The sequence below is a fragment of the Podarcis filfolensis genome (genome assembly GCF_964270895.1).
Source record: "Podarcis filfolensis genome assembly, chromosome: 13".
Taxonomy (NCBI): Eukaryota; Metazoa; Chordata; class Lepidosauria; order Squamata; family Lacertidae; genus Podarcis; species Podarcis filfolensis.
Window position 1 is genome coordinate 30,512,009 of NC_139615.1, and position 1,121,956 is coordinate 31,633,964.

The window sequence follows — 1,121,956 nt, forward strand, 5'->3', positions numbered from 1 at the left end:
AATTATCCTGATGACCTTCATCTGGACAAGTTACAGAGATTATCATGGCACAACAGAAGGAGAAAGTAGTAGCATGTATATATACCTCATCTAATTTGGGGCAGGCCTGTATTCTCCTGAGCTACAGCATTATTGCCTATCTAGACAATGGTCTGGGGGCTGGAACTGCATTTTACCAAATGACTAAACCCAAGGGTTGACATACGTCTAGGGGGGCTCTTCACTAAACCCACACGCCCCAGCCCTGACTCCTCTCAATTTTAGTCAGTTTATCCCCACTCCCCACCTTCTAAAAAACCTAAGAGGGGTCATCACCAAAAAAGTAAAGAGGGTCACCAGACTCTCTAATACGCAATACAGTGGTACCTCGAGTTACAGACACTTCAGTTTACAGGCTCTGCTAATCCAGAAATAGTACCTCAGGTTAAGAACTTTGCTTCAGGATGAGAACAGAAATCGTGCTCCGGTGGCACGACGGCAGTGGGAAGCCCCATTAGCTAAAGTGGTACCTCAGGTTAAGAACAGTTTCAGGTTAAGAACGGACCTCCAGAATGAATTAAGTTCTTAACCCGAGGTACCACTGTAATAATTCAAGCATCAAACATGGGTGGATCTGAATAGACCAAGAATGGGGAAGCTAAGCCCCGTCCCCACATGTTAGACTACAACTCCCATCATGCCTGAACATTGGCCATGCTGGCTACGGCTGATGGGAGCTGAACAGCAAATGGAAGGCCACAGGTTCCCCGTTGCTGGGATAAGACAGCATGAATAAACAAGGCCATGCACAGCTGGAGACCACTGGGCCGCCCTCCTTAGAGGCACAGAGACACAACTGGAGAGGTTCTGGTAAGGGGGGGCTATGAGGGCCTTTGAATTAGAGGTAGGGGGTCTCAAACCATATCACTCTCACGTAGCCTTCTGGAACAGTAGCTCAGGAGTCATCACAAAAAGTTGGCTGCAGGTCAGGGACTTGGGTCACATTCTGGACTCGTGAAACACTGTTTGCTTCACTCGAGAGCCAGGGCAGGGCAGTCTGGGCTTTTAACTCCCTTCTTTTAAAAGCCTTCTGATGCTCCCCACCTGGGCCTTCTTTTGTAGCATGTGAGGGCTGTGAGAAGCCGAGTGTGCTTTGAGGAGTGTGCAAGGCTTCAAAGTGAAGTGGCAGGAAAGCTGCGGTTTAAATGAGCTCAGGAGTAAATTACTTGAGGCGACTTTTCCATCCAGATTCGATCTCAAGGCCTGTACTTGCCTACCCCTTTATTAAAGTCTACAGTCAGAGGCAGCTCTTGGGGGTGGGATTGGGACAGTTCCTCTTCTAACTGCTTATTTCCTTGGCCGCTGGGAACCTGCCTAGGACAATAAGAGTTCTTCCATCACTACCTGGGTTGAACCAGAAGCACTTGCCAAAGGTGTTTTGTTTTTTTTTAAAAAAAGCCAATGTCATTCTCTTAGAAAGTACTACTTTAATCACCTTTGATGCTCCATAATAGACCGCTCTGCCCTAATGGGCCAGGAGCATAACCTCATCTCGGATAACCTATCTATTAAACAGATGCTTCTATCCATCCATCACTGTCTGGCCCTATGTCCACGCTGCTTGGGCAAATTCACTGGCTTGGCATTGGTCGGCAGCCAGGGGGCAGTGTTGGCAAAGAAAGCTGGCAGCTCCGGCTGCAATGAATCTCTTTGTCTGGGCAATTCTTTTGTGTGTTGTGTTAGGGCTTCATCTCTCAAAAAAGGAAAGGTTAGGCGCTCTTTGTTTGTACACAGCCTGACCTCTGGAACTTGTAACCCCCTATCTTTTAGGGGGTAAGGGGAGGACACTTCGCATGTGCTCAGCGGTACTCTGTTCTTTACTGCTTCACACATTGCATGACTGAGCCCTAACACAAATTAAGTTCTGGGTGAATCTAAATTGCCCCACCTGGAATTATTCTCTTTCTCTGCCTTCCCCCATTACGAGCAAAACTTTGCACATGCTCAGAGGTATTCTCTTCTTTATTTCTCCACACATTACCGAGCCGAGCCCTGACACAACTTAATCTCAATCAAGACACCTGAAATTCTTCTCTGTCTTCCTCCAAAACACCTCCACTATCCTCAATGCTGCTAATTAAGAAGTTGATCATTTTAACAAGCAAGGAGCTGGAGTTCAATACTACTTGAAAGCCGCTCCTTTGATCCTTGAACAGCTGCTGCACAAATCTCAGTTTCATTAAAGCAAGTTCCCCTTTATAAGGGCCAGGAATCATTATGATTAATATTGTTTATTAAAGTATATGCTGCCCTTCATCAAAAAATCTCAGGGTGGTTCACAGAATAAAATACAAGATAAAACACAAGTAAATAATCAAGACAACAAAACAAAAGGTTGCGGCAAAAGAAAGGAATTTGTTCACGTCCAGACATACTTTCATATGCATTATATTGGGGCTGAATCCCAACAAGAAAAAATAGCTATGGCGGCCATATCTCAAGCTAAACACTGATTCTTTTTGGGCTTATTAATCTGTTTGGGTCCACCTCATTACCAATTTTCACCTCAATTTTGCCTTCTGAACCAATTAATGTAAAAAATTGGGAACTCTCCTTTGACCAAATGCTGTACACAAAGGTAGTGTAATGGGGTCACTCTTCAGCATGTAAGGTTGGGCATTTGAATTCAGAACGCCCTCTGAATTCTGCATGTGGCCAAAGGCACTCTCTTCTTAACTGTAACCCCTCACCCATGGTTGAGAAAGGCAGCTCTTCAGGGTAGGGAGGTGGTTGGAGTCTTGACTCATATCAGCCCCAGCCAGCTTGGGCAATGGACAGGGATAACAGGAGTTGTAGTCCAGTGGCATCCGGAAGCTGGCAGGTTCCCAATCCCTGCTACGGGGAAGGAGACAAACGGAAAGGAGAGGGCAAGTATCCTTCCAGTTTAGCAGGTATACAAGAACATGACTACAATTGCAAAGATCCAGAGGGCTGGCAACCCCTGTTGCAGCAAAATCATAGGCTCAACAGTGGAAAGGTGCCTTAAAGGATGGGGAAATCTGCAAGGAAATCTGCTGCTACTGCATCCCTGAGAAGTGACCCTCCAGCTTCTGCGTGAAAATTCCTATCCAAGAGTCTGACAGCACATTAAAGGTGAACAGATTTTATGGTGATATAAGCCATTTGCTGATCGGCTGAGTCCTCTCTGGTAGGAAGGGCTTAGGACCAAAGTACCAGAAGGAGCACCTACTCGCACACCAACCTGCCTAAGGTGCAGCCTCAACAAAAGGAGGGAGAAACTTCTTCTCTAAGCGATGGCTTCCCAGTGGCGACATTCCTTCCCTAGAGAGACCCACCTGCAGCCAACACCTGTACTCTTTCAGTCCCGGGCAAAGACATTATTTGAATTCTCTCAGGCATTAAAAAGGGTTTTTTTAAAAAATGTGCATTTTTTTCCTGTTTGCTATAGTTTTATGTAGGCATCATTTTGCTTTCCTGAATTGTCCTAGGCATAGCAGCCAACTCCTCGAAGCCTAAGTGCCTTTGCCCCCCCCCATAAAATATTTGAGGGAGTCGTCCCTTCCCCCATGTTGATAGGAACTGCCATTCAAAAGGTTGCGTGCACTTTGTCTTGTGATCAGTTATGTGAGGTGGGGCTTACCTACCCCCCCTCCAATATTTTATTCAAGTTGGAAGAGGAAGGGAGAGAGAGAGAGAAGGGAGGGAAAACTCACATTTGTGTGTGTCTGTGGAGTACAGAAGTTTAAGAGTCTCCCCTCAGCTTTTTCCCGCGTCCCTCACACTAGGCCTAGGACTGTGCCCGTTCGGACAAGGCCGGGGCTTGTTAGGCGCCAATTCTGTGTGTGTGCGCGCGCGCCTGCGCGCGTGTCTGCGATCTGGGCGGGATCCCTCCGGATCCCTCCTCTCCCCTCTCCCCAGCGCTGCTCGGCGCTAATTGTACGGCTGGGATTAGCAGGAGGGAGCTGACAGTCGGGAGAGAGGGAGGGAGGGAGGCAGGGAGACAGCAAGGGAGGCTCGGGCAGCTGCCTCGCCTCGCCTTGCGCCTGCAGCCCCGGCCGGGATGCCGCGCAGCAGCGCCCTGCCTGAGCCGCGCGGCGGTGGCGGCGGGGGAGCCGGAGGAAGAAGAGGAGGAGGGGGAGACGCCTAGGCGCCCCGCGCCCGCTCCGCCGCCACCTTCACACGCGCACCCTCCCCGCGGGGGCGGCGGGGGGCGCCCATGGTGCCGCCGCCATGCCGGTGATGAAAGGCTTGCTGGCGCCGCAGAACACCTTCCTGGACAACATCGCCAACAGGTTCGATGGGACACGTAAGTGGCCTCGGGGACGCCGCGGGGGGAAGAGTCTCGTGGACACGAATCCACGCCCGGTCCGTGGGACTGAACGGGGTATGTTGGGAGGGGGTCGATCCAGCCTCTCCTCCACCCTGTCTCCTCACCAGCAGCCCCCTCTCCTCTCTTCTCCTCTCCTTCTCCTCCACCTAAAAGTTCTTCTCCCCCGAGGATGGAGGTGCCCTGACGCCCCAGGGACATAGCTGTCAACTTTTCCCTTTTCTTGCGAGGAATCCTATTCGGAATAAGGGAACTTCCCTTAAAAAAAGGGAAACGTTGACAGCTATGCCCAGGGATGGGCGCTTGACTCTTGGGGCGTCTGAGAAAGGGGTCGCCTTGGGCGCTCGCTCGCCCTTCTGCCTTGTTTCTCTTTCTGCCCCGCGGTCCTAAATCCGGGGCGGAGGGGGGGATGCAGAGTCAGTATTATCTGCCCCTAACGAAACCCACCCCACTCCTTCCCTGCCTGCCTCTCTCTCCCCACCCCCTGCCCCAAGCCCGCTTTGTGTTGGGTCTCCCCCCCCTTACTTTGCATCTCCAGAGTTAACAAAGAGAGACGCTCTTTGTCTCTGCACAGACAGCACCCACCGGAGATCGAGAAGATCGGGATGGGTGGGTTGATCTCTCTCGTTTCCCGATTGCCCAGGGACTGAGACCCTCCCCCCCCCCACTCTATTATTTAAGGGGAATACACTGTTTGGGTCTCTTCTGCTGCTGCCCACCCTCTCCCCATCTTCTGATGTTTAGCTGCGCCACCAACTCCGGTCTTGTTTAGCCCTCTCAGGCTTCCTTGGGAGAGTTAGCAGACTTTCCTTTGTGCACGTGTGAAAGGAGACCGGGTGCGGGGGAACAGCTTCACCAAGGGTGTCTGTAGGCTAGGCAGCCGGGAGGGAAGAGTCGTCTGCCCGCAAGTGCTCAGTCTCGGGCATGCCTTACTGGGCTCCGCAACATGCCGTGGGGATACCTAGAGAAGAGTTCCTCTGAGCATGTGCGAAAGGGTTTTCTCTCCCTTTCTCACCCTTAGGGAGACTCCTCGCGCGTCTGGGATTAGAAGTTTTCTTCGCCCCTCTTTTTTCTCCCTCCTTCATTGTCTCCCTTGAAATCTGCGTTTAGATTGGAAGCTCCTCGCGGCAGGCACCTGTCTTGCTTGCTTTTGCGGGGGGGGGGGGCCGACGACGACACTATTTATATTGATGGTGAGACCACAATAGCGAGGAGGAAGTCAGGGCTGTACATAAGGGAGCGTGAGTTGCATGCATTGCTACTTTTCGGAAACTTTTTCGACACGGTGCCTCTCTATGCGTGTGGCTAGGAAAACCTTTCCCTTCCCGATCTCCTAGACGCAAAGTGAAGCGAGGGCTGTGGAATTTGGGGTGCTTTTAAGGGCATCCGACAAGGGGAGTAGGCAGTTCTCTTGCGCGAAGCCCACTGAGCAATAGCTGCGCGATCCCTCGGCATCCTTGGGCACATCCCGATTTCGACTTGAGCACATTTATTCGTTTATTACATTTGAGCCCCATCATTCTTCCAAAGAGCTGAGGGTGATGCAAATGGCCTTTCCATAGTATCTTCACAACAACCCTGTGAGTTAGGTTGAGCTGAACGTGTCCGTGTAACTGGCCCGGGGTCACCCCGTGAGCATCGTGTCTGCAGTGGTGCAGAAGGACTTCGGAGTAGAAGTCGGGGGGGGGGGTCCCATTCAGCGCAATGAGCGGAAGGACCACACTCTTTAGACTGGATTACCATTCAAAGTGAGGGGCATCGCGACGCCTTTAAGTCTAGAGTTTTAAATTAACTACCTAACTGCATCACTGTTTGCTCCAGGACTCACCCAGACCCAGTCAGAAGCTCTTTGGGATGCCAGGAGAACTAAGCCTATGGAGCCATAAGAAGGAGCAACCCTGAGCATGTGCAAAGAGCCTTTCCCCCTTTACCAAACAACCACAGTGTGCCCACCCTCCTGTGTGCGAGGAAGGAGCCCCAGCGTTTCTCGTTTTAGAAATGAAGCTAGGCTCGGTCAGGAGGAAGGCGTGCTTGCTACAGCAAGCAGTGACTCTCTGCCCACGTGCAGAGTTCTTTTTCACCTTCACCCGTGAGAAAAAAAAATCCACGCACACAGCTAGTTAAAAGGGAGAAAAGGCTGGGGGGCATCTGTCGAGGATTCTTTAGCTGTGATTCCCTGCATTACAGGGGGCTGGACTAAATGATCCTTGGGTTCTCCTCCAGCTCTACGATTCTACGGCACTCTCCAGGTGAGACCGAAAAGGGAAGAGCGAGCGAGCCACAGAGGATGGGGAAGTCCTCCTTTCTCAATCCCAGAAAAATGCTTGCGGGTTGAAGGAGGCTGCGCGCGCTGGGCGCAATCTGAAATGCATTCTACCCGCGCTCAAAGTGCCCTATCTGACTGTCGGTTCCTGATTTATTGTATTATAGAATTGTAGGGTTAGAAGGGACACCCGCTCCCACCGGGGTTATGTAGTCCAGCTTAGACATTCAGCCTGGTTTCCGGGGCTGGAGACGCAGTGGTGCGATCAGGGCAGGACTGGTTAAGGCAGACGTCCAGAGCCCCACTCAGCAGAATGAGGCGGGGGTGGCCCCCAAACGCAGCACGGCTTGGATTACCGTCTAAAGAGGGGCAGTTGGATAAGACCATTAAGCCCGGAATCTAAAATTACCTAACTGCACTACGGCTGGGGTGTCGGTGCCAATTAAACTCGGCTCGATCTCCCTCCCTCTCTTAGACACACACGCCACACTCGCTTTCACTCTCACTCTCACTACCTGCTTAGCCCTGCGGGAGGGAAAAGGATACATGGGTGGGGACGGAAGGTGTAGTAATCGTATGTGTGTGTATTTAAAAAAACAACAACCCACAAACAACAACTAAAATGCCATATTGTGGCTCGAGGATTTTCTCTTTAAGAGGATTCCGGTCGTGGGGGGTGGGGGGTGGGGGAGGAGGAGGATTTAAATGCTTCCAGAAAGATCAATGAAAACTAATTTAGCATTTTCCTTTGGGGATGTCCGGGAGAAGCTTTCGTAATGAGCGCTCCCCGCCCCCCCCCCCGCGCCAGCAGCGCTCCCCTTATTCCTAGGGGAGCCACAGCGAGCTGGCGCACAATACCTGAGAACAGAAGTTTTTGCTGAACGCTTGAGGAAGGGGGAAGGAGAAGAGGGGAACGCCCTTTCCTTGTACGCCCATTTCTATCCATGTTCCCGGTGATATAAAACAGGATTAAACCCAATATCGTTCTCCTGAGGCTGGGGACACGCGCTTCTCTGAGATTTAAGCGAGTCTCCAATATCAGCCAATTCCCCCCCTCCCCCCAGTTTTGTTTACCATCTAGTCCGATGAAGCGTTCTGGAGAACTGGAAAGCTTGCAAACCATTTTGTAACATTTTGGCTGGCCTATTTCTTTTTTCTTTTTAAGCCCTGTTGTGGATTTAGCAATCTCGTTTGCGAGCCCCTTAGTTATCCGGGTTGTTGTTGTTTTAAGCGCGCCACGCGTCAAGGAATTCCGCGTTGCTCTCGGTAGGCAGGACGCTAGATCAGCACTTCGGACAGCTCCTGAACTCCTCCTTGGAAGCTTAGACCGCGGCTGCTTCTGACGCCCTTGTGGCGCAAGGAAAAAGAGCCAAATCAGTGGCAGTCCAGCTCTCCTTACTAGGTAGGCGCTTACTGGAAGAGGCTGGTTATATTGGAGGCAGGGAATCCGCTTCAAAACTGTGAAGAGACAAGGCTCACGCTTCTTTTGAAATTGCACCCCCTTTCTGTCTTGAAGCCCCTTATGCCCAAATCTCAGAATTGTGGGCTTTTTGTGGTGATTGCTCAGCTGTGAGAGAAAGCACTCTGCAAGTTCTCAGAGGCACCTATCTATCTTACATGACAAGTCCTCTTGGCTAACGTCACGCCAAGGACAAAAAGCATTTATCAAGAGCACCCCTGAGCATGTACAGGATGTAATCAAGTCACAGCAGCCAGTACCCCACACATCTATGCTTGGGCGGGGAGGAGTGTGGTATTTTGGAAGCAAGCATGTTGTGGGAGCCAGGACTCTTGGGTTCCTTCCTCTTCCAGGAGGGGTCTGGCGTCTGAGAACCAGTGGTAGTGCAATGGTGTTGAGCTAGGACCTGAGAGACCAGGGTTTGATTCCTGGGTTTGATTCCTTGGGTGACCTTGGCCAGTCGTTACCTCTCAGCCTAACCTACTTTACAGGGTTGTTGTGGGGGTTAAGTGAGGGGAAAACAATGTAAATCACTTTTGAGCTTCCTGAAGAAAAAGGTGGACTATAAATGAGATAAATACATAAAATAAAATAAATATTGGCATAGCACAAGGGGAGCTGGGAAGCAGGACTCCCAGTTTGTGTCACCAGCTTGTGCAAGCTGTGCTGCTCAGTGGTTACAGCAGAAGATGCAGGAAGTCACTCCGGAGTTCCCTCTTCAGATGTAATCGGGGAACCCTCTCATGGATCACACTTGGCTGCAGCATGTTCCACGAGGCTTTTAACTGGGAGATTAACATCAAATCTACAGAGCCACAATTCCCCATCGCTTGCAAAGCTCATTCATCCTTTGGCTCAATTGCTTTGGATTTTCAATTCACATCCTTCCTTACCTCCCACATGAATGGCTGAAGGTGGATTATCCCCATCGCAGCAACCTCATGTCCTCACATCCATCCCTGTGTGTTTTGGAGGCAGACTGGCTTGCCTGCATCTCTAAGCCCCATTCTGAACAGGGCTCTGTCTTTCTGAGGGAGTTCCTTCGATGGTAGCAAGCAGGCATGTGAGTTCTAGTGCAAAGGAGGCGAGGGAAATGCTATACAGGAAGATACCTAGGTTGGTGTGAGTGTAGGCAAGCTTCTGAGTTCCACAGAACTGTTCGTCACTCTGAACGGGAAAGGCAGCAGAATCCACAGGAGTATGCACCAAAAACTCTTTGAAGGAAGTGTGGTGTACAAGTGTAAAAAGTAAATTCAGCTGACGGTAAAGAACATTTCATTGTGGGTGGACCCCTAGCATCTAAAATGAAGAGAGAAAATGAGTGGATGTTATGCGTAAGAATGGAAGTGTGATGTGCTGGTATGTATGAGTGCTTGTATGCGGGTGTGTGTCTGTGTATTGGCCTTGCACTAGCGTGCGGCCCCCAAAAGAAAACCCACAAAGGAACGCAGACCTTGGGCTGAAAAAGAGTTATCTTACTCTGTTCTAAGCCCACCCAACCTATTTCTCCAGCCTCCTTCTCCCTGTTTTTCTCAATCCTTAATCTGCAGCCTGCTGTTAACTGGACCACAAGCACATGCAAACTCATATGCACAATCCTTCATTTCATTAGCACTTTTCAGCAACCTCAACGGCAGGGGTAGGCAACCTAAGGCCCGTGGGCCAGATGCAGCCCAATCGCCTTCTCAATCCAGCCCGCGGACTGTCCAGGAATCAGCATGTTTTTACATGAGTAGAATGTGTCCTTTTATTTAAAATGCATCTCTGGGTTATTTGTGGGGCATAGGAATTCGTTCACCCCCCCAATATAGTCCACATGGTCTGAGGGCCGGTGGACCGGCCCACTGCTGAAAAAGGTTGCTGACCCCTGCTCAACAGGGTCAAAACCCCACACTTTGGTGAAATCCTGAGCTGTGACTGCTTATAGGCCTGCTGCCAATAAAATGTACAATACAAGCAAAAAAAAGGGAAGAAAATTAATGACTAATGAGGCACCATTAATGGAACTTTCTAGCCTTAATTTAGCAGTGCCTAGTCTACATCTTTGCTTTCAAATTAACTGGCAAAGGAGTAGCGCCGATTACATTACTGATAGTATTTTGCATGCATATCTTAGATTTTTGTGGTGTCTTGCAGACACTCTGATTTTTTTTATTTTTAGGTTTGCTGTTGTTTCTGTTTAATTTATTTGTTGTTTTGAAAAGCAAAGCAAAAGCAAAAAAAGATATGCACATTTAGTCGGACCTTTGCTGCTGGTCTCCCACAACCTTGCAGTATGGAATAGATTACTTTAGTGCAGAGTTGGGGAAACTGCTGCCTTCAGATATGGCCAAACTCAAACACCCATCATCCCTGACCATTGCCTATACTGGCTGGGGCTGATGGGAGTTGGAGATCAACAAACTCCAAAGCACCATAGGTTTCCTGCCGCTGCTGTAGAGTGTGGAAGGGCTTGATTTTATGAAGTTTTAATATCTCATGCATTTCCTCTCCTCACTACCCAGCAAGACTGCATTTGGCTCCTCTTGCTTTTGCCCTTCCCAGTCCCTTAGTAAAATCAGAGCTTCCTAGTAAAATCTGAGCTGAAAAGGCAGCCTGCATAAGTATTTGAATAGATCTGCACTGATAAAACAACTTTTGGACTGCTCCCAAATCATACTTCCAGGCTGGTGGGAGGCTCTTCTCCTGAGCTTCTCTTCTGCTGATGCTCCATCTAAAAGTTCATTTGTGTCCTCTCAGGGTGGGCAGCTTACAGGATGTGGTTCCAGCCAGCCGGCCAGCCTGAGGGAGAGCTGCTCAGAACCGCGGAGAGTGCACATTTTAATACACAGCCCTTCTAAGCAGCCCCCTAATCCTGCATCCTAGAAGCCAAAAACTGGACTTAGCTACAGATGCAAACTATTTTTCACACACACATACACACATACACAAGCCCCTCCCAAGTTAATCCAAGCAGTGACCTGAGGTGACCGAGAGTTAAACAATTGGGTTGGGGTAGGGGGATGAGAAAGCTCCCAAGCCAGCCGGGGTGGCGGGTGGGGGAGGCCACAAACTGAAGTCCTGGTCAACTGGGCCTTTATCCCCTTGTCTCCAAAGGCAATTCTGGTTCATAATGAAAAAGAGATCAAGGCTCGACGATGCCTGTAAGTCACACTCACCCACCCCAGCCTTCGGCTGTAAAGCTTGGATGTTCAGTAAGGAGGACAAAGCACTCTGTGTATGTGCAGAGGCACATCAATCCTTATTTCGATAGGCCACGGCTAGGCTGGTGTTGGGGGCTGAAAGCCCTGAGCAGCTTGGGTCCAGGTCACCTTGAGGACTGCCTGAGCCCTTATATCCCAACTTGATTAGGGTTTCTCAAACTTGGGTCCCCAGCTGTTGTTGGACTACAATTCCCATCGTCCCTAACTAGCAGGACTAGTGGTCAAGAATGATGGGAATTGTAGTCCAAAAACGTCTGGTCACCCAAGCTTAGGAAACCCTGTATTAGATCATCTGGAGGAGCACTGTTAGCTGTTCGCCGTCATACAGAGGCCTGACTGGCTTCAGCTGGAAGTTGGGCATTTTGTTTTACTGGTCCCATGCTGTGGAATGGTGTTCCAGCGCCCTCGCTTTTGACAGACCTATTCCGTTGTTAAAGTTTTTCAAGGCAAGCCAGTCACTTTCACAACTATTTTGCATTGTTATTTGGATACCTTATGTTTTACTATAGTTGCACCTAATTTTATACACTGCTTTTTTCATATGTTATATGAGTTGGCAGTATATAAATATATTTTTAATATATATTTTTTAAAATCATGTCCTAAAGCTGAATACCCGTATAGAAAATGGGACAGAGAGCTGTGTCCTGATCAAATTAAGCCCTGGTGTGATAGTAGCAGGACTGAATTTCTCCCATTAAAGCCATTACAGCATTAAGCATTTGTGTGCCACTGGTTCCAGACATTCTCCAGCTCTGAGCTGCTTCAAGGCATTTTAATGTCTGAGGCAGAAAATTAAAGTCTCCCCCCAACACACACACCACAAAATCTACAGGCAAGATCTTCTGCAGAAACTTCATTGAAATAAACTGTGCAGGACTGCCTACCATGTCCTTGTTTGGCTCCTGTTCATTCCAGTGCCGCTTGTGCAAGAATACTTTCTGGTGGATTAATCAACCACAGGTCATATATACCTGTTTCCTACTCTGTTGCCCTGAATTGTGTCCCATATCCACCCCTTGAGGATGCCACCTCATCTCGATTCAGATCACCTGGAGAGATTTGCTTCAGAGGCAATTTTCGCAGCATGGCCAGGATTGATCTGGAGGGAAGGGGACATTGGGACCTTATGCATCAGGGTTGGATTTCATAGCTCTTCCACGGTTCTTGGCCCTCTCTGAGGACACAGAGTTGGGCGCCATTTGAGGGGTAACACTTTGACCTTGCTGGATGGAAATCCGTAGCCCAAATGTCCAATTTGGCACCTTCTCCGCCGAGGGCCATCTGTCTGCCTTGGGGCCGTGCCAAGGAGCAAGGTGGCAACATCCTGATCAACACTCTGCAAAGCATCTAATCAAACAGGCAGGGAGAGCCGGTCGGAAGGCAGAATGTGCCGCCGCCTCAGTATCCTCCACCGGCAACCCCTTGCGCAAGGATCAGGAAAGCCATGCGGCAAAGGAAGCAAAAATAGATTGTGCCATGCAGGGGCTGATAAGCCTTCCTTTTTCAAGAGCACCCCAGGAAACACAGGCCTGTGGCAGTCTCAGGAAAATGTTACAGTTCTGGCAGCAGTGCAAAAAAATCCAAGGGTGTGGGTGACATCCCTCCACCCAGTTTTTATCTTTTACTAGGGATGCTTTTTATGGTCTCTCTTGCCCATCCTCAGCTGACTCAGCCGTGGCCCCCTCCCACAATTTGTCTCCCTCCACCTCACCCTCTTTATCCCCCAACTCTCCTGCGGTTCTCTCTTGGACATGGCTGTGTGTGTGTGTGTGTTCTGTGCATCTGCAATCATACCATATGGTTTGGTTTTGCTTCTTCAAAAAAGCAAGTTTCTAGCCCCTTTTGATGCCCAATAAACTATGCATCAAAACAAGTGAGCAGTGCCTGGTGAGTTCTTAGAAACGGAGAGGGTTGCAGCTGAGCAAAACTCCCATTTTCTGTAGGGAAGGTGCAGAAGGTTATTTGTATAATCTCCTGTTCCAGATGCAAACTATACGTTATTTAAAATAGATGCACATTTGCCTGACTAAGCGCGGCAGCTTCCCCTTTGGCAAATTTTGCCTCGCAGCCTTAACATTTAACCCTCATGTTCAGGGAGGGGGGGGGAGGGAAAGGATCTCTGCCAGAACTCCCCCCACCCCACATGTAATAACACGAGTTCACTCATTATCCCGATTTCTCTTCAAGGCTTTTGACAGGGATCAAGTCAGCTTAGGGCAGATCTCTTCCCACCATCAGCACCTCAGGGGACAGGTGTGTCTTTGGTCCTAGCGGTTGCTGAGTCTCTGGGAAGCAAAGTGCATCGTCAGCCTTCAGATCCAGAGTGATTTGTGTTAGGAGGAGGGGTGGGGAGGGAGCACGCACAGTGTCTGGTTTTCGAGATGGAACAGGGGATCGTCATGAAGGAGAACTTAAGGGTAGCTCTACCATGAGGTCCCCACCGTCACCAACAAATTGCATAATTCCCCAGGAGGGAATCTGCCAGGGGTGCAAGAGAACTTCCCATGCAATTGTGTTCCGTGGGTCAAATTTGCTACCCCTGAATAGTGTTGGAAGTCTTATTCTCTGCTCCACCTTTGCCTGTTTGTAGCACCACAGCTGCTAGAAATCAAAGTGACATTGCAACATCTCTGGTGAAATTTGCAACAGCGATGAAGATTGTTTCTAACAGGGCGAATGGCCGTTGCAATAAAACCATAGCCCTTCCTCTGTTGCAGCCTCCGTTTCAATTTTTTCGCTTGTAAGCTCTTTGCAGCACGGTGCTGTCCTCTTATATTTTGCAGTGTCCACCCTGCATACTGAGGACACTACGTCTAGGAATGGCAGCTTGGTGGCCTTTAGCAAAGACACCCCAACATTGTTTAGCAAAGATGGGATACCCAGGCAGTGGGTGGGGGTGGGGTATGCATGGCAATTGCAGTATTCCGATCAGAGCGCGGCAAATGCCGTTTTAATTTCCCACAATGCCTCTGGTGCAACACCCTCCCAAGGCATTGTGGGAAATTACAACAGCAGCCAATGGGCAGTGCTGAGAGTGCCTTTTAAAAAGAGGATCTAGGGTGGGTTTCAGCAGTGGGCCCCACAGGATGCTGGGGGTCCTGGCGGCTGCCCAAGGGTCCTGCATGCTGGTGCCAGGCCTGGAGCACAACACCACGAACAAGCAGAGATACCGAAGGCCCAAGGTAAACAAAGGAGATGTAGCCAGCGTTCAGAAGGTCCTCAGAGACAGAAGTGAGCGCACACACAAGCAAACCTCCCTAGACAAGGAGTTCCTTCCACTTGGTCGGTGGCATAACAACAACAGCCCTGATTCTCACCTTTGCAACAGGGAAACACAAAGCAGGAGAGTTTTTTGCCTTCTGCCTCTGATCTTCCTATGGAAAGAGGCCCACAGTGAAACTGCAGGGTTGGGCATCACGTCTAGCAATTTGGCACCTTGTCTAGTGTTGCAATGGGCTTTGACGGGTGTTCACAGGTTAGCTTGTACCTGTGTACAAGTTCTCTACCTTCATGAGGAAGGAGGCTTGTTTGCAAGTTGTGCTGAACACAGGCACAAACTGCCTGCGCACTTGTGCAGGTGTTTGTGGGAAAGTGGGATGTATAGCTCTGCTATTGGGTACACAGGCAGGACATGCATTGAACATCGAACACTGTATGTGACTAACTGTATGAGCATATAGCTCAGCTTTTTGTGTACCCATATACAGTGGTACCTCGGGTTACGAACTTACCGGTAATTTGTTCCGGAGGTCCGTTCTTAACCTGAAACCGTTCTTAACCTGAGGAACACTTTCACTAATGGGGTCTCCCGTTGCTGCCAAGCCTCATCCTGGGCAAAGTTTGCAACCCAAGGTACTACTTCTGGGTTAGCAGAGTTTGTAACCCGAAGCATTTGTAACCGGAGGTACCACTGTACTCAGTTTGTACGCCGAATGCAATGTGTGAACACACCTAAAGTCTGAAGGCAGTGCTTATTTTATTTTTAGAAAGAGAAGTCATGTATGGGAGCCCTGACATGTGCCCTGGAGAGATGTTCAGCTCTTTAATGTTAACATTGTGGGAAGCGGGTTGCAGTGGCTCAAAGGCGCTTTTCTCAATTATGTAATATTACTTCATATTGACTTGAGGACAGGCAATCATTCTTAAATAGGTTGACAGCGGTTTGAGAGAGGCTTCACTCTGTATGTGTGTACCAGGAATGGGGAAAATGTGGCCCTCCATATATTGTCAGGCTGTAATTCCCATCAGCCCCAACCAACATGGCCAACAGCCAGAGATGATAGGAGTTGTAATCCAAAACAACACCTGGAGGATCACAAGTTCTCCACCCCTAGTGCGTGCATGCGTGGGTACACACACACACACACACACACACACACACACACACACTTCTTTGATGGAACTGTCTCTTCTGGTCAGTCAGACAGGTCTTTCAGGCTTTGAAAAAGTACCAAAACCTGACAAACCTAAAGCAGGGTTTCCCAAACTTGGGTCTCCAGCTGTTTTTGGACTACAGTTCCCATCATCCCTGACCACTGGTCCTGCTAGCTAGGGATGATGGGAGTTGTAGTCCAAGAACAGCTGGAAACCCAAGTTTGGGAAGCCCACCTAAAGGCAAAAGTGGGAGAAGCATAGATTCCATAAACAGCAATCTCAAAGTTACCTTCAACCACCAGGGAATAAAAAGCCTATTGTCTGCCTCCAGCTTCTGCTACTTCAAAGAAGAGGCTTGGCCAATGATGGGGTGCTCAAGGGGCTTACTCAAAGGAAGAGAGCTTGGCTGCAGAATCAACCACATCTGCATGAAATCTTTGTCCTGGTTATACCACTGAAGGAGGCATTCCGTAAATCGGGCTTGCCCGTTCAGGCCAGCCTTCACCCAGCTGGTGTCTTCCAGTTGGACTAAATCTCCCATTGGCTCCAGCCAACATGACTGCCTGGTTGATGGGAGCTGTAGCCCACCAGCTGGAGGGCACCAGCTTGGCGAAGTCTGGAGGAGAGGGCTGTCAAGGGTTACTAGCCGTGATGGCTATGTTCTGCTTCCACAGCCAAAAGGCAGCAATGCTTCTGAAAACCAGTTGCTGGGAACCAACGGAGAGGACAGTCCTCTTGTGTTCGAATCCTGCTTGCATATGGTTGACTGCTGTGGGAAAAGGATGCTGGGATAGATGAGCCATTGGCCTGACCCAGCAGGCTCTTCTTAAGTCCTTAAGGCCGATTTAGGCTGTAAAATCAGCACCCAAATTCCTTCTCCCCTGCCCATCCGCCAATGCTGGCATGACAACTCAGGGTCTCTCTTCTCCACCCACTCACAGATAGCAACTTCCTGCTGGCCAACGCTCAGGTGCACCGCGGCTTCCCCATCGTCTACTGCTCTGACGGATTCTGCGACCTTACTGGCTTCGCCCGGACAGAAGTCATGCAGAAGAACTGCAGCTGCCGCTTCCTCTACGGCAGCGAGACCTGCGAAGCCGTCCTGCAGCGCATCGAGAAAGTGCTGGAGGGGAAGCAGGAGTACCAGGCCGAAGTCTGCTTTTACAAGAAGAGTGGTGAGTTTGGCGGAGCCCCCTGGGAGGACTCCCTTCCCCTCCCGGCATTGCAGGCTGTTTGTATGCTGCTGGGCCTAATTCAAGGTGCTAATTCATATTAGCAGCTTGGGAGCTAGTCATTTGCTGGAGCACCTCTAGCCATGTGAGCCAGGTTGGATCTGGTGTTTGGCCAGCAACTCGGGTGTGGAAAGCTTCCTTGCAGTCCTGTGGATGAATGGAAATGACTCCACAGGGACATGGAGCAGGATGTAGGGACCTCCCTGCTTTTCACCCTCCTGGAGTGTTTTTGCCTGGCTGCAATGTGTGCCCTGGGGCTCTGATTGTACCTCTTCCTTGCCTGGTTAGAGGATAGAGAGGGTTGTATGAGTGTGAAGAAACTAGAAAACCTGCTGTGCAAAGGGAAAAAGTACTTTTACTGCTCTGCTTAGTGAGCAGGAAGTTTAGTGAGCAGGAAGAGTCTGTGGCAGTGAGCAGTGCAGAATCAGAGGCTGGAGAGGAGCAGGGTCAAGAGGCAGCAATGAGTCAGGCTGGTGAAGAAACCAGGGGGGTCTCCTCCTGCTGCAACCAGTTCCACTCCCTCCTGGTCTCCCAAGATCAGAAGAGGTATGAAGAGGGAGGAGCAGAGACAGGCTTGTTGGCCTAGTCTCAGATTGCTTGGAAAGGACCCAGGGGAGGAAGAATCTTAGGGCACTGTGGGTATGCTTTATTGCTTTATTGGGGCAAGGTCTACTTGGAAGAGTTGCCGTGCTCACTAGGCCTGGCCTCCTGAGCTGCTTGTTTCTTTGAATACAGTGGTACCTTGGTTCTCAAATGCCTTGGTACTCAGACGCCTTGGTTCTCAAAAACTGGGTTCTTGACTGTGTGGAACCCAGTTTAGCTACTGATTGTGTGACTGCAGAAATGGATCAAAGCCCCCCATCCAAACAATAACTATCATCAGTGCAAATAAGAAAAACAATTAATTTTAATTTTTGTCATCTACAATACTGTCTTATTTATTTTATAGTACAGTACATTGATTATTAGGAGGGATGCGGGTGGCGCTGTGGTCTAAACCACAGAGCCTAGGGCTTGCAGATCAGAAGGTTGGCGGTTCGAATCCCTGCGATGGGATGAGCTCCTGTTGCTCAGTCCCTGCTCCTGCCAACCTAGCAGTTCGAAAGCACGTCAAAGTGCAAGTAGATAAATAGGTACCGCTCCGGCGGGAAGGTAAACAGCATTTCCGTGCGCTGCTCTGGTTCGCCAGAAGCGGCTTAGTCATGCTGGCCACATGATCCGGAAGCTGTACGCTGGCTCTCTCGGCCAATAAAGTAAGATGAGCGTGGCAACCCCACAGTCGTCCGCAACTGGACCTAACGGTCAGGGGTCCCTTTACCTTTACATTGATTGTTGCTTTCATTTTATGTATCAATGGTCTCGTTAGATAGTAGAATTCATGTTAAATTGCTGTTTTAGAGGTTGTTTTTAAAAGTCTGGAACGGATTAATCCGTTTTGCATTACTTTCTATGGGAAAGTGTGCCTTGGTTTTGGAACACTTTGGTTTTGGAATGCACTTCCGCAATGGATTAAGTTTGAGAACCAAGGTACCACTGTAAAGAGCAAAGTGCACTGACGCTGTGTGAGGCATTGCTGACCTGTTCCTGACAACTGCTCCTGATATCAGCTCTCTGGCCCTGCCCATCACTGGCCCATGGAACATTGTCCAAAAGGAAACATGGCCCCTGGTGTGAAAAATGCCCCCTGCCCTAGAGGCACAGGCTGCTTGGACACTGTCGGGATTTTGCTTTGTGGTTAGGACACTTCACATCCTGAACCACTGGTGACTCTGCTGAGGTTGCATCAGTGCTGGCTCCTTTTTTGATAGTGCTTGGTTGACGGCAATTGTTTTTTTTTTTTTTTTTGCTGTGGCCATAATGTATTGGGCCAGCTGTGGTCAGGCTTAAAAGAGTGTGAAATCTAAAAAAGCCAGAGTTGAGCTAAGCACAATTTAAGCTCAGGGTCTGAGGGTTGCTGGGCATCACTTGGTGGGGAAGAGTGCTTCATTCAGATCCTTCTCCCTGGCTTCCCATAGGCAGCTGATTGGTCCCTGTGAGAACAGGCTACTGGACTAGCTGGGTTTTTCTTAAGTTGTTAATTTATTTGTAGAATAGGCTGGTTTGTGTCATTTATACACATTGTAGAATTTGGGTTTCTTTGGTACAGATTGATGAAGTGCTGTTGGTGCACAGCGGACAATGCTGGGGTCCTGGGTTCTCTGGAGAGCCCAAGGGAAATAATGTGTCCAGAGAGACACTCGCTTCCTCAGTGAGGGGTGGGTGTCTCATAGCTCCAGGGTTCCATTGGCATTTTTCCCCTGGACATGGTTTAAGATGCTGGGCTGTTGTTGTTTTACGGCAACAAACACCTTAACACAGGTCCTGTTTCAGCGACCAAAGAGAAATGGGAAGGTTCTGCCCTGCTGCCAAAGCCTCATTTACTGGGGTTGTATGCCTGCTGTGGCAGCGGCTTCTGGTTTCCAGCGAGATCTTGTGGAACTCTCATGAGATCTTGCTGGAAGCCACTGCCACGCCTTCAATGTCAGTGCCAGAAGGGGGTTGAAGAGGCACATGTGGCAGCTCCAGGGAAGTGGCTTCTGGGTAGATGTGGCAAGAGCCTCACAAGATCTCATGAGAGCTCTGTGAGATCTTTCCAGGACCCAGAACCCACCACCATAGCTTCTTCTCTGGTGGTGCTGGCAGCAGGCGATTTGTTTGGGAGTTAGATCTTCCACTGTTGTGGATCATGCCACCAAAGCAGACTGTTTCATATCGCCTATTAAAACAGCTTGAGCTTGGCAAACTTCTGAAACTACCTCCACATTTAGCTCTTCCAAATCTTTCAGGTGCGAAGAGTGTGGTGCTTGTTCTAGATGCTACATTTGGAGTGCGTGGGGATATGGAGAGACGGAGAGTTGTTTTTTTATGGCAGCCCTTTTCTCTCTCTAAACCTGGGTTCTGTGAGGTTGTCAGCTGCCCGCCACCAGATAATAAATAACAGCTTTCTCAGCTGCTGAAGGCTAGCGGCTAGGCCATCACGTAACCTATCGCTTGCAGTGTTATGGCTAGACGTCAAATACCAATGGACAAATGGCAGCATACAAGAACCATACTTACATTCTAGAAAAGATGTGAGTCAAACTCACAAGGAAATATTAATATTATTATTACGTTTTACCTATATTTACTTAAGCAAATAAGGCTTAGCTGCCGCTGCATTTTAAAAAACAACAATGATCCTCCTAAAATAGCCCAAACAGAAGAAAAGAGAGGTCATTCTCAAGCAGCTGCCAAAGGATATATTTATAAAAATTAATCATCCAGCACATTTCAACAAATGTCCTCATCAGAGGAATATCAAAAAGTAAAACTAATGTAAGAACCATATCTCCAGGCTAGGAAAGATCTGAATAGTGCTGATGAAATGGGTATTATTAGTAGTTTCTTGTTTTATCCCTCTTGCGCTCTCATGGTTTCTTGTACAAATGCTATTCTAATCTGCTAGAATGGTGTTGCTGTTTGTACGCTGATCGTACAGCTTTTTGGCTATTGATATTTACTGTCGCTTCTTGGAAGCATTTGTTCAGATGTGTTGTGGCGCTCACTGATTCTCTTTCAACATCAGCTTGAGACTTGAGTGTTAACTTTTTAAAGCTGCTACTGCACCATATAGTCCATGGGTAGGCAAACTAAGGCCTGGGGGCTGAATCCGGCCCAATCACCTTCTCAATCCGGACTTCGGACAGTCCGGGAATCAGCATGTTTTTACATGAGTAGAATGTGTCCTTTTATTTAAAATGCATCTCTGGGTTATTTGTGGGGCCCACCTGGTGTTTTTACATGAGTAGAATGTGTGCTTTTATTTAAAATGCATCTCTGGGTTATTTGTGGGGCATAGGAATGCGTTCATTATTTTTTTCAAAATATAGTCCGGCCCCCCACAAGGTCTGAGGGACAGTGGACCAGCCGCCTGCTGAAAAAATTTGTTGACCCCTGATAGTCCCTCTCAAGCCCAGGCACCAGATGTGCAATTGCTACACCTTCCTCCTCAACCTCGTTTGGGTCAGATCATAGCAGCTGTGATCAAGCCAGTACAAGGGCATTTCTATAGGGTTGGTGTCCTTTTTTGTTTTAGAAAGCACATTTGAGCATGTGCAAATTATCTTCCTGTGCCCACTGCCAAGAAGGAAACAATTTATTCCCCCTTCCCCCCAAAAAACTTGCACAGAGTGCCTTTGAGCATGTGCAGGCTGCTTTTTCCTTGTAAGAAGAATCATCCCAAACGTAGAGCCATTCTAAGCTGATCATGGGCAGTTTAAGCATGAAGGCACGTTTGAAGGAAACCACCAGGAAGAAATTAATAGAATCATAGAATTGTAGAGCTGGAAGGGTCCCTGCAATGCGGGAATCTGCAGCTGTCCCATACAGGGATCGAACCTGCAACCTTGGCGTTCTCAGCACCACACTCTAACCAACTGAGCTATCCAGGCGAAATTCTATGGGGTTGGTTCTGGTTGAAGCTGCTGAAGCTTCAGATACCCCTGAGGAAGCAAGGGACGTGTTTGTGGGGATTGCAGAGATGAGCATGGCAGGGACTGCTGTCGTTCCTCCTCGGTGCAGATGGTGATGCTGCTCTGTCCCTTTTCTCCCTGGTGCAGGAACAGCCTTCTGGTGCCTGCTGGACATCGTACCTATCAAGAACGAGAAAGGCGAGGTGGTCCTTTTTCTCTTCTCCTTCAAGGACATCACCGAGAGCCATGGAAAGAGCCAGTCGAGTGAAAAGAAGGAGGGTGAGGCCTCGGTGGGGGAGGCAGGCTGGGCTCCAGAAACAGGGTCGCGAGACCCAGGATAGAGCAGATGAGTGGGGTGGCAGTGCTCCTTGGCAGAAGAACACACCGAGCGAGGGGTATGCCTTAAGAGAGCAGCCGTTGGCTCCAAGCTGGTTTGGGCATCTCCTTCCCCATTCTGCAAGGCTTCGTCTGGGATGTGTGCATGCATATATCCCTCTCAAAGGGAAAGGCATAGTATATGCTGGCATCAAGGCACAAGGGTGGCACTGTGGGTTAAACCACTGAGCCTAGGACTTGCCGATCAGAAGGTCGGCGGTTCGAATCCCCGTGACAGGGTGAGCTCCCGTTGCTCGGTCCCTGCTCCTGCCAACCTAGCAGTTTGAAAGCATGTCAAAGTGCAAGTAGATAAATAGGTACCACTCTGACGGGAAGGTAAATGGCGTTTCCGTGCACTGCTCTGGTTCGCCAGAAGTGGCTTAGTCATGCTGGCCACATGACCCGGAAGCTGTACGCCGGCTCCCTCGGCCAATAAAGCGAGATGAGCACCACAACCCCAGAGTCGGCCACGACTGGACCTAATGGTCAGGGGTCCCTTTACCTTTATGCCTGCACAGGAGATGCTCACCCCCTTTCAGCAAGAACCTGCGGCCTTCCCAGTATTGTTGGAACTCCAGCTGCCAGCAGTCTAGCTGCACGGTCCTTGGTGATGGGTGATGTGAGCTGCAGTCTCCGTCCTCGTTCCAGGTTCTGCCTCCGCTTTGAGAGGCAACTGTCACTGGGAATCGCAAGTGGGGAAAGAGTTGCTGTTCCGGTCAGGGTCCCCCAAGCATCCGATGGCTGGCCGTTGCTCAAACTGCTGCCGGAAAGAATTCCCATGAATGGGAGTAGGAACAGTGGCGTAGCGTGGGGGGTGCAGGGGGGGCCGGCCGCACCGGGCGCAACATCTGGGGTTAGGGCAAATCCACGGGTTAGGGGGCGCAAATCCATGGGTTAGGGGGCGCAAATTACTTGCCTTGCCCCGGGTGCTGACAACCCACGCTACGCCACTGAGTAGGAAGACCCTTTTGGAATGCTGCTTGAGGTTCCTGTGAGGTTTTCCTTCATCACTATTGGACTGAGAGCAAGCTGTAGAAGCGTTTGTTTGGATTAGCTGAGGAAGACTCCATGGGGTTAGAAGAGCAGCTGTTCTTAGATTAAGGTCATCACTATCCTTACATCCAGAGATGTTCCATCACTACAGAACAGGGCGGGTAATTCTTTGACCAAAATAGCTTCGGGAAAGATTTTTTTTAAAAAAATATTATCATTCTATTCAGACCATTTCGGTACCGCTTAATATGAAAACGTATTTCCAAACAATGTGCAGAAACAACAACAAATTTAGAAAAAGGGCACGATAAAACCATCCATACTGATATCAGTTCTTTCTTCTTGTAAACGCAGCTCCCTGCACAACAACTTTTGACCTCCACTCATTCATCCTGGCTCTCAGCCAGGGCCCAAGCAAACTCACAGATCACATGCACCCCCCCAAAAATAAAAGAATCTCACAGTGAAGAGGGTGTTCCTGGAACGTTCTCTATCACTCTAGGCTAGCTTTTAAGGTTGATGGAGCTTCTTCAGGTTGCCCATAGCTGCATCCTATTCAGGTGCATCCACACACCTGGTTCCAGGCTACTGAAGGTTTAGTTTGTTGAGTTTGGGGGGCAAAGGATGACAAACAGGACACCCCTCCATTCACAGGCCTTTGTCTGGCCTCTCCACACCTCTCCTCTTCCACCTGCTATACTGTGTCATCATGACAGGGCTCTGTGTCCCAAAAGAATGAGCTGGAGGTGATATCACATGCTGGCTCACTGCTTGTTGCATCTAGCATGCTGCAGGGTATTCAGAGTGACATAATCCGACTTTCTGTCATTAACAGCCTATTGGACGGAATCAGCCCACAAGGTTCCATCTAGCTCTTTTCCTATGGTTAGATACCTGCAGCCAACCTAGCACTTTGCTTTCGAAACTGCCTTGCTTATGAGTACCCTATAGCTGACAGGTTTGTCAACACTCCACAGAATCGCATCCATGGCTAGCAGAGTTTGCCCCAAAGAGGCAACTAACTGCCACTTTTGGTTCCCCCCCAACCACACATATGATTCTGAGGTCAGCATTTCAGCTTGGAGCCTGAGAAGCAGGAACAGGAAGGAAAGCCAAGGGGGATGGATACAGCATGGCAATGTCAGAATCCACATAAAACAAGGTGTTCCCTCTCTAAGATGGGAATTTTGAGCCTGACCTGTCCCCCTCTTTTTCTTCTTCCAGAAAAGCACCGCTGTAAGAAGGCAGGGAGCTCCCATCTGCGGGCAGCCAGGAAGCAAGGCCGCACAGCCTTGCACCACCTCGCCAGCCAATTCAGCAAGAAGGAACGGACAGAGATGAAGATCAACAGCGTAAAGATGATTTGCTTGTTTTGCCTTTTAAGGAGGGGGTGGTGGTGACTGGTTAATCCTTGCGGCCCTAACTATGCAACTGTCTGCATACTGACAGGCGTACACCTCTGTCCCTGCTCCCCACAAACACCTTATTCTGAGAGGCCATTGTTCCGTTCTGAACAAGGGACCTCTTAAGGATGGGTGTGCACAGAAAAGACTGAGACCACAACGCTATACGTTTAAAGCACTATGTTGCTTCCCCCAGAGAATTATGGGAGCTGTACTTTGCTAAGGGTGCTGAGAGTTTCTTAGGAGACCCCCCCCCATTCTCCTCACAGGGCAACCATTCCTAGAGTTCCCTGGGAAGACGGACTGACTGCTAAACTACTCTGGAAATTGTAACTCTGGGAAGGGAATAGCTTTCCCCCTCTCCATGTTCTCCTCACAACAACCCTGTGAGGTAGGTTAGGCTGAGAGGCAGTGCCTGGCCCAAGGTCATCCAGTGAGCTTCACAGCTGAGTGGGAACTTGAACTCTGGTCTCCCAGACCCTAGCCTGACACTCTAACCTCTACACCATGGTGTACTCTATAGTGCAAGGCTGCCCCTCCAGGCAATGGTGCAGTTGCGTTGAGAAAGCATTGCACAATAGCCACTGTTATTATTGCGTTGATTGCAATAGTGCACTCTCACGAAAAACACCATTCTGGAGGGGCCCTTAGAAGCTTAAAAAAAATATCCTGTGGATTAACTGGTGGTGTTGTGGGGTCATTCACGTGCTCTCTCGTAGCAGAGCGAAAAACCCCAGAGATGTGCAGCCCACAGATATGATTTTGGGCAGCCGCCAGTGGCTTGCAGTGTTAATAGCATTAAGCCCATCACTTTGAAGGCCATTAATGCCTTTGCTGAGGGTCACCCTGCGAGGCAGCCCTGCGATTTCTCCCAGCAGTGAGTGCAACCCAACAGGCGCGTGTCCTCAAGACTCAGAGCAGCCAAGAGCAGCCCAGGCAGAGCAAAACGAGGCAAGGACTGCACACCGCCTGATTTGGGGCCTTGTGGAGTTTTGTTAGAGATTCCAACTAAACATCAGGAAGAACTTTCTGGCAGTAAGAGCTGTTCCACAGCAGAACAGACTCCCACGATTAGGGGTGCACTCTCCTTCCTTGGAGGTTTTTAAGCAGAGGTTGTATGGCCACCTGCCATGGATACTTTAGCTGAAATCCCTGCATTGCAGGGGGTTGGACTAGATTATGGTTACCAGATTTTTTTCAGTGAATCCGGGGACACTTTTTTTTTTGAAGCTGAGTAGCAACAGGGAGTCGGTAGTGGGGATGGTGAGGCAAAAGACCCTGGGCCCAAGCACACATGCATATTGTATAAAGGTGCAAAGCCCTTCTTTCACATCCTGTGAAACATAAATGTGCACAGTTTTTTAAAAACTGGGCAACGGTGTGTCACCTGCCCATGATTCTCAAGCCTTCCCTGATCTCCTGCCCCCTTCCCCCTTTGTATTGACAGATCAGGGGAGGCTCGGGAGTCGCGGGTGGGCGGCCGTTGCCTAGGAGGGGTGCAAGGCGTGTGGTTTCTCTGCCAGGCAAGGTGCAAAGCCCTTCTTTTGCACCCTGTGAAACATAAATGTGCAGAGTTTTTAAAAAACTGGGCAACGGCAGCCTGTCCGTGACTCCTGAGCCTCCCCAATCAGCCAAAACAAAGGGGGAAGGGGGCAGGAGAACGGGGAAGGCTTGGGAGTCATGGGTGGGCAGTGTGCCGTTGCCCAGTTTTTAAAAAACTCTGTGCATTTATGTTTCACATTTTTGCCTATGTCACTGGCCACTGCTGCCATCCAAGCTATTTCTGTACCATAGCAGTTGGGTAATCTGTGGCCCTCCAAAAATTGTTGGACTCCCAACTTCCGCCCCCTCACCTAGCAACCCCTGGAAGGCCACAGTTTCCCCACCCCTGAGACGAAGAGAAAGAGCTCTAGGCATGCTCAGAGATGCTCTGTTCTGCAGTGTAAAACCACAAGGTCTAGGACAAAGTCTCGTTAAGATGAAGGGTAACAGGTGGAACCCGATCTTGAGACTCAACATAGATTCCTTGTTTCATAGCAGGGAGAGAGTGAGTGTGAACCCACATCTCTTGGGTCACTTACTTGGTGGACCGAGGACTAAGGCTAGGGTCTGATGTCTTTATTGCCGGGTTGCAAAAGGCAAAGAGAGAATTGGCTTGTTTTATTACTGCTGCTTTTGGTGCTGCCTAATCCATTGTTACACTGGGGTGCAGTAAGGCAGTAGTTGCTGTGCATTCTACGTAAGGTTTTGCAAACACCTTACATGGAAAGCACATTCTTACCACCAGTTCATCCCGCAACAGAACTACAGTTCCCAGTACTGGGGGGGGACACTATATTTTAAATGTACGGCATCTGCTCAGTATTAGTCTATTTCAAGACTTTTTCTTTTGTTGCATAAGCAGCGCAGGCAATGGTCTTCTGCTTTGGGGAGAGAAGCCAGTTTGATTTGTGGCTTGTTCTGATTTTGAAACCAGTTGTTGGGTTTTTAAGCTCGTTCCTAGATTATTTATGTGAGAGCTGTTTGCTTGATTTTGCTGCAGGACTTGGTGAAGTTTGTTACCTGTGTATATTGGGGGTGGTGTAGGGTGGGGGGGTTGGCAGTAGCTGCAAAAGCCAACCCTATTGAGAGCCCACCCCTTACCAGCCAAGACCTCTGTTCTTTTCCTCTGATGCTCTATATGCCTTGACAGCTGTTCCCCATGCCCCCTCCTGCCAATGACCCAACGCCAGTGCAGATTAAAGGGCTTTGCTCTGTTTGAGGGAAGGAGGGTGGTAGTGGTTGGGGGCTGGCGGTCTGCAGGGGAGACAGTGTTGAACAGCAGCCACAGCAGCTGCTCTTGCAAACCATACAATCCAAATACAGGCTGGGTCAAAACAAACCCCTTCCCTGCCACGAGCAAATCCAGAGACTTTACTTAACACAAAGCTGATAATGGTTGCCAGGCCTTGCAGGAGTCTGGCTTCCTATTCCTCATCCACACTTGGGATGGAGTGTGTGTGTGTCCATCCTAAGGAGCTTTTTTGTGTGTGTTAGGGGGAATATGCCTACAAACAAAGTGATCCCAAAAGGATCACAGAGGATTATCCCAATGGGTAAAGACAGTGCAAAGTACTGTATAGGGGAAAGGCACAAATCCCCCTGCCTTCTGATTTCCAGAACTGGCTACTATTTGGAAAGCAAAGCAGTAAGAGAAGACAGAATCTTGCACAATACAGTCGTACCTTGGAAGTCAAACGGAATCCGTTCCGGAAGAAAGTTCAACTTCCAAAATGTTCAGAAACCCAACTGAGGCTTCTCATTGGCTGCAGGAAGCTCCTGCAGCCAATCAGAAGCTGCGGAAGCACTGTCAGACATTCAGCTTCCAAATAACATTTGCTAACTGGAATACTCACTTCCGGGTTTGCAGTGTTCGGGAGCCAAAACGTTCTAGTACCCAGATGTCTGGAATCCAAGGTATGACTGTAGCTTGCAATCTGCACTACTGGCATTCTTTTGGCGTTCCTCAAGGCTTCTCCGTGTCTCTCTGACGCAGGCATGGATCAGTGGTGGGTCCTGACCCACAAGCCCCAACTGAGGGTGGGAACCCATCATCACTTTCGTCTTTTGCCTCAAGGTTGCAGGGTTGTTGTTGTTGTTTTAAGAGGAGGAAGATTGTTGGGAGGGAACACACAGAGGAGGAGGAGAAAGATGTATATGGTTGTGAATTTGGTGCTGGTGATAATATGGATCCCCTATTCCAAGTTGGGATTAAAGGTAGGCCCCGAGTTTCCAAACCACATACATAAATTCCGCCTCACTTCCCACAGCTATTTAGCTGATCAGAATTTCCAGGATAACTAAATGAAGCCTCCACGTGCAGAGGCAGTGTATCAGCCATCGTCCAACCTGCAGGGCTCACGGCCTCAATGAGTTGCACTGATTCTGGAGCCCATGCCCACTACTAGCACGCAGCCCCCAAAGGGATGCCTGCAAGGGGAATCTGAAACCTTGGGTGACCAAGGTCTTGTCATCCCCCGCCCCCCGTGGTGCCAAGGTCTATGGTGCTGGGTGCTCAAAAGGGGTTTCTTGTTTCCTGTGCCCTCCAGAACGTCTTTGAGAACAAGCCCTCCGTGCCAGAGTACAAAGTGGCCTCGGTGCAGAAATCGCGCTTCATCCTCCTCCACTACAGCATCTTTAAGGCCCTGTGGGACTGGCTCATCCTCCTGGCCACTTTCTATGTGGCTGTGACCGTTCCGTACAACGTCTGCTTCACCGACACGGAGGATAGCTTGGCGGCCGCCCGCAGCACCATCGTCAGCGACATCGTTGTCGAGATGCTCTTCATCGTTGGTGAGGACTGCAAAGCTGTGCTTTACCCGGGTGCCATTGGGTTGGGGCTGCTGCTGGTGGGCAATAGGGGCTATCTAGCTCGGGTGAAACCTACACAGGGATGTGAAGTGGGTGTCAAACAACACTGCAGTGGAGGTGCCCTTCATTGCAGTCTCTGTTAGCAACACTGCCTAAGGCAGTGCATACACACCATACATTTAACACACCCACCCTGAATCCTGGGAACTGTAGTTTGCTACAGGTGCTGGGCATTGTAGCTCTGTGAGAGGTAAACTACAGTTCCCAGGATTCTCGGGGGGGGGGGAGGTTTCAAATGTAAGATGTGTGCGCAGTCTAGGGCTATACAATAAACGCAATCTTTTCACCATTGACGGTATTGAGGCTTTAACATCCATCCTGATTAAGAGTTCTGTTGAACGCAAAAGCTTGCCTGCTGTTTTCTGACATTTTGGTTGGTCTAAGAAAGGGACTCTGGGAATTTTCTACATGACAGTTTTTGGTTTATTATGATTACAATTATTATCCATAGGTTATATATATTTCTGTCTGAGCCATTTTACCCACACGGCAACACTGTGAGGTAGGTTAGGCCTAGAGACAGTGTCTAGCCCAAGGTCACTTAGTGAACCTCATGGCTGAGTGAGGATTTGAACTGTGGTCTCCCAGGTTTTATCCCAGTGCACTAACCACTGCACCACACTTCCACTTGTTCTGTGCCTAGAAAACATGAGTCTGAGCAGTTTTCCACTTGACCTGCACTTTCTAGGCATGTGTCCGAGTGGTTTTCCCCTTGCCTCACTTTTGTCCCCCGGGGAAAACTCACTCTTTAAGTGCTAAATTCCGAATTGCTCTAATTGAGCGTCAAAAAGCGGTTTTCCCTTGGGGAAAGCATCAGAACAAGTGTGGATAAGTCCCGGGCCTCAACTCTTTGCCATGCATGCTAGCACAACGTACCTCTTCCTCCATTTAACTGATTTGGAGGGTTTCACTCTGAGAAAAGCTTATTAATTTGGCATGCAGAGAATGCCCAGATTATGACGTCATTGACGCTGCTGTGAAATAAAGTGCTGGTGCTTTGTCCCTGCTCCCCTAAACTACCACAGGTGTCAAAGTTCATGTAACAAATATGATGCAGAATAAAGAAAATGCTTAATTTTCAACGACCCTCAATTGTTATTAAATTATGGCATGTTTCCTCTTCCGTTTACAACAATTACAAGGCAATTACTGTCATGTCTGTTCAGAAGTGATTCCCCACTGGATTAAATGGAGCTCACTCCATTTATAGCCAGGATTGGGAACATGTGGCCTTCCAGATATTGCTGGACTACAATTCCTATTATTACTCCTATAACTATAACTATTACTACTACTACTACTACTACTAGTAGTAGTAGTAGTATTACTATTATTTCTATACCACCCTTCATCCGAAGTTGACAAGGCAATTTACAATATAAACACAAAAATACATACCACCAGCAGCAGCTGAATCAGCTGAACAAATCCTCTTGCCTACTAATATCCTTTTTGCAACTTCCAAGTTGTCAAAGAACAGCCCTGACCATTGGTTATTCTGGATGGGGATTCTGAGAACATCCAAAGGAGTTCCCTGGGGTGTGGGGGTTGCAGTAGACTTGCCTTCGAGGTGTTAGATGAGATGCCACATAACTACATGGGTTTAATGAGGGGATAGGTAAGGAACAGCAGCCTCCTTACAGCTTTTCATTGGCTCCATATCAGCAGCATAACACAGTAGAATACATTCAGCTATACTGGATACTGGTGGGCAGGCAAGGAGAAAATTGGGACCGTGCCACTCTTAGATTTCTACTAATCACACCTGGTACATGCCTGGCTTCCCCCAGTGAATTCTGGGAATCATAGTTCGTGGCGCTACTGCAAACACTGTGTTAGAGAATCTCAGGCACCTTCACAAATCTGCAAGTTTCCAAAGTGACCTGATGGGGAGAGATAGAGGGTGACTCAAAATGGATTTCGATGTGCAGCAGAATTGATATTTCGATGTGTCCTCAGGTATTATTAATTGTGATTAATAGATGGTGGGGAAGTGCCAGCCCTCCAGAGGTTGCTGAACTACAATTCCCATCATCCCTTGGCCATTGACCATGGTGGCTGAGGCTGATGGGAGTTGTAGTTCATCAGAATCTAGAGGGTTCCCCACACCTGTACTAGATGCTAGGGAGACGAAACTCTGGAGGACTATCTTCAGCTTGCTGCCCTGCTTGTGAACTTCCTTTGGAGGCAGAGCCTGGGGTTATATGGCCCTTTCGCTTGATGCAGGACAGGTGTGGGGAACCTTTTGCCTGCCAGATGTTCCTGAACTACAACTCCCACCAGCCAATGGCCAGGGATGATGGGAGTTGTAGTTCAGGAACATCTGGCAGGCAAAAGGTTCCCTACACCTGAACTAGGAAGAGATCTAGGTATGCCTTTGTGTTGTTGTTGTTGTTAAGGTATGACGTTGTGCTTGCATGCTTGGTTTGATATAAGGCTTCCACATGTCTCTCTTCATGTGGAAGACGTGGCCTTGTCACTGCCTGGGTTGGGGGACGTGACCAGGAGCACACATTTGGTTTGTGAACTTACTGCCCCTTTTTTTCTGATAGACATTATTCTGAACTTCCGCACCACGTACGTCAGCCAGTCGGGCCAGGTGGTCTATGACACCCGTTCAATCTGCCTCCACTATGTGGCGACTTGGTTCTTTGTGGACTTGATTGCAGCCTTGCCCTTTGACCTCCTCTATGCCTTCAACGTCCCTGTGGTGAGTCTGCCTTTCAATCTGCCCCTCTGAATCAGCAAGAGGTGAATGCTGAGAAGGGCCTCGGGCCTTTTCGGCTAGAATTGCTGAGCAGCCTCTTTCTAAAAAGAGAGGTCTGCCTGGAGGTGCTGCCCTCTGAACTGCCTGATCTGAAGCAGGTCCCTTCTGCTCTTGCAAGGAGGAATGTGCTCATTACAAGAAGTGATTTGCACATGATGAAGCACCACAGAAATGATAAGCAGCTTCGAGAAATGCCCCACGCAACATCACCCATAATGGGTGCAAGGTGACTTGGCCACCGAGTGGTGACAGAAGATAATTTTGCACGTCCTCAGGGGCACAGTTATTACAATAACAATGGTAAAAACATAATTTTTATAGCACTTTATTATCTCAACAGATCTCACAGTGAGTTTATAGGGTAGGTCAGTATTATTTTCATAAGTATTACCTGCAAAAATAAATAGCGGCAATATAGAGTGCTCCTTTTCAGGGCTCCAACCAGTCAGTCATGCCTTCTGAAAGATATGCCATTCCTTTTCCCTTCACCACTGACTTTCTACACACACACACACACACACACACACACACACACACGTGTTAGTAGCTGATTTCAGAGGGGCTCCAAATTTTGTTTTTAAATCAACTAAATCAGGGGTGTAGAAGAGCCCATAGCACTCCACATGTTGCACTTTAGTTCCCATCATTCCTGACCACTGGCCTTGCAGGCTGGGGCTGATGGGAGTTGGAGTCCAGCACCACCTTGAGCGCTACAGGCTCTCCATCTCTGAACTAAATGAAGCCTGTTCTCTCTGCCCTGCTGCAAGGTTTCTCCTGTAGCTAATCCCACACCCTGCCTCTGCTGCTTCTTGCTATTGGATGCACCTTTATTTCTTAGCCTCGGTTTCCCGGGGGGCTCATTAAGCAGCTTGACGAAGTGTCTCGTGCTAACATGATACCTTCGACTAATGAGGAAGCTTATGCAGTTGCTAGCCAGCCATTGCTTTCTCCTGGCAGCGTGCTGAGCAAATGGAGGTCACTAGGTTTGAACTCCTTGCTTCCTAATTTAATCTTGTCAGATTCCACCTGCTTTTCAAAGTAACAGCAACTTCACCTCAGTCCTGCAACAGTGGGAGTTTGAACCAAGACCTCCAGAGACCTGGCAAACGGCAACTCCTCCATTCTCAGAACTGTAATGACCAGCTTCTGAAATAAGAACTAACTGCAGAACCCAAGGCTGTGTGCACACGATACCTTTAAAGCACATTTGAATCACATTCTTTCCCTCAAAGAATTCTGGGCACCTTAGTCTACCCTCACAGAGTTACAATTCCCAGAAACCCTTAACAAACTACAGTGCCCAGAATTCTTTGAGGGATCGAATATGCTTTGAATGTGCTTTAAAGTCATAGTATGTGTACACAGCCTTAGCCTGCTGTGAAGTCACAAAATCTAAATTCTGGAAGTACAATGGGGGCTGGCTGTGGCTACTCAGTTGTGATGGGGATCCACTCTGCATGTGCACAGAGGAACTTTGTCTTGGTACAACCATTCTTCATGTGGTTTAAGCTCTCGGAAATTTGCACAATTTGGGGGTGAGATGAGGTGAAGGGCATCTTTCTCAGGCCCCTCCTGTAAGCCCCAGTTACCTTAATCTTTGTTCTCAAGCTCCAATCACAGCCATAGCTCAATGGCAGAATAAGATTTCAGATTTAATGCCCACTACCAGCACCTCTTAATTTAAAGGACTAAGAAGAATAAGACTAGGGAAAGACGCTTGTTGTGGGTGTTGGGAAAGAATCCATCTGCGGACTATGATTTATTTGCTTATTCCACTTATAGCCCCCCAAGGAAAAATACCTTTCTTCCCTACCCATTTATCCTCATCTCAGCCCTATGATGTAAGCCAGGCTGAGTTGTAGCAATTGGCCCATGATCACGCATTCAGCTTCAGGTCTAAATGCATGGTATGTTAATGCTGTGATGAGCAATCACATTGCAGGCTTTCTAAAATAAAATATCGGGTACGGGGAGTGGGATAGTCAATGTCACTGCAGTACAAGAGCCAGTTGAATTCTTTCTTCCCCACCTAGCCATAATCATCCGGGGGGTGGGGGGTGGGCGAGGAGGAAGTACTGCAGAAATCAGTATTGGCACCAATGGGAGTCCTCCCCTCCTAATACTAATTTCCATTGGAGTGGTGTGATGCTTGCCAAGATCATAGCTGGGGAGGAAAGACTTAAACCTCCCTCCCCTGTGTGCTGTGCTGTTGATGACTACCCCCACCTCCAGCCACTTGCCTTGCCTGTCTGTCTGTCTGTCTGTCTATCTATCTATCTATCTATCTATCTATCTATCTATCTATCTATCTAACCATGTTGTTACTATGAAGTACAATTAAGCCCTGAGAGGGGATCTGAACCTAGGTCTCTGCAGTTCTAGTCTGACACTGTTACCCACACTTGCCCACACAAGAATTGCCCAATGCAGGAATAATCTGATAAACAGTGGAAAATTGGGTTCCACTCAGGGTCACAGATGATTTGTTTTGGTGTTCTTAGGTGGGTGGATCAATCGTCACTTTCTGCTACTCCCCTTTCCACACCCACTGCTTCCTCAATGCTCTCGGGTTCCCCCCCCCCCCCCAGCCATGCTCGTAATTATTTGTGGTGCACTCCTAAACGGAGTGTGGCTTTTTATATTCCTTTCGATCCCTCATATTTGCAACACACACACACACATACACACACACACTGCCCCAGAAAACTGCATGTTAAAAATTGCATGCTGAAATTTTGCAGTTGCCTGAGTGTGTGCATTTGCACACTTCTTGGATGGGATTTAAAAACGAAAAGAAAAAGACAAGGTTCCTGTGAAGCTGAGTGCATGCCCTGTTAGTACATAGTTGGCCTAATAGGATAAACAAATTAGAAGGCAAAGACAAACACAAAAGGGAGCACCTGGTATAATCAGCAGGAAAGATCAAACTTGCTCCTTTTATTACAAATCCAGATTCCTTCCAGTTGTGGACTACTCCATTGGATAAGTTACCATTCTTGCTTAATAGTCTAACAGACAAAAAGCAAGGTTTTATTTAGTTAGTAGCTAAGTTTATATCCCACCCTTGCTCCCAAAGGAGCCCTGTGTGGCAAACATAGCAGTGGCCAAACAATACAATTAAAAATAAAATATATTTTAAACAATTAAATACATCTAAAAGCACGTAAAACCATCTCAAACTAATTATTTCAAGGGTGTCATGGACAGTATCTTTCAGTCATCAAATGCCTGGGTACACAGGGATGTTTTTTAATTCCTCCTGAAAGTTAATAGTGAGGGAAGGAGATGCACCTCACCAGGGAGAGCATTCTGTTAACAGGGAGCCACCACAGAGAAGGCCCCGTCACAAGTCAATGCCAACCGGGGAGCATGTAATGTCCATGACCCACTCTGATTTATTTTTCTCCCTTCTCCTTCCCCAGACCTATCTAGTGCACCTGCTGAAGACAGTGCGCCTCCTGCGCCTGCTCCGTCTCCTCCAAAAGTTGGACCGCTATTCTCAGTACAGTGCTATGGTCCTGACTTTGCTCATGTCCATGTTCGCCCTCCTGGCCCATTGGATGGCCTGCATCTGGTATGTCATTGGCCGGCAGGAGAGCAACGATCCAGTGACCTGGGACATTGGTGAGCTTATGGAACGACTGGGCAGCCCTCCTCATGGAAACCCTGAGTGTGTGGCTCCGAGTGGCGCTACATGCGTCTCCTTGTGGGAACCCATAGCAAGGTTGCTGTGCATCCTGGGAAAGGAGTGGGCACTGAGCAACAGGGCTTAAACAAACACACTTTCTTTTCTACTCCTTGGGCAACCTTTCAAGAAGAAGAAAATAACATAGATCTGCATGTTTACAGCATGGTTCAGTTTGACCCAGCAGAAAGCTGATGTTGGAAGGGACAGAAGGGCTAGTGTCTGTAACACCACCAACACCTCCTCTTCCCCCAATCTCTGGAGCAGTTTTCTAACTTTTAAGCAAATGTTTACATTTTCAAACATGAATGTGTAAGCCGGGGGAATGGAGCCTATGGCCCTCCATGTTTTGTTGGACTCCAACTCCCTTCATCCCTGACTACTGGCTATGCTGACTGGGTCTGATGGGAGTTGGAGTCCAACAAAACATGGAGGGCCACATATTCCTCATCCGTGCTTTGCAGACTGGTGAGGGCAATGCTGGCTTCTGGGATTCCCCTTCTGTGGGAGCTTTTTCTGAGAAACTCTCTGGAGTGAGGAGGAAGGCCCTGGTATCTGCCTCATCTGCTCCTTTCTCTGATAGCCGGATGTAGTCTGACCCGCTGCAACAGGATTAACTCTTCACTGTGCCCTGCAGGCTGGCTCCACGAACTGGGCAAGCGGATCGAGGCCCCGTACATCAACAGCTCTGTGGGAGGACCCTCCATCCGCAGCGCCTACATCGCTTCCCTCTACTTCACCCTCAGCAGCCTGACCAGCGTGGGCTTTGGCAACGTGTGCGCCAACACGGACGCCGAGAAAATCTTCTCCATCTGCACCATGCTCATTGGCGGTAAGTCCATCACAGGCAGGGCTGCATATCTCTCGTAACAACAAGCACACTGTGGGGGGCGGGAAGCATAGGGTTTTGGCGCTGGTGTCTAGCATCCAGATAAACCTGGTTTCCATTTTGCCAGAAAGGAAGTTTCTAGTCCTTATCGTTCGCAAATGTGGGCAGGGCCTAGCAAAGTCTTGAAAGACAAGGTTGAGATGGGGGACTGCTAGACAGGATATTTTCACATGCTAAAAGTAGGGCAGATGTTTGGTGCAGAGTGCTTTGCCCCTCCTAAAGATAAGCAGAAGTAGAATAAATTATGCAACAGCAACAACAACAAGCCCACTGTCACCCACTACCATGCCCACTACTATGCAATGCAACATTTGGGCTACCTGGGCTCATAATTTAATCGGGTGGGACTTTGAGTGGTGCTGTTAGTTGACCAGAGTCCAGGGATGAATGTGAGGGTGTGATCTTCACCTTGTGGCCTTTGGTATGCATGTGGTGCCTTTTTGAAGTGGTTTGAGAGGTGAGCTTTGATAGTTAAGACTTGGGGCTTATCCACACTTAGCTTTCCTCTACTCTTTCCAGGCATGGTCCATGCTTCAAAGCTCTGTTTCTGAGTACACTTTTTTCTCTCTCTCCAGAGCTTTCCCTGCAAAAACCTGCTTTTTAAAGCTGGATTTGGAGCAACTGCCAATCCACAGAAAGCCCAAATTGCCAATTGTTCCAATTGAGCACTAAAAAGCAGGTTTTCATGGGGAAACATCTTGGGGGTGAGGTGGGAGACCATGCTTGAACACAGAGCTTTAAAGCACAGACTTGTGTCTGGAAAGAGCGGGGCAAAAGTTAAGCATGGATAAGCCATCAGTCTGCCGGCAACTCATTATATGTCTCTGGTCTGTTGATCTCTCTCTTTCATCCTCAGTTCCTCCCATCTGTAAAATGGACATAAAAGAAACAAGTGTAATTCAGAAAATGAGAGGTGCAGGGGGCACATGCCTGTCACTCAGCTGATGTCAGCTGGTCAGCAGGTGGGCGTGGTTTGGGGGGCAAATGGCCTTTTGGGCCAAATTAGGGTCCCAAGATTGGCCCACAGGTGGGAGGTTCTCCACCCCTGGTTTAGAGGTCACAAAGCAAACTGTGTGGCATGCTAAGTTGTCCTCTGGCAGAGCAGCTGGGATGGCTGCTGCCCCATAGTTTTCTGACTGAGACAGCTGCTTTGCCATGCCTAGGAACACAGGAAGGCTGCCTTGCACTGAGCCAGACCAATAATCTATTTAGCCCATTGATGCCTAGACTGACTGAAAGCTGCTCTCCAGGATTAGAAGGCAGGGAGCATCTCCTAGCCCTACCTGGAGATGCTGAGGATTGAACCTAAGATGCTCCAGCACTGAGCTACAGCCCTTCCCCTCATGCCTAATGATAGGGCTGGCCCTGATACCAGACCTGAAAAGGAATTAAGTCCTGGGAATAATCTACGGCCGTCCTATTCCAAGTGCTGCTTGGGTGATCATGAGAAGGAGGTGGAAGTCAGAGAGGCATCCCCAGAAGGAAGCGCTGTAGTCATAAAGTGACTTTCGTTATGGTCCCATGGACTGGATAAATGCATGTTCAGGTCACATCAAAGGCAAAAATATTTTAGATAACCTAAATGGCTGTGCTTTAGAACTTGAGACGAGGAGATTACTCTCCTTTGAGAGTAAAGCAGGAAGAGTGAGAAATAGAGGGGGTGGGTGGTTTATTACTTTTGTCCAATTTTAATTTTTTGTTTCTAAATTTATCGTAATGCTCTCATAGGGCAGTCCAGGGCGGGGGAATTCCAGGCTCAGAAATAATTGGCCCATATTAGCTTTATTAGCAGTGATAAAACCTCCAGGCTCAGAAGCAGTCTACTTCTGGAATACTAGCCATTCTGGATAAGCAACAGATGAAAAACTGCTGCTTTCATGCCCTGCTTTTTTTATATATAAAAAAATTAGTTTAGTTTAGTTTAGTTTAGTTTAGTTTAGTTTAGTTTAGTTTAGTTTAGTTGTTTAGTTTAGTTTAGTTTAGTTTATTACATTACATTACATTACATTACATTACATTACATTACATTTATATCCTGCCTTTTTCTCTGGAGAACTCAAAATGGCACACATGCTTCTCCCCGTCTCTGTTTTATTCCCACAACAACCCTGTTAGGTAGGTTAGGCTGAGAGACAGTGACTTGCCCAAAGTCACCAGTGAGCATCATGGCTGAGCTGGGATTCGAACCCTGATTTCTCAAGTTTCTGAGCACAATTCAAAGTGTTGTTGCTAACCTTTAAAGCCCTATATGGCCTTGTATACCTGAAGTAGCGTCTCCACCCCCTTCGTTCAGCCTGATGTCCAGCTCTGATGGTCTTCTGGCAGTTCCCTCACTTGTGACAGTTCCCTTACAGGGAACGAGGCAGAGGGACTTCCGGATAGTGGCACCCACCGTGTGGAACGCCCTCCCATTAGATGTCAAAGAGATAAACAATTATATGACTTTCTGAAGAAATCTGAAGGCAGCTCCGTATAGGGAAGTTTTTAATGTTTAATGTTTTACCGTATTGGCCTGAATATAAGCCACACTTTTTTTTCTAAATTCTGACACTGAAAAGTTAAAGTGCGGTTTAATTTCGCGACCTTACAAAAATTGGCTTTTACGATATTGCCGCTGAAACAGACATATGGTAAAATGGAACGAGTGTGAGTGCCTGCAAAAATTTAAGGGAGCAGTTTATATTCTGGTATTGTCTTTTTTTGTTCTTTTTTCGCCTTGAATTTTAAAGGTGTGGCTTATATTCGGATGTGGCTTATATTCAGGCCAATACAGTATTATGTTTTTATTTGATGTTGGAAGCTGCCCAGAGTGGCTGAGGCAACCCAGTCAGATAGGTGGGGTATGAATATTATTATTATTATTATTATTATTATTATTATTATTATTCCTTGTCCAGCACCCTAACCACTACTCCACACTGACTTGTGTTCCATCTGTTGGGAATAGGATGCCAATCTAGATAGGCCTAAGAGGGCTCTTCTTCTCTCATGCCCCTTTCCTCCTCTCTGTCCCAGCTTTGATGCATGCCGTGGTCTTTGGCAACGTGACAGCTATCATCCAGCGCATGTACTCGCGACGCTCCCTCTATCATACCCGCATGAAGGATCTCAAGGACTTCATCCGTGTCCACCGCCTGCCCCAGCAGCTTAAGCAGCGCATGCTGGAGTACTTTCAGACCACGTGGTCTGTCAACAACGGCATTGATGCCAATGAGGTAAGGGCAGCTCGCTCTGTCAGTTTTAGGCTGGATTCCTATGCCCCCTTATTATAGAATAAGCACAACTGAACTGAATGAAACTGACTTCTGACCAGATGTTCATAGGACTGAATACTATTAACCCCCTTCTAAGGGTCACGATGATTTGGGAGATTCCCCCCAAAATCTGACTTTTTGCATTAAGGAAAGTGATGGAGAAATATACTAGGAAAGTGTGAGATAAGGAATATTTGAGATGAGGTCGTCTAACCTCGCAACAAATAAAACAGAATGGATAATTAGCCAATATTGTCTAAATTTTCTGCAAACTTTGTGAATGCAAATCAGGAAGGATGCTCAATGGAACAGGTCATCTGGACACGGCCTTAGGGTCTGGGGGCTGAAGAGCATTCCTACATAAAGGAGGATACAGTAAAATGAAACAGGTTATGAGAGGAGCCTGGGGGTCAGACCCCGGCCCATTTGTGGGTTGTGGTGGCACAGTGGACTCCAGTTGCACCAAACCCTGTGCTGACACTCCCTGCTCCTCCTTTCCCTTCAGCTCCTGCGGGACTTCCCAGATGAACTACGAGCGGACATTGCCATGCACTTGAACAAGGACATTTTGCAGCTGCCGCTCTTTGAGAGTGCCAGCCGCGGCTGCCTGCGCGCCCTTTCCCTGCACATCAAGACATCCTTCTGCGCCCCCGGGGAATATCTCCTCCGCCAGGGAGACGCCCTGCAAGCAAATTACTTTGTCTGCTCAGGCTCCCTTGAAGTCCTTAAGGACAACATTGTACTGGCCATTTTAGGTAAGACTCTGGGAGAGCCACACAGTGCAATCTGTGTCTCTTTGGGGATGCGGGGGTGGTCTCTGTATCAGGGCCAGGCTGGGGCCACAAATAGGCTCTGTGTTGGGACTAGGGCAAAAATCAGTCTTGTTTGCATTTTAATGAGAAACTATCTGATCTGTGCTTCTCAAACTAATACATGAAATCTGCACTTCTCCAAATTTTGCGATGCAGTTCTCTGGTCAAGCAGTTTGCAAAACAATGTGTATGTTAGGGGGAAATGTGCACAGAAATGCATATATTGGTGAAACTAACTACAAAAATTCATTATGCTAGAGGGACTTGTTTGCAAGAATGTCTGCATTAGACAAAACTGCATACAAAAATACATTTATTATAAGAAATTTGTACTAAAATGCTGATTGATTTTCTTGAGGATTTCTGTTAAATTTGCAAATTGCTGAGGAAATGTGGAAAACTGAATTTAAGATATGAAAACTGAGAAACTGAGGGCAGATCCACACCAGGAAGTACAGTAGTACCTCGGTTTAAGAACAGTTCAGTTTACAAACTCCGCAAAACCGGTAGTGTCCCGGTTTGCGAACTTTACCTCAGTCTAAGAATGGAATCCGAACAGTGGATGAGCACCGGCAGCGGGAGGCTTCATTAGGGAAAGTGTGCCTCAGTTTTAGAATGATTTTGGTTTAAGAACGGACTTCTGGAATGGAATAAGTTCGTAAACCGAGGTACCATTGTACATTAACAGATATTTAAAGTGCATGGCTTCCCCCAAAGAATCGTGGGAAGTGTAGTTTCACCCTCAAAGAGATGCAATTCCCAGCAAACTCCAGCTCCCATGATTCTTTGGGGGAGGCCACATGCATTAAATGTGCTTGAAGTGTATAGCATGGATCTGCCCCGAGATAAAACAAAATTGACAAATTAATCCATTCCTGATCATTAGCAGTGCTGGCCAGGGCTGATGGAGTGTTGGAGACAAACAACACCTGGAGGTCCACAAGTTCCCCGCTGTATATTAATCCTGCTCTGGAATACGCCATTGGCATAAAGCAGGCAACAGCTCTTGGTTTCATGACAGGGAAATCCAGGTTCCTGCTGTCCAGTCCAGAGACATGTTGCTGACACAAGGAACACCCTTTGTGAGCCTAGAAAAGGCTCTGAGACCTCAAAGCATGCACAGCTCACTAGGCTAGTCCCAGCCTCAACCCCGGCCCATGGGACTCCCAGTTTGAGCCCCTCCGTCAGAAGATGGGGGAGAGATGAGGGAACACACAAGTGGCCTCCCTGCTTCCAACCCCGTTCAGGCACTCCCCAAATCCTGACTCATCTTCCTTAGGTAAAGGGGACCTCATTGGGGCTGACCTGCCCAATAAAGACCAAGTAATCAAGACCAATGCAGACGTCAAGGCGCTGACCTACTGCGACCTCCAGTACATCAGCCTGCGCGGGCTCTTCGAGGTGCTGGAGCTGTACCCCGAATATTCTGCCAAGTTCATGGCCGACATCCACCAGGACCTCACCTTCAACTTGCGGGAGGGCAGCGAGATTGAGGTAGGGGTGTTTGTGTGCTGCAGGTGACCCTCATCCCCGCTTATCCTGCCCCCTTTCTACCTGTACTTCTAGCCATTTGACCACACAGGGCCAGTTCCCACCAAGACCAGACCCTTCCCCTTCCCCAGGAATCATTCACATCCCCTGCTAAAGACACCACATCCAACATCATTACTCCCAGACCATGAGAATCCATGTTTCCAGCGCTTCCAACTCCATCAGCACCCTTCCACCATTTGCATCTTGCCGCTTTCCCTGCGCAGGCAGAGAGAGAGAGAGAGACTAGGGCCACATTTATCGTGTGGCTTGTCCTGGGTGAAAAGCTCTTTTTAAAAAAATTAATTGCCAGCATGGGAAGGAGGCCCCATCTGGATTAAGAGCATAGCAGGAAGCAAAGGGTTAAATCTGCCCTAGCCCCTGCCATCATACAATAGGAGTGTGTGTGCTGTCAGTCTGTGAAAGAAACAGCAGTCAAGGGCAAATGATGTGAAAAGCGTCCCATCCAGTCTGACCTATTTCCTCCACCTGCTCCCCAGATCCAGCTAGCCTTCATAGGAACATAGGAAACTGCCTTATACTAAGCCAGACCAACAATCCATTGAGCTCAGTGTTGCCTACACTGACTGGCAGCAACTCTGCAGGGTTTCAGACAGGGTCCTCCACCAGCCCTACCTGGAGGGGCCACAGATCAAACTTGGGAACTGAGCAAAGCAGGGGCTCAACCATTGACCTGTGGCTTTTCAGATAGAGACAGGCAACTGTTTCTGTGGCGTTTTAAGCATCTGTTCCCAGAATCTCTGCACACTCATGCCTTTTGCACTGCTGTTGCCCCTCGTCAAACGTATCTTGCATGTTTCTGGAGTGCTATACACAGCAGACGATGGCATCCTCATTTCTGCAAAACGGGGGGGGGGAGCCTCTTCTGGGTGTGTTTTCAGAGGGGAGAGTGCCTGAGGCATTTGTGGGGCTGTCTCCCTGGGAAACTCTTATTTACGGATGTTCAGGTGGAGGAGGGGTTATGGCAGGGCCTGCACAGCTTGACTGCCCCTCTCTCCCATCCCCACTTGAATGCAGCCTTGCACCATACCTTGCCAGGTCCTCAACATGGCTGCAGGCCCAGGCAGGCAAAGAGTTCAGGAGGTTAACAGTGACCCTAGGGGGCCACCATACGTGACTGGTGGCAGGCCAGCGCTACCATGCAAGGAAGTGGTCTTCTTTATTCAGTTGTTAGACTGTGACTTTTAATTTCAGGGTCATGGGTTCAAGCCCTGCATTTGGCATCACACACTGTTCCACCTGCATTGCAGGGGGTTAAATTAGATGACCCTCATGGTACCTTCCAACTCTACCATTCTATGATTCTATAAGGCACTGTGGTGGTGAGAGATAAAAGCAGGAATTGGGGTTTGAATGGTTCAGCAGGATTTTTTAAAGCAGGGATGGTCAACCTGTGTCTCCTCAGATATTCTTGAACTCCAGCTTTAATCAGCCCCAGCCAGCAAGGCCAATGGTCAGTGTTGATGGGGTTTTTAATCGAACAACATCTGGAGGGCCACAGATTACCCAGGCCTGTTTTAAAGTGTTACCTGCAGCAGTGTGTGTGTTTGTGAGTCCTTCTTTTGGGCAGCAAAATGCCACGTGTTGGCATTGGCTGGCTTCATAAGTCTAGGTTAAACAATTAGCAACCTATACAGTGATAGCAATCCCAAACAAGGCTTTCCCCAAGTGGGGCTGATGTATTCAGTGATTCCATTTAAGCTCATGAATTGGTATACAGACACAGAATTCAACATTCTATGAACAACAGCCTGCTTCTTTTCAAATGGCAAATTTCAGCCTGTTGTTGCTGCAAAGAGAAGCTTGAAAGTGTGTGAACAATGGTAAAATCTCAGAAACTGGGGGGGGAGAGGTGGGACTTCAGAGCCCTGAATAGCTACATACTTGGCCATAATAGAAGCAGAATAAAAGCTGCAAAGTCATCGAATAGATGCCAATATAAGCACAACTGAAGCAGGTGGTAGAATTTTACCGGCAAGGTTTATTGCACACAGCCCAAAGCCAAATCTAACTGTCCCTCTCATTGGAGCACCTCATGCCGCTAGAACAGAGCTCAAAACTCCGTTATTTGCAGGACGCTTTTAAAGTATGGCATGCTGAGGTCTGAAAAGACTCCTTTGCAGAAGGAGAATGGTCCAGTCATTCAATAGGAATCATGCTCATTGAACACTGCAGAAGAGAACAAGAGCCCTCGTGGATCAAAGCAAATGCCTAGCCAGTCCTGCATCCCATTTCCCACAGTGGCCAATCAGATGCCTCCGGGACAAGCAGGGCAAGAGCGCCATAGCTGTCTCCTGCCCTTGTTCCCTAGCAACTGGCATTTGGAGGCACGGCGCCTCTGATCCCGGAGGTAGCATAAAGCCAGCATGAGGGGTACAATATAAATTCATTTGGTTTGTACTAAGTCACCCTTCCTGAATTAATATGCTCACTCCTCTGAAATTTGCACTTGCCTAAAGTTTGCGCTGCAGTCCTCCAGCCAAAGAACGCATAGCAAAATGGGCCTGTTAGAGAAAAGTGCACACACAAATGCACACTGGTGAAAAAATGTACCGAAGTGTGTCCTATTATGGAGAAAGTGCTTGCAAAAATGCAGTGCACACCCACCCCACCCTTGGGTGTTAAGAAGACTTTTGCCTCTTCTTAAATGCAGGGAGGTTCGACAAGTTGGATCGTTCCTTCTGCTGACTCCTTGTTATCAAGCTTGCAGAAAATAGCAGCAGTTATTTTTGCCAAGCTTTCTCCCCACAGATTAAAAAAAAACAGGTTGAGGGTTTTCAAAAACTGCCTTCATTTTTAATGAAGGAAACAATATATTTTCTGCTCTCGATATCTCTTATACGTATCGATATCTCGATATAAGATTCCCCATCCCTGGCCTCTCCCAAATGTGCTTCTCCTGAGGCGTCATCAAAGCTCAAGAGTCCTATACGAAACAGTGATATCTTGGATGTGTTTGTATTGGCAGTGAGGTCAAGAAAGGCGAGTGAGGACAGTGGAGCCATGAGGCAGAATATGACCGCTACCTCAAGCAGTAGATACTGGAGGCAGTGGGAACTTCAGTGAGGGGTTGAAGGCCAAAACTGGACACATGGCTGGCCCTGAATCCCTGCCTGCCAACCTTCTGCCCTCAGTGTAGAAGTATGCTTCATCTGCCAGCCCAGTTGACCTCTATATATGAAGGTGGGGTCCCTTGCCTCAGGCAGCAAAATGTCTTAGACAGATCCTGGGAGCTTCCCCACCACCACCAAATATTGGTCGCTAACTGAAACCCACCACCAACAGTCTAAAACTTGAAAGACCTATGAGTCCTGGTGTGCATGAATTGAAGTTGCCATTTAAGCCACAGCTTCCCTTCCCTCTCTTCTGCCTGAGGGCCAAAGCAGACATCTTTTCTTTGCCTGAAAAATAGCTCTCTCGGTGTATGTGTATATAAACTGATTTGGACCAGGGCTGGGCAGCTGGGTGGGGGGATTTGTGGGAATTAGACTCTAGTTCCCATTTGCAGAGTGTGTGGAAAACAGCCCTGGGTGATTAGACCCTTTAATTAGTTCTCTTTCTTTCCCTCCTATAAAAACTATGCAAGACGCTCCCTTTTAAAGTTTAAAAGAACATGCTGTATAACTTAGTGTGCTTTGCAGTTGCAGATCAAATGTACAGTGCAGGTGGGTGTTTCTTAAGTAGCTAAAACATCTTACATAGATTAAACTGTTACAGACTAGCTAACATTTACAGACTCAGAAGCAGACAGCAGCACAACAAAGATGCTGCTCTGTTAAGACTGTTCAGCTAACTGCCATAACTGAACCAACTGCCATAACTGCCACAGAGCCTATGACAGTTCTACAGCTCTTGCATTTAACCCTTTACATATGCAATTTGGATGCTAGCATCCCATAGAATTAAACCCCTCTTTTCCACTGTTCCCCAATGGAAACCACTCATCACTCCAAAGTTGCTGTTAGCTACAAGCAGTGGGGGGGGGGGAGGCAGGTGCAGTACAAGTTCCTGTCTCTCGCTCCCCCTCCTCCCCGTGGTTAATAATATCTTCAGTGAGGGAGTGGAGAGGATTTAAATAAGTAAACAGTGCCGAAGAATAGGTTGACCACCCTCCCCTCTGTACCATGGCTCTGATCCCACTTGCCCACCTGTTTACTAAGCCACAAGTCCAATGCAGGTTTATTTTTAAGAGCTGTTAAACATGAACAACTGCTGACTGCATCGCTCAGTCACTCATTTTAGGCTGAGGCCACATCGCCTCCCCTTACTTTCCGTTTCCTCTGCTGTTAGACTTCACACCTCCCAGGAAGCAACGCTTCAACTCTTGTCATATATGGACATTGCTGTAACTAAGAACAGAATGTAGCATCCCCCATAAGGTGTTTTTAAGCAAGAGAAAATACGCCTAGAGGCAACAGCGGCTGGTGCCCATTGTACCCGTTGCAAGCAGAACCAACTCGTTTCAGTTTTGCCCCCATCCTCTCCTCCAGTACAGTTCACCCTTGGCTCAACGCACCAGGTCACTTCCTCCCTGCTGCATTTCTCCTCCTGTTTGTGTCCTCCTCCGTCTACAGTTTCCCCTCGGCTGAACTTACCCACCTACCCACCCTGCTGATTGTGATGGTGGTTTTTGTCCACTAGGACCAAGACCGTGACCAGCCAGTAAACGCCCGTAGGCTCTCCAACAGCCGTCGGATGGTAACATGCTTTGGGCACTACCGGCCTGGGCTACATTCGAACCAGTGACCTAGAGGTGAAAGGTCGTGTGCCCACCCCGCCTCCCGATACAATCCTGCCCTCCCTCGCCCACCGCCACACCTCATTGCTCCCATCTGTCATCACAATGCCCACCCCCATTTCCCTGAACTTTCTCCCCCTATCCCTGCCTGCCCTCTTGACACTTTGCTGTAGCACATGGAAGTTTGTCCATCCCTAGAATGGTGTGGGTGAGTGAGTGCAAATAGATAGAAAGGGCGCTTCATGAGCAGAGGAGGAAAATATAGATAGAATGAAGACGGGTAGAATGGGAATAAGAGGAGAGGTGGACTCTAATCCGCCTTGTGTGTATTCAGTAGAGCACGGGGGTTCTCTGCATATGTTGTAATGGACACACACAAGGAGGGAGGCAGAGCCTTCCATCGCAAACTTCATTCTGCCCAAGTCTGTCAAATAGCTACTTGCCATGATGGCTGGAGGTTGTGCCCTGTCTCCAGGGACTATGGACACAGCAAATACCAGTTGCTGGCACCCACAGGAGAGGAGTGCGCTCTAGCTCCTGCTCAAAACAATGCATGGTTGTCAGTTTGTGCCAAGATGGTGCAGGAGATGCTTCCTAGAGAGGTCAGAACCAAGGTGAAATAGCATCTGTCTCTTCAGCTTTTGGTTGGGTGGTCGTCAGTCTGGCAACCAAGAATGGTCAGCTTTGAGGCAACAACCCTGATAGACTCTGAAAGAGCTACCCAGTCTTTCTTGTTTCATGGTGTTGTTGTTGCTGTTTTCCTTTCTAGGGACTTCTCCGATTCTCCAGGTCCCCACGTTTATCCCAGGTAACTTTTTTGTTGCAGGAACAGAAGGGCACGGGGGTGGGAAAAACTGCATTGATTATAGCCAACATGAAATGGACTGGGTGGGTGGGATCTCAGGAAACAAAAAATAAAAATAAAATAAAAATCTTAAGTTTGTTCGTAAGTTGCTTGCAAAAACTTTAGTTTGTACTCTCCTAAATTATTTCCCCTACACCTGAAAGCCTGAGGGCTAAGAGCATTTTCACCCTGGCTTGTGGTGCAAATATGAACTAGTTTGAAATGCTTATTTGCATGACAAATTGATACCCTCCACCTAAACAATGATCAGATGGTCACACATCTAAGTTTCTTAAATGTGATTTAAGCCTCACCTATAATAAAGCTGCCTTTCCATCTTCTGAATCTTCTTCCTTCCTTCCCTCTTGTTTAGCCTCACCTTGAAAGTGGTGCTGCCCCCGAGAAGCCCCTGCCCTCCATCCAGGAGTATGGCGAGGACTCTGAGGACTTCTTCCAGCCCTCGCCAGCCACCATCACCCGCCGCAAACTCCTCTTGCCCAACCTCAACAGCCCCGTGAGGCGCGGCTCCTTCAGCAGCCTGCTGGGAGATGACCTGCGCCAGTTCTCCGCCCTGCGGCGAAATTGTCGCTCCCCAGCCCACTGCAACCGAGGCCGTAGCCCCTCTCCGCAGTGTCGCCGGGAGGTGCAGCTCTCCGATGAGGGCAGCAATGGCCGGAAACCTGGCAAGCTCCTCATTCCCTCCCTCATGAACTACGGAACCCCAGACCTCAGCCCCAGGTAAGCGTCCTCACTGCATTCCTGAATGGCCATAGCAGACAAATGGATTTGGCTCGTGGGGTATGATCCGCTGGGAAGTTCTCCTTCGAAAGCCTCAATAAAATGAATAGGATACATTCAAGAAGGAAGCAGTGGTTTTCTGTAGCTTCTTTCCTTTTAACTTAGATTTAGGTTGGAGAACTTCCTAGCACTGGGGTGTAGGGTGGGTGTCAGGGAGCTGTCAACAAGCCAGGACATCCACAGGGCAGGCGCACACACAGAAGGCATGGAATGTGATTAGCTTTTTATTAGCAGAAAAACAACAACACAGCAATATCCTTGGTTCGTCTCAACTCAACGAAGGCTTTGCTGAAACTAAGCTCTAGCCATGCCACTCCCCTCTAGCCTCTCACTCTGGATCGCTCCCAAGCAGGGGGTGAGCTCCTCCTGTGGGCCTGTCTGGCACTCCTCAAGCAGGGAGTCAGAGTGGGAGAAGAGTCAGCAGGACTGGGGCTGTCTGCATGCATGCTGCGACTCTCAGCTTCTAATCCTGTCCCGGAAGGCCCTCCTTCTCCTGACCCCCCCCCCCCTTGATCTCTCAAGTCTCCTGCTTCTATCAGCTCCCAGCTTATCCTTTCCGCTGACTGCTCCTCAGTGCCTCACCACCAGGCTCCAGGCTCTAAGGTGTCATCTTCCGAGCCCTCCCTGGAGAGTTCTTGGGAGTCAGGCACCTCCCACTCCTCCTCATCCATCCGGCCCCTGACAGTGGGGGATCTGTTTTCCATCCAGTGCTCCATTTCCTCGGAGGGATAGGCTGCCCCTGAATATGGAGGTTCTAAATTCGATATTCAATTGCCACTGCTTGACCCTGTCTTACCACTTTTTGACTCCACCCCGCTGCATAAACTAATCTGTCTCCCACCTCCCTAGAGTCGTGGATGGAATTGAAGATGACGGTGGCGCATCAGAGACACAAACCTTTAGTTTCAATGTGGATCAGCCCACGCAGAGCTCGGCGCAGGAGCCTCCAGTGTCAGGTAGCGATGGCAACGGAGGAGATGGCTCCTTCCACCTGCCTTAGAGAGCAAGAAGCCACTTAGCCGTCAACCATTCAATGCTCATTAAAGAAATGTCTCGCACACTATTGAGCAAGCAGATTCAGCCTTCTGTTGAGCATCAAGGCTCATTAGTGAGCCATCAAGTTAAGACTGGCCATCTCTTCAGTTGACCCGCCATGATTGTATTTCTCTTAAAATAGTTAACATGTGACAGCTCACTCAGAGAATGTTGGGAACCATGAGATGTTGCAGAATGGCTGGGTCTAAGGCCCCTCCAGTTTTGTGGCTGGATTTCCTAACAGGCCAAAGTGGGGAGGGTAAAAAGAGCCAGGGGGAGAGGAAGCCCACATGATACTCTCTGGTTGTTAATGGACTCCAACTCCCATTATCCCCAGTTGTGGACAATGGTGCCTGAGGATGATGGGAGCTGTAGTTCAACGACATCAGGAAGGCCCCATGTTAGCTGCCGCTGAACTAACTGCTTCTGTGGGGGCTTCATTTCTATATGGCTAGATCTTGACCCCCATCTTGTGACTAGAGGAAGTAAAATGAATTATAATAAATAAACTTGTGCAATTGACATAGGTTGCAGCAGTCAGCTTTTCTCGGGGCAGAATTAGGCTGGATTCCCCCCTCCCCGAAGTGATAAAGCTAGGTTTGGACTATACCACTTTTGACTGCTGGTGGTGACTCACATGGCTGAATGGGGCTTCTTTGCTCCCACAGGTCCCTCTGCAGGCAGGAAACTGTATGGCAGGGGAAAGGGATAGGCCAGGAGCCTTCTCTGCAACATCCACTTATTTATGAATGGCTTCTGCCCACATTGTAATATGTAATATCCTATGCACCCCCGAAATCTATATCTGACATTGTATAGTCCAAATGCAGGCTTACCACTTTGGTGAGAAGTAGTCCTTTGTTCTAGCAGTAGTGAAGCTTCATTATTTAAATATAACTATTTTAGAACAAAATATACACAGTTCAGGTTTTAGGGCGACAGTGGGGAACCTCAGGTCCAGGGGTCTGATGTGGCCCTCAGTACCTCTCTCTGTGGCCCTCACTCCTCAGTGGCCTTGCTTTACACCCTCCTTGAATATTTTTGCCCAGCTGGAATGTGTCCTTGGATAATGCCTCTTGCCTGCCTGGATAGAGAGGAGGCTGTGGAGAAACTAGCCTGTTTCAAAAAGCTAACATTTATATTCATTATTCTGCCCAGTTTTGCCTCTGGCCCCACCCACCACCCTTGGGCTACCAAAGGTCACCCTCCCCTTTTAGGGGTTTTCTCCAACGTGATGACCCCTTGCTCATACAAGCACAGTGTCGGAGGATTGGGCAGAAGGCAAATTGCTGCAAGTATTTTCTCTAACCCTCTCATCTCCCCCTCCTACCCCTTGAATTTCCTTGCAGGGACGGAGCAAGCCAACCCTGTGTCAACTGCAGAAGCTGATGAGGTAAAGCAGAACATCCGAAGGCTGAATCAAGAGGTAGGAAACAGAAGGGCTTTATTTGATTTGATTTGTGAGTCACTAGGACGCAGTCCTGGCATCAGTTTTCCCTGCCGGGGCTGTGTCCTAGAAAATACAAAGTCAAGTTTAAAATGCTTCTGAGCATGGGCAAAGTGCATTTGCCTTACCACCAAGTAAGCACAGCATGCCCTCATACATCAAGGACTAGGGGAAACTCTAGATCAGGAGGTGATGTTTGCAGATGTCTCTTTCACCCTGAAAACTAAGTGGGGTGGGGAGATGCATAGCTGCAGATCACCACTAGCTGCAAATACCAGGTTAGTTTAGTTTAGTTTGTTTGTTTGGCTCGACTGCATTTATTCCTGCCCCCACGCCCCACCCATGGGGGAAGGAAAGGGATGAGGGGGTTGATTTTTCTGTGCATCCGTGGTGTTGGCGTTTCTGACTCAGGGTGTCAGGGTTTAAAATTAGCACCGGGTTGGTGACAATTTCATAGCAACAAAGCCAGCCTTCTCTTTCTTCTTCTCCTCTCTCTCCCCCCACCCTCACCCCACAAAACAAGTTGCCTGTGTGTTCTGCTCCTCATTCTTCATAGGAGCCCGTCTCAGGCAGAGCTTTTTCACACACACACACACACACACACACACACACACACTCCCCGCCCCAATGTCCTGGCTCCTCCCCTTTTCCCAGCTGCTACATAAAAGCCTCAAAGACGTTGAAACAGATCGGATCAGAAATAAGAGGCCCACAGCCAGTAGCCGTGTCTTTCTGTGTGGACACATGGAGGGATCAGGCCTTTGTAGAGGGCATTCTCAGCACCAAATGGATTATAGTCATTGCAGCAGAATGAACTTCAGATTGACAAATAGTGTGGGACAGGGGCAGCATGGGGATGATGTCGCTGTGTGTGTGGACCACCTCAGAAAGCTGCTTGCATTGATGCACATTATCACACAGTGCATACATGCTCATCATGAGGATGTAGTGGTTAGTGTTCACATACCAGGGTTCACATACCCACTTAGCCATAAAGCTCACTGGGTGACCTTGGGCCAGTCACTTTCTCACAGCTTAAGTTGCCTCACAGCGTTTGTGTGGGGATAAAATGAGGACAATGTATGATGACTTGGAGGAAAGGTGGGATATAAATCAAATAAATAAGCAGGCATGACACTCTCAACGTGCTCTATATAAACGCTAGGTATTGATTCTTTTTCTGGTTTCCCCAGATCAACAACCTGAACCGGGAAGTCTCCCAACTCAGTCGAGAGCTGCAGCATCTGATGAGCCTCCTTCAGAGTCAGCTTGCCATCCAGCCTTCCTACGCCCCTGCCACGAGCTGCCCTCACAACTGTGGCCAGCCCTCGCCTTCCCCGCCTCCCACCAGCAGGCTGCCTTCGTCCCAGAGCATGCCACCCCTTGGCCTCCCGGCCTCCTCGAGCGCAGACTTTTCAGCCTTCACCAACTCCCTGCCTTCTTCTGCCTCATGCATAGAGCACTTGGGACCTGGGGAGCAGAGGGGTTCCACTTCCTGTGGCCCCACGAGCCCCACATACCAATACCACTCCCTATGGGCGGACACGGGACACGGAAGCCACCACTGTGGCCAGGCAGCCAAGGGGACTTCTTCCCGCTCGAGCTCGCCCACGCCGTGCCCCCTTAGCTCTCTCTCCCCAAGGAACTCTTTCTCCACTTGTTCGGGGCAGGGCTGCCCACCACCAGCACGCTTCCACTTCCGGTCAAGCTCAGAGACCTTTCACTGATGCCAAGTAGCCTCCTGTCACCTAACCTTCTTCCTGATGGTTGCTGAGGGCTCAGGACTCTGCAGAAAAGCCGAGCAAGCTGGGCCCCAAGATTTGGCTTGTTGGTTGTTTATTTTTTTCTTTTGTAACCAGTAGATATATTTTTTAAAATTTTTCCATGCGGGAGGCAACTGTTCCCATGAGAGCTGAAATGAAGCGAAATTTTGGATTCCAGATTTAAGCGAACATTTGGGTTTTCGACGTTGTTTTTAAAAGGCATTTTTTAAAGAAAAAAACACAGGCAGTTGAATCGTGAATCTTGCTGGCGCATTTTGAAGGCAGCGGCTGTGTTTGCATACCGTGCTTTGCATTGTCCCAAGAAGCTGAACACATTATGATTCAGCACTTAATCCATAGCTTCCAGCTACATGCAAACTTGGAAATTCTGGCCAATGGCTTTGAAGCAAGCCAGTATATCAAACCAGCTTCAAATCATGGCTTCAAGTCCAGCTTGCTTTGAAGCTATGAACCAGGGATGGGGAAGATGTGGCTGGACTATAACTCCCATCATCCCCAAGCACTGGCTGTGCTATCTGGGGCTGATGGGAGTTAGTGTTGTTGGACTCCAACAGGGTCACAGGTTTGGCCCCTGTCAGCATGGGATGATGGGAACTGTAGTCCAAAACATCTGGAAGGCAGCAGGCTGGGGAAGTCTGTCTAAATCTAACAGCATCAAATGGCATGTTGCAATATATTGTTGCACACCACCTTAATCTCCAAGCAGTGCGAGATTCCAGTGATTCTAGGTGCGCACCCAGAGTTCGTGTTTCCTTTTGGGAATGAGGCACAGCAGAGACTGTGGTGTCATAACTCTTAATGACCCATCACCCAGGCAATGATTACCTGATCACAGGAAACTAGCCTGGCTTATATTTTAACACTTGCTGGTCCAAGGGTTAGAATGGCTCTGGCACCCAGTTTAGCTTTCCAAGCTTTGATTAAATTCTAACACTTACTGGATCTAGGAATGCAGAGGAGTCTGGCACCTGCAAACTCATAACACTAAATATGCAGATGCACAAGGCTGATTCAAATTTTGGTGCTACAGAGGGAAAGTAGGCAGGTACCTTTCCTCCTGTGAGTTAATATGAGCACAATCTATCAGGAAGTTCATATGTGCAAGCCTCATTGAAATGAATGGGAGCTGTGCAAGAGCAATAGTTCTGAATAACACCCTAGCTTGGTGGCAGAGCACTTGCTTGAATGCAAAAGGTCCCCGCTTCAATTTCTGGCATCTCCAGGTAGGTCCAGGAAAGGCTCCTGGAGACCTGCTGCTGGCCAGTGTAGACAATACTGGACTAATGGTCTGATTTGGGATAAGGCAGCTTCCTATAATCCTGTTTCAGTTAAGCTTGCACAGGAGAATTTCCATTAGTAGTTATCCTACAGGTTGGCTCTGCCCATCTCCCACTCTGCCACATTTAATGAGGCTCAGATTCCATTATTTGTAGCAGACACCCCATGACAGAGTTCTTTCTGGAGCAGAATATATGTGCATATTTCTTCAAGCTGGAGCATGTTAGGAGCAAGCGACTAGGGAATTTTTCTTCAAATTTATTTCATCTTTACTTTTTTCTTTCCTCCCCCTAAAACCTTCAGAATCAGTATACACACTGTACTTTTAATGCACACTGGAAGCACATTTCCCCCCCTGAGAATTCCCCCTCCAAACTTATCCCTCTCAGAGTTGCAATTCCTAGCAATCCTTAACAAACTACAGTGTGTACACAGCCTTTTCTCTGATCACTGATTGCTTTTCAATCCTGCCGCAGGGCCAACCCCCCTCTACTAAATTATTGTTTTATTTCTTTTACTATTTATGGTGAAAAGGGGTGCAGGAGGGGGATATGTTATCCTTCCGTGAAATGTCTGACAAATTAAATAATTTGTTTTTCTACTCTGTTCTAGCAGTTCCTGATGGCTGGGGGTGGGGGTAATCTAAAAAAAAAAAAAAAGAGGAGAGAGACCTCTGGGTAAAAGCTGCAGCATTTGTCCTCTTTTTTCCAATCTAAAGAACGTAGATTGACTGACTTTCTCTAATTAACCAATCTCTTTCTTGTCCTCCCTGGAGGCTAATATATCCTGACAGCTTGAACCATTTCCGGCTGCAAAACCTGGTTCTTTATTTCTAAGCCCAAAGGTGTCAAAGCTCAATCAGTGCCTACAAAAAGGATACTCCAATACAGAACTTTAAAGCATGCAGGGACTGTGGCTGGGAAGAGTTATAAGCATGGATCAGTCCTGCTGTGTTTTTCCACAGACGGCCTTTGATCCGAAAGGGCAACTTAAGCCAGATTCATCTGACTGTTAAGCTGAGGTGTGTACACTTGAAACAGCCATTGCACTTGTGCGGATGACAGCGCATGAACAGGAGTTAGAAGAGGGGTTTGGTGGTGGTGGGAAACCAAACAGGTAATGTGCATCGGGTGAAGACACCCTCTGATGCGTAGCACAGCATGCAAATGCAACATGAAACGCAACCTGAGTGAGAGATGACCTATAGCCTCAGTCTGCATGCATGTGCTATGACAGCACACACATTGGATCAGACTGATAACCCATTCCATTCAACTGCTTGCAACAGGGCTCTGTTGAGACTAATTTTTGTTCAATTGTGTCCCAATGGTTGATTATAATTCATCACTGCTTACTTTTCAGAAGCGCTTTGTCAGGGAACTGTCATCTGAGACGAAGGAGGTGAAAGGGCTCATGGAGGGTGAGAGAGACCACTCAGCGGAGGAGGGGACCAGCAGGGGGAGAAGTGGAGTTACAAGGGAAAGTGAGTCGGAGGGAGAGCTCAGAGATACTTCAAGCGGGAACAGTGGAGAGGTTTCAGGACCTCCCGTAGGCACACCCACTCCTCGGCGGAAACTGTCACGCCGAGAGTCCAGAAGACGCGTTTCCGTCAAGGAGCTTTTATGCTGGAAGAAGTTCCGTAAACGCCCACTGTCCGATTCAACGAGCGATTGATGGAGCCATGCTTAAGGAGCTCCATCACAGACAGAGGTTTGGGAACTTAGCCAAACTCTGAGGGATCAGGATTTTACGCACAAGCAGCTCACCATCCCATCACAGCAATCGGACAGTCCCTGAAAGCAGCTTGTGCAGAGAGGCATCATGAGCAACCCAGCTGGAGCCGGAGGAGCAGCAGGAGCTGGAGAAGGTCCAACTCTGGAAGACAGGTACAGAGTTTTGGAACTCCAGCTAGCAATGCAAACGGCGAGGCTAGAAGAAAGGAGGGCGCAGGATGCAGAAAGGGCAAAAGGCGCTACACTAGCAAGAAAGATGCCAGGAATGGTGCAGAAGTTTGGGGGGGACCCCAGGAACTACCAAGCCTTTAGGACAGAGATGCAGTATGCTCTTGAACTGCAGTTTAACGACTTTCCCGATGAGGCATCGCGAGTGGCGTTTGTGATTGGCCATCTCGAAGGGGGGGCGAGAGACTGGGTCCGGCCCCTGATGGCAGGGAATAGTGACATGCTGAAGGATGCGAGGAAGTTTTTTCGCGCCATGGATTTGATGTTTTCCAGCGAGATTGAACAGGGACTGGTGCGCAGACAATTGATGGCTTGCAAACAGGGGAGCCGATCGGTTCGTGAGTACTGGACTGAGTTTACAATGTTGATACATAAATTGGGGTGGGACCTATCGGCGGAACCCATTCAAATGCTCTTGGAAGAGGGGCTTTCTTCGGCGGTGAAAGACGAACTTTCCCGGGCGCCCAGGGCGGAGTCTATGGACCAGCTGACCAAATCAGCGCTGACCATTGGAGCGCGCCAGGAGGCAAGAGCCTTGGAGAAGCGGGAGGGGAAAGGAGAGCGTTGGAGGGATTTCCGCATTCCAGAGATTCCAGAACCCAGTTTCCCGCCCGGAGAGCCGATGGAAGTTGGAACAGCGCGCGCGCGCGCAGTTTCAAATCCCAGTGAAGGGAGGAAGAAGGAGGGAAAGAGCGCCAAGAAATGTTACCTCTGCCAGCAGCCAGGTCACTTTGCCAGAGTCTGCCCACAAAGAAAGGAATGGCAAGGGATGGCGGGAGCTGTTGGGGGGAAGGAGGAGGAAGTCCAGGAGCCAGTAAAAGCCAGCGCCTGTCTGCCGCTGTCAGGGCACTGCAGACAGGCCAAGGAGCAGTAAAAGTGCCCACTCCGGAACCTCCAAGACCAGCTCTAGTAATAGAGGTGCTGCTAGAGCTGGCAAACGGATACCCACTAAAGACCAAGGCGCTGTTGGACTCAGGCAGCTCCTGTAATTTTATGAGCAAGGAGTTTGCAGCTGAACACCAGATACAGTCACTCCCTTTAAGCAACCCCCTGCAGGTCACCACGATCGATGGGAGGGAGCTGTTGGGGGGAGAAGTTAGCCTACAGACCGTCCCAATGGTTATGAGGGTGGCAAGGCACACTGAAAGGATAGCGTTCAATGTAGCCACCCTGGGAGGGGCGCCAGTCATTTTGGGAATGAGCTGGCTAGCGTTGCATGACCCGCTAGTGGGCTGGCATCAGAGAGTGGTCTCCTTTGGGTCAGCACATTGCCTGGAACACTGCAAAGAGGGAAAGGTGCCAGAAGGGGCAAAAGCCTCCCTAGCAGGGATGGAAGTGGCGGACAAAGGGAAGGTGCCCAAACAATACGCTGACCTGAGCAAGGTCTTCAGCGAAAGGGAAGCAGATAAACTACCACCGCATAGAGACTTTGACTGCCAAATTAACCTGGTCCCTGGGGCCCAGCTCCCCGTGGGCAAGCTGTACGCCATGTCAGACAGGGAAATGCAGGAGTTGAGGGAGTTTATTGACAAAAACCTGAAGAGAGGTTTCATCAGAGAGTCCAGAGCGGTGGGGGGCAGCCCAGTGTTTTTTGTGGACAAAAAAAACACGGATAAACCGAGATTGATCGTGGACTACCGGCGGCTAAATGCCGTGTCAGAACCAGTGACTTTCCCCATGCCCAGGATTGATGACATTTTGACCAGGGTGAGGAAGGGAAAGATATTCACGAAACTGGACCTGAGAGGAGCGTACAACCTGATACGAATAAAGAAGGGGGATGAATGGAAGACAACGATGTTCACCCCCCTAGGGGCTTTCGAATATCTCGTTATGCCCTTTGGATTACAAGCAGGCTCCGCCTGTTTTCAATCGCTCATGAACCATGTACTGGGACCTTTGCTCTACAAGAATTGCGTGGCCTTTCTCGATGACGTGCTGATATATTCAGAGAATGAGGAGCAGCATGTAAAGGATGTCAGGGAAGTGCTGAGCCAGCTGCAAGCAAACCAGTTGTGGGTGAAATTGGAGAAGTGTCAGTTCCACGCCAAGGAGGTGGAATTCCTGGGGTACCGCCTATCAGACAAGGGATTAGCCATGGATCCAGGCAAGGTACAGGCGGTGCTGGAATGGAAGACACCGAAAACGAAAAAAGATGTGCAAAGGTTCTTAGGGTTTGGGAACTTTTACCGTAAATTCATCAAGAACTTTGCCCACTTAACGGCTCCCATCACGGACTGTCTGAGCAGCAAGAAGAAATTCGTTTGGACGGCGGAGGCGGAGCACGCTTTTGAGGAATTGAAAAAGGCATTCGCTTCGGAAGAACAGCTCCTGCATGTGGATTTACAAAAACCCATGAGAGTGGAAACTGATGCTTCAGACCGCGCGGTGGGGGCGGTGCTGCTTCAGCCAGGGAGCAATAAGTCGGAATGGAGACCGTGTGCCTTCTTTTCGCGTAAGCTGAACAAATCCGAGAGGAACTACACGGTATATGACCGAGAACTACTCGCCATTCACGAAGCGTTCCGGAGATGGAGACACTTACTAATTGGTGCACAGCATAAGGTACAAGTATGTACGGACCACAAGAATTTGGAGTATTGGAGAACGGCACGAGTGCTCAACCAACGACAAGTGAGATGGGCCCAGGAGTTCTCCAAATTCCATTTTGAAATCTGCTATGTGCCAGGTCCAGAAAACATCAGAGCGGACGCTCTCTCTCGCAAACCTGAATATTTGGAGGGGGAGGGAGCGCCAGAAGAGAGACATATTATCCCAGAGGACCACTGGGTGTGTGGTGCGGCCTGGGTGGGGCAAAGAGAACTGGTAGAGGGAACGGTAAATGATGAGTACGCCCAGGATAAGCTCAGAGGTTTAAGGGGAGAGGGAGAAGACCCCGGAGGTTTTGAAGAAAGAAACGGGGCATTGTATTACAAAGGGGCGCTATATATACCCGAAGGGGAATTGAGGGGGAGAGTACTCAAACAGCTGCACGACAATCCCACAGCGGGGCATTTTGGGCAACACAAGACCATGTGGTTGGTGACCAGGGAGTTTTGGTGGCCCAAGGTGAGGGAGGATGTACGGGAGTATGTGAGAAGGTGTGACCAATGCCAGAGAGCCAAAGGAGAAAGGCGGGCACCAGCAGGGTATTTAGAACCGTTACCCACACCAGAACGACCGTGGGAGGCGGTGTCGATAGATTTTATGACTGATCTGCCCAAATCCCAGGGGAAAACCGCCATACTAGTCGTAGTAGACCAGTTAACTAAGATGGGTCACTTTGTAGCTTGCTCACATGCAGTCACGGCGGAAGAGACAGCAAAATTGTTTGTAGAACATATTTTTAGGCTGCATGGCGCCCCCTTGAGGCTGGTTTCCGACAGAGGGAAACAGTTCACGTCCAGATTCTGGAGGAAGCTTATGAGCTTGTTGCACGTAGAGGTCAACTTTTCGACTGCCAGGCACCCTGAGACCAATGGGCAGGCGGAGAGGGCAAACGGTATCCTTCAACAATACCTGAGGTGTTATGTCAATGACAGAGGAAACGATTGGGTCGAAAAGTTGGCACTAGCGGAATTTGCTTACAATAATGCAGAGAATGTGTCCACCGGGATGAGCCCCTTTTTGGCTAATTATGGGTGCCACCCCAGGGCGTTTCCAGGGGAAGGAGGAGAGAGATGGAGTGTTCCGGCCGCTGAACTTTTTGTAGAAGAAATGGAAGCGATCCATCGTCAACTCCAACACAACTTAGAAAGGGCCAAAGAAGAATATAAGAGGCAGGCAGACAAGAGCAGAAGGGAAGGTGAAACAATTAGGGTGGGGAGTCGGGTCTGGCTATCAACCCAAGGGTTGCCGTTCAAGGGTAGTTGCAAGAAATTGAGACCCAAAAGATTGGGACCATTTGAGGTCATCCAACAGGTCAACCCAGTGGCTTTCAGACTCCGGTTACCGAACCACATGAAACTGCACCCAGTATTCCACAGGTCATTACTGTCACCATACAGGGGGGAAGGTGAAGGGGTATCCACACGGGGGCCAGCCATAGAAGAAAGGGAAAGCCGCAACTATGTGGCGGAAATCATCGACTCCAGGTGGAAGGGAAATCAGGTGGAGTATTTGGTCGCGTGGGAAGGGGAACCGGAGTCGGAAAACACCTGGGTGAAGGCAGAGGAGGTCCATGACGAGGTCTTGATCGAAACGTTCCACCAAAGGTTCCCCAGGAAACCTCAACCAGTAGCGAGGTTCCGGAGGGAGTACTTTGGCACCACCGACGATGAGGAGGAAGTGGAGGGATTCAGGGAATCGGAGTTGGAAGAGGGTACAGACTCCGAGGAGGAGGAGTACTTGGAAACCGGGAACAGCAAAAGGTGGAGGGAAGTGTTCGAAACTTCGGAAGATGAGGGAGGTTCCTTCAGGGGTTTTGCTCCCTCGCCTCCCGCAGAGGAGGGGAGGGAAGGGGGTGAAGGGGGCCCTAGAGGGGAGGTGGATGTCAGGGAACTGTCATCTGAGACGAAGGAGGTGAAAGGGCTCATGGAGGGTGAGAGAGACCACTCAGCGGAGGAGGGGACCAGCAGGGGGAGAAGTGGAGTTACAAGGGAAAGTGAGTCGGAGGGAGAGCTCAGAGATACTTCAAGCGGGAACAGTGGAGAGGTTTCAGGACCTCCCGTAGGCACACCCACTCCTCGGCGGAAACTGTCACGCCGAGAGTCCAGAAGACGCGTTTCCGTCAAGGAGCTTTTATGCTGGAAGAAGTTCCGTAAACGCCCACTGTCCGATTCAACGAGCGATTGATGGAGCCATGCTTAAGGAGCTCCATCACAGACAGAGGTTTGGGAACTTAGCCAAACTCTGAGGGATCAGGATTTTACGCACAAGCAGCTCACCATCCCATCACACGCTTGATGCAAATTACCATGAATTAACTCAATGCAACCAATCATTTTTAAAAAAACAATAATAAAAACACAATAAAATTTTAAAACCACCTTTTAAAAAAATTGATAGGCTGACTTAAGCTATCAGAAGTGATGCAATCTAGTCTCTAAGAGAGCTATGAGTCAGGAAGGTTGTGGTTTAATCCTTACCTTCTGCCTACTCTGAACTCTCTAGATGGTCTTCAGCAGGGCCGTCTTTAGGATATGTGCTGCTGGGGGGCAGGTCAAAATTGTTGAGCTTTGAGAGACACCACGGGGGGGGGGGAGATGCATCCTGGTGAACTGGTTGGACATCCCTAAGGTAGATAGTTAAGAGCTTAGGCGGCTTCAGCAACGGACGCCTGGCACCCCCCATAATTCTGCACCCAGGTGCCCCACACCCCTGGGTGAAGACGGCCATGGTCCAGCTCATGCTTAGCACCCTCTCCCTAATCTGCAACATGGGACTGATAAAACTGATCTTCCTTAAGCATAGGTCCCCAATATTTGGGGGCCCTTGGGCACATTTGCAAACTGGAGAAACTGGTGGACACCACATATACACCACGATCAAGCACAGCCTATTCTATCAGCCACAAGAATACTTCTTTCAAACCTTATTTCAGCTTGTGGACAGTTGGAAGAATGGAGGCCTATGGCATTTGGGAAAGCCTCTGTGGGTGTCCATGGGCAGCTTGTTGGTGACCTCTTAAGGCTATTGCGAGGATTGCAACAATAGAATGCATGTTCTGAACACTCAGGAAATACCGTATAGTGCTTCAAGGTACAGCCAAATAGCAAAAGCTTAACAATGTGACAGGCTATTTTTTATGAAATCCTTGAAGGCCTTCAGTACAAGGTAAAAACCCTGATCCTCCAGGATTCTTAAATGCACACAGAGCTTGCTTGAGTAGGACAGGCTCCTGCTGCAAAATTCATTCTCTTGTAAATGATAATTTTGTGTAGGGGGTGGAGAAGTGAATAGTGCTTCAGCCTCACCCCATAATGCTTTGCAGCAGTATTGGCTCACCCAGTCAGCTGCCAGTCTGATATAGAGAAGAAGTGATGTACATTGATGTATGAGCCAAGGTTTGGCATGAAAAAGCTCCCCACCCACAATTGGCACTGGCCAACTGGATTCTTCATTCACTCACACAAATACACACTCTTGAACTGCTTGGGATTGTGCCACAGGGAAGCAGCGGGTGGAAGCTGAGGAAGTCTTTCTTTACTTTAGCAAAACAGGGAATCAATTTTAAAAAACACCTTTGGCACACAAATCAATAGAAGCCCAACAGAGTGGTGTCAACAAACTGAAAGTCCCACTCTCTCTAGCATCACAAAGCTGAAAGTCTGGATGTATTTATTTAAAAATCATAACCACTTTTCACACTGTAGGTCTCAAAGTGGCTTACAAACAATAAAAGATAACGGTGCCATCTTCTCCCTCCTCTTGCAGAATCCCACTCTTGGAGAGTCTTCTCAGAAGTAAGCCCCATTAGGCCCAGTGGGACTTACTCCCAGGTAAGTGCACATGGCACACCCTCCAACATTTCTCTGATGAAAATAGGGGTATCCTATTCAATAATAATAAATTTTATTATTTATACCCCACCCATCTGACTGGGTTGCCCCAGCCACTCTGGGCAGCTTCCAATATATATAAAAACATTAAACATTTAAAAACTTCCCTATACAGGGCTGCCTTCAGAGGTCTTCTAAAGGTTGTGTAGTTACTTATCTCTTTGGCTTGGGGGTTGCATAACTCCATACCCTCCAACATTTCTCCGATGAAAATAGGGACATCCTAAGGAAAAGCAGGACATTCTGGGATCAAATCAGAAATCAAATCAGGGCAGCTTCTGTAAATTTGGGACTATCCCTGGAAAATAAGGACACTTGGAGGGTCTGATGTGGTATTCTTCAGAATAAAACTTCAAGGACATAGCTACACAAAACCTCCACATTGTTCCACCCAATCTCTTCTCAGTTCCTCAAAACAATCTGTTCTGCTGCAGTATCTCAGTTCAACTTGCATTTATCTGGAAGATAAGCCCCTGGATTCCAATGGGACTCATTTCCAAGTGGGTTTGCTTAACGGCGTAATGTACCTTTTGAGTTCAGCATGTTTAAACCAATTGCCATCCTCAGAAAAGTCTTCACATCACTGTTGTTCTATGGAGCAAATGTCAACTGCTATGTTACATAGAATGTAAGGCCTGGCCTGCTCTGGACCAATAAATTAGTCTGGCCTCCATTTCTGTGAACCAATCCAAAATGCCTTCACATGAAGCCTTATGTGCTGTGCTAAGACCTCCAGCTAGCTGGCAGTATGAAACTGGGCGCTGATTTTCAGAAAGAGGAACTGAAATGTGCTTTGGAATACATAACTGGTCATTGCAAATGTTCTAACATGGGAAATGACAGTGACGGTGCGCATGTGATGTCCTGCCTGCTAAATCCTAGATGTCAGGGAGTAAGTTTTCTGTGATCATTTCCTAGCAAAGGAAATAACCCTCTGTCCGCTTTTCAGTAAGTGTGTGTGCTCTCACTGAAGATGGTGTATTCTGCATATGCACAGAGCCACTTCTTTTCCAGGACACTGAAAAGAGATTCCACCTCTCTGACCTGCAGACTGATGATCTGAAGGGTGGCAGGCTATTCTTTTGCAGACTCTTGTGCATGGCAGACTCTTAGCTGATTTTGTCTCAGTTCTGAGGGTTTATATATGACATCACACAGGGATATCACAAGATATAAATCCTGGCTTCAACTATTTTGAAGGAGGAACTACCAGCATCTGCTAAACAGAAACTCCCAACATCTCTGCAATCATCCCTCTTTCTTCCTTGTTTGAGTAGGTACCATTGTAACCCTGCCTAGCTGAGCATCTTGGATTGCAGGTTTGTTGCTACGGCAACTGTTGCCACTGCTTTGGTGGTCACTACTGCGTTGCATAGAGACTGGGTCGGAAGTGAGGGTGGGGTGGCAGGGCAAATGTCCCACTGCAGCCTTCCTTCCCCATGTCCCTCATGCCAGGCCCCTTGATTACCTCTTCCCTGGGATTCGGTCCTGTTGTCATGATAGGGCCCATGTCTCCTAGCAACCAGCAGCACAGCTGCCTCCACCTTGACAACGCTGCCCTGCTTTATTTCCTAATAAGACCTGAAGGGGCATTTCATCACCTACCCCAGAGAATGGACTTTGCGCAGTTAGGTGACGACAACAGCTTGCTATGACCCAACCCACCAGCAGTTTTCCAAAGGGATGATAAACTGGATGTAAACACACGTTTGTTTGTTTGTTTGTTTGTTTGTTTGTTTGCAAAAACCAGCTCCTTCTTTCCTTAGAAAAGAGAGAAAGGTCCAAAGTTATATTTACATCTTTTTTAAAAACAACAACCTGGAAAAGAACAAAAACTATATGAAATAGGTTGTACCATACACATAAGTTAATTATCTTGCATTAATTTATAATATTTACTCTCCTTGTGTGTCTGTATGCTTTTGGTTTTTTTTTTGAATCAAGAGGAAATCATGCCTCTGATTATGTGCAATGGACCTTTCACCTCCCAGCAGGTAGTCACTATATCCTTGGAAAGGGGCGGGGCGGGGGGGGGAGAGAGAGAGCTTCTAGATCAGAAGGTAGGGCAAGCTGGCTAAAGCCTCAGCACCTCCTAGTTTGGATATAATAGAGAGGGAAATGTGTTTGCCTGTCTGCCTTTCCTTGGCCTGAAGCGTCCTCTACTGGTCGGTTACAACCTAGCACCCATGAGGGCTCTGTAAACGCTTACTAATAATCCTTTTTCGTGGGTGATGTAAACCCAAGTGAGCACTGCCCTCCCCCATTAATCTATTTTTTGATAACCTGCTTCATTGGCAGTATATTAGGAACAAGGCAAGCACAAGTCATTTCACTGCTGAGGCAAAAGGACTAGATGACGCTCTGTTGAGTTGTACAGAAGTTGAGCAGTGTGATAGCTGACGCTTAACTCGGTCACTTCCACACCATATATTTAAAAGCACATGCGTTCCCCACCGCAGAACCCTGGAAAATGTTGGTTACCTCTCACAAAGCTACAATTCCCAGATCCCTGAACAAACTGGAGTTCCCAGGATTCTTTGAGGGAAGCCATGTGCTTTCTATGTATGGTGTGGGTATGGCCAGCAGACAGCATCCTCCACACCTGAGAACAGCAGTCTAGTTTAAAGGGCGAGGGTTGTCCTGAAAATGTTGGTTCACTTGTGTATGTACGAAAGGAATGCACTGAAAGTACTCACCAGCCTGGGAAGAAAGGGAGACATGCATAGCACTGTCACTTTCTGCTTCCATTTGAATAGGAAAGAACCCACCATAGGCTTTCCAGGCACTTGCAACATACAAACGGAAGGAAGGGGGAAAGATTAGTTGTGCCCTGTGCCGTAGGATCTCAGCACACAGAAAAGAACAAGAGTATCCCTGCTGGTGGAGGAGACTCTTGAGAGTCCCATGGACTGCAAGAAGATCAAACCTATCCATTCTTAAGGAAATCAGCCCTGAGTGCTCACTGGAAGGACAGATTGTGAAGCTAAGGCTCCAATACTTTGGCCACCTCATGAGAAGAGAAGACTCCCTGGAAAAGACCCTGATGCTGGGAAAGATGGAGGGCACAAGGAGAAGGGGACGACAGAGGACGAGATGGTTGGATAGTGTTCTCGAAGCTACCAGCATGAGTTTGACCAAACTGCAGGAGGCAGTGGAAGACAGGAGTGCCTGGCGTGCTCTGGTCCATGGGGTCACGAAGAGTCGGACATGACTAAACGACTAAACAACAACAATCCCTGCTGGATGAGGTCCATGGCCCATCTAGTCCAGCATCCTGTTCTCACAGTGGTCAACCAGATGCCTGTGGGAAACCAGAAAACAGAACTTCTCAAGAGCCCTCTCCTCTCCCATTGTTTCCAGCAACTGGTATTCAGAAGCATCCCTGTCTTCAGCTGTGGAGGGCAGAAGCATAGCCATCATGGCTAGAAAGCCACCGATAGCCCTCTCCTCCACGAATTTGTCCAATCCTTTTTTAAAAGCCACCCGAATAGGCATCCATCACTGCCTCCTAGGGGAGCAAGTTTACACTAAGGGAGCCAGAATTTTTAAAGAAAATAACATTTTGATTAATTATAGAAACAATTTACCCAAGTAAAATAACAAAAACCAACACCAGGGTATGTGTGCGTGAAATTAAAAGTGACGTCTTCAAAGAATCTGAGGATATCTTCAAATAAGCATGGCGTTTGCAGCCCGCTCCTGTGCAAGTTTACTCCTTCTATGCATGACCCTCAGAGACTTTAGCTATTGTTACTACTGCTGAATTTCTGGTTCTATCACTAACCCCTTGGGAAGTCGAGGTGATTTTTAAAAATCCGTTTCAGCATGTTAACTTTTGTATGTTTAAAAATAGGCTTGTGTTTTTAAATGGACTTTACTGTTTTTATCTTTCGCAAACCCCTTTGACATAGCTTTTTTTCTTGTTCTTTAAACAATCCAGCGGCTTGTAACTTTTATGAAACAAATAAACCCCGAGCTAACTAACGGAGAGAAACAAGGAAAGAGAAAAGCCCCTTTGGAAGATATCACCCCACCCGTTTATCCTCCCTCCCTGTGGCCTGAAACGCAGTTACGGCGGGATAGAAGGCGGGGCTGCAGCTGCTGTTTTTTCTTTTGGTTCTTTTCCCTCTCGATTGGTGGAAGGAGCAGCCTGTCACAAGGAGAGCGGAAGTAGAAAGGCAAAAAAACCCCGCCCCCGCTGCCAGGAGGAGCCTTTAGCGGAAGCGGAAGAAGCTGGAAAGGAGCCGAGGGCGGAAGTGGCGCCGTTTGAGATTTTTGGAGTGGTGGGTAAAGGGGGATACCGAGCAGCGGGAGGACTGGTGGCGGCGGCGGCGGCGGTCCCGCAGGCGGGAGCGGGTGAGTGATGGGGGTCGGGTCCGGAGGAGGCCGGCCTGGGCTGGCCTTGGGGAAGCACAAGCTGTCCTGCTTGCGGAGAAGGAGCCCCGCGGCTTCGCCTCCCTCGCAGATGGGCGTTGCTGGCCATAGCGGGGCTGCCTCGGCCGTGGCGAGCAAGGATGGAGCCTCCATGGCCAGGGGCAGTGCACCTCTCTCGAGCACCTGTTGTCTTCGAGCCCCGCCTGCGGGCTTCCTGGAGGCATGCCGGGTGCCGCTCTTGGAAACAGGATGCTGGACTAGGAGGACCGCTCTGGCCGACCCGGCAGGGTTGTTGTTTGCTCCGCCCTGCACTGCGCTTTGTAGAAACGCCATAAGCAGAAACAGTTCTCCTTGCGAGCCTGTGAGGCTTGCAGTCTAAGAGCGGGAGTAGTCACAATTCGCATGCAAGGCTCCCAGAGGATTGGGTGTTCACGAAAAATACTGAATGTGCGCGTTTGGACAGAGGAGCTCTTTACTGGTGCGCTGCTCACTGGAGATGCCAGTTAATTTCCTCTTAAGGGGATGAGTGCACGTTTATCAGCTTTGTCGGGCAGAAGTTCAACAGGTGTGACATTTCCTGTATAAGATATCCTATCCCTAAAGCTATGACATTCTAACCTAGGGTGTGGATTCTAAGAGAGAGGGTTCTCAGACCCTTTCTGTCCTACTGTATCCTGATATGCTTTGGACTATGAGTATACATATTCTATCTGTGATCATAGTTGCTGTAAATAAAGGCTGCATTTAAAACAATCAGCCTGAAGGATTGTAATAAAAATGGGCCTTTTTTCAGGGAGCCATCTTGGGAGTCAATAATTTGTGAATTTTGTATGTCATCTGAACTTAACGGATACAGTACTTTCCTCATCAGACAAAACCAACATGATAATAAACAACAGTTTTATTACGGCAAATCCCTTTTCTTACTACCGTTATATTGCATGGATTGACATTCTCTGAAAGACTTCTCCAAAGTTTGTGTAGTGATTAAGAAAGTGGACTGTGACTCAAATTTTGACTCTTAGATGAGTCCATTTGGTGTTTGGCAGTACATATAAGGATCATAACACTGGTCTGCCTCTTGAAGCCTGTAAAAATGCTGGTGCATTATATGTGAATGAAAGTTCGTATTATTGTTACTAAAGGGAACAGGCTCCTCCTTTGTGCAACAATTTCCCTATTATCTTTCTTGCCCCACCTTTTGCCATTTGGCTTCTCCCCACTCCCACCATTTTATCTCAATCCCTGGTCATCACTGCAACCCTGCCCCACCCCTACCCCTTGCTTGCCTCTCTATTGCAGATTCTCTTAAGCCTGTATGCAGGAACAATGTTGCCTGAACATTCTGCATTGCTTGAATGTAAAAGCCTTACTTGTAAAAGTTATGTTTGCTGCCCCGAAACTTAAGGCACCCTTCCTCTTTCCTGTGCCTGCCCTTCTTTATTGGGCGTTGAGAACATTTGGCCCTCCAGATGTTACAGAACTACAACTCCCATCACCCCAGCAAGTATGGCCAATGGCCACAGAGGATGGAAGTTGTAGTTCAGCAGTATCTTTCTCCCCTGTGCTCTAAATCCTTGTTAAATGTTAGTTGTGCCACAGTTCAGGAAGGTGATGTATAGTGTAATTGCTTTGACCGTTTTCCTGAATATATGGATATGTCTCTTTAAAGGTCTACCGTTCTACATGGCCAGATGGGTGGGGTAGCTAGCTCCCAGCATTCTGTTACACTCCAGCATGCCAAGAAGCAAACTATGCAGATGGGAGCATGCTTAATTCTTCTCTTGTTTAAGTGAATTTTGCACTCTTGAGTGCAATTCTTCTCTTGTTTAAGTGAATGGTGGGCATTCAGTTTCATGGAAATAAAGTGCTGTGTTTAAGGACACCGTCATAGCGATGAAACACAGGAAACTGCTTTATATCTTTGGTCAGTATTGTCTATGCTAACTGGTAGTAGGTCTCTGGGGTTTCAGCTAGGGAAGCCTTCCCAGCCCTAGCTGGAGATGCCAGGGATTGAATCTGCGGCCTTCTGAATGCAGAGCAGATGCTACATTTGGCTTTCCAAAACAAAACCTGTGCTCCACCCCTGCTGCAGGTCGCCAGTCCGTCACCGATAGGGATTTTGTAGGGGAGGGATGGGGAAACCATTGGACTCCAATTCCCATCAGCCCCAGCTAGCATGGTTGAGGGTCAAGGATCACAGGAGAAGTGTCCTATTTCGGATGCAACGTTGAGATTCTTTTAATTCACAAGCCCTCCTTCCATGAACATCATATTGGTGGGCCCTGTGCTAGTATTATAGCAAGGCACCAGAGGCTTTTCTCTGGCAAAGGTTTAGGGCAAAATGAAGTGGAGTACATATGTGATTCATATTGAAGTTAGATCATATCCACCAGACCTCAGTGCCTTAAGAAGACTCTTGTATGTCTGTAAGATGCTACATGGTTTCTCACAATCCATATCCAGGCTGAGGAAGGTCTGGTTGTTGTGCTGTTGGTTGTGACCTGAGAAGTTGCCAGTAACAATTTCTGTTTATATTTATTCAGGGTTAGCCTGTGCAGTATTTAGTAAAAACACACACACACCACAGTCAAACACTAAATAAGAGTGTGTGCAGTCAGTACACGTAGTAACCTGATAGACCCATCTTATTGCTTTAAACATTCAGCCAAGAAAAGAAGTATTTAGCTTCAATAGCTTAACTCAATAAATGTCGGGTTGGTTGTTCCCGGATATATCAGGGACTACTGATTAACAGTAACTCATTTCTTTCACTTTTGAGTTACTGCTCAGTGTACTCAGTATAAATTGTAAAATGCTGAGTGCCTTGTCTAAAGGTCAGCTGGTTTGAATATTTAGCATCCTTAGGCAGAAAAAGTTTGAGGTGTCACCGATCCCTGCCCCCCACAATCCAAGCAAAGAATTCTCACTGCGGTCAGCTAAAGACAACCAACCATGCCCTGCACCCCCCACCCAAACCTCTCTCACTGCCTAAGAAAAACAAAAAATGAATAGAAAAAGAACATACCCAAGTGATGCTGACACAAAAGCTCCACGCATACACTAACTAAAAGAATATAAGTTTAACCACCCCACCTCCTCTCCCACTTTCTCCTCCAACAACCTTATACTGCATTCAATACTTAATGCCTCACATCCAGTGTCACTGCTCTGTAAAAAAGACACTATGACCTGAAAAAAGAGATAGCACACCTACTTTTGTAACCAAAGAAAGTGCTTAATAAAAATTATGTTTAAAAAGAAAGAAAGTTCGAGGCACAGAGAAGTGTAGTGTGGAAAGCTAATGTAACTTTTTACCTAAGTAAAAAAGTAAGATGAGTTCCACAGTCTCTTTTGCTCTGCGCATACTGAGCCTTGATGCCTAAATGTAGTACAGTGGTACCTTGGGTTACAGAAGCTTCAGGTTACAGACTCTGCTAACCCAGAAATAGTACCTCGGGTTAAGAACTTAGCTTCAGGATGAGAACAGAAATTGCGCGGCGGTGGTGGCGTGGTGGTGGCAGCGGGAGGCCCCATTAGCTAAAGTGGTGCTTCAGGTTAAGAACAGTTTCAGGTTAAGAACGGACCTCCAGAACGAATTAAGTTTTTAACCCAAGGTACCACTGTATATGGGTACACAAATAGCTGAGCTATATGCTCATACAGTTAGTCACATACATATTACACATCTATTCAACATAGAGATACCTTGTTATAATCCTTACTACAGCCCCGCAAATTGGATCAGTATTGTCCCCCTGTCGGTGGGCACGAAGAATAAACTTTTCCTAAGGCCACCCAGTGAGTTATGGAAGATAATAATAGTAGTAGTAGCAGTAGTAGTAATAATAATAATATTTTTCTTTATATCCCACACATCCTGGTTTAAAAACCGGGCTCAGGGTGGCTAACAGCAAATATAAAACATTGATTAAAATGTGACTTTAAAACAGCATAAAATACAACATAAAATGCAGCATCAATATCAATAAAATTCAAAAATTCAGGGGTCATGGGGGGGGACCCCGTCGGTAGACATCAAATGATCACCAGGGTTAACTGGCCAAGTTGGTCCTACTAGGGCCAGCAAGGAGACCAGAGAAGAATTTAAATGTGGGGTCCCAGAAAGGGTTTCTTCATAGAAGAGGAAAGGAGAAAAGCGAATAGAGGATTAGGATAATTCCAATTGAAGGCCAGGCAGAATAGCTTTGTCTTACAGGCCCTGCGGAAGGAGATCATGTCCTGCAGGGCCCTAGTCTCGTGGGACAGAGCATTCCACCAGGTCGGAGCCATCACTGAAAAAGCCCTGGCCCTGGCGGAGGATAGTCTGGCTTCCTTAGATGTGAGATCGAGACGTCCTAATTTATAGCTTGATATTTTATCCACTGGGCTGGAACATCCCTCAACCCAGCCAATCACGTTAGAAGTTTTAATGCTGCAGACTAATGCTGTTGTAATGGTAAAACAGTGGCGAACAATACAGTGCATGCGCTTATTAGAAGGACTAAGAAGCCACTTCAGGTAAGATGCTCTGTACATTGGAACGACAGAGGAGCAGTTCACCTGAAACCACCCAGGAGAGCTTGTGGCAAGAATGAAGCTTCCAGTTCCACATTTGAGCTGCTGGATCAGGGGCAGAACACCTGTGCCAGCTGGGACTGACAGGATGTGGAGTTCAAGAATACCCGGAGGGCCACGGGTTTCCCCACCTCTGTGCTAGCTCAAAAGCCGGTTTCACACCACTGAAATGTCTCTTTCTTTCAGTTGGAGATTTGTGTTCCTCGCCAACAGTCCCATCTCCTTCTCATCAGAGCCTGTGCCCTTGGAACAGGCCATGGCAGGCCGCAGTGGAGCTGCACGGCCAAACGGGCCAGCTGCAGGGAACAAGATCTGTCAGTTCAAATTGGTTCTTCTGGGCGAGTCAGCTGTTGGGAAGTCCAGCCTGGTCTTGCGCTTTGTGAAAGGACAGTTCCATGAGTACCAGGAGAGCACAATTGGAGGTGAGTATTGGTGGACTCCAGCTGTGGGTTAAGTTACAGAAGAGTCTTGGGCCTTTGCAGGACCCCCCTCCCCCCCCCCCCGCTTGCAAACTTTTTGTGATTAGGGAGCTCTTTCCACACTGATATGGTGCAAAGAATTCTCAGTGAGCCTAACAAGGCGCCCATTCCATTTCAAAGTGAAGCACTAGCCAGGCCTGTTTGTCGGCCCTGTTTTTCCCACCTAGGACATTATGTATTCCCTACATATCTCAACAGTCACTTACAGCTGTAAACTATTATAATGACTAAACAGATTTATAGACCTACATTGTACAAAACGGAATAAAGCACAAGCTCCAAGACTAATAAAATCACTTTGGCGAGCTCTAAAACAATAAAACCATTTATACTCTGAAACAACAATACGATTTAATCAGATGTATAATTAATCTTCCTTAAATGACAGGGAAAGCCTTCCTAAACAAAAATGTTTTCATTAGCTGCTTGTCTGGTTTCAGCTGGTAATTTGTTCCAGAGAGCTGGGGCTGCAACACTAAAAGCCTGGTTTAAACTACCGGGGGAAGTTGGCAGCAGAGAGCAAGCTTTCGCTAAAGTAGCTCGTCTGCCATTGCTAATTCTCACTGCTCTTCTGACAGTGTTCTCCTACCCAGCAATATTTTCAAACAGAGGCAACTTGGCAGAAGGATGTAGTTGTCTGTAGGGGGCAACGGGGGTTAATCTGTTTCAACAGTTCCTTCTAGACTTTTTTTTAGAGCCACGATGCCACTTCTGGCTGAAACTTGCAGACGAAACGGCAAAAGGAAGAGAAGGCTGCGCATTTGTCTATCCTTGCAAAAATGTCAGTTTGGAAGAAGCGTCTTCTCTGCCCTGAGCAGATTAGCCAGCCTGACGCCTGAAGTTCTTGCTTCACCTCTTACAATGCCCCTCTGTCAAGATCGACCTTGGCAGTTCTGGCGCAATTTTTGCAAAGTGGGGACTTCTGGCTTGGTTGGAGTCAGTGATGTCAAGTCCTATTTGGTTTCATCTAAATAGAGCAGTGGCTGCTTAGGAGCTGGTTTGCCCACAGCCTGCCAGGTACATGTTGTATATACGCTGTGGGGCATAGGACTCAGTGTGGACTGACCTGACCTCTGCCTTGTGTGTGTGGGGGGGGTGCTTTGTTGACCCACTCCACTTCATGCTGCAGAAGGTATGGACAGGTGGAGCCTACTTGCATACAGATAGAAGACCTGGTTCACCTTAACGTTCTTTAGTTTATATTCTGTTTTGCAGGCTTGGGATGGGTAAGAACAAACAGGAGTATGCAGGTGCCACAACAAAATTCTCTGCTAGGTAACCCACACTTGGCTTTACCCCAGCTGTCAAATGCCATTCCGAAAACAGAAAGCTTTGCACTTCTTCCAGAAAGCATTTTGGGTTCTGAACCTGGCATCTAGAAGAAGAGGGTAGTTGCACAAATGTGAGGGCAGTTGTCCTGTGCCCTTCCTGGTTGAACTTAGCGTGCATCCCTTGGTGCAGATCATAACAGCCCGAAGCTTAACTCCAGCACAAAAGCCAAAGGGATGTGTGAACTGATCTTCTGTCCAAGCTCTGCATAAAAGGAGGGCTTCTATTTAACAAATCCCCCCCCCCCCGGCTTCAAATGGCTAACATTGCTCTTTTTGCAGCCAAGTCCCATAGTATCTTAATACTGCAGCAGGGCTAATCTGTGGCCCTTCAGATGTTTGGTTTGGACTACAACAATGCTTCACAAATAATCCAGAGACGCATTTTAAATAAGAGGAAACATTCTACTCATGTAAAAACACGCTGATTCCTGGACTGTCCGCAGGCCAGATTTAAAAGGCAATTGGGCTGGATCTGGCCCCCGGGCCTTAGTTTGCCTACCCATGGGTTAGCATGTCAGACTAGGACCTGAGTTCAAATCCCCACTCAACCATGATGCCCACCGAGTGGCCTTCGGCTAGTCGCTCACTCTTAAGCCTAACCCATCTCATGGGGTTATCGCGATGATAAAATGAGGAGGAGGAGAACTATTTACACTACTTTGAGCTCTTTGGGTGAAAGTTGGGGTAATAAAAGTTTTCTATAATTACAAAAAATACAACAGAATTTAAATTAAATAGCCATAAACAACAATATCTCCAAGTATACAATAAAGAGACAAAAACATAATACCAATCATAGCAAAAATTAATCATCTCCAATATTACAAGTAAAACTTGTACTTGAATGTGCAAGTAAAACAACAGTATCTCGGAAATGTATCGGAACATGTGCAGAGTTCAATCCAAGATTTTTTGCACCTTCCTGTAACTAATCTAATGTTTTTTTCCCAGCGGCTTTCCTCACACAGACCATTTGCCTAGATGACACAACGGTCAAGTTTGAGATTTGGGATACAGCTGGGCAGGAGCGCTACCACAGTCTGGCACCCATGTATTACCGGGGTGCCCAAGCGGCCATTGTTGTCTATGACATCACCAACATGGTGAGGATTTTTGACTCTGTCTTGTCAGGTTAGACCCAAGAGGGCCTCTTCTCTTGTTCCGATAATCTTGAATGCCTGAAGTCCTGGACGTGTAGGAATCCATCTGATGAATGCCTTATGGCCCAGGGTATGACTTTCAAGGAGAACCAAGCCCCTTGGGCTTGCTTTAAGACTAAAAATGCTTGGTTTTCCTTGGTGGTATGAAAACAGGCTGGGCTCTTTACACCTTAGTTGCAATTGGAATTTACTGTTGGGTCTAGTAAGTGAGGTTGTAAATCTATTGTCTGGGCTCCACCACTTTGGATGGCATCGTCTCCATGATGCAACATTCTTCCATAAAAAATAATAATCTCTGCATCTGGAAAAGTAGCATGTTGGGGAAAGGGGGAAGCTAGAAGCTTTCGCCTGCAGCCTTTAGTAGTACAACGGACTCTACTACTGCCTTCTGTTGGAACACTTCCGTGCTTACTGTTCTTGTGTCAATTTCATTTCATTTCCATATACTAAGGCATGTGACGATAGCCCCAAAATACACAATTCTGTGAGCTCCTGAACCTTAGCCAAATCCTAACATTTTAAAATCTTGGTATTTAAATTGGACGTTGAGGAATTTTGAAGTCTGGTCTTAATACAGCAGTTTAATGTCCCCATGCAATGTTTGTTAAACATAAACCTGTCCAATGCACTCATTTACATGTAAAATCCAGCAGCACCCATAACTCTGAATGTTAGAAAAATGTCATTTTTGCTAGCAATTTTTCCTCTGCCGCTGTCAATCTTTGCCCAGCCTTGGATATGCAAAACTAAGATGGAAGTGACAGGCCAGTGAACATGTTTTCTGCTTGTTAGGAAGAGTGTGTTTGCATTCCAGTTAGAAAGAACTGGTATTCTTCTTGCACTGAACTGACTGCTGAGCTGACTTCCCTCTTTCCTTGCCTGTTTCCCTCTTGTAGGACACCTTTGTACGAGCCAAGAACTGGGTGAAGGAACTGCAGCGGCAAGCCAGCTCTAACATAGTCATTGCCCTGGCAGGGAACAAGGCTGACTTGGCCAGCAAGCGAGCTGTTGATTTCCAGGTGAGTGGCGTTCATTGCCTTGGGAAGTAAACCTCCTTGTCGTCCTGTGACTGCAGGAAGCTGCTGTCATGAACTTGCTAACATGGCTAGGCAAACAGCTTTCCTCTCCTACTCATCTAATATATATGTAACTAGTGGGAAGTGCTTGGCAGGGCATGGGAATTTAAAGAAATCAATAAATATTGTGATTTTTAAATTGATAGTTTAATTAGTGAATTTCAGGGCTTCACGCACACACACACACCAACCCAGGGATTCAACATGACCTGGCCCTGAATCAACTTGAGGGGGGGCAAAGTCATGCCAAAGTCACATTTCTGTCCACCGTCTTGATTCAAAATGGCGGAACTCACACCTCATGAACCCCCATGCTGATACCTGATACTTGTTTATTAAGTAAGTTAAATTCCTGTTTTTTTCCGCTAAAGTGGCTAATGACACTTGTAAAACACAACAGATACCCCCCAAAACAACCAGCCCCACTCAAACAAGAACCAGCATCATATGTTCTTCCCACAGGGCAGATGGTATCATATTAGACAGTCATTCAGTCAAGTTCCATAGTGTGTTACAGTAGAGGCAACAATTGGAAAAACCAAAATGTGAACTGAAGACAGTAGATAGATAGATAATACTTTATTTGGCTATAAGCCCACAAGGTAAAACCAATCAAACTGAAGACAGTGCTATCATCAGTATAAAACAGGGCAGAGTAGTAGTTAATTCTCAAAGACCAACTGAAACAGCCAGGTTTACTTGACTGCATAAAGCAGAGAGGGGGCTGTTATAATCTCCTTTGGAAGGGGGATCCAGAAGTATTGGGGCGGCGACAGAAAAGATCCTGGTAGAGAGTAGTAGTTCTCCAATACAGTGGTACCTCAGGTTACAGACGCTTCAGGTTACAGACTCCACTAACCCAGAAATAGTACCTCGGGTTAAGAACTTTGCTTCAGGATGAGAACAGAAATTGCGCCACAGCGGCAGCGGGAGGCCCCATTAGCTAAAGTGGTGCTTCAGTTTAAGAACAGTTTCATGTTAAGAACGGACCTCCAGAACCAATTAAGTTCTTAACCCGAGGTACCACTGTATTATGGGGTTCTGGAGAAAGGGCCTCATGAGTAGATCTTAAGCGTGTGTGTGGCGGTGGGGAGGCACTCGCTTCTTGGAGGCATCAGTGGCTGCCCCACAGCTGTCATGCCAGGTTCAGTTACCATTGAGTCATGCCGTCCTGGGAGACTGGAGTGTCTCCACTGTGCCACCCCCCGGGATGATGCTGGCAGTGGCCAAGGCTGTCATCATTCCTCCATTAGCGAATTCTGTTTTTCAAGCACAGCTGGGACACCCAACGAACATGACGCCCCTTGCTAGGCCTGCTCCAATCATAGCTCTTTTCTCACGCTGAGCAGTCTTCCACAAGCCTCTTGTCCGCACTAGTTTGGAATCCACGTCATCTTTTCCGTCCTGGGAGCGAAACGCAATGTGGTGGCCAGAACTAAGTGAGGGTGCAAGGTGCTGACAGCAGTATTGAACTGAACTGGAAAGCCTGGAGACTGCTATGCAGCTGTGGTGGCTACCCATTCACCGATGAGTTTAGCTGTCTTCTCTTTACCATCTCTCTGTTTATAGGTGTTTGGTGAACAGAGGTTGAAGGCAGTGTTTATACTGGTTATAAAGGGTAGCACTTCTGACATGTCCCTTCCTTTCTGTTACTGAGTTGTGGTTCTAGGAAGCACCAGATCAGGCCACCAAAAGGTTGGCTGAGTGCATGTCTCTGCACAGATTCTGATTTGGCTCGACACATTCCCTTGCAGGAAGCCCAGTCCTATGCAGATGACAACAGCTTGCTGTTTATGGAGACATCCGCAAAGACGGCAATGAATGTGAATGAGACCTTCATGGCGATAGGTTAGTAAAGTGGTGGGGAGACGCAGGGTGGCGAGTCACCCTCCACACTGACATATATTGGGGACAAAGTGATGTTAAATAAATAAACAGACACACACATACACATCACAATCTTGGGTTCCTGAACAGCTTGGGGTGCAGTTCGCTGCAGAATTGGCCAGTTCAGACTTGAGGAAACTTGCAGGACTAGATCCAGGAAAGGCCATGTGGGGATTCATTCATTCATTCGGTTTCTATCCCACCTTTTTCTCCAAGGAGCTCAAGGTGGTGTGCATGATTCTTCCCCCACCCCCGGTCATTTAATCCTCACAACAAGCCTGTGAGGTAGGTTAGGCTGAGAGGCAGTGACTGGCCCAAGGTCACCCAGTGAGCTTTATGTCCAAGGTGGTATTTGACCTCTCTGTTGCCAAAAGTGCTGGGTAGGAGAAATGCAGGCTCTGGAAGATCGGGTGGAATGAGGTCCCAAGGGAGGGGAGCTGAAATAAGGGCCTACAGAGTGAGTAGTGTGTTGAGAAATGAGGGTGGGGGGGAGACAAGAGAAAGAAGTAGGGTAGAGAGGCCAGAGAGGTGGGCAGGAGGAGGTGGTTAAGCAAGGCAGCTGGGGGCAAGGGGTGTGTGGAGCAGAAAGGCACGAGAGTCTAGAGACAGAGAAGCTGAATATACCCATCTTGACTGACCAGCTGAATATTGCGGTGCCAGTCACCCCTTTGAAAGCAGCAGGAAATTGAGAGGATGCTAGCTTCCAGGAGCTGGGACGGACATGATCTTAATCCCCTGCTCCCGCCACAGGGTGAATCTTACAAACCAGTTCACTTGGATGTGCCTCTTCCTTTTCCCCTCCTCAGCCAAGAAGCTCCCCAAAAACGAACCGCAGTGCCCAACGGGAACAGCAGGCAGGAACCGAGGTGTCGACCTCCAGGAGAGTAGCCAACCCAGCAAGGGACCGTGTTGCAACTGAAGGGGCCATACTGCCTGCCCCTCTGGGCGACCCCAACTGGAATGCGCCTGAACCAATCGCACTTACGGAAGAACAGCTGCCAGGATCCCTCTTCTTCCCACCTCTTCCCAATCCCCCCCTTTTTTGCTGCTGTGTCTCCTCCCCTCTCTTTCCCTCTGGTTGCAGAATGGAGGGAGCAAGAACCACCTGCCCCCTCTTCTGTACAAATGATGAATTCATCTTTTTTAAAAAAAGTCTTAGTCACCTTTTTTTAATAAAAAGAGCAAAAACACACAAAGGAACTATGGCACACCTCTTCGACCACTCTTAATGGGTAGGTGATGTGCATTTCCAGAGCTTTGGCCTCTCCTATCTCTGCCTTTCCTTTTCCTTTTCTTTTTCTGAAGGGTTCTTACAGCCTCGTATTTGCTCGCAGCCGCTTGGAAGGAAGGCCTGCCTTACTTCAACCAGAAGTGACTTTTGGAACACCTGCTTGGTGATTCTAAGCCACTTCCACCGGTAGGGCTTAACCCTAAAGAAAATGTGGTTGCCGTAGGCCGGGGAAGGCGCTGAGAGTTGTATGCTGGCAGAACGACAACTCCCAGGGTTCCTTGGCCAGGAGCCTGGTTTAGATACGGTACAGACTTGCTCTTATAAAAAGCAAGTACTGTAACGAAACACACAGGTAACCACTAAATGAAACGGTAGCAGTAATGCTACATTGAGGAAGAACTTCTGGCCTTTAAGCCTTGTTTTGACCAAATCACAATTATGAGTATTGCCAGGGGTTGCGGGGGCGGGGGGAAGGGATCTGATTTTCTTCTGTATTTTGTATTCTTGTTTTCAACATATAACCAATCAGTATCTCTTTAATCACATATACCAACTAGCCTTGCACCCACCTAAGTTTGCATTGGGCTTTGGGTATACCAACTCTGCATTAATATTTTTTTTTCCTATTTACATTTTGGATATAATGCACTAATTCAGCCTGTTGAAGAAAAATTGTATTAAAATTATCACTTCTTTTGAGCAACGTGATGCCATTGTTAATAACCCTATAGTATGATGTTGGTGGGTGTATAGATGCAGGGGGGTGGGGAGGATGGACGTGATGTGGGGAGGGGGGCAATAATATGTATTCACATGCAGATGAAATATTGGTAATTCCACTAAATAAAACTGCAGAAGGGAGACCACAGATTTTGTTTCTGATCTAGTGCCTGAGGCAATTTTGTCTTAACTCATATTGGTATTTAAGGGGAGGAGTCTGTCAGTCTCTTCAATGCAAAGCTCCAGTTGTGTATGATTTGAAAAATAAATTTTTTATAAATCAGATACTGACCAGAAAAGCAGCTTCTGTCTTTGTATAAATCAGCCACGTTAATGTCTGAAATCTCCACTAAACTTATCTGGAAGTAAGATAACTCTTTACTCTGAAAATTTGGAGGACATTTTACAATTTGCTTGGATGAATTCACATCATTACACTCTCAATTGTTGGGCTTACACTGCTAATATTCTTAGATTTTCAAGTATTGTAGTTCTTGATCCTTGGATCACAAATATTCTTCCAAGAATGATTCTGTATCTGGAAAAGGAAACAAGGGACTACTGTGTGGGTGGGCGAAACATGGCTTGTTGCCTGCAGGTGCCCTTGAGTTGTGGACTGAGCTGCTGTGACATCATGGAATGTTTGTGCGCATCCAAATTGTCCAGGAGAAAGCTTCTGTAAAGAAAACAGTAGTGCCATTTCTGTAAGGGAAGTAAAAGGTCCATTTGCCTGGTAAAGAATCTTTACATAATGCTGAGTGAAGTTTTTGATGTTAGGAATGGAATCCTCCTCCCCTTGGAATTGGTTGCATCAAGTGTTTGCGGGGGGAGAGGGTGTTTCAAAGAAAGAAAAATATTGTTTACAAATTAAAATAGATCTGCGACTTATCAGTCAGGTCTCCAAAACTAGTTTTTGATGGTACAACAGAATTCAAATATAGATGTACAGTATAGACTGTTTCCAGAACTAAACACCCAGGTTGGTTAATATGACCTTGCATTGGGAAGGCAGGCCTACCTCCAGTATGTAATAGGTCAAAAACATGGGGTGGCGTTCACACCCTATTAAATCTTATGCTCCATTGAGGTCAGTAAAAGAGCATATGCTCTGAAGGCTCAGCAGCCTTGATCTCTTATTAAAATGATCTCTGGTACTATGGCTGCAAAAGACCTGAAACTTCTTCATTTGCCTTCCTGAATAGTGTTGCCACCTGCCCCCAAATCTTGATCAGTTTCCAGAACTAAGAGCCAAAATCTCAGCTAAACTGTTATGTCTCATTTTTACTCCCTTTTTTTCTCTAGGAAAGCCAGTAGATCCAGGAAGTCAGTTTCCACAAAGAAGTCCTTATGTGTTTGTAGTTTTGCAGTCCTGTATCTAGTCTGACTGAAGGCATTCTTTCATTCACTGTATATTTGTACTTTTAAGAGCCAGGTAGGAGTGGTTCAATATATGTGTATTTGTAAAGGTGAGAGGCATTCTTCGAAGGCTTCACTTCTGGGCAGCATTGTACAAAAGAATCAACGTTTGGTTCTTTTCATGAGAAGCAGCATTTGGCATGTATTCTGAGGCATTTTGTCCTTTGCAGGTAACTTTTTTTTAAAAAAAGGAATTCTAGGTCACTCAACACAAGTTCAGAGCCATCCCAAAATGCAAGAGGGTTGTCACTTTCTGCAAGCATCTTTTCCTGTGACTTTCTTAGATTTTATAAGTTTTATTGTAACAAAACACGCATTCATTTAATTCAAGACAGTAATAATGATGATCCCATTAATTAAACAAACCTGGTTCTTGGAACGCCCAACTCCCATCAGCCCCAAGCTATTATTGCCTGTTTGAGTGAGACGGGAGCTGCAGTCAACCTGTGGAGGCTCCGAGCCCTGCCACATAAAAGTACCCCATTTCAACAATTTTTTCACCTGATCATTTCAAAGCTATTAGCAGTCCTCTTAAACTTATCCTTCTGAGAGGAAAACCCCTTTCCTTCAACCTGTAATATACAAAGCATCGCGATACGTATTTTACATATTACATACATATTTTAATTTAAACAAAATTATGTTGCGTGTTTTCATTCCCATATTTCTACACGAGTAAACAGCATTCATCTTTTCTTTTTTTCAGTCTTTGTTTTCAGTAGGAACAGAGGTCACGTTTCCCCTTTTCCCACCGCACCTTGATTCTCCTTTTCAAGTAGCCCGATACCTGCGGAACTACATCTCCCAGCATGCAACTGGTGGCAGGGGGGTGCTGCTGCGTAGCAGCCTCCAGCCAATAGCCACACCAGAACCCCTATCCTGCACATGCGCAGTGGCGCCCACGCGCCCACGCCGCCTCGGAGGGGTCCCGGGCATCATGGCGGAGCCGGAGGTCTCATCGCAAGCTAGCCGGGCCCCGCAGGCTAGCGCTCCCTCCGTCTCCACAGTGTCTGCGGCGACGGCTCCGCCGGTAGTGGGAGGAGGCGGAGCCGGAGGAAGCAGCAGCGATCCGGTTCGCCCGGGGTTGAGCCAGCAGCAGCGCGCGAGCCAGCGTAAGGCGCATGCGCGGAGCTTCCCGCGGGCAAAGAAGCTGGAAAAGCTAGGGGTGTTCTCAGCCTGCAAGGTACGGGGGCCCGGAGGGATCAAAAGACTGGGAATTCCTCCCGGCTACGTGGTCCAGCCATAGCTGCATCCTTTCTCTAGACCAGAAAAGATGTTGCAGACATAGAAGCTGTATCTGTTTGTCCGGGATGTTCGTTTACGTTTTTAATAGCCCATACCCCGGAATTCTATGGGCAAACGGCAACAGTTGGAAATAAAATGTTTTTGGATGTAAGGAGCTGCCTAACAAACCATATGGTCCACATTGTCTGCTCTGATTTTCTGGTAATGGGCCTCCGTGGTTTAAGGCAAGGTCTTTTGGATGATGCCTGCCTGAAATCTATTGCCTGTTGATGCCAGGGAGTGAACCTGGAATCTTCTGTTTATTATATTTTGCTCAGCTATAGCCCCATTTTAAAAATAACAATACAGTAATTATTATAATATGCATGTTTAAAAAACAATCATGAAATGAATCTTGAAATATGTAGTATCTCTAGCTCAGTTGGTAGAGTGTGATACTTTTAATCTCAGGGTTATGAGTTTGAGCCCCACGTTGAGCAAAAGATTCCTGCATTGCAAGGGGTTGAATTAAATGATTCTTGTTTTCCCTTCCAACTCTTCTAAAGCCTTGTATCTGCCCCACCTGAAAGAGCAGTACTGAGCTTTATGGCAGGAAGCATGCCGTTGGTCATAGCTGTTAATTCTAATCATGAAATGCATCTCCACAAAAAGTGAAGCTATTGCAGCACTTCCAATTGTGGTCAGTGCTATTCTAAATCATGAGTGGCCCCACTGAAGTTAATGGGCATGACTGACTAAGAGTCATTAATTTCAGTAGGTCTACTCTTGAGTAGGAATAGCATTGGATGCAACCCATTATGCCTGATCTAGTACTAAATATGTGGATGAATCAAAGGAAATCAGTATCTGGAGCTTGGTAATTGTGAGTGATGAAATAGAACTTGGCTTTTTCAGCTTCCCACTTCTGGTAGTTGTGCATCTCTGCTCAAGGATTCCTGTGTCCCTTTTCTGCAGTCAGGCAGATGAAGTCATTCCCACTGTATCTTTGCAAACCTCCTTTTGCAGTCATTTGCAGCAGCATAGTGATATGTGTGGGAAGCGACTGTGCATTCCGTAACAGGCACCACATAGCATGGCTCTGTTCTGCCTTAAAACAATGAGGGAACCGATTAAGTTGCATAAACATTTTTGCATCCCCCCCTCCCCATTTTTAGTGGCTGTGATTTTATGGGAAGCAAAAATGGACACAGAAAGAGGGAGGAAACACATTCCCATTGCCTTGTCCACCTGAGCCAACTCTCCTCTGTGCTGCGGCAGTTCAGCACACTGAAGCGGCAAGTGTCTGCTCAGACGCTCATCCAAGTATATAGGTCCTGCCTGTCTGCACTGTGTTGCTGTCTGTGGGGTGCATGCTGCACCTGCCAAAGCACATTCTGGCACAACTGGAGTCTGATAGGGGCTTCAGAGAGATGCCATTGCATCTCTGTTTACTCACACTGGTCTCAATAAATAGTCAAATCTGACTAGCTCTATGATACGTCATCATGTCTGCAGCAATAAATTTCTGATTGGATAGGATCTCGCAGTGAAGGGAAAAGAGGTACTGGTAGCTCTGTACGTTAAATAAAAAATTTTTAAAATGGTGCAGAAGCAGATCAGTAGAACAATGGGTGTAAACAGCCAGGAAAAATGAAGCCAAAAGGGGGTGAAGTTTGGTGTGTTTCCCCCGAAACCCAATCCAGGGTACATTTCACATCCCTTGAAAGCACCTTTTCTTTTTGCCTTAAACATGCCTGAGTGAAAATTCAGCATGGCTCTGCTTTTATTAAAGCAGCTTTTTACCTGTAACATATTAGTTATGGTGTTCATGGATGTGAGCGTTGTCCCAGTTTTTTCTACACATAGCAGCCTTGCTCTCTCTCTCTTTTTCTCCCCACTCCTCCAGGCTAATGACTCTTGCAAATGCAATGGGTGGAAGAACCCAAACCCTCCCACAGCCCCCCGTATGGACCTGCAGCAGACGGTCACCAACCTCAGCGAGCCCTGCCGTAGCTGTGGGCACACGCTAGGTAACTCAGCAAGCCTCTCTCTCTCTCAGGCTGTTTTATTCTCAGCCCAGGTGAAGGCACTTTGGAGTCGGGAAGTGGACTTCCCCATCAAGTCTGCCACCAGCAGAATTGATGCTGTACTGTGAAAAATGCCCTTCTGCTCTGCCATATATAAAGCATCCTTTATTAGTTGCTTCAGACATCTGGTGGAAACATGTTTTTGCCCAGGCTTTCCCTGACCCATAAGATTGGATCCTGTTACTTCTGAATGCCTTATTTTGGCTGTTCCTACTTTTATTTGTTTATTAGTATTTATTTTGACAGTTTATATACAGTACTGCTTAGTTATGATTGTCTCTAAGCAGTGTACGGAAAACCTTCTCTTTAAAAAAGCGGCAGAGACCGTGTCCCTGCTCGCTTTGCCCACCAATCCCACTTACTTTCCCCAAGGTGTGCAAAATCCCCACTCCTCCACCATCACCCCACTATCCTTATGATGAACTGCTACGTGACAGCACCCTTACATTTGTATTATATGTGAAGGTAAAAAAAGAAAGAGCTCCGATTCTTTGGGTGCCAAATTCCATATTGGATATCAGACTTTATTTGGTGGTTATTTAAAAAAAAAATAAAAACAGTTTGTTTCATTTTTATCTCAGTCTGTCTCCATCAAACTCAGGCCAGTGGACGTGGTTCCCCCTATCATTTTATATTCACGACAACCCTATGAAGTACAATGGTACCTCGGGTTACATACTTAATTCGTTGCGGAGGTCCATTCTTAACCTGAAACTGTTCTTAACCTGAAGCAGCACTTTAGCTAATGGGGCCTCACACTGCTGCCGTGCCACTGGAGCCCAATTTCTGTTCTCATCCTGGAGCAAAGTTCTTAACCTGAAGCACTATTTCTGGGTTAGCGGAGTCTGTAACCTGAAGCGTATGTAACCTGAGGTACCACTGTAGGTTAGGATGAGAGGCAGTGACTGACTCAAAAGTCATCCAGTGTGTTTTGTGACTGAACTCACTGCCCTCTGTCCTACTTTAATACTCTGACCACTATACTGTACAACAGGGGTGGACAATGAGTGGTGTTCAAATGTTTGTGTGTATAATCTTTTATGACAGCTATACCCTGTACTTTAGCCAAAAGAAGTCTCTCACAGAGATCATTGCTATTATGGTCCTGGCACCAAAAACTTCTAGGGTGGCCAGGTGCGGTCTTCCAGGCCTTGAGACTCTCCCTTAGGTCACAGCCCTCACCAGTCCTGCTCTACACCCTCCTTGCCTGCTTTGCTTCTCTGAAATGTGATCTTGAATTCTTGAATTCCCTGAGTGGAAGTGTGTGTGTGTATGTTGAAATCTCTGGTTGCTGGCATGTATTGTACTGTACAAAGGTAAGAGTTGCATCCATTGCTTAGATTTCATTTGCCTTTAGTCACACCCACCGCTGGCACATGGCCCCCAGAGTGTTGCCTGCAACGGAATGTGGCCCTCAGGCTGGAGAAGTTTCTAAAACAGAGTTTCCTGAAGTTGGGTCTCCAGCTATTTTTGGACTACAGTTCCCATCATCCCTGACCACTGGTCCTGCTAGCTAGGGATGATGGGAGTTGTAGTCAAAAAAACCCCAGCTGGAGACCCAAGCTTGGGAAACCCTGTTCTAAAAAGACATGACACGTGAAGAAAAGGAAATGGGGGTAGGAGGAGGCCAAAAGGAGTTGTAGTCCAGCAACAGCTGGAGGGCCACAGGTCCCCCTTCCGTCCTGGACAGAATCTTGCACACAGCAGAGCTATATAATGTAGATAAGTCCCACCAGTTGCTAGATAAAGAGAGTGTCTGGATGGTGGCGGGGTGGGAGGTGGATGGATGATGAGCCTTTGTTGTGCTCCATCCCATTTGGGTTAGACCATGACCTGATTTCTCTCACCTGCCCTCAGCTGACCATGTGTCTCACCTGGAGAATGTCTCTGAGGAAGAGATCAATCGGCTTCTGGGGATGGTAGTAGATGTGGAGAACCTTTTCATGTCAGTGCACAAGGAAGAGGACACAGACACCAAGCAAGTTTATTTCTACCTGTTTAAGGTGAGCTCAAAGAGGAATAGTGCATTGCAAAATGTCCATAGTGGTGGTTGGGGGTTTTCTGGTGGGGCGGGTGGTGGGGAGAGCAGAAACCCAGCTGACTACAAGGAAGTTCTCAAGATCTTTTTTTCACATCAGTGCTTTGGTTGTTGGTTTTTTAACTGTATTTTTTTATTTGTTTTCAAGAAATACACACAGAAACAAACACTGTACATATAAGCTTGGAGTAAGTTGATGTTTTATGGATCTGTTGTTGATTTTATCCTTATATTACGACTTGCTGTATTTTTATGAAAATGTAGATTATAAATTTGTAAATGAAATAATAGCAAGAGTGCTCCTAGAATACATAAAGTATAGAAAGGAGACTGCAGCCACCGCCCTTGCAGTGTGTCCATGCAGTTCTGCAGATCAGCTCGGGCGAGTGCTGCTTTTGTTCCAGAGGGTGTGGACTTGCGAAGATGGTTGCATGAGCTTTGTGTCTTGATACCATTTTACATTTGCTCAAGATCCTATGCCTTCCACTCCCCTGCCCCCAACTTTGTTGTTGCTTTGTTTTCCTTGTCATATTAATTCCCATATTTCCTTGTTTGCTCAATTGTGACAAAAGTTGGTTCTGAAATACTAATGCAGAAATAACTGGAGACCAGTGTGGAAAAGTGTGGGAGCATAGGAAGATGTCTTGTGTTGAGCTGGTCCCTGGAGTTTAGCATTGCCTATACCAAGGCTGGGGAGCCTATGGCTTGCCAGTTGGTGTTGGGCTACCATCCGGTCATCTCTGACCATTGGACATGCTAGTTGGGGCTGCTAGGAGTTGGAGCCCAGCAGCACCTGGAGAGCACAGGTTCCCCAGCACTGGCTGGCAGCAGCTCTCTAGTCTTTCCTGGGCCTACCAGGAGATGCCAGGGTTTGAACTTGCGATGCGCTGGCATGGACTTGTTGTGCACCTTAGATGGAAGCCATTCTAAATAGATTGTGGGCATCCCACATACCTTGGAACATCTTAGACAGAACTAGTAAAACCATCTCAAGGAGCTCATGAGCAGGATTTGAAATAGGAGCGACAGAAGGAATAGAAGAATATAGTATCAATGTGTTGGTATAAGAGAGAAAAGGTATTGTACAGCAGGGGGGAGGAATTAAAACATCACGGAAAATGGAGTGGGAAGTCGAGAAAATATAAATTTATTAGGTATTGAAGTATATTTCAAACTTTTGAAAATTCAATAAAAAATTATTACACAAAAAAAACTACAAGGAAATAATGGGTGATTCCCCCCCTTTTTTTTCTTGAAATTGAAACAATTTCTTTCCCCCCTCTCCACAGCTCCTAAGGAAATGCATCCTCCAGATGAGCCGCCCAGTTGTTGAGGGCTCACTTGGAAGCCCCCCTTTCGAAAAACCAAACATTGAACAGGTAAAAAGATGCCTTGAGAGATGTAAAATGCCAGGGTGCTTCTAAAACACATATTTGGCTCCCTGTGCCTAGAAAAGAAAAGGCTGTATTCCCCTCGCAGAGCTACAATTCTCAGAGTAGTTTAATTAATCCCTCTTCACTGGGAACTGTGGGAATGGTTGCTCTGTGAGGGAACTAAGAGGCCTCCTAACAACTTTATAAATCATAATAATTGGGGGGTAGGGCTCGGATGGCAACCAAGTATGCCGGAGACCCCACAGAAGTGTAAGGCTGCTATAGCTCACCTGGCCTTCTGTTCTCCCTCTCAGGGTGTCTTAAACTTTGTGCAGTACAAGTTCAGCCACCTGCCCCCTAAGGAGCGACAGACCATGTTTGAGTTGTCGAAGATGTTCCTTCTGTGCCTAAACTATTGGAAGCTGGAAACGCCGTCTCAGTTCCGCCAGCGCTCACAAAATGACGATGTGGCAACATACAAGGTTAACTACACCAGGTGAGCTGGGGGAAGCAAAGAAAGCGGAGCCCAAGTCTTAACTTGTGTTGGGAAGTTTTTAATGTTTGATGTTTTATTATGTTTTTATATGTGCTGGAAGCCACCCAGAATGGCTGGGGAAACCCAGCTAGGTGGACGAGGTATAAATAAAATAAAATAAACAACTATTATTATTATTAATATTAATATTATTATTAGCAGCAGCAACAACAACAACAGGGCTAATCTCCAATGACTCATTTGCATTGTCAAGTGTGGTTTGGTGACTTACTGATAAAGATGAACGCCTCTGGGCAATTGCATTTCCATATTTCCTGAATAACTACAGCAAAACAACAACTCCTCAGTGCTGCTCAGATGGGAGCCAGAGGTGAAGGGAGGGAGTTGATCCTGCAGCAAGCAGAGTCACTTTTCATTCACCAGTGGAAGAAGTCATAGCGACTGCCCAAACTCTGCTGCCCTAATCATGAACGCTGTAGGAGAGTACAGTTGTACCTCGGCTCCCGAACACCTTGGGAGTCAAATGTTTCGGCTCTTGAACGATTGAAACCCGGAAGTGAGTGTTCTGGTTTTCGAACGTTGTTTTGGAAGCCGGACATCCAACGGGACTTCCACAGCTTCTGATTGGCTGCAGGATTCTGTTCGACTTCTGAGGTACAACTGTATATGGGATGTTCTGACCTCAGCAAATTTTCTTCTCACTCTTGCCACCTACCCCCATTGGCTGATTTTTAAAGAGGGCGTCTGAGATGGCCTGTACTCGTTCTCTACCCAAGACGGTGCTGGATTGGTCCCCTAGTCCACACAGGCAGAGAGGAATGGAGGACTGCATTGATTCAGTTGTATGTCAGGATTCTGCCCATTCACCTGGAGGCATGTGCTCTTGGGGAGGTAGAGGAGGTTTTTGAGGAAACCCAAGTTTGGAAAGAAAATGTTGGGAAACACTGCCGTGACCTAATAATCCCATTTTCCCCTGTTGCGCTAATAAGTCCTCGCTGCCTGTGATACCTCTCTGGCCTTCCCTCACCCTAGGTGGCTGTGCTATTGCCACGTCCCCCAAAGCTGCGACAGCCTCCCACGCTACGAAACCACCCAGGTGTTTGGGCGCAACCTTCTCAAGTCCACTTTCACGGTGACTCGCCGGCAGCTGCTGGAGAAGTTCCGCGTGGAGAAGGACAAGCTGGTACCAGAGAAACGGACCCTCATCCTCACCCACTTCCCCAAGTAAGGCCAGTTCCATGAAGCTACAGGAAAGGGGGCCGTGCAGCTGCAGCAGGTTGTGGTACCATTGTTGGTACCCAATTTAAAATAGGCCCGTTGAAATTAATAGATTTAGTTGGCTACAACACTTTGGGTGCAAAATGGCAGCTCTGAGGAGTCTGAAGGCATATTTCCCTCACAGAGTTACAATTCCCAGAGTTCCTTGGGAAGAGGGGTTGATGGTTAAACTGCTCTGAGAATCGTAGCTCTGTTTAAAGTGGTGTGACACTGACGGGGTGCTAACTATAAGGGGCTCTGGGTGCCCGAGCACCCACAAAATTGTTGTGAGTGCTCAGCACCCACACTGCAGGACCCCCAACACAACATTTGGTGCCTTGGAAAGCACCGGAAGTCATGTCCGAGGTCTCATAACCTGACCTCTGGTGCCACCAGAAGTCAGGTTCCAAGGCCAGGGGGTGCACATGATGTCATGTCGCAGCATGACATCATGGGCACCCATAACCTGGGGTCCAAGTCAGCTCCCCTGGGCACTAATATAAATGTACACCACAGATGAGGCCTAAATCTGGTGTAGGGTTGGCCAGTCCCAATTTCTCATTCACTTTCATGATACTTTGGCTCCAGCTCATCCATGGGATTATTCTTTGGTGACTTGGTGTCCTCTTTTGACACCAAGTCAAAAGATGTGAGAATGGAGGCTTGAGGGAGACTCACTCACAGCTACATAAGGTTGAGCATCGTCTCCATTTTTAAAAGGTGGGGGTTTTAACCCAGCTGGGATTTGTGGGACGCAGGTGGCGCTGTGGGTTAAACCACTGAGCCTAGGGCTTGCCAATCAGAAGGTCGGCGACTCGAATTCCCGCGACGGGGTGAGCTCCGGTTGCGCGATCCCTGCTCCTGCCAACCTAGCAGTTCGAAAGCACGTCAAAGTGCAATTAGATAAATAGGTACTGCTCCGGTGGGAAGGTAAACGGCCTTTCCGTGTGCTGCTCTGGTTCGCCAGAAGTGGCTTAGACATGCTGGCCACATGACCTGGAAGCTGTACACCAGCTCCCTCAGCCAGTAAAGTGAGATGAGCACCACAACCCCAGAGTCAGTCACGACTGGACCTACTGGTCAGGGGTCCCTTTACCTTTACCTGAAGCTTAAAGACTCCGCCCCCACTGCATTGACACTGGGGTTCATGAGACTCCTATATATGTTTTGCCCTGCTGATTTCCCTCCATTTCTCTCTACCCAGGTTTCTATCAATGCTCGAGGAAGAAATCTATGGGGAGAGCTCACCAATCTGGGAGGCCGACTTTACTATGCCAGCGTCAGAAGGAACCCCACTCGTTCCCCGGCCAGGTATGTATCTCTTGGAACCCTTTTTTAGCAGCCGCCTTCCTCATGCAAATCTGTGACACAGCCTTACACTGGTCAGCTCTGACTTGCAGGAGCTCCCCAAAGTGTCAGGCAGGGGTCTTGCGCAGTCTTGCTACCCAAGGTTGTTTTAAATGGTGGTTTGTACGTGGGGCCTGCTGCAATCAAAAAGGGGGGAAAAACCTGTAGGTCTGCTCTGACTAGGGCTGGTATTGGCTACAACCCATAAATTCCTAATCAACTTTCTACTGATTGGGCTGTGTGGATTGGGCTCTCTGTTCCCTATTCATTTTGTCTCAAGATCCTGAACATCCACATTACAGCAGTCCAATAAGCGTTTATAAATGACCATTGTGGGTTTAGCTTTCTTTAAAGATCCAGTCATACTCCTAGCACTGTAGGAGTTCCTGAAGCACTCAAAGCTGATGGTCCTTAGACAGGCACCCGAAGGTACCATGACTGGAGATGGTTGCAATTCAGCACTTGTGGGTGGGTGCTTTCTAAACCTCAGTAAAAAGGGGTAACCCATGCATGCCACCCTGAGCCCCTTAAAATGGGATAAAAATAAAGGTATTACAGTATAAGTTGGCTGCTTGTTGTGGCTATATGTTATGTACCTGAGGCAGGTATGGGTGGGTCAGACAATTCCTCCTTCATTTTCTGTTGCAGCTGCTTCGTCTCTTAATAGGGCTGTGTGTTCTTGTTTTTTCCCCATGCAGCAATCAGCACCGTTCCTGCAGCCAGCACTCCTCTCTTCAGCAAATCTCTGAGCTGCAGTTCCTCCTTGGCTTCCATTAACCTGGATGGCAGCTCATTGGATTCTGTGCCAGGTAAAGCCTGTAGTGTAGACGTGTCTGGAGAATGTCCAAGCCAAACATCTTCAGCGAAGGGCTTAATAATAAGCCCTTGCTAGGAGACATCTGTTTTTCCCTTTGCAAAAGTGTTTCTTGAACAACCAGCCAAGAGTTTTGCAAACTCAGAAGGTTTTGTACTGAATTAAAAGCCGTTGGTTCATCCCTAGCCTCCTTGAGCCTGGGGGCACAGCTGGAAATCCAAGAAACATGAAAATAAATCCTGCTAGATCAGGAAAACGACCCATCTAGTCTAGCATTCTGTTCTCACAGTGGCCAACTAATAATAATAAGAAGAATAAGAATTTATTATTTATACCCCGCCCATCTGGCTGAGTTTCCCCAGCCACTCTGGGCGGCTCCCAATCAAGTGTTAAAAACAATACAGCGTTAAATATTAAAAACTTCCCTGAACAGGGCTGCCTTCAGATGTCTTTTAAAGATAGGATAGCTGGTTATTTCCTTCACATCTGAAGGGAGGGTGTTCCACAGGGTGGGCGCCACTACTGAGAAGGCCCTCTGCCTGGTTCCCTGTAACCTCACTTCTTGCAATGAGGGAACCGCCAGAAGGCCCTCGGCGCTGGAGCTCAGTGTCCGGGCTGAACGATGGGGGTGGAGACACTCCTTCAGGTATACAGGACCAAGATGCCTTTGCGAAGCCTGCATGGACAAATTGAGTGCAACAGCACTCCACACTTGAAGATTCCCAGTAACCAGCATTCAGAAGCATACTGCCTCCAGCTAGTTGTGAAATACCCATTTTGCAGAAGAAAAACTGGGGATGCTCAGAAGCCACCTACCCACTCTCCAGTGAGAGGCAAACCACCAACACGCTCCAAATAAATAAAACACAGACAAAAGAAAACAGGCAACAGATAAGACCCCCAACCAAAAAACCCTCCTTTTTATAAATATAGATAAAGAAACATTGGGAAGGGGGCCTTGGTAGGCAGCATCTAAGGGAGCTGTGGTGCCCATGAGGGCCAGGTTTTGGAACCCAGCTCCACAAGTATTGTTTTACTCGCAATCCATTCATAAGCTATATTTAACCGCGTCTTAAATTTGACACTGCAGCTCAAAGCCACCTGTCACGTAGGAGTAAAACTCAGAATCAGATTTATGCATATGGTGTTTGTTAAAAAAGAGTGAGAAGTTAACGTTTCTGGGAGTTACATCAATCACTTCAGCCTACTATAATTTTTTTGGCATAGGCGTAGATAGAGCCTGAGGCCTCATACCTTTTCCCTGTTGCACAGGTGAGAAGAGGAAGCTTCCAGAGAGCTTGACGCTGGAGGATGCGAAGCGGATTCGCGTGCTGGGTGACATCCCAATGGAGCTCGTAAACGAAGTGATGTTGACTATCACAGATCCAGCAGCCATGCTGGGACCTGAGGTATGGCAAGCAGGAGGGGCATAAAGGAGTGGATATTCACCAACTTTTGGGGAATCAATTTTTAGTCTGAGGGACACGGTCTTTTGGGGGGCAACATTTCAGGTTTCATAGGCCGCTGCTGGCCAGGGCCAAAGGCAAAAGTGAGCAGATCAGTGAATGTAAATTTTACCTTTGTGAGCAGGCTAGTTTTTTGCCTGCACTCAACTCACTCCTCTTTATCCTCCATGCCAGAAAGCTAAGGGGCATTCATTGACACATTCCAGCCAGACAAAAGACATCTGAGAAGGGTGCAGGCCCCTCAGCAAGGGGTGTGGCCTGGGGAGAGTCTGTGTGGCTAATAGAAAGGCTTAGTAAGGCACATTTGGCACAGAATACAGCAAAACAATCTCAGCAGTTGTCACGCTAATTGTATGGTTCAGTTCCAGCCCGTTGCGTGAACCCAAGCAGATCTTCAGCCCCAAGTGCTCATGGAACTTTAGGGAGAGACTTCCTGGGTTGAGACACATGAAATAACATTATCTTCAACTAGTGTTTTTTTGGTTAAAAACAACAAGGAGAGGTTCTGCTCCTCGTACACCAGCATGGTGTAGTGGTTAAGAGCGGTGGACTCGTAATCTGGTGAACCGGGTTCGATTCCCCCCTCTTCCACATGCAGCTGCTGGGTGACCTTGGGCTAGTCACACTTCACTGAAGTCTCTCAGCCTCACTCACCTCACAGAGTGTTTGTTGTGGGGGAGGAAGGGAAAGGAGATTGTTATCCGCTTTGAGACTCCTTAAGGGGAGTGAAAGGCGGAATATCAAGTCCAAACTCTTCTTCTTCATCATCGTCATCATCATCATACGTGGAGGAAAGTACCTAAACCTAAGAATGATAATACACACACAAAGGAAAGAGTGTAGTATAATGAAACAGAAAAAACATATCAAGCATTCCTTGGCTAATTAAAGCTTGGTGTTGGCTTCGATTTGCATTCCAGTCCACATACACTTCCCAAAGATTCAAGGAAAACAATTTTCTCTGACCTTATCTTCCTTTAATTAGTTTGTGACGCCTTCCAAGTTGTTTTTTTCCAGGTAGGCAAAGCCATGAGTCAGGTCACAAGTTAATCCCCTCATCCACAGATCACATACAGGTTTCAATTTTTTTAAAATTTAATATAATGGTCCATATCCTTCAGACCTTGCATGTTAGCATTAACGAGTTCTGCCAGTGTTCTGTTTTTCCTTCGCTCCCAGACCAGCCTGCTCTCCGCCAATGCAGCCCGGGATGAGACAGCCCGCCTAGAGGAGCGCCGCGGCATCATTGAATTCCATGTCATCGGCAACTCGCTCTCGCAGAAATCCAACAAGAAGATTCTCATGTGGCTGGTTGGGCTGCAGAATGTATTTTCACACCAGCTGCCTCGAATGCCCAAGGAGTACATTACCCGTCTGGTTTTTGATCCGTAAGTTGAGCAACGGCCCTGGTTCGTCAATGGTTGCGGGTAGGAACAGGTGTGTCATAAGACAGGTGCTGTATTAACACCACAACACTAAACCCCCCCTCCAACCCTGAGTCTTTAGAATTGGGAAAACTTAAAAATCAGTGCAGATTTATCAAGTAAAGACTCGAAGAATATGAACGTAGGGACTTGTTTCCAGAACTTTCAACAAAAGGTTTGCCGCCAAATTAGGATGTGAGCTGAGCCTCTGTTCAACAGCTTAGTTCAGTGGTTTTCAACCAGTGTGCCATGGCCCCCTGGGGTGCCTTGAATGATGGTCAGGGGTGTCGCGAGCAACACTGGCCTCTGTGCCTCTTTCCTTCCCTCCCTCCTCTGATGCCCTCTTGCATCTCCCAAAGGCTTGCACAGCAGTTCGTTGCAGCAGCCCTGGCTACAAGCTCCCCAGATGAACAGTGCCTCTGGGGCTGGCCAGGGGGTGCTTCCCAGGCCCCTGTGGGGCAGTGTGAGGAGGCCTCTCTCCTTGGGGCAGGGTGGGCAGCTCAGACCAGGGAAGCACCCCCCAGACCAGGGGCGGCAGCTGCGGCTACCCAGAGGACTCCTGGGGGGGAGGGGAAAGGATGCTGAGGGAACCCTCCACAAGGGAGGGGTGAAGGACTACCAGCTCTGCAGGCAAGGGGTGCCAGAACAGGGCTGATGAGCCCCACTGTTCGGTGCCGCAGAAAGAATGTACAGTGGTACCTCTGGTTGCAAACGGGATCCGTTCTGGAGGCCCATTCGCAACCTGAACAGAACGCAACCTGCGGGTCGCGATTCGCCGCTTCTGCACATGTGCGTGGTGTCATTTTGTGTGTCTGCTTGTGCGGGAGCGGCGAAACCCGGAAGTAACCCATTCCATTACTTCCGGGTCGCCGCAGGACGCAACCTGAAGCAAACGTAACATGAGGTATGACTAGTTGGTCAAGGGAGCCGTGGACTCAAAAAGGCTGAAAACCTCTTGCTTAGTCTCTTCTTTCCCCCTCGCTGTACTGTGCAATATCGTTTGTAAGTACAGTGGTACCTTGGGTTACATACGCTTCAGGTTACATACGCTTCAGGTTACAGACTCCGCTACCCCAGAAATAGTATCTCGGGTTAAGAACTTTGCTTCAGTAACTCTTTTTGTAACTCTTTACTTTTGTAACTCTTTTTGAAACTCTAATAAATATCATTTAAAAAAAAAAAAGAACTTTGCTTCAGGATGAGAACAGAAATCGTGCGGCGGCACAGCAGCAGCAGTGGGAGGCCCCATTAGCTAAAGTGGTGCTTCAGGTTAAGAACAGTTTCAGGTTAAGAACGGACCTCCAGAACGAATTAAGTACGTAACCAGAGGTACCACTGTAAGTTGGCCGGACACAGTTCCGTCGCAGCATTCTGTGGTTGACACTTCCCGCTGAAACGCCACCTGATTGACAGAAGAAAACCATGCTTAAACAGAAAAAATAATTCACAATTCCTTTCTTTTAGTGTTCAGCACAATATATAGCCCAACGCCCAACACTGCTGTTTCCATCTTGACAAAAAGGCTATTTTTAGGTGTTAGAGCAGGGATGAGGACTCACCATGGCCCCAAGTGGTCAGGAGCAGTAGGGAGTTGCTGAGAGCATCTCGATGGCCACTGGTTCCCCATCCCTATGTTAGAATGCTTGCGAACATTTTGCAGCAGCTCACTTTTCCTGGGTTGTAGGCAGAGGTGGCCTGCAGGTTTGTTGTGCCATACTGCCAGCGGTGCCTCTCCTGTCTATTCTGATAAAAGGACAGAGGGTTTATCCGCGTTCAGGCTTAACCTTGTGTAACAATCATTCCTGCCTCCCTGGATAATTTCAGTTTGTTCAGGTGAAACAGGGAGAACAAAATAAGATCCCTCAAATTTCTAGGATTCTACAAGAGAAGCTCGGACTGTTAAAAGTGTGGGGGGGGGATTGTTTGCAGATTACAGGCAGTCACTGTTTGTTTGTTTGTTTGATTTATATGCCACCTTTTTCCTCCAAGGAGCTCAAGGTGGTGTCCATTCTTCTCCCCCTCCTCATCTAGTCCCCACAACAACCTTGTGAGGTAGGTTAGGCAGAGAGGCAGTGACTGGCCCAAGGTGAGCTTCATGGCCAAGTGGGGGTTTTGAACCCTGGTCTCCCACGTCCTAGTCTAATGCTCTGGCCACTATGCAACACTGCTGTATATCCCTTTATTCAATTCAGTCCAGGAAAGGTATAGAGTGGGATGAGAGAATAATGATGCTCAGCATTCACCTCATAGGAATATAGGAAGCTGTCTTATACGGTGCTGAATCAGTCTGTAGGCCCATTTTGCCCAGAATTAGCTATGCTGGCTGGCAGCAGCTCTCCCAATATTTCAGACAAGAAATCTTTCCTAGCCCTAGCTGGTGATGCTTGGGTTTGAGCCTGGGGCCTTCTGCACGCAGAACAGATGCCGTGCCTCTGAGCTTACGGCTCCTCTGCAGTCCAGACACTTCCATTCATTGCTCTGCTTTTCTTCACAGCAAACACAAGACTCTGGCACTGATCAAAGATGGCCGGGTGATCGGCGGCATCTGCTTCCGAATGTTCCCTACCCAGGGGTTCACAGAGATTGTCTTCTGTGCTGTGACGTCCAATGAGCAAGTCAAGGTAGGGTTGCTGGAGGTGGATTGTGTTACGATGTGGGGTGGGTGTGTTTGTGTTATGTGTATGTGTGATTCTACCTGGCCAGGAAGGGCAGTAGCCCAGGGCAAGGGGTGGAATTGAGCTCTGCGGTAGCATTTGAGTTCCTGCAGTCGATCGTAAACAAGTGCAAAGCATCCAGAAAAGTGAGGGCAAATTTAGAAATCATTCACCATCCCCGCCCCCTCTAACTATATTGCTGTCGGTGTTAATAAAGAAGTTGCTCTGTGAATGGAGGGCATATTGGGCAGGAATATGGGGAAAGGGATAGGCCAGAAATGGGTTCCTTCAAATTATTAGTATTATTATTACTATTTATTTATTTATTTATTTATTTATATAGCTTTTAGAAGACATCTGAAGACGGCCCCATCTAGGGAAGCTTTTTAATGTTTTATTATGTTTTTATATGTGCTGGAAGCCACTCAGAGTGGCTGGGGCAAACCTAGTTAGATGGGCGGGGTACAAATAATGAAGTTATTATGATGATAATTTCATTCCAGAGGACTCCTGAATTATCCAAAAAAATGGTTGGGGTGTGTGTGTGTTTAAATGTCCCGCTCAAGTAAACCACACTGCACTTATATGCAGGTTGCGTCTACATACCCGTACAACTGGGACCTGCAGCTTACTGTGTGGCATTCTGCTGTTCAGGATTCCACTCCTTATCCCTTCCTGGTTTTCTTTCCCCAATAGAAAGCATTACTCAGATTATTGCTCAGAAGTATTGCTTTTAGCATGCTCAGTCCACACTGAACTGTTTCCTATCCCGTTCAAGTTTGATAGGTATGTATCTGTCTACCTATTATACTGATACCTCACTTTAGATTCTTAATGCCAGAAGAATAGTAATTTAATTTCCTCAGAATTTTAAAATTTCCCCCTCAGAATTAATTAAAAATCAATGGTAATTTAATGTGCCCATGCTTATGGCATTCACTGTTCCATATTTATTACCTCAGAATTGGCCATTACTTACCCCAGAATCAATTTTAAATGGAACTCATTTAATTTTGCCATGCTTAATGATATTCTGTGTCTTCCTGCATGAATCCTCAAGTCATCAGATTCTTTCCCCCCCAGCGGTTTGCCACTCTCATGATTTCCTCATTCCCTCTTATGTCTCTTTGTAGGGTTATGGGACCCACCTGATGAATCACCTGAAAGAATACCACATCAAGCACAGCATCCTGTACTTCCTCACCTATGCTGATGAATATGCCATTGGCTATTTCAAGAAGCAGGTACTACAGCATCACTGATGAAGGTTTATTTAGAGCCAGCTTTTGCCTTCATGGTTCCATAAAGAACTCAGAAGTGCCTCTCCAGTGGTCTCTGTGACAGGACTTGCAGTGAATTTATAATGGTTATTGAAATCTTGTTCATTCTGTTGTTGAACTGAGGCACTGTCAAGCAATTCCTATGAGGTATATTGTCACATGATACTGCTTTGAAACTCAATTTTGTTTGCCAATTGAACTTATTACCGCCTGTAGTTTGATATAATAGGTTGGACCCAGACTTAATCAGTTGTATTTGGTTCATGTTAAAATCAGTGGGACTTAAGTAGTGGCTAATTTGCCCCATTGGTTTCGGTAGGGCAAAAGTATTGTGCAGCTAACTCAGGCCCTATCTGTACTATACATTTAGAGCAGTCACGACTTCCTGGGAACTGTAGTTTGTAAAAGGTGAGAGTTGTTAGAAGACCCCTGAACCCCCTCACAGAGCTACAATTTCTGGAGTTTCTTGAGAAGAGGGATTGAACGTTACAACAGTCTGGGAATGGTAGCTTTGTGAGAGGAATAGGGAGTATCCTAACAAATCTAAACATCCTTAACAAACTACAGTTCCCAGGATTCTTAGGGGGCAGCCATGACAGTTTAAAAGTGGTGTAATACTGCTTTAAATGCATAGTGCAGATGGGGCCTTAGCCTGGTTCCAAGCTGTGGTTATGTTGGCTGCATTGACCGTCTTTTCTGTTAGCTGCTTTTTGGTTTCCTTTTGAGAGAGAGAAGTGGGTGGTTAATATTAAGTGAAATGAGAAAACTGCCACCTGCACCTTTTCATGGCTTGCCTGTGGGATTGGGAAGCTCTTCACAGTTCTGTGCAGAAAGAAGGATCACAGTTGCTCCCCAGAGGATTTTCAACCTAGAACAGAAAGGTGCAAGTCAGGGCTGGCGATTGGGAAGACCCAGTAATTTTTTTGCTTAAAAAAATATTTATGAGGTGCCAGTACTCGTGGTGTTAAAGTGCTGTGGGTACCAACACAAAATGGCTGCCAAGGGCAACAAAAAAAGAGATGCTGATACTCCATACCAGTGAGTTTTTCCACATAAAAGAGCCCGTGTATGTGGGGAGACGAGGCATTCGCTTTGGGGCAGGAGAAGTCCGCAGAGCTTTCAAAAGCAAGTCTTTGAGTCTGCAAATCTCATACATATAGATGTGAGCTTTGATGTGCTCAACATGTACCAGACTAGGTATGCCTTATCGGTTCTCAATGCCAAAGACAGTGTACATTTAAAAAGTGCATGTGTGAGAGACGTTTTCAGTGGCGCAATGCAGAAGGTGGCTGTTTTGCACAGAGCTAATTGAGCATGCTGGAGCCTTGGCTTTTGAGTCAGCATTCCCTCCTCTTCCATCCTCGTAAGGACTAGATACTTCCATTGTGTTGGGGAGGGAAAGAGGGAGCTAGGGTCAAAGCTTTCAGGCGAGAGAAGGGCACCATCTCTGTGCATGAATAGGTTCGTGCTTCTCTTTGCTAAGGTGGTACAGTGGTACCTCGGGTTAAGTACTTAATTCGTTCTGGAGGTCCGTTCTTAACCTGAAACTGTTCTTAACCTGAAGCACCACTTTAGCTAATGGGGCCTCCCGCTGCCGCAGGAGCACGATTTCTGTTCTCATCCTGAAACAAAGTTCTTAACCCGAGGTACTATTTCTGGGTTAGCGAAGTCTGTAACCTGAAGCGTATTTAACCTAAGGTACCATTGTATTATTATTATTATTATTATTATTATTATTATTATTATTATTATTAATTTATTTGTTCTGAAAAATGAATGGGCCTTTTATGTGTGGCCTCCAGGGCTTCTCCAAAGACATCAAAGTCCCCAAGAGCCGATACCTTGGCTATATCAAGGACTATGAGGGAGCCACCTTGATGGAGTGTGAACTGAATCCCCGGATCCCTTACACAGAGCTCTCTCATATCATCAAGAAGCAGAAGGAGGTGAGGAGGTAGAAAAGGAGGGAGGTGAAATGTGCAATTGTGCCCAGAATTCAGTATTCAGAAGGTTACCAGTGGCTGCTTCAAGGAGGGGCTGTAGCTCAGTGGTAGAGCATCTGCCGATGATCTCAAGCTCAGTCCCCAGCATCCCCAGGTGTAGGACTGGGAAGTACCTCTTCTGGAGCCACTACCTGCCAGTGTAGACAGTTCTGAGCTCTATGGACCAATGCTCTCACGCTGTAGATGGCAGTTTCCTGTGTATCCCATCCTGAAGTAGAAATTATTCTGAAACAAAAAACATCACATGCTGTATTTGTGTCGAATTCGGAATGTCGGCAACCCAGAGAAACATGCCTTTTTGATTCTGGCCTGTCGCCCGCCCTCTGCTCTGCAAATACACAAGTTTAACCAGCCCTTCGTTGGGTGATCCATTATGGCCTTTCCCCTGGAGCTGGTCCTGCAGGGGGTGTGCTGTGGGGATGGCAGTCCAAGGTGCATCACCTGCTCTCTTCTCCCTACAGATCATCAAGAAGTTGATAGAGAGGAAGCAGGCCCAGATCCGCAAAGTCTACCCTGGCCTCACTTGCTTCAAGGAAGGTGTTCGGCATATCCCTATCGAAAGCATACCAGGCATCCGTGAGTGCAGCTGGGTGGTAGCTGGGTAGTCTCTGGCAGAGTGAGCATGGCTTGTGGCGTGAATAGTGCTGTGATGGGAGCAACTTCTTCCATGATCTCTGGCAGCTTCCCCCCAATTTGTGGCCTTCCAGGTATTTTGGACCCCAGCTCCCATCAAGGCCTAGCCAATGTCTCCAGTTGTCAAGGATGATGGGAGTTGTAGTCCAGCAACAACCACCAGGTTGGGGAAGGTTGAACCTGGGCGTACCTTTTTCTCACCTTGCACCCCTTCACTGCTTTCAGGCATCAAGGATTGCCGCCACGGCAAGCTTGTTGAAAGGGTTCAGCATAACAAGATGCCCTTGTTATGTTTTTGTAAGAGGATTAGACCCGTGTTTCCTGAACTTGGCTCTCCAGCCGTTTTTGGACTACAACTCCCATCATCCCTAGCTAGCAGGACCAGTGGTCAGGGATGATAGGAACTGTAGTCCAAAAACAGCTGGAGACCCAGGTTTGGGAAACACAATGGATTAGACAAATCCATGGTGGACAAGGCTGCCGATGGCTAGTAGCCACAACGGCTATGTTCTGTGCCACTGTCAGAAGCAGCATTCCTCTGAATGTTGGGAATTGCAGGTGGGCAGGGTGCTGTTGCACTCATGCCCTGCTTGTGGGGTTCCCACAGACATCTGGCTGGCCACTGTGAGAGCAGGACGTTGGACTAGATAGGTCATTGGCCTCATCCAGCAAGGCCCTTTGTACATCCTTGTGAAGGCATGGTGGCAGGTGTCTAGCAGAAGAGGCCAATAATTCTTCTCCCCATTGCCTCCACCATTATGGTGCCAATACTCCTCTGTTCTAAAGAGGTACCTCTTTCAGCGGCCTCTCTCCTCCAGAGAAGACCAACCAAGGAGTGTGTGATATGTCATGGGGGCAGCTGGAGGTAGAGGGCCTTTTGTGATCCCCAGCAGATCCCTAATTTGGGGTCACATTGGCCGTGTTTTGCTTTTTTTAGCTGTGTTTTGTTCTCTTCAGAGTCTGGTCAACAGCCAGGTATAAAACTAGAGAGAATGTTCTCCCCAGGTGACACTGCGGACTCTGGTGCCTTCAGCAAAGGACATCTATTGGGAAGGCGACCTCACCCAGCACTCACTCATCTGGGGTTAGGATAGGAGGAATGCCTGTGTTGTAAGATAAAAGACACAGGGAAATATGAAGCCCCACCCTTAACATATTTTTCCGTGTATAACACACCCTCATGTATAAGAGGACCCCTATTTTTCGAACCCCAAATTAAGAAATCAATGTTGCAGGGGGGAGATCGCCCTGAGTTGTTGAGGTTTTTGGAGGGAGGTCACCCTTCTGTTGTTGGGGAGGTCACTGCGACCAATCGCCCATACACCTTGCTGCACCCGCCAATTGCATGCCACAGCCCCTGCAAGCCTCACTGCAGCCACAGATCGCACACCCATTCTCTGCAGCTGCACCCAATCGCCCGCATGCCCGCAACCCCCTCTCTGCATTCACTATCCATATACAAGAGGGCCCCCAATTTTTGCCCAATTTTTTTAAAAAGCAAAATACATTATCTTCTACGTGTACAAATGTGGTGTTTTTACAAATTGACTCCAGCACTGTGGGGACTGCTGCTTGCTTGCTTGCTTGTTTCTGAGCTGGTCCTGGGTCATTTGTTACTTTTGCAGTGATATGGGGACTCTCCTTCTTTTCCAGGAGAGACGGGATGGAAGCCCTTGGGGAAGGAGAAAGGGTAAGTAGTGTGGCAATTTTCTTGTTCTCCCCCTCGCAATACTTCCTCTCTCTTGCAGCAGCAACAAGATCTTGGTCCTACCTTAAGAGAGTCATTCAAATCTCTCTTATTAGCTGATGTTGTAGACTGTGAATTTCTCTTGCAGGAAGGAGCTCAGGGATCCTGACCAGCTGTATACAACCTTGAAAAACCTCCTAGCGCAAATCAAGGTGACTTGTCTGAATGACAGTTTGGTGGGGTGGGGCGGTGCAGGGAGTTGGTGGTGCAAGCAAGATTTCTCCAGCTGATGTAGTGGAGAAATAGTTGCATGTTACAGTCCTAGTTTCTCGGTATTGCCCAACCCACACATAACTGGGGAAAGATATCCTTACCCAGCCCAGCTTCAGAATATGTTGGCATTTTTGGTTTGTGTGTAACAGGGGTGACAAACTGAATCTGGTTCAGAGAACTGAATCCCTAATTCCCCTGCCCACCAGCAGGCTAGCTTTGAAAAGGTGGGTGGGAGTGTTCACCTGTCAATCACCTGACATCAGGTGATTGACACACCTTCCCAAAGTTCGAAAGGCATCGCTGTAAGTGTGCATCAGCTGGTCGGTAGTTACAGCAACTGCCTTTGAAGATACACTTGGAGCACACCTTCAGAGGAGCTCACTGCAGCAGCCTGCAGAAGAAAGAATCGTGCATTCAAAGGAAGCAGTTTGGATCAAAACCACTTCTTCCGTGGGCTGGGGAAGGACCAAATTGGACTCGATAATTAGGCTCCTGTGCTGGAGGTTTTCTCCAGCTCATGGTGTGAATGGAGGCAGATTGAGGGTGGTGTAAGGGTCTTTTGTTTTACACTCATACAAGTTATGCAAGATGCACTAAATTTTTTTAAAAAGCTGTTTTGTTGTAAATGCAAACTGAAAACTTTTTTCAGGCTCCAGCCCATTTATTGTTTTTCCTAGCTGTTTCTCTGTTCTCAAAAGATCAACCTTGTTTAGCTCACACACGCAAATTTTCACAACAACAACAGCACTTTATGAACTAGAGACCATTTCCAAAATAGATTAAAGACCGTTAAAAAAAAAAAAAAGATCTAAACAGGGAGAATAAAGCTATTCCATTTATTAAAACCGAGGTTCATAATGTGTGCATGCTTTTGAGTTACACAGAACTCTTCCTCTGGCTGGATGTTTAAAAGGGTAAAAGGGGATAAGAGGTTTTTTAAAATGTTTCTGACTGAGGCCTGCCCTCTGCCAACATCACAGTTTCTCTTTTTAATCTTCTTTTAACTTCTAGCCAGAGAACTGTGTTACTTGAAAAGCTTTCACACCATGTTGTGGATCTCAGTTAGTTCTAATAAATGTATTTAATCTCCCTGTTTTGGAAAGGTGGCATTACTGTTCTAGCTAACTGGCTCTTTTTCTCCCTTCTGGCCAGACTCATCCCAGCGCCTGGCCGTTCATGGAACCGGTCAAGAAATCTGAGGCTCCTGACTACTATGAGATCATCCGTTTCCCCATTGGTAGGTAGTTTGACTTGGCCCTTGGTTAGAGGGTTGATCAAAGTAAGGTGGAGTCAGTATGGCTGTTGTGAAAATATTTCAGATGGCAGAATTGATGGAGATTAGTTCCTGGATCATAATTGTGCCACAGGGGTGAGGGGTGTGGATTTCAAATTCCTGAGACTTGGCGCTTTTCTGTTCAATACATTAAAAGAGTTCCTAATTCTGCTAAGGGCAGAAATGAGCTTAGAAAGGTAAATTCAGTGTGATCTTGACATTTTTTGCTGCATTCGCTCGTGTATCTGTGGTTAGGAAGAGGTGGAGACTGTTGTTCATTACATTGCCCCATGTGTAATCCTCCTAGGGATAGATTTCTCCCCCCCAAAAAATCTTCAAAGAGTTTCCTTCTTACAGGAATACAAATTCTCATTTGATGATAGAAAGGCATAAGCACACTACATAACGTTTTTATTGCTGTAAATATTTGCACTATACATTTTAAGCATTATCATACCACTTGAAACAGTTATGGCTTCACCCCCAATGCATCCTGGGAACTGTAGTTAGTAAGGGCTCTAAGAGTTAGTAGGATACCTCTATTCCCCTCATAGAGCTTACCGCTCTCAGAGTGGTTTAACAATCAACTCCTCTTCCCAGAGAACTCTGGGAACTGTAGTTCTCTGAGGGGAATGGAGTCCCGTAACAACTCCCTTAGCTAATTACAGTTCCCAGGACGCCTTGGGGGAAGCTGTTTATAGTTGTATGATACAGCATGTTTGAGAACCAAGGTACCACTGTACCACAAAAAAACAACCCTCAGTGGCAATTATATATAAAAGCAAAATGGTTCCAGTGATAAATGACAAAGCAGTGTTAATGATAACACAAACATCCTGGTGTACTGCTAAGCTAATTGTGATAAAAACCCACTATCTTGATATCAAGCCACGTGCAACAGAATGTGATTAGCAGTTTCCAGCTAGAATCTTTTTTCTTTTTTAAAAATTCTGCTTTGCACTGGTGACGCTTCCTGCACAAGTGACCTTCTCCCCTCCAACCCCCTTGCCTCCTCCCCTGCCTCATCAGACCTCAAGACGATGACGGAGCGGCTCAAGAACCGCTACTACGTCACCAAGAAGCTGTTCATCGCCGACTTGCAGCGCATAATCACCAACTGCCGCGAGTACAACCCCCCCGAGAGCGATTATTGCAAGTGCGCCAACACCCTGGAGAAGTTCTTCTACTTCAAGCTCAAGGAAGGGGGCCTCATCGACAAGTAGCAGCATCTGGGCTTATTCCCCCCCCCCACCTCCGTCCTTCCATCTTGTGGGGACTCTCTTCCGGCTTGTGGCGAACAGCTGGCCGCTTCTCTGCTGCCTTTTGCCGCGTCTCACGCACAAACCGCACCTGGGGTTGGCTGGATAAAAGAGCTTTTCCTTTTACGTGAGGGGGCGTGGGATGCGCACGGGTGCCATCTCTGTTGCATGCTTCTCCTTGCCCCTGAACAGACTGGGATCTGCCATCGGCCCTCTCGAATTTCCGAGCCTTATCACTCCATCCGTTGGGTCTTCCTTCTTAGCAGAGAGCCGTGTGGGAGTAGTCTGGGAGATCACCCCAGAAAAAGATTCTGAAACCTTGCATTATGCATCCGAAACATGTAATGAGGGATGTGAGAAGCCCTCTTCCCCGCCCCCCTTTTTCCTTATATGTCTGTGGGTTTTCTTGTGCTTCCATGTGTTGGGAGAGTTTTTCACCTGCTTGCACTTCATCCTTGCTTTAAGATTCAGCCATTTCTTCTTGACATATGAATGTAGAAAAGGAGCACTTGAGGGGTAGAAGAGGACCAGGAGAGTTGGGGAGACTTTATTACAGACTTCAGCAATAAAGAGGTTTCTTTCCCCACCCCTCTCTTCAAAAGCCATTGATGGGACCATGAAAAACAGAAGCCCTTCTTTTTGTTTTTGGCTAACTCACAACTTCCCACTATCTTGTTTGAATGCTGTTGGCCTGTCCTGTAGAGCTGTGTTTCCCAAACGTGGGTCTCCAGATGTTTTGAAACTACAATTCCCATCATCCCTGACCACTGGTCCTGCCAGCTAGGGATGATGGGAGTTGTAGTCCAAAAACAGCTGGAGACCCACGTTTGGGAAAAGCCCTGCTGTAGAGGAAAGGACCCCTTTTGAACCTTAGGCTAAATTGTGACTGCATTCCACCAGGCAGCTCATTCCGTTTTCACGACTTTCCCCTAAAAGTTCCACTTTATATCTGAATTTTCACCTGACTTAAAAGCCACTTCCAGAACTCTAGTGCAAGTTTAGTGCTCATTTATGTGTAATTTGCTTTGCGGGGGGAAGGGTCTGTTTGCAAATAATGTAGAAATGAGTGCTAAACTTGCCCTATACTTTCCTCTGTGGTTCCAGAAGTGGATATTACATTGTGTGAAAGTGCAAATACAATGTGGAAAGTAAACTTTTAGGAAAACGTTGTGAAAATTGAATGACCTGCCAGGTGAATGCAGCCAGTATATAGCTGCAGGAGGTGGGCAAACAAGAAAAGGGTATGGGGGGGGGGGAATAACCCCCTTGCTCAGTTGCCAGATTTTACCCTCTCAACGCTTACCAAAAGCCTGATACTGGATTGGAACTTTACACCCCACCGCTTGGTGGTGTTAGTAGTAGTAAATTCTCCACATACCACATACCAGACCAGAATTAGCTGTGACCCCTCCCCACTGCTGGACACCCCTGCTTGGCTGTCTGATCACTCTATCCACAACGTGTGACCCATTCCTGATTATTTTCTGTCCTGCACTTACATCCCCACACCTATTTGATCCGCTGCATCTGAGTTTAGTCTTCATCTCTGCACTTACAACTTTTGCACACAGACACTCTCCCTCCCACTCTGTCAAGAGTAGCCAAGCTTTGGTGGGGCAAAATAATCAGGAACACAACTCTGACTCGGTATCAGTGGTGTCAATGATTCCGTCCCTCTCACTGGAGCTCCACCCACCCACCTGCCTGTCTTCAACACACACTTTCCTATGCATTTATCTGTGAGTGTCTGCCATATTTGCTGTTTCTCATGCCTTGGTTTAAAGGAGGTACAGAGAGGGTCTTTGTTTTCTTCTTCTTCTGAAATTGAGGCAGCCAGTTTTGCTGTTAACCAGATACTTTAAAATGATCATGGTGTTCTGATGACTTGCGGTAAGTTGCCAAGTTGGCACAGCCGCTCTCCTCAGGCACCCTATAAATTTTGTGATGCTTAATATCTGTGCCACCATGTGGTGCAACAAAATTATAGCCCAGTTGTTTTTCTCTTGGCCATGAGAGTACAATTGTGAGGACATCAAACGCCCTAAGCCAGGCATGGGGAACCAGGGCCCTCAAGACTTTATTGGACTCCATTTCCCATCAGCCCTAGTCAGCAAAGCCCAAAGGCCAGGGGGCGATGTGAGTTGTAGTTAAACAGCATCTGGAAGCCCCACTCACCCACCCCATATGAAGAATCGCAGGCCTTTGTTGAAATAATTTCTGGGGTCTGGTGGTGAGAAAAACAAATGTGTAACACCCTTTCTCAACCTTGGGTCCCTAGATATTGATGGACTGCAACTCCCATCATTCCTAGCCAGCATGACCAGTGGTCAGGGATAATGAGAGCATCTGGGGACCCAAAGTTGAGAGAGGCTGCCATAGATAATAGTGGCATTTTATTGGTGGCCTGTATATTTAATACAGGAATTGTAAGCTGCCCACCCACACTCACTTTTTCCCTTCCAGCACATGTGTGGGGAACATTTAGCCCCCTCCCATCACCCCCCTCCATTGACTATACTTGCTAGGGCTGATGGGAGTTGTAGTTCAGCAACATCTGAAGGTTCCCCACATTTCAGTAGGTATGGGGTAATGGGAAAGGAGGGTTGGAAAGTTGGGGTGGATGGACAACTAGATTGTGTTCAGTTATCCAGCCTGCTTCAGGGTGATTTGCCCAGGTGGAATATACTCTGTTTTAAGTGCTTGCTGCCAGTGTCATCATTTTGTTGGGGCTGTGTGCGTCTGGTTAACACTTTCCCTGGGGTATTCAGTGTAAAACGTAACCCCCTCAGCTGCAAATTTGAATAAGAAAAAAAGGTTGCTTTGTGAAGTAAGTCAAAGATCTTCCACTTCATCCCAGTCTTTTCCTCCAACCTTGTGCATGCTCATCACCCTTCCTCCTCTCAATTACAGAGGAGTTTTTTGTCCTTTAAGCCTCTGAGGAACCTTATAAAAGGGGCATGGAGAGGGGGGGGGGAAGCATTTGAGTGACGATCCACTTGCCTTCTCTTAAGTGACTGTTGCCTTATGTCCACCACATTTGTGTGCTTAACCTGTACAATTGCAGGGCCTGACTCTACCACTCTGGGCCTTTCAATAATGTTGCCATTCCATTTTTTAAATACATAAAAGGAAAAATAATAATATGTCTGAAATATAAAAGGTGTGTTGCTTTCTTTTTTGACCAACTATTGTAGGTTTTGTTGGGAACTTCACACTTAATAGCGAAGTGATTGCATATGTTTCAGTAGCTCTGGCTTTTTGTACAGCAGGCTTGGTTAAATACCCACATTATTTAATAAGCCAGGGTTTGTTCTTTCTTTTCTAGGTCATCTGCTCATAATTTGTATCCCTAGATCTCAGGGCGGTTCACAACATAAATTACAATGCTAAGGAGAGTCTGCCTGGTCTTTTCCTAGTGTTGACTATAAAATCGCCTGTCATAGCTAGGGCCAATTTGCATATGTAGTTTGCTAAAGGAGAACAGATAGCTTTTTAAAATATTGCTCAAAGAAACAAAACAATTCTGGCACTGATATGTTTCATATTTACATAATGCTGGGGGGACGGGACACACACGTTCTCTATTCTATACTTAATACAATAATGTTAGTGTTTTCACACAGCTACTCAAGATGAGGAAACCTACAGAGGACATGGCTTGTGAGCATTTAGGGCAAATAAATCCATCTTCCACACCATGCATTTGGGATTGGTTCATATCCTGAAATAGCCAGTGTCACAGAACTTGGATTAAATGGCAGTAAACATGCAGAGGACAGTACTAGACTTCAAGTAAAGCCAAGTCTAGCAGTATATAGTACCTGGGGGGGGGAGCTTTAAAACTATTTATGCATACATGCATACACTGAATAAGTGAACACAGAAAGTATTTATTATATCCAAAGTAAAGCTTGATTCTGACACCTGTGTAGATAGCACACATTTGCTTATTTTGTATTGTTCTGTCACTTAGAATATATAGAAATTTGACCTTTGCTGTGACCTGAACATGCATTTACATAGTCTATATATGATGGTGACTGAAAACACGTATTGCTACAACACTTCTTGGGGTGCCTCCCTGATTTCTGTTTCCTCTTTGTGATCACAGCATTTTGCATACAGTTACGATAGCAAGTTCCCAGGCCTAAATTCCTTTTCAAATCCGGTATCTTGGCCAGCCCTATCATTAGACAGATGGGGAAGGTCTGTACCTCAGTGGCATGCTTTGCATGCAGACAGACCTTGGTTCAGTCCCCAGCAGAGTGAGACTCCTGCCAGCAATCCTTGAAGGCTGCTGCTCGTCAGTGTAAATCAGACTTCACCAATTGGGTGCCCTGCAGATGTTAAGACTACAGCTCCAACAATACTTGTCGGGCACCCGGTTGGTTAAAGCTGGCATAGGCAATATTGAGCTAGATAGATCAATAGTCTGACTCAATATTGGGCAGTTTCCCATCTTCCTAAGATAGGTCCCTACCCCTAAACATCCTGAAATCTAAATTTATACAATAGGGTAGGCATGAAGGAAGGGAAATCAAAAAGCCATACCAGATCTGACTGGTGCAAAGTCTGAGTTCATGCCCACATCCCTATACAGAGAGTGTGGGGAGAGTTACGCTGCAGAGTTCCACATTGCTCATGCTGATTCCGTTTTTCAGAGGGATGGAGAACTTCTCTCTCTGGTTCTTTCCACTTCCTCTGTGATCAGCATCCAGTGACTGCATTCCAAGAGCATTTACTCATATGTTTTCTGATGGAAAATTGCCACAAACAAATACTAGGGAAGCCCAAAATGAGGAACACAATGTGGGGAGCAATATAAAAAGGGGGGGGGAGCAACTCTGACCAGTTGCAAAGTACATTTGCTATCTAAATCTCTAGTCGTTAATCACAGAATTGTACAGCTGGAAGGAACCACAAGGGTCATCATCTAGTCCAGCCCGCTGCAATGAAGGAATCTTTTGCCCAAAGTGGAGCTTGAACACACAGCCTTGAGATTAAGAGTCTCATGCGCTACTGACTGAGCTATCCCACAGGCCCAGTTTCAGTTTTTACTAAAGTTGCTAGTCATTTTTTCTAACCCTGGAACTGTGTGTGTGTGTGTGATAGCAATTGCTCCAGTGGTGAGAGAAACGTAGTCTGCAAATGTTCAGAGGCACCTCCTCCTTTATCCCTCGCGTTCAGAACTGGAGCTCACGTCCTGCCCTCTCACATAAAAGGAGCCCGAGCTGCCCTTTCCACAGAGAGCTGAAGAACTCTGTGTCGTTCGAACGTCGGCACTTTCGGTTACACAGGTCTGCCTACGGCTTGATGTCTAGGGGCGTGGCGTGGCTCCCGATTGGCTCATAAGAGGGACGCCCAGAAGCTGCTCGGCCGGCGATTGGCTAAAGCGCGCGGGAGAGGACGGTTCTTTGGAACGTTGGCTCCGTTTTCGCTTCCCAGCGGGGGCCTTGCGATGGCGCTACCCCGGTTGTTGTTTCTTTGGGCGACGGTGGCGGCAGTTGCTGCTGCATTCCGGCCCCCGTGGGACTCGATTGCCCGTTTGCAGCCGGGGACGGACGATGCACGGCAGGCGGTGGCGGTGCGGGAGCTGCTGGAGCGGCTGCTGGGCCCTAGGGCTGCCTCCGCCTTCTCGGTGTCGGTCAACCGGTCTTTGGCCGGGCCCGGCGGGCTTGACACCTACCGGCTGAGCTCGAGGGCTCCGGGCGTTGTAAACGTAGCTGGATCCAGCGGCGTGGCCGCCGCCTCGGGAATCTACCAGTACCTAAAGGACTACTGCGGTTGCCATGTCTCCTGGTCTGGGAAGCAGCTCCGACTGCCGGATAGCCTGCCGCCGGTACCCACTGAGATCATCGTCACCAGCCCCAACAGGTGATTCGATGGCGAAGGAGGAGAGCAAAGGATTTTGTGTTCCCTGTTTGCACGTGGGAAGTTTTGTTTTTGTTTTTTTTTTAAAAAAGGCTCTGAGCATGTCCAAAAAACAGAGCTCTGTTCCAATTAAATTTGCCTCTGGTCTTATTGGACTTGAAACTTTGAGCCTTTGAACAGCTTCAGGTAAAAATGAAATCCAACAGGTGCAGCTTTCCTTGATGCAGTGACCGGGAAAGATGTACTTGTTGAATTTCTGACTGTTAAGTAGTTGTTTAAGGCACAGAGTGTCTTGTCATCCACAACATGGCAGTCCTAGTTCCAGCTTTGATTGAAATGAGGAAGGGGAAAGAAGTACCTCTGAGCATGCAGAGAGTGACTTCTACCTCCGCTTGTATATCTTTGCTACATAAATTTGTTGTTGTTGTTTAGTCGTTTAGTCATGTCCGACTCTTCGTGACCCCATGGACCAGAGCACGCCAGGCACTCCTGTATTACACTGCCTCCCGCAGTTTGGTCAAACTGGTAACTTCGACAACACTGTCCAACCATCTCGTCCTCTGTCGTCCCCTTCTCCTTGTGCCCTCCATCTTTCCCAACATCAGGGTCTTTTCCAGGGAGTCTTCACTTCTCATGAGGTGGCCAAAGTATTGGAGCCTCAGCTTCAGGATCTGTCCTTCCAGTGAGCACTCAGGGCTGATTTCCTTAAAAATAGATAGGTTTTATCTTCTTGCAGTCCATGGGACTCTCAAGAGTCTCCTCCAGCACCATAATTCAAAAGCATCAATTCTTCGGTGATCAGTCTTCTTTATGGTACAGCTTTCACTTCCATACATCACTACTGGGAACACCATAGCTTTTACTATACGGACATTTGTTGGCAAGGTGGTGTCTCTACTTTCTAAGATGCTGTCTAGGTTTGTCATTGCTTTTCAAGGTCTGCTTCACAGGGGCATTGGAGTTTCAGGTTCTGCTTTTTCAAACAAACTGCATGTGCTAGGGGGATTTTCTTTAAAGAAATAGAAATATGGCATAGCTGCCTTGTACTTCACCAGACCATCGGTCTTTCTAGCTCAGCATTGTCTACATAGATTGGCTGCAGCTTTCCAGGCTTTCAGATGAGACATCCCCAGGCCTACCTGGGGATGCAGAGAGGTTGGTACCTGGGAGCATTTACATCCAAAGCAGAATGCTCTTCTAAGCTACCACTGAGCTGCAACTTCATTTTGTACACCTTGCCCCATCTGCGAAACCTCTTTTTCAAGGCAGTGTTTACAGATGGCAAATACTGCCACGTAGATATAAAATCAATCTGTTAGAGAACCTACATTTTTTAAAGGGGGGAGGAACACACAGCCCTTTTTTCTATTCCCAGCTGTTTCCATTATGAAAGAGAACCTTGCTTGCCACTTGCAGAAAATACTTGGGAGGTGCTGATTAAACATTTTAGAAAGAAAAGCATGTGGCCCAGTTCTCCTTGGGGCCATACCCAGGCTGTGTGTGTTTGTTTTGCTCTGACATAAGAAAGAAAAGAAGTCCTTCCCCAGGAAAGTGCTCTCTTCCTTCTTATCCTAGCTCAATTTCCATAATTTTCCTCCTTAGTCTCTATCCACAACGGGGCAGGAAGAAATCCTAAATATGTGTACACAGTAGTTATGTTTGCTTGTTCTTCTTTGTTCTCTCGTTTTCCTTCCTGTCTTGTCTTCCCATTGCATGCACTCGCCTAAATTTTAATAATAGCAATTACGGTATAAAGCACTAAATGACAAAAGTGCTTCACAGACATGATCTTAGTAATTACGACAAACCAGTAAGGTAGGTCGGGATTAGCATCCCCTGAGAGCAGGTATGGAGAGCTCTGGTCTCTCAAATGTCGTTGAACTATGACTCTCATTATCCTTTGGCCATGCTTGCTAAGGGCTGCTGTAGTTCATCTGGAGGGCCACACCTACCTTCTAGAAAAATGCTGGAGCTATGAAAGAGTGGCTTGACTAAGCTTCTTATTGGGTTTCTGGAGGAAGTGAGTTTTTTAATAAAAAAACAACCTGATGACTTTCTGTTCACTTTTCTCAGCCACCACCCTACACTAGGTCTTGATAGAAGAGTTCACACGACACCCCTCAGGTGTTGAAAGCACATGTCGGGGAGTCATAGCATGGTACCACCTGGTTCCGTCCGAGTGATGTACACACTGGTTAACTGTGTGAAGGGGTTGTCGCCGGTGCATTTGTTGTGTTTGGGGGGTGGATAGCCATCACAACTGCACGGACCCCTTGTGTGTCCTTTCAGTATCATGTCCTTAAAATCTGCAGTTCTCTGCGTGTTACTAGACTACAGATCCCATCATCCCTGACCAATGACCATGCTGGCTGAGGCTGTTGGGAGTTGGGTGTGCAACATCTGGATTTATTAGGTTGTAAATTCACTGGGATCTCTCTCTCTCTCTCTCTCTTGCTCTCTTGCTTAATGCTGCTGTCTCCAGTGCAATGCACACTGATGTCTCTAAACATTAGCGAGGAAAGAACAGTCATAAGTCACGCTCAAGCCACGAGTTTCCAAAGAGAAGATAACGATCACCTTTCTGGTTTCTAATGGAGTGGCTATTAAAACATAACTACAGGGAACATGGAAAACTGCCCTTTACTGAGTCAGACCATTGGTCCATGTAGGTCAGTGTTGTCTGCCCTGGCTGGCAGAGTTTCAGACAAGGAACATTCTCAGCCCTCTCTGAAGATGCTGGGGACTGAGCCTGGGGACATTCTACACGCAGAGCAGCTACAGCTCTTCTACATTCTCATAAACTGCTCAGAAATTTTTCAATGCCTTGACCAGGCATAAGCAAAGTCAGCCCTCCAGATGTTTTGGAACTACAACTCCCATCACCCCTAGCTAACAGGACCATTGGTCAGGGATGATGGGAATTCTAGTCTCAAAACATCTGGAGGGCTGACTTTGCCTATGCCTGGCCTTGACCATACCTAATCCAGAGACAACCTTGGGGTATGTACACCCTAAGTCTGGATCATGTTTTGTAAAGAAGGCAGCAGCATCAGTTCTGTTTGTAGCGTGTTAGCTTAGTCTTAGCTGTGGATGTTTCTAAATCAGCAAATCTAAAATTAGAGAGGGGAGGAAACCCCCCCCCCCCATTTGTAGGGCATCCTGTGTCCATTACCTCGCCTGCTTTGAATAGCAGTGGTAAGCAAATTCTGACGGCCATTGAAGGAAAAAGTATTGAGTAGGCCACGGAGGGCTGCCAAGTGGATTTGGGGAGGGGGCTGCTTTTGCCCTTCCCTTTCTACACCGCTCGACTGGGTCCAGCAGTTCCATCTGTGCAGTTGTGCTCCTTTGCGTGTTGGATGTCACGTCAGTCGGGGTCCGTCGGTCCCGCTCTTTTAAAGATCAGCTCAATTAATCTTGACACTCTTTTGTGGGCGGAAGGGGGAGGAATGACCCAGGGCCTCGTTAGAGGAGCTGTCCCTTGGCTTGTAGGCGGACAAAGGTCCTGGCGAGGACAGAGAGAGGTTGGCAGGGTGAAGAGAGTCTTTGCGTGACTGGATTGTTTGTGCCGCTTGAAAAGGAAGAGCCCGCCCCCGGGCCCTAGGGAAACCCAATTGGTGGGGGGACGACGACTCTAGAATAGCTTCAACCTGGGGACTTGGCTCTTGAGCCAAGGCAGCTAATCTCAAGCACTTGGGGACCGATCATAGCTGCGTTGTTTACATAACACACACCGCACTGTGAACTACAACTGCGTAGTTAGCATCGCTCTAGCACTCCTACCACCCAGTTTCTCATCCCACGCCAAACGAAAGTAAATTCGGAACAGAGTCCTTATGCGGTGGTACCTTTGTGTGTTGCAGCAGCGGCGTGCTTGCTAGTGCAACTGACCTGTGCAAGGCCTTGGACCACTAAGGGTAGACAAATGTGTCCCTTTCAGCTTGCTTACTTTTTTTTTTTCTTTCCCCAAACTTGAGCCCAGGCAGCTCACCCCCATTTCTGGATCAGTGTGCAATTTTTTTTCCTTTTAAATCTCTGCCTGGAAATTCCTGTCACATTTCTGAGGTACCTTTCTCCTAACATGTTTGCCTATTTGTGTGCGATGTGCACGTTTTTGCAAGCACTTTCCCCTCATGTAATATGCAATTTTCAATAATACATTACTTTTTTTGGGGGGGGGCACTCTTTTTGGTTGGAAAACACAAAATGTGGGGAAGTGCAGGTTTCAAAGGATTGTTGGTTCTCAGGAAGTGATAATTAGGAACGTCAGCATTAAAATGCAAACTGAGCAAATTTACTTCCCTCCCCTGTCAGGTGTGGGTAAAAGAGGGAGTACCATAACACTAAGCGCAACCTTACCTACAGCTCCTCCTCACAGGCCTTGTACTATTGCAATTGCCAACCATGGCTATTTGGGAGACAAAACTACAACATAGAATAACCAAAGTACAAACAAAAGCTGCTAAAAGGCGGGGGTATAAAAAAGCATTCTGCAACCTGTATAAATTATGCAACTTTGCTGTTTGTTTGTTTGTTTGTTTGTTTGTTTGTTTGTTTGTTTTCCTAGATTTTTAAAAATAATATTTATTAGTAGCACTATTCAGCTTCTGCCAATTTACTTTCCCTGACTACTGGCAATCTGCCTTAAGATATTCCTCCCAGTTTCTGATATTTTATTTTAGCAAGTGCTGCCCAGTGAGACTTACCTTGACTTTGAGTCCATTGTACCGCTTCCTTTCTTGATCCCTCCTTTGTGTACCTACTTGTGTGCATATTGTTATTCTCCTGCCTTCTCCCTCACTCCAGAACAGGATTTTCTGGCCCCAGTACATTATATGGCCCTCTGACTCATAAAAGAGGACACAGGTTTATATCTGCGTTGTATTATATGCAAATATGTGTCATTGTTTGAAGGCAGGGTGGACGGCCCAAAAAGTAAATTGGTGGCCACATGTGTAATAAAATGTTTGACAGAATGCAAAGTGACAATGCTTTCCCCATAATTGTAGTTCCATACTAGAAAAGAATGAATCTACTAAGTTCTGCCTGCTGCACAGCTGTTAAAGGCAAAATAACTGTGCTTTTCCCCAGTGCAGGCAATAACCAGAGCCTGGGACGCATTGCTGCACCTACTTACCTGGGGGTAAGCCCCATAAAACATAAAGAGGCTTACTTGTAGAAAAATGGCTTCTAAGGAGTCCCTGATCTCAGACAAGCCCAGGACAAGAAAGGCGAACAAATGGATAGATAATAAACAACTTGCAGGTGCTTAAGAGTTCCGTTGTTCTTTCTTCCCAGATTCCGCTTCTACCAAAATGTCTGCACCCAGAGCTACTCCTACGTGTGGTGGAACTGGGACCGCTGGGAACAGGAGATCGACTGGATGGCGCTCCACGGCATCAACATGGCGCTGGCATTCACCGGGCAGGAAGCCGTCTGGCAGCGGGTGGAGTATCTCGTTTAAACAGAAAAACGATTGAACCGTGATAATATTTTAGACCGGAAGAATGCCTGCCAAAGCAGCTGATGGCAACTGAAGTTCAACATCCCCCTTCTCTTGTTTCCAGATATATTTGTCCCTGGGCCTCAACCAGTCAGAAATTGACGAGTATTTCACTGGACCGGCATTTCTGGCTTGGAACCGGATGGGGAACCTGCAGACCTGGGCGGGGCCACTGCCCCTCTCATGGCAACTGAAGCAGCTCTACTTGCAGGTACCTGGGCCTGATTGTTGTGGTGGCGGTGGCGCTAGGCTTATGCTTATCGTGGAGGGTAAGGCTACTAGCCATGGTGGGCTGAGTGCTACCTCCACCATTTGTGGGAATCTCAGGTGGGGAGAGTACTATGGCACACAGCTCCTGCTCTTTCAGGCTTCCTGTAGGCATCTGGTTGGCCACTGTGAGAACAGGTTGCTGGACTACAAGGGAGTTGGACTACATCAGGGGTAGGCAACCTAAGGCCGGTGGCCCGGATGCGGCCCAATCGCCTTCTCAATCCGGCCTACGGACGGTCCGGGAATCAGCGTGTTTTTACATGAGGAGAATGTGTCCTTTTAATAATAATAACAATAATTTATTATTTATACCCTGCCCATCTGGCTGAGTTTCCCCAGCCACTCTGGGCGGCTCCCAATCGAGTGTTAAAAACAATACAGCATTAAATATTAAAAACTTCCCTAAACAGGGCTGCCTTCAGATGTCTTTTAAAGATAAGATAGCTGCTTATTTCCTTCACATCTGAAGGGAGGGCGTTCCACAGGGCGGGCGCCACTACCGAGAAGGCCCTCTGTCTGGTTCTCTGTAACCTCACTTCTCTCAATGAGGGAATCGCCAGAAGGCCCTCGGTGTTGGATCTCAGTGTCTGGGCTGAACGATGGGGTAGAGACGCTCCTTCAGGTATACAGGACCGAGGCCATTTAGGGCTTTAAAGATCAGCACCAACACTTTGAATTGTGCTTGGAAACGTACTGGGAGCCAAGGAAGATCTCTCAGGTCTTTTATTTAAAATACATCTCTGGGTTATTTGTGGGGCATAGGAATTTGTTCCTTTCCCCCCAAAAAATATAGTCTGGCCCACCACATGGTCTGAGGGACAGTGGACCGGCCCACGGTTGAAAAAGGTTGCTGACCCCTGGATTACATGATCCTCAGGGTCCCTTCCAGCTTTATGATTCTGTTATAAGAAAAAAAAAACTGCTCCTTTTCCCTTATGGGATATTCCAGAGCCACTATAGCAGGCTTCCTAAAACTCGGCCCTCCAGATGTTTTGAGACTACAATTCCCATCATCCCTGACCACTGGTCCTGCTAGCCAGGGATCATGGGAGTTGTAGGCCAGAGACATCTGGAGGGCCGAGTTTGAGGAAGCTTGCCGTATAGAGTCCTTAAGTGGGTTCCCTGTTAGTAGGAGAAAATAACAGAGGCCAACCAGAGTATATTGAGAAGCAAAGCGGCTAGTAAGCCTAATCTTTATTAAAGGAACTGTTGCAACAGGGTCCCCACCCACCACATGCAGGAGGGAGGAGAACCCTGAACAATGGAGCTCAAGCCCTTATATAGACTTTTGAAATTGCCCATCCTGTAGCCCAAGACCACCCCCCCAAAAAAAACACACATCATACATACATCACAGAAGGATATCTGATAATGGTCACTGATTGCATTACCTGGAAAGTCTGGCCATTCTTTTGTGATGGTAATACTTTAGTTTCTGAATCCAGGCCACAGGCTCACTCTATCCATGCACAAATACACCCTTAAGACAGGATTTGCAAGCAAAAAGACAATAGGAAGGCTTTCCCCAGTTGCCTCCCTTACTGCAGAGGAATATTTGAGGTCAATGGGAGAATCAAAATGGCTTCAGGATTGCTCTCCCATACTATTTATTTCAGACACATGGTTCATCTATTTAGATATGTATGCATTTATGAATATTTTTTTCTATATTTTAGACCTTAAAATTATTATAACAGTTCTATGATTTTATGACTCCATGGACCTTTTCTTATTTTCCAGTAGGGTTTTTCTTATATTCTTACGTTCAGTTTCCTTTTCTAGTTCTTACCTTTGGAGCTTGTTTTTTACCTTCAGTGTTCTTCCATCAGTATTTGTAGATAGAGCCACTGCTGTCTCAGTCCAAGGCGGCAGAAGTATGATGTAATGTGCTAATAAAGAGCCAAACTTGACCCGAGGGCAGCCATGTTTGTTTAATCACCTGTCTGCCTCATTCACTTATAAAGCAGGGTATGTGGGGTCTAAAATCTATATATTATTTTGTCTGTGGGGCTATCAACCATTTCAGAAGAGGAATTGGGGTCAGGGTGGTGGTCGAGTCTGAGTTTCAGAAAACTATAAGGGGAAAGGTTTAAACTAGGAATGAGGGACTATGGCCCTCCAGATGTTGTTGGACGGTAATACCCATCAGCCCGGCTAATATAGCAGTTGGTCAAATATGATGAGAATTGTAGTCCAATAGCATTTGGAGGGCCACAGGTTCCCAATTCCTGGTTTAAACACACACACACACACACACACACACACACATATATACACACACCCTTCTCTAGTGCCCGAGCTAATTTGTGGCACCCATAGCTTCACTTGGGTAAAAAGAAAACTCAGGTAACCAAATCATCAATCTTATTTTATAGAGCCATCGTCATTATTGTATAGTTGTATAACACTTTTTAGCCCAAAGGCCGGTTGCCTTTTCATTAATACAATTCCAATATTTTTGAATTTTGAATCACCTGATAATAATTTTTTTTTAAAAAAACCCTTATTTGTTTATACTTGTTCATAGATATACAAAAATCATACCCATTGCAAAGTATCTTTTTATAATATACTAAGATGAAACAGCTACCTAGAAAAGACCAAAGTCCGAAAGAAGATAAGACGAGAAAAGGAGAGACCTAAAGAAAGAGAAAGCGAGAGAGAGGGGAAAGAAATGAAAAAAACCAGCAAATATTCAATCTTTGGCACCACTTGTAGCTGAGCCAACAGAATCGACAGAGACCTACCTAAAATGTGGGCAGTCTTCTGGGGCTAGTGGGTGGGAATATCAGGGCACAGTATGGATCCTTCCCCAGGCCTTGTTGCACTGCTCCATCCTGCCCTCATTGCCTTCCCAGTACAGGATCCTGGAGAGAATGCGGAGCCTGGGGATGTTGACAGTGCTGCCTGCCTTCTCAGGATACGTTCCTCGCGGCATCTTAAGGTAAAGGTCGTCGGTCATGCTTCACAAGCAGGAATGGAATGCAGGCAGCTAAGGGACATAGGAAATCACATTACAGTGGTACCTCGGGTTACAGACGCTTCAGGTTACAGACGCTTCAGGTTACAGACTCCGCTAACCCAGAAGTAGTACCTCGGGTTAAGAACTTTGCTTCAGGATGAGAACAGAAATCACATGGCAGCAGGAGGCCCCATTAGCTAAAGTGGTGCTTCAGGTTAAGAACAGTTTCAGGTTAAGAACGGACCTCCAGAATGAATTAAGTTCTTAACCCGAGGTACCACTGCACCATGCCGCTGCGCGATTTCTGTTCTCATCCTGAAGCAAAGTTCTTAACCCGAGGTACTATTTCTGGGTTAGTGGAGTCTGTAACCTGAAGCGTCTGTAACCTGAGGTACCACTGTATACCAAATCAAACCATCATCTAGCTGCAGGGACACACAGGCCACATGAGGCCCTCCAGCCCTTCTAGTTTGACCCACCAGGATGTATCTTCTGGGTCTTGCCCATCTGACACTCAGAATCCAAAGTGTGGCCTCTCTCCAGTGGCGGGGGAAGGGAGGGTGCCGTGGTGGCGGCTCAGCCCAGGTGTCACCACTGAAGGGGGTGACAAAATGCCGGGCGGTACTCACCACGGGGCCTGCACCGCGCCTGAGCCACACGTCTCTCCTGGGAGTGACGCGGTGACTTGGGCGCCTGCAGGCTCCACGCTGCCCCAAACGGTCCACCCGCTGCCTCCCTCCCCCCCAGCTGTAGGGCGGCTGAGTGGGAGGAGGCAGGCAGACTCCTCGGAGGCCCCGCGGAGTGTCCTGCCCTGTTTGGCCACGCCCCACGGGTGACTGGCCACGCCCCTGGGCACAGGGCATGCGTGCCACCCCAGGCACCCAATCAGCTTGAACCGCCACTGCCTCTTACATGGGAAGTGGAAGAGGCTGTGGCCCAGAGACATTTCAGAGGCCTCTGAGCCTGTGCAAGTGTGTACAGTGGTACCTCGGGTTAAGTACTTAATTCGTTCTGGAGGTCCGTTCTTAACCTGAAACTGTTCTTCACCTGAGGTACCACTTTAGCTAATGGGGCCTCCCACTGCCGCTGCACGATTTCTGTTCTCATCCTGAGGTAAAGTTCTTAACCTGAGGTACTATTTCTGGGTTAGCGGGGTCTGTAACCTGAAGCATCTGTAACCCGAGGTACCACTGTATTGCTCCTTGCTTCTTCAGCCAGTTCTCTCACATCCGTGATCAGAATGCATGGAGGGTACGGCTGATTGCAAAATCATTATGAAAGAGATGGAGGAGGGTTTGCAGTTGTGGTGGGTGGGTAGAGGAAAGAAAGTTGGGACACAGGAAGCCTCTTTACACAGATTCAGGCCGTTGATCCATCGAACTGATCGGCAGCAGCTCTCCACAATTTCAGACATGGGACATTCCCAGCATTGCAGTGGAACCTCAGTTTTCGAACTTAATCCATTCCAGAAGACCGTTTGGCTTCCGAAAAGTTCGAAAACCTAGGATCGATGGGCTAGTGGCAAAGTCAATGGGGGGGGGGAATGAAAAATGCAGCTCGGAAGCGGTTTGAAAACTGTTTGAAAATGGAAGCATTCACTTCCGGGTTGTCGGCGTTCGGGTTCTGAATCATTTGGCTTCCAAAGCGTTTGACAACCGAGGTTCCACTGTTTTGGGAGATGCTGGGAACTTCTGCATGCAAAGCAGAAGCTCTGCCGTTCAGCTACAGCCCTTCCCAAATACAGCAATGATTTTGGCACAGCCCTGAAGGATGAGGCGCGTTTCCTCCCTTCCCTTCCCATCTTTTTAAATGTGTGATGCTTTACTGTGTTTGATGTTTTAATTTGCTGGAAGCCGCCCTGGGGGCTGGGGCAATCCTGGCAGATGAGCGGCATATAATTTTCTTATCATTATCATCATCATTTATATCCCCTTCAAAGCAGAGAGAGCTATTGTGTTCCCCTTTGGATGTCAGTGGACTCCAACTCCCAGCATGCTCACTGATCAAGGATGATGGGAGTTGTAGTCCAGCTGTGTCGGAATGGCACCCCGATGTTGGCTACCCCTGCTTTAGAGTTTCTTCTTTTAGTCTTGCCTCTGAGCTCTCTGGAGGAAACTGTTTAGCTGTACAGCGTTTATCACACAATCAATGTGAAACAGCGGTTGATGCCACAATTCCTTCCTCGATTTCTTTCCCGTGCTTTCAGGGTTTTCCCCCGGGCCAACGCCACACGAATGGGGAGCTGGAGTCACTTTGACTGCACCTACTCCTGCTCCTACCTCCTATCGCCTGAAGACCCCATGTTCCAGGTCATCGGGACCCTCTTCCTGAAAGAACTGACCAGGCAGTTTGGTACGGATCACTTGTACAGCGCCGACACCTTCAACGAGATGCGCCCGCTCTCATCGGATCCCGCCTACCTGTCCCAGGTCAGCGCAGCTGTCTTCCGCTCCATGACGGGAGGTAGGATGTGACAGGTTCTCTTGGTTCCCCTCCGTACATGCAAAAATTTCTCTTCCAGTCACCTCATCTTTTATGACATTTATATACTATGCTTATCCTGCACGGAACTCAGGGTGGGTGGTGTATGGGGTTCTCCTCCTCCCCTTTTCACCCTCACACCAACCCTGTGAGGTAGGTTAGGCTAAGGGTGACTTGCCTAAAGTCACCCAGAGAGCTTCATGGCTGAGTGGAGATTTGAACCCTGGTCTCCCATGTCCAACTCTCTAACTGTGACGCACTTTAGCCCACGTTTGGGTAGCTGCATAACTTGGAGGGGGCATCGTAGGTTGAAGGAGCCTTTCTCTCTTGCAGAGAATTTCACATTGTGGCTAAGCCCCCTCTCCCCTTTTGAGACTTTGCTAGGCACTCACTATACATTTTCTAAGCCTCAAGTCTAGGCTTCAAATTCAAAAATCTATTATTATTTTTAAAAACTTGGGAACTGCATTGTTCCAAACTCCATGTTTGTGCCATCCACTGTTGATACCATCCTGATCATACCATGGCTAGCTTATCTCCCATTTTTTATGTTTAGGAACAAGATGTTGGCTGCATTTATTTGTTTTCTTTATAACCACATTTGTATATCATCCTTCTTTCAAGCTGCTCAGAGCGGCATGCCTAGCATTTTCCTGTTAGTGTGCTGTATATCCTTCTAGCAACCCTCTGAGGTAGACTAGGCCGAGAGAAGGTGACTTACCATTGGCCACCAAATTTCATGGCTTGAGCCCTGGTCTTCTCAGCCAAGCCCTTCTACAGCAGCACTGTAGCCTCTCAGATTATGTTTATGGGATGTATTAGATAAGGCATAGCTTTCCACTGCAGGATTACTGTCTGTTGTTCTGCAGAGAATTTGGCACCAAAGAGCTAGCCATATTTTGCAGGCATTTTGCAGCAGGAAGCCAGGATGGTGACCTATATAATTTTAATTGAAGTCGATGTCCTCAATGAATGAATGAAAGGAGTCCAGGGTGGAAGTACATTAGAGGTTCCATAAGCAGAAGCAACTGTCAGCACCTCTGCCGTGCGCTAATTGGAATGTCTTTCTCCACAGCTGACCCCCGTGCCATATGGCTGATGCAAGGCTGGCTTTTCCAACACCAGCCCGACTTCTGGCAGCCGGCTCAAGTCCGTGCCCTCCTCCAGGGCGTACCCCTTGGCAGGATGGTGGTGCTGGACCTCTTTGCCGAATCCAAGCCCGTCTACCCCTGGACTGAGTCCTTCTACGGGCAGCCGTTTATCTGGTGCATGCTGCACAACTTCGGCGGCAACCATGGCCTTTTTGGCACGGCGGAGAGCGTCAACCGGGGCCCCTTTGCCGCCCGGGGCTTCCCCAACTCCACCATGGTGGGTGTTGGCCTGACCCCCGAAGGCATCGAGCAGAACGACGTGATGTACGAGCTCATGACCGACCTGGGCTGGCGCAAGGAGCCCCTGGACCTCCGGCAGTGGGTGTCCGATTACGCCACGCAGCGCTATGGAGCCAGCAACGCCCAGGCGGCTGCGGCATGGCAGCTGCTTCTCCAGAGCGCCTACAATTGCTCTGGGCCGTACACCAACCACAACCGCAGCCCGCTGGTGCACCGCCCTTCCTTCCGGATGACCACGGAGCTCTGGTACAACGAGAGCGACGTCTACGAGGCCTGGCGGCTGCTGCAAAGCTCTGTCGACGTGCTCGGCACCAGCAGCACCTTCTGCTACGACCTGGTTGACGTGACCCGCCAGGCCATGCAGCAGCTGGTGAGCCGGTATTACTTGGAAATCAAGCAGGCTTTCCAGAGCCGCATGCTCTCCCGTCTGCTGACAGCGGGCGGCATTCTGGTCTACGACCTCCTCCCGGAGCTAGACAGCCTCCTGTCGAGCGACAGGCGGTTCCTGCTCGGGCGGTGGCTGGAAGCCGCCCGCTTGTCGGCCACCAGCGACCAGGAGGCGGTCCTCTACGACCTGAACGCCCGCAACCAGGTGACGCTCTGGGGGCCCAACGGCAACATCTTGGACTACGCCAACAAGCAGTTCGGAGGGCTGGTGTTGGACTATTATGGGGTGCGCTGGAGCCTGTTTGTGTCCACCCTGGTGGAGTGCCTCAACACCGGGACCCCTTTCCACCAGAGCCACTTCAACCAAGCCGTCTTCCAAGTGGAGAGGGGCTTTATCTACAACGGGAAGCGGTACCCGACCAAGGCCATGGGCAACACGCTGGACATTGCCAGGAAGATATTTCTCAAGTATTACCCTTCCGCAGTGCAGCACAACTGCTCGAGGGCTGCGTGAGAAGAGACTCACTATTGGCAGGCCCCCGTCTCTGCTTGCCGTCAGTCCCAACCACTGCACTCGTCCCGTGTTGGGTGTTCTGAGGCAGATCTGACTACTGAACAGCTTCTTCTTAAATGCACATTTTCCCAGTGTTCGAGTGGCACAGGAGCTGGTGGTGGTGGGAATGGGAATGATTTCTGGTCAGAAAGAGAGGTGACAGAGTTTATAAAGCCTGTCTGGAAGCCTGTAACCCTGTCTCCAGATGGGTGCAGAGGCTAGTTGTGGTTGAGGGATCATTGTCAGGGACTCAGCACATGGTTCTCGGGGGCACTTCTCCTTGTTTTTCACGTGTTCCAGAGCTGGCTCAAATTGAGCTCTAAAAAGGTTAGCGGTGTGGTGGTGATGGACTCTGCTGCCTTAATACGGAGACGGAAGACTTTGCAACGCAGCTCCCTGCCAAAAGACCACCCGCATCGCAGCCCTCTTCCCTCCACACAGGCAAGGGGTGGCTAACCTGTGGCTTGTAGGCCCCTCAGGGTTTTTTTGTGTAGCCTCTGCAACTCCAACATTTATCATTTTAAAAATAATAATTTCATTTAAAAATCTGAGATGCCATAAGAATGGGGGGGGTGGGCTTTCCAAAGCTCCCCATTTAAAAATGAAACAAAACAAATAACCTTTAAAATAATTATTATATTCTTTTTTACTAACTGCTCTCATAGGTATTCCAAAGTGATAGTCTGATGACAAAATGTTTTAAGGCCCCTCCGAGGTCCCCTGCCCCAATTTTTCTTATTATTCCCCCCCCCCAAAAAAGATAATAATTAAGTACTCTATTTTAATATATATACTGATCACTCGTATGGGTCCCCTGCTGCTGTGACTCTGTGTTGCCAAAAAGGGTTTTGTGGTCCCATTAAGACTTCCCAATGGGTCCATTTAAAATAATAATCAAATATCAAAAACTGGTCGCACCCACCTTGACATGAGGCCCCTGAAGTGGTTAGCCACCCCTGCTGGATTGTATTCAGCTGTGGTCCGTGTTTTCTCTTGCTCACCCCCAAGCAGAAGCGCTAGAAGAAGAGTTTGGATTTGATATCCCGCTTTATCACTACCCTAAGGAGTCTCAAAGCGGCTAACAATCTCCTTTCCTTTCCTCCCCCACAACAAACACTCTGTGAGGTGAGTGAGGCTGAGAGACTTCAGAGAAGTATGACTGGCCCAAGGTCACCCAGCAGCTGCATGTGGAGGAGCGGGGAATCGAACCCAGTTCACCAGATTACGAGTCCACTGTTCTTAACCACTACACCACCTACAGAAGAGATTGCTGCAGCTGCCTTCCGCAAGCAAGCATTTGAAGCATTGATGAGACCAGATGAAGTGACAGGGAACCTGGTAGCCCTCCAGACATAGCTGGGACTCCCAACTCCCAGCACCCCTGACTATTCCTGAAGAGCCACAGGTTCCTTGCAATTGGGCTAGAGGATCGTTAGGGATCTTCCCACCAAAAGAGCTAGGCTTTGGCTGCATTCAGACAGCACCGTTTAGTCCATTTTCCTGTTTAGTCCAATTTCCGCGTTGCCAAGGGATAATCTCATAAGAGGCAAAATACACTTGTGGAAATACATTGTGGCCTCGTGGCAATTTAGTGCTCATTTCCATTGTTAATTGTTTCCAGGAAAATTCTGGCTTGCAGCCCCATTAACCAGGAGACTTGTGGGAGTGTGTTGTGTTGCAATTTCAGGTGAAGGAATTTGGGGCGGCATCTTTAGCATACAGGTCTTTCCTGTTGTTTGAAATTTAGGTTGGCATGGCAGCACTATCTATCGATCGAAGAGCCGCAGCAGATGGTATTGGTGTATAAAAGGAACATTAGAAATCCCTAGTAAACAGAAGCCCTAGTAAAATTAATGCAATAAACCCCACCTCAAAGTGCATCCATTGTTTCTCACCCTCCCCACAGGGATAAATACTGAAACGGGAAGGCACTACACTGATTGCAGTTTGGTTTAGCCTTTTGAATTTATTAGGTGCCTTTTTCTACATATAAAAAAGACACAAGGCATCTTTGACAACCAATCCCTTGCTCATTGGGGTTCATTTAACAGCCCAAACCAGGTGATTGGGCGCCTTCTGCCAGAAACACTTGGGTAGGGAGAGAAAAGGTTGATTTATCCTTGGGAAAAGGGAACAGGCCTCATCAGTAACATTGTCATTTTGGAATTATGGGGATGTGGTGAGCATGAAGTCAGGTTTGAGGAATAGCATCGAAGGGTTGCCTTGCTTCTTCCTCAGCAACTTACGGGTTGTAGGGTTATAAAGCCCAGGTGACAATGAAAGAGGGAAGGTGAGCTCCTTCTGGTGAGCTATGTAGAAGGAAGGCCAAGCCGGCCAGGGCAGATTTTCTAAGGAGTATTCACCCCTTCGGGGTTCTTTGCCTCCTGTACTAACGCAGTGAAACTGTAGGACCAACAACAAACACGCCTTGTCTGCATTACAGTTGTACCCCAACATGGAAGCTGAGGCGGCCATATATGTGGCTCCCACGTCATCTCCCTTCCAGGCACCAACCAGTCCCAGACCTGCTTAGCTTCAGCAAGGCGGTAGCCTCACATGCCTTAAGACCAGTGCTACTTTTCTAGAAAAAGAGGTGCCGGAACTCACCCTGAACACCTCTCTTGTTCTCTTAGAATGGCAATGGCGCCCACCTGAGAGGTGCCACCTGAGTTCTGCCTGAAAAAAGCCCTGCTTCAGACCATTGCCTTTTCCCTCAGGAGAGATCCCTTCCTCCGCCTGTCTTAACTTTGCTCAGTGCCTTTACTGTCCCTGAGTGACTCAGGGGTAAGTTTACATGCGTATGTGTATATATATTTTGTTCACAAAGATGTCTGATCTCCGAATAATTATTTCTGGTTTAATACCTGTATAAACACATGCCCCCTTGTGCCAAAAGAGAGGCCGTCATGAGGGGTCGGTGTATTTTATTACGCTTTATTAAAAAGACAACCTGAGTTCCGGATAAATCGTGCTGATTAGCTGTTTTGGGGTTTGGGGCTTTGCAAATAAAACGTTTTAAGTGCGTTGTAAAGTGCAATTATACAAATGTGACACTAGATGGCAATGGTGAGCTATGGCAAATTCAATATATATATATTTTTCAAAACAGTTTTTTAAAGCATCTTCATGATGTTTTTTATATTTGTCTAGATTCCACCCAAGTTACACTCTTCACTGGCACTGTTCCACCCCATCAACCACTTAATTGCAACTGGGGTGTATTTAACTAAGTCAGTAGTTGCATTGATGCAAGGATCACTGCTTGTACCACAGATCTTTCCCTCTCCCCCCTGTGTGCCCCCCTAAATCTAGGGGTTCCCACGATCCTCTGGAGCAGACTTCGGGAGCACATGGCGGAGACGGGAAATCCTGTAGTGCTAGCAATAATCCTTGCACTGATGGGCCGACTTAATTGAATGCTGCTTCTTGCGATGTTGAAAAGCTGGTATCGCCCAGCCCTATTGAGTGATGTGGAATTGCACCCAGTACAATCACCCTATGGACAACTTGGCATTGCTTAAGTTCAAAGAACTGCATTGCACCATAATCTCTTAGTTTGCAGACATCTCTGGGAATTTCTGTATAATAAATAAATATAAACCTCACAATCAAGAGTTAAAGCATCAGGCATTGAGGGGGGTCTTGAAAGGAAACTCTCCCACCCACAGTCAGAGAGGCAGTGACTTAAACTACTCCATTTATCCTTTATTCATTTCTACTGTTTTCCCGCATACAATACTTGTACAGTGGTACCTTGGGTTACATACGCTTCAGGTTACAGACTCCGCTATCCCAGAAATAGTGCTTCAGGTTAAGAACTTTGCTTCAGGATGAGAACAGAAATCGTGCTCTGGCAGCGCGGCGGCAGCAGGAGGCCCCATTAGCTAAAGTGGTGCTTCAGGTTAAGAACAGTTTCAGGTTAAGAATGGACCTCGGGAACGAATTAAGTACTTAACCCGAGGTACCACTGTAATCCATGTTGTGTTTTGCGAAAATTAATCAAAGCAAATCCAGGCAGGTTTTGACTTGGGGACACTGTTTTTTTAAAAAAATCTCTGTAAATTTCCCATTCCTTTTGGAATTTTAGGTTAGACTGTCTCCTAATCGCATCCGTCATTTTTGCCAGTTCGAGATACAGTGGTACCTCGGGTTAAGTACTTAATTCGTTCCGTAGGTCTGTTCTTCACCTGAAACTGTTCTTAACCTGAAGCACCACTTCAGCTAATGGGGTCTCCTGTTGCCACTGCACTGCCGCAGCACGATTTCTGTTCTCATCCTGAAGCAAAGTTCTTAACCCGAGGTACTATTTCTGGGTTAGCGGAGTCTGTAACCTGAAGCGTCTGTAACCTGAAGCATATGTAACCCGAGGTACCACTGTATTCAAATAATTTATCCTGCCGTTCCTTTTTTCACTTTTCCAATTTCTAGCTATTAATATTCTTGCTGCCGTTGTAGCATATATAGAGAATATGCGCCCTTTGTTTACAGGGCAGCAGGTGGGGTGGTCTGTGATGGGGAGGGTCGTGGCTGTGACGCCAGCCTACGCAAAGCGGCTTGGCAAGAGCCCTTCAAGTGTTGTATCTTTAAAAAGTAAAAATAAAATAAAAATGCATTAGCATTGCTCTGAGATTAGATGTGAAGTGCCATCGAAGGCCTTAGAAACGAAGGGAAGCTTTTAAGAAGTATTGAGGGGGCTACAGAATCACCAGGGATGGGGGGCAGCAGTGGTACAGCACGTACTTGCAAACGCAGGGAATGCCAGCGGTAACAGGCAGCGATTCCTTTGCTCTTTCGCTCCCCTCCCTCTCTAGCTGCAGAACTACATAAAAAGAGTGGGGGGAAAGGTGTTTGCTCCATACTTCGCAGACTTTGCATCCTGAAACACAAAACAGGAGAAAGAGGTATGGATTCTCTGTCTCCTTTTTTTCTTTTTGCAAGGATCCCATCATTGAGAGTTATCAGTTAGCACAACAGGAATCCTAATGGCAAAGCAGAGCAGAGCAGAAATGATATTTTTTTGGGGGGTGGGTCCTCAAGCAAGGTCACCTCCAATTGATTTTGTTTGCAATAAATTCAAATTCATACTTAATGCATTGGGAGGGGGTGTTGGAAGCTACTGAAACATGTAAGGAAAATAGGGAGGATGAACTATTGCTTTGGTAAATGTGTGCTTCTCTCTAAAAGTTGCCCTAAAATGTTACCAGCAAGGCTCCAAATTTATTTATTTTTAAAAGCAAGCAACAACTTCCATCTATGGAAATGATCGTTGTGATTTCATTTAAATTGCTAAAACTCCTGATTAGATTACGATGCTGCCATCAGTGTACACAATACTTTACTGTGTACTAGAGGCTAGGTCAAAATTGCTTAAAATCTAAAATTCAACACAAGGGAGACCAAGGAAAGGGGCAGAGATGGAGGCAGGAGTAAGCAGGGAGGCAATTGTTTAAGCTTGGACGTATTTAGACTTAATTAGAGTTGATTGAGGATTGCCCCTTCCCCCATATTTGTTCTTAGTTTAGAACCTGGGACTGCAGGCTGATTCTTATTTAACAAGACCTGCGCTGAGGCTGTTGTTATTAAATGGGGGAGAGAAAGAAATGCACTCTTCACATGCAGATTAACTAATTATTAAGACCCCACATGCTTCAAGTGCAAGACCTGGCGTTAAGAAATGTAAAAGAATAGATATTGGACTAACAATCTTGCCTGGAAATTATGCCATAGTCTTGTGCTGTTCTCAGTATTTGTGTGTTAGAGTGGGGGAGGTACACTGCACATGCTCAGAGACATTAAGATTTACTTGGCACTTTTAAATGACTGAATGCGTTCTGCGGGTCAGCTCCAGCTCAGATTTAAAAGCTTGGCTGCCTCTTCACCTTTGCCACAAACCCAACTGTGAGCTGGTCCAGGGACCTTTCTGTTGCCAGTTCCAACTTGTGATGTGGCATCTTCTACTCCTCCTGCCTCTCTGGCTGTGACTTGCCATCTTTTCTTTCCCAGCTACTCCTTCCCAAAGGCAGCTGTTGCGAGAAGAGGGATGCACTTGCTTCTGCTATTCACCTTCCTTAGTCTCTTGTGTCTGCCGGTGCAGGGATGGGTCCTTAAGAAACCCACCCAGAATGAGCAGTGGAAGATGCTGGACCGTTTGCAGAACAGAGAGCTGGTAAGAGGACTCTTGTTGGGGAATGGGAAGCAAAGTTTTATTTAGAATTCGCTCTGCAACACCCGGAGAGTTAACAAAAAAGAGTGCCTTTGAAAAAAATGGGCAGAGCACAACATAACCCCAGCCCACTCCGGAAAACAAGCTTTTTTTCTTAAAAGCCTCTAATTATTTACAATTTAATACATTGTTGGCATCTGTCTGTCTTGGGAGACAATTTAATACATTTAATGCATAAAAAGCTTGTAAGTTGCTGTGGGTTGCCTTGGATATGATGAAAGTGCTTAACAAATTTAATAAATAATAAGAAGAAAACACCAAAAGCTACCACTTGTAAGCAGAAAGGCCAACGTTTGTATTTTCTTCAACATTCCCTGTTGAAGCAACAAACCAAACCCAATATGTGGTGATGCACCACTTGACAAAAAGTGGCCTGAGGTCCACAAAAGCTTAAATTTGATAGGATTACGTGACCCAACTGAGTTTTCCTCAGAGTTAACCCACTGAAATTAAAGGTAAAGGTAAAGGGACCCCTGACCATTAGGTCCAGTCATGGCCGACTCTCGGGTTCCGGCACTCATCTCGCTTTATTGGCCGAGGGAGCCGGCGTACAGCTTCTGGGTCGTGTGGCCAGCGTGACTAAGCTGCTTCTGACAAACCAGAGCAACGCATGGAAATGCCGTTTACCTTCCTGCCAGAGTGGTACCTATTTATCTACTTGCACTTTGACGTGCTTTCGAACTGCTAGGTTGGCAGGAGCAGGGACCAAGCAATGGGAGCTCACTCCGTCGCAGGGATTCAAACCACCGACCTTCTGATCGGCAAGTCCTAGGTTCTGTGGTTTAACCCACAGCACCACCCGCATCCCACACTGAAATTAATGGACCTAAATTAGTCCTGCCCAATTAATTTCAGTGGATCTGCTTTGAGTCCAACCAATATACAATCAGTAGCCTTTAAGCAGAGAGGTGGTGAGCCACTGCATGTGGTTTTGTGGGCCAGGCCACAGATTTGCCACCCCTGTTTTAAGGTGCCGCAATACTTCTCATTCACTTTGCTGCAAAAGATTCACGTGGCTGTCCTTCTGGAAACACAGTCTCAAGCAGTCCTTTTCTTTCTAGGAGAAAAAGGTGCAAGAACACTGCCCTGTCCCTCCTGCTTCTGTGCACAAGCAGGAAGTGCAGGGCAGCTCTGTGGACGGGCAGAGCTGAAGCGCGGAGAAGCTTATTCCCTGCCTGTCAGCTCTGCGAGCTGCCCTGTCCCTTCTGCTTGCTTGCAAAAGCTGGAGAAACAGGGCGCCTTGAAGAGCTGAGGAAGGGAAGACTTATTTCCATGTCTCAACTGTTAGCCTGGGAGGCTGAAGAGCCTAATTAAAGCCCTGCTGCACCTCTGGCTCATGAGAAGACCCTCTCCAGTGCCCATAGAGGGTGTCCTCTTTGTGCTCCAGGGAGAGTCTTCTCGTGAGCCAGAGGCATGGTGTGGGGAGAGGTGCTGGAACGCACCAGTACCTTCCAGATGGGGAAAAAAACCCTGGCCTCAAGAGATAAAGGCAGGCGCCCTTAACTTACAGCCCCACTGGTTAAAAAATGGCAGAATAAAAATTATCCCTTAATATGTCATCTGATTAATTTACCATTAAAAAAACAAAAAAGGTTAAAGGAGGCCAGCCCGATTCTCTGCCAAATGCAGCCCACTGAGGAGTCACAAGCTGACAAAATCCACTACCGGATTTGACAAAAGCAGATTAGTTCATTCCTTGTTGGGCTGTTGTACAAGCCACCAATCAATGTCTCCATCACAGTTTGAACAGCCCTAGATTAAGATCTGCACGTCTTACCCCAAATAGTGCCCAGAAGGGTGGGGGTGAGCAGGTCATATCCACAGTGAAGACACTGGCTGCTACATCTGTAGTGATGGAGCATTTGCGGTTTGCTGTGCTTGTGCGCGCACACACACACACACACACACACCCCTGTGCATGCACTCACAGGGCCCATTTTTACCACAAAGTTCCATTAGGTAATTGACTCTCAAACGTAAGAGTGCCACTCTCCTTTCGCTATCTTGTTTTTCCCTTTTGCCCTTCCTCTGATCTCTCAAGAGATACTCAAGTTAAAAGTCAAGAGCTTTCTGAGCTTGGCATCCTGTCTGTCAAGACTCCACTTCCCCAGAGGCCTTCTTAATGCTTGCCGGTTGACTTTGAGGACTTTAAACAGTGCCTAGCCAACAAGAAGGCTTTGTTTCTTCAAAGTGAGGAATAAGTGACATGCCCCAGCGATGACATCTAGTTCAAGGACAGGCATAACAGAATTGTATTAGCATTGGAAGGAACCAACGGGTTCTGGGCTAGGAATCTCCCCCGCCTGAAACCCTGGAGAGTGGCTGCCAGTCAGAGTAGACAACACTAGACTGGATGGACTTAATACAGTGGTATCTCGGGTTACATACACTTCAGATTACATATGCTTCAGGTTACAGACTCCGCTAACCCAGAAATAGTGCTTCAGGTTAAGAACTTTGCTTCAGGATGAGAACAGAAATCGTGCTCTGGCGGCGCAGCAGCAGGAGGAGGCCCCATTAGCTAAAGTGGTGCTTCAGGTTAAGAACAGTTTCAGGTTAAGAGGACTGGAAAAAGTTCAAGGATTATCTACAGAAATATAGTAAATTGTTTGAATGTTAAAATGATGTGGGATGTAAAGGTAACACGGCATTTGGGAAATGTTTAAAAGAGGTATGAAAAGAAAGGATCTAAAAAAGAGGGGAAATTAGAGACATAACAAGTGGGAGTATACAATTATAAATGAGATGTGAAAGAGGGTTAGAATTTGCTGAATTTGACGGAATAAAGAGGAACACAAAAAAGGGAGATGTGAGGAGGTCAGGAAAGAGGGATATAGAACCTTGAAATTTAAAAGTGGATTCTTTTTCTTTTTTTGTTTTTTATTAAGTGTGTATTTTTTGTCTTTTGTGTTGATATGTTTCTGTTTGATTTTTATGTGTTGTAAAATCCTAATAAACATTTATTAAAAAAAAAATAGTTTCAGGTTAAGAACGGACCTCTGGAATGAATTAAGTACTCAACCCGAGGTACCGCTGTATAAGGCAGGTTGCTATATTCCCTGATCATTTATCCGGTACTCCCACAGTTGCAAGAGGAAATACAAACTGGAGTGAGATTGTGAAGGGAACAAATCTAGGTTCCAGTCAGGGGTGACCAATAAATTTACATTATTCATCTGTTATTGTCCCCCCCCCCCCCGCAGTTTCTCAGCGCCCTGCAGTCGTACCTCAGCACCAAGGGTATCCAAGTGGAGAGAACTGCTCCGCCATTTGTCCTTCTCTTAAAGGATCACAACGCTGGGACACATGGGGAGCTGGAAGGGCAAGAGCTGGTGATCATGGAGCCCGAGGTGGATGGGTGGATGAATAAATAGGCATGAACAGCAGGTGAGCATCTCAACACAGAACTACAACCAACAGTCCTGTTGCCCCACAGGCTTGCTAGGGTAGTAATCAGGTTGCTCCCATCACTTTCTGTTTTTAATAGCTAGCAACGTTTCCACACTTCTGTCTTACCATTTGCTAAGTTCAACACTGTGCACCGTCTATTGGCTGAAGCATGGCACGAATTCAAAATTCAGATCCTGAGTGTTAGATGCAAATTTGCAGATCCAACAGCACATAACATTTTAGCTTTTTAAGAAATTTGCTTAACTTTGGAGGCAATGGTATAAAAGACTGTTAATTCATCCAATCCATATTGACCTGCCTTAGCTTTTAAGACCAATGTCAGAGGCCTTGCTCTCCAGCCTATTGCTACATGAGATCAGACAGGGCCTTCTCAGTGGTGGTGTCAATCCTTTGGAATTCTCTCCACTGGGGATCGCCGCCCGCCCTGCTTTTAGGTGTCTGTTTAAAAAGACCTATTCTGCCCAGCTTGCAAACACTTCTTTTATCCACCAGACCACTTCCTGAATCATCTGAAAACCATACAATTAATCAACTAAGATTTGTTTAATTGGGTTAGAGTTGTAAGATTTAATACATTAAAATATCATAAAGTCGTCCTTTTGGGGGTGATGCTGGGAGATTGGCAGTGATAAATGGGGGGATGTATATTATATATTTATACAAAAACAAAAACAACCCTAGAGGTTTCATTTTCACCCTCTGAACGCAGCACCAGTAGGGAGGAATGTGTGCATGTTGTCTGGGAGGAAGCAAAGTGTTACTCAAGAGGAATCAGAAGGAAATGTTTCAAAATTGATGAATGACTGTTACAGATAGATAAAAGAGGATTTACTCTGCTCAGCTATTCCGAGGACAGGTTATAACAATTTATAAAAGCCTTAGCAGAAATTGGTAATTGAACAGGTGATGTGTAGGGAAAAGGGATGAAGGTATTTTGAAATGATAGTTGGAAGAGTTATTTTATTGGGAGAAGCAAAAGAGGGAGGAAAATAGAGGGGGCACCTGTGGTGGGTGGGAAGTTAGCTTTTAAATTTGTATTGAATTTGTATTAATTTGGTGATAATTTGTTAAAAATTATGGAAAACCAATTTTAAAAACTGGCAAAAAATAGCAGTTCTTAGTGTGCAACATAGGGTTGAAGTGGGAGAAGCAGAAAGGTTTGGGAGTTCATTGTAGACCATCCTGTGATCCTCGGATGAAGGGCAGTATAGAGATTTACTACTACAGTGGTACCTTGGGTTACAGACGCTTCAGGTTACATACGCTTCAGGTTACAGACTCTGCTAACCCAGAAATAGGACCTCGGGTTAAGAACTTTGCTTCAGGATGAGAACAGAAATTGTGCTCCGGCGGCACAGCGGCAGCAGGAGGCCCCATTAGCTAAAGTGGTGCTTCAGGTTAAGAACAGTTTCAGGTTAAGAACAGACCTCCAGAATGAATTAAGTACTTAACCCGAGGTACCACTGTACTTATAATAATGCAGCCCACTAAAATCAAGTACAAATGATTCTGGTTCCCATCCTTTCTCTTCTCTGCTAACTGTAAGTTATACATTTTAATGCTAATTAAATGCTAATACTTTGTCATTTCTTCTTATCCATTCAGGTGAAATACTGTCTTTAAACAGCTGGTCATCCCCTGAACACCTCTGATTTGCTGCTTTTGATGTTGCATTCTTCTTATATTTGCCAGAGAATTGCTTTTTGATGGTTAGATAAATTTCTTCATATGTATTGGCACATCCTCAGTAGATTTTGCCTAAGCTAAATTTGAGGTCGTGTGGTGTAGTGATCAGTGGTGTAGTGGCACATTAAAAATGGAGAGACACAGGTTCAAATTCCAGCTCAAGCTCAGCCATGAAGCTCACTTGGTCACCTTGGGCCAATGACTCTTCTTTGTAGCCTTAACCTATCTCACAGGTTTACTGTGCCAATAAACAAGAGACAAGGTTTGAACACCATATGCTTGAGCTTTTTGCAGGAAAGGCAAGATATAAATGTTAAACAAACTGCCTTCTTTGTCACCAGTACTAAACACCATGTACCTTTGGCTGAGAGGGGCTTGCCCTTCCCACTTTGTTTGATCCATCTAGCTCAGTATTTTCAACACTGACTTATAGAAGGCTCTCCATCATTTCAGACAGTGGACATTCTCACTCCTACCAGGAGATGCCAGGGGATTGAACCTGGAATCTTCTGTATGCAATACTGTTCCACTGAACTATGGCCCTTCCCCTGAGGGGAGGGGACTGGCACAGTATGATCACATAAGTAGTTTTGCTGGGTTCAAGAAAGTTTGGAAAATATGCCTTGTGAAAAGTTATGCAGTGGTAGTTTGCACATTAATAGTGGCTATAAAATGCATTCTATCTAGTCTCAGAGGTAATGTTTTCTTTATTTCACATATCATATGGGTTTGATTTTTCTGGCATTTTGTGAATGAGCCCCCACAGGACAAACACAGGCATCACAATCAACACACTTTTTTCTTTGGGAGAAAGAGGAAATTATTTTCCCCAAATGTTGCAGAGTGGGGGCAGAGGGTTAAATCTGCTGACATGCTTTACATCTGGATCCAAAGAGTGAGGGAATAGGTGGGCATTATTAGGGACGGATGCTCAGGGGTGAGAATAAAACTTTCTACATATGGTATGTTTGGAAGCATTCCCAGTAGTATATGGACACCAAGCATTTCAGGGCCAGTATTAGGAGGACCTGTACTATTTAAGTTGTTCATAAATGAGCCTGAATTATAAGTGAGCAGTGAGATGGGCAGGTCTTCTGAACAAGCAACTTGTTCAAGGTAGTAAGAATAAAAAGGGATTGTGCGGAGCACCAAAAATATCATGCCAACATATCCTCCAACATTTCTCCAATAAAAATTGGGGCACCCCATTGCCAAACTGGGTGAATGTGCATTAAAATGGCAAATGCAATTCAGTTGTTATGTACTGAGTTGAATAGGATCCAAACTGCAGCAGTCTGATTGGTCCTAGAACAATAGGATCCAAAAGGCAGCAGTCTGATTGGTCCTAGAACAACAGGATTCAGAATGCAGCAGTCTGATTGGTCCTAGAACAATGCAGCAGTATGATTGGTTGGCAGGAACCACCCAATCATGCTCCAGATAGAAGTGAATCCACAACCTGATTGGCTTACAGTAGAATTCCGGAATTAGCCAATCATGTGCAGCCCATTGTGTAAATAATGTATATAAAGCAGATACTTTGAGGGGACTTGGGTTCATTCCTCCTCACCACTATGAGCTGAATAAAGAGCATGAAATCACTTTGCAACTCTGAGTATATTTCATCAGTGTAAGTGTGCAATGATGTAACATGAGGCAAAACATGGTAAGTTCGCACAAAACAGCCTATAGAATCTGAACTGTTGGTGACCAAGCAGGAAAGAAAGTTGTGGTGGACTGAACATATAGACTTATTGTGCAGCAGTTGGAAAAAAACAAACCCTGAATTTCATATGAGGGATCTTTAAGAAAGTGTCTGAAAATACAACTGCCAATATGATGTAGTTATGCAAATTATGTAACATGAGGCCTCGTTTGGAATACTTTGGGTAATACACATCAAAGAGGATATAGAATTTGGGGGGAGGAAAGGCAACCAAAATAATCCTGGGGCTCCAACAACTCCCTTTTGAGGAAAGGTTACAACATTGGGGGCCTTTTAGTTTGGGAGAGGAAACGCGGCTAATAAGTGGTAACAAGAGAGACATACACAATTATGCATGGTTTGGGGAAAGTGGACAGGGATAAGTTTCTCACTCCTTTATCGCAATATCAGACCATATGAAGCTGAACGTGGGAAGAGGGAGGACAAAAGGAAAACAATTCTGCACGCAGTGCATTGTTTAAAAACTGGAACTGGCCTTCACAAACGCGCCTCGCATTCTTCCCCCCTCAGAAACGAGGAAGCACGGAATCGAACAGTGGGAGCACGACGACGACGACCCTCTTCCTCTGTGGCTCCTCCCACATGTAAACCAGCTCCTCCCATTCTCCCTAAGCCCCTCCCTCTCCGGTTAGCTCCGCCCCCAGCACAGCCTTCTTCAAGAATCCCGGGCTCGCTGCCTTTAGCCACTTTTAAACGTTTTCGGGTTACAGAAATGAAACCCAGTCTCGCCTAAACCTACCTATTCCTTTTAAAATATAGTGGTGTTATTTTTTGCGGTTTTAATTATTATTATTTTTATTTATTTATTTATTTATCCCCCTGTCAGTGAGGCGGCACTTCCGGTTGGGGGAGGAAACGCTTCCGGATCACACGGCGCCTCAGCTGGGGCTTCCCAGCAGGTGGGTGAGAGAGACCCCGGACCCTCGCCGTTCCTTCTTCCCTGCTTGCCAGCGAGGGGAGACGAGGGGGGGGGGATATGGGGCGGGGCCGGCCTGCGGTTCGGGGAGCCGTGGGGCGGGGTGGGAGTGCCAGGGGCAGCGCTTGGGTAATGGAGGGAGCGAGCAAACCCGGGGGAAGGAAATAACCGCCGCACACTCTCCTTTTGCAGAGGTGGCAGCAGCCTCTTTCTAACTGACAGGTCGCCCGCTGATTATGTCCCCACCTCACAGAACAGAGGCTTATTGTGTTTGGTATTTTTGAAAATATGTTTCTTACGTTTCCGAAGCATAGATGCTGGTGGGCTGAGGAAAAGAACAGGATCTTTGAAATTGGGGTGTTTCAGCCAAGTGAAAATATGGAGGTCAGAGGGAGTGAAAGGCGAGAGGGGGGGGATCTGGGAGGTAACCGGGGGTAACGGAGAGGCAGAGTCCACGAAGCAGCTAGAGATTGGGCGCTGTGGCATAAGAGTCGGAAGGGACCACAAGGATCATCCAGTCCAACCCCTTGCAATGCAGGAATCTTTTTGCTCAAATATGGGGCTGGAATAATCCCATGAACCCTTGAGATGAAGTGTCTACCAGCTGAGCCACTGGTTGGGCAGGGTGATAACTGGTCCAAATCTCCAGGCTGCCATAAAGGTTTCTTAGGGATTTGAGGCCAATCGCTGTATTTCAGCCCAACTTATCTAGTAGAGTTGTTTTCAGAATGAAATAGGCAAGGAGGAGAACTGCCTATGCCATCTTGAGGCCCCTGGAAGAAAGGTGGGCCAATAAACATATGGGGTTTTATCCAATGCTAGTCCGACTCTCAGATTTGAGAGGCTACCTGAGTGGTTTTTTGGGGGTGGGGCAGCTGTTCTGGTCATTTAATGTTGACCAGAGCTAACCCACTGAGATTAATGAATCTAAGTCTGCAGATTTGCTAGAATAGAAAATCAGTAACATCAAATTCTTCTACATGTCTACTAGGAAATAAGTCCTACTATATTCACTTCATCTTGCTCCTGGGTAAGTGTTCATAGGATTGCTGCCTGAGTTATATAAATTAAAATGGACAGGGTAGGTGATATCTATGTATCTACCTATACTGTATCTTGTTTATTTGGGAGCAGGAAGCAGTTTGAGAAGAGAGACACCTAGGTAGTAAAGATGCTATGCATGATCTCCTCAAAGAACTGTCTGAAATGTTAATGCCTTATTGCAAAGTACCGTAACTTGGAAATTAGTAAACAACATAACAGTGACATTATATATACTGTACTAAAATACTAAGGAGTTCAGTTCTTACTGTATGTGAATAGTTTATTTTGGCATGTCTATTGAAACCTTTATTACTATTATGTTTAGATCTCAGTCCAAGTGGAATTAAATAGGAGTAAGCCCTTTTAACTTAGTTGTGTTGCAGTGAGGGTATTCAGGAAGAACAGCAGGGTATAAATGTTTTATGTGAGTAAATAAAACCACTGGACCTTACTTCCAAATAAACAAACATGGGATTGGGCTGCACATCAAAAGTTTTAAGTAATAAATGCAAAACTAATTTTCATTTTTGTCTTGGGGAACTGTATGGAGCCTTCCTTGCTCGGGCTGTTGAAAAAATATGTGATATAGTCAACACATTAGTACTGCAACACTGCTGCTGTGAAGAGGAGGCAGAAGTGATTACTTGTTAAGACACCTTCCCCTCCCACTTCTCTGTCTTTCACCACTTTCTTCCCAGCCAGCTGAGAGTTAATACGCACAGAGGAATTGAGAAAGAAATGCTGGCTGTTACTCATTTCCACATGCTGTATTGCCTATTAACTAAATGTAAACGTTGAAGTTAAAAACCAAGCAAAAAAAGTAGGACAGGGGAGAAGGAAATTAAAACAGGGATTGACATTTCTTTGGCAGTAGTGAAGGTTATTGTATATGCATGCTTATCCAACCTTTCCTCTTCATAAACTCAGAGCAGGACTGCAGCCTCACAACAACCCTGTGAGGTAAGTTAGGCTGTGAGAGACTGTGTGACTTGCCCAATGCTAGTGATTTCAGTTTGGGGGCCCCAATTCCACCCTGCTAATGGGAAAGTACTTCTGGGGTACAGGATCTGATTTTTTATTTTGGGATGGTGACTCTGGTAGGATTGTTGCATAAATTCTCCCTATATATAACATGCTGCCTCCCACTTACCTTTGCCTCTCTTCTCTTTTGTACCCTCCTTCTCTGCCTGTGTTTGCTGGACAGCATGTCGGTTTTCCGCTCAGGCCTGCTGGTTCTGACATCGCCACTGTCAGCACTTTCCTTGCGTCTGGTACCCATTCTCGCCTCAGCTGCCCGGCTGGTACAAGACACGCTCTATATTCACCTGCAGCCAGGGCTCAGCTTGACCGGCTCCACACAGCCCCGTTCCACATATGTCCCTGCTACATCTGAGGTGTACACCCTTATCAGCAAGTTATATGCCAACGCCGACATCCATCGCCACCTCAATGTCCGGGTGCTGCTCACCAACATCCTCAACCAGGGAGCTGCTCCTCCGGCACTTGGATCTGTGCAGAACCTCTCCCAACCTCCTGAAGTGGTGCTTACTGACTTTGAAACCAGAGATGGAGGGCAATCCAACCCAGTCAAGCAGCGGCTGGAGCGTTACGCTACCAGCTGCTACAGCTGTCGCCCCAATCTCATCTCTGTTTTGTTGTACCCTGAGTATGAGCTAGAAGTCAGCGATGAGGAGCTGTCCGCACAGCATGAGACCAACGCAACTGAGGAGCCACTGCAGAGCTATAGTGATGTCGTCGTAGGGGGCACTTTCGATAGACTTCACAACGGTCACAAAATCCTTCTGAGCGTGAGCTGCATGTTGGCAGAAAATCGGCTTGTGGTGGGCGTCTCGGACAGAGATCTCCTGGAAAGTGGGTCCCTTTGAACCATGTATGCCCTTTCTCCAAGGTCCCATAAAGCTATTGATGGCTACCAGCCATGATGGCTATGCTCTTTCTCCATGGCTGGAGGTGGTAATGCTACTGAAACTGTAGAAGGGCAGAGCACTCTTGTCATGATTGCAAGTTTCCCACATGTATCTGGTTGGACATTATGAGAAAAGGATGCTGGACTAGATAGGCTAGTGGGCTGATCCAGCAGGCTCTTCGTAGGTTCTTATGTAATGCCATTTAAACAAACCAAGAGCACTGAATGAGTGAATGCTGTGCTAGAATCAGGGCTGGAAAACCCCAGAATTGGGTGAGAGAGTGAGCAGGATAATTCCCTTGTTGCCTAGACATTTATTTTGGTGCTTAAGAACTTAAAACAATATCTAGCCCTGACTGGAGCTATTTCTTACCAGTTAGTTACATTTCCAGGCCTTGAAAAAAGAATTCAGATTATCTAAACATTAGCAACAAATGTTTAAGAATTGGTCTAACAGGATGAAGAAATATTCCAAATCCTTAAATACTACCCAGAGACTTTCATATGCCTGGGATATTTTTGACCCTACAACATCTTTTCTGTTTTGATATGAGCTGGATAATTTTGGTTTTCTCTCTTCTTGAGGATCAGAAATTTAATCCTTCTGTTTTTTCAGAGGCTAGGATGTGAATTTGGAAATGAGGCTGTTGAGCCACAAGATAAAGGCCCAGTTCACACACAGCATTAAACCAAGACATGGATAAATGTGAACATGCAGGTAGTGGTACTCACAGGAAAAATCACAGCTGCTAAGCTCTTCCTCTGGTCCTGCTGTGCTCCCCAGAGCTAGTTTGGTTTAGCGGTACATCTAAACTCAAGCTTAACCACAAGAAGTAAACCAAGAACACGGATAGGCTTGTTTTTAAACATAGGACTTGAATATCCTACACACATGATTGCCCGGGCATACAAAATTTACAGCTGATATCTAGGAATTTGAAATATTTTTTTCAGACTTGTTAAAACTAATGTCTTAAAAAGTGATGTTAGATCCTCAGGTTTGTTGCTGTTTTTTACCCACACTTGCTATGGTTTATAAAGGTGAATGGATAAAGTCCAGTGATGCTTAAAAATATGTTTGGCACTCTGCCAAACATAATTTATCAGGGTGATTTTTCTAAAGCTTCTAATAGCTTTGCATAATTTGTTTTGCTGATGTTTGCAACTGTTGAGTGTCCCTGTGCCCAAAAGCTCCAGGTTTGCTTTGGTTGGAAAAGCAAGCAGATCTGAATAGGATTTTGGTAGAACGGGGTAGAAGCCTTTTGCGGAAACCACAGCGCAAACAGCTCAGCCTCCCTGTCTCTGCTGCACAGGACAGGAACTGTAGGTAGGAAGTCGCCTTATAGCAAGTGGAGCTATTTGTTTGTCTACTCTAGACCAACATTATCTATTAGGAATGACACCAACTCCCCAGGGTCTCAAGCTGAGGCCTTTCACGTCACCTGCTGCCTGATCTTTCTTTAACTAAAGATGCTAAGGATTGAACCTAGGATCTTCTGCATTGCCATACATGTGCTCTGTCACTGAGCTGTAGGAAGAACCACCTGAAATCCTGCATGTCCCCTTTCTCTGGCCACACACAAACTGGAAAAGACAGAATGTGCAAAGAGGATTCTGCCAAAGCCCCTGTCAAGATCTTGCACTTTAGTTCTCATTTGTTTGTCCCAAGCCCTGCACACATATAGGCAACAAGACAGGAAAAGCTAAAGCAAGCACTGGAGAACTGTAAGTGGGAGCTATAACAGAGCTCGCTTATACTTCTTTGGATTCATCACAGATGCACCTATGTTACTCTGATGTGATAAATTATTGGGTAAGATGAGGCTTTTAATTGCTAGCTCAGCAAAACACACAACCCCTCAAACTTGTATATTTTTAACCAGCCTGGGATTTTGTTTTTCCTATAAGCTTTGGGTGCCTCTTACACACAGCAGGAGACACAGTGAGGTGGCAGGTCTTATCAGGCTCAAAATACATCTGTCTGTGATGGACAGTTTGCCCTTTTCTGTAAGCCGCTTGGTGTGATAGCATCCTTGTGCCTGACAGATACTATGTTGGATGTTGGCAGCTAGATTAACTGGTGTGTGTGAGGCATCTCTACAGCACATGTGGGAGAACTTACTGGGCTCTTTGCACATTCCTAAAAATGTCATCTTTCCCCCTTCCTTCTTTCGCCACCTGCAGCCAAGATGCTGAAAGAGCTGATCTTGCCCTTTGAGCAGCGTGTGGCTCAGCTCAGTGAATTCCTGGTGGACATCAAGCCCTCCCTGCGGTATGAAATCTCCCCCCTGTTTGACTACTTTGGCCCGTCCATCACTGACAGCAAACTGAAGTGCATCATAGTCAGCGAAGAGACCCTCAAGGGTGGTCTTGCTGTCAACAGGAGGAGGGTGGAAAATGTAAGTGTGCTGGGAGCCCCAGCCTTGTAAACAAATCGGATCATCAATAAGTTTGGTGGTGCATGAAATAAACAGAGGCTTTTCTGCCATGGACAGGCTGAACCTCCATATATTTACAGTATCTCATCTCTTTTTAAATCCATTCTTGCTAGCATCCTGCGATGGTGAGCGCCATCTGCTAAATTCTGACCTCCATGCCTAACACTTAGTCTCTCGGTCAGCCCAGTGTTCTGGCACTGCTTGTGTTTATTTTCCTTTGAGTCACAATGATTTTTGCTCAGAGAAGATTGCTCTTGGGGCATATGAATGGTCCAGCTGGGTCAGGCAAACAAACAATGTGGCTTGGCTTCCTGTTTATCAACAGTGGCCATATATATGCCTCAGCATATCAGCTCGGAAATATTGCTAGTTTGGAATTTAATCCCCTTAATCAAAGTGGCTAGACTGTAGGAAGCGTTTGGCCTTCTTTCTTCATTGTGCAGCCTGGTTCACATTCTTGAGAAAAATCTCAAACTGCTCCGTATAAGGGCCTCTTTCGGCTCTGTGCTTGTAGCAATCTGAACTGAGAACACAGATATCCCAGCCAGAGTTGGACTAGATGTCCTTTTAGACTTTTTCAACCCTGGTTTGATAAATCCAACAGAGGGCATAAAGCAACATCCATCCCTATGTTGTTAATTTACTGCAACTGGTAGTTGGCTGTATATTGCCTCTGAAAATGGAAGTTCTGTTTCTAACGATGAGGGTTTAGTAGCCACCAATCGGCTGCTCTTGCATTTACTTAATTCTCTTAAGAACCCCTGTGTTTTAGCGGGCACTGCACCATCCTGGGCAATGAATTCCATAAGGTCAAAGATGTATTGGGCGAAGAAGTATTTTTCATTCTGTATGTAAAAGAGCTTAAGGTCTCTAAAGTTGCACAACTATACAGATCTCAGGCTTTGGGGGAGTGTTGATTTTTTTAAAAAAAATAGTCTCCTGTCCTAGTTTGTTGTCTTAGACATTTCAAAATATTAAACATAATTTAGCTACCCATTTCTCACCACTGGGGCAGAGAAACCAGTCCCCAGTCACCGGGGAGAGGCAGTATAGTGTGGTGGTGGGAGTGTCAAGACTGGGACTGATGGGACCTGGGCTCTAATCCTTACTCCATCATGAAATACAGTTGGGTAACCCTCAGCTTAACCTACTGTTGTCATAAATGTGGGATGTAAATAGCTAAGCAGTGGGTCAAAGGAGGGATTCTCGCACCTTTTCAAAACCTGCTTATAGATGAACTTCAGATTCACATCCTTGTTAGTCGCTGGGAATGATGGAGCCAGGAAGTTAACTAGCAATCCGCTAATGTGCAGCACAAGCCTGATCTTGTTTGAGTAGATTTAGGTGCAGGCTGTGTTTCAAGGAGCAGCAGAACCCACATTGTAGCTGGTTGCCAAACTGTGGCAGAGAGAAGGCCCTCTGGTTTCCTTTCTCATTGTTGCTCCTCCTTCCTCTCTGACCCATGCTCTGTTGCAGGGTCTCGCTGAGCTGGCTGTCCACATCATCAAACTGGCTCTTGACCCCCTGCATGGCAGGAATGAGGAAGAGAAGATCAGCTCTTCCAGCCTGCGGTACAGGCTGCTTGGGACTCTATTACACCCCCCACATGTGAGTAATATCCTGTGGCAATGAACTGGATAGGTTATGGGTTGGCTAGATGGGGTTGTTGTCGGATCTCCAGGAGGAGGCTTACTTGCAAGAATAACAAGGTGGAGGGAGAAAAGATGACACATATAGGGTAAGGAGCAAATTCTGATTTTCAGCCAGGAAGGCTGCTTTTTGTCTGGCCTGCTAAGTGGGCAGAGACTGGAGGTGAGTTAGTTTAACATCCCTCCTTCCCCATCTTATGAACTCTAGCCACTGTTTCTTCCTCTCTGTCTTTCCCTTTCCACCTTTCCTCCTCTGTGTGCTGCTTGAGAGGGATTAGAGGACTCAAGGATGGGGAGCATACATGCAAGATCAGGGGCCTCATGTGTCATCAAGTGTGGTCAGGGGCGTAGGAAGGGGGGGAGCGGTGGGGGCGGCGCCGCACTGGGTGTCATTACGGAGGGGGGGTGACATTCGGCGCGCTGGCCGCCCGCGACTCCCAAGTCTACCCCGAGCCGTCAGGGTAAGGGGAGCTGTGCTGCTTTGCCGGTGGCATTCCCCCCTTCCCCCTTTGTTTCGACAGCTTGGGGGAGGCTTGGGAGTCACGGGCAGGTGGCTCGCTGAATGTCCGCCATGGGCGGCTCGCTCTGTGCCCGTGAGCAGCTCGCTCTGCCCTTGGCTGCAGGATGCATGTGCTGCTCCAGGCATATGCTCTGCTACTGAGTGTGGTACTTGAGTAAACACAGACAGCGACAGGCAAACTCCCCAGAGAAAGAGGATGCTGCCCACAGAAGAGAGTGCAGAACTTGGAATGTCCGTCTGAGTCAACATGAGCAGAAGTTTGCCTGGTGACAGGCCTTTCAGTATTACAGCGGTGCTGTAGGATGAGCCCACAGAACAATGGCTGCCGTCTCTCTGCTGTAACGTCTTAGAGCGGCTCAGAGTGAGCAGCAACAGTTATAACAACAAAACCAGGATGTGCATAATTGTGTCTGTATCCCAAAACAACTCTCTCTCCTTCACCACCCCCAGAAAGATCCAGGTGTCCCTTGCCACCCATACGTTATTGGACTGACAGGCGGGTCCGGTAGTGGCAAGAGTTCCATTGCACAACATCTGGTTCGCCTCGGTGCTTTCCATTTGGATATGGACAGTCTTGGACACAACATCTACCATCCAGGAGGTCCTGTATATGCACAGGTGGTAGAAGCATTTGGAACAGGTATTTCAGACTTCCTGGAAACATTTTTTAAAGTCAGGAAGACTAGTAAATTAAGTTGCATAGGTAGTGCTTCAGGAATTACAGCTAAACAATGTTTGGTTATCTCTCCCTCTTGGTCCCCTAGCCCACAGCCTGGCTGCTTTTTGTCTCTAGAAACTATGTATGCCCCCATCCCAATTCCGGACCTAGTTTTCCCTTTTCTATTTCTCTTCTTTTTGTTTTAAACAAAAGTTGCATTGTTCATCAACATGCTATTGCTGACAGTTTCCCCCGAACAGTTAGAAAGTTTGTGAACATGCAAACTATGGTTTGATGTGAATGATTTTCTGTAGCGCTCCTTTCCTACTGCTTCTGTGCTGCAGACAAAACAAGACAGAGTCTGGCTTGTTACGTTGTCTGAACCAGGGCTCATGGTTTGTTCCCACAAAAAAACTACGAGCAGAAAGCCAGCAGCAAACCTTGGAGTTTGGATAATACAAGTTGGGCTCTGACTTGTTATGTTTGCGGCGCAGCAGGAGTGGGAGAGGATCACAGGAATTTCTAGCTCACATGAAACCATGGTTTGTTTTAAACTATGGTTTCATGTTACATGCAGACTGAACCATTGTAGGTAAAATGCTAATAATTGTATAGCAGTGTTTCTAAAATGGTGGGCTAGGGAAAAGAAAGGAATGGTGGGAGGAAGCTGCTATAAGAGGAAGCGTTTGAGTGTGAAAGGACCTAGGAAGAGGGATGAAAGGTTGGGGTGGGGAATAAGGGCCAATGAAAAGAGAACAGGAGAATAAATTACAGAAGATGAGTAAAAATACTTTGAGATGCCAGGGGATGGGGGGCAGGAAGGGGAAAATATAAAATAGAAATATTTTCTATTTATTACCTCTGGGTTAGCAAATTCTGCCTGAAATATGGAGGCTGTCACAGTACCTCCTGATCAAATGCCTGCATTTAGCTCTAGGAAAGCTGAGCTATGGAACCCCTTGCCACCAGAAAAATGCTGAGACATTTCCAAAGAGAGTTTAGATACCAATAAAAATAATGTCCGTAATTGCCAGCTGATTAGGCCAAACTCTGCTTCCATTGTCACCATGTTGTGACTGAATTCACTCTTGCACCACTTTTTTGTTACTTGCGGGCCTCAGTAATTTTTCAGTCCTGTAAAGTGGGGCCGTGGGTAGAAAGTTTGAGATCCCCTGCTGTATGGAACCAAGCACAAGTAACACTGTTCCTTCTTTGCAGATATTTTGAAAGAAGATGGAACCATCAACAGACAAATCCTGGGGGCCAAAGTGTTTAGAGACCAGGTAAAAAGCCTTCTGGGTTTGGGATCAATGTTTAACTTCAGCCACCACACCCCTCCCTCTCCCAATTGGCCATCATTTGTTTTGTTCCCCTTTGTGCTTCTGACGCTAGCTTGCCTCTTCAGTCCACAAAACTAACAGAACCCTTTCACCTCTGTTCTCAGAATGTTTTCCTCTTTTGTGGGTGAAAGGTACTCATTGGGGAGTAGTGCATGCTGGAACAATTTCTCACTGTACAGTATGCACAGTTTGACCCTTAGACTGGGCACTTCAGTGCTAGAAATAGTGCAAGTGCATGCTGGGGTACCTCTTCTCTTTTACCATGTATCCCACTGATCTGTTAGCCAAAGGTGCTCTGCTCTGGGATTTTTGCACTGATGTATGTTTTTCTCTAGCCCCCTACCCACCCATGTCCTATCTCGGGCTGTTACCACACACCCAACCCAGATTTTGCCTCAGGATCCTTACTTGCAGCCTCTTTTGTTCCCTCTGCCCAGGAGCAGTTGACGCGGCTCAACAATATCATGTGGCCAGTGATGGCTCGAATAGCGAAAGAAAAGATAGACGAGGCAGCTGCACAGGGTGAGGAGGGATTTGGGTTCTTGGCAGGAGTTGTGGGTGGAGATTCGGGAATAAATGGGTGCATGAAGGGGCTGCTAGCTTGGCTTTTTCAAATAGGTGTTGGTAATCTACAAGAGCTATTTCCAATCATTTAACATGGAGCCTAGCCACCAAAGCAGCTTTTCCTGGCATATCTTTTAAAATACTGTCCTCCAGTCACTTTGGAAATGGCTTAAAACATGGGTAGGCAAACTAAGGCCCGGGGGCCGGATCCAGCCCAATCGCCTTCTAAATCCAGCCTGCAGACAATCAGTGTGTTTTTACATGAGTAGAATGTGTGCTTTTATTTAAAATGCATCTCTGGGTTATTTGTGGGGCATAGGAATTCGTTCATTCCCCCCCCAATATAGTCCGGCCCCCCACAAGGTCTGAGGGACAGTGGACCGGCCCCCTGCTGAAAAAGTTTGCTGACCCCTGGCTTAAAATAATAATTGTCAGGGACCGTGCTGGGGAGGGCTGCACTGAGGAGGAATGGTGGGAGGCCCCCCCTCCTGACCCTGAATCTTACCAGGAACAGGAGGACAGTATAGATTTGGAACAGTGGTTTGCCGAGGGACATAGTTCAGAAGGCAGAAGCTGGGAAATACTGGATGGGGAACAGCTAGGAGAAGAAACACTGGGAGAGAGAGGGTTAACAGATTCACAGTCTTTGGAAAGCATTCACCCCCCCCTTCCCCAAAGTTAACGGAGAGCTCAGAAAGTGGCAGAACAAAACACAGAGGGTACAAGATCAGATTACAAGATTTAGAAGTGACATAGATTAATAGGGACAGAAGGGGGTGGGATCCTTAATTGGGAGCAGTGCCATTCTGGGAGATGCGTTCTTTGTTCTCTCGCTGTGGTTATTGGAGTTTCTAACTGGTAAGAAGACTCCTTTTCCTTTGTTCTGCTTATCTATTGCCACGGGGAAGGAAGCCAATTCCCTGAAGCTTGACAATGATAGCACAAATATAGGATGGTACCTCACACCCAGTCAGGGCATTGGCTCATCTAATTCAGTACAGTGGTACCTTGGGTTAAGTACTTAATTTGTTACGCAGGTCCGTTTTTAACCTGAAACTATTCTTAACCTGAAGCACCACTTTAGCTAATGGGGCCTCCTGCTGCCGCCACGCTCACGCCGCCGGAGCACGATTTCTGTTCTTATCCTGAAGCAAAGTTCTTAACCTGAAGCACTATTTCTGGGTTAGCGAAGTCTGTAACCTGAAGCGTATGTAACCCGAGGTACCACTGTACTGCCTACAGTGATTGGCAAGCTGTTATCCTGGTGGGGTTTCAGACAAGGGTATTGTACAGCCCTATCTGGAAATGCCTGGGATTGAACCAGGGACATTTTGCATGAAAAGCACATTCTCTACCATTGAGCCTTTCCCACATAAGGTGGGGCAAACCCGAGTCCTGCGTCCCTTCTGTCATTGTAAGGAATTCTTTTCCTGCCTGTCCTTGGAAGTTTCTCAAAGCTGCCCCTGTCTTTTCTGCAGGAAATGCTGTGTGTGTGCTGGATGCAGCCATGTTGCTGGAGGCAGGCTGGGCAGACTTGGTGCACGAGGTCTGGACGGTTATCATCCCAGAGGATGAGGTACGTACTGTTTTTCTCTGTGTCATTTCTGCAGCTGAAGCAAAACGATTCCACTTCTCTCTCTCTCAACAATTTAGTACATGGCATTTTTAATGCTGGACCAAAAGCGTATCAGACACGCACTGATTTTTGAGTGATTTATTATTATTATTTTGGTTGGACAAACTTGCTGGAGTATGCAGGAACCCAGCTAGGCAAAGGCTGTCTAAAACTCAAAAGCTCATTGTTTGTTGACTTTGGTTGTAAATCGCTTTGAGACTTACAAATGTAATAAACCTGAACCTCAAAGCTTATACAATCCATGAGGGCTGCATCAAATATTGTGGCTTTCTTATGCGGAAAGCACTTCTGTGCAGGGAAAACATGGAAACTGCCTTTAGATTATAGGTTGGGGAACCTTTTATTTATTTATTTTACAACATGCACTTTGCTGTGTGCACATGGCAGTGAAATAGATGAGTGTATGCAAAAGTGCTTTCCATATGTAGAATGTTTACTCTGAATAGTAGTAGTAGTAGTAGTAATAATAATAATAATAATAATAATAATAATAATAATAATAGTACCCTGCCTATCTGCCACTCTGGGCAGCTTCCAACATATATAAAAACATAATAAAACATTAAAAAGCTTCCCTATCCAAGGCTGCTTTCAGTTGTCTTCTAAAGGTTATACAGTATAGTTAATCATCTCCTTGACATCTGATGGGAACGCATTCCACAGGGTGGGTGCCACTACCGAGAAGGCCCTCTGCCTGGCTCCCTGTAGAAAGATATGCTTCTAACCAGTTTCTGTCTTCTCTCTGTTTCAGGCCCTAAGACGCATCGTAGCCAGAGACAGGCTCAGTGAGGAATCTGCCAGGTTGCGTCTGCAAAGCCAAATGTCCAACAGCCAGCGCGTGAAACAGTCACACGTGGTTCTCTCCACATTGTGGGAGCCAGCAGTTACCTGTGAGCTGGTAAGAGTCTGCTGCTGCCGCTACTCGAGAGACCACCCCGCAGCTTCCCTTATAAGCATCCCTTTTCTGAGCCCCTTCCCTGTCAACCTTATCAAATAATCAATCACCTGTCCTTTCTTCACAGGTAGAAAAGGCTTGGGCCCTGCTCCAGAAACGCCTCAAAGAGGAGTAGAGCTTTGAATCGAGATGGAATCACTTCTTCACTCTGCTCCTTCGGTGCTGCCGGTCTGGAAAAGTCTACGGCAGGTGGGCCCCACCCCGACGAGGGGCCACAGATGAGGGTGGAGGTGGGGGGAAAGGGGAGTTCAAAATGCTTGATGGTGAGAGGACAGAGCTGACCTCCCTCTGCTTCCCCCCCAGTTGCAAAAAGGCTGAGGGAGAGGCATGAACAAGTGAGGGGTGAGGGGGTGCCTGATGGAGTAAGAAGGAGCAGCTTTTAGCATCCAATGGGTTTTGCATTGATGGGTTTCATGATTCTGATGGAGACCAACCTTTCAGCAGCACGACTGACTAATGACGACACTCAGAGGTCACAGGGGTGGGGAGGGGCTGCTCTGCTTTAGCCCACCACTGCTCTGTTCTGTGTGCCCTGTGCATAAGCTACACATAAAGACGACATCTCTCGACAGCTCCGTCTCTGCGTGGTTGTGCCTGACACCTTAACACCTGGTGGGGATATCTCTTTGTCTGTTCCACAGCGGTTGGCGAACAAGTTCTTCTCTTTCTGCAGTCATCAAAGCATTTGTGGCAGAGCGGGGAAAGCTAAAGATGCGTTTTCTTAATCTGAGCTTGCGCCAGATTCTAGGGCCCCAGTAAATTCCTTTGACAACCCTCCCATGTATGTAAAGCTTTTGAAAACAAAAGACTTGCCATCCTGTGTTTGTCATAATTATAACTTCAGTCGCTTTAACCTTTTCCTCAATAACTCAGTATTTAATGTTTTTAAAAACCCTCTAAAAATGAGTGTTGTCTCGTGAGCTCTTGCCTTTACCCTGAAGACTAGTTATTTGAAGCCAATTGAAGATAATTTCTACATTTCCCGACAGCCAATTCCTGCTTTTCTCTCCATGTGTGCACACCTTTGAGATAGCCCTTCTTCACTATGTGGGTCCTTAGTCTTCCTCTTTCTTACTAGAATTCAGAAGTGATGGAGGATATACCACCACCACCTCCATCAGGCCAGCGGCCCTGGCAGCCTTTGGCCTTTCTGTGTAGCATGTCCACTTGTTTGAGGCTATTTGCCGGGCAGGCATGTTTTGTCTGCATAGCTGCTGTCCGCTTGTGCCACACTGTAGAAACGATGGCTTGGTGGTAGAATATTTGCTTTGTCTGCAAAAGATCCCATGTTCAATCCCCAGCATCTTGGACAGCCGCTGCCAACCAGTGTAGACAATACTGAACCAGATGAGCCCGATGGTCTGACTGGGTTTGATGTAACTTCATATGTGGTGAAGTTGCTATCAGTTGGTTTCGGGGGCTCTGGTCTGTTGTGGTATCTGACTATGTCGACTCCAGGCATTGGCATAAAAGACATGGAACTTCTGATTTCCAGTGGGTGTAAAATAGTGGATGCATCAAACATGGTGGGCTTAATTTTCCAAGGCATTCTTCAGCTCGTCTTAGTTCACCCAATGTCTTGGCACAGGCATTTGGGAATCATTATGATAGGGGAGAAGTGAAGTGTAGTCAGGCCCTTGTAGAAGGTGTTGAATTAAACTGCTTTTTCCAATATTATATATTTTCCTCTTTAATAATAATAATAGTTTATTATTTATATGCCACCCATCTGACTGGGTTGCCCCAGCCACTCTGGGCGGCTCTCAACAAAAAACAGTAAAAGCACAATAAAGGTAAAGGACCCCTGACAATTAAGTCCAGTTGCAGACGACTCTGGGGTTGCGGCTCTCATCTCGCTTTACTGGCTGAGGGAGCCGACGTTTGTCCGCAGACAATTTTTCTGGGTCATGTGGCCAGCATGACTAAGCCGCTTCTGGCAAAACCAGAGCAGCACACAGAAACACTGTTTACCTTCCCACCAGAGTGGTACCTATTTATCTACTTGCACTTTGACATGCTTTTGAACTGCTAAGTTGGCAGGAGCTGGGACCGAGCAACGGGAGCTCACCCTGTTGCAGGGATTCCAACTGCCGACCTTCCGATTGGCAAGCCCAGAGGCTCAGCGGTTTACATCACAGCACCACCTGCATCCCAAAAAAGCACAATACACCACCAAAAAACTTAAAACGTCCCTGAGCAGGGCTGCCTTCATATGTGTCTTAAAAATCACATAGCTGTTTATCTGTTTTACATCTGCTGGCAGGATGTTCCACAGGGTCGGCACAACTACTGAAAATAGCCTCTGCCTGGTTCCCTGTAACTTCACCTCTCGCAATGAGGGAACCACCAGAAGGCCCTCGGAACTGGATCTTCAAGCAAGCCATCTCTGCCCCATGATCCTTCTGACTTTGTTGATGGTGGAGCATTGCCTCCCATAGTTCTCTCTCTGGCCACCCCATAGCAGCTGCAGTGAGCAAGGGGTGGGGTCATTTGTGGCCCTTTCTGGCATCACCAGACCAGTTTGGAAAGCCTGCCAATGTCCTTCGCATTTTGCCTGTCTGTGGCTGTCATGATGGCAATGGCTGACCGCTCAAAGAAATGGTGCCCAGCAGCTGTTAGGACTAGGCACCCCGCCCAGAAGTGCCCTCCGTTGGGAGATTAGTATCCTAGCACCTGAAGGCGAAGTACAATGCAGCTGCCAGACACGCTAAACTAGTCTCCCCACCCTGCTGCTCCTTAACAGAGGATACCAAGAGAACTTAATGACCATCCAGTGTGTTACCTTAAGAAACGAGCCTCGGCACTTCTGCCCCTTTTTGTTTCCCATTACAAGATTTGCAGAACACACACCCGTCTTTTGTTTTATAACAACTGCTTTCAGATCCTATGTGGTGTGGGTTTTCAAATGCAGTCCTACTGCTTTTGGCAGCTATTTTGCCCAAGTCCCTCTGGGCTGCATGCCCATCTTTTGCCTTTAACAGCTGCATGAGTTTTCTCAGGGAGAAACGTCCTGCTGAAGTTTTGCCTGTCATGCACATTTTAAGGGTACGGGAGCCTTGGCTGATGTAAAGGTGAATAATGCCACCTGGCTCCTATATAACATGCTTGAGGGCAAGAAACAATTATAAAATAAATTTCTAGAGGAGTAACCATGTGCACCTGCAGTGCACATGCAGCAAACAGTGATTTGGTGTCAGATTTATTGTGCCAAAAGCTTTCATGGGGTAGAGTCCACTTTATCCAATGCCTCTGGATCCACAAAAGCTTGTGCTACAATAAAATCCGTTTGTTTCAAAGGAACCGCAAGACACTGTTGCATGAAAGCCAAAGACACTCCAGTTATGCAAAATATTCCCTCAGAACAGTAGGGGAATTGACAGGGCTTAATTAAAGCTGAAGATCAACCTTGGAATCTGAAAGCTATAAACCTCTGGTGATGCGGAAGTTGGATCTGAGTCCGGCAGCAGCATTGTGGCAGGTACTCCACATGTGCTCAGAAGCACTTTCCCCCCAAATATTGTAGGGCTGCCATTGCCAGCTCCAATTTAGCTCAGCCTTTAAGGGTTCCAAAGCTGAACCAAAAATAATACACACCATCTGCTTTGTGTGTATATATTAGGACTAATTTCTTCTTTGTTAAATATACACATAACATTTTGTTAATAAAGACAAAGCAGGGGCTTAAGGCAAACAGACCAGGCTCTTTCTACCCTCTTTCCATGTTCAGTCTCAGAGTGCCAAGCACAAATTGTTTCATGCCTGTTTTAATCCAAAGCAGTTCCAGCAAAGGCACATTCCCATAGCTCAGTGATAGAGCATCTGCCTTGCGTGAAAACGTCCCAGGTTCTCTCCTTGATCTCTCCAAGCAGAGCTGGGTGAAGCCACTGTCTGAAATCCTGGAAAGCCGCCGCCTGTCAAGTGTGCTGAGCTGGCGCAAGAGACGGGGGTGCCAACAGGTCTCCTTGCCAAGGGCGCGAGGCAACCCAGGTGCGCTTCTGCGTAGAGGGGCTCCCCTGCAAACGCAACAAGGCTGGCTTACACCACATTTTGACGCGGTTACACATGACCGTCTAAAAAGCGGGAAGCGGGGGCACCCACAAGGCCACCAAGTCCAGAGTCCGGCATTACCTAACTCTGCCCCCTGCCCCGCCGCCCCCAACCTCGGGCGCGCACGAGGAAGGCGGGGAAGGGGCTGGCCCTTCCGCAGACGCGCACAGGCAGACGCGCGCCCACCCTCCCCGGCGATGACGCACTTGGACGCACTTTTTAGGCGAGCCGCCGGTCCGTCCCGAGCACTCGGTTCTCTCTTGGTCAGCGTGAAACAATGGCAGGAAGAAGCAGTCGCCTCGCCGTCCGGGGTTTGGTGGAGAGGGGCTCCCGCCCACGATGCTCGAAAGGAGCCGGGTAAGAGAGGGGGCTGATCCGAGAAGGGAGGTTTTGGAGATCAGGGGATCCGGCTTCTGTCCCACCGTTTCTGCCTTCTCCCCCAAATGCTTGCGCCTGCCGTCGGGGCGATCAGCCTTGCCCAAAGGCGCAAACTTCCTGCCCGGAGAGCTTTTGGGCTGCTGAGCGCCCGTCATAGAGACAACTTCTGAATTACAGAATCATAGGAAGGGACCCAACTCCCTCAATGCAGGAATCTTTTGCCCAAAGTGCAAGATTAAGCGTCTCATGCTCTACTGACTGAGCTATTTGAATAGTAGTTTTAATGTTAATAGCAATATTCGAGTATATGTCTGTGGTTTCTTTAAAAAGGCGGATACTCTGCCTTTTCCTATCAAGAAGCTGCAGGTGGCTAACCATGGAATTTAACCATTTAAAATATCAATTACAGCACACACAAAATAAAATAGAAGTTAAACTCTAAAAGCAGCAGCTGAAGTATATAAACGGCATGGAATCCTGCCGAAATTAGGCTGCAAACCTTAACAGACCTAATTGGAAATAAGCTGAACTGAACTCACTTGGGGTTTACTTCTGTGTATATAGGTTCTATGCATAGGTTTCAGCTGCTAAGGTCCCATTTAAGTGAATGGACCTTACCATAACATTTTAGCAGAGATGTTTAAAATCATTCCAACTATTATTAATGAATAATAATTAAGGTGAATTATGTAGTATCAATAAAAATAATGCATTCTCCTTGATAGTGTTTATTATTAGTGATTAATTAATTAAATTAGGGTTTAATCCTTCCAAAATATAACATCCTGAACTCCCATGGATTTCAGTGAGGGAGTAACATTATAGTCAGTCACAACTGTCCCATTAAGAACAATAGGTTGTGCAGCCAGTTTAATTCAGAAGTAGCAAGTCCAATTGAGTTTCATGTGACTTAACACCTAGATATGTAGGATATGTAGGGCTATAGTATGCTGTCCCGCTGCTGGATGCAAACTCCCCTGCCCTGCCCCTGCCGCCATACCTTTTGCTACAAGTGCTGCTTCCCCTCCTGCCCTGCTGCTTCTGCTGCTGGCGGAGAAGTGGTGCCAACACATCGGCCCCAATTTTGGTCATTTTTGGCCAAAATCAGTGCTTCTTTGCCAGTGGAGGAGTGGGGCAGGCAAGGTGTGCCTTAGGAGCTTGTGCTGCCTGAGGCAGCCGTCTCTGGCTACCTAATGGCAGAGCCGGCTCCGTAGCTAAGCATGCCTGGGATTGCAGCCTTAATATGTTTCACTTGGGATGGCCTGTGCCCATATTAGAACATGCCTTACTAATTAATAACAAAAGATCAGCATGAGAAAAAACTGGATGTAACTAGTTTGACCATTTCCCACCTTCCCCTTCTAGGTACTTCTAAGAAAGTGCTGATTTCTCAATAGTGGTAGCTTCCCATTTCCCCCTCTGGCTGAGAAATGGACACTCCCTTCTCCTTATAGATTCCCTTATTTGGTGCTTGCTTTCCTCTTTCCGTACAGATTGCATTTGCCACCTTGCAGGCGCTTCAGCTCCAAAGGGGTTCTTGCCCCTTGCATCCTGAAGACCTGCTCCTCCCTGGCTTCATGGTCAGCCACCAAACAGCAGAGCCGGCCCTTCCTGAGTCTGGCAGCCCCCCTGCTTGGTGCCAAGCGGATGGAATATGCAGAAGTCCGTCAGCTCCCGTGAGTATGCCAAAAGAATGAGAGAAACGCCCACCCAGCTTAGTTCTTACTGAGAGTTGTAAAACTTTATCCAAGCTAAATTGCCAACATGGGTTTGCATGATGGAAGCGACCCCCCTTTAAAAAAAAATAAATTTAAATTTCATGCTATAGAACAGGGATGTCTAACTTCCAAGAGACTGCGATCTACTCCCATTATAAAAAAAATTTGGAGGTGATCTACCCATTTGTTTGACTAAAGTTGTTGAGGTTTTTTGGGTGGAGAGGAAGACCCAAAGTTGTCGAGCTTTTTTGGGGGGAAGGGGTGGTTGGTTGCTCAGGATCTACCAGCGGTGCCTGTTGGACAGCCCTGCTATAGAAGCCAGAAAACAACAACCAGTGATCTCTCCAATTATAAGAACAAACAGCTTGCATATAGACAACAGGCATGTCAGAGAACTCATCCCCCTGGCATCATAAAATCATACAGAAAAGAACCTAAAGGACATCTAGTCTAACCCGCCCACTCATCCCCCCTCCGAGTGCAGGTTCTTCAGTGCTGGATGCTACTACAGTTCATTACCATAGCTCAGTAGGAGAACATCTGCTTTGCATGCAGAAGGTCCCAGGTTCAGTCCCCAGCATCTTCTGGTAGAGCTGGGAATGTGTCCTGCCTGAAATCTTGGACAGTCGCTGTCAATCAGTGTCTGCAATGCTGAGCTAGATGAGCAAATTGTCTGACTTGGCATAAGGTCGCTTCCCTGACAGATAACCATCCAGATTCTATTTAAATATTTCTGGCAAAGGTGAGCCCAGCAGCAGCTTGTTCCACTGTCACACAGCTTTTACTGTTACGAAGTTTCGCATAACATTTAGCCAAAATCTGCCTCCCTGTCATTTTCACCCATTGTTCCTAGCACTCTGCAGCAACACCTTTCTATTTGATGGGAGTTGTGCATTTTGTTGTGTTTTTTTACATGACTGGGGCACGACAATCGGACTTGTAGTTCAGCAGAGAGGATTGCATCCAATGTTACTCCTTTGCAGAGCGGGACCCATTGAAATAGCTCTTCCCTGAGAACAACTTAGCTGACACTACTGCCTCAGGCCTCTGCTTGCTGCACTCTGCACATGACTCAGAAACACCCTCTTATTTTTTAGTTCACACATGCCAGAGATCAGAAACTGGCTCTGTGGTGATGCTTAGCTCAAGAAGAGCAGTTCCCATATATATATTAGGTGTGTGGGGGGTGTGAAAGAAAGAAAGAAAGAAAGAAAGAAAGAAAGAAAGAAAGAAAGAAAGCCGTGTTCCTTATACAGCCTTTGTGCTTTGCCACTTCCTACCACTCCAGGCCGATCATTCTCACTCATTGCCTTTTCACCTCCTTCTTCTGCAGGTATTCCATTGAGCAGATCTACAATACGGTGGCAGATGTGGGCAGCTACAAGTTGTTTGTGCCCTGGTGCACCGGCTCCCGCGTCATTTCCCATCACAACGGGTTCCTGCAGGCTGAACTGGAAGTGGGATTCCCTCCTGTGGTAGAGCGCTACTCCTCCGACATATCCTTGGTGCCTCACCATCAGATCCGGGTAAGGAAGCATTGGAGGATGGGGCTTATGCTTTGGGTGTTTCCTTGGATGACCTTGCTGGCGAGGTTTTGTGCGCTCTTGTTTTGTCGCAGGTCACTTTATAAACCAAGGGATTGAATTATATCCCCTCGCAGAAGCCACACTCACTCACCTGGAAGATTTTATCCCAGGATCCCAGCCATTTGTGAGCTGGCAGTGCTAGCCAGGGATGGGGGGAGCCTTTAGCCATCCAGTTCTGCTGAACCACAACTACCATTCTCCCTGACCATTAGCAGAAATCTGAGAAATGCTTACAATCTTCATTTCTTTGGGCTAAGGGCTCCTCTGTGTCAAGTGGGGTTGTTTGAGTTGTCAAGGCTACCTGCGCTGAACTCTGAAAACTGTCAATCCAAGTAAACACACTGAGTTATTCTTTCTTAGTAACTTGCGGTCCAGGATTATGATTTCCGGAATTTGCCGGGTGAGAGCTATTGCCATCAAACCAGTTTTCATCTGGTTTCAGTTTTATGATGTAGCAGCTCCTTGACTCACTTCCCCTCTCTGGCACATGCTTCCTTCACATGGTGATAAATAACACCCAGGGAGAGATGATGTCAGTGGACACTGGAAACTTCAAAAAGTTAATTCACCAGAGCAAAGAGTCCTGTTGCTCCCAACACAGGGCTCCCAACTCGCTGGTGTGAGGGCCTGCAATGTTGAAACTCTAGATGTGCAGATTTCTGTTATCTCCACCTTTGTGACCTGGGATTGCAAAAGAGTGTTTCAAGGAGAGGCAGACAGACCTAGCTGGGTTTGTGTTCTCATCAGAGGAGAGAGCCCTAGAGATGTATAGTGTTATTGTAATTTTATTTACAGATATATTGGTTGGTTATAAAGAAAGCAAGGAACATATACACTCGTAGAGAGCAGCAGATCCACTGTCCACATTTCCAGAAAGGGGGAGAGATGGGCACCCATTGTGCTGTGCTTTCATCTCACAAGACTGCTTTCTCAGCTTCTGACTCTGGCTATGTACACACCATACACTTAAAGCCCAAAGTGTGTGGCTTCCAGGAAAGAATCATGGCAACTACAATTTGGTAAGGGTGCTGGGAATGGTAGCACAGTACGCAAATTCCCAGGACTCATGGTGGTGCAGAATGTGATTTAATTGTATGGTGTACATGTGGCCAGAGGTTCATTACAAACTGAAAAGCTGTGTTGTTTTTAAAAATGTATACACACCCACTCCCACCAAGCATGGGCACTGGCAGGGTGGGAAAATGTGCCCCTCCAGATGGACTCCAACTCCCATCAGCCATAGCCAGTATGTTCAATGAATGGGGCTGATGGGAGTTGTGGTCCAACAGCATCAGGATGACTATAGTTTCCACATTTTTTATGTTAAGGTGAGAGGCTACCATGCTACCTCCAGAATATAATTTATCTTTCTCTATCACTACCTGGAACAGATCCATCTGCAGAAACACAGTTTCTCATTTGACCACATTCTTGTGCTACTGAATTCTGGACCCAGTATCAAATTCTGTGCTCAGGTTGAATCGTAGTAAACTGCATATAACTCTGGTTGTTTGTTATAATATTTCAAATTAGTGTAATTACTGCATACTAAAGCCATGGATGAGGCTCATGCACTGCACTTTGGTTGTGCTGACCCCTGTGATTTCCCCAAATGTGCGAAACTCAGCCGCAGAGTTTGTCCCAATTCCTATCTGTCCTAGGGTAAATTAAAACTTGCAACAGCGGGTTTGTTGAACTCATGGCAGTGCGTTTTGGGGTATTTGAACTGATTTCAAAACTGTTAACACTAACCCTGTTCTGTTTTCTCTACCCTTCAGGTTGTGAGTAATGACGGACGGTTGTTTCAGCATCTGGAAACACTGTGGCAGTTTGAACCAGGACGTCCAGGGCAGCCAGACAGCAGCTGCACGCTCAAGTTTTACGTAAGTGCCCTTCGTATGCCAGCTCCTGGCGAGGGTGGGTGTGACTTGCAAGGCCAATAGGATGTGTGCTAAGAGCTGCATGTTGGCAAAATCCCGTTTCATCATAGGTTCAAAGATTACGCTGGAGGATTTATTGCAGCTTTGTCAATATGGGTCATTAATTGATTAGGTACTTCCACAGTTGCCTTTTTTTTAAACAAGTATTGATTGCCTTTCATAAGCAGAGGTGTGTCAACTACGAGTCTTATTCAGCTACTTGTGCAACTTTCAGTATTTGGGCCTACACATTCACCCACGTATCTTCACAGCCACAAGAAGTAGAAACCTGGTTAAAAACAACAACTCCTCCTCTTGATGTTCTCATTAATTTAAATTCTGCATGCAGAAATGCAAAATGCAGCCCTAAATTTGCAAAATCAAATTTCACTCATTTGCCACATAAATTGTATCCAATGCCCAAGAGTGATGCTGCATTGAGGGAAATTAAAATAGCAGACCTAGCTGCCTGTTGGAACACTAGGCCAATTTCCCTCCTCCCAAGTAGACCCCAAGGCAGGTATTGGGCCCTGACAGCTGCCCAAGGTTGCCAGATGTGGCATAGGAATACCGCCATACCCTGGAAGTGTTCCAGAAAAAACGGGGCACCCCATTGTTTCTCGCAAGAGAACGGCAGCCATTTTGAGTGCCACAATCTTGCACGATTTCACTCCACAATTCCACCCTCAAGCGCTTTTTGTGGGGGGCATGATTTGGGGCACTCTCCCCCCAAAAGCACTTTTTTCAGCAGAAAATAATGGCGTGGAATTGTGCAAGATCACGGCGTCCAAAATGGCCACCATTCTCTCACAGGGAAAAATGGGAGCATGGCATCCCTAAAGATTGTGTGCCGGATTTTGCTATCAAGGTGTTGGAGGTTATGTAGTACTCCTCTTCTCCCCTCTCTTCTCCCAATGTATCAGTGTATTAATTGTTTTTATCTTCCTCCCAGGTCTCCTTTGAATTCAAGTCAGTTCTGCATTCCCAACTGGCTAACCTCTTCTTTGATGAGGTAGCCAAGCGGATGGTGTCAGCCTTTGAGCAACGGTTAAAGAAACTGTACAGTCCACAGGCTGCAGTCCAACCACACAAGGCAGTTTGCCGCACGTGATGAATAGCCTCATATGTACTGAAGTATGGGGCATCTTTCCTGGTCTACAGAAGAACATTCCTCTTTACCATCATGCCTGGATCTCTTACTTTTTAAGGACATTGCTTTGTGTATTTAATTTATATATATATATTATAACACTATACCATGATTCTCATACCTCAAGAGCAGTTGTATACAACAAAGCTGCCAACATAAATATATATAGTTTAGCAATGCATATTCAGTGACAAGATAATATGGAAGGACATTGCTTTATTTATGCCTATTTAACTTGCAAAACCCTTGGAATACATTATTTCATTAATGATATTATTTTATTCAGAGTTTTATCCTAATTTATTTTATATTTAATTCTGGTGGTCTTGAGTCCTTACCTCAAAGGACACTTCTGTCAATGATTGACAAATGCAAATGTACAGAATTTTGTTAAGATAATATATATTTATTTAAGGGCAATTCTAAAAAAAAAAAATCCCACTGGTTGTTTTTTTTTTAAACAGTGGTGCTTTATTTATTTTATTTTAAATGCCAATAAAACTTGAATACTTACAATACTTCCCAAGCCCTAATTCTTCTTTTACTTTCTGAAAACCTTTTAGTACAATCCACTGGAACGTTTTTTCATCCTAAGCCTTCCTGATACAACACAGGTTCTCCAGGGTTCTGTGAGGAACAGTTCTAGGATAGGTCAAAAGCTCCTGGGAAAAGCGAGCTTCTAGGAAGCGGGCCAAGGAGCAGCAGGGACGTGAGTTTTGCTTCCTGCATTAGCACACAGTGGGAACATGCTGGAATGTGTGAGCTGACCAGGAAGCTGAGTAACCGTACAAAAATCTCGATGACAGAAGAGCTCTTGCCCTTTTCCTGTTTTCTTCCTCAGCCTTGATGCCCTTTGACTATCCTGTAAACACATGCAAATTTGTTACTGCATTAAGAACTGGAAAAGAATACTGAGAATAAGAGAAGCACTTATAATTTCTAATAAGTTGAAGAAAGTCAAGTTCCATTGGAATCCCTTGCTCCAGGGGTGGGGAATTTAATAAGCAGTAAGACCTATAACTCCCATCAGGCCCAGTCAAGCGTGACAATGGCCAGAGAGGATGGGAGTTATAGTTCAGCAACAGCTGAAGGGGTGAAGGTTCCCTACATCTGCCTTACTCCTAGAACTGTGAGAATATAAAGATGTCTGCAAACAGGGCTTGACGGCTGGCAACATTAACCTCGCTGTGTGGGAATCCCTTGAGGACAACCACAGTGCCTGCAGAGAGGCGGTCAGGTCATGCATCCATAGCAGTGAGCATAGAGGAATGACCGCTGGTAGGAACACAGAAGAAACATGGTGTATTTGCAGCAGCACACCTGACACCTTCATCTGCCCCAGCTACAACAAAACAAGTCTCCCATATCAGTCTCTACAGCTATAGCAGGCATTGTAACCTTCCAACAGTTTGACTTCACTCCTAAAGGTGCACTCATTCTCCTGAGACAGGCAGGTGCCAACGAGATGTCACTAAGCAGTTAAAACAAGTAGCTAGGACTGACTGCCAGAAAGCAGCCTGGCATGATGAAATCTGACTTTCCTCTTCTGCACTCTGCCCCATCACAGGTCTTTGTACCTGATGTGGCTGGAACACTGAATTGCTGACAGGGTTGGCTTCTTAATCAACAGAGATGACGCCCAAGAAGTTGGCATTCCGCCAAGTGGCAGAACTGTTCTAAGGATATCAAAGGCTGTGCCTTTGGACAGCAAGCCCTGTGGACTTTGATGCCAGCAAACCTCATATGCTCATGCAAGCAAATTTAGCTATGGAACAAACCTAGCTATTCCCTCTATTTCTCAAATCTAGTGGTGAGTGCCAAGCATGATATAACTAAAATAGCACCACCCAAGAAGAGGGAGGTCATTGCATGCCTGGGTGGGGGTGGAATCTCAAAGGTATTCAGAATTACGGAAAAAAATAATTTCTATTTTCAAAAAAAGTTTAATTAAGAATAAAGAAATAGGGGTGGAGGGACAGAAAGTGGCAAATTCCCAGCCATTGAAACATACCTGCACATACATGTACCGCATGCTTGATTCGTTCAGTCGGTTTCTGTATATGAAACCCTGTATATGAAGATCTCTCCTTCAGCACAACTGTGGGTGGGAATGGAGATCAGCTTTCTGCACAAAATCTTCTTTGTGGGTGCCATCACAGTATGGAGGGTTCTTGGTGTATTTGCAGCCACAAAGCCAGGCCTCTTTTGCCTCCTCCAGTTTGAATCTCAGGGGAGAGATTTCCGGGGCACATCTATTATGGGACCCGTCACAGAATGGCTGTCGTAGCAAAACAAAAGTAAGAGTTTTTAAAAAACACAAAACAACCCCCTCGCTCACACCCATCACACTGCCAATGGAGTTTCCATTACAGTTTTGGTGTTGATCCATCAGAGTCCTAGCAGATCAGTTGGGACTGTGTAAATAAAACCAGCACCACTTTCTGAGTGGTACTTTGGTTGGGCTGAGGCAATGATTTCTGAAACCTCTCTGTTCTTGGAAACCATGTTCCCATAGACACAAGAACTGCAGCATTTTATTTATTTATTTCACAAGATTTTTATACAGAGGGAAATCTGGAAGGACTACAGGTGGTTTACCTGCTTTTGGCTGTGACCGCAGGCACACCATGCATAACGCTTCCCTGCTGCTAGGTCCACTGGAAAGGGTTGTTTGGCTGCGATCACTGGCCGGACTGAAGATGCTGAAGCAGTTGAACAGATCCTTATCTGCAATGTGATCAGGGTGGGGTGGGAGTGGTGGCAAGAATGAAGATTATTAAAGGGAAAGGGCAGCAGGCTTAGTGAACAGGCTTACTGCAGTCAGCAGCTGGCCACCAGCAAACATCCCTGAAGCCTCATTTCCCAGGGCACAGGTGGAATTAAAGGCATTGTGAGGAGCTTCCTGGTTGCAGCCCAAGAACCCTATCTTGGCATGCAGAAGATGACAGAAGCAGGAAGAAGCTCAAGCTCTTCCTGTATCTGAACCCAAATCGACTCCACGAGGTGGAGATGCACAAGTTTCATTTCTGCACACAACATGCTGCAGAAAGCAGGACACACAGTTGTCTCGTTTTGCTACAGCTCTTATAATGACCAGCTAGGAAGGTAATGGTTCAGTAAGCCTAATGGAAGAGTCGCCACCAGGTGGCAGTTCAGAGAAGGCCAAAGGCTACTGGTCATTTAGCAGAGCAGATGGGTTAATCCCAAGTGCATTTCGGTCATCTGGTTTTTGCTATATACAAGTCCACCTTCTGGCACACACAGGTTTCGAATGATCAACGTATTTGAATTTCCCGGGTCAAAATGACTAATGGAAATGTGATCAGGGTGGGAGTGGTGATGAGTTTTGGCTTGTCCTATGGCTCACTTCCTTGAGTTGTAAGAATTATTTGATCAGCAGTTTGGCCTCTCTGCTCTTGATGTGCCATTGTGGGCACTTCTGTGGTTGAAGGGTGAACACGAGAAGAGCCCTGCTGGAACAAGCCAAAGGCCCCTCTAGTCCAGGATTCTGCTCTCACAGGGGCCAGCCAGATGCCTATGGGAAGCCCAGAAGCAGCACAACAGTACAACACGTATTCACAGGCATGTTGCCTTTGCCATTGCCTGTAGAAGATACCCATCATGGTTAATAGCTGCTGGCCTGGCTTGTAGCAAGGAGAGAACTCATCGGTTTGCGGGTTTCCGCTGCCCCCAACTCTATTATACAAATAATGTTATCTATACTCATATAAGTAGTTTAATATTAGTCAAGGCTTTTGTTTTATTTCATAAAATGTATACACCGCTTGATTGCAGAAAAAATAAAACCCTCAAAGCTGATGATAAAAAGACAGTATTTTTTTAAATTACAACTCTACTTCAAAACATACAAAAGTTAAAATACTAAAATAGATTAAAATTAGTTTAACTTTCTAAGCAAAGAATACAGTGAAAGCGCCTGCTTGATCTCAACAGGAGGCAGGGAGCTCCAAAGTGTAGGTGCCGCCACAGTACAGTCATACCTCGGGTTGAATATGCTTCATGTTGAGCACGTTCGAGTTGCGCTCCGTGGCAACCCTGAAGTAATGGAGCAGGTTACTTCCAGGTTTCGCCGCTCGCGCATGCGGAGACACTCAAAATGACGTTACGCGCATGCGCAGAAGCGGCGAAAAGCGACGCATGCATGTGCAGACGTGCCGTCGCTAGTTACGTTTGCTTCTGGACGCAAATGGGGCTCCGGAACGGATCCCATTCGCATCCCGAGGTACCACGGTAAACGACTTTATTCTTACAAATGCAGAATGGGTCGAGCCAGCACATGTGGGGTGAGGTTTTTGCCCAAAGAATAATAGAAACTGTAGACTGATAAGGGACAGGCAATTCCAGGATTCCCTGGTGAGGGGAAATCTTTGCCGCAAATACGCACATAAACTTGATTCGTCCCGTCCCCCCCTCTAAACTCAGTTGCGTCCATCATCAGGAGTACTAAAGGAGCGTGTTCTGCCTTCCCAATGCGAGCAGAGAGACTCAACCCGTGTCTCAACTGATGCACGTGCGAATTCGGGAGCAGAAGTCGCTCGAGCTACGGGCTCAATCGACCCCACGCCCAGAGGTGAAGGTGCCGCTGGCTTCTGCGGGGCTTTGACCCCGAGCAAGTGTGACTCGGGCTGCAGCCTCCACGGAATCGCCCTTGGGTGCAAAAGCAACGCGCGTGCAAACGACGCCCAGACTCCACAGGCTCGGCGCGCTTGTGAAGCCGCCTGCCGACTCCCGCGGCGGCGGCGCTCACCTGGGGAGAGGCGAGCCGGAGGAAGAAGGAGCCAGCCGCGCTCGAGAAGGCAGCGCCGGCTCCGCGCAGCGCAGGCATCGCTCGCGGCTGAGAGGCGCCAGCGGAACTCCGCCCCCGTGGAAGGGGTCACCTTCTCTCGCGGTCCCCCGCGCCAAGGCACCAGCCCCACCGGAAGCCGCAGGTGTTTCTGTTTCCGCCCCGCCGGCAGCCCCTGAACCGGCGACGAAAGGTTCCTAGCTGGCTCTTGCGGGAGCTCGAAGCCCGGGGGTGGAGAGAGGCGGGTGACCTTTTGCCCTGGGGCTGCGCTTTGGAGAGAGAGAGACAGAGAGACTCAAACCGCCGCCGAGCTCGTCGACCGTTGTATTTGCTCAGTCTCCTTCCTTGCAGGGAGGAGCGCCGGTTGCTAAAAAATAAAAATAAGAAGCAACGAATGGCCATATTTGGTGGGATGTTAGCATCCAAATGCATACGTAAAAGGGTGAATTGCAAGAGCTGTGGAACTCTATGACGTCAGACGCTCTGTGGCAGTTATGGCAGTTGGTTCAGTTATGGCAGTGAGCAGTTACGTTGTGTTGTGCAGGCACGGTCGCCAGGAATGGGGGGGGATGCCAAGCACACACCCCCAATTCCAAATGAGAGGGCTGGCCCCCCAAATTTCTGCACCCACAGGGGGTCCACACACACGTCAGCATGCTCTGCGGTGTGCACGTTGATGTCAGCACAATGACTTCATGCAGCCCTGAGCCCCCTGCATCATGGAGGCAAGGCGGCGCATGTGTGTGCTGCCATCTGCCTCAGAGTTAGTCTGGAGTCCTATTAACAACTTAAGTCCCACCCACCTGCATTTTATATTGTATAATTGTATATTGTATAATCTGCAAGTGCAAGTACACAAAGTAAATGTTAAATGTCATTTAAACTTTAAAAAAGAGTTGTCTTGCATAGTTTAGGTCCAGTCGTGGCCAACTCTGGGGTTGCGGCGCTCATCTCGCTTTACTGGCCGAGGGAGCCAGCGTACAGCTTCCGGGTCATGTGGCCAGCATGACTAAGCCGCTTCTGGAGAACCAGAGCAGCGCACGGAAACGCCGTTTACCTTCCCGCCGGAGCGGTACCTATTTATCTACTTGCACTTTGATGTGCTTTCAAACTGCTAGGTTGGCAGGAGCAGGGACCGAACAATGGGAGCTCACCCCGTCGCGGGGATTCAAACTGCCGACCTTCTGATCGGCAAGCCCTAGAGTCTGTGGTTTAACCCACAGCGCCACCCGCGTCCCTCCAGGAGGGGTAAGAGAACTAATTAAAGGGTCAAACAACCCAGGGCTGTCTTCCGCAAATGGGAACTAGAATTTAATTTCCACATATTTAGCATCTATAGGCAGCAAAGCCCTTCGCAGAACAAATGGGGCTGCTGGCTTGACGTGGGGCCTCATGGTTTAAAAACAAGCAGGGAACACTTCTCTGCCTTGTGGGGCTGCATGCTGTTTAGTGGGTGGAAGCAGGAGCAAAACTGAGGAGCCTTGAGGGAGAAGGTTTACCAGAAGCAAATTTCTTAGGACTTGATGGATTTTGCAAGAATTGGATACCAGAAATTAGGGGGAAAGCAAAACCCCTTTCCAACACAAAAGCCCTAGCTATGCCACTGTGCCACAGGCAGCAGAATCCAAGGAATGCCTCCATGGGTGCCTCTCTCCCAGTGAGAATAAGAAGAAGCTGCAGTGGCTTCTGGCGAGATCTTGTGAGACCCTCACAAGATCTCATGGAGGCCTCCAGGGGCCTTTGCATGATTTTGAGGGGCTTTTGTGAGTTCTCACCAGAAGCCGCAGTTACGTGACCCTGATAAGCAGGGCTTTGGCGGGAGCAACAAGGGGGGAGCAAAAGGCACACCGGATGGCACCTTCCCATTTTGCCACAGGTTGCAAAAAGGGATGGGCCGTCCCAGCCAAACAAGAGGCATTGTCACAGTTTGAGAGTACATCCCAGCCAGGCAAAAGCACTCCAGGGAGGTTTGGGACAAGGCTAGCGGGGAGAGAGAGCTGAGGGCCACAAAGAGACACCTGGAGGTCCGCATTTGTTCTCTGGGCCTAAAGTTCCTCAACCTGGCTGAAAAAGGCTTCTGGATGGTTTTACATTTTTTACAAAATGTAAGGGCCCTTCTTCAGGATAAATACAAGTTTATCAAAATAAGAATGGGGCGGGAAGGCAGTGTTGGTAATCAGTCTTCCTTCAGAGCTCCTTGCTGCAGTTTCCACACTTTGCAGTGCATTTTCCCCATCTAGTGGCGTAGCGTGGGTTGTCAGCACCCGGGGCAAGGCAAGTAATTTGCGCCCCCTAACCCGTGGATTTGCGCCCCCTAACCCGTGGATTTGCGCCCCCTAACCCGTGGATTTGCGCCCCCTAACCCTAACCCCCAGATGTTGCGCCCGGTGCGCCCGGCCCCCCCTGCACCCCCCACGCTACGCCACTGTCCCCATCTTATTGCAAAAAAGTCTGCTTTTTGACAATAGCAAGTTTGTTGTGCAGAGCTCCAATAAACTTTAATTGTGTGACCTGGATTTGCTCAAATACAGTTGTGATACAAAGATATTTTATTCTGCCTTTTACAGGACAGGAATGAAAGGAGGGGAGTTAGCAAAAGTGGAAGCAAAGGGTAAGTAAGCAGCACGTGGGCATTTGAGATTTCCCTGTTGCTGTTAATCCCATTCCAACCCCTGTGAATTTTCTCATAGGAAAAAGTAAATGTTTTACGTTTAAACTCATGCTTTCCCCAAGTGAGAAGTGTCTCTTTGTTAAAACGCCATAAAAGAAACCTAGCGCATCTGGCCTGCCCCCCTCACTCAGTACAGATTTCTTTTATATATACTGTAATAGAAAAAGTACACACACCTGCTTGTTTTACTATGCTGCTTTCCCCCACAGCTAAATATTAATAGGAATGTTCCAAATTCAAATGTTGGCCAACATTTCAAATTCAGTTTAACATCCATCCCTGATGTTTTGCGGAGAGGGGATTTGCCCCCAACTAATTTGCAAATCTGCCACCTGTTCTTTGTGCCTCTTTGGCATCTGCATATTCATGATTTTGTAACTTCTGTAACTGCATCACATACACTGCAATCTCAGCCGCAGTAAAGCATATTTTTGAAGTGTGGCTGTCAACATCAGTTCTGGCGTAGTCTGAAGTTACCAAAACCCAAAGGCAGAAATAAAAACTTTATGGGAAAATGTGCTAATTAAAATTCAGAATTTTTTTTTTAGGCTCATAGTTATTTGCAATTTAGAAAGCTCTCCTTTGTCATCATATCCAGCCAAACCATGCCTAGAACATGCATGTGCTCTGACTTAGATTGGCTTTTTCAAACCCCATTGGCTTGGAATACCATTGCACCTGTTTAGGTAAACCAGCTCAAATCCTGTGCAGACACATCAAACATTATTCCCAGGGAAAGGCACTTCTGGGATTTTTTGCTGCAGGTGCCCAAATAACTTGACCAGTCTTGACTTGCAGGGAATTTGCTGTTCTGCCTCAGGCAGCAAAATCTCTAGCTGTCTGCCCAACAAACAGCTTGGTCATGTACTGCTTTTGTGATATTTCCAGCAAAATCCTATGATTTCTCCATAGCATTCCACATTGAATAGTTACGTTCTCTCACTAACAACATCTAATGGAGATTAGGGCTGTATACACATTACTGTATTGGCTTGAAACACAGCTAGGTTGTTTTTTTAATACTTCAATTCAGATTGAAGCTGGTTTCACAAGAAAAGACAGGATACAGATATGGATTGTGGTGAACGTGGTATGTATATATATTGCTTCCCAAACTTACAGTGGGAGCGCATTGGATGCAGAGTAAACGGGTGAGTGTACACAGCCTAGAAATATCTGATCTCACACTCTTCAGAGCTGAGCAACAGAACCCAAGCAAGGGAACTGAGATGGAGCCAGCATGAGGAGGAAAAGCCACACAACCCCACAGAAAGTGGATGTTCAGACAGGAGACCTGTGTCGTCTTGCATTCTCTTCTTACTGGGCTGTTATATGATGTCATATTGCATATGTCATTTACCTTTATTTTACCTATATTACGTAAGATTTCTGCTGCCCTTTTGGACTCTACACTTAGCCTGGGTTCAAGGTCCAAAGACATTACTTCTGCTTGAATGAGATGAAGCAGTGCTCTCAGCCTCCCTTACAAATCCAGAGGGTGTGTGTTATGTACTGAGTTGAATAGGATCCAAACTGCAGCAGTCTGATTGGTCCTAGAACAATAGGATTCAGAATGCAGCAGTCTGATTGGTCCTAGAACAATGCAGCAGTATGACTGGTTGGCAGGAACCACCCAATCATGCTCCAGATAGAAGTGAATCCACAACCTGATTGGCTTACAGTAGAATTCCAGAATTAGCCAATCATGTGCAGCCCATTGTTTAAATAATGTATATAAAGCAGATACTTTGAGGGGACATTCATTCATTCCTCCTCACCACTATGAGCTGAATAAAGAGCATGAAATCACTTTGCGACTCTGAATATATTTCAGTGTGTTTTCTCTTACATTTTATTTGGCTGACTGAGGGTAAGCAGGGAAGGAGATTGACAGAAAAAGGAGCCATCTGCACTCTTACTTTCCACACAATTCATAGGTGTAGCAAATTTCTCCCAATCACCATCTGATTCAAATCATGCTCCTCTGAGGGACCCCTTCACACATACCTGGTGCTACATGGAAGCCCATTGGAGCATTTTTACATGTTTGTGCAGTGTATGAATACTACAACAATGTACGTGGTGGAGAAGCATGAGCAAAATTAAAGGGAAGAGGCTATCATATGACAGGATGTGTGTGTGTGTTAAAAAGCAGGGGCAGGTTTTTAGTTGTTTTCTCACATCCTAATTACATTTTCTGGAGGGAATGATCAAATTGTTACAGGAGTGGGATCTCCCGATTCCCCCACTCTGGAGTCTCTGTTGCAAATGCAACGATGCATGGAAGATGCCTGTCTGAAGAAATGCAGTTAGCACATCTGGGGAGATTGGGCAACCTGCTGTAATTCCAGTGTGCATGGAATTCCATTCCCCATTTCATCAGACAGGCATCTTCCATGCATTTCTGTATGTTGCTTCTGTGTTACATGCCAGTAATCACCTTCACCATAGTGTGGGGGGGGCAGCCTCTCCTGAAGAGACCCACCACATGCCAGGGCATTGGGTGCATAATCGTTTGTGGGCTATGTGCTGTTGGTGGGTGGGGTTGAAGCCAGCAGTGGGCAGGGCAGAGCCTTTCCATCTCCCTCCCTGCCCAGAGGCTGCCAGAGGGTGGACAGACCAGTCTTAGAATCATAGAATTGTAGAGTTGGAAGGGACCATGAGGATCATCTAGTCCAACCCCCTGCCTTCATCTGCCCAAGCTGCAACAAAACATGTCCCTCCTGCGGTGGTCTCTACAGCCACAGCAGGTGCCACAACCTCACCCACAAACTCCTCCATTGTCTCCCAAGACAGATGGATGACAACATCTTTCTTTCTTTCTTTCTTTCTTTCTTTCTTTCTTTCTTTCTTTCTTCCTTCCTTCCTTCCTTCCTTCCTTCCTTCCTCCCTCCCTCCCTCCCTCCCTCCCTTCCCTCCCTCCCTCCCTTCTTTTCTCTCTTTCTGCAGCAAGCAAACACCTATATTGTATTTTACTAGACCACAGAAGGCAGAAGGGACAACCCTTAAAGGTATATTGAAAAAGAATCTTTTATTTTAAAAAGTGATCCAAAAGTCATCTACCATTTCCAGTTGGCAAGGCTGGAAATTATTTATTTGTAGAAGAATTTATATCCTGCCCTCCCAGAAGACCTCCCCCACCTCCTTCTATCAGGGCAGTGTGACACCACATAAATACAACAGAATACAATCAATAAAAGTACAGCATCATCGGAATGAATAAACAGACAACAGCGTTATAGAAGCAGCATAGAAGCAATTTAAATAGGAACTCCCAATTGTTAAAAGGGTTTTGCCTGGCCCTGAAAGATAACTTAGTAGGAAGCTCAGAAGAACCTCCTGCTTCAGGTAGCATCTTGCCTGATGAAGCATTCTGGAGAACGTGTTACTATTTTGTGACATTTTAGTATGGGCCTTATAAAAGCATTTACCAACTGCAGATTTTGGCAGTTTATGGACCAAGAACACAGCTATTTTTGCTTCCTATGTCTCCTGGGAGAGTATTCCATAGCTGGGGAGAAAAGGCCGTCTCCTGGAAGTGGACTCAATGTCTACATAGCAAGAAGCACATCACAACTATACAGAATAGAAACAAGGATGACCGATACCCCAAAACTATAACATCTCTTTATTTCTTAATGATTTTTCCCCCTTCCTTCTTTGGTTAGCAATGGGTACAGCCTTTAATTTTAAACTTCACAGACGTGTACATAGTTTTAAAGTTGTAAATGCGCCTTTCCACCTGGAAGATTGTATCTGCTTGCAGACAAGAAATACAAGTGGGTTATTTAAAAAAGGACTGCTTATATGGTGGACCTTTTAAAAAATATAAACTAAATTTATAGTTCCCTTGTGAAAAGCCTTGCCAGCTCAAAATGCACTGGAATAACTTTTGGTCATTATTTATTCATTTATTTATTTAGAAACATCACTTCTGCTTTCCACGGCTCAACGCAAGAAAAGGCAACCTGTGGCTCCCCAGATGTTGCCAAGCTCCAAGAGCCCCAGTCACAACACCTGGAGGCCCACAGATATCCCACCCCTGCTTTAGCACACTGCCCTCTACTGAGGGACTCCAGAAATGCTCGTTCCCATTACAGTATTCCCTTTCTTCTCTAAGCGCACATTCTGCTGACATTTTCTCACATGGGCCATTCTGGCCTAGCTGGCGAAACCCAACACCTTGCATTAAAATGGGGGGTGGCTGCCGTGTCCCCTCCAGATGTTGTTTGTCTCCAACTCCCATCTTCCCCAGCAACGTGGCCAACAGTCAGGAAATGATGGGAGTTGTGTTCCAAGAACATTTGAAGGACACCCAGTGTGGGGAGAGGGGAAGGAGAAAATTTCCCACCCATGATATCACTCTATGCTTAGTTAAATTTGAAGGGGGACAGCCCCAATTGTTTTAGTTTCTTAAAGTCTTTGATATTAATTATTATTATTTATTATAATAAAGAACAGTGAAGCAGCATGGAAAAAATATATCTTAGCTACATTACCTTAATTGCCAAAATATATATATACATCTTTTCCTCTTTAATTAAAAATAACAACTACCAAGGAAGGGAGGGGTGTTAGGCACAGGCAAGGTACTAAAACGAGACATTAGCATCAAAAGATGGGTATAAAGAAATATACCCCAGTGCAACCAAATGTGGAGATTACTCCTTTTCCTCCTCCAATTTTTATTGTTGTCCTCTTCCTGCCAAGGAAGAGACTCCAGTGCTCTTGCCCCAGTGCTTTTTCAAAGCACCACAACTAGTCTGCCTTACGTACAGATTTTTCGCGCTGACCTTAATGCCTGTGTTAGAATCATGGAGTCGCGGAATTGTAGAGTTGGAAGGGACCCTGAGGGTCATCTAGTCCAACTCCTTGCAAAGCAGGAATTTCAATTAAATCATACATGACAGATAGCCACCCAGCCTCTGCTTTAAAAACCCCAATAGTTAGGATTTCAAGTCAGTTTCATTCCTGGGACACTGTTCCTGAACTCCCAAGTTTGTTGGACAGGAGCTTTGGCTGGAAAAGGTGCAGTAAGGACAATCCAAACGACTGATCGGCTGCAGGAGCACCTTCCCTCTGAGGAAAGGCTGAAGCATTTTTGATTCTTAAAAAAATGGATGAATTTCACAGCCAAACGTAACAAACTGCCAAACTTCATGAAATGTTGGAGATCTGTGATGAGATGGACTGAGAGCCACCAACTTGGATGACTTTAAAGGAGGACTAGGGAAACTTATGGAAGATGAGGCTATCAGTGACTACCACGATGGCTGTGTTTTCCAACCACTGTCAGAATGCCTTCATAACTCTTGATAGAAAGTCATGTCCCAAACCGGTAAGTTTTGTAGGAGGAAACATTGTGGCTGAAACAGACAGGATGGAGGTGATAGCTGCCATTTTTAAAAGAGAGCAGGCGCATTTGGATGATTCCAGAAATAAGTGCTTCCTCCCATACCCCACAAGCCTCTTGCACCTACACATTCTCTCTCTACTGTCTAAATTTCAGCTTGAGATCTATTCCGATCCAAACGTTTGGTGAAGCCAGTAAGCTTTTTCTCAGTCAGATTTCCAGGTCTAACCACACTTCCAAGATGGGTGATTTCCCCAGATAAAAAGGGTCTGGCCAGCATGACCCTGCAACTTCAATAGGTTATGCAAGATGAGAAAACTGGAAAGTATTTTTTCACAACCAGGGCTGAGAGCAGATGGACTTTAAAATGAGGAGTCAACATGGTGTTTCCCCCCACAAAGTGGGCTGCCCAACTCCTCCACACCCCTGTTCTAATTCTTTTGGCAGACCCATTGAACAACAAATTAAACTCTGATTGAATAACTCACCTTGCGCTTCCCTCTATGTTTCAGGTGAGCTCTCTGCCTCTCCTCAGTTCATCTGATCTACCATCTGCTTAGTGACTTAAAGAAAAATGCCCTAATTTTTTAAAAACTGCCACAACTATTTGTCAGATCATAGATGTGTGGAATATACACTCTAAGTACACCCTTCACCATCTCTTAGGTTGGGTATATGCTCCTATGAGCTCATAGGAGCATCCTACGACAAGTAGCACCAGTAAGCAAGCTGCTACATTTGCACAGGGTTGTGTGCATCATTCAGGCATTGCCGTTTGACCTAAACATGCTATTGCCAGTTCTTTTCTTTGGGACTCGGGAGGGAGGCTGCATGATTTGTGGTGGCCTAATGGACAGAACTGGCATACTTAAGTGCATGTCCTCCTTCCCCACAAAATTTCCTGCATTGACACCTCTTTAGATAAATCTTTTGCCCGCCAGGACAAGCTCACTACTACTTGAACCGCAGCATCCCAAACTGAATGCCAGCTGCCCAAACCATCTTTCCACTCACTAGTTCCTTTCAGATGTAATCCAGAGCATAGATTAATGTTTTTTTAGGGCATTATTCCAGATGACCAGATGAATGGCAGCCCACCTAAGACTTGATAAAATCCCTCCTTCCAGGTGAGTCTTTGAAACCACAAAGCATGCCTGGTGGGTTGGACTGGGCACATAGCATTCCTTAAGTCAAAGAGACCAGACAGGGCTGGGACTGGATTTTGAGGACAAATATATCCCCACAAAACCACTAGGGGGCAGCAAGGAGATAGTGGGGGGTGAGATTTCAGAACGCAACCCCTGAAAGTGTAATGGGGTGAATGTGGGATTCTCATGCTTGTGATGATGTGTGAACCCCAAATCCACCTACCCATGAAATGGGTCAGTCTCCAGCCAGTCTGCTGGCATGCATTTTCCAAGCATGTGCCTGCCAGTTAACACAAATGCAGGGGTAGGTGGGGGAGGCATATTCAGGGTAGGGTGGACAAGCAGGAGAGGGCTGCTTAAGCCTTCTCATGCCTGCCACCATCCATTCATATGTTATGCTACACACCCCACCAATTTTCTCTGCAGTCGGGCTTCTTCTGGCTTCAGAGCCCAACTGGGAGAAAAGCACTAAAAAGAAAGAGAAAAAAGCTCATGTTTCTGCTTGGTTGTTTTTGCATATGCCCCCTCACTCAGTGTTAGGAGTAGAACCAGGGGTTGGGAACCATGTTTTTTTCTTGTACTGTTGTGTATTTGTGCCATCACTAAAGAGGTACAGGTCTCTCTCCCCCAACCGTTATGCACGAAGCCTTGTGCTGCCTTCCTGCCCAGCCAATGCCCTGGCCCTTCCCTCCTCTGCTTACAGAGTCCCCTTTCTTCTCCAAACCATTCCCAGTTGTGAACTTGCCCCATCACATCTGCCTATTTTCACCTGTGTGCTTCTTCAACTTGCCTTCTTTTAGGGGAAGTTCCATGTGGCCACTTCAGGAACCCACCTCAGGGTACTTCCCTCCTGTCTCCCCCCTGCTTATCGAATCAAATTTAGTTGGGAGTCCATGGGTATGTGGGTAACAATTGTGCAAATCCAGCATTTATTGGCAGGAAACCTTAAAAAGTCAAACCTGCAATTCCAGGGAGAGGAAAGTTAGTATGGCTGGGAAGAATATACCACCGCAAACCAGTGAGAAGGGCAAAAGTCCACTGGCGTGGCTGGATGAGGAACTCTGCAGGTGCTGGCTGAGCATCTGCTTCCCAATCCAGCTGCCTGGTGGCACCACAGATTCCCAACAGGAGACTGAGGACAACACCAACCAGTTGTTTACAGGAATGGGGGCGGCAAGGGGCTGGATGTGGTCCTTCCCCGACTTCCAACTCTGAATCAAACAGTTGATCTGTGCAATTGCTTTCTTAAAAAACAGACAATTTAAAACAAAACAAAAAACACCAGCGATCCAAGGCCACAGTTGGGCAGTTGGACAAGAGCCAAGAAGATCCACACCAGAATGACAGTGAAGGACAAAACTGATCTGGAATGTGGCAGAAGTGCTGGCCTGGATGCCTTTCAAAGAGGAGTCTGCTGTCCAAGCAGTAAGTGCATAATGTTGATGGGTATTTCTGTCTGTGAACGCTCTGCTGAAAGGGTGGGGGAAATGTCAAGTGTCATTCCATTCTCTAGCTGCTCCTTAATTAGTGCCAAAGCTGCCATGATGAGAAGCTGCCTGGTTTCCATGTGGAAAAGCTGCTGCTCTTGTCAGTTTCCAGTAGTTTTCTATTGAACGAATTAAAAAAAACCCACACACACCAAACCCCTACAGCACATTCACACACACACAAAATGTGGAGCCAGGTACATCTGTTTACGTGAAACAAAACAAACCAAAGGATGAAATCTTGAAAAGATGCTGTGATTTTTCTCCCCGCCCCCCCTTTACTTCAAGCATCCAACTCATCTGTGGGGCAGGTATTTTTCAAAAAGGGGCAAAAGAAAAAGAAGAAACAAAAGCAAAAAACACACAAGGGAGGGGGAGATGAATCTGAACAGCAGTGGCCATTCCTGTGGTCATCATCACATGCCCAGCACCATTTGAAAATAGTGCAAATTGGAAGAGGTGGCTGGGATGTGCCCACAATGACATGGAGGCAAGTCTGGGTGGGATTCCTCAGGATATCTGACTTGGATCCCCATTTCCCCTCATCACAACATCCTTTAAAAAGGATGCTTAAAGGAGAATGGAGCTGACTCCCTGGAGATGGGAGAGGGCTCACACTGGTGGGAAGACCAATGCTCTTGTCAGCTAGGACCTGATTTAGCTTAGAGCTTTTGACTGGGCTGGAAGATGTTCTTCACCAGAACGGAGCTGCTTTGGAGGTGGAAGGAACAGCTCCTGCCCTTAGATGAAGTCTCCACCCTGCCTCTTTGCTGTTGGCTTTTGGGTGGCTGGTCTGATGGAGTAGAAAAAGGTCCTTTTCTGGAGGGGCTGGAAAGCACCTTGATGGTGAGCGGTGATTGTTTGCAATGGCCTTGTTAACTGCAGGACACCTAACAAAGCCTCCTGAAGGTATGGAAGAGAAGGGTCATACTCAAGCATGAAAGCGAGGGGCTGTTTCCTTCAGGTCAGTGTTTAAGACCCCTGGCTGTGGGAGATTTGGGAGAACCGAGCGGCTTTTTCTCCCAGCAGAAACGCTAAGAAAGGCTCATCTGTGTGCACTTCTGAAGACCTCCAGGCTCTCTGCAGGATTCCTGTGTGGGGTTTCCAAGTAACGCCTTCCAAATCTCACCCTCTTGTGCATCAGAGACCTCAAAAGCTCCACCCTGTTGCCGCAGCTGGACCTTTTCGCTGCCTTGCGCCTTGCTGGATTCCTTATCCCTGGTTTGGAAAATGCCCTGCTCTGCAAAGACAGCACTCCTTCCAGGACCAGGTGGCCACAGTCCGATTAGCTGATCCTACCCTCGAGGGGGGTGTCTTCAGGTATCTGATCAGCAGACCGCTTCACCGTTTCTCCTTGGGAGTGCAACTTCTTGTGAAATAAGTGCGGCATCGCAGACACAGCTGACAAGGGAGCTGGGTGTTGTTCGCTCAACCTGCCTCCTTTGGAAGGGTTCAGTACGACGGGCTCAGAACCGAGGAACGTAGACTCCTGGCGCACCTTTGCTTGGCACTGCTCTGCCCATGGCAGGAAGACTCCCTCTGAAGTCTTGCATGTGGTTGCTCTACGTCTCGGGATCCGTGGCTCAGGCACAGATTGCTTTCCTATAGCAGAGAGCAGCCTGGTATCGCCCAAGTTAACCTTTGTCCTGAACTGGGGCACCTCCCTTTTCGCTCATGCCCTAAACATGAAGATAAAGGAAGAAGCACAGGACAGTCTAAACCGGTTGCGTGTCAAAGAGCAATAAAAGAAAAATAAAAATATAGGAAATTGCAGCATCCACCACAATAATAGCCCTGCAAGCCTGAAGGCCATTCACCTGCCCACTTCAATTTCCTATAAAATCTTCACATTTCTTTACTCCTTTCTTCTCCATCTAGTGCTCCCTGAGGTCTCTGTGTCTTAGTTCATTGCCTACTCTAACCCTCCTTCCTTCAACCACCTTCCCTGCTCAGCTCCATGCTGCTGGCATCCTTGTCTCAGACAGACTCTCCCACTAGCACTTCCAGCCTTCATCTCCCCTTCACCCAGACCCCTTATCACCTCTCATTTCCTTCTGAAAGAATCCAACCTGTCCCGAGATTATGTAGATTTCCTCCCCACTTAGTCAAAATTATCTCCTGCTCTCCTCAAAGCAGCCGTGTGCTTTGTGATTGTTCCACAGCTAACCCTTTCCCCCCTAGCTGGGGGAAAACCTGTGAACATTCCGTGACATCACAGCAGCTAAGCTGTTGACAGGCGATGGCCTGATACCCACCATTCCTTTCTGGCTGCTGTTGTCACCTTGCAGGTTGAGGAAAGGGTTGGTTTGTGCGGTGAGGACAGGTGGGATAGTTACCCCTGCTGCAGCTGACATCAGGCTGTTCCCACTGGTGCTGAGTGATGGGGAAGCCATCAAGGAACTGGCTGCATTAAGCTGCTGAGGGGAAATGGAGGCCAGGAGGTTGCTGTTGGCAACTGAAGCTGCAGGGGCATTGGAGTGGAGGAGGGATGTGGAGGTAGCCGGCCCGAGGCCAGTCATGGACAGCTGGGAGGAGCTGGCCATCTGGAGCCGCTGCAGCTCCCTCTTCTGCTGAATCTGTTGAATCATCTGGAATACCAAAGCCTGCTGCTCCTGGGAAGACAAAATTGCAAAGGTCAGCTGCAGAAGGATCTTGGCAGCTCTCCCTCCATGCCAACAGGAGAGAAGAACTAGGGGAAGGAGTGCTCCCATAACTTAGGTCTGCCACCCCAGTCATGGGCTGGAACAGGAAGGAAAGCTCTGCCTGAATCAGGATCCTACGCTATGGGATTTCATCTGTTTCTTGAGGTGCCCCCCCACAGGGATCTCCACCCCGTAGTTCAAGAGCCACTGCTCTGCCTACTGTCTCTACACCGCTCATAATGTTATGAACCTCTCTCATAATTCCTCCACACCCCAATCTTTGTCCCCCCAGATGATCCAAGCTTTTTTCATCCTTTCCTGGAACTTCCACCCCAGCCTTTCCCCTACCACCCAAGTGTAGGAAGCCAAGGCACCTCATCAGCTGCTTAGCCCCCTTGCCTGCTACAACTGTGGGCAGGAGTTGCCAACCAGAGCAGAGGTACTTACTGGGTTGAGTGGCTGCGAAGTCAGGAGCTGCTGCAGCTGCTGGAGCTGGAGCTCGTGCTGGCTGAGGAGCTGCTGCTGCTGCTCAGTCAGGTGGTTTGTGCTGGCCATGCTGGAGAAAGGGAAGAGGGACAAAGCGTCGAGGGGGGTGGGGTTAGAGAGCTATCTCCATAAAGAGTGGGGCCACGCCCCAAAACATTGGCGCTCAAGACAGAAAAGCCAACTGACACCTCTGGTTCTAACTTCACCCCAAGTAACACCTGCAGTTTCCTGCTTAAACGTCCCCAAAACAAACAAGAGCTGAGGCAGCAGGAGTGCTGTTTGGGTCAAAGAGGGCTTGAGAAGAATTTAATGGTTCACTGTGTTCCCTGGGTCAGATTTGCCTGCCACCTTCCAATGGCACTGAAAATTGGCTGCGTTAGGAGGCATGCCAGGCATGCTCCCTCACCTGGCCTCATGTACGGGAGGGCAACGTGCGACGTGGCTCTTATAAAACGTCATTGCGCTCCCCTCGGGCTTCCCATAGAGGCACTTGGTTGGTCACTATAAGAACAGGATGCAGGAGCAGCTAGGCCTTTCGTCTGATCCAGGAGAGCACTCATTTCCCCACCGCCTTATGGCAAGAGACCAGGCCTTGTTGATGCAAACTGGCGGTCCAGAGAAGGCATGAGTCTTGATCCCCTGCTGTCATGCTTCCCTTATTGTGTCTCCTTCCCCCACCTTTGGTCACTTATATGTCTTAAAGGTTAGAAACTCTCTTCCCTTTTACTTGCACCAAGGTATAATTCCTGCAGTCACAGAACTGCAAGGTGCAGGTAGCCCTAGTTTGGATCTTTCCAAACTGCAGGTTGGACTACACTTCAAGGCGGCGGGGGGGGGGGGAATGTTTTTCACACATTCCCTGTTGGGCAACCTTCCAAGGGCCACATGGCAATAGTAGGCAGGGTCAGGGTCAAAAGTGGGCAGGGCAATGGGCTTATGCTTTATGTTTGTACAGTAGGCAAGTTCATACACATCCCCCACTCTATCCTCCATCCAGACCAGAGTTCAAGGAGACATCCCAACCAGGCAAAAGTACTCTAGGTGTGAAGCAGGATCACTGAGGGGCGTGGCTTGAGGAGAGTTCCGAGGGCCAGACAGAGAGGCCTGGAGGGCTGCATCTGGCCCCAGGCCTGATGTTCCCTACTCCTGCTTTATGGTGAGCACACATCTCTGCATCTCCTGCTTCCATCACTGATGCCTTTTCATCATTTTGTGCCTTGCCTGGATGATATAGCTCAGGGGTATGCACAAACCTTGCAAAACACACATGTGATTAAATCTGGGAGGCCAACCAGGAACAGCAGGTGTGGGTGAAAGCCAAATGCCCGGGAGCCTGGCAGAGTAGGTGGGGACAGCCACCTCCCCTGAAGCTTTCACCAATAAAATGCTTTTCTGGAACGTGTGGCAGAACTCTGGCCAAGTAGAGCCCCTTTAGGCACTGCAAACCCACCTTCATCTGTTCCTCCCTCCTTCCTGAGTCTTACCTGCTTTGGCTGCTGGAGAGCTGCAGGTTTGGGGGCCCACTGCTTTGCACCAAGAGGGGATTCTGGGCCTGGGTGGCCACTGCTCCATTCAGACCTCCCAGGATGCCGTTGATGGGTACCTGCTGCCCTCCCGCCAGGCTCCCAAGTAGACCATCCACCAGGCTATGATTGGCAGGGGCGCCTCCCCCATGGACTGTCCCCATTGCCCTGGCCAAGCCATTCACTGGTGGCGGCTGTTGCACCCCAGTCGTCATCGGGAGGGAGGCAGGGCTCTGCTGCAGCAAGGGCAGCGGGGGAGGCGTGCTGTGGAAGGAGAGGGAGGAGCTGCTTCTGCTGGGGCAGCCGGAGTGAGGATCCTGCAAGGAGGGAGGAAAAAGGAGGGAAAATCATTCTGGTGTGCAAGGGATCCTATCCAGGGGCTGCCTGTGACTGAATCCAGCACATCCCACCAAAGGGAAAGGCATCTGCCAGGTCCAAACTGCTGGCAACAGGGATGGCATTTTGATGCCCAAGCTAATGAGTTTTTGTGTGTGTGTGTGTGTGTGTGTGTGTGTAAGTAACCCTTGTGGGAGGTCTCCTGTGCCAGCCCCTGCTGAAATGAATGGATGCCATGCAAGGGTGCTGCCATACTCATACACAGCTCCCACTGATTTCATGGCACTGGTGCTGCAGGAGATATTCCCCATTGGCTGGTCTGCCTGCCACTCAACCACACTCCATGGCACTCCTAATCTGCCATGGAGGAGCCGCTTCTGGCTGGGGGGGTGAAAGTTCCAATAAGGAACAGTGGGGAGAACGGAAAGAGATGCTCCGTACCTCAGAGGAAGTAGAGAGCGAGTTTTCAATGCCAAAGCTGTTCTTGCAAGGAGGGCTCTTGCTGATACTCAACGAGTCGCTGTTGCACGCTAGAGGGAAAAAGAGAAAATCAGGAAGCCTCTCCAGAGAACATCTCCACAGCTGTAGAGCACCTTGTGTCTCCGACTTAGCCCAGCTTAGCCCACCCTATCCAAGGTGACGGCTAAGAGCTTCTGGATCACACTGAATGCCTTGGGTCTGTGCCTCTTTCTTTTGAGATATATATGTTGTTGGCATCTGACTGTCTCAAGATACAATGGAGTGCGCCTCTGGGGATGAAGTCAAGGGCTGCATTAGCTGCACCAAAGTGACCTCTCTGGGTACAAGCCTGAGCAGTGTTTATGGAGGTCCTGGGCTGCCCAGACAAGACTCTTGTCTTGGCCTCACTTATGTGGTCCAAAGGACAGCAGAGCAATACGTTTGGCACCAGCTTGGCTGCAGGAGTTGCCAGAAGGAGGCATACAAGGCACCATCCAACCATCTTAGGGACTTCACCACAGATTTGTGTAGGGTTTACTCCTTAGCCCTTTCTTCTCTCAGAGATAACTTCCAAGGCAGAGGTGGTTTTCCTTCTCCTAGATGGGCTACCTTCCCAGGTTGATGAGCCTCATCTGCCCCTCACTTCCCACTACAGCATGTGCAGAAACCACCATATATGCTGATTTCTGACTCTCCTTGTTTGCAAAGTGGCTGAGGAACCAAAAAAGGCCAAACCATAAAGTTTTGTTTTGTTGAGGAGGAGCTGAAAACCCTCTTAGTTAAGATTAAGGAAAAGGAAGTTGAGGGACATAAAAGCACGGTATCCCATAAATGGGATGCCATGATTGGAAAATGTCCTTGTCAGGAATTAAGAAACAGTCAGGCAGGGCTTAGAGGAGAGTTCATCTCCATACCATTGGAGGCCAGGATGTACTGAGCCTGGCCTGCAGGGCCGTTGCTGGTGGTGACCACCGGAAAGGGGACAGAGAGCTGGACGTTGAGAAGCTGCAGGCGCTCCTTCTTAGCCGCCAAAGTCATGATCTGCTCCTGGAGGCGCTGGTTCTCTTTCTGCAGCGAATGAAGGGCCTTGAGCATTTCTACAACTGCAGAAAACGTGGGTGGGAAGGGGGCCGGGGGGAGGAGAGGCAACGAAGAAGGGCCGGGAGTGGAGAGGGGTGGGGAGGGAACAACAGTGACACAGTTAGAGCATACACGAAAGGGAGGAGGCAGTAAAATAAGGAGCACAATCAATGAAGTCAACAGGCTGCCCATAATTCTCTGCCCTCTGATTTGCACAGAAAGGAGCCCTCATTCATTCGCCTATTATATTTTCACCCCACCCTTCTTTGAAGAAGTGCTGGGTAGCACACATAGGACTGCCCCTGTCCCCCTTTGCAACAGCCCTGTGAAGTAGGCTGGGAAATAAGTAAGTGGCCCAAGGTCATAAAACATTCTTGGCTTGGGGGATGCGTTGGAACACAGGTCTCCATGGTTTGAACCCAAAGCTCTAACCATCAGAGCACACCTGCAACTTGGGGCCCTGTGCTCCCTGATGGTCAGGAATGAGGTCCAAAGGTCTGAGAGGTGTGAGGTTCGATCTTCCAACATCCGCATGAACCAACAGAAGTGGTTCGTTCATTTTATTTTTTTAAGAAATGAACCTCTTCTCTGCACATCTGCTTTGCTTGTTGACATATGGCATCAGAATGCCACCTCCCCACCCCTAAGCAAGCCTTAGCAGGGGAAGTTTTCTGCAGAATGGAGATAGCCTGATGGGAGAAGTATACATGAGTGAGGTTTGCCCCCATCCTTAGCCCCTGAGCAAAGGCAAACAGTTCCACAAGGTCTCCTGCGACTCACTGTTAACACCGGCTTCTCCATTGCCCTGTTTCTCCAGGAGCTGCTCAATGTTTGGTGTAGCCTGGGGAACGTTTTCCAGCTGCCCGCTGCTCGTTGATACTGTCTGGTCAAAGAGAGTGGGGAGGCTGCTGATGGGGGACCTGCAGAGGGAACAGAGTGGTGGGAAAAGTGTTGTCAGAAGGGGAAGGACAGTCAACACACCTCCTAAAACAAGCTATTAAGTCCATTTGTCTCATGTTAAGAACTCCACATCAGCTGGAAGGCTGCGAGATGTAAAAAAGTTCAATTCTGTATGTATTATGAAGATTCCATATGTTTTTGTTTTTTTGGCATCACCAGCCACAGGGAGACACCTTGTCAAAACCCCTGCCCTGCCATTTCTCTGCACCTGAAATTTCACCAGGCGCTGCATATTCAAGGGTATCTTCTCAGAAAAGCTACTCTCTCCACATGCAATGAGGATTTGTGAAAGGAAACATGTTAGTTACCCTGTCATGCCCCCATTGGTTTTGTCTTCCCTATTAGTCTGTTGTGTGGTGCAACCCTATCTCTGGATGATGATGATATTATTATTATTATTATTATTATTATTATTATTATTATTATTATTATTATTTATCCTTGCTAGTTAAGCAGTGCATTGTTTCCTTCTCTCCCCCGCCCCCAATGCAGTATTTCAGGCAAATAAACTTACATGGAGGAAAGACTTTCTTGTGGTGATGACCCTCGGCAGACAAAATTACAGTCTTCCAAATCTGCTTCTGGAAGTGGAAATATAGAGAGTGGCTTAAAAAAAATTATTTACTGACAACCACGCCAACACTACCCTAAACGCTTGATACGGCAGAAGACCTGACCAGACATGATGCAGCACTACTGTTTGTTCAAACCCAGATTATGTATTAAAACCTGCTGCTTAAAAGCCTAAAAACTTTTGCCCTTTTCTCCAAGGACACTCCACATCCAATATCAAAGAGGGCATCTGGGAGGGCATATTCTAGGGAAGTAAGCTTCAAGTAGGGATTGAAGTTTAGCTCTCCCTATGCCCCTATTTGCTCTTTAATAAAGGGCCCCAGTTTTAAAAGAGAAGACCACAGTTTATAGAAGCAGGTCTATCGTTGTGTCTAAATCGACCTGCAAAATCCCTGGGTGATTTGGTACATTAACACAATTTTGCTCAAGTGAATTCAACCGTGATATTATTTATTATAATCACAGATCAATTTGGAGTTTCTCAAAACACAGCTTCCATTTATTTCTGCATACCCACAACTGTCCTACACTCAATAGTTACGCAGTTAACATTTTACACTACACAGTATTACACCTTCTGTGGATTCAAAACAAAGCCTCTTAAACCTTCCTGTTAAAACTGAAAACGCTCAGTGCAGCCATAACAACATAACCACTTCCTGTCTCAAGGAATGGTGTTACTCCCACATGCCACCAGATGGCAGGCTAGTGCAGTCACTGTGTCAAAATAACATGGTCTCTCTCTTTCACTGCGCATGCGCACGTATTTTCCCAAGGGTTCCAGGTCATATTTCTGAAGCTTGCCTGCTGTATTTATACACCAAACAGCTTGATCTTTGTAAATGGCATGTTTTCATTTTTCTTTTTTTAAGGAGTAAATGTGAAACTTTTTCCCCTAGCTTACCCATCACACTTCCCCTCATGTGTGGAAACCTTATCAGCTCTAAAGACTTTGGAACTAAGCAGCAGGGGGAAGAAGGGAAGGAGATGACCTTGTAGACAAGTGTGGCCTTGACTTTCAGAAGGACATTCTATAATGAGATCATTTCAAACTTTCCGGTTTGTGTACCTGTCCGGTTGCTTTCAGATTGGTTCAAGAGAGGATTGACCGACAGCCCAGAAGTGAGGGGGCTTCCAAAAATATGCGAGGAAGGGAGACTGAACGTAGATCCCGCCAGTGAGAACACCTGCAGAGGTGAGGACAACAAAGGAAGAAGGGAAAAGAAAAACAGCCATTTCATTTTAAGAGTCGTCTTTTCCAAACTTCTGATCAGAGCTTAGGCTGGTACTGAATGGATGAGCGGAACAGACAGGCAGCAGACAGATGATGTCTGGGCCTCTGTCTTAAAAAGAAGCTTCAAAGCATTTCAGTCTCATGTGGCTGTAGGGACACTTCATTAAAATGAAACCATTTTATTTCTGCAGGAAACACAGGTGAAATTGGTGCTGGTGGTGGGATACCTGGAGGCATGTAAATTAGCCAGAGACTAGAATAATAGGACGAGGGTGGCGCTGTGGTCTAAACCACTGAGCCTAGGGCTTGCTGATCAGAAGGTCGGCGGTTCGAATCCCCAAGACGGGGTGAGCTCCTGTTGTTCGGTCCCAGCTCCTGCCCACCTAGCAGTTCCAAAGCACATCAAAGTGCAAGTAGATAAATAGGTAGCGCTCCGGTGGGAAGGTAACCGGCGTTTCCATGTGCTGCTCTGGTTCACCACATGCCCGGAAGCTGTACACTGGCTGCCTCGGCCAATAAAGCGAGATGAGCGCCGCAACCCCAGAGTCATCTGCGACTGGACCTAACGGTCAGGGCTACCTTTACCTTTAGAACAATGGGGAGAGCTTCGGCTTTGGATGTTGAATCATCAGGATGGAATTATGAGAGGGCTTTCTGGATTGCTGCTTCAGTTCACCACCATCAAAGAATAATAGCATTTGTTTTGCTTTTACTCGGGAGACAGCAGTGGTTTCGGAGTCCAGTTAATGAATGTACAAGTTGCAAATCAAAATGACTGCCTACATTTACCGTGAGGGCTGCAGACCAAGAAGAACGGCACCCTTGACATTTCTCACGCAGCCTAGCATGGCAAAGTGCACCCAGCCACTGAATACCGCTATTCACCAGCAGGTTTTCTGTATTGCATATTCCAAGTTGGCCCACTAAAAAGCAGCAAAATCGGCAAGCAGCAGGAGCAGCGTGCCTGAACAATGAGGACTTGGGAGTTACCCAGACCCTGAGAAGCAGCCACGCTTGTTTGCTTCACATTTTACAAATCATGCTCCACAGAGGTCAGTCAAGCCCTAGGCTGTTTCTGTTTGTTTGATGCCTTTTAACTTCTTTACCCTTTTACACACATCAATCTTAACCAGCCTGGTGCTCTCCAGTGTTGTTTTGACCACAAGTCCCATCAGCCCCAGCCAGCACAGTTGTCCTTTAGAACGTGCCCCATGCACCCCCTCAGTGCACAGAAATGACTTAAGAGCACTGATGCTTGAAGTGCTTACCTGGGTTGTGGAGACGGAGGAAGAAGAGGCGGTTGGGATGGCGCTAGCGAAGGGAGAGCGGGTGAGCTGGGGAAGCGACGAAGTGCCTTGATGAGCCAGGAGGCTGGAGGAGAGAGGAGTGCTACACACTGTCCGGAGCACCCCGCCTCCGTGCGAAATCGGATCTTTGTTGCTTGTGTAGATCCCTGCAGGAAGAAATGAAAGCAAGACTTGAAAAGAGATGGCCAGGCACCAAGGAAAAGGATGTCTATAGCTGCTTGTTTCGAATTCCCACGTTGCCTCTGCTCCTCTCTCTCAGGATGGTTTGACAACCTTTCCTTTCCTTCTACATCCTCCCAAAACAATCCCTTTAGGGCACGCCAGTATTGTTCCCATTTTAGAGAACTGGACCAACTGTGGCTGAGGGTTTTTCCAGTGCACAGCATAGCACACAGCACAACAAATGCACCTGTTACTTGCCTGATATGTGAGATCCAGATAAGGCATTCTCTCAGCCAATAAACTGCCAGGGCCGTGGTGCAAAGATCCCTCCGGAGCGCCCCCCCCTTTCCCAGAGTTGACCTTTTTTTTTAGGGCTGGAGGAGGCAGGCAGCGGCTGGAGGGCAGCTCCTCCGACGGGGCTCAGCTGGTTGCTTCGTGCTGTGGTGGCCACGGCAGGCAGCACACCGAGAGAGCGGGCCTGCGCTGAGTGAGTGAGGGCACGTGCGCCGCTCCCACCGAGCGCCGGCTCGGTTTTTTCCCTTTTAGCCTTCTGGTGCCCTGCAGAATTCGGCGCCTGCAGGATAAAAGGGAAAAAACCAAGCCGATGCTCGGTGGGAGCGGCGCATGCGCCCTCACTCAGCACACTCGTTCGGTGTTCCCTGGACTCTCACGTGGCGCACTCCAGAACCTTGCGCCACTAGCCTCAATGGGTAAACTGCAAAGTTTTGATTCTGGATATGACATTGTTTTTCCCAGCTATTCAGACCAATGTGGTCTGGAGTGCTTTCTGGAATGGACAGAAACCCTCTGGACGGTATTCATGAGGTTACTAATAACTGAATTATACAATTCCTGCCTTCAATGCCCAGTTCGTTTGGTGACTCTAAGGGCAAACAAAGACAGGTTTAAGGTTTGTAGAGCAATGAGACTGATCTGGAAACGCCCTCATTGCATCTAACCCAAATGGAACCATTTCTCTCCAGAATCAATCTCAGAACAAAACAGTTCCCAGAAGCACGCTGTATACAGCATGGCTGGCCTCCTCTGACATCACCAACAGCCTTTCCTCCACCCCCAGAATAGTTTTGCATAAACACCAGGAAGAGTTTTCTAACAGTTGACTAAAAATAATATTATAAGAGCTGTTTGACAGTGGAACAGACTCATAGAATTGTAGAGTTGGAAGAGACCCCAAGGGTCATCTAGCCCAACCCCCTTGCAATGCAGGAATCTCAACTAAAGCGCCTGTGACAGATGGCCATCCAACCTCTGCTTAAAAACCTCCAAGGAAGGAGAGTTCACAACCTCCTGAGGAGGACCACTCCACTGTCAAACAGCTCTTGCTGTCAGAATGCTCTTCCTGATGTTCAGTCAGAATCTCCTTTCTTGTAAATGGAAATTCTAGGATTCTAGATTCTAGGATTCTACAGTTCCACCACCATTACCCTTTAAAAACAAAAACAAAACAGTGGATAACATTTCTGTAGTGCTGGGGTTTGTGTGTGTGTGTGGGGGGGGTGTTAGAAAAAGAACTACATTCTGCATGAACCATGGCCAGAGAGCCATAAATGACAACCTAGCCTAGAGCTGATTCACTGCTATGCATGTCTGCCAATTCAGTTGTGGTGCTGAGAGAAAGCCAGGCTCATACTGCGGCTGAAGAATTCACTGCAAGCTCTGTTTTCTTCCCCACCAGACCCCATACATAAATCTTCACTGTAATACTAGCTCAGTCTGCCAAAAGGGGACTTCCTTGCAGGTTGGGTGGGAAGCTGAAACTGAGTAGCCTCAAGTCAAAATGAGGGATAATTCTTAGTCAATTTCACACCCTCCCAACCCAGCAGCCAGTCTTTAAATTTTGCTTTTTTTGTGTGAGTTCCTGGGGTGGAGTCAGGGATTGGCTTCTCAGGTCTTGTGCCTTGAGATGCAGGCTACAATCTGAAACATACTTACCAGGTGTAAGCCCCACAGAACACATAGGGACTTATTTCTGAGTAAATAAACATAGGATTACATTGCATGATAGTTTCAGCCCTGGTGCCCCCGGATAGCTCAATTGGTAGAGTATGAGATTCTTAATCCCCAGGTTGTGGGTTCGAGCCCCATGTTGGGCAAAAAAATCCTACATTGCAGAGGGTTGGACTAGATGATCCCCATAGTCCCTTCTAACTCTACACTTCTATTATTCTTTTTGCAAACCAGGAGGTTGGCATGCACATCATTCAACCCAACAATATACAGCCAAAGCACACTTTGAACTATTGGGCTGCATCCTGGCCTACTTTACAGGGCTGCTGTAAGGACTACAGGATAGTGTATGTGATGTGTTGGAAAACCTGAATATTCAAAAACTCTATTAAAAAACTATTTAAGTTGTACTATTATTGTAATACAGAAGTCTGGACAAAAGGTGAGCTCTGATGGGACCCAGGCAAAAACTGTTATATTTGGAAACATTACCAAAAATGTTATTCAGATGCTGACAGCTTTTAGTGCTTTTCAAAATTAAGTTTTGCCAGCTTAATTTTAACTAAAGTTGTCAACCGTTGCATGCGCTTGAGAACACAGATCAAGGGAAAGGAGGAATCTATGTGCCCGTTTACAATCCCTAAACTATAGTTAGTATCATGTCTGCAATCCTGGAGGCTTGAGAGATAGTCACTTGCTTGAAGAGAGTTCTAAATTTGACCTGCCCCTCTCTTAGTTCCTTAGTAATAAATTACACATTGTCCATGCTAGAAACATAAGTGTCTAAAAACATGTTTGACATTGGTGCATGCTTCAGAGATCTCCCAAGTGTTAGCACATTCCACCTAGGGACATCCTTGCAGCATGTCCCTCACAACTTTGAGCCACATGAGGCTGAAGCAGCCTGTAGCAATAGCCTTGGGTGGGAGGGCAAAATCTAGGAAACCCTTAGGAACCTTCTCTTTCCACTTATTGCCTACCAAACCCTCTTGCCTTCAATATTTGCAGATTTAATATTGTTCTAGCTATTTGATCCAGCCCACCACAGCCCAGCCACCTTACTGAACTGAGAGGAGAACACACCTGCTTCTCGATTCCATATTGGCAGATGAGAAAACTACATTTACATTCCACCCACCTGGATGACTCTTGCCTAGGTAAGCAACCAGCACAAGAAGCAGAAAATGGGGACCGGGAGGGGATGAGAGAGAGAATGGGAGAGAAAGGAATTTAGCAAATGGGTAGGTATCTGCTGGTATCTTCACTTCCATTTAAGATGATGCCACCGGCACTCTAAGGGACACTCTTTAGACCAGAGCTTTCCAAACAGTGTGTCGCAATATGTTAGTGTGCCGGCTAGAGTGTGTAGATGTGTCACGTGAACTCTCCTCCCGGGGCTGGTAAGGGGTTAGCTTAACCTCCGGTTTGCTAGTAAAACTGAATTACTATGTCGCAAGATGATGCGTGTCTAAAAAGTGTGCCACCAACATGAAAAGTTCTGAAAGCTCTGGTTTAGACACTCGCACCTGCTAAGTGCAGACTTGCAACATCTCTGCCGGCCACCGAAAATGTAATGTGTGAACGCAACAACAACAACAAAAAGCACGTTTGCAAGCACGCCAATCGCAAGAAGTTCATCAGGGAGCTGGCTGCAGCTGTGTGAGGAAAAATTCGCCCTTAGTAGGCCTGGATTACGGGTTGACAGGCAGACCCACCTCACGCAAAAAGGCTGTTTCCTTTGAACTCAAGGGAGCGAGGGAAACAGGGGAGGAAAATCCGTATGGCCTGAGGTTACGATTATGGGTAGGCGTGTGTGGCTTGCAGCAGCTCCTCCCTGAGAAATAATTGCATCCTGGTTTCTCTTTCTCTTCCACTCCGCCGGCCCCTCCCCTGCCCCAAAGCAATGAGAGCAAAAGGCCGTCACCAGGGAATGACACAGAGCTCAGCTACGCCTCCTATGCCTCCCCTTCCACCCTCTCATCTGTCCATGTGACCTGAATAGCAAGCCGGCACAGAGAAGAGAGCATGCCAAATCAGCTGTGCCCAGGTCAGGCCTCGCACTTCCTTCCCCTTTAACCCTTTTTTGCTGATGCTGCCCCTTCTTTGCCATTAGTGTCACTGCCAGGAAGGTGTTGCTGGTGGGATTTTTAAAGGTTTTTTTTTACGGTGCCTCGCTTCCCGGCAGTCTCAAACACACAGACAATGGGTGTGTTGACGAAGCACTTTTGGGAACGTCCTTCAGCGTGTAATGGGATCGCTACTTGGCAGGGAAATGAAGTGCAGGTGTTGCGATTCCACTCCGCCGCAATGCCGGGATGCTTGGAAGCCGGGCTGCTCTGCCACGAGGATGTGGCTTGGGATGTGGGCACCACAGTCATGTGCATTAGCCCTAGTTTGTGTGCAGCGTTCATCACAGGGTGGGGAGGTTGTAGAATCGGGATTGGGACATGGAGAAAAATAAGTTCGTGGCCCTAGAGCAGCCTTTCTCAATCATCCCTAGCTAGCAGGACCAGCGGTCAGGGATGATGGGAGTTGTAGTCCAATGACATCTGGGGCACCAAAGCTGAGAAAGGTCACCCTAGAGTGACCATGGGCAAGTGAGGCCAAGGCTCCCGCACCTTTAATTCTTGCTTAGAAGAATTTCAGCAGGGGATTTCAGCAGCTGCAAAATGCATGCCGAACAACATCTGCTGAAATCCCCTCTCCTGCATAAGTATCGGTGCCCAACCAGTTAAGAGTGGGGGGGGGGGAAGGAGGCCAGCAGTAGGTGGCGCCAGAGTCAATGGCAGGCAAAGCCAATGAATTAAGAGTTTTGCTCCAATCTTCCTCCTTGCTGCAAGACTATGGAGACAAGAGGAAGCTGCTGCAAGCAGGAATCACCCCCCCAGTGGATGTAAGTAAGAACGCAGACAGATGAGAGCTGGCTGAGACAGGTGGGGCTATGCCCCATTTGCCCTGGTGGTTCAGTTTCCACTGATGACTATTAAAGGTGTAAGAGCCCTGTTTTATTTTTCACCAACCTACACCCTCCCCAGCTGCTATTTGGCATGGGAAAGATGCTGCCACTGGTGCCAGTGACAGCCTCCCTTCCATGTCAAGCAGCAGCTTTGGGGGGGGACTTTTTGTGGGTTTCACAGCACAGGGGAGTGTTGAAAAAAAACCACCCTCACAAGTATGGGGAACCTTTGCCTCCCCCAAATGTTGCTGAAGTACAATTCTATCATTCCTGGCCATTGGCCACACTTGCTGATTTGTAGTTGTAGTTCAGCAATATCCAGAAGGCCAAGTCTTCTCCACACCTGGAATAAAGGAAGAGGCAAAGGCTGACATGATGAATAGGCCTAGATACAAGGAGTCCGCAATACAAGTGAGCAACAACCGGCACAGCTACTGCCTGAAAGCACAACTGGAGTAACACTAAAGGACTTGGGGAAGAATAAGCATATTCTCTGGGGCAAAGAAAAACAAACCCCTCATTTTACAAGGACATACCCGACTCTAGGCCATGTTTCTATACACATTTCCACCATTGCACAAGTGCTGCAAAACAGATTCCGTTTCTGTTAACTGAGAAGAGGGTTCAAGGAACAGCACAGAGCTCAGAAGGACCACCCTCCCAGCTCCTGGAAGTCCTGCTTGTGGTTCAGCAGCCTTCTGGCTTTTGAGACTAGCAGTGCAAACATCTTTTCTGCTGCAAGCACCTGGCTCAGGAAGTTGAGATGCGCTGTGGTTTGCTGGCTTGTTGCACTCGCAGAAGAAATCACACTGACACACATCACGGGTGCCTTGCCACAAACAGCGCAGGAAGCGGCTCTGAGATTTCACCAGGTAAGAACATAAGAAAAGCCTTACTGGATCAAACAGAAGGGCCAGCTAGCCCAGCAACTTGTTCTTATAAAAGCCAACCAGACCTAAGTACGACAAGCACTATTCCTCAGTTCTGATTCCCAGCAACAGGTCTACAGAGGCATACTGCCTTCAACAGTAGATGCAGAACACATCTATCACAGTTGGCCTTCATGAATGTGTCTTTTAAAGCAGTGTTTCCCAAACTTGGGTCTCCAGCTGTTTTCGGACTATAATTCCCATCATCCCTGACCACTGGTCCTGCCACCTAGGGATGATGGGAGTTGTAGTCCCAAAACAGCTGGAGACCCAAGTTTGGGAAACACTGTTTTAAAGCCTGAGATATCGCAAGGTAAGGAGAGCCCTTCTGGATTAGACCAAAGGTCAGTCTAGTCTAGTATCCTGTTCTCTCAGTATTACTATCCACATTGCGAACCTTATCCTCACAGCTACTAAGGACTTGGATGGCGACTGGAAACTTAGGGTTGGTAGCACCTTTGCTACCCTCAAAACACATACATTTCCCCAGCACTGCGGTGAATACCGATGGCAATGGGGTAATGAGAAGTTCTGCAACTTTTTATCACAGCTTCTCTGGCACAGGTTATATTTGGACTTCGTCGACTGCCTACTGGCTAGCATGCATGTCATCTCCAACACACACACACGCATACAGATTTGCCTATAAAAGCAGACAGCTCATCTGACACATGATGGCAGAGACGAGACCGAGGATGTTCAACTTGCTTGTGTGTTTGCTTGCATTTTACAGAGTTGCAAGGTCAGGTTCGCCCTGTGGGTAAAGAACCCACTGTGACCACTTCATATTTCTCTAGATAGGTAAAGGTAAAGGTGACCCCTGACCATTAGGGGGTTGTCTTGCATAGTTTAGGTCCAATCGTGGCCGACTCTGGGGTTGCGGCGCTCATCTCGCTTTATTGGCCAAGGGAGATGGCATACAGCTTCCACGTCATGTGGCCAGCATGACTAAGCCGCTTCTGGCGAACCAGAGCAGTGCACGGAAACGCCGTTTACCTTCCCGCCGGAGCGGTACCTATTTATCTACTTGTACTTTGACATGCTTTAGAACTGCTAGGTTGGCAGGAGCAGGGACCGAGCAACGGGAGCTCACCCCGTCGCGGGGATTCGAACCACCGACCTTCTGATCGGCAAGTCCTAGGCTCTGTGGTTTAACCCACAGCGCCACCCACGTCCCTTATTTCTCTAGACAGATAGACATAAATACCTGCCTTCACTCTTGGGTTCTTTTGTTTTGTTTTTTCAAGCTGAGAGCCTCAGAACTCTGCACCAGAAGCCAAAACCAATAGGATATGCAGCATCTTAGAGGCTGTGGTATCTACCTGATCCCAGAAGCGGAGATTCCATACTGAGGCTTGGAAGGGTGGCTGCATGGCTGAAAGACCGAGAGGACCCTCCGATGCTGGAGCTGACCAGGGACCCCCCAGAGAAGGGCGAAGACGATGTAGCTGTGGATCCAACCAGCTGGGCGCCCAGGACTTCCTTGTTCTTGCTCCCTTTGGGCCTCCCTGGCCCATGTTTGCTTTTCTTGCTGGCCTTGTGCTTTTTTTCCTTCAGGACTTCTCCTTCCTCAGCGTTGAGGGACGGCATCCGTTTGTGGCTGCCGCCACTGCTGCCGCCACTCCCGCCAGAGGTGCCCCCAATAGAGTTGGAGACCTTGTAGTCCACGGGGGAAGCGTCGTGCCCCCTCTGCTGGCTGACGGCCGAAGTGGAGAAGCGCATGATGGAGCCGAAACCCGAGAAGATCACCTTTTGCTCAAAGACGTCGCTTTTCTGCCCTTCGTACAATGGGGAGCAATGAGCGGAAGACGAGGAGGAAGAGACAGGCTTGCGGTATTTCTCTTCCTCTGGCTGCTGCTGCTGCTGCTGCTCCAGCTTTGGGAAGGTTACGAAGTCCTGGGAGAAGGGCAAGGAGCTGCATGAGGTACCTGGAAGGGGATCAAGGGAAATTTTGAAACCTTAAGCAAGCAGAGATGAGGCATCAGAGCTATAGCTTTCACAGATCTAAGTCTAAGTGTTCATTTGTTTGCTTGCAAAATGCCTAAAGGTGCAGAAGGCACCGCTGGAGAAAGCCTCACTGCTCACAGTTGAAAAAAACTAGATGCTCTTCTCACTTGCTGGATGGTTGACGAAGACTGCAATCGAAAAGGCAAAACCCACCAGGTGGACAACGTGGTTCCTTCTGGATGGTGTTTGGCTACAATTCCTATCATCCCTGACCACTGGCGGTGTGGGCTGGGGTCTTATGACACTTGAAGTCCAAAAAACATCTGGAGATCCCCTCACACACACATGCATCAACTGAAAAGAAGACTTAGCATGTCTAATTGCATGCACTTACATTCATATGGCTAGTTACTATCAGGCTGCATCCAACTAAGTTCTATTCATAACAGACTCACTGATATTAATGGATTGAAGCCCACTGTCATGGCTGACCCTACTGGCTCCCAGTTCCTTCCCATGCTTCACCTGCAGGTGGAAATGTCCCACTGGAAGAGGATGTGCCAAAACCCGTCGAGCTTTTCCCACTTCCCGACTTCTTGGCCTTGTGGCTTGTGCCATGGCTTGAGGACTTCTTGCCTTTCACTTCCGACCGAATGACCTCTGCGGTTTCTTTACTGCTCTCGTGGTGGTTGGTGGAAGTCTGCTGAAGTGGACACATGACATTAGGAGAGAGAGATTTGAGACATTGAGCTGACATTGTCTTGAATACATCACACCTAATACATGTGAATTTGGGACATTTTTGGAACGTGCTACTGCTGTCAGGAATCTTTGGAGCTCAAACCCTAAAATTCTTGTTAAGAACATCAGGCCAGTCAGTGGTCCGTCTTGTTCAGTGGCCCATCTATTCCAGGGTCCCGCTTCCACGGAGGCCAAACAGATGCCTATGGGAAACCTCTGAGCATAACCTGAGTGCAACAGCGCTCTCCCCTCCAGAGGTTTCCAGAAACTGAAACATTGCTGCCAACCAACATAACCATCAGGGTTGGTAGCCAATGATAAGACTTATCCTCAATGAATTATTATTATTATTATTTAAAGCCATCCAAGTTGGTTGCCATTACTGACATAGTTCAATTATGCTATTGGCCAAAATTGTGGATAAATTTAGGGAAAGTTGCTATTTCTTAGGTCTAATAACTCGTAACACCAGACTTTTTCAGAATAATACAATAAAATACGGTATCATTAGGAAGATAATTTAATGATAAGCATTCAACCATCAGAGTTGGTACAAGGAGTACACAGCTCACTTCCAGAAATATGAGGTACCCAATTATTTATTTTTATTTCTGAAACATAAGTTTTCTGATATACAGTGGTACCTCGGGTTACATACGCTTCAGGTTACATACGCTTCAGGTTACAGACTCTGTTAACCCAGAAATAGTGCTTCAGGTTAAGAATTTTGATTCAGGATGAGAACAGAAATCGTGCTCCGGCAGCGCGTCAGCAGCAGGAGGCCCCATTAGCTAAAGTGGTGCTTCAGGTTAAGAACAGTTTCAGGTTAAGAACAGACCTCTGGAACGAACTAAGTACTAAACCTGAGGTACCACTGTACCAGACTTGCACAAAACAGCAAGTTGTTTTTTTAAAAAAGTATGCCACACCCAGCCTCTCTAGCAGTCCAGCAAGCAGTGCCTCACCTACAGAAGCAGAGGATGTGGGCATAGATGATACCCAGCAAAAGGTCACCACACACATGAAAAACCCACTTCCTGTCTACACAATGTGCTTCAATATGTCCACACTTGGGTAACACGCAATCTTCTGTTAGATTTCCTGCCCCCCCCTTACTGCATTACCTACAAATTGGGAAAATACGAATTAAATGTGGGCAGGGAGTAAAGGCTGCCACTCCAATGAGAATGAGATTGTGCAGGCAAAGCAAAAAGCACACACATACATGGGCTGCGTTTAATCCATTTGGAACTCCATGTGCACACAGCCTTCATTTGAGAGCAGCGAGTCATTGTAAGGGCCTAAGGGGGAAAGCAAAAGTTGAAGAGCTTTCAAAGTAAGGACTAGAAACTTGATGTGTGTGCTTTTTTTTAAAAAAAGTTGCAGCAATTATTAGCCAGACTGTGAGGTGGTCCCCTGTGGGCAATCAAGAATTCTTCCAGATGACTTCCCTGAAAAAAGTAGTGTGCAGTGCAAAAACTTTTGATACACAGTTTAAAAAAACCAAAATCTCCATTTCCCCTGCGGTGTGTAATCAAGCTATCACCGTACAACAGCTGGGAGGTTAAAATGCATTCCAGATGTGCCAGAAGTACGTGGAAAAGAGAGGGGTGAAAATCTAAAGCGGGAGGCCTGTGCCTTCTCCAGGCCAGCAACTCCTGGGATGTTAAAAAATTAAACCCTTCTGATTTACGAACTTGGGGCGGGGGGGGGGGTGATCTTTGACAACCACATCTGCCAATTGGAGGGGAAGCAGAAAAGAGATGGGGCAATGCAAGGGCAGCAGTCAACTATGCTAAACCCTCTAAGGAACCGCAAATATGACCCATATCCCAAGCAGGTTCAGCCGGCACACTGACCTCACTAACCACACCTCTGAAAGAGAAGCCCAAAGAATTTCCTTCCTCCCATCAACTCCTCTCCCTGCAAAAGTATTTTGGAATCCATGCACAACACATACAAAGTCATACGTAGGTGGGAAATAACCCAGAATCCACATCAAAGGCCTTCTTTTTAATCCGTCAGGCCAAAAGGTGATGGAGTGAATAATAATGTAATGCTGGGCAAAAACCTGACTCAGAAAATGAATCCTGAGTGGAAAATTCATTAAAATTTCAAACAGCAAGCAGTTAAGTAGAGGAACCCAGATGTTTTAGGGGACTGCTGATGAGAAGTTAAGATTTTTCAATTTAAGCTCAAGCAAAGGCACCCAATGTATGAGACCAACTTGTCGCTATCCTATACAAATAGTGCCTGTCTCCTTAGGTGGGAGTCGAGTTCTGCTCATCTCTAGAGACAGAGACTTTGGCCATTCATCCTTCATGGGAAGTTCTCCAACTTCCCTTGTTGGAACAAGGACCTTCCATGTCCTGATTGGCTCCCAGCCTTACATTCTGACTGGATGCCAGTGGGAGTTCTATATAAACCCTTCCTAATGCAGGTCATCCCCTAGTCTGTCTGCAAGCCAGGACTTCCTCACTCACACCTGACCCATTTTTTTCTCTGCCCTCTCTAGTTCTTTCTTTTGCTCCCTTGGCCTGTTGGGTGATGGCCAGCAACTGGAATAACTTATTCACACCATACGCTTAAAGCATATCCAATGCACATTAAAAGCACAGGGCTCTCCCCTATCAAAGAATCCTAGGAATTGTAGTTTAAGGGTGCTGGGAACTGTAGCTCTATGAGGGGAAACTACAGGTCCCAGGATTCTCTGGAGAAAGTCATGTGCTCCAAATGTCTGTGAATGTGCTTTAAATGTAGAGTGTGGATCTGTTCTTCAGTGGAGGCACGAAAACCCTGATCACCCTCAGTTCCTTGACTTTGCTTCAACCGTTTAGAAGCATCACCCTTCTTCTCTCCTCGCGAATCTCTTCCAATCTCCCAAGACACATTCTCAGCAATATTCAGAGAGCAATCAAACAATCAACGAGAGCTTAGACACAAAGACAAGCAGAGCACCCACAGCCACGAGCTACCACCTGGAGAGAGAGTATACCTGATTCACAGCCACCTTCAGCCAGCACTCCCGTCCCTTGTACTTGGAGGCAGGATCTGCCCCATAAAGCAGAGGAACATCTCCCAGATTCTGGCTTGTGAGATGAGCTGCTACAAGGAATGACAGAGACTGGAGGAAGAAGCAAGGAAGCTGGATGCTGGTGGAGTGGGGAGGAGAGAATTAAAAAAACAACAACCAGCGGCAGCTGAATTGTGCGCCTCGGATTAGACTAGCACTACTCTGACAGCAGGAGGAGGGGGAAAGAACAATAAACAATCAAAACCCAGTTGAGGGTTCTTCTCCTGCAAACAAGACAAAGGGGATACAGTGAAACTGCGAGCGAAATGCAAGAAGCTGCTGGGAAGAGAGCAATAGTCTGTCAGAGGGGACTTCTGTCTGTCTTGTCAGAGCAAACAGACCTAAGCCAAAAATAAAGGAATAAAATGGGGGGGGGGTTCCTGTGTCCAGAATGGTGCACAGATTTGAGTAGTTCACTGCCTATGCTGTACAACTTCAGACTTTGTGTTGGTCAGATGTCTGAATCTTTCCATAGGTCCTCCTCACATAGAGAACTAGGATGTCAGGGAGAAGTGTTACATTGGATGCAGGTGAGAGCTCACATCATCAGATTCTTCTCCATTAAATACTGTGACTGCTGCTGCTGCTAGTAATCTAACACACACAAAAGCAGCATGTCAGGGAGAGGTAGGTAATGTTGTGCCAGATCAGCTTTCACCAACCTAGTGGCCTGAGGATGTTTTGTGCTGCAACCCTCATCAGCTCCAAAGCTGATCTGCAGGTTGGTGAAAGCTGATCTAGGCTGTGCTAGACAGACCAAACTGCCTGGCCCAGTTGTAAGGGCAGCTTCAGATGATGAAGTAGGAACGGCTCCTGCCTGCAGGCTTCCAAACTAAAAGGGAAGCAAAGGGGAGGGAAAGTCTCTTCCTGCCCAGGGACCACAAAAGCTCCTGGCCATTAATTTGACCCAGCAGGAGTCTTGCGGACGGAGATGGGTCCCAATTTTGGGGTGGCCAAGGCAGAAAATCCAAAGGGCACACCACCCCAAAATGTATAAATAACAAACTTAATAATGGGACAACTGGCCGCCAAAATGTGCAGCTGCAGTCGCTGCAGCAGCTGCCTTGCTCGGCCAACAGGCCCATCAGGATACGGCAGAGGAGGGAAAGGGAGGCAGGTTGGTTCCACCATCAGCTCTGCTGAGAAACCTGCTCCGTCAGGTTCCTTCATTAGGTTGCAGAAGAGGAGAGAAGAGAAGAGGAACAGGGCCACTCCATCTGCTCTGTGGAGAGACCAGCAACTTTTGGCTCCCCTCTCCTCAAGTTGTTTCCTTCCCAGCAGGCCATTATACAAACTATGTAATTAAGAATTAGTGCCTGGGTTTGCTATATTCCTCCTCCATCCCAAACCGTTTTCCCTTTGGTAGCTTATTTTTTAAACCATAAACCCGAGGACAGAGGATATCTTATTACTGATCTTTCCAAGATGCTCGGGGTGCCTTTCTTTTTAAGCTAAAGGGCAGGGTAAATATTATTTAACTTTAAATAAATAAATGATAGCAGAGCAAGATCTGCCTATGAAACAAGGAACACAGAGCAGACATGTATCCTGTTGCAGAGGTATTCCATGGCTGAACAGTGTGTCAGTATAGGTGTTGTGAAGAGGAAGAAGGTATGGTTGGTAAAACACCTTGCAAATTAAAAGCCTTTTCTAAATTATTATTACTATACTGGTCCAAATATAAGCCCCCCCCAATATATAGACACACATACCCAGGAGAGCTCTTAAATCACGACCTCTCTACCTACAAGAGGATTATTATAGGCAACACTCAAGTTTTATACAAGCCAGATTTGGGGGGGGGGGGAGTGTGGCCTATATTCCAACCAATACGATACTATTCATAAAAAAGGTTGTCACTTAAAAAGGTAAAGGTAAAGGACTCCTGACAGTTAGGTCCAGTCGCAGACAACTCTGGGGTTGCGGCGCTCATCTCGCTTTACAGGCTGAGGGAGCCGGCGTTTGTCCACAGACAGTTTTTCCGGGTCATGTGACCAGCATGACTAAGCTGCTTCTGGCGCAATGGAACACCAAAACCAGAGTAGCGCACGGAAGGGCCATTTACCTTCCCGCCGGAGCGGTACCTATTTATCTACTTGCACTTTTGGCGTGCTTTCGAACTGCTAGGTTGGCAGGAGCAGGAACCGAGCAACGGGAGCTCACCCCGTTGCGGGGATTCAAACCGCCGACCTTCTGATCGGCAAGCCCAAGAGGCTCAGTGGTTTAGACCACAGCACCACCCCCGCCCCTACAAGGTTGTCACCTACTGAGTGTGAAATGAGATGCATTATTCAGCAGCATTTGCAAATACACAGAAAACCCCATACAAGCTACTGGTAGAAAACATGCCATCGCTGATGAGTGCATACAGGCAACTAAAATATACAAAGCAATATACAGATTGTACAGAAATGCATTAGACCAATTCCTTCCTGGAAGATAGCTAAGTCTATCCATAGCCAGGAACTATAATAGTGAAACTGAACCTCCATGGCATGAGGAATGATATCAGATTATCAGGTGTTGGGAACACACAACAGGATGTCTCAACTGTGCTCTGTTTGTGTGCTTCCAGAGGCACCCAGTTGGTTGCTGCAGTAAACAACATGCTGGACTAAAAATACTCCTTGTCTAATCCAGCAAGCCAATTCTTATATTTGCAAATGGAAGGTCAAAAAAGGGTGAAAATTGAGCTAGGGAAACAGTTCTAGAAGTTCTTTTCCAGTGTAAGGAAGATGCCCAGAGATGTGTGAAACAATAATGAAGATAAGAGCACCACTGTGCATGTGTAGAGTATTTTCCCTCTCGTGACTAACCCACAAATATCCGAGAATGGGGAACAGAGCTTTCAAGTTAGGGGAATATGACTTCCAGGCAGGCTCAAACAGCGAGCCCCTCTCAAGTCGGGAAATTAAAGCCCTCCTTAAAATTTCTTTCTCAGACTTGCTTTATATCCAAAAGGATTTAGGTCAGCTGCAATCTCTGGTGACACTAGGAAACCCAGTGGGAACTCCGCCTATGGCATGAGAGCATCCAATTAAAATACTTCTTCCTCCGTCACAGCCTCCTGACCTGGATTATGGAGGCTGGGGAGGGATCATAAACCAAGAGGGGCAAACGGCAGAGAGAGAGAGAGAGAGAGAGAGAGAGAGAGAGAGAGAGAGAGAGAGAGAAAGTTTTCAATTTGGAGAGCCAGATGTTGAGGGTCTCCATCTGTGGCAATGTATTGAATGCCTGTCAACAAGTAATCAGAATGTCTGCAGCTGCCAGGGTGGGGTGGGCGTCCAGAGTGGGGTAGAGGAGTGAAAGGATGCAGATTTAGGCAGCAGAACAAGGCATCAAAGTGGACTGCACCACTTCAGGAAGGTGTGGGGGGGATATCCCATTTTCGAAAGCTCCTATGTGCTTAAAAACTCCCTGCAAATAGAAAATCAACATGGTAGGCAAAAAACTTTGCTCCTCAATCATGTGCCGATTTTCCATTTGCAGGGAGAATCATAGAATCAGGTTTACCTTATTATGTTTTTAATATGGGCTTTGTGTCATTCATAAACGCTAATTCTCATCTGTAATCTCATTCTGCCGCATGCGTAGACCGAAACCTCAATTCAACTACATTGCAGAGAGAGAGAATGCAGGGTATGGATTCCCCCAAGTGTAAAAGAGGCTATCTTGCCTTGTTGTTATCAGCAATAAGAGAAAAGGAGGCAGCGCCTGTGGATGCAAAACCTATTGGTCCTGCTGAAGGAAGGAAAATTCAGTATTTCCCTTTAGCATTTATAGATTCCAAGCGGTTTATTGATTAATGGATTAATTCAGGGATGGCTGTTTTCTCCTCCAAGGGTCTCTCTCTTCTCTGAATAGTGGTCCGGGGGCAAAAGCTATATTTACTGCAGAACTTGACCCTCCTCACTGTGGATCCTTGTTATTTCAAAGATACAGGATTCCTCTCAAAAGTTATTCAAAACTGCAAAAGAAGTTCAGTGCCATGCAGCAACCGTGAAGCTAAAAAAGGGCTTCACGGCTATGAAACACTTAATGTAATAAACCTTAATCTTGCCTCCTTCCTTTCTAAACAACCCCAAACACTTTTCTCGTATGTAGGAGATGCTGCAACCCCAGCAATCGTTTTTGTCATCCTGTTTCTTTTTAATCTTTTCCAGCACTAGGATACCCTTTCTAAGATGCGACAAGAAAACGAGTGAGGAACAGAAGCAAATCTGCGAAAAATAATAACATAATACTGTAATAATAAAAATAGTAATGTGATGGGAAATCTCCCTCTCCCACCAGATTGGTTTGCTTAAAAAGTAAAAGCTTGAACTAATTTTTTGCTTAATAGGCTTTGAAATCACCTACTTATTTGCATATTGGCACAGAATACAAATTTGGCTGCCTTAGCAACGGTACCACCAACTCTCTTTTTCCCAGCCAATCAAAAGGAGACAACCAGCATTGTTGGCACTGGGCTGTGGAAGCCAAGGGCTGCATGCTTGCCCTTTCTCCAGCATTGAGTTTAGCAGGGAGAAGGCTTATTCCTGTACATCTTGGAAGGATCCATAGGTGCAGGTGCCAAAGCTGAATCCATTTCTCTCCTTCACTTTTGAGAGGCTGATGGATGAGATCAGGGTGTTTTGGGGTTTTTTCAGACAAGAAGGCAGGTTGTATTTCCAACTACATGCCTTGAGATCACAAACCTTGCTGTGTTTATTGGCAAGCTTTCAAGGTATTGCTTTTGCCACAGACGCGTCAATCTGCATTCATCGGAGCACAGTATCATTCCTTATTCACAAGATCATTAAAACCATTCATGCCAAGACTGGTCAGATCAGCCCTCATTCAAACACAGGTTTTTTTTTTGTTTTGTGGTATTTTTTGCCAGACAGGACAACAAAACAATAGGATGTTGCATACTTAGCTGGCAGTCACTAAAGCATAGGGCTGTGTGTGTGTGTGTGTGTGTGTGTGTGTGTGGTGAGGTTCTGCTTTCACAAACGGCTACTTACCTCCTTAGATCAGATAAGCAGCATTGGGCCCAAGCCAATTTGGTATATGAGGTGGTAAATCTAAAAGGCACCTACCTCTCTTACCATTTAACACAAGGCATAATCCACCAGGAAGTTCTTATGCATAAGCAGAAGGTGTGTCTCCACCCCCATCATTCAGGCCGGATGCTGAGGTCCAGCTCTGAGGGCCTTCTGGCGGTTCCCTCACTGCGAGAAGTGAGGTTACAGGGAACCAGGCAGAGGGCCTTCTTGGTAGTGGCCCTCTGGAACGCCCTCCCATCAGATGTCAAGGAAATACCGTAATCAACTCTCTGACTTTTAGAAGACATCTGAAGGCAGCCCCATTTAGGGAAGTTTTTAATGTTTGATGTTTTATCATGTTTTTAATATTCTGTTGGGAACCGCCCAGAGTGGCTGGGGAAACCCAGCCAGATGGACGGGGTAGAAATAACAAATTGTTGTTGTTATTGTTAAGCTGCAGTGAAATGAACTATTGCACTCTTGCACAGCTCCTTCTGCATTGCAGGGGGTTGAACTAGATGACCCTTGGGGTCCCATCCAATTCTATGATTCTATGACAATTTCAATGGGACTTGTGCAGAACTGCCTGATGGACCATGCCCCATGTTTATTTACATGGATGTGTTTGTGGAGAGGGGTAATTTCCCAAAAATGGATCAGGCTGCCTCATCTCTGATGAGACTCTTTTCCTTCTCCCTCATTGTCTACATGCAATAAAAGTCTGATGGGGCTTCCCTCTCCCTCTTTTTTTTATTATTTAAAGGAAACAGAGGGTTAATTGTCTACAACCCAAGCTAAACAGCCAGGTTTTAAGTTTCACTGAGACCTTGAGAATAATCTTCTTAGCATGTCAGCTCCAGACAGCTCCGTGAACCAGGCGACTCCATGGGTGATGAAAGAGAGAGTCTAATTGCACTAGTATAAGCCAAGAGAACACATGGGAGGGGGAGAGAGGGAGGGAGGGAGAGAAAAGGGGAGAAAACCATGAAGAAGAAGCAGCGACAATCTTTCCTGAACACCCTCATCAAAACGCTCCATTCCAGAAATGGTGACCCCATAATTCCTTGCAGGGACTGAGAAAAAAAAAGGAAGACAATGAACTCAATAATAATTTGTTGTCCAGGTATTAATGGCCGGGAGGTAACTCCTTAGAGATCAGAGATATCAGGGCAGTGATTCATCGGGGGGGGGGGGGGGGAATCCCATGTATCATGGCGGTGCCTGGCCTGATGAACCACCTTAAAGGAAGTGGGAGGGAAGCCCTAGAGGGAAAGGTACCACTGTGTGAGGGAGGGGCAGGGGTTGTTTATGTGTAATGAAGACACCTTCCCCTAAGTAATGTTGGTTGTTGCCACAGCCTCTCTCTCAGTGACCATGATGGTTTGCCTTTACAGACTGCTTACTAGTAAAAGACCTCGAAGCAGTTCACAATACTGAATTAAAAAAAGGCATTTGAAAATATATAAACACAATAAGTACAATAAAAACGATCTCAAATTATTTATATAGTAACAGAACAAATGCACAAACAACATCCACATATAGAAACAGTTATCACTATAAACAAAACCAGAGAGCATTGCAAAGCAGCATAACGCAACACACGTTTATTCACCCAAGCACCCAACCTCACTCACAACCATTGCAATCATACCAGCCACTCGGACACAAAACCACTTACACTCAATGTTACGACCCGAAAAGGATCGCTGCCAAGCATACACAGGCAAGAGACTCTACCCATCTCTGAAGCATTAATGGAGTCATGCCTCACACGCAATGGACTATCTAATTCTCCTCTCTCACCTGAGAGGAGCCCAGTTCTAAACCAGAGCATGCTCTCACCCTGTGGAGTTTAAATTATTTTCATTCACTTGTGATGGGAGAGTTTGCATCTCAGGGATAGTATGGGAGGGATCTGTTGTTCAAGCACAACAACTTAGAGGCATCAGTGTGAACAATGGACAGTTTATTGAAGCTTGTTGCACACAGCACAGCAGGGATGTGTTGCAAACGGAAGTCCATAAAGTATCTGTCCACATGGTTTGTTTCCCCCGCAACCAAATCAGTCAAAAGGTTAGCCAACAAGGCAACTAAATTCGCTGGCAACTGAATTGCTGGCAGTAGCCCACAACTCTCCCAGTCTGCTGACATTTCATTCCAGCGGTAGGCCAGGTATCCTGTCACACAGGATAAACTCTGAAACAAAATACTGAACTTGCATTTTAATGGTATTAACAATGCGCCCAGCACAGAGGATTCACAGGACTCCCCACCCCCAAATACTTGCTGAACACTGACATCATCGTCAATGTGGACATCTTTGAGTCCATTCCAACTCTATGATTCTATGATTCCATTCTCAAATCAGAACAAGACCTTGTCTGTACATATCTGAAAACTTGCAGCTTTCCCATGGAATCTGAAGGGCATCATTGTGATCTGGACAGTCTTGGCATTCTGGGAAGTTGTATCAACTCACTGGATAGTTTAAATCTTGGACAGGTGGATTCCCAGTTTGTTTTGTGCCCGTAGTAGAACTTATTCCATCCACCCCACTCTACTTCTTGGGCCAGGGCACAAAACAGAAGGAAATTGGGCCAACCCAGGCTTATCACTACAGCATGTGCCACGGAAATACAATTCATAAGGTGGACTTATATGCCTATTTCTTACTTAGCAGCCCATGTACAAAAGGGCTCTTTGTCCTTATGGATACAGTGAGTCAGTAGGATTTCGTCTTGGACACATCCCTGAATGGTACATATGAAAATTTAATCCAGTTAACACCTCTGCTGTTTGTCCTTGAACTATCATCTTATTTACAAGAGATAATGGGAACAGTCCATGTATGTAGGCATAGTTGCATCGTATATGCCCAACCGGTACATAACCATAGGAAGCTGATGGAGCGCCAGTGGGAACACCTGCTTTGGGCTGAGTAGTGAAGTCCACTACCCAGCTGGGCCTTTCTTCACTGGGATGGAGGATATTCTCTTGTTGTTGCTGCTACTGCCTCATTGGTCCAGGAAATAGGTGAAGCTCCTCAATCTCTGCCACGTCTTAATAGCCTGAGTGGCATTTAGCAATGGGCAATGGGACTCCCGTGCCTCAGGAGAGGTGGGCTTTCACTCCCAAGTTCCTGGTAATACTCTTCTAGATTCTACAAAAGGATAGGATGTGACTTGAGCAGATATGAATATCTCCAGGAAGACAGCAACAGAGCCAAGAGTCTCTGGGGTATTACACAGAACCTCAATGCTCGGGAGGTAGCAGGAGGAGTTCAGCTATCAGCTCAGTAGTATGTATCAAATATTTGACCTACAAGAGTCTTTTAGGCCTAATAATTTCATATCTGCTGTGTCTTTTGTAACCTGCTTGTACACTGTCTAGAGACTACAGTGTTAAACCAATATATAAATTGTCGCTGCCTGGGGAACACTGGGTCTCTCTGTTGTGGTTGGTAAATTTCTGCATGAGTGCCTATCTGATGTATGAAACTTGCCACAAACGTGGTGATAGCCGTGGGCTTAGATCAAAGGGGACTGGACAAAATTCACAGTGGACAGGTCTGTCAATGGCTATTAGTCATAATGGCTAAACTTCAGCCACTCCACTGAATACCAGCTGCTGAGGGACAAGCGGGGGGTGGGGATGCAGGGGGAGAGGGCATTTGTGTCTGCTCCCACTATGATGTCCATGTTCCACCAATGTAATCAGAATGAATCCAGATTATTTTTCTCCAGGTAAGGACACCACCCAGACACGAAGGCAGCTTAAGTATTATTTAATTTCTTCAGGTAACTGAGTCGTTTTTCTGTTTTTGAGCCCTTAGTTACAGCACTGGAGCTCTGGCTGCTTCATTTTCTTTTATTGTCCTATCTGTGGGCAATTTCCACTTGTCCTGTGCATAGAAAGCATGGGTCTGATCAGTTTTCCACTTGTCCTGTGCTTTTCTAGACACAGGTCCAGGTGGTTTTGCCTTTGCTCTGCATTTTTCTTCTGCCCATTTCAAAATATGGCAACCCTTGCCACTGTTATGACCTTAAGGCAGAGATCTCAGTAGCGCTCTGCCCCTATTGCCCCGTCAGAGTTACCACTGCTGGATGAGTGAAGGCTGCAAATTTGCCCAAAGGGCTGCCGCTCTCTCCTAGCCCTGCTGCTGCTGCCTGGATGGTAAAATCGGGCATTTGCTGGGGACTCAAGACCAGCACAGGGCCCACTACCCTAAAACGGTATCATGCCCACTTTGGACAGAGTTCTCAGGAAGACTGGACGCAACCTAAGTGTGTTCTCAGCTTGCAATTCTCACCTCATCCACGATGGGGGCGGAGGGCACGGAAGCTGCCGTACCCAACCACATTCTCACTCCCAAAGCTATTCTTCCTCCTCCCCAAACTGTAAACACCCATAGCTATTGCAGCCCCACTCTCCAGAGATGTTCATGAACCTGATGGTAAACTGAGACTCCTCAAACTGCACAGTGGTACCTTGGTTTACGAACTTAATCAGTTCTGGAAGTCCATTCCTAAACCAAAGCGTTCTTAAACCAAGACGTGCTTTCCCATAACAGCGGCAGACTCAGTTTACAAATGGAACACACTCAACGGGAAGCGAAACATGTTCTGCTTCCAAGGCAAAGTTCACAAACCAAAACACCTACTTCTGGGTTTGCAGAGTTCTTAATCCAAGCTGTTCATAAACTAAGATGTTCTTAAACCAAGGTACCACTGTATTTGAAAGTGCGGTCCGCTAATTCAGATGTTCAAAGTATCCTTCATAGGACGACAACTCCCCTCACCAAGGGCTCATCAGGTCGTGTGTGGATGCAGCTACTTGGAAGCAAATGTTTCAATTCCTATATCGCCGGGTTAGGGGAGGAAATGTGCCACCTGCAGTCTGACAATTTCTTGGTGGGAAGCTGCAGCTGAATTCACGGGTGGCTTTGGCCACATGTTACCTGCACATGAATGTATCCCAAGGGATACTCAGTGCGCATCATGTGGATATAGCAACAGCTGTAAAATAAGAGCTGTGGCTGAGCAAGTGGGTGAGCTGCTTACCTCTGTATGTGCACATTCATTATTGAGCCTTTGTTTCCAGGCCTATTAAACACTGGAGTCTTTGCTCCTTAAATTTCCAAGCATGCAAAGAGATCCAAGATGTGGTTTGAGTTCGATGCCAGAAAGGCATGAATGTCTCCATAAAGCAGTGATAGTTGCAATAAGCAATTCTGAGGTTTAAAAAAACTGCAGGTGGAGGGGGGCAGCTCTCCCCAATGATGAAAGTGCGCCTGTTCCCTAAACACAGTCTGTTATCTTCCCCTCCCTCTAAGCAATCCAGCTAATATCTCCAAACAGGACATTGTAACATATGAGTAAACATTCGAACAATTGTTTCCACCTGTATTTTTCATGTTTCTGGACTTTAATTTGTTAACAATGTTATGTCTAACCTGGATATGGCGGGGGGGAGGGCAGAAATGTAAAAGAACAACAACAACGCTGATTCATTATTATATTGCACTCATTACTGCTTATTGGTAGCAAAAATAAATCATTTAGTCCTCATCCTGAATTGAAAGGGAGTCTAAGCATGTTGTAAGCATATTCCTGCTTATTCACAGTCGCCCCCGAACAGCTTTATCTCCACCCTCCCCTGCCTCTGGTGCTTTACCCCCATTGTTAATATGTAGATTGTAAGCTTCTTGGGGCAGGTATTTTGTTATATTTCCCCATGTTATTGTGTGCCATGTACATGGATGGCACAGGAGAAACACCACAACTCCTAAACTACCGTACTTTTCCGTGTATAAGACTGTGTTTTTTTACTCTAAAACAAGGTTCAAAATTGGGGCTCGTCTTATACACATATAGTATCTCCCCCCCCCCATTTTCTTAAATTGGAGTTCCCCCAAATAGGGGCGTCTTATAGACAGGAACATACGCTAAATTAAAAGCCTAGTTTGTGTGTTTGAGCAAGCGCTCACACAATCACTACACACTTATTTTAAACTATCCTCAGATCTTTGGATTTGAGAGGTATTGTCTTACATGCACTATGCTGCTTTACCCTAGATGTGCTCATTTTGAACCCTTGACAGGCCCCAAAGAGAAATTTCACTAATGCTGTGTAATCCTGACCTGTCTCAAACAGCCCCCCAGCCCCGCCCTGCCACCCTCCCCCTGGGTCTCCCACATATCTCTGTGGCCTCACCCTTGTCCTGACCTGGAGAGATATCCTGCTGTTTGCAGTTCCAGCTCTGGGCCTCCTAACAGGTTGTCTTACACAGCTACATAATTTTCTTAATGGCCAATTTTAACTCCTTCCAGGATTCTTGGAGCCACGCAGGTGGCAGAGTGGGAAAAGTTCCATGTGAAGATTCTCAGCCCATTCTGTGCTCCACAATGTCTAAGGGACGGACATTTTGGAGGCTTACAAGCAGCAGAGAGAGACGTGGGAGGGGGGATTATTAACTCTCTCTCTTCATCGAGAATATTCCCAGTAAGGCAGGTTAAGACTGAAAGTGTGCATTTCACTAATGGAAGTCATTGACACTGGATGCTATGAGACACATAACATAAATGAGTTCTTGTTCTGCTGTTAAAATTCAGTTTGTGATTAGCTGGTTAGTATTTCTGAACAAGGAATATGCTTTGAATTTAGGAAAGGGTTGAGAGTGCAGAAATATTGGCTCTGACCACTGATATGTCCCACAGTCAGGATGGCCAATTATCAGAGATGTTAGGATGAGGTCATCCACAAAGGTAAAGGTAAAGGACCCCTGGACAGTTAAGTCCAGTCAAAGACAACTATGGGGTTGTGGCACTCATCTAACTTTCAGGCCGACGGAGCCGGCATTTGTCCACAGACAGCTTTCCGGGTCATGTGGCCAGCATGAATAAACAGCTTCTGGAGCAACAGGACACCATGATGGAAACCAGAGCGCATGGAAATGCTGTTTATCTTCCTGACGCAGCAGTACCTATTTATCTACTTGCACTTGCATGCTTTCGAACTGCTATGTTGGCAGGAGCTGGGACTGAGCAATGGGAGCTCACTCCGTCACAGGGATTTGAACCGCCGACCTTCCAATCGGCAAGCCCAAGAGGCTCAGTGTTTTAGACCACAGCGCCACCAACATCCCAGGCAGTCCACAACATCTAGAGGGCACCACATTGGCTACCCATGGTATACCATGTGGTTTCTAATCTCTTGCCCCCAGTGTTCACACATTACAAAACTCTGCAGTGAGCCCCATTGGTTCTAACCACAAAATGACATTGGAAACTCTATTTACATGCCTTCACTAAAAAAAATTTTTCACAGATTATCCATGACAGATATTTACCTCTGACATGAAGACGTTACCAAGCACTTAGTCTATCTGATCCACATTAACAATATGGTGTTGGGGGCTTACACACATTGAGCTCCTCATCCAATCCATGTGGCTGCTCACAATCTCTATTAAGCATCTCCACACATGTTTAAATTCATTCACATGAAATAGACATCGCTTCAAGGTGGAGAGGCGAAAGGGGGTGACCAGGCCCCTTCTGGACAAACCTTTGGAGAACAACAGTTGAACTAAACTAATCCCACAAGAATATAAATCCACATTCAGGCTAGGCTAGATCCAATTAAAACAATCTAGTTTAATTAAGCAGGATAGGATTGCAGGGCAGACGACAGTTTCCCCAGGAATTACTCATTAGCAGAGGGGTTTCTGATGGTTAAACAAATGATGTTTTCAAGAAGTGAAAGCAAGCTCTACTAAGGGTCCCGTTATATGCTCCACACCCAGCACCTACATGGATGAGGCCTGGAGCAAACTAATGAGAACCATACTTCAAGGTCCTGCTGCAGATTTAGGCATTATTTTGTTCCCAAGGTCTTTAAGGGAGGAAGCTGATTTCCTAGCCTGCTGGTGCCCCCAAACATTGAGCCCCTAAGCAACATTATAAGGAGCATAGGTCCAAGAGCTGGCAAGGTTCAGAGTGGGTAACCAGCTGGCACTTCCTGCCGCTATTTTATTAAATTTGATTACCACTTTATACATGTAGATCTCAGGGCGGTTCACAACATAAAACCACAATATAGAAAACACAAAATACACACTAAAAACAAAACTAAAGACAACCCAATAATCCCCTCCAATAATGCATGAGTAGACATACATAAGATTATTATTATTAAATTTATACCCTACCCTTCTTCCTGAGGGAGTTCAGATTGCACAGCTAATCACTTTGTTTCATATCAGCTGCATTTTTGTGGTATCTGAACATCAAACCACATCCTACAATCTCACAAAATCCGGCAACATCATCTCAATACATGACTTAAAATATGCACGCTCTCAAACAGCCTACCATGCCCATCCTACAGTGCAATCTGGAACAAAGTAAGTCAAAATGTTTATCTTAAGGATGGAACTAGATCAAGTGGTTTGAAAGAGGGATAACTGCTTCTGCAGCAAATACACGCATCCTGTTTTTAGCTCCGGTAAACAGGTCTTGCAGGAGTTTGTATTGTTTCAAAACCCTGCAAAACCTGCTTGGCCAGAGGTAACAGTGGGACAAAAGAAGTATGTGTGCAATGACTACAGAAACAGATTCCTCTCTCTTGGACCACTTTCAGCTCTTTAAAAAAACCACTGCCCATCTCCAGCCTCAAAGCCCAATTATTAGGCATTACGCATGTGAACAAAAACCTATGTGTGAACACATATGGGGCTTTTTATTGAACCAAGCAATTGGCAGCATTGAAGCAATCATAGCACAAACAGAACTGCCTGAAATTCAAGCCAAGAGATTGATTTTTCCATAGAAAATCTGCTGCCAGAGGCTTGGAAAACAGAGCTGGAAATGGAATTCCTCCGGCAGGCTTTCACTTCCCTACTTAGCCTAATGGGCTAACCCTGATGCAGATTAAGTAATGTGAGATTTGGCCCTAGAAAATGTAGCCCAGTCATTTCACCTGGTTTACAATCAGTCTTGAGAGACAGAGAGAGAGCAAAGCAAAGCTCTGTGATTAGATTATTAATGCTACGGAAGGCCTGAAGTGAAACATGTTCTTCAGGAACGAGCTGTGACATGCTTCTGAAATCACTCAAGGGTTTAGCTTAGCGATTATGTCATCAGCAGCAGACAGCTGCAATATGAGCTTCTCAGGGCTCAGAGCTTGCTTGTGGTGGGGAAGTGAAGGGAAGAGCATTGGGGGAATGTGTGCAATTAGGACCTGAAACAAATTGGAGTGGGTGCAGCAAGGAAGGACTTGTACATCTATCTTTCTTCTCTTGCTTGATCTATTTTTTCCACTCTCAAGGGAGGGCTGTGTATAAAACACAGGTCCTGCATTCAGGTAAACTATTATTATTATTATTATTATTATTATTATTATTATTATTATTATTATTTATTAAATTTATACACCACCCTTCACCCAAAGATCATAGGACAGTTTAATCTTGTTTGTACACCCAGAAAAACTGAATTCTGCAACCTGAAAAGTGAGGTTAAAATTTACCGCAGTTGTGTTTCTCTCTCTCTCTCTCTCTCTCTCTCTCTCTCTCTCTCTCTCTCTCCCCCCCCCCCATACTATAATGTTTTGTATTTCTCATGGCTACATGGGGATGCAGAGAACAGGTGTGTCTATTAAAACCTTTCTTATTCTCCCTTCTGGCTTCTGAGAGTCTAACATTTATATCAACACACTTATCTTCACAATCATGAGGTCTCAAAACACGAAAACAACTCGTACGCTTTTTCAAGAGGCTGAATATTAGACACCGATACCAATATCACAGTACTTGCCAAAACAAACAACAAACAAACAAACAAATATTGGTGCTCCATTGCAAACACCTCACATGGGGTTTTCATTACCTTTTCAGTGACAATGGGAGTGGAGGACAGTGTGAGACTTGTGGGTGATTCCGAATGCTTCTTGTGCTTCTGTTTAGGCCTTTCCTTGTCCTTCCGACTCTATAAAAGGAAGATCAAAAGACAATGTATTCCACCCTTCCAGCAGCAAGTGAGAAAGGAAGCTGTAAGGGGAAGGCATCAAGCGAGGATGACAGTCTAGATTGTATATCTCAGAAGCCATTTCTTTCCCCACCATCCACAGCAACTCTGGCTCATCACCAAAAACATCTGCCTGGAGTAACCGCTCCTCCAGGTGCAGACAACATCTGGCATGCAGATCCATGACAAAAATCCATATCAGGTTCAGATTAAGATTATACATATACACACATGCATATACATCATACAAGGCCCTCCAGCTATTCCCTGGGAATTCCTTCTTCTCCTGGATCAGCTTCATCAGAGGACACCTGAATTTTGCCTCTCATTAAAAATAGAGATATCACTAAATCCCAAGAAAAGGTTATCCAAGATTTTTCACTGCCCAGAAAAGCTGGCCACTACATCCTGAAAACAGCTAATTAAATGATTTTGAAAAGATTTGCTTAATTTTTGTCATGGCTTATACATTTCTTGGGAGGAGTAAGGAGGTCCTCAAACACCATCCAGTGAATCACTGGGAACCCTGCTTACTAACTGTTATTCACGCTTCTTTTTCCTGCTTCAGGGACTAGAAACTTGATTTCATTTCTTGAAATGAATAAAACAGCATTACAAAATCTGCGCCCAATATCAAAACCCCTCTTTCTGCAGTGTCGTTTTCATTAGTTATAGAACATGCCAGGTCCCCTGGAAGAACCACTTGTCCATATGATTCTTTACGAGGGCAGCTTCTCCCTAACATTTCAAAGGCTTAGTTTGCATTCATGGGGCGCACTGCATAAATCTGCAAGCACCTGCTACCTCGGGGTTCAAGAAGAGGTTGTGGGTTCCCCCCCCTTAATGTGTGTGACATTTAGTTCCAGACACATCTTTTAGAAGACATCTGAAGGCAGCCCTGTTTAGGGAAGCTTTTAATGTTTGACGGACTATTGCATTTTAATAATATTGTTGGAAGCCGCCCAAAGTTGAAACCCAGCCAGATGGGTGGTGTATAAATAATAAATTATTATTATTATTATTATTATTATTATTATTATTATTAATTCTCTCTCTTGTGGCTTAACGGGGATAGCCATGGCTAAAGGACAGCTATCGCATGTGAAAGGTCCAGGTTCCTATAACAGACCTGATTCGTTCACAACTTTTATGTAGATTGGGAGAAAGAAAATGTAGCTGAGTGATAGAGCACATCCTTTGCATGTAAGTTCACGCCCTGGCCTCTCCAGTTAAAAAAAGATCAGGTAGAAGGAGATGGTGGGAAAGTCCTGTACCTGAAGCCCTGGACAGATGCTGCCACTCAGATATTACTGAGCTAGATGAGTAAATTGCTTCAGCGGCTGAACTGGGAGAGAAAAAGGAGTTGGAAAAGAATGGAAGGAAGTGGGATAGTTAGGCATGTCTGCCGGAAAAGAGGTAGGATGGCATCTAATCCCACATCAGAAGACTGGGTATTAGTCTGCTTGCTGTGTACATCCTGCTTTTCGTCTTACCCTGCTAAGTAGTCTTACAAAGCATCTGTTACTCAACCCACACTGTCTCTGCAGGTGTTAGCACCTGTGTCATAAACCTGTGGCGCTTCTGCTGTTCTTCGCCTTGATAAACTAGCATGCTGTGTTTGAACTCCAACACTGTATTAAACTGATTATAACCCACCTTGACTACAGTATTTTCTTTAAAAAATGAGGTATAAAATTCGATAATCGCTAAATAAATAAGCAATCAAGCTTTGCACAGGAATTAGGTGTGTTTCCTAATTGCAATCTATGCTAGAAGGACATAAAGCGATTGTGGCTAAATTTAGGTTGCCTTCAGAGTGTCACTGTTTTGCGGGAATGATTCAAATCCATACTGGGAAATGTAGGCCTGTGCAGTTAAAGAGGAATGGGACAGCTGCAAGAGGAATTGGGGGCTGCATAAAATGAGGTTGGGGCCATGGTTTGCCCACCTGTGCTACAAGCAAAACCCACATGTGTTGTGAAGAACACCTTTTCTTTGTAAAGCAAACTTCTAGCTCTTGATCAGGACTTTTTGTATGCTGCAATTCTGGAAGATCACAGAAGAGAAATGCAGGTTGCGTAGTGGGTATAGAAATTCAGTTTCCTGAGAATCTCAAGTTTCATTTTTAAAATCCAGCTGTCTAGGTCTTTATGGATTTTAAGATATACACGGAAATATGTGGGTAATGGCTGAGGAAATATTTGCAACCAGAGATAGCTGAAAAAGATTTGCAAGAGTGGAGACTGGTGCATCAATGACCTCACCCCTCCTGTTCCTAGCAAAAGCAAAAGCAAACCATGAAAATGTCCTCCATTTGCATGATTTATACATGTTGCAAAAGTCAACTTTTCTTGGCACAGAATTTGGATTTCCTGACAGCAGGTCCCCATCCCCCTTCAGAGTGGAGTACATTCAGCCCTGCTTGTGGCTCCAGGGACAGCCTTGACAAAGTGTGTGGCTAACGCCTGGCAAAATCTCTGCGACCAAAAGCCAGGCAGAGGCCTGAGAAGCATTCCAATGGTCAGGCAGCTCTTTCCCCTCTTTGCGCTCATGGTAAGCAGAATAAATTATGCAAATCAATGAATCACCAGTTGGATCACATTTCTCCAGCGCTGAAAGCATCCTCACTGAATTCCAATTTGTTTCCAGGTATAATTCAAAGCACTGGTCTCATAAGAGGAGCCCTGAGGGATGATACCAATTGCCCATGTAGTCCAGCATCTTGTTCTTGCAGCGGCCAACTAGATGCATTTGGGAAACATATTGCCTCTAATAGCGCAGGTAGCCATTATCCTTTATGAACTTGTCTACGCCAGTGGTTCCCAATTAGCTAAATACCCAGGACCCCTTATTTTTCAAAAGCCAAGCCACGGATCCCCTACTTTTGAAAGTTTTGAAAACTCTATGGTAGTTACCTCTGCATTTATTTATTTACTTTTGAATAAAATGTGGGGTAGCTCCTAACAAGCAAAGGATTTTAGGTATACTGTACTAAAAAAAACAGACTAGGTCTGAGCGTTATCTGGTTTTCAACATCGTGATATATCAGCAGCTAAGCACCACAATATTCTGATATATCACAATGTCTGAAATTGCAGATCAGGCGTGGGGATGAGGGAAGTAGCAGTCAAGGAGATTGTGTGGTGCCTGCAGATCAGGCGTGGAGATGAGGGAAGGGGCAGTTGTGGAGATCAGATGGTTGGGGGGAGGAGAGGAAGCAGAGTCACCTCCGCTGCATGGTTTGAGTGGGAGGGGATGGGGGTGCATCAAGCCGCAGTCAAGGGGGCAGCCAGCAGAGGTAGCCAGTGAAGACGCACTGTCTGCTGTGGCTGCTGCTGCTGCTGCTTTCCTACTGAGAAAAGCTGCTCCACCTCAGCGCCAGGGGAAGGTAGTATCACGGTAAGGCAGCTCAGAGCAGCCACGTTATCAGCTCGCAGGATATCGGCAGTGCCTTCAAATCAGCTGCCCCGCTCTCCTCGCACAAGGAGCAATATATTGCTGAATACTGCCAGGTCAAAATCGTTGTTGCGGTGTGATTTCAAAACCGATTTGGGCCAATATATTGAAAAACCACACAGCGCTAAAATCTGTGATATTGCCATGCAAAAAATAACAAAACAAAAAAAATAGTTGGGAGGTGGGAGGCAGTGGACTCCCTGGGTGCGTTCTGTGGGTCCCCAGGAGTCCCGGGACTCCTAATTGGGAACCACGGGTCTACACCATTCAAGTTGGTGGCCATATTTACATCTTGTGGTAGCAAATGCCATAGTTTATCTATGCACCGTGTAAAGCAGTACAGTCGTACTTGGAAGTCGAACGGAATCCATTCCAGAAGTCCGTTCGAATTCCAAAACGTTCAGAAACCAAAGCACGGCTTCTGATTGGCTTCAGGAAGCTACAGGAAGCAATCAGAACTGAATACAGTATTTGAAGTGCAGTCACACCATAGATTTGTATAATGGCATTATGATATTAGCAGTTTTATTTTCAGTCCCCTTCATAATGATCTCCAACACAGATTTCACCTTTTTCACCATTATCCCCTAGGAAATTGGTCCCTTCTAGGGGATCAAAAGCCTCTTCCTCAGAGGGAGTCCTTCCTTCCCAGAGAGCCTCACTCCTATTTTGTGTTCATTGCAAACAGCAGTGTTTCCATTCTGCTACAGTTCAGTTTCTACGGAAACCTATGTGATTTGTCTCATTATTCAATATGGCTGTAATCAATTTAAATGGAACGGAAAAGTAAAAAACTATGCAGAAAATAATGTTGATTACTTACGGTATATAACATTTACAGACCTAAAATACAATCATAGTGAATGCCACTCATATTCACTTGTGTTATTTCCGTTCCTGACCTCCGACGAACATGCACACTGTGGCAAATTTTTGCTCCCATTTCCATATCTGAAGGAATAATCCAACATCCATTCCCTGGCTACCACTGCCATGTTCCCAAAGGCTTCATACACCAACCCCCTGCCTCTCTCAACTTCTACATTTCATCTACCTTACCCTTGAGGAACAAATGTTTTCCCCAAGGACCAAGAGCATATTGCATGGAGAAAACATTCATGACTTCTACCCAGTTGCAAGATAGTCATACATGTAAGATTCAGTACAATACTCTGCATACCCAGCACACCACAGCTGGCTTTCTACCTGCCTGCTCTATATTTATTGAATTAATTTACTTTGAGCTTGAGATCTGTTAGGTAAAAAAGTGGGGGGCTAGTCTGCTCTGGCCTCTTCACCCGATTCCAAATTCATTTGTCCCTGGAGTGCTCCTCTTGTTTATATGCAGCCCCCACGTCACTAGTATGCCTTAGATTGAATGCATTGTTTTACTTATTATTTAAAGTCCAGTCAGAAAGTGGTATATAAAAGTCTTAAATAATAGGTAACTACATACACATGGGACGCGGGTGGCGCTGTGGTCTAAACCACTGACCCTAGGGCTTGCTAATCAGAAGATCGGTGGTTCGAAGCCCTGCGACGGGGTGAGCTCCCGTTGCTCAGTCCCAGCTCTTGCCAACCTAGCAGTTCAAAAGTACGTCAAAGTGCAAGTAGATAAATAGGTACCGCTCCGGCAGGAAGGCAAACGGAGTTTCCATGCGCTGCTCTGGTTTCGCCAGAAGCGGCTTAGTCATGCTGGCCACATGACGCGGAAAAACTGTCTGCGGACAAACATTGGCTCCCTTGGCCAGTAAAGTGAGATGAGCGCTGCAACCCCAGAGTCGTACGCCACTGGACTTAACTGTCAGGGGTCCTTTACCTTTACATACACATTCACTTATTATTTATATAAGTCACAGTACTGTACTTTTTTGGGCCCAGAAATTTCCTTAAAATTTAGTGATTTCCTTAAAATAGAAGCTTTGGGGTACAATCTTATCTACATTTACCTACGAATAAGTCTAACTGAATTCAGCAGGATTTGCTTCTTAAAAGACATACACGGGATTCCATTGTCAGTTCCTTTTCTATAAGCAGGTACAGGAATAGCAGTTTCATGTGAACAAAGAAACACCAGATCAACTCCTCAAACCAAGAAATTTTGCATTAAAAGAACAGAGAAAAATATTACTTTTTAAAAAATCAATCTGTGAAAAAATTAAAACGAGCAAACTTTAGATTAGAAGTTTATAAAAGAGATTAACAAATCTGGTTTCCAGTATTTCCAGCTGACATATATGCAGCCCAATGCTATTATGCATGTTAGCTCAGAAAAAAGTCTCACCGAGTTCAATAGAGCTTCCATTAAAGTGTGTACAGTTTTGCAGCCTTAAATCAATTTTGCAATCGTAATAGAAATAAATAATTTAAGGCTTACTTGGCTTATTTGCAATTTGTGTGTAGATTTCCAGTTTTATAAATTGTGCCTTTTTAAAAAAAAAAAAGTCTCAGTTTTCACTTTAGCTTTTACTTTGTTTGCCTTTTTTAAAAAACTTAAGGTATCCCCCACCCCCAAAAAGACTACACAGCATTCTGGGTTTCAAGTCATCTGAACAGATCCAGTTCAGAAGATTCACTTTACCGCATATTGGTTGCCATAAGAAGAAATGTAACACCTGGAGGGTTGACCTTTCACAGACTAAAAAAAATGGTGGTGGATATTTCTGAAGAACACAATAACTGTTGTGTGTAAATATAGATCTTTCAGGCTGATGTGACATCATAGTGGGGATATGGGTTGGTTTTTTTGTAAAAGCTTCTTTTGCAAAACTGTGCATAAATCTGCATTGCTCGTCGCTTGCCCCACACCTCTCTTCCCGTCCCACATACTACCTCTGGGGCAATTTTACAATTCTGTACAAAATACCCAAAGAGCATGCAAAACGAGCATTTAATAATAATAATAATTAGAAGCCAGTTGAGAAACCCTGAGTTTGCATTATCTTCCTTGTTGGCACACAAAAGCAGTCCTGCACACACTGACCCTGGGATGTCAGTGGCAGTGTCTTGACTCTTAACTCAAAATGCACTCAGTCATTCTCTTATGCCAACTGATTCCCCCACACCTCCCCTCTGACTCTTAATACCCACCCCCCTTTTCCTCAGATCTCCCTCTTCCCCAGCCCCCAGCCCCGCCACACGCACACTGACACACAACTTTTAAATGCCTGCCCACTTTTGCTAATGTCTGCCTTGCCAAAGTGTTAGAAACCCCACTGTCACTGGCGAGGGGATTAAAGTCGGACTGGAGGGGGGGTTTGCGCTGACTTTTTTATGATAGATCCCCTGGAAATAAAAGGCCACCCCTACCTTCCCGACTCTCCAGACTCCTTTCCTCTGGGAATGCCTGGGTTTGTCAATCGCCTTGGGGTTGCCAAGTTCATTTCATTGCCCAAAGTTCACCAACAGGAAGAAAGTCTCTCTTTCCAAGCCTGCGTTGGGAGTTTCGAGCAGCTGGAGGTGGGGGGCGGGGGTGGCATTTCGGCAGGCACAGGAAAAGCCCGATAGTTAATGAGGAGGAGCGGGGAAGAGTGGAAAGGGGGGGGGGGTGAAAAAAAGAAAAGAAAGGGAGGAGGAGGAGGAGGAGAGGAATGGGGAGGGGGAAAACTCTCGCCTTGCAAGCAAGGGAAGGCGGTGCCCACGTTGCACATACTAACTTGTAGATCTCCAACGTCAGGGCGAGTGAAATAGGATCCCTTCAGATGCCAGAAAGGGCCTTGCCCACAAGATCCTCCCTAGATTTCACCCCTCACCGCCCACCCCCGGTCTGGGCACTGCAGTGAGAGCAAAACGGGGGGGAAGGGGGAGCGATAAAGTCTTGTCTGCCCCGCCTGGCAGGAGACGTTCCTTATTCTGAGCAATGAAGCACACGGGTCAAGGGTAAAGCTCTGCCTTCTCTTCTTACCGAGCCTCAGCCTCGGAATGTGAGCGAATCATAAGAGACGAGAGCACCTCTGAGCATGTGCATGGTTTCGGCCGGGATTCGGCGTTAGAACGTTGCCCTGGAACGCCCGCAGGAATGAGATGAATGACAGGGTCTCTGGGCATGTGCAATATATATCCCTCCCCGCCTTCACTCACACATGCTGCCTGTGTTTAGAATCGGTTTGCAGACCAAGGACAGAAAACTTGCGCCGCACGTTTAAGGAAACTTTCCCCCCTTTAGACATACAAAATAGGCTAGACCAGATACTGCTCCTGAGCAGGTGGAAAGTGTCTTTCCCTTAGCACAATTAATACGTGCATCCACCTCCCATGCTTCTGGAAACAGAGTGGAAGGTTTCCGGGCCAGACAAAGAGGCGAGCTCAGCCCTGAAACGTGGAGTAATTCTGAAGAAGCGTGTCTCTAACCATGTAAAGAACAAGGTAGCATTGAAGGAACACAACTTGGCTTCCAATTTGGAGGGCACTTCCTTTGCAAATTAAGCAACTGGCAGCAAGGATGCACTTCAGTTCAAAGTACCGAATGTTGCTGATATTCACTGTGTTTTTATCCTTACTGATATTTTGGTAGCTTGGGTTTTGCTGTATTTAAGGCTATAAAGTTAAGTATTTTATTCTGGTTGCACTCAGACTTGGGATCGTTTTTCGATGAAGGGCACTTTAGAAATACTGTATTTGGAATAGATGCATTTTGCCTCAGGCTAATCTCTTTCACAGGGTGTATCCGCAAGCACATCTTAATAACACTTCTGGCATTATAATGCTTCAGGTGAAAAGGTTGGGGGGGGAGAGTTAAAGAATGCAAGGGTGTGATCTTTGCTTAGTTTTTGCTTAGGTAGGGAATGTGTGTTTGGCAGTAATATTTCAGATTGCTCATATGGTCATTAAATGCTCCTCCATGCAAAGAAACCCACAAAAACTTCCTGCACATACTCTCATTTGGACAGAACAAAGTAGGGAAAAGTTCAGGCTCGATCTCTTTTCCCTGACATAATGTTCTATGTGAAGAGTGTGTGTGTGTGTGTGAAGTGTATATATATATATATATATGTGTGTGTGTGTGTGTGTGCAATTGCTTGAGTCCTCAGCTACTGTTGTACTGCTCACACTCTGGTTTAAATGAGGTTTACCAGCTCTGTCAAACTAGGGTGGGGTATAAAAATATCTTCCTGGGGTGTGTGCTCAGCATACAAGGAGGAAAACCACATTACTGAAACTTTAAACTTTTTAACTATTTTAGTTTAGTCTGATGCTGCAGGACTGATATAGGAGAAAAAATGAAGCGAAGAGAGAAACAGAACTTTTACCAACCTTTTTCAAAAAATGGGCCTATTTCTGTTGGTTCTTTCGGGTTACAGACAAAACTCTTTGTTCTTTTCCAGATTAAAGCACTCACTTGAAAGCTCCCGTATTTTCACACTGACAGAAGCTGGTCCAGCTAATTATAATATTGCCAGGTACTGCCAAATGGCACAAAGGCATTGGAGAGGCAGATTTTAAATACGTACATGATTTGCTCAGCCAAGTGAGATATTGATTTAGTTTCCCCCAATTTTGGCATTTTCCGTTCATTTGTGTGTTTGTACTGTAACAGCTCCCATGAATGTTGAGATACAGAATAAAATTGGGCATATAAATTCAGGGCAGAATTCTATGTTTCAAAATGGGCTTGTTCTTTCCACATGTAAAACACATTCACTGGAAACAGCAAAAACAAATACTTGCAGGAAAAGCCTATGTGACGAAGATACCAACAAATTTAAAACTACACGACTTTGAAACAAGGTTGTGGAGACCTGCTAATTAGCTGAACTATCCTAAACCACAGAGCCCAGGGCTTACCAATCAGAAGGTCGGCGGTTCAAATCCCCGTGACGGGGTGAGCTCCCGTTGCTCAGTCCCTGCTCCTGCCAACCTAGCAGTTCGAAAGCATGTCAAAATGCAAGCAGATAAATAGGTACCGCTCCAGCGGGAAGGTAAATGGCGTTTCCGTGCGCTGCTCTGGTTTGCCAGAAGCGCCTTAGTCATGCTGACCACATGACCCGGAAGCTGTACGCTGGCTCCCTCAGCTAATAAAGCAAGATGAGCGCCGCAACCCCAGAGTCATCTGCGACTGGACCTAACGGTCAGGGGTCCCTTTACCTTTATCCTAACTTGGGAGGAACAGATCAGAGAGCCCACCGCCATATCTGAAGTCCTGCAAGCTTGCGTCATCCAGGATGGAAGTTGGGGGGAATTCTCCCCCCAATGACCAGTCCTAATCTCCCCTTCTCTGGCAGACAGAAATAAATCTACACACTATCCTTCCCTTTTCCCAGCCATGTTAATTATATTGGACACAAAGCAACAGACTTCACCTCCATGCTTCCTAGAAATGTTTGGCTGTTGGAAAGAGAGCACAGGACTAGACGGACCACGATCTGATCCCAGGACGGTGATTTCTATGTTCTTGTGAGCATGAGGAACCTACAGCCTTCCAGAGTGTTGCTGGACTCCCAACTTCCATCAGCCCCTCTCAGCATGGCTAATGAGTCAGGCATGATAAGGGATGTAGACCACCGTCATTTACAGGGCCACCAGTTAACCCATTCCAGCCATATAAACCCCCCTCTCTACAGCAAGGACGGGAAACCTTTGAGCTCATGCCCTGATGTTCCTGGACTGCAACTCCCATCATCCCCTGGCATTGACCCCTGGCATTGACCATGCTGGCTAGGGCTGATGGCTTTCCCCAACCTGGCACCCTCCAGATGTTTTAGACTACAACTCCCAACACTTAGAAGTTGTAGCCCACTGGCTGGAGTTGATGGAAATTATAGTCCAAAACATCTGGAGCGCCCTGGGATGGCAAAGGCTTGTCTTTAAGCATGAGTCTGCATAAGCAACCAGCAGACTAATTTGTGTAAGGTTCTCAAACTCTGCAATTCTATAATTCTAAACAAAAGCAGGGGTGGAGATGGTGGAATTTTCAAGTTGTGTGACAGCTGAAGTGACAAGCAGAAGCTATGCCCTACATGTAGATTGGTGATTATTGGGGTGGGGGCACCTTTTGTTATGCAAAGCAACCAGCAGGACTGAGTTTGAGGCAGAAAAAAACAGCACAAACTCTTTCTCCTCCTATTTTCCCACTGAAAATCCTCTCCAACCCTGCTGCTTTTAGATGGGTATGGTGGTAGATGGCACCAGAACCTGCCCAGACAATGTGCTCCAGTGTGTCCACAGTTGGATTTACTTCCCTTTTCCAGATTTTCCCTGGATTGGGAAAAAACCAGTTTACTGTTGAAAAACTGCAGGCTGCCCACTGGATACAGAGAATGCCATGTGAACAATGCCTTGGGAAAAAAATCAGCTCGGAATCTTTATCAAACTCCTGTGTGGATGAAGCCTAAGATAATGGAAGGCAGGCAAAGTTATTATCAATATTTGTTCAATTAGCAGTGATTAGACTTGCTTGAAAGCAAGATGCTGATGACCTGTTCACGGTTAAGCTCTCCTCTTCCCTCCTCCAACAGTCTGCAGCTGCTTCAGCTGGATTGGGGAAGCTGTCCCTCTCTAACCAAGTCTGTTTCTAGGTTTCATGCACACTAGCTTTGGCTCCTGGGAGAGTACACATAATTTGTGGCTATAATTTATCCTCTAGGAAAAAGGATTTTCCAGGCCTTTGTGGGGGATGTAGGGAAGGATATGTGGTTGGCTACTTCCCCAATTTCTTTTATTTTATTCTGTAGGCCTGCAGTTTGCCTAGCTTCATTATAGATCCCAGGACAGGCACCTTTACTACACCTTGCCAACAGTTTCCTTGATCATCTGTTTATCGGAGCATGATTGCCAGTACTATATAGATTAACAGAAAGAAATGATCTTGCTTCTCCCTCCCCCTTCTTCTTTTCCGAGTCTGTGCAAATATAGAACCTTTCTCTTCCATAGCCTGCCTGGTGTCAGCTGCTCTCCAAATCACCTGCCAATCATCCTGGTTTCCTCTCCCCCCTGCCTTTTTGGCTCATACTCTGTTCCATTACCACCATTTACCTTGTGCTGATCTCTCTCCTGCCTCTCTTTCTCTTTTCCTGTTTCCACCATTTTCCTTGGCAGCAGCTGCCTTTGGGAGTGAATTGAAGCCAACCTACCTTTAAGCTGTGTTAAAGGCCTAGTACATATACAGTGATACCTCTGATTACAAACTTAATTCGTTCCGGAGGTCCGTTCTTAACCAGAAACCATTCTTAAACTGAGGTACCACTTTAGCTAATGGGGCCTCCTGCTGCTGCCGTGCCGCCACCGCACGATTTCTGTTCTCATCCTGAGGTAAAGTTCTTAACCTGAGGTACTACTTCTGGGTTAGCGGAGTCTGTAACCCGAGGTGTTTGTAACCTGAGGTACCACTATACTAGGAAATTGGACGGAATGTCTGTCTGACTGACAGCCAGTACAGTTGCAACTGATCAAGGCAGCAGGGCTAAAAACAAACCAGTGCCTCTCAGTTTTGCATAACTAATAACTGTGTGGAACTCTGAGCTTTTGGTCACATAAAACATGACTTGACAAGGGTGAGCTATTTCTCTCCCCGCCCTCCCCGCCCCCGCAAATCCAGTTGCAAATGGCACTGAAACAGATTCTGCTACAGTTCCAGGCAAGTGTTAATTTCTCCAAAGTGAGATGCTAGGGTTCAAGTTGGGCTAATAAACCATATCCTCTTACTTGGAAATCCTTCGCTTCAATCCCAGATTAGAGAGTTGGGGTGCGATGGGGCTGGGGAGAAGAGATGCTTTTATTAAGGCACTCTGCATATGCTCTTCTCTAATATTACAAATTCTTGTGTTTTTCTTCTGGCACTGAAAACAGGTTTCAAGTTTGTTCTAGCTGTATGATCTGACCACATCGTATTTGCTAGAGAGGATAAGATATGTGTAGGGCACTATACAATAGTATAGGTGAATTGTACAGTATGTTTCTTTCTACACAGTGTTGCTGTATAGCAGGAGTGGCAACAACTGATTGAAGTATGGAGAACAGCTAGAAAATGGTTTATCTGCAGCAGTGGATACAAGAGCAGAAGCCTTAAGTATTCCCTTTACAAGCCTGAAAAATTTTATCTAGAGATGAAAATTAAACCCTGGTGACAGACCTCTCAGATAAGGTTAGGGCAATTTTTGCAGGATGCCCTCTTTTTTTCTTTTCACCCACCCTTTACGGTACAAGCCAAAGAATATTTATTCAGAAATACTGTAAGTCCAAATAATGTTTCCTGAGAAATAGGTCCCACTGGACTTCTATGGAGATTACTCCCCACCCAGTTAAGTGTGTTCAGGATTTCACTGTCTGTCTTCTAATAGTTAAATCCTTTACAGATTTCAAATAGGAAGAAGAGAATTGTGACGTAGGGTTTTTCATACTAGCAATTTTCTCTGGTATTGGAAGCTCATTTGTTCATCCCAAACTGTGGCATTCCCATGGTGCCCCATGTGCTGGAAAGACTTCCACTACAATTGCTGCAAAATAATTTTAGGGGCGATCTTACAGTTGCACGACTGCCTCACCTGGGATAATAAAGGAATGTTTGCTGGTGCTGTTGATGACTGTGTGTAATCCCTCCTCTCCCCTCCACCACTATTTTGTTCTGAAAGAGTGAAACTGACAACACTACCCACTATTCACCACAGTAGACAAACTGACCCATGACACTGGCATCCATTTCATCAGGATTCTCCAGTCTTGCACTAAGGCAGCAGTGGCGGGAGTGGGAGGGAAAGCCTTATCATTTTCACCATGTGTACATCAGCACTGGCATGCAGTGATTAACAAGTGCTGGTGAAATCGACAGTGCTTCTCCCTATCTCTGTGCAGTGATTAGAGAAGCCTGGGTAAAACCAAGAAAACTTGACAGTTTCCCTGGGGGTTCTGAAGGCTAGAGAAGGGAGGGTATCTTGTTAATTTCATCTATGTCCAGAAAAACAAGGAAGAGACTTGTGGCACCTGAAAAGATTCTGGGCTGTTTTGGCTGCAAAAGAGCAACACAGTTATTATCCTGCTGTAAATCTATGTCTGGATACGAGTTTGTGATGCTGGAGCACCAAGGGAGAAGCTCCATGTTGAAAACAGCTTGCTGCGTCATCTTTTTATGTTGTCCTGCCCTCAAGATATTTCTCTCTCACACTCTCTGGGGTGCTTTTAGTAGTGTTACACCAAACCCTTACAACAGGCATAGGCAAACTCCGGCCCCCCAGATGTTTGGGACTACAATTCCCATCATCCCTAGCTAACAGAACCAGTGGTCAGGGATGATGGGAATTGTAGTCCCAAATATCTGGAGGGCCAGAGTTCACCTATGCCTGCCCTACAACCTTAGACCTACAATCTTCAAGGGGTTGGGTTGGGGCCCACTCACTGGGTTGCGGCTTAACCTAAGGTGGGTCACAACAGAAGCACAACCACCACACAAATATATGCTAAAAACAATAATTAAGAAATGGGGCCCCAATCGCATCTGTGGGCTAGTGGTGGGTCCTTTGTCTGAAAAGCCTTAGACTGTGGAGAATATAGTGCTACTTTATTCCTTGTAGGTGTTGGGCTGTTTTTGCCTGCAGAATTCAGCCAGCCCCTCAGCCTCATCTTTAATAAAGGGGTCTCTGACCTTTTGGGGCCCATGGGCACATTTGTGAGAGGCTTCTTACCAGCCTAATTTCAGAATGGAGACTGGCGTGAGAGAGAGGACCCTGTGGGCACCAGGGAAGGCTTCTGCTTTTGCATGTTTGTCTTTTATCTGATCTATAGGGTTCCTTCTTTCCTCATCTCGGACCTTCTTACGGCACTGCAGAATCCCAACCCTCCTCTTTTTGCTCCATTCCCAGCTCAGGCCTCGAGGTGCTGCAGATCCACACATGGGGGCTGGATAGCTGTGTGGCCCTTACTTCTTAACTGTCACCATTATGCAATCAGATCCTGGAGTTCCAGGGAGGCTGCTTCACTGTTTGAGTGCAAGTGTTAATATAGGCAAATACAGCTGTGTTTTTTGAAAGGGGGGGGGGAACAAAAGAGAGAGAGGCCTAGTGCCGGTGGAGATGGAGAGAGCTAACTGTCCTTCCAAAGGACTGCTTTCCTCTTTGCAAAGGAACTGGATAGTGTGCAATTGCCATTGAACATTGCTTGTGTTAGGATAGCATTAATGGGGCGCGCGGTTTCAGTGGTTTTTTGGTAAGTGTGTTGTTGTTGTCATCTGGAAGTAACTTCAGCAAGAACTTTAAATTGTCCAGATGCTGAATTCTGGGGCCAGGAATAATTTTGGAACACAAGAACAAAGAATTATAGAATACACAGGCACTGGATATGCCTTTGTGTTTGATCTGATCTGCTTGTAATTAGAAAGACTGAAGGTTAAAAGACATATTATAGACATATTAATATCTTTTTGCTGTTCACTCCCAGGCCAGGTTGCACAGCGATTAACATTTTATTTTCTTCCTTTCTTACCTTCTTTGGTTTCTCGTGGTGGGAAACATGCTTCTCTTGAGTAGGTGACACCGACCGGCTCCTTCTTCCCGCAATGAAAGAGGCACCTCCGGAATGGCGCGACGTCTTCTGGAGGCAAATGGGAAGTTGGGGCAGGTGATGGATGAGGATGGAGGGGTGGAAAAGGAACAGAAAAGAAAAGAAAATAAGAGCAAATAGGAAGAATGGTCCCCCTTGCTGGATCTTGGCTTGATGGTTTAGAATAACCTCTTTCATCTCAGATGTCTCCACTGATATTATTTTTGCACAGCAGGTTGCAAGACCCAGGTTCCTCAAAAGGCATCAGAGCTCATTTTCAGCCAGTGGGGCTATGAACTCATTTTAGGGCACTTCCAGACAGACTGTTTAGTGAACATTTGTCCTGATATGTTTGTAGGGAGATCAGACAGTACTGGCTATTTTATGAACCTTCCTTCTGATTTGTTTGTAGGGTGGCTGGACGATGCTGCCTCAAAGCAAGTGTTACCCCACACTTTCCACTGCATTTTCCCTGTCACTTTCCTGACTGCATAAAGTCTGATCCTGTGAGGAAGCAGGTTTATTGCAAAAGAGCTCCAAATCAGCTAATTAGAGGTACCAGTCAGCTACTCTGAAGATCAGGGAAGTGGTCCTCCAGGTGAGGATGCTTAACCCTTCCCCTTCCATGTTCTTTCTTTCCCCAAGGGAAAGCACACACCCAGGGCCCCTCCAGAGTGTGTTTTATTGTGGGTGTATTCTGCAACACGTTTGTGACATAATGATAGTGTATTAGTGGTGGGTTAATTACACTTTATTAGTTGTTTTGCTGTGCTTCCCCAAAGCTACCACATTTACCGCAATCTGGAGGAGTTGTTCCACAACCAAAGAAGGACAAAAAACCCCAAAACGTTTGTGGTCATGGTTATAGGATTCCAGCAGGAAGTTACAGGAAATGTGTTGATTGGAAATGAAGCAGTATGGCTGCCCCAAAACTTCTGCAGGCACAAGCAGTATTGAAAGCAGGATCTCATATAACCGCCATGACAGCATCACGAGCACAAATCATCAGGAATGTGTAATAAAAAGGACGCCTGGAGGGGCCCTGAAACGGCTGTTAGCTCCTAATGCTGTTCTTTTTTTCCATCTGATGAGGTGAATAGGAGCACAATTTATATTGGGGGTGGGGAGGAATGGGATGGAAGAATTAAGAACACTCTCTCCAAGAGTGCCGTTCCCCTATCCTGATCTTCAAAGCAATTGCCTGGGGCTGCTAATTACTACCAAATTAAAATGAGGCGTTCTAATTACATCACGTCTAGTTTGGCCCTCAGTTCCCTGGTCTAAACTTATGGATCAGAGGCAGATCTACTAAGAGGGAAAACAAGGTGGCAGATTTTGAGTAGCAGAGTGAGACAGATATGACCCCTGATATGTGGTCCACTGGCAATTCTCCTGAATAAGCTTAATTGAAACTGATGGGAGCTACACCCCCTCTCCAGCCTCTGTATATTTTTCAACCAGATGAGTGCTAGAGAACTTCCTGGCAGATTTAGTGGAAGGTGTGGGTGCCATTTGGATTTTCTGCCTAAGCTTCCAAACAGTGTTAAAGCCAGCATCCATAGACAGTAGTCCAAGGTGCCTTCTGCCAGGACTCAACAATTTGTGCAAGTTAACCTGCTGGCAAGGAAAGCCTTTTCCTTAGCCCCAGTGAAATGGCGTCTCTCTGCACAAACTTGGGACTGCACTTCCTTTTGCTATCACTTCTCAGATTCCATCTCCCTGGCTTGGAAACTTAATCTATTGCCGGGGCTGAGCCCAGACTCCAGGTGTGCCCTGGGAGCGGCTTCTGCGTACCTACCTCACTGGGCTGTCAAAAAGACAAAGAAGATAAGCGATTGCAAAAGCAAATTTGCTCACTGCTATATAAACAGTTATTAATACTAAAGGTGAAAAAATGGAAATGAAATTGTGTTGTTGTCTCCTGCCAGCCACAAGAAAAGCTCTCAAGGTTGGCAAACAGCCAAACCTTTGCTTCAGGTAATCAGCAAAGCAGTGCACATCACCATGATTAACAAAAAGCAGGGTGTGGAGTTCTCTAGTTTGGCTTTGGGGAAGGGGCTGGTGTTATTAATCACTGAAGGTGGCAGTGCTGATAAATGCTCATGACTTTCTGATAGCTCTAGTTCCTGTCAGCTTGCCTTGGGCCCTTCCCTTCCCACCTTCCATTTGGGGCATCCAATGAACCAGGGTCATCTCAGCATTTGACATTCCTGGGTGCTGCTGTGGGTGCCGCCTCACTATCAAATACATATTTGCATAAATAGGCTGTAGCCTCTTTCTTTAAAACACACACACAGACAGCACCTCCTGTAAAATGTCAACATTTGTCACATCTCTTTGGGATCAGAAGCAACTCACTGATTCAAGCATTCAACACATAGATCTGCCCATTCACTGAAATTATTCTGGTTGATTCAGCCCATACAAATCCATTTGGACACTATCAGGCGGAGGGTCTTTTCTGTGGTGGGACCCAGCCTTTGGAATCAACTCCTCCTAGACATCAGACAAGCACTGACCCTGACTGGTTTTAGGAGCTTCTGAAAGACTCATTATTTTCTTAGGCATTTGAGTTGCACGCCATCTCAATCTCCAAGCGATGCAAGATTCCAGGGGCTCCAGGTGGCTTACCCAGTGTCCGCGTTTCCGGCACAGAGCCTTTGCCTTCTTCATGGCTTTCTTAATGGGTCATCACCTTTGTTTTGTTTTGTTTTCCTAATGGCTCATTATCCCAGGCAATTTCCTGGTCTGGAAACTGGCCTGGCTTATACTGTAAAATTTGCCTTGATTAAATTCTGACACTTACTGAGTCCAGGAATTTAGACTTGTCTAGCACCCACAAACTCATGACAGTATTATCTTATGTGGACATAGTATATTTCCTGGTTTCATTGTGCTCATTTTACCACAATTGTTGCAAATTGCCCTGGGATTTCTAATGTAGGGTAGAATAGAAATGTTTTAATGAATAAACATAAAATAAAGATTATTAGTGGGGGGGGGGACACTGCAAAGCTCGGGTAGTACCACAGGCAATGAACTCACCATGACCACCTCTAAAATGCTAAGAAGGTATCAAGATGAAGGGATCTTAATTAACCTGGTATGGGGAGATCCTAGTAGTTCATTCAGTCAATTCTTCCAGCTTCCTCTAGAAACACAGGCTGTCTTGATCTGTGCTAGGCTTTGCCTTAGGGATTAACTAGGGCCAAACTGCACATGATTAGGGCAGCCATGATTTTTTACTTACAGATCTGCCCCATTCCATTAGAAAGCCAGAGCTGGACCACCCCACAATGGGAGGAACCATGTGCTTTAAATGTATGGTTGATGCACGCTTAAGGCAAGAGGCAAACAAGAAGGATGCAGAGTGGTGGTGATTCACATAGATGAATATGGCTGGAACGGGAATGTAAATGCATCCCGATCTACCAGAGGTGAATCAGGTTTTGCAGTCTCCATGCAACTTATGCTGCCCAAAACCTGTTGGACAAAATACATGTGTGTGTACTATCACTGGAAGCAAAGCCTTTATATTATTTTAAAAAACTATTGTTTACCCTCGCTACATAGGGTTGAAGCGATTTAGGGCTTTATAGGTCAGTCAAAACCATTTACTGTCAACTAATAGTCCAGCACCTGCAACCTTTCCTTTAAAACCAGGTGCCATTGGCCATGGTTTCTGCTGTAGCCACAACCCCATCACTCTCCTTTGTTGGAATAGGGGGTGTCTCTCTTCTTCATTGTTTCATTTGCTATTTTGGGTGCACCTGAAAACCACTGGACCCAGCTAGTCCAGTGCTGCTTACTTGGGTGGTGACTTTCCACACTGAAGTCAGTGTATGTTTAGAACGGTATACAGCATTCTTCCCCAGCACCACTGACTGACAAATCTTCCATCCTCTAGGTGCCAGGGATTGTACCAGGGGTATTTTATAAACAAAGTGTGTTCTTTACCATGCTTTTGGATTTGGAATAAAACTATCTATTTTTTTTTTTGTTGCTGCTCAATCCTAGCACCTGCTCTGTGCTTTTGGGTTTTGATGATGACGAGGGACTCACCATTTTATTGAAGTGGTACTTGCAGTAGCCACAGTATTTCACATTGTCGACTTCCAAGACTTCTTCTTCACACAGGAGCCCAGCCATCTGAGCACTGAAACGAAGAAACAAGGTGGTTGTGTGAGCCGAGCCCAGGGCAGCACAGATTGTGGCAGAGGGACCAGAGCAGCCAGGTTCCCCCCTCTTTCTGTACCCAGCACAGAAGCTTATTGCTCTCCTGCTCTATTGTTAGCTTCTCAGAATGGGCAAATAAAACCATTAGGATAAATGATCTACTCTGGGGGTGAGGAACCTCGGGCTCAAGGGCCAAACCCCTCTATCTGGTCCTTGGGACTCTCTTCAGGCCTTAGGCCTCTGCAGCCACATCCCCTACTTCAAGGAGGGTATAAAGTAGGGATGGTGAGAAGTGTGGCCTGGGGAGAAGTAAGTCCCAAGAGCCAGACAGAGAGGGCTGGGGGCCGCATTTGGCCCCCAGGCCTGAGGTTCCCTACTTCTGGTCTGTATGGTTTGAGTTCATGTGTGGATGGTGATCTTGACAAACCTTTGGATAAATGGCACATCCAAAGCTCAGTTCTTTGAAGTGTTATGATTGCTGGGGTGAGGGAACACATACCGGTATTTATTTTTGTGCATTATCTATTTCTTTAGGGGGGAAAAACATAAAGACATCAACAATATGTCCATGTGGCTCTCGTAAAATAGTATGTGAAAAATGTTTAAAATGGATTGAAGAGGGAAGATAAGGCAGGAAGGAAGGCAACTGAGAAGGTTCAAAGTTTCAGCAGGAAGCAACCAAAGAATCTGTGAAGTCCCTCATCGTAACTCACTCATGCAGGCTTATCTCATGACTATGAATCCAAAACTGACTTGACAAAATTGGTGGGTTTAGAAACACGGACCAGGGAGGAAGGAAGTGACCATTAAACAGACACAATCATGGACTCACCAGGTGACATGGAAGGCTTGCCGACAGCCGTGACGGTTGCAAGTCATGCAAGCTCCAGAGGCTGCTTTGCTCTCCCTGCCCTGCTCCTCACAGATGTAGCAAGTCTGCAAGAATAGGAGGCACAACATAGACGGTGTGCATTACACACTGTGGTGAGCATACTGTGAGAGCCAAAATAATAATAATAATGTATCTTATTGTTCTTGGGGTGACAACAACTTGTCAGCAGATAAATGTAAAAAGTATAGGAGAGCATAGGAGATGGGGAAATCAAAATAGGACAGTCTGTGGAAGAGGCAGAAACGGGATGCTGAGGGAAAGCATTGTACGTGCATGCCTCTTTTACCTTGCTGAACCGGTCGTGGGGTACATACTGGAGGACGATTGGCTCCATGGTGAGAACATTAGCAAACTGCACCTCGGGGATGTACAGAGCGCAGACGACATGGGCCCAGCCTAAGTGAAGGACAAGACAACAACAGTATAGGTGGAAAGGCCCAGAGAGGCTTGAATCAGGCAAACACAGAGTAATTGGCTTCTGTCTCCAGTGGGAGGCAGCAGTGGGGTGAGACTGGGAGAGACCTTTAGGAGACTCAGTTTTCACTGTGGAAATAAACTTGTATACCTCAGACCCCTGGTGAAGGCTAACCTCACAATGCCCTTTGATACAAACAAATCCTTCCATGTTGAAAGCTATGTCTGAGGGAAGGGTTCTGGCCTTAACCTCTCCCTGACATGCAAGTTTTCTATGTGTAGAAAATAAAAAAGGGTGGTTAGTGGTATACAAAGGAGCATTCAGTCCTGCAAGTCCCCACGTGTGGTCACAAGTTGCATAGCCCAGACACAGGCTTATCACCTCAGTGAAAATTAGGCCAGCATCCATAGCATTCCCAAGACCACTAAATGACCACATTTCCTTTCCCACACCCCCTTAATCATCTTTCCCTCGCTAGTAGCTCTAATATAACCATTATGGTTTGTGTGTGTGTGTGTGTAAGGCTGCAATTTTGTGGCGAGAAATTATGTTCTTATGTTTAAGAACGTAAGAATAGCCCTGCTGAATCAGGCAAGTGGCCCAGCTATTCCAGCATCATGTTCTCACTGTGGCAAGCCAAATGCCTATGGGAAGCTCACAAGAAGGAGCTGAGCGCAACAGCACTCTCCGACAATTGGAGACAGAAGAAAAACATTATGGTTAGAAACCATTGCTAGCTTTCTCCCGTATAAATTTGTCTAATCTTGTTTTAAAGCGATCCAAGTTGGTAGCCATCACTACCCCATCTTGTGGCTGGAAGGGGTTGGGGGCCTACTGAGGCCTGGGCCTGAGAAGAGGCCTATCATCCCCATCTTGGCTCTCACTTCACTTCACTGGGCACCGCACCAAGGCAGGATACGTGCAGCCATAGTTCCTTGAAAACGGCCTCCCTCCCCACACCATACAAGGGTCCGTGGTAACCTGGAGCCAGCCCTGACTGGTTTGTGTCAGCATTTGGGTCGAAAACCTTAAAGGCTGCGGCCTGCAGGGCTACCATGAACCAGCTGACTGGTCCTGCTATGTGAGAAAGCAGATATTCCATGAGGGACAGGGGAAGAGGAGTCTGTTTTTAAAAGCCTGGATTATATGCACATATTAAACCAGAAGGCAACACTGAAAACTTGGATGCATTTGTTCCTGGGATCCGAAGGGTTTTTAAACACACATGCAAGCAGGGTAATGCATGTATGGCACAAGGCCTATCATGTATTCAGTCACAGTAAATTAGCTGTGCAGTCCCATTCACTGAAACACCACACCAGGGCTGGAGAACCTGTGGTCCTCCAAGTACTAGTGTGGTCAATTGTCAGGAATGATGGGAGTTCCAGGTTCCTTATCCCTCAGTCTCTCTGCCCCCGCACTCAGTCTAGGACAGTGTTTCTCAACCTTGGATCTCCAGATGTTGTTGGACTACAGCTCCCATCATCTGGTCCTGCTAGCTAGGGGTGATGGGAGTTGTAGTTCAACAACATCTGGGGACCCAAGGTTGAAAAAGGCTGTTCTAGGAGAAACCTGCTTGAGGTCCATGTTTTGGAGCTTCACCAGGGAACTTACATATGCACTAGCCATTAACCCAAAGTTACCCAAAAGTAGATGAGCATGCCCTCCTCAACTGAGTTCCTGTATAAATTCTGGGCTGTCCCTGCCACCTTACAATGGGATGCTCACCTCCATTATCAGTCCGTTTCAACGCTCCATCCTTGTGGGGACACAGCTCACACCTCTGAAAATTAAAGAGAAAGGTTAGGACTTCTAAATAATAATAATAATAATACTTAAACATGTATCAAACACTCCAGATATTAGGCTACATACTAGGCTACATACACACCATGCATTTAAAGCACACACACCCAGAAAAAGAATTCTGGGAACTGAAGTTTACCTGTCACAGAGCTATGATTTCAAGCACCCCTAACAAATGACAGTTCCCAGGATTCTCTGCAGAGGTGCGTGCTTTAAATGTATGGTGTTTACGTCGTTGTTACCCTTACAATAACCCTGTCGGGTAAGATAATATGACTGTCTCCCATATTGCAGTTGTTGTTGGGGGTGGGGGAAGAATGGCTTGTCTAAGGCTACCTGGTGAGATCACGGAAGAGCCTAGATTTGAACTGAAGGCATTCTTGTTCGTAGATTGATTGACTGATTGATTTTGGCCATTACATAGGTATTTTCACTTGCATCAACCATGGCAATATGATGAACAATACACGCAGTGCTGAGAAAACACACACGCGTGTGTGCGCGCGCGCGCGCACACACACACACACACACACACACACACACACACAGCTATAGAACAAGTGGAACGAATTTAAAAAATTTGGATGAAATAACTATTATCCATGCCTTTTTTTTTTTACACCTCTAGCTCAACTTTTCCTGAAAGTTCCCATTGCCATATCACTGAGCAAATGGGTTATCTCTAATGGAATAATTTATCATTAACTGACAACAACAGTAATGAAGTCATATAAACCATCTCCAATTTTGTATCTGACGAAGTGTGCATGCACACGAAAGCTCATACCAAGAACTAACTTAGTTGGTCTTTAAGGTGCTACTGGAAAGAAAAAAATTTTTTTTGTTCCAATTTTGTAAGCACTGTACACATATTTTTTTCCAAAAATGCCCCTGCCCACAGGAACATAACGTGACAGACATGATGCAAAAGGAAAAAAGGAAGAGTGGGCGATGGATTGGGTCAGGCTCTTACCCTTGGCATGATTTTTAATCTTAAAAAAGTCAGAAATCATTTGAGATGATGGCAATGGGCCCACGTGCGATATGCTGATGCAGTGCATGCTGCGGCCTATATTGCAAAGGCTAAATCTCTGCATGTGGTATGTAAACTCTGGGACAAGGTGGGTGAGGTCGGACTTTGGTTCCCTTTCGTTTCTATGGTTCTAGAACATCTAGTTTTGCCAGAGAGATAGCTCCTGCTCCACACTATCCCACTGAACTGGACTACTGGCAAATCCTGCTGCCACAGCTGCTGTTCTCAACACAAACCTCTCTTGCCTGGCAACTGGGGAGTTAGAAAAAAATCGAACCTTAGCAGGGCAGATTTGGAACATAAGGCCACCAGTTGCTGACCTTCTATTCTATAATGTAACAACACGGGACGCTTTCTAACACAACTAGGGAATGAATTTTATCTTTTCCAGTGCAAGCTTAACATGATCCATATCTCCTGGACTATTGTGTGTATCCTGTAGCTTTCTCTTTTTTTAATTTGAAAAGTTTTTATTATTAAAATAATTCAGCATTAATACACACATATTACGAATATAGAAGCATACAAACATATATTTCATACAATCCTTAGAGATGTTCAAAGCTTTCTCACTTCCTGAATGTTCTGGTACAACTCTTGGTCCAAAAAAAGTATCAAAACATGAGAAAACACATTTAAAATATGTCTTTAAATATGCATTTATATGAGAATCTTCATACATTATTTTTTAAAAACCGTAGCAAAGCAGGTTTACGGTTGAACATGTGCAGAAGCGACATGGATGGGAAATAGCCTGCATTAAAGATGGTGGTTGGTTCAGTTCCAAAGGTGGCTTCTCTGGAGATGTCTTTGTAGCAGCTTTTCAACAGACTCCATTTCCTGCATCACAGACTTTCCTGTCCAGAAGTTGCACTACACCCCTAATTTCAGATAACTCCTTGCGCTCCATAGTGTCAAGGTGGTATATTAACCTCTGGTTTATTCAAGTGGCTAAGCCTTAATGAAAGGGGACGGGCTTTGCTCAAGTTAAAATGTGGGGCAGGGCTCATTGAGCTATTATTCCTGGGGGGCTCTCCCCTATGCTTTGGACTTGATCCTGGTTGCAAGGTGTCCTTCTGAAATTGCACATGCGAACATATGCATAGTATCACACTTTGTTGTTGTTTAGTCGTTTAGTCGTGTCCGACTCTTCGTGACCCCATGGACCAGAGCACACCAGGCACTCCTGTCTTCCACTGCCTCCCGCAGTTTGGTCAAACTCATGCTGGTAGCTTCGAGAACACTATCCAACCATCTCGTCCTCTGTCGTCCCCTTCTCCTTGTGCCCTCCATCTTTCCCAACATCAGGGTCTTTTCCAGGGAGTCTTCTCTTCTCATGAGGTGGCCTCAGCTTCTCTTCTCATGAGGTGGCCTCAGCTTCACGCTTCATCAGCCCTGAATCTACTTGTACTTGTCCTCCGCTCTTCCTCAGTAGCATGTTGAACGCCTTCCGACTTGAGGGGCTCATCTTCCAGCGTCATAACTTTTATATGCCTGTTGTCTTTGTCCATGGAGTTTTCTTGGCAGGGATACTGGAGTGGCTTGCCGGTTCCTCCTCCAGGTGGATCACGTTTGGTCAAAACTCTCCACTATGACCTGTTCATCTTGGGTGCCCTGTTCGGCATAGTTCATAACTTCTCTGAGTTATTCAAGCCCCTTCATCACGGCAAGGCAGTGATCCATGAAGGGGTAGTATCACACACCCACACCCAAAAAAACTACCCCACACAAGCTGGTTTGGACAGGGGAGGGTAATTGCCACCAGCCACTGCAAGCAGCGGAGGAAAGTAACGGTGATGGGGGTGGGGAGGAAGAGGCAAGTGTCTCAGAAAGATCTTTGGTAGGCTGCCTTTTGAGGGATGGAGGTCTAGGGATTCAGGCCTGCTACTGCAAAGGATGCACTTGGAACTCAGAGAGACAGAAGAAGAGCAGGCAGGGGGCCTTAACATTGGGAAATTTGCACTTGAAAAGGTCCCTCCATCCCTTTTGGATCAAAGCGCCTCTCCCACCACACTATTAGCAAAGCTCTGATCATTAGCAGGAAGGGTTAAACAGCTCTGCCAGCCAGCCGGCCCACCCACCCCTTGGAAGGCTTTAATATCCTTGCTGTAACATGACTGTTAAAGCCTTCACATGATTCCCTCCCCCCCCCCACTTCCCTCCCTCCCTTTCCCATGAGTTGCCCTCCAGCCAGTCCGTCTCAAAGGGCCAGCCAGACAATTCCTTTACAAAGCAAACAGAGCTTTAGCACTTCCTTCATCTAATGGAGCACAGCATCCCCGAGGGGGCTTTGGGAATGCAAGGAAGAATGAGAATGAGTGTGTCATTCCTAAAATGAGGAGCAGCTGGGACTCAGCCCATCTGGACATTTGGAAGCTGTTTAGTCTCAGATATTTGGGATCCAGCTGTGGTTATGCAGGGGCAAGCACTCTGCACATGCCCAGAGGCATTCGTGCACGTATTAACAGCTCTATATATTACATTGGCCAGGAATACAGGTGCTGGTAAGACTGAGCCCTAGCACAAATTGAGCTTCGGGTTCAGTTTGAATTAGTGCTTGGCCCCAGAAACTATTTCCAACACATAGCTCTGGAAGAAATGAATATGTATTCATTTGTGTGTCCATAACCAGATTATGGCTGGGGACTTGTGGAACATGCAATTGCTGCGCCTCTAGGATTTTCGGGGGGGGGGGTTATATCCAAGCAGCTGTGGGGCTAGCACTACCTGTACTGTCTGCAACCCACCCCTTCCCTGGCAAAACCTGCAGAAATCTTTGTGGAAACAGATCTTCACAAGTTCAGCTTACATCTCCAATGCTCTCACCTTCAAAGGTGGCCAGGTGTAACTTCCTACTTTAAAAAGCTCGGAATGGGTACCAAAGCACAGAATTCCAGAATCCCAGGACCTTATATCAGTTGAGAATGGTGTGCTTGTTTTTAAAAACATTACTTTCCACACAAAGAATCCACACAGAATTGTCCCAAATCAAAGTAATCCAGCACCTTAAAAATTGAAAAATTGAAAATTGAAAATCAACATAAAGAGATGTATGTATCTAGGGTTGTCATACGTCTGCAATTTCCCAGACATACTCGGAATACTGCTGTCAGAAGCTGTGTCTAGCTGGAAATTGGCAAAATGTCCGGGGAAATCCAGACATATGACAACCCATGTGGGCAGTGCCATTTCTGGTGATTTTACTTTTAAAAAGCTCAGAAACGTACATTTTTACAACTTTGGCAAAATAATCATCATTATCATCATCATCATCACTTTCTGAAATGGCAACCCTAGTATTGCTATATGGAAGTATGCTAAGTCTCAGATTATAAAAGGGCACACAAGGGTGTGTACAGGAACACATGCAAATCATGGTTCACTATTTTTCTCTCCTAAAGCTCAAGCCTGGCTTTCTCCTGCTTTCACAAAGCATTTGACAAATGTATTGGCCAGCAAACTGAATGGCGATTCAGTACCATTTTGCTGTTTTGCCATGCTTCAGGAAGTCTGGCTGCCGTATTAAAAATTTTTAAGTGCCAGACAAGAAATTCCCTTTTACTGAGTCAGACCACTATAGTCTATATTGACTACAGTGGTGCCTCGCAAGATGAAAATAATCCGTTCCGCGAGTCTTTTCGTCTTGCGAAGCAACCCTATTAGCGGCTTAGCGGATTAGCGCTATTAGCGGTTTAGCGGCTTAGCGGCTATTAAAGGCTTAGCGGCTTAGCGGCTAAAAGGCTATTAGCAGCTTAGCGGCTTAGAAAAAGGGGGGGGAGCGAAAAAAATCGCAATACTCGCAAGACGTTTTCGTCTTGCGAAGCAAGCCCATAGGGAAATTCGTCTTGCGAAGCGCATCGAAAAATGGAAAACCCTTTCGTCTAGCGGGTTTTTCGTCTTGCGAGGCATTCGCCTTGCGGGGCACCACTGTATTCAGACAGGAATTTTCTCTGGCCCAATCTCAATATTCTGGGGACTGAACCCAGGATCTTCTTCATCAGCGATGCAGAACCTGTGGCCATCTATATGTTGTTGGGTTCCAGCATCCATAAGTCACAGCCTGCATGGATGATGGATAGGACGGATGGGAGTTGTAGTCCAAAAACTACAGGTTCCTGATCTAAATGCAAAAACTTTCTATCTTGTGTATGTCTACTCAGAAGTTAAATTTAATGGGCCTAACTGCATATCCCATCATACGTACTGAGGAGATAGTCCAAATGATTCAGGAGAGATGTATGAATAAATATGCATTGGACTGTGCTGAAGGTCTTTTAATTCTGATTCACCCACAGTGCTGACCAGCTTGGCTGTGAATCCTGGAAGACCTGCTCCCTGCCTTGCATACCTTTTCCCACCTGGCCTGGGAGGGTGGGACCATTTTGGCTGTCTTAGTGCAGACTCAGGTCATCAAACCTTAGCTTCCACAGCTACCACTTGCCATGAACCACAATAGGCAGCAACAGTAGCAGCAGATATGTTCTGTGCTTATGATAACATCTTATTCTCTTGCTAATTATGCTGCTTTAAATGTGCATTTTATATTTACTACCTTTAGTAATGTTTTCTTTTGAACTGTTTTAGGTAATTTTTATGGTTGTTAACTTTGCTGTGTTAAATGTGCATTTTGTAGTTGACCTTTATAATGTTTTCTTTTGAAATCTTTAAGGTAATATTTTAGTTTCTTGTTAGTTATGTTGCTTTGAAGGTATACTTTATATTTGACATTTTCTTCAGTAATGCTTATTCAGGGTTGTTTTATTTATTTGATGTTTAAATATGTTATAAACCACTTTGAGATTTTTCCCTTAAAAATATAAAGTGGTATAGAAATGAAAATAATAGTAGTAATAATAATAATAATAATAATAATAATAATAATGGGTCTTGAACTTTGTTTTATAGCCATGGTTTTAGACAAGAGTCCCAACTGTGCCATTTATTAAACAGGCAAAGGTAAAAGGGTAAAGGACCCCTGGACGGTTAAGTCCAGTCAAAGGCAAATATGGGGTTGCAGTGCTCATCTCGCTTTCAGGCCAAGGGAGCCGGTGTTTGTCCACAGACAGCTTTCCGGGTCATGTGGCCAGCATGACTAAACCACTTCTGGCGCAATGGAAGACCATGACAGAAACCAGAGCGCATGGAAATGACATTTACCTTCCTGCCACAGCAGTACCTATTTATGTACTTGCACTGGCATGCTTTCAAACTGCTAGGTTGGCAGGAGCTGGGGCAGAGCAATGGGAGCTCACCCCGTTGCATGGATTCGAACCACCAACCTTCCAATCAGCAAGCCCAAGAGGCTCAGTGGTTTAGACCACAGCGCCACCAATGTCCCTAAATGACATTATATTCAATCCCCCTCTTTAAAAGCAGTGGGCAAGCAGAATCCCTTTTTTAAATGTTGAAAAATTGCTTTGAGGGGCAAGGAATATTGACATCACCCATTTTCAGCCATTCAACACAGCGCTGCAAATACACAGAACTGATTTCCCGCAACCTCAGTCTAGGAAAGAATATGATACATCTAAAAAGAACATGTGGTTAGTGAACTTGTACAAAAGGCTTGGTGCTTAAATTATGTACTTCTGTACTCACTCAAAGACATGAAAGCTTCTCAGGGTTTTTTTTTTTTTTTGTTTTTAAGTATACACACACAGAGAGAGTGAGAGAGCACTTTGATAATGAATCAAGCTTTGCAAGAACATCGGAAGTGATTACACATAATGTCAGCTTTTTTACACAAATCTATATACATCAGATCTAGCATGTGCAAACACTGTTAAAAACTGTCTCCATAAGCTAGGCCAGGGGTCAGCAAACTTTTTCAGCAGGGGGCCGGTCCACTGTCCCTCAGACCTTGTGGGGGGCCGGACTATATGGGGGGGGGGAATGAACAAATTCCTATGCCCCACAAATGACCCAGAGATGCATTTTAAATAAAAGCACACATTCTACTCATGTAAAAACACCAGGCAGGCCCCACAAATAACCCAGAAATGCATTTTAAATAAAAGCGCACATTCTACTCATATAAAAACATGGTGATTCCTGGACTGTCCGCGGGCTGGATTTAGAAGGCGATTGGGCAGAATCCTGCCCCTGGGATTTAGTTTGCCTACCCATGAATGGAATGCAGTAAGTCTGAGGCACCAAATAATAGCTACATAGGTTAATGAAGCAAAAAAAAAAAAAAAAAAGACCTCGCACAACTGCAGGAACAGGCTCTCAAGAGGACATCAGATTGCTCTTGCATTAGGATTACCTGAGCCACACACTCTGTTCCTCCACCCAATGTATGTTTAATCAAAATCCCTCCAGGGCACCTTATCATTTAACTAATGCTTCATCCCAAAAAAAACAAAATCTCATCAACAATGGTGTGTGGATCACGTTACTTAGTCATGTGACAAGCAGCAGATGGAACCAATTTTTATTTACTCAGAAGAAATCTGAGCCACAGGATGCCTTGTCTGTGTGCATCTGTTCCTTCCAAGCTCAGTTGCTGCACCTCGCAAGGCTCCGCTGAACTGGGGGAAATGGGTAGTCGCCCCAGCAAGTATAACAAACAGAGCGGTCTTATTTTCACCCTTCCAAACAGAAGCAGCAGTTATGCCCGCTCTGCCACAATAGCTCAGGGCTCATCTCATCCACACTGCTGCTTGTCTCGTGTCTAGAAAACACGAGTCTGCGGGGAATTATTTCGCTTACACTGTGTTTTTGAGAAAGGAGTCTGAGCAGTTTTGCCCCACTGCTTTCCCCTGGAAGACCCACTCTCTGGCGCTAAATAAGAGCAGACATCAACCTGGAGAAAACCCAACTGACATTTGCTCCCATTCAGGGGGTTTTCCCATTGGGAGCCTTTCTGACAGGCTTGGGGGGAAACAGCGTCTCAAATTCCTGGCAGAGGGCATCAAACTTCAAGGTGGCTGCTGAGGTTGCCATTTCAGGGTGCACAGACAGTGTCGTTATATAGTTTAGTCACTAGGTGGAACTGGACTTAGTTGTAGCCAGGTGGAGTCAGGTGTTTCTTATCAAAGAATCATAGAGTTGGAAGGGACCACGAGGGTCATCTACTCCAACCTCCTTGCAATGCAGGGATCTTTTGCCCAGTTTGGGGCACGAAGCCACAACCCTGAGATTAAGAGCCTCCTGCTCTATCGACTAAACTATCCCTTCTTGGTGTTATAAGGATTTGGAGAACTGGAACCCAAATAACCTTGATTTGTAACTGGGTTGGTTGCCCTTGTGGGCTGTTCTGTTTTTCTTTAAGGGAGACAATAAAGTTCTTATCTAGCTTCCTGACTTTGATGTCTTCTGACCCCAGTGTCCTTCAACCTTAGGTCCCCAGGTGTGAATAGACCAGGCATCCCCAAACTCAGCCCTCCATATGTTTTGGGACTACAATTCCCATCACCCCTGACCATTGGTCCTCTTAGCTATGGATGATGGGAGTTGTAGGCCAAAAACATCTGGAGGGCCGAGTTTGGGGATGCCTGGAATAGACTAAAACTCCCATCATCCCCTGCTAGCGTGGTCAATGGCTTAGGCAGCAGTGGCTGCCCACCAAAACTGATGGGGTAGAGCAGGCATAGGCAACCCCCGGCCCTCCAGATGTTTGGGACTACAATCCCCATCATCCCTAGCTAACAGGACCAGTGGTCAGGGGTGATGGGAGTTGTAGTCCCAAACATCTGGATGGCCGGAGTTTGCCTATGCCTGGGGTAGTGTGTAGGGACCCTAAACAGCAGATGGATCCAGCGCTCTGGTCAGGTAAAGCCACCATCTTCCCAGCTCTCCTCCCTAAGAGGACAACACTAAGATTAAGGAGAATTAAGCTGACAGGTAGTGCCACCCCCCAGGGGGGGCTGGTTGTAAGGCAGGCAAGCAGGGGGCAGGCTGAGGAGAGAATGAAGCTGGTGGGGCAGCCCCTCCCCCATTGGCCCTAATGAACCAGTCTCTGCTAGGTCTGCTCAGCCTCCTATGACAGTGAATACAGCTGCCACCCGATTTTAAAAATATCCTGTGCTACTCCTGTGCCTTTAATATTCATTTCATTTGGGGAAATTGAAGCTTTTCACAGCATGGAGAGATGCATTTACATGCTATCTACTCATGTATGCAGATCAAAGCCACAAGAGCAAAAGCCAATGGAAAAAGTTGGCAACTCTAAGGGTGGGAGGGACATTATTGGGGATGTGCAAAATTAAATGACCAAAGGAAAAAAAGGAAAGACTATTTGTCCCCTTTTAAAAACACAGCTATGATGTAGTGAAATAAGCAGAATGGAAGGTGAGAGGTGGGAGGGGCCCTGAATTTTGGTCTCACACAGGGCACCGCTGAAATTTTAAACACCCCCTAGCACATACAAAGTCATTGTTGTTGTTGTTTTTTAGAATAATAGCCACTCAATGTATAGAGCTAGAGAGTGAAATATAGGTGCTCCTGCAATAAAGGGAGTCACATGAGGTAAAAAATAAATAAATACAGACAGGGAGTGCTACTTCTGTGCCCACCTCAGATAGTGACCCTAGAACCAGGTCTGCATAGGTGTGAAGAAACTGGCAAATTATGTAGGCACCAGTGCTAACCATTTAGTTGCCTAGTGCTCACTGGCCTCAACCTCCACCTTCAGAGGCAATCTACCTCAACATTCCAGATGACAACCTAAGCAGGCTGCTGCCTTTATGTTCTGTTTCTGTGAGCTTCACAGACACACCTGGCTGATCACTGTCGGTAACAGGATGCTGGGTTAAATGGAACTTGGGCCTGACCCAGCACAGGGCAATTCTCCTGACATACTCACCACCCTGGCGGCTCTTTCTTGGGATTCACATTTTCGACAAAACCACGGTCCAGTGGGAACCTGAACAATTCCATAGCACGCTGTGAGGGAAGAGGAAAATACAAAGAGTGAAATGTGCGGGTATGTACTGTGTGTATGTTTAGAAGCTCCTATTCCAGCTGCAAATCTGGGCTGGTCCCCTCCAACACAACCCTCCCCCCCTTATTCAGTCTCTTAAGAGGCTCGGCTGGACTTCTCAAATCTCATGCTGTATGCCTGCACAACTTGTGATGCACTGAGCCAAACACATCCAGCCAGTCACAGAAGACAGCTCAATAAAACTTCTGGTTTTTTGTGGCCTGCCCACACCACAAAACAGGAGGCTTTCAAGCAGTTGGCAGGCCACAACTTGAGCTAGTGGCTCCATTCAGCTTGGTGGGTTCATAAGTTGTGCAGGCCTACCAGGCTGCAAATCTGCCAACTCTCCCTGTTTTGGAAGGAGCACTCTGCAAAGCTAAGCTCCACAAAGTACGTAGTTGCCTGCCTTTTCCTTTGTTATGAGTAGTGTTTCCAAAAAGTTATTGTCAATTACGGCAAATTGAGAGCAGACCTGAGCTTGCTAGTTCAAAGCAGTGTCCCCTTCCCCTCAAAAAAGAACCATATAAATTCTACCCCTCAGCGAGTCCTCGGTTTGTTGACAACCTTCATCTTAAAAAGGCAGCTCAGCTCTAAGGTCCTACAACCAGACTTTAGATTTGAGCTCTATAGCTGTAGCAAGGCAGGGTTAGCAGTACACTGCCCCATTGGGAGCACCGATTTGCCTGCCTAAGTTTTAACACCTTCCATCTGAAGAATAAAATCTGCTTCTTTTAGGGACGTTTCTGTCAGTTAAGTGATCCTGTGGGGGGAAACTCTTTGAACCTGGCACAGTGCTTAAAAAGGTAAGAGGTAACTTAAGGAAAAGTATTCATTTGAAGAAGGTGCTCATGGATAAAAGTATCCGAACTTAAAAGCAGCTGCTCCCACTCAGCTTTAATTTACTGAACTTAACCGTTGAGAAACAATTTTGACAACGGGTTTTAGAACACAGTTTCCCAAACTTGGGTCGCTCCAAGTTTTCTGGACTACAACTCCCATCATCCCTAGATAGCAAGGTCAGTGGTCAGGGATGATGGGAACTGTAGTCCCAAAACAACTGGAGACCCAAGTTTGGGAAACCCTGTTTTAGAAGTATTTTTTGGTTAGGAAGGAATTTGCTAGTTATCTCCTTGAAGCCCTACCTGGAAACATGATGACCCTTGACCAGGCAGGGAGGGCGGTAGCTTAGGGGTAGATCATTTGTTCAAGCAATGGCATCTCCAGGTGCGGCTAAATGGGAGGTGCCAAGGATTTGCTTAGAAATGTGGAAGAATACTTCAGTCTCCAATTCTGTGCACCCTTTCCTGATTTTGGCAAGGCTTACTTCTGAGGAGGCAGGCGTAGGGTGGCACAATGAATGTGTTACACTGCCTCGAGACTTGGGACCAAGCAGAGCTGGGTCCTACAACACCGATCATCCCTGACCACGGGCCACATTTGTAGGGTGCTTCCAGATTATTACTGCTTTCATGCAGGATTCAATAACAGGCCAGCAAATTCAGATTGTGCAGATTCCTGCATTGCAGGGGGCTGGACCAGAGGATCCTTTGCGGTCCCTTTCAACCCTAAAATTCTATAAATCAGAGTTGCTTGCGAAATATCACATAACAAACCTGCTTCCCCAAGAGAGCAGAGTTTTCGACTGACAGTGGAAATGCGTTGGAAAGTGTGGAGTAACGCTTGCTCCAACCTTCCCGCAAACACATCGAAATGAATGCTCAATAAATAGTCAATGTCATCTAATCTCCCTGTAGAAAAATCAGGATGTGTGCTCAATAGAGAGGTAGTTGGGAATCACCTGTAGCCCAAAACATCTGGAGGGCACCAGGTTGGGGAAGGCTGCTACACACATGTACCTGGAAGTTTGTGTGTAATTCCTACTGCATAGACATGCCTAGGATTGAACTGTAAGGCGTTGTGGTTCCTGAAGCAGACAAGCCAAAGACATCATTCCTACCAATAAACATGGGTTGCAAACTCTCTATAAACATGAGCATTCAGGCACGCTTTCAAGGCAGTTTGCCATGAGATCTTACAAAACTAAAAGCGGAATACAGAAAATACAATCCAAATGAAAACACACAAAGCTGCTGCAGCAGCAGCTCACCCCTCTCACCCACCCACCCCCAAAAAGTCAAAATGCCAGGAGAATAAAGGAACACCCTGGTCTCATTCTGAAAGTACAACGCTGTTGGCGCCAAGCAAGCCTTCCTGGGGAGGGAATTCCACAGGCAGGGCACCAACACGAAGAAGGCTCCCACCACCACCACCCTCCACCTCTTCTCACTGCTTCTTGCTCTGCAGGATGGAGGGTGGGGAGGTGTGTGTGTGTGTAATGCAGCCTGCTGTGCAAAGGTATGTGTTATAGCCCTGTATACCTGAAGGAGCGTCTCCACCCCCATCGTTCAGCCTGGACACTGAAATCCAGCGCTGAGGGTCTTCTGGCGGTTCCCTCATTGCGAGAAGTGAGGTTACAGGGAACCAGACAGAGGGCCTTCTTGGCAGTGGCGCCCACCCTGTGGAACACCCTCCCTTCAGATGTGAAGGAAATAAGCAGCTATCCTATCTTAAAAGACATCTGAAGGCAGCCCTGTTCAGGGAAGTTTTTAATATTTAATGCTGTACTGTTTTTAACACTTGATTGGGAGCCACCCAGAGTGGCTGGGGAAACTCAGCCAGATGGGTGGGGTATAAATAATAAATTATTATTATTATTATTATTATTATTATTATTATTATTATTATTGCTCCGCCCACCATTGGCCCTCGTAAGGCTGCCTATGGTGGAATGTGGCCCCCAGGCTGAGTAAGTTTCCCCACCCTAGAGCTAGAGGTTATGAGGACTGTTTTATTGTGTTCTTTGGAACTGCTACACAGAATCCTGTGGTGGGAACAGTATCTTGAGTTTGAGCAGCAGGAAGGGTTTAAAATGAAATCTATAAACTCTGAATACTAGACGCTGGAAACAAAACACGAAGGGGAGAAACTTGGAGCTGTGCTCCATACCTGTGAGCTTCCCAAAAGTTGGTCACAGAATGCAGGTCTATCTAGATGGATTTTTTTGGTGTAATTCAGCAAACAAAGCAGTGAGGAAAGGGGGCTGGGGGCTAGAGCATAAATCACTCTCTCCTTGTGATTTGCAACACTTTGGCAGACCTGGTGTTGTTGGACAGCAGCCTACAACAACCCAGGCCAGATGTAAATGTACAGGTTTCTTCCATGCCTCTATCTATGGCTCAAAACTTAACTTGAGCCAAAAGAAGGTTGTTGTGGGTTTTAAAAATAAATAAATAAGATGACGTATTGAAATCAGGAGGGAAAGGGCAACTCCCCAAAAAGAGCCCAGGAGTCCAGACAAGTATGGAAAACAGAGAGCTATATATAAGAGCTCTGGCAGATGAAACGGTCTTCGGTCCCACTTTAGCAGGAGAGGCAAGAATAATCCAGCGCCGCTGAGAAATTGTATTAAAATCCCTTCCTGTTTATATTCCTTCCTGTTTCAAGGAAGAGATGAAAGGAATATGTTACGAAGGCAAGGAAAAGAACAAAGGAGAGGGGCAGGAAAGAAAGCATACGAACTTATAAATGAGGGAAAATGCAATTGATAAAAATACATCAACATTGCAAATGAATATCTATCTGTCTATCTATCATCTATCATCTATCTATATATTTGCATTGCTATTTTAAAACTTTGCTTATCAAAAACAAAAGGTCTTTGTGGAATTTACAGCTTTATGTAACATGAGAGATGTTCAGGGCAGTCTGGGCATCTTGGTTTCTGTTCTGAAAGCTAATCTTCAGGTGACTGGATAAATACTGAATGGCACCAGCTGCAGTTACACAACAGGGAGAAGAAAACACTCTGTGCATGCCCAGTCGGTCTTTTCTATTTGAGTACAGCTTCAAGTCACCCAGAGATTAGCACTGACATTCAGGAGAACTATTTCATGTAAGTATTAGTAGGAGAGAGAGGGAGGCAGAGAAAGAGAATTTGTCCACAAGCTTGAAAGCTCCTCTTTTGGATATATTTAAGACTAAGGGTGCAATCCTATACATACTTTGCATGGGAGTCAGTCCAAATGGATTCAGATGGGCTTACTTATGAACAGACGCTTACAGAATTGCACTGTAAGTTACCACAAAAAAAGGCTGTTTATTTTAAGAACATGTGATGCGGTGACTCTTTTTATTCCCCATAATAATTATAGCACTGCTGCCAGAGATTTGCTCTTTCATTTCTTTTTCAGAAGAAGGGTTTGTGACTTTGGTAATTGGCATGCATACTTAGAGCACAAGTACACTTCGCTGTTTATATGAATAGTCATTCAGAGTGCAGAACCAGCAAAGCTGGCCAAGAGATATTGGTCCACGTGATCTGAAACATGTGAGAGAGTGTGTTTGTGGGTCTGTCCCTGGCTGCCCTCCCTAAATTGCGCTCTGGCTTAAATTAAGCGAGTATTCCCAGCAGTCACGATGAAGGGCTCAATGTCCTGCTGAGTACTTTGGCCCTTTCCTGAAGCAAAGCAAAATACTGTAGCCAAATTCACTCAATATAAGCACATTTGCTTGACTCACACCATGGCTGCAGAGATTAGAACGCAATTTCTGACAATGCAGAATGATTGCACAGGATGCGCCTTAGCAACATGTTGAAATAAAGCCAAATAAGTCAAATAACGTTTTGCAAGTGCCACCACTATGAATGGGGGGGGGGGGTGAGGAAACTTGATTTGATTCACATTTAAAGGCAAACCTACCTAATTTGCTCTTTCTAAAACAGTATACAAACTGAAATGCAGCAAACCTTCGAAAGTCACACTTCTCCCATTTTTGTAGTACAGGTCTCCAGCCATGTAATGTGTACAAAAACTGGGGTAAAGTATGCATAAAAATGCATATAATAGTGAAAGCAAGCATACAAGAATGCATTATATCTGGGGGAAACTGCTTTGCAAAAATGTGTAGCTTCAGCAAAATGGCATACAAAAATGTGTATATGGTGAGAAATTTGCACCAAAATGCTGATGAATGTTCATGAGGACTTTTAAAAATTATTCCTAAATTGATGCGGCAATGTGGAGAACTGAAGACTGGCATAATTAGATTCTGGAACTGACAGACTTCCTATCTTTTGCCACCTCCCTCTCTGTTTACTGAAACTAAGAATGCTACATGGAAGCAATCCTCCAGCGACTGTACCTTTTTGGTTACTAGGGCAGAGAACTGAGCATCTCATTATTCATCTACATACACAGAACTTGTGCCAGAGAACTTAAGAAGCTGGCTTCTCACTCAGGCAGAATTTCCTTTAAGATCCATGGCGCTGATGTTTCTAAAGCCCAGGCCCTCTCTTTCTCCTTCCTTTCCCACAAATGCTTCAGTCCTATGAAGCATGCTTAACCGTGTTCCTAAAGTTCAAATTAATTGAACACCTTAGCTTTCCCCTCCAGTTTTCCAAACAAAGTAATAGGTTTGTTAGGTGGTCTTCTGAACCACAGAGAACTCTTTTTCAACCTGGTGGACATCTGTGTGATATCCTGCTCGCCTGTTAATCTGGGAGCAGCGAAGTGGATCCATTTTTGTCCCATTTAAGAGATAGGCAGCATAAGCACTCAGCATCAAGAGACAGCTTCAAACTGGCAGTACATTAAAATGAATACAGAAGGACCCACTTATAAATGTTCTTACAACGTGCTCTGCAGAGTTGTTTTATTTCTTTTAGAAAGCTCATAGGATCAAATGCATCAGTGCAGTGTTGCAAATCATGGTGCTATACCACTGCAGAAATTAAAGACTATCTATGGATAAACTTTTTTAGTATAAACTTTTTTTTTAGTGGGACGCGGGTGGCATTGTGGGTTAAACCACAGAGCCTAGGACTTGCCAATCAGAAGGTCGCCGGTTCGAATCCCCGCGACGGGATGAGCTCCCGTTGTTCGGTCCCAGCTCCTGCCAACCTAGCAGTTCAAAAGCACATCAAAGTGCAAGTAGATAAATAGGTACCACTCCAGCGGGAAGGTAAACGCTGTTTCCGTTCGCTGCTCTGGTTCGCCAGAAGTGGCTTAGTCATGCTGGCCACATGTACGCCGGCTCCCTCAGCCAATAAAGCGAGATGAGTGCCGCAACCCCAGAGTCGGCCACGACTGGACCTAATGGTCAGGGGTCCCTTTACCTTTATGGATGAACTTTACAGCACACTCCTATGTCTGTATGCATTGAGTGTAGTGGGCCCAAGCTTGTGGAACTCCTTCCCACCTTGAACTTAGACAGACACCCTCCTTGCTGAACTTTAGGTGCATCGCTAAGACTTTCATCAAGCATTTTAAGGTGATGCTTGGGTTTTATGATACATTTTAATTCTGTTATTGCTCCATGTTCTGTGGATATTTTTTTTATGTACACTGCTGAAATGCAAAGAATAAAGTAGTATGTACTGTACTGGCCCGAATATAAGCCACACTTTCCCTCCAAATTCTGACCGTGAAAAGTTAAAGTGTGGCTTATATTCACAACCCTACAATATCACTGCTGAAACAGCTGTCCTAGGTCCGTAGCCCTGCCTTGTCTTCCAAGGCCAGAATGGAGAGCGCCCCCCTCCAGCCCAGGATGCCACCACGAGGGCTGTTGGGGGTGCGGTACAATAGCGCCCATCCCAACTGTGGCTCCCAAGCCTCCCCTATGCCGGCTGAGAGAAGGGGAAAGGGGGGAAGGCCGCTGGCAAAGTGTCGTAGCCTCCCCCCCCCCCCGACAAAGCAGCCCAGAAGATTTTTTTCCTTTCCCCACTACATTTTAAAGGTGTGGCTTATATTCGGGTGCGTCTTATATTCGGGCCAATACAGTAAATATATTAAATAAAATAAAAAATAAAGTAAGATCCACTGTGTTCAGTGGGACTTACACCCTGGTACGTATGCCTAGGATTGTAGCCCAAGCATACGAGTTTGAAGAGCGCAATAAATGAAAACAATACAGTGGTGCCTTGGTTCTCAAATGCCTTGGTACTCAAACAACTTGGAACCCAAACACTGCAAACCGGAAGTAGGTGTTCCGGTTTGCAAACATTTTTTGGAAACCGAGCGCCCTCCGTTTTGATTGCTACGCTTCCGATTTGAGTGCCACACTGAGTTCTGTCTGTTTTTGCTATTTATTTTGCGTTTTTGTTTTTGCGACTCTTTTTTGTTTTGTTTTTGTGACTGTGTGGAAGAACCCATTACAGCTACTGCTTGATTGATTGTGTGACTGCAGTACATCGTTTATTGCTTTCATTTTATGGATCGATGGTCTCATTAGATAGTGAAATTCATGTTAAATTGCTGTTTTAGGGGTTGTTTTTAAAAGTCTGGAACAGATTAATCCATTTTGCATTACTTTCTATGGGAAAGCGCGCCTTGGTTTTGGAACGCTTTGGTTTTGGAACGGACTTCTGGAACAGATTAGGTTTGAGCCCCAAGGTACCACTGTAAATGTATTGGAGAGGAGGTAGTGTGATGGAGTAGCAATGCAGAGGACTGTCTTGCCCTGAATAATGCAACTGAGGACCAACCGCTTGCCCCTGCTCTGTGACAGACCTGACAATAAGCTTCTCTTTTCACCAACTCAAAACAGTGCCCGTAGGTAGTTCAGTATTCCTGGACACTCCAGCTCTGACTTCGGTTAAGTGACAACAATCCTGTCTGCAACTCATCATACCCTCCCATGTTTCACAAATGGAAACAGGGACATACTTGTAATTCCCCTTGCTCATAACAAGGATCACTGCTCAAGGTTCTGCCACCACCATCATTACAAATCGCTGAAGGCCAGTCTGCTGTTTCCGTTTATTCTGCCACAGCCTGTCCTGTGCTGGTTTTAAGAGGAGGGATATATGTTCCTTTAAAGAAATACTAGAACAGGAAAAAAGGAACATGTGCTCCCTTTGCTCGTTGATCTCCTCAGCCGCAGGCAGCATAGCGAATGGTCAGGGGTGATGGGAAATGTAGTTCAGCAACATTTGCAGGGCCACAGGTTGCCTGCCCCGGGTTAGAATGTTGGACCAGGACTTGAGAGACTTGTGCTCAAATCCCTTACTCAGTCATGAAGCTCACTGGGTGACCTTGGGCCAGTCATCATCTCTCAGCCTGACCTGCCTCACAGGGTTGTTGCGAGGATAAAACAGGGTGGAAAGAACCGTGTGCATCGCCTTGAGCTCATTGGAGGAAAGGTGAGGATGAAATCTATCTACCTGGATGGATGGATGCAGGAATGGGCAGAGGGCAAATTCAGGTCTACTGGGAGATCCCTACATGATTTGCAATAGGGTCAGCAAGGATTTCTGGGTCTAATTATTTAACAATACAGCAGCAGCAACAACAATGCTTTTTAAAAAATCTAAATTAGGCTACTGAAATGAAGAAAGGTTAGCAGAAAGCTAGGAGCGGATTTATGTGTAAAAGCTCAGTCCTGGTACTTTAAAAAACCCCTCCTGGACTGAACAGGTGCTTTGGGTACGCTGCCTCTTACTTCTAATGGTATGTCATTCTGTCTACCCCGAATCTCTATTTTCTGCCTGATTCTGGTTGGTAAGCCTCAGGACTGAGAAATAAAATATACCCTTCAAGTTTGAAGCCTGGCAGCTCCCGCCTTTAAATGTTCATGCATATTCATTAACATGACTGTGTACTAAGGGCAAGATGTATACAGCACTGTTGCTATACTACTCCCAGACATTTAAGCTGTCAAAACCCCAGGGCGATAGCTGAGCATTGATGGACGATGTCTCAGAGTCTGGCATCTCATGTGAACAACATTGCAACAAGGCATCCCAAAAGGCAAAGCATGGGGCTGCAATTTATCTGGAACAAAAACCAGAAAGCTGCGTCTGGCCCTGATAAATGGGGATATTTAGGCTGCAACCTTGGACACAAATACCTGGAGTAAGTTCACTGAAAACAACGAGACTTGCCTATGCGCAAACATATCCCATCCATCCTTCCAAGAGCCTTCCCAGTTTCTCCTCCTAAGCGATGTGCCTGGGGTCACCTAGACTGAACTTCAACATGCGTGGTTTGGAAAAGTGGATAGCGATAAATTTCTCCCTCTCCGGGGGGCACATCCAATGAAAATTTAGGACAGACAAAATAAAGAACTTCATCACACAACACACAGTTAAACTATGGAGTTCGCTCCCTCCAGAAGTCATGATGGCCACCAACATGGAAGGTTTCGAAAGAAGATTAGACAAATTCATAGAGGAGAAGGCCATCAATGGCTTATAGCTTCCCTACAAGGATAAACATCTGGTTGTCCACTGTAAGAACAGAATGTTGGACTAGATGGGCTTTGGCCGAATCCAGCAGTGCTTATCTTATTATTACCAAATAATTGGTACCTGGGTCTCCCTGGTCCTTGTCCAACACTCTAACCATGACATCACATATGTGGAGCATATGAGAAATATGTTAGCCCTGAAAGCCCGATCCATCGGTTTCATTAGCAGATTTATCAACTAAAGCTTTACCTGATTAATCTATAGGGGCCATTTTTTTTTCACCTACAGACTCTTATTGGTTATGGCATGTTTTCTATAATAGGAAGAGGAAAAAGGACGTACTAAAGAAAGCTTTTCTAACAATGAATATTAGCTTTTGTAGACTTAATTGTAAGTTACCTTACACTTCAATCAGTATGTCAGAAACTTAACAAGACACCTATACTGAGTGCTTGGCAAAATACAAATGTATTGAAATATCTTTCCTCCATTCACTGGCTAAAAGGCAGATGATTAATAAGCCAAAAATTCTTTTATCAGCTAACAAGTCATGCCCACCCATTCATTGTAGACAAAGCACTTATTTCTTCGGCAAATATTTTGAGGGGAGGGGGAGGGAGGAGCTGGTTTCTGACCTTAAACAACCTTCCTTAACAATCCAAAGGAAATATCTCATCAAGGTTCTCCCTGCTGGAAGTCCCGCTCAGCCTCACGCTCCAGCTTTTGCAATCTTAGCAGGCAATGCCCAGATTATCAAGGCTGTTTTCTCAGTGCTAAGGACTAGCGGCTTCTCAGGTGAAAAAACTACCGGATTCTTCACACAGCACCCAAATCCTGCACTTACGAAACAAGCACGGTTCCAACTGAGTCATACACAACAAATGTGGCCGACTGCCCATTTTAAAGGACTAATATGAGATTGTAGGGAGCACTAATAGGTTTGGTGCCGGCTTCTGTCAAAAAGCCAATTGTCTAATTTGCCCATAATGGCTTAAATGCTGTTTATACGGGTAAGGAAGAAAGGAAGATTTCCAGATACATGGAATTTCCGGTCTCATAACAGGAAACCACGAATCTTGCCCAGAAAATAGGGACATGTGTACATGTCTAATTTGACAATTTAATCAGGGGCTTTCATAAAAGATGCCACAAATAAAAGAGGTAGGCAGGGGCAGCAAAATGGCAACAGTGAGGAACATACTCTCAGTGAGGCCTTATACTCTCTCCATTCCAGCTCAATATTGTCCACACTGGCAGGCTGCAACTCTCTGGAGTTAAGATGGGAATTTTTCCCAGCCTGATCTGGAGAGGCCAAGGGTTTAACCTGGGAGCCAAGGCATGCTGAGCTGGTGCTCTACGGCCGCTGAGCTACCGCCCTTCCTGCTTGCTTGTGACAAATGAGGAAAGGAATACGGTTTGAAACCTGACATCAGCCCATGCATTTGCTTATCGAGCATAATCACGGCACATAGTTTCTTAGTGCCAGCAGGCAGATGTGCTTGCTTTTCCCATGACCCCCTGTGTTCGCATGACTTTCCACTTGGCTTAATCTTTGCCTGTTCTCAGCTCCACATCCCTTGGCCTCCTGTTCCCATGTCCTGTTTACTGTCTGTACCTGTTTGCTATCTTTTATGCAAGAAGATTCCCTTGTGTATTTAAGGTTCTGCTTTTCGATCTACGTTTAATTTTTGTAAAGGTCAAGTGTTTGTTTCTTATGTTTAATTCTTATGTATATATGCTCGTACGTTTCTGTTTGGCAACAACCTGTATTGGGCTGCCTGATTAATAAATTTTAAATTTATGCATGAAACAGAACACCAGTTTATCAGGGAATGAGGGTAATGTAACAATAAAAAGGGGGGGGGAGAGAGAGAGCCTGACTTGCTTGTGAAGTGCAGCTGTGTTTCTTATTATGCACTTTTAGTCCTTTCTTGTGACTTTTTACATCAGAAATGAAATGTGTCAATCAAAACGGGCTAAACGTATTCATTATTGGAATGCACATTTGGGTGATGTGACAAATGAATATTCACATGCTGCCCTCTCCAAGAATCATGTTTTTCAGCCTGGAATTTTATACACACTTACCTGGGAGAAAGTTACAGTAAACTCAAATAAGATTTTCTTCCAAGTAGATGTGCATAGGATTACATTGAAAGACTCTGAAATTATTAGGTTGTGAAGAATGTTAGTCCTGCTCTGAGTAGACCCATGGAAAATAATGAATGTGACTAACTTGGGCCTTTTAATTTCAATGGAATAAGTCTTAGCTCCAGATAAAACTAAATATATAAAAAATTATGCCAGAGGCATGCACAATATCATGTGTGACATGCTATGGGGAGAGGAAAGTACAAGAGTGGTGTTCTCTTTTCTTTAACATTTAGTTGTCACACATACCCTCAAACATTTCTCCAATGAAAATAGTGATGTCCTTAATATAATATTATACCCCACACATCTAACTGGGCTGCCCCAGCCACTCAGGGCAGCTTCCAGCATATATAAAAACATAATAAGTAATTAAACATTAAAAGCTTCCCTATACAGGGCTGCCTTCAGGTGTCTTCTAAAGGTTGTATAGTTACTAATTTCTCTGGCTCGGGGGGGGGGGGTCACAAAATTCCATACCCTCCAACATTTCTGATATAAATAGGGACATCCTAAGGAAAAGCAGGACATTCCGGGATCAAATCAGAAACTGGGACGGCTTCTGTAAATCCAGGACTGTCCCTGGAAAATAGGTGACACTTGGAGGGTCTGGTCACATACTTTGTGGACAGCCTCAGTCAGTGCATCACATTCCCAAAATCCACTTGTAGCTGGCAAATTTACCCTATCCCAGCCTCCAGCCCATGGAAGATGGCGCAAACAGAGTTGGCAAAGTAGGCCATGGAGCCTTATACTGTCGCTGCTGGAAAAGAGGCACCTGTTCTTTTACATTATTATTTATGTAGTTGAGAGTATTTATAACCTGCCTGTTAACTGAAGCCTTTGAGGCACCTAACACTGTATTAGAAACACCATAAAATAGACTAGAGTTATAGAGCAAAGGCATACATATTTCTGTTCTCCCTTAGTTCTCAGGTGCTCTGGCTGCCACGCTCAACCTCCTGGCCTGGAAGAAGCTGCTAAATTAGCCAGGCATTAAGTCCCTCACAGGCCAGGCCTTCCTCACTGGGCTGCTGCAACTGTCTCTTATAGCCTTCAAGTTCTGCCCCAGTTCTGGTTTAACAAGCCCCTGACTTCTTTCCCATCTTTGTCCTGTCTCTGTGTGGATAGTATCATTATACATTTTTGTCACTAGGTGGAGTGGAGTGTTTCAGACAGCTGCTCTGTTTTTCTTCCACAAACACAACAAAGTTGTTGTTTAGCTTCTTGACTGCTGTGTCCTCTATGCTTTCCATGACACTACGGACCACTTTACACAATACAGTGGTACCTCGGGTTACATACGCTTCAGGTTACAGACTCTGCTAACCCAGAAATAGTACCTCGGGTTAAGAACTTTGCTTCAGGATGAGAACAGAAATTGTGCTCCGGCGGCGCGGCGGCAGCGGGAGGCCCCATTAGCTAAAGTGGTGCTTCAGGTTAAGTACAGTTTCAGGTTAAGAAAGGACCTCCGGAACGAATTAAGTACTTAACCCGAGGTACCACTGTACTAGGAAAACATTTCATATGCTACCAAATACATAGAAACATGAAAAATTTGGGAGGTGGGGCAGTCCAGAGAGATTATGGAAGGCTAAGCGAAGGACAAAGGCCCATTGTCCCCTAGATTCAAACTTATATTGCACTAAAAACAGTGTTGCGTATGAGCATTTGTGGTGGTTGCTGTCTTATATAACTCATAAGATCTATAATGCTACCCTTTATTAAAAAATGAGGGGATTTGTGCTACATATATGGATTATATTGTTTCACCAACAGTACCTCAGTGTAGCACACCAAAGAGATGGCCTGAGCTATGGGTGCTCCCGAGACCCAACCTAGACATAATACAAGCAACTAGTGTGGTGTAGTGGTTAGAGTGTTAGACTTGAGAGATCTGAGTTCCAGTCCACACACAGCCACAAAGCTCACTGGGTGATCTTCGGCCAATCACCACCATCTCACAGCCTAACCAACCTCACAAGGTTGTTGTGGAGATGAAGTGGGGGAACCCTGAGCTCCTTGGGGAGCTCAGGGATATAAATGCAATTAATAGCACTGATAACATAAACAAACAAACTACATTTGCTGTTTACATGTCTCACATCTAAGCCTCTCTTTATTTATATAAAAAAGCCATCCCCATTTCAAATTTTAATGGGACAGACCTATGAATAAACAAGTGTGGCAATCCCCATCAGATCTACTTTGGTCCTGAGGAATAATCGTGTGCAGTCTTGTACATGGAAGGAAACACAAAGGGGTCACACATAGGAAGGCTGGCTCCAGGTTTAAGGGAAGCCCAGGGAAAGTGGTCTCTAGTGGGCTCCCCTCTTCTGTCAGTGGGCCCTGGTGGTTTAACCTGGTGCTCTGGATAGCTGGGTTAAGCCTTCATTTTAATCTCCAATGATACCCCAGAGCAGGGGAAATGTATATGGTGGCTAGACTTGGAGTGCTAGGCTAGAAAAAAATAGTTGCGTCCCGGGACAGGCATTGTCGGTGGGTCCTGCCAGAGTCCTGCTGGAGCCCCAGCAGCTGCCCAAGGACACAGAGGTAAACACACACTTGACATCTGAAGTCGCTCTCACCGCTGCAAACAGGCTTTTCCTTTCCCTGATGTTCACCAACTCTGCGAAATGAGATGACCTAATGAACAATTAGAGCGGAGGCTTGACAAGCAAAAAAAAAAGGGGGGGGGGAAATAAATGCTAGTTGAACCTTTTGATGTGAGGAAGCAAATTTTTGAAGTGCCTTAACCCTGTTCCTTCCCCTACATGCAAAATCCCCCCAAAACTATTTGCATAAGGCAGAGCATCTATCTTCCAGCCTTACTAGGAAATCCCCTAAACGCTCCAAGAAAGGAATATTGTGTGCTGTCTTAATTGTTCACTGTAACAGCATCATGGGGAGTTTATCATAGCAAAAGCAAACAAACCATTCCACAGCTGTTCAGAAGTTATTGTGATATCTGAAAGGTGCACCTTGCTTTTCGCATGAGCTATATCTTCGTCCATGTCTAGTGGAAGACAGTTGGTGCAATTTCTTGACGATTTTTTGAAAGTTGTGATATCATAGTAGTAGTAGTAGCAATTGGTAACTATAGAGTTAAATATTGTCTCCAGTTATTATGGGTTGGAGGAGCAAAGACTCCACCCTTTAGCTTGTTCTTGTGTTTACATTAATTTTCCTTTGTACAGTAGTTGTGTATTAGGCTTCCTCAAACTCTGCCCTCCAGATGTTCTGAGACTACAATCCCCATCATCCCTGACCACTGGTCCTACTAGCTAGGGATGATGGGAGTTGTAGGCCAAAAACATCTGGAGGCCAGAGTTTGAGGAAGCCTGTATTAGCCTGTACATCAATAAAAAGCTTCTTGTTCTGGGCATACAAAGTAAGCAAGCCTGCCTTATATTAAACAAAAATGTAACAACTATTAATATTTTGTAAAACTTGCTTCATATTCAGTGACCAAACTGTGAACTTCATGGTCAGGTGAAGCTCTGAGTTCTAGTCCCCAAAGTTTAATCATTGTACTATACATTGTCTTTTTCTTCCTCCTCCTCCTAAAATCTAGTTCTATTTTTATTTACCTTATGAGAGTAACTATGGGCATTTTTTAACCATGCATTGGTTACAATTTGGCTAGATGAAATAGTTCTGGAGACCAAAAGCAGGCCACAGCAGTGGCGTAGCGTGGGGGGTGCAGGGGGGCCGGCTGCACCAGGCACAACATCTGGGGGGCGCGCTCACACTCGCAGCTCTCTGCCCCTACCTGGCTCACTCAGGGTTAGGGGGCGCAAATTACTTGCCCCGGGTGCTGACAACCCACGCTACGCCACTGGGCCACAGACCATTAACTGGCTATTCCTAAACCAGGCAATGTATTTCCTATTGCCTAGCAAAGTATTCCTGTCAGTGAGTAGGATTCTGCCCCACCTTACTCCCTTCCTATGGAGAGGGCATGGACAGGGATTATTATTATTAATAATAATTAATTAATTAATATGCTGCCCATCTGATTGGGTTGCCTCAGCCATTCTGGGCAGCTTCCGACAAATTATAAACCACAATAAAACATCAAAAATTAAAAAACTTCCCTATAAAAACATCCCTTCCAATGTCTTCTAAAAGTCAGATTGTTGTTTATTTCCTTGACATGCATTCAAGACAATGCATTTCTGACTCCCTGTGCACAGCAGCATAATGCTTACATCGGCGTCCGTCCCTTGACCAGACCAGAATATGCACAGAACGTATTTACAGATTGCAGCCTAGTTGCTTTTTTGGTCTGGTGCAACATCATGTCTAGGATTTAGCAAACAGTTGTATCAACTGTTAAGTCTTCCTGAAAGGGTCCTTGTTGACAGAGCTGCTGTCACAGATTTCTCAGGAAAAGAAAGACAAAGGGCAAGGTACCTAGCCTTTGGGGAAACTGGGCTCAGGTGCTGTGCCCTTCCCAACAACTTTCGAGGTAGGAACACAGGAAGCTGCCTAATGGCAAATCAGACCATTGGTCCATCAAGCTCAATGCTATCTACCTTGATTGGTAGCTGTTCTCCAGCATCTCAGGTAGGAATCCATCCCAGTCTTAGAGATGCCTGGGACTGAATTGGTCCACTCAAAGCATTTGGTCCACTCAGCTTTGTATTTAACCATTTGCTTGGTAGCCATGGGTGATCAGGAAATCAAACCAGGCGAATGAATGAAATTCCATGAAGGCAAGTGCATAGGCTGGCAGAGAAGGAAAGGGTCAATCCATCCCTCCTCTGTCAGCCACCATGGCAGAAGGCAGGGGTTAGATTGTTTGATTTAGTAGCCCCCCCCCTTTGTAGACTTTGATGGAGGGGGCTTCCTTCCTCTGTAACCAACATGGGAATGCAGGTTACTAGCGGCCAACTGAATTTTGTTGCAAGCTACTAACTTTGTGGGCTTATTTACAAGGCAGGCTCTATCCCTGAGCTACAATCCTTTGCTGATTTGGCTAACTTTTCTTGCAACCCTTCACCAGTTTCCCTTTTGCAAGTGCCTTTCCTCACTTGCTTATGTGCATGAATTTTTTTTAATGGGCAAGTGATTCTAGAGGCAGAATCAAAGCTAGCGAACGAATGGGGTTTCATTTTAAGGCTAAATGTCAAATGGAGTCCCAGAAACTATCTTCAAAACCAAGACTCAGCTTGGAAACATGTTAAATTGTCGCATAGAATTTAAATGCTTAGGCAAGATTAAAAAATAAAAAATAAAATATTAATTATATATTAATTAATTACCTAGATAGATAGATAGATAGATAGATAAACAAAACATAATTATTTCCTACTTTTCTGTCATTCAAAGCCACTAGAAATAAAACCAGCTATGTAAAATTTATATAAAAGCAAAACACACTGGGTGACATCTGGTGTTATTAATATGGTGTCTAAGTTACTTAAGTTCATTGATTTCAATGGGTCTGCTCCGAATTAGCTACCACTCATTGGAACAGGATAAAACATGAAACACACCAAGCTCAGTATGTCATGGTAAAGAAGCTCAACTTCCATCAAAGCTCAAAATCCTGTCTACAAACACATGAATTTTTAATGTGCGAAGACAGCGCTTGTAAGCATGGACAGAGTGCCTTTCCTCCGCACTACGGAATAACCACAGGCAGCTTTCATGCATCTCGGATTAGGGATCAGAGACAGGGGACCTGTGGGGTAAGCCTAAGTGCTGTGTCTTAGCGGTAGAGCATCCGAAGGTTCCAGGTTCAATTCCTGGCATCTTCCCAGTACAGGTGGCAAAGACTAGCTGCCCATACAGTGTTGACAGTACAATGTTGACAACACTTTCTAGATGGACCAATGGCTTGACTCAGAATAAGGGAGCTTGTGATGTTCCCACAACGGTTGGTGGTTCTTTTACTTTCATTTATTTTAGAAAGCAAAGCCCTGTTGGAAAAGATAACGCCAGGCTCAGCACCAGCCCTAGATCTGGGGGCTGGGTGCAGCTGAGGTGATTCCTCCTTGCCCTTCTGTTTCCAGTGTTAATGATCTACTAAGAGACAGAATAGTAGCCCGGAGGCACACAAACCACACACACTGTTTTCCTTGCTCAAATGTGTTATTTTGCAGAGAAGGGATGTCCCCCAAATTCTGCTCCATCTCTCTCTGGTATACATTATTCCCCCTTCCCTAGCTTACCTTGAAACTGCAGGCTAGAGCACCCCTTCTACACACACACACACATACACAACCAAAAAAAAAAGTGACAGCAGGGTGGCTAATAATAGCACCCCTGCTAATCCGGAAGGAAGCTGAGGGAGACCGTCAGAGGTCACGGCCATACGATTCTTCTGAAGCTACGTCAAATAATATAATAATACAAATACAAACATGCACACAACAAGCCGCCCACCCCCGTCTAACCTTTCTGTCTCTGCTGCTGTTTTAGATCTCCCTCTTTCTCTCTCACACACACAGACATCCCTTTATAGGCCGGTGCAATTAAAAACGCATAAATAAAAAAAAACAAAACAAAGCGATAAACACACACACACACACACATCAGTGAGAGGAGGGGAAGCCTAAGATCTGCCCCCCTCCCGGCACTAGCAGAATTAAAAGAAACCTGCCCTCCCAGCGATACAGACACAGCTCCGACACCCCCCCTTTCTTCCTAAGGTTGCGCTTCTGCATCCCCCTCCCCAAGAAGGCCCTGTCAAGAATACCGTTATACAGAACAATAGAAATCACACTACTTACTATGAATAACAACGACGCACACTTAAAATCCTCCCACCCGTTTTTCTTTTCTTTTTTGCAACTCCATGCCTAAACCTCTTTTATTATTATTATTATTATTATTATCGTTGTTATTATTTGCTCAAAGCTTTGCAAAGGCTTGAGATGAATGGAGGGGAAATTACACCACATCTCTCTCTCTCTGTTGACTCCATCGCCAGAGCTATAGATATATACGCGCACATAGATTTATATAGATATATGCATCTAGCCTGGCAAAGCCCCGAAGAGTTAAGATGCAAAGTGGGGCTTGGCTGGGGAGGGAGGGAGGGAAGGAAAGAGAGGCGTAGGGAGGGAAGGAGGGATGGAAAAGGTGTCAATACGGAGGGATTGGTTGGGGGGGGGTCTTACCTTGATGCACCGCCACGTTACAGCCATGCCCATCACAGTACACCAGGGGGTTTTCAGCCCAGCCCCGCTCATCGGAACAAACGCAGCAGCCACCCACCATCTCCTTCATTCTTCCATAAGTTTCTTCTGAGCTGGTTTCCTCCTACTACCCTCCTGTTTGTTGTCGTTGGGGGTGATGGTGATGTTGTTGTTTCCAAACACGCAGTCACTCCTCGTCCTTTTCTTCCTTCTTTTATAATCTCCGGGTTTGTTTCTCTCTCTCCTCTGCCCCCCCCACCTCCCCTCCCCAGCCCTCTCTCTCTCTCTCCGATCCGCCTTTCAGAGACAACAATCTTGCTAGGACGGCGGAGGGAAAAAAAGAAGGGGACTCCGGAGCCTTCCCGCAGGACAAAAATGCCACATTGTTATTTGCAAACGGGAGATCGGCGGCATTGCTTGAGCTGAAGCAGACGCGGTTGCTAGTCATACACACAAACACACACACTCACTCACACACACGCATGCACACACGCTAGACTCACGCACACACGCACAAAACGTCGCCTTGGCGGCACACAGCCCACAACCCAGCAATCATGGCTCCACGCGCTTGCAAAATCTTAGGTTCAGGAACAGCTGCCTCACTTGGGAGGGAGGTATTTTTCTGCTTCCTTCCTCCCCACCCCCGCCAGCAGCTCCCTTTTGCAATTATTGAAGTGTTCGGGGTCCCCCACCCACCGCCGCCTTTTCTTCCTTTCCTTTCTCTTCATCCAGGGGAACGGATCTGGCATCTGAAGTGCACGAGCAACATTTCCACCCTCCCTTCTTTTTCCCCCTTTTCTTTTTTTCCTTTTGGTCGTTCAATATGGAGCGATCAAGCAAGCAAAGGACCAAAAGGGGAAAAAAGGAGGAATATCTCCCACCACCCCCTTAAATCCTATTATCTGTAACGTTGCCTTCTTTTGACAGATAAGGGTTCCGCCAGCGCCACCCTTCGGCCAGTGAGGAGAAGTGGACCCCCCAACAACAAGAGGAGCGTGTGGATTTTGAAACCTATCGCTATATATACTGAAACTTGTCCTCCAGACATCCTTTTATTAGTGTGCGTTCACTGATGATTCAAGCTCATTCTGATATTGGGGCGGTTATACATAAGCCAGCTTTCAGGATTGTTTGTGCCCGCAAAAATTGAGAGGCGGACATACAAATGCGTCGTTTCCAAGCTGTGCCTATCCGTACTGAAATTCTGTAACTTTTTAATACTGCAAATGTTCTTCTGGTTTATAGGTTTTGTTATGCTATAGCGCAAATGCCAGGCGGCAATAATGCAATAATTTTGGAGACACGTTGCAGTACAGCTAATGAAATGGAACATTGTGTGGACGGCCCAGTATAAACTTAATGCACTATTACCATGTCAGTGACATGTCGCAGAATACACCCACCCCCCAAAAAAACCCCATGAAAAAACACAGTCAAGAGAGACCCTAAGAGGTATAAAAAGTTACAGGATTTCAGGAGGTGGTTGTGGGTTGTGCGCTGATTTGAAACACAACTGTATTTTCCACCTGAAACTTCTGCAGGCACTAAAGCAGCACTGAATGCAGGATCACGAGCACAACTCATCCTGAAAGCACAATAAAAAGGACACCTGGAGATTCCGTGAATCTATTTTACGCTCTTCAAAGCAGAGTTGGAGGTAGCCTTGCTGACTCATTAGGAAAAGGGAAAAACCCCAAAGCAAGTTTGGTAACGCCTTTAGGTCCAACCAACCAAACGGTCACAATGGAAAACCTAATAATTTTCTTACAGCACTGTAACTTTTGGTTTATGTTTGAAAAGGACCTGATCACGCTCCTCAGATACCAGAAGTGCTGACAGAAGAGGGCAAGGCCTTGTTCTCAGAGAGCAAGAGTTAGATCTCCAAGGCTTAAGGGACAGGAGGGTAGTTTTCAGAAGAACAACGGGAGAAACTTGCTATTCAAGCAAAAATGCCAGCAAGCAGAGATCAGCGTGGCCTGAGCTGGATATGAATGCCCTCATAGCTTTGTTCTGGCCTTGAAGAACTGATCTCCCTCTATCTTTTCCCTCCACTCCATTGCCTTTGTGTTTCTTGTCTTTTAAGTTCATAAGACTGATGGCAGGGCCTTTCTCTCTCTCTCTCTCTTTCCCCCTCCCTATTCTTGATCCATGTTGGAGACAATACTTGTCCAAAAAGCAAAGTAAAAATGCAGTAAATAAAATAAATGGCAAATAGTGTCTGAACGGTAAGTACAGGTTGACACACTGGAACCACTTACCTAGGCTATGAACAGATTAGCAGCTTAAAATACAGCAGGGTCGTTCCCCCAACCTACTGCATTTCAACTCATGTTTGCACATTGCTGTATGCGCCAGAGAGGGGCAAAGAATGTCTTCACTTGAAGCGCATCACCTGTTTCCTTTCTCCATGCCTAAAACTCTCCCAGCACCTATTCATTAACCTGCACATGAGCTGCCCCCCCACTGTCTGAAATATACACGCTTAGCTTAACTGCGAAATGAATGTGGCTTAAGTATTTCTTTTAGATTATTAGTAATTTTTAGTGTATTTCTAATCCCGCCTTTGCCCCCCAAGTTGGGATTCAAGGGATACAACACTTAAAACCTTGTAAAGTACAAAGTAATAAAAACAAAAACAATAATTAGAATGCAGCAGAACACATTTGAAACCAACAGTTCAAATGCAGTTTGCTCTGACCGCAGCCCAGCGATCAGTATTGTCTGCGCTTTAATTTTCAAAAGCCTGTCTGAAAAGGAAGGTCTTAGATTTCCAGTAGAGGGTTAACAAAGAGGGAGCCTACCTAACCTCTCTTGGGAGGCAATTCCACAACATGGGAGCAGCCACAGAAAATATTCTCTCCTGTCACCACCAATTGTGCTTCTGGAGTCAATGGGGCCAAGAGAATCTTAGCACCTGGGCAATGCGTCAGGTAGCCTGGGCCCAAACCAGATACGGCTTTATAGGTCACAAGCTATTGAAGCTCATTTGAGGGAAAACACAGCAAACAGCAGCCTTTCTCAAGAAGCTACAGGATAGCTCTGCATCGTGGGTAATGTTATGCGTACACAGATTCAAAAGCCAGCAGTGGGAGCACACTGGAGCCAAAGTAAACAGTAATGTGCACACAGCCTTAATTATACCGAGTGTAGGCCCACAATGAAATTAATGGGCCTTAGTTAGTCATGTCTATTAATTTCAATGGGTTTATTAGGAGTATGACTAACCTTGGATACCACCCAGTGATTCTCTCTTTGGGGACAGGCCCAAGCAATTCTCGTGCTTGTGGTTCAAAATGCAAATGGCGCGCCTCTAGCTCTGAAGAATGAACCTGGGGGCAGAATCCACCACAAAGCTCCCTTGAGCAAACGCCATCACTGAAGCAAAGAGGACCAGTGCAGGGGAACTACCCTTAACACTCTGAGACCTGCTGAGCACCAATGGCTCAGCAATCCAATGGCCCTTCCAATCCATCACCTTGTTTCCGACACTGGCCAATCAGATACCTGGGGTGGGGTAGGTATACCGCCTCTGAATGTGGAAACTCCATTCAACTACTTGCATGGCTGTTGCCAAATGATAGATTCAACCATTTGTCTAATGGCCTTGGAAATACATCTAAATGCATGGCCATCACCACCTTGTGGGGCAGAAAATGCCATAAATTAACTCCACCAGTCGGTGGGTGCCTCGGTGCCGGGGCTGGTGGTGTTTACCACTCTGCTGACTTAATGTAAAGGTAGAGCTTTTGACTTACATGCAGAAGATATTAGATGGTGGGGATGTCTCTTACCCAAGAGCTTGGACAGCTCTTGTCAATTGGAGCAGGCCAGTAGCCTTTTTGGCTCACGGGACCCCCATTATCTCAAAGCTGCAGCACCAGTACAAAGAAGGAAAATGAGAGCCGATATATGGTCAGCTGTTCCTGAGACTTATGCATCATAACGAGCAGCCCAGTACATTTGTATTTACAATTCAGGACACATTCCTGCACCGCACTGGCATTGCAGGGGGTTGGACTAGATGTCCCTTGGGGTCCCTTCCAACTCTACAATTCTATGATTCTATACATCCACACTATGCATTGATAGTGCTATGATGCCGCTTTAAACAGCCATGGCTATCCCCCCAAATAATTATGGGAACTGTAGTTTGTTAAGGGTGCTATCAGTTGTGAGGAGATCCCTATTCCCTTCACTGAGTTGCAGCTCCCACTGTTCCCTGTGAAAGGGGACTGACCGTTAAACCCTTCTGAGGGAGACACTGCCGGTCCCTCCAGTACATACCTGAACTAAAATAATAACAGACTTGCTGGGGGTTGAAATATTTTTTTCCCTATCGATCTGGGGGGAGGGGGAATTGTCTTTCGTGTACGTCTCAAAGTGGCTAGTAAAATCATACTACTTCAACAAAACAGCAGTTAAGCAACTGAAACTGAAGAAATAAAAAATGCGAGCCAGTGTAATTAAAAGGGAGGACTAGATACCGCTTTAAAAAAAAAAATCAAAAGCTATCAAGTAGCCCAAGAGAACAGGCCGACTTTGCAAGGCACCTAAAAGATACAGGAGAACATGTCTAAGAAGTGTGATCTATAATTCAGGCCTTGTCAATGAAAAGGCCCTATTTGGTTGTCACCTGCCTAACTCCTGAAAAGTGAGTACACCTGTCAAACAGCCTTTTAAAAGATTCAGTTGACAGGGAAGTTCATGTGGGAGAACTTGTGCAAGTACCACATTTCTCTTTTTCCCTCCCTCCCTCCCTCCCTCTGGAGGAACAGGCTGAGTTAACAACCTGTCAAGCAGATGGAAGAAACCAACCACCCAACGGGAAGGATGTCAGCAAATAATTCTAGTTGCTCGGCCAGTGCTATTTTTCTAGAAAAAGTGGTGCTGGAACTCACCATGTTGTCTTATAATGGCAGTCGCACCCAAATGAGTTCTAGCAAGTTCCATCTGGGGGTGGGGGAAAGCCCTGGGCTTGGACCCTAGTTCAGAGTCAATTAACTGTTTACATTTGAATTGACTGGTTCAATTAAAATACATTTGCATGTGACTAGTTCTGAATAAAAAGTGTTACTTGATTGGGGGGGGGTGTTGATGTGTGCATGTGTCACAGTAGACACTGCCTTAACGAGGATTTCCCTCCACTGTGACCAAGAAAAGGAAATGCCTTCTCAAACCTGAGAGTCCCATTTTCAGGTGTACTTCAATGAAAATCAATGTGCAAAAATTATTTAGTTATTTAAGAGCCAGTGTGGTGTAGTGGTTAAGAGCGGTAGACTTGTAATCTGGGGAACCGGGTTCGCGTCTCCGCTCCTCCACATGCAGCTGCTGAGTGACCTTGGGCCAGTCACACTTCTCTGAAGTCTCTCAGCCTCACTCACCTCACAGAGTGTTTGTTGTGGGGGAGGAAAGGAAAGGAGAATGTTAGCCGCTTTGAGACTCCTTCGGGTAGTGATAAAGCGGATATCAAATCTAAACTCTTAGTTCCCCGTTAATTTGGAACACCTTTTTGATCAACCAAAAAGTCGCTTGTTAGGGGAACCTACAGGCTTCCAGATGTTCTTTAGCTCCCACCAGCATGCTCAATGGTCAAGAATGTTGTAGGGGAGATGTAATTCAACATCTGGAGGGCCACAGGTTCCTCTTCCCTGCTACAAAACTGGAAGATCCCTGCTGTAGAGGCTGGTACTATTGGCAGAGGTGACTTGGCCAAGCCAAGAGGGCACCGCAGAGAGCTCTGCAACAATGACAAACAGCAGAAAACATGCAGCGGGTGTGTGTGTGTGTGCCAAATTTTGACATCACTGCCGAAATTTTAAAGCCCAAGGTACATCACTGGCTATTGCTGAGTTTTAGGGCTGACATTTGATGTGGCATTTGATCCTCATGTCTCAGTTCCCCACATCACCAACACTCTTCATCAGTGTTTCCCAAGCTTCTGATAGTTCAAGTTCATATTCTCCCCCCTCCCCCCAAAAAAATTAAAATCGAAAGATGACAGGGGTAGGGAACCCACACTGTTCCTTGTTTATGGATGGGTTCCTAATTTGTAGCACTGCTTAGGCTACCCCTGCTTACTTGAGAGTTAACCCCATTGAATTCAACAGGACTTACTTCTTAATAGTCATGGCTAGGGTTATGCTGTAAATAAGGGAATAAGGAGCAGGAGGTTAGCAGATCTGTCTGTGTGTGGACAGATTCCCTCAAAAAGCATTTACAGTGGTACCTCAGGTTACATACGCTTCAGGTTACATACGCTTCAGGTTAAACACTCCGCTAACCCAGAAATAGTGCTTCAGGTTAAGAACTTTGCTTCAGGATGAGAACAGAAATCGGGCTCCGGCAGCGCGGGAGCAGCAGGAGGCCCCATTAGCTAAAGTGGTGCTTCAGGTTAAGAACAGTTTCAGGTTAAGTACGGACCTCCAGAACGAATTAAGTACTTAACCTGAGGTACCACTGAACACTGATGTGAAAGTTCTGTCGGCAGCATTACGTTCACAATAGACCAATTCACACACACACACACACACACACACACACACACATCATCATCATCATTCGGTATCACAGGCATCAAGGGATCAATGTGAGCTAGGCCAACGTTGCGGTGGAAACTGCGGAATGTGGACTCCAAAGCCCTAGTGTTTCATTCCTATTGTGCGGCAATATCAATGAGACCCATTCCTACTCTTTCGGTAAGCTTCTGCCATGCGACAGTAGCATCCTTCTTAGGTGAGCCGCAAAGGCTGTCTGCGGCACAGACAACCAGCCTCCCCACCCCTTTACCCCACAACCCTGTCTTCTTAAGGCTCCTTCTGTGCTCACATCACAGAGGAGAACCCTTCTCCGACGGCCCAATAATCACTAGTTTAGGACCTTTTATCCTGCACCTGTTCAAGCGTCACATCAAGGGAAGAGAAGCCAGAAGTTGCCTGCTGGGACCCTGTCTCCTTTTTATTACATTCCTTTGAAAGTTGCAAGGGCAGACAATATGCTCGCCACATTGGTGGAAGCTCACTCAGCCTTGCTGCATTCTGGGGAGGGGGGGAACAGAGGGGGGGCGGGGAGAAAGGAAACTTTCAATTTTATCCTCCGTATTCTGTTGCCAAGTTTTAAAAGGCGGGCGTGTATCCAGTATCCTCTGTGCACGTGCGTGTGTCTTTGTCTTTATATATAGCAAATTATACATATCTATATATCTCTATATATTGACTTTTAAAAGTTGTATGCAGCTGCTGCACAAAAAGTGGGGGGGGGGGAGGGAAAGCCAGGATTCAGGAGAAGTGTTTTTTTTCTACTTGGCTGCATGAAAAGACACTTGGACTTGAACTGCAAGGCTGAGCTTGCTTTTAAAGGATTAAGTTCCCATTTACATAACTCGCCCCTGTGGTGAGGGAAGGACAGAAAAGAGGGGAAAGTATGTGGCGGGCAGGGAAGCGGGCAGGGGGAGTAAAGGAGATGACAACAGGAGAAAAAGTGCTTCGGGAAAAGCTTGAGGCCCGTGGATATACTCAGGGCTGCATTAAACGTCTGCATCAAGGGACTCTCAGTTCTGCGCTAACGAAAGATGGATTCTGCAATCTGTATATATCATGCACATTTGTGTGTTGCTTCCCCCCTCCTGCCTATAATCTTTCCCTGCAATTTATTTATTTATTTTATTTACCTCTGCAGTCTTATACTCCGCCCCCACTTACCTGGGAATCAGCTCTGTTTAACTCAAGGATACATTTTTGAGTTGACATCATGGGACTGCTCCATACGTTATCTGATCAGATTTTCTGCAGGCTGTAATGGAAAAGTGGAAACAGAGGCAGATTTAATGTAGTGAGATCGGTTCCGGCGTACCGGAGGCCAAGCCTAGGGGGCACTGCAAGGTGCTACAACTATGACATAGTGAACTGAGCAGAACAGAAGTCGAAGAGCAAGGTGGGGACCCCAAATTCTGGCCTCATACAGGGCGCCACTGAAATTTGAAAACAAAACAAAACAAAACAAAGTCTGCCCCTGTTGTGGGCATTCCTGTGCATACACTTAGAATGTAAAAAGTTGTGTGTTTTATTTTAATAACAGTCGCTCAATGGAATGCAATACTTTTGTATTGTGAGGAGTCAGCGGCGTACAACAATGGTTCCTCTCCTGCCCAGACCTTCTGTTTTGGGGTCTGGGACCCATTAATTAGCTGATGGCATCTCTTACCTTGTGCTCAGGCACCTGCTGATAAGAGCTACCTTATCTATTGCTTAGTCAAGAGCAGCTCTTGCCAGGTGTGCAAGGTCAGTTATATAGTTCCTGAGAAAGTGTACGTCTGCAAGATATAAAAAGGGCTTGGAGATTCCGCCACACGAATCTCGGCATTGTTGGAGACGGTGGAAAGTGCTTCGTACTGGCCATTGCAGCTGCTGTTCAGAGGTGTTCCCAGTGACTGAAAGGATGTAACCTGCCTGTCCTTTTTCTTTTGCTTTGCTTTTTGTTCCTTGTAAATAAAGTCTGTTTATCCAGGAACAGGCCCAGCACATTCTTTGCCTTGCCCAAGTTCAAAAAGAACCTCTGCCCTTGGCAGAACACTGGTTGAAGGGCTGGGCTCGGTACTAGACAGACCTTGGACTGCTAGAAATCTTATTCAGCAACTTCTAACGTTTTAGCAGCAATTGCCCACAAATCTCCAGGCATGACACCACAGCCATAGGGACTAGAATCTTGATAAGAAAGAAAAGAAAGGAAGCTGTGAACCTCAGGAAAAGGAATTGTGTACTTCCATAGTGTGACATAAGACACAACTTTAAAGGTAAAGGGACCCCTGACCATTAGGTCCAGTCACGGACGACTCTGGGGTTGCGGCGCTCATCTCGTTTTATTGGCCGAGGGAGCCGGGGTACAACTTCCGGGTCATGTGGCCAGCATGACTAAGCCGCTTCTGGCGAACCAGAGCAGCACACGGAAATGTCGTTTACCTTCCCGCCAGAGCGGTACCTATTTATCTACTTGCACTTCGACATGCTTTCGAACTGCTAGGTTGGCAGGAGCAGGGACTGAGCAATGGGAGCTCACCCCGTCGCGGGGTTTCAAACCACCGACCTTCTGATCGGCAAGTCCTAGGCTCTGTGTTTTAACCCACAGCGCCACCCACGTCCCAAGACACAACTTTGGGTATATCCTATTCAGTGCACTGTGTGATTCTGTGTTTTCAAAAGCTTCCAGCAAGAAGAAAAAAGGTGACTTTCTCTTGTTCTATCAGGCATCAAAAATTAGGTGCCACCCAACATTGGGTGGGACAGGTATGTGGAACACAGTCATCATGGATAAGAAGTCAACTTTTGCACCAGAACTCTTTACACACAGTGACAGGTGTGGATCTGCAATAGCAAGTATGCAAAAGTTTGATGGGGGGGTATCCAATAATGGGACAATCAATGCAAAAAGCTCATATATAGGGCTGATTCACTACCCACTGCAAAATCAACATTATGAGGATCTCAGGTAACTTCTTTCTCCCACATACCTTCCTTCCTTTTTTTATTGAAAAGAAAAGGCATGTTTCTATCCCTCAAGGCTCCAGTAAGACTTAGTTTTCAGATAACACTTTATATGTTTGCTTGCACAACAGTAGGAAACCATGCTATAGTTTTATTTCTCCCAAAGCGAAATCCAAACAAATGTGAAAGAAAAGGAAGGAAGTCAAATTCTCGCCCCCTCATAGTGATGAAGAGTTGGAACAGGTTAGCATACAGAAAGAAGGCAAATGTCACATTTTAAGTGTGGCGAACACACATTCTTCTGACAAACATGTGCTCAAACCACATCCACTACACTTAAAATGTGATGCTTGGCTTTCACACTATAAGTTCACTCTGTGTTTACTGACACATTAATAAATCATAATTTCAATATTAACGCCTTTACAGATTGCAAAACCCCATTTTGAAGGTACCATTTTGAAGATCTCCCTGGAAAAGTCCCACTTGCAATGTACTTCTACAAAAGACAATGTCAATCATCCCATCCCCCTCCTCCAACTCTCTGTCACACTGCAGTGTGACCAAGTAGCAGAACACAGGACATGGGATGTGCAGAAAGGTGGTGGTTTTGATGCTCAGCCTTTGATGTCACTTTTTCATCACATTGGGAATACAGTGGTACCTCAGGTTAAGTAATTAATTCGTTCCGGAGGTCCGTTCTTAACCTGAAACTGTTCTTAACCTGAAGCACCACTTTAGCTAATGGGGCCTCCCGCTGCTGCCACGCCGCCGGAGCACAATTTCTGTTCTCATCCTGAAGCAAAGTTCTTAACCTGAAGCACTATTTCTGGGTTAGCAGAGTCTGTAACCTGAAGCGTATGTAACCCGAGGTACCACTGTATTGTTTAATACAGTAACGAATCAGATCAGCAGTGGCTTAAATAGAAACCTCTCCATTTTCAAAACAAATGAAAACAGTAAGCTGCCTTATATTGAGTCACAACATTGCTCCGTCTAATTCAGCATTTTCTACACTGACTGAGGCACCAACTCTTCCATCTCTAACAGGAGATGCCAGGCACTGAGCAGAGGACTCTTAAATTGGCAACCCAGAAAGATACTAAATTCTGTGAGACTTAAGCATAAATTCTATTGAATTTGTGGGGAATGACTTCTGAGTAAACATGCATAAGATCATGCCATTTCACTTTTGTTCAACTGCAGCACTGATGGGACATGTATACAAATGCATGTGAAACAGGCCTAACTGCCACTTTTCCGAAAGAAAAGCAGCTTCGTGAGGGAGTCATTTTGAGCAGAGAAGCAGCATAAGGAGGTGTTGCTTAACCCTTCCCCTGAGACGCTACTCTGCCCAAGTTGCTTCTGCTCCCACTGGAGTCCCCAAGGCAGGCAGACAAGATGTGCCTGGATACTATGGGGGGAAAGCAGCTTGGTAGGGTGAAAATGGAGGAGAAAATATCTGGTTGATGAAATTTTTTAGCACCCCATCCCCACCCTCCGTTTCCCTGCCCAAAACAGACCCCTTCTGAGTCTGTGTTAGTTTGGAAAAGTTGCCATAGGGACTGAGCTACACACATTTGCATGTGATGTGAATTATGACCTCAATTCTTTGGTTCCATCAGATCTGGCAGAGGGAAGTCAAACTAGGTGCTTCTGTGCACAGCAGTGGATCCTTTTCAAAGCCTCCCATTCCACAGACTACTTCACGCCAGTCCCACCAATTCAACAAGGCCAAACGATGAATCACTGATTCTGCTTTTGGTTGATGAATCATACCATTAACCTGTTAAAGCTTGCAGCGCTTAAAAAATTTATCCGATCATCATCATGTACATAAGAGTTGTACAAGCTGGGTCTAAAACAGATCTTTTTTTATTAAAAAAAATAAAAATGCAATTAAAATTTATAAATCGATTGCCTACATAATTCAAAAACAAACAGCATATCAAAAACCCAGCTAAACCACACTATGTATCACTAAGAACACAGAAATATTACCACCAGAAAAGATGGTGGAGATCTGCATAAAAATTGGGTGTGCTGTTTTATATCCGTAGATGCAAATTTACAAAATATGAGTATAATTTAAATAGAAATATAATACATCTCACAGGGGATGGTTGTAACCAGATGTCCTCTGCTGATCAGATGCTGCTGGCTGTGGATAGGGAACTTTAAGGAACTTGCAGGTCTCCCTTCTTAGGCTATTTAAACCAGACATGAGTTGGGACAGCACTTCAGCTACAACAGAACTTCAAATAAAGGACTGTTTTTCCCCCTGACAATAGCAGAACTCCGAAACTGCATTGCAGACAGAGAGAAAATGGGTGGGTTGGTAGGACTAGGATAATTACAGAGAAGTATGGTTCATAACATCACAGATAATTCAAATCTTTCTAAATCAGAATCAACATTCCAATAACTTGTTTTATTTTATTTTTGCCACTTCTGCATTATTTAGGTGAACCTCTAAAATTAAAATTTGGAACAACTCAGCAAGGGATTTGGAACAACTTAGCACCTTCAAATCTGGAACCACATGGGTGTCGCTGTGGTCTAAACCACTGAGCCTCTTGGGTTTGCCGATCAGAAGGTCAGCAGTTCGAATCCCTGCGATGGGGTGAGGTCCCGTTGCTCGGTCCCTGCTCCTGCCAACCTAGCAGTTCGAAAGCACGCCAAAAAGTACAAGTAGATAAATAGGTACCACTCCAGCGGGAAGGTAAATGGTGTTTCTGTGCACTACTCTGGTTTCACCAGAAGCAGCTTAGTCATGCTGGCCACATGACCCAGAAAAACCATCTGCGGACAAACACTGGCTCCCTCGGCCTGTAAAGCAAAATGAGTGCCACAACCCCAGAGTCTGCAACTGGACTTAACTGTCAGGGGTCCTTTACCTTTACCTTTTAGATGCAAGTTTTAAAATGATTGCTATAAAGGAAACATCTCCTATAAAGGAAGCATCTCATCACAGTAGGAAGGCCTGTGATCAGGTGACCTTCTCTGGGCCTAGTCTCTAGGTGCCATGAATATGTAACTTCTGCGTCTCTGCTCTCCCCTCTTCTAGGTACCTACCTTTAAATCAGACTTGCTCCAAGCAGCCTTTCAAATTGAGGACTGTAAAACAGGCAACACTGGTCACTTTAATGAATAGGTCCTTAGTGGGCACTTTGTCTAGGGAGCAGGCCCCAGTGAGAAACAACCACCAAGTCTTCTCCCTGAGCACTACATTCCCGGCACTTGGATATATTTGCCCAATAAATTCTATTCAGTCTATGAGGGGAAAGATTACTGTGGTGGCTGGTGGAGCAGAATGCAGGGAGCCCAAACAACAGGTAGAGCCAGAGGCAATGAGAGGCAGGACCAGCATTGGTTACACCTTTAAAGCACATCCAAAGCATGTTCTTTCCCTCAAATAATTCTGGGCACTGTAGTTTACCCCTCACAGAGTGATACTTCCCAGCAACCCTTCACAAACTACTGTTCCCAGAATTCTCTGAGGGGTGAAATGTGCTTTGAATGTGCTTTGAAGGTATCTAGTGTGTATGGTGGCCTAATTCTAGCTTTGCTCCCACCTTTGTTCCCTGTTGTGTTCTACAACAGCAAAGCAGCCCAAGCCTGTAAGAAAGGAGGCTCCAATTGCCCTAACAGACCAGCCTCACTGGTGAGACATTCCTTCTCCCTCTCCCTCCACTGATGTGGCAATTGTGCAGGTTGGTGGGTGATGAGCATGAGCAGGAAGGCATAGGAGTTTTGGTGGTGCAGGATGAGGGCAAAGTGAAAACCAGCCTCACTTCTCAGCTCCTTTCTGTTTCCTCGAATCCACCCAGCTCTTGCAAGTTCTCAGCGAGTAAAAAAGAAACAGGAAAAGATCGGTGGCTTAGAGGTTTTGTGTGCATATGTGTATATATGTGTGTGTGTTCAAAGAGTCTGAAGTCTCAGAAAGAGCATCCTGTCTCAGAGTGTGGTTGCAGAGGTGGGCAGGACGACGAAGAGGGGATGTGGTCAAGCCGTGGCGTGGTTGAGAGCTACCTCTTGAAGAGGAAGCATTGATGAAATGAAACTTCATCAAAGAGCTTCTGATTTGCCAGACTCCCAAGGTTTAACTTAAAAAAAAAAAAATGCTAGCTAGATGCCCGTCGGCATCAATGCAAGAGGAAGGCATGGTAAAGACTCAGTGGCAGAGCATTAATCCAGATTTAATCTCTAGGTAGAGTTGGGAATAACTCCTGTCTAAAATCCTGGTTTGTTGTTGTGGAATCAATATAGACAAGAGGTTTAATGCCTCTCTCAAGGCAAATCTAAAAAAATGTAGTCTAAACACCGACAACTGGGAAACACTGGCCTGCAAGTGCTCCAATTGGACAACAGCCTTTACCAAAGGTGTAATGGGCTTTGAAGACGCTCAAACTCAGGACAAAAGGGAGAAATGTGCTAAGAGGAAGGCACGCTTGGCAAACCCTCACCGTGATCAATTCCCGCCCGGAGTATGTCCCCACTGTGGAAGGACGTGTGGATCCAGAATTGGCCTCCACAGTCATTTATGGATTCACTGTTAAAACCGTGTTTATGGAAGACAATCTTACTCGGCTACGAGTGATCGCCAAAGAAGAAGAGATGTTGGACTGGCTCCCTCAATATAAGCTCCTAAGGTCTGCATATTGCAGGGGACCCCCTTGACACACTGTGCATGCATCCCTCTTTCGCCAAATGAGATTCCCAAAGAGTAGATCAGTCTCCATGCACCACCTACAACATGGTCCCCCAGCAAAGAATTTCACTTTTCTCCGTAGGAATACATTGCAACCATCAAAAGCTGGGCTTTCCACTGGAATAGTACCTAAGTCTGCCACCTGCCTGGCAGCCCGTGGGCTTAGGAGGAAAAGGATGTGTCCCTTCTCACCTGTGCATTGCAGCCAGTTTAGTTGATTCTCAGAGAACTCAGCGGGAACCCTGGAAGACAGAACCAGTCCCCAAGCGCAGAGCCCCACCCCTTCATCTGCATAGCTCCACTCCAGATTCCTCAAAATGATACTGAAAAGCAAGTATTATTTGTCCTATAATGATAGTCTGTGCAAAAACAATGCATTTTGGTAGACGACAACCTTCCGGACTATTTTTCTTTAATGCTTTGAACATTTTTATTACGAACAAAAATGGTCAAACAAACATCACATCACAACAAAGCATGTCCCATCAAGAAATATACAATAAATAATGCGCGTTTTAATCTGTTTTGAGTTAATTGCCTATTTTAACTTTTTTAAATAGTTGCTTTAAACTGTTTTTTTTATTAATTTGTAAGCTTATTTGGGGTTTCTTACAAATTTTATGAAGCAAATAAATATCACAGACCTTCATTTCTTTTGAAGAAGAGTAGGCTATTAAGGTTGCAATCCTATCCCTTCTTGCCTTTGGGAGTTCTTTTGGGTAGCCATGTATACAGACTGGTAAACAACTGTTTGACTTTTAGAAGACATCTGAATGCAGTTCAGGGAAGTTTTTAAGGGCTGATGTTTTATTATGCTTTTAATACTTTGTTGGGAGCCGCCCAGAGCAGCTAAGGCAACCCAGTCAGATGGGTGGCACATAAATAATAAAAATGTTGTTGTCGTTGTCGTTATACGATTGTACTGCAAATTACAACAATTTCAAAGTGTTCACATACAATCATCCCAGCGATCATCACAACAGCCCTGTACGGTAGACCAATACTGCTATCCACCATACGCCAGATCCTGCAGATGGAGAACTGGGGTGGAGAGAGGAGTAGACAGTAGCTCTCCTGAGGCTACCTGGTGCCAGTTCCTGTTTGGGATTTGAAATCCAGAGGTCCTGGAAGCCAAAAATAGGTTGCTAGTTGAGTTGTTAAAGCCCAGGAACTCCATGGTAGCAGAAATGCTACTCATTTCATGCATTGGACCAGCTAGATAGGTAGAGCTGTGGGGTCTCAGCACATGGATGAGATGGTGGTGGTTGGGAAGAAGGTTTTAGAATTGTTAGGCACTGGGGAACACCTTGGAACATGGTGAGTCTTGTTCCTCTCGAACTGCTTTGGAGCCGGAGGTACAGTACTTAATATCAAGAAGGTTGTAAATCACCCTTTTGTGAAACTGATTTCTGGGGGGAGGCCAGCCAGAGGTGGGGAACACCCAGTTCAAGACAGCTCACCTTTAAGGAATGTGGTTACAAATGTTCTAGGTGACCTAAATGGGGTTAAGGTTGAGCTTGGAAAGGAGCAAAAGGGAAACAGATGCAATGTATTTGTTAATAATCTTGGTAGGCCAGCTGAGCGCTTGGTGCTAAACGAGGACGTAGATAGAGATGTTGATCAATAGGATGCAGTTATCCATGGAGAGAAGGTCTATAGTGAGGACTGGGAAGGGCATTTGGGGAGAATGTTGCTCTAGATGTCAAAGAGAATCCAAAGAAGAAAACTTAAGAGTCCTTTCCAGGGGTGCGCCACCCGTGAGCGTGTCCTGGGGGGCAGCACAGTGATCCCCCTCGGGGATGACACCCGGGGCGGACCACACCCACCTTGCTCCACCTCTGGCACCGTCAGGCCTGATCCATTCACCAGTTCCATGGTGATACAGACAGCTGAATGCCATCATATAACATCAGTGAGACCAGTTTAGGGTCCAGCAGATCCAGGGCTGGTTTAGTCCTGCCCCCTTCCCACCCTCGAAATGCCCAATTTCAGGACCTTCCACTGGTCTCTATTGGCAGGGATACCACTAGTGGAACTGCTGGCCACATGTTCAGAGGACAGAAGGGGTAAGTGGGCAATAGAGTAAGGGAAGAGTCTCTGTTCAATCCAAACATCCCATAGCATGTAAAGCATGCTTAGATTGCTCTGTCCATCTTGAATGGTGTTCAGAACTAGGAATAAATAACAATAGGATGATTGGGAATCGTGACCACCATGTTATCAAATCACATCAGGACTGTTTTATGTTGTATCCATCACAATATAAGATTTTATTTTTGTTAAAGGGAACTACATATCCACATTAAGTTGAAGAAAATGAAAATGAACTTTACACGGATCCAAACAAAACTATATATAAAAGCATAAAGCAAGTTAACATTCTAAATTCTGCTGGTGACACACAGCATTCTTCTTTAAAGATTGCCCCATCTACTACCAAACTCAATCTATGCATAAGTGGGAATTTGCCCAGAAAGTCCAGAACAGTCACATCTGATTTCAAAAGAGGAAACTTGCTTTAAAATTAAATGGAAGCTGAAAATATGAGTCGGCAAGACTCTCCAGGGTGCTTGGAATTAGTTAAAATGATGGTCACAGAAGCTAAAATAGCATGACATTCACATATTAAGACAGGCACAAATAAGTTCAAGAGGATGTCAGTATGGCTAATGAGCAGAGTCAAGATGAAAGGCTAGAAGTCTTCCTTTAAAAATAGAAGGTTGCCCCAAATGAAAGAACAAAAAAGGCACGAATTCTGGTAAGCAATGAAGCGGGCAAGTTGGAATATGTCATCAAATTATGCGATACAGGGAAAGCCCAAGCAGACCACAATGAAATCTAAAAGGATCTCTCTAAACTGGATGAATGAGCAACAAAATATCAAATGAAGAACCAGATAAATAAGTGTAAAGTGATGCACACTGGGGCAAATAATTCTGGGTTGGATTCAGTTCACATTGAAAACTTGCTCATCATGACCCCACTTATTACAATGGGACTAAGTTCATCTAACTTTCCCTGGATCCAGCAAATGTGCTGATAGGGTCTGAACTGGCAGTGGGAACCCAAGAAAAGGATCTTGGGGTCAGGTGGGTTGATGGATAACTAAATGAAAACATCAACTCAGTGTGCAGTACAGTAAAGGTAAATGCCATTCCAGGGGTTGTTATTTAAAAAGGGAAGGAAATTAAAGCTATCTGCATTGCAAACCCTATTCCCGGCTTACAGCTCACAGGGAAGATGGATTGACTGTTAAAGCACTCTGGGAATTGTAGTTTTGTGAAGGGGGAGAGAAGTCTCCTAACAGCTCTCAGCTCCCTTTAAAATACCACAGTTCCCAGCACAGGCGCCAGCTCCAGGAGGCCGAGGCACTTTGGGCCCCCTTATGTTTTTTTAGGGGGCAGGCCCCATCAATGTTCAGAGGGTGTTCGGCCCCACCCCGACTCCTTGTGACGTCACATGATGGCAGGACATCGCGCAACGTCGAATGTGCAACGTCAGGATGTTGTGTCAGGCCCCCTCCAACATCATGAGAAGCTGACGCCTCTGGTTCCCAGAATTCTTTGGGGGAAGCCATGTCAGTTTAAGGGGGGGGATCATAGAGCTTTCAATGTGTGGTGAAAATGTGGCCCTCCCAGTTAACAGAGGGAAACATAAACAAAGCAACCTTTGGACCGCCATGTTTTGGAATCCGCCATACTGCAGATTCTGAAGTGGACAATTGCTCCAATCCAGGTCACGATCCGTCTGGTTTGGGTGAAGTGACACATGTGCTTCTGGCCTCCCAAGATCTCGACGCTGCTCCACACAAATTCGAATCTGTTGCTTGAGGTACCCAACCCAGCTCTGCCTTAATTGTAGGGCTGCCCCTGCCCCCCACCCCCCCTCGCCAAAACAGGGCCTTCTCTTAGGTTCGCAAGGTTCCCAGCTATTACAATTACACCATCTCTGTTAAAAAAGAACCGACAGGAAAAAGGGGACCGGGGAGGGGGGGAGTAGCCATTTCACTTGCTGCTGTTCCTCCTCACCCCATGACTCACCAGAAATTTAGCAGTTAGTTAGAGCATGTTACTTCCACTTGTACAGTCATGTGTGACTAATTTCTGACTAATAGGTTTTTCTGTCTCCCAGGAGACGCTAAGTTTCCAGAGCTTTCAGGTTACCCATTTCGCACTGACTGAGCAGCTGTGACAGAAGGGGAGAGTCCCTGAAAATGGCTGTGGTGAGGGGTGAGAGAGGGGCTGTTTCTCTGATTCGTAGGTTCCCTCATGCCATCCCCCCCGCCCATGAGCCGTTATTTCTGTTTCAGCCATGATAGTTTAAGCTCTCATGGGAAGTTGTAGTCCCAAATCTCCGGATGGGCACCAGGTCGAGGAAGCCCTGAACACTCCTCAAATCTTTTATCCTTAGCGTTCATAGGGCGAGAGGCATGAAAGCAGAACAGAGATTTCTGAATTTTAAAGCTAAGCAGTTGCGGGCAAATCAGTCAATGAAAAATGCATTTGTTAAACAAGACAGCTATGACAAAGAAGGGCGATTCGTCACCAACGGAAACAAAAATCCAATACACAACATAATCTTTTTAAAAAAAATTAAAACAATTGCTGTTCTCCTTGGAGTGCTCCATCAGTGGTGGAGCCAGAGATGAGGTGTGCTAAGTGGTGTCAGGGCCACAGTGGATCGATGGGGTACTAAATCCCCTGCTCCCCCAAATTCCTTATAAATAGGTTTGGAGCTGCATCAAAACTTGAGCTGAGGACTCCGTTCCCTCCAATGGGGCATTGGATGTGGCAGCTGCATCTTCACAGAGTTCACAGAAATCAATGGAACAAGTTCATCATGCCTTACCTGAAGTGCCATTGATTGTCCCCCTGTTATTTGGGGAGGGATTTGTAAGAAAATGGCATATGTGGTAGAGGTGCCTCTGGGTAAAAAACCTGAACAAAATCAGAAGGATGGGTTGGGTGGGGGTTGAGGAATTACCGTATTCTGATGGAAGTTTTTTTTTAGGCCTCTGTTTTTGCTTCTCGTTTAATTGATGACAACTGATAAGGATCCTTCCAGATCCCTCTGAAATGCACTGTATAATAAAGTTTTAAAAAAATGAGAACCCTGTGAAAGTTTTTCTCCATTTGGAAGCTACAACTATCAGTCACAAAACTACACCACCCACCCCTGATGTTTTCCTTACATGGATAGCGTGCAGAGAAATTTATTAATTTATGCCTCTGTCTTTGTGTCCCTCTAATTTCTTCCCAAAACTCTAGGAAGAGCTTGATTGTGTTCAGGCTACTTTGGAGCACATCCACTTTGCTTCTGGCAAGCCCTGAATTTAAATTGTTCTCATGAGTTTTATTATTATATATATTTATTATGAGCTACATTGGGCTCCCTTTGGGGAGAATTTAGAAATAATCAGTTGATCGGTATTTTTATTCGGTGGGGAGATATTTTTAAGACCTCATTTATGTGCATTCAAATTTTTGTGTACATGGAAAGATGGGTAATTATGAAAACAGGGCCGTTTTATTTCATTCACAGGTTCTCACTTTGTACATCACGTTTGTTTCCAAAATATGAGCGCAAAGGGAAAGAACGTATGAATATTAGCCACTGGCATCAGGCCAGTGGTCCAGCTACTTACATTATTGTCTAAGCTGGCTGGCAGTGGCTCTGTGGGGTTTAAGACAGGGGTCTCTCCCAGCCTTGACCGAGATGTGCCAGAAATCGAACCTGAGTCTTTTGCACGCAAAACAAATACTTCAGTATCTGAAGAAGTGTGCATGCACACGAAAGCTCATACCAAGAACTAACTTAGTTGGTCTTTAAGGTGCTACTGGAAGAAAACAAATACTCTACTACTGAGCTACAACTCTTCTGTCTAATGTGCATTGGCTGGGAAAGGCCCTTACAGCTGCTACATTGAAGAGTAAACAGCCTAGACCTAGACAGATCAGTCATCTGGCTTGATACCAAATGGCTTTCTAAATGAGTCCCCCTCATTCCACCACATTACAAGGTTGTGGGAGTAGGCTGTGGTTAGTCAGTGTCAAGGGAAGTCACTCGGCACACATTGGATGATTTTCCTATTGCTTTGCTGTGTTCTCCTAAAGCTGACCACAAATACAGAAGCGCCTCTGAGGAGGAGCTCAGAGAGCCAAAACTCTGAAATTGTTGGCATCCGTCTGCCTCATGAGACAAGGGGGGTGAAGTCAAACTGCTGTTTTAGCAGCACCAAAGTGACCTCCCCTGGGTGTCACCCCGCTCTCGGCCTCGCTGATGTGGTCCAAAGGAAAGGACAGCAATACATTTGGCACCAGCTTGGCTGCAGGAGTTGCCGGAAGCAAGCACACAAGGCGCCGTCCAAACATCTTAGGGACTCCACTCTGGATTTTTGTAGGGTTTACTTCTTAGCATAGGTGCCAACTCCCTGGGGTCCTGGGTGCCCGAGCATCCACAAAATTACCCATGAAGGCGCTGGGCACCCACAAATTTCTCCTGGTATGCCCCACGGAGGACATTAAGGTCCACAAATAACAACACTTTGGAGGTTCCAAGCCGCAAGGTGGTTAGATTGGTCTCAACTAGGGCCAGAGCCTTTTCAGTACTGGCCCTGACTTGGTGAAACGCTCTGTCACAAGAGACTAGGGCCCTGCGGGACTTGACATCTTTCCGCAGGGCCTGCAAGACAGAGCTGTTCCGCCTGGCCTTTGGTTTGGACTCAGTCTGACCCTTATGTTTCCCTCCCCTTATGGTCTTGATTTATCAGCTACTTTAAAATGAGGATGCATTTTAAATTGCATTTTAACCTGTATTTTAAATTGGGTTTTTTCCTTTTCTTTCCCCCCTTCCCCCCCATTAAGTTTTTACTGTGGATTTTATTGGTGTTAGCCACCCTGAGCCCAGTTCTGGCTGGAGAGGGTGGGGTATAAATAAAAATTATTATTATTATTATTATTATTATTATTATTATTATTATTATTATGGCACCCACAGCCCCGGGCACCCACAGGCCAAGCTGGCACTCCTGCTTCTTAGCTTTTTCTTCTCTCAAAGATGTCTCAAAAGGCAGTGGAGGTTTAGGGTGAGAGTTTTCCTTCTCCTATAAATGAGCTACCTTCCCAAGCTGACGAGACCCATCTGAAATTAAACCCTTGATATTAAGTACCAACTGGGTTTGTTGTTTAGTCGTGTCCGACTCATCGTGACCCCATGGACCAGAGCACGCCAGGCACTCCTGTCTTCCACTGCCTCCCGCAATTTGGTCAAACTCATGCTGGTAGCTTCAAGAACACTGTCCAACCATCTCATCCTCTGTCGTCCCCTTCTCCTTGTGCCCTCCATCTTTCCCAAAATCAGGGTCTTTTCCATGGAGTCTTCTCTTCTCATGAGGTGGCCAAAGTATTGGAGCCTCAGCTTCAGGATCTGTCCTTCCAGTGAGCACTCAGGGCTGATTTCCTTAAGAATGGATAGGTTTAATCTTCTTGCAGTCCATGGGACTCTCAAGAGTCTCCTCCAGCACCATAATTCAAAAGCATCAATTCTTTGGTGATCAGCCTTCTTTATGGTCCAGCTCTCAATTCCATACATCACTACTGGGAAAACCATAGCTTTTACTATACGGACCTTTGTTGGCAAGGTGATGTCTCTGCTTTTTAAGATGCTTTCTAGGTTTGTCATTGCTTTTCTCCCAAGAAGCAGGCGTCTTTTAATTTCATGGCTGCTGTCACCATCTGCAGTGATCATGGAGCCCAAGAAAGTAAAATCTCTCACTGACTCCATTTCTTCCCCTTCTATTTGCCAGGGTAGGGACCATCAACTGGAGCATAAGTAGTGAGAGAACAAGCATTAAGTGGCTTTCAGAGCAGTGGGTAGCTAACCTGTGGTCCTCCCAGGAGTTGCTGGACTACAACTCCCATCATCTGTGACCACTGGCCATGCTGATGGGGTTGATGGGAGTCCAAAACCGTCCATAAGGCCACCAGTTAGCGACCTCTACTTCCAACAAGAGGGAGAGGCTTTCTCTTAAAACGAACTAAGTAGTGTATGCTGAGAAAGGCAGAAGATTTTGTGGTGGGAACGTGACCCCTACTGGCCAGATCTGAGAGCTACAGGTCTTCACAGACTGCTGTCTTTGATTCCTTCAACATTGTCCCCAATTGTCTTTCAGGCTGCAAGCCTATTTCAGGGATAAGCTGTGAGGGTACCCTCCATATTTTATGGACAACAAACTCCATCAGTCTCAGCCACGATGGCCTACAGGCAAGGATGATAGGAGTTATAGTCCAAAACTTTAGGAGGTTAACATGTTGGAAGTGTCATGCAAAAAGCAAAAATGAAATGGGGGTGGGGGTGGGAAGCAGACAGCGATGATAATCTGAAACCAAAATAGTTACAGTCAGTGCTTTTTTCTTTTTTTAAAAAATGTTTACTCATTTTTCTACTCATATCGAAATACCGCCCCTCAATGAGGCCAAACTTAGATTCACAAAATGTTTGTGTATGTGTACCCCTGCGTCCCCCCAGAAAGCACTGGTTACAGTGAACAATTAATAGGACAGGATTGGTGGAAGCATTGATAAGCCAAATAACACATGTAGAGGAGTAACATTTCAATTCATGCCACAGGTGACGGAATTGAATTGCCTGCTAACTTGCAACTCAGCAGTTGTTCACACTGGAGTTTCCCTTTGTTTAAGGATATTCACCTTCAAGCTAGTTTCAAGAGCATCTTGGTAGGCTGAAATTCTCTCCTACCAGCTTTTGTGTGGCGCCATTTCCCATGTCCTTCTTGTGTCCATTTACTCTTCTGCCTAAAAGAGTGACCTGCTTGTTGTTGCTAAGTAGCTGTGGGGGCCGCTGTCTGTAAGTAGAGGCCTACAAGCAGGAAATGTAGGCCTACAAGGACCAGAATGGATTGACATGTACGCCCCAGCCCTGATTTAATGGGCTAGCCTCTTCTTCTGCAATATCATTGCCCATGCACCCTCGAATGAAGGCACAATAGGTTGTTGGGCATAAGATCACAACAATGTGATAATAATAATAATAAATTTTATTTATACCCCGCCCTCCCCAGCCAAGACCAGGCTCAGGGCGGCTAACAACCAATAATAAAAACAAGTTGATTAAAATACAACTTAAAAAACAAGATTAAAATACAACATTAAAACATTAAAATGCAGCCTCTTCACAGGAGGAGAAAGGAAAAAAGAAAGAGGAGGAGGGAATCAAATTGATTCTAAGCCAAAGGCTAGGTGGAACAACTCTGTCTTACAGGCCCTGCGGAAAGAAATCAGATCCTGCAGGGCCCTGGTCTCATGAGGCAGAGCGTTCCACCAGGCCGGAGCCAGTGTTGAAAAGGCCCTGGCTCTGGTTGAGGCTAATCTGACATCCTTAGGGTCAGGGACCTCTAGGGTGTTGCTATTTATGGACCTTAAGGTCCTCCGTGGGGCATATACTCCGTATATACTCTGTGGGGTATACGAGATCTGCAACAAGGTACTACTAACTAAAACATGTCATTCTAGTGGTGCAACGATAAAAAATCATCTTCTGAGGCCCTTCTTTGTGTGCCTCCTCCTTGAGAGGTCTGGAGGGTGGCAACACAAGAACAGGCCACTCTGCAGTGGCTCCTCGTCTGCGGAATGCTGTCCCCAAGGAAGTTTGCCTGGCGCCTTCATTATACACCTTTGGGTACCAGGCAAAAACATTCCTTTTTAACCAGGCCTTTGGTTGATCTGATTGACATCTTTTAAAAGGTGGCTCTTTTTTGAGGGGTGGGGTGTGTTACTGGGTGGTTGTTTTTATTTTGATTATATATATTGTGAGTTTTTATGTTGATCTTTTCTGTGAACTGCCCTGAGACCTCCAGGTATAGGGTGGTATATAAATTCAATTTCAAAAAAAGAGCACATTTGAAAAGCTAAGCAGTTTCAAAATTGGATGGAGGACGCAAGTTGAGATACCTGCATTGCAGGCAGTTGGACTAAATGACCCTCAGGATCCCAGTTCTATGATTCCGTGAACCCTACGGTGAAAGGGCCAGGAGGGGTTCTTGCCCCTGACCAGCCAGTGTGGTGTAATGGCCAGGGTGTTGACCTAGGACCTGGGAGACCGTGGTTCAAATTCCCACTCAGCCATAGGAGCCAACTCCTAGGGGCCAAGGTCCCTTCGACTCCCCCAATTAAAATATTTGAGGGGCCTGCCCCCCAAAAAAAGTTGATGGGCATTGCCATTCAAATGGTGAATGTGCACTGCGTCTTGTGATCGATTACGTGAGGCGGTGCTTACCTGCCCCCCTCCCCAATATTTTATTCAAGTTGGCATCCTTGCACTCAGCCATATATAGCTCAATGGGTAAGCAAGGGCTAGGTACAATCTCTCAGCCTAGCCTACCTCACAGGTCTGTTGTGGGGATTCAGTGAGGAATGGGGGACCATGTACACCACCACCTTTGAGCTCCTTGCAGAAAAATGTGGGGTATAAATGCAATCGACCAACAAATCAATCATCAACTGATCAGCCCAGTTGTTTTAAAAAGTTGAGGACTCTTGAATGGAGCAGCTCTCCCGCTGGTGTCTAGGGGGATAAATGTATCAGGAGTCAAGCAGGATTTTTATTTAAAGCAGATTTTCCAGCTGTGCAAACTCCCTACACTAAAAGGGGGGCGGGAAGGCAAACAAACAAAAAGTGTGCTTTGCTCCTTGGCTACACCCTGAATCTGCACTGGCTTCTCCATGGGAATCAATAGTTCTAAAGCACTATACAGTGATGACTCACTTCTGAGTCTGCCTAAGCTCAGTAACTACCGTAAGAGGCACTAAACCAGGAGTAATTTAAAGGTATAGCAGGGTTTTGAGCTCTAAGGCCAACTCTAAGGCAAGTTTTTGCTCTATAACCAACCCTTAGCACTTATTTTTATCCTCTTTTCCGTTTTACTTCTTAACTCCTTTTAGCGCTTCGTTTTGTTGTTTTAATTTATTGTTTTATCTCATTGCTTTATTGTTCTAACTCCCCTAAACTGCAAGGCTGCACGAAGCTGGGCTGGGCTGAGCACTTTGCTAGGCAGTACCAAACGCAAGGTCGAGCCAAAGTTTACAAGATACCAGTTATAAATTAAGGAAGAGAAACATCTTGATTATCAAAGGTATTTACAAAGATGCGATGCAGAGATGAAGGCAAAGAAGAGGAAGTTGTGGCCCAAGAAAAGAAGTTGTTTTAAAATGCTTTGGGCAGTTTGCTTTAAGCGTGAAAACTGAACACTGTCTGCCCTCCTGCGATTGGTGTACATGCTGTTCCCATTAAGTGCATCCCAAACACATATGCTTATCATGTCTAATTCCCCCCATTTTTCAAGCTGTGCATTATCCAGCTGCACAACTCCCACCCCCACTACACACTTTGTGTCCCACTACACACTAAACACACACACACACCTTGGGTCCGAAGGTTATTTTTCTGTCCTGTTTCCCCTTAAAACAGCCTTTAATGAGAGGGAGGTCAGGAGAGCATTTATTCACCCTCCAGATGCCCTCGAGTGATCACCCAGGCAGCAAAGGCAAACCATCTCTTCTCTCTGCCTGTGCCACGTGCAAGTTGCAACAAAGGAACTTGATTCAGCCAAGTTAAATGTGCCGCCCCCGCCTCAGTCACAGAGTATCAGCAGGATGGAGCAGGAGAATAAGCTGTGTTCTCAATATCAAGGTGCAATTACCCAAAAGATTCTTCCGTGGCTCCCATAAAAGGCAACTAGCACAAGGCCTGTGCCAAGCGAAGGGAGAGGAGGGCTTGCAAGCAGGCAGCTGGAAGGGCTTTGATAGCAGTCCCTGTGTTGTCAGGTACGTGGAAGTGACATAGCACTATGAGGAACCCTCACAATCATAGAATTTGTAGAGTAGGAAGGGACCCTGAGGATCATCTAGTCCAACCCCCTGAAATGTAGGAATCTTTTGCCCAACAGGTGCTATTCCACAAAATATTTGCCTCTGATGCTCATGGGTAGCTCACGGCATATTGGTTGCATGGTGGACCACAACAGCTTACTCCATGGGTACGCAAACTAAGGCCCGGGGGCCAGATCCGGCCCAATCGCCTTCTAAATCCAGCCCGCAGACGGTCCGGGAATCAGCGTGTTTTTACATCAGAAGAATGTGTCCTTTTATTTAAAATGCACCTCTGGGTTATTCTTGGGGCATAGGAATTTGTTCATATTTTTTTTCAAAATACAGTGGTACTGCAGGTTACATACGCTTCAGGTTACATACGCTTCAGGTTACAGGCTCCGCTAACCCAGAAATAGTACCTCGGGTTAAGAACTTTGCTTCAGGATGAGAACAGAAATCACATGGCGGCGGCGCGGCAGCAGCGGGAGGCCCCATTAGCTAAAGTGGTACCTCAGGATAAGAACAGTTTCAGGTTAAGAACGGACCTCCAGAACGAATTAAGTTCTTAACCAGAGGTACCACTGTATAGTCCGGCCCCCCATAAGGTCTGAGGGACAGTGGACCCCTGCTGAAAAAGTTTGCTGACCCCTGGCATTACGCATATGATGTTTTCCTCCAAATTATTGCCTTCCTACACTTTCCCCTCCCTCAGTCCAGATTTTCTCATACCGAACACCCTCCAAATGTCCCTATTTTCCAGGGACATCCCTGATTTAGAAAAGCTGTCCCAGTTTCTGATTTGATCCTGTCGCAGGAAACCCCCCCCCCCAATCATTCAGTTTGTACAAACTTGACACACTCACACACTCCATACGCTATGCTTCTGTTATAAATTCATAGAAAATCAACCATACATCGGATCTGCACCGTTCCACTTTTATTTTACTCTATGAAGGAAGGACTACAAAATAGGGAAGGTTTGATACAGGGCAGCCACAATCCCTTGAGCATACCAGCACATACACAGGAGCCCTGCCCAGTTGCTATGCCAACCCTGATGGTCCTAGACAGAAGACCATCAAGGTCACAAAGAACTTGCATATAGGAATGGATTCAGCACAGACTGGAACAAAGGACAATGAGCAGATCTTCCCCTGGGGGCAATAAACTGCCAGCTCCCCTTTGTCCTCTGGAAATGACTCATGGGGAGGGGGAAAGGAGGAACCAGCCAGGTGACAAGATACTCAGGTTACCTCTACAACTCCTCCCTCAACCCCTCCTTTTTGTGATGTGTCAATGATGTAGTTGTGATGTTGTTCTAGGGGGTGTAGTTTGGGGGATTAGTAACTAATAAAAGTTGGGGTCTTCTTTTGTTCTGGGCTTCCATTTTGTTTCACCTGGTGGCAGGTGGGAGTCGCGACAGTCTTCAATAAACACCAAGCCTACTGGCTGCTGTTTTGCTCTGGTATTCCTGGCTGGTGTCCTTGTTTTTTTGTCCAAGGGAGCCCTCGGATTTCTCCGTTAACAATCCCAGAATGGGGGCCTGGCCAGGCCGGGTTGTCCTCTTATATACCTGCTGGGATTGACAAGGCATCTGACCCTCACCTTAATCTCATAGCTCTCCTGTAGCTGCCTCTGACTGATTATCATTTAACTCTCACGGGAAATAATTAGCATCACACATCATGTGCACAGAAGTTGCCGAACCAATTAACCAACTAGAAGGATTACTGTTAATAGCATCAGTTTTCCTATACTGTAACTTGATATTGCTGAATATGGGCAGGCCTATGAACGCACTGATTTGGAGGAGAAGGGGAAGAAGAGCTTGCTATCCACATTACATAACAATACAGAAGAGTTCTGGAGGTCTGGGTGACCTTGGGCCAGAAACCCAATCTCATTTACCCCATCCATGTTATTGCTCCTCCTAGCCATGAACTCAAGACGGTGGGTGCACCTCCACTGTAGCCAAAAGGAGGGCACTGATAAATATTACTTACTATGCTTGGGGGAACTTTTTTATGTCGTTTTTGGTCGTCCTTTTTTATACCTGCTGGTGGGATTGACAAAGCTGCCTCTGATTGGTTGACAAGGCATTCTGGGATTGACAAAACTGCCTCTGATTGGTTGACAAGGCATTCTGGGATTGACAAGGCATCTGACCCTCCCCTTCATCTCATAGCTCACCAATTAAGCAATTAACCAACTCTAGGCCAAACTGATCAACCAACTAGAAGGATTACTGTTAATCTCTTTTCCTTAGGGTGTCCCTATTTTCAACGGAGAAATGTTGGGGGGTATGGAGTTATCCGACTCCCAAGACGTCTGAAGGCAATCCTGTACAGTGAAGGGTTTTTTTCAACATTTAATGTTTTATTGTGTTTTTATATATGTTGGATGCCGCCCAGAGTGGCTGGGGCAACCCAGTCAGATGTGTGAGGTATAAAGAATAAAATTATCATTATGGAAGGGGGCGTCCCTATTTTCCTCAGAGAAATGTTGGGGGGCATGCTAGGTATATTTCAAAAAGGAAAGGGTATGAAAAAATCTGGATTGGGAGAAAGAAGGTAAAGTGTGGGAACGCACTGATTTGGAGGAGAAGGGGAAGAAGAGCTTGCTATCCACATTACATAACAATACAGAGGAGTTCTGGAGGTCTGGGTGACCTTGGGCCAGAAACCCAATCTCATCTACCCCATCCATGTTCTTGCTCCTCCTAACCATGAACTCAAGATGGTGGGTGCACCTCAATTGTAGCCAAAAGGAGGGCGCTGAGAAATATTACTATGCTTGGGGGAACTTGTGTTTCTTGTTCCTGATCAGAAGGATGCAGCCGATGAGGCCTGGCTGCAATATCCACACAGAACATATACAGAAAATTTAAAACACATGGGTTCCCCCTAAATAATCCTGGGAAATGGTAGTCTACGGAGCTGCAATTTCCAGGACTCTTAACAATCTACAGTTCCCAAGATTATTTCAGGGAAGCTATTTGTCCCTGCCTCTGCCCTGCTTCCTCTCCATTTTTCCTTTCTCCTCTCTACTGAGGTCCTCCATAGAGAAATGTTTGGGGCGGGGAGAAACTGGGACAAGAGCTAGAATGATTCAACTGAGAATGCTAAATAAACCATGGAATATATACTGGCACTTGATGTGTGTGTGTGTTTGTGTGTAACGCACTTGGAGGGAATAGCTGGCTGGCACCTTAAACAGAAGCAGCAGAATGCACTGCGACATTTTGTTGCAGGTCCCATTTGCGATTTACCACAGATGAAGTCCCTACTTTGAAGCATTTGCCCTATAGAAATCCTCCTCCTCCTTTTGGGCTCACAACTGTAAAAGCGTGAGGCAAAAGGAGCTGGAAGGAAAGAGGAAACTTTGCACAGTCTGGAAGAGAGTGAAAGAAGTTAAGAGTGGTAAAGGAATTAAAAACAAACAAACCTGAGAATAGGTGTGCGGGGAGAAGAAGGGCAGGCCTGTGTGCAGGGAGAAGAAGAAAAGTCAAATCAAGAGGGAAATACGAGAGAGAGAAATTGGTTTTTTAATTTATGAAAGTGAGATTGGGAAGAGGTCAGCCGAATATTGAGAGGGAGAGAGTTTGCCGTGTAAGGGGCCATGAGAGAGAAAGCATGGAGAGGAAAAACAGCACAAGGGAATGCAGGCTTAATGAGAAGATTAGTATTTGATGAACCGAGGAACCGAGGACAGGAACAGGGAGAAAACAAGAAGCAATGAAGGGAGATAAGGAGGAGTGAGATCATGACAAGACTGAAAGGTTAAAAGAAGACGTTTGAATGTGATATGGAACAATAGAGGAAGCTGGTAATGGGAAACAGAGGTGAAACACTCGGAAAGAAAGAAAGAAAGAAAGAAAGAAAGAAAGAAAGAAAGAAAGAAAGAAAGAAAGACCTAAATGAGTAGAAGGGTTGAAAACAGAGATAATAGGTTTAAAGTGAGAAATTGAAAACTAGACAAAAAACTGCAGTACACAAGAGAAAATGACGGTCTGTATTAAAATTTTAGTAGATTTTTTTTTTAAAAGGATGAATACAAATTCTGGAAATGTTATATGGCAAAAATGTGAGCAAACAAACAGGGTGGGGAACAAATCACTGGTATGACCCAAATGCTTTGGCCACTTCCAACCCATACGTATAAAACGCTACAATGCCACTTGAATAGTGTTATAAGAATTTTAAGGTCTTAGATATATAATAAATGTTCATAAATGTACCAAGCAAACATGTTGTTAGACTATTCCTCTCACAGAGCTACAGTTCTCCGAGTGGCTTAACAGTCAATCCTGGAGGAGCATCTCCACCCCCATCGTTCAGCCCAGACACGGAGCTCCAGCTCTGAGGTCCTTCTGGCAGTTCCCTCACTGCGAGAAGTGAGGTTACAGGGAAACAGGCAGAGGGCCTTCTCGGTAGTGGCACCCGCCCTGTGGAACGTCCTCCCATTCAATGTCAAGGAAATAAACCACTATCTGCTTTTTAGAAGACACCTGAAGGCAGCCCTGTATAGGGAAGTATTAAATGTTTTATTGCGTTCTTATATTTTACCGCCCAGAGTGGGTCAGGTGAACAGCATTTAAATAATAAAATTATTATTATCACTTATCCCTCTTCTGAGGGAAATCTGGAAAAACGGTAGCTCTGTGAGGGCAATGGCCTAACGACTCTCAGCAACCTTAGCGCAGTGCAGCCCTCCCAGGATTCTTTAGGTGAAGCCATCAATGTCAAAAGTGGTATTGCAGTGCTTAAAATATAATTTTGTGAATATGGCCTGTGCCCTGGATGTACAGTGGTACCTCGGGTTACATACACTTCAGGTTACAGACTCCGCTAACCCAGAAATATTACCTCAGGTTAAGAACTTTGCTTCAGGATGAGAACAGAAATCGTGCTCCGGCAGCGGGAGGCCCCATTAGCTAAAGTGGTGCTTCAGGTTAAGAACAGTTTCAGGTTAAGAACAGACCTCCGGAACGGATTAAGTACTTAACCTGAGGTACCACTGTTCTTTCTTTTATCTGTCCTGAATCTTCCAGCTTCACTGGGCATCCACGAGTTTTAGGGTTAGGAGCGAGAAAGAAACACTTCTCCGCTATTCTCCTTCTCCAATGCCATGCATGGCTTTATAAACTTCTGTCGCATCGCCTCTTACTCCCCTCCGATGTCTTTGCCTGCCTCCCTCATTCCCCTTTCCAACGTCTTCATTCTCTCCCTCCCAGGCACTCGGCTCTTCTCTCTTCCTTCTTGCTCTCTTCCTTTCTTTTGGCCGCAGTCCCTTCCAGCAACCCAGAATCCTCCAATCCTGGCCTTTCTCCCTTCCTGCAAGTGGAGCTCTTCTTCACCTCCTCTGTCATCTGCTTGGCACCTTCTGCTGGTGTATTTAAACGCCTAATTAAAAACTCTACACTCTCGGTTTTTTCTCTCTTTAACAAGCAGGCGTCTTTTTTCTCCCTCTCTTATGTGTCTTTTACTTGTAACTCTGAAAGCGAGGTCTCTTGTTTCTTAGTGTATGTATGGTGGGGTGGGGTACCTTTTTTTTTTTAATTCTGAGGGCCACATTCCTTTCTCAGGCAAGCTCCTGAGGGGCCACTGGTGGGTGGAGCCAGGGGCAAAAGTGGGTGGAGCAACCAATATTCCTTTACTTTTCCACAGTGGGCTAGTTTCCATACATACTTGCATATATGCCTACACACACACACACACACACACACACACACACACACACACACACACACAATGATGTGAAGCAAAAACCTACTGAGTTGGACCCATGGCATATTCTGTGTTTCTCACACTGCACTCTTATATGTACTTTCCTGGTAAATAAACACTGCTGGACTCCAAAGGGCTTACATCCGAGGATAATTTGTGTAAGATTATGGTGTGGGTTAAACCACAGAGCCTAGGACTTGCCGACCAGAAGGTCGGCGGTTTGAATCCCCGCAACGGGGTGAGCTCCCGTTGCTTTGTCCCAGCTCCTGCCAACCTAGCAGTTCAAAAGCACGTCAAAGTGCAAGTAGATAAATAGGTACCGATCCGGCGGGAAGGTAAACGGCGTTTCCGTGCGCTGCTCTGGTTCGCCAGAAGCGGCTTAGTCATGCTGGTCACATGACCCAGAAGCTGTACGCCAGCTCCCTCGGCCAATAAAGCGAGATGAGCGCCGCAACCCCAGAGTCGGTCACGACTGGACCTAATGGTCAGGGGTCCCTTTACCTATGCTGGAATCCCAGTCTAACATTGGTGTGTTTTTAAAGAGTCCTTTCATACATGGTTTTTATCATCATTTAATTAATTCATTACTGTCCTGAGAGCACCCCCACCACAATCACGAGGCAGAATATGCTTTCAAAATTTAACATTATCATTTGTTTGTTCCTTCATTCAAAACTGTATTTGTATGCCGCTTTTCCACACACACACACACACACACACACACACACAAACACACAAAATTGCTCAGTGCACTTCACAACAAAGGAAATACGAATGTATTTCAAAATCAAGCAGCACAAAAACGTAATAGTAATAATAGTAATAATTTTTTTATTATTTGTACCCCACCCATTTGACTGGATTGAGAGATTAAAAACATAACAAAACATCAAACATTAAAAACTTGCCTATATAGGGCTGCCTTCAGGTATCTTCTAAAAGTTGTATAGTTACTTATCTCCTTGGTATCTGATGGGAGGGCGTTCCACAGGATGGGCACCACTACCGAGAAGGCCTGGTTCTCTGTAACTTCACTTCTTGCAGTGAGGGAACCGCGATGTCTTCTAAAAGCTGTATAGTTATTTATCTCCTTGACGTCTGATGGGAGGGCGTTCCATATAATAAAACAATGACACAGAAGGAAATATAACAGCATACGAAAGCAACAGAAATTCAGTGCTATAGATATAACAAGGTTGCATCAACAACATCCAATCATAAAGAAAATAACAAGGGAGCTTGACAGTTTCACCCTGGTCCTAGAAAAACCTCTCCTGTGATGTTGCTTACAGTTCCTCTCCCACAGCAACTTTTTATGGGGCTTCCAAAGATAGGCAATGGGGTAGCTGGGAATACCGTATTTTTTGCTCTATAAGACTCACTTTTTCCCTCCTAAAAGGTAAGGGGAAATGTGTGTGCGTCTTATGGAGCGAATGCAGGCTGCGCAGCTATCACAGAAGCCAGAACAGCAAGAGGGATTGCTGCTTTCACTGCGCAGCGATCCCTCTTGCTGTTCTGGCTTCTGAGATTCAGAATAAATTTTTTTCTTGTTTTCCTCCTCCAAAAACTTGGTGCGTCTTATAGAGTGAAAAATACGGTACCTCTTCCACGATGTTGTTGAAAAGGATGGCCACTACTCTTAGCAGCAACTTGTTACGGACTGAAACAATGCAGCCAGGGAGCGCATGACATCAGTCGAGCCTGGACCAGCTTGTTTGTTAACAGCTAAGAAGAAAATAAAGCTGTGTTACATCAATCAGGCCATTGGTTCATCCAGCACAAGTCCCACACTGCTGTTTCAGGAGGCATGGAGCCTGCAGGCACCTGAGCCACTGCGTCACTCCCAGGAGAGACATGTGGCTCAGGTGCACTGCAGACCCCAAGGTAAGTGCTGCAGGGATGTAGGAAGGTGGTGGGGTGTGTGTGCAGGCGTTGTATATGTGATATAACGTTGTGCCACCAGATGGCAATGTGCAGTCCCATTTTTCTCTACCAGTTTTCCCTGTTTAAATGTACACTTTAAACTCAAATGCTTCTTTGATGTGTCTAGATGCAGCCTAAGTTCATCTAACTCAGACAAAGGCTTTTTTCCCCAGCTCTGCCTGAAGATGTATCTGCATCTCTCTCCACCCATCCTTTCTGAGATCCCTTAAAATGTTGGAAAATGACCACCATGTTTCCTCTCCCCACCCTTCCTCTTTAATCTCTCTTTTTAATATCATCACCATCACATTTATATCCTGTTTTTCCTCTGTGGAGTTGAGAGTCATTTATATGTTCTCAGTCCACTTCCCATCGAGGTCCAAACCTGCTCATCTTCAGAGATGGACCACAATTCATGGTTTCAGGGCCAGAACAAGACATTTTGGCACCTGAGGTGAACCACAAAATAGCACACACACATGCCAGGGAAGAAGATCTATATCAGGGACAATCCAATCCAAATAACATTACTGTACTAGCCACTGGCCATGAGAAATCTGAATCAAAAATGAATACAAGCAAAAGGGATGTTGTGCCACAAATAATAGTCCCTATTGAGACCTCTGCGTTTCCCTTACAGTTCAGTGCTATATTGTTCAGGGTCTTCTTTCTGATCTTTTTGGCTGCCAAAGCAAAAAAGTGACTTTGTGAGTCACTGATACGTTTACATTGCTAAGAAGCCATAGGACCTTCTCTGCCAGGGAGAGACATCTTTCCTGTATGGATGGATGGTAGGGCGAGAAATTGCCTGGGTCCAATGTATAGCGGGCAATATAGTAAATAGTGCAAGATGTCTTCCACGTGCGTTGCCCACATATACAGAATCTGTGTTTGTATGGTACCCTGTGGTATTGTCTGTCTAGGATGGGGAAGAGAGTAGCTTGAAAACGCCGCTCTGTAAAAGTGAATCTTAGTGACGCTGGCTGGAGATTCGGCCGTTAACTGGTTCTAAAATGAACCGTTTTTAGTAGGGGGAACAGGGGAGAGCATTTAGATGATTTGGTTGCTTTCAGATCACGTAGTGATTCTGTCCAGTGACACCAATCCCTTAATGATAATTTGTCTGTGTATATAATCTCCTCTAGCTCGTGGAAATAATAAGAGTTCAAGTTACGTTGGATGTTAGATTGACACCATCGGTTGTTCTCCAATTCCGCATAGCCCCAGGCTGGCAAGCGCTCGCATGGCATGGAGGACAGTCTTTTCAGGTAATTAAATCAGCTGTACAGTCAGCTGTACCAGAGAGAATAAAGATCTACATTGGGAAGCCCGTCCTCTTCGCAGTTTTGACTTCTGGATCCTTGAGTCACCTAGTAGCTCTCTGTTGAATCCTTCCCAGCTTGTCCCACAGTATACTTGGAACTGTGCTGTGCAGCGTCAATCGCATAACTCCGAAGAGATGTCTCCTTCCCAAAGCCCAGCAGCTGATAACCAGGTACTGTGCTGTGCAGAGTCGATCTGAAACATTTCCAATGGGCACGTGTATATATTGGTGAAAATCTCGCTTCCTTATCCTGCCTTTCCCAAACCCCACCTCCTGCTCTGTATAGTTTCTCCTCCCTCCCTTCACTTCCCCAAACTCCATAAAGTCTCCCATCGCACATCTGAGCTCAGCTAAGCTGGCCTCGAGTGCTCTAGGGGTCAAAGGGTCGCTGTGGAGGCAGTGGGGGTCAGTGTATAGCCATCCCCGGGTCAATAGGCAACAGATCACACTCCGATTCCAAATCGGGACTTAAAGAAGACAGAGAAATGGGGGAATCCATTCAAGCTAATAACAACCTTGTCAATCAAAACAGGCATGAGAAATACTGAGGGAGGAAAGAAAGAAAGAAAGAGGAGGAAGCCATACCCTAAGCAAAGTGGGACAAGATGAGATTCTGCCCAGAAATACACCCATTCTCTTCCCACCACCATTTCAAAACTTTAAAGAGAATTCTCAACAATATCTTGCAATATTCTCCCCCCGCCATTTTATTTTAAAAGGTACATTCTAAACGGGAAGGAGATGTAATGCTTAGAAACAATTAAATCTCTAAATCAAAACTGGACTTTAATTGTACCGATTGTAATTCTTCTGCACAAATTTATTTCAGGGGCTGATTTAAAATACGGTATATCCGCCCTCAAAGAGATAAGGGAGGCTTTGCATTTTACAACATTAGTCTTTAAAAATGTGTTGGCACCTGGAGGATAGTTTCAATTCTGCAGATGCCAAACAGTACACTTTCTTTTTGTTTCTGTTTTTTTTAAAAAAACCACAACTATAAAATCAAAAGAAAGTAAACAAGGACGTACAGATCTGCCTTATATGGGAATGCTGCATTATGATGCATAGGAAACAAGAATCACTTCCCCCCCCCCAAAAAAAATATTCTCCCTTTGGCTGACTTCTGTTAAAACATAAAAAGCTCATCAGTTCAACAATGATAGCAATGTCCTGAATTCTGGAAAACCAATTTACTAAATGTCGCACTATTTGTTTGCATTCTAAAGTGCTTGATGCATTTAGACTGCCATTCTCAGAGCACTTATTAAGAAAAGTCCTGTTAAATCCATTGGAAGTTAACTTCTATTAAGGCATGTTTATTTCTCCATTTAGAACATATTTTAATAAAACATTTGTTACCTTTTCAGATGCACACAAGCACCTAAAAAGAAACCAAGGCACAAAGCCTCAGTTAACTGGAGGGGATACAGCAACAAAGTACATTCTGAATATAAGAAATTGGGAGTGGTGGATGGGAGAGAATACCGTTGTGATGAAAGGAATATTCCCTTATGACAATTGAACATATGGTTTAGAAAACTTCTAAACTGTCTTCCCACCCAACCAGATGTAGGCAGTCAAGAATCCTGGACGAAGATGGAAGGGCGTTTTCACAAGTGATGCAAACATCTGGGGCAGCAAGTTCCATTTGTTCATCAAATTAAGAAGCAAGGTCTGTGTGAAAGCACTTGCAGAGACACATCTGTGTACGGATCTAAATTTTCATGATGGAAATAATAAAAAGGCACCATCCATCTGGAAGTTCTCCTGCAAAAGCTCAACTGAAATGAATGGGAGTTGTGTGCAGGAGTGTGCCTGCTCCGGAGAACTCTCTAGCAGACTGGGCCCAAGGTTCAATAAGAAAATTAACAGGGTGTCGGGGGGGAGGAATACATTTTCATCTGGACTGTCTCAGTATGCAAAGTTGAGGAACACTACCTCTGAAGTGAATGTATTTTCTAGTCTATATAAGTTTTTCATTTTACGTACAGACATGGGAAATATGAAAACAAAGAACCCCAAGGCGATCTAACGTGTCTCTTGTGAATGCAACCCAGGTAGTGGAGAGCGATCAGGACACTTTTAGGATTCTGTTGTAATTCAAGTTATGGAACAAAGATAACTTGTTAAAATCAAATTGATGATCTCAATGGAATAAAATGCCTTAGACGTTTCACCCGAACCTTTGCATTCTCATCTGTCTGAGTTTATACACAGAAACCTCAAAATACAATTTTCGCCTGAAAAAAAAGAGTTGCAAAGAAAAAGGTCTGTTTTTATCATTCTTCATAATCTGCAAGCCTTCTCTTGCAAAAATAAATGTTTCTTTCTATAAGAAGCTGAGGCAAAGCTTTTTTTTTTTTAAGCAGAGAAACAAATCACTGTGTAATATGGAAAATGTCAAAAGGAGGCAGAAAAATGGTACAATTTTTCCCCCTGTCTTGAAGACTGATGCATGAATGTTTTTCCTTGGGAATGTACAAACTCATTCTTTTTAAAGGCGGGTTGCTATCATTCGGGGAGGGGAAGGCAGAATAAAGCTATTTCTGTTGGGAACTAGAGGAAAATACAGAAATGAATGAAGATAAAAATAAAATACTATTGGGAAAAATGGGGGGGAACCCCACAGAATTTAATGAACATGGCTGGATTTTATATATATGCTAGAAGTATTTATGTTAGTTATGGAATTGGATTTGGTTATGGAAAGAAGCTGAGCTACATGGACACAATTAAGTCCCCCCCCCCTTTTTATTCCCTTCCGGGGAGCTATACAGAAAAGTTTATCGAGTATACAGCCAATTGTTTATGAAATGGAAGAAAGGTGGTGGTGGTAGCTCACCAATATGCTATTTTGTCCCTAGCATGTACACTTGGAGTGCCTGAGGTTTCGTATGGGGTAGCCATCTCCATGCATCACACAGTTACTACTGGAAGCTTTTCCTCTTCCTGCCAAACGTTTTTGCACAACAAATCTAACGGATCCACCTTCTGGAATCCCTTTTCCAGGTGCAGACTGCATTCAGCAACATCTGGACAAATAATGAGGCCATTAAACCTGATTTTATATATTTCAAGTTGATGTCAGCATTCAACCCATTTTGGATAGACACCGCAAGACATCCATTTAACCCATAAGGAGGGCTGAATGCTGATATTCACATTTTAATACTGACCGAATTTTGTGATTGTGGATTTTGCAATGTAGCTTCCTCTCTCAGTGGGTGGGGCCGAGGGGGACACCCGCAACACATTTAGGAGACTGTCAATGTCCACAGTGGTGTGTGAAACCTTTGGCTTCACCACTTAATCATCACCCCCACCTCAGACGAAGCCTGAATATGTGTGAACTGCTATTCATCTCATAACTCCTGCCTCTCTCTTCCTCCCTTCCCCACTATCAAACTGCAGATTGTAAGCTCCTTGGGGCAGGGCTCTCACCCAAATCTCCAGCTTTTTTGAGGGGTGGGTGCTTTATATTACTTTGCAAGGTGCCATGTAAATTGATGGCTCTATAACAGCAATTCACCAGCCACCAGCCGTCTCAAGTCTTTGGACAATTCACCCATATTGTCTTGGCATATTAATATCATCCAGACTCATTACATGTTTGGATACTCACTGTAGCAAACACATTACAATTCTAGTAATGAATTGTGTTGTGGGGTGCAACAGCCCAGAGAAGAGAGCTCTCATTTGGTTGAGCTAAGATAAAAATAAAAAGGTTTTGCAGAGCAACCTTACACACATATTCTCTGAGGAGCAAATCTCATTCACACACATGAAGCAATTATATCTGAAACTCTTGCTCCTATATTAAGCATTCAGAGAACACAGTGCCAGAGTGTCTTGATTGCCAAACTCATTTATGATTAATGTTGTTGTTGTTAAGTTTTTCTTGCCACCCTTCATAGGAAGATAGCAGTGGTTTACAACATAAAAACACACATACGTAACATTGTAACAAAAGCAAAAGTCTCAAGGCCACAATCCTTTACTCACCTGGGAATGAATATCCTTGAACTCAATAGTACAGGATTGCATTGTGGATCCTGAAAAGGACTGCAATTCATTCTGAAAGTGCCTGCAGAACTGAATTTGATACTAAAAAGGACACTTGGCAAAGCTTTCAAACTACCATAGAGAGAAGGAGGGGGTGCATTTCAAAGCTTTCTCTAAAAAAGGTTTTTATGTTAATTTTTAAAGCTTGGGCAAGTGTTTCCATTTCAGCTGAAGTTACCTTTCCCCCCTGTATGCGGGAGGCGGGTGGTGCTGTGGTCTAAACCACTGAGCCTCTTGGGCTTGCCGATCAGAAGGTCGGCAGTTCGAATCCCTGTGACGGGGTGAGCTCTTGTTGCTCTGTCCCAGCTCCTGCCAACCTAGCAGTTCGAAAACACACCAGTGCAAATAGATAAATAGGCACCACTGCGACGGGAAGGTAAACGCCGTTTCCATGCGCTCTGGCACTAGTCACAGTCCTCTGTGTGCCAGTAGCGGTTTAGTCATGCTGGCCACATGACCCAGAAAGCTGTCTGTGGACAAACACCAGCTCCCTTGGTCTGAAAGCGAGATGAGCGCTGCAACCCCATAATCACCTTTGACTGGACTTAACCATCCGGGGTCCTTTACCTTTCCCCCCACCCCATGCACTTTAAGTCTCACCGCTTTGGCACAGTCTCCTTTGAACTGAAATGACATAGCTCAATGGAGCTTTCATGTAGGGGCTGAAGAGCCAGATGCGTATTTTCCTCCCAGCAATTCCCTTTTCCTTCTCTTCAAGCAAAATGCATGACTTCCTAACACCAGACTTCGATATCCATGCAAAGCTTCCATTGGATCTAATGGCACCAAATTCCGTGTTAATTGTTTACAGAGCTACAGCCTAAATCTTCAAGGTTTCATAACAAGAAAGTGCCCTCCTAGGAGAAGGAAACCTCAGGCTCCGGGTGGGGAGAGACTGAACGCAGCCCTCCAGGCCTCTCTGTCTGCATTTGCCTAGCTAGAATGCCTCTTGCTTGCCTTATCGGAAGTGTAGAAACTTTCTCACTTTTGCAAGGGTGCAATGGAGTCTACCACACGGGGGTAAGCATCACACCCATTGCTCCACCCACTTTTCCTTACAGCCCTGCCCACCAGGGGCATGTAGCTCCTAAAAGGCTGCCAAGCTTGAATGCCTTTAAAAAATAAATAAAAAACAAACAATAAAATCATAAGAAAGTAAACAAGGACATACAGATCTGCCTTATGTGGGGATGTTGCATTCTGACACATAGGAAACGAGAATCCGTTTCCCAAAAAAAGTTAATTCTCCTTTTCGCCTGCCTTCTGTTTTAAACATACAAAACCCAACAGGTTTCCAATGGAGGAAAGTGACCCTAGAACTGACAAAAAATAAATAAATCCCGACCCTGTTCTAAAAGCAGAATTAACTAACCAAGGGATTGTTTCCTGGCTTCCTTCTGATCTGAGGTTGTCAACCTGTGACTGAGCCATACCTCTTCAGACAACGATCATGTCAGAGATAAGGCTATGCTGTATTTCCCCCCAATGTGAAGTTTTCCATGGGAAAGGGGTTTCATTTGTTTTGGGGGAGGTCTGGTACGGAAGAGCATTTGGGTGTTATGAGCCACCCACCCTCACCCTCTGAAAATAGTCCAGATACAGGTTTTCCCAACTTCCTATGATTCCCATAATTATTAATTTTATTTCCAGAGTGCCCTTGCGTCCTGCAGAAACCAAGTCCGAGTCATTGGGAATTCCCAGAAAGGTCTAAAAAATTTATCTGGGTGTTTTTGATGAACCTGGGGATGAGGTTCCCTGGAAAGCATTGTCACTGCAAACCACACTGGTTTAACCTACCTGCTCTGGGCAAGTTCCAGACAAGGAGCAGCTGTTCCTTTGGAATATCTTATCAGAGAATAGTTTAGAAAAACGCCCTGCATTTGGCCATTTTAATTAACGCAAGAGAATGTAGACACAGTTTGAAGGGATGAAATTGGGGAGGGGGGGGACACGGAGGATGCAATGTTATTTTTTATAATACTGAAATTGACCACATGTGTACTTTGTGCAGAACTCTGAACTGGAGGGTATTAAAAATAGCACAGTCGTCTTTGGCAAGATGCAGCTGCTTGCCTCAAGGTGAACTCTTTCAAAAAGGGAGATACATTTCACACGCATCTGAAACTTCCCTCATGTTGAAACTTCCCAAATCCAGCCCCAACAGCATTTTGAAGCTGAGTCTGACATCCAGCCACATCATGATGGATAAAACTGTCCAGCAACTTCTTATTTATTTTTAAGTTCAAAACTTCTGGGACTTTCTCTCTACCTCATCCCTTATCCCTTTGACAGGAGGCATGCTTTTATAATATCCTGCAATTGGGAATCGTTTATATAAAGTTCATGGATATGAAACTTTTTGCATACCCATTCATGTGATGAAGAATGAGAAGGGAGATCCTGATCTATTGAGAGATCTCTGGGAGATTTGAAGTAGATTGGAGATATTATTAATGGCTGGATGGATGGCACAGCCATCCCACCTTTTTCTCGAAGGAGATCAAGTTGGCATACATGGTTCTCTCCCTTCTCATCTGATCCCCACAACAACCCTGTGAGGTAGGTTAGGCTGAGAGGCAGTGACAGGCTGAAGGTCACCCAGTGAGATATATAACTGAGTGCAGGGATGCCAACTTGAATAAGATATTGGGGTTGGGGGCAGGTAAGCACCGCTTCACATAATCTTTTTTTTTTATTTTTAGTTTTATTTATTTATTAACATTCTCATGTTACATCGGTAAACATCATCATATTACATCACAAGGCTTATTCTAATATAATTTTCAGCATGTATACAAAGTTAATACAGTGGTACCTCAGGTTACATACGCTTCAGGTTACATACGCTTCAGGTTACACACTCTGCTAACCCAGAAATAGTGTTTCAGGTTAAGAACTTTGCTTCAGGATAAGAACAGAAATCGGGCTCTGGCGGTGCAGCAGCAGCAGGAGGCCCCTTTAGCTAAAGTGGTGCTTCAGGTTAAGAACAGTTTCAGGTGAAGAACAGACCTCCGGAACAAATTAAATACTTAACCTGAGGTACCACTGTATACCTAAAGAAACAAGGACAAAAAACTATTCCAAAATCATATATGTACCAACACACTGGACTCCCTGTCTATCCCGTTGTATATTCCTTTTTTACAAATGAATTATTATTGTATATTTATTTACATTTTATCTAATACATTCCTATATCAGTATGTACCAGTCTGCTGACAGCAAATCCCAGGAACGTGCTGCCCTCTTGTGCCACCGTCACTGCACTTCCACCTTGTTCCCAAAGCAGTCAGTCACTCCCCCTTTGTTCCTGATGTAGATCTTCATTCCCCTCCACCCCCGTTCTTGATGTAGGACTTCACTCGCCCCTTCTTCCCTGGCGGGTGGGTGAGGCACTGTTTCGTGGTTCGCCTCAGGTGCCGCAATGTCTTGAGTCAGCCCTGCCTATCTCAAATCAACTCCATATGTCGGGAACCCAGAAGCTCAGGGACAGAGACAGGGATTTGGGGAGATGTGTGCAAATGGCAGCACAGTACCAATTGGCCTGGAAAACTGGGGACAATCTGGGGAAGGGGGAAGGCCGGGGAGGCAGCTGTCATGTGCATATGCCTCAGTCCCACCATACAAGTTGCACCACGACCCTTTCACGCCCATCAATTAACTTGCAGGGCAGGAGTGTATTGATTGCCTCCCCTACCACAACAATCCTGTGAAGTTGGCAGCTATTGTTCTTATTTTACAGATGGAGGCAATGAGGCTTACAATAGTCCCCTGCTCCCGTAAAGGCAGAAATCTACTTGACGACCCACGTTTACCACAAATCTTAAAATCCCACTGCTTTTCAACATGTAGCATTCTTCATGTTCAAGATTTTGTTCATCCTGATACAAACCCTGCAAAAAGAAGCGCCTCTGTTACACCCATTTAACAGACCAGAAGACTGACGCCAGGAGACTCAAACACCATCATTTACTTATTTATTATTGTTCCGTTTATATACTGCTTTTAAGACCAGCTTAGGCTTCTGAGCCGTTTATGAAGTATAAAAACCAGTCACACAGAAGTTAAAATATAAACATTCTTAATTAAAATACACACCCAACAAATCCACAGTGTTTTAGACCCCATTTCTCAAATCCAAAGTTATTGGAGCAGTCTATGTTGAGAGGTGCCTTAGCTGAGCACAAGAAAACCAGGTGGTGAGCTAGAGGTGAGGCACAATGGCTTAAAAAAGCTAAAACAATCTTTGGTTGCATAAAGTGAAGTGCAGTACCTAGATTACAAGAAGTAATCTAGCTCCATTTTGTTCTGTGCTGGTCAGGCTGCCTCTGGAGTGCCAAGTCGAGATCTCAGTGCCACATTTTAAGAAGCACACAGACAAAAGGGAATATTGAGGGTGTGGGGGGGCCTGGAAAACAGGTCCTCTGGGTCATGGCTGAAAGAGCTGGGAATGTTTAGCCTGATGAAGAAAAAGTTAAAGGGAGACATGGTCATGGCCCTTCACACATCTTTAGTGTAGCCACAGAGAAAGTAGAATAATAAAATCGTAAGAGTTGGAAGGGACCATGAGGATCGTCTATTCCAGTGGTTTTCAACCAGGGTGCTGTAGCACCCTGGGGTGCCTTGAATGATGGCCAGGGGTGCTGCAGGCAACACTGGCCTCTGTCCCTCTTTCCTTCCTTCCCTCCCTGCTCTGATTCCCTCTGACATTTCTGCCTCCCAAAGATTTGCACAGCTGTTTATTGCAGCAGCCCTGGCTACAAGCTCCCCAGGTGAATGGTGCCTCTGGAAGGCACCTCTCTTTGGGGTGGGGGCAGCTCAAAGACCAGGGATGGCAGCGGCTGCCCGGAGGACTCCCAAGGAGAAGGGAGGAGGCTGAGGGAACACTTCACAAGGGTGGGTGTTCGAAAAAGAGTAAGAGGCTGCCAGCTCTGCAGGCAAGGGCTGACATAACTGGGCTCCTGAGCCCCACAGGAGTGCCACAGAAAGAATGCACCGTATTTTTCGCTCTATAAGACGCACCAGCGCACAAGACGCACCTAGTTTTTGGAGGAGGAAAACAAGAAAAAAAATATTCTGAATCTCAGAAGCCAGAACAGCAAGAGGGTTCGCTGCGCAGTGAAAGCAGCAATCCCTCTTGCTGTTCTGGCTTCTGTAATAGCTGCGCAGCCTGCATTCGCTCCATAAGACGCACACACATTTCCCCTTACTTTTTAGGAGGGAAAAAGTGAGTCTTACAGAGCAAAAAATACGGTAGTTGGTTAAGGGAGCCATGGACTCAAAAAAGTTGAAAACCTCTGATCTAGTCTGAACCCTTGTAATGCACGAACATGCAGCTGTCCATGATGGGGATCGAACCTGCGACCTTGGTGTTATCAGCACCACACTCTCATCAACAGTGCAGACTTGCTTTCTGCTGCTCCAGGGGGCAATGGGTAGAAATGACAGGGAAGCTTTAGAGCAGGGGTCAGCAAACTTTTTCAGCACCACTGTCCCTCAGACCTTGTGGGAGACCAGACTATATTTTGAAGGGAAAAAATGAACGAATTCCTACGGCCCACAAATAACCCAGAGATGCATTTTAAATAAAAGGACACATTCTATGCATGTAAAAACACACTATTCCCGGACGGTCCACGGGCCGGATTTAGAAGGCGATTGGGCCGGATCTGGCCCCTGGGCCTTAGTTTGCCTACCCATGGTTTAGACTAAGCAGCAAGAGAAGCTTTCTAATGGCAAGAGATGTTCAACAGTGGAACTGCCTGCCTCAGGGGGTGGTGGACTTTTCATTCATTGGAAAGTGCAGGTCAGTAGGGCATCTGACAAGAGATTTGGTAGCTGCATCCTCCACTGAGCGAGGAGCAGGGTGGGGCAGGAATGATTCTGCGACTGCTCACAGGAGTGTTTCCCCACCTCGATTCATGCACATATTTTGCTTTTCCTGTTTGATTTCCACCACTCCTTCAAGATCTAGTATAACAGGGAACTGAGAGACAGGACCTATGAACTATGCTGCCCCTGGGTTCAAATCATACCTCTGCAAAGACACTGGATGGTTTTGACAAGTCAGTGATTAACCTCAGCATGTTCCATCTGTAATAAGGGTACAATAACACTGATTTACATTATGGGGTGCTTTCAAGGATGAGCAAGATAATGTTATAGTGGACACATAAAGCGCTTTATAAATGCTAAATACTACTGTGGTTGTAGAAGTATCATTGGAATCAACAGGGTGAATAACCCATCTAAACTTTGCAGGTTTCTCAGTTGTATAGCTCATTCAAGTCATACCGAGACCTGAAAACCACCACCATTCAGAATTTGGACTAATCTCTTGAGCTGCTGTGGTTAATGGACAATTTAAAGGGACACAGCACTTGTGCTGTTTTGGGTGCGATTCTTAATCCCAAATTCTGCATGCAAATTTGCCCCCACCCTTGCCCACCCACCAAGACTTTTGCAAGAAATGAGTGCATTTTAAAAGAACAAAGTTGTCACTCTCCGTATATTTTTTGGAATGCATGAAGAACAAACACGACGGCATAAGGAACTCTTTTTACACTGTTGCAAACATATGCAAGTCAGCCATTTCCGTATGAAACACAGCAAAACTGAAATACAGGTGCATTGATTGACTCTCTTTATCAAGGAACTTAATGAATTAATTGCAGTGAGTATGGCTTCATTTGCAGCTCCCATCCCAAAACCAGGTGAGCAGCCACACAATCCTACGTCCAGTCAAAATCGATGAGCCTCACTCCCATGTCAGCAGCTTTAGGACTGGATCAAGGTTTAAAGGACACTGTAAAAACCCACCTTCCAGGTGAGCTCTCCGTTAAGGTAAACGTGAGCCTCTGGCATCAATGCTTTGGCTGTTCCCAAGTGCTCGCAGAAGGAGGGGGCTAAAATTTGACCCCAAGATAGACTGCAGGAAACTTTTGACAGGCCGGCAAAGAATCCTGTGGAATCCTCAGTTAGCAGCCTTGGGAATGGTTTTTAAAAAAATTGGTTTCCTTTAGCAACGGCCAAACGTGACAGGTCTATAAGGGAATGACACTCTCCTGGGGTAGATCTGGATTAGCACTGAAGAGTATGACAGCGAAGTAATAAACTCACACAAAACATCTCCTGCGGCACCCGAGGGCCATTTCATAAACTCTGCACAGGGGGCAAAGACAGGCTTCACACAAGAGGACTGCACTCAGAGGCAGACAATCACAGCTCCCAGCAGAGGAGACCGGTATCATGCAGCCTTCACCGTATTCTCACACTTACATGTTTTGAAGTACACACTTGAAGCAAACTTACAGGGAATCCGTCAACTCCCACCAAACAAAAGTAGCAGCAGCAATTCTTGGACCCTGAATTGGTCCCGACTGGCTTATTGCTACAGTCAAAATGGATGTGACAGATCTGTGTGTTCCAGCCCACATCTGTTCTGAACACAAAGAACGGGGTGGCAGTCCAGTTTTATGAGTAAATGTCTGCCCAGAGGAGAGGAGCTGAATGTTACCTTCTTGTGTGCATTGCTCGAAGCTGCTCCCCACCCCAGGATAACCTCTTGTATTGGAGCCCAGCTGCATGCAGAAAAGGGGAATCTGAGCATCGCTGCCTGTGCATCCCCCGCTGTTTCATTATGTTTAATATCCACCTGCTTTCTCTGTGCATGGGGCATAGTTGGGTTTTGACACACAGACCTGCTCCCATCACGTCCAGTTCGATCCCTTCATAGGTAGCAGTCATTGCTCTCCGTGCACAGAAAAGGAGGCTGTCCTGAATTGTGCGTTGGCAGAAGCTCCCCAGGGTGAGAGCGGCTCTATTAAACACATACCAAGCATGCAGGTTGAAATCAAGGACGGCTACAAGTGCTTCAGTTGTTGTGGGGCAAAACCTTGTGCTCAGACGTGCATTTGAAAGTGTGCACAATTAAGAGAGCCGGGGGAAGGCCGCATTTCTCTACCTGCCCATCTCCAAAAGTACAAATTACAAGGGTTTTCTCTCTTTTTTTAAAAGGAAAACAATCCCTTGGAGTGTACAGCACACCACAGAGGAAGCTCTCCTGCACAAAATGCGCTGAAATAAGATGGCACTGCAAAAGCATGCACATTTCAGGAAGGCTTGTACAGCAGACCTTCCCAGAGGATTCTGCCCACCGTGAGCAAACCAGCATCCCTCCACCCTTGTTTTACTTTGATTAGGCTGCCTGCAATTTGAGCATTCAGTGGGAATAAACAAACAAACAAAAGCCCAATCAGGGATCCTCCTCTTCACATCTGCAAAAAGGAGTGGGGAATCTTATTTTAAGATGCCCATCCAAACCTCTGTGTCGTGCAACAAGTAGAACCCAAATGGATGAAACAGTCAAACATGAACACATACAAATACGCAAACACACACAGAGAGAATTTTCTCTTCTGGTAGAATTAGAGGCGGATTTTTATTTAGGGGAACGTGGTCATTTTCTTAACCAATTAAATATTTCTGAAATCTTTATCTTTGTTAATGGCATAAAGGCCTCTCCCATTTATTTCCGTTGGGTTAAAAAAAAAGCGATAGAAACAAAAGTCAGAGGTTTTGGGTCACTGACATAATTGATGAGAAATACATGCAAATAAGGTCACATGCCCCTTACTTCAAATCTCTCCCTTATTGTTTTGCGCAACTCATAAAGTTGTCAGCTATCAGAGACTCCTCCAGTGGTTTGGTATAATCCTAATCCAGTGTTTCAAATTTTAAAGATTGTGTTCCTAGCCACTGCCATCCCTGCCCTAAACACACAATTTGCTTGGAAGCTAATAGTGCAAATCAATAAATATGTACTAAGAAGCAAATCTCATTGACTCCGGCGAGCCCCACTCTCAGGTGAGTGGGGACAGCCCAGGCCTTGTTGACTGAAAAGAAATTCCTGCAAGTAAACATACATAGTACGTATTGTATCCTTAAGGAGAAAATATTTCCAAGGGAAGGACAATCTACAGGATGACTAATTTTAATAAGTGTTTCAGTTTGCGGTGATTGGAACTGCTGCGTTTTTCGGTTTGTGAATCCTTGAGAAAAAGAGATTCAGATTTTTATTTTTGCAAAACATATAGCAAGGGCAACATTAATAGCCGCATTCAAAATAGCAACATGCTTTTTTTTAATCACATAGCTCACTTTATCCTGAAGGTTGGTGAATTCCGTTTATTGTTAATTTTTTTTTACAACAACAAAGCACTGTTGAATTCAGATCCAATCTGGGGATGTTAAGTCCCCATATCAAATCTGCATTGCTGGGCTGGGTCCCCATATCAAATCTGCATTGCTGGGCTGGGTGGGTGGGGGGCAGATCCCATTACAAAGGGAAACAACAACATGGGTAACAATAGCAGAGAAAAGGGGTCAGATACTGAAGTGAATAAAAGATATAGAGGAAGGAGTGGTTGGATAATCATGATGTACAAAGGTAGGCAGCGTGGAATAGATATGAGAGACAAGGAGAGACAGCAAAGACAAAACCGATGAAGTATGATGAAGGGACAAAATCTGGGGATTTCTGCACCTAAAGACAATTTTACATAGGGAAACCACCCCCCCCCAAAGGTGACACTTTTCCTCTGAGTCCATTTTACCAAATCAGGAGTAAAAAAAGGGAAGGGTACAGTCCAGAAGAAGTTCTCCTGCGCAAACACCACCGCCCCCAATTTTAATAAATGGAGCTTGTGCAGGAGAACTTCCCACTGGATTGTGCCTTCACAGAGGTAGAAATCAATGACTTAAGATCAACTTCCGAAACAAAAACTTTTTTTTTTTTTGGCAATACATGCAAAGAAATCATTTCCCTCAGAGGATGTTTTAAAGAAAGGTGGAATTAAATGAAAGAACGTACATTAGTGGAAAGGGAAAGCATGCATATAAATTTAGCAGCAGCAACAACAACAAAAGGATGCTGCCTTCCCACCGGAAATCGTCAGGCTAACTTGAAGAGAAACAGTGCAGGTAAACAATGGGCTGAAAGGTGTTTAGCTGTGTACTGGATTGTGGCCCCTGGCTCCTTTCCAGAGAAGTCAAGGAGAAGCAGAGGGTTACATCATACCCACCGCAGAACACAAGAGCAACTGCAACACCCATTTCCTCATAGAGGCAAGTGAGGAATTACCCATGTGCTACAAAAGGGTTGGGATGTGCAGCTCCTTGTTCTTTGCTCAACAGCCTTCTTCACACTTGGTACGGAAAACACACACTTGGAAACCTATTCTGGCACACCAATTACGTTGGCCGCCCTGTCATCTACGGACGAAGGGTGGCATACAAATTTAATAAAATTAATGGTACCTATACATCTACACATCCTGCCCTGCATTGGACAAAACTGTTGCTTAAGTATCCTGACGGTTATGATACCCTGAGCATAAAAAATATATATATTTACTTGAAAGCAAATTCCATGGAAATCAGTAAAAGTCCACCTCCAAGAATTGACAAAGGAAGAGATTCAACTTCAAAAGACCAGATTGCAAACTAGCTTTCTTCAGGCACAATTTTATACAGAAGCGAATATAGCTGGTTATTTTATATAAAAACAGGATCAATAATCATTTCTGACCCCACAGAATGGAAGGAACTACGATTCTTTGATCTCGGTTAATTCCGACAACCTGTAGGCTTAACAGAGGCAAATGCGAATCATATGCAAAAACTGTATATCAATGGCACTTGACACCTTACAGACTGAACAGGATTTATAAGACATATACACATCAAAGTGGAGAGCATTCATAGACAATGCTGAACTTTCTACATGTCTGGTGGGAAACTCCCTATGTTTTTTCCTTTTTCTTTTTTAATGGGCCGGAAAGAGATTTTATGGAATATTTAGAAGAGAAATAGAATCAAACCTGCCCTTTCAATTCCAATGCAATTGTGGCTTGGATATTTTAATAGTTAAGACCAAGGCTTTGTTTGTGAATCTTTTGTACAGCAACTTGTTTACTGGCAAAATACAGGAAATCACCTAAGATGCTTAATGGTTGCAAATGCAATGGGTTGTTGAATCAATTGAGAAGTCCAGAACATACCACAGAGAGCTGAATTTGAAAACATTTGGTCAGTCTTTATGTAGCAGTGTAGGCATGAAAAGTGTGGAGGTATCTTTTGTACCTAACCACCAATTTTAATTTTAATTTTTTTTGGGGGGGTCGGGGTGGCGGAAATGGCAGTTGTGAAAAGATACAATTCCATGTAAGAACAAAAACCTTTCTTACTTCAAAGAAAATAAGCTGGTTTTTCACTCTGGTTATTTTGTTTGTCAAATCTCTTTACATACTGTTTTGAGCTAGAAAATGCAACCCACAGATTTTTACATAAAACCCACAGAATCAGCGCCCTTAGTTCTTGCACAGCTCCCATTCACTTCAAATGACATTGGAACTGGACAACTTCCTGCTGTATTGCGACACATATATTGTTATAAGTAAGTAACAAAACGGTTGCCTCCCCAATACTCTCCTATTTCTTAAAAAAAAAAAGGTGAGGACTGAAGAAGAGCTCATTAAAAAACACAATTCATTCAGAAGGTTGGCGAAAGGAAGAAAACATATCTGGGAAAGGTACAAAGAGACAAAAGATTCATGGGGGGGAAACAGTAATGAAAGATGCTTAAATAATAATAATTATGTTATAGAGGGTGTAATTATTGCAGAGCAAAAAAATTGATCTGGTTTTTTAAAGAGCAAGCCATTCTTGTGCAAACTGATGGGTGCCTGTCATTCTTAAGCTTAGCGGGGGGGTTTTTAAATAAAATTCTAAAGGCTATCACCCTCTCCCCACTCCAAAAAGCATTCCCAAAGACAGAAAGCTATCAAAGAACATTGTATTTGCCTCCCAATACAGCAGCTTTTTAAAAAAGCCTATGACAATATATAATCCTAGCTAGAGATTTGGTAAGTGGGGGAGGGGGGCCTTCAAATGTAATACAGTTGGCAAGTATTAAAACATTAAAAACATTTGAAGGAAATGTCTGATACTGCAGATTTTATTTTTTATTTTAATGTAAAAGCAGTACTTTGAAAAGATTGCAGAGATTGTGTAGAGAGCAACGGCAGGGAAATGGCTGTATGGGCTACATACGTAGGCACATACATAAAAATCTTTTCACAACCTCCGCCTCTCAATTCACACGTATATACGAAGCTCCTCTTACTTCTTTGGACAGTGTCAGATCGACTCTTAAATGAAAGGGGTTTTTTTATATGAGGGTTTTACGTGGGGGTGGGGGTGTGTGTTCGATGTTGGGGGTTTTATGACATCACCAGGTTAAAGTACCCAATCAGCTCGCGCTCTGGAGAAAATTATTTCGTGGGGTGTTTCCTATAATATACTGTACTTCCAAGTCTGTCTTGAAGAAAGAAGCCAAAGGGGGGTGGGGGAAAGGTGGACATGACAAGGATTTTGGTGTGCAACCTGGGTGCTTTTAAAAACCTCTTTTACGGGTTGTGATTTTTTTTAATGTGTGTGCTACTGTCTCTCTTTTTCTTTGGCTGCGGACTTCGTTGGTTTTAAAGATCTATCTGCAAATTCAAAGGAGAGCTTTTTTTAAAAAAAAAAAAAGAGGCATGCTGAGAGGGGGGAGATTCCTTGTTTCTTCCCTCCCTCCCCTCCCCACCAAACACACACCGCTGGACTAAGATAGGAAAGGTACCAGGAGGAGGAGGGAAAGGACCATGGCAAGACCACAATCTTCTCCTTTGCAACCCTCTCTGGATTTCTAGAGTGGAGCAAGAAAGAAAGGCAGCGAGAAAAGGCGGCTCTGGAGCCTCAAGGGATGCCTTCGAAAGGAAAATTCATCACTCAACGGCGGCGGGTTGATTTTGGGGGGTAGGAGGGAGCATGAGGAGGGGTTGGGAGAGGAACCCCTCTTTCTAGCTCCCCCCTCGCTGGTGGCTGCGAAGCCCCCCCTTTTTACGAATAAGCAGATAAACAAACATGTTCCTGACCTGCGGGATGGCTCCTGCCGCCGCCACCGTGGATTACAATGGAGATTTCCAAGCTGGCTACCAGGAAATCGACGGCATCACTTTGGGCTACTTGCAGATCAACGGCACGCGGATGTTCGCCCTGACGCAGGTCTTCAGCGACCTGTTTAAGGACATCCCGAGGGCCACCGTGAGCAAGAAGATGGAAAGCCTCAAGATCCAGAGCCGCCGCTGCGACCTGAAGGAGCTGCGCACCCTCAAAGCCATCCAGTCCGTGCCAACGCGCGCCGTCAAGTGCTCGCTCATCTCCAAGGCGGACCTGGAGGCCCTCTGCACCTCTTGCAAGGCCCTGGCCCCCAGGAAGAGGAAGAGGAAGAGGAAAAGCAAGAGGAGGGAAGCCGGGGACCTGTTCAACCGGCCCCGGTTACTTCCCGCGTACAGCGCAGCCGACGGCACCTTTCGCGCCAACGTGGGTGCCGGCTGCGCCAAACGGGACGCGCTCTTAGGGGCCCCGTTTGCCAGAGGCTACGAGAAAGCCGCGCCGCTGCCGAAGAGCTACAGCCGCAGCGGCCGAGAGCAGCTCCTGGCCGGCGTGCTGAGCGCTTACCCCGGCGACTTGCAGCTCCTCCACTCGGCCGTCAGGGCGCACGGCACCGGCCAAGCGCCCGGCGAGGCGGAGGCCGGGCGCACCAAGCGCTCGGCTTGCGGGTGCCTCGGCAAGGAGAAGGGTCGCTCGGCATCCTTCGCGGGCCCCAAGAGGCAAGGCACGTCGGCCGGCTACTCCAGCGACTCGGATTCCAGCGGCGCGTCAAGCCCGGCCAGCTCCAGCGACTCCTCGGAAGAGGACGACGAAGAAGACGACGACGACGAAGAGTCATCTTGCAGCAGCGAAGAAGGCAGCTCCTCCGGGTCGGAAAGCAGCTCCCTGTGTAGCGGGGACTCGGTGCAGAGTACCCGCTACAGGCAGGCGGCGCTTCCTCGGATCCCACCCCAAGCGGCCTCTCCTCAAGCCCTCTCCGGCGTAGCCAAAGCCTTGCGCCCTGACCCGAACTTACTCTTCTGGGCCAGGACGCTGCGCGCCTCCACTTTGGAAAGTTTCAAGCCGGCTCCTACCACCGCGCCAAAGGTGCCCCCGCGTGAGGACCCGGAACCCCGAATAAAGCAGGAGGCGAGGAGCTCTCCCGTCTTCCCTGCCCGTCCCAGCAGCCCCAGCGAGGGCCCGCAGCCAAAGCGAGGCTTTCGGGAAGCTTCGGAGTTGCGCGCCCCGGAGCGCGAAGACTTCTCCAAGGACGCCGACTTCCTTTGCTCCAGTGAGGACCTCCACGTTGGCGAGCCGGACAAGGCTGAGGAATCAGCTCTGCACCAGGACTCCAAGGAAGGGTCGGGGAGGGAAGTTCAATTCGACAGGCTTATCAGGCAGTCCAAGCTGTGGTGCTACGCCAAAGGCTTCAATGTGGACGGGAAAGGTTTGCGCAGGGCCGAGCAGGCCAAAGGGAGTTCCTCCGCCTCCAGAGCCGGCCTCCTCAGCCTGGCCAAAAGCGGCAGCGACTTAGAAAGGAACGCTAAACGCAGGCGTGCCGAGCAGGAAAGGCAGGCCAAAGGGAGGCCCCCAAAGATTTCGAGGAAGACGACCAAAAAGGGGGCCACGCCGCCTTGCAAACGCTTGCTCCACACCAGCCCGGCTCCCGCCAGGAATCCGTTTTCTTTGATGGGTACCTTTCCCTGTACGCCCGCTTTGGTCGTCGGCTCTGATGGGGATCTGTGTCCTGCGTCCTCTCTGTGCGTAAAAGACTCGTGCGCCCTCTCCAAAACGCACCCGCTTTGGACCTGGCAGCTGGGGGGCAATGCCATCCCCGTGCCCCCCAGCCTGAAATTCCGGGGATACCGTTTAGAGGACTTCTAGATGGAGGATATAAGCTGGTTTACGTGCAACAGGTTGACTTTTTTTTTTTTTTGGATGGGGGACGAAGCGAATTGAATATGTAGCCAAAAAAAGAGAGATGGAGAATCTGATATTGCAATCTGAAAAAAAATCTTTACTCGGCTGTAACATTTTTTGTTTCAGTGGCCTTTAATTCCAAATAAGTGTGTTGGTGACAGCAGCTTGTGATCTTTAAACACAGTTTCTTAGAAGTAGGTTCTACTGAAATCAGTGGAACTTATTTTCAAGTAAATGTGTTAAATAGGGTAGGAAGAGATCCGACTTTCCAATCATGATTACTTTTTTTTTTTTAACCCTCAAGGATGCCTTGACAAATGGAATTTCTGGCATTCCTTTACTTTAAAAAGAACAAAAGCTTTGTTTTAAAGAGCTTTCTCATTCCTCACTTTCTTCAAAAGATCCCACAACTTCTGAAATGTTGAAATTTGAACCTTGGTTGGAAGTAGGCCTCAAGTGTGGAGTAACTGATGATTTAAAATGAGGAGAGAAAAAAACCACTCACACAAAAAACACAGCAGTACTGAAAGAGTGTAAAAGAGATTGGAGAACAAAATTTGGTGTTGTGTAATTAAAAAAAAAAGATATTTATGGTAGCAATACTTTGGCTTAATATGCACAACATTTTAATATGGGGAGGGCAGGAAAGGTCTGTTAGGGGGAAAAAGACACAAAGGAAGTTTGGGGCATAGCTGACCTCCCCCTTCCTTTTAATCTGGAGTGGTTTGCTCCATGCAGAGAAATTTAAAAGAGTTGTGGGTGTGTTGTGAGGAATGAGAAAGTTTCAAGGCAGCCTCCCCTCCCCCTCCCCAGTGAAAGACCCTTCTCTTCTCCCCCTCCCTCATTTGCCAAGTTAAAAGTATACTCCCCTCCCCTCCCCCACCTTTCTTCCTTAATTTGGAAGAGAAATGGCATGGCCTTTCAACCACCGCACATTAAACTCATCAAAGCATCACTCCTCCCCCCCCCCCAGCCTCCATCCGTTTCCTGATTAAAACTAAAGCAAGACAAAAGTGACTGTTTTATCCCCAACAGCAGAATTTTGCAAGGGGATTTTTTTTTTAGTAGAATGGAATTTTTCCCCCTTCTTTTTGCCTAAATTTGGGATTGTTTGTGTGTGCGTGTTGAATGGTGCAAAAAGTGATTTTAAGCAAAATTAAGTATATTCTACTGTCTACTGAAAAGGTGCAGAAGTGGGTGAGGCAACTTCATTTGGGAAAAAGAAAAAAAGATAAATAAATCCCTGATCTTGCTTGAACCAAAAGAAAGAAAGGGAGAGAAAAGGGTTACTTGAAACAGTTGTGTTTTTTAAAAAGGAGGTTGTTGTTTGTTGCCTAATAGAACCCTGACTTTTAAGTAGCCTTCGGTAACATTCTGTTTATTTAAAAATTTGCTGGAAAAAGAAATTGGATCCAGGGGCAAATTTGCAATGAAATGCAGATGGACAATTTGATCTCCAAAGTGGAATGCAGAAAAAAGAGATTCCCCCCCCCCCAACCACACTGTCAGAGGAAACTACACCCCCTCCCTCCCCGATACAAACAAATGTTCTTTCCTTTTATTATTCCTCTTTGTCTTCAGAGGTTTCCCTGCCTGCCTGAAATCAAAACCAAACCTCAAGCTATAGATTTCCTCCGTTTCAAAATTGGATCTCAGGGCACAAGCCAGAACTGTTACTCTGGAGTTGCTGTACAATCAGTGGAGGTCACAGAACGGTTTTTTAATCAGTGCAAAGAAAGGGTCGTTCTCTATAAGGTGAATATTTCTGGAATTATTGGGAATTAAACCCAAAGGTCGAAACATGTTTATCTGGAAGTAAGCCCCCGTTATAGACTTGTTTTTACTGCCTAGTGACTGTGCTCCAGGTAATTGTCATATTTTGGACAGTCTTTGTTCCCACCTTCCTTCTATTAAAACAACGTTTTCTCCTCCTCACCACCCCAAGAATCTTACCTGGGGAAAAGAAAACAAAATAAATAATGGATTAAAATTGCAGATTTCAACTTAGGGGAAATTCTGGCTTCTTGAGTTTCACGGATTTTTGGAAGTGGCAGTGAATCAAAGTGAACTTGGAATGGAGAAAATAAGATGCTTTTAAAAGGTTGCAATTCTGGACACAGTTGCAAGGGAATAACCCCATGTTGCAATTTCTGGTACTCACTTCTGATTAAACATGTTTAAAATAGCGAAACCTTTTTTTATTCTTCCCCTGGCCAAAATATTCCGCCTTCTGCAGGCAGCAGTCTTGACACTCTTTTTGAGAGGAATAAGGGTGGAATTCCAGTGGAACTCAGTAAATATGCTTAGTGTAGTTCTGTTGGTTTATTTTTTTCCCTTTGCCAACCTGCATTTTTGTTGGAGAGAAAGGGGAATTTGTATTGTTCAAATCAATTTTGAAAGGAAATGAGGAGTAGCTTTCCCATGCCCCTAAAGGGGAAAAATGGGTTTAAATTAGTTTGTATGAATTCTCTTGGGTAGAATACATTCATTTGGGCTACCTTGATGAAGGAGGATTTCCACCTTAATTGCCCCCAGATTTTTTTTCCCCAACAACAAAAAGAATGAAACCAGATTATTCCTGGGAACACAACATAACTTGGGTGCTTTGTATGTGGAGGACTAAATTAACATGGTTGTGACTGAAAACTCCCCCTTTTCAGTAACCAGCTTTTAATATTTGTTGCCTAGATCGTAAGTTGTTTTTGCTGATATCAGAAGGAAAAAAAGAGGGTTGTGGGCTTTTTATTTTTATTTTATTTTCCTGTCAACTTGTATAGCCTGGTCTTTTTGGCTGTTCTGGTGACTTGGGAAAACTGGAGGAATATGACGGGGGTGGGGTGGGGAGATTTTTCTTCTTGCTGCTGTCTTAATTTTCTTCAAAAACCGCCTTACAACCCTTCTCAGCCCTGTCTTATTGTGTTCAAAATTTGAGCCCAACTTTGCATAAAAGAAGGGAGGGGTCCTGGTGTTTGCCAGGCAGACAGCCCTGTTCATTTAACTGCACACCTTATTTTCGGAGGAATGTGGAATTCAGTGGAGGCCAAATATTGACATGTCCTCTCCCTGCTCCTCCCCCCCCTTTCAATTTCTACCTTTAACTTCATTGGGAGTTTTGTAATAGTGAGCCGGACAAGAGAGAAACAGAAAGAAAGAGTGATAGGAAGGAAGGAAGGAAGGAAGGAAAGAAAGAAATTCAGTATGAAACATGACATAGAAGCGATTTCTTAAAATGGGGGTGGGGGGGAGCAGCTTCGAAAGACACAACAATCAGTGAAAGCAGTTTGTGGAATGAGGTTTCCAGAGCATATTGACCAGTATGCAGAAGGCTGCGGAATTTGGGGGTGTTACATTCAGAGAGGGAAAATGCATGTCTTACACCACAGGAGAGCCCTATGCACACATACATAAATTGTGTAATTTATCTGCAGGCACTACAGTGTGCATGCATACACAGCCTTCTCCTCAGGATCAGGGCTTAAACACTGCTCCCCTCTCCCTTTCCTTTATATAAATATAAGAAATACTCTTAACTGTTAACAAGCACGAGAAAGCAGCAAATAGAAGATTTGCTCTCTCTTCTTTTGGTCTGGCACAAACAGGAGATTGCAGTTAGCAGGGACATTTTACATATCTCGTTATATAAGGAAAGAATAACCTCTTCTCTGGTTCATCTGCCCCACTTGCTACTCAGGAATCACAGGCACCATCCACCAGGAGTTCCTCTTTCACAAACCCCTTTGAATGGGAGGTGCATGAGAGCCCATCTTGTGCATCACCCGATCATCTCTAGAGGGGTCATGCAGGAGAACTTCCAGGCGGATTCTGCCCCATCTCATTTGTGTGTTTGTGTGTATAATTTGCATGTAATTTCAGTTTCATTGTTCTTTAAAATGTACATGCAGCTATGCATAGATATGTGTTCCTTTTTCAAGGCTTGGTGTGGTGGTATTCAACTCGCCAGCCCCACCTTTTTTTTTACATGTTGGAAAGAGCACGTACTTATCACATGAATGCCTATGTTGTCAGCTTGTGCGTACGAAACACACGTGGTTTATGTACGTGTATGCTAACGTGCAGGAGGAAATTACGAGTACACAATGTGCGCATATACCTATCCTGAATTGTATTGTTCAAGAAAGTATTAGCAGCTGCCAGGTTTGGAAGCACCTCAGAGACTAAGGCTGCAGTGCTAAGCATCTTTGCTTGTGAAACAAGTCCCACTGAATTTACTTCTCTGGAAGCACGTTGCAGGGGTGCAGTCCTGCTTCTTTGGTGGCAAAAATCCCATGGATTGTAGGATGATGGTGATAAATTATATATTAACTTCATTATCCCACTGTTCCTCCTTAGGGTAGCAAACAACATCCTTTTCCCCACCCTGAAAAAAGGTTCTATAAAAAAACAGTTTAAAACATCTAAAAACAGTTGCCATTAATTTTTTTTTTTAAACAGCTTCAACTGAAAAGGTTATTTCATCCAGTGATCCGAGGGTTACCAGGAGTAGTATTCTGTAGAGCAAGGTTGCAATCTCCTTTCTCTAAATACAGAACCTCACATTTCCTCTGATGATCAGATGGAACATGTGTATACATGTACTGGTATATAGACCCATTCATTTCTGTGCAGGAAGCATTTGTGCAAAGTAAATTGTGCTCTGGTCTGTTTCCTCCATTGAAATTGATGAGAACACACCTTTGTCTCTTTGAGTGTGTTTCACAGATGGGAAGTTGCTGGATTTTTGTAAGCTGCAATGTACCAGTTTCAGGTGCATTCACAGACAATTTTTTTCATACATGACACTAAATGTGCACGTCATTCCTGCAGCTGTGATGCAAATATACATTCCATATTTGCTAGCCTGTACGTACATTTAAAAAGTGACTTTTTAAAAAAATGAAGCATGGAGAACATTCACACATATGTCCAAAGAGTGTAAGAAAGATCCAAGTGTGCTTTTAAAGTTGCATGTATTGTTCTTTTATTTTCTTTTTAATTATTATTTTAAAGTTATCTTCTGCTAAGCAACAGCCCTGGCTATTTTGAGTGCATGTAAACATGGGAACTTCTTAGTTTTCACCTGAGCGATGGCCCTTTCAAAAGTGGCCGTTACAGTCAGATTATTTGGCAAATGTGTATTGTCCTATCCCTGTGAAAATATGAGGTTTTTAAAGATGTAACCTAATTGATCTGCCAATTGCCCCCTTTGCCAGGGAGACACACACGTCCCCAAATGTTTGGCATGGTTTTGAGGTGTCGGACGTTATGAAATCCAGACAGTAGTGGCACCCACTCCAGTAGTAGTAATAACCATCATAATAAGAGCTTAAATAACTTGGCAATTTGCTCACCTTTGCTAGCAGTGCCATCTTTCACCAGAACCGGCCAGCTCAGTCTGCCTACTACTGGCAGGGATGACCTCTGAGCTTTTTCCTAGAAATGCAAAAATATTTACAGTTTGTGTAGTGGTAGCTGATGACATTTTGGACACTGTCCGCAATGGTCCTTGGAGCCTCTCTTTCTTCCCCCTGCCCCTGTTGGCATATGTCAATGTTATCAGTGCAAGATAGGCTGTGAAAGTGGGGCATTTTAAAATCAGTTGCACATTCTAGCCCAGGAGTTCCCAGACTTTGGTCCACAGGCTCCATTCATTTGGTCTGATATTTAAAAAATTGTATTTGTCTTTCTTTCGTTTCTTCTATTGCATTTTATTGCATTATAGTTTTAATAGTACGGAATAAAAGAAGCAATAGAAGTACAATTAAAAACCATACAGCATCTGGCACAGTGAATTCCCAGTTGCTACAACAGGCAGAAAAACCACAAAGTGGTCTGCCAAAAGCCTCAGCAATTTTCAGGTGGCCCATGGAGGCGAAAAGGTTTGGGATCCACTGTTGTAACCAACGGTAGGTTTCACAATTGCATTGCCGAACTAAAAATGCATGAAATGCTTCGTGCTGTGTACAAACACTTTATTCTTGTGCAAGAAATTTAAAACAAAAAACGATTTAAGCCTTACTTGTAGAAGCCGATATCATCTCTGCAGCACTGTTGCACTTTCATCACAGGGTTCTATTTATGCGTTATGTGTGTGTGTTTTTGCTAAGGCAGATACTTGTAGAAAACAACAGTAGTTGTAAGAAATTCCGCCTGCTTATTTTGCTTAAACTGAGTCTAGATTAAAGTTAGCCAATTGAGGCAGCAGTCCTGAAGCTTTTGTCCTCAGCGCATTTATGTAACTGGGAGTAAATCCTACTGAGATTTACTTCTTTGACTTTAAATCACGCCCTTGTAAGTTGGTTCCACTGAAATGGATGAGATCACACAGTGCAATCCTGTGCATGTCTCTGCTCAGACGGAAGCCCCATTGAGTGCAGCTGGGCTTACTTCCAAGAAAGTGGTGTCTGCAGCCTATTAACAGATGGGGAGAAAGCATATGGATGAGTGTGTAAAATAGACATACATTCTGGAATTGCATTCCATGAAATGCCTAAATATTCTCTCTCGTATCCCTTAAACAAGTTCTCAACAACATGGAATTATTCTGTGTGTAGAATATAACAATCCCTCTTCTCCCCATCTGTAAATGCCCTTTTTACATCCTTCTAAAATTCCTTGGCAACTTGCTGTATCTTTCCGAAAGATTTTTGGTAGTGTTTTGCAATGCTATAAACAGACACAAATAACTTAAGATCTTAAAATATTTGATAGAAGCTAAAGATGGGCAAATTGAACACATCAAAAATTTCCAGTGGGGGAAATATAGAGAAGCAGTCATTGGTGTGTTTTTTTTCCCTGGGGCTTTAAAGCTAATATCCTCTTATGTGAGTTCCATAAGAATTTTCCCCCTAGATTGTGTCCTTAAAGCACCATGAACATATAGGAAGAAAAGCAAACAGTGGGTGTATGTTTGCCTGCTAGCAAGTTTCAATGTATTCAATGGGGCTTAGTCCAGGTTACTGTAGTATTGCAATATTGCATCCAATGGTATTCATAGTCAGAGTAGAACCACTGAAATGAATGAGTACCAGTAACTTTGCTCCTTTAATTATAGTGTTGCAATATTGTATCCAATGTTAGTCATAGAGGAGACCCATTGAAATGAATGGGTATGACTAACTTAGGTCCTTGAATGGGTCTAGTCTGAGTAAAATTTTAGTTGATGCAACACTTTGGCTATGGGTGGTGTTTTTTCCCATGCACAGGGGAGTAAACCCACTTGAACTCAGAAAGAAATTGAGTAAACATGCCTGAGAATTGTGTTAGTTTTTTCTACAGCTCCCAAAGTAAACTCATATTTTAGCAACATAATATAATAATTGTTCACAACAGAGTGGTGGCAGCTTTCAAATTAGTTCAAAAAGGGAGATCGGAAGATCCACTTTTTACAAGGGAGAGAGCAAGCAGGCCTCCTTAGATTATTTGGGGGAAGAAATGGACAAAAATAAGTAAGATACTTTTTTAAAAAAATCAGCAACAACCTTTTGTACAGTGCAACTGCTTTTTGAAAAGGCTGAAAAAAAATTAAAAACCTCTCACAAACAGAACTATAGTGTGTTTCCCTACCTGCCAGACTCAGGTGCTCTCAGTTCAGATAGTTATATAGACTGTGTTATGTTATTACTATTTTTAGTGGAGTTGTATGGAGGGGGAATACAAAGTAGAGGTGAGTTTCTCAGGTTCCCTTCCCCAGTTTTATCCCCCCCTTTTTTTCCTTACCTTGCATAATTAGCTTTGAAATGTAAAGCAGAATGAGCCTCTGTTTTCAGGTAAATCAGTTGAACTGTGCAAGAGAGAAAGATATACTTGGGCAGACTTGAGGGAAGGCTGAAGGGGGCGGGGAGAGAGATGGTTGAAAGAAAGGGAAGAGGAAACATGCAGTCACCACATTGACCATCACTTTCAGGTTTTAAAGAAGTGCTTCTCTATTTTTCAAGAAGGAAAAATAAGGAAAAACACACAAGTAAGGTGCTAGTAATCTTTGAATGTCTTTATTAATTAAAGTTTCTTAGCGCTGAACCAGAGAAGAGGAATTTCCTTAGGAAAAGACCCCAAACATATTTATTACTTTCTTCCTCCAAAGAATTGGAAATGGGAGATGGAGAGAGAGTGAAAAATGAGCTTTTCCCAGTGAATAATGTATATGATTTGCAGTGCAATCCAAAGTGGAAATCAGGTAAACATGTACAGTATAGGATTGTAGCCTTGGTTACATGTAGCTACAATTACATCCTCAGATGAATTTCCTTAAAATTCTGCATTTCCTATCACCATTTTTAGTCTTTTTTTTAAAGCATCCTTTCCATTTTTGGAACACACCTTGGAAAATGAAACACACGGAGGGAAGGGGAGAGAGAGTTCAGTTTTCCATCTCCTTCCAACACCCTTCCCAAAATATACTTGACTTGAGAAGAGGGCAGGAGAGAAAGGGGGAGGCAGCGATATGTACCTTTATTTATTTTAAGTTGTTGTATGTACTGTATATAAGGGAAAAAACTGTAATCCCCAGTGTGCAATATGGATCCTTGACTGAGGAATAAAAAGACATTTTAAATAAAACAAGTGTGTGTGTATTTTGCTGTTGTTTTTAACAGAAGCTTTCCCCCCTTCACAAATTACGTAGCTTGAGAAGTCATCCTGTTTATGGGTGTTTGGCTGTCTTGTTCTGCTTTCTGCAGAAGATAATGAAGTAGCAAAAGCTATATATGTTTTATTGGCTGGGAATAGTTTGATGGGTTTAAGCTAATGCGAGCTTTCCGATTTTGTGTGTATTCCACGACTGTAGGCTTCTAGCTCTTCAGTAGGCAGGCGAAAATTCTTTGAAAGCTTGCACACTCCTTCCCCACAAGGTATCATTCCCCCTCCATTCTAGCTCCTTTTCTTCACAATCTTAGTAGTAGCTGAACAGTTCCAGTGCTACAAAGATTCATGTTTTTAAACCAACTTTTGGCGCCCTTTTCCTTCTGCGCAGACCTCAAGAGCTGTGAGTAGCAAAATTCCACACAGTAAAATGTGCATATCTTACTTTCCTGCAATGAAGTAACCCAAATTCTGAGCCAAAGAAAGCTGAATTCTTCCAACCTGTGACAACTAAGAGGGCTCAGGGTTATTCCTGCAAGGAAATATAACACCAGCAATCAAAGCCAATGGCTACCTGAGATTGGTACAGGTGGTAAAAGGACTCTGCTTTAACACCATGTCATTGTGAAGAACCAAACATTGTCTCTTTCACCAACACTACAGCTCTGCCATTGGAGTCTTGTCACAAGTGAGGTAAAATTGCAATCTTACACCAAGCCCCACTGGAATTTGCCTCTGAGGGAATCTGGCCACTTATTTATTAAATTCCCCTACCACCCATTCAACAAAACCGCTGGGTAGGTTCACTAAACAATGTAAAAGGGCACCCAGACACATAACATAGTAATGTAGCCAAGATGGCAAAACATTGGCTAAGACCACATTAAAAACCAGCATAAAACAGTGTAGAATCAAAATAATACAGCCAAAAAACTAGCATGGGGGAATGCTATTGGTGCCAATAGCTAAATGTGGCGCTAACAACTAAAGCTGTGTACTTTACATCTTTCAAAGAATTCTGGGCACTGGTCTGTTAAGGGTTGTTGAGAATTATATCCCTGTGAGGAGAAAACTACAGTTCCCAGAATTCTTTGCATCAAAGTGTGTTCTTTGCATGTGTGTATTGTGCACACACAGCCAAAAACCATGTTAAGTGGCCAATCACTCTCTCTGGTCATTCTAATTCACCTACCAGGGTGGGTTGTTAGGGTAAAATATGCACCCTCCCCACCCCACCGAGCTCCTTGGAGAAAGGATGAGACAAAACAAATTATAAACTGCATATTTACTCAGAAGTTAATCGCGCTAAGTTCAGTTCTATTTACTCCCAGGCAAGTGTGCTCAGGATTGGAAACTTAATATGGTAAGTAAATAAAAAAAAGGAGAACCACTTTTGAATCAAATGTGCATTCTAACAAATGTAGGTTTTTGATTTGCTTTGAAGAGCTGGAGAATGCCGTGAAAAGTACCAATTTAAGCATCTTTGGTGGAGATTGATGTTGGATTCCTTCAATTCATGGTCCTTTGACCCTGACTGTCAAAACGATGGGGCAGTTTTTACCCAAGGGTTGAGAGCTACAGATGGAGAGCATACAGCTATAGGTGGGTGTGAGGGACTTAGGCTAAGTCAATTATTGTGGGAGTGATCTAGCCGCGCATTCCCTGATTGATTGTGCCTGCCCTTTTTATGACACAGCGTTGCAGTGGACAAATGAAACATTTAAACGGAAATCAATAGACATTTCCGCCTAATTTTCAACCCAAGTCTCTAGGAGATCTTTTGCACCGTACCCAAGTTTTTCCCGCCAAAACTGGGAAAGCCCAGCCAGATGGGCAGGGTATAAATAATAAATTATTATTATTATTATTATTATTATTATTATTATTATTATTATTATTAAACAACCTCATATGACCACCTTCCAGACATGTTTCACATTCAGATCCACTGGAGGAAGAGGAAGAGGATCAAAGACGAGATCTGGCATTATCATGATCCAGTGGGGGCAAATATCAAACCCAAATCTTAGATCTGAAGAAAATTAAAGTGTTGTGTTGGTGGTTGTTTTGGGTTTTTTGGTTGTTTTTTCCCCTATATCTAATTTTTATTTATTTTATTTTAAACAGCATATATTTCATGTGTCTGCTAATGTGGGGACAGAAACTGGGATATTCAGCATTATCGCTAGGGAAAGGGAACTAAAGCTCTGTGTCAACCCTGAGTCAAGAGTAGGCTCTTTTGAGATTAATGCTGCCTCTGCCCCCCGAAGTGTGTTTAGTAATGCAGTGAACGTCAGGAAGAAACATTTGAAACTGCTGGAGTAGGAAAGGGTTTCGTGGGCAATGCTGGAATCAGTGGACAAGCAGGATCTAGAAAACACTGGCTCCTCCTACAAAGCAAGGGGTGAGATGACCGCCTTTAGCTGGCAGGTAAGTTCTCCTGCACAAGTCCCAAGGGCACAATGGCACACTGTACTTCTGGGAGGCTACTTATCATTGCTGGCTTCATAAGAAAAGCCCTGCTGGATGATGCCAAAGGCCCTTTTAGTCTAGCATCCTGTTCTCACAGCAGCCAACTAGGTATCATACATAAAGAGTTGGAAGGGACCCTGGGGATCATCTAGTGCAGACTTCCTCGACCTCGGCCCTCCAAATGTTTTTGGCCTACAACTCCCATGATCCCTAGCTAGCAAGGGATGATGGGAATTGTAGTCTCAAAACATCTAGAGGGCTGAGTTTGAGGAAGCCTGATCTAGTCCAACCCCCTGCAATGCAGGAATATGCAGCTGTCCCATTCGGGGATCGAACCTGCAAACTATGGGAAGCCCAAGGCAGGAGCTGAGCACCGCAGCACTCTCCTCACTTGTGATTCCTAGCAGCTGGGATTCAGAGACATACTCCCTCTGACGACGACGGAGGTTTGATCGCAGTCACTTTGGCTAGTCATAATAAATCAACATGCATCCTGCAATATATTGTGTTGTTAAAGGCTGGTGCAGTATAAAATAAGGATTAATAGGGATTAATAGGCTGCCAGTTGCAAAGTCTACGGATCGGGTCACGAGCTCCCTAGTCGGCCTTAGGGGCAGCTACAAGTTCTGCAGCATCATGCACTGAAGTCTGGCAGAAGCTGGTGCTTGCTTTTCACAATAGCAAGCACAGGAAGACAGAATTTGGGGAGGGGGCAGAGAAGCATGAAGAGAGGAGGGCCTGAGGATCCTCCCCCCCCCCCCCGACTCCTCCTTTCCAAATGGCTCTCAAAGGTGGGAAAATGGATTAAAAGCTCCTGTTCCTTTCATTTACAAATCTCCTCCCACGAAGCATCTTGCAGCAATTTCACAATGAAACACAAACCGATGTAAAATAATTGCATATATAAAAACAGCTAAAAGTAGGGGCGTTTCTACAATTTCCAAATCCAATTTTTAAAATCCCCGCTCTGAAGGGATGTTGAAAGCTGCAAAGGAAATTCTAGAGGTGCATCTGCCATCACCCTCCTTAGGAAATTCCCCCTTCTGTGTAGCTACCAAAGATATAGAAGCCTTGTCCTCACTTTTCCTTCTGTGGGGAACCCTTGGCCCTCCCGGTGTTGCTGAACTACAACTCCCAACAAGCATGTCTGTTGGCAATGCTTGCTAGGGGTGGTGGGAGTTGTAGTTCAGCAACACCGGGAGGGCCAAGGGTTCTCCACAGTTGCTTTAAGTCTTAAAAGGTTTGGGCCATGGGCATAGCCAGGGGGTGGAGGGGCAGCTGCCCCCCCCCCAAATCAAGTAAATAAATAAAAATACTTCACTAAAAGTAGAAATAATCAGACTATTTGAAATGGTTCGACAGGTTTTTCTGAGCCCTTGGGGTCAAAAGAAAGTAATCTAAAACAGCAATTTAAAAGTTGTTGAGACTTTTCATTCCGAATCTGCTAGACAGAGCCAGACAAAGCAGGATGACAGGTGGGTATCTTCCCCCCCCCCAACATAAATCCTGGCTACGCCCATTATTTGGGCCCCCAGTTATTTGAAAGACCACCTCCATCCAATATCAGTCTGCATATAACTAGTGTGATATTGGCAGGAGGAGCCCTACTTACCTGCTTGCCTCAGAGAATAATTTGGTTGGCCAGCATGAGGGGAAAGGGCCTTGTCTGCAGTTGCCCCGCATCTCTGGGACAATTTATCAGCTTCGCTCCAATGGGACAAGTAGCTCAGTGGTAGAGCATCTGCAAAAGGTCCAGGGTCCAATTTCCTGACAACTCCAGGTAGGGCTGGGCATGTCCTTTGTCAGAAGTGCTGGAGAGCTGCTGCCAGTCTGTGTAGACAGTACTGAGCTAGATGGGCCAATGCTCTGACTCAGCATAAGGCAGCTTCCTAAGAGGCTTAATCATTCCAGGTGTTAGGAAAGCCCTGAAGACCGCCCTCCCCTTTTGTCTAATTTTTTAAAAGTTGTGTTCTATTTTATTTTATTTTATTGGCAGGGGGGTGGTAGCAATAAACTATACTCTGGTATTTGTGAGGCTGAATATTTATGGTTTATACATGTAGTGTGGTATATTTTAATCATATGTTGCCTCAGGACGGTTTTTCCTCTTAATAGTGACATTAAAACTGATCTGCTTTACAGGGCTGTTGTAAGGGCAACTGAGATACTTAAAGGAAACACTTTGAATGCTTGAACTATACTATAGAAGTATTAAGTTTAATTTAACTTTAAAGAGAAATCTGTTCTTTTCAAAGAAGCAACACTATTTATCCTAATAGTCCAAGCATGCAAATATTAAACCATCCTTTGCAAGAAACCACACACAGTTCAATGAAAAAATATACATTGGAGTATTTTGCTCGGTTTTGAAACTTTCCTTTGCAACCAAGCCTTCGAAGGGAATTTGTGTTGTTCAAATCAAACCAACTGAATTTGGGCTTAAAAAAAAAAGCACTCCAAATCGGAGTCTCTTATGCCCTCAATTACGTTCTGCTTTGAAACATATTGAAAAATAGGAACAGAAGAGTGAGATAGGATCAGATGTTAACCCCCTCTGCACCAACCCTTCGAACCTAACCATAAACTATGTTAAATATTATACAAAAGAGATGTTTCCAATTTCATACACCCCGCCCCCCCGGAAAAAAAACAACTGACGAGAGAGGATTCTTTCTTGAAATGCAAGTTTTCCTCTCCTCTTCAATCAAACCCGAATAAAAACTTGGAGTAGTGGTCTTTAAATAAGTATACACTATATATCTAAAGCACATTATCCCACTCTCACGCCCCCATTAAAATAATCCCAGGAACTGTTAAGGGTGCTGGAAATTGTTGCTCTCTGCGGGGTAAAATTCTGGCGAAATCAGTTCCTTTCCTCTTCTGTATTTTATAGATCTGATTACTAATAATAAATTGGCTAGATGTATAGGAAGAGGATCAATAAGGAATTAAATTTTGTATGGGCAGCAGCTCCCCTGTTTAATAACTTTCCAGAGCTAAGGCGTCATATCCCTGAATCCTCTTTTCTCTGTGTGTGTGCGCTTGCGCTTGTGTTATTTCATTTAATAAACGTCAGGGGAATAACTGGGGTTGGGGATATATATATATATATGCGCGGCGGGATGAAGTACGGAAGAGAAGTCTGGGAAAAGGAAAGATGAGGCGAGGGTGTGTGTGTGGCTGCGGATTCCTTGATTTTAATGTGGTGTCAAAGTGTCAATGATAAATTAGATAAAAGCAAGTTAAAACAGCAAGCCTTGGTTGGAGGGGGAAGGCGAGGCTACAGCTCCTTAATCTGGGATCTGGAGGGGTGGGTGGGTGGGTGGAGTTGAAGCCTGGAAGGGGGTTGAAGGATTAGCCCTCCTTAAAAGTCTTCATGTATTATGTTTACATATAGTCAGCCGAGAAGAATGGACCAGGGTTTCTGGCAGGGGTTGGGGGCGGGGGGAGAGGAGGGCTTGGGGTATGTTTTTTTAAACTCTAGTTTATCAGTCTCTGAAGAGCCTGAAAGGAAGGTTCTTTTCCCTGGAAAATTTCTTTTCTTTTCTGGGAGATAAGGGAGAGGAGGACACCCACCAAACCTTAAACGCCCCCCCTCTAACCACAACAATCGGCCTGGAATGTTAACTCCGGCCTGCCAAGGTGACACTATGAATCTCACTGTGCTATTAACATCTGCATGTTAATGGCTCAGTGGATGCAGTTCAGGCCAATCTTGGGGAATTTACCTTAAATGAGGCCATATGGAAATAAAGGGGAAAACTTGGTTAACTTAAACGCTTTTTTTTTTTTAAATGGCCCTCCAGCAAATCTGCCGAACAGCAAGGAGAAAAGCAGGTTGGAATCCTTTGAAGAAGGACTCTAGAGAAATTTGGGATGCATTTTATCAAGTTATAGGGAACAAGAAAATAGAATGCGTCACTTTGAAAACGAGAGAGAGTGTGTGTTTTCCTTTCATTTACTCCCACCTCACTTTGTCTTTCCTTTTTTTGTGTATCATTTCCATTGTTCCCTTTTTTCTCTTTTAAATTTCTTTTTAATTGTTTTTTAAAAATCAGTTTACCGACTACAGCATACAAACATTAATCATTGTCCTAACTCAGAACCAATTTCAGTTTGAGTTACAGAAATGAGTATACAGGCCCTCACATCAAAGGCCTAATTGAAAGTAAAATATTCAAGGAAACGGTCAAATCAACCACCGCAACTAAAATCCTTTTTTTAAAAAAAAAAATCTGACCAGCAACCACACTCTTCAATTCCCAAATTGGGGTTTGGGAAAGCCTATTACAGTATTATCAGATAGAAACAAGAAGTAAATCACAGTCTGTGATTTACATACAACTGCTGATGAGGCAGCCATATGAAACCAGTAACACAGATCCATACACATTAAGTACACAATTAACAGCCCAGTATGCTTGTTTACTCAAAAGTAGGTCCCACAGATCTCAGCAGTGCTTTCTCACAAGTAAGGGTTCACAGGATTGCAGCCACAACCGATAAACATAGCGTAAAATATTTATTTACATACCCCAGGCACTAAAACTAACTCTGGCCTCAGCAACCTGATCATCACCCCCCTAGTTTCATAATCTCATAAATATTTTACCCTCTTCCAAAGAACAAAAAGATACTGTCTGCCTTTTATAGAAAACACTCCTTTTGAAAGGAAATGCTGGTGAACCCCCCCCTCAAGCCTTTTCCTTGCCTTCTTTCTTTTTCTCTCTTGTTGCAATTCAGCCCTATCCCCCGTCCTAACTCCTGCGATCACATTTATAGCTCAATCCTAACCATGTTAGCTCAGGAGCTAGTCCCGCTGCTTTCAATAAACTTAATTCTAAGACACTGTGCTTAAGGGTTATTTCCACACCACCCTTTCTTGATGTCATTGACACTATTTGCGCACTCGCTTCTTATGAAGAATCTAAAAGATGTCCTTCTGACTCCTGGAATAGCTCGGTCAATAAGAGCATAAGATTCTTAATTTCAGGTTTGCAGTTTCAAGCCCCACGTTGGGTAGGGTTGCAACACGTCTGGAATTTCCCGGACATAGCTGGGATTCGGCTGTCGGAAACAGTGCCCAGGTGGAAAGCGGTTGAACGTCCGGGAAAATCTGGACGACGTATGACAACCCATGTCTGAAGTGTAGATTTTGGCGAATTTCCTTAAAAATAGCTCAAAAAACTTTTTCTTTTTTTGAAAAAAAAAAAAAGCTGAACAACTTTGGCCAAAAGAATCTCAACAACTTTTGTGTCCGGATTTTCGCTTTTTTAAATATGGCAACCCTAATTTTGGGCAAAAAGATTCCTGCATTGGAGGGGGTTAGACTAAATGACACTTTTGGGCCTTTCCCACTCTGTGATTCCCATTTGTGCTCACCCCTCCTGTTATCCTCTGCCTTTTCTTTTTAAGTGCTGGGTTACTGCAAATGTTGAAATCTTCCACTGTAATTGCAATGCAAGCCTTTCAGGCATGAAGTAACTAGCACAATTGTCTGGCCTGGTGTGTAGAGGAATAATCGGTGGCATGGATGGGTGTTGGTTAGCACAAGGGGACTAGATATTATGCAATTGCCACAGAACAAGAAGAAGGTGTCAGTAAAGACTAACACACACTCAAAATGTCTTTGTGGGTGTTTAGGGAAGTTTTTAATGTCTGATGTTTTATTGTATTTTTACTATTTTGTTGGAAGCCGCCCAGAGTGGCTGGGGTATACAGTGGTACCTCGGATTAAGTACTTAATTCGTTCCGGAGGTCCGTTCTTAACCTGAAACTGTTCTTAACCTGAAGCACCACTTTAGCTAATGGGGCCTCCCGCTGCTGCCGCGCCGCCGGAGCATGTTTTCTGTTCTCATCCTCAAGCAAAGTTCTTAACCTGAAGCACTATTTCTGGGTTAGCGGAGTCTGTAACCTGAAGCGTATGTAACCTGAAGCGTATATAACCCAAGGTACCACTGTAAATAAATAAATTGTTGTTGTTGTTCGTTTGTTTGTTTGTTTTGCAGTCATCCAGAAGCATCCTAAAGAAGATGCTTTGCTTTCAGCAGCTTGTGTCTTAGGAAGGAACACAGGAAGCTGCCTTATATAAACTATCGGTCCAACTACCTCAGTATTATCGGTGCTAAGGATGTGGATACCTGTGGTTTTCCAGGTGCTGTTGCACTCCAACTCCCAGCAGTCCCAGCCAGCATGGCCAATGGTCAGGGATGATGGAAGTTGTAGTCTACCAACCTTGGGAGGGGCTGCAGGATTCCTGTCCCTGCTATCCACACTTACTTGGGGGTTAGGGAAGCCATGTGTCCTGCTTTGTAGATGACATGAAGGGCTATCAGAAGACAGTCCTCTATTTGAAGGTACCCCTCTATTTGAAGGGTTGTTCAGAACATGTCTGGCTGAAAGATAAATAACTCTAAGAAGGGAAAGCACCAGGGGCCTGGAAGCTGCCCATCTATAGCTAGCAGCAGCTGGCTGGTAGCACTGTTCCCCAGTATGGTGAGCTATGTTGTGTTTCTATTTAAATTATACTACCAATATCTAAATTTGAACCTATATGCGTAAATTAGTATATGCAAACTTTCTGCAAAGCTGTGTCCCTATTTTTTGGGTAGTGCATACCATAAGTTGTCGCCCTCCGGGGCGTAAGGATCTTTCTATGCATAGAAAATTGCCATAAATTTTCCAATGAAAAACAATAGCTCTAACAGAATTTCAGCTGTTGTTTTTTTTAATAGAGAATTTATTTCGGTTTTCTGTGCACAAAAAGAAAACATGAAAGTGTTATGACGATAAATGAAAAGGGGAAAAAATACATTTGTATATGGGTTGAGCAAAAGTGCCCAAGTTTCAGAGGATAGTAATGAAAATGAAGGTTGTTTTCATGTAAATAAGGCAGATTCACATCATGAGCCATTAAGTATAGTTCCGGATTTGCCAGGATTGTGGGGAAGGTTGTCTTGAAAATGTTGGTTTTACTGACTATGCATCCCCTCCGACATTTCTCCTGTGAAAAGAGGGATGTCTTATTCCATCCCCTCCAACGTATCTCTGATGAAAATAGGGACGTCCTATGTAATATCATATAGAATGTGTCTGGAGGTTCTAGTGCTTGCCTGAATCTAAAGTTACATATAATTTTCTTTGGAATTGCACTAAAGTCCAGGTCAGATATCACAGCCAAACTATGGTATGACTGCAAGGAACATGCTGTGGGTGTGCATGCTCTGCTCCCTAGTTCCTAGCAACTGCAGCGGCTGCGTCAGGCAAATTAAAATGAAAAGGCTTTACGCCAGTAGTAAAGCCTTTCTGGGTGACCTTGGGCCAGTCACTGTGTCTTAGCCTACCTCACAGGGTTGTTGTTGTGGGGATTCAATGAGGAGGGGGAGAGACATGTACATCAGTTTGAGCTCCTGGGGCAGGGGGGAAGATTCAATATAAATATAATAAATAAAAAATAAATCATGAAATTTAGGAAAACCTCTCTAGAAATGCAGAATGCTGACTCTTTGAACTCTTTGCTTATGGGTGATTTTAAATTATTTTTTAATTTTTATTTTTTTTAGAAACGCCTGTTTTTAACTGTTTATTAATTCTTTTTTATTTTTATAAATCGTTTAGGCAGTTTTATTTTTGATTCTGATTACAAGCAGTGTTAGAATGCTGTTAAATAAATAACTAAATAACTAAATATTCATTTAATCAAAACACACACACACACAAAAGCAGCTATATTCCAAAAGGAGTAGTACTATCTATCCAATGAGCTGTTTTCCCATTTAGTGCCAAACTGAACTGCCAGAATCATTTATAAGACTAATTCTTTGGGTAGTTTGTCTGCATTTGTACTATTGAAAGTACTCAGCAACATTAGTTTGGGGCAACAAATAATAGATTCAGTAGCAAAGAGGATAATTTCTGCCAAAATGAAATTCCAGAAATCTTAAAACTATGTACAGTCCTACCATAAATGATAATACAGTATGTATCAGTTTCATCGCAATCTTTCAAACAAATAGGTGATATGGAGAACTCTTTAGATATTTGTAATGGAGTGTGTACTATCTACACAGTAATTTTAATGAGCTTTCCCTACTAAAGTTTTTAAAAGGTCTGGATTCCCTAATCTTTTTCAAATCATTAGTTTGTATTGATATGCCAGCATCCTGTTCCCATATTTCTTTTGTGGGGTTCCACAGATCCAAAGACTACATTAAGTAATTTAGAATATAATTAGGAAAATTTCCTCCTCTTTTTCATTGAGTACAGTAAACTTTCAAATTTTGTCAGAGATCTAAGGGCTTGTATTTTCACTTGTCCTTTTGTAATAAAGCTGTGAATTTGGTTAAAATAAATCTAATTTGTGTTGGTGTCTGTCATTTTCATTTGAGAAATAAATGTAGGGTAATTATTAGCAGCAGAGGCTCGTGGGAGTATAGAGACCTTTAGATTCCCAAATTCAAAGTAGACATCAGACTCACCTTGGCAAAAATTTGGATTATGTAATACTGGGATAAGTGGGGAAGTAACAGGTGTTAATTTATGTTGCCAAAGTTTCTAGGTTAGAACTGTACAGTTAGTAAATGGATTTGTATTTATTTCAATACTTTTAAGAGAAAGAGCTAGCAGTGGGAGGTATGTAGAAAGCTTAGATTCAGTATCTACCCAATGTTTACTGTAATCTCGTCTTATTCTATAGACTTGTTTCACCTGGAAAACAAACAAATAATAATAATATAAATTGGGTATACCCCATCCACCTGATGTTGTCCTGTGGAACAAAAAATATTTACTTAATCTAGTTTCCTCCCTTTGGAAGTCAAAATTCATTATCACCATTTGAATTTTTTCCAGTAATTTGTCAGAAATATAAATAGGTGGAACCTGAAATAAAAATAAAAAGCATGATGAAACTTCATTTGGATTGTGGCTATTGTTCATAAAATTGAAGGTATTTAGATTTCCACATTTTAAGCATGTGTGTAATCTCCATATAATCTGCTTATAATTAATATGAAAAGGTTTATTTAGGGTTTTTTATATGTCAACCCCAACATAATGAATTAATTTGGCACAAATTGAAATTCTGAACATTTAATGAATTAATGCCTTTTAGGATCAAACTGTATAAAGAGGGGTTTAGATCTGGAGTAACTGACAATTGGTCAGCAAAGTTTTAAATCCCAGTATGCATGAAACCAGTCTGAAATTAAAACATCCAACACAAGCAAACTGGTTCAATAAAAATTAGGAAACAAACTGAAGATGTATCTAATAGAAACATATACTAAACAAGAAGTTTTGGAAATACCAGAGATATTGGAAAGCCTCTATGTATTTGAATCAATTAATGCTAAAGGAAATTGCCGCTCTAAAGTGGCAACATATTAAAAAGAAAAACTACTAAAAATTGAATCTGGAACATTTGGGGGCAAATATGGATACAGTACTTTTGATACTAAGGAAATTCAAACCACCACCACCACTACCACTAATCTGTATATACGCTGTATATATGCTGTGTGTGTGTGTGTGTGTGTGTGTGTGTGTGTGTGTATATATATATATATATATATATATATATATATATGTTAGTAAAAATCACTCATACATTTTTTTACAAGTTAACATTTGCCAGTGTTGTATAAAGAACAAAACAGCACCCTTCATTTGAAATTTATTGAAGATAAATAATAAAAAACATAAGAACATAATAAAAAAATGAAAGCTAACAAAATGCCAGGCCCAAGCAGGTTTCCTTCAAATTTCTACAAGAAATGTAAAGACCTACTTCTATCATTCTGTTCGATAAAATTTGGCTCAGTGAATAAAATACAAGACACTTGGCAATCATATTGAATAATTTTATTTACTAAACCAGGCAAATATATTACTGATGCAAATTCATACAGACCAATTAACTCATTAAATCAGTATTAAAAAAAAAATTATGGCTGATTGTTCAAATCCATCTAAAACCAAGTACAACCACCTCTGATCATGCCACTCTTGGTTCACTGTCAGACAGGAAAGCGGTCTCTGAGAAATATCCTTCCATCACTTGCCCCTGAAGATCAGGCATTGAAGGTGGACAAATACAGTGGTACCTTGGTTCTCAAACTTAATCCGTTCCAGAAGTCTGTTCCAAAACCAAAGTGTTCCAAAACCAAGGTGCGCTTTCCTATAGAAAGTAATGCAAAATGGATTAATTTGTTCCAGACTTTTAAAAACAACCTCTAAAACAGCAATTTAACATGAATTTTACTATCTAACGAGACCACTGATCCATAAAATGAAAGCAATGAACAATGTACTGCAGTCACACAATCAATCAATCAGTAGTTGAACTGGGTTCCACACATTCACAAAAACAAAACAAAAAAGAGCCGCAAAAAACAAAAATGCAAAATAAATAGCAAAAACAGACAGACCTCAGTGTAACACTGAAAACAGAAGTGTGGCACTCAAAACAGCATGTTCAGCTTCCGAAAAAAGTTCGCAAACCAGAACATTTACTTCTGGGTTTGCAGTGTTTGGGTTCCAAGTTGTTTGAGTACCAAAGCTTTTGAGAACCAAGGTACCACTGCATCAGACCTATTTCGCAGTCTTAAATCTTATAAGGGATAGCAAACGCCATAGTAAGCCTGTAGCCATTTTTAAACTAGATGCGTTGAAAACTTTTGATTTTTTTTTAACCGGTCTTTTCTAAATGCAGGAGGCATAGCTAGCTGTCAGGGAACTGCCATCGGAACTAGAGGAGGAGGCGAGGCTCCACAGCGATGCTGGAGAGGGGCCAAGCAGGGAGAGAGGCAGGTCTCCGGCTGGGGAAGAAAATCAGCGCAACACCAGGGATAGAGGGGGGCCGATGGGGGAAGCAGAGAGGAGGCTCCAGGACTCTTCGCAGGAGACCAGCGAGGAGAGCACAGGTCCTCCGCTGCCCACACCCACCCTGCGCAGAAGACTTCCGCGCAGGGAAAGTAGGCGGCGACTTGGCGTCAAAGAACTTCTTTGCTGGAAGAGGTTCAAGAAACGCCCACTGACGGATTCTGCTAGCGACTGAACAGCCACGGAGTGGATGGCTGTCCAGACAGAAACGGTTTAACCAGGCAACCTAGCCCAGAGAGGCGGTAACTTACGCACAAGCAACCCCTAAAGCCATTACACTAGCATAAGATTAAATGCCTTCGGAAATGACACTATTGAAAGGAGCTGAACAAGGATGTCCTCTTTCACTGCTACTTTTTGTACTCATCACGCAACCGCTGGTGAAAGAGGACTTGGATATTAAAGGTTATGAAATTGGGAACATGCAACATAAAAATAAGTTTGTTTGCAGAAGAGTTGGACTTACTTCTGCATAGACATACCTAGGATTGCACCATTAGATACCTTCGTCTATGGCAGGGGTAGGCAACCTAAGGTCCGGGGGCCGGATGAGGCCCAATCACCATCTCAATCTGGCCTGCGGACAGTCCGGGAATCAGCGTGTTTTTACATGAGTAGAATGTGTCCTTTTATTTAAAATGCATCTCTGGGTTATTTGTGGGGCATAGGAATTTGTTCCTCCCCCCCCCCCAAATATAGTCTGGCCCACCACATGGTCTGAGGGACGGTGGACTGGCCCACAGCTGAAAAAGGTTGCTGACCCCTGGTCTACGGCATCCTTCCTCCTAAGAAGGGGCCAATTGTTATTTATATATCTACATCTATTTATCAAGAAACAGAAGTGTTGGCCTGCAGTTTAGCCTCTGCAAACCTCTGCAAAAAGCTTGTCCATTATTGTAATATTCCATGCTGTGGACAAACATTCTTTGCAATTCAGGAACTATATTGAGACAGAAGACGAACCTCTGGGAGAGCTACAAGCTCTCCAGCTCCTAATATTCCAGTTTAGGTGGCCTCTCCCTAGGGTTGCCATATTTTCACAAAGTTGTTGAGCTTCCTTTCACACAAAAAATGATTTTTTAAAAAGCTTTTTAAAAGTAAAATAGTCCAAAACAACACTGCTGATATGGTTTGTCATACATCCAGATTTTCCTAGACATCTTTTTTTTTTTTTTGCCTGTTTTTGCCCAGACATGTTTTCTGACAGCAGTATTCTATGCATGTCCGGAAATTTGGGGTATATGGCAACAAAATCACCTCAAAGATCATCTTGCCCTGAGGGAAGGCGAAAACTACGCTATGTACACACCATACATTTAAAGCAAACAACTCTCTCTCCCCCCCACCCAATCTTTGAAATATTAGTTTGTTAAGGGCGCTGGGAATTGTAGCTCTTTGAAGGGCAATCTACAGTTCCCAGGGTTTTTCGGGGACATGCTTCAAATGTTATATCCACAGCCTAAAACAGGGCAAGGTTTCCTCCCCCCACCCCCCAAGGGCTATGGTGGGAGGGTGAAAAATGTTCTGTGGAAGGGGACATGCCAGAGATGACTGAACGTGTGGCCCAACATTTGGAGGGCACCACGTTGGCTATCTCTGGTGTACTGGATCGCAGCAGCCTGAAGGTGCAGATAATGGTCTGCAGCAGATGTTAAGAACCAGTTTAGGGGCCAGACAGGAACGAACACATGGCGAAAACAATCAGAACCATTACACAGATTACAGGAGGCAGTTTAAAATATTAGATTCTATTTTTTTTTTTTTAAGATATTTTTATTAAACAATTTTTTATATAACAGAAACAAGACGTACATAAACAAACATTCAACAATAATAAAACAAAAAAACACGTACCACTTCATAACCCAATTTCTAAACCTTTCTTCCTCGACCTCCTCTTACTTCCCGTTTCTGTATTCCAAATTCTTACAGTTTTTCAGCGAAATCTTACCTTATTTTATTATAAATTTATGCTAATCACCCTTATTCTCTTTGTCATAATCATTACTAATAGTAACCATTTATTTTAGTCCAACATCATTCTAACTGTCTCCAATTTTATAATATTTCTTTAAATAGTCCTTAAACTTTTTCCATTCTTCTTCCGCCGCTTCTCTTCCCTGGTCTCGGATTCTGCTCGTCATCTCTGCCAGGCTCATATAGTCCATCACCTTCATCTGCCATTCTTCCAGTGTGGGTAGATCCTGTGTCTTCCAGTACTTTGCGATGAGTATTCTAGCTGCTGTTGTAGCATACATAAAGAAGGTTGTATCTGTCTTTAGCACCCCCTGGCCGACAATACCCAAGAGAAAGGCCTCTGGTTTCTTGGGGAAAGTATATTTAAATACCTTTTTCAGTTCATTATAAATCATTTCCCAGAATGCCTTAATCTTCGGGCATGTCCACCAGAGGTGAAAGAATGTGCCTTCCTTTTCCTTACATTTCCAACATTTATTATCAGGCAAATGATAGATCTTTGCAAGTTTGACTGGGGTTATGTACCACCTATAAATCATTTTCATTATGTTTTCTCTTAAGGCGTTACACGCCGTAAACTTCAACCCAGTGGTCCACAACTTTTCCCAGTCAACAAACATGATGTTATGACCAATGTCCTGAGCCCATGTAATCATAGTTGATTTAACCGTTTCATCTTGTGTGTTCCATTTCAGCAGCAAATTATACATTTTTGACAAGTTCTTAGTGCTGGATTCTAACAGTTCAGTCTCTAGTTTTGACTTTTCCACCTGGAAACCTATTTTTCTGTCTAATTTAAACACTTCATTTATTTGATGGTAATGTAACCAATCTCTCACCTTCTCTTTTAGTTTTTCGAAACTCTGCAATCTCAGTTTATCCCCTTCCTTTTCCAAGATTTCCCAATATCTTGGCCATTTCGACTCCATATTTAGCTTTTTAACTGCCTTAGCTTCCATTGGTGATAACCATCTTGGAGTCTTATTTTCCAACAAGTCCTTATATCTAACCCAGACATTCAGCAGTGCTTTTCTGACAATATGGTTTTTGAAACTTTTATGCGCTTTAACCTTGTCATACCACAAATATGCATGCCACCCAAAAATGTTATTAAATCCTTCCAAATCCAAAATGTCTGTGTTTTCAAGAAGCAGCCATTCTTTAAGCCAGCAGAAAGCTGCCGCTTCATAGTACAATTTAAAGTCTGGCAGGGCAAACCCCCCTCTTTCCTTAAAATATTAGATTCTAATCAGGGATACTCAAGAAGCAGAAGATTCCGGAAGCAGAAATATTTAATTTGATGTGGTCACTACTTCCCTCCTTTTCTCCGTTATCAGATTTCCTTTCCTTTCTTTTCTAAGCGTGATTATTTTCCAGTGACCCCCATATTTTGAACTCCTGTTCCCTTAAAAAAAAAGGAGGGGGGTGGGAGAGTAAAAAAGCAATTTTCTAAAAAGAAAGTTGTATTTTGAATTTAAATCATCATCATCATCATCATGCTGTCCTTCATCCAGAGATCTAGGGGCTGTTTGCAATAATTAGAACAGTCACATTACAGTGGTACCTCCGGTTAAGTACTTAATTCGTTCCAGAGGTCTGTTCTTAACCTGAAACTGTTCTTAACCTGAAGCACCACTTTAGCTAATGGGGCCTCCTGCTGGCGCCGTGCCGCTAGAGCACTATTTCTGTTCTCATCCTGAAGCAAAGTTCTTAACCCGAGGTAATATTTCTGGGTTAATGGAGTCTGTAACCTGAAGTGTATGTAACCTGAAGCGTATGTAACCCGAGGTACCACTGTACTCAAAAGAAGTTTAAAACAACCGCAATCCTTGGCATGTTTACTCAGAACAAAATTCCCCTGAATTTAGTGGGGCTTATTCCCAGTGAGGTACTGTAGGTAGAGGACTGCAGCCTAAAGAAGGGAAAAGACTACAAACAATGGGCCAGGGAGTGACCAGAAGACTTAAAATACCAACACCTACAGGCTAAAAGTCCTGGAAGAGAGTGACAGGGTCATGTTTGTGTGATGCCTAATAGGCCTACAGAAATTCCTTGCCTGCAAAAGTTGCCTGCATTTTCTGGCTGACCACGGAAGAGGAGAAGCCCCATAGAAATGCAGACTTTCAGTCTCCTGGAAGACTAGTTTTTATTTTTATTTTTCTAAAGTCTTCTTTCAAATGGACCACTCCATTCCTCCTCCACTAGCCCTCTGCATTTCCATGCAGGTGACGAAAGGTGTTTTTGCTCCTTCATGGCTAGCACAGAAACCCAATGGGCTGCTAAACAGAAAGGTTTGCGTGATCCATCTCTTCTCCAGGAGCCCTCTCACTCGTCTGCGTGGAATTCCTGCTCGCCTCTGGCAACCATGTGAGTGCTGAAACACAAGGCTAGCCTAAAATGATAGCAAATGTGGCAACGGGTGAATTTCTGTGGAAAAAGGAATCACTATGGTGGGCTAGAGAGCTGGTTGTGTGGTCAGGCTAGCTTCTTTTGTACTCTTCAGATCACTATATGGGGCAAAGCTCCTGCCAGTCATGCAGGAAGCCCTAGGTTTGGGTGATAGCATCTCCAAATAGAAGGTTCTCAGGTATCAGGTATCAGGTCCAGGAATGACCCTGGAATCAGACCCTCCAAATGTCCCTATTTTCCACAGTTCCAGATTTACAGACGCTGTCCTGGTTTCTAATTTGATCCGGGAATGTCCCGCTTTTCCTTAGGATGTCCCTATTTTCATCGGAGAAATGTTGGAGGGTATGGAGTCCTGCTGTATGCGCCACCTACTCTTAGATCTCCTTTCCCCTTCACGCCAAATCTTTTTAATATCCTGCAGCTTAGACTGCAGTATGGACTTTCTATAGCCAGCTGAATTCAAACACAGTAATTTAGGTAAATTTGAAGTAATAACTTCTACTCAGGTTTTCAAATCATTTAAATATATATGTATATTTTCCAGTTCCTGTTCTTTTGCAGCAGATTCTTGTAAAAGGTAGCCTAGACTTGAGCCATACCCACAAATTTCACAAGGTCATGTGCCTGCATCTTGCAGGGTGTTAAATGCTGGAGAATTTTCTCCTGTCTCTGTACAGAGAAGTGATGCATGCAGGCACGCCAAGCAGATGGTTTTTAAGGCAGCCTTAAGGAACTGGTCCTTATTTGAATAAGCTTCCCACACCTTAGCAACACCCTACGAAGACTGAATCTTCGCCTCAGAAATATTAATGTTTGGAATACGCAAACTGCCCGCACGGCTGCTTGCAACCCATGCAAACCTTTATTTTCTCTAGAAAATTTACAGCTCTGTGTTCCTTAACCCCTTCATTTACTAACTAGCACAGACATGCATTGTTAGGTTTGACTGCAAAATCTCCCACACTTGAAAGATTTGGGGCACAAACCTATGCTGCAACATTGCACAAAATGTGCACATGCTAATTTTTATATAGAGATACACTTTAGGCTGTTTAATCAAAGGGGGGGGGGAAGGGCAGGAGATCCTGGGGCTCAGTCTCTCCTGCCTCCCCTAGCAACACCTTGAATGAGGGTAACTCACAGCCTAAAATACCTATTTAAGGACAGACAGCAGCTAATTTCTCAAGTTAGGAGATACTGGGGCTCAGTCATGATCAGGAAGATGCCCTTCTTATCATGGAAGCCTTTTCCTCTCTTCCCAAAGGTGTGGGAGAGAAGCATAGCTCCTGAATGGCAAAGGAAAGCACTCTTAGGGCATGCTATTTTAGGAGGTGAAACATAATTTTTGCAAATTTCTTCAACGAGGGGTCTTAAAAATATACTTTTGACCTGTGATGAATTCAAATCTGTTATTATTTTGTGACTGGACAACATTTAGCTTTGAATATGTTTGATGAAGAAGCAGAAAAACTGCTTTCAGAAAACCAAATAATTTTAATTTTACCTTCTGAAAATGTCAGGTAATGCTGAATAATAAAAATAAGAATAAAGAATAGTACTTGGCAATAATTTTTAGCAATTTCTATGCAATTTTACACACTTTACTTACCAAGCAAAACTAAAGTATACAGTATTAATTAACCAAATTATTTTTTGAATTCCCAAGTCATATTATAACTTTTTAGCAAAGTTGAAAAATTCAACATGCCCTACTACCTGTTTCCTGTGTGGAATGTTTCAGGGATGGACTCTGGTACTGAAAGCAGGTTCTGTGGCTCAGGCCCATTGGCGAGACTACAGTATATTTTAAAGAAGCTATGAATGCAACAGAATAAAAAGAAAAGCAAGCGTGAGACATTTATTAGGCTGGGGAGATTTTGAAAGGCAAATATTTTACAGCTTTACAGCCCTGTAGGAGTCTTAAATTTCATTTGTATTATTGAAACATATAAAAGAGTCGGATTCTAGAGAGTGGTAGTTTTTCTTTGGAAAGCATGGGAGGGGCTGATTTACCAAGCAGTGTGGTTTTCCCTAGCTAGTGATACTTTGCATAGATGGATAGTTTGTCTAGATAGATAGATGGTTCACACAGGTATCTATAATGGGTTTCTGTCCTGCTCTGGGTGCATGCAAGTGTCCAAGTAACACAGAGCTATTTGGGAATAAATGATAGCTAATTCACAGCTCTAAGAGAGGAAGCAACACAACTTCTTCACATGCAGTACATTTGTTCTTGCAGTGAATGACAGCTGCACATCTAACAGAAAAATAGTATTTTCTTGTCAGATGAAGACTTCTGTCCATAGCTAGTGAAATAGTGAAGTGCCTGAATAGAGGGATGGGGAACTGGTGGCTTGTGGGATGTTGTTGGACTACTATTCCCATCATTCCTGACCATTAGCCCTTGCTGGCTAATGGGACTTGTAGTCCAACAACATCTGGAGGGCACCAATCTCAACATGTGGCCCCCCAGCCCAATTTGAAATCATATCAGACCCTCCTTTGCAAACGTGCTAGTTTGTCAAGGGTGCTAAGAGTTCTTAAAGGTAAAGGTAAAGGGACCCCTGATCATTAGATCCAGTCGTGACCGACTCTGGGGTTGCGGCGCTCATCTCACTATATTGGCCGAGGGAGCCGGCGTACAGCTTCCGGGTCATGTGGCCAGCATGACTAAGCCGCTTCTGGCGAACCAGAGCAGCGCACGGAAAAGCCGTTTACCTTCCCGCCGCAGCGGTACCTATTTATCTACTTGCACTTTGACATGCTTTCGAACTGCTAGGTTGGCAGGAGCAGGGACCGAGCAACGGGAGCTCACCCCATCGCGGGGATTCAAACCACCAACCTTCTGATCGGCAAGCCCTAGGCTCTGTGGTTTAACCCACAGCGCCACTTAAGAGTTCTTAGGGGCCCCCTATTTCCCTCGCAGAGCTACAATTCTCAAGAATGGTTTAACAAACAACCCCTCTTTATAGGGAACTCTTCATAGGGAAGCGCCTCTTGATAATCCATGAATCATGGTAGGCCGCAATCCAGAAATAAAACAAGTGCACTGAATAAACTAAAATTATGTTTCAGTCAAGCACATGCTTAGATTTCTCCCTCTGAAATTAAAGGAAAGGTAAAAAAAGAAAAAAGTGATTAACTCTGACTAGTTTATGCCAGTTTACTTGTAGGTTTTCCGCCAGGGAAGGATGAGTAGGTACATAAATATGCCGGCTGGTGCTAATTCAGATACCACCCCCAAAATGTCTTATACCTTTCTCATTTCAGGGGGGGGCAAGGAGCCCCCCACAGTTCAGCTACACACAATATTCTGGGTGCTGCTGAAGTGTCCAGCGCAGGGTTGGCTCTGGGTTTGAGGGGCGTTGGGCAGAAAGCCTCCTCTGGCAGCACTGGCAGGCAGCAGCGCTCTGAGCAGTAATGGGCAGCTGGGCAGCTAGCCATCATTTAGATTTCCTACAATGCCCTGCAGTGAGGCTACCTTGGGGCACTGTGGGAAATTATGCTTGTTAGACACAGCCACCCAGTACTGTTTGGAGTACTGAGGTGGGTTTTCTTTTTTAATTATTTTAGTTTTAGGGTTTTGATATTATTATTATATTTTTAAGGCCAAGTATCAGCAGAGGCGTCTTCCTGGGAGGTGTGCTCTGGTGGCTGCCTCAGGAAGCCAGGAGCTGGCAGTGTCCCTGGTTCAATGGCACATACAGATCACACTAGTTTGTTCTGACTATGAATCTAGGATGCGGAACTGGTGGCTCCCATTAATCTATACCGGCTGGAGCTGGTGATGACTGGATCCAATGATACCTAGAGGGTGACAGGCTCCCCATCCTTGACCAACAGTTGTGACACAGGAGAGATCAGCGATCTGATCTCCCAATATCTTTATTTTTATCGTATTTCACAATTATATTTCTATTCCCATTTCTCCCAAGGAGCTTGTGGTAGCTACAAGGTTCTCCATTTTACCCTTACAACACCCCTGTGAGGTAGGTTAGGGTGAGAGATAGTGGCTGGCACAAGATCACCCAGTGAGCTTTCTGGCTGAGAAGGGATTTGAACTTCGGCCACCCAGGTCCTAACCCAAACACTATGCCATGCTGGCTCTTACTGGGGGAAACTTTTAACTGGGGTGCAGAGCTATCGAGGGGCTGGTTGTTCAGCCCTTCCCTTGACCACTGTCCCCTGAAGTTGCAAGCAGTCTGCTGGGAGAAAAGTGTAGATGTTCTGGTTTCCCCTTCATAAGCAAGCATGGTAGCACAGGTAGTGCTGTCCATTGGCCTAGGGACACTGGATTTTGCATAGACCAAGTCAGATAATTGGTCCCTCTCTCTATACAGTGGTACCTCAGGTTACATATGCTTCAGGTTACATACACTTCAGGTTACAGACTCCGCTAACCCAGTAGTGCTTCAGGTTAAGAACTTTGCTTCAGGATAAGAACAGAAATTGTGCTCTGGCGGCGCGGCGGCAGCAGGAGGCCCCATTAGCTAAAGTGGTGCTTCAGGTTAAGAACAGTTTTAGGTTAAGAATGGACCTCCAGAATGAATTAAGTACTTAACCCGAGGTACCACTGTATATGACACTGACTGGTAGCAACTGTCTTGGGCTTCAGACAGGCCACTTTCCTAGCCTTACTGATAGATGCCCAAAGATCTGCCACTGAGCTAAGATCTTCCTCCAAACCTACATCTCCCTGACCCCACCTTCCCAAATCTCCCTAACAATTTATGCAAACACCTCCTTCTTTTCTTACAAATCCTTTTCAGTGGAAAATGCTGCCTCCCCCATTCCCTAAATCACACTCAATCTTCCAGAAAGCCTCTTATGCATAACAGAAAGCAGGATGGATCTGCATACCAACAGGTAGATCTTAGTAGCTGATTGGTTTCACAGCAGTCAGCCTGCAGCTGTTTCAAGTTAACTTCTGAACATCCACAGAGTACAAATTAGAGTATAATTAAAAGGTCCTTTCACCTCAAAACCCATCAGGGGATCCTCAGTGAGGGACAAATTCCCCAAGTCACATAGCTTATGAGCTTAAGGAGAGGCTATTAACTGAATTCAGGATGAGACTCTTCTGTCCATTTCCTGAGAAGCTTGGCTCCCTCTGTGGGTAAGTTGACAGCAGGAGAGGAAACCAGGATAAAATTTGGGTTTTAAAGTATTCAAAGTTCTCCTTTGTTTCACCAGGTACCATACAGACAGTCCTAGTTCTTAAGCCTAACTGGTTGTGGCCTACTGCCTGTACCCAACTGAAACTGGGAAGAGAGTAAAAGGGCCTTTTATTGAGAGTAAAGGAAACTCCCATTTTCTGAAGAGATCTTTGTGGAGCCCTAGCAAAAGGATTCCTGCGTCCAGCATTTCACCTCTTGATGTATATGCTAATTACTTATTTTGAGGATTTGTATCCTACTTTTCCAGCTGAAAAGGGTCCCTGAGTAGCTTACATGAAATCAAAATTAAGACAGGCCCAGCCTGCAGGCTTTTACAAACGCAGAATCTGAAGGAAGGCCTCTGCGCACAATGATCATGCTTTGGGTGTTAAAATCAGCAGGGGAGACCCTCCTTGCACCTTCACTGACTGTGCTTTTGCTCAACTGTTCAATATACTTCACGAAGGCCTTTGGTCAAGGGATTATCTTCCCTTCGCTTATGCTGCTGTGCACTGTTATTCTGGTACTGTATTGGCTGTTTCTTGTAATTTTTTTGTTATTTTAATTTCTACCTTACACTTATTTTAATTGTTAGATTTTTGTGTGACTCGACCTGGGCCCAAGGAAAAGGAAAAAGGAACAATAAAATCTCACGCTTACAAAGAAATCCAACCACGTCTGCTCAGAAGTAAGTCCTGTTGAATTAGTTGGGGATACCTACTTCCACATAAATGGGGTTAGGATTGCAACCTTAGAAATCAGTTTTCAAAGTTAAATGAATTATTTCATTTATCTCTATGGATATGTTACAAGAGGGGGTCTTCATCCCCTCCTTTGTTTTGTTTTTTTGAAAAAAGAAATTGGCACAAAGTTCAAAACCTGTGTTATCTGTGACAGGCCAACCCAATGCCCCTGGAAAATGCATTAGCAGGACATGACAGAGAGAGCCATCCATTGCTCTATGTCCACAACATTAAGGTTGGAAAATCATCTCTAGCAGACTCTTACACCAGCGAAGGGCTTATAATTTAAAGGGGGGGGGGGCGCTCAGACACAGAGCTTTAAAGAAAGTCTGTGCCTGGAAAGAGTGGAGGAAAATTTGTGGATAACCGCTGAGTGAGATTCCGCCAGAAAATATTTATTCTTTACCTATTTGGCAGCAGTAATTCATATATATAACTGACAGAGGATTCATTTACATTTTTAAAAAAGACGAGGGGCTCAAACCTGCCTGGAAACCATACTGTCTGATCTTGTGCCCTAATTTCAGATGCATGGCAGTATCTCTGAAGGTACTGTGCCAGCACTCAGAGGCACACTCACATTCAAGGAAAAACCCATGCATCTAAGAGAAAATCCGGGACAATGAAGGCAGGTTTAAAGCTTGAGCCCTAGTAAATTCTGGTTCAAATTAAGATTTCAGAAGAGACAAAAAAAGTTTCTCTTAAAAACCCTGCAAAATCCAACCCGGAACTTTGTATTTGGGCAGTTTAGTGCCATCTTGTGATCACCAGTCTCAATTGCAACCAGGAAAATAAAGAAGGTGATTATTTTATCCTGAGCTTTTGCGGAGAGAGCCTTTGAGTTTCTCCTCTTTCTGGGTTTAGAGACTATGAGGGTTGGATGGAAAGCCATGGGGGTCTGTAAATATTTTATTTATTAGAAGTCTATATCCTAATTTTATAGAGTTGGCGGTATTAGATGTTCTTTATAATTTAATCACTTATGGACTTAAAGGTATAAGTGCTCTATAAAACCAGCCTGTACTATACTGGTATGTCTGCATTTATTGGTGGCGCTGTGGGTAAAACCTCAGTGCCTAGGACTTGCCGATCGTATGGTCGGCGGTTCGAATCCCCGCGGCGGGGTGAGCTCCCGTCTTTCGGTCCCAGCTCCTGCCCACCTAGCAGTTCGAAAGCACCCTTAAGTGCAAGTAGATAAATAGGTACCGCTTTATAGCGGGAAGGTAAACGGCGTTCCGTGTGCTGCGCTGGTGCTGGCTCGCCAGAGCAGCTTCGTCACGCTGGCCACGTGACCCGGAAGTGTCTGCGGACAGCGCTGGCTCCCGGCCTCTTAAGTGAGATGAGCGCACAACCCTAGAGTCTGACAAGACTGGCCCGTACGGGCAGGGGTACCTTTACCTTTTAATGTTCTATACAAGATGATGGCTGCATTCCTAGCCACACTTGTCCGAGAGTAAGTCTCGCTGAGCTCTGTGGTATTTACTTCTGATTAGGTAGGCACAGCATTACACTGTTTATTGAAATGGCCTTTCAAAATGGCACAACTCTCATAAGAGTATTAAAAATTCAGTATTTATTTGTTATTTTACAGATTTATAAAGTGCATCAAAGCCAGAATCTATGAAAGGGTTGTGCAGTAAAGTAAAATATGATAAACTACAAAAGTTAACAGACCCTAAAAGGATTACTACAATGTACAATTAGTAGTAAATTGGCAATAAATTGGCTGCGTAACAATTCAGGGAATACCTTCTTAAACCAAAATGTATTCCCCACCTGACTAAGCATTGAGGTACTTAGGCCATATGCAATGGGATTTTAAATTTTAAATTTTTGCTGTGTGTATGGGATGTTATGTGCTGGTAACTCAACCTGAGCTTTTAGACAGAGTGGGCTATCAGACTAAGTACCGTTAACTACATCAGGGGTCTTCATCTTGTTTTGTACCTGGGAGCACACTTGGAAATCTAAAGAACTGTCACAGGCACCACAAAATACCATTTTCACAGAAGAAAATCTGACGATGCTCAGAACCTTCCTCCGAAACAGTCAAAACACCAAGACCTGAAGCAAATAAAGGACAGAGGGAGTCAGCAGACAGCACCTCTAAAAAAACAGGCACCCTCCCTACCAGAGAAAAAACAAGCCACAAGAATGGCTGCAGCTCAGTGGTACAGCATTGGCTTAGCATGCAGAAGGTCTCAACTTCAATCCCCAGCATCTTCAGAAGGACTGGGAAAGACTCCCTTCCTGAAACCCTGGGGAGCATCTACTGGTCAGTGTAGACCTGTGTTTCCCAAACTTGGGTCGCCAGCTGTTTTTTGGACCACAGCTCCCATCATCCCTAGCTAGCAGGACCAGTGGTCAGGGATGATGGGAATTGTAGTCCAGAAACAGCTGCAGACCCAAGTTTGGGAAACAGTGGGACTAATACTAAGCTAGAGGGATCAACAAGCTAACTTAGTATAAAGCAACTCCTTATGCTCCTAAAAAGCTCATATAAAATAAAAAATAGGGGTGGGCAAGGGGCCTTGGCGTGTGCCAGGAGGTGTCTGAGGTTTCATGATGCCAATGAATGCTTTATTGGGGACCCCAGAACTAAACTAACAGTGTTGCATCCACATCACGGTAGGCTGGTTGTGTAACTTGTGAATCCAGAAATGCCTCCAGCCACATAGTTTTGACATGCTGAGAACTTCTATCTGGAATTGACCCTGTCTGGCTACACACCTGACTTGGTTATACAAGACCAGCGTGGCTGGTGCAGACATGGAAAGTATGAGAAGGCTGATGTGTTCAACTCTCTGAAGGAGGGCAGGATAAAGCAGCAGTGTGGAGGAGCACAGCTATAGCAGGAACAAGAATGTAATATAATCATCATCATCATCATCATCATCATCATCATCATCATAATCATAATTTTATTTAAACCCTGCCCATCTGGCTGAGTTTCCTCAGCCACTCTGGGCAGCTCCCAGTTGAGTGTTAAAAACAATACAGCATTAAATATTAAAAACTTCCCTAAACAGGGCTGCCTTCAGATGTCTTTTAAAAATAGGATAGCTGCTTATTTCCTTGACATCTAATGGGAGGGCGTTCCACAGGGCGGGTGCCACTACTGAGAAGGCCCTCTGTTTCCCTGTAACCTCACTTCTCGCCAGAAGGCCCTTGGCGCTGGACCTCAGTGTGTGGGTAGAACGATGGGGGTGGAGAGGCTCCTTCAGGTATACAGGACCGAGGCCACTTAGGGCTTTAAAGGTCAGCACCAACACTTTGAATTGTGCTCACAGCAATGTGTAATTTGCTGGAGTGTTTTTTTTTTTACCTGTGATGTAAGCTTGAGGGGCAGGGCAGGTAGCTTGCATATGTTCCCTTGCTAGGTAGGCTGGGCTCACAAAACGAATGGGCTAGGGTCACCCAGATAGCTTCCTGTCTGATCAGGGATGTGAACTCATGTTTCCCCAGCCAAGTCTAACATGCCATATCACTACACTACCCTCTGCCAACTCATCTATGTTTCGATTTTCCTTTTGGGGTCTGGCTATGGACTCTTTAGGGATGTGACTTGGGCGGGACAGGAGGCTGTCATGATGAACTCCCAGACTTCCAACATGTACCACTACACCACAGGAGGGGAACCCAGGTCATAGGTCAGAAAGCAAACTGCCTTTAGAGCAGAGAACACTAGATGCCCATCTTGGTGGGCTGTGATGAGAAGGGAGAGATGCTTGGCAAGGCTCAACCTCACACCCCAGGATCAAAGAATTGGAGAACTGCAGAGCTCGTAGGAACCTCAAGGGTCATCTAGTCCAACCCCCTGCAATGCAGTTCCTGCTGCCAAGTCTCGAAACCCTTCTTTTATCTCTGGAGTAGCACAGGCTGGCAACAGCTTTCCAGGATCTCAGCTGGTGGCTTTTCTCATCACCTGTTACCACTTTTAATTAGGGAGGTCGAGGGAATGAACCTGGGACATTCTACATGCAAAGCATGTGTTTTGCTAATGAGCCAGGGGCCGTCCCCTTGTTTGCATGTTCTTTGGAGCCCTGCTGCTACTGCCCCCTATCTTCACCCAAATAAGGCCAGATTAGGGACTTAAAGTGGGGGGGGGTGCTATTGATGTATGGGGCCAACTCAAACAAGCCCAGTCTGGCAATCAGGTACCAACATTTATTTGGGGGGTGGGGGGAAAGGTAAGATGAAATTTTAAAATTTCTGAATGAACTGAGATAAATAAGAGGTGAGAACCGTAAAGGGCTAACTTAAATGCTGTTATTCTAGACCCAAAATGAACCACACAATGTACATTGGCAGGAAAAAGATTTTATAGACCTCCTAAGAATGCTGCACACCTGATCTCTCTTTCTCCCTCTCTTTCCTTGCACCAGCGTGATAAAGGCTTACAAACATTAGTTAAGACAACCAATTTACCCATTGGACTCTGCAACGACCTATAACAATTGATTAACTGTCTGATAAAACACCCATCTCTCTTTACTGAAGCCTTTATAAAGATTTTATACATGGAAACTTAATGTACTCATTTAGTCTGGGGCATTTCACGACCAAGGAAGGCGTAAGATTAAGCACTGCACTTCAACGTTAGCAGGATTTTGCTGGTTCAAATGGTTTTGGATGCAGAGAAAGATTCCCCTCCGCCTCAACTGATCTATTCTGGCAAATTTTGCAAGCAGGGATTTTCGAGGGACATATATCAAGCAAAATAGCTGAACCACCACAGTACATTGTTGTTGTTGTTTAAAAAGGTCATGCCATAGCTTAAGACTGACTGGAAACCATGTTTTCTAATGTTGAAGATTGGCCTCAGGACCCACCAGAGTTGGTGGTGGGAACTGAGGTGCTTGCTGTTACCAGAGTGGTGAGTAGAAAGCAGTTTGCATATGTATGTTCAGAGGGAGTTTGAGTCCTAGGAATCAAGACCCTGTCTGGTCTACATGAAAATAGGTTCAGGAGTGAGCCAGCAGTGAATCACACTGTGCAAGTTGGAGTTAACTCTTTACTAGCAAGAACACGATCTGCACAGGAGTGTCAGGCCTAATGAGCACGGCTACTCATCTCCAGTAGGTCTTGCCTCTATGAAACAGTTGCTGAGTCCTCACCTCCCCACAGCTGTCTTAAGTCCCCTGCTCTCCAGAGTTTTTCTCAAAGCAAATCAGAGACTGCATCTGCAAGTCACCAATCTATCCTCTGCCCGCTTCAGCCCTCTTCTGGTTCTGGGAGACGAGCAGGGAGGGGAGCTTATTGCAGCAGGAGGGGGAGATGCGCGCGACTCTTCACCAGCCTGACCCATGCCTCTTGGCATTTCCCTTCCCACTCACCAGCTTCAGCTTCTGCCTCTGATTCTGAACTTCTCTCTGCCACAGACTCTCCTACTCACTGAGCCCTATTACCTCTTCAGCTTCTGACATCTCCTCCTCCCAGTCTTCTCCCTTTGACCACTCATCACTGTCCCGCCATCACCCCTGGGGCTCTGAACCTTCTTTCCCTGGTGGTTCCTCCCACCATTCCTCTGCATCCAACCAGCCCATGACATCAGCAACCCTGGAGAGAATGACTGCTAAACCCAGGTGGGGAATGCCTGAGGAAACACAGCTGTGCCCAGTCAGGCTAAGATAGGGCTGGAAGCACAGAGCATGTGATCCCTGCACCTGAAGCTGACTCAGATTGGAACCTGCCTTAATAGCAGTGACCTATTTAAGGAGAAGAGAGGCAAGCCCCAAGCTTTGGCACAACTCTCCAGGAGAGGCGTGAGGAGGCGTATTGTGAAAACCAAGGTGGTGACGTAGGACATCGAAGTGCAGAGGAGGATGGAACAACCTGTGCTGGCTTAAGGAAGCGAGGCACACCGAGGGACCACCACGCACTAAGAATCAGCAAGGGCCAAGGGGGACAAAGCAGCCAGATCCAGGACAGGTGCTGGGGCAGTTGTGGTGGGGGGGGGAGAGCTGGAATTTTCTGGGACTTGGCTCTGCACCACCCCCATCTCAACCCTGCATCAAACTGTAACTGTGACAATAGGCCTGAACAGTGCGACCATCATCCTTAATAAAGTTCAGGCATTAGCCACTTACCTGTGGGTGCAAGCCAGTTTGTATGTATACCCTAATTAAATATTTTGCTACTGCATGGTTATCTAGTGGGGGCAGATATACTGTGGGGTAGGGGCAGGGAGGATCGCTGCCCCAGCATGGAAAGGAGAGCTGATAGGGGAGTCCTATCATCTGATGTGGGTGGTGCTGTGGTCTAAACCACTGAGCCTCTCGGGCTTGTCACCAACTTAAGACATTTTTTTTTTTAAAGGGGGGGGGGATTAGATGAATTCACAGAGGATAAAGTCATCCATGGCTGCCGGTCAGGATATCTATATACTGCCTCCAGTATCAGCAGTGTGTCTCCAAATACCAGATGTTGGGGAAAAGAAGCAATGCCTTGGCCCATATTGTGATTATTTATGTGGTACTATGGCTGCAAAAGGGACGTGGGGGGCGCTGTGGTCTAAACCACTGAGCCTCTTGGGCTTGCTGATTAGAAGGTCGGCAGTTCGAATCCCCGCGATGGGGTGAGCTCCCTTTTCTCTGTCCCAGCTCCTGCCAACCTAGCAGTTCGAAAGCACACCAGTGCAAATAGATAAATTGGTACCACTGTGCCGGGAAGGTAAGCGGCGTTTCCGTGCGCTCTGGTTTCCATTAAGGTGTTCTGTTGTGCCAGAAGCAGTTTAGTCATGCTGGCCATATGACCCAGAAAGCTGTCTGTGGACAAACGCCAGCTCCCTCGGCCTGAAAGCAAGATGAGCGCCGCAACCCCATAGTTGCCTTTGACTGGGCGTAACCTTCCAGGGGTCCTTTATCTTTTAACCTTTTTTTAACCTATCACCTGAATCTAATACATTGGTGTTAATTAATTTCATGGGCAGAGTGATAAGCATCAGCCTCACAATGCAAAGTAATTCCCCCCATTTTTGGAGAGGAATTATGCTGGCAGCTTTTCAACACTAGTAAGTCCAAATAAGGGCATACTTTCACTTGTGCAACATAAACAAATGTTTTGTTGTTGTTTGAAGTGACTTCTGTTGATATGGTGGCTGTGTCTTGTTCTACAGACACCCCCCCCCAGTTGCACAGGGTTGGACTAGATGACCCTTGCGATCCCTTCCAACTCTACAATTCTATGGTTTTTTGGCAAGTTGGTCCCTGCACAACACAGCTCACCTAATCAGTCTTCCCCACTATGGTAAGATGTATTTATATTTAAATTACATCATTCATTTCTGTGTTTGCACATGGACATATAAATTAGCATATGCAAATATTTTGCAAATCTCCACTCTTTTTTTGACAGTGCCTTAGTAGCCATCCTAGTTCTGCTATTAGCATAGCTAGCTTTCAGTGGACGCAGGAGACTTCATCGGACAGAACAGAAACCCAGCTGGTTTTTCATTGCACACAAAGGAGGATGTTTATATACTGGTACATTTAGTCAGTTCTGATAGAGAATTTCGCACTCTAACACCAATGGAATAGCTACACATGTCTGCAGGCCTTTCACAGCCATGATTTAAATTAGTTTTCTTTGTAATTTCCCCTTTTCAAAATGTCCATACAACAAGTTGGCAGTACCAATGCTGGCCACTAAGCGGCAATATATGACTGAAAGTGAAAAAAATTTGAAATTGAGTGACAGATTGAAGTACTAATCAAGGTGGTTCTGAATACACCATGTTCAGGTTTGAATTTTTCCTTATCCTTTGCTCGAAAGTTGAAATCTTTCAACACTCCTACAATCATCTCATTTGTTTCTAAGAAACAGCAGTTTATAACAAAGACAAGTCAGTATTTGTGCACTGGAGAAAAACTTTTTAAAAAACATTTTTTATTAAAGATTTCTTGGTTTACAAAAGTATGTGCAATGTCTCTTTTTTCAAGTGACAATCATCTACAGATCACTTTCATTTGTTGAGACATTAGTGTTACATTAGGTTGAAAAGGGGGAAAGAGGTGGAGGGGGCCATGGTGAGTGGAGTTGGGGTTGGGTAGCAATGTTTCTTTTCTACTTAATGTATGTGTGGGGTTTTGTGTCGGCGTCGCTTGTGCGGGTTCTCTTTACTATTTGCTTGTATTCCTTTGGTGGTGAGAGAGGTTGGGGTTGGCCTAGGGCAGGCTTCCTCAAACTCGGCCCTCCAGATGTTTTGAGACTACAGTTCCCATCATCCCTGATCACTGGTCCTGCTAGCTAGGGATAATGGGAGTTGTAGGCCAAAAACATCTGGAGGGCCAAGTTTGAGGAAGCCTGGCCTAGGGTGTGATTGTTTGTGATTGGCTGTGGTGAACTTTGTTTTCGTGTGTGAGTGAGGTGTGTGTGTGTTTTTGAATCAGATACTGATTCGTATACTGTTGGCGGATTCTTGATGTTGTCGTATTGGGCTGTGTATGTGAATAAAGGGGAGCCATACCGGGGTGAAGGCGTCTTCTTCAATTTGTCCCCGTGTCAGTTTCAGTTTGTTGGTTAGTTTTTCTAATAAGGCTGTTTCCCATACTATTAGATACCATTGGTCCAATGCTTACTCCTGACAGGTCTTTCCAGTGTCTGGCTATGATGTTTCTGGCTGCTGAGAGTTGGTGGGTTATGAGCTCTTTATGATGTGAGTGGGCAGTATTCTCTTGGAAGGTGCTTAGTACTGCCAGTTCTCGGGTGTCTTCTAATACTTAGTTATTTTGCATATTTCTTGTATGATTGTTGTCCAGAATAGTTGGTTTTTGGGGCATTCCCACCACATGTGGAGGTATGTGCCTGTGGAGAAAAACTATTGATGAGCAAAAACCTGCTGATAATTATATGTTGGAGATGAAATATTCTTATCCCACTTTTTTCTCTCCATATTCCCAGGTAGTCAGACAGGTTAGAATCCTAACTGAATGACAATAACAACAAAGTTTGGCATCTTGATTGAACTCTGCGCATAATCTGCTAAGAAGAAAGCCTACCTGAATATCTGAAACAGGTAGGAACTTTGGAAAATGAATTTATGCATCAACAAGCATATTAAAAATAATTGCATAAATGCTAATTGCACATTTTGTCCTGATTCTGATAGCTATAGAGTTGGGTGGGATAAAAGCCATGCAGAACACTCAAGCCCCACCCTCTGCTTATTTCAAGTCCTGCTTTGTCTGGCTTCTGAAAATTCAGCACATACTGCCTATGTATCTTTTCAGTCATGAGGGCTAGAATCACCTTTTTTAAATAAAAAAGCTGAAATTCTCAGAAGGCTGAATTCTGCGTCAGCAAGTGGAAGCTGTGTGTGTGTGTGTGTGTGTGTGAGAGAGAGAGAGAGAGAGAGAGAGAGAGATGGTAGATGAATGGAATGCAAACAGTCCTTGTAGAGGTGCTCATTTAAGATTGATTAAGCTGGAATAAAAAACGTTTGATCTTAAACAATTCCAGCCTGCACAGCAGCTCATCCCTCTCTATATGAAAGAGGAGCCTGTGGCCATCAAAAGGGGAATAACTGGAATAATTTTAATTGCTGCAGTTAAATGATTTTTAAATGGTTATAGTATTTCTCATCTTTTTCTGTTTGCTGTTCTAGTGCTTTATGGCTGCTTTATTGTACTTACTGATGTCCTAAAAAATTGTATAATGGTTTTAGTTTTAACCTATGCTGGGAACTGTAGTTTGTTAAGGGTGCTGAGAATTTCAACTTGGTGAGGGGCAAACTACAGTTCCTGGGATTTTTGGAAAGGGGGAGGATAAGCCATGTGCTTTGACTGCATTGTGGTGTATTCAGTGACAGCTAGGTCTTTGGCTTTCCTTTCCGCCTGTTTCGTTACTGAAAACACGAGGCTGGGAGAGATGGGGCGGGTCTTTGCCCGCTCTTCAATGCCCAAGGCGACCTGGTTCCTGGTAATGAACCCATCCCTCTGTCCCTTTAGAGACCATACTTTTCTGCCTTCGGAGGGAGAGAATAAACACTTCTCAGAGAGGGACCTCCCTGCTGTCTCTGGCTGATTCATTAATAGAAAGATGACTTGACCTCTTTCCACATGAGATTTGGAGTTGATTCGCACGTGCATGTATATGGCGTTTGAAATGTCATCACTCAGTGACCCACTGCTGAGTGTGTGAACCGTTTCTAGTTAAGTCAGGCAACATGAAATCGCTGCCTTCAGTGTTTGGCCTGAAAGGTCCCCTTGCTCTACATGCTGCTTAAATTTCTGACATTTGTGCGGAATATTTTTTGGGGGGTGGGAAGCAAAGGTGCAAGGCTTCCTCAGTCCTCAAACTGAAATAGATGTTGTCGGACAAGAAAGGACACCATGGTGCTCTTGTATGAGACTCAATGTCAGACAGCATGGTCCACAAGAGAGGAACATGCTGATGCAGATTCTGGGGCTAGACAGTGGCTGAGCTAGGCCTCAAGCTTATTTACTTGTTTAGCCACCTTTCTTCTGAGAAGTGCAAGGCGGTGCACATGGGTCATTGCCAAATGAAATGGCTAACAAGGCACTTGCTGCAAAGTCTAGAGAAGATGCTTTTTTCTGGAGCAGTTGTTTGAGTCAGAAACAACCAACCATTATTGCACAGCTAGGCCTCCCCTGCCCATCTTTTTCAGAAACACTGGTTCTGTATGGCTAGGGATACAAGAACATAGAATCTCAGTTGTCTCCCTGTCCAAAAGGCAAGAACATTGTCCTAATAAGAGACCTTTCCTCTGTCGACCAGCACCAGCCTCCGCTAACCTGGTGCCCTCCAGATGTTCTGGACCAGAATTCCCGTTATCCCCAGCCTGACCAACACCCCACTTGGCTGACCAATACAATCCATAACACAGGGAGCCCATGGGTAGAGATCACATGTGCCGCAGAACTTGCATTCAAAATTAACAGCTTTGGTTGACTCTTGCAAGTAAGTCAAGCTGCATATTAGTCAAGTTGTTTTATTACGGTCAATGATCAGTAGGACTACATATGAAGGCAAACACATTCATGCTGTCAAGGTCCCTAGCAAATCTGATTTGGAAGAGGGGAATTCCTGCCTCTGGCATGGTGATCAGACCCCAAGTGAAAACAAAACATATCCAAGAGAGGGTTTAACCTTCATGGCTTTTGCAAAGAATTCTGGTTAGTTTGGTGAGGGTGTTGACAATTTTCTCTTGGAAATGCCTAGTCCCACTTTTAGAGCTCGTTAAGGAGATGAACTTACAATTAAAACAGATTAATGGAGATATCCCAACAGATAGCCATTCCACGTGTCACCTGGCTTCCTAAGACAGATCTAAATGTTGAAAAGTGGATGGATCAGAAGCAGTCTTGTAGTGGCACTTGGAAAGTCCTGTGACAATTTTCTGTTTCTGAATGGCTAAAGTCTGCCAGCTGAGATGGCACTGCCCTCTGCCTGAAGAATAGGCAGTTATCAACTTTATGTACAAATACACACATTCTTGCCAATTTCCATATAAGACATACCCCCAAATGCAAAAGAGTAAAGTTTTTGTTTTTGTTTTAAAAAGGAGGGGGAAACCAAGCACATGAATGCCTTCCTAAAACAAAAGCCCAAACTTCACAATGTAATAATAATAACAATAATAATAATAATAGAATTGTACTTATTATTATTATTATTAAGTTTGTTGTACTGATGAAGCCAGTGACAGAGATGAAATATGCATTTATAAGAAATAAAACCACAGAGGGGCAGGTGGCTGGCTGATTATTCAACAGCGCTCCCAGCAGCACAGGCAGAAGGAATTGAGACACTCGGCAAAACCGTAGCCCCAGATGGTACCCGCTAGATTGGTTAATCAGCCATGATCTTTTTCTAGCAAACACACGTGGGGTTGAAGAAATGCTGCTCTCTAGCCTCTCTCCTCTCGCTGCAGAGAAAGGAAGAAAGAGCATTAATGGGCTTTTTGTATAATACAAAATAAAATAACAGCCTTGTCCCCATCGCCCCCCCACTCCAAAGTGCACCAGCCATAATTTATATTTAATGCAGCATGTCCCCCAAGGGCTGACACAGCACCAGTAGAGCAATGCCTTGTCTTGCTGGAGGTGTGTGTGTGTGTGTGCGCGTGCGTGCACACACACACACACACACACACACACACACTCTTGTTTGCTACTGCAAACAGCTATGGTGAAGGGGTTTTTTTTTGGCGCTTGCCTGAATGAAAGCAATTCATTCCACTGATTCAGGACCAAGCTGAACATTAACAGTTTTATATTTAAACCCAGGTCAGTCGCAGGTCACATGGAAAGCAAGGAAATCGAGAGATGTTTCATTTTTAGGCACACAGTTTTTACCTTCTCCTTCAAGTGGTTTCTTAGCTAAGCTTTGACATAGGACACGGGCTCAGCTGGGAGAAAAGCACTTCAGGGTGGGAGGTTATACAAGGGAACAAGCAGCAGGCATGGGGAAAGTTCACTTCCCTCCCATCTGCATGCCCCTTTTGCTCTAAGATCAACCTCCATCTCCCTGCTTTATTCATACTCAGATTCAGAATTTAATGAACACATCTGCTTCTATCAAACCTACTCTTTCTCCTAGTCTATCCCTTTTTAGTAGCATCTTCAGAGTTGTACGTAAAGGCTGTGCACATACCATACACTTAAAGAACATCGCTCCCTCCACCAAAGAATGCTGGGAATCATGGTTTACCCCTCACAGCTACAGTTCCCAGCATGCTTAGCAAACTACAGTACCCAGGATTCTTGGGGGGAGGAAGTTATGTGCTTCAAATGCATGGTGCGCCTGCAACCAATAGCAACAGACCTGCACGCAGGAGAGCTCTAGTAAGGTTACATACGCATCATACATTTAAAGCACATGTAAAACATAGGGCTTTCCCCTAATAATCTTGGGAACCGCACTTTGTTAAGGGTCCTTGCAACTGTAGCTCTGAGGGTAAAACTACAGTTCCCAGGATGCTTTGGGGGAAGACACATGCTTTAAATGTATGGTGTTGATGTGACACAAGTCTTTTTGTTCTCGCTGTGCATATGCTCCAGTGCTCCCAGATACAACGCCCTTTATAGAAACTCAAGACATTTTGAAGCAAATATATATTCAGGAGCTTTAAAAGCTTGCAAGTTTTAAAATTCAAAAACATGTCATTCTTAAAGTTTGACCAATGCAAGAACCAGCTTCGTAAAGTAGCAAAGCGCATTTCTCTCACTTCACATCTGTGATGACTCTCCCCAGCCCAGCCCAACTCCATAATGCCAGGCATCTCTACTCCTCAAAGCATTGAATAGGGTCTTATACAGCCGCAGGCTATCAACCCATCTAGTTTCTTGCTTGCATTGTTATGATTAGACACTGCACTGGAATCCATTGGATGAGGGGAGGTCTAGATCAGGGGTCAGCAAACGATTTTTCAGCAGGGGACCGGTCCACTGTCCCTCAGACCTTGTTTGGGGCCAGACTTTATTTTGAAAAAAATAATGAACAAATTCCTATGCCCCACTAATAACCCAAAGATGCATTTTAAATAAAAGCACACATTCTATTCATGTAAAAACATGCTAATTCCCAGACTGTCCGCGGGCTGGATTTAGAAGGCGATTGGGCCGGATCTAGCCCCCGGGCCTTAGTTTGCCTACCCATGGTTTAGATGATAAATAAATAAATAAATAAATAAATAAATAAGCAAGCAAGTTTAATACAGTGGTACCTCAGGTTACATACGCTTCAGGTTACAGACTCCGCTAACCCAGAAATAGTGCTTCAGGTTAAGAACTTTGCTTCAGGATGAGAACAGAAATCATGCTCCGGCGGCGCGGCAGCAGCAGGAGGCCCCATTAGCTAAAGTGGTGCTTCAGGTTAAGAACAGTTTCAGATTAAGAACGGACCTCCGGAACGAATGAAGTACTTAAGCCGAGGTACCACTGTACACTGAAAGCAATAAAAACCACCTACTATTAAGAGGAACACTGCCCTTTGTTGACCAAGGTTGCTCAAGGTAAAGGTGACACCCCCCATCGTGACATGCCTGCCTTCTGTGTGACATACCAGAGAACTTGGTAAGAGCAGATCTTTGAGTGAGTGAGTAAGGCGAGAGAGCAAGAGGTAGCGAGAATTAGAGAGTGGGGTGGGCTGTGAAAACAGTGGACTTGTAAGCTTGGCAAATATTGGGGCAGTGTTGGAAGCCGCCCAGAGTTGCTGCTCGCCCCCTGCCCCACATACCAGCATGTAATGCATGCTACCCTATGAACAGATCTCAGAAAAAGACATCCCCACTAAGGTCTGTTTCCACTGTCCAGTATCCAAAGTTGCGGTTCCAAATGTAAGAACAAGCCCATTGCTCACTCCTGCCCACTCCTACTGAAGTACAGCTGCATGAAAGATGTTAATTTATTATCAGTCCCATTTCCAAATCCTCAAAAAGGCTGGGAGTTAGTGAGTGTTAGATAGCAAGTTGAAGACAGAGTGGGGAAGTTAGGGAGTCATTTTATTTGTTAGAGTACCATTTGTTGGGGAATTGTAACATTAGTTAGGGATGCGTAGCTGTGCAGAAAATCATGACATCTTTTAATATGTAAGGAGGACTTCTTAGCAGTCCTTGTATTCTGATTCTATGAAGATTTAGAACCCTAGGAAACAATCCCTCCCCAGTCATGGTTGGATTGTTTCAAAATGATTAACATCAGGGCCAGTTTAAATGCTTCAGGTGAAATGCTTGCCCCCTCTTTTGTTGGTATAATTATTACAACAAGTTTTGGAGGGCGTTTTGACAATATGTGCTTTGAGTCCAGCTCTCCACGAGATGCGCGTGATAGCAAATTCATGTCAAGTTTGGTGGTGTTGGACGTCCCAAGTTAACAGCAGCATGAAGGCACTACAACCCTGGTTTCTCTCCTATTCCCCATTCTGTCCTTGGTTGAAAAGGTTATGCAACCTCCTCAAGAAGTGCCAAGTTCATCCTCTGGTATGTGAGAAGAAACCAGAAACCAGAGTCATTTTTGCGAGGCCTGATGAACACGACCGGTTCTAATAATTTAGGTGAGGAAACATCCTATGTGGAGGCAAGGGAATGATTGTGAGGCCACTGAGAATCTGACTAATTGGGTAAGTAGGAGGCACATCCCTGATTTGAGAAGGCCTTGGAGACATCCCTGTTGAGGAACAGAGATGATAATTATTTCGCTTTACTACTGACCTTTCCCAACAGGGTCGCTCGGTTCATCTATTATTTTGCTAGTGAAGGAACCAACGAAAAAACTACCAATTAAAAGTTTTCCAGAACCTTGAAACCTGGAGGAAAGGTACCACCTCCAACTTTCCCACTGCTTTTAAAGTGAAAGCCTTGTAGTGTCAATGTAGTTCAGCAGTTAGATTAGAAGGTACCACTGTGCCACCCACAGACACACATGTGCCCAAGGGGTCCCACCCCACTGAAATTAGGCTTGAAACAAGCATTCTCTTGTAGCCAACAGATGGCTATGGGAAGCATACAGACAGGACCTGACAGAGTCATAGCACTCTCCCCATCTATGGTTTCCAGCAACTGGTATTCAGAACTTTACTGCCCCCAGTGATGGAGCCAGAACATAGCATCAGGGGTAGTAGCCATTGATAGCTTTATTCATTGAGGTAAATAAACAATAATTAAAGGTGAAAGGAGAAGTGAGTATTCCCCCCTCTCACACACTGCCATGAACTGGCAGGACACCGAGGAAGGAGAAGAGGATCCTGGCAAGGGGTGTAGCCACCAATGGGACACACCAGGACAAGCTGAAGATGGGGAACGGGAGGTTGAGGATTTAGAAGGTACTCAAGGGACACCAGTGGATGTTGAAGGGGCACCCGACAGTTCACAGAAGCCTGGGAAGGCGGACACATCACCAGAACCAAAGGTGCCCCCGTCTCCACAAACAGCATGGGCTCTGAGGCATCAGGAATAATGGGAAGAGCCTGAGGCAGGCAAGAGACCACAGCCCAGCTTACTAGTTGCTTAGGTGAAGATCCTGGGACTCATCCTGTAGGAGGTTTGTGGCCACCAAACTTGATTAAGCACAGGGCAGGTGAAGATCACATGCTTTGTTAAGTGGAGAGGAGACACAGCTACCCAGCTGGAGCAAGCTCAGGTGCATCAATAATATTGGGAGGAAGAAAGGAGAAGGCAGACACACTGTTTCTGATCAACTTTCACTGTAGGTGGACCATGGCTTGGCTGCTTCAGGAACTCCAATGGGCTGCGATTTCTAAACTGAACTTAGGATTCCAGCCCTGGATCATCTTCTGAGGTGGGAACTTGGCCCTATGGTTTGACTTTGAACCTTTCTCATTGAATTGGACCTGCACCTGTATTTGTCCATTGGGCTGTCTGACTGCTCTCTTAACGGTGTGCACTTAACTTAGACTTAACTTAGAGTATTTCCCTGCCTTCTGCCTTCATATCTGAATAACAACAACAACAACAAAATCCATTTACTGAGAAGTTTCTCCATTTACTGAAAGCCTTGCTGGCTACTGCTTGGTCTCAGTACTGGGAGAGAGTGGAAAAACTTCTGCAGACCCAGAAGAAACACCCCACCCCAACACCCACAGAATGAAAATGTACCTGATAGGTCAAGATGATTGAAATGGAAGGCACAATGCACCTGATTGGCAGGCTGCTCTTCAGAACCGCAGCACATCCCCTAAGTTACTTAATGGGCCCTGAGGGACTCCTCTCATTGGCTAGTGCTACTGATCAGGGAACTGAAGGGCACAAAAGGATAAATGGAAAAGCGGGGAGTCCTCTAGCCCTGCTTAACCCTTTCCTACCTATAAGTGAGAGTAGCTTCTTCTTCGCTGTTGTCTTCTTCAAATAGGAACTGCTCTCCCTAGTAATGTTTTATGATTGGCAGTGCTGTTCAGCCAACACCCTTTAAACCTCTGGCAACCCTTAAAAACCCTTTAAAAAACCCAGCAGCGCTTACCAGACTGGCATGAATGGTGGTTCTCAATCTTCCTCATCACTGGAGGACAGTGTACAAACAACAAGGGGGGTAGATCAGTACCCCAAAGTGCCTGGCTGTTCTTCAGACGGGTACCCCAAAGTGCTTTCTCAAGCGCCAACTCTCCACAGGTCTCTAAGGTCAACGCAAAGACCCATGGGATTGCTGGCTGTCTTCCTGCTCTTTTGCACCATTTTTGCAGCTCTCCTGCTCTTTGGGGGCCATTCTTGCCCTTTTTTGCAGTTTAAATTGATTTATTTAACTATTTCACGGCGCGGTGTGTAAGTGGGGAGATGCCTATATGTGAGAGGGTAGGTGGTTGAAGGATGATTTTTGGCTGAGGGCTGGAAGTGCCCTATTTGCCCAAATGGATCAGCCTCCACTATTCGACACAATATGGGTGCCTTTCCCAAAGCAACTTGGAGATGCTGAGCAGAGAGTGTTTGGGAGCTGGGTGAGGTATTCAGAACCTGTGTAGAGAGAAGCTGGAGTTAAGACTTCGTTGTTCCTTTCCAGTGATCTGTCCATGGTCCTGCAAGCCTTGTGGCTGGCTGGTCTTCATTAGACACCCTACCAGGATCCCTTTTCTGGGAGTTATTACTGTGTCTGAAGCCTCTGTGACCCTCCCCCCCCCAGGCAAAGCTCACTACCCTTTCATTGATCCTGCTTCTCTCCAGGACCCCAGACTGTTGACTGCACCCCCTAACTCACTGGCCATGTTTGAGCTTTGCTTCCTCCACCCAGCGGTACACAATGTGTATCTATGTGTGTGTGTGTTGTGTAATGTATTTTGCTTTTACTACTCAATTGGAAGAACACAGAGATGTAAAGGGCACTCAAGTTCACATTTGACTGTTGAAATTTTTACTTAGCACCCCTTACCTACATACAGTGGTCCCTCGGTGTTCAACCGTAATCTGTTCCGGAAGACCGTTCGAGTTCTGAAACATTTGAAAACCAAAAACTCAATAGCCGACAGCTAGGCCTCAGGATCTTGCACTCAGTGGAAGCTGTGTGGCATGTTCGACTTCTGAGGCATGTTTGAAAACCGAAGCATTAACTTCCAGGTTTACGGTGTTCAAAAACCAAAATGTTCATCAATGGAGATGTTCGAAAACCGAGATACCACTGTATTTATTTTGCTTTGAAAAATAATCAGGTATGCAACCCCACTCCATCCACTCCGTATGCGATTGGGATATGGCCGTCTTTAAACAAACGCGTCTATCACTGTAATGTCTAGTTAGGCTCTGGTTCAATGGAATCATACCTAAAATAAATAAAATAAAATAAAATAAAATAAAATAAAATAAAAAACTATGCATTGCCTACATACTTTCATTCCTGCGTTTGCAGACTTTAAGGACTAGAATATTGGTGTTTGTTTTTTAAAGAGGACACTCCATGTTTCCCTTAAGGGCACTGCCACACTTATTTGATGTGGTCACATAATTGCAGCATATACAAATCCTTGGACATGCCTAATTCACTGTCAAGATGCAGATGGAGAAGAACTGGCAACACGTGAGCAATGCAACATATGGCTATAGATCAGGAGGCAGCGTTCCATTTCACAGTGCCACCTTTACTTTTGTCAGACAACTTCTAGACCACAGATTCAAGTTCTGATGAGAGAATACAAAAGGAAAATACACCTTTAAAAAAAACACCTCAGGCCTGATTCAAAGGTCCAATTCCTGCCACCCTGACACCAGATCAAATAGGAAGGACCTTGCAATGCTTCTCCAGTGGGCGTCAGCTTAGTTGCATCTCCAGAGGAAAGATGATTCATATCCAGAGCACTTGTTTTCAGGGCTAAATTCTCCCATAGCACATATATAGGGCCAGCGCTACCATTGGGCAAAATGAGGCAGCTGTCCTCCCCTGTGCCTCCTAAGCTGGCCTACCCCCCTGAGCTATAGTAAAACACACTGTCCCATCACCAGCCTGGTACAGGAAGATTCCGCTACCAGTCTGGTTGACTTTTGTACATGGAATGGGAGAGAACCATCTTGTTCTTTGCCTCAGGCTGCAAAATGTGTTTGGCCAACCCTGAAAGTTAAAGAGGAGCTCTCTACCAGGTGTAGGGAACCTTTGTCCCACCAGATATTGCTGAACTCCATCAGCCACAGTAAGCATGGCCAATGGCTACAGATGAGGGGAGCTGTACTTCAGCAATACCTATAGGGCCTCGGGTCCCCCATACCTGGTCTAAGAAATAATGCCGCAACACAGGTAACCCACTGGCAGGGCTTGGGGAGAAAAGATGTATATTTCAAAACCATAGCCCTCCAACATCAATATTTCAAGCACTTGCTCTCCACAGCAGTGAATAAATATTTGAAACGAAAAGACCTGCAGCCAACGATTTAGCTGATTTGTTCCAATCCGTACGAAATGTGGGCTCCCTACTCCTTTGGCCTCCCTGCTTGTTCGGCTCCCTGGCGCAGAAGTCTTGGTCTCCAGAGCTCCCTCTCTTCTCCTCTCAATTTCTCTTAGCATACAGCCCTTCCTCTCTCTTTAAGTGAGGTTTGCGTACGCCGTCCTTCTTTCTCCTTGTAACTTCCTTTCCCAACACTACATAAGAAGAGCCCTGCTGGGTCAGAACCAGAGGCTGATCTAGGCTGCTCCCAGACAAGTGTTTACTATAGGATTGGTGCTCCTCATGCATGTAAGTTTTTTGCCGCATCTGCACAAGATCATTGCCTCCTTGATCATTGAAAAAAATCTCCATGCCCTTATTTAATTCTGCTGTCTGTCTATCATCCATTGCATTTATAGCCCATCTTTTTCTTCAAGGATCTCAAGGTGGTGTACATGATTCTCCCTCCCTCTCATTTAATCCCCACAATGACCATCTGATGTAGAGTAGGCTGAGATGATGATAATAATTTATTACTTATACCCCACCCATCTGGCTGGGCCTCCCCAGCCACTCTGGGTGGCTCCCAACAGAATATTAAAAACACAATAAAACATCAGACATTAAAAACTTCCCTAGAGGCAGTGACAGTCACCCAATGAGTTTCATGGCTGAGTGGGGATTGAACCCTAGTCCCCCAGATCCTAGCCTAACTGCACTACACCTAGTTCACAATGGCACACTATATTGCATATCCTATATTGTGATATCTCAGCAACCTGTTTGCAGATTAAGCCCCTGTATCACATCTAGTCTAGCAAAAGGTTTCCAACTGTGGCCATGTATATGCTCCAGGAAGTCAGGAAACATGACCTGAAGGCAAAGTTTGTGCTTCACACCCAGCAGCTGGTATTCAGAGGTGGACAGCCTCTGACTGTGAAGATTCCCCTTAGCTTTCTTCTCTTCTGACATGAAAATAAAATTTAAAAAGAGCCTAGCACAAAAGCCCCTGTACCCAACTGCCTTCAATTTGTCAGGTTTCTTACCCAGCAGCCCTTCTCTCATGTCTGCAATTTTCAGATCAGCAACTGTTATGAGATTTGGCAGGATTCAGGTCTCCTACAAATTTAATCCAGTTCTACCCTGAAATATTAGACTTTAGAGATGCTCAATACAAAAGCTGCAGGATCTATTTCTCTGTACTAGGGCAAGCTTCACCCACTTTGGAGGGGGTAGTGTGTTTGCAAATTTCATCCATTTCTGCCAAAAGGGGGGGGACGTCAAAAGTGCCCCCCCACATTTCCCAGAAATGAATTGGGGCGTGGAAAAGGTAAAGCAGCTTTGAATGGACCCTTGAGTTAAACTTGGCAGTCTACAAAGTGATTTGGATTTGGAGGGCTATTTTCCAAAGCACCCAATGGAGGTCTGAATTGAATCTTCTGGTCAGTGCGGACCCTTAATTCCTATTTGCCAACATGAGATTTCCGGGTGCTTGAGATCCCTACCCTCAACAACTCATTCCCTTCCATCTCTGCATTATTATTCTATCCACTTTTCTCCAGAAGGGAAGGCGGAGCTCCTGTTCCATTTCTTCCTTGTTCTGTCCTTTTTCTACCAACAAGCTCATCCCAGCAGTCATCCTACGCATGCAGCAAGAAAATCCAGCTGCTTTGAACAAGATTCACTTTCTTCCTGGAGTTTTAAGAGGATTTTCTCATTAGAACGTGCAGCTTTGCTGATTATGGAGAGGCGGCTGAAGACTTAAATCCTTGGCTGACCATCCAGACCCCAGGTCTGTCCGTCTGGGACCGAAGCATGTTACGAATTCTCTACGAGTGGATTTAGGTGCTCCTAGTTTGACCTTTTTTTGCCATGTGGCTTAACACACACCCCTGCTATTGAAATCCACCCTTTCCACTCAAGACTTGCACAAAGATGCGTTTCCCTTTTCTTGCAAACTCCCAAGCCGCAAACAGGGGGGAAAAAACTGTTAAGGTGCTGAGAACCTCTCATCTAACCGTTTGCTGTCATCACGTTGTATAAGATAGCGGTTAAGAAAAAGGAGCTCAAATTAATTTAACAGGCAAATTGAATTTCAACTCATGAACACAGTAGCTGCTGAGATCTGAATATCCCACAAGGCTGAAGCATTTGAATTCTAACCACCAACGCTCCACCATCTCCCCATCATGACATTTTGTCATATCTTCAGCACAACGATTGAGCTCCCTTTTCGACTCCAGTGGGGTTTTATTTGGGGTGTGTGTCTTTGGACAATGCACCACTTTCTTTAACCTGGAAGAGTTGGAGTGCACAAACTCAGAATCTGCTGACACTGCATTTGACCATCCTGGGTGCTCGGTGCAAAAGCAAGGACGGTGGTCCCTTCCCCCCATTTTAGGGTCCTGGCATGTAGCCACCTTCGCCTACTTCTGGAATGGATCCTGTTGAACCTAGCCAAATTTGGGAGCTGATGTAGTGTGGTGGGAACTCCCACACAAACAATCCTTGGCTGGCTCTGATCTAGGCCCATATCAGTGGTACCATCTTCTTCAGATGATAGTTTGCTTCAAAATGTGGTAAGCCAGCCCTGATGCATTTGGTGGGGGCTCCTCACTGCACAGAGTGGGCCCTGGACATCTGCCCCAAAGTATTTCCCTGACAGTAGCATAAACCGTCTATCTAGTCCACCTTCATTTTTCCAACAGTGGCTACCCAGGTGCCTTCAGAAGCTCAAAATAGGACATGAGGACCACAGACCTCCTCTGTTCCCACCATCTGACACTCAGAGGTATATTGCCTCTCTTCATGACGGTTCTATTTAACTGCAGATAGATTCGTCTATCATGAAATTTGTTATTTTAAAAAGTTATCTATGGCATCTCTAGGGGATTTTAATATATTTCTTTAGCAAACCTTGATCTGCATGGCACCGTCTTCATTCTATATTTGCTGTCATTATGTTGTCCCTTTTTGCAGTATCTAGGAGTGCAGAATCTGCAGGTTCTCTCTCCTTCCGCCTTGCCTTCTACCTTAGTGGCCATTCCAACGAAGCATTTCTTTCTTCAGAACAATGTTCTTTTTTTCTTTTTCTGGGGCAGAAAGAGATTGAGTTAAAATAGCCATTGCCTCTGCCATTTAATTAATTTAATCTGTGGGCTTGCAAGGGAAGAGATCCTGATAAGATTACGAGTGAAGGAAAGAAAGAATGTGATCAGTATTTCTCCCATAAATGCCATCTTAACAATGAGCTCTCTGCAGCAGCAAGATATCAGAGAGCACATTTTGGGTCACCCTGTAAATAAATAATTTCTTACGGTCCAGCAGTCATTCCTTTATTATTATTATTATTAGAATCAAAAAGCATGTTATAAAAGATACTAAGATGTGGAAATTAAGACTCTGAAAGCTAGCTGAAAAAGCAGTAATATATGCAGACCATCATTTTTGCTTGTTGCCATAGTAAAGGCTGGTTATCAGGGTTAACTCCACACCACAAACTTTTTAATGACTAAAAATGTTGATGCAGATGTGATCCATGGGATCTTTGGTATAATACTTGGCCTTTATCTAGCGCTTTATGACTTTTCAAAGTACTTCACATACATTGGCTTGTATCCAATGCTAGTCCTACTTAGAGCACACCTGCTGACATAAATAAACCTAAGTTAGTCGTGTCCATTAACTTCAGTAGATCTACTTTGAGTAAGACTAGCACTGGATAAAATCCACTGCCTTAGCAACAATTGCAGGTAGGTCAGTGTTATTGTCCCCATGTTGCAGATGGAGGGAAGGAAAACTATGGTTTGCCACAGAGTAAGTTCACAGCAAAGGCAACATTTGAACTGAAGATGTCAAGGTTCTCACAGCCCAGTTACTATGTTACACAGGCTCCTTTGCATATGATTGGGTTACCAATCTCACGCAGCTCATAGCACACAGCACACCCAGCACCCTTCTCTGTAGCCGTTTCAGTAGCTCTGCAGTGGTATCTGTTGGAGTTACAACTTGGGTGGAAATAGTTCTGATTCCTCGGCACTCAGTGGGGATCCTTTGTTCTGACTTAGGCTGCTTCCAGACCGGAGAGAATTTTGTGGCTGAGATTCAGTCGCATATTGGAAAATTCAGGTTACACAATGTGGAACTGTTGCTCTTGCACAACTAGCTTGCTTCCACACACCAAAAAAGCGTTGGGGGGAACACTTATTGTAATAAGAAAAGTGATAGGAAAATGTGCTGGAATAACAATGGCTTGTTTCAATGCTTTATAACCTCCCCGCTAACAAATCAGAATGCTCAATAAGTAGTGGGCATCATATAACCTCCCCACAAACCTTGTGCAAGCAAATAATTATGATTGCTCAAAAGTAGGTACTCTGGAAGATCTTAGGCTGATTCCACAGTAGCTGCCCTAAGAATGGAATAATTTGTTCATATAGTTTTTGGAGAGAATTCACACGACAACATCATAGCCAGCCAACTGGATCCCAGTTTCCTCGTGTTATCTTCCTGTCTTCTTTTGTAACTGATCCGCAGTAATTTTCAAAATGTAAAACACAGTTGTATTGCTGACATGTCTAGTGTGGACTGGCAAAATGCCCCTGAAAATTCCCCGGGCTACTGCTGCTATAAGTAATAGTTTCCTCCTTGTTTCTTTTCTTTCAAAATGGCTTTTGCTTCTTAGGTTTCTACCCCTTTAAGTAGCTTCTTCCTGTTCACCAGCATTCCAGAACTGGTCCTTAATTAGTCAGTTCCTGTTCATTGTTTGTGTTTTGGAGCAGGGTGGTGATGGTTGGTAATTATCAATTTCCTCTTCACAGCCAGAGAAATTGCTCATTATTTTATTAAGACAGCATTACTACACACGACGCAGTCCTAAGAGAAGTGAAGCTCACTCAAATGAAAGACATGAACCAAGCACATTTCTAATCCCCTGAACAGAATACAGGAAAAAAAAAACCACTCGGCAGATTTATGCATTTGCACCAGAAAATTAACTTGTGTGTGTGTATTTTTATACTGCATTCTCGCTTTCCCTCTCTCACCTTTTGATGTTCTTCCATTAGAGCACTCGGCTAGTTTCACAAAAAAATGTCCGTCCTCCCTTCTATTTCTTGGCAACACAAAATTGCTAGCAATTCTGCCCAGCATGACATCTTAAAATAAAAGCAAGCATCACTCTGCTTCTATCTTCTCTATCTCTTCTCCCTCTGATACTCGCACACATCTCTGTGTGTCTTCAGAAGCCCCTCTTTTTGCCCCCCCCCTTCATTTTTCCTCCTTGACCATACAAAGTCCACCTATGCGGGTAGATGGGAGGAAAACGGGGAAAGATGACTGTTCCCACTCTTCTCCTCCGCTGTGTCCTCCTCTCTATCCATGCACGCGCATTGACAGGGACACTGTTCTTGCCAACGGAGCAACAGAAGTGAGGGCTGCAGGGCAGGGGGGAGAGAAATTGGACAACCCATCAAGAGCAGAATGAGGCAATTTCCTTCTCTATTTGATATGGGAATTCAGGTATAGATCTCGGCACAATAACAAAATTGTTCATCTCCCTCCCTGACCTGCAATTTTTTTTCACAGACTCCCTCACCAAACATCTTTTCAGTTTTTATTAATGTACAGGTTGCTTATTCGTGAACATTCCAAACAGACAGAGCAAAATGCAAATCATAAACGTATGCTTAAATCAGATGCAGGAATCCCCTTTTTTTTGTTAAGGGGGCAATTTATCAGGGGCTGCATGCCAAAGGCAAGTGGGGCTGGAGTTACCCGCTTTTCCAGGGGCATCTGCTGGGGTGGGGTGTTGCCACAGAGGTGGTATCCCGGCAACAGCATCACCACTGTAGACCTCAATGGTGCAGGAGCAGGGCAGGGTGGTGGCAAGGTCAGGGTGATGCTGGGTACATTGGCAGAACTAATGCTGCACTACAACCAGTACACATGTACCACCCCTCCCTTGTCCTTGCCTTGGGTTTATTGCTGTCAATGGCAGTGATGCTGGCTGGTGCCAGGAGACCAGGTCTGTGGTACCACCTCTCCCTGCTCTTTTCTTTTTGCTGTCACTCCCTTTTAGCTCTTCCTCTCCTCCTTTCCAACCCAGAGGCCTGCAGGGGCAAGGGATAGATCCTTCATGCCAGAGGTTTGAGCTGATCATTTGCAGAGAGCTTTTGAAGTCTGTCTCTCTTAGGTTCAACTCAGACAGTACGCCAAGCCACAGTTTAGAAACCAAGCCAAGGTGATCTTCCAAATATACAGGCAAAACCAAAGTTTAGGACAGGGCTCAGGAATCTGAGACCCAAAGCCCACTTGCAGCCCTCAGCCTAACTTCATGGGGGGGGGGAACAAAAAAAGGAAGAAGCAGAGAATGAAAAGCGGTGTCAGAGAGAGACAGAGAGAGAGAGAGAGAGAGAGAGAGAGAGAGAGAGAGAGCTGCTCCACCCACTTCTGGTTTTAGCTCATCCACTTTTGGCCGAGATCATCATTATGCATAGCTGTCAACTTTTCCCTTTTTTAAAGGGAAATTCCCGTATTCCGAATAGGATTCCTCGCAAGAAAAGGGAAAGGTTGACAGCTATGCCATTATGATTTACCAATAAAAATATAGTGCAAGCCATAACTTTAAAAAACCACATATTTCCAAGTATAAAAATAGAGAAATACAGGATCCACAACAAAGGAAAGAACACAAATATAACCCCAAGTATGAGGTCAAGAGGTTATTGAGATGCAGTCAAGTAGAAGAAAAGAGAAAGTCCATCTACAATGGGAAGAAAGAAAAATCTTTCAATATGCAGATATTCTGCCTGTTTCTAATGTATAAGATGGTTCATACAATGTACTGGGATACAAAAATAAAGTTCTACCAAATAGTGTGGTTATGGGGTGTTAGGGCACTCCCCCAGTACAGCTGTAGATCATGCCTAGCCATGGTTAGCTCAAACATGGTTTACAAGCCCACTTTTGGTTCTGGTTTCCTGTTAGCAAACCACAGCTTATCATTCCACACATCACACAAAATCACAGTTAAGCTTTCTTAATCACATGTTGGTGCAGTGCCTGAACTGGGCTTTATTATCTACAGGTTGTTGCCAGCTCCATCACTACAGAAAGGGAATCAGAGCTCCCCCCTCCCCGCCGTGTTGTTTTTTGGGTCAGCAGGTGTAACACAGCTTTCATTCCGGCTGCTACCACCAAAATGGATGACAGCCTGACTACTAGTGGTCTAAAGTTGAAAAACAAGATAAACACAGCAAATCCCCTAGAAGGGAAGGAGAGGATCATTTTATTTATTTATTAAATGTACCCGCAGGTCTCAGGGCGGTTGCAGCCTAGAATCACAATATAAAAACATGATTCAGAACCTGCTGGTTCACCATACACCGGATACCTGCCTGGGCTTCTAGTGAGTAAAGATAACAGCCAGGAGGCTCTGGGTGGGCGGGTTTAGACACCCTATCCTGGAATCTCTTATCTGTCCATTCCTGACTGGGCTTGAAGGGGGAAGAGGGCTTGAAAGCACTAGGCTGTTTCCCCGCTAACTTGCATTGAATTTACTGTGAAATGCCCACCTTCTCCAGAAATGACCACAAATAGCCCTTCCTTCTGATTCCATCCTTGTGGGCAGGGCCTTTGCTACTGGACCTGTTCCTCCTTGATTCAGGAAGTGGGGAAGAGAATTCTAGGCCTTTCTTTGCATCCTTGTGGGATGGTAGGGGGCTTGTTTGGGGCCTTTGAGTTTGCCCTTTTGCTCCTTTCCAGAGATATTCTCTCTCACACACACATCTACGTCTATACAGGCAAGCAGGAGGTGTTACAATTCAAGGAAGACATGTGGCTGTGAGGGGGAGGGCTTTTTCAATGATAGCACCCCAGCTGAGGAATGCTCAGCCCAGAAATGTCCACTTTGCTGTCTTAGGACCTGCTTATCACCTCAGCCATCCATCTTAGACTTAATTTTAACCCCACTGTTTTGTTTTTAAAGGCATTGCTGCTTTTTCAAAGTCTTTGTATTTTGAAATCATTCTGGTTTATTTTATTTGCACTTTAACTTGTTTTTGTATCATGTTACGAATAATTTAGTTTGAAGCCAGAGAGGTATAAAGATTTCTACAAAGATAAATAAATAGCTTCCAAGTATGAATGCATGCAGGAAAACACACACAAGCAGAGGGTTCTGGGTGGGTGGGGGTGGAGTATATTCAGTAATCAATCTATATGACAATCTGTATGTGATCTCCATAGTATTCCTACACAGTATTCCTTACACAAGTTGAAATGTTGCAGGGTTGAAGAAGCCCTATGAGGGCTGGGGTGGGAATTTAAATTTTGCAGTACAGTAACTCAATGTAAATCGGCCTCTTTTTCGTCCGTTCTTTTTGACTGCAGGTCTCTTGTATACTTGTATTCGTGTCTTGTTGAACACAACGGCTCTTGTTCTCAAGTGGAGAGCAAAGACCACTTCTTTTTATTTTCTGCACATTTCTTTATTCCCATTTAGGGCAGGCTGGTTCGGGGTATATATGCATGCCTGGCACGGAGGTGACCTTTTATCCAGGGCTGTGCAGCTGTGAGCAGCTGCTCTTTTAGGCTGGAGGTGAACAGAAGATTCCCCCAGCTGCAGCTGCAAAATTGGGGGTGGGAAGGGGGGGTGACGGAACCCAGAGCATTGAAGAGACCTTCATCGGGGTTCAGAGAAGGGACAACTCTGGGAAGGAGGATTGTGGTGGAGGACAGGTGCTAGCAATAGGCTGTGTGGCTCATCCAAGGTTGTAACCACACAGTAGCTATTTGTGAAGAGAGTGGCTCTTCCAAGTCTCTTCCTCAAATTGCATGTATTTCTTGCTTTTTTGAAGTCTCTTGCAGCAGAATCTTACGCATGTCTTAGCAATAGGTGAGTTCATAGGATTGGACCCTAAACCCATTAAGGCTGCAGTCCTTGCAGTGATTTATCTGAGAATAGGACCCATTGAATTCAACTTACTTCTGAGTTGACCTGTACAGGCTTGCAGTATAACTTACAAAGACATAAGACAAAGCTATTTTCAGTAGCGGGATGACAAATTGCTATAATTTTAGATAGAAACAACAATTCATCTCACCATTGTTGCAGTAACACCATAGAGAGGAAGGCTTGGGACCAGGAGACCTGCATGGCCTTCTCAGTCTGCTATTGAGGTGGTAATGTTGATGGGCAGCTTCAAGTTTCCTGCTGCTGTCCATTTTAAAGTCCCTTCTCTTTAAACTGGGCTTAGACTGAATATGGGATGTGGGTGGCGCTGTGGTCTAAACCACTGAGCCTCTTGGGCTTGCCGATCAGAAGGTTGGCGGTTCGGATCCCCGTGACGGGGTGAGCTCCCATTTCTCTGTCCCATCTCCTGCCAACCTAGCAGTTTGGAAGCACGCCAGTGCAAGTAGATAAATAGGCACCGCTGCAGCAGAAAGGTAAACAGTGTTTCCATGCGCTCTGATTTCCATCACGGTGTCCCGTTGCACCAGAAGTGGTTTTGTCATGCTGGCCACATGACCCGGAAAGCTGTCTGTGGACAAATGCTGGCTCCCTCGGCCTGAAAGCGAGATGAGCGCCGCAACCCCATAGTGGCTTTTGACTGGACTTAACCATCCAGGGTTCCTTTACCTTTACCTTTCCTCTAACAGACTTTCTAATAAGGAATTGCCTTCCTCTATAATGCAGGATACGTGACTATCCAAAGGATTGGGGTAGTATTATGGCAGGCACCTTCATTTTAATTTTCCCCAATGCCTCCAGGGCATGTGGGAAATTTAAAATGCCTCGTACGTGGATCACCATTTTCGGTGAGCATCACTGCAGAAGGCCAGAGAGTGGCGGTGTCATCATCTACTGGCATAGGAGGGGGCCCACAGGAAGGCTCCTAAATAAATAATATGGTTCATGTGTGGATACAGGTGTTTAGAGAGACTCTGGCTGTAATGAATGCGAAAAAGCCTGCAGCAAGGCAATGGTGGGGAGAGGATTATGCCTGAGAATTTCTGCCCACATTTTAAAGCAAACTGACCAGATTTGCATTTCCTGGACTAATATGTGAATTGGAATGCAGGTGTTATTTTTCACAGCTTCTCCAAATTTTGTAATTTTAGTTTATGCTGGGGGGGGGGGGAAGAAACTCCAAAGTGCATATAATGTTAATGGGCATACAAAAAGGGGTGGGGTGGGGTTGTGGTAACATGCATGTACAAATGCATATTTTGTGAAATTATGCTAAAAATAATGCAAATTTTATTGGTTTTTAATGATAAAACTGGGATGTGATGAACTTAAGAATGAACATATTTGAGACAAAAGGCAGGGGTCAACAATTTGGTAAGTGTGCAGGGATCACACTAGACAGCCAAAACTTGTGCAAGCAGCAATGGATTTTTCTTTTTCTTTTACAAGGACAACCATATGAATCTTATGCAGCTCATCTGGCCTTTAGATCTGAACCTTTGTTTTAAATGCTGGACTGGTGTTTTAATATATTCTGCGCGAAGAGCCTTCATGTAAACAGATCCAGAATTGGAAGGTTTAAATAAAAATAAAACAAGGAAATTCACAGCCCTCTTCTGACTAAACTGTAATTGTGCTGGAGAGTTGGAGAACTCTGACCTGTGTTATTGCCCTTATGGCTGGTGTGTGTGATTGTGTGTGTGTGTATCTATCTGTGGTGTGTCCATATTTAGAATGCCGCATGCTGTTCTTGTCTTTCTAAAAAAAATACTGCAGAACTAGAGAAGGGACAGAAGAAAAGCTTCTAAAGTCATCGGGGAGAATGGAGAAAGAAAAGCCTTTTAAAAACTGGTGCTTTTTCAGTTAGGGGGAAAAGAAGGAAAGTTTGTGATCGAAGCATGTTGCTAGGAGAGAGTGGATAGGGAGGAATTATTTTCTCTTTTTTTTAGCACGTCAGAAATAACATTTGGGGTTATCCAATAAAACACTAGTAGGAGGTAAACGGAAGGCAGTTCACCTTATTGACTTGTCGGATTCATTGCTACAAGATGTAGTGATGACTACTAGCAAAGCAACTCTTACCTTCAGTGTTTACCATCCTCCGCCACTTATAACAGAGCTTACTGAACTGAAACCAGTTCCTTCAGGATAGGGGGGTTCTGGGCACTGGCAGAGGAAGGGGTGGGTGGTGAGTGCGGCCCGCCACAGGTGTCATCCCTAAGGGGGGGTGACATCACCGCCCTGCCCCCTGGGACTCTCGCCATGGGTGCTGCCCCCCCGGGACGCTAGTCCCACCCCTGCGGGCAGCTAGCCCCACCCCTGGGTGTACAGCATGTGCACTGCTCCGGGTGCCGCAACAGCTAGCTCCGCCTCTGATTCTGGGGATAATTTTCCTAGCATCCTGCATTCCCTGTGACACTAACCATAGGTATGGAAAGCGTCAAGCACCTCTGGCAACCACACAACCACAGATGCCTTTTAAAATCCATATACTGCCCTGTATCCACAAGTTCTCAGCTTTCAGTTCTTACTCAGTAGCCTTGGGCAAAGCTTTATCTAGTAAACAGAGTGAACTCCCGTGTGTGTGAATTCATCATTCAGTAACTGCAACAGCAACGGATGCAAGAAGAAACCAAATAGCAAACATCCTAGCCCAGACAAAGCTCCCCTGTTGCCAAAATTGGCCTATCAATGAATAGATGCAGCTCATAAGCTATATACCATGCTTGATGAACCTCAGATTTGTCTGTATGTCTGAGATTGCAGAAATATGAGGATTGCCAAGCACCCAGCAGGCCACAAACCTCAAGTGCAATGATGTTCTGTGAAAACTGTTCACATAGTCACCTGCTCACAGGAGTATCTGCATGCCAGATGCTGAGCGATGCATTTGTGAATCAGCTGTTGCAATGAATGAATGATCAGGCAGCGCTGAGAATAGGGCTTGAATGGAAATGTGAAGAATTTTGGCAGCTTGTAGTGTAGAGCTTTATGCAACCGCTTGGCCACCCACCAGGCCTTCAGCTCAACTGCCTTCACCTGTCTTGACAGTGGCAATGCATGCTTCCAAAGACAGGCTGAGCTGTGCTTTGGTAAGTGGGTATCCCAGAGAATTTTGCACCCAAACTCCACAGATCCACCCAGTGCACCTCAGTTTGGTTGTGGGCTGCAGTTCGTAAAGGAACCCAAGCATTCATCATTTTGAGTTTTTGCTGGGTACACTGGAGATAGGGCTGGGTGGGCAAAAGTTGTTTGGGCAACATCAAAGTTCCAGCTCCTATGCCGCACCAGAGGACACTGCTGCCAGGCTACATCTCTCTGTCTAAATTTCTGAGACTTGTACTGCTTGGCAGGAGGCAGCTATGAAAGAGAATTGCTAATTCAGTGCAGTTGTTTGGGGGCGATTCCCCTGAGGCCTTCTTGCTTTACTACGCTGTGTGCATATCCTTTACCTTCCAGAGATGCTGAAAAACTAGGTCAGTGGAGGGAGAGAGAGAGAGAGAGAGAATAGAATATTCACGGAGAAGGATATATGAATCGTGCAGGCAGCATGACACTCAAAACGCAGCACAGGTCTGGTACCTGCTAGCAGTTGGAAATCTAAAGGAGGTCATTTTAGTCCATGCTCATGCCAGCACTCATTTCTACTTAATAGATGCTCATGTGCTTTAGCATGTGTTTTAGGGCTGCAATGCTAAGACACAGTGACACTTTATTAAACAGAAATGAGCCTTCACGTGAGCATAGCCTAAACTAACCTCTCTTGGATTTGCAGACATTGGCTGGTAACTGGCCTGGGCTGTGTCTGGACGAACACACTTCCGCTTGTCCCGTGCCTAATAAGCAGTTTTTGCTTGCCCCATGCTTTCTAGGCATGAGTCCGAGTGGTTTTGCCTTTGCTCCGCAACTTTCCCACTCTTTAGTGCTCAATCGGAACAAATGGTAATCTCCTGAAAACCCAATTGTTGTTTGTTCCAGTTCAGCTTTAATGTAGCAGGGCAAATTTCTCTGTGACATAAAATGTTTGCCCCTTCCCTAGGGCATATTTCAGCAGTAGCAGATGGCACGGTAGGGTGCTGCCTCTCACCTGACACCTGAGCTGCTCTTACTTCTCAGGAAGGAAAGGGGGAGGTGGTAGGTGGTGGGTGGTGGGGAAGCCACTGTGGTGCAAATGCGCCAGCAGGAGCCCCAGGGTGGATGTGCTGGTGCGTTTGCACCATGCTAACTTCCCTGTCACTTCATCCCTCCTTCCTAGGAAGCACCAGAGACTTAGCAGTTAGGGGATCAGGTGAGCGCTGCTGCTGCACCATGCTATCCACTGCTGTATTTCAGGAGTAACAGCTTTGCTTCCATAAAGTTCTCGTGCTACATACAAAAATATGAATTCCACACCAGAAAGAGCATGTGTGTTCTGTGCAGTCATGGAAGGAGATTCCAGGGTTCTTCATTGTTGTACTCAGTGATGGAAAAGCTGTGGCTCTCCTAACGTTGGATTCCCATCAGCCCCAGCCAGCATGGCCAGTGGTTAGGGATCATGGGAATTTTAGTCCAGCAATATCTGTAGGGCTACAGGTTCTCCACCCCTGCTCTGTCTCTCTCCTTTTTGAATGGGACAGAAGCTCCCTGGAAAGGCACTGTGGGGAATGTAATCTTGTTGCTGTCCACATGAACAGAGTTCATGAGGAGATGTATCACGTGGCCCTAAGATACTCCAGTCAGTCCTTCAGGGGGCATGAGAAAAAATTGAAAAGGCGTTAAATCTGCTGATATAGAGAGCAATTCCCCAAAGTTGATTATTGTATCTCACCCCTTGACTTGCAACACTTCAGTCTGATTTTAGTGAATGAAAGTGGTTCATTGAAGTGAAGATAAAATGAGATAAGGAAGAAGAAGAAGGGTTTGGATTTGATATCCTGCTTTATCGCTACCCGAAGGAGTCTCAAAGCAGCTAACATTCTCCTTTCCTTTCCCTCCCCCACAACAAACACTCTGTGAGGTGAGTGAGGCTGAAAGACTTCAAAGAAGTGTGACTAGCCCAAGGTCACCCAGCAGCTGCATGTGGAGGAGTGGAGACACGAATCCAGTTCACCAGATTATGAGTCTACCGCACTTAACCACTACACCACACTGGATATGGAACAAATATAAGGTGTGGGGGGGGGGGAGGGAGGATTTAAGCTACATTGTGCAAGACTTGAGTGGGAAAGTAACTTACTGACATACTAACCTGTGGAAGGCTAGGTTATGCTGCTACTCAGAAGTTAGGTATGATGAGGAAAAAAGGAGGGGAACCTGGAACCCAGTTTGGCTGCCATTTTGTTACTGAACTGAAGTACAGATAAAGAACAAGGGTTCTAAGTTTGTGGCACCAAATTGTACTAAACTACCCGGGCTGGCAAGCCAACAAAGGTCTGTATAGTAAAAGCTATGGTTTTCCCAGTAGTGATGTATGGAAGTGAAAGCTGGACCATAAAGAAGGCTGATCGCTGAAGAATTGATGCTTTTGAATCATGGTGCTGGAGGAGACTCTTGAGAGTCCCATGGACTGCAAGAAGATCAAACCTATCCATTCTTAAGGAAATCAGCCCTGAGTACTCACTGGAAGGACAGATTGTGAAGCTGAGGCTCCAATACTTTGGCCACCTCATGAGAAGAGAAGACTGCCTGGAAAAGACCCTGATGTTGGGAAAGATGGAGGGCACAAGGAGAAGGGGACAGAGGACGAGATGGTTAGATAGTGTTCTCGAAGCTACCAGCATGCGTTTGACCAAACTGTGGGAGGCAGTGGAAGACAGAAGTGCCTGGCGTGCTCTGGTCCATGGGGTCACGAAGAGTCGGACACGACTAAACAACTAAACAACAACAACACCAGGGCTGGCAATTAGGCAGCTGCCTCGGGAGCTAATTTTGGGTATCAAGAAAGGGCAGCAACTTGTTAGTTATTTAATTTATATTTATTGTGTTTTTTATTGCCAGGGAAGGAGAGTGATGCTTGTGATTTCCCCCCTCCTTTTTTTTTGGCCTCAGGCTCCAAATGACTTGACTTGCGCGTGAAGGCACCCCAGGCAGCAAAACATTTGGGGCTGTCCTTGTAATCTATTTACATGCGAGGTTGGGGTGGGATTTCAGGTGGGTTTAAACTCTGGTAACTCCTTGTTCAAATTAAATCCCTCACTGCACCACTTTTGCAGTCAGGTTGCGGGGGGGAAAAAGAACAAGCCAAGAAAATTCTATGTGGATGCATTTTCACAGTACGTGTTCTTTGGTTTGAGAGGACAGGAGGTGGGAGGGGTTTGCTTCCCTTCTGGAATTTGAGTTTGGGGGACATTGCTCTCTTACCTGGCTTGAAGGCAGGGCGGAGCTGGAAGAGCAGCTGGAAATGAGGAGGAAAGGTGTCCCAACAGGGCAGGTAGGCCCAAACCATCCCATCTGTTATTGCTCTCTCCGAAAAGGACAGCGGGGGACCGTTTGCTACAGCCTTCTACCTTCTGTTGTGCCCATCATTTTGCCCGAGCTGTGGGATGACATGTAGTTAGAGGGAAAAGGCAAGAAAGGTAGGGAAAAAATGCCAGAGTCCTTGCCTCCATCTTTCATCTTGATCTTCTTATAGCTGGTTTCCACAGCAACCGTATACCTGTATGTGTATGTCTTCCTCCATCCCCCACCACAGCCCCACGTCTCACCTGATTCATTTTCCTGATTCTTCAGAGGCCATGATTGTGTGTGTGTGTGTGTGTGTGTGTGTGTGTGTGTGTGTATTGCCCAATCCCTAACCCTGTGATGTTGAGTCCCAAGATCTGCAAAAGGTAAATGAGATGTGAATAAGGGGTGTGTTGCTGTGTGCCAATGGAGGTTTGGGCAAGGATTAGAAATTTGTCACAACATACAGTTCTTGGTGGCCTTCCCATGATTTTTCCTCTTTCATTTCCTCACATTCCCTTACACACTATTTCTTCCTTTTGTTTCCTTTCACTGTACATGGTTTCTTTCCTCCCTTTCCCTGTTTTCATCTCCTTCCAACACTTAATTTCTACCATTTGGAGATGGTGGAGCTCAGTCCTGCCTGGCAGCCATGCTATCTTGTGATACTTACTCAGTGTGTGTGTGTGTGTGTGTGTGAGAGAGAGAGAGAGAGAGAGAGAGAGAGAGAGAGAGAGAGAGAGAGAACAAACAAGCAGAGGCAGGCAAGCAAGTAAACAAACAAACAAACAAACAGGGGGAGGTACGTGGCACCTGCTTACTAGAGGCATATTCCTTCTTTACGATTGCATTACTTGGCTGCGTTTGTTTCAAGCCTTAAAAAGGAGTTGTTGTTATTATATGTTTATTTATATACTGCCTTACCCCCAGACCGGGATTCTAGTCTGCTTACAAAAATTAAAACAGCGTGCACAAAATATAGAAAGCTAAACACATATAAAAGATAATGGTTAAAAAGTAATTAAACTACATTATGAGTGGAACCTGTGCCCCTCAGCCTCCAGCTTCCTTCTCACTTGGTGTGTGTTTGAGCTTTCACAGCATGGTTTCCAGTTTACTGTATCCTCTCCAGAGTTCATAAAGGAGGCAATTAGGTTTATTTTGGGACCAGGAATGGGAATGTAAGAACTGCTGTCCTCCATCAATGTGTAAGCAACCCCAAATAATAGCCTTTGTGATCCCAGTGTTTACATTCTCCCCCAGGAAGCCTTCCTTTCTGCTTCAAAGGAGTCAAACTACTTAAATAGTTTTGTTCAGTTCCCACTCTAGTTCAGCTTCAACTGCATATGTTCCGGTTTTCTTCCACTTCCATCCTATAAAAAGTCAGCAACTGGATTGGCACACATAATGAACCCGTTCAGTTTCGGTCCACATGAGAGAATTTAAATATAAGACACAGTATTCTAAATCAATTCACAGTTGCTGACCCCTTTGTACAGCCCCAGATCAAAGCGACTTCATGTGCTTCCTTGGTATCAACCCCCCAAATATTTTTTGTGAAATTACACTCCTGCAACCTTCAGGCTCTTAAGGTCAAGCGGCTTCTCTGAGCTCAGATACAGCCAGTGACATTAAATAAGAAATACTGGTTACTCTTGGGTCTTGAGCCTTTAAGCACACCCATTTAGGACTGGTTCCCCTCTGCTATTTTGAGGCTTCTTCTTACACACTTCTCATCTACAGTTCACTGTGGGATTCTGAGATTGATCCCAAATCAAGCCTACCATACTTCCTAAAATAGTATGAAGTTCTTAGCCTTCAAATGATGAAAGGGGTGGGTGGGTTGCCAACTATCCAGGTTATAATCCACTTGCTCTTTTAACGGCTCTGTTTCAGGCCTGAAATTGTCTGATGATGGATGCGTTAAGAAAGATTTTAAATAAGCAAAGTAGGGATCTTTTAAAAAACAAACAGTACTCAAGATGTAGAAACTTGGCGCAGGGCTAATCGAAGCTCATCCCTTCCCTTTCTATCCTCCATCTTCCCATGATAGTTCTACGTTTTCTTCAGAAAAGGGCCAGGAAAAAAGGAATCACTTTTTTTAATCCAGTGGATGGGAATTGACCAAGAGCTTTGAGTTGTTCTCAGGCACAAACTGTTGGGAAAATCTGGTGAGAACTGGAACTGTGAAGAGGAGCAGCTGAGGGCAGGCACAGATGTTCAAAGAAGCATTGACAGTTGTTATAAGGAATGATGAGTGACTTGCACTAGTTGTTTTCTTGCTACTGATGTAACAGGCGAAGGGGGACACACACAGATCTCCCCTGTGGCGACCTGTGCAAGATCCAAATGCATATGGAATTCACAGAGATCAATGTGGGAGAGAGATGTGCAAGTTCCCCTTTTGCACATTTATCCCAGAAGCAAGAACAGAGCAAGCAAGCACATGTTCCTTCTGTCCCGACAAGAGACAACCAAGGCCTGCGTGCATCCACTGTGGGGTTGCCAAATGTGCTGAGTTGCCATGGCTGCAAGAGAGCCACCTCAACTGCATCTGAAATTTGCCTGGGAAGTGTATCTTCACCTTTAACATAGGAGTGATTTGGAGCGGAATAGTCTCCCATTCATATAACCAGCTCAGTCTGGCTCCACCATTGCAGCTGACTCCAATCCTCTCCATATGATACATGTCTCGGCCAGTTTCTCTGTTGCTGAGATCTGGCGCTTTTAACTCCTCTACTGAGAGAACAACAAAGAGAAGTTCTGCTGGAATTCCTCCATTATGTACCTCAGGTGCGCTTCAGTCCAGAATAGGCATATGGAAGCAGGCAGCCCAGGCATAAGGAGACAGTTCGGACCAACTTTCTTCAGGGAAAGAGTCCTTTTGTGGCTCAGAGGGCAGAGACTGTGTGGAAGGAGCTTTTGTTCCCTTGGATGATTTCAAAACACGAATGTTTGTTCAAAAGTAGTTGCTGAGCAGTGGGTGCCAGCTTATACCAAAACAGGATAGTTCTCCACTATGATTTTAACAAGGAGAAGTGTTGTGCAGCACTTGTCCAGAGAATATCTAGGGAGCTTTCCTGAGGTCACTTTGCTAACAAATAGGGAAGGGCAATGGAGAGTTAACTTGGAATAAGTTAGTGCTGAAAGTATTGTGAGAGGATGTTCTATGCGAGTAAATGTGCGGCGTGTGGCTACAAGTACTGGCATAAACTCCCCACCCCCTATAATAATGTGCACAAATTGCAGCATGTAATTTATTCCCATATCAACCTTGTGAAGTAGGTTACACTGAGAGAGAGAGAACGAACGAACATGTGCATGAGTGAAAAAATTGCCCAAGGCCACCCTGTAAACTTTATGGCTAAGCAGGAATTCAAATGTTGGTTTTCCCCATCAGAATTCAGCACTTTGATCTACTGCATAGTATAAGCCGTCTTCAGGCATTCTACTTGTGTGTAAAAGCAACGTGGCATTGGGGACATGCACACTCATTGTGTGTGCATGCCATACATTTAAAGCATGTTTGAAGCACGTGGCTTGCCCAAGGAAACCCGGGAACTGTAGTTGATCCCTCACAAAGTGACAATTCCCCAGCTTTTAACTTATTGTGTGTATGCAGCCTAAGCTTTGCTGCTACTCTGTCTTGCAGGGTGAGCGTCTGAAGCAGATAGCCTCCTGTACTCTAAGGGCATATCCATACTTCCTCTTGCCTCGCTGCTTTCCCAAGGAAAACCACTCTTTAGCTCTCAATCGGAGCAAAGGGCAATTTCTCTAGATCGACATTTGCTCCAGTTTAGCACTAAAGAGCGGGTTTTTCCTGGGAAAGGAGCGGGGCAAGGGGGAAACTGCTTAGGACAAGCAGAAGTGTGGACGAGCCTTAAATCGTGCATGAAACCCCCATGAATACAAGAGGTTCCCTGCCCTTGAGAAACGATCCCCACGCCCAACTTTGGGCTCACTATAATCTCTTATTTGTGGAATCTGGAGTTTTTTTCACCCCTTTTTGCCTGCTAGTGGTGTTACCACATTTTGGAAGTTGGTTTTCATCAGAATCTCATTTTCTAATTCATGAAGGGGAATGGCGGAGCTTAGCTCACTTATTCACACTCTTGTGCTCCTTTCACAAGCAAGCAGAGTGTCTGAAGAGGGCTATTGACATTTGGTAAAAACAAAAGTTGACTTGGTCACATCTTTTCCCTCAGTTACTGAGGGACCAGTTTTCTTAGGTTGTTTCCAGGCGACCTGTTTATGGTGCATTCGTCCTGATTTGTTTGCGAGGAGGTTATATGGTGCATCAAGCAAATGTTACCCCGCATTCTCCAGTGAACTAGGACTTGGTGGGGTTGCAATCCCCACTCAGCCATGAAGCTCACTCAGGTGACCTTGGGCCAATCGCTGCCTCTCGGCCTAACCTACATCACAGGGTTGTTGTGAGGATAAAATGGAATGGGGTAGGGAGGGAACTCTTTACACCATCTTGAGTGAAAGATGGGATATACTTATAATAATAAAAAAATATAAAATTTCCACATAACTTGTCTCAATGCAGAAAACCTGCTTTTTGAGAACTCCAAATTGCCGGTAGCTGTAATTGCGGAATCCATGAATTTGCCAGTACATGACAGAGTCTCTTTCTTAATAGGTTTTATTGGACTTGCTGGTTCTGTAACTGGATTTGTAATGGCTTTTAGTAAAATACAATAAATGATTGATTGAGTCCCTTCTAAAAATAATAAAAGTCTGTTGGAAGTACCTCAAGTCTGAAGACAAGGAAATTATGACACTATCTGTGGTAGTCAGGAAAGGGCAAAGACATGGGTCTGCAACTATCCCTTGCCCACCTATAATGAGGTCCAGCTGTGAGGGCCGTCTGGCAGTTCCTTCACTGCGAAAAGTGAGGTTACAGGGAACCAGGCAAAGGGCCTTCTCGGTTGTGGCGTTCGCCCTGTGGAACGCCCTCCCATCAGATGCCAAGGAAATAAACAGCTGCAGTGGTACCTCGGTTCTCGAATGTAATCCGTTCTGGAAGTCCGTTCGAGTTCCGAAATGTTCAAAAACCAAAAACTGAAAGCAAAAGCCTCAAAACGGAAGCCTCAGTACAGAAAACTCAAAACAAAAGCTGCATTTCCTGTTTGACTTCTGAGGTGTGTTCGAAAGCTGAGGAGTTTACTTCCGGGTTTTTGGCATTCGAGTTCCGAAACGTTCGACTACAGAGGCATTCGAAAACTGAGGTACCACTGTATCTGACTTTTAGAAGACATCCGAAGGCAGCCCTGTTTAGGGAAGTTTTTAATGTTTGATGTTTTATCACATTTTTAATATTCTGTTGGGAACCACCCAGAGTGGTTGGGGAAACCCAGCCAGATGGGCGGGGTATAAATAATAAATTATTATTATTATTATCCCTGATATTTTTTTTCAACAACGTTCAGGATCCTCTACCAAAAATACATTTTCAAACCATTCCTGAACACACCAACACAGCCTGCCCTCTGTGTAGAGTCACCAAGGCGAGAAATAGATATAGATATAAAACCTGCTGGTTTGCACATGATCTTTGCCAGAAGGCCAAGAAACAGTATTTCTGTTTGAAGGGGTATGCAGACACCCAGGAGTCCTCAGCTGCTCTAGGCGCCTAACTGAGAGGAGAAAAAGAGGAAAGGGGGGGGGACACCCTTCCAGCATGTGGCACCTCTAGAAACTGAGCTCTCCTTCAGTGGCTAAAAATAATTACCTGCGTTCTGCCCTTCCATGTCTGATGATTGGCAAAGCACTTTGCAAACCATTAATGAGCCTGCCCGACTCCCTTGTGAGAGGAATAATTATTCTCCATCTTGCAGGCTAGAGGCGAAAGAAGGGGGGAAACGTGATTTCCATAAAGGGCAGGGGATATGAATGTGAACCCAGAAGTCCAGAATTTCTCTTGCAGCCTCCGCTCTACCTAATAGTTCCCATTATTCCGATTTTCATTCTTTAAAGGACTGAAAGGAGGGAGAATTTGCCATCTTCAATGGAAGTTGGAAGAAAACAAAGGCAGCCATGTTTATCCATTAAGAAAAAAAGCCTCCACAATACATAATTGGACAGTACCATTATTAGGAACCGACCAGAATGTAAAAAAAAGAAAAAGAAAATAGTGAGCTTTTGAGTTCTACAGAACTCTTTTGCATGCTAAATTTTAAAACAGTTCAAGAGTGAAGGGGTGGGGGAATCACAAGTCTATGCTCTGGTAACCTCTAGGTTAGATCACTGCAGTACATTATACGTAGAGCTGCTTCTGAAGATGGTTTGGGAACTTCAGCTGGTGCAGAATTAGGCAGCCAGGTTGCTCTTTGGGGCAAGACAGTTTGAGAATATTACACCAATCCTGACCCAACTGCACTGGCTGCTCATTAGTTTCTGTGCCCAATTCAAAGTGCTGGTTTTGACCTATAAAGTCTTGAACAGCTCAGGACCACCATACCTCAAGTACCTCCTCTTTCCATATAAACCAACCCAGACTCTGATCATCATCTGAGGCCCTTCTTCATGTGCCTCCTCCCTGAGGTCCGGAGGGTGGCAGTGCCTTTTCTGCAGCAATTCCCTGTTTGTGGAATGCTCTCTTCAGGGAGGTTCATTATACATCTTTAGGTGTCAGGCGAAAATGTTCCTCTTCAACCAGGCTTTGGGCTTATTAATGTACTATGACCATTTAAATATGTTCATGGGAGGGGGGTATTTTTTTGTTTTGCTTTTGTTTAACTATTTATGTGGTGCTTTTATCCTGTATGTTGTGAACTGCCCTGAGATCTTCGGATGAAGGGCCATATATACATTTCAATGATGATGATGTTGCATTTTGAAGGCTTGAGGGCTGCATTGGGAGACCTTCTGAATCAGACCAAAAGCCCATCTAGTCTAGCGTTCTGTTCTCTGTGTGGCCAACCTGTTGCCTCTGGAAAGCCCAGAAGCAGGACATAGGTACAACAGCCCACCTGTGACCCCCACCAAATGGTATATAATGGATATAGTACATAGTCATTGTGACTAGTAACTGCTGATGATAGCTTTATCCGCCATGCATTTGTTAGTCTGAAGAAGGGAGATTGCAGATTTAGGCCCTGTCTACACAATACAGTCGTACCTTGGAAGTCAGTTTGACTTCCAAAACATTCAAAAACCAAATCGCGTCTTCTGATTGGCTACAGGAAGCCCTGTCGGATGTTCAGGTTCCAAAAGAACGTTCACAAACCAGAACAGTCACTTCTGGGTTGGTGGCGTTCAGGAGCCAAGACGTTTGAGTTCCAAGGCGTTTGGAATCCAAGGTACGGTTGTATGTTTAAAGCAGTATCCCACTTCAGGCAGCAATGGTTTCCCCCAATGGGAAGTTTGCCTGGGAAGTGTAGTTTGTCAAGGGTGCCGAGAGGAGACCCTTATTCTCCTCACAAAACTACAATTCCCAGAGTTTACTGGGAAATAAGTATTGATTGTTAAACATTTCTGGAAACTGTAGTTCTGTGAGGGGAATAAGGATCTCCTCTTGGCACCCTTGACATAGTTCAGTTCCCCAGATTATTTGAAGGAAGCCATGGCTGTTCAAAGTAGTATGATTTAAATGTATAAGGCAGATGAGTCCTGAATTACAGTGGTACCTCGGGTTACATACGCTTCAGGTTACATATGCTTCAGGTTACAGACTCCACTAACCCAGAAATAATACCTCAGGTTAAGAACTTTGCTTCAGGATAAGAACAGAAGCAGGAGGCCCCATTAGCTAAAGTGGTGCTTCAGGTTAAGAGCAGTTTCAGGTTAAGAATGGACCTCCGGAACAAATTAGGTACTTAACCCGAGGTACCACTGTAGTCTGTTCTAGGTGCTTGTAGATATCAGGTCACGCCAGCTTTTGTCCTTTTTCCTTAAAAAGGGAAATCGTACACTTAAAGTATGCCTGACAACTACTGATAGGCCTTTTCCTGAAAATCTCAGGGGGGGAAATGGTCTAAACAGGTTATTCGCATTGCTGGGAGCTGCTTTTTAGGTTGGAAAGGGTTACTTTCTAAAGCGTTGGCATAGATCTAGCCTCCTGTGATTTTTAAGCCCAGTGATTTCTGTCTTATTCTCAGTACCCTTTGAAATAAATGAAGGTGCTGTCAGCATATTTCCCTTCACAATAATCTTCTTTTCTTTAGGCTAAACATACGTGGGTCCTTCAGCCTGATGTCGTCAGTGGCCAGCTATCACAGGCTGCTGGGCTTCCTAAGCAGAGGAGATAGGCCCCCTAGTCTCTCTGGTCAGACTGACTCCTCCTAACAGTTTATTATTCCAGGGGTAGAGTCATAGGGACATGGGAAGCTGACTTTTACCAAGTCACAACATCAGTCCATCTTGCTCAGTATTTCCTACGCAGTTTTCTGGGGACATTCCCAGCTGAACCTGGCGATATTGGGGACTGAACCTGGATCTCTTGTAGGCAAAGCAGATGCTTCAGCTTTGATCTATGGCCCTCAGGAAATTACCAGGAAGGGAATGCAGTAGCCCTCAGACTGGAAACAATTCCACACTCCTAGTGCAGTGGTTAGTGTGTTAGACACTCTCTCTCTCTCTCTCTCTCTCTCTCTCTCTCTCTCTCTCTCTGTGTGTGTGTGTGTGTGTGAGAGAGAGAGAGAGAGAGAGAGAGAGAGAGCGCCCTAAAAAAAGTAACTGAATGATCTTGGGCCAATTGCTCACCCTGACCTACCTTTCAAAGGAATGCTGTACTCACCTGGTCAGCCTGGATAGCTTAGTCAGTTAGAGTGTGTTGCTGGTAACGCTAAGGCTGCAGGTTCTATCCCCGTATGGGATAGCTGCTTTATAGATAGATTGATTGATTGATTGATTGACTGAATTTATATACCACCCTATACCCGGGGGTCTCAGGGCAGTTCACAGAATAAAATCAAGATATAAAACCACAAAATACACAGTGAAAATAAAAACAACAACCCAATAGCCCCCATGGTCCTGCAGTGCAGGGGGTTGGACTAGATGTTCCTCGGGAACCTTCCAACTCTACAATTCTATGATTCTATGACTCTCAGTGGCCATATTTCTATTTCTCAACACATAATTGGGATCAAGGAGGAAGTCTTCTGGGCTGACTTAAGGACACAACACTTCTCTTTTTTGAGGGGAGGGGATATTAAGCATCCATACTTCATATTTCCCACCCTTCTCCTCTGTCCCTCTTTTAAGCTCTCACCATACATTATGCATTAGCCATCCTTTGCCCACGCAATGCTAAGCGGAGGCGGGGGGCGGGGAGGGAACTTGGCCACCGTATGATAAAAGATAATGCCATCTCTTTAACGCTAGCATGCCGGGCCATCGGTGGGAAGCTGATAAATTCGTGGCACATTCCGACCTGCTCCCTGGGGCCTGTCCATCAAAATCCACCAAAAGGAAAAGAGAGCTTTTGATAATAGCCCTGAGAGAAGCATCAGGGAAATGCCAACAAAACAAGGAGCAGAAGGGAGGATTTCGGTGGTTCTAATTGCGGAGGGGGCTAGGAAAGAAAACCAAACAAACCTCGGAATTATAGACTCTTGGAAGATGTAGCTGAAGCTCATCTAATCCAGCATGCTGTCATGCAGTGCCCTCTTCCATAGCCAAGTTCCACAGTGTACAGTATTTCACAAGAACACGCCCTAACTCACTCCTGCACCTCAGAGCGGTACATGCTTAGAATTTGTATGTGCTCATTTCAAAAATCTGAAGCCAGTTATAAATATTCCTGCTTGGGGTTAGTAATGAACTGGTTGAGGGCCGATAAACTGGAGCTCAATCCTGAGAAGACAGAGATGCTGTTTTTATTGATTGGCCTGACTGGAGAGGAGATGCTCAATCTGTCCTCCTACAGGATTATATTCGCCATCTGGGGGGGCGGGATCTTCATTGATCTAGCTTTGCCATTGGATGCCCAAACTGCAGTCGCTCCTATGCATTTATCCATTCTTTGGTGAACTCCAGACTAGACTAGTCTGCTACTTGCTGTATGTGGGGCTGCCTTTGGAGACGGTCTGCAAAGCGTAGTCCAGGGTTTCCCAAACTGTTTTGGGACTACAGCTCCCATCATCCCTAGCTAGGAAGACCAGTTGTCATGGATGATGGGAACTGTAGTCCATAAGCAGCTGGAGAACCAAGACTGGGAAACGCTGGTTTAGTCTAAACTGCTGCAGCTGCTAACTGGGACCTGCTGTTGTGTACATATCTTAATGGTTTACCAACAGCTTTATTGGCTGCTTCTCACCACAGTTCAAAGTGCTGGTGCTTACCCTTAATGGTTTGAAGACTTAAAGACTTCAGCTGAATCCAGGCAGGTGGCCTCTGTGAAGAGAGCTTTTGGGTCTGCCCTCCCCATGGATGATTGCCTACCATCATCTCTGGCCTCTTTTCCATGCCAAGTGAAGATATTTTCATTTCCCTCAACCTTTAAAAACTTCTAGTTCATCATTGGGTTGTTGTTTTTTAAAATGTGACTGGTCTATTTATTATTATTATTATTCATCTTTCATTTTAAGATTGTTATTTTAACTTAGCCACTTTCTTCGCCACTCTGGGAGCACTTGTGCTGAAGGATGGGATAAAAATAGGCCAAATGAACAAATATTTCCCCTGAATTTCCTGTTCTTTCTATTGATTGGAGGCATAGGTTTTCTCACATTTACTGACACCTAGGTAGTCTGCAGTTTCATTTAAGCACAGGCCAAAGTTTTAGAGACCCATGGCAAGAATGCTATTTTGATGTATGATACACGTGTGTGTGTGTGTGTGTGTGTGTGTGTGTGTGTGTGTATCCCCTAATACAATTCTGATTTTTAAAGCTAAACTCTTACATTATTTTCTTCTGATGAGTTTGGTCGTCATTAGGTAATGTATTTTAGTAGAATTTTTTTTGTCTACTGGGGTTTTTTTTATATTAACGGCTACAGTTGCATTTTATTCTATTTTATTTGTAAGCTGCCTTACAAATTATGCTAAATTATAATATAATCATTATAATGTCTACCTGGGGCTGAGATTACAAGGATCATCACGAGGCAGAGTTCTTAACGTCTCCCTTCAAAGGAATGTTTAAAATGGGAAATGCCCTCACTTACACACACACACACACACACACACACACACACACACACAAAACACCTTCACCATAGCTTTTCTCTGTTTCTGTGATCGGCCGCCAGATCTGTTTGGAGCTTTAGATGCCTCTGAATATGCCGTGTTCACTGGGGAACAGCCTGCCCTCAATAGGGACAGAGGCTTGCGTGCTACGGCTGAGGTCATGGAGACCTCCATAAGAACCGTGCTGCCTGTAATGGCCCAGAGCTTCGCTTATTCCCTCCCTTCTCGGTATCTGGGACTATGGAATAAGGAGGTAGCACACTTCAATTCATTTTCTTTTTGCCTACAGGGCTAATAACGGAGCGGTGGGTAAAGGAGGCAAAAAAGCTGGGGAGGGAGAGGGAGAGGGAGAGGGAGAGAAAGAATCAGCATCCTTTCAATGCAGCTCCATCTACGTGAGTTTTCCAGCTCACTTGTTCCCAGTGGAAATTAGCTATGGACAAGCTGAAAGATGGACTGTTGGTTTCTCTGCACGTTCCAGATGGAAAGGGATGAGCAACAAAGCAACCCACTCCCACCTTTGGAGAGAGTGCACAACAAGAAACCTAACAAAGCAGCTCTTTCAGCCTTCCCCGATAGTCCTGATTCCCAACATCTGCCAACAAATGCATTATTTAGCAGTCATTGCAGCTTCTGCTGGGGTCCAGGGGCCAAGCGGTTGGGTCAATTGATCATATCCCAGAGGGCCAAGGTTTCATGTCTGTGGGCCAACAAATCCAGGCTCGAAATGAGGCCATGGGCGATGGCAGACTGGTTGCCCGAGCCACATGTACCCAAACAGACACATGAGATTAACAAACCCTTAATGCTTGTTTAACTCCGGTTCTCAGCAAGGACCCGTTCACACAACAGCTGGCTATATGTCACCAGAGGAAAACAGAAATGTGCAAGGAATTGTGCAGTGCCGTCTTATACACATTTACTCAGAAACAAGCCCCTTTGACCCACACCCAGGTACGTGTGCACAGGATTGCAGCTTTAGCTGATTAACAGCATGAGCCGTAACCCAGTCAGTTTCTCAATTGCATTAGAATGAATTTTGTTACGGCTGAGCAGTAGTTCCATAGGAAAAAACACACATGCTTTATTCCTTTTGTTTTTGGTACTGAACCAGACCTTTCACAGCAAATGCCATCCCTCCTGTGTTAAGAGGAGGAGGAAAGCACTCTTCCAAGTTGGGGCCTGCTTTGATTTAAAATAATTAATTTTCTGAAAATCTGCTGCCTGGTTATGGCTGCAGGCATTTTAAAAAACCAAGAGTGTGTGTATTTGTGCGTGCGCACACACACTCTTATAACCAGTAAAGGTGGTGGGATCATGGCTTGGCTACAGAGCACATGTTTTGAATGCAGAAGGTTGCAGGTTTGATTCCTGATGTCCACAGGTAAGGCTGGAAAAACTCTTCTGCCTGGGACCTTGGAGAAGCACTGCAAGTCAGTGTTACAGCAGGGTGGAATCATTTTGCTAAGCTTTTTATTTTGCATTTTGTGGAATGCACCTCCCCCCCCCCCAAAAAAAAAATCAAATGAATATTGGGAAGAGAAATTGTAGACTTTTCAATGGCAGGTCTTACTTTTAATAAACATGAAATGGCTGAAGTGGTCAAGGGCATCCCTCCTTTCTTCTTCTTAAGGTAAAAGGTTTGCTACTGCTCCAAGAAAAAGAATAAATCCAATTGGCGTGAAGCTTTTTTGGGAACCAACACATCAAACCGTAGCATCCTGTAACAAAGTACAGAATATGTATGCATTTTGGATAATGTCATGTGAACACAGATTAAGAACCCAGAACTGAGTGCACAGTAAACAGGAGTGTGAATGCAGCAAAGTATTTTTATGAGTTGGTGGGTGCAAGACACCCTAAATTCCAGATCGAGGTGGTGTTAGAATTTTAATCTCTGTGTTAAAACTTTGTGTCAGATTCGCACATTAGAACCTAATCAGGACCTATGTGTATTAAGATGTGTGTCAGACACCTCTTTAATCCTAGGAGGCTTGACAAGTACTAAAAGCTAATTAAGTCAGGATAATTTCCTTTTGATGGGACGCGGGTGGCACTGTGGGTTAAACAACAGAGCCTAGGACTTGCCGATCAGAAGGTTGGCGGTTCGAATCCCCGCGACGAGGTGAGCTCCCGTTGCTCCTGCCAACCTAGCAGTTTGAAAGCACGTCAAAGTGCAAGTAGATAAATAGGTACCACTCCGGTGGGAAGGTAAACGGTGTTTCTGTGCGCTGCTCTGGTCTACCAGAAGTGGCTTAGTCATGCTGGTCACATGACCCAGAAGCTGTCTGCGGACAAACGCCAGCTCCCTTGGCCAATAAAGCGAGATGAGCGCCGCAACCCCAGAGTCGGTCACAACTGGACCTATGGTCAGGGGTCTCTCTACCTTTACCTAATTTCCTTTTGAGGTGATAGCCTGGGCGAGCCATTAAGACAACACAAAGGATCAAGGGCAAATCTCTTTTGCAGATGAGTGCTCTCGATGCCAGTGTTATAGGTTAGTGTTCAGGGATTGCAGTTAGGAGTTATGCAATGGAGTTAGCAAGCAGTGGGCTGGAGAGAGAGTCAGAGAGTAACATTTGAGAGTAATGGTTGGGGTCTGTTTAAGTCCAAGGCTGCTGTGGCTATGGGAGAAGCCAGAACCACTTGGTGTGTTAATGCTGAGAACCCCTCCATTGTAGGTTCAGGTTGTATATATGTATAAGCAAACCATCTATCATAAAGACACCGCCGTCTCCATTGTGCCTCATTTTCCAAAAGGAAATAACAAGTCCTGGGTAAGCATGCTCGGAGATTTGGGTGGTGTGTAACAGTATTGTACTTGACCACTGAACTTTGCCCTTTCCTCAATAGTCAGCAAATGCTCAAAGAGCACTGCTGACGGTGGCATGCCGAAATTGAGTGTTTAGCAGGTGTCTATATGACTGGCTTGCCACAGGTCAATTGCCAACATGTCCAGACTTCTCAGTCTCTGTAATGACACATTTTGCAGACATTCCCAGGCAAAATCTTGGCTGCGTTAGCAATCCTCCGAAACATTTTCCCGCAGTTGCAAATGCCAGACGCTGCCACTTGCCATCCCAGAATAGATACGCTGTCGCGATGAGTAAAGTAATTGTGCATGGCTCAGTGAGGCTGGGGCGCGAGCTGGTAAAAGACGTTTTTGTTGTCGTCGTTGTTCAAGTGTGTTTCTCAAGATTAGGGGAGTCCAGTTATGTTCTTCACGCCACATCCATTAACTCGCTTGTTGTATGGCTATTTTAAATGTGTGGCTTTAATTAATATTGTAATTTATTTATTTTTTAAAAATTGGTGCTGAAACCCGGGGACCGATAATTGTGTAATTTATGTTTCGTCTTGTGAGGCACTTTCCAAGAGGAGGGGCTTTATAAGTCTTTGCAAGGTGAGGAATAAACTAATAATAATAATAATAATAATAATAATAATAGTTCTTTTCTTTTGGTTACCACATGCCCCATGTTTGTTGAAAACAGGAAGCTCTGCTCATTACAGAGGAGTTGCACATTGCTGCAGGAAATGGCTGTAGCATCTTTCATTCCCTCCTCCATAATGCCCAGCTTATTTACCTGCTGCTTCCTCTACCGCATCATTTGGTGTTGTTGGTTGTGGCTGAGAAGTAGGTGTTATATATGGGGTGAGCTTGATGCAGACAAGTTGTTGTTTTTGGAGGCAGCCTTCCCCCCCTTTTTAATGTGTGATTCCACTCCAAGAGAGGTTAAAGTGAAGGGAAGCCCAAGAGCTCTTCAACTGCTCTTCTTGCTCTTCAACTGTTTAGGAGCATAGGCTGGCCATTTAGGCCAGTATTGTCTGCTCGGACCGGCAGCAGCTCTCCAGACTCTGGGTGCGAGAGAGGCCCGTTCTAACTGGAGATGCCAGAGTTTGAGTCTGGGATCAACTGTGCCAAACTGTGCCCCCTGTCATCAAGGTGTTGCCCTCCCTACTCATGGGTTTTACAACAGAGCAGCCTGCTCCATTTCTCTGCAGGTTGCGAGGAAGATGGATGTTCTCAGGGCTTATCCATGATAACCTTTTGCCCTGTTCTTTCCAGGCACAGGTCTGTGCTTTAAAGCTTGATGTCCAAGCGCTCTTTTTTCCTGTCCCTGAGCTCTCCCTGCGAAAATCCGCTTTTTAAAGCTGAAGCACAACAAATAGCAATTTGGATGTTCTTTGGATTGCCATTTGCTCCGATTCGGTGGTAAAGTACAGATTTTCACGGGGAAAGCTCCGGAGCAAAAGAAGAGTGCTCAGACAGGAAGCTTTAAAGTTTGGACCGTGCCTGAAAGCACAGAGGAATGTTAAGTGAGGATAAAACCCCCCTCACTAGCAAACAGAACAAACTGGGGCAGCCCCACCTGATCTTCTCTTATGGGGATAAAAAGTTGGGAAATGTGCACCCCTGCATATAAAGATTGTGTCAACTGTTTCAAACGTCAGGTGCACCCTCCTGAATAATAGCCCCTGTGGTAGGCTTAGCAGCAGCTGATGCTGTTAGCTTTCGTTGATGCAGATACCTTTTCTCAAGGGATATGCGAATCTTTGTCAATTTTAATTTCCCTCGGTTTCTCATTTATCCATTCTTGAGTTTTCTTGTATTTCCATATCAGTTTGTGATTTTTTTAAAAAGTCCATATGAATATTCACCAGCATTTTAGTGCCAATTTCTCCTAATGTACGAACCTTGGTATGCAATTGTTCCTAATACACACATTTTTCCAATGCATTTCCCCCCATGTGTATGTATATGTAACAATGTATATCTGTGCATTGTTTTCATTAATATAAGCATTTTTGTGTGCACTTTAACCTAGTAAATACATCTTGTACATATTCACTTGGATGGAGAACTGCATTGCTAAATTTGGAGAAGGCTGAGTTTGGTTCGCATATTGTTTTGGGAAATGTAAATTACTTAGGTTCATATATATATATATATATATATATATATATATATATATATATATATGAGGTAGTCAAGGACAAGGTGGGGAGGCGGGGGAGATAGCCAGCTGAATTGGAAGCTGAATTGGAGCCGAAGCCAGTTCTTCCAATCTTGCAGCTTGTTACAAAACTGCTTGGAAACAGCTTTGCTTGGTAAACCAACATTAAGTCACCATTTCGGACATTAACAGGAAAATGCAGTTTAAGCAACTCTGACCAGAATCAGATGCTGAAGCTGGAACATGAAAGGAAGAGATGACGGAAGGGGAGAACGTGTGGGCCCTACAGTCATTTCTGGCTTGTTAAAATGATAGTTTAGCAAGCTAGGATTGCTGCATCTGAAAGGGCCTATTGAGTTTTCAGCCTCTGTAGCGTGTAGTGAAACGTACCCTTGTGACATCATCACTCTGCATCTTTCCCAACACCATGCATCATTGGCTGCTGCTGGTAGGGAAAAGCACAGCGTGATGGCCTCAGATGACAATTTAATCACACCTTGTGGAAGTGGAGAACCTTACCTGACCCAGGGATCCTGATTTTGGCAGCGACACCATGTTTCTCAGAACTCCTTGCTCAGCCTGTGGAACTATGTGTGAAAGCCAGCACTGTTCACTGCAGTGATATTTCAAGCCTGAATCAAAAACAAAAGGGCTCGCTGGGAGCTCAAGGCAATTTGTTCCCCGGGCTTGTGTACACTGCAAATGTAAACAGGCGTCCAGACCTGCTTAGCTGTAATGGCTCCAGAGTAAGTAAACTTGGGACTTGCAGCCCTGTAAGGGGCTGGGATCTCTTTACCGCCTGAAGCAATTTGTAGCGTCGTCACAAAACTAAATGGGGGTGGCAATGCAGAAGTATGGCTGTGTGCACACTATAACTTTAAAACACGTTAAAATGGCATTTTTCCCTTCAAAGAATTCTGGGCAGTACGGTTACTGGGAATTGTAGCTTTGTGAGCGGTAAATTATAGTGCCCAGGATTCTTTGGGGGAAATAATGTGCTTTATTTTTATTTAGTTAGTTAGTTTATATCTCCCCTTTTTCTCCAAGGAGCTCAAGTTGGCATATATGGTTCTCCTTTTCTCCCTTTAATCCCTACAACAACCTTGGGAGGTAGGGTAGGCTGAGAGGCAGTGCTGGCCCAAGGTCACTCAGTGAGCTTCATGGGGATTTGAACCCAGGTCTCCCAGGTCTTTGTCCAACCACTTCACCGCTCTCTCTCGCTCTCTCTTGCTCTCTCTCTCTCTCTCTCTCTGTGTGTGTGTGTGTGTAGCCTATGACACTTCAAAATCCAGATTAGATGTGCAGAGCAGCCACATCCAATGCAAATAGGGACCTTTCTTTTGGAGAAGCAAAACAGAATAGCCCCCACTATTCGGGTTGCTGTCCTTTTCCTAGGAGACTCTGAGTTATCTCTGTGACAAGCAGGAACTGAGCATAAATAGCTGTTCCCCAGTATAGAGGAAATAGAGCAATTTCCCTTTTGCATTCCTCCCTATCATGCAGCGGTTAAGGGAGCCATGTCAGAAAACAGTATCTGAAATCGGAGTCTTCAGGGCGATGAGGGTAGATGCATTTACTTATGAGATTTGGAGTGTTGTTTACTGGTGTGATAGTTTCATTGACTGGATGGTTGGGAGAAGCATGACCGTGGTGTGTATGCGAGTGAAATTGTCCCATTTCAAATGAATAATGTGCTGCACGTTTTCCTGATGTTGTAGTTACACCACCACAAATATGTGGGTTTCTAGCCCACCATTACATCAATCAAATCCCTGCTTAGCTTCCACCATGCTGCAGCATGAGGTGCTCCCCATTTTCAGAGGTCACTTCCAGACTGTCACTATTTCGGGGTAGGATTCTGTCATGTGACAAAGACACATGAGAGCAGAAGCAGCAAAGCAGGCTGGGAAGTGCTGGGACTGCACAGTCATTTGGGCCTACTAAAGTTATTCGGGCCTAACTGCTAACTGTTGAGTCACTCTGACTGAAAAAACTTAGTAGCCAGTTTCTCTTTTGTGCTCTCTGTAAGATGTCAGTGAGAGTCTGTCTGCTTCAGCTATGAACAGAGTCTGTATGTAATCTCAGTCAAACTGTTTGGAACCATGTTGTTTATGAAGAAGTTTATTTTAACTCAGTAAAGCTTTTATTCTTTAAAACTCTGCATTATTAATTTACGCTGTGCGTCAGATTCAGTCGCATGCTGGCAGATTCAGGTATCACAGTTACAGTGGATTGGGAGCTCTTGCTCAACAAGCCTTCTCCCCCTGCCCCCGCCCCAAAATGGACTTTTTGCTATGAAGTAAAATGATGGGAAAATGTGCTAGAAAGTACAGAATGACACAGCATCGTCTGAGCTCCCTGCAAACAAGTGAGAGCAATGGCTTCTTAAACAGATGCCGTTGTATAATCTCCTTGCAAACCAATCCAGATGGACGTTCTATAAAGAGGTTGGCTGGAAGCACCCTCCGATTGTGTGGATCAGCCACACTGGTCAGCAAAATGTTTTGATCTGTCTGTGAATAAGGCTCACCTTTCGCTGCCCAACCACATATATGCAAGTCAGGGGATGGGTGGGTTAAAAGGTGCATGAAAGGTGTCTTATCTGAAGCAGCAGAAGAAGAAATTGTATGTGTTGGGAGCGGGTAAAAGCAAGTTGGGAGTGACTCATGTTTTTTTAAAAGAGGCTATATATTTATAAAGTCTTCCCACACAAGCTTCCCACACGCATCTGTCCCTTGGTTATACTGTCATCCCTGTAATCGCACCCTGACAACAGTGTTGTGGACACAGGCGTGTTAATCTGCCTTGTCTTCTGTGCAAACATGCAACTAGCCCTTACAGGTTATGCAGGGCTAGCCATTAAAAACAGCCACTTATAACTCTCTTCTCATCTCTTTCCATAACTCTATCCTAAGGATCTAGCCAAAGCAACAAAAGCTCCTGTACTCTTGGGAAGCTTTTGCAGATTTTTCAAAGGGCCTTGACTCATGCAGAAGAAACCTCAGAAGGTTTTCAGAATCTTCCTTCCCACCTTTCTTTCTGCATTACAGTCAGATCTTGGGTATACTTTGAACTAAAGAAATATCAAATCTGAAGCCTCCCATCAAGTTTCGCAGCTTGTATGTACTATGCAAATTGAGCAAATCTGCATGTATTTGCTTGTTTTGCATACTTTTCTTTTCCTAATTTCTGTTGAGCCTTCAGAAGAGTAAAGGGATGTGCAGGACCCTACTGGAAATATAAAAACAAAAAACAAAATTGAAAGGGCTTGGTGTTTTTGTTTTGTTTTGTTTGCTTTTATTATCGTGTGGTTAAGGGTGATCCTTTTTTTTTAGGTCTCCACTTCTCTGTGAAATGAGTATTTGGTACCAACCACAAGAGATTCTTTCTTTGCTTTCCGAATGTATCCCTCGGTTCAGAAACCACCAGCAACCCTGGCCTTATGAATCTCAGCACTCTGAACCTCAGAGGTAGTGCTACGACATGGGGAGCAGTGCACCATGCAGCAGTTTTACGTGAGGGAATGTGTGGCGTAGCAGTGACAGCACTGTTGCATGCTGGGGTGGCGCAAAATGAGAGGGCAGTGAGATCAGGGGAGACGGCCACATATTCACACACCCCTCTTTATCCTCCATCCAGGCAGCCGAGGAGTACAATCAGAGTTCAGGGACAAATTCCAGCTGGGGATAAACACTTGGGCCGTGAAGCAGGGCCAGTAAGGGGTGTGGCCTGGTCGGTTAGGGCTCCAAAGGCCCAAAACAGAAGCCTAGAAGGCCAAATTTGGCCCCTGGGCCAAAGACTCCCCACCCCTGTAGCCAGAAGGGAGAATATCCTACTTGGTGCCAACAGGGAAGTCTCGGCTAGAAGAGGGATGTGATCTTGGTGGAATGGAGGAGGCTGATTGAATTGGCCGATTCTTCTGGTGTCTAAAATATGCCTCCTTTTTGCGAATGTTTCCTTGCTGAGGACCTGGAACAAACCTTTTGGAAGTAATCCCTTTCTCTGGGCCCCTCTTTCTTTCTTTCTTTCTTTCTCTCTCGCTCGCTCGCTCTCTTTCTGTGTGTGCCAGCCAGGTCTAGACAGCCAGGATGTAAAAAGATCAATGGTCATCTTTTCAATTATTCATTGATTTATTTCCTTTTCACTTTGCTTGTTCTTAAAACAAGTGTGTTTGTGTGAGGGAGGGTGGGCGGGGGGAGAGAAGCAATGGGAGTTTCAAGCACCTCCACCCAGAGACACACCTGCTTTCTAGTGATGGAGAAGCTTCCTCCAGGGAAGACCTCCCCACACCAATCAGCCTCCTCCCTACCCCCCTCTCTCTAATTCATTCTCGCCGTGTGCTTTTCCCAGAGGTGGATACCTGATCTCCTTGGAAGCCCCAAGAAGAGCAAACGCCGTACGTACCTGTCTCAACGCGCTCCTAAAATTACAGGCACCAAATGCCGGGAGGGGAAAAAGAAGACAAAGGCACCCCAGTTTTCCAGGCCTGCTTTCCGCTCACCGGGACTTCAAAGCAGAGCCCAGCGCCAGTCTGCGTTACCTTGACTGTCCCTTTCGTGAGGTGAGTAACCAGTTTTGCTTAGTAGTGCATGGCTTGGAGCGGCAAAGAGGTGCAAAGAGGTATAATTCATGTGAAAATGAGTGGCGGTGGCAAGAGGCACCTGTGCTGTGTTTCCATATCTTACCTTGAGAAAAATGCTGTGGAGCCGGGCTGTCACTTCTCCCAGATCTGTTTGAACTTTGCAGTTCAGAAACGACGACCTGCCCTTTTAAAATAAAGGGCTTGGTGGATAGGTGGAGCTAATGTGTTGTCGCTGTTCTTTGAAATAGGCATTTGAGAACTTTCTCTTTGGATTTCTTTCTGGTGCTGCATAGTCGCTAAGAGACTGAGAGATGAATCAGGCAGCCCCTGGTTCGTATGTTGCCTAGGCGGTCTTGGGGTGCCCAATATTATTTCAGCCTCCCCACACCCCATCTGCAGTATGGGAATAATAATACTCACCTGTCTTATTGGGTTGTTTATTGCAACAAAGGTAATGCATGAACAATCTCTGAACACTCAAAAGCACAATAGAAGATTGTGTTTCATAATCATTTAGGGTTGTTGTTCTTCTTATTATGCTTGTTCCCCTCCAAAAGGTTAAAGGCAGGTAATAATGGATTTAAAAAGCAAATGTAAACTATCCCATTAAAAGCCAATCCCACATAAACATTAAAAATCATAGTAGATGAAAAAACACTATTATTACTTCATTGGAGTTATACCCAGACCCCAAACATCAGCCTATGGGGTGAGCTTCAAAAAAGAAAAGAAAAGGGGAAAAAAGAATGTTTTTTGGGGGGGGGGAGTTTTATTACTTCAGGACAGTCACGAAGAAAGCCTCTCCATGTGTCCTGGGCTGTCTTGAAAGTCGTGCATAGCTGCTGTTGCTAAGAGGATGTTTGATCTTAGTGGGATGGGACATAAGCAGGGCTGTACTTACTCTGTGCTAAAGGACAGAGAGAAAAGGGAAAAATATCAGCAAGAACATTCTCCTGCAAGAAAAGCTGAATTCTGTGTATCATGCATTTTCTTCTTCTACTAATCAAAGGAAGGAGCTGTACTGAGCACAGAACCCCCGGTCCCTTTGCAATCGAGAATCCTGTTCAGCTCCACTTGCCTTTGGCTTCTGCACTGTTATCTCCATGCTTCCCAACCAACCTATGTGGCTTAAAGACCCTAGAGCCTTGTTAAGGATCCTAAATTCACACAGCCCTACTTAGAAGATGCACAGGCTCTGGCCTTGGCGAGCCCCCAATGGAACATTCACTATGAATGCCTCTCTGCACACCCTTGTTGAATAAACAAGGGCATTCCTACAAGAGCATTTGATCTTGTTCAAGGTGATGGCATATGGAAGAGTCAACAGCGTCTCATGTTGCATGGCTCACGCATTTGACTCAAGACCCCTTGGCTGTCTATGGCACTCTACAAAGCTGGTGCTGCAAAATCAAGGGATCCACTGAGCTCCTGGCAGGCCAGCCTTATTGCCCTTTAGATCAGCCTTGTAATGAAGCCCACAGAAGTTAATAACATGCAGAAAAGTTTGCTTGCCTGTTGAGGGGCTAATAGCCTGCGATTCCATGCTGGCCACAGAGGGGGAAGCTCCCCCTCCTTGGCCGGCAATGAAACTCAAGCTGCTGGATTCTTAGACTAGTAAGAAAATGAAATAAAGGAAAAGAAGGACTCCTACCCAGTGGGTTGGTTAAGGAAGGACAGATTGCTCCACCTACTCTCTGCCATTCCCTTCTGTTGTGGCTAGCATGGAACCGAGTGGAAAGGCAGAGGAGATGGGCAATGCTCTGTCTCTTTTCTGCCAGAGTTCATGATCACAGCCTCAGGCTATTAGCCAAGTTGTTAAATCAGCCTTGTATTTCGATGCCATGCCAAGACTGCCTTGCTTCTCCCCAGCTTTTAATTAACAATAGTGCACCTTTTATGTCTCTTTATGGCTGCTGCTTTTAGTCTTGCGCTGCTATTTTATTACTGTTCGTGGTTTCATTGTTTTATGAATTTTGTTCTAAGCTGCCTTGAAAATTAGTTTATAAAGGGAAAGGTGGAGTATAAACATTTGCTATTCAAAATAAATAACAAATACCTGGCTGGCATGCTGCATACAAATGGCAGGCCATAGGTTTAACAGCAGTGGGCTGTACGTTTGCAGGCCTTGCATAATGTTTTCTGGGTTAAACTGGGAACTGTAGTTTAAGGGTGCTGGGAATTTCAGTTACATGAGGGGCATACTAGAGTTTCCAGGTTTCTTTGGGCAAAGTCATGTCTGTGACGTGTACACAGCCTAAAAAGAGGGCATTTCTTGTAAGGATTGTCAAGACTTTGATAAACCTCTCCTTCTTCATCTATTTTGAGATTGACATGGAGTAACGAACAAAATGATTGGTTTCTGACTTGGGTTTAGTTCCCTGCTGATCCATCAGCCCAGTAAATGCCTTCTAACACTGCAATCTTATGTAAGTCTACCTGGAAGTATGACCAGTTAATTCCAATGGTATCTAGCAGGCCATCTTCTTCCTCTCTCAGCCTTCATTCTCCCCCCTCTAAAATTATTAGGAGCGGTGCTCTACCTTTCAGGGTTGCTATGGAGGAATGATGGCATTGCATTTTATGCGCACGAAAATGTCGCATAAACAAACCTCTGCATGGGGTGAACCTGTTTGTATGTTTTGTAGAACCAGGTTACTAGAGTGAGGTCAGTGGCAAGTTGCAGACACAGAAAGCCTGCTTATATTCACTTTAAGCCCGGGATTAATTATCCCACATAATGTTGCCAAAAGAAAACGAGCTTCCCTCCAGCCGGGAACACAGTATGATAGTGCCTTCTGTTCATTTAACAATCTCCTCCAGTCAGTAGGGTGCAAACAAAGTGCTGTCTTCTGCAGCACTTCAGTATGCTCCCCACCAATTGCCTCACATGATGCAATCCAATAGGCACCCATATTCATAGGCATGAAGCGACCAAGGAATTGCACATAAAAGAGTACTTCTAAAATAAATGCCTTGTTGCAGATAACCTATGTGAACTGTCTGCCTGCTGTTTGTGATGGACTCCCTTGTTTTAGAGAATCTTCAGCTAGATCCTATAATCCTTTGGTTCTTTTCACCCTCCTTAACTCACTACAAATGTCTGTATTTGCAGGTTTCGGGCAAGCTTGAGGACTAGAAGCGTTTCTTGAAATAAAAATTCAGAGATACTCTTGCAAACCGGGTTGGGGGTTGGGGTGGAGAGTGACCAGCTTCCAGGCTAGAAAACTAGATCCAAACTTGCTGCTGCCTTGCTGATAATTACCGTGTTTTTCGGCCCATAGGGCGCACCGGCCCATAGGACGCACCTAGTTTTTTGGGGGGGAAATAAAGAAAAAAAAAATTATTTCCCCCCCTGGCGTGGGGCTGGGGCGGGGGAAGCCCGAGCTTCCCCCGACCCCAGCCCCCAGAACAGGCAGCTCTCCACAAGCCGTGGGAGAGCTGCACGAGGCCCGAAGCCTGGGGGGCGCTGAGCTCAGCGCGCCCCCAGGCTTCGGGGTGCAGGCAGCTCTCTACAAGCCATGGGAGAGCTGTGCGACTTCGCGCAGCTATCCCATGGCTTGCAGATAGCTTCCTGAAGCCTGGAGAGCGAGAGGGGTCGGTGTGCACCGACCCCTCTCGCTCTCCAGGCTTCAGCGAAAGCCTGTATTCGCCCCATAGGACGCACACACATTCCCCCTTCATTTTTGGAGGGGGAAAAGTGCGTCCGATAGGGTGAAAAATACGGTGTGTGAAAAGAACGCTGAGCTGCCAAACAATGGACTGAGAGTGGCTAAGGCATGATTGACAGCTGCCACGCTATCTGGGGGAAATGATTGCAACAAAGAAACTGCATTGAGCTTATTCTTCCATCTCCTTCTCCTACCCCCATCACCCCTTCCAATTTTCTTTTCTGATGAAATTGTCCCTTCCAGTGAAATCAATACCAATTTCCATCTGGAGATGGGGGTGGGGGCGCTGTGAGTGACGGCTGCAGATCGTAGAGCTTCCGCTGATTTCTCTTCTGTCCTCTCTGTTTCAAATGCATCTTTCAAGTAACATTTTACGTCGTTGTCTTCTCAACAGCCCTGCAGGGTAGGGCTTGGAACAGGACAATGCCTAGGCTCCTATCTCCAGGCAGCTGTGGATGTGATTTGCACAGACTGCTCTATTTCCACTGCAGCCAACATCAGGGTTGTCCTGAGGAGTAAGCAAGCAAACATATGCATTTCAAAGCACTCTGAACACAGATTAACTGGAGTCCATTGGCCTTCTGAGTCCCATATCTTTACCTGCTGACCAGTGGCATACATTTGTGGGCAGAGAATAAAGTGGCCAGGGATTGGGAGGCCACTGGACTCGAGTCGTGCCATAGCCTTTGGCAAGTTGCTGCCCGCCCACCCCCAATACTCCTGTCAAATAGGAATATATATGTGTTTTCACAGCACATACCTGTGAACAACTTTACTACATGTAGGTTCATGGTTGCAGCAGTTCTAGAGTTACCTTGTCTATACGTTACCTGTGGAACCCAGCTTATGCAGAGAGAAGGAGAAAGAGAGAGAGACAGAGAGAGAGAGAGAGAGAGAGAGAGAGAGAAGGGGGAAGCCACGGATTTGCCTTTGCATTGCGGCCACACAGGTTCGGCTGCCTCCACCGGACTTGGCAGCATATGCCAGTAATTATGCACCGCCCTTGTATTCTTATTACCACCGTGATATCCTCCTGGCGTTTTTGCTAGACACCCATCTCTGAATAAAAGGTAGGGGCCTTTAAGAGGGGGAGAAGGAGAGAGAGAGAGTATGTGTCTCCCCCCAGCACATTAATCTATCATGAGCTAATGTGTTTTGCCCATTCTGTTCCTTTGTACTATCGCCAAGGCGTGCGCGCACACACACACTCACCCGCACACACACTCACCCGCACTCTCTTGTTGCACTTCTGCCACCGAGCTCTGATGGTTGGCTGGGCCTGAGCGAGTCCGCGAGAGACAGAGAGAGAGAGAAAGAAAGAGAGAGGCAGAGTGACTGACAGACAAGGCAGACGGAGGCAGAGGAACAAAGCCGAGACAACAATGGGAAATACACCGTCTCAAGGCATGTCAATGTTCATCCATTCTTAAGTAGCAGGTATTTTTTTTTATTGGTGTTTTGTTTTTTTTCTCAACCCTCCCTTTCTCTTTCCCAAACCCCGCCGGTACCTTAACGATGCTCCTGACGCTCTGGTTGTGCCCTTATAGCCGGAGGTGTCGGCGTTTTGCTTGGAATCGAAACACAGGGAATGGACGTGGTTGTGGTGTTGTTATCTTTTTTTTTGTAAAGGGAAAAAGGGGTGTGTGGCGGGGTGACAGAAGCTCCCCCCTGCCCCTTGTGGTTGGGGAGGCAAGGTAGGATTCTGACTATCAAATCTGCCACTTAAGTGGGTGGTAGGGTGTGTGTGCTGGGGGAGAGATCTTAATATATAAACACTGAGCAGCTGTGCGGCCAGTGCTTTCTTTGGGTCTGTATATTTCCCCACCCCATTGTTGTCAAGGCTGCTGAGCTCCGGGGAGATTAACTAGCTACCGAATCTGCTGCCCTAGAAATATTGCTGAAAATAGAGGGGGGAGGGGGGACAGGCAGCACATATTGATAGGTAGAAGAGCCCCTTTGTTACCTCCCCCCCCCGCCACCTGGCATGAAAAGGTACATAAAGATTTGCCTGCTGATTTCAGTTTGTCAATGGTTGCACTGCTGTTTTCCCCCCTCCCCACACACAAACCACCCCTTTTTATTATTATTATTTTTTTCTCCCCTGCTGGAGATTAAGGTTATTGCTGATTGCTTTGTTAACTCAGGAAGGCAGTAGGGACTGGGGGGAGAGAAAGTAACTGAGAGAAAGAAAGAGTAAAGATGTGAAGAGGAGAGACGATTGATGGGGGTTTTCTTCTTCTTCTTCGTCTTCTTCTCAGTAGCTTGAGTGTGATCGCAGAGTGGGAGACCCTTTGGATTTCAGGTTGCATCGCCAACTTGGGGATTCTTTGCTTCCTTCCCTGAGCATCGGTGCAGGACCAAAATAAAGAAAAGAAAGCCACATCAGGGATATGAGAGGGGAGAACAGAAAAGAATGCATTGATTTCTTTCTTTCTCTCTCTCACCTTTGTGATGCAGAACATAGGATGCTTGTGTGGGGACATGCATGATGGATGGTTAAGAAGCACGTTTCCCGGGAGATGTTGTGCACGCAAATGTACGTGTTGGAGGTATCTTAGATATGTGCAATTCTTTTTTAAAAAAAATTACCTAGCAAGGTTCTTTCTCTCTCTTCACCCTCTCCCCACTTGGCCAGCTACCGTGTGCCAGCCTCTTTCAAGGGAAGAGCTTGTGATCGAGTTGGGTGTCCACTTGAGGTTCACAAGAGGGTCTGGAAGAGAAGAGTCTTATGGTGCGAGACCGGTCTCTGATGGGAGGAGTAAGGAAACAGAGAGATGGTTGATGTTGGGGTTACGGCTGGCTTAGCCACGGAGGCAACCACATAATGGCCTGGGGTTGCCAGAATTCCAGGGGCATCTTACTTTAGGTATGCAGATGTCTTGAAGAGGGAGCCTCTGCCTTGACTTTTGCAAGAAGTGCACAAGAGCAGCTTAACAGCTCCCTCGAGGGGTGAAACCCCCACCCCTCCTGCATTTCACTGGGACACACAGGGCAGGAATCTTCTTATCTTCACCTGCCTCCCTCCTGGCATCGATGCAGTTTTAAAAAGAAGGGAGTGAAATTAAATATGAATACGAGGCAAATAGGATAACGCTCAAGTTTTAGATCATTAAATGTTCTATTGCCATTCCACTTGCCGTATGATAAGACATTATCATGAATAACAACAATAATTTAATTCATTAGTTACTTCGTTTGAAGTGTCTCTAGGCAATTTCACAATACAACAAAACATAAAGACGATTGCATTTACAAAAAACAATTTAAAATAATTTCATATATAAAAGTGATTTCAAATCCAATACAGGTACTGATAAGACAATACAGATAAGACATGTGTAGGTGCATGCATTTTAATTCATTTGCAGCAGCAAAAAGAAACCTTGGGGGAAGTGGGAATTCTAAAAGGCAAGAGAGATTTGCTTAAGGGTTTGGAGAAGCAGCAGTCCTTTGTGTTTCTTTCATACATTATCCTTGACAGAGCAACAGAAGGATTTCCCCCCCTAGGTATGTGTGATCTGGCCTCTAAGGCGGGAGTTGCCCAGTTCCAAAAAGTTCTCTGTTTTGCCCCTGTCCTCACCAGCCCCTTTACTCCAGGCCTGGCCTTGATCTGCTGGCAGTAGGGGAGATTTGAAAATCAAAATGTATGTGCTGATAATAAAGCTAGCGACAAAGGTGAATAAATCTGAAGTTTGTGGGATTCTCAGTGTTTGGTGGTGGGTAAAGAAAGACATTTCTAAGCAAAAAAAGGCCTTTTACGTTCGTAGAAGTGCTGCGACGTTGTTGAATCAAAAAATAAAATAGATGCCGTGCTTAGTACACAAGCAACCGCTTGGCTCTTATAATACAATAGAGAGGTTTGGAACTTTTCCCTTTGTTTAGAATCAGGCTGCTGAGGAGGACAGAGTGACACAGGGCAAGGAAGGAAGAGTTTCAAAGGGCGTGTGAGTCAGGGAGGAGTTGGGAAGCTTAAAGGAGTTGGCAGGGCAGAGACTCACCAGAGGCTCACCAGAGAAAGACACAGCATTTTAAAAATATAGAACCATGGAATGGTAAGAGTTGGAAGGTAACCCCAAGGGTCGTCTCTTCCAACCCTCTGCAAGGCAGGAATCTCAATCCTAGCATCCATGGCAGATGGCCACCCAACCTCTGCTTAAAAACCTCCAAGGGAAGGAGAGTCCACCACCTTCCAAGGGAGCCCATTCCACCATGGAACGGCTCCTCTCATCAGAAAGGTCTTCCTGATGTTTAGTCAGAATCTCCTTTCTTGTAACGAAGCCATGGGTCCAGGTCCTATCCTCCGGAGCAGGAGAAAACAAGATATGCTCCTTCCTTCACCACTGGAACAAAAAGAAAAAAACCACTTCACTCTGCATGTATATAATCCGTGAAACTCTTTGCTACAGTGTGTTTTGATGGCCATCATAGAATAATAATAGAATAAGCCACTTTTCAAATCAAGGCACAGGAGGAATAGTCTCCCTAGTATTTACAAACCATGATAGCCAGCAGTGGAGCCTTTTGCTCTGGGGCCAAGTTACTTCTTTCAGCCAGAATCTAGGGACTGGGGTTGATAATTACTTGTATATATAAATAGACAGTTCCCAAAACCACATCTCTTTGTCATGCTTTAGGGAGAGGAAAACGGGAGTACTGAAAGGGATAGGGAAACAGATCTAGGGAAACAAGGCCAGTTCTTGAGTTGGAAGAGTGGTATGATGTGTGTTGCCCATGTCCATCTCAAGAACTCACTTTCGGATGGGGCTAAATGGAGCATGTAGTGCTCTGGATGACCGTAGCCTCGGAAAATCACGCCCCGTTAGGCTGCCCAGCAACACAGCAAGGCACAGCCTTCCTGGTCAAGCACTCTCAGTGTTGGAATGGAAGATTGTCATACCACCTCAAAAAAAGACTGGAGCCAGCAGCACTGGAGGGGAAGTGAGGTAAATTAGCAGTAAAAGTTGGTAGTGGGGCCCAGCAAGGAGGGAGGAGCTGAAACAGGCTGAGGAGCTCTGATGGCAGGAGTGTGTGGGGTTAGGTGGGGAAGGGTGAAAGAAGCAAGCGGGTGGGTTGAGGGGAAGGCAAGAGGGACGGCACTCCCTATTCCTTCTCAAACGCCCCATCACAGCTGTTGAATTTCATGCACAGTTACTGGGAAAATAATAATGCTTGGTATTTATGATTCCTTCCATTTCCAATGTTCTCAGACCGCGAGTGCCGTTGTTTATGTAGCCGAAACAGCACCACCCATACACAGGAGGGGGTGGGGGGTATTAGCAGACTCAGGAGATTCCCAAAGGCTTGCAAAAGTACAGAATACGTTTAGTGGGGAAAGGAACTTTAGGGGGACTCCCCCTGCAAAACGGCTCAATGATGACTGAGTATGCTCAGTGGGCATGAAAGACTGCGGGTGAGGAGGAGATGGGAAAATGGGAGCAGGGAGTGCGTTTGAGTGGCTGGAACCCTGTGGAGCAGCAATCCATACCACTACATTTTGTTGCAAGTCCCACTTGCACTTGCTTCTCTCTCCCCGCACCCCGCTGGAGAGGTATATTTCCTATTTCCTTAGCACTCAAAGCTTTATCTCAGTATTCCTTAACAATAACCCCGTGTAGCTGACCCATATTACAGAAGGGGCAGGGACTGGGGCTCAGCGTGAGTGGTTTGCCAAAGACCGCATACTGCAGGCGTGGGGAAAGTTTGGCCCTCCCGATGTTGTCGAACGACAACTCCCATCAGCCCCAGCAAGCATGGCCAGTACTGTAATGGCAACAACCTGAGGGCTAAAGGTTTCCCACACCTGAACTGTTGAGTTCGGTCTTGAAGTGAGATTCGAACCAGGAGCACTCGGTTCATAGCCACTCAGTGAAACACCAGCTCTGCTGCCATCAATTTCTGGACTGCTTGTGACGTTTGTTATGGCACCTAGCTGAATGTTGAACTAGATCAGTTTGAGTCTTAAATACATTAACCCCCCCCCCCCAAGTCTGAAGTCTTTATTTTCATGGCAAATAGGGGCACGTAGGAAGTAGGGGGTGGAAGGCTAGGGAGATGGAGTAGTAGCAGAGGGCTGCTGGCCCATGCCTTTGAATTGATGGATTATTTTTGTCCTGTGTGCTGGGGCCTGAGGGCTGGAGATTGACTTGGAGATGGTCAGGGAGGACAGCCTGCAGTTGCCTAGCAACTGCTAGAAAGGGGGGGAAGCAGTGGAGGTGTTGAAAAGGGTACAGAGAAAAGAGTCGGCATTGCTGACACAGGTCTAAGGAATCAAAACTGGGATGGGCTGCAGAGCCAAGTCCTAATGTGTAGCCCATCCACCAGCAACTAAGCTTTGGGGTCTCTTTCTTACTCCGAAACAGACCCATATTGCAACACGCACTTCTGCTTCCTTTCCACACTACGCTGTTCTGCCTTTGGGGAAGGATCATATCTCTTTGGCAGAAGGGCCCAGGTTCAACCCCTGACATCTCCAGGTAGAGCTGGGAAAGACCACTAGTCTCTAGATGGGCCAGTGGTCTGACTCAAGTATAAGGTAGCTTCCTATGTATTAAGGACTCTTCAGAAGCTGCTCTAGAGCTATTAACAGCTTACTAGTTCATCACCTCTCGAATCTGCTTGGCTTCCATTCAGAGTGCATTAAGATGAATTGGACAGCACGCAGATGTGCCCTGTGTAGCTATTTCTCTTAAAACATCAGCATATTGAACTATTCAGCCCATTAAACTTACTTAAGTTGCAAGGTATACACTGGGTAAAATAATAGCAGTCCTTTCAGGGGTCCTCGGCAGTGACCCTGCTACTTAGCCATTCAGATCACTGCTCTTTGTTATCCTCCTGGTTCCCAGATTGACATTCTTCTAGGATATCCAGTATGTCATAATGACCAGCCTAGCCTTTCCTCTGTGGTCATTTAGCCCAAGACTTGGGCAGATGGTAGAGCTGGATCTTCTGACAGATCTCTGGTTGGTTTGCAGTAGATCAGCAAGGATGTCTGACTCCAAATCGCTAAACAGTAGCAGTAACAAAATGACTCCCTTTCCACTCTGAATTATATTGCTGAAATGTAGAAAGCTTGGGCTGAGTGGAAGGACTATGAGTTCTGATACTCAAGACAGGTTCCTAGGCTCTGAATATTTTAATTCTAACTGTATCACTTGGCTCAGGTTGGTGACCCTTGGGGTTCAAGTAAAAGAACAACAACCAAGAAGATCCTGCAGGACTGAAGTCTGTCCACCCTTGCTTCAGTCCATAGGTCTGGCCACTTGGTCACGCAATACTGGACATTTCCAGATGAGCATTCGTCCTGTTTTATTTGCAGGCAGATAAGACATTGATGGCTATTTATAACGAGCATTTGCTCTGATCTGTTTTCAGGGAGGCTAGATGACCTTGTGTCAAAGCAGATGTTAATCCACACCTTCCTGTGCAATTTCCCCTCACTGTAAAAAGTCAAATATTGGGATGTTGGGAAGCAAGTTTTTTGTGCAAGAGCTCCAACCCACTGTAATTGTGCTTGAGTCCTACCAAAAATAGCAGTAGTCTGGAAGTGCCCACTGATACTCCTCCAGGCTCATGGGGATGCTGAGGATGGATTCCCTGCCAACACACATGCCCTAAACTTCAGGGTTCTTCTGCAAATGCCTGCCGTGCCCCCACCCTCATGGCATCCCTCTTTTCCTTCTGCAATTTCTCATGTTTCGAACTGGTCCACTTGGCATCTCATCATGTCCTGGTTCATACTGCTTTTCTGAAGGGGCTCCCCTCCTCCCGTTGTGATACTGAATATTCACAAAAACAGCTTGAACGTCTGCAGCCCCGCTGGAAAAATCCACTTGTTTTGCTTGCCTGTGTCTGTGTAAAAAGCCAAATGTGCGAGATGCAGGGGAACTGATCTATGTGCTTATTTTCCATCAATGTCCTCTTTGTGGCTGCATCTTCTTCTTCTTCAGTGCTCCAAAGAAGGAGTGTTGCTCAGTGCTCCAGCGGCCGCAGTCTTCTCACTGAGAAAGCATCCAGCTCTAGCCAGCTGCCCTGTAGCCGAGCGTAGACTGTGCAGAGCTAACAGCGGTACCAGGCGTCGGACCAAACCTTTGCTGTAGCAAAGAGGCCCGTTGTAACCATGCGAGGAGGAGGGCTGCCAAAAGGGGCTGAAAAAAAGAGAAGTCCTCTAAATAAAAATGAAACAAGCTGGGATTTAATTATAGGAATTGATTCTTCTCTTTGCTGTACATTGATTTGTACTGGGCAGTCATTGCTAGAGACAGCGCAGCTGCCTTCTGCCCTCTGTGGTAAGCTGGCCTCCCAATGTACGCACACAACAGACACACACTCCTCTCATTCTGCCAGCGTGCCGTTGGGAAGGGGAGGGGAGGGTGGCTGCATCTGAATATTCTTGGCATGAGGAGGGAATCAGGCTGCCTATGTCATGTGGGTGTGGAGGGAAAGAATTTGTTTCCTTTAGGGAACGAAGCAGCATAGTGGCTATTTTTACATCCTGAGCTATGACACTTCTCCAGATTCCACCACCATCTGAGGTACCAGGGAAGGGATCCTTCAGTGGCAGGGCCTGTCCTGCCCCAGGGGGATACCCAACACAATGTATATGTGATGATGGCCCAAGGAAAGGGGAGATGAGAAGCTCCAAGGTTCCAGGCACACAGGAAGGCAGAGAAAAGTTGGATCAGCACCTTGGAGAGGGACCTAGGTGTGTGTCCTGTGAGCGCAGTTCACAGTCCTGCACTATGGCACAGCATACAAGTTGCCCTGGAGCAACTAGGAGATCTTCATAGCCTGGGCTAGGTATTGCTTGGTGAGGGGCCTTACGCTCTGGATGCTGCACATCCCTACTTAAAAGGGCTACTGCCTTCCTCTACAGCTGTTGGCTTCTCTTAAGCGAGGGGTTTTCCAACATATGACCCTCCAGATGTTGTTGGACTGTTGCTTCCAGCAGCCCCAGCCAGCACAACCAATGTTTAGGGAAGAAAAGAGATAGAATCATAGAATCATAGAATTGTAGAATGGCATGGGACCCTGAGGATTATCCAGTCCAAGCCCCTACAATGCCAGAAAATGTAGCTGTCCCATACGGAGATCGAACATGCAACCTTGGCATTATCAGCATCCATCCAACTGAGTTATTGCAGTCACAATATCTGCAGCAGGCGTATCTCGTCCCGTGTTGCCATTTGTGGCAAAACAGGAAGTGCGTCCCTGCCTGCTGTGCTGCCTCCAGTACTGCTACTGCGCCATCTGCCTTTGCCACCGGTGCCAGTGCCAATTTCCCGTGATATTTCACGAGATCTTGCCAGTAATTGGCATTGGTGCTGGTGCCTCTTCTCCACCAGTGGTGGAGCCTACAGGGCAGGTGGGACATTTGTGGGGATGTCGCCTCAGAGGTTTCTGCTGCCTGAGGTAGCAGCTTCACCCCACTTTATGGGGTGATCTAGATGGCCGCAGGTCAGCCCCCCATGTTTTAGGCCCTGGGGTTTCAAACTGTGAGGGTATCTTCTTGGGGTTCTCTGAGGAGTCTGTGGGCCAATCTTCAGAGCCAGGTGGCTGAGGTGACCCATCAGACTTTAGGGGAGGAGATATGGGCTGCCATTGATTGAACCTGTGGCCTTCTGAATACAAAACTAAAGCTTTTTCACTGCGCTATGCCTCTTCCCCCGCAATATAACACCAGCCATATATTTCATCCCCTGGATTTAGGTCTTTGGCTAAAACCCCACCACAAACTCAGCAGGTAGTCTCAGGAAAGCTACCTTCCTCAGCTTCAGCCCATCATCTCTGATACAGGCATAATGATACTGACCAAGCTTAATAGTTGTGATGAATTCTACAATTGTGTCTGGGAAGCGCTTTGGACGCTTAATATTCATCATTGTTCCTCAGGCCTCCAGAAGACAGAGAGGGGCTTTGTTCTATTTCTTGCCATTAAGATGCTTTGTAATATATCAATAAGTCATAGAAACAAACAAACAAGATGCTATTTCACAGAATAGAAGAGAGTAGGAGGCAGAGCATGACCAAAAATAACACAAAAAGGTGTTGAAACAATGAAAGGTTTATTTCATTATTATTATATTATAATATAATATTTATTATCTCGGTAAGGATACAGGCTGGGACTGGGTAGGTAGGGTTTGTTTTAGATTAGGGATTCTTCTAATCTAACACCTTACTTTCTCTTCTGTTCAGAAACTGGAGTTGGGCCACCCATACCTAACACTTGTCAACTCTGCTCTCTTTCTGCTTTGCTCTGGTTACCTGGGCAAGGCTGATTCATTTGCTTAGTCTTCCCACCTCTGTATTGTAACTACTATTCTCCAGTGAACTCAGACTTGTTCTTTCTGGCATGAGGTGGAAAGTTGCAAGCCAAGATTCTCTGCAAGTGCAGAAAAAAAGCACAGAATATGTAATTCAATTAAGATAATTCAGCATCCTGGGAATCTCCCTTTTCATTCCTTGACTGAATTGTCAGCAGGTGGGGGAGGGGACCCTATGGGCACCCAGGAAGACATCTGCGGGTGCCACGGGCGCCACATTGGAGACCCCATTCTGTATTACTTCACTCACTTCAAATATGGTAAGCTGATGAGGCCCCTCCTGCTCATTCTTCTGACTGAGGCCCTTAGCTTCTGTCCCAAATTCTTTTCCTGATGGTACTATCCTGCCATTTTCAGTGGGAAATCTTTTCTTTTCTCATTGAAGTAAACAGAACTAAAAAAAAGTGCTTAATGTTGGATAGAGATATGAAGGCCCTAGAATGGAAAAATGGAGTGGCGGTGGGGAATATGTTGCCTCCTATTCTTCTCTTCTTTTTTTGAGGCCATCGCATCTCTAATGTTGAATGGCGCATGTGGAGTTTGTACCCCTTAAGGTTGTGAGGGTAGTTGAAAAGATGCAAACAGCACCCGGTGAAATCACAATGGCTGGATTGGAGAGGCTTTTAGTGCCCTGCATTGCTCTTCTGATGAAAGCAGCATAAATTGTGTAAAATAAGCAAAACGAATTGTGCAAAATAACCAACTATATGTGCATCTGGTTTGTTTGGCATCATTTATACAGGCTGCAGAATTCCGTTTTGGTGCCAGCTTGGTGCAGTGTACACAGAACCCTGTTTATTACTGAGATCTCCCTCTTGATTATGCCATCTAAGTTCAGGGTTCTAACAACAAGGACATAGGGACCTAAATGAATAATTGGTTTCCAAGTTCCATAGTAAACTGCTTGGAGGATTTTGGCAACCAAGCAGAACATAAATCTTGTCAAATAAATAAATAAATAAATAGCAAGTTTTAAAAAATTGCTTCCTGATTTAAACAGTGGTACATTCCATGTTGATTGTCATATCATATTTGTTGCTATTTTTATTTTTTAAAGTGTTAATTATGCAGGCTAACACAAGCTCTGGGGCTCAGCACTGCATGCAGAAAGAGTCCCAGGTTTTCTCCCTGGCCTCTGCAGCTAAAAGGACCTTGGGAAATATCTATGCCTGAGACCATGTGGAGTCATTGCTAATTGGAGTAGACAGTAGTGGACTGAACATCCAAATGGTCTGACTCAGAATAAGACAGCATCAAAAATAATAATACTGTTGTAGAGTTGGAAGGGACCCCGAGGGTCATCTAGTCCAACCCCCTGCAATGCAGGAACCACGCTTATTCGTTATATGGCTTTTAAGATTGTAAGAAGAGCCCTGTTTCATCAGACCAAAGGTGTGTCTTGTCCAGCATCCTGTGCTCACAGGGCCCATGGGAAGCTTGCCCAAAGCAGGACCTGAGTGCAGCAACACTCTCCCTACTTGGGATTCTCCCAGCAGCTGCTATTCAGAGACATACAGCCCCCAACAGTGGAGGTGGAACGTAGCACCTATCCACCATGAATTTATCCAATTCTCTTTCAATTCCAAAATTTCACTATGTGATATGTGAATAAGTCCTTTCTCTTGTCTGGCCTGAATCTTCCAACATTGGAAGAGTCACTGGCCTGAATCTTCCAACATTCTTCCATGAATCTTCATTGGGGCAAGGGGAACCTCTTTTAAAGGACCTGCCACTATGTTGGTCCCGGGTATGTAGGCTTGGCCTTCTCTGAGCCAAAGCTGATGGAAAAGGAGCTCCTTCAAGTTTCTGTCCAGAGACAGCAAATACTGTTTTCTTTCAGGGTGTGGAACTACTGTGTCTTTCATTTTCCCCGCCCTCTTTTTCTATCAACATTTTAGACTGTAAGTATCATGGGGCAGAGACCTCTTATGCATCTCATTCTGTAAAGTGCCACATTCACTGATATGAATGGACAAATGAGTAAGAGAAAGCTTGTCTAGGGATGTTGCAGACTGCAGTTTCCTACAGTCTCCCCAACTTGCTGCAGAGCTGTGTGGTGCAGAATTTAGAGAACCCCAAGCTATTACTGATTCACCCAGGGAGAGGCTATTTTGGGATTGAGAACATTCTTGCAAAACGAAAAATGAAGTTTGGAGAGGTTGCTCCCATTGTGTTTCTCTGATATAGATTGAAGGTGCATAATATTGATGTAATGTATGTTTCCCCCTGATGTTTCTTAACCATCCAGCTGTACACAAAAGCAGAATGGACTTTTCACAATGTTTCGGTGGATAATAAAGTGTGTGGTGGACGTCATAATCTATCCAGTCATCCTTAGTCTGGCTCCATATGTTGCAATATTATTATTATTATCATTATTAATGCTTATATAGTACTTTCTGAGTTTTTTACTTGCTTCACACACCTATTCCCTTACTAATCCCTAGAACAGCCCCTCAAGGTAGTGAGCCAGCAAGCTGTAGTGCCTAAAGTCATAAAATCATAGAGTTGGAAGGAACCTCAGAGATCATCTAGGCCAACCCCTACCAATGCAATGAATTCACAGCTACAGTATCCCTGCTAGATGGGTGTCAGACCTCTGCTTAAAAACCCACTAGTGATGGAGATCTTGCCAATGTCCGAGGCAGCCTGCTCCACTGCTGAACATCTTGCAGACTCAGGAAATTCTTCCAAATGTTTAGGGGCCATGTCAGACTGGGAATGAGGAGATGTGGGTTTAAATGCCTACTCAGCCATGAAGCTGGCAAAGGTGATCCTGAGCCTGCCACCATCTCTTGGCTTAACCTGCCACACAGAGCTGTTGTGAGGATAAGATGGGGGTAGGACTGGTAATGGGGAGGTGAACCAAATGTGGGAAAGGTCCTGAGACAGGCAGAGACTTAACATGCAACTGCAGAAATCTCAGCGGGGAGATGGACTGCATTAACATGATCACCATAAGATATGAAGTAGGAATTAATTAAAGTATAAGGCTGTACCTTTATATATATGGCATGATACATCTTCTCTTTTGCCTATATATTTTGTTTTGGGGAGCAAAGTATCCTGAACTTAGGAGGTGACTCTGGTTTGTTTCAATTAAGCTCGTGCAAGACAAGTTCCTGGTAGTGAACCAGTGCTGTGGTGTGTGTTAATTATTGTTGATGGGGTGGCGTGTGCCATTAGGACACCAAAATGTCTTAGGCCGACCCCAGGTACATTGGAGAAGCCTGACCACAGTGGGTAGTAATGCCCAGTTCATTCTCAACAAAGTGATCTGTAGGGTTTTGCTTTCCACAGCTCATGTATAAGTCAGGAGACACTTTCCTGTAGTGGCCAAATTTTAAAGACCAAGTCCATGCTTGTAAGGCACAAACAGGAAAGGACGGGTTAATGGACCTGGAATGATCCAAGGACCCATTGTACCAGGGCAATCAAGTCCTTTTGCACCTTAATGAGTTATTACTTGAAACAGACAAAGCTCTGAAAGAAACCTTTGCATGTGTAAATTAAGTTTCCTTTGAAGTTTTGAAGCATACTGTTTTTTTCCAGCATGGGCCTCTCCAGGCAAAACAGCTTCCTCTTGCTAGTTTGAGGCACTCAGTGGAGTAGTATTTTGTTTGCGCTTTCTTTCTCTTGTAGATTAGCACCACCATCCATGCTAATGAACATAATAAAATATTCTCAATAGCCATTTTAAGGGCCATACACACATCCCCTTTTAAAATGGACTCCATCGGTATATATTAAATGCAGGATCACGTCATAGAGTCTTATATAGCTCTGCTCCGCACAGAAGCCAGGGGCTGACTTTGTTTTCTTTGCTGCTCATGACTGGCACTTGGCATGAGAGTTGGCAGTGAACAAGAGTGCTCTGTAGGAAGCTGCTAACCCAGCAAGGCCCAGAGCTTCCATTAGCTCCTCCTCTTCCTGATCATCTGCTGGGTCATTATTTACTAGATCTTCTTCTTGCTCCAGAGAAGACCACTGGCAACAGAACCTTCCTGGCAGCTAAAGAGGAACCCCTGACAGCAACACTGGGGTTCTTACCAGCCCTGTTGACACCTTTGCGCTTGAGACTTTGTGGTGGAGGCAGCAGTGAAGGAAGAGAACCGGATCAAGGCAGGGCTTAGGAAATGGTCAGAGGGATTATCAGGGGGCCAAGGTGACACTGACTCTTCAGGCTACCTTGGGACTAATAGGGGTTCTTGCACTTCCTCAGATCCTGCGATCATTATCCTTGCCTGTGTGCTGCCTCTGAGGGAAGTCCAGAGGGTAGTGATGAGAGAATGGGCCTCCTTTGTCGTGGCCCCCTGTTTATCTCCCCAGGGAGGCTCACTTGGTGCCAACCATGCCATTGTTTTAGCCCCATGCAAATATACTTTTGTTTTCTCAGGCAGCACCGATGATATAATATTGCATTAAGAAATCTGGTTTTGATATGTTTATGTAATTTCATAATCACATTTTTTTTTAATTTGGCTGTACATTTCTTTGGGATTAAAAAGAAAATTAGTGGAAAGCAATATGTGAGTTTAATAAATTGAAAGTGAAATCAGTTGTACTCGGCTTTTTTGCAGGGTCCCCTACTTCTTAATCACAGGGGATCTCTCTGAGATATGGGTTGGGTAGGATCCTGACATTTGGTGACCCATGCGAGAAGCAGGAGTAACTTTCCTTATTAAATCCCAGGACTGGCTTTCTAAGCACGATTGGGATCAGAGTGGGATCAGCAGGGCAGACCCACAGAAGGGCTGGTGCAAAAGCAAAGTGCATTATAAACTAAGGGAGCTTTGAAGTCTGTGTGAATCTGCTGTTGGATTGGTTCAAGGACAGTGGCAGACAAAACACACACACACAGGTATCTGAGAGGGGAGCTGTTAGGCCAAAATACGAGAAGGAAGACTGAGTATTACTGAGGGCTTATCTGTCAGTAGAGTTGTGGCTGTGCATTTGGCAAATCAAATAATGATGCAGCATTTTTAAAGCACAGACGTTCAATAGTTGCACTAATTACAGAAACATTTTAAATTCCACCCTTCCCCCAAGGAGGTTGGGGGAAGCAGTCATTCCCAACCCCAACCCCCAATCTAATCCTCACAAGAGCCCTGTGAGGAATATTTATAAGCATTTATAACTAACCCATGATCTCCTAGTGAGCTTCTTGTCTAAGTGAGGATTTGAAGCTGGGTTTCCCGGGTGGCGCTGTGGTCTAAACCACAGAGCCTAGGGCTTGCCAATCAGAAGGTCAGCGGTTCGAATCCCCACAACAGGGTGAGCTCCCGTTGTTCAGTCCCAGCTCCTACCAACCTAGCAGTTCAAAAGCACTTCAAAGTCCAAGTAGATAAATAGGTACCGCTCTGGCAGGAAGGTAAACGGTGTTTCCATGCACTGCTCTGGTTTCACCAGAAGCGGCTTAATCATGCTGGCCACATGACCTGTCTGCGGACAAACGTCAGCTCAGAGTCATTCACAACTGGACTTAACTGTCAGGGGTCCTTTACCTTTACCTTTTCCCTGGTCTTAGCTAGACACTGTACCTTACTATGCCCTTGCTGTTGATGACTGCTGGCACTCCTGTCTGGAAACATTTGCAATTATAGCTGGTAATTTCAGTGTGCTACTAGGTCCTGTCTGCTGCAGGGCACAAGTAGCCCTTATTGGTGCCCTTGCTAGCAAGTGTTGCCCCATAATGAAATGTTTTGAAAATGTATAAGATGCTATTTGCGCTATTACTACCAGTGTATAAAGTCCTCAACAATGTGGAACCAGTTTACTTGAAGGATTCCCTTACGCCATGGCTGCTTCAGTCTTTGGAACTGACACTTTTACAAATTTCACATAATGTTTATTGTGAATGTGCAAGGAATCTGTTATTCTGGGTTGCACTGCATGCACCCTCTACCCATTAATATTAGGCAGGTGTTTTAACTGTATGGTTTTTGGTGCCTGCTAAAACTTTTTTTTTGTATTTAGCCAAGCCTGCCCAGACATGTCTTTTTATTTTATTATGTGTATTAATTTTTTTAAAAAAAATACTGATTTATAGGCCAACTTGTCTTAAACATTTGGTTTTATCTGTATTTTTCAGTACATATGTTTTATTTTGTCTTATGTAAACTTCTTAGAGGGTTTTTTGATGGATATGCAGTATATAAACTACAGGGCCCAGAATTCTTTGAGGGAAAGAATGTGCTTCCAATAAACTTCAAAGGTATAGTGTGTACGCAACCACCAAGTAATAGGGAGTCAGTTGACCCTTGTGCAAACCATTGTGCCAAGACGTTTTGGCACTTGAGGCGAACCAGAAAATGCCCCCCCCACCTCCCACCAGGGAATAATGGTTGGCTGAGGATCTACATCAGGAACAAGGAGGGATATAAAGATCTACATGGGGAACAGGGGTGTAAGGAGACCAGCAGCACCTCTTGTTTTCCAAGAGACCACTGTAGAAGCAGCATAGGGTGGAGCTGCCGAGGAGGCGGCAAATCTGGCCTCCAAGGAGTGAGCCACAGCCATGGCTGCCACCATTGCAGCAGCAGCAACAGAAACAGCAGGTGATGCATTCTTTGGAGGTGGAATCTGCTGCCCCTGTGGATCCTGCTGCCCATTCACTTTTGCCTCATGGGTGAGCCAGCACTGGTGCAAACTCTTTCTGGAAGTATAGGTAAGCAAGATCAGGGAGGATCCAGTGGGCCACCTTGAAGAAATGAGAGAGGGACCATGCATGGATTTGGGAGGAAACAGTTTCCCCTTTTCCTCACGTTCTGCAGCCTTGAAAAACTCACATCACTTAAGAGGCACTTTGCCGCAGAAGCTATTGCAGGACCTTTCTGCCCTTGTTGACCCTTGCAGTTGTGATAAATTACAAACCATTTGAAATTTTATCTGCTTGCATGAAATCTGGGGAGTACTTAAAACTTCAGATTGCCTTTTTAACCACATGCACTTTAGATTCCCTCTCCCAGGTTTATGATCAGCTTACAGAGGGCGCAGTTCAGATAGCCAGTTCAATCATTACATTTTTGGCATCCCTTTGTTCCAGAATTCCCTCCTCCTGAAGCCGCTTTTCCTCAAATAAAAGGGTTGTTTGGGTTTGCTTACATATGTTTATGTGTAATGGATAGACTAATAGGTTCTTCCGAAGGTTGACTGTCTGAGGGCTTCCCCAGATGGCCTTAGTGCCTTTGGGTTTTTTTAGTGGGTGTTTTCTGCAACATGTCATTGACATAATAGTAGTGCATTAGTGATGGATTTATTCTGGATTGTCCACACATAGTTCTCTGATGCTTCCCCTGTGTTACTGCATGAACACCATCTGAGAGGGCAACCTTGTGATATAGCTTAAAAACAAACTTGTAGCATTTGCAGTCTAAAAAGTTAAAAGATTTCAGAAGGATGTTATGGGGCATGCACTGATTGTCAATGAAGCAGTATGCCCTCACCCAAACCTTTGCAGGTGCTAATAGTGTTAAAAGCAGGATAACCAGCCCAATAGCATCACGAGCACAGTAAAAAATAAGGTCTGCAGGGGCCCTTTGTCAATGGGCTAGATTCCTGACCCACTCTTCTCATCTTTCTAGTCCTAGCCAGCACCTCTCAGATGAGAAATAATGTGCCTTATTGCTTTTCTGCCTTTCAGTCCTCTACAGCATCACGTTCTCAAGAGGCCTCATAATTAAGCGCTTGCTCCCAAACGACTTCTGATGCCTGACACTGTTTAAGCTCCTTGCTGTTGTGCCCCAAAAGGGGGGGGGGACAAACAAAGAAGGAAGCATTTCTATGGTTTATGCCAGGGCTGCGTAGATTCTGCAGTCTCAGAAAATTTCACAGAACTTGGCAGAAATCCAGCAGAAAATGGTGGTGGTTTTGCAAGCAGCCCAGGTTTTCTTTAGGGCCAGCAGGCCCTGCTATCCCTTCGTCAGGCTGAGGATTTTTCTCACAACTTAGGAGCATCTCCTGGAACTGTAGTTTCATAAGGGGATTTTAAGCTAAACTACATTTTCCATGGGAAATCAGTGACTAGCTCTCCCAACGTTTTTCTTTTTATGTTGAAGCGCCTTTGGAAGGATCTGAAATTGTTTGGAGCAGTAGTGCTTGATTTGGCGCATTAACACGGTATATAATAGCGCAGGCAGGGAGCGGGGAAGCACTTTTTTCAGAGCAGGAGGAATTATGTCATTTGTCATAGCACCAGGATAATTGGAGTGAATGAGGAGATAACGAGGCTCCCAAGTTTTAGTATTGTTTGTGGCACAATTGTGTAGAAAAATAGGAGAATGGGGGAAATAATGGAGCAGAGATTGGAATACTTTTACCCCCCTTTGATGAGGCTTCTAGCAGTTCAATGAGAAACACTTCTTTTGCAGTATTGCTCAGATTTCTAATTAAAAGTTAAATGTTACCTTTTGGTGGTTCAGGTTTTGTTTTGTTTTGTGTTTGGTTAGAGCTCAGTGGGCGTGCGTGTTTTCTTCAAAGCAGAGGCTGAAGTTGGAGGGAGGGAAGACGGGTGGGTTACTACGTCCATTGACTGGCAAGGTATCCTTTGCTGAAGAGGCTCGCTGATCTTTCAGACAAGTCTAAACTTAATTCTCTCCTCTTAGGCAAAGATCACAAGATAACCTGGCTGGTAGCCAGATTCTGCGCCCAGATTTGTAGGCACAGATCATCCTCTAGAATAAAATAGCTTACTAGGGAAATGCTGAAGTCGCCCTTTGGGGCGCCTTGGGTCAATTTTTTTTTATGGTAGCCCAAATCTCAGTTGTACGGGTGTATGTATATATATCAATTTTAACTCATGAGCTATTGCTGCAATCTGCTCCGATTGTATATTTTATCTTTATGAACGCTGTTTTCATTGTGTTGTGTTATGTGAGCTGGACTTTGACCGTAATAAATTATCTAGATCTAGACTGCCAAGGTAGAAAGACTTCTCCCTACTCCCGCGTTCAACTTTTGGGGCTGTGGGAGGGCCAAATGGGGAGCCACACCTGGCTCAGACCTACCCCTCTCCAGGGACCAAAACAGCACATGGTTGTCCCACAGGCATTGTGGCAGGTCTGCCTCAGCAGAGCCAGATGCTGGGCAGGAAGGCAGCAAAGACCCCTCCTATTGCTGTGTGCATGCTAATGGGGGCCATTGCATGCCCATTTGAATGACACACACAAAGTGTTGAGTGACCATAACATTGGGGCTCCCCTACCAACCTAATCCTCGCCCAGCCATTTGCTGAGCTGCCTCCACCAGGGAGCTGGCTAATAATTGGGGCCATCCCAGTGTTGACCATTCCATTGGTCCCTGCCATCAACCTGGCCATGTAGGCAGCAGCAGCTCCCCCCCTCGTTAAGCTGGAGTTTGTGCCATTGTGTGCCACACCCAACACCCCTTATGAGGTCCCCCCACCATTTCTGTGTTGGGATTCTGTCCAGTGTTGAACCTGTGCAGTCAGAAGTAAGCACCACTCAATGCAACAGAGTTCACTTGCAGGTAACTATGCAGAGGTAACTAAGCATAGGATTCCCTTGGGGACAGTGGCTATGGGGAGATGTCATTATAAGCTCCTGCAGTTCAACAGTTGCCACTAAACCATTGCCTGCATTTTCCTGATCTATTTGCTCCGCAGAGCCTGGAGTTAGTCCCACGAAGAAAATACCTGCACACAAAAGATCGGGAAGAATTTGGAGCTCTCTCCCTCAGTGGCTCATTTGAAGTAAAAAAAATATAAAAAATCAAAATGTTGACAGGTCCACTCACAGATCTCTGGAATAACATGCAATTTGACTCTTGAGCTGTTATTAACATTAATATTAATAAAACACATCACAGCACCCTGACAAAAATTACAATTTCCATTATTTTTTGGAGGAAAGCCATGGCAGTTGATCAGTTTCCAGCAGGTTTAGATTAAAGCATAGATATACAGGCAAGTCAGGAATGGTCTACTGAAGTTTTCTTTATTTGTTTTAAGATATTTATAAACCACCCTTCGCAGTGTTTATTCCAGGGTAGTTTACCATGTAATTACAAGTAGAACAACAACAATATATACAATAAACCAATTTAAAGTGATCAGTAACATAATAAGTGCAGTATAGAAATAAAATAAGCAAAGCATAATAATTAAGTAAAGCAGCGTTATATATGCTTAAATTAGAATTGATGGATTATTCTTATTTTTTTGTGAGCTGATGTTTCTTTTTTCCTGTTATATTTGCAATAAATATATTTCTATTCCACTTCTTTTCTGAAGAGCTCAAGGTGGCATAGACACCTCTCCTGTGAGGTAGTTTAGACAGTGAGACAGTGACTGGCCAAAAGCCTTCATTATTATTTTTTTAAACAGAGCAATGCAAAACATTCAATTATACTGTTTTAAAATATAACATCCTGACAATACTATTTTATACTACAAACCAATGACAATGAGAATAGAAAATAGCCTAAAATGAATAAATAAATAGAATTAAAATAGCCTGATGCCAAAAGGCGTGTCTCCTTGGGGATGGGACCTGTACCTGGAGTTCCACAGATGAGAAATCCCTTTCCTTTGGTTGAGAACCTTAACTGGATTGGGACAGGATGGTACACAGGAAGTACCAGTAACTGGATCTTGAACGTGTGGGTTCAAATCTGGAAGAGCCAGGGTCACCTGGAAAGGGCGATGCAATAAGACCGAACACAAGCTAGGTTTGTGGAGAGCAGCAGGGAGAGCAGAGTTGGACCAAGCTAGAGCAAACAATATGCTGATCACAGTGACAAAGGCCAAGACCAAAAAGCTGCAAGGCAGGTCAGGCGAGGGTCAAGCATCAACCCAGGACTACTTACGACAAGGGGCCAATGTGCAGCGTGAGCAGCTGAGTCTTGCTGCTGACTAAAAATTATGACACTTCACGCTGACTGGCTCTAATATGGAGAGATTTATATATCTCTGTTGATAATATCAACCTTTGTGCAACCCGCAGGGCAGTTTGAACAAGGCAAACAGGTAAAAATCCATAAAACAACACAATATTCTAAAAAACACATATCACAGAAGAACAATTGCTCAATAGAAGCAGTAACTATCGGGTTTCTCTTCCTCCTCCAAAAGCCCTTTGAAAAATATTTCCTCTGTAAAAGGACTGTTTCCCCTTTTTGTCCAGAGGCAGTTCAAGTGTGCTGTGGAATCTGGTACACTGCACCTCACCCTTTCTGCTTCCTTGCCTAGGTTGACATTTACACCTTGAGCACTGACCTGATCTGAAAGCTGACTTAGGATGATGTGGCAGGCAGGTAGTCGCTTGGCTGAGGAAGAGAGGCTTGTGCTTGTCTCCAGATGGGTTGGCAGCCCTATGTAATAGCTGGAAAACCAACATGCACCCATGCATGCATGCGGGCTCACAAAGCCATTATCTGCCAGCTGCAGCCACCGCCACTGTGTGGCATACTTCGCATGCGTGCATCTTTATGTTACACTACAAATACTGCCCCTCTTTAGGGGTTAGTGTACCACAGAATCTAAAAACTGTCCTGGGAGCCGAATATGGTCCTCAAGACCTTTCTATCTGGCCCTTGGGACTGTACAGCTTCTTTCCAGACCATTCCCTTCACCAGCCCTGTTTTGCACCTTTTGTGAATGTTTCTGCCTGACCGGAATGTGCCCTTGATCTCTGATAATGCTTGCTTGCTTGCCTACATGGGAGGTTTGAGTAAATTAACACTTGATGCTCCACCTCCTTTTGCTTCTGGCTCCTCCCACTACTGGCATGTGGCCCTAAAAGGTTGCCTATCAGAGAATGTGGCCCCTGGACTGAAATCTCTCTCTCCCACCCCCCACTCCTGAGGTACATGCATGTGCTGTGGCGAGTCATGCTTGAAGATAAAATGGCCTGCCTAGATTCCCCACCCCCCCCCCGGTTTTGCATTCTCCAATTCTAATAAAAGGTAAAGGTAAAGGGACCCCTGACCATTAGGTCCAGTCGTGACCGACTCTGGGGTTGCGGCGCTCATCTCACTTTATTGGCCGAGGGAGCCGGCGTACAGCTTCCGGGTCATGTGGCCAGCAGGACTGAGCTGCTTCTGGTGAACCAGAGCAGCGCACGGAAACGCCATTTACCTTCCCGCCAGAGCGGTACCTATTTATCTACTTGCACTTTGACGTGCTTTTGAACTGTTAGGTTGGCAGGAGCAGGGACCGAGCAATGGGAGCTCACCCCGTCGCAGGGATTCGAACCACTGACCTTCTGATCAGCAAGCCCTAGGCTCTGTGGTTTAACCCACAGCGCCACCTGCGTCCCTAATAACTTGTGCCCAAATACAGGATGGGTGAATAGGATCTACAGGCTTTTGTAGATTGCAAGTTAAACGTGACTCAGCAGTGTGGTCTGGTGGCTAAAAGGGCTAATGTAATCCTAGGTTGCATCAACAGAAGAATAGTATCCAGTTATAATGCTACCATATAGCTTGGGTCAGATCTCTGTGTTCATTCCTGGGCACAGCAGTTTAGGAATGATATTGACAAACTGGGACATGTCCAGTGGAGGGCAGGCAAGGCTGGTGAAGCACCATCTTCTGCGATGGGAGGTTGGAGGAGCTGGATACGCTTAGCCTGGGGAAAGCTAAGATTATGAGACAATGTGATAAGCCGTCTTCAAATATTTGAAAGGCTTTTCACATAGGTGATGGAGCAAATCTGTTTTCTTTTGCTCCTTAGGGCAGGACCTGAGTCAGTGGGTTGAAATTACAAAACAAAAGGATTAAGGCTAAATATTAGGAAGAACTTCATGACTACCTGTCTTGGAAGGCGGTGAACTTTCTTTTGTTGGAGTCTTTTAAGCAGAGGCTAGATGACCACCTATCAAGGTTGCTATAGCAGTAGAGTCCCTCAACAACAGGGTTATGTAGTCGCTGACCTATGATATCCTTTCCAGTTTTATGAGTGTCCCATTGATTTCAGTAAGAACGAACTGCACCTAACTGTTCAATCCTAACCATGAATTCAGTGAACCTTTGAATTCAGAGGGGCTTACTCCTATGTAACTGGGGTTAGCACTGCAGCTTTAGTATGGCTCCAACACATAGTATTTTCTGGATGCCTGTTGGCTGTAAAAAAGAAAAGCAGAGGGGGGCCGCAGCAGCCACCCGAGCCTTGGGCGGGCTCCGAGTTAAAGGCAGGGCTGGCGGGCAGAGACAGGGAGGGGAGCTCGGGGAGGCCGGCGGCGAAGCTCGGGTCGGGGAAGCTGCGGCAGGTGAGGGGGCGCCGGGCGGGGCGTGGGGGAGGGGGCGGCCATCGTGGGCTGGGGGAGGGGCGGCGGCGCGGGACAAAAAAAAAAAAAAGAAAAAAAAAAGAAAAGCAGAGTTACCAGCAGTATCTCCTCATTCATCTTCTCTAATATTTTCCTGTTCATGAAGAAGATAACAATTTTTGTAACAAACCAGAAAGGGAAGATGAGGGAAGTCACGGGGGGGGGGGGGGGGGAGGAAATGAGAAATGTAAAATTGGATAATTGCTTTTTATAATTTGTTATAATATATATATATATATATATATATATATATATATATTCTTGTTCATGTACTGCTTCCCATTACAACTTTGAGATTGTGCCACTGGAATTGCATAATAAGGCTTCCATGTAACAAGCAAAGAAATGGACTGCCTCTATCTTGGCACTCTCCTTGGGGAGGTTTAGTAGACTTCCTCAGTGCTCACCTTTAGTGGGCATGGAAAACATTTAAGCAGACTTTTTGGGGTGTTTGCTAATTTTCTGCTATTTTTCCTTCTCTTCTGTCTTCTGCTGTTTTTATTGCTGTACATTTATTTCCCCCTCTTATTTTGTGTTATTTTGTTCTATCTGAGGATATTATAAACCACCGTAAAGTGAACATTTTGTTGTGTGGATACTTTTCAGCACAAATAAATTAGAAGCTGTACTGTTGGATGTTCATATGCCCTGGTGTCTGCTGCTATTCATAGCTGCTGGAAATCCATGTTCGTAGAACTATAAAGATGACCCTTTCTAAGAATTCCAGCCTCTTGTCATCAAAGTTGTCTATACAATCAGACATAGAACAGACTATGCAACCGTAGGCTTCTGTGTGCACAGTACATAATACAAAATACTTATGGAACAATAGCTTCAGATGACTTGGGCAAGTGAGCCAAGCTACACAGCTACCATGTAAAGTTAAAACACACACTCAAACACATATATACCTCACTGTCACTAATCAGTCTAAACATATATATAAAAAAATGTCCAGTAGCACCTTAGAGACCAACTAAGTTTGTTCTTGGTATAAGCTTTTGTGTGCATGCACACTTCTTCAGATACACTGAAACAGAAGTCACCAGACCCTTATATATAGTGGGAGGGTGGGGTGGGGTTTTCTCAGGAGGGTAGTAGGAGATGGGTGATTGACTCAATGGGTATGGAAAACATACCGCAACCCTCCCTCCCACTATATATAAGGGTCTGGTGACTTCTGTTTCAGTGTATCTGAAGAAGTGTGCATGCACACAAAAGCTTATACCAAGAACAAACTTAGTTGGTCTCTAAGGTGCTACTGGACAATTTTTTAAATATTAAAATATTATTATTATTTTATATATTTTGACTGTGTCAGACCAACACGGCTACCTACCTGAATCTAGAACCACTAATCAATCTGTTCTGGGACAAATATCTTTCCTGGCCACTAGTATAATAATGGCTTAAATCAGGGGTTGGTATTCTTTGGGGACACGTGGGCATGTTTGCAAACTGGAGAAACTATTACTGCTCCACACGCACATGGCAACGAAGTAAGTACAAACTGCAACCTGTTCCGTGGGCTGCAACATAATGCTTCTTTCACCCCGTGTCAAAAGTTGTATACTGTATCTGTTTATGCTCAAAAGGAGGATATATGCTGTGACCTCCTCGTGACTGTCATAAGGGCCTTATAATGTTAAAATATTCTGAGCCTGTTTAGCAGTGGTTGCTAGGTGAAAAGTTCCTGGCAGAGAGGGAAAGAGGCAGGGCTTGGGTCAGGCAAATTTCACTCTGATTGGCTAGAAAATTAATCAGACAATTAATGGTCAGTTGGAGATCAACAGTCCAAGAGAGAGTGTGTCAGTGAGAGATTCAGCCGGTCAGTCAATCAGTCAGTAAGGAGTTGGTTGGTGAAAGGAGGTGTGGAAGTACGGTAATTTGCTTGAGGGACAAGCCAGCAGCAGTGACTCTTAAGTCTGTGACAACTGCCTGCTAGCACCTCAGGTCCCCAGTAATAGGTGTCAGATCTCCCTTTTGTATATAAAGTCCCCTTAATAAACCATTTTAAAGATAACCCTGCCTCATCATACATCCAAACTTAACCACATTACTAGGCAGCCATGAAGCCTGAAGGAACTGACAGCAGTGAAGAAATTTAAAACACACAAACATTAATCTCAGGGTTGTATGTTTAAGCCCCTGTTGGACAAAAATATTCCTGCATTGCAGAACTTGGACTAGATGGTCTTTCGGTCCCTTCCAACTCTACAATTCTATGGGCAATTGTGATATAGATAAGTGAGGCTGCGTACCTGGGTCCCCTGTCATTGCTGTGGCAGAGGTAGGAGCTCTGCACCCTAATTTCAGCATGGGCAGAGGAGGGAGGGACCCCGTGGGCACCAGGGAAAGCCTCCCTGGGCAGCCCTGTGCCCACAGGCACCATGTTGGTGACCCCTGGCCTAGATCTTCATTTTGAGCAAAACCCCACTACCTCCATCCCAAGGAAATGTTATTTGATGCAGCAACTTGCTCCCTAGCGTCCTGTTCCCTTATAACAGGGGTTGGGGACTTCTGGCCTGCAGGTCCAATCCAGGGGCTCCAGTTTGCCCTGAGACACCATTTCATTTCCCCCACCTGTCAATCATCTGACATCGTTCTGCAGATGATGTCAGTTGATGGGCAGGGGAGTGAGGTTCAATTCTTTGTTGGCTGCACGAGCCAGTTTCTGTCCTGTGAAGCCAAGGCAGAAGGATTTACCCAGTCACCCACTGATGGATGGATGTTTGTTAAATCCTACAGCCTTGGGGCATTAAATCCTGCTCAGTTCTGCAAGATTCCCAATGCAAATCCTTTCTGAATCAACCCCTGCTGAAACAACAGGGCTTTCCCCTCCATTTTAGAGAGCTGTTTTTCTCTGGGACTTCAAAGCAGCAAAACACCTGATGTCATTGTGAAGTCAGGTGATTGACAGGTAGGCAGTCCCTGTAAGATTTCAGTCATGAGGTCAATCGTGATAAGGATTTGGTCTGTGGAGCAAAGGAATGCTCCCGATCCCTGGCTTACAGCATTGTTTTGTGCCCCAGAGGTAAAAAGGGCACACAAGGTCTTATCTGTATATGTTTAGGAGGGCTGCTTGGCCTTAAAAAAAAAAAATTTTTTTTTTAATTCTCTTTTCTCTTTGGAAAATAGAAAAACATTTTCTCTCCTGTTCCCCACCCGTCACTGTCACCACCTCCTGTCACACCTTCCACCCTACTTTTGTCCCCGTTCCTTCCAGCAAGTGGGGCGGGGAAGTATGGTGCGATGATTCTGTGGCTTGCAGCATTTAGCTTCCAACCCTCTCTTAATGTTGCTCTTGCCTTTTCCCCCTTTGCATGTAGCATTTTCCTCATGAATACTCCCTGATTAAAAGCATCAGCTTCTCCTTTCTGGTGTTCTTGACAATGTTCACTCATCTAACTGCCTATTCATCGAGGGAAGATAAGGCATGCGGGGAGATGAAGCCTTCTCCTTTTCTGACTCCCCCACCCCACTCCGCCTTCCTCACAGTTTCCTCCCTCCTTTCATTCATGCTTTTCCGTTCCTTCTTTCTTTAACAAGCTGGGTGCAAGCATGCGGCAGTTCCCTCCCCTGACATGTGTTCGATGCTGTAGCCCCAAGTGCAGCACTTTAGGAAAAGGAAGGAAATGTTTCTCCTATGGCATCTCCCCACACTGGTCACATCCAGACTATACATTTTTAAGCTGTATGTGACCCTCCATGGGACAGCTTGAGGGCGGGCAGGCTATAAATGCATACTGTAAAATAAATAAATAAACAATACCACTGTGATAAATAAATAAATTCAACCCAGGCTCAGGAGCCAGGGATACCTGCCCACAGTCCCAGCTAGGCCTTTCCAGCATGCATAACCAGTTTGTTCACCAGCCGTTTGCTGTTCCCACAGGGGTGTTTTCAGCTATTGAATTTTGTTCTTTTATTTGCGTGAAAACAGAATTACGGTTCTGCGCTGCATTGTTCACCACACAAGGGGACTGCTTCCTGCCACGAAGTTGAGGCAGAGTGAAGGCTCCAAGGTCACCCAGGCCCCTGTTCCCTCACTGCGTACAAGGGGTGTAAACAATGCAACAACACTTTCCTGTCCTAACCATCTTCCTCCACCTCCATACACCCTGCTGTCCCCAATGCTGGAAATACGATCAGTCTTGTCAAGAAAAGAGGGAGGCAGCTAGTCCCTGCTGCACTAAATGACTTGATAATGGGGACTTAAACAACCACCTGTCAGTTGGCGCTCCCCCCCCTTCCCGCACGGCTGCCATTACCGTTGGCAAGGGCAGAATCGGAGATGAATAAAACGATCCCTTTCCCTCGTTATTTTGGGCGAATGCTGTCATGATGCACATGTTTGTTTAGCTGATTGGCTTTATGTTAATGAACCAGACTCAGTTCTCTCTGCCTCTTTCAGTCAGAGGGCTGTGGAAGAGGGAAGAGGCGAGCCGTTTTATAGATCGCAGAGCATGGAAAAATACTGTGCGGTTTGCCTTCTATTATTGGAATCAAGTGATCTCCAGAGAGGAGAAGGGGTTGTGAAACTTGAATGTGCAAAGCTACAGGATCAGAGGCCCCAGCAGCTATGCGCTTTCCAGAGGAGGAGAAAGCAAAGACTTCTCTTGGTTGAATTCGAGTGCTCAAATTTGTTTTGTGTGCAAGCTTTTGAGTGACACAGAATTCTCCAGGCGCAGGAATTCAAAGCAAAACCCCAAAAGCATTTGTTTAAAAATGGCATTCATCTCTGGGATGGTGTTGCCTGAGAACGAACGAAGCAGAGTTTTCTCTAGGACACCAGGAGAGTTGGGTTGTTTAAAAAGACTATGAATCAGTTAATACGTTATCAAGCTGCAGGCAGAGAGTTCTGATTTTCCTGAGGGAGGATTAAGATTCCCTTCACTCAGAAAACTTCTGCATCAGGAAGGAAGTTAGGCTCCACCCTTTTCTTGATGTGCTAGTTTTCTATGTGCAGAGTTATCCACACACAAAACCACCGCTGGAGAACATTCAAATATGCAAAACTAAATAACATGCCTGAAGTGATACACAATTCAGGAAAAGCTGTACCACCTGATTCTGCTGAATGTACAAGTTGGCTCTATTTGTGATAAATATGCTTTAATAAAACCTTAAGGAGGCAGTTCCTCCCCACCCCAGTGACAACTGAACTTGCTTAGAGGCCGCAGACTGATAAATGCCTTGGGGCACTCTCGATAGAACTGATGGACAGAACACCCTGAAAACAGACTTGGCTGGCTGACACTCCACACAGCAATTCTTTTAAATAAACTTTATTTAAACACTAAAACCAGTAATTACTGGAGCAGAATACCAAAGTATGTTTCACATCATACATAGGGCATTCAACAAAAGGGTCCCGTTTCTGTTTCAAGCTCCGCTTGTTGGCTATATTAATAATCCCGTATGACAAAACTAGTGATTCCATGGCTATTGCTACTAACTAATTCTACTAGTAATCTTCCCTGGCAACTTAATTTATGTATTTCAGATATTTGGATACTGCTTAAAATTCAGAATTATTTCTAAGACGTGTTTTATAAAAAAAGAAAAATCAAGTTTCTTGTTGGCATCTGAAAGTAATGATCCTGCACCCTCCCCCCGATTCTCTCCAGCACAAGTCCATTAATGTTTCTGTACAGGGCTTGGGGCACATTGGGAAACCAGCCAGGAACAAGCAGAGCAGCCGGAGCTCCGTCAAGGTGGGTTGGCTGCATTCCATGCTACAGCATTGCCTTATCCTACTGTGCCACTCTCCCATTCCCTTTCCAACTGGGGCGAAAAGGTGTGCAGTATGCAGAGTTGTAGAAGCTCTCCACATTTGCCTGGGCTGTTGTTGTGGTCAAGCATCTGGCCCAAAGGTTCTGTGTGTGGTAGACACAGAGCACGGATGAGCAGCTGGGAGTGGGCTGGACTGGGATACAGTTCAGTCCATGGTAGCAACTGCTCTTGTGCCATTCCTCTGACAACACAGCTGATGCCATCCTCTACTCAGGCCAATCAGGACTCCCAATTGTGCCCCGCTAGGCCTTGTTTGATGTGGGTGTGCTCTTGTGCCCCTAATCTGCTCCTCTTCAAATGTAGCTACCCTATTTCTTGGAACATTTAAAATACAAGAGGCCACCTTATACCAAGTCTGTCTAGCTCTAGATTGATTGATAGCGTTGCTTCCGGCAGGAGTCATTTCCATGCCAGGAATTGAACCTGGGACCTTGTGCATGCAATGCAGATGCTCTGCTAGGAAGCCATGGAACCCTTTTTGGAAAGTGTGGGTTTCCTCCTGCTACCTTAGAAATTTACTCAGAATCATAGAGTTGGAAGGGGTCATGAGGGTCATCTAGTCCAACCCCCTGCAATGCAGGAATATGCAGCTGTCCCACACGGGGATTGAAGCTGCAACCTTGGTGTTGTTATCAGCACCAAACTCCAACCAACTGAGCTATCCGAGGTTGTTTGCCTCCCTGGGGTAAGGACATAAGAAGAGCCCTGCTGGATCAAGCTAAAAGGTTGATGTAATCCAGATTCCTGTTATGACAGTAGCCAGCAAGATGGCTAGGGGAAGCATGCAAGCAGGACAAGAGCTCAGCAACACCCCCACCCCCACACACTTACTTGCTGTTGAAGTAAGAACAACCAAACCTATTTGGTTCAAGGCAGAGCCTGTGTCTCATGCCTGGGTAGGAAGAGCTTTAAATTCCATTTTCTTTCCCTTTTGGGTGCATGCCATGGATCTTTGGACAAGCTCTCCATTAACATTACGAAAATGAAGTCGAATTTGAGCTCTGACATCTGTTTTATTGGTGACTTTTGGGTCATGAACAAATGAGTTCTCCCTGGCGCAAATATACTTGAGACATTCTATGATAGTCATTTTTCCAGCACCATTTGGTCTAACCAAGATAAAGGATTCAAGAACGTGATCACTTGCTTGTCTTTGTCCTCTGCTCCAAAGCTCCTCACACTGAGGATGCTCATTTTATCAGTCCTAGACATTTTTAAAAGCATATTCCTTTTTCTATAAGCACTGTCTAGTATTGTTCGTAAACATTGCAGCCTGATGAGGCGGGCCTCAACTTCCGGTTCTTTTAGATGATTCTCTGCCCCTCTCCTTTTTAGAGCTTCTTCTAGTTTGACAAGCTTTTCAAGATGGTTTCCAGCTCCAGAACAACGCTATTGTCCTTTTGCAGCCATAGTACCACATAAATAATCACAATATGGGCCAAAGCATTGCTTCTTTCCCCCAACATCTGGTATTCGGAGACATAACTGCATCTGATACTGGAAGCAATATATATATACCCTGACTGGCAGCCATGGATGACTTTATCCTCTGTGAATTCATCTACTCCCCCTTTTAAAAAAAAATTAAAATGTCTAAGCCGGTGGCTGTCACTACATCTTGTGGTCGTGAATTCCATCGATCTGCTGTGCAAAGAAGCACTCTGCTACCATCTAGTGGTGTCTGCTGGGCCAGGTAAAGATGTCCTTCCCCAAGGTCAACAGGTGATGGACTTTGCTGCTCTCGGTACCCCCTCAAACCTCAAAATTTGTATACCTTCCAAATGAATGTTTTCCGATACCTGTGCCTCATAAATCCTGTACCTGGTGAATGGGCTGCTGTTGTTCATCTTCCAAAAACGAATGTCCAACCATGAGAATAGTCCTCTCCCATCTCCTGTGACATCCTGTCGTGAAGGCTGCTGTGGTGCAGCCATGGGCTTGCACACATTCTTATGCTAGGTAGGAAGCAAGGGGGGGCGGGGCGAGCCTTGTGGCTAGTGCGTGGGCTTGTGCAACAGCTTTTGGCATTGCTTGAACCAGACACAGCTGCAAGACATGCGCTGACACGAGCTGGCCAACTGCCTCTGATGCTCCCCACCACCTGCCACCTGCCGTATGGGAGGCAAGCAGCTCCCCACTGCTGGCTTCTCCCCACTGCTTGCTTTGATCACTCACGGCCTGCCCATCTCAACTCTGCATGCGTACCAGCTATATTCCAGGACATATTGAGGGGTATGAAAATGATGGCTGCAGATTGTCCCACGGGTTGTCCATGGTCATCTGCAGGATTTCCCCCCAGTTTGGGTGGGGAGTAAAATGCTGAAAAGAGGAGGGGAGCCGGCTAACGTCTCACCAAAAATGAGAAGGATAGTGCCCGTACATTTTGCCTTATATCTCATATGCCACAAATGCTAGAAACTTAATAAAAAATTTTAAAAGGTGGGGATGTGGGGATTGTGACTCCTCAGAGGTGGGACAGTAGCCCTGCCCTGTGGACACCCATGGACTGAATCAAGAATAGCAGGTAGATCGGGCAGACTAAGGTCAGAACTCGGGAAATAGAAACTGGCAACAGTGTGAGCATGGGAAGGTGAGGAGAGTTTGGAAAGCAATGGCACCATCAGGCGGGACTTTGGGGCAGAAGTCTCAGACCCAGTTCAGCTGAGTGAATAGGAGGGCCCCCAAATGCACAAGGACTGGCTTGCCATCTAAAGATGGTGGTGGCGGGGGGAGAGACCCATTAAGTACAGGAGGCAGTGGAAGACACAAGTGCCTGGCGTGCTCTGGTCCATGGGGTCACGAAGAGTCGGACACGGCTAAACAACAACAAATAAAATTAGCTAATTGTCCCACTCCCTGAAAATAATTTAGAAGGAACATTCAATAAAGAGGATGTCTGGAAGTGACCTGAGTTTGATGGGGATTTCTTCCCCAGAGAAAGTCCAGCACAAGCCACATTTCAGAGACAGGAGGAACAGCTTGTTTGCTTAGGCAAGCTTCTAGTGGTGTGCAGCAGCCATGTTTACTTGAGACCGAAGTCCTGCTGAGTTTAATGGGACTTCTTCCCACATAAAGGCTTGCCGTTGCGGCCCTGGCCTGACAACGTGCTGCTGTTTTACTTTGTTCACCTGTATTGTTTTGACTTTGTGCTGCGCTAATGAGTCCATGTTGAGTCGCTTGCCGCTGTGATTTTTTTTTTTTAATTAAAGAGAGCTGGGCTTACTAAATAATGGAATGAGATGGTGGTCCTTGCTAGCATGGGCTACCCAGTGCTTGGCATGCCCCAGAAGCCTTCGTAATCAAGTTGGGGAGAGCGCTGGGGCTGTTTTCTTCCTTGGCTCTGTCTTTGGCACTTGCATCTCTCCCGCTGTTTACTCCTCCTGGCTTCTGGCGCCTTAGGATATCTGTATGCGCCTCCATCCTCCACCCGCACTCATCCATTTGAGGCCTGTCATTGCTGCTGACCCATTCGGTTAAGAATCCTTTCCTTTCATGCTTCCGGGCTTTGCTTTCCTGACTGCCCCCCCCCCTTGAAACGAGGGAGGAAAGAAGGGGAAAGAAGAAGAAGAAGAGACGAAAGAGAGGGATGAGTTCATGCTGGCTCATTTGTGTGAGTGTGAAAAGGCCAACGGCAGCACTGGGCTATACCAAAGAGCCCCGACACAGTCATAAAAACAGAGAGCAGGAGAGGGAGGGAGAGAGAGAGAGAGAGAGAGAGAGAGAGAGAGAGAGAGAGAGAGAGCGAGCTTAGGAGCACAACAAGTCGCCTTGGCATTGCCTCAGGATTTGAGGGGGAATCTGTCTCATTTTGGAAAAATTAATGATTCCAACATAATTTGAAGAGCATTCATTATATGGCTCATTAAAAAGACATTGCGCAGGCCAAGTGGACTGGTGTCTGCCGGCTCAAAGGCGTCGTTGAGGGCCTTTCCTGAGGTCTGTACTAGGAAGCGTGGCAGAGGGGTAGGAACGGTTGCAGAATTTGTGGACAAGATGTGCCTTTTCCCCTTCTCCGGGCCCACTAGGGGCCACTTAGCCCTGACGCTCACCAGAATGAGATGATAAAGGTTTTTTCCCCTCCTGGGTGGTACCAGTTCAGGCTGCAGATAGCGGGCAAAGAGAAGAGCAGCAGTCAGACAAAAGGCAAAGGGATGAAAATTCAAAGTGTTGGTGCTGACCTTTAAAGCTCTAAACGGCCTCAGTCCTGTATACCTGAAGGAGCGTCTCCACCCCCATTGTTCAGCCCGGACACTGAGATCCAGTGCCGAGGGTCTTCTGGCTGTTCCCTCATTGTGAGAAGTGAGGTTACAGGGACCCAGGCAGAGGGCCTTCTCTATAGTGGCGCCCACCCTGTGGAACGCCCTCCCATCAGATGTGAAGGAAATAAGCAACTATCCTACTTTTAAAAGACATCTGAAGGCAGCCCTGTTTAGGGAAGTTTTTAATATTTAATGCTCTATTATTTTTAATATTTGATTGGGAGCAGCCCAGAGTGGCTGGGGAAACTCAGCCAGATGGGTGGGTTTTAAATAAATTATTATTATTATTATTATTATTATTATTATTATTATTATTATTATATCTGAGGCAGAATAGCAAATGGCAGCCACACCTGCCCCCAAGTCATGGTGTCTACTACCCAACAAAGCTGGGCAAATTATTTGAATATCCATCCTGGTGGTAAAAATACAATGAAAATAAATGTAGTAACTAGAAACTTTCTGTCGTTTCATGGCACCTCTAAAATTGGCTGTCTTGGGCAGCTTGTTTGCTGTGCCTAATGGTAGGGCCGGCCCTGGAGATGGAGAAGGATTCAGATCTGTGTGGCATTCTCCAATACAAGCTCCATTCAGCTACATGGGAGCTGCGCAAACCCCATGCAATGGGACTTCCACAGGGCAACTTTCTGTCGACTGCAGCCCATGCCAGTTAAAATGCCAAGTGCCATTTCAGGTTTTTGCCTCAGGGACTGAAACATATTGGGCCTACCCTGTTTGTGAACATATATTTTCCTGCAGTTTGATTTCCCTGGTTCAATGCAGTTCTCTTGCTTCTCCATTGCCATTGCTCTTGCAGTGGGTGCCATTGCAGTGCAGTTGTTATAATAATACACAGATAATACACAGGGCATCATAGATGCCATGGGACATAATCCCACCCTTCATCAATTTCTAATCAGTTTTTGGCATTGCTTTTTGTTTTTGCACATTATTCCCAGGATAAGTCTCTCCACCACAATAAATATCAGATAATATAATGATGAATAGGAGCAAGGTTACCAACTCTTCTTCAGCCACGTCCTGCCATTTCTTTCTCCAGATTTTGTTTTTCAGTGGATGTGTGTGCCTCCCCCATGAAGGTCTGTGAGACAGGCTCTCCCCCTGCACCATCAAACTGGACTAATACATACCGGTACTTCCTGCTGGTGCCACTCCTCCAAAACCAGGGCAAGCATGAGCAAAGTGCTGAGAAGGATTTTGCTCTCATTGCTTAAGAAATTGAAATCTATGGCCGAGTAGAGAGGCATTTTCTGTATAAAAAGAAAAGGAGAGAAAGGAAAAGACAAAGCAAAAACCCTCCCAATCAAGAAACACAGTCTGAAATCTCAGACGAAGTTTCTGAAATGCAAAAGCCCCAATCCTTGTGCATTTTGAGCAAATTGGATGCAACTTATCCATGCTGGGTAGACGAGTGGCTGATTTATTTATTTAAAACATTTCTCTATCTTGTGTTTTTGCCTCAACATGAGGTGCCCAAGGCAGCTCACACAACATGATCATCATTAATACAAAATGCAACTTAAGCTACAATCCTGTTCATACATTATATAGGGTGTTATGCATGCTTTCTCTTCAAGTGAATTCATATGACGGGTAGATGAGGTCTCAGCTGCACAGCATTTTGCAGCACACTCAGACACCCTGTAAGCAAAGGAAAGAAAAAAAAATGTTTAAAGGGGTGATTTGGGGCTGGAGATCCTGGGCAAAAGACCCTGAGTTTGGGGTTCATGCTTTATCCTCTAACAACACCCCAGTTCCTTCCTTACCTTATATTTTTAACTAGCTTGCTTTAAAAGTCTTTGATAAAGTGAATGAAATTAGCCACCCCCGCCTTCCTACTTTTGCATTCCCTTTTCTGAATGTTTCCTCCTCCCTTTCTTGCTTTAGTTAGCACACAGGAATGAGAGAGGGTGTGGGGAGGGATGAAGAAGGGAAATCAACAAAAAGAGCATTTGGGGATTTTTCAATCCTTTCTCATCCACTGCACTGCGTGTAAAAAGCTGGTAAAGGACACTCAAGGACGACGCTATTGAGAATCTCTCCCTTCTTCCCTCTTTGCAAAGGAGAAAAAAATCTGACAACCTCCCGGTTGATTCTTGATACTGCCTTGCAGGTCTCCTACCAATTTTCCTTACTGAACCATCGGACCTTAGTTTTAGAAGAGAATATGATGCACCACCTATTTCTTTCAGCTCTCCCTTCCTATATGCATGATCCTCCCTGTTCAGTATCACTGTTCTCTGTGCCCTTGAAAAATCTCCAGATTCCTCAGCTCTTTTAGGATGCTTCTTCAATATCTTAAAATGCTTTAGATTTGTAAGGCAGGAGGTGGTGTCTGAACTCAAGACTGCTTGCAGGATTCAACCCCAAGTGAAGCAAGTGCACAGGTATAATCAGGCATGGACTGCTGGATAGTAGCAATGGTGCTGGATGGGAAACTTAGAGCCATTGTGGTATAGTGGTTAGAGTGTCGGACTAAGACTGGGGAGACCCGGGTTCAAATCCCCACTCAACCTTGATGAATGAAGTGAAAGAGGGGACATGATTATGCTGCCCTGAATTCTTTGGAAGAAAGGCAGGATGCAAATATAATTAATAATACACATTTCAAAACATTTTGGGATTGTACCCTCAGAGTGCCACCAGGAAGTTCTCAGGCTGTGGTCAACATGTGAATCTGGCCACCTGATGTAGAAGGAAGCCCTAGTTCATCACTTGAGGGATGTTGGGAAGAAATCACAGACTGCAGTTACTCAGTGCTGAGTAGAAGGCACACTATACAGTGGTACCTCTAGATATGAACTGGATCCGTTCCGGAGCCCCGTTCGCATCTAGAGGTAAACGTAACTAGTGACGGTGCGTCTGCACACGCGTGCATCGCTTTTCGCCACTTCTGCGCATGCGCGTGACATCATTTTGAGCGCCTGCGCATGCGCAAGCGGCGAAACCCGGAAGTAACACACTCCGTTACTTCCGGGTTGCTGAGGAGCGCAACTTGAACACGCTCAACTCGAAGCATATTTAACCCGAGGTATGACTGTATGTGCTCACACATACTGTTATTTTCTGTATATAAAACCTGTTCCCAGACTGTGGCCTGTGGACCACAGGTGGTCCACAAGCTTCATACAGGTGGTCCACGGAATGTCTGCATTAAATATCCACATTGATTTTTAATTGAGTTTTTGTAGTTTCTTTTATTTCTTGTGTTACAGTTTGAATTACATGGCATTCAAATCGCAACACAGTAAAATAAAATATAAGAAACAAAAGAAGCAATAAAAACACAGTCGCACAGCATCTAGCATCGCACTTGCTCCAACAGGCAGAAAACATGATGAAGCAGTTCACCAATTTTCAAGTGGTCTACGGGAAAAGTGAGTTTTGCAACCGCTGGCATATAACATCGCATCTGTTACTTTTAAAGAAGTAGGTGGTGTGATATGAGTTAAAGGAGGATAAGTGGGGCTGCAAGACACCTGCAAAAGAATCCCTCCCACCCCATACTGCTTACACCATTGGCAATTTCAGACCTGAAAACACTGCCCTTCAGTTCCAGGATGTATGCTTGGGCTTGTGGTTATCCAATAGCGAGTGACACACACTCTGTATGTTCAGAGGCACTTCTCTGGTGTTTCATTGTTGTTGAGCTGAGCAATGGGCTCATGTTCCAAGTGGTTTTAATCTGCATACTGTACTTTTTTAAAAAATGAGATTTAACAGGGCTGAAGCCAACGTGGGCCTTCCTCTCTGTGCTTAGATGCATGGTGATTATTGCAGTTGCTTGGGATAAATGAGACTTTTTATTAAATGTGTGGCATGCAATTATATCTGTATTTTTAACAAAAAAGGAAAGAAAAGAAAACGCCAAACAACATTAATCCTAAACTGTGTGTATGTGATTTTCATCAGAACCATGGCACACAGGAAGGGGAAATTTAACCCTTCCCTCCCAGACCACAACCCCAATGAAGATAGCCAGTCCTCCCCTCACCCTATTCTGCAATTAGCCAGGAATTAGGAAGCTCCCATTGGCTTTCCCCCCTTGTGTCTAACTGCAGGCAAGGTGAGCTGGGTGGTATTGTCGGGATTACGGTTTGGGAAATGGGGGGTTAAACTTCTCCTCCCTGTGCGCTGCAGGATTAGATCAACAAAGAGAGATGCAGCTTCATGCTACATATTTAATGTACCATGTAGTTTGGTTGTTACATGTTTTATGGCTCAGCCTTGGCATATTTTGTGGCTCAAATGGTCCTGGATTTTCAGATTTAGAAATCTAGATTACATGGTGTTTATTTGCTTGGTTTCTAATCCTATTATACAGGACAAAACAGCCATCACTTTGCATTGATAATTTCCTCTTTCCTGCAGCTGCCATTATATACAGTGGTACCTCGGGTTACAAATGCTTCGGGTTACAAACGCTTTGGGTTACAAACTCTGCAAACCCAGAAGTAGTACCTCGGGTTACAAACCAGGAACAGAACGGAAATCACGCTCCGGCAGCGGGAGGCCCCATTTGCGAAAGCGCGCCTCAGGTTAAGAACGGTTTCGGGTTAAGAACAGACCTCCGGAATGAATTAAGTTCGTAACCCAAGGTACCACTGTAGTCCCAACAACCAATAGCATGCATGCTAGCTGGCCTAGATAGTCAGATCCTTGAAAAGGCAGAGACTTCAATACTTCCTGTTTCCTACTAAACATGCTCACTTGCTGCCTGTACCAGCAAATAGAGTATTGTCCCAAAGACATACGGGGCAGCGTGTCTCCACTGTCCTCACCCAAAGGGGCCTAGTTCCAATGCAGTCCTGATTTGACACTTCTAGTAATGCAGCTTGCCAGGCATACAGGTAGGATTTGTACCATCGGGAGGAAATGGTTTAGTGATACACCTCGGGCTTCATCATGGCTAAGAACAGCATTCAGTTTGTCCCAGGAGGCATTGTATTCCTTAACTCCATGGCTATGTACATGCTATATCTTTGAAGCATGTTTTCTTCTCAAAGAATTTGGGGCACTGTAGTTTACCCTAGTGCCCTGAATTCACTGATAAAGGAATAAATGTGCTTTGAATGTGCATTAAAAGAATAGTGTGTACACAGCCTTAGTCTTTGTCGTGCTTCTCCCATTCAAGTGGTGACTTACAAAAGGGAGCAGGGATGCTGTGTAGCACTCTTGTCTTCCCCTCTCTCTTGCCTTATCTGTTTGTCTTCAGGGTACTCTTGCTTTGAGCAGCAGGTGCTACTGACCCAGTGTCTTGGGTCCAAGGCGAGTGGCATCCCAGACCTATTTGTCTTTTCCCAAACACTTGAGTTTTTGTGATGCTACTGCTGAATGCACAATACTCTTATGTTTAACAGGGACCAGAAAGCGGTTGCATAGATAAATGCCATGTAAATAATTCATCGTAAATGACAATCATTAAAACAAATGAACAAAGGCATGTTTTGTGAAAGATTATCCTGGCTAATTTTTGTTTTCTCACGGGTGCTCTTTTCGTTACACCGCTGCTGCAGTTTATTTCTTTGCAGTTCACCTTGCTTGGAACAATTTTCTCTCATCCTTCTCCAGATTCAACATAGTCGCTCTTATTGTTTTTCAATCTATTTTCTTCTCTCTCTCTCTCTCTCTCTCTCTCTCTCTCTCTCTCTCTCAGAATGTCATAGCAAGGGAAGATTCAGCATTCAGCATTAGTTGGAGAAACCTAGTGAGTTGGATGGTGATACTTAAAAATTGCTTCTCTTGGGGGTGTGGTGTTCAGCAGGTCCAAAGTGTACATACGAAGAGCCCTGCTGGTTCAGACCAACAGCCTATCTAGTTTAGTATCCTGCTTCCCATAATAGCCAAGCAGATGCCAACAGGATGCCCTCAAACAGGCCATGAAGTTCTCCGATGAGTGGTATTCCCAGGCATGTTGTGACCTCTGTTTCTGGAGGTAGCATATAGTTTCTTGTGGGTTTTGCTTTTATCTTCTAAACACGTTCTTCCATGATCCTCAACACAGCCACAACCTGAAGTGACCTGTGTTGGCCTGGGGGTGCTACCACCATTTATTCCCTGAAATAACTCGCTTAAAATAAATAAGTGAATCTTGTGTGTTAAAATAAATAAGTAAATCCTGTGTGGCAGTGCATTCTGGTAGTCCCAGATGCTATCAATAGTGGAAAAAACCCAAAAAAACTCAACCAACCATAGTTCCGTATCAGGTAGATTGTTGGCCCTGATTTTTCTCTCTCAAGTTTCCTATGACCCAGTGAATGGTCTGGGAAAATACGATGCTGTGATGCTACTGAAGCTGAGCAGGCTTGGCTAATGGGAGACTTGTGTAAGTCTGTGTAAGAGTGGAAAATAAGTGTCGTTATTTTTTAAAAAATTCTTGGTTTGCTGTGTGGTTTATTTACTCAGGCTGCATTGCGGAGTCCTAATTGCATTTGCCCAGCCTGCTACACCTGAGGTTCACATAAGGATTAGGAAGCCATATCCCTACCACAATGCCTCAAAACATCATACTGAAATAAGGAAACCCTGGTTTGATGGGTGTGGAGAGCAACTGAATCGTCAGGGCTAGGTCTGATCTGGCATGGAAGACTTTACAGAGGGTGAGCAGCCAATCAAGAATTTAGATCTAAGAGATTCTGAAGCCAACAGAGAAGCTCAACATTGGTCAGGCCTTTCAGATTGGGTGTTTGGTTGAGGTTTTTGGCTGTGAGATGAAGCTGAAGAACTCCAGGCTTTAATTCCACAATGCCCGCCGCCAGCCCCGCAAGACTTCCTTCCCTGGTTCTTTTGTTGTTTGGGTTATTGCATTATGTAGATCACAGTGGCGCTGGTGCTGTACAGAAGCCCAGTCAAGAAGGCCTCCACCCTCACTCGCCACCTTTGCAAAACTTGCAAGCTCGTGCGTCAGAAGCCAGAGAATGGCACTTGAGTGGAAGCCAGGGGACAAGAAATGGGACAAAAAGGGTCAAAACAATGACAGGCCTTGATGGATGGAGGACAGTAGAGGCGCCTGTTGCTTTCCTGGAATTGGGCATGGCTCCCTCTCTTGCCAACCCTTGCGGAATGAGACTCTTGTGAAAGCTTAAACGTTTGTGTCATCTCTCCCTCCTCTTCCCACTCTGTCTCTCTCACCCCAGGCCTTGGAGACCTTGAATTAAAAAGCACAATGAGAGAGGAAGGAGAAGAGAAAACAGTCTCATTCCCTGGCAGGACAAAGGATCAAAGAGGCATCTTAGGGTTGCTTTCTCCAGGCGTTTGGCACCAGTTGCCGTCAGCTGCCTTCCAAACCAAAAGGCTCTTTTAAAGCTTTGGGAATCCATTGAGAAGGTGGCGGTAAAGCAAAGGGAGGCTGCAGAAGGAATAGGCCTATCTCTCTCTCTCTCTCTCTCTCTCTCTCTCTCTCTCTCTCTCTCTCTCGGCTTCTCTAGACGTCCTTTGCTCATGATGATATCAGGCTGGTTACACATGATCTCGCGTTCAGTACTCTTTGTGCCTGCAAAAGTTTGGCGGCGGACATCCTGCTTCGTTTCGAATTGGCGCATGTCCCATAGCTTCCTGCTGAAATTCTGTACCTTTTTATGCTGCAAATGTTCCCATGTGTGTGTGTGTGTGTGTGTGCGCATGCGGGTGCGTTGCCCTGCTTTTGTTGCGCTGCAGTGCGTTGCGCTGCAGTGCGAAAGAGCCCCTTCCAGACAAGCATAATGCAGTAACATTGGGGAAGCATCGCAGAACAACTAATAAAGCAGAATGGTGATGTGTGGATGCATCAGTAGAAATCTACTGCTAATGCACTGTTATTGTGTCAGTGGCGTGTTGCAGGATACACCCACAAAAAACACGCCAACCAGTTTGGATAAGGCTTTTCCCTTCTCTCTCTTTGCATGCCACACTTTGCCAACATCCCATGGTTTTCATGGGCCTAGCGCCTTCCGGGCTGTACATGTGAAAGATCATAGGTCCTATGAAATGCCACGAGACATCCCTGGAGGTAGTGGAGCCATAAGGGCAGAACTTTGGTGCAGAAGGTTCAGAGTTCAGCAGAATGAGCAGGAGGAAACCCAAACGCAGCAAAGCTGGCTTACTACATTTAAAATAAGTGAAATTAGAAATAAGTGAAATAATGATTTCTAATTCCCGCGTGAGACCGTAATTTCCTGACTGCACCATTGCCTGGAGGAGGCTAGCCTCTCCATAATGTCCCACACTGTAGATCAAATGTGGGGCTCCCATCAGCCCCAGCAAGCATGGACAGTAGCCAGGGAGGATGGGAACTGAGTTCAGCAACATTTGGAGGGCCAAAGGTTCCCAACACTTATTGTGGATCTTGGAGGGGGGGCAGGTGGGGAATGTGCTTAGTGATGGCTTACTTGTTGCATTGATTTCAGCAGAATCAAAGCGCAACTAACTTAGTCTGGATTTGACACATCAGCACTGGCTCTCTTGACTGTATTTTTATTATGGCTCAAGTGTGGAAGGTGAGGCTTTCAAGGTCAAGGGGATCAGCATAAAGCTGCCTTTTTTATTGCAGTAGGTTTCCGGATATGTCAGCGGTTCTGACATTTGCACAGCTGCAGCTCAAGAATTTTTAATACATAACAGATGAGATTGGATACATCCTGGATTGAAATGCCACTTAGGAGATGCATGTAACTAGAAATGTAAAATTTCTGTGAATTTTGAAACCTTGCGGTGTGGTTTTGCGTGGAGTTTGTCAGTGAGAGTGCCAGACACAGACCTTTTGAAGGAAATGTACTCAGTAATTAACTTTCTAATCAAAACTAATCTTATTTTACTACTTTAACACCATAAAATGCATCATTTATAACCTATCATGTAAAATTTTGCTGTTTGGATTTTTAAAAAAAAAATTACAGGAAACCCCCCTCCCCCCAATTTTTTATTTCTTTCTTTTGCGGGATCTGTAGCACCACCTAAGATAATAAGCTCCAGAATGAGTTTATGACTACTAGTAGGTATTGTTCAGTAGCATCTTCAGTAACTGAAGTTGGAAAGGAATGGTCTTCCTGATCATAAAGGCTGATGACCCCGTTGAGGGTGTGAGTGTCTTCTTCCTGTGGAGCATTCCTCAAGGCCAATTATTATTATTATTATTATTATTATTATTATTATTATTATTTATTACTTTTACCCCTCCCATCTGGCCGGGCCTCCCCAGCCGCTCTGGATGGCTTCCAACAGGATATTAAAAACACAATAAAGCATCAAACATTAAAAACTTCCCTAAACAGGGTTGCCTTCAGATGTCTTCTAAAAGACAGATAGTTGTTTAGACAAACTTGCCCTGTGACAACCTGCCCACAATTTATATATATATATATATATATATATATATATATATATATATATATACACACACACACACACACACATAACACATATATTACATATTTACATATTTTGTCTTTTTTATGTACTGCAGTCACATCTCTATCTAGCCTAAGATTACAGTAGACATGACTTTGCAACCAGCAGTGCTAGAAACTTGCCCTTTATTCTTTAAGGGAAACTGAGCTATTTCAGAAAGCGTAATTCTGCAACCAATACCACATTCTTCCCTTTTCCTGCTCTCCCAAGGAGTTGTGGCATACGCTCCAGATTCCAGATTGCTGGACTCACTTGTGGGAGGTTTGGTGAGACTCTGTTGCCTTTCACTCTCTTTTAACTTCATATAATCCTGTGAAATGATGACCTTCCTAGGTGGTAGGAAGATCAGGCTCAAGGGAACCATTTACCTTCCATAGCATGTTGTAGACTGGTTCAGCCAAAGACCTATGTCATATGCAAACGGCATCCCTAGCATCTCAGCTGGCCAAAATGGACTTAGGGGCTGGTTCCTCGTTTCAAAGATACAGCCCACTGAGGCAGCCCTTCTGATGGTTTGTGGAGTCTTCCAGTGCTTGGAAGTTGGATCAGATTCCAGGCTTTTCCTTCCGGAGGGAAGGAAGTGCAGGAGCTGTAGGATTAAATAGTGGCTTGCTGATAGTGAAGATGCCAACTGCTCTCTGGTGGTCTGCAGGCTCTAATGCAGCCTGACTATGCATGAAAACGCCCTTGGGCCTCTTTGCCACTTTGGGTAAGGCTGTGTGTGCAGGTATGTGCCTCTATGTGGATGAGGGCAACTCTGTGCTTGTGGTGTTTCGTCTGCGCTCGGTTAAGTTTCCTGTGGCTCATTTGCGCACAATACTGTTGGTGGAAATGGCCTCGGGGGGTCAGTGGAATTAAGTGTGTGCATGCTGTTCTCAAGGGTCATGGGTGTTGGGGGTTTCCCGTTTGTATGGGAAATGACATGGGGAGTTGGAGAAGGTCGCAGGTGTGTTTTCTGTTCTCACTGTTATTGCATACGGTTAATTCTGTTCAAAGCATTATGTGTTCCAATATATCCCCGTGCCCCATAAGAAAGAATCCTACAAGAAAAGTAGGATTCTGCAACCTGTTCTCTATGTTTAGTTTAATGACTGATTTTATTAATTTAATGAGACTCTTTATACGTTTCCTTCCTGCTGTATAGCACACATTTTCCTACTGTACAATTTGTCCTTCTGCAGCCTCCCCCCTCTTTTCCCCTATTTATTCCACTACTGTTGCTGGTCATGGGAAAAGGCAGAGAGCATGAGATCTTCTGCAGATACCATTCTGACATCTGAGATTTCTCCAGCTGCTGCCCATGTATTTTCAAAAAAATTATAATCATGAGGGCTAGAAGCTCATTTTATAAAAATAAAATAAAGCTAGACTAGGATGCTTGGAAAGCTAAATTCTGCATCTAAGCTCACGTTCTATGTCTTCTATATTTCCTTGTGGAACTGCGTTGCCCACTTGTTCTCAAATGTATTGTGGAGTCATGAGGACTAGACACTTGTTTGTGGGTGTTTAAATGAAAGATTCTCAGGATGCTTAACTGCAGGACAATGAGTTGCGAATTTACTTAATTCAACCTTTAATCCAAGGCTCTTTTGCTCAATTACACCTCCCCTGCTGTGGCCAAAAGGATTCCAGTTTTGCCAGCTTCTCTGCTATCTATTTTATTTATTTAGTTCCCATCTTTTCTCCAAGGAGCTCAAGGTGGTGTACATTGTTCTTCCTTTCTGCATTTAATCCTAAAAACAACCCTGTGAGGTGGGTTAGACCGAGAGGCAGTGATAGGCCCAAGGTCACTCGGTGCGTTTCATAGCTGAGCAGGGATTTGAACTCTGGTCATCTTGGTCCTAATTCAACACCCATACCACTACAGCAGCTTGGGGGTGAAGGCAGGAGAATGGGCTGCTGAAAGAAAGAGGCAAGGGATACAGCAGCTATAATTCCACACGCACCACTTCAAGGTGGGGGTATCAAGAATCAGGCTTCCATCCATTGGTGTGATGATCCACCTAACTTGCCAACTTCAGCTGCATCTTTGACAATTTCTGAAATGAATGTTGTAGCAGTGGGGGGTCCAGGAAGCTGCCAGTTCACACATTGTGTGAGTGGATGGTGCTTTAGAGTGGGGAGGTGCCCTAGTGCAATGTGCAAGCTGACTCAGATGCTTCCTGAGCCAGCGCCATATGCTTCCTCCCATTTTCCCCCTCTCCACGTGACATCTGATGTTGGCATTCTCCATGAATTCCCAATTTTCCAGGCACCGCCTTTCTGAGGCTGAAGCATTGTGTGGCTGGGGGAGGGGAAACGTCTTGCTTTCCACGAGGAGCCCCCTACCTGCCACTCAGGTGTTTGGAAGAGAGGGTGGGGTGCGTGGCACCTGCTCCAGCCTGGTAAGTGTGTGAACCTGGTAAGTGTACGAACCAAGCCTGCGTGGGTTTTGTTTTCGTTTCCTGTGGTTGTTGCAGGTGGCAGGCAATCGATCTCTAGCCTGGTGAGTGAAGTCCCAAGACTGCAACTTGGGGCGATGCAATAAACAAAACAAAAATAATGACGGCCTCCTCTCTCGTTTCCCATCTTTCATTGTGTTTGTGTTTTAAGTTTTTAAACAAAAAAATCTTTCCTGATGTTGTTTTGTTTAAAAAACGAACAAACCCCACACCACTGTTTTCCCCAATATATTTGCCTCCAGCACCCACCGTTCATCCTCCCCCACCCACTGCCCCCAATCCCTTTCTGAATTTGTTTGTTCCTGAATTTCCTCCTTTCCTGTCCTTAACCAGGCGTCGGGCGAATTGCAGGAGGGAAGAAACCTGGACTCTGTTCCCTTTGTTTAAAGTCACCAGGTTAGTATCCGGGGTGGTTGTATTAACTGGTGGGATCCTCTCCCTTCCATCCGTCACCGTTTTAACTGTTCCTCCGAAACCACACCACCAACCCACCCAGTCACCATTCTTCCATTGCAACCACCTCATGTAGCACTTGGACCCCTTTCCTTATTTTGCGCGCATATATATGCTTTTTAAAGTGTAATTGGAATCTTAGTCACCATGATGCCTTTCAGGCTTGGGAGGAAACCTCTGTTGCTTGTTTTGTGGATTTTTGCTAAGGCGAACAGTGAATCGTTTGTCAGTGCCTGCTGATTTAGAAAGGGTCACTAAAGCCTCACTTCCATGCTGTTCCTGCCCAGTGAGGGATCAGGACTGTTGTCACCTGATGATGAGCAAGCTGATGTTGGTCTCTGCTCCTGCTGTCTATGCTGCTCAGGCATCGACAAACCCGTCAATTTCAGTTTCTGCCAGTTTCGTGTGCCCTTCTACCAGTCTTAAATTCAGTTTGCCCCTTTGTGATTGTAAAAAAAAAAGTAAAGTGGGGGAAACGTATGGATGAAAAGCTGTATGCATTTTCACAATACATGTATTTCGTCTTACAATTTTGCCTAGTGTGAGTATTTTTTGCAAGCAGTTTCCCCCAAGCAGAATGTAGTTTTTGCATGTTACTTTCACAGGCGTACGCATTTTTTGTACATGTTCTTTGGCTGGACAACTTTCATTGCAAAATCCAGAGAAGTGAGACAGAGAGTTGTGTTTCGATTTGTGTATTGGTTTTGGAAGTGCCAATTCAGGAAGTTTGCATTAAACGGCAAATGGAGCAAATTTGTTTCCCCACCCCTGTCTATGCTCTGTTGACCTCCTTGGCTTGGTTTGTCCCTGCTTACAGCAGTCCTTACAGTGACTAGTGTTTTGCTGGCAGTCTTTTCTCTAGCTTTGTGGGGCGGCTTGGGGCTTGGGCAAGGCGCCATCATCTCATTGCTATAGTATAGCCCTTTTGCTGGCCCTACACATTGGGCCCACTCCACAACTCCTTTTTTCCTTGCTCTCGTCACTGCTCACCATTTCCTTATTGCTGTGCCAAACTCCAGTGGTGGAGCCCGTAATCCCAGAATTGTAGAGTTGGAAGGGACACTGTGGATCATCTAGTCCAACCTCCTGTAATGCAGGAATATCCAGCCGTCCCAGGGATTGAACCTGCGACCTTGGTGTTAACAGCACCATGCTCTAACCAATGGAGCTATATCTGGGCATTCTTCATTTTGGAGAGTGCAAGTGAACAGGCTTGTGCAGTGGCCTGGCTGAAGCTTATATCCCTAACTACGGACTCTAACGGCCTTTATGCTGAAGGGGTTCCATTTTTAGCCTGATGACTGTGGCTTTATTGTAAGCGATGGCTTTAAAAACCAAACAAGCCCAACACTAATAAAAATCTAATAATAGGAATGCAAAATGCACTCTAGCCTTCGCAGCAGCAAACCCTGCTGCGTCTGTCACAATAATAGATTTTATTTCCATGGCAAGCGCTGGCTTTGAATGTTCTGGGTGAGCTGCATTTTGAAGTGAGACAGCTGCCAAGAAATGCTTAAGCCTATTTAAATTAGCAGAGAGCAGCGGGGTATGTGTGTGCGGAGAGAAAAGAGTGTAAAAAAGGAAACATATCAAGAGAGAGTAGAAACTTGTACTGCCATTATTTATTTATCATTTATGTCAGCCTTGCTAATAGGCCCCGGAAAGTTACTAGCTGCAAAAATTTGTTTACTAATCCTGCTGCCTCACACATACCTATGACGTTCAGTGCAATGCTGTGCCTTGGAACTAAGGGCCTAATGACATCTTATACCAGGGGTAGAGAATCTATGGCCTGTCATATATGGTTTGGACTCCAACTCCCATCAGCCTTAGGTAGCATTGTTTTAAAATGGATTTATTTATTTATTTATAAACCATACTTTCATTGGGACCTGAAGCAAAGTATGGCAATGAAAACACTGAACAGGTTAGTAAGAGTTGATTGGCAAAGGATATCACGTTTGAAAGGCGTCTCTGAATACTGTTTTTAGAAGATGTCTACAGATGAGCAGGGATATAGATCCTGCCAAATTTCTACTGGCAAGGGCAGGACCTGCCACATTAAGGCTCAGACTGAACTTCAGGGGCATGTGGGACACCAAAAGTGTCCCTGTCAGGAGACCTCAGTGGTTGAGGGGCGCAAAAAAGGGAATCAGGTGGTTCAGATGGCTAATGGGAGTTGTAGTCCAGCAATATCTGAAGGGCCACAGGTTCTCCAAAGCCATCTTATATTAAGCACAAGAGCCTGCTTAAAGCTGCTGCTTTAATGGCGAAGGAAAAGCAACCCCATGAGATATGCAGCTGCCCTTTCCCAGACAAAAACCCTCTTTGTTGCTAGATGCCCCTGAAGTATCTGGGAGCAAATAGTTGTTGCGAGCTGCGGGCAGCCATTTTAGTCCATACTGTATTCACTGTATATTCGTGCAGCTTTAGACTGTAATCCGAACCGGCTTTACACTGAAATAAATGGCACTTACATCTGAGAAAGCATGCATAGGATCAGTGCCAGATTTACCGTACGTATAAGCTAAACAAGCTACAGCTTAGGGTCCCATTCTCTTGGGGGCCCGCAAAAAATGTAAAGGGAAAAAAACCCTGGATGTACATTTCCAAAATATAATATAAAAAACAAATAAAATAAAACCTACATTGTCAGTGTTTTGTGTTGTGTAGGCTCCTATGATGTAAATAATGGGCCCCGCCTGCTAGCTTGCTCCCTAAAATATCACATATTTTGTGATGTGCAAATGGCTTTAGATACCTATGAGGTCCATAAATTACCATATAGCATATATTCAACACAAAAACAGCGACAATTTGTTGTTGACAAAGGACAGCTAGACATATAAAGGGCGCCATTACCTTCAGTAGCTTAGGGCCTTATCAGACCTAAATCCAGCCCTGCATAGGATGCACCACAGGGGCTAGTTCTTTCCTAGTTAACCAAGGTCCTCCTTCCTCCTCTCATTTTTCCTCACTGTGGTGGCCAGAGGTTGTTGTTGTTTAGTCGTTTAGTCATGTCCGACTCTTCGTGACCCCATGGACCAGAGCACGCCAGGCACTTCTGTCTTCCACTGCCTCCTGCAGTTTGGTCAACCTCATGCTGGTAGCTTCAAGAACACTATCCAACCATCTTGTCCTCTGTCGTCCCCTTCTCCTTGTGCCCTCCATCTTTCCCAACATCAGGGTCTTTTCCAGGGACAGATAGGTAGCCGTGTTGGTCTGCCATAGTCAAAACAAAAAAATTTTTTTCCTTCCAGTAGCACCTTAAAGACCAACTAAGTTAGTTCTTGGTATGAGCTTTCGTGTGCATGCACACTTCTTCAGATAATTGCAACTCATTACCAAACTTAAAACCATGGAGAGACCTGGTCTGAACAAAGACATTGGATTCTTATCTCATTATACATGACAAAGCCATTTTTCACCTTCTCAGCCCTTGCTTTTTCCTGTAAGACCTATTGCAGTCGTTAAGAGTCGTCAACAGGCTCATCACAGCTATCTGCCAACCACCCATTCCCACCACCCTTCTGAGTAATACCCCTCCCCACCTTCTCACTATATAGAAGGATCTGGCAACTTCTGTTTCAGTGTATCTGAAGAAGTGTGCATGCACACGAAAGCTCATACCAAGAACTAACTTAGTTGGTCTTTAAGGTGCTACTGGAAGAAAATTTTTTTTTTGTTTTTCCAGGGAGTCATCTCTTCTCATGAGGAGTCATTGGTTATAGGCCATCTGGAATTTGAGCCATGGGGTTATGCGGGGGAAGCAGGGCTATTATTTTGTTAGGGAGAGCAGCCTGTGTGGCAAAAGGGTTGATCCTCCAACGCTGTAAAAATGAGACGGTGGTCACATTCTCCCAATATACATTCAAAACATTCTTATGTCACGGTGTCCTCCAAAAAATCCTGGGAGCTATAGTTTGATACAGGTGCTGAGAGTTGTCAGGAGACTGCCCCAGAGCTACAGTTCCTAGCACCATTAACAACCAACAGTTCCCTGAATCCTTTGGGTGAAGCCATGATTGTTAAAGTGGTATAAGAGTGCTTAAATGTATGCTGTGGATTAACATAGATGTTAAGAGACTGAGCTGTGAATCGGGAAGCTGTGAATCTTGCCTCTGCCATGAACTTACTAGGTAACCTTAAAGCAAGCCACCCTCTCTCTCAGCCCTGTCTCCAAATATGGGGGATCATGTCACTTGTCTGATCTTACAGGGTTAATGCAAGAATTATAACAAGGTAATTGATAGGAAGGATTTGGAACGCTTTTAAATTGCTATATAAATGATAAGTATTGTTTATATATAGACCAATTCATTTTGGACTTGACAGCATGAGGTTTGCTAATATAAAAGGCGAAACAAGGTTGAGGAATTCAAAAAGGTCTGGTTGTGCAGTCTCGACCTTCACGTGTAACATGCTATTATAATACATTTTATTTTGGTACTGCTTGGGAGGAGGGAAGGGTGAATTATTTATGTTAAAGGGGGATAGTTAATGTATGATGAAACTTTACATTTCTTGTTGGTTTGATTTGGGTATCTGGAAGATATTATCCAGTGAATTATAAATGGGGGGGGGGAACCTGGGTTACAATAGAACACTCCCAATTGGCAAAGTGCTTTGGAATGTTTTTGCACTTTTGTGTAATGCCAACAACCCCATAAGGTAGGTGAGTCTTATTCCCATTCTGCAGATGGGAAACCGAAACTGAATCCCACTTCTGGATGCAGCCCCGCTTTCTGCGTAGCGCAGGGGAGGGGAACCTGTGAGCAGTTGGACATTGTTGGATTGCGACTCCCCATATCCTTGCAGCTGATGGGAATTGGCACCCAACAACATCTGGCTGGTCAAGAGGTCCACACTTCTGATGAGGGATTGCATTTGCTAGATTGTGATCAGTGAGCCCATGGCAGAACTGGGAATTTGGCAAAGGACCACACTCAAATCTGTCCACTAGCCCATGGACTTTATATTGGCCAAAGATCTGGATTTTGTCCCAAGTGGCCCCTCAGCTTTGTTGCACCAGGGTCTAGGGCCTCAGGTCCTGTTTCAGCATTTTATTAAGTCCTTCTCTCAGCTCTACCTACCTCTGTTGGGATAAGATTATTGTTGAAGTTTCTAAAGTGGCTCACAGCTAATTGCAACCATTCTCACCCATAACAATAAAACCAGTCAACAAAAGCAATAAAAAAAGATTAACACACAACAACATCTGTGTGCGAGGTTGTGGTGCTGGGGAGGACTTTAGGGAACACCACAACAGAAGCTGTTGCATACTACAGTGGTACCTTGGGTTACAGACGCTTCAGGTTACAGACTCCGCTAATCCAGAAGTAGTACCTCGGGTTAAGAACTTTGCTTCAGGATGAGAACAGAAATTGCACGGCGGCAGCAGGAGGCTCCATTAGCTAAAGTGGTACCTCAGGTTAAGAACAGTTTCAGGTTAAGAACAGACCTCCAGAACGAATTACGTTCTTAACTTGAGGCACCACTGTATTTTGCATACATATGAGCTTGTATTGATTTGTCACAAGTTGCCCTTAATATATTTCATGACTACTTGAACCTCCTCAGGTGTGTGTGTCTGTGTCTGTGTGACATGCACACCTCTTCCAACCAAGGATAACATCTCATGCGTCAGATGACATCTACCGTAGTCCACAAAAGCTTATGCCATAATAAAACAATTAGTTTTTAAGGTGCCACAAGATGTTTTGTTTTTGCAGCTATGGGCCAATATAACCCCTCCTTCCCTACAGACCCTCAAAGATGTTAAGATCAGCAGAGAGGGTTTTGTTGGTGGTTCTGTCACCAGCAAAAGCTCAGTAGTAGTAGCAGTGGCCCGGGAGGGGGCATTCTCTCAGGCACCTCTTAGGTTGTGGAATTCTGTTCCCACAGAGGTCCATCTGGTGCCTTCATTATACAGTCGTACCTTGGAAGTCGAATGGAATTCATTCCGGATGTCCGTTTGACTTCCAAAATGTTTGGAAACCAAGGCACAGCTTCTGATTGGCTGTAGGAAGCTCCTGCAGCCAACCAGAAGCTGTGGAAGCCCTGTCGGATGTTTGGGTTCCGAATAATATTTACAAACTGGAACACTCACTTCCGGGTTTGCAGCGTTCGGGTTCAAACGTCCAAGTTCCAAAGTGTTCGGGATCCAAGGTACGACTGTATAGTTTCTGTCATACGATAAAGACTCACCTCTTTAACCTGGCCTTTGACACTTGAGATACATGTTTTTGGGGTAGGGGGAACACCTCCCCATTCCTGTGACTTGTTTAAATCGTTTTTCAACATTGAATTTTAAATTGATGTAACCCGCCCTGGACCTGATGTTGAGGGGCAGGATTAAATTATCCTCAACATCCTCATCATTATCATTATCATTATTTAACAACAACAACGCCACTCTATAATTTAGGCCCATTTTGGATCAAGCAGAACCTTAGACAATTTGGAGCTGAATTATGGCTGTATCTGACTCGTAAAAGCCAGTGTTTCAGCACCATTCGCCATTTCAGAGTTTTGTTAGTTTCCAAAATGATTTATTGATTTAGTCAGCAAAGAGCTGCTTCACACACCCATGTGTATGACTCGGTGACAAATCACACAAGGCCTTGAAGTGGATCGTATCAAATGCCCGCACTGAAAAGTGTTGCAAGGAACTGTGTTGGCTGTTTTCATACATATAAGTCACTTAAGGTTTGCAGTCATTTAGTGGCAAATCTGCCTGTGTGAAAATGCTTATCGAATTGTGGAAAGGTTGCATATTCCTGGAAAGGGCAAAAAGAGAAAAACCCTCCCTTGCCTTTCCAAAATCCTATGACCCTACCCTGCTTGTATGATAAAAGCATTCTTCTGTATTCATACGTTGCCCAGGCCCTGTGGAAGCATGTCTGTTGTGGGAATGTCACAGGTTCCCCATCCTTCAAGCCTGCAATATGTATATTGGTGCTTAGAAACTGCAAATCTCTCCCCAGCCAGTTGAGAGTGACTTAGAGTGCTGTCTGAGAAGCGGGTGCAGCGGTTGTCACTAGCATGTGCTGAAAAACGCATGCAACAGCTCCACCAATGGCCAGGAACAAAACATGCCTCTGGTTCCTGTTGCCTTGCTGTACCCCTACCAGCAACACCTTTGACCGAGCGTTGGGAATGACCTGTTGGTTTTACAGAGGCTGCAGTGCAGAAGGGAACCCTTTTCACTGATCGCCCTAGAACTTCTGATCATCCGGTGATGCTGGTTTGAGACAAGTTCAGTGTGGACCAAGGGAAGTACTCCTTCAAGTGATGCATGATTAACCCACAGAATTAATTGCTACAAGTTGTAATGATGGCCAGAGGCATAGACAGCTGCGAACCTCCCATCCTACCTGACTTGGGAACTTTCCTCATCCGCACACCCCCTCGCTCCGCTCTTGAGGATGTTGCTCACGTTTTGCTCGGTGTACCCTTTTTGAGGAATGAGTTGAGTAATTGGCTGGAAATGAATGAAAGCCGCCAACAGCTGATTGCCCCTTATTAACAGCGCTGTAAAATTCCAAGGAGGAAAGCTGCATTGGCAGATATTGGAGACTGGCAGAGGCACAGATGCAGGCACAAGCTTCCTACCGCAAGATCTCCCTCTATTTGTTTTTCAGGCTTGTTTTGTTTTATCATGAGGGTTCAGTCCACCAGTGTTGTGAAGATACTCTATATTTTTCAATATTTGACTGTAAAACAGTGCCAGATCTACAGATTTTTCGATGGGGGCTAAAGCCTGCACTACTACTCCACTCTCCCGCAGGTTTGTGTTCTCCACCTCCATTTCTGGAGCCAAGGAGCCCTGCCCAGTCTCTCTGGATTTCATAAGGGGAAACGAGAGGCATTCTGGGTTGCCAACCCACCAAGCCCTGTATTCCTCTCCTTACAAGCTGGGCTCATTCACCACGAAAAGCTTGAACCCTGTGGCTACCAGAATCAGGCCTCTGCACATTCAAGGCTACGGAGAAATGACTAGCCCGCAACCCACGTATTAGACTCTCCCAATGCTCAGATCTGGGCTTTGAGTGGCAGGAGAGACACCTCACTGTCCTGGCTCCAATGCACCAGGGGTTTTGCCTATGCACTGGCACCGCTTTGCTTGGTGTCCTTGCAGGAATGGCTCTTCTGTCCTGGCCAGCCTCTGGACGCCGACGGCTGGCTCCATCAACGAGTTCCCAGCTAGCAAGCTGTGGCTGTTGCAGGTTCAAGTCTGTCCTCACCACTTAGCACAAACATCGCACTCAGGAGCAGTGCTTGGAGAGTGGGGCAGCAATGGGACATGAAGGGCAAGTCATGCTTTTTCGGATATAGGTTAATCAAACAGCGGATTATATGGGTGGACCTCCTCCTAAGATCCAGGTCAAGGCGGTCACAATTCTCCTAGGCAAGGCTGAACCTTCCCCCTGGCGTAATAGATTGCTATGTTTACAGATTCCTCCTCCCATAGGGGTACAGTCAAACATTTGACCCCCCCTCCACCTGCTAGTGTGAAATGGTGTAGCCCAGCAGTGGCAAACTTTGGGCTTTCAAATTTCAGTGGCACCCTGTGTGATGCCAAAATTCGATGCCTCCCCGCTTCTCGCCTTTTGTTCTAAGTCATTGTTGTGGCACCCTTTTGGCATGCCGCCCAGTACAGGGAACTCTCCTAAATCCGCCTTTAAGCCCAGGAACAATTTTAACACATGACCTGTAGTTTTTTGTAGACGAGGCCTCGGTCTGCATTCCCCAGCTGTAAAATGGGAACAATAGCAGCCTATTTCGCTGGATTGCTGTGAGGCTGAATGCAGTGGAAGACTGGAAAGAACCTTTGCAAATGTCCACAGAAGTCCTGCTTCAATGAGAAACTGAATGGGGGGGGGGAGTTAGGCAAGTTAGCTGAGATCTGTGCAGATGGAGGTTGGGGGAATGAGGTTTGGCCTTCCAGGCTGCTTAGGGATTCTTTTTCAACCTTCCCCACTTAGCACCTCCTTAGAGAGGCCAGGCCATCAGGGCTCCCACTTGCAGCGTAATTGCCCTCCCACAGCAGGAAGCACAGAGAGGAGTAATTCACAGCCTCAACGGCTTTTTAATAACTCTGTGCTTCAAGTCAATTTCCATTTTGCCTTTTAATTAAAATTACCATTTTCCCTAACAACAAGAAGCAAAAAAACAAAACAACCCAGGGGAAAAAACAACAAAAAATTCCAACAAATGCTCTTCTGTCTTATTTCTGATCTTGTTTTAGTTCTTGCGTTCCAGCATTCTAGAAATAAATTTCTCCCTGTACAAAGATGTTGTGTGCTCCCAACCCCCCCTTTTTTTGGCCTATGTGGACCCCCACCCCCAAGACATGCATGCAACTTTTTCAATCTGATTCCAGGGTAATTTCAAAGTGCCCTAAATAGCTTGGGGCCAGATTACCCAAATAATCATCGTCACCCACTTAGAATAATAGAATTGTAAAGTTGGAAGGGATCAAGTTGCAGGAATCTTTTACCCAATGTGGGGCTTGAACTCACGACCCTAAGATTAAGATTCCCATAGACTTGCCCAACCACAGATACCATCTTCTGAAGACTTTTTCTGGGTGTACCCACCAAAGTAGGATTTGCAGGTGGCTGATGGAGAGAGGGCCTTCTCAGTAGTGGCACCCCAGTTGTGGAATGACCTCCCCAGAGTGGCTTACCTGGTGCCTGTATGTTATTGTCTTTTTGGAAATAGGCAAAGGCTTTATTACAAAATTTCCTAGGCTTCTTCAGTCTGTGAGCCCTCCACACACTTAGAATCTGCATTCCAGGATTCCCGTGCAGAGTCATATTGAATTTATCCAGGGTGCTCCACAGCTTGTGGAGCCAGTGTGGTGTAGTGGCTTAGAGCGATAGACTTGCAATCTGGGGAACCGGGTTCGCGTCCCCGCTCCTCCACATGCAGCTGCTGGGTGACCTTGGGCTAGTCACACTTCTTTGAAGTCTGTCAGCCCCACTCACCTCACATAGTGTTTGTTGTGGGGGAGTAAGGGAAAGGAGAATGTTAGCCGCTTTGAGACTCCTTCAGGTAGTGATAAAGCGAGATATCAAATCCAAACTCTCTCTCTCTCTCTCCAAACACACCTCTCCCAGGTCTCTTTAAAATATTTCATTTATTTACAAATATACAAGTAGAGCAGATGCAAAGGCAATCGTAAGAGCCCTAGTAGATCAGACCCAAGGCCTACCTAGTCTAGCATCCTGTTTCCCATACAGGTGAATGAACCCAGTGCCTACGAGAAGATCCCACAAGCAGGAAGTAATAACACTCTCCAAATGCATGCTGCCTCTGGGTCCTGGAGTAGTCATTGATAGTAGCCCTGATCTCCATGGATTTTTCTAAATCGCCTTTTAAAGCTGTCTAAGTTACTGGCTGTCAATATAATTTGTGAAAGCAATCCCATCATTTAACTATGTGCTATAGTATATAGATATATAGATATGATATACATATGGTATATGGTAGATATATGATCTATATGGTGTGTGTGTGTGTGTGTGTGTGAGAGAGAGAGAGAGAGAGAGAGAGAGAGAGAGAGAGATATGCAGGTGGCACTGTGGTTTAAACCACTGAGCTTCTTGGGCTTGCCGATTGGAAGGTCGGCAGTTCGAATCCCCACGGCGGAGTGAGCTCCCTTTGCTCTGTCCCAGCTCCTGCCAACCTAGCAGTTCGAAAGCATGCCAGTGAAAGTAGATAAATAGGTACTGTTGCGGTGGGAAGGTAAATGACGTTTCCGTGCACTCTGGCATACGTCGCAGTGTCCCGTTGCGCCAGAAGTGGTTTCGTCATGCTGGCCACATGACCTGGAAAGCTGTCTGTGGAAAGATGCAAGCTCCCTAGGCCTGAAAGCGAGATGAGCGCCGCAACCCCATAGTCACCTTTGATTGGACTTAACTGTCCAGGGGTCCTTTACCTTTACAGATAATTACAGCATGGCACCAGCCATTAGTTGGGTGTGGAGGAGTAATGCCTTCTGTGCCATTTTTGCATTTGAAATCACACATCCTTCCTCTGAAACAGCAGTTTGATTAGCTGGATAGAATGAGTGGGAATGCAGTTGCTTATATTAGGCCTGTCCTTCCCACCAGCAGGATTAATAGCAGCTTCTGGAAGACGGGTGGCGGGTTTTTTTTTGATTTGGGTAATGTTGGAGGGGTGAGGTTAAATACCCACTTCCCCAGTACTACTGTCCTAATTCAGACTGCTGTCCCCGCTGTTTGCTTTATTAAGTGTGTTTATTTTAGGGACAAGGATTTGTTTTAAAGGAAAATCCACTAATGGATTTCCTATGCCATGGATGTTTTTTGGCTGTTGTTCTAACTTCCTTATATTCCATCGATGCCAAAACAGGCTTCTAAAGTATAAAAACCAGTTGCACAACATTAAAATATATTAATTAAAATAAACAATAAAGCAACCCCGCTAATTAAAACACACAATGCAACTAAAAACACACGTCGCTGGAGTCAATTAAATGGTCCCACCAGCAGAAGCCCAAGCAAGGACGTAAATTAGTACAACCGGACTTTTCACCACTGCTTTTCATGCCGCCTGCAAATTGGCGTTTTTGTGTGGGGGTGGGGTGGATAACCCCAAAAATAGTGCAAAAAAGTAGAGGAAAGATTGTTCCACCAGGTGAGCAGAAATGCTTTCATTAATGGCTCAATCTCCTAAGGCAGGCTTCCTCAAACTCGGCCCTCCAGATGTTTTTGGCCTACAACTCCCATGATCCCTAGTTAGCAGGACCAGTGGTCAGGGATGGTGGGAATTGTAGTCTCAAAACATCTGGAGGGCCGAGTTTGAGGAAGTCTGCCTTAGGGCTACATTTCATTTCTCCCATTGGGTTGTATCTATTGCTAGTTCTACTCTAAGTAGAACTCAGTTGGATACAACCTGTAAATGCCAGTATTCTGCATCTTATGCTGTTTGGTACGTCTAACTGCGGGGATGAGTCCATAGGTTGGACTCCAGCTCCCATCAGCTGCAGCCCAGCATGCCCAATGGCCGGGGATGATGGGAGTTTTAGTCCAGGAACACCTGAAGGGCCACAGGAACCTCACCTTGATCTACCGGCTGCAGCTTCCCTAGTGGAGGCATACACACACACACACACACACACACACACACACACTCATACACACACCCCTCCATTAAGCTGCCTTCAAGCTTTCAAACTGGAATGCTGGTGATCCATAGGAAAGGCATCGCCCCCTCACCTTCCTCTTTGCCTTTGAGAAGGCTGTCATCAAGGTAGAGCAGGGTTATGGCAACCCATTCTGCAAGAGATCCTTGGCGGAGTGTAGAGGGCTTGAGCCCAGGGCTTCCATACCTCTGGGCAGAGATCCATGCTGCATTTTTCCTTCCCAGCCCATGGAAAACGAAGACATTTGTTTCCAGTGGCAGCTGCACTGCCTCCCAAGTGACAGTGCGGCTGAGTGTTGCTGTAGCCAGGGAAAGAATAAATGCTTTCTGAGTTTCTGACAGTGGTCCCCCTGTCGGTTCTGGAGTGGGGGAGCTCACTCTTATGCTTTCTGACATCGTCACAGCTCCTAACCCGGGGCATCCGAAATGCTGGTTTGTGCATGAGTTTGGGGGTTTGTCAAACCGGAATGGAGCAGATCTGCTTGCTCTGTGCTGTGTTGTCTTTTTAAAATGGGAACAAGACTTCAAGAGGGAAAGGGAGGCTCTCTCTTTCGAAGCATCTTTTGACAAGTTACTCTATGCGCCTTCGAGGTTGGCAAACCCATTCTGCATTATGATGGCTTGGAGCAGTTGTACGTATTTATGTACGCATATTCATTAGCTCAGGGGGCGCCAACCTTTTGGGGCTTGTGGGGGACATTTGCAAAGAGTAGGAAATGTCATGGGAACCAAACACTTACATACACGCACATCCCACCCTGTACTGCTGGATGGTAAAGAATTCTTCTTTCGCTGGACCTTTCTTCCAACAGGCTTCTTCTGGTTTCTTGCCTCCTTCACTGCTTGCGTTCCAACCTGTCATACTATTTTTTATCAGTCCTCCTTACGTAGGTGGGTAGGTGGTGTAACAGCTAGTAACCAGCAGCCATCTAGCTAAATCTCTTACTGTGTCCATTATTGAAGCATCTTGTAAGTTGTCAAGCTAGACAAAACTCATGGGAAAGACCACCTCGCTTAATTTGCATGGCCATAGAACCATAGAATTGTAGAGTTGGAAGGGACCCTGAGGTTCATCTAGTCCAGGGGTCAGCAAACTTTTCCAGCAGGGGGCCAGTCCACTGTCCCTGAGACCTTGTGCCCCACAAATAACCCAGAGATGCATTTTAAATAAAAGGACACATTCTACTCATGTAAAAACACCCTGATTTCCGGACCATCCGCGGGCCAAATTTAGAAGGTGATTGGGCCGGATCCGGCCCCCGGGCCTTAGTTTGCCTACCCATGATCTAGTCCAACCCCCTGCAATGCAGGAATATGCAGCTTTTCCCATATGGGGATCAAACCTGCAACTTTGGTGTTGCCAGCACGCTCTAACCAACTGAGCTCCTCAGAGTTTAAATTTCACGTCCAAAAGACTCCTAATTCAGAATGCATATTTGCTTATTTTGCCTGGCTGTGCTTGGCTTGCACATTTGGTTCTAAACCCAAGAAGAGCTTGAGGGGTGGCTGAACCACCAGGGTATATGAGGAGACACCTGTAGGGTGAACAGCGCGACTCACAAGGTATTTGTGGGGGTGGGAGAGACCATTTTGTTCCTTACAAACACTTCTGCGATTCCCTTGAGAGTTGCAAACAAAACGGTGCTGGTGAAGTGTCCCCCCTCCCCAAAAAAGGGAGAAGTGATGTTGGATGCGAAGGTGAAGCGAGGCAGCCCCCCTCCCTTTCCTTTCCATCTCCCGAGGTGTCTGCAATTTGAACACTGACAGGTGCAGGGATGATGAGCTTCCAATCTGTCAGTGCCGTTGATATACCTATAATTACTGTCTGATGTGCCGGAATTAGAATGAGAACAGAGTTGTCTGGTGCCGACAGGGGTGTCCTTGGCTGTCTTGCAGAGGGGACAGAAGAGCATTGGGGCCTTGCGTGGAAATGGTGGCCTCTGTGGATGCTGCCGACCTCTTACCACCATTAAGGAAAGGTGCAGGGCAAATCTGTCGACACTTAGCCCGTGTGAGCTGCCCTGCTGCCCCCAGGAGGTGCTGTGTAGTGACTTGGGGGCCCGTTTTCAGGACTGCCTTGGTGCATTGCTAAAGTGTGGGATTCTGAGTGCCTATCTGGGGCCATGCACCAAGCATGACCTCTTCAAAAAGAAATTCAAAAGTCAGGAGGCTGCTATAAAGAGAGGCACAACTGGATCACACTCAGATGGAAACATTTGAGTCTATGAAGGTTAAACAGAGGGCATGGGGGAAGTGTGAGTCTGATTAAGGCAGGGATGAGGTATCAGTGGTCCGCCAGACATTATTGGACTCCAGCTCCCATCAGCCCCAGCCAGCTTAGCCAGTGGTTGGGAATGATGGGAGTTGTAGTCCAGCAAATATTTGGAGGGCGCCAGGTTCCCCACCCCAGCAGTGAGGATGCCCCTTACATTGCACTAGCTTCCATTTGTGCACCTTGCACGCCATCCATATTTGGAAGGTGCAGAGAAGGGCAAGCAGAACGACTAGGGCGCTAGAGTAGCACCCATGCAATGTCTGGGCGAAGGTGGAGGTGGTAAGTGCGAACCTATGCATGTCTACGCAGAATTAAATCCCATTAAGTCCACTAGGGCTTAATCCCAGATCAATGGGTAAGGGATTTCTGCCTGAAGCCAGGGGGTGGGCATGTTAGAAGCATATGAAATTATTAACAGTGTCAGGTGCACATGCGCTGCCATCTGCACATGCGCAATGGCTGCCTGAGCTGTACACACCTCAGCTTGCGTTTTCAAATCAGGTGGAAGCTGGTTAGAAGGAAAGCACATCAGACAGGAGCCTCTCTCAATAAATTACAGGATCAATGTGGATTGTGGCTAATGCCATGTGTATGTGGCTTCAAACATCAGCAGCGATAGCGCACTGGAGCCGGAGTAAATGATAATGTGACCGCAGCCTTTGGTTCTGTCCCCCTATTTCAAAGTCCTGTGTCCCCACCTGTCCTTCACTTTGACAGTGTCTGTCCTTCGTGTTTAGAGCCCAGGCTCTGCTGGAGGAAGAGAGAGCTGTTGCTCCCCTTTCCCAAACTCGGCTCCCTCTCCTGACTTCAACAGCACCCACCCAACTGTCTCAAGCTCTGGAATGTGGCCTTGGAGCCTATATCCTAAGCCGGAGGTTTGTCATCCGCATCACAGTAAGGACTACTAAAAGGGGTCTGGGGAAGAGATTCGGAACCCATTTAGCAGCTTCTGCTCAGAAAAAGAGAGAGAGCAGGACCTCAATTAAACTATTTGTAAATCGTTAATTTAAGCATCTCGCTCAGATGCCTTAAATTGCTCTCTCCCGCGGCTTACAAATGGGGAAAGAGCAGCGAAATACAAATGGAGCACCGGGGGAGGCGGGGAGAGAGAATGCGGCTTGCTTACTGTTTTTTTGGCAGCGGTAATAGCGTGTTGCTAACAGAGTCCTGATTTAAATCAGGAATAAATCAGGAAAGTCTTTAAAAAAAGATCAGTGTGCAGAGAGGAGGAGAGGCCCCCAGGTGAGGCGAACGGAGGAGGCAGCAGAAGGTTTGTTCATGCATTTGTGTCTTCTTCATGGGGTGTCTTCTTCCTTGGTTCTCTGTCTTCTGAGTCCTGGTATGTGGCAGCTGATTTCTGTGATGTTAAATGGCTCATATAAGGCCTGTCCTTCTATGAGACAGGGTAAAAGTGACCTGTTTCAGGAGGCACCAGGAAAGATGGGTGGGTGGAAATAGATGGAGGCAGGAGCTGGATGGTGCAGCAAGACTTTTATTTTAAAAATATCAGCTGTTATTTGGGAATGGGAGGAGTGAGGAGGCTGCCATCAAGGCCTTTTCTTCAGGCAGCAAAATGTCTTGGGCTGGCACTGGGCTGAAAGCTTGCTTAGAAAGATGCCTCACTTAATCTCATATGTAGGAAATGGAGCTGCATCTATGGAAACACACTTTGCAATTGCTCAGAGGCACGCTGTGGTTTGTTCACGTATTCTAGCATCAGATTTAGAATGGATTCTGGGCCAGAAGTCTTCCTTGAGCATGTTGGGTGTGGTTGATAGAAGAAGTAGTGCTAGGGAAGGAAGAAGTGGAGGTTTGTTTGAATTATAATAAAAAAGGCATTGTCACAATGTCTAACTTGATTGCTTGTTTGGCGTTCTGACATCATCACTGTCATCATGTGATCACTGATTGGCTAGCATCATGATGTGAGAAAGAAGCAGCCTAGAAGAAGGTGGGTGCATGTGCTGTCAACATGAAGCCTCCTCTCTTTAAAGATAAGTGTTGGGACTGATGCCTTGAAGCAAAGCAAGCAGGGAGCAGGCCAGCCAGTGTGGACGGTCTGAGACCCGTTTAGCCTTCCTTGAAGCAATGAGTTGTTCAGACTCTGAGCTGGAACCGCCTATCTGTCACCTGAGAGCACCTGAAATAGAAGCTTCAGTGCTGCCTCTACAGCTCACCTGTATTGGTGGCATGGCAACAGCTCCCCCTCTTGGCAAGCTACCATGATAATGCAGTGAGTTAGAGGCTTGGGACTGGTTGCCAGACTCTAGGGTTCAAGACGCCTTAACCAATAGGAAGGAAAATCACCACTGTTGGAAAGGTAAGAACGTTTGCAAGCTGCAGAAGGACTTCCTCATCCATATGGTCTCAACGTTGCAGATTTCTCTGCTTTAAATAGTTCGCTTGTGTCCAAGCCTCCAGTGTCTCCAGAATCAATGCAGAAACCTCTCCAGCAATCCTTCCAGTGTTACGTTGCGTAACAGGCAGTACTTTCATCATTGACTTCTGTATACTTTTAATTACCGCCAGCGATACATACTTATCAATTGGATTGTGGTAATTCCGTGACCTTTTATCTTGTTTAAGCTGCTTTAAGCCTCTTGGGTAGAGGTCATCCTTTCTGGGGGGGTTGTTGTTTGAGTGGGTTTCATTTTGTATTTTAAGCTGCCGGCACGGTTGCCTGGGGAAGAGGGGGTGTGGCAGGCTGTCAGAAAGCAATTTCCTTGCTGCGTTCCATTCCTTTTAGCATCTCTCTCTTACACACCTCAGTGCTTTTCTCATTTCAAAGGGCACCAGAAATCTGCACTCATCCTTGGCCGATATGGCCTTGCTTCTTCCTCTCACGGCATTGGTTATCTCTTCTCCAACCTGCATAGACTGAAACGAAAAGTGGCAGGCAGTGGAAGACAAATCCTGCTGTAAGCCTCCCCTGTAGAATGCCCAGGCACCAGATTTCATCCCTGGCTGAGTGTTGCTGGGGTGTCTGTGTTTGTGCAAACCATTATTTCACCTTAAAACCCTTAATAATCCCTGAAACCTATGCTTAAAGCCAAAAATCGTGGTCACCTGTCCAAGGTAGGATCTGAAATCACGTTTTGTCTTTTATCTGGGGGAGGTCCTAAGCAGGTTGGCATTCTGTGTGTGTGTTTTTTTAGGGATGGAGGAGAGGTTTGTTTGGTCTGTGTCTTTAAGCAAACCTACCTGATTATTAGACCTCCTGGCATGGCTCAGAATGTAATTTTTCTTGCACATTTCACCCTACAAACAGTTTTGTGATGCAATTCAAAAACCCTACCAAAATGTGTAAAATGTACATTTAGTACAAAACATGTTTAGAAATGCACACTCTGAGCTAAAATATATATTTAAATATACATTTTCATGTGGATTTTTAATAATTAAAAAACAAACAAGCCATGGGCTTATTATGCAGAAACAGGAAGGAAATGATTTTTGAATGATCACATGTAAAATGGACACAGACAATAAATAGGCTGAGCTATATGTCCCCAGTGTATATGTTTAATTCTAAGGTAGTACTTTTTGCCTGCATACTTCCTTCTGCGCCAGTATAATGCTTATTCAGTGCAAACATCCGTAAGCAAACAATCACAAAGGCACCATAAGTTCTAGTGCTCTCCCTTCTCCAGGGGAAACTGACCCCATTAAGGCTGCACGGAATGCCATCAGGATTCTAATTTCTGCAGAGACTTACAAATACCTCTCTTGAATGTATAGAACAAAACATTCACAGGGTTGCCCTGGAATATCATCCCACTGGGTGATAGCATGAAGCAGCCAACTTTTTGAGGCATTGTGTGTGTGTGTGATTGTCAAAACTAGTTATTGCTTGTACTACTGTTTTTTTTATAGTGACAACTAGGTAGTGGCCCCCATTGAACCAATTAGGTCGAAAGCAGGGAGACCAAAAGTAAGTGGAAGCAGAGCCAATGACAGGCAGACTCCCTGCCTTGTCGTCACTGGGTGGTGAAGTTGCCTTTCCATATGCTGCTGCTGCTGCTGCTGCTGCTGCTGCTGCTAATAATAATAATAATAATAATAATAATAATAATAATAATATATTTATACCCCGCCCATCTGGCTGGGTTTCCCCAGCCACTATGGGCGGCTTCCAACAAAAGATTAAAAATACATTAAAATATCAGTCATTAAAAACTTCCCTAAACAGGACTGCCTTCAGGTGTCTTCTGAACATCAGATAGTTGTTTATTTCTTTGACATCTGATGGGAGGGCGTTCCACAGAGCGGGCGCCACTAGCAAGAAGGCCCTCTGCCTGATTCCCTGTAACTTCGCTTCTCGCTGTGAGGGAACCGCCAGAAGGCCCTCGGCGCTGGACCTCAGTGTCTGGGCAGAACGATGGGGGTGGAGACACTCCTTCAGGTATACTGGGCTGACGCTGTGTAGGGCTTTAAAGGTCAGCACCAACACTTTGAATTGTGCTCGGAAATGTACTGGGAGCCAATGTAGGTCTTTCAGGACCAGTGTTATGTGATCTCGGCGGCCGCCCCCAATAACCAGTCTAGCTGCCGCATTCTGGATTAGACATTTGTTGATGGAGCAGGGATGGATGGGCAAGTAGAGATGGTTGGGATGGAATAAACTACATCTTGTTACCCCCCCCCCCGGCCCTTGAGATGGGACAAGCCACAAACATGGTTATTTCCAGTACATACAAACTGCTCATGTGCTATGAGGCCATGTCAATCGGATGCTGGCTCCTGCCTCTTCTGCCACCAGGGCCAGCATTTGGAGAAAACTCCCAGGATAAGAATACTGGATGAGATTCATCATGGTAAAGGGAGTCAGGTGACCTCAGAGGACCAATCCAGAGCTACCGCCTGATGTAAAATTCCCAGATCTCTTGCTTTCCTTTAGTCTGGGCAACTTGCGACTGAGAGCGTTAGGTGCTCCCCTGTCATTGCCAGAGTACTGGTTTTTGGTTGGCCTGCCTTCAGCCTTGTTCTTTCTCTCCTGCCTTCCTCTCCACCTGTGATACTTGCCTGTCCTGTAGCCAGAACGCCTGGCAAAAAGTGTGACATGAAACAAGCTTTTGAAAATCTCTCCATACATTTTAGAACTCTGCTTCCGCCCTTATTCTTTATGCTGCGGCTGTTTCCTGTTCCTCCTCTTTGTGCAAATCCCAGGGAAAGGCCTCGTCGCTGTCTCTGGTGTCCTACACAATCTAAATTAAATAGACGATGTGCTTGGAAATTTATTTCCACATCAGATGGCCAGGGCAAAACCGAGCTCGGAGGAGTGTTGGTGATTTATATACATAGCTTAATTATATCCTTAGCAGATTAGTGCCAAAAATCCTATGCAGCTCAGAGCATCTGCTTCCCGTAATTAATCTTACACCTCTTCAGTTATTATCAGGCATGGAGGTGCCCTGCAGGGGCACCTTTGGAATCTGTAGGGTGCCAAGCCAGAAGCAGCAATAGCTAAACGGAGCCACTAGGGTTGACTGTGACTTGATATAGCCACAAACAGTTGTGTGAAAGTGTGGACTGTGTAGTGTAACTTTGTGGGTCTGATGATAGGGCCACCTTGTCTGGCACACTGCTTCCTACTGTTGTCAACCAGATATGTTTGGGAAGACCTCAGGCATGGCATGGAGGACATAGCCGCCATCTGCACACGGATATTCAGTGGTAGACTCCAATGCACATTTTGGGTTTCAGAATCTTAAAGTGGGAGTGGGAACCCTAAGACCTGGGTCCCAATATGGTTTATTCAGATCTCTGTATCCATCCCTTGAGACTGTCCCCTGCCAACCCTCCCCTCCCAGGCTACACCCCTTAACCAACCATGTTCTGTCTTCTCCTTGAGTGCTTTTGCCTGCCTGGAATACGTCCTTGAACCGTGATAATCACGCCTCTTTCTTGACTGGATGGAGAGATGTATGTGTGGAAACCTCTGGTTTTTGCATGGCTGGAGTCATAGATGTTGCTGCACCCACTCTTGCCTCTGGCCCCACCCACCAGCGGCATGTGGGCACCAGGAGGTTGCCCATGAGACAATGTGACGCTCAGGCTGAAAAAGGTTCCACACCTCTGCTCTGTAATGTAGGAAGGATGACATGTTTTGCGCCCATTACACATCATCCTGCACACAGACATCTGTTACCTTGTTCGTCATTCTAATGTAAGTAGAGCCCTGCAGGATCAGGCCAGTGTTTCATCTAGTCCAGCATCCAGTTTTCACAATAGCCAACCAGGTGCCCATGGGAAGCTGGCAATATCAACAGCATTTACCCTTCCTTTGGTTTCCAGCAACCAATACTGAGATGCATAAACCTCTTGACTCTGGGACAGAGCATTGCCATTGTGGTTACTATTCTTTCCCTGATTAAGGCTGCAGTCCAATAACACTTTTCTGGAAGTAAATCTTCTTGAACTCAGTGGGTCTTATTTATTTACTATTGCGTTCACGTCCCACATTTTCTCCAAGGAGTTCAAGGTGGAATGCATGCTTCTCCTTCATTTCCCCCCCTTCTCATCGCTGAGTAGAGACGAATAGGTGGACGATAAATGGATGCACAGGGTCTTAAAGGTGCAGGCTCAGTCAGATGCTGAAATGCCTACCTGAAGAATGGAGACTCCCCAAGAGTAAAGGAGTACTTGTGAGTAAACCTCTTCTCAGGAGCAGACAAACCCTTCCAGCAACATGAGTGCTTTGCAGCTGTGTTCTGGTGTGGTTCTGAAAGCTGAGATGTAAAAAGCCTACAGTTTCAAGAACAGAGTGCTGGAACATCATCTTTGCACCAGCTCCCTGATGTGTGATAACCTGTTGCCTTAGCTGCCTTCTCCAATGTTTGAACCTCAATTTATGCAGTGGCTTGACCCTGGACTGCGACTTGACCATTCCTCCCTGTTTGGACTTTGGACTGCTGCAAGTCTCTGATGCCAGGACTGCTCCTGTTAACTTGCAGCTGGTTTGCCTGTGTGTCACCTGAAGCAGGACATTGTACAGTACACTTTAGATGGGTTTGCAGGTGGAATCACTGCCCCAATGGAAGAGCGGGCCTTCCTCGATGATTCAAGCAAGTTTAAGGTTTGGCATCTTCTCACAAAGCAACTGTCGACACTGGAAATAGTTGCCGTTTTTGCTGGATTCCTTCAACATTGTTAGCATGACACTGGGTTGCTGTCAGCTAGGTTAGGGTAGTTAGCTACATTGCACTGTTGCGAGCAGGTGTGTGGTGGTAGCTGTCTTGCTGAGCCCAGAGGAATGGACTACTTAGGCCGTTAAAATGTGGTAATGATCTTTTCCCACACAGAGACATGCTGTTAACCGTGTTCCAGTGACGTCAAGCCACAATTGGCAAAGTCTGATCAAGGCAAGGAAAGTCAAGTCAGAAGCTGAGGGCGAGGGGGGAAACAGGACCTTGGATAGCTCCAAGTGAGCCTTGCATGTTGATGCTCTTACCTACCAAGATAATTGTGGGAATATGTCCCAAGGACAGGCATAGGCAAACTCGGCCCTCCAGATGTTTTGGGACTACAGCTCCCATCATCCCTGACCACTGGTCCTATTAGCTAGGGATGATGGGAGTTGTAGTCCCAAAACATCTGGAGGGCTGAGTTTGCCTATGCCTGCCCAAGGAGAGCTAGGTCCAACTGAAGCCTCATGTCAGTGATGGCCAAACTTGGCCCTCCAGCTGTTTTGGGACTACAACTCCCATCATCCCTAGCTAACAGGACCAGTGGTCAGGGATGATGGGAATTGTAGTCCCAAAACAGCTGAAGGTCCAAGTTTGGCCATCACTGCCTTATGTAGTAGGCTGATAAGACCTGTTCCATCTCTGCTGGAGAAGCTAGCTGGCTAGCTGAAGGGTCCTCAACTGATTTTGCAGTCTTTGACTTCTGCAAGGCTGGAGAGATTGATGTACTGCAGGGGATTCAGCCTCTGAGTCCAGGAATGGTGGCAGGCTGGAAAGGGGCCAAATATGGTATGGACAGCCCCTTGCTCTGAGGAAGCAACCTGAGTCTCATCCATGAGGGACTTCTGCTGCACACTGCAAGGCCCCTTGTTGGAGGGCACAAGAACTCTTGTTATTTGGACCTCTTCTTTGAGCTCTGTTGTCAGATGCATGCTCCTTGGAGCCATCACAGAACATTCCAGAAACCACCTCCAATGTCAAGCCACACTGACTCACTAAAGTTCGGGTCTTTAGAAACAACTCAAAGCTTTGTGGGTACGAAAAAGAACTTTTTTTAAAAAACAAACAAACCCAGACTTGAACATTTGGAGGGCGGTGGGGGTGGAGATTGCTTGATAATAATGATCATGGAATGCACAACCAGTTCTACAAGTGGTGAAGACTTCGGTCCATTTAGTTGGATGGGATTACTTTTTCCCATGACACTGTAAAGTGGATATGGGTATGTGTGACTATGTGTATTTGTTCACCACTTGTTCCGGGTGTTAAAAAATGATAAATTGACCGCCCAGGGGCCACTTCTCCTTGAGATATTTGGAATGTTTCCCTTCCTTCTAAGGAGCTCCATAAGCCTCTTTGGTCTCAGTCTGTCAGAGGGAGGGCAGCTGCTCTGGATTGCTTTGCCAACAGCAAGCTCTGCCCTTCTCTGTCCCATCCGCTGCCTGTTTGGCAAGTGCAAACTTTCTGAGTCATGCTTGTCAAACTCAGCTGCCATGATTGGCCTTGCCAGTACAACCCGGCAAACCAGGCCTTGGCAGGCATCACCGTCATTTGGCATGGAAATTCAGCCTCTCTGCCTACCATCTCTCTCTTGGATCAGTTGCATCCACCAATTCACAGAAAACAAATAATCTTCCATCTCATTGCTGGTCTTACCATAGTATTTATTATTCAAGAGCCTGTCTTGGTTTTATACGCAGGCATGCAAGCAAGTCCTTTTAATATGGAGAACTTTTTGGATGTACAACATTGAAGGGTGCTTTAAGGTATTATTTGTTAGGGTTCTCTCTCTCTCTCTCTCTCTCTCTCTTGCTTAATCTGATAGCTCCTTCCTCACTGGCTGTGGGAGAAGCAAGAAAAGCTGGTATTCTTGCCACAGTTCCAACTCCCTTTAAACACACACACGGACAATGCCAGACTGGAGAAATATAACCAGGCTTGGTCCTTTCCCTTAGCTAACTACTGCCACCTGCTTCTACACTCACAGAATTGTAGCACTTGAAACAGCAAAAGACCCGTCCAATCCTGCTAGCTAACTGCCAAAAGGTAAATGTCTACTACTGCTCTGTAAATAAAATTAATGGGTGCTGCTCGATTGGTGTTGTGACCAGTGACGGGGCCTACTTTGTGGAGGCTCCCCATATATATAGAATGCCGTCCCTGGTGTGGTGCGTCTGTCTCCCTCATTATTAACATCCCGGAGGAGTTTAGAGAACATTGCTCTTCACCCACGTATCTTGTTGAATGAAATGCACTGTTCCCAGCCACCTCAAAATTATTTGCTACAAGAGTGACTATTTTCAGATGCCCTGAAGGTTTGATTATTATTATTATTTTAGGTTATTATGATTATTTATTACATTTGTATACTTCCCTGTACCTGTAGATCTCGGGATGGTTCTTAAAACATTTTAAATGTGTTCTTATTCCATTGTGTTGCTAATTCATTTGCCGTGATGAGTTCCTTTTGGGAGGAAGAGAGAGAGAGAGAGAGAGAGAGAGAGAGAGAGAGAGAGAGAGGAGAGAAATTAATTAATTAATTAATTGGGTTACTAAGTCAGCATTAAAATATTCACCCCTAAGCCTGTGCTCTCCCTCTGTGCTCTAGAACTCCCACCTTCTTAGCCAGAAGCCTGTACTGTGCTTGGAATACAACCTCTGGCTTGCAGTTCAGCCTCCCACTCACCTCACACCCTCACTCTTATTTCCCTAGTGCCTTTTCAAGGAGTGCACAGACACCACACCAAAGGCTTTCATCCATGTGTGATTTTATTTCTTACATTTTAGCAGCTGCAGGGTCCCTTTTCACACTTGCTTCTTTTTTTGGTTCCCCATATACAGAAGGGACGTGCAATGTTGATATAAAACGCCTTTGGTAGGAAACGCTGCTGCTGTCTAAGCATCCCCCCCAACCTACAGTGTCTTTTGGACTTTGGTGTACAAATGCTATGAGGCCTCCCTGCACTTTGGGGTCATCAGGCAAGGCCCCGCTCCATATTCTGTCTAGCTCAGGTGAAATCTGCAAAAAATCAGAAGCAGGGCCATGGCTCTCCAACTCTGGAAGTCTGTTCTTAATCCATGGCATCTCCAGGTAAGGCTTGGAATGTCGGTTATCTGAAATCCTGGCTGGCTGCTAGTCCATGTAGATCAGGCTTCCTCAACCTTGGCCCTGCAGATGTTTTGAGACTACAATTCCCATCATCCCTGACCACTGGTCCTGTTAGCTAGGGATTATGGGAGTTGCAATCCCAAAACATCTGGAGGGCTGTGTTTGCCTATGCCTGCCCAAGGAGATCTAGGTCCAACTGAAGCCTTATGTCAGTGATGGCCAAACTTGGCCCTCCAGCTGTTTTGGGACTACAACTCCCATCATCCCTGACCACTGGTCCTGCTAGCTAGGGATCATGGTAGTTAGTTGTAGGCCAAAAACATATGGAGGGCCGAGGTTGAGGAAGCCTGATGTAGATAGTACATAACTAGACGGATCAGTGGTCTGACTCATAGGGCAGTTTCCTATGAATGGAAAGCATAATGCTGGTGGTCAACGAAAGAGGTTTAAAGACTGTCTCAAGGCAAATCTTAAAAAATGTAGTATAAACATCAATAATTAGGAAACACTGGCCTGCGAGTGCTCCAACTGGAGAACAGCCTTTACCAAAGATGTAATGGACTTTGAAGACGCTCAAACTCAGGACAAAAGGGAGAAATGTGTTAAGAGGCTGACACGCTTGGGAAACCCTCACTGTGATCAACTCCCACCCAGAAACCTATGTCCCCCTGTGGAAGGACGTGTGGATCCAGAATTGGCCTCCACAGTCACTTACGGTTAAAACCGTGTTTATGGAAGATGATCTTACTTGGCTATGAGTGGTTGCCAAAGAAGACTATATCTTAACCTACAGGAGGAAGGTGAAGACTCCCCCTATGCCCCCATCCAACAAACCTTTTTGATAGTATATTTTGTGAGGTTCCAGTTGGTCTAATACATTTTAGGACCCTACAGATAGGACCTGCAAAAAATGTTGTTGTGTAGATTGCTTCTGTTCAGTGATCCACTCAGCTAATCATGCTATTCTTTGCGATATCTCATCCCATTCAGTTTTCAATTCTGGATGCCAATTAGCTTCTGAGCTCAGTTCAAGGTTCTGGTTTGGATGTCTACAACTTGTGACCAGGATACTGTTACCCAAAAATGGGGAGGCATGCCTTTTGATGGCCCAACTCCCCAAGTTTGTTACCAGCCAGAGATTAATGAGCTGAGAGGCAGAAATCCAGTGAAAGCAAGGCTGATTTTTATTATCTGTTGCAACAGAGTGCCCACCCCCCTTGTCAGGAGGTGAAGGACCCAGAACAAAGGAACACAACTCCTTTTAAAGGTTTCATTTCGGCATGGAGGAGGAGATCCCCTTCTGCCAGATCACCTGTGATAAGTGTCATACTCTACAAACACCATCTTATCAGGAGGTCCTTTTCACACAGTGTAGGAATAGGACCTTTATTGTTGTGGCACCTGCTCTTTAGAATTCCCTCAGTAGACAGGCTCTGTCTGTGTCCTTTTTTTGGTGCCCACACCTTCCTTTACCAACAAGCCTTTTAAGTTTAGATCTTCCTTAGTCTGCATCTTCTTTGGGATTGTGCCCAGATAGAGATGGGCTGTTAATTCTGTCTTGTCCACCCCCCCCAAAAAAGCTTGCAATACTATCCCTAAGCAGAGATATGGGTGCTGCTCTGTCCAATGCCCACCTTCTCCCAGCGGGTTGGCCTTATTGGTCCTCACCCCAAACCCTGGAAAAATAGGATCAAGAGTGGTTAAATCTGGGCTGCATGTAGCATGAACTTGCTGCAAAAAGGGCTACTGCCCTTTCAATAGTAGTGTGGAAGAGCTGGTGTGGCTTGCCATCTTCAAAGTGGGCGAGATGAAAGTGGCAGACATTTAGAGAGAGGGCAGAATTAAAGGCTGCAGGCTACAGAGAGGAGGAGGCTGCATGCGGTTAAGCCTGTTATCTGTGGCAGTTAGGGCTCTCTTTCTTTTTGGCCACATATTTCTAGAGATATGCCCTTTTGATATATACACTGCAACAGCAGCAAGTCTGCATGGACACCGTTGCGGATGTTGCCATAGCTCAGCGGTAGATCATCCGCTCTGCATGCAGAAGGTCCTTCAGTTTAAACCTCAGCATCTCCAAGCAGAGCCAGGAGAGACCCCTGCCTAAAATCCTGGACAGCCACTGCCAATTAGTGTGGATGAAGCCGAGCTAAACAGGCCAATGGTCTGACAGGTGTTCCTGTGCTAAAACAGCAATAGAAGAGAAAGAGTGGAGTGGGATGGAAAAAAGAATTAAATCTGAGGAGCCATGACCAAATTAAACTATACTAGCAGACCCAGCCACAGAATTTATATAAAACAAGGACTGGAGCCTTGCAAGAAAGGGAGAGCTGAACTTGCCCCCCCCCATCCTCTGAAGGTGTTTTAAAAAGGTAAAGGAACCCCTGACCATTAGGTCCAGTCGTGACCGACTCTGGGGTTGCGGCACTCATCTTGCTTTATTGGCCGAGGGAGCTGGGGTACAGCTTCCGGGTCATGTGGCCAGCATGACAAAGCCGCTTCTGGCGAACCAGAGCAGCACACGGAAACGCCGTTTACCTTCCCACCCGATACCTATTTATCTACTTGCACTTTGCCGTGCTTTCAAACTGCTAGGTTGGCAGGAGCAGGGACTGAACAACGGGAGCTCACCTCATCGCTCATTTTTTCTCCTAATGGAGTTCCAAGGCAAAATGTATCCTCTGCTGGTGATGGGAAGAGCTGCTGTGGTTGTTTTGGGGTGATGGAACATGGTCGTGGGTGGACTTGAGTCTTGATCCTGCCTGTCCATGCAGTGGTTTTAATCACCCCACCCTCATTATTTTTTCATAATCAGAAGGTTGTACCACTATAACTTCCTGTGTTCCGGAGTGTGTGTGTGTGTGTGTGTGTGCGCAAGTGCAAGATACATTCAATTAAATCTGGATCCCATAACTCCTGCTACCCAGTTGCTGAACCCTCTTCTTCCCCAGAAGGTGACTGAATGAGTTTGCTTCAAACAAGGCCATTTAATTGGCTTCTGTGTAGCAGCTCATCAGCCAAATGCCCTTCGGTGGGTTTTTAATCTGCACAGATAAATTGGCAGGGAGACAATTCAAAAGGCCCGAGCGGAGGCTTTAGATATCCAATGCAATATGTGCGTTACTCCCCTTCTCCCTCTCTGTTGAGCTTTGCTTTGTGTAGTGCTGTCTCAACTGGCGCGCTCAGATGTCTGTGCTTTTTCTTTTGCTTTTAATCTGGGCTTAACATAGGCCAGAGTTCAGGGGCCAGTCTTAATGTTTCCTTGGAAGCAGACTCCACCGATTGCAGTAAGACTTAACTTCCTGTTAAGTTTATTTTCTCCTGCTCTGGAGGGTAGGACTCGAACCAACAGCTTCAAGTTACAAGAAAGGAGATTCCGACTAAACATTTGGAAGAACTGTTCCACAGTGGAACGGACTCTCCTTCAGTGGAGATTTCTAAGCAGAGGTTGGATGACCATCTGTCATAGATGCTTTAGTTGAGGTTTCTGCATTGTGGGGGGTTGGACTAGATGACCCTTGGGACCCCTTCCAACTCTACAATTCTCTGATTCTGTGTATTCCTAAGATTGTAGCCCTAAATGCAGAGTTTAATTAAAGGCTCACCCTTTGGAACTTCTTATACTGAATTAGGGGGAAAGAGTGCATTTGAGCATGTTCTGAGTTCTTTAATAGCTGTAGACCCAACCTATGCAAGAGTTCTGTGATTGGACCACTTGCTGTTGCAATTTTTTACTTTGAAGCAGGCACAGAGGACACGGACTTTGATCAGAACAGCAGCACTGTCCTTTCCTGGGCTGATTCACTCATCTGTTCGTTTATGAATCCTGAAGCCGATCCTCATATCTTTTTTTCCGCTAGAGATGGGAAATCTGCTTGGAGGAGGTAAATGGCAGGAAGGGCAAGGGTTAAGCAGACCCTCTCCCTTGTTGTTTGTAATTACCAAAAAATAGAAAAGCTGTGGGGGGGGGGGGATTTTGCATGACTCAGCATCACATGAAATTTGAGCCTCAGTTTAATTACTGAAAGATGAAAAACCAATTCTGACTCCTGTTTGTGTGTTTTTTTTACAAAGCCTCAACAATGAGATGTGTCTGTAGATTGGTTGCCTTGTAGGGTCCCCACTGACACACATCTGGAAACCAGTGACAATCCCTTCTGTGGTTACTTGTTTGCTAAGTGAAGTGACTTCTGCTTCTCTCCTCTTATCCAGAGGTTCTCCCCACAGGACTGGCATTGTCCACTTTTTGATAGATAATTTCCATCAGTGTTAACATTTACATGAAACTGCTGGGAGGCGTTGCCCAGAGTTTTGGGGTTTGGCGTCCCGTGTCTGCTGATGACACCCAGCTCTACTTCTCCTTTCTACCTAATTTCAAGGAAGCTGTCTTGGTTCCAAACCAGTGTCTTTTCACCCATGATGAGCTGGATGACAGTGAGCACATTGAAGCTCATTCCAGATAAGACAGAGGTGCCTCCTGGTCAGTCAGAAAGCAGAACAGGGAATAGGGATTCAGCCTGTGCTGGAGGGGGTTACACTTCCCTTGAAGATGCAGGTTGGGTATGCTGCTGGATTCCACCCTGAGCATGGATGCCCAGGTTTCTGCAGTGGCCAGGAGTGCATTTGCACGGAGAAAGCTAGTGTACCAGCCATGCCCGTTCCTGGAGGTATCTGAGCTGGCCACAGTGATGCATGCCTTAGTTACATTCTAATTAAAATTACTGTCATGCTCTACGTGGGGCTGCCTTTGAAAAGTGCTCAGAAACTGCAGTTGTCCCAAAGAGCTGCAGTCATATTGCAGACTAGGGATGGTTTCAGGGATAACATGATTCCCTTGTTACAACAGCTTCCCTGGCTACCCATCTGCTTCTTGGCACAGTTCGAAGTATTGCCCTCTGCATCTTAAGCCCAAGCTATCTGAAGGGCCATATTCTCCCATATGTACCTGCCCAGGTTCTGAGATATTTGGGGGACACCCTTCTCTCAGTCTCACTACCTTCACTGCCATGTCTGGTGGGAACGCTTGAGAGCCACCAAAAAGATTGAAAAGAGGTAGCCCAGCTGGGAAGGCCTAATTGAAAATTAACCAGGAAGCAAGACACCGAGAAAGAATTCTGGAGAGTGATGAGAGCAGCAGATAATGAGAAACAAAAGGAAAACGTAAAGAGGATGAGGATACTCTGTGGGCAGAGAGAATTGTTATTCTGAAGTGAGGGTGCTTAAATCTTGCCGTGGACCAATCAGAGAATGTGCCTTTTGCCCTTTGCCTACAATATGGCTGAGGAAGGGTGGGCGGGGTATACATTTAATAAATACTAATACACAATTAAAAATGTTCTCTTTAAAAAAATCCCTCAAAATTGATCTCTGATGTCTGTTAACACAACGTGGTAATTTTATGACAGTGTATTTATATAATATACTATAGTCGTATAGTCAATAACATTCACTTTACAGATCTGAACGTGAGGTAAAAGTTGATAGCAAAGAAAGGCCTTTCTTTTTCTCAGTAATTGTTACTAGTACATCATAATTTATGTGATAGCGAAGTCTTTGTTTTATTCACACTTTCCCAATGAGGGGCTAGGCTGGCACGTCCTGAGGACTTGTTACTCCTGATTTAAAAACTCCAAAAAGCAGATAGCGTCTGACACACACCCGTTAACCCTGCCATGCTGTGGAGACTCCGGCGGGGCCCATCTGTTTAGGATTCACTAGCAGTATCAATCTTGATGCAGTATCTTGCTCTCGCTTGCCCTAAAGTGTTGTCTGGCCCTTGTCAAACATCTGCTGTTGTGCTGCCCCGTGCCTGGCACTTTGACGGCAGGTGTAAATGATGCTTCTGCGTGTGCCTGGTTTGCAAACTGCTTCTGGCAGGGAGAGGGAGTTGCACTTCTAGGTGCGAGAGACGTCACTGAACCTCGGGGAATGACTCAATGAGAATGCCACACACACCCCTTCTCCCAGCACCAGTTGTTTTATGTACTAGCACAATTTATTGTCATACGTTAGGTTGTGTATGCATGGAAGTATGGGCCCCTCCAGATGTCCTTATGTATGGTTCGTGATGAAATCCTGTAGCTTTTTATACCACAAGACTTCTGGGGTTTGGTGTGGTTTCCATTGCGCTATCATGCACATGCACTCATGGAAGACAGCAATGAGGCCTGGGCAGGCTGCAAGCCGGTCTTCCTGTTTTATATACCTGCTGGGATTGACAAGGCATATGACCCTCACCTGAATATCATAGCTCTCCTGACAGGTGATTTGGTCTGCAGCCACAGTGTGGAAATAAAGAAGGAGATTGCCCACCAGATAGCAGGCACTCTATTATTCTAATTAGGCCCCAGTGTTTTTTTCCTTCTTCTTACAATCCTATCTCAATGAATTAATCAACTTTAATTGCATGTAAATTCTCAAAACTTTCTTATTTTTTAATTTGAGCAACTACTGCTCTCACTTCTTTACAAACAGTATTTCTACCTGCAACACACTTGAGCAAACCTGCTCCTCTTCCTTTCACAGATATTTTGTTTCCATTTGCAACTGTACCTGCCTCTGATGAGTTATCATTTAACTCTTTGAGTCTCATAGTTGCTGGGCCTGAGTTGCCCTGCCCTTGCATAAAGCCCTGGGTTTGCAGTTTTGGGAGAGGGGAGCCTGCGGCACTGGGGAGATGGCAGGCTGGCGAGGCCCCCTAGATTTAGAGGCCCTAGGCTTCAGCCTACTTAGCCTATACATAAATCTGGCACTGTCAGGATTAGAAGGTGAACCAAATGGCAGGGCTGGAGAACAGGACAAGAGTCTGAGCCAAAGTTACCCTTTGGCTAGACACATCAGAGCTAAGGCCGTGTTGCTCAAGCAAAGCTCCACTGGGACAGGAAGCCCTGCTATAGCGCTTCCAACCTAGGAGGAGCCAATTGAGCAGCCAGGGTGGAGTCAGTCCACAAGTTTCTTCACTAAGAAGCTGTAGTGACATGGTTTCCCACACGGGGCAGTGGTTAGCAGTTCCCAACAATCTCTATGCATTAGAGGCACATTTCATGCACAGACACCCTAAGAACTCTGCCAGTGAGTGCTGAGATCACCCATGTTAGCACAGAGGGCAGGTTTTGTCCTCATTCCACCGGCGTCCCCAAGGGCACTGTTTTTCTTTCAGCCATAGGAATAACCACCCATATGCAACCATTCACTTATACTGTATATGAGAAAGAAAACGGTTTGTATCAATGCCTAGGGCTGTGGATAAATGAGAGGCTACCCAAACTTCTGTTTGCATCCCGGAATATCCTGCGTTTTGGTCCGGCACTCGTATTAGAGTGCGAAACCAAAAGACGCTCAGTCTCGCGTGATACAACAGGGTTGCTTCAGAGCATCTTTCAGGCCCTTCTGATTCAACACCAGAGTGCCAGACTGGAAGGCACTTCGGTGTGACCCTGCTGATGTCTTGATTTTGGATACGGAAATGTCGGAGGGTATGCAGGTTGGCAAAAGCTATCGTATTTGAATAATCATATGAGTTTTACCCATCCATTAATTGATTAACCCAATGATCAGATTTGCATGAATGAGCATACGGGTCAAAGTAACAGTTCTGCAGCAAGGAGCAAAGCTTATTTCTTTTTAAATGATGCATGTATTAATTTAGTTTACATACTTCGTCAGATTTATGTCCCACCTTTCTGCCAAATGACGCTCAATACACCAGTGGGACTCTTAACAGGCACCCTCATAGGAGAATCATTCCCTATGGTGTGAGTGAAAAGGGAGGGATGTGTCCTTTTAGGGAGGGTACAGGTTTTATAATTTATTCTATTCACAATATTGGGTAAAATTGGCTGCTGGCTTAATCAGCAGCCTGCTTTCTTCTCAGAACTTTGCATCTGTTGCCACAGAGAGACTCAGAAGTTGCTCTGGTATGACAAATGTTATCATTTGCCACTTCGTGGTGAGTCACCTTGGAAGAAAATATCACATGTGTCATTAATGTGCATTTGTGAGACTGCGTCTCTGTGGTTAATTTCTGCAAGCACACAGCCACCTCATGTGGCAGATTTTGGGCACTGCTAAGGGCAGCAGAAGGCAAAACGGAAGGTCTGCCCCCTGGTTCACAGTCCTCTGGGCGACTGTCTTGCACGACCTCCATTGAAATGAATGGCAGAGCACTTGCAGGGCTCCTATTCATTTCAATGGGATTGATGGATGCTACCTGCCCTCCTTTATGGAGGACAAGGCTACCAATGGCTACTAGCCACAATGGCTGTGTTCTACCTCCACCGTTGGAGGCATCATGCCTTTGCATATTAGTTTCTGGAATCAACAGCTGGGCAGAGTGCTGCTGTGCTCCCTGCCCAGCTTGCAGGCTTCCTATAGGCCACCATGAAAACAGGAGGTTGGACTAGATGGGCCACTGGCTTGATCCAACATGCTTGACTTATCTTCTTATGGTGGGATAGCATCTTGTGTTAATGTCAGGCGTCAGGGAATCTGATCCCCCCCCACAGTAGGCTGCCAGGAATAGACAAGGAAAACTCTTACCAGTGTCTTTTATTCAATATTCACAGAGAGAGGGTTAGAAATGCTGCCTCTTGGAGTAATGGCGTTGTGCCAAGTAAAATCCCACCCCCTCTGTCTCTCCTGTTTTATGTCATCCCTACAGTGGCTGACGTGTGCCTTCTGCCTCTGAGCTCTCTGCTCTCCTACTTTCAATGCCTTCTGGGAGGGGCGAGTCTGGAATGCTTTCTGAAGACACTCTGTCAGCTGTTTCTCCCCTGGTGCTGCTTCTTCTTCCTGCTCCTCTCCCATTATTTCCCAGCTTTCCCCCTCTTCAGCCTCTGAGCTGTGACATCCCACAAACCACTGTTGCAAATCTATACTGTCTTCCTCTTCTCTGGAAGGGTTAGGCTGGGGAGGCGGTCTCCACCATTCCTCCTCCTCTGTCCAGTCCAGCTCTGCAATCCTGTGATTCTGTGCCAGTGGACCCAGCTCCCTCCTCCACTGGATCCATGTGGCAGCTCTGTTAAAGTGTTGACAGATTCCCCGAAAGGGCAGATTTGGGGGCCCAACGAAACAAGGCTTGCTGCATCCACCAAGTTTGATGTGTTTGCAGGGCGGTGGGGAGCGGCGGCAAGGCGTGGGAAATAACATGTTTTAATAATGAAGCTGGGTTCCGTATTTAATTAACATAAACAGCTAAAAGCAAACGCGATCTGTCTCCTTGGATTTAACTTGACAGAGACAGCGTGTTGCTTTAAATGCCAAGTGATTAGTTAAACCGCATTTAATTTGGTTTCAGCATATGGGGAGAGATGAGTGCGAGCGCCTCTGTGTGTTTGTCACGTGGCATTTCTTTTTTTGGGTGGCGGGGGCGTTGTCTCTAACCGCCGCCGGCGTGTGGTTAGTCCGGTTCATATTGGTCTTGGGAGATGTGTAGAGGTGGTTTCTTTATGCGTATTGGGGGGATCTTTCTACCAGGATCAGCCGTGGGGGGAAACTGAGGCAGCCGAGGTGTGCGAAGAAGGGGGCCGGTGGGAGAATAATTGTAGTTGTGACCCCAGGGGCAGGCTTCCCAAAGGTTGGGTAAAAATAGGGGGTTATGGGAGGCTGGGATTTGGCCTGTGGATACATGTGGACATAGGTGCCTACCTGATGCTGAGTCAGAACACCAGCTCTCTCTAGCTCAGTGGTTCTCTAACGTTTTTTCACTGGGTCACATTTGCAATATAAAAATTTGCTTGCTCCACAGCAAATGTTTTATTGATAAGAAATACATTGCAAAACAAAATGAAGCAACTCCTGTGTTCTAGCACTGCTAGATTTATAACATAGAACACAGCTACTTTATAATATGATCATGGGGCATCCAGAAAGCATAAGCAACGCTTGTGGGCATCCCACAGATATCTGGTTGGCCGTTGTGAAAGCAGGACTAGATGGGCCATTTGCTCGATGCAGCAGTTGCTCTTACGTTAGGCTTCCCCGCTCCAGCAGTCATTTTAAGGTGGCATTTGGTTTTATGGTGCATTTTTATGTTTCCATTGTCCCATTTTCTGTGGATTGTTTATATGTGAACTGCTTAGAAACAAGAATAATTAAGCAGTATAGAAATGTCTTGATTAATTAATTGAACAAATAAATAAAGATGCCTGGGGGCTGAAGCTTGGGCTTTCCATATGCAACACATGTGTTCAGCCGCTGTGCCACCATTATTTGTTGGAATTTTTTATTTGCAAACGTGCATGCATGAATAAATACATCTGTCTGGATGGTAAACTGCAGCTTGTGGAAGATGGGAAGGTTCAGCAGATATGAACACTAAATACGGGTGTCAAGTACTACTTCTGCCCCTCTGGCATACCTAATAGCTGTGGATATTGTAGCAAGCGTTGTCTGGTGGATAGGGACCTAGACTGGAATCTAAGGGGTCTGAGTTCAAGACGTACTGACTGCCACGATGTAGGAGGTCTTTCCTGTGCCCTCAGTTTCTCATCTGTGCATTGGGAATAGCTGCGATCTATCTGGTATCGAGGGATTGACAGATGGTCTGTTTACAGTCTAGGGCAGTTTCACATGTGTTCATTCATAAGTCTGTCCTAGCAAACTGTTTTTTGCATCAATATACGATCAGAACAAAATACACAAACCCTTCTCATTATTTTTGCATGCATCTTTTTTGTACATGTAACTCTATAATGTACATAATATCCTATAGTACACAATTTTATACTCATTTTGGGCTTAGGAGTTGAGAGCGATACCACAAACTTTGGTGAAGTGCAAAAGCTGGGCAATCACTTCATTTTCCAATCTGCATATTAGCTTGGGAAAATTGTGTGTGCTTGTCTGTATCCATCTGGGAATCAGTTTGGATGAAACAAAGCCTGCAAGCATCACTACTTTTAACACTGGAAAGCTTCGAGGGAAGCTTTGAGGTTGAAGGACTCATGTGATGTGGTTTGTGGCAAGAGTAAAACAAAGGAAGACATTCAAACTAGGTCTGCTACCCAGCCAGCACCTTGGAGTAGAATATTAGATGGGAATTCTGAAACATAGATGGAAATAATTGAACACATGAGCTGCTTTGTACCAGGACAGACCATTTGTCCATCTACCCCAGTCTTTCCCAACCTGGTGTTTTGGACCACAGTTTCCACCAGCCCCAACTGGAATGACCAATGGTCAGGAATGACCGGAGCTGTGATCTAAAACAGGGATAGTCAATGTGGTGTCCGTTGAATGCTGTTGGCTGCCAACTCCCATATTTCCTGACCATTGGCTATGTTGGCTCGAATGCACTATTGTTACATTAAGGACTTGCTGCAGAATATGCCTGCAAAACACCCCACAACTCCAATCTGGAGAGGAGCAAGGTTAGGAATTAGTTCTGGAGATAGTCGGTAGAGGATGAGACTGTTAATCCCAGGGTTGTGGGTTCGAGCTCCACATTGGATGAAAGATTCCTGCTTTGCAGGGGGTTGGACTAAATGGCCCTTCCAACTCTTCTATGATTCTGTGGAGGAAAGTATAGGTAGGGTACCTCCAGGCTGTGGGCCTCTCTGTTTAGCCCTCAAGATTCTCGCCAGGTCACACCTGTTCCCCAAACCAACCCCCCCTCCCACTGAACATTTTCCACACCCTCCTTTTGTGTTTTTGCTTGACTGGAATGCACCCTTGAAATGTGATTATGCCTCTGGTTTGATTGGATGCAGAAGGGAAAGATGGTGTGTGTGTGTAAATCTATCGAAACCTCTATATTTTGTGTGGCTGTAGACTACTGTACAAAGGTAAAAGTCCCACCCATTGCTCTGCTCACATTAGTCTCTTGCCCCCGCCCACTACTGGCACACAGGTTGCCCACAGGCAAATGCAACCCTCTATCTAAGAAGGGTTCCCCACTGCTGTTTTAAGTGGACAGTGGAGGTAGGCACCTTTGGGTGGCTAGCAAAGGGCCTGCCTACTGTGATTGGCCTTGCATTGTCACGCAGCAAAAACGCTTTGAAGAAGGAAAAATTGGGGGGAAATGTAGCTCAGAGAAATGCGGAGCTCTCTCTGAGCACATTGCTGAAGAAATCTCCCCCTGGGCATCGTTGCACTTTAGACTCATGCATGCATCCTTGCTTGGCTAGGGAACATCGGCTTTCCACACCAGTTTAGAGGTTGGATTTTAAAAAACAAAACAAAACACTGAAGCAAATGCTAAAGACAAGTCAATTGCTTCCTTGAAAATCCACAGCCATCAGCACATAGTCAGGCAAATGGCTTGGTGGGTGACATGCGCCGGGCAGTGCGCTGACGTTGTGTTTGGATTGCACAGCTGCAGTTAATCAGAAAGGAAGGCAATAGCAAGGGAGCGGATCTACAACACACACACACACACACACACACACACACACACACACACACACTTTTAAACTGATGGCTGCCATTGCAAAATTCATTCAATCAAGGTGAGGGCTGATTCACAAATGCATGTGCATCGCTCAATGCCTTCACTTGCAGCTTCCTTCATGGTCCCCATTTAAAAGTAACTAAGAACCAGTGTGGTGCAGTGCATAAGTGTCACCTCTGACACTCAGTGACCAGGCTACTTACTACCCTTCGGTGTAATGGGCTTGGTATGAAGCGATGCTGCTGCTCTGAGCTTCTTAGAGGAAGGGAAGTTGAAAATGTGACAATTCTTTAATTAAAGAGTGGGCCAAGGCAGAGAGAACCTTAGACAGAGCAGCTGGTGAAGTCACTGCTGGAGACACCTCTGTAAAGAAAGATCCAGCAGCCTTAAGTAAAGGGCTCTCCAGATTGGTGGGATTTTTGCGTGTGCTCTGCAACATGTCATTGATGCAATAATAGTGCCTTAGTGGCAGATTTATACTGAATCATAGAATCATAGAGTTGGAAGAGACCACAAGGGCCATCGAGTCCAACCCCCTGCCAAGCAGGAAACACCATCAGAGCACTCCTGACATATGGTTGTCAAGCCTCTGCTTAAAGACCTCCAAAGAAGGAGACTCCACCACACTCCTTGGCAGCAAATTCCACTGTCGAACAGCTCTTACTGTCAGGAAGTTCTTCCTAATGTTTAGGTGGAATCTTCTTTCTTGTAGTTTGGATCCATTGCTCCGTGTCCGCTTCTCTGGAGCAGCAGAAAACAACCTTTCTCCCTTCTCTGTGTGACATCCTTTTATATATTTGAACATGGCTATCATATCACCCCTTAACCTCCTCTTCTCCAGGCTAAACATGCCCAGCTCCCTTAGCCGTTCCTCATAAGGCATTGTTTCCAGGCCTTTGACCATTTTGGTTGCCCTCCTCTGGACACGTTCCAGTTTGAACTGTGGTGCCCAGAACTGGACACAGTACTCCAGGTGAGGTCTGGCCAGAGCAGAATACAGTGGCACTATTACTTCCCTTGATCTAGATGCTATACTCCTATTGATGCAGCCCAGAATTGCATTGGCTTTTTTAGCTGCCGTGTCACACTGTTGGCTCATGTCAAGTTTGTGGTCAACCAAGACTCCTAGATCCTTTTCACATGTACTGCTCTCAAGCCAGGTGTCACCCATCTTGTATTTGTGCCTCTCATTTTTTTTGCCCAAGTGCAATACTTTACATTTTTCCCTGTTAAAATTCATCTTGTTTGTTTTGGCCCAGTTCTCTAATCTGTCAAGGTCGTTTTGAAGTGTGATCCTGTCCTCTGGGGTGTTAGCCACCCCTCCCAGTTTGGTGTCATCTGCAAATTTGATCAGGATGCCCTTGAGTCCATCATCCAAGTCGTTGATAAAGATGTTGAATAAGACCTGGACTGTCCACATATTGTTCCACTTTATTAGTTGTTTTGAGAGGCTTCCTCAATGTTGCTTCATTCTTGCCAGCTGAAGGGGCACCTATGTGCCGTATCGCTAAAACAAAATCCCAAGAGCCCCCAGGCAAAAACGGTCTGTTGTAGAAATACTCCAGACTAATTGAACTGATAAAGTCAAAAGAGGTATGGCCCATTTTCTAAGACCCAGCAACCGAATGACCATATTGCTTACAGTGGTGCCCCGCAAGATGAATGCCTCGCAAAACGAAAAATGCGCAAGACGAACGGGTTTTTCCGTTTTTGTGTCGCTTCGCAAGACGATTTTCCCTATGGGCTTGCTTCGCAAGACGAAAATGTCTTGTGAGTTTGTTCGCTTTTTTCCTAAAGCCGCTTGAAGAGGCGCAGTTGCGACGGACCATGCTTCGCAAGACGAAGAGACTCGCGGAACGAATTAATTTCGTCTTGCGAGGCACCACTGTACTGTGCCCTGGGAGCAGAGCTTTGCTGATGATGAGGGAGGAGACTCAGCCGAGAGCTCCCATGTAGACAGAAAAAGGGACCAGGACAACCAGGCAGCATCTTCTTCTGCAGCTGAGAACAACAGTCCAGCTTCAGGGGTACATGGTAGAGCAGACCGCACAACACACACTGCTCTGTCCGCTCCCTGGCCCTCAGCAGCTGCTGGCTGGGACAGCTGCCTCACTCTGCCAAATGGTAGGGCCGGCCCTGCATCCCAGTGACTGGAGGATGGCGCGAGCTCCTCCTTGATTCCCTCAACCCAATTCTTTGTACGTTTTGGTAAGCTCATGTGGCAAGGCAAGATCCTCCCCATTTCCCATTCACGTGAACAGCTTTCTGGCACGGTTTTGATCTGTGGTTTAGAAAAACAGCAGCACACCTCTGACCATGCCCAGCTGCGGTCTTCTTGTCTCGTCAGCTCAGTGTCTTTGCTCCAGCATCTGACAGCTTGCTCTGTGTGGGCTTCTATTTCCTACGATCCTTGTTTCACCCCTGTTGTTGTTGCTGTACCTGTCTCCCTGTCTTTTGCTCTGCTGCTTGGCATAGACTACGTACATGTGAGTTCTTTCGCAAGGGGCCTCTTTCCCAGGGCCAAGAGAAAAAGCTGCCCGATCCATTTCCAACGTAAAGCAAAATGGCTGGGGGGTTGCTATTTGTTATCCAGGTAAACAGATAAATCAATGCGTGTCTGTATATATACAAACATGCACACACTCACATATGTTTTGCAAGCGTAGCCACATTTTTCTGACCGCTACTTCAAATCCTGCTTCCAAGCTGTAGCCAGTGCCAGTGTGCAAAGGGAGAAGTTACACACCCTTGTTTTCCCTCGCGTATTTGGCTTGCCTTGTTCTCTGCTGGAATAAATTACATGCTTAATATCTCTCTCCCTCTGCCACCCCCCATTTCACAAATTTTTTTTGGGTGGGGGTTCTTGGAAAGGAATAGGCGTGCAACACATTGAAGCTATATTCTACATATGGGCTTAGTCTGGATTTATATTGGGGGGGGGGCAGGATACCCACATGTCATCATCCCCTGTCTGGCTCTTTCTAGCAGACTTGGAATGAAATGTCTGAACAACAGTTGTTTTGAATTACTTTCTTTTGACCCCAAGTGCTCAGAAAAATCTGGCAAAATCTTTCTACAATTTCTACTTTTACTTAAGTATTTTTATTTGTTTACTTGATGAGAGGGGCAGCTGCCCCCTTGCCGCCCTGGCTATGCCGATGCTTCTATGTTAGAAAGCCCATTCATAGGTGAGTTTGGTGTGAGGTCTAGATGTTTTGATGTATGTGGTAAAAGACTGTGCAGAATGCCTGCCTCTGTCATTTTGAACCCAGTACAGTGGTACCTCGGGTTAAGTACTTAATTCGTTCCGGAGGTCCGTTCTTAACCTGAAACTGTTCTTAACCTGAAGCACCACTTTAGCTAATGGGGCCTCCTGCTGCTGTTCTTATCCTGAAACAAAGTTCTAAACCTGAAGCACTATTTCTGGGTTAGCGGAGTCTGTAACCTGAAGCGCATGTAACCTGAAGCGTATGTAACCCGAGATACCACTGTATTCGAAACTCCCATTGTTCTAGATGCATTTTGCGACAGGGAATTTCATTAGTGCGAGCAGTTTCTGAGCTCTGGGTGCAGTACCATGCCTAAGATTTCAGATTAAAACTTCAGAGTGGAAGGAAAGGAGGCCCTTTTTCTGCCTCCCCACTTCTAGCAACTCTCTGAAGACTGGTGAAGAGACCCTCTTAAGAATATTAAGGTAAGGTAAAGGACCCCTAGACGGTTAAGTCCAGTCAAAGGTGAGTATGGGGTTGCGGCACTCATCTCGCTTTCAGGCCGAGGGAGCCAGCATTTGTCCACAGACAGTTTTCCAGGTCATGTGGCCAGCATGACTAAACCGCTACTGGCGCATGGAGGACCGTGACGAGTGCCGGAGCGCATGGAAACGCCATTTACCTTCCTGCCGCAGCAGTACCTATTTATCTACTTGCATTGGCATGCTTTCGAACTGCTAGGTTGGCAGGAGCTGGGACAGAGCAATGGGAGCTCACTCCGTCACAGGGATTCGAACTGCCAACCTTCTGATCAGCAAACCCAAGAGGCTCAGTGGTTTAGACCATAGCGCCACCCGCATCCCAGTCTTAAGAATATTATGGGGGTGGGGAGGGGAAAGACTAGACCATGTGAACACTGAACATAATATTTTAGCTGCAGTTCATTCATTTTCAGCTTTGTATTCTTGTTATATAAAAAACGCACCTAGACATTCCGTTGTTGCGCCCATAACTTAGGTTTAAGATGCCATTTAGCTCCAAGCTTTCATATCTTAGTTTATAACACTGTCCACATACCTTGTAATAATATCACAGTTAGAGCCCAATAAGCATTTGTAAAACCCAAGCATGAACATAGAATTGCGTGAAGGCTAACCCTTTGCCCATTCCAACCATAGCTTCACAGTGAACTGTGCTTCCTACCCCAGGCTGGGCTGTAACCAGCTCTTCCCACCTGCAGACCCCTGAGCGAGAGAGACAAAGTGACTTAGAGCGATGCCTTCAGGGCTGCTTGCTTGGCTGTTTATTGTTTTTGGGTGGTTGGGTTTGTTTGCCATCCCCACCCTTCGTCCCCTTTCCTCTCTCCCTGCTTGCCTTTGTCACGCAGAGGAAGGCACACAGAGCTGACAGGTTTCCCTCCGAGCAAATTGAAACCCCATTGCTGCCTTCAGGGCCCTGACCTTTTCCTCGCAGCAGACAGAGAAGCAGGCTCGACTTTACTGTGGGTAGGGCTTCCAAGGAGGCTAATGCTTATCCTGCGCAAGTGATGTGGAAGCACAGAATTTAGTACTGGCTGATTCTGCAGCTGTATTACTGAAGCATAGAGTTTGGTATCGGAGCAGAGTTCATTTTCTTTTTTAACCTGCAAGTTTCTAGCTCCCGTGCTTATGAATTTAGGCTGGGAAAAGTGTGGGGATTGTTTGTTGTGGTGCCAGGTACTTGACCGTAGGAATCAGGATTTCCTGTGGTCAAGGGGCAGCAGACCCACTGAAATTAATGAACATGATTCACTTAGGTCCATTGGTAGGTCTTCTCTGAGTAAAACTTAGTGGAATGCTGCTCATGGCCTGCTTTTATATCCACTGCAAGAGAACCAGTAAGAAGAGCACTACAATTGTACCTTGCAAGTTGAACAGAATCCGTTCCGGAAGTCCGTTCGACTTCCGAAATGTTCTATTTCCAAAGTGTGGCTTCTGATTGGCTGCAGGAAGCTCCTTCAGCCAATCAGAAGCTGTGGAAGCCCCGTCAGATGTTTGGGTTCCAAAAAAACGTTGGCAAACCGAAACAATCACTTCCGGGTTTGCGGTGTTCGGGAGCCGGAACGTTTGACTCCCAAGGTGTTCGGGAGCCAAGGTACGACTGTATTAGAACTTGTCCCAAGAGCAAAACTGAGCTTCCTATAACAATTCCAAACATCCTGTAACCCTCTAGTGTGACCAAGAAACAGTCTAGGATGAAGCTCAGCAGTGAGTGGGTGGAAATTTGGTGGAATGGAGCAGGCCTTTATTTATTTTATAATATATACTGTATATATAAACCATTTGATTGTAAAAGCAAATCAAAACTTCAAAGCAGGTTACAAAAATAATAAAACAATTAAATTATTGGTAACAACTAGGGCTGGGCAATATATCAATAAATCATCCAAAACTGGTTTCAAGTCCATATTGCAATATCTGTTTCATAACTTTTGATTTGGCAATATATTGCGAATCGTGATGTGTGTGTGTTATGCAAAAATCACAATGCAGGAAAAACCGTGAAGCCAGCCAAAGCCTCTACATAGCTTCATCCTTATTTCAGAAATTGTGATAGATTGAAATATTGCAATGTTTAGCTGGTGAAGCATCACAATGTTGAAAAACAGATATTGCCCAGCCATAGGAACAAGAGTTAAAAACAGGTATTTAAAACATTCAAATAATAATTAAAACCAACAAGCTAAAAGTAGATTAAAACACATGTAAACATTCTGCATACCTGGGCACTAGATTCTGTTATAAACACAGAATGGGTATTATGTGGCACCTGTAACAGGGCCAGTTTTGCAGATCGAAACAGTGGGCTGATACAGAATAACGTGATCTCACAGGTAAACTTGCAGGCTTGATTCTCAATAACTGGGAGCCACTGGTATATTCTGACCGGTGTCCGCAAGCATATTATCTTGCTTTCTGTCATACAAATAAATGGCTACTATCAATTTTTGCAATATAAAATGTGCCAGGGGGAGATGGTTGTGATGAAGGCAAGACTTCCCTCTACCACAGACCCTGGATGGCTTGTTCGCCCATGAGGTTTCTGTGCACACAGAGATGGACTGCACCCACCAGGACTTCTTGCAATATACAAGCTCTTCCTCCGTGCCAGTGTTTTTCCATCTTGGACTCCCTGGTGCTGTTGCTCTACAGTTTCCATCATCTCCAGCCAGCTGAGCCAGTGGTCAGAGATTATGGGAGTTGCAGCCCAACATCTGGGGAACCCAACACTGAAGAACGCTGTTCTGCACATATAATGCTTGTAATAATGATAGACGTTTTGTTAATTGTCAGATAATCTGGACTTGGCTGTGACTAACAGGGCAGCTTGTTCTGCCGTGACAGCTGCCAAGATCTGCCATGATTTTGTTCAAAGCGATTTAATTTACTGTGGTGGTGGTGGGCAATTCTGTATGAATATAATTCTGCCTTTAGTGTAACTTCTGTTGTTTGTTATTACGGGCTTTCTTTATGTCTCAATTAAGTGGTTCTCAAACTTTCCGCCCTCGGGTAACCTTTTCTGCATCCATTTTTATGCTGTTAAATCTCTCCAGATCAAATGTGAAACATTGCAGAGTGTTTTTTTTTTAAAGGGGAGGGGGCGGAATTAGGGCACACTCTATTTACATGAAGCATAAGGCCTGTTCGTCTTAGCTGTCAATGCTGCATAAGTAGAAAGCATGTACTCTAGAACAGGATTGAGGGTTTTTTTTTTTCAGGGGGCCTGTGTTGGATTGCAGTTATGCTGATTCTAACAAATTGCAGATTGTGCTATGTTTTCGTGTGAAAGTGGTTCAACTAAACCTGTAGTTTTTGAAGCCCTTCCTCTGTCTCCTTTTGATGGGGAGTTGAACTGGTGGCCTTCTGGTTTCTGTGGTCGTGCCCCCTGCTGGTTGAGCCACTTATAGCCACGAAGGGGAAGGGGGAATAGGACAATATTGAGCTATCTTGGCTCTAGGATGGCTCCATGCAGGCTATTAATTCTTCTCCCCACCCAACCCAAACAAACTGTTTTGCTCTGGATCTTTCCCTGAGCAACCATTCAAGTGGGCTGAAATTCAGGACCATCTGCTCTGTGTGTTCCCTGCTCCTTGTATAGACTACCTGGTCGCTGGCCGTGGTGCTGGAAGCTGTGCTTGGATACTTTTTACTAGCCTGCAATTGACTCTAGACCAGTGCTCTTCAACATTGCGGTCTCCAGCTATCATTGGACTACAGTTCCCATCAAGTCAGCTTAACCAATGGCCAGTGGATTAGTGTTGTAGTCTTCACAACCTCTGGTAACCCTATGTTGAAGAGCACTACTCTCAGTTACCTCTGACCTTAGCTCCTGTTGTCCCACCTCCTTGTCACCCTGATTGGAACCAGGCTTTGGACCGGAACTCCCCCCGCCTCCTCATTGGCCCACTTGTGGGCCTGTCCCAATGTTCCAGCTAGCTTTTGTTCCCTTATCCTGGCATGGCTCATGTTCCAGCACTGGTGTGCTCAGCTGCCTGTGCTGACACCTGTCTTCAGTCAAAAGGGTAAACAGCCCTTCTGTGTGGCATGCATGTTTTCCCTTCTTATATTATGTAATGCAGTGATCTAATGTGGTGGTGATGCAGTTTCTTTGTGCTAAACGTGCCCGATTCCTTTGCCTTCCCTTCATCAGAGTTGCCATTCAACCCGTCATTGCCTCCTCTTAAAGTGAAACCGCCCCTGCCCCCACCTCCCCAGTTGCTTGTAAGCAAGTGTGAGGACTGAGCCCTGGTTTAAACTCAGCCCTGGTCTATGGAGCACAGCTGCCTTTAGTCCTGGAATGTGTGGAGGGGGGGCAAGGGGGAGGCTCTGGATTCACTAGCAGCGTGGAGCGGAAGGGGTTATCTCCGTATCGGGGAAACTCCAGCGAGCCAACGAATGGCTTGCCTCTTCCTCAGGCACTGCGTATGCAGAGTGGAAAGACTCACGTCTTGACAGCTGCAGCAGTTCCTGGGAAACAGGAGCATGCCTCTCTCCCTCCTCTCATCCATGCCTGGATGTGGAAGATTCTCATCACTCTGAGAGCTTTTGCACTTATTTTTCTTCCTTTCTGTCATCCCTTGTCCACCTAATTGCAATTTCTTCACCTATAGCAGGTCTCCCCCCCCCCCCCGCTGGTTCATTTCTAGATGATCGCTCTCTCTCTCACTCACTCACTATTTTTCATGCTCTGCTGAGTGCTGTTGCTTCCTTTCACGGCCCAGCTGCCTGTCTCACTTTGCCTTCATGAAGATTTATGGAACTGCAGTAATAAACTGTGTTTGAGCGATTCTCTTTTCCGATAATCCTCGGGCGAGCGCCCAACAGGGTGGGTGTGATCTGAGCGAGCCTGCAGTCATGTCCAGCCTGGGACCCCTCCCCATCTTGGCGTCGTCCGGCGAGGCACCAGCAGCCGTGCTACGTACCTAGCAAGGTTTTCCAGGATTGCTTTTCAGAGAGGATTCGCCACTGTTTTCTTGTCTTTTAAAAAAAACCTCTTGCAAAGGCCACACTTTTCCTGCCTCACATTTTTCTGAGGAAAAGGGGCTACGGCCTTGTACCTGGTTAGCATCCTCAGGTGTGTCTTCCAGAGAACAGGCAAGAAGCCTTCAGCTGCAGGTAAAAGGAGAGCGAATGGATGGGTCAGTACAGAAGAGCTTTAATCCTTCACTTGCTCCAGTGAAGCCCTCCAATGCAGCTCCCTTCCTAGAAGGATTTTATCTTGGCATTGCTTTGCCTTCTCTTCTGATTCTGGCTTGAGGAGCTCCTGCGCGTGTGAGGCAAGCCCTTTCTTTTTCTTCTTGGTCTGCAGCTTGGAAACTACCTGGTTGGAGTGGCATCGTTCCAGCTTGCTTGGAGCTCCTCCTGAATTATCCAAAGGGTAAGGGAAATGTTTTTCATTAGCCCAGTTTGTCCCTCTGAACAAACAGAGGCCCTGGTGCCTGTAATCTCGGGGTTCCCTTGCCTCCCTCTATGCCACACCCCAGACAGAACTTCGCTTTCTGAATCTGAACCACTCATCCAGCCATCGCTGCCACAAATTTTGAGCCTGGTTGGCTGTTTGGTTCTAGGCAGAGTGTGAGGAGCCACCTGGCTTTCCTTGGGGTAGTCGGTTACTAGGCAACACCCTTCCCCTGGAACAAAATGGCCGTTTGGGACCAGAACCTGGTGGGACAGAATGAGAGGCACCGCCTGAGTCCTTCTCACTGCCACCGAGCTTGCCTTCTCTAAACCAGCAGTGGGGCATAGCCAGCCAGCTGCAGCAGCTGGTAAAAGGATACCCCTGCAGGCCTGAATCTTACAGGTAGGCCATTGCCCTTTTTGCTTGGTCTCGTATAGGTGCTGCTTCACACGTGACAAGGGGGTGACACTGGTTTTCCTATGCAGGGAGTCCAGGAGTTGTGTGCATAGCAAGCGTGCCACTAACAGGGCTAGGCATCTGTGTCTGCAACATGCACGGTACAGGTTCACATTAAAAGCATAAAGTGGGAAGGATCGTAGGTCAGTGGCAACATCTGCATTGCATGTGGGTGGTCAATCTTTGGACTCTTCAGGTAGGGCTGAGTTCCTAGCACGAAACCCTGGAGAGCTGCTGCCAGTCAGTGCAGACAGTGCTGAGCTAGTTGGACCAATGGTCTGACTCAGTCTAAGGAATCTTCCTAGGTTCCTAAGCTTTGAAAGCTCTTGAACTTGAGGCTTGATGTTCTTGTTGCAGACCATAGCACTGCCCTGGCATGAAAGTGGTTAAAGCCCACTGTAGTGAGGAGGGAAGGGAGGCAGTGGGGGTGGGGGGCTGGATTAATTTGCTTCTCCATCTCTCTCACTTCCTCTCTGTCTCTTTGCTTCTGCTGCATTGTGGAGAGAGAAAAAGCCCACCATCTCTTTCTTGCTCAAATCGCTTCTGGCATTCTGCACAGAACCCCGGCCATTAGCTGCCGCGAGAGATGCTGAGCCCGGCGAGGGTGGTCTGTAAGCTGGGCAGAGCCTCGGGCAGCTTGCCATTGTTCATGGAGCATGATGGGAACCTGAGAGCTTTTGGCAGCTGGAGGGGATGGGGTGGGTGGGGAAGAGAAGTTGGCAGGGGTGGACAGCTCCACATGAGAGGGTGGGTAATGGGAGCGAAATAAAGGCAAGATACGGAGGTCTGGTGTGGTATCAGGGAAAAACAAATGGGGGGGGGCGGATGGGTTTCAAGGCCTCTGGATTATTTATGACCTTAATGTTGCGCCACCGGAATCACTTTCAGGATTTAGCCACAGCAGCAGATGCAGGACACCTGCCAAAAATCCAGATTCTGCCCAAAGGCCCAGTTCATTCCTATCATAATCGTTTAATTTGCATGACATGAAATGAGAGCCTGTTTTGTTCCAGTGCACTTTGGTGCACGAGTTGGAAAATCCAAATCTCTCCCCTCCCTCCTTTCCTTGAACGTGGGATGCAGTCCACTGGGAAGGGGCCATGGCTCAGAAGAAAAACATTTGCCTTGCATGCAGAAGGTCCCAAGTTCAATCCCTGACATCTCCAGGCAGGCTGGGCTAGGCTGGGAGAAACCCCCTGCTCGAAATCCTGGAGAGCTGCTGCCAGTCAGTGGAGGCAACACTGAGCTAAATGGATTGCCGGTCTGACTCAATGTTAAAGCAGCGTCATATGCTCCTGTACTGTACAAGCACCATTCATTTGAATGGTGCTTGCAAAGAAGGCTTTATCTGTTTTCCTTTCATGTTTTAAGGAAATAAAGAATGGGGGTTGGGAAAAGCCTTTGGTGAACAGATGGCATAAATACCAGGTTCAGAAGAATAGCATCATATTGGGGCTTCAGTCCATCACATAGTTAAATGTGTTTAAATCTAGTTGCTATTTCCCCTGGAGTTAGCCCCAGCATCAAATCGGGGCTGTGGCACACAATTCGCTTCAACATTTCAAAGCAAAATATGCAAGTTTCCAGCCCTTATGGCTGCACATGAAAATAACCTAAGAAGAATCTGGGCAACAAGAAATCTGGGCAGTGGTCATTAAACCACTCAGGGAGACTTAACACTTGCTGTCATCAAGGCTTGAGTGTATTGCACACCTTTTTGGCCCTTCTCTATAAGCAGTACAGGGAGTAAAATGGGAGTAAAACCCACATAAGAAGCTTTGCGTGGTTTACACCATTTGCAGAATTTGTTTCTTCCTTAGCCCAAATATGGGTGCCTTCTTTGGTTGCTGCACCTTGAGGACTAGAAGGCTGAAACAGAGCTGGAATCCTGAGCAAGGAGCAGTCCCACTGCTCTAGAGAGGTAGAACCACCTTGGCATTGTTACATTTCTGAGCACAATTCAAAGTGTTGGTGCTGACCTTTAAAGCCCTAAATGGCCACGGCCCAGTATACCTGAAGGAGCATCTCCACCCCCGTCGTTCAGCCCGGACACTGAGGTTCAGCGCTGAGGGCCTTCTGGCAATTCCCTCACTGTGAGAAGCGAAGTTACAGGGAACCAGGCAGAGGGCCTTCTTGGTAGTAGCGCCCACCCTGTGGAATGCCCTCCCATCAGATGTCAAGGAAACAAACAGCTATCTGACTTTTAGAAGACATCTGAAGGCAGCCCTGTTTAGGGAAGTTTTTAATGACTGATGTTTTAATGTATTTTTAATCTTTTGTTGGAAGCTGCCCAGAGTGGCTGGGGAAACGCATCCAGATAGGTGGGGTATAAATAATAAATTATTATAATAATATTATTATTGTGATTGGCCAGACACCTGACTTAGAAAGCCGTAGGTGGGGTAGACTATTAACCAATCAGAGCAATGAGAGGTCCTGCAGTATGGTAGAGAAAGATGGGCCAGACCCTGCACTTTTAGGTTATCCACAATAGCTCGGTGAAGAGTTCATCCTTGCCCGGGTGACCCTGCCTGGTCAGCTTTCCCCAGGAGCATCATGAAATACCATTTGGGGCATAATGGGAAGGCATGATTGAATGAACTATGGTGCAGCAGATGGAAAGGGTGGACACCCTGTACTTGGAGTGAGTCTCCATGCAAAGCAATGTGGCCAAATTAATTTTTTTCTCCCACTGCTCTCTGATCATGATAACCCCAATCTCTAATTTTCTGCATTGGGCTCTTTCTCAAGTTCTGAATAGACTTCAAGCTCCCACTCCTCATCCTTAAACTCTCCACCTATACTGTAAATGGGTTAACCAAATTATATCCCTATCTTTCTCCCTGCTCAGCCACTTTGCCTCCTTGTTCCGACCCTTCCACCTCCTGTTTGGCTGCTGCAACACCCTCCCCTCTCAGTTTTTCTGTCTCCTGTCTCCTGAAGACCCACTTCTTCAAATCACCTTAGGTTCCTCTCCATGGCTACCTGTCCTCCTCTTCCATCTCCCATTAGCCATTTGTTCAGTTCCTGTCACCTTCCCTTCATTTCTGTTTTGAGCATTTCATGTAGATTGCAGAGTCCTTTTGCTTTCAAACTCCCACCCACCCATTCCTGGGCATAGTCGGGGTGGGGGAGCTGCTCCCCTAATCAGTAAAAATCAATAAAAATACATAGCTAATGCAGGTTCTGCCCCTCCCAACAAAAGGCCTGCACCTCTAACAAAAATCCTGGCTACGCCCATGCTTCTGTGCCCTTTGCAGCTGCGTGATTGACAGGAGGAGACTTAGCAGGGGGAGCCTTTTCCCACTGCTCCATCTCCATGCCAAGAAAAGGTTCCCCTGGCAGCTTTCCGTTTGTTGTGGCAGCTTTTAAAGGAACAGGTGCCATGCTCCTGCCAAAAATAAGTTGGCAACACAGGCTGCGTACACGGGGTTGACACATTGCCATCCGTTCTGTGCTAAATCTCTGCATTTTTGTGCTGTACAGCAATGATTGCAGTCACTCAGCATTTGCAGAGCGCGCTCTCCTCTCCCCCCCACTCTTCCACTGGAGGATTTATCCATTCGGTTCTATCCATCTTCGGCTGCACTTTATCTTTCTGCAGCAGATGCCAAAGCTGCAAGGAGGGATGCTGCAAAAGGGGGCGGGAGGACACGGCACTCTCAGGTTAGCCTTGCATCTCGAGCTCTCACCTGCCTCTTATGTTTAACCCAAGGTCCCCCCTGCTCCTTTGCAAGGTTTGCCCCCACCCTCCACCCTGCTTTCAAATTGCCACCTGCTGGGTTTCAGGGCAGAGCTGGGTGCTAACTGCTCCACCTGTCCTGGTTGTTTTTTTTGGGAAAAAAACAAGGCTGGCCGTAGACAAGGGAAGCTTGTGGGAAGGAATGGTTATTTATTTATTTTTTTAAAGACCACAAACAGCACCACGGTTGTCCCGTTTTGCAGTTAGCACAAAAGGCCTTTAAGAGAGAGAAAAAAAGAAAATCGTTCTCTTTAGCAGTCAGGAGAGCTGGCATGTTCCACCATCCGAGCGTGTAATTAGAGAGAAGGGAACTGCATGCTGATGCTTTAGCTGTTGGGGTTAAGAGGGAGGAAAGAGAGTGAGAGAGAGAGAGAGCTCACAGTGTAGCCTTCTCCAGGAGCATTGCAGCACAGATTCCTAAGTAGATTCCTCAGGGAGAAATATTTCAACTACACACTCCGTCTCCCATCCCGTGCTGCTGATTTCCAGAAGGTCCACAGCAACCATTTTCTGTGCACTTAACCTGGGAGTTGGACCATTCAAACTCTGCAGAACTTACTTCTGAGTAGGCAGGCTAAGGACCAAGTTTCATTCTCCAGTATCTCCATGTAGGGCTTGTGAGACAGCCCCACCCCCTGCCTGCCAGCCAGTCAGTGCAAGCTTTATTAAGGGTCAGACTTTGCCTAAGGCAGCTTCTTATGTTCCTATGTTGTGCGCTTTTAATTGGCGCTGTTGTTAGATGGATCAGCCTCACCTCCTGAAGTGCTGCATCAGGGTCGTTGCCTGTCCTGGCCATGTGCTCTGAGCTACCATATATGCAGAGTTCTGATGTAGCCCAGCGGATAAAAAGGCTGGAGTTGTGACTGGAAGTCCTGAGATCTAATCCCGCTTCAGCAATGGACTTGGTGTTTCCACGCTCTGTTGTAAAATGAGGCTGAAACCTCTGGAGGTGAATTTGAGGTGGGGAGCAATCTAGGGATGCTAAACGATGGTCAGACTTTGAGATCCTTGCTTCTGTTCACTCTGGTCTGAAGATGCTGTAGCAGCAGGGAGTGAGGTCTAGAAGAGCCCTCTATGGCAAAAGAGGCACTCTGCATGTGTATAAAAGCACCCTTTTCTGTTTAGGACATCACAGCATATCTTTCGGGATTGATATTTTACATTGGAGGGAAATTTCTGGGGCTAAGCCCTTGTAAAATGGACAGAGGGGGACATTCATTCTTGGGTGGTGCACAAATATTGTGAATAAATAAAATAAATAAAACTGTGGTGCCTTGTGAGTCCCTCCTGCCCACCCAACAGAGCTAGATCAAAGCCATGTTGTACTTTTTTCACAGAAAGGCTCACTGTTTCACTGAAATAGGGGGGTGGGGGTGGAACGCAATGCAAATTCTGTAGTCAGAAAAACCAGTTTTGGCAAGTGAGGAGGATAAAATGGTGCAGATGTTTTCCATTATGCAAATGACATCTGATTGTGGACAGAATTACTCTTCAGCATCAGCAGAAGCAGTGATGGTTTACCGGAGATACTGATACCAGCGCTAGCTCTGGTACTTCTAAAGCTTTCCGTCTCGCTGCCCCTTAATCAACTCCCTTGTCTCTCTTTACATGCCTTCTTGCTCCGCTGCATTGCCCAAGATCATCTACTGTCAAATCTCTTTTGTCCGTTACGCCAAGACCTGCTTCCAAAGGACCTTCCCCTCTGTGTTGTCATCCTTGGGCATCTCCCCTCCCTCTCTTTGCTGCCTCCCCTGCTGTCTAAATTTAGACTGTAAACTCCTCGGGGCACGGACCTGTCTTTCCTACTTACGTTACTCTGTAAAATGCCATGGTGCAGTGATGGCATTATATAGCTCTCTTGCTTTATTTCGGTTTTTTTAAAGCCAATGTCCAGAATTATATCATACTCTAGGAGCTGGGAACTTGCGGCTCCCATGATTCCTGACTATTAGCCAACGTGTTTGGTGCTCATAGGAGCCGCCATCCCTGGTCCAGGCAGAAATGCATCATTCCTGTATCCTGAGTGTACAGCATCTCGAACACTCTTGTCTTGCATAGGAATATAGGAAGGTGCTGTGGTGGACTGGTTGGACACAGAAAAATGGTGGAAGGAACCAGCTGGGGAACCACCAAAGGAAGAAGGCTCAGAGCCCAGGGAGTTGTGGTGGGACAATGTGATGAGTGCTCAGAGGTAGAAGAGAAAGAAGACTGGGAAGAGGAGGTGTTGGAAGCTGAAGAGGTAACTGGACTTAGTGAGCAGGGAAAGTCGGTAGCAGAGAGAAGTCCAGGATCAGAGGCAGAAGCTGAAGCCAGCAAGTGGGAGGAGAGAAGCCAAGAGGCTGAGATGAGTCAGGCTGGTGAAGAAGCGCGGGTGTCTTCCCCTCCTGCTGTGACAAGCTCCCCTCCCCACTTGTCTCCCAGATCCAGAGGAGGCATGAAAAGGGTGGAGGAGAGGTTGACTGCATGCAGGCACAGTCTCCAATTGCTTGGAAAAAGCCCTGGGGAGGAGGGGACTTAGATGACTGTGAGGATGTGGAGCTGTGCTCATTAGGCCTGACACTCAGCCAAGTGAAGATTGTGTTTTTGCTAATAAAGAGTTAACTCCAACTTTGAACGGTGCGATTTGCTGCCAGCTCGCTCTTTGACAGCTGCCTTATAATGAATCAGACCATTGGTCCATCTAGCTCAGTATCTCCCACATTGACTGGCAGTGGCTTTCCAGGGTTTCAGGCAGGGGCCTCTCTCTGCCCTTCCTGCAGATGTTGGGGATTGATCCTGGGACCCTTTACAAACAATGCATATGCTGTACCTCTGAGCCACATCTTCAGCTAAATGAGGGTATTTCACAAGGTCATTTGGGTCATTTGGCCTCCATGCATTCTAAAGGCTTCCAACTGGACATCTGTATTATCTGTTGACTCCTGTAGAGTCTTTAATTGATTAAACACATCATTCCTTACCTAATTGTAAAGCCACTTTTGGAGCCAAACTTAACTTTAAAAAGCTGGGTATAAATACATTAAATAAATGGTGTATAATTGCAAGTTGTAGCAGAAAGATCCCACCCGGTGTGTACACCAAGGAACCTCTGATTTTAAACCCCAAGTGAGTTTATTCAAACCTGATCTTGATTAATGCTCTCATAATTAATTATGGAAACCAGCCAATACGCTTTTCTAGTAAAATAGGCTTTTTCTAGCAGTCTGAGTACCCCAGATTTCCTGTCTACAAAATATCAGCTTTCTGTATTATTTGCAGAAATACCTGAATGACATTGATACATCCTCATTGAAGAGATGGAGTGAGTCAGCGAGGATCAAGCATTGGTAGATAGGAAACTACTTAAAGTCCCATCAGTGTGATGGGATGGATGGTGGTGAATGTCCCTTCTGACACTCCTTCACTCCCTCGCAACCTCTGATCACTATGGCTCTCTCGATACCTCTCCCTTGATCTATTCTGATGCTTTAGTGGGCTGTGGAGAGCAGCTTCATACATGAGTATGAAGCAATTTCCAAACCTTCTTGACAGATGAGATGGTGAAGCATGCCACTGGGACAGGAAATGAAAGAGACATTTTAGGGACATTGTCACAATCAAAACTACTCAGCCTCTGTCCATGGTCCCATTTGTTCTGCATCCAGTGGTTTGGGAAATGGTGTACTGCAATCCATGGGTGTATCTATCCTGTTGTTTCTTGGGAAATGCTGTGTTTTGATGCAAACTTGGCATAGGCCCACCTCACAACATCATTGGGCGGATGTGGATAAAGCCCCACCCACGTTCCAAGGGCCAAAAGAATATGCAGTAGAACTAAACTGTGTGTGGACTACGTGGAATAAACAAGTAGCCAGTCTCCATTGGTTCTAGAATAAATTGTTGTGTGCATGAAAACTCTTGACTACCCCTCTGGAAATTCTGACTGCCAGTGACTCAGTTGCTCTGCAGGCACAAAGGAGCTTGCCTATCGAGCATCTGATTGGTCAGTGGCCTAGCCATGTATGGTACGATACTGTAGATTTCCGCCATGCCTTATGAATTTGTAACCTGCAGACCCATGTTGGGATGCTGTCCCGACTTGTTGATTAAAACCTGAAAAACTTCCAACCATGGGGACAGTTTGAGATCCAAGTGATAGGGAGAGTCCGGACAGTGGGAGGTCTGCAGGAGTCAACAATCCCTCCAGAAGCCCTCTTCACTGCGCATTCATGATGACTTGCACTTCTGATGCTATTGGGGCAGTTCTATGCAATCCTTAAGACTGATGGTGCCTGCAAAAATTTGTGAATGATCACACTGCTTCCCTTCCATCCAATGCATATCCTGCAGCTTCCTGCTGAAATACTGTAACTTTTTGGGCCACAAACATTTGGGGTCAGGGGGCAGTGGGCATCCTGCTTTTATTGGGCTATAGCCCCACCAAACAGCAGAAAGGGCCTCAAAGTAATTTCGGTGCCCAGCAGCTAATAAAATGCAGTGATGTTTCGAAGCCCAACAGCTAATAAAATGGAGTGATGTGTGGATGGTCCAATATAAATCTTAGGTAAAGGAGCCCGGATAGTTAAGTCCAATTAAAGGTGACTATGGGGTTGCGGCACTCATCTCGCTTTCAGGCTGAGGGAGCCAGCGTTTGTCCACAGACAGCTTTCCGGGTCATGTGGCCAGCAGGACTAAACCGCTACCTCATCACTAATGCACTAATAGTGCACCGGTGACATGTTGCAGAAGGAACTTGGCAAATAAATATAACACACACACTACTCTGGAGGGGGCTAAGGTACGATGTGCTGAATGGGACAGAAAGGATCTAGGAGCTGCATTCAAATTCCTTCCTGCTTCTCTGGCTTAGGTGCTGTTGGCAGCTTCTGAATTAGCGGCCCACCTGCCAGGCGACACTTTGCTTTGTGAGGCTATTTATTCACCACCCACCACCCACCCCAGGATGCCAGCTTTGCTGCTATTTCTGATTCTTTATCTCGTGAGCAGCTGGGCGCCAATTTCTGAGCCAGCTGGGCCAATGGGCATCACTGCAGATAGCTCTTGAGAAAACTGCTTACCTTGTGAGTTTTTTTTTATTAAAAATACTAGTGTCAACTCATTCCAGCCACAGGGAATAAGCAGAGTCAAGAGTGATTCTTCTTCCATTTCTCCTTGCCTCCCCCAATTCCTGACTCCATCCCAAACATCTGGCTGTGGGCTTTGTGTCAGATTTGCAGCTCCTTATGTGTGTATATGTTTATTTTTCTAATGCAGTTGCCCCCCCCCCCGCCCCATCATCCGCAAAGCCCCAAAATGCTGCAAACTATAGCTATGAAAAGCAAAATGCAAGGCAACTTGCTATGCTTTTAACATTTTCAAAAAGAGATGAAGGGCCTCAAAGTAATTTCGGTGAAAATCACAGAAGCTGCATTTGTGGAAGGTGCAAAAACTCAAGGAAGCATGAATGCTGATGAGTGACATAGCATAGAGTGAAGATAGCAGGGCTTTTGTTTGGCTTTCCCCCATGGAGTTCAAGCTTTTATTTATTTATTTAAAAAAACAAAGTGAATTGCTGCTTCTAATGTGTACGCTCATCCCACTTCCACTTGTGGCAAGCAGGCTTGGCAAGTTTGTGCTGTAGGGTGGCCACTGATCCAATGCCAGGAAAGAAGAAATGCATCACCAAAAAAGGAAGACAGACTAGGACACATTAGCATTAAATCTGCATATATTACATCATGGGCTGGTTGATGCACAGGGATAGTTTGCCAGGGACCCAGGGGAGATTCCAGTGGGATACAGAGGGTCCTGGGGAGGAACCAAGTGGGTGTGTGGGGTTCTCAACCTGTTCTCTCAGCCCCCCATCCCCGTGGCATGAGCCACAAGCCCCACCTCCCTCTCCATAGGCATTGGAGCCTATTTGTGACGCTTCTGTGGTGCGTTTTGTGCTGTCAGATACTGGCAATAGCCACGCCTCTCCAGGGGGACACGTTCCTCCTGCCCCATCCATCTGCCAGAGGGCAGAGACACCTTCCCTACCAGCTATGTCCAGGAGAAACAAAAAGACAGGCAAACAGGTGCTGCAGGTGCCTCCTTCTAGGCAGCGTGTGTGATTGCTTGCTAAGGAGCTGAAACTCTTGCTGCACTAAGCTGAGCCCGCCCCATTCCTTTATATAGGATAGCATGGGGTGTGTTGTTGTTGGATCAATGCCTTCACTTTGGGTAGTTAGATTTCCTGCCTTTGTGCATCCGTGCCTGGGATTAGCTATGAGTATTGCTTGCCTGTGCCTTAGACCAGCGATTTTCATAATGTACTGCACCAATCTAAACATGGCATTCTTGGGAAAGAATCCTGATTTGAGTTCTTGATCTTTGGCAACTGGGACCCAGGGCGTTTTAATATACATGTATAGATGCGTGCTCTGGTCCATGGGGTCACGAAGAGTCGGAAACGATTAAACAACAAATAGATGCAAATTTGGATCAAGTTGTTATCAATTAAATAGAAATCAAAAGAATTTCACTATAGTGGGCAAGCAATACTGCAATCAGATGGCCTGTAAACCTGCCCAGGTGCAGCTTGCTGTTGATGGGCAACTTCAAGGCCCCTCTTGCTCTCCCATCTTAGGGTTCTGTATCTTTAAACTGGGCTTGGTCTGGTCTGTCCTTCAAGTAGAGTATTGTCCCTTGTGTAAAGTAGGAAATGTGGCCGTCTGGTTGTGCAGTTACCTGCTTTTAGACTCTGGACTTAATGGTCTCACAGGAACCTGCTCTTTCAATGTTCCTTCGTTGCTTCAAATGGTTTTACAGGGAGCGTCTCTTTTTATGAGCACGTGTATGTCTTTATTACTTCAAGACGTGATAAACCAGCCCTTTTGCATTTGTGGATCCTCTGTTCATTCTGCTGATTTTCTACTTTGGGTTTTCAGCTCCAGACACGGCTGGGTTTGTGTACTGTTTTAGAAACCTTTTGGACCAAAGGTGGGTATTGGCAACTGCCCATAAATTTTACAGATTGTTCATGTTTGGGGAACATAATCAGCAGTAATCCAGTGTTAGTCAAGGCATAGTGGAGTGTCCTTGATCTTGTCTCAAAAAAGGGGATATACTGTGGAGGAGAGCTAAGAACCAAACTAAGCGTGATTGCTCAAGCCTGTGTGTTTAAGGCTGTGTGTACACTATACCTTTAAAGCACGTTTGAAAGATTTCCCTCCTTAAAGAATTGTGGGCACTGTTGTTTGTTAAAGTTTTCCAGGAATTCCAGCTCTGTGAAAGGTAAATACCAGAGAGTGCTGGGAGTGGCGGCATGACTGAAATCCTGGAGAGTCACTTTCTGTCTGTGTGGACCATAGTGGTCCAACTCGGTATAAGGCAGATTCCTCTGTCAGTGGATTTCCTGCTGCATTGGCAGCTGGTTGAACTAGATGCCCTTTGAGGTCCCTTCCAGCCATACTGTTGTTGTTGGTATCCATCTGTCTTGGGAGACAACAGAGGAGTGCACCTTTGGGAGTGAAATTGTAGGAAGCACCTGCTGAGGCTGTAGAGACCAATAGGGGAGAGACATGTTTTGTTCCAGCTGGGGCAGATGAAGGCGTCCGGTTGTGCTGCAGATGCACCATGGCATTTATTCTCTCTGTGCTCCTCACAGCAGTCATTCCTCCTCTGCTTACTGCTATGGATGCACGACCTGATTGTCTGTCTCCAGGCACTGTGATTGTCTGTGAGAGATTCCCACACGGTGGGGTTGATGTCAGCCTTCATGCCATGTTTGCAGGCATCTTTGTAACACAGAGTTGGTTTGCTAATGGGTCTTGTGCCTGAAGCCAGCTTCCTGTAGAGCATGTCCTTGGACATCCTGCCACCTTCCATACTGTGCACATGACCAAGCCAGCGTAGACATCGCTGAGACAGGAGTGAAAACATGGGCATGGGAGGGTTCGGCTCCCGCCTTCAACCCAGCCATGCTGCACTTCCAGTTGCCCTACTCCACTCCACCTCTGCTTTATAAAGGTTTGCATTGCGTCTGCTGCCATCTAATCTAGTTTGTCCCTAAGAGAACCCCAGTAAGTATGTTTCAAAAATAGTTTTTGGGAGACTGAAATCATTCTGAAAGCTAATAACAATCTCCCTTCTTACCTTAGTGACCTGTTGAACAATTACTGCAAGGGGACAAGATACAAGGATCACTGTGATCTCAATAAACCCTTTTGATGTCCGATTTGTTTTGCCCCACTGATGTGGTAAATAGCTGGACTGTCCATAATTTGTCAGGTTAAAAGGTGGCAACCCTATTTTCAACTCTCTTAAAGAGCTATCATCTGTCTCCTGTGTTAATTGACGAGGGCCATTTCATAGAGTGCCAGTGATTTAGTTTCTAAGGCACTCCTCTCCCAGGGTGTAACAGAGACATGGGAGTAGGGTGATAAAAGTGGCAGGGATTTAGAGCCATTCATAAAAGCAAGGCATGCATCAAGAGGGAAAGTAGTAACAACGACTTAGTAGTTCCTTCTCACTTTGAGAAAAGTCTGTAGCTCAGTGAAAGAGCATCTGTCTTGCATGCAGAAGGTCCGGGTTCAATTCCCTGGCATCTCCAGGTAGGGCTGGGTGGAGAGACCCCTGCCTGAAACCCCAGAGAGCCTCTGCCAGTCTGTGTAGGCAATACTAGCCTGACCCATGGCAATGACTGGTGGACCCATGACCTGACTCTGTATGAAGGCAGGAGACTGGCAGCTCTGTAGGCAAGGGGTGACATAATTGGGCTCCTGAGCCCCACAGGGGAGCTGCAGAAAAATGTAGTTGGTTAATGTAGCTATGGACTCAAAAAGGTTGAAAAACTCTTCTTTAGGGCAAATAGGGTAGTGCCCCACCAACCTCAGTACTGCCCTCAGCCAGCCCCACCTGCCTGCCTTCTTGCAACCAGTCCATGAATCGGCCCTGGCTGTCAGCTTCCTCCTCCTCCTTAGCATCAGTGTTGCGCTTGTACAACTCAGCAAGGAGAAGATGGGGACTAATCTGGAATCATAGGAATGTAGAGTGGGAAGGGACCCCGAGGGTCATCTTATCCAATCCCTTGCAGTGCAAAGAATCCCTGACAGGTGGTCATCCATCCAATCCTGCTCAAAGCCTTCAGTGAAGAAGAGTCCAGATTTTGCTGCCAGAAAGTTCTGCCTGACTTTTAGTCAGAATCTCATTTCTTGTAACTTGCCTCCATTGGTTTGGGTCCCACCCTCTGGAATAGAAAACATGCTTGCTCCATCTTCCTTGTGGCAGCCCTTCAGATACTTGAAAATGGCTATCATACCACCTCTCCATCTTCTCCTAGACTGAGTTGGCTCCACCTGTCATTGACTATGCCTGTCATTGGATCCGGTTCCATCTAATGTTGGGTTCTCTTTTTGCTTCCCTACCGCTGTTCCCAATGGACACCAGCCGTCATTGCTCCTGAAGGATTAATTTGAATCGTGTGAAATGATGTTCTTCGTGCCTGCTTTCCATGAGGTGTTTGTATTTGCCAATAAAAAGACACTCCTTCCAAGGAATAAATGGGATTGTTTACTGTGTAGGCATTAAAAATGTGTGCTGGGGGTGTCAGATGTGACATACTTCGGAGTGGGAGTTTGCAGCAGAGTGACAAATTGTGACAAGCAGGAATGATGATGGCATGGAGCTGTATCTTGCATCAGTGAAGGGCTTCAAATTGTGGCCTCTCTTTCTATACAGGAAGTTTAGGTAATAGGGTGCTGCATAGAATGTGTAAAAGCCAGGCATTTATATGCCCACACACCTCTTCTTCTAGGCAAGCAAGGGGCATTTTCAGGGTCCAAGGACACATTCCATCATGAAAAAAGCTCTTGAGAAAGGACCAGAGCAGAGCAACTGAGGGGTGCAGCCTGGAGAGAGCCCCAAGGGCCAGACTGACAGCCTTGGAGGGCCATATTCAGCTGTGGACTAGAGGTCCAACATGTGTACTGGGACTAGGAGAGTGACAGCCAGGGAGCCAGAAAGGTAGAGCTTGGAGAGGTGGTTTGAGGACAGCCGTGATGAAGATGTGGGCCTTCAGGAGAGGAACTTTTCAGGAGTCAAGATTGCCAGCACATCCCATCAGCAAACACAACCTGCCAGACCACAACCTGTCCTTCAGGTAGATTTAGAATATTGGACCCAGTTTGGACATGTTTAACTTTGCTGGTGGGCAGGGGGCACAAAGTGTGATGCCAAGCCGCATCCATAGCCATTTCCTTTCTCCCTTGATCTTCCTCAGAGTAGCACTTCAAAGGTGGTAAGAAGATGCTTTCCCTAAAATGGCAATAAAATGAAATGAAATCTGCAGCTGAGAGCTCGGCTGAGCTGATCTTCATTTTTACTGCCTTGTTAAATCTCTTTTTAATTTTTTTCAACACTAGTTTTCTTCCACCACCCCACCCATTCTTTTCAGATAACAAGAACCCATAAAGTATTTTTATGGAGGAGAAAGCTTGTCTTTCCTTTGCCAATCTCTAGAGCCATCCATACACTCCACTGCTTATTACAGCTCTAACTGAAGCCGTATATTATTGCAAAATGGCCATCTTGACGTGGCTCAGCCCATAACTGGGACTGTGCCATTTTCAGAAGGCAGAGTCAGCAACCTCAAGAGCAGGACCTTGTGGGTTCTGTGATTATTGAGCATTTGCAAAGAATGTGGAGTTATCAGGGAAATCAACGTGTCTGATAGATTTAAGAACATAAGGGTTGCTTCTGCTGGCTCACAGAAATACTGCATTAGCTGCTCAGTATTCTGTTGATTTACGCTGGTCAGCCTGTTTTAAGTTACACACAGCTTAGACTCTTATCACTTGGTGGTGGGTAGAAAACTACTGATGCTGCACACAGAAGTTTTACTTCTGGTTACCAAAGGAAGTAGAAAATAAGGAGGAGAACTGAATTGTTCAGTACAAAAATCAGAGAGAAAACAACTCTTCCCTCACCCCCCACCCCCAAGAAGAGCGTCAATAAAAATTGGCATTCTGATTTTTGGAGGGGTTTCAAAGGAAGTATGTGGCTAATGATACAACTACTATCCTTTTTTGTCATGGGAGGCTCAGAGCAATGTTCTTCCTGTTGGTGGTCCCCAGATGTTGTGAGACTACAACTCATGGGAGCTGTAAACAAGCAACATCTGGGGACCCATGGTGGAAGAACATGAATTTAGAAGATGCCACAGTCAGAAAGCTAGACAATACTGTTAATTGTTTCTTTTAAATCAGAACAGAACAGCTACTAGAAAGTCCTGATTCTACCCAGATACAACCATGTCTATAGAACACTATCCAGACATTTGCCAGTGCTGCAAGCTTGTTTTCCATGGGTCACCCTCATCCTAGCAAAGCTTACCTCTGCTAGAGAAACTACAATTTCCATGCCAGTGACTATAGAGGGGAAGTCTGATGTAGTGTTGGAACTTCAGGAGTTGGTCTTTGCCTCTTATCTTCAGCTAAGCAGGTGTTATCCTATATGAAGACCACTAATTTATGGATACTGTTGATCAGGAATGTCTAACTTCTTCCGCATTATTGGAATCCACTCTATTCCAGACACCATCTTTGGGGCCAGAAATGTATTTTGCCATACAAACTGATCCTCTCATGAAGGGTCAGACTCCATGGTCTTATAGCAGTAAGGGATTCACAGTTCTTTTATTTATAAAATCATTTATAGGCTGGGGTTTTTTTTGAATAGCTCTTCTAAAGACATGTAAAATACAGTTCAGAAGCAAAAGAATCAATTTATATGGCAGCAGCACACTATTTTAAAAGCATATGCCACTTTAAAATAAATAAAACAGCAACATGAGTTACAGTAGATAAGCTAGGTAAGCATTCTAAAACAACTCTCTTGACTTAAGCTCATAAGAAACCTACATTAGAAAGAAGCAGCCCTAAATTAGTGTGCTTTTAAAACCTGCTTAAAGATGTAAGGCCTCTCCAGACGTCCTCTTCGTTGTGCATTCATGATGATATGTACTCATGATATTAGACAGGCCATATGCGACCTCGATTTCAATATTATTTGCTTGCACAAAAGTTTTGAGTCGGTTATACGACTTCATTTCCAATCTGTGCATATCCTGCAATTTCCTTTTGGAATCCTGTAACTTTTCATACCGCAAATGCGTTTTTTGGGGTCCCACTTACTGTTGCGCTACAGCCCCTCTGGACAGCAAAAATGTGGTAGCATTGGGGGATGCGTTGCAGAAGAACTAATAAAGCAGAACAAGTCCACCGCTACTGTGTGAAGAACATACTGCTGAATATACCTACAAGAAAACACTGGTCTGGAGGGCTCCTTGCAGAGCTGAGGTCATCCCCTCCACGCCATTGGCTGAGTTGCTGTGATGTCATAGAGTATTCATAAATATTTTAACAGCTTCAGGAGGGGAAGTTGACAAAGGGAAGATTATTTTTCTGCATAAAATACATGGGGCAGAATATAGCTGTCCCATACTTCATATGGAGCATTTAAGCTAGTGTGATTGGTTATGGAAACAGCATCATGAGACTCTTTAGGAATGTTTACAGTGCAGTTAGCTGGTGTGTGGTGGGGAGGTGGAGTTTGCTTCCTTGGATGTGAGCATTGTTGGCCTATTTTACTGATGGTAATGAATCAAGATGTCTGAAGGGACACGAACCTTTTGGGAACCAGGCTGTGTTGCTGTTCTTTCCTTTCTTGGGGCAAGCGTCAGAAGCGGAAGCCCCCTTCTCCAGTTTTCAGATGTTCTAGCTATTCCTGAGCTTCAGAGCGATGTTCCACAAAAATTCCTCCCTCCTCCCCCATGAACCAACCTGCACCTCATTTCCGTTTTCTTTCAGTTCCTTTATGTCCGTATTTACTGTTGCAGAATGTTCGTCTGTCTTTGTCCCTCTGTCTGCCTCTGCTTGAGAGCAGGGGCACCTAGGCCGTCATCCCCATTGAGGTCTCATGACTGTCTTATGTTTGATTTTAGCACCCCCCAGGGGGGGCAGTTTTGATGTCTTCGTGGTACCTCCCGCCCCCAGTTGTCGTCTTGATATGTTTATGTCTTGTCTGTCTTCCGGATGACGGCCTCTTTTCTGCCCCTCACCCCACCCTACCCACAAGCACGCCCTTTGTCCCCTTTGCACTGAGAAACCCCCTTGAAATCACTTTGGAATAAAAAGTGATTGGAATGGACTTCCCTCCCATCTCCCCATCTCTTACCTACCTCTGTCATGCCCCTGTAAAGACCGAGATCTACCTGACCCTTCCTTCAAGAGTCTGAAAATTTTTGTGGCCTTGTTCTGAGGCTGATCAGTGGGAAGAGAAAGCTGTAGCAAAGTCTTGATTCTCTTGGAGACAGTTGCCACCAATGAGTAATGGAGGCTGGTCCACATAGGGCAGGCTTTCTCAACCTCGGCCCTCCAGATGTTTTGAGACTACAATTCCCATCGTCCCTGACCACTGGTCCTGCTAGCTAGGGGTCATGGGAGTTGTAGGCCAAAAACATCTGGAGGGCTGAGGTTGAGGAAGCCTGACATAGGGCAAATGGGGCACTTCCCCACCACCCTCAGCCTGCCCCTACTTGCCTGCCTACCTAATTATATCCATTCCAGGTGCAGTGGCCCCGGCTGTCAGCATCCTTAGTCTCCGCATTGCCCTTGTAAAACTCAGTAGGATGGAGGATGTACACAAAGCTAGAATGTGTTGGCTGCGCCTGTCATTGGCTCTAGCTCCCCCTACTGTTGGCCTCCCTGCTTCCAACCTACCAGTTCCAATGGGCACCATAGCCAAAGGGAAAATCCTGCCGGTGCCTGGATGGGACTCTTCTTTCCCTATCCCAAAAGGAGGGTCATGCAATGCTGAAGACTGATCAGCTCTTCATTCTAACATAGCCTCTGATTGCCTTCTTTCTCCCTACCCTGCCCACCCCTTTTTGAGAAAGTTCTCCCACTCCTTCCTATAGAGCCGACATCCCCGGTCCCCTTTCTGCACTGTGAGGTAAGTAGAAAGGTACCCTGACTCCCTCTCTTGTTTCTTCCTTCCCTTCTCTCCCAATCCGTGTAGATCCCGAGAGGACCAGCGCCCACATGATCTCAGCAGACGATGCAGAATATCCACGGGAATACCGGACCCTGGGCAATGGCACACGCCGATTCTCCAACGTAGGCCTGGTGCACACCTCGGAGCGCCGGCACACGGTCATTGCTGCCCAGAGCCTGGAGGCCCTGACAGGGCTCCAGAAGTCTGAGATGGAACGGAAGCGAGATGCCTTCATGGACCACTTGAAGAGCAAATACCCCCAGCATGCTTTGGCCATCCGAGGACAGCAGGAGAGGATCCGGGACCAGGTAATAGCTGCCTTTCTTTCTTCAATCAAGTTCCTCTCTCAACACTCACAATGTTTTCTTTCTCTGGGTTCATGGCTTAACATAGGCAAGATGCAACTTTCCCAATTAGGACTCTTTCAGTCCTCCTTACCCACTTAGATCAGGAGCAAACGAGGAAATTAATTTGGTACGTGCAGCATTCTCCTCCTGATTCCTTAAATCTGGGATGGGGAACCTAGGGGCTTCCAGAGGTTGTTTGATTACAACTCCCATCAGCCCCAGCCAGCATGGCTGATAGTCAGGGATGAAGGGAACTGTAGTCCAGCAACATTGGGAAGACTACAACTTCCCAGTCTTTGCCTTAAAGCCATGGGACTTATTCAGGTGACACCGTTCTGGCAACAAGTGGTGTGAAGCGGGACTTTGGAGATCTTTATGGAGTAGCCAAGACCTTGGTCCTGCTTCTCAAGGAGACATGTCTAGCTGTATTATAAGTTTAAGTACACATTTCAGGTCTGATCAAAATTGTATACTAAGCTGTCCTGAGGGATTACAGATCACAAAAAGGCACTGGAGATACCCGATAAGGAATTGTCAAGCATCATCATGAAATGCCCGTTTCCCAGGTCCTTTTGTGGAAGCCATAGCAGAAACTGGTTCGGTTTCAAACACATTTAAATTGGTAATATAGATCTTGTGTTCTGGGATGCTGCACAAGACCCTTTCATTTCTGTAAGGCAGCCTTTTATTTTTGGTAATTCTTATTTTGCAAGATTATATAAGCTGATTTGTATGTTTTCTTACACAATGCCATTATTACGTAGATACTAGCTACCCAACCTCCATGCCTATTTGCTAATGCCACTTTAGGTTGCAGATTTTTGGATCATTGCCACCAGCAAATTGGTGGCTAGTTAAGGGTAAAGGAAAGCAAAGACCCTTTATTGGTTTTATCCAACTTCTGCAGTCCTCCGCAATGAGTCTCATGACAACCTAAGGCAGAGGTTTTCTTATCTTTTTGAGTCCACGGTGCCCTTGACCAACCACATTCTTTCTGTGGCTCCCCTGTGGAAGCCACTTATACTGGGGTTCCATTACAGGAAGTGTGTAAGTGGGGATTCCCCCGTTCCGCACCTGCCCTGCCCTGTTGAGAGTGGAGGGGGAGGAGGGAGAGAATCAAATCTGGAATATGATTGGAAGACAGAAAGCAGGAGGAGCAGCAGGACTCAGGCCTGGCTGGGGAAAGAGATAGAGAGATAAATCAAGAGAGATTTGCAAATATGAAGGAAGGATGGCTGACGTGAAGAGGGAGAGAGAGGAGAGGGCCCTCCTGCAGCACCCCTGGCCAATCGTTAAATTATCCAAGGGTGCAGAGGTTGAAAACCTCTGACCTCATCTTGCCAACCTTGCCAACCTCTGGAGCTGGCCATTCAGTGCCTGCACAGTGTTGCTGTGCCAAGCATAACAGTGTGGCACTCCCTCCGGTGCTGAGCATGTATAGGTGTCAGTGAACATTGCAAATATAACATTCTAGGCCAGAGGTATTCAGCCTTTTTGAGTCCACGGTTCCCTTGACCAACTACATCCTTTCTGCGGCACCCCTGTGGAGCTCAGGAGCCGAGTTATGTCACCCCTTGCCTGCAGAGCTGGCAGCCTCTCACCCTTTTTTGAACACCTTCCCTTGTGGAGGGTTCCCTCAGCCTCTTCTCCTCTCCCCTCTCCTTGGGAGTCCTCTGAGTAGCCGCTGCTGCCACCCCTGATCTCTGAGCTGCTTCCCTGCCCCAAAGAGAGGTGCCTCCTCACACTGCCCCACAGAGGCCTGGGAAGCACACCCTGTCCATCCCCAGAGGCATCATTCGCCTGGGGAGCTTGTAGCCAGGGCTGCTGCAACGAACAGCTGTGCAAGCCTTTGGGAGGCAGAGACTCAAGACGGCATCAGAAGGAGGGAGGGAAGGAAAGAGGAGTAGAGGCCAGTTGCTCACGGCACCCCAAGGTGCCACGGTACACTGGTTGAAAACCACTGTTCCAGGCAGTGCCAGTCTTTGCAGCAAGAGCTGCAGATATGACCCTGTCTTAGTACACGGTATCAAACAACAGATGTACAGTGACTAAACATCCAGATTTAGTACTCTGAAAAGTATACCTATATTCAAAACCTGGGGAGGCTAACCTGTGGCCTTTCATCATAATCACCACCACCATCATCCTAATTTATTTATTATTTATATCCTGCCCATCTGGCTGGGTTGCCCCAGCCACTCTGGCCGTCTCCAGCCACTCTGCCTGTCATTGGCTCGGGCTCCCCCTACTGTTCGTACGGGATGCGGGTGGCGCTGTGGTCTAAACCACTGAGCCTCTTGGGCTTGCTGATCAGAAGGTCAGCAGTTTGAATCCCCACGACAGGGTGAGCTCCCGTTTCTCTGTCCCAGCTCCTGCCAACCTAGCAGTTTGAAAGCATGCCAGTGCAAGTAGATAAATAGGTACTGATGCGGTGGGAAGATAAACAGCGTTTCCATGCGCTCTGCTTTCAGTCACGGTGTCCCAGTGCGCCACAAGTGGTTTAATCATGCTGGCCACATGACCCAGAAAGCTGTCTGTGGACAAACGCCGGCTCCCTCGGCCTGAAAGCAAGATGAGCACCCCAACCCCATAGTCGCCTTTGACTGGACTTAACCATCCAGGGGTCCTTTACCTTTACTGTTCTTATGTTGTTGGGGCTCCAAGTCCCATCAGTCCCAGCCACAGAGCTAGCTCTGCCATCAGGCAGACTGAGGTGACTGAAGCCCCCAAGGCAGTAGTCCTGTAGACACTCCGCGGCAGGCACAGAAACCACACCAGCATTGGCTGAAATCATCCAAGAACTTGCGGAGTTCAGCCAAATTTTGCGATTTGGTGGGTGGAAGATAGTTTTGTATAGCTGAATTTGATGTGTAAGAAATGAAATCCCGCCAAACAGCCTTAGAAATGCATTCTTTATGCTTAGAAATGTGTAATTTGTGAGCCATTTTCCCTGTGATGGCCAGAGCTCACACATTCTTGTCCCGCAACAAGAGATTCGAGTCCTGTAGTGCCTTCCGTTTCTGGAACAGATGCTTAAGTGCTTGTAACACAAACTGTTAGGAATTAGTCGTGTGAGAGCTGAAAAATACACGTCTCGTTTTGTGCCAGGTGTGCGAGAGAATGGCACTTCTTTAGAGGCACCTGTTCTGCATGCAGGCTCAGCGCTGTGAGTAATGTGCCTGTGATCACCTGCAGATCACTTTCGACTCCCTCCTGTTGCCTAATGACTTGAAACTCAGCACAGAGCAGCCTTGCCGAAAGCCAGATTCTCAAGCTCTGCTGGGCTTTTGTCTCCTTTCCCCAGTAGCACTGATATTTCCACATTTGGGCTTTTATTTGATCCGGGGCTCAACTTAGGAGCCTCTTTTCAGATCTAAGGTTCAGTCCTATGACCTGGATAGTGAAGTCTTAATGTAGTTGCACAGCTATTTATTGCCTGATATATTAAGGCCAAATGTCTCAGCTGCTACTAGTTTCAAAGGTCAGGTTAGCATTTATTTCCCAAGGGAGTGAGTGGGCAGGGATTAGAGTGACCCGGTAAAAAAGGGAAAGGGGACTCCTGCACCTTTAATAGTCCAGTAGAACAGAGGATTTCAGCTGACAGAGTTTGCCACATTGAAAGAAACTACAGTCACAAACCGTGGCTTCACTCCTGGCAGCATGGCACAGCAGGAGTGTGGAAGGACCATGACATGCCCACGATTTTCAGTCCACTTTTAAACCATAGTTAAGCATAGGGATGTTTAAAGGGATGCGTCAATGAGACAAATTTGTAGCCCAGGTTCATTTATATGGATTGGGGGCGGGCAGAATCGTGGTTAGAGAAGTAATAAATGAACCGGCATCAGGATTTCACTTGAACCCAGAACCCAATTCCAGAAAGCCCCACCTCGAAATCTTAAGTGGTTGAATCCCAGTTCAATATGATGAAAACATGGATTGACCATATCAGTTCAGCTCATTTCAGGCAGCTTTGTGTTTCTGCAGAGGCAGAGAAGGGCCGCATATTGATGGTGGGCATGGCTGGTGCCAGAAGTGAATGGGGCTAGAGTCAAATGCGGGCAGGGAAACCCCTGTGGTGATAATAATAATAATAATAATAATAATAATAATAATAATATTTATACCCTGCCCACTCTGGGCAGCTTACAACACATCCCTTTCCCCCCTCATCCCCTTTCTCTCTTTCTGCTTTCCCTCCATTTCCCCTTTGGCTCCCCATAAAATCATGCCAGGGGATGTACATGAAACCCTAGGACCACCAAGGGTGCACTTCTGCCCCCTGGGGTCTTTATAGCTGCTATAGAATTAACAGTGTCTCCATTTATTTTGAAATGGTTTGCTAGATAGTAAGGATTCTTTTCCTCCCCTCACTTGTTTTAGTTTTGGTAGCCTGGTTCCATCGTAGCAGTTGGTTCAGGTGCCTGGGAGCGAGAGACAGAGACACACACACACAATCTCTCCCTGAGCATTGGTGGCGGCGAAAGAGGCAGTGTTAAAACAGCAGATGGAGCTGCAGGTCAAGAAGAACGGCTTCCGTGGTTCCAGAAGGAAAGCAAGGATAGATGCCCAGAGATTAGTCTGTCCTATGGGGCTTTGGCAGGGCACCTGGGGTTGCTCAAGGCTAGATCAGTGAAAGTTGCAGACTAGGTTAGGAATGTTAACCCTTAACTGTGCCATGTATGTGTCAGGCTAACAAGGTTCCAGATCTGTGGTCTGCTCTTAAAAGCAGCCCGTTTTATTTTCTGACCTGTGCAAACCTTCTCTTAGAATCAGAGATCTGCCTAAGTTTTTTCTCCTCATGCCTTGGAGGTTAGAAACTTGTATCTAAATTAAAAGATAGGTTGGCCGAATCCATGCTGCTAGCAGACAGATGCAATTTGCTTCCTCTCAAATGCATGGGGAACGTAATCGTTCTGGCAAGGGGGTGAAATGCCTTTCAAGCTCTTCCTCTGCCCCAGTTTTGCATTGAAGGCTGACAGTATGTGCTACATTATCCCCCAGTGTGACAGGATATGTGCTTAACTGGACAGAGGAAAGCAAGGCTCTGAGTTTATTTTCAGCGAAAGGTCATAAGAACTTGCAGAAGAACTTGCTCTTGACTCCAGAGTTCAGCCGTGCTGGAAAAGGTGAAGCAGTATCAAAGATGAGAGTGCCCTTGAGCGTGTGCTATGCCGGAAAGGGGTTTCCGCCTCCCGGTTCTTATTGCCCTTTTGTGCCCTTGTGAGCAAGGTATTCTGGGCTAGGGATTAGGGCTGGGAGTTGGGGGGTTGAGGAGAGAAATCTGTTTCATTCCACGTTTAAAGGCAAACCTTCCTAATTTACACATTTTGAAACAACACACAAACTGAGGCACAATTTCTCCAAATCTTGCAATGCAGCTCTTCTGTATGCATCACGTGGCTGAAGTGCATTTGCTAGCATAAACCATGCATTAAAATGTATGTGCTGGTGAAAGTAGCATACAAAAATGGGGAAATGGCTTTGCAAAAATCTATACTTTGGGGAATGCATATGATACTAAATCTTCATGAGGGTTTTATTTTATTTTATTTTATTTTAAAGACACACAAACTGATGTGGAAATGAGTAGAACTGAACTTGAAACTAGAAAAACAAGGAACAAAGAGAAACCAAAATTCACACATCTGCCAATTCCTGCTTCGGGCCTTTTACTAGGATTGGCGTGGCCTAGTGACACAAGTTTCTTGGAATTGTGTTTGTTCAAACCTCAGAGCCTTCTTTGTGCACACAAGAGAATACAAGTGTGCAACACCAGCCTGCGTAATCGGCACTCTACTTTGAGTCCTGGCTGTTAGCTTTTCCTTGGGCACTAGAGCAGTATCTCTGCTTCAGGCGCCTCCTTTTCTCAGTTCTAGTCTGGGCTGGAGTGTAGCAGTGCCCCTTTTCCGATATAACAGGAGAACGTATCCTCTCAGCTTGCATTCAAGCTCAGCCGCCTATGGACTTGGCCTAGGGTGGCCTTAACACAAGCCTTTGCTTTTCTGCACCATTCAAAGCAATCCTGCTTCAGTGCACTCAGCTGGGTTATGCAAAAGCCACCTGCAAAGGAGAAATGTCCGGAAACCTCTTAGTGCACTTGCAATTGCTTGGGGTCCCCCATTTGCACCATTGTGTGTTTACAGGCACTTATAGGTGGCAAAGCCATATGTGCAACACTCTCTAGATCAGGGATCTTTGTATCCCATGTTACTTTTCTTCCTACATTAGGAATGGGGGACTTTCTTCAGTTCTGTGGGCAAGGGGCAAAAGTGGTTGGAGCAATGGGTGTGACCCTTACCTATATCGTAGCAGAGGTTCTTTCACCCACATTCGCCTCTGCATTCTGGCAAGCAAGTTCAAGGACACCATTCAAGGACACATTCCATCCAGACTAAAGTGTTAGGCAGGCCACAGAGTAGGGCTGATGAGGAATGCGGCTGCTTAGGAGGGGGCAAGGCCTGGGAGGTTCCTAAGGGCCAGGTATAAAGGCTCAGAGGGCCGCATTTGAACCTGTGGCTTGAGGCTCCCCACCCACATATCTCAAGGTGGGGGCTAGGACCAGCAGCCTTGAATAATAGTGGCATTGGGGTGTGTGCTTTTTTCCCATAACCCTAGAACTAATGGAAATCCAATGAAGCTGATTGTTGGAAGAGTCAAGAAGTACATCTTCACGCAGCAAAGAGATAAACTACAAAACTTGCTAGTACAAGGTGTGATAAAGGTAAAGGTAAAGGGACCCCTGACCATTAGGTCCAGTCGTGGCTGACTCTGGGGTTGCGGCACTCATCTCGCTTTATTGGCCGAGGGAGCCAGCATACAGCTTCCGGGTCATGTGGCCAGCATGACTAAGCCACTTCTGGTGAACCAGAGCAGCGCATGGAAACGCTGTTTACCTTCCCGCCGGAGCGGTACCTATTTATCTACTTGCACTTTGACATGCTTTTGAACTGCTAGGTTGGCAGGAGCAGGGACCGAGCAATGGGAGCTCACCCCGGCGCGGGGCTTTGAACTGCCGACCTTCTGATCAGCAAGTCCTAGGCTCTGTGATTTAACCCACAGCGCCACCCGCGTCCCACAAGGTGTGATAGTGGCCAGCAATTTGAATGCTTTTACAAGAGAGATAGATTCGTGGGGGACCAGGCTATGAATGACTGCTAGATACGATGGCTTTTTTTGCTGGGGAAAACTAGTGGGGAAAGAGCTTGTTGCGCTCATGTCCTGCTTGTGGGCTTCCCATGGGCATCTGGTTGGCCACTATGAGAACACAGTTCTGGACTAGATGAGCATGTGGCCTGATCCAGCAGGGCTCTTATGTTCTTATGGGAGATAGACCTATTGCCAGAATTCATTGCCAGGGCTAGTAGCATGGCTCAAGGTTGTTGGGTACCTGTCAAGTCCCACACCCAGAATGGGCAGCCTGCTGAGAACCCTGGAATCCACTGGCCTTCTCCTCCTCCTCCTGGAGTGTCTCCACCCCCATCATTCAATCCAGACACTGAGGTCCATCCCCGAGGGCCTTCTGGCAGTTCCCTCCCTGTGAGAAGCGAAGTTACAGGGAACCAGGCAGAGGGCCTTGTCAGAAGTGGCGCGCGCCATGAAGTTTAGAAGATATCTGAAGGCAGCCCTGTTTAGGGAAGGTTTTAATGACTGATGTTTTAATGTATTTTTAATCTTTTGTTGGAAGGCGCCCAGAGTGGCTTTTGTTGGAAGGCACCCCAGATGGGTGGGGTATAAATAAATAAATAAATAAATAAATAATAATAATAATTATCCTTGCTGCATGTGCACCTATCACTTCTAAGCAAAGGCCCTTCCAAATGACCTGTTTATTGCCCATCCTTCCTGGTTTGTTTGTGCAGAAGTTAGATGACACCATGTCAGATGACACCATGTCAAGCAGTTGTTACCCGACACTTCCCAGTGCATCTTGCTATTCTTTCCTTATTGCAGAAAGGTGTGTGTGTGTGTGTGTGTGTGTGCGTGTGTGTGTGTCTGTGCACATGCATTGTCAACAAGTCAAGTAGGAATATGAGAGTCCTCTTGCCCAACGTTGGTCCTCATCATAGTAGACCCATTGAAATTAATGGACATGATCCATTAATTTTAATGGGTCTACTCTGAGTATAACTTAGTTGGATACAGCCTGAGGTGGGGTGTGAGAGGGAGAAACAGAGACAGTGGAAAACCTGTCCTTGCCTTATTGTACTTGCATTTCTTGTTGAAGGGAGGGGGGAGAGTGGGGGGAACACACCTGTCTGAATTAATGCAAATGAATGATCCCAATTTAGCACATTCCATTTGCAAACATGTCAACAGTATGTATGAGATGCATATTATGCCAGGCAAAAATCAAGCTGGTGGTTATAACTTGTAAAGCCCTAAATGCTGCAGTAACACAGTTGTTTCACCAGTGTGGCTGCTCCTAGTTTTATTGTGCTTGCAGTTCTTTTTTTGGGGTGCTGGGTGGTGGAGAGAGTTGCTTTTCAGTTTGTTTGTTTGCTTTGCCTTGCTGCTTTGTTTCCTGCTCTGACTTGAGCCCTTGGGATAGGTTAGGCCACACATGTAAATATGATGCTGCCTGAATTTGTGGATCTCAGAGGGTTGTCAGCTTTCTTACAGGAGATGCAGAAACTCATTAGCTGATTGAAAATTTACCAGTCATTTTATTGATCATTCCTCCTGATTTGTTTGGAGGGTCTTTAGATGACGCTGGCTTCATTGTGGTTTGTTTTCAGGGGGGTTAGACAATGTTGCATCAAAGCAAGTGTTGCCTTGCATTTTAAGGTGCATTTCCCCATCACTTTCCTTCCTGCAAAAAGTCTGGTCTTTTAGGAAAGCAAGTTTGTTGTGCAAGACCTCCCACTCAAATGTAATTGTGCAACCTGGATTTCCCGGTGTGTGATTGAATTGCACCTGAAAACGATTGTCTGACAGTGCCTTTAATCTCCATGCCATGAAAAGCTTCTGCCGCTCTGTTTCTGCATGCCAGTCCTGCTGCTAATGGCACAGAGGGAGAGGAAGCTCAAAGCCTGACAGCTCCAATCGTACCTCTCTTAACAGACTGGCCATTGTTTTTGCTTCCTCTTGATGTCTGGAACTTCTGTGTGATGTGCTCTCTCTTCCTTCAAATCCTTCTTCAATATCCATCTTTGTCCGCAAAACCTTTTCAGACATGGTGCCAGCGCAGAAGCATAAGACGTTGTCTTATACTGAGTCAGGCCCCTGGTCCTTCTAGTTCAGTATTGTCTACACTGACTGGAAGTGGCCCCCTGGAGTTTCATGCATGGTTCTCCCCCAGCCCTACGTGGTGATATTGGGGATGGAACCTGGGAATGTCTGCATGCAAGGCATGTACTCTACCACTGAGCCATGACCCTTCCCTCAAAATGCACCTAGAATGGCGCGGGGGGGGGGGGGGAAATCCTGTGCATCGACAGGTCCAGCTGCCACTGAGCTGAAGGCACCACCACCACAGCTGATGTGGCTCAGGTGGGTGTTTCCAGCGCAGAGCCGAGCTACAGGCCAGCATTGCATGTGTGAACACTCTGGTGTCCTCATGGTAATAATGTTGGCCTGTATTCCAGGACGCATGTTTGGATGTGGGACTTGCATTGCTAACTTGGCAGAGTCAGCTGGCACACATATTTTTGCATGGCTCAGGAGCTCTTCTTGGTGGTGCAATCTGCCCTCCACACTAGTAAACAGTGTAAGATGGGTGCCTGTTGAGGGGCCTCACAATAGCAGAAGGTACTGTGGACCGCTTAGCCAGGGCCTCTCTCAAACTATTAGCTATGTCTGAATCCCTTAGTGTTCAGTCCTTTCAAGATCTAAGCCTATGTATGTCCAACTGAACTGGAGCATATAATCCCCCCTGTTTACCCCTGTCCCTGCTTTTCCTCCTCTCCTTCTGATGTGTCTGCCCTGTCAAATTTCAGATTGCAACCTTCGCAGAGAAGGTGTTTGTGTCGTTCTGCAAAGCGCCATGTAAATTGATGAGATTGTATAAAGAACTGAAAAATGTGTAGGTCCTATAGTATCTGAATAGTTAAATCATGGTTAAAGATGGGGAAGAAACCGGGATGTGAAACCATGGCTTGAAGCGGTTTGAATTAGCCATTGATAAGCATGAATGGCCCAGTTCAGATGGTCATATCTCATCTTAATAACAGATACACAGCTCCTTCTCAGCACACTGCGATAAACCCCAAAGCCTCCAGTTAACCATAGCTTCTCATGTTTTCTGAAACAGGAAACACTGGTTATCTGAAGTTGGTTTAAGATCCTGACTTGTTCCAAACCCAATAACCATAGTTTCCCATGTCAGACGTAACAGGGAACTATGGTTGATTGAAGACTTCTGGGCATAGTTGTTGCAAGGAGCCAAGGGGCTGTCTGTGTAGGTGCAAACCTTGTTCATATCTGATTGTCCAAATGTCAAAGGTCAGTGTCTGCACCAAGAATACCATGATTAAGGCAACTCTCTGTCTCTGTTTGCAAGATGATATACAGGTCTTGCTGTTGTCTCCCTGTGCACTCGCTCTGGGTGTAGGGCTTAGTTTGCGAACTGGTTTCATAGAAAGTACAGGGTCACAACTAGAGTTAAGAAAGTGAACCATGATTAATGCCAACCACATTTTAATGTTATGTCTGCATTATATTGCAGAGGAATGTTTTGCATTTGATTGTCAGATGAGAGAATATACAAGCAGTTTTTATTCTTTTCTTCTACACAGACATGCTTTTCGTCTTGTTGTTTAGGTGTAAGGAATATATAATGTCAGAAGCAGAGTGGCATGCTCTTAAGAGAGGAAACAGGAATGATGGGGGGGGACCAGTATACCCTCTCCACTTCATCTGCCATCTCTACAGGATATAGCTTTTGAGCACTTACTGGTAGATTTGAGGCCTAATTCCCAAGGCTTGCATGAAAGAAATCCTGTATGAACACTAACAAGGCTTCTCTCGAAGGCATAAAGGTGACTCAGATCTATAAAAATGACTTGAGTGGAAAGAGAGAGCACATTTCGCAGAGAGCCCCTGCAGGCCTCTTTCTTCTCCATTTATAAGGTTGACATGCAATCATCTTCAGATACGGAGTCCTTCACACAGCCTCTCCATATTCAGCAGCCTTCCTTTTTATATCTTGCGTGGACTGTAAGGTAAGATGCCCTTTTTACCCCCTCTAATTCGTTTTGTTTTCTTTCCACCCTGAAAATTTCCCAGACCCTCTGCAAAGGAGGGGGGATCATTATTCTCTGAGAGAGAAGCTGAGTGCCGTCTTGGTGAAGACAATGTCTGGAATATTTGTGGGATTGATAGTAATGATACACACCACCCCTTTCTCCACAGCAGTGTGAGATTCCAGGGGTTCTAGGAGCTTCCCCATGGTTTGTGTTTCCTGTTGGAAATGAGGAACAGCAGAGAGTGTAGTGTCTTCATGATATATGGTTTATTTACACATATATACAGCCTGAACCTAGAGGGAGGAGGTGCTGAATATTCACATCCCAAGAGGGTCCTGTTCCTTACATTGCTGTAGCCTCAGATTTTAAGATTATCTGACCCTCTCTGCAGCATAAAACAGACTGCCTGCCTCATGCTCTGGCCCCCTCCAGCTTGCAGAAGTGACACTCCCCCCCCCCCCCGTTCACTTACCTCATTGCCCACTGATTTTCTGCCCCTCCCTCCCGAAACTCTGGCCTTTTGTCTCTGCTAACTATCTCTCACCTCAGTGAGGGGCTTTCCCCATTTTCTGTCCAGCCTGGAGTCTCTGTTAATGGCATTGTTAATAGGTTAATGACTGGCCATCATCAGCCTTGGTTACCTCTGCTGAGCTGGCCTGGCTCATTAGCATAAACTAAATCCAGGGATTTCTGTGTTTGGCACAGTTTAATCAAACTTTGATTAATTCTAATTTTTACAATTCCAGGATTTTGAGTTGATTTGCACCCACAGATTCTGGCCCTAAAACTTATAACAGTATTTATTTATCTACTTTAAGAGCCTTGTTGTAGATGTGGTGAAATTCATTTGAATACATACACACTAATAGAGCGTGGTATTTGGAATAGATCTGAGGTTCCATGAAATGTGGATTTCTGTTTTTAAAGCAGCAACCAAAAATTGTAATATTTTCCTATATACATAAAAATGTAAAGCTGTTGTCATGCTGCAGTTCGTATGGCCACCAGTAGGCGGCTACGGGGGGCAGGCAGCTTAGGCGAACTGTTTAGTGGATTGGGAAGAGGCGCTTAACTATGGTTCTTCTGTTTTGACTGCTCTGAAGACCCTAAAGAGGCTGGGAAAGTGACTTCCATTTGGTGAGAGTGACAGTGCTTTGAGCATCTGAGATGGCTGCTGCTAAGAGGCAGCATGGGACAGGCAAGGGAGCCCCAGCGGGAATGAAGAGAAGATGCACTAAGATTGCATTGGCAAGAAGTAATGAGGGAAAGGAGAAGCAAGATCCCGTCCTCTGTGGCCCATTCGGGGCAGGATATGTACCTTGCCTAGACTATTATCTCACAGGTGGGCATACTGGGAAAAGAATGCCAATGGGTTACTGTTTCCCTGCTCTCCTTGCAGATTCTGACTTAACCTGGGAGATGGCAGTGATCCCTGTGGCACATGCTGAACAAAGTGCTTCTGAGCATTTGCAGAGTATTCCCCCCACCAAAAAAAGTCAGACTTGGATAACAGGACTGCCTGTCTTGCAACCCAGTCCTAATCGTGTTTGCTTAAAGAGGGGAATGGGGTTGTAGCGAGCTATAAAAGGAAGCTGGGGGTGAACTGGGAAGGGATAGGAGAGGGAGTGGGTGAGGTGTAAAGAGAGGAGGAGTTGGACAGGTGGGGGGGAGGGGGGTTGGCAAAGGGGCTGTTGGGTAGGTAAGGTTGGTGAGCAGAGTGCACAGGGTCATTTTGTGTGTGTTTGTGTGTGTGTGTGTGTGTGTGTGTGTCACAGGCAGAGGGCCTTCTCGGTAGTGGCACCTGCCCTGTGGAACGCCCTCCCACCAGATGTCAAGGAAATAAACAACTATCTGACTTTTAGAAGACATCTGAAGGCAGCCCTGTTTAGGGAAGTTTTTAATGTTTGATCTTTTATCGTGTTTTTAATATTCTATTGGGAGCCGCCCAGAGTGGCTGGGGAAACCCAACCAGATGGGTGGGGTATAACAAACAAACAAACAAACAAACAAACAAACAAACAAACAAACAGTGGTACCTCAGGTAATAAACACCTCAGGTTACAAACACTTCAGGTTAAAGACTCCGCTAACCCGGAAGTAGTACCTCGGGTTAAGAACTTTGCCCCAGGATGAGAACAGAAATTGCGCCGCGGCGGCAGCAGGAGGCCCCATTAGCTAAAGTGGTACCTCAGGTTAAGAACAGTTTCAGGTTAAGAACAAACCTCCGGTACGAATTAAGTTCGTAACCAGAGGTACCACTGTAATTAAAACAACAACAACAGACTGCATGTTTCTTGCCCTTAGTGTTGAAAGCAGAATCTGTTTGAGAGCATTCAGGTAGATTCTTGGCAAGATACCAGACCCTGCCTCTGTGGGTCTTCTATAGTTGACAGTCAGCTGGACCTGGATTTTGTTTCAAGTCCTGTCTCTGCCACTGACCCATTGTCCTGTCTTGGGCATGCCAGAATTACAGCTAAAAGCCAAAGTGCTGGGTAAGGACCAGGCCAGCCCAGAGGCCCCACGGAGCGACTGCCGAATCAGCTTTGCTCTCATTCTTGCTCTGCAGGCTCCGTTAATTTTTAATGACTGCTTCCTCCTCAACAGACGGTGGCCAGGGTTGCGCTAGGCCACATTCACGAGAGACGGCGCTCTGGATGAGTCACCGGCACTTGTGCGGCATTTTAACAAACCGTTTGGACCTGGTCCAGCAGGAAGCTCTCCAGAGCAAGCCCTGTTGAAACCAAGCAGGGCTCCTGCACAGCTCCTCTTCATTTCAGCAGGGCTTGTGCAGTAGAACTTCCCTGCTCACTTTGCTGCTGCCTCTAGAAGACAAAAGCAACCCGCGTTTTCTCTTACTGGGTTTGTTTTCATTTATTTTCAGTGAATTGTTTTAGATGTTCCTGGTATTGGTACAGGGAAACTGTTGGTGTGGGTGGGTGAAAAATAACAGCAACTGGCGAAGAAGAATATAATGACAGCATCTACAGACTGACATGGTTTTTTTATTTTGATCGGCTGGGAATATTGTCTGAAAGTTGAAGAGCTCTTTCAAAACAAATAATTGAGTGTGCAAATTTTGTGCAGATAGATGAGAAACCAGCACCTGTGAAGGTGTTGTGAAAGGAGGATTATTTTGTTTAAATCCTGCATCATCCCTGGCTTTACGTAGGATGTTATTATCCTTTTTTTTGCTTTATTTTCTTTATTGAGATGTGATTATTGAGATTCTTTAAAACTGCACAGTTGTGCAAATGGTACTAGCCTGCAAATGAAGCTTGTTTATGCAGATGTGTAGCAGATTTGCCTCATTTACTTTGGAAGCAGAAGTAGGGTTTTGTAGCTGTCAAAATCTAGATTTATTTATTTTCCCCATGCTTCCATCCTTGTCCAGAGAACCATGGAAGGAGCAGGAGAGTGAGGAACCTCCAGCCTTCTAGATGTTGTTGGACTCCAATTCCCATCACCTCCAGCCAGTATGGCCAGTGGTCAGATATGATGGGAATTGTAGGTTGGGGTGGCCAAATCTTATCAATTTCAGGTTCTCTATTCTTTTTACCACCCATCCATTTTCAGAATCCAAATCCTTCTTTAAAAAAAAGTATGAAATGCTGATAATGCTTAATATTTTTAAGCAAATCTACTGCGTTTCCTCTGGGATTCCACATGGCATGGCATGATCGTTGCCATGCAGATGTCTAGACCTCCTGGCTACATATCTGTTACATGCACAGGGAATTTATTATCTGAATTGAACAGGCAGGGAGCTGGAGGCAAGAAACTCAGGGACTCATCTTAGAGCCAAAAAAAAGAGAAGAAAAAGAAATGCCTTTCAAATTCTCAAATCCAGTTCATGAATTGGTTTCCCTTTGATTAGCACTTGAAACCTGAGCTCTCTCCCTTTGAAGGCACTAGCCGGCTTCAAGTGACTGTGATTAATTAATTCCTGGTTAGCAGTTCATCAGATTTCACAAAAGTTGCAGTGTGCAATTCTGAATTTGCATCACATCACCCACCGTGGCTGTCAGGGTCTTTCGATTCCTGTTTTACAAATCAGCTTTTCCATGGATTTGTGGTTTCTGATTTGTACACCTCAACTGTCCCAAGGAGGACGTCTTTGATTCGAAAGTAAAGGCTCCTCTTTTTACATACATCTTACATTCTTTCTTAAGGCACAGGTAGGAAAGAGCATTTGTTAGCACTCTGGACTCCTTCGCAGGTTGCTTCAGTGGCTCAGAAGCCTTTACTCCAGGGGCAGGCAACCTAAGGCCCAGGGGCCGGATGCGGCCCAATCGCCTTCTCAATCCGGCCTTCGGATGGTCCAGGAATCTCTGTGTTTTTACATGAGTAGAATGTGTCCTTTTACAGTGGTACCTCAGGTTACATACGCTTAAGGTTACAGACTCCGCTAACCCAGAAATAGTGCTTCAGGTTAAGAGCTTTGCTTCAGCATGAGAACAGAAATCAGGCTCTGGCGGCACGGCAGCAGCAGGAGGCCCCATTAGCTTCAGTGGTGCTTCAGGTTAAGAACAGTTTCAGGTTAAGAACAGACCTCCGGAATGAATTAAGTACTTAACCCGAGGTACCACTGTATTTAAAATGCATCTCTGGGTTGTTTGTGAGGCCTGCCTGGTGTTTTTACATGAGGAGAATGTGTACTTTTATTTAAAATGCATCTCTGGGTTATTTGTGGGGTATAGGAATTCGTTCATTCCCCCCCCCAATATATAATCCGGACCCCCACAAGGTCTGAGGGACAGTGGACCGGCCCACAGCTGAAAAAGTTTGTTGACCCTTGCCTTACTTTGTATCTCCTTCTGTACTTCCATCATGATAGTGAAAAGCTCAGGATGACATGAATTCAGTTCAACTCACATTCCCTTCCAGCTTTGCACTCCCAGCCAGGCAATGGCTGAGCAGGAAGAGAACCCATATTGACTCTACTGCCTGGTCTGAGGCTCCCAAATATTAACTGAGAAGAAGCAGGCTTTTGCAGTGATGTTGTTGGGTGGAGCAATTTATAAAATATGGATGTTGTGGTATGTAAGAGTCATTTTTAATGTAGCTGATATTCCAGAAAAACTGTCTGGCAGATGCATGTTATCCCGGCTGGCCTGAATTGACATGAAGCAGTCACTGTGTGTAGCGGACATGGGTTTGGTTTGCATGTAACACAAAGCCAAACTGGCTTAGCACAAAGGAGCTAATGGGCAGGTTCCCAGAGTGGAGATTGTAACCATCTCCTCCAGACAAACCATGAGCACCAAACCAAGAACAAAACATAAACCCAGGATCAGATATAACACAAAGCCAAACTATGGCTTAGCCCTGGGCAGCAGGACCAGGGGAGGAGCACAACAGCTGTGATCTTCACTCCAGGAATATGCACTTTTGCTTGTTTGCCCTTATCTGTGTTTGGCTGAGTGTTGAAGAAGAAGAAGAGTTTGGATTTGATATCCTGCTTTATCACTACCCGAAAGAGTCTCAAAGCGGCTAACATTCTCCTTTCCCTTCCTCCCCCACAACAAACACTCTGTGAGGTGAGTGGGGCTGAGAGACTTCAGAGAAGTGTGACTAGCCCAAGGTCACCCAGCAGCTGCATGTGGAGGAGCGGAGACGCGAACCCAGTTCCCCAGATTACGAATCTACCGCTCTTAACCACTACACCACACTGCCTGAGCTACAGAGCCCCCTGTCCCTCTCTCTGGGTCGTTTAAGACAAATGGAAGGAAGGGGTGCCTTTTTGAGTTCTTATTTCAGGTGTAGAAATGCTTTCACCATGGGTGGGGAGCCTGTGGTCCTCAAGATATTGTTGGATGCCATCTGTAATCATCATGACCGATATTAAGGTATGGCAGGAGGTCCCATCTGACCTCCAGCAATGCTACCTTAGCAATTTGTGTACCCAGTCTGCCAATCACCATCTTCACCATGGCGTATGGGGCTGTTTGCAGAGGCTAGCTTTACAGATACTCAGAAGCCGCCCATGGTACACTAGGCCTGTTCATTCTTGCTCGTACATCACAACCTCTGGCTAAACTAAAATTTGCATAGCTTTTCAGCTCTTGGAGCTGCACTCTTGAAAAACCTCCAGAAGCACGACTGCTGCAATAGATATGTGTCCATTTTTAGTAGGTGTGACGCAGTAATATATTGCATAGTCCCCCTGAAGAATTAGATGCTCCACATTCCTCATGACAAAAGGGGTTCCTTCTTTTGTTTACCTTCTTGTCTAATCTCTACCTTGTTCTCCATCTTGAGTTTCCTGACCATTCTATCCAATGCTAGTCCTACTGAGTTTAATTTAGGTTAATTAATTTTGACGGTCTACTCTTGAGTAGAACTTAGTTGAGTACAACTCCATGTGGTGACACCTTGTTGCAACAGGTGGGAAGGTCCTTGTAGGGCAGAGTTTGGTTTCCAAGAGCAGAGGTGACCACTGAGGGAAAAGGCCGTGAAATCCAAGCAGAGCAGTTGCCACTTCTCTTCCTCTGCCTCAGAAACATGTCCCAAGATTACCCTGATTTAGTCATCTGGGACACAATCCAAGTTAGAGTAGGAGGCGCTTGATCATGGGTGAGGAGAGGGACCTAGTCTTTCCTGCCTTCAGAAACAACAGGTACAGCTATTTTTAAGAATCAGAACATTAAAGTGTAACGCAAACCTTTGTGACAAGAGTGTGTCAGCTGACCAAGCTGTCAGTTCCTTTAAAGTAAATTTCCAAATGTCAAACCTCTACAGAAGGTTTCCTTTTTCCATCATCTTTGGGCTGCTTTACAATATATATATATATTCTCAAATATATATATTTTTAAAGGTGCACGCTTAGAACGTACCTGACCATGAAATGTGGGCATGTGACAAAGAGATGAGTGTCTCAGGGAACTATGTTTGGCTGAGGTTCCCTACCTAGCCCTACCTAGTTAGGCACAGTGGTAAACTGGTTTTGTTGTTATCTGTTGATATCTGTTGTTATCACACTTAGAAACAAAGGTCTATCCATCCATTCACAGATATTTATCCCATCTTCCTTTGAGTTAATATCAAGGTTGCTTCCAATATACTTATTTTTTTAAACGTGCATAGAACATATTGGTGCAATTAAAAGCCATCCTTGTTTTAAATCCAATACAGTTGATAATTAATTTTCCAATTTGTCATGTGGAAGACATATCTAAATAGAGTATTTTGACTACTTGTCTCCAGAAGGCAAATGGTGTTGAGACTTGGAAGTAGGTTCCACAACAGCACAGCCACAGCCGAAAAGACCCTGCAAATGTTGTTTGGCAGGACTGCAAATAGGAAGGTGCCAAGGATTGTACAAGAAGGAGGCTATTCCCTCAAACAGCAAGTTGTAAGAAGAGCCCTGCAGGATCAGACCACAGGTCTGAAGGGTGGGGAATCATAGAATTGTGGGGTTGGAAGGGACCCCAAGGGTCATCTAGTCCAACCCCCTAAAATGCAAGAATCACAACTAAAGCATCCCTGGCAGATGGCCACCCAACCTCTGTTTAAAAACCTCCAGCTTCCAAGGGAGTCTGTTCCACTGTCAAACAGCCCTTACTGTCAAAATGTTCTCCCTATTATTTGGTTTGGTTCCTAGTCCCCGGAGCAGGAGAAAGCAAGCTTGCTCCATCTTCCATGTGGCAGCCCTTCAGATATTTGAAGATAGCTATTATATCACCTTTCACTCTCCTCTGAAAGTGGTGGACTCTCCTTCCTTGGAGGTTGGATGGCCATCTGTCATGGATGCTTTAGCTGAGATTCCTGCATTGCAGCAGCTTGAACTGGATGACCCTTGGGGTCTCTTCTAGCTCTACGATTCTGTTATTATTCTCTCTCTTAGCTGCTGATTGGCCTGTTCTTTACATAAAGAAACTAAGCTAACTGAAGTGTGATTACATACTGCTTGCGGCGGGGGGGATGCTGCTCACCTACTGATTATTAGAAGTGGGCGGGAAGCAAGATTCATTTTTTGGATGGGGACTGTTGAGAGTGGTTCTGGCAAAGAAGGACAATAGCCTGAGCAAAGACATGCTCTTGAAACATCCTCCTATCTCTCAGCCTAAAGTTTCAGTTCAGTCTTTCCCAACCTGGTATTATCCTAGACAGGTTGCCAGACTCCAATTCCCATCAACCCCAGCCAGCATGGCCAAGGATGATGGAAGTCCAGCAACATCTGGAGCTTGGGGGATGCTGGTTAATGGACTTGAGCGGGCCAATTAGCTGAAAAAAACTTATAGTCCTAATTACTTGTCCCTTGCCAATTATTCAGCCAGTGCCTCAAGGACCGCCTCTCCCCATACGATCTGACCCAGACCCCATGATCATCATCTGAGGCCCTTCTTTGTGTGCCTTCTCCACAAGAGGTCCAGAGGTGGCAACATGAGAACAGGCCTTTTCTGCGGTGGCCCCCATTTGTGGAACGATCTTCCTAGGGAGACTCGCCTGGCGCCTTCATTACATACTTTTAGGCGCTAGGCAAAAATGTCTCTCTTCAACCAGGCATTCAGCTGATTAACATCCTATGGCTTTTTAAATGTGTTTGTGGGAGGAGGGGCTATTGGTTTGCTTTTGCTTTTCATAGAATCGCAGGCTTGTAGAGTTGAAAGGATCCCTGAAGTTCATCTCGTCCAACCCCCTGCAATGGAGGAATATGCAGCTACCCCATATGGGGATCTAACCTGCATTTTATTAATGTATGTTGGATTCTCATTTTGTATTTCTTTTTTCTGTTGTGAACCACCCTGGGATCTTCGGATAAAGACCAGTACACAATTTTAATTAAGAATACCACTGATTGCCCTAAAATGGGCCAACACAACTTTTGACTCATCAAAGCTGACTGCAGCCCAACAGTCAAGGACTCTAGGAAGACTTCCTGTTTTTGCTAGCTGCTGGGAAAAGCAAAAATAGCCAAGATTCTCAAGCCCTTAGTGCAGGCATAGGCAAACTCGGCCCTCCAGATGTTTTGGGACTACAACTCCCATCAACCCTAGCTAACAGGACCAGTGGTCAGGGATGATGGGAGTTGTAGTCCCAAAACATCTGGAGGGCCGAGTTTGCCTGTGCCTGCCTTAGTGGACCATAATACACAATGGGCATGTGGACCACATTTGGCTTGGTGCATCACAGTCATGGCTTTAAAACAGGAATAGCCAATGTGGCGCCATCCAGTTTTTGTTGGGCTCCAACTCCCATAGTCCCCAACCATTGCCATGCTGGCTGGGGCTGATGGGAGTTGTAATACAAAAAACATTAGAAGGGCACCACATTGGCTACTCCTGCCCTAAAATGTTAGCCATCGTATACATATAGAGTGGAAGCTGAATGAACAACAACCTTTAAATGACATTGGAGAATGAGTCAGAAAGACAGTCGAAACCTTTTCCCAATGTTTGAGGCTTGTGTAAGATTTTAAAATATGTTTAATGCCTCATTATTTGGAGGAGGAGGCTGCTGGGAAATTTGGCTTCTTGTTTCAGAGGTGGTCTCTGGGGTGTGTGTGCGCAAAAAATGCCCCCCTGACATGAATAGAAACGCTTTGCAAATGTCACAGCTTTGCTCAATGCCGCTGCCGTTGTTATAATATGTGGCGCAATCCGAAAGCGAGTGCGGAGTTAATTTTAATCGTGCCTCTATGTAACTGATGGGGAGGGTGAAAGCAAGGGGAAGGCATATGTATAATAGCATAGACATCCATCAGGCAGATCAACAACAATGAGAAAAGGAAAGGAAAGGCTCAGCTAATTTAAGATCCAGATGGGAGGGAGATAATTTGAAATGGGAATGTTCGGCAGTTAAAAAAATAAAACACCTCCTGTCTCTGCCTGTGGGTTGGGGAGATAGGATGGTACCAAAATCCTGTGTCCTGACAGGTTGTACGGGGAGGCCTTGAAATGCACAAAGAAGGGTTGACGAATGGCAAACGCGTATCGTCTTGTTTAGCACTCGTGGCGCAGAGTCTTTTTTTTTTTTTTGGTACTCCAGTTGAATGGAAATGGGAAGCTGACATTGACGAAGGAATCCAATTGGTTTTTGCTCACCCTTTGGAGGTCTGGTTGTTCATCTATCATTGCTCTCCCAGGTCTCAGTGAAAGGCCCAAGTGGTAGCTGAAGATCACCACCACTTATAAAAGGATATCTTTTACTGAACAAATTTAGATCGAAAATGTAGGCAGCAGCCTTTTGCGTTTCATCAAATTCTTCATCAGGCGGAAGAATTTTGGAGTTCTGCATGGAGTGAGAACCTACTGGACTACAACTCCCATCATCCCTGGCCACTGAACATGCTGGCTGGAGTTGATGGGAGTTGGGAGTAATCTGTAGGGCCGCAGTTTTCCCTATACCTGGCATAGAGCAAGCTGGTGTTCCTAAGTTTCCCTCTGCCACCATCCCGGCTAGAAACTTTCGGGTGGAGAGAGGTTGTTTAAGCAAAAGTCAGAATTCTCCAGGCGTGAATTTCTGTATATCTGTTCTCTAAGTCGTTGCCTTCCACCCAGCAGTGCTGCTCAGTACAGTAAGTCAGAATCTACAAGGTGATAAACACAAAGGAAAGCTCCCAGCTGCTTCCTCCCAACATTCCTCGGTATCAAACCAGTCCATGACACCCGTCCTGTGGTTCCCAGCCACTGGTGCTCCGCGGCATATTGCCTCCAAGGTAGAACATCGCTATCGGGACTAGTAGCCACTAGCAGCCTTATTCTCCCGGAATTTGTCTAACCGTCTTTTGGAATCGATGAAGACAAAGGGAAGCCAACCTCAGGCAAAGCCAACAGGGCAATTTGCCTGTAAACACCCAAAGAAGATTAAAAAGTGACCAACACTACAAACTTTTCCTAGTTTCCTCAAAAAGAGAAGAGCAGTCCTCTGACAGTGCAAAAGGACTAGCCATCCTTCAAATGTCCTTGGTGCAATCAAAACTGTTCCTCAATGAGTTTGAAACAGCAGCTGAAAAAGGGAGAAAAATACAGTAATTTTTTTTCCTAATGGTTGGCCTCCTGTTCCCCTCCGCTGTCCTTGTTGCCTTCCGAGCAGCTAAATTGCTTTGAAAATGTTCTCGTGTCAGCTGAGACCTGGGTGGCATGTGCCAGTCTGGGATGCACTGTAAAACACACACACACACACACACAACCACATACATACAATTATAAACGATGGGAAATGGGAGATTGCAAAGCCTCGCCTGACCTTAACCTCTAAAGAGAAGATGTGACAGCATGAAGACCCAAATTGCTCCCTGTCCCAACACCCCTGGAGATTGTGAGTGGCAGAAGGGGGTAAGGAGCGTTGAATGGGGGAATTATTTGTTTATTTCGGCACTGCAGCAAAAAAACAAACCCCAACCAACATTTTTTAAATAAAAAAAACCTTTGTAAAAACCACATGAAAATGCATAAAAAGTTGGAGGGATTTGCAGCTGCTGCGGTGTGTGTGGGATACTTGAAAAGGCCAATGAGCTTTTGCCAACTTCATCTTTTACAGCTGCCAAGAATAAATATGATTTAAGAAGAATAAAAACATAAATGGGAGAACTGACTCTAATCAAACTTTAAGCAATACCTCCCAGTTTCTTCTTAAGTGGGAGCCCAGGGATCTCTCAGCTAGACCTCCTTGCTCCCTAAGATTCCCCCCCTAGCAAAAAGAACATGCACAAATATTATTTTCATTATATTATATCCCAGTTATTCACAGCAGTTGTGATCACTATACATTCACAGAGGTGTTTTTTTTTTAATGTGCAAGGCATCTTTTAATCTGTCACCTCATTCACTAAGGGCAGTCCCTGTAGAAACTAACCTCTGTGTGATCTTTTCTTCTGGGTCAGCTCCCCATGCATGCAAAAGTGGTGCTGCACAGTACTGAAGAACCCCTTACAGCCAGCACTGTGTGCATATGGTGCCTCTTGCTGAATTGGAGGCCCCTTGCCAGTCAGTGCTCAAGCTCACCCCAAACCACAGGAATGTGTGTGCTGGTAGTAACCTTTAAAGCCTTAAATGGTTTGAGACCTACCCGAAATATAAGATGCACAAATTTTGGACTTCAGTTCCCATCATCACGATCATTGGCCATGGTGACTGGGCCTGATGGGAGGTGTAATGCAAAACATCTGGTGGGCACCAGGTTGGGGAAGGCTGGGTTAGTGAGTACCAAAGTCAGAGACTTGTTTGTAGTGGCCCTGTTTCTTTGAATGTCTTGTGCAAGGAAATACATTTGGCTCCTGTTTTGCTGGTCTTTAGGAGATCTGTGAACACTTCCTCCCCCCCCCCCTCTGCATTTGGATAATTTTATGGTGCAGTCTGTCAGCAGATGTTTTCATCCCCAGCTGCTGTCTTTAAGGTCAGAATAATAGAATCATAGAGTTGGGAGGGACCACAAGGATTATCTGGCCCAACCCCCTGCAATGAAGGAGTCCTTTGCCTAACATGGGGCCTGAGCTTAAGAGTCCTTGCCTAATTTTAAGATTCAATTGGTACTCAATTTAATAATTTGTTGCAGAATCCCCATCCCCAACAACTGGAAAAATAACTCGTGGAAAGAGTCTCAGTCTCCTGGCACTGAGCTGTTTTAAATTGCCAGACCATTGACCTCCATGTAGCTTGGCAATGCCAACAGTGTGTAGAAAGTACTGAGCTACATGCACCAAAATGCTGAGCTAGATAAATCAATGCTCAGACTCTACACTGACTGGCAATGGCTCTCCAGGGTTTCAGAAGGGAATTTTTGCCAGCCTCATCTGGAGATTCCAGGGGTTGAATCTGGGACCTTCTGCAGGGAAAACAGATGTTCTGTCACTGGGGTCTGGCCCTTCTCCAAACAGAGTAGGCGTTTTGACCACATGCAAATCAAAGATGCAGCTGCTTTGTTAGTAGAACAGTTTGAAGTTGGCTTGCAGTGCCGCACTTCAGTATTGTGTCTGGCGATCTTGTTTGTGAGGTTGATCTCCTAAAGCCTGGGCCCTGTGGATGTTGGTTAGTTATTAGTGAATCTTGCCTTAGGATGGTTCAGGTTGTGTGTGGGTGTTATCCCTGGACTCTCAAGATGTGCATAAGGTAAACGACTGAACGCAGTGGCTCATTATACTTCTCATGCTAAACTGTGGTTTGCACTAGCTGCAGATTAGAACGCAAACTGTGGTTTCAACTTTTAAACCTGCAGCAAGCAAACCATGGCTTAATGCTGCTTACGTGATTTCATTTTCCTCCTCTCGGCATCATGCTTACTCCTGAAGGTTTACAATTAAGAAATGGGGAACCTTGAAGCATGGACCAGCTTAGCCAAGGAATATCCTTCCAGTACCAGAAGCGGACAATCTTATTGGACAAAAATCCACTCCTAGTTTTCCTTCTAAGCTTTGTTCATTTCAGCAGCCTAATTTAGGAAGTCTGTTGTTAAACAACTGATCATCAGAAAACTGGGCTGATTTATGGTAAATCACCCAGGATGTTACCACTAGATCTTGCCTCCCCCTGGCCTACCTAACCTTTTAATATTCATCCTCAACAGTAAGGAAGCCCTCATGCACATTGCTCATTTATTCTGATCCATCCCTTGCTACTCTGTCTTCTGCTGCTCACACCCCACATTTAGCTTCTTGGGGCAAGGCTGTGTCCTTTCGTTTGTTTTGTTTGTTATGTTGCTCATTAAAACACCATGAAAACTGAGAGTTGTTGGCATCTGTCTGTCTCGAGAGACAATGGAGTGCACCTCCAGGAGTGTAGTCAAACTGCTGTGTTAGCAACACTGAAATGACCTCCCTGGTGTGCAAGCCTGGGCAGTGTGTATGGAGGTTTTAGGTTGCCCAGATGACAAGCCCCACCCCTCGGCCTTACTGATGTGGTCCGAAAGAAAGCAGAGCAATACGTTTGACACCAGCTTGGCTCCAGTAGTTGCTAGAAGGATACATACAAGGCATCACCCAAGCACCTTCGGGACCCCACTCCAGATTTGTGTAGGATTTACTCCTTAGCCTTTTCTTCTCCCAAAGATGCCCCACAAGGCAGAGGAGGTTTAGGGTGAGAGTTTTCTTTCCCCTAGATGGGCTCCCTTTCCAGGTTGATGAGCCCCATCTGCCCTGTTAGTGCTATATAAATAATAAGTAACAACAAAACCTTCCAAATCACTGGATAATAATAAACCTTACAATCCATTCTTGGATTCCCCTCCCCCACTTTATTTTTTAGTAGTTATGTGGCTACAAGTGAGTGTCGCCAGCAGAAAAGCCTTGTTTTATTTTTGCCTCCCTAAAGCAAGCCTGGGAAAGCTTTTGGCCCTCTGCAGGTTGCCGAGAGCCAGTGTAGTGTAGTGTAGTGGTTAGAACATCCGGCTAGGACCTGGGAGACCAGGGTTCGAATTCCAGCTCGGCCACAAAGCCGTTGCATCACTCACCCACTTTCAGTCTAAGGATTGTTTTGGGGATTAAATGAAGAGGCGGAAGAGTCATGTAAGCCACCTAGAGTTCCATGGAGAAAAAGGTGGGATGTAAATGCAGAAAACAAGCAAACTCCCATCACCCCTGGCCATTGGCTGTGCTTGCTGGATGATTGGAGTTGTGGCTCAGCATCATATAGAGGGCCGGTATCCCCCCACCCACCTGTCCTAAAACCTGCTTCTTCCAAAGGCGAGAGTGAAATCCCTCGCCATCCCTGGATGCTCTCCTTGTGCAGACAGGTGTTTGAGCTTTGAAGTCTTGCTTGCAAAGGGACCGCAGCGATGGAGCATATGCCAGGGATCCGTGTGGTCCTTGAGACGCTGCTGGACTGCAACTCCCATCATCCCAGATCATGACCACAGTGGCTGGGGTGGATGGGATCTGGAGTCCGACAGCACCTGCAAGGCCAGAGGTTCCTCACCCCTACATTCAATCTAGTTAAAAAAGATCCCGAGCTGCTGCCAATCAAAGAGTTGATGGGTTGGCAAATGGGCTCGGCTTGCTATAAACTTGCTTCCAATGCTCATATGACCCCCGCATAGTCCAGATCAGGACATCTGGAGGGCTGTGGGGCGGGGAGGAGGGGTCAGAGCTCAGAATCTGGTGGTGCCAGCCCCCAAAACCTGAGACCAGACCGAGCCCTCGTCCTCTTCCCCCTCCCCCTAGCGCTCCAGCCGGGCATCATGCACAGCCTCCAAAAGACAGGTGGAGTCCTGGTTGCCACGGCGACAGTGTCCTTTTAAGGGAAGCTAGAGGAAGCTCCCGTTGCATTGCTAAGGTCAGGCTTGGGGGGCTAGGATGGCAGGCGTGTGATGGAGCCTGGGAGGGGGGGGAGAGCTGCACCTGCATTACTCTCCCCTCCGAGGACGGGTGATTCCCCCCTCCCTCCCCACGCAAAAGAAACCTGGCATCTCCCCCCCCTCCATCACCACCTCTGCATAACCCAAGAACGAGAGAGAGAACCGTCTCCACCAGCAGCGGTAAAGGGAGCGCGGGGAAAGAAGGCAAAAAGCGAGCCGCTGACGGATGAATTTATAGACACTGCAGCCTCCCATTGTGTGCAGTGGGCTGCTGCTAGGTATGGCAGGAGCAGGAGGCTGTTTAAGGTGGCCCAGCGGGATCTAACCTGTGGCAGGTAAGGAGACGGGCGGAAGCAAAGTCGAAGCAGGGAGGAGGAGGAGGACAGGTGAAGGAAGGCGATGGGAAGAAATGGCAGTGGTGCTTGGGGAGGGATGGAACGGTGGTAGGAATCGGCAGCTCAGCTCTTGCATCTTTCCACCGGTGCTCAAATTATGGAGGGAAGAGAAAGTGCACAGAGCTGCTGCTGCTGCCCCCTTCCCCAACCCCTCTGACTTCCGCGGATGCTTTTGAGGGGTGTGTGTGTGTCGGAACCTTTTAAAAATAAAACTGAGAAGAGAGGTTTGTTGTTTCCACCCCTTCCCCTCCCCAATTTTCCCTGTCATTCGATCACTGCACCAAACTGTGCAACAGAAGAACTGGTCAGTGACACCCCGCCATCCCAAATCTGAAAGGGAGGGAGGGAGGGAAAAGCAGAGTCTAAATTAGAAGGACGTCACCGTCGCCGTGTGTCCTGTGGGGCTGCAGATGGCTTGTGGGGGGGGGGGGCAATGAGGGGCAATAAGGAACACTAATGTAAGGGACAGATGGTTACCCTATAGGGTGCGCACACGCCGCACACGCGCGCGCACACACACACACACACACACACCTTGTTCTCCCAGTGGCTGCTTGGATGTGACCATTACATATTGAGCATTGTTGGGCATATTTTAATTGTATGTTTTTTTGGGGGGGTGAGGGGGAAGAGGCTTGTGTGATTCTGTATTGTTGCTAAGCCACATCAGTTACAAGACTCCGAGGGTCAGCTTGAATTTTGGTGGGCAGTTAGTGTGAGTGAGGTGGGTGTGTTTCGTATGCGTGGCCCTCTCCCCTCCCCCCCACCCCCGCAACCCAGGGGAAACTGACAGAGGCTTGCAGCACCTTGAAGCCTGTCTTATCTATTATTATGGCTTTGGAGAAAAGGGCAGCGTTGTTTGGGGCAAGGATAATGATTGCTTGGTTACATTTGTACCCAGTGCTTTTTTCGGGGGGGACGGACGGACGGACGCAGGAGTACACATACCCCTAAACATTTTGTGAATCTAGGTTTGGCCTCATTGGGAGGCAGTATTTCAATATGAGTAGGAAAATGAGAGTACCCCTAAACATTTTTAAGGGGGAAAAAGCACTGTTTGTATCCCTTCCCCATCCTCAGAGGTGATGCACATGGGTGTTGCATCATTTCATCCTCACCACAACCCTGTGAGGTAGGTCAGGACAGGATGGGACTCAGTAACTGGCCCAAGGTCACCCAGTGGTTTTCAAAGCTGAGGGAGGATTGGAACCCACTTCTCCTTAGTTTCAGGCTGGCATTCTGACCACTATACTAGGGATAATGACAAAAGGGCATCATGTTAATTAAGATGGGAGTCTTGTGTTGCCCCCTTCTCTCAGCATACTGGAAAAGATAAAGTAGCAAGAAATAAGTTCTTAGAGGTATCAGACCTACCTTTGTGGATCTAATCAACAGGAAACTCTTCCCCCAGATGTGTGGTTTCTCTACATTTTCAGTGGAAGAAATGTACTTGCACATGCTCAAAAGCACTCCTCATTTTATTTCACACAGTCAAGACGGAGCCATAGCACTGAGAATGGGGCAGAGTCTTGGGCTGTGTTCACACTCCTGTTTGCTGTGCACTCATTGCATTTGCAGTGCTGGGTTTTTAATCCGCGTTCGCAAGACGTCATCCAAAATGCGTATGTACCCTGCACTTTGATAGATGTCTCGTTTCTCAAACTAGCTTCACACGGACTGCAGACCTTAAGCCATTCCTATTTTGTCTCTAGCCAAGGTGTGAACACCTTTTCATAGGGTAAAGACATCCCTGCCTTGTCCACTCCTCCTCTAGTGTGACACAAGCAGAAACGAATCTGACTTTAATGAAGCTGTGCTGATGCGAATCGCTAATGGAGAAAGAGCTCTGAAATGCACAGGGATGGGGACCAACTTCACTGTGCTCTAAGGTGGTAAGGTGAACACCTCTATGCCAAGCCTTTTCTTATGTTAAGACTTCCCTTCTTATTCCTTTCTCTGGGCTGCTTCACAGGATCCCATGGGTCAGACCAGAGAGCTGTGATATGTGCCTGCCTTGGGCATCTTCTGCAACCCATTCCTAAATCTCTTTGAGAGAAAGGAAATATTTTTGCATGACTCCCTAAAACCTCAGAAAATCTATTTTTGCTTCTCCCATTTCCATGCCTACCACCATCACCACATGCATCAGCGATAAAAGCTTTGACTCACAGACCCTCCATTAATATAGTATTTCCAATTTCCAATTTTGCACTTGGGCGTTATGCTGTGATCAGCCTAGAATGTTACTGCAAGGTGATAACGTTTATAATGCTCTTTCGACCGCATTTTTCATTTGTGCAACAGTTGGGCAGCACAAACAGTTGGGCAGCATGGTGGCTGCGGTCATCTAGCGAATCAGGGTCAGCAGGCTGCCTTAGGCTTAGTTCTCACAGAGATTGAAAAATATCACTTCAGATTGTATCTTGGGGCTCACATGCAACAGACTGCACATGGGAGATTCTTCTTTTGAATGCCATTTTTATCTGTTCTTTCTTCCAATTTTTAGTACTCCCTGCAAGTAGAAATGTAGCACTGTAAGGGGTGAACTAGGAAGGAACATCTCCCCCTGATGTTGCTAGCATGAAGGTTTGGGGTTTTGTTCTGTTTTACTTAAAGTGGCATTCAAAAATGGCATCTCTGGACTCCTTTGAGAGGAAGAATAGCACCAAAATTGAATAAATATTCTTCTTCTTCCTCTACCGCCATCTTGAAGTGGTTAAGTCCAGTGTACCATCTCAGGATACTGTTACTTCACTCTGTTGCATGTGTAGACGGATCTGATTTAATGTTCCTGTAGATTTGTGCAGATGGAAAACCAGTTGGTCAGGGATGGGAGCAGGCTAGGACACATCTCCCTGACATGCCAGCTTTCTACAGGAAGAGCAGTTGTGTGTGTGGATGTGTGGATGGGCATTCAATTATATATGTCTCCCCCTGCTGGCTTAAACAAGCCACTCCACTGAAAGAACAGTGACGATGTTTGGCTCCTCGTGTCCTTTAGGGTTTCTATTCTGCCAAGTCTTGTAATTAAGAAGTAGTGTCTGGGGATTTTCTAATTCCTCTTCCTCCCCAATCCTCTTTCCTTTTGTGCCAGGTCCTTTAGATTGTGATCTTGAGGGCTTATTATTGATAAGACTGGGATGAAAATGTTTTAAGTTGGATAAGTAATATTGGAGCTTTGATTCCTCAGTGAGAAGTTGACCTTCATTTGATTTTTATTATGACATCAATTATGACATCAATTACTCTCAATATGTGTCGTATTTAGGTTGTAACTCACCCTGAGTCCTAGAGCATACTGATGCAAGTATGGTGCATAAGAGATGGTGAGAGGCAGTGTGGTGTAATGGTTAGTGTGCTGGCAGGCCAGGGTTCAAATCCCCACTCAGTCATGAAGCTCCCTGGTGTGACCTAGAGCCGTTTGCTCCCTCTCAGCCTAACCTACATCACAGGGTTGTTGTGAGGATAAAATGGGGAGGGGGAGAATCACATATGCCACCTTGAGGAAAGGTGCAACATAAATACAAATAAAAATAAATAAATTGCATATGTGCATAATGCAAAAGCCAAACGAATAAACAACACCCATATAGCACCCCCATGTAGAGCATCAAATTTGTGTGATCTCATTCTCTGCCCCAGAGGGATTGCAGTATATTCTAGGTGGAGAGAAGGCTGGAGTCCTGCAAAAAGGGAACTAGGTTTTAATAGGATATACGTACCAGCTCAGCTAATAGAGCATGAGACTCTTAATCCCAGGGTTCGAGCCCCATGTTGGGTGAAAGATTCCTGCATTGCTGTGGGTTGGACTAGATGACCGTCGTGGTCCCTTCCAATTCTACGATTCTGTGATTCTATGAAATGAGAAGTGGGGAAGAGGCAGGTGGTAGCAGATGAGCAAACCAGACGAGGCTGGGAATATTTGCTGAAAGGAATGAGGAAGCAAGCTTTGGAAGGGGCTCCTTCAAAAGAGAGAGGGAGGGAGGGAGGGAGAGAAGCAGCTTAGAGGCTCTTTAGTGGCCCCGGGTGCACTTGATCACGGCTGCTGTGTACAAAAAGGCAGCGCAAGGATGTTTTCGCCTTCAACAAATGATCCAGCGCTGCTACTTCCCAGCTCCCTGAAAACAATTGATGTAGATCTGCGTGTGGCTGGAGGGAAGTGGGTGGGGAGAAAAGGGGGACATCTGTGTTGATGGCTGCAGGTTGGCGGATGCCTTGTCCCCTTGTGGCACCCTGTAAACACAAGCTGGCTATGCGATGGAGCGGTACCTGCTTCATAGCATCTGATTCCATCAAAGCTTCATCTCCCCAGAACTGAACAGGCAAATATTTGGGAGATGAAATTAATTCCTGGGTTTGGGCTTTCTAGATAATGTGTTTGTGGCTGGATCCTTCTGTTTTCTTTGTTTCCTCTAGCAGCAGCAGCAGCAGCAGCAGCAGCAGCAGTAACAGTAGTAGTAGCAGCTGCAGTAATAATGCATTTATATAGTGCTTTAGTTTACAAAGTGACAGAATATGTCACCTCATTGAATCCTTAAAAGATCCCTGTAAGGTAGATTTCAGTATTATTTTTATGAACAATTTGAACAGTATTGTTCTCATCAACAATTTTGGGCAGCATTAAAGTTAAAAGCACCCACCTCTGAGTGATCTCCCCCCTCCCCCCTCCCCGTGATCATTTTGCAGCATCATGACATCATCCTGTTCCTTTGGTGACTCTCCGTTGGCTGGGGCTGCCCATGTGACTGACTCAGGAAGAATTGCTTCCACTCTGAATAGGCTTCACTTGCCCTCAGTGATGTCTGTATATAGTTAAGCCTGATTGGCTAAATAGCTCCATGATGTCATCCTGTTAACCAAAAAAGAACAAACACAGTCTTGGCTTTTAAATCTGAAGAGGACAGGCAAAGTGAGCAAATACAGCTTAAAATGACATAGAGTTTTCAGCTGGTCCTAGTCCTGGTCATGAGAATGGGATGTTAACTGTTGTGCTTCCCATTTTCATGTCTCAATTTTGACTCTTCAAACCTGTGTGGCAGCTACACTTGGAATGCCTTATACAGTTTTAGTTTAGAAGCTGCTGCATCTCAAAAAGGCTACTGTGGAGTTGAAAAGGGGATGCGGGTCCGCTGTGGGTTAAACCACAGAGCCTAGGACTTGCCAATCAGAAGGTCGGCGGTTCAAATCCCCACGACGGGGTGAGCGCCTGTTGTTCAGTCCCTGCTCCTGCCACCCTAGCAGTTCGAAAGCACATCAAAGTGCAAGTAGATAAATAGGTACCACTCCGGCGGGAAGGTAAACGGCGTTTCCGTGCGCTGCTCTGGTTTGCCAGAAGCGGCTTAGTCATGCTGGCCACCGGAAGCTGTACGCCGGCTCCCTCGGCCACTAAAGGGAGATGAGCGCCGCAACCCCAGAGTCAGCCACAACTGGACCTAATGGTCAGGGGTCCCTTTACCTTTACCTTTAGAGTTGAAAAGGGCATACAGAAAAGTGCAGCCAAAGTGCCACTTGGAGCATTTCTCCTATGAAGAAAAGTTGCAGTGTTTAGTCTAAGGGGAGAATGACTGAGGTTTCTCCCTCTCTCACAATATTTAAAACCAGTGGTCAGAGCATAGGAGCCAACTCCTAGGGGCCAAGGTCTCTTTGCCCCCCCTAAAATATTTGAGGTCCCCCCAATGTTGCTAGGCATTGCCAGTCAAATGGTATGTGTGTGCCATGCCGTATGATTATGTGGGACGGGGCTTACATGGGCCTCCCCCAAATTTTATTCAAGTTGGCACTCCTGGGTCAGAAGCAGATTTAGGGGAGTGCAACCGGTTCACCGGCTCTGGGCACTGAGCTGAGAGGGCACCGCAGAGGGCACTGCAACAACAATGTACAACGGAAGGCAAGAGGTGGGGGAGCATCAAATTTTGGCATCGCACAGGGCGCTGCCAAAATTTGAAAGCCCAAAGTCCACCTCAGGGGTCACCTAATGAAGCTGAATGATAGGATATTCAAGGCAGACTCACAGCTACTGGTATTCCGAGAACATCTCCAACTTGGCTAGTAGCTCTTGATAGAGCCTCATCCTCCACAAATTTGTCTAATCCTCTTTCAAAGGCATCCAAGCTGTATCGTCATGGCTACGTCTTGTGGAAGCAGGTTCTGTAGTTTAACAATCTGCAGGAGGGTCACAGGTTCATCACCCCTGCCTCAAGAGGAGGATCTAAGCAAATGAGCTATGGTAGGGAGCTGCTGGAGGTGACCAGTGAGAGGGAAAGAAACTCTTCTGGAATTCTAAGTTGACTTCATTGGGGTGACAAGGGAGAGGCCAGAAGGCAGCCTTTATTCATGCCGTGATTTCAGAGTTGCATATGAGGCATTACAGCAGCTGACCTGCTTTGTTTAAACCCGGGTCTGTCTCAGTCACATATAAAAGCAAGGGTGGGAGTATGATTTTTAAAGCAAAAGGGACATGAAGTGCCAAATTCTGACCTGAGCATCAATGGATTAAGAACTTTTACCTGAGTTTACTTATTTCCTCCTCCCTACCACTTCATTTTCCTTTTGAGTTGTGTCACATCTTGTAAGCTTGGAGGCAGGGATTGCCTGGGTTGCAGTGATTTCTAAGCCACACTGGGAGTTTTTTTTGTTTTTCCTAAAGTGCAGGATATTTTTTTAAAAAAACAACAACACCTAACTAATTAAAAAAATAATAGAATAATGTTCTGTTTTGAGTCTAATTCATTATAGTTGGGTTTAAGCTGATTGTAAGAGCGAGGAATTAGCTGGGATGTACTGATAGCGTCCAATTTTTACATACAATTGATGTTGAGAGCTGGTGTCTCATAGTGACTAAGAGTCTGGTTTTGGGGGTGAATGGATGTGGAAACAATTCTTAATGGGAGCTAAACACAATCCCCGTTTCCTTCCTTGTCTATGGTTCAGATCTCACCTCTCAGCTGTGACCTCACTAAGTAGCCATGGGCATCTGTTCTCAGTCTCCCAATTTTGATATGGGGTTACGCTGCAGCTGCTGATAATTATCTGACCCATATCTTAGGGTTGTTATGGGGATTGTTGAAATAATGGGTGGGAAGTACTTAATAATAAACCAACCAACCAACCAACCAACCAACCAACCAACAAACAAACAAACCCTATTATTATTAGTTCACGTAGGGAGCACTGCATTTTAATGGGTAACTGATCAGTATTTAATTCACTGAAATGTGTGCCCTTAAAAGGCACAGCTAGGAATGGCCGGCCTCCTTGAAATTTTGCATTCAGCCTCTTTCTGTTGGGTCTTGTTGTCATGGCTGTGCTTGAAATTTGATCAGCTTTGCCACTTCCTGGTCACAGTTCCCATGGCTCTCTCTGTTGCTTAATGGAAACCAGGGAGAACGGAGCAGGGAACTGCTAGGGTGGGAAGCCACAGATCGAGAAACCTGACTGCTCTGCCTTATCAGGGAACTGCACCTGCTGTCACATCAGGTTCCCACTGAACCGGGATGCCATTTTCTGAGACGCAGATTCCCCTCCAGAATTTGAGAGCGGATTGTGGATACTCGAGAAACTTACAGTGCAGCACTGATGAGCAAAGCAAGGATTCCAAACCATCTGCACGCATGCTGTCGGATTCTGTGGCAGGAGTGGGGAGTGACCTCCAGGCTCTCTGCAAAGAAGAAAACACCCTTTTGAAATGTCGAGGGTCCTCAAACTCTCCTTTCTAGAGCAAGCGTGTAGGGCAGGGGGGTTAATATCCAAGCTGATCCACTCCAGGCTTTGCATGTCTGGTTTTCTAAATGGAGAACTGTCAGATCAAAGTGTATGGACATGTGCAGGAAATCTGCTGGAGCCTTAACATGGCCTTTGCAAGTGGTTTTCTGGACAGCGTTCCCGTGCTTACAAAAAGGTAAGCCAAAATTTTGGCCAGTAGCTGTTTTGGCAGGTGATCTGGAGCCCCCACAGAGGGAATGGCTTCTCCTTTATTCTGAGGTGGGGGGTCTACTTACTTCCCAAACCTTCGAGGCCAAAACAACACAGGGATATCCAGCACCATCTTGCTCACTAATGGGTTTCTGTGGAGTGTCTGGCTGGTCACCATTGGAGACAACAAGATGCTCTTACCCTGAATGTGCCTTTCCTCTTTCCCAGCATGACAGCTTCTATTTTACATGCACTAATTTAAGCCAACTTATTAGCAGAGTGTGGGTCCTTAAGATAGCCAGAACCAAACCATTCATGCATAAGAGGGAAGTTTCAGCAGACTTGGTACAGCCCCCAAATCTGCAGGGGTGCAAAAGAACATTTAGATCATCAACAACAAAAACCCTCCAAAGAGGGAAGGGATGGGGTGGGGAAATAACTTGTCCAATGAGGACTGAGCATTCTCAGTGGCCATGAATTCTGACTGACTAGGGCTGGAATCGAAAGTTGGAGAGGAAGGATGGAGTTCTGGAACCCTGATCGGAAGCAACATTTTGTTGCAGATCCCCACTTTTAAAGAATGGCATTTAGCACACGCTCAAAAGCGCGCCCTCTCTCTCTCAGCTTTCAGTGATACATGACCTTAAGTCGTTGCACCGGAGACAGATTTTGGGCCATAGCTCTGGCTCAGTCTGCCCAAAAGCCAACCTTAGCTGGCCTGTGGTTCTTTAATCATGTGGCTGTACTTTATTCCATGTTGCAATCCACTCCTCAGCCTTTGTCATTCTTCATATCGTCCTTTCCACACCGTTTGCCTTGCTTTTATCGGTGCTAATAAGGCTGTCATTTCAAATCCACTCACATGCCCTTATCTCCCTTTGATTCTCCCATCCAAACAGAGTGATATTAATTGTGCCTCTCCTTCCTGCTTTCCCTTTGAAAAAGAAAAATATTCTGCTGATGTCATCACCACCCTCTCCTGCTGCAATGCAATTGATTTCCCATGCCAATAGCTGCACTGAAGGGTATGCACTGGATAGCTGTGGGGGGATAGCTGAGTTCCACTGCAGAGATCAACATTTTTGCCAAGAGGCAAATAACAAGCTTGTTAAGCCTAGCCAAATATCCTTAAACCAGGGTTCAGTCACCCAGTCCTCACCAATGCTAAAGCAGAACTGCCTCTCCTCAGCCCATATTTTGCTTCAAGTCAGGAATGCTGTATGGACTTACCCTTAGTTTGGCTGTTGTCAATGTGGGCGAGTCCATGATTTCCCCCACACATGCAAGAATGCTCCCACCTTCAGTAATTCAGTGCATAGAGTGCAAATAGAAAGCTTTCTTGTCCAGGGTGCAAACAAATCACTATCTTTCCCAATGAGGTACCTGACTGCAAGGAAGTACGCTCCATTGACAGCTCCATACAGCATAAGCCAAAGAATACGAACACAAGAGATGTAAGCAAACTGCCATTTGACAATACATGTCTTAAAATAGCCTAGAAGCATATGCCCTTCTAGTGCCCCAGTAACTCGCTTTGTTGAACCTTGGTCAGCTCTACATGCAGGAGAGTCTTTTTTCATGGACATACAAACAAGCAGCTATCCACCTGTGTTTTGAAGGGGTGCCGTCTTCAGGTACAACATGATTTTTTTCTTCTTCTGAATAGATCACTCCATAGTTTAGGAGGGGTTTGGTGATGTGCAGAGCTGGCCTTTTCCTTTGCCTGCTGTAGATTTTCCCTGCAATCTTACCCATACGTATTAGGATGACTTACTTCTGAGTGGATAACCATAGGATCACACAGTAAATCTGGTATTCTCTAGGAGACGTCAAAGTCTGCTGTTATGGTCCTAGAGCCACATACAACATGTGGGATGAACTCTTTATTTGGGCCAGTTGGCATTTATCAACCAGAAAGGTTTTGAATCTTTGTTGAATCAACCTGTTTCTGCAGGAGAGGTCACCAGAGGCTCTTGGTACCTCCGTACCTCCCTACCACCAACACTTCCTCTCTCTCTTTTACATATGTAACAATCAGTTAATCAGAAACCATCATTTGCAAAGCTCGGTCTAAGGCAGAAATCTGTGCAGGCTTCCAAGTTCTACAAACTCAGAGCACTTGGGGACATTTCTGCCCTGGTTCTTGGCTTCTAGCACAAAGCCACAATAAGGCAAAACCATCACTTTTGTTCTAGGGCTTCCAGGCTATTACTATTTTCAAGTGGGATCCAATCTCATCACTAACAAATTCACATTCAGCAATGACACTTGATTGGGAAGTCTTGGACAAGAAGCCCGCTTCCCCAGAAGACCAGACTTGTTGTGTTAATAATGATGGGAAAGGTAGAATCTCTCTTTGCTCCCTGTAAGCAAATCAGGACAAATGGTAAATAGCTCACCTTGCAGCTATAGAGGCACATTCTGAGACACACGTGCGCCGTGCAGACAACAGCATGTTCTCGTTTGCTCACTTGATTCTCACATTCCTCAGCACCCTTTTTTGTTTTCCCTTTTATCAAATTTTGGACTGTAAGCTCCTTTGGGGCAGAGAACTTATGGAACTCTGCAAGTGCCACGTACTTGCATGGTTGGCGACTAGATAGGAAGGAAAAGGTTTGCTTCAGTTCATGCACTAAGCTAGGGGCAAGCTGTTAGTGGCTCTTGGGTATGATCCAGCTCGCAAATCAATTCTATTGTGCTTCTGAAGACCCTACCAAATTTTAGCCAAGGCATGTTAGAATGCTTGCCCACAGTTTGACTTGTAAAGAGAATGAAATCGTTAGGTACCTCCGCTTCCAGAGTTGCCCCAGTCTACTGTTGTAGAGCATAATTCTGATATCTTTCTCTCCCCCACTCTCTGGTTGTGTTTCTCATAGACCAATGTGGCATTTTCACAGTGCTCTGTGCGTGTGCTGTATTGGGGAAAATGCTGTTCTTTAGCCAGAGGGTTCGTCCGCTGTGATTGCTGTGTTGAATGAGGTTGCACAAATGTCACAGGCGCCTGTTGTGTCTGCGATGCCACTGGCAATCAGCAGGAGAGCTCCTTTCCCACCCAGGCCCATGAGATTTGGTGATCTTGGGCACCATCCGGGCAAAGCGAAGCACTTTGAAACCCCATTATTTTCCGTGGGGAGTGTGCTGAGCATGTGGGGGATTTCTCCCACGGTAATTATAGAATTGTAGAGTTGGGAGGGATGCTGAGGATCATGTAGTCAAGCCACACAGGAATATGCAGCTATCCCATGGAGGAGGGGGGTCAAACCTGCAACCTTGTCGTTACCAGCACCACACTCTAACCAACTGAATTATGGGATGTCCAAGGTGCTTGATGTTGGTTGGATTTGTTGTCGCCACCGTAGCTTTATAATACCTTCTTCCCTGATTGATTGCGTGAGAGCTCATGTGACAGCTGTTGGTGTGAACTGAGCCAGCCTTGAGAGTGCAAAGCAGGCATGGCCTGGGGTGAGGGTGTGTGGCCTGGGAGAGTCCCAGGGGCCAGGGAGCGAGGTTTTGCCCACCTGGGTCTGAGGTTCCCAACCCTGCATTAGGTGGTGGGACAGGATCTTACGCTATTAGCTGGTGTGAACATAAGTATAGAACCAAAAGTGACACGTACTTAGCATACATTTTGTTGATTTCACTCTTAAATCTGCTTAGACTGTGTTTTTACAGGGCAGGGGCTGACCCTGTCTTGCTACAAGGAGATGACTTTATGACCGTGATGGACACAGCCCAGCCACCTGGTGCAAACCTTCTTTGAAGAGTCTTAACTTTTTAGGCAGAGGAATCAAATTATGCAGAATGAGCAACTGCTTCTGTACCATGTTTCCTAATTTGCATAATATTTGCTTCATTCTTTTTTTAAAAGATGAAGCACTTTTTTTATTGGTATTAATATTGCCCCCAACCTTCCTTTAAAAGATCCTTGACACGTGTGTGTGTGTGTGTGTGTGTGTGTGTGTGTTTGTGTGTGTGTGTGAAGGGCGGAGGAATCCACTTGCAGTGAAGTCTCACTTTGGTACCACTGCATCTCTACCTGTTTGAAAGCCTTCCTCCAGAACACCCAACCTAATTTACCTATCCATTTTAGCAAATCCATTGCTTTTTTTTGTTTTGTTTCTTTTTCTTTTCTTTTCTTTATATAAAAAAACACCATTGGGAGGGGACTTTAAACAAACCAACTTAAAAACAGTAACGCCTCACGCAGTTTAAAGTCAACTGTTTGCTCAAAACAGAAATCTTAATGGTATTTTTTTGTTCTGTTTTTTTTTTGTTTTGTTCTTTTTTCTTTTCCTTTCTTTTGTTTGTTTGTTAGCAACCAAACTACTGGAGCTTTAAGGTCAGTACTTCCAATTTTTACCCACACCCAACGCTTTCGTTTAAAGGAAAATTGCATGCGCTTCCCCACCCTTTTCTCTGTATTTTTTTCTGTACGGTGTGCACAGGTTTGGGGAGGGGATTGGGGAGGTCTCTTTGGCTTTTGCCCTCTCTTCCTTGCACCAGATCTCCTGTTTCTATGAGCTGTTTCTCACATTAGCCTCCTCAAGCATGGAGGAGGGGGGCTCCAGGAAGGTGCTGCAGCATCTGGAAGTGTGAACTGGAATTTTAAACGGGGTGCATGGGTGTCCACAAGTGAGAAAAGGGGGAACGTTGCCCTTCCAGATTAGACATAATCTTCGCACCCTTTTTAAAAAGAGTAGGTTCCTAGCACCTAAGCTAAGAGACAAAATATACAGGGGCTGTTCTCTCTCTCTCTCTCTCTCTCTCTCTCTCTCTCTCTCTCTCTCTGTTTTTTTTCTCTCTTGGTGTGAAAATGTAGCCTGTTCTCGGTTTCAGTGTTTTCCTTTGCCTCCCGCCACCCTGGAAAAAAGCCTGCCAATACCCAGAGTAGGGTGCCCCTGGGTCCTATATTACAGAGGCCCCAATTTTGCTGGAAGGAGTCCTCTGTTTGAAGGATTATCCATCCAAGTCCAGTTTAAAGCTGAAGAACCATAAGAAGGGAGGCCAGCTGGCGCCTTGGAGTAGCCCCTCAATAATCACCACCTGAGCTTAGAATCGTAGAGTTGTAGAGTTGGAAGGGACCACAAGGGTCATCTAGTCCAACCCCCTGCAATGCAGCTAAAGCATCAAAGGCAGATGGCCACACAACCCCTGCTTAAAAACCTCCAGCTTCCAAGTCCGATCCACTGTCAAACAGCCCTTACTGTCATAAAGGTCTTCCTGTTTAGTCGAAATCTCCTTTCTTGTAACTTGAAGCCATTGGTTTGAGTCCTGGGCCCTCCAGAGCAGGAGAAAACAAGCTTGCTCCATCTTCCGTGTGACAGCCCTTAAGATATTTGAAGGTGGCTATTGTCTCTCCTCTCAGTCTCCTCTTTTCCAGGCTAAACATACCCACCTCCTTCAACTGTTCTTCATAAGGCCTGGTTTCCAGACCCTTGATCACATTGGTTGCCCTCTGCACACGTTCCAGCAACATCCTTCTTAAATTGTGGAACCCAGAATTGAACACAGTATTCCAGGGTGGTCTGACCAAGGCAAATTAGATTGGTGCTATTACTTCCCTTGATCTGAACACTATGCTTCTGTTGATGCAGCCTAGAATAGCACCAGCTTTTTTTGCTGCTGCATCACACTGTTGATTCATGTTAAGCTTGTCATCCACCAAGACCCCTAGATCCTTTTCCACATATATTGCCAGTAAGCCAGGTTTACCCCATCTTATATTTGTGCATCTGATTCTTCCTGTCTAAGCGCAGAACCTTACAATTCTCCCTGAGCAGGTTACAGCAGTTTAAAATTCAGTATTAAAAACAATTAAAATCAATTGCAGTCACAGGAATTGGGTGCACCCCAAACACACACATATCTCAGGTGTCAAAGGCCAGAGCAAAGACTGGGGTTTTTCCACATTCACCAAAAGCTGACTAGTGAAAGTGCCAGACATGCCTCTGTGGGGGAGATTGGGGAGAGAGGTATTGTATCCCCATTTAAATTATATTAATTACCTCCACATTTGCATCTGTAAATAGAAATTGGCACAAGTGAATTCTGTGCAAATCTGTGTCTCCCCCCCCCCTTTTTTTTTTGCAATTTGTAAGTGGCCACGCTTAAGTGGAAGGGTTGAAGAGAGGTCCCATGGAGATGGCGTATTTGCATATTTGTCTTCATGCTGCCATCAGGGCAGGACTTTAGGACCGAGGTCCATGCCCCCACTCTGCAGAATGAGCAGCAGGGCTGGCTTATTATATTCTGAAGCAATGCACATTTCCATCCAAGGATGGGGGTGGGAGGCTGAACTAATAAGACCATTAAGTGCAGAATTTAAAATTACCTTACTGCATCACTGCTCTAGATTTTTTTAAAAATGAAAACAGCCTTGGGAGGCTGCCAGATGAGAAGGGGAAGCTTAACCTTGTTCCCCCACCAGCCATATATATATATATTTCACTTTCACTTTCTCACACACACACACACACACACACACACACACCTCTGCCCCCAAATGCTATTTCCTCCCCCCCCCCCACACACACACAAAAGGAAAAAGAAGCTTGGGGAAGGCAATAGGTTCAGAGAAGAATGTTTCGTAAGAAATGAGTTAAGCATCTCTACCCATCCTTCTGTGAACCTCACAACATCTTGAAACAGTTTTTCCACATCCTGCGGTGCCCATCCCTCCTCTCAGCCTTGCTGATGTGGTCCAAAGGAAAGTAGAGCAATACGTTTGGCACCAGCTTGGCTGCAGGAGTTGCCAGAAGGAGGCGTTCAACTGCCTTAGGGGCTCCACTCCTTCTCTGTAAGATATCTGAGGTTTAGGACTGGAGTTTTCCTTCTTCCAGATGGGCTCCCTTTCCAGGTGGACAAGCCGCATCTACTCCTCACTTCTACAGCATGTGCAGAAGCTGCCTTCTTGACTACTGAACCCACTGTTGGTCTAATACGCCAGAGCCTGTCTTCGCATGCAGGGGAAGTCCCTAACAGCTAGGGTTAGAGACCCATCAGCTATCCTCACCTGGTTTAGCTGGCCAGTTGAGGCTGCTCCCAGGTATGGCTGCTGTCGCGTGCTGAGCTCTCCTAGGAGCCGCAGGTGAGAGCTGAGGGCAGGACCAATGGTAAACAAATTGCCCAGAAGGAGCATGACATGTACCCAGCCAGAGGTACTACCCCTCTCCAAACACCCCATGCACCTCCCCAAAAAAGCATTCAGCATTCCCACAAAACTGTAATTCTCAAGATTCTAAGGCATGACAACCAATCACATTTCAAACCAGTTTTAAAAAATCATAATTTATATGGCCACCATCAATATACGCAGTGTTCTACAAGGTTTTCAAAGCAAAATGCCTGATCCCTTGACGCCTTCAATTCTGCAATTTAAATGTTGGCAGCGGAGGTGAATGGCTGGGCGATAGCGGAATGCAGTGTGAGGAAATGCAGACATGACCACTTAGGCTTCATTTCAGCAGAGGATGAAGATTAAATGCGCCGTGGCAATGTGCAGCACAGCCGCATCCTTAATTTACGCCTAAGTTTTAACTGGCTCTGACAAAGTCATACAGACGGCCACGTCAGCTCAGCAGTTTCTGTCTTTCGTACAGCTAATTAGTCCCAATCAATACATCCAGAAAAAAATTTCAGGAACAATCTGTGTGTAAGGTAAAAAATAATAATAGTTATGTGGCACTTTAGCAAGATTAGTTTAGCAAGATCGGTTTAGGAGATTGGGCAGGGAGGGGGTCCAGGAAACAATAAAGTAGGGAATGCCAGCATCTCCCAGGAGAGGTGTCAAGACCCAGTAGGGTGGGGGAGAATGATCAAAAGAGTTTAGGGATGATTCAAAATGCTCTCAAGCCTTCACTCCTTTAGTAGTTGTCTTGCACGAAATCACTTTAAGATGCAAAATGTGGTTTGCCTCCAAGCGAGCTTTGCTCCCAGATTCCCCAGCCGCGGAAGGGGAAAAGAAGGGATCCTGCAACGCTGGTGTCAGCCTTAGATGGTTTGCTGCCTGAGGCCCAAAGAAGTCAAAATGATGCTGTGGTCTAGATTTCCTTTCAGCTTAAAAAAAAAAAAAAAGCCTCACGTAAAGGCAATAAATAAATAAATAAAAATGGCAGCTCTTCTGAAATACGTTGCCTGAAGCAACTGCGTCCTGTTGATGCATGGTAAGGCCAACCCTGTTTTGTACACCAGGAATTAATCTTTCCTTTTTGGTAGTTTGGCAAGAAGGGATAGGAATCGTGGCCAGTTCCTTAGACTCGAAGAGGAGAGCCATCAGCTCAGAGTAGCAGGAGTTATTTAAAAACTGTTGTTCTTTTTTAGGGCAGTGCAGAGAGTATAGCCAGGGCGGTGGACCCTACTCAGTTTGCGGGCTGAATGATAGGGGTGGAGATGCTCCTTCGGGTATACAGGGCTCCTTCAGGTAATCTCTAGCAAAGACCTGCAAAACACATATATACACATTCCAGCATGGGATGACCCTGTAGACCATAGTGTGTGTGTGTGTGTGTGTGTGTGTGTGTGTGTGTGTGTGTTGTGTGTGTGTGTGAGGGAATTATCACAAAGTATTTGCCACCTGTACTTCCAGAATTTGTGTGCAGAAAAGCCAGATTGTGTCCTTTGTGGTAGAAAAACAAAATCTGAACTCCATAAGCTGCCTTATACCAGGTCAGATGGGGGAATCAAATTTTGGAATGTTCCATCTCCAGACAAGAGATTCCCTGCACACAGAAAATTAATACGTTCAGGAAAAGGGTTCCAGCCTAGTTTCTTCCTTAACAGGGTGGGGTGTGTGTGTGTGTGTGTGTGTGTGTGTGTGTGTGTGTGTGTGTTTTGAGGACCAGTACATGTGCCAGTCTCAAGTAGTGCCCCTCAGACACAAGTTTACTGCTTCAGTGAAAACATACCCAAAGTATAACACAAATCAATTTTGCATGATCTCAGTGTGATAATAGAGGAGTGAGTATCAGGGTGAACTGTGTCGTGCTTGGCATGCTCCTTTTTTTGCTTTAGCCAAATAAAACTGCTTTGGTTTGGTAGAGGGTGAGCGAGTTGTCGGTATGAGAGATATAGCTCGACTCCCCAGGATTTCTTTGAGCGAAGTTCACAACACCTAAGCTAATTTACTCTGTGATTCTGTCATTGCCTGTGTGTAAGTGTGGCTTCCAGACTTCGGGCTTAGAAGACTGCAGTTCAGGAAATTATGTTAGTTGCTGTGCTGATCCCATAGTGTGATGGCTTGAGAATGCTCTCCGCAAGAAAAGCTGCTTGTCTCTCCTCCCCTGCGTTCTCCGGCAATACCGTGACACATAGCATAGGAAATACCATGTAAGCCAAATACCTTATAAAATACCTGTATAATTTGATGAGTGTGCAAGCTTTCAGGTTCCACAGAATTCTTACTTGTGCCAGATTTGAGAGTTCTCGAATAAAAAATAAAATGCATTTTAAAATGTGCATTTTTAGAGAAAATGCATCTAGGAACAGCCTATTTTGAGAGGAAATAACCTTAGTAATGTGCATTTTTTAAATAGAGAAAACATATTTGAAATACCTATGTGTTTAAATGCAAATTTTAGTGTAGGGTTTTTGTTTAAAAAATAAAGCTGCTCATTCTGCCCATGCTATGCTTTAAATCACCACCTAACTCCACATTGTAGAGATCTTGCCTGACCTGATTTGGGTTGTCATGCCATACCACATGTAGTTTCATATATCCCATCCCTCCCTGCTGTGCCACAGATATGTGCTTCTCTTTCCCAGCTTATTGCCTGACTGAGGCTCTGCCACACATCGCACAGCTTAGCTGTCCACCCTCCCATCAGCACCGCTCCCTCAGCAACAATTGTCAGAGGAATTTCTGGTCTCTTTGTCCCGTTGCAAATTCTGCCATCGATCACCCACTCCTGCTTGGTACTCAGTGGTCCTTCGGTAACCTAGCAACTGCATCCTCAGCAACAGAAGAAGGGAAGATGATGCGGGACACTAGAACTAGTAACTGTCAATTCTTGTTTTAAAAAAACAACTTACCATTTCCTTTGCATGCTAAAATAGTTGAGAGCATTATTCTTGATGATTTGCTTTTGTGTCTGCGCACGCACGCACACACAGATTTCAGTTGGTTTCTGAATTACCAACAGCCACTTTGGAAATCAGTGAGATCTCTGCCTGCAAACCTCACATTATGCTTTCACACTTATTTTCAGAATCTTAAAAAGTTTACTTGTGAGCTGTAGCTTGTGAAAAGTGCTCTGTGTGTTCCTCAGAGGCACTGTCTTCTTTGTTGTTATACTACGCATCTTAGCCCTGATATTAACAACAGGATTGAAGGCTGAGCCCTAGTGCAGGGATGGGGAACCTATGCCCCCCCAAGGTGTTGGTGGACTACAATTCCCATCATCCCTGACCACTGGATCATGCTGCCTATGGCTGATCAGAGCCGGAATCCAACAACATCTGGAAGGTTACAGGCTCCCCACCTCTGATTTAGTGGAACCTCAAATCTCATACCTGAGTAAAGCCAGACCTTGTTACTCCTTGATTCAGGGAATGCATTCTGTCCATGCCCAGAGGAACACTTCTTTATTGAAATGTGGCTGCTGCTCATTTCAATTAGGGCTTCGTAGGAGATTTTCCCAATGGATTTCATTCCATAGTGAGTACTAGGAAAGAAGATACCTTTTGGGTTTTCCACCTTAAGCACCAAACTGCCTTCAGCTCTGAAGCCTTAGCAGGCCAAGGCCTCAGCGGAGACAGCAGCTTCTTCTTACCTTGTGTGGGTCTCTTTTGTTTGCTTTCCTCCAGCAGGCTGGGGAGTTTGCCGAACCGGCGCTGCAAGCATCAGAGATATTTGCTCTACCAAGTCAGGCAAATGTCAGGCAGGCTTATTGCTGTAATCCTCTGCCAAAACGCAGCCAGCGCCCTGAAGGCCAGGCCTGCCAGCAGCTTTGAGAAACATCTGTGCCTTCTGTGCTGCTGTTGCTTCTGCGGTTGCTGCTGTTGCGGAATTTGCCCTCTGAGTAGTTGAATGAAAGGTTGCGTTTTGCTAAGCCTGGCAACCAGGGCATAATTCAAGCCAAGCTTCATCACCAGAACTTTTTGACTTAACTTGAAAACAGCCAATCAAAACAGTGCATCTGAGCATGTGCAGGCTGCGTTTGTTCTCTGCTCTTCTGAACAGCTACAGCACACCTGAGATTGTGAGCAAGAGCTTTCAGAGGTGTGTATGTGTGTTTGTGTATGGTTTTGTAAAATACCTTCTTGGAGAAGGGAAAAAGGTTAACCAAGCCACCTGAACCCTAATCTTGTCTGGGGTGCTGACTCTGTGGGCTCATTCAGATTTCCTTTAGTGCCATGTTTCTAAACACAGGCCTGCACCTTAAAACTCTGTGTCCAAGCAGGCTATCTTTGCCCTTCTTGGTGAAAACCCTGGCTCTTTGCCACTGAATCGGAGCAAAAGGCAATCTGCGGGAAACCCAAATTGCCATTTGTTCTGATTCAAACTTAAAGAGCGGGTTTTCCTGGGGAAAGTGGCGAGGCAAAAAATAAAATGCCCAGACACTGAGCTTTAAAGCCTAGAAAGCACAGGGCAAAAGGCCAGTGTGGGAGAGTCCTGTCTCATCTCACTTCAACCTCTAAAGGCTGATTCACACGTGACACTTTCTCCACAAGTGTTTGTCTGTGCATAGCTTATGGAAATGATACCATCACGTGTAAAGACTACACATAAAATAGGTCCATGCAGAGTCCTCACTCATATCTTATCAGGTAGGGGTTTTGCAAGATGTGCAAAAGACATATTTGTAATAATACTAATACCAATGCTAATAATTTTATTATTTATATGCCGCTCATCTGACTGGGTTGCCTCAGCCACTCTGGGCTGCAACCAACAAAATTATTAAAAACACAACACAACATCAACTATTTTTAAAAATTCCCTGAACAGAGCTTCCTTCAAAAAGTCAAATCGTTGTTTATCTGCTTGACATCTGATGGGAGGGCGTTTCACAGGGTGGGCGCCACTGCCGAGAAGGCTCTCTGGCCTGGTTCCCTGCAGCTTCATTTTTCGCAGTGAGGGAACTGCCAGAAGGCCTTCTTCACACGATAGACTATGCAGGGCTATGTGTGTGTGTGTGTGTGTGTGTGTGTGTGTCCCTTCCCCATAGCTATGTACACCTAGTACTGTACCTTATATGTAGAGAGAGCATAATAACAACCAATAGGCACTGAATGTCTACCTGGCCCAGCATTTTGCCTCCAGTAGTGGGCCAGGGATGCTCACAAGCAGAGCCTCACAGAGACAGCCATGCCTTGCTGCTTGCCTCCAGCATCTGTTACTCCAAGCTTGGAGACACATCCTTCTGCCACCCCACCCAAGAGTTGCAGGTAGTGTGAAAGTGAGATCAGCAGGAGTGCAGGAATCTGCCCTACACTGATAGAGATTCAGACCCGGAAGCTTTCCCAGCTTTTATCGGGAGATGCTGGGGACAAAAAATGTTTGTCGCTGAGCTGAGGCCCTCACCTCCGGTAAACAGGATGCTTTTGTTCTGCTGTTAAAAACCCAAAAACCTGTTTAGCACAGGTGACAGTGGGACAAAGGAAATGTGTGAATAATACACAAAACCCATCATCAACCTTCAGCAACGGCTGTCTCTCTCTTCAGCTCAACGTATTCTGATTCTGAGCATGGAGGGTGTCATTTAGCTGCCTTGCTTCAAAGCCATTAGTAGACCTACTTCTCCGTGAACAGGTCTTTTCTTTATTTTTGAAGCCATCTAAGCTACCGGAGGCTTCCACTAACTCTTATGGCAACAAATCCTCAGTAACGCAGTGTGTGGAGGAGCACTTCCTTTTGTTAGCCCTGAATCTTTTGTCCCCCCTTTTTTTTTAACTGGGTGACCCTGACTCTTAGTATTGTGAGAGAGGGAAACATCCGTCTTTATTCACTCAGCATCCTGAGCAAAGCGAAGCCTTTATTCATTACCCTTCGATGTGTAAAGGCATGTGTTTTAGGGCAGGGCAGTGCTTCCCACAGGTAAAGGCTGCTTCAGGCCTTCAAAAGGATGTGTGAGGGACAGGCCCCCAAAATGGGTAAGGCTTGTGGGCACACAGACCCTGCCTCTATAACATCCCCACCAGTGCCAGATTTATGTATAAGCTAAACAAGCTATAGCTTAGGGCCCCACTCTCTTGGCGACCCCCCCAAAAAATTAAAGGAAAAGAAAATCTGGATGTACATTTCCAAAATATAAGATAAAAAACAAAATAAAACCTACATACAGCAACAGTGTTTTGTGTAGGTTTCTATGATGTAAGTAATGGGCTGTGCCTGCTCTCTAAAATACTACTGGTTTGCTCATTTCTGTATATAGGGTGCCTACATTCTGCATAAGGGACGCGGGGGGCGCTGTGGTCTAAACTACTGAGCCTTTTGGGCTTGCCAGTCAGAAGGTTGGCGGTTCAAATCCCCACGACGGGGTGAGCTCCCGTTGCTCGGTCCCTGCTCCTGCCAACCTAGCAGTTTGAAAACACGTCAAAGTGCAAGTAGATAAATAGGTACAACTCTGGTGGGAAGGTAAATTGTGTTTCCGTGCGCTGCTCTGGTTCGCCAGAAGTGGCTTAGCAATGTTGGCCACATGACCCGGAAGCTGTATGCCGGCTCCCTCAGCCAATAAAGTGAGATGAGCGCCGCAACTCCAGAGTCGGTCACAACTGGACCCTAACGGTCAGGGGTCCCATTCTGCATGGACTGGTTGTGTATCAACATGTGCAAATGGCTTTAGATACCTATTAGGTCCATAAATTACCATATAGCATAAATTCAACACAAAAAACAGCTACAATTTGTTGTTGACAAAGGACAGCTGGACATATAAAGGGCCCCATTACCTTCAGTAGCTTAGGGCCTCAGCAAACCTAAATCCAGCCCTGATCCCCACACATGCCAACTTTGCCCACATCCTCTCCTGATATCCATGCATTTAGCCCAAAGTTGTGCAGGGGGATTGTCGTCCTCTTCTCAGCTGAACTTGATTCATAAACCATAGAATCGTCGAGTTGGAAGTGGCCCCTGAGGGTCAAGTCCAAACCCCTTGCAACGCAAGGATCTCTGTCCATCTCTGTCCATCAGGAGACCAGATTGCACAGGGTTCCTGGTCGTAGGGAAGATTCTTAACTGTGCTGAGCTACACATTTAACCCTAGCGTGCATTTTTGCAAACAATTCTTGACTGAAGAACTGCATTTCAAAATTGGGGAAAGATTTCAAAAGATTCTTTACACATTGCTTGGGAAATGGGGAAACAAGGTGGTGTTATAAGAATTTTAAGGTCATATCTATATCTATATCTATATCTATATCTATATATCTATATATATATAATGTTCATAACTGTATATATAAACCACATGTCTGAAACCCCCACAGAAAAGGTCCTGAACAAATTGACCTCAAATATTTCTCTGCAAGGTCAAAGTGGGAAACCTCCCCATTGTCTCTTTCCTCACAAATCCTGTCTTAAGGGTACATTCAAGATATGAACAGGGTGTGAGCCTGTGATCTGTGACCTGGATTCAGGAATTAAGTAGTTATAATAACAAAAGAGTGGCCAAAACCCAGATAATGCAATCAGGTAATTTGCCAGACAGGAGATAAACAATGCACTCAGATTTCTTTTGTAGACCGCCTTTTCTGTGATGTAGGTATGATGTTTCTGGGGGGTGGTCTTGGGCTACACCCCTTCTGTGATGTATGTATGATGTTTCTGGGGGTGGTCTTGGGCACAAAGGCGGGCAATTTAAAATGTCTATATAAGGGCTTGTGCACATGGCTCGGGGTCCTCCTCCTCTCTCCTGCGTGTGGGGGAGCACCCTGTTGCAACAGTTAATAAAGATCAGGCTTACTAGCTGCTTTGCTTCTCAATATTCTCTGGTTGGTCTCTGTTATTTTCTCCTACCGATTGAAAACCTACGAAAGGACTCTATATGGGCTCTTGGGTACCCCATAAGGGAAAAGGAGCAGTTTTTTTACTTATATCAGTGGATAAAAATCAATAATTTAAAAAAATTAAAATAAAAAAAATGGATTTTTTTATTTAAATCTGATTTTTAAAATAAAATGCTTTTGGAGGAAAAATATTCCTAAAGATAGTTTTCTATTTAAGTTACATTATAGTCCAAAGAGTATTCATCAGGAAATAAGGATTTGTTTTAAGTTTTTCATGTGTGCTAAAACTCAGTCTAAGTTTTTTTTAAAAAAAATTTAAATCGCTTAACCACATCAGTTAACAAACATGGATACATATGCTATAATGTTATTGTTTTAGTTAAATAAATTGTTTACATTGTTTTTAAGGAAATGATTATTTTTCTCCTTCCAATAATGTACAGCAGAAAAGTTGTCCAAATATAAACAATAATTTCATAATGTCTTTGTATTTCTAATAGTATAACCAAATCAGTAATTTTTGATATAACTGTAAGAACTACTCCGAAAATTTATTATTCCAAAAATGAAACCTTCTTCTGGTTGTAAATATTAAGATTATACCAGCAAGAATGAGTCTTTCCGTTAAAAAATGATTTAAATCAAGTCTTACTGACTAGTGATTTCATTCTAGTCTTACTGACTAGTGATTTAAATCGTGATTTAAATCAATTTGATATAAATCAAATCCACCCTGGTGTGAATTAATTAGAACTGCACTGCCCTGAAATGCAAACGGAATTGAATTTATCCCATCCCTAGCTAAAGGTGCTGTGTTGGATCTTTTATTGTTTGGCGTGCTTAAAATGGTGCACTCCAGGTGTTTTTGCTGGACTCCAACTCCCATCATTCCTGACCATTGGCCATGCTGGCTGGGGCTGATGGGGACTAGAGTTCAACGTCATCCAGAGGACACCAGGTTGGCTTATATACTTGAATGTCTCAGATTTACATTTTCGTACTGGGCTTGCAATGCTGGACTGATCAAGCCTTTCTAGAGTGTTGCTTTAGGTTTTTTTTTATCATCCTTGAAGAGTTGGTGACGCCTGTATTTTCACATTTTCACATTGTGCACAGGCCGCCTTTGGTAAGAGAACTTTGGATCTGAAAGGTGGCGGGGAAATGCTGGCAATAGATAAGAAATAAAACCTGAATCAAAATATGTTTGTGCAGCTCCTAGCACATGGCAGCTGATTTAATCAGCAGAAATAGCTGAGGCCCTTGCTCTGGGTGGACAACTTAAGAAGGCCTTTTGCTCATCTCCTTCTCTTGCATTCCGTGGGTGGGTTGCATGCAGACACACACCCTTCTCTTAAACCCGCCCACCCTGCTTTTCACCCCACACGTATTAGCCAAGGGGGTACAACTTCCCCACTAATCCGATTTTAACAGTAATCTTGTTAATGCTGAGATCGGGATTAATTCTAGGTTAATCGGGATAATCCTGACAAAATGGTGAGCGTTGTAAGCATACGATGGATTAATTGTTACCCTAAGCGACACGCGGGTTTAAAAGAAGACTGAAATTCATCAGGGAGGCCTAAGACGGGTGAGAAAGGGAATAAGGCCAGGAGTTAGAGGTCAAGGACAGGAAGAGGCAGCGATTTTATTTCTGCTGGACCAGAATCATACCATATACCAGAGCCTGTCAAGGGTAGAAGTCTTCCTGAATTAAAACTAGCATCCATCTGCTTCTCTAAGCATGACTGCTTGTAGTAGTAGGCAGGATTAAACATTTGCCTTCCTTTGCAGCGTGTGGATTGGCCTATTTACTCGAGACATCTGAAATTCTAATGGTCTGGGATTGTATCAGCTGATCTGTGGAGGTAGTCTGGAAGGTCCAACTCTAGTGCCAGAGACAGGAATGGCAATTCCCCCTCACACCAATTCGCATGGCGCTTGGATTCATTGGGAGACTTCCCCCTGGGTGAGCACCACTGAAACAAGAAGGAACAGGGGAAGGTTCTGTTTCTGCCTCCCATTCTTCTATCTATCAGAGCAGTAAAAATCTGCTACTGGAAGCAGCCACTTCACCTTGACTCATGGTAGAGCATTCCCCTTTTGACACCCAGAAAGGATTTTTAGTCCTCGAAACCAATGAAAGTCCAACATCCCCTCCTCCAAAATTTGAAGCAGGCAGTGTTCATGGCTTAACCATTAGATACTGTAGGCTCATGTCTACAAAACTCCCAAGGGCCTACAAAAATGGGCCTATTGCTACTACTAATACAGTGGTACCTCGGGTTAAGTACTTAATTCATTCCGGAGGTCCGTTCTTAACCTGAAACTGTTCTTAACCTGAAGCACCACTTTAGCTAATGGGGTCTCCTGCTGCTGCCGCGCCGCCGGAGCACAATTTCTGTTTTCATCCTGAATCAAAGTTCATAACCCGAGGTAATATTTCTGTGTTAGTGGAGTCTGTAACCTGAAGCATATGTAACCTGAAGAGTATGTAACCCGAGGTACCACTGTAAAATCAAAGCAAATTATTGTTTGATTTAGCGGCTTACCCAATCTTTACTCACCAACATGCAGGTATAATATGCCTTAAGTATATGCAAATCAAACTTTCACATTGCAGCAGTTTTTGTTAGCAAAACCACAAAGTAGATATTCAGATTTCATTTTTATTTACTTATTTTGCAGAGCACATTATCAGCTGAGAGTAGTGCAGGAGGAGATAGTCACGCAACATTATTCTCGTGTGCCTAGATCTATGACTATGGGGCCTGTAAAATGTAAATACTGATCTTCAGATCTGTTGGAGTGTGCGCGCGCTGGAATTATAACCTGGGATGTTTAGAATGTACACTTGGAAATACATTGGCTTTCCCATCATCACACACTTAGTCACCAAGATGAAGCCGATATGATGGCTGCACATTAGGTTCTCGTTTGGAATCAGATTGATCTCCCTTGAGCTCCTAAGCCGCATCCAGCAGTGTGTCTCTGGCAGCATTTCCAGCCTCTGCCTTTGTCAGGCAATCAGCCCCACGCTGGCCGTCCCTGCTCCCAGTTCCAGACTTAGGTCATTTCCAGGTGACCTGCTATTATTGAGCTTCCATCCTGATTTGTTTGCACAAAGTCTGCACGGAGGTTAGTTGACCTCGGCTATTTATTGAGCATTCATTCTGATTTGTTTTGCTTTGATTTCTACAACGTTGCACCAAGGAGGTGTTACCCCATGTCTCCCTGTCCTTATCACAAACAATAAATAAGCAACAAACAAACCAGTCCAGTTTGGGTGGGGAAATGGGTTTGATGCAGAAGGGAGTCAACTTCAATTGTGCATCCTGAATGTGAAAATACCTGAAAATAGTGACATTGTACCCTTATGCCAACGTTCCCTTTGCATTCACCCCCCCCTTCACACTCCTACCAAAGATCCACTACACGTGCCCTATGGTAGGAAACATAAACGTTTAGATTTAATCTGGAAAAAGAGATGACAATGTTCATATTTCCCATAGTTATCTGCAAAGGAGGTGGGCTCTTCTACATTAGCCATTTATTGTGGAATGGGGTACATCAGGGTTCCGTTTTGTCCCTTGTGGTTTTTGACATTTGCTTGGAACTGCTGGGAGATATGATCTTCAGGCTTGAGGTAGATTGCCATCTTAGCTCTTCCTCTCTTTCCCATTTACTAATCCTAGCGAGGCACTGGAAACCCTGAGCAGGTGTCTGGAGACGGTTTTGGAACAGACCAGGGCAAACAAATGGCAGCTTGATCTAGAAAAGATGTAGGTACTCTGGGTTAGGAAGTCGACTCATCTGGATGGAGGTTTGCAACCAGTTTTGGATGGGGCTGCACTCCCCCTCAAGGCTGCGGCTTTGGGATTTTCCCAGGCTCAGCACATGTCTATGGAGAAGGAGCAGATGCCTTTGGTGGCTGGGAATGCTTTTTACCAGCTTAGGCTGGTTCACCAGCTGTGACCCTGTCTCGAGAAAGCAGAGCTTGCCTCAGTTTACACCCACGTGCCTTGCTTACATCTAGACGAGACTGTTATTGCATTCTGCTCTGCGTGGGACTGAAGATGGTTCTGAAACTTCAACGGGTACGCAATCCATCTGGTCAGCATTCATAACGTATAGCACAGACCAATAGGATGCCCTCCAGATGTCGTATGTGAAGCAGCAGCCATAAGTGGCTTCAGATGTCTTGTAGAGACTTAGCTTTTCACGCAGGCTTTCCCTGACCCATAAGACTGGAACCTGTTTTAAATCTCTGAACCTTCTGAGTTTCTGTTTCATGTGTTCGCGGTTTTTCCGTGCGCTTCAACTGTCCTGATTTGAGTGGGACATCCCGGAATTACAGAAGCCACCCCGGTTTCTGGTTGAACCCTGAGATAGCTTGTTTTGGTTCTCACTAGAGCGCAGCCCCGAAAGACACACGTCCCAATTTTCCTCTGTGGGATGTTGGAGGGTATGGTTTTTTTTCTGTTTTGCTGGCTTGAGGTTGTGTTTCTGTTTTAATGCTTTCATGATGCATTGGTTGTTTTTTAGACTGCAGAGATTTTTTTATATATATTAAAGAACTAAGCAATACATAAATGCTTTTAACTAACTAAATAAGATCAAATATTGTGGACTACATCTCCCATCAGCCCCATGGCACCATGTTAACTAACCCTGACACTAATACCCAGTTTTGCATGTGTTCATTCATAAACCCACCCTGCCTTATTAAGCTGCCTTTGGCTTTGAAAAATCTGCACAAAATTCACATTTAAATACATCATTTGTATGCATCAAATGTATGCATTTCTAAATGTATCCTAACATATGCATTGTTATCACATATTGGTGCGATAGTTTGAGCCAAGAACTGCACTGGAGACTGGGGAGAAGTGTGAAATTTGAAGGATAATTATGTTCTGATCCTCACTTAAGTCCAGGAGATGTGGATTAAGCCAGTTCCCACTGGAATTCAGTTCCCACGGGAACTGAATTCTTCAAGTGCTGCTTGTGGGTAGTGATTCGGCAATCTTTCTTGGAGACATTTCCACCGTCAGTGATCCTTCTTACTGAGAAAGCTTTGATAGGCTTCTAAGGGCCCCCCAGTCTTCCCCAGAACAACATTTGAAAATCACTGCCCTGTACCTTAAGAACTAGAAACATGTTTTTGTTTTGAAAGGATTACATCTTTCACTTTTGTCCACGCTGCTTCTTTCAATAAGCTTATTTAGAAAGGGGAGAGGAGATGCATCCAACTTCAGCTGTCAGGGCAGGGCTTTGAGGCAGAGGTCCAGAGTCCTGCTCAGCAGAAAGAGCAGGAGGGATCCCAAATGCAGCATGGCCAGCTCACCACATTTGGAAGTAAGCGAAGCAATGCATATTACTGTCTAAAAAGGGCTCCTCCATAAATTCATTAAGTCCTGAGCTTAAAACTACGTAACTGGAGTCTGTTTCTCTATGCAACTAAGGGGCAGCCTGAATGGAATATGGCCAGAAATGGAGGGGGCAGCAGTGGCAGATGAAAATGATGCAATATGCCGAATTGGCGAGCCTAACCAACAGAATAAGAGATCCAGAGGAAAGGCTATTTAAGGAAGATTGGAAAACGTTTGTAGAATATTGGAAGAATCATTGTCAACAGGTTAAAACGCTAGCAGGATTACTGTGGAGGGACTGTAAGATAATTAAAAATTTTGGGTAAATGATATACAATGAACTAAAAAAAGCATTTTTAAAAAATTGATAAAAAACCAGAAGCTTTTTTGTTAGGTATTTTAGGACAAGAGTTGTCAAAAGAAAAAAAAGACATTATTAATGTATGCTACAACAGTGGCAAGAATCTTAATAGCTCAAAATTGGAAGACCGGAGAAGTACCATCAAAAGCACAATGGCAAGAAAAGTTGATGAACTACGCAGAGTTAGCAAAGTTAACGGACAAACTACGTGAAAAGGACAATAGTGACTTTGAAAAAGAATGGGAACTCTTTACAATATATTTGCAGAAACAACACAAAGAAATGGTCCAGCTGGTAGGATTTAAATAAACATTTACAATTTTATTTACAGAGAACAAGAAGCATAACAATGTGATAACATAATATTGTATATAAACAGCAGAATTTATCAGAAATGGTAGTTGAGGGAAGTCAACAGGAAGGGGGGGGAAATTGGAAAATGTATGTTTAACAGTGATATTGGATATTTGTTTTGAGAAAAGAAAATTAATAAAAAAATATTTTAAAAAAAACGTTAGCAGGATTAAATTCAGCAGTAATAATTGCGTTGAGATAAAATGAGAAAGGAAAAACGCGGAGTAATTAGAATACACAGCAGCGAGGGGTAATCGGCAGGAACCATTGAAGCAGGAGGAAGGGAAGTCGATATTTAGTTTAATGTTTTGCTTTGTGTATGTGATTATGAAAAATTATAAATAAAATTAATTAAATAAGGCTCCGCTATTGGATGCACCAGAACCTTTACCTTCTGATGAGAGCATGCAGAGCAGAACTTTCAGATCTTTTCTGCGCCAGGGCTAGACACATTCACACACCTGAAGCAAGGTGTGAACCCCCACCCCACCCCACTGTGGTCCTGAGCATGTTTATATCTTTAATATAGGTAGAGAGGGAAGGGCTAGAGGCAGACTAATAGTGCCCACCTGCTGGAATCTGACAGCTTGTTGTGACTAATGTGGGGTAAGAGGAAATGTGAGCCAATGGCACAGCTTTCCGCAGCTCTGGAAGAGGAAAGGAGCACATCACCTCTAGAAGCGGAGTCGGCTGCCACAGAGCAAGCTGTGCTTTTGGCACAAAGCAGCCGCGCAGGCCTGGCAGCTGCAGGATATTGTGGCTCCGAGGAGAGTGTCACCTGCAGCAAGCAGAGAGTGAGTCTGAGTGGCTCATTTCCAGGTGTGTCCTGATGTCACCATTTGAATAGCGCAAGGGAGCTCGGCGAAGGGACCGCACATCTGGCGCTCTGCGCTTGCTGCCTGGCGATGGGGTTTCCAAGGCAACAGGGCAAATCCCAGACCAGAGCATTCCATGTGACACCTCACTGTCGGGATGAGGATAGGCTGTGTGCAGGAACTCACTTGTGGCTGTAGTTGCATGTACAACCCTGTTTGCTCTGCGTGCATTGTGATTCCACCCTCATTTTAGGAACATAATCCATAATCCATTAGCCATAATCCATATCTATGCTGTATCTAGTCTGTCATTTCTTGTGAAATACTGTTTTGGTACATCCCCCCCACACCCCAACCAGCTTCAGCCCAAATTGAGAAAATGAGCAACCTATCTGCATTTTAAGCTGGTGGTGTGTACACCTAAATAAAAAAAATAAAAAAAATGTCCAGTAGCACCTTAGAGACCAACCAAGTTTGTTCTGGGTATAAGCTTTTGTGTGCATGCACACTTCTTCAGATGTGTACACAGCCTGTGATGCATTTGCAAAAAGAGACTGGCTTTTCCAGCATCTTAAATGCTTCGGAGCATTTGTGCTCTTGCGCAACGAACCTGCTTCTCCCCCCAAAAACAGACTTCTTGTGGTAAGGAGAGTGTCAGGGAAATAAATGCACAGTGAAAAGTGTGGGTCAACCATTGCTTAAGGCAAGGTTGTCTTAAGTTCCCCGCAGACAAATCAGGAGGAATGATCAATACGTGGAAGGGACCTAGGTGGGCCATTGGTGTGATCAAGTAGGCCTGATATATTCTTATGTGTTTGCTACAGGTTTTCTTCCTGCATGCCTAATAGCTTGATGTGAGTTTGGGGATCATTGTGCTGCTTGTGTGTGCATATATCTGTATGTCTGGAACAGAGTTGGGATGTAGCTGGCAAGGAAGATAGGACTGTTTGTTACATGGCTTGTAAGAAGGAGTCAGGTGTGTGTGTGTCCCCAGAGGTGCACTGTTTGCTCTGGAGAACCAATTCTCCTTTGTGGACTCGCGTTCTCTGGTGGTGTGCTCCTTCATACGCAACATGTAAATAAAAGGCATCATAACTACATGCCCCTCCCATAGGACACTAAATCCTGTAGCTTTCCTCCACCTCAGACTTCCCACTATTGGGGGAATTGGGGGATACATAACAGAATTTCCTTAGAGCTGGCAGTTAAGCTTCAGAAAGCTGTGCTGATGCATACTTCATCTGTCATGGAAACCTCACGACAGCCTAGAAGCTGAAGGTACATTCTGGATTACTGGGGCAACCCATTCCACTTGGAGAAGTGTGGAATGATCAGAAGGCTTTTGGCATTTCCCAACTGCTTTCCAGCTGCTAAACTTCTTTTCTTTTCTTTTCTTTTCTTTTCTTTTCTTTTCTTTTCTTCTCTTCTCTTCTCTTCTCTTCTCTTCTCTTCTCTTCTCTTTTTTCGCTTCTGCTGCTTCTTTTTAACGCTCTGCCTTTCTTTGCATTTGCCGCATCAGATGCCTTCAAAGAAAGCAGTTGCCCAATGATTCACCAGGGAAAGGATTTTCTGCTTTTATAGATTTCACACTGTGTAGATCGTGATGCCTCTTCCCACACACCCTCCCTAACATGATGAAATCTGATAGGCTTCTGGGGCTGCCCAGTCTGGCTTCTGATGGATGGAGCTGTGTTGTAAAATAGCACGAGACTGCGCAGTTAAGGTGTCAGTATGAAAACATCAATTCTACATGGAACTATGATTTGGGGTGCGGGTTAAAACCTTTGCCGACCACGAATCAGCATCCCTTTTTGCAGCCCTAATGGCACATCTTCCTTCCAAGACAGGGAGGGATGGAGGGAGCTATGTTCGTTTGCAAATGCTCAAGGGGAATCTGGAATTAAAGAACTACAGCAGTCAGCCCTGAGTTGTGCTAATCTTAACCTACAAGGGATTTCACTTGGGGCCACATGGCTGGATGTTCAGCCTCCTGTATATGAAGCATAATCTCTATGAGTATGAATCCAGTTTGAAACGGGTCGATGGAACAGCCTCCCATCGGCTCTGGGAAGGATATTGCACTGAACTGTTTCCTCAATATGTGCTTCAGGCATTAAGCATTGTTGTGTCTGAAACTACTGGGTTTGATTCCCTACCCCCCTAGAATCTCTTTGTGTTATCCTGGAGGTTCGCAACTATTTCCTTTTGCCTTGCCATCATTTAGAACAGGGCTGTGTGTGTGTGTAATAATGGATATTATCTTCTGCTTTTGCCTAGACCTGGATTAGTGATTGTATATGAAGTTTTGATGTACCTTCCCAGTTATGATATATCAAACACATTCTGATGGTCTGTTGTTAGGACGTTGCCCTTCTGTTGGAAAGATCCCCATCTGGGTTTCTTTCACTCATATATTGTCATAAGGACACTGAAAAAGGGGAGGAGGAAAGGGGATGGTGGGGTCTGGGAATCCAAAGGGTGTACAATTATAATCTGTTTTTTTTTATTTTGTCTGGTTATTAGTATGAAAATTGGGGAATTCGTGGAAGGGAATTTGGGTCGACTTTAGAAAAAGGTTTGAGCACTGAGGTACAAATATTGATGTCTATAAGTTAAAATTGGTCTTTTTAAAATGAATTAAATATAAAAAGGTTAAAAATTGGGGATAGGAACTTGTTGAACTAACAACTTGAATTGGAATACAAGAAGGGGAGGTGTGGGGAAGTCAGGGAAATATGGTATTGAAAATATGGAATTGTAAACCCTATGTGTTTTTTTTTAATTTTTGTGTTTTTTCTTTTTTTGATTTTTTGTATTAATGTGGAAAATTTTAATAAATATCTAAATTTTAAAAAAAAAATTAAAAAGGGGAGGAGGATCACAGCGAGAGGTGTGGCCGTGATTGGTGCACACTGGGACAAACTGAATATGGGGAAGGGAGGGTTAGGGTACTTAGGAGGTATTCAAGGCACACATCAGAGGATGTTGAGGGGGTAGTAAACAGTTCACAGGATCCAAAGGCAGGAGACAACCTCACCAGAAGCAGAGGTGCCCCTGTCTCCATGGATACTGTGGGCTCTGAGGCGTCAGTGCACTCCAGGAGATTAAGGCAGGCAAGGGAACCCAGCCCAGCTCACTAGTAGATCAGGTGGAGAACATGGGACCCGTTAGCTCTGGGAGGAAGTTGTGGTCACTCAGTTGGTTTAGGCTCAGGGCATGACAGGATCACATGCTTTGTCAAGCAAGCTCAGGTGCATCAGTCAAGGATAAGGGGGAAGCAAGGCAGAGACTCTATGTCTGCTCAACTTTCTCTGTTGATGGGCCATGGCCTGGCTGCTTTGGGAACTCCACTGGACTGTGACTTCAGGACTGACCCAAGGTGTTCCAACTCTGGATCTTCTGCAGAGGAGGGAACCTGACCTTACAGTTTGACTTCAGACCTTGCATGTTGTATTGGACCTGGACCACTATCTGACCATTTGTACTGTCAGACTACTCTCTGGTGTTGCTTTTGGGACTCTGAATGCGTAAGTAGCAGGACTTACCTCCGGGTACACAGAGATTCAGGACATTTTTAATGCAGATTTTACATTTGTGTGTGTGTGTGTGTGTGTGTGTGTGTGTATATATATATATATATATATATATATATATATATATATATATATACTGTTATCTTACACACAGACACAGTGGTACCTTGGGTTAAGTACTTAATTCGTTCTGGAGGTCCGTTCTTAACCTGAAACTGTTCTTAACCTGAAGCACCACTTTAGCTAATGGGGCCTTCTGGTGCCGCCGCAGCCCGATTTCTGTTCTCATCCTGAAGCAAAGTTCTTAACCCGAGGTACTATTTCTGGGTTAGCGGAGTCTGTAACCTGAAGCGTATGTAACCTGAAGCGTATGTAACCCGAGGTCCTACTATATATATATATATATATATATATATATATTTGCACTCATTACTTGGCTGGAGAACCGTGTTGCGAAATCCAGAGACGTGTGAATGTTGAGGCATGGCTGTGCTTCTGTTCACATATTGTTTCACAAATTGTGGATTAGGTATAAAGGTAAAGGTAAAGGGACCCCTGACCGTTGGGTCCAGTCGCGGATGACTCTGGGGTTGCGGCTCTCATCTCGCTTTATTGGCTGAGGGAGCTGGCGTACAGCTTCCGGGCCATGTGGCCAGCTTGACTAAGCTGCTTCTGGCAAAGCAGAGCAGCGCACGGAAATGCCGTTTACCTTCCCGACGGAGTGGTACCTATTTATCTACTTGCACTTTGATGTGCTTTTGAACTGCTAGGTTGGCAGGAGCAGGGACCGAGCAACAGGAGCTCACCCCGTCACGGGGATTCGAACCGCCGACCTTCTGATCGGCAAGCCCTAGGCTCTGTGGTTTAACCCACAGCGCCACCCGCGTCCCTGTGGATTAGGTATATTTGCCCTTAAATGCAAGCTGGATTGAATTTCTACAATCCACCCCCCCCATCCCTAGTTGTGTATGACTAAACCCTCTGTACTTGTAAGGATACCTCAAGTTTTATTTATTGATCAATCCAAATCTGAAAAGTTTCCTTATGCATCAGAAGATTCTTCTGGTGCTCTGGAAAACTCCCACAGCCACGGCCCCTCCCTCAGCCCCCTATACCCTTCCCAATAGCAGCTGAAAAGTTGGGAGCAAACTTTGCCCAGTGGGGTGGGGGTGCTGCCATTTGGTGACCACTTAGAGGCTGCCTTTAAAGGAGGATTATGCTGGATTAATCCAGATCAGTGTTCCAGCATCAAGGTTTTAATTCATTTGCCAAATGACCGCTCAATCTAGCTATGTCTGGCTCTGCCACTAGCTTCCCTCAAAGCCTGTATGCCTTCCCTCATCTCTGCCCATAGAACTTTGTGGCCCCGGGGGCGATACATGGAGTTATCCCACCAGCAAAATTCCCTGGTAGGCATCCGGTGGGAACTGCACAGATTGACTTCTTGGCATCTTCTTCAAAGGGATGCTCTCCAACCACACGGGAGATGGTTTCCCTGCCAGCCCTCCGGCTGCCTTGAACGCATTCCAGGCTGTTACCTTAGCAAAATGTGACGGAACTGGCTGTGAAGGAGGGATGACCGGGGATCCCACGGCAGCTGCTGGACATTGTTCAGCGACCGGGTGCCACTTGCTAGTGGCTTTGCTGAAGAACTGTGTCTGCTGAGAGATGCCAAGGAGCCCCAGCTTGTGAAAGTCACCCTTTGGGACAGGAGAAAAGAAGCTGTGCACCCTTCAGATGCAGGGTCAGAGAAGTGTTACCGTCATGGGGTGGGTGAGATGGGGGCTTTGTTACTGATGTCTTGTTTTGTTTTGGGGGTTCTTGGGTTGGCTCTTGAGGTCTCAGTGGTGATTCATTGGGACTGTGATTACTGCTACTAACATGCCTTTGCTTGGAACGCTTAAAAGATTTGCAGGTATCCAACATAACATTTCACTTTTCGTTTTACTTTCGGATTACGTATTATAGTGACCGGGATGGGATGGCGAAACCAGAGTTTGTGGCAAAACCTTAGTGACCAGATTCAGTGCAAGTGGAAAGACAATTTCTTTGTCTTTATTTGGGTGGCTCAATGTTCAGAGCTGTGAACACAAAATTTTGAATTCTGCAGTTTGGGGCAGGGATGCAGGGAAGAACACGAATCTGAGCCGCATAACTGGTATTTCTGTTCAGTGCAAATTGAAAGTTTGTATCCAGTGTTTTATTTATTGGTTGGTTCAGATGTATTGCTTTGGCATTTCCAAAGTTGTCATTCGTTGGTTTGTTTGTTTGCAATTGGGGGGCATGGGCTATTTTTTGGGGCGTGGGTTGATTGACCCATGTTTTGGCTTTGCTGAGGAGGTGCTTGATATTTTTCTATATACAGTAGTGGAGAGCTGTGTGTTTGAGTGGATTGAAAGCACTGTAGCAGTAAAGGAAAATTGGATAGGGATATGTTAAACAAATAGTGGAAGACGTGTCTTTGGCATGTTTCCATGACTATAGAACTTCTGTTTTGTGTGTGTGGAGGTGGGGGGTTTGAAAATGAGAGGGGAAACTGGGCAGAGATGAGAGGAAGGGGTTGTAGTGGGTGGGTGATTTTGGTGGTAAAGTGCTTGAAGCCATTCAGTAACTCTGGGCTTTTGCTCAGGGAAGCGTGATCTTCCCTTCCAGGGGGACAGTATTTCTTCCAAGCTAGGGCCTGTGGCTGTTCTGCAGATCAGGAGACAAGAGCAAATTAACACTTGGCTTGGAATAGCTACCTCTACCAGAAAAAAAGGCATCAAACCATTCCCCCCCCTCTCTCTCCCTGCAAGTTCCCTTGATTTGTCAGCTGCTGCTGCATCAGTTTACATACCTCTAGGGACGTGGACTGATTTGAATGTGCATTTATGACAACGGGTGGAATTCTTAGATCACTACGGAGTGCAATCCAAAAGCATCAGTTGATTTGACGGCTGCTTGATTTCATTGACTGTGTGGTATATCTGGCTTTTAGCAAGTGGTCATGGCTGCTCCCAGACTGGCTGTGTTGCAGGTGGGATTCAATCATAAAACGACAAATTTCGGTAACACAGTCAAAGTGGATTTGCCTCTGTTGCACAGCGAAACCACTCCTCCTTCAAAATGTACTTTTTTTAAAAGTAAGGAAAGTGACGTGAAAATATACAGGGAAATGTGGGATACCAGTTGCTTGATGCACTGTTGTATAACCTCTGTGCAGACAAATCTGAATTAATGCTCAATGAAGAGCGGCATTGTTATATAACTGCCATGCAAACTTTATGGGAAGAAATCTGGACTACAGCTCAATGAGTAGGTCATCTGGAAAAGCCCAGAGGAATGGGAGGCAGAAATTGGGCAGCGCTTTAAATAAAGAAATAAAGAAATAAAGAAAATAAGACTATGAGCAGAACTCAATTTGAGCTAAAATTGAACTTCACCACCACTTTTCCACTCCATGGTGTGGCTGCGTTGCTACAACACGGCACACAGACATTTAGCAGCTGAATGATTCTCCTGCCACTGATATCTCCAGGCCAGGAAAAGCTTTGACCACTAAACTTCTGTATGTCACGCTGCTGCTAAAGGTACAGGAGCCCTGCTAGATAAAAGGTGACAACCCTAAGATACACCCCCTCCCCTTGAAATGGTTCTGTGTCCCTGCCCCTCCCCATGGAAAACCAGAAAGCTTTCCCCAGACATGGCTGAGAATGTCGGTGCCTGAAACCCTGCCTCTAAACATTGGAGTGTGAAACATAGAGACAAGAATTCCGGACAGGATGGCTTGGCTTGAGGACAGGCACCTCTTGGGGGCGGAATGCGTGGAAGAGTTGGATTTATGGGTTCAAGCAGGGGAAAGGGGGGGTGTGTATACTAAGGAGGGACTTAGGTTGGGCAGAGCTTCTGTGCAGTGCAAAATAATTTGGAGTCCTCGTCCCTTCATCTGCCTCATACCTCCCTTCCACTTCTGTTCCCAAGCCAATTTTGAAGCCTCCAGCAACAAAATATTCGAGACGGCAGAGTTGGCAAGCGTAATATCGGCTGACATAGTGGTGCAGCAATGTGGGGGTAGGGAAAGGGGAGACAGGCACATGGGGAGGCGGCATCAGAAAAACTGCCTTATCTAACCAGGCAGATATAATGAAGTTGTTTCTCAGCAGGCACAATAAAGGGATTGTTGCATGGGATTAGAGAATTGCTTAATTGTGTCAGGGTGTCTTCCTCCTCCCTTTCTGGGTCCTCCTGAGAAGCTGCTGCTGCTGCTGCTGCTGCTGCTGCTGCTTCTTCTTCTTCTTCTTCTTCTTCTTCTTCTTCTTCTTCTTCTTCTTCTTCTTCTTCTTCTTCTTCTTCTCCTTTTCATGTTTACATGAAAAATAGCCCAGTGCAGGGGAATGGAGATGGTTTTTTTCTGAGAAGAAAGAAGCTGTAGAGCCTCGAGCCTCCCTTGGCGGTTGTGTCCTCTGACTTTGAGGCTCTACTCTCTCTGATGTGATCATGTGGGCTGGCTTCAGTTATTCTGGACTGTACCACTTCAAAGTGCATGTGTGCACGTCAGCTGGTGCTTCCAGACATGGACAATTTAGCAGCACCCAATAATGCATGTTCTACTTTAAAACTAAAATTGCTATTCTGTTGTTGTTGTTGTTGTTGTTGTTGTTGTTGTTGTTGTTGTTGTTGTTGTTGTATCATCATCGCCACTTTGTAGCTTAGTTCTTATTTCCACAGCACCAAATGTTGTGCCGGGAAATTTTCATTTGGGTGGGTGGAGGTTAAACCCACTCGCTCTGCCATCCACTGCACTCCTGATTCTGATCCCCATTGCAAGGCCAGACTACTGGGAAAGGGAAAATGATAGATCTGCTTCCTAGACAGGAGAGATGGACAATAGAGAAGGAAATAGCTCTATACAGGCCGTGACCAACCAGGAACACTATTGAACAGACCACTTGCACCTGGGTAAACTGCAATATAGTCTGAGCTTTGGGTGCATGGGAAAATGGAAACTGAACGTGGAAAGCATGAGAGGAATGTGTTTTGATTGCACCGTCATGCAGACGCCCTGTAAAAAGCGAGTAAATAAAATTTGGCTACAGTATTCTGCAGTGTGGAAGCACCCAGGGTTTATTATTTTGATTGCTCCCCCACATAAAAGTTCCCAGCATGCAGTACACACAGGGAGAGAGCTATGCCAAAACCGTGTGCTAATGTGCTAATTCAGGGATTGCATAAGCACAGAGCATTCCAATATCACTTGTAGCCGAGTAAGATTGTCTTCCATGAACACAGTTTTAACAGTGAGTCTGTAAGTGACTGTGGAGGCCAGTTCTAGATCCGCATGTCCTTCCACAGTGGTTTTCGGGTGGGAGTTGATTATGGTGAGGGTTTGCCAAGCGTGCCTTCCTCTTAGGATGCTTCTCCCTTTTGTCCTGAGTTTGAGCATCTTCAAAGCCCACAACACCTTTGGTAAAGGCTGTTTTGCAATTGGAGCGCTCACAGGCCAGTGTTCCCCAGTTGTCGGTGTTTATACTACATTTTTAAATATTTGCCTTGAGAGAGTCTTTAAAGCTCTTTTGTTGACCACCAGCATTACGCTTTCCATTTTTAAATTCAGAATAGAGTTGTTGCTTTGGAAGACCATAATCAGGCATCCGCACAACATGACCAGTCCAACGAAGTTGATGTTGAACAATCATTGCTTCAACGCTGGTGATCTTTGCTTCTTCCAGTACACTGACATTAGTTCACCTGTCTTCCCAAGTGATGTGGTGCCCTGAAGTGGTACAGTCCAGTGTTCTGCCACCTCAAGTCCCCTTAGGAACATAGGATGCTGTATTATACTGAGTCAGACTATTGGTCCATCTAGCTCAGCATTGTTTGCTGTGACTGGCAGCGGCTCCCCAGGGTTTCCAAGAAGGGAGATTCCCATCCCTACCTGGACATGCCAGGGCTGAACCTTGGACTTTCTGCATTCAAAGCAGACGTTCTACCCCAGAGCTATAGCCCTTCCCATTTTGATTTTTAACTTTACTGTGTGGAACCTGCTGCATTGTCGCTGCTTTTCACGGAGCAAAGGTAACACAAGTAGCTCCAAGCCTCATGGAAGCAGCTCACACTATGGCTTTAAGCCATGCCAGGTTGGTACCAGATTCAGGTAGGTAGCCGTGTTGGTCTGACGCAGTCAAAATATATATAAAAATAAGAAAATTGTCCAGTAGCGCCTTAGAGACCAACCAAGTTTGTTCTTGGTATAAGCTTTCATGTGCATGCACACTTCCAAGAACAAACTTAGTTGGTCTCTAAGGTTGGTACCAGTTTATGGGAAGGGTAATATCTGGGAGGGGAGGAGCTCTAAGAACAGCAACCTCCCACACAGCCTAGGACTCCTCGAGTTAACTTTGCAGCATGGGAAGAAACTGAATAGCTCCCAAACCACAAATACATCCTGAATCGGGGCCCTCAGTCTGCCTCCTCAGTCTGTGTGGCATGTTGAACGGCTCTGAGAAATGTAGGGCTGCACATTTTGTGAGCCAAACTGAGCTTTATCTTTATGGCAGCCAGTTCTGTAATAAAAAAAATAAATCCCTGGGCGAAAGTAAATTAAAACCACTAGGGATTTGTTTGCTGTACTATTCCATCTCTGTGTGATTATGACAATTCTTGTATTTGCATTTTCAGGTCTTTACTCATGCTGAGCTGCCTTGTAACATTTTTAAGCCACTGTTTCACATTGTTCAAGGCCTAACAGAACACTGCCAGCTACCGCTATTTTGCTGGTTAGGAAAGTTAACTTGGGGAAAACGGGGAATGCTTGAAGACTTTGTTTAATCCTAAATTTTAAATGGACCAGCCAGATTCACGCTTCCTGGGCTAATAATATGCAGATTGGAACACAGTTGTCCTCCAAATTTTGCGACGCGATGCTTAGCTCAAAAAAGGTAACAAAATGCATATTAAAAATATTACTTTAGATTAAAATGCGTATTTAAGAATCTGAATTTCCATGCAGTTAAATACACACACAAACATATACACCAGAATTGTGAGGAAATAGCTCAGAACAAAATTATGTGAAACTAGCAGAGCCTGGAAATAGCCTGATCTGTTCATCCCTATGGCAGTGCTTGCTTTGTATTGCCTTGCTTACCTTCTGAGGGTAGCGCTCTCTGGTCCTGTAGCAGGTGCTGCCATTGGAGGCTGGTCCATTAGGGCAAATGGAGAACTGTCCCACCAACCTCAGTCTGCCCTCATCCAGTCCCCATAGGCCTATCTTCTTGCTTACACCACCTGCCAGCTTCCTTCATTCTCCTCCTCCTTGTTCACACTTCCTCCACTCCCCCCCACCCGGGGAAACCAGTTGTTTACCTCTGAATCAGAACAGATGTCAATAGGTTTTTTCTGCAGATTGACATTTGCTCAGACGCAGCACTAAAGAGTGAGTTTTCCTGGGGAAAGCGGCCAGGCAAACGAAAAACTTATTGGACCCATGCCTAGATAACATGGGACAAGTGGAAAACTGCTTGAATCCATGCTTTCTAGGCACGGGACAAGCGGAACTGTAGGTGAGCTCTTAGTCTCAGTGTTGCCCTCATAAAAATCATCTGAGGGGGAAGGTAACAAAACCCTACATGGTGTGGCTGATGGTCAAGAGTGATGAAAGTTGTCATACAAAATATCTGGAGGGCACCAGGCTGGCTAGCCCTCTAGTAAGCGGTCTATATATTGGCTAAATAATATATAAATAATCGGCAGAGAGAAGGGCACATATTTTGAACATTTGGATGAACAACTGCTGAGTTGAGTTTTGCACCCTCTGATGGGGTAGATAGACCAGGCCTCTTGCAACCATTGTGCAGAAACACAACACTCCCCTAACCTCTCAGATTCCAAAAAGGTTCCCTCTCTTCCCCTTTCTCTCCCCTCCTTTTAAAGTACAGTGGTACCTCAGGTTACAGACACTTCAGGTTACAGACTCCGCTAACCCAGAAATATTACCTCAGGTTAAGAACTTTGCTTCAGGATGAGAACAGAAATCGTGCGGCGGCAGTGGGAGGCCCCATTAGCTAAAGTGGTACCTCAGATTAAGAACAGTTTCAGGTTAAGAACGGACCTCCAGAACGAATTAAGTTCTTAACCCCAGGTACCACTGTACAGCACTGGCTGAGCACACTCAAGACCATCCTGTCAGGATTCAGTTTTATATTAAAAGGTGACAATACATCTCCAAGCTAAGCTTGCAGAATCCTGCATATTGGGCATCCATAATAAGATAAACACAGTGACCATCCAGATTGGTCCAGGTCAGTCCTTGGCATATATGACAACCCTTAGATTAAGTCCTGATGTTGAAAAAGAGTGGGCTGTGGAGAGAGAGGGTGGTCTCCCTTATTTGCTGTGGATTTGTGTGTGTGTGTGTGTGTGTGTGTGTGTGTGGAGCTTTAAAAATAATTGTCCTCATATCCAAGGTCATATAGGTTAGTGAAAAAGCACATTCTTTGTATGCAGAAGGTCCCAAGTGCCTCCAGCTACAGCTGGGAATGTCCCTTGTCTGAAATCCTGTAGCAGGATTTGCCAAGGATCTGCCTTGCATGCAGAAGGCCCCAGGTTCAAACCAGGGCATCTCCAGGTAGCCTGGGGGTGTCCCCTGCCTGGAGAGTTGGGTTGTTGAGCTTGTTTTGTTTTGGCCTAAATTGTTGAGCCATTTCTTTGCAAAATCCCACCTGCAAAATTAAGTTTTTGAGCATTTTTTTTGTGGGGGGGGGGCATTCAACAAAAAGCAACACTTCCAATATGGGCTGCCATGTGCCTTGATTTTTCGGGACATTTTAACCAATTTCTGAAAATACCGCCCGGGCGCTAATTTCAGCGGACAAATTCTGGACATGTCTGGGAAATGCCAGATGTATGGAATTCCCAAACTAAAAATCCCAACTTGCCCCCCTCCAGGATGGATCAATCTAGTTAAGCTTGCCAAAGTCCAGCCTGTGATTTTGGTAGTTGCCGTTCTTCAGGGTTATCAGTAAAGTGTTTTATAAAGGGATGTTACATTTCAACAAAATCATCTATATCATTTGTATTATTCAATGCATGTAATCTCTTTGTTAATTTTTCTGATACAGCAATAGGCCATACATTCTGTTTCCAACGAGAGATGCACAGTTGTTCCAATCCTTTCCAGTTCTGCGCTACTAAAAGAAAAGTAATTAGTTCTTTGTAGCAAAGGTCAGGTTGCCCTTCTTTAAAAATAGTTAACAATCCCAAACTTGGGGTACATTCCATATGTTGGCCTGTAATATAGCTTATTTCTGTAAACACTTTTTGCCAGAAGAGCTTTTTATGTTCAAACGTCCACCACATGTGAAATGTTGTACCTTTCCAGCACAATAGCGGAATAGTTTTATTAATATATCTATGGTGTCAAATGAGTATGAGGCACCTTGCTGTGTTCCTGCGATCTAGGCTGGGTCTGAAAATTATCGTGATGTTTTATCTCCCCTTTTCCAGTCTTTGAAATGTTCAAGGTAACCTCGGCAGTACTCATTTCCTTTGTTGGTTGTGTTGGCGAGAAAGGGAACTGGAAGTTCTTCTGCTTTTGTGAACCCCTGTCAATTTACAGATTATCAGTTTGGCAAAGAATTGAAAGGGCACAGCAGCCAGCACAGCTAGTGAAAGTCACCAAATCAGTGAGGGTACCAAAGTTCAGCAAACTCAAAGCACACTAAGCCGCTGCTGCCAAGTCTAGACAGCACAGCAAAACCCCATCAGAGAAAATTCATTTTGAGTCCTGTCTCCTTAATTTGAGCAGCAGATTTCCATAGCAAACCCAGATGCCTATTTTAATTCTGGTGCCATCTGCACCATGTAATTCAACTTTTAACTTCCTTTCAGTAACGGCAGCTGTTGTCCACCTGCCTTTTGTCTGAAGTTGTACTGCATCATGGGTTTTGTAGTATTAAGGCATCATAGTGTTCAGGCTCTCATTTGGCGGGGGGATACACGTGTTGGAGTTGGTGTCAGGTAGCGTCTGGTTCCTGAGCAAGGCAGGCCGATGGAGAGCTCCAAGTGAGCAAATTTATCTGACAAAAGATTGAAGACAACCTGAGCATTTTTAAACTGTCTGCCAGCAGACTGCCTCTCCTAAGCTCCACCCCTTGAGGAAAACTCGAATTCTTAAACCCTCTGGCCTGAAGATGGGCATAGAAATCATAGTATTGTAAAGCTGGAAGGGACCCTGAGGACCATCTAGTCCAGGGTTTCCCAAACTTGGGTCTCCAGCTGTTTTTGGACTACAATTCCCATCATCCCTGACCACTGGTCCTGCTAGCTAGGGATGATGGGAGTTGTAGTCCAACAACAGCAGGGAAACCCTGATCTAGTTCAACCCCCAGCAATGCAGGAATATGCAGCTGTCCCATACAGGGATCAAACCTGCAACCTTGGTGTTATACATTCCTACCACCTGCCTGGTATACTGCCTGCACTATTGGACCAATGAGGTACTATGACACTATGGTGGGTGGCATTTGGTTGCTCAGGATCAGGGGAAGGTGCCCACGAGGGTCCTGACTCTGACTGTACAGGCTCTGGGGACAGGGTTTTCTGTAGGCTCCTGTCTGTCAGCCTCAGTGGTCTTGTGGAAGCGTTAACAAGGTGTGGCTCTTGCACATGGATGCTTCAGTTGCAACAATGCAGACGGTTATGTATCAAATGTTTATAATATTAGGAGAATAGAGCAGGTTTGGTGCAAAACGGTAGTTATCTCAAGACCACTTAATGTTCATTTGTTTAGGACCCGAATAGCTCCCCACTCAAAAGTGCTGCCTGCTACTCCATCTTCCAGGCTTAGCTGTCGGGTAGTTCTTGCCTGTTCACTACAGAAGGCTGGATTTGGTCTTGATGCAAATACCACAGCCAGCTCATTATATCAAGCCATGCTTTCTTTACAGTTTGTTCAACACACCAGGGAGAAGTGTGCAAGCTCTGCCCCTCCTCCTCACCTTTCATATCACTTTGCAAAAAATGAAAGGCAAACATATCAAGCAGGGAGCCTCCTGGATATGTGGAGGCTCCCTACATGTTTTTTCCAGGGATTTTAAAACATGTGGGGATCCTCCACAAGCACACAGTTTTCCTGCTTCATTCATTAGTCCTCCAACTTATTGAGAGCAATGCAAGGGACTCTTCCCTTTGCATGTTGAATGAACTGACTTTTGCAACACCTGAAGAGGGCTAATGTGGATGCTGAATCTGATCCAGCAAAATAAATTCTCAAAAATCTCGTATGTGGTGTGGAAATTAAAGCATGCAATTAAAAACATTTGCCATTCAGTTCGGGTGTAATCTGCCGTGTTGCTGCTGGTGTTAAACAACTTCAGCAAACAAGCTCCATCGCTTTTGATTTCGGTAATACGTAAAAACATGCTTCAATCTCCCATTGAAATTGGTGGGTCTCGAAGCACTTACCTTTGGCTGGCTTGTTCCCATCCATGTTTATCCCTTTAATTTCTTCTTCTTTTTTTTAAGCAACAATAAATCAAGTCTGTTTTTGAAGAGCTAAACAACACTCAGAGTGTCACAGTCAGGAAAACAAAGCATCTGATTTGCATAATGTCACCTTCATTTGCATAATGAAACAATTTAGTGTAATCTTTTTTATTTGGAAATGAATTTGGGCATCTTCAGCTGAAGATGCTCTCAGTTAGGTGAGCTCCCCCAGATCTAACAATTGAATTTCATCAATGGTATTGTGTTTAGTTCCCCAGTGTTCTCTTTTCTTCCTTCATCAGCCGCACAGTAGCTTTTAAACCCTCCACATGTAGTGATGGGGATGTGGGCTTCTATTCCTGTGTGGATCATGTGCCAGGTATAAACAGCCACAGGCTTTGCTTTCAAAGGCCCAGGCATCTTAGTAGAGTGGCAGGTACACAGATGAAGTCAAGAGGGTCTCTTGGGTGAAAGGTGTTCCATAAATATAAGAGCATATTATCATCACTGGTGCCCATTTGAATCTCACATCTCTCATCCCTTGACACACTGTGCCATAAAATAATTCATGAAATGTAAGAAGATACATGGTATATAGACTAGAATACTTATTAGCCAACTTAACACAGGCAGGTTTTTTGAGATTCATGGGGCTCTTCAACAGGCGGAAGAGGAAGGGAGTAAACCCAGCAGACGAAATTTTATACAAACTGGTGTTTAGTTTTAACTCGTACTGGGTCTCCGATAGTATGCTTAGAGATGACTGTGATTAAGGCAGCACAGTAGACAAATCGTTGAAATAAATCAATACATTATACATAGAGCAGGTGACAAGTCGCAGAAAACGTGTACATGGCAAATAAAGGGGTTATTTGCAAAACTAACACGCCCAGTATGTTGAACACCAGTCCTTTGCAATGCATAAGAATACTTGCATGTTTGAAATGTTATTAATTTCTAAAATAAGAGTTGGAAGTATTCAATGCATCCTTGAAAGTACTCTTTCTTGTCTACGTGGCAATCCTAAATCACAAGTAATGTGTGTGTGTGTGGTTCTGGTTGCTTAGTGGTGTGGGAAGAACCCTCTTTCCCTGCTCATAAGGCACCCCATTGCAGATACCCTCAGCCAACGTAAACTCTGGTTTTCTGACTACTCTATTAATTTGGACATGTTCTCCTTATTTTTCGGAAACTTGCTGAAGTTTCCTATTCAATGTTGTTTGAAATTTAAATTTGAGCCTCTGGTAGATCAAAGCAAGCTGCTCTACAGCTCAGGTCTTGCAAGCTAACTAACACTTTGCGGGGAATTAGGAAAGAGCTTTACAAAGGACCCCAGCTATGCTGCAAAGTGCCATGCAATGCGCCATGTGAAGTATGCTTTGCAGTCCAGCTCAGGTTTGTTGGCAAGTGCTTTGATCTGCCAAGCTCTGCTCTTAATAAGCCTTGCTGAAGCCAAGCTGATAGATCAGAGTTGAACTTTTTACAAGGCAGTAGCCTCCTTTTTGGAGGGGAGAGCAAATTAATTAAGTTAAAATTCTCTGATCAAATGCTCAGCGGACAAACCATGCAGGGGGGGGGGACACCCCAGCATATAATGTGCAAAGGACGGAGAAGATATACATCCACTGTTCAGCTTTAAAAGAATGGGAATAAGATACGTACCAGTAAATATGTTCAGGCACAGGAGGGTGGTTTGGCCTCCATTACCTCATAGATTGAGAGGATGAGAATAAATGGCCATGAAGCAAACCTAAATCTCCCTCTTTTTGGATTTTCAAAAGTTGTCAGATCCAGTGGCAGAATGGAGCATGCAGAGAATGGAGGTCTGCTTACCCTCTTAGTATGAACTAACTGCATACATTTGGGGAATCTGTAGCCAAGCAAACATACCTGTTTGCCAATACAGAGAACATACTTTGTAGCTGGCTGTAATCCCTGGCAGAAGCAACGGGAAAATATTTCTGTTCCTTTGAGAATTATCAGCTCTTTCCAAACACTATTCTCCCCGTGCAAAGAAAGCCCAACATGTGAATCTTGAACATTGCCTGAAGACTCAGGAGAATGTTTTCTCCTTTATTACCGTAATCCCCTCTGACAGGAACTCAATGAGACATTCTTCCCAAAGCACACCTCTCTTGCCCAGGTTCCTGTGAATGACAAATGCTAAGCACCCCATCTCCATGCCACTAGATCTGTGTACTGGCAACCCACAGCCATTCCCACCTTTTCACTTAGAGCTCTGCTCCACATCTGTCAGTAAGGTTGAGAAATTCAGTTCAGTTTTCATTTAAAGGTGATCCTTCCTAATTCTCACTTCCAAATCAATAGTGAGCCAAAACAGGTGCTACCCTTTGAAATCTGTACTTCTCTGAATTTTGCAGGAACCAAAAACTTGGATACCAAAATGTGTAAATTAGGGAAACGTGTGCCCGAAAATGCATATATTCATGAAAATAACATATAAAAATGCATTCTGTCATGGGAAATGGCTTGCAGTAACATGCATACAGAAAAATTGCATACAGAATTGTATGTATTAGGACAATAGTTCCCCAACTTTCCCCCCATGAGTTGCCTGAAAATTGCTGAGGGTCTTAGTACCCTGTTGAAACAATTATAATGTGCTTGGCTAGCTGCTGTGTGATTTTTAAATGTATTTTGTTGCTTCTTTTAATTCTTATGTGTTGTATTTATTGAATGACAATTTGAATTCCATAGAATCCATCAAACTCAGATGGTAACAGTGAAACACAGTGCAAGAAGTAAAAGAAGCAATAAAAATATAATTAAAAAGCAATATGAATATTTAGTGCGATGAATGTGCTGCTCCTTACCGTCAACCCAAAATCCACCTGAACCAAGCTTGGTCTGCAAAGAGCTGGTCGGGAACCCCTGCTTTAATTAAAAACTAAAATTAGAATTCTGGAGTTAACTGGAAAGCTTTGCTTGCTGTCAGGACTGGTGTCATCCATGTGCTTGCTCTTGTCTAAATTACTACTAATATCTTCCCTTTGCTACATGTACAAGTCTGAACTTCTCTGCAGGTTGCCATGTGCCTAGATTTAGCATATCTAAATAATGTTGGGGGCGGTATTGACAGTGCTTGGTTACTTAAAAGGCCATGCCTGTCCAACTTCACAAGGAACTGGTTCCTTCATCATAGTTTCATTTATTTATTCTGCTAGCAGAAGCTATGGGAGAGACACAACACAGCTGTAGACAATTGGAAACTTAACTCGTCAGCTGCAATCTCCCGCTTATCTCTTCAGATGTAAGTCCTGGAAACAATATCTAGGGGGAAAACTGCTTTCCTTTACGTTTGACTGTCATGGCTTCCCCAAAAGAATCCTGGGAATTTAGTAAGGGTAGTGACACCATGTCTGCTAAAGATTCCAAGCCCCCTGGCTCACTGTTCTACAGTTGCTGTTATTCCCTGTAGCAATGGAATGACTGTTAAACCGGATTAGGCTTGTAGTATAGTTAAGCCCTGTGTTTTTCAAGAAGTCACTGACATGCTCCCAATATTGTAATGTATCCTCTTGCGTGATGCAGTCATGAAATCTGTGGCACACAATAGCACCTTTGTATTAGGGATGAATGAATCCGTTGATTTAAACCACCCAATATATATGCATTTGCTTACATATTCTTTGGGCTGGAGAACTGCATGGCAAAATATAAAGAAGTTTGAATTTCAAAGGATGGCTGCACTTCATTGTGCTTTTTGTTTCAGGAAGTGCAAGTTAGGTGGGCTTGCATTAAAATGTGCACCAAACAAACTTTAGTCCTGAGGTGTATCTAGGGCCCTTTTTCTTGTAGGAGCTGCATCTCTGAGGCAAGATTCCAAAACAGCTAAGAAAAATATATCTGTGTCAGGATAGATAAGCCCTATGCAGTTGTTTGGCACAAAGTAGGGATGGGCAAAATTTTATCTTTTTCCATTCTCAAGTGTACTGTTCTTAAATTCACAGTACCATGTTTCTGCAGCAATTTGCATTGAAAAAAACCCCTCATTAAAATTTGTCAGCATTTTAGTGCAAATCTTTCCCAATAAAGGGAATAAAGGGAAATTATGGGACTTGCCTAATATACATATTTTTGAAAGCAATTTCCTCTAATGTAATTTTGTATGTTATTTTCTTTGATGTATGCATTTTGACACAGTTCCTCCCAACGTGTGGGTGCCAGATTCGCCTGTGTTATGAGTTTCTGGGTGCCAGACACCGAACCCCTGGATCCAGCAAATGTTAGAATATAAGCCAGGCCAGTTTCCTGATGAGGAAATTGATGAGGCCGTTAGAAGAGCAAAAGGAAGATGGTGAGCCATTAGGAAAGCCAAAGAGAGGGGACTCTGCCAGATAGCAAATGGGAGGGGCGCCTCCCGCAACTCAGAGTTAGTTAGAAGCCAAAGGCAGAATTTGAAGTAGAGTTTGAGAGCTGGTGGTGACCTTGAAGAAAAGGTTTGCAGGCCGGTAAAGGCGGCAAGCTGGAAAGAAAGGGTCAGAGGACAATGGTTGATGTTTGTTTTGATCCAAGGCTGTGCCTATGCCAGTAGCATGACCCCATTGGAGTGTTAATGCCGTGAACCCCTCCATTGTAGGCTCAGGTTGTATGTATGTGTAAATAAACCATTTACCATAAAGACACCACAGTCTCCACCGTGCCTCATTTCCAAAAGGAAACATAACCACTGGCTAAGTGCCTGAGACCCCTGGAAACTCACACCGCTCAGAGATTGGGGTGATGCGTAGCAATATGCATTTTTGTATATTTGTACTGTAGAGTTGGAAGATCCTCATCACAAAATTCGGAGAAGCGTTGATATCACAGGAGAGGTGTATTTTTGTTTGCTGTCAGCTCGAGAAGGGCTGTGAAGAACAGGCCCAGCTATCCTTATTCCTTGAAGCTGCTCCATACATGAACCCCCTTCACAATGATGCCAATTACGCATCAGTTAGGGATGCACGCAGCAGCTCCTGGGGGCAAGACTAGCCAGGCACATTCTCCATCACATATATGGTACCTGTGAGTACTGAACAGCTGAACAGAACTACCCGTGGGACAGTCTCTTTGTGAGAGAGAGTCTGGTGCACGCAATATCCCACTGAGAACAACACACCCACACCATCCCACAAACAAGCTTTGAAAGTTTGTTACAGTGGTACCTCGGGTTAAGTACTTAATTCGTTCTGGAGGTCCTTCTTAACCTGAAACTGTTCTTAACCTGAAGCACCACTTTAGCTAATGAGGCCTCCTGCTGCTGCTGCGCCGCCGGAGCATGATTTCTGTTCTTATCCTGAAGCAAAGTTCTTAACCTGAAGCACTATTTCTGGGTTAGCGGAGTCTGTAACCTGAAGCATATGTAACCTGAAGCATATGTAACCCGAGGTACCACTGTATATTGCAGCTTCAATTTAAAGAATGTGATCTTGTTTTGAGAATGGGCAAATTTAAGTATTTAACTACCACTGTTTTTCTCACCCCAAAATTGTCCCCCAGAAATGGTCATGGCTTCAAACTCCATTCACCTGAGCCTACTCTGCCCTCTCAAACTTAGCTCTGGGTGGATATTTTCAAGATCACCACCCTCCTATCAATGTAATCTGGGAGTCCATTTTGGATACCGTGACTGAGCATGGCAGGGTGCTTGAAGGAGCTGTGTTTTGTTTTTCATTTTAGGGGGTTGAGTAAATTCATTGAAGTGAGCAAAAAGCCTCCGGACTTTCAAGCCGATTGCTCTTACTCAGCTCAGGTGACAAGAGTTGTAGATGTTTCATGTTGGTTGTGAGGATATAACTGATTTTCCATTCATTTCTTTGAAGCCCCTCCTGGAAATGTGGCAGCCCCATCTAGCAAGGAAGGCTGGCTATAGCCCTGATCGACCAGCCAAGAAGGAGGAGGAGGATCAGGCGAGAGAGACCCACACGATTGGTCCTGCCCACATGGTTCAATATACAGATGCTTACTGCAGCAGTGTGGGATCGCCACGAAGAAGCAGTTCCCACACCGCTGAGGTAACATGAGAAGGAACCCCATCAGTATCCAGAAAGAGGTGTATTTTGTGGCCGGCATTTGGAGGTTGGAGCGGGGGTGGGGAGAGCTCTGGGCCTAAAAGCCTTGATTTATTTTGAATTCTGGCATAAACTAAGCCTTGCTTTTCCCCCCTGAATGTTCCACCTGATAAAACCGAAACAATGTCAATTCTGTGAAAGATTAACCTCCACTGATTTGAGAAAGTACCATCAAGTCAGCTACCCTGACATTTTGCCATGCACGTGTGCCAAGCCCCTTAGCAACCAAGTTGAGAGCATAGCAACGGCAGCTCTTTGGCTGAAAAACCCCCACACCATTGTCAAAATACAGCTGTATCAGCTTTCCCCCCTCTTCTTCCCCTTCTTTATCCAGTCAGTTTTATGCTTCTTCTTTTTTCTTTTCTCAATGAAGTAAGCTATCAGGGAGACGGGGAGGAAAAAAAACAGATTGCTCGCCTGATGTAGACGGGCAAAGCTTTGTCTCAGATTCAAAAAACAGCTGCTCAGAGATAATCTTGAAGATGGTTTGATGATGGGAGATACCTTTGGGAAATGCCTGAATTTAAATATCTGGGTTTTTTATTTATTTATTTCAAAGATAAGGATGTATGCAAGGTTTCAGCTTAACCAAGGGATCAAAGCAGAATCAAGTATTTATAAAGACACTAAGGCAGAAAGCCTCAGGTTAAAAGTCAGAGCTGACAGTTGCAATCTGCATGGTGGCCATTTTTATCCTGTGTTTGCAAAGGACATGAGGTAAAATGAGGCAGCTGCTTCCAAGTGGTAGATTTTGGGCACCCATTTGGAGTCCCACATGTCCCTGGCCTTTAAAAGGATCCAGGCCTTTACTGAGGCAGTCCCTGCCCTGTGGGACTCCTTGCCAGTAGGAACTAATCTTGTTCGTCTTCAGTCATCTTCTAAAAACAGTATTACAGTATTCTGACAGGCCTTTCAAACCTGAGATACTTAATTTTAGTGCCTACCGAATGTGTTTTTGGTTAGGCAGGCCTGTTCAGATGTGTAGAGTGTTGACCTGTGTTTTAATCTCTCTTTAGTTTACTATTGATTTTAATTATCTTTTGAATGTTTTAAATACTGCTTTTTAAACTGCCACACACACACACACACACACACATGTCTCCCCACATGCAGGTTTTATTACAGTCAGCAGACCCTCCAAGTGTCCCTGTTTTCCAGGGACAGTCCTGGATTTACAGAAACCATCCCAGTTTCTGATTTGATCCTAGAATGTCCTGCTTTTCCTTAGGACGTCCCTATTTTCATCAGACAAATGTTGGGGGGTATGGTAGGCTGTCCCTACGTTCATCAGAGAAACGTTGGAGGGTTTGCGAGTTATACAACTCCCGAGCCAAAGAGTTAAGTAACTATATAACCTTTAGAAGATATCTGAAGGAAGCCCTGTATAGAGAAGTTTTTTAAATATTTAATTGTGTTTTCATATATAGTATGTTGGAAGCCACCCAGAGTAGCTTGGGCAACCCAGTCAGATGGGTGGGGTATAAATAATAAAATTATTATTATTACTATAGGATGTCCCTATTTTCATTGGAGAAATGTTGGAGGGTATGAGTCAGGTGGCATATGCATTTTGATAGATGATAGATAGATAGATAGATAGATAGATAGATAGATAGATAAATATCCCCACTTTTCCCAAGAAGAATAATTAGTCAAATTGGGCAACTGTGTACATGTAGCATAGAAAATTGCTTTATACAATTGCAAGTTAGAGCACATGCTTGATAGTGTCTGAACTAGGCCTCAGTTGTAACTTGTGAAGCTAGCTAAGCTAGGGAACCTGCCTTATACCGAATCGGTATTGTCTACTTGTGACAGGGTCTCTCCCAGTCCTACTGAGACATCCAGGGGATCAGCGGAGACCTGTCCATTAGGACAAATGGAGTAGTATTCCCGTAACTTCAGTCTGCTGTCAGCCAGCCCTCGCTTGCCCATCTTCTTATTTACAGCCTGTTCGGGGGTGGCATCAGCTATCAACTTCCTCTTCCTTACTCTCAGTGCTGCCTTTATTCAACTCAACAGTGAGGATCATGGGGGCGAAACTAGAATTAGTTGGCTCTGTCTGTTGATGACTTTGGCTCCACCAACTGTTGGCCTCCCTGCTTTCTGGCCCACCACTTCCAGCGGGTGCCAGCCACTGCGGCAAAGGACTGAAACCGGGGCCTTTCTCCATGCATATCATGTCCTCTACTGCTGAGCTATGGCTCCTCCTCAATATAGCCATAATATATCTTTCCATAATCTATCTTTGCTCCCACACCAAAACCAACAAGGGTCAGAGCCTATCCCATACCACACCAAACCGTACCAAACCAGTGAAGGAGTTTTGTGCCTTTCAGCCCCCTACTGCAAGCTGTTCCTTGAAGGCTGGGAAATTTCAAAGCTCCATGTTGGCAACAATGCTGAGAGAGACAGAAAAATTGCAGCCAATTTTACGGTAAATTATTTACGGAGAGAACATTTTCTGTGCCACCCCACAGGAATAATTAAACTCTCCAATTAATGCCTCATTTAAGCGATGATTATGGCTGTTATCATTTCAATATTGATTTCTTTCCCCTTCTTCCTTTCCTTTTCCTTTTAAAATCTGGTTTCAAAATATTAGTGTCCCTCCTCCCTGCCAGCCACACATCTCCCCAGCTGGCTTATTCCAGTAGTTGTTTTTTCTCAGCTAGCATTTGCTGACAAGAAAAAGCTTCTCTTTTTGTGTGCTTGTGTGTTTTTAAAAGATAAAATGGAGCCACACAAACGCTGCATCTTCTGGGTGCTGAATAGCTTCCCTGCCGATGCAAATCTTGTGTTTGAAATGCTTGTGTGGCTGTTCGGAAACTGGGCTACATTCAGACATGAGAAATGGCATTATTCAAAGGGTCTGAAAAGGTACCATGAGGAGGATTAACCCCTGGAAGATGTCCGGGGAGACCCTCTAGGAGTAGTTACTCTCTGAGAAATGTGGACAGCGGTATAATGGCCATTAGCGGGCTAAAGATTGAGAGCAGAGCATTAATGCTGACCCTGCCTCCTGGCACACAGAAATTCTGCACATAATATGGAAGGTGGCACCATCTATAGAGCCATAACTTCCTCTTTAAACAGGAAGCTATTTCAAGCCATCCGTCAAGGAGTCTAGTTTTCTCACGCTTGGAGAACTGAGCTTTAGTTCAGCAGGAGCTCATCGCTGTTTTATCACAATGTGAGTTTTAATAGATTGACTTGTGTGGGTTCCCGCCCACCCGACCTCTCACAGCTGTTCTAAATCTGGTTTTATAAGCTAGATCAGGTTGTGCTATGTGCCCAGCAGAGAATGAAGCATTTATAAATATGGACATTAATAAACAAATCCCTGCCAAGCCTGTTTTTGTTTCTAGAAAGCTCTGGGACATAAAGAATTGCAATGGAAAATAGGGAGTGCATGAACAGAATGCCAGTTCTTTACTTAGTGTGAGCAGCTATTCAACCCTTCAAAGCAGGGAGCAAGGAACCTCTGGCGCTCCAGATGTTGGTCTACAACTTCCACCATCCTTGATCTTTCTGACTGTAGCTGATGGGAGTTGTACTCCAACTTAGGTAGGCTTGCCTAAATGTCCCAATTCACACTTTGCAAAACAATCAAAATCTGAAACACAACCATCTTTTTAAATAAGTGCTTCTTTGAATTTTGTGATACAGTTCCCTAGCCAAGGTTATGCTTTAAAAATAGGTAATGTTGCTCACTCCTTTGGAGTGGTTTTTTATTATTATTATTATGAACAAATAAAACAAATAATCCAAGTCTCCACAATACAACTCTGACTCCTCTTCCCTTTCCCTTCTCTTTTTCTACCTTAAAGTTATACATCTGCAGTGGGGAGGGGGGACAAAAAAAAATCAACAGATGGTAAAAGGCCTTGTGTATAATCTTGCAATTTCCAGGGAGTCAGTGTTCTAAAATGCTTTTCGGTGCGGCTCTTGTTCACTCGGTATTTAAATAATTTACAGTTTTTAAAAGCACCTGAGGGGCCAGAGAATGATCTGACAGCCTTTGTTTGCTGTTGCTGTGAAAAAGTGGTGCAGATTCCAGCCTGGTTGGTGCCTGGGTGGGAGATGGCATGAAAGCCCCCGATAAGCTGTTCTCAGAAGCAGCATATAAGTATACTAAATAATACAAATGCCTAGGCCATATTAAAGGAAATAGGCCCAGATGGTCTCAGGGAGGAGAGAAGAGTCCAATTTCTCGAATCTGAGTTTAATTAGAGACTGCACCAAGCTAGTAGGATACAATTACTTGATGTGAACAGCTTTGAAGTGAATGGTACTGTTGGTGCAAGCTGCCTTAGGGTGGAGCCACAGAGCATTCTCTCTGCATGCTCTCTAGCAGACTCATCAGGGATATATGAACAAGCAGCTGGAAAATGGCAAGTCAGAGCCATAATACAGCTCTCTTGGAATAAACACACACACACAGAGAAAGAGACACACACAACATCTGTTTAGCTGCCGTACCACGTAGACTTTTGTGGTGGTTCACTTTGAAGTGATTTCAAAGCTATCCTTTAATGCTCTTTTTCTGTTTAAAGTGGTGCAGGAGACCCAGGAGTCCATGTTTTATCCAAAGCTGTAAATAAGCAAGGAAGAGTAAAAAAACCACAAAAAAATCATGTGTGCACCCATGTACACGCATGCGCGCGCACATAAATTCTGTGCCCTGTATAAATTTGACCAGTAATCTATTTTTACTACTCTTGAGGAAGTTTAAAGGAACAGGCTGTGGACAAAAGCCCCATTACCCTGATTGCCCAAAGTCCCCCCTACTGAGATCCCACCAGGCATTTTCCACTGTTTCTCTTTGTAGCCGTAAAGTTTTCAAATAAATAAATAGGACTGGAAACTTGTTGTTTTTTTTAAGGGGAAATGAGATTCTCAAGATGCTGAATTATGTGCTCATAGTCACTTTCTGCACTTAAGCAGCCCAAGGAATTGTGAAATACAGTCCTGATAATCAGTGCCCTGTTTCTATAATGGGCAGAATAAGCCCAGGCTTTAAAAGCCAGAAGGACTGTAGGGCTAAGATGGTGTTCAAATTTACCTTTGGAGAAGCTTAGACTTCTTTGCTTTAAACCTGCTACACACAACCTTTTCCCATTTGCTTTCTCTTGTGGGTGTTCTTCTGAAGAACAAAAACCTGAACCTGCCAGTGCAGTTTATACTGTCAGTAACACAATGCATTTAAGGGCCCTGTTTTACCTTCAGGCTGCAGTGGGCAACCAAATGTTTGAATGGTCCCTTTAAAATAAATAAAGATATTGGCTCATAAAAATTAGCCTGCTGGGTACGAATTTCGGTCCTTCTATGAATTAACAGTAGAACTCAAATTACTAGGGGGGCAGAGGAGGCGCACCCTCCTTATTTTTTGTGCTGTATCCTTTAGCTAGCATATTTATAGTGGGGTCTCAAATTTCAGCAGCACCCTGAGCAATGCCAAAATTCGGTGCCCTCGCTTCTCGCGCTCCACTTTAAATAATAGTTGGGGTGCCTATAAGGCTCCACGCTCTGTTCTACCAAACTGGTCGTGCTCCCCTAAATCCGCCTCTGATATTTATAAGGCTACAGAAGAGCACAAGATGAGGCCTGCTGGATCAGGCCAGTGGCCCATCTAGTCCAGCATCCTGTTCTCACAGTGGCCAACCAGATGCCTTGGAGAAGCCCACAAGCAGGATCTGAGCACAAAAGTGCCCTCCTGCAGTTTCTGGCAAGTGGCCTTCATATTTGTGGGGGTGGGCATGAGTTGGATATTAACTAGGGATTAAGGGCTGCAACTTGTGGATTTAATCGAGGGCTCCCCTGCCTCTTCACCTGTAACTGGAACACTTCTATACAAGCAACCCCCACACTTACAGGCTGGAGTGGTTCAGTCCAGAAAATAGTTTTGCATCTCGATTTTACTGATTGCATCAACTGGCCTAGAGTCAGCAAAGAATATGATTTCTTTTACTAAACCAGCATGCTGTTTTAGCGTGTGTTGCACGCAGCGTTGCTCTTCCCCCTCGCGACCCCCCTGTGGAAATGGCATCTTCGTACCGGGAAGATATACGGTCATTCACGCGAAATGGGACTCTTGGCATATTACTGTTCTTTACTGCTGGGACTCCATGCCCATTACTTTTGCCTGTTCCGTGCAGCCATAAACCTCTATCGCGCTTCCCTTCCAGCATCACAATGGGCCCGTTTATGTCTCCCCGGAGCTGTTCCCCCGGCATAATGGATAGCCAGCCTCCTGCAACTTCAAAGGTTATCTGACTTGTCTGTCTGCTAATTCTGCCTTTCCTGGTGTTATCAATAGTGTGGGCAGGAAAGAAATGAGTCCCAGGACCAACAAGGCTTTTGCAAGCAATGGCTCTGGTCCCAGGGTATGGAAGTCCACCTGTCCTGACCCTTGGTGCCTCTGTCACCACCTCCTGCTGCTGGGTGAGAAAGTGCGCTGCATCCCAGTGGGGAACACCTTGCACTTTAGACAAATATCTGCAAGGTGTTTTGTTCCCTAAAAGGAGGAGGAGGTAGCAACTCAACAGAGTGACCAGCCAGTGCCTGAAGTACAGGGATGAGGAACTGATGACTCTCCAGATGTCATAGGGCTCCATCAGTCCAAGCCAACATGGCTAATGGCCAGGGATGGTGGGAATTACTCAATTTCCGCAGGCTCCCCATTTCTGCTGTAGCGTAATAGCTTCAAAGTGCTGCTATGATGCTACATACAGGTACAGGTTGAAAATGTAGTTGTGGTACTCTGAGCCTTCCTCTTTTCTGAACTGGGGGATGGGGGGCTCAGTTCCTCTGCAGTGTTTGTCACAACTTCAGACGCTTTGGTAGGATGTCAGTGTCCTAAGCACAAGCAGCTAGAGATGATGTGATGGTTCACTTGCTTGCAAATATATCCGCTCAGCAGCAGCTCCTCCCCTTCCAGTCTGATGTTTTAAGGTGCAAGCTGCCTTGAAACCACGAGAGACTGATGTGGAATGGAACTGCCCTCCTCTATCTACTATTGCCTTAGAAATGAAAAATGGCTTGACTGCTGCATGCCATTAATTTGTGGAATTCGCTGCTACTAGGTGTAGCCATGGCCTCTAGCTTAGTTTCAAACAGATCGTGGAGGAGAGGCCTAGTATCAATAGATACTAGTCATGATGGATATATGCAATCTCCAGGCTCAGATGCAGGGGCTGAATACCTTCTGCTGAGGAGCAACAAGGGGAAACGGCTCTCGCCTTTGTGCCCTGCTTTGGGGCTGCCCAGAGGCATCTGTTTGGTCACTGTACAAGACAGGGATGCTTGCCCAGGTGGGCCATTGGTCTGTTCTTAAATGCTTGCAAGGAAAGGGTCCTGCGTGCCATGTTGTGATGGGCTGGAGTCCTCTCCACCAGCAGAATAGGTCTGCACTCAAGTAAATGCTCCAGCCTGTCTCTTTTGGCATGTGGGCTCTGCCCACTTGTCGTCATCTGTAGCAGGCCCCCTTTGTTCTGATGGTGCAGCACCATAGATGGGCCGACTGGACAGGAGCCAATCACAGTTATTCAGGACTGGAGTATCATAACTTTTGGTGCTGCCATGGCAGGACGATGGGCCAGGATCCACAAAAAAGTAAGGGGATCTCTGTAAGGAGTCTTGGGTGGAGCTGCCCTAAATCCTCAGCTCCACTTCAGGGGCCTGAGGCTAGCTGACTTTCGCCCATGCTGCAGACAGCGGCCCACTGGAATGGCCCACACCGAGGTAGGCCACACTTAACACCCCCAAAACTCCCTGTCAGCTCCCAGTCAGTGGGCTGGGTGTGTGAGAGAGACATTGGTCAGCAAGCGAGCTGTCTGACATCAGGATCCTTGTCCCAATGCCTCACCCAAACCTCCACTATTATTCTAGTGGCCATGTTTTAGCCTAGCTCTGGTCTCTGTGTGTCGTCTTTTGCTCCCATGAGCTCGCGTCCCTATGCCTGGGGACACCACCTTGAACAGATTAGAAAGGCAACGTAAATGGGAGGAAGGAAGTTACTGGGACGAGAAGGGCAAAGAAAGGCAAGAAATGAGAGTGTGCTGAATGTAGGCTCAAGCTAACTGTATGGTCGATAGAGCACTGGAACAGGTTGCCAAGAAGAGTGTGTGTTTGTGTGTGTCTGTGTAATTTTCATCACCTTGTATCATTAAGAGCAAATTGGATGAACACTTGACTAGATTAATTGAGATGGACTCCCTCCATGAGGCAGGAGTTCATTCCAGCAAGGGCTGTTTACCAATTAATGAATCTCTATTTTATTAATCATCTGTTTTTTTAATAGACCAGTCATATAATTGATTAAATTTATATAAATTTTACACCATGCAAAACCTCAGTATAGGGTTTGGCTTTATGTTTGGGGGGTTTTGTTTGTTTTTTAAAGATACTGAAATCAGCACAATAATTTATTTATTTCTAACACCGCGGCTCTCGTCATAAGAAGGAAACGCCACGGTCAATATATTCTTTTTCAGTTTCTGTTCCACTGTAATATTGCAGCAGTGCACCAGAACCAAAAATAGCCTAAAAAATTAAACAGGCATGCTGCTAATGCAAAGCTACATGAAATGAAATGTTCCTGAGTTAAAATCAACACTTATCAGTGAGGTAACTGGATTGTTAGTTGACTAATAATCTACCTACACTAAACCAGTTGAAGCTTGTAGCTATACTTTGAGTCCCTATATCAATTGCCAGAGATTAGGACAGATATGTTTAGGCGTTGATATGTATGTATATTGCGGGGAAAAATATTTAGGGATGTTTTCTGCTGCTGCTTTTCATGGCACACGAAATATCTTCATGATCAAAAATGCCTTTTTAAAAAAGGTGACTGGGAAGAGGTGACACGTGTGAAATCTGTTCAATGCCACATTTCTAGAAAAAGAACACTTTGCTCTCCATAATCATGTTGCTCTGTCTCTCTTCTTTTACCTTTCAGACCCGAAGCTCCCGGCACTCACAGGGCTCTCAGCCTGGCCTGGCCGATCAAGCCAAACTCTCCTTTGCTTCTGCCGAGTCTCTGGAAACCATGTCTGAAGCTGAGCTGCCCATTGGGTTTAACAGGATGAACCGGTTCCGGCAAAGCCTGCCTTTGTCCCGTTCCACCAGCCAAACAAAACTCCGGTCTCCAGGTAAGAACTGTTTCTCAAGCATCCCCAGTTAGCAGAGATGTATCCTGATTTTCGACACATCTCATTGTTTAGAAAGCCGACTTTTGTCACCCTTGTTGCTTCTGTTGTGGGACTCAGAGGTACCCGCAGTTGAAGCTATTTTGCTCCAAGTACTTTTTGTGGTTGCAGAGGGTAAAAGGTACCGAAAGCTTAAATCTCAACAGGAAGTGATGTGACCATGACAAAGGACTGGTGTCAATACCCCCCACTTTCAGATCCCCCTCTTCCTGCCCATTTGAGAAAATAAGGCCCAGAGTGTGGCCTGCCACAAGTCCTGTGACATGTTGGAACAGCTCCATGGTTTTCATGGCAGTCATGAAGTCCTGAGCCACCCCAGAGCCTTGGCATGGATGTTGAAGTCCCCCAGAACCATCAGTCTGGGAATCCTCAACACTGCCTCCAAAACTAGCTCTCTCAGCTCAGACTTATGGGCAGCCAGATGGGTGGTAAACCAACAGAATCCCTAATATGTCCCGATTGCCCAGTGCCAGGAGCACTAGATACCTTCCCTGCAATTGGACAGAGAAATGGAATCTCTATAAACTACATCAACTCTCCCTCCCCAATCTTCAAGTCCTGCCCTGATGCCGCACCAAAAACCCAGGTGGGCGCAACTGGATGAGACCAACTCTGGCCTGCTCACCCACCCAGGTCTCAGTGACACAGACCTGATGGATCCATAATCAAATCATGAATGAGGGAGCTCTTACTCAGAGCTGACCTGAAATTCAGCAACAGAAGCCGCAGTCCCAAGGGCTGGCTGATAGGACAACCGCAATTCCCCAGGTTAGTGGCACACGGTCTTTGCTAACTTGGTGCCTTCCATCTATTTTGAACTACAAATCCCATGCTGGTTGAGGCTGATAGGAGTTGTAGTCCCCAAACTTTTGGAGGGTACCAGGTTGGTGAAGTTTAGCAGTCTGCGTATCTTTGAAAACAACAACAACAGCTTTTGAGGTTTTGGCTTCTTTTTAAAGACCTGTGTTTGTGTACAGTTTAATCGCATAGTCTCTGCTGCTATGCATAACTGAAGCTAGTCTTTTTACTGTTCGTACCTGGGGTTCCCTTTACGTTGCCATGCAGAAGTTGCAACTCTCGTCAGCTCTAGCCAGCTTGGTGAATGGTCAGGGATGCCGGAGGCCAGCCACTCCTGGTCCATATTTTTATCTTAAGCATTTTTATATATGCCACCCAGATAGCTGGCTATGGGGTGCCACAGAAATACCACTGTTACTGCTACTACTATTAGTACTACTACTATAGTAATTTACTTGCTTGTTTTTGTTTATATTACAAATTATCGCTCGTTCAACAAATTAACTCAAGGTGATTGAGGGAAAACATTTCTAAAGAAAGAAAGAAATAAAAATTACAAACATATTTGGAAAAGCCGATTCAGGGCTCTTTTTTGAACTGATACCAGCAGGGAACCATGCCTCTAACTACTCCCTTACATACGCCCGACCAAATAGAAACCCAATGCCAAGATGTTTATTATCATCAGCACTGCTTAGTGAGTGATCACTGTAATTATTTTTTACGTTTGAGCTGTAACTTAATTATCACGGTCTGTGTTCTTGCGTTTTCATTTTCCTCTGGCCATACTGCTTTCTCTTTTGTTCTCTTTCTCTCTCTCTTTACACCAGGGATGGGGAACCTGTGGCCTTTCAGATATATTGTTAGACCCGTTGAAATTAATGGACATAACTAATTTAGAGCTATTAATTGTAATGGGTTTACTCTGACTAGACCTTGGTTAGGTATAACCCTTTGTTGGTTTTGTGGCAACAAAGTACAATGGTACCTCTAGATGCGAACGGGATCCGTTCTGGAGCCCCGTTCGCATCTAGAAGCAAACGTAACCCGTGTCCGTGCGTCTGCGTGTGCGCGGGTCACATTTTGGCGCTTCTGCGCATGCACGTGACGTCATTTTGAGCGTCTGCACATGTGCAAGTGGCAAAACCCGGAAGTAACGTGCTCCGTTACTTCCGGGTTGCTGCGGAGCGCAACTCGAACGCGCTCATCCCGAAACACATTCAACCCGAGGTATGACTATAACACAGTTACTACTCCTTTGGGAATTTTGTGGATGTTTCTGAAGCAGAACAACAGAGCAGAGCAGAGCAGAATAGATGGAAGGGACCCCGAGGATCATCTAGTCCAACGCCCTGCATTGCAGGAATATGCAGCTGTCCCACACAGGGATCAAACTTGCAACCGTGGCATTATGAGCACCACATTTTAACCAGCTGAGCTATCCAGATGTCTGAAGGAGAGATGGGGAAAGGCCCTGTTCTTTAGTAGAAATATCAGAGTTTGGGCACAAGTACTGTCTGATGTCTTCTACAGGTGGCCACTGAATGCACTTTCGAGATGAATGAAACATTCAGTAGCCCCTTCCCCCCCCCAAGAGATTTCAGTCAGTATGGGGTTCACATTTGTGAGTAGATGATTCTCTCGTTCTGACTCTGTGACTCTCTTTCTGCTAACACTTTGCCTCCTGAAGAAGAGTCTTGTGCAACCCAGAAGCTTTCCTTTCTGCTAGCATTAGTTGTTTTGACTGATAATCTGCATTTCTTGACCTGTTTCCCTCCAGTCTCCTCTGTCTCTCTCTCACACCATTTCCTATTTTCCTAGGTGTCCTTTTCCTGCAGTTTGGGGATGAAACAAGACGGGTTCACATCACCCACGAAATCAGCAGCATGGACACTCTGCATGCCCTTATTGTCCACATGTTTCCTCAGAAGCTGACAATGGGCATGCTCAAGTCCCCCAACACTGCCATCCTGATCAAGGATGAATCCCGTAACGTCTTCTATGAGCTGGAGGATGTCAGGTGAGAGCAGTGCCTTGCTGGAGGCACTACTAAATGCTTGGAGGAAGTGTGACATTGGACTACCAAGTAGAGGACTATATGACCAGTCTGCTATTTCCCTCCCTCCTGATACTGTGCTTTTCTTTTCATTCACTGTGCTTGTATGAAACTTTAAATCAAGAGTGGGCAACTTGCGGCCTTAAGGGCCAAATGAGGCCACTGGCCTAATTTAATTTGGGTATGGGAAGCCTAGAGGAAGATGGAGGAGGGTGAGAAGAGGTGGGTGAATGCAGTGATGGAAGGAGGAGCGGGAGGAGTAGGGAAGAAGTCCTCTACAAGCATAGGAACATAAGAAGAGCCCAGCTGGACCAAAGATTCAACAAGTCCAGCATCCTGAAACCTAGAAGCAGAGCACAATCACAACAGCATTCTCCCCACCTGTGACTCCAAACAACTGGCCTCCTAGCATCCTGTATCAGACAGTGGAAGTAGGCCATAATAGCTAGTAGCCATTGATAGCCTTATCCTCCATGAATCTGTGCGGTCATCTTTTAAACGTCTTTTGAATTGTTATGCATTGTGCAATTGGTATTTATGTTTTGTAAACCACTTGGAAATCACCTGTACATTAAGTGGTACAGTGGTGCCTTGGTTCTCGAATTTAATTTGTTCCAGGAGTCTGTTTGACTCCTGGAACCATTTGAAAACCAAGGCACAGCTTCCGATTGGCTGCAGGAGCTTTCTGCACTCAAGTGGAAGCCACATCGGACGTTCAGCTTCCAGAAAATGTTCACAAACCGGAACACTTACTTCCAGGTTTGTGGCGTTCGGGAGCCAATTTGTTTGACAATTAAGCCATTTGGGAACTAAGGTAAAGTAATCTAAGTCAGTGGCCATCAGTATATCTCATGGGAGCAAATTTAACATTTGTACTATAAACCACCCAGAGTACCTCTTTACTTCTGAGTAGATATGGTCAGGATTGCAGTCTGAGTGAGTAAGAGATTGAGCAGAAGGAAGGAAGTAGCAAGCTGAGGGCCAGGAGGGGAAAATGTATGATTTGTTATAGAGCTATAAAAAAATTTCAGTAAGATATTCTTTTAAAAAGTGGTGCGACTAAAGAGAGACCTGTCACCATCGCATTCAGCTGTGGTCTTCTCTTCCTTCCTGCTCAAGGGATTAAGAATACAAGGGACCTGGCTGGCTCAAACTACCTAGCCCAGCATCCAGTCTCCAACACTGGACAGCTAGATGTCTCTGGGACAGCTAGCTCACAAACAGGGCATGAAAGGAACAGACCTTTCTAATTGCTTGCCTGCTATTCAGATGTCTACTGCTTCTGAACTTGGAGGCTCTATTTATTTAGTTGTTAGGGCTAATAGACGCTCATAAAACTGTCCTCTGTGAATCTTTTTATAAAGCCATCTAAGCCAGTGGCCATCACCACGCCTTGTGGCAGCCAATCCAGCCTGTTAATTAATGGTGTGCTGTGTGGAGAAGTGCTTTTGTCCGTCCATAATCGACTGCCAGTCAATTTAATTGGGTGACCCAGAGTCTTGCTATTCTGAGAAAGCGAGAGGGGGAAAAAAACAATTATCTTTGCATTGTGCATAATTGTTGAGACACCTATACCACAGTGCTTCCCTAGTTATTGCTGCTTTATCACCCTCTTCAGAAACCTCTTAGCACAGGGGTGTGGAACCTCTGGCTCATGGGTTGAATGCCACCCTCCAGGCCTCTTGGTCAAGCTCTCAGGGCTGCTCTCAGACCACACTCCACACCCTCCTCAGGTGCTTTGCCTGGCTGGATGATGTCATTGAACTGTGATAATGCCTCTTACTTGCCAGGGCAGAGGATTAAAAGATGGGTATGTGTGTGTGTGTTGGGATCCGTATGAAAACATCTGGCTTTTGTGCAGATGGAATGCAACTTTTGTCTGCCCCTGCCCACCACAGGCATGCAGCCCTCTCAGAAGATGGTACATGAGGGAACACAGCCCTTCGACCTGCAAGGGTTTCCCCACCCTGGTCTAACATATCCCAACTAAGCCATTTCAATAGGTCAGAGAGCAGTCAAATTTCTGCCCTTGGATAGACTCTCTGACTGTGTACACACACCATACCTTTAAAACATGTTTAAAGCACATTCCCCACCCCAAGAATCCTGGGAACTTTAGTTGACCCCGCACAGAGCTACAATTCCCAGAATCCTTAACAAACTGCCGTTTCCAGGATTTAGGGGTGTACGTGCTTTAAAGGTATGCTTTGGGGCCACAACCCCCACCTCCCGTTTGGAGTCTGGCAGCATTCTCTCTTAAATAAATAAATAAGGTTTATTTGCCACAGCATATATTTCAAATATTTTCATAATCTCTAAAACCATAAAATAACACATCATGTGCTTAAATCTCATTAAAAGGGAGGAATACATTATATCTGCAACAATTTGAAAGGTTAAAATGTATACTTCAAGTATTCCAAACTATGTTACCCACCCCAAACACTACTCCCCCATGTGCCTCACTACCTGTGTGTTCAATAAAATTGCCCCATACTGTGTAGAATTTACCGTTTTTCTTTTCTTGCTACCCACAGTTTCCACGTTAGCTTTTCCAACATAGCTGTCTGCCAGATCGCTTCATACCACTTATCCAAGCATTCTCTTGATGAGAGTGTTGCAATTTCAGCCTCATACTTAACTAGCAAGAGCACAGAATCTGTGTGCGAAAGCCAGAAGTGGAATTATGCAGACAAACTCGCATATCTAAACCCAACAGCAGGTTACTGCAAAAAAATCCTCACTATCGAGATGTGTAAATCCTCAATATTGAGGAAGAGGAAGACTCCTGCCCAATAGTCTCCAGCAGCTGTGGCGTGGGCCATTGACGTCATCAGGCTGCCTCTGTGCAGCTGTCACATGGCCATGCATACTCTGGCCCTTGGAATAATAACCAAGGCTGCCATTCATTTGTTCCATTAATGCCTTTGTTCTTGCAGGGATATCCAGGATAGGAGCATTATCAAAATCTATCGGAAAGAGCCCCTTTATGCTTCCTTCCCCGGATCCCACATCACCAATGGAGACCTGAGGGTAAGACAGTGGGCTTCAGTAAGGCCCCTGAACTGTTTTTGTCTTCACTGGATGTTAGTGCGGTGGTAGGTGCAGGGAGGGGGGCAGATTACTAAGGAACATTTCAGCAATGCCTGCCCATTGATCACAGTCCAGATGATGGTCACCTTGCAAGCGAAGCCATTCTGCAGATGCCTAGGATACGTTCTTTTACACTGTCTGTGTTAGGGTTGTCTATCGTTTGTTTTTTTAGCATCGCTATCACAGCAGGAGATTTATGGGAGTAGTGAATAAAAAGTTAAAGCAATATATTTGTTCTTCATAATGCATTCACATTGCGGAATTCAGCTCTCAATGCAGAATTTGAGGTATCAGAGAAGATTAGTGCCACCAGTAGGCCTAGTTCACACTGCAATCAAAGTGGTGAACTGGTTCTAGGATTTTACCACTTTGTACTACAAATGGGAGATTACATTATTTAATGTTCTCTGGTGTATGAAATTCATTCCAGATAGAAATCAGTTAAGCCGGGGAGAATGGTTTTAGTCTAGCCTTTTCTCTGGTAAGCCAAATTTGTACATACCGGGTTTTTCTCACGGGGAGGCATCCTGTACACCCCGTACCCTGCTGCAGTCTGAAGTGGTAGGGTCGGGTTTTACCACTTTCATCTTCTGTTTGTGTGAGCTAGGCGACAGGAATGAGTGATGGGTCTGGTTTTCATTCAGCTATATTCTTCCCACCTTTTCCTTGCAACTTTTGACCTGGGCCTGGTGTGTAAAGGAGGGTAGAGTTTATAACATTCTCACTGTCTGATCGCTTATTCTCCCAGAGAGAGATGGTCTACACTTCCAGGGAGTCCTCTCCCACCCGGCGCCTAAACAGCATGTCACCTGCTTCTCACCTCACCTCTGGATCGCCTCCACCAGTGCTCCAGTCGTCTTCGCCGTCCCGCTCCCGCATGTCCTACAGCGGTGGCCGCCCGCCTTCCTACGCCGGCAGCCCCGTGCACCATGGCGAGCGGCTCTCCAACCTTCCTCCAGCCCAGGGGGTCTCGCCAAGCCCAAGCGCTATCCTGGAACGCCGGGACGTCAAGCCAGACGAAGACATGGCCGGGAAGAACATGGTGCTCGTGAAGAACGAGGGCCTGTATGCCGACCCCTACAGCATGGTGCACGAGGGGCGCCTGAGCATCACGTCCACGCAGTCCCTGGCTGGGATGGGGGACCCCTTTGCCTACCCAGGGGGCCTCTACAAGCGGGGCTCTGTCCGTTCCCTCAGCACCTACTCAGCTGCTGCCCTGCAGTCCGAACTGGAAGACAGCTTGTATAAGCCCAACACACAGATCTACAGCGACACCTACGGTCCGGGGATGGGCTTCCGCTTGCCCCCTTCATCGCCGCAGAAAATTGCCGACGGCCGGCTGGTAGACGTTCAGCAGAGCCAAAGCCCCCACAGCCCTTACTCAGGGCCCCCAAGCCGTTCCTCTCCAGTCCGCCAGACCTTCCGCAAAGACTCATGCTCCTCGGTCTTCATGGAAAGCCCTGTCAACAAGCCAAGGAATCCCAGCTCTTCAGGGCCCCCAGAGCTCTTCCCTGGACCTGGGGAACGCCCCCTTTCTGGGTTCAGCTCACCTGTGCCTGCCAAGGATACGGAGACAAGGTAAGATGGGAGGCTGTCACTTCCTGGTGACCACCAGTACTGTTCTTAAGGTGACTGGCACCTTGATAAGTATTTTCTGAGTTTCAACATTCAAATGCAGAGCCTGCTGCTTTGGAGCAGATTTTGGCACTGTGCAAAATTGCTATTGTCCTGAGAGGTTTTGACGAGTTACGTTGGATTTACTGCATGCACAGCGGTACACCTACTTATTTCACCTCCGTGATTCCCTGCCTTGTTTTTCTACCCAGATTCCAAAAATTGCCTTTCTTCTTATTTCCTGACAACCGCGCACAATCCTCCTGACTCTAGGCCCTGTGTAACTGCTTTTTCCAGTCTTTCTTTCTCATTGATCCTTCCTTTCTTCAGTTTGCCCCCTCTCCTTTCTCCCCTCAAGTGTTCACCTCCTCTAGCCATCCCTCCCCCAAATGTCTGCTTTTTAGTTCATTGCCTGCCAGTGGTACATTCAGGTAACTGGGTTAATGGTTTTAATGGTGCAGCAGGGACAGTGGTTGTAAGGCAGCCCTGCTGCATTTGGGGACCCTCTTGTTCATTCTCTTGAGTGGGGGCCCTGGACATCTGCGCCAGAGTTACGCCCTGAAGGTACCCCTGCTGCTCATGGGGCAATTAAGGGGCAATCAATCACTGATCTCCCAATCACAATAAGTATAATGAACAGAACCTGCAAACAGGAAACTTTAGAAAGGGCCTTTGTTGAATGAGACTGTCTTCTGGGTAAATGCTATAAAAGAATCTTAGCTAGCCATGGAGAAAGGCATTGCTGGATAAAATAGCATTGTATTACGCGCTTCGTGGCTGCCATTTTAATCCCACTTCCACCTGACTGCAGAAAAGCAATATCTCAGTAGGACTGGGGAACCAGCAGGGCAGGGGAACCAGCTGCTTTCATCCCAAATAGTTGGAATGGTCATGTGTATTCCCTGCCACCCTAGCTCTCCATCCATCCCCTTTCTCTCCCACCCTTTGGAACTTGCTGCTGTCTTCCTCCTCCCGTTCTCTTTTTTGGGTGCAGGCAGAAGTTGTCTTCAGGCAAATTAGATTAGCAAAAGAAAATCGTACCTTATCTGATGTTCAATCTCCCCGTGTCTAAATCTCTACAGCAAGGATGGTTCCTGAGTTGTCAGTAGAGTTGTCAGGGGGAATGGTAGGAACAGAGCTCATTAGGATAACCAAAAGATAGAAAGGAAGAAATGATTAGAATCAGCAAGAGAGGGCGGGTTGGGGGGAGATGGATGGCGGGGGAGAGTGAAAGCCGAGCAGGAGAGAGGTCAAAGGAATGGCAAGCACAGACCTGTCAGAAATTAATGTACCAGAAAGTGTGTGTGAGATAAATTTCTCCTCAGTACAGAACCTTCAAGGAATGCTGACGGAGGAATGCCTCTGGGATACACATTTTGAGGGAGAGAGTAGCCAAAATAAATCCAAACAAACTGCGTTTTCCACCAGATTTGGTGCAAATAGACCTGTTTTATGGGGGGTTTGTCTTTCACCTTTATGAGGTAAGCCTTATCTTAGGTATGAGGAACCTTTGTCCCTCCAGATATTTCTGAAATACAGCTCACTCAGTGCCTGAGGATTATGGGAGCTGTAGTTCAACAACATTTGGAGGGCAGAGATTCCCCACACCTGTCCTACCTCTTTTTCAAGAGCTATGGCCCCTGAAAAGAAAAGGACTGGCTGCCTTATATTGGCCAAGTTGTGCTGACCTCAATACAACAACCACTCACGTCAACAGGTTGGGGGTTGGCGTTTGATTCTCTTCCAGAATCGAGGATCCCCCCCCCCACCTCAGAAATGGCTTCTTTCCTGTTCTCCACAGCAGCCTTTTCAATGGAGGCTTGCTGGAAGCCAGACTTCCATCTAAGGAAAGCAGATTTACAGAACACCCTTGATGCTATGTCCTATTTACCCTGGGTATGGGCTTCCCAAAAGCACCTGGCTGGGTTGCTGTCAAAAACAGGATGCTGAACTGGATGGATTTCAGCAGGGCTGCTCTTAATGTTCTTACATTTCTCACATGTCCTCGGGAAGCTCCATTGTTTTGCTCCGTTGCTCCTCGGTTTTCACTGAATTGTGAAGATGCCTCTCTTCCGGGGGGCATTATGGAGGATGATAAATTGAGTTTGCTCAGGTGCTGCTTTCTTTTTAATGCAGACTTTCCAATGGTTTTCCTGGCATTTCGTTGTTACTTTACTAATATATATTCCGCTGCGGTGAATTTAACGTTTTTTACTTCTTTATATTGTAATCTGAGAGACAGGCAGGATAGAAGAGTTTATAAAAACAGATAATAATTATAAACTAGCATGTTTGCTCATACTGCCATAGTGCTAGGCTAGGGATGGGAAACATGAAGGCTGGGAGCAGAATTTGGACTCCAGGCCTCTTGCTATCGCCCTTGAGACTCTCTCCAGGCCTCACACCTTTCCCAGCGATGCCACCCACCAACCTTGCCTTACACCCTCCTTGAGTGTTTTTGCCTGGCTGGAATGTGTCCTTGAACTCTGATGATGTGTCTTTCTTGCCTGGATGGAGAATAGAGAGGGATGTGCAAGTGTGAGAAAATTAGCCTACCATACAAAGGTAAAATTCACATGAGTTGCTGCGTCCACTTTTGCCTCTGGCTAACCCATGATTGGCATGTGCCTCAGAGGATGAAAAAGGTTCTCCACTAACAGAGGATGAAAAAGGTTCTCCACTAACTAGGCAGAGGGGAAAGAGGGCAAGAAGCTGATGTCTCACCAGGTCCTTTTTCCTCCTTTTCCCCCCCACCAAGGGACCGCATGGAAGCCATGGAGAAGCAGATTGCCAGCCTCACAGGACTGGTGCAGAGTGCCCTGATGCGAAGCTCCGACACAGAAAATCCTAGGTAAGAGGCTGGGGCAGATATTGCATGTTCTTGATGCTTTCTTTTTTTCTTCATTGACAGAGGAAGCAGGGTAGTGTGTGAATCAGGCATTTCCCTGGTGAGGGTTGGTATAAATATACAGATCCACAGAGATGGGAGCCATTGTGGTGTAATGGTTAAAGTGTTGGACTTTGAGCAGGGGGACTCAAGCTCAAATTCCTAGTCAGCCATGAAACTCACTAGCTGGACCTTAGGCCAGACTCTCTCTCTCTCCCTCTCCCCCCGCCCAACTTACCTCAGAGGGTTGCCATGATGGCAAATTGGCTATCCAACAAACATGTATGCCGCTCTGATCTCAGCTTGGGAAGAGTGGGATAGAAATATGAATGCTAAGAGATAACTCTGTCAGCTAGTACACAGAGGCCTTGCCCCTCGTAGCCAAAGACTGAGTTCCTTGTGGAGCCAAATGCCAGGAGGGTACCCCTGCGAAAACTATTTATGCCTGGTCACTCTATAGCTGATATGGGAGACCTGTGGCCCTTCAGATGTTCTTGGACTTCAGCTTCCATAATTCATCATCATTGGTCATTCTGGCTGGCGTATCTGGGAGTTGGAGTCTATCAACATCTGGGGTGGTGGCGGCAGCACAGGTTCCTCATACGTGCTCCAAAAAGCTCCCCTTTCACTTACACAGTCCTCTTTGCTCCAAACAAAGGCCTCACAGAAATTTCAAAACCATTCCACGCATTTTAATGAGAAACCAATTAACTTGCACTTCTCAAATCAATACATGAACTATAATATGAACAATAATGCATACATTATGGAAAATAACATGCAAGCAGGCATGATATTAAGGGAAACTGCTTACAAAAATGTTTGTATTAGTCAAAACTGCATACAAAAAAAATTATTTATTAGAAGCTCACACTAAAGTGGCAAATAGTTATGAGGCTGTTTTTTCTTTAAAAAAATTAAATAATAATAATTTGAATTAGTGTGGAAATGTACAGGATCGAATTTAAGCCTGGAAACATTAGAAACTTGGAAAACCAAAGCCGGTAGACTTTCTTCATCCCTACAACAGATGCACAATGTAGTCCTGTCGTTTTTCACATCCTCCCCATCATAGTAAGAGTGGGTCTTCCTTTTCTGTGTCTAATCCTTGTTTTTCTTGCAGTGAGAGGACAGAAGGGACTAACGGAGGGACACCTCCTTCAGCACGTAAGTGAGCATCTTGCTTTGGTGTCCCCAAGGCTGCCTTATCACAAGATAATAATAATAATAATTTTATTATTTACACCCCGCCCATCTGGCTGGGCTTCCCCAGATAGAGGGGGTTGATATTGGCTCCACTGCTGGAAAGAGGTGGTGCTGGGATACCTACCCCCTTTGTTATCTCTGAACTTGGCCAAATTGGTACCTTTGCCCAACAAACCTGTTCACCCCCAAAAGAAAGCAAACTGCAGACTTTTTGCAATAAGGAAAATCATGGAAAATTCACTGGAAAGTGTATGATGATACTTATTTGACCTGATGACATAGGGCTTCCGCCCAAACAAATGGATGGCCAATAAACATCCATCAGTCAATGACCTGTATTCAGCAGACATCAAATAGTCTTCCCGCAAACTTGATGCAAACAGATCGGGATGAATGCTGAATAGATATGTCTCCTGGAAGCAACATGGATATAGGTCCATTAAGAAAGCTCTGCTGTACTGAGGAAGGACGTAGCTGCTAAGATTTTTGTGTCACTGTTGCACCTGCCCCTTTTCACCCGCCCTCTCCTGCCTGCTCCAGGAGCCAAGCTAGAAAAACTACGCTGAATTGATGCAGGCATCCAATATTTTACTTATTCATTTAAAACATTTTTACACAGACCACTAGAATGTGATCTCATATCCAGAGAGACTTGCTATTGTCATGCACAAGATAGGGGTGGAAGGAGAAATGAGGGACAAGAACAGGAAAAGTTGGGATGGGGTGAGTTGTGAGATCAACACAATTGTACCATAGAGAATAACCCCACCCGTTCAAACTTGTGGTAAGAATTGAGAGTTGCTCTTGTCCCATTCTCTATGGTCGTAGAGTGATGTTGGTCCAGGTCTTGGCATCTCTACAGTGAAAGCCACATATGCTTTGCACTGGGCATTAGAGTATAATGCCAGTTCAATACTGGACTGAAAGCAACTGCAAGTCTCTGTTACTCTGGATTGTACAAGTTATGAGTCTCTCTCCTGCTGTCCTTCTTTCAGCCCCCAGCAGAAGCAACGTTGGGACACCTGTACCTGGTCCTCCACCCCCATCCACTTCTGGGACACCGGCTGGGCAGCCCACTGCCATCACCCGTCTACACATGCAGCTGCATCTTCACGACCTGCAGCAGAATGCCAGCGACCTCCGCAACCAGCTGCAGCAGCTGAAGAAACTGCAGGTGAGCTGGATTTGGAGAAGGGCTGCGTCTACATTGCCTTTCCATGGGAGTGAAAAATAAAATAAAGTTAGGAATATATTTTATTGGGAGCATCAGGAGGAAATCGCAGCTTTCGTTTTAAAAAGGGCAAGTTTCTAGTCCTTATGGTAGGGTAGCCAATGCTGCGCTAGATGGATCGTTGGTCTGATTCTGGAGAAGCCAGCTTTCTACGTTCTCATTGGTACTGAAGCTTCATTTCCGTTGGGGATAAAGAGCAAAGTCTCACGTTTCACATTTATAATAATAATAATTTCATTATTTGTACCCTGCCCATCTGACTGGGTTGCCCCATCCACTCTGGGCAGCTTCCAACAAATATAAAAGCATAATGAAACTTCAAACATTCAGATGTCTTCTAAAAGTTGTATAGTTATTTATCTGTTTGACATCTGATGGGACGGCATTCCACAGGGTGGGCGCCACTATCAAGAAGGCCCTCTGCCTGGTTCCCTGTAACTTCACTTCTCATAGTGAGGACACTGCCAGAAGGGCCTTGGAGTTGAACCTCAGTGTCTGGGCTGAACAATGGGGGTGAAGACTCTCCTTCAGGCATACAGGGCCAAGGCCGTTTAGGGCTTTTTAAAGGCTGGCACCAACACTTTGAATTGTGCTTGGAAACGTACTGGGAGCCAGCGTAGATCGTTTAGGACCGGTGTTATATGGCCCCAGTGGCTGCTCCCAAGCCTTCCTTTTGCAGCGAACTTTGTTCTGACGTCCAGGGAAAAGCAAGCCGCTTGCCTTGAAAACAAAAAAGGGGAAAAACAAACCCAAGCCCAATCCATCTTGCTCTGTTTTCACCCTCCATCTCTTTTCCCTTTTCATTTGGCTTTTATTCTCATTAGCAGCGCTCACCAAAACAAACCCTTCTCGGTGACGGGTTATTTTGGAATATCTGGCACCAAGCGAAAGGCCAGATGGCAGCTGCGCATCCAGAGCCAGCGATCCGATCTTGTTGTCCCCGAGCGTGGGAGGCGCCAGTGTTTTTCCTCGGAGTTGCTTAGCTCCAGAGCTAATTAACAGTGACAGCTTGTTGGAAGCAGGAAAGTGGCGAATGGTGCAGACGGGGTGGAAAGGCAAATGGCTCACACTGCCTCGTTTCCCCCAGACGCTTCTGAACTTTGGAAAGCATTCCACGTCCGGTCTCTGAGCCTTGCCTTCCTCCGTCATTGTCAATCACGTGCGGAGTGCATTGCTCCACTGGGCTATGGGAGAGCATCCTGAGAGCTTCTCTTCTAGGTGCTGCACCCAAAAGGCAGCCTTGCCAGGGCTCATTAAGAGGTTAACTTGAGTATGCGAGAGCCGTAACTTGTGGAGAGAATAATTTCATCTTTCTGGCCTGTTCTTTTGTTGAATGAGAAATATAAGTTAATCCATCCAAGTGCAAGAAATCCAAGCTCTTTGGGACAGACAGAAATCCCATGTTCAGAGATATTAGTTTTCATGATTCTGTGTAATTATTGTCAGGGCTTAGCCCTAGCATATATTTCATTTTTCAGAGTATTATATGGCAGTAGGCAGAGCAATCCTATGAGTGCAATGGAGGGAGAATCTATGGGATTCCTCTGGCGTCCTTGTTAATGTGCATTCATGATTATTTGTGCTCATGACAGTATCGGGGCAGTTACCCGCAATCCCACTTTCAACCCTGTTTTCGCCTGCAAAAGTTTCGGGGCAGGGCACACTGCTTCATTTCCAATCTGTGCATGTCCTGTAACTTCCTGCAGGTATCCTGTAAATGAGAATCATAGAATTGTAGAGGTCCCACAGAGAAACGTATGCCAGCTTTTTTTGGGGTGGGGGTGTCCTATGGGAACGCTGATGGGTTTAGGCGCGTGTTAAGCCCTTTCCCTTCTACACACCAGGCTTCTGCCGGCGCAGAGCATCAGATCTCCTCGCAAGGACCTGCTGTTTGCATGCTCAGATTCATTTCCTTGGATCAGAGCAAGTGCCCTTGACGTGAAGCCACAAACATAAAAGGAAATAGATGCACGTCGCAGAGAGCAGCCCCGTTATCTTCAGTGGCAGATTAGTTGCGCTCTGAATCACCTGATTATTCAGGATGCTCTTCAAGTGTGCTCCCAAAAGGGCTGGAGGAGCTTTCTTTTCATCCTCTTCATTCCCAGCCTCTGATGCACCGTGGCCTCAATGGTTCCTCTAAGCTGCAACTGCTTGTCTTCCTGCAACACCTTGATTTTCTCTCTCTCTCTCCCCTACCCCCCCATCCCTGCTTGTCCTTTGCAGCTTCAAAACCAAGAGACGGTGAAGACGATGCTGAGGCGGACAGAGACGGAGATCAGCGTGAGAGTGACAGACACCATGCGCAAGCAGGAGGATCCCCTGCAGCGCCAGCGCACCCTGGTGGAAGAGGAGCGCCTCCGCTACCTCAACGAGGAAGAGCTCATCACCCAACAGCTAAAGTGAGGGTTTTGCAAGGGGATATATGTGGGAGGGTTCAGGGAGGCAGGAGATGAGAATATTGTTTATTAATATCCTTCCTAACTTGCGCTAGCAAGTTCTTTTACTTAGCAGAGTTTTACATTCCCCTTTTAAAGGCACAGCAGATAGCTGGTTGCAGGCTTCTGTAAGCCTCTCACGATTAGGTTCCTGGTAAGTTCCTTTATATCCCTCTTCAAAGAATAAACACACCGCAGTCTTGTTTAAAGTATATAAAAGAAGTTTACTCACATCATCAGTTCACAGTTGGATCCCTGAAGGCAGACAGTTACAAAATATATACATGTGGATCCATCCCATATGGGGATAATCCCAGTGTCCTCTGTTGGCCAAAAGCCAACAGAGCATTTCTAGCTAAAAAGCTGCTCCAACAACGGAGGAAGTCAAAGAGAGTGTGTGCTGCGTGACTTGCCCTTTTGTTACCTGGACAGGTAAGGTCACACCCACCTCTAGTCACATGCAAAAGGAAGTATGCCCCAGCCAGAAGGAAACAGGAAGTTTTCAACTGGCTGGACCAAACATTTCCCTGCATGTCCACTCTAGGAAAACAAGGAATGTTGTACTTGACTGCTACTTATGTATCATATCCCACAATATATTGTGTATGTGTAGGTGTGGGTGCTTTTACTCAGGTGTTTATCCTGGGATTGGTGCTTCTCACACAAGCCCCCCCTTTTTTTGCAGCATGCACATGACATCGTCACCACAATCCCAGCCTATATCCCCCCTGCCCGCCCCAGTTTAATCCAGATTTGCCCCTTTCAAAGAAAGCCGAGGAATTTTAAAGAAAATATTGCCAGTGACTCTAAACAAACTGCTCAGAGTGTTAAGCCATTGTCTGGAAGCTCCCTTTGTCAGAGGAAACAACTCCATGGACCTAGCTGTGGCATTAATGTAATTTAATAGAACACACCACTTTTAGAGTTTTAAAAACACAAAAGTGGTTTAGAAACACTTTTAGATAAATAAATAAAAGTTTGTGCACACCTGCAGAAGGCCATCCAGGGGGAAAAGTGTCCCTATGTGTGTCCACTGTCTATGACGAATTGCTCATTCTGCTCAGCAACCTTCCCTGGATAAAATATAATCTCACTCCCTATAGACTCACTAGTCCCAAATTCCCAATTGAAATACAACTGGGTTTGCCCCCATGAAATCATTAGACTAGAGATTTGAAAGGCTTAGGTTGCGCGACACACTATATGTTGAAAACACATTTGGAGTACAGTCTTCTCAAAGAATTCTGGGCACCACAGTTTACCCCTCGTAGAGTTGCAACTGTCACCACAAAACAACTTGGGCTTCCTTTAGTTATTGAAATTTAACATGGTTTAAAGGCAGGGGTAGTGGGGTGGGGGGAGGTAAGAAAAATAAGGAGAAAGGAAAGTGGGTAGCAAATCAAATTATTCAGTGCAGCCATCTAAGACTACAATCTTACTCACTTACTAGGGATTAAGTCCCATGGAACTCAGCGAGTTGTCTATTACTTTTACAGTAGCAGATGTGCACCCAATCTAGATCAGGACCAATAAAGGTTTAATCCTTCCCCTGCACTTCCTCCCCCCAACCCTGCTGCAGTCTGCTGTTTGCTCTGAGGGAGGAAAGTCAAGACATACAAATGCAGAAATAAATTCCTCATGCTGCGGACTCAGCCCAGTTCCTTCCCCACCCCAGGTGCTATTTGCAAAAGTTTTAAAGAGATGGAGAGGCATTTGCATTCATGAATAGTATCAGGCTGCATGAATGCTTCCTGGATTTTATCGTATTTGATTACCTTCCTGCAATTCACCCTGGTTTCTCAATTGCATTTGTGCAAATGTAATAGCTAGATTAATTGACCAAAATTAAAATGATCAATTGAGTGACTTTTTCTTTAATTGGATTGCAGAACTTTCTTCTTTTTTTTAGCAAAGAGAAAGATGCAATTCCACCATAGTGTACAGACATCTTCTAGATCCCAAACTGTAGATTCTTTATATAGAAGATAATGAGACAACAGTATCATATCATATCTTGCCAGAATGGTGCTGTCATTCAACAAATATGCTAACATAAATATATTATAGGGAGAATTACACAAAAAGGAAGGGCTGTTTAAGTTGAAGAAGCTAAAGACAGACCACGAATAAATGTGGGCTACAACCATTGCAGGAACCTATATATACACCAAAGAGACTAGAAATGTGTCCCTTGTTAATTAGTTCTAAAACTTCGTATTTTGATGCATCTATTTGATATCAATGTGGCATAAAGACATTTGGGGGGGGGCGTGACTACTCCTTTACCCCATTATAATTGATTTATGGGGAGCTTCTGGGTTCCATATTGTCCTCCAGGTTCTTTAACACACACCAAACTGCTGAGCGAACTTTCACATAAATTTGGACCAGTGCATCATTCATGCACTGATATGATGATGTCACCCAGCCTCTTGTCTCACAATGTCAACAGAACCTAGGGGTTGCAAAGGAAACTCTGGGAGTTGTAAGGGACTGCAGATATGATGAAAATAGCTGTTGGTTTGCAGTGGAGACAGAGGGTTGTTCAGCTGATCCAGTACTGGAAATCTGGCTGGTGTTGGGTGAAATTTCATTGAAGGAAGGGTCATAACTCTGTGGTAGAGCATCTGTGTTGTGTACAGAAGGCTCCTGCTTCAGTCACCAGCATCTGCAGGTAAGGATAGGAGAGACTCCCTATATGATACCTGGAAAGACACTGCCCTTCAGTGGAGACAATATTGAGCTAGATAGACCAGTGGTCTGATTCAATATAACGTACTAGCTTCCTACATTCCTCCTGAACTCTGCTGTTTGCAGCTTGGTGATGAGGGCTAAGAATGCCTTTTACAAGCTTCCAGGTCTTGCATCTCAGTGAGGCATGCTTTGACACCTAGTGGGGCTCCAACCCCATCCCTACTCCTGTCCTTTTAGGGTGACAGAGTAAAAAAGAAAAAAGGCAGGGCTCCAATACCCAATAGTTTTACAGAAGGGGAACTTCAGCAGATGTACCTTGTCAAGCTGCTGTTTGCATTTGGGTGGCTAAATATACATTGTCCTACTCTTATTTGGTCTGCTGTTCATTCCCAGGGCCAAATTAAATTGCTGGTTCTTATCTTAAAGCAAGAAGTGGCGGGGTTAGTTTCATTTAAGGACCACCTCTTCTCTGCGTGTCCCTCCCCCCTTTGCACTTTGCTCAGTGTTTGAGGCATTGCTTTGGATTACTTGGAGGGCAGCCGACATCTCTCAGGAGCAGGGCCTTTTTTGGTTGTGGCACCAGCCCCATGGAATGCCCTCCCTTGGGATGCCTGCCCAGCTCCAACATCAAATGCTTTTAGATGCCAAGTAAAAAAATCTGGCTTTTTAGAAAGCCTTGCAGCTTGTTTCTGAACACCCACCCCCTTTTAATCTGCTATTATTTTTGTATATTATATATGTGTCTTGTTTTCTATGCTTCTTTTTTGTTTTTGTTTTTTTATAAAACATTTATTAGGGTTTTACAAAAAACAAAGATTTACAGAATAAAAAGAAAACAAGAAAAGGAAAAATACAAAAAATACAAAAATACATGGAAAAGAAGAAAATACAAAATACGAAAAACAAATAGATAGGAAAAAATTAAAAACAAATCCATTTTTTGATATCTTTAAGCTCCTTTGCTTATTTCCTTGACCTCCTCACACCTCCCCTTTTTGTATTCCCATTTACATAATCAATTCAGCAAATCCTTACCCTCTTTCATTTATCTTAACTCTATATCTTAACATATTATAGCTATATGTTTTCATCCATTATCAATCCATTTTTGCATATTCTTATTAACCTTGTTGCTAATGCCACTTAATTTCAATCCAACATCATTTTAACATTCATTAATTTTACAATATTTCTGCAAATAGTCTTTAAATTTCTTCCAATCTTCTTCCACCGACTCTTCTCCCTGGTCTCAGATTCTGCCAGTCATTTCCGCCAATTCCATATAGTCCATCACCTTCATCTGCCACTCTTCCAGGGTGGGTAAATCTTGTGTCTTCCAATACTTTGCAATAAGTATTCTTGCTGCTGTTGTTGCATACATAAAGAAAGTTCTGTCCTTCTTTGGCACCAATTGGCCGACTATGCCCAGGAGAAAGGCCTCTGGTTTCTTCGGGAAGGTATATTTAAATACCTTTTTCATTTCATTATAGATCATCTCCCAGAAAGCCTTAATCTTTGGGCACGTCCACCAAAGGTGAAAGAATGTACCTTCATTTTCTTTACATTTCCAGCATTTGTTATTGGGCAAATGATATATTTTTGCAAGCTTGACTGGTGTCATGTACCACCTGTATATCATTTTCATAATATTCTCTCTTAAGGCATTACATGCCGTAAATTTCATACCGGTGGTCCACAACTGTTCCCAGTCCGCAAACATAATGTTATGACCAATATCTTGTGCCCATTTAATCATAGCAGATTTAACCGTTTCATCCTGCGTATTCCATTTCAACAGCAAGTTATACATTCTTGAAAGTATCTTAGTTTTGGGATCTAACAATTCTGTTTCCAATTTTGATTTTTCCACCTGGAAGCCAATTTTTTTGTCCAAATTATAGGCCTCTCTTATTTGATAATAGTGAAGCCAGTCTCTTTTTTTTAATAAAATATTTATTGAGATTTTACAAAAGCATAGGTTTAGAAAATACAAAGAGAAACATAGTAAAAGAAAAAGATAAAAAAACAAAAACATCCAAAAATTCATAAAAAATAAAAAATAAAAATAAAAATACAAGATACAAAAAAACCAGATAGATAAAAAAGAATTAAAAACAAATCCATTTTTTATAACTTTAAATTCGTTAGCTTGTTTCCTTGACCTCCTCCCACCTCCCCTTTTTGTATTCCCATTTAAGTAATCAAGTCAGCAAATCCTTACCCTCTTTCGTTTATCTTAACTCTATATCTTAACATATTGTACCTCTATATTTTCATCCTTTATCAATTCATTTTTGCATATTCTCATAACTTTGTTGCTAATGCCACTTATTTTCAATCCAACATCATTTTTAACATTCATTAATTTTACAGTGTTTCTGAAGATAATCTTTAAATTTCTTCCAGTCTTCTTCCACCAACTCTTCTCCCAGGTCTCAGATTCTGCCAGTCATTTTCGCTAATTCCATATAGTCCATCACCTTCATCTGCCACTCTTCCAGGGTGGGTAAATCTTGTGTCTTCCAATACTTTGCAATGAGTATTCTTGCTGCTGTTGTTGCATACATAAAGAAAGTTCTGTCCTTCTTTGGCACCAATTGGCCGACTATGCCCAGGAGAAAGGCCTCTGGTTTCTTCGGGAAGGTATATTTAAATACCTTTTTCATTTCATTATAGATCATCTCCCAGAAAGCCTTAATCTTTGGGCACGTCCACCAAAGGTGAAAGAATGTACCTTCATTTTCTTTACATTTCCAGCATTTGTTATTGGGCAAATGATATATTTTTGCAAGCTTGACTGGTGTCATGTACCACCTGTATATCATTTTCATAATATTCTCTCTTAAGGCATTACATGCCGTAAATTTCATACCGGTGGTCCACAACTGTTCCCAGTCCGCAAACATAATGTTATGACCAATATCTTGTGCCCATTTAATCATAGCAGATTTAACCGTTTCATCCTGCGTATTCCATTTCAACAGCAAGTTATACATTCTTGAAAGTATCTTAGTTTTGGGATCTAACAATTCTGTTTCCAATTTTGATTTTTCCACCTCGAAGCCAATTTTTTTGTCCAAATTATAGGCCTCTCTTATTTGATAATAATGAAGCCACTCTCGCACTTTATCTTTTAATTTCTCAAAACTCTGCAATTTCAATTTATCTCCTTCTTGCTCCAAAATTTCCCAATATTTCGGCCATTTGGCCTCCATATTGAGCTTTTTCTGAGCCTTTGCTTCCATCAGTGACAACCACCTTGGGGTTTTATTTTCAAGTAAGTCTTTATATCTTATCCAGACATTAAACAATGCTTTCCTGACAATATGGTTTTTAAATGCTTTATGTGCTTTAACCTTGTCGTACCACAAATATGCATGCTACCCAAAAACATTATTAAAACCTTCTAGATCCAAAATGTCTGTGTTCTCAAGAAGCAGCCATTCTTTCAACCAGCAGAATGCTGCTGATTCATAATAAAGTTTAAGGTCTGGCAGGGCAAATCCACCTCTTTCCTTTGCATCAGTTAGTATTTTAAATTTTATTCTGGGCTTCTTGCCCTGCCAGACAAATCTAGAAATGTCTCTCTGCCACTTCTTGAAACAATCCATTTTGTCCAAAATTTGCAATGATTGAAACAAAAATAACATTCTTGGCAATACATTCATCTTTATGACAGCAATTCGACCCAACAAGGAAAGCTTCAAATTTGACCATATTTCTAAGTCCTTTTTCACTTCTGACCAACATTTCTCATAGTTGTCTTTAAATAAGTTTAAGTTCTTAGCTGTCATATTAACCCCCAGGTATTTTACTTTCTTAACCAATGTTAAACCTGTCTCCTTCTGAAACCTCTCTTTCTCAATCGGTGTTAAATTTTTCTCAAGAACTTTAGTTTTTGACTTGTTCAACTTAAATCCTGCCACATGACCAAATTCTTGAATCAGTTCTAATACTCTTTTAGTACTAGATTCTGGCTCCTGTAACGTCAATACTAAGTCATCTGCAAAAGCTTTCAGTTTGTATTGTTTGGCTCCGACCTGTATACCTTTAATCAGACGGTCCCTTCTAATCATATTTAGCAGAACCTCCAGGACCGAAATAAAAAGCAATGGGGAAATTGGGCAGCCTTGTCGTGTCCCTTTCTCTATCTTGAATTCCTCTGTCACCACATTGTTAACTATTAGTTTAGCCTTTTGTTCTGAGTAAATTGCACTTATACCATTTTCAAACCCTTGACCAACCCCCATCCCCTGAAGATTTTTCTTCATAAAACTCCAAGAAATATTATCAAAGGCTTTCTCCGCATCTACAAAAATTAAAACTGCTTTAGTATTGATGTTCACTTGCAACTTCTCCAAAATGTTAATTATATTCCTCGTGTTGTCAGACAAGTGTCTACCTGGGAGAAAGCCGGCTTGGTCCTTATGTATCTCTTCCACTAATACTTTTTTAAATCTTTTAGCCAAAATATCAGCAAATATTTTGTAATCCACATTGAGCAGGGATATGGGGCGGTAGTTCTTAAGTTGTGTCTTTTCAGACTCAGTTTTCGGTATAAGCGTAATATAGGCTTCCTTCCACGACGCTGGCGCTTTTTCCCCCTCCAAAATTTCATTACAGACCTCCTTTAGTGGTTGAATTATCCAATCCTTCAAAGATCTATAATATTTTGAGGTTAAGCCATCCGGCCCTGGAGATTTGCCCAACTGCATATTCTGGATGGCACCTTCTACCTCCTGTTCTGTAATTTTATGGTTCAACATTAACTTGTTTTCTTGAGAGATTTTTTGTAGTCCATTTGTCTTTAAGAATTGGTCTATATCAAACTCTTTCTGTGGCCCTTGTGTATATAACTGTTTAAAATACCTGTTTAAAATACCTCTGGAAGCATTTTCTAATTTCCACTGGATTCTGAATGTTCTTTCCTTCCACTTCCAAATTGGTAATAGTATTGAAATTCTATGCTTCTTTTTTGTTCACAGCTTCATACTATCGTTTTGATATATTTTTGATTTTGGTTTTTTAATACAACTTGCTTTTGTTCTTGTAAGATACTCAGGTTTCTTTTGAAGATGATGTAACAAAATTTAAAAGCTGGCTGCCCTTCCCCCAAACAAGGTTTCACTGTACATATCTCCTCTGATGTCTTCAGCAGTTCAGGTTCCTACAGAGGCTTCATATAGCTGCCTGCCGTCTCCAACATCTTTACTAGAATCTAATAAGACCCGCTGAACTCTCTGAGAATTACTGCATATGCATACCTGAGAATTTCACAGCACGAGAAGCCGCCTTGCCTTTTCTCGCTTCCTGGACTTTGCTGTTTAACCACACTGGTAACCTTTTGGTCTTCAGTGTGCTGCCTTTTTCTAATCTACAGTGTACATGTTATCTGAGCCTGTATTGTAATGGTTTTAAATTACCTCCAGGCTTGCTGAGGGGATTTGACCTTCCTAGCTACACCTTTCGGCTCCTTTATAGCTAATCCCCTCATTTGTGGAGAAATCCTGACTTTTGAAGTTTAAAGTATGGCTAGGTCAGTCTTTCTGGGCAATTTTCTCACACACCAGATTCCGGGCAGGGTTTAAGATAAATCGAGAGTCAGTTCAATGGCTAACTATTCCAAAGCACGATCATTTATTGCATCTAAAAATGTTCCTTCCTTGTCATGACTCAAATTTACATTAATCCAGTCAGTTTGAAGGCGGGGGAAACTGTTACTTCACCATTTCTATTTCAGTAAGCTTCCTGATTTATTTATTTTTTATCCTGAATTCTTTTTCCACCCCATAGTGATTCTTTTGCAGCAGGGAAACGTACTAAATCCTGACAAGACAGAAGCACTGTTTTTGGGGGACAGGGGGCGGGCGGGCGTGGGGGATTCCCTGTTCCTGAATGGGGTAACTGTGCCCCTGAAGGACCAGGTGCGCAGCCTGGGAGTCATTTTGGACTCACAACTGTCCATGGAGGCACAGGTCAATTATGTGTCCAAGGCAACTGTCTACCAGCTCCATCTGGTATGCAGGCTAAGACCCTACCTGCCTGCAGACTGTCTCATCAGAGTGGTGCATGCTCTAGTTATCTCCCGCTTGGACTACTGGAATGCGCTCTACGTGGGGCTACCTTTGAAGGTGATCCGGAAACTGCAATTAATCCAGAATGTGGCAGCTAGACTGGGAGTGGCCACCGGGACCACATAACACCGGTCCTGAGAGATCTGCATTGGCTCCCAGTACGTTTCCGAACACAATTCAAAGTGCTGGTGCTGACCTTTAAAGCCCTAAAGGGCCTCGGTCCTGTATACCTGAAGGAGTGTCTCCACCCCCATCGTTCAGCCCGCACACTGAGATCCAACACCGAGGGCCTTCTGGCGGTTCAACCAGACAGAGGGTCTTCTCGGTAGTGGCGCCCACCCTTGGAACGCCCTCCCTTCAGATCTGAAGGAAATAAGCAGCTATCCTATATTTAAAAGACATCTGAAGACAGCCCTGTTTAGGGAAGTTTTTAATATTTAATGTTGTATTTTTTTAACACTCGATTGGGAGCCGCCCAGAGTGGCTGGGGAAACTCAGCCAGATGGGCAGGGTATAAATAATAAATTATTATTATTATTATTATTATTATTATTATTATTATTATTATTGGATCCATGTTCACACACATACCAGTAACACAAGGACCATTCATGCACACACAAGGCACAGTCCAGTGCTTAAACCCATGCCTGACTCTGTTACGGCCGTACTCTCACATACATCCCCTCTGACACATAGGGATGTAAGAATGCATTTCCCCCCCCATTCTGCCCCGTATGTGTCTCACGCAGCACTGTTTTCATTTTGCTGCAGTTCATCTTCCACCAAAACCAACATTATTTCTCACCCTGCCCACTGTGGCAAAATTATTGTAACTTAAAAATATTGCATTGTCATTACAATATATTCCATCCCGTTCATTTCACTGCAGAGGAAACAAAATGCAAATGAGCAGCAGGCGGAAACGTAATCAATTGCATGTTGTTTGTGGGCTGAAAGCAACAGCAGCAGCCAATGCCGATTGTATTCCCTTGATCGATTTTCATTCCTGACATGGAACGAATAAGCAAGTGTTGGCAAATTTCACTCCCGTTTCCATGTTCATTGGAATTCCCTGACTTTCCTACTCACACATCAATCAGTCTCGCTTGCCGCCAGCGATCGGTTAAATTGCTGTTTACAAGCCCGCATGATGTGATTGTAGAATTAGCTTAACAAAGGTTATATGAACTGGCTGGAGGGAGGAGAGACAACAGGAGGCAAAGGCCGGTAATGAGTAAAGTAGTGTTGCCTAGATGTGAGGTGGTCAGGTTGATTTGTTCTCTTTATTTCATAGGCGCATATCCCGGCTTTTTAGGAGAGTATCCCCACAAAGTGGCTAAAATAGTGCATAATCTAAACAGTGGCCCATAATCAACACAGAAACAGCCCTCTAAGCCTCTCTATCTGGCCACACCCCCTCTTCCCAGACCACACCCCTCTTCGCAGGTCACACCCCCTCTTCCCAGGTCACGCCCCTCACCAGCCCTGCTCTTCCTTTTCCTCTAGTGCTAATGATTGGTTGGAATGCGTTCTTGATGTCTCCTGCATACCTGGATGGAGAGATCCAATGCTTTAAAAAAAATAAATGTTTAGGGCTACTTCATTTTCCTACTCATATTGAAACGGAAGGTTGATCCTGGAGGAATGCAGCTCTTGGGTTGAGAAAAAAAACACATTTCCTACTCTAGTTTGAAGCTTATTAAAACCAGTTCACTGGTGCCATGTTGCCTTCCCCTTCCATGTTCTTTGAAAGAAGGAAGAATAAGACCAGCCCCTACGTCTGGGGACAGAGGAGAGAGTCGATTTAGTTTGCATTTAAAGGCAAAACAACTTAATTTCTGCTTTCCATAATAGTATGAGAATTGGAAACATAGATATCCTTCAAAAATTGTACTTCTCTGGATCTTGCAGTGCAGTTCTCCAATCAAACAGCATTTACAAAAATGCATGCATTAGGAGTAATGTGTTGGTGGAAACGTTTGGAGAAATCGCTTGCAAAAATATGCACTTCAGTGAAAATGGCATACAGAAATGTTTTTATTAGGTGAAATTCTTGCTAAAATGCTGACAACTTTAATGGGCTTTTTAAAAAAATGCTAATTGCTGCATTAAATGTGGAGAACTGGATTTCAGAAGGGAAAAATGAGAATCTAGGAGAAAGATCTGTCTCTCCCTACCTCCATCCTTTTCTCACTCTCTGACTTCTGTGTTGGTGTCTTTGTGTGTCTGCAGTGACCTGGAGAAATCGGTGGAGAGGATCCAAAAAGATTTGATGCACAATCACCGAATTATCTCCTCGCAAGAGCTAGAGGAGAAATCCCTGGTGCTTAAACAGCTGGGAGATACCTTGACCGAGCTGAAAGGTGAGAGGGGACTGGGGGAGCTCAAATCACTGTGATTGGGTTGGGATAAAGTTTTTCCTGTACTGTTTCATAGGCTGGGAAATGTGTATAGTAGTATCTGGCACAGAACATAAGTATGTGAGTATTTATGCTGTCATCTTTTTTAAAAAGAGAGGTTTCCAGCCCTCATGATTGCCTGAGAGATGAATTTAAGGAACAGATAGGTGGTGTGTCTGCTGAAATCTAGATTTTATGTTCTAGGAACAGGGTTTCCGTCATTTGTGTTGATCTGTGTGTGGAGTGCTGGTGAATAAATGGTCCTTTCTTGTTCGGCCTTCTGGTCATTTCCCACAAAGATGTTGTGGTTCCATATTCTGCCTCTCACTGGCTTTTCCTCCAGCTATCTTCCCCCTGTTTCACACGTCTCCACACTGCTCTTTTCCTCCATCTTCGCTTCTGCCACCATTGTGCCAAAACGATGTATAAATTCTATCAAAACCCAAATCTCAGGTTCAGAATTAAATGGATTTCAGGCGAGTTTCTTTTTGTTGTGGCTGTTGAGAAATAAGAAAGCTGTGCCTTAAAACAGTCTAGATTTCCCTTGAGTGTAGAGAGTTGATTTTTCATTTTCCCAGTGCAAGCTAAGTGTTATTTGTCACACGGATTATGAACAGCCTATCTGTAAAAGGGCCAGGAAACAGTGGCCTTTCCAAGATAATTAGTCCTGAGAACCCATGAATCATGATGCTGGCTGAGACCAAAGGTCTGTTGAGCTCAGCAATCCCTACAGTGGCCAGACAGATGCCCCACGAAGTCCACAAGCAGGACATGAGGGAGGCAGACACCCCCTGTGGCTTAGTGCCAGCCCCTGAACTCAATGCTCTGCCCCTGAACATGGAGGCTGCATTTTAAGTTATTGCATAGCCCAGCCTCCCCCAATCTGGTGCCACACTGATATTCTGGACTACAACTCCCATCAGCCTCTGCCAGTGCTGGCTGAGGCTGATGGGAGTTGTAGTCCAGAACTTCTGGAGGATACCAAGCAGAGGAAGGCCGCTGTAGCCTATAGCTATTGGTAGACCGTGAGGCCCCATCTGCACTATACCTCAGGGGGTGAAGCGGGATGTGCCACCCCTAGTGGAGAGAATTTGGCTGTGCTTCTGTGCTTGATTGGAAATCCATACGCGCAAGGGAGTGTTATAATTCTCTTCTTCGCCATTTGGCAAGAGGTTACACATGATCAGCATGAAAATGGAATTATGTGAAGAGTTGCCACATGATAAATTGGTCTGTATTCATACAGTGTCCATGAATAAAAAGCTCATCCCCCATTATTATTATTATTATTTCCATAGCACTGCATTGTGTTGATGCTGCTAATAATGATGATGATGATGATGTATGGACCATATTTTCATAATGACGTATATTCAAAAAGTGGCATTTGGATGAAAAAATCTTATAAAAACAATTCCTTCCTCCTTTTTTCAGTCTTCCCATACCACTCAGCTGTGTTGATGCTGATGTTATTTATTAATAATGATGATGATACATGTATTGATTGCTTTTTCATAATGATACCTTCAAAAAGCAACCTGGAAATGTAAAAACCAAGGAAAATACAATCAAGTATAATAAAAATAATTTGTGTAGGCCCAGGCTAGGGTAGCAAGCTTAAGAGTGGCATAGAGCTGCTTCCCCACCCCCAAGAAGAGTCTTACAGTTAACTCCGCAGAACGTGTGCGCACTCCCCATTTGCTTATTCATTTGTTAGCAAAGCGAGCACCCTTAGCATTTACACACACACAGGCAATTGAACATGCATAGAAGTGTGCGCAGATCCCCTGCGTGATGCTTGCCTGCTGGTGTCCTCGTTTGCACTGCTGCTTGCTGCCTGAGCACATTCCGAGGACTCGGGCTGATTGAATGTGGCAGTTCCTGCATTTTCCTGTGCCCCTTCCATTTGTACGTAGAGAGGCTCTTCGCCTTTCCTTCTCCTTTGTTTTAACCCAGGGGTCAACAAACATTTTCATCATGGGGTCGGTCCATTGTCCCTTAAACCTTGTGGGGGGCCGGACTATATGTCTCCATGATTATGACCCACATTTTTGGCGAAAAACCCTTATTGGGACCAACCCCAACGTTGCCCAAATGTGATTTGGGGGGGGTTCCCTCATACACCCACACTTCTTCCTTTGCGTTTTACGCGTTGACAGTTATTATCTCTCTCGTAAGGCGGGGTAGGGGGCTGAGGTAAGCACGCCATTCCTGTCAGCCCTAGAGAGCGTGTGCACATGCGTGGGTGAAGGGAAAAGCCGTTGGCCACGCTAAGTCAGGCCAGCGCTGCTCAAGCAATAATTTTCTTTTCCCCGCGTGAGGGAAGATGAGGTGGCGGCGGCTATTTACCTTTCCATGGCTTGCGCCACGTAGCTAATGAGCGGCCTCCCCAGCAGAGCATAGAACTGGAGTGCAGCCGCCCAGGCGTTCCCTGCTTCCTTTGGCAGGGAGCACCGCCTCTGAGCCCCTGCCGCTGCAACTGCCCTTCCTGTGGTCAGTCGCCGGCAGCTCCATGGTGGAAATCCGAACTGTGGCTCCTTTTCCCTCTTCCCCACCCCTCACCCTGGAAGAAAAGATTGCTGCGCGTGCGCGACGGGTGGAAAAGGGGCTTGTCTCGAGCAGCCACCCGCCTCACTTTTGAACCCCAAGCCTGGCTGAGTCGCAAAAACCATCGCGCTCATGCGCTATACCGACTGCCTGGATTCCCAGATCGTCCGCGGGCTGGAGCTAGAAGGCAATTGGTCCTGATCCGGCCTACGGGCCTTAGTTTGCCGACCCATGCTTTAACCTATGGATGGAGGAGCAATTCAATTCAGTCCACATTTAAAGGCGAACCCACCAAATATGTGCTTTCCGAAAAAATACGCTAACCAGAAATACAGTCATCCTTTGTATTGTGCGCTCCTCTGAATTTTGCCAACGCAGTTCTCCGGCCAGGTAATGTGTGCAAAAATGTATATAGAATCATAGAAGTGTAGAGGTGGAAGGGACCCCAAGGGTCATCTAGTCCAACCCCCTACAATGCAGAAATCTCAACTAAAGCATCCATGACAGATGGCCATCCAAGTAGTGTGCATATAATTGCATATATCTGCAATTTCGTGAGGATTTAAATAAATAAAGAAAATTGCAAATGTTTGAAAATGTAGAGATTTGAACTTAAGATTGGAAAAAAGCCCTAAATTGATAGACCCTCATCCTCACTATGGACAAAACAAGCCCAAGCTTTACAGTGCAATCCTATTCATGTCTATTCAGAAGTAAGATTAATGGAGTTCAGTGGGGGTTACTTCCAGGTAAGTGGATATAAAATTGCATTCCCAAACATTCTGAGAGGAAGGATGCTGTATCATATTATGGCAAATGTGAAAAGCTAGTATAAAATGGCAGATACCAAAAAATGTCAAAAAACTCGCCAGATCTTAGCGTTTTCCAGCAAGTCTTAACATTTCAATAGATCCAAGAAGGAGGTTTTAGAAAATACAGACATTTACTAAGAAACGTTAGTGCTAACAGAATCCCTTTATTAAGTGTCATATTGTTAGTTTCATTTGCACTATTTCCAGAAAAAAGAACCTCTTGGGAAAAGCAGATCCACAACACAGAGATTTTGGATGTTTCTTTTTACTAATGCCTACCAATATTCACTAAATGTCTGACATTCAGAACCAACAGAAGCCGGGGCAGGGACAGGGGGGACTATGTAAAAGCAATAAAGAAGGGATATCCTGATAACTTTCATGTTTGAATCAGAGATCAATTGATGAGGACCAGTCTTGACGCCCCGCCCCCCCCCCCCTGTGCGATGTGACACATTTTGTATGCGTTTCCAGCGGTTGTTGACGGGCCTTAGGCCGTGCTGGTTTTGCTATCAACGCCATCTCCTCGCCCACTCCCCAGTCCCTCCGCCATGCCTGGCGGGAGAGAAATATCAAGGACGTTTCAGATTTCATTTATGTTTTAAGTTGCTAGCTCTCATGAAAATATTTTTTTGAAAAAAATACCAAATCTCCACAGAGGGCGCCGAGCAGCTGTGGCTTTGCAGCCCTTCTTCACACTCCCTCATTAATGCAGAACACACGACCGCTTACCTTGCTTTTGACTGGCTGTGCTGTTGGGAGTGGGAGGGAGGAGAGATGTGGTGGTGGGTGTTGACGCAGTGAGTGGGTGGGGTGCAAACACCATTCCTCCTCTGAGGCCAAGTAACAATACCGGCCAGAGGAGGCCTCACTTTTCACTCACCTGAGCCTTGCCATCCCACCCGCCCGCCTGCTTCCCTTCTCGGCTCTGTGCCTCCCTCTCCTGCCCACCCTCAGGTGAAAGCCTTCCTCGGGCCTGCTCTGACCCCCGTGCCTCTCCCTTCCCTCTCTGCCCGTCCCTGGCATTGCAGCTAATTTCCCCAGCCTGCAGAGCAAAATGCGCGTGGTCCTCCGCGTGGAGGTGGAGGCCGTGAAGTTCCTCAAGGAAGAGCCTCACCGGCTGGACGGCCTATTCAAGCGGTGCAAGGCAGTGACCGACACCCTGACGCAAGTCCGCAAGTGAGTGAGCCCCTTCCCGAGCGAGCGGAAGCCCTGCTTGTTTCTCCTGGGACCCGATAGGCCGAGACGTAACCTTCTGTCCCCTCCCACAAAGATGCTAGAGTTCCCTGCAGGTGTACCTGGAAACGCCTGGCATTTTTATTTGCCGTGCCTGCATCCCTCCTGCTTCCTCCAAGGAGCTCAAAACAGAACACATGGGATTCCTAAATGGGATTTCCAGGTACTGGCCAGGATCGGGCTTGCTTAAGCTTCACGAGCGAAAATGACCTCAGGTGTCCCCAGCCCATTCTCCGGGTGATGTAAGTGTGGTGTTTCTTTAAAGCCCCGCCTCCTGATCCCTAAGGCGCCTCCCACTGGCCAGGGCTCCGCTGCCATCATCGCCCCGATTGCCATTGCACCCGCATTTGCTTCTTCCAAACAGCCGCAGCTTCTCTCGTCCTCACTGACCTCCGGGCTCCTCAGCCATCGTTTTATCAATGCTGCTGTTCATGCACCCCTAACGTGCAGTTTCAGAGAACGGCCCTTTTAGGCAAACAAACGCAGCAGCGTTTGCTGCTATTTGCAGGTGGCAGCCATTTTTTAGTCTGTCGCCCACACACACTGACCTTTGACCTTTTTCTCGGCAGGCAAGTTGACGAAGGGGTCTGGGACTCGTCCAGTAACCTCCTTAGCCAGTCTCCAAAGAAAGTGGAGCCAGAAAGTGACTTCAGCAGGGGCTTGGATTTCGAGGTACCCACCAGCCCCCCAATGAACCTCCACGACCTGACCACTTCCACGGACAGCCTGGGCACAAGCAGCTACGGGCAGAGCCAAATGCAGAGCCACTTGTCCAAGGGTAGCAACCCATCCCGGGGTTCAGAGATGGTTGCTGCCAAGACCCAGACAGGCTCCGAGACCCCCAGCAAGAGGAGCGTGGACAGATCAGTGTCTATGGAGGTGAGAGCAGTTTATGATGATAAAGTGGAAGAGAAACAAGGTCCTTAAGGAATAGGATCCAGCTCACGCACTGGATTCCCATCAAACACACAGTGGTTCTTCCCAGGTCACAGAAACGCAGCATTTCCATATTGCACACTTCTGCTCAGGGAGGGAAGGGGTGATTAAAAGAGGGCACTGCAACTGGGAGTTAGTGGGACAATGGGAGGGGCAAACCTGGTAAGGACTCATAATGGTGGGGCAAAACCCATTGTGGGTGTAATAACATAGAAACATACCAGAACGTTCCAGGGGAGGAGAGCAGGTGAAATGGATAAGGCAATGTGGACCGGGTGTATCCTAACTGTGCTGTTGTCAAAAACAAACAAAATAATGGAATGGAATGGGAGCGAGAGGTGAGCGCTAAAATGTGACAGTCTGGAAGTACTCCAGGAGAGGGAATTTGTATGCAAAGCCTTTGGAAACAGCTACTCCTCAGGCAAGATCCAGAGCCATACTACAACATTTTGGTGCCTGAGATGGAAAACTTTGCCCCGTGGTATTTGCTGTCTCTCTGCTCCAAGCAAGTGCAGTCTACCACCAATGTTGACAGCGATCACTTAACCTCTCTTCCCTCCCTTTGTGATCCTCCTCTTGTGAATTGGAGAAACAGGGTCTTCTCAGTGGTGGCCCTTCATTTGATGGAATTACCTTCCTAGTGATTTATGTATGCAATTTAAAGAAAACCTGTAACTGCTTTCACAAAGTTAAAATAATGTTATGTTACACAAACACAATGCTCCAGTGATCGTAGAGGCCACAGCAGATAGAATTTCCTTTCTGTGTAACTCTTAAAGGTATAGAAGTTCTTTCAGGGCTAGACCCCCAACCTAGGAATAGAGAATACATGGCCCTCCAAATGTTGTTGGACTACAACTCCCATCATCCCCGCAGAGGCCGATGGAAGCTGGAGTCGAAGATCATCTGGAGGGTAGCAGGTTTCTCATCCCTGCTCCAGCCCTACTGGTCATTTTGTTTCACACCAGCCAAATCTCCCTTCCCTCTTCCATTCTCACTATCCCAGGGATCAGCAAAACTTTTTCAGCAGGGGGCCGGTCCACTGTCCCTCAGACGTTGTGGGGGGCCAGACTATATTTTTTTGTGGGAGGAATGAACGGATTCCTATGCCCCACAAATAACCCAGAAATGCATTTTAAATAAAAGGACACATTCCACTCATGTAAAAACACGCTGATTTCCAGACCATCCGCGGGCCAGATTTAGAAGGCGATTGGGCCGGATCCGGCCCCCGGGCCTTAGTTTGCCTACCCATGCACTATCCTCTCCTTTCCTGAGTCCCAGTCTCCTCAACACTCCTTCCTCTCCACCTAGCCGCTATTTGCCCATGTGTTTTTTCTAATACATGTTTGGCCCATAACTCCTTTACCTCCTGAGACATCTTCCCAGCCCACAGCCTGCCTCACAAAACTACCCCTGTCCCTAGGACCTATGTGAGACTTTAATCACAGCCAAGCTTAAACCATTTTCCCTTCTGGACTGCAGGCTGTTCTGGCAGCATTGTTCGCTGAGAAGCTGGAAGGGTTTCTCACTGACTTCACTTGCCATAGTGCAGTGTCTGTGAACATTCCATGCCAGCTCAGTCAGTCAGTTAGAAACTTCACTGCCACAAGCTCAGGGGAACAGAACCACCTCCGCAGACAGGGATTGCACCGTAGCTTGGCCTGGGTCCAGCCTTCCTCTTCTTACCCACTGAACAGCAAGGAGAGGGGAAGGTGGATTTTCCACCCCTTTCTGACTCTCTAAAAGGTGCAGCGCTCCTCACTCAGTGGTAGTCTCCCTGTTTTTCCATCCTCAAGGTTCAAGGCTCAAGCCTAAGCACTTCCCACTTGAGAAATCAAATGCTCAGCTGCTATGTAGAGTCTAGTCCAAGGGCCAGCAAACTTTTTCAGCAGGGGGCCTGTCCACTGTCCCTCACATCATGTGGTGGGCTGGACTATATTTTAGGGGGGGGAAATGAACGAAGTCCTATGTCCCACAAATAACCCAGAGATGCATTTTAAATAAAAGGACACATTCCACTTATGCAAAAACACGCCGATTCCCGGACCGTCCGCAGGCCGGATTTAGAAGGCGATTGGGCCGGATCCGGCCCCCCGGCCTTAGTTTGCCTACCCATGGTCTAGTCTGCCACCCTTGTCTAGAGTAATGAGTGTATCAGTTGACCCAGCCCTGCTTTACAGGCTGCCGAGCGAGACTGGGAGGAAAAGCGAGCAGCCTTGACTCAGTACAGCGCTAAGGATATTAACCGCCTCCTGGAAGAGACCCAAGCTGAGCTTATGAAAGCCATCCCTGACTTGGAGTTTGCGGCCAAGCACAAGCAGACCTCCAGCAGCGGCGGCAGTGGGAGCGCCGCCTCCACCCCAGAGCACAAGCCCTCCAAACCCCAACATGCACAGAAGGCCACAACCAAAATGGACCCCAGTGGCCGCCGCGGATCAGGTAAGGCAGGTGCAGAGCGGTGGGGAGACAGACAGTGCAGTGTGATGAGGAGCAGTCAAGGCAATGGGGGGGGGTCAGCTACAGTTTCCAAGATCCTTTGGGGGTTAAAGTGGCTGTCAACAGTGGTATAAACCTGATTTCAGCGTATGTTGTGGATGTCACCCCAGTCTCTAATCACTTGTGGATGAGGTTTATGTACCGTATTTTTTGCTCTATAAGACTCACTTTTTCCCTCCTAAAAAGTAAGGGGAAATGTGTGTGCGTCTTATGGAGCAAATGCAGGCCGCGCAGCTATCCCAGAAGCCATAACAGCAAGAGGGATTGCTGCTTTCACTGCACAGCAATCCCTCTTGCTGTTCTGGTTTCTGTGATTCAGAATTTCCCCCCCTTTGTTTTCCTCCTCCAAAAACTAGGTGCGTCTTGTGGTCTAATGTCTCTTACAGAGCGAAAAATACGGTATGTTCCTCAAGTCTCTGAGACCTTGTCCTTTATTGCTGCCTCCAGACAGCTGCACGCAGCTTCCAATGTGCGGATCCATCTGGGCAGATAGGCAATGTGCAGCATTGTGTGTGCTGGAGAAAGCTGTGAATTAAATGCATGGCTCCTAACGCTAACTTTGTCAACCTCCCTAGATGAGTTGACGGTGCCCAGATATCGGACTGAGAAGCCCTCCAAGTCTCCTCCCCCACCCCCACCTCGGCGGAGTTTCCCATCTTCCCACGGTCTCACGACCACCCGTACAGGAGAGGTGATCGTCACCAGCAAAAAGGAATCCAGTTTCATGAAGGTATGACTCCCTTATATGACAGGCCAGAGATATCCAGGGGCTCCTCCAGACAACTTGTTCATTCAGCATTAATTCTGCTTGGCTTGCACAAAGTTTACACAGCAGTTAGACTTATGTCCAGTCTTCATCCTGACTTGTTTATGGGGCTGTTTTATGACAATGAGCATTCAATCTTCATCCATCCTGATTTGCTTGTGGGGTGTTTTGTTGTTGTTTAGTCATTTAGTCGTGTCCGACTCTTCGTGACCCCATGGACCAGAGCACGCCAGGCACTCCTGTCTTCCACTGCCTCCTGCAGTTTGGTCAGACTCATGTTCGTAGCTTCGAGAACACTATCCAACCATCTCGTCCTCTGTCGTCCCCTTCTCCTTGTGCCCTCAATCTTTCCCAACATCAGGGTCTTACAAGTCTTTTTCTATTAATCATTCCTTCATCATACAGTTTTAAATGCATTTCCTCATCACTTTCCAAACAACTGAAAGTCCGTTCATTAGTTTTCAAAGTGGATTGTATATAACTATCCTGATGTTATTGTGAGCACAAATCATCATGAATGTGCAATAAAAAGGACATCTTGAGGGGCCCGTACATCCAGTCTTTATTGAGCATTAGTTCTGATTTGTTTGCAGGGTGGTTATATGACAGAAAGCATTCATTCTGTATCCATCCCGATTTACTTGCACATTTTCCCATTAGTCATTCATTCACCCCACACCTCTCAATATATTTCTCCATCTTCTCCATCTGTTTCCAAACTGCAAAAAGCCTCTCTTTAAAAAAAAAAAAAAGCAGATGCTATTTTAGGCTGAAATAGCACTTTCATCCACTTCGATTGTGCAAACCTAAATTTCTAGTATGAACGTTAATCCCTTCCATAAAACAGGGAGCACTCCCAGGGAACTAGATTTGTCCCGTGCCCTTTCCCCCTTCCTCTTTCCCATTCATCACCTCTCCCTTTGCTTGTTCTTCTAGAAAGCCGAATCAGAAGAGCTGGAGACCCAGAAGCCGCAGGTGAAGCTGAGGAGGACTGTGTCAGAGGTCGCTAGGCCTGCCTCTACGCCCCCCATCATTGCCTCTGCCATCAAAGATGATGATGAGGAAGACCGGATCATTGCAGAGCTCGAGGTAGGCAGGGCATATGTAAGAAGGAGCCACTTGCAAATGGTCCGCAGAACTGCAGAAGCAGTTTTGGCCCCAGTGTGGCCGTTTCCATCCATGTCGTTGAGGTGACTCAGTGGCTGCACTGTGGCCAGACTGATAAAGCCCTGCTCTAGTGGCCTGTGAAGCCAAGAGATGGACTTCCTAATTTTCTGTAGGGAATAGATCAGGCATAGGCAAACTCTGGCCCTCCAGATGTTTGGGACTACATCATCCCTGACCACTGGTCCTGTTAGCTAGGGATGATGGGAGTTGTAGTCCCAAACATCTGGAGGGCCGGAGTTTGACTATGCCTGTAGATTCTAGAATTATGAGAAATTCAATGAGAAACCCGCTAGAGCAGGATCTCCTTAAGCGGAGATTCACTTTGCAGGCTTTGTTCTGGCTGAATGTCAGCAAATGTTTGCATCCCTAAGCATGACTTGTGCTTCTAGATATTACACTCAGTCTGCAATCCTGCATTAACCAAATGTTGGACCCCCCCAAAAAAAACATTTAAAATCTGGGACATGCTAACATCTACTCAGAAAACATCTGGTTGCTGTTACTAAGAGGTGAGGAACCTCTCATCATCCCTGACGGTTGGTCATGCTGGCTGAGGCTGATGAGAGCTGGAGTCCGTTCTCTGGAGAGCCGCAGGTCCTCAACACCTCCAAAAAGAGTTGAACAACTAGGGACTAACTGCTTGTTGTACACTATCCCCAAGGATGGGGGAATCTGTGGCCCTTCAGATGTTGTTAGATTCAACTCCCATCAGCTCCACTCAGCATGGTGAATAGTCAGGGAAGGTGTCGGCTGGAAGGCCACAAACTCCCTCCAGCCCTGTTCAAAACTAAGCCTCATTAATGAAAGTATTGCACTATTGACAACACTTATTGTCAGGCATTTTCATTAGCTCCATTATGAGGCTGCTATGGAACGAACAGTCCCTATTGACTGTGATTGTCTCATCTGATTGTCTCATCTGATTCATCCCTTCCCATCAATGTCTTGTCTGTAAAAGGTCAGCTTGTGAATTAACACTGTTTGCTGCACTCTGTATCCATTCCTGTGTTGCGGGCGACACCATTCTTTTTCCCAATACATTATTAAAATCATTTGTGCCCACAGCAGAACTGCATATTTTTGAGATGTAAGGTTTCAAATAACTCAGGATAATTACTAAGGGGTTTAGTGGGGGAGGGTGTGTGTGTGTGTGTGTGTGTGTGTTTTGAGGGGTTAGGGTTAATGTACAGTATTTGATCTTTCTAATAACATTCCTCTAGTATATAAAACTCGCTTTCTTATGGGATGGCTATATATACATGAAATCTGCACTGACTTAACAATGCCTCCCAAAAGCACAAGATGTATTTCCATGTATTTTCTTTTTACTGGATGAAATATGGTACCATTACAACCATTTATAAAAAAAGTTATCTGTATAGGTTAATTATACACAGTTAACATGGCCCTTCTCTACAGATATAAATCCGAAGAGAGTTTGAAATTGACACCTGTAAATCCCTCTCCCATTTGTCTTTATCTTTGTAATCTTCAGGCTCCAACATAATTCCACAGAGAAGACGTTTTTGCAAGTAACGTGACATATTAGCAGCTGTTCAAATTTTGTCAGTTTCGTGTCACTTAGCTCTCATTGTATTGCCTGAATTTGACTCCTAATTTGTAATAATTTGAATCTCAACCAGAAGCTGATAAGGGGGGGAGGTCAGGAAGTGATTCCACATTTTACATTTCATGGCTTTATAAATGACATCTACCTCCCTCCCTCCCACCCAGCCCCACACTCCACAGAAAATTGAAAAATAAAACCACATTGTTCTCAGATACCTAATCCCCTTGCCATTTGGAAAATGTTTGCAATATAAAAGCGGTGTCAATAGTGTCAATTATTCTCTGTATTTATCCCAAGTTCTAATTAGGGCTTTATATATTCCATTGCATTTCGGACTGATTTGGTTTAATTTTCTCAAATCCGTGCTGCTGGCAGAGTATTTATTTTACATTGTTCAGTGTTTCCCAGTGTTCTTCCCAGGAAGAACAGCCACATTTTGTTCTTGGAACCAGGTAAATTTGTTCAAACAGGACATTGAATTGGATTAAGTTCTTCTCTATCCTTTATGAAATTATTGGAGGTACAGTTAAGGAAACGGCACAGCAGTGTCTGTGATGTTTCATTTTTATCATAGCAATGCTATCCATCCACATGTAGGTTTTTCTGATGCTCACATTTTTAACCCTCCTGTGTCTTGTTTCCCCAAGGATCCAGCTGACTTTTTTTTCTCTGTGTAGCTATGGCTTTGGATAGTGACATTCCCAAATGCATCTAATTCCCTTATTTTTCAATTTAAGAGTATGGTGTTTTTTCCCCCATTTGCTGCTTTGGTTATGTCATCTGAATGTGTATCCCCAGAAATTCAGATTTCCCATTGATAAACATACTTTCCCAAACCGGTATTAAAAATAATATTTTATGGTCCTGTCAAAAGTTATTGCAGGGTTATATCACATTGTTCCAAACTTGGGTCTCCAGCTGTTTTTGGACTACAACTCCCATCATCCCTAGCTAGCAGGACCATTGGTCAGGGATGATGGGAACTGTAGTCCAAAAACAGCTGGAGACCCAAGTTTGGGAAATGCTGTTCTATATGGTTGCTCTTTGAACCATGTGGAGGGAAACACCAGTGGGTTTGGAGTGGAGAAATGGGGATACATTCAGATGACAGAACCCTCATGTAACGCAACTCCACTCTAAGCTCTCCTCTTCCAGTGGATTTGCATTTTTAGAGAAAGGGTGTTACGGAACTGTTAAGAATGTAAGTGTGCAGTTAGCCATGGGTTAGCCAGACCCAGCTTTTGTCAAATGAATTTTTCAGCTGCTAAAAAATGTCACTTGGACTGCAAAGGAAATGAAATTTAACCCAGAACCTGCAGATATCAGAAATTCACCAGGTTGTTCATTACTACTGTAAAATGCTGGCAATGTAGTAGTATAGTAATCAACTTGGAATGGTCCCTGAGTTTAGAAGCAGTTTATGGGGAAATGTTGCCTCCTGGTGGGCATGCTTAGAACTACACTATCCAACTCAATTCTGAGTATTATGATTTTAACATATTCTCTGAACCATCGTTATGGTAACAGCCAAAACCTCCAAAGGGGGACTTACAGACTTGGGACTGAAACCCTTATACATTTTCATTTTGATTTTTTTTTAAAGCAGAGCTAAGTGTAATATGTAGCTTGGTGTGATAAAGAAATGAAGTTCTCCTTCACCTTAGCAAAGCTTGTTATAATTTAGAATTACTGCAGATCTGGAAGCAAAAATGACAGTAGATTTGTGGGTGCCAAGAAGGACCCCGAGATCAACTTTCTTCCTTTGTCTCCACCCCCCCCCGAAACATCACTGCAATGTCTTTTTTATCACTAGTCAGTACAATTGGGCCAATTGGGTGAATGTGGGCTTAAAATCAAGAAAGTTTTATGGTTGGTATTTTAAAAACAAACAAGCAAGTGTAGTTTTCACCTACAAGTGAATTTCAAGGTTTCCTGTCCAGCAACATTGAGGGCATAAAAGGGGTGTACTGTATTCCTATTTCTGTGTGTCATTGTCATTCTGTAGCACGGTATACTGTCTGTTACACAGCTGAAAGTGGGTGTTCTCATAATGGTACATCTCGTGATTTCAGTTTTTAACAAACTATCTGCCTGCAGATCCTTTCTGAAACCGAGGGTATGGCCAAGCCCTGTGGTCAGTTTCCTGGCTGTCAGTTCCACGCCACCCCATAAGCTCGTGGCTATCCTCCTTGAGCCGGAATTAGCAACCCACACTATTTTGTTTTCTGTCTGTATACAGCCCCTCCAAAAAACCAAACCCAAAACAACCACCTTCCATGTTCTGACTTCCTCAGGTATTTCAGAGAAGCTCTTCATTTATTCCTAAGTTCCATTGCGACCAGCTCGCCCCTGCCGCAGACATGTGGCCCAATGGGGCCACCATAGCAGCCGAAGGATGGAAGGTAACACAGCCGTTGCTCGGACGGATCACAACCCCCTTCTTCTCTTCCTTCCCTCTGACTGGCTACCTGCCATAGCACCTCTAACAGGATTCCTCTTCCTTTTCTGCAGCCCCTTGTTAACTCTTCTTTCTCTTTCTCTCTCTCTACCTCTCCGTACATTAACCAACTAACGGCTCTTCCCCACGTCACCCACCTGACACAAGTAGTGTGCATTGTCCTGACACAACACGGGATCCAACCGGCACTAACCCTGTGTGACTCTTTCGAAGGGACAGGTGTATGATTTGCTGGGCCTCCCCCCAAAGAATGCTGGGAAAGTTTGGACTGGGGCGGAACCGGGAGTGCCGATCACTGTTTAGTTGGGGGTAACTCACTTTTTCTGCTTGCGCTATTATTCCGCCTGCACTTCTAGACAAAGGGATTTCCTGATTGCAATGCATGCCACGCCTTTTGGGCGGAGCCTGGGTGCTTGTTCTCACTGCTCGATTCCAAGTGCATGGATCCGGGGGGGGATGAGGGGGCGGAGAATGTCACATTCTTATCTCCCCCAACTACAGTGCTTCCGTTCTGGTGTTATCTGTGGCTTGAGTCACATCCTACGACAGCGGAAAAGTTTTTTTATTACTGTTAGTATGCAATATCTGGAAGAGTTCTGGAGATTTGGTTCGGTGTAGAGCAGCCTTTCTCAACCTGTGGGTCCCCAGACGTTGTTGAACTACAACTCCCATCACCCCTAGCTAGCAAGGCCAGAGCTCAGGGATGATGGGAGTTGTAGTTCAACAACGTCTGGGGAGCCACAGGTTGAGAACCGCTGGTGTAGAGAGTGGGATACTGTTGAGAATTTGCTGATTTCTCTCAAACTGTCTCAGTGGTGCTCCAGGGGGGTTAGAAAACTGGAGGCAGCGATGCCTCTGAATGCCTGTCACTGGAGGCCACAGGAGGGGAGAGTGCTGTTGTGCATGAATCCTGCTTTTGGGTTTCCCACAGGCATCTGGTTGGCCCCTGTGTGAACAGGATGCTGGACTAGATGGGCCATTGGCCTAATTCAGCAGGCTATTCTTATGCCACACCCTCCTCTAGCACAGGATCTTGTGGTTCCCTCCCCACCACCTCAGGCACCTTCAGGAGCTGCAATAAGTAGAGACCCAATGTTGGGTGAGCTGAACTGGCAGCCGATAAAATTACATTGACATGGACTGACAGATGGGTGTGGCTCATGCTCTAGGATCCCATGGGGGAGGACATGTACCTGCAGTTCACATTAGCAGTTGTCCTAGGAGATTTTTATTTATCTTCCCCCTCACTGTTTGTAGCGTGACTGTTGTGCTTGAGCCCTCTGCTCTACAGATAGCTTTCCTGGGTGTGTGCCTGGTCTCTGCTTGTGGTAAGCTGTGGGTTGGATTCTGCGGGCAAAAGTGCTTGTGGGGAGTTGGATTTGCTTTATGTGCAAGGGGTTAGGACACTTGGCTTCTTCATCGCTTCTGACTTTATTTCATTTCTGTGGGCACACCTACTACTTAAGGTTACCAGATTTTTTTCAATGAATCCGGGGACACTTTTCAACTTCCTACTAAATAGATGGATTTTGTCGGGGGACTGATTTGCAAATCCGGGGACTGTCCCTGGAAAACAGGGACATCTGGTAACCTTATACTACATCGTACTACCAGCTTCCTAGGAATCATATTTTTGCAAGAGAAAATAGAGATCCGCAACAGATATTTCTATCATCTATCTATCTATCTATCATCTATCTATCTATCTATCTATCTATCTATCTCTATCATCTATCTATCTATCTCTATCATCTATAAACTACAGTTTCCAGGACTATTTGGGGGAAGCAATCACAGTTAACCTGGAATGATGTTGCATTGTAAATTAGCCATTTGGCTTTGCCTATAAACTATACCTTGAGATGACTGACAGGGTTTTCTTGTTTGGTAGACATCAAGATTTGGGCTGCCAGATTGGCCTTATCACTAAGGCAAGCTGTGGATAACTATCCACAGGTATCAAATTTTGGAATGGTGTTTTGCCAAATATCCTTCATTTGAGTCCGACTTCAACAGATCTTGTGGAGGAAATACCTCCACATTGGTGCCTGAAACATCTGTGATGTTCAGACTAGTTCTTGTGGTGGACCAGCTTTCTCCAATGTGCTGCCTTCCAGATGTCTTGGACTGCAACTCCCATCAGCCTTTGCCAGCATGTCTAGTGTTCAGGGGTGATGGGAATTGCACTTCAAAACAAGAGAGTAGACCAGATGGCCAAATAGGTTGATCCAGGCCCACTATTAAGAACTCATTCGAATATTGAGCCGAGAAGACGGTTGTTAGCTTTTTTTTCATCCAGCAAACTCTCCCGCCTCAATAATTCTTGTCTGAATTTTCCCTTAGGAGTCAGGACTCTCAAAACCTCCATCTGGTTACAATTCCCACCTCCCTCATATTGCCATTTCTGAGTGGGTGTCCAGCTTGACATTTCCTGAATCTCAGCCAGAAGCTGATAAGGGGATATGCAACCCTCGGACCCGTGATCACCAATGCATCAGAGGACAGACAGGAGTCATTGGACGGACTATGGTGGAAACGAGGGAGAGCCCAGAGGTCTTGTTGGGAAAGCTGAAAAAGGATGAAAAGAAGCTGAAAGGAGGCCTGTCCAGTAAGGCCTCAACATGCACTCATTCTCTGCCAGCTAAAGTGAAATCTCGTAGATATCTGCCTGGAACTGGTCTTATTTGTGACACTGATCATGGGGGAGAAGGAGGCTTGGTAGAAAAAACAAAAACTTCACTGGAAGATGAAATTGTTCAACTTGGAGGAGAAGATGCTACATTTGTGAAAGTTTGGGGCAAGCAAGCAAGTAGTCAACAGACAACTGTCCAAGGGACTGGGGCCCATTCAAAAGAAAATGAATCACCTGTTGTCACACTTGACTATAAGACATTTTCTTCACCGACAGAAGGAGGTGACGTGTTCATAGGGTTGGATAAGAGAAGCAACGCTGCAGAATCAAAAAACGAAGAAGCCGATCAGGACACAGAAGATGTTCCAATAGCTTTGAAAGGCCCTGATGTTGCTATTGTACCAATGCAGAGAGGTCATCTGACGGATGCTTCAGAAACGCATTTTCCCTTGCAGCATCCAGAATCCCCTGGGAATAGAGAAGTCATTGGGTATGACGCAGCATCCCTGGCTCCTGTTGGTGCCAGCACAGACAAGGACGAGATAGACACAGGTTTAGAAGACAAGCCAAAGGAAAGCACTTCTCTTGATGACATGACCGTAAGAAGCCGAGAGATTTGCAGAGACACTTACCAAAGGCTGGACAACCTGGAAGAGACCATCAGAGAACTCGAAATGACTATCAGTGAAATTAGCTGCCAGACATCTACTGAGCTTATATTTGCTCAAAATCACATTGGGCCTCTGGGCTCAGAAAATGGCAGAAACGGAGAATGGAAGGTGGGCACGCATGTGCCCAAATGCAGCCATGCTGGATCAGTGGTTGTGCAGCCTGACTGCCATGATTTAAAACAGTATGAAGCAAGCAACAGCACACCCAAGACTTCTCCAACCAGTGCTAAACCTCCTCTGCTGCCCAAACCTCAGTTCCTGTTGAACGACGACCCGCAGGTTCACTTGTTTTAAACATTCCTCTTATTCTGCTGTACCTCTAGATTCCTCCCTGAAAGTCTTCTCTCCTGTCTGTCCTCTCAAGATTCGACCTGCTCTTAAGAGACAAGATGTGAACCATCTTAGGTCTCTGCAAAATTGTAGATTTAAGTGGAATTTCAAGTCCAGTCTCTCTAGGAAGCCAAATGAGATGCCTGCCACTTGCTTGAGCTACTCTTTCTTTCTGGCTATGGTAATGGCATGTCTTAGTCTGATTATTCATTGTTACTTTCTTCATTCTGTTCATGCTAGTTTATTCTTCTTCCTCAACACTGGCACTGAATCTGTCTCTGAAATGTAGGGAAGGCTGTCTCTTAACAGGAACGAAAGTGCAGCACCCCGTTTGCATTTGTCTTTGAGCCATGTGAACCACAAATGCAAACTAGCCGCACAAAGCCTGGTTGTTGAACTGTCATTGCTGCCTCCCAGCCAAGAAACCTTGGGGGGAAAGTGACTTTTTTTTTGGTAAAGGGGTTTCCAGTAGTGGTTCAACAATCAACCTCTCTTCCCATGGAACTCAGGAAATCATAGCTCTGTGAGGGGAATAAGGGTCTCCTAACAACTCTGAGCACTATTTATTTATTTATTGTTTATTTATTTATTCATTGCACTTATATACCACCTTTATCTTCCAAGGATCTCAAGGTGGTGTACATGGTTCTCCTCCTCCCCATTTCATCTTCAGAACAACCCTGTGAAGCAGTTTAAACTGAGAAGTGGCGACTGGGCCAAGGTCACCCAGTGAGCTTCATGGCTGAGTCAGAATTCGAACCGTGTGCTCCCAGGTCCAACACTCTAGCCATTATGCCACACTGGCGCTCTCTCTCGTTTCACAAACCGCAGTACCCAGCATGCTTTGGGGGGAGTGATTACTTTTGAAAGTGGCATGATACTGCTTTAAGGGTACAGTACAGATGGGGCCTCTGGTTAGATTCTTTTTAGTGACTTATGGTTAACCATGAGGCCCTGGAGCACTGCCCTTAAAATGGACTTTAGTGGTGATAATTCACACCCTTGTTAAGTTTCTTTTGCACTGCCATAATGGGCAAATGAGCATCGAGGTTGTTAATTTGGCGACCGCCTCCCAAAACTTAGCAGCAGTTTCAAAACCAGAACTCGTAGGAGTTTAACCTCAGTCTCTTCTAGCCTCAAATTTTTCCAGGAGAATGATGTTGCCCAGGCAATGAGTAAAAGATGGCCATATTAAGCTTAAAAAGAAGCAAAATCTGCATAAGGTGACATTTTGGCAGTTCTGGTATGATCAGCAAGGCTTCCTTGGAAGATCAACCAGGGATATAACGGGAAGACAATCTGCTAGATATCCCAGTCCCAAATTATTTAGGATTTTATACAGCAGCAATTATGTTTTGAAAATGGCTGGGCAGCTGATAGGCCTTGTGACTGTCCTCTCTTCTGCTATTAGTTGACATGCTGTGACATCATGGACTACTCATGAACATCCGAACTGCTTAGAGGGGGAAAGTTTGGTCATAAGATGTTTGTAGTCCCATTTCCCTTGTGATGAAAAAAAAAGTGGGGGTGAGCTGTGTGAAGGGCTTTGATGCACAGAGTGGTAGAGGAGAGAGGCTGTGTACTTTAATAAGCAAGAAACCATGATTAGCAGAGCAAAGTCTGGCAGCACTGGAGGTGCAGGCAAAGTGAGACTATAGGGATCCGGGGGGGGGGATCTGGAAAAGGTGCAAGTCTTGAGAAGGAGTTTGTAGGAGGCTAGGGGCATGCCAGCGGGTGGCGCTGTGGGTTAAACCACAGAGCCTAGGACTTGCCGATTAGAAGGTGAGCGGTTCGAATCCCCGCAACGGGGTGAGCTCCCGTTGCTCGGTCCCAGCTCCTGCCAACCTAGCAGTTCGAAAGCACGTCAAAGTGCAAGTAGATAAATAGGTACCGTTCGCCAGAAGCGGTTTAGTCATGCTGGCCACATGCTCCCTTGGCCAATAAAGCAAGATGAGCGCTGCAACCCCAGAGTCGGTCATGGCTGGACCTAATGGTCAGGGTCCCTTTACCTTTTAGGGGTATGCCTAGATGATCAGAAGAAGAAGATATTGATCCAGGCATGGGGATTAGAGTAGCAGAAGGCCGAGAGATGATAATTAAAAAAAGAGAGGAAATATTTGATTGTACAAAATGTCTGCTCAGGATCTTCAGGATTGAGCTGACTAAATAATCATGATAGTCTATTGTTGTGCCAGGTGATGTACATTCTTAAAAAGAAAATACTCGGCCAATTATTCACCATCTGTTAACACAAGTTACAGAAGGAATAGGGGGAGGGAAAAGAAATTAATCGAAAAAGATATAGATACTTTGACAAGTGCCATGTAATGTAGATGGGCCCTTTAATCAATTGCCGGATGTAAAGACAATTACCAAAATTCAGGAGGGAAAGGTCTCATGAAAGCCTAGCAACACGATGTATGTTATTAAAGAGGCAAAGAATTCCAGCAGTAAGAGGAAGGAAAAGGGAAAGGTGACCTAAATGCCAGAGACACAGATAAGTGGCTTGAGTGGTGAAACAAGGAAAAAGAAGAGAGAACAAGGAATTAAAGACAGTTCGGAAGAAGAAAAGCAGAGGGGAACAATATGAGAAGAAGCATATGAATGCAAGAGGGAAGAAGCAGACAAATCTTGGTAAAGAGATGATGGCAGCAAGGACCTGATGAGATGATGTGCATAGCAAGAGGGAGTGAAGAACAGACGCAAAGAGGACAAGCGTAAGACATCGGAATATATCTCTCAATATAACAAAAAAGAAGTAGGCTTGCATAGAACATCCTCTGCTTTCAGCAGAATGTATTCGTTTGAAATCTAATTAGGGGTTGGATTAAGAATCATGGAGATCGCCATCAAAGCGGCAAGATTCTGTGCATCAGCATGTACTACTAGGAACCGGATGATTAAAGTGCCTTACTAACCAAATAGCCTTCAACAATTCACTCTAGTGTTAAGTGTGAATGTGCATCAATTCACTCACATATCCTAGCCCTTTGCCATGCTGTTAATTCCAGTCTTTCACTGGCCTGGAAACTGTAATTTTGTGTTTCTTTGATTGTAATTTAGTGGCAGGTCCATGATTGTAATAATGAAGATTGATTGGTACTTGTGAACAATTAAAATTCAAGATAACCAAGAGCCTTGGGACTAATAATCACAAATCAAGAGCACAAGCCAGCTGAAGTTAAACACTTCTAATCCAGTTAATGCAATGGGAGAGACAGCCTGCATGATGCTTAGGTCTCTCCTTCCAGTATTAGTGACTTTAAAAAGCTTAAATTTGACTATATCGTGCCCAGAATACTTTCAAATCATTGCCTTTAGAACAGGGATGGTCAACCCACATCCCTCTGGATATTTCTGAATAGCTGAATAGTATACCTGAACGAGCATCTCCACCTCCATCGTTCTACCCGGACACTGAGGTCCAGCACCGAGGGCCTTCTGGCGGTTCCCTCGCTGCGAGAAGCCAAGTTACAGGGAACCAGGCAGAGGGCCTTCTCGGTAGTGTCACCCGCCCTGTGGAACGCCCTCCCACCAGATGTCAAAGAGAAAAATAACTACCAAACTTTTAGAAGACATCTAAAGGCAGCCCTGTTTAGGGAAGCTTTTAATGTTTAATAGGTTACAGTGGTGCCTCGCAAGACGAAATTAATTCGTTCCATGAATTTTTTCGTCTAGCGAATTTTTCGTCTTGCGAAGCACAAAATCCCATAGGAATGCATTGAAAATCAATTAATGCGTTCCTATGGTCAAAAAAAGTCCAAACAAAGCCAAATTTGGTACAACAAGAGTTTATTAAGTGCTCTTTAAAGTCACACATACTGTAAAGGGCATTTCAAAATTCAAACCCAGAATTTTTTTAAAAAAACAGCAGAGTGGCCCAATGGTCACAGAAAATCATAAAAATGCAGGAAAAAAACACAAGCTTCCAGATTCTTGCAAACCCCTCCCCAACTGTTCCCCCAGCCACCCAGCACACAGAAATTCAAATCCAGAATTTTTTTTAAAAAACAGCAGAGTGGCCCAATGGTCACAAAAAATCATAAAAATGCAGAAAAAAAACACACAAGCTTCCAGATTCTTGCAAACCCCTCCCCAACACCAAGTCCTTGAATTCCAAACACCCCAACCCAAAATCCAAAACCCCCCAAAAAAGTTTTAAAAGCTTAACTTACCAAATGGCTGCAAAAGAAGTTTTGGAAAAGCTTCAAAAATCACCAAAGTCTTTAAAAACCTCAAAAAAGGCTACTATGTACACTGCGTTCTATGAGTTGCTCCTCGAAGTCAAGTCGCAACTGTATTAACGGTGTTAAGAAAAAGGAAACAAACTTGCAAGACGTTTTCGTCTTGCGAAGCAAGCCCATAGGGAAATTCGTCTTGCGAAGCAGCTCAAAAAACGGAAAACCCTTTCGTCTAGCGAGTTTTCCGTCTTGCGAGGCATTCGTCTTGCGGGGCACCACTGTATTGTATTTTAGTGTTTTGTTGGAAGCCGCTCAGAGTGGCTGGGGAGGCCCAGCCAGATGGGCGGGGTATAAATAATAATAATATATTATTATTATTATTATTATTATTATTATTATTATTATTATTATTATAGCTCCAATCAGCCTGGCCAACAGACAGGAATGATGGGAGTTGTAATTCAGCAACATCTGGAGGAATACAAGGTAGCTTCGGAAGCTGTTGGCCAAATCCAGAAAATGTAAAATTTGCATGTTTTAACAGGGCTTTGCGCTACTGGATGTACAAAAGTCTGCTGCCAGGTAACTGCCCTCAAACTTTTGCAGGTGCAAACAGTATTGAAGGTGGGACCGCGTATAGCTGTCCTGATGCCATAATGAGCACAAATCATCATGAATGTACAATAAAAAGGACATATAGAAGGGCTCCTACAGCCAGACTTTATTGCGCATTACTTCTGCTTTGTTTGTCGGGTGGTTATACAACAACCAGCGTTCATCCTGCATTCATCCCGATTCACTTAGTGGGATGCTTACACATTTTCCTGTTAACCATTCGTTCATCCCACACTTCTCAATGTGTTTCTCCATCACTTTCTAACCTGCAAAAAAGTCTGCTTTCTTTTTCTTTTTTTAAGTGGATTAGTTGTGCTAGGGCAACAGAGTGCTTTAATCCACTTTAAATCTGCAAGCCTAAAGCTCAGGTATGTGATTGAATAGCTTCCGCAAAATCCCAAAATAGTTGGGGGGTGCCCTTGTTTGTATTACCCATTATGCAGGGCTGGCCCTGCCTTCCCAGGACATGTGGTGGTACTGATGAAGGCAAGAACCCATTTCTCATTCGGGATGTCAGTGCATCCCACAAAACAGGAGCAGAAATGGTCAATGTTCGCTTGTTCACACCCTGTCCAGAATGAAAATCAATCTGGCAAATACGATCAGTATTTGCTGCTGCTGTTGTTGTTGCTTTCAGTCTGCAAATGTAATTAATCATAGCCCTGTCCTGCCCGCTTTACATTGTGTTTATTTTGCATTGAAATGCATGGGGTAGAATAATGTAATTGCAACGTAATTTATACAATTAAAGTATGTAAGCTACATAATATCACCGCAGCCGACAGCGAGGTGAATAGCATAGTTTGCTATGGAAGGTGAAAGGCAGTGGAACAGAAGCACTGCTGCTTGCGACTTTTGCAGAGTAGAATTGAAAACAATGCCTTCTTGCATCCCTGTATCTGAATGGTGCAGCAAGACTTTTCAAAATGTTGTACATAACTGAAAAGGGCTCATCTGGGCTCTCCTTCAAGCAGCATATCTTGAGTTGGCATTGAGCTTCCAAGTTAGCTTACTTCAGGATTTTGGGGGGGGGGATGGGGGAAAGCCATTCCACTTCCTTCCAGACTTGAACGGCCATATAATAATGTTCTGACACCTCTTATTGGAATCCTTTACTAAAGCTTTGTCTGATATTGGTATTGCTTTGGTATTGCTTTAAATTGTTCGTCATGGACTCTATTGCCGCTTGGTTTTCGGTATATATTTACAACTAGTTGGTTCAGGCCTCTAACGTGGGGGTGAGGTGTGGTTAACTGATTTTATTATTAAGCACAGCTGGTCTGTGGGTTGCGACCAGGTTCCCTATATGGATTGCATGTGCTGGGTCAGGCCAAATGTGTGGAGAAATCAGTATGCTAAAAATAAAACCCTTTCCCATTCTTCCTTTACTTTTGGCTATTCAGCTCTCTGGTTTAGACCCTTCTCTAACCCTTCATCCAGTGCTTTCTGCTCCCTGAACCTCTAATGAATTTCCAGGCTAGCAAAGAAAAGGGGGGCAAGAAGATCAAATGGGTAATTAACCCCCAATTTCTATTGTGCTTTGATTGTGATTGTGTAAGACTGTTGTTCTGTAATTTTGTAGGTCTATAGCAGCAACAAATAATTCTTTTTCTGTCGGGGAAAGGAGCTCCGTAGCTATGACATATATATTGGGACATGGGTGGCGCTGTTGTCTAAACCACTGGGCCTCTTGAGCTTGCTGATCTGAAGGTGGGCGGTTCGAATCCCCGCGACGGGGTGAGCTCCCATTGCTCTGTCCCAGCTCCTGCCAACCTAGCAGTTTGAAAGCGTGCCAGTGCAAGTAGATAAATAGGTACCGCTGCAGTGGGAAGGTAAATGGCATTTCCGTGCGCTCTTGCACTTGTCACGGTCCTTCGTACGCCAGTAGCAGTTTAGTCATGCTTGCTACATGACCCCATAGTTGCCTTTGACTGGACTTAACCATTCAGGGGTCCTTTACCTTTACCTTATATTCAGTGCGAGGATATTTTGTTTGCCTTCAAAAGTTCTTGTGGTTTGTAGCAGAGCTTGGAGACATGTGTACAATATACATTGAGCAGGCTAGATAGCAAGAGAACCCTGGCAAGAGGTAAACAGCCCTTTCATCTCCTCCATAGAAGCAGCACTATGTGTCAAAATTCTCCTGAAGATAGGTTTTTCCTAAGTGGTTGAACGTTTGTGAACGTTCCATGACACCATGGCAGGTCAGCCAATGGGAGTGAAGGGAGATGCGTTTGGCAGCAGTAGCAGAGCTGGTGGCAAGCCCTTAACCTGTTGCCAACTTAAGCCTTGCTCCTTAGCATCTCTCCAAAGTCATCCTTTCCTCTGTTCTCCCTCCAGAGCGGCGGTGGCGTCTCGATCCCTGCCATGAAGATGGTCAATCCTGCATCACGGCTGAAGCAAACCCAGCAAGGCAGCCCCGACAAGAGCAAGCACATAAAGCAACGCATGGAATACATGCGCATCCAGGGACAACAACAGGTAGTCTATCTGTAGGCAGCCACACCACTCTGTTATGGGAGCACTGGGGTGGAGGCAGGTTGAGTTAGGATCCCTTTGTTTTTGCCTTTGAGTGGAGGTGAGTGGTGGAGGTGAGTGGTGAGTTGGCAAAGGATTGTTGATCCGGAGTCAGGGGCAGGTATATTTGCATAACCTTGAACACAAATTCCTAATGCCCGTTGGAAGCGATTTTAGAAATTACGGCTGGGAATTTCTGTCAGAAGATGCACCTACTTGTGACATGGCAGTGAATGTAGAGAGAGATGGGGAGCTACTTTCCACAAGCATACGTCAGAAGCTGGAGCCAAACCCAGCAAAAATTGTATGTTGTGAGGTCCAGATAGGACTCCCGTCTCCCTCAAACCTAAACCTAAGTCCTCTGTCGCTAAAGTTCCATGTTCTTGTTACTTCCTCAAGAATCTCCTGAATTCCAGATAACATCAACTGGAACCCACCCCCTTGATTTGGTTAAGAATTCCCCTGCCCAGTTATGTCTCTGTAAGGCTGAGCTTTGCTTCGTTTAGGGTGGGCAAGTAGTTTTTATTTCCTGTGCTGTGCTATCAATATGGCAGTGTTTTGAAAAGAAGAAGGAAAATGCTTACTTGTGAAGGCGCAACCCAACAAATTGCCAGAGGCCCTCTTCCCTGCCAGGAAAGGCAGTGGTATCGGTTGTGAGATGTGATCGAATCCATGTTCACCCCCCCCCCCAGCATTTCACAACATGTCCATGTGTGTATGCCCCAACTCCTTTCCTGCCCATGGCACACACAGAGAAGTGTTGCATATTTAGCAGAGAAAAGACAAGAGAGGGTGCCTTGTGGGGAGGGGAAAGAAGAAGAAAATTATATCAGATCGCTTGACCGTGTTTGAATGGAAACCCAAAGCATCCTGCTATGCCGACATAAGAGTTCCAATGTTTATGTGGGGCTCACTTGCCTCGTTGGCTTCAGCTGTGGGGAGGGAAAGGAGAGCTTCATGTGTATGCAAAGCTGCCCACACCATTGAAATGAATGGGGCTGTTTTCACGTCCAGTATCTCCACATGCATGGTAGGAGTTCATAAGAGGCTCCAGACAGGAATAAGGGATTCTCGAGAGAATAGGATAAAAGACACACCTCTATATTATTAACAGAGTCCTCTTGAAAAGTGGAAGCGACCCCCTCCAGCCACCCGCAAGCCAAAGCCAAATGCCATTAGGCTTTATTTACCCATCTTGACGTCCTTATAAAAAAAACAACAGTTGGCACAGTTGGTTACAAGAAGGGTTAGGTTGGTGTCAACAGCTCTGTGGAAGATTTATTGGCTGGAAGATGATTAAGGAGCGGAATGCTTGAGCAGTTGCAAAAGATGAACAACTATTACTTTGAGAAATTAGGTTTTTCAGTGTGGCAGTAAGGTGCTATCTTGGCAAATAATAATAATAATAAATTCATCCCAATAAACACCATGTACTGTCAAATGTATGCTCAATTTTAAAACATAAGTATAGTTTATATAAATTATTGCTGGATTTTTAAAATAAGATATATATTGACAGACGTATTGGGATTTTTTCGGAGTAACTGCTTGCCAAAACGGATGCATTGGCCCAGAACCCACATATGCTTTTGCAATCGTTATGTGAACCAAATGAACAAAGAAGTTAAGGGTGGGGTGGAGACATAACAATAACCATTAATTTATTTAAAAATATTTATATAACACTTTTTACATAGTATTCTAAATCAGTGTAGAGCATAATTAAAACAATACCTCACACACCATTTGAATGGCAATGCCCATCAACTTTGGTGAGGGGCTGGCCCCCTCAAATATTTTATTGGGGGGGGCAAAGGGACCTCAGCCCCTAGGAGTTGGCTCCCATGCCAGAGCATGGATCACAGCAACCAAGCTGTTTAGGAAAGGCCACAGTGGGCAAACCAGCTGAAACTAGAAGCAGGCACTCCTGACCGCTGAAGTTGCCTGAGGCTTTTAATCTCAGGGCTGTGGGTTTGAGCCCCACATTGGGCTAAAGACGAACATCATGGTTCCGTCGAACTCTAAAGTCTGTGATTCTAGGCTTAGATAATTTTTATTATGGTCAAAGACCATCTCACATAACATAACATAACACAATAAAAACAGCGTTCATAAAGATAAAATATACAATTGAAGCAGATTGCAGCAATAGCTCATGAGTTAAAATTGAGATATATACGTACACCCGTACAGCTGAGATTTGGGCTACCATTAAAAATTGACCCTGAGGCACCCCAAAGGGCGACTTCAGCATTTCCCTAGTAAGCTATTTTATTCTAGAGGATGATCTGTGCCTACAAATCTGGGCGCAGAATCTGGCTACCAGCCAGGTTGCCTTATGATCTTTGCCTAAGAGGAGAGAATTAAGTTTAGACTTGTCTGAAAGATCGGCGAGCCTCTTCAGCAAAGGATCAGTGGTGATTCTAGGCTTACAATATACTCCATACATACTTGGGAAACAAGAAATAATTTTTTAAAAAAGTTTATAAAAGCTATAATCCTTTAAAACCATTAGAAATGTGAACACACTGGAGAAAAACTCAAAAGTAAAGCACAAGGGCAAGTTGGTTCCCAACCCCCCATTTTACTGCATGCACCACTTTTCAACCAGACTTCAAAATCAGTTTTCAAAAGATTATTACAACAATCATCATTTTTTAAAAATATGTTGGAATAACATTGAAAGACAGTTTTATATCTAACTGCTTGTACTGTTTGTAGAGCATCAAACCGCTTGTTTGATATCTATGCCTTTGCAACTGTCATTATCAGAATTCCTTTGTATTAATGTTGTTGTTATTATTATTATTATTCAAAGTCCTTCACACTGTTAAGCACCTTTATGTTCAAATCTATCAGAGGCACATTCCAGTGAAACAGCTCTCTGTTTTGCAACAACAACAGAGTCTTATGGTACCTTAAAGTCCTTGCAGGGCAGTCCTGTTGATGTCTACTCAGAAGCACATCTCATTGATATCAAAAAGACATTCTTCCAGGTAACTGAGTACAGGACTGCAGCCTTGCCAATTGCCTGTGATGTAAGCTTTGGTGCACTAGATGCTTCTTGTTTTCCAAAGCTTATGCTGCAATAAATTGCTTACTCTAAAGTGCCATGAGGCTAGGTTGTTTTTATCAGACTCGGCACATGTTTAACTTGTGCCCTGCTGTGTCTCAACCGTAGGTAACCGGCCATTTACTATAACTGTACTTTACATAAGTAAATACAGGTGTGTGCATTGGGCAGTGGCAGTCCCCTGTTCCCCATGGAAACCCTTTTCACCATTTCCTGTCCCCACCCCCTGCCCCCTGATATGCCCCATGTGCATTTGCATTGGTTGGGGTCTTAATGGTTAGGCCAGTATGGTTCAGCTGGGTTCACACACTTCTGTGTTCTTGTCGACGCTATAACAGTGCGCCCAGTGGCTGGCCAACTTTCTGAGGCCACAAAGCAAGGTAACAACTGCCACTTTTTCATCCCTTAAACCACAACGACATCTCTACCTGTTCCTCTCTCCTTCCCTTTGTTTCTCAAGCCTTGACTTGACCCCCTTCCACACAAATCTCGTTATTCTTCCCTCCCCTTTCACTTCCCGAGCGCATCTGATATGCTAGCCCATCTCCCAGAATTCCCTGCTGCTCCTGGCTTTTTTATTTTTTTTATTTTTGTCATGCCAGATCTGTATGACGAATGGCAAAGACCATGAACCCTTTCCCACGTCCTGTCTGCCTGTCTGCAGGGCCCTTTGGTTTTCCTCATTCTGTGGCACATATGCACACACAGAGGACCACCCCCTCCTCTCCACAAGTGTGGGGGGAGTGGATGTCTGGCTGTGAGCATGTCTTCCCACCCTGTGGCTTTCCGGTCTATTTTGAAGCACGCTTTGTGAGCAAAATGGGACTGTCACTGAATAAATGAATAAAATGCAAACCCTACTTCCTGCACAACTCCCTTCCCCCTAAGTCTCTGCATCCTGATACTAACCGCAGTCTGTACCCCCTTTGCCACAAAGCAGAGGTGCTGTTTGCTTAAGTGGTAAGCCATGGAACATTTCTCAGGGTACGCCTTCCCCGATAATATTTTCATGAGCCGGTTGCGCATTTGCTTTGCATCTGCATGCAAGGGTGCTGAAGGACCACGCATGCCTCGTGCAACTAGAGCTGAAGTTGGGTTTGAGATGGCAGGAGCGAGCTGTTGGGAACTTCCTATGACAAAGTATGCAGTACTTTGCGATTCTTCTTCTGGATCCCCTTTGCATCAAAATGGCAGCCAGTGGGAGGTGAGCACACAATTGGCATGACCGGCAGTTTTAGAACCCACAAGGGAGGTTAGTTCGGCTATAAAAAATTTCCTCCACCGTGGAATGTGCTTGGAGGAGCATGCATGAAGGATTGTGGAACCTTCATTCTTGGAGGTCTTTTACAAGCAGGTTGGAGTAATATCCGCTTCAATTAATTGTGATTACCTATATCTGTGAGAATGGAGACTTTTTTAAGGTTACTTCTAGTCATATATCTATCCCTAGAATGGATGGGTGTTAGGGTATGGGTTCCTCCTGCTGCATTGGACTTTAACCATTAGTTTCCTTATAGTTCATTGGTCTTGGGTTCTTTCACAAAGAGCAACAGGCAGGCAACTAGATTCCTGCCTGTTCCCGCTCACCAATCTTTTGTGCAAAACCCATAAGGATTTTCCAACTTTCATGTGTATTCCTTTGTGGAGGAAAACAGTGGTGATGGAGCCATAGGCAGGGACTCTGGGATTCAAGAATTGCCCACTTCTAAAACCTTTTCTTAAAATAACCACGAGGAGAAGAAAGCCCGCTCGCTCAGATTGGCTTTAGGCTGTATTTTATTTTCACATGTCTTTCACAATTTGTTCCTTCCCTTCTGCCACCCCACCCCACCCCCATGTCAACTATGAGGGATACATACTTAACAAGATTTATCCATCCCAGTCCAAATTCTGGCCTGCTAGCTACGGATGGAGTGTACAACAAAATGGTACCCATAGGTGAACAATAAAACGAATAGATGTTTTGAGGCTACCTCTGATAAACAGCACCTCTGTAGTAAACTGCACTCTGCCCCTACCCTCCCTTCCTCACCCCAGCTAAATGAATATTGTTGTTGTTCTAACATGGTGTCCATGGCCACAAACTAACATTTCAATTCTTGTCCCTTCCCCATCCCCTTCCCCATCTCCCCCTTCCGTTGCCTGCCTACGTATTCGTCCCATCTCCCTGCTCTGTCTCTTTTTTGGCCTTCTTTTGTCTCCTCCGCTTCCTCTCGCAATCACTCCTTCCCTTCGTCCAGTAAACCTGTAGAAACCAGCTCATCTCGTGCTCTGTTTTTGTCCAACGGACCTTTTGCCTCAGGCCTGGCCAATGCTGCTTGTTTCTGATAGAAATTTTTCCTAACTTAGTTCCCACTCTTGTCTCTTTCTCTCTATCTCACTTTCTTTTGCACTTTCTTTCTGTCTCGCAATCCTTTGAGAAGAAAATGTTTGGTTCTCCCCCTCCCCAACCCCAACACACCTTCCTTCTCCTCCCTCCTCCTTCTTCTTTTCCCTGAATCTTGCTTTTCTTTCTAGGCCGCTAGATCAACCAAGGACCCTAACACGATGAATGAGACTTCAAGCCCAGTCTCAGAAAAGCCTACTTCAAGCAGGACCTCCATCCCAGTACTGACTTCCTTTGGGTCACGGAACTCCTCCATTTCATTCTAAAAGCTCCTCTGCCAACTTCTCCTTTGGTTGTTTCCTAACCTACTGCTACTGGGGGACTGGGGAGTGCTTGCTGTCTTTCTTTGTGATTTCCTCCTCCCCAGGTCTCACTGAGGCACCTAGAAAAGTCCCTCCCCTCAGGCGTTTCAAAATGTTCCTTCAGAAATGGCCGCCCTGCGGTTCTCATTTCCTCCTACAAAATGGCCAGCCTTGGGACTTGGTTCTTGCTCCCCACAGGGCCGCCGACCAATATCCAGAATGGCCAATTTAGTTTGCTCTCTTGTCTTCTTCCCCCAAATTGGCCAACCTATTTATTCTTTTCCTCCCCTCTTGCTACAATATGGCTGCCCATCTGTTTTCTGTTTCCCCTCAGATCTCCCAACCCCTTCCTTTGCCCCACTCCCCATCCATCCCAAACTTAACTTTTCTACTCTGGCAACAACTTAGCGTTGTTCATGTATAAAGAACAATTAAGAATTATTTTTATTTATATTTTTGCCAGTTGTCACAGCCTGCAAGCAACGACGACACTGCTCAGTGCCAGTCTTCGTTATTCCTTTATGAGGGGGTGGGAGAAAGGGGGCAGAATCACTACAGAGGCTTATAAAAGGGGAGGGGAGCAACCAATTTTTGAAGATGCCTCAGAATCCCATTGACATTTGCTGCTATTCAACTTTCCTTACATTTAAGAAGAGAGAGAAAAAAAGTTGTAATTAATTGATTAACGTGGATCCTTGTAGGTGTGTGCTGAGTCATTCATGAATCAACAGTGTTTTGAATTTGGGGCATGTGTATGCTTCCATTTTGTGGGATTCTGTTGTTTACTTGCTGTATCAAAGACTGTTCTGGAAAGTGGGGCGGAACTTGTGTGTATGCGTGCGCATCGCAAACCGAAATATCTGTGTGTGGTGTTGTGTATTTTTTTTCTTTCTTTCTTCCAAGCCATTGGATTAAATTTGGAAGAAAAGCAAAGATTTGGGCGGGGGCGAAGCACTGAATTTTGAGCCTGTAATAATGCTCCCCCTGCCCCCTCACAATCTTCTCAACCATGCAGAAGCAACGTACTGTTAAGAAAGGGGAAAGGAGACTGTTATAAGAAGGGGCACAGAGCCAAAGCAGGCAGCAGAACGATGTTGAGAACAGGGTCCGGAAACAGAAAAGTCCAGCTTCCTATGGAATTAATCAACATAATGTAGCACTTTAAATGTCCGTTGAGTTACTATATATGTGAGATGGGGGGAAAGAGCCCTCAAAACGTGTGGAATACCAAATAGAGGAGGCAGGTTTCAGGGAGACCACGGTGTCAGGGTATCAAAGAAACTGGGCGGTGAAGGAGAGTTTGGGGAGAATTTGGAGAAGGCTGAAGGAGGTGAAGTTAGGCCCTTTTCTAAGCACGAGGTTTTGGTGGGCAAAAGACAGTGGAGGCAGGTGAACAGGCGACTCTCCTTTGCTCAGTTCCTGCAAAGGTTCCTCCTAGGATGGACTGTGGAGCTTTGCTGGAAAAAGAAAAGCACTGCGTAGCCAGGATGGCTGGCATGGGCAGAAATTACACCCAACCGCCTGTGGAGCTTCTTCCAGGCCAGGAGATGGCAGGGCTGGAGAGCGAAACAAAGGACTGTTGGGAAAGTCCTTTGTTTCAGTGGGGTTTGCACAGGAGAATCCCCCATTGGATTGTGCCCCCAAATAAGACTGGCACAGAGGGGGTTCTTTAGAAGGCTTAGTCCTGCCAATGGGGTGATTGGCCACGAAGCTCAAGTTTATACCTCTGGGGACCTTTCTCTTGGGCTTGTAAAGTGGGGACAAACAGCTTTGGGCGAAAGGTTCGGTGGGTTATTAGAGCTGTGTTTATTCTCGATCTGCGAGAGGTGGAAGCTTTTGTTTTCCCCCTGAAAGGTTGCGCGTGGCATTTGGGCTGCGGGAAGCACAGCGAGGAGTTGAAAAAGGATAATGATGACAGCACAAGGAGGGAGATACAAGTGAGGCATGGGGATGTGGGGGGAGGAAAGGATGTCGTATGTCAACAGCTGAGTCGCAAAGGCAGAACGTGAAACACTGTCGGGGCCAGCGAGAAAGACGGGGAGAGTTTGTAGCCGTGGAGGCTTTCTTCAGCTAAAAGTACAATGCGTAGGTGTGTGTTCGGAATGGCAGTCCGGGGTGGGAGGATGTTCCTTGCAAGGTCATCCTGCACAAGAGTCATTGAATGAACAGGAAACACCCTTCGCCAGCTTGGTGCCCATCCGATGTATTGCACTACAACTCCCATCAGCCCCAGCCAGTGCGTGCCGATGGGAGTTGTATTCCAAAACAGCCACAGCTCGCCAGGCTGGAGCAGGTTGGTTGGCCTAAAACGTTAAGCACAGGCAGAAAATGAAGAAATTTATTAATGTGGCATGGGTGCACATGTAAAAACGTACCTCTACATGTATAGCAAAATGGCGTGCTACTGTAAAAAGTGAAAGAAAAGAAATGAGTCTGTATGCAACATAATACAAGATGTAATCACTCCTTGTTTTGTTGACTAGCTCGTCCTTTTTAATTCTATTATTCTCAGAATATTTTGGTGGGGGGGAACGCTGCGGGGAATTGGTTTTTTATGGTTTTTCTTCTTTTCTTTTTCTTTTTTGTAAATCAATCATTTTTGTATAAAGATTTTAAGAGAGCCTTTTTTTGAATAACAAAGTTTTAAAAAAAGTCAAAAAAATCAAATATGTAACAACAAACAGCAACAAACAACAGTCCATAAATGCAATTTCTTAGGATTGCAGCAAACAAACATGGAAGAAAAAAAAGCAACCTCTTTACATTTAAGTGAAGTGTCTTAACATTTTATATATTTGTTTTAAGAAATATATTTACATATTATATATATATAATATACGTAATATAAATATATATATATAAATACTGAGGAAAAAAGAAAAGAAAATCCTTGTTGTGTCTAGTATATTTAGGGGGGGAGGAAGAATGGTGTGTGTTTTTTCCCCTGATTAAATTATGTATCTAGCTCTTTGTACTTTTAGAAACTATCAAAGGTGGCTGGGGTGATGATGATGGTGCAAAATAGAGCTAGAGGCCACGATCCACAGGGAAGCGTTTTGCTCTTGGGCAGCTCCAATCCCGTCTATGGGGCTCAGGCCAGAGTCGTTCCCTGCTGGGCTGGGCCTTTCAGAGTTTAGAAACCCTTCCGCAAAGCTAACATTCCATCTCTGGGGCTTGCTATTGTTTGTTTCCAATTGTCTGTTACTTTCATATTCCCTCTCTATGTCCATCACTGGCACGAATGGAGCCGGCAATGTCCACTATCCCATTGCATCTTTCTTCGTGAGAATTCTCTTGTTTTGCAGCCCACAGGGACCAAGGCCTGACAGAGCAGGGGAGGGCAGGCAGGGTTTTGAGCCACTGACCAGGGGCTTTAAAGGCATGTCCGCTTCAGAACTGGCTTCCCCACCCCAGTAGGGTGGCCTACTCTACACAGTGTTGGGAGGAGTCCTCTACTTACAGGGCAGTTGCATCCAAGTTGGGTTTAAAGGTAAAGAATCCTTGCAAGGGAGAGCGAGCAGGCGCCTAAAAGTTGCCCATCTTCAGTCGCTGCCTGGAGAGGAGAGCGGAGACAGAGCGGGCCACCTGGTCACCGACTTCCCCATCATGGTGAGATGCTTTGCATTTCTATTTGAAATTATAACAGCTGTTTCTAAATTTATATCTACACATGCACATTTTTGTGAAAACCCGTCTCCCCTTTTGCGTGAATGCATTTCCTCCTTTCTGGCAATGTGTGAGTTGCCTTGGGAATTGTTGTGTTGGCGTTTGCCTCGAGGGTTTATAGGCCTTTCCCCTCCCCAGGGAACCCTGTTCTGTGAGACAGGGTAGGGATCTTTCATGCAGAATTCTTAGCAGCTCAGCAAACTATCTTTTATAGGATTTTGGGGAGGACTCCGTGGCAGTTAAAGAGGTAGAAAAACGTGGTAGAATTGCCCTTACAATGTCTGTTCTGTGAGGCTTCAGAAGAGAAGGGATGCTTGTTTAAGACACACACACAGACATGATTCTGGGGTAAGACCAATTTCCAAATAGCTATGCACTCACATAATAAGGAGTAGCTTGAGGTGGCCAAACACCTCTTAGGCAGACTTCCTCAGTCTGGTTCTTGCCAGATATTTCAGACTACACCTTCCAACACAGCCATGCTGGCTGGGGCTGGTGGAAGTTGTAGTCCAAAATGTCTGGAGAGTGGCATATGAAGGAGAGGCTGTAATAAGTAAACAGCCATTTCATCTGCAGAACAGGTACACGGGGTCAGAATCCAAGGGACTGGGAGAAAAACGATCAATCGCTTTAGTTCAACTGGAGATACACTTCACAGCCAGGGATGCATTGGAGGCAATGCTAGTTCTGCAGAGTTGCAAAATCTAAAGCACAGGGTTTTAGAGCACAGACGGTACTTTAGGGTTGAGAGCCTTTACAGCATAGGATCACTCAGACTCTGCTACAGTTAATCTGGATTAAGAGTCATCATCTGCCGGCTCTGGCTTATTTACTCACACTCAATAATGTGGATGTAGAAACCCCAGTTAACCCATCAGCATGCACTGGAAGGAGAGGGAAATTCAGCATTTTCTCTGCTCACTTAACCGCAGCTGCTGTGACTAAGGGATGAGTGGATTTCCCCTCATTTCAGTCCGTTCTTGCTCCACGGGTTCTCTGCACTCCTGCCTTATGCTCCACGTCTCTTCAGATTTAATCTGGAGAATTTCTGTAATTTATTTTGGGCGGCGCATGCTCATCTTGCTGCTGGGAATTCCTTTTTGTGCTTTTAGGCAATGCACATAATCACCAGGACACAAGGAAAAGCAGACTCAGATTGAAAGTGATAGGGAGCCAATACAGCCCTCATCCGCTATGTCTACACACATGGTCCTAGCATGAATCAAAATCCCTACCCAACACATACTTAAGTGCTGAGTAAGAGTGAGTACTAAAGGGTAGAAAAAAATACAAACTTTGTTAATGAGTACCCAATTTACAGAAGAACAGTGGAAAATGTTCCCCCACATTTTGCCCACAATGCACAGAGGCTGTAACTGCCCAGTTGATGTTAAGTGTTAGCGTTTGTTAGATCCCTGCTCTGTTGATGTGGAAAAGGGAGAGAGAATGCTGTTTTTCTGGTAATAGCTTTTACAGTCATTCTGAATGCACTCTTTTCACCTTCTTTAGCCTTACCAGGTCTTGGATTATCTGATGATGCAGCCTTGCCAAAGCTCAGTTGGGGCTGCACTTGATCACAAAGGGGTTGTATCCAGCAAAGTTATCATGTTAACGCAGGTGTGGGGAATCTCTCCCCCCCCCCATGTTACTGAACCCCAGCTCCTATCAACCCAGGCTATGGGAGTTGGAGTTTAGCAATGTGCGGGGAAACCAAATGTTCCCATTAACTCCACTAGCACAAGAACAACTGATTGTTCAATTGGGTTTCCTCTCCCCCTCTTCCAGTGCCTCCCCCCACAAATCTGTTCTGGAGTTTTCCCCGACCCTCTGGAGCAGATTGGGGGAGGAGCTTAGGAGATATTCAGGGAGAAGAGAGGGAGAGGAAATCGCGCTGGACTGGTGGGATGACTTTGTTGGGCACAGCCCTAGGATCCATGCAGACCTCCTTGGAGAACCCATTGTTTTGTCCTCTGAGCAAGGGAAGATGCGTGTTGCTATGCCTGTGCGCATAGTGATGTGCAGACTACCATATGCAGGGAATGGCGCATACATGGGCACGGGCTAGCCTTATCGCGTGGTAAGGTGGTGATAGCCTTTTGTCCCTAATAAGAGTGGCAGTGAGAGACAGACAGAGCACCATTAAAGTGAAGAGATGCTATCCTGCTCATTTGAAGCAAGCCTTGTGCAGGGAAATGCTTTCCCACTTCGATGAATATTTGGAGGGGGCGGCGGGAAATCATCTTGATTTTCTGCCTTATCAGCAAAAAGTGTTTTGCATCGCTCTAGGCTTGCAACATGGACCCACTGTCACAAATCAAAGACCAATGAAAAATACGACAAAAAAGGGACAATGTTAGGGAGACAGTGGTTTCATGAACCCATTCCCTTTTAAGTTCCATCCATTTTCCTTGTCTGAAGCACATTTGTCCTTTCATTGTGTGTTGCTGCACTTGGGAGTGTGTGAGTGTGAGTGTCACTGTCATGGCATCATCCAACTGCTGTGTGAGCAACAATTGTGCCACAATTTTTATTTTTTGAAAAAGGTTTTGAACTTTTTTTTTTTCAAATGCGTAAATTATAAAGCACCAAACTATGCATGTATTATTGAGTGAGTGAGTGTGTCTGTGTGTGTGTGTTTTGGGGGGAAAGCAATCACCACTGCATGCCACAAGCCTCGCTTTACTTGTCTGGTAGTTGTTTTCAGATTATTATTTTTTAAAGAAAAAAATAATAAGAAAGGGTTTTTTAATAAATATATATATATATATATATATATATATATATATATATATATATATATATAAATTAAAAAGAGAGCAAAACCTTTAGGCACTGTGTAGGGAGGACTGATGATGATGTTGTGTGTCTCTTCGCATGGATTTTATTGTGAACTGATTTTTTTAAAGAAAACAAAAACCAACGCTATAAATGACACTACACCAAAACTGGTTATAAAAGAAAGCAACAGTTCTAAAAATCTGTAACTTTTGTAAATCTTTTTGCTGCTATCTGTAGGTAGAGTTCTATGTATAAATTCTATGGATGCCATGTTTTCTTCTGTGAACAATGTGATCATTGTTAGTCAAAAATTCCAAATGAAGGAAGGTTGCTTTTTTTAATTTTCCCCTTTTTTGTTTTGTTTCCTATCAGAGTGTCTGACTTTAATAAAATACTCTCCCCCCCCCTTTTCCGTGACACTTCTTTTCTTAAGGCTTTGTTTCAAAACCATTCTTTAAAAAGCAGATATTCCGTTGTGCTGTTTGGTATTTGTGGGACAACGTGTGTACTCAAGGGTGGTCTGGGATCACCAACATGGCGCCTGTCGGCACAATGACTCCCTTGAGATGTTCTCCTGGTGCCCTCAAAGCCTCTGAGCCCCCCCCCACTGCCCCCCTCTGTCATGAGGTTGGTTACCCCTTTCTCCCTTGAAAAGAGCATAAAGCTGATGGAGGATATTGGAAAAATGCTCTTTCCGTTCTATGTACTTTTCAAGTCTTGGGTCAATTCTGCTGGATACGATTCTTTTTTACAAAAATATTCAGAAAAGCAAAGTGTTTGTGTGCGGGCGGCATATGCCCTCTCTATCTCTGGGTTGAACTGCTGAAGGAAGGAGTGATGTGACCAGAGAGGGTGGCACCTAAATTTATCCAGAACAAGCTGCAGAAATTAACAGACTGTGAGAAAGAGCTCTTCTCCCCACTCCCCATGCAGTCTCTGTGTACTTGCGTAGCAGGCCAAGTGAAGTATACAGTGTATTCTAGAGCAGGGGTTGACAAAATCAGGCCCTGGAGGTGAGAGCCAGTGTGGTGTAGTGGTTAAGAGCAGTGGACTTGTTATCTGGTGAACCAGGTTCGATTCCCTGCTCCTCCACATGCAGCTGCTGGGTGACCTTGGGCTAGTCACACTTCTCTGAAGTCTCTCAGCCCCACTCACCTCACAGAGTGTTTGTTGTTAGAGGAGGAAGGGAAAGGAGAATGTTAGCCGCTTTGAGACTTCTTCGGGTAGTGATAAAGCAGGATATCAAATCCAAACTCCTCTTCTTCTTCTGGTGGGTTAAATGCAGCCCCACAGGCTTTTCTCAGCAGCCTTCCTAGAGTGTTTTTGCTGGTATATCTTGCATACCTAGATGATGATGGCGTGTTTGTGTAGATACACATGCATCTTGTTCTTTGCACATCTGGAATGCAGCCTAGTGTCCAAAGGAAAGTCACATCTGCCTCTTCATCTGCTTTCCGTCTCTAGCCCCACCTACTGGGGACATGTGGCCCTCATAAGGTTGCTTATGAATGAATGTGGCTCTCAGGCCAAAAAGGGCCTTCAGGTTATGGTTCTTTGTTTTGGAAAAAAGAAAGAAAGTGAGCAAACATTCTCTGAATAAGCCAGTTTATTTCCAATATGTATATCACTGTAATTCTGAGGAGATCCTCAAAGCAGAGTTTGGGTTTCTTCAGTTGTTTCGTTTGACCATATATATATGTCTGACATTGTACAACACAGTGAAGGTGGGAAGAGGGACAAACCATGCAGGCAGGCAGGTGCTTTAAAAAAAAAAATCAACACTGTCAATATAACTGGGTTTTTAAAAGGAGCAAAACAAAACAGTCTTCATTAAAAAAAAATCCTTATAAACTCTTTTATCATATGTTACACATTTAAAGATTATTTACAAAATAAAGTGAAAAATAAAACTTTACAGCAAATATTTGCATAAAAGAACAATGCATAACAGTGTAGCAAATAGTTTAGCTTTGCTAAGTTTTAAATTCCACATCTCCACACACCCCTTTTCAAGGCCTCAATGGAATGGCTGTAAGATGTGCATTAGAAAATGCGGAGTGTGGAGCACACAGCACATTTGTGGCTAATTCAATTGTATCACAAATTATAGGCATTTCCATTTTTTGGTGTTTTGTGTTACAGTTGTTTTATGTCCCTATCAGCATGAACAACATTTCTGTCCTTTTAAGTCTTTTTTGGAATTTGTCTTATGAAAAATCCCCCTTTGTTGAAACCCCGCAGAATCCATTAGCATGTCAGCGCGCTGGAGGGTACGGGCGCTAATAATTGCCACTCGCTTCCAATTGCAGAAACCAATCCGCAATCTGACAGAGCTTGAGCCTATATAAACTTCCACATTTCAAGCAAAAGTGGTCATCAATGTGTCTGATGAGTTTCTGACGTTCTAAAACTCCTATAGACATTTTAAAGCAGTCAGGTATATAATTTTTTTATACTCTGCATTTACCAGACACTTGAGGCCAACACTGCAACCACTGCCAGACCAAAAGGACACTACGACGCGTGGATAAAATCTCCAGTTGTGACAGTATCTCCGCTCTAGTACAGAGAATTCTATGGTTTTCAAAACAAAGAGTCCATTCCCAATGAGAGGGAAACTACAAATGTAAGAAATCCAGCAGGGTTCCATTTCCAGATTCAAGCCTGCCACTCTCAGCATGCCACACCTCGTTTAGGATTACAGTCAGGGTTGCAGCCTAATTCTACCCAAAATGGAACTAGGGGACAAAGTTTGGTATGCGATTTTGGTGGAATCAATTTGCTAAATTTGAGCAGAAAGCGTATAGGAATCTGCATGGCTTCTGCTAGTCCCCTCTATACTCTGGTGCACATTTTTAACATTAGCTAGCGCCCAGATGCCCTTGTGAACTCTGAGTTGTGCTGCATCATGGACTATGTAGTACATGTAGCTGCTGCATACATGGCATGGGAATTGAATAATGCGGAGGATAGCAGGCCTGGAAGCACAAGGATGGTGAACTGGGATCCTACAGGCCAGATATTTTGAGTCCTGGTGTCAAGGTAAACAGCACAATTCATGGTGGAATTCCACCAGGGTTTGCCTGTGCTTCTCTACAATCACTACATTCTCAGAAGTAATTATAAGGGTGGTTATGAAGGTACATAACATAAAGCACTTTGGACACTAAAAAACTAGATTTTTAAATAATCATTGTTGGTGATTACCAAGCCATCTGTGCCTTGAACCTCTCACCAAAGTATTTGCAACTATGACACAGAGAATTTGCACACTGCTAGCCCTTACAGGTCAGATTCCTCTCACACATGCATAGCCAGCACTTAATTTCTGATCCAAACACTGGATAACTCAAAAGCTGCAGCTGTGAATCGGCTCCACGCAAACACCCTAGCCTTGGATTGACGCCTGGCAACTTGTTCCACAATGGCTCATTGGTACACACATCACTACCTTAATGTTGCACTCACTAAAACATGAATATGCATGAACTAGCCTACACTTGAGAGCTAAAGTGAAGACTTGGGAGAGCAGAGTTGAAATCCCCACTCAGCCAAAACAGCTTGCTGGGTAAATCTGGGCCAGTTACTGGCCTGGTTTAGACAAGCTGCCTTCCCTCCCCTCTGTTTCTGTTTCTCTGGCTTCTGTTTCTCATCATGATTTGTTAACTGATGAGCAGCACCAGTCCCTGGCTCTGGTGTTAACAATGAACCTTGGCTCAATGCAAATCAGGAATGAAGCGCTAAAGCCAGTGTGAAAGAGGAGGAAGAGCCGGTCGAGGGAGGAGTGCTTAGTCCATGGTTTATGAAGCCTGGCAAGATCATCTGAAGCAGGCTAACCTACCTCACAAGGCTGCTGTGTGAATATGCGGGGATAGGAATGACACATGCCGCCCTGAGTTCATCACAGGCAGGGCAAGATAAAGCTCTCATAGCAAACTTCAAGGTCACTTTGCCTGCAGACATATACAAGCAGCAAGAAGTTGCTATGGAGACTAGAAACATCTTCAATGATAGCAATGTTTGCCTTGCGTCCTGCAATGATGGCTTTCTAAATGCCACCTCCAAAGGATGAAATCCAGCGTTTGCCACTTTCCAACACATTTGAATGCCGCCTTGCCCTCTAAAGGAGCTCAAAATCGCAGTTAAGCCTGCTAGCACCACTGGCAAGTAGGTTAGGTTGGCATGCAGCAATTTGTTCAAAATCCACCCACTGAACTTCATGGGCGCTGGAAATGGTGCTTCCAGGAAAACTGCTGAAACAAAAGCACTTTGCTCGAAAGTGGTTAACTACTGATATGACCAGATACTTTTACTATAGCTTGGGTGCAACAGGGGAAAGCCACTATCTCAGTGAGGCTATTTTCTGACTGTGCAGCATTTTTCTGCAGAGGCAGCTCCTACACTTCACCATAGAGCATTCACATATTAAAATAGCACCTTGCCTATTTACTCGCTAAAAGAGCCGCTCCAGTTTCTCTCACATGCCATATGGACAAATGAGATTCTACAAAGGTCAGGGACCAGAAGGAACATTTTACACCACAAGGTGAAAGCAAATCTGTAAGAGGCCTCTCATCTCAAAGGAAATGCAATAAAATAAAATAAAATAAAAATGGGCAGGAAGGATGAGTATCTGCCCTAACAGAGAAACGAGTGGCACCCTTGGTTCACTTCTGTCCCAACATACTGAGAAAACTAAGGAGGGGAAGACATTGCTAAAAAGAAATGTAGCACCAGCAAAAATCAAAGTTTGTGTGGATTTTGGAGGGCAACTGCATAGCACAAGATGGTAGGATTATGGCATTTCAGCTGTTGCTGGAACAAAGGCTGGAATGGAATCCCAACATATGTTATCATGGGAATCTGTAACAGCAAAGTTAAGGAATCTCTCAGACTTGCTTACTGGCATACCTGCACAGGGCACTGGAGGGAGGGAACCAGCTGTGCTTGTCCTCCGTACCTAATGTCCATCCTTCTCACCCACAATACAACTCACACAAGGCCCACACTCAGCCTATCACTTTCTCTGCACTGCAGATTTGGGGCGGGGGACTGTCACGGTAGATTTGAGTGTGAGCAGAACAATCTACATAGAAAGGATTTATGTTAGAAATCCTCCCCATAGGCAGCAAGTGGGTGCTCCACATCCTCTTTAGCACCAAGAGTTACTGGGAAATGTTACAAGGGCATAAAAGCAGCCAGGCAACTTCCCATTTGCACTAACGGTCTTTATCCTCTACTCTCCAAACAACTGCATCCCTGAACTGTACCCAACACAGGTAGGACTTGGCTGATCCAGAAGCCACTGTCTTTTTCCTCATGGTTTGTACAAACTGTCACAAGAGCGGCAAGGAGTCGGGCAGAGACACAGGTAGGCCCTCAGGACTTTCCCCCCACCCACGTTCTCAGTGGCCGAGGGAGAGCTAAGTTGTATAAAGGTTCACAAACACCGACAGCGCAAGGCAGCATCCTCTAAGGCTTCAGGCAGCATGAACCCGTAGGTAGGAAGGGCAAAGGACAGGTCTAATCCCAAAGGTAAACCCAGATGTTGCACAGGTTCCTTCTGATTCTTACTTTTTTGCCAAGAGGGGTCGCCATGGGAGCCTGTTGTGGTAAAGAAACCCCAAAAGACCATGAGTTTTCTGGCACCTTGAAGACTAGCAGTGAATTGGTTGGCCTTTCAGAAACCACAGGACTCCTTGTGGCTTTTGTGGTGTGGGGGGAAACGGGACGGTGCCACTTAAAGCAGGAGGAGAGCAGCGTGGAAAATGCCTCTAGAAAGGTTTCTGGCTCTGTCGTTTTTGGTTTCTCCACGGGCAACTTCCAAGTACAGGGCCAAGTCCACCCCATGCCCACAGGGCACAAGTGCTGCAACTGAAGGGGGTCCAGCCAAATCTGCAGGCGTGTTGCAAAGGCCAAGCCAAGGGAGGTGGGAAACTGGGGAGCTGGTTGCCCACCTGCTCATCTTGGGAGAAGGCACAGAGGGAGCAGTGGGGTGGCTTTCTTTCTTTCTTTTAAAGGGACCTATTCAGAGCCCCCACAAGATTGATACCTTCTTGTGCCCGGGAAGGAGGATTCGGAGGCAGAATGGCATTGGAGCGGGGGCTTGATCAGCGGCAGAACTTTGGCAGTGGTCAAGGCGAAGAATGAGCTGGTCTCCATGAGCATTTCTGATCTGACTTCCCAAGAGCTTCCTCGGAAAAGAGACAAAATGTGGGGCGGCCAGCAAGGCAGAGATGGGCAGGGAGAGGCTCCTGCTCAACAACCCTCCACCTGCCTTCTCCTTCACACACATGCCCTGAAAGCCAACCTGCAGACCAGCACCCTGGAGCCAGAGAAGCTTTTCCAAGCAGGAATGGGGGCTGGCCACCCCCCCCCCACATTGCCCCAGGTAGCCTCCCAGCAGCAAAACCAAGGCAAGAGCTTCCTATGGGCTGGCCAAAGAGCCCCTTCCCTCGTTTCACCCGCCTCTGCTTCCTTTTCTCCAACTGCCGCCCTGGGGAGGGGAGGGGAATAAATAAATTCACAAGTCACGAAACAGGAGAGTCATTAAATTAAGACCAGGGGGAAGGGGGTCAGAAAGCGAGGCTGGGGCAGAGAAGAGACTCTTGCTCCACTGAAGTTTGAGGCTGCTGGCGTGGCCAAGCCAAGGTTCCTCCCCTGCCGCTCCAACCAGGGGCTTCCCCCGCCTGCCCCCTAGAGGCACTGGTGGAAGCGCAAGGAAGCTGTGCGCCGGGGAGCCGAGCGCCCTTCAGAGCCGGCTTTGTGGCGCTGCTGCTCACCACCGGGAGCAACCGCACTCCCCAGAGCAGACGAGGAAGGCCGAGCTTTCGTCGACTCCAGGCTGGAGAGCCCCGAGTCTTTGTTGTCCCGGAGGGGAGCTCTGCTGGTGGCGTCCAGCGGACGGGCCTCAGGGGCCCCCAAGACATGCTGATCCTCCCACTCATTGTAGTTGAGGTCCTTGAGACCGCCGGGCACCACCACCGTGTGGCGCCGCCAGCTGTTCCTCTTGCGCCGAGTCTCGGGCGAGTGGGGCTTGCGCAGCCGCACCGCCAGCATGTCGTCCGACGAGCCGCGGAAGCGCAGGCGCAGCTGCTCCGTGAGGGAAGGCCGGCTGTGGGCCTCGGCGGCCCCCGTGGGCTGCAGCGACTCCTGACTCCCCGGCGAGCTGGAGCTGGGGCCTTCCGTGCTGCCTTTGGAGGAGGCCTCGCTGCTGTAGCGGGGCCGCGAGAGCTTGCGCCGTGCCAGGGTGTCGCACTGCATGAGGCGGTGGGAGCTGAAGGAGGCTCGGCTATGGAACGCTTTGTCGGCTGCGGCAGCTCCACCTTCTGCCGCCGCCTCCAGCCCAGCTCCTTTCGGGACCATCCCGGCCTGCCCCAGCACAAAACCATTCTCGGTGTCCGTTTCCACGTGGCTGAACTCGCTCCGTTCATCGTCTGCCTCCTCCCCACGGCTCTCTGCTACGGACTGCACCTCGGAGCACAGGCTGCGGTCGATGGTGGACAGGGTGGAGTAACCCGACACGATGGAGCGGGCATCGTGGGCTGGTTCTGGGCTGCCCCGAGGCACCGTCGTCTTCCTTTCTTCCAACTCTACTTCGAGCTTCACAGAGCCCTCTGGGCCACTCTGCCCACTGGGCTCTGGACCTCTGCTGCCGCTGCTGCTCCCAAGCCCCTCTGCCTCTCTGGGTTCCTCCTCTGCCCCCACCTCCTCCTCGTCTCTCTTGGCGGCTGGTTTGGCGGCCGACTCGTGCTCAGAGTCGTCATCTGTGCTGCTCCCGAAACGCTTGGCCTCTCTCCGCTTCTTCCTCTTGCGGTTGACAGCTGAGATGAAGGAGATGGCAAGCATCTCCTTGTGATAGTGCTCCTTCCGGGAGCCCCACGAAGCCTGCAGCAAGGGCAAAGGGAGTGGGGAGGGAGGGAGAGAGTTATGCCTGGGGAAAGCTGTCCAAAGCAGAGACAAGGTAGAAATATTCAGGTTTTGTGGTCCCCAAACTCCGCCCCGCCCCCATCACTTGAAATTTGCTGGTGGTCTTGGCTTAATGGTTTTTCTGCCTTTGGTAGCAATTGCCATGTCCCGTGCCTGATGCTATATTATTTCTAATTATATTTGCATTTCTTCTTTTACTTCTTACATTGTATGTTATTGTGTTCGGATTTGCGCTGCACAGAAATCAAACTGTAATACAATGAAAGAAACAAAAGGGAGAAAAATGCAAGTAAATTAAAAAATCCAATAGAAATATTTAATGGGGACATGCCGTGGACCACTTGAATGAAGACCACGGGCCTTCAGAGCACGGTTAGGGAACTCCTGGGTTACAAGACTGGTCAACCCTGGGATAATAACCCCTTAACTCACTGATCTGTTTACATGCCCTAACAGAGAGCATCATATTCAGTATCGTTAATGCAGATTCGCAATTCTCACAAGTGCTTTTACATTTGCCCTGACAATAAGTATAAAATGGGAAAGTCAGATATCACTGGGAGATGCTACCTGGGTGAGTCACACAACCTATGGGCCAAGAAATGCATGACCTTACCTGCAGATGTGCCCTTGTGTGCATGGTTCTCCCCCCGCCTTACAAACTAGTTGAGCAGGGGACCAGATCAGTCATGGGGTGGGGGTAGGGGCTTTTGCCTCCAGATCAGGCCTCCCAAAAACACAACTTGTATGGCATTGCAAGAAAGGATGGGGGTCCTGTTGAAAAGAATGGAACCCTTCCCCCCCCAGTGCAAATTGCGAGTGCAGGGACCCCTTAAGAGGAGCTGAATCATCTTTTCCCGCCTCTCCTCCCCAACAGGCAGGTATGACACAGAAAGGAGCCTTACCTTTGATTTAGCTGAGCCACTGTTGGTCGAATCTGTTAACAAACGAAGAGGAAAGAGAGAGAGGAGAGGATCAGTAAGACATGGGGCAGTGTCGGGAAAGCGGGTGGGTCGTGAGGCTGCCGAGGGGAACCCTTGTCCCCATGGCTTCCCTGCAGCAAAGGTATGTCATGCTCCCGAGTCAGCGCATTAGAGCTAAACCGACAGGTGCACCCCATAAAAAAGGGATGACTCAGCAGATGTTTCTTCTGTTCTGACTATGGATGTCTAAAGGCTTCTCTCTCACTGGACAGTGTAAAAAACAATGCAAAGCAACAACAGGTGCTGTTTTGGCATCCAGGGCTGACTTTGCTCACCTTCCCCTAAAGCCTGGATAGTGAGCTCAGCCAATGGCCAGCTATGAAGCCCTCCCAATAGAAACCTAATAATGTCTTTTTTATTTTCTTCATCTTCCTGACAACACGGGAAGAAGCTTCTGCTGGCAGAGCTGGGGGCCTCCGTATTTTGCAGTGAATGTATTCATTAGCTCAGCCGCTTCTGAAACTTCACAGAGCTGCACTTCCCCTTCCTTTGTCTGCTACTGGCTCCTTAAGACACACACTTGTGCACAGAGCAGTCAGGGACTCCTGAATCTCACTCTTCCCTTCAGCAATCTCATTAGGATCACAGCCTGTACTTTGGTGGGTCGGAGCATTGGCTGTTAATGGCCCAATCACCAATGAGACATGACAAGGTCGTTTGCGCCCCCTGGTGGTGTCCTGGGGAAGGACACTCCCAAGATGAAAATCAAATTAAAAGAATAGGTACCCCAAATTCAGGGGCTCTTCCGATAGACATCTAACGGAGGCAAACCCTTTTTCTAATATCACATCGCTTCTTGCCAGAGGAAATTGTCTTAAAGTGAGGGACTCTATGCAAATTTATTTATCCTAGCACATCTCTGAGCAAAACACCAATAATATTTTGGGCCCTTACTAAAAAATAAGCCAAGATTGAAGAAGGTTTGGGAGCAGGGGGCTCCCTCTTGTTAAATAATAGTCCAGAGAAGGGATGTTGACCCTGGGTGTTTACAAACATGCCACCTTGGACCACAAGCCACCATTTCATTTTGTCTCGTGTTTACTTAAGGAAAATAAAATTGAATGAACTGGTGGCAAAATAAAAGGGGTGGGGAGGGGAGGAAATCAAGAACAAAGAACAGATCGAGCACCCCAGAACACGCAGAGTATCCTGAATGAATGAATGGGGGCTTTGTAAGGGTGGGGACCACAATCAGGCACATTTGTTCAAGTGATGGTGACAAGGCTGTCAGGAAGGTTAGTGGAGCAAAGTCAGTGGAATTAGTTAAGTAGAAAGGCAGATTGAGCACAGAGCGGTTAGGGGGAAGGCAGTGGAACATCTGATCAACACCTGACTTGTCGCCACACACAGCTGCCTGCCTCCTGCTCTATGGGCCCACTAACAACATGGCAGGAAGGCACAGCGTCCTAACATCCAATGCATCTGCACATACATGCGCAGTTAGTCCCAGAAGGGAAAGCGCCACAGTTCCACCCAGAGGAGCAAGACTGAAGCCAGGTTCGTAAGGCATGTGACCCATCAAAAGCGAAATGAGCTCATCGGTCAGGTATATGGAGTCCCCCACAGGCTTGCCTGGGACTGTAAAAAGAGGTGGCCAAGGAGGCCACAATATATGACTGGGGGATGGATTTGGCCTCGTGGATCATAAGGTGTTTATCAGGAGCTCAGTGTTAACAGGATTAGGGACAGGGCTGGTCTCCCATCTCCTTGAGCGGTGATTCTGAAACAGGGTCTTGTTTCCCACTCATGGCCAGCAATGTGAGGATGGGTTCTGAAAGCACAACAGGATGCAATGGCAAAAGAAAGAAAAGGAAATGCTCAAGTCGTTCCCAAAGAAAAATTGCGATGGGTGCCGAATTCTCCTGTTCTTTTTTGACCCTCGTGAGGATGCGGAAGAGCAGGTGCCATCAGGGTGGAATCAGCTCTGAAATCAGTGGCATCTTGACTGCTGTGCATGTGGCAAACATGGCAGAGTTCGGAATGCTTCAGAATGCTTCCCCTGCCCCATCGTACTGAATGTACAGTACAGGTGCACTGGAGTGCAGAAGGAACTGGCCTTTTTAACCAGAAGCTGCTCAAGCAGCAACGCTGAAATGAAACAGCGGCCCACAAACAACCAATGAACCAGATTAGTGCCCAGCAGTACAACGAAGGCTGTGTTCACACTGTACATTTAAAGCACATTTTAAATGGCCCTGTAGTTTACCCCTCACAGAGTTACAATTCCCCACAAGCCTTAAAAAACTACAGTGCCCAGAATTCTTTTGAGGGAACAGATGTGCTGCTACTGCATAGAGTGTACACAACCAAAGTTGTAAGAGTCAGTGCTTTGGGAAGAGTCAGTCCTTTGTCCTAGAGGGGATCTGCCTTAGCTGAAAGTGAGGCTCATACCTTACACCCCACACAGCTGAAGGTGAGCCATGAACAGAGGGTGGTGGGTCGAGTTTCACAACCAGCTTAAAAAAAAAAAAAGATTTGCTCTTCTGCCTCAGTTCAGCGATTGCCACGTTCAGAGAGCCACACCTAAGAGAATGGCTGGCAGATGTTGCCCAGATGTTTTAAGGGGTACTTAAAGCAAAGTAGTGGCAATGCAGCCCCCCCCCAAGTTTAACAAAATTAAAAGCCAGGCCAGGCAGATCCAGCAAAGAGGAAGCAGGGGGCAGAGGTGAGTGCTGGCAAACCCCATGGGGCAAGAGCACAGGCAGGAACAATGGCTAGAAAACCACAGAAAATTCGTAGGGGCACGGTACCAGCCAAGCCGTTTGTGCAATAGCTCCCCCGCCTCCATGCAGTCACACACAAAATCCGCCACAGCAACGTCAGCGGCAATGAAACCAACAGACAATATAATGGTCACAATGGCCCACTCTTGACAACCAAGGCCTCCTCCCCACCCACAACATGGAATTAGTGGCTGGCAATAACGAGAGTGAGGAAAGGCAGGAAAGTCACTCTGAGCCTGCCCCCCAACCCCAGAGTCCTTGAAAGAACAAAACCTCTGAAGGTGGAAAAGGAAACATTTCTGGTCTCTAGGCTGCAGCATCCAAGTTTTAAGGACAGACACCTTTTGCTTCCCAGTGGAAAAACTGAATACAAAACAGCCAGGGCAATTATTTTCAGGGATCCAATATTGGTGCAAACATATATGCAGGCATTCAAATCACACAGAACTCTTCATCAGGCAGAGAAGAAAGACAACTTAAATCTTGGGATTTAGACTGTTTGCATGAGCACGTTTTGTTCCTATTATATTATTTTAGACTTGTCTATACTGAGTCGTTATCTTTTGTTCTATAAGCTGTATATAAATGCTAACTAAATAAAACAAAATAAAGTTACATATTACTGGAGCTGTTACAGATAAAAATTAACTACCTTTCCATTCTGTCAGGAGGGAGGGGAGATGTTCTGCACTCGCTTAGAAAGCTACTGATTTGTTTTGTTTTAAACTATTTTCACAACTGATTTTAAATTGATTTATTTCCCCTAATGCTTGGCTTTAAGAAGCAAATCACAGGCCCATGAAGTGGACCTCATTTTTCACTCCCAACTTTTTAACAGTAAGGAGCTTGACCTCCGGTGTCGTGTCTCATCATAGTACACGCCAATGTTGTAGCTCGTCGGCGTGGAAGGACCAATAAGGAACCAGAACCACTTTCCTGTTTTCCTCAATCTCTCGTAATCACCCAATGGAATTAGTGCATGTACACCAGAGCACAACCACACCGTACCAGCTCTAGAGCTCCGGCAGTTCCGCTGGAGTACGGAAGAGGAGGAAGAAGGAGGAGATGGAGAGAAAGAGAGAGAGAGAAGGAACAGAGAAAGACAGCAAAAAAGGTTAAGGAAGTTTGTAAACAGTAGAAAGAGAGAAAAACAAACAAAACAAAACCCCACTTAAACAATACCTCCCATCAACATTAGCAACTCCAGCTGGAGCGCAAGAGCAATTCCCCTCCAGTGCCAAAAATATGGTTTCTCTTCTGCCAACATAAAAGGCTCCGTTTGCCACTGGCCAAGGGGTGGGGTAGGTGACAATGGCTATGCATGCCCTTTTTTTCTAAGGACTGTGCTACCAGATTCACCTTATGCCATCAGCTGATGTGGACATGGTGCCGGTGGCAGGGCGTCCAACCACATGTCCCCTCAACCTCTGTTCCTCCTGGCTTATCAAATCTAGCAGAGGGGGGGGGGCTGACTGGCTGGCTCCAGAGCGTGTTCAATGCTGCATGTGGGGGTGGCCCCTGCTGCACTGAAAAGAGGCAGCAGTGTGACTGCTCCTAAAGAAACCGGCTCTGGACCTGTTGGATTGGAATAGCTATTGGCCAGGTGCCAATACCCTCTTTGGGGAGAAGGTGGTGGAGAGTGTCATGGTGGCATTATTGGGAGGACACCAATTCTTGGAGGACACCAGTTCTTTAGATCCCTTCCTATCTGGGTTCAGGCCTGGTCACCCTTTTCAGAGGGGCAAGTATGACCTTGTGCCTGCTTCTTAATCTTTCTTTGGCATTTGAGGCCACTGGCCACAGCATCCTCCTGGACCGGATCTGGGAAATGTGAATTGGTGGCACTGTATTACAATGGTTCCAATCAGGGCAGCCTAGAGAGCAACGTTGGAAGAGTGCCTTTGGCCCCCTGGTGGCTACACTATGGGGTGCAACAAGGGACTCTCCTCTCTAGTGCAATTTAATATCTACATGAAGCCATTGGGAGCAGTCATTCGGCGTTTCTGGGCCAGGTGCTATCAGTATGCCGGAGACACTCAGCTCTATTTCTCCATGACATCTGAATGGGGAGAGGCTGCACAGTCCCTGGGCCACTGCCTGGATGCAGTGGTGAAATGGATGAGGAAAAACAAGCTGAGCTTGAATCCCAGCAAGACGCAGGAACTGTGGATGAGTCGCTTCCACATTGGGGAAATTGGTCACCTGACTAGCCTGGGATGGGGCTGCACTCCCTGCGAAGGAGCAGGTTGGCAGTTTGAGGGTGCTTCTGGATCCAGCTCTGCCTCAATGGCTACAAGTGCCATTTACCAACTGCGGCTGGTTCGACAGCTACACCCATTCCTGGACCAGGAAAGTCTTGCCATAGTAGTTTGTGCATTGGTTACTTCAAGATGGGATTACGGTAATGCGGGCAATGGTGTGTGTGTGTATTTTTTAATTACATTTTCTGTTCTACAATTTAAAATACTCATTTTACATCCTTAAGATATCAATGGTTTCCCTTCTTCCCTTTCCATGGTTCATTTTACATATCATAAATCCCTGCATATTTTACAAAAACTATACAATTCAGTATGCCATTATTGCTTCCATCAAAACTTTTTACACTGTTATCTTAATGCTGCCAGTGTTTTCAGCTGTACACAATTATTTCCTATATATCCAATAAACGTTTTCCAATTTTCTTTAAACTTATGTTCTTCTTGTTCTCTTATTCTATATGTTAAGTCTGCGAGTTGTGCATATTCTGTCAACAAGTTGCCATTCTTCTTTAGCTGAGACCTCGCTCGTGTTCCACTTTGGGGCTAGCAATGCAAGGAATGTTGGGCTTCCCTTGCACTCGATTCAGAAGCTGCAGTTAAGTGCAGAATGGTACAGCGCGGCTGCCGACAGGAGTGAGGCCTTGTCAGCATATAACACCTGTGTTCAGAGATCTGCACTAGTTGCTGATTTTCTACTGGGCAAGTTCAAGGCATCACTTGGGGCCAGTTTACCTACAAGATCACCTTACCCAACACGTGCCCACTCGACCGCTTTGATCGGTGGAATTGGCGCTAACTACTGCAGGTGCCAATTAATATCTGTTCCACATTTCTAAGAATGTGATCAATTAGTGTGGCAGCACCTGCACTTTCCGACTCCCTGCCTACTGAGATCAACCAAGCGCCTGTCATTGTACTCTTTTAGGTGTCTGCTAAAAACATTCTTGGGACGCGGGTAGCACTGTGGGTTAAACCACAGAGCCTAGGACTTGCCGATAAGAAGGTTGGCGGTTCGAGTCCCCGCAACGGGGTGAGCTCCCGTTGATCGGTCCCTGCTCCTGCCAAACTAGCAGTTTGAAAGCACGTCAAAATGCAAGTAGATAGATAGGTACCGCTCCGGCGGGAAGGTAAATGGCGTTTCCGTGCACTGCTCTGGTTCGCCAGAAGCGGCTTAGTCATGCTGGCCACATCACCCGGAAGCTGTACGCTGGCTCCCTCGGCCAATAAAGCGAGATGAGCGCCACAACCCCAGAGTCGTCCGCGACTGGACCTAATGGTCAGGGGTCCCTTTACCTTTTTAAAAACATTCTTGTTTAGACAAGCCTACCTGGATGCTTAGAAAGTTGAGGCAGTTTTAATCTGCTTTGGCATTTTAACTTTGGCATGTTTTAAAATAGGGTTGTAGATTTTTCTCAATTTTTTTGTTTCATCTCTTTGTAAACTGTCTGGAAACTTCTTCCGACCAAGCAGTGCATTATATTTTATGAAACTGCGAGAAAGCGGGGCAGGGAGAAAGAGATGCACATTGTTGCTAACAGTGCAGCCTCAAAGGGAAGGAGCTAATCCCAGTGGCTTTTGTCCAAACAGGGACTTCTCTGCTATCAGAGAATTGCCCAAACGCAAATATTTTTCAGAAGCAGGCAGATGGCTTTGGCAAAGGATGTTGAGCATCGTGCACTCGAGGGATGGGGTTAGATGGACAGGTCAACAATAAGGAGCTAAAGACAATTTACAAGCCTATGGGAAAGCTAAGAGAAATGAGATCTGGGCTTATGTATGAAACGTGTAGTGTGAAAGGGAAGTTAGTGTGAAAGGGAAGTGGACTAACTTTTCTTTTTCTTTTTTTGCTTGTTGCGCTTAAATACTGGAACTAGCGGGAATAACTTTTACAGAGAGGCAACACTGCAAAACACCAGTCAGAACTTTGCACTGTGGGAATTCCACAGCCATTGGGATGAAGCAATGTCCACTCACCTGAAGCGTCCCCCGGTGCTGCTGTCCTCCCAATGTTGGGCAGAAGGTACTCAATATTCGGCACTGATTGGGCCTCCTGCTCATCTACAGGGGTCTGCAAAATGGATGCATTTGTGGTTAGGAGGGAAGGATTCGAGCTGTCTGCTAGGTGTACAGTGTTCTACGGATTTCTCTTTCTCCTCGGCCAACTCTCTTATTGGTGTGTTTGGCTGCACTGTGGAGGTCTCAGTATTGGAAAACTAGGAGCTCTCCACTCATCTATCTTCCTTCCATCCTATACCTGGGGGGAAATGGGGAGAAGGGAAGGGAAGAACCACTCCTCCCATCTCATAATGTTCTATAGAAGAGTAAAGCTGAAAAGAACTAAAAGCTTATCTCATTTGACCTTGGGCCAAACAGGGAAGACCAGCCACTTAACAGTCCACCACAGTTCAAGCCTACAAAACCTAAACCACAGTTTTAAAATAGTTGCCTGGGTTGCCAGTTCGCTAATGGACACAATTCAAAGTACTCACATTCATGTTTACAGCTCTAAAGGACTTAGGCCCTAAATATCTGAAAGAGCACTTCCTTTCCTACAGACTCCCTCCGGTGCTAAGAGTGGCAGAGAGGCCCCTTCTATACGTCCACCACCCTCATACATTTGGGGCAGGGGGTGGCAGCCTGGGAGAGAGCAGTTAGTATCTGTATGCTCATCACCTCTAGAAATCAAGATATACACGCACACATGCATATAAACATATAATTCCAAAAGCCAGCAACGCCTGTCTGGCAGAAGCAACAGGGGGCCTAAAGAAGTGCCACGTGTACACCTTGGTAAGGAAAACCTCCTTTGTACCGATTTCAGCGTTCTTAAAAAGACTGCCTGCCTCCTGTCTTTCCTGCATAAACAGATCTGCGAGCAGCATGAATCCTGAGATCATCCAATGAAAGAAAATGGTGGGAGATTCCAGACAGACAAAAAGAAGTATTTTTTTCCACCCAGCTCCTTATTAGAACTATCAAATTCATGGGCAAAAGATGCAGCGACGACAGCTCTGAAGGGGAGGGGACAACTTTAAGGAGGGCAAGGCTATCAACAGCTACCAGTCACACTATGGTTCCTTACTATATCCAATATCACAGGCACTGTGTCTCTGAGGACCAGTTGTTGGGAAAGGGCTATTGCCTTCCTGTCCTGCTAGTGGGTTTCCTCACAGGCATCTGGTTTGCCTCAAAATAAAGCTTAGGCTCTTTTACCGCAACAACACCCTAGCTGCAGGGCTGTCCTTTCTGACCACCAACAGGAATCAGCAGAAAGACTGTCTACAGAGCATGGCTGGGAAAGGGCTGTGCTGACACCCTGCATTCCCCTGCAGTCTCAGGTACAGGCATCCTCCTCCTTTCCAAGTGACTCACCTTCTCGCCTTTATCCTCCTTGTCGCTGAAAAACCAGTCTGACTGTGGAAGGGAAAAGGCAGAGGAGAGGAATCAAAGCAGAGTCAAGTTGCTAACATTAACCAGTGAAAGCCAACATCATATTAAGACTCGCAAGTTTAAAGGTGGGCTGGGGGGACTTGTTGCTCTTCAGGTGTTATGGGACTACACCTGTCCCATCTCTCCTGACCATTGGGCCAGGCTGGTTTGGGCAGATGAAGGCTGGAATCCAAGAGGCTGCCTGCCCTGGATTTAAAGGGGCGTCGTGGCAGTTTCTTCACCCATGAAATGCGAACATGAACTCTTCCTGGCTTTTCACTTCACAAGACAGACGTACGTTCTGCGAAGCTGGGCACTGGGTTAGCTAGTCGTCAGAATTCCTCCTTCCTCACTATGCTTTTGGAGGGCTTCCCACCTACTGCAAATAATAATTTCTAACTGTTGCATGTTTTTTAGCCAGTTGTATGTTCCTTTGCCCTCTCTGTTGCTATTATTATTTTAAAAAATCACAACACAGGAACATTTCTGTGTATTGGCTTTCCACTGGCTTCAAGGAACCAGGAAGGGATATATTTGAGTTTTTAATTTAATTCCCCCCAAAATACAGGTTATTTTTCCATATATACACCACAGCATGCAACAGTGCATGCCTGTAAAACTTAATTATGATTAAGTGATCCAAAAGTTAGCGTAAACCTTTGGAATTGGTATTTGGTTTTCTGGAGAATTTCTGAATGAAATAAAGCTCCACCGTTCTCCCACAATGGTTTCTTTATGCGTTGTGCCAGTCTTAATGTGTAATTTCCCCCTGTAAGGGCAATACACCATGCTTTCCTGTACCAAACATTTGAGTTTGCACCTTTTCAGTCCTTCCAGAATGTGGCTTCAAGGAAGGGATTTATTTGTGACAGCCTAACCATTAGCCCACTGGCTATTATTTTCCCTCAACCCAGCTCATGCTTCAAACTTGCAGAACCATTCTCCTCTTCCTTACCAGCCCTCTATCCCTGTAGAACAGGAAAAGACACATCTAGTCAGTGAGGGTGCTTCTGAAGGAACCCCACTGCTTTATAAATGCTGCAGTGACCTATGGCAGAGAAAAGAAGCCCTCCTAATGGGACTACAGCTCCCATCAACCCTATGCCTGCTGAGCAGCAGGTAGCAAGAACAGTGAAAGTACTTCTTGCCACGGGATCACATTCACCCAGTGCTATATCAGCTGCACTGGCTCCCGGTGGAGTACAGGTTCAGGTTCAAGGTGCTGGTTTTAACCTTTAAAGCCCTATATGGCCTAGGACCCTCATACCTACGTGACTGCCTCTCCTGGTATGTCCCACGGAGGACCTTATGGTCTTCAAATAAAAACATCTTGGAGATCCCAGGCCACAGGGAGGTTAGGCTGGCCTCGACCAGAGCCAGGGTTTTTTCGGCCGTGGCCCCAATCTGGTGGAACGCTCTGTCACAAGAGACTAGGGCCCTGTGGGACTTGACATCTTTCCGCAGAGCCTGCAAGATGGAGCTGTTCCACCAGGCCTTTGGCCAAGGCACAGTCTGACGCCCTCCTTTGGTAATCCTCACAGAACTCTAGCCCAATGGTTGCCATTAATTTGATTTTGAATTGATTTTAGAATGAATTGATTTTAGAATGCATTTCAATTAATTGATTGTGATTTTATGTAAACTGTGTTACTTTTATTGTTGTTAGCCACTCTGAGCCTGGCTTCGGCTGGGGAGGGCGGGATATAAATAAAATATTATTATTATTATTATCCACAACTGATTCACTGGTCAAGAACCAGTTCAGAGTAATGGCCAATAGACTTAGCTGCGATTATAGAAAATACTGGAACAAGAAGAGACCAGTAGTGTCTACTGCTGATTTAACACATGAGATATTCCTTATATCTTGTGAAAGTTCTTCTTATATGGTTAAGCTAACGTACCTCAATAAATTGAGAAATGCTCACATATATCTACAGTGACGGGAGCAAATGCAAAACGCAGCAACCACTTCAGAAACTAATAATGGATTGAAAATTTTTTGCATTCATTTCTTTGCAAGAAGATATCCAGATGACTTTTAAAAAGCAATTAAGTGGTGGTCACCCCACATCCAGGAGGCAGGGCCAGTCTTCTCCTGGTTGCCCTCCAGCCCTTGCCATGCCCCTGCAGGCACCTCCATGCCCCTTACGTGCTGTATGAGGGTCTCCACGATTTTGTAGCGGTCAGGCATGTGTGTCACCATGTCGGTCATGTTGTCCTCCGACGTTCTAACAAGGGTGGGACCAAACACCAGAGCAAGATTCCGGGGCTCCATCTGCAATGCAAGCCATTGTTGTTTTTAGGCTTAAAAAAAGAGAGAGAAAAGACTATTCTGGCATTTGACTGCAAGGCGGCAAAGGAAGCTACAAGACTGTTTCCCGCAAACATCTCAGCTTTCAGTCTGCATTAGTTGTCATAGTTATATAAACACCTGCACTGTACACAAGACACTTTGCTGCTGCTTGTGAAATTCTGTAAACAGGTCTTTGGCCCCAAGGAGCTTGCAAGCTAACTGTGCAATCCGGGAATTGTCTTTTGGGAAGTTTGGGGCTTACTTCTAAGTAAGTGACTAGGATTGTGGTGGAAGTTATGAAGATGGTGGAGATGGACAATTAACTTAGACGGCTTTAAAAGGGGCTTAGACAGAAGGCACATTTCCAACAAAGGAGGAATGGCAGATGAAGTTGATGGAGTATGCAGAAATAGCGAGTTTAACTAGCAGAATAAGAGACCAGGAAGAAAGAGTCTTTAAGGAAGACTGGAAATGGTTTGTAGGATATTTGGGGGGGAAATCATTGTAAACAAATCAAACTGTTAGCAGGATTATACTAAATTCAGCCGTATAAAATCAACTGAGATAAAAGAAAAAGAAAAAGACAGAATATGGAATACTTAGAATATGCAGCAGCAAAGGAAAGGGGGGAAGGGAAGTCGATGTTAAATGTATAAATGTATTGTTGGCATTTGGGTGAATGTGGAATCCTTGAAAAATTGAAAATTATAAATAAATAAAATTACAAAAAGATAATAAATAAATAAAAGGGGCTTAGACAAATCCACAGAAGATAAGACTATCAACATCTTACAGTCACAATGGCTAACTCTAGGATCAGTCACCCTGCCTCTGAACATACCTCTCATTTCTGGGAAATGAGAGCAGAATGGGGCTGCTGCCCTCCTGTCCCCCCAGCAGGCTTTCCACAGTCATCTGGCTGGCCGGTGTGGGGACAAAACACTGGCCTTTGGTCTGACCTATTACACTGCTTATGAGGCACTGAGATCAAACCACTGCGTAGCCTAAGGCTGCTTCCAGATGAAGCATATATACTGAGAAACTGTCCTGATTTGCTTTCACATAACTTGCACAGAGGCTATACAATGTCTCTGTCATGGGGATGCTGGGGTTTTGTTTTCTGGGAGCAGAGTTGTTGTGGAAGAGTGTTGCTTACCCATGGCTTGTGCTGTTCGTTGCACCTACCTAGATCTTCTTCCACATGAAGAAGCTACCATATCATACTGCGTATTTCTTTCGGTTCGGCAAACATTACCTTGTTCTTCTCGGAATGATCAGCAATTGTCTTCAGGTGTCCCACCAGAAACTTCAGGGTCTCGTAATAATGGCCTGGCAAGTCCCGGATCTGAGGAACAGATGGAAGAAAAACAGCAGCCACCAATTAGAGCTTGGGACATCCGTGAAAGATGGAAAATTCCTCCAATCCCTCTCTTCTTCCAGATTTCTCCAAAAATTTTGGTGAAATGAATTTGGCACTCAAACTGCAGGGATACAGAAGCTTCTGAATTTAGGAAGACACAGAAACCTGTGAAACTCAAAAGCTTACCATCACCTACATCAACTAAAGCTGGACGCTAAAAGATATAGCTGTACCTGCTCTATAAGTTATGCTCAGGAATTCACCTATGTGGAGGCTTAAAGTGTGTGTGTGGTAATCCTTGCCCAAGACCTTCCAGTTCACTATAACTGCACCATCTGAATTTGCCGGCATGTGATTGAATTGCCCGTGAAATCAGCAACAGCTTAGCTATGGTGTTGTAGTGCTCAAGACTGCAAAGAACCCAGATTTAGGGAATGGAGATAACTCAGCATGAGACACTTAATCTCAAGTTTGTAAGTTTGAGCCCCATGTTGGGCAAAAGATTCCTGCACCGCAGGAATGGACTAGATTGACCCTTGTGGTCCCTTCCAACTCTACAGTTCTCTGATTCTACGTGCAGCAAAAGAGTAAGTTACAAGCATGAACGGGGCTCGTTACAGGATTTGTCAATATGGAGTTAATTACATCTTACACTTTCCCTATGTACTTATTTCCTACATGTTTTTCCCTCTTCACTGGTTCAAGGTTAATTATTTTACATAGTCAGCATGCAAATATAAGGCTCATTCAGCCAGTCCTCCCCGCCCGCCCCCCTTTAGTCCTCCGTAATTGGCATTAAGAGGCTTTTGGTTTGTACTCAGGACTATATAAGCTGCCTGTGGCCTTTGTTTTAGAGGTTACTTTAGCAGACATCATGAAGAATTGCCTTTAGGGTTAAGAAAGTATTTTTTTAAAAAAAACAAACCCTTAAGAGCGATTCTGTTGGTTTGTTTTATGAAATGTAAAATGGGGCAAGAGAACGCTTAAGATTATAAAGGGAGGATTTTTAAAATTGTTTAAACAATTTTTTTAATTGTTTAAAACTATGTTTAAATAATGAACTTCCTATGCCAAGGGATGAAGTGTGTTTGGAGAGGAGTGCTACATAATTTGCTCTGCTTTGTGTAATAAAATCGGTGTTCTTAAAGAGAGAAATCATTTCTGCATACTGGTTTTTCCAGAATTAAGAATAATTTCGTGCTTCACTGTTGACTTGGATGCCATTCAATGTGTTAAAGAGATAAGTGTTTTTATAACTGGCTTGGCAGTTAAGTAAATTGTCTGTTTTATAGATGCTCTTGGAGTATCCTCTGACTTGAAATTTGCTGGGTGTTAACATGTTACATTTAAGGCTTCCTCTTTTCTCCATTCCCATGCTGGCAATTTCTCTCTCTCCCTGCCGCATCCAGCTTTCTACCTAGAGACCCAACACATAACTGCTGTAGAGAACATGCTTTAACCCGTCTGTTATCCACACCAATATTAAGTTTTTAATTTCAGCTGAAGACTGACTCATGCCACCACCACTTTAGCATAACTGGAACACAGGAAGTGGTTTCATATTGAGTCAGACCACTGAGCTGCCTAGCTCAGTATAGTCTACATTAGGGTTGGTGAACCCAGAGTGGCAAGTCTCCTCCCACCCCCCAGCACTGCAGTGGGTGTGAAAACGCTGCCTCTTGAACTTCAGGTATCATTCCTTGAAGACCACGAGGGGGCATGAAATCTCCTGCCATCCGCCATCACAAAGTGATAGGGGCTTGTGTATGAGAGAGAAAGAATACCTATGTATGGCTGCGTAACTGTATAGCGGGGGGTGGGCAGTGCCATATGTCTGTATATATGTGGTTAGTTTGAGTGCAGGTTTGTTTGCTGTATGTGTTGTAAGTGTGCATGTGCTCTATGTGCTCTATGTGTGATAAGTGTGTGTGCATGCGTAAGTGTGCATTGGTCACCTCTGCCACTGGCAACCAGGTCTTAGAGGTCTGACCAACTTTCCATGAAGCCCTTGAGCCTCCCCAGATCTACATCAATTGGCCAGTGCTCTCCAAGGACTCGGTTAGAGGTCCTTCCCAAGGTCTACCTGGAAATGCCAGGGACCTGTGGTATGATCTATCACTGAGCTACAACCTGCCCTCTCAAAAGCTTTGTTACAACAAGGCGAAGAGGAAATGTGTTTGTGTTTCCCCCACTGCATTGCAAAGAAAAAAGCATCCGCTCACAGAGGACAACTTCCCCTCCCCAAATTGCGTACCAGTTTGCGCAAGGTCTTCATCCTTTCGCTGGCATCTTCAATCCGGTTGGCTTCAATAAAGTCATTGTACTTATCTTGTAAAAAAGAAGAAATTCATCTGTGATTGTTAGGCACTGTCTGGTCAGAGGAAATGGGAGTCCCGCGCAAGGTGATAAGGTGGCAGTTTACCTGGGCAGACCAATGGAACTGAGCGCAAGACCTCTGACCCTGATCTCAATTCCCAGGTAGGCCTCTATGAGAGCAAGCACTCCTTAAAGTAACCTGCTCCAAAGCATTTTGAATTGAGTCTGAAAGCAAACAGGAAGCCCAAAGGAGTCTCAAGGCTCCCAAAGGAGATCAAAGCCTGGAGTTATATGCTCTGATCTGAGAATGCCTGACAAAGGTCTGGCTGCTACATTGCTGAACAACTGAAACTTCTGGACAGTCTTCAAAAGCAACCCCACATATAGTGCATTACAATAATCTAGTCTGGCTGGAAGGGGAAACCAAGAACACACAGCTGCCCCTTTGCTTAGAGGAAAAATTAATTTAGAGGCTTGCAATGGGTTGATCTGAGCAGGGGGACTACAGCTCCCATAATCCCTAGCTAGCAGGAACAGTGGTCAGGCATGATGGGAAACAGCTGGAGACCCAAGTTTGGGAAGCCCTGTTCTACAGCAGCCGGTCCATCTGGCTCAGCATCATCTACAGTGACCGGCAGCAGATCTCCCTGACTTTGCACAGGAGCCTCTCCCAGCCCTACCTGGAGATGCTGAGGATTGAGCCTGGGGCCTTCTGCACACAAGGCAGGTGTCCTGCCACTGAACTGGCAGTGGGAAGATGGAGAGCTCCATCCCTCCTCCAACAGCTTTCTGCCTCATCTCTTCCTCTGCGCCTGGCTCCTGCTCACTCGGCCTGCCTGCAAACCCTTGTCACCTAAACCTACCAGGTGAGCACTCAAATGCGCTCCTGCTCCTGCATGATAGGGGTTTTGCGGGATGGCTGACTTGATGGCTTTTTCCTTCCACTGTTGGGGACAACCCTGCTCATTTAAAGGCAAGTGTTTTGCTCATGATGGAAAAGAAATAGGGGCAAGCTTAAGCCACTGAAGACAAGAAAGAGCACTGTTGGGGAAATACCTCCCTTCCAAAAACCTGAAATTAATTCAAAAGGCCTTCCTGAGAGCTTTGCTATTATATAGTCACTTGCCCGGCCAGAGGCCCCAGTCCTTTCTCCGGGCACTTAAGCTCCTCTTTCCTCTCTCGCAATCCATGTCTGCCCCTGCACTGCCAAAACCAATTTCATTTGCTGAAAGAGGGGAGCGCCTAGGTTTAGACCCAGAAGGCAGACACATAGTCAGACCTTCCCACCCGCATCCAATGCACCAAAAACGTGGCCCACCCCACAATCCCAACCATCCGAGCATTTTGCCTTTCCACTTGCCCATCCGTTCGAGAGAGAAAATGTAGACTTACGCTATCTTAAATGCTAAGGGAGTCACTCACCATCTGTAAACAGTGGTTCTGGGAGTTTCCGGAAGAACGACTTCAAGAGACTGCTGATGACGTTCAAGTCTTGCCACCTCTGGCCATACAGGGAGAGAGAAAGAAGTAATTTTAAAGTTTGGGATGTTTCAAAACCACACTTCTAATCTCACCAAGAGACCAGATCCCAGAAGAATAAGAGAAACATCAACACTATCGTAAATCGCGTAGCCACACTGGCAAGAAATGGCCAAGGGAAAACCTTTGATTTCCACCAGTGATTTATTTGTCTCCAGAAAACAGGTGATTTATCAGAAAAAGGATGCTGTACTCATTACATTATAACACTAGATGGCAGAGGGGGTGGGTGGGGAGAGGCAAGCTTGCCAAAGTACAGGTAGTGGTTTCATGGCTGAGGCTGATTTGACTCGGAGAGTTCCTGATTTTTTAGCTTAGTTTCTTTGCTTCTACAAGTCAGAAGCCCAAACGAGGCTTGTGAACTGGCCCAGCGTTCGGTGTGCAACAGGTACAGCCTTCTGCAAATATGCGTGGGCACTGCCTATAGTACAGCTAAGTGGCAGCTAGGTGGCAGCAGTATACTATATGCTGAGTTTTCAACAGTAGTGAAGATGGGAAACAGAGAGACTGACAGGAGGCAGAGAGACTGGCAGGAGCCAGGGAGGGGCAGAGTGGTCCTGCTCTCACCTCTTCCTGCAGATTGATTTCTGCAGACCCTTTGTTGAGCTGCTCCTGGAGGCTGGAGACCACAGCGTTGTTCCCAGGGACCCGGTAGATGCCCATGTATTCCAAGCCTTTGTCTTCCACCACCTTGCAGCAGGCTTCCACAATCAGGGGGACTTTCTGCAGAAAGTGAAGTGCAGAGGTGAGGCTGGCGGTAGTCTCAGAAACCTTCACAAGTCAAAGGCATGAGCGCTGTGTGGCGGTGGCAATTAAAAGCTGCAGAAGCAAATGGGCTGGTGCCAGACAAGGTGCCACACCCGGTCTAAAGGGCCTTAAATAGCTGGCCAGTCCCAAAACATGCACATGACCAATACATATCCCCTGCAAGGATGTCATATAAATTTCTGGAACATCAAATTTTGCCTGCAGCCAAATCCATATAGTCTGAACTTCAATTTATTTCTGGCGACTGTCGGAATATGGACATCAACAACCTGGGCACTGCGTTTTAACTGGGCATGAGATGCGAGAGTAAGTCCCTACACTTCCGAAAACACAGGATTGGCATGTATCACAATTAAGCCGAGATGCTCCTCTAAGCAGCATGTTGCACGTTCCCTGAACAGGAATGTGTTGTATTGCTTTACTTATTTAGTACATTTATATCCCACCTTTAGGGGCAGGTGAAGCTCATCAACCTGGGAAGGTAGCTAATCTAGGAGAAGGAAAACCTCTGCTGCCTTGTGAGATATCTTCGGGAGAAGAAAAGGCTAAGAAGTAAACCCTACACCAGCCTTTCTCAACCTGTGGGTCCCCAAATGTTGTTGAACTACAACTCCCATCACCCCTAGCTAGCAAGGCCAGAGCTCAGGGATGATGGGAGTTGTAGTCCAACAACATCTGGGGACCCACAGGTTGAGAACCACTGCCCTACACAAATCTGGAGTGGAGTCCCTAAGGTGCTTGGGTGGTGCCTTGTACGCCTCATTCCAGCAACTCCTGCAGCCAAGCAGGTACCAAACATATTGCAGTGCTTTCCTTTGGAGGAGAACTGTGAGGCTGAGAGGGGAGTCTTGTTGTCTGGGCAGCCCAGGACCTCCATACACACTGCCCAGGCTTGCACCCCAGGAAGGTCACTTCGGTGCTGCTAACGCAGAGTTTTGACTTCACCCCCAGAGGTGCACTCCATTGTCTCTCAAGACAGACAGGTGCCAGCAACATATCTCACCTTTTCTCAAGGTTACCTTCAGACCAACCTGTGAGGTAGGTTAGATTGAGAGACAGTAACAGTATGCCCAAGGTCACCGAGTGAGCCTCATGGCTGAGTGGGGAACAGCACCCCAGTCTTCCAGGCTTTAGTCTGACACTCTACCAACTGCACCGCACTGGCATTTAGCATCCAGCCCCCTCAACTGGAACTCTGTAGATCAGAGATTGTCAACCTGGTCCCACTAGTGGCTGTTTCAGGATTCTAGGTGGGCGGTAGGGGGTTCTACGGCACAAGCTGAATCCTCCTTCCACCGAGCACTGGTGGGCGTTAAGGAAATTTTACCATCAAGAAAGATGCATTAGTGGTGATAGGTATAAAAAGGTTGACTACCCCTGCTGTAGACCATGTCTGGGAAATCATTCTCTTTCCACCAGGCTAATAGGTCTCAACTTCCTCCTCGCTTTCAACTCTACACAACACACCTTTTTCCATTGCATGTGGTGACTCCACTTGCATGCTTGCAGGTACTTGCTATCTAAAGCAAACACACAGTTGTCTGTGACTAGGCTGCAAGTAGGAAGAGCACAAAGGCAGCTTGGAATGACAGGTTATTATTGGGGAAGGTAGCCCACCAGAGATTTTAACTGGGTTTTAGCCCTTGGGAAAGCTCAAGGTGCTTCTTCTCTAATATTTACTTAGCTAACAAAATGCATATTCTTCTTGATTGTAGCAGCACATCTTTGTGTCTGGACAGGCTTTCCTAAACAAAAATGTTTTAAGGGTGCAGCGACAAGTCCAGCACCTGCCTGGCTTCAACAGGCAGGGAGTTCCAAAGTGTAGGTGCTGCAGCATGAAAAGATGGGTTTCTTACAATTTAATGCACTAGGTTCGCACATGCAGGGAAATGCAAGAGCCTACCTTGTTGTCAGGGGCAGGTTGGCAGTCTTCTAGTCTCACGCCAAAGGCCCTTGGAGCAGGCTTCTTGTTTTTCTTCATTATGTTGATACCCCAAGGAGCTTTCTGGTGGGCACTGTCATCTGGGCAGGGGGAAAGAATAACAAAAGCAAGTTCACTGGCTGAGCAACATAACAGGCCAAAATCAGACGAAAAATTATCACCCAGTGGCCTGCCTAAAGCAGTGATGGGGGTACCACAGGTCTGCAGGCATAATCAGGCCCATCAGTCCTCCTCCTCATTTGGCCCAACAGACCATTTTATCCACCTGCCATACACCTGAGCATCAGGTGTGCTGCAGGTAAAGATGACAAAAGTGACAAAAGTGGGGGTTTGCAAGCACCACTGATCAGCTGGTAACTGATGCCTGCAAAGCCACACCTTTGTCAGCATGGTTTGATTTCAAATAACGCCAGCATATGAAAATGGGTGGTTGTGATGTCATTGTCAGGTGGGTGACCCTTCCTTCCTTCCTTTCCTCACATTAAAAAATGATAATTGTGCACATGAAAAGCTAGCCTGACAGTGACAAGCCTGGCTAATGGAGACACACACAAATAACTTCCAGGTAGGGAACTGAGGCAGAAGACAACTAGAAAATTTAAATAATTTTGTACAGAGCCATTTACAGTCGTACCTCAGAAGTCAAACGGAATCCGTTCCGGAAGTCCATTCGACTTCCAAAATGTTTGGAAACCAAAGTGTAGCTTCCGATTGGCTGCAGGAACCTCCTGCAGTCAATAAGAAGCTGTGGAACCCGCATCGGATGTTTGGATTCCAAAGAAATTTGCAAACCACAACACTCACTTCTGGGTTTGTGGTGTTTGGGGGCCAAAACATTCGACTCACAAGGCGTTTGACTTCTGAGGTACGACTGTATATTGATGGCACTGAAATACAGTGGTACCTTGGCTTACAACCATAATCCGTTTACAATCCATAATCACGTTTGACGTGTTTGTAACCCAAAACATATGCAAACCAGACTGTTTGTAAACCAAGGTACCACTGTGCATACATACATAACCCAACTCTGCCAGCAAGTCATTGGCTGAGATATGATTTGAACCCAAGCCTCCCAGAGATCCTATATTATATCCAATAAGTCACTCTGGCTTCTGACCAGCAACCCTGGCCATCCTATACTGCTCCATAAAAACAAATATAAGCAGCTTTGAGGACATGTTAATGTAGAATGATAGAGGGATAAATTAAACAGTTGCTGCTGCAGCTGGAATGAGGCAGCAGGACCTCAGAGAGCAGAACTTCTAGGAAAATCTGATGCCCAGAAGCTGTTGATTAAAAAAATTAGTTAGGCACTATTCACAGATTTGTGTGCTCCCTCTGGATATTAAGGTGCAAAGTACACAGAGTGTCTTCTCGCCCTGTTGCTCACAAAGACTCAGAGATGTGCTCAAGGCTCTCATACCTCTTAGCGTGGTGGTATCCTGCCGTGGGGAACGGGGTGGCCCTGTTCCTAGTTGCTTCTGCAATTCTGACTTCACCCCCGGCACACGAGGACCTTTTGGGGAGGAGTCTGGTTTGGTCCCAGAGGAGCTGTAAGGGAAAAGGAACATGCAATGTACCAACTCAAGGCCTCCACACATACAAAACACTGGTCTTTGCCATCAACTGAACCAGAGAGGATTTTCAAAACTTTTTTATAATGGCAAACCTATACCTTGGTTGTCAAACGGCTTGGCTCCCGAACAAATTGGCTCCTGAACACTGCAAACCCGGAAGTGTTCTGCTTTGCGAATGTTTTTTGGATGCTGAACATCCATCATGGCTTCTGCAGCTTCCACGCCTTGGTTTTCGATCGGTTCCGGGAGTCGAACGGACTCTCCGAACGAATTAAGTTTGACTACCAAGGTACTACTGTACACATAATTCACCTTTCATATTGTATCTTACGCTAATGCTAGACTACTCTACTATCACTCTGCATGGAGCTGCCCTAATTAACAGACTGGAAGCTGTAGCTGTACTATAATTTTATGGAAGCAAATATTCACAGCTGCAGGAATGATTCATGATGCTGGTTTTTATCTTGTCTACGGACATCCATTTCTGGGAAGAATAAGGCACTAAACTGCAGGGGTGACTAAAGTGACTGATCCAAGTCAATCAGAGAGACAAAAGGCTACTGATGAGAGGCGCCATTATTGAACCAGCAGGGTGTGGAAGTTGCAAATGCAAGCTAAGAGTGTGACACACTTGACATCCACACTGGACTCCAATGTCCACAGCTAGGCGGCCAGGTTTGAAGGAGTGGAGCAGGCATGGGCACAGCGAGATTATGTTGGGGGGCAGGCTTTATGTTAGGGGGGGCAGAAACTCAGTTACTTCAGTAATTGTATTGATTTTTATTTATTTAGGGGGGCAGGTGCCCCCTGCCCCCTCCCCGGCTATGCCCATGAAAGAAGTGCAACAGTAGGGATCATTCAGTTTACAGCTTAAGGGTTAACTCTGTTATCAGCAAGTCAACTAACCAAGAGGAGAGGAGGGGAGGTATTGCACACCAACCAGTGAAAGTGGCACCATCTTGAGTGAGGTAACACGTGCTTCAATTAGCTATATAATTGTGAGAGAGTTTTCTGGGAAATGTTAAGTTTAACCTAACCCTGCACTTAACAAGGAACAAGGGAAGAAATAGGATGTGTGAACCAGCAGGCTGGGATACCTGCCCCAAAAGTACTATCTGAGGCAGGCATGGCCAAACTTGTCCCTCCAGCTGTTTTGGGACTACAATTCCCATCATCTCTGACCACTGGTCCTGTTAGCTAGGGATGATGGGAGCTGTAGTCCCAAAACAGCTGGAGGGCCAAGTTTAGCCATGCCTGACCGAGGTAACCTGTGTCTGATTGCAGATTGGGTCTAATCTAATAGGATGTTCCTTTGTATACCCCTACCCCACAAAACCCACAACCCCTCCACCTAGAAAACTAGTATGTCTTAAGCCCAGCTTCTCGTTCACAAGCTTGCTTTCTATGTGTGTGGGGACGGGGAAGATGTTGTATAGAGACTTGATCACATGAGTCCCCAACAGCAATCTAAAGTGGTGCATCCCAGATAGTTTAGAAAGAGCTAGACGTAGACTGACAAAATGGGGTGGGGAGAAGCAAAGAAAAAAGAATGGTAAGAAATTTACCTCACTTTTCTGTAATCATTTAGCTTCTTATTGATCAGTGCTTGGCTTGCAAACCCAGGGTCCTGGAGATTATTGGGAGAGAAAAGATATAGAAAGAAGGTTAACTGTCAGCTCAAAGCCACACAGGTTTCAACAGTATCTTGTGACTCTGCTGAATAAAGTTCCCCCTTTCAGTTCCATCAAAATTCTGGGACAGGCTAAAAAGTGGTCAGATCAGAGTTTGAACCAATTAACTGCCTGCACAGCTCATACATTCAAACAGGAATCAAGGGGTGAAGGGATGTTCAGCATATATAATAATTAGGGCAGAACCTTTTCTTTCCCTGCATATATGGATAGTTTATCCTTCCTATCACCTCCAGCCAAAGGGGGCAGAAGACAGCCACGCCCAATTTTTGGACAAAGCAACTTCTGTGCCTCCCAAAGTCAAGAAGCCCAAGTATGGAGATGAACAATTGCATGGTCATAAAATTGAGAGCACACTCTGCCTCCTAAATTCAGAATTATGCATAGGCCAAGATCCAAGCGTGGGCTGAGGCTTTTCGCCTTCCAGCAGCTCTTGTGGTTGAACCACCAAACTGACTTTTCAGCTCTCCCAAGCCTTAAGCTTTTACTAGCATGGAATTCTCAGGGACTGCTGAAACTTTCAGGAGGGGAGCAGGGAGAAACTTTGCTGCGTATACATGCTCACACTAGTGCATGTTCATGCTGTGGGATTGCTATACAAGGAAACTTCATGTAGAATAACTGCATGCACAGACAGAGCTCTTTAGTGCACTTTTGATTTACGAAGAGGCAAGCTGCTTTTTAAATAGAATGGTGGCTTGCCTCTTCAGCAGTAGAAGCTGCTGAGACAGAAATCTCAGAAATTTTCAAAGAAATCTCTGGTAATGGACACAGGTTCCCACCCCCCTTTCTAAGTGTATATTGCTTTTCTGGAAGACAGACTATATCCAACTGGATGGAGGCCACAAGATGTGTGCAGATCCCAACATGCCATGGGAGATCCATGGATGCTCACAGCAATGTGTGTGCTAAGACCAGGTACCATTGAGAATTTGCAGGTGGCCTCTTCCTTGGGGAAAAGGGCAAACACCTGAGAGAAAACAAAGAGGAGACTGCCGACAGAGGTGTTTTGGAAAAGCCAGTGGCCCAGGAGCCAGCCAAGGGCAGTTCTCACCTCGCCCTCGGCTTTGCTACTCTCCCTGATGACTTTAATCCAGGCCAGCATGTCATCCCGATCCTCGGCCTGAAAGAGACATTCACAGAAGTCAGCGGTCGTCAGCCGGAAGACGTGCTTCCTCTTGGTGTCACTGTAGGAGATGTCTACCAGGCACGCTCGGACGCTGATTGGCGGCTGCTCCTCCTCACCTGGGGGCGGGGCAATGGCCACAGCCTCCCGCCGGTCCTTGCATAAGTAGAGCGAGTGTGCACGTAGGACAGCGAAGACCCGCTTCCACTGCCGAATGCCTCCGCCAACTTTCTGTAGAGGGAGAAAGAGCGAGAGTAGGAATTGGGCGCATGTTGAAGGAGGAGGAAGACATAGGGGAGGTGAAGGGGAGAGAGAGAGAGAGAGAGAGAGAGAGAGAGAGAGAGAGAGATTTCCTGCAAAGATGTATTGGGGCACAAAATTCTGATAGGCAACACTTCAGCTTCAGTAGTGCCTGGGATCAAGCCCTTTTGCTGACTCAGGCTTAATATGGGCATGTTCACATTACTGCTTGCTCCTCATCCAGCATACTTCTACTGCTAGTTTTCAATTTCGTATTCACACGATGTCAGCCACAGTCCATATCGATCCTGTAGTTTCTTGGCAAACACTGCTATTTGATGCATTATTATTTTTTGCTCAAACCAGTTTCAATCAGACTAGAAAACCGGAAAATGTGAACGTATCCTAGCAGCCGTCGCACATGCACAGATGAGCGCGCATGCGCACATGAAAGCTTAATGGGCAAGAGTTTGTAGGGAGTGGGGGTGGGGGGAGCAACCCAAATGGTTATGTGTGTCTGGTGAAGATATTCCCCCTCCCCACTTTTCTGATGTGAGCCCCACTGTGCAAACGCAGCTTGAAACGCAGCGGAGGTGGGGATGATCTCGCTGTGTTTTAAGGTGCTCATGTGAAAATACCCTACATCATCTTGGGCAAGACCTAAGTTACCTATTTGCTAAATATAGGAAGATTCCTTATACCAAGTAAGGCTTTGGTATGTGCATGCAGTGCTGCTTTACACCAGCCTTCCCCAACCTGATGTTCTTCATATGAACAACTCCCATCAAGTCCATCCAGAATGGCCAGTCATCAAGGATAATGGGAGTTGAATTCTAAATTATCTGCAGGGCACTAGCAGTGGCTTTCTAACACATCAGGCAGGTGTCTTTTCCCTGCCCTACCTGGAGATGACAGAGATTGAACCTTGGCGCTCTCACATTTAACACATGAGCTCTAGCACTGCGTTTTTGGTTTTTTTAATGGCAACAAGGTTTCCTCCAGCTACAGTACTAGAAAACATTGAGTGAAATCCCACCTTCACCCCCTCCCCCCCCCAAAAGAAGAGCATTCAAGAACTCAAGAACATGTTGCAATACTTAAAAGATTTATATTTGCACCTTTACTTACAAGAAGAAACACCAAACTTTCAAACTGGGGGACGGGGTCCAAACTTAGTACACATGTGCAGGTTTGCTTATTTATCTCATTGTCCAACAATTATGGATTTCTTATCGGTCACCTGGCTTCCACAGTTAAGTAAAATAGTACAGAAATGTAAACGTAGCTCCCTTTCTGAGGGTTACAAAGGATGGAACAGCACCACTCATTATTAGCAGAGAAAGCTGTTTTTAAATTTTCTTTTTCATCTGTTTAGGAATAGGAATCTAGAAACATTGAGCATTCCACACACTACAGTAATGCACTGGAACCAAAGTGCTGGGTTGTTTCTGCATTATTATTTTTAAAGTTCAACTCCTATCAGACTCATTATTTTTAAACTGGGGTGGGGGTTGTGTTCAGGGGGCTCGTATGCAAAGGCAATATCATGGGAAGTCAGGAAAACTGCAGGAACTGCCCCTGGGAACATTGCACAAGGCCTCTGGAAGGCTGTGGGAGGTTCTCACGAGATCTTGTGGGGCCACCCGAAATAGCAGTAGTAGTAGTAGTAGTAGTAGTAGTAGTAGTAGTAGTAATGCCCCACCCATCCTACTGGGTTGCCCCAGCCACTCTGGGGGGCAGCTTGCAACAGATATAAAAACAGAGGCTTTATGTGACCTTCCCAGAGCCCAGCAAGCAAGATGGAGGGCTTCAAATTTTTCTGTGGCAGGAAAACCTGGTGCAGAAAGAGCTTTTCAAGCCCTCCACCTTGCTTGCCGTGCTATGGGAAGGTTACACAAGATATTGAACTGTTCCCTCCTCCCTGTCTCCATTTATTTTCATTTTCCTGCCACCTGCGCAAAGCTGCAATTGCGTAAGTAAATCGTGCGTAAGCCGTGGGTCTGCTGTAGTGCTTAACTATGCTTTTGTGCAAGGGTGGGGAATCTGTGGTCCCTCCAGATGTTGTTGCTGGACTACAACTCCCAGCATCCCTGACCATTGGTCATGCTGGCTGGGACTAAAGAGTTGGGAGTCCCAGCTACTGAAGGGCCATACATTCCCAACTGCCTCCCCCCTTTAATACTACTACACACAGCAAACTATTCAGTTTACTATCACCCCCCCAAAAAAAAATCCTGACTGGTGATGGCCAGTGCTTACCAGTGTATATATCAGAATTATTTCCTCCCAGCCCACCCCAAACAAAGACATACACCCACACTACTCCATCCTTGCCAGAAGGTACAACATACCTTGCCTTTCTTTGTGAGGATTTGTTTGTAATGGAGCCAGCCCTCTTTCCTCACGTCACTGAAAGTGACATCCAACAAGTCCGAGGTCGAATGCCGCTTCGATCGGGTGTCTTCGGAAGTACCCAGGCTATCCAAAGACTGCAAGGGGATGGAAAACAAAATAGAGGTTGTTGGGCACCCATGGCTGGGAAGGCGCCTGCTGCTCAACCACTGGGGAAGGAGAGAGAAAGGGGAGGCCCCTCCAGACACGCTTTCCATTGTGCATGCACAATGGTTTGTGCTCATGGTGGTACTGGGATGTTGATACGTGATCTTGCTTTCAATATTGTTTTGCCCCTGGGGCAGACAGACTACTTTGTTTCCTAATCAGTGCACATCCTGCAACTTCCTGTTGAAATCCTATAACTTTCCATACCACAAATGTTCCAGGTTGTTCTGCTTTTGTTGCACTATATAACATTGTGGAAGCATCACAAAACTACTAATAAAGAAGAGTGGTGTGTGGACACTCCAGTAGAAATCCACCACTAATGGCACATTGCAGAATACACCCACAAACAAAACAAAACCCTAGTCTTAAAGGAGGCCAGAATGCAGCTTGAATACAGTCATACCTTGTGTTGTGTTCATCTCTTGTTACGGACTTTCAGCTTATGAATGCGGCAAACCTGGAAGTGTTTACTTCCGGGTTCACTGCCCATGCATGCACAGAAGCGATCTGCGCACTTTGTGCATGTGCAGAGCGATCTGCACTGCACACATGTGCAGAAGAGGCACTTTAGTTGCGGACTTTTCAGGTGCGAACAGCACCCCAAAATGGATTAAGTCCGCAACTAGAGGTACCACTGTATAGGTAAATAGTTGCTCAAATTAGGCCGAGGAACAGATGGCATGCTTACGTACAGGCAAAACACCGTTTGAGCAGACAAAAATGAGGAAGTGCTGCTCAGGCAGAGGTTCAGAATATTTTTCTGGAGAACCAGGGGAGGAGAGCACATTGCTTAAGCATGGGGAGGGAAGGATAAGTGAACCTGTTCTAGCTACAAATGCAGAAAATGTTACTTCTTTAAAAAAAAAACAGATAAGGAAACTAGAAAGGAATAGTCGGTGGGTGTGCTTTAAAGTTTTATTTTCTGTTTAATTAGAGTCACAATACACAAGTGTGATGAGGGACTGAGACAGGCAGAATCTACTGATCCACTTCCCCTCCCCGCTTTTAAGAAAAGGAGGGTCACAGAACCACAATACTCACCCCATCAGTGAAGAAGCTTCTTAGCATGCGGAGGCTTGGCACCCGGCTCGGCAGCCTCCTAAGGAGAAACCATCAATACAGTTGACATGAGCTACGCAAATTAAAAAGGGAACGAGCCCTGCTTACACTCAGGCACGTCACTGCACATAACACACACACACACCAAACTCCAGAGTGCAACTAACTCTAATCCATCTCCTACATTTCAGAACAAAAGAGGAAGAAACCACACTCCATGCTGCATAGGTTGCACACATCATGCCACCGGGGCAGGCAGCAGCGGGGTGGGGTGGGGGGACTAAAGAAGAATTCTATGGTACAAAGCTTAACATATTTTGAAGATTAAGACTCAGCAACACATTTTATCAAATGCATCTAATGGGTTCTGGTGTACAGAAGCTTACACCACAACACAATTGTGGCCAACACTATCACCCAGAGGTTGGGAGCCCTGCATACAGAACCAGTAAGTCATAGATAACAACTCCCGGGAGCAGGGTTCCCATACCAGTGATTCCACATAGATATAACTGCGCAAAATACAAACATATGGAGAGAGGGGCCAAGGCTCAGTGGAAGAGCACATGCTTGACATCCAGAATGTCTCAGGGTCAATCCCTGGCATCTCCAGCTGAAGGATCTCATGCTGCAGAGCTGGAAAATCTTGGAAGAACTGCCCCTTTGGAGCAGAATGGGGGTAAGCCAAGGTGGCTTCCTGCAGATGCTGTCGGACTCTGACTCCCAGCATCTCTGAACACTGGGCCAACCACGGTGGCTGATGCTGGTGGCAGCTGAAGCCCAACAACATCTGGAGGGCACCACATTGGCTAACTGTGGAGTAGACAAGACTGAGCTGGTTTTACCAAGATTGGTGGTCTCTAGATTGGTTTTGCTGCCAAAACCTTTGAAAGGCTGAAGGCATTGCCTGGCTCCACCCACATAATGCAGCTGCTCCTCTGGAATGTGTTGCCAATACCAAACAAATCAAAACAGTTCAGAAAGAATGCATAATAGTCACCAACCCCCCTCCCAAAACCAGCTAATTACAAGGAACTGGGGGGGGGGGGGAGGCGGGGAGGGGCAAAGAACCAAACCCACCTCAGAAGCTTCCCCTCATCCCGAAATGTGTTCAGACCATCATCACATGACTTGGAGCGTTCTGTGGTTATGGCTAAGAGGTAGGAAGACCGGCGACTGGCTTTGATGTTGCCTGTGACAAAGTGGGGAGGGGGGAGAGGAAGGTAAGCAAAGGTCAGCAAAAGTAAACGGCGGAGGTCGAAGGGGCTAGAAAAGGGCCATTTAGCCCAATCACCTGCCCCCAAAGGGACCACTGTAATTGACACCCTGTTGTATCACCACCCTATTCATTCTTTTATTGTTACCCACAGGGACCAGCCTGCAGAGAGAGGACCAGGGTGTGGAACCTGCAGGGAGCAAGTGCATTGGTGGAAGGCAACAGGGGTGTTGTTGTTGTTGTTGTTGTTGAGGCTAGGCAGGTTGTATAGGAATGGCAAAATGCACTCAGGTGCATGGGAAAACTGCCCAGGAATGACAATTAGCTCCTGACTCCAAGCGTGGCAATGAGTCAAGTGATTCTGAGCATAAGCAAAGCCCACTGAGTCATCTCAAGGGAAGTTCAGCAGGTTGCATCTCCAAGCCACCCAACCCCCAATGTCCAGCAGTGACAGTTCCCAATGCCTGGTGGAGGGAAACACCCTGACATCAAGGATATGTGACTACAGTGGAATCTCGGGTTACGGTGGGGATCCGTTCCGGAAGCCCCGCCGCAACCCGAAAATGACGCACATCGAAACGCCATGTCTGCGCACGTACAGCAAGATTTAGCGCTTCCGCGCATGCGCGAGCGGCAAACCCGGAAGTAACCCATTCCAGTACTTCCAGGTTTGCCGCGGACGTTCGCTGAAGCGGACGCAAGCAGAGGTGGACGCAGAACGAGGTTTGACTGTATATGGGGAGGGGGGCAACTGAAAACAGTGAAACTGAAAACAGCCAAAAGCAAACTTTCAATCAAGGGCGGAGTTTGGCAACTGATCTCTCTTCATTTGGCCATGTGTAGGTAGATTTGTAGAAAGGAGCAACATCTCCCTATAAAAACTAGGTCAAACACAGACTCACCCTAACGTGACTAAAGATAAACAAGATGATGCACATTTTAAAGAGCTAGAGAGGATATTAGCAACTAGGGAGGTGCTTGTCACTGTTGTTAAGTTGGGAGCCTGCATATGGCCAGGATCCCCTCCAACTGAGCCCTGCCATGAGGTTTCTGGTCACAATGCCTGGCCCAACAGTGGTTGGGAGCAGTGGGCAACTTTTGCTCCCACCATATTATCTCCAGGTTCAATGTTTCATTATCCCCACATAGGCAGCCATTCACTTATATGGAAGAAGGTGCAGGGGTACACTTGCAGACAACACTGGGGTCAGGGCTAAACCTGCCCCACTACTCCAGATATCCAGGGTAAGGAGACATGTTTTGCCTCCTCTCCATTGCATCTCACATTACATAGACTGTATAGTTTGCCCGACAGGATTTAAATGAATCCACACTGAGCCAGTTCCAATTTGCACAGCTCCACCACCTCCATATGCATATTCCACACCCTGTGACCCATTTCTGTGTGACACTAGACTGGGCTGTAACCCTGAGATCTGGATTTAGATATATGCAGACATCTTATATTGATATATAGAGAGGGAACCTTCGCAGCACGAAAGTTAAACAGATGGCATGCACAGGAAAAATTTAAACTATGTTCTACCTTGGCTCCCACTTACAATTTATCACCTGTATTTCATCTTCTCAAAAGCCCACCCATATTTGAACAGGGTCTGGAGCAAAGGCATGAAAGGCACAAAGCAAAGTTCCACCTGGGATTTTGGCACTCATTTATCCTATCTTCCCCCATGATGGTGGACAGACTGGAAGTGGCAAGAGGCTGACTACACGGATTATGTGCTTATTGGGATTCAGAAGTGTTTGTATCAATACAGTCATGCCAACAAATGTGTATCTTCTTAGAAGCAAACACAGACTGTGCACCATTGTGCCCCAGACCGTTTCCCCCCAGATATCTGGTAGCTGTGAGGCAAAGTTTTCATCTCCCCCGAATAAGAATTAGGAGACTTGTGTCATGCTTATGGCTCCAAAGTGTTTACTTTTCAAATGTAAAAGAGAAAACTGTCCTCAGGGGAATCCACCTTCTGTGCCTCTGCATGAGTCCCTGTCCTGAATGTACTTCCTGCCTACAAGCAGGAAAGGCCAGAGCAGTGGATCACACAGACATGGTAGGCAACCTCTTCCCAGGGTGAGTAATTTAGGCTCGTGGGAGCCCTTCATTATTTAATTTCACCACCACTGACAGGTCCAGCATCATACTAGCAATTCCCTCAGAGCACACAGTTTGAGAGCTACTGCCTTAGAAGTCTAAGGCTTAAAGACTTGGCTTTCAAACTCTCTTTTCCCCGTCATCTCATGATTCAGCTTCAGTGGAATTTATTATAAAACATACCATTGCCTCTCTCTGCACCACCCCGCCCCCACCTTTCTTGCACCATAGCTGTTGGGAAGAACAATTCTCAAGCGAATTCTCCTAACGCAAAATTTTCTTTCAATTCCTCACCCCTCACCCGATCTATAAATATTTTTCCAAATTTGAAAAAAGAGGGGGAAAGGACAGCAGCCATAAATGAGAAGGTTGGAGTTTGGTTTAAGAATCTTGGTGGACGTGTTTGGGAACGGAACTCTTTCCCCCGGTATTAAAACTGAGCAAACTGGTAGGACTTCCGGGTTGGCGCCATCGCCGAATGGCGGACTCCCTCCGAGCTCCGGAGGGAGCCGGCTCGGCAGGGGCTGGGTTTTACCGCACCGGCGATGCGGGGACCCTTAGAAACCACGGCCACGGGGGCCGTGGACTTGGAGACTCGGCTAGCACCGCTAGCGCCCTCCCGACTCGTGAAGGAGCCTTTTTAAAGGCTACGGATCGGGTGCCGGGGAGAAGCGTGGTGCTTTGAGTCCTCTGCCACCCCTGCCGAGCGAAGCCGCATGCCATCCGGCGGAGAGCGCTGACTTCTTCCATTGAGAATTTGGACTTTTAACAACAACCCGTGAGTAAATTGGAAATCGGGTTTAAAAGAAGAAAAATTTTTTGGATTTGAGACGAGCGGGGGGGGATCTAAAAAGGAAGTCAGTCCCCCTCCCTATTGTAGACATTTTAAAACAAGGATTGGGAAGCCAAGGCCCAAAAAGAACGGTATCTTTGCTAAAATCAAGAATTCCATGATGGGAAAGTACAAGAATTGTGCTGGAGGAAGAATTGAAGGAGAAGGAAAATGCACCCCCCTCCCTGGGAACCGGGGCGATTGAGGAGTGAGCCTGGTGAAAAGAGCCGGTGATTTTGACAGCTGTCAAAGTAGCTGTCAAAGTCGGAATTTTAAAGAGGATTTTATTACAAGGACCTTGCTGGTCAAATTTGTTACAACTTGATATAATTTGTTAAGACTTGAATACAAAATGGCGAAAATACGGAGAACAATCGGATTTTTGGAAACAAAGTTACAACAACCCCCCTAGAGGAGCTTCGGGACATTACAAAGATGGGCGTAAGCCGGGAAAAATACAACACTTCGGAATTTCACAGAACTGGTTATCTCCTGGGAAAGCTGCAAAACTGAAACTGAATCTCGTCTACAGGGTGTTTAGACTAAAAGGAGACAACAGAATACTTTACTGAAGAAGGAAGGGACTGAACGCAAGTTTTTGTTCCTGAATAACAACAACCCATGTAGAGTTACTAAACTTCTGAATAAGAAAGTTTTAGCAGCGGAACAAGAGGAAGCTGGACTATAACCTTGAAAGAACAATGGGGGGAATTTTATAATTTGACATTTTTAAAGATTTAGGAATTAATTTTTAAAAAGTAATCCTAAAAATGGGAAATAATTCTGCAAGGAGTTGGGGGAAAAATGGGATTGATGGACTTAAGACTTCCAGGCTGGAAACATAGATTGGAGGATAAGGGAAATTAAACCGGGGAAGGGGAGGGAGAATTAGAATCCAAAGGCTTGCAACTATTTTCTGAATTGGTTTTCTTTTTTCTAATATATTTCTTATTTTTTTTTATACTTTTATTCTGTGTGCTTTTACTTTAATGGGAAAAAAGGGGGACATTGTGGAAAGAAAAGGGGGCGGGCTATGGGGAGAGATCTTTTGTTTTTTTTTATCAAGGGTGTTGCATAAGGTTTGTATAAATTTAAATTTGAACAATGGGGTATATAAATTGTGCTTTAAATCAGAAACAGAACTTGTGGAAACAACAATATGAAAGGGGAATACGGTAGGGGTGGGGGAAGGGGGGAGTCCCAGAAAGTGGATGTTTGAAAATAAGGTTCTGAATGTATCTTCATAATTTCTTTTCTTCTCTTTCTGTATTTTGGAAACTTCAATAAATATTATTTAAAAAAAAAAAAATAAAATAAAACTGAGCAAACTGGTACTTATCGTCCTTGCCTTAAAATTCATGAACCAGAATTCAAAATGAAACGTGGCTTTCAAAACAACAACATTACTAATTTTGAATGCAAAGTTCCAAAAGGTTTGAAACTGATAAATCCTCCTTATAGAATTTTTGCTAAATGTGAAAGTTATGTTTGGTCTTTAAAACAACCCAAACAATTGAATCTGACAATAGGTGGGGGCTCCCTTCTCTAGGCAAGAGTTTCAGGCAGGCTTGCTAACGTTTTGAGAAGGGCATATTTCAGTGGTAGAGCACATGAACAGCATCAGAAAGATTCCCATGTTCAATTCCTGGCATCTCCAGGCAGGCTGGGAAAACGCTCATCCGAAATCCTAGGAGTCAAGGTAGACAAGTACAGTCATACCTCATGTTACGTTTGCTTCAGGTTGCGCGTTTTCAGGTTGAGTCCTGCAGCGACCCGGAAGTACCGGAAAGCGTTACTTCCGAGTTTCGCCACTCGCGCATGCACAGATGCGCAAAATGACGTCACGCGCATGCGCAGAAGCAGCAAATCGCGACATGCACAGACGCACAGATGCAGGTTGCGTTCTGCTCATGTTGCGAATAGACCTCCGGAACGGATCCCGTTCGCAACCAGAGGTACCACTGTACTGTGTGAGACTGACTGATGGTCTGATTCTGTAAAAGGGAAACCTGCATGTTCCTTTTGCCTGCAATTTCTAGCCCCAGTAGGAAGATGTTTGAAGCCAGAAGGCAGCAGGGTTGGAAAGGTACTTACTGCAATCCTGGGAATAATGGCGGTTGATGGCGAAGGTGAAAGTGGGCGAGGAAGGGCTGGCGGAGAGCACAGGGGCGGAATTCATGGCGCTTGAGACGACAGAGGAGGCAGGGATGTGCTTTGCCTTCAGGTCGATGCTGGGGCTCGTCGGCTCATCTGGAATAGCAGAGAACACCATAAAATGGCAGAACAGGAAGAGGAGGGGCAAGCTCTAACCCCCCTAACCTTGACAACTTAAGACTGGATCAGGCCAAAGGCAGCATTCTGTTCTCACAGTGGCCAATCAGATTATTATGGGAAGCCTCAAAGCAGAAACCCAAGCACAACAGCACTCTCCCCAGTGGGGATTCCAAGCAGATAGCATTCAAAGACACGCTGCCTCCAATCGCAGAGGCAGAACTGAACCATCGTGGCTAGAAGCCGCTGACAACCTTATCCTCCATGACAGCATTCAGACTAAGGACTGCAGCTCTCTGAATGGGGAGATGAATGAGGTTCTTGCCACAGCCTGTAAGGCTTTTGCCCAGGTCCCTTCAGACACTTGGGGGGTCCTCTCTAAATGAGAGGTTTTGTATTAAATAGACACTGGGAGATGGAGGAGGGAAAGAGTCCAGTGGCTGGCAAACAAGGGGAGAGCTGAGTAGTAGTAGCAGCAGGAGGCCACCTTAAGAGAGACTAGAGTGGTTAACAGAGAGTAGGGGTGGGGAGCGTTTTCCAGTCTGAGTCAGGCTGAGTTCCTTTGTGGGCAACCACATGCCAACAGTGGGAGAGGCCAGAGGCAAAAGTGGGCAGAGCAACAAATGCAAATTTTACCTTTGTGCAGTAGGCTAGTTTCTACACACCCCACCCTCACAATCCTCCATCCTGGCAAGCAAGAAGCATTGTCAGAGTTCAAAGATATATTCCAGCCAGGGAAAAGCATCCTAGGAAGGATGGAGAGGGGTATAGTCTGGGAAGACAGGTGCAGCTCAGGAGGGGATGTTAGAATTCCTAGGGAAGCCTAGGGAGATCCCCAGGAATTTAACATCCCACCAGGAGAGGAGGGTGCAATTCTTTGCCAAGTACCCATGCAACTGACCCCTACCCACTTATAACAGAGCCGTTTGAACATGATCACAGCTGTCAGAAGAGGTTCATGCCCAATCCCCAGCTCCCACCTAGCTCAGGTAAGGACCCCACAGGGTGGGCAGGAAGCAGGTGGCGAAAACAACAGCCAAGGGGGCCAACCCTGTAGTTCTGCTCACATCATGGCCTGCTGTCACCGTGCATTGGATTTTTGCTGAAAGTGGCTGGTTCTGGCTACTTCCAAGAGACTGGCCACATCTACATGCCAAACTATGGCCTGGAGCAAACATGGGAAGGCGTTGGCTCCCCGGGGCAGAGATGAAAGTCGCTCAGCTCTGGCTTGGTCCTTCGAACTCATGATTTATTTTTGGCTACAGATCACAGTTAAGGAGAAATTTAGCTTGCAATTCCAGGTTCAGACGACACACTAAGATAAACCTTGGCTTAGCTGCCATGCTGCACTGAGCTAAAAGGACCAGTGAGGAGCAAAGTTGGTGTGAGTTTCTTTCTGGAAGCCATAACATTCACGCAGTCCCGATAAGCCACAGTTTGGCTCACCATGGCATGCATTCCAGACTACTGTGTACCATGTGGTATGACACAAATGTATAATGTTATGTGGCACTAGAAAGTGAGCAGGGCTAGCATGAAGAGAAGAACTGGATGAAGTCTCACTCATGCAGCACCAAGTAACTGCAAGGAGGTGCACTGTAAGTAAATCTGCACTGTTCCATGGCAGGAAATGTGGCTTTGGCTGTTGCTCTTGCTTCCCTGCTACTGCCTGCTTCCTGGGTCTTCGCACTGACAGAAGCCAGAGGCCTCTTCAGCCAAAAAACAACCCTGTTCAGTCTCCCCTTCCTGCCGACTGCAGCTAGGAGCCTAACAGATGAAGATCTCCATTTTGCTCCTTTGTTTACATTTTAGGCACTTGTCTGTATTATATGCATAAACCACAGGGGAAGTGCTGAGTTGGGAGTAAATTTAGGGTGTGTGTGTGTTATGCTTATCTTCCCAGACACCAGCTTTCCACCCCCACAGCAGCATCAGCAAAAGGTACACGATACGGATATGATTTATGTCCTACCGAGAATGCCCAAGCACATCCTACTACTGTGAAGACAGCCTTACATACCGAGGGAAGGAGAACTTACCCAGGTAAAAAGCAAGAGCCTCTATGAGCAGACACTGCTCTTTAAGAAGGGGATATTGTCAGGTCCAACTGCCTGCTCCACAGTGGGAAGCCCAGGCTATTTCTGAACACCAGCTCAGAAGGGCCCCCTACTGCCACAACGCCATTCGCAGCCTGGCATCCCCGGAGGGTGCGGCCTCTTGACAGTGAACAGAGCCAGCTGGGAGGGACCCAAGCTGGGGGAACGAAATGTTAATACAAGGGAAGGAAGCAGACTCTCCTTCACCCCGTTCCTTGCCCCTTCCAACGACTGTTGCGTTGTTGTGGGCCCCTTTTCTGTATTAAGTTCCTGTTTTGCACACTGATGTGCCAATAGCAGTTTCACAGCATAGCATAGCTAGGACTGGGCGTTTTGCAATTAAAAGCCTGGGACCTGCAGGAAAATATCCGTTACTGGGAATTACTCGCACAACCCAACCCAACTGTCTGCGGCCGTGTGGTGCCCAAGAATACAAACGACACCTGAACACACACACCCTGACCCCAAAGTATTAAAGAGAGTTGGTGCCTTAACTGGGCTATGTACTCTGTGGCCTCCGAGACTCCAATGCATGTGGCTGCCTAACGGATTCACATATTTTCGCAAGCCTCCAGCTTGTAAATATAAATTGGTTGTGAAAAGGAATCTTAATGGTGGGGAGGCAAAAACGACAGTAACTAGTTGCCAGGTAGAAGAAAACAGCACCAAGGAAGTCGGGGGTAGTGGGTGGGGAAGAGAACAGCGCCTTCTGGCCTAAGGACAGCTCACAGCTGTACTAACACAGGTTTTGCTCCTGCTTTGTCAGCAGCACAAATAGCAGACAGTCTGATGCTAAGGTGGTGTGAGCCCTATTAATCTACCTTGCTTAGAGACTGTGCTATGTTACATTGCAGCATAGACAAACCCTTCCTGCCTACTTGCTCCTCAGCATCTAACCAACAGGCTGAGTTCTGGGGAGTGGGGTCCGGGGGGGGTTCATTCACACTTCAGAATCACAGAAAGGAATTCAGAGATTCAGATCCTGCTTTCTGCTGCCTAGTGTGAACTGCTCACCACCTCTTTGCCACTAATGGATATTTCGTTCGGAATGAGGAAACAGAATGGATAATCAGCTGAGAAAGGACAAACACCAGTCCAAGGATATGATGAATACTCCTCAGATGACTTCATTTGACTTATCCAAAACTTCAGACTTGCCCTGCCATTTTTGCACTAGGGAAAACTCTGCAGTAACTCTACTCTGGTCCAGAGCCTCTTCCCCAAGTACAGCAACCTGCACTCTCTACTTACCAATAAATGGAATGGACGCTAGGGAATCCTCTGGCGTAGCCAATGGGGCCACTCCCCGCTTGTTCTCTTTACCGGCTGCCAGCGCCGGCGGAGGGGGATCGCAAATATCTGTTTCCTTCATGTCATCCGGGAAGACAAAGTTCATCTGTCTCGCAGGAGGAGGCATTTTGCGTCCAGTTGGGGGCTTTTGCCGGAGAACCACCTCGTCCCTCCTTTCCTCGGCCTCGGGCTGCAACTGTTCCGTGGGCTGAGGTGGAGAAGCCTGCTCCAGAGGCCTTGTGCCGTTCTCTTGCTTGGCTGGTCTTTGGTCCATAGGGATTTCTGGGCTACTGCCCAAGGGAGGGTCCGGGCAAGGAGCAGAGGCACTTGGGAGCACGCCAGTGGGCAAAGGCCTTTCGACGTAAGGGGGCGTCGAGTGGTTTCCTTGCCTTTGGGAAATATTAATGGTCGGAAGGTCACCAAAAGTAGCATCCCGGAACGACAGGGCATGGAGCAAGCCAGTCCTGCGCTGGAACGAAGGGCTGTAACTCCGGTAACCAATATACCCAGAGTCGTTGATGCTCTGGAGGTTGGGTTGGGAAGGGTGTTTCTGAACATGTGCAGGAGGCGGATCCCTGGAAGAGGCAGAAGGGATATAGGAACCTGGGTGGCTGGGCTGGGCTCGATTAACTTGCCCATGCCGGTAAAACCTGTCCGGTGACCACATACACCTCTCATATCTAGGAGAAATCAAAGCACCTTGTTCAAGAGCTTCCAAGGATTGCCCGTATTTCACCAAGTAGTTATCCGATCGAGCTCGGTAACTCCAGCTATCGTGTGCAGAGGACTGGATTAAAGTGTCTTGAGAAGCGCTGTGAGGCCAGCCCCGGGAGGCCGGGGCGTCCCCCAGCCGGTCTTGCGAGACGCTCCGGTAGCGAGGCGGCATGGCGCAGTGGCGCTCCTCCGAAGAGCTTCGCCGCGGCACTTGGCTCGAGATCCAGTTGGACAAGGCCTGCTGGCATTCTAGGCGGCTGACAGATTTGGGGCCGGTTCCGGCACAGTCCCGGGAGGGCCGGCCCTCGCGGGGAGCATCCTTCAACCCGCCATGAGCGCGGTGGTCGGGGAGTTGTTTGGGGGGTCCGTAGCAGGCGTGGTTGGGCATAGAGGGAGCAGGGGGGGCACAGTACCTCTCGGGCAAGGGGGAGGCTATAGAACCCGGGCAACTGCTGTTGGAGTAGCGGGAAAAGGAGCCGGAAGCTGGGATGGGCCTTGTGACAGGCACCCTCTGGGTCATTCCATACTGGACCTCCTCTGTGCGGTGGGCGGGGCTGGAATGGTTGCTGCTGAAGTTCTGTGTGGACTCAGCCCAAGCAGTGGGGGGGATACGCTGGACCGCAGTGCTGCTCAAAGGAGAAGATGGGCCTGAAGACCCCGAATGGTAGGGTTGTCTGTTGTCCACCTGCTGTCCTTGGTACGTCTCAGCTGCTGGGACATCCCGAGGAGAGGCCTTCGACTGGAACGGGTATGTTTTGCGAGGGTAGCAGATGGGTGGTGGCTCAGGGATGCTCTGGGCCCCTCCAGAGTATGGTTCATTGCCCTTTAAGTAGGCATCTTGAGAATATGCCTGAAAAGGAAGGGGAAATAGAAAAAAAATGGGTATGGGCTGGACAGGTAGCTGAGCTATCAAGAGGGAACTGTTTTATGGCAAATGTTTATTGAGCACATAAATTGTTCAGACTGCGGGAGGGATCCACCCAACACTCATGGGAAATGTGCATTTTAGGGTAATAAACAAAACACTAGCACATAGCATGACAAAAGTGTATGATTTTATTGGGACATGTTGTTTGTTGTTTACTGTTGTAATGCATGTTTTCTCAAAATGTGTCTTCTGTACCTTGAAAAATAAATAAAAACACGGTTGGTTGGTTGGTTGGTTGGTTGGTTGGTTGGTTGTTTTGTGTTTGTTTGTTTTAAAAAGGCAACTGTTTATCTACACAGGCAAACAGGATGCAACATCAAGGAGTTGGTCCTTAAATGTGCCCCACAAAACAGAGAAATTTATATATGTGGCTGAGTACACTAGCATTATTATATGGTAAGGGTTAGCAACTGATGGTGTGTTCTCCCTGCCTCCCCCCCCCCAAGTGTGCTGCCTTGTTCTCCAGCTGCAAACCTAGGAACCTGGAGGGATGTTGGGGCTATAAAAACAGAAATTGCAGGCAGAGTGCTCATAAGTTTGGCTAATCGCCTCCCAGACCCTTTTCAAAGTGGCCCTCTAGCAAAACCAGATGCTGACCTTACACACATTCCAGAGCCCTGTAGCAAATGATCAAGCATATTTTCAGAAGAAAAAAGTGATATTCACTCCTTTGTAACACTCTGCACACACACACACCCTATCAACAGTCCATAGCCCCTCTTTTTTGAGTCCCCCCCCCCTCGTTCATAAGCATCATTACTTCGGTTCCCTTGCACTCTTCCACTGCTTCCTAAACTACTCTATATTTGCAGCCTCCATGCCAAACTAGCAGCAGCCAAAAATAGAAAAAAGAGAGAAAATACTACTTTGATTACAGCAGCGAATCAGGAGCTGTGACCCTCCAGACATTGCTGGATTAAACCTCCCCTTACCCCAACTGTTGTCTAAGCTGGCTAGGGGTTGATGAGAGTTGTCGCCCAACAACATCTGGAGGGCGACAGCTTCCCTGCCCCTAACTTATAGCCATCTTTGCAAATCCACAAGATTCTGTGCAATCACAGCCGTTTCAGTCAATGGAAGTAGCAAGGGGGATTTTAGCCCATATAAGTATTTATACAAAGGATGTATTTGTGCAGGTGTGTATCTCAGCCAAGCCTTTCTTTGCCCCTGCCCACATTACAAACCTGGCTCTTCAAAATCTAGGCATTACCTCAGCAAACGCATGTCCTCAAAGCTTTGTTTGCTGAGGAAACACAAAGATAGGGGTAGGCACCTGGCTTGGGGAGACACAAGCTGACCTCTGACCCAGGACTACGGCCCTTCCCCCCCAACCTGCCCTCTTGTTCCACTGGTTGGGCCAGTGAGCTGGCAGTGGTCTGCAAGCTAAAAACCACTGAAGGTTGCTTCCTTGCTAGTTCTCTGGGCAAGCAATTGGCCAATGGACACATGGAGTGGGGACCACCAGACAGGAGGGTGGCCACCCAAAAGCTGGATCTGAACCTGCTAGAAATGTCCTTGTTAACTTCTAACACCGTCAGAGAGGCTGCAGGTAAGAATGTTTAGGATTCAGATATAAGAGACTGCACATTTCTTTTATTCCTTCGTCCATGCAATGACACAAATATGCCTCTAACGTTAAAGCAGGCTCGCTTTTCTTGAATCACCAGGCTTCCCTGGTGGTTTGAGTTTAAGGAAAGTTGAGAAATAAAAATGGAAGGTTTTCCAGAAACAAAACGAAAGTGGAGAAGCTAGGGATGGGGACTGAATTTGTTATGTCTTAAATTAGGGTGGGGGTGGGGGATTGCAGATATTGGTGTGTCCAAGCATGAAAGGGAAAAAAATACTTATTCTGACTCATGCCCACATCTGAAGCATTGCTAGCTAGGATAGAATCCCAGGATGCAATTTGTGTGCAGAAGGAAAAACAAGCTGCTCCTCACTGAGAGAGGCCTTGCCAGAGTCAAACAGAGATGGGTGGGAAGGGTAAAGAGAAAGAGCTCCCATTCTTCCCCTTCACCATTTCAAGCATATATGGATGCCCCTTTTCTTCACCCTCCCACCTTAAAGCTTTGCTAGGGCGCCTTCACTAGAATCTACGTCTGGACACCACGCTAAGGACCCAAAGGTTCATAGCTGCTCCTGGCCCAGCCCTCCTGTCACACTGGAATCCTGCCTCTGTTAGAAGAAACCACACTTCTGGCCAAGGTCTTGCCAAGATCCAAAAAAGGAGCTATGTCTGAAACAAAGCCTCGGCTGAAAGCAGTAGCGAGAGCCTCCTTGTTAAGGCAGCCGATGACAAGAGTGAACGAAAAGAAAATAATAGAATAAAAAAGAAGAGTGTTACTGTGGGCCATAAAATGTTTTTCATCAGCTGCTAGAGAACAGTTTGCCTGGCGCTAACAAAACCCTTCGCCCCCATCCCCTGCCAAGCTTCAGGCACTGTGGCAAACAAGGCAAAATCCATTTGCCTTCTACTTGGAGCAGGGATGACATGCCACCCTCTTGCCACTTAGCTAAAAATCAGGACATTTTTGCCTGCCAAAGAAACTCTGCTCCATTTTTCAGACCAATAGATCTGACCAAAGATACCCACAATGTTTATTTTTAATAGTGACAGAATGCACGCAATATAAAATTACTACCTTTGCTTCCTTCGCCGCTGTGTTTATAGTCCTGTATCTTTTGTTGCTCTCTCTTTTCTCTCTCCTCTCTTCAAAAAAGACCAGTCCTCCCTTCCCCTGGGAATCTCTGACGTCCAAGCTAATATTTCCTCTCTTTCTCAATCTTTCCTTTTAAGTTTTGCTTTTTTAAAAGAGAGAGAGAGAGAACTGGGGGACGTCCTGATGTGGGAGGGATATAGAGAGCTGAGAGAATTCCTTTCCGTGCATCCTGTCAAGAGTCACTCTGTAGCCCAGGGTTCTCCCATTGGCTGGCCCAGCCGGCTTTCGCACCACAGGAATGCTGACACACCCCTGTGAGGCACCAGGGCAGAGGGAAACCCACACAAAGGTTCCTTTGCTGTACGAGATGTGGAAAAAGCAAAAGCAACTTCGGGTGGCCGGCTCCTTACACCTCAGCTGAGAGTAACTGCCTCTGTGGCTATGATCCTTTGCGCTGAACTTTGTAAGAGAGCTGCTCAGCACAATTCGTAAGTTGCCCTGGGCCAATTCTGGAGGTCACCAAGAACCAACAGCATCCATGTTCCTACATCAGCATTGTTGTATTTCCAGCATAATTCAAAGTGCTGCTTTGAGCCTGTAATGCCCTAAAAGGCTTGGGCCTTGCACACTTCAGACTGAGGATGTTCAATTTACAGCTGGCAAGCTTTATCAATTTTCTCTCTCTTTCTCCTTCTCTCTCCCTCTCTCTCTCTCTCTCTCTCTCTCTCTCTCTCTCACACACACACACACACACACACACTTTTTCTAAATTTTAATCAAGAAAATTTTGCTCATATGTATAATGAAAAGTGCAGGGTGGGGTGTTTTTAAATACAGTCGTACCTTGGATTCTGTACGTCCTGGAACTCGGACGTTTTGGCTCCCGAATGCTGAAAACCTGGAAGTGATTGTTTCAGTTTGTGAACGTTCTTTTGGAACCCAAACATCCAACGGGGCTTCTGTGACTTCTGATTGGCTGCAGGACCTTCCTGCAGCCAATCAGAAGCCACAATTTGATTTATGAACGTTTTGGAAGTCGAATGGACTTCTGGAATGGATTCCGTTCGACTTCCAAGGTACGACTGTAGTGTGAGAATAAAATGATCCACCCTTTAGTAACACAGGCTCTTTTGGTTTTCTGTGATGAGCTTCTTAATCAACATGGGGACATTTCACCAAGTCCAAGCTGCTTTTCATGCAGCTCAGCAAAAACCACCACCAGGAGAACATCCAGTAAGACACTCACCAGCTGTAGAATATCCTCATCTTTGGGCATGATGGAGAGCTCCAAAGCATCTTCACTGCAATGAGGAGACAGAATTTTGCAAAAGGAAAAAAACAAACAAACACAGTTTAGTGATGAATAGGAATTAAATGTATTCAAACCACCCGACCTAACTCCTAAAGTAGGTGGGAGAAAACCATCAAGCATTAAAAGCTTCCTGAAACAGGGCTGCCTTCAGATGTCTACAAAAAAAAAACACCATATACTTGTTAAACTCTTTGACATCTGCCAGGAGGGTGCTCCACAGAGTAGAGGTGACTACTGAAAAGGCATTCTGTCTGGTTCCCTGTAATTTCACTATTCGCAGTGAAGGAACCGCCAGAAGGCCCTTGGAGCTGGACCTCAGTGTTCAGGCTGAACGATGGGGATAGAGATGCTCCCTCAGATATAAAGGGCTGAAGCCATTTAGGGCTTGTCTGAATGTGCTTGCCTAAACACAAATGTTTTTAGCAGGCACTGAAAAGTGAAAATGCCCGATGCCATGGGGTGGGGTGGGAAGGAAGCCACATCAGGGGGCACCTCTAGCCACCCCCCTCATCAAACTGGAAAGCTAATTTTAACAGTTTTTATTTATTTATTGCTGTGTGTTTGTTGAAACTTTAAGTCCCATCCTCAAGACTAAATATTCTCAGGAATCCTAACAATTAAAAGCAAGATAATCAACAAAACAAATTTGATTTTAAACAGCAGACATTTAAAAAAACCAACAGAAGCACCACAGAATTAGAACCAAGGTGGCAGATTGAAACCAATTTTGGCTCATGTTTTAAAAAGCAGCTGAGAAAATAGAAAGGTCTTTGGTGCAAAAATAGGAGCACCAAACAAGCCTTCCATAAATGCGGTGCCACTACCGAAAAGGCCTTCCTGGTGGTTGCTAAAAGCCTGACTTCAGAAAGGAGAAACACTCAGAGAAAGGCTTCCAATGATGTTTTTAACGCACAGATGAGGAAGGTGGTCCTAACCTAAACTGTAAAGCAAGGACAGGGAACCTGGTGGCCTCCTGGTGGTGTTGGACTGCAATTCCCATAATCGCCATCCATTGGCCATACTGGCTGAGGCTGATGGGAGCTGCACACAAGTGACATCTGGGGGGGGCGGGGGGAGGCACATGTTCCCCGTCTCTGCTGTAAAGAAGCTGCTTCACACCATGTCAGAAGAGCAACCTGTCAAGCCCAATGGCCGACTCAGCAGCAGCCCCTCAAGTCACAAGAGTTGTTTCCTAGCCCTGCCATGTGACGTCTTTCCACGGGAAGTGCCAGGGGCTGAGTCTCTGCCCTGATGACTCTTTGACATCACATCTCATGTTTCTTTTACTAGAAGTTACCAGGGGTGTGTGCGGGGGGCAGACATGAGTCAGCAACAGCCACATGCCCTCCACAATATCTAGTTAGGTCCTCAGGCCTAATAACTCCAAAGCTGAGGTGAAATTAAACACAAGGATCTCCCGGCTCACAACTTAACATTGCAACAGCCTTCCGCGACCCATTATACTACAACAGACACCCCCAGTCTGGCATCCTGCAGATGTTTTGAACTATAACTCCCACAGCTGTGCTGGCTGGGGCTGAGGAGAGCAGCGGTCTAAAACATCTGGAGGGCAAGGCCACACTACAAACTATTTCTTCAATGAGCAGTCCAGAATAATTAATAGCTGTTTAATCAATCTAACGCATTGGCAAGATTGCCTCTTTCTGTGAACCACTGAGGCCTGGCCAGGTTCGTCCTAGTTTTGCCCATTTTAAGCTTTGTTCTTCGCGCGCACACACCCAGTTAATTATTTCGCCTCCCCTTTACCTCAGGTGGAAAAAGACGGCCATTCCTTTCCCTCAGAGATGGGGGGAAATATTTCCAAAATTTCAGGCGTCAGCCCTAGATTTCATGGCAGCCAGGCTTTCAGAAATTTTCCACTTCCTCACCCCCCCCCTCCAATTCGCTCCCAGACAACTGAGAAGAGGGCCTCAAGCCAGAAACTTTTCTTACCAAACTTTTCTCATAAGGCTTGCAAGTCATCTGACGGGCAACCTTTACGATTGCTTTTTGCAGCTTGTCTGCAGAGTTGTCCTCTCTGTGTCTCTCTCTCTGTTTCCCCCTGGCTAGGTCCCCCCCCCCCGCCCCTCCACACGCCTTTGATGCTTCTGGGCCAGGCATTTTATATATATAGTTCCTGGCTGGATTGATTTCGTTTTACACGTTCCCCATTCGCTATATTTAGGTCCCCTTCTCAGGTTAGTCTGGCCTCCCCACGTCCCATACGCAATTCTGAAGGCTAATGGAGCTCAATGCCACATTACAAAACACGGTGAGGCAGTGCCTCTTATTAGGCCATTTTTTTTCTCTTTGCTTCAGGAACAGACCAAATTTTAAGTGCTGAATGCAGCGCCTCCCCCTGGTCAGGGGAAGTGATACATTTTCACAAGAGCTGTTTAAGAAAAGTGCCTGTAAACATCATCAGACACAGCTAACTTAAGTCACCTGAGGAACTAGAATCTATAGATTACAAGAACAAAACCAGTGCTTTTTTTTTTCTTTAAAAAAATGTTTAAGGGTACTCTCATTTTGACTCCAGAAAATCACCATTTTATAGTTCAAATTGGGAAAAATAAAAAACAGTAAATGGAAAAAAGTACAAAGATTCACAAAATGTTTAGGGGTATGTGTACCCCTGCGTCCGCCCCCCCAAGAAAAAAGCACTGAACAAAACTATACATTATAACAAACATGGGATTTGGATTCCTCCCTCTTTGTGCTGACGTCACCACACCAATACCCTGCCCATCAACAGCAGGTGCTGAACAAAGGCGAGACAGGGAGACCGAGGGCAAAAATGTCATTTTCAGTCACAGCCCCATGTAGTTCTGCTCCAAGAGTATGCCAGGCAAAAATTTCTAGAGCAGGGTTCCTATTGTCACTGTACACAGATTGTTATTATTTAAGGCATGTCTGACCACAGGCTTACACTCTTGCAAGAAACACAATACAAATGAGAAAAGGGAATGCGGAGGATAGCAAAGAAATTCAGGAACCTAGTTTCCTAGCTGGAATTAAAACCAAGGAGACAGTTCCGGGAACCAAAATGGCTGTTGGTCCCAGATGATGTGGGCTCTGCTGTCTGTCCCTCTCCCTCAGATGCAGCCCAGTGGAAATGGCTGCCGGTGGAAAGAGTTCTGGGAGAGGAGAACTCAAATGGTAGGTTTGTCCCGGAAGGCCCAATGAAGTGGGGGCTCATATGGTTATCACCAGACAAACAACGTCCCTGTGAGAAAACCAGTTGCAGTGCCAGGGGATATAAAACAGCTGCTGCCCGCCTGACGATCAGAACGAGCGGAGTTGAGGTGGAGAAAGCAGAGAATGTGGCAAACACGACAGACGGATTATAAAGAGCACTACAAGTTGGAGCAATGAAGACACGTGCTTGGGAGGGGTACTTGGGCAAGACGCCCAAGGCAAAGATACTGGCCCATTTTAAAATCGAATAAAGGAGAGACTCATGCTTTTGTGTGTGTGTACACTATTAAATCATTTCAGCAACCATCTGAGTTTATACAGAAGCTCACCCAGAGGGCAAAATACCACCCAGGAATTATATGTAAGATCAAAAGAGGAGCCCTGAGCTGGATCAGACCAGAGGCCCTTCTACTCCAGCCTTCTTTCCTCACAATAGGCAACCAGGTTCCACTGAGAAGTCTGAAAAGTAGGAACCGAGAACAGCAGCACCATCCCAATTTGTGATTCCCAAGAACTGGTATTCAGAGGCATACAGTGGTACCTCGGGTTAAGAACTTAATTCGTTCTGGAGGTCTGTTCTTAACCTGAAACTGTTCTTAACCTGAAGCATCACTTTAGCTAATGGGGACTCCTGCTGCTGCCACGCCGCCGGAGCACAATTTCTGTTCTCATCCTGAAGCAAAGTTCTTAACCTGAGGTAATATTTCTGGGTTAGCAGTCTGTAACCCAAAGCGTATGTAACCCGAGGTACCGCTGTACTGCCTTCGACAGCGTTGGGAGAACAGAGCCATCATGGCTGGCATGGAAGAGGAGGTTGTAAATGTGTTAAAATAAATAAAATGGGCGAAGTATCTCAATTAAGCTCTCTCTCCAGCCAAAATACCCCCCCCAAAAAAAAACCACCACCTGAAATGTTTTGAGAAAGAGAAGAGTTTCAAAGACCAGCCTGTGTTCCTTGAAATGTCTGTAAGGGGAAAGATGGAGATTAACTCACCAGTTCTGTATGAGGCCGATGACCTGTGAGTAGGTTTTCCCGATGATGCTTTCGCCATTCACTTTGACAAGACGGTCTCCTGCAGAAGAGGACAGGTTAACGGAAAAAGGCCCACCAACACAAAAACGGAAAGAAGGCAAGCAATTCAGGATTTGTTTTGCTTGCTTATAAATCTCACCCTGTATGGAAGGCAAGGGGGTAGGGAGAGGTTTGTTTTTTAAAAGGAAAGACGTCTAAAATACCAAGGGTCTTTGCTGAGGTGACCTGCACCAAGAAAAGCTGGGTTTTGAAACCAGGATCCATTATAAAAAAAAATATGCAGGTGAGTGACCTATGCATTTGTAGCCACCCATTCAGTCTGAAAGAATGAGGACACCCAATGTGTCCTTGGGGGGGGTCCCATTTAATAATAATAATAATAATAATAATAATAATAATAATAATAATAATAATAATTTATTATTTATACCCTGCCTGTCAGGGAACTGCCATCGGAACTAGAGGAGGAGGCGAGGCTCCACAGTGATGCTGGAGAGGGGCCAAGCAGGGAGAGAGGCAGGTCTCCGGCTGGGGAAGAAAATCAGCGCAACACCAGGGATAGAGGGGGGCCAATGGGGGAAGCAGAGAGCAGGCTCCGGGACTCTTCACTGGACACCAGTGGGGAGAGCACAGGTCCTCCGCTACCCACGCCCTCCCTGCGCAGAAGACTTCCGCGCAGGGAGAGTAGGAGGAGACTGGGCGTCAAACAACTTTTATGTTGGAAAAGGTTTAAGAAACACCCACTGACGGATTCTGCCAGCGACTGAACAGCCACGGAGTGGATGGCTGTCCAGCGAGAAATGGTTTAAGCAGCCAACCTAGCCCAGAGCGGCGGCAACTTACGCACAAGCAACCCCTAAAGCCATTACACTGCCCATCTGGCTGGTTTTCTCCAGCCACTCTGGGCGGCTCCCAACAGAATATTAAAAACACAATAAAACATCAAACATTAAAAACTTCCCTAAACAGGGCTGCAATGAGTGGGAAAGTCTGAGGGGGGGTTCTAAGCACATTCAGGCACTTGGAAGTCTCTTAGTGATCAGGAACCCTGTTAAGGTGAGGTTCTCAGTTCTCAGCATACCCTCCAGGCCCAACAAACTTTGTGCTCCCATGCTTTCAGGCTAAACAGGGCCATGCACAAGACCAAGAAATGGCTCAGGTAAAAGAAAATGGATAGAATCAGTCAAAAACAAGCTAGCCAATGAGAATGGATCTTTGGGTACTGCTACAGACATAATCAAGGGAGTTACCTAAATTGGGGGGTTGCTGCTATTGGTATTAAATTTTATTATTTCAGATCCCCTTATTATTTGTGTGGAAATTGTTCGGATCAGTTCCGTATTTTTTGATTCTTTAATTTTTGTTTATGACTACTTTTGTTATTTGTAATTGGTTGTTTTTTTTCGATGTCGTAAGTCTCCTTGAGAGTAGTTTGAACTATGGAAAGGCGGCATCCAAATAAAACAATGTACAGTGGTACCTCGGGTTTAGAACTTAATTCGTTCCAGAGGTCCGTTCTTAACCTGAAACTGTTCTTAACCTGAGGTACCACTTTAGCTGATGGGGCCTCCCGCTGCTGCCACGCTGCCGCTGCGCAATTTCTGTTCTCATCCTGAAGCAAAGTTCTTAACCCGAGGTACTATTTCTGGGTTAGTGGAGTCTGTAACCTGAAGCATCTGTAACCTGAAGCATCTGTAACCCGAGGTACCACGGTACGTATGTATTCAAAAAGAAGTCCCATCTCTCACCTGTTCGGAGGCCAGCCTTGTGTGCTGGCCCATCTTCCTTCACACTTTTCACAAAGATGGTGTCCATGGGTTCCAGACGGTTCCGGGAGGGGCCTTAAGTGATGGAGAGAAAGCGAGACAGTGCTTTTGATATTATTATTTAATAAATCTGGATGTCTGGCAATTCAACAAAATTCTCTAGGCAGCTCATAAAACAAAAACAATAATATTAATTGCTTATTAAAGCAACAGAAACAGCTCGGCGTAAAACCACGCTGAACTAGTGAGAGCATAAGGTTTATTTAAAGCCACTTTAAAGCCAGCCAGGGATGCTTTGGCCTGGATGAATGGAAATGTATTTGCTCCGTGCTGAAAAGGCCATAAAAACAATAGCCAATCTGGTGCTCCTGCTAGTGTATTTCCACTGTGCCAACCTCTCTCCCACCTCCCCCTCTTCTTCAGCAGTGAGTCAGCTGTTGGAAGATCATCTCTACTGGTAGAATGTCTCCAAGCAATCCTCCCTGAGGAGTTATTCCATAACTACAGTGCCACCACCAAAAAGGCCCTCTTCCTTTGTAGTCACCCACCTCCCTTCACCTCCCTTCTGAAGAGGATCTTCAGGTTTGGGTACATACATGTAGGAGGAGAACATCATTTAAGTGACTTATATGACCACTTGAAATAAGGAATGCTAGAAATCCTGATGGCTCTCATACTTATTTCCATGGTTTTCTGTGTGGGAGTGGAATCAAGCCCACAAGTCCCAGGTGGTTTGGGAAGTTGCCCATGAGACAGATTCACCAGGGAGCTTAGGCCTGACCTACCATGAAAACAGCCATGGCGTGACACAGTCCAAAAGGGTGCACGGTCATATCATCCATGACTACCAGCAGCCCTTGGAGCTGGCTAGAGCACAACCCTCAGTGCCTGCCCCCTTAAGGATGAGACTGAGTGCAGCTCCCAGAAAAGCAAAATTTTTCTATCAAGGATAAAGAGCAGTGATGCGTTCCGACGGCATCAGATTTGCTCAGCTCAAAATCCTGCCTCAAGGCACCGGAGTTGCAGACCTGTCCTTCAACTAGGAAAGGAAGCCAAGAGTGGCATTATTCACTAAGAGCTCAGCTATTTGCAGACTATGCCCCCTTTGAGCTACCGTGGAAGAAATCCTGGGACTGCCCTTCAGACTCCAGTGCCAGGAAACCCCAGTCATTCACCCAAGAATGGAGTCTGCTTCATTAGAACAAGTGAGGCACTTCCCCAAAAACCTCAGCCTGCCCCCATCTGCCTGCCTTCTGATTTGCATCCAATCCAAGGGGTGGCACTAGTTATCAGTTTCTTCCTCCTTAATCTCATTACTACTCTCCTTGTCAAACTCAGCAAGAAAGGAGGGCAGGTTGGGCGGCAGGGGGACAGACAGAGAAGGCTAGAATTCATTGGCTTTGCCTATCATTGGCTCTGGCTCCATCTACTATTTTCATCTCTGTCCTTCACATCTAACAGTCTCAAAGGGCACCAGCCTCCACCAACTGCAAACCAGAACGGACTAAGGCAGCCTCTGCCAACCTGGTTCCCTCCAGATATCTTGGACCATAACTCCCATTGCGCTAGCCAGCAGTGACGGAGGAAGCATGCCTTCAGGTATTTGGGTAGCAAGCTGTTTAGAGCTCTATAGGCAAGCACCATCACCTTAAATTGTGCCAGGAAGCAAATAGGCAGCCAGTGCAATTCTTTAAGAATTGGTGTGAGGATTGCTTGGAGATATTCTACCATTTGACCTACCCACACAAGACAGAATTTCTGGAGCCTAATCCTGAACTAAGTAAAACATCTGTGTTATTTTCAAAGGCAGCCCCATGTATAACACATTATAACAGCAATGGCTGATCATCGTAACTAAGCTATCCATATCCACAACTGTCATGCTATACGCTTCTTCCTCCGGTAGTGGAGAATGCAAAGAGGACCTGAGAAGCAGCATTTGCAATGCACAACAAAAGTTTCCCTGCCAAGGTTCTACTTTGCAGAGACACCACAGATTTGTTAGCACTAAGATGCAAAGGAAGCCCTCTGCATGGAGCAAGTTAAGGCAGCCAACTCAGGAAGCAGTTTTTAGGTGTCATTAGGGAGAGCGGAGTCAGAAAGAACTTCCACAATCCACTGGATGCTCTCCTGTAAAAGCCCCACTGTAATTAACTTCCAATGGAACAAAAGCCACCAGTATTTTGAACTCCCTTCAGTTTTTACTCTAGAGGCCATCCCTGTCTTCTTCACCATTCACGGCACGGCCATACAGGAATATATTCATTTCCCCGCAAGTTAGGAAGATACGAGCTCAATGAAAGTCCTGTGGGAATGTCCCAGAGGTCTCATACTTGTTTTCTTAAAATCCCACGGTTCCTTACAAACCAGAGAGCTAAAAAAAAGTCTAGAGTAAGACAATCCACAACTTTCTGTTTCCATTTGGAAGTCACAATTTAGATGGAACAGCACAGATTGCTTCCTCACTAGCTGTTTTGCTGGCATTGCTGTTCTTTACACATTCCTGTTTAGAGTGCATGTCATTGTTCGCCTACTGTTCTCAAAGTAATCATTGCAAAGAAGTCTGGACTAGGTGGTCTGTGGTTTATTCTAGCAAGGTACTTCTTTCTGTTCTTAAACAATAATGCACACTCAGGATCCCTTAACATGATCCCTTATGTCTTAACTGTTAAAATATTGTGGGTGTGAATTCTTGCACTTGAAAAGTTAAAAAAAATCTGATTCTGATTGCGCGCACAAAAGACTGAATCCCACTCCTAACTTAGAGTAAAAGAAACACAGATACATACCTGTTCTGTTTCCATTTTCTTCCTCCTACAAAAGAGAGAACAGAGAAAATTTGACCACCCAGGATTCCTTAATCACCTCCTCTTCCTCCCTCCCCTTAAATATAAAAAAACCACTCTTGGTTACAGCCACTAGTGGCTGGAATGTTTTCTTTCAACATAATGAACTGTTTGGCCCTTACTTGGAAGATACTGATAAAAGGGCATATAAACTTGCCCATTCATTCTCACTAAGATTTTACGGCATTACCCCTCATATAAATGCATCTATGCTTGTCTATCTAATGCTTCTCCCTTAGGTCAAAATTCCCAAATTGCAAAATGATCCCATTGCTATGAGCAAAAATGTTGATAACAGGCACCCTTGTTGACAGCCCCTTCCCCCACGTTAAAGAGTTCTGATCTATAATCCATTAGCTGGTAAGTTTGCTTTAGGTTTATCATATGCAGCGCCAATTCATGCACCTCCAAAAATATGAGAAACTTTCATTCAAGGCTTTTTCTGAATCCATGGAATGGGAGAAGCAGTGAGCCTCCTTGAGCCCTCATGTAACTGTCATGTGAGGGAACTGATTGCCCAAATATGACTATCATTATCTTACAAAATTTTCAAAATTAATGCCCAAAGTTTTTAAGCATATATATCCTGCTAATGACAACCTCACAAAAATTGGAACCAAGTTCAGCAAAATGTTTCACTTTCATTATCTATATCAACAGTTAACTGATTAGAATTGTCATTCCCAAGAACAGATCTATATTTTCAAGTTGTCGTTTTATGCCCTGAAGAACAGAAAATAGATGTTGGGGGGGACACACACCCAACTGATTATGCACTGCCACAACAGAGCAAGCTGTTCCTGACTTTGCACGTAGTGAGATTATTATGGTGGATGATAGGAGTGCAGTTACGGATTTTTCAATATATGTCTATGAATTCCACGTGTCATAGACATACTGTATATGTTCCTGCTCTCGATATAGACCTTTTAAAATAGGTATAAGCTTTTTCACTGGTTAACAATTGTTTATTGTATAGATTGTATTGTATTGTATTGTATTGTATTGTATTGTATTGTATTGTATTGTATTGTATTGTATAGATTGTTTATTGTGATACATCTTGCATGCCTGGTCTCCCAAGTCCAAGTCCAACCCTCTAAACACTACGCCCACTAGGCTCTCATGAAGACTCTGCAATGCTCTGTTATCTCAACTAAAGAAGTTCAAACAGCAAAGGTCACAATCTAGCCACAGTTAAGCACTTCCAAGCCACATTGGTTAGGCGGCCTTCTCTCCTGTAAATGAAATGGATTGCACCTTAAATTTAGCCCCTTTCCCCACGATGTTGAACCACAGCTACCCTGGCAAGATTTCCGTGTTAGCAGGTCTTCTCCGTCCTGTTGCTTTATAACACCATTCCATACATATCCCACCTCCAAATATTTCCTGTAATTTTCTATCCCATATGTAAACCTTGGCCAGCTTTGCTTTTAAGATAGTATCAGTTATGCTAAGCATAAAATTACATATAATGCAAAGCAGCCCTGAAACAGAATAGCTAACCACTGCAAGCACATGCTATGTCCTGGGGGGAGAAACCCCACAAACGCCTCTTGTCTAGGGGTGGGGATGAAAATCTGCCTCCCCACAACTCACTTGACGTCCTCTCCGAACCACCAAACATCTGTATGAACCCAGTTTTGCAAATGCACGAACAGCTTTTAAATAACAACAAGAACAATAGGAAGTAGAAGAATCATGGCTACAAGCAACTTATCCATTTGCAAAGTTTAATTTTTAGAGCAGACTTAGTCCTTTCTGGACAGAGGGTTCGAATTGTTATGGTCGTGCATGGTGCTGGGTAAGTATTGAACTCGCAAGAAAGCAGGTCTCTCTGTTCTTTGCTGTAAGGTCCTTTCCCAAAATGAGTGCAAGATGGGTGAAGAAGCAAACCCATTCCTTTCCAGCTGACCCACAAACAGGATTCTGCAAAGGGGCACACAGCCAAAGCTTGGCTTGGCTGTTTCGCTGATGACGTGTCACAGCTCTTACAGGAGGAAGAAGCAATCCACATCCCATTCCTTCAGTATTCAGGACAAAAGGACGTAGGCCAGGTTGCCCCACCTTACTGACAATCCTTGCAGTGCTCCTTCTGTGCTGATCAACCCAGTGCCCTGCATTTTTTGCTGAGGGATGCTGCCCCCAAGATGCCCACAGCTGTGAACTTTTTAAAAGGAAAAAAGGTTGCTCCCAGCACTCCTCTCTTTCTTTCTTTCTTTCTTTCTTTCTTTCTTTCTTTCTTTCTTTTTGAGAATGTATACCCCACACTCAGTATTAGAACTGTTGTTTTTTTAAAAAACAAACACCTTTTTACAGAGTTTCAATATGAACATAAACATAAGACTTACATCTGAGAAAGAGATATGTCGACAGACAACCCCACTACTCCAAAAGCTCAGATTTCTGAATGATCTCTCACTCTGTACATATCCAACCTACCACTGCAGACCCTTCTGCAGATATCATCTCAATAGGTCAGTTCTGTACAATGTAGAATTCGGGTTTTTTGTGTGGTAGCACTTACCCCTATGGATCTCCCTCCCGTTACATATTAGACAGGTGAGGTCTCCATCATCTTTTAGGCAGCTCCCTAAAAGAGCTTCCTTTCCCAATAAGCCTTTTTAAGTGGAGATCTTTATCCCCGTCTATTTGACTTGAAACTGTTTTTATTGTTGTTTTTCTTACTGCTAAAATTGCTTGGGGGAAGTTTTATGGGAAACGATTCATGAAGGAAATAATAAATAAATAAAAAACCACTTAAACACAAACACATAAACATACTTCCCAGGACTATTTGAGAGAAGTGCCTTTTCTGGGGAAGGCAGGAAAGAGCTCACCAGCACGTACTACTAAATGTGGGAATCATGGTGCAGGGGTATTTTTAATAAAACAACTTTTCGTGCATAATGAGGATCGAAAAGCTCAGCTACCAACCAAGTCATTCTTCCACCGCCCCCCCTACACGCCCAGCACTTTCCACCAGTTGAGCTCCCCAGCATTAGTGCTGCTGCAGCCACACACCTCTCTCTCCCCTGTTGCTTGCTCACAAATGGCTATTTTGCATGAGAACTGTTGCCTGTCCAGTCATTCAAAAATGACGACACAAGTGCACATTTCAGTTCTATGGGGTGGTATCAGCTCTCAGCACTTTGCATGCACCCCCTCCCATACTCTCCTGGAGAATCCACCGGGGCGCACACTGCCCCCTCCTGCAGAGCCTTGCCACCACTTGAGCCCTTCCAGTCGTGGTGTGATTGTGGCCATCAGACTTGCCCTCCTTCTAGTTGTACACATGTGCAGGCACATCTAGCAGCAGAAGCATTGTGTTTGGCTGGGAGCTGAATGACCACTTGACTCCCATTACAGAGTTGCTGCCACTTAAGCCCATTTGTGTGAATGCAGTGTTCAAAAAGGGTAGCCCAAGTTTATTCAATATTATGAAATACCGCTCTATACACACATACACACACATACAGAGAGAGGGAGGGAGGAAGAGAAAAGTAACAGTAGTGGTTACATCAATCACTCTAACATATTTTGGCAAAGGAAATAAAGAGAAAGCTCTCCCCTGCCTATTATAGTGAAGACGTAAATTAAGGAGCCACACTGCTGCATTCCCAGGCAGGATGGAACTCAGCCTCCCATCTCATTGGACTGGTAGGGTGGGAAGCAGGGAGCCTAACACTAGGTGGCGCCAGAGCCAATGGCAGGCACCAATTCTAGTTTCATCCTCCTTCCTTGCTACTTGCACACGGGCAACATTGTGAAAAAGAAGGAAAACGCTGGAAGGTAGGGCCAGATCTCGGAGTGGTTTTAAGTAGCCAGGTCGCTGGCTCACTGAGAACAGACTGGGGCTGGTGGAGAAGTGCCCCCAATTGACCTGGTGGACCAGCTTCCACTGACTGGGGGGCCAAGTAGCAGCTTGCTAACTTTCCTTACACATGCAGTTTAACCTTCATCCTAACAGAGACTCCCACGGCACTCTGAATTATGTATTCGTTCTTGTTCATGGGTGTGAATGTCCATCTCTGGAGCTGCAGCAGGAGAACCACCTCTGAGAGAGAAGAACAAGGAAGGGCCTCTCCCCAGGGCCTGATGTCACAGTGTCCCCTTGTCTGTCACACAGGACTGGAACAAAAACTCCCTCCTGCAACCCTAACCCACTCCTCTCCTCCTCTGAGCACTAGGTCTTGTCAACTCACATCACGCCATGGCGAAGGCAAAATCTCAAGGACAGTCCCTCCAGCCAGAATTCACTCGCACACAACCCCATGCACACAGAGGCCCTGGATAATAATTAAGGCACTAAATATAGCTACGTATGAAGCTACTGACTGTTCCCAGTGAGACAGAGGCTAGCTTGCAGCATGGGGTGGGGGGGTTGGACAACTCTTCTAGGTTCAGTAGGAACATGCAGAGAACCACTTCCATCCCCACCCGGATGGCGCTTGGTGGAGGTTCCAAGGAGCATATTATCTTTCCCCTTCAGACTGCAGTTTGATTCGCTCGCGTGAATCATTGGGGGCTGTTTGTTCTGCAAACTTCCTTTCTATTTAGGGCACATGATTTGTGAGGATTCCTTGAGATGGCACAGGTGGTTATAAGGACATCAGAATTACATTCTGTGTGCTATCCAGATCTTACGGAAATGAGCCCAGTTTTTACAAGCTCTCAGATAACTTTTAAGAAATGTTTGGCGGGTTTTCCCCTTTGAGAATTCTGCCAGGGGCATAATATTAAGGAAACCCCCCCCCCCAAAAATCAGCCCTACCCATCAATTCTCCCTCCCTTCTTCAAGGCTTGCCCTTGTCAAACAAGGGCAGCAGCAGACAGGGCTAGTGACAGCGGTTGCATCTTTAAGGCTGGAACCTTGTGCAGAGCAGTGGCTGCTGTTGAAGAGCCTGGGAAACCGAGTTCCAAATATGTTCTGTCTGTGGCTCTTCAGCCAGGAGAGGGCACCTACTGTTGCTCTTCCTATCTTCCACCCTACCATTCCTAATGGGCACCAGCCTCCACTGGTCTATCCAAAATATATCCTTTAAAAAAAGAGAAGAGGGGAAAACTTCCACCGAACTCTTTAAAATCATGAGCTGCTGTGGGTGAAATATGCAAGTCAAAGTGACATCTCTGATAAAACCAAATAAATAAGAGCCCCCAAATATCAGAGCAGAGACTTCCACCTTTTGCCGTCTTTCAATCCAAAGGTTGGAATGGAAGATGTTTTGAACTATCACACTTTGCTTAAGCAGCTAGGTGCTTCCAGAGCTGGCATTTGCCAGCAGAGGGCTTTGTTCTGCCTTATCTGGCTGACCTCACCCCAAACTCCCCTGACCGGACACAAATGACCTTTCTGATGCTAAAAACTTCCAGGTCAGGGTCAGGCCTCCATTTGAGCAATAACCCACCTGGCCTTGTGCTTGAACTTCCCTCCCTCCCTCCCTCCCTGCCTGAAGTCTTTGTCCCAGATCCCCCGGATACCCAAACCAGCTGTCTCTTGGTCTCCACCCAGCCCCGGCTCTGAATCACCAGGAACTGCAGCTGATCTGTCTTCCTGGTGTTTGACTCAGCTCTAATCTGCTTCCTGTTCGGCCTCCTTCCATATCTTGAGTCCATACGTTTGCACTCTGGCAATGAATCCCATTATGGCTCAAAGTAGTGCCTTCTAAGAATGCCATATTCCAGGTTCTCAAAATTTGTATAGGTTAATTTGCATCCTGCCTCTGCACGCGGGAGGTTACCTGCAGTGCCTAACTCCCCTTGGGGCACAAGGAGGCAATGAAGTCATCTGCCAACAGTTGCCAAAGAATGCCTGGCATGGAACACATGGTTCCCTGCTCCCTCCCCAGTGAGTCACCTCCATCGAAACCCAGCCCCCGGACCTGGCGCCCCACCCTGCCAAAGCGTCTTCTCCTTGCCCTGGCGATGGGGATGTCCCAAGTAGGCTGCTGAAATTCCCCTATGGGGTTTTGCTTCATTGCTTTGCTTACGCCACCACGTGGAGAAGAGTGGAATGGTGGTGCCAAATATGCATTTTTAACGCAATGAACAAAGCCAAAGTACACGTAAACTGCATTTGCTTACATTCATCTTGCGTTACCTTTGGCTTCCCTCCCTCCCTCCTTATGTTGTCTTCTCATTCTGGAGCTATATGACATTATAATGTCCATGGAATATGTTTCTTTGCCTGCTATTCTGCTAAGCACCACATATATTGATGGCACTTTATAAAACACTAACAAAAGATTTAAAGGGTTAGCGTTCGGTTTGTGAAGAAGATCAGCCCTAAGCTGAAGCTATTCGCAGCTTTTCACAAATATTTTCGGCAGTTGAAAAAAACCACCCTCAACCGTCTCCTTTTCTGGATAACTTTTCAACACTCTGCAAAAATTCCACCAATTTGTTTACATTGCCCATTCTTGACTTCAGCTCCCAATTGACTTCACTTGTGCTCGGTAAGTATGATTGGCTGTGTAACACGGGGATGTCACGCATTTCACTGCAGGATCCCTGATTGGTTGGGATAACTTGCATGATGCAGCTAGGAAGTAAAAAAAAGAAACAGCCATCAAGAGAAAAACAAATGAGCCAGAGAAGCGGCTGCCAGGGGAAATGATGAAACACGACATGGCTTTTTTATAAAGTGAGTATCTGCATACAATGCTTCTAAAGAAATATTTTAAATTCCTTGAACCATTTTTGACATGAAAACAAAAGCTGGAAATTTTCTCATAAATCCCTATCAGGAGCCCACAAATATACTTGCCAGATTGCCAGTGGCAGACCAATATTTCAGTCTGGCAAGCACATCACATAAGCTTTTGGAAGAACTTGGAAACAGCAGGAAGAGCCTTCAAAAGTCCAGGGCAAGTCCAGGGTCAATCAAGCCTCCAGCCACGTTCTGCATTGGAAATGCACTGCTGTGTCTCAGCATCTCCAAAGCTTGTCATGAAGTCAAATAGAAGACCCCACCCCTTCTCCAAAACCAGGGAAGAGGTAAGGCTGGTACTGACCACAAATTTTGTCTGACTACCAAGACGAACCAGAAGTTGTGGTCCCAATTCACATATGCACTCTGTGGCTTCTATCATTCGCTCAAGGAGCGACAGCAAACCAAAAAGATGTCACTAGGGACTCTGCCTTCTCTTTTGACAGCAGCCTCCTCGCCATTCTACCAGCTCCATCCCAGGCTGCTCCTGGAGCCGCCACAGCTCAGTGATCAAGCACATTTATTTACCGTAATTCCTTTTTCGTACCACCGTTCTACCAAGGCACTCATGTTTCAGCTGCAATTACTGCACTTCATGGGGTTGGAATAGAGGCCTTCTGGGTCCCTTCCAACTATACAATTCTACGACTAAAAGGTCCCAAGTTCAGTCCCTGGCATCTTCAGATAGGGCTGGGATAGATGCCTGGAACCCTAGAGAGCTGCTACCTGTCAGTGCAGACAATACTGAACTAGATGGAGCAATGGTCCAACATGGGTTAAGATAGTTTACTTTGCTCTACCCTCCCTATACCACCTTACATCAGCTCCAACACCCGCCTAGCCTTGCTAACCCTCCTGCCTTGACACCAGATCCATCTGAGATACCTTCAACACCTTCTTCCCTTGCGGCCAGCTGCTTTGCTGTTCTGCCCTCACGGAGTCCCTGTTCAGACTAGGCCATTACCTGGAGCTTGGATGGTAAGCCTATCTGTCTCCGCATCCCAGACACTGTCTCCCTTTGAGGCTCTGATCTTGACCAGTACTTTACTACAGTCCCGGACCAGGACCAACAGGCCACTTATTGAGTTTCAGGATACATGTCGTAGCAAGAACAATTCCTAATGCATGATCTTGGTTGTGGGGTAGAGAGAGAGGGACCAGCAGAGGGAAGTGAACAGAGCCAACTTTGGCAGGGAGAGGGAGTGGGGGCAGCCTTTTGTCCGAACCATGAAACACAACAGTCACCCTTTATACAGATGAAGCTGACACTGCAAAAAAAACCCCAACCAGCGGGGACAGACTGGGAGCAGTTTAATGCATACCCCCACCCCATCTCCTCCCGCCAACCCTTCTGCGCCTTTGAACTTATCTGGCAAAGAACCCATTTTCCCTTTCTGAAATGACAAAAGAAAAAAAGGGAGGGTGAGGTCTCTGGTCTGCGAGGGCCGGAAAGCTGGCTCTCTCTTGCAGCGACAGTGCTTCCATGCCAGACATTTCATCAGAATGGAATGGGACATCAGCAAATAGCTCCCAGGAATTTGGAACTGCACTCGGGGTGCGTGTTGGGAATGCGCATGTGGAGGAAGGGATGTCAGTTCCAACTTCCAAAGATGGAGGTCAGCCCAGCAGCCTCCTTGATATTGTAACGGGTATCAAGTATTTACCCCATGTTGGGATGCTACTGGCCCCTTAAAACTGGGCAGCAGGCCCTTCAGATTCAAAAGGGAAAGGCCACTCAGCTAGTTGCATTATCTATCGCTTAGGGGCAGGGCAACCAGGGGATTTGGGTCAATGAAGAATCCCATCTCAGACAGCAAATTCTGTAGGATTCCAAACCCAACAGTTTCTGTGTTTGAGAAAAGGAAAGCTTTTGGACACTCAGGGAGAGTAGAAGCGAGCTTTACTTATGCACATCAGACTCTTAAGAGATCACCCGCAAGAGATTAGATATGAGATGGAATAGCTTTTAAAGGAAAACGGAGAACTCGACAAAAGTTATTTTCTGAAAAAAGAAGGATCGGGAAAGAATGATCCCCTGGAGGCTGACAGGTAATAATTTTAAAAGCTGTTAAATTTGTTAGCGGCTGAATTTGCTTTGGGCAGTTTGTAGCAAATTTGTGGAATGTGCAGCCAAGGAGGGAAAGTATAAATCAAAGAAGAGCTCAGCAAAGTTGTGTGGGTCAAACAGGATCAAAGTCCAAAAACAAAGGATGAAACCACCACATCCAGTCGGCTCATCAAAAATTAAAACAGTAATGCTGGGAAGGGCTAGTGGTCAGTGGCTGAACATGCACTTTTGCATGCAAAAGTTCTCAGGTTCAATCCTCAGCATCTCCACTTAGAGCTAGGAAACACTTCTTTGTGGTGAAGGGATAGCTCAACCAGTAGAGCATGAGACTCTTAAATCTCAGGGTCGTGGGTTTGAGCCCCACATTGGGCAAAACATTTCTGTGTTGCAGGTGGTTGGATGACCATTGTGGTCCCTTCCAACTCTACAATTTTATGATTCTATGAAATCATAGAATAATCAAACATTTTATGATTCTATGAAATCATAGAATAATCAAACATTTTATGATTCTATGAAATCATAGAATAATCAAACATGCCAGTCAATGTAGACAAGATTGGGCTAGGTGGGGCATTGGTCTTGAATTGGTCTATGTTCTTAATGAAATGTCAGACAAGCTTACGCTTCATGTAACTATGCATCACCTAGCACAGCCTTGCCCTACCTGGGGCCACCCAGATGTTTCGGAAAACATTGGACAACAAAAGATGCTCTCAAGGCAAATCTAAAAAAAAAAGTTGTATAAACACAGTCAACTGGGAAACACTGGCCTGCAAGCACTCCAATTGGAGAATAGCCTCTACCAAAGACTTCATGGACTTTGAAGATGTACAAACTCAGGACCAAAAAGAGAAACAAGCTAAGAGGAAGGCAGGTTTGGCAAGCCTCACCGTGATCAATTCCCACCCGGAAACCTTTGTCCCCACTGTGGAACGATGTGTGGATCCAGAATTGGCCTCTACAATCCCTCATGGACACACTGTTAAGAGCACATTCATGGAAGATAATCTTACTTGGCTAAGAGTAATCATCAAGGAATACATATACACACAGGCAGCACCATACATGGAAGTTCCCTGCGGTCTCCCATCCAGCTAGTAACCAGACCTGGACTAGATTAGCTTCAGCAAGGGTACTGGACATTGTGCCTCCAGACTATGCCCAGGATCATTATAAGACACACCTCTGGAATGAACCCTGCCCAGTCTTCAAACTCAGAACGGACATTACCTTCACGTTGGAATGAACTGCCGATTCTGGGGGGTAGACGATGAAGTGCCGGAGGGTGAAGCCGTAACCCCCCTGCAAATTCTTGTGCAGCACCACTGTCTTCGGCCCCACCCAGGGGAAGGACTCCACAGGGGGGGCATTGGCATTTGTGGCCGTACCATCTCTCTGGCCCAGTTTCGGCTGTCAATGAACAATAAAAAGAGGCAGGTAAGCAAAATATTACATATCAGCTGGAATTTGGAGCAGGATGGATAGCCCCCTCCCTCCCCAATCTCTCTCTCACACACACCAACCACATGAACAGGTGTTTGGAAGGACCTTTCCAAAGAGGATGAGGATAAAGAGACTGTCAAAGTTTTTAAAAGCCTATAGCCCGGAATATTCCCTGGAGACCATTTAGTTTCCCAGAGGGCTTCGGTGTCCCCTTCCTGATGGAAGGCAAGCTTCACCCTTTGTCAACAGACTTGGACAGCTCTCAAGCTGAGAAATCTCAGCTGGAGACAGACTACAGCTTTCCCCCAAGTGTTGAGAATGTAATGATAAGAGGAATTATGCTTCTCATAGATACACCCAACTGTTTTATGATTTTTTCCCCCAATGAAAATGACCGTCTTCGAAGAGTGTCGAGTTGGACAAAGGAAGGATATAAATGAAATAAGTAACAACATACTGTATAGCATCTGGCGGATACATGTTTCTTTGCATTGCTGCTGACAAAAATCACAATGAAAAATATTTGACTAGAGACGGTAGCAGAACACAAACAAGTGTGCCTCTACCACACCAGCTTCAACTGTCTTAAAACTGATTGTTTGGCTGAGGAACTAGTGAGTTACTGGGTACAATATGCACTCAGTCTCCAGAACTCTCTTCTGGTACAGAAAGGATGTGCAACATCAGTCTCTGATTGGTGAGCTATATAAAGTCCCTGGATTTGCCAGGCCTGGTATAAGTACTAGAAGCCATGCATCTTGTCTCTGCTTGATCCACAGCATCTGGGGCCAGCATCTGGCGCTGTGACCGCTGAGCAAGAGCCAGAGATAAAAACTGTTGTAGACTCCCCAGTATGCTAGAACAGATTGAAGAGTATTTGCAAGTGCATGGAAAGGGAGAAAAGCCATGTCTGATTATACGCTCCGCTTGAAAATTGGGTTTGAACACTTGGGTTTTCTTTCAGTGGAACCAGTCAGGGGTCACTGAAGTTTCTTGAAAGCAGAAAATAAGCATGGGATTTTTTTCATTCATTGGTTTCTCCTCTGTATTCAGCAGATGATGTGTACATACTATATCTTTAAAGCACATTCAAGGCACATTTACTCCCTCAAATAATTCTTGGCGCTATCGCTTGTTAAGGGCTGATGGGAATTGTAATTCTGCGATGGGTAAACTACAGCACCCAGAATTCTTTGCATGAAAGAACGTGCTTCAAAGGCACTTTAAAGGTGTGATGTGTAAGCAACCATTTCACATTACTCCACCACACACACACCGGCCCCAAAATTCATTTCAATTTTCGTTCTTGAAGGTTGGAAGGAAAGAGAAGAAATTGCACTGAGGTCTTCCTTCCTCCATTTCCCCTGGAACAAAGCCCTAACTGATCACGGGGAAGTGGAATGGGAGGGGGGGGGGAAAGGAGGGAGAAAATACCTTTGAGTATGTGTGCAAGGAAAGGAATGCATTTTGAACTTTTTCCAACACCTGCACCTCAGCACAACCCTTTAAAAAGGGAGTCTTTTGAAAAAGAGCTCCATCATGGTTGAATTTAGACAGGTTTCAGCATGAGACAAGAAGCAAAAGCAGAAGGATTTCACACTGTTTGCGAGCTATAGCTCCTTGAGTTAACCACACTTCCAATTCTTACTGTAAAAGCCTCCCTACCACCAGCGCATAAGACGTTGACGCAGCAAGTCCACATGGGAGCTCCCCCCTATAACTACATTCCATTGGTAACCCAGAGGAATGTAATATCCAAGTCCGACATGTAATCTTAAAGGCTTTCCATCTCCCTCCTGTCAACCCCTGTGGGATGCCCAAGGTTTGCAACATGACACTCTATACTTTAGAAGGGAATTATGCACCTCTCCGTCTCGCCAGCTCAAAACCAGATGGCCTTCAATTGCTTTGGGGCTTGCAATAACTACACGGGAACTAACAACAAGGCTTTATGATATGATGCATTTGCAGCTAGAAGGTCATCTGGGCTAAAACAATCAGCAGTGGCATCAGGATAAATAGATGATAAGATAGATAGATAGATAGATAGATAGATAGATAGATAGACAGACAGACAGACAGACAGACAGGCAGACAGACAGATAGACACACACCACTTGAAAGCAAAAAAATCCTCAAAGTGGTTTACATGGTACAAGAAGGCTTATAGGCATGTATCAATGAAGCTGTTTTGGGACTCCACATGGATAGCTTCCACACAAGAGCTAATGAACAGATTCTCTCAAACTATGCCTAAATGGCTACTCAGATGCTGGCTGTCTTGCCTTCAGCAACGGGTAAAGGTAAAGGGACCCCTGACCATTAGGTCCAGTCGTGGCCAACTCTGGGGTTGCGGCGCTCATCTCGCTTTATTGGCCAAGGGAGCCAGCATACAGCTTCCGGGTCATGTGGCCAGCATGACTAAGCCACTTCTGGCGAACCAGAGCAGTGCACGGAAACGCCATTTACCTTCCCGCCAGAGCGGTACCTATTTATCTACTTGCACTTTGATGTGCTTTCGAACTGCTAGGTTGGCAGGAGCAGGGACTGAGCAACGGGAGCTCACCCCGTCACGGGGATTCGAACCGCTGACCTTCTGATCGGCAAGTCCTAGGCTCTGTGGTTTAACCCACAGCGCCACCCGCGTCCTCAGCAATGGGACAACAGACTAAATCTTGGTGTTCCTCCAGCATGACCAAATCCAAAAAATTATTCATATTTGCATGGATTTTTGTATTTAACATAATTTATTCTGCACAACATAGGCACTGATTCCTAGAAAACCCTGCTGAATGTAAATTTTGGCTTTCAGAATTGACACACACAACTCTCAAGCCTGTCTTCACAATCCTAATCTACTCTTGTGCTCATAGAATCGTGCAATCTACAGAGTTGTGTTTACAATTAATGAAATATCTTATTATAAAGTGGTTAAAAGAAAGATCAGTTAGCTGATCGATAGCTCCACCAGGATTGTACTGCTCTGTGAACATATGTTCTAGCTGTGGATTGAGAAGGTGCCAGCAGCAGAATGTTGACCAATGGTGCAGCTTCAGTGGCGGAAATTGAATGTCAGTTTAAAACTAGAAGAGGGAAAAGGGAGAACCTTGTAATGAGCATGAGCAGAGCAGAGACTGTGTGCAGTTGAAATGGAAGGAAGGACAAATCCAGGGTCCCCCACAAACATCTAAAGAGGCTATTTGTCAGCCTACCAATGACACTGGCTTTCCTATCTCCTCCTCTCTCTTTCATAGCGTTTATGTCCCTGAAGGGAAAGTCATGAATTTACCTTCTTGAATGCAGGAGGAGGTACAACCGGAGTTAATGGGATGTTTCTAAGAGCTGCCAAAAGGCAGAGCATCAGAAAAGAAAACTTATTATGTAATTTCACTTAGCAATTACTTAGCCACAGGGGCTTCTTGCTGCTGCTTCTGCAGAGCAAAACAATCCCAGAGTTCTTCTTTCCCTCCAGCTCCTTTCCTCCGCTCAGCAGAAGGTATCACCAGGCAAAGAGAGATCCCCTCTCTGTACTAAACAACATCTGCCTGGTCCATCCCAGACACACACACACACACACACAGACACAGACACACACACAGACAGACACACACTCCATGCTCCTTCAAAAAAAATAATAATAAGGGGACATTCTGTTCTACATCAGTAGAATGTCCCTCTTTTCTGAGGAATGTTGTTGGGTGTGCAAAACCGTCTTGTTCCAATCACATGTTGTCTGTTGCTAGGATGGGGAAGCTGTGGTCCCTCCAGCTGCTGCTGGACTACAACTCCCATCATCCCTGACCACTAGCCATGCTGGGTGTGGCTGAGAGGAGCCCAACAACATCTGGAAGGCCCCAGGATCTGCATTACTGGTGTAATACAACTGGCACTGTGGCTCTGCTAAGCATTTTTCTAACCTTATATGCTGAATATGTTTTAATGGGAGATGCCAGCCCATTACCATTCCTCCAAATAACACAAGCAGTAGTTACAGTGCAACATCTGCAATATACACACCCTGTCTTATAGGTGGAGCCCCCATTTCACCAAGAGCAATGTGGACTCTTTCTCTCCCACTCTCAATTAAACAGCACACAATCCATCTGGTCCCCAGCTCCCGTTGTGAGGCTCCTCCCTCCTGTCACCACCACTGACATTTGCTTCTAGTGGCTTTTTTTGCACAATCAAGTCGAAGTTTAACACTGCTGTTGTAAAGTGTTTGCACTATCCAACAGCAGGATACACATGCACCCATACACAAATTAAAGTGCATAAATAATTCAATCTGCAAACCCGTTTTCCTGACTACATTCAATTTCATTACCCCCTCCCCCACCACTTTCTAAAAATAATAGCTAAGGGAGCAATTAACGAAAGTTAAGGGGTCAGGATCCCTCTCCCCCCGCCCCCCGGGTAATTTAAGCAGGTGTATCTGGATGGACAGCTTCAGTAAACAAGGCAATGCAGAGCTGGAGACGAGACTAACATCCTCAACCAGGCACAGACACACACAGCGGGCAGATTCAGGTTAGAGGTGCCCTTGAACAGAGAGGCAAAGGCCTCACATGTCCTCCTGCAGCCTTCAAAACAGCAGCTAAGATGTGGGCACCTAAAAAAGGGGGGCACCAGAAAAAGTAGGGGATCCATCAACTCGACTCAGCCTTTCATTGGAGCTGGACCGGCCTGGTCTCACGCAAGGTGTATTCTCAACTGTCACAAATAACACACTCCCGCCCCCAAGCATTTTAAATTTGTGAATTTGGATCATGCAACAAAATAGGAAGTGAAGTGCAAGGAAAAACAAAGGAGGAGATACAATTGGGGTGGAGAGGGATTTAAGACGAAGGACTAGAAGCTTGTTAGGTCATGGAAGGTATGTGTGAGAAGAAGGCAACATGGAGAGACTAAAGGAAAGGGTTGGTGGGATCCCAGTTTCAGGGAAGTGGGGCGCGGAACGCTGCTCTGAACCGAAAGTCTGCAATGCAATGTTAGCGCTGCCTACTTCTGCTTAAGCAGGTGCACAACACCAAATGAAGGCTTTGAAGTGGTGCCCCCTTTGCTGCCATCTGGCCCCCATCCCCACCCCGAATGAAAGCCGCTTTCAAACCACCCTGAGGGTGTCTCTCCAAGATGAATATTCTGAACAAGTGTGGAAAGGCAGATCAGGTGGGGGAGACATCGTAATCCCCTCTGCCCCTTCCAGCCACCTTGCCTCCAGACAGCCTCTGCAGGCGACTCAGAGTTAATGAAGATACCAGCCGTTTTATCCAGGGACACAAAGCCTATCTGCTCCCGACTCTCCTCTGGGGCCCTTCACGGTCCACCGGTGCACAATCCTTATCTTTCTGTCACAAAGCTGCCCTCCCGTTTGGATCAGGATGCTAATGAGGGTGCCTCGTATTCACAGACTAATCTCCCTCAGTATCATACCAGCGCCAGGCGCCCCAGGCCCCTCTGAAAGCTGGGATCAACACTTCCATGTGACAAAGAGATGGGATATTGACAAGCCTTCCCTCGCCTCTTTTCTCTCTGGGCACTGATGCTCTCTCTTTGTGTGTGTGTGTAAGTAAGTAATTGTGGCATAATGGTAACATAATGTTATAGCTCAGTCCTACACTGAAGATGGAGTGTAAAGATGGAGCTACCAGAATTCACCGTCCTGATGGCCTCCAGTTGTTCTGGATGACAATTCACATCCGCACCAACCAGGATAGTCAGGTTGATGCAAGTTACAGGCCAACACATCTGGTGGGCACCAGGTTGGTGAAAGCTGAATGGGATCGACACCCAAAACATATGGTGGGCATCAGGTTGGCCAAGGCTGAACTACACCAACATACGAACACAGTACATGCTTTTATATCATGTCAGATTATTTGCCCATCTAGCACACGACTGTCTATTTTGACCGGTGGCACCTCTTCTACATTTCAAGCTAAAGATATTGAGGACTGAATCGGGAGCTTCTACATGAGAAGCATGTGCTCTACCAATGCAAGGCCAGCTTTAGGTTTGGGAGAGACCTGGACTAAAGGCAATCTGGTGGGGCCTCTTCTCAGTTGGCGGTCAGGCTTGGGTGGCAAGTGGCGTCAGCCAGCAGCACTGTGTGCAGTGCCAAGTAGCTCAGGGCTGCCATTTTTATTCCCCACAATCCCCCTGAGCAATGCTACACCAAGGGCATCATGTGGGTTTCAACATGGGAGCTAGATTCAGCTACCAGGTGCTACTCAAAGAGTACTGGGCTGGGGCAGGAGAACTAAGAGATGGCCCAGGGCAGGAGTCAGCAGTGAGTCCTGCCAGGGCACTGAGGCAACACCAGCTACCTAAGGGCACCAGGTCGCCAGCCCTAAGGCTATGGCTCCTCCCCTAAATAATGAGCATGGAATGATTGCCTCTTTTCCCGCTTCTTCCTCTTAATGTCTGTTATAACACAACCCATGATGTCACATGGTTGTTCTGCTGTGTATTTGCTCATCCTTGCCACCAACGACACAAGGAAGAGAAACGCACGGCATGATGGCGGCTTACGTCCAAGCTACCTGAAAGACCATATTCCCTCATACAAACTTGCCCAGGTTCTGAGATCTTTGGGGGAGGCCCTTCTCTCAGTTCCTGGCACGCTTGGTGAGGGCCTCGTTGGTGGCTGCTCCCAGATTTTGGAACTCCCTCCCTAGAGAAGCTAGACTGGCTCCCTCCTTGCTGTCTTTGCGCCGGCAGGTGAAGACTTCCTTGTTCCAACAGGCCTTTGGGAAGTGACTGCTTTTAATAAAAGGGCTGGTGCCGTGCTGGTTTTTATTGCATTTATTTGTATGGGTTGAATAGATTTTTATATATGTATATAGTTTTAATTCTATCAGCGTTCAATTGTTTTTTTCTATGTTTTTAAAGGTTCTTATTTTTTATCTGTAAGCTGCCTTGAGCCCCATTAGGGAGAAAGGTGGAGTATAAATAAATATATAAATTAGTGCTGGATAGTGGTCAGAGTGCAGGACCAGGACCTGTGAGACAAGAGCTCAAATCCCTGCTCGGCCATGAAGCTCACTAGGTGGGCCTCAGGCCTCTCACAGTCTCAGCCTAACCTACCTCGCAGGGTTGTACTGAGGATAAAATAAATAGGGGGAGAACCAGATCCACCACCGTGAAACGTGAGATATAAGTGTAATAATAATCAGCAATATCAAATCACACATTTCTTAATTGTTATTTCGTAATTATTAACATATTGTGGGGGGGGGGGAGACACAGAACAGCAGGATTTCATTTTTTCCTTTTCTTTTTGAAACCTAAACACAACACACCCAAACACACAAGCGTTGAAGATTGGGGGTCTGATATATGAGTAGCAAACAGCGAAGGTTGCAAGAGTCAGATGGCAACGAAGGAACATGTTTAAGTGGCGGCTTTTACAAGCTCATGGAGAGCAAATATAGAATTCAAAAGTCACAACCTTTCTGGCAGACGGTGGGGTGGGGTGGAGAGGGCAAAGATCCAGCTGTACAGGCAAATTATTATTATTATTAAGATATTCCTTGCCACAACAGCCAAAAGGCAGGGAGCGGCATGCGTGAGGGGTTATCGGAGGTCAGCTGCGATATGGTAAACTGGGGGGGGGGGGGGTAAGCTTAGTTGCTCTGCTGCCGCTGGCCATAGAAAATGGGCAGAGAACAAGTGATCAGTGGGGGGGGCTGAGAAAAGCATACACAGGGTGGGGATTAGGAAGGGAGACAGTTCATTTATTCACACAAAGGGGAAGGGGAAAGCAAGCGGCATATCCAACAAGCCTTCAGGGGGTAAAAGATGGTACATAATTTAAATTACCTTCTACACACCTGATATAGGGAACCCACCCCCCTTGGGGCATTTTTTCTTCTCTCCTAGTCAAATGAACTATGGAAATAGGCTGGGGGGGGGCATTGTGATCATCTGTGAATTATCCCTGTTTGCCCCAACCAAAGTCTGCGGGGGGGGGGGGGAATGCTCTCTACCAATAGCTGAAAATTGAGGCAAATCAACCAGACAACACACACCTCCAGACAAAGGAACACCGTGTGTGATTATCCCCCCTCCAAACACACACACTGTACGCTGCTTCTATAATCCACTACCGCCCCCCTCCCGACCCGTGAAAGCCTCCCACCCAAACACAAGCAGCTGCTCTAGCGGTAATAACCTGAGCGGAAAAAAGTGTGCTGCTCCATCAGTAAACTACAGATGGTGCCGCCATACTCACGGGCACTGCCACCCCTGGGGGGGCACAGGGTACGCACGCATGCACGTACCCACTGTTTGATCATTCATCCCTTGACTATTTACATAATCACACTAAGGAGCTGGGGAAAGATCTGGCCAGTCCTTTCATATCTTTGTGTAACCCCCCCCACCTCCACCCCAAAAATGATGCCACCCATCACCTCTTTGACATCATCACCTTCCTTTGCTGACCCATAGCACCCGGCCCACGATTCCTTAGCTCTGCCCTACCCCATTCTCACCCTCTTTCCCTCATTTCCTTGTCCTCTCTGGTCCTCTTCCTCAATGTGTTGTCCCCCCAATTCATCCTCCCCTTAGGCCTAAGCTTCTTACTCTGCACTGCTTTTCCGAGCACAATTCAGAGTGTTGGTGCTGACCTTTAAAGCCCTAAAAGGCCTCAGTCCTGCATACCTGAAGGAGCGTCTGCACCCCCATCGTTCTGCCCGGACACTGAGGTCCAGCGCTGAGGGCCTTCTGGTGGTTCCCTCACTGCGAGAAGCAAAGTAACAGGAAACCAGGCAGAGGGCCTTCTCGGTAGTGGCACCCGCCCTGTGAACACCCTCCCATCAGATGTCAAAGAAATTAACAACTATCTGACTTTTAAAAGACATCTGAAGGCAGCCCTGTTTAGGGAAGCTTTTAATATCTGATGAATTATTGTATTTTAATGTTTTGTTGGAAGCTGCCCAGAGTGGCTGGGGGAAACCCAGCCAGCTAGGCAGGGTATAAATAATAATTATTATTATTATTATCATTATCATTATCATTATCATCATCATCCTTAATTGCACTTCCTCTAGGGCCCTCATCCATCGCTCCCTTGCCTCTTGGGCCCATCTCCCCAGCCCCTAACCTAACTGCCTGCTCAGGCTCCCTGACCCTGCAAACTATTTTTTCTGCCAACAGAACACAGCCTTTATTGTTTCTGGGTCCTCTGAGATCAGCACCCTAAAACAAAGAGGGGCGGGAAGAAGGGGGGGGGAGAGGAGAGAACATTGTGCAGCAGCTACTGTACTGGGCTTGGACTTGGAGAAAACAATGCCTCTTCACAAGGTGTCTTTTACAGTAGAGTAACGTGTGCACTCACTTGCCCAGTGTTTTGATGTCATCAGGTTGTGTATTTCTGGTCCTACAAATATATTATGGCAGGAGCAGTTGAGCAAGGGATTCAGTGTTCAGGATTCAGCCCCCTCTGTATCAAGCAACTGACTTGAGTGCAAAGGCCACCTTTATACTTGGCTATACTAAGGTAAAGGTAAAGGGACCCCTGACCATTAGGTCCAGTCGTGGCCGACTCTGGGGTTGCAGCACTCATCTCACTTTATTGGCCGAGGGAGCCAGCGTACAGCTTCTGGGTCATGTGGCCAGCATGACTAAGCCACTTCTGGTGAACCAGAGCAGCACACGGAAATGCTGTTTACCTTCCCGCCTGAGCGGTACCTATTTATCTACTTGCACTTTGATGTGCTTTCGAACTGCTAGGTTGGCAGGAGCAGGGACTAAGCAACGGGAGCTCACCCCGTTGCGGGGATTCAAACCGCCGACCTTCTGATCGGCAAGACCTAGGCTCTGTGGTTTAACCCACAGCGCCACACGCGTCCCTTGGATATACTACTTATGGATAATTGGCACAGTGGGAGAGAGCATGACAGTAAGGGAGCTATTTTTTATTTTTTTTTTTGGAGCAAATGAAATTTCCAACTAAGGAGGTTTTGCATTTGAAATACGGGCACTAAGGGGATGCAATTATAAGCATTGCATGTGCATATATTTAAGCATCACTTGTATTAACAGCCTCCGAGTAGGAAGTGCAAGTTGGGCACCTGGAACTCTTTTCCCTGGGACAACAAGATAGTAATGGCGACAGCCGCTGCCTCACAGCCGGAGAAACCATAAAAGGCCTGCTGTTTATCATTCCTGGAGCCCAATTACAAACAGAGAAAATGGCAGGTTTGGGGACCCTGGGTAATTACAACAAGCTATATTTTACCACAACAGACAACTCCGTCTGCCAGCAAGCAGCCCCTGAGGCGGTCGCCAGTTGTGCCACATCAGCTGGTTTGCCCCAGCCTGAAGGACGCCAGGAGCTGTGCCAGTAAGACTAGGCTAGGATTTCGGGCTGGGCGGGGAGTGCAGGGAAACAGAAGGGATGGTGGGTTTAAACATGCCACTTCCTTTCTCGCCTCCACTGGAAGCTTTGTTGGCATTCGTCTTCAGCACAGGAGGCTGAGTGGCAGGCGAATACAGTTGGCATCTAAGAAAGCAACTAATGGGCCTAAGAAATTCTGCAAGCTGCCCAGGGTGTTAAAATTCAGGTGCTGTACTGCTGTTGCTTTGGAAGGGGAAAACAGGAAAGTATTTTTTTTTTAAGGAGAGAGGAAACAGTAGTGGGATCTTACAGGCTGTTGAGTAGGTGTAGATCAGTGTTGGGAAACTGGACTCAGCTGGCTGGTCCACCCAACATGAGAAATGAGACTGGGGAGGAACTCAAACCCAGGAAGAGCTCCCTACATTCTCCTATTAAAGGTCCAGGATCATCCTAGTTGTATCCTGCCACAACATCTGGCCTGCTACATATTTAGGGTCAAGATGAGCATGGTGGGAATTTTTGTGACTCTTCCTCTTAACATGTACGTGTGTGTGTAAAAATAATAAATGCAGCCTTAGGAGGCTGAAACAGAGAGAAGACGACCGGGGGAGGAGGAGGAGCTGCTTAAGACTTTCTTTCAATATGCCTGCTCAAAATTGCTCCCCAGCCCACACTATTTTCCCATTTATGCAGCAGATTATAGGAGCACCACCTCATGGGATTGTTGGTGTGGAGTGTCAATTGCAGAAATGATGTGTGATGGAACCCAGTGCCACTTCACCACAAGATGAACATCATAGGATCTGGTTCATATTAAGAGGGACAAGCGCAAGTATATGTGGGCAGGTGGGCTAGTACAAGATTTTGCCAGCTAGCCTTTTTTAATTGGCTGACATGCTGGGATGCATTAAATGTAGGCTCTGCTACTTGAAGCAAAGTCAGTTTTCTGAAGATTCAGAGCAATAGGCTGATAACACTTCTGGCTCTCAGAATCAGCTCATACACAGGCAGCACCTGATGTTGGGAACCAGAGGGAAGCTCCACAAGACTTGCAGTGTTCAGGAAATGGAGCTTGGGTGCTCTGCATAGTCTCCCCCAATGAACCACAAAAGGAAAATTATGCCAAAACAAGCAAATGCATGCAAATTTGCTCGACAACTTTAGTCAAGTCACAGATTTCAGCTTCCAGACACAGAATCCATGCTAATTTTATGCACAGTAAACACAAAAAGGGAGACAATTCAAACTGCATTTTCACTTTCGACAACTTCCCTCTGCCTAAGCTGAACAACCAACAGTTCAAGCCTGAGTTTTCCAAAATAGTCTCTGGGTTCCAAATCCCAATTCTCTCCTGTCCTTAGATCTAAAATGACTTTCCTTCTCTCCATCAACACAAGTCACTGACTGGGATTAACTGTTTCCTCAGCACGACATCACAGCAGGTCAACCAATAGCTAGGGAGGCTTGTGGGCAACTAGCAGCTGCAAGCTTTTAATATTTGGTTCACAATTATAGCAAGGGGCAAGGCAATCACGCCCCACCTCTGACCCGGAATGAAAAGCAACCATACCAACTCATCATCTTGCATAAAAGGGTATGTTCAGTTTAACCTAGATTTAACTTCCTGTTCTTCCTGTACATTCCTGTTCTTTTTTTTTCTCCTCTGCCCTCAGGGGTAAGAGAGAGTAATTGTCCTATGTCTCCTTTATTGCTTTTAAATATTTGAAAGCTGCTCTTAAGGTCCTCCCCTCAATTTTCATTTCTCCTGGCTCAAGGTGTATACAAATTGTTCTCTAATCCGTTCCACATCCATCTCACTGTTCTAAACCTCTCACTCTCCTTATGATAGCCCACTTGAGTTTTATGGAAGATGACTACCATCCACTGTAAAAACTGCACTACACCTTGAATTGGATCAGGTACCCCAATGCGTATACTTATATACCGTAATTTTCGCTCCAAAACACGCACTTTTTTGCTCCTAGAAAGTAAGGGAAAATGCCTGTGCGTGTTATGAAGCGAATGCACGGATCGGAGCCATGGCTGCCATCAGTCAAGCAAAGCGGGAGCCGCTTACACACTCTACGAGGCTCTCGCTTTGCTTGCTTTAAAGCGACCTGGAGCCGGGGAGGAGGGAGGGAAGGAGAGTCATGGCAGCAAAGCCGGCAGCAGCCGCTTACACGGGAGGAGGGACGGAGCTAGCAAAAGTCCGTGCGCTCTCTAAACAGAGCAGTGAGGCTGCAGAGGGATGGCAGGAAAGATAAAATTTAAGCAACCAGCAGCAAAATAAAACCAACCTCGAGCTCTGAGCCAGCGCAGTGAAAACCAGGAAGTAAAAAAAAAGGCTGGGGAGGGCATGAGGGAGAGGGGGAAACTTCGCAAATCCCCGCGTCTCAGCTGATCCGCGGGGACAGAGCAGCTTATTTTCAGGCAGGATAGATTTGAGCATTGTCTGGGTCCTAGTGCCCCTACCGCTTTTTTGTGCTCCATTCTATTGCTGCTGGTGGCTGCTTATATTCAGGCTGCAAGGAGGAGCGCTTTTACACAGCTAATGGCGAATCCCCTGCAATCCAAGTCCTCCTCACTTGCTCAAATCTATTCTGCCTCAAAACAAGGAGCGGAAGGAAAAGGCTGCAAACTGTTAAATGGAAAAAAAACCCAGGCACAGGGCAAATACCTTAAGTATACCTTTAAAGCAACAGTGCTCTTCCCCCCCCCCCCCCCCGCTCAGCTCGCAGAAAAGCTCCTTCTCCACACACCCCACGCGTGCTCCTTGTCCCTTGAGTTCTTTTCCTTCCCTCCCCACTTAAAACGTGGTTACAAAGCATGGATCCACATGGATCCTCAGGATTTTTGCATTGGGCTACCCCAAACTCACTGTCAGATCACATGTCTGTGGCCACAGCATGAACCATAAAAATCATACATCCACTGTTTCGTTTAGAATATTTTTTCCTTGTTTTCCTCCTCTAAAAACTACATGCGTGTTATGGTCAGATGCGTGTTATAGAGCGAAAAATACGGTAAATACAGTGGTACCTCGGGTTAAGAACTTAATTCGCTCTGGAGGTCCATTCTTAACCTGAAACTGTTCTTAACCTGAGGTACCGCTTTAGCTAATGGAGCCTTCTGCTGCCGCCGCGCGATTTCTGTTCTCATCCTGAAGCAAAGTTCTTAACCCGAGATACTATTCCTGGGTTAGCGGAGTCTGTAACCTGAAGCGTCTGTAATCTGAGGTACCACTGTATATAGGTATGTATATCCAATGCTGCTGCTAATACAACCACAACATACGCAAAGGCACTCAAACCCAGTGGAAAGAGGAAAATTATGCAGCATCTGAAGGGAGGCTATGAACAATTACTAGTTACATGGATGTTAGAAGAAGCCCAGAAACAAGTTATCTGTGGGCCTCCACACCAGTTGTTTTCCATCTTTCAGTTGTGCAGCCAATCATTCCACATTGACCCCCATCTCCACTCTATCACACCTGAGCTTTCTACCCCATCAACGTTATCCTGCCAGCTATCAGGGAGTTCTCCTCTGTTACTTAAATATTAACACAGGGTGACACCTAAGAATGAAGTGGCAGAATCCTGAGATCATACAGCAGACTGTATCATTTTTAAAAACAATCCCTTATGTAGAAAACTTCCTACAAGTTAAAACAAACAAACAAACAAAAGGCAAAGGTGGCGCAGTCTATTCTGCCATCTCATTCCGCCATGTGGATAGAACACCCTATTCCCTCTCCTACATTTGGGGTCAGCTCTGCCATTTACCAGGCCAACGGGTCACTCATTTTACCAGTTTCAGGAAGGAGCCAGGAAAAGAAGCAGCACTAGGCTGTCATGAAATAGGCAGCAGCATACAAAAGCGTAAGGTTTTAACAACAGTCAACCTGTTGCTGCGCCACTAGTTTCAGGGCCACCATGAAACACTGAAATTGGCATGCAACAAGTATCTGTGTAGGGGGGGAGCATGCAGTGTAGGCCATTCCATGAGAACTATCTATTGTATGGTAAAATTGGAGCTTATCCTGGCACATGTACACGTCATGCATTTGAATGGATTTTGTGTGTGGTTTTCCCTATAAGCCCTTTTCGTTTAGGAACTTCAATGTACTTGCTGACTATATAGCAACCTGAAAATGCACACACCCAAAACTATAAAAGTCATTTCCTCCTGGTGAGACTAATGCATGGACTTAGAGGGGTGGCCCCAACCTTCAGCCCAGAGTTTAGGGAAGCTTTTAATGTTTAATAGACTATTGTATTTTAATATTGTTGGAAGCAACCCAGAGTGGCTGGGGAAACCCAGCCAGATGGGCAGGGTATAAATAATAATAATAATAATAATTTATCAAAAGAACACGAAGTGAGTTGAAATTTAAGCTTAACAAAATAAACTACTGACTTCCATACTGCCACCCACAAAAGGAATGTCTGTGTTAATTTATGTTTCAGTTTATGTTATCCTTTTCTTACAATATCTGCTTTGTCAATACTCAGTTGAAAACCTCAATAAACAAGTGTTTTAAAAAGAGAGAGAACAAATTAAGTTACCCACAGCTCATACAACCTTGCTCAATAAACAGCCTGATAGTGAAACTGAGGCAGGGTTTAGCAGGTGTGTATGATTTGCCATGCGTCACATAATGAATGATGGGCAAAGCCAGAATTAGAATCCGGAAGTACCAGTACGCCTCTGTCTCACACTCCTCTATGCCCTTGAGCAGAATCGGAATCTGAGAAATCTTTCTTATTATGATTTCCTTATTTACAACAGCAATAATTTCTGCAAGGTGCTTTTCAACCTTTATCTCCCCGATAACACAACAGTCCTGACAGGTGACATTTGAATTTAATACTGATACCAGAGCCTTGTGAGCTTGCCAAATACCCTGAGAGCTTGGCAAAAATGTTTTAGCAAATAAAATAAATAATTTGTAGTTTCTGGAACGGTGGTAAGTATCTGCAATACAATATTCCCCCACCCTTTTCTTTTCTTCTGATAAAGTCCTTTTGGAAGAACAGTAATAATTTTTAAATAAGTAAAACAAGAATTGCTAACTGCTCCCATTGCACAGTTATGAAACACTGAGGCTCAGACAGAGAGCAATCTAAACCAAGACTATGCACAACGTTCACAGGTGAAATAGGTAGCTTCTTCCACAGTGCTATAATCAGACATTGGCATGCACAGGGATGGTCTGACCACACAGAGATTCCAAAAGATGCTTTGGGACAATATCCATTCTCTAGAACAAGGTGACTGAAAGCTGATTTTTGGTTAATCTTTGTCTGATCTCGGAAGTTTCATTTGGCAAATGGGTGCTTGGATGACAGAATCCTCCTTCAAATATAAATACATACATAACTGTGCATCCCTAATCAGCATGTCAGAGAAAGAAGGGTCCTTGCCTAGCTTCTTAGCCAACATGCTGCTTCTCTATGCACAGATTATTTTGTGTTCATGCATAATAGAGCATGAGCTCCCTATTTTCCCCCGCCTTGACCCTGAAGTGGTACAGTTCAAAAACAAGTGTGCATTTCAAGTGTAAACCAGATGCAAGGGAAGAGTTCATAGTGTACAATCTAAAAGGCACATGATCCCCTGTGACATCTAAGACAACACTGGAAGTCATGTGCAATCCATAATTTTGTGCAAACATTACTCTCTCCCCCACCCCCCCATGCAGCCTCAAGGCTGCAGTGCAATAAGTGAAGAACTGAACCCCAGTTGTCACCTGTAGCACAGCAGTGTGTCCTGGGCCACACATCAACACACTGCAGCTGCGTTTCAATCTAGCCCTGGATATTCACATCTCGTTCTTAAAAGGTGAATGAAAATCATGCCCTGCTGGAATGGTTAACAGGCACCTGCATATCAGATAACTAGGAAGCCACAAGCATCTTGTATGGGAAACATACCTCTTCACAGACCATCCACACACGCCCAAGTTTATTAAAACAAGAAGTAGACACAAGCAGGATTAGATCCAGGTCTGGAAAGGGGGTCCATTAAGTCCAGAAACAAAAGCCTAAAATCATCCAGCCGCTTTTCTATGTGATTTCAAATAAATCTACTGGTAAGCCCTGATCAAGTTACAATGCAGCTTTCTGATTGATGGGAGAAGAGTCCGATATAAACTCTTCCCTGTGCATCTTTTTGGATGGATGGATAGATGATAGATAGATAGATGATAGATAGATGAATGATAGATAGATAGATGATAGATGATAGATAGATTAGATAGATAGATAATGATAGATAGATGATAGATAGATAGATAGATAGATAGATAGATAGATGATAGATAGATACCGTATTTTTCGCTCTATAAGACGCACCAGACCATAAGATGCACCTAGTTGTTGGAGGAGAAAAAGAAGAAAAAAATATTCTGAATCCCAGAAGCCAGAACAGCAAGAGGGATCACGGCGCAGCGAAAGCAGTGATCCCTCTTGCTGTTCTGGCTTCTGGGATAGCTGCGCAGCCTGCATTCGCTCCATAAGACGCACACACATTTCCCCTTACTTTTTAGGAGGGAAAAAGCGAGTCTTATGGAGCAAAAAATATGGTAGATAGATTCTGATATCAGCTCCTGGAGTTGCCTTATGGCTGCCGCTCAGGTGCAAAAGGGAGGCGGAAAGGGACAGCTGGTCAAAACAAGAGAAAAATGAAAAGGCACACCCACATTTGCAAGACACACAAGACTTCAGAAAGAACACACTTGGGGTGGGGTTGGAGAAAAAGGAAGTTCCACTAAAGTCACTGGGACTTGCTTTCTGGGATTGTGCAATTTGGAACAGGATGTCAGCTTCAGGTCTCCACATATTATTTTTTTAATTATCCCCACTTTCAGAACTGGAGAATTGAGCCCGATGCTCTGATCCAAGTTGCACAAACTTGAACCCGATGCCTCACAACTCTCTGTCGGGATCAGGGGGCATTCCAGTTAGTATATTCCTGATGGCAAACCCAATTCAACTCTCAAAGATGAGGGAAAATGCACAGACCAGCAAGGCTCATCCTAACTTATTAGAGGAGGATCCTGCGGACACACCTGTCTTGCCGCCTAACTTCTCTCTTCCTAGTCTGCTTGCCCTTCTGCATGCTCCCTTCCTGCAGCTTGGTGCCAAGCTCCCCTTTGGCTCAGATCCTAGGCTTCCACCTGATCCCTGACCTCAGACTGACCCACCTAGAGATCGGCTCCAGGGCACCATCCAACTCCATACCAAATCTTGCCAGGGATTGCATTTCTGCAGCTGACTACAGCTCAGTGCTGACACCAACATTCTAGCAACACTCTTCCTTCTCAGTAGGGCTGACAGCCTGAATGGAGAAGATGAGGCATTGAAGGATAGGGACTGAAAGGAAGCAGCGAAGGTGAGGGGGAAGAAGTTAAAGCAGCAGTGAAAAAGCAGGCAAGGTGCTGCTCTGAGGGTTCTAGGAGGCAGGCTTTGCTGGTGAAGCAGAGGGCCCCGGAGGATAGGGTAGAGGCCTGAGGAGTACGAAAGGGGAAGCTGTTTCAGGTAAAAGGAGACAGGAGAGGAAGGTGATGAAAAAGCAGGTACAAAATTCCAAGCATTTGAAAATGTTGAGACTGACACCTCACAATTCAGATCTCTTCTCCATCCCTATCCATGGCAGGCCCCTGGACACTGGATACTAGAAGTTTGTTTTCCAATACTTAGGAATTTGATATATTTTACTGAGCTTGTGCCAAGTGAAAAGGGGTATAGAGAGAGATACCATGGGGAAGGATTACACTGCATCTTGCAAAGCTGTTAGGAAGATGATCAAAATTAAAACCCTAAAACAGGGGTGGCAGAACCTATGGTCCTCCAAACATTGCTGATCTACCATCATCCCTGACCACTGGGCCATGCTGGCTGGGGCTGATGGGACCCCACAACACCTGTAGGGCCACACTTCACTGTTGCCCTAAAAGCACGTGAATATTACTCTCTCTCCCATATGCATTTGGTTGGGCACTGTAAAAAACTTAATACTGGACAAGATAGTGGTGTGATCCAGCAGAGCTTTCTTGAACTGAAACAGATGTCCCTCTAAAACTGATGTAAACTGCTTGGAGATCCTGTATATTAAGTAGAATAGAAGTATAATTAAATAAATATTAGAATAGTTTTAAGAACTGGGTCACTTGGTTCTGAACTGGGTCACTTGGTTCAACAGCCCAAGCGAGAGCGATCCAAGTGGCCTGACCTGCAGGTTTACTTTAATGCGCTCTCACCTTCCCCAAACAACACCCAATTTTTGCAAATGAGCTGTCCTGACTTGGCTCTCCCGGGAACACAGCCTGCACTGACTCACCCTCTTGTAGATCCCCGGGCTCAAAAAAATGCAGACCAAATAATAATAATAATAATACTTCCAACCCGCCCTACGCCTGCCTCAGTCCCCATGTCCCTTTTCTCTTCCTGGCCCCGAGGTCATTCTCCATGTGCATTTTGTCTGCTCGGCAGTTTGCTTCCTATTGTCAAGCGACCCGGCGGCCCTCGGAAAGGGACGGCGGATGCGCTGCAAGCCAAGCACACAGATTAAAACTTTTTTTTGCACGGGCAGCCTCTTGTTCATTCATTCGTACTGAAAGGCAGAAGCTCCGGACAACAGGAAACAAAAGATTTGCAGAGGAAGTAGAGACACAGTGCAAAGTGCAGAGGATTTCTGTGCCCCATCCTTCTACACCACCCCTTAAATTCGTAGTTAGGTTTTTAGTGCTCATCTATAGCACACACGCCGATGGTGGCAGCTGTTGTTGTTACTGACTTATACAGAAGCATCAGTATATCTGACTGCTTTCCAGAGTATCCTAAGTGATATCTCTGCTCCGTTTTGATATTGGGCAATGGAGAAGAAACAAGAGGAAAGGAGAGCCAAAGAAGAAGCAACAGCAATAATGATTTTTAAAATGCTTGTCTAATGTGGGCACATACCACAAAGCACTCCTGAAAGGGTGCAACCACATGGTAGGAGAGATAAACATATACCCTTTCCTTAGTGACTAGCCAGCAGGTTCAACCAATACTAAGTTACTGAGGCATGCACCCATGACAAATACATGTTCCTAATGCACTAAACCTTATACACATAGCCTGTATGATACAGGGACATGCAAAAAAACCGAAACACATGAAGCAGGCCACAGTTGTTACAGCACCCCACAAGATGCATCCCAGCCCCATGTAAGTACAGGCACCAACCATTTTAAGTGCGTCCAATTCATGCACGTTCGTGCACACTGCCTCCTCCCAGAAGTGGCCCCAAAACAGGGTGGAATGGGGCTGGGCAGGGGTGAGGCAGAATGGGGCAGAACAGGGTGGGCTTATGTGAGCGCTGCCAATGCACGTGGGGGTCAGGAAAGGAACCCCCGCACCACTTGTATAGGAAAGTGATCAGCACAACAAAAATTTCTACTAGCACCTGCCTTGCCACTCAAGGCAGTCTTCTCACTCAAGCAATTCCTAAGTAAAACTAAAACTAAAATGTTTGTGCCAGTGGTATACTGGAGGGGGAATTCAGAGAACTGTGGCTTAAGGACTTTTTTTCAGAGAAGGAGTGCTTTCAGTACTGGTATTAAACGACACACTGCTCCAGAGTGTGGTCTGGTTCTGTGTATTAATGGCTCGAGTTTCCACATCCATCTCACAGTGACTCCGGAGAACTTTTGCTAACAAATCTTTACTGAGGTAAAATATGGAAAGGGTGGGTTTTTTGTGTTGTTGCTGTCGTTGTTGTGGTTGTTTATACAGTGGATGTGCATGTAATGTTGCCTGGCATAAATCCCACCACAAATTCAAAAGCTATTCAAACCATTTTCACAAGAACAAGCAAGAAACATCAACAAACATTTTAACCTTCTTTAATCTTACTGAGAAAAGAAAAAGGAAGAACACAGGCTTCTTGTAAAAAAGACTATATGCACTCCTATTTCAGCTCACATAAAAAATAGCAGAGTGAGGACCCTTCCCAGAATGCCCCTGTCCACCAAAGAATCAATGATCACTTTCTCTCTAAAAAGCAGAACCAGAGAGGATGCTGGGATAATCCTCCCATGACCTCACACAACATGAGACAGAATTGGCCTTGGTTGCCCTGAGGGATGACCTCCTTTGCGAGAGGACGGGGGAGAACGACCCTGTTGCTCTTGGTTGATCTTTCGGCAGCTTTCAATACCATTGACCCCAGTATGCTCCTGGTCATCTCCATGAACTGTGAACTCATAGCACTGTGTTGCAGTGGCTCTCCTACCTACCCACAAGGCCAGGTTCAGAGGATAGCTTTGGGGGGCTTTATGTCTGCCCCCTGGCAGCTGTGCTATGGTATGAGTTGCCACAGGGCACTATACAACCCCCAACATCGTTTGATATCTATATGAAGCCACTGGGAGAAGTCATTACGAAAACTGGGGCATGGTGTCATCAGTATGCGGATGACACCCAGTTCTACTTCTCGGTTTCATCTGAATCAGGAGAGGATGTGACTGTTCTTATTTATATATTGTGCATAGTATAAATCACTGAAAGACATTTTAAAAAAATATTAAGCAGTTTAAAATGCTTTTAAATAAATACACGATCCTCCCAGTGGGGGGAAAGTGGAGAGTGTATTTTGGGGCAGGGATCGTTGAATAATACAAAAGCATGCACTTTGACACCACCAGTTATGAGGATAAAGTGATGGTATAGACCAGGCTTCCTCAACCTCGGGCCTCCAGATGTTTTGAGACTACAATTCCCATCATCCCTAACCACTGGTCCTGCTAGCTAGGGATCATGGGAGTTGTAGTCCCAAAACATCCGGTGAGCCAAGGTTGAGGAAGCCTGGTATAGACAATTGATTGTAATCCTGGAGAGCAGCTGCCTGTCTGAGTCGATGGATCAATGATCCAGCATGGTATACTACTGTTTCCTGTGTTCCTACCACATGTGAACAGTACAGGAGTCACCAACGTGGTGCCCAGAGGCACAATGGTGCCACTGAAGTTTTCCCCTAGTGCCCACAAAGCCTCGGAGGCCCCTGCCTGCACACTTGGTGTACCTTTTGTCATGAGGTGTTGAGAGTGGCTATTCCTCCACCCCTTGAACAGTATATGGCACTGAAGGAGTGACACTCTTTCCCACTTCCTCTTTCACCTCTACCTGCTTTTCAATACTCAAACTAACTCTATGAGATCCGACTTTTGGTCAGATCCCTTTGAAAAACAAAATATGTGTGTGCATGCTTCTTCTTGTTCTGTCTCACAGCTGCAGGGGAGGGGGCTGATGAAGTGAGGGGAGGTAGAAGTTACCAGAGTCCATTACAGCTCCAAACGTGCTCATGGGCCTAAAAAGCTTGTCAACCCCTGATTATAGTATGTCCTCCCAAACAGCACCTTCAAAAACACTGTTTGCCTTTGTTTAAATGAACGTTTGGTGATAGTTACCCCAAAATTTTATTCTTCCTCTCCATAACAGAAAAAGCAAGACCCACTCTAATACAGCACTGTTTAATATATAAACCCAATCCATCCTGGTAAAAAGTCAGTTACATATGGGTAAACTCTCAGGTTTCCTGCCACAGCCCAAGAATGATAAGTGAAGTTCCTCGTACGTAAAAGAGCCAAGCTTTATTCCAGAGGACTGACAGGGCAAACTCAGCAACCACTGAAGAGCAGGAATTAGTCCAGACACCCTCAGGTGCCAGAGATATGACAAGGATCAAGCCAATTTAGGATAAAAGCTTAAAAGTTCCCTAACTGAAGTTAAGAGAGAAGGACAGTGGTCAGGATTCGATCAGCACCCAGGATGGCAGCTTGGGTGTACCAAGAGACCGTGGTTAATGCAAGCTGAGATTCATAAGCCAATTTCAAACCATGATTTCACTATCTGGTTTGTTGGCCACAGTTAGCTGGCTTGAACTAATTCAGACATACAAGCAAACCACACTTAAGCAAAACAAACCATGGCTTAGCATTACATGTAAGCCAGGTCGATTTATAAGACACTTAAATATTAACCCATCCACCTACATTTTGCCTCTCCCTTTTCATCTCTTTCCTCTGTTGCATCCTTTGCGTTTAGACTGTCAATCTGCTGGCGCAGTGACCTGTCCTCTATAAAGGGTCATATATATAGATGGTGCTATATAACAGAGAATCAATCAACATCCACTGCCCTTAATATATAGAGAGCTCACATGTTCTATAATGGTCAATGCACACACTTCAGAAGCATGGTTTAAAATAAATCAATCAATTCTAGCCTTCCTTAGTTATGTCCTAAGCTTTCCTTGCAATACCAGCCTACCCCTTTTTAAACTCCCTCTCCCTACGGCATCTGATACCATCAACTTAGTAAACTGATATAGGATGTCTTTCTAAAAAATAAAATAAAAACCCTACAAAACACACACATGCAAATAACAGTGTACACAGAAAAGTCACTAGCCTATAAAATGTTTTACTAGCCCATATGCATAACATATGCAAGTATCTTTGTGGCCTAAGGGGAGACTGGGAAGAAGAGAATCAACCACTGTAAAATTTCTCTGGAAGGAAGCTTTACCTGCTGCATAAAGGTAACCAGGTGAGAGATTATTTACAACACTTTGTGGAATTCAGTATTCTAAGAATCAGAGTTTTCATATAAACAGAAAAAGCAAGTATGCAGATCTTATAAGGTTTTTCGGGGGTGGGAAGGGGGAATAATTAATTCAATGATCATCCCCCGTATTATCTGAAAACTTAAATCACAGAAGCAGAATACAGTCATACTTCAGGTTGCGAACGCTGCGGGTTGCGCGTTTTCAGGTTACGGCCGCACCGAACCCAGAAATACCAGAATGGGTTACTTCTGGGTTTCAGCGCTCGCGCAGAAGCACTAAATCACGCTTTGCACATGCACAGAAGCACCGAATCGCAGCATGTGCGTGTGCAGATGCGCTGCGGGTTGCGAACGTGCCTCCCACATGGATCACATTCGCAACCCAAGGTTCCACTGTACATTATGCAATACAACCCTTAGGACCACCCTTCCCTCTCAATCATATAGGGTTTAATATATTTCCAAGCGCTCCTCCTCTGATTCTTCCACCATATGCCATATTTTAAACACAGTTCGAGGTGTGTGTGTAAATATGCCCTATCAGAACAGAAGTCTTTCCCCCTAATGACTTGCAACAGTTCTAGACCAAGTCGTTTTCAGAAACCTTTGGACAGGCATTTGATGGCCAATGTTAACAGCCCTTAATTAGGAACAATGTTTTATCTGCTTTTTATCATTTGCTTTTATTAGGTTCTAGAAGCACATTTCTAAAACTGCAGTATCTCCCAAGGAAACGGAGAGAGGCATAAACACCTGGAATCAAGTGTTGGCTCCAGGTTTTGTTCACACTGCACACAGATAAAATACAGAATTTCCTCCCACAAGATGTAGTGATGGACCTGATGGTCGCTGTGTTGGACAAATTTAAAACAGAATTAGACACATTCTTGGAGGACAAGTCTATCACCAATGGCTGCTATCCCTGATGGGCTATGTTCTAGCTCCACTGTCAGAGGCAGCAGCAAATCCCTGAACCCAAGAGAGGAGAGTGCTGTTGCACTCAGGTCCTGCTCGCAGGCTTCCCATGGGCATATGGCTTACCAGTGTGAGAACAGGATGCTGAACTAGATCCAGCAGTGCACTTCTAATGCTCTTATGATGCCCCAGCTCTCCCCAAAGTAGCCCCATATCACTGGCGCTGCCCATTCATTTGCCCTGTCAGCTTGTGCCTAAAAGGAAAGGGAAAGGTGAACTGAAGTTACTCCACCTTCTCCTTGCTGCTGTCACTGTTGACCTGCTTGGAGAGAGCAGGTGAACAGACAGTGATGGCAAAGAGGAGCAGCAGGGGTTGGCAGGGAGCGCTTGGGGTTGGCAGTGGGCTCTCTGCTAGGGGCAGGCCTTGGCAGATGCCCAACGATGCTGACTTCTGACACTGGCCCTGCTTTGGACGTACGTCTCCAACAGCTGCAAACTTCTGAGCATGTTGGCAGAAAGGCAGCATGTAGAGATAGGCACTATTTTAAAGACATTATTTTAAGCGAAAAGACTCCACTTAATGATACACTTACAACTCTAGCCCTTAATTGGGAGGGAGGAAAATCATATATTTTCTAATGTGCAGTAGGTGGAGTATGGAACTTGTGGAGGTAAGACACACAATTATATGCAGGGGGGAAACAAAGACTCCCGCTTCCTGAGAATCTCAGCTTTCATTAAAAACAAAGAAACATCAAGAGACCCTCTTGGCTGTGAACATATGCTGGGCAACGACTAGTGAATTCTTAGAAGCCTGAGGAGAAGGTGAAGAATGATTCTCAGTGGTTGGGAGTTGGGCTTCTATGCATTGCCACTCCCAGCAATAACTGGAATAAATTTATGCAAAATATTTCAAACACCCTGCTGAACAAATTATATGCACACTTGTGGAAACTTTCTTAAAGCATGCAACTTTCACAGGTTGCAGAACTCAGCTTTAGCTTGCATCATAAGGAGGATTGCCTGAGCACAGGACTTTAATGCTACCGTTCTATTAAAATGCAATGTACACCTAGGCTTGGACATAGGCTCCAATCCCCATTCAGCTATGAAACTCAAGAAGCTATTGTGAGACAGTCACTACCTCTCACTCAAATATATCTTGCAAAGAGACTGTGACTATTCCTTCCGAGCACCCCTATATAAGCCGCCCCACAAGGATAATTGGGTACAAAGAATACTAGAAAGAATAGTGTAATAGGATATAAATGCACACACACAAATGAAAGATTCTGGGCAGGTTGCAACTCAGTATTCAAGGAAAGATTTGGTGCCAAACTTCCCAGGTTTAAGTCCAACTTTCTAACCCTACAGGCTCACAAAGCTACTTAAAGATCTAGTAACTGACAAGCAGAATGAAATCCTTATCTAATTGAGGAACAACCCAAGAAGGTAACTTGTCATTAGGGTGTTGCTATGTAAAGTATTCCCATATTACATAGCATGGAAACGGATGCTGTGAGCAAGCTATCCCCAAGGGCAGGCAAGACGGTGAGACTATGATTAATTCTTTTCATGGTATCTGCCCTCTTGAAATCCAGCCTGCTCACCCACCACGGTGTCCTGATCCTGCCATTTAGGGATCCACTTTGGATGGGTGTTCAAACACATTTGCCAACACAACTGTTCGCAAACAAAAGAAAACCAGCACAACCACAGTGCCTGTTATATATGTGCCCTAGGAAAATTTAGGATCATTGTTCATGGGATGTGGAAATTAAACAGCCCTTGATTTCTAAAATGAGGTGCCAGTTCTCAAGTCTGCCCAGGAGATGCATGTTTTGACCTGAAAGCTGCCCCACTCCCCAATTTCAGATAGTGCTGGCTGCAGTTACTGGCAAGGAAAATACTCCACATACAAGCTCAAGCTGCCCTTTTTTATTACTTCTTCTCATTTCCTAAATGCACAGAGAATGCATTAAGCTCTGGCTCAAAGCATGTCCCAGTAGGCAAGAGAAACACGCAGGCCACAAACATCAGTAAAACAATCTGAAGTCTTCCCTTTCAAGTCACTCTCCCAACCACTTCACCAAAAGGCAGGTCACAATTCCTCCCTATTTTACAAATTTGGGGAAACAAGGCTGAGAAGGAATGACCTGCTCAGAGCTGCCCTTCAGAGCTGCCTTGAAAGGGAATACATATGCACACAAACACGACACACGAAGGCAATATAGCTCTCTCACCGTGAAATTCCTCTCTATTCTGGGTCGTGCACGGCACTTCTGCCGAGCCATCCCTGCCCCGGCACGGCGCCACCGCTTCTCCCACCATTCGGTGTTGTCGTTCCGCAAACTCGTCAGCCAGATGCAACGGGGTTCGGGCAAGCTGCAATCGACGCCGACAGCTCGCTCAAAGCGCCAGCCTTTCCCTGCTCGTGCCACGCTCCACACGGCTTTGCCCACCACTGAGATGCCACGGTGCGGCGGGGCTGGAGGGCGTGGGGGTCCCCGTGGCCCGCCACCACAGGGAGCCCGATCCCCCCGGCTGGTGCCTTCTTCTACCATTGCACTCCCAGATGAGGAAATTCCTGGCACAGCAAAGCTGAAGTGACAGAACCGGCAGATCGGAAGAAACTCGGGATAGGTGAATAAAGAGAGATTTCAAACTGGATCTTTTAACTCCTGGCGCCAGGCTGGTTAGGTTCCATCCACACTCTTTGGACAGTGGACGTTCTTCTCGACTGCTCTCAACAACTTCGGTAGGAAATCTGCTAGCTTGTATTTTGTTTTTTCCTCCTTATCCAAGATGTTGCTCTGTCTCAAGTCTCCCGTCTCATGTATCATGGGCAAAACATTGAGGATTTCCAAGTCCGGGCACGCCAGATATCTCCGCACACACACACACTCAGAGAGAAAACAGCAACTGGCCTTAGAATACCACACTCCTCTTCCTACAACAGGCGGAAGCAGAAAGGGAAAAGCCCTGAGACTGTACAGAGAAAACTAATTACATGGGGAGAAGTGGAGGAGGAGGAGGCAGCAGTGGCAGCAAATTCTGCCTGGTGGGAATGAGATGGATGCAAATCAGAGAGACTAGGTTGTGACTTGACAGCTAGGCAGACAGAAAGAGAATGGAGCTTCCCTCGTGTTCATTCCGCACAGACAGCCCTGCAGCTGCTCTGAGGTATCAGGCCATCTCTGCCCCACCCCACCCCTATGTGACCCAGCCCACTCCAGCTGACTCCATCTCAGTGTCCACGCCGGGGAGGGGGGATAGTGTTCTTGCTGGTGTTATGTTCTTTTAAATCCTCTGCATTTCTTCTAAATCACAGCATGAACATACAATTTCCTTCCTTCCTTCCTGAACTTATTTGAGAGCTGGAGCGCTCACCCACTTGCCAGAAAGAGAGAGATGGGGGACGGTTTTCCTTTCTCCCCGCACCTCCTACCCCTGGCTCCCTGCATCCTGAGCACTGGGAAACTCAGGGTCACGGCCAGATTTGGCCAACTCTAGCTTATGCATGAAATAACAGAACTCTTGCTAATTGGGGAGGAAGCAAAGAAACAGAGGAGCTTTAAGCTCGAGCTTGATTTTTTTTATATAAACCTCAGCCTATTATTGCAGCGTTTGTGTTTGTTTACACAATGCCATCAGTGTGTGTGTGGCATTTGACAGAACAATATAAGCAAGGGTAACAACAACAATAAAGACAAGTCTCTGCCCCAAGGAGCGAACAGTAACGTATCAAGCATGTTCCGCAGAAATTTTAAAAAATCAGAACAGGTCTACCTCCATTACCTCTAGCCACACAGCAGGGTGATTTAACCGGCCAACTCTCCACATCCAACCATAACACTCCATAGTTCCTGGTCCTCCCTGCGCCATAGGATTTCCATTCCAGCAGTCCTCTCAATCAGGAGCCGCCAAAGGGCAAGCCATGCTAGGCAAGGGAGGTGGACCCATAGAACTACCGCTCAGAAACCTCTTCTTACACAGACAAAAAATAAATATTAAGACAGACTACAAGCTTTTCATTTGCTAGATTTCTAGGCCATGGTGGGGAAAGAAGAAGACAGTGGTGTTCCAACTGAACTGTCCAAAGGGATGCCAAAAAAGCAAACAAAAAGAACATTGTGCATTGTCACGACGACAGGGAAGGGAGTATATGCATTTAGGACAGGGGTGGAGGACCTACAGCCCTCCAAAATTTTGTTGGGATTCCACCTCCCATCAGCCACAGCTAGCACAGCCAGTGGGTAAAGAGCGATGGGAACTTTACTTACTTACTTATTGCATTTATATCCCACCTTTTTCTCCAAAGAGCTCAAGGTGGTGCACATGGTTCTCCCCCTCATTTAATCCCCACAACAGCCCTGTGAGGTAGGTTAGACTGAGTGGCTGTGATTGGCTCAAGGTCACCCAGTAAGGTTCATGACCGCGTTCATGACTTTAACCACTACACCACACTGGTTTTCTGTAATCCTGCAACATCTAGAGGATTCCACAGGTTCCAACACACAGGGAACTTTGATGAAATGAGGTCTTTGGTAGGGAGGATTTTAGTAGATCTGCAGCTTGGCTCATTTTATCTGATCCACCAGAAGAAGCAGTTAGCACTGTTCTATGCGTTCAGCTTTCTTCAAAGGGAAAGAATGCTGGAGACAGGAATGCGCTCACAAACACACACAGCCTGTGTGCATTGGTTATACTGGTGGCAGGCATGGTAGCAAGCTTTGGGTTCATGCATGCTTCTTCATCACATGGAAAACTTACAATGTTATAATAAGAACCTGATAATACATGCATAAAGTTTATGCTGGCACAAGCAGGCATGATCTGCTTACGGGGCGGGGTGAGGGAGAGAAAGCAGCAGATGGATTGCAGAAACCAGGGCTTATTCACATGTGCACAAAAGAGGCGTCTAAACATTACTCCCCAATGAGGTTTTTTTGCAGCAGCAATAAGTCTGTGAGTAGTGTGCACCTCCACTGCAAGTGCAGAGGCTTCCCGTATCTCAAGCCCCAAACACTTTCCTAAGGTCTTTCTATTTTGGCCATCATTAAGCCAGGAGAGAGCCAGGAATTCTGACTGCTGGAGCCGTTTGCTAGAGAATTTTCGCAGGATATTTAAAGCTCGTAATAATTTTCCATGTGATTCTTTAGTCAGCTGTCTTAGCCGGCAGCAGATTTTTGCTTCTGAATGGTTGTTACCTACACAACGCCCCAAAATACGGGATGCACCAGCGGAGGGCGGGGGCGAACAATTTATAAACATTTTCAAAACGTGCAATGAAAAGCTCCAATTAAAAAAAAAAAGTTTTGACACATAACTGATTTTTGTACAAACGAATATTCTGCTAACCCCTAAGGATTCAGGATGGTGCAGACTGTGATTTAACGAAACAATTCACAATCGCTGGAAAATTAAAGCAAGATAGGGAGGAGGTGAGATAGGAGAGGACATAAAATGCCTCCTAAAGTGTTTTAAGAGGATCAGCAAAAGAAGGGATTTCCTATGTCCCCTTGTGCCCCTCCCAAGACACATATGGCAAGACCAAAGCTGGACAGGTGCAAAGAGCCCCCCTCAAAATGCAGCGGGGGGGGCGGGGAGAGAAGAATAAAGAATGTTTCACTTTTTGATGAAGCTCTGGGCATGAAAAGCACAATGGACTCCCCCAGTTCCCCCCGCCCTACCTCTGTAATCTTTATCCCAGTGTATCAGGCTAGCGAGTCACTTTTAAGTGGTTATTGGGAACAGGGAATAGCCTTGCTGCTGGGAGGGGACACAGGAATAAATTAACCCATTCGCCAATGCCCCCCTGCAGAATCAGCACCCTTGGGGATGCTAATCTGAGACTAACAAAGGAATCATGGTGCTGCAGGCGGGGGCAATTCTATGGAGGCAATCCTGTTTAATGAGCTGGAACTAGCCGGCTGTGCATTTGGGGGAGGGGGTGCGGGGTGGGGGGGGAGAGGCGCAACTAGATGGGATGGGATCCACGTCTGACACCAACCTAGTTTGGATAGCGTTCCTCCAGCCTGGAGAGGGGAGACTTACAAGCTGGCAAGGCACAGTATACGAAAAGCTTTTATCCACTGTGAGGGCTTAATTTAAGTTCGCTAGAGCCTGCTCTTTCTGAAAGAGCTTGGCCACAACTAGCAATAAAGGAAAGAATTATCCAATAGCACATGCAGAGAGTGTAAAAAGGCACAAGCTTTTTAGAGGAGCAATCTGATCTGGGAGTACCCACCCTGCCTGCCGTCCAAACACACCTTTCCGCTTCAGGATCAAGCTCTGCCACTGTTGTTAAAACTTTGATGCAGTACATGGTCTGGACTGGCTGGTCTCACTAAAAATCTACCTCCACCCTAAACTCCGGAGTTGTTTGCGGTGTTTTTTGAAAACTTGAGAAAACCAGTAAGATGTAAATGAATAGATAAAAGTGTGGATATTTGTGCAGTGCTTTTAATTATTATTATTTTTTAAGAATTAAGCTGAAGAACTGGGAGACACCAGGCTGAAAGCTGAAGTAGCATTTGAGGTACTGATATCACTTGTATGCAAGTCTGCAGTTACAGTTAAAACACTGGGCTCATCCCACAGCCAAGTGATGCACCATAAGCTCTCTTTTATTACACCGGTCTTCATCCTGAGTAACTCTGTTATCAGAAGTACTGGCCAAAGGTATTACTTCCAGCATGCGTACACCTCAGTACCTTTTCCTGTTAGCAGTTACCACTCTTAGAAATTTTCAACCTTTTACTCTGTTAGCAGTTACCACTCTTAGCGATTTCCTAGGTGCTTCACGTACATTTTTTCTGTAATCCCTACAACGGTTGCGTATTATCCCCACATTGCATCTAGGATTCTGAAACTGAGTGAGTATGCAGCAAAGGTGAGATCAGAACTAGCAACTTCCTGGTTCATAGCTCACACTCCTACCCAGCCTACGCTACAGCAACTGCCAAAATTAAACAGTGGGCACGTTTTGATCTAAAGATGTTAGAAAAACATCGGTGGAATACAGATGTAAACAACGACGCGAGAACCAGCAGGAAGTCACTCTTATTTACATGTCCGCAGCATGGCTGGAACAACTGAGACCCTGCACAGAATCTGTCTTGCAAGGAAAAGTTTCTAGCCCTCATGGTTGCATCGAAAAAATAAGGTTGGTAGTACAAGTCACTGGAAATGGGGCTTAACTTTCAGAAACAAAAGCTGCAAAAGCCATCCATAGATACTGGGAGAAGCGAATCGTAGGTATATTTGGTGAAAGCATAAGAGCCCAGCAAGGGAGGGGAGGGAGAAACCCCCAAAGTAGTCAAGCTGGCTTAATATTTATTTTGGAAGCTGGGGGTTAACTAAAACCTTCAGTCTAGTCCTGTCCAGTCTCACAGGAACCCCCCCTTCCTCCAACCACAGGGTGCTGTTACTTAGGGGGAGGTCCTAAGAAGTATTCCAGCCATGCAAAGGCCCTGGGAGAAGCATGCAAAAAGGAAAAAAAAAGGAAGGAAAGAAAGAAATATATGAACGTGCAAGGAGAAATACCAAGAATTGTTGGGATAGCAACCCCTGTCCTCGGAGAGCCAAGGACTTTTATCACCCACCGCACATTCTCTCCCCGGCTCCTGCGGTGTCTTTTCGTCTTTCAGTTTTTCTCCACACATCCCGATCCATTTCAAATACCAGAAGAGTCTTTAAAAAATGAACTGACTATGGAATAGGATATCCCACCCAGCTCCAAAGAACGTATGTTTTGCTTTTTACACAGACCAAGACTGCGGAAATATTAATTGAGCGTAAGTGCTTAACATTTCACTGTTCACAATGAGGGCCATTTCACACACGAAGGCTGCAATCTTACACATTTACCTAGGAGTAAGCTCCACTAAAGACAATGGGACCTACTTCTGAGTAGATATACCTAGAGCTGTATTATACACATACACATAATTTATTCAAGCAACTCAGAGAACTTTTGTGGCAGCATATTAACTAAATATTCAAACTCAGGGCAAGAGAAATTTGCATTTCTGAACAGCAGCTGTGTGCAAATTTCACATATTGAGCGGATAATTTGGGGTGGTCCAAAACTTATTTTGTGGTGCATGTGTTCCTTTTTCATTTATACGTGTAACTGGCAAGGATTGGCATGGAAGCAACATGCTTGGCCCAAACATGATGTTAAGGCCTAATGTTCGAGACAGTTTCCTTCCTGGCGGTGCAATTGTGCCACACTCCAAGGTGTATTTTGGACTGCAAACCCCTAGTCCCTCATTCATTTGGAAGTCAATGGACAATTATGGGCATGGGCCAGTGCACTTGAGTTGTGTCAAAATTAAGTGCTGGGTCAGACACAGTGCGCTTCCAGATGACCTGTTTACTGAGAATTCATCCTGATTTGTTTGCAGAGATGTTAAACCACCTAGGGTCAAAGCAAATGTTATTCCACACTTTCCAGTGCATTTTCCTTTCACTTTCCTTGTCGCAAAAAAGTCTGAGCTTTTGAAGAAGTGTGTTTGATGCTCAAGACTTTCCAATTAACTATACTTGTGCAACCTGAATTTTCTGGTATGTGACTGAATCTCACCTGAAAATTGCAAGAGTCTGGAAACTCTCACAGTGCCCAAGATATCCTAAAGTGGCGGTTTCCAAGCTGGGTTAGTGTATTATTTGTGGAAGTCCAAAAGCAACTCAAAGACTGTCACCTTTTATTTATGAGAGTGCGGAGGCAGGTTCTGAGATAATATGGTTTTGTCCAAAGCTAACGATCAGGAATTGACCAGAATTCCCAAATCCCAGGCCAATACCATCTAAAGCATCTAAAATGTCTCACTCAAGCTTTCCTTCTGTTCACAACAGAACCTTTTTTAAAAAAGAAAAAAGGGAGGGAACAGAAATGTGCGGGCTTTTTGATTTGTTAAATCAATAAAACAGGATTTTAAAATTAGCACACTTGAGAGTAACTTTAAAGTTGGACAGAGATGCATTGTGAGATATTAGCACATCATAATGGGTATCAAGGTATCAGGGACAATATTGGATATCCATTCATGATACATAGAAGCAAGACTGAATCTTAAGTACAGTCAGGGCTGAATAGGGCTATCCGCAGAATCTGTCTTCAGTGCTCACTCTTCATGTGAGAATCACTATGTGAAAAATAATAGTCCCCTAAATTAAGGTTACCAAACGTCCCTGTTTCCCGGGGACAGTCCCCAGATTTACAAATCAGTCCCCTGACAAAATCCATCTATTTAGTAGGAAGCTGAAAAGTGTCCCCAGATTCATTGAAAAAAATCTGGTAACCTTACCCTAAGTAGAAAATCAGGATAGAAGGAAAGAGCCTTTGCCTGATGTGCTTGTTTTCTAGATGCAGGGGGTAGGACAAAACAAACAAGAGCACTCAAAATGACATCTCTCCCTGGCAGTCTGAAGTAATACAGTGGGCTGCCAGTCACATTTCTCCTTCCTTTGTTTATCTGCGCTTACCTTATATCACCTTTAGCGCAGAGTGCTTGCTTGAGTTGATTTTCCCTACAGGTTTGGGGAGGGGGGAACAATTAGCTGCTTAGCAGAGACCAGAAAACCCACCATTAAAGGAGGGCAAGTGGCTCTATTATCTCCTCCAGCTTTCCCTGCCTTTCTCCAGGGAGCTGCTTGATCCTTTCGCCTCTGAATGTTTCGAAACTTGCCGTGTTTTTTCCACCTGAGACGGAAATTATATCTATCTCTCACCTACCCACTCCAATGGGTTGAAACGCAGTGGGGCGGGGAATTTTGAGTGGGGAAAAAATATGTGGAGGGGAAAGGATTAAGCAGTTCCTTTGCCCTACCCTTTCCTTCACTCTTACCTCAGCCTCCCAAGAGTTTCTTTTCTTTTCTTTTGTTCTAAGAAGTCAGGAAAATAGGGTTGCCATATCCCCAGAATTTCCTGGACATATCCAGGAATACTGTGGTTGGCAACAGTGCCCAGGTGGAAATCGGTAAAATGTCGGGGAAAATCCAGGTGCATGGCAGCCCATGGCAGCCGATTTTTGCCGATTTTCCATAAAAAACAGTTTTAAAAAGGCGACAACTTCTGGGTTTTCACAGTTTGAAATATGGCAACCCTGCAGGAAGATGCTACATGTATCTGCTGTGTAATGCCTGAGTTTGGTCCTTACTGAGGCAATAAAATGATAACCTGAGCCATACCACATTGGACTGTTTGTGGGAAGCTCGCATGACTGAATGTTTCTCCATTAAATAAATATAAATAAGCAAATCCCTCCCACAATAGCAAAATAGTAAGAGAGAGAAAGCCAGGTGTACGGTTTTCTATCCGCAAGGAATTTGGGTCTTCAGTCATCCGACCACCCCACAGTCTGAAGGGGTTCAGTCCAGACACGGGTTTTATTACCTCAGTGAGGCTTTATCAAGTCGCAAGGAACGTACAGCGATGTTTCCACAGAGCCAAGCAGAGAGAGAGGGCTGCCAAAGATGCTCACAAAACATGGCTGCCCTGCTGTCATAAACAGGCCTCAAAAGCACCGCCACACATACAATGCCTTTCACTTCGTTGCTACCCCCAAAAAATGACAAAAATCCTCCGAAACCATCACTTTCATGTCCGTCAGGCCCTTCCCCGCCGGATCCTGGATGGCATTTTTGTGCCCTGTTCAGACTCACCCGCATTCTCTTTTCCTCACATGTCTCAACAAGCCCAAGTTACAGAGCCTGAGGAACAAGACAAGGCTCTTTGCCTCTGCACAGCTGTCAGCCGTGACACAAGAGGGCTGAGCAGGGAGGGGATGAGGAAGAAAAGCCTTTGTTTCCCCAACTGCCCAATAAAACTATTTTTAAAGATGCAGCAGTCCAGCCACACTTGAAATGCGAGGAACTTTTTCCTGCCTATACAGCCAAAGCTCAGGCCCAGAGTCCAGCATCAGCCGTCGCATTCACACACCAATTATTTCAGTATGAGAGAGAAAGCTGAACTTGATGCAGAAGACTACCATATAAAAGCTTCCACAACGAGCAAAAATGACAAGAGGAACAGTGATTATATTATTATTGTTATTAGTTTATATATTAATTGTACTTTTTAGTCACTTTTTTCAAGAAAAGTGACCAAACACAACTTTAAAACCAAGCATATACGGCAAATACTTGTATTGGGCAAATAGTAAAATAAAATATACCAAATGCAAAATTTACAATGGGTTAGTTAGCACACAACACGCTAAGCTAAACCTTGGGTGGAATCTACACACATATAAAAAAAACCCACTATGAAAATGCTTTTTGAAAAAACACGTTTTGAAATATACATTGAATTTGGCATAGCTCACTCTTGCCATCTAGTGTCACATTTGTATACTGCACTTTACAATACATTGCAAAAGTTTTATTTGCAGCTGAGTCCTTGGTTTAGTGTGACTGCATGAACATGTGGGCTCCTGGAAATGAGTTTGAAGCTGTTTTTGCTGCCCTGCTACACTAAACTACGCCAAGGTTTGTCTTAACATATCATCCAAACCAGAACTTATGGTTAACTCTTTCCTCGCTATCCACAAGCTGTAGCCAAGGCTTGGATTAGCAGGTCCTGTGAACCAGGGCAGTAAAAGCTATAAACAAGCACACAAATGTAAAAATAAATAAATGCTTGCACTTAAGAGGAGTGAGTTTAGATAAAGCAACCTTGTGTGCACAGTCAACGGTGCATGCAAGATACACCTGTGACAAATTTGCTAGCCCAACCTGTTTTGCATTCTAGAAAACTGAATTCCATTCTAGTTCCAACAAGAGGCTGACCCATTGACCCGTTTCATATTATTTGTTCTCACCCAAAAAAATCTAGGAGTTTTCACAGGTGGCTCTATGAAGGAGAAGAAGAAAAACAGATTTCTTCTCCAGGTTCACAAACTGAATGAAGGGACAATACTGATCAAATGTATGTTTGGTTTTCAAACAGCTCTCTCCCACTTTTCATATTACGTTAACTTGAAGTGACTCACGTTCCAGTCCCTGCTCAGCTATGAAGCTCATTTGGTTGGGCCTTGGACCACACTCTATTTCTCTCAGCCTAATCTAGGTCACAGGACTGTTGTGAGGATAAAATGAGGGAGCTTCACAGAAGACGAGTAAGATAGGAATATCGCAAAATGTGTTATAAATTTCACGACAGATGCATTAGAGACCAAAAAGCATTGTCAGCTTCACTTGAGAAAACCCTTTTATCATCCCATCAGAAACTTGCTGTATTAACACCTGGATTTCATCCCTGTATGAAAGTATTCATACAATACTCACCTCCTGGTATGGGAGAATGTGATGCTAATGACCAATATCAAAATGTAGGCTTGTGTGTTGTGCACGCTGCTTTATGGAAGTGAGTCGTGGGCAACTTAAAACTGCCAGGAGCGGCGCCTCAATGCCTTCCACATGCACTGTGTCAGGAAGATTTTGGACGTCACATGGCAGGATACGGTCTCAAGTAAAGATGTGGTTTTCCAAACCCACATTCCCAGCATGTTCACACTCCTGTCTCAGCGACACATACACTGGCTTGGTTACATCCACAGCATGGAAGATGGTAGGGTCCCCATTGACATGGTCTACAGAGAAGAGGCTTCAGGCACCAGGCCCAGAGCAATTCTGCATTACAAATATGTCTGCAAATGAGACTTGAAGGCTGGCTATATCTTCCCCTCCTTATCACCAACACATACTGTGTTACAGATATACACGACATACATTAGATAATAAGAAAGGAATAGCGTAAATATAAGCATATACAGTGGTACCTTGGTTTAAGAACAGCTTAGTTTATGAACAACTTGGATTAAGAAAGCTGCAAATCCAGAAGTTGGTGTTTTGGTTTGTGAACTTTGCCTTGGAATAAGAACATGTTTCATTTCCTGTTGAGTGTGTTCCATTTGTAAATTAAGTCCGCTGCTGCTTTGGGAAAGCACGCCTTGGTTTAAGAACGCTTTGTCTTAAGAACGGAGTTCCAGAACGGATTATGTTTGTAAACCAAGGTACCACTGTATATGTGATTAAAAATGGTAACTTAACTTATTCCTCTGATTTATTTAACTCATATCTTAGCTTTTACTCCCCTTCCACTCTTTCCATGGCTTCCTATTTGCTATCATTTTAACTGTGTTTTCTTATTCTACTAGATTATTTTCATTACCTTACATTCTCTCACGTTCCACCTTCTACTGCTGAGTATTTTTTGTCAGTCTGTTATGATTATTTTCTTGCTGTAATATTTTTCCATATAATCTATATATAATGTCCAGTCTTCTTTTAAACTGTTACCATCTTTATTTCTTAATCTATTTGTCTTACTGGTTAATTCTATATTCAGTGGTACCAGAGTTTTTTAACGTAATCCGTTCCGGAAGACTGTTCGAGTTCTGAAATGTTCAAAAACCGAAAACTCTGTACGAAAGTCTCAATACAGAAAACTCAACACGAAAACCACATGGCATGTTTGACTTCTGAGGCGTGTTGGAAAAACGAAGCATTTACTTCCCGGATTATGGCCTTTGAAAACCTGAAATGTTCATCAACGAAGACGTTCAAAAACCGAGGTACCACTGTATTCTAATATTTTAAAATGGCATTCTTCTCTTGATGGTACTGCATCTGTTCTCCACTTTTGTGCTGCCAGAATTCTGGCAGCTGTGGTCATTTACATTTGGGTTTTTTGGGGGATTTCTGTTGTTATTATTCCCAGAAGGAAAGCTTCTGGGTTTTTGGCAAACGTTCTTTAAACCATTTTCTTAAGTTCATTATACACCATCTCCCGGAATTCATTTATTATCCTGCAAGACCACCATGAATGATATAGACTGTGCCAACTGTTTCTGAAGGCTGGCTATATCAATCCCTTTGTGTGGGAATCCCTTCAGGATGACCAAAGTGCCTGGAGACAGACAGTCAGGTTGTGTATCCACAGCAATGACCAAAGGAGGAATGTCCACTAGGAGGAGCACAGAAAGAAGAAACACCAGGATGCATCTGCAGAAGCACAATTGTAGGCCTTCATCTGCCCCAGCTGCAACAAAACATAGCTCTCCTGTATCGGTTTCTACAGCCACAGCAGACGCTGTAAATCGGTTTGACTTCACCCCCAGAGGCGCACTCCTCCATTGTCTCCCGAAATAGACAGATGCCAACAACAACAAATGAAATCATTTAGGGTGGATTTTACTTCAAACTATCTAGAAGATTCGGCCAATTCAGATTCTGCCAATTGGTGTGGAGCCAACTGTTGGCAGAATATTCACTAGAAGTCTGCTACAGCCATACTCTAGAGCCTATACTGGCTCCCTATAGCCAAATACAATTCAAGGAGCTATGTTTTTTTTTTTTTTTGCTCTTAATAAGAATCAAGCCACAGTTGCCCCCGGAAAGCCATCATTTCCCAGTACTCAGACTGCCCAGAGAAATTGCTGGGAAAGCACATTTCCTACATCACAAATCTGAATTCTCAACCACACACACTTTGCTGTGGGGATGGGAACAGCAGCGATGTCGTAAGCACACTACCGTGTTGTGCTTTGGCATCAATGCCAGATGTGTCACAAATTTCTTCCGCATTCAGATGTGCCACTTCAAAACACGATGTTTACCAAAAAAAGGGCCGATTTTGTGTCGCCGCCCCCACTTCCCGCAGTTGCTGTGTGAGATCATCTTCTGTAGCAATACAAACTACACTGGAAATCTTAAAAGAAACAAAACCACAGCTGTCCTCCAGCAACAAAACTAGCCCTGACAACAAAATGTGTATATGGGGGGGGGGGAGAGGGGGGGGGGAGGGAGAGAGAGCCCTGACTCCTCACTTTGCATGGGAATGGAGACAACTCTTGCAGCAGGTAACAAGGAGCCAAGGGAGATTCCCAACAACTCTGAAAACCACTTTGTGTGGAAGAGGCATACTAACTGCACAAAATCCCACCCAATATTTTAGATTATTTAGCAGGTGCACTTCTGGCTTTCTACTGAGACAGAGGAACTACAGGAGACAGCAGGGTGTGATGTGAGGGAGGATTTAAGGTGTGGTGATTGGACTTAATTTTGAGACAGGGCTTAAGGCTGAGCCAGAAAACTTGTTTTCAGTGCTAGAGGGCTCGGCTCCAGATACAGGAAGCAAGAATTATGGAAAAAATGCATTCAAAGTTGATGCAAAGTGTCTTCCCTTCATCACTAAATAACCATAATTAGCAACATACATCATTCATAAGAAAAGGGGGTTTCCAAGTTAGGAGAATAACATAACTGCAAAACTGAGCACCAATACCCAGCATTTGAGAAATCAGTGTGGAGAAGGAACTTAACTCAGAGGTAGAATACATGTTTTGGGCATGCAGAAAGTCTCGGATTCACTTCCTGGCCTTTCCAGGAAAGACCTCCTTCCTGATTCTATGTTTCCTGAAACCCTAGAGAATCTCTGTCGGTCAGTAAAGACCAGAGATTCCCACACTGTAGTTCATGGACCACCAACCGTCTGCGGGTTTCATTCAGGCCATCTGTGGCACATCTCTGGATTTCTGGCTAAAGATGGGAGATGGTCCATCCACTGCATTAAATATTCATATTGACTATTAATTGCATTTTCATTGCTTCTTTTATTTCTTATATTGCATTTTATTGCATTGCACTCTGAATTTCAAGGAATTCAAAGTGTATTGCAATAAAACACAATGTATAAAAAGCAATAAAAAATATAATTGAAAATAATACAGCATCTAGCACAGTGCACTGCAATTGCAACCACATGGAGAAAAACCATTAAGTGGCCTGCCAAGAACCAAATCAATTTCCAAGTGGTCCCTAGGAAGGAAGCACTGATATAGAAAATACTGAGCTAGATGGAGCAATTGCCTGACTTGGTATAAGGCAACTAGCTATGTTCATTCTTTCCTTAGTCAATAGCTGTGTTTGCAGGTCACAGAACTTATCCTAGCTACTGTGAATGAGCATCATGTCGGGACCCACAGCCTGCTCACACTTACTCCCTTCACGCAAGCAGATGAAACTAACCAAGAAGAGCTAGCTTATTATGAGACATGGAAACCCAAAATTCCTAGTTCGTTGCTCTCAAACAAGCCAGGATTCATAAGCCAATTTCAAGCCCTGGTTTACGATTTCAGTTTGTTCGGGAACAACTAATCAGGATGCTGCTTTTGCATGTGACATAAATAAGCTAGTTCTTCACCGTTAGTCTTACGCACTTGCACAAAACGGTGAACAAATGGACTGCACACACTGACATGCTGCTCTTTCACACCGAGCCAGAATGAGCCAGGAGTCCTGGCTTACTGTGATGTGCACATAGGGCCATTTCCCTTATTTCTCATATTTAATTTTTAAAAGTTGAAGCGTGGGAAGTGTGGAAAGGGAATTGAAGCCAAATATTCCGTTGCCCGTCAATTTCAGGATTGGGGGCGGTGGAACCACAGTTCTGGAGATGGTGGAAGTAGTAGTAGTAGTAGTAATAATAATAATAATAATAATAATAATAATAATAATGATAATAAAAAATAGCTTGCCCATCTGGCTGGGTTGTCCCAGCCACTGTCTAGCTACAGAGACTCTAAAGCCGTTTGATTTCACTCAGATGTATCACTGAAGCTGGAACCAAATTTCCGACCATTAAAAAAATACCCCCTCCTTCAATCTGGAATGCACCCTGCAATCTTCCTCTAACTAAAAGAGAAAGCAGGAGGTGAAACACTGAAGAGGTGGGGTTCTCTTTCACCTACAAAATAGTTCTTAACAGCTTGAAACGCAGAAAAAGGTCAGGCAGTGTTCATCAGGGCAAATTCTACACGCAAGAACGCCGGAGCAGCTGGACTCCTTCCAACATACTTGGGAGTTTTGCACAGGAGCGCCCTAAATAGACAGTCATGCCGAGAGAAAGCAGAAATTTCCCAGAATGCAACTCCCATCATCAGGCCGCTCTGCCTCGTATACACAAACACACACACACACACAGAAACAGACATCGTTCTCTCGGGAGCTTCCCCGTGGACTGCAGAGCCCTCTGCTGATTCAAAGCAGCAAACTCCGGGAACCAAGGGGAGAAACCAAGGGAACCTATACAGTGGTACCTCGGGTTAAGTACTTAATTCGTTCTGGAGGTCTGTTCTTAAGCTGAAACTGTTCTTAACCAGAAGCACCACTTTAGCTAATGGGGCCTCCCGCTGCCTCTGCGCCGCTACACGATTTCTGTTCTTATTCTGAAGCAAAGTTCTTAACCCGAGGTACTATTTCTGGGTTAGCGGAGTCTGTAACCTGAAGCGTGTGTAACCTGAAGCATATGTAACCCGAGGTACCACTGTAAACTGATTCAGATTCCATGTTTATAGTGCAATGATTGAATGTTGGTTTGCTCATTTGTTTCCCCTTCAACGACAAGATATTTGTCGCTTTTATGGATATAACACTTTCCTACAAATCTACAGTGCTGCTGTCGCCCAGGATAGCTGCGATCTGGAACATTGCCTGTAACCAGTGTTCGAAATTCCCATTGTTCTAGGCGCATTCTGTTAACAGGGAATTTCATTATAGCACGGGCAGTTTCTGAGCTCTGGACGCAGTACTGCACCTAAGATTTCAGATTAAAACTGCAGAGTGGAAGGAAAGGAGGACCTTTTTCTGCCTCCCCACTTCCAGCTACTCTCTGAAGACTGGAGAAGAGACCCTCTTAAGAATATTAGAGGGATGGGCAGGGGAAGGACTAGACCATGTGAAAAATGAACATAATGTTTCATGTTGCAGTTCAATCATTTTCAGCTTTGTATTCTGGCTATAAAAAATCGTGCCTAGACATTCTGTTGTTGCGCCCATAACCTAGGTTCAAGGTACCATTTAGCTCCTAGCTTTTATATCTCTGTTTCGAACACTGCCTGTAAAATGGCTGTCATGTTGTGCCATCAGTACCTATTGGATAACACCCCCTTGATAATGTGCAATAAAATTGACCATACCCCTTGCCCACTCCTTGTTGTGACCCAAAGCCTATGACCAACCTACGAAGAGAGACCTACTGAGGACTCCCAGGTGAGGACTAGCCTAGTAAGCTACCTAGGACCAGGGGTTGTTGTTTTTTCAGCCAGAACCCCTCAGGTGGGCACTATTGCTATCTGTAATGGCATTAGGGGTTGCTTGTGCGTAAGTTACCGCCGCTCTGGGCTAGGTTGCCTGGTTAAACCGTTTCTCGCTGGACAGCCATCCACTCCGTGGCTGTTCAGTCGCTGGCAGAATCCGTCAGTGGGCGTTTCTTGAGCTTCTTCCAGCAAAGAAGTTCTTTGACGCCAAGTCTACGCCTACTTTCCCTGCGCGGAAGTCTTCTGCACAGGGTGGGTGTGGGTAGCGAAGGACCTGTGCTCTCCCCGCTGGTCTCCAGCGAAGAGTCCTGGAGCCCTCTCTCCGATTCCCCCCTCCGCCCCCCTTTATCCCTGGTGTTACGCTGATTTCCTTCCCCAGCTGATGAGTCCCCTCTCTCCCTGCTTGGCCCTTCTCCGGCATCGCTTGGGAGACCTGCCTCCACTTCTGGCTCCGATGTCAGTTCCCTGACACTATCCTAAGACAACAAGGGAGCTGTTCGTGGCAAGTTCCGGCACCTCTTTTTCTAGAAAAATAGCACTGTCCACGACTATGTGTTTTCAGGCATCAGAACTGTCTTCATACACTCAAGAGCTGTGAAATATCATCCCCTGTGTGAAGTATTCAAATTGTCCAGGTCTTGGCCTTCTGCCCTTCCTTGGCCAACACAGAAATATCTACTGTCTGCTGTACTTCTGGCTCCAGCTCCAAGTATCTTGTTCCAGGCAGTGGTGGCTGGTGCGAATTGGGACTTGCAGAAGGTAAGGAGACCCAAACAAGAGGTGGTGCCAGAGCTGGCTGAGAGTAAGCTGAGGTTGGTGGGGCAGGGTCCCACTCACTTTAATAGACCAACCTTGCTGGAGGGCCAGCAAGAAACAGCAGGATCCTGAGCTGGAAAATGCTCATCTTTGGTCTTGATTTAGGTACAGATGCCCATATCCCTGAATCTGGCCCTGACAAACAGAGAGCAGGTAAGCTATCCAGAAAGTTGCCTGCAAAACACGTAGCCCCAGATGACTCAAAACAGTGAGTCGAGTCATGTATATCAACTTAATATGCAAGAGAATAAATCTCCAGGCCCAAATATTTAAAAAAAATCCAAAGTTGCTCGTGAGTATCCTTCCACTGAGTCATCCCAAAGGAAAACCTGGTACAGAGGTGCAATTCCACACTTCCTGTTTATATCTGTGGGCAGTTTCTAACACCTCCAGATGAAAGAGGGAGTGGAGGGAGGAAAACCCTGATCATAACAGAGGAAACTCTCCCCCGGCTGCAGTTATTCAGCACAGAGGCATCAAAATATAAACTGATGCGGCTGGAGCTTTGGAAAGTTCTCACGGCACAATCTCAACAGATCACATTTTATATATCTGTAAAAGCCAGCATTGCATCACACTATTAAATTCTGCTGGCTGCACTAAAATGGGGCTGTCCAGAGATACGGAGGTAAGGGCTGTAGAGATAGGACCCTCTACCATTGCAAAGGAGTCCAAGTGCAATCCTTTATAATATCCTATAAAACTGAATGGCTGCCATTCACTCCGGGGGGGGGGCAGGGACAATATTGCAGTGGGGACGAAACTCAGTGCCCCCAACACTGGATGTCCCAGTCACAAACACTTCCCACTAGGCAGAAGGATGTTTAATGCCCTTTCCGCCTTTTCTTTCTGAAGGTAACACCAAGGTTGCAAAAGTAGGGGATAAAATCTTTCTGAAAAACACCCCTAAAAAAAGAAGACGCAAAAAAAGAATTCCATTTGGCAGGAGCACAGCTTCTGTATGGAAAAAGGCATGGAGGCTGCATTCCTGCACGTTAAACCACTGATTCTCACCTACAGAGGAGCACCTCTATAAATTCTTGCCGTTCTCCAACAACCTCAAGAACAGGCGAAGGATCACTCTTCAGTTCATTTGCATGTACAGATGGGGAAAATTCCCCAACACTAAGACTTTCGGAGTGGGTGGCAATCTATCAGTTCCTTCCTCCGCATCTTAGGACACTGCTGGTTTTCACCCGGTTTCACAACTTGAAGGGACGATGCCTAACCTCATACCAACACCACCCACACTTTAAATTCTTCATCATAATTTATAATAGTAATTTTATTATTTATACCCCGCCCATCTGGCTGGGTTTCCCCAGTCACTCTGGGCGGCTTACAGAATATACTATAAAACGTAATAAAGCATCATCAGATGAAATTCCCCTCTATGTGCCTCCTCTATATGAGGCAAGGCAGACACCAGCAAGGGGCTTTTGGCTAAGGTGCCCCTGCTACCAAAGGGGATTCCCGCCTGGTGCCTGCACTATTATCCTTCGCATGCCAGGAAAAGACCTTTTAAGAATTACCACTGGCTGCTTTGTCTGCCATGGTGCTTCATTTGCCCTACTGTATTTTATTTTATTTTATTTTATTTTATTATTTTATTTTATTTTATTTTATTTTATTTTATTTTATTTTATTTTATTTTATTTTATTTTATTTTATTTTATTTTATTTTATTTATTCATTCATTCATTCATTCATTCATACATACATACATACCCCGCCCATCTGACTGGGTTTCCGCAGCCACTCTGGGTGGCTTCCAACAGAATATTAAAATACAGTGGTCTGTTAAACATTAAAAACTTCCCTAAACAGGGCTGCCTTCAGATGTCTTCTAAAAGTCTGGTAGTTGCTCTTCTCTTTGACAACTGGTGGGAGGTCATTCCACAGGGTGGGTGCCACCAACGAGAAGGCCCTCTGCCTAGTTCCCTGTAACTTGGCTTCTCGCAGTGAGGGAACTGCCAGAAGGCCCTCGGAGCTGGACCTCAGTGTTCGGGCTGAACGATGGGGCTGGAGACGCTTCTTCAGGTATACTGGACCGAGGCCGTTTAGGGCTTTAAAGGTCAGCACCAACACTTTTGTGTTGTGCTCAGAAACGTACTGGGAGCCAATGTAGATCTTTGAAGACCAGTGTTATGTGGTCTCGGTGGCTACTCCCAGTCACTAATACGTTTCAAGCCACTGTGAAATGAGGAAAGGAATAAACAACAACAGGGCTGACTTCCATTTCAGCCATTAATACTGTTGAAATTAATATTGATATTTTTTAAAAAAAACAAAACACCTTGGGGTCCTTTAAGAAATACCAACATGCTTTAAAAAAAAATATTATCTGCTGTAGAAGGCACCAAGATTGCTAGCATTTCCCCACCCCACTGAGAGAACAAAAGATAAATCCTGTCCCTAAGGACCAGCTGTTGTTGTGTTATACACTGTTAGCTACTGCTGCTGCCCAGCCGCCTGCCCCAGTGGTTCAGGGACAAACCTCACAGCAAGCCACTCCAAGCACACATCCTGTCCTGACATCTGCAGCTGGCCCATTTGGCAGCAGAAGAACATGCGCTGACCTCCTGGCACAAAAGTCGAAGGGGCTGGTAGAGGTGACGTCACGCTCCAAAGGCAGTGGAGAGAGAGGCAGAGAAGAGATGAGAACATAAAATGAGGAATGGTGATCCAGAAATTACCATACTTTTCCGTGTATAAGGCTAGGTTTTTTCCTGATATATTAATTTCAAAAATTGGGGGTCGTCTTATACATAGAAAGTACAGAGTGGGGACGGCAGATTGGTTGTTGCCGGCAGCAGGATATTGTCAACGGCGAATGTGCGGCTGATTGGTGGCTGCGGCAAGGGCTGCTGTGGATTGGCTGTTGTTGCCTCTTGGGCTTGCCGATCAGAAGGTCGGCGGTTCGAATCCCCGCAACAGGGTGAGCTCCCGTTACTCGGTCCCAGCTCCTGCCAACCTAGCAGTTCGAAAGCACACGGAAAAAGTGCAAGTAGATAAATAGGTACCGCTCCAGCAGGAAGGTAAACGGTGTTTCCATGCGCTGCTCTGGTTTCGGTGTTCTGTTGCGCCAGAAGCAGCTTAATTATGCTGGCCACATGACCCAGAAAAACTGTCTGTGGACAAATGCTGGCTCCCTCGGCCTGTAAAGCGAGATGAGCACTGCAACCCCAGAGTCGTCTGCAACTGGACTTAACTGTCAGGGGCCCATTACCTTTTACCTTTGGGGGCTTCTGGCAGTGAGCGGGCATACAATTGTTGGCTTCTGCGCTTGTTGCCTGCGTTGTGCTGGTGGGTGAGAGGTTTTCGGCAACCCCCACCCCCCAAGAAGCTCAACAACTCTGGGCAATCTTAATTTTGAGTCCCCAAAAATAGGGGGCTTCTTATACATGGGGTCATGTTATACACGGAAAAATACGGTAATCACCACCAGTGGACAGCTCCCATGGTGTGCAAACTGGGGGCCTCTTTAGAACAAGAGTAAGCTGCCAATCTGCCACCCCTAAATTGTGCCTCAATTCTGCCATATTAGGTGTGGGTTTTCGGTGCACGTCCCACTGGATAATGCCGCCTTACTGGCTGAGTCCTGTTGGTACAGCTGCTAAGAAAAAAACCAAATGCTCACCAAGGCCTTAAAACATTTTAAATGCATCACAGGACACACGTCCACATATATCCCAGCACAGGAGAAAACACTGCTTACACAAATTTTCCACTAACTGGGGAAAATCGGATACTCCGATATGAGTTCTTCCCCATCCCCTCACATCCAGGAATTCCTATCCTGGGTGGGAGGAAGAATTGCTTTCTCCGTATAAGGCCCGGGATTCAGCTGATGTTACAACCGAAGCTTTATCTTGCCAGAAAATCCTATTAAAATCTCATTTTTCTGACCTTAATCTTGCGTAGCGTTCTGGGAAGGATTAGGTTTGGCAATCTCCCTCTCTCTTCTCTCTCTTTTTTTCCTTTTTCCTCCACATCTATCCTTCCCTGTAGCCTAGTCCTTTCTGTTGAGTTCCTATGCTCCTTTCCGCAGGTGCTTTTCATTTAAAATTGATTCCCAACCTGATAAATGCAATAGGTGGCAAAACCAAGCGATACATTGAGAAGCAGCAGTGAAGTAGTCAAAGAAACTCTGGTTACAAAAATCAGATTGCCCCCTTGTGGAAAACTTCAAATCTCAGCTTTCTTTTATATATATATATAAATACAGTGGTACCTCGGGTTAAGTACTTAATTCGTTCCGGAGGTCTGTTCTTAACCTGAAACTGTTCTTAACCTGAAGCACCACTTTAGCTAATGGGGCCTCCTGCTGCCGCTGCACCGCTGGAGCACGATTTCTGTTCTCATCCTGAAGCAAAGTTCTTAACCCAAGGTAATATTTCTGGTTTAGCAGAGTCTGTAACCTGAAGCGTATGTAACCTGAAGTGTATGTAACCCGAGGTACCACTGTATTTACTTTGCAAAAATATAATTCTTTCAAAACCTCACTATATACGGACAGCATGTATACTACAGTATATAGAAACATGAATAAATACCACACCCTATCCTTATTTGTGTCCTAACAGCAGGCTGCCATACTATTTATTCCTATTCCTTTATTATTCCTCTACATCAGCACATAGAAATATCAGTAAGGGGTGTGGACCAACTCCCTACTGACATACTGAGTTACTAAATCCCAATTACATATTCAATAATCTAAGCTTTCCTTGTTATTTAACATCATCGTAACTCATACTATTCATTCGTTCCCAGATTTTTCTTCTCAGGTCCAATTTACCTGGTTCAATCATATTTCCATGCTAAGGCATGTGGAATTCCAGCCACTATTAAGACTGTATGGCACCTGGGTCCAGTAAGAGGCTGCAATAGGTCCCTTCACATAATGCAATAGACAAAAAAAGCAGACCCATAGGGATTTTGTATATGAAAGCTTTAGTGCTTTAACATCACACCCTGCTTTCCTCTTTTCCCCACTCCCTACCTGTGTCATTAGCCATCCAGTCTGGAGAAGAGTTTGGCAGGATATGGAAACTTTATTTTTTTATTATTATTATCATCATCATCATCATCATCATTACTACTACTACTATTAATAGCCCACCCATATTTGCTGGCATGCACTCTGGGTGGCTGCCAGCAAAATATAAAAACATTATAAAATGTCAAAAATTAAAAACTTCCTAATACAGGGATTTTGTGGCATTTGGTTTACTCTTCTGTAGTTTTGGGAATAAGATAAGGCTTTGGATCTATGGGGAACAGTGTGCATAAAATCAGCCTTTCTTAAATACAACTAACCTGCCTCGTATTAATTTCAATGGGACTTAAAACGCTCCTTGCCGGATTAACGTCTCTGGTGCAAACTGACCGCTTAGAACAGGGGTAGGTAACTTGAGGCCCGGGGGCTGGATGCAGCCCAATCGCCTTCTCAATCCAGCCCACGGATGGTCCAGGAATCAGCGTGTTTTCACATGAGTAGAATGTGTGCTTTTATTTAAAATGCATCTCTGGGCTATTTGTGGGCCATAGGAATTCGTTCTTTTCTTTTCTTTTTCAAAATATAGTCCGGCCTACCACATGGTTTGAGGGACGGTGGACCGGCCCACGGCTGAAAAAGGTTGCTGACCACTGGCCTAGAACCATCTTATGCCCAAGCACCAACACTCAAGCAGGATAGCCAAATTTGACAGACTGCAAAGTCACTTTGGTTGTGTGTGAAAAGAACCCCACTTGTTGAAACACAAACGGCCATACAGTGGGACTTTCCTGGTGCAAGATAGGCATTTGTGGCAAGGAAAATGTGAATCCCCACTCTACACTGCACTGTTTATCTAGGCTGAGGACAGGCACGAACTAGAATGCCAAATTAGCTCCATTCTCCTCTACCCATCCGTCTTTCGCACACAAACCTTTATTGGGGTGGGAAGGACCATCCAACAATCTCAGGCTTGTGGGGATGCATCTAGTGACAGACAAAAGACACTCTGTGTGTGCTTAGGAGGACTTCCGACCACAATGTGCATAATTCCAGGACTGAATCTTGGTCTGGAAAACGTATCCAGGGTTAAGCCCCCCGGGCTCAGAATTTAAGCCCCGATTAGAATAGCCAAGTGCGAAAAAGCATTTTAAATCTCTTTGGAAAAGGGGTTGGGGGGAGAGCTAAAGAGCTTTGAGGCTCAGCAAGGATTGGGAGTCAAACTTGTTTAAGTATTTCTTTAAATCCAGTGCGATATGATGTTCCTCATGAGATCTTTTCATATTGTGGCACCAAATTTTGACACCAGCTCCAGGGATTCCCAACACATATGAAACTAGGTGTGAGTGCTTCTGGGTGGGAATTAAATAAAACAATGTGTTATAAAGGACGGAATAGAGAGAAAATAAATAAGCGAGGAAGCTCTCACTGCAATGAAAAAAGAGGACAGGACTTTGGGCAAGTCACTTTTAGTGTTCTGTTTTTCTTATTGCATTCATAGCCCTCGTTTCCTCCAAGGAGTGCATGGCTGTCCTTCTCTCTCCATGTTATCCTCACAACCACCTGGGCTGGGCCCAGAGTTTTTAGGCTGGCCTAAAGTGAGCCAGTGGGATGCGGGTGGCGCTGTGGGTTAAACCACAGAGCCTAGGACTTGCCGATCAGAAGGTCGGCGGTTTGAATCCCTGCAACGGGGTGAGCTCCCGTTGCTTGGTCCCTACTTCTGCCAACCTAGCAGTTCGAAAACACGTCAAAGTGCAAGTAGATACATAGGTACCACTCCGGCGGGAAGGTAAACGGCGTTTCCGTGCGCTGCTCTGGTTCGCCATAAGCGGCTTATTCATGCTGGCCACATGACCCGGAAGCTGTACGCTGGCTCCCTCAGCCAATAAAGCGAGACGAGCGCCACAACCCCAGAGTCGGCCACAACTGGACCTAATGGTCAGGGGTCCCTTTACCCTTTACCTAAAGTGAGCCAGCAAGCTTCATGGCCAAATGGAGACTTGAACCCAGGTCCTTCAGGTTCTAGTCCAGCACTCTAGCCACTACAGCATGCCGGCCACTGCTCCAAACCTATTTGGATGGAACTGCAAACATTCAGCTCTCTCTCTGCTCTAAAGCTCCGTCCATGACGCTGTTATTTTAATAGTGATTATCTCTGTACAGAGTGACTGCCAATTCCCCTCTCTCGTTTAAAGCTCAAAACAGCACACATCAGCGAAACGAAACCCATTGGTTTTCGCGGGATGAAAACACTATAAACAGAGGTGGTGGGACAAAAAGGCAAAAAAAGAACAGAAGCGGGAGATATCGAAAGAGGGCCCGCCCTACTCAGAAATCAGCTGTCTGAAAAATGAGACCCTGGAATGCCGACAGGGAAGGAATCTCAACCATGCAAGCCCAGCATGGCAAAATACACCTGAACTATGTTTAGACAGCAGAAGATCTTGCTGCAAACCAAAAATCTGCGCCTGGGGGGGGGGAGGCTGGAACTCTCACCAGGAAATATTGTTACCCCCTTGCTCCCTCATTCATATCCATCAGCCTCGAGCAGCAGAATTAAAAGTTGCTCACTTACTGGTCCACTTGAGTGTAAATTGCACTCAAGGCAAAACCCGCAACATGGTGCTAAAATTAAGCTTCCTGAGACTTGCAGCTTGGGTTGTGATTTTGTTTTCTTAAACCAACTTGTCTTTGACTTGAGCTTAAACCAATTATGTGAAATGTAGCCTCGTCAGCCTCCCCTTGATTGGGAATGCCCTCCAATCTCCAAAAGGTTCCTTACCTACTGCCCCTTAGGCTCGGTGTAAAGTTTTCACCAGCTCCCATCACCTCAGCTCCCTTCCTCTTTTGCTCCATTTTCCCAAAGGCCTCTGCTTCTAATTACTGGCTATTTTACGCTACTTCCTTCGAGCCGCCCTTCCCCTTCATTCTCTTATCTCCTGGACCATGGCTCACCTCCACTTCTCAGCCTTTTTGCCTGCCTCCATGCAAACAGTATGCATCCCCTTCTATCTCAAGGCCCTCCACCCAGCCAAACTGACAAAAACATTTCCCTCACAGGTGCTTGAACATTCTATTGCTCACAACCCACCAGCCTGAGAAGTCAGAATATTCTTTTTTTTAAAATGATGACATTGTGGCAATTCCACCAATGGTGTGGGGTTTAAGCCAGCTGGTTTTATCAGGGAAGTTACTAATATTGCTCCTTTCTTTCTTTCTTTCTTTCTTTCTTTCTTTCTTTCTTTCTCTTTAAAGGATTTTGTGTGTGTGTGCCCTAAATGGAATATGGCCCTCAGACAAAGAAACCTCTTACATGTCTCAGCCACATCCGTGCTCTGCCAAGGCCCTGTCATCGTTGTGGAAAAATGATGCACAACCTCTTGACTCTAGTGATCCTTACAATCTGGCATGTTTAAAAAACATTACTGAGGAACACAGGCTATGGGGACAATAGGACCACAACACACGGATTTTCCATCTCATCATGAATCACCAGCTGGATTCATCAGCCAAAGAGAGTCACAGCACTGCCTGCCACTCTAAGGTCATGACGGATGTCATCTCCGAAGAGTGAATGATCACTTTGGTTTTATTTTACCCCCCAAAAGTACTATTTCACACAAGGCCCAGTGTGAAGCACAGCAACTAGCAAACCTTGGGTTCATGTACATCCCACCTGCCAGAATGCGGTAGCTAGACTGAAGACTGGAAGTGGCTGTCGAGACCATATAACACAGGTCCTGAGAGACCTGCATTGGCTCCCAATACGTTTCCGAGCACAATTCAAAGTGTTGGTGCTGACCTTTAAAGCCCTAAACGGCCTCAGTCCAGTATACCTGAAGGAGCATCTCCACCCATCATTCAGGCAGGACACTGAGGTCCAGCGCTGAGGGCCTTCTGGCGGTTCCCTCGCTACAAGAAGCCAAGTTATAGGGAACCAGGCAGAGGGCCTTCTCGGTAGTGGCACCCGCCCTGTGGAACGCCCTCCCACCAGATGTCAAAGAGAACAACTACTTGACATTTAGAAGACATCTGAAGGCAGCCCTGTTTAGGGAAGTTTTTAATGTTTAATGCTGTACTGTGTTTTTAACATTCGGTTGGGAGCCACCCAGAGTGGCTGGGGAAACCCAGTCAGATGGGTGGGGTATAAATAATAAATACTTATTATTATTATTATTATTATTATTATTATTATTATTATTATACCTTCAGTGAGGGCCAGACTCAATGAGAATAAATGCCAGCAAGAGCAGGTGTAGCTCATTATCTCTCCCATCTCTTTTTCCACAGCAGCAGACAAATCACACAACTTTCAAATTTTGGAGGCGGGGTGAGGAAAGGGTGTCAATGGAGAGAATATGACATTTATTTATAACATAAAATCTGCATGCTGCTTGATTGTAAGAAAAAGCGTCAAAGCAGTTTACAAAAAGATTCAGTTTTTGTCATTATTCTCATTATTGTTAACTAATAATACTACTGCAATTTATTACCCACTCTTCAACCTAAGGTCCCAAGCTGTTGGGTCACAACTTTTAAAACCCAACATTAAAACTAAAACACAATTATTTACACAATATTAAAAGCAATTTCAAACAGGTTTTGCGATTCATGTAGCAAAATTCAGAGACCTGCTCCTGAAGCTGCCCATAAGCTGCTGCTAGACCCATGAGAACCATTGTTGCCTATTACATGGGTAGATAGCTACTAGGGCAGGTGCTGCAGGACTACAACTCCCATCAGCCCCTGTCCACATGGCCAATGGTGAGGGATGATTGGAGTTCTATTCCAAAAACATCTGAAAAGTCTGTTGGCTACTCCTACTCTTCTCGGACTTGCAGCGGCTGTCTGTCTGGGAAGAGTTCTTCTACGTCATTCTTTCAACTGGACGAGCCAAAGTTTCAACATGGGATTTTCTGCAGGTGAGGCATGTGTTTCAGTGCTGAGCTGTGGTCCCTCTATAATGCAATTGCCAAAAAAAAACCCAAACCCAACAACCAATATATATCCTAAAACAGCTTTCCCCAACCTGCTGCTTCCCAGGTAAAGGGACCCCTGACCATTAGGTCCAGTCGTGACCGACTCTGGGGTTGCGGCGCACATCTCGTTTTACTGGGCGAGGGAGCCGGCGTACAGCTTCCGGGTCATGTAGCCAGCATGAATAAGCTGCTTCTGGCGAACAGAGCAGCACACGGAAACGCCGTTTACCTTCCCGCTATAAAGCAGTACCTATTTATCTACTTGCACTTAGGGGTGCTTTCGAACTGCTAGGTGGGCAGGAGCTGGGACCGAACGACGGGAGCTCACCCCACCGCGGGGATTCGAACCGCCGACCATACGATCAGCAAGTCCTAGGCACTGAAGTTTTACCCACAGCGCCACCCGCGTCCCTCCCAGACATTACTAGACTATAAATCCCATCATCCCTTACAGTGTTGGCCATACCAGCTGGGGCTGATGGGAGTTGCACAATACCTGGAGAGCACCATGTTGTGCCACGCTGAATTAAAGCATTGACAGAAGTTACCTTTTCATGTTGTTGTTTAGTCGTTTAGTCGTGTCCGACTCTTCGTGACCCCATGGACCAGAGCAGAGGACCTTTTCATACCTCATAATAACTGCTGCAAGGACAAGATAGCACAAGATAGCCACCTGCCTTTTTCTTGAAGCAAAAGGATTTGTGCCTTTGGTATGCACCCTTAGCACCCAGGCACAATTGACTTGTTGCAGTAGTCACTGATTGTAAAGCCAGAGTATTGGCCAGAGACAGAGATGCTCTGGGGTGGGGCATGTGCTTTGAAACATAAAAGAGGGTGGGCTAGGCATGTGTCCTAGGTCGTCAGACTCAGGAAAGCTACTTTGTGAGAAAGCAGTTGATTTCTTTTTTAAAAAGACCGTTGCAGCGATTATGCAATGTGCCCTCTTTCCTTCTCTCCTGCCCTCCCATTGCAGACTCCATTAAATATCACTGTATGTAAAAAGACCTTTATGGTTGGCTTCAGTCACCGTGTTTGTGTGCAATCCCTACATCTTATGCTGGACTGCGGCCCCTGAGGCTACGGAATGACCTCTTCTAGAAAACTGAGGAGCCTTCCTTTCTTCTCTCATTTCAGTGCATGAATAAAATGCCTTTTTAGTCGGCTTCTGGAACAACCCCCCCCCCCTTCCCTCAAAAAACCCAACGTAAAAATGTTTTTTTTTCCATCCTTCTGGGATTCTTCCACCCCCCTATGTACAGGCTGATGTGGTCAATAGCTGGATCAGGCTGTTAAGCTATCATCGTGTGCTTTTTTTTGCTGATTATTTATTTATCTTATTTAAATATATGCCACACATTCATAGAAAAATAACAAGGCAGGGTACAAAATGAATATTATTATTATTCCCTTCCAACTCTACAATTCTATTCTGTTCTATTCCAATTATTCATTCAATTTATATACCACCCTTCATTAAAAGATCCCAGGGTGGTGTACAACATTAAGAACACATTTTACGGAGTATAATAAAAAAACCATAATAAAACAAACAAGTCAAATGGTAAAGGACCCCTGAACGGTTAAGTCCAGTCAAAGTAGACTATGGGGTTGTGACACTCATTTCGCTTTCAGGCCGAGGGAGCCGGCATTTGTCCACTCACAGCTTTCCGGGTCATGTGGCCTGTATGACTAAACCGCTTCCGGCGCAACAGGACACCGTGACAGAAACCAGAGTGCACGTAAATGCTGTTTACCTTCCCACCAGAGCGGTACCTATTTATCTACTTACACTGGTGTGCTTTCGAACTGCTAGGTTGGCAGGAGCTGGGACAGAGCAACGGGAGCTCACTCTGTCGCAGGGATTCAAACCGCTTACCTTCCAATCGGCAAGCCCAAGAGGCTCAGTGGTTTAGACCACAGTGCCACTCACATCCCTTTTAAAACAAATAAAAATAGGCAGCATAATAAAATAATCATAAGAACAAGTCCCCACTGCATGCTGTAACAGGCCATAGAAAACATAATGCTACAACAATAACATCAGTATAAGCATCAATTGTGTATCAATAAAACTGGAGAGGGAAAAGGGTCAAGCTTCAAAGGTGTGTCTGAACAGCCAGGCTTTACGTCTGAGAGGCTCTTGGCTTCCAAGCGCCTGGAGAAGCAACAGGACCTCAAGCTCACCTGCTTGCACTCACTTGTTTGCCATGTCAATAAAGAAAATGACACAGGGACTCTGCTAGGCTTGACATAAACACCCCATTAAAACTGGCGTCAAATATTGATTCGGTGACTTGCAAAGCAAACACAGCAACATCCTGGTCCTGGCCTTGCAAGTCAGCTAGAGACACTGCTGCAACAGATGCGGGGGGGGGGGGGGGCAAAGAACCAAGGGGCAGCAGGGATGCAACCTAAGAACTGCACTGTCTTTTCCCCAATGGGAGGAAAAACAGGAGCTAGAAGAGGAGAAGGCAGCCCGGCCCCCTTCCCCCCTCCCAGCTGGACTAGTAAAAGTTCGCTGTCCCTCATCTGAAAGGGTCTTGCTGACAGGGTCTTGCACACGCGCTCTCTCTCTCTCTCTCACACACACATCTCTAAGTCGGAACCAAACAATACATTGAGATAAGAAAGAATTTGAAAAATTGTTAACAGAAAATAATAATAACAAAGCATTCACACAAATTTATAAAACAGGGTCAAATTTGAAGAAGGTTCAGGGAGTCTTGCAATTTAAATGGGAGGTATGCAATAAATCACAGCACACCAGAGTTAGTCTGGCAACTTCTTCTTTAACTATGCATTGTCTTTCCCTATTGCAGAAGGAGCTATAAAGAGAATTGCATTACAATGTTGTATCAATGGCACTGGGCTTCGGGGAAGTCCCTTAAGCAGGGAAAGATAGAAGCTTGCAAGCACTGTAATTGTGGGGAGGATAGAGGTAACTTTATCGACCTCAGGTGGAAATGCTGTAAAAAGCATATGATTTCTGATGAATGGCAGCCACTGTGCCTAAAGGAATTTGGGGGCAAGGCATTCCACTGGACCCTTCGTTCTTTTTACTGAGCTATATAAAAAAATTGCACAAGGCCAAGGCATCAAGCCCAGCTGCTATAGATTATAATACTTACTTCACGGGAGATCCCAGAAAAAAAAATAATCAAAATGCGAACAAAACGGATGGGAGTACAGTGGTACCTCTGCTTACGAACTTAATTTGTTCCGGAGGTCCGTTCTTAACCTGAAACTGTTCTTAACCTGAAGCACCACTTTAGCTAATGGGGTCTCCCACTGCAGCCACATGATTTCTGTTCTCATCCTGAGGTAAAGTTCTTAACCCGAGGTACTACTTCTGGGTTAGCGGAGTCTGTAACCCAAAGTGTTTGTAACCAGAGGTGTTTGTAACCCAAGGTACCGCTGTACTTAATATGGTCAAGTCAATCGCTATGATTAAGGAAGACAAATGGTTCAGAAATGAGATTAATGGATGGAGTTTAGTAACCAAGTATGCAAATCTAAGTTGATCACATTCATTAATGTCAGTGTATCTACTCTGAGTAAAACTTAAGCCCCATCTGCACTATATATTTAAAGCTATATCATACCACTTTAAGAAGTCATGCCTCCCCACCCCCACAAAAACCTGGGAACTGTAGTTTGCTGAGGGTGCTGAGAATTGTTAGGAAATCCCTTTATATCCCCAACAGAGCTACATTTTTCAGTGCAGCTTAACAATCAGTCCTTCTTCCCAGGGAACACTGGGAGCTACATAGCTCTGTTTTTTTAGTTTTAATTTTATTGAACAACAGAGACAAGACAATACGCACAAATAGAAAAACAAAAAAATGAAATAAGTTCAACATAAGGAACTTTTGATAATGAAGTCAAAAGAAAAAGAAAAAATCAGGAGTGAACGAAATGGATATGATTATAAAATTACCAACTTACATTGTACAATGAAAGAGACAGAAACAAAGAAAAAGGACTTGCCTGTTTATCGACGTTGCCAAATAACACCATATTCTGAAGGGATTTGCCACCCGTGTGGCATCATATATTTAATAAATAACCCTTTAATAGAGGGGAAATCAGAAGGATTTGCCACTCAAATATTACATGTCAATGTCTCTGAGCCAGCTAGTAACACAACTTTCTTGAAGTTCCCTGAAGAAAGGGATAAAGCACCACCACATGTGCTGTGATGGTCCCAATTTTATGGACAAGCGCACGCACACACACACACACACACACACAGAGAGAGAGAGAGAGAGAGAGGGGAAAACAGCCAATTGCAAGCACCTTTTTAAAATGCATGCTTTAAAAAAAAGGTAAGCATGCAAGCTGAAAATGCTAACTGGCTTGTTAACTACTCATGCCACCCCCAAGCTGTGGCCTCCCACTCTCGCCACTAAGTGTAAACCAACTAGTTATTGCACTTGATGCTGGGCCTGTTTCTCCAAGGCTAGATTCCTGCGCCTCCTTCCCCATTCCGGCCAATTGGTCTAATTATGCAACATGTTGCAGCCGCACCTCCATGGATCAGTGACACCTGTTCAAAACCTGCTGATTTATTTGGGACGCACTCTGCAGCTGCTGCAAATACACGGCTGGAACTGAAAACCACAGAAATTTGTAGCATCCTTAATTTACGAGGGAGGGGTGGGGGCGGAGAAGCAGGTCAGCACTGAATTGCGGAAATGCGCTTTTTGATCCCTTGGGGTTGCCAAGGTGGATCCACCTTTGGGAAGGTGGATCAAGAAAACGAAGGTGAAATGGTACGAACCAACTGCAAGGCAGCCAGATAGGGAGGAAGCAATCTAGATTGCTGACATTCCTTTCAGGGTGTCAGCGTGGGGAAGGAAACCAACTTTTTGTCAACCCAAGCCAGCAAATGTTTTATCTCAGCAGCACTCCAGTTCACGCCACCTTTCCTCCGTCAGTCAATACTCGATTCCCATTTGGCTCCCATCCCTGCTCATCTGCATCATTACTAAACCTCTATTTTCCGTGGCAAGCTTCAGCGCACCAATTGCCAATTTAGGCGCAGTTTTGTTTTCGTTGCTTTCAAGTTTGAAAGCGAGGCACTTTTGCTGGGCTCTCGGCCCAGTTAAGTGTACACAGTGCACAACATCCCCGGGATCCAGGCCGTTTCTTGACCTTCGGAAATGGGTCTGGATTTTAAAATTCCAAGATGCCCATCACACACACACACACACACACACACACACACACACACCCCGATTTCGCGCCTATTACAGATCCACCCCAAGAATTTTGATTCAAGGCAACCAGCTTTCTCCCCTTCACTCAAAAAAAAGCCATGAGACATGCTGTGGATAGTCTTGCATAAGAGCTTACCGTGGCTGAATTACAAAGAAAGAAAGAAAGAAAGAAAGAAAGAAAGAAAGAAAGAAAGAAAAGGGGGTGATGGGACTCAAACCCACATCGAAGTCAGTTTCTAGTCCAGATAATGAACTGCCCAGTTCTAATTGTGCATAAAAAGTGGTTCGATGCCAAGCCCGGAAAGGCACTGCACACCTGCAGAGAGAGAGACGCTTCCTTTCACTGATATTTCACATATTCTGGGTCAGCGGTGGGGTCAAATGCGACTACCACCACCCCCGCTTGCCTCTCTATCTGGATCTTCAGGACTCTCCCAAGCCACACCGTCCTTGAGCATTTTAGCCTGGCTGGAATGTGTCCTTGAATTCTGATAATGCCTATTGCTTCTCTGGATGCAGGATGCAGGGGGGGGGGTACAATTTCAAGGAGAAACTCACTTTCTGTTTTAAAAAAAAATACAAAAAAACAACATTTACACCCGTTGTTCTGTTGAATTTTGCTTCTTGCCCTGCCCCAGAAGGGAACAGGCTGAAAACACCTCCCCACCTCTGTCCTTTGTCTATACAGTATATAATAGCATCGTAGCAAGACTCCAGGAATCAGCTCTGGAAATAAGCTGCCGTTATTTCGTGCAGAATGGGGCAACCCTGAAAAATTCAGCTTACCGTTTCCTTCCTCCGCCGCTCCCAAATTGTTCTTCTGTTTATCTGTTTACATTTGTGCCCCCACCCTTCCTCCAAGGCATGTGCCTGATCCGGTTCTCCACCCCACCCCCATTTTATCCTGTGAGGTAAGCCAAGGCGAAGCGACGATGACTGGCCTACAGTCACCCAGTGAGTCTTCACGGCCAGCGGGTAGGAGTGCTACTACGCAGGCCTTCGCAGATCCAGGTGTGTACAGTTCAACATTCTGCACGGTCCCCTGGCCTTCTACGATCACCTTGCTTCAAAAGGAAGAGTGAGCTTGCAGTGCTGAGAACACAACTCATCACTCAACCTGAGGCAATGGTAACTTTCCCACAGAACGACGTAAGAAGAGCCACACTGCACCAAAGGCCCATCTGAGTCCAGCATCCTATCCTCACAGTGTGCTGTGATTTATTGCACATCTCCAGATGGGGGAGATATCAGGCGCCACCCTGCTGTGTCCAGGCATCTTCACTTGGTCACAAGTGGTCAATAGCTAGGTGCAAAATGCGCCTAGCGCCTGGCGAATTTCAAACGCTGCTCCCGGTTGCCTCCAGAGAGTGAAAGCAGGCACAGTGGATCTGTGGAAGGCGGCAAGTGTGTGTGTGTCAGTCACAAATGCAGAAAGTACCTCAGAGTATTCTGCACTACTGCAGAAGATGGCATGGGAGGCGCAAGGTTTGCATCAAGAAGCAACTCACATTCCCACTGAATACTTTTGCATTGGCTCATCCCGCTGTGGCGTATTTTGCACACAAGTACTGACACCAGCCATGCCCAAAGCAGCAAATGGGAATGTGAGGGGCTTCCAATCCAGTTACCTCTTTGGAATGACGCTGTTAGGTGCCAGAGTCCTCCAAGGTGGCGTCTGCAGCTGCCCCTGCTCTGCTCTTCCTGCCACACAGAACAGAACAGGCTCTCTTACTTCCTACCACCCATTCAAAGTGACCAAATGACTTACAATCCAGGCTTCTCGAATGGGGTGTGTGTGTGGGAGAGCGCTAACATTTGCTCGTTTAAAAGCCTCCGCCTCCCGTGCTAATTAATGGAGTGTGAAGATGTCGGCCCATCGTTTAGAGCTAATAATGGACTAGCACATGTCACTCATTGGTCCCCGAGTGCCCAGCTCCCTTGACCCGTAAATAAACCGGGTAATTTACAGTGCTACTTGCCTGCCATTCCCCTGCCAGGCGCTCCTGCAAGGGAAATGGCAAAAAGGAGCTCGTGGACGAGAATGGGCCAGGGGCAGGGGGCGCGGGAGGGTGCTAAATATGCCTAGGAGGATAGGAACCTCACATGGCGGCAGCAGCCAACATTCAGAATGCTCGGCCATGTGGCTTCCAAAATAACTAGCCTCAGTGGTGGTGCACTCACACAGAGACACGGCGTGACTTTCCAGCACAACCCAGAGTACAAATGGGGAGAAGACTGTTGCACTCAGGTCCTATTTTCAGATTTCCCATAGGCAGGATGGGATTATCCAGTAGGACTCTACTTACAATTTTTTAAAGAAATCATCATTATGCTAAATAAACCTTTACATGTGAGCTGCAGCCACATCTGTTCCAGATTTAACTTTCAAGAAAGTCTGGGAACTGTTCTAAGAGGGTGCCAGGAACCCATATATCTCGTTGCTTGTTTTTGATAATGGTCGTAATCTGAGAAGCATCTGAACTCCACAGTCCATCCTCGGTGAACCACTCTGTGCTTGTTCAGAAAGCATCAATAGAGAAAACAGGTGACTGGATGCAATGGTGCCAGGGCATTACAAGAACTGGGCAAACTTCTTCTTCTTCTTAATTTAGAAGTGGCCAAGCAGGAAACAGAGTCCCTATATGCAAATCTTTTACAGCCCCTTGATGCAGCAGGCAAGGCCAGCCAAACTGGCAATGGAATTCTCCCACAAGGGTAAAGACACCTGCCCTTTTTTCAGGGAAGTCTGGCACTGCTGGGCATAAACACATGCTGAGTGCTACCTAGCAATGGATCTATTTCTATGCATGCTGCAATATGAAGTGGTAGGGTGGACTAGACAGCTTTAAGCCATAAATAGGTGATGCCCCTCATGTGTAAAGTGAGAAAGGGAAAAATTAAACACCATCCCGCAAGATTAAAGTATATAAGAATTTAACACAGCATCTAAGGGACGCGGGTGGCGCTGTGGGTTAAGCCACAGAGCCTAGGACTTGCCAATCAGAAGGTCGCCGGTTCGAATCCCCGCGGCGGGGTGAGCTCCCGTTGCTCGGTCCCTGCTCCTGCCAACCTAGCAGTTCGAAAACACGTAAAAGTGCAAGTAGATAAATAGGCACCGCTCCGGCAGGAAGGTAAACGGTGTTTCCATGCGCTGCTCTGGTTCGCCAGAAGCAGCTTCCTCACGCTGGCCACATGACCCAGAGGCTGTACGCCGGCTCCCTTGGCCAGTAAAGTGAGATGAGCGCCGCAACCCCAGAGTCAGTCACGACTGGACCTAATGGTCAGGAGTCCCTTTACCTTTAAAGGTGGTTTCTAAGCCCAGCCAACCCCTTGCTGGGCTAATTTCTATATGCTGGGAGGTGGTTTTTTTAAAAAAAGAAAAGCCTTTCAAAATGGCATCCAGCTCCTGAAGTGGTATAGTCCACGAAGTGGTATAGTCCAACCTCATTCATTCTGCTGCATGTATAAATGAGACCTACGATATGAGATCCCACCATAAAATCTGCTTACAATGGAACTTTTTCTGACCTTAGTACATGGAAAACAGTTCAAGAGAAAAAGAAAAACCCTGCTTCCCCCTGTTAAACAACAACACTTCCCACCTCCCTGAAAAAAACAAAAGTTCAAAAATGTGTGCTATCTTGTTTTGAAAGCCAAAGTCACAAGATATCCTTTCTCAAGTCACAAAACACTTCCTCTCTCCTTCCTACTTCTTACCACCAACACCACCAGGGAGACCTGGAAAACACAGAAATAAATTATAAAGGAAAAACATTATCTTCTAGTGGGAACAAAGAATGGGCATTGTTTAATTTCTTTTCTTTCTTTCTTTTTTTCTTAGAGAGAGAGAAAGAGATAAGAGATTTTCTCCATGCAAATTGTGTGGAGCTAGCATAACATGGGTATTCTTTGTGTCATGATTATTTCACATATCTCAAGGATGAGGCCAGGCACTCCAAATAGGTTCAGAGGCTGAGTCAAATTAACCCCTCCTGGGGTGGTGGTTGTGGGAACTGCAGAGGAAGCGTTACGGAGACTTCTAGAAACAGAGGAAACAGCCCCCCCACTAGCATACATCCTATTCTCCTTCCTCAGCCTCCTTCAGAAAACCCTAAACAAACAGCATTGAAATCAGAGGCATTTCCCCCAGAAAAGCAAGTCTTTTGACTTCCTGTTTTCTTTTAAAGCATGGAACCCTGGAAATAGATTCTGGCTTCGTGATTATGTTCCTTTTTTAAACAAAAAATAAAATAAAATACAGAGCAAAACACAATGAGCTATTTCCTGCGGCAAGCCTGGAAGGGATACCTCATAACTCACGTTCTGGTCTGTCCTAGGACTATGGGTGGGATATCCTAACTTACAAGGTCAGTGGGGAAAGAGAGTTTCCCCCCACCCCTGTCCAACACACATTACTCTTCACAACGCTCTCCTTAAAAAATATCCTAAAAGTCTCAAATTACTGCAGAAATATCTGCTTGGGTGAGGTAAAACAGGTGGAATCATATGGGACAGGGGAGAAATCTCCACAATAGGCCTCAATTGGGATTTTCTAGCTATTGTGCATGCCCTAATCATCCAAGAGAGCACACAAATGAAGAAAAAAAAAAGATACAGCAATTAACTTTGGTGCTTTTCTGACTCCCATTTGCCTGTGCAACAAATGGAGTTGAGTAGCTGGGGTTGCCATATTTCAAAAAGTAAAAACCAGGACACCCTGAAAGTGGTTGAGCGTTTTTTTAGGAAGACCCCAAAGTGGTTGTTTTTTTAGGAAACCACTGAAAACGCGATTTTTCGATTGACTTGCCTACGATCCAGGAAAAAGTGCCGCCTTTCAGAAATTCCCCCCGGACATCAATTCTGCCTTTGAAATGCCAGTAATGTCTGGGGAAATTGGGACGTATGGCAGCCCTATGTGTAGCAATAACCGTGAAAACCTAGCACAGGTATGGTGGAATCTCTGGCCCTGCAAGTGTTGCTGAACTACAACTCCCATCATCCATGGCCATTGGCTACGATTGGTGGGGCTGGTGGGAGTTGTAGTTCAGCATCATTCAGAGGGTCAGAGGCTCCCGAGCCCCAATCTAGTTAAGATGGACCTTTCCTCTTCTAAGTGCCGTTCCCCTTTGGAGAGGATCAGAGATCTGTATTCCAATCCTACTTGGGAGAGAAGCAACCCAACAAGGCTTTTCTTCCTGTAGCAGAGGGTTAGACCACCAATCACGGGGGCCCTCTTCTCCTTTAAGAGCAGGAGGAAGACTGGAGAGCGGGCTGAGCTCATTATACTCCACCTACCTTCAGAAACTACCAGATGTTTTCCCACAGATTACTAGCAGTACTGTTTTCATCTCTCTCCATCTCTCGTCTTCCACCCCCTCCACTTCAGCCCACACGCATACACAAGTCTCAAGGACTGGGAGCATCTCGCTGAAGGCCTTTCCTTTTGATCACACATCTCACCCACCACATTCCCCCTACCCCAGTCAATTCTGGCCTATCCAGAGGGGTAGCCAATGCATTGCTCTCCAACCGTTTGCGAACTACATCTCCCATCAGCCCTTGCCGGCACAGCCAATGCTCAGGGGTGGTACCGTATTTTTCGCTCTATAAGACGCACCAGACCATAAGACGCACCTAGTTTTTGGAGGAGGAAAACAAGGGGAAAAAAATATTCTGAATCCCAGAAGCCAGAACAGCAAGAGGGATCGCTTCGCAGCGAAAGCAGCGATCCCTCTTGCTGTTCTGGCTTCTGGGATAGCTGTGCAGCCTGCATTCGCTCCATAAGACGCACACACATTTCCCCTTACTTTTTAGGAGGGAAAAAGTGAGTCTTATAGATCAAAAAATACAGTACATGCTGCAGTTCATCAGCATCTGGAGGGTATGATATTGAGAACCCTTATATCTGGGAGATGATAGGGAATAGGTTAAAAATAAAATAAAACCTGAGTTATTCCAAAACCTGCCACGTGGGTGGGACCTAATTTATTACACTGCTGCAAAAAGCCTCTGGGACTCCATGGCTTTATATGTGTACAAACTATGGCTTTCCTAAGGGTTTGTGAATGTTTTCTGTATTTTGTTATGTTTCTCCATTTCGTACTGATGGGAAAATTTGTACATAGTTCCCGCCCTCCCTGGTTCGAGCTGTGTTGCACAGAGCCTGTCTACAGTAAATAATGATTAAATAAAACAAAAACAGGAATTATCCCTATCTGTAGGGAGAAATGGATGAAATGTGGAGGCAGTTAAGGATGTTACAGACCTTGAAAGCATGGCTAAATTCCAAGTCACCGCTGTTTGGAAAGAAGATTTCTGTTGTTCTACAATCGATTGACTCATAAGAAAAGAGAAAGAGAAAACTAGCAACAGCTAGCCAGGGTCAAAGATTGTTAACTTCCCTGTCCACTACAAAAAGTCTTCTGTGGTGTAATGTGCCTCACCAAGAGTCCACATTTGTGATTGCTGGCCAGCTCACCACCGACAGGTGGATTTATTTAATCAGATAAAAGCCATCATACTTCCCCAAAACCTGTAGAAGGGCAAGATTTCACCCTGACCTTGTGCAAAGCCTCTCAGGGAGACTTGGAATGCAGCAATACATCTGCCAGTTTCGCCAAGTGTCTCCAAAGATAGTGCAAGGCCAAGGAGAGGCCCCACACCCTTCTTCCGGGCTCAGAATAGTAGTAGTAGTAACAATACTACTACTACTAATAATAATAATAATAACAATAATAACAATAATAATTCATTATTTATACCCTGCCCATCTGGCTGAGTTTCCCCAGCCACTCTGGGCGGTTTCCAATCGAATGTTAAAAACAATACAGCATTAAATATTTAAAACTTCCCTAAACAGGGCTGCCTTCAGATGTCTTTTAAAGATAAGATAGCTACTTATTCCCTTCACATCTGAATGGAGGGCATTCCACAGGGCGGGCGCCACTACCGAGAAGGCCCTCTGCCTGGTTCCCTGTAACCTCACTTCTCGCAATGAGGGAACCGCCAGAAGGCCCAAGGCGCTGGATCTCAGTGTCCGGGCTGAAGGATGGGGGTGGAGATGCTCCTTCAGGTATACAGGACCGAGGCCATTTAGGGCTTTAAAGGTCAGCACCAACACTTAGTAGGAAGGCTCTCCCTAGCACCACAAACAGAGAGCAACGAGGTGTCTCCGAAGTTAATCCTCAAGGACAGCCTCTCCCAATATACGCCATCCCGGAGTCTGTGTTCATCATTTGAGACCCTTTCTCATGTGCCTCCTCCATGTGAGGTCCAGAGTGTGGCAACACGAGAACAAACCTTCTCTGTAGTGGCTCCCCATTCGTGGAACGCTCTCCCCAAGGTGGTTTGCCTGGCACCTTCATAATTTATTTTTAGACGCCAGGCGGAAACGTTCCTCTTCAACCAGGCCTTTGGCTGATTAATATTCTACAGCCTTTCAAATGTGTCTGTGGGAAAGGAGGGGTATTGTTTTGTTGTTAGTGTTTTTAATCATTTACTTGTTTTTAAAAAGTAAAGGTAAAGGATCCCTGGACGGTTAAGTCCAGTCAAAGGCGACTATGGGGTTGTGGTGCTCATCTCGCTTCAGTCCAAGGGAGCCGGCATTTGTCATAGAATCATAGAATCATAGAGTTGGAAGAGACCACAAGGGCCATCGAGTCCAACCCCCTGCCAAGCAGGAAACACAATCAGAGCACTCCTGACATATGGTTGTCAAGCCTCTGCTTAAAGACCTCCAAAGAAGGAGACTCCACCACACTCCTTGGCAGCAAATTCCACTGTCGAACAGCTCTTACTGTCAGAAAGTTCTTCCTAATGTTTAGGTGGAATCTTCTTTCTTGTAGTTTGGATCCATTGCTCCGTGTCCGCTTCTCTGGAGCAGCAGAAAACAACCTTTCTCTCTCCTCTGTGTGACATCCTTTTATATATTTGAACATGGCTATCATATCTCCCCTTAACCTCCTCTTCTCCAGGCTAAACATGCCCAGCTCCCTTAGCCGTTCCTCATAAGGCATCGTTTCCAGGCCTTTGACCATTTTGGTTGCCCTCCTCTGGACACGTTGTCCACAGACAGCTTTCCGGGTCATGTGGCCAGCAAGACTAAACTGCTTCTGGTGCAACAGAACACCTTGATGGAAACCAGAGCACATGGAAGCGCCATTTGCCTTCCCGCCGCAATGGAACCTATTTATCTACAGTGGTACCTCGGGTTAAGTACTAAATTCGTTCCGGAGGTCCATTCTTAATCTGAAACTGTTCTTAACCTGAAGCACCACTTTAGCTAATGGGGCCTCCTGCTGCTGCTGCGCCGCTGCTGCACCATTTCTGTTCTCATCCTGAAGCAAAGTTCTTAACCCGAGGTAATATTTCTGGGTTAGTGGAGTCTGTAACCTGAAGCGTATGTAACCTGAAGCGTATATAACCCGAGGTACCACTGTACTTGCACTGGTGTGCTTTTGAACTGCTAGGTTGGCAGGAGCTGGGACAGAGCAACAGGAGCTCACCCCGTTGTGCGGATTCGAACTGCCAACCTTCTGATCATCAAGCCCAAGAGGCTCAGTGGTTTAGACCTGTATTCTGTGAACTGCCCTGAGATCTTATGATGAAGGGAGGTATATTACTTACATACATAAATACATACATACATACATGGACAGCTCTCTCCGATCCAAAAGTGCTATCCCTCCAAAGCTCAGCACAGCACCAAAAATGAGATTCCACACTCCCAGCAGGGTCTTTGGGAAGCACAGCCAGCCAAAAATGTGTGGGTCTCTGTGCTTTGCTGAGTCACAGTGCCATTAAGTGCCCTGTTCTCACCACATCCCTGAGCTAATGGACATCTGGCCACAGAAAGTGCAGGAAGCTGCCTTATGCAGAATTGGATCGCTCCATCTACCTGGAGATGCTAAGGACTGAACCCGAAATCTTCTGCATGCAAAGACCTAGATGGCCAGGCTGACTTTCTGTTTAATGGCTCACGTCCCACAGCTGTTCACCATTCAGGAGCCCTGCTTTGGGGTGGGGAGAGAAGCAGCAACTCTGCCTCTTTGGCCTCCCCTTCCCACAACCCTGCGGCATGTAAAGCTCCCTTGTTTGTCCACGCCATGCCAGTCAAAAGCATGTATCGTGTTCCACTGCCAAGCCCTGTGTACCGATTTCCCCCCCCCCCATGATGCCACTTTTGAACAAAAAACAAAAAAACCACACACAACCTTCTGGTTGTGGGGTTAAGTCACCTCTTTGCTGACTACAACTGGCCACAACTGAGAACCCGGGGCTTATTAAAGGGATGGAGAACCCTTTAATTTATTGGACTACAACTCCCATCATCCCTGATCACTGGCAATGCCAGCTGGAGATGGTAGGAAATTGGGAGTCCAGCACACTACCTCCCATCAGAAAATTTTGCCCCGCTCCCATCTTGTTAAAACCGGGCAGTCCCCTTGCTCCAACAGCTGTTTTCAGCTTAAGGTTAATTGAACCTAAGGTAAGGTTACCAGATGTCCCCGTTTACAGGGGGCAGTCCCCGGATTTACAAATCAGTCCCCATACAAAATCCACTGAAGTTGAAAAGTCTCCCCAGATTCATTGAAAAAAACCTGGTAACCTTAATAAGGCCCACCATTCTAAAGAACAACATGTATTGATCCACAAAAGGCGGTCTACTCCAAGTAAGGTTCCGGCCCGGAATGGGGGAGGGGGTGGGGAAAAGAGAGAGAAAAGGGTCTGTGGTCAATCATTACCAAGTTAGCAAGAATGTGACCGAAAAGCACCACAATGGGGCTACTGTGCTAGAAGCAAGGGTAGCAGTTCCCCATCCCCCAGCCTCCTCCGCGAATCCTTTCCCTCATGAGAAGGCTCATGAAGGGGACCACTGTTGATGTCTCTCTCTGCCTCCACCATGCTGGGACACGGCGTGTCCGATCATTGTCAGGCAGCAGGTTAGGGCTGGGAGAGGCCTACTGGGCCAGATGTCTACCAGGGCTTACTTTCTTGATATGATTAGTGTCGGAGTTTAAGGTCCGCCCCGGAAGACTGCCCCACACTCAGATGGGTTTTGGCTGGCTATATGGACTCTCTGAGGACACCCAGAGAGTCCTTTCTTTAAAAAAAAGGCAGCCTCTTCTTTTACACCATCATAGGGCTCGGGGATACCTGGTTTTCAAAACTGTGATAGACTACCAGCTAATCATCGTGATAAGGTAAAGGTAAAGGGACCCCTGACCATTAGGTCCAGTCGTGGCTGACTCTGGGGCTGCGGCGCTCACCTCGCTTTATTGGCCGAGGGAGCCAGCGTACAGCTTCCGGGTCATGTGGCCAGCATGAATAAGCTGCTTCTGGCAAACCAGAGCAGCGCACGGAAACGCCGTTTACCTTCCCGCCAGAGCGGTACCTATTTATCTACTTGCACTTTGATGTGCTTTCAAACTGCTAGGTGGGCAGGAGCTGGGACTGAACAATAGGAACTCACCCCGTCACAGGGATTTGAACCGCCAATCTTCTGAACAGCAAATCCTAGGCTCTGTGATTTAACCCACAGCGTCACTTGCGTCCCCAAACATCGTGATACATTGATATATATCACGATGTCTGAAATAACGATGAAGCTATATAGAGGCATCAAGCGGCTTCACGGTTTTCCCCGCACTGTGATTTTTTGCATAATGATTCGCAATATATTGCCAAGTCAAAAATTATGAAACCAGTATCACGATATGGGCTTCCAACTAGTTCAGACAGTATATCATTATCAATGCAGTCATATCTCGGAGATCGAACAGAATCCGTTCCGGAAGTCAGTTCGACTTCCAAAATGTTCAGAAACTAAGGCACAGCTTCCAATTGGCTGCAGGAAACTCCTGCAGGGTAGGGTTAAGGAACAATGGTATAATGCATGACCTGTACAACTTGCTTTGTTCTTTTTCTTTCGAGCCTATTGTTGTTTGCTTCATCCTATAGTATATACTGTAATAATGTTTGGAAATCTCTTTTTTTTTTTTTTAAGAAAAGGAACAGTGCTTACTAGTTTGGACCCAGAATGATCTGTCTGCAGCAGATCATTATGCTAACTGTGTGGTGAGGACAACACTCTATAGTGTTGAACTTGCATTGAGAACAGGTCCCAGAACTGAGCTCCGGTACAAGAGTTCAGTACAAGTCGAACCCTGTGGCGTTTTGAAAAGTCACAAAGAAAAAACTTTCAGAATGCACAGCTCGGTGCTGGCACTGTAGGTTCAAATTCAGTGCTGCCAGCTCAGCGCTAGGATCCCTTGCCAGTTCCCAAATTCACCATTTGTATGCGCTAGGTGTGTGGCTACACACTTTTCTGGTATTTCAAGTTCACAGTTGCAAGGGGAGGGAGAGAGAGAGAGAAGGAAACCTAGCTGGGAAACTCGAGCATCTGCCAAGCAGCAAGCTATAAAAAAAGCCACCAGCAACCAGAGAGCACAATTTATAGAAGGAATACAGATGTGGAGAATATGGAGGGGAAGATAATAAAATGTTAAGAATTCAGAAGCCCATTAAACATTTCTCCCTTTGACTCCTCATTCCGTGGTTTAACTCCTTGAACCCATTCATCAGATACTGCTTGTGCATTTGCAAGACTCCACCCACCCCACACAATGCTGAGGTCTAGAAACTTTATTTTACTTCTTTATAATAATAAAAAAAGATGAAGAAAACTAAGATTTGAAGTGGGCTGAAAAATCCACAGGTCCCATACTGGGGTACCTCATTCCACCCTACCAAAAGTTCAATTTAATTTTTTAAGGCTGGCTTGCACACACACAGCTGCATAATCTGAGACAGGAAAAATATGAGCCAATGAACAGTAAACACAAATACATTTATCAGCAAGATGTACAGCAGCTGTTCACACTCTCATGCAAATCGCAAGAGGTGGGTAGCCACGTTCCAAGAGATGACTGGATGCTCAAACTTGGTGATGTCACAACCACACAGTCTTGTGAACGATCTTCACATCTGGTGGTCTGTAGTGTGCAAGAATTACCTCCGGGCAACGAGACAGGGGAAATTTGCAAAAGCTGGCTTTTTCCTCCAACTATTAAATGACAAATGACTAATGTGTGGGCTGGCAGGCTGCTAATACTTGTAGGCTTCGTTTACAAAGCAATGTAGTAATTTCTAAATCAGCTAAACAGTGTGAACGAGGAGGGTGGTGGATCTCGGTGAACGCAGTTCAGTGCTAAACAGCACAGAGATCGTTCTACCTGCGACGTTTGCTCCATATTCTAAAATCTCCTGGCAAGAAATTCCAAGGGCATGCCACACTCGGACGCAGAATTCCAGTGGCCTAGCACAGCAGCCGGTTGTGGCGAGGGAGCAGAACAAACTTTCCTCTTGGCTTGAGTCTGCTTGGCGGCCTGCCGACTTCTGCAAGGATGGAGTGTCCTTTTAAACCACAAATAGCACTTTAAAAAAAAGAAGTTAAAGAACCACACATATGCAGCATGATGAGCTAGGATTTCTCAAGGAACCACGTGGATTTAAGAGGCGTACCCTCCCGGGCTCGCTGCATCCACACCCCATAAAGGCAAAATTTTCAACAGAGATGAAAAGTAAAAATGCAAAGAACACCGGGGATTTCTTCGCAGCATAGCCTGCTACCCGTCTCCAAGCCGTTTTAACAAGTCCCAAGAGGCCAGGCAAGTATCCAGAGTATTCTCTTCCACGCTCCCTCCATTATTATTATCTTTTTGCAGACACAAAAACTCTCCTCAAACATGCAGCAAATGACGCGATCGAGACTAATATGAACCCTGAAGCAAGGAGGAGGGAGTGATGCAAAAATTAACAAGACGCTGCTACGTCTCGCTTTAGGCCCGGGGCCTATTTGCTTTCAGTCCTCAGAAATGCTATTTCAGGATTACTGAAACCCTGCCCCCCCCCCAAACACACACACACACAAAATGTTGAGAGCCCTCGCATGTCCATTAGCATCTTACTTCAGGGAAATATTTCACATTTCTAGAAGCTGGAAAGCCAAACATTAAACTGTTTAGGAACGAGCCCCTTTCTCAAATTCTTAAGGGCCAACAATTCAGTTTCAGCACAGCTATTTCCAGGCTCGAGCCCAACCAGGCACAGTGGTACCTCAGGTTAAGTACTTAATTCGTTCCAGAGGTCCGTACTTAACCTGAAACTCTTCTTAACCTGAAGCACCACTTTAGCTAATGGGGCCTCCTGCTGCCGCCGCACCGCCAGAGCACAATTTCTGTTCTCATCCTGAAGCAAAGTTCTTAACCTGAAGCACTATTTCTGTGTTAGCGGAGTCTGTAACCTGAAGCGTATGTAACTTGAAGCGCATGTAACCCGAGGTACCACTGTAGCTGAAATAAAAGAGTTGCTCTCTCTCCCCCTCCCACTGCAAGCCACTGGCTGGTGCGTACAAGCATCTCTTTCCTTCGCCTCACATTCTGTTCCCTTCGTAAAACCTCCACACCCATTGCCTACACCTTAGCCATACCCAGAGCTAGCAATCTGAACAATGCACACACTGGAAAAGGCATCCTTTTCTTGTGGCACAATGGAGACGTTTTATTGGCATCAGCATAACTTGGAGGCCAAAGCTAACTAGACTTTAATTAGAACACAAAGAGAGAGAGAAGGGTGAAGGAACTCAAGAAGGTATCATCTCCAGGTATACAGAAACTGGGTGTATCAACTCAGCAAGGATAGGCACTCTCCACATAATCATTCAGCGCTCAAATCAGTCTCTTTGTGTATTGTGGGTATTTTTACTGCAGGTTCTACCAAGAGGTTCAGAGAACACATAATTTACCCCCTTACGAAGCAGTTTCCTGATTGATCCTTAAAGACCCTTCTGAGTATTTTCTCTGAGGGGGGTCTAATGAATCCATTACTGAAGAGGTGCCATTATATCTGAATGTTGTGATATCTCTTAGACCTGCCACGATGGTTCGCTCTTAACTTGGCACCTTTTGTTCTTCTGAGATTGAAATTATGCATTTTTACAGTTTGTACTTTCTTTAATGGCTGGTCAGCCGTAATAAATATTTGATTGACGGAACTCTGCATCCGTACAGAATTGCTCTCTCCAACAGCACATCTGTATGTTTAGAGAGAGGAAATCTTCCGAGCCCATGATTAACATGAGAGATGAATTCCTAGGACCAGTATTCACTCCGGAAACCTTGCTTTTTCACCCCAAACACAACCTGCTCCTCACCCTGCTCCCCTTTATAGGCTGTTCACACTTAGCAATTTACTCACTGCTTGAACTTCCATCGGGTGTGTCCCCCGCTACCATACGTTTACACCTGATCTGCCATAATATGATGCTAAATTACTGCTGGGAGATTTAGCAGTAGTTTCAAGCCTTCGGGGAAGGGAGAGCAGTAAAACAGCCACTGCAGGTGATTCTCATTAAGCCTCCAGTTCGGCTGGGCAGAAGAAATAGTTGAACAAGAGAGCTTTTTTCTTCCTCTAAGACAAGACATCCTCCATTCCTCCCCATTTTACTCAGTGCAGGTTTCTTTCCTTCTCAGCCATAGGACAACACAAACAGGAACGAAAGCAGCTTAATTCCTGCTGAAGTCATCGCTTCCTGCCAAAGATCACATGGAAGTCAAACCGCTGCTGTTTGAGAAGGCAAGTATGAAAAAAAAAAAAAGGAACTTCGCCACAGGATCGACCCAAGTGATGCTGATGCAACCCCGTGTCAAACTGCGGACTCAGAATCCGTATAGAACAGGAGCACCAGTGTCAGCAGTAGTGAAATCTTAGCATGTGGGACCAAGGCAAAAACGGTTCCTGCCTCAACTTTGTAATAGCAATGTTCATTTGGAAAATAAAAGGCAATGGGTGTGGTTTGAAAGCCTTTCCCTTAAATCTCAAGTGTCTCGGGGACAGCTGTGTTTATTCAGCAGTGAAGGAAAGGCATTCTGCACATGCTCAGAGACATCCTTATTAGTCACGTGGCAGGGCCACCAGTTCTCAAGGCGAGAGTGTCTCAAGCTAAACCTCTAGCAAACGTCCCATGTACAGGTGGTGATCATTTTGCGCATGTCCAATTGACGTGTGGGCCCTTTTGAACCCGGAAGAGGGCAGAATGGAGGCGGGCTTACGCGTGCTCCGCCGACACACATGGGGGGCCAGGAACAGAGCCCCCATGCAAAATGATCACCACCTGTACTACGATCCTGAACTCCTTGTTTCCATAGTTTGTCAGCCGCCTCTTGGGCTTTATTATGTTTTGTTTCTTTCTGGGAAGCACTTAAGATAGCTGACACATACGCTCTGGCTCATCAGAATCATTCCCAGAATCATATTTTCAACGCTAGAGCCCGGCCTTTGGATCGACTAAAGTGATAATAGAGACACAAGTTTTCTGAACACGTGCGAAGAGTTCTTTTCTCAGGGTCTGTCTGAATAGCCACAGACAGCCCCCGACACAAATGAGATTTTAGGGAACCGGGGTTCCAAAATGTAACTTATTTACATAATTCATCTCCTCCCCCTTCAAAAACAAATTATATTTCCCGTGTATACAGAAGAGCTGTGCTGGCTGGGGGGCGGGGGATGATCTGGAGGGCACCAGGTTGCGGAAGGTTGCACTGACCTGGAACTTAATAAGAACGCACTGTTGGAATTACACCCACAACGGCAAATTGTTAAAATTTAGAGGGAGGAGGGGGTGGCGTCGAGAAATGAAATTGAAGAGCATTGCAAAGCAAAAGCCAGAGGCAAGGTTCCGCCACATTTTTTTGAAAAAAGGAAAAAAGGAAAGAAAGAAAGGACATCCCATCCGGTTAAAAAAGCACCAGCGTAACCGGAAAAATTAGACAGGCAGGCAGGAACTTCTGTACACTGGGAAGCAGATAAGCAGGGAAGCGTGGAGCCTGTGGGGGAGACCAAGTTGACAAGGAAACTCAAATGTAAGGAAAGAACAAGAAAAGGCATGGGTGATTTTTTAAATTCGGAACCGGAGAATGGACAAGGCCCATTCTGGGTAAAAGTACTTGGCTGCAGAAAGCTAGAGCCAGCAATGAATATGTCTTAAAAGGAATGGACCTGCCCAGAAGTCAAACAGCCCAATACCAGATGTGTAGGAGGTAGGGTGAAGCCCTTTGATGGCAGAATAGAAGCCCAGCGTAGAAATGCTGTCTGCACATGCTCAGAGGCACTCTATTTTTACATGTGTCAGGATGGCGACCAAGTTGAAATAAAGCTTTAAAATACACAGCCCACGAAGGATAGGATAAACTCATGGCTGTTCATGCAAATATATGATGAGAAAGATTGCTACATCAACAGCACGGGAAGTTTTAAAAGCAAATTGCACGTTTGGGATGAGGTAGGGGAACACCTGTTTTTTAAAAGAGCATCCACTGGGATTTTCCGGGAGCAAGGGGAAATGTTTAAGCAGGCAACACTTTGCAATGGCTCCCAAGGCCAAGATGACCTCAAAGCAGAAGCTCTTTCCAAAGCCAGGACTTAACCATGGATAATGTGCAGAAATAATCAAAGAACATGTGCAGAAGGAATGCACGTAATGGCAACCAGGTCCCTCATATCGCAAGACAGGCAAACAGAGCTTCCTGGTCAGAACACGCAGTTAACTTTCAGCATGTGCCCTTAAAATGCCTTCCCTTGGGCCTGGCCCCATATGGGCAGAAGACTGAGGAGGGAATGGGCTTGTGGCATAGACTCTAGCGCTTTGTGCAGTAAGTGAGGGATCATGCATTTGATCCCCTGAATTGTTTGTTTTTTAAAAGCTTCAATGCAAGTTAAAGAAAGAAGGAATCTCAGGAGGCCTAGAGCCTCTCTCCTTGTAGGTTTTCTAGGGAAGTTGTATGTATATGCATTTTACAGTGGGGAGTATTAAATAAATACAAATCACCCACCTGTGGTCTAAAGTGGTACAGTGCCCAACACTGCCATGATCAGACACTTATTAAATGTGAAATGGGGGGGGGGGGGTTACATTCAAAAAGCTAGCATGGAGAAAGGTGATGGGGAAGCATACCTGGCAAGAACGGAGACCTGAAACAAAATGAATCAGGAAAGCTCAGAGGCAGATCCACTGGATTTGAGGAGGGGCGGTGTTACACTGCAATATGGGGTAATCCCCAACAAGTGCCCATGTCAAAACCACACACACCTCAAAAGATTAGGAGATAGCTCTACGGAACATCCACCCCTACCAGCAATTAGCATTGCCAAAGGATGACAGAGACATGTGGATCCCCTTCATGAATGTAAGCAAATGAACCATGGATATTCCACAAGTAAGGACCCACCTGAAAAGCACCCCAGGTTCCTGCTGAGCGCACTGAGTAGCCACATGATCCACACCCTCTTTGATCCCACCGATCTCAGCCAGTAGCCAAACTCACCTCCCAAGTAGCTATTTTCCTTCCTGTTTTCCTGAATCAGCAAGAGTCTCTGATGCTAGCATACCAGCAAGCTTCAGATTCCCACCCCAAAGCCTATCCCTGAACCATAAAAAGCCACAAGCATCAAGGCCACACACCCCTACCCAGCTATTAACTCCATCCAAAGGACAAAGGCGGGGGTACCAGAGAACATACTGAAACAAGACATTCTGCCCCACCTCCCGTTTTCCATGCCAGCACCATGCCTACATCACATGCGTTATACTGAGACAGGCTAACTCAGTATTGTCTACACCAGGCATAGGCAAACTCAGCCCTCCAGATGTTTTGGGACTACAACTCCCATCATCCCTGACCACTGGTCCTATTAGCTAGGGGTTGTCAAGGTTCCAGGCAGAGGACCTTCACAGCTTGACCTAGAGATGCCAGGGACTGGACCTGACACACCTTCCTCGTGCAAGACATCTGTGCTGCCACTGAGCTACAGCTGTGTTTTACTCCAGAATTTAAAACAAAACACTAAACCACGTTGGGTTCTAAATTCACAGGCACTACCACAGATTAGAATCCCCACTTTGCATATGTTCACATTCCCACAGTTGAATCACCTTGAGTGGAGCAAGGATGACAGGACATTCCCAGCCCTACCTGGAAATGCCAAGAGACTGAACCCAGAACCTTCTGCACTCAAAGCAGGTCCACCGTTCACCATGAACACACCCCCTTCTTCATCCCCCCCCCCCCGTTCATCCAGTATCTTCCAGGACTTGCCCACTACAGTGGTACCTCGGGTTAAGTACTTAATTCGTTCCAGAGGTCCGTACTTAACCTGAAACTGTTCTTAACCTGAAGCACCACTTTAGCTGTTCTCATCCTGAAGCAACGTTCTTAACCTGAAGCACTATTTCTGGGTTAGCGGAGTCTGTAACCTGAAGCGTATGTAACCCGAGGTACCACTGTATAACCTCTCTCTCCTTCCTCCCAGTAAATTCTCCCAGGGATCACAGAATTGTGGAATTGGAAGAGACCACCAGGGTCATCTAGTCCAACCCCCAGCAATGCAGAAATCTTTTTTGCCCAACACAGGGCTCGAAGCCACAGCCCTGGGATTAAGAGTCTCCCTAACCCAAGATCCTCCAAGCCCACCCAGCATAATCTTTTTCTCCGCTCCGGGTCAGGCTTCTCTGCAAGCCTGCCCAGTTCGACCCAGGGCCGCCAGCCCAGCTTATTCAGCGCAGATGCACAAACACACACCCCACACACAAACACACATACCCCGCTAGACCCACTTTCCTTGCCTCGGCGCGGGCTCACCTCGGGACTCCTTGGCGGCGGCGGCGGGATCCCAACCAGGCAAAAGGCGACTCCATTCATCGGGCGCGGCGCTGGCCCCGACGGGGCGGACGAGCGGGGCGGGAAGCGAGAGCCGGCGGCGGCGGCGACAGCAGCAGCAACAAGCAGCAGCAGCCAGGCTGGAGAGACTTTCGCTCGGCTGGGCCAGGCTGCCCAGGCGGCTCCGCCTCTTCCACGGCAGGAGGAGGAGGGAGAAGGGAAAAGGGAAGGCCGCCCGCCCGCCCGCTAAGCCGGCCAAGGGGCGGAGGAGGAGCAGCAGCGGGCAGGCGGGCCAGCCCCTCCTGGGGTGGACCGGCAGAGCAGTCGGGAGAGACCCCCGCCCCGGAGGGGTTTTTTTCGGGGGCAGGCGGCGGAGAGGGAGAGAAGGGCGGGAAAGGGGAGACGGAAGCGCACACAGGGGGCGAAAGGGACGGAGCGGGGAGAGAAAAGTCGAGGGCTGGGGGAAAGAGGCCACCGGCCCAACCGGGAAGGAGACCCTCCCTCGAGGCAGGGGCAGAAACACGGACGTAGCCAAGGAGGGGCAGGGGGCAGCTGCCCCCAATCAATAAAAAATGTTTAACAAACTGAGGTTCTGCCTCCCCCTCAACAAAAGGCCTGCCCCCACCCAACAATAATCCTGGCTACGCCCATAGGCAGAAAGGCAGGCTTGGGAGACGCAAGAGAAAGGACGACGAGCGGGAGGATCCTTGGAGATCGGGGCCGGTGGTCTCTCTCACACACACAAATGAACAGGGCAGAAAGACGAAGAGGGGACGCCTAGAAAAGGGTTTCCCAAACTTGGGTCTCTATCGGTTGTTGGACTACAACTCCCATCATCCCTAGCTAGGAGGACCAGTGGTCAGGGATGATGGGAACTGTAGTCCGGGGGGAAACAACAACAGCTGGAGACCCAAGTTTGGCAAACCCTGGCCTAGAATAGAGGACACAGCTGCGCCAGGCTGTGCTAGCCCTACTCAGAGCAGACCTGCTGAAATAAAGGCGTCGAAGTTAGTCGCGTGCATTCACTTCAATGGCTCTATCACTTCCAAAAATAGGAAGTTTCTTCCATTTCAGGGCAAAGGAAATGACACTTCCAGGTGACATCTGAGGACACACAGCAGCATTAAGGGCGGGACCACTTCAGTTCCCAAGGCTGGGAAGTAAAGCGGGCGGGGATCAGCCACAACTCCCCTCTAAAGGAGAAAAGGAGCACCCCCCATCCCAATGTTGAACATGTGTTTGAAGTTCAGTTCAATGTCTTAAGCCTGCGGAAGAACACAGCCCAAGACAGGAGGAGTAAGTCTTATTTATGGGAAAGGCTGGCCCAGAACAGGAAGCTCAAAGGCCAGAGAACAGAAGAGATACCAGCACAGTCCAATAGAATAGCATACAGGACCAGCTAAAGGGGCAGTGTGGGGTGGGCAGGGAGGGGGGCAGGAGAAAGAGAAAGACAATGGGCTGTCACAGCCAGGCACAGAAAAAACTGGCAATCTGAGGCCTGGCATCAGAGAGAACCCAGGGGCGGGCAGCCTGGTACGGACAGTCGGATGCGCCAACTATGCGCTGGTACAGGCTGAAGGAGGTTCATCACAAGGCACAGGTCACGGGGTGTTGTGTGTGTGTAAGGTTGCAGCAAGGATTGGCACATCCCCAGTGGGAGCAAGGAGGAGGAGCTACACGCAAGCTGGAGATGTGGTGTGAGGGATTTATTATTGGACCCAGGGAGTCTTTTTAAAAAATAATATAGAAGCACCAGTCTTCAAAGGAAGGCAGAGATGCACAGCGGCAGATAATAATAATAATTCTTTGCGTTTCCACGGTACGTTTTCATGTGATCAAAGCATTTTACATACACTGTATTCACAGCCTGTCCAACAGCCCGGAACAGCAGAACCATTCCAGATTTTGAAACAGGCTGTGTGGGTGAAGGAGCTGAGACACAGAAAATAGTGGAGGAGGCAAGATTTGAAATCAGGTATCTCCCAGCTCGCTTTCTTAGCTGCAGCATCGTACACCAGATCTCCTCAACGTCCTTGATTGGAGTCCGCTTTTAGGAGCTGGAGAACCCATCCCTGAACACAAGCAGCAAGAGTTGACATGTACTGAGCAGCCACAAGCCCGCCCGCCTGCCCCATTGTAGTGTTGGAGGGGCAGGAATGATCTACCAAGGTTGCCCCCTTTCTACAGCCAGGCAAATTTCCCCCATGCGTCAGGGGCCTTCACTGCCCCAAGTCATTTTCCTGTCCTTCCATAAGAGGGGATGTGAGATCATATCCTGGCTAGTCAGTTAATCAATCAACTCCTCACGACGGGGGCGGGGGGGAAGCTACGTAGGTATACGGATGCATGGCATGTCTTCCCCCATCTCCCCAGCTTTTAAACAGGAGCAGTCTGGTCCTTCTTTGTAGACACTGTATGATGTACAATCCTAGGAGCAGTGTGCCATCGGGGCAAGGCCTTAGAGCAGACGGCCAGCACCCCACCTCCAGAGAGGAGCAGGAAGGCCCTTCCCCCAAAAACGCAGCAGGGCTGGCTTAACACATTTTGAAGTGAAGCAATACATGTTTACTATCTAGAGATAAGTCCAGAGATTAAGGTCTGGCGCAACCTCAGAAGTCAAGAGGGACACAGCCAGCTCAGGCATTTACCAGGGCCCTGGCAGAGAGAGAGAGCCAGTACCCTAATGCAAAGCAAGCCTTGCTGGATCACACCAAAGACTCATCCAGCCCTTCCTTGCCATTTCCCCACCAACAGACATTTCAGGGTGTCCTGTCTCTGAACGTGGGAGGTTCCATATAGCCATTGCGGCCAATAGCCAGTGACAGAACCCACCCTCCATTAACAGGTCTGGTCCACTTTTAATAGCAGATACCACATCTCACCACAGAGTTAATTCCAAGACAAATTATATCCACCGTTCGAAGTAGTCTTCTCTTTTCTCTGTTCTCATTTAGAGTGCTGCCAATCAACTTGGCAGTGAATGATTCAGGACCAGGGGGTGGTGCAGGCAACTTACTTTATTTTTATTTAATTAATGGCTGGCTGCATTTATATACATACTCCTTCTGGCAAGGCACCTGAGGTGGTTTACAATTTTAAAATACTACAAGCAGCAAAATGGTAGGATATGTAGAGAGATTGAGTTTCTTCAGGCCAGCAGTTTCCTTCTGAAACAGGTTCTGGGTTCAAGACTTCCGAATATCCTAGGAATGGGGGATCTTAGGCCTGAGGGTCGAATGAGGCCCTCAAGGGCTCTCGCTACATGGGCCTCAAGACTCTCCCCTCAGGACACACTTGCACTGCAAGTCGCTTCCTTCACCAACTCTGCTTTTGTAACAACCTCCTTCAGTGTTTTTCGCCTGTCTGGGATGTTTCCTAGAGCACCGTTAGTCCTCTTGCTTGCCAAAATGGGGGGGTGGGGGAAACTAGCCTTCCATAGAAACGTAAAATTCACATTTACTGCTCTGCCCACTACTGCCTCTGGCATGTGGCCCCCAGAAGGCTGCCCAGAATGGAATGTGGCCCCCACGCAGAAAAAGTTCCCTCGCTTATGCAATAGCCCTACCCTTTCACAAGGGATTCCTGCCTTCCAATTCCAGGAACCTGGTTGTTGTTACAGAGGGACAAGCAAGCACTCTGCACGTGTTCAGAGTGACTCTTTGCTAATCCATGCATTCCAGGGCTGATGAGCAGTGGTATTTTCAAAATGGACCCATGTGCTGAAAAACTAAGCTGTGGTTGAGAAGGGAGGAAACAAAAGGTGTAACCATGATTTATCAGTTCAGCGCACTGTGGGCATCTGGAGTTAAGCCTCACAAAACTGAGGGCCGGCACGTAGCTCAGATTCCACAGCTGTAAGACTGTATCCTATTTTGTATTATTTGATCATAGCTCCCTTTATCTAGAAATGGGGGTGCGGGGGGGGGGGGAGAGGAATACTAACAAAAAATGAAGAGAATCTATGCCCTCTGCTGGCTCTGGAGTGCAGCACAAGTTAGCGAGGAAAGTGGAGATTCTTCCGTTTTGGGGGTGAATTATCACCTTCCTACCTCTTCCCAGCTCTAGAAGTTCAAGGCTGGATTATCAAAAGGTATGGCTGCCACCCCTTTGTAGTTTTCTTCCTGGATGGAGAGCTACTTTCCCTTCACACAACGAAGAGAGTGGCGCCCCGATACAATAGGCAGCAAGCTGCAGATTAAAAATATGATAAACATAGAGATGTCTTGGTAATATGGCAGTTTTCATTCCCAAAAAGGATATTACAGTTCAGCAGGGGGAGCAATTATCTGAAATCTATGTTCAGACTGATTCACTTTAAGATTTACAGAGGATGGATGAAGCACAATTCCTGCCAGGGGCTGAAGCACGCTAGCCAAGTGTTTGAACTGGACACAGTCCCATTCTTTGGACACCCATGCCATTGCTATACAAGCTCCTATAGCTTTCTTTATACTATACACTTTAAAAAAAAACTCTAGCATGATTTCTACTACAGAGCACTTAACCTGTATACGTATCTTACTACAAGCAAATGCTCGCAGGTAGTGTTTGAGGACCGGGACATTCGCAGGGAAACCAAAATGCTTGTTTACAAAGCTATTGTACTACCAACCTTACTATATGCTTGTGAAACATGGACCACTTATAAAAGCCATCTCCAACTCCTTGAAAGATTCCATCAACGGTGTCTCCAAAAAAATTTACACAGACGAACTAATATCAGTGTACTGGAAGAAGCAAAGATCACCAGTGTTGAAGCAATGATTCTTCAACATCAACTTTGTTGGACTGGTCATGTTGTGCCCGATGATCGTCTTCCAAAGCAACTACTCTATTCCGAACTTAAAAATGGAAAGCGTAATGCTGGCGGTCAACAAAAGAGGTTTAAAGACTGTCTCAAGGCAAATCTAAAAAAAAAAGTAGTATAAACACTGACAACTGGGAAACACTGGCCTACAAGCGCTCCAGTTGGAGAACAGCCTTTACCAAAGGTGTCATGGGCTTTGAAGACACTCAAACTCAGGACGCAAAGGAGAAACGTGCTAAGAGGAAGCCACGCTTGGCAAATCTACACCGTGATCAACTCCCACCCAGAAACCTATGTCCCCACTGTGGAAGGACATGTGGATCCAGAATTGGCCTCCACAGTCACTTACAGACTCATTGCTAAAACGGTGTTTATGGAAGACAATCTTACTCGGCTACGAGTGATCAACAAAGATTATACCAGCCATCATTTATAGATAACAGAAGCGGCCTAGTATTCAATGATTGTCCTATATTGGTTCAGCTACAGGGAATCCTTAGCAGAGGCAAACTTCTAACAGCATCTATATTTTCATTTTTTTAACAAAATGTCAACCAATCAACAGTACAGTATCTCTTATGGACAGGGCCTATTCACAAACAGGAGGCTCAGTAGTCCAGCTGTTTTTGGACTACAACCCCCATCATCCCTAGCTAGCAAGACCAGTGGTCAGAGATGATAGGAATTGTAGTCCAAAAACAGTTGCGGAGACCCAAGTTTGGGAAACCATGGTCTCTAGATTTATGCCTATACTGTGTTCCACTTTGTGGCAACATTTTCTTAGCCATAGTGGCTAGGAATGTACAGTAAGTTGGCAGTCCCCAGTTCAATCTCACCTTAGTTGATGGATGGGAAACCTAGAGCCTTCCAAAAGTTTCTGGACTACAATTCCCATCATCCCTGACTATTGGCCACGCTGGCAGGGGCTGACAGGAGTTGGAATCCAACAAGTCTCCCATCAGCACCTTAAGCAAATCATTATGCAATCAGATGCATCATCCCCATCTGCAAAATGGGGATAAAACTGGCCTGCCTTATAGAACTGAAATTATAGATATAAATGCTTCTTCAACATTGAAATATGCTTTAGAAATGCTGTTTTGTTCTTAAAATAGAAAAAGGGAGGCAGGGAGAATGGGAATAAGACTGTGCATTGTATTTTTAAAGGTTTTGGGGTGGTATCTACACAATCCAACATAAGAAGTAAGCAGCATTCACATTTGAAAGTGCACCTAATTTATGACTGTAGTTTCTAAAGAACGGATATCCAAGACACGCCATTGAGTTTCCACAGAAAACCCACTGAGCAGAAAAGTGGACACGCCATAGAGATGAGGACACAGCTTTCACACATTCTCAATTACATAACTGTACAAAGGTAGACTCCTATCCTACACAAGAGTCAAAAGGGCCCCCTCTCCAATGCTGTACATCTATGCAGCTTATTCATCATAAGACCATATCATAGGACTCTAGGTCAGCAGGGGGTAATCTGTATTTTTCCACAGTCCAAGAGAATGCAATGTTTTTACTTGGGTCAGCACAGGCATTAAAAATGCGAGTCCATGCAATGATCACAAGCAGTTCAAGAATACCACTGAACAACAAACCCCAAACCCTGAAAGACTTAATTAGCACAGAACCTTCACTATGACATTTGTTATTAGATTCTCTTGCTAAATAAGATCCTGCTTCACATCACTGCATCTCTTTTCACTTTTCGGCCTGTCATTCACATTAAAAGGTAGAGAAACCCTATTCAAGGGGAAAGAGGCAACAGTAACTTAGGAATCAAATCCAACCCTCTGCCCAATGAGATCTTAGGCATGCCAACATCTTCTCAAAAATAGGTGTGTGTTAGTGTCCTGCTCTTCAACAAGAGTCTCAAAGTTCACCAACGTCTGGAGGGCCAAAGGTGCCGCACACCTGTTCTAACAGCCATGCACGACAGAAATTATTTTTCCATCTCCTGGAAAAACACCGCTCCACTCCATAAACTACCAAACTTCTAGAAATCTCTGAGTTTGTGGCCTTCAAGGATGCTAAGCAAAATGAATTTATTTGCGTGTGCACAGATAAAAGGCAGAAGAGAAATCCATTTATCTTCCCCAGTGCTTTCCCTTATCTCTTAGGAGATATAGTTGTGTACTACAAAAAGCTAAGTGATCAAAAAGTTTTGGATTACACTCTTGGTTGTATAGGATTCCTGTTTAGTTGCAAACCAGCATTATATATATATATATACACACACACATATATATATTTGCTGGGATGGGGGTAGATTTAGTAAGCACTCAATATGGTTGCTGCTCCGGGAAATATACATTTTATAAAATGGGGAACTATCTTAGATCAGTCTTTTTAAATTAAACTTCTGTACATTCATCTCCAGCCTTTCTTCTGTGGAACTCAAGGCAGCGCACACTGGTCGTCTTGCACCAGAAACTGACCAGATCCATGTTTGCGTAGCTTCAGGAAGCTTGCTGCATCACACACCACCTGGGCACCCCACTGATCTGTCAGGTCTTTTCTGTTCTTGGTCATTTAATGAAGACTTAAATCACTTAAGTAAAAATCAATCCATCCCATTGCATGTGTGAAGAAATGTTTCCTTTGATTGGCCAGGAAACTCCCTTCTAATGAGTCAGACCATTGGCCTAGTTCAATATTATTCACACTGGGCTTTTCCCATCTCTACCTGGAGATGCCAGAGTTTGAGTGCGGGACTTCTGCATGCAAATTTGCACCCTGCCTCCGAGGTACATCCCTGCCCTGATAATCAGTTCTGCAGGACCCTTGAGCTCCAAGGCTGGATCTATACTGATCATAAAAAAGCTTTAAAAAATGTTATTTAGCTCTCAATGTGATTTTACATTGACAATTTTACATTGCTCTACAGCGCCTTCTGGTGTCGCATGTTTGCAGCACATTTATAACGCTTTAACTGACCAGTACAGATTAGTCCCAAGTGCTTTGAGATACTGAACTCTACTTAATTTTAAGCCGATAAATATTTTGGTTCTATGAAATGAGGGAACAAGAGTAGCTGTAGATCAGTGGGAGAGGATGTACTTTGCATTCAGAAGGTCCCAAGTCCCACATTTGGGACATAATATTCTGATGGCAGATTGGGAAAGGTTATGGAAGTCAGATTTGAAATTGACGGCATGTTGTACAGTTAAAGAAAATTATATGAAAATGATGTACCGGTGGTATTTGACTGCTACTAAGTTAGCAAAAATGTATAAGACAAGTTCAAATATCTGCTGGAAATGTAAAGAAAAAGAAGGTACCCTTTTCATATGTGGTGGACTTGTAATAAAAGCTTTCTGATATATAATGAAATGAAAAAAAATGATTAAAATAACTTTTGTTAAGAAAACAGAAGCCTTTTTATTAGGAATTACAGGTACCGATATACCAAAGGAGCAGAAAAGACTCTTCATGTATGGAACAACAACCGCTCAGATGTTATTGGCCCAGAGTTGGAAAGAAGACAAAGTCCCTACCAGAGAGGAGTGGCAAACCAAGCTGATTGACTATGCCAAAATGGCAAAACTGACTGGAAAACTCAGAAACCAAGAGGACAAAAACTTTATAAAAGAATGGGGGGAAATTATAAATTATTTAGGAGACCACTGTAAACAGATGGAAACAAGAGCAGGATTTTGACTCACTTGCAGTGTAAAAAATATTATGGACAATATGGTTTGATATAAAAATTGGAGTACGGATGAATATGCAGTTGTAGATGCTTAAAATGAGACCCCATGGAGGGGATGGGGGGAAGTCTCAAGATTCAGAGAATCTCTTTATATAGATTTGTTTTTTACAAAACTTGTTTGTGTTCATTTATATTTTCTGTTTGTAAAACCAATAAAAAATACCGTATTTTTTGCTCTATAAGACTCACTTTTTCACTCCTAAAAAGTAAGGGGAAATGTGTGTGCATCTTATGGGGTGAATGCAGGCTGCACAGCTATCCCAGAAGACAGAACAGCAAGAGGGATTGCTGCTTTCGCTGCGCAGCGATCCCTCTTGCTGTTCTGGCTTCTGAGATTCAGAATATTTTTTTCTTGTTTTCCTCCTCCAAAAATTAGGTGCGTCTTGTGGTCTGGTGCATCTTATAAAGCGACTTATAGAGCAAAAAATATGGTATTTTGTAAAAAAAAGAAGGTCCCAAGTCCAATCTCTGGTATCTCCAGGCGGGGTAAGGCTGCTCTCTAAAACCAAGAGGAGCTGCCGCCAAGCTGGGGTATACAGAACTAGGAAGACAGTGGATCTCTGGATATTGTTGGACTCCAACTCCCATCAGCCCCAGCCAATATGGCCAATAGTCAGGAGTGATGGGAGCGGAGTCCAACAACATCCAGAGGGCCACAGGTTCCCCATCCGTGGGTCCAGACAATAACAAGGAAGATGGTCCAACGGTCTTGACTGAGTATAAAGCAACTTCCTATGGAATACCCATGGCAAGCATTGTGCTGGAGTGAACCAAGCAGGAAAGATCCAGATGCACCGGGTTTCTTGTAAATGTCCCAGGCAAAATTCACAGAGTGCTTCTCCATTTGCTCAAATGATTGAAACCACCTCAGGTTGCTGGGCTGTTAGAAGCAGCTATGCCCGATACCTTGTAGAGGCACTGCCAGTCAGAGCACTTATTGGTTGATAATGCTTATTATAACGTTTATTAAAATATCAAAAGTGCTTTCCTTTTTTAACCACCACCACCACCCCTCATAAAACAACGTTTTTAAAAAGTACACAACACTGCCAATAGAAAGTTTAAAAGTCAGAGAAACAGGCCAACAAAAAGCCAGCTATTCGCTGCCTTGTGCTTTATAATCACTCCGCTCGAGTTTCACTCTTCTGCTGTGTTCTATGTTATCGTTTCGCTCGATATTGTTTTCCCGGCTTTTGCAAGCCGCCCCGGGAGCTTTGAAGGGCAGCAGAAGAATGTTCTGGAAGAAACAAACTCATAAATAAATAGAAACAGTGGACGCCTTATCTTCGCGGCTTTAAATGCTCTCTTTCTCTCCCAAGCTGTTTTAATAGTAGTCTGCTTTGGAGAACGGGGACATAACAAAAAGGAAGGTTATCAACTCCAAAAGAATAAGCGAGATGACATTCGCTGCAAGCTCAGTGTGTACTCAGTGAGAAACAGGGACTGGAAATAAGACGGCGCTGGAAGGAATGTAATGGCCCATGAGTGCATCTCTGAGGTGGGAGAGACAAGCAGCAAGACTATTTCAGATCGACATATCAAAGGTGTATCTGTGATGCACAGGCTAAACTTCTGGCATGCACTAGAGCTTCAGACAGTAGCTAAGGTCAATCACCAGATAAAAAGAAGAGGAAGAAGAAGAAGAGGAAGAGGAAGAGGAAGAGGAAGAGGAAGAGGAAGAAGAAGAAGAAGAAGAAGAAGAAGAAGAAGAAGAAGAAGAAGAAGGATGATTTCCTCTTTGAATTTATTTTTCCTCAAAGAGTATTACTTCTTACTGAAATAACTAGCATCCTGAAGAGCAAGGTAGGAAGAGGGCAGGTAGACACTTTTGTTCTCGGTAACCTGTGCTGGCAGTGGGGAACATCTGTGGCCATCCAGATGTTGTGGGACTTCCAACCTCCATCAGCTAGCATGGCCAATGGTCAGGGGTGACTGGAGCTGTGAATCAGCAACATCTGGGTGTCCACAGATGTTCCGCACTGCTGGCACAAGTCCAGTCAACAGCTCTTACTGCCTTCTGCATTTGCATTTATCTTGCCATATAACAAAGTCTTACGTTGGTTGTCACAAGAGGTGGGGATACTAAAGGGCTCTCCATAAACCTGAACAAAACTACTTTAACCAACTGCTAATAAAATAAAATAAAAATAAACTGAAGAGCACGTTATCCTAAGTTGCTCCCACTTACAATCTTGGGGCTTTTGTTCCATGTGCCACAACCGCCACCCACATGGGGCCTGGAGGAAGCAAACACATTCCTTTTCCCGACTTTTTAAATATTTGCCTGGTTCCTCCTCACCCCAACCATGCCTGTCCTATCTTCTCTGCCCTATTTTCAGGCGGGGAAGAATTCATAATGGAAATTTCTTCCTTCAAGGGGGGAAAACAGGATAAAGGAGCTGCTGAGCAGCTTGAACCCTTTTTTCTCTCTTTTCTTTTATTGTCATCGCATCAGAATGGCTCTGAAAGGGTTACTAAGGACCAGGGCTCAGATCAGTGGCAATCTTGGATAAACAAGGGAAAGCAGCTGACAAGAGCATGGGAGGCTAAGAGTGGTCTCTCTTACAGGAGACAGAAGGCAAGGGTGGATTAAGGCTTATGTATACCTTATGCTGACCCATATTTTGGAGGGCTTTCTTGACCTAACGAAAATTGCTGCTGCCTGATGATTAACTACTGAGCATCTATTTACAGCCAAACCACCACCAATACCACCAAGACAGGATCAGGTCTAAAGACCTTTGGAAATCACGGCATTGTGATTCTGCACAAACAGAAGCAGCCACTTATGCACTATTATTGCGTAAATGGCATGTTGCAAAACACACGTGCCAAAGAGATTTTAAAAAATAACCCGGTTTGGAGAGGCCCCAGATGATGCTGACAAGCTCCCATGAAGAGGAACTGCTAGGTCCAAGCATCTGCAAGATGAAATACAGAGGGACAGCCAACATCGTGTCCTCCAGATGTCCCTGGGACTCTCAACTCCCCATCAGCTCCAGCCAGCATGCCCAATGGTGAGGGGTGATCAGAGATGTAGTCTGACATAACCTAGAAATCACTGCATCTGCTACCCATTGTAGAAATTGCAGAAATCACAGTCTCTGTCCCCGAAGGGCCAACCAATTCTGTGCATGTCTAGACAAGAGCGATGGTTAAACTGGAGCAATGGTCTGAACGCATAATACCAATCGTGGCCTGACTGCACTGACTACCACTTAGTTTCTGGGCCCAATTCAAAATGCTGGTTTTGACCTACAAAGCCTTATGCATCTCAGGACCCTAATATCTCAAGAGTCACTTATTTCCGTATGAACTAACCCAGACCCTGCAATCTTCATCTGAGGCCCCTCTCAGTGTGCCCCCGCTCCATGGAAGGTCCAGAAAATGACAACACAAGAACGGGGCCTTTTCAGTGGTAGCTCCCCACTTGTACAACGCTCTCCCAAGGAGGCTCACTTGGCATTATCACTACACATCTTTAGGCAGCAGGCAAAAAGGTTTCTCTTCTACCAGGCGTTTGGCTGATTAACGTTCTATGGCTTTTTAAATGCGCACGTGGGAGCGGGGTTACTGGTTTGTTTTTGTTTTATTATGTATTTTTCTGTTGTGAACCGCCCTGGGATCTTCGGATGAAGGGCAAAATGCACATTAAATAATGATAATAATTAATAACAATAACAGAAGTCTGCAGTATGGAGCTGTGCAATAAACTTCAGCAGCAATCCGAGAGCGCCATTATGAACTGTAAAACGTGTCCTCTCAGGATGCCATCAGCATAGGTGGAGCAGGTTTAAAACCTACAAGGACGCGATGGGGAGAAGGCCAGCCCCAAATCCCCCTCCCCTTGCGCTGTACACGTCTCTCAGGATTATTGCAGAAGACATTTTCTTATCGTACCTAGATAACTTCGTAAGCCTGCTGTCTCGCACAAAGTTGTCTCTGAAAAGAGTGCTGCTTGGGCCTTCAGGGCAGCAGAGCTCTTGCTTCTTAATTCAGGGCTCAGGCAGCAGCTTCTAAGTGTCAACAAGGGAAAGCCACTTTGCCTCATTTCTTTTTATTTATGACATTTAGACTCCACTTTTCTTCCACCACAGAACCCAGTGAGGCATCTATGCCTGTGGTTCTCAAACTTTTATTTCCCCCCTTACAGATCACTTGAACATTGATAAAGCAGTGTTCGAAACTCCCATTGTTCTAGGTGCATTTTGCAACAGGGAATTTCAGTACTGCGCCTAAGATTTCAGATGAAAACTGCAGAGTGGAAAGAAAGGAGGACTATTTTCTGCCTCCCCACTTCCAGCTACTCTCTGAAGCCTGCAGAAGAGACCCTCTTAAGAATATTAGGGACTGGGCAGGGGAAGGAGTAGACCATGTGAAAAATGAACATAATATTTTAGCTGCAGTTCATTCATTTTCAGCTTTGTATTCTTGTTATAAAAAAACATGCGTAGACACTCCATTGCAGCCGCCATAACCTAGGTTTAAGGTGTCATTTAGTCCTAGCTTTCACATCTCAGTTTCTAACATATAAAGGTCTCGGCAGACCCATCTAACAACATTTCCCCCCTGCTGTTGTAGCCATTGGAATGCACCGCACATTATGTTTCTTAATTGCAATTTTACAGACGTGCCATGCAATACCTGAATGAAGATTGTGGACCACCAGCAGGCCGCTGACCACATGCTGGAAACCTGTGGTATGTGCAAGTCCCTGGTGAGCACCCGTCCAGGCACTGACCAGACGGAGACGCAGGCCTTGCGTTTCTTCTGGCAAGGCAATTGTGGCCTCCTGCATTTCCAGGCCACACCCTGAGACACATTTGCTTATTATTCCATTATATTACTCCACGGCTGCTTCTGTAACATGATCACAGAGGGGAGGGCGGGATGCTAGATTTAGCTCCACCGTCATCTGCCCTCCACTTTTTAGACATTAAAAATAGTTGATTTAAAACAAGCTAAGCCCAATTAAAACTGAGTTGTCTGGGAGCTCCAGGACCAGCTACCTGGCTCAACGCCATCTTGACTGGAAGTTCGCTAGATTTAGCTAAAGGAGGAGGAGTGGGGCTACATGACCAAGGGGTGGTCTCTGCCCACCCCAACTTACACAACTGAAAAGAGAAGCAGGCGGAGTTTTCCTCCTCACAGGCAATTTAACCTTGTACAGTGGTACCTCGGGTTACATACGCTGCAGGTTACAGACTCCGCTAACCCAGAAATATTACCTCGGGTTAAGAATTTTGCTTCAGGATGAGAACAGAAATTGTGCAGCGGCAGTACAGCAGCAGCAAGAGGCCCCATTAGCTAAAGTGGTGCTTCAGGTACAGTGGTACCTCAGGTTAAGAACTTAATTCATTCCGGAGGTCCGTTCTTAACCTGAAACTGTTCTTAACTAGAGGCGTGCTTTCGCCAATGGGGCCTCTTGCTGCCGCTGCCACAGGATTTCCGTTCTCATCCTGGGGCAAAGTTCTCAACTTGAGGTAACTCTTCCAGGTTAGCGGAGCTTGTAACCTGAAGCGTTTGTAACCTGAGGCATTTGTAACTCGAGGTACCACTGTAGTGGTAAGCTAGGAGCAGAAACCGGGAAGGCAGGAAGAGGATCAGCGAGTGCCAAGGTTTCACACCTGTTTGGGACTATGTTAAGCACCGTGATCCTGCTTGACCACAGCCCACCTTTTGAGCTGCCAGTAATCAGCATGAAGGGGAGCGGGTGGCGCTGTGGCCTAAACCACTGAGCCTCTTGGGCTTGTCGATCGGCAGGTTAGCAGTTCTAATCCACGCAACGGGGTGAGCTCTCATTGCTCTGTCCCATCTCCTGCCAACCTAGCAGTTCGAAAGCACGCCAGCGCAAGTAGATAAATAGGTATCGCTCCAGCGGGAAGGTAAACAGTGTTTCCATACGCTCTGGTTTACGTCACGGTGTCCCGTTGCACCAGAAGCGGTTTAGTCATGCTGGCCACATGACCCGGAAAGCTGTCTGTGGACAAACGCCGGCTCCCTCGGCCTGAAGTGAGATGAGCGTTGCAACCCCATAGTCACCTTTGACTGGACTTAACTGTCCAGAGGTCCTTTACCCTTTTACCAGGGTAGTCCAGCAGCACCTGGAGGGCCACAGATTCCCCATCCCTCCAAAACAAATATGATCTAACAAGATGTCTAATGAAGCCCATAAGAGCTGTCCACCAGCACTGCTTGGTGTAACTATCTCGAGAGTGAGGACTCATCCAGACTTAGAATAACAGAATCATAAAACTGTAGAGTTATAATGGACAAGAGCAGGCATAGGCAAACTCGGCCCTCCAGATGTTTTGAGACTACAATTCCCATCATCCCTGACCACTGTTCCTGTTAGCTAGGGATGGTGGGAGTTGTAGTCCCAAAACATCTGGAGGGCCGAGTTTGCCTATGCCTGGACAAGAGACATCTAGCCCACCCCCCTTGCAATGCAGGAATCTTTTACCCAACATGGGGCTCAAACCCACGACTCTGAGATTAAGAGTCTTATGCTCTGTCTACCAGCTCAGCTCTCCATTAAAGTTAAGAGAAAAACCTGCTCTTTAGCGCTGAATCAGCAAACGGCAACTGGGTTTTCCCTGGATTGATGTTTGTGCCAAATCTGCGTTAAAGAGCAGGTTTTCTCAGGGAAAGCGGCGGGGCAAATAGTAAACTGCTGAGACCCGTGCTTTCTAGGCACGGGAAAAGCAAAAGTGTGGACAAATCCTTCGTTTAATTTCTATACGTACTGCTTAATATTTAACAAATTTCTAAAGAACATACAGAAAACTGAAGCAACAACAGACAACAAAATATTGCAAAAATACACAGTTGCATATAATAATGTCACATTAATACCAAGTTACTGATTTATATAAATCAGTATCAATTCATTTTCCTTCTGACACACCCTCCCTCTCCGCCTCTGGGTTATCACCCAGGATCCAAACAAACTCTCAGCTCACCCACAAAAGTCTCATAACCAAGAAGAGTTCCTGGAAACAGAGGACATTGCCCTCGTCTGGCACCCTAGACTTGCTTTTTATGGGCAGGCCCAAAGGTGAATGGCCCTTCCTCAGGCTGCCCATAGCTGTGTCCCATTCAGGTGCCTTCTCCACACCTTGTTCCATGTGCAGCAGATCTGCTAAGTTTCCCATGAGGTCCAAAGGATGAGAAGAGCACCTTTCTTCACCCTCTTTCCCCTCCTCCTCCTGCGCTATTCCAAAAAAAATATTATTATTATTATCTGCAGAGTCTCAGGGAAAAGCAGCTCCCAAGTCCACATCAGGACTGTCACAGAAGAGATTGCTCTGCTGAGCAGCCAGTAGAAGCCAGGCTCCTAGTACTTCCGAGAGTCAGTGTGGTGTAGTGGTTAGAATGTTTGACTGGGACCTAGGAGACGAGGGTTCAAATCCCAACGCAGCCATTGAAGCTCATCAAGGTGACCTTGGGTCAGTCAGTGTCTCTTAGCCTAAACCACCTCATGAGTTGCTATGAGGATAAAATAGGTAGGGGGAGACAAAATATATTGGGCTTCTCCGATCCAGATGTGCTGCCTGCTCATTGGAAAGGCCACATTCCCCTACTCCCTTCTGCAGCCAAAGACGAACACTCCTAGGTTCTCAGACCTTGGAAATATAAAAAACATCACCCAGGAGAATAGGAATCAGTTCATTTCTACAATGTCCCCAATTCTGAAACCTTGAGGTTAAATAACAGCAGGAATAATATGCATAAGAGCAGAAGCAAACAAGCAGAGACCATATGGTGGAAAAATCTGGAAAATGGATCCTAGTCACTGATGCACTGGTCTGTTTTCCACCCCTACCTAAAATCGCAGCAAACAACCTTCAAAATAGGGCAAGTTGCAGCTAAGGGTGCCAGGAAAAGGAGGAAAAGAAGCACAGGGATTAAAGTATACATTGGGGTTGCAGGGGAGCTGCCCTACATGCAGCTGTGGTCGCCAGCTAGGATGAAGACAATAACTATCCAATCCAGGGAGTTTGGGGTAGGAGGGAGGAAAAATGCAGGAATGCAGGAATTGTTTGCCTGAAAGCCAGAGGAGGAGGAGGAGCTGCAGACAGCAGCAGATCCTGCAGACCACGCCCACAGCATCTCCAGGGACATCAAGATTAATCAGGCCTTCAATAATAAGGGAAGAACACAGGGGATTGAGTGAGAGCATATGCTTCTTGAGATGAAAGCAGAGCCCAGGCTCCGAGTCCAGTCAAGCTCAGGCTGCAAGCCGAATCACGTCTACTCAGGAGCAAATGCTATTGAATCCAGTATGTACTCAGGAGCAAGTTCTATTAACCCCAGGCTAAGTGAGGTTAGGATTGCAGCCATAGGCTGTGTTTACACTATACCTTTTGAGGAATATTCTTTTCCTCAAAGAATTCTTGGCTCTGTGCTTGATCCCTTACAGCAGGTTTTCTTTTCTTTCTTTTTTTAAATAATTTTTATTGAATGATTTTATGTTACAAAACACAACACAGCCATACTACCACTAGAGATAATTAAGAAATAAAAATTACATACATCAATATTTAGTTTGTTATTTGTTATTTACAGTCTTATTTCCTCCCAAACATTCCATACAAAAACACACATATGTGCAGACACCCACACCCACACACCCGCACACAAAATGATAATAATGAAAGTAAATATTTTTCCCCTTTTATCTTCCAAAATCTTTTCTTCAACTTTGACTTCCTGTCAAGTCCCTTTGCATATATTTTATCTTACAATCGAATGTACACAAAACAATAAAGCTTTCTATATAAATTTTCCAACACATTCTAAAAACATAATAAATCCTTAATTGTTGTCCACCTCCTTTTACCGTATTTTTTGCTCTATAAGACTCACTTTTTCCCTCTTAAAAAGTAAGGGGAAATGTGTGTGCGTCTTATGGAGCGAATGCAGGCTGCACAGCTATCACAGAAGCCAGAACAGCAAGTGGGATTGCTGCTTTCACTGTGCAGCGATCCCTCTTGCTGTTCTGGCTTCTGAGATTCAGAATTTTTGTTTTGTTTTGTTTTCCTCCTCCAAAAACTAGGTCGTCTTGTGGTCTGGTGCATCTTATAGAGCGAAAAATATGGTAGTTCCTTTATCACTCGAATGCTAGCACAGAGTCAAAACTATTATTGTATTTTTGAACATATCTTCTATAGCCATCCCATTTTTCTGCAAATTTTTGCTTTGAGTTTCCTCTGAGTTTACTAGTCAGTTGAGCTGTCTCCACCAATTCCTGTAATTTGATTTGCCAATCTGTTATTTTTAGAGTACAGCAGAGGTTTTCAACCTTTTTGAGTCCACGGCTCCCTTGACCAACTACATCCTTTCTGCGACACCCCTGTGGGGCTCATGAACCTAGTTATGTCACCCCTTGCCTACAGAGCTGACAGCCTCTCACCCCTTTTCAAACACCCTCCCTTGTGGAGGGTTCCCTCAGCCTCCTCTCGTCTCCCCTCTCCTTGGGAGTCCTTTGGGCAGCTGTTGCCACCGCTGGTCTCTGAGCTGCCCCCCCCCTTCCTCAAAGAGAGGTGCCTCCTCACACTGCCCCACAAGGGCCTGGGACTTGTCTGTCTATTACCAACAGCAAGCACTGGCAAACTGGCTGGCTGGGCTCGCTTGCTCCCTTGCTTGCTTGCTTGCTCCAAGGCTGCCTCAGCTCCTGGCAACCAGCACCTCCTGACCAGCCCCAGAGGCACCATTCACCTGGGGACCTTGTAGCCGGAGCAGCTGCAACAAACAGCTGTGCAAGCCCTTTGGGAGGCAGAGACGTGAGGGAATCAAAGGAAGGGAAGAGGGACAGAGGCCAGCGTTGCCTGCGGCACCCCTGACCATCATTCAAGGCACCCCAGGGTGCCACGGCACACTGGTTGAAAACCACTGCCTGTTTACGGAGTTGAAATTCCCAGCAATACCTTGACAAACTACAGTGCCCAGAGTTCTTTGAGGGATAGAATGTGCCTCAGATGTACTTCAATGGAGCAGCGTGCGCACAGCCTAAGTCTCCAAATCCATATTTAACGCCTTAGGAGAATCTGAAAATAATAATAATGGTGTCCTTGAACACGAGCAAAACATATTTTGCTCAGACCCGTGTATCAGTTCTCAACAAATCAGGGATTAGGTGCCAAGGTAATAGAGAAATGGAAGCAGCGATGCCTCATTTCAGAGATTAAACCTAGCTTGATTAGGAGCTGTTCCTTTAATCAGGAGACGTGGCAACATCCTCTTCTTTCTGTTCAGAATAATTAAAAAAAACAGTACTTGTTATATGAGAAGATCAACGGGCACACCTGTGCAACTCTGGAGTTCCTTTCTACAACAAACCTCTTCCAAAATCACAATAACCCCATGGGCACAAGGGCACCCAAAGGGTCTTAACAAAAGAACTGACCATACTTATCGGTCCATCAGAAAAAGCCCAGAATAGCAATACAAGAAGGGGAAAGGAATCACAACTCCTGTTTATTAGATCTCCCTTTGGAGAAGAAAGGAAATGGAGCACCTGTAACCATGTGCAGAATGCGATATGCACTCACACTGATGTACAGTTCGGCCACCCACGTTCCAACAAACATTTCCCCCTCCAGACGTAGTCCCTTGATAACGATGGTTACATGAGAACTATCACCTTGAGTTTACTGTTTTATCTGGAGCTGTGAATGTTATACGATAGCTCCAACACCAGAGTTTATCAAGCACAATAAAAATATGTGTCCCCTAGATTTCAGCAGTTTTTGTTTTATTTGTTTTTAAGTGTGTCTAATCCTCATGGCTAGAAAGGGTTGGAAGTATGGAGAAATGCCTCCAGAAGCATTCGGAAGTGTATGTGCAGAGAAGCGGGGAGGCCCAGCAGGATTTCCAGTGGTTACAGAGGGAGTAGCTCTCTCCCCAGAATGAGCGGAAGCAATGTAAAGTTTGTGAAATAAGGAAATATACGCAACTTTGTACACACACAGCACAGCATTACATTTTATATTTCAAAATTTGCAATTCCTTTTTGCTTTTGTATTTTACTGTTGATATGGTCTGTGGGTTGAAGTTCTCGTTCGCTCTCTCTCGCTCTCGCTCTCTCTCTCTCTCTCTCTCTCACACACACACTTACCTATATGGATCCCGAACACTTTGCGAGTCAAACGTTTTGGCTCCCGAACACCGCAAACCTGGAAGTGAGTGTTCTGGTTTGTGAACGTTCTTTGGAACCTGAATGTCCAACATGGCTTCCGCGGCTTCCGATTGGCTGCAGGAAGCTCCTGCAGCCAATCGGAAGCCGCACCTTGGCTTTGAAAGTCGAACGGACATCCGGAACGGATTCCATTCAACTTCCGAGGCACCACTGTAATTGTCTGATGATCCCTACCCCTAAATTGTCTATGAAATATAAACAGGAGACAGAATAATCTTTTCAAGGGAGATGGGACAGGAGATGAGGATAAGAAATATCCCCCACAACCCTCCGGTCTTGTGCTCTACCGAATGACTTTCTCCAAAAAAACCTGGAAACTGGTTTTTTAAGGGTGTTGGGAATTGTAGCTCTATGAAGGGTACACTCAAGTTCCCAGTATTCTTTGGAGTGGGGCTTTAGATGCCCAGATAAAAGAGTCCCAGAATCTCTTTTTACCAAAACAAAAAACAAAAAAAAGTACAGGCAGGGTTTGACGTAGTGGAACACACAGCAACACACATTCTGTATCCAGGGCAGCTGTCTACCAGCTCCATCTGGTATGCAGGCTGAGACCCTACCTGCCCACAAACTGTCTCGCCAGAGTGGTGCATGCTCTAGTCGTCTCCCACTTGGACTACTGCAATGCACTCTACGTGGGGCTATCTTTGAAGGTGACCCGGAAACTACAACTAATCCAGAATGCGGTAGCTAGACGGTGACTGGGGGCGGCCGCCAATACCACATAACACCGGTCTTGAAAGATCTACATTGGCTCCCAGTACGTTTCCGAGCACAATTCAAAGTGTTGGTGCTGACCTTTAAAGCCCTAAACGGCCTCAGCCCAGTATACCTGAAGGAGCATCTCCACCCCCATCATTCTGCCCGGACGCTGAGGTCCAGCGCCGAGGGCCTTCTGGCGGTTCCCTCACTGCGAGAAGCAAAGCTACAGAGAACCAGGCAGAGGGCCTTCTTGGTAGTGGCGCCCGCCCTGTGGAATGCCCTCCCATCAGATGTCAAAGAGATAAACAACTACCTGACATTTAGAAGACATCTGAAGGCAGCCCTGTTCAGGGAAGTTTTTAATGTGTGACATTTTAATGTATTTTTAATCTTTGTTGGAAGCTGCCCAGAGTGGCTGGGGAAACCCAGCCAGATGGGCGGGGTATAAATAATTATTTTTATTTTTATTTTTAATATTATTATCATCATCTGCAAGGAAGCTTCAACAAGGAAGTGTGCATTTCGACATCAGATGCTGCCCTGGAGAATGAGCTCAGTGCCATTGGGCCCTGGCATCTGTTTCAGAAGCTGATACAGAGTCAGCCGCTCTCCAATATATAATTACATATTATCTCTCATATAATGCATTAGCAGCTGGGATACAGAACACGCCGCTCTCTGCCGAATTGGCAGCGGGAATGCATTTCCACTGAGCATGCGCAAAGTGCACTCCCCTCCGCACACCAGGCAAACCACAAACATCCCCTCCTTACCGCTACAGGGTGTTTTTATTCAGGTAAGCTTTTAAGGGTGGCGAGTTGGTGTAATTTTTAGAGCTGGTCTAATTATTCTTCCTAGGGTTTTATGAAATTTTAATGTTTGGACAAAAGGGTTTTCTTTCTATCACTGAACCGGGCATTGCACCATTACCAGAACATTAGCCACCTTGAACAGTTTCTTGGAAAAGGCAGGATATACGTTTAATAAACAAACTAACTAAGCTTGGAAGAAGGGGAGGCAGGGAAGCAAAGTTCCCAGAGATCAGGAGAGAAACCATTATACGTGATTTGTGGTAATAGCTGGGGTCATCTTGTGGCTACGAGAACAAGCTATGATCTGGGAGAGGGGCCAGTTCCAGTCTCATCTCAAGCCTCGAAAACACTACATAGCTGGCCTTATGGGAGCCCCTATCCATCAGCCTCCGCTCCAACAGAACACCAGCCTCTCCTACCGGACTGCTGCAAGGGTTGCTGTGGCAATACATGCAAAATGCTCGGAATAATGGAAAATGCCACGTCTTAGTACGACCGAGTGAGCCGCAAAGGAATTCAAAAAAAGGAATACATTCTCTGCCCAATAGTGTTCCTGGACCCGGAAGATGCCTGCCCTGCCTGCAGACCTCTTTTAGAGACCCAGGACCCTCACTCAACCCCATATGAAGCTGCCCTACATAATACCTAGACTACATTCACTTCTTTTCAAGTGTCCCTTGTGTGCACAAGATGCAGACGGGATGCAGGTGGCGCTGTGGGTTAAACCACAGAGCCTAGGGTTTGCCGATCAGAAGGTCGGCAGTTCAAATCCCCGTGACGGGGTGAGCTCCCGTTGCTCGGTCCCTGCTCCTGCCAACCTAGCAGTTCGAAAGCACCTCAAAGTGCAAGGAGATAAATAGGTACTTCTCTGGCAGGAAGGTAAAGAGCGTTTCCATGCGCTGCTCTGGTTCGCCAGAAGTGGCTTAGTCATGCTGGCCACATGACCCGGAAGCTGTACGCCGGCTCCCTTGGCCAATAAAGCGAGATGAGCGCCGCAACCCCAGAGTCGGCCACGACTGAACCTAATGGTCAGGGGTCCCTTTACCTTAAGTTGGGGGGGGGAACCTAACCTCTGGGTGGAGGGACAGAGAGAAAGCAGACAGGAGGGGCAAGGAGAACAAAAATGGGAATGGACCGAAACAGACTAGGTGCTGTATCAGCATTTGCAGGGAGCATCCAAGCCACCTAGTGGCATAACTTCATTAGAGTTTACAATTGTTTTTATCTGCTTTTTGGACCGGCAATGTTCTCCCCAGGAGGGGAGGTGCTCCGTTCCTGGAGGTAATGGGATACCAGGCCGATGGAGGGAGCAGAAGCAATCCTAACCCCATCCACCGCCTTTGACATATTATCTCTGAATCAATATAGCCCTCAACAGGGAAGGGGGACGGATCACCACAGCTGATCTGCAACCATCTTATTCCTCTTCCAGGTGGTGAGATGCAATATGGGTTAGGTTTTGGGGGGCTCTCAGTCAAGCTGCCTTTAGCAAGTCACCATCACGCTTGCCTCCACCCCGAATCTGGAACCAGTCTCCACCGCTATCTGAAAGGGAGAAGGAAGGCAAGCAGCAACAGTGCCTCCTACTCCCTCTATGTTTGCTTGAAGAAGGATGATGGGTGGACGGCAACAGTGAGGAAGAGGGTCATGAGTTCTGGTAACTGGCAGGGAGCCCACCACTGAGCAGTGTTAGAAATTAGCCAGGCGCATTTTGCAACTGGTGCAGGACCAATTGCGACCATATGGAGATCTCTGGATGCCAGGATGGCAACTGAGGAAAGCAAAATGTCACTTAAGAGAAGGATCTGAAATAAACTCCACTGCAAAAAACGCACTTAGACATTCCATTGTGGTGACCGTAACCTAAGTTTTGCAATTAGGTTTTGTATCTGAATTTCCAGCACTGCCACCAAGGTGTGGGCCTGTTCAAGGATCCATCCTAGAGCGGAGAAGGGAGAATTAAAGAACCTCACTCAACAAATTTCAGCAAGTGAGTAATCTGCAACTTTGGGTGCTTCCAAACTGGTCGGCCTTTTTGCAGATGAATTCCACAGCATGTCACTGATGCAACAACGGTGCATTCGAGGTAGATTTATACTGGACAATCCACACATCGTTCCATTTTATTAGTAGTTCTGCAATGCTTCCCTGTGTTTGCTGTCTGGAGAGGCACTCTTGCACTACAGTGTGACAAACGTCAGACACAAAAGAACCCTGGAACATTTGCGATGGGTACAGATTTCAGCAGGAAGTTGCCGGACTAATTGGAAACGAATTCCCAACCTGAAACCTCTGCAGGCACCACTGAAAGTGAGATCACGAATAAATGCCCTGGGTACCATCATGAGCACAAGTCATCACGAATGCACAATTAAGAAGGATGTGCAGCAGGCCATTTGAAAGACTGAAATGGGAGCCAGCAGCCACACTTTAGGGACCCATTTCAAGTAAATGAATACCAAGGCTTAATCCTATGTAGCATATCCTAATAACAAACTCATTCTCCAAGTGGGGATCCTTAAGTGACCCAAAACAGGGCCATCCACACACAAATGGGAGGCATTAGCAAGTTCTCTGGGGGACCTCAAGGTTCACAGAAGACCAGAAACACATTTAGGGGCAACAGGGTGGGGAAAGCAGGCCAGTGAGAAATTATCACACGTAGCATTTTGAAGGGGCATTGTGGAAACTGATAAAGAGAGTAGGAATTGTCCAGACTAGGAATTTTCCAGACTTTAAAGGGAAACCAAACAGACTGATTCTTCATGCACCAAAACCAAAGGTCCTAAATAGGTATAAACATGAAGGATGGTGGTGGAGGCACAGAGAGCCAGAAAAAGATAGATACACGGGTCAGTATTTGCACAGGGTGCCAACCGATCTATGGTGAATCCTGTGGCCCCAGGCAGCCAACTGTACTCCAGTACATATATTTTGTAAAAATTGGTCTTCTCCAACCTACTACCCTCCGGATGTTTTTGTACTACTAATCTCATCAGCTCCATCAGCAGGGATGATGGGGCTTGTAGTCAAAAACATCTAAAGGGAATCAGATTGTATAATGCTGGTCTGGGGATTAAAAAATGTCATTCCATTACAATAAAAGGGAGGTCCATAGCTCAGTGACAGAGCATCCAGAAGGTCACAGGTTCACTCGCTGGCTTCTTAACACAAGGCTGGGAAATATTCCCTGTCTGACTCTCTGGAGAGCCACTGCCAGTCATACTGAGCTAGCTGGGCACTGACCTGCAGCTTTCCCAATTATACCTGTTAGTTCCACCTGTCAAAGCACCTGCTGGACTCCCAATATCCAGACCCTACACTGTAACCCTCAGGGTGATCGCCAGCCCCACATAAAGCACCTTATGTCCCAAATAATTCTGCTACTCGCCAATTTTTGTACACAAGCTCTGTGTACCCCAACCTTCTGCACCAGCCCCACACTCAACTCTTGATCACCTGCCCACTGCCTCTACACAGACACCCACTGCACCCCATATTGTGCAACTCACACACATGTCCCACCCCAAGGATCCTACCTCTTAACCCACTAGCACTGCCTGACTCTCAGCACCCCACAGACCCACCCAGGGTTGCTGCGAAACCCCAAATCGTTCACGAAGATCCATTGCCTCCTCCAACTCCTTGCTCCTTCCCTTGGCGACGGCGGCCCCCACGGATCTCTGCCTTTCACCTACTGCACAGACAACCCTGCCCCACACAGCCATACCCCTGAATAACCCCCCAAACCCCACACGATCCTCGTACTCTCCTGGCAAAGTGGATGCCAGCCCACACGAGGCGACGCCAGAATAAACGTGTGACAACCTCTCTTAGAAGGCGCCACGATATTTCTCTCTCTCCCCCCGAAACAAAAAAACAGCCAAAGATACTTTGCCCTTGGGAACAGCCCAACCCCAGAAAATGAAAAATATTTTACCCACCCCACACAGACCCCGCCAGAAAATTAAATCTCCCCCTCCCTTCTTTCGCCCTGTATCCCAACCAGACCCAGAGCTCGGGTTTTGCCAGCGTTGAGCACACCGGCCTCTCTTCGCATCCACTTTTAATTTTTATTTTTATTTATTTTTGCAACCCACGCCACACCGCCAGCCTCAGCCCGGCCCCACGGAATGCCCCATAACCCCGAGCCAAAGCTTCTCCCGGAGCCCCAAACGCGGGCGCATCCTCCCCCCCCCCGCGCGCACGCTCTCCCTCGCACCTTAACGCGCGGCTCCCTCCCTGTTAGACTCCCACCCTGTTTAAAACCCCACCGCCGCGCCAAGCGCCAGCCGCCCCCCCCCACGCCCTACAACCAGCATCCCCCCTACACCCTCCTCTCCGCCAGCCCCACGCGTTACTCCCGGAGTTGCAATGCTTCTCTCAAACCCTCACCTCCCCCACCCAGGAAAAGTCAGGCACCCCACCCCGCGGTCCTTTTTACAACTGACCCCCCCCCACTCCACGTCCTACGCAAATACAGCCCCAGCCCCCCAGCATCGGAAAGATCCAAGCGAGCACCACGCCCTGCCGCCAGCTCCGATCCTCCGCCCCCCACCCCCGGCAGAGCCGCCTGCCGCCCGGCCCCGCTTACCTCTTCCATGCTGGACCCCTCACGGTCTCCAAAGGGCGGCGCCGGGGCGACCCATGGGGGAGAGGAGGAGGAGAAGCCCCGGGAAGCGGCGCCGGTAGCGGCGGGCGCAGCTGCAGAGCGCGCGGTCCTCCCCCTTGTGGCCGCCTGTCTCTCGGTCTGTCTGTCTCCACGCCGTGGCCCCTCCCTGCCCATTCCCCACTTGCAGCCATCCAAAGACGCAGCCGGGAGAGGGTCATGTGAGGAGGCTCCTGTCTCTTTTGCACGCTGGGGAATGGGGTTGGGGGGGGGGAGAGAGAGAGAGACCGGCTGAGGGAGGGAAAAGACAGGCAGCGCCCCCTCCCACCCCAGCTCCGCCGTCTGCTTGCCTGATGCAATTCTGCCTCTATCCCACCCCACCCCACCTTTTGCAAATCTACCGAGGGGAACGCCAGGTCTGTTGGATTGCTGCCCCTCCCTTAGCAACCCGTAAAGCTGCTATTATCATCATCAACCCATTCATAAACAACCTACAACGAGGGGGGGTAGTACAAAAAAAATCAACACCCCCCATGCAATAAAGACTGATGCAATAAAGCCCCATCCCCACCTCAGTCATCGCTGCTCCACATCTTTTGCAAAGCGGAAGAGAAAACGCATGGTCTTCCAAGACGCCGCCCAGCCCCTCCTGTAGTAGCAACCCGTGAAGCTGTTGTCTTCCCCCGTTCCATACAGATGCAAGCAAGCCGTGCTTCCAGAGAGCCCGCTCGCCAAATGCAACGACCGCACACACACACACCCCACCACTACCCCCCACATAGGCTCTCCTGAGACCTCGTCTTTGGCAACCCCAAACAAAGATTGCATTCAATCCACGCGCGCGCCCCAACCCGCAATCGAGAGAAAGATCAACACATGCCCCTTTTGCAAATCTTGGGGGGAACCAAATGCATGCTAAGAGGCCTCCTCTTGGCCACCCTTGAACATAGGAAGCTGCCATATACTGAGTCAGACCACTGGGTTTCTCAGTATTCTCTGCACTGACTGGCAGCAGCAGCAGTCACGGGCTTCAGGCACGGGTGTCTCTCTCCCGGCCCTGCTTGGGATGCTGCGGATTAAACGTGCGTGCAAAGCAGGTGTTCTAGCGCTGAGCTGTAGCCCTTTCTCAGTAATGTATCACACACGTCCAAATTGAGAAACAGGCGGGAGCTGCTTTCCCTGATGGAAGGCGTATTTACAAATCGGGGTGGCACGGTTGTGGTCTTCTATGCCGCTTTCTTGGTAGCTTGGAAATGGGGGAGTTAGAAAATCACCTCCATACGGTGTGCTTTCCCAATACAACGTCCTCGCTTCTGGTCGTCTCCATGCAAGTTTAGTGTCCTCAGCACCAGATTTAGGATGCTGCCACACAGTTCGCCCTCACAGGGCACCAAGCCAAGGGGGCGCAAAATTGAAAGGATCCATAACTGAAGAAGAGTCATTTGGGGGTGCCCAATTCTAGCTTTGCACAGGGCACCATATTATAAAATGACCAAAGTCTGTGTGGTCACCACCTAATTCCCCCTTCCCCAGACAAGTTGTACCCCATCTTTCCAGGACCTCAAGGTAGTATACATTATTATTATTATTATTATTATTATTATTATTATTATTACCACCCTAATTTTATTTATACCCTGCCCATCTGGCTGGGTTTTCCCAGCCACTCTGGGCGGCTCCCAACAGAATATTAAAAACACGATAAAACGTCGAACATTAAAAACTTCCCTAAACAGAACTGCCTTCAGATGTCTTCTAAAAGTCAGATAGTTGTTTATTTCCTTGACATCCACTACCAAGAAGGCCCTCTGCCTGGTTGCCTGTAACTTTGCTTCTTGCAGTGAGGGAACCGGCAGAAGACCCTCAGAGGAGAACCTCGGTGCTGGGCTGGACGATGGGGTGGAGACGCTCCTTCAGGTGGTTCCTCCCCACCCCTTTATCCTCACAACAATCCTTTGAGGTAGGAATCAGCCAAGGCCACTCTCTAAGCTTAACGGTGCAGCTGGACTTTGAACCCAGGTCTTTGTGGGCCCAGCCCAACACTCCAGCAGTGAGACTACTCTCAGTGAGAGACTGTGCTTCCCATTTTTTGCAGATCTGTCTGAGGGTAAGACAAGGCAACTGCTCTTTCAGGATGGATAATAAACGCTTCTTCCTTTGTTTTTCCTCAAGCCAGATTCAGATGAAAGGTATGTAAGGTTCAGGATTTGCTGACATGTCCATACAGCTCTATAATGGTGGCGGTGGTGAGCTGGTATTATTTGGGCAAGGTTGCCTCCAACCAAGTTTGATTAATTCATTTCAATTAACGTACTCTATGTTGGACTAATATCAGATACAACCCAGTGTTTGGCAGGGGCAAAACTAGGCTTTATTTCACCTGGGTCAAAGACCCAGTTTGGCAGCCCACCCACACACATTTGCGTATACACACACACACACACACACAGAGAGAGAGAGAGAGAGAGAGAGAAGCTGGGAGCCTCAATGGCACCCCCCTGGAGCGAAAAAAAACCCCAGCTAGCCCCCACTTCCATGCAGTAAAGCAATCTGCACACTGATCTCCCACTCCAGTAGAAGCAGCAGTCAGAAAAGCCTGCAATGTCTCACGTAGAACAAACACCTTATAAAGGAAATACCTGCACTCCTCCCAGAATACCCCCAGTGTTCCTACAATACACCTGCAGCTCAGTGTTCTTCAACCATGTTGTTGGACTACAACTCCCATCAACCCCAGGCAGCTTACTCAATGGCCAAGGGTGATGGAAGTTGTAGTCCAACAGTTGGACTCCAACTGCAAGGTTGAAGAACAGTGTATTGGGATTCAAATGAGCCAGAAGATGCCAACCTGGTGCTCTCTAGATGCTGTGGTCAGGGATGAAGGGAGATGTAGTCCAATAAGAACTTCTAAAGGCCATCAGGTTGGCTACCCATGAAATTACATTAAGACATTGTTGTCCCCGACAACTCCCTGGTGTCTTCTTCAATGCACAACCCTAACCTTAACAAGCACAACCATGCACACAATATGGGATGGTTTCCACAGCTTCCCAGGGCAGTGGACATTTTAAAGAAGGGACAGTCTACGCAGCAAATTGTGGCCCTAGAGGATTTGAATTAAATTATCCTCTCTGACTGAAGCTTCATTAAGTAGAGGCTAAACCGCACTAGGTTTCCTTGCACTAATTTGAACTAGCTTCAGCATGTATTCAATACTCTATGGGGCAAATGTGAAGTCTCTTCAGGACCACAAAGTGTACTCATAGTCTAAATGCAATATTTAAAGCCGCTTTGTTTATTTGCAGATATACTCTGGGGTATTTCACTAATCTTTCCTTATCAACATAGCTGCTGCAAACTGCAGGTAGAAATACTCCGTTTGATCAACTGACACTCTATCCCTAGCTAATTCTTTTGATCCACTAAAGTAGCGTTACAGTCCAGCCCAGATCTCCTCAGACAGAAGCCCCATTGAATTCAGTGGGCCTTATATCTGCAGCCTTAGGTTGCAATCCTAATTACACTTACCAGCTAGAGCGTCAGGTTTCTTCCAGTCGACTTGTTTATCAAGCAGTTATTCTTTTTTTAAAAAAAATAAAAAAATAAAAACACACCCACACGTCTTTGAATAAATTAAGCATTAATCCTGATTCATTCACACAAAGTTAGTGGGAAGGTCAGATGTTGATTACTCCCTGATGACCTGCTTAAGTGAGCATTGGTTTGCAGGAAAGCTAGATGACATGCCATCAAGCAATTTATTATCCCACGTTTTGCAATGCATTTCCACTCTTCTTATCACAAAAGGTCCAGGTTTTTTGAGCGGTCTTGTTGCACTAGAGCGCAGTGGCGTAGCGTGGGTTGTCAGCACCCGGGGCAAGGCAAGTAATTTGCACCCCCTAACCCATGGATTTTAGTAGGGGCAGAGAGCTGCGAGTGCAAACGCGCCCCCCCAGATGTTGCGCCTGGTGCGGCCGGCCCCCCCTGCACCTCCATGCTACTCCACTGCTAGAGCGTCAAATCAACTATAATTGCACAGCCAAAATTTTCTGATATGTGACTGAATGCCGCCTCAATGACTGCGTACTACACAGTATATATTTAAAGCAGATGGTTTCCCCCAAAGAATTGTGGGAATGTAGTTTGCTAAAAGGTGCTGGGGACTCTGTGATGGGTAAACTACAGTTCCCATGATTATTTGTGGGAAGCCGTGTGCTTTCCGTGTATAGTAACGCATGCTTTCATGTCAGTGTTGAGGCTAGCTGCAGATATGCTGCAGAAAGGAAAAAACACTTTGCACATGATCACAGGTTACTCCTGATGACGTCATATTCAAGAGTAGACCCACCGAAATGAATGGACTTAAATTTGTGGGAAGGGTTTTAATGGATAGAAGATATATTAATCGCAATTTATCCTTCCAGGCACCCCTGTGTGTAGGTTGAACAGAGTTTCAAAATCCCATCCTCGGCAGCAAAATTAAAGGCATAGAAATTAGGCTGCATAGGCTCCTTTTGAGCAAGTCCAGCTACGAAGTAAGCGGGGCAAGAAGGGGAAAGCCAGCTTAACAAAGAATCAGGCAACAACTTGTAAAGTAAGCTTAAAAATAAGATTGACTTTTATTATCAGGCATTGGTCCGCAACAATGGCAGCAGTAAAACCTAAGCAGGCAAAATACTTCTATTTACAGTATAACTGCCTGAAGCTGGAGCGAGCAAAGGCATGTCTGCATTTAGCACGAGTCAAAGGGGTAGAGAGAGAAAGGAACAGGTTCTATATGCACCTTCCTCTCCTGGAGAGGAGGGGAAATGACATCACACAGAGCCCTCTCTACCAATTGTATTTCTATGATCTTGAGTTTCTGGCTACCAGCAATACAGCTCTGTTGACTTAACCCCTTCTCATGCTAACTAGCAAGAATATGCATTTCTTAGGTTTGGCTGCTAATCTCCCACAAACTTAGGCAGGATTAATCATTGATTTCAATAAATTACATAGTGGGTATAATTTAGACTGGTACAATTCTTTGTCCTTTTTTGCCCCCGCCACCAAAGCAGGACTAGGAAGGCCCCCTATGAGCCCCCTCCTCAAGGACCCACAGAAACAGGAACGGCCATAGCTCAGTGATATAGTACCTACGTTTCATGCAGAAGGTCCCAGGTTCAAAAGCCAGCATCTACAGGTAGGGCTGGGGTAGATTCCTGCCTGAAACCCTAGAGCAGGCTTCCTCGACCTCGGCCCTCCAGATGTTTTTGGCCTACAACTCCCATGATCCCTAGCTAGCAGAACCAGTGGTCAGGGTGATGGGAATTGTAGTCTCAAAACATCTGGAGGGCTGAGTTTGAGGAAGCCTGATCTACAGAGCTGCTGCCAATCAGTGTAGGCAACACTGAGATAGATAGACCAATGGGCTGACTCAGTATAAGGAAGCTTCCTGTGTTCCTAACATAATGCCTCCGAATATCTACAGAACGTTTTTCCCACTCGACTAAATAAGCAGAGCCTGCCTCCAGCAGGGCTTGCCAGGCACCAGGACCTGTATTGTAAGAGAACGAAGAGTGGCCACCTGTAAAACAAGAAATAATATTGAATCACCCTCAGGGAGCCGTTTCAGGGTCTTTGTAGCTAAAAGGGCTGCAAAGCACTTGCATTGCAAATTAATTACCATTAATAAGCATTGTATGCTTGCAAAAGCACCCTAAATGGGATGTCAAGAATGCTGAAATGAAAGACAGTAATGAAGATGAAAAGCTAACCTTTCTTTTCAGGACAATTAATTGGATTTTTCTTTAGATCAATTTCAGAAGCTGGAGCAACCATTAAAGCCAAAAAATTTGAAGCCTGCCCTCTAATGGCACTTCTAAGGCATTCTGACTAGTCAATAATGGTCCTCTTTGGTCTCAGAAGACCAGCTGCTTTTGCTCTGCTCTGTTGCCACAAGTCTGTTGCTGGGGGGGAAATGCAAATAGGTCATGAAATTTGTCTTTTCTTTATATATATTTTTTTGAATGCAGAATATACAATGCCTCAACCGTAAGTAGTTCTCTCTGTGCTATTTTCTCACTGCTTTCAATGCAAATTTACCTGGGAGCAATAGAGAAGAAGTTTAAACCTCTCCTGTTAGCCAATCACTGTAATGGGGATGAGTGACGTGTGACAGAGGGGGGGGGCGATTCATAAAGTGGGCTGTGTGCCTTTGTGTGTGCACAATGGGCTGAGTGTGATATGCATGTGTGAGAGCAAGTCTGGTGGCCGCAACCACAACTAGCATGTGGATTTCATGGGAATGGTTATATACCCATTTGAGATCCATTCTCGCTGCGATTCCAGCCACTCCGTCTCAAAAAGGATATTGCAGAGCTGGAAAAGTGGATGGAGCAAGTCCCCTATGAAGAAGTTACAACGTTTGGGGCTTTTTAGTTTACAAAAAATGACAAATAAGGGGTGGGGGGTCATAGAGGGGTATAAACTGATGCATAGTGACTGGAGATGCAAAGAGGTTGAGGGAACCTTCCTCCATATGTGGTGGACTTGTAAAAGGGTAAAAGAGTATTGGGAAATGATGCATAATGAATTGAAATTTTTTTTTTAAGTACTTTCCCAAAAAACCCAGAGTCCTTTCTTTTGGGGATAATTGAGACTGAAATTCCCAGGTGTCAAAAAAGGTTATTTATGTATGCTACTACTGCAGCCCATGTTTTGTTAGCCCCAAAATGGAAAACGAGCAAAGTCCCAGCCAAAGAAGAGTGGCAACTTAAGTTGACAGAATATGCGCAGCTTGCAGACTTAACATATAGAATAAGAGAACAAAAAGAACATACGTTTAGAGAAGATTGGAATACGTTTATTGAATACAGTGGAACCTCATGTTACGTACCATCCTCCTTACGAATGCTTTGGGTAAAGACCTCTGCTAACCTGGAAGTAAATGCCCCTTGTTGCGAACTTTGCCCCAGGATGTGAGCGGAAGTTGTGCGCTGGCAGCGGGAGGCCCCATTAGCTAAAGCGGTGCTTCAGGTTAAGAACGGTTTCAGATTAAGAACAGACCTCCAGAACGAATTAAGTTCGTAACTGGAGGTACCACTGTACATGAGAAAAATCTGTGCACAGCTGAAAACGCTGCCAGCATTAAGATAAATTCAACAGTGTAAATAAGTTATGATGGATGTAATAATGGAATACTGAATGGTACAGTTTCTGTAAAATATGAAGGGATTTATGATATGTAAAATGAACCATGGAAAGAGAAGGGAAGTTGTTATTTTAAGGATGTAAAAATCATAGAATCATAGAATCATAGAGTTGGAAGAGACCACAAGGGCCATCGAGTCCAACCCCCTGCCAAGCAGGAAACACCATCAGAGCACTCCTGACATATGGTTGTCAAGCCTCTGCTTAAAGACCTCCAAAGAAGGAGACTCCACCACACTCCTTGGCAGCAAATTCCACTGTCGAACAGCTCTTACTGTCAGGAAGTTCTTCCTAATGTTTAGGTGGAATCTTCTTTCTTGTAGTTTGGAACCATTGCTCTGTGTCCGCTTCTCTGGAGCAGCAGAAAACAACCTTTCTCCCTCCTCTATGTGACATCCTTTTATATATTTGAACATGGCTATCATATCACCCCTTAACCTCCTCTTCTCCAGGCTAAACATGCCCAGCTCCCTTAGCCGTTCCTCATAAGGCATCGTTTCCAGGCCTTTGACCATTTTGGTTGCCCTCCTCTGGACACGTTCCAGTTTGTCAGTGTCCTTCTTGAACTGTGGTGCCCAGAACTGGACACAGTACTCCAGGTGAGGTCTGACCAGAGCAGAATACAGTGGCACTATTACTTCCCTTGATCTAGATGCTATACTCCTATTGATGCAGCCCAGAATTGCATTGGCTTTTTTAGCTGCCGCGTCACACTGTTGGCTCATGTCAAGTTTGTGGTCAACCAAGACTCCTTTTCACATGTACTGCTCTCAAGCCAGGTGTCACCCATCTTGTATTTGTGCCTCTCATTTTTTTTGCCCAAGTGCAATACTTTACATTTCTCCCTGTTAAAATTCATCTTGCTTGTTTTGGGCCCAGTTCTCTAATCTGTCAAGGTCGTTTTGAAGTGTGATCCTGTCCTCTGGGGTGTTAGCCACCCCTCCCAGTTTGGTGTCATCTGCAAATCTGATCAGGATGCCCTTGAGTCCATCATCCAAGTCGTTGATAAAGATGTTGAATAAGACCGGGCCCAAGACAGAACCCTGTGGCACCCCACTAGTCATTCTTCTCCAGGATGAAGAGGAACCATTGATGAGCACCCTTTGGGTTCGGTCAGTCAGCCAGTTACAAATCCACTGAGTGGTAGCATAGTCAAGACCGCATTTTACCAGCTTCTTTACAAGAATATCATGGGGCACCTTGTCAAATGCCTTGCTGAAATCAAGGTAGGCTACATCCACTGCGTTCCCTTCATCTACCAGGCTTGTAAAATGAGTACTTTAAATTGTAAAACAGAAAATGTAATACAAATATTTTAAAAGTAAAAAAAAAAAAAATGACGCATAGTGTTGAGAAACTGTATAGACAGAAGTTTTTCTCCATCTCATACTAGACGCTGGAGTCAACCAATAAAGCCAATTGGTGGGAGATTCAGGGCAGACAGAAGGAAGCCTTTCTTCGCACTAATACATGGCAATGTCTGCAACTTCAAAAGGGGATCAGAGAGATAAGTATATCAATGACTGCTAGTCCAGAGGCAGTATCCCCTGAATACTGAATTACTGGGAACTACAAGCAGGCTACGGCTATAGTGCTCATTTCTGCTTGCTGGCTTCCCATAAGAACATGGTTGGCTCTTGTGAGATCAGGGATGTTGAACTAAACATGCCTTTGATGTGATCCACCAAGGCTCCTCTTAGACTCATAATTCCTCTCTTACAAATGGTGAGAAGCTCAGTGCAAGTGGTACAAAAAAAGGAAATAAATCGCCAACAAACTGCAGATGTGATTTAAAAAACAGGATGAAAAAATTGTTACATACCAAACATAAATACATGTACTATATAATTTCATAGAGTCTAATAGCAATGAAAAACAATCAGTATAGATCTACTTACAGTGGTACCTTGGTTCTCAAACTTAATCCGTTCCGGAAGTCCGTTTGACTCCCAAAACCATTAGAAAACCAAGGCACGGCTTCCGATTGGAAGCGGAAGCCGCGTCGGATGTTCAGCTTCTGAAAAACGTTCACAAACCGGAACACTCACTTCCAGGTTTGTGGCATTCGGGAGCCGATTCGTTTGGGAGCCAAGCTGTTCAAGTACCAAGGTACCACTGTATATCAGAAGCAAAAGAACGCATGCACAAATAGTGTATACAGAAATAACATCAACAATCGGAACAACTCACCAAGTACCACACAACAGGTGGGGGACATTTTGGAGAAGAGAACATTTGGAAACAAACAACCTATTTGCAATCGTCTTTGTTTACCAATGTGCAGGTTGGGGTGAGACAGCTGGCAACCAGCACAAATCACAAAGTAGCATCATTTTTTTCTCCCCCACTCACCCAAAATACTCAACTGGTTTTTGAGCAAAAGTGGAAACTGTGTTATAAACCAGAGGTGGGAAATGTGTTATTGCTGAACTCCAACTTCCATCAGCCCCGACTATTGGCCATGTTGGCCGAGGCTCATGGGAGTTGGAGTCCAACAACATCTGTTCTAATCAATCCTCTCTTTTAGGCCTCCAACCCTTAATGGCTGTGTGGGGTTTCCTTGCAGCAGCCAAGATTATTAATTTTCCACTGTCCCCATGAGGTAGTACAGTGGTACCTCGGGTTAAGTACTTAATTCGTTCCGGAGGTCTGTTCTTAACCTGAAACTGTTCTTAACCTGAAGCACCACTTTAGCTAATGGGGCCTCCTGCTGCCGCTGCACCGCCGCTGCGTGATTTCTGTTCTCATCTTGAAGCAAAGTTCTTAACCCGAGGTAATATTTCTGGGTTAGCGGAGTCTGTAACCTGAAGCATATGTAACCTGAAGCGTATGTAACCCGAGGTACCACTGTATTTGCCACCCCCAAAGTTGTTGAGCTTTTTAAAGTCCGGACGTATGGTAACGTTAAATAACCCCACTGTGTGCTTTTTGGTGAAACAATCTCCTCTCTTTTTCACTCAGCCCAGCTGATGATCAGACACAATGCTGTGTCAACAGCAGGCATTCCATACGCCAGGCCAGGCTGATTTCCCCCAGATCATGCTTTGTTGAGCAATGTGGACGAGCTCCCAAAAAACCCTCTGCCCTCTCTGCATTCCGGCTGTAAAATAAAACAGAAAACAAAACAAAAACGCAACAGCGGCAAACCAGGGGAGTGAGATGTTTAGAGAAGAACTGTCCCTCTGCCACGGGAACCACGGCTGCTTGGGTATGGAAATATTTCTCTGCCCTTGCCCAGGAGGTGGGGATAAAAAACTATCGCACAAGAGCCGCCATCCCAGAGAACCGTGGGGGCAGCAGTAGCGGCAGGCTGGGCTGTGGAATTAAACGCTCAAGGCACAAGTTATAATTAGCGAGCCCATGAGTTACACACGAGATGTTAGAATGAGAAAAGGCTCTTCCAGATGGCCGGTTTATTGAGCATTCATCCTGATTTCGCTTGCACAGTGTTTACACAGGGTGATTAGATGTTGGCTACTTAATTGTGATTGCTTTGTGAAGAGGTTATATGATGCTCACACCTGCACCTTACATTTAAAGCACTAAAGGTAAAGGACCCCTGACAGTTAAGTCCAGTTGCAGATGACTCTGGGGTTGCGGCGCTCATCTCGCTTTCAGGCCGAGGGAGCTGGCGTTTGTCCACAGACAGTTAATGGCCTTGGCTTCCTCCAAAAAATCCCGGGATCTACAGTATGTTAAAAGGGTGCTGGGAAGTGGCTCTGGGAGAGGTAAACTATAGTTCCCAGGATTCTTTGGGGGAAGCCATGTGCTTTAAACATATGGTGCATACGCAGCCACAACCCACAATATATTTTGGCAAGTTGTCCACATTTTGCACGATGGTCCCTGAGATCAAGGAGCAGGTTTTTGTCTATGTTTGCATGACATTTTGAATCAAGAGTGGGGCTGAACCATTTAAAACTGCACAGATATTTGGGTTGCTTAGACTTCATGAGGCTGCTTTAAAACAAATTGCACCAAAACCTTTAGCAGCAAACTGCGCTATCAATAGACAGCAAAATAAGAATCACAATAAGGAGGATTATGACATGGAACAATAATGTTACTGCCAAAAGGAGAGGAAAGGGCGCTTGTGGGGATTTTCTGCTCCAGGAGCCAGAATAACTCGACCTGCCTTGGATGCTACTCTGCACTGACTGGGTGGGTGAATATTCGCTGCTCTGTTTCAGACAACAAATTGTTGTTGCTTTCTGGTCCTAAGCTGCTACCACATATCTTCCTCCGCCTCTGTATTTTCCCTTCCCAGTAACACACCTTCTCCTACCCATCCTGAGCCTCTGCCGTCCTTGCACAGTTGCACTGTTTTCCAACACTCTCCTGCCTTCTACACCACGGGTGTTGAAGATGTTCATTCACTTTCCTTTATAGCTAAGTAGCTCTACCAGTGGAGGGCTCATAAATACTGGGTAGGCCCCAGACAAAGTGACCACTTGATCCTAGGCTTTTATATTCAGAAGTTAAGTCCCACTTTGTCCCCCCCCCCAGTAAGTATGCAACGCATAGGACTGCAGCTTTCACCTCTGTATAAAGATGATTCGGTTTCAGAAAGGCACTGGAATTGCTAACGTACCACGGCAACACATACAAAGTTTATTTTTTTTTACACAGAGAGAAACTGGTTAACGCAGAAGTGTTTAGCGTAGAATATTTTTTCATCCTTAGTTTGACTCTTGCATGAAGGCTCAGCTCTCAACTTGAGCTAATTCGTCCCTGATGGAATCTACACACGTGAATATGCTTTAAAAAAAAAAAAAGTTTTGAAAAAGACATTCAATTTGGCATAGCTCACTGTCACCATCTTGTGTCACATTTGTATATTGCACTTTACAACACACTTAAAACATTTTATTTGCAGCTGCATAGCTGAGTCCCCTGTCTCTCATACACACACACTAGAGGCTGCTGCCACTGCTCATCTACCCCACCTACCAACCAACCCCCTTTCCCCCACAGTGGACCAACTCCTCTTCCCTTCACACCTCACCCATCCCCTTGGCTCCCCCCTCACAACTTGCCCCAACCTCCTCCTCCTCCTTCATAGCCCATCTCAACCCCCAACCATTTTTAATAGCAGGGGGAGGTGCTTCAGAGAGCAGCTTGCCAAACTTTGCTCTTTTCTCTTACTTTTGTTTTTAATTTCGTTAAGTTGTTTGGAGTCTTCCTTTTGTGTCAAGTGAATCATGCATGGGGGTGAGGAATGCAATTAACAATGTGATGTCCTTTCATGCTCAGAACAGCTGCCTGGAGCAATTGTCTCTGCCTGCTGACTGATGGGACAAGCCCTCTAGAAGTCTAGAAGGAAAGAGAAGCTAGGAAAAGCTCACATGCAGAAGGTCCCAGGTTCAGTGCCTGGGATCTCCAGGTACCGCTGGGAATATTCACTGCCTGAAATTCTGGGAGAGCTGTTGCCAGTCAGTGTAGACAACGCTGAGTTAGATCTGAGTTAGGCTGCTTCTTAGGTTCCTGAAGTGGGGCAGGGTGGGATGGCTAGACAATGAAGCCTTGGAGGATGTGGGGGGCTGCAGAGGAAGTCATGCAATGTTAGAAGGCCGAATTTCAGATTGCCCTTGATCTAAGCCACCCCAGCTCTAGCCCTGCAGGACTTTTAAGTAAAGAGCATTTCTTGATAGGGACTTTGTAAGGATCAGTGTCCTGCTGGAGAACTGCAACAGGGAGGCTATTATGAGGTTGGCATGAAGCAGATGGAGCCTCTTTATTTGATCGGAGCCCAAAAGAATGCAGCTTTTTGTCTCCCAAGCCCAGGCAGCTTTCGGCCTCTCCAGGAAATGAGTGGAAGGGGGTGGGTGGGCAGGCAGGGAATGACAAGGGGGCTGCTGGTAGAAACTTTGCTCCGTTTTTAGATGCGAAGAGGAAGCTAGAAGTAAGAGATCTGAAGGCAGGCTGCCATGCTTTTCGAGGATGAGAGTCTGTGCATTGGGGGGACAAGACTGGGAGGTTTGCCTGCTGACAAAAGGGGCTGTTTTGTGCTGGTGTCGACGGGGCAGGTAGGAAGAGAAAAAGGGAAAGAGAGGACTTGAAACTCCAGTTACTGAAGAAATTCTCCTCTAAAGGGCACAAAGTAATTTGATTAAATTTGCACATTAAATCTGGCCCTCAGATTTTATCCATTTCAGAGGCAGTGTACCTCCAGTAGCAATTGCGGAGGGATAAACCGAGGGGGGGGGGACGCAGGTGGCGCTGTGGGTTAAACCACAGAGCCTAGGACTTGCCGATCAGAAGGTTGATGGCTTGAATCTCTGCGACAGGGTGAGTTCCCGTTGCTCGGTCCCTGCTCCTGCCCACCTAGCAGTTCGAAAGCATTTCAAAGTGCAAGTAGATAAATAGGTACCGCTCCGGCGGGAAGGTAAACGGCATTTCCATCCGCTGTGCTTGTGCACCAGAAGCGGCTTAGTCATGCTGGCCACATGACCCGGAAGCTGTACGCCGGCTCCCTCGGCCAATAAAGCGAGATGAGCACCACAACCCCAGAGTCGGCCACGACTGGACCTAATGGTCGGGGTCCCTTTACCTTTACCTTTAAACAGAGGGGAGGGCTGTTGGCTAGGCCTGATTGTGGGCACAAAAGCGGGGAATCATGGTGACAGGATGTTAAGAGGATAGATCTGTGAATGCCATGTGGTCTGCTTTGTGCCTTCTAAGTTAGCCTGCTGTGCTCAGGTGTGACAGAGGATGTGATCCTGTTGCCAGCCTGGCCAGCTTCCATACGTGAAACACTGGAGCAAGGGGTCCTCATGTTCTGCAAACCAAACAGGAAATTCATTGGGCCAGTCCTTTTGTGGGCCTGGTAGTGAACACTGAGGAGGGACGGGGAAACATGTCCAATTTGGTTTCTCCCAGTTCCTTAGTTTCCCACATCAGTTTGTGTGGTTTTCCTTTAAGCTTTCAGAAAAATCCACTAGCATTTCAGCGCAAATTTCTCCTAATATACACGTTTGTATAATATTTGATACACTTTTTAAACAAAACAGCTTCCCCTAATATAGTTCATTGTTATGCACACTTTACCCTGTTATATGTATTTTTGTACACATTACAGTGGTACCTCAGGTTACATACGCTTTAGGTTACAGACTCAGCTAACCCAGAAATATTACCTCAGGTTAAGAACTTTGCTTCAGGATGAGAATAGAAATTGTGCTCTGGCAGCGCAGCGGCAACAGGAGGCCCCATTAGCTAAAGTGGTGCTTCAGGTTAAGAACAGTTTCAGGTTAAGTACAAACCTCCGGAACGAATTAAGTACTTAACCCGAGGTACCACTGTACTGGGCCAGAGAACTGCTTTGCAAAATCCATTTCAAAGGATGGCTGCATTTTGGTTTGTGTTATCATTTTGAAAACAGCTCGCCGTTAAATGAGAACTAAATCGGATTTCGACACACACACCCCTAGGGCTGAGACGCATCTAAGATAGGGTTGCCATAGTTCAAAAAAGTTTTGCCCAAAGTTGTTGAGGTGTTTGGGTTTGTTTTTGCAAAAGCACAAAGAAATTGGCCGTTTTTGAGCTATTCCTCAGGGAAATCGGCAAAACCGATACTGCCGACATGAGCTGCAATGGCAATCCTATCTAAGATGTCCTCAAGCCATTTTAGACCACAACTCCCATCATGCCTGCTGACTGGGCCTGCTCAAAGTTGCAGGCAGGAACTAGGAGAGCACCAGGTTCAGGCAGGCTAATTGTGGTTGCTACTGGATACATGACTCGATGGGCCCTCACTAGCTAAGCCAGCGCAGCTTTTCTTTTGTTCTTACTTCACTGCCTTAGAACACAGTCGATAACACAGTTGCTGACTTCTCCATATCCCTGGATGTATATTTATGATGGTGGTGGGGGGAACAAAGAGCTCCTTTGAATGTTCTGCCCACCAGACTGCATTTCCCGGGCCTGGAGTGGCCTTGGCCACCAATCTCATGATCTCCTTTGTTTGACCAGAGTCGGGGCAGGGATGCAAATAGATTTTTTAAATAACCCTTTTGGTGCCTGCTGAGCATTGCGAGTGTATGTTAGCCAGCGGACAGAGCTGAGTCAGGAAAGGAATGGAAAGAAGCAGGGACAAGGAAATGGGGCAGTGCCTGTTCCGTCACTAAGCTTATGGGGTACAGGCCAAGGTGTCTTCTAAGGTGGGCTACGCCCTCAGGACCCTGCCCCATAGACAAGTGCCAAAATTAGGTTCAACTCCCTACATCCAGGCAGCTTCTGTATTTGAAATGCGGCTTCAAACATTCCGCTCTCCAGTCACTTTTAAGTTGTCTTGAGTGAATAGTTTAAAACAAAACTTAAATAATGCAGAAAATGTAAATTTAACAGCACCAGGAACGCCCAGATATACTAACCAGCCAAGCCAAAAGCTTTTGCTGTTTTGTTTTTATCCTGTATTTAATTCTGTGAACTGCCGAGATCTTACGATGAAGGGCGGTTTATAAATCTAATAAATCATCGTATTTTTCGCTCTATAGGACACACTTTTCCCCCTCCAAAAATGAAGGCGAAATGTGTGTGCGTCCTATGGAGCGAATGCAAGCTTTCGCTGAAGCCTGGAGAGTGAGAGGGGTCGGTGCGCACCGACCCCTCTCGCTCTCCGGGCTTCAGGAAGCTATCCGCAAGCCTTTGGAGCCCGGTGGGAGTTCCCGCCAGGCTCAGAAGGCTTGCGGATAGCAGCAAGCTCCAGGAGCGAAGGCCAGGTTGCGCACAACCTCGCTCCCGCTCCCGGACCTGTTCTGGGAGCTAGGGTCAGGGGAAGCTCGGGCTTCCCCTGCCCCAGCCCCGTGGCTAAAAGGGAAGCCAAGACAGACCCAGATAGGGTGAAAAGTGGAGTATGAATGTTTTAAAAGAAAGTAACAAATTGAGGGCGGAAGGACACTTGTCCTTTACCTTAGCGAGCTAGCTACAAAAAATGGAGAGGATGAAAATTGCATTAGACTGTCAGAAACTACTGTACAAAGGGCAGAACTTGCATTCATCGCTTCACCAACTTTTGCCTCTGGCAGCGCCCACCACGAGAATTTGGTCCTTGATAGATTGTCCAGAAGAGAATGCAGCCTTCAGTCTGAAAAGGAAGGTCCCCCATTCCTGCATAAAAGACGTCCGTGTTATTATCTCTCATATTGCAGATGGAGTGACTGAGGCAGAGAGAGAAAGAAGAGCTGACCTAAAGGAGTGGTCTCCACTTTGCAAAAATATAAAACAAAATTCAGAAAACCACAATAGCACTGTATCTAGGCTCAGAGGAAGAAGAAGAAAAGGAGAATAAGGATAGGTAATAGAATGGAGTGCCTTAAATAATTTAATTCTTCCTTCCCAGTCTCAGACTCTCACACATAATAGGGGCTCACTGCATTTTTGGGTGTCTGACAGATGCTTGCATATGTACAGGCAGAGTCATGTGAGATCAAACAGGTAGTCTTTAATCTGTCAGTCGCATACGGGTTCAAAGGATGTTGATTCAGTACCAGGAGAAAAGGAGGAGGCTAACTGCAATTCGGCTGTTATAGAGAGTAAGAAGAAGAATAATAAAAGGGACCATCAGTCAATCTGGAACACAGGAAACTGCCTTGGTGCTCAACAACTTTCAGGGTGTCCTGGTTTTTACTTTTTGAAATATGGCAGCACTAATGAACATTCCATGCCCATCACACCAGCTTTGCCAATGTCACAGCGATTGTACCACCTCCACAAACATTATACAATATATCACTGCAACTTTTTATTTTTTTTTTAGGATTTAAAGATGGGCACAGGAAAAAACATTTAAACACACTCCTTTGCCAAGCTCCATTTCCCTTATTTTCTGAGCAGTGAGATGAGGCTGCTATTGCTTTTTAAAAAATAAATCCTGATTTAAGCTTCATCTAGCCCAAGATTGTACGAGCTGTCTGTCAGTGCAACTAACCTATTTGGAATACGGTGGAATCATATGAGATTTTTAAGCAGAGGCTGAATAGCCACTCATGAGGTAAGCTGTAGCCGCAGATTTCATGCATGGGTTGGGGGGGGCAGTATTTGGACCAGACAACCTTTGAAGTCCCCTCAACACTACGAGAGGTATTGTGCCTAATACATTTCATGATTTTTTTTTTCCTGCCAGTAGCACCTTAAAGACCAACTAAGTTAGTTCTTGGTATGAGCTTTCGTGTGCATGCACACTTCTTCAGATACACTGAAACAGAAGTTGCCAGATCCTTCTATATAGTGAGAAGGTGGGGAGGGGTATTACTCAGAAGGGTGGTGGGAATGGGTGGTTGGCAGATAGCTGAGATGAGCCTGTTGACGACTCTTAACGACTGCAATAGGTCTTACAGGAAAAAGCAAGGGGTGAGAAGGTGAAAAAGCAAGGGGTGAGAAGGTGAGTCGTCAACAGGCTCATCTCAGCTATCTGCCAACCACCCATTCCCACCACCCTTCTGAGTAATACCCCTCCCCACCTTCTCACTATATAGAAGGATCTGGCAACTTCTGTTTCAGTGTATCTGAAGAAGTGTGCATGCACACGAAAGCTCATACCAAGAACTAACTTAGTTGGTCTTTAAGGTGCTACTGGCAGGAAAAAATTTTTTTGTTTTGACTATGGCAGACCAACACGGCTACCTATCTGTAACTGGAACATTTCATGATTGTTAGCATAACCAGGAGTCCCTTCCTTGCAATGTCATACACTGGACACAAGGTGGCAAAACAGCACAAGAGAAATCTCCTCGTGACTGCATGGATTGCTTTACACATAGAATTGTAGAGTAGGAAGGGACCTCGAGGATCATCTAGTCCAACCCCCTGCAATGCTGGAATATGCAGTCGTCCCATACAGGGATCGAACTTGCAACCTTGGGTTTATCAGCGCCACGCTCTAACCAACTGAGATAAGCAACTCCGCTGACATGCCTTCCTCCCCCCCCCCTTTTTAAAAAGGTTTTATTAACAATTTCAACATAACAAATTATCGAAACATATCACATTATTTCCTCCCCTTTCCCCCCCCTTCAAACCCTCCCTCTCCCCCAGAGCCTTCCCTCAGCTCCTCTCTGATTTCTCAGCACATATTATTCTCTGCATGTTATATAATTATACATATCCTTACATTATCTATCTACCATGTTACCAACTAATAAATTTGTGTACAGTGGTTTTGGGACAGAGACGGCTCTGGTTGCCCTAACAGATGATCTCCGTAGACAACTGGATCGAGGCGGGTCAGGACTGCTGATCCTTTTAGATTTGTCAGCAGCCTTTGACATGGTCGATCATGATCTTCTGGACCACCGCCTCGCAGACGTGGGGATACAGGGCATAGCCCGTAACTGGTTGTGCTCTTTTATCTCTGGTCGGGGACAGAGGGTGGCATTAGGGAGGGAAATGTCGTCGCACCACTCCTTGGTGTGTGGAGTGCCGCAGGGCGCAATTCTCTCCCTGATGCTTTTTAACATCTTTATGCGCCCCCTTGCCCAGATTATCCAGAGCTTTGGGCTGGGCTGTCGCCAATATGCTGATGACACTCAGCTCTATCTGCTGATGGATGGCCACACCGACTCGGCCCCGAACACACTGACCAGATGCTTGGAAGCTGTGGCTGGATGGTTTCGTGGGAGCCGATTGAAACTAAATCCTTCGAAGACAGAGGTCCTATGGCTAGGTCAGGATGGCATGGGGATGAGGGACCAACTCCCTTCTCTTGCGGGGGCCCAATTAGTGCCATTGCCTTCCGTTAAGAGTTTGGGTGTAATCCTTGACGCCTCCCTTTCCATGGAGGTGCAAGTTACAGCAACAGCCAAGGCGACATTTTTCCACCTTCGCCGCATCAAGCAGTTGGTCCCTTACCTTTCCCGCCCCGACCTGGCCACAGTGATCCATGCGACGGTCATCTCCAGGCTTGACTACTGTAATTCGCTCTACGCGGGGCTGCCCTTGAAGCTGTCCCAGAAACTCCAGCGGGTACAGAATGCTGCAGCGAGGCTCCTCACGGGGTCTCTGCCATGGGAGCATATTCACCCAGTGCTTTTCCAGCTGCACTGGCTCCCGGTGGAGTACAGGGTCAGACTTAAGGTGCTGCTTTTGACCTTTAAAGCCCTTCACGGCCTAGGACCCTTGTACCTACGGGACCTCCTCTCCTGGTATGCCCCACGGAGAGCCTCAAGGTCCATAAATAGCAACACCCTAGAGGTCCCGGACCCTAAGGAAGTCAGATTAGCCTCAACCAGAGCCAGGGCCTTTTCAACTCTGGCTCCGGCCTGGTGGAACGCTCTGCCTCATGAGACCAGGGCCCTGCAGGATCTGATTTATTTCCGCAGGGCCTGTAAGACAGAGTTGTTCCGCCTAGCCTTTGGCTTGGAGCCAATTTGATTCCCTCCCTCGCTCTCTTTCTTTTTTCTTTTCCTTCTCCTCCTGCGATGAGGCTACATTTTAATATTTTAATGTTCCATTATTTTAATGTTGTATTTTATTTTTGTTTTTAAGTTGTAATCATTAATCCTGTTTTATTATTGCTTGTAAGCCACTCTGAGCCCGGCCTTGGCTGGGGAGGGCGGGGTATAAATAAAAAATTATTATTATTATTATTATTATTATTATTATTATTATTATTACCTCGGGTTAAGTACTTAATTCGTTCTGGAGGTCTGTTCTTAACCTGAAACTGTTCTTAACCTGAAGCACCACTTTAGCTAATGGGGCCTCCTGCTGCTGCCGTGCTGCCAGAGCACGATTTCTGTTCCCATCCTGAAGCAAAGTTCTTAACCTGAAGCACTATTTCTGGGTTAGCAGAGTCTGTAACCTGAAGTGTATGTAACCTGAAGCGTATGTAACCCGAGGTACCACTGTTATGTTTATTCAAAACCTGCCAAGGAGTCCACTTCATTTTCTTGTCTTTTTAGATAAATTGTGAAAAGCTCCCATTCTTCCTTGAAGTCACAGTTGTCCTTGTCCCGCAATTTGTATATCAATTTAGCCAGCTCTGCGTAGCTCATCAATTTTTCTTTGCTGACGTGCCTTCCTAGCACAGAGAAAACTGTCTGTGATTGGACAGGGCCACGTAAGAAAACTTCCATCTTTCTTTAAGCTTGTTTACAGCTTGGGGGTGGGCTTTTAAAAACCACATACACAGAGATTGGGGGGCTTTGAAACTAGTTCTGGGTACTCAACAGGAAGTCTTCTTTCTTCTTTGGCGATTACTTGTAGCCGAGTAAGATCATCTTCCATGAGCAGGGTCTTAACAGTGAGTCCGTGAGTGACTGTGGAGTCAAATTCTGGGCCCACATGTCTTTCCACACTGGGGACATAGGTTTCTGGGCGGGAGTTGATCACAGTGAGGGTTTGTCAAACATGCCTTCCTCTTAGCATGTTTCTCCCTTTCATCAGGAGTTCAATTGTCTTCAAAGTCCACAACACTTTTGGTAAAGGCTGTTCTCCAGTTGGAGCGCTCACAGGCCAGTGTTTCCCAGTTGTAGGTGTTTAACCTACATTTTTAAAAGATTGGCCTTGAGAGCGTCTTTATACTTCTTTAGAACTGATTGCAGAAACTATCGAGGCATCTCTTTATTAGCTGCGGCCAGCAAAATTCTGGCAAGGATCTTAGCAAGGAAGTAAGGAACTTTGCAGCACCACTGTGATCATCTGCACTCTGAAGGATCAACTCACTGTAAATGGAACACAGTCAGTTCCACCTCCGCCTCCCCCCCCCCGCCCCCAATCAGAGAGGGCTGTCAAAAAAACCTTTGCCTCATTTGCAAAGGTTTGATTTGCAGAAGTCATCAAATGGCGCTTTTCAGGGCATGATTTTAGAAGAGCAAAATGCCAGTCGACAAGGACAGATGGCACATGCCCAAAACCATCTCTCTCCAGCGGTTTTGTGCTGCTAAAAAAATCCCCGCCATCATTTATTGTTTTGATACGTGCCCCGACAACTTTGCTCAGCAATAGAAAAATATGAAAACGGTCAGACAAAAGAGTTAACAGGTGCTGGGCAAAGCATGAACAGGTGGCTACAATTCTGGAAGCTGTTCTCAAAGCCAGAAATAAGCACCCCAAAAAATGCGGAGGGGGAAAAACCAAAGACTTGAAGGCATAGTAGCAAGGTTTCCTTTCCATCTCCATGGATGATTTAGTCTGGTCCTTATTTTTCCAGTGAACCAACCCGGTTTGCACTTCTATTGTGCAGAAAATTCACACTTCTCAATGTTTAAAAACAGTTCTTGGCTTCAAAATAAACCAATAGATAAATATACCCACCATGTCAAAATGTGTACTATAAGGCATCTTTTAAGATACACACAAGAACTGGAGAAAGATAATGCCAACCATGTCATGGCACTGCTGTAGAGAGTTGCACCAGCTGCCAGTTAGCTACCAGGCAAAAGGCAAGGCGATAGGTTTTGGTGTGGGTCATTCCATATCAAGTGATCCAACAAGAATCATTTCAAAGCATTAATTCTATCAGGGAACAGCAAGCTATCAATCTGCTTTGGAACACATTTTAAAAAGAAAAGCCCGACTAGCTTTTCAGACACCTTTTAACTGAATAACTTTCAACTGATATTATAGTTGTCTTGTTTATTCTCTTATATTTTACTCCAAGAAGACCCACTTATCGACTACATGGGACTGGCGGAGATGACTGGCAGAATCCGCGACCAAGGGAGAGAGACGGTGGAAGAAGACTGGAAGAAATTTAAAGCTTATCTTAAGAACTGTTGCAAAATTAATGAGTGTTAAAATGTTTTGGGTCAGGTAAAACAGAATTGCGGGGACAAATAATTGGATATGAGAAAAAGGATTCAAAGGGGAAAAAAAAGTGTTATAAGTTGACATTGGGGCTTGCTGGAAAATCTTAAAACAGGGATGCAGAAAGGGGAGGTATGAGGAAGTCGATGAAAGAAGGTTTAAGAAAAAATGTGAAGAAATTATACGTGTTTATATGTTTGTCTGTTTTTGTATTGTTTTGTATTGTCTATTATTATGTGTTAAAAAACCAATAAAAATTTTATAAAAAAAAGAAGAAGACCCACTTATCATAAATAGAACCCAATAAGGCAGACATGTACAAAATATTTTTTAATGTGATCCCGTTGAGATCCCAAGGTGAAATTTTTGCAGGTAGCTCTTAGAAATATTAAATAATCAATACTTTTTTTGGAATTTTAAAATCATATTAATTTTTTAAAATCACTTTTAGAAATTTAAAATTTTGTAACTTAAATTTTAAAAATTAAGTAAGTCCATCATTTGACATATCATATTAAAGCCCATGAAGTTCTGAAGAGATTGGGTTTTTTTAGTTTTGATGTATCTCAATCCTGGACTGAGCATTAAAGGTTTTTGTGTACTCCGACAAGGCCAAAATAGTCATTTTTTTGAAATTTCAAACCTTCATAACTCAAAAACAGGATGAGATGACAAATTTAAATTTCAGATTTCAACTTGGTTTAGCTCATTCAACAAGTGTACAAAATATTAAGAAAATCGGACGACATGAGGTAAAAAAGTTGGATCACTTGATATGGAATGGTAAAAAGGTAAAGCTAGAGGACCCCTGGACGGTTTGTTGTTGTTGTTTAGTCGTTTAGTCGTGTCCGACTCTTCGTGACCCCATGGACCAGAGCACGCCAGGCACTCCTGTCTTCCATTGCCTCCCGCAGTTTGGTCAAACTCATGCTGGTAGCTTCGAGAACACTATCCAACCATCTCGTCCTCTGTCGTCCCCTTCTCCTTGTGCCCTCCATCTTTCCCAACATCAGGGTCTTTTCCAGGGAGTCTTCTCTTCTCATGAGGTGGCCAAAGTATTGGAGCCTCAGCTTCAGGATCTGTCCTTCCAGTGAGCACTCAGGGCTGATTTCCTTAAGAATGGATAGGTTTGATCTTCTCGCAGTCCATGGGACTCTCAAGAGTCTCCTCCAGCACCATAATTCAAAAGCATCAATTCTTCGGCAATCAGCCTTCTTTATGGTCCAGCTCTCACTACTGGGAAAACCATAGCTTTAACTATACGGACCTTTGTTGGCAAGGTGATGTCTCTGCTTTAAGTCCAGTCAAAGGTGACTATGGGGAGCTTTCCAGGTCATATGGTCAGCATGACTACACTGCTTCTGGCGCAACAGAACACCGTGATGGAAACCAGTGTGCACAGAAAAGCAGTTTACCTTTCCACCACAGTGGTACTTATTTATCTACTTGTACTGGCGTGCTTGTGAACTGCTAGGTTGGCAGGAGCTGGGACAGAGCAAGGGGAGCTCACCCCATTGTGAGGATTCGAACTGCCAACCTTCTGATCGTCAAGCCCAAGGGGCTCAGTGGTTTAGACCACAGAGTCACCCGCGTCCCTTGATATGGAATGACCCATGTATAAAGCATGATGCAGGATACTTGAAAGATTGCCTCATCTGTTATAGAGCCAATCAGCCACACGGTGCTCTTGCAAGAGACGGCCTCCTGCAGGTACCAACTTATCAGGAGGTCAATTCATTAGGATATAGGAATCAGGCTTTTTGTGTTGGTGTCTGTCTTCCAATAAGCCTTTTAAGTAGAGAATTTACCTTGGACTCAGCTATACAGCTGTAAATAAAAGGTTTCAAGTGTGTTGTAAAGTGCAATATACTAATGTGACACTAGATGGCGAGAGTGAGCTATGCCAAATTCAATGTATTTTTTTTCAAACCTTTTTTTGTTAAAAAGGGCATTTTCACATTTTATATGTGTGTAGATTCCACCCCGTCTACATCTGTATGGGAATTTTCAGACTTTTAACTTTGATTTATCTTACTGCCTGAAGTGATGGGCAATCAGCATCGTGGAAACAGCAGTTCAAAATACCTTTTTATTTTATTTTTCCAGGTTCATTCACCAGGTAGGGCTGGAAATGTCCTCTCCGCTGCCCAGTCCATGCAGCCGATCCAGAGCTTTGACACACAAACGTTGCTTGAAGATGAGTCCTGCCCACTGATCTGGATTTTCTAAAAATAGTCACCAGGTTCCAGGATTTTTATTTTTAGGGTTTCCTTGGGGAGAAACTGCAGCTGCTTGGGCCTGCGAGACCTGACTCCTAGTGTTTGCTTTCAGCTATGTGAGGGCTGTTGCAGTTACTACACCGGAAACGTACTCTGCATATGCCTAGAAGCAGTCTAGCTCCACGTATTTCATCCATTGCTTTGCCTAGAAGGGTAGAGCCTTCTGCCGTGAATACAATCTACATTTCAAATCTAGGCTTGCTTCCAAGTTGCATTAGCTTGAATACATCCCTTATTTATATCAGGAATTTTGGAGTGGAGGTAGGGAATATGATGCCAGCAATGGGCAGAGCCAAACCAGAAGTGGGCTGAGTTTCTGCCAGAAGAGGACAGGACCTGGGCTAAGGGCATATTTCATCCATTTATTTTCACTTTATTACTTTCTATTTAAATTATTTTTATTTCTTTATATTATCATTTCATTATAGACAACAGTTGTTGAATAATAATAATTATTCAACAAGTTTACTCTCTCCTTTTCTTCTTTTGCCTTATAATTCATTTTATCTTTAATAAATATTAATAATAAAAATAACAATAATAATTACCTGCCCTACAACTTAAGGTCCCAGGGTGGGTTACACCACAAAAACCCAATACCAGGCAGAGGGCCTTCTTGGTAGGGGCACCCACCCTATGGAACGCCCTCCCATCAGATGTTAAGGAGATGAGTAATTATATAACATTTAGGAAACATCTGAAGGCAGCCAGCCCTGTATAGGGAAGCTTTTTAAGGTTTTACTATGTTTTTATATATGCTGGAAGCTGCCCAGTCAACCCAGTCAGATGAGTGGGCTACAAATAATAAATTATTATTATATTAAAAACTGTTTTAAACAACTTGAAATCACAAAAATATGGTGGGTTCTAAAAATAACACATTTTCTAAAAATCTAAAAATAACACCTTTTCAACAAGAAAGGTAGCAAAATGTTCAGGAATGGCCAAGCCTCAGCTAATGTCACTGAGCTTCTCATGTTTCCGTTCCCCTTTTTCCTATGCTAGTCATAATTCAAGAAAATCCCAACAAGATCAACCCAAGATTATGCATAAAACAAGCTTGGACAGCTTTCAAAATAGATCACCACTGTTAAGAGAAATTTCTGCCCTTTGCAAGGCTAGAATATAGCTTAGAAATGATTTTAAATAAAAATTAATATTAATGCTGGACTCTGAACCTTATGATTTTATGTTGTTTTTTATGGTGCTGATTTTTAATATTGATTCTTTTTTTATGTTTGTATGTTGCACACGGCTTAAGAGAATATTTTGATAAGTGGCTTAGAAATGCTTTTTAAATAAATGAGGGCGGGGGAATACTGTCCAAAGGGCAACTTTCACTTTACTTGCTCTGCACCCATTTTTGCTTCTTTCTGGTTCTGCCCCCCCCCCAGCATGTGGCCCCCAGAAGTTTCCTCATGAAGCAATGTGGCCCCTGAACTGAAAATGCTCCTATTTCTAGTGGCCTACCTTACTAGACTGTTGTAAGCATTTTTGGAGAAAGTGGAGAACTTCCAAATACTTGAAAAATTAAGAGGGCAAGTTTGAACAATCCAAGTGAATTTTCCAACCCCTACAAAATAAGACAAGAACACGTAAGGGACCATTTAAGTATTTTATTTCAAACCCCGCTCCCCACCCCCTGTCAAACAACCACCCATAGGCAGAAGGGGGGGACCCCAAAAAAAACCAAAACAAAAAAACCAACCCCACAATAGAAATGAGATACAAACAGGAGAGGCAAAGTTCTCTCCCATGGTTGACAAAATTTACCCAATAAAGGAAAGGGGGGTTCCCCCACCCCAACTTTGGGGCAAAATTATTCAGTACATCCGTTTTCCAGACAGCACCTGCAGCAGTTACAAATGTATCCACATGAAAAACCAAAAACGTGCCTATTGATACAATATATACAGACAAGGCCATTCAAATCCCAGTCCTCAGAACAGTCTAACCCCTCCCAAAAGATGTCTTAAACACACCCAAAGTGCATTTATCTTCATATAAAAGCATCTCCCCCTCCCTGTCCCACACGTTTGAGATTGGCCCGCAAGTCTGGTTGGTTTTTGTTTGTTTTTAAACATTTTGTATAGTTTCGAAAATAAATTACAGCAGCTATTTCAATAAATTAAACACACACACACACACACACACACACACACACACACAGCGCAAACTTGGGAGTTTAGCAAAATAGCTAACAAAATAAACCTTTTCAGTGCAGTCAGGTGGGATCTTACTGAATCAACGTTGCTGGAGGAATACGCAAGGTTTCAAGTCGTACACAAATGCTGGCCTTCCAGTGTTATTACCGAAGCATACACATTCACTTTTGCGTTTCTCACGAACCTTCTCTGATCAAGCGGGGGTTTTAGCAGGGCTTTTTAGTACCATTTTACCTTGTGCAATGGAAAAACTACAAGAGGCATCCCCCATTCCTCCTTGCCTTTTTGAACTGTCCCAGCAGCTCACAACACTAGTAATTTTACGAGCATAGAGTAATTTTGCGGTCCCTTCAAAAGCGTTCATTCTTGAAAGGATAGGTGGCTCTCCAAACGAGCTCATGGGGCTGTTGCCAAGAAGTGAAATTGACAAGGCCAATTTCTGAGCTAATCCATTTCACCCCTCCGTAAGACTTGTGAAGAGCTTTCAGTTTTGTACAGCTTCTAATGCCGCAAGCTGATTGAGCGATCGATCCAGAATTACAGCCAGCCAAGAGAACTGATTTATGTTGTCTCTTCCTGGGCTCGCAAAAGAATATGAGGATGCCCAAAGTCCAGAAGGCCACCCCTATACACACAACTTGTATGATGCAATCAACTTGTAGGCGCTAGGAAGTGCAGGTTAGAAGTTGCATGGGCTGGAACCAGGTGAAGCAGCTGAGCCTTCAAAGTTTGGAGGGGGCAGGAATCCACAGCTTTTGTGACATCCTCAAGGTCAAAACTAAAGCCATATTTGCAAGAGGGAAAATCTCCACTATGGCCAATTAGTTGATGGCGGCTGACACACAGCTTTTTTTGGGGGGGGCATTTTTGTAATTGTAATAATAATAATAATAATAATAATAATAATAATAATAAAAAGTTCAACGGTTTTGGTGTCTTCCTAAAAAAAAGCTCAGCCCTGGCCTATTGACTGCTGGACTGTGAATAGTGTTTTGAAACCCACCACAGACTTGCATAGTCTTGGGCAAATCTTTAATCACACCTCAGCTTCCTATCTGACAAATGGGAACAGTGATGTACCTTGCAAGTGGGTTGTAGGAGGAACACATCAAAATGCACTTCTATCGAAACAGGCAGGCCCAAAAGACTTGTATCTAACCAGCCTTGGACTTTCTATGTTCACCTGAACGCAGAAGGAAAAACTTGCACCGCTGACCCAGGGCGAAGGTGGTCACACGTGCATATTTCCACAATGCAGAAATCTGGGAAACCCTAAAACTTGAAGAACCAAAGCATCATCATCATCATCATTATTATTATTATTATTATTATTATTATTATTATTATTATTATTGATGAAGGCATCTAGACTTGGTTTCTTTGTGGGCCAGAGCAGCGCTTATGCAACAGTAAAAAATAATAAAGAAAAAACAGGGGGAGACAGTAAGAGTAACATTTTGAATCCATTGCATTTTGAATGTACAGTCCCATTTGACTTCCAAAACGTTATGAAACCAAGGAAGCTCCTGCAGCCAATCAGAAGCCATGCTGGACGTTCGGCTTCCAAAAACCATTTGAAAACCGGAACACTCACTTCCGGGTTTGCAGTGTTCGGGAGCCGCTTTTTTCGGGAGCCAAGGCATTTGAGATCCAAGGTACGAATGTACTGAGGACATACCAGCAATGGATGAATCCTGCCCTCTCCACCTGGCCCTCCAGACTCCCAAGTCTACAGCCTCTCACTAGACCGGCTTCACAGACCGAGCATTGGACTGGACTGTGCGCTCTTGATGCCTCTTTTTTGTCTGAATGGTGGGTAGAGAGGGGGAGCTTGAGTATGTGTAGAAAACCAGCCTAGTGCACAAAGCTAAAATTGACATTTTTTGTCGCTGGGATGTGGCCCTCACAGGGTTGCCCAGAAAGGAATGTGGTCCTCTGTTTAAGGTTCCCTCACCCAGAAGAAGAAGAAGAGTTTGGATTTGATATCCCGCTTTATCACTACCCGAAGGAGTCTCAAAGCAGCTAACATTCTCCTTTCCCTTCCTCCCCCACAACAAACACTCTGTGAGGGGAGTGAGGCTGAGAGACTTCAAAGAAGCGTGACTGGCCCAAGGTCACCCAGCAGCTGCATGTGGAGGAGCGGAGACGCGAACCCGGTTCACCAGATTACAAGTCTACCGCTCTTAACCACTACACCACACTGGCTCTCATCCCATGACTAACATCAAAAACCTATGGGCATATTGTTCTTCCAAACAGCCAAAGTAAGAATGGATTGATAAACCTTCCCTCCCCCCCCCCCGCCACACTCCAAATTCTAAATTTTATCAAGAGGCATCACTGACCAGAAGGGTGAGAAAAGTACCCACAGTGTACTTCCTAGTTCCACATGCTGGGAGGAAGAAGCTGTAAATTAACTTAAGTAAGGAATATAATGCAGACCTTATAGCAGCCTGCACCAACCTGGTCCCCCCCCCCGACACCCTGGACTACAAGTCCCATCAGCCCTAGCTGTCACTGATGGGAGTTGCAGTCTAAAACACGTGGAAGGCACCAGGCTGTCCAAAGGCTGCCTCACACAGAGGCGATACACCAAGAAACTCCCAGATCCAACCTGAACACAACAAATAAATAAAAATAAATATATATTTTTTTAAAAGGGCAAATGATTCTAAGACAGAGAGCAAAGCCAAAAACACACTCCAGTTTGTTCCGGAGTGTAACAGTTTTTTCATCCCACGCATACCCCTTCTGCTATTACAAAGGAATGGAAAAATGAGACGCTCCGTCAGAAACACACCAAAGCAATCATTCAGTCAGGAGCACAGGCGACAGAAAGCTACAGTGCAGAATTTAATTCTCGCTGCCCGACACTCATCCACGACGACTCACACATTTCCCAAAAATAGAAAACTCATCAAAAGCAGCCCCAACAAGGGAAGAATTTAAACCAAATGGGTGGAGGAGGGGAAGAGAGATTTTAAAAAAGAGAGGTTCCTTTCACAGGAAATCCATTACAGCAGTGGACTAAGATGGACGCAACAGCGGCCAAGGGAAGCCACAGGACTCCCTGCAAGTTATTTACACGTGATTGGCCTTTGCTACTTTTAGCAGTCAGTCAACAGAGTTCTAGAGGTGTTCCAAGTTCCACAAAATGGCGGGAGGCTCCGAGGAGATACCAGGCTTCCGGCACTGGGTTACGGTTTGTGCGTGTTTGAACAGGATTTTAAAAAACGTTTTCACCCAGCACCATTGGAGGCGGCCGGTTTGTGAGACCTTTTGGTCTCTTCTTCTTCCTTGAACCAAATATTTTTCAAGGGGGTGGTGGGAAACAAGGCAGGGGGGTGCGGGGAGAGAGAGAGAGGAAAAAACTCTCCAAGTCCACCAAAGATCAGGAAGTGTGCCATTTTAATTGAGGAGAGCAGATATGATGAGCTGGGAAACCACGAAAACTTTAGACAGCCTACAATGCAGCCCCAGGCCTTTGCACTATTCACTAGAGAGGCAGCGACGGCATTCTTTTGCAGACAGGAGCAGAATCTTCAATCTCCTTTTGGTAGTTGAAACTTAATTCCAGCACCGTTTTTAAGTCCTCCTTTGCAGCAACACACACACACACACACACACAAGCTCTACAAGCACATTAGAACAAAATGGATTGTCTTTCCAGTGCATCATTCTATATCCAAATGCACACGCAGGAGGGTCGTCTGGTTCATTTATGATCATTCCTGGCATGGAAAGTGTTCAGTAGTTGCACGTCAGCAAGCCTTCTTTTCCCTCAGCGTTGCATCATTTGCTGCCACAAATAATGGCGCAACTCCAAAAGCAACATGGCCACATGTATTGCAGCAGAGGGCGAGGTCCTTCTTCTCACCTCTCCCCAGTGTTATCAGGAACAAGTCAATGGGAAGAGTTCCAGGAACTTATAGCTTTCCCATCTCCTATCGCAGGGCACACCCAACACCTTCATTGGCTCATGTCTACACAAAGTTGTCTCGGCTGCTGTAGGAACCGTGTGTTGCAAGACAACAGACCTCCAGGGAAGGGCACCAGTTCCACCGCTCAATGCATCTTCAGTTCCCTTAGATCGCAAACGTGCAAAGATGGGTGACAGAGAGCCTTCTTTGGGGACAGAGCAAACATGGATGCCCAGGCAGTCAATCAAGAGCCAGTTGAAGAGCAAAGCAGGAGAATGAGATCCAAGGGCGCGTGTTTGTTTTGGGAGCTCCTGCACAAGAAGTTGCGAGGAACTAAATTTTGGAGCCCACCTCGAAACGCACCAAGTATGAATGGAGAGAAGAGAGGTCCGCTTTCCTTAGAAGCCCCTGGGTTTTTGTTTTTAACAGAGGCGATCTTTTCATGGTTCAGCTTTTAGAAGACAATCTACTAGCCATCCTCTAGTTCTTCTTAAGAATATTCCAAAGTCTCAATGACTATGAAACCTCAGTTTGCTATATCCAGTGTGTAGCATGTAGACTTCCGGAAGTGGAGGCTGGAGCCTAGGTAAAACTCTTTTTTCACAGAATATGGAGCAAGCTTTACAACATAATAATAATAACAATAATAAATTAAGGTATCACAGCTTAAAAAAAAATCACCAAGAAATTATGTCAAGTACCTTTAGCTGGACATGGAAAGAGGATTTATCAAACCCACACAGAAAATGCACCTTTCGGATGTCAAAATCACTTCTGAACAGCTGTGAGCTGGTTTGCTATGATAAATAATTTTTTTAAAAATCCCACTCCTTGCTGTTGCGGGGTGAACCATTAAGACAACACACAATATTTCTCTGGGCTAGAAGATGAGAATATCAGTCCTACACAAACGGGAGTCTTCCTTGGACGGGAAACCATGGAAAGCTCACTCCAGACTTTCGTTCTCTCCTTCCCACTCGCACAGCGGGGCCTGGGGCTAAGGTGCTTCGAAGATTTCCCTTCCGCACGTTAAGAAGATTCAAGGAGGCATTTCCTTTGGCCAAGTCTGACTTATCCAGCAGGTCATCTTCGGAGCGACAGGTTGAGGTGGGCAACTCCGAGACTGGCTTCAGGTGCCCAGGTTTGCATCTTACTTCCACCTGATATAAGGAAGCTTGGAGCTCCTGTGTTAATAGCGGCGGGAGGGAAAAGGGAAAAGGCAGAGACAGACAGCTAACAGCACTTGCAGTGGGGGGAAAAGCTTCACAATGCTATCCGCATCCCATTTTCATCTGAAGGAAGGCAACAGTGTTCTGGCCCAGCTGGCCAGGCTTAAAATGCCATGGCGATTTCCCATTGTTTGAACAGGCTGATTGCTCCTCCATCCCAGCTTTCCTTATGGAGCAGGAAGCCACAGCTCAGCTCATCATTCGCTGCCCTCCCCAACCCCTCACTCTGCTCCCCTCTGCCTTTGGCCTTACATCCCCAACACAACCGCTTGATACAGCTGGGTATACCTTGGGCTCAGGCCCTGCTTGCAAAAGCAGCTTTCTCCCACAAGTACAATTTGGCAGGGAAACACAGGGGTTGGTTTGTTTTCTCGGCTCGCTAAGTCTCAAGAGTCTGCTGCACCTTCAACCCCAGCCCACAAATGCCAGACAGGTCAACAAAATGTAAAAACCGGCTCACTATTTCCCATGCTGGAAAGAAAGGGGAGGGAGGGGGAGGGAAGCACCAAAAAATATAAATTTAAGAAGAAAAATATCATGACATTCTCCATGTTTCCAGGAGCTTGTAGTCCAGTTTTCGGCAGATTCCAAAATATCGTTATGGAACCAGATGGGGTCATGGCTCCTGTTTCTCTGCGCACAGCTGTGCTTTCTTTTCAAGCCCTGGGTCCTCTCTGGAGGCCAAGAAACAGCCAGAAAGCAAGCGCCGGGAGTCGTTTCCAACGCGGCTTCCACAGCGACAGGATACTGGTGACCGAATTCCTAATTTGGGATGGGTGAAGAAAGACAGAGGGGAACAACATTTAAGTTCAGACCACTAGACAGAGCCAAATGGCATCAGATCCTTGCTTTTGCAAATCCAAAAAACGAAAAGACCAAAGGGCTGGGGGCTGCATATACTTTGCGCTTCTGTGACAGGACAGAACTTTGCATTGGTACAGGTGTGGAATCCCGAAGGATTCTATTTTTTAAAAAATGAAGTTTCCAGCTTTTATATTTGTGAAGAAGAGCTTGTAAGCATGATTTCTGCATGACACCGATTCAGGCTTCAGGCTTGTGTGGATTTCCTTCCTTACAGCTTTTTAAAGTAGCCATGGACCGAACATCCCTTCAAAAACAGAGGGCTGTCCTCTGTGAAGTCCTACCTGGACAAAAGGCGCCTGTAAGACCGTGAAGCCTGGAGCCTAAAATTACCTGACTGTGTCAGTGGTGTCAAAATAACCACCAGGAAAAGATGATAAAGGCAACAGAAACAGAAGACAAAACCACCAAGAGGAAAAACTAACTGAAAAAAATACCCCATGAAACAAGTTTTTCTAATGTGTGGCAATAATGCCAGAAGTTTCCAAGGACAATATTTCCAGTATGAGTGCCCTGTCCTCCAAGTGCCTCTCAAAACCCCTTTGTTCCACTGGCAAAAGCGATCGATACAGCCAGAGTCCCAAACCACCAGGGGCCCATCGAGTCCCAGACTCCAAGCCTTCATTTCTTTTTAAAGGAAGACCCTTGTTGTACCACAACTCCCATCATCCATGACCACTGGTCCTGCTAGCTAGGGATGATGGGAGTTGTAGTCTAACAACAGCAAAGTTTGAGAAATACTGCGTGGTGTGGCCTATGGATGAGAAACAAAATATTACAGGGGCTCCAGCTCCCCTCATCCTCAGCCAGCACAGCCAACAGGCCAGGGATGCTGGGAGTTGGCAGGCCTGCAGCATCTGGAGGGCCACGGGTTCCTCATCGTAGAACTGTCTAGTTGGAAGGGACCCCGACAGTCATTCTAGCCCAACCCGCTGCAATGCAGATGAAGGAGTCGCAGATGAAGAATCCCTGCTCCAACCCTTGTATATACAATAATTTTTTACGTTACCATTGGTGACAGCAGCAAGGCGGGAGGGGGGGGCCCTCGCTACGTTGAAGACTCTGCCTCTTGCTTCTGTTTGGAAACAAGCTGAGCTTCCTTCAGGGAGAGATACACCTCCTCCTGGGGGTCGTAGTAGTAGAATTTGCGGATGTATGAGATCAGAGGCCTAAGGGAACAGAGAGCCGAGGGACACTCAGAAGATATTGAGGGCACGGTGTGTTGTGGAGCGGAAATGAATCACCTCCCTCCTACTTAAAAATAAAGATTCAAAAATAGCTGCAAATCAAAATTGGGGTTATCTCTGCAAACACAACATGGGTAGGAGTTTGGAACCCACTAACTGGGGCTACCCTATGTACCCTTGCTCCAAGAGGATTATCACAATGACGGAAAAAAGAGGGAAGGCACAGTAAGATAGAGGCTGGGGAATCTTTTTCAGGCCAAGGGCCGCATGGCCTCAAAAATAAACCTGCCGGGGGCCACATTTCAGTGGGGCAGGGCAGGACTACAGGCAAAAGTGAGCAGAGCGATGGGTGCAACTCTTCCCTTTCTAGGCACTGTTTCAACTGCAGGAGAGTCAGAGGGTTCCAAGCACAAATACCCTCTCCTCTTCATCATCCAGGCAAGCAGAGGATATCATTCAGGGGACACATTCCAGCTAGAAATAGGGGATGGAGGAGGGTTGGGGTGACCTGGGGAAAACCCCAGAGAGGGCAGAAGGGCCAGATTTGGCTCCTGCGCGCAAGGTTCCCCACCATTGCTCTAAGAGAAGGACCGACCCATACAGGAAGAGACTTTAAAACTGTCTTCCACTGCAGATGAGCCCCAGATCTAATTATGTTAAAACTCTTGTTGGAATTCAGCCATCCTAAAGCCTCTGCACCCTGTTCCCAACTTCTTGGTTCCCTGCTCTCTCTCACACTCACTCTCTGCCTCTCCCAGGAAAAAGTTAACAGCTCCAGGGCCAGAACCAGCTTCCTTCCCCACGCCACCCCAGCCCAACACGCTTCCCTCTGTAACCAACACAGAAAGTTCTTAAACATTTTGCTTACACCACTAGGCAGTTCAACCTGTAAGTGCGGGAAGGAGAGTATCACAGACAACCCCCTCTACCCTGAGGCCTTTCCAGGCAATTTACAGCACAACAAAAAACGCAGAGCAACTACTCGTTTGTGGAATCCTCAGACGTTTCCCCTCAAGCAAGCCGTTTGCTCCAGGCAACATCCCATTATCCCAGAGTGCAACAGCAGCAGACATTACGGGTGCTTGGAAAAAGGTTGGTCCTTCTCCCTGCCACCGTTTGATGTGGAGTGCTTGTCTGGAATGCCATTGCTCAAGGTCTGGTTGCCACCACTGGATTACTCCACTCCATCTGACGGCATGCAGTTTGTGTGTGTTTGTGCGAACCAGCTCCACCCCGCCCCCCCCAAAAAATCACATTTGAGTGATGTGGGGTGATACTTAAAATCTCTAGCATTCCATCTGTGATACTCTAGAGCAGAGGTCAGCAAACTTTTTCAGCAGGGGGCCGGTCCACTGTCCCTCAGACCTTGTGGGGGGCCGAACTATATATTTTTTTTGGGGGGGGATGAACCAATTCCTATGCCCCACAAATAACCCAGAGGTGCATTTTACATAAAAGGGCACATTCTACTCATGTAAAAACACACTGATTCCCGGAATGTCCGCGGGCCGGATTGAGAAGGTGATTGGGCTGGATCCAGTCCCGGGCCTTAGTTTGCCTACCCATGCTCTAGATCAGGGTTTCCCACACTTTGGGTCTCCAGCTGTTGTTGGACTACAACTCCCATCATCCCTAGTGGTCAGGGATGATGGGAATTGTAGTCCAAAAAGTTTGGGAAACCCTGCTCTATAGTCACACAGGAAACTCCCTGCTTGATGCTGCAGTCACCGAGTAAGCAATGTGCTACGTGTCAACCTAACCCTAAGTGACACAAACACCCAAAGAAGGGAAGGGGCACCTATGTCTCTCCCCAGATACTGTCGGGCTAAAGACTTCACCATCCCTGATACCACTGGCTGTGCAGAAAGAGGGTCCAAAAGTTATCCCATTCTCACGTTTCTTCTACAGTATATAGCAAGGGAGGGGCATTTTAATCACATGCTGTTTTGCATCACACCTCTAGGAGAGAATAAGCCAGTGGCTTCCAAATCCACCCCCCCCCACCCCCTGCAGCCACTCAAAAATCGCTGAAGATCCTTGTGGACTACTTGAAAATTTTCCTGCCCATGGTAGCCAATGTATTGTGCTATACTAGGTACTGCACTACGTGTATTTTTCATTGCTTCTTTTAGCTCTTGCATATTGCGTTCCAGTTTCAATTCCATAGAAGCAATAAAAATGCAACTGAACTAGGACTATTTATTGCGATGGATGTGCCATGCCCAATCACAGATACCAATGAGCTGCCTAAATGAAGGTGAGGGGTTATTGGGGTTCCCACAGAACAGAGTTTGGGAATCCCTGCTATAAGTTATTAGAGGCTCACACAGGACAGCTCCCTCCTCCCTTCCAACTTTCTGTAGGTCACAGTTGTTTTTAGAAGTTTTCCTTTAAAAAAACAAAACAAAAACACCTTAATTTTACAAACCTAGATACCTCTTCTTATCTTAGAAGTCCCCTGAGCATGCAGTAAAAAACTCAAAAGCCTTATCTTTGGATGACCCCATTCAGTTTCCAAACTGAAATGCACACCTCTTGGCTTTGCTATTAGATGGAACAATGATGAAGAAGATGCAGCAGTTAGATTTCTGTACCTAGGGTCTTCCTTAAAATGGAGTTGGAAAAAACACAAAACAAAGCACAGAACGGAACCTTACTTGGGGAGCGGTAGTTCTGGAATGTGATCGATGCGGACCAGCTGCCTTATCCGGAAGCGGCAAAGGTGCTGTAGCGATTTAACGTTGCTAAATCTAGAGACGGGATAGAGGAGCTGGACAGGGGTCGGAGGGAGACCTGCAAGTTAAAAGTAAGCAAATAAATACATTGGGAGTGGGGGAGAACTTCTCAGGAAATATCTCTGCAGCTATCTCAGAAACATCTGAGAAAGATATTTGTTAGGAGCATGAGGCCAAGTGAGTACTGGAAGCCTCCCCAGCCACTGCCTGTATTGGACACTTGTTGGAAGCCTCTCCAGCCACTGCCTGTATTGGACACTTGTTGGAAGCCTCTCCCGCCACTGCCTGTATTGGACACTTGCTGGAAGCCTCTCCAGCCACTGCCTGAGCCCCCTCTCTCCTTCTAGTAAAAGACTTGGCCCTACACATCTGCTATGTGTTAGGAGTGTAGTGGATCTCACAATCAAAAGCATCTAAATGTTTCACACGCACATTTAAATACATACCTGGAACCCTGGATCGCAAGAAATAAAGGAACTTCCCATTTTTGGAGTGCATGATGGCACGCTTGATGAACTCCACCACGGACTGGCAGCGGTCTTCAAACTTGGGGTGGCACCAAAGGCTGAAGGTCCCTGCCAATGAAGGAACATTAAGGGGCACGTTGGACAGAAAAGCAGAGGGTGGAAGAGCATCCATTTGGTATGTGCATGTGTGTCCCCCAGACCCTACAAAATAATGGCTATCTGCACAGGTGAGTGGATAGAATGCTGGCACTGAGAGATCAGGCTTAAGAGTCCAACCTATATCACAGATACTCCCTTGGGCAGATTCCTCTCTGTGTGAACTTGACCTTCTCTGCAAGGTGAGTAGGATGCCACCCGAGGTTAATGCCCTTGCCCTGCCCTCAAGGCTCACCTCTGTAATGCTCCATTCTGGTGTGGTGGGTTATACCCTGTGATCGAAAACTGAGGCTCAGGATGTACCGAGGATCAGAGCTGTCACGAACCAAGAAGGACCCGTCAGGTTTCCCTTTCAACTTCATTTCAGCATCTTCCCAGTTCATTGGTCCCCAGTACCAACCACACTGTTGGTTTTTTTTCAAAAAGAAGAAGGAGGGACATTTTTATTACAAGGTACATTCTTATCTCGGGTTAAATACGCTTCGAGTTGAGCGCGTTCGAATTGTGCTCCGCAGCAACCCGGAAGTAACGAAACGTGTTACTTCTGGGTTTCGCCGCTTGCGCATGCGCAGACACTCAAAATGACATCACGCGCATGCGCAGAAGCGGCGAAAAGCGACGCATGCGTGCGCAGACGTGCTGTCGCTAGATACGTTTACCTCTAGATGCGAACAGGGCTCCGGAACGGATCCCATTCGTATCTAGAGGTACCACTGTAACTGGAAACCAGTTAGGTTTTTTTCAAGCCTTTTGTAGCTTACTGTCACAGCATAATGATTTGGGCTTGTAACACAGTCTAAGTGACTTTCCACACAACTGGATTTCCTCATCCTTTCCCTGTGCTGTTCCCCTGCCCCCAAAATCTACTCCAGAAGGCATCTCAACCCTCTGGAGCAGATTTTGATGATCAGGGAACTGCAGGAGAGAAGAAAGATGGCGGGGAAAGTCGGCTGCACAAACAGAAGTCTGTAGCATGAGCGGAACAGCAGTTTTATGTACAACCCAATGTGTTTTGTTTTTGGAATCGTGGGATAAATGGGAATCGATCTGATTAAACAGCAAACTTTTGCAAGCATGTGGCTGTACATTCCAGCTCCAGCACCTACTCTCTGGCTTAGCGTAAGGAAAGCACGGTTGAACTAATTTACGCTAAGCAAAAGATTACTTAAATCATCCAGGCATAACGCAAGTAGGCAGTTCCCTGTAAAGTCATTAGAGGAATTTCACTGGCACAGAACCAGAGAAGCATGAGTCACTTATTTCCCCTTACATTATTACAAAATAAGACACACCGGACTGCAAAATAGCAGTGTACGCATGCAGGGCCGGCCCAGCCATGAGGCAAGGTGAGTGACAATCTCAGGCGGCAGGATTCACAGGAGCGGCAGATACCGCTCTCGATCTTTCTTGCCTCACTTGTTCCTGATGTAGGTCTTCCCTGGCCCTTTCTTCCTTGGCAGGGACCGGGGGAGCCATTTTGGGGTCCCGCCTCAGGTGGCAAAATGTATTGGGCCAGACTTGCATGCACAGGCCTGTTCCAAACCAGCTTTAACCATCTGCAAAATACAGGGTCAGCAAAACCATAGGTTCTGTACAAGCTCTGGCAATCCACTCTTTACCACACACAGAAGCATTTTACTTTTAGCTCCTGTGCTCACGATGGAAGCCAAGCATCATTACAACGGAACCATCATAAGAACCTCTGCTGAACTTTCAAAAAATATATTTTCAGCCTTTCTTTTTCTATTTCTTTTTTTTAAAAAATTATTTATGCTTTCCAAATTTATACATTTCGCTAGTTTTACAATCATTTTAACATTTCAAAACTTTTACTTCCTTCCCCTCTTCCTGCGGCTCCTTAAATTTAATTTTAATATCTTCTGCATATCCAAATTAACTTAATTTGCTCATTTATTCATTTACTTTAAATATATACTCTTATAAAACTGCAGGTTATTACAACAATCCTGCCAATAATCTGTTTACAATTCATCTGTAAATATTCAATAAACCAATTCCATTCTTTTATAAAAAGTTTGGTTATCTTGATTCCTTATTCTTCCAGTAAGTTTCACCATTTCTGCATATTCCATAAGTTTTTGTATCCATTCTTCCTTTGCTGGGACTTCTACTTCTTTCCATTTGGGGGCGAGTAACATTCTCGCTGCTGTAGTAGCATATATGAATAAGTTTCTATACAGTTTAGGTAGTTCTGTCCCTATAATTCCCAAAAGTAAAGCTTCTGGTTGTTGTTGTTGTTGTTGTTTTAACAAACAAAATCCTTTTCAATTCATTATGTATCATTTCCCAATAAACTTTAACCTTACTACAAGACCACCACATACAATAAAGAGAACCTTCTTTCTCTTTACACTTCCAACACTCATTTGGTTTAGGTCAGCCTTACTTTTTCTAGCTCCCGCAAACTAGCTGCAAAACTGCTTGAGTCAGGCCGGTAGAGAGGGCACTGGAGGTGCTGTGCAGGTTGGCTGTGTACCGCTTCTGGTGCTCTGATCGGGATGATCCGGGGAAACGCATCTGAAAGGGGAGAGGAAAGGGTTAAGACATGCAGCCACCCAAGGAATTAAAAAGCCAAGACGGCTGGTGGCAGCTGCCCATGGCAGCAAAATTCTACACCGGTCCTGAACAGGACATTACCGCCCCGCTCCCAACACACAATGAAGAGAAATTACTGAAAGTATAGACCAGACATAGGCAAACTCAGCCCTCCAGATGTTTTGGGAATACAATTCCCATCATCCCTGACCACTGGTCCTGTTAGCCAGGGATGATGGGAGTTGTAGTCCCAAAACATCTGGAGGGCCGAGTTTGCCTATGCCTGGTATAGACCCTGCACCACAAGCAGTGGCAGCCTTCCAGATGTTGTTGGACTATTACTCCCATCATCCCTGACCACTGACGTTTGCTCCGACAACATCTAGAGGGCCACAGGTTCCCCATGTCTGGCCTACAGCTGCCAAGAAACTGTTCAAAACCCTAATATACTCTCTGAAATGTAATTAGAAGTTTTTATTTATATATATATATATATATATATATATATATATATATATACACACACACACACACACACACACACACACCCCACAGGAATATAAGTTATAAGTACTGGATGAAAACATCAATCAAGAAAACCGCTTGGACTATATATAAATTTGGAATTAATTTGATATTAACTGGTATTTGTACACAGTGGTACCTCTGGTTACGAACTTAATTCGTTCCGGAGGTCCGTTCTTAACCTGAAACCGTTCTTAACCTGAGGTTCCACTTTAGCTAATGGGGCTTCCTGCTGCCGCCACACCGTCAGTGCACGATTTCTGTTCTCATCCTGAGGTAAAGTTCTTAACCCGAGGTACTACTTCTGGGTTAGCAGAGTCTGTAACCCGAAGTGTTTGTAACGCGAGGTGTTTGTAACTCGAGGTACCACTGTAATTGGCAAAATTGTACTAATCCTGGGTAAACATTGGAAAACTAATAAAAATTTATTTATAAAAATAACACCCTAATACAGTATAATCTAAGCCTCCTACAGTAAGCTTCACTCCCTATATCCGACCTACCCATTTTCCACAAACCAATTCTTACTATTCCAGTGGTACCTCAGCTTTTGAACATCTCTGTTGACGAACATTTCGGTTTTTCAAACGCCATAAACCTGGAAGTAAATGCTTCAGTTTCCAAACACGCCTTGGAAGTCGAACATGCCACACGGCTTCCACTGAGTGCAAGATCAGTGAGGCCTAGCTGTTGGCTATTGAGTTTTCGATTTTCAAATGTTTCAGAACTTGAACAGTCTTCCGGAACGGATAATGTTCAAAAACCGAGGTACCACTGTGTGCTCACCTTGGTGCCAAAGACAGCACTGGGCATCCTTGGGCCTCAGCAGGACCCACTTGCGATACCTGCCCTGAGCACCCTTGGTTTTGTTTTTTTACCCCTGGGCTGGCATTCTGAGCAGCATCAGGCAGCTGGATCTAGCCAATCTTTAAAATTCCCATAATGCTCCCAAACTTAGCATCGGTGCGAGATGTTGCGGGAAACTGAGGCGCCACTAAATCAAGAGCCAACTCTGGCCCACTTCCTCCCCTGCTTTCCTCCTGGCGAGAGGTAAAAGTTTCCGGAAGGGCAGAGTGGTGGAGAAATGGAGCTCTTTGAACATAGGAAAAGAACCTGGCAAACGCATATTATGATTAGCTGGATTGATCTCCTTTCTATCTGGATTGATCTCCTTTCTATGGATCTCCTTTCTATGGATAGCTATGCTCAGATATCTTTAACCTTAAACACAATACTAAAATCAGCTAAAAAGAACTTTCCTCTATTTCTGACGTTCAGGCCATTGGAAATGTAACTACAATCAAGGAGGAGGTATTGTCAGACCTTGGGGTACCCCAAGGTTGGCAGAGGTACAAAATATTCGGGGGGAAAGCTAAGCAGGGCTGGGGAGGTTCCCAAACAGCCCAAAGAGGACTGAGCAAGTTTAGTGGCCACAGAATGCTATTTTGGAGGGTAGGGGGACACAGAAATCCAGGTGGGAGGGGGATGCAATGGAGTACTTCTGGAGCAGGCTTGGCTGGCTGACCGGATCAGGAGCACTTCTCCATGCAACGTTTTGTTGCAGCGCTCACTTCTCTTTAGCTAGCTATCTAGAACATTGACATCAACCACCAGTAGCCAGGAAACACTGTGTAGGAAGACCTTCAGTTTCTCATCGGCTGGCGAAAGGGAACCCTAGATGTCTCTAGAGGCAGATCTGCCCCAGGCAGGGCATGGCATTCCATAAGGCAAGTGCCACTGCAGGCTAAATCCCTAATTAGTTCCCTGGCTGAGATCTCACTTCCCGCAGGGGGACAGAAGAAAGAGGCATCAGCCACGGGTCTCAGAAGGATGGAGTGGGGCTGAACCACACAGGAAGCAGAAGCTGTGGTGGGGCTGGGGAAAGGAGGGGCGACACAGAAGCAAGACACTGGACACTCCCAGTTGCGGAAAGTGAGTCTCTAGACCAGGGTCTCCCAAACTTGAGTCTCCAGTTGTTGTTGGACTACAACTCCCATCATCCCTAGCTAACAGGACAAGTGGTCAGGGATCATGGGAACTGTAGTCCCAAAAAAACACCTGGAGACCCAAGTCTGGGAAACACTGCTCTAGGGTTGACATGTCTTCTTTGGGAGGGGAAACCTGGCAATCTGGGGCGTGGGTGGCTTGGGGTCAGGCTCTGTATTGGAGGGTAACTGCACACACACAAAAACCTCAACAACTTTCCAGATATTTACTTCTTGAAATATGGCAACCCCACTCTAGGCACACACTGCACCATTGCCCCAACTGATGGAACAGCTCTTAATAGGGCTTTTGCTGACTTTCTACTTTGTTTCTGGCTATTAATTTAACTGGGCGGTTTTAAACAAGCCGCTGTATGACCCTTGTCTTTTTAAAAATGAGGAGGCAGGAAAACATGCCTTTGCTAAAACGAGCCGTTCCATAGCCTCAACTCACCTAAAGATGAACACCTCAAACCACATCAGGTACACAGACTGGCAATCCCTTCCTAGTATAAATCAGGCAGGAATCATCCTTGGTTGGTTAGAACAGTTTTATTCCAGGAGGCTCTTACACTGCAAATGTTCCTCTGATGTTACATTCCTCCAATGTTTCATACATGTCGTATATTTTACACTTTTATTTTGTAAACTGGTTTTGAGACCCGGATGGTGAAAAGCAGGGTATAATTTATTCCATCCAGGAAAAAGAGCTCCAGAGATGTGGAACTGTCGCCAAGGCTGCCTTCAAATATAGCTCAGTTCAATAAATTTTAACCCAGTCTCCCTCAAGGAACTTATAGGGATAATAAAGTGCCTATATCTTGGGAGGTTTAAGCCACTAGATAAAAGAAAGTCACTAACAGAGGGAGGAATTCTAAATACTGTACAGCCCTGGTTGGCCACAAGGGGCAGCAAAGTCATATACTTTTGGGGCCACTTTTAGTGGGAAATCTCAGTAGAAACCCGTTCGATTCCAAAGCAATTCTATATTACGTGGGTAGCAAGAAACTCCTTGGTTTAAGGAGGTTGCCGATAAGAGGAATGGCAGGTTCTAATTATGCTTAGTAAATGTGCTTGTTGGTTTCGGTTGAGATACTGTTTGAGTTGTACCACTCGGCAAGGCAGGCTATACTGCGCAATGTGGGGCAGAGTCCCACTGTTATTTTTTTCTGCACCCCAAAATCCAAAGCTGTATCTCAGCCTTCCCATGCCCCACCATCCCACTGAGTCATGTTCATTCAGAAAATTTTCTAGAGCAGAGCCGTGTGATGTGACATGTGAGTGTGTCAGCTGCAGTGTGTAAGTGTGCCGGGCAAGCACTGTCCATGCACCTTCTGGGGCTGGAAAGGGGTTAGTTTAACCTCCGGTTTGTGAGTTAAACTGAATTAAAGGTAAAGGGACCCCTGACCATTAGCTCCAGTCGTGACCGACTCTGGGGTTGCAGTGTTCATCTCGCTTTACTGGCCGAGGGAGCCGGCGTACAGCTTCCGGGTCATGTGGCTAGCATGACTAAGCCACTTCTGGCGAACCAGAGCAGCACATGGAAACGCCATTTACCTTCCCACCGGAGCAGTACCTATTTATCTACTTGCACTTTGATGTGCTTTCAAACTGCTAGGTTGGCAGGAACAAGGACCGAGCAACGGGAGCTCACCCCGTCACGGGGATTTGAAATGCCGATCATCGGCAAGTCCTAGGCTCTGTGGTTTAACCCACAGCGCCACCTGCGTCCCTTTAAACTGAATTACTGTGTCGCAAACTGATGCAAAACTGAGTTACTGTGTCACGAAATAATGCATGTCTAAAAAGTGTGTGACCAGCATGAAAAGTTCAGAAAGCTCTGTTCCAGAGGCTTTTCTGCCCACCACTTTTTTGGCATAACCAGCTGAAAAATTACAGGGATATTTGACACAGACTCCTAGAAATGCAAGACTTCCAGGGGCCCAAGTTTTCCCCTCTGACGCTCTGGTCCAAGAAGCATGCTTAAGTATCTGCTGTATTTTTTGATTTTTGCAAGGGAGGAAAATGGGAAGAAAACCAGTTGACCCTGCCTCCCCTTAGCTGCCCTGTCCACCACTACAGCAGCTTCACTGGTTATCAATATCACTGCTGGCTCACTATGCGACAGCAGCATCATGGAGCCACCACTCACTTCTATGGGAGAGCAAACAAGAAGGCAGAGCACAGCTAAGGTGGTGCTTGCCCCCACCCCAATTCCAGACACCTGTTACACCAGTGTCAGGACAGTGCAGGCAAGTTCACTACCAGCAAGTCAAATCCATTGCACCAAGGACCAACAATGCTGATAGCAGCAGCTCTGGTTAAAAATAGCTACCCAGAACGCCCACGACTCTACCATATATTCAATTACTCCAATCCCTTGAAAGTCAAAGTATCTGCAAAATTCTGCTCCAGACCATCCCATAGTAGCTAATAGGAGCAAGGCAAAATTTGTCAGGAGTCTTGAAAAGGGACCAGGAGGAGAGGTTTTCAGCTGAATTCGGTGCACACGGCTTGGCATCTCCAGCATGACCAAGAGAAACAGAAGGGGTGGTGCCTTGCATGCAGTGCCATCAATTTTTTTTGCGTACTATTCTGTTTCTTGCACACCGCCTTGAGTCCAAAAATCCGATAATTAAAATGGAAAGCCCAGCTCCAGGGAGGGGAGGTGGAAATTTACAGCGGAATTTTTTGGAAACCACGAGGATCAAAGCTAAACTGACCCGGGGCGTGCGGCGGAGGCGGCGGAGGCAGAGGAAAAGACTGGAGGGACGAAGACCCCATCGGACCCACTAAGACAGATGTAGGCAGTGTCCCACTGATATCGTCTAGAAGAAGAACATAAAAAATAATTGAAATGTCCAGGAACTAAGAAAAACTCAAATGGGTGTAAGACAGGCTCGCATTAGCTTCACCTTCTCCAAGACCCACCCAAACATTCACCTTGAGAGTCTTCTACATCAATTAAAAAAAGCGAGAAGACACATGCTTAGCAAAGGTTTATCCATACTTATTTGCGGCATGCACAGATTGTAAAGTGTTGGCTATCTTGGGTATCTAAGTTGAAAAACTACCGTTTCAGAAAAAGTTTCCTTGGGTGGATGGGGAGGGAAACAACTTCAGATGCTGCAATACTTGATCTTTTGATGGTCTCTTAGCCATCTGTCAATATGGTTGCCCATAAGCTGTTTATTCCTGGGATTGTTGATCACCATTTAATAATGTGAGCAATCACTTCTCATAGGCACAAAGGTGTCCCAACGTGTATGCACACATATACACACACACACTGGTGTTGCTGAAGATGCAAAAGTTCATATATTGACTTGCGGGCTGCAAAATCGTTCGAAAGACCAGATCTCAACATGATCATAGAATCAGAGGTAGAAGGGACCCCAAGGGTCATCTAGCCAACCCCCCTGAAATGCAGGAATCTCAGATTGCAGTCCCCCATCCAATTTGAAACCATACCAAACCCTGCTTAGCTTTGCAAATGTGCAGGCAATTTTATCGCTGCACCAAGGAATCAGTTTAAATCTGAGAGATGCTGAAGGTGGGTTGGTGGGTGTGTCTTTTTAATAGAATAGCTATATTTTATAGAAAGCAGGTGTAACAGCTTGGAAGGTTCAGCCACGCCAGCACAGCCCACCAGACATGCCCACCAAGGGACTCAGCGAAACTTCCTGGCTTTGTCTGTGACTGCAAAATAGGGAGGAGGAGCCCATAAGCACCTGCCAAGCCATAACCCACAGTTGGCTGGTTCCATTTGCAAAGGTGGAGGACGTGCCAAACAAGCCTCAGTGTTCCCCCGAAAATGGGCTTCCTGGCTTAAAATGCATAGAAGCTTCATTTCAAAGATGGGGCACCTGCGTCCTTCCAGATGTTGCATTATCCCTGGCATCTGGAGGGCCACAAGACCCTCCCACCCCTGCTTTAGACGCTGGCAATGCTGCCACTCTGCCTGCCTTTATATAGCAGGAAACCTCAGGCACAGGAGCCAAACACAACTGTCCATCTGGCCCCTCGGGGCTCTCTCCAAACTACTTCCTTCATCACTGGCCTGCTTTTCCCCTTCCTTGACTGCTTTTGCCAGGCCGGAAAGTGCCCTTGACCTGGGATAATACCCACTGCTGCTCGCTTGGGCGGAAGATGGGAGAGATATGCATGTGCACACACGCATAGAAACTTCTGGCTTGCGTGGCTGGAACACAACATTGCACCCTGCGCATTCTGGCCTCGCCCACAACCAGGAAGGAATGTGAAAGGTCCCTGCTTTATCGTAACACTGACATGATACCATGCTGCCCATAATCCTACCCGTAGCAGCAAGTGATGATGCATATCTCTTGTAACACCTACTTCAGGGTTTCCCAAACTTGGGTCTCCAGCTGTGGTTTGTTTTTGTTTTTTACTACAACTCCCATCATCCCTGACCACTTGTCCTGCTAGCCAGGGATGATGGGAGTTGTAGTCCAAGAACAGCTTGGGAAGTTTGGGAAACCCTGATCTAGCCTAAAACTTTCTGTAGCAACTAGCTTTCTATGCACTTTGTACCATCTCCTTTGTTAAAGCGCCAGCCCTCTCTTGTCGCCAGCCTCCCATGCACAAAAGGAGCACGTGCAGCGCAATGCAGGAAGTTCACGGATCCTAAAGGGTGGCGAAATCCAAGTGCATTTCCAGCTGTTCAAGGGGAAGACCTGATGCCCAACATAAAAGGAGAGGTTGGCGCAAGTGCGGGGATAGGAGTCCATTCAAAGAGACGCAACTGCTTCTGAGCTTTAGAAAAGAAATTGAATTTAAGGCTGCACATATAATAAATGCTGCCAAAGTTCCTGAGCTAGATGGAACAAAATGGGCAGGTGCAGGCAGCTTTGTATGCTTAAATCTAGCAGGGCTAAGATAGCTCCTATCATCCCTGACTACGCTTGCTGGCTGGGGCTGATGGGGGCTGGAGTCCAGCAACATTTGGAGGGCCACAAGTTCCCCATCTCTGATCATAGAATCCTAAGAGTTGGAAGGGACCCCAGGAGTCATTTAGTCCAAACCTCCTGAAATGCAGGAACTTCAACACACAGACTCCCATCCAATGCGAAACCACACCGGACCCTGCTTAGCTTTGCAAATGTGCCAGCAGTTCTATTGCTGCACCATTTTATAATTATATAAGGACTTGTTTGCAAGTATGCACACAAATGATCCGTCTGCAAGAATTCCAGTTGTCCTTTTCTTTTTAGAAAGCAAGCCAGCTTTTGGACGTTGTAACTATGTAAATACGTGGGTTTGTTTTTCAAAAAAATACACGGGGGGGCGGGCAACACTAAGCAGTATCTCAAAAGCCAAAAAGGGTATGAATAGGAATTCCAGGAGTGAAGGGAAAGAGATCAGTGTGACCTATTTGACTCTTTACCCTTCCACCACGGGTAGCAAAAGCAGTGAAATTATGCAAAACAAACACGCAACTTTGCATAATGCATAAAGGCTGCTGAATTTAACTTCTTGGCTCCGGTTTTCGTTGTGATGCGCAGGATTTGGGGATGAGGGGGAGGAAGAGAGCACAGAAGATGACACAAGGAGGCTTCTCCGAGAACAAAAACCCAAAGGCTGTGAAGTGCTACACACCAAATGGGTTTTAAGAGGCTTCCTTCCGTTCACTGAAAAAGATCATTACAAAGCAGCAGATGGGAAAGATGGGGCAGGGCCTATTCTGGGGGGCGAGGGAGGGAGGGAGGAAGGACTCTGGGCGAAATGTGCGGTTTCGCAAAAGGTAGTTCAGGAGACAAGCAGTACCCAAAAGGCTGAGGCTTCGCCGTGGGGGAGGTGGTGGCGTCGGAGGGTGTGGGGACGTCAGACCGCGCTGGGAGATGTCGACATCAACCAAAGACACTGTCTCACCTAGGAAGATGTGGGGAAAGTAGATATTAAAACCAACAGCATCCCAGAGCACCACAGGGACTTGCATTCAAGCCAGCACCCAAACCCCAGGAGGTACCGTATTTTTTGCTCTATAAGACTCACCTTTTCCCTCCTAAAAAGTAAGGGGAAATGTGTGTGCGTCTTATGGAGCGAATGCAGGCTGCACAGCTATCCCAGAAGCCAGAACAGCAATAGGGATTGCTGCTTTCACTGCGCAGCGATCCCTCTTGCTGTCTGGCTTCTGGGATTCAGAATATTTTTTTTCTTGTTTTCCTTCTCCAAAAACTAGGTGCATCTTATTGTCTGGTGCGTCTTATAGAGCGAAAAATACGGTATTTTTCACTGCCAGGCCTGCGGTCATCTGATGCAGCTGCCTATAAACATGTGCAGAGTGCCTTTTCCCTTGCCAGTAAGCAACTGCACCCAGCTCTCCTTCATGACGTCAAATTTAGAAGATTTCTAGACATCTCGAAGAGGGATGACGTTGAACAACACTGAAATGCCTCCCCAAAACACACACACTTTAAACTGAAGAGCTTAATCTGTGCACCGTCTAAATAGGGCAAACGTAGAAACCACAAGCTGCATTCAGCTAGGTGCTACTCAGAGCAGACCCATTGAAATTAATGGTCCCCAAGTTAGTCATGTCTATTAATTTCAACGGGTCTGCTCTGAGTAAGACTTGCATGGAAAGCAACCCTGTATCCCTGGAATGTTAATGACAGAAATTAACGATCACCATCTGATGGTGTGTATCTGAATGGGCCACCCTGCCTTCCTTTCTAAACAGCTGAGTAACAGCCCGTAATACACCTGGTGATGATCTCCCCACCCCAAACAATACGCAATGGATAAGACGAGCATAAACTTGCCCTGACCTATATTTGAAACCAGGAAATGAATCAAGTTATTCTCTAGCGTTGAAGTCAAAGCCACGCTTCCTATTGCAACTTTGGAGTAAGCTCCATTGAACACAACAAGCCATAGATCGCGTAGGCTTGCCCTCCTTTTGCTAGGTGTTTGGAATGGAGTCAGATCCTCCGCTCCCCAGATTCTCAAATGCATCCTCTGCCACAAGGGCGGAGAGACACTTTCGGTGTCTGACTCCAAAGCACTGCCTTTTCCTTCAGGTCCTCCATAGTTACACTGAACTGCAACCTTCTTGCTGTTACACCAAGTAGGGAACTGCTAGAGGTTAGAATCAACATTTTGCCCTCTGCATTTCCTTAGATGCAACTCTGTGATCTCTGATTTTGTGGGTTTATTTTTTTAACCACTAACTTTTTAATAATAATAATAACAATAACAACAACAACAACAACAATAATAATAATAATATTCTCTGATCTGGGTGAGCCTATGTAAATTTTCCTAGCACCACACTAATGCCTTTGTCCTCTCAGTCTAGTTGCTGAGATTAAACCCAACTCGGCCAGAGGGTTAACATATTTATTTATTAAATTTCCTTTCAGCCCTTCCTCCTAAAGAAGCCTGGGGCTGTTATATATAGGTGAGTTGATGGCAGAGTTGTTTGCACCCTGATAAAGTCCCTTAATCCACAAGGGACTGATCTACTCTGATCAGGAATTAGGGATAGTTACTGATAGTGGTGAATTTTAGACTATCCTGGGTAACGTTGGAGCAACTGGACATCCTCTGATTTACTAAGTGTTTTCTGCTGCCCCCCCTCCCCCCAGAATGCAAGAGGAAGGACTCTCTAAAGCAGCCTTTCCCCCATCCTGGGTCCCCAGATGTTGCTAAATTGCAACTCCCATCATCCATGGTCATTGGTTATGCTGGCTGGGATGAGGGAGGCTGGGCTCCAGGAGTAGTCTCATCCTGCCATGTGTTTGCAAATATATGTTTTATTACATATCATGCACAGACACATATGCGCACAAAGTATTTTTTAAATGCTTACACTGAGATATAATAAAAATGTAAGGATGTCATCACGCAGCCCCCTTCCAAGGATTTGTAGTGCCTCGACACAAACCTGGATTGCAAAGGGGGATGGAATGGCATGGGGGTGGGCAAGCAGAGTGAGAAGGGGCACAGCACCTGTCGTCCCTCCCCCCCCCCCGCAAAAAAAGGCAGAATCACTCCAAAGCTAGTTATGGGTTTTTTAAAAAATAAAAATAAAAGTGGTACTATTCTTAGGTTTAAAGACCCACAGCAACACATTATACATGCACAGAATAATAAAACCACAAGCACTTCCTTCAAGGGAAAAGGAGAGAGAAATCAAGCTTGACACTCACCCGTGAAGAGGGGGCCGAAAGCAACTGGAGAAAAGGCACTTTGCGTTCGCATCAATCTCTGTTTTCTATAAAAAAGACGGACAGATGAGCCTGTAAATAAGACAATGCTGGGTGTCTGTTCCCCTCTCAGAGGCTCCATCCTTCTACCCACGAATGCTGCCTCAAGAGATCCAAAAACCCTGCTTTTGAATGATATTCTCTGATTATAAGGAGCATAGGGAGAGGGTAGCTGCAACAAGGACACTATTTCAACACAGGCTGGTTTGCAACCTCATAGGGCTGCATTCCTATGCACATTTACCTGGTAGTGTCATTTGGCTGAATGAGGCTTACTTCCAAGTAGGCATGAATAGTATCGTGCTGTATTGTTAACTCATAAGCTGCCTCAAAAAGGGTAGGGGAAATATCTAAGTAAATAAGACAAACCCAATCATTCTGTCCATTCAGCCCAAGATGCTGATTTAGGGAGTTTGAGGTTTTACTCTAAAACACACCTTAAATATAACTTTCCACCTGGGAGAATGAAGCAGGCTCCTGGCTTTAATTCAGAAAAAAAAATAATATTGCATGCCTCAGCTATCAGAAGGCTGCGCCGTCATCTGGCTTCTAAGCCCCTATCATTAAGAATTAAGATGCAATGAAGCTTCTAGACCCCATGGTGGCAGTTATTAAACTCAATCTAACTAGAAGCAATTTGGGGAATCGCTAGTATCCAAGGTGAAAGACTGACATTCTTCAGGGGAATTAGCACCCCAATAAGGTTTCCCTTAGAAGTTGTGGTCACTTTACAGAGTCAACCGGATTTCTGTGTTAAAGATGTTAGAAGGGCAGGAAACAAATTACCGTATTTTTTGCTCTATAAGACTCACTTTTTCCCTCCTAAAAAGTAAGGGGAAATGTGTGTGCGTCTTATGGAGCGAATGCAGGCTGCGCAGCTATCCCAGAAGCCAGAACAGCAAGAGGGATCGCTGCTTTCGCTGCACAGCAATCCCGCTTGCTGTTCTGGCTTCTGGGGTTCATATTTTTTTTTCTTGTTTTCCTCCTCCAAAAATTGGGTGCGTCTTATGGTCTGGTGCGTCTTATAGAGCGAAAAATACTGTAAATCAATGATGCTTGCTTGCTCATGAAACATCAACCTGCTCTTGTTCTACTACTTCTGCCTCCTTTATACTTGGATTTTTCAAACTACTTTTATGACATAAAAAAAAAACCACACATTTGTTTTTCAAGGTCAATTTCTATTATCGCTATTATTGGTGAGAGTGGCTTTGACTGCGTTAAACTAAACTGGCACCCTTTCCCACTGTATACATAAAGGTAAAGGGACCCCTGACCATTAGGTCCAGTCACAGACGACTCTGGGGTGGCGGCACTCATCTAACTTTATTGGCCAAGGGAGCTAGCGTACATCTTCCGGGTCATGTGGCCAGCATGACTAAGCCGCTTCTGGCGAACCAGAGCAGCGCACGGAAACGCCGTTTACCTTCCCGCCGGAGCAGTACCTATTTATCTACTTGCACTCTGACATGCTTTCGAACTGCTAGGTGGGCAGGAGCAGGGACCGAGCAACGGAAGCTCACCCCGTCATGGGGATTCGAACCGCCGACCTTCTGATCGGCAAGTCCTAGGCTCTGTGGTTTAACCCACAGCGCCACCTGCGTCCCACTCTATACATAGATATACACATAAGGGCTGGGTCATATCTGGCTTCCAGCATTATGATATATCACCAGCTAGACATCGCAATATAATTAAGTATCACAATGTCCGAAATAAGGATGGAGCTATGTATAGGCATTGGCTGGCTTCATGGTTTTTTCCTGAATCGTAATTTTTGCATAGTACACACACACCATAATCTGCAATATATTGCCAAATCAAAAATTATGACACCAATTATCACAATATGGACTTCAAACAAGTTTTGGACGATATATCACCCAGTCCTAATAAACACACCCCTTCCCACCCCATCTTTAACCACAGACAAGTGTGAGTGAAGAGGTTCTATCCTTTTTTTACTCTCACTGACCATGCCATCAGTTCAGCCATTGAACAGGTGTGCTTAATTTGAAAGCGCACCCCTTCCCCCCCAAATCTAACTTTTAACCGTGGATGGGGGGGGGGCGGGGTGGAGCAAGGGACATTTGCAATGGTACTCCATTTTCTGGGCCCAGAAACCACAAACAGAAAATGTGGCTAGATGCCACAAATTAAGTCAGTGTTCGTTAACAGGAAACCATATTCTATCACACATTTTTAAGTACCCAATTTTCCAAGGGGCCATGCTGACAAATTGGCGGTAGTTTAGTCCACCTTCTTCTCCCAGCAGCAAAAATCAAGCCGTGGAACAGAAGTGTAGACCACAGTGCACGCATCACAAATTATTCCACACACCCTGTCCCAAAGAACCCTGGAAAGGGTTGTTTACCCCTCACAGAGCTACAATTCCCAGAATTTTTCCTGTGGGAGTGTGTGTTTTAAAGTTGTGGTAACAGAAATGCCTTAAGATGAAAGGGTGTTTATACACACACACACACACACACACACACACACACACAGTTTTAAAAAATTTACAGATACACATCTTACAATCACATGGTTCTAATATATAATAGACTTCCCTCCCCACCTTTTGTGGTTTCTTGTCTTATTTAAATTTTTAACACAGCATTTTCCACTTCACTCCATTTTTAAGTTATTCTGCAGTTTATCTTTGATGATAATTTAAACTGATCGATTTAAGTTAACCCTACCCAGGCACTTGCTTGCATACCATACTTTTTCAGGTATTACCACAAATGTTCCCCACTCTTTAATTAATTTTGTCCACTCTTGGTTTCTTGTTACACCTGTTACGTTTTGCCATTTTGGCATCAGTTTGGTCAGCCAACTCTTCTTTGGTTGGTAAAGCATCCTTGTTTCACCTCCGGGCAAAGATCACAAGGTATTTTTGTGCCCCGAGACACAATTGTGATTCATAAACATCCTGGAGGAAGATGAGATAAGCTCCTCCAAAAGTATAAGAACTTCTTTATATGTGGGCAAGTGAAATCAATTCTATAGAAAGTGGCTATTTTCAAGTCTGCTTGTGTTGGGTTGGAGTTATCCCTGGGTTTTGAGCCCCATTCTCAACCCCTAAAAAGAAAAAAAAGTCTGCTGTTAACATGGGACAGGAGCATTTTACTTTCGGACTCTCAGAACCTTCCTTCACCATTAACCTCTGAAGTTCATAAACCCGTAAGTAAGCGCAGAGCAGAGAAAAATGACATAAATGCTTTGCGGGGAGAACCTCCATAGATAACTCAAGCCACATTTTGTAAGCGAGAGCAATAGATAACTAGACAGGAACAAAGTCCAGCCCAGAAAAAAATAAACCTATCTGATTTTGGGTGGGAATTTTCTCACACTTCAGAGGTGAAAGCCAGTCACCCCTTGAACCAAAATGGAACCCATCCATGCCAACTATGCCTGGAGTTAGAGATCACATCCATATGAATTCCCCCTCAAGGAATCCTGGGAACTGTGGCTTTCCCCCCTACAGAGCGACAATTCCTGGCACCTTTAAACTACAGCTTCCAGGATTCTTTGTGGGAGGGCATGTGCTTCAAATGTAGATGTGGCCAGAGTTAGAAGAGGCCTTGTAGGCCCACTCATCCCTCCTCGATGCAGGGAATCTAGAGCTACACCATGCACAAGAGGTGGCTGTCCATGAAGACCCCCAAAGACCCCCTCTAGAGTGTGGAGGGTGGCATAAACCCAATTTACTCAACAAAATATCCTTCACAAGTCTCTTCATCTCTGTCTCAATGCTCTCTCGATTCCCTCTGGAGCATTAGTCCAAAAACGTGTCTTCTTCATATTGCTATACTGATTTCGTTTTTTCTCTCACCCTTCTACCAAAAAGTTCGGGATACCTGACCCCCTCCTATATTTTATATTCACAATACCCCTGTGAAGCAGGAGGTGTAATGGCCCAGTCCTCACAGAGATGACAAATCTGTACTTGGGCTGAACCACACAGCATGGAAGGAGAGGTCAACATGGTGGAATATTCCAAGCAGCAAGAGTTCTTTTAGCAAAGTATTGGAAGACACAAGAACTACCCACGCTGGAAGAGTGGCAGACGAAGGTGATAGACTATATGGGACTGGCTGAGATGACTGGCAGAATCCGCGACCAAGGAAAAGAGACGGTGGAAGAAGATTGGAAGAAATTTAAAACTTATCTTAAGAACTGTTGTAAAATTAATGAGTGCTAAAATGTTATGGGTAATGTAAAACAGAATTGCAGTGACAAATAATTGGGTAAGAGAAAAAGGATTAAAGAAAGTGAATTATAAGTAATTGAAATTAGGGGTTGCTGGAAAAGTTTAAAACAGGGATGCAGAAAAGGGAGGTATGGGGAAGTCGTTGAAATAAGGTTTAAGAAAAAGAGGTTATGAAATTATACGTGTTTGTATGTTTGTTTGTTTGTGTATTGTTAGTTGTGTTGTGTTTTGATATATGTTGGAAAATTAATAAAAAATTTATTTTAAAAAAACAACATGGTGGAATATTCCTCCATGAACATGTGCAATTCCTCCACAAAGAAAACCAGCATTTTGGCATTATTGTTGAGGAGGAGGAGTTCATCATGCAACACCTCATATGCAACCTGAATTGGTACGAACCAGACACAAGCCCATCCCCTCAGTAAGAACTAGCTAAGAGTGAGTGGCAAACTTCAAGTCTAAGTAGAGATACAAACCCAGGAATCTAGCCAACTCCAGTTTCCATTGGAATAGGAATGGCTTTATAAGTAAAACGAATAATTATGGGTCTTTCCACTCTACCACCCTGCTTGCTGTCTCACACACACCCATTTACACACACACGGGCCTTAAAAACAAAAAGTAGTGGTAGTTAATACTTCTCGTAAACTGCCTCAGAAGGGTTTGTATTCTGAAAGGCAGGGTGTAAAATAATTGTAAGAAATAAACACACACATACAGTGGTACCTCGGGTTAAGTACATAATTTGTTCCAGAGGTCCGTTTTTAACCTGAAACTGCTCTTAACTTGAAGCACCACTTTAGCTAAAGGGGCCTCCTGCTGCCGCCGCACCACCAGAGCACGATTTCTGTTCTCATCCTGAAGCAAAGTTCTTAACCTGAGGTATTATTTCTGGGTTAGCGGAGTCTGTAACCTGAAACGTATGTAACCCGAGGTACCACTGTACACACACACACACACACACACACACACACACACCCTTGGTTTTTCATTAGTTGCAACATATGGTATATGAATAAAGCTGCCCTAACCAAACCACCGGTCTCATTATCCCAGACTTTTCCACTGTGACTGGCAGGTGTCAGGCAAAGAGGCCCTTCCATGCCCTTTTCCACCAGCACCATTTACTGGAGATGCCTGGGAACTTTTGAATGGAAAGCACATCTTCTACCACTGAGCTGTGAAAGAACAGACCAAAGAGAATTTATACTAATCACCAGCTGTAACCTACAAAGTTGAGAACTGGTTCGTGAACCTCAGGGTTATATGCTCTGCCGTATGCCCACAAGAGTCCATTAGCCTCTATATTGCTTTAAGGATAAAAATAATAAATTATACTAAGAAAGCTTTGCAGCACAGCGGTTGTGGGGAACCAAAGGCCCTCCAGATGCTACTGAACTACAGCTCCCATAATCCCTCGCCATTGGCCATGCTTGCTAAGGCTGATGGGAGATGTAGTTCATTAATGTCTGGAGGGTACACCTGTGCTACAGCATCAATAATACTAATAATGTTATTATTTATAAAGAACTATCGCTAAATGTAACTGAAAAATTACAACTAGGCCAGTCTCATCCTACTATGCAATGCTCCTTGAACTCCGGTTTCTCCATCGAAACATCTAGGCCTCAAAAACTGGCGAATCCACCATACCGCCACTGTGAACCACTAATCCAACACCTGAACACAAGAGTATTTACTCTTAACCCCTTAGGATAGTGAAATTAGCAAAGGCCTTTAAACAGAAAAGCACTCCTATGCCTCACAGAGAAAATCCATGTTTAGTTCCCTCAACCTTAAAGCCTTCTGTCCACAACTCGAAAACACAACACTAGGTCTCAGATAAGCCACCTTTAGTTACGTTGCCAAGTGACAATTAAAAACAGAAAACCCACCAGTCATTGTTTATCTACTGGTTCCCCCACTATGTGTTACCCCTCACCTAGAGATTGTGTGTAATGAACGTGGTGCCCCTCTGGATGCGGTGGACTACAACTCCCATCATTCCTAACTATTGGAGCTGATGGGAGTTGTAGTCCACAACATCCAGTGGGCACTATGTTGGCTCCCCCTGCTCTAGCTGCCCAACACCAGGGTGTTCCTTTGCAGTCAAAGGTCTTCCACATCTTGAGAGAATCCAGTGAGATGCCTCTCCTGTTCCATGAGGAAAAGGGAATCAAGTGTGAACGCCTTCCCAGACAGTTCACAGCTTCTAGCCTTTTGCCATCAGAGAACTCCAACCTCCACAGTCGCCAGTGAAGTCCTCCTTTGGTATTCAGGGCTTAGGACAGGCTTCCTCAAACTTGGCCCTCCAGATGTTTTTGGCCGACAACTCCCATGATCCCTAGCTAGCAGGACCAGTGGTCAGGGATGATGGGAATTGTAGTCTCAAAACATCTGGAGGGCCGAGTTTGAGGAAGCCTGGCTTAGCAGGTCTAACAGAACACAGAAAGATGCATCATACCAGCTCAGGACATTGGTCTACCTAGATTTCTGGCAGTGGCTCTCCAGACTCTGGAGAGAAGATTCTTTCAGTCAAAAGAATGGAGCAGCAGGTGAACCTGGGACCTTCTGCATGCAAACCATTGGTGGTTGTAGATAGAAGGGTGGGAAGCGGAATCTCCTAATCCCAAGTGGAAGCCAGGAAGGCTGTTTTTTGGGGGGGGAGGGGGAGGGACACAGTTTCTCTCTTCTCTTTTGAGGTGCTGCCCAAGAAAAGCCAAGACCTAAATTCTCTATCCTTCACAGCATAGGAGCCAACTCCTGGAGGCTGATGGTCCTTTGTGCTCCCACCCAATAAAATACTGGAGGGAGCAGGGCCCCCCCCAAAGTTGATGGACATTGTCATTCAAATGGTGTGGGTGTAGCAAGCCATGTGTTCGATTATGCAGGGTGGGGCTTACCTGGGCCCCCCATATTTTATTCAAGTTGGCACCCCTGCTTCACAGACTCCCTACCTGAATCCATAGCCAGGAAACAAGCGCCGGAGAATCCACTGTTACAGCCATAGTCTCAGGCTCAGTCTTTGACACCCAGGATACTCCTCCCAACAGACGGTCCCTTACCAGATCCCGAGAGCTTTCCTCTCCTTATCCCCCTTCTATTCTTTCCTCTTACCTGCCCGACTCTTGCTCCCGACACCCAGGGTGGGACACATCGGGGAGGCTCCCTGCCGTGCCGGAGGTGGCTCGGGGGGCTGCGGCTTGCAGCAGCTCCCTCTCCCCGGCCCGACGTGCACCAGCGGGGGTTGTCGGGTTGCACGACGCTCCGCTGCAGCTTTTGGTGCGGAAAAGGCGGCTCAGGCGAATCTTCAAGGAGCCTTTCCTCGAGGGGGCGGCGGAGGAGCTCGGGCGGTTGGCTCCGACGGCGGGCACCGGGCCTGCTGGAGGTGGTGGAGGAGGAGAACCCGGGGTAGTGGTGGTTGCAGCAGCGGGTGCTTGGAAGCGGCTACCCGCCGCGACGACCGGGCTGGAGGAATCTGCCTGCCCGACAGCCGCTTCCACCTCCTCTTCGTCTTCCTCGTCGGGGCCGAGAGCTTCTAACACGAGCAGGGCGTCGCTGGTCTCTTCCCCCGGGGGCAACAAGGGAATCGTGGGCGGAGGGGCTAGAGGCGGCGGAGGCAAGAGGCTCAGGCACGGGCAATCTCCGGGAGGCTTGCCCGGCCCTCCCGGGGCCGTCGGGGGAGCCTGGTGTAGCCCCAAGGCGGCCAGCTGCAACTCCAGGCCGGCCCCCGGGGGGAAGAGGAGGCCGCCAGCCGCTCCGCTCCAGCATCGTCCCCCTCCAGGCTCGCCTTTCGGCGCGTCCAGGAGAGCGCACCGGTGCCTGGCGCACAGCAGCTCCGAGGGCGGCCGAGGCGTCGAAGGCGTGGGCAGGCAGGCGGACGGGGAAACCCCCGACGGCTCTCCCGCTTCGCCGGGGCGGAAGACCAGCAGCTGCGAGCCTCGGAGCCCGCCCGCTCTTCCACGATCCCCGGCGACGGCAGCGGAGCTTTCCCCGACGGCTCCGCCGAGCGCCAAGCCGGCTGCGGCTGACTCGGCCCCGCCGTAGCCCAGCAAGCGGCTCAGCACCCGGTACGAGGCCGCCGCCGCTGCAACCGCTTCGCCGCCTCCGCCGCCTCCGGGCTCCGCAGCCGCCGCCGCCGCTGCTCCTCCTCCGGCCCGCTGCATCGCGCTAAGGGAGGCGGTGCATTGCATGGAGCAAAAGGCGAGCGGGCCTCGCCAAGCAAGCTGGACGGGGAGGCCGGCCCCGGATCCAGATCGGCTGTCCAAAAAAGCTCAAGGCTTTCGCTTGCTTGCTTGCTGGCTGGCTGGCTGGCTTGCCTGATCGCTTAGGGGCCCGCCCGAGCAGTGGGTGTGCACGCCCTCCGACTTCCCTTTCCGCTGATGCGCCCGATGATGCGCTCTCCAATGTGACCAGCCCGTCCGCGGCTGCGGCTCCTCTCTACGCTGCGCGCGCGCAGACGCTCCTCCCTCCGCCTCCTGCGCACTAGTCCCAGCTGTTCCAACTAGTCCTCGAATGCAATCAGATGTTCCCAAGCCGCGCTCTCCGGCCGATGCTGCCAGACTCTTGGTTAGACCCACCCCATTCGTGGAAAGCCCCGCCCGCCCTCCATCCTAACACTAACCCCCCAAAAGTAGGGTTGCCATACTTCAAAAAGGACCTCCGCGAAAGTTCTTGAGCCAAAAAACCGCGATTTTTCGATGGACTTTACTTTTTGAAAATATACCTATATTCTGAGTAATATACACATTCTTCCAAGGCACATTACCTGTAATAGTTATGTTTACCCTACTATAAAGGTAAAGGTACCCCTGACCATTAGGTCCAGTCGTGGCCAACTCTAGGGTTGTGGCACTCATCTCGCTTTATTGGCCAAGGGAGCCGGCGTACAGCTTCCAGGTCATGTGGCCAGCATGACTAAGCCGCTTCTGGCAAACCAGAGCAGTGCACGGAAACGCTGTTTACCTTCCCGCCGGAGTGGTACCTATTTATCTATTTGCATTTTGACATGCTTTCGAACTGCTAGGTTGGCAGGATTCAACCTGATTAGGAAGACTCAAAAGTTGCCTAACACCCAGGACAAAGCTCCACATTTCGGAAATTGCACACACACACACCTGGTAAAAATCCAGACATATGGCTGTCCTGTCTAGGGATTGATGCATTGTTGATTCGCAGGTACCTAACAGGCAGAAATCACATGGATGCAGCTTTTCCGCAGCACAGCCAGCAATGAGACTTGGAACCTGAGAGTAGGCAAAATGGCACCTGCTTTCAGTAGCCACAACAAAAGATATGAAATAGGCAAAATTACATATATTTTATCCATACCAACATCTCAGCATGAGAGCAGCAGGGGTTAAAGACTCTGGGAGTCCTGCCTTGTGACCTGGAATTCCTCAAATCCTCGCTGTGCTAAAGTGATGACTGGTACATAACAAGGGAAGGCATTCAGCACATGCTCAGGGGCACCCCCATTACAATTTCACATTTCAAGGCAAAAGCCTGGTATTCAATGCAGGCTCCAGTTAAACCACAGTGTGCAATTTGGGCAAGATTAAGCCTTACTTTTATGTAAGAGCCAGTATGGTTTAATGGTTGAGAGCAGGGGTAGGCAACCTAAGGCCCACAGGCCAGATGCGGCCCAATCGCCTTCTCAATCCGGCCTGTGGACGGATCAGGAATCATCATGTTTTTACATGAGTAGAATGTGTCCTTTAATTTAAAATGCATCTCTGGGTTATTTGTGGGGCCTGCCTGGTGTTTTTACATGAGTAGAATGTGTACTTTTATTTAAAATGCATCTCTGGGTTATTTGTGGGGCATAGGAATTCGTTCATCCCCCCCCATATAGTCCGGCCCACCACATGGTCTGAGGGATGGTGGACTGGCCCACAGCTGAAAAAGGTTGCTGCCCCCTGGTTAAGAGCATGGGAAGGCAAACTAAGGCCCGGGGGCCGGATCCAGCCTAATCGCCTTCTAAATCCAGCCTGCGGGCGGCCCAGCAATCAGCATGTTTTTACACGAGTAGAATGTGTGCTTTTATTTAAAATGCATCTCTGGGTTATTTGTGGGGCATAGGAATTTGTTCATTTCCCCCCCCCCAAAAAAAAATATATTCCGGCCCCCCACAAGGTCTGAGGTACAGTGGACTCGCCCCCTGCTGGAAAATTTTGCTGACCCCTGGTTAAGAGTGTCAAACTTGGACCTGGGAGACCAAGGTTCAAATCCACACTCAGCCATGAAGCTCACTGGGTGACCTTGGGCCATTCGCTGCTTCTCAGCCTAACCTACCTCCCAGGGTTGTGGGGAAGAAATGAGGATGGGAAAACTATGTATGCCACCCTGAGCTCCTTGGAGAAAAAGGTGATATATAAATGCAATAAATAAAATAGATATTTGACTACCTATGGGGATTGATAGAGGAGTATGCAAGCTCGTGTTTCACAAAATGGTTCTAAAGCTATTGCCATGCAAACTGAAGCCGGCTCTGTCAAAATATAATTCCACCTGTTTATCATTCACAAGTCAAGAGGGAGGGCTTGACTTGAACCAGCATTCAGTCCTAGGGATGGAGATGCGTTTTAGGGTATATTTTCAGATATACAGTATGAATATAGTTAGTAGGCTACCTGGTGGCAAAAGGGCTGTGCATTCGGCACATGTTCAGAAGTGCCCTTTACCCTCATTCCATAATTTGGGCGACCATGCGCTCTGTTAATCCCTAGCTTGGCTTGCCACTCTTTTCTCCTGTGCTCTCTTAAAAAGTGCACAAGATCCTCAAATTCAAAGGTGCAACTTCATTACAGTGGTACCTCACGTTACATACGCTTCAGGTTACATACGCTTCAGGTTACAGACTCCGCTAACCCAGAAATAGTGCTTCAGGTTAAGAACTTTGCTTCAGGATAAGAACAGAAATCATGCGGCGGCAGCAGGAGGCCCCATTAGCTAAAGTGGTGCTTCAGGTTAAGAACAGTTTCAGGTTAAGAATGGACCTCCGAAACGAACTAAGTACTTAACCTGAGGTACCACTGTATTTCATCTCTATACTCATGAATCTTGCACCTGTTTAATTTATATCTCTAAAGCAGCTATAATGGATACAACTGCACTATGAGAAAACTTTGAGAAAAGGCCTGTGAGAGGTGACAGGATGGAAGTTTATAACCTTACACATAGTACAGGTATGCAGAAAGTGGATAGATAAAAGCCCGCCCCCCCCCCCATATGCATCTGACTGGCCAGAATGCTGGAGAAGGGTGGCGATGCTCATTCTCACACCCAACGCCATATTCTTGAGATGGAAAGGGGCATCATAGTACAGTAGTCTTCACAATATGTACCACCACCCCTGAAACAGATATCTCACCTGTCTGGTTTCTCCTTCAGATCCATAGATTCTTCATCCTAGTCTTCAAAGGGAGGGAAGACAAACCTTGTCCCAGCAAAAGGCTGAAACTTCTATCAAGGCTTCTTCAGTCCAGTAGAGAGCCCTCTGAAAAAACTAGCTGTCAGATTATGTCCATCCACATGGTACAGTCTTGTCTTAGTTCCAGAATCTTTAAAAGTCATCCCAGGCTCATATTTTGACGGCTCTGCTTCTCCCAAGATCCTACATTTTAAGGCTGCACCAACAGCACACAACTTCTAGGAGAGATACCCAACATTAGGTCAAAACCACTCTTCCCAACTACATTCTGCATTCTAGAACTCCATCTCTTGTGATGTAGCAAAACTCCCATTCGGCTTCAGTCAAACAACCCCTCCTTATTAGGAATACATGGGAATACGTGAGAACTCGGGGTCAAAATGCACATTGCATTAAATGCGTTAATATTTTAAAACCAAGGGCCCCTCTACACTATTGTTTTTAATTTTCTTCTTGTGGATGTATTCTGCAACATGTCATTTATGCAATCAGAGAGCATCAGTGGTGAATTTATACAGACCCTCAATCCGCTTTATTAGTTGTCCTGCAATGCTTCTCCAATGATGTTGTCACATTACTGCTATCTGGAAGGGGCACTCTTGCACCATAGTGCAACGATAGCAGGACAAAAAAATAAATAAACGGGAACCTATGTGACATAAAAGGTTACAAGTTTTCGACAGGAAGTTCTAGCACATGCGCAGATCAGCAACAAAGCAGTATGCCCCACCATTAAAACTTTGCATGTGCCGAGAATCTATGGCCTTTAAAACTGGGGTGAGGCAGTATTGATTTTGTGTTTTACAATCGAACAGAAGCCATTCCGGAAGTCCATTCGACTTCCAAAGCACAGTTTCTGATTGGCTTCAGGAAGCTTCTGCAACCAATCAGAAGTCGTGGAAGCCCCGTCAGACGTTTGGGTTCCAAATAATGTTTGCAAACCGCAACACTCACTTGTGGTTTTTGATCGTTTGGGAGCCGGAACGTTCGACTCCCAAGGCATTCAGGAGCCGAGGTACGACTGTACTTTGTTATGTATTTTTGTGCTTTTATATTGTAAACCACCCCTGTGATCCTCAGATGAAGGGCGGCATAGAAAGTTAATAAATAATAACAAGAACTGTACTGAAAGAGGGATCACATATATCATCATGAGTGCACAATGTAAACGACATCTAGAGAGCCCCTGAGTGGCATTTCAAATCCAAAATAGCAGACATGGTGACTGTGCGGCACTAGGACTGTGGTGAGGAGGAAAAGGGGCTTTAACCCTGCTAAATTGTGGGTGAACATATCAGATGACACAGCGATTCTTCAAACAGCTCTTGTTTATTCACAGGCCAGAACAGAACTGAACTGAAGGGTTCAGCCAGCCTGCTTATATACAGCTCCACTGCAACGCAACAGTAACCACTTTCTGTAACTATCCAATCACTGAACGTCACTTTCAATCCCCTATTTGCATATGTGGACCTGAGTGAAAACTATCTACAGTATCCCCCTGCTGGCCCAGGGTGAGAACTTCAGTACATAACAAACCCCTTACCCTTGCCATCAACCCTATGAGAATTGTCCACCCCTAACTGCTGCTCACAATGGGATGAAAGTGGGGACACACACACACACACACAGAGAGAGGGGGGGGGCTATTTGTTAAAGAAAAGACAGCTACGCAGGGGCAAAAACTCTAGGTGCCTCCAGACCATTTTGCAGGAGAGATTTGGATGCATACCAGGAGATTTAGGTTTGCTCATCTGAAGTGGTTTTTAAAGCACTCTGTCCCCCAGCACAACCAATCCACTTATAACAATAACGACCAGTCTTTTTGAGGTTAGGAAAGTGATGGGGAAATGCACCGAAAAGTGTGGGATGAAGCAATGATTACAAGGAAGATGGAAGCAAATAAAGATGAATGGTTAGTCATATAACCGCAAACAAATCAGAATGAAAGCTCAGTAAATACTGGACATAGTCCAACCTTCACGTGAGCTTTGTGCAGGCAAATCAGGATGAATGCCCAATAATTCTAATTGGAAGGAGTTCTATCTAACAGCTGTTCTGCCTAGTCTGACTTTTCAAGAACGCCTCCCAAGCCATTCATTTATATTTTTAACAATTTCCCCAACCACAACGTTCTAGTAAGCAAGCAAATTTTTTTTTATCATCTAGGGTTGCCATGTGTCCTCTTTTTCCAGGACATGTCCTCATTTTCAGGGCTAAAATTTCAGACAAATTGCATTTATTTGCTTTGAACGGCTGTCGTAGCGTCCTCTCTTTTGCTCTTCAAAATATGGCAACCCTTTTACAGCCAACCCCCTTTTCTTTCTTAAGCAGACAGAAAAAATGTATCCGTGTCCTTATCTACTTAAAAAAAAACTTTAAAACGTAACCACCTAAAGCAGAACTATCCTGTTTTAAAACCCCCAGAGGGGTCTTTATATTGTTTGTTTGTTATTATCCTTATCCACAAAAACCTTTAAATAAAGCTTCTCCTCTTATAAACATACACCCCATAATATCTAGTGAGATAAGGAGTAGGCTTCAGGTTTTGCCTTGAATGAAAACAGGAGTAATTGGGGCTTGTGTGTTTTGCAAAAAAAGAAAAAGAAAAAGAAAAAAAGAGGATACAATCCAACAGCCATGCAGTAAACAGCGTAATGCACAACATAATTATTAATCTTCATATAATAGATGTATAACTGTGCAATGTACTGGAGCTGGCTCAGAGTAATGGGTTGGATATAGAGACTTGGCTTTTACATCATTAAAAGCAATTTACATTCAGGGACCAGAATGTTTGGCTAAATTCAGAGTTAAGCTTTATGGGAGGGGAGGGGGAGGTTCCCCCTCTGGCTGGAAACAGAGGCTTGTTCTTTTCGGAAGGCTAAAGAGGTGTACACATTTGTGTCCCCCCCCCCCTTTGTTTCTGACAAATAGGTTTGGCAGGCTTTTGGATGGGTAACATTATTATCATGGATTTTTAAACATTTCAGTCCTAGTCGGTGCATGTCTCAGAGCTTCCTGCTGAGATCCGGTAACTTTTCTTGTTCTGGGGATCCTTTTGGTCCTACTTTTGTTGCGCCATAGCTCAAGAGGACCCCTCCAGACAGCAAGACTGCAGCAATAACATTGGGGGAGCATCACAGAACTGTGGACAGTACAGGATACATTGACCACCTGTGTACTATTATCGTATCAATGATATGTTACAGTTTACATGTGCAAAAAACCCACCACCACCAGTCTAGAGAGCCTTCTGGCCACTTGACCTGTCCACTATTACCATCCAACTTCTCGGGATGCAGGTGGCGCTGTGGCCTAAACCACTGAGCCTCTTGGGCTTGCCGATCGGAAGGTCGGTGCTTTGAATCCCCGCAACGGGGTGAGCTCTTGTTGCTCTGCCCCAGCTCCTGCCAACCTAGCAGTTCAAAAGCACACCAGCGCAAGTAGATAAATAGGTACCGCTGTGACGGGAAGGTAAACGGGATTTCTGTGCGCTCTGGTTTCTGTCACGGTGTTCCGTTGCGCCAGAAGTGGTTTAGTCATGCCAGCCACATGACCCAGAGAGCTGTCTGTGGACAAACGCCAGCTCCCTTGGCCTGAAAGCGAGATGAGCGTCACAACCCCATAGTCACCTTTGACTGTCCTGGGGTCCTTTACCTTTTACCTACCACCTGACTCTACTTTAACCCTTGACTTTTTCCCTTCCTCGCCACTCCAGTCTTGCCTTATAGTTCGCTATACAGTGCACCTGCATTTTCTCTGTGCATTAAGTTGGACTTCCAGAGTCTTCCGGTATCTGGTATTGGGTTATGTTTTTTTTTTTTAAGGACCCCCAAAGATGTAGACATCTCTTGAAGATTTGGCATGGTTTCCCTTGTGTAATGCTTTTCTCCAACTATGTTTCTTGTCTTCTACAATGCTGAATGGCAGGTTCCTGTCTCCCAACAGGAATCAGACTGAGAACGCAATTCATTCTATACCAAAGTGCCCCTTAAATGATGTGCCAAGGGAAAAATTATTCAGAAACAATTTGTCTACATTAACAGTCTCTTCGGATCACGAAATAATGTTTCATCAGAATATTTTCACCCTTTTACGACCTATGTGTTTTAGCTAGTCACCTGGCAGCCTCTGCTGTTGGCAGAGCTGCTGTGATGTCACAGACAGTTCATTAAGCAAGGGTAAATGAGAAGGCAGGCGGGTGGGGGCTGGGGGAGGTCAGGCTGAGATTAGTGGGTAAATGCCCCATTTGCCCTCATGGACCATCTTCTACTATGTTCAGTGCAATTTTTGCACTACATGTTTGAGTCTGCTCTTCCCAACGGGGTTTGCCCAGGAGATGTTCCCAATAGATTCTTCCCTGACGAGGTTATGATATTACCCTTTCCTGTTCCGAAACTGAAAGGGGAACAGAATCTTTTACTTGGGCTGGCGATGGTTATGGATAGCATGGTAAGGCTGCCGGAACTCTAATCAAGAATCAAATATTTGCTCCTACAGATTGCTCCCCAGTTATTATTTTCAATTCCCAGGCAAATCTTGAAGACTTCAGTAGGTTTTTTCCCCCTTATAAGAAAGAATCTGCACCCAATCCTAGGGATGTTTTCCTCGGAAGTCTGGTGTTACTGAATGCCCACGGGATTCGTTCCTAAGCAGGACTGCTGTCTAAAACCGAGTTATGGGGCTATCGGTACTTTCAGACAGGACCAGCCCTGCCATTTGGTAAAGTGGGACGGCTCTCTCAGGCGGCAGATGATGAGAGGCAAGGAATGGTCAGAACTGTGTGCATCACACACCCTGCTGCTCTCAGGTGTAATGGAGGGCGCTGGCCCCCTCGCCAGTGCTGCAGTAAGGCTCCAGTCAACTTGTGTATGTAGAACAGTGGGGAAGTACCACGTGTCCGTCTCCTCTGGTGACAAGATGTCTTGGGGCTGGCCCTGGTTTCAGAGCTGGGAAACCCCTTGTGTTGAGTTTCTAAGAGGTGTTTTCAAAACCAGTTCTGTCCAATAAGGGCCATGTGCACCAAGTCAATCTTTTTTTCCTATTTGTAATAATAATAATAATAATAATGATAATGATAAGTGTCTATGCAGTCAGGGTTAGAACTAAATGTGGACGACAGTGAAGGGGAAACCCCAAAACTTTCAGCATAGGCATTTTAATTTCAGTGAACATGATCAGAACCAGAATAGCTTTCAAAGCCCCCTAGAGGAATTATACAACTGAAATATGAATTAAAGGGAAGCGGGGCAGGGGGAATCCTTTGCTTGCAATCTCATTCACAAATAGGGGATGACAGTTTCATTTCCAGCTCTTCCTCTCTTTTGAGAAACGGGATTGGAAATTGTGCGTGTTCTTCGTCCCGTGTCCAGGGACTGTAAATGGTATTCACTGCTGTTGTTGCCTAATTTCAGTCTGCAAATGACATGTAATTGGTTACATTTCTCTCCCCCACCCTGCCCAATTTACGCCGTGTGTCCTTTGCATTTAAATGAACGGGGTGGAACAATGTGAATGCGATGTAACTTGCGTAACTTGGCCACAGTGGACAGCGAGACAAATACAGTCATACCTTGGTTTTGAAACAGCTTAGTTCTCAAATGTTTTGGCTCCCGAATGCCACAAACCCGGAAGTGACTGTTCCAGTTTGCGAACTATTTTTGGAAGCCGAACATCTGAAAGGGCTTCCGCGGCTTCTGATTGGCTGCAGGAGCTTCTTTGGTTTCCAAACGTTTCAGAAGTCGGACGGACTTCTGGAACAGATTCCATTCGACTTCCAAGGTACAACTGTAATCAGGCTGTTGGCGGAAGGCAAGCGTGGTGGAACAGAAACAGCACTGCATGCAACAAGGGTGGAATGGAAAATAATACTTTCTTACATTCCTACCATCCACCTCTGTTCTAGGTATAGAAGCAGTGACTACATAAGTTTATGACCACTGCTCCATAGTATTGTTGTTATACTTTTCCATTCACCATATAGATGGGTTTATGAAGCATTTGTGTATCCTCCTGCTGTGCTGAAGAAGAATTCCACGAAACAGTGGGTATATCCGGAATCACCACTGTTCACAACATCTGTTTGTGAACTACTTCGGCAGCGTTGGACGCCATAAACAAAGCTTTACAGCCTGTTTTCACCAGATAAGAATCTGATACATTGCTTCTTTCAGAGACTTCATAGTCTTCAAAAACTTTCAGAGACTTATAAGACTTTTATTTATTTGGTTTTATGTTTTCAAGAGAATTGCATATTTAAGATTGCATATTTTGCAACTTTCAGTTTTCTGTTTATGTGATTTCATATATTTCATATTATATAAAGAGTGTATATTGATATTGGATCATTATATTTGGTCATCGTGTTGCCTTGGATATTATTGACTATTGTTTGCAACACAGGGGTTAAATTGTTTGGTTACTAGGTATAGAAGCAGCCTGGTTGAATCTTACTTCAATAAGGGATGGCAGCATAACATCCCCCACTGCTCCAGAGGGCAGCAGACTACTTTAGGGCAACAGGACAGCCCAAGTGGCAAGCAGAACTTTGTCCTTCAACTGAGGGCAATGGTCATTTCACTTCCCAGGGCACCTCACCTTACCTAAAAAGTAGGGTCAGCCCTGTTTTTCTTATGGTATTTCTCCTTCCAGCTCACTTCCTCTTGGCAAATGTCCTTCACCTTCTCCAGCCAGTGTTCGAAACTCCCATTGTTCTAGGCCAGGGGTAGGCAACCTAAGGTCCATGGGCCACAAGAGGCCCAAGGGGGTCGTTTAACCGGCCCACGAGCTGCTCCCAAACTGAGCTGCCCACTCGGCGAGTCCCCGCATGCTGTGCTAAACTGACACAGCGTGGTACAGGGACTTGCTTCCGCGGTGCCGAAAATTGCGTCTGCGCATGCGTGGATGCCTAAAATTATGTCTACGCGGACACTGAAAATTGCGTCTGCACAGACTCAGACACCGGAAATTACGGGCGTGTGCACTCATGAGAACACGCGATCTAGCCCATGGAGGGATCTCCGCTGGCATGAACCGGCCCAGTCAAGGTAAACTTTGCCAACTCCTGTTCTAGGCACATTTTGCAACAGTGAATTTTATTATAGCACAAGCCATTTCTGAGTTCTGGGCACAGTACTGAGCCTAAGATTTGAGATTAAAACTGAAGAGTGGAAGGTAAGGAGGGCTTTTTTTCTGCCTCCCCACTTCCAGCTACTCTCTGAAGACTGGAGAAGAGAATAATATTAGTGGGGTGGGCAGGGGTAGGACTAGACCATGTGAAAAATGAACATAATAATTTGGCTGCAGTTCATTCATTTTCAGTTTCATATTCTTGTTATATATATATATATGTGTGTGTGTGTGTGTGTGTGTGCGCGCGCGCGCCTAGACATTCGATTGTGCCCATAACTTAGACTTAAGGTGCCATTTAGCTCCCAGTTTTCATACCTCATCTTCTAACACTGTCTCTGGCATTTGTGAGTCAAGTCAAAATTCGTTTCGTTGCAAAGCAAAAGGCCATGGAGAACAGCAGAAGGATTCAGCAAGATTGAATTAGCAGCACTAATTGACAACCAGTGTTAAGAGATAAGCAGGCATGGTGAACACTCAGCATAAAGGCACACCTTCCCTCAATTAAAGAAAGGGGTTGTATGCAAAAACAATAAGACAAAGTGATAGCACAAGCAATGTAAAATGATACATCCAACTGATGGGAAAGCACACCACAAGAATGTAAAATGCACTCTGTTGCAATGGTAAGGAAAATGCGCTTTGTGTATGCTCAGGGGTACTTTTCTTTATTATAAGGCCATGTGGTCCAGAGCTGAGCCAAGATGCTGGATTAAAAAGGGGGTTCTGGGGGCTGAGCCCCAGTAAACTGCGACTCTGATTAGGTCATGATTGTCTTCCATGCCTCTCTCTCTCTCTCCTTCAAATCACCCTCTCCATTCTATATTTCTCTCTCTCCCCCCCCCCAATCTCACATCTCCTGTTCCATCTCAACATGTAGAAAGCAACAGTACAGAACACCCTGTCTGAAAATTCTACATCCTTGTTTTCCACCCTTTTCGCTTCCACCACCCTTCACTGGTGCTTGAACAGTTAATTATATTTAGCAGCATGATACAAACATCAGTAGGCAGTAGGTGACCTTATAAATGACTATCATGGTGTTAGTCAAGCTGATGAATGGAAAGGGGGGGGGGACACGAATAAAGGCGGGGAGGGGAGAGAAAGGGAGGGGTGAGGTGGGAAGACAAATTTCCCGTTGCCATGGCAGTCCATGCAGGATTTGGTTGCTTGCATCACTGTCAGACCTATATCCCCTAATGGAACTAAAGTGAGACGAGAGAGAGAGAGAGAGAGAGAGAGAGCTAGAGAGAGCGACAGACACTGTTCCCTTTCCATCTCCCTCCCTCCCTCGTCTCTCTCTCTCTGGCCTTACCCAGGATTTCTCCATTCCAAGCATTAGCAAGTGAGGCTGTTGATAGAACTGTGCATGTGTGCGTGTGTGCGTGTAGATCTGCAGAGATTTAAAAGCCCAGGCATATAATAGTAGCTGAGGAGGGGAAAGGAGAAGGGGGGAGCCAGTGCCAGCAGCTGCTCATATTGTAGTGACGTCTGCTCCATCACCAGCCAGGGAGGACAGAAGCAAAAGAGAGAGCGAGGCACTGAGAGTGGCCAAGAGAGGCGGAAAGAGAGCGTTCAAAGTCCTGCAAATTCTAAGCAGGAGGCAGAGAACTCTCTGGCAGGTGTGCCAATGCCCTTTAGGGATGTCCCTCACTTGGAGATGGGCAGGCTTCCTTCGCTGCTTCTCGTGGTTTCTCTCCCTCCACTTCCTGAGGATCTCTAGAACCCTGCCGGATGCATCGGGACTTCCCAAGAGGGCTTCCCCGTGGCTGAAATGATCCCCGCCGGATGACTGGTGTTTCCCGAGCCCTTTTGCCGAACCATGGAGATCTGCTTGTTGGGGTTTCTGGTTGGGTGTTTCCACCTGGAGCTCCTAGGGGCCGCTGGGATCTTCCAGCATCAACGGGCAGCTCCACCCAAGGCCAGGACCCCAAAAGCAAAGGAATGGATGCCTTCTTCCTCCTCCTCCTCCTCCCCCTCCCCGCTTTCACCTTCTTCTTCGGCTTTGACTTTCACTTGGGTGCCTACCCCCAACTTGGATAAAACAGATCCTGACGGGTCGGAGGCGGCGGCGGCCTTCCTGTACTCTGGAAAGGCGTTGCACCTCTTGCAAGCCAACTGTACGCGGAGGTTTGAGGTGAGGGACACAGGGAAGGCCTCTGGCCCTCCCCCAGCTTTGCGTTCCTACTTGCGCGGTGCAACCGAGACCCTGGCCCATGCCACCAATTTCCTCAACATGGTCTTCCAGACCAACGACATCCGGGAGTCCAGCGTGAAGGAAGACATTGAGTGGTACCACGCCTTGGTCCGAAGTGTTATGGATGGAGACCCCCAAGTTTACAGAGCTGTGCTGACCTTCGATGCTCACCCGGTGTCTTCCAAGCCCCAGCTGATGCTCCAGGCCACCAAGGAAAACAATGAGATCTTGCTCCAAGACCTCTCGGCCTCTGCAGAAAGCTTGAGGAATTTGACTTGGGAAAATGAGTGGTACAACTTTTTCCGTTTCCAGAGGGCCCCGTCGCTCTATAAAAGGATTCTCACCAACGACCTCAAGACCCTCGACACTCCCAAATGGAGCCAGGGAGATAGTTACGTGATGGATACCAGCCATATCAAGTGGTCGCCACCTTTCCTGGAATGTGAAGATGGGAAATTCCTGCCCAACTGGATGGTCACTCTCTCCTCTTCCTTCTACGGGCTCAAGCCTGATCTAAATCCAGAATTCAAGTGAGTTGGGGAAGGATGGTGGTGATGAGGGGTGAGGTTGTGGACCAAACTACTTGTGTGACACAGGAGATCCCTGATTTGATCCCCTAACTTTATAAACAAAGCCAAACTTCAATGCAGCTGTTGGGTGGGGGAAGCAGGGACTGGGTAGACAGCAAGCCTTGAAAGGGTTAACCTGGGGAGAAGTTGTTTGATATCCTTGTTTGGCCGGGCAGAATTGGGGGCTTGCCATTCCCTTTACCAGAAAAGCGTGATATTTATTAAGAAAAATCATAACCTATCAGTGGCTTGCAATAATATTGCAAAGGTTTTAAAAAGAAAACACACACGATTTAAGTCTGCCCCAGAAGCTGATCTCAAGTGTAAGGAAACAACAAAAGCAATGACGAATAAAGAGTACTCAAAAGCATGTGCAAAGAGAAGGGACATGCCTTCTCTTTCTTCACAACTGTGTAACCAGTGCTCACCTCTGTATAACCGGGAATATCAGGCAGACCAAGGTTTGTTGGGTTGTTATGAAATAAAAGGAGCCCTCTGATCCAGGGGCGCTGAAGCCCAGGCTTTGGTGGGCGGCTCTCAAGGACAAAGACAAAGCATTTCAATGCTCATTTAGTCTATGATTTCCCACGTCCCAGGACCAAGCCTTGGAGATGCCAGACTCAAATTAAGCTCTTGGATCTCCAGGCCATTATTTCATCCCATTTGCCCATTTGTTCTGACACAGCAGAAGCTGGGCCTGAAGTGAGGAGAGAAAGTCCCTCACATCTATGCTTGCCACCGGGGATGGGCAAATCTGTCCATTTCGGTTTTTCTCGGTTTCTAATTTCCCCCTCCACATTTCATTTTTTATTTATTTTTTGTTTAAGTCTCATGAAAATTCACCAGTTTTTTTAGTGCAAGCTCCTAATATTCCCATTTTCAGCAAAGCGATTTCTCCTAACATATAATACTCTTTTTTTTTTTTGCTGTTTTCACTAGGATTTGCACATATCTGCACACTCCACCCTAGCATATGCATTTTGGTAGACATTGCTTGTCTGGAGAACAGCACTGCAAAATTAGGAGAACTGCAAATTCTGTGCTATTTATTGTTTTGGAAAGTACAAATTAAGCAGGTCAGTCTTGAGATGTGAACGGAATCAAATTTCTCCCCCACCCCACCCCACCCGACTTGCCGCCTATTCCTTCTATCAAGAAACAGTTCCTTATTTAGCAATACTAAATTTAAAGATAGAACAAGGAAGCGTCCCTTGAAACAAGGACGCAGGAGTCAAGCCAACCCCTATATTTTCTCCAGGCACTGCTGCATCAGTGCTGTCCTTTACAACAGTGCTGTGGTGGGTAAACACCGTGGGTAAACACTATTAACATGTAATAGTGCTGGGGGCTCCAGCCTGGATGGAAAGTCCCTTGAGCCAAAGTACAGGGATGCTGTTGCTCAGCAAGGGGCGAAATGCATTGTTCAGAGGCTGCCGCCACCTTCTCTTCCCAAATACCCAGAGAAAGACCCAAAAGTTAATAATCCACAGAAGTTGTTATTAGCCTGGCTTGTCAATGATTTCTGGTTTGGGAGACTGGGATACTCCAGTACTTCTAAAGCGTCCTTATCCAGTTGCCTAAAAGGGATTCTTGCTTAGAACAGGTGCCCGGAGCAAGTTTTATGATTGTATTATTGCAATATTAGGGATGCGGGTGGCGCTGTGGTCTAAACCACAGAGCCTAGGACTTGCCGATCAGAAGGTCGGCGGTTTGAATCCCCGCAACAGGGTGAGCTCCCGTTGCTCGGTCCCTGCTCCTGCCAACCTAGCAGTTCAAAAGCATGTCAAAGTGCAAGTAGATAAATAGGTACCGCTCCGGCGGGAAGGTAAACGGCGTTTCCGTGCGCTGCTCTGGTTCGCCAGAAGCAGCTTAGTCATGCTGGCCACATGACCCGGAAGCTGTACGCCGGCTCCCTTGGCCAATAAAGCGAGATGAGCGCCGCAACCCCAGAGTCAGCCACGACTGGACCTAATGGTCAGAGGTCCCTTTACCTTTATTGCAATATTGTTTTACAAGTCTGATCTGTTCATTCATGTTCACCAACCATGTACTCTGTCCTGGACAGTCCTCACTAATCCCAAAAGTGTGTGTGTGTGTGTGAGAGAGAGAGAGAGAGAGAGAGAGAGAGAGAGAGAGAGAGAGAGAGAGAGTGAGTTGGGGAGAAATGAGCTTAGGCAAGGTAAAGGAACTCTGCACAAGGGTTCAAAATAACCCTTTAAAGAATATTAGCTCACATGTTATAGGGCTGAACTTAAGATTTCAAAGAGGTTCTGGAGCTGAGAGCCAATACTCAGTAGTCCCCCCCCCCAAAAAAAAGCCCAGGAAAAAAGATGACCAAAGACAAAGAAGCTGTGTCCCTCCAGATCAGGAATCAATGTGGTGCTTCCAGGTGTTGCTAGACTACAACTCCCATCATCCCTTACCATTGGCCATGCTGGTCAGGGGATGATGGGAGTTAAAACAATGTACAGAGGATAACAATTTCACCACTGCTGGGTTATAGGAATATATTTCTCTTTATCTTTAAATGGGGAGGCTGGAGACCTTAACTCTTACATGTCCACAATGACATGGCTAATAGCTCAGCATCTGCCTGGTATAAAATCCTGAAAATCCAAGCTATTGCTTGTAAAAGGGCCAATTAAGAGTTTCTGGCAGAGATGTGGGAGGTTAGAGACCTGTCCATTTTCCACAGTGGGACTGATGGAAGCTCTATGATTAGCCACCTTTTTCGGCCCCGGAAAGACGTAATAAACTTCCTGCTTTTGCTGCCTGCTGAGGACGGCAAAAACTGCAGTGGCCAAGCCTATGGTAGGCCAAACCCCATGTCAGTGGGCTCTACTCAGCTTGGTGAGAATGCAAATTGTGCCTATAGAAAAGAAGGCAGGGGGTCTAGTGCCTGATTTTTAAAGGATTTGAGAAGAGGGAGAACAATCTGATGAGAATGGGTTTTGCAAAACCATGGCATCTTACTACAAGGAGTAAAGAGTTAGGTTAAACCTCAGGACGAAATGTGGTCCTTGAGGAAAGCCCCTAGCAAAGTGGTGGGTAGAGGAAGAACTTCCATCCCTCCTACCTCCAGCAAAAAGATTGGAGTTGGTAGCCAGGGATGAGTTCCAGTGGCCATTCTGTGTCCACAGTCTTAGCATGCCCCTGATCTCCAGTCCCATAACAATAATCAGAGCCTCTCTCATCAGTTTGGGATGAAGGGAAGCAGGGCTGTCTTTAGCATATGTGCCACTGGGGTGCAAAGATCCGCCCAGCGCCCCCAAATTTTGACACGACTGATCTCGTGATTAACTACTTTCCGCTTCCCCACCTGGGGAAAGGCAAGCACCAGGCAACCTCCGCGCATGCCCTGGGCGAAACCCGCGTTGCGCACGGGATGCAGCTGTGGAAAAGCCACGTGGAGCGCAGCTTTGCATGCCAGGCTCTGCAGCCCAGACCAGCCCAGACCGGGGTCGCATGGCGGGGCTCCTTACGTTTCTCCTTCCACTCTAGCTGTCCATTCAGAGCAGTGGGTTGAGGTTGGTCATGCTGGGGGTGGCACGGGGCCTTCTCCTCTGGCGTGCCCGGTGCACATGGACAGTGGCGGCGGCACCTCGGTACCTGCTTGGCTGTGCCAGGCAGGCGGGGCATTGCAAAGGTGAAGCGAGGCAAATTGCCGCTGGGCCCCACAGCTGAGCAGCCTGGGGAAGGCACTGGGGCAGGGAGCGGCCCTGTACCGCCTTCTCTGACAGATCTGGCCAACACAAATGTGGAGCGAAGTCAGGGTCCAGCCACACAGCCACCGGGGCGCAGTCAACGGCAGCCTGGCGCCCCCCAGAATTCGGCGCCCGTGTGCCCCACACCCCTTCCACCCACGAGTAAAGATAGCCCTGAAGGGAAGAGTGTAACCTACCCTTCCCCAGTGCCCCCACACAATAGGGTTTTCAGGAAGAATTCAGTTCCATACACTCAGCGAACCTCTAGCAGTTAACACATCCGGGCGACTCCTCCCTGCCTCAGCAAGTACCACTCTGTCTCTTGGAGTACAGGAGAAGGAACAGAGGGGCAAAAGGAGCAGAGAGCTGCCCTCCCACAATGTGGTCCCTTCTCCAAGCAGGGTAGCTAAAGAGAACACCAGGAAATGCATCTCCAAAAAAAGAATGCATCTATCTGCATAATATTTGCACATGCCACTTCAAACGTATAGGTGCAAACTTTGAAATAACGACTATAATTTATTGAATTAGAAATATAATTTATTTCATGATAGTGGGGAAGATTGTGGCCAGGTGACCTGAGTGTCTGCTCAGTCCGCTGCCTAGGTGTTGCTCAAAATTGTTAGGTTGGCAGACCATCCTTTTTACCTTTGCTCAGAATTGACGGGCAATGTCAAAGCCCTTCCTGCTCTCCTTTTTTAGATTTCTTAATATTTAAACTGGACTTGGGTCAGACAGCCCTTCAAAAAAAGAAGACAGTTTTCTGCAAAACAGGACACAGCACCCTCTCTGCAGGCTTACAGTCTAAAATATATTGACACAAAAAAGGGGCAAAGAGGTGAACAGGAAAAGGCGCTGCTCCAATCTGATTTAAGACATTAAATTTGGAAACGCTTGAGTCAAATTTGACATGCTGCTGGATTTTGAAGGTGTGTGAAACTTCCAGAGCCGAGCCAATATTTCTTGACCGCACTTGTGCAAGCGTGATGTTTGGAGTGAAGCTTGCAGAGGCGTTATCAATAAAACGTGTGCAGAAACACAGCATTCATTGTTGTTTTCTCAAGCCCAGCCCTCACACATGGAGACAGTTTCTTCAAATCAGGTTGCTTAGTTTTGGGATGTGCCAAGGGCCTTCTGGCGGTTCCCTCACTTCAAGAAGCAAAGTTACAGGGAACCAGGCAGAGGGCCTTCTTGGTAGTGGAGCCCGCCCTGTGGAATGCCCTCCCATCAGATGTCAAGGAAATAAACAACTATCTTACTTATAGAAGACATGTGAAGGCAACTCTCTTTAGGGAAGTTTTTAATGTTTGATCTTTTATCGTGTTTTTAATATTTTGTTGGAAGCCACCTAGAGTGGCTGGGAAACCCAGTCAGATGGGCAGGGTATAAATATATTGTTATTGTTATTGACAATTGGTGGAAATACTTGTCGTTTGGGCCGCTTGAAAGCTATATATATATATATATATATATATATATATATATATATATATGTTTCCCATCTGACTGGGTTACCCCAGCCACTCCGGGTGGCTTCCAACAAATACGTAGCAACAACATTACGATAATGAGCTTCCACAGCAGCACTGACTACAGATGTATAACAGGCTAGTTTTAGGATTTTCCCTGGCAAGGGAAAATCCAGATCATGTGTTGATCTCCACCCTGTCTCCATCCTTGCTCATTTTACCATCTAGTCCAATGGAAGAGTTCTGGAGGACTCAAATAATGTGCCTGTGATTCTGTGACATTTTAGTTGACCTAATAAAGGTATTGCCTGAATATTGTCTTCTTATGGACCAATATAATCCTGTGGTAACAACAACAACAACAACAACAACAACAACAACAACAACAACAACAACAACAACAACAACAACAACTTTATTTATACCACCCCACCCATCTGGCTGGGTTTCCCCAGCTATTCTGGGCAGCTCCCAACAGAATATTAAAAACACGATAAAACATCAAATATTAAAAACTTCCTTAAACAGGGCTGCCTTCAGATATCTTCTAAAAGTAGTTAATGTCCTTGACATCTGATGGAAGGGTGTTCCACAGGGCAGTCGCCACTACCGAGAAGACCCTCTGCCTGGCTCCCTATAACCATCACTTCTCGGGCTGAACAATGGGGGTGGAGATGCTCCTTCAGGTATACTGGGCCGAGGCCATTTAGGGCTTTAAAGGTCAGCACCAACACTTTGAATTGTGTTCAGAAACATACCGGGAGCCAATGTAGGATCGGTGTTATATGGTCTCGGCAGCTACTCCCAGTCACCAGTCCAGCTGCCGCAGTCTGGATTAGTTGTAGTTTCCGGGTGAAAGGTGGTATACAAATTTATTAAGTAAATATGTATGTTTACCTTTACTTTTTAAAAACGATTTCCCCCTTCCCACCTTGGACTTCTTTTTAAAAAAGTTCTAACCTAAAATAAACCTCTTCCTGATTTACAACCTTAATTTGTTTGTGGCCGAATGCTGACGAACCATCAGTCCCTCTAGGACTCGACCACAGGCCTGCCTATTTGTCTCCCTATCTGTCTACTCTTGCCCTTTGAATGAGCAAGCTCTTTCTGCGCCATATATAAGTCCTTTTAGGCTCCCCCCCCCCCGTCACACTGTTGAGAAATTGTGTGTGTGTTTCATAGTGTCCTATATCTGATAAGTCCATCCTCCCCCTGTGCGTTGACCAACAGCTGCTAGCCAGTGTAGTAGTACATAAATAATCAACAAACAGGTTGTTCCCCATGCGGTGACCCTGTTTGGCTGCTTCAGATCTGTCTGTTCCAGAGTTCAGGCAAGCGCAAAAGCCTGCGTCCATCTGGAAAAGGGCACACTCTCCAGGCCGTTTGTGAGCATGTATGTTGTTCATGCGTCTTAGTTACGTATCCATTTCAGCTCCCAGGAAATTGCATCCCTGACAGTGACTCTTGACTTTCTGACTTGCAGAATTTAGATGTAGTTAAGGGCATGGATTCCAGTCTATAAGAAGGGGCAGGTTGTTCCTTGAAAGTTCCATTTAAAGGCGAACCAACCTCATTTGCTCTTCCTGAAACAATATGTGAACTGAATCAGAGTCACCCTTCCAAATTTGCACTTCTCTGGTGTCAAGGAGATAAGTAACTATACAACCTTTAGAAGACACCTGAAGCCAGTCCTGTGTAGGGAAGTTTTTCAATGTTTCATGTTTTATTATTTTTTTGTATATGCTGGAAGCCACCCAGAGTGTGGCTGAGGCAACTCAGTCAGATAGCAGGGTACAATTCTTCTTCTTCTTCTTCTTCTTCTTCTTCTTCTTCTTCTTCTTCTTCTTCTTCTTCTTCTTTTGCAAATACAGGTCTCCAGCCAAGGAACTTGTGCAAAAATGTTTATTTTAGGCTAAAGTATGCATTAAAAATTGAAGTTGCAGGGGGGATTTCTGAAAGGTGGCACTTGGTCCTGGATTTTAGGCAACTTTGGATCTTTGGGGGGGCAACTTTGGGGTCTTCCTAAAGAAAGCTCAACAACTTACAGGGTGCCCTGGTTTTTACTTTTTGAAATATAGCAACCCTATAGTAGGGAAAACATAACTATTACAGGAAATGTGCCTTGGAAGAATGTGTATATCACTCAAAATTGCATACAAAAAATGAGTGTGTGTATACAGTGGTACCTCTGGTTACATACTTTATTCGTTCCAGAAGTCCGTTCTTAACCTGAAACTGTTCTTAACATGGAGCACCACTTTAGCTAATGGGGCCTCCTGCTGCCGACGCGCTGCTGGAGCACAATTTCTGTTTTCATCCTGAAGCAAATTTCTTAACCTGAGGTACTACTTCTGGGTTAGCGGAGTCTGTAACCTGAAGCGTATGTAACCTAAAGCGTATTTGCCCCGAGATACCACTGTGTGTGTGTGTGTGTGTGTGTGTGTGTGTGTGTATGATCAAATGGTTATATTACGGTCATAGACCAGTATTAAAGCAAAACAACAATTACAAAAGTTAAACGCTCAAGGCAAAATAAAATAATATTAAAACACATATACCAACACCATTTTAATGCCAGGGTATATTTGGACTAAAATGCTGATTAAATTTCAGGAGGACTCTCTCCCTCCCCCTTTAATTGCAAGCTGATGTGGAAAGGTGGAGACCTCATTTGGAAAAAAGTGAGAAACTGCCTAAGCCATCTTGAACGCCAGGGCTGAGGGTTTAGGCACACAAATCAAGGATCTGTGGCCCTCCAGGTGTTGATGAACTCCAGCCCTTATCCGTCTCAGACAGCATGGCCAATGCTCAGGAATGATGGGAGTTCAAGTCCAACCACATCTGGAGGCCACAGGTTCTCCATCCCAATCTTTTAAAACGTGAAGTGATTGTCAGGATTGAAGTTTGTTCGTAGTGTCCTCTACCTGGAGAGAAAGTTCTCCCTAGATATATGGGGAGGAAACACAGGAAGGAAATGATACTTTGTCCATACTTAGAACCTCATCTCCAGGGCTGATAGAACACATTTCACTTCCTGAGGCAAAGGTCAAGTTGACACATACCCCTTCATCAGAGAGAAACCATTCAAACTGACCACTGAATCTTACTCCAACCGTGTGGATGGGACAGCAACCTCCACAGCTGGGATTGCCAACATGGCCCCCGTGGGCAATATTGCAGACCCTCCAAGTGTCCCTATTTTCCAGGGGCGCCCCTGATTTAGAGAAGCCGTCCCAGTTTCTGATTTGATCCCAGAATGTGCTACTTTTCCTTAAGATGTCTCTATTTTCATTGGAGAAATGTTGGAAGGTGTGGAGTTATCCGACCCCTGAGCTGTCTGAAGGCAATCCTTAGTGTACGGGGAAGTTTTTGGTTTTTTAAACGTTTCATGTTTTATTATGTTTATATATATGTGTTGGAAGCTGCCCTGAGTGCCTGAGGCAACCCATTGTGTTGAGGTGTGAGGTATAAATAGTAAAATTATCATTTTGGAATGGGATGACCCTATTATCATTGGAGAAATGTTGGAGGGTATGGTATTGTGTCCCTGAGGTCTTTCTCTGTAGTGTATGAAGCCTCCAAGGCCCCCATTCCCTGACCCTTGGCTATGAGTGGGCTTACCACATAGAGCGGAAGCAGGAAGTTGGAAAAATGACACTCTTTCCACTTCCTCTCTCAGCTCTATGTGCTTTTCAAGGCTCAGATTAATTCTACTAGAGCCAACAATTACATGGAAAAAAATAGAGTGTGTGTACATGTACACTCACACACACTGATCTGACTAAGGGCTCTGAGAAGTGATCAGATGACGTAGTGCCCTTGGCACTTGCTTAAAAATAAAAATGTACCCATGGGCCTAAAATGGTTTGCAACCCCTGCTCCTCAGCACTTGGGGCGGCGGGCTGTGAAGGGGTCTGTATATTTGAATCATCATCATCTTCTTCTTCATCTTCAGCATCATCATCATCATGTTCTACATAGTTTGGATTAAATTCTTGCTCCCCAATGAATAATAGTCTTAATCATCTCTTTACTCTCCTACGTTTTATGGCATGACCCAACATCAAATATTATTTTCCTGCTGATGAGCACAGGTTGCTCCTGGGAGCAGTTATTTACTCATATCATCCAGCTGTGGCAGTGTCTGTAGCAACCCTGTGACTCTGCAGAAGACCCAGGTGTTGCGTGGCGCTGTAGTCTAAATCACTGAGCCTCTTGGGCTTGCCGATCGGAAGGTTGGCAGTTTGAATCCCCGCAATGGGGTGAGCTCCTGTTGCTCTGTCCCAGCTCCTGCCAACCTAGCAGTTTGAAAGCACACCAGTGCAAGTAGATAAATAGGTACCGCTGTGGCAGGAAGCTTTTCCTTGCGCTCTGGCTTCTGTCACAGTGTCCCGTTGTGCCAGAAGCGATTTAGTCATGCTGGCCACATGACCCGGAAAGCTGTCTGTGGACAAATGCCGGCTCCCTCGGCCTGAAAGCAAGATGAGCACCGCACCCCATAGACACCTTTGACTGGACTTAACCGTCCAGAGGTCCTTTACCTTACCTTTACCTCCTGCCTCCTACGTTGCATGCCTAACCTCTTGTGTTATCTGTTCCAGGGGAGTTCTGAGGATGGATGTTAGAATCCAGAAGATTGACATAAACCAGTGTGCCAGTGGACAGGGATGGTTTGCAAATACCCACCAGTGTGACCTCAACAGCACACAGGTAAGGAAGATCCTTACAGCTCTACTGCCGATTAATCTCATGTGTAACAATATTAGCTAGCAGCCATTTCTTCTGAAGTACCCATCCTCTAGAACTCCCTCCCTAGAAATACCCATAACTCCTGAAACCACCTTCTACGTAACACATAAGTGCCTGTGGCGTTGCTAGGTGCTGTACGTCACACAGCAGTGCCACAGTCAAGACTCAGACTGTGATTTACAATCTCGGGGATCAGTGGGGTCTGGTGCCCATTGTGACTGGTGGGGTAGGTGGCAGGAACTCCACAGTAGGCGGAACCAGAGCCAAGGACAGGAAGAGCCAGCTCATACCTGCCGCAGGTCAGGAATCACTCAGTTCAAAGGTGGAGTTAAGTCTTTACAGTGGTACCTTAGGTTAAGAACTTAATTCGTTCTGGAGGTCTGTTCTTAACCTGAAACTGTTCTTAACCTGAAGCACCACTTTAGCTAATGGGGCCTCCTGCTGCTGACGCGCTGCCGGAGCACGATTTCTGTTCTCATCCTGAAGCAAAGTTCTGAACCCGAGGTACTATTTCTGGGTTAGCGGAGTCTGTAACCTGAAGCGTCTGTAACCTGAAGCGTCTGTAACCCGAGGTACAACTGTATTAGCAAAAACACGACCTCCACAGACTTAGCTGAGTGTCAGGCCCAATGAGCAGAGCAACTCATTCCTGGCGGTCTTCTTCAATGAAAATCAGCTGTCGAGATGCCTCCCCACCAGGACTTTTTTCAAGCGATCGGAGACTGTGCCTGTATGCAGCTAAACTCTCCTCCTCCCTTGTCATGCCTCTTCTGGTTTTGGGAGACAAGCAGGGAGGAAAGCTTGTAGCAGCAGGAGGGGGAGACACCCGTGATTCTGCACCAGCCGGACTCCCCTCTGCCTCTTGGTCTCCCTCACTCCACTTTCCTGCTTCGGCTTCTGTCTGTGATTCTGGATTTTTCTCTGCGACAGACCCTCCCTGCTCACTAAGCCCTGTTACCTCTTCATCTTCCAATACCCCCTCTTCCCAGCCTGCTCCCTCTTCTCCCTCTGACCACTAATCATTGTCCCACCACCACTCCCTGGGCTCTGAACCTTCCCCAGCTGGTTCCTCCCACCATTCCTCTGCATCCAACCAGTCCGACCAAACCACCAGCTGGCTGAAGTTGGTGGGGCACGGCCCCATTTATATAAATGGACCAGCCTCCGTTGTCCAAGATTAGGTATCTGTGTCCCTCCAAATGTTATTGGACTTCAGCTGCTGCCTGGTGTTTTGCTGCCAGAGCTGGAGCACCAAATCTTTACTAGCAAGGAGAACGAAAGCTAGAGGACCTCTCAAAGTTTTGCCGAAGGAGGAATTCTCAAAGCTTTCTTCTTTGACCAGGACAGAAATCTATCATACGGTACAATATATTGACAGCTAAGTCACCATATGCGGCAAACACTCCTCACATTACATCACTTTGTACAAAATGTGTAAACATCAACAACACATAAATCTTTAAAAACCAAAGCAATGTGAAATAACATTGAAAAGAAAAATGCAGCCTGGATTACTTGGGGGCTATATGTGAATTTCTGGAACGTAATTTCTTGTCGACCCTTGCAAACTTTTGTGCAAATGAATAAAGGGATGTTAATGTAATATGCTAAATGGTTATTGTTTCTTACCCTTGATTAACTGCGGTACGTTTCTTGCCAATTTGTGAAACGTGTTTCAAACATCTTGTCTCGCACACACTCGTTTAATCCTCCTTCCTTTTCAATGCAGCTCCTGCCATTAAAAGTTCTTACAAGTGCCTTACAATAAAAAAAAACTTACTGATGTTCTGGGCACCATTCAATTGACCATTTATTATATCATTTCATAGATATTTGCTGCTGTCGAAAAGCTCTGCTCAAAGCACATACAGTGGTACCTCGGGTTAAGTACTTAATTCGTTCCGGAGGTCCGTACTTAACCTGAAACTGTTCTTAACCTGAAGCACCACTTTAGCTAATGGGGCCTCCCGCCGCCGCTGCGCAATTTCTGTTTTCATCCTGAAGCAAAGTTCTTAACCTGAAGCACTATTTCTGGATTAGCGGAGTCTGTAACCTGAAGCGTATGTAACCCGAGGTACCACTGTAGGGTGTTTTCTCTTTGAAGAAACCTGCAGATTTCTTCTCCTTCTCCTTCTTCTGTGATCTTCCTTGCTGCCACAGGGATAGCCTGGCTGAGTCTCCACCCCGCCCTGCCCCCTTCAATCTGCTATGTTGCCTAGTACCGTTCTCAGCCAACACCACTCTTCTCCCTCTCTGCCACTGCCTTCCTCCTGCTTCTTTCCAGCATCCCTCCTGCGTCTCATTTCCCCTTTGCTTCCTGCCTCCCTGCATTATCCCCCCTTCTCTCTGCCGACCCATCTGCCTCCTTCAGCTGCTCTGTACCTTCACTGCACAGCAGGGGTTTAATGTGCAAATCTGCATTTAAGCACCTTTTGCCCGAGGAGTGTGTGTTGGTGCCTGCGTGCTGCTGCGATGAACATTGGGCACGAAGCCTACAATGAGCAGGGACAGGATGGTGTGTTGTTCTCGTGGTGGTCTGTGTGTGCTACAAATCGGGAGCCGTGTGACAGGAACCAGCTTGGGAGGTCTCCCAGACATGCAGACCAGTTGGTGCAAGGAAGCTGGGAAAGCTTTGAGGGTAACCAGAGTGGAATCAGCTGCCTGGCAATGTTTGCAGCAGGATGTAAAATTAGTCAAGTTTTGATTGGGGCAAGACGTATTTGTGGCAAAGGCAAAAATAGAAAAGAAAAACAGTAGTCAAGAGGCAGGGTTGCAGCTCCTTGCACAGCTCTTCATAGACCATGGCTCAGTGGCGCAACACTCAGTGGTGGTTCTGGGTTCAAAACATGCACACACACATCTCTAGTTGGCTATGAATGTCTCCAGTCTGAAATCCTGCTCTTGCTAGTCAGTATAGACCAGACATCTCCAACTTTTTCAGGCCCGGGGCCCACATTTAACCCAAACATACATTTGGTTGACCTGCTGCTTAATCTAGTGCTCCTGTTGCAGCCCACCGTGGATCAGGCTGTGACCCACCAGCCGAAGACATTTACCAGTTGAAGACCAGTGTAGTATACAGTACTGAAGCTGCATGGACCCATTGTCTGGCTCACTATAAGGCAGATTCCTCCGTCCCCATGAAAAGCAGCAGCAGAATAAATTATGGGAAAGGAGCCTTTGGTCCTTTGTGCATTATGTGCACCAGGGGTCAGTAACCTTTTTCAGCCATGGGCTGGTCCACTGTCCCTCAGACCATGTGGTGGGCCAGACTATATTGGGGGGGGGGGACGAATTCCTATGCCCCACAAATAACCCAGAGGTGCATTTTAAATAAAAGGACACAGTCCACTCATGTAAAATCATGCTGATTCCCAGACCATCCGTGGGCCGGATTTAGAAGGCAATTGGGCAGCATTTGGTCCCCGGGCCTTAGGTTGCCTACCCCTGATGTACACTATACCTTCAGCTTGTTATGGTGCAGAATTTGGGCTACAATGGTGCAGAACAGCAGTGTGCTGATCTTTTCACCTGAAGATAAATACCGCCTTTGCATATACCTTTACCTTTTTATTTCAATATGAGATCACCTGGGCAGCTTACAGCCTTCAGTTCAGCATGGGATAAATTATTCTTTATCGCCACTAAATTTATCTATCAACACCTCTGTCTCTTGTCTTTGGGCAGTAAAATCAGAGAGAGAGAGAGAGAGAGAGAGAGAGAGAGAGAGAGAGAGAGAGAGAGAGAGACACCGAAGTGTCGTATAACTTTGTTAATTTTACCTGTGATTCCTGGCATGATACATACTGGCTTGATTTTTATTATGTCATTAGCAGCGCATGAGGGCAGAGGGCCTCCCCAGTTGTTTGTCCCTGGCACCCCTGGTATTCGGAGGTTCTACTCTGTGAACATGGCTAATTGGTATTAGCTATTGGGACCTGCAGCAAAATGTTGCAGTGTGAAATGCTCCTGTTCAGGATACTCCATTCCATTCCTTCACCTGCCTGTATTGTTTTCTTCCCGCCCCCAGCAGTCAGTTTGCATTCTGTGGCCGCCAAACATGCTCAGTCCTCATAGGACTGTTGTTGTTTTTAGTTTCCTCTCCCTTTCTGGTTTTTTAATTTTTTCCAATGGATATATTTTGTACTTCTACAACCCTCAGTATTCCCGGCTCTGCCGATAGCTCCCCTATTACATGAGGATAGGACAGTTTTAGCTAGAGCCCCCTAGAAAAGGAGGGAAGGATTCTAGACTAGGTATAGGGATCCTATCACATTCCAGAGGTTGCTGAACTGTAACTCCCATCATCTCTAGTCATGGGCCATGCTTTTTTAGAGCTGATGGGAGTTGTAATTCAGCGACAGCTGGGGGATCAAAGGTTCCCCAGTGCTGTTTCATGAATTTGTCTATCCCTTTTTCTAAACCACCTGAGCAAGTGACCACCAACAGATCTGGCGGCTACGAATCCCACATCCGAACCGCTTCTCAAGTGCGTTGGGCCTGTGGCTCAGATCAGTCTGCCTCTCTTGACAGCACCCTAAAAGCGCCACTTAAGGCAGCCGTTGCGCCTCGTCCGACGGTAGGGCCGGCTTCACCCACAGCACCTGGAATGTACAAAACCCAGAGCCTTCTCTTTTGCATCCTTCCACTTCTGATTTAGCAATGCCTTTTCATTCTTCCTTTCTTAAGAGAGAGAGAGGAAACACGATCCAACATTGTTAATTAACAGCTCGCATCTATCTTTGGCTGATTTCCGTTCCATCCTCCTTTTCTCATGCTGGGTAAATACCAGCGACACACGCTGATCATTATGTGTGTGTAATTAAATCATTTCTTTTGAACCGTGGGAGCCCTTTAAATATCTTCTTCCTCGGGCGCTTCTGACTCCGCAATCTGTGAGAGCCCAGGCGTTCCTCCCATCTAGCCACTCCGTCCCCAAATGCAGGCTCCCCACCTCTCGTTTCCTCCCCCGCCCCACATTTTTCACCTGCTCCCTGGCCTCTTTTGCCCCTTCCCCCATTTCCTTGCGCCTTATGCTTGCTAGCGCTACCCTGAATTCCTAGATTAACAGGCTCCCACAATCTGTTCCTCAGACAAATTAGGACAGCATTTTTGGTCAGGGAGCTGAGTGGATGAAATTTCGCCCCATCGCAGATTCCAAAATGGATTGTGAAGCCTAAGGGGCCCTGACCTGTTTATTGAACGTTCATCCTGATTTGCTGGCACAAAGTTTGCCCAGAGGTTCGATTATGTCGTCTTTATTTATTCATTAAATTTATATGCTACCCTTCCTCCTGAAGGAGCCCAGGGCAGCAAACATGTCAATAAACAATTCTTGATTTTTTTAAGAAAGCCTAATAAAAACAGTTAAAATGTTGGCTTGTGAGTTGTGCATTTGAAACCATTGATTTTATTGTATTGTTTATTCATCGTTTTAGACTGCACGCCCTTCAGAGTAGATTAAAATATATATATATATGCACAGAGCCATGTATATTTATAGTGCTGTGGTGCTATGGACATAAATGTTAATCATAATATTCCAAAGCCAGTTAACATTATAAAAGCACTATAAAACAGTTGATAGCATCGTCTTGACCAGGGATCTCTGGGTTGCCAAGAACTGTTTCTTTGAGCCATCAAATGCCTCTGTAAAGAGTGTGTGTGCATGTGTATATACAGTGTGTGTAAACAATGTGTGTGCATGTGTATATACAGTATACATACAGTCATACACATATGTATATATGCACATATATGTACACACACATATTTTGTTTTGAGCATTCATTGTTATTTGCTTGTGGTTTTTATACCCTGAAATGGGCCTGCAACCTGTCAGAATGAGGCAGGTCCTGAGGCCATAACAGAAATATTTCCACCCTGAGCTGAATCTCAGTGTACAAGCAGGATTGCAGTTGAAGTGGAACTCTGCCCCATTCCTACTTCAAATCCCACCTCAATCCCATCCTCATCATAGGTGCCAACTCCTAGCGGTCAAGGGGTCTTCAGACCCCCAGTAAAATATTTGAGGGGGCCAGGACCCCCCCAAGTTAATGGGCATTGCCATTCAAATGCACCGTGCCATCTGATTGATTATGCGGGGCTTACCTGCCACCCAATATTTTATCCAAGCTGGCACCCCTGGTGCTCATCGGAGCCTTGCATTAGCCGCTCTAACTCTTTGCATCTCTGCTTGAATTGTGCCTTGAAAGGCTACTGAACTTCAGCTTAAGAGGCAACATGAGTCCTCTGAGCATGTGCAGGGTGCCTTCACCATTGAGAAGCTGCAGCCCTTTCTTCATCATCATCAAACCTTTTATTGGCATCACATACAAACATCCAAAACAAATCAGTACAGAATTACCACTTCCCCAGTGGCACAAAACATTTGCTAAAAGAGGCAGAGCAGTCTATGGTCACATCTCTACGTCTCCAGGGAGATCAGACGTCTGCAGTGTATTTCGACGTCAAAAAACCAAATAGAGATATTTGGCCACTAACTTGGTGAGCTCCTGATCATTCCCCAGTAATAGAAAATGTATGACCTCCAACGCTGGTTTCCATTTGGGAATACAGAGTTGATCTAGAAATTGATGACGGAGATCACCATATAGTTTACAATTAAGAACCATATGTGTAAGGGTTTCCACCAGGTGGTCTTCACATGGGCAAGTTCTTTCTCCTTCCACCCTGCCCGAGAACCTTCCCCAAAGGATGTGAGGGCGATCTGGCTGCGACATCTGTCACCCCATTGATCGCCAGGCTTGATTCGGCTGATCTGGCTGGCTAGGTGGGTGTCCCCTCCCTCACCGCTCCATGTGCGTCCCTCCCGAAGCTGCGCGCTCGACCATCCCAGATAGAAGGAGTGTACCATTCTTCGGTCAAGGGTGTACGATAGCTGTGCTCCCCTGCTAGAACCTCCAAACAAGCAGTCCTTTCTTGCAAATCTGGGACAGAAGAAGCAGCTCCTGGGTCAAGAGGTGTGACGGTGGCGTGCAGGGAAATGTTTCATCGGGAAACGGTTAGGGCCAGAGATGCCGGCTTGCAAGTGGGGGTGATGTCATTCGTGTGACATTGTGATGTCCTGACGCTGCACACTGAGCATCCAGCCTCCAACCCTAAGCCGGTCAGAAGCTTCCCAGGTTTTGCGAAAGTGATGCCAGGGCTCTGACAGGATGCCAAAGCCCTCCTGCCTACTTCTGAAAACCGGGTGGGCTTTGGGAAGATGGCAGAATGGATCTTGGACCCATCGGAGCCTTGCACCTCCCTCCCTAAGTTGGGCAGAAGCTTCCCGGGCTTTGGGAAGGAGACACCAAGAGAACATTTCGGGGAACAGCCTAGTCCCCTTAGTCCCATGACTGCTTGCCACGGAGGTGCGACTTTCACTTGGGTTCACATGCCATGGTGACGCATCTTGTTTTAGGCAATCAATAAAGGTAAAGGTAAAGGGACCCCTGACCATTAGGTCCAGTCGTGACCGACTCTGGGGTTGCAGTGCTCATCTCGCTTTATTGGCCGAGGGAGCCAGCGTACAGGTTCCGGGTCATGTGGCCAGCATGACTAAGCCGCTTCTGGCGAACCAGAGCAGCACACGGAAACACCGTTTACCTTCCCGCCAGAGCGGTACCTGTTTATCTACTTACACCTTGATGTGCTTTCGAACTGCTAGGTTGGCAGAAGCAGGGACTGAGCAACGGGAGCTCACTCCGTTGTGGGGATTCGAACTACCAACATTCTGATCACCAAGTCCTAGGCTCTGTGGTTTAACCCACAGCACCACCCACGTCCCGATTTAGGCAATCAATACAATATGCTTTTCTTTACAGAGTCCACTCTTCTAGTGCCATTTTGCTTGTTCATTTGATCTGGGCCTCTTCCGCCCTCCAGCTATATGCAAAACCTGTCCTTCTATTACTATAGACGTTCCCATTGTTGCTTGGGTCTTGCGCAAGTGGATTTGTGATTTCCACCATACAGACCAAAAATTTGTGTTGCTTAAACTGACTGCCAGCATAGGACACTTTTCTGGAAACGGGAAATATGTAGTTTTCAGAGCAGAAAATCATGGATATTCGCAGCATTCCTACTCCCTTGCCATCACTGCCTGCCTCAAGCGATGCTGTCTCTCTGCATCACTCAGTGAATTCAACAAGATGTATGCATTGACCAAGCAATTGATCCCTCCCCGCCCCTGCCGTACATTGCCACACAAGGAAATCAGCACTCAATAGTTCTATAATGCCTTTACTAAATTCATCTTGCACTCCTCTTACTGTGATTGCTTTACTCCTGTGCTGGTCCCGGGGGGGTTACCGTGCGGCGTGGTCCGAGTCCAGGTCGAGGGTGTGGTATGGAGGTTGTCCGTCAAGGCTGAAGCGGGGTCCAAGGCAAGGAGTCAGGTGTGGTCAGGAACTCTGGCAGAAGAGCAGGAACAGGTTACCAGCAATGTTGCTCCCGCAACCTGGGACTGGGCGGGCTGTCTTTTATCTGCCCCAAGGCATAGGGTGGTCCCGGTCCACAGGTGACTCGCCTCTCCTGGCCTGGAGGTGAGCACTCCTCCTGCAAGAACTTAGTTCCCTCCGCCTCTCTGCCCTGAGCCTCTGCAGCTCAGGAGAGGCTGGAGGGTTACTGGACCCAGAGGCAACCTCACCTTCCCCTGATGGGGCAGAGAGTGGAGCACCTGCAGGCAATGGGTCCTCGATCACCTCCAGAGCAGATTCAGCTGGTGTCTGCTCCTGAGGATCCGGCACTGGTGAGGGCCCTTCAGGCTCAAGCCCCAGCCCCGGCTCAGCTGGTCCTGGAGGCGGGGACTCCTGTGCAGGCTGGGATTCCTCAGGTTCAGCCTCTGAATCTGATTCCCAGGCCATCACAACTCCTCTTCTTTAGCGCTTAGGCCTGTCTACATAGATGTTAGAAAGATCATACTGTAGACTGTAGGGGCACTCCCAAAGCTCTCACTATTTTTGAGCAGGATTCAATCGCACACACTGGCAAACTCAGGTTGCAAAACTTGGCACTCTTGCTGAATAAACCTCCTTTAAAAAGTCCTGTGTGTGGTACATGACACCAGTCAAGCTTGCAAAAATCTATCATTTGCCCGATAATAAATGTTGGAAGTGTAAAGAAAATGAAGGAACATTCTTTCACCTTTGGTGGACGTGCCCAAAGATTAAGGCTTTCTGGGAGATGATTTATAACGAAATGAAAAAAGTATTTAAATATACATTCCTTAAGAAGCCAGAGGCCTTTCTCTTGGGCATGGTCGGCCAATTGGTGCCAAAGAAGGATAGAACTTTCTTTATGTATGCAACAACAGCAGCAAGAATTCTCATCGCAAAGTATTGGAAGACACAAGAGCTACCCACTCTGGAAGAGTGGCAGATGAAGCTGATGGACTATATGGAATTGGCGGAAATGACTGGCAGAATCCGAGACCTGGGAGAAGAGTTGGTGGAAGAAGACTGGAAGAAATTTAAAGACTATCTTTGGAAATACTGTAAAATTAATGAATGTTAAAATTATGCTTGGATTGGTAATAAGTGGTAATTAGTGACAAAAGCTAATAAGATTATGTAAAAAATGTATTGATAAATGGTTGAAAATATTGGGGTATAATATGTTATGACACAAAGTTAAGATATTTGAAAAAAGGGTAAGAATTTGCTGAATTAAGTATGTAAACGGGAACACAAAAGGGGGGAGGTGTGAGGAGGTCAAGGATACAAGCATATGACTCTGAGGATCTTGAGAAAAAGGGATTTGTTTTATCTTTTTTTCTTTTTTTTCTTCTTAATTAGCTGTTTTTAGTGTGTTTTGTGCGTGTTCTTTTTTGTATTGTCTATTTTTATCCGTGGCTTTTCTTTCTTTCTTTTTTTATTCTGTAAATTTTTACTTTTTTCTCTTGTAAAACTCTAATAAAAATTTATTTTAAAAAAAAATAAAAAGTCCTGTGTGTGTGTGTGTGTGTGTGTGTGTGTGTGTGTGTGAACCTTTGCAATAAGGAAAGTGACAGGAAAATGCTCCAGAAAGTGTGCAATAACAACTGCTTGTATAACCTCAGAGAGGTACAGTTATCAGAGATCCCTAGGAAGAGTACTTGGCTGTTAAGCCACTCAAGGAAATGTAGCTCAGGGAGCTACAACTAACAACACTCAATACCCTTAACAAACTACAGTTCCCAGAATTCTTTGGGGGAAGCCATGATGTGTAGAAGCGATATGGTTGCTAATACTCAGTTCCTATCTGCACAAGTTGGAAAGTCGGCAAATTTAATAAGGATTCATATGCCCCTACACCCCAAAATAAGATTTGGGCTACCCCATATACGTAGCTCCAGGACTAGGGGAATGCTGAAGATACACAATGGTTTTCTGCAGGCAAAACTGATGATTTTACACAATTTAATGCTTTATGGCCTCATGTGATAATTACAAGTAAGGAACTAGGGGTATGCTTCGCACAGTTTGTCTTCGGCATCCTTAATGATACAACTGAGAGTTATATCATTTGTTGTATCCTAGAGAGTATGGGGCTGCCAAGTTCCGATGCCTCCATGCAGATAATAACCAATAATAAAAACTGGGGCCTGCATGCATCAAAGTAAGCTTTGAAACACCCCAAAACATGTACGCACTCCTCCAAAAGAGCATCCCTTCCAAGATGGCATAGAAGCACATCCTGCCTAACACTTGGTGCAGAAGACACTGTCAGGCTGTTGCACCCATGTAAATAGTCACCTAAATAGGTGAAGCTGAATAAGGAATCGGGGCCTGTGTGTTCCAAACTAAGCTTTGCCCCCAACCAGAAATTGTACCCCCACAACTCCAGGTTAGTGTTCTCTCTGTGGTGGCATAGAATTGCTTATGGCTAGTGATTCATTTTCACACTGGACACAACTCTCTTTTTGCTTTTACAAACGACCCACGACGCATAAAGGTTTTGTTTTGGTTTTTCAGTTGTTGTTTTTTTTAAAAAAGATAAACGCTCAAAATCCCAAAATACAGTGGTACCTCATGTTACATATGCTTCAGGTTACAGACACTTCAGGTTACAGACTCTGCTAACCCAGAAATAGTACCTCGGGTTAAGAACTTTGCTTCAGGATGAGAACAGAAATTCTGCTCCGGCAGCACAGCGGCAGCAGGAGGCCCCATTAGCTAAAGTGGTGCTTCAGGTTAAGAACAGTTTCAGGTTAAGGATGGACCTCTGGAACGAATTAAGTTCTTAACCCAAGGTACCACTGTACAAAACTTCCCAATACATGCGAAGCTCTGTTTCAGCATCAGCTTGTCTCCTTCTTTCCCATGGCTTTATCACGCTCCGATGTCCGAAACTTGATTTAGAAACTAATGACAGGAAAAGGTCCGTTTGCAAATGCAGGAATATCACAGAGTCCGTTCCCAAGGAACACACAGATGGTTCTGTCTCTCTACCTCTCTCTGCGCCTTCCTTCTTTCCACCACGCTGCCCCACTTCCTGAATTAGCGTATCTTCTCCTGCTGTGTGGGGTTTAAGGGGTTTCTGGGTCCTTTTGGCGTCAAAAGCCCTAGGAGGCTTGCCCCTGTGGGCGCTCGTTTGTTGGTCACATTTGCCATGTCCTTTTGGCTGCGTTCTGCTTCCCAAGGGATTAGTGTGCGCTTTGCGGCATTAGTGATCCATTTAGGTTTTAGGAAAAGGGGATTTGGCCATTCAGCATTTGGCTATTATTATGCTTAAATGTTTAACCACTGGTGTCCAGAAGAGGTGGGGTGGCATGTCAACACCAGCAGAGTAGCCAGAAGGAGTTGCGGGTGGCAGAAAAAAGGAGTGCCTTGGGTGAGGCTCAATTGACTTATCTCTAACTTAATCTGAGGAGAGGTTAAGAGGAGGTCTTCTGCATTATAAAGGAGGACAAATCTGGGGCTTTGGGGAAGAGATGTAGTTCAGCGGTAGAAGGTCTGCTTTTCAAGACCTTCTACCCCAGCTGGTTCAATCCCCAACATCTCCAGGTAGACAATAGTGAGCTAGTCAGGGTTTCCCAAACTTGGGTCTCCAGCTGTTTTTGGACTACAACTCCCATCATCCCTAGCTAGCAGGTCATGGATGATGGGAAATGTAGTCGGAAAACAGCTGGAGACCCAAGTTTGGGAAACACTGAGCTAGATTGAGCAATAGTTTGATTCAGTTTAAAGTAGCTTACCTATGCTCCTCTGTCTTAATATTTTAAGGCTACCTTCAGATAGAGGTATTGCAATGATCACTTGAGAGGAGGGAGAAAATAAATTCTGTTTGTATTTGTAGGCAAACCTACCTAATTCACTGATATAATACACAAACCACAAGCATAGCCTTCTTCCAAATTCACTCTTATGAAATGCGGTTGTCCAGCCAAGTAACGTGTATAAAAATACATATACTATGGTAAAGTATGCATATGTTAGTGAAAGTAACATGTAAAAGTGCATTATATTAGGGGACATTGCTTCGCAAAAAGAAGAAGAAGAAGAAGAAGAAGAAGAAGAAGAAGAAGAAGAAGAAGAAGAAGAAGAAGTCTATATCAGGCAAAAATGCATAGAGATATGTGTACATTGGGATAAATTTGTCGGAAAAGGCTGAAGAATTTTCATGACTTTCCCCCTCTGAAAACTGATGTGGAGAGAGAGAGAGAGAGATTAACTCACAATTCTGCATTCCATCTTTCAGTGCATCCCGCAGGAAAACAAGGGTTTCGTTCTTGGAAAATACCTTTGTCAGTGCAAACCAGGTTTCTACAGGGCAAGTAGAACTTTCTCATCATCTAACAATGGTAGGTAGCAGCACTTATATGGCTTTTTGTGAATGCTTCTTCTTGCAAAACTCTGAATTGTGTTTGGAAATGTACTAGGAGCCAATGTATGTCTTTCAGGACCGGTGTTATATGGTCTTGGCGACCAGTCCCAGTCACCAGTCTGGCTGCTGCATTCCTCTCTTCTCCCAGCGTCTTACGCTGAGAGATCTTCCTTTCCCTGTCTCTCACACAGGCTTCTTCAAACTGTACATCCCCTTCATCTGCATGCAATTCTTACCCAAATACAGTAAGATAAAATAATAATAGACATGATAACAGAATGCAGAGAGGGAGAGAAAGATAAGAATAAGAACAGAGTAGAAAGAGAAAGATAGATAGATAGATAGATAAAGGTGACTGCCAACTATCCATTCGTCAGTTGTGCCAGCAAGTATTCCTCATAATAGTCCAATGTTCAATCCAGGGCGATATCCATTTATTCCTCGCCCTGCTGATGTTTTCTCAATGTTCAGTCCAGGCATCAGATACTCATTACTTTTCCTTCCCGTCCAGGAAGGACGAGAGATTCTCCACCATTGTTTTCTGTCCTTATCTGCTAGACAGACTTTTTTTCCATTTTCTAGATTTCCAATCTCTCTCCCCCCACACCCAAGTATTAAAGGAGGCATGGTTGCTTTTCCTCCTGGGAGCCTTCCAAACCACTATTTTTTAACACGCTTCCTTTCGTAATTCATTCTCCCTGCCCGCAGGAGAAAGTGCTTCCCGGTATGGAGCGACGGATTCGGAGAGCTTGCTGGAGTGCCTCCCGTGCCGCGAAGGATGTACGACCTGCACAGATGGCACGCCTTGCCTGATCCAGGAAGATTGGTCCTTGCGGGCTGCCGTCTTGGCATTCCAGGCCTTCTGCATGCTGGCAGTTTTCTTCAGCATGCTGGTCTCTTACCACTTCCGGAAGAGCAAGGTAAGGGCAGGGATGGCCAGTGGGAAGAAGTAGCTGGTTTTGCACTTAAAGAGGCCCCGGACAGGAATAGGAGAGGGGCCAAAGCAGTAGCTGTCTCTGGTTTACTTTGCCATAAAATAATAATAATAATAAATAATAATAATAATAATAATAATAATAATAATACAGTGGTACCTCTGGTTACGAACTTAATTTGTTCCGGAGGTCCATTCTTAACCTGAGGTACCACTTTAGCTAATTGGGCCTCCCGCTGCCACCGCTTGATTTCTGTTCTCATCCTGAGGTAAAGTTCTCAACCCAAAGTACTACTTCTAGGTTAGCGGAGTCTGTAACCCGAAGTGTTTGTAACCTGAGGTGTTTGTAACCCAAGGTACCACTGTCATAATAATAATGATTTATATGCCACCCATCTGACTGGGTTGCCCCTGTGTCAGAAACCAGACTGAGGATTACAGCTCTGATGAGGAATGGTGTGAACCTCCCCCTCTTCCTACTCCTGACTAGGATCCTGAAGCTGCCCAGGAACAATGGAGCAGTATAGATTTAGAGACTTGGTTTGTAGAGGGACATAGTTCGGAAAGCAACAGCTGGGCAGAGCTGAGTGGGGAACAGCTAGGAGAAGCAGAACAGGAAGAGAGAGAGATTACTGACTCCCCTTCGCTGGAAAGTATCCAGCCTCTCTCTCCAAAGGCAAGGAGAGCTGATAAGTTTGCTACGCAGAAGGCTCAGTGGTCACGAGAGCAGGTTGCAAGAAGGGGGAAGTGATGGAGACGGGGGGGGGGAGTAGGAGGGAAGCTTAAATGGGAGCACCTTCACTCCGAGAATGGATGCTTTGTTCTTTTGCTGTGATCAGCAAAAGGGGCTCTTTTCGCTTTGTCCTGCTTTTATCAACAGCTGAAGGGGGTGGGGAGCCAAGCCCCTGGAGCCTGACACCCGGCCACTTTGGATGGCTTTCCAACAAACTAAACACAGTAAGACATCAAACAATAAAAACTTCCCTATAAAGGGCTGCCTTCAGATGTCTTCTAAAAGTCAGATAGTTGCTTATTTCCTTGATATCCGATGGGAGGGCACTCCACAGGGCGGGTGTCACTACCAAAAAGACCCTCTGCTTTTCCTCACCATCGTTATCCTGCTCAGCATCGTTCCCTAACTTGAACATTTGTGCCGTCTCCAAAGCCACCATCCTTGGTTGCCTTGGGTTGCTCCTCCTTTTACGTTCATCTCTCTTCCCCTAGAGGATTCGAGCTTCGGGAGTCATTCTTCTGGAGATGATACTCTTCGGCTCGCTCCTACTCTACTTTCCTGTGAGTGTCTGGGTTCGGATACTTAATGGGTTGAGTTTAGGGTGGCTAGGGTGGTGCAGTTGTTATGAGTACTGGACTAGGCGATAGGGGAAACCAGGGTTTAAATCCCAACTCGCCCATAAAGCTGACGGGGAGACCTTGCGCCAGTCACTCTGTCCCAGCCTCATATTCGTATAAATGAAATAAATAAATAAATAAATAAACTGCCCTCCACAAAAGGAAATGCATCATTGGAAACAGAGGACACATTTTTGCATAACATTTGCACATACTTGTGTATGTTGCATGGTCCTACCTTGTGGACATGCTTCTGGGACGGGCCCCGCATGCAGTCCTCCACCTCGTCCGCTGAAGAAGAGGAATCTGACGAGGCAGGTGAAGAGCTTTGCAGGGCCCTGAAACCCTACCCACTGACCATTGGAAATTCTCCCACCTCTTGCGATTTCCCTGGGTATCGCCTGCATGTGTTCAGACTGGGTTTTCTCAGTCTTGAGGACTAGAAACTTGCTGGGGTTTTCTCAACAAACCTGGGTTTCTCAAGCCATGGAGTTCTATGTCCCCCAAGCTGATTTCTGCACTTCATGGAATATATGCATCCCCCGTCCCTTGGTGGCTATTTAGCCATGAAAAGCACAGCCTGCAGGTTGAGAAGTTTTATATTAACGCACAGAAACGGATTCTGGGAGCTAACAGCAAAGGATGGAGACTGTGAAAGCCCTCGGGGTATGTAACTAGCCAAATACCAAAGAGAGCAAGCTGAGTCTGAGAGAGACTGAGCACGCCACCCTTATCTTCTCAGCTGGGGAGTGTATTCTTTGTCACTCTTGATCTGGTCCTCCTAACAGGTGAGGCCAGGGAACAATTTCCTCCACTGTTGCCCCTCTCTCCCCGAAGGGCCTCTTCCTGACCCAGTGGGGCCAGTTGTCATGTTCTTAATATTGGGTTTCTGATTTTTTTAAAATATGATTTTTATTAAGTTTTCCATGTTTCATTACATTTCCATATCAAAAATCAAAAATCCATAAATTATTGCTTAAATAAAGCATTGACCTCCTTCCCTCCCTCTAACTGACTTCCACACAACTTTACCAATTTCTTCACATTTCTATATCCACTTTTTTACCTTATGTCCATCTTTTAGCATTCCCCTTCTTATATGTAAATCAGCTTCCTACATTGGAAGATTGGCAGATAAAGATGGTTGAATACGTGGAGTTGGCAAAGCCGACGGGGAAGATCCGGAATGGCGTGATGAACTGTTTCAAAAGGACTGGAGCAAATTTATACTCTATACGAAAGAAAATTGCAAACAGTTGAAAACGTTTGTAGGTTTGAGTTGAAATGTCGGGTAATGGGAAAATAAGGGTTTCTGATTTTTCTAGAGACAGACATGCTGGGAGAGATCACCCAGGTAAATTTTGGCCCACCAGGAGAGCGGACCAAATGATCCAATTCAATTCTTGCAACTCTCGCAAGAGAGACAGAACGTGAGACTCTTAACCTCAGGGTGACAGGTTCGATTCCCACATTGGGCAAAAAGATTCCTGCATTGCAGGGGGGGTTGGACTAGATGACACTTGTGGTCCCTTCCAACTCTACAGTTCTATGTTTCTATGGATTTCTGGCTAGAGGAGCCCTATGCAAAAAGCCAGTGTCCTTTCGAATGTATGCATGTGGACCAGTGTTGCTTTGTTAAAAGGGTCCTCCTGATGTACATGCCATCCCTGGCCTCTCCTTTCATACAGGTGTTTATCCTCTACTTCAAACCGAGCATCTTCCGCTGCATTGTTCTGCGCTGGGTGCGCATGCTGGGTTTCGCCATTGTCTATGGAACCATCACCCTCAAACTGTACAGGTAGGATTACCTCGACGGACGCTGGCCACGACTGGTGTTGTGCCTTTATTTTCCAAAAGAGGGGGTTGCTTTGCAATATTCACTCTGATCCCCAGGGGCTTAAGAAAACAAAGGACCATAAAAATTAGCATTTGGGGCCCAGACCCTTTTAGCCCAGCATATTGACTCTAGTCAGAGAGATCTGGGTAATTCATATAGCTACACAGTGTGTCTTTCTTGGCCTTTATACCACCTTGGCTTCCCCCAAAAGAATTATGGGAATTGTGATTTGGCAAGAGTGCTGCAAATTCTGATATGGCCCTGGCCTCCACATAGAACTGCACTTTCCAAAGTTCCCTGGGAATTACTATTAAACTAGGGTAAGAGTGCATATAGGTATAAAAGTGAATCAGGGCAAATTGTATTTTCTGCTCCTTGTGGCTTGAGCCCAACTTTCTCCTGCCTTTGCAACCCATTTGATGGATATTATATATGGGCCAACAAATTGATTGTGGATTTTGTGGTGTGCTGGTCCCGGGGGGGGGGGGGTGTTACCGTGCAGCGTGGTCCAGGTCCGGTCCGAGGCTGAAGCGGGGTCCAAGGCAGGGAGTTGGGCATGGTCAGGAACTCTGGCAGAGAGCAGGACAGGGTGCCGGCAGGAACAGGTAACCAACGATGTTGCTTCCACAGCCTGGGACTGGGCGGGCTGGCCTTTATCTCCTCTGAGGCATAGGGCGGTCCCGGTCCACAGGTGACTCACCTCTCCTGGCCTGGAGGTGAGCACTCCTCCTGCAAGAACTTAGTTCCCTCCGCCTCTCTGCCCTGAGCCTCTGCAGCTCAGGAGAGGCTGGAGGGTTATTGGACCCAGAGGCAACCTCACCTTCCCCTGACAGGGCTGAGAGAGGAGCACCTGCATGCAATGGGTCCTTGATCACCTCCGGAGCGGATTCAGCTGGTGTCTGCTCCTGAGGATCCAGCACAGGTAACGGCTCTTCAGGTTCAAGCCCCTGCCCTGGCTCAGCCGGCCCTGGAGGTGGGGACCCCTGTGCAGGCTGGGATTCCTCTGGTTCAGCCTCTGAATCCGATTCCCAGGCCATCACAGGTGGTCTACTTTGCCCTCTCTCCTCATATGGGTTACCCATCTTTATTTTTATGCCCAAAATGTACATTTACTCAGTTAAACAGGTACTCATCTCCACCTGCTCCTTATAAAAAAGTGGGTTTTTTTTTAAAGGAAACTCTTTAAAAAGCAGCCTCAGGAAGGAGAGAGGAAACCAATCAATCCCCAGCCTATCAGTGCTGTATTTAACTAGCTTTTGCAACAAACAGGAAGGGTAAGCTCAACCCAGAAGAAGATTGTCTGACCAAAAGCCGGCAAGTGTGCTTCCAAAGCAAACTCACCGTTAAAAAGTATGTACATCTGGATGCAATCTGTGGGTTGTGTGCAGTGGCAACCATACTCAGAGTAGATCCATTGAAAGCATTAGATGGGGAGGAAATACCCTGGAAAGTGTGGGATGACATCTGCTTTGATGCAGCAGTGTCTAACCTCCCTGCAAACAAACCGGAACAAATGCCCATCAAATAACCAATGTTGTCTTATTTCCCTGTAAATCAGGATGATTCACTCAATAAGCAGGTTTGCCTGGAAGCGCCCAGTGATCAATGTCAAAGGTGGTTTGGTTCCAACATTGGTCGGCTACGACCACTTCTCCCTTGAGCAAACCCTTTCTGTATATATATCTCATCGTCACCTTCCTCTTCCTCAGACCACCTCTCCCTTTCTCCCCAACAGGGTCTTGAAGGTCTTTCTCTCCCGTACGGCCCAGCGAGTTCCTTACATGTCCAGCGGCCGGGTGCTGAAGATGCTGGCCTTGATTCTGCTCTTGGTGCTTTGGTTCTTAGCAGCCTGGACTGTCGGGATGCTGGAGAACATAGAAAAGAACATCCCGCTGGTGGTCCGCTCCCAGACCACCAGGGGCCTCCAGTTTTACATCTGTGACCACGACCGCTGGGACTACATGATGGTTGTGGGTGAGGACCCCTAATCCGATGGCCTGAATTAATCAGCCTCTGGCTTCTCTGCCACTTGCAGGCTCCCCTTGGTCCAGTCCCGCTCTCTTTGGGGAGTCCCATAAGGTCTGCCAGGGTTCACTTCCTCCTGTGACAGTAGATCAAAACCAGGAAGCAAGCTGCCAGATCATGAATGTTTGGCTTGCTTCTGCCAAGTCCCCTTCAGCATCAACAGCCTGGAATCATACATAACCTGTAGACTGAGCAGCGCTCCAGCCATTATGGGGGTGGGGGTGGTTTCATCTTAGGAGTCTCTTTTCTTCACCTGGTAGAGGCATGCTGTCTCTCTCTAATGGGACATGGGTGGCGCTGTGGTCTAAGCCACCGAGCCTCTTGGGCTTGCCAATCAGAAGGTCGGCGGTTTGAATCCCCACGACGGGGTGAGCTCCTGTTGCTCTGTCCCAGCTCCTGCCAACCTAGCCGTTTGAAAGCACACCAGTGCAAGTAGATAAATAGGTACTACTGTGGCGGGAATGTAAACAGCGTTTCCGTGTGCTCTGGTTTCTGTCATGGTATTCCGTTGCACCAGAAACGGTTTAGTCATGCTGGCCAAATGACCCAGATAGCTTTCTGTGGACAAACACCGGCTCCCTCAGCCTGAAAGCGAGATGAGAGCTGCAACCCCATAGTTACCTTTGACTGGACTTAACCGTCCAGGGGTCCTTTGCCTTTATATTTTTTTGCTGTCTCTCTAGCTAGGTTGGCATCCGTCCCTCAATGGATTTTAACATCAGTGATCAATTGCACATGTATGTGACGTGTCTTTGTGGATCAATTGTGAAAGACAGGGCATTTATATCAGCTGACATCACTTTAAAAAGATCTCTCTTCCTCACCCCACCCTCAGTGCTGTCTCTATTGCCCCATATTTAGTTTCTCCTCCCCGTGATCCTCACCCCACTCTTTCCCTGCCCCAGATCCCATTTCCGTCTCATTCTAACCCAGTCCCTGCCCCCTCCAGTTCTCACTACCAGCCCCAAACCATCAGCTTCCCCCCAAAAAACTGTCACCCCCACAACCTCCCAATAAATCACACATGCACAATAGATGGAATCAATTTCACTTTTGGTTGTCCAGCTGAGTGGATGTGCAGCAGGGCTAGGGAATGCAATGCGCTCCAGATACAGTCGTACTACAACTCCCATCAGCCCCTGTCAGCATGGTCTGTGCCCAGTGATGATGGGAGTTGTAGTCCAACAGCAACTGGAGAGCCACCTCCAATGCGCAGGCATGTGTGGGGTCACAGACGGTGAGGAAACAGCAGAACCGACCCATCCTTAATTTGAGTGGGGCTTGCTCAGGCTGCATTTTAAGAGGCAGCTGAAAGGCTCTGGCGCCTGAATCGCTTATACGCCACATGGTGCACCTTGGGAGTCAGGTACCTCTGGGCATGCACAAAGTGCTCACTGCAGAACAATGAGTCACCGCTGTCTGCAGACGGGGGAAATAACCACAGGGGCGGGACGGGGCACGAGGGACAGAAGAGGCAAGTGGCAAAGACCTTACCGCATGGAGAATGGTTCATTTTGCCTCCTCTTCCCTATCTCTCGCTGTGCAGCCGAGATGCTGTTCCTGTTCTGGGGAAGTTTTCTCTGCTATGCCACTCGGACAGTCCCTTCTGCTTTCCACGAGCCTCGCTACATGGGCATCGCTCTCCACAACGAACTGATAACTTCTGCTGCCTTTCACGTGGTCAGGTGAGAATCACAGAACTGGAAGGGATGCTGAGCAGATCCACATCATAAATTTAAAGCACATGGGCTTGCCCTTCAAATAATTGCGGGAACTGTAGTTCTCTCCCCCCCCCCGAGAGCTACAACTCCCTTAGCAAACTAGAGTTCCCAGGATTCTTTGCAGCGGAGGGTTTGCATGTACTTTGAATGGGCACTGAACACACTTTAAATGCATGGTGTAGAAAACCATCTGCTGCAACCCCCACTGCCTTGCTCAGGCGGGATCTGCAATGCAGGGTGCAAACCCAGATAAAGTGGGCTGTTTAGACCCTACTGCAGCACCTCCAGTGACAGAGACCCTACCAGTTCCTGAAGCACCTGATTTCTACGGTCAAACTGCTAGGAACTTTCTCAAGTTTTTCCCAAATCTGCTTCTCTGCAATATCTGCCCTCACTGGCTGTACAAATTGCCATAGTAGTGGTACCCAGAGGAGTTCTGCTTTGAGAGGCAGAGACAGGCATGGACTTGGCATAGTGTAGGTGCTTTGAGCACGAGCTGAGAGCCGGGAAGTCCCAGGTTCAAAGCTTGCCTCTGCCAGGAGATCGGAAGATGGCCAATGGGCAAGGCAATCTCCTCTTAGCCCCAGCACACGACATCTGCAATTAGACTGATAGCCCCAATGCCTCAAGGATGGCCTCTCCCCATGTGAACCAGCCCAGACCCAGCGGTCATCATCGGGAGACGTTCTCCCTGTGCACCTTCTGTGGCAGTGCTGGAGGAGGGTGGCAACACAGGAACGGGGCCTTTTCCTTGGTGGCTCCCCACTCGGGGAATGCTTTCCCCTAGGGCGCTTCCTATGGCTCCATCTTTATCTTTCTTTTGGTACCAGGCAAAACCTTTCCCTTTTCTCTGGGCTTTTAGCCCCTAATTTGAAAGGTTTTGAGTACTGTACTCAGGGCCTTTTAGTGGGGCAGGATCTAGAAGACCTGCCTGATTTGCAGAGAGAGGGGTGTGTGTGTGTGTTTTAAAAAAAGGTTTCTCTTGGTTGTGTTTGTTGTAACTGGCTAAAGTATCTATATTGTTCTTGAGTCACTTTTGTGATGAAAGCAGCTTAACGACGACAGCCTACCTTTCAGGATTGTGGCAACTACTATGGAAGATACAGTCGTACTTTGGAAGTCGAACGGAATCAGTTCCGGAAGTCCGTTCAACTTCCAAAACGTTTGGAAACCAAAGCACGGCTTCCGATTGGCTGCAGGAAGCTCCTGCAGCCAATCAGAAGCCGCGGAAGTCACATCAGACATTCAGGTTCCAAAGAACATTCGCAAACCGGAACACTCACTTCTGGGTTTGCAGTGTTCAGGAGCCAAAACGTTTGACTTGCAAGGCGTTTGGGATCCACGGTACGAGTGCAATACATGCAAAGTACTGAGCGAAAGTAGAAAGCGCTAAAAGTTTGTCAAGGCTGCCACTAATTTCGGCAGGAGAGGATTCCAAAATTCAACTCAACACTGCTCTGTGTGTGCGTGTGTGTTATAAATGAGCCTGCCATCGTTCTAACAAAGAACGTATCACAGTTTAATTTTCCTATCCACCTTTTTCCTCTAATGCACTGCCACCCCATTTACTTCTGGCTTCAGGTTTTTCATGGTTCCTTCCTTGCACCCTGACTGGACACTTCTGCTGTTTTTTATTCATACGCATGTCACTACCACCATGACGCTTGCACTTCTTTTCATCCCAAAGGTATGAAAACTCCAGAATTCGTTACAAAACTGTGCAGAGGCAAGATACCTCTGAATACTAGCTGTTGGGGACAGACAAGGATGAGTAAGAACATAAGAAGAGCCCTGCAGGATCAGGCCCTTGCTCAATCTAAGTCCAGCATCCGCTTCTCACAATGGCCACCAAACAGCCATGAACTTCCTGCCCCGCATGTGAACCTATGCAGCTGGCTGATTAAGGAAACAGAACATTACATTAGAAGGGGCACGATAAAAGTTTATTGTACTGAAAACATACACTTCACTTGGCTTTACAAAATAAAACTCTGAACTGGTGATCTCTATGGTCCCAGGCAGAGGGACCTTTTTACTCACCCAGGGCTTTTGCGGCGGATGGATTTGTGTTCCCACTGCCTGGGTCTCTCAGCTTTAAGTTTCAAACTGTGCTTTCGTTTCGTTCCAGTGTTTTTAGAAAATAAATTTGTTGCCCTTTTTACTGTTTCACAGAACCATAGAATTGTAGCGTCGGAAGGGACCCTTAGGATCATCTAGCCCAGGCATAGGCAAACTTGGCCCTCCAGATGTTTTGGGACTACAATTCCTATCATCCCTAGCTAACAGAACCAATGGTCAGGGATGATGGGAATTGTAGTCCAAAACATCTGGAGGGCTGAAGGTTGCCTATGCCTGATCTAGCCCAAATGCAGGAATATGCAGCTGTCCCAAACAGGGACCGTACCTGCAACCTTGGCATGCCCTGTGGAGGACCTTAAGGTCCACAAATGACAACACCTTGGAGGTCCCAAGGCGCAAGGTGGTTAGATTGGTCTCAACTAGGGCCAGGGTCTTTTCGGTACTGGCCCCAACTTGGTGGAATGCTCTGTCACAAGAGACTAGGGCCCTGCAGGACTTGACATCTTTCCGCAGGGCCCGCAAGACAGAGCTGTTCTGCCTTGCCTTTGGTTTGGACTCAGTCTGACCCTTATGTCTTCCCTCCCCTTACGGTTTTGATTTATGGGCTACTTTTAAAATAAGGCTGCTTTTTAAATTGCATTTTAACCTGTATTTTAAATTGGGGTTTTTTTTTTGTCCCCCCCTATTATGTTTCCATTGTAATTTTACTGCTGTTAGCCACCCTGAGCCTGGCTTTGGCAGGGTATAAATAAAATTATTTATTATTATTATTATTGACACCACACTCTTAAGACGACTGAGCTATCCAAGCATACCATGCTGTTTTGACTTGTTTTGCAGGGCACGCAGAGAACGCCTGTTATGAAGCAGCTCTGTAAACATACCGTATTTTTTGCTCTATAAGACTCACTTTTTCCCTTCTAAAAAGTAAGGGGAAATGTATGGAGCGAATGCAGGCTGCGCAGCTATCACAGAAGCCAGAACAGCAAGAGGGATTGCTGCTTTCACTGTGCAGCGATCCCTCTTGGTGTTCTGGCTTCTGAGATTCAGAATATTTTTTTTCTTGTTTTCCTCCTCCAAAAACTAGGTGTGTCCAGTGGTGTAGCGTGGGTTGTCAGCACCCGGGGCAAGGCAAGTAATTTGCGCCCCCTAACCCGTGGATTTTAGTAGGGGCAGAGAGCTGCGAGTGCGAGCGCGCCCCCCCCAGATGTTGCGCCCGGTGCGCCCGGCCCCCCCTGCACCCCCCACGCTACGCCACTGGGTGTGTCTTGTGGTCTGGTGCGTCTTATAGAGCGAAAAATACGGTGGTTAGTAAATGAGCTTGGGGGGGGGGAGCATAGTGCAAATGCAGCCTTAAGATGCAGATGGCCCAAAGTCTAGAAAGAGAGGCATTTTTTTTCTGTAATCAGTCTCTGAGCTTTTTGGGAAGCGGCAAGCTTGAAATGGGAAGACTGGCAGTGTACTGCTGAAGGGGATTCAGCAATCCATGTCTTGTCCCCCCACAGTTCCTGCATGCAGGGTCACCCTTGCGGGAGGAAATTGCTGCCGAGGTGTACGAGGACGAGCTGGACCTGAGGCGATCGGGCTCCTACCTGAACAGCAGCATCACGTCGGCCTGGAGCGAGCACAGCCTCGACCCCGATGACATTCGGGTGGGTGGAACACTCAGGACCTTCTTTTGACGCTAGCTATGCCAGAAACTGTGCAGAGTAAGAGTTGCCTTTTGCAGTCTTTCTCCTGAAGCAAACCAAATCCATGCCACACAACCCGAAAGTCAAGGAAAGCTGGGGTGGAGGTCAATATTTCCAGGCGATCTAGCTGCCTTTCTTCTCAACCTAGGGTTTTGGTTGTGGGGAACAAATTAGGAGCGGTGGGGGTGGTGATAAAGCACTGACTCGGTGCATGTGTACAGCAGACAGACTTTTTTGTGCAGGTGCACATTTCTGAGCACAATTCAAAGTGTTGGTGCTGACCTTTAAAGCCCTAAACGGCCTCGGCCCAGTATACCTGAAGGAGCGTCTCCACCCCCATCGTTCAGCCCGGACACTGAGGTCTGGCGCTGAGGGCCTTTTGGCGGTTCCCTCCCTGCGAGAAGTGAGGTTACATGGAATAAGGCAGAGGGCCTTCTCAGTAGTGGCACCCACCCTGTGGAACACTCTGTTTAGGGAAGTTTTTAATGACTGGTGTCTTAATGTATTTTTAATATTTTGTTGGAAGCTGCCCAGAGTGGCTGGGGAAACCCAGCCAGATGGGAGGGGTATAAACAAACAAACAAACAAATAAATAATTTGCACACCGATAACATCCCATCTGTGCCATCCATCCCTTACCACTCCATTCATGTTCACGTATGAATGGATGCGCATTCATACAAACATTCAGTGCCTGGGAATGGGGCAGGCAAGCCTGAGATGCTTACCTTCCATTCCTTGCTATGGGTCAACCGTATGTGTCGAGGCCACATGGGAGAACTGAAAACCTCACTGTGGTCTGCCCTACCCAGCTAAAGGCTTCTGCCAACAGTGCTTCCTTGCCTCCTTTCCCATGCCACAACTGGCCCCCGGTGGAACAAAATGCCAGCATGGAACGGGGGGCACCCATGACCCTTAATACTAGCTACTTCCAGTCAGTGCTTTTGGTTTCAAGGGGGTACTCAAGAGTATACAGTACCAGGTCCTCTTTTTTTGTTGTTAAAAAGTGTGGCACGTACTGTAGTGACTTCATGGTGAGTCCCGGCACCTATTTTTCTAGAAAAAAGGCACTGCTGGTGATCCTAAGGATAGGGGGCCCAGGACCCTCCAGATGCCATTGGACTCCCAATGCCCATCAGCCACAGCCAGGGATGATGGGAGTTGTAATCCAGCAAAACCCGGAGGGCTCGCAGGTTCTGCTCAAGGAACAGAAAGCCTTGCATTTATAAAACCCCACAGTGTTGTCGTTGAGCTCCTACGATGACACAACTGTTGCCATTAGGCTTTTGACTGAATAAGGGTTTTCTTTTTGTCTTCCCTCTTCCCCCCCCCCTTTTGTGTCTGTGTCCCCCCGCTTCACCGCAACCGCCACCCCCCTCCCCGCTACACATAACATGTAGGATGAACTGAAAAAGCTTTACACGCAACTTGAGGTTCACAAGACCAAGAAGATGACGGCCAACAACCCTCATCTTCAGAAGAAGAGAAGTTCCAAGCGGGGCCTGGGCCGCTCCCTCATGAGGCGCATCACCGAGATCCCCGAGTCGATGTCCCGGCAGCACAGCAAAGAGGAGAAAGACGGGTCTGTGGGGGGAGGGAGCCGCTCCGGGTCCTACAAGCGCAGGCCCTTGGATTCTGGCAGCTCGAGCATGAAACTGAAAGAGGACTCCTCTTCCAGACACAAGGCGGCCTCCTCGCTGAAGAAGTCCCACAGCACTTACGAACACGTGAGGGATGCCAAGGAGAACAGCTTACCAGCCAGGCACGACAGCTGCAAAGAAGCTCCTTTGCTAGACTCACTGATGAGGAAAAAGCTAGCCAAGAAAGCCTCGGAGAGGTCCAACAGCGACTCTCTTGACGACTCGGCCCCTCTGGTCTACAAGTCGGCCAGCGCTCACAACCTGACGGCGGATAAGAAGCCTCTGCATCCCAGGCCTTCCCCTCTGCAGAAATCCCTCAGCGTCGTCACCAGCGCCAAAGAGAAAGCCTTGCTCCTCACCAGCAGGGCTTACTTGGAAGACGGCAGTAAGCTAGCCCAAGACAAAGGGAGCAGAGCAGCTGTGGAAAGTGACTCTGCAATGGAAAGTGACGTCTCCGGGCACACAGAGGTTACTGATGTGGCCTCGGAGGTGGCAGCGAAACAGCTCCAGAGGGACGATACCTCAGAGGGAACTGTGAGCTCCCTCCTGGAAGATGGCAGCTCCAGCAGAGAAGCTGCGACGGCCCCCTCGACGCCCTCGGAAAGCAGATCCCAGAAGCATGTCACATACGCGTCCATCAGGAGCATCAGCGTCAACACCTCCGATTTGCTTGGGAAGAGGCACCCGATCAGCAAGAAGATACCCCCTGAACCACCTGTCAGGCAGCAAAGTTTGGCTCACAGCCTCAAAAGAAAAGACTCCGCTCCTCAGGATGGCCTGGACCAAATGCAACCTTCCTCTGAGCCCTGCCCAGGTGATCTCAAAGATGGACCCATGTTGGCAAACATATGTCCATGGGAAACAGAGGAGCCTCTGGCAAAGGCTGAGACAGAAAGGACTAGGCAGGCCGAAGGAGCCGTGCCACTTTCTTCCCCGGTGGCGCTAAACAGGCTGGCCTCCATGGCTGCAGAAGTCTGCCCTTGGGAAGTCATGGAAGTGCCCGTCCCGAGCAAAAAGGACTCTGAGACAAGCGAGTCAGACAGCCAGAAGAGTTCTCCTGAGAAACAGCCCCAAGCATCCATTTCCAAAAGCTCCATGAAAGGCTTAGGCATGGCCATCAAAGCGTTCAACAGGTCGAGGATAAAGACAAGCATAAGGGCAAGGAAGGATGCTGAAGAAAGCCAGAAGAAAAATGAGAAGGATGCCAATGGAAAGAGCGAGAAGCCCAAGCTGGCAGCGACAGCCTCAGTGTCTGCCGGAGGAGGGTCACCAAGGAAAGAGGTGATTACAGAGACCAGGGCAAAGGTAGTCAGCAAGCAAGCAACCATCTGTCCTTGGGACGAGAAAGAGGAGGAGGAAGAGGCCCTTCCAAGCACTAAGAATAGTCCAAGCAAAGCGCTGGAGGTCTGTCCTTGGGAGGTCAGCACAGAAGCAATAGGTTCCCAAGGTGCTGGAGAGATGCACCCTAGCAGGCTGGAAAGAAGCAAGAGCCAACGGGAATCTGTGTGCCCCTGGGAGAGTGTGGAGGAGGATCAAATGCGAGAGGGCAAAACTGCTACCACTCCCTCTCTAGTGGTTTCCAAGGCAGACAGCAAAAAGGCAGAGGCGTGTCCTTGGGAAGTGGCTGAGATCCCAGCCAGCACGAAAACTGACCAACCGTCCTGGGGAACCAGCAGTGCCTTGAGAGAGGACAAGGCAGTAACAGAGGGCAGAGGGAAGCCTTCTGATGGGCCCCAAAAAGGAACATCTTTGAGAGAGACTCTTCCAAGTGAATCCCAAGAGAAGGTGAGTGGCCAAGCTGATTCCAGAGATATCAAGGAGCCCTCTCTGGGAACAGAGATTGAGAAGAGCCCGGAGCAGTCCAAGGGAGACCGAAAGAAACCTGGGAGCGTTGAGAGCAGGAGGGCACAGGTTAGTCCTTGGGAATCTGAGGAGGTCGACATGAGTGTTAAAACACAGATCTGCCCTTGGGAAATGGAAGAACTTCCATCAAAGATAAAGACATCTCGGGAGGACAATGAAGGATCCTCCAAAGAGACAAAGAGCACCACCCTGCTAAGACCATCAGGAGGGAAAGAAGCCAGCCGCCAAGAAGACTCTGTTTGCCCCTGGGAGTCCATGGAACTGCCAGGGGGGAAAGATGCTCAACATGGAGCAACTCTGAGGAAATCTGACAGCGGAGCAGACGTCAAAGCGGCAATATGCCCTTGGGAGATGAGCGATGCAGCATCGGAGAAAGTGTGTGGAGTTTCAGGGGAAGGCTCCAAAGGGACTGAAGGCAAAAAGATCAAAAGTCCGCTGTCCAAAAACAGGAAACTGGAGAGAGACAGCAGCCATCAAATCGCTGTTTGCCCTTGGGAGGATGCAGGTGCTGAAGGCTCTTCTACAAAACCTGCCACCCAACCACAAGAACCGCCCAAAGCAGCTTTGAAGGCATCAAGCAGTGGGGAAGGTAAAAAACTGGAGGTCTGCCCTTGGGAAACTGATGCCGCTGCAGTGTGTCCCTGGGAAGCAGCTGCACCTTCGTTAGAAAAAGGACTGAACTGGCCTGAAGGAGAACCTTCCAAGGGCATTATATTGCAAGCACCACATCCCCTTAAAACACCAGAGGACAACATACAGCGCGGCTCTGTCTGTCCCTGGGAGGACGTGGAATTGGAGGGTACTTTGCTAAAGCCCTGTGCAAAAGCTTTAGACCCAAGTAATGTCAGCTCAAAGAAGCCTGATAGCTTCCGGAGCAAAAAGGCAGAGGTTGCTCCCTGGGAAGCACAAGAGGCAGAAGCAGGTATTAGAACAGCAAGCACAGTCTCCAAAGAGGAGAAAACAGGACCTAGGGATACAGCACCAGAGAAGGGAAGCAGCGGGACTAGAGAGCCAGTCTGCCCATGGGAGAGCACAGGTAGGGAAGATTCACTTATCCAACCTAAGCTCAAGAGTCCGGATCTGTCCAAAGGCAGCTTGAAATTGGACCGTGTGGAAAGCCAAAAGGCAGAAATTTGTCCGTGGGAAACTGCAAGCGCCGACGTTGGTGCTAAAGCAGAAATCTGCCCCTGGGAAGTGCCTCCAGCTCAGTCAGAAAGAAGGTCCTCAAAGCAAGATGCCAATGGGGCAGCAAAGGTGGTTGGAGACACCACGTCTAAACCTCGGGAGAAGGCCAGCAGTCCACGAGAATCTATCTGTCCTTGGGACACCGTGGACACCGATGACCAGTCAACAGGGCCCAGTGCTAAGAGTCCGGGCCCATCTAAAGCTGGCTCTAAAAAATCCATTAGTGTTGAAAGCCTTAAGGTGGAGGTGTGTCCCTGGGAAAGTCAGGAAGCAGAAACCAGCCCTAAGGCAGATGTGTGCCCATGGGAGATACCTTCAAGTCCAGTAGGCAAGAGGCCATTGCCAGAGGGTGCTGGGGCTCGTGAGAGCCAGAGGGCTGCCCCACTGAACCAAGTAGGTGCTTCTAAAACAACAGAGAAGGTGAGAAGTGCTCAAGAGTCTGCCTGCCCCTGGGACAGCGCAGAAGAACCCGGTGAACCCTCTGCTCAACCTGAAGGGTCCAAAATCCCTACCAAGAAATCAGACAGTGTTGAGAGCTTAAAGGCAGAGGTCTGTCCTTGGGAAGTAGCTGAAGGAAGTGCGGTGGGGAAGGAGGAGGAGGGTGGAGTCGCCAAAGGGAAAGACGGCAGCAGGAGCCCCTCCCCACGGGTTTTATGGAAGCCAATGGAGGAGCTAAGTAGCTCGCGAGAGGACATCTGTCCGTGGGAGAGCATGGAACTTGATGAACCTTCAGGAAGGTCCGGAGGCCAAAGCCCAGCCCTATCCAAAGCTGGATCAAGGAAATCAGACAGCGCTGAAAGTCTACGGGCCGAGGTTTGTCCATGGGAGACGGAGGAAGAGGAAGCAAGCAGCACGATGGACATCTGCCCATGGTCTGTAGCCACAGCCCCATTTGAAAAAGGGAAGGGAAGGGGGAGTCCACTTGAGATTTCCCAGGGGAAGAAAGGCAAGGCACAAAGAAGTCCAGACTCAAAGAAAGCTGGAGGAGAAACATTTAAGAAGATAGAGAAGTCAAAAAGCCACCAGGAGTATGGTGCCACCCGGGAGAGTATAGACTTTGAGAAACCACCTGCCAAAAGCACCCGAAGTCTAGATCTGTTGCAGGTCAGGACAGAAGTAACCAGCCCTCAAGAATCCATCTGCCCTTGGGAGAGCGTGGAACTGTCCAGCAGCAGAAGTCCAGACCTGTCCCGAGCTAGCTCAAAGAAATCAAGCAGCGCCGAAAGCTTGAGGGCAGAGGTGTGTCCTTGGGAAGTTGAGGATGAGGAGTCTAGTGGCAAGACTGATATGTTCCCCGTGAAAACGCCGCCAGCGCCAGTCGCCAGAGGGGCATCAATGCAAGATGCAAAGGGAGCGTCAATGGCCAAAGCGCTGACTGCTCCAGGTTTGAAGACAGCTGGGGGAGAAATTGCCTCTAAGAAGATAGAGAAGACTCAAAGCCATCAAGGGTTTTCTTACCCCCAAAAAACTGGCGATGAATTCTCAGTAAAAGGGAGTAAAAGCCTAGATCTGTCCAAGGTTGGCTCCATGAAATCAGAGAGTGTTGAAAGTCTAAAAGCTGAGGTTTGCCCATGGGAGACCCAGGAATTCGGATCTCCTGCCCAGGTTGAAGTGTGCCCATGGGACCTGGCCGGGGCGCTGTTCGAGAAAGGGACACTGAGTAAGGATGTGGGTGCCGTTTCAAAGGAGGGTATAACAGCAGCTTCAAAAGGCCCCGAAAAACCACCAAAACCTCTGCAGAAAGGGACAAGCGTTCGAGAAAACATCTGTCCATGGGAGAGCACGGACGCTGCAGAAGTCTCGATTGCAAGTGCTCCTGCCACCGCTGCTTCCAAGAAGCCCGGCAGCGCCGAAAGCAGGAAGCCAGAGGTCTGCCCTTGGGAAACAGATCAGCCGGAAGCATCCGCTAAAGAAGACGTTTGTCCGTGGGAAGCAGGAACGCTGTTGCCTACTAAGAATGAAAGACACACGACACACACCGGTGGGACGGAGAAGGCAACGGCCAGCGTGAAGAGCTCCCAGAGCAAAGAGGCTGGTCTGGCAGGACACAAGCCTTTGTGTCGCAGTCTTCCGCCCCAAGGTCTAAGCAAAGGCAGCAGCCCATTTGTGGATACACCAGCGAGACGCCAAGGTGACCGCCCTGCGGCTGACATCTGCCCTTGGGAAGCAGAGGGGGACTCTGTATTGACTGGGGGAGAGACTGCTGAAATCAGCAAAAGCTTCTCTGAGGTGTGTCCCTGGGATGAGCCCAGCCCTGCTGCTGCCACCGCCACTTCAATGAAAAGCAAAGAAGGGAAGGAGCCTGGGGCGGGCGAGGCGGAGGGTCCCCCCAGCAAAGCCCAATCAGACATCTGTCCCTGGGACTGTGACTGAACCCGACGCAGCCGAGGACTCGCTTAGAGAGAAAAATCTTCTTGAGAAAGGACTGCCCGTGCAGCCGCAAAATGGCTCAAGTCAGCCGGCTGCCCGGATTTGAAAACAAAAGACTTCTGCCAGCTCTGGTGATGCTGCTGACCACATTTGATAAGGGAAATGCACTACGCTTGGGCATTACCAGGCTGGCGGACTGCTGTTCGTTAGAGAAAAGTTGTACCTTCCTGCCTTCATTTGCAGAAAACCCAAGCTAGCTTCTAAAGTCTGCACGTTCCGTTCTGTGTGTGTAGCGTGTAGAACCCAGCCTTGCCTTGACGTCCCCCCAGGTGTTTCCAGACCACCCACTCCTGATGTCTGCAAACAACACCACCTGGATAACATGCTCACATTAAACAAGTAAATTAATAAGAGGGGCTTTGAGCAAGCTTGAACATCAAATCACAAGGGAACTGGGAACTATTCGACAAAGAGACTTGCATAAATTACATAGGCTTCTTTCCTGGGTTTTCTTTTACAACTTTGATCTGAACTAGGTGGCTTAACGGGTTGGGAACAAGAACAAATGTAGTTCATTGTGGCTGAGGAACGACTGGGTAATGAATCCCGAAAGTGTTACTTATTGTTTCAAGTAATGAGCGCACCTTCTGTATTCCCTTTGCAAGGGAAAGGGGATAATTCTGCTCAGGATAATCTTCCCATTTTATTCCAAACCTCATACTTGCTCTTCTCTATTTATCGCAGTAGTGGAGAACCTTTGGCCCTTCAGGTTGCTGTTGGACTACAACTCCCATCATCCCTGATCATTAGCCATGCTGTTTGGGGCTAATGGGAGTTGTAGCCCAGCGACACCTGGAGGGCCACTGGTTCCCAACTGCTGATTTATCAGAATTGGGGCCAGCCCTATCATTGGGTAAAATAAGGCAGCTGCCTCACATTGGGCATCATGAAGGCGCAACAAAGAGTTTATTCTTTGCTATTATTGCATTTGCCGCAAAGAGAGAAGAGGCGCTCATGGTATTTTCTGTCTCAGGTGCCAAAATAACTTGGCTGATCTTGGGTACTATACTATGCACCTTGATTTGGGGTGGGGTCCAACATTTGCTGCTCCAGCTTAGGCAGCAAAGCTTCTCAAGTTGGACCTGCTCCCAGACCCGCATAAGGTTAATGTTTTGTTTTTTAATGCCCCCAAAGGTATCTGAATGTTAATGTTTGGTTACCAGTCGCTCCGCAAGTCATCCCTTTGCTCCACGCCCAGATGTTTTCACATATCTTTTGGGAGGACTTGTCATGAGCAGTTTTAATAATTGGCTGACACAAAGGAAGCCTTAATGTTTGCCTGAAGTGGGGAATCTCAGAATTTTCCCAGGGATTAAGCCTGGGATTTTCCAGCCCTGCTGGATTGGACAAAAAGCCCATCTACCAGCTCAGCATCCTATTCTCACAGTGGCCAACCAGGTGCCTATCAACAGGAAGCCTGGAAACATGCTGCCTTTTCCTGCTCTGGGCCAGGCGAGTATTTCTGTTTGCCAGCATGAACCAAGTGTGCACAGTGAAGCACACACAAGACTTCCCTGCAACTGCCTATTGCAGAGGAGTGGCAGCTAAGCTGTAACTCCTACAAAGTTTGTTCATTGTTACTTGGCTACCGAAGGGAGGGAGCTAACCCTTCCTTCCTGCCTCTGCTGACCTTTAGTGTTTGAGTAACAGTAGTCTTTTGCCCTTTCTTCTTAAATTGTGTGCCAGACTTTGACCTGCTTATCCCCCCCCCCCAAATGAAACTCAGGAAGTAGCTTTAGGTTCAATACTAGGACGAGCTAATCAGCACTATGGCAGTCAGTAGGCTTTCACCTTGTCCTTTGGGGCATGCATGGTGGCATGGACAGAAATGACCCAATCCAAGAGTCACTGCAGGAGAGAAAAAAATATCTCGGTGTGGCAACACATACCGCATAAAGCAGCCTCCATATGGTGGTTGTAGCTCAGCAATTGAGCCCTCGATTGATGGACAAAGTATCTCTAGGTTGGACAGGGAAGGAAACCCTGCTAAAAGAGAGACACAGCCAGTCACTGGCCAGTTTTGTTGGAGGCACACTTTTAGAATAAAATAATAATTGCTCAGCCTCAAAGAATATCCTCCATATTCTTTATTGAGTCTCTGGTCTGACTGCCTTAGTTAGAGGCAAGCAAACCCAAAACAGTGACTGACACCGAGATGGAACATGCAGCGTCCCTCCAAAAGTGAGTAACTCTGCTGTGTCTCTGCAACTGTGAGTGACGGGATCACTCAACCACACCCGAGAGGCAGCAGAATTACACCAAGGAGACCAAGTGGGAAAGAGGCATGGCCAGAGTAGTGAATCACAGAAACACAGCGGGCAGGCGGCCTCCTCTGAGGACGGACACCTTGGGCTCAAAGGAGTCTCTTGTTTATTTCTCATGGCACACTGCTGCCATGCCCTGGGGTCATCCTTTCTAGAACGGCCAACCTGGAGAGCTTGCAGTGCAATTTTCTTTGGAGGTCCCTCTCTATTCCCAGTTTCTTTGCCCTGCAAGGCAAGGCTGCTCTTATCCCCACTCTACAAAACTTCACTGGGCCTAAGTCCCTCCTTTCTGGTCCAGAGCCAACAGTACATGGAAGCGCGCAACAGGAATGGAGGCATCTCAGCACAACATGGCAGCACTATGGGGATAGCCTATTCAAACTCAGCATCCCAGGAAGCATTGCCTACAGGAGATTCCATCCTAGCTGCCATTGTGCATAAGAAAACATGTCGCCAGGACTGGATTTCTGGTAGAAAAGCCCCTTTATAGTGTACAAAAATACAGTGGTACCTTGGGTTACAGACGCTTCAGGTTACAGATGCTTCAGGTTACAGACTCTGCTAACTCGGCAGTTGTACCTCGGGTTGAGAACTTTGCTTCAGGATGAGAACAGAAATCATGTTCCAGCGGCGCAGCAGCAGCAGGAGGCCCCATTAGCTAAAGTGGTACCTCAGGTTAAGAACAGTTTCAGGTTAAGAATGGAACTCGAGAACGAATTAAGTTCTTAACCCGAGGTACCACTGTATGGGAAGTGAATAGGTTCAACTGGCCTGGCTTGACCCATCGGCAACCTAGTGAGGATCAAGGGGTTGAGAGATGGATTCCTGCACACATCTAAAGACAAACCCATTGAACGTGAACGTTCCATTCAGATCTCCTCCTCGCCATCGCCACTTAAATTAAGAATGGGGAACCTCAGGCCCAGGGACCAGATGTCCTCCAGGCTGCCCCCAGGCCACACCATTAACCCATGCTGCTCCGTGCCCCTCTCAAGTGCTTTTGCCTGGCTGCAGTGTGACCTTGAATTGTGACCATGCTTCTTGCTTGCTTGGATGTAGGATAGACAGACACGCATGAGTGTGCAGAAACCTGACTTGTGTGTGGCTGGAATGCAGCCTACTATACAATGGTAAGAGTCATGTCCCTTACTCTACCTCCTTTTGCATCCAGCCTCACCTACTTCCTCACCTACTTTCACACCACTTGCATGCATGCAACCGCCTACCCACCCACCCCACCCCCAGCTGCCCATGAAGGGTTTGTTACCCTCCAGCGAAAAAAAGGTTCTCCACTCCTGGCTTCACTTACTGAGAATCAGGAGAAGAATTCAGGGGGAAAGGATCACTTCTCTTTATTCCCCTCTCCTCCCCATGCAAAGAAACTGCAAGCAGCACACACACACACACACACACACACACACACACATTTTCTGCTTTACAATAAAGCAGGGATCCGATATTTACTTTATGGGTCCCACTTCCCCCCTGTGAGCTGTGTCTCGTTGCACTTTTAGGAAGTACCGCTAATGTAGTGTGTGAGGTCGCCCCTGTCTGTCTCAGCACTGACTATCAAACGAGGTCATCTAATTCTGTAATAAATGTAAATACATAAATAAAAGACTTATCTCTATATTGATAGGATGTGTGTGGCTGATTCTTTGGATTTATATCAGGGGTGGATCTTCTTTTTTCTATTTTCTTTTTTGTAACACCGACTTTGTTTTCACAATGCTCTGTGCAGAAGGAATCAGGTGCTTATCGTTACCCCAGCCAATTCTGGCTGTAGTGTTTTTTAAGGCACATTTTTTTAAAACAACAACAACATCAACAACTTATTTTAGCACTGACTACATGTATAGCCTTGCTTATAAATCCCAATTTAAGAAAACAAGTCTGATATCAAGTCCACATATAAGAGGATTCAGCCTGATGCCATGTGCCCACTCTCTCTGTGTATGTGTCAGGGAAGAGGTTAGCCTTGCTGACACCTCCAATTTGGTAAGGACCGATGTTCACACCAGCTGAAACTGACCAAGCAACAATCAGGAGAACCTCCCTGTATGTTTCTTGTAGGTAGAATATTCAGAGATAGCAAGAACAGGGGAGTTCTATTTAAGCCATTATAAGAATGCAGTGGTGTGTTTGGAAAATGCAATGTTCCCAAAACAACAGGGTTTCTTTGTTAGGAACAAGGCCGGATTCCATGCAGCTACTGCACTGTTGGGTAAATGGATAGAGAGGCCCTCAGTTTAAAACCAGCTAACTCTAGGCTTATTCTGAAAGCCCAGATATCAGTTCTATCTTCCTCTACCCAAGAAATAGCTGCATGCCTCTGAACATGTGCAGAAGGCTTTCAGCCAGCTTCAACCCATCTGGCATTAGGGAGCACAGCCTTCTATAACAGAACTGTTGGTTCCTGAAAGCCTTGAGGAACAATAATTGGGCTGTTTTTCTTTTTAAGAATTGAAACACTCCTTTCAAATCTATTAATTTACTGAACAACAAGTAACAGGCCATTGCAGGCCAGTTTTTGAAGACACACAGCAGCCGGTCTGATGCGGAAAACAGGAGAGATATACAGCAGTTTCCTGAATGCTCCAAGTGCATCTTTGAGCAGCTTGTTGCAAGTTCTCAAGAACAAACGTCTGCCCATAATGCACGTGAAAAGGACTGCAACAGAGGCATGAAACGGAAGAGGCCTCTAAAGGCTGGCAGGGCTCATTTCAACAGTGAACTCCTTGCCTGGCAATATCAAATTCTGCTCCCTGCAGATCTTCTTTTCGGTATTATTTGTACCACTGAGTCTGTGGAGCTGGTGGCTGTTGGGGAATATCCATTTCCTCATATTCTTGCGAGGGATCCAGCGTTGGTCCTGGAATCATAACAGTCTGTAAAGTGGGGACGGGGGAGAGAGAAGGGAGGAAGGACATAAAAGAAGCCCATCAATTTTCAAAGGAAGCCACTCTCCAATAATTACTATACTAGCTAAGTGTCCATCAAATTTGATTGGGGCAGGGAGAGTTCAGGTTTTCCCCCAGCCTCCTTCTATACATCATGGAGGAAGTTGCCTTAAGGCCAAGCCTGGTTTTCCTCGTCTGGTCCTCCTCCTTTTCTTTACACCAGAAGTGGCCTTCAGACACTGAAAGGGAGATAAGAGATGCTTCTCCCTGCCAATCCCAAAGCTGCATTCAGGATGAGGGTGAGAAAAGCAGCAATGTTTAAATCTGCCTCCTCTCCAGGTATGTGCGTGAGAGAGAAATAAATGGGGAGTGCTGATCTATACTGATTGATTCCACACCGCAGAAGCTGATTTCAATGGGGAAGGGACTTTGTTTCTCTCCACAGGGTCCCTGCCAGTGATCCCCAGGTCACCCAGTGGCAGGAGCAGGAAGCTGGTCCCCTTCCTTCCTCACCACCACCATCCATGTTTATTTCATAAAATTTATATACCGCCTGATTGTAAGGAAAAACAAAACTTCAAAGTGCCCCTATATGCAGCACTTTGTTTTATCCCTTAGAACTGAGCAGCAGAAGAAACACGTGCTCAGAACCACCCAATGACTAGGGCCTAAACTCGCACATGGTAAATGGAATGAAAGACAGGTTTTGCCCCCCTTTCAGCCATGTCCCAAAATGATGCTCAGGACTGTGCAAGCCTCTTGTTTGTGTAGGCCCACCCAGTCATCTACACATCATCCCTGAGTTTTCCTTCTTTGCATGATGCTACATTGCGATGGGGAATCTGGGCTTTTAAGAGCATGGCAGAGAGTATATGGGGAACTTGCTTCTGTAGGTATTGCAAAGTTGTTTATACAATGATTGCACTTGCCTTCTTATCCCACGCCTAACCACGATTATTTAAATGGGGAAACTAAGGCTGAAATATACCCAAAGGCATCCAGAGACAGGATGTGAAACCAAGTCTCACACAACCAACTTCCTCTGTACACTGTGTGTCTCACTCCAATGTATATTCTCAATACCTCTGCACGCTCTTAGCTAAGAAAAGGGAGGGCAGCTCTCTACAACTAAATTGAGGTTAATTTTACACCTGTGGATTTCAGCGCCTGCAAGGTGCCTCAAATGGGGTGAGCGCCATTGATGGTCTTGTATTTAGGCATTAAAAAGGCCCCGTTTCAAATCTCTGTGTGGCCATGAAGATCAGGAGGCTTTGGGGAGGTCACTGGCTCATTCAGCCAGAGATAAAAAGCAAAAGTATCTTGCACATAAGGTAACGCGAAGAACGCCAACAACACTGGATGGCTCCCATCACGTTTGCATCCATATCCTGGAGATGCCTTTATAAATAGCGTGAAGGGATTAGCAAAATGCTGGGCTTTCCTGCTAGTAACACAGTACCTTAAGAATCGGGTCCCTTGGAGGAGCCCAAGCTGGAACAATCTTGCCGTGTAATCTCCACGGACTGTAGGGATTGGCCAAATGCCTCTCAAACACAACGTATTCCAGGACGTCCTTTGGTACCTGCTCTCTGCCGTGCATCAGCCTCCCAAACCGGTCATAGATAGCTAGACTCTGGAAGAAGCAAGGTTTCATCAGTAAGAGGTGGCAGACAGAACATGTTTCATTGCATCCAGGGCAAGGGAGATTGGATATACGTACCTGTCGAGTGTGCATTCGAACCGTCACTTGTCCATACAGGTTGGTTTTGCTCACCATATCGGGGCATCGCACCTGAACCACCCTAGGAGGCTCCAGAGACTCCAGAAAACTCCACCGGATACTCTTGTATCTGTTTCCTCGGACCATTTCCTAGCAATTCAACATTTTGCGTTTTTAGCGTCAAGGGTGAGCATAGGGTTTCTAGCCTCTCAAACTACATGATCCAAGTCAACCCCACTTTCAGCAGGTGATTAGCTACACTCCGCGGCTCCTGAAAGAAACTGGTTTACAGCCCAGTGGAAGGGATCAGCTCCTATGGGGAGCTCCCAAGTGGATCCAATCCCAGTGGGGCTTATTGGACGCCAAGTTTAACAGGTGCCAAATGCAAACCCTGCTTGCCAAGGATCAACAGGGAGCACATTGTAAGGCTCCCGATTGCTCCTTTTCAGCCATGTCTTCACATGTGCCTATATGAAGTCAGTTGTAAGGCAGGTGGACGTGGCTTGGAGGAAACAGCCTCCTGGGCTAAATTAGAACCACGGGCTGGAGTTCTCTCTGCAGTGCTATCGTTTTATTTACAGTGTGTGTTATTTTGTTCTTTTTCAACAGGATAACGTGCAAGATCTTTGAGCGCAGATGCTTCAAAAGCATTTTAAACAAATGCAATAAAATCATAAAAAAGGCACTAACATATCAACATTTCTTCCTAACATTTTTAGGGACTTTTAACTCTTTAGCCAGACACTTGTTGATCTTCTCAGATATTTACCGGGTAACAGCGTTCAGTCACTAAGGAGTGAAGCTTCTGTTTGTTAAAGCTGTAATGGATTAAAAAAAAAAAAAGCATTACCAAAATGCTTATGCAGATCAACTTAATCGAGATACTGTTCTTCCTAAAAGTGTTTGGTGTTCTACTGTCAGCAACAAAAATAATCCTGAAGCACATTTGTGCATAACCAGGGGTAAATTCCAAACTCTTGAGAACCTCCCAAAACAGTGGCACTCTCAAGAAACTAAACTGATTTGCCCCGTCTTGAAGCATCATTAACAACGCATACACAGTATCCCATTATTTGGTCACAACTAGTTAAGATGGGACAACTATTTTCCTTTAACCAGACTGTGTTTGCATGAACTACATTAGTCAATGTGGGTCTTCTCCATTGGGATTTAACAGGTTACAGCAAGGGTGAGCAGAAAGCAGATAAGAAAATCCCCATGAATTGCAGACGCATGAGTGCCTGGTAATTTTAGTATTTAAAAATCTGGAGTGTGCCAAGCTTCTGAGGTTCATTGGACTCTCAATTTTGCTCAATTAAAAGCTTGGAGAAAACTCCTATACCAACCTACATTATTCAATAAACAATATTTAACCTATTTTATATCAACAGTCCTCTGGATCTGAAAAAGGCTGTGAGATATTGTGAAATTGTTGCAAGTCAGGAGTAGCAGGGGGCAGAACCAAGAACCCACAGATATATCCTAAAGCATCTTACTTTGTCAAGTTATTGTGAGCTTCAATAAAGATGTCCTGGGCTTTTTCTGGAAAGGTTTTTGTGCTGAAGTCAGGATCAAAATCTTTGATCTTTCGGATCCTGCCAAGGAAACGACAAGAGAAGTCTTATGGGGAGAAAGCAGTCATAGTTCAAGGAAAACTATAAAGGTTAGCACTGTGCCTTTTCGCATCTATAGAAACTATGCATACACCACAAAAGTGAGATTAAATCCCAAGATAGCTTCCACATCTAACACACTTTGCCCTCAAGCAACTGTGGAAGGTTGAGAGGTGCTAAGAGAAGCCCCCCTCATGACTTGCCATTATAGTCTATATTCCCCCCCTTAAATTATGCATTTTCAGCAGTGTTCTAGAATGGTGGACTGATGCTGCTGGAAAGAAGGGTTTTGTTCACCACAGCCCTGCCTACCGGAAGGAGTCCGACTGGAGCAATGCAAATCAAAGGCATGCTACTACCCTAAGGGAGAACCGCCTTTGCAAATTTTATAAATTGGCACATTACAAATTGTGGCAAAACGCAGAGGAGACATGCAGAGGGGATCTTGCACATGAAGCTGATATAGATTCGCAGCCAATTCTGTATAAACAAATGGAAAATGAACCTACCCTGATCCTGAGATCTTCATCTGAGGCCCTTCTTCAGATGCCTCCCCCATGAGCGGTCTGGAGAGAAGGGGCCTTTTCTGCAGTGGCTCCCCGTTTGTGGAATGCTCTCTCTAGGGAGGTTTGACTGGCACCTACATTATACAGCTTTAGGCGCTGGGCAAAAACGTTCCTCTTCAACCAGGCCTTGGGCTGATTAACATCTTATACCCCTTTTAAATGTACAGTGGTACCTCGGGTTACATAAGCTTCAGGTTACATATGCGTCAGGTTACATACGCGTCAGGTTACAGACTCCGCTAACCCAGAAATAGTACCTCGGGTTAAGAACTTTGCTTCAGGATGAGAACAGAAATCGTGCTTCAGCATCGCGGCGGCAGCAGGAGGCCCCATTAGCTAAAGTGGTGCTTCAGGTTAAGAACAGTTTCAGGTTAAGAACGGACCTCCGGAACGAATTAAGTACTTCACCCGAGGTACCACTGCATTTGTGAGGGGGAGGGGGGTTGTTAGTTTGTTGTTTTTTGTTCTTGTTTTTATCACGTATTTTGTGTTTTATATTGAATTTTTACGTTGTGAACCACCCTGAGATCTACTGATGAAGGGCAGTATATAAATAATAATAATAATAATAATAATAATAATAATAATAATAATAATAATTCTATTTGGTTTTATATGTTTGTTCAACTCTTTATTCGCTATTCACCACCTTGTGATAAATTTCTGAAGAGGTGGCATATGAATTTATCAAATAAAATAGGTTACTTTGAATAGATTGTAGTACACAGGTGTTTCACGGAATTTCTTGTCACAATACGTAGTGGTTGCCACTATCTTAAAATACTCTTTAAAGGATTAGATCAATTCGAGGAGGAGGAGATTGGGGGAAAACCTAACTACTGCAACCACGAATTGAGCCTCCATGTTAAGAGGCAATATATCGCAGATTTCCAGGAACCAAGGAAAAACTACAAAGGACAGCCCTCTCTACCATACTCTGTTTGTTAACTTACTCAGGGTGCCCGAGTGGCCAGCACTGGAGGAGATGAGACTTTCCATCTACTCCTCTAATACTTAGGTTCTTTAGTGGATGTTTGTATGCTCACATACCTTAATCATACATTGTGAAGGTTATTTAGGTGTCTGTGCATTCCAAAAAGCCAAAATATGCAGCACATCATACTTCCTAAGACTGCACCGCTGTAGGAGGGGCCACAGCTCATTGGCAGAACATCTGCTTTGCATGCAGAAGGTATCAGGTCCAGTTCCTGGCATCTCTATGCAGGGCTGGAAATGTCCATCTGACACTTTGGAGACTCACTGCCAATCAGTGTGGGCAACACTTAGGTAGATGAACCAAAGTTCTGACTCAATGATAAGGTAGCTTCCTACGTTACTGTTGCCCCTTGTAAAAATAAAAACCCTTCCCTACAGGTAGCCCGGACACTAAAGGGAAGTGTTTGAACCTAGTCTTCACACCAGCATTTTCTAAAAAGCCTTAACATTCATAATATGAGATCACTACTGCTGCATTCTCAAGTACTACGGTCTCATGAGGGCTATACAATTTGCTTTTGGGCGGGGGACGTACATAAAGTTATTGTTTTGAGCCTTTAGGGTTGGAGTACATTTAAGACATACATATAAGAAAAAAAATAAGGGTTGCTTTATGGAGATCTGTGACATAAACCATAGGTACTGCAAGAAAAAGGAATACAGAGTCATAGAATGGTGGCCAGAGGTCTTAGGCTGACTGGCTGCCAGAGTGAGAGAGAGAGAGAGAAAGAGAATGAGAATGGACATACGCTAGCTGTGAAACTGCAGTCTGCTTGACCTGCTCTGTCCTTTGCTTCAGCCCTTCCTTTGACAAAGACGACACGCGGGCATCTCCTTCTGGAGGAATATAAGGATCAAAGATCCCAGCTGTGTAACCAAACAGAAAACAACCAAATATAGCAACAGGTTATTTAAACAAATACAAAAAACACCACCAGCTAACCCCCTGACAAAATGTAAGATTATCTCTTGGGAGAGGCGATTAAGGTACACATTATCGCTAATTTATCTACTGAAATATTGTTGTTCAACCGCACGTGCACAAAGCTTGACATAGAAATCATCAAATGTTGCCCACGCATGCAAAGGTATGCCCCCATGCTATGGGGTGCTTTAAAAAAAGAAAATGATTGTTTAAAAAACGTTAAATAAATTAAACAAACACATAATGCTGCTAGACAAAAGTTTGTCTCTAGGCAGCCTACCAGCTCCCGCTCAAGGAAAAGTCACACCCTGGACCCTAAAGCTACAATGAAAGCACCTTGCTCATTTTTAAAAGCCGCATATCCACTTTGTGAATGGCTCCTCTACACTAAGGAAGACTCAGACAGCATTGAAGGAACATGTGAAAAGAATGAGTGAGATATCTGTTTTGCTTTTGGGCTCAAGATTTCAAAAAGTCCGGTACACAGGTTGAGAGCTATTTTAACCACCTTCCCCATAATGAATAATCACAACCACCTACCTGTGCAGGCAATATTCATGGGGCGTATCAACCGCTCATGAGGTACCACCAACCCTGCAGCCCTGGCATGCTTCATCTGCTCTTCCGGAGTTGTGTACTTTGCATTGACAGCAGGGGGGATGAAATGCCGCCTCTTTGTTCTCACTGGGACCACAAGAGAGGATGGAGCCAAGCGGGCAGCATTCAGTAAACATTCCACACCCTGTTGAACGGAAGAAGAACAAGCAAGTCAAATCAACAACATTGAACCGCACTGCAGATAACCCACCGTTTATCTGCTTCCCAAATCAAGTTGATTTCATCCCAGATATGTACACATTGGCTGGTATGCTCTCCAATTAGATAAGCATTCAGCACATATCAGTTTGTACAGTGGTACCTTGGGTTACATACGCTTCAGGTTACAGACTCCACTAACCCAGAAATAGTGCTTCAGGTTAAGAACTTTGCTTCAGGATAAGAACAGAAATCGGGCTCTGACGGCACGGCAGCAGCGGTAGGCCCCATTAGCTAAAGTGGTGCTTCAGGTTAAGAACAGTTTCAGGTTAAGTACGGACCTCCGGGACGAATTAAGTACTTAACCCGAGATACCACTGTACATGAGTGCACAGAAGGAGCAAGCAGCATGTCCAAGAGATGCGTGACCAGGACGGCGAGGGGTCTGGAAACGATGCTGTATGGGGAGAGATTGAAAGGGCAGGGCATGTTTAGCCTGGAAAAGATTAAAGGGAAGACAACATAGTGGTCCTCAAATAGCCAAAGGATTATCAGGCAGAAAGTGGGCAGATTAGAATAATGGGTAGAAGTTGAATGGAAGCAAATTTTAGCTAGATATTAGAAGACTCCTAATGGTAAAGAGTTGTTGAACAGTGAAACAGACTGCCTCAGGGCTTCTTTTCACTGGAAGCATTTAAGTCAAGGCTGGACAGGAACGGGCCATAGCTCAGTGGTAGAACATCTGCTCTACAAACACAAGGTCCCTGGTTCAATCTCTGGCATTTCCAGGAAAAGTTGGGAACATCCCCTGTCTGAAGCCCTGTAGAGCCACCAATAAGTACAGTGGTACCTTGGGGTAAGTACTTAATTCCTTCCGAAGGTCTGTTCTTAACCTGAAACTGTTCTTAACCTGAAGCACCACTTTAGCTAATGGGGCCTCCTGCTGCTGCCGCGCCGCTGGAGCACGATTTCTGTTCTCAACCTGCCGCGCCACTGGAGCACGATTTCTGTTCTCAACCTGAAGCAAAGTTCTTAACCCGAGGTAATATTTCTGGGTTAGCGGAGTCTGTAACCTGAAGCGTATGTAACCCGAGGTACCACTGTACAGATAATACTGGGCTATACAGATCAATGGTCTGACTCAGTATAATGCATTTTTCTATGTTCTAAGGTGCCGTATATGTCCTGCATTGAGCAGAAGGTTGAACTAGATAATCTCCAAGGTACATTCCAATTGTATTTCTCTTCTTACCAAAAAAACAGGTAGTCTGCCTTCGGGGACTGCACATTCCCAGAATGTTTATACTTCTGTCTCAGCAATGTTTTTGCTGGCTTGATCATGTACGTAAGAATGGAAGATGGATCCCCAAGGATGTGCTTTACAGAGAGCTGACCCCAGGCCTGTTGGCAGACCAACTCTGTTATAAAGATGTCTGCAAATGTAGCATGAAGGCTGGCAACATTAACCCTACTGTGTGGGAATCCCTTCCAGATGACCATGGTGCCTGCAGACAGGCGGTCAGGTCGCACATCCATAGCAATAGCCAGAGAAGAAACTACCACTGGGAGGAGTGCAGCAAAACTGGATGCCTTCTTCTGCCCCAGCTGCAATAAAACATGTCTCTGTCACATCGTTCTCTACAGCCACAGCAGACGCTGTAACTCTCCAATGTTTTGATTTTACCCCTGATGGCATACTTTTCCATTGCCCCTTGAGACAGGAGGATGTCAACAACATACATCTGCCTGCCTTCACAAGATCTTCTCTCTCCTGCAAAAACACTTCACTTTCCAAAACAATTTAAAAAGGCAAGTACAAACCTACACAACTTCCCACAAAAAGTAGTGGTCTGCATATCAATAAATAAATTTTAAAAGAAAATGAAAAAAGGAAGCAGTCTGCAGAGACTAAAAGCAAAATCAGAAGCAAGCACACAAGTTCCCCTTTGTTTCCTGAAATGGTGTCTGTGAAGGATGCAAATTAAAAACTCCCCCCCCCCAAAAAAAAAACCTCGGAGACATGCACACATTCAAACATAAACAAGTTTGCCTTTCCCACAGGACACAGCAACACATATGCAGTAATGCACACCTAAGTAAAAGAACAAAAGCAAAATTAGGGAGTGCCCTTTGATGCAGTCTCTAACGTTCTTTCTTTAACTTTTTTTTTTAAGTTTATTTATCTTCTTCATTTCCTCTCCGTTTTACATTGTGGGGGTTTAGGGAGGAGAGATCTCTTGCTTCTTATATGTTGGCAAGGCGTACGGCTAGGCAAGGCGAGGCACATGCATGCACGAGGAGATGCTGAGGCAGACACGCTCCCCCCTCCACCCTCCGTCCATTCCCACCGACCCGCCTCCCCCGTGAAAATACAGTACCTGCCATCCCACGCGCAAAGGGAGCCTCGCCATTCTCCCCGGCACGGAGGCAGCCATCTTGAGACGCGCCCGTTGCATGCCGGGAGGAAGGCGGGGAGGAGGGGAAGGACGAAGCGGCGAAGGGCGGAGGAAGTGGAACGCGGGGAAGTTCCAGCGACGACGTCACGGTCTCGCACCGCTCCGCCGAAGGCTCTGGTATTCTTTCTTACGTTCGGCGTCAGTCGTCCAAAGGAAGATATTTCGCATGCGGGCGCATGATGAAAGGTCCCAGAGACAGGAGACCAGGCGTCGTCATAGCTCAGGGAGGACAACGAATGAAAAACCAATCGTCAGGAAGGGCTAGAACCGGACTTATCTAGGGTTGCCATACGTCCGGAGTTTCCCGGGCATAGAGGAACACCCCGCTCGGCAGCAGTGTCCGCGGAGGAATGGGAATTGGTGTCCGGAAGAATCCGGGTGTATGGCCGCCCTTGTCTGCAATGCCGTTTTTCCATAAAAATAGTGCAAAACCGGCATTTTGTTGTGATTTTGAAGGGGGAAACAACTTGGGGAGGGGGGAAAGCTCAACAACTTTGGCAAAAAAAAAAAGGTCAACAACTTTGACAAAGAAATCAACTTTAATGTCCGGATTTGTTTGAAATATGGCAACCCTACACCAGCCCCACTTACCTGGGAGTAAGCCCTGGTTAAATCAGTCTGGTTTACTCACATAGAGTTAAGTCACATTTAGAGAAGTCCCACTGCAATCAGCGGGACTGAACGGGATTATTTAAATTGCATCAGTGTAAAACAATGTGACTTAAATAATCAGCATAGCTCCATTGATTTCAGTGGGACTAAATACAGCTGCAAATAAAACGTTTCAAGTGTCTTGTAAAGTGCGTTATACAAATGTGACACTAGATGGCGATGGTGAGCTACGGCAAATTCAATGTGTTTTTCAATTTTTTTATTTTTAAAAAGCATTTTCAAAACGTTTTTTTATGTGTGTTTAGATTCCACCTAAGTGTGGCTAGGTCAGGGCTCAACCCAGAAATGTGGATCTTTACCGAACAGGGAAAAGCAAACAAGCACGTGTGTTGCACTGGCATGTTCTCCAAAGGCACCTCTTGTGAACATACACACACCTCCATCACCTTCCTCAGCCTCAGTCTGTACACCTTGGGAAGCTATTTCCTCCGTGCTTCATTTAGGGGGTGCAAGAAAGTAACTGTGTGGGGATGTGAAGTCTCAAAGCATCTGCTTCTTTACATGCAAGGATTAGAAGTAAAGAATATGAGGGAATGTGAGCAGCAGTAGTCCGCCTTCCTGTGTAAGCGCTCATAATGGGGAAGCCTATGGTGTTCAAAGAGCAGTTTATAAAATTGACAGAAGGGGGAGTATTATCAGGCAAAGCAACACTTCACACTATTCCCTTGATCTGAATTTTTAGTCAATACCCCCTTGAAACTATGGTAAAAACAGGACAGTGTATATTATGCAATTTAAGAATTTAGCGCCATGAACCTCTCAGTTATCATTTGAAAAGAAGTCTATCTTCTAAGGCTGAATTGACTTGAAAAGTGTGCGTCCTCTCTGCCTGTTTCAATACTAGAAACTGGGGGAGGACAGGTTTCAGTGTCCTCTGTAGTTCATTGTTGTCTCCCACCCCAGGATTAGCAGAAATAAACTGCAAAACAATACAAGTAATGCAAATTCATTTCATTTGCGTTAGTAGATAGGTTAGTGTTGCAGTTACTTGGAACACTGGCAAAATCCGCATTGCCTTGATACAGATTCCTTTTCCTCGCCCAGTGTATTCGCCGTCCTTTCACTTTCTTCAGTTACGGTAATTTCATTAGAAAAGGAAAACCACTAGATCAACACATAGCTTGCACCACACGTTTCTTAGGATGTCTGTGGATTTCATCATTATGTAAATAGGGGAAGTGGAAGTGACACCGCTGCTTGCCCCTGGGCCCTGTCTTGAGTTTGCCCTCTGACAAATCTAGTTGCCAACCCCTGAACATTATTTTAATATTTTAAAACTTTATTTATGTAGTTACCTGCCCAGCACTCCTAGGATAGGCCAGGATATAGGTTTGGACATGGATCCAAATCTTATATGATCTATGGATTCTCTGAATGGTCTTGACCAAAGCTTTCGGTTTCTGTATCTGCAAAATGGGAACAATATTCGCCTAGCTCAGAGCTTTCCAAAGTGTGTGTCGTGACACGTTAGTGTGTCAGCTGCATTGTGTAGGTGTGTTGTGCTAACACTCCCTGCGCTTCTCCCTAGGCTGGAACGGGTTAGTTTAGCCTCCGGTTTGCGAGTAAAACTGAGTTACTATATCACAAAATGATGCATGTCCAAAAAAGTGTGTCACCAACATGAAAAGTTTGGAAAGCTGTGACCTGATTCATCTTTAAACTGTGCTATGGGGAAAACTGACATTTCTCAATGAAATGTCACAGAAATGCTACTGATTTTCCCAATGCAGTCACAGAGTGGTGCTGGGTGTGTCTTAGGGCACATTCTGTTCTAGTGTTGGGTAACCATGAGACCCAAGAGACAAGGGTGTGTGCACCCTAATATACTCCCCAGTCTCTTCTGAAATGCATGGGGTTCCCCAGCCATCAATTCAAGGTAAATGTAAAGGTAAAGGGACGCCTGACCATTAGGTCCAGTCGTGACTGACTCTGGGATTGCGGTGCTCATCTCGTTTTATTGGCCGAGGGAGCCGGCGTACAGCTTCCGGTTCATGTGGCCAGCATGACTAAGCCGCTTCTGGCGAACCAGAGCAGCGCACGGAAGCGCCGTTTACCTTCCCGCTGGAGCGGTACCTATTTATCTACTTGCACTTTGAGGTGCTTTTGAACTGCTAGGTTGGCAGGAGCAGGGACCAAGCAACGGGAGCTCACCCCGTCATGGGGATTCAAACCGTCGACCTTTTGATTGGCAAGTCCTAGGCTCTGTGGTTTAGCCCACAGCGCCACCTGTGTCCCTTTCAAATCAAGGTAGGAAGACATAATACATTGGCAGAACACACACCTGGTTTTCAAAAATCCCAAGTCCATTCCTTAAAACTAGCACCTCTAGTTAGAACTGGGCAAGATTCCTGTTTGAAACCCCAGAAAGCTACTGCCCACCAGCATAGAAGACAATACTGAGCTGGTGGGACCAATAAGTTAGTTTCCTATAAAATGATTTCCTGAAAGTACATAACTTTGAAAACCACAGTCTTGCTTCATACACTTGTGAAGTCCTTAAGCATGCTTGCTTGAAAATAAATCCTACTGAAATCAATTAGACTTCCCAGTCATTAGGATCAGGGGTTAGGGATGGGGGAGAAATCCGATTCCGTTTGCATTTAAAGGCAAGCTTCCCGAATCTGCACTTTTTCAAAATACAAGCTTGCTTCAAAATTTGACCACCTCCGAATTTTGCAATGCAATTCTCCAGCCAAGTGACACATGTAAAATGCGCATACCAGAGCAAGGTGTGCATGTAAATGAGTGATAATACAAAATGCATCCTACTTGGGGGCGGGGGAATAATGTGTGTGTTAGGCAAAACTCTGCATGTTGCACTAACAGGCTTGTGAAATTTGATGAAGATGCTTCCCCCCCCCCAAAAAAAAATCACAAACTGATGTGGAAATGTGTGGGACTGAATTTAAGACTGGGCGGGGGGGGGGCGGAAATAGAAACAAAGAGAAACCAAATTTTGCCCATCCCTGTTAGGGGGAGGAGGAGGATGTCGATGTGACCAGCTCTGGATGATTGGTAGGTGTAGGCTCGATTTTACACTTGAATGTTGTTGCTGTTAATAAAGGGCTTTGGACGCCCACAGGTCTTGCCACAGTCGGGTTCCAAAGTCCACATTCTCCTGTCATCACATCCTCAGCCATCACGCCCCAGCCCCTCCCCTCTATTGATTAAGTGAGGAATGACAAGGCACGTGAACAGAGAGTGCCTCACATTTCACATGCCTCTCCTCCCAGCTCTTAATAAAACCATTGAGCGTTCCCTGCTCAGCCTGGCGTCCTCCTGAATTGAAGTTTTTGTGTTTGAGGTTTGCTGGCAGCTTTCTGGAGTCGGGGGTATAGCACGCGAAGAGCGATAGCAGCGCAAACCCGGGATCCTGGGACGTGCAGAACTGATCTTCTGCCTTTGCAAAGCAAGCTCTCTCTCTGTTCCAGCAATCTGGCTACGTGTTTGATCCTTGCATGTGGCTCTGCGAGTTACAAGGCTGGCCTTAAACTTGGCAGCGACATTTTATTTATATGCATCCCAAAGGTACCAGACAAATTGCAGTTCATTCATTCATTCCCTCTTATCATGATTAATTCATCTAGCAAGGAAGGACTAGGAGTGAAAAAGAGGCAATAGTAGCCACACCAATAAGGAGGAAAGTGCTCGCTTTCCAAGTGAACATCTCCACCTGCCCTGGGACTTTGGGGCTGAGTCAGCCATGGGTGCATTTTCTGAGGCATGCTTGGTGATGTAGTTCATCACTTTTTCAACTGGGGGTGTAATAATAATAATAATAATGATGATGATGATGATGATGATGATGATGATGTAGAGTTTTTAAGGCTTCTGATGAAGTGCAGAACCTCCAAGTGTCCCTATTTTCCAGGGACATCCCTGATTTAGAGAAGCCGTCCATTTCTGATTCGATCCCAGAATGTCCTGCTTTTCCTTGTTGTTGTTTAGTCGTGTCCGACTCTTTGTGACCCCATGGACCAGAGCACGCCAGGCACTCCTGTCTTCCACTGCCTCCCGCAGTTTGGTCAAACTCATGCTGGTAGCTTCAAGAACACTCTCCAACCATCTCGTCCTCTTCTCCTTGTGCCCTCCATCTTTTCCAACATCAGGGTCTTTTCCAGGGAGTCTTCTCCTCTCATGAGGTGGCCAAAGTATTGGAGCCTCAGCTTCAGGATCTGTCCTTCCAGTGAGCACTTAGGGCTGATTTCCTTAAGAATGGATTGGTTTGATCTTCTTGCAGTCCATGGGACTCTCAAGAGTCTCCTCCAGCACCATAATTCAAAAGTGTAAATTCTTCGGCGATCAGCCTTCTTTATGGTCCAGCTCTCACTTCCATACATCACTACTTTTCCTTCGGACGTCCCTATTTTCATTGGAGAAATGTCGGAAGGTGTGGAGTTATCTGACCCCTGAGCCATCTGAAGTCAATCCTTTGTAGGAAGTCTTTTTAATGTTTTATGTTTTATTATGTTTTCCCTGGTGGAGGATAGTCTGACTTCCTTAAGGCCCAGGACCTCTAAACTATGGTTGTTCATGGACCTTAAGGTCCTCTGTGGGGCACACCAGGAGAGCTGGTCCCATAGATACGAGGGCCCTAGTTGAACTAAGGAACTCACTCCCACAAGGGACAGTGATGGCTACCATCTTGGATGTCTTTAAAAGAGGACTGGGTAGATTCATGGAGAATAAGACTACGCATAGCTACTAGTCCCGAGGACTATGCTCTGCCTTTCATGGTTGGAGGCAGTATCCTTCTGAATACCAGTTGCTGGGAATTGCAGGAGGGGAAATTGCTCTTATGCTTGGATCCTGCTTTTTGGGTTTCCCTCACAGGTTGGCCACTGTGAGAACAGGATACTGGACTAGACGGGCCATCATCCTGCTCCAGCTGGCTCTTCTTACATTCTCAAAGCAATCCAGCAGCTGCTCAGAAAGAGTTTGGATTTGATATCCCGCTTTATCACTGCCTGAAGGAGTCTCAAAGCGGCTAACAATCTCCTTTCCCTTCCTCCCCTACAAGAAACACTCTGTGAGGTGAGTGAGGCTGAGAGACTGAGTGACTAGCCCAAGGTCACCCAGCAGCTGCATGTGGAGGAGCGGGGAATCGAACCCGGTTCACCAGATTACGAGTCCACCGCTCTTAACCACTACACCACACTGGCTCTCAGAAGCAATTTCCCCTTCAGTTTCATCTGACTCAACAAGGAAGTATGTTGTTTGGAAGCAGAGGTCAGCACAGGGATGGATGGGGGATGTTACACAGGGATTCTTCAGATGCCTCTCTAAGGCCCACTTCTTACTCAGGTGGTAAATCTGTGTCTGGGCTGTGCCACGTCAGACTACAAATGTGAGCTGACATAAAAATAGAATATGAGCTGACATAATAGCTCCTTCAATTAACTCTTCCCCCCAATGCTGTCATTTTTGTTTAAGCCTCCCACACCTATTGCAATAGTCCAGTGTGGAGGTTACCAAAACATAGGTCACCGTTGCCAAGTCCTCTCTTTCCAGGAAGGGGTACACAATTGCTGTAGCTGGAACGAGGTGCTTCAGCAATCCAGGCCACCTAGGCTTCAAATGACATTGCTGAAGCCTCAGACTATGTGGTTATGCTTTTGTTGCGGCACTCCCCATTCAAGAACTCTTTGGCAACTCGCTTTGCTCTTTTCAATGGCAAGTAAGGACCAGGCTGTTTGGACAGGCTTGGAACATTTATCAAGGACTGAGAAGGAAGCTCTGCGAAACCATAATTCTGAATTAACTTGCTACAGGCTATTTAAAACATTTAACCTTGTGGTTCCATTAGTTTTATGACTTTTAAAATTGGCTATTATCACGGTGAGTATTTGCAGTTGGAAATTGTTCTGCGAAAAGAAAAAAGAAAAAAAGCAGCAGCAGCAGTAGTAGAAATAATAATAATAATAATAATAATAATAATAATAATAATAATAATAATAATAGCATCTTCTCTAGAAGACGGTTTCTTCAGTGTCATTAATATATTAACCAGCAGGCTCGTGTGTGGCTTTCTTTAAAATGTACTGGGATTAACTGGACACTACTGAAGAATAAAGTGGTGCCTCAGGTTACATACACTTCAGGTTACAGACTCCGCTAACCCAGAAATATTACTTTGGGTTAAGAACTTTGCTTCAGGATGAGAACAGAAATTGTGCAGTGATGGTGCAGCGGCAGAAGGCCCCATTAGCTAAAGTGGTGCTCCAGGTTAAGAACCGTTTCAGGTTAAGAACGGTCCTCTGGAACAAATTAAGTACTTAACCCGAGGTACCACTGTATTGAAATGCATTTTGTGGCAATTCCCTGAACAGTCAACAGGTGGATCTATTATTTAATTTCACTGTGGGTTTGTGGTGGTGAATTAGGTAATTGCCCAGGAATAGCAATTATTAAATTAAATGGATTCTGCTCTTGTATTTACCCTACCCCATTCCCCAGCTAAGAATGTTTGGAAACTAGAACCAAAAATAACTGGGGACTAGAAGATTGAGACTGAGGCAAGGACAGGTGTGGTGTGACCCAAGTGTTGTCTGCGTCATGTCCTACAAAAGCATACCATCCTGGGCACCTCTTGTTTAGTGGGTATGCCACCTGGCACCTGCTTTTGCTGACTCCAGCAAAAGAGATCCTGTTTCTTTGGCTCCAAGTTGCCGAGCACCCAGCGGTTTCACACTTTGACTCTCTCAATTGCCGAGGACAGAGCTGGAGACCTTCCAGTAGTTTTTTTGTAGCTGTTGGAACAGAACTGCTTTTCTGCTGCTACCGAGGGCAGGGTTGACTTGCCCGCTGGACTTCAAATCCCAGCTGGGGATTTATGGCGTTCACAAGTCTTGCGACAGAGACATTTTTCACAGCTGATGAACAGTGGGGGGTGGGAGGAGGAAGTATGAGAGAAGGAGGCTTGGAGCAGGATTCTACATATGATGCGACTAACTTCAGTACTATCCCCCGCAGATTTGTGGTATCGCTGGGCAGGAACAAAGACAAACTACACTTCTGTGCAAGCATTCTGAAGAGGCAGGCCGAGCTCCAAGTTTTATTTAGGGCACAGGCAACAGAGCATCTCAGCATCACTCATTCATGCAAACGTTCACCTAAAACGAAGGAAGTAAGGCATGCCAACTTGGAACCTAGGAGTGCCGTATCTGGCTGCCAATTCAGCAAAAACTTGATTTGAGCTTTGCCACTGAATAAACCATAGTTACCATGAGCAAAACATTTTTGCTGCAGACAACAATATGTATATTTCCGGCCTTCAAGGACAAGAGTGAGTACAGGTTGCTTGAACTGGCCAAGAACTAGGCATTGAAACTAGTGAAGTGTGTATTGCCAGATGTGTAAGTTCACCCTGGAGCAAGATGCAGGGGACCTACAAGACTACAACTCCCATCTTTCCCTGATCATTGCCAGGCTAGCCAGGGATGATGGGGACTGGAGACTTACAACATCTGGAAGGCCACAGGTTCTCCGCTACGGCAATATGTCAAGCAAAACAAACAATAATATGATGCAAGAGATACAAACAAATCCATTAAACATAAAGTGAAACTTTGTAACATGTTAAAAATCAATAAAATGCCTATACAGTGGTACCTCGGGTTAAGAACTTAATTTGTTCTGGAGGTCCATTCTTAACCTGAAACTGTTCTTAACCTGAAGTACCACTTTAGCTAATGGGGCCTCCTGCTGCCGCCGCCGCCCAATTTCTGTTCTCATCCTGAAGCAAAGTTCTTAATCCGAGATACTATTTCTGGGTTAGCGGAGTCTGTAACCTGAAGTGTCTGTAATCCGAGGTACCACTGTATAAGGAGGAGAAGGAGAAACTAACACTGAAAAAGAGCCCATATCGAAACAAAACTTATCACGCAGCAGATAAATTTAAAGCTTGCTTATATTAAAAAAAATGTATTTTTACAATACTGTTATGAATTGGTGGGGGCAGACTCCCCATAATTCCTGGATTCAGTAAAAGCTTGAAATAATCAAGTTTTGATTAAACTTTGCCAAACATGGCAAGGTCCCTTGCATTTAGTTATGCTAAAGAGCCAATCCAGCTCTTCAGAGCCAACTGGATGGGCCATTAGCAGCAACAAAGGTCAGTGTAGGCCCATCAAAGACACCATCAGAGGGCAAGACTGCTGGGCAAGAAGGCATGGGGCCCCTTCTTTGCTGGGTGCTAGTGGGCAGAGGCAAAGACCAAGTTGAGGGTTTCAAGTTTGAGTGACAGGCTGGAAGAGGGCCTTGGAGTCTGTTAGCAGCGAGAAGGAAAGGGAGGGGCAGAACTGGGGATGGCAGCCTGGAAGTAAGAGACACAGAAGGTGGCTTTTTGCTGTCTTTAGAATCCAGTGCTGCCCTTAAGAGGTACGTCAGACTCTTATAGGAAGTGAATGCTCTGCAATCCCTCCATCTAGGTGCAGGTTGTATATATGTGTAAATAAAACCATATCTCATAAAGACACTGCAGTCTCTGTTGTGTCTCGTTGTCCTGAAAAGGGAACACAGACCAAGTAAACACACTTGCAACCCTTGGAATCTCGCACCACCCATTGAGATTGGGATGGTGTGTAACAATACATTGCTCTCTTTTTCCCCCGTTGTATCTTCACAGTGTTAAGGTTTATTAACTTGCTCTTTAAAAATTAAAGAAATTAAAAGTTGAGGTTCTGAAGATTAGAGTTCTGTGTCAGGTAGCTGAAAGAGTTTGCTGCTGTTTGAAACCAACCTTGGCATCTATCAGGAAGTTAAGGACTGCCCTCTTCAACCTGTGTTTCCTCAATAGTGGCTTGCGAAAGATAGGAAAGATGGAAATATGCAGAGAGGCACAAAGCCAAAAGAACAGTCTTTTGGCAGCGCGGAGCAAAGTGTAGGCTTCAGAATCAAAGAAACAAACATGGTTTCTTCAAGTCTCAACAAACACTGGCCGCATGCAGCTCTGAAATTTTCTGCGTCTCTCTTTGTGTGTGTTTTGGAGTGGAGACCTTTTGCCTGGGCATGTTCTGCAGTTATTACTTTAGGACCTTGTTTCCGTTTGCAGCAAATATATGTTTCCCAGGCTGCTCAATGAGCTGCTCCCCAACTCGAGTGCTCACAAGACTTTTCCTGCTCCCAAACGTATTTCAGCCACACCTTCCTCCGGGGCCTCAGTTTATGCAACTACTGGCAGGATATTGAGCATGGGGAGTTGCACGCACCAAACGACATTTCCTTGGGATGATTCAGTGCACAGCCGTTGCCCAACTTTGGCCTGACCCCGATTACATTCAATTTCTCAGGGTGCATGGCATATGAATTTTGCACCATATGGATGTCATTCCAAGGTGCAAACCATCAGAAAAACAACAATACTTCCATTGTGGTCTAGGTGATGGGAACGAAGGCAAAGGCTTGCAAAGCTGAAATTAATTAAGAGACAGATCAAAACAAGCTGGTGCGAGGCAGCACCTTGAATTAAGAATCAGGAAGGTTATGTAAACACCAGAGATTTGAACCACACAGCTTCTCCCCCCCCCTCAATAATCATGGGAACTGTAGTTTACCCCACACAGAGCTGCATTTCCTAGCACCCTTAACAAACTACAGTTTCCAGGATTCTTGAGGAGGAGTGATTTGTTTTAGATGTGCTTGCGCTTTCTGAATCTCTCCTCTGCCACCCTCTCCCTCCTCATCTGCAAGATGGTTGAATAATAATGATGACACACCTTACAGGGTTGTTGGAAGAATTACTACTAGATAATGCACATGAAGTGCTTTGAATACTTGAACGTGCTATAGAATTTATTTATTTCCTTCCAACCTGAATTCTACCCCTGCTGCAGAGCTCCCTCTGCCCTCCCCATAATTTGCAATTATGAATACTATGAGATTTGGAGAATGCAATAAAGGATGATGTAACCAAGGTATTAAAACACTGACCAAGTTCACATGTCACACTAAGTCAAACCATAAGCCGAATCACATCTCTTTAAGCTGATTAATTTTGAAGTACCGTACTTGCCTCACAGTGCAATTCAACACATGTCTTCTCAAAAGCAATTCCAATTTGGTTCAATGGAACAAACTCTCAGGTAACAATGTACAATATAGGATAGCAGCCAGGCAATGCAATCCTATCTATGTTTACTTGGAAAAAAGTGCTTCTGTGTTCAGTGGGCAAAATTCCCATATGAGTGTGCTTTATGAGTGCTGCCAAATGTCTAAAAGTGATACTTTTTAAGATTCAAAATATGAATTCTGAATTTTGCATTTTGTGCAAAATTTTGGGTGGTATTCAACTTACCTATTGAAATGAATGGACCTACCTTAGTCATGTTTAATGAGTTTACTGTAAATAAAACTTCATTGACTACCACCCTTCCTTCCCAGTTCTATTCTGGTCCTGAATTTTATATTTATAAATCTGAAATTTATTTTTCCACCGCTAACATGCCCAACGTGACAGATGCAAGTGACTTGGCAGAGCATGGCAGGAACAGCCTCATTCTTAGAGTTTTTGCAGTTCACAACAACTCAGTTTTCTGCAGTGCAATGCAAAGCTCAGGCAGCACGACGGATCCCTTGCTCTTCTCAGGCTACGGTCTTTAAACGGACAGACACTCGAGATCTGAATAAGCCATTTGAAACAAACAAACATCCCTTGATTGAGGCAGAACAAGAAGCCAACCTATTCCAGGAATAGATCTATCTATTCCAAATGTGCTTGCACTGTGCCAAACCAAAGCTTATGCCTTCCAACACAGGAGGCCTATAACTTGCTCACAGACTGTGGCCAGAATATGCGTGGAGGCTATTTTTTAATGGAAGGTGAAAAGATGCCTCTCTAAGCAAATTTGACCTCTGCAGCAACATGCAATTGGCGCCCCTCCCCCAAGGTGCTAACAACTCTCTTCAGGAACTTCAACTATCAGCCCTTTTCAGCTCCATCCCAAGAATGCAGAACATTTCAACAGAATGTTGTACTACGTATGTATGTATTAACAACACACTCTACAACATTTATCTGATAAAAATAGGTTTGTCCTATTCCTTAATAATAAAAATGTTTTTATTATTTATCCCCCGCCCATCTTGACCGGGTTGCCCCCCCGCTCTGGGCAGCTTCCAACAAATATAAAACCATAATTAAGCATTAAAAAACTTCCCTATACCTATGCCTTCAGATGTCTTCTAAAGGTTGGCTCGGTGGTGGCATAACTCCATACCCCCCAACATTTCTCCGATGAAAATAGGGATGTCCTACCATACCCTTCAACAGTTCTGCGGTGAAAATAGTGACGTCCTAAGGAAAAGTGGGACATTCCAGGATCAAATCAGAAACTGGGACTGTTTCTGTAAATCTGCATCTGCCCATGGAAAATAGGGACACTTGAAGGGTCTGTAAAGACATTTTTATTTATCCCTTCTCATAGTAATAATACAATGGCGTAATTAATCTATTTTACAAAGACAAAACAAAACAGAGAAGTGAGGTTACAGGAAACCAGACAGAGGGCCGTCTTGGTAGTGGCGCCCACCCTGTGGAACACCCTCCCTTCAGATGTGAAGGAAATAAGCAGCTATCCTATCTTTAAAAGACATCTGAAGGCAGCCCTGTTCAGGGAAGTTTTTAATATTTAATGCTGTACTGTTTTTAACACTTGATTGGGAGCCGCCCAGAGTGGCTGGGGAAACTCAGCCAAATGGGCAGGGTATAAATAAATAAATAATAATAATAATAATAATAATAATAATAATTATCATCACAAAACAAAACCCTTCCCTTTCTTCTGTATGTAGTGTAAAGTGCATTTCAGGGAACCAAGCAAGCAATAGTGGTGAATTTATGGTTACCAGATTTTTTTCAATGAATCCAGGGACACTTTTTTTTTTTTTTTTGAAGCTCAGTAGCAACAGGGAGTCAGTAGTGGGGATGGTGAGGCAAAAGACCCTGGGCCCAAGCACACATGCATATTGTATAAAGGTGCAAAGCCCTTCTTTTGCACCCTGTGAAACATAAATGCACAGAGTTTTTTTAAAAACTGGGCAACGGCCGCCCACCCACGATTCCCGAGCCTCCCCTGATCAGTCACAACAAAGGAGGAAGGGGGAAGGAGATCTGTACCACCGGACGTCCCCGGTTCCCCTCTGGCAGTGGCAGCAGCAGCCTCAGCAGCCCAGAGCCAGCCTGGTAGTGCAGTTGGCTCTGGCTGGCTTCAGGAGCTGCCCGCTGCTGTGGTGCCCGCCTTTTTTCCTCTTCGGAAGTCCCCAAATGATGTGTTGCGCACAAGACACATCATATGGGGACTTCCAGTGAGGAAAAATGGTGGGTGTCATGGCAGCGAGCAGCTCCTGAAGCCAGCCAGAGCCAACTGTGCTACCAGGCTGGCTCCGGGCTGCTGAGGCTGCCGCTGCCACGTTTCCCAGGGACAGATTTGCAAATCTGGGGACATTCCGAGGATGGAACTTGTCCGGGGACAGATTTGCAAATCTGGGGACTGTCCCCGGGAACTGGGGATGTCTGGTAACCCTAGTAATTTCCACTGGACCTGATGTGGTTGCTAGGTCACAGGGGTGTGGCCAAATTGTTCTTGTTTTATGCCCATTCACCTTTGCAAAGATACTGCGGATACTTAAGCACTGCAGTTTTACAAACAGCACCTTACTAAACTGAAAAGTGCCATACTTTATTTCAGAAGGGGTCCTTGCTGTCACAGTTGCTTCTCCACTGGGAGAGGAAGTTGTGTGGCCTCCATCTGTTGTGGTTCTCTCCCTATCTTCTTCCTTTGCAAAGAAACAAGCATTTCAGTTTTATCAATGCCTAGTACCGAAGTGTCTTACCTTGGTTTAGAAGGGGTCACTGCTGTCACTGGATCACTGCTATTCTAGACCATATGCTACTAGATTTTTGTTTCATTTCTGCTGTAAGACATGGCTAGTCAGCACCCTTAGCCATGGCTAGTTGGCATCTGCCAACGAGGAAGTTCTGCTTGTATTTAATAAGGTGTCTCTGCAGCTGTAATGTCAACCTAAAATAGAAACTTTTCATCACCAGTGAGCCACATGATGAATGGAATCATGGCTATTCTACCAAAATGGCAAGGAAAAAAACAACCAACCAGAAGCAACTGGCTCTAGCATAAACAGATAGTAATCACTGTAACGTTAAGGAAATCCAGTCAAGAGACTAGAATGGTTCCAGGCCCGATTTCACACTGACAAAAATAGAAGCCGATGTTACACTCAGACAAGGAACAAATTAACTATTTTCTTGGGGAACTATTGCTGTATTTTAACAGAAGCCTAAGATCGGCCTCAAAAGTTACAGCACTTCTTCTGAACTGCCCTAGAGGTTCACACTTCCCTTTCAGATTATTCACACCTAGCCCCTGAGGTACCTAAAGAGATTTATGGTGGGCTCCTGAGTCTACCAAATTAGTAGACCAGTTACAGATCCTCCAAGTGCCCCTATTTTCCAGGGATGTGCCTGATTTAGAGAAGCCATCCCGGTTTCTGAATTGTCCCACTTTCCCTTAGGATGTCCCTATTCTCATTACAAAAATGTTGGAGGGTATGAAGTTATCCAACCCCTGAGCAACCTGAAGTCATTTCTGTATAGGGAAGTTTTAAAATGTTTAATATCTTATTATGTTTTTATATATGTTGGAAGCTGCCCAGAGTGGCTGAGGAAACCCAGTAAGATGTGTGGGGTGTAAATAGTAAAATATTGTTATGGAATACGACGTCCCTATTTTCATTATCAAAATGTTGGAGGTTATGCAGTTAATGCCATTTATTGAGCTGACGGTAATAATAATAATAATTTTATGTGTACCCCACCCATCTGACTGGGTTGCCCCAGCCATTCTAGGCAGCTTCCAACATATATATATATAAAAACATTAAACATTAATAAAGTATTTAGAGTGCATAGTCCAAACCCAATAGATATATTTGCCAGTATAGGTTAAAAAAAGAGAAAAAGGTAAAGGACCCCTGGACGGTTAAGCCCAGTCAAAGGTGACTTATAGGGTGCAGCGCTCATCTCGCTTTTCAGGCCAAGGGAGCCGGCGTTTGTCCACAGACAGCTTTCCAGGTCATATGACCAGCATGACTTCTTCTTCTTCTTCTTCTTCTTCGGTGATCACTCATAGCAGAGTAAGATTGTCTTCCATAAACATGGTTTTAACAATGAGTCCCTTAAGTGACTGTGGAGGCCAATTCTGGATCCACACGTCCTTCCACAGTGGGGACATTGGTTTCTGGGTGGGAGTTGATCACGGTGTGGATTTGCCAAGCATGCCTTCCTCTTAGCACGTTTCTCCCTTGTGTCCTGAGTTTGAGTGTCTTCAAAGCCCATGACACCTTTGGTAAAGGCTGTTCTCCAATTGGAGCACTCGCAGGCCAGTGTTTCCCAGTTATCGGTGTTTATACCACATTTTTAAAGATTTGCCTTGAGACAGTCTTTAAACCTCTTTTGTTGACCACCAGCATTACACTTTCCATTTTTAAGTTCAGAATAGAGTAGTTGCTTTGGAAGACGATCATCAGGCATCCGCACATGACCAGTCCAATGAATTTGATGTTGAAGAATCATTGCTTCAACACTGGTGATCTTTGCTTCTTCCAGTACACTGATATTAGTTCGTCTATCTTCCCATGTGATGTGTAAAAATTTTCAGAGACACCGTTGATGGAATCTTTCGAGGAGCTGGAGATGGCGTTTGTAAGTGGTCCATGTTTCACAAGCATATAGTAAGGTTGGTAGTACAATAGCTTTGTAAACAAACATTTTGGTTTCCCTGAGAATGTCCTGGTCCTCAAGCACTCTGCACTTCCATTGGGAGAAAGCTGCACTTGCAGAGCTCAGGCAACGCTGAATTTCGGCATCAATGTTGGCCCTTGTGGAAAGATAACTGCTACTGGCACACGAAAGACCGTGACGAGTGCCAGAGAGCACAGAAACACTGTTTACCTTCCCACCGCAGCAGTACCTATTTATCTACTTGCACTGGCATGCTTTCAAACTGTTAGGTTGGCAAGAGCTGGAACAGAGCAACGGGAGATCATCTTGTCGCGGGGATTCAAACTGCTGACCTTCTGATCGGCAAGCCCAAGAGGCTCAGTTATTTAGACCACAGTGCCACCCGCATCCCTGTATAATGGGCCCCAGACCCCAGAATTAATGAGACGCAAGGGCAAACCTGTTTACTTCAACCAACATTTCTTAATATATTTTGGACTTACAGTATCTTCATTGCTCAGATTTCCAAACGTGCTTTGAGATGCAGCTAGGGAATTGGAGATGAAGCGGAGTTGGGACTTCCGGGTTAGCGCCATCGGCGAATGGCAGAGTTCCTCCGATCGGAGGAATGGGCTCCGTGGAATTTGGGTCTTCCCGCCGCGGCGAAGGCGGGGACCCGCTAGAAATCCCAGGCGGAGGAGCCTGGGAACGTGGGGTTCGGCAGAGCACCAAAAGCGCCTCCCCTACTCGCGGGGAAACCCATTTTGGGGTTCCGGAGCGAAGTGGGGTGAGCAGCACAGTGCTGCGAACTGACTGCTACTTTCACGGAGGGAAGCCGCACAGCCATCGCCGGAGAGCGCTGACTTTTTCCTGTTGACAATTGGATTTTAAACAAGTACCTGTGAGTAAAAACGGAAAATTGGACTAAGAAACTCTTGAATTAGGCACCGAAGCGGGAAGGTCTAAACAGGAAGTCCGCCTTCCGCTTTTTGTAAATAGACTGAAGCAAAAACCTTGCAATCTAATAGCCGGGAAAGTTGTTTTAAAGATTGAAATTTCCTGCATTTACAACTAATAAACCCCCCCTGGAAGCAGGAGAAAAGGGGGGGGGGGAATTTGACTGTTTAAGCCTGCAGGAGAGAGAGTAAAGGAAAATAAGTTTCCATCGCCCCAAACCTGGGAACGGGGTGTGAGGACAGAAATTTATGGAGACGTCCATTGATTGAAAGTGGAGCATTTTGACAGATAGTCAAGAAAGAGAAACAAATTAACTTCAACGCTGCTTTCTGCATTTTAAAGAAACAAAGTATTCGAAAATCGAAAGTAACTTTCCTTTGCTGGATACGTTTCAAAGATGGATACAAATAGAAATTGTGTCCCCTAGAGGGAGCTTGTCAGTTTGTTGCTGCAGTTTATTTGGAGACCTTACAGCTGCGAGATTGAGATCATGGGACCAGCCGTTTGACCTTGAATAGAAATGTGCTGGGAGGAAGTTTTGGTGTCTGCCCTTGGCAAGACAAATGCTATGCTGGAGCAGTTGCATGAGAGGATAAATTTGATGAATGAGAAGTTGGACTTGATGACTGCCGTAGCCAGTGAATATGAATTAACGGGAAACAAAGATAAAGAAATTATACAGGGACCAATTCAGGAAACTGGTTCGACTGGGCAAGTCCAAGGGCAGTTGAAGATGGAGGAGGCTGTGACTGTATCTCAAGCAACATGAATGGAGAGAGCTGAAGCCCTGCAGGAGCAAAAGTTGCTGTACTGGAAGATTGAACTTGAAGTAGGCTTGGAAGTGCCTGGAGTTAAGGAGGCTCCTACCTCCGGTGGGACTATGAAACATGTTGACAATTATTTTTTGGAAGACTACCTTTTGGATTATAACGACGATGATGGGGACTGGGACTGTGGGGAATGGGCTAGTTTGATGAAGGAAAATGGAGATTATTACCGGTTGGAACTCCCCAGAGACCTACTTCTCAAGGAGAAAGGGAAGAAATTAAGAAAGAAATCAACAAAGGGCAAGGAAGAGTGTAAGTACAAACAAGAAGAAGAAAATCAGCAGAAGGGGCATAGAAGAGACTTAAGGGCCTCGGACATAAGGTCACCAGGTTGATGGACTGGATATGGACAGAAAGGACTAACATAACCCGAGACCAGGAAGAAGGGACGTTGGACAAAAACTAGAGAAAAAAAAAGTTTATAAAAAGGGAATTTCTTTTTATTTTTGGAATTAGTGTAATACTAATGAAATATTTGGGAAAATGTTGGAAAGGAATTATTTGGCATTAGTAAAAAGGATTTAAGGATTTATGTATAAATATGGTTTAAATTTTGAATTTTAAAGTTTTTAAGGTAAGATAAAGTTAAACAAATTAAGGTAAACTGAATAACAGAACATGGTAAATGATGGAAAGGATTTGTTGAGTTAATTAAATAAGACAGACTGTTAAGACAAAATATTTAAATAAGAATTGAGAAATATGGGAAGAATTTGCTGAAACAATGAATTAAATTAGAATACAAAAAGGGAGGTGTGAGGAAGTCAAGAAACAAGCAGATGAAAAGATGTAATTTGAGAATTGTGTTTTCTTTGTTTTTTTCTTTATGTTTTATCTTTTTGCTTTTATGTTGTATTTTTCTTTTTTTTATATATGTACTTTTGAAATTTTGAATAAATATCATTGGGAAAAAAAGAGATGAAGCGGAGTTGTTGCTTCTTTGAGGGATGCTGCAGAAAATTTGTTTTAAATATTGGGTATCATACAACCATCCACAGAAGTGATTTCCAATGTCAAACCCTCTACAATTGTGGTTGCTGTACTCCAAGCAATAAGCATCAATATTTGCTTCTCATAATTCTCTCTACTTTCAAGAAGCAAAATATTTCCTTACTGGCAGTCATTACAGCAGAACACAACTGGAGATGAAGTAGTTTCAAGCAAGGAACGTAGATTTTTCATTTCTTGAGGCAAGTTGAAACTGAGGATCTTGTTCAGTTTTCTAACATGTGACTCCCTGGTAAACTTGATTCTCTTCACTTGGTTTAAATCCTTCTCCTGAGGACCATAGAAGGGAGGTGGGGAACTGCACAGTTAGGTAAAATACAGAAAAATATTCTGCATGGAGGCAGAGGGGTGGTAGCTCCTGGCAACAAAAGCAAGCCTTTCGGATTGAGATTGGCTGAGTGGTACAGAAAGCTAATTGATAGAAAAGTATCCAGGATACCGTCTCTATACTGAAATTGATTACGGAAGGATGTGTAGAACAGAAAAGAGTGGGGCTTTGAGATTTTGGGGGAAACTTAAAAATAAATTACTGGGCACTTTACTTGGTACAGCGAATTCCAGTTGCCCTCATGGACCTGGGTCCACTGGAGTCAATAGCGGATCTTCTAAATCTTTGTCTTTCTCAGATCCAGGACATATATTTAATCCCAAATGCAACCCAGATCCACTGGCTTCTCATATTTGTACGTCTGTTTTTCTCTCTTTAGGATGATAGATGGCAGGGGCTCTCTGCAGAGGGCTACTATAATGAACAATGAACCATCACTTAGCGTTGCCCCAAAGAGGAAATAAATCACCAGAAAATGAGGACACAGTTTTGTATAAAATGCAAATTGAGAAATAAATGCAAATTGAGAAATTACTGTAATTCAAATAGAAATACAATACATCTCACCATACAGGGAAGACTGAGACAAAGTGACTGAGTAGGTACACGTCTGCTTGCCTGGTGCTGTTCACTGTTGATAGGCAACTCTTCCCTATCTTTCAGCTGGACTTGGGCTAGGTAGCCCTTCAAACAGAGAATGGTCCTCTGTAAAGTAAGACACATGGCCACCCTAAACTTACAACTCCCGTCATCCCTGGCTATTGGCAATGATGACTGGGGCTGATGGGAACTGTCAATTGAAAAATCACGTTTTTGTGGAAAAAAAGCTTGGGATGTCCTGGTCTTTACTTTTTGAAAAATGGCAGTCCTAGACTGCTAGCCAGTCAGAGTTTGGCTGCAGGCCTGCCAAGCAGGATTCAGTAGTCTGAATCTGTGGAAAGGCTGAGGCCTACTGAATACTCATATATATGAGCTGGAGATAATCTACTGCATTTCCCTAGAAAAGAGAAACGCCCATTTATCTCATGAGGAGCTGGTTCATATTACTACACCCATTTTTATCAGCTGTCTTCGAATTACACTTCAGAATCTTTGTTCTCACCTGCCTGCCCCAAATTCTTGTTGCGTTGCCTCAGGACTTGTGCTAAATTAGTATTCTTTCTCTGTCTTTCATGCTCTGTGCTAACTTATATTTAAAACAGCGAGATAGCACTTTGAACTGAAATTAAACCTTCTGAAAAACACAGTTTTCAGAGATAACAGGAACTTAAACCACCCAATTCCCTTCCTGTTCCCTAGATAAAAACCCCTTGCCTTTCCCCAACCCCGATAAAGGGGATAGTATGATATCCCAGAGGGGACATGATCGCTACTTTTTATTTTGCTGGCATTTGAGATTTTAATTAGATTAGTGGTCATAACCAGAAGGGAGATGTGCAAGTGTTCCTGGTTCAATTACAGGTTTCCAGATTATTCTGTTCATTCAGAGGGAAATGGTAAACATTTAAAAGTGGAATGGAAATGGAATTGACTTCTGCAGGTTTCAAGAAAAGGCAGGGGAGAGGCTCTTTGGGTAACCTAGATTCCTATTAAGCCAGGTTTAATGTTCAACAAATTAATACTTAAGGCTGCAATATGATATCTCCATTTACTCAGTAGAGTAAGCCCCATTGAGCTCAGGACTTCCTTTTTTGGCTGCATACAATCCATACATTTAAAGCCCATTTTGTTGTTGTTTAGTCGTGTCCGATTCTTCGTGACCCCATGGACCAGAGCACACCAGGCACTCCTGTCTTCCACTGCCTCACACAGCTTGGTCAAACTCATGTTCGTAGCTTCGAGAACACTGTCCAACTGTCCTCTGTCATCCATCTCGTCCTCTGTCATCCCCTTCTCCTTGTGCCCTCAATCTTTCCCAACATCAGGGTCTTTTCCAGGGAGTCTTCTCATGAGGTGGCCAAAGTATTGGAGTCTCAGCTTCAGGATCTGTCCTTCCAGTGAGCACTCAGGGCTGATTTCCTTAAGAATGATTAGATTTGATCTTCTTGCAGTCCATGGGACTCCAGCACCATAATTCAAAAGCATCAATTCTTCGCCGATCAGCCTTATTTATGGTCTAGCTCTCACTTCCATACATCACTACTGGGAAAACCCACAGCTTTCCCTAAAGAATCATGAGAACTGTATTTTACACCTCACAGAGCTACAATAACCAGCACCTACACTTCCAAGAATTCTTTGGGGGAATTCATGCGATTTAAATATATGGTGTGTACGCAGCCTTAGTTAGTAGCAACATTCTGGCTGCATGATGTGTATAATTCTGTATAGAGCCCATGCACAAACCATCTCAGTGCAAGCCAGAGAGAAAAATCCCATTTCATACGCTGGATTACTTCCATATGTCCCAGTTCAGATACCCAAGGAAGAAAGTCACATGTATTTGGTTTCAGTCACAGAATAACTGATGCCTGTTCTGCTGGGCTACATACGATAAAGAGGATGGAGCAACTCCCCTATGAGGAAAGGTTGAATCACTGGGGACTTTTAATTTAGAGAATAGGTAAGAGGTGACATGACAAAAAAATTCTGCCTACAGAAAAGCTTTTATCCTTTTCTCATTACTCTAGAACTCATGAACATCCTCTGAAACTGAATGTAGAAAGATTCAGGACAAATAACAGAAAGTACTTTTTCATTCAGCACATAAAACTATGGAACTCACTCCTACACAGGACAGTGATAACCACCACTTGGATGGCTGTAAAAGAGGACTTGACAAACTCATAGATAAGATTTTCCATAGCTATTAGCCATGATGGCTATGTTCTGCCTCCATAGCTGAAGGCAGTAATGCATTTGAATCTCAGTTGCTAGAAACCACAGAAGGGAAGAGTGCTATTGTACTCCAGTCCTGCTATAAGGTTTACCACAGGCATCTGGTTGGCCGCTGTGAGAACAGGGTGCTGGCTCAATGGGCCTTGGGCCTGATCCAGCATGTGTTTTCTTATGCTCTTACACTCTTGTGCACACACACAGGATGTACATATGACTGATGGGGATACAAATTGTCCCTCTCTGCTCATCTGGGTGGCAGGCTGGGTTGAGAGGGTCAAACTTCCCAGATCCCATTCCCAGCACTGTGTCTACTTTAATCCTCCCTTGTTGTTGCTGACAAAATCATTTGGGTTTTTTTTTTGGGGGGGGCAGAGTTTTTTGCTTGGGAGCTGTATTAGGCTCACAGGCCAAGGATTAGCCACGCCAGCTAAAATAGGACTAGGCTGCGAGTCTCCCATTGAAATCAGTAAGGTGTTGACGCTGCAATCCAACGCAGAGACAGGTTTCAACAGTTCACCTAACTCAGCATAAAATACTCATCCGGCTCTTCCAAACATAAAACTGCGCCCACTCAAAATACGTATGGGAGATCTGGGATAAAAAAACCAAAGCCTGCTTTAATACCTAATTATGCTGTCATAACTAAAAAAAACCATAAACCCAACAAGCCAAAGGTTTTCCTTAATTATGCTTTTTCCTGATGCTTATTTGTACAGGCGCGTGTAGGCTTTTTTTTTTTTTTGCAAAACGTTGTTTTCCGGGGTGCCTTTTTCTGGTCTTTTTTTCGTTGCCGTTCTTCATTTCTGCAGAGAATTGAAGGCTAGAGGGGCGGCGGCTGCCGCGCTAAGCTCTCGGGAGACAGCTGCGAGGAGATGAGCGGAGGCACCACGTGACCCGCGCGTGCCGCATTTCTTCCTCTAGTCTCGGCGGCGGAAGGCGAGGATGCGCTCGCGACAAACCGCCGCTCCCTCCCTCCCTCAGAAAAGGAGCGTCTTCTCTATCGCAATGCGCGTGCGCGAGCAGCGACCATGCCCTCCCCGCCCCTATCTCTCCCCTTCCGCCCCCCCACCTTTGCTTCGGTTTACTAGTTGACGTCTCTGCCACGAGACTTGTCCGTCACGCGAGTCCCCTCCCCCTCACCCGCCGTAGAAAGAAAGAAAAAAGCCAAGCTCGGGCAACAACAGGGAGGAAAAGGCGCGGGCGAATCCCAATGGCCCGTGGTAGACGTCTCCTAGCTCTCTTCCTCTCAGGCGCCTCGCGGTTGCCGCCGCCGCCCTCCACTACCACCAGCGCGCAGGCGCTCCGGCGCGTGCGTCACGTCGCGAGCGCCCTCCGCCTCCCGGCTCCCCTCCTCGGCCGGGAGGGGGCACAAGCGCGCGAGGCCAAGGGGAGGAGAGAAAGTTGGAGCGCGCACGCGCAGTGGAGGCAGTCCTATCCACGGCCGTCTAAGGAGGGAGGAGGAGGGTGGCGGCGGAGGCAGCAGCAGCAGCAGCAGCAGCGACAGCAGCACGACGACCCACAGCAGGTCAACTTGGCTCGCTCGCGGGAGGCCCTCGCCCCTTCTCTCTCTCGGTTGGGCCAGGTGCGGCCTGCTCCGCCCCATCCTCCTCCGCCTCCTGGCTTCGGTCTCCGCCTTCTGTCACTGGGGGGTCGCTGCCTCCCCCTCAGTGCGCGCGCGCGCTGGGCCTCCCCCTTCGCCTCAGTAGCAGCAGCAGCAGCAGCAGCAACCTCTGCTGCCGCCGTCGCCGCCGCCGCCGCCTCGTCGTTCTCCTCAGCCACCTTCTCTTGCCGTCTCGCTGCCGCCGCCGCCGCGATGCCGGAGAAGCGGCCCTTCGAGCGGCTCCCGGGCGAGGTGCGCCCCATCAATTACGGGCTCTGCCTCAAGCCTGACCTTATCGACTTCACCTTCGAGGGGAAACTCGAGGCCGCCGTGGAGGTAAACGCGGGGCTGGAAGTGGGCGAGGCGAGGCGAGGGGAGCGCGCGCGCGTGTATGTATGTGTGTAAAGATCTGAGGGTGAACGTGTGGGCTTGGGGTGGGGAAAGGAGTGCGTGTAGGGTTCGGGGCGGGCGATGGTGACTGTGGCTTGGAAGGCCCCGGTGTGTGGTGTAGGGTAGGTGCGCCGGGGGAAGAAGGTGGGGAGTTGGCCCCAAGAGGAGGAATGCGGGCGAATAGCTCCGTGATGGATAGAATTGGGGTAAGCGTCGGGTGTGGGGCTTGGGCAGCAGCGATGGGAAGAAGGTGCACGAGTAAAAAGGGGAGAAGGGTTTCTATGAAGTGTAGGGGTGGGATGGAGTATTTTGGGGGACAGTGGTACCTGTTGGGCTGATTCTGGATCATGTTTCTGGTGGGCAGCCTCCCGAGAAGGTTAGTGGTTACTGCTCTTCTGAGATTTTGTATTGTGTGTGCGTTGTGTTGTTGTTGTTGTTGGTTTTTTTTTGGGGGGGGGGAGTTAAGACTTACCTGAGTGGGAAGGTATGCCTGCCTTTGGTGAAAGAGGGAGATCTGTTCTTTGAGTGTGTGCTGTTGGGAAGTACACTTCCAAATTGGGTGAAACTTGCCTAAGATAAGTGTGTTTCCAGGAGTGAAGGACATGTTCTCTAGGATGGGAGGTGGCCTCTTGGCTTCTTCAAGAAGTTGAGAAGATTTTCTGGTTTTAATGAGGAAGTCTAATTCATAAGGGGTGGATACATTCTTGTAAGATTGAATAGGTTGGGGAATCCTGATGTTAGCAGTTTTTTATCTCTGGTCCTGTAGGTTTGGAGAAGGTTTCTTAGTTAGGATGGGAACAATTACTTGAGGAATTTGTGATTGAGGTTCTTCTTGGATTCATGACATATGGTGTATCTTTGACTATGCAAGGAGATTCAAGTAAGTGGTGTAAAATTTGTAGCAAAATGACCTCAGATGGGCAATATTCAATTATTTTGGATCAGAATTATAAAGGAGCAAACCATGAGTTTGGCATGTCTTCTCTTAGAATTAAGGGCAGGAACTTTCTTTGGAAAGGTTTTTTTTTTTTAAAAGAGTGCTGAGCTTGGGAGACTTTTGCCAGTGAGTGTCATGTTGAGAATTATATGTGCAGGACATTCCTCTTGGACTCAGGGTAAGAGATGGGGGACTGTTGGTTCATGCTTTTTAGGGCTTCCTTAATAGGGACTAATATGAGCAGATGAAGGAGTGCCTTGCTCAGCAGTAGGGCTTTTGTGTGATGTGAAAGGTAGTGGAATGGAGTATGTATCTTTCAGTAGGTTGTTTGTATCTGCAGTCAGTTTCAAGTTATGTGATAGTCCGCCTATTAGGTGTGGAAGTGAGTAGAGCTTAGGAAAGAGATGCAAGTGGAATTGTTTCCTTATGTCTTGGTACACATTCTTGTGATGCTCTTTCTTTCCATGTGTCTCTCCTAAGGAATCCTAACAAAACAAAAAAATTCCTTCCAGTAGCACCTTAGAGACCAACTAAGTTTGTTCTTGGTATGAGCTTTCGTGTGCATGCACACTTCTTCAGATACACTGAAACAGTTGGTCTCTAAGGTGCTACTGGAAGGATTTTTTTAAAAAAAATTGTTTCGACTACGGCAGACCAAAAGGGCTACCTACCTGTAACTAGAACTAAGGAATCCTGTTAGTGATCTTTATCCATTGCCTTACATTCCCGTAGGGCAAGAATCATAACAAAGCCTGAAGAAATGTGTGTTTTGTGTTGCTGATATTGTTTTTGTAGTCGGTACTTTTTACTTTTTCCTCAGTATTGTAGTAACACTGCTGTTTTTTCTTAGAATTGGGATTGTTGATTTCAGTCAGCAGAACAGTGGGATGATTCTTGGGTAAAGTTTCTGCACAATGTTAAAATGCAGATGGGATGGATGTTGATAGGCCTGCTTCTTATTTCAGCTACCTATCTGAGAAAATGTCTGTGCAATACACAATCATGACATCAGGTTTCTTTTAATATAGAGGACAGTTTTCCTTGAAAACAGGTGTGTGAGGAATGCAGTTTGCTAGATTTCTCTGGGCTCTTTCCTAATCTGGGATCATTCAAATGAATAAGGTACAGTTTAAGATACCAGGAAGAGCCTCAGTTCTTTGTAACACAGCTCTTTGTCATAGAGTTCTAAAACCCGTCATTAATAATGAATCCTTCATGAGTAAGGCTGGTTAAGTCTCCTGGGGCATAATTCGGTCAAGAGGAGTACTGTATGCTAAACTAGTTCTATTTCTGGCGTATTTTAGATTTGGGGAGGATGGCATGATATAAACTGGAGAGAATTTCTGAGACTGTTGAGAACCTTGAAGATTACCGTACTGTTGGTGAATAAAAGTTATTAAGACTGCAATCCTATCCATACTTATCTGGGACCAGGCCCAATTGAATTGAATAGGCCTGACTTCTGAGTAGACATGATTAAGATTGCACTACAGATAGGAAGGAAATAAAATTTTTTTTAATTGCTTCTATTTCCTTTAGCTAATACGGCAGTCTCCAAAACTTTGCTAAAATACAAACCTATGTCCTGCAATGTTTATTTGCACTTAGTTTCTACTAGCTGGTCTTTAGACTGACATTTAAAATTGGAAAGTTTCAAACATGCTATAATCATACTGGAAAAATGTATATTTCATATGACTCAGCAATTCCTTAGATTTCAGCATTAATTCAGGCAGATGGATCACCAGGAGCCTGGGACTTTTCCTGGTTCAGGCTAGTACTAAAATACCCCACAGTATTTAGTTTTGTTCAGAGTGCTTCAATTCTAAGTCCCAACCAGATAGTTCAGCCATGACATTGAAGCCATGTCTAGAAATCATAGGTGGTGTTGTTCTTGGTGTTTTAAAAAAGGTTTAAACAAAAAAAAAATTTTTTTCTTTCCAGTAGCACCTTAAAGACCAACTAAGTTAGTTCTTGGTATGAGCTTTCGTGTGCATGCACACTTCGTCAGATACACTGCTGCACACTTCGTCAGATACACATGCACACGAAAGCTCATACCAAGAACTAACTTAGTTGGTCTTTAAGGTGCTACTGGAAAGAAAAATTTTTTTTTTGTTTTGACTATGGCAGACCAACACGGCTACCTATCTGTAACTAAAAAAGGTTTGATAGTTTCCTTTCATTCAGCAAGAGCATATCTGCAAGAGCATTCAAGTGAGCTAGTTTGCAATACAAACTAGTTGTTTCAGCCTTTAAGGGTACATGCAAACCAACTGAATTATTTATAAGGGGAAGTATTTTCAAGACACTATAGATATTAAAAGACAAGTTAAACTCCATTATTCAGAAGGCAGCAGTGTCCAGAAAGAGCCCCAACTGACTGGGATGGAGAAAATTTGTTTTGTCCATAACTGGCTTTGTGTCTCAGCAGGAGCAAATTTCACTTTGAAGTGTTGAGCGAGCGTATTTGGCTACATAAGCAGAGCAGGAAACACTGAAAGGTGACCAGTTGTGTAAATACCATGGAGACAACGTGCAGGGAAATGGAATGCAAGTTGTTAAAATGATTCTGATTTTGAAAACAACTCCAGCAGAGAATGGTGTGCATGTTTCCAAGTTAACTGTGGACTGTGGTATGTCTGTTGATGGGGGTTGGGTGGGAGGAAGGGAAGAGAATGAGGCTATAAACGAACCACCAGTTCAGTTAAATAAAAACATGATTTCTCAAGCAAATGTGTTCAATAAGTGTGGTGACACTTGCAAATGTTGGGTGTTAAATTAGGATGGAAAGTAGCCAAGATTGAACAAGGCGTATTAATTATTTCCCCTCCACCTTGCTGCAAAGGTTCCTTGGTCAATTATGCTAGCACCCTGAGACTGGCTTTTGACACTTGTAAAAATCATTTCAAAATGTGCTGTAGTTAGTGGCTGATGATAACACACTTAAAATAAGAGACAATAACATTTTCCCTGTTTGAGCCCTAGCATAGAATTGAGAATGTTTCCAGTAGTTATAAAAGCTAATGTTTCTGAAATGGGCAGTTTGTGGAGAACTAATGTACATGATTTAGCTTAAACTTAGCAAGTTCCATTTCATAGTTTGGGGAAATTCTGGGGAATTTCTGAAATTGCTGTTTTAAAGTATCTTGAGGTAATGTTCAGGAATCCGAATGTGTGTGCTTAACACACTTAAGTTACTTTCTGAAGCATTCCTGACAGTTGTCTTAAGTTAAAATTTATCTTGAAAGCCTTCAGTTGTATAAGAAGGGTCAGAATATGTGCTTAGGTATATGCTAGCAGCTTATAAGGTGGCCCAGTGCCTACAGTATGTCTTGGGGCCTTGATTCAAGTTACAGATTGACCCTGCACTTGCTTAGTGATTTTGAACAAATCCCCAGGAGGAAAATGGGAGTAATATATTTCTGTTGTGGTCAGTGTGTCTAATTTGAATCAACCTCCTATTAGAAGGGAGGTCAGAATGATCTGAAAATAACCTAGAATATCTCTTGATTTTGTATTTTTCAGTGTGTGTAGAAATGAAAAACAAACCTAACCTAATAATGTTGAGTGTCTTGTGAATGATGATTGCGATACATCCTAATCTACAGGACCTGAAACCAGTAGTAATTTGGGAGAAAGCCAGTATTGCTTTGTGACTGCACAGGTTCATGCTAAGTCCTGGGACAAAATACTTTCTCACTTGAAGGTTAAAGGGAGCCAGTGTGGTATAGTGAACAGTGGGGGTAGTGGACTTTGACTAGAGAGACCTGGCTTCAAATCCCCACTGAGCCATGAAGCACATTGCATGACCTTAGGCCAGTCACTATCTCACAAGGCTGTTAGGATAAATCCCTGTGCATGTTGCCCTAAACTCCTTGCATAGAGCATGAGATACAAAGGTTAATAATAAAAAAGTAATAAAATGTTGCCACCTGAGTAACTTGGAGTTAGCCAAACGTTGAAGGAAACATTTTCAGCTGTGTCTTGAAAGTGTAATTTCCTCTACTATTTCACAAGGTCAGTGAACAATCATAGAACAACTGAAAACCATAATGTTAACCCACCAATTTAAGCACCAGATTAGCAGAAGGTCAACACACTTATCAAGTGAAAGAGACTTGTAATAGGAGTTCAGCTGTTGCAGAGAGTTTCCATTGGTGACAACTTATGCACTTCAGTTTCCAATGAGATATGCTAAACGGTGCTTGTAACCTCATTTTAGGACACTAAGTGGCCAAGCATATAAGCTTTTTAATTGAACTCTTTCCTTTGGCAGCTCTCTTGTTCATACCAGCTCTAGAGAACAGGAAACTTTGATCATCAGATATTTGATTATTATTGATGCTGTAGCAAGTCACATTATTTCAATGACTGGTAAATGAGTTACACTTTATTTTCAGCCTTTCATTTTGGCACTGCTTTGTTTTTCTACTTGGTAAAAAACTTGGCATATTGGGAAGAAAAACCCAATGCTGTGGTGTGTTTAAGTGTAATACATTGGCACATACACCAATAGTATGTTAACACAATCACTAAGTTTATTGGTAGCCACAAGAATACTTCCGTGTCTAGTGACCCATTACAGTTGTTGTGCAACATTTTCATTTTTTGTTGAAGAACCATGAAAACACAATTCTTTGTTGATAAGGCAATTTATTATGGCTACGGTACTGGATATACTTACCTGGAGGGACGCGGGTGGTACTGTGGTCTAAACCACTGAGCCCCTTGGGCTTGCCAATTGGAAGGTCAGTGGTTCGAATCCCTGTGATGGAGTGAGCACCTGCTGCTCCGTCCCAGCTCCTGCCAACCTAGCAGTTCGAAAGCATGCCAGTGCAAGTAGATAAATAGGTACTGCTGTGATGGGAAGGTAAACAGCATTTCCGTGCACTCTGGCTTCCATCATGGTGTTCCATTGCACCAGAAGCAGTTTAGTCATGCTGGCCACATGACCTGGAAAGCTGTCAGTGGACAAACGCTGGCTTCCTCAGCCTGAAAGCGAGTTGAGCACTGCAACCCCATAGTCACCTTTGACTGGACTTAACCATCCAGGGGTCCTTTACCTCAAAAAAAAAAAAAAAAAAACTTTCCTGGAAATAGGTTCAGTGAGATTAATGGAAGCTCTGAGTAGATATGTATATTTAATAAATTTGTCCATAAAAATACAGTATTTTCTCATTGCAGCTTAACAACATTTAAACACTGTAAAATTATCTAAAATATAAGCAACATAAACGGAATCACAACAGCAAAAACATAGGATTGTAATGCAAACAGCAGTATTTATGCTAAGTTTAAAAAGTCTCTGGCTCCATTCTTTCATAAGGTATCTCCTCTTTTTATCCTTGAAACTAAAATACTCTTATCTTTGAAATTAAAAAAACAACAACTCTTGAGGCACAGTACAGAGGCAGGATTCCATAAACTCTTACACTGGCTTTCCCCATTGGTGAGCACTCCTGTACTTTCTGTGAAAGCGCTGTTTCTGCCAATGACCACCTCTACTTTCATGCACAAAAAAACCTTTGTGGCAGAAAAGAGAAATGATTTCTTTCCCACTGGGCATTTGGGAGATGCAGCAGAAAGGAGATGCTGCTGGCTTTTCCTGCAACATCAGATGGGAAGAAAAAATGTCCCTTTGGAGGGACTTGAGGGAATGATGCATCAATGGTAAGCACTGGTTTACCACTGTTAAGCAATGATTCAGATTGTAAACTAAGCCATAAACTTAAAACCCCAAAGTGTTTATAACCTCATATCCTTCTCAGTGCTCAGTTGCAAACACCTTGCTGTGCTACCTGCTCTGTATGAGGTTTAGACATCAAAGGATCATGGATACTTTTTTATTAATTTGCAGAATTCCTCCCACAGGGAGTTTGTGGAGGTCCTTGCCTTGAACAGATTTTTGAAACAGTGCAAAATCTTTTTGTATGGATAAACATTTAGTAGTAGGTGATTCGGGAAGGGAAGGAGGAGATATGTAACTTCATGGCTAGTTCTGAATGTCCAGTTCAAAACATAGGCAGAGGTCTTTCCCAGCCTTACTGAGTCTTTGGAGAGCTGTTCCCAACAATACTGGACCAGAAAACTAATTTCACCTTTGACCTTGAAACTGTATTGCAAGCCTGTATTAGAGCCAAAGCATTTTTATGGTGTGACGTATTCTATGAGAATAAGGGTACCAGGTATTAAGGGTGCCTTCCCTTACATTGGAAGCTGACTTTAACTTTGTGAGCAACTGTAAAATAATGCCCTCCAAACTATAATAGGGTAGGTTTCTGCTATGCATATAAGCTGTCAGGAAAATGTCAGATTGTGAATGGCATCTTCTACCTTAAAGGTCAGACAAAGGAAGGGACCTTTTAAAGCTCTTCATTTGTAGTGTCTCATTGGTCTTCTGATTTAGCTGAAGGATATGCTGATGTACTTAGTAAACTTTAACCTGCCTGCTGCTTTTTATAGCTTGCTTGTTCAGTATCTGCCAGGTTTGTAGATCATGCTGATTAGGTGTTAATTTTGTGTTTCAGTTCAGTCTGTTTAAGATGCTGAATATCTTCGACTGTGTGCGTGCAATATATTTGTACACTGGTTGGGCAATAGTTGAAGGTCAAAAATTTTAACACAGTAATATGTTTCCTCCAGAGGTTCTGAAAATTACAGTAACTAGGGGAATGGCTGGGATCCAAAGATCCACACAACTAGTTCAAAAAGGATGTTTGACGGTTTCCTTGAGCTGTAGCTTCTTATGCCACATAACAAATGATTTTTGATAATCTGGGGATTTTTAGAAGTTGTTTGTGTTATAGTATAGGGTGCTTTGCTATTCAAAGAGAAAAAAATATTACTAGGTATGCAAAGGTACTTGGGCATACCTAAAATAGATCTTTGAATACTCGCGAATTGTCTTTTGTAGGTAGCAATATTTCAGGCAGGATATCTTGGAGTTCCTGGCATTCGTGTCTAGCCTGTTGGTCCATTATTTCTAGATCTAGGCAGATTTGGCCCTCCAACCTCTGAAATTCCTGATGTCAGCAACGTTGTAATTAGTTAAACTCAGCCAAGTGGTTATACAAGTTTAAGAACAACTTTTGCATAGGAATTGATTTTGACAAAGATTGTCAAACTGTCATCTGAATGCTGAATTGCATTCTTTTCCTGCATAGAACAGGAGTCTTGAGCGGAGGAAGCTGTTGCTTTGTTTTCTGTTAGCAGATTTACTGCTTGGATACTATAATCCACATTGGATGCAAATCAGTGGGAAAATGTGGTTGCCTAGATAAGGCCTTATAATTACTGTAGCTGCTTTCATTTGTTCACAGATGTGATCTTACAAAGCTCTTTCTGTTGTTGGGTGGAAATTGGTTTGATTTCATGTATTTTGGAGAATAAATAACTTGGTCACAGTCCAATATATTGGAAGGGCTAGCTGTCTGGCATGGACTATAAAGTTGTAAGCAGTGGTGAATTCTGATTGAGGGATTAGCTGCTCATCTCACTGCTCACTCTTCTGGCCTCTACATGCTACTTCTTCTCTTAGAACTTTGTCCTCATCCATACTTTAATGAATAAGGGAACAGATCCTCTTTTGAAGAGCATAATGCATAAGAGAGAATATAAAGAAGGATATATCCTAGGCTAAAGTTATTGTGTGTTTTAAAGTTCAACACACCAATTATCCACACATAGATTGCTGTTATATAAAAGTCTATCTATGTCTAAAATATACCTAAAATGTTAATAGAACATATTATAATAGAAGATGGTGTAATATAAAATATAATGAAAGGCTAACTATTAAAAGCAAGGATACAGAACTTGTGGCCCTCCAAAAATAGCTGGATTATAGCTGCCATCATCTTTGACCATTGGCCAAGCTGGTTGGGGCCCCAACAACATCTGGAGGGCCGCAGGTTCCCCATTGCTCTGTTAAAGTTATTCAGATTATAGGAGCAGTACATGGGAAGTGCAACCTTGCTTCTGCTTCACAACCTCTGTGAATTTTGATACCATCAACCATGGTATCCTCTTGGACTAGTGCCACGGGATAGGAAATTGGTGTGCTCTGTTATAGTTGCTCTAGTCCTGTCTACATAGCTAAATTCAGAGAGTGACATTGGGAGAGTATTTTTTAGCCCTGTGGCAGTTGTGCTATGTGTCGTGCCCTCCAGATGTTGTGTACTACAGCTTTCATCAACCCCAGTCAGGATGGCCAATTGCAAGGAAGACAGGAGTTGTAAAGAACCTCTGGAGGGTACCACATTGACTGCTTTCTATTGAATAACATACAGACTCCACATTCAATCCACTTGACCACAGCTGGCTACTGCTGCTGAAAATATCAACATGAGGTTCTATAATAAGGAACACAGACTTCTCATTTTATGAAAAATGTTTTCACCGGTGCATGGGGATTCTGTATTGTGCATGCACTGTAGTAATGGGAAAATTTTGTTTTGCTCTCATTTCTCAGCATTTTTTCTAAAACTTGCATTTCTTTTTGTAGAAAACTGATATTCCCTACAGTTGTTAAAGCTATCACATGTTTCCTTAATAGTCAGGGCTGGCCTGTCTATGAGGCAGGCACCTCAGGCAGCAGAATCCAAGGGGCACATCCATGGATGCACCTTTCCTGCTGGAGAAGCAAGAAGTGGTTGCAGTGAGTTCTGATGAGATCTCATGAGAGCCCTCAATATTTCACAGATGCCTCTGGATTCATTGGGCAATCTCGCCAGAACCTTGGAAGCTGCAGCTGCAGAACCCTGGTCAGCAAGGCTTTGGTGGAGGTGGCAAGGGGGGAGGCAGGCAGTGCATAGGCAGGGCAGCACCTTCCTATTACACCTCAGCTGGTGAAATTGGACAGGCTGCCCCTGTTAATAGATGTAATCAAGAATGCCATTAGTATTTCCAGTAATTATTCACTGTTTGAGGTGTTGTTGCAGGAAAACTGGAAGTGAATGTTTTTGATGAACATACAGGGTTGTACCCAACATTAGTTATATTCTGAGTATAACTGAAATTAATGGGCATGGCTAACCCAGATCCATAAATTTCAGTGGGTCTGGTCTGAGTAAAACTTAGTTGGATACAATCCATAGTTTCTGTTCTAATTACTTATTTATTTTTTTTGAAAAAAATAGTTCACATGTCAGTATTCATGTTTGTACTAGCTGCTTTCCAGAAAACAAATTTTCCAGTTCTGTAAGAGGCTTTCAAATATTAATCACCATTGCATAGCTCTTTCCTTAATGTATCTGCTTCCCTGCAAAGCATTTAATGTCTGCATTTTCTATTTGCCTGCAATATAAAATGTCGTATGTTGAACTGCATTTCGATACTTGCTTTTGTTGCTCTCAAACAAGATTTAATCCTGAGCGTATCATGTAAGTGAAGCCTTATTGAAATCAATTTGACTCCTGCTAGCATGAGTCCATTTTCACAAGCTCGCATTTTGTATAAACTGCTGCCTGTGTGCATAATTTGTTGATGCCTTGTTTCTGGATCTTCATGGGGCTGAACATTTAATTATATGTAACCATTAACTTGGTTCCTGTAAATGTTTTCTGGTGCTTCACACACTCTTGAAAGGCACTGTTGTGTGTTTGCAAGAATATTAACATATTATCACATTTAAATGACAATGAAGGTACATTCAAAAACAGCCTCTCATGTTGTTCAGGGCCACATATTGGTTGTTCATGTATTATATGTTCTGGAGTGTGTAGGGCAGGGGTGGCTAACATTTGGCACTCAAGATGTTGGGTTCCTAACTCCATCGCTCAGACCATTGCCCATGCTGTCTGGATCTGATGGGAAGCCACCTCTGGTGTAGGGTGTTAAAGGTACCGTATTTTTTGCTCTATAAGACTCACTTTTTCCCTCCTAAAAAGTAAGGGGAAATGTGTGTGCGTCTTATGGAGCAAATGCAGGCTGCACAGCTATCCTAGAAGCCAGAACAGCAAGAGGGATCACTGCTTTCACTGCGCAGCAATCCCTCTTGCTGTTCTGGCTTCTGAGATTCAGAATATTTTTTTTCTTGTTTTCCTCCTCCAAAAACTAGGTGCGTCTTATGGTCTGGTGCGTCTTATAGAGCGAAAAATACGGTATATCTTTAAAGTTGAATGTGGTACCATTCCCTTTGGGTAAATATGGATTCGCTGTTTCTCTTTATTGACATGCTATATAGTTGCCTTGGCTTGATATTTGAGTGGACCTAGTTAGCTAAAGGAGTCTTGTTGGATAGACTGAAAATTTAACTTGCCTGACAAGCATTGGTTGTTGGGGCCTTCATGTGTTGGATCTGTCAGTTAATTCCAGTTGGTTCTCAATGCATAGTAACTATGCAACTGTATTGGGGGGGCATGGGTGTTGATGGGAATGCTAGTCTTCTGAATTCACTATTGAGATTTGAACAAATTTGTATCATTTGGGGATTCGTGGCTTTTTAATAATAATAATACTGTGGTGGTATTGTTCTTGTTTGTTACTTTGGTATGCATTTTTGTATTTTTATATTGTAAACCACCCTATAATTCTTGGATGAAGGGTGGTATAGAAATTCAATAAATAATAACAATAACTGTGGTGCATGCAAAACTTGAATAGTATTTTAGCCAACTAAGCACTGAAATCAGATTTTTTTAAAGGAACTAATTTCAAATAGCAAGAATAATGTGGGTTAAAATAAACAACCAGTTTCCTGAAAATCAGCTTTTCCTGTAGAGGCACCAGCATGTAGAGAGCTGAAAAATTATTTTGGATTTCTGAGTATCAGTTTAAAACTTCTAGGCACTTGTGTGACCACAATTTTGGACTTTCCCCAATCCTAGCTGATACAGTGTTGTGGGGTAGCTTAGGTTGCAGATTCCAGTTGACTTTCCAGCCAACTGTGAAATCCTTGCTCTCCTTTAGGTATGATAAACTACTTATCCAGAGGGAATATTCTGTATTGAGCAAGTTGCTCATTGTGAGATTGTAATACTCACTATAAAGTTATAAATATAATGATTGTTCACTATGTTGTAAACAATCACTCCTGTGGAAATGCTGTAGGTGTGAATGGAAGAATAGTGGTCTTGGGTTTTATTTGCATTGAAGCAGCTTTAAAAGTTCACTTCAACAGCTTGACAAACTTTTTTTTTTTTTTAATTGTTACCGTACTCAATGTTAAATGAAACATTAAGGTATAAAGTTGAATGTGTATTTTACAGGTGAAGCAGGCGACTAATCAGATTGTGATGAATTGTGCTGACATCGACATCATTACAGCTTCCTATGCACCGGAGGGAGATGAAGGTAAGAGGGAATTTGCATGCAGCTTCTGTATGTTCAGTCTCCAGATGCAATATTGATCAAATAATGAATTTAGTTGTATAGCAAGTGTTTCCAGATTGTTTTGACATAGTGACTTTAAAGTAATCTCTCCCTTCTACATTTTGGATGATGTCTAAAATTCGCAGCATATTAGAAAGGAAAATGTATTCAAGTAAAAAAGAGATAATGACTTGGTTTGTGCATAATATTGAGCTAAAAAATGGCTAAGTATGAATATCCAAGTGTGTTGGGTACACAGAATGAAAATTTCACAGCTGCTTTGCTCCTCCCCTGGTTTTACTGCTGTCACATTACCCAAAGCAAACCCATGGTTTGACTTAGTGTTATATGTGAACATGGGCTCATAGTTTATCTCACTCTAAACAAACCGCAAGCTGTGTAGTAGCCAAGGTTTGTTCTTGCCTTACTGCTCATGGTTTCTTTGGGAGAGATATGCAGCAGCTGGGCCTGGGGAAGAGTAAAATGCCTTTAGTTTTCACTTTGTGTACTCATGCATATGGAGCCATCGTTTGGCTTGGTCTTATGTGTAACCAGGCCATTATAACTTATTTTGCTTTAAAACATCTTCCTCTGTCATATTATGCAGCTTGTTAATTCATGCTTAGCCATGGTTTGGCTTAGTGCTACGTGAGAACTGGGGCATTGTGATAAAAATCTTGGGTTTAATAAGATTATGGCTTGTCCCAGTTCTTCAAGAAAGTGAAGACGCTTGATTAAGGAGGCATTGTTGTGGCTGCCAGCACCATCACCTCAGCATTTTCAGCTGCTGCATACTTTGTACCAAGTCTACAAACATGTGATCTTGAAAACTGGGTATAGTTTACCAGCCATGTATGGTGTTACACTAGTGATGCAAAACTGGTTTTGGTTGCTGCAGGGGAATTGTTGAGTGTCTGACTGTCAACCACAGATGGTTGGTAGACTACATTTGTTTTGGATGGTTGTAAGTTTGTAGGCCAGCCTTCGATAAAATGCCTATTTAACATGCCCTAGAGATGACTTTTTGATCAGGATTTAACTTGGGCAATGATCCACCCTCCTCTGGAATGTGTGACTTGGATTACTTGAATGAGTAATCTGAAACTGGTTTGTTTTGTGGATAGCTTTTTATGGTGCAACTGCTCTTTGTGACACACTGGATTGAACTGCAGTGGTTGTGTGTGGTAGTGACAGCATAAGAATAGAAGAGCCCTGCTGGGTCAGGCCAAAGGCCCATCTAGTCCAACACTATTTTCACAGTGGCTAACCAGAGCCTATGGGTAGCTCATACGCACAGTAGCTCTCCTGCTTGTAATGCCCAGAAAGTAGTGGTCAGAGAAGCATTGCCTCTTAACACTGAAAGTACTACATAGCCATCATGACAAAGTTATGAGCTTATCATGCATGGTTATGCCCTCTTTTAAGTCATCCAGGTTGGTTGCTACATCTTACTGCAGTGGATTCCATGATTGTGGTCTGCCTCACAGTAAGGGATTGGAGTAGACAATTAGTCTCTCTCAGTCAGCCAGTCCTATGCCATTTATATATAACTTCAACATACAAAAGGTGATATGGAGGGTGGAAGAGGATTCCTGGTGACCTTTCCACCTGCTGAAATCTCCTTTTGTCTCCCCATTGAGAATTTTAACAAAATTGAACAGGGGCAGGTGGGCAGATTCCTGCCTGTTTAAATCTATGTTAGTACAATTGAGCTGACAGGAACACATCTGGGTTTTTGGATTCTCTGCAAAGCTCAAAGCACATTATATCTGGTGAGAGCACATGGATGGGCACCAGAAAGCTCAGTCAAGCAGGGATTTTGCATGTGTGCCAAAAGTATGTTCCTTATGCAGCCAATGGGGAGTGGGGATTTTGACCACCTTTCATCCCTTGAGGATGAGAGAAGAATCTGGCCCTCCAGCTGAATTCAGTTCTCCATCACCTGTACTCAGAAGCAGGTATATTAACCATGAGGGACGGGGTTGACTGTTGGATGGAATGCATCAGACAGATAATTTTTTAAAAAATATATTATTTATTGCTACTATTACTTGTGAATGTATATGCCACTTTTTTGCAAGACTTACACAAAAGTAGCATAGTTTTAAAAACAGTAGTGACACTTTAAAATAGTGGGAGCCATGGGATTGCATGCTCCTTCCCTCCTCAAGTACGATTTCTCTTCCCAGCCTTAAATTAGGGTTACCTTTTAACCAAGAGCTGAGACCAGGATTTGAGGTTTTTCCCGTGGTTGAGAGAACCTCATTAGCATCATCTGTGATTACTATTAGTGCTGATGTAACATGGAACCACAATTAAGACTGGCTGTGCAGGGGAATTCTTGTGGGAAGCAAGGGGCCAGAAAGATCTAGTAAGTTATCCTGCAATCCCCTCATAATCTCATAATGGTGGTTAAAATATTGGGATTGTTACATCTGTACTGGAACTATATGCTTTATCTTTCCACAGTTAGCTGACCAGAAACTTTGCCATTGTAGAACTTCCTGTTCTGGCTTTCTCAGTGTTGTCATGCTCCGGTTCTGAAGGCCTTGCCTTTCAAAGTTTTTAATGGCATGCCAAGCCATATCTGTATTAAAAGCTTTTGCAAAATTCAAAGCATAATTTATCTTTCTTTTTTCTTTTTTTAATTAATATTTATTAAAGTTTTAAAGGTTACAGAAAGAAAAAACAAAAAACACCATTTTAAACAGAAACAATACAACACATCACAATAAAGAAAAAACAAGAATGAGAAAAGAAAGAAAAAACACGAAAAAATAAAATCCATTAAAAAAAGCAAAAAAGAAGAATACAGCGCATCTTCCCATAACTTATCTTTCATTAGCTTATTTCCTTGACCTCCTCACACCTCCCTTTTTTGTATTCTAGTTCGATTATCTGTTTCAGCAAATCCTTTCCATCTTTTCAAATTTTTGTCCTGTAATTTATCTTAATATAATGTATCTTTACTTTCCCTCCTTTCACCAATTAACAGTCAGTTTTTCCCAAATCCTTTATAACATTTCTGCTAAAGCCATATAACATCATTCCAACATCCTTCTAACATTCATTAATTTTGCAATGTTTCTGTAAATAGTCTTTAAATTTCTTCCAATCTTCCTCCACCAACTCTTCTCCCTGGTCTCGGATTCTGCCAGTCATTTCCGCCAGTTCCATGTAGTCCATCACCTTCATCTGCCATTCTTCCCGGGTGGGTAAATCTTGTGTCTTCCAGTACTTTGCAATAAGTATTCTTGCTGCTGTTGTGGCATACATAAAGAAAGTTCTATCCTTCTTTGGCACCAATTGGCCGCCCATGCCCAGGAGAAAGGCCTCTGGTTTCTTCAGAAAGGTATATTTAAATACCTTTTTCATTTCATCTCCCAGAAAGTCTTAATCCTTGGGCTTGTCCACCAAAGGTGAAAGAATGTACCTTCAGTCTCTTTACATTTCCAACATTTATTATCGGGCAAATGGTAGATTTTTGCAAGCTTGACTGGTGTCATGTACCACCTGTATATCATTTTCATTATATTCTCTCTTAAGGCATTACATACCGTGAACTTCATACCTGTGGTCCATAACTGTTCCCAGTCAGCCATCATAATATTATGTCCAACATCTTGTGCCCATTTAATCATAGCAGATTTCACTGTTTCATCCTGAGTATTCCATTTCAACAGCAAGTTATACATTCTTGACAAATTCTTAATTTTAGGATCTAGCAGTTCTGTTTCCAATTTTGATTTTTCCACCTGGAAGCCATTTTTTTTGTCCAAGTTATATGCCTCCATTATCTGGTAATAATGAAGCCAATCTCGCACTCTATTTTTTAATTTTTCAAAACTCTGCAGTTTTAATCTGTCTCCCTCTTGTTCCAAAATTTCCCAATATTTCGGCCATTTGGCCTCCATATTGAGCTTTTTCTGAGCCTTCACTTCCATTGGTGACAACCACCTTGGGGTTTTATTTTCAAGCAAGTCCTTATATCTTATCCAAACATTAAACAGTGCTTTTCTGACAGTATGGTTTTTGAACGCTTTATGTGCTTTAACCTTGTCATGCCACAGATATGCATGCCACCCAAATACATTGTTAAAACCTTCTAAATCCAGCACGTCAGTGTTTTCAAGAAGCATCCATTCTTTCAGCCAACAAAAAGCGGCGCATAATTTATCTTTCTTGTGGTTGTGCTGTAAAATAGAGGGTGACTGAAATGTTTAATTTCTAATATTTACATATTTCTGATGGATTAAGGCAATTTATAAATAAAGATTGCTAAGAAAGATATTCTAAAAACTGCTGATATGTAGTAGAAGTCTTTGCTACTTGCCTAAAAGTGAGCAGTGATTAGGCCAAGTATAACTTAGGGAGTTATTCCAAACCTGGTGCCACAACCAAGAAAGGCCTCCTCTCTCACACGCTTCTGCTGCGCAAGTGAAGGTGGAGAGGTTTCTGAGAAGATCGGCGGAAGTTCTTGGAGAGTCAGTTCTTAAAATATTTTGGACCCAAGATGTTCAGGACTTGAGCTGAGCCTCAAAACAAATTTGTAAATAGTGCAGCTAGCTAAGAACTAGTTTAATATGATCTGATCATCCATACTGTATTTGGTCAGTACCCTGTAAGTCTCATTCTAAACTAGTCTATCTTCAAGTGTATTTCCATGTAAAGCATGCTATAGTAGTTAACAAGCAGGTGATCAGAGTATGAATAACTGAGGACAGGTTTGGTTTCTCAAGGAAATGGACGAAGCTCCTCTTTCCTGCCTCCACATGGAAATGCAAGGGTGCATTTGGGCCTAGGAATATTCCCAGCATGCAAACCTGCAGCTTCAGAAGGGAGTGCAACCCTATGAAGAGCAGGTTGTATGCATACCTGCACTATCATCAGAATTGTTCAGCCTCTGACTTGGGCTTTTGTGAGACCCAGATCTGTCATAAGGAAGCCTGTCTCAGTGGCTAGTTGGATCCAGTCAGTAGAATTGACGTCTGTGGCTTCTCAGGGTGTGATGATCATGGTATCCTTCATAAGTTAAATCCTTTCAGGTAATGGAGTTCCCTCCTGTGTGGCCCTTTGCTTTACTCCTAGAATTAACGTCGCACATCACAGCTTAGTGGAAAACATTTGGTATTGAAACAGGGTAGGCAGTAGGTGATCTATCAGGCATTGGCAATGAGAACAGACATTTCTTACATTTCCTTATCAATTTGATTAATTGTTTAGATCTGCTTTTTGCTATTCTGTCTGCCATAAAGTTTTCATTTTGATCCACAAAAGTAGGTTTCCCCTATGACGCACCAGAAGAGAAGATTCACACAGTTTGATTTTGGATTGCCTATGCCGCAAAATGTTTTGGTTTTCTATTAATACTCTTTTTTTGTCTTTGTGATGAGAGCTCACTTGGAGCTCTGAGAGTATCATTTTTTAAAAATGCATTTGCTTCTCTGTTGTGGCTTGAGGAGAATACAGTTGATTGGTAAGGGCACGCAGGGTGAAATGGATTATTCTTCTTTGGGGATCTTGAATTAGATTATCTTTCCAGCTCTGTGATGGTATGTGCCAGTGGACCTGAGAGATGAGGTTTCAAACCCCTGCTCTGTAATGGACTTACTGGGTGAGCTTGGGCAGGACTTGAAAAATATCAGATGTCTAAAATGTTGCTCCTAACCTGCGGAAACATTTCATGCTCCTTGTTCTCTATCGGACTAGTTTTCAGTCTATAGAACGGTGAGAATAACTCCCTTCAGAATGGCTCTAAGGATAAAGCAATTGAGTTTTAACACACAGGAATCATTAAATCTGTAGCTTCAGCCTTTATTACTTCAATTTAATCTTGGTTGTATCTAGTGGGAATCATAAGAGGGATTTACCAGCACTACCATAAAAAATGTGTTTTTGTGTTTGGGTAGATCCGTGGAAGACCTAAAGGAACATGATACATTGCCTTAAAAAAAAAACTAGGTTGATTTTTATCTGGTGAATGGAAGCCTTTCAGTCTTGCATGGGCAGCATTATGAAGCACACCAGCAAGTATGTACCTTTATTCTAAGGAAGCTGTGTTTAAAGGGACAAGAAGGTTCAGTGCTGCTTCTCCATTTCCTCTCATTCAGTTCCTCCTTTCTATTTGTTTTTCTTCCTATCCTTACATTCAGCCAGCCACATCTTCCCTTCCTTTTCCTTTTCTCCAGTTTTGCATGTGTCAGCCTCCATTCTAGCCAACTCCTGCTCCCACATGTGCCTGTGTATTTTTGTATGTTGTGAGCTGCTAGCATCCATCAAGCCATAAGGTGTCATCAGACATTTAGTGGTCCCTGGACAATAGTTTGAGAAGTGCTTCCTTACTTGGATCAACATGTCTTACTAGAGGTGAGTCAAGTCTAGCACAGTTAAAGGGAATGGAAGCACCTTGCTCAAAGGTGCATTGTGGTCAGCCCCTCTGAAGTGCTCTTTGTTTTGCTGAGCCTGGAGTATCTGCTGCACCAACCTACACCTCTGCTTAAGCCAGGAGGCCCAGCTGGTTGAGAGTTCCCACCTCTGTTCTGCCAGTTTTGAGGTAGCATGCATGCGGTTTTTGGTTCCTTCTGTTTGAGAGGCAGTGTTGATGTTTTCATGAACTACAACTTTCTTATATACATAATTCCAGGGATGTGGAAGCATTGATATTGTATCCTGCTTCTGCACATTCTGGGGGTATCTGGCTGTCAGCTGTCAGAAATAAGGTGATGAGGTAGACCGTTGGTTTGACACAATGCATAGGTATGTAGTTCTTAATGCTGATTTGGAGCAGGTAATTATGGAATTTAATATAAAGAGCTAATTAATATATTTTTGCTATAAAACAAAAAACAAGATTCTGTGGTATATTAAATATCCTTTATATAAATCCTTAGCCTAAGCCTGAATGTGCCTTGTATAACTTTCTGGAATGCCCATTAAATTCCATTTAAAAACAACAACACTGTTCTGCAAAATTCTATGTATCCAGCATGGGCTGAATATGGGCCAGCCATTATACTTAATCCTGTAAAGACAAACTTGTAATATGTTCCAATTCTCATGTCCGGGAGGACGGGAGACATTCTGTCCTGGGCAGGGTTGTACTCCCCTGTGAAGAGCAGATCACAGGCTAGTTCACCAGTTTATTGCCCCTTTTGGTCAGAAATGACGTGGCCATTGTACTCCATGCTCTGATAACTTTCAGATTGGATTACTGCAGTGGATTCTATGTGAAGCTGCCCTTAAATATGACTCAGAAACTTTAATTGGTCCCAAATGCACTGGCCAGATTATTGGCTGTGGTTCCATTTAGATCACATATAACCCCTGCCTTAAAATGTCTGCATTAGTTGCCATTTCGTTTCTGGGCCCAATTCATGGTGCTCACATTACAGTGGTACCTCGGGTTACATATGCTTCAGGTTACAGACTCCGTTAACCCAGAAATAGTGCTTCAGGTTAAGAACTTTGCTTCAGGATGAGAACAGAAATCGTGCAGTGGCGGTGTGGCGGCAGCAGGAGGCCCCATTAGCTAAAGTGGTGCTTCAGGTTAAGAACAGTTTCAGGTTAAGAATGGACCTCTGGAATGAATTAAGTACTTAACCCGAGGTACCACTGTACTGGTTTAAAACCCTAAATGACTCAGGTCTCAAGATGGGCTCCTTCTTCACAGTCCCTCTCTGATTTTTTTTAGGGAGGGGGTAACAAAGTTTTATTCTTTTTCATCTTTATTTAAATTGCTTGACATGGTTGCATTGAGATATATCTTTGGTTACCTTAGAATATTTGACTTGCAACAATTACATAAAATTAAAAATAAGAATAAAACAACAACAAACTCAGATAAACGTTTCTGAATAGATTAACAAAGTTGTGTCAAAATGTATATACCCAAATTATTGCAAGTTATTACAGATATGAAAATATGTATAGTAATGTGTATTGCTTAGATTGGTGACCATAAGTAAACAGTATTTTGTATCAATTACAATTAGAATTTATAGGAGTTTATAGGAAGGGGGAGTGAGGGGAAGGGGAAAAATAAAATATGTACTCCATATATGCCAGATTGTACTGGAAAATGTGGGTACTATTCTACCACATGCCTCATTATTTGTATAATCAATAAAGTCACCCCAGGACTCTCTTTGGTGTTAAGATCAGCAGAGGGTGCCCTCTTGGTAGCTCTGCTGCATTCAGCAGCTTGGTGCCCTGGGAGAGAGTATTCTTTGTGGCAACCCCTAAGTTGTGGAACTCCCTCCCCATAGAGGTGTGTCTGGGAACTTTATTACACAGTTTTTGGTGAATGCTGGACTTCTTTACTCTGGCATTTGACACCTGAGATGCATATTTTCAGCCCATCCTATATTTTGTGATTGCAGTTCTTTGTAGCTAAGTTTTTAAAAGTATTTTTAATATTGTACTTTAAATTGCTGTAACCTGCCTATGGACCTTAGTATGAAGGGCAGGTAATAAATTGAATAATAAAAATAATAACTGCATGGCTTGATTGCACTGGAAATGTATTTGTAATATGTTTATTCACATACCTTGACTATTTTTTTGATAGGATTAAGAAATTTGATTCCATTTGGGATATTGCCAGAGCATAATGGCTTTGAAAGTGGAAGAGAATGAATCTGGCAGAGGACTTGCTGGATAAATGCTCTGTGGCACCTGTTGGAATGAGTCAGAAGCCAATGCCTTTATTTAACTTTACTATGACTAGCTTTTAAATGCCTGGCTGCTCTGCAAAACGAAATATTGTCATGTATGTTTGCCCCTGATGCAAATATTGGGCCAAAGGATGGCTTTAAAAGCAAAAGTTAGTGTAACTTTTGAGATACACTTCGTTTTGGTAGGTTTGGTTTTGAAAGATGTGTTTTTAAGTCCGTCATGTCCTAGTTATGATGTCTTAGGCAAGTCATTCATACTCGTGTACACTAAGCTAACATTTTAATATAAGGATAGTAGGGTTCTGCCTCTCAAGGTGATGAACCACCTTGTAAATAAAAAGTGCTGTGTGAATGCTGAATACAAAGAAAGTGAATCAAATAATGAGCAGATCGCTCTTTTCAGAGATCAGACAGCACACACTGTTAGTAATTAGAGAAACAGTATTTTGTTTGCAGTGGGTGTTGGGTGTTCAAACAGTGCTTCTATGTTTTCCTGGCTTGAGACAAGCTGCTTCTGCACAATATGCAGTAGTTCTCAGCTTGTGGTAAGCTAATGCTGCCTGGTGGTGGGTGGAAGGGGGTATTCCATTCAGCACTAAGTTGCTAGAATATTAAACATGAAGAAAACTGCTTTTTCAAGGCAAAGTTTTGAAAAATGCTAGAATATTCACATATTGAGGATTAGAATTAGTTACAAAAATAGATCTAAGGATGTGGAGGCCATTTCAGCCCTTTAGCACAGGGCTGACAGTTGGTATAAATTAAAAAGAATAAAATGGAACAATCTATATACAGTGGTACCTCGGGATGTGAACGAGATCTGTTCCGGAGCCCCGTTTGCATCCTGAATAGAACGTGAGACGTTTCGCCGCTTCCGCACATGCGCATGACGTCATTTTGACCATCTGCGCATGCGCGAGCAGCAAAAACTGGAAGTAGCGCACTCCGTTACTTCCAGGTCGCTGCAGAGCGTAACCCGAAAATACTTACCCTGAAGCATATTTATCCCAAGGTATGACTGTAGTTCAGTTTGCTTATTAGTGGCTGACTTGGCATTTTTAACTTCGTTTTCTGAAGTCTTGGGACCCTTTGCTACATTCTCTTTTAAGATACTGGGACTTCATACATCTAAGCATGCATTCTAGAGCTGTAGTGCTCCAAAATGGCAACTAGACGTTCAAACTGTAACCTTGGTTTAAGGAGCCATTTGGTACCTAGCTTATACATCTGAGTTTCTAACACTGTTCTTACCACTAAGCTTACATCAAACCCTCTCTTTTCCAGGAATAACTATGTAGAAATTAATATGTTTAAAGTGTCTGGATTTGCATGTTTTCGCTTTATTTATTCAACATAATATCCAGCTTCCTGAGTGTTTGTTCTGTGATCTTGCCCCATAGTTGCCAAACCAGAGATCAAAAGAGGGGTGTGAAGCTAAAAGTGTCTGTGAAAGGGGGACACTGTAACAGGAATCTAAAGGATTGAGAATTGGAGCTTCATCACTTTTGCAAAGTTTGCCTCTAGCAAAATTAGTTGATTAACAACTTGAGAGAAGTTTTGGTTTTTTCCTCAGAACCTGGAATTTTTGTTGAGGGGTAGTTAGGGATAATGTTACTGCTCTCAGACATTAATTTTTTTAAAAAGCACAGTTCCTGTCTGAACTGGTGGGGATTTCAGGATTTCTTTCCCTGTTGCTGGGTAAAGAAGCCTCACAAACTTCTTTCAACCACCAGCACGATTTCTGATGTTACAGAAGGCATTTAGATGATTGAGCTGTTCTTCCCAGCTTGGGGGAAGGGGAGGGTTAAGAGTTTTTGAAAATTTGTGGTGACATTCCAATGATTCTTAAATGGAGCCCATATAAAAAGTGTAATATTCACGCTTGCCCAGAGAGAATTAATTATAGCACTTAGCAGAAGCTTTTAGTAGTTGTGGACTTGGCAAATCCCAGGGTAATATCTTAGAACACATTGTAAAAGCAAATGGTGTCCTGCAAAAGATCAACTCATCCTCCCATTCCCTTATTATTATTCTCTCCCCAGAACTGTGGTCTATTATTAACTTGTGTATAAATTACCATTCCCCTCCCCAGGGCAGGAAAAATCACTGGCAAATAAAATCTTGATGCTAGTGCCTTGAGAGTTTGAAGCAGAGTTGTAGTGCTACTGATAGGATAGTGGTCAGTCAGTTTGGGTCAAAGCTTTGTTGCAAAGAGCCAAGCCAGTGCACTTATTCACTACATTGCTATTGCACTTAGTTGCTATTACTCCTATTCTTAGTAGGTGGCCAGGGTTTAATGATTCCGATCATTGTTGATGTCTTTGCTGAAGATTGAGGAGGAAGGGAGATGAGGAAATATGGGGCTGAGGACAATTTTTTGCATTTATAGCCATTTTCTCCATTTTTAAGACTACTATTAAAAGTTGTCCAAGGCTAAAAGGCTCATTTAGCCAGCTGGGGGCACCAAGTGAGCAGTGGGCCAAGTGGAAGAAGATTTGTGGCCTGCATTTGCCTGTTTCCTTCTATTGCTGCTTTTAATGGGTCAGTGGTTGTTCATTGGATTTTAATTAGTTGTGCATATGGGGTTCCTTATCTGGATGCATGTGTGTTCTTGTTGCCAGGAGTGAGTAATTGTATCCTATGGATAGGAAAAGGTGATGTGTTTGTGACGCAACTTTTCAAAACAGTAACCCAAAACCAAGTCAGACACATGGTTTGCTTTAAGATGGAGTTAGCTTGTTTTCTCCTTCTCTGAAGGGTAGGCCCTGAACCAATGGATTCAAGTTACTAGAAAAGAGATTCTGACTACACATCAGGAAGAACTTTCTGACAGTAAGAGCTGATCAACAGTGGAACTGTCTGTCTCGGAAGTTGGTGGGTTCTCTTTCAGTGGAGGTTTTTAAGCAGAGGTTGCATGGCCGTCTGTCATGGATGTTTTAGTTGAGAATCCTGCATTGAAGGAGGTTGGATCAGATGACTCTAAGGGTCTGCTTGTATGCTGCAGGCCCTCAGGCCTACCTGATCAGATCTTGACTTATTGGTTTGTTAACCAACATTGCTAGAGTTCTCCAGTTGGGATGTAATGGAGAACTCCTGATTAATGCAGGCCAGGATTTTTTCAGAGAAGCAGGCACACAGTGAAGGGAGGAATGCACAATCGTAGCCAAACCTCAAATACAGTGAATGTTTCAATCCTATAAAAGGGAAGGAGGCATCCCAGTATAATCTATTTCCTTCCCAGTATGTGCAATTCTGGCTTGAACACTTGCCTTTGTCCTTCCTTTGGAACATAATTGTGTACAACCTTTGGCCAGGGTCCAAGCTTTTTTTATATTGCAGGACTATAATTTGGAATCATTAATTAATTGACATATCCATCTGGCCACTCTGTAATTTCAGAAATTGCTTTGTAGATGCAGTTATTTTAATCTGTACTACAAGCTCTTTGCAAACAAGAGCCTGTAATAGCTTGCAATTCCTCTTTATAAAGATGAGTTTAGATTGAGTTGTTTTTGTTGTATTATTTCTTCCCTCAGTCACAGTGGCTTCTTTTCTTTCTTCTGTTACCCTAATCCTCCCTCCTTTTCTCCTCCTCATTCCATTTCACTTCTTGAAACTTTGATACTGCAATCTCAGTAAGATGAGAATACCAAGAGAGTGGGGAAATATTTGAAAACTCTAAGTGACAGCATCAATTTTTATACAAACTGCTGCCTGAAATTTTCCCAGCTCAGAGTATCAAAGTAGAGGCAAAAAAGAAGAAGAAAAGACTGCTTTCCGTTGAAGGAAGAATGTTGCTTAGTCAGGATAGCCTTATCCAAGTTGGGTCACAACAGGAGCACAACCACCATGCAAAAGATTAAGATAATAAAAAATTAAGAAACGGGTCTCCAAATGCCTGTTTGGGTTAAAAGTGGTTCCATGGTCTGAAAAGGTTGAGGATAACATGTAAGTGCCACATGTCTCAGAATAAAAGTCCTAGTTCAAGCACGTGAACATATTACAGGCAACTCCCAATTTATGTGTGTTCTATTTGTGTGCAACTGTGCACATGCATGGTGCTGGGTACCTGGAAGTGGTACTCATAAATGGGGAGCACCTGGTCAACCAAGCCCTGCTGTTCCTCCAGCTCGTGTGAGTACTATATCCCCTAAACATGTCCGTTATGGGTGTGGCCCTTAACAGTTAGTTTCCCAGTATTTTGCAGCTTCAGTGAACATGGAAAATCCTTATCACAGTATGATAAACTGAAATATTTTTTGTTAGTTGAATACCTCTGTTTTCTGATTATATGACTGAATTGCTAAACAATTAGGGGATAGTACGATACCAAGTCAGCACTATGTAGAGTGTTCAGCATTGTGAAACAACCACTACAGAAGCAACATAAGCTTTCAGCGAGTATTCCTTTGGGTTGCATGCTTCTCCATCCTGATCAAAGGCTGCCTGTCAGGAGGATTTAATGGCACTTCTGGTTGGGATAAGTGCACTTTCCAGACCCTGAAATATTCAAGGCAGATGTTCAGCCCCTCCCTTTAGTTTGCTGAGAACACTGTTGCACCATCCTGTTGCAGCAGGCTTTCTTTCCATATGGAATCTAAAGATAGCAGGGATCAAATTTCACTGAGTTTTTGCCCAGTGATGATTCAAACTGTTTAAACTTCACATTTCCAGTTTGTAGTTTCGTCCTTCAGAATGCCAAATTCTTAACTGCTGCCACACTCCAATGCTGCTTAATTGCTCTTACTTCATTGCTGCTGCTTCCACTTCCTATAAAATGATGCCACTTCTCAAAACACCATGGTCTGATATACTGGTTTGTTCTGTAACAATAGGTTAAAGCAAACTATAGTTCCCTAGGTTCATTTATGTGTGTTTAGAATTGCTTAGTTATAAAGCTAAAATGGAAGTTTTTTTATTTTCTCCCCAGTGCATGTGTGTGCGCGCATATGTGCATAAGCCTGAAAGTCGAACAGGCTCATTTCTGACATAATGCCAAACCATAGCTTAACGTTATGCTTTTAAAGTTTATCCTATTGAATGTAAAGGGGCTAAATCCCTGTCTGTTTTTTGGGGGTGAAGTTTGCTGCCTCCTGCTCACAATTAGTTTCAGGCAATGGAATAGAGAGGTTGGACTTGCATGTTCTTTTCAATGGAAGGATTGACATTTGTTTACTTTGCTTTCACCCTATTCTGAGCCAACTCTTGTCAGCCATGGGTTAAGCACATGCTTCTAAGTGAGGAGAGATACAGGCATAAGGCCCATCAAGCCTTACTGACTATCCTCACAGATCTACTTCACTTGAACCTAGGTTTCCTACAGCCAAGCCTGATGTTCCAATCAATCCACAGTCAACACTACTTTCCTTTTTGGCATCTGTTCTCAGCTATTCTGCTTTCCTTTAGAAAATGTTCTCTGCTGTTTCACAAACAAGCATGACATCTGAGATTGGTGGGTTGGAGCCATTGAGAATGACATGCACTCAAGAAAATTGAATACAGTGGTACCTCGGCTTAAGAACTTAATTTGTTCTGGAGGTCCGTTCTTAACCTGAAACTGTGCTTAACCTGAGGTACCACTTTAGCTAATGGGGCCTCCCGCTGCCGCTGTGCCGCCACCACACAATTTCTGTTCTTAACCTGAAGCAAAGTTCTTAACCCGGGGTACTATTTCTGGGTTAGCAGAGTCTGTAACCTGAAGCGTCTGTAACCTGAGGTACACTGTATATTGAAGAAAGATTTTAGGTGGTGCCGCATGAACTGAATGTCAGTCTAGAACACACACCAAAATATTGTCATGTGCAGAAATGGCTCATCAGATGAGTCTTTAAGTAAGAAGTGTACTCTGAAGGAAGAGCTTTATATTGTATTTATTTTTACTTCATTTTAGTAGTTGTGAAAGTTGAAGAAAGCACCCATGTTTCAAAATCAAAACTCAAAATTCATAATTCTATTAAGGCTTTATTTCCATATTAGCTTTCTGTGTGCACATTAATTTCACACTCATTTTAAGACTTGACTCTTTAATGACAAGGAGAGCTTTTGTTATCACCTTGCCATGGTGATCTCTGTTTATTGAATTGTAGTACATTGTAGAAGCCAACAGTTGTGATAAATGCCTTTATGCAGCTTATTCCTTTGTCTGTTTTTAGAGATTATATTTACTTGTGAAGTCTTACAGGCAGAGTGAAGGCACCTGTATAGCTTCAACACTACGTGTAGGCCCTTGTCTAGTGGTGGTTTACCTGGAAAAGAGATAGGATGAGCACTTTTCTTAAATGAGCTTTGTGTATTGAGTATTCATGCATGTTACAAGAGTTTTTTGGGCAGAATGGAAAGGGGGCTACTTCTGTTTTTTTAAGAACACACACACACAAAAACCACAAAGCAGACTTTGCTCTGGGTAAGCATAGGAAGCTACAAAGTCCAGGTTTTAGAGTATTTTGGCTTTTTAGCTCAATATTGTTTGCTTGTGATTGGCACAGATCGCAGGCAGAGGTCTTTCATGTCACCTGATTCTTTTAACTGAAGATGCTATGGTTTTGACCAGGTACCACCTGGATGCTCAGCTGATGTGCTATTACACTTTTTTCTAGACACTTTTGGCAAAGAACAGTATTATATCTAATAGGTATCTTTTTTTAGCACAGAATACACTGATCAGCAGGGTTTGCAGACGGTTGTAAAAGGTTTTTTTATGATTTAGGATTATTCATGTTCCATGTATTACCTTGCAAGTCAAGATATTTTAACTTTTCACCATGGGAACACAGTTTCCTTGATTGCAACTGTCTATATCCAATCAAATCCAATGCAATCGCTAGCATATACCCCTATAGCAAAGTCCAAATTGATTTGACTATCCACTTGTACCATAGATAATGCATGTGAAAAATCTGTGTAAATGTTTTTTTAAAAGACAACTATGGGGTGCGGCGTTCATCTCGCTTCAGGCCAAGCAAGCTGGCGTTTGTCCACAGATAGCTTTCTGGGTCATGTGGCCAGCATGACTAAACCACTTCTGGTGCAACGGGACACTGTGAAGTGCTGTTTAGCTTCCTAACGCAACGTTACGTATTTATCTACTTGCACTGGTATGCTTTCGAACTACTAAGTTGCCAGAAGCTGGGACAGAGCAATGGGAGCTCACACCATTGTGTGGATTTGAACCCCCAACCTTCCGATCCACAAGACCAAAAGGCTCAGTGGTTTAGACCACAGCACCACCCACTCCCTAAAAATCTGTGTAGGTGCTTTGCAAGGAGGGGTGTAAGCGATGTCAGACATGGGCAGCTTTCCTTTCCTAATCTAGTGTTAGCCATTTCTGATGACTCAGTTGACCTCAAAAACATTTGAGACACACAGATTACATTTCTAGGTTACCAGAGAGGAGAGATCCATACCAAGATAGCACAAAGGCAGCTATTTAGCAAGATGGCATCTTCCTGGGTTCTGTACAACAATGGGGATGTGCATGTAAAAGACTTTAATTCCTTCATATGCATTTCTGTGGTCCAAGTGGTTAATTAAATCTGTTTTGCCATTGCTACAGGGCTATATGTGACGGATAGGTGCAAGATACGACTATACAATGCTGCTGATGAATTGTGTCTCATTGTGGTTTGCCCATGTGTTACTAAATAGCCGGATGCAAGCAACAGGTTTTTCACACCCAGTATAGGAGATACACGTTCAGAAGCAAGTTTCTACGCACAGGTTGCATCAGCTAATCTGTTTTTGTTTTAACTCCTTTACAACTCTGTTAATAAAGTAATTCCCACATACTCTTTTAAAAATTCTGTACACATTTTCCCATTTGGATATTAGATAGAAAAAGAGAAGGTGGAATGAGTACATTTTGATGCTAAGTGTTTCCAGAGTTGCCTGTAATATATATGGGATCAAATTATTTCTAGGTCTGTTAAGGAAGGAACAATAAATGCTTCCTCTCATACCTACCTAGAAATCATGCCCTCTAACTTAAGGAATATTTCTGTATGGATCCTCAATGCTGAAGGGGCAGAGTAGAATTCTTCATAGTAAAACAAATAAATCCTATATGCATGTAGGGATGTTCAATGAAGAGGAAAAGGCTCTATCCACGCATCCTCAAAGACCCTCTTTAATATTCCTTTACTGTTCCAGAACTCAGCCTGATCCTTCAGTTAAGCTTTGTGGAACCCCTGTTACTTGTTCATGCTAATAAATAGCTGAATGCATTTTGCAGAAAAGAAAAAAGTCTGCAGTTGGTCCTGATTGTGCAGCTGTTGAAGGCACAAGAACCCCATTTCCCCTAATGCCAACCCTGAACTAAAATTCAGGCTGCTGTCCTGGGAGTAATTTTTATTAAACAGAAAGAGGCTACTGAGTAGACATGTATACCATGGTACTGTAGGTGAATGCAGTGAATTGTTAACGAGTACCTGAGCCACTTCTAAGCCTCTTCACAAAATTTTCACATTTTGTGTTTGCCATTCAGAAATAGCGTTCTTTAACTCACACTTACTGTGTAGTACAGAGGTCGCAAACTGGTATGTGAACTTCATTTAGGTTGTCTATGAAATAAATTTCTGCTAGGGTACAATAAAAATTCATACCCCATCTAGCACAGTGTGTTATATTTGCTACAACAGGCAGAAAAAGTTAGTGGTCTGCCAAGACACTCAACAGTTTTCAAGTGGTTTTTGAGTGGGGAAAAGTTGGGTAACCACTGGTGCAGTGTTTTGTTTACTGGAGACAATATGCTTCTGATTGCCAGTTGCTGAAAACTGCAAGTTGGGGGAGTGCTGCAACGCTCCTGCTTTTAGACTATGTTAGACTTCCTATAGGCATCTGGTTTGCTACTGTGAGAACAGGATGCTGAACTTAGATGGAACTTTGATCTTCAGCAGGGGTGTGAGTGGGGCTGTGTGTGTGTGTGTGTGTGTGTGTGTGTGACTATCCTAAAACCAGCACTTGAGGCTTGGATCTTAAGCCTTTCTATAAATTGTCAGCTGAGGAATGTCATGTTACAGTAGTTGTTATGGACTGTGGGTAGCCAGTAGCTTTGTGCTGCTGCTGCTGCTGCTGCTGCTGCTGAGAGAGAGAGAAAGAGAGAGATCCCTACATGCCTCATGTGTCCTCTCACTGTGTTTAACAAAATACAATTGGTACATATTAAAATATGGTCATTCTGCCTGTATTGAATAGTTTTTGTGCGCACATAAGTGCCCTACTGCACATTACATACATATTTACATAATTAAATATACGAGAAGCAAAAGTAAGGATACTAGTTTACTGTGACTGCAAAGCCAGAATTCTATGAAATACCTAATTAAACCATGTAAATGTTTGATTCCCTAAAATTCACCTAGGTTTTTGGATGTATACCCTATTCGGTAGTACAGTGGACGCTCAGGTTGCGAACATGAGCCGTGCGGGAGTGTTTACTAAACAATTTAGTGTTTCTGCACATGCATGAGTGTCGAAACCTGGAAGTAACCCGTTCTGGTACTTCCAGGTTCGGCGTGGTGCGCAACCCGAAAACGCGCAACCTGAAGTGTCTGTAACTCGAGGTATGACTGTAGTAATTATCTGAGGCAAAACCACTCACATTGGATTAAGTATGTTTTGAAAATGGCTAAATAGGTTGATGGTCATTTCACAGATTGCCGAGGGGGTTGGGACTCAGAACAGGCGCAGGGTCTGTGGAGTAAGAATTGTTTGAAGAAACTGCCTTCCATGGCTACTGGAACTTTACTGCACTCCATTGCAAAGCTTTAAGCAGCTATTGCCATAATTTTTAAAAATCTGTTTTTCACAACCATGAGTTTTAGTAGCATTAAAAAAAAAGGGGGGGGTTTCTTAGAATTACAGATGCAAGAGAAGTCTCATAGTTCATGTTGTTGCAGCCATATACTAAACCAAGCATCTTTGTAATTGCAGAGCAGTTAGAATGCGCTGGTGGGGCTTGGGGAGCAACAGTAGAAGGTGATTAAAAAGGGGGAAAGAGAGGAGTTTCAGAGTGAATGTCCTCCCGTGTGGACCAGCTACAAGATATGGTGTGACTTGTTGAGCTGTCAGTGCAAAAAACTCAGTATTGCAGGTTTTTCTCAGATTATAAGGGCTAGAGCAGGGGTCTGTAACCTGTAGAATTTTGAGAGGGTGCTTGTGGGCATTGCCACAAAATGACTGCCATAGGAAGGCATGGAGAGTCATAAAATGGCTGCCATAAAATAGTTAATTACAAAATGTTGGGAGGTTCCAAACAAGGCTCCTCCCCTGCCCCAAACCTAGTGAAGCATGTGGGCCACACAAAGGGGACTGCATTCTATATCAGAAAGTTGTCAGCAGAGAATAGCACACACATACAATCCCTCCGCCACCTGAATGTGGAGTTAGCCTGAAGGAAAGCAAAAGGAAGCAAGTGGAATACACAGTTTGATAACTTATTAAGAATGGCTTTTTCTCTGATGGGACAGTGAGAAGAAATGGGGGCTGGGGAGGAAATAGCAGAAAGTGATAGAATGTTTCTTTCCAAAGCATAGTTCCTCCCAAATTCAGAAATAGGCTTCCAAGGAGTGTTGCAATTTATGAGGAGCTTCATGCTGAGGGAAAGAAATGAATGCAATTCAGAACCAACACAAAAACTGAAAGGAGAGAGAAACATGTTGATCCTGGACTCAGCTATGCAGCTGCAAATTAAACAGTTGTGTGTATTGTAAAGTGCAATATACAAATTAACAATAGATGATGGCAGTGAGCTATGGCAAATTCAATATATTTTTCAAAACCTTTTAAAAAAAGCATTTTCACAGTGTTTTTTATATGTGTGTAGATTCCACCCTGGTCCTAAAAGGGAATGGGTTTTTTTATTCCAGCATTCAAGTTGGGGATCAAATCTCCAAAATATAATTGATTGTGCAAAAGTAGTGGTGAGATTAATATTGAAGACCACAAAAAGGGTTTAAAAAATATATTAAGAAAAAAGAGGACAGGAATTTAGCTCTTTCTTCCAAAATCCAAGTGTCCTCACATCACATGAATGGTCATTGCTATTCCGAACTTTTAAGAGCACTTTCCTTTCCTTTTTTCAGAAATCCATGCAACAGGATTCAACTACCAAAATGAAGATGAGAAAGTGACTCTCTCTTTTCCCAGCACACTTCAAAAAGGTAAAGGTTTCTCTACAAATGTTGGTTTAGAAGCTAGATGGCTCAGTAGAGGTCCAAAACATTTTGCACCTTATCCCCAGGGTAGGATTTTCTTCTGTTGGAATATGCTTTTGAAAACTCATCCTTCCCTGTATTTCTCAATATGTTGGTAACTGAACCAAATAGAATCCAGCTCAAGAAACTTTCCAAAAACCTTTAAAGCCCTAGTAACTGGAAACTGCCTCATATTTAGTTGACTTGAATTTTCATATGAATTTGAATGGGATTGAAGTACAGTTAATCTAGTCTGGATCCAATTTAGTAACTGTCCCTCTGTAGGAGTTTATGTGCACTATTCGTCATGCTGTGCCAATTCATTACAAAGTAGCAGTAGATTAAATTCATGTTGAGTGACTCTTCTGACCAGGTTTGGGCTTTGTATAGTAATGTGATATGCTAGTCTTCATGCCTGTCTTTGTAATAATGTTGGCTTCACGCCACCCACACTTTTGATTGTAGCCACATATATACATCTGTATGTCAGCTGAAGCATAACACTTTGTACAACTGGCAAAGTGGGCTCTGGTCCACAGATGCTGTGTCACAATACATTTTAATCCGTGTGTGCTACCAGATTCCGGCGTGTTTCCTGCTGTTTGCTAACACTCCAGTCCCTCTGGGAATGCTAATACTAGTCCAGCCATCATAGATGCTACTACACAGAAGCTACTACAAAGAATAAGAAAGGAACTGAAATTAAAATAAAGTATGTCAACAAGCACAGAATATGTCAACAAGCACCGAAATTCAATACTGAGCCGAATGAAGAGGGATTTTGTCACAACTTTTGCAAACATTTGCTCATGGTGGCAGAAGTGGAGTGTTGAGAAACTGAGACCAAATAATAACTCTCACCTAAAACAAACAATAAACATCGTTTTCAGTTACCCATAAAGAAACTTTGCTTATGAAAACCAATGAAATGCCATGCATAGTATATATTTCTTACCCCCAAAACTATAATGACTGCAAGCCTGGTTAGAGATCTTGCAGTGTTGTGTAGCAACAGGTTACAGGTGATCAAGAATTCCCCCTTGGAAACTCCCCTTCAGTATGTACTGTTACCTACCCTGTTTTGTCATTATTTCATATATTCCCTTCCCCCTCTCCTACTTCATACCTTTGCCTTCTGCTTATGTGAGATGATCATGGAAAAAAACTAATGTTTCCTTTGCCTCACCAAGACAGTCTCTTCTGTGGGGCAAGTTAATGTCCATTGTGGTGAATATGACACAGGTTAAGCAATAGTACACATTCTGGAGGGGATAAATTAACATGAGGATACTGTCTTGAACAGCAGCCTTATTGCAGTCTTTTCCCCCATTTTTGCCATCTTAACATATAGTTGGCCTCCAAAAAGCTGTTGTTATCACCTTGGTTTTTGAAGCTGGCTTGCTTTCACTAAAGTATAATTATTATTAGCCACAGTTTAGTGCTTGGATGATATGCCAAACTGCAGTTTATGTAAAGTGGAAGCAGAGGCTTACAATATCTTCCTTATGGTTGCACTGAGGGAATGGGGGGGGGCATGGAAACCCTGGGAAAGCTGGTTTAGCAGAAAGACCAAATGCAGCCACTGGACTCTGGTGAGCTGCTTCAGCACACTGTTCTGTGTTCTGTGCCTTGGGGTTGGGCACAATGAGGTAGAAGTTGATGCTTCTTGAACTATTCAGTTTTATTCTAGAATAATTAAATTTCACTTTGATGGGTACTTTTAATGGTAGTTGATGAGCTTCACCTTTCAAAAGTAGGTGGTGGTATGAGTTGTGATGAGTGGCAGAATGAATTTGACCGACAGAATTATTTGGTGTTCATCATCAGCAAAACGTGCTGTGGGAACATTTGCCATGTGCTTCTCTGTTTGGAGCTGGAGGCAGATGAGCTATTTATGCTAGAGAGATCTGTTTGTTGATACCCATAAAGTGTTCAGCTGAACTTTGGTTGGTGCTGCTTCAGGCATTTAATGCACAACTGCTGGTCAAGTTAGGCTACAGTCAGCACTGAAACTTTACACACTGCTTTGAAAATTAGCTTAAAAAACAAAGCTCCTAAATGCTCTGCTCTATAAACAAATTATTATAGGTTGATCCAGACATTATTTTGCTGTATTCGGCAACTTACAACAAAGATGGCATTGTCAGTTTTATTCCTAACCCCCCCCCCCCCAATCCAGAATGCTGGTCAAATTTTACTCATGATCTTTAATCAGCAGATATCTAATGGTCTGGTCTGGAATAGCTTCTAAAACTTGAAGCTTCACTTAGGCCTGGAAAAACAACCCCAAATTATTGTGCTGTTATCAAACATTTTAGATGCCAGGTTAAACGGGCATCTCAGAGTTCTGTGCTCTGTTTTCCATCTCTGCTTTTAAGTGATACATCATACTCTTTCCTCTGAGTTCAGCTCATCTCTGTGTGACTTCAGCTTCTTCCCTGCCATCTTACGCCGTGGAATAGCTTAACATGGAACAACAGAGTTCTCCTCTTTATTCACCATGTTGTGTTCTTCCCCTAGGTGTGCTTCTGCAGCAAAACATTTTTTTGAGTTGCCCAGGACTTCTATGACAAGCTCTTTTTACTGCTACTTGGCTCTAGTTCCATCCCAGCCTATCTCCAAGTCCAAATTCCTACTTTGCTTAACTAATCTAGGTTAGAAGTCTTCAGGGCTTGGACTCCACATACACTTTGGTTTTGCTGTATTAATATGTAATGATGGTGTTAAGGTTGTGAAGCCCTAACCTCCCAGCCCTAGCATCCTTACCACAGCACCCTTGCATTAATCCATGTAATCCTGATCTGCAACAAGAGAGGAGATGCCATTTATACTAGATAAATGATATCTTAATTGGAATATGCTTGAAACGTATTGCATCTCAAGGCGTTTGGAGAGGGAACAGGTTATTCCAAAGGGACAACAAATAGTCCAAACACCTTTGCCCATTTGAATATTCTGGGTGGAGCACATCCACACAGCAAGTCTTCATAAACTGTCTTCCTCTTTTTAATCACAGGAATGGGGACATTAAAAATAGATTTTGTTGGAGAGCTGAATGATAAAATGAAAGGCTTCTATCGAAGTAAATACACCACCCCTTCTGGAGATACTCGCTACGCTGCTGTTACCCAGTTTGAGGTATGGACTCTTATGATTAATGGTCTACCATTTTCATTAATACTTTCATTGGAAGTAGCATGTCTTGTACATGTACCTTAGAGTCTCTAACAAGACAATTGTGTACTTTCTTATCTGTAGCTAATTTGCTGTTGCCTCTTTAGAAATCCACCTGTTTCCATTTCTTGTCAATGAAGCAGAAGGCACTCAGTATAAATATTACTTAAGCTGTGATCTAGTAGCTGGTAGAGCCTTAGGTAATAAACAGTATTTTGTTTATTCACTGATAGTCCTTGTTGTAAACTGTGTATCTCTCCCCCCACGCCCCAATATTTAATTTTTTTAACAGAAGCCTGGGAGATGGAAAGAGTTGTCCAAGAGTTAACATTTGGTTATGTGTAGGGGTGAGGTCGGAAGTCTACTGGAAAAGCCCCACCTGAAATCTTGCCTGGTTTCTGACCCTTTACCAGAAACTGTACAGGCTTTTTTGTAATCGATCCACATCTACTATCCATGTGGAATAAATGGATAATGCTTTTGATTTAAACATTGGAAGAATTATTTCTGTCATTGATTGGCTGATGAACCAAGGCCTGATTGGCCCTGAATAAGTTACAAGCTGTGTCTGTTTGTTTTGTGTCTGTAAAATGGCTTCCTAATAACCTTCCTCACATTGGAAGGAGAAGGATTGAAACGAATTTTGTACACCAAGGAAGTAGCAGTCCGTGGGGTGGTGTTGTTCACCTGGCTTCCAAATACTGAGCATAGCTCCAGTTCCTCAGAGGGGAGGGGTGTGGGCGTGGCGGCAGCACCAATCTGACTCTCCTGCTTCTGCACCTTCAGTGCACTTGCTCACCTCACCCACGCTCCTCTCAAGAAGCAGTAAAAACACTGCAACAAGCTGGTGACTAGTGCTTGCCTTGCTTGTACCACCTCACTGACTGCTTCTGCACCAAATATATAATAGAAAAGAGCTTATTAATAGGAACCGTCAGGGATAGAAGCAAAATACAATAGCCGCCAAGTAGAATTATTATGCCTCTCCAAATTTTATGCTTCCGGTCTTCTTCAAATTTCATGGCTGTCAGTGTAGTTTTGTGCATGCTTCTTGAATACCTGTATTCCCCCCCCCCCCATTTCCTTGGATCTTTCTTTTCATTTGCCTTCCCGTTCCCCATTGTTGGTCTGCAGTGCATTTCTGTGTTCCTCTGTCCAGGTTATCTAAAGACTGTATTCTGCTTGTAAAATGTAGCTTTTTGGATTTAAGGTCTGTTCTTGCATGGTACTGTCAGAAATTCACCCTCACTTGCTTTTGGCTAGTTAATGTTCTTATTTCTTTCAGGCTACAGATGCTCGTAGGGCCTTTCCTTGCTGGGATGAGCCGGCCATCAAGGCAACTTTTGATATCTCATTGGTGGTTCCTAAAGAAAGGGTAGCTTTGTCAAATATGGTAAGTGTTACTTATAATCTTGGTTTACCTGTGTATGGGAAATAGCATTATCTGAATGTTTGACCCAGCAGGGTAATAAATGGGCATCGTAAGGAGGATAACTTTCTAAGTATGTGGTCACTATTAATTGATTATATAAACAAATCAGCACTGTTGCTACAACTGCATGTGACACAAGCTTCACTATGGAGAGACCTACTTTAGTAATGAATTACCATTATGTGTACTTTAACTATACCAAATGTCATTATCAAACCGTACTCCAGGTTTTGTTTTGTTTTGTTTAGTTTGTGTTTAATAAAATACATTTTTTGTTTTGTTAAAAAGGCAAGTGTTTAATGAATAAAATGTAGATTGATACTGTAGTTGTGGCAATGCCATCAAGAAGATCTAAGACAATGGGTTGTATCGAACACCATTCGGAGTAGACTGTTTGAAATTTATGGACATGGTTAACTTAGATACATTAATTTCAGTGGGTCTAATATGAGTATGATAAATTCTTTTTAAAGCCAGTTAGGGATTCTATTTACAATAAAGCAGTATGTATATGATTTAAAAACAAACAAAATAAACCCAATACTTCTAAGTGTATTTCTTCTACACTATTTATTTATATGTGTGTTAGACTCAGTATGATATAATGTGTGTGTTCAGACTTTAACACCCCAAAATGGTTTATTTTCTTACTAGTTAGCTTATGAGTGAACTGTTAAGCTATAATTTTCAGAGAATGAGGAAGTAGATGGGAATGACTGTGCATGAAAGACTGGTGGCTAGAAAGACTGCATGAGAGACTGAGGCCTTTTGTGGCTTGTTCATGTAAAGCGAAACCATGGTTGATCATTGTATATAAATAGGCATGATGGTTACCTCTGGTATTATATCATGGTTTGTTGACTTAACCCTAGTTAAAAACTTGAATGCATCTTGAAACAAATCTTCAAGCGTGCTCCTGAGGAAGAACTTGTTTGGGCTAAATAAACTTTTTTTTCTTGAGCCTCTGGAGGTTCTTTCCTTTTTCCAAGCTAAGCCTGAAGAGCTTGTATGTCCATTTATTGTCTTGCAGGCAGAGGAGGAGGGAATACTGTCTATTTCAAACCATTAGTTCAGTTCACGTGCCATAAGTCATGGTTTGCAAGCCTGTTTAGTGTGGTTCTGAGCAAACCTAGATTTCTTGGTTTACAGCAACTCTCTAACCAAGCTTGATGTAGAAATAATACTGAACTATGGTTAACAGCAACCTAGGGGGAAATGGGTGGGAAGGCAAGAGCATGCAGGATAGTAGTTGGCAATCTAAATAGTACGAGGATCAAGAAATTAAGATGGTGGTTATGGAGGCTGGAAATTGTCTTGATGACCTTTCCTACATCCCAGCTGCATTGGTAATGGGTAAATCAAGAACTGGAGATGTGGACCCTGTTGCGCCCCCCCCCCCTTTTGTAATGAAGAGCAGCTTGGCAGAAAGCAAGGAGATGGATATGATAGAACAAGATTAGGGAAACTGCATAGAAAGGAAAAGAGCAGGTTAATGAGACTCGTTTCACACATCTGTTTGATACTGCAAAATAGCACAGGAAATACCAGCCCTGATCTCTCCTGCAATCTCGTGAAATCTGGTGTTGCTTCAAAGCCAATCTAACAAGTCTCTTCCAAACATCTTTCCTTGGAAAGAATGTCACTGATCGGAGGCCCTACCCTGATGATGAAAACCTGGTGGAAGTGAAATTTGCCCGAACTCCTGTGATGTCAACATATCTCGTTGCATTTGTGGTTGGAGAATATGACTTCGTTGAGACCAGGTCCACTGATGGCGTGTTAGTCCGTGTTTACACTCCAGTTGGCAAAGCAGAACAAGGAAAGTTTGCATTAGAGGTAAAACATGCTTCCTTATCTTTCAGTAGCTTTGACAGTGCCCCTGTTTTTGATTTGAAATATTTTAATATTAGCACTTTCTTGTTTCAATTGCTTAGCTGCCATTTCTGTGTTAAAATGGAGGGGGGAACTTAGATGCATTTGCTTAATGCAGGGAGCTTATTGACAGTGCACATGGTTGTTTGAGTGTAAAAGGTTCCAGGTTTAATCCCTGGCATCTTCAGGTAAACCTGGAGAGGACCCATGTCTGAAACACTAGAGAGCTGCTGCTGGTCAGTGTAGACAATATACAGTCAAACCTTGGTTTTTGAATGTCTCAGCTGCCGAAAGTTTCGGAAGCCGAACGCTGAAAACCCAGAAGTGAATGCTTCCGTTTTTGAACGTGCCTCAGAGGTCGAACGGCTTCTGAGGCATGTTTCTCAATTTTCCTCATTGAACTTGCTAACAGCCCTTTGATCCTCAGTTTCCGAACATTTCGGAAGTCGAACCGATTTCCAGAACAGATTACGTTCGAAAACCGACGTTCCATTGTATTAGCCTAGATCAGGCATAGGCAAACTCGGCCCTCCAGATGTTTTGGGACTACAACTCCCATGATCCGTAGCTAACAGGACCAGTGGTCAGGGATGATGGGAATTGTAGTCCCAAAACATCTGGAGGGCCGAGTTTGAGGAAGCCTGGCCTAGATGAATTTTGCGTAAGGCCGGACTTGGGCAATTTCTGATGTTCATGCTGTGGCAGGGGGAACTTTGTTTTCCAGGCACTGGTTGGAAGTAGGGCATATATTGTCACCTAAGCTGAACAACTTATAAATGGTTAGCTCCATAATATTATAGCGTCACCTAATTATTCAGGCTTCAGAGATTTACAGCTTGTGTGATTGGGTGGAGCTGGGGAAGAGATGAAGTGATAAATTGTGAACTTTCTGTTAAATGGTTTTTTCCTTATGGGTAAAACTGTGGATACACATGCTTCTTCAAATTTGATTAGGTATGTCCCTGGGGGCAGATAAAATGGCTTTAAAACCCTTACCCCTGTCCCCTGGGCAACCATTAAGTCCTCTTTGGTGCAGGATTTAGATAGTTTTGGAATTTGTTCAGGCCTCTCTTTTTTGCAGATATTCATCAGAACACGTGTGTTCCTTTATGTAAACATGTCGTGTGTGTAGATTTGGCAAAGGCCAGAGTTGACATAGTTTTAACAACAACTGCAGTTGACTTAGGAGTAAAAGCTAAAGCACAATGTCTTAAAGTCAGTTAACAGGTCTTCTTTATTTTGACTTAACACACCATGCTCTCTATCATTTTTCTCCTTTCCCCCCTTAGGTTGCTGCTAAAACGCTGCCTTTTTATAAGGATTACTTCAATGTTCCTTACCCTCTCCCTAAAATTGATCTCATAGCTATTGCAGACTTTGCAGCTGGTAAAGTATTTTGTGTTACCTCTGAGTTTTATTTGAATTGTAAAACATTTTAGGAGATGGTTGTGTGTATCAATATCAATAAACCTTTGTATTTATTTTATAAAGGTGCCATGGAGAACTGGGGCCTTGTTACTTATAGGTATGCTGTTAAATACTGTCTTTCCTCCCTTCCGTGTCCTTTGTTGACTAATTTTTCCACGTTTTATCAGATATAGTGTAGAAAGCTGTAATGATTTGGGCTTGTTTGGTAATTTCCTCAAAATTATTTTCCATTTTGTGCAAGTTGAAGTTTCCACAAAAATAGGTATTTGAGCATATCCCTCAGAAAAGTAGAGCTTTATAAAGCCACAATATTCAAGAATATTACATTATTTTAAAAATGCAGCACCTTTAATTTAGATCCTTTGTTTGTATCTTCTCCCACCCTTCTGTGGCCCAATGCAGACACAAGTTACAATCACACATAATGCCAACACAAAGTTTAGTATTCCATACTTACGGCTCATAGGCTCTCCTCTTCTGCACTATCATGGCCACAATGACATTGTAGGCTTTTGCTTCCATTTTCAAGTAGCCGATTTCTATTTCTGTCTGAACACAAACAAACTAAAGTTTACTGAAACAAGCCAACTTCAGGCTGTTGTTGGTGATATGTGTATGCCACAGTAAACCATAGCTAGCACCAACCACAGTTGTCAGTTTAGACACAAGACAAGACATGTGTCTGAAAGCAGAAGCAAAGGCTTCCAATCTTCCGCGACTGAAGAGGGTAGACAGGGAGCACACAAGACCGCGTACTCAAACTGTGGTTTTTTTGTTGTGTGTGAGCACTACCACTCTCATAACCGTGGTTAAGATATCATAAATAAGTTGCGAGTTGCATGTTTTCTCCTATACCTCTTCTCGGAAATGAACTTACCCTTCTCCTCAGCCACAGTTAACTTCCATTGGCATTGATGCTCACTATATTGGAGGCTAAGCAGGGTTAGCTGATCAGGAGTTGAATTCAGAGTTCTAAGTTGGTTTCAAATGCTGCTTAACCATAATCACGGTCAGTATCAGAACTTCCATATTTAACTTAAACACACCAGTATTTCGCCCTGCACCCATTTAGAGAATGGGAAGTTCACTTTATTTTCAAGTTGAGCAGGTAAACTTTTGTAGCTGCAAAGTGGAAAAAAAAAAATTCTGTATGGTTTTTGTCCTTTCGGAGATTCCCATTTTTAAAAAGTTATAAGCTCCTTATGCAAAAATGTCAAACAGCAGGCGTGTGCATTTCGTAAGATATACCCTATTTTTCTGTGTATAAGACTAGGTTCCCCCCCAAAAAAATAATGTCAAAAATTAGGGTCAAAAATACATGGATACACCCCCCCCCATTTTCTTAAATCCGAGTCCCCAGAAATAGGGGGCGTCTTATACATGGGGGTGTCTTATAGATAGAAAAATACGGTAATTCTCAAATAATTTTGGGGCTGTCTATGCCTTTAACAATTTTTCCAGCAATAAATCTCCAGAACCACATTAGCCCATGCATATTCTAGCATTATATATAGTGCATTGAAGAACAGTCTCATGAGCAGATTCCTTGAATAGCTTCATTCCTTTCATATAAAACTACAAATATAAAGAGCAGTTGGGGATTTGGTGCTAGGGAAGCTGACACAAATTCATTTGAAAGATAACGCATGGCATGGGGGCATTTCCTTTGTTAGGAATTCTCTAACCAAACTCTCCCTGTCATCCTTAGCTTGTAGGTGCATTGAGCAGGGGAATGAGGGTTGCAGTTGAAGAAAACCTGTATGTGGGGATGAGTCTCTGCATTATACCCTTAGAAAAGATATTTGTGCAACTTTTAGTTCAACTTGTAGTTCTAAAGTAGTATACCAAGTTTTCCTTGCTGCCTCTCTCTCTCTCTCTCTCTCTCTCTCTCTCTCTCACACACACACACACACACAGACACACACACACACACACACTTCATCTGATCTATCTTTGTTGCATTCCTAACGCCTTCGCCCCAGATTTATGGCAGTCTTTGGGCCTGTGCAGATGCATTCTTTTTCTCAACCCATCCTGCTGTTTCCAAATTGTTTCAAGCTGCCAGGCAAACTCCTCGGGTTCGTGGGTGGGCCTTATCTTACAGTGAGAACAAAGGGAGGTTCCTTTATATCACAACACTCTAGTGCCATATCTTTCTATGGACTGAACCCCATTCTTCCAGATTGCCAATTATTTTTGAAATTTTGAAATCCTTCCCTCTCCCACGCAAATCATTGTGACCTTTGGTGGTCTCCAACATCTTTCCACCATTGCTGGAAAGTTTGGGCAAAATGGTTAGTGGTAACTGAGCTCACTGTACCGCCACCTTTCTGATCTGGTACAGCCATGGCAAGTGTGCCCTTTAAAATATTTTGATTTAAAATAACTCTAGCCCATGTCATCAGAAGGCATTTGGTAGGCTATAATGACACAAAGTCTCTGACTTCCTCTCCAGTTGCCATTGTTCCTGTATCTTTGACCATTGAATCACAGCAGTTTCACCCCTATGTAGAGACTGTATTTTTTCTTGACCAGCCATCCCTCTAAAAGCCTTTCAGGACAAAAGAAAAAAGAATCATTTGTTCCTTTCCCACCATTCCCCAAACTTTCATTCATAAAAAGCATTTCCCATCTGCCGTTTTTTGAAGTATTTGTAAAAAACAATAAATTTATAAAAAATCGGCTGAGTGACTAAAAATCTACCCCCGTTTAATCAGTCAGTGTTAACTGATTATTTAATTGTAGCAGCCCTAGTTACGATGGCTGTGTGCTAACCAAATGAATGTTCAAATGGAGCAGATGGAACATAGTTTGGCCATTTGCCTAGCCTGTCACTGCTCCCACTGGAAAAAAAGAGGTGTAGACCAGAAACAACTTTGCAAAATTTTGCAAGGAGCATAAGAGAGCTTTTGCTTTTTTGTAAACAATCATGTGATCATTGGGTTTTATTTCCTTTGTCTGCCAGTCTCTTCTTGAAAAAGCCCTTTTAAAAATTATTCCCTGGTAGCTAGATTGAAGTGTGACTAGGAGACTTTGAAACATATTGGTGTGGAGTGGTAGTGGCCCTGAGCACAACTCACCTTGTATCCTTTTTCTGTGTGTCAGTTCTAGAGTAAGCTTTTCTATTCACTCTGTGTGCCTCATTTTAAAGAAGTCATGCCTTGTAGATCTGTGGCTTCCTCTTTTGCATCCCTGCGTGCACTGAGCTAAAGGACACAGCAATAGCATTAAAATAATAACAACAACAATAATAGTAACAATAATAATAATAGAGCCCACCCTTTTAGCTCGGTCCCTGTTACACAGAGTATCGGAATACTGGCACCTATATCTCTGGCGTTCAACATGGCAACTGCAATCTCATTAACGTGGGGCAAATTTCAAGGCATCAGGAGGTTACTGTGGAGCAGCCATGTTAACGCTTTAGCTAAGAGTGGATAATGGGGTCCTAATAAATAGGTCTGGAGAGTTGCAGAGTTTTAGGAGTTGTAATGACCTGGAAGCCCCTTTCCATGCTTTGGTTATGCCAATTAGTAAAACATCCCAAATCCAAAAATTCATTATATAATAGGTCCTTTTGTAGAGAGTTTTTGTTGATGAACTCTTGCGGGGTTGAACAAATAGTTGCTAGCTTTGTGATAATTTATGAAATGAACACAACAAACTGACGTGTAACTGAGGAAAGTTATTTGCTGAGCTGCCTTTTTTCAGACCAGTTATTTTTAAATGAGATGCATTTTTGAGGGGTAGGTGTGATGGTGCTGTCTTCCCTCTTTTCCCTCTGAGGAAAAGTACTCTTTGCTGCATCCTAGCAGATATGAAATGTTAACCTTGCTGTTTTCACCTATAAGCATGAAGCACTCTTGTTTAGATGAGTTTGATAGCTTGATTGATTTCAAAAAATGTGCTTTTCTCTCTAAGTCACCTTGCTTCAGTCTCTGTTCTTTCTCATACACAGGGAAACTGCACTGCTGATAGATCCCAAAAACTCCTGTTCCTCCTCCCGCCAATGGGTGGCTCTCGTCGTGGGCCATGAGCTTGCTCACCAGTGGTTTGGGAACCTTGTGACTATGGTACAAAAATTGTATTTGACTTTCCCTTGCTCTGGGCTTAGATCAAGGTTACTCAGTTTCCCGCCTATTACTTGTCCTGAGTGTATCTGCTCATGGTCACAGCAGATGCCTCATGTTTTTGTATGGTACTGCAAGTGTGCATGTCTGCCTATGCAGAGTATTATTAGGAAAAACAGCAGTTTTGGGGCATCAGCAGCACCTGTAGATTTTCAGTGGGTTAGATGTGGCCCACAGGTTGCCTCATGAGACGCTATAGGGAGAAGCGTTGTGCACTACCATTGAACATTTTGTTTGCTCCCTCTAGGATTCACAATGCCCGGCAATGCGAAAGAATGTGCCATAATACACAATAAAGCATTGAATTAAATAAATAATAATAAGGTTAAAACCTCACACTTGCGTTAACTTCTTAACCCAAATACCATTATGATCCCCCCCACCCATTGCAACTCTAGGCAGGTCAGAAACTTCTGATTAGTGCAAATCTGCAAATTCACCAGACCTGCAGATATTTTTCATAATTCTGAAATTAGTATCCGTGGGGAGAGGATCTATGAAGGGAACTGATGCTTCTTCTGGCATATGGGGTGATCCACACATTTACAAGCTTATCTTTGCGGCTATAAAGTCTTTTAAACGTGTGGGGAGATGAAATTCTTAGGATGCTGAGCTGGCCGACAATTAGGTATACCTCAGTGGTATTAGTGTAAAATCACTAAATACAGACCTATTTATAATCTTAACATTCAAATCCAATAAGTACTATCCACTTGTGGAAAAGGATTTCACTCTGTGACGTTTCAGGGTGCTTTTTGAATTTCCATATGTTACAGCAGGAATGGTGAACCTGTGGCCTTCCAGTTTGATTATTATTTATTTCATATGTTTATATACCACTTAATACTAAATCTCTAAGTGGTTTACAAATATTTATTTATATTGTTTGGACTCCCAACTCCATCAGCGTCATTCACCATGGCCAGGTTGATGAGATTTGTAGTTCAATATAAAGGTTCTCCATCCCTGCCTTAAGAGCTAGGGGAATAACTTTCTTTTCCTCCCATCATCTCCATAATCGGTGCCCACAAGATAACTTTACTTGCAAATGAGAGGGAAGTTTAACCTCTTTTCTTTTCAGTTTAATTTTTTTGTACGTCATTCCCCCCACCCCTTCATTACTGGCAAGGCCACCTTTCCTCCTTTGTCACATGACCTCTCCGTTGCTACAGTAGAACTTGTTGAAATGGAAAAATATTATTCACAAAACCAGTGGCATATTTTTAGCAGTTGACATGCCACCAGGGCAGTTGGAAACATGGCAGAGGCAGCTTTCTGTGACTAACCAGCTCTTCTATGAAATGAAGGAGGGACTCTGGAGAGAGCTGACCTTTTCAATAAACCCAGCCGTACCAAAGCATGCAGCAGTATTCACCTGACTTTATGGGCTTTTCAAATCCATTTATCAAATCAAAGTAGCCCCCCCCCCTTTAAAAAAAAAAAAAGCCCAGCAACTTGTGTGCCAACTTTTCTTTCTCTTTGCATGAGTTCAATACACTATTTTTGCTTGCATGTCTGGCATGGCTAGCTGGTGATAAGCACAGACACTTTCCACAGAAAGAAATGGTTCCATCACACTTGGTGTGCTAGTGTTAGACTTCAGCAGGCACCATAGTCCTGAGCTAATGAGATTATTTTCACTGAAAAGGCATGAGATGTTGGCCAATAATTCTATTGGTTCTCAATCCCTAAATAAAACTTCTGCATTCTTCTTCCCCATTACGGTTGCAAAGATTCTCAATTGTACTTGAGAATGTGACTGCACTGGTAGATTTTCATGCACTGTGCGCCTAACAATAGTGCACATGGCTCATGCAGTTCACACTTTATCCTGTCTCTGTTTGGAATAGTGTATGCACCCTGCCGGACGGGCAGGGGTACCTTTACCTTTACCTATGCACCACTTCTTAGCTTGTGAGATTCAATGGTCATACCACATTAATCAAGCAGGTATTATTGTAATGTCTATTTTCGATTTTGCGGACAAATGTCTTGCATTGTCTTCTTTTCCATTCTTTCAATTATGCCTCTTAAAAAATAAGTACCGTAAATCTATTTTTCTCCACCCCCTAACTGACTCTGTATCCCCAATTAGCAATAATCACGCATCAGATTAACCTCACGGGCTACAGTACTGCCACTGTGCAAAGCACGGAAATTTGTATGGGTTCTATAAACCAGCATTCTGAATTATACATGCATAAAGTTCATCTAGAGACTGGTTTAAGACCATAAGATGGGACAGGTTTTTTAAAAGATAAGTAGGTCTTGCCCTGGTCTGCATGGGAGGCTGCCTATTCTGAGAATTTCAGCTGGCGTTTTTAAAAAATAAAATAAAAAGCCCATTTCTAGTATCTGTGAACATAGGTTTGAAAGACAACACATTGAACATTGAAGTTGGAGGGTGCTAAGGGGGTGGTAAGGCAGGATTTTTTAACCCTCTTCCCTTCAGCTGCAAATCACGTGACCAGCAATTATTGCTACGTGGCTCAGTTTGCCTTGCAGGCCTGCATTCGGCTGACTGACTGCCTAGATGAAACTTTCAAAGACCACAAAAATGTGTAAAAGGAGAATATTTTCTAGGTGGTGGGGGGGGGGAATTGAAAAGTGTGGTTAGAGTGGATTTCATCATTGTCCTCACTTGCATTAATCCTGATAATGCTTCTGAGCATTGAAGCCCTAGAACTTTACCTTGAAACCTGATCTACTTGAAGCTGCGATAGAGTTGGGAATTTCTGTTCCCCCACCCACCCACCCACCCACCATCAAATTCAGATTGAGTTTATCTAGAATTCAGTTAGTTATTTCTTATCCACTGGTGGGGTTCATTCTTACTTGATACATTTCATTCTGCACAGAGAACAGTTACTGTGTTGCAGCTTTCACTTGTATTGTGTTTCCCATTTCTGTTTAAAATCTTAGCCTACTAAACAAAGGCATTCCTTCAGTGGCTGATAGAGAATGTTCCGATTTGATTTATTCCCCACAATACTGCAGCCATCTCTCCCCCCCCCCCCCCCCGGGCTGCTACTGAGATTTCATCAAGCGTTGTCTTCCTAGTTTTTAAGGTATGGGGACTAGAAACTTGCTTTGTAAAGACATTATTTTATAGAATGCCGAGTTCTGTGTTTTTTCTCCTCGTACACAGAATTGCACAATATTTGTACCTGTTAGTAAGGAGTTCCACATCTCTAAGAGAATCAGAGGTTTCAGTGATGGAGACCTGAGATCTCAGAGACCAATGGCAACTCCTTGTCCTTTTATCTTGATGCTCTGGTGCTCTGCTTTTAGTATCAGCAATTTTCTCAATTCTTCGTAGGAATGGTGGACCCATCTATGGCTCAATGAGGGCTTTGCATCCTGGATTGAGTACCTCTGTGTGGACCATTGTTTTCCAGAATATGATATCTGGACACAATTTGTTTCTGCCGATTACACACGAGCTCAGGAGCTGGATGCCTTAGACAACAGTCACCCTATTGAAGTGAGTGCCAACTGCTGCAATCAGTGGAGTTTGCATATGCTTTGCCGCATGCTCTCTCATTGTTAGAAATTCTTCCTCTGATAACGGGCTGGGGCGCCGGAGGAAAGCAACCAAGAATGCTTTATCTTAGAGACTAAATGACTTAGTTACCTTAACACTGCTTCGTATATCTGTAACTGGAGATGCAAATCAAATGTGGTCTCTTCTGATGCCTTGTTGCCTTTCTCACCCCAGGTCAATGTGGGCCATCCATCTGAAGTAGATGAAATATTTGATGCGATCTCTTACAGCAAGGGTGCGTCAGTAATTCGAATGCTGCATGACTACGTTGGGGATGAGGTAAATCTATAACTTTACTGCCACTGACATCTAGGACAACTACCTCTGGGAGTTGAGCAGCAAAACATGAAAGTGGTGGCCTTCTCCTTATCTTTGTCTTTAGCATCTGACATTCAGATCCTATCTCTGTATATCTCTCTCCTTCCTTGGAGCTTTTTAAGCAGAGGTTGGATGGCCATCTGTCATGGATGCTGTAGCTGAGATTCCTGCATTGCAGGGGGTTGGACTAGATGACCCTTGGGGTCCCTTCCAGCTCTACAATTCTATAATTCGATGTTGGTTCCATTACTCTATGTGGCTAATTGTGACCCTTATTAATATTAAATATGCTCCATACATCTGGACCCAACCCAGGATCTTTATTTGCCTTAAGCTGAAATTCTTACTCTCAATCACTTTTCGGAAGATCTGGTTGGTTCCCAGAACTGGATTTGGGTCGGTTCCCAAAATTCTCTGGTGTGTAGAATCAACACGTGGGGCACAAGAGCAAGTCACAATTTTACATGTTATGTAAATAGGCACCCTGCATTCACCTGCTGTCCACGCCTCTTGTTTTTTATGGCGTAGTATGTATGATTTGAATTCTAAGTCAATGCCAGACTTCATGCTTTTCAATTTTTGTCATTTTTAATCATTAAAATTATATTGAAACTGCCTTGTTAACACTGTTTTAATCTTCCTTAATTCAGTATTCCAAAAAGCTGCTCACATATGGCTGTTCTAAAATTAACCACTTTAAAAGTCATTTGTAAATGCATTTTGTAGTGAAAGAATAATTATTATAGTATGAAATGAAAAGCAGATAAAGTTTTTCAATACTGATTTTAATCAGACTATCCATTTAAGTGCCCAAGTGGACTTTGCAATTTCTAGGTTCCTTATTTTTCAACTAATGTTTAAAACGTTTTGAAACGTTTTTTGAATGCTTTTCAACTGGCTTTCAACCATTAATGCATCAGAATGGTTGCAAATAGCACAAAATATCTGTGAGCAGCAGAAAGGTTAAGTTAAAGTGGTTAGGAGTTGCCACAGGATTGGAAGGATCTAAAAATTGGTATTGGGGCTTAATAGTGTAGAGGCTCAAAGCCTATCTAAAAGTCACATTATTTAGTTTCACATGTTCCAGCACTCTTAAATTAAGTAGTGAATTCCTGTTGCAGAAGCTTGTGACTCTGTTCCTCAGCAATATGCCAGTTTTAAGGGACTGCCTGCTACTAGAAGAGTGCAAGGATGGTGCACAAATTTAATATGGGTTTGCCAAAAAAAACCCTGTTAGCTCATGAAAAGGATAAATAGTTTGGTGGAAAACAACATGTTACATTCCAGTCCCATCCAGTGATAAGCTAATTTTGAAGTTGTTTATATTAACAAAATAAAAATATTACATTCGCAGGACTTCCGGAAAGGAATGCACCTCTACCTCACCAAGTTTCAACATAAGAATGCAGCTACAGGTAATTGGCCTTTGTGTTTGTACTCTCTCTTTCGTTGTCCCCTTGTCCCCAGAACATTACATTACACAGAGAAGTTGCACCCCCCAGCGATAATTTTTTTCTGCCTGAAATGCAGGGAAGTTCACCAGCAAAGTGTTTCCTATCAAACTTTATCTGTATGAGTGTGTGATCCTTCTCACAATACTTTTCTCTGACCATCTGGAAATTTGCAGTAGTAATAGGCTAAATTTACTTTGGGGAAAACCCAGATCAGATTCTGAATTGGAAACGTGGCTTGTTTATTTCCTGACCCTGATCTTCTATTAATTCCTCTGCTAACCCCCCCCCCCCCAAATGATCATACATGAATTAAATGTCTGAAAATCAATAATAGACGATGGAATGGGAAGAAGCTCATTTTGCTTTTACTGCTCTTAATATATGTAATACAGTCGTATGGTTAGTTCTGTACAGAACAGAGAGCTGAAACTATACCTCTCTGCCAAGGGAGAGATTGCACCCTGTTGATGCTTTTTTGTGTTACTGTTCCAAGTATTCAGTAGTGTTTCTGACCATCAATCTGAAGAGCTGCTTTTGACTTGCTCAAGGACTTGGCATTATTTAAAGGGAGCTTTGCCTGAACAGCAGAACCTCAAGCCATATCACAAATTGTCGTTTCATTGTCGCCTCCCATTTCAAAAGTAGATTCCCCTGGGGGATGGAGTCTTTTCCTTCTAACAAGGCAAACCCAAAACTCAATTGGGTGTTGCAAACAAGTTGTGTGGCTCTTTGCATTCCAGCTTCTCTTCAAGCAAAAGGATTTGTGGGGGGAGAGGAGGAAGTTCTGTCAGCAGTTATTTTCCATCAGAATGTAACTGGCAGGTGTATGGCAACTCAAAGCCAGTTCAGATGTTAGCTTTTTCCCCCTTTCTTTTTTTGCAACATTTCAGTAATTTCCCACTTCCTTGGGAAATATATTGGCTACAGAGAACTGAGGCACATAGCTACATTCTCTTGAAATAAGTGGAATTTAAGTACTTAACTAAGGGTTTAAATGTTGTCAGCTTGAACTTGCGCTTTCCCTAACAGATCTGAGTTGTTTCTTTTGTGCATTGACAAGTCATACCCGTACAGTGCAGACAGTTTCCGATTTCTCAGGAACTTGCTAGAACACAAGCAGCCTAGCTGCTTGGACAGAATTGGGATTAGGGAAGCCAGAGTGGAACGATGGGAGTAGGCAGGGAAACAGAAATGAAGTCTGGGCACACAAACCGCCTCAGAATGTAAGCTCACAGAAGGGACAAAGAGAAACAAATGAGAAGCCCAAGTGAGATCAGGAAGAAGCATAATCAAAGAATTCCTGGCACAAGCTGTGAAGCAGCCTGGCAGCAGCCTATTTTCTTGCTGACAGACCAGCATCAATGAACACTGAACAGCCAAATAATTCCAGAATGTCACTGGCAGTCAGAAAGACAGGACTGAGAAGAGATTTCTGATGCACTTCAGAACCCATACGAAATGTTCTGGATTTTGTGGGACTCCTGGCAGTTTTTAAGACCCATAATTCATTGATCAGTGCAGGCTTAACTGGTCATAACTCTGCTGTCTGCAGATGCAGAAATATGCAAATGTATTTCAGTTTCAGTTGGCCTATGGGAATTAACTGCTGCTTTGCTGTTTTATTTTCAGTGTTACATTTGCTTTTTAATTTAGATTTTATATTGTTTTAATTGTTGTGAACCTCTATAAGTAACTTCAGTGTGTAGTGATACATTTTAAATAAAAAAACCAAAGCAATAGCCAGATCCATCCTAGTACAGATGTGTATTCATTTCTAAAAGAAATTTAAAACAAAACCATTAGTTCCTAATTAATCTCTTGAGAGAAATGAATGAAAAGTACAAAACTGAATGGGAGAAGCAAAATCCTTTAATTCCCCAGAGGCCTTTATGCTGGGATGCTCTTCCTCTGATTGATCAGGCAGGGTCATGTGTCAATGCTATCTTGCGGGGAGGAGGCATCCCATAGTTTCCAGACCATCACTGCCTTCAGCACTGAACAAATTCAGTGAGTGGAACACATGTGGGGTTTTGGTTTTTTTTACCTGCTTCCTTTTCCTTGCTTGGATTGAATTTTCTTGGTTTTTTTCTGCAATTTAACTGGTCCCTCCCCCCAGATTACTTCTTCCTTGGACTGTTTCAGGGTGCGTTGATTACTTCCCTCTTTTCAACCCCTTCTTGGATTTCACCTCCCTCTTGCCCACCCCCCTTTAAAGGAAGGGAAACAGGGCAGTGCAATCCATTCCCCTTGGGCAGCTTCTAACTGGGAGAATTCAGAAGCCAGTGAATCTCCAGCCTGCAGGCAATTCTCCTAATAGTTGCTCAGCACACTGCATGGACTGTGCGCCTTTTTATAGGTCCAATCCAGAGCCTTTGTTTTCACCACGTGCAAAGTACTGACTTCATCAGGACTACAAGAGAGAGCCACTGGATTTGAGCCAGCCTATTTTTCCTGGCTCTGGAGCAGCCAGAAACCATGTGGAGAAGACCCTGAGATCAGCATGCACATGGCATTACATTGCTTAGCAAAGGATATATCAAGGGAATATTCTGTAGGAGGCCAGGGATGAGGTAATCTTGGAGTCTTTTAAAAGTGGCAAGACATGAAAACTGTCCAGTCTGAAGCATAAAGCACTGGGAAGCTAAGAGAATGGCACCCCATAATAGCTTTTGGGAACCCTTTCTGCAATCTTTGTAAAGCACCTGCAGTTTTCATGATATTTGGGTTTCATTTAAGAAATGGAGGCACCAGAAAACAGGCTGGATCAGCATTGCAATCAGTGTAGAACCATAACAAAGAAGAAATGAATAGAACAAATGAAATAAGACAATCGTTGTTAGCATCCGTCTGTCTCAGAAGACAATGGAGGAGCGAGCCTATTGGGGTGAAGTCAAAGTGTTGAGATAATAATGAGTGGAAAGCAAAACATTTTTTCTAAGTGCACATCCCTAGAAAACATGGGCCTAGTAATTTGGGGTGCTGTCATAGCTTAAAACTGTGATACCAAAGACATTTGCATTACCGTAATGATAACTTTTATTTCTGGGGTATTCTCACTGGCTCCAAGTAGGAGGTTTGAAAGTGGCAGCAGCATTGAGTTGAGAGGGTCCTGATGCTGCAGCTGTGTGTAGATTGGTGGTTAGGAAGATTGGACAAGGGAAGCAAATCCCCCTGTAGGGTTTCATTCCCTTTCCCCCCATTGGTTTCATGGGAGTAATGGCTGCTTGCCTTGTCAAAAGAATTTGTTGGAGCTGTGAACAAATTGTTTGGAAATTACTCTTTGCATTAAAATTATTTTAAAATTATTAACAGCAGTAGAATTGTAGAGAATTGTGTGTTGGTATTAATGAAACTGCAGCTGCTTACTAGCTGGGGGAGCATTTTCATGTGAGTTTTTTTCCCCTTCCACAGAGGATCTTTGGGAAAGCCTGGAACAATCTAGTGGTAAACCTATTGCTGCTGTGATGAATACATGGACCAAGCAAATGGGGTTTCCACTTGTTTATGTGGAGGCAGAACAGGTAGGTATATTACTTTCTTACTTTTATAGTGGCTCAGTTGAGACAACATGCAAAATGATTGCGCTTTCAAACATAGACACAAATCCCAGTTTGTTTTCCATGTGCTCGTCACTCCCATTTCTGTATTGGAAAGGGCCCTCTGGAACAGCAGCTGTAACTTCTGGCTTGTCAGTTCAAATATTATACCAAACCTTAGTTAGCTTGAATAGTATTTTGTGTACACACTAGAAACTCTAGTTTTCTAACTTGATCACAAACCGTAGTGTGTTATTGCAGACATCATGCCATTCCCTACTTGCACTTCCTGAACCATGGTTGAGCTTGATGCCTGAATTACGCATTTTCTGTCAAACACAACACGTGCATTCACATGTCACCAGCATCTAAGTTGAATAAATGAGTCAAAATTTCAAAAACATTGAATTTACATGTTCTTACTGTGATATTGAAGGCTTCATAAAATTTGTGATATTTTAGAGATGGCAAAGGCAGAAAATGTATTCCTAATTGGAATGGTTGACTAAACTGGATAGATTATGCAAATAAAGCAGATTTGCAAGCAGATTTTCCTAGCATCACTTGTGGGAGCAACTGAATTGATTAGTTAGTGTAGACATTGGTGATAATACTGATGGTTATATACTCTGCACTTAAAAATCCAATGATGGGTAAATTGTGCAAATCAAGCTAATACTGTATATTTTTGTGTTCTATTTCTGGAACAAATGAGGAATGAAGATGCAGGGTACTGAAGCCTCACACCTGAATTCAGCTACTCCTTCTCTTGCTTAAGCATTGCTCACATGAACTTTCAGTAGTTACCTTCATAGCCCGAAAGTCTTAAATTCCTAACACTGAATGCTGCATCAAAACTACTGATACAATTTGGTGCATCTGTTTACATGGATTCATGGATTACCAAAAACCTCAGCTCTAGAGTCCCTTGCTGATTACAAAGTTGGCAAATTCCTTCTGAGATGTTCTTTATTTTTTATTTATTAAAATGCTTGCATGCCGTAATTTTATTTAAAAATAGCAAAACGATTTGCAACGATTTGCAATAAACAACACATAAAAATTAAGCCATTTTCTTCTTTCTTAGATCTAATTTATTTGTAACTTAAAATTAAAAAAAAAATTTAGAAAGATTAAAATAGATCACCAGCTAATTATTAAAGAATTTTTTTTTTTAATTGTCCACATAAGCCTGGTGGCAAAGAAAAGTTTTCAGCAAACTTTTCAGCAAATAAAGAATACATCTGCTGATTGAGAACATTCCACAGGGCTGGGCCAATGATACCAAAGGTCAGTTTTGTCCTGATATCAAATGAGCCTCACCAATTTATTAAACAACCAGTAATGCTCCTACAGATTATTTTAGTCATTGAAACATTTCTATCCTGCTTGTCAGTCCTAGGATGTCTATAAATAAAACATGAAAACAATTTAAATAACACAAAATCTAGAATGAGGTTGAGGGGGAGCCAGATGAGAAATATTTTTGCTGCTCTCTAGAAAGCAGTTATAATAAGGGAGCCTAGGCAGTACAGCTTTGAAATGGTTTGTTGCTTAATTTGGACTTGCCATTGAAGTCAATTTGTAAGCTGTACACAAATTCTGTTTCTCCATTTGTGGACAATTCTCCAAATTCTGAAGTCCATTTGGAAGAATGTCCCTAATTCTGTTTCTCCTGTGCCCCACCCCACCCCTGCATCTGATTCCTCTGAGGAAGAATAGCAGGTGCTAAAGGTGTGAGATGAATGAGTTGCTTTCCTAGAATGCCCTTGCTCCTCCAGTGCTTTGTGCAGCAGACTGTTTTTAACAGTGCATTGCTGTGATAACTTTCAAAATCTTAGATAAGAATTTTTTTGTCTGTGTTTGGGGTCTTCCCCACCAAAAATAACACGCTTGTAAATGCAGGAAGGAAACTATCCTAAATTGTTACTTGGAGCTGCAACTAAAAACAGAATGGATGAAGCAGTAGAGTAGAGGGCAGGATTTATGGGAGAGGGTTGAGAAAACAGGACTCGGGTGTGGGAAGAAGATGGGAAATGTAAATGGTGTAGCAAGCCTCAATTTTCTAAACACTAGAAGAACGCGGGTGGCGCGGTGGGTTAAACCACAGAGCCTAGGACTTGCCGATCAGAAGGTCGGCGCTTCGAATCCCCACAACGGGGTGAGCTCCTGTTGCTCTGTCCCTGCTCCTGCCAACCTAGCAGTTCAAAAGCACATCAAAAGTGCAAGTAGATAAATAGGTACCGCTCCGGCGGGAAGGTAAATGGCGTTTCCGTGCACTGCTCTGGTTCGCCAGAAGCGGCTTAGTCACACTGGCCACATGACCCAGAAGCTGTACGTCGGCTCCCTCGGCCAATAAAGTGAGATGAGCGTGCAACCCCAGTCGACCACGACTGGACCTAATGGTCAGGGGTCCCTTTACCTTTACTAGAAGAATATCCATATTCGTTTGTAATTAATGTGACATTATACAACATTTTCCAAAGTACAAGTACTTATGTATTCATTAGATGTAACTCTCTAAAGGGAGCCAGTTTAAGTCCCATGTTGCAAATGCTATTTTGGGGGCAGAAAAAGTGCCTCATAAGGCTCTCCAGTGATTTCATTGCTGGGCTGAGATTTGCAGCAGGAACTTCCTGTGTCATGACTCATGCTCTTAAGGACTGAGACCTAAGCACTATTCCAAGTTTTGGTATGACTTTCCTCTAAAACAATTGTAATTTAACATAAAGTCATAGAGTCATATAGTACAACAATATGATAAATTATCAATTGTGGCAAATTTGCTTCATTTGAAAAGAAGGGTGCTATAAGGCACTTAAGTTATTGGTTTGGGAGCACCGCCCCCTAATCACAGATGAGAAGTGGTTTTGGTTACTCAGCAGGGTGCTCAGATGTGTTTTCTTCCATATCCATCTTTCAGGTCGTTGCCTTCATTTATAAGCCACAACCCTCACTCCTCAAATAATCATCGGGATGGTTGTGGTTAAGCATAGAAACTTCAGTTTTTGTGGTGAAAACCATTCAGCCATAAAAGTCTATATTTTGGTCCTTTATATCCCTGAAGTCTTATTAGCAGCATTGCATGAGAGGCTTTGAATAGTTATTTAACTGGAGACCCTCATCCAAACACATTTGATTATGTCCTCTTATGTTCAAGGCCTGAGGCCTGATGTAGAATTTAAGTTTGTTAAACTGAACCATGGATCAGCTTGAGCCAGGGCCACATTTTGCCAGGCAACCAGACTACCTAATCTGTCTTGCTAGAATCTCATTTGTCCTACTTAACCTATAGCCACTGATAACCCAGTCCTGGTTATGCTATATTATATGTGATACAATACAGTGTCATAAGAAAACATGGCAGCTGTGACTGGGGCACCAGAGATCATTGGGACCAACAGAAAAAAGGTATGTGGGAATGCGAGGGCAACAACAGAGGGGGGTGAGAATTGGGAAAGAAGTAGCAGCTCAGCATGTTGGACATTTGACCAGCCTAATGTGGCCTGTGAATTCAAGGAATGAGGCCTTTATAGCTGGATGGGTTCTGGGCATATGATCTGATTTGAAACCTTTGAATACTATTCTTGCCTCTTGTTCTCTACTCCAGCGAGAAGATGAAAAAGTGTTGAAGCTAGTCCAGAAGAAATTCTGTGCCAGCGGACCATATAGTGGTAAGGCGATGGCTAATAGCAGGAGCCAAGCAGCGCACCATATTGTACGTGACACCAACCATTCTGGGAAACAGCACTTGCACTGTCAGTTTCTGCAGGCAGGTGTCCTTTTTAGGATTTAGATGTTTGAAATAACTTGATCTTTTTTATATATATAAAAATGAACTACTAAGCCTGAAGTTCTAGTTTTTCATTATTTTCCTTCTTACAGTCTGCATGTTTTAACTAGGAAGATTGTAATCTGCCTTTAAATTTTCTTTACAATGTGTACTCAGTGCCTATGTGTATCCAGAACATTTCTGGAAGGCAGTAGAAATGGATTTACACAGTGTTTCCCCCTCCTCCTGCACATGGAACTCTAGTGGAGAATGGATTCAATATTGCAGATACTGCACTCAGCTGCTCCGTTGCCACACATAGTTGCCACACATATTTGATCACATATTTAGCCTTTGTTAGGCATGTAGTTGGTAGATATCTGAGTGCTTATTTATCACAGTTAGAAAGGACAAAAAAAAAAAGCTTTTAGCATTATCTGTGCCGGACGGCAGAGTCATCAGTGCACGTAATCAAGATACAGCTCCACTTCAGGAAGGAGCCTTTAGTGCAGGAGTAGCTAACCAGTGGACTTCCATATTTTGCTGTACTAAAACTCATTAGCCCTGACCATTGGCCATGCTGCTAGGACTGATTGGAACTGGAGTCCAGTATGTGGCGGGCCATGGGTTAGCCACCCCTTCTTCAAATAGCCCTGGATTACTGATGCAAGCAGTAAAACCATGTGTTCCAGAAGAAAGCACATAACAAAAAGGCAAACAAGCCACTGGCTCCTCCTACGCAGAGATGCAGAGATTACTTTCCTGGTGGCAAATATAACAGTCAGACGCTGGGTTTGAAAGAGACCTGAAGGAACTTAGAGGATATTCTGATGCTAATTGTAGTACTCCCTTTCAAGAAGAGAAGTAAGAGAACCCACCTTATCTTACAGACAATCCGGTGAAGGAGGCATGACTATATACTCTTAAACTAAGCTATCTTCACTGTTCCAGAGTGTCATACCTCTCACTAGTTCAAAACATTCATTGACTTTCAAGATTATATTTGCTAACAGTCAGCTTTTAGCCTTATATCTGCAGCTATCTATAACTGCTTCTATTTCTACTTACCTTTTTATTGTGGAGTGTAATTATGTCCCTGTTCAACCTTTCTTTTTCTAAGCTGAGCAGATTAAGCTCTCATATTTGTTCCTAGCAATGTATTTCCTTCCTATGACCATTCTATTTGCTGCTCTTGAAAATACAGTATTTCTTTCATATTCATTACCAGACTGAACGTAAGAGTTCATCTAAGCATTCATGAGCAGAATTGAATAGTTTTGTAGAGTTTATGCAGGAGCATATATTTTCTAAGCTCTGTGTGCAGTTTTCATTGCTTGAAAACCATGGTGGTTGAATAGCTTTATGAATATTTTTCAAAGGAAAGTAATGAAGAATTGGAATGTTTCATACTTTTCCCAATCCCAGGAGTAGCTTGCTAAATGAACTCAGTGGGATAGCACTGAACTTTCCGTGCTTCTGCTTAAGCAGCTGTTTGCTCAGGTTGACAGAGGCAAGAGCAGCCCTGAGAAATTTTCACACATTCTCACACAAACATATAACCATACTGTGTTTCCTCCTCACATTTGTCTCCCTTCTGTGGAGTTACTTTTAATAGCTAAACATTAGAACCATCTGGGATGTGTGAAAGGATAACCATTCAGTTGTAGCATTGATGCATTGGCACCAGAGCACCCTTTCTTTCCAAGCTGGCTTGCCTAAAAGGGTGCAGGCCTCACTTGAACTGGTACCACACGGTTCTGACTTTTAGCAGGTGTTGCACTGCCTAACCCAAGCCCAATATGGCTAAATGTGTGTGTTTAAAGGAGTAATTCTTCATATAAATAGTTCGTGCCTAGCTTTTAATGACACCTCCACCTTCAAAGTGACTGGAAAAAGACAGTCCTTGCCAGCAGTCTTATACTCAAAAGAAATAACACTATAAAGGAAAAGGATGAGGAGGAAAGAGGGAAATGAGTAAACTTTGACACCAGTTCCTAGTATCATAATAGTACTTGTAATGACCCACTGGAATGGGAACAGCTCAGGGAGTGGAGGAGCCAAATGGAGTTGCTGTCCCAGCAGAGCTAACAGAGTGGCCATTTCCCATCTCTCTCTGCTGCAGCCTGATGAAATGGCTGCTACCAAGTGACAGATGAGGAAGGGAGCCAGCATGTCAGCAGAGCCCATGGAATGGTCCCTCATATCTCTCCCTCGGTTACAGTCTGCAGGAAGTCAATCGATCATTTCATTTGAACTGGAGTGCTGAACTTGAGAACTACTGTTCTGAAATATAAGTCGTAGATCTCCAAAGTGCTCTTCAGATTATTATTATTTATTTTTTAAAAAGGAACTTAGATATTTTCCCTTTGCAGAATCATTGCATTGATACTATACAAATGTGCTGACTTGGAGCAGCTGTGAGTTTAATGCTATAAAAGGGGTGTTTCCGTGGGGCCGGGCAGTTTGCCATACCATGCCTTGTTCTGTCAGGCATTCTTCTCTTTTTTCATATAGGGGATGGTAACCCTCTGTGGATGATACCCATCAGCATCTGTACAAGTGAAGACCCAACCCATGCCAAAATGCAAGTGTTGATGGACAAGCCCGAGTTGACGTTGGTTTTGAAAGACGTGAAGCCAGAGCAGTGGGTGAAGGTGAGCAGAAAGGGGAGACAGTCTTCTGAATTAACCTGGCAGATTGTCGAAACATGGCCAGCACCTTGATTGGCCAGCACAGTGCTCTAAGATGCATCTTCTTGCAGCATGTTATGGTCTTGTTACCTTAAAGTTGTGCTGCCTAACAACCCAAACACCAGGACTATGGAAGTGTCCTGAGTCCTTCTGGCTGATAAAGTTATAGTAGCTGCTGTTGTCTGAAAAAGTAGCTATAAATCAGAGATACTATATGAACTAATTTTTAATTGTAGATTTCAGAAGAGAAGAGGTGCTTGCTTATTTAATTATTTGAATGATTTTAAGGCCATTCTATCTAGGTTGCTTACAAACATATAACACATATCACAATTCCATTAAAATATAAGAGGGCAAAGTTAATATATTATTATATCAAAAATGCCAGCTAGCAGTAACAGTTAAAACATCATTTAGCCCAGCATAAGCAAAATCATTAAAAAATAATAATCTAATAATCAGCTGTGAAACCAATATTCCAAAAAACTAGCAGGAATCATACCAAAATAATTTTAAAATCCAGTTTTACTTACTTCATAAAATGTAGTATGTTGATTGAGAGAGGGTTTTTTGCAGTCAATTTTTTTTCTTTGGCAAAGAGGATTACCAAAAAAAGTTGAAACAAGTATGTCTTCAAAATCTTTTTGGTGGCAGGCACGTTACTTGGATGGAGTTCCAGAAGTAGGAGTCCATAATCTTCACTTAAGTTAGATGTTGTGAACTTAGGATATATCCATGAACGTGCAAGTTGCTTTGGTTTATAATTTTGGATTGTTAAGCTGTTCCTTCTCTAAGATGTCAGAGGCTGGGAAAGGATTGTTGAGACTTGGTGAATGTTGGCACAGTTAATATACATATGCAGATAGGACAAGGACAGTGGTAATGGAATTGCTGAATGAATGTCACTTGCTATCAAGGCTGATTATTTCTGGCTTTGAAGCTTGCCATTCCAGTCCCTTTGTTTCCAGGTGATTCTCCCACATCCTGGAGGGCAGCAAACTAAGCATGTTTCAGCATCCTCCAACAGCACCAAGTATGATTATGTGTACATACTATTCAGCATGGGCACAAGACACAGACTTTCTAATCCCCTCTTACCTTGTAGCAATACAGAAATAATGATCTCTCACACCAACTACATCCTTTCTTCGGCACCTCTGTGGGGCTCAGGAGCCCAATTATGTCACCCCTTGCTTGCAGAGCTGGCAGCCTCTCACCCTTTTTCAAACACCTTCTCTTGTGGAGTGTTCCATCAGCCCTCTCTTCTTGGGAGTCCTCCAGGCAGCCACTGCTGCTGTCCCTGGTCTCTGAGCTGCCCCACCCCCACCCCATAGAGAGGTTCCTCCTCATACAGGGGCCCGGGCTGGGAAGCACCCCCTGGCCCGCCCCAGAGGCACTATTTGCCTATGGATCTTATAGCCAGGGCTGCTGCAACAAACAGCTGTGCAAGCCTTTGGGAGGCAGAGACATGAGAGATCATCAGAGGAGGGATGGAATGAAAAGGGACAGAGGCCAGTGTTGCTTGCAGCACCCTGACCATCCTTCAAGGCACCCCAGGGTGCCACAGCACACTGGTTGAAAACCACTGTCTCACAGTGATCTGCCTTGTAGGCGTGTTGCAGTCAGAGGAACCACAATATGCTTTCTACAGGGCAAAGCGCTACAGAAATTAAAATAGCACTATGTTTTGCACAGGGACGCGGGTGGCGCTGTGGGTAAAACCTCAGCGCCTAGGACTTGCCGATCGCATGGTCGGCGGTTCGAATCCCCGCGGCGGGGTGAGCTCCGGTCGTTCGGTCCCAGCTCCTGCCCACCTAGCAGTTCGAAAGCACAATTAAGTGCAAGTAGATAAATAGGTACCGCTTTCTAGCGGGAAGGTAAACAGCGTTCCGTGTGCTGCTCTGGTGCTGGTTCGCCGGAGCAGCTTCGTCATGCTGGCCACGTGACCCGGAAGTGTCTGCGGACAGCGCTGGCTCCCGGCCTCTAGAGTGAGATGAGCACACAACAAGACTGGCCCGTACGGGCAGGGGTACCTTTACCTTTACCTTTTATGTTTTGCACAGCAATAACAGCTACCTGCTGGTAGTAGACATGCTAAAGGGTCTGCAAAAGGTGACTCGGATATTAATGTGGCTATTAAGTGCTTGTAATAATAAAATCACTTTAAACAAGACAAAAATGTGGTCTGCATGAAGGTGGCGCATTGCATCTTGATCTAAGAGAGCCTTCCAACTACAAACACTTTGTAAAAGGAATCCCCTGAGCATTGTGGGAAGAGCATCCTCTGCCATTTCTTTCCAAGCCTAATTCAGAGTGCTGGTTTTGACCTATAAAGCCTTGCAGTGTTTGGGATGTCAGTATCTTGGGACAACCTTTCCCTGGACCAAGCAAGGTCGCACACCTTTTTGGGGCAATCCTGTTTTGCACAGTGTTTGAAAGGCTCTTGACAACCAGCTGGTTGTCGGGCAGTTTGAAAGTGGCTCCAGCAGGCTTTGGCCAAGCCCCTGATCTTACCTGCAGGACAGGAGGTTTAGGGTGGGTGGACGTGGCTTGCCCAATTTGGCCTCACAGCCCAAATGGGAAGCCTGGTGGGCCAGGATTATCCTTTAAGTTGGAGGTTCTTCACTCTGGCTATAAAACTTCAGGACTCTCTTTGATGAGAGAAGTGATGCACAAATCTAATCAAACTAAACATGGTCCTTTCCAGTAAGGAAAACTAGCCATCTTTCTGATTGTCAGTTTGATAGTACAAGAACTTTAATCTCTTCTCTTTTTGAAACTCTTCTCTGTTAAAGCTGACCTTCTGTTGATGGTAATTCTCATTTATCTTCCTGCACGAAGTACTACCAGTGATAGAAAATAATTGCCTGGTTCTGTTCTCCCTGTTTGACTCAAATACAGTCAAGGGTAATTTGGGGACTGTGGATTTGTTTCTCGGTTGTCTTCTGTAAGCTGCTGACTGAATTTCTTCATTCTGTATTTTCAGCTGAACCTGGGAACGGTAGGGTTTTACCGTACACAATACAGTTCTGACATGCTGGAGAGTTTGCTCCCAGCTATCCGTGACCTCTCCTTACCCCCTGTGGACAGGTTGGGGCTGCAGAATGATCTTTTTTCTTTGGTAAGTGATTGCCTGTCTTCTCTCTTCAATAACCTGCCCCCGCCCCCCCACTTTTCCTGTGGCAGCATATTGCTTCCGTTGTTGTAGAAATGTCTTCCCAAAATTAGGTGCTATTTCTGGAGGTACAGCATCTACAACATACAGTTGCAGTTAATGAATTTGGCATCTTGTTAGTGAGGTGTGAAAGTTTCACCTCAGCGTGATCAAGCAAAGGCCCTGTAGCCCCAGCTGGTCATAATGCTGTTTTCCTGCAAGAGAATATTTTACTTTAAGCTAATAGCCTGAGCAATGTGTTTAAACTTAGATAACCAGTATTCTGAAACATTAATAAATTATGCAAATGAGTTATCAAGTGGAAGGTCCTGATTTATGCTTAGAGGTATTCTGCAAGCCAAGTCTTTATTTTATTTTACTTTATTTTCTACTTTTTTGAATAGGTGACTCCTTTGTAGTATCTTGAGCTGCTTTTGATATCCCCTTCAGTTTCAAAAGCAGTTAGCCAAGTGCTGAGACTGGTTTCATGTTTCTTTGAATCCTGACCACTATGTTTGTTTTGGCTAATTTTGCATTATTTTTTCTGCCGCTTCTGCTTGTGGGGAGGTGCTATACAGAGCACAGAAGCTCCACTCTGTGATCTTTGGGTCTCTCGGGATCTCACTTGAGCAGTGCCTGGCATTTAGAAGCTGCTTGCTAAAGCTACAAGTGCTACTTTGTAGAAAGAGCTGGTGCTGAATTTTGTGCCTGGTACTAAACTGTGCCCTTATACAAGCAGTTGCAGATATGTGAAATAAGCACAGCCATGTCAGTGCCATAGGTTCCCCACACACCCTGACCTCCTGGTTTCAGGGGTGGGGGTTATGTGAGAGCGTGTGAAATGGAAGGATTTGCATAACAAATCTGTGGGTGACTTTCCTTGCTGTGTTTTCCCTTGAGAAACCAGAATAGATTGATTCTGGTTAATTTTAACAAAAAGTTCCATTGGGTCCTGCATAGAGAATGTAGGTTCTTAAGTAACATGCCTTTTAAATTTGAGAATGGTAAAGAGAATGCAAGAGTGATTTACTTGGGTGGGTGTAATGTCTCCCAGTTAAACCAGCGTTTTTTAAACTTACATAGTCATTAAGCCTTTTCCTGCACATAAATTTATCTGCTGACAAATAGTTTTACAGAGGATTCTGGGGTGCTCACTTAACACAGAGCACTGCTCGGGCCTTTTGAACTTTGCAGTAATCCTAAATGATTTGTGAGTGTGAGCACACTTCTATGGACTGAGTTCACTAGCTGCAAACATTCACAAATCGCCGTGGGTGAGGACCTCTGGCAAGAAGGGTCTCCAGCTAAGCTCACTCACACTGAAGTTTGGAGATAGTAGAAATGGCAAGAACCACCTTCATACAACAGTCCAAATGACAGAAATACCCATGTCTTTTAGAAGCATTTTACATGTCAGAGGACTTGAGAAAGTGGGTTTCGACAGCACAAATAGAGGCGGTTTAGTTAGGAAGCCAATATTTGTACATGATAATAAATGCATCTTTTTCAGCCGCTAGAGACTTGAAAGCATCATGAAATCAGCAGAAGTGCAACTTTATCACTAGACTTTAGTGTTAGGGGCGTAGTGGCACAGTGCACCAAGCTTACCTCTCTACCTTTTCCTATTGTTGCAGAGGAACATTGGGAATGGTGGGCAAGTTGTAGTTTAAGGATGGTTACTGATTTCACTGAGAAATACTTAAGAAGCTTTAGAACCCTAGGCACTCTTGCCTCACAGAGTTAAGCAGTGCCTCTGACACGGGCCAAGCCAATTCCTGACAAATGAGTGAGTGTGTGTTACAGAACAGATTGCCCAGCAGCAGGTTATCTGTCACCAAGATCACATTGTGGGCAGGGAGCAGCTGGGATTTCCGTCCAAAAGACCATCCGGTAGGAAGACAAAATGGGCAAGGAAAGCCAGGAGCCAGGGTTGAGGAAGATAGCTCTGCCTAGTCCAGCATCTTATATTCAGTAGTGCCCAGCTAGATGCTGCTTCTTGGCAGGCCCCCCTGTGGTATCTTAGGAATCCTGTGAGGTAGGTTAGACTGAGAGACTGACTGGCCCAAGGTAACCCAGCAAACTTCATGAATCCTGGTCTCCCAGATCTCTCATGAATCTGTCTAATCTCTTTTTAATGCTATCTAAGCTAGTGACCAGAATACCATCCGCTGGAGGTAAATTCCATAAACTAATTGTGAGTTCTAAATTCCATAAACTAATTCTGAGTGCTACATTCTTGCATCTGTCCTGAACCTACTTCAGATCCATTTCATTAGGAGACACCAAAGTGCAGAATTATGAGACAGAAGAAAATTCTGTTTCCCTTTTCACATTTGTTTCATAATTTATTAAACCTCTTTCATATCCCCTTTTAGGGGCTTGATTTGATCCCTGTGAAATTATATTGAGCTGGGAACCAATTGTTTATAATTAGAGAATGAAATATCCTGCAAAAGAAAGAAGGCATGGTTAGTCTTCCAGGCTGGTCACATGGCTGGAAACCAACTCTGTATCCCTACTAAAACACACTGATTCCAGTCCCATGTGAAGTAGTGCTGTCCTTTCTCTGTCCCTGCCTCCTAAAAAAGGTGCAGTCAACATCCAGTCTCCAGATACGAGGAAGAAACACAAAAGAGCTTTCTTTGCGGTAAGCCTTAATTCATTTTGGTTTGGGAGATGAGTGTAACTTGTTTCTTTTCCTCTCTCAGGCCCGAGCTGGAATTATTAGCACTGTAGAGGTTCTAAAAGTCATGGAAGCATTTGTGAATGAGCCCAACTATACCGTATGGAGCGACCTGAGCTGTAACCTGGGGATTCTCTCGACTCTCTTGTCCCACACAGACTTCTATGAGGAGATCCAGGCGTTCGTCCGTGATATATTTTCACCCATAGGAGAGAAGCTGGGCTGGGACCCCAGACCTGGCGAGGGTATGGAAGTTTCTCTGCTGTGAGATTTCAGCACTATGAATCTTTGCCCTGCCAATTTCACTGTGTCCGAATAGACTCCCAGAGACTTACATCAGTGGTGGGGGAACATTTCAGCCTTTCGGCTTATTTGTGTGCAGCAGGGGGTCCTGATTTGGCTCACAAGGATGTTTTCCCAAAGTCGCACCCACCTGTACCACACCTGAGGTTGTATATGAAAGCTCCATTGCTGGAGTTTAGGAAGAGGAAGACTAGCAAGCATTTTGTAGAAGCCAGGTCACAAACAAAGCCCTGACTCCAAGCCCTGATTTTTGATGAACTGATAATATCATGTCCTTTTCAGTTCAGATTTTGTGACCCCCCCCCCAAAAAAAAAAAATTCCAGTAAGAAATGCTGCTAATCCTTTAAAAATAAACATATTTTCTTGTTTTTTCATCAGGCCATCTAGATGCACTTCTGAGGGGTTTAGTTCTGGGCAAGCTAGGAAAAGCCGGCCATAAGGCAACCGTGGAAGAAGCTCGGCGCCGGTTTAAGGACCACGTGGAAGGGAAGCACATCCTCTCCGCTGATCTGAGAAGTCCTGTAGGTTGCATTAAGACACCCTTTTCTCCTTAAAGGATCTGTATTCTCTCCCCAGCCCCACCCCCCGTCCTCTGCATCCCTTGCCTGTATACAAATCCTGTCTTTTATACAGTGTTGAGTAACCATGTAAGTTTCCTGCATGGTTGGCCAGTAAGTTTCCTTGAGCAGCTGCTAAATATATCTGTTTAGAAGTTTTTAATTGTACAAGCAGAACATATACTGATTGCATGGGGGCAAGTTCATATGCTTCCAGTGGTTTCTGAAATTCCTAGGCAGAGTTTGGAGGGGCAGCAGGGTGAAATCTAAAAGTGAGGATGCTTTAAAACTGAATGGTAGTAAATGTGCTCCTTGAGAAATTGATTTTTTATCATTTTTAAATCATTCTTTCCAGGTATATGTAACTGTTTTGAAGCACGGTGACAGTACAACCTTAGACACTATGCTAAAGGTGAGTGTGTTCTTTGCATTTCTGTGCATGAAAAAATACAGGGAAGAATCCATCTATAAATGAATGTGATGAGCCCTGGTCGGTAATGCATTAATGATCAAGGGCACAGGTGGTTTGAATATTTGGCATTTTGATAGTGTGTTCTTTTTTGTTCTGTCCCATGTGAACAGTAGTTGCCCTTAATAATGCTCACTTCAGTTCAGCAGGAGAGATTTTTAAATGCTCTTGAACCTCTCCCATTGAAATGAATGGGATTAAAAAGCACCATTTGTTACACAGGTGTGCGCACACAAATTTAATTTTTTTTTTAAATTTAGTCCTATGAATATTAATCCTTCAAAATGGGTAAGATATCAGTACCATAAATTCAAATAAATATAAAGCCTAGAAGATTCACAAAGTCCCTGGGAGTGCTGTAATCATGTCTACGAAGGTGACAGAAAGAGCATGCAAGTCATAACCAAATGGTTATTTTTCTGTTGACGGCTTTGATTTTCTTAAAAACCATAGAGCAATGTAGCTTAGATTACCCTGGATTCTGGCCTATCCCATTCCATGGAAATTGTGCTTTGGGCTATAATGGCCTCTGATCACCTATTAATTCCAGTGGCCACCAACACTCCATAGCAACTGTTTTCACAGGTGGTTCATTGCTGGGAGAGCAAATTGCTTTGCAGTGTTCAGAGGAGAATGCAAAAGTTTTTTTAAGAATGGGTTTTTCCTGATACTCTTGCACTGTATGGCACAGCTGTTGAAGTTTGCCTTTTTCTGTGTTTCCCCCCATCTTTTCAAGCTTAAACTCCAGTTGCTTCAGCATTTTTTCCACAGGAAGATTATTCATCCCTCAGATCATACTGAGTGGCTTTTCTTATACCTTGCAGCCAGCTGTATTTGCTCCTGCAGAAGAGCTCCGATCTAAGTAACATGTTACCCCTATATGAAGGGCCTGGCCATGAACACACTTTGAAAAAAGACAAGTAGTTCAGTTAAATATAGGTAGCACTGCAGGTTATTTGGAAATGGCTCTGATTTCATCACCGCATGGAGCTAGGGTGCCTCCTAGTGGCTCTGTTGCCATATCAAATGTGCAGTTATTCGGAAGTGCGGCCTCTGTTTGACCCCCACTAAACTAAGTGGCAAATATTCCTGTGTGGATTACCCGTTGGCCATGCTCCCAGAGGCTGAGCAGGTTTGCCAGTGTACCACATGTCAGGTTTCTAATTTAGCTTCACTGACTTGAGCTTGAAGCAGAGAGGGTGATTGCTTGTGGCAGAGAAAGAGCCTTGTCACTTGCTCTGTTTGATTTCTTTCAGCTCCACAAGCAAGCTGATATGCAGGAAGAGAAAAACCGAATAGAACGTGTACTTGGCGCAATATCTCAGCCGGAGTTAATACAGAAAGTTCTCACTTTTGCACTTTCAGTGAGTAACCAACAAAATGCTCAGTTGTGTGTGTCCCATGCATCGGCAGTTGCATAAACATGGAATTACCGGGTGCCTGTTTTCGAGATCCTGAGAATCTTGGTTTACATTTTTTTTACTTTTATGGCTTCTATCATACACATCAAAATCAATGTACAGTGGTACCTTGGTTCTCAAACTTAATCCGTTTTGGAAGTCAATTCCAAAACCAATGCCTTCCAAAACCAAGGCACGCTTTCCCATAGAAAGTAATGCAAAATGGATTAATCCATTCCAGACCTTTAAAGTCCTAAACAAGCCCTAAAACAGCAATTGAACATTAATTTTACTATCTAACAAGACCATTGATCCATAAAATGAAGCAATAAACAATGTACTGCAGTCGCACAATCAATCAATCAATCAATCAGTAGCTGAACTGGGTTCCACACCATCACAAAAAAGCTACAAAAACGCAAAATAAATAGTAAAAACAGTCAGACCTCAGTGTAACACTCAAAACGGAAGTGTGGTACTCAAAACGGTGCACGCTTGGCTTCCGAAAAAAGTTCGCAAACCGGAACACTTACTTCTGGGTTTACAGTGTTTGGATTCCAAGTTGTTTGAGTACAAAGGCGTTTGAGAACCACGGTACCACTGTACCACAAATACATATTGTATATTCCTAAATGATTACTGGTATTCTCACAAGACTCAAAATCCTCACGCCACAGCACAAGACCTCATTTTTAAAGAAAAGTTAGTTAACGTTGGCTTGGAACATACATGCACAGCTTGATGACAAAGAAACCAAAGGGAAATTGAGCAGCAATTGGTACATCACTTGCCCTGCATATCTCCCACAGCAAGGAGAAGCCATAAAATTAATGCAAAATAAGCTGAAAAGAAAGAGACAGAGGGAGGAGCAATGACACAAAGCTGCGAGAGGTGTAAAGAGTTCAAAGCAGGTTCAGAGTGATTGGCCTCCTTGCCCCTGTATTTTTTCAGAATTGGATCACTCATCAGGCGTATGTTAATATCTTCCTCTGTATGTCTGAGAACTAGCAACTTGTTTGAACTAAAGAAAATGTGTGTGGTAGTGGTAAGCTTGCACTAGTAGTTTACTGTGGTTTACTGCTGAGTGTTCCATTGTAGGCTGGTTCACGTGTGGCCACTGATACCTTGGAAGATTAATCAGTGGTTGCTGCTGTTTTCCTCTGGGTGCTTGAAAGAGACTGGATTGCCTAGGAGTAGAATCTTCAGTCTGAATGTAGAGAAGTGTGGGATACTTGCAGCTTCACAGGCTTAAATGACTGAGAAATAGCAATAATTGCATCTCCTCTGGAATGGCCATGTGACCATTACAGAATTGAAATATTTACTGCTGAAACTGGCTGTGGGAATAGTCCGTTGCTGTTAGAATGCCCCCCTGCGCCACAGCATGGTTGATTAATACAAATGGGACTGCCACCAAAACCAACCATCCCATACCATTCCCCTTCTGCTTCTAACATCTAGTTATAGCAGTGGACACAGTGCAACAGTGAGGCCCAATAGGCCTGGCTAGTACTGCCATCAATGGAGGGTGTGTCCTGGAAGACTTCCCAGGATCCTTTGCAACACAGAGAAGCAGGCAAGTCGCTATGGAGTGAGTTAAATGAAGCAAGAATATCTGAATGCTGCTTCCCCAGACTAGTTAAGTAGGCAAGCTGGTGCTGCAGCTGCACGTGATGGCATCTCTTGGATGGTGTGTGGGGAACTTAAATGTGGATTCAAGGCTGCTAGAATTACCTGCAATTTCTTACTCCGTTTGCAGGAAGAGGTACGTCCTCAGGACACAGTATCTGTCATTGGTGGAGTGGCCGGAGGCAGCAAGCAGGGCAGGAAAGCTGCCTGGAAGTTTGTCAGAGACAACTGGGAGGAACTCTATAATCGCTACCAAGGAGGGTTCTTAATATCCCGGCTAATAAAGGTGCGCGCACAAAAAGTTTTGACTACAGCAGTTATTGAAAATACGAGGCTTTAAAAAGTTCCCTCCCCTCCTGATTTATTGTGCATTCCTTGTTTTTCAGCTATCGGTGGATGGGTTTGCAATTGACAAAATGGCTGCAGAGGTTAAGGTAAGACAGTCTGATCTGCATCTTGGCTGATGGCATTGCCAGGGCCTGTGCATTTAGAGGCCAAGGAAGGGGTGATATGCCTGACCTCATTCCTCTGTGCACACTGTTGGGGCATCCTCATTGTGGGAGGGAGTAGGGGCAAGGACAAATATATGTCAGAGCAAGGTATTCTAGAACTCTCTTTCCTGACTCGGCATTCTCCCGATAAATAAAATCAAGTGTGCAAAGAAGCCAAATGATGTGAATTGATTTTGTCTTACATAAGGGTTGAATGATCAAACCCCTAAGCAGGTAGTTGAAGGAAATTGCCATGGTTACAAACTTTTGACTTTTTATTTAAAAACCATCAGTTTTAAGCACGTTACACTATAGGGAGAGTTCTTTTCCCCAGGGTTGTGCTGCGGAGGGATTAATTGGCTAGCATATCACAATGAAGGGAGCACAGAATAGTTGGGGTCATAAACCCCTGTCACTCAAAGTGTTGGGACATTTAAGTTGCCTGTTGCACTGTTCTACTGCCCATGGTGGCGGTCACTGAATTATACCAGGGTAAAGGTAGGATTTAACTATAGCTGTCTCAGATAACACACAGAAATACAACAACAACAACAACAACAACAACAACAACAACAACAACAACAACAACAACAACAACAACAACAAATATTTATACCCAGCCCATCTGGCTGGGTTTCCCCTGCCACTTTGGGCAGCTCCCAGTAGAATATTAAAAACACGATAAAACATCAGACATTAAAAACTTCCCTAAACAGGGCTGCCTTCAGATGTCTTCTAAAACTCAGATAGTTGTTTATTTCCTTGACATCTGATGGGAGGGCATTCCACAGGGTGGGTGCCACTACCAAGAAGTCCCTCTGCCTTAGTTTGAGTCCAAATCAGAGAGACATTTGGAGGCAATGGCATTTGGGGTTGTTATAGTGATCAAGACCTAGTAAACCTCACGGTCTATGGAAGTGCATATTGAATGTGCTCTACATATTGTTCAGCAGTCTGCAAGGCCCCGATGAACACTGTTCTAACGTTAGCAAAGATTGATTTTGCTAATTAATTCTGTGTGAAAACTAGCCCCATACCCACATTTCTATGTAGTTTACATGTCCGGAGATGGATGAATATATGCCAGAATATATTTATTGTTTTGCTGTCCTCTATACATCACCTTGGTCTAAATCACTGAGCCTCTTGCGCTTGCCGACCAGAAGGTCGGCCGTTCGAATCCGCGCAGCAGGGTGAGCTCCCATTGCTCGGTCCCTGCTCCTGCCAACCTAGCAGTTCGAAAGCACACCAGTGTAAGTAGATAAATAGGCACCGCTGCGGTGGGAAAGTAGATGGCTTTTCCGTGCTCTCTGGTTTCCATCAGTGTCCCGTTGCCCAGGAGCGGTTTAGTCATGCTGGTCACATGACCTGGAATGCTGTCTGTGGACAAATGCCAGCTCCCTTGGCCTGAAAGCGAGATGAGTGCCGCAACCCCATAGTCACCTTTGACTGGACTTAACAGTGCAGGGGTCCTTTACTTTTTTACCTACTTGAATATGCATAAGGACAATTTATTGTTACAAAAAAAAACCCCTATCTATGGCTATAAACTTAACACCTGCGTTTCTCCCTGGGAGTATAGGATATCTTCTCACTGCGGCAACGTAGAAAAATCAAGACAATTTAAAGCAGAAACTTGCAAAAGCATTTAGCTGCCTTAATGGTAAACATGCTCTGTGGGTTGTATCCAGATACACATGCCCAACTGAGCAGTCCCTGTTCTTGTAGTTAGGTTCTACTTTTTTTGCCCACCTTGTATTTAGAAACACACACACACACACACACACACACACACTCTAAACTTTTATTTCCTGTGGAACTGAGACCTCTATCCTAAGATTCAAACTTATTAAAATGGCATATATGGAACTCCCAGTGGATGTTGTTTCGTTTTATATAGGCTTTCTTTGAGAGTCACCCAGCTCCGTCAGCTGAGCGCACCATCCAGCAGTGCTGTGAAAACATTCTGTTGAACGCTGCATGGCTGAAGCGCGATGCCGAAAATCTCCACCAGTACCTCCTGCAGCGCAAGGCCTCACCGACTGCTGTGTGAGCCCACCCTCACCCACCTCTGACATCCCAACTGCTGTGGCCCAACTGCCTCGGTGCGAGGAGGAGGAGCTGCTACCCGACAGCTGAATCATACGCCAAGGAAATTGGAGTCTTTTCTCAAACCAAGGGGATTGGACAATGAATGTAGTTAACTGGTTCCTGCTCACACTCCAGAACTAAATTCTATTAAAAAAAATTATCAACAATTCAGCAAAAACAGAAACACCCTGTAAATATAATGGTAATAAAATAGAGGATAACAAAACTGTGAAACTTCCTTAAGCCTTGTCAGTGGTCAAAATATTTAACACCCCTCCTTTCTTTACACTTACTGATGATTTTTTAACCATCCCTCTCCCATTTTCTAAAAAAAAAAAAGAAGCAGAAGCAGGGAAACCAGTGGTTTCTAGGAAAGTTGAATTCTGTGGCACGTCGAGGGCAGGAATAGGTTAATGCCTCTGAGCACGCCAGAGAGCACACTACAAGACAGCAAAAACATGTACGTGTTTTGTGGATTGGTTCAATAATGAAAGGCAGCTTGGCGCACAATCCAGTGGGTAGTGCCGAGTTGGGTGTTTCTGGAGATGTCCTGTAATCTCAGATTATATTTGAAGGCTTGTAAGAGTCCTGCCCTTCCCAATCTCTTGTCTCACTACCTTTTGAGGGAAGGAGAAATCAAATATTCTGTCTCTGCCTGCCCCTCTCTTCTTTTGATTTCATTTGCTGATGTCCTTCTTAGAGATTTAAATAAAAAAAAACTACACAACCCTGTATGAAAACATCTTTTTCAGCCACATAAAAAAATAAAACAATTCATGCCACCTTTTTCTCATTCTTTAAATTATATCCTCCCACTGCATGCAAATAAAGATTTAGTACTGTGACTGGATCCTTCTGGGCCGCTGTTATGGCTGGCCCCCATTACGCATAACACTGTAGTTTGTCTGAAAGACTCACCCTGTTTGAAAACCAAAACACCGCCCCTAAATACCTTGTGACTGCAGCTTTCCAACCCCCCTTTCTTTGGTGACGTTTGGTAATTTGATTCAGAAGCCTTAAAACTTGTACTAGCTGGCATGATGATGAAATTCTAAGTTGTGTGCCATCAGTTGCTTACCAGAGTAGCATGTTCCTGCTAACCAGATTTCAAACCCGACACCACTCCTCCCACAGACGTTTACAGTTCCCTTTTTTAAAAAGCACCTTTTTAAAAAGGAATTCATATTTGGTGTGGCTTTAACTGTTATTTCAGAAGGTCATCAGATACTAGCTGTCAAACTGCTTCCCTGGAAACACATTTTTTGTGCTATTGTTTTAAAAGAAAAACAAAAGGAAAAAAATTCAGACAAGTTGGCGTTAATAAAAAGGAAAGTCAATGTGAAACTGAAGAGTCTTGGTTTTGGTATGTGTGTGTTGGTGGAAAAGCTGGAAACTTTTTTTTTTTTTTGTACGTACCTTGGACTGTCTTGCCACGACACTGAATCTGCTTTGATGGGCCGTAATATGCAAGGATGAGGGTCTTCCCTATTTATCTTTAATTCTGCTATCACTTGGAATGCTTTAGAGCCAGAGGTCACTCTGCAATGCCACAAAGTCAGGTGGCTGCTTCATGTGAGAGATTTTGGGTGCCATTAATGGTAGCATAGGTGGAATAAAGTACATTTAACGTATGGGGCACAAAGTACTGGGACATTCTCTTTCACAAGCCCCATTGAAATAATTCAGCTCTTTGACAGCTCATATTGATGTCAGTAGGGCTGCTGCGGGGAAAATTTCCAATGGTTTGTGTTTCATGTTAATTAGCAAGCGTGTGATTTTTTTGCATTTCATTTTAATGGAGCTTGCACAGGAGAACTGCTTAGTGGAATGTGCTATTTGCACTTTTTTCTGTTACAATACATGAAACTTAAATAATGACTTACCTCATGGATGTCAGTAAAATCTAAATTCAGCCAGCAAGTCTAGATCCAGCTACATGTATTGGATCATCCGTGTGGCTACAAAAAGCCAGGCTTGGGGAAGGAATTGGGAGGGTGCTGGCTGGGTCCTAGAGTCCTCCGCCGCCTCCACAAAGCCTACTAAGTGCTTCTGCTCCTTTGGGAAGGAGGAGGGCGGGCTCTAGGACCCTGCCAGAGTCCCTTCTTCCCAAAGCCCTGCACCTCGCTTACTACTAGGGCTCTGGGATGCTTCCAGAGCCCTCATACCACCTTCCAAAAGGGAGGTAAACCCATTATTGTAGCTTTGCGCAGGTGTGTGTGTGTGGTGGGGGGAATAATTAAATTGAGAGAGGGTTTCCTCCTATCTCCATTTATTTATTTCTTAACACACTGCATAAAGCTGTGATTGCATAAGTAAAATAAGCGTAAAAAGCGGGTTACCTATATTCCATGTGACAATTCTGTTCTGGCTGCTGCTGTGGTTGTTTGTATGAAAGCTGTATCACAGAAATGCAGGGATCACTAACCTTTGGTTCAGAGGCCTGATCTGGCCCCTCAAGCAAATGCTTTTGACACCCACTCCCCACCTTCCTGATTTTGGTGAAAATCTGCCCAGCCTAGCATCCTGACGTGGATGTGTTTCAATCCTGTTCGCCGCCCTGAGATCTTTTGAAGGAAGGCGGCATATAAATCTAATAATAAATTGCCTCCTCCCATCATCAACTCGTTTATTTGATGAGTGGGTAGGGGGCATTCAGCCCTCCCAACTGATCTGCATGAATCTCCTTTGGAGGGGTGTGGTGTGTGGGTGTGTAAGAGAGAGAGAAAGAATATGTGACTGGCATGTAGCCTCAGAGGGTTGGCTAAAGAGAAATTCAGTCCCTGAACCAAGAAACATCACCCACCCCTGAATTAGAGATTAGACATATTTCAAAAGCCATAGACTGTTAGGAGTTGAGCATGCACATTCCACTCTAAGGGGGAAATGTCTTTAAATGGGTATCTGCACTTTAATGGGGAGAGAGGGATGAGAACCACATACCTATTGTGCAACACACTGTCAAGGAACCTTTATTAACACAGTGTTATGTTACAAAAGTTGATGTCTACCTACCTGGCTCTTGTTGCCTTGCAGAACAAAGCAGCAAGGAATTAACCATTGGCATTGACTATTGACCCACCCCCTAACCACTAAGCATTTGTGCCTGTGTTGCTTTTTACGGGCCTTTTGAAGAGGTTTGTGGGTGGGCTGCCCTAGTTAACACTCTCACACTTAATGCTGCAACTTGATACTGCGTTGTCAAGTCTTGAGGTTGGACACTGTGAGCCAGTTGATTACCTCTTAATCTGTCACCTGGTTCAGCTGCCACCTCCTAAATGGTGTTGAGCCATATACATCCTGTGCCAGCTTTCTTTGAACACACGCTCTGAAGTGCTGTTTTGAAAAACATGACATTGTGCTGGATCAAACACTCTTAACCTTGCATGTAACCTTCACTGCCCTTCAGATGCCTGAGCTGGAATTTAGGGCCCAGGAACATACTTGGAACAAAATTAGCAGGTCGTTAATGGTGGGAGGACACCTCAGCCTTCTTCATAACCAAGCTGGCTGTGGCACCTTCCAGCCTACTAGTTCAAACAAGCATTCCTCCTTCTGTCCAGTCTGTGTTCTCCATAACTTCACATTCTGTGGCCACCTATGGCTTAGTGATGGTGCTCCCACTGACTTCCTTTCTTCACTAGTGTTCAGCTATTGCCTTCAGCTCAAGCATGTGCCTAGAGCAAACAAAGGGAAGATGAAAGACAGCTTCTTTTTTACAGACTAGGTTAGCATTTGGTTTTTAAGTTTTATGGAACATCTGTCATGTATGATCTAGTTGAGATCCCTGCATTGCAGGGAGTTGGACGATGACCCTCGCAATCCCTTCTGACTCTACAAGTCTATGATTCTATGAAATACCAGCATGCTCAGGAGCTGCACCTCTAATTAAGATAATTGTTTATGGACCATCAGGCTGGCTAAATTATCTTAGATGAAATTAAGTTCATTGATTTTTCTTTAGCCCTGGCTGTGGATTTCAGTTATTTCTAATGCTTGGGTCTTTAGTTATGATACCTCAAATTTAAAGGATGCTGAAATCTTATATTGATGCACTCTGAAATGTACCTTGCATTACACAGCCACCCCACCTGTTTCCAAAATTTGTACTCGCTTTCTCTAAAATTGTCAAGATGGCTTCCCTGAGCTCATGGAACAATGAGACACCACTTGTTTCTCAGAACCCATCTTGCATGTGTTTACATTTGGGCAAAGTTCTCGTCCAAGGGTCCATTTGGGTAATAGTGTAAGGAAGCATGGTGGTGCAGTTGAAGCACATGTAGTTTGCACATAAAATGTTCCAGGCTCAATCCCTGGCATCTCTAGATAGACTGGGAAATACCCTGCTTAAATAAAGTGTGGCAGTGGGGAAGGGAGAGAGAAATAACCTGGCGACTAAATTACAGTTGTACCTTGGATCTCAAAATGCCTTGGCTCCCGAACAACCAAAACCTGGAAGTGAGTGTTCTGGTTTTCAAACGATTTTCAGAAGCCGAATGTCCGGCACAGCTTCCACAGCTTCTGATTGGCTGCAGGGCTCTGCTGCAGCCAATCGGAAGCTGCACCTTGGTTTTCGAATGGTTCTGGGAGTTGAGAACCAAGGTACGACTGTACAGCCATTTCTCCCTTCGGGGGGAAAATACACAAGTGGGGTAACATAGCTTGCACAGTGGTTTCCAATCACCGCTTACCTGGCCAGGGTATCTAGGCTTCAGATGGTGATCTTAACACCCAGGCTGCTGCAAAGATGGTCCCTCTTGTATCTAGTCCCAAGCAGCATTGGACTTCAAAGGAAGTCACTAGCACTTTGAATTTTGATTGGATTTGGGCTTTGAATTTTGAATTTGAATTTTGATTGAAATACGGTTAAGCTCCTGGTGACCAGTCCTAGTTAGGAGCCTTCCACATATATTCTGAACTGGAAGGGCTGTAGCTTAGTGGTAGAGCACCTGCTTACATGCAGAAGATCCCAAGTTGGATCCCAGACATCTGTAGGTAGGTGTGCCAGTATGTGCAGCGTATACTGACTTGCAATGGTTTGATTCGGCAAAAGGCAGCTTCCTATCTTCCTGATTAACCGAAGTTGTCAAGCCTTAAATGGCAGCCTTATAAACAATGGTCTTATCTTAGAAGCAGCCAGAATGTGGATAATAATGGGTAGACTGTATCCAAGGAGATGTTGCAAGTAGCACACAAAAGACTTTGGCTGAAGTTAATTCAACAAAGAAATATTCCACCAAGCCTATCGGACACCAGCATGTTTTATGTGACTGAGCATTTTGTCCACAGATGGATGCAGAAGGTGTTTGTGTGACCACCAGCAGAATTGACACACCTCTTCTGGGAATACCCTTCATTTCCTGGAGAAATGGGAGGCACAGCACACAACTGCTGGAACTTTTCTTCTCCACTCCTTACCTGATATACACCTAACCACTGCATGACTTGATGAATGAATGACAGGCAAAAAATGAAAATGCAGCTGTGAAGTAAGTTAAGTGGTTGGGGCAGCATGGCAGGCAGGCAAAGAGAGACAGGTGGTCTGTGTTAATGTAAAAGAGTGAAAGCTTCAATAAACTATTAATTACCAAAGAAAGAAAAACAGTATTCTAGACACACCGACAACTGAAAAGCAAAAGTGTCGAAATCAAGATAGTTATGGGCCACTTTTTGCTGTCACTCTGGGCTTCTCTGATACCGTCCTGTGCTCCAAGATATAGTAAACACCAAACCACTCAGAAATGCTCCCCTAAAAAACAATTTGATGGAGTATAGCTGCTTGATAACCATAAAGCAGGCTTGATAAGTAGTTGTTCCTTGCATCTTGCCAAATTTGCTTCAACTTTATGTCCCTTGACTTCTGATAATCCCTCCCATCCCGCTAAACTGCCTCTAGCTCACTGTCAAACTAAGGAGCCGATTGAGCTTAGGAAATGTCTACCACTCGGGTTATCTCTGTTTCCCAGAGAGTGACCAGATCTTCAACAGGAGGGCCAAACATCAACAAGAAACTTTCCAAGACCAGACATAAACCATTTGGCTTCCACAGGACTTCAGAGAAGACCATCCCAATTGGACTACTGCCCCTACAAAGCAAATTAGCTGCTGCAAGCCAACCCTCCATCTCTCTGGTAGTAGTCTGACCCACCAACATTACTGAAAGCCACTCCACATTTAGAGACTAATTTTGTCAGCTTGGGTAAGGAGACGGTTAGGTAGTGGGTTGATTTGGTTGCCCAACACCAAGAAGGTGCCCTTCTTGGTTGCCCAACACCAAGAAGTATGTGAAATTCAGGCTTAACTGGATCTGGATCCTGATGAGGGAGAAAGAAATATTGGACTCCATGTGGCCAGTGGACAAGGATGATGGGAGCTGTTATCCAATAACATCCCTACCCATTCTAGATCCTAAAGCTTATTTTGGTACTGCCCCAAGATCCCAGGTGAAATAACAGGAAGAAATCAACTCCCCGCCCCCATTCATCTACTCAGGTCTCAGTAACATGAGCCATGTTGACGCATTTATCCATGGTTATTAATAAATTGTAAGAGTTTCCTTATCCACTGATCTGGCACTGAGTGAAACACCAAATGAGTCCAGGGCAAGTTGGGTTGCTAATGCTGTTGGAAGGATGAAGATGAGGATGAGAAGTGGGCCTTGTTCTGGAATTTCCAAACGCACTTGCTAGTTTAACTTTCATCACTAACTCCCCTTGCCTATGACTACTGTAACAGAAGCACCCTTGCTCCTTCCCACAGAATCCACAGGGAAGTCCCAGAGCCATGCAAATAGATGTTATAAGGGAGTAAATTTTACTAAAGTGACACAGCAGCAACAACTAATAAGTATAGAGTGTGTTATAAAGTGTGTAATAATCATAAAGCACTACTTGTGACATGAGATCTGGCCATGGTGATGCATGCCTTAGTTATATACCGGTTGGACTTACAGGCACGTCCAACTCTATAGAGACTGCGATCTACTCCCAGTATAATAAAACTGGCAATGATCTACCCATTGTCATTGCCCATATTGTCAAGAGAGACCAGAGTTGTTGAACTTTTTTGGGGGAGGGTTGCATCAAATCGCTCAAGCAACAGTCTACAACTTTCCCTTCTTTCCCCCCACTGGGGGAAGCGCAACAATGGGACCTAGCGCCGGGGGAGGGGGGCGTTATGATCGCTCAGGAGCAACTAGGCAATCTCTTCTTTAACTCCTGCGATCGACCGGGAGAACCCTGTCGATCTACCTGCCGTTTGCGGTCGACCGGTTGGACATTGCTGGACTACTGTAATACACTCTACATGGGGCTGCCTTTGAAAAATGTTCAGAACCTTCAGCTGCCCCAGAATGCTGTGATTCAGTGTAAGGCAGTTCATGTTCCTATATATGCACTACTACTTTCATGCAGCTCATTTCAACTGGGCTTGCGGCAAATGAACTTTCACATGAAACCATCTGTTAGGATGTGCACACATTATGTTTTGATCAGTCAGTTTTTACCTATAAGTTGCGCTATGGATTATAACATGCTAAAGACCCAGAGCTAAAATGAACGCAGTATCAAAAGTTGTTTTTCCAGATCTTGTACATACATCCCATGAGAAATGTCAAACCTTTCATGTTAGAAACTTATAATTAGATGATGTATCTGACAATCATGGCACATAGCATGGGGAAGAGTAACATAAGCAAGGGAAGAGGTTAGAAAACATAGCAATACATTTATTAAATATATTAGCATACTCAGGCAAACATAAAGCATGTGGAACATCAGCAGCCTGCACTTATTTATGTTTACTCAGAAGGAAATTTCACCTCTCTTAATAGGTCTCACCCCCCACCCCCAAGTAAGTGTGCACAGGATCACAGCCTACATCTTTCCCACAAATCTTTATTAAGGGAATTTTCCCTTTTTTAAAGCAAACTACTGCGCTCCATTAGACCTAACACCGTCATGACGTACGAGCCATAACTGGCCAATCGGCGCTTGAGGAAGAGCAAGGCGGGCGTCGGCCGGTTGAAAACGAGGGGAGGGGAGAGCTTGCTCTTGTTCCTGCGTCTTGGCTGTTGCGTGAGCACGTTGGTTACGCACGAACGTTACGTGCCTGAAGGCGGGCTGGGGCCTGGGAGAGGCCTGACCAGTCCAAGTCAGTCAGTCAGTCGAGTCAAGTCAGTGAATAAGGGAGCGAAACAGCTTCCCCTCAGGGAGGCTGCGTGTGAGAGGAGCGTGAGGGCTTTTTTTTTTTTTTTTGCACGCACGCCCCCACCCACGCACGCCCTCGAGCTCTTTTGTTTTCCTCCTCCGGGTGAATTACTTCGCTTCACCTCGCCGCGCGCGCGCTTTTTTTCGGTTTCTTTTTTTTTTTTGAAACTCCCCTCTTCCTGTCCGTCCCCCGCCTCCTCCCCCTCGTCCTCTTCCGCCGCCACAAGGAGTTGTGTGTGGGGAGGGGGGGAGGGGAAGTAGTAGAGGAGAGGAGAGTCGTTTCCGCCGGGGGTGGGGCCACCCCGCCGCAGCTGAGGGAGAGAAGTAAAGAGCGCGAAGGGAGAGAGCGGCCGGCCGAGTGAGCGGGGATAGCGGCAGCAACAGCAGGCGGCGGCGGCGGCGGCGATCACCGACTCCGGTGCTCCCTTTCCCTCTCCCTCCCCCCCTCCGCCTCTCCTCCCCACCAGGCTCTCTCGCCTCACGCCGCCGCCAACATGGAGCTCATTACGATCTTGGAGAAGACGGTCTCGCCAGGTAAAAACGGGGAGAAGGAGGGCTGGGCGGAGGCAGGGGAGGCGGCATCCCGACAGGCCCCTCTCTCCATGGGGATGGGCGGGAGGCCAGGGGAGGAAAAACCAACTGCCTCCCCCCCCATACAGAAAAATATGTGGGGGTGGGTGCTATTTAAAGGTGGGTGGTCGAGGGGGATAAAGGGGTGTCAAAGGAATGAATGGTCTCGGAAGGGAAAGGGAAGGCCACGGGGGGAGGGGGAAGCCGAGGATGCCGGGCGGTTGGAAAAGGGGCTCCTGCCTTCTAGTGTGGGCAGCGAAGAGGTACGTTTTTTTGGGGGGGTCAATGTTGGGGGAAGGACGAGGAAAGAGAATGGGTGGGTGGGGGGAGGTCAGTTAGTTGGATGGTATTTCCGCCAGCCCCACTGAATTGGTGGGCCGAGAGTCGGTGGGTGCCCAGGCAGAAACCTTCATCTCCGCCCCTATGTTGGTTAGGGGGGTCCGTTGGGTGGCCTGAGTGGGTGAGGGGAGGGCGGGGGGATACGAGCGAACGGCCTCTGCGTCAAGGGGGCAGCGATGTGGGGCGGGGAGTCCTGTGCGAGGCGAGCATGGAGGCGCCTCTCGTGGCACGAGGAAGGGAGAAGGGAAGGGTGGGGTGGAAGCTGCCTCTGCGAAAGGCGCCTCGGCATATGGCTGTGGGGCAAGCCGCCTTTTCTGCTCCTCGTGTGCGAAGGGTCTCCCCCCCCCCCCCCCGGATATGCTCGCTTAGACGGGGAGAGAGGGAATAAGTCTTGTGTGAATTGCGGGGTGGGTCGTGAGAGCGGGTCCCAGGCGGGGTCAGTAGAGGTCTGGGTGTGAGATCAGGATCTCTCGCAGCCTTTGACACTCGGACTGAGATGTAGCGCCGGGGGAACTTGCACACTTACATAAGAAAGCGGTCCATGTGCAGGCCGGCATTGGCCGAGGGTGGTCTTGTCTCTAGCCTGGGGTGCAGGCCCAAAGCGGAGAGGTGGGGTGGCAGCAAGAAGCGCCCCCGTGCTCAGAGCTGGCAGACTGGGGAAGTAGTCGCGGCCCAGCACATGTTGGGGGAAGTTGAATGCATCTCTCCTCTCCCCCACTCCCAAAATACGCTTCGATTTGGAGGGATGCGATCTCGGGTCTCCAGAAGCGGGACTCTCGGGTGATGCACACCGGACCCACTCGCTGTGTCGGGGAGGCGATCTCCCCGCTATCCCGCCTTTGGGGAGAGAATGTATCATTTCTTTCTCTCTTTGCCCCCCCCCCCGGCCCGCCGTGAATGGAACCGAAAGTGAATTTCCCAGTCATCTTGGGGTGCTTCTTGCTGATAGAAACGAAGTTTGACTAGGAGGAGAAAGAGCTCCCGAGGCCCTCAGTATCAGGAGGGGTCTGTTGCTGGACGCCTGGTAGGAATGTGAGCATGTGAGCGCTTCTAGATTGGTGCGGGGTGTCAGCGCCTTGATTCAAGCAGTAGAAAGAGGGGCGAGCAGATGGGGGAGTTACTGCTGAGCCGGAATTGGGGGCCGCCACTGACACCCCCTCGTGTATGTCCCCCTCCCGTCCTCCTAATCCCCTGCAGATTGCACCGAGCTTGAGGCAGCTCAGAAGTTCCTGGAACAGGCGGCCATCGAGAACCTGGTAAGAGAAAAACCGGGCTTGGGCTGCCCTTGGGTGGGGTTTGGAAAAACGAAATCCCTTTCCTGTGTGTGTTTTATTATTATCATTATTTTTTTTTTAAAAAAAGCTATAGCAGGCCGAACCGCCATAGAGGGGCGCAGCCTAACTGAAGGGTTTTTTTTCTCTCTTTTTTTTCCTTTTTCTCTCTCGCTCCCTCTTTTTGGGGGGAGGGAGGGGGACATGCAGGAGGCAGCCAATGGCAAGACTCCCGGGAGTCGCGCCACCCAATCGTGAGGGCGCGCCGGGCCCGCGGGAGGGAAAAGGAAGGGGAGGGCGATTTGGCTCTGCCGCGCTGCATGCATGGAGGGAAAGGCGGGGGGAGGAGGATGGATAGATGAGGCCTGCGGGGGCCGGCCATGTGGGGAAGCCGGCATGAGTAGCTAGCTAGACGCCGCCGGAGGAGGAGGAGGAGGCCGCCGCTGCATGAAACGGGCCAGTCCGCCTAAGTGCTCGTAGGCGGGCCTACCTTAGGTTTCGTTTTTCCCTACTGGCTCCCCTCCCTAATTTTAGGGCTTGCCATGCTGGGCCTCCGAACCTCCCTGCATTCTCCTTTCCTTTTCCATTCTTTTACAACTCCACCCCATAGCCCTATTCTTAAAACGTCTCCCTTGAATTTGCATGCTTTATAAATAATATTTTCCTCGTTTTCTTCGAGACTCTTTTTTGAAATCTGTTGTTGGTCTGTCTCTTAATGCCCTCAGCACATTTTTTCAGTTTCTAAAACTTTGTGAAATAGTAGTTCATTTCTGTATGCAAAAGCCTTGCTTAAGAAGGCAAGTAGGGATACATTGTAAAAGGGGACACAGCCAAGTGGGTGTCCTGAGTATGTCACCCACTAAACTAATGTAGAATGCAGCTTAGGTTATGTACTCGAACTGACAGCACATAAAGCAGTGAAGAAAAATTCAGTTCACTGTATGTTCTAGAAAGTAGGAGAGGAGAAATGGGTAACTGAAGCCTTTTATTGGATCAATTTAAAATGAGTGTATTGAGTTTAGCGCTTGATCTCCACGCTGAATGGAAAGGTGATTGACATTGCCTAGATTATTTGTTTTAATAAAGGCAAATGAGCCTGTGTTTCAGATGATGGACTACTTAGACATGCATACATATTTAGGAAAGATTGTTCAACATACATTGAAATCAGTAGTAGCATGTCCCAATTAGTTATTAGACGGGTATTACTGAGGTAGTGTTGCACATTACATTCATTATTTGAGAGAACCTTTAAGTGGCTCTTCATAACTAACACGTCTTGGGCCCCTGCCTTTAAAATCTGTGGGAATACTCTTGAGGATTTGGGTTGACTCCAGCAATCTTTGAGGCTTTCAGAGAAGTATCGTTTCTGAATTGCATATTATGTGTTGCATTGGCATTGTTGGGTGAGTGAATAACTAGGCTTCAGGTGACAAGCTGTATTCTAATTTCCATATCCTCCACCCCATCCACCCTGTTTCTATTTAATTTGCAGGGTCATGTTCTGTAGGTTGCTTTGCACTGAAATATTTGATGTTAACACATACTTGCTATTTTTAGAGGTCATGCTGTACTTTTTCTACACTGTAACAGTGAAATAGAAATAAAAGGAGTAAAGACAAAGGGAACATTCGTATGTGTGTTACCTGAGCAGTTACCTGAGCAGTAGCGTTTCTGTGAATAGCCTGACTGTTGCTTCTCTTGAAAGTTAAGCAACAGAGGGACTTTGAGATGTTCTTGTATGGTTTCATACACCACCTGTGGATAGACAGACAATGTTCTTCTTGGGGTTAAAGCTCATGAGTTATAAAGAAGCAAGAATGTTCATGTGTAAGGTAATCTGCACCAAAATGTTCCTTTAGTGCTATGCTGATTTACTTCTTGTGCTGTGTAACGAATGCCCTTGGCCCTGAAGATCTTGCATGTTTTAAATTAATGTTAAAGGTAACATTAACTGTGTAAGACCCATTGCCTAGCTATCTCCCTGCCTTGCCACAATGTTTTGGTTAAGGTGCAGCCCCCTTCCAATCAAAGCATCATATTTTAAAAATTTATCAGAGTTGCATTCCACCCTCATTCAAAAGTATATACAAGGTATCCCATTCTATTCTCACAGTATATTTGAGATACCTGGGGTTGAGGGACAGTGGTTGGCCCAAGACCAACTGGTGAGCTTTATGACTCTGTGTGGATTTGAAACTGGGTTTCTCAATTCAGTGTCTAGTGTACTATTTGCTGCACCATACTTGTTCTTACTGTGAGTCCTGCAAAGAGCTGAAAAATATTTGCAGGTCATATGTGCAAAGTGCACAGATTTTAAGTGACCTAGGTCTAGGTGATTAGGAGCCAGCTTTGCCACAAATAGAAATAAGTTAATAATTGAGTGCTATCACAACTTTTAGACATCAGTGACATTCCCCTAGTGTCTGTGAATTGAGCATAGACTTAAAACCTTGTGTGTTAGAGATGGGAAGGACATCTTATGAGATAAAACACAGGATTTCCAATCAAATGGTGCTTTCAGAACTTGTTTTGTCAAGGCAGTTTGTAGCTCTGGCCCTACTTGCGCTCCCTGAGGTGAAGTCCTGTGTTGCAGTACTTTAGGATTGTTTTAAGTTTTCTTCCTGGACTGCCATTTACCAGTATAACATTCGCTGCCCCTTGAATTCAGAGTTCCACACTCTGCATAAAATGCAGTGTGATTTTATTTTTTTAGGACAGAATGATAACTGGGTGGAGGAGGATCAGGAGATTGCTGCACAGCAGAGAGCAGGACTGAGTCAGGTTCTACAATACACGGTTAAATGCATCCTAACCTTAATTTACCCCTCTATAGATCAGCTTCATTGCAAAATTGCAACCATCCCTCTTCACCTAAGCTCTCTAAAGTTATCCTTTTCAGCCATATAAACACTTACCCAAGTTGCTTTCTATCTACTCACTTGTCAACTGCTCAGAGTTTTCTCTCATATTGTGTATGAGAGAGGTGAATCGCCATAAGCATTCCATAACCCTGCGTAGTCCAAATGGGAGGTGCATGTGTGACGGGTGGACCGCATGTCTAGACTTGCTTCCTGTACCACCCGTGTTCAGGCTAAGGAAGTTCATACTGGGTGGATTGAAGGGCAGGGTATAAGGCAGAGTTTGGCAATATTTTGTGGCCTGTGGGCATATTTGGAAACAGGAGAAATTATCATAGGCAACAAACACATGCCACAGCCGAAAACACACAATATAATCTATTGGCTACAACAGAATGCTGCTTTTGTGCCTAATTTCACTGGGGGAGGGGTGTTTACCCTGTGGGTGCCAGCCCATGTGTGTGCACATGTGCAACTGCAGGAACCACATTAGTGACCCTTGATACGTGAGATCGTGTAAGAGCATCTTGAGCTGGTGTAGGATGAGGGAAATTGGTTGAAAGGTGGAGAACGGATTGGGATTCTACAGGAAAGCTGAGAAAAATTCCAACGTTGCTGTTTAGGGACCAGCCGTGGATAGAGTATGGGGGTGGAGAGGCTGAGATATGAATAATGCCCATGGGGATTTGGATTTGTTTTTCCTTTAAACAGATACCCTCCAAGCTGCATAACTAAGTCACTTTTTGAAAGTGAGGAAACTTCCAAAAGCAGTTAGTAATATGTCATGGGTTTGTATGTAATTTCCATACAAAGAAAGTAAAAAAATTATAATAGGCAGCCCCAATCCCTCAAGCACTCTGAAATACTGACAAGTCTGTGATTCCTAGACACCAGTACCAAGCTTTCAGGTGTCACTATACTAAGATTCCTGGATCTTTGTGACCTGGCTATGCTCCTCCATCAAACTGGCCTGAGGATGTGCCTTAAGTAAGCATTGCAGTTTGTGCCATTGGATGTTCAACCACCCACCCTGTGCTGTCCCACCGTCTGCACATCCAAACTGGGTAAATAAAACTTGACGAATATCCAAACTCTACAACCTAGCCTTTACCATTTGCTGTTTTTCTTTTCATGATTTCTCTTCAGCCATCCATTACTAGTCTGTCAGTGCACTCCAGTGTCACTGAAAATAAAGGGGGATTTAAATCTGTCAAGTGCTTTTGAGCAAATTGCAGTTTAACACCCATCCTGGTTTGTTGCTAGAATTTTATAGAGCCATCCTAGTTGAATGTTGGCTAAATATTTCCCAGTTCGTTCATCATATTAACACATGAAGACCTTTGGGTGACAGTTTCCTTATTAGGAGATCATGTTCGAACATGCAGAACAACAACTGTGACCTTCGCCAAATTGACTGCTTTAAAAACCACTGCTAGCTACTTCTAGGATTTAGTTTGAAGTCACATTTCTTTTACAGCAGGGCAGTCAGCACTGAGATGTCTGGAAAAGCCCATGAGTCAAAAAGGACACAATTGATAGTAACTTTGTGTACTTGCATAGGGTGGAAATGCTACTGATACTCAGTGTAGCTGCACTGAAGATAGTTAGCATGACTAATATTAGTTTCAGTAGGTCTATCTTGAATAGGACTTGGTTGGATACCACACATTCATTTGCCTACCGTAAAGATCATGTGCAAAACAACAGTTGATGGATATGATGTACTTACCTTCTTCTGTTGGTATTCTTATTAATGCCTTAATTATACTGACTTGAGGGTATAAATTTTGACTCTGTATCATGAGTATTAAGAAGTAATTGTGGATTTGCTTAGTTGCTATCTACTATGCAGACCCAGGGGTGGGGAACTTCCTGCCTAGGTCTGTCAGGCCTCCCCATTTGGTCTGCAAGGCTGTTATGGCCAAGCCACACCCATTTGCTCTGAATCGGTGTGGGGCAGGTAAAGATGTAGCTGGACTGGAAGGTGGAGTGCAGGCACTGACCATCTGCTGATTGGTGACACCTGCAATACCTGTGCACACAGCTTTGCAGGCTCATCGGAACTTGGAAAGCACAGTGCTTTTGCCTGCATGGTTTAAATTCACATTGCACGGGCAAAAAGAGGTCACCTGACTGCATTGTGACTTCAGGTGATGGATAGCTCCAGTTCCCCATCCCTGATGTAAACGGCTTATGCCCACCTTCTCCTGCAACCCTGTTACAATCCTGTTGTACAACCTTGTAGGAAATTCTGCATATTTGGGTTGAGTTTTAGTAGTCTAGTCCTAAAAGAATCTGCTTAGCAACTCAAGGAGAGAACTGGAATTGGGATGGTTCTGCCATATAGCAGAATGTAGCAACTTGTTTCAGGTAGTATCAAGAAGTGGGATAGACCGCAGTGTCTGAATGCTACAACAAGCCGCCTTAAAATGTTGACCCTACTAGGGTGGAGTGAAATGAGGATTGTTCCATTTTGGCTCAAGCAGAATATCTTGAGCTGCAATGGTCATACATACTATCTCAGCAATGGTGAAATCAGAAAATAAATTTCCATGCAATAGAGTATGACACTTGAGAGATGTATTCAAGTACTGTATGAGCTTGAGCATGGAATCATTGACTGACTTTCAGCAGGTTGCTGTGTGTCAGTTCTTAATCTATAAGGTAGGAGTAACCAGAGGTTGCTTGCACTATTCGTTTCACAGTTATATAAATCACTACTAAGAAGGACTAAACATGTATGATATTACATATTGAGGTGTGTATGTACTTTCAGCTTGGGAAAGGTAAGATTCTTCCATTCTGCTTTTTGACCCTTAAATTCAAGTGTAAATGCTGTCACATTCATGCAAAGGTTAGAGTTTAGGCGTAACGACTTCTTCACTCAAGGAAAGATGCAAGCAAGCTTCAGTTACTGAATTGTATTTACCTCTCTTTTTTTGGTCAGCCCACTTTCCTTGTGGAACTGTCCAGAGTGCTGGCAAACCCAGGGAACAGCCAGGTTGCCAGAGTTGCAGCTGGTTTGCAGATCAAGAACTCTCTGACATCTAAAGACCCTGATGTTAAGGCCCAGCACCAGCAGAGATGGCTTGCAATCGATGCCAATGCTCGTCGAGAAGTCAAGAATTATGTACGTAAAAAATACAACATTTTTGCTTTTCTTCCCAGTTGTGTTTGTTCAACCACCATGTTATTCTATAGTGAATGCAGATCATGCATCTACATCTGTGTTTTGAGACCTTGCTTCTCAGTTTACTTTTCTCTTGTTTATTTCAAAGTCAAAGAATCTGTTCGGTCTCTGGCGTGTGAGATTGTTTTCTCAGCTTAAAGAGATTTCTTACGGTGACCTCTGGGATCCTATAATAAAATTGAAAGTCCCATGCCCATAAGATCTGTGTGATCTAGTAATATAGCTGAAAGTCCCCTCTGTCCTTGTACCAACAGTATTCCAAGTGTGGCGGCCTCATCTCTTGTTCCTTTCCCATCTCCTTACAGGTTTTGCAGACCTTGGGTACAGAAACCTACAGGCCCAGCTCAGCATCACAGTGCGTTGCTGGCATCGCCTGTGCAGAGATCCCCATGAATCAGTGGCCTGAACTTATTCCGCAGCTGGTAGCCAATGTTACAAATCAGCACAGCACAGAACATATGAAAGAGTCGACATTGGAGGCCATCGGCTACATTTGTCAAGATATTGTAAGTGCCTACTGAGTCTGCTGTGCTAAAATCTGCTGCTTTTTCCCCCTGCACCTGCTCCTGCTCTGCTCCTCTGCTCTTTAGTGGCTGAATTTGAATCTGAACTGCCACTCGGTAGGCTCATCCCCCAAATAAGTTATGTTGTGTGTCTGCCACTTCGTCACACCAAGGTAAAAACTAATCTGTAGAACGTGGTATCTGTGTTCTACAATTTCATGAAGGAAAGCTCTTACAGAAAGTGTGTGTAGATGTGAATGTGTGCCAACAGAGGGAAGACGGCTGTGTGGGGGGGGGTTCTCATTTCTTTTTTTCTGCTTCACTTCCATCTCCACCATGCCTACTGCTAGAGCCAGTGTGGTGTAGTGGTTAAGAGCGGTAGTCTCGTAATCTGGGGAACCGGGTTCGCGTCTCCGCTCTTCTACATGCAGCTGCTGGGTGACCTTGGGCCAGTCACACTTCTTTGAAGTCTCTCAGCCCCACTCACCTCACAGAGTGTTTGTTGTGGGGGAGGAAGGGAAAGGGGAATGTTAGCCGCTTTGAGACTCCTGAAGGGGAGTGAAAGGCGGGATATCAAATCCAAACTCTTCTCTTCTGTTGCACTGGTCCTCTTGCCACAAATTTCTTCTTGTTCCTTTTCCTCTGCTGCGCCACTGTTCTTCAAGGAAAAAATGCTCTGTTCTGGGAACCTAAATGTTTGAGGACTTTCGCTTGTGTTCCCTACAAGATCAGGCATGCTGCTGACCCAGAGTAACTAGATACATTTCTTATGGAGAAAGAGGCATGCATTTATTCTGTACTTGCACGGAACATCTGTCCCTGTAGGTTAGAAGTTGTAAGTGAATTGGGTGCTTAGCTGTTCTGCGAGATACCTCCATGCTGGTTGTGATCTGGCAAAGAATCTCCTCTTGACATTTTTTGCTTATTTTGATTCCTGTTTTTAGGATCCAGAACAGCTTCAGGACAAGTCTAATGAGATATTGACAGCCATTATCCAGGGCATGAGGAAAGAAGAGCCAAGTAATAATGTGAAGCTAGCGGCTACCAATGCACTCCTTAACTCTTTGGAATTCACCAAAGCAAATTTTGACAAAGAGGTAAGTGGTCAGATGTTAGTGCGGTGGAGAGTGAGTGTGGCTGAAGAGGGAAACTAATGGGACATGAGAAATAAATCCATGGTCCGTGATGAGAAACCATGCACCACTCTGAGTTTTGATGCATTCCCATTTCTGCTGAGACTTGGATTTATGTGTTAGCAGCCTGTTATGAGAAGCATAATCCTATTGCAGTGGTGAAGAGTGAATACTAAATCAACTAAAGTTGTAACTCTCAAATAATCCTGTGAATTTTAACTGATATGCTACCAGAGGCACTCTAGGAACTCTGTAAAAGAGTTTTGCAGCTTGTAAGCTAGCACCTCCTTCCATGCCCTTGATGGAGATCACTTCAGTACATAGGGAGCAAAGCAGTCTCTTGGGTATGCAGGGCCTGCAATTTGCTTCCTAAGCAGTCTGTGCTCTGAAGCCTAGTTTGTGTGTTCTTCTCCATCTTGGGGTGTGATACTGCCTGTGGGTGAATTCCTTTGTCTGAATTTGCTGCGTAACTATTTCTCGGGCATTGCCAGTGTATTTCAGGCAAGAGCTATGTTTTAGCATTTTTGGAAAAGTAGTGCAGACCAGCTTATCAGTCAGTACAGGCTTCTTTTAATTGGTTGAGGCATGGAAGGAAGCTCTCAGGTAGCCTAAATGCAGATCTGTAATCCTTGCCTCTTCAATGTAGAGGCTTTCGGAAAGAACGAGAGAACCTCTCCGAATGGGTGCAAATCATTTATTTCAGTTTTCTACACCCGAGGAATAATTGCTGAAGTAATCTTCCTTACCTTTTGGTATCTAACTTTACCAGAAAACGTAAAGATTAAGAATTAAACTACTTAATTAGCCGCTTAAAAAATAGAAATAACTGCAGTGTACTGGGAAGACAATTGGGGTTTTTTAAATCTTGCGGAGTCAGTTGGTACTTAGTAGTCTAAACCTTTTCTATTTTGTGAAAATGAGAAGTCCTGTTTTTAACAAGTCTTAGTTTAAAAAAACTTATTTCTAGCCTATTATATTAAAAAAACTCAAATAATTACTGGGAAAAGAAACCAGAGTGACCAAATGTCGGAGCCTACCTTTTCACGTGGAAAGCAGAGTGATGAAACCCTGATTTGCTTTATATCCTGCAGTTTTTTAATCTGGTCCTTGACTTAAATGAACACAAGTCAAAATATATTTGATCATGATACCCTCAGCTTTCTTTTTGTACAAGCATATTGCGTATAGGTGACAATAGTGGCTGACCTGTTTGTCAAAGCTGTCGGTAGGAAGAGGCAATAATTTATGCCCTAAGCATGCAAGAGTTTGAGCCTTTTCTGACCATTATCCATGCTTCACTGGTGGGTTGCCCGTATATTGAGAACCACAGCTGGCAAGAAAAACTGAAATTGTCAGTGTTGTAGTACACTGTTTTATTTTGGAAGCAAAATACTTTATTGCCAGGAAGCTTTGACACTTCCAGTCCTAATCATCTGTGTTTCTCTCTTCTCTCTCCCTATTTCCAGTCTGAAAGGCACTTTATTATGCAAGTAGTCTGTGAAGCAACACAGTGTCCGGATACAAGGGTAAGTTAAGTCCTAAACTGTTGTCAATAGTAACTGATAGTAGTTTTGGTCAGTGTTCAAAACTCCCACTGCTCTAGGTGCATTTTGCGACAGGGAATTTCATTAGCGTGAGCAGTTTCTGAGCTATGGACGCAGTACCACGCCTAAGATTTCAGATTAACACTGCAGAGTGGAAGGAAAGGAGGACCTTTTTCTGCCTCCCCACTTCTAGCTACTCTCTGAAGACTGGAGAAAAGACCCCTTTAAGAATATTAGGGGGGCGGGCAGGGGAAGGACTAGATCAGGTGAAAAATGAACATAATATTTTAGCTCCCGTTCATTCATTTTCAATTTTGTATTCTTGTTATAAAAAAGCGTGCCTAGACACTCCGTGGTTGCGCCCATAACCTAGGTTTAAGGTGCCATTTAACTCCTAGCTTTCATATCTCAGTTTCTAGCCCTGGTCCTGGTATTATGGAACTAGTCAGAGCATACTTTTTTCTCCAAAACGAGCATGAGAAATGTCTTTAAATAATCCTGTTTTTAATTGTCCTTTAATCAAGATAATCAATATATGTGGTGCTTTAGAGTTGTGTACACAAAACAAAAGGCATGTATCTGTCCCCAAGGAACTTGCAATCTAAATTGACAGTGGCGCAGAAAACCGAAGAATGGGGAAAGGACATCTGGGTAGGCAAAGTATGAATGTGAGCAAATCCCATTGTGCACCCTTAATATAGGTTGCAGTTGGAGATGTGGGTTAAAAGGCTTGGAGAGATTTGAGGAGGGGCTTGATGTGGTCTGAGCAATGGGAGAAACGAATGATATCAGCAGTGGCGTTTTGGGTAGAGGTGGGAGGGTTGATGCAGGCAGGTCAGAGAAAAGGAATGTAAAGGCAGGAGATGGCCAGAGCATGGACCACAGTTTTAGCCGAGGGGACTTCAAGAGGTGACATTTTTGCCATTCATCTGCAAGAAGCAATACGATTTAGCAACATAATTGAACAATTGGGGAGAGGAACACAAATGAGTTAAGTATAATGCTAGGGATGCAAAGCTTTGTTTCAGTTGCAAGCAAACATGATCTACACCTGCAGAGGTGATGCTTGCCAGTTGCTATCAAAGGTCTGTCTAGCCCATCATTCTGTTTCCAGCTGTGACAGCCAGATGCTGCTCAGAAGCTGGTAAGTAGGTGGAATAGCAGTGCTGCTATTTTGGCAGTGGCAGGTAATCCGGATCATTTTCAGCTCTGGCAGCTAATAAGTCATTGGTTCATACCTCTTGTGAATTGCGGTGTTGGGTTTTGCAGTTGGATCTCTCCTGAGTATATGTGGCTGCCTCATTACCACGATTGGCTGTCTGCTGGGAATGGGTCTGATTGTGAACCTTTGTCTATTCTCGTAACTTCAGTTATGGTGATTGTCCTAACAGACTGCGGATACGGAGGTCATGTGGCCCCATAATTATGCAGGCTGCAACCCTGCTGGTTCCAAGAGGCCACTGGAGGGGATGTGCTGCATTGAGCACTAGCACAAGACTCCTTGCCTTTGGTGAAAGCTTTTTGGTGCTTTGTCTGCAGCATTATTATGAAATATAAGGTGAATACATCTGATAATTCACCATAGGAACAAAATAAGCTATACTTGATCAAGTAATCTTTATATATATCTATAATATTTATTGTTTTCATTTTACAATATTTAAACATCTTCATTTTCACATTATTTTTGCTCATATGAGCTAGTCGACTTCTGCCCCTCCTGTCTCATGGTTACTTTAATTTTTATTTTGTCACTTTATTTTATTTTGTACTTCTTCCTGATTACGTTTCATCATTTCCGATTACAATTTTTTAAAGAATATGTAAAAAGGTATAATTTTCATCATTACAAGTCTTATTAAGTCAATCCTGCTAGCATTCTTAATTGTTTACTTGATCAAGTCATCTATCTTTAAGGCAGCTTCCAACAGGTCGCACACATAGGTTATCAAGTGGTTGTTACATGGTAGTATCCTTCCTGCCAAACAGTGAATTCTGCAGCTGGTTGGGAGTCTGGAGGAGGAAACTGGGAGTCATCAATTTCTCCTTGCCACTTGGCAGGATCACTAGCTTACCAAGAGATTCAATGCATCAAATCCTCAACGCGTTAAATTGTTGCTTGGCAAATGATTGTACTTATTTGTCCATAACCGAGTATGATTCACATGAGCATTTTGAAGTGATGCCCTGCGGCAATGTTCTTCCCCGGTGTTGTGACAAAGCAGTCTTGTGGGAAATCGTCCTGGGTACAAGACAAAGTAATCGTGTCTTGAAAAATGATAGAAAACAAGCATTTAAAGAGCTTGGCTGTGTAGGCATTCCATAAGAATGGGTGCTTTAGAGTAAGGCAGGTTGCCTTTCTTCCAAGCCTTTTCAGAATGCTGTGAGAAGAACCCTGGCAAAATGGCAAAGCTTGTGGCATTGCTGCTTTTAATGCACTGCAGTGATACTATGGTCGACTTCAATGGTTATTTTTCATAGCTAGGAAGGCTCACATTTTCATTACTATGACACTTACTAAAAATACCATAGGAAGGCTATTTCTCTGGTACAATGTGCAAAATGCTTTACATTCCTCCTTTTGTTCCAGTCTCCCAGTAGTTTTTTTCCCCATTTGGAATTGGGAAGCAGACCATGAATTGCTGCTTGGTCAACCAATGCAGTATTAACTGCAGATTTTTTGGGGATCCATGTTCCATTGCTTTAACTGGTGCAACAATAAGCTTTTTTTGCTTCCACAAAGCATCCATGGGGGTAATGGGTCCTGTCTTTTTATTTGCCTTTAGGTGCGAGTAGCTGCCTTACAGAACTTGGTGAAGATTATGTCCCTCTATTATCAGTACATGGAGACGTATATGGGTCCTGCACTTTTTGCTGTGAGTATTCAAGCCTGGGAATCAAGAACGGAAGTGTAGGTACTTACTGTAGGTGCATTGCTTTAGTAAAGCAGCAACAATGATCTCAAATGCCTTCTCTCTCTCTCTCTCTCTCTCTCTCTCTCTCTCTCTCTCTCTCTCCCCCTCCCTCTCCAAAGATCACAATTGAAGCTATGAAAAGTGACATTGATGAGGTAGCTCTACAAGGAATTGAGTTCTGGTCAAATGTCTGTGATGAAGAAATGGACCTCGCTATTGAGGCGTCAGAGGTGAGTGATCAGGGGGTGACAGTTCTAACTTTCTGTAGCAGCCTTCGGTCCATGATGAGACACCATGCACCACTCTGACTAAAGTGATGCGACGACCTATAACGCTGAGACCGAACTTTCCTAAGAGCAGGAGGTGCTATTAGCTTTGAAGGAGACAGGGCTTACCGTATGTCCTGCTTAAGAGGATATTGCTGGACCCAAAAATAAAGATAACCATTTGTAGTGCAGTGTTATACCTTAAAGTACAAGCAATAAGTGATCTACAAGTGTCCAATTGACACGTGATGGCGCATTGCAGCAACCCGGAAGTGGCCGGAAAGGGGGGCTTATGTTTGCCCCGCCAAAGTGCCCAAGAGTAAAGAATGTTACCCCTGCACAGATTGGTTGCCGCCTGCAAATACAAACAGAACAATACTTGCAGGGGGAAGGAGGTTTGGGGGAAGAGGGAGGGGGTAGGCTTTGGTAGTGCCTACTAGGAATATACTGCATGCAAATATTTCAAGGTGCAGATCCAGATGTCTGTGTGCTTGGTATCTTTGTGTCACCTGCTGAAGACTGCTTTTTTGTATGGTGCAAGAGTAAATAAGTCCTCTGACCCCTGAGCATTTTGGAGATGGGGGGCACCTATTCCTTCCAGTGTAGATTACACTTTAGCCACCAAGAGGATACACAAAGTCCTATTACATTGCCCCACCATCAAGATCCGTAGCACTGGAATATAATTGAATGTAGTGTGAGCATCTTGAGATTTTTAGTGATTTTCCTAGGATCACGTTAACACTTCTGGCCAGAATAGGCTCACTTATAGGGCATGATCAGATCATACATTTCCTTCCAAACTACAAGCAGCAACCAAGATTTGGTTTTGACTTACCACTTGTTCAGCGAAAATGATAAGCCCATGTCCAGACAACATGGCAACCCAGACTCTGGCTTGTTTTGTTTGTGAGGGGGGTGTGTAGCAGGTTTTCTTAGTTTTAAACAATGGTTTAATATGATATGTGAACTGGGCTTAGGTGATCTTCAGAGAGCCCAGGCGGTATTTAAAGTTTCAATTAAGCAAGCCAATTTCAAATGGATGATTGAAACTAATGGAAATGTGTGTGGGTTTTGTTTTTAGGCAGCAGAGCAAGGAAAGCCACCGGAGCATACCAGCAAATTCTATGCCAAGGGTGCACTTCAGTACCTTGTCCCAATTCTCACGCAGACACTGACCAAACAGGTAAGTGAGGGGTATGCCTGCGTCACTGTGCACTGTTAGTGTGGTTAAGGGCCTGTAGCAGCAGTTCTTGTAAGTTTGAAGGAACAGCGTTGGAATATATCCTGCTCCCCTGAAAATAATAGTGTGGTCTTAACAAAATAATGTTCCCCATTCTACAGAGGACTGCCTTTTCCTATGACTTGCTATTGTACAAGGTCTCTGAAATAGCCATGGCAGTCTTTGGTCTGTGGTGAGATTGCATTCACTCTACTCATCAGCAATGTCCCACCCCCTCTACTTGTTGCCATATAGAGGCTCAGAACTCTTGAGTGCTCTCCACTCCATCCAATAGGAGGCAGTCTCTTTGAATGAACATTCTGCTCAGGGCTGGACCAGGAGGTGTCTTGCGCTTCTCAAAAACTTTTTATTTCTAACAAACACATAAGTAATACTTCAGTTTTGTTGACCTGAAGCTGTCCCTTAGTATATGCTACTCTTTTATATTAAGCTGTTACATCTGAGTTTTTAATTAAAAACTACAAAATGGGAGATTCAGGAGGATTGTGTATAGGCAATGGGTCTTTTCGGTTCAAATTAAGCTTCTTCGTAGTATTAAAAATATTACTTGTACTGTATAGAGCAGTTACCACAAGAGTGCTCTGTTTATAAAGTAGCTTTCCAGGTTCTACTGGGAAAGTAGTCAACATTGCTTCATGTGTGTGGTAACCAACATTTTTTTTGCTTTGTGAAATTGACTCAGCCGTACCTTGGAAGTCGAACAGAATCCGTTCCAGAAGTCTGTTCGACTTCCAAACATTCGGAAACCCAAGCATGGCTTCTGATTGGCTGCAGGAAGCTCCTGCAGCCAATCAGGAGCCGCAGAAGCCCCGTTGGACATTTGGGTTTCAAAGAACGTTTGCAAACCAGAACACACACTCTAGGGTTTGCAGTGTTCAGGAGCCAAAATGTCCGAATACCAAGACGTTTGGGAGCCAAGGTACGACTGTAGTTTGCTTTGGCCTGGATTCTCAGTTCTACCTACTAGTTTCAAAAATGTCATGCCTGCTTACGTAGTCGAACAGAGATTGATTTCGGTGTTGTCCCTTTCACCTTAGGATGAGAATGACGATGATGATGACTGGAACCCCTGCAAAGCTGCCGGGGTCTGCCTCATGCTCCTGGCCACTTGTTGTGAAGATGACATTGTTCCTCATGTTCTGCCCTTCATCAAAGAGCACATAAAAAACCCAGACTGGCGATATAGAGATGCTGCAGTCATGGCATTTGGATGCATTCTGGAAGGACCAGAGCCCAACCAGCTCAAACCCCTTGTTATTCAGGTAAGATGTTGCAGTAGTGCGGGGGGAGGGGGGGCTTGAACTTTGGAGCCACAAGGGCATACATAGTATTGGCATTGGCTTGTCCATTTGTCCAGTTGCTTAGATTTGACTAGAAAACATCTCACTGCACTCTGTGAAGTAGGATATACATAGGGGCCATATGTGGTCCTTGGTCACCAGTAAAAATGTGATGTGTTTTTTAAAAAAGCATTTTATTACAATGAAACAACAATCTTACAAATGCATTCTGAAATAACCCATAAAAGACCAAATCATAGCAATATAAACCAAACACATTTGTCACGGGTGGCATAATAAAAAAAAGAATCAGCATAACAATTCAATAGACCTTGGCTCTTGTATATGAGACGTCAACAAACAGCAAGACAATTTGCTTCAGATTCCCTTTAATTACCAGATGTGCCTTCTTTCTGAGGAACATGAATAAGCTACACATTGTGTGCATTTCTGTGTAGATCATGAGTCATGTCTGACAGTAGGAAATACTGTATGGACTTTCTTTATTTTTGGTAGAAAAGGTGGTAATGTTTGTTGCCCTGAGACTGTAGAAATGAGGGAATAGTACACTGGTGTGTCACCGGCCAGAGGGACAAGAGCCACAGGGAAGTTTTATATCCCTCCCCAAAAAGAATACCATGGCAAGATGAGCTATTGGCCAGAGAAGAACAGCTTGTTCCCTTACCCCCGCAAGATCAGAAAGAATGTCCCTTCACCAACTATCTAAAAGGCATTAAATAAATATAAAATAAAGAGTATTGACTTCTTAATTATCCATTTCTCTTCCAGGCTATGCCTACCCTAATAGAATTAATGAAGGACCCCAGTGTAGTAGTAAGAGATACAACTGCATGGACTGTGGGTCGGATCTGCGAGCTGCTCCCGGAAGCAGCCATAAACGATATTTACCTCGCTCCACTGTTGCAGTGTCTAATTGAAGGCTTGGGTGCAGAGCCTAGAGTGGCCTCCAATGTATGCTGGGTAAGACAGAATCCTTTTTCTGTGGTGAGGCTTCATCAGAAGAAAACGACTAGTATTTGGGAAGCAGCAGCTGTGCGGAGTCAAAGTGGTGGGGTTGCATTGCTTTTATTGGTGCAATATTGGGAAGTGACTTTGTGTTTAGGTTTTGTACAATGCACACCTGGTTCAGCCAGTGGGGCAGGAAACCACTTAGAACTTGTGCTGATTCTAAGTTGTGGTGACTACTGTTTTAATTTGATTTTATATAATGGGGATAAGGGAAGCAAAGGAGAGGTGCATGGAGTCAGATTCAAATGAAAACGATTGTCTGCTAGCGGAACATGCTTTCCTGAAACAGTGTGCTCCTTCTAAGCTGTTGACATCTGCTGTCTTTCAGGCTTTCTCTAGTTTGGCAGAAGCTGCTTATGAAGCTGCTGACGTGGCTGATGATCAGGAGGAGCCTGCAACGTACTGCTTATCCTCATCATTTGAACTAATAGTTCAGAAACTATTAGAGACCACTGACAGGTAATGAAGCCTGTAGGCTGTGAGCCGTTGCCCTTCTGTAAAAAGGTAAAGGGACCCCTGACCATTAGGTCCAGTCATGACCAACTCTGGGGTTGCGGCGCTCATCTCGCTTTATTGGCCAAGGGAGCCGGCGTACAGCTTCTGGGTCATGTGGCCAGCATGACTAAGCTGCTTCTGGCGAACCAGAGCAGCGCACGGAAATGCCGTTTACATTCCCGCCAGAGCGGTACCTATTTATCTACTTGCATTTTGACGTGCTTTCGAACTGCTAGGTTGGCAGGAGCAGGGACTAAGCAATGGGAGCTCACTCCGTGGTGGGGATTTGAACCGCTGACCTTCTGATCAGCAAGTCCTAGGCTCTGCGGTTTACCCCACAGCTTCAAACTCCTTAGATATTTCTGTTGAGAAGGTAGGCCTAGTAAAACCTGGTTAAGGCAAAATATCAGTAAACTTCCATAGAGGTTGAACCATATGCATCCACATGAGTGCAGGAAAAGCACAGAATGCAGCTTCCTAAAAAGAAGTTGGCGTTCATACACACACACGTGCATATACATAAAATGCACATTGTTGCACAGTTATGCACAATGCCGTGTGCACAGTGTATTCAGAATTTCAGAAGTCAGAGTGACTGAATAAGTTTCTGCTGCATCCCTCTCAGGCTCTTTGCCCTTACATATGACTAGCAGAAGCAGCAGGGTTTTCTGTAAAATAATAAAATATGCAGAATCATATGAAATCATGCAAGTTTGTTTAACATGCATTGATTGTGCAGGTTGCAAAATTCCTTTTCTCTCATAGAAAATGGGATATCCTGGTACAGAAATGGTACAGAATGGGATATCCTGGTTACAGCTGTGGTTTTCTTAGCATAGGGTGTGGGCAGCCCTAGGCATAGGCGCCTTGAAGCTTGAGTTTTATAATGTCACAGTTCCAAAAGGGAACTTTACTTCAGGCAGAGAGGAAAGGTAGCTAACTTCTCTTAAGTACTAGAGCAAATTTGGATTGCAAAATTACCGTATTTTTTGCACCATAACACTCACTTTTTTCCTCCTAGAAAGTAAGGGGAAATGTCTGTGCGTGTTATGGAAGGAATGCCTACGGGTGGCATGCCTACGGATTTTCCTCCTCTAAAAACTACGTGCGTGTTATGGTTGGGTGCGTGTTATAGAGCGAAAAATACGGTATATAAACTAAAGCAAGTCAAAGCATTTGGTTAGTTGGCTGTGCACTGTCTCAGACTTGGCAACCTTTCATTGTATGCCAACCTGAGATCTTGTGCATATCTACCCCTTAATATGGTCTTTTAAAATCCCTTGTCTTGCCCATTTATGCAATGTACAGCAGCTTTTGCCAACTTTGTGCCCTCCATATGTTTTTGGACTGCCACTCTCATCACACCCTGCAACCTGAAAGTACTTTATGGGCTTTCAGCCTATTTCTGGATTGAGCTATGATCCTGCTTTATACTTTATAATTGGCTGAGTTGACTGCTTAAATGTTCCCGGCCATGGCCCCCCCCCCCCCAGCCACTGGATTGGCTGGCTGGCGATGATGTGGCCGGGATCCCCCGGGCAACACGGGGGAAGTCCCCCGGAGGAGAGGGGGTGACTACGCAGTCCACTGCAACTCCTCCCCACAGGTAAGTGGAGCAGACTTTCTGAAATAGCTCTGTTGTCGTGGAAGTGAGGATAAAAGCACTCTGGCCACCCCTGCCAGGCAGTGGTACCTGTGCCAACAAGAAGAGCCCCTTTTTCCTAAAAGACCCTTATGGCAAAGGAAAGATTGAGCATGGCCAGACTGCCCAATTAACCACATTTGTTGCCTGCTTGGCTCTTCCCATTTCTTTTAGTTTGATCTGCCTTTAATGGTGTTGCTATCCACATTTCAGTTATGCCGGTAGAGAGGCGGACAAAAGTTAAATCATGCCATGATGGTTAGCATTTAACTTGAATTGTGTTCTCTAGGTGGTTAAAAGCAATCTTTTTCTTTCTACTTCAGGCCTGATGGACACCAGAATAACCTAAGGAGTGCTGCTTATGAAGCTCTGATGGAAATAGTGAAAAACAGTGCCAAGGACTGTTACCCTGCTGTTCAGAAGACAACTTTAGTCATTATGGAACGGCTACAGCAAGTGCTCCAAATGGAGGTTAGCTGGATGGCAAAAAAGTGTTGATGTGTGCCCCAACAGATGAGTAGTGCCGAATGGAGTAGTAATATAACTTTGCAGTGATAGTGGAGGTAGTTCTTTGTGTCTTCTTACATGCTTTCTATCATTTCCTGCAAAGTTCACCTATCAATTTTGGGGGAGGGGGCTTAGTATGTACAAAGACTGGAATATAAGAGCCACTTGCTACCTGCAGTGGGATTTCAAAGTGTGCATATTTTGTAAGCTGCCTTGAGAATTCTTTTAACTTTGGAAAGGCAGCATGCAAATAAATGATTGGTTGATTCAGGTTATTTTTCCCCTGATTTAAATGTGTTTATCTCCCTCTAATCACAGTATTGGCATGTAAACATAGGCTTTCACCTAACATAATCATAAGAGACCAGAGTTTGTTCTGGTTATAGAATTATTGATGCACTGTGGTATTCCTAATTATGATATCTGGATATATGTCTTCTTTTCAGTCCCATATCCAGAGCACGTCTGATAGAATCCAGTTCAATGATCTGCAGTCTTTGCTGTGTGCCACTTTACAGGTAAAAACTTGTTCTTAAATTTATATGCAGCGTGAGGACATACAAAAGTACTTAGCGTGAGGGCTAGTGAGGAGAGATCAAGGGAAAACAGATACGAGTTGGGATTTTTCACAAGTGTCTCCAGGAATACTTCTGTAACTCAAACGTGAGATTTTTTCTTTTCTTTTGAAGTTGTGAATAAGAAGGCTGCCTAGAAATATCTTAACAGGGGGTATGGAACACAGTATGTTTCTTTTGGGGGGGTGCCCCTTGTCCAAATATCAGCTCATCACTTAATTGAAAGGGTGTCTTCAGGAAGGATGGTGAGGCAGTAGAAGATTAATACCGGAGGGCACTGAGGTAGCTGACATGGTGCCCTACAGATTTTTATGGACTACAACTTCCATCATCCTCACCATTGGCCAGATTGCTGGGGTTGTTGGGAGTTGGAGTCCAGCAACATCTAGAGGGTACCACAATAGGGGCGACCTATTAAAGCTAGCACATTTCCCATCATTCTTCCTGCTGCAGAGTTGTATTTTAAGGTCGGATATAAGCCAGCCAGGACCTACTCCTAGTCTAAAATGAATTGGCCAGAGAAAGCCTCTGCAGTGAAGGAACAGGAAAGTACCAGTTTGAAAACTCCGGATACTGGATCCTCTTCATTACATGCCTTTTCTGTGGTGGCTCCCCATTTGTGGAATGCTCTCCCCAGAGTGGCTCACCTGGTTCCATCATTGCATTTCTTTAGGTGCCAAGCAAAAGCATCCAACTTAACCCAGGCCTTCATCCGTTAAACAATCTGTGGTCTTTTAAATGGGATGGGGGGAGGACTGTTGTTATGAATTTTTCTGCGGTTGTTTTATTGTATTTTATTGTTATGCTATGTAAAATATGTTTTTAATGCTGAACACTACCTTGAAATCTTCAGATAGAGAGTGGTATATAAATTGAATTTAAATTTTTTAATATATATTTTTACACATAGATAAACTCAATCTGCAGAGTTCATGGCTGTTCACCTCTGGGTGTGTGTGGGGGTGTATATAGGATTGGAGGAAGGGCTGATATCTGGGGAGAAAATCTGATCTGAGAGCCTCTGTCTAAGTTCTCCTTTTCTCACCAAAATCCCAGAATGTCCTTCGCAAAGTGCAGCACCAAGATGCTTTGCAGATCTCAGATGTGGTGATGGCATCTCTCTTGAGGATGTTCCAAAGCACAGCAGGGTCAGGAGGTGTCCAAGAAGATGCCCTCATGGCTGTCAGCACCTTGGTAGAAGGTCAGTGCTTTATTCTGTTCAGGGGGCGTCTTTGGAGGGAATAATTCTTCAGTATATAAACCAAGGTCTGCAGGTGCATGTTCAATGGCCATGAAGCTCTCAGAATGCTGATGTAATGCTCCAAAAACCAATCTCACGTCTGGCATTTCTCGCTATATTTGGGGTAGGAAAGTGGAGGATGGGGGAGCCATGGCCACGGAGAGAACTGCTGGAGGTCGTACCAGGAATCAGTGGTACTTTAATTGGTTGGATTGCTGCCTGGACCATCAAGCTGTAGTAGTCAGTAGCCTGGTGTTGTGGAACTTCTTTCCTGCCTATGTCATCTTTTATCAAGAGAAGGAAGTGTTTGCTTGGAAAAAGTAAACTTCTGATGAGAATGAGGACAATATGAAAGGATGGATGTGGAGCGTGGGATCTCTGTTAAGGCAGAATAGAACTTGTAGGGAGGGGGTAAAATGGCTCTTTTCAGGAAGCGATTAAGCAAACCATTCACCTTTTAGTGACTCCTGGGGTGGCGTAGTCAAGTTTGCCTGCTGCTTTAGTATATAGTAATTGCATAATAGGACTTAGTTTTAGGGCCTCACTTGGCAGCCAGCCAGAGTTTGTGGCTGCTGCCAGTGCTTCCCTTCTGCAGAGGTGGGGACTGCAGGGTCTCATCTCTGACCGTGCTAGACTTCAGAGCTGTTTGGAAGCAAAGTGAGTTTTTGCTACTTTGGAGGACCTCAACTCCACTTCCATCGCAGGTATGAGCCTTCCACCTTTCTTCTGTATCTGAGGAAGCCTGTGTAGCTCATTTGCAGCCATTCTGCGCTTTGGAGGTGCCTTGGAATTCTAGAAACGAGGTCAAACACAAGTTTATCACCTTCCACATGCTGCTAAGTTTTCATCAGCTTTTTTTGTCCTCTGTTGGGAGCTACCTTTTATGGCTTCACATATTCCTTACGGAGAGAGGCAGACCTCTATCTTGACTTCTGTTTTGTTTTTCTATTCACATGGCTAACAACAAATTGCACACAGCAGTTATGACTAAAGAAAAAACAAGACCCGCCATTAAATTTAATACATAACGTTGTGTATTTCTTAAAGCTCCTTGCCCCATACTAACAATGCTTGTAAGGGATACTCCTATGTAAAAAAATAGCTAAAGCTGCTATGCTGTACACAGCTGCCTGGGAGTAAGTTCAATTAAATACTGTGAGATTGGCTTCTGAGCAGACATGCATATAATTGCCCTATCACTGTTTGAGGTGTGGAGAGTTTTATTAGACAGTTACCTGTTCAGAAAGCTTTTTCCAGTGGTTATGCCACCCTGATAACCTGAAGAGCAGGATAGCATTTTGATGCACACTGTCAAAGTGAAGAAATGGCTTTAAACTAGTTTGAGATGAATAAGGAATTTGTTTCAGAAGAGGTTGGTATCTGTAATGCCCAACTTTTATTCTATCATTGAGTAGCTTTCTGTTGCTTGATTTGTTGCATACTGAAGAGTAGATCCAGTTATGTTAGTTTTCTGGACTTCCCCCCCCCCCCTGATGCCTATATATCAAAAGTGAGAAACCTCTGACCTGTAGACAGGATGTGGCCCATGGCATCTTGGCATCCAGCCCCACAACCTGCCATTCTCCAGCACCTGCATTAGCTAGGTAGAAAAATTTCCATGGAAAAATAAAAGTATTGAGTGGATCACAGTGAGTCCTCACCACCATTCCTCCTCTTCCTTCTGACACTTCTAATAACCACATAGTAGATGAGAAATGATTCATCCTAAAGTTTAGACTGCAACAGTTGATCGTCTTTTTGTGTGCCTTTCATACCACATTTTTTTAAAAGAAAGAGCATTGTTGCTATGGCTGTTCATTTGTCTTTTGGAGATGGCTGAAAAAGAACAAGAAATAGTGCACGCATAAATAAGAAACCTAGGTGGATTAGATGTGGGTTCTGGGTATAAAACATCTGGGTTCAAATCTCACTTGGCTTGGGGCACTAACACAGCCTTTGGACTAGCAGGGGCCTCTTTTTCCATGCCCTCCTTTTTTGTTTGGAAACTAGTTATGTCTTGAAGTCTCCATTGACACTTGTGTTCACACAGCTGGCACCAGAGCAGTTTCCAACTGTGTTTTGGATGTACTGCTCAGCACAGTTGTTTCTGAGATGCAAAGGAATGGTGGAATGACCATGTGCCCAGGCAGAGAAGCACACAAGCCTGTGATGCGCTGACTCCCAGTTTCCTTGCCATCTGCAGCAAGCCTCAGTGTGACCTTGAAATCAGTTCTCATCCTTGGTTCTCTTGTCAGAAGAGAGGAGGACTGGGTGAAGGGGAGGTCTTATGGGGCGCTTTTTAGACCAGCAGATTCTAGCTACTGTAAAAGTAGATGAGCCATCCAGATAAGTATAGATGCAATATCAAAGTAGCCTCAATTCTCTGTATCATTAACAACAATGTGTTATTGACACGTGGATTCAGTATATCAGAGGTTGGGAGCCTGGGGCTCACAGATTCTGTTGGATTTGGTTCTCATCATTCCCATCAAACATGGCCAATGGTCAGGGATGATGGGAGCTGTAGTCTAGCGACATGTAGAGGGCAAACGTGGAGATTGTGGTCTTCAGGGCCTTAATTTTAGATGCCCTAACTGTTTCTTGTCTCCCCCACCTTCTCCATAGTTTTGGGAGGAGAATTTCTCAAGTACATGGATGCCTTCAAACCTTTCCTGAGCATTGGGTTGAAGAACTACGCTGAATACCAGGTAAGGCTCTGGTCACTCACAGAACATTTTGGTTTTCTTGGGTTTAGTTGGCCTGCATGGTGTGAGATTTGGAACACATAGGCTGCCCTAGGAAAGGAGGTGGGGAGCCACCAGCCCAAAGGTCAGATGTTGCCTCATTTGGAAACTTATTTGCTGCTCAGTCTCCCCTGTACCCCATGCCACAATTAGACTTCAGAAAACCTGCCTACTCCAATAAGAGTCTGGTGGGGAGTTACTTTTAGAGAGCAAGAGGGAATGAAATGTGTGGAGCTGAGATTTTCACTCAGTATCATCTAGGTAGTATTGTCTAGACCAGCAAGAAGTTCATGCAGTTATTTCAGGTGCATGGAAGAAGTTACTGATCAGAACAATAAACAGATGTTACCTGAACAGGTTGCTTGTTTTAACAATATAATTCTGAGGCTATAGAAACCTGAAAGGTACTTTGTCTCTTTCCCAATTGCTCTTCCTTGCTGATTCCAGTTGCCTTGAAATCCTACTGTCAATTAGGTGCAGCTCCTCACCAATGCTCTAGAGGGCCCCAGGGTATAATTTGGTGAAAAGATTCTATGGGCTTCTGTGCGTTTTAAATAGTGCTAAAGCTCAGAAGAGGAATCAACCTCCATAGAAAGCAACAGCTTCTCATCAGGAGCACAGTCCTGCTACATGATATTAGCTTATTAGTCAAAAATTGCATGCCATAGGAGCACACTTACCCTGGATTAGCAAAGGTGCAGAATTATTGGTAGTGTGGTGGGCAGGCAAAGACACTTGATTATAGTACCACAGCAGGTGGCTATCCTGTGGCCCTCCAGACAGGGCTAGATGACAAGGCCCTGTATTCCCCAGCCAGAATGGGTACTGGTGAGGGCTGATGGGAGCTGTAGTCCAACAACCTCTATGTTACTAGGGAAGACGAAAAGACCCCCCCCCCATTTAGATCTGTAACAATAATATAAAGCCACACACAGATCATCATAATCATCAGCTTGTCTGAATCCCACATTTCCATGATAATACTCTAAATTAAAACTAAATTGGAATATGCCAGGAAAACTTTGGATAGTTTTCAGGGACCATATTTAGAGAATGAGCACAGGAAGGGAACCTGATATTGCAGAACCCCCTACAACATCCACAGCTACTGGATAGGAGGTGCGTTCCAGAGAGCCCCCATAGCGCTGCATGTCCAGATTGAAAGCTTAAGCATAAATTGCTACAAATATGGTTTAAAATTCAGCATAGGGTACTGCAAACGGAGATACCTGCTTAGAAGTTGCTGGATTCGTAGAGCACTGTCTAAGGGCATCGAGTTCCAAAGTCCTGGAAATATTTGCTAGGCTAGGGAAAAGGGGTGGGATATGGTGAATTGGAAACTGATTTGATTAGAGGGTTTATTTGATAGATGAATGTAGCTCACTAGTAATTCAGTTTGGTGTTGACAGTTCAGGGAAGGGCATTGCTCCTAGCAAGTATTTGGCACTACAAACTGATTCCCAAGTATTGCTTCTTTCCCAGCCAGCAAACCAGCTTGCCTCCTTCCCGCTCCTTGTAACTCTGCATAAAACAGTTAGCAAAAGCTATGACTCTTCCAGGCGCGTCACACTTGAGCCGTTGCCTGCCTTGCTGGCTTTATTTAGCCTTTTTAATAGGGCACGGGTATAATGATCAGCACTAGAGGGGGGTGAAAGTGACTCACGGATTGGGTGGGTGTAATGCCTTTCTCTTCTCTCCACAGGTCTGTTTGGCTGCAGTGGGCCTTGTGGGTGACTTGTGCCGGGCTCTGCAGTCCAACATCCTGCCTTTTTGTGACGAAGTTATGCAGCTGCTTTTAGAAAACTTGGGGGTGAGTGCCTCCTCCTAGTTAGCTGTTTGAACAAGGAGGCTGGCAGAAATGATCTAGAAATGAGGAAAAAAAGGCTTCTAAATAGAAATCCCTAATATGCTGGAAGACTAACAGATGTAAACATTAAGTAGCTATGCTGGCTAGGTTTTTGGGCAAAAGAGACACTTCTAGGCAAGAAGCTTTTGCCTTGCATGAGTTTTCTTGATTGATCTCAGTGTGCTCATGGAGTTTTATTCTTCCTCACCCTTCCCGATGCTTACATACTGTGAGGGTCAAAAGTCACCATTACAAAAGAAGACTCTAATCCAGCGATGGATATTTCTACAGTGACTGGGGATATTTTGCCAAATACTTTGCCAAAACTGGAAAGGCAAAGGGCAAGATACATGAATAAAGCTTGTGTAACACCTGGGTCTTTTTATCTTTTCACAAAAGTTAACACATCTTGATAAATTAAAAATAAATAAATCTGCCTCTCCTGCAGCTCAGGATCACAATCCTATGTACTCTTCCTGGGGGACATAGTCCCATTGAACCTCAACTTATTTCTGAGTAAACATACAAACAATCTTAACTTGGTTAAAACTGGAATAAGCTTTCAGTACTTTCAGGATAGAGTATAATAGAGATGCAAAATGTTTTCACACTTAATATAATTGCTCAAGGTTTTCACTCACACTATGAATAAAATAGCTCCTTGTCCTTACAGAACGAAAATGTGCATCGATCTGTGAAGCCCCAGATTCTCTCGGTGTTTGGTGACATTGTTCTTGCAATTGGAGGGGAATTTAAGAAATACTTAGAAGTTGTACTGAATACCCTACAACAGGCTTCTCAAGCCCAAGTTGATAAGGTAAGGCCTGGAAATCTGGGCTGCTGTGCAGATGTGTTGCACTGTCATAACCACCCCAGACTGATTGCTGCTGTGCTTTTTTTTGCCTTAGTCTGACTATGACATGGTGGATTACCTGAATGAACTGCGAGAGGGCTGTCTTGAAGCCTACACAGGAATCATCCAAGGGCTGAAAGGAGATCAAGAGAATGTGCATCGTGAGTATTTAAAGTTGGGCGAACAATTTCAACATCTTTAATTTAACCAACTTGCATGTGGCTCTTGTGAAGTGTAATGTGGGTGAGAAGACACTCTGTCCAAATCTCTAAATTGCCTTGTTCTTATCTCAAGGGCTCTCAGAGGAGTTGTAGTATATTGTCTTAATTGCCACACCTGTGAGTAGGCTGTTGAATATGTTTTTGTGAATGGAAAAGCTGACCAGGAGATCTGAAAGTTGGACAGAGTCAACAGATGACTTTTGGGCTAGTTTCTTAAAAGGGCTACGTTCCATTATTCTTACAAAGCCGTTAGTCTTAAATATTACACACTGAAGGGCTGCAGAAGAGGCAATCCCACCCTGAGATCTGTTGCCTTGGGTCACTCACCTGTGCCTCCTACTTGCTGTGCTCTGGGACCGTTGACTGCTGCCTCCTGTGGCTGCAATACAATTACACCAGTGTCGGTTTTCAAGAAGAAAGGCTGCTCCATGTTGACCGAAATAGCAGCAAATGTGGATGCTCACCATGTGTGTGCTGGCCACTTAACATGGAGTGTGTAGTCACTTAAAAGAAATATTGTTCTTGGAGCCAGCAGTCGTGAGTGAGGTGTTGTGTGTGTGTTGGGGAGGGGAGAGTATTGTGGGTTTCATTTGGACCATAGGTTGTCTGTGGTGGATCTGGGTGCTTAAAGAACAGTTTAAATATCAGCAAGCAAAAAATAGCTGTGCAGCCAGCCAATAAAACTAAATGCTGCTTTCTTTTCAGCGGATGTGATGCTGGTGCAGCCCAGAGTAGAATTCATCTTGTCGTTCATTGACCATATTGCCACAGATGAAGATCACACAGATGGGGTTGTAGCCTGCGCGACTGGGCTCATAGGGTAAATGCCGACAACTTACTTGTGCTTTGGGAAGTGGGGAATTTGGAAGTACCACACTGAACCTCAGGCGCCCCCTGTGAATCACATTTACCATAAAGGCAAAATGAGGTATTTTAAGCATGGAGCCTCCACCACCAAAATAAACTTTCACAAGCGTTGGCTTAAGTTTTACATGGTGCAGCGTTAAGGGACTTTACAGTAAGTATGGGTAGTTTGTAAGCACACCTTTAAATTTGCAATTGATGTGGAATAGGATGACCAGTTCACTGAATGTGAACTCATTTTGCAAAGACAGTCTTTAGACATCAGCCGTCTGAGCCAAACTGGTGGTTGTGGTACCTTGCTCGAGTGATGTTGTCCTTCAATGATATTCTGACTCATAGCTATACTTGAGTTGGCTTAACAATAGTATAAGAACATAAATAAGCAAAGACTTCTTAAAAAACAACAACACTGAAACCCCAGCAGAAAAGCAGCAATATCTGCAGCAACATCCTAAGTCTCCAAAAGTATTTTCTGTTGAGCTTGGCCATGCTTAAATTGCCATATTTCTACAGGGAGGTTATTTCATAGTTCTGGGTAACTGCAGCAAGGGCCTGTCCATAGCAGTCCGTATGTGTGCTCTCCCCCCTTTTCTCTGTGGAACAGAAAGTTATAAACTCAGAAATGGCAGCTAACTTGAGATAAAGGCTAGGAGGAGCCTCATTCAGCTTACACATTAATAAAGAGATTTCTATTTGTACCCTTGTTTGTTTCCCGTAGGGATTTGTGCACAGCATTTGGGAAAGATGTCCTCAAGTTGGTAGAAGCTAGGCCCATGATACACGAACTGCTAACTGAAGGAAGGAGATCAAAGACGAACAAAACAAAAACGCTTGCTACCTGGGCCACTAAAGAGCTGAGAAAACTGAAGAATCAAGCTTGGTAAAGAAGCTATTTCTGTTCCTCAAAGCAGCTTCACCTACATAGTTTTTGTTAGAGAAGTGGGGACTGATGTCGGCCTCAGGACTTTAAGCCTTCAGTACAGATCAGTTTCTTTCATCTGGTGTTTTTCCACCACTTGCTGAAAAATTCCGTCAGCCTGGAAGCCCATCAGAATGAATTGTGGAAAATAATCAAACTTTAGTAATTTAGATGGGACGTGGGTGGCTCTGTGGTCTAAACCACTGAGCCTAGGACTTGCCGATCGGAAGGTCAGTGGTTCGAATCCCCGCGATGGGGTGAGCTCCCGTTGCACGGTCCCAGCTCCTGCCAACCTAGCAGTTCAAAACCATGTCAAAGTGCAAGTAGATAAATAGGTACCACTCCGGCGAGAAGGTAAATGGCGTTTCCGTGTGCTGCTCTGGTTTCGCCAGAATTAGCTTAGTCATGCTGGCCACATGACCCAGAAAAACTGTCTGTGGACAAACGTCTGCTCCCTCGGCTTGTAAAGCGAGATGAGTGCTGCAACCCCAGTGTCGTTCGTGACTGGACTTAACTGTCAGGGGTTCTTTACCTTTACCTTTTTATGGAGTCTCTCAGTCCTGGGCATACAGTGCTGTAGATTGTATAGCTTAGTGGAAGTGGAATTGGGTGCTATAGTGCAGCATGTCATAAGCTGCACATCCTTAGTTTAAACCTCGATATGTGTGAGCTTGGGAGCTTTCAAACTGTGTTTTGAAAACCCTAGAAGTCATTAGAAACCTATCAGGGGTTTCTCAATGAGAAGATCAATGAAACTGGAAAGTTGAAGATAGCTTTTCTTCTACTACTTACTTTTTTATTAAATTTATATCCTGCCCTTCTTCCCAAAGGATTCTCCTACTGATTCCCTCCCCATCCACTCCCAGTTTACATGAAGCAGTGGTGAAGACCAGTATAAGCTGAGTGTGAAGCTTACAAAACATTCCAGAATTTGAGTGGCCTTTTCCCTCTGACAATATCCCTTCTCTTACAGATCTGTTACCATTGGGATGACACCTGAGACCCCCACTGGATAATCTCCAATCTATTGAGAAAACAAACCCAACCCGGAAGTGAGGAGTGTGCACGGATGCTGAGTGTTTGGGAATGAGAGGATGAGTGAGTGAGAGGCTTAAAACACACCACGGTGAAAATCCAGCCACGGCAAACGGCAGCAGCGCTGTTAATGGAGCTAATCACTGACTTGCGTAGCAACGAAACCTTGTCATCGCTTGCCTCCAGGAAGTGGAAAATGATTGGTTTCCATACTTCAATGCGGTCTCTTCTGACAAGAGACAAAGGACTAACTTCTGTGTCTTGTCGCCAGTGAAGAGGGAGACGAATTAGTCTGGAGAGAGAGAGAGAGAGAGAGAGGAAAGCTAGCTTCAGGGTCAATTCCGAGTGCTCATATAATAAGGTCTGGCTTTCGTTGCTGGAAAGAGGAGGCGGTGGGAACCCCAGCTCACCTTTCGGGAGGGGAGTTTTTGGCCACTTGTCAGTGCACGAGAGAGCACGAGAGAAACGGGACGGGTGAAGGATTTTCTTTCAAGAGTGAGTGTGTGTGAATGAGGCGATATCTACATTCTCAACTTTTAAGTCATTGCAGTTAATCTTTCCCAAAAAAAATAAGAGAAATACTGAAGAGGTTAGCAGTTGCATTTCATAAAACTAACAAAGTTCAGTCTACTTGAAGCGGCAGAAGAGTAAGAGTTTGAGGGGGGGAGGGGGGGAAGAGATGTTGCTCCGTAATAGGGCTTCTTTAGAGAAACGCTGGTGGGATGTTCAAAGCTCCCGTCGTGACACTTTTTCACGATCTTGTTTCATTAAAAAGCGCCTTTCCTTCCTTAATTTTGTTCAACTGTGAATGTAGAAACCAAGGGGGCAGGGTGGGGGGAGGCGGGGAGGGTGTCCAGAAAAAAAAAGCTCTCACGTATTAGTAGAGAGATTAGGATCCAATTCTCCAAATGGGATGCAAGGCTTTAAAACAAAACAACTATGCTAAAAAAAATTGGCAACGTCAAAAACCCAAAGGGACACAGCCCCTCTCTTGGCGTGAACAAAGTAGCCCGAACCACACACAACTGTGCCAAAGAGTTAAAAAAAAAAGGAAACAAAAGTCCAAATGAGAAAAAGAAACCTTCAGGAAATATTTTGGATTGCAAAAAATGAGGATGAAATTCAAATGTTCAAACAAAGCAAAAAGATAAAAGTACGATTTGGAAACCTCTTGGCCTATTGGTTCTCTTTATTTGATTCTGAATATGGTATTAGTCTTGCTGCACTTCAAAAAGGAAAAATTTATATAAATATATATATACTGACTTGAGCTTACACAGGATGGCACTTGTAAAAGGTTATATTTTTCCACTGCAGTTAAAGATTAATAAAATGGTGTCAAACATTCCCCCAGTACTACTTTTTTTTCTATTGGTCTTTCCAGTAAACAGGAGATCCATGTTACTTCATTATTATTATTTTTTAACAAAAGAGAGCAGTTCAGATATGGGCAGCTATGTTCTAGGTGTACCAGTTTAAATTCTATAGTTCTATAACATTTAAAACAATTTCTTAAAGGAAGGGGGAGAGGCAGCTGTTCTATAGCTGTTTAGGATTCCTAGACAAAGGTTGAAGGGGGGATAAGACGCACCTGCTTCTAACTATGCAGCTATTGATGCTTAGGGGCTTTTAAAAGATGGGTGCTTTTTAAGCTTGCCTTGTCAGGAAATCTAATGCCTTGCAAGAAGCATTTCTTTTTTAAAAAACAAAAAAATACCCTTCCTCATCCACTCCCATCCCTTCTCCGGCTCCACACTTCCCCAGGCTCGTCCTGGGATCCTCTTCAGTTGCCCATCCTCAATGGAAAGCAAGCATGCCAGTTTCTTGTACAGGGTATCTGACGCGTGCCTTCCAGTGCCAGGTTCAGAATTGCAGCCCCCACTGCTGACTTCTCGAACCAGTGTACAAAAAGAGACCAGGTGATGACTAAGCAGGAAGCTCCAGCATGAGTCTGAAAGATGGGCTTTTGAGAAACCTGGGTCCACCTTATCGTAATGCCTTTTTTTCCTTTGGGGGACACCCACGAAACGAAAGCCATTCCTGAATTTGGGGAGATGGGTGTGTGAAGGGGAGATCTGATCATTCCTCAGTGCTACTGAACTCTGTCCAGTGTTGGCTGTTCAGCTGTAGGCTGCAGGTAAATAAAGTACACTGAGTTAGTAGTGGAAACCAAAAAAAGCGTGTCTTACTTTTTTTTCTCTGTCTTCCTGCCCTTCAGTGTTTAAAACGGCAGAGGCTGGAGCTACAACCAGACTCTGTTTTAAAGAAAACCTTCTGAGCTAGGCTTGGGGGTGGGGGTGGGGAGGAAGAATCCCATACATGCTAGAGACCGATAATTTCTATTTCCATTCTTTACCCTTCTGCATATTCTGTGCAAGCTACTTAAAGCATGCATGCCCCTTTGATTCCTCCTCACTTTGGAGGAGAGACTATAAAATATTTGGAGGCTTATGTGTGCCTTATAATTAATGGAATGCATCTGAGAGGCTGCAGATTGCAGCTGCTCACCAGCTCTGCCTTAAGTAAAATAGAAATTACTGTGCGACTTTGGGTGTGGAGAAGAGGAAATGCTGCGTAGCTGGAAATGCAGCCAGCGATACAGACTGGCATGTTCATCAAAGTGTTGTTTCCTGACAGCACAGCCAGCCTGGAGGCAACCACTTCCTATAGATACAGCTATTTTAGGGGAAATGTGTGTGTGGTTCTGGTTCATATTGGAACAGGCCTTCCTGCCTCATGACTTTCCGAGCTGAACACAGTCCATCAACCATGGATTGTGGCCTGGCAGGTGCTCTGAGGTTGCGGTGAGCTTGTGGACTGCGTCTGACTCATAGGTAGTACAAGTCAGTCTCTAGCTTCTGGGACATTCATGCGTATGTTGTTTGCAACACATAACACACTTTTTAAAGGGCCTTAAAGGCAAGTCCTGTTTCTGAGACTCTGCAGAAGACTTCCTTGTATACAGTATGTCTGCTGCATTAATGTTTAGTGTAGCAACTGGAAATGAAATCCAGCCTCTTCTTTTATTCCAAGGATTTGTGTCCTAGTTGCCAGAGCGGTGAGCAATAACTTGTTGAATTCCTCGTTAAAATTAGCATGAAATAACTAACAAGTGTTCCTGGGATGAGTGCTTCAGGTTTGCAGTCTTTTTTTGTGGACGAGGTTTAGGGATCTTCCTACATAAAAATAAAGAGTTTGTTGCAAGTGTGCTTTCCAATTATTGACAAATTTCTGTGGATTTCTAGTGTGGGCAGGGCCTGTACAAATTATATTGGAAAAACCTTCAGTGTAAGTTTGAGCAACTCTTCAAAGTCTCACAGAACGCAGCCCCCTTTGCTTAAGGTCTCTGCGGTAGTGCAGGATCCCCTAGTGATCAACAAACGCATTCAGGAAGCTTATCACACCACACTTTCATATTTCCATGAATGTGTGTTCATTCTGAGAAAACCTGAGGGCATTGGACCAATCTTTTAACATCTCATTTTCTAGAGGGACTGCCATTTAGTCTGTTGCAGCAATTTTTCGGCACATTTAAAAGTTTCTTCTGGCCTAAGCTTTCCTAGATAAGAGCCAACTTCATCAGATACGTATCGCCAGTTGGCAAGTAGAGAGATGCCTCAGTGTCTGAAGCACTCCTGCCAAGAACACTTTTTTTGCTGGCCAGAAGGCCATGAAATGGCCATTGGTAAAAAAATGTTCACACAGCTCCTACTGTTGGAACTCTTTCCCTTGTCTAAATGGAGTAGGCAGTTGCAGAACTTCCTCCCGCCTCTAGCATATTGGATGAATTTGTGCGCTAGAGCAGGGCATGTGCTGCTTTGATTTGTTGCACCCAAGCTACCCCATGCTCCTGTTTCTAACAAGATGCCTGTGCTAAATGTCTTTTGTGCACTGATGTTCAGATGGTGGGAGTATGTGTGTGGTTACTCAGTACAGTCGTGCCTTGGTACCCGGACATTCTGGCTCCCGAACGCCGCAGACCCAGAAGTGAGTGTTACATTTTGCGAACATTCTTTGGAATCCAAACATTCCAACAAGGCTTCCGATTGGCTGCAGGAGCGTCCTGCAGCCAATCAGAAGCCACGCTTCGGTTTCCGGACATTTTGAAAGTCGAACCGACTTCCAGAACAGATTGTTTGACTTCCAAGGTACGACTAGTGAGGGAAAGACACTCTGCATATGCTTGGGTGCTTTCATGTTGCCTATATATATTCTAGGTTTTAGGAAATGGATTTGAGCTGCTTCCACAATTGCAAACCAGAACCGTTGGCACCACTCCCTCTGCGTAACCAGTGTGCACCAGGACCTGTTCTATCAGCTACAGCATTCAAACCTAATTTCAGTAGAAGCAACCCTGTGGTTATTGTATGAGCCACACCTGAGTTACGCTACAGAAAAGAGTGGCCCACATTCACCCACTGAGCTTGTTCTATTTGACCTTTCATACCGTCCCCTCCAAAAGAAGATTTTTTCCTTCCGACATTGCATTAGGATAGGGCAAGGTGGTGGGTGACTGGCTGGACTGTAGCTCGGTGGTAGAGCACATGCTCTGCGTGCAAAAGATCCCAGGGGTCAGTCTTGGGTAGAATTGTGAAAGATCCTGAAACCATGGAGGCTTACTGCCAATAAGAGTAGACTGCAAAAGAACCAGGTGGGCCAGTAGCTTAGCTTCAGGCACCAAGCCTGTTGGCAGACCAACTTAGCACAACAAATCTGCAAGCATGACCAAAAGGCTGGCAGTATCAACGCCACTGTGAGGGAATCAGTTGCAGATGACCGCAGTACCTGGAGACAGGCCCACGCATCCCCAGCAGTGACCAGTGGCAGAATGATCTACAACCCTGGATATTGTCGTTTTTTAAGAGTTCTGGGAACTGCTAGGAGGCTCCTATTTACCTCAGAGGTACAATTCTCGTTCCCTGGGAAGAGGGATTGAATGTGAATATGGGGTCTCCTGGCAACTCTCGGCACCCTTAGCTGACTGCAGTTCCCAGGATGCTTTGGGGGAAGCCAGTGGCATAATAGGTAAAGGTAAAGGGACCCCTGACCCTTAGGTCCAGTCGTGACCAACTCTGGGGTTGCGGCACTCATCTCGCTTTATTGGCTGAGGGAGCCGGCGTACAGCTTCCAGGTCATGTGGCCAGCATGACTAAGCCGCTTCTGGTGAACCAGAGCAGCGCATGGAAATGCCGTTTACGTTCCCGCCGGAGCGGTACCTATTTATCTACTTGCACTTTGACGTGCTTTCGAACTGCTAGGTTGGCAGGAGCAGGGACTGAGCAACGGGAGCTCCCCCCGTTGCAGGGATTCGAACCGCCGACCTTCTGATTGGCAAGTCCTAGGCTCTGTCCTAGGCCCCAGTGGCATAATACTGCTTCATTAAATGTATAGTGCAAACAGATGAGGCCGGAGTTGAGGGTTCAGCAATAGGATTGATACCGTTACCACCACGACTCCCTAGCTTGTTAACCAGGGGTCCTCCAGAAAGGGCTTCATTAGGACTTCCAAGTTCAAAACAAAACAAAACAAGGCTAAGATAGCATACGATTCACCCAGTATTGTGTCTGTGGAGAGCTGGTGCTGAAAATAGCCACTATGGTTAACCCAGTTATGAGCTCCTGAGGTCTAGTCTACTCAGGCAGCAGAAAGAGACAGTTGCCAGAGTTGTGTACGGTGGTACCTCAGGCTAAGAACTTAATTCGTTCTGGAGGTCCGTTCTTAACCTGAAACTGTTCTTAACCTGAGGTACCACTTTAGCTAATGGGGCCTCCCACTGCCGCCGCGCCACCAGCGTGCGATTTCTGTTCTCATCCTGAGGTAAACTTCTTAACCTGAGGTACTACTGGGTTAGCGGAGTCAGTAACCTGAAGCGTCTGTAACCTGACGTACCACTGTATTATCTAAGTTGGCGGGAGAGGATACCCATTTTGAATGCTTGCATTAAAAAAATAATAATCCCTGTAAAACAAAAGTCCATGGCATCAGGGAAAGTGGTAATAAACTACCTGTTTCATACTTGCTTATATTATGGAAATAAGCCCCCCCTCCCCCCAGAAAGTGGTAAAGTCATTTCCACTATACCACATTAAGAACGCAAGATAATAAAATGATAGGAAGAAGAGAACATTTTAAAATACAATATTATTTTGACATGAGGTGGGGAAAGAATTTTTACCTTGTCAGGCTGGCTCCATGAGCATCAAATGTTTTTTTATTTCTGAAAGACGTTTCTACCCTGCCTTTTGGCTCCCGAAGTTCCTCACCTCATAAATTAAAAGCAACATAACCCTGAAGCATTCCCCCCCCCCAAACTGATTTTCTGTTTAGGACTATTCGTTTTCCATTATACACCTTTAGTTGCCAAGCGAAAACGTTCCTCTTCGACCAGGCCTTGGGCTGATTAACATGCTGTGTCTTTTTACATGTGTGTGTGGGAGGCGGGTTTATTGGTTTGCTTTATTCTCGTTTTTAGTATGTATTTTGTTTTTTCATTTTGTATTTATATGCCTTGAACTACCCAGAGCATTTCAGGTGAGAGGCAGTATACAAATTTTATTATTATTATTATTAGATAATTAAAACTAACATATACAGTGCCTTTTAAGCCACAAGGATTCTTCTAGGCACAGAGGGAAGAGCCTTTGACCTTCCTAATGTTGTTGAACTGCGAATCCCATCAGTCCTAGCAAGCATGGCTAATAGCCAGGACTGATGGGAGTTTCAATTCAGCAAAGTCTGGAGGACAAACTGCGCCATACAACTGACCTAGGCTGAGGAAGTGAGATTTCTGGCTTGCACTTAGGAAGACTGTGTGCCAACACGCTTGGTTGTACCCTAGTTTTGATCCTGGTCCATCTGTCTCTGCCTTAGCCCCCACCCTTTCTTGGGGGCCAGTATTCCTAAAATCAGAAGTTCATAAGCTTATCTGTTAAGCTTCTCACCTGCTGCTGGAGGATAACAGTAAATCTAAGTAGCATCTCCACCCCCATTGTTCAGCCCAGACACTGAGGTCCAGCTCCGAGGGCCTTCTGCTTGTTCCCTCGCTGCGAGAAGCCAAGTTACAGGGAACCAGGCAGAGGGCCTTCTTGGTAGTGGCACCCGCCCTGTAGTACACCCTCCCATCAGATGTCAAGCAAATAAACAACTATCTTGACTTTTAGAAGACATCTGAAGGCAGCCCTGTTTAGGGAAGTTTTTAATGTTTGAAGTTATATTCTGTTTTTAGTCCTCTGTTGGGAGCCGCCCAGAGTGGCTGGTATAAATAAATAGTATAAATAATAAAATAATAATTATTACTACTACTACTAAAAAACCTGCAGAGCTAAGTTCCTTATGTTGGGCACCCCAGTAGTTGTGATTGGTCAAGGCTTATCTTTCTCACTGAAACAGTAAACTTGTGTCTGAGCTGTACCACTTCAGAGTGCAGAGGGTAGGGCTTGCGTGCTGGAATGTACCTCCATACAAAATATTCATTGGATGTAGAAGGTTACCACGTCAGGGAGAAGGGCAGGTTATGGCCTGCCTCCCTAATGTGCTAGTTTTTCGTTTCCTATATGCAGGGACATTGAAACACGTGATTTTCCTGCCTGCAGTCTGAAGTAGTACAAGCCAGCTTTGCCACCGCAGTGAGAACTCGGATGTTCTCCTTATAGCTCCAGATGTTGTGTTTTTTCGCTTCTGAGTCACTTGTCTAGCCTCGCACAATAAAGCCAGGCAGGCTGGAGAAATGTGCTCTGTGTGTGTGTGGTTTCTTTGTTCGTTTCATTTCATTTCTATTTTTTTTTTGCTTCCTTTCCATCAGCTTTAACATCAGAGAGGATCAAGAGCCCTCATTTGTACTTCAAAGTATTCCACAGCAAATTGGTAAAACCTAGAAAAGAAATCCTGAAAAATAATGCCTGCCTCCTCTTCTTCCTTTCCGTTCTCACTTCTATAGACCTATTTGTCAGCAATAAATAAATAAATAAAAATTAAACCCTGGCCGCCGAAGGGATTTTCCCACCCCCTCCTCCTGCTTGTTTGCGTTGAAATTGCTAGTTTCCTTGAAAATACAACAGACGCAGAGGTCAATACAAGGTGCCTGACTTTCCCTACCAAAACGCGATGAAACGAAACGCTTAACTATCTGGAAAACTGAATTCGGCAAATCCAAACTTAATCCTGGGTATACTATTTTTGTTAATTCAAAAAGTTGTTTGCTCCAGCTATCCTTAAAATATCTGTCTCCTTTTACACCTCCTCCTCCTCATATTATTTCTTTTATTTGATGCATCATTCTAGAACGTGGGATGTGAGGCTACACTTCAGAGGCAGGAGCCTAAGTCGTATGGAATTCCGGGTTGCGGACTATTCTGCTTGTCCTCTCGTTCCAGTCGTTTGCCATTCTGGACAGGCATGGTGAACCTGTCGCCCTTTACCTGTTGCTGCACTACAACTCCCATCATCCCCGGCGATTGGCCATGCTGGGGCTGATGGGAGTCAGAGCCCATCAGCATCTGGTAGGGCTACACGTTTTCCCATCCCTGGATTTGAGGGTTTCACGAGGACGTTTCAGGTTGGTTGCCGCTCCTGTTTCTGCTAGTCTCTATAGCACAAGGCTTAACATGCTTGCATGAAACCATCTCAGGTGATCTGCTGTGCCAGACCTTTTTTTATTTTTGCACTAGCAATGCTCACATTGCATTCTGGATTGCATAAGGTTGGTGGCTGGTGCTCCACTGAAGTTGCTTTTTGGGTTAAGAGCTTGAATAAATAGCCTTTTCAGTCAGTGGTATGGCTGGGGCTGGACTTGGAAGGTTCAGAGTCTCGTGCCTCACAATATCCGCCCCCCCCCATGACTACCAAGAGATTGGCTAACTGTGGTGGCAATACCTGAATTAGCAACTAGGCTAGCATGGGCATATATATATATATATATATATATATATATATATATATATTCATTCATTCTGGGAGTGACTAGCTGGGCATGCACTCAGATGCTCATTTTATTTATTTTACTCAGAAAGAATATTTCCCTTCTCTGCAACACAATGATGCTTATTCCCAAGCGAAGTGTATTTCTCAGCAGGGCAGCAGTAGCAAATTCCGTTTCATTGTCATAGCGCTGATGCTGCCGGGTTTTGAATGAATTTAAATTCCAAAACTGTAAATGCTCAAGAGTATTACTCTTTTATTTATTTATTAATCAGGACAGCAAATTGCGGGGCTTTGCTCTTAACGTATGGGCTGTAAAAGCCATGGTATAAATGATGAATTAGTGGGGTGGAGCAGGGAGAAGAGGAATATTCATTTTTGTGCTTCGCAACTGAATTAATACACATGGCTGTCCAAAGGCCATTAAGTCCAGGGTCTAAAAATTATCTAGCTTTTAATACCCTTAAATAGGCGGTAGAGCATAAGACTCTTACTCTCAGGGTTGTGGGTTCAAGTCCCACATTGGACAAAAGTTTCCTGCATTGCAGGTATTGGAACTAGATGACTCTCAGGGTCTCTTTCAACTTGACCAGCTACAATGGCTACACTCTGCCTCCACATTGTCAGAGGTAGCAATACTTCTGAATACCAGTGGTTGCAAACTGCAAGAGGGGAGAGCGCTCTGGTCCTGCTTGTGGATGTCCCACAGGCATCTAGTTGGCCATTGTGGGAACAAGATGGCGGACTAGATGGGCCATTGGTCTGATCCGGCAGGCTTCCTCTTGTGGTGTTATCTTTCAGAGCTAAAGCCTGACACGTTATCTGGTGCTAAGACATGGCAAGGCTAGTCAGCCAAGCCCTTCTATGAGGCAGACTATGGCGCATGCTTCAGACAGCAGATGCTTGGGGTAGGGGGTGATATGAGCCTCTCTGACTATTTCCCTTGAGCACTCTTGTCCCAGACATTCCCCTCTTTTGGGTCTCCCTGTCCTGGGCTCCCTAATCTGGTCGTCTGCCTCGGGTGTTATCCCATCAGCAGTACTGAAGTAAGATAAACAAGTTACGACACACACAAGGTAAAGGTAACGGAACCCTGGACAGTTAAGTCCAGTCAAAGGCAACTATGGGGTTGCAGCTCTCATCTCGCTTTCAGGCCAAGGGAGCCAGCGTTTGTCCACAGACAGCTTTCTGGGTCATGTGGCCAGCATGACTGAACCGCTTCTGGCACAATGGGACACCGTGACGGAAACCAGAGCACATGGAAACGCCGTTTACCTTCCTGCCGCAGCTGTACCTATTTATCTACTTGCACTGGTGTGCTTTCGAACTGCTAGGTTGGCAGGAGCTGGGACAGAGAAACAGGAGCTCACCCTGTTGCGGACATTCGAACCGCCAACCTGATCAGCAAGCCCAAGAGCAAGCCCACAGCACCACCCACATCCCTTACGAGACACCCCCCCCCAAGTAGTTGGCATCTGGACAACTGGGTGTTTTCCGTGAGTGTCCATTTGTTAAAGAGTTTTAGTATTATTTTACATGTGTGTTTTTTGCTGTTTTTAATAATTTTATTTGTAAATTGTCTTGGTGGTGGTTTCAAAGGCACATTTGGGTTTTGAGAATGCTGTAGGTGTCACCCACCCACCAAGAGAGAACCATGCACTCACAGACACGCGTCACTTTTCCAGGGGAGCTGGCTAAGAATCAGATCCACTACAGTGGTACCTCAGGTTAAGAACTGAATTCGTTCTGGAGGTCCGTTCTTAACCTGAAACTGTGCTTAACCTGAGGTACCGCTTTAGCTAATGGGGCCTCCCGCTGCCGCGCGATTTCTGTTCTCATCCTGAAGCAAAGTTCTTAACCCGGGGTACTATTTCTGGGTTAGCGGAGGCTGTAACCTGAAGCGTCTGTAACCCGAGGTACCACCGTACAACGAATCCCATTGTCAGAAAGAACATAAGAGCTGAAAGAGGAAGTGGGAAAGAGAAAAAAGGTAACCACCCTCACAAAAAGCAGTTAATGGGTGGCCTAGGCACGAAGTCATGTTGCCGTTTCTTGGCCTAAATGAACCTTTGAACCCCATTCAGAGGCCTGGACAAATAACACCGCTTTCAAATTCTGCCTGACCGCAACCAGGACAGGGAAATGCCTGGTCTCATCTGAGAAGGAGTTCCTAAGGTGAAATATTGTCTGCCTCATATTCACACCCTCCTTGCCTTCCACAGCAGTGGTACTTTGGGAAGAGCCTCTCCCCTCTGATCATCACAGAAGTATGTGTAATGTCTCTCGTATTTTTTCCATGTAACATTTTTACAAATCAGTTTCATTTGTTGAGACATTAGGAAGAAAAGGGGTGGGGGTGGGGGGAAGATGGTTGGGGTCGGGTGGTGATGTTTCTATTTTGCTTAATGTATGTTGGGTTTGGTGTCAGCGTTACTTATGCCGTTCTCTGCTGTTCACTTGTGTTCCTTGGGTGGTGAGAGAGGTTGGGGCTGGCCTAGGGTGTGGTTGTTTGTGCTCCCTTTGATCATAAAACGCCATGTTGGGACACATTTATGGCTGCCTTGAACAGTTTCAGTTGCGGACTTACACATGTTTAGGTTTATTGTTCCTTGTATTTTGAGCCAAACAGAGGGACAGACCCTCCAACTGCCCCTGTTTTCCAGGGATAGTCCTGGATTTACAGAAGCCATCCCACTTTGCGATTTGATCCTGCTTTTCCTCATGACATCCCTACTTTCATTAGAGAAATGTTGAGGAGAATGTTGGAGGTTATGAAATGGCATTACTACTACTATTATTAATCGTGTGATTTCCCACCCATTGAATTCAGTAATCACGAGAGCACCTATGACAAACTAAAATAGATAGCAGGGTTTTGTTTTGTTTTACAAATATGTTTTGTTTTATTTCGAATTGTATTGCTTCATCATTTTGGTGTTTGCCACCCTGGGTTCCTTTGGGAAGGGAGGGCAGGATAGAAATTTAATAAACCATAACATCCCCAACAGCAGAGGAAAAGTCTAGCTATGTGGAAGTTGCTTGGAACTTTTATTGAAGCAAAGTGACCGTCAATGTGAAGACCTTGGCAGCTGGGCTGAAGATACAGAGGAGAGAAATAAACCTGATTAAGAGATGCGGAAGTTCAACAGCACACAGGTGGGTGAAACCGTGACAGACTTTGAATGTTTTGGCAAGATGCCAGTGTGAAATGAGTGGCACCTGAAGGTGACGGCAAATGACAAGGACACTGGTCACACACACACACACACACACACACACACACACCCTATCCCCTGAGAGATTTTGGATGCATAAAGGATTAAAGAGTTTTAATGTCTGCCACTGGGCCCAAGTTATAAAATGACAAATGAGTCTTGTGCGCTTTCCACCTTCCAAGTAGTGTGGGAGGTAGATGAAGGGTCTAAACATTCCTATATATAGAAAATATTTTCTTTTTCCAGATTAAAAGTCACATTTTGTTGTTCAACAGTTCTGTTCCAATTCAACAAAACTAGTGACTTCCTGCTCACCCAACACCAATGTTTATAACCCAAATTACATACAATTGCATTTTAAAATTCTGTTGTTGTTCTGTTGCATTTATGTTCTGCTAGTTTCTTACACTTCAAACCCCACTTTGGTCTTTGCATATGGAAAATAACTTTTTAAATAAGACTATAAAATATTTCCAGTCCTCCTTGAAGGATTCTAAATTGGTGTCTCTAATCAGTGCCGTCGGTTTTGCCATCTCTGCATATTCCAAGATTTTCATCAACCATCCTTCGAGGGGGTTCTTTCATCCTTCCATTTCTGTGCATAGAGAATCCTTGCCGCTGTAGTTACATACGTAAACACAGTTGAGGCTTTATTTGGAATTTCGCTGTCTAATATCCTCAGCAGGAAAGATTCTGGCCTTTAAAAAATTTCATTATATGTGTTTCATGTCCCAAAAGGCCTTGAGCCATTTCATGAGCATTTTACTCAGGATCACATTGACCAGAGTTATATCCTGGATGGTATTCAAACTTTCCATCTTTTTCTTTCAATTTCAATGTAATTTCCCCTTCTTTTCTTATCGTTAAGGGGACCCCAGAAGTACAGAAATGGAAAGTAAATTCGGCATCCTGCCAGTCTCATTGCGACCCCCCCCCTTTTAAAGACAATTTCTAGTCCTTATGAGGGCAATATAAGCTTGTAAGCGTATGAGCTTGCGGTGGAGTAGGCAGAGGTGAGAGGTTGTGAATTGTGCAAGGCCCCTGTAGCCAGGCATGTATTTGAACCAGGCTAGCTCCATGTCCCTTACACAGGGGGTTTCACAACTGCACAGCGGCAAATTTCAAGAGGAAAGCAGAAACAAAAGCTTCGAAAGAGTCTTCTGTGAGCCAGACCCCACTTGCAAGTTCACATAAAAAAGAAAACCTCCATGTTGTGGCCCATAAGGAAAATCCAAACTCTGCAGCTGGGGAACACTTTTATTAAAATCAACAAAACTCGGTATCACAATTGTCCTTGTAAGCTTTTGAAAATTAATAAAATGCAATTCACAAAAAAGTCACAAAATAGGGAGCAAGCTTTTGGGTTCTTCAGTTCTCTTCATTAGGCTAGATGCTACACAAAGTGGGGTAGGAGGACGAGGAATCCTTCAAGGGCAAAAATTAGGTTGGATGTTGGAGCTGGGATGGAATCTACAGTCGAAGGGAATTTATTTTCTACCACCTGAACCACTAGTTAACAATACTATCCAATTTGGCTTCAATCTGGCTTTTTCTTACCTGGTACACCACATATGAGGAACCTTAGGCCCTATAGATGTTGCTGAACTACAACTGCTATCACCCGGGGCCATTAGCCATGCTGAGAGTTGTGGTTCAGCAACATCTTCAGGGCCAAAGGATCCCTGCAAAATTGACCTCTGACTTTGCTAATAGGTAGACTGCCTTGCTTCTTTTTATTGCTGTTGTCTGCCTAAGTAGGAGCCTACACATTCTGCTTTAAGGCATGAGACAAGCCTGGGTAACAGCTGTGCTTTGTCCTTTTTCAAGGTTTGCCATACATCCGAATTTTCCAGACATATCCAGAATACTGTAGTTGGTAGCAGTAGCTGGGTGGAAATTGGGAAAATGTTCGGGAAAATCTGGATGTATGGCAACCCCATGTCGGCAGTGTTGTTTTTGCTGATTTTCCATAAAAATAGCTCAACAACTTTTCTGTCCGGTTTTTCACTGTTTGAAATACGGCAACCCTATTTAAACATGGGGACCAACCATTGCTTTGTTATTCTCGAATCCCAGAAATGACCAGACCTGCAATCTCCTTTTTTGAGACTGCTATGACTAAAATAAATGCAGACCTCATAGCTGCAACATTCACACTAATTATTATTATTATTATTATTATTATTATTATTATTATTCCTCTTCCTCCTGCCACCTGCTTTGTCTAACATCCAGCCTGAAGAAGAGTGAAGTTGGAAGCCTGCTCACTATTTCATGAGGTTTGGCTTCCTCCCAACTATGAATTTTGAAGCACACAGTGCTTCCCACATTTCAATATGTTACAGGTTTGGTGTTTTAGCAGTTAAAGTTAGGATTTTGGTGGGAAAGGAATGTAGCAGGTGTTAGTGGTAATAAAAATATCCAAATGCTGTTTCTCTGCCCCCCCTTTCCAGGCATTTGATGTTAATTCATCATGATTGAACATAATGTATATTTTATATGTTGTATGTCATGAAGGCTTCTAGCTTTACAATAAATTACTCACATACTTTAGAAATTCTGTTTAATCTTTGTGGCATCAAATGCCGCATACAGATGATTTTGTGGAAGTCTTCTTTCAGATTTCAATGTGAAGTATATCTATTGCTTCCAAAATAACCTTCCACCTCTGAAATGGATACGACACGCCTAATAATATTATGTCATGGAACTTTAAAGTGATGATCTTCACCCCTGAACCATATCTGATAATAGGCTATAATTTTTTAACAGCATCCATTAATATTTTCTCTGCCTTCAGTACGTTTTTTATTGGACATTGTGTGTGTGTGTTTAAAAATTATAATGGGAACTG

The 1,121,956-nt window shown here is 45.5% G+C and overlaps 15 protein-coding genes and 11 long non-coding RNA genes across 78 annotated transcripts; 17 read left to right on the forward strand and 9 right to left on the reverse strand.

The window, feature by feature from the left end:
• The first annotated feature begins 4,202 nt into the window (after positions 1–4,202).
• KCNH4 (potassium voltage-gated channel subfamily H member 4) lies at positions 4,203–54,018 on the forward strand. Of its 2 annotated transcripts, none has more exons than XM_083582573.1 (16): positions 4,203–4,306; positions 16,571–16,804; positions 21,499–21,630; positions 23,944–24,071; positions 28,211–28,454; positions 31,085–31,242; positions 34,722–34,923; positions 35,622–35,816; positions 38,889–39,088; positions 39,633–39,882; positions 41,219–41,433; positions 46,998–47,036; positions 47,446–47,810; positions 48,720–48,826; positions 50,255–50,331; positions 51,546–54,018. In XM_083582573.1, exons 1-16 carry the CDS (start codon positions 4,231–4,233, stop codon positions 52,077–52,079), a joined length of 3,156 nt encoding a protein of 1,051 aa, XP_083438699.1. In that variant the 5' UTR covers positions 4,203–4,230; the 3' UTR covers positions 52,080–54,018. The 2 variants fall into 2 exon arrangements, with proteins under 2 accessions (XP_083438699.1, XP_083438700.1); XM_083582574.1 differs by having other exon boundaries at positions 4,239–4,292.
• Positions 54,019–66,054: 12,036 nt separating this feature from the next.
• On the forward strand, positions 66,055–79,010 carry RAB5C (RAB5C, member RAS oncogene family). 2 transcript variants are annotated; one of them, XM_083583621.1, is made up of 6 exons: positions 66,055–66,158; positions 71,014–71,249; positions 73,589–73,740; positions 74,694–74,816; positions 76,628–76,721; positions 77,567–79,010. In XM_083583621.1, exons 2-6 carry the CDS (start codon positions 71,084–71,086, stop codon positions 77,677–77,679), a joined length of 648 nt encoding a protein of 215 aa, XP_083439747.1. In that variant the 5' UTR covers positions 66,055–66,158; positions 71,014–71,083; the 3' UTR covers positions 77,680–79,010. The 2 variants fall into 2 exon arrangements, with proteins under 2 accessions (XP_083439747.1, XP_083439746.1); XM_083583620.1 differs by having other exon boundaries at positions 66,070–66,231.
• A 1,987-nt stretch (positions 79,011–80,997) lies between these two features.
• On the forward strand, positions 80,998–107,874 carry KAT2A (lysine acetyltransferase 2A). Its single transcript, XM_083582747.1, is given in 19 exon segments — positions 80,998–81,051; positions 81,053–81,310; positions 83,258–83,381; positions 85,296–85,441; positions 86,766–86,855; positions 87,164–87,345; positions 88,378–88,569; positions 89,807–89,913; positions 90,648–90,758; positions 92,036–92,172; positions 93,409–93,617; positions 96,148–96,274; positions 97,441–97,551; positions 99,390–99,533; positions 100,052–100,166; positions 101,877–101,913; positions 102,059–102,122; positions 103,336–103,420; positions 104,486–107,874. Coding segments are annotated over 19 exon segments (2,472 nt in total). The 5' UTR covers positions 80,998–81,012; the 3' UTR covers positions 104,680–107,874.
• A 772-nt stretch (positions 107,875–108,646) lies between these two features.
• On the forward strand, positions 108,647–127,096 carry NAGLU (N-acetyl-alpha-glucosaminidase). The gene is made up of 6 exons (XM_083582856.1): positions 108,647–110,589; positions 115,882–116,029; positions 116,151–116,297; positions 119,215–119,300; positions 121,525–121,781; positions 122,875–127,096. Exons 1-6 carry the CDS (start codon positions 110,174–110,176, stop codon positions 124,089–124,091), a joined length of 2,271 nt encoding a protein of 756 aa, XP_083438982.1. The 5' UTR covers positions 108,647–110,173; the 3' UTR covers positions 124,092–127,096.
• A 2,083-nt stretch (positions 127,097–129,179) lies between these two features.
• Positions 129,180–136,137, forward strand: LOC310748184. The gene is made up of 3 exons (XR_014541171.1): positions 129,180–130,296; positions 133,557–133,740; positions 135,370–136,137. It is a non-coding gene; the product is annotated as an uncharacterized lncRNA (long non-coding RNA).
• A 1,730-nt stretch (positions 136,138–137,867) lies between these two features.
• Positions 137,868–151,394, forward strand: COASY (Coenzyme A synthase). 3 transcript variants are annotated; one of them, XM_083583086.1, is made up of 11 exons: positions 138,212–138,366; positions 139,084–139,122; positions 140,341–141,008; positions 143,248–143,462; positions 144,978–145,109; positions 146,121–146,310; positions 147,547–147,611; positions 148,106–148,190; positions 149,711–149,808; positions 150,620–150,766; positions 150,891–151,394. In XM_083583086.1, the coding sequence occupies exons 3-11, from the start codon at positions 140,342–140,344 to the stop codon at positions 150,936–150,938; spliced, it is 1,647 nt and encodes a 548-aa protein (XP_083439212.1). In that variant the 5' UTR covers positions 138,212–138,366; positions 139,084–139,122; position 140,341; the 3' UTR covers positions 150,939–151,394. The 3 variants fall into 3 exon arrangements, with proteins under 3 accessions (XP_083439211.1, XP_083439210.1, XP_083439212.1); XM_083583085.1 differs by lacking the exons at positions 138,212–138,366; positions 139,084–139,122 and adding an exon at positions 137,868–138,075; XM_083583084.1 differs by lacking the exon at positions 139,084–139,122 and having other exon boundaries at positions 138,071–138,366.
• A 2,440-nt stretch (positions 151,395–153,834) lies between these two features.
• On the forward strand, positions 153,835–162,137 carry LOC310748045 (coenzyme Q-binding protein COQ10 homolog B, mitochondrial-like). Its single transcript, XM_083583572.1, has 5 exons — positions 153,835–155,227; positions 156,742–156,924; positions 158,300–158,492; positions 160,331–160,435; positions 161,424–162,137. Exons 1-5 carry the CDS (start codon positions 155,148–155,150, stop codon positions 161,580–161,582), a joined length of 720 nt encoding a protein of 239 aa, XP_083439698.1. The 5' UTR covers positions 153,835–155,147; the 3' UTR covers positions 161,583–162,137.
• Positions 162,138–168,116: 5,979 nt separating this feature from the next.
• Positions 168,117–176,974, forward strand: LOC310748151. Its single transcript, XR_014541115.1, has 4 exons — positions 168,117–168,530; positions 168,993–169,036; positions 174,230–175,576; positions 176,854–176,974. It is a non-coding gene; the product is annotated as an uncharacterized lncRNA (long non-coding RNA).
• Positions 172,111–266,133, reverse strand: MLLT6 (MLLT6, PHD finger containing). 15 transcript variants are annotated; one of them, XR_014540991.1, is made up of 21 exons: positions 265,214–266,133; positions 246,566–246,645; positions 236,649–236,703; positions 234,792–234,901; positions 234,446–234,549; positions 233,500–233,593; positions 229,381–229,485; positions 214,378–214,476; positions 196,172–196,349; positions 195,022–195,627; positions 187,646–187,830; positions 186,213–186,330; positions 185,085–185,151; positions 184,391–184,530; positions 183,445–183,627; positions 182,513–182,601; positions 181,697–182,052; positions 180,174–180,282; positions 179,340–179,696; positions 176,067–178,763; positions 172,111–176,017 (listed from the first exon to the last, which is right to left on the reverse strand). XR_014540991.1 is itself a non-coding variant. In XM_083582560.1 (20 exons), the coding sequence occupies exons 1-20, from the start codon at positions 265,320–265,322 to the stop codon at positions 178,719–178,721; spliced, it is 3,105 nt and encodes a 1,034-aa protein (XP_083438686.1). In that variant the 5' UTR covers positions 265,323–266,133; the 3' UTR covers positions 172,748–178,718. The 15 variants fall into 15 exon arrangements, 13 of the variants coding, with proteins under 13 accessions (XP_083438686.1, XP_083438692.1, XP_083438684.1 ...); XR_014540992.1 differs by having other exon boundaries at positions 229,381–229,488; positions 265,214–266,027; XM_083582560.1 differs by having other exon boundaries at positions 172,748–178,763; positions 179,421–179,696; positions 196,172–196,346.
• Positions 190,578–196,733, forward strand: LOC310748198. Its single transcript, XR_014541189.1, has 2 exons — positions 190,578–190,971; positions 194,947–196,733. It is a non-coding gene; the product is annotated as an uncharacterized lncRNA (long non-coding RNA).
• On the forward strand, positions 246,561–266,848 carry LOC310748211. The gene is made up of 3 exons (XR_014541205.1): positions 246,561–246,685; positions 247,418–247,485; positions 266,162–266,848. It is a non-coding gene; the product is annotated as an uncharacterized lncRNA (long non-coding RNA).
• A 31,915-nt stretch (positions 266,849–298,763) lies between these two features.
• On the forward strand, positions 298,764–302,456 carry LOC310748189. The gene is made up of 3 exons (XR_014541177.1): positions 298,764–300,450; positions 300,812–300,998; positions 301,650–302,456. It is a non-coding gene; the product is annotated as an uncharacterized lncRNA (long non-coding RNA).
• An 11,200-nt stretch (positions 302,457–313,656) lies between these two features.
• On the forward strand, positions 313,657–326,681 carry EPOP (elongin BC and polycomb repressive complex 2 associated protein). The gene has a single exon (XM_083582970.1). The coding sequence runs from the start codon at positions 317,311–317,313 to the stop codon at positions 319,201–319,203; it is 1,893 nt and encodes a 630-aa protein (XP_083439096.1). The 5' UTR covers positions 313,657–317,310; the 3' UTR covers positions 319,204–326,681.
• A 23,331-nt stretch (positions 326,682–350,012) lies between these two features.
• SRCIN1 (SRC kinase signaling inhibitor 1) lies at positions 350,013–671,711 on the forward strand. Of its 25 annotated transcripts, none has more exons than XM_083582373.1 (27): positions 350,013–350,671; positions 351,307–351,399; positions 360,356–360,470; positions 405,595–405,729; positions 406,610–406,820; positions 456,352–456,414; positions 520,980–521,263; positions 560,338–560,361; positions 598,683–598,874; positions 607,894–608,086; positions 610,763–610,961; positions 613,937–614,030; positions 614,839–615,668; positions 618,463–618,555; positions 619,715–619,758; positions 620,793–620,971; positions 623,252–623,427; positions 634,467–634,597; positions 639,024–639,171; positions 639,798–640,107; positions 642,348–642,606; positions 643,239–643,393; positions 644,366–644,518; positions 648,461–648,568; positions 650,968–652,206; positions 659,394–659,534; positions 665,161–671,711. In XM_083582373.1, exons 7-27 carry the CDS (start codon positions 521,003–521,005, stop codon positions 665,293–665,295), a joined length of 5,064 nt encoding a protein of 1,687 aa, XP_083438499.1. In that variant the 5' UTR covers positions 350,013–350,671; positions 351,307–351,399; positions 360,356–360,470; positions 405,595–405,729; positions 406,610–406,820; positions 456,352–456,414; positions 520,980–521,002; the 3' UTR covers positions 665,296–671,711. The 25 variants fall into 25 exon arrangements, with proteins under 25 accessions (XP_083438499.1, XP_083438502.1, XP_083438498.1 ...); XM_083582372.1 differs by lacking the exon at positions 350,013–350,671 and adding an exon at positions 350,833–350,932; XM_083582376.1 differs by lacking the exons at positions 456,352–456,414; positions 560,338–560,361 and having other exon boundaries at positions 350,016–350,671.
• On the reverse strand, positions 363,120–365,464 carry LOC310748350. The gene is made up of 2 exons (XR_014541303.1): positions 365,387–365,464; positions 363,120–363,341 (listed from the first exon to the last, which is right to left on the reverse strand). It is a non-coding gene; the product is annotated as an uncharacterized lncRNA (long non-coding RNA).
• Positions 555,671–565,939, reverse strand: LOC310748191. Of its 2 annotated transcripts, XR_014541182.1 has the most exons (5): positions 565,847–565,939; positions 565,372–565,441; positions 557,253–557,409; positions 556,224–556,382; positions 555,671–555,768 (listed from the first exon to the last, which is right to left on the reverse strand). It is a non-coding gene; the product is annotated as an uncharacterized lncRNA (long non-coding RNA). The 2 variants fall into 2 exon arrangements; XR_014541181.1 differs by lacking the exon at positions 557,253–557,409.
• Positions 671,712–673,363: 1,652 nt separating the features above from the next.
• Positions 673,364–845,224, reverse strand: ARHGAP23 (Rho GTPase activating protein 23). 5 transcript variants are annotated; one of them, XM_083582343.1, is made up of 24 exons: positions 845,201–845,224; positions 741,868–742,047; positions 731,801–731,825; positions 728,994–729,086; positions 727,207–727,285; positions 722,949–723,003; positions 717,362–718,964; positions 713,838–713,993; positions 708,663–708,774; positions 707,565–707,622; positions 706,313–706,450; positions 703,650–703,952; positions 702,470–702,531; positions 700,748–700,875; positions 699,283–699,401; positions 697,179–697,334; positions 696,495–696,573; positions 695,011–695,084; positions 692,652–692,741; positions 691,253–691,378; positions 689,044–689,085; positions 687,646–687,739; positions 680,610–680,641; positions 673,364–679,662 (listed from the first exon to the last, which is right to left on the reverse strand). In XM_083582343.1, exons 1-24 carry the CDS (start codon positions 845,207–845,209, stop codon positions 678,472–678,474), a joined length of 5,004 nt encoding a protein of 1,667 aa, XP_083438469.1. In that variant the 5' UTR covers positions 845,210–845,224; the 3' UTR covers positions 673,364–678,471. The 5 variants fall into 5 exon arrangements, with proteins under 5 accessions (XP_083438469.1, XP_083438467.1, XP_083438468.1 ...); XM_083582341.1 differs by lacking the exon at positions 845,201–845,224 and adding an exon at positions 844,615–844,821; XM_083582342.1 differs by lacking the exon at positions 845,201–845,224 and adding an exon at positions 818,761–818,964.
• On the forward strand, positions 809,392–815,269 carry LOC310748239. Its single transcript, XR_014541237.1, has 3 exons — positions 809,392–809,552; positions 809,682–810,267; positions 814,597–815,269. It is a non-coding gene; the product is annotated as an uncharacterized lncRNA (long non-coding RNA).
• LOC310747281 lies at positions 828,309–832,332 on the reverse strand. Its single transcript, XR_014540919.1, has 2 exons — positions 831,954–832,332; positions 828,309–828,546 (listed from the first exon to the last, which is right to left on the reverse strand). It is a non-coding gene; the product is annotated as an uncharacterized lncRNA (long non-coding RNA).
• Positions 845,225–870,445: 25,221 nt separating the features above from the next.
• Positions 870,446–948,567, reverse strand: LOC310748212. Its single transcript, XR_014541206.1, has 2 exons — positions 948,186–948,567; positions 870,446–872,532 (listed from the first exon to the last, which is right to left on the reverse strand). It is a non-coding gene; the product is annotated as an uncharacterized lncRNA (long non-coding RNA).
• Positions 872,985–903,467, reverse strand: SOCS7 (suppressor of cytokine signaling 7). Of its 2 annotated transcripts, XM_083582888.1 has the most exons (10): positions 902,195–903,467; positions 894,805–894,869; positions 892,418–892,522; positions 889,354–889,458; positions 883,972–884,102; positions 881,800–881,968; positions 881,388–881,516; positions 880,864–880,999; positions 878,029–878,188; positions 872,985–876,920 (listed from the first exon to the last, which is right to left on the reverse strand). In XM_083582888.1, exons 1-9 carry the CDS (start codon positions 903,268–903,270, stop codon positions 878,068–878,070), a joined length of 2,037 nt encoding a protein of 678 aa, XP_083439014.1. In that variant the 5' UTR covers positions 903,271–903,467; the 3' UTR covers positions 872,985–876,920; positions 878,029–878,067. The 2 variants fall into 2 exon arrangements, with proteins under 2 accessions (XP_083439014.1, XP_083439015.1); XM_083582889.1 differs by lacking the exon at positions 889,354–889,458 and having other exon boundaries at positions 902,195–903,465.
• Positions 914,904–961,793, forward strand: GPR179 (G protein-coupled receptor 179). The gene is made up of 11 exons (XM_083582308.1): positions 914,904–916,367; positions 926,181–926,289; positions 939,013–939,115; positions 939,847–940,058; positions 941,297–941,365; positions 943,111–943,220; positions 944,995–945,233; positions 946,831–946,969; positions 948,587–948,692; positions 950,590–950,736; positions 952,176–961,793. Exons 1-11 carry the CDS (start codon positions 915,463–915,465, stop codon positions 957,834–957,836), a joined length of 7,800 nt encoding a protein of 2,599 aa, XP_083438434.1. The 5' UTR covers positions 914,904–915,462; the 3' UTR covers positions 957,837–961,793.
• An 839-nt stretch (positions 961,794–962,632) lies between these two features.
• Positions 962,633–973,040, reverse strand: MRPL45 (mitochondrial ribosomal protein L45). The gene is made up of 8 exons (XM_083583473.1): positions 972,012–973,040; positions 969,418–969,619; positions 968,702–968,819; positions 966,274–966,372; positions 965,547–965,595; positions 964,778–964,927; positions 964,517–964,690; positions 962,633–963,045 (listed from the first exon to the last, which is right to left on the reverse strand). Exons 1-8 carry the CDS (start codon positions 972,087–972,089, stop codon positions 962,944–962,946), a joined length of 972 nt encoding a protein of 323 aa, XP_083439599.1. The 5' UTR covers positions 972,090–973,040; the 3' UTR covers positions 962,633–962,943.
• A 5,674-nt stretch (positions 973,041–978,714) lies between these two features.
• Positions 978,715–994,353, reverse strand: LOC310748176. 2 transcript variants are annotated; one of them, XR_014541162.1, is made up of 3 exons: positions 985,438–986,646; positions 979,089–982,171; positions 978,715–978,856 (listed from the first exon to the last, which is right to left on the reverse strand). It is a non-coding gene; the product is annotated as an uncharacterized lncRNA (long non-coding RNA). The 2 variants fall into 2 exon arrangements; XR_014541163.1 differs by lacking the exon at positions 978,715–978,856 and adding an exon at positions 990,830–994,353 and having other exon boundaries at positions 979,787–982,171; positions 985,438–985,535.
• Positions 994,354–994,462: 109 nt separating this feature from the next.
• Positions 994,463–1,069,026, forward strand: NPEPPS (aminopeptidase puromycin sensitive). Of its 2 annotated transcripts, none has more exons than XM_083582551.1 (23): positions 994,463–995,389; positions 1,007,591–1,007,675; positions 1,027,444–1,027,521; positions 1,030,571–1,030,692; positions 1,032,014–1,032,121; positions 1,033,796–1,033,996; positions 1,035,322–1,035,418; positions 1,035,524–1,035,557; positions 1,039,419–1,039,533; positions 1,042,910–1,043,074; positions 1,043,309–1,043,413; positions 1,044,807–1,044,867; positions 1,048,318–1,048,427; positions 1,052,053–1,052,116; positions 1,054,729–1,054,868; positions 1,057,891–1,058,025; positions 1,060,767–1,060,986; positions 1,061,424–1,061,566; positions 1,061,958–1,062,014; positions 1,063,328–1,063,435; positions 1,065,231–1,065,386; positions 1,065,487–1,065,534; positions 1,067,492–1,069,026. In XM_083582551.1, exons 1-23 carry the CDS (start codon positions 994,664–994,666, stop codon positions 1,067,642–1,067,644), a joined length of 3,231 nt encoding a protein of 1,076 aa, XP_083438677.1. In that variant the 5' UTR covers positions 994,463–994,663; the 3' UTR covers positions 1,067,645–1,069,026. The 2 variants fall into 2 exon arrangements, with proteins under 2 accessions (XP_083438677.1, XP_083438678.1); XM_083582552.1 differs by having other exon boundaries at positions 994,539–995,389; positions 1,065,231–1,065,433.
• A 6,719-nt stretch (positions 1,069,027–1,075,745) lies between these two features.
• On the forward strand, positions 1,075,746–1,108,319 carry KPNB1 (karyopherin subunit beta 1; the record flags this gene model as incomplete). Of its 3 annotated transcripts, XM_083582693.1 has the most annotated exons (22): positions 1,075,746–1,076,420; positions 1,077,993–1,078,051; positions 1,083,875–1,084,057; positions 1,084,423–1,084,623; positions 1,085,565–1,085,717; positions 1,087,220–1,087,279; positions 1,090,084–1,090,173; positions 1,090,332–1,090,442; positions 1,091,563–1,091,664; positions 1,092,759–1,092,983; positions 1,093,791–1,093,982; positions 1,094,359–1,094,489; positions 1,096,491–1,096,638; positions 1,097,121–1,097,192; positions 1,098,306–1,098,450; positions 1,101,115–1,101,197; positions 1,102,936–1,103,043; positions 1,103,753–1,103,896; positions 1,103,988–1,104,093; positions 1,104,859–1,104,973; positions 1,105,736–1,105,897; positions 1,106,910–1,108,319. In XM_083582693.1, coding segments are annotated over exons 1-22 (2,631 nt in total). In that variant the 5' UTR covers positions 1,075,746–1,076,380. The 3 variants fall into 3 exon arrangements, with proteins under 3 accessions (XP_083438819.1, XP_083438818.1, XP_083438820.1); XM_083582692.1 differs by lacking the exon at positions 1,106,910–1,108,319 and having other exon boundaries at positions 1,075,751–1,076,420; positions 1,105,736–1,105,901; XM_083582694.1 differs by lacking the exons at positions 1,075,746–1,076,420; positions 1,077,993–1,078,051 and adding an exon at positions 1,078,428–1,081,991.
• Positions 1,108,320–1,121,956: the final 13,637 nt, after the last annotated feature.

Coding starts and splice junctions, on each gene's coding strand:
- MRPL45 (XM_083583473.1), bottom strand. CDS start 972,089: ATGCAACGGGCGCGTCTCAAGATGGCTGCCTCCGTGCCGGGGAGAATG. Junction 969,620..972,011: donor CTTTGCGCGTGGGATGGCAG/GTACTGTATTTT, acceptor TCCGTTCAACAG/GGTGTGGAATGTTTACTGAA. Junction 964,928..965,546: donor TGACTGAACGCTGTTACCCG/GTAAATATCTGA, acceptor TTGAATTGCTAG/GAAATGGTCCGAGGAAACAG.
- EPOP (XM_083582970.1), top strand. CDS start 317,311: ATGTTCCTGACCTGCGGGATGGCTCCTGCCGCCGCCACCGTGGATTAC.
- NPEPPS (XM_083582551.1), top strand. CDS start 994,664: ATGGCCCGTGGTAGACGTCTCCTAGCTCTCTTCCTCTCAGGCGCCTCG. Junction 1,030,693..1,032,013: donor CTGCTGTTACCCAGTTTGAG/GTATGGACTCTT, acceptor TATTTCTTTCAG/GCTACAGATGCTCGTAGGGC. Junction 1,048,428..1,052,052: donor TTTATGTGGAGGCAGAACAG/GTAGGTATATTA, acceptor TCTCTACTCCAG/CGAGAAGATGAAAAAGTGTT.
- SOCS7 (XM_083582888.1), bottom strand. CDS start 903,270: ATGCAATGCACCGCCTCCCTTAGCGCGATGCAGCGGGCCGGAGGAGGA. Junction 894,870..902,194: donor CGGGAGCAAGAGTCGGGCAG/GTAAGAGGAAAG, acceptor TCTTTTTTATAG/AAAACAGAGATTGATGCGAA. Junction 892,523..894,804: donor TTTCGGCCCCCTCTTCACGG/GTGAGTGTCAAG, acceptor ACATCTTCCTAG/GTGAGACAGTGTCTTTGGTT.
- COASY (XM_083583084.1), top strand. CDS start 138,329: ATGTCCCCACCTCACAGAACAGAGGCTTATTGTGTTTG. Junction 148,191..149,710: donor AGACGAGGCAGCTGCACAGG/GTGAGGAGGGAT, acceptor TCTTTTCTGCAG/GAAATGCTGTGTGTGTGCTG. Junction 150,767..150,890: donor CAGCAGTTACCTGTGAGCTG/GTAAGAGTCTGC, acceptor CTTTCTTCACAG/GTAGAAAAGGCTTGGGCCCT.
- RAB5C (XM_083583621.1), top strand. CDS start 71,084: ATGGCAGGCCGCAGTGGAGCTGCACGGCCAAACGGGCCAGCTGCAGGG. Junction 73,741..74,693: donor TCTATGACATCACCAACATG/GTGAGGATTTTT, acceptor TCCCTCTTGTAG/GACACCTTTGTACGAGCCAA. Junction 74,817..76,627: donor AGCGAGCTGTTGATTTCCAG/GTGAGTGGCGTT, acceptor ATTCCCTTGCAG/GAAGCCCAGTCCTATGCAGA.
- KCNH4 (XM_083582573.1), top strand. CDS start 4,231: ATGCCGGTGATGAAAGGCTTGCTGGCGCCGCAGAACACCTTCCTGGAC. Junction 34,924..35,621: donor TCCAGTGACCTGGGACATTG/GTGAGCTTATGG, acceptor TGTGCCCTGCAG/GCTGGCTCCACGAACTGGGC. Junction 41,434..46,997: donor GGGAGGGCAGCGAGATTGAG/GTAGGGGTGTTT, acceptor TTTCCTTTCTAG/GGACTTCTCCGATTCTCCAG.
- LOC310748045 (XM_083583572.1), top strand. CDS start 155,148: ATGGCAGGAAGAAGCAGTCGCCTCGCCGTCCGGGGTTTGGTGGAGAGG. Junction 156,925..158,299: donor GCAGAAGTCCGTCAGCTCCC/GTGAGTATGCCA, acceptor CTTCTTCTGCAG/GTATTCCATTGAGCAGATCT. Junction 158,493..160,330: donor TGCCTCACCATCAGATCCGG/GTAAGGAAGCAT, acceptor TCTACCCTTCAG/GTTGTGAGTAATGACGGACG.
- MLLT6 (XM_083582554.1), bottom strand. CDS start 265,322: ATGAAGGAGATGGTGGGTGGCTGCTGCGTTTGTTCCGATGAGCGGGGC. Junction 246,646..265,213: donor TAACGTGGCGGTGCATCAAG/GTAAGACCCCCC, acceptor CTTCCCTCACAG/CGTGCTATGGAATTGTTCAG. Junction 214,477..229,380: donor ACCACGAGAAACCAAAGAAG/GTAAGAAAGGAA, acceptor TTCCTTTTATAG/AGTCGGAAGGACAAGGAAAG.
- NAGLU (XM_083582856.1), top strand. CDS start 110,174: ATGGCGCTACCCCGGTTGTTGTTTCTTTGGGCGACGGTGGCGGCAGTT. Junction 110,590..115,881: donor ATCGTCACCAGCCCCAACAG/GTGATTCGATGG, acceptor CTTTCTTCCCAG/ATTCCGCTTCTACCAAAATG. Junction 121,782..122,874: donor CTTCCGCTCCATGACGGGAG/GTAGGATGTGAC, acceptor CTTTCTCCACAG/CTGACCCCCGTGCCATATGG.
- SRCIN1 (XM_083582354.1), top strand. CDS start 501,311: ATGTTCCAGCACTGGTGTGCTCAGCTGCCTGTGCTGACACCTGTCTTC. Junction 502,724..520,979: donor CCTCCTGAATTATCCAAAGG/GTAAGGGAAATG, acceptor CAATCCGTGTAG/ATCCCGAGAGGACCAGCGCC. Junction 619,759..620,792: donor AGGGACACCTCCTTCAGCAC/GTAAGTGAGCAT, acceptor TCCTTCTTTCAG/CCCCCAGCAGAAGCAACGTT.
- GPR179 (XM_083582308.1), top strand. CDS start 915,463: ATGGAGATCTGCTTGTTGGGGTTTCTGGTTGGGTGTTTCCACCTGGAG. Junction 943,221..944,994: donor ATCACCCTCAAACTGTACAG/GTAGGATTACCT, acceptor TCTCCCCAACAG/GGTCTTGAAGGTCTTTCTCT. Junction 948,693..950,589: donor CACTTCTTTTCATCCCAAAG/GTATGAAAACTC, acceptor GTCCCCCCACAG/TTCCTGCATGCAGGGTCACC.
- ARHGAP23 (XM_083582340.1), bottom strand. CDS start 768,509: ATGGTAGAAGAAGGCACCAGCCGGGGGGATCGGGCTCCCTGTGGTGGC. Junction 729,087..731,800: donor AGAAAATGGAAACAGAACAG/GTATGTATCTGT, acceptor CCATCACTTAAG/GCCCCTCCCGGAACCGTCTG. Junction 706,451..707,564: donor GAAGCTTCTTCACTGATGGG/GTGAGTATTGTG, acceptor ATCCCCTTGCAG/TCTTTGGATAGCCTGGGTAC.